The sequence below is a fragment of the Giraffa tippelskirchi genome, chromosome 10, assembly GCF_054371585.1.
Source record: "Giraffa tippelskirchi isolate mGirTip1 chromosome 10, T2T-mGirTip1v1.2.pri, whole genome shotgun sequence".
In the NCBI taxonomy this organism is placed as follows: domain Eukaryota; kingdom Metazoa; phylum Chordata; class Mammalia; order Artiodactyla; family Giraffidae; genus Giraffa; species Giraffa tippelskirchi.
In genome coordinates this window covers 44,417,428-45,570,860 of record NC_137284.1, presented here as the reverse complement: position 1 = coordinate 45,570,860, position 1,153,433 = coordinate 44,417,428, and the positions used below count along the sequence as shown (strand labels likewise).

General features: G+C 42.2%; 3 protein-coding genes, 3 long non-coding RNA genes, 2 other non-coding genes and 2 pseudogenes across 11 annotated transcripts; 4 read left to right on the top strand and 6 right to left on the bottom strand.

Moving 5' to 3' along the window:
- The first annotated feature begins 46,136 nt into the window (after positions 1-46,136).
- SLC36A4 (solute carrier family 36 member 4) lies at positions 46,137-90,989 on the top strand. 3 transcript variants are annotated; one of them, XM_081537919.1, is made up of 12 exons: positions 46,137-46,259; positions 52,016-52,139; positions 53,604-53,694; positions 54,899-54,987; positions 55,982-56,077; positions 58,397-58,481; positions 63,241-63,468; positions 65,983-66,081; positions 70,714-70,883; positions 81,204-81,373; positions 86,914-87,105; positions 87,828-90,989. In XM_081537919.1, exons 1-12 carry the CDS (start codon positions 46,208-46,210, stop codon positions 87,848-87,850), a joined length of 1,419 nt encoding a protein of 472 aa, XP_081394045.1. In that variant the 5' UTR covers positions 46,137-46,207; the 3' UTR covers positions 87,851-90,989. The 3 variants fall into 3 exon arrangements, with proteins under 3 accessions (XP_081394045.1, XP_081394044.1, XP_081394046.1); XM_081537918.1 differs by lacking the exon at positions 87,828-90,989 and having other exon boundaries at positions 86,914-87,409; XM_081537920.1 differs by lacking the exon at positions 87,828-90,989 and having other exon boundaries at positions 54,899-54,958; positions 86,914-87,399.
- A 24,911-nt stretch (positions 90,990-115,900) lies between these two features.
- LOC145522730 (uncharacterized) lies at positions 115,901-133,635 on the bottom strand. The gene is made up of 2 exons (XR_014066144.1): positions 133,581-133,635; positions 115,901-116,181 (listed from the first exon to the last, which is right to left on the bottom strand). It is a non-coding gene; the product is annotated as an uncharacterized LOC145522730 (long non-coding RNA).
- A 99,946-nt stretch (positions 133,636-233,581) lies between these two features.
- Positions 233,582-249,122, bottom strand: MTNR1B (melatonin receptor 1B). The gene is made up of 2 exons (XM_081531103.1): positions 248,900-249,122; positions 233,582-234,489 (listed from the first exon to the last, which is right to left on the bottom strand). The coding sequence occupies exons 1-2, from the start codon at positions 249,120-249,122 to the stop codon at positions 233,582-233,584; spliced, it is 1,131 nt and encodes a 376-aa protein (XP_081387229.1).
- A 41,049-nt stretch (positions 249,123-290,171) lies between these two features.
- On the top strand, positions 290,172-292,775 carry LOC145523120 (elongation factor 1-alpha, oocyte form-like; annotated as a pseudogene).
- Positions 292,776-318,847: 26,072 nt separating this feature from the next.
- On the bottom strand, positions 318,848-1,106,376 carry FAT3 (FAT atypical cadherin 3). Its single transcript, XM_081531110.1, has 30 exons — positions 1,106,136-1,106,376; positions 1,101,748-1,101,822; positions 1,024,739-1,024,797; positions 947,808-951,113; positions 771,942-772,256; positions 568,109-568,170; positions 484,250-484,564; positions 481,753-481,963; positions 472,700-472,839; positions 444,028-444,303; positions 440,026-440,236; positions 430,569-434,642; positions 424,498-424,694; positions 423,352-423,505; positions 420,968-421,201; positions 392,719-393,108; positions 388,863-389,077; positions 387,501-387,638; positions 386,155-386,298; positions 380,130-380,327; positions 375,866-376,664; positions 362,657-362,791; positions 360,681-360,838; positions 346,626-347,094; positions 330,641-330,794; positions 328,003-328,655; positions 324,367-324,480; positions 321,466-321,525; positions 320,679-320,714; positions 318,848-320,040 (listed from the first exon to the last, which is right to left on the bottom strand). The coding sequence occupies exons 3-30, from the start codon at positions 1,024,788-1,024,790 to the stop codon at positions 319,418-319,420; spliced, it is 13,833 nt and encodes a 4,610-aa protein (XP_081387236.1). The 5' UTR covers positions 1,024,791-1,024,797; positions 1,101,748-1,101,822; positions 1,106,136-1,106,376; the 3' UTR covers positions 318,848-319,417.
- TRNAC-GCA (transfer RNA cysteine (anticodon GCA)) lies at positions 390,179-390,251 on the bottom strand. Its single transcript has one exon. It is a non-coding gene; the product is annotated as a tRNA-Cys (tRNA).
- Positions 645,451-655,301, bottom strand: LOC145522339 (uncharacterized). The gene is made up of 3 exons (XR_014065988.1): positions 654,703-655,301; positions 648,043-648,120; positions 645,451-646,096 (listed from the first exon to the last, which is right to left on the bottom strand). It is a non-coding gene; the product is annotated as an uncharacterized LOC145522339 (long non-coding RNA).
- Positions 653,663-691,832, top strand: LOC145522338 (uncharacterized). 2 transcript variants are annotated; one of them, XR_014065986.1, is made up of 4 exons: positions 653,663-653,811; positions 654,455-654,673; positions 687,860-687,921; positions 691,645-691,832. It is a non-coding gene; the product is annotated as an uncharacterized LOC145522338 (long non-coding RNA). The 2 variants fall into 2 exon arrangements; XR_014065987.1 differs by lacking the exon at positions 654,455-654,673 and adding an exon at positions 685,366-685,500 and having other exon boundaries at positions 653,707-653,811.
- LOC145522337 (septin-2 pseudogene) lies at positions 851,063-852,236 on the bottom strand (annotated as a pseudogene).
- On the top strand, positions 881,224-881,332 carry LOC145525008 (U6 spliceosomal RNA). Its single transcript, XR_014068027.1, has one exon. It is a non-coding gene; the product is annotated as a U6 spliceosomal RNA (small nuclear RNA).
- Positions 1,106,377-1,153,433: the final 47,057 nt, after the last annotated feature.

Genomic DNA, 1,153,433 nt, shown 5'->3' with positions numbered 1-1,153,433 from the left:
TAACTAAAGGAAATGCTAAATAATATACTTCAAGTAGAAGAAAGATAATTCCAGATGGAAGGTCTAAGAAGAAAAAAGAAATCAAGAGCAAAGAAAGTGATAAATGAGTATAAACAGCAATAATGCATTAAGTTAAAAGCAAAGAAAGAATGAAAATACATGATGATAACATGTAAGTTTGTTGGTGAGAAAAATGGATTAAAATTTTTCTAAGGTTTTAAGGTTATAATATGAAGGGAGCAAAGTCTTAAGCAATTTTAGAGTTTTATAACTTAAATGTAAATGTTGTAATATTTAGGATACCGCTAGAAGAATGGAAACATAAGGCACATATTACATATTCTAAACTTGTAGAAATAAAAACAGAAAGATGAAAAATATGCAATCCAAAAAAGTCCAGTGAAGGGGATAATAATAAAGACTGGTAGACTAGCATGTGAGATGAGTGCAATTGCGGTAGTTTGAGCATTCTTTGGCATTGCCTTTCTTTGGGATTGGAACGAAAACTGACCTTTTCCAGTCCTGTGGCCACTGCTGAGTTTTCCACATTTGCTGGCATATCGAGTGCAGCACTTTCACAGCATCATCTTTCAGGATTTGAAATAGCTCAACTGGAATTCCATCAGCTCCACTAGCTTTGTTCGTAGTGATGCCTTCTAAGGCCCACTTGACTTCACATTCCAGGATGTCTGGCTCTAGGTGAGTGATCACACCATCGTGATTATCTGGGTCGTGAAGATCTTTTTTGTACAGTTCTTCTGTGTATTCTTGCCACCTCTTCTTAATATCTTCTGCTTCTGTTAGGTCCATACCATTTCTGTCCATTATCAAGCCTATCTTTGCATGAAATGTTCCTTTGGTATCCCTAATTTTCTTGAAGAGATCTCTAGTCTTTCCCAATCTGTTGTTTTCCTCTATTCTTTGCATTGATTGCTGAGGAAGGCTTTCTTATCTCTCCTTGCTATTCTTTGGAACTCTGCGTTGAGATGGGAATATCTTTCCTTTTCTCCTTTGCTTTTTGCTTCTCTTCTCTTCCAAGCTATCTGTAAGGCCTCCTCAGATAGCCATTTTGCTTTTTTGTATTTCTTTTCCATGGGGATGGTCTTGATTCCTGTCTCCTGTACAATGTCACAAACCTCTGTCCATAGTTCCTCAGGCACTCTGTCTATCAGATCTAGTGCCTTAAATCTATTTGTCACTTCCACTGTATACTCATAAGGGATTTGATCTAGGTCATACCTGAGTGGTCTAGTGGTTTTCCCTACTTTCTTCAATTTAAGTCTGAATTTGGCAATAAGCAGTTCATGATCTGAGCCACAGTCTGCTCCCGATCTTCTTTTGCTGACTGTATAGAGCTTCACCATCCTTGGCTCCAAAGAATAGAATCAATCTGATTTCGGTGTTGACCATCTGGTGATGTCCATGTGTAGAGTCTTCTCTTGTGTTGTTGGAAGAGGGTGTTTGCTATGACCAGTGCGTTCTCTTGGCAAAACTCTATTAGCCTTTGCCCTGCTTCATTCTGTACTCCAAGGCCAAATTGCCTGTTATACTTCAAAAAATAAAGGTAAAAACTATTTTAGAAACCTGCAGCTATATACAACAGCATGGATGAATCATGCGAATTTAATATTGAGCAAGAAATTGAAACACAAAGAATGCATATGATATACTCCATTTAAACAGAGTTGAAAAATAGGCAACATTAAATTACCTAGTTTGGGGATGCACACATAGAAAGAAGAGCTATTTTAAAAGTGATATTGTGATTATCATTACAGCTTGCACAAGTTTACCTTTGGGGACAGAGGAGTGTTTGTGATCAGGACATGACACCTAGGAGAGGAGGTCTGGAAGGCTGACAATGTCCTGATTCTTATTTTGCAAGTGAATACAGGGTGTTCACTTTATAAATATTTGGGAAAATGTACATGTTTGCACTTGTATGAATGTAGATTACATTTGACAATAAAATGGTTTTAAATCATAAATTTAAAATGGTGAGGAGAGTATTATTTACTCTCCTATTCTCATGAATATGATTTATTATCAGTTTTGTATTCTATTCATTACATGATTTTGAGTGCTCTGCATGCACTCATACAAGGGGACAGATTTCTATCTTCAAGAAATTAATATCTGTACAGGGGTCTCCAGCCTTTCCAAGTGTAATGGTACATTTTTAATATAAAGAAATTTCCAGCCTCAGGAATTAGGCATTTTAGTAGCTGTTACTTAGAGATCTGTTAAGGGGAGGTAAGAAGCTTTTATTAAATCATAAAACCTTTTAGTAAATTTTTATTTTATTAATCACAGCAGCATGTATCTATTTGTCAAAGAGTTGAATTTATTTGCATGAGTCAAATATTTCATGCGTAATTTCATTGGTAATGCCTTATGTGCATATTCATGCATTCACAAAGCCTTATTGAGATCTACTTTTAGCCTGGGTGGCTCAGTGGTAAAGAATCTGCCTGCCAATGCAGGAGACGTGGATTCAATCCTTGAGTTGGAAAGATTCCTTGAAGAAGAAATTGGCAACTCAGTCCGATATTCTTGTCTGGGAAATCCCATGGACAGAGGAGCCTGGCAGGCTACAGTCCATGGGGTTGCAAAAGAGTCGGCCATGACTTCGAAAATAAACAATAACATTCACTATGACTATGGGTTCATGGACTCCAGGCAATATTTCCAAGTCCTGTCTGCATAGATCTGTGGTACCCAGGGTGAGAATCATTGATTTATATCGCTTCATCATAGTAGTGTCTTTATACTGGTCACACACAAAAATTTAAAGTGACACAGAACTTGCAATGCCAGATACAAAGCATCTGAGGCAAAGGCACACAGATCCCCAGAAGGAACAAATCTAGTATATTTGTTTCAGGTTATTACCCCTTTTATTTCTCTTGCAGCCATTATTTGCCTAGGATTCATCACAAACACTGAACATTGCTCTGCTTCTTAAGTCTGTTTTATTTTCATTAATTCTAATCTTATATATTTCACCCAGTTCATCTCCAAATTGGCCCCTTCCTGCAGTGTAGCATGGGAAGTCAGAGCATGGGCTCTGGGCTAACTCTCTGCTCTGACTTCGGCAAGTCAACGATTTCTCGATGTTAGTAAAGAGCCTCTTAGATGTGAGCATCAGAAAACCTAGCTGGAACTGTATTGTTCCAAGTCAGGATCTATCTGGCTCAGACACGGCTGGATCCCAGCACCGCTTTCCCCAGGATATCACACAGCACGTCTTGAGCACTCCTCTCCGCATCTCCTGTCTGCGCTTTCTTCTCCCTGCCCTCAAGGAGCTCACACTCTGGGGGAGAAACTCCGGGAAAGCCTCAGCCAGGTGCCTAGCGGCCTGCCTACACGGTTCCCTGTCTGGGGTTTGTTCTCTCACATCCTGCTGGTAGATTTTGTGTTCCTGCCTTCCACTCTAAGCATTCCTCTATCCAAGTCCACACCAGCCTACTTGCAGGGAATTGCCTTCCTAAAATCCAGTCCGTTTTTAAGAGTTCCCAGACTTTGTGCCTGTGGTGGCTGAAACCTCAGACTTTGGCACTGTAACTATACATGTTCCATCACATATAGTTTTATTCCTTCAGTTCCGTCCCTTTTCACAATGGTAGAAATCCACATAATGCAGGCTTAGTGTCCCTCAAGTATGAATGCGGTCTGAAAAAAGTGCTCTCTGCACCTGAACACCTTCTACAAAATATCCTGTTCTCCAAGAAGAGGGCTTTTATAGGCTTTCTTGAATTCAAATGAAAAAAGAATATTTTTTAGGAATTATGGATTGAAGATATCTTGATTGGCCAGAAATTGTTTTTCCTATGATCTCATTATCGAATATAACTCATTTATTGTAGCTATCAAATCCCTGCCCTGTGGGTTAGAAAGTCTCCTTTTACCTGCTAGGCATTACCCAACACAAATTATGCACTTTTTTAAACCAAAAGACATGTAGAAGGATGTTTATAGTGGCACTACTCATAATAGCTTCAAACTAAAAACAGCACAAATGTTCATCAGCAGTAGGACAGATAAACAGATTGTGGTCTATTCATATGATGGGATTCTCTATATTCCTGAAAGTAGCAAATCAAACTACATAAAAGCAAATTGAATGAATCTCATAAGCTAATAATGAGCAAAAACAGCCAGAGACACAAAAATGCACAAGGTATAATTCTTTTTATATAAAGTTCAGCACTAGGCAAACTAACGTAGAGTTTAGAAGTGGTTTGCTTTAGGAGGGAAGGACAGCATTTGAAGGAGGGCAGGGGGGACTTTTAGGTGTTGGTAACATTCTATACCGTGACCTAGTTTCATAGTTAGGTTCATTTTGCGATAATTCTTTGAGCTATAAATTTATGATTTGTGTACTGTTTTTTAACTAAAAGAGTTTTTCTTAACAAAAGTTGAACATTTGCTGCATTGCCAAGATTTTGTGTGAATCCAACTTCTGCTCCTTATCAGGAAAGCGCTGGGCTGGAAGTGTTGTTTTCCTAAGTAGCTGCAAGACTATGCGTGTGTGTGTGTGTGTGTGTGTGTGTGTGTGTGTGTGTCTGTGTGTGTGTGTGTGTGAGTGAGTGTTTGCACATGGATCTGTGAGCCAGAATCCTGGGGTTGATATCCCAGATCCACTAGTTTCTGCTTCACCTTGGGCAGGTTACTGAATCTCTCTGTGCTTTTGGACCTTTATTCAGGAAATGCACATAAAAAGTCAGTGTGATACTTGTCAAGCACTCCCATTCATGCCTGTTCCCTGGAGGGAACTCAGCACACACTGGTTACAGTTACTACTCCATCAGCACCTTGTCTTGTTTCCACAATCCATATACCCAGCACTCCCGAGTTTTACTGGAATGCAGGGAGACACCAACCTCTCCCTCCCAATCCAAGCTCTGAAGTTCCCACAGGAAACATCTTCCTTGGACATGAAAACTGTGACTAGAAAACAGGGTCACATTGTAAAAAATGATCACTCACACCAAATTATATAAATTATTGTTTGGTTGCTCAGTCGTGTCCGACTCTTTGCAACCCCATTGACTGTAGAACTCTAGGCTCCTCTGTCCATGGGATTTCCCAGGCAAGAATATTGGAGTGGGTTGCCATTTCCTTCTCCAGGGGATCTTCCCAACCCAGGGATGGAACCTGTTTCTCCTGCATTGCGGGCAGATTCTTTACCACTGAGCCACCAGGGAAGCCCAAACTATGCAAATTAGGGGTCATAATTGAAAATCAGGGGAGCAAGTCAGTTTCCAAAACAACAGAAGTAAGGATTAACTTGGGAGATAATGTTACGAGTACAGTATAAATAGCCCATTGATGGACCACCTTTACTCAAAATTAAACCATCCTTCTCTACACACAATGCTGAAGTGTATATTAAACCTGAGTATCTGTCCCAGATTTAACTGTGTGCTTAGCCAAGTTGAAACTTATATTTCTGTGGTTAGGAAAAAAAACAACAGATCCCACTCCACAAGAACAACACTTTTATTTTGTATCTCACTGGGTTTTTTTTCCCCCTGTGGTTTTTCTTTCAATGCTCGGCTTCTGTTTTATCTCAGAGTTTCTGAATGTTCTCCAACAACCAATATAAACACAGTAAACAGTGTAACAGTCAAGAACCTTGATATAGAAGTGGAGGCACATTAACAGCAAGACATCCAAGGACGCCGAGATAGAGCAGAGAAAAGCACGACATAGCTTTGAGCTGGGCCCCGAATGAAGAGTGCACAGTGTGGGGATTGCAGTGTGGGGCGAGAACGGAGAGCTGAAGTCAGTTGCTAAATTTCAAGTGTTATCAGAATAGAAATACTTAGAATGGTATTATAAACAGAGTAAGTGCTAAATAAATATTATTCAAATGAACGTAGGAATGAAGGAAAGAAGTAAAGAAAAATCAGACTTTTTCTATCATTTGCATATAGGCATTTTGATAAATCATGGAATCTTAGAATTAAATGAGCCCCAATATTGCCTTGACCTGAATGGGAAGGAAGTCCAAAAGGGAGGGGATATATGTATATATGTGGCTAATTCATCTTGCTGTAGAGTAGAAACTAATACAACATTGTAAAGCAACTATATTCCAATAAAAATTCATTTAAAAAATTAAAATGGGCCCCAAAAGCCCCTTTGTCTATTCCCCTCACAAGTGGTTTCACCTTAAGTACCTCAGAATCTCAAGTTTGCATTAAGAGCCAGTGAGAAAGAAAGAAAAAGAAGTAAACACTGAAGCACAGGTTTTTTATTTTTATTTTTTAAGGAAATACAGGCTGTTCTAGAATAATAGATCACTGAAGGACAGTTTTTAGCAAAAAAACTATCATGGGAGAATTGACAAGGACCCCAAAGAGATAATTTATCCTGTCATCTCTTCTCAGACTGCAAAATATAGAAATCATTAGTTAATACCAACACTCTTCTACATTTGTATAGTACTTTTGATTCCCAAAGTGCTTTCAAAGACATTATCTCCATTAATCCTCACCAGGAGTAGGTATACTTTCCTGAGGTCAAAAGAAATTACTAGCCCAGAAGAAATGGGTGCTTGTTGACTCATGGGTGCAGTTGCCTGAACACAGAAATGTGGAGTGTCTTTATAAAACACTGCTCCACAAAAATATACATTCATTTATTTGGTAACAGGGAGGGTTGGAGTTAATTGGTACCTTGTCTTGTTGAAGCTGTAAATTTATCAGTATTCACCTGGGAAGTATTTTTCTCTTCCCCTCCCAAGACCATAGCATGGAGAGCCATAAAGGTGCTCTTGCTGTTTATTTGAGCGGGGAGGGGAGGGAAAGTTAGGGAGTGGTCCCGCCCTCAAGAAGATCTCTCGGGGGCTGGGACGTGCAGAGGGTACGTGTGTCCTGGGCCTCACCATGTACTTGTGCACCACTGACAGGAACTGCTGGCAGAGGGTAGGACTCAGATGGGGATGCCTCTAGCAGGGGTCAGAATGATGGGAGTGAAGGGTTTAGTGTAACCCTTCCAGAGCAGGGGTGCCTTCTGGTAGTGAAAGACCAGAGCTCAACAGCTGCATTATCTAGCACAAAAGGCCCTTTGCCTCCATTTCCCTGAACTGCATAATGTTGTAAGCCTGGGATTTTGCTATGAACCATAGGAGGTAGAAGGCATTTTTTTAAAACAATAAATTAATATTGGACTTGTTACTAACCTTGGTAAATTGTATTTGATTTTATTCAGAAATATAAAGTTGCTATTTGATTTAGAAATATATATGTGATTCATATGTAGTGGAATATTACTCAGCCACTAAAAAGAATGAAATAATATCATTTGCAGCAACATGGATGGACCTGGAGATTATCATACTAAGTAAAGTAAGTTAAATAGGGAAAGACAAATATCATATGACACTATTTATATATGGAATCTAAAAAAATGATACAAATGAACTTATTAATATTTACAAAGCAGAAACAGACTCACATACTTAGATAATGAACCTATGATTACCTAGTGTGGGGAGGGGTAGGTTGGGAGTTTGGGATTGACATGTACACACTCTGTATTTAAACTATATAACCAGCAAGGACATACTCTATAGCCCAGGAAACTCTGCTCAATACTGTGTAATAACCTAAATGGTTGAAAAGTTTTGAAAAAGAATAGATATATACATAAAAAAAAACTGAATCACTTTGCTGTACACCTGAAACTAACACAACATTTTAATCAACTATACTCCAATATAAAATAAAAATTAAACAAAGAACTATAAAGATGTAATGTTTCTTGCATTTGAGTGTCATGGAACAATTGTGGTTGAATAAGTTTTCATTCAACCAGAAACTATAAAACTCCTAGAGGAAAACATAGGCAAAACACTCTCTGACATAAACCACAGCAGGATCCTCTATGACCCACCTCCCAGAATATTGGAAATAAAAGCAAAAATAAACCAATGGGACCTAATTAAAATTAAAAGCTTCTGCACAACAAAGGAAACAATAAGCAAGGTGAAAAGACAGCCTTCAGAATGGGAGAAAATAATAGCAAACGAAGCAACAGACAAACAATTAATCTCAAAAATATACAAGCAACTCCAGCAGCTCAATTCCAGAAAAATAAACAACCCAATCAAAAAGTGTTGGGCCAAAGACTAAACAGACATTTCACCAAAGAAGACATACAGATGGCTAACAAACACATGAAAAGATGCTCAACATCACTCATTATCAGAGAAATGCAAATCAAAACCACAATGAGGTACCATTTCACGCCAGTCAGAATGGCTGATATCCAAAAGTCTACAAGCAATAAATGCTGGAGATGGTGCAGAGAAAACGGAACCCTCTTACATTGTTGGTGGGAATGCAAACTAGTACAGCCACTATGGAGAACAGTGTGGAGATTCCTCAAAAAACTGGAAATAGAACTGCCATATGACCAAGCGATCCCATTGCTGGGCATACACACTGAGGGCTGGGCATACACACCAAGGAAACCAGAACTGAAAGAGACACTTGTACCCCAACGTTCATTGCAGCACTGTTTATAATAGCCAGGACATGGAAGCAACCTAGATGTCCATCAGCAGACAAATGGATAAGGAAGCTGTGGTACGTATACACAATGGAATATTACTCAGCTATTAAAAAGAACACATTTGAATCAGTTCTAATGAGGTGGATGAAACTGGAGCCTATTATACAGAATGAAGTAAGCCAGAAAGAAAAACATCAGTACAGTATACTAACACATATATATGGAATTTAGTAAATCAGTAAAGATAACCCTGTATGCAAGACAGCAAAAGAGACACAGATGTACAGAACTGTATTTTGGATGCTATGGGAGAGGGCGAGGGTGGGATGATATGGGAGAATGGCATTGAAGCATGTAAATTATCATATGTGAAACGAATCGCCAGTCCAGGTTCGATGCATGATACAGGGTGCTTGGGGCTGGTGCACCAAGATGACCCAGAGGGATGGGATGGGGAGGGAGGTGAGAGGGGGATTCTGGAAGGGGAACCCATGTACCCCCATGGCGGATTCATGTCAATGTATGGGAAAACCAATACAATATTATAAAGTAAAAAAATTGATAAATAAATTTTTTAAAAAGTAAAAAAAAAAGTAAGCATTTATTGAGCACCTACTGTGAATGTGAACATGCTTTAGGATACGAAAGCACTTGTTTCTCACTACATTGGGGCTGTAGTGAGAAACAAAACGGCAATGGTCCCTGTCTCTGAGGAGCTGGTTCCATCAGTCAGGAAAGACAGACAAACAAGGAATAACACTGCGGTGTGCTGAGGGTTAAAATAGAGCAAATATAGGCTCCGAGACACCACAGACTGGGGCTCCTTAACCTGGTCTGGGTGCCTGGGAAGGCATGCCTGCAAAAGCCACATTGAAGCAGAGGCCTGAAAGGTTCTGAGCTACATTACACAATGCTTCATTCTACCATTACCATATTAAGCACTCACTGCAGTTACGAGGTATTCGTCATTTTCAAATCTCTCACTCAGTATTGAGCTCCTACAGGTCTTGGAGCATGATGTAAACTTTTTAAAAGAAATATTTGCGTTCCCAGTACCTCTTACAGAGCCCTTGCAAATAGTAAACATTATATATGTATATATATGATTTTGTGCATGCGTTTATTTTCGGCCGTGCTGGGTCCTCCCTGCTGCACAGATGCTGTCTCCAGCCGTGGTGCGCAGGCTTCTCACTCTGGGGACTTCGCTTGTTGTGAGGCACAGGCCCTGGGGCACCGGGGCTTCCCTCGCTGCGGTTCGCGGGCTCTGGAGACAAGCTCAACAGCTGCCGCGCTTGGGCTTAGCTGCACCCCAGCGCATGGGATCTTCCCAGCCCAGGGACTGAACCTGCGCCTCCTGCATTGGCAGGCGGATTCTAATCCACTGAGCCACCAAGGAAGCCCAAATAGTAGGATTTCAATGCATGACAACCACACGAAAAAAAGAAAAAGGAATGATGATTTAAATGAATGAGTGAATAAAGAATGGCTGGAGTATTAACCGCACTATATAACAGAAGTGCTCGTGTTTATCTGGAAAGGGCCCAGGCGGATGCGGCGTCCTAGCTAAGTGCCCGGAGAGGCCTCTTCCTGCAGCGGGTGCGAAGCGTTCGCTAACTAAGGCTGCGCTGCCGCTGTGCGGCCGGCGAGTGCAGCGCCCGGGCGAGCGGGGCATGGAGCGCGGCTCGGCCCTCGGCCCGGCTGTGAGCGCGGGCGGGGCGGATTGGCCGGTGGGGTCAGGAAGGCCCGTCCCGGGGCCCTCCCCGCGGGCAGCCACCAGCCCTCTCGCAGGGCGCGGGCGCGCAGTCCCGGGAGGCCGGCAGGCGGGGTGAGCACGTGGAGCTGCGTTCTCACGGCGCAGCTTCGGCTTCACAGAGAAGCAGTGGCATCCCTCCTCATATGTACGTCCCGCCCCTTCCACGGCCCAGAAGAGCCCCTTGTGGATCGCTGACTTAGTTCAATTTGCTTTGACCAGAAGTCAAGCATAGGGTCGCTTAATAACAGAAATGTGTTTCTCACGGTTCCCGAGACTGGAGATCTGAAATCAGGGAACCACGACAATCAGAGTCGGGTGAGAGCCCTCTTCCTGGTTTGCAGCTGGCTGCCTTCCTGCTGTGTCCTCGCATGGAGAGAGACATGACCTCTTTTAGGTCTCCTCTTCTAAGAGCACTGACGCCTCTCCTGAGGGCTCCAGCCACATGACGGAATCATCTCCGAAGGCCCCACCTCCAAACATCATCACACCGGGCATTAGGACCCCAGCACAGGACTGAGGAGGAACACAGCCATCTTGGGTTAAGGTGGCGCTAGTGCATTGTCCCATTGCAGGGCCTGTTGTTGTGTAGCCACTAAGTTGTGTCTGACTTTTTTGCGACTCCACGGACTGCAGCCCACCGGCTCCTCTGTCCATGGGATTTCCCAGGCAAGAATACTGGAGTGGGTTGCCATTTCCTTCTCCAGGGGATCTTCCTGACCCAGGGATCAAACCCTCATCTCCTGCATTGGCAAGCAGAGTCTTTACCACGGAGCCACCAGGAAAGCCCTATCACAGGACCCGGGCATGCATGCTCAGGTGTGTCCCACTCCTTGTGACCCCATGGACTGTAGCCTGCCAGACTCCTCTGTCCATGGGATTCGCCAGGCAAGATTACTGGAATGCGTTGCCATACCCTCCTCTAGGGAATCTTCCCAACCCAGGTATCTAGAACCCACATCTCCTGTGGCTTTTGCATTGCCGGCTGATTCTTTACCACTGAACCACCAGGGGAGACCTCTCTTCCCTGCAGGGGGCTTTAAATGTGGTTACGCTCTTACCAGCATCCCTGGAAGGAATAATGTGCCAGCTTCTTCCTCACAAGTCTCCTGGCCAGTCCCCCAGACCACCGCTGGGTGGCCAAGGCGCTGGGAGCCAGGACACCTGGGTTCTAAACCCAGCTCAGGTCATTCCATGCATCTAACCTCAGGTCAGTTGATTAATGTCTTTGAACCTTAGTTAACTCATCTGTAAAAAAACATGAAAATATCCCACCTGTCTAACAGGAGTGCTGAAAGAATCATATGGTATATATATTGACTGTCCTTTGTAAACTTTAATGCACTATACACATACAAAGTATTAGTCTCATTAAGTCTTACATGTCTATGAAACGGCAATTTAAAAATGTACTTTCATGTTGTGGAATCCTTGCTGTCTCTGCTTGTCACCCACAAAACCCAAGGAATGACAAACCTGTGCCCTTTTCCTTCTTTCTTTCATTTCCTTCTAATCAGATCATTGAAACAATAGTTATGAGCAAAGTCTAGCAACAAAAAATATTTATTTAGTGCCTATGATGTGCCAGGAATGGTTCCAGCTGCTGGAGATACTAGAGATGAAAGCAAACAGGTTCCTGCCCTCATACACGTGGCCTCGAGCAAGGGGGTGAAACAGACGGTCCCTGCCCTCAGGAGCTTACAGTCTAGAGAGGGAAGTGGGATTTAAACAGTTATACAAACCTTAACTCACGCTAAGTATACAGAAAAGAAGGGAAATGCTTCATACTGTCTAGTATCTATCTTGGCCTTATAAACCCCCAATTCTCGTTGCTGGGAACATTAACTAAATGTCCAATATTTTAAAACTCCTTTCAGTCCAGAAGTTTGAATGATTCTCCATCAGGCAATGCTCAGAATCACCAGGAAAATGCTCAGCTTTTCAGACTGTCCTCCCATCCCTCTGTTTCAGCTGCAAAAGTCACTCAGTCATGTCAGACTGTGGACTATAGCCTGCCAGGCTCCTCAGTCCATGGAATTCTCTAGGCAAGAACAGTGGAGTGGGTAGCCATTCCCTTCTCCAGGGAATCTTTCGGACCCGGGGTTCAAACCTGGGTCTCCCACATTGCGGGCAGGTTCTTTACCGTCTGAGCCAACAGGGAAGCCCTTACAAGGAATGCATAGTCAGATGCTTATATCTGTGCTTGGTACCAAGCAAGCACTCAGAGAAAGATAGGGGTTATTTTCTCAACTTCCTCCTTCTTAGATGATTCCCAGATCTTCAGTTCTTAACCTTTAGAATACAACAGAATTATCTGGTGGGCCTGACTCAGAGTTTCTGATTCAGTAGGTCTGGAACAGAGCTGGAGAAGTCACACTTCTAACAAATTACCAGGTGTTGCCATGAAGCTGCCCCAAAGATCATACTCTGAGAATCATTGGTCTAGACCATTTCTTTTTTTCTATTTAAGAAAGTATCATTAAGGTTTTTTTTTTTTTCCTTAACATGAAAACCATTGATCTTGGCTTCCCATTCTTAATAAAATGTAGAAGCTTCAAATTGTACTTTTTACAGAGACTTCCTTGGTCAAATTCCACAGGCAGATAACAATATATTTAATATATTGCCTGTTCTGTAAGAAAGAAGAGGAAATAATATATACATGTAACTTCATTTATTGCCAAAAAGAAACTTAGGAGAGACAAACCAGAAACTAACAAAGAGTATTGTTTACCTAGAGTCAGGTAGAAAGGACAGGAGATAGTGTCACTCTTCTCTGGGCATACTTTGTGTGTGTGTGTGTGTGTGTATAGCTCTCATTTTTGGAAGCATGCTATTTTTCATATTTAAAATTAAATTTAAAAGTTTGTGGAGAGGATCCTAGAATTTAATAAAAAGAAATAAATTAAATTAACAGTATGGCTAGATGGATTAACTTATTAAGAATAAATGGATGACAGAGCTATATGGAAGAGGGCAAAAAGAGAATGAATCCAAATCACTTGGAACACCGTACTTAGATATATACCCTCAGTCAAAAGAAAAACAGAAATACAAATGTACATTGTTTTGATAGTGATGTGGGTATAGCAATTCTGAAACTATTTTGTGTGCGGTTTAGGACTCAGCAAATGATAAATATAGTGATGCTATTGGAGGGCCAGATTTTCCACATAGGGAAAAGGAGATACACACACACACACACACACACACACACACACACACACACACACACATTTTCAGCTGAGTTTGCTGAAAAAGCTGAGAAGTAATGCTGCCCTAGTGGTAATGAACAGACCTAACACTAGCAATTGGGTTCCAAGATCAATACAGATGGTGACTGCAGTCACGAAATTGAAAGAAAAGATCCTTGCTTCTCGGAAGAATAGCTATGACAAACCTAGACAGTGTTTTAAAAAGCAGAGACATCACCACATAATCAAAGCTACAGTTTTTCCAGCAGTCATGTATGGATGTGAGAGTTGGGTCATAAAGAAGGCTGAATGCCAGAGAACTGATGCTTTCAAACTGTGGTGCTGGAGAAGACTGTTGACAGTCCTTTGGACTGCAGGGAGATCCAACCAGTCAACCCTAAAGGAAATCAACTCTGAATTTTCATTGAAAGGACTGATGCTGATGCTGAAGCTCCAATACTTCGGCCACCTGATGCGAAGAGCAGACTCATTGGAAAAGACCATGATACTGGGAAACATGGAAGGCAAGAAGAGAAGGGGGCAACAGAGGATGAGATGGTTGGAGGACATCACTGGCTCAATGAACATGAGTTTGAGGAAACTCAGGGAGGTGTGATGGACAGAGAAGCCTGGCATGCCTCTCTTTGGTTGCAGAGGGTCAGACATGACTCAGTGACTGAACAACAACAACAGCAACAACACTAGCACATAGATCTTGGTATTTAAATATCATTCCCCATTAAAAATAGCTGAGTCAAGAGTAACAGATTAGACTAGAACATATTGTTGTGCAGAAAACAAATGTGACACTTGACTCTTAAAAATGTGAGACTTGACTATGGACAACGGTATGGAGGTGACTTAAAAAACTAAAAATAGAGTTACCATATGGCTCAGCAATTCCATTTCTGGGAAAACATCAGGAAAAGACAAAAACTTTAATTTGAAAAGACACGTGTACCTCAGTGTTCATAGCAGCATTATTTCCATAGCCAAGACATGGAAGCAACCTAAGTGTCCATTGACAGATGAATGGATGAAGAAATTGTGGTTTATATATACAATGGAATATTACTCAGCCATAAAAAAAGGACAAACTAATGCCATTAGTTGAAAAATTCTGTGGAAAATTCTGTGGAAATTCTGAAAGAGATGGGAATACCAGACCACCTGACCTGCCTCTTGAGAAAACTGTATGCAGGGCAGGAAGCAACAGTTAGAACTGGACATGGAAAAAGAGACTGGTTCCAAATAGGAAAAGGAGTACGTCAAGGCTGTATATTGTCACCCTGCTTGTTTAACTTATATACATCATGAGAAACGCTGGGCTGGAAGGAGCACAACCTGGAACCAAGATTGTCAGGAGAAATATCAATAACCTCAGATATGCAGATGACACCACCCTTATGGCAGAAAGTGAAGAAGAACTAAAGAGCCTCTTGATGAAAGTGAAAGAGGTGTGTGAAAAAGTTGGCTTAAAACTCAACATTCAGAAAACTAAGATCATGGCATCTGGTCCCATCACTTCATGGCAAATAATGGGGAAACAGTGGAAACAGTGACAGACTTTATTTTTTTGGGCTCCAAAATCACTGCAGATGGTGACTGCAGTCATGAAATTAAAAGACGCTTCCCCTTGGAAGGAAAGTTATGACCAACCTAGATAGCAGAGACATTACTTTGTCAACAAAGGTCCATCTAGTCAAGGCTATGGTTTTTCCAGTAGTCATGTATGGATGTGAAAGTTAGACTATAAAGAAAGCTGAGCACCCAAGAATTGATGCTTTTGAACTGTGGTGTTGGAAAAGACTCTTGAGAGTGTCTTGGACAGCAAGGAGATCCAACCAGCCCATCCTAAAGGAGATCAATCCTGTATATTCATTGGAAGGACTGATGTTGAAGCTGAAACTCCAATACTTTGGCCACTTGATATGAAGAACCAACTCATATGAAAAGACCCTTATACTGGGAAAGATTGAAGGTGGGAGGAGAAGGGGATGACAGAAGATGAGATGGTTGGATGGCATCACCGACTCGATGGACATGTGTTTGGGTAAACTCCAGGAGTTGGTGATGGACAGGGAGGCCTGGTGTGCTGCAGTCCATGGGATCGCACAGAGTTGGACACAACTGAGCAACTGAACTGAACTGAACTGAATGCCATTTGCAGCAACATGGATGGACCTAGAGATTATCATACTAGGTGAAGTAAGTCACACAGAGAAAGACAAATACATGATAATCACTCATGTAGAATTTTTAAGAAAATGATACAAATGAACTTATTTACAAAACAGAAAGGCTCACAGACATAGCAAACAATCTTATGGCTTAATAGGGGGATAGGTGGGAGGGGTAAATTAGGAGTTTGGGGTTAACAGATACATACTACTACCTATAAAACAGATAAATAACGAGACCTACTGTATAGCATGGAGAAATATATTCATAATCTTGTAATAAGTTAAAAGGAAAAGAACCTGAAAAGAATACATACATAGACTGAATCACTTCACTGTTCACCTGAACTATACTTCAGTTTTAAAACATACCTCAAAATGGGACATGTAAAAAAGAAGAGGAAGAAGCATGAATGGATTTCTACTGGTCAAATCATCGACAATTTGAGCAAAATAATAAAGAATAATGATAGTAATGGATTATAATACATTGGGGAAAAAATCAACCAAGAATCCATGAGTCCTTAATGATACTAAAAAAAAAAAAGAAAAAGAAACAAAGAAATAAATAATAAGGATAACAAGAAGCCTTTTCTTTATAGTACTATAGAACATTAACTAGTAAATGTGGAAGGCATAATAGAAAATCACCATTTTTAAATCATCGTACTAATATTTTGTTTAGATAAGAATTATTAAGGAATGTTAAAACCATTAGGTGGAAGTTTGCTGAGTAAATTTCTCCTCAGAGCTTATCAACTATAAGAAAAAAAAAATGTGCTTTAACAGTAGGCAACACTATAGCTAAATAATCATAGTCAATGGGACAAGCTGGTATCACATGTTTCCTGATAAGATGAGCTGAAGGACACAATGTCATTTAGGTAACATTCCTGCCAAAAGTGTATAACCAGAATTTAATCATGAGAAAACTATCAGCCAAACCTAAATGCAAGGAAAAGCCACAAAGCAACCGGTTTATGCTTTTCAAAAATATCAATGTCAGAAGAGACAAAGAAAGGCTGGGGAACCATTCCAGATGAAAGGAAATTAAAAGAACTATGACAACTAAACACAAGGCATGATTCTCTGATGGATGAACAATTAGGAAAACATCTCCACATTGTTATAAAGATCTCCAGATTATTGGAATAACTGCTAAACATTTTTATCTGAGTGCCTAGTACGTAGTATTATATCATCCTTACAGTTTCTAAATCATCACTGGTCCATGTAAAAGAATGTCTCTTTTCTCAAAAGATAGATTCTAAAGTATTTAGGGGTAGACAATTGTGGTGTCTGCAACTTGCTCTCAAAAGGTTCATCAATAAAATAACAATATACATACAAATATATGGAGAGAGAGAAAGAAAATGTGGCAATGTATTAGCAATTGGGGAATTTTAGTGAAAGATTTATGTTAATTTATTGTTGTAATTTTGCAATTTTTCTCTAAACTTGAAACTTTGGCAAAAGAAAAAGGTGAAACAATTTTTTTGTTGTTGTTTTTAGATGAAGTTCTCTCCCCAACTAGATGAAATAGAAAATCATTTTCCCTTTAAGCCCAGAGGTCTTCCCCTAATCCTTTTTACTATTGCACTTTTCTGTTGATAACTCTTTTTCCTCTGGCTTGTACAACAGGTGGAGAGAAGGTGAGGGGCACAATTTTGATTTAGTGCATTTACAGCATCTCTGGGATATCCAATGAGACTCAGAGGAGATGTTTAGGCTGAGACATGAATCAAGTGTCAGATGGTGACACTCCTTTGGGAGTTTTTCTTGGGGGAGCTTGGAGAATAAGAGTATCACAATGGAGAAGACTAAGAAGTGGCACCCAATGAAGGGAGAACCCAGGAACATCATGTCTCAGGAGCTTTGGAAGGATAGAATTTCAGTTATGGAGGCCATGGCCAACAGTGTGAATGCTCCGAGGAGTAAAGTAGACATCTGAAAAGTTGACCATATTTGGCAAGTAGGTTGTCCCGGGGGACCTGGGCAAAGCAGTTTCCAGAGAGGGGAGACAGTGGGATTGATGTCGAAACCATGGTTGGGTGCCATGAAGAGTCATTGTAGGGATGAAATTACTGAGTCTAGAATTCTGCTAAGCCTACTTTGAAGACTAGGAGAGCAATGCTAGAGAATCTTAGTGACTGTTGGGTAAAGGCAGATTGATATTGTTGGTTTTGAAAGCTGGAAGGGATTTGCCTGTGGAGAGTGGAGGGTTGGAGAACTGACACAGAGGGATTCCTAGATTAGCAACAGCCCAGAGGAATCCACGGGCTTCCCAAGTGGCGCTAGCAGTAAAGAACCAACCCACTTGCCAGTGCAGGAGACCAGGAGACTCGGGTTCGATCCCTGGGTCAGGAAGATCCCCTGGAGGAGGGCATGGCAACCCACTCCAGTATTCCTGCCTGGAGAATCCCATGGACAGAGGAGCCTGGCGGGCTACAGTCCACAGGGTCACTCACACAGAGGAATCCACAGGCAGGGGATCTCAGCATGGTTGCAGAGCCAGCCCTGACGAGGTGAGAAGGGTATCTTTTCCTAGCAGTTGCCTGTGGTCCTCAGAGTCTTGCCTTCTGTCCTGGGTGTTCTTTCTCCTCTATAGGGTTTTCCTCTCCTCTCTCAAAAGCAAACCAGAGCATTCCCTTCTGCCCTAATATCTCCCCTGATGAGCCACCCACAGCCCCACAGGATCCCACAAAGCAGAGGACTGATACGGGTAGGACTCAGAATTTGGAGGCAGAAGACAGCTTATTTTTGTTTTTTTGGCTTGACATACTGTGTTATCCTTCCCAAGCAGCAATTTCCTCATCTTTAAAATGGGGAAATATACTCTATTTCATAGGTTTTTCTGAGAATAACTTAATATACGAAGACACTTTAAAAATTCTAAAGGAAATGTGATTAAGTAGCTTCCATTTTTCATTTTGTGTTGTGTGTACATGTGTTTGCTTGTTTTGGTCTATTTGTTATTGTGGCAAAGATTCATCCTGCAGTTATTTATCAAAGGCTCACCTTGTGCTGGACCCTCTTCTCTCAGGATCCAGCAGTGTTCCAGTGACCAGGAGACCTGAAGTTGTCAGGAACATTCTCTACAGCCACTGGTTTCTGATTGGGCAGCTTCACACAGGATCATGTGTCTTTGCTTTTTTGGGGTGTAAACTTAAAATATGAAAAATATACTTAAAATATTAAAAAATATTCACAGCCTAAAAGTTCAGAGTTACATTTTATTCAGTGGGAATTTTTAGAACTTAAGCCCAGGAGGCAGCATCTCAAGTAACCCTGAGAGAACTGCTCTGAGGAGGCAAGGGGGGAGGGGCTAGGTTACATAGAAGTTTTACAGCAAAGGGCAGGTAGTCTGAATATCAGGAGATGATTGTTAAAGAAAACCAAGTATCCCAAGCTAAGAAATTCAGTGCTTTTAACAGAGGAGCCTGGAGTACTACAGTCCATGGGGTCGCAAAGAGTTGGATGACACAACTTAGCAACTCAACAACAAGAAGCACAGAATGTGTGGGGAGATGGAAAAAACTCACTAAAACCATTTCTCTGATATGCACCTCAGCTATCTGGGGCCAGTTTCCTGTGTTTTCACATCCTGAGTTTCCTCAGGGCTCACTGTAGGGAATTGGCTGTAGGGAATTGCTAAGTTGTGTCCGACTCTGTGCGACCCTATGGACGGTAGGCCACCAGGCTCCTCTGTCCATGGCATTTCTCAGGCAAGAATACTGGGGTGGGTTGCCAGTTCCTTCCGCAGAGGATTTTCCCAATCCAGGGATCGGACCTGCAACTGCTAGATGGTAGCTATTTCTTTCCTTTATGAATTCCCTCAGGCTCACCGGCTCATACTGGAGAGTTGCAATCGCTGTGACATCCTTGTTTCCTGATATGGCAGGAAATATTCCAATTTTCAGGGAGGATAAGGAAAAAGGCATGTCAACACAGACATGGACTCTGTTCGTGGTTTGGAATTGTGAAGAACTATATAGTGCAAGACAATGGGAGCTCGTTGGCTATTATCACAATGAGGTTGCAATTGAGAACAGCTTATAATAATCTAATTTTCCACTAGGTGACAGCAGAGCCCATGGTATTACCTTAATCGTTGTTTCCCCCAACAACTAGGCTTGAGAATCTTCTGGAAGAAGATCCGGCCATTCTGGAGGGAGTAATTACTGCTAAAATGATGATACATGGCTTTGAGATGTCACAGTTGGTCTCTTGAGAGAGCTAAACTCCAGATTTTTAAAAAATGAATTTTAGTTTTTGACACTCTAAGTCACTTGAATTTATGGAAACAACTACAACAATAATTTTAAAAGCTAACATTTATTAAGCATTTGCTACATGTCGAGCATTGTTACAAGGCTTCAGAGCCCTTGAGACAACTCTACTTCTTAGAGGCTTCTCAGGGACAGAAAGTCCCTCCTTTAACAAAGAGCTAAGCCTTTCCCAAGCTGCTCCTGTAACCATAGCACTAACTACATAAACATGCCCTCAAAGTTTAAGTACCCAGCCTGGGAGAGGAGGAGTTTGGTTAAGCATTTTACAGCTTAGTCAAGAGCGCTTTACAAGGTTGTATAAACAACTTCAATTATAACTGGTGTTTCTCAGAGCATTTGTCTTCTTTTTTATAAACCTTTTTTCCCTTGGTTGGGTCCCCTGCTGGTGGTTCACTCATCTGGGGACTGGAAATCAATTTCTAAGTGACTCAGTGGAGTCAGACAGAATGAGTTTGACTCACCTCAGCACAAAGCCTTAAGCATTGTCAGGAAGAGGGAATTAGAGTGAGTGGCTGCCCTTTGACTCTGTCCCTTAAATGACTCCTACATGCTGGTGTTGGGCCCGGGCAGAGCAAGGACTGAGAAGTAAAATGCCAGGGCTGTTCTGTGCACTGATGCACAAGCAGACTTGCTTTGGTTTTTTTCTATCAGAAACCAGAGAGCCATTCTAGCTGGCTCCTACACAGCTACCTGCACAGCTATTTAATTTTTTGGAATTTTTCTCTATTTGAAAGAATGCTGTAAGTATAGACAAAGTTTCAAAAGGCACAATAGGGCACACAGTTAAAAAAGTAAGTTTTCCCTCCCACACTCGTCCCCCACGGGTACCCACTGTAACTACAGTTATCAGTTTCCAATGCTGTGCAGCTTTGGCACCCAGAGAGAACCGCTATGCTCACAGAAGAGATGCCGGCTCCTGACAAATCAGCTAGACGTAGCTTAGATAGCAGAGTCTGTTAACACATGAACATCTCCTGTTGGTTCTTAGAGGCTAGTGGATCGTGGAATGTGGGGAAATGAGCCAGAGAAAACTGGCAGTTAATGAGAAGATAGCCTTATTAGTACACATAGACTGATGTGCCTTGGGAAAATTCAGTGTACTATTCCTATGGAAATGACATGTTTTCAGATGAAGGTTACAGGTAAGTATGTCTTCTCTGTAAATACATGTAAACACATACATAAGTGCACACGTGTGTGTGTGCTTAGTCATTCAGTTATGTCTGACTGTTTGAGACCCTTTGCATTATAGCACGCCAGTCTCCTCAGTCCATGGGATTCTCCAGGCAACAATACTAGACTGAGTAGCCATTCCCTTCTCCAGGAGAAGTTCCTGACCTAGGAATCAAACCCATGTTTCCTGTGTCTCCTGCATTGCAGGTGGATTCTTAACCTTCTGAGCCATCGGGGAAGCCAAAATACAAATATGTATTTGTTAATATATATTTGATGCAGTTCTTCCCTATAGTGTGAGCCCAAGAATTAGCAATATCTCCAGGAGAGAAAAGCTGAGATTCCTAAGTTCACCAGGAGCCTGATCCCAGAAGGTTGGCTGGAACCACGAGAAGGAGCAGCCACTGCAGAGTGGCAGCCGGGCTGGGCACGCACACCCCAGTGAGCACATTTGATGGTGGACCACGTAGTTGACTCCTACCATAATTACAGAGTCCTGTTTGAGCCTCAAAAAATGTCTCAAGTTTGTCAGTAAATTATTTTGTTGTTGTTTAGTCACTAAGTCATATCTGACTCTTTGCAACCCCATGGACCTACCAGGTCTCTCTGTCCGTGGGATTTCCTAGACAAGAATACTGGAGTGGGTTGCCATTTCCTCCTCCAGGGGACCTTCCAACCCAGGGATCAAACCTGTGTCTCTGTATTTGGCAGGTGGATTCTTTACTGCTGAGCCACCAGGGAAGCCCATCAATAAATTATAGGATCACATTAAATACAGTTCTTCTGTGCTTCATCTTTCCTAGCATAGCCCAGTGATTATGGACCTCTGAGGGCAGGCTCAGGGGTCTAGCAGCTTACAGACCCCAAGCTGCAACCACTTTCTCTCCTGGGGCCTCTTTTGGATCTAACAGTTCCCAATTTCTGGGGTCCTTGAACATAAAAAGGCTAATTCTACCTCTAGTCCAGTCAATAAAAACCCTTACCCTCCTTCTAAGATTGGTTGTCCCAAATGCCAATACAGTAAGTCCCCTACATATGAATGAATTCCATTCTGAGAGCATGCTCATTAAGTACCAATTTGTTCATAAGTCCAACAAAGTTAGCCTAGGTACCCAACAAACACAATCAGCTATACAGTACTATACTGTAATAGTATTTTTCACACAAATAATACATAAAAACAAACAAAGAATAAAGAAAATATTTTTAATCTTACAGTACAGTACCTTGGAAAGCATAGTAGTCCAGTACGACATCTGGCATACAGGGGCACATTCACATCTTTGAAAGTTCATAACTCCGTTGTTGTTGGGGGAGGAAAGAGAGGCTGGGACAAATGGAGAGAGTAACAGGGAAGCATATACACTATCATGTGTAAAATAGAACCAGTGGGAATTTGCTGTATGACTCAGGGGACTCAAACCAGGGATCTGTAACAACCTGAAGAGGTAGGAAGGGGTGGAAGGTGGGAGGGAGGTTCAAGAGGGAGGGGACACATGTATACCTATGGGTGACATGTTGATGTATGGCAGAGGCCAATACAATGTTGGGAAGCAATTTTCCTTCAATTAAAAATAAATAAGCTTTTAGGGGAAAGTATTAAATCTAAGGCTATCTAATAAACATTCTAAGGCCACTGTGCACTTTTTTCTTTTCTGACTGCAAGAGCCATTTATGTAGTAGCTACTCCATGTCAGGTACATCATTTCTTTTAAACTTTCTAACTGTAAGATAAAACTATTATTATTTTTACAATTTTTATTTTGTTTTGGGGGTATAGCCAATTAACAAACAGTGTTGTGATAGTTTCAGGTGGACAGCAAAGGGACTCAGCCATACATATACATGTATCCATTCTCCCCCAAGCTCCCCTCCCATCCAGGCTGCCACATAGCAGTGATGTACTCTTTTCTTCAAGGGTGGTAGGGTGACCATCTGTCCTGCATTGCCCAGGATTGAGGGGTTTCCAGGGAGAAGGGCTAGATGTGCATTTCTTATCGTCTGCTGCCGTTTTCCACATAAGGTCCCTCATGGTCACCTCAAATTCAGCATGTTCAAAACCAGACTCAACATTTTAGCTTTCAGATATGAATTTTTCCATCTTTCCCATCTCTGCCAAGACCAGTACCATCCCCCTCGCTTGGGCTTAAATATCAGTGTTATATCACTCCCTCCTCCTCTCCGGCCAGTGTACAAATTCAGCAGATTCTAGCATTGTGCTTTGATCACCTCAGCAGAGCCCCCCTGCTATTCACCTGACATCAGGCCTCCTCACATGGCCTTCGTATCGCAGGGTTTATTAGCTCAGCACCCTGCACTCAGGCTGGGTCCCACCTGATTACCCTCTGATTGCTGCTTATGTCTCCTTAGAACTGAGATCCAATCATAGCAGTTCCCAGAAGATTAGTGGTTCTCGACTGGGATGTCCCCCAGAATCACCCAGGAGTTTTGAAATACTGAACTGCGAATGAGACTTAGTCTCTGGGAGTAGGACAAGGGCATGAGTGTTTTGGGAAAGCCCCTCAAGCGATTCTGATGATTGAGTCACTGCCTCAACGGGACCTCAATACCTAGTGAATAAACCTCAGCTTTTTTATCGTGATACTCTAGGCACCAATTTTTTGCTTTGAGCCTTACCTCCCTTATTGTTTACATACCCCAAAGTCTGTCCCAACTGATGATGACAGTCACTGTTTCCTGAATGCCTCCCAATGTTACACCTTTCATTAGTCTGTTCCTGCTATCAGGAATACCCTTTCTTCTTCATTTCTGCTTCTCAACTATGCCTTTTCTTCAAGGGCAAGTTTAAATGAGACTGATTTAGATAAAAATACATTTAAAGTACTTAGAATAGTTCTTGAGTGTTACTAAACCCTCCATAAATACTAGTGGAAGTTTTTATTATGAAAATATAAATTAAAAATTTCTACCTCCATGAATCTTTACCTTCCCCTAAGTCAAAACTACTCTCTCCTTTTTTTTTTGGTTTCAGTTGCACTTGTTTCTACTCCTTTAGGGTCCTTGTCAGATTCTATTTCATTTTCTACTTATTTTTACCCTTCCCTCACCTCTCCTGGTAAGTGCAATCTTGTTGGCGAACTCCGTGTTGGTCAAGGAACACATTATATTCAAAACCCTAGAGTCCCTACTTAGTCTTGCTCACAGTATTTTCTCACATTTTACCGCTTTAAGTTGAGTTCTAAATGATCTATATTAATTGCCAACCCATCCAGACCCAGATGTTAAAGAGCATTTCCAGCCTTCTTGCCCAGCATGTTTTTGTCTCAGAACTGAGTAGGGGAGAAGCCTGACTCAGAGCCCTTTAACTTAAAAGTGGTGAGAGGCTTTCAGTGAGAGCTGGGAGAAGGAGACATTAACATGAGTAGAGCCCATGCAGTCTGCCAGGACACCACGGTCTGTCTGCCCTTGGAGCAGGTGTGTAGCGTGGGGCTGCCTCTGACCTGTCTTGTCTTCTTCCCTGCTGTTGTTTGCTTAATGTCACATTTATGTCTGACATTTGGTTAGCGCACCTCTCCAATTGTTTCTGAGCCTTGTTAGAAGGAAACAGGTCACTGGGTGGTAGCTCCAGGTACTCAAATTTCCCTCTGAGAATTCAAGACCAGAGCTGCTGAGCAAGGGCAGAATTTGTGATGGTGTTAGCTGGTCTCTTTGAAAAGCATAACACTGTTAAAAGTCAAAATACATAGATTTGTTGTTATTGTCAGTCAGGCGGCTATTTAAATTGTGTTTGAAGGATGAATTTCAAACAGCAGTGCATGTCTGCTCAGTCACTCAGTCGCGCCTGACTCTTTGCGATCCCCTATAGCCCACCAGGCTCCTCTGTCCATGGGATTTTCCAGGCAATACTGGAATGTGTTGCCATTTACTTCTCCAGGGGATCTTCCCTACTCAGGGATCAAACTGGCATCTCCTGTGTTTCCTGCATTGGCAGGTAGATTCTTTTACCACTGAGTCACCTGGAAAGCCCTTCAAAGAGCAGTGGCCTTCCCCAAATCCATACTCCTGGCGGAGTTGACAGTACTGGCCCATCATTATGTCTCCGTGAACAGTAGCAGAAATGTAGATCCAGTTTGCTGGGGTAAGGGGCCAGAGTGGCTCCCTGGGCGCATGCTCCCATATTGGAAGGTGACTAGCACTGTGCAGATGGTGGCCGTATGTCTTACTACTCAAACTGGGACATTCCAAACAACAGAGTAAATTGGGGCTATCCCAGGCAAACTGGGACCTTAGCTATCAGAGTATAGGTCATCCCACTGGAGATGCGGTCATAGGAGGCCATTCTTTTCAACTGCAGTTTAGTGTTAGAAGAGAAGGTATGAATCCTGAGAGCAAGTATAATGATCCTCTGGACGTGCCGAATTAATCTTGAAGTGACGGAGCTATTCAGTAACTCTCTGTACTGTGACCTAATGTAAGAGCAGGCTTCTCAGTTGAAAGAGCAAGTCAGGCATTGGGTCAGCCAAGGAAAGTCAGGCTCAGTGTGGACTCAGCCTGTACACCGAAGCTAACACTTGAACTGGGAGTGTGTGTGTGTCTGTGTAGGTCAGGGGTGGGTCATCACACTGACTGCATCTACTGTTTTCTGGCTTCTCCAGTCAAGTGGTCATTCCAGGGCCTCCCCAAATCCTGACCTTATCCTCAGGGTTCAGTCAGAGGTGAGCTGTTCTGGGAAGTATTCTTGCTGTTCTTCAAATCCCATAGCTTTCCCTTTCCTGAGAACTGCTATGCCTTGTCTACTACAGATTTTGAGATTTAAGGGGAAATGTATCACCAGCCCAACTAGAAGGTGCCTCTACTCATTTTTAACCCCTGTAGCATTGAGAAATTCTTCAGTCCAGTTGGCCCATGGCATATAAGCTATGTGTGGGTAACTGCTCTTGTATATGGACTGTTCTTTCTTCCCAAGTGGATTGGGCAAATGAACTATATATTATTGTCCCTCTTCCATCTAAATGATTCAGTTATCTATGAACAGTGGTTGATTTTGAGAAGCGTATTATGTATGTGGAACCATTCTGGGTTTTTTCCCAAATAGAAGAGCTATTAACTTTAGTAAAAATTTTCTGAGCTCTCTTTGTACTTCTCAACACATTACTGAAAAAACCTAATCTGGCATTGATAATCAGACTTCTTAGAGGCATAGGGGCATGGAGTCAGTGTTTTAGCTTGCAGAGTGATGCTGGCAGCCTAAGGTTTGCAGTGGAAATGATACTCTAGGGATGGTGAGCACAAATACTATGTGAAAAATTTTCTGTGCTTATCTAGATACATAAAGGGAACTAGTTTACTTTTCTGGTTAACTTGGATTACATAGAGATACTTACCAGAAATTTTAACAGATGGATGTCTCATTACTTAGAGAGCAAAAGAGCTTGGGCAGTATCATGTTCTGTTGACTTACTTCACAAAGTTGGGCCCAGGGACCAACAGCACCCTTGTCTTTTTAAAACGCAGAATCTTAGGCCCTACTGCAGATCTACTATAAACCAGAATCTATATTTTTAAAAGAACACGTGAATGGTGTGCACTTTCAAGTTTGAGAAGCATCATTGTAGGAAATAACATGAGAGAGCCTGATGGAATTTCTGTACTCTTTAACAGTAGTTCTCAAAGTGTGGTCCACAGACAGCGACATCATCATCACCACCTGGGGCTTTTAGACCTAGGAATTCTTGGCCCCCACCAATGACCTACTGACTCAGAAATACTGAGGTTGTGTCCCAGCTATTTGCATTTTAACAAGCCCACCAGAGTGATTCTAATGCATGTTAAAGATTGAGAGCCACAGTTTTAAAGCAGAGTTTCCTAAAATTTGATCTTCAGACTAGTAAAGTCTCTTTAAACAGATGTTATGTGAAAAGGGTTCCATGGTCAAATAAGTTTGAGAAACACCAGATTAAGCAAAACTCAACAGTTGTATTTCAAAAGAAGTGTTTTGTAGCCTTTAATATGTTAATATACATGGCTATATCCAAGAGGGTGGTATAGAATGCAAACACATTTGACATCAGAATCATTTTTCATGAATTACCACATAGGATTTGTACTCATCATCCCTACAGTGTTGCCCTTATTTGTGTGATTCTGGGGCAAGAATGATATGCTGCGTATATTCTTTCTGCTCAGATCTCATTACCCCGAGTCCATCATATAGCAGAGATGGCTACGTTTCCATGTGCAAATGCTGTATTTCAATGAAAGGAAAAGAAGAAACAATCAGAGAAATAATCTCTGCTATAGCAAAGATATTAATAAACTGTGGAAGTGGGTATGTGGAGGCAGGGAAATAGCAATTTGCTTGAGGAATATTCACTTATGGTATTAAGATATGCCTGTGGGTTACTCTAGACTTGAGACAAAGTTCTGTCATAAAGCAGCCTTTTTTAAAATTAGTTTTTACTGGAGTTCAGTTGCTTTATAATATTGTGTTAGTTTCTACTGTACAGCAAAGTGAATCAGCTATATGTATACATATGTCCCCTCTTTTGGATTTCCTTCCCATTTAGGTCACCACAGAGCACTCAGTAGAGTTGCCCAAGCTGTACAGTAGGTTCTTGACAGTTACACACAGTATCTACAGTGTATATATGTCAATCCCAATCTCCCAACCATCTCACCCTTGCCTTCCCCTCTTGGTGCCCATACGTTTGTTCTCTACATCTGTGTCTCAATTTGTGCTTTGCAAACAGGTTCATCTGTACCATTTTTTTCTAGATTTTACATATATCCATTATTGTATGATATTTGTTTTTCTCTTTCTGACTTACTTCACTCTGTATGGTAGTTTCTGGGTCCATCCACACTCTACAAATGACCTAATTTCATTCCTTTTCATGGCTGAGTAATAGTCCATTGTATATATGTACCACATCTTCTTTATCATCCCTCTGCTGATGGGCATCTAGGTTGCTTCCATGTCCTGGCTGCTGTGAATAGTGCTTCAGTGAACATTGGGGTACATGCATCTTTTGAATTATGTTTTTCTCTGGTATATATGCCCAGTTGTGGGGTGGCTGGATCATATGGTAGCTCTATTTTTTTTAAAGCACACTTTTTAAATGCTTCCTGCTTTATATTTCTTTCTCAATCATAAAAGAAGATAATTATAAAGACAGCAGATGCTTTAGTGGCAAATCTTTATAAACCCATTAAATGTGTTTCAAGAGTCTGGCAAGGAATCAATTCCTGTGAATATCAGCAGTTAACAACACATTCTTCTATTGGTTTGGAGAGTACACAGGAGAGCAGCTTTTAGGGGCGGGGGGATTCTTTGACCACTCTGTTGTAACAACCTGGAATTCAGCCCCGTCTGGGCTAATGGCTTCATTTCTCCAGGATGAAAAGTGAAAGTGAAGTTGCTCAGTCATGTCCGACTCTTTGTGACCCCGTGGACTGCAGCCTACCAGGCTCCTCTGTCCATGGGATTCTCCAGGCAAGAATACTGGAATGGGTTGCCATTTCCGTCTCCAGGGATCTTCCTGATGCAGGGATCGAACCTGGGTCTCCCACATTGCAGGTAGATGCTTTAACCTCTGAGCCACCAGGGAAGCCAGGATATGGCTAAAGAAATCAAGCTGTATAGCAATTGAGAGGCACTATTTTGTACAATATAACGCTGTAATTTATGGTCAACTCCAAAAGATACCCTCTTATGCTTGGGAAACCTAACTGCCATGAGTGGAAAGTCTACTCTGACCCATCTCTACTGTACTAGTTCAAGTTCAGAAGATAGGAGACCAAGCAAATTTTATGCATGGAGATCTAGATTTCAGAATCAAGAGTTTTTTGTTTGTTTTTACACTTTTAAAAATTGAAGTAGAGTTGATTTATAATGTTTCAGGTGTATAGCATAGAGACTCAGTTTCATATATACATATATATATTCTTTTTCAGATTATTTTCTATTATCGGTTATTCAGTTCAGTTCAGTCACTCAGTCATGTCCAACTCTTTGTGACCCCATGGACTGTAGCATGCCAGGCTTCCCTGTCTATCACTAACTCCCGGAGCTTACTCAAACTCATGTCCATCGAGTTGGTGATGCCATTCAACCATCTCATCCTCTGTCATACCCTTCTCCTGCCTTCAATCTTTCCCACCATCTTGTAACAGGTTATTACAAGATATTAATGTTCCCTGTACTATGCAATAGGTCCTTGTTGTTTATCGATTTTATATATAGTACTGTGCATCTGTTAATCCCAAACTCCTGATTTATTCCTCCCCACCCCTTTTCCCCTTTGATAACCATAAGTTTATTTTCTACGTCAGAATCAAGTTGGGGTAATTGACATGTAAATAAAGATTATAATTAAGAGCCTTATTTTTAAACACCTAAATGTTGTGATATAAATAACTTTGTCTTTTATTTCCTTCAAGAGCCACATTTCAATGATGGCCAATGAAGATTAAAGTCAAACTTTTAGAAGGCAAGAATTTCTTGACACAATTAATGTAGATTCAAAGAGGCAATTAGACTATAAATTAGAAAACATTTAGATTATGCACAATGAACTGTTCCTTGGCTGATTTCTCACTTCTCTGACTTAATACAATGGCCCATCTTTAAGAAGTCCATCACTGATCTAATCTATTATAAAATGGATGCAGTCTATCGAGAAAATCAAGTCAAAGTACTTAGCCATTTCATGAAGGAAAAACCAAACAATGAACAATGATGTGTTATTATCACTGAGAAACAATATTGATAGGAACAGAACCATACAAATGGAGTCTAATGTGGTTTGTTATAGCCTGGCCTTAAAGGAAACAGGTTGGTGACTTTTTTTTAAGGGTATCTTTTTGTAAGGATTTCTTGTCTTATAGGGCTTCCCTGGTGGCTCAGATGGTAAAGAATTTGCCTGCAATGCAGGAGACCCAGGTTTGATCCCTGGGTCGGGAAGATACCCTGGAGAAGGGAAAGGCAACCCACTCTAGTATCCTGGCCTGGAGAATTCCCACGGATAGGGGAGCCTGGAGGGCTACAGTCCATGGGGTCACAAAGAGTTGGACACAACTGAGCAACTAACACACTTGTCTTATAAACTTCTGAGACGTGAGCTGGAATGCAAGTTTCTGACTGGAACATTTCCTGTCTCCTGAGTGGAAGCTTTCTAACTTCATGTCAGTTCTTTCTACTAGAAAAAACAGGTTATGTGCATGTATGAATTTTCTCTAATGAGGTCCACTGGGATCGGAACCTCTTAAACAGATTTCCCTAGTGAGGTATGGCTGGTTCTACTCCTTCCCAAGGCAGCTGGTATCACCCAACAACGTTTTAAGTTGTGAGCCAGTTCCTCAGATCACCATGGAGAGCGTTCTAAGTAGCAGGAATTCTAGGATTCCTCAGGTCTGATATATGTCTCTGGTGACCTACTTACCATAAGCAAGTCTTTCACGTACTCCCTTTGAACTGTGATAAAAAGTGGGCTGCACAAGAGCTGACAGGGACAGCATATCAAATCAAATCCCTAACCAGAGCCTGATGTTAAAATTGTGAAACAGAGGGGACTTATCAAGTTAGATTTTACATGTGAGAATAATGAATTCTTAGTGTCCAGAGAAAACCCAGACTTCTGTACTCAGCATGACAATAGTTTCATTAGAAGACAATACAGATTAAATCACTTCCTTGCAGGTTAATGTTTAACCAATACAAAATACTTAAAATGGAAAGAGGCACAATTTTGAAAACACTTTTTTTCCTTTTGAGACTTTTGGAAGGACACCTGGGATTTATTTCAAGCTTTGAAGCCTTCTTACCATTTATATTGGGCTTCCCTGATGGCTCAGCAGTAAAGAATCCACCTGCCAATGCAGGAGAGAGATACGGGCTCAATCTCTGGGTAGGGAAGATGCTCTGGAGGAGGAAATGGCAACCCATTCCCGTATTCTTGCCTGGAAAATCCCATGGACAGAGGAGCCTGGCGGGCTACAGTCCATGGGGTCGCAGAGTCAGACATGACTTAGCAACTAAGCAACAACAACCATTTATATTAAATACCAAGAGGAGTAAATAACATGTGGGAAAATAAGTGTGGGCTTCCTAGCACTTGCCATAATCACTTTTTCTACTGCCCTTCACAGAGTAATATTTTCAGAGGACAATGTTGAATATGTGAGTTCAGTTCAGTTCAGTCACTCAGTCTTGTCTGACTCTTTGTGACTCCACGGACTCCACACCAGGCTTCGCTGTCCATCACCAACTCCCGGAGCTTGCTCAAACTCATGTCCATCAAGTCAGTGGTGACATTTACATCAGAGTTAAGCTCCAATAGTGAAGCTTGTTTACCTGATTTCCTGATGATTTACCCAACACTTCATTAGCTCTCTGAGAATGGACAGACAGACACAAACAAAGCTCTAGTGACTCAATCACACCACCAACCAGTGGCCTGTAGTATGAAACTGCACCCATGATCCACCAGCTCAGGTGTCCTTCCTCCAGTGGCTGGAAGGCCCAGTAGTTTGGAGCACACATTCTAATGTTGCAACTGAACTTAGTTTTCAGCTGTGAAACTAGGGCAAACTGCTTATCTGCCTAAGCCTCAGGATTTTTTTTTTTTTTTGGCTAAAAATTGGAGTAATACAATACCTGCCTCATCGGGTTGTTGTACAGGATAAGTGAGGTCATCTCTGGGTGAGACTCACTTAGCACTGGGCCTGCCTCTATGGCAGTCGATTCCCTTGTTGTTAGATTTATTATTATTACTACTTTTAACTAGAACATTCTGATACAAGAACTCTTACTTTCTTACCTTTTTAATATGACTCAGAAGAAAAGGTAAAGGGACCAAACAGAACTAAACTAAGCCAGCCCTTATCATTTTACCTTCTCTTTTTAACCTATTTGCCCCACTGCCAAATGGCAGAAAAATGGAGTTTCGGTGGACATTTTTTCCAAGATGATTTACGGTCTGATGGCTCAGCTCTAGGACAGTATAATCCCAGTAGGGACCTCCACAAACTGGACAGGGGGGAGGGAAAATGAAAGGAGGAGACTGCAGAAAATTCTGTTCTCCATTTAACAGCTTGAAGAAAGGGGAGGAGTGGCTGGAGATGACAAATCAATGAGCAGAGTGACTGACAGGCAACAGGGGCCCACACTTGGTACCCTGTAGCACTCTATCCAGCATGCTTTATTTTATTTTTTGGTCAGAAGCCTGAGTGCTTGGCAAAATCAAAGTAACAGTTTCTTCAGTAACTGCTGTCTTCCTCCCTGACAATTATTGAGTTCAATCACTAAGCATCCTCAACAAAGTTATTGAGATGGTAATGAAAGTCCACAGGATTCCAAATTTTAAGAACTTTCTAGGAGACATGACCTGGTGGTCCAGTGGTAAAGAATCTGCCTTGCAGTGCAGGGGAGGCGGGCTCAGTCCTTGGTTGGGGAATGAAGATCCTGTCACGGAGCAACTAAGTCCATGTGCTGCAACTGCAGAAGCCCTCGAGCTGCAGCCAGAGTTCATGTTCCACAAAGAAAGATCCCACATGACGCAAGGAAGACACTGCGTGTCACAATGAAGACCTCAGGCAGCCAAATTTAAAAAGAAAAAAGAACTTTCTGGGGTGCAGACATGATTTCTCATCGCCTGAATAAATGTTTCTAGAGGCAGTGTCAGAGGAGGCAATGGCAACCCACTCCAGTACTCTTGCCTGGAAAATCCCAGGGACGGGGGAGCCTGGTAGGCTGCAGTCCATGGGGTCGCTAAGAGTCGGACACGACTGAGCAACTTCACTTTCACTTTCATGCATTGGAGAAGGAAATGGCAACCCACTCCAATGTTCTTGCCTGGAGAATCCCAGGGACAGGGGAGCCTGGTGGGCTGCCGTCTATGGGGTCGCACAGAGTCAGACATGACTGAAGCAATGCAGCAGCAGCAGCAGAGGCAGTGTAGTTGAATCTTGACCCTACTACTGGATTTTGAACAAATTGTTTAACTTCTCTTACTCTCAGTTTCTTCATTGTAAAATGGATATAATATTCGAAGTCTTCTTAGGGAAATAAATGAGACTATGTGTGTGCATTTATAAAGGTTTCACCAGGAAACAGACCCATACCCACTCATACGAGCTGCTAATGAGGAGAGATGAGGAGAGAAACTGTTTGCAATGATACGGGTGGGTTTTCAGGAGCAGCAGCAGCGAGTGATGTAGTATCTGAGGACAGGTTGTAAGGAGGAGCATTCACGCCTCTAGGCCTGGACAGGAAGGGATGCTTACAGGGACCCTGGAGAGGGCTGCCCAAAAGAAGCTGTGGCTTCCTTAGAGGGATGCGGTCAACCTGCACCACTTAGGAACCAGAAAAATGAATCCCCACTGATTGCACGTTTGTCCTGCGTTCCATCTCCTTCCAACACCTCCAAACTTCTAACCTAACTGGAAGCCCACTGAAGCGTTCTCTACAGGACAGTCCTTCCTGTCCAAGCAGGGATGAAAAGGAAGGAGAGAGGATCCAAGGAGGAAATGGAAGGTGAGTGGAGATTACCATCAGTCACACAGTATTTTGCCTGTTGCACATAGATGGTGTGTAGTTATAATTATTACAGCAAAGACCAGGTTTCAGATTCTAGCTCCACTTTTTGGGGGTGACTGGCAAATTATTCCAGAAATTTTCACGAATGTTCAAAGCTCTATAAATGTAGACTTTCTGAACGTTTTCAGAGCTATGTTTCAGTCATCTGCTTATTGTCAAGAGGATTTTTCCGATATACGGTCTTATATGCTTAGTGGTACATGTTTCAGTTCAGTTCAGTTCAGTTCAATCGCTCAGTTGTGTCCAACTCTTTGCGACCCCACGAATCGCAGCACGCCAGGCCTCCCTGTCCATCACCAACTCCTGGAATTTACCCAAACCCATGTCCATCGAGTGGGTGATGCCATCCAACCACCTCACCCTCTGTCATCCCCTTCTCCTCCTGCCCCCAATCCTTCCTAGCATTAGGATCTTTTCCAATGAGTCAACTCTTCGCATGAGGTAGCCAAAGTATTGGAGTTTCAGCTTCAACATCAGTCCTTCCAATGAACAACCAGGACTGATCTCCTTTAGGATGGACTGGTTGGATCTTCTTGCAGTCCAAGGGACTCTCAAGAGTCTTCTCCAACACCACAGTTCAAAAGCATCAATTCTGCGGCACTCAGCTTTCTTCACCATCCAACTCTCACATCCATACATGACCACTGGAAAAACCATAGCCTTGACTAGACGGACTTTTGTTGGCAAAGTAATATCTCTGCTTTTAAATATGCTGTCTAGGTTGGTCATAACCTTCCTTCCAAGGAGTAAGCGTCTTTTAATTTCATGGCTGCAATCACCATCTGCAGTTATTTTGGAGCCCCAAAAAATAAAGTCTGTCACTGTTTCCATTGTTTCCACTGTTTCCCCATCTATTTACCATGAAGTGATGGGACCAGATGCCATGATCTTAGTTTTCTGAATGTTGAGCTTTAAGCCAACTTTTTCACTCTCCTCTTTCACTTTCATCAAGAGGCTCTTTATTTATTCTTGGCTTTCTGCCATAAGGGTGGTGTCATCTGCATATCTGAGGTTATTGATATTTCTCCCGACAATCTTGATTCCAGCTTGTGTTTCTTCCAGCACAGCATTTCTCATGAGTACAAGTTTAAATGTATTGCTCCAGTTTTCTGGGAAAAGACACTTAGTGTGGTCAATCTGGAAATAAATTGTAATTCTACTGTTAGCCATTTCTTCCATTTGGGTTTCCTTTGTCCTTTGAACTGTCATGTTTTTCTAGAGAGTCCTTCTTAGGACTGTTGATGAAACAAGTAATTCAAGTTTTCAATAAATGCTACATTGTGTGGAGAATTTATCTTTTCCCAATCCAAATGACAAAAAGATGTAATTTATAACTGGTTATACAGTTTTGAATATAAGCAATTTAAGAATGGGATGTAGCAGTAGTTGTGTAAATTGATATTTAGAAACTTTAGTTCTTGTAGGTCAGCAGTCTTTCACAAGAAGATTCCCTCTCATTTTGACTATAAAATTTCAAAGAGCTTTTCAGAAAATCCACTCTCTTCAGTCTAAGCTAGTCATTCAAGTGTAAATTCTGAAACTGCTGTGTCCCCACAGAGATAACTGACAAAAACAGAGAATTTGAAAACAACTACTGAACAGGAGAACATGTAAATTTTTAAAAATAATAAGCTTCACATGAGTTTCTTGAACATTTCTCTTAACAAAAATTAGTAATTGGCAGGGACCACAACTTTCTTTCTTTGTAAATTTAGTGCTTGTTTTTTATCATGTACTCAAAGAATCAGATAAGACATCATGAAAAACAAGTTCTTGTTTCACTCTTCCTACAACTCCCTTTCTCAAGAGGCAACCACTTTGAACTCTTGATAGCTGTATTTTATATTTTTGCTTCCATATTTCTAAATAACATACGTACAGCAGTATTAATGTTTCAGCTTTAGATATTCTCTATATTCTCACAACTATGAAAAAGGAGAATTTAGCTCTTTCCCACAGTTTTCATTGAGCACATTTCTCCCCACCCCTCTCACATCTTCAAACAGAATTGTAATATATTCTCTGTTAAAGTTATATTTTGTGTTTTTATTATTATTACTTTCCATGTATTATTCACTACCAAGCAAAGTGGCACATTATACTTATATTTCTTTTATCAATGATTTATTCTTGAAGGCATCCCTTCTGGATATCTTCTGTTCTCCTGCCCTAACTGGAACTTGCTGCTCTCTAGGCCTGCTGCACAACTGGGATACTGCAACTCCCCTTTGGATCCTCTTGGGCTTCACCTCTCCCATGCTGAATTCCTGCTTTCCTGAATCTCATGTCTACTTCTTCCTAGGCGTACTTTTTAATTTTGATGGAGCTTCCCTGGTGGCTCAGTGGCAAAGAATCTGCCTGCCCATGCAGGAGATGGAGGTTCAATCCCTGAGATGGGAAGATCCCCTGGAGAAGGAAATGGAAACCCACTCCAGTATTCTTGCCTGGGAAATCCCATGGATGGAGGAGCCTGGTGGGCTATAGTTCATAGAGCTGGACAAGACTGAGCATGAACACTTGACTTTGATGGAGCATTCTTCCTATGCTTTCTAGGAGAAGGAATATAGGAGGTGTATTTTTTTGAACTCTTATATATCTTAAAATGTGTATGTTTTATACTGTCATTTTACTGATAGTTTGGCTAGGTATCAGATTCTAAGTTGGATGTGTTTTACTTCAGAAGTTGCAATTCAATTCTCCACTGTCCTCTAGTTTTCTTCTTTCCTTGTGATATTTATTTTGAGGAAAATGAGATGTTCAGCAGTGTTTATTAAATACTTACTATGAGCTACATACTATGCTGTTATCTGTTTATAATTTTTTATTTTTTAAATGATGAAAATATAACACATTTATAGGTGACTTGGAAAATATACAACAAGGTTACACACAGTTCCACTATATATTATACTTATTTCTTTAAGTAGATAAATTAAGATTTTAGTTGGAGTTTCAATATAAAACTCTCAAAAATTAATAGAATGAAAATATAGAGAAGTAGAAGGATACAGTAGACCTGAAAAGCATTATGAACCAATTCAACATAACTGAGATGTATATAATTTTTCACATAACCGTATCATACAAATTCTATTCAAGTTCTCATAGACTATAAACGAGGAGACACTGGAACATATCCTGTCCTCTAGCTTTTGATGTTGCTACTGGGCAGTTAGATGCAACTGTAATTTAATATGATTCCCTCTTTATCTTTTTTTTTTTTAATCTCAAGAAGCTGTTAGGATCTCTCTATTATTTTCTAATAATAAAATGTTCCAAAATTTTACAATTTTATCTTGGCTTAAGCCTGTTTTCATCTGTGGTATTGGGCATTCAGAATGGTATTGGGCATTCAGAATTTTATTGGGCAATCCTTTTAATTTGGAAGCAAATACCCTGCAATTATGAGAAATTCTGTTGTATTATTGCTTTGATTTTTCCTTCATCTTGAACCTGCTAGATGAACCATTAAATTAATTATTTTTTCTATTTTTCTTTCTTTTTGTCTTTCTGTTCTTCTTTTCATTCTCTGAACATTCTTTTTCCTATGGCATTATATTCTTATTTTATGGATGCACTATCTTTTAAAAATTTATTTGAGAATATCAGTATTTTAGTTACCTTTTTCTACTTGCATTCTTTTACTTCTAGTCACAGTTTTCAGTTAATTTTAATCACTAAATCAGTCACAAAGAGTTAAATAAAACAAACTTATTGGTGATAAAAGTAAGGTTATCAGTAACAATTACTTCAAAGAAACTTAAGAGAATCAGTGCTGGTTAACATGTTTCCTAAATTCTCAAGAGAATACAGAAGTCATTAAGGTGGATATTAGTTAGAAGATGGTAAAAAAATTATCTCTATATTCATTGAAAACATAAGAAGATGAAATGTACTTAAAATATATAATTGGGCTTCCCTAGTGGCTCAGTTGGTAAAGAATCTGCCTGCAATGGAGAAACCCGGGTTTGATCCCTGGGTCAGGAAGATCCCCTGGGGAAGGAAATGGCAACCCACTCCAGTATTCTTGCCTAGGGAATCCCATGGACGGAGGAGCCTGGTGGGCTACAGTTTATGGGGTCACAAAGAGTTGGACACAACTGAGCATGAGACACATAATAAGGTAATATTACACACAGAGGAGAATCAAAGTAAAGTAAACACCTAAAATTTGGTCTGTTAAATTTCTCTTTTTGGAAACTATTCCCTTCACCACACTGTCATCTACATAATTTCATCAGTGTGTATGTATGTTAATTGCTTGGTCATGTCTGACTCTTTGCAACCCCATGGACTGTAGCCCACCAGGGTCCTCTGTCCATGGAATTCTCCCAGCAAGAATACTGGAGTGGTTGCCATTTCCTTCTCCAGAGGATCTTCCTGAGTCATGGATTGAACCCTAATCTCCTGCATTGCAGGCAGAATCTTTACTAGCTGATCCACCAAGCCCAGTTTCATCAGTACCTACAATATATATGACTTTGATCACACCTCATTTGACTAGTCTTGGGTGAGAACTTGATCTAGTCCAATTAGAACCTAATCTAATCACATATTTTTCCTGGGAAATTTAAACACTTAAAAAAAAGAAAAAAGGACACTAGTATCTTTCTGGACACCTGAACACAGAAACTGCCAAGTTCTAGGAATCATGTTTCCTGCCGGGCAAACCTGAGAAGCAGATGAATTTAGCAAAAACCTTCACAGATACACAAGCAGGTACACGGTGAAAAGCAATGGCCAGAGAAGGAGATAGTCTCAGAGACATCAAAATCAGCTTGTCCCAAATCTAGGCACATCTCTGTTCTGGGATCTCAATATTCTCATTAAAGTCTATCTTTGTCTTAATTTAACTTGGTCTCTCTCTCTAGTGCTATTTAAAAAAAAAAAACAAATAAAAAAAAAACACTTCTAACTAATATGCTTGGTTTATGTGATGCTTTCTGCTGTGAAATGGAGTATTTCGGCCACAGAGGTAAGCAAGGATATTACAGCCATCAGGGTTTCCAGCCTTACGAATGTAAATTCGTGAGCCTAGGAAGAACAATGCAGGATACTGTACAGGCACAGTCACTTCCTTGTAAGCAGCCAGAGTGAGCACTGAGGAGCTGGGAGGATGTGAGAAAGCACAAGCCATGAGCCCCATCTGCCGCTCCCCGTGCTGAACCAGGAACTAAGGATGCCAACAACCAGGAAGCAGAATGTGGCCCCAGATAGCTGGGATGCCTATGAAACAAATGAATTCAGTGAGCCCAGATGCCTGCCTCTTTACATACACAGAAGAGCACTAAATTCCTTAACTTGAGATATCTGGTTTTCCTTAATTAACAATAATCCTTGATGTTCAGATGACCTGCCCTTTGTGTTGCCAACTTCTGTATAATCAGACTCCTTCCCCCACCTCATTGGAGAAATTTCTCAGGGCTACTTGGGATGCTGCCTCTGGGGCTTGAAGTCTTAAAAATGCCCACCAAATAAATATAACTCTCAACTTCATTTGTGACTGTATTTTTTAGTTGACACTGTGAACTTGGTAATGGGCTAATGCTCTAAATACTTTACCTCATTAAATCGTCACAACAACCTGTGAGGTTGGTAATATTATTTCACACATGAAGAAACTTTTGAGATCTAACTACTGTATAAAAGATAATGCAATTCAAATGTTCCATAGGTGTCTCAAATCAACATGCATAAAACACAACCCTTTCTCCCTCTGTAAAATGGGGAAGGCTATTCTCATAGCCTTGGCTGGTCTTCTCCTTACATACATCTAACCAATTCCTTCTAACATTTTCCAGTCCTGTGTCCACTGATGAGTTTTCCAAATTTGCTGGCATATTGAGTGCAGCACTTTAATAACATCATCTTTTAGGATTTGAAATAGCTCAACTGAAAAAGGTCAGTTTTTATTCCAATCCCAAAGAAAGGCAATGCCAAAGACTATTCAAACTATCGAACAATTGCACTCATCTCACATGCTGGCAAAGTAATGCTCAAAATTCTCCAAGCTAGGTTTCAATAGTACATGAACAGAGAACTTCCAGATGTTCAAGCTGGATTTAGAAAAGGCAGAGATACCAGAGATAAAATTGCCAAATTCTGTTGGATCATAGAAAATGCAAGAGAATTCCAGAAAAAACATTTACTTCTGCTTCACTGACTATGCTAAAGCCTTTGACTGTGTGGCTTACAACAAACTGGAAAATTCTTCAAGAGATGGGAATACCAGACCACCTGACCTGCCTCCTGCGAATCCTGTATGCAAGTCAAGAAGAAGCAACAGTTAGAATCGGACATGGAACAACGGACTGATTCCAAATTGGGGAAGGGGGATGTCAAGGCTGTATATTTTCACCCTGCTTATTTAACTTATATGCAGAAGACATCAAGCGAAATGCTGGGCTGGATGAAGCACAAGCTGGAATCAAGATTACCAGGAGAAATACCCAGGAGAAATATCCAGATATGCAGATGACACAATGCTTATGGCAGAAAGAGAAGACTAAAGAGCATCTTGATGAAAGTGAAAGAGGAGAGTGAAGAAGTTGGCTTAAAACTCAACACTGAGAAAACTAAGATCATGGCATCAGGTCCCATCACTTCATGGCAAATAGATGGGGAAACAATGGAAACAGTGACAGGCTTTATTTTGTTAGGCTCCCAAATCACTGCAGATGGTGACTGCAGCCATGAAATTAAAAGATGCTTCCTCCTTGGAAGAAAAGCTATGAGAAACGTAGTCAGCATATTAAAAAGCAGAGACATTACTTTGCCAACAAAGGTCTATATAGTCAGTTGTTTTTCCAATAGTCATATGTGGATGTGAGAGTTGGATCCAAAGAAAGCTGAGCGCCGAAGAATTGATGCTTTTGAACTGTGGTGTTGGAGAAGACTCTTGAGAGTCCCTTGGACAGCAAGGAGATCCAACCCGTCCATCCTAAAGGAAATCAACCCTGAATATTCATTGGAAGGATTGATGCTGGAGCTGAAGCTCCAATGCTTTGGCCGCCTAATGTAAAGAACTGACTCCTTGGAAAAGACCCTGATGCTGGAAAAGATTGAAGGCAGGAGGAGAAGCTGACGACAGAGGATGAGATGGTTGGATGTCATCACTGACTCAATGGACATGAGTTTGAGCAAGCTCTGGGAGTTGGTGATGGACAGGGAGGCCTGGCATGCTGCAGTCCATGGGGTCACCAAGTGTTGGACACGACTGAGCGGCTGAACTGAACCAATTTCTTCTAACCCAGAGCTGTCAGCTTAAATGTCATCTGAGAAGGCTTTCCTGCCTACTCAATCTAAAGTAGGTTCTCCAGTAGCAACCTATTAGTATTTTCTTCACTAACATTGTAATCACATAATAAATATTTTGCTTAGTTCTTTTCTTTTGCAAGTTCCTGTATTGTACTTTGAACTCCAGTTCATACCAGTGTTCTTTGCCATTATAGACCCTACATCTAGCACAGTCCCTGGCACAGGGAAGGTGCTTCATAAATGTGTTTGGCTAAATCAAAGCTTTCTAAAAAAGGCCATATTCAACAACTTTCAACACCTATTTACTGAACCACTGATACATGCAGGGCACTCTGTAAGACTTTATTGAGACAAAGACAGAGACAAAGATACAGCTTCTCTGTGCAAACAGTCACAGTATATGAGAAATGATATATTTCCTGCCATATCAGTAAATAAGGATGTCACAATCATCACTGATTGTAGCCCTCAAAAATAAGCTGGTTAGCCCTAAGAGTACTCAGGAAGGAGAAGAATACCTGCCCTCTAGCAGCCATCCCACTGCAGCCATTCCCAAGAGAGCTCAGGATGTGAAAACACAGGACACTGGCTGGGACAGCTGAGGTGCAAATGAAAGGAGTGATTTCAGGGAGCACAGCCTCTTGCATCTTCCCATATACAGAAAAGTGCTAAATCCCTTAACTTGGTATTCTTTAGTTAACAATAATCTTTTGATGTTCAGACTACCTGCTCTTTGTTGCAAAACTTCTATATATAACCTGGCTCTCCCACTCACCTCCTCAGAGCAGTTCTCTCAGGGTTACTCAAGATGCTGTCTCCCGGGCTTGAAGTTCTAAAAATTCCCACAAAGTAAAACATAACTCTCAACTTTTAGGTTGTGAGTATTTTTTTAAGTTGACACGCATAAGACACAGACAGGGAAATAATTATAAGGAGCAAGGTGTTATAACAGAGACATGAACAAAGTGTGGTTGTTACAAATGAGGAAGCAATTGAGATATGATCCAAGGTGTTAAAGTGAGGAAAAGAAAGAAAGGAATTGCTAGGGTTCACAGTCAGATTCTTTATAATATCGTTATTCTAATAAAGTTTTCCTTACCTCTTCTTCCAGTTTACAAGATCTGGAGCAGAAGTCACAGTAGTTTCTCAAGTAGTAAAATGTGAAACTGTATATTCTCTTGAATTTTATGATCACCCTTATCCCTTATCTCCATACCAACCTGTAAAGATATTGAGACAGGCTACTTGCTTCAGCGCAGAACTCCATTACAGGTCAGGTTTTTCCTCTCACACTGCCAGATCTGCTTATCCTGATGCTGAGATTGAAGACAATGGCTTTTGATCCCATATAATACTCAAAGAAAGCCTTCCTAAGTGAACAATGCAAAGAAATAGAGGAAAATTATAGAATGGGAAAGATTATAAATGAGATACCAAGGGAACATTTCATGCAAAGATGGGCACAATAAAGGACAGAAATGGTATGGAGCTAACAGACGCAGAAGAGATTAAGAGCAGGTGGCAAGAATAGACAGAAGAGCTATACAAAAAAGGTCTTAATGACCCAGATAACCACGATGGTGTGATCACTCACCTAGAGCCAGACATCTTGGACTGTGAAGTGAAGTGGGCCTTAGGAAGCATCGCTACGAACAAAGCTAGTGGAGGTGATGGAATTCCAGCTGAGCTATCCCAAATCCTAAAAGATAATGCTGTGAAACTGCTGCATTCAATATACCAGCAAATATGGAAAACTCAGCAGTGGTCACAGGACTGGAAAAGGTCAGTTTTCATTCCCATCCCAAAGAAGGGCAATGCCAAAGAATGTTCAAACTACCACACACTTACACTCATTTCACAGGCTAGCAAAGTAATGCTCAAAATTCTCCAAGCCAGGCCTCAACAGTAGGTGAAACAAGAGCTTCCAGATGTTCAAGCAGGATTTAGAAAAGGCAGAGGAACCAGAGATCAAATTGCCAAATTCCGTTGGATCATAGAAAAAGCAAGAGAATTCCAGAAAAACATTTACTTCTGCTTCACTGACTATGCTAAAGCCTTTGACTGTGTGGATCACAACCAACTGTGGAAAATTCTTCAAGAGATGGGAATATCAGACCGCCCTACCTGCCTCCTGCAAATCCTGTATGTAGGTCAAGAAGCAACAGTTAGAACTGGGCTAGGAACAATGGACTGGTTCCAAATTGGGGAAGGAGGACGTCAAGGCTGTATATTGTCACCCTGCTTATTTAACTTATACGCAGAGGACATCAAGCGAAATGCTGGGCTGAATGAAACACAAGCTGGAATCAAGATTGCCAGGAGAAATATCAATAACCTCAGATATGCAGATGACACCACCCTCCTGGCAGAGCCACAGTCAGCTCCCAGTCTTGCTTTTGCTGACTGTATAAAGCTTCTCCATCTTTAGCTGCAAAGAATATAACCAATCTGATTTTGGCATAGACCATCTGGTGATGTCCTGTAGAGTCTTCTCTTATGTTGTTGGAAGAGGGTGTTTGCTATGACCAGTGCATTCTCTTGGCAAAACTCCGTTAGCCTTTGCCTTGTTTCATTCTGTACTCCAAGGCCAAATTTAGTGCTTTTAGTGCTTTTCTGTGTAAGGGAGGATGCAAGAGTCTGGGCTCACTAAAATCATTCCTTTGATATGCCCCCACCTACCTTGGGGCTAATTTCCTTTGCTTTCACATCCTGAGTTTCCTTCCCTCAAGGCTCAGGATATGGAGTGGCTGATGGTTGCTAGAGTGCAGGTATTCTCCTTCCTGAGTGCCCTTAGAGATCACTGGCTCAGTGATCCTAGAAATTAGACCCCACCCCCACCCCCACCCCCACCCCCACCCCACCCCACCCCCACCCCACCCCCACCCCACCCCCACCCCACCCCACCCCACCCCACCCCACCCCACTCCACCCCACTCCACCCCACTCCACCCCACTCCACCCACTAAAACAACTACAGCAAATCAATTTTCCTCAGAAGACCCTAGGGAAATAGAAAGGACAAAAAGAAAAAAAGTCTTAGTCCTGGTTTTAAAAAACCATGCCAAAACAAAAACAAAGAACAACTGCAAACTTATTTTCATTTTATCCAAAAACCTCATTCATCCACTGATGCAGTCGAGAGAGGGACCAGCTTTGCATACATAAGCCCTAGCTCCAGTTGCAGTTAGAATTCCATATTTGCCATTTACTACTTCACTGTTAGGTAGTTGGAATAGGAAACAGAAGTCCAAAATGGCGGTGGCTAAAAGACAAGGAAGGGAAAAGCCCGCGAAAATAGAACAAAGGAGGGTCAAAGGAAGGTCCGAGGACCGGAGTGAGAACTTCAGGTAGAACAGCACTCCTGGCTAAGCCCAATTTGCATAGGGCAGGCCCAGGGGGAAGAAAAAACATAAAAAGAGGAGCCAAAGCGTTCTCTCTCTCTCTCCCGCACTCTGGGGCGTTCTTCTCTTTGGGTCCACAGTCAGCATGCCCTCATGCTTTGGGGATGGATTTTCCTGCTATTATTTAAATAAGTGAGCTGTAATGTTAGGGGAAGCACTTCCCAGAATCCCTCTCGCTAGCATCCATCTTGGCTGAGTAATGCGTGCGCCACCAGGAAAGACTTTGAATTAGAATGATTGGCCAAAGACCACCCGGAAACTAATCCCATCACATAAAACCCAAGACTGTGAGCCACGCGGCAGAGCTATTCTCCTGGGTTCCCTTACCCTACTGCTCTCCACCTGGGTGCCCTTTCCCAATAAAATCTCTTGCTTTGTCAGCACATGTGTCTCCTCGGACAATTCATTTCCGAGTGTTAGACAAGAGCCCAGTTTTGGGCCCTAAACGGGGTCCCCCTTCCTGCAACAGTAACACTGAGTTGTTAACACTGATTGGTCTAAGAGCTATAACATGGTCTGTTCGAGAACTGAGAGCTATAATGCGGTCTGTCCAAGACCCAGGAGCTGTGACTCGCCGAGGGCTCTAATGTCCGTCATTCCAAATCTTTGTTGTGACGAGACAGAACTGAGGAGCATACACTCGCCCGACATTCACTATCCTTGGACAAGTGTTACTTAGCTCTGTGCTTAGTTCCTGCATGAAGATGGACAAACTCATTAGAATTATTGCAGAGGCTTATCATCTGAATAAAATAAGACAATCCATGCATAGTGCTTAAGAATAGTTGACACTGCATCAGTATTAGTCTTAACCTTAATTTCCTTTCAATACTGTGGTAATAAAGGTAAGCATCTGTGAAGGGCACTGAGAAAAAGTCCTTAAAGTGAGACTGACTAAATGAAATGCTTCTTGAGGGGACACAACAGCTCTAAATAGAGGCACAGAGAGATTAACAGCCAAGGAGTGGTCAGAACTTCAACACGGATGGGGCAAATGCCCTCCTACTTCGCATTCTTCAAGGTGCCTTATAGAAAGATTGCTTGCGTTCTTGCTCAGTACTGTCCTGTCCAATTCTCTGCGACCCTATGGGCTTTCGCCCATCAGGCTCTTCTGTCCATGGGATTTTCGTGGCAAGAATATGGAGTCGGTTGCCATTTCCTCCTCCAGGGGATCTTCCCCACGCAGGGATCAAATCTGTCTTGGCAGGCGTATTGTTTACCATTAAGCCACAGAATTCAGAGTGCTGCGTGTGTGTGTGTTAGTCGCTCAGTCGTGTCCGACTCTTTGCAATCCCATGGACTGTAGTCCGCCAGGCTCTTCTGTCCATGGGATTTTCCAGACAAGAATTCAGAATGCTAAAGCCTTGCAAATACATGGGCTCCTCAAAGTTAAGCTCGTGGTTATGTTTAAAGGCACCCTCCCCGCCCCGGCCTTGTGGCCCAGCTGGTAAAGACTCCTCCTGCAATGCGGGAGACCTGGGTTCGATCCCTGGGTTGAGAATGCCTCCTGGAAAAGGGAAAGGCTCCCCACTCCAGTTTGTGGCCTGGGGAATTCCCTAGCCTGTACAGTGCACGGGGTCGTAGAGTCGGACAGGACTGAGCGCCTCTCCCTTCCCCGCCCCCGCGCCGTAAGGCCCGGGTCTCCGCTGGCTCTGAGCCGTCCCCAGATGTCCCTGAGGCGCCTTCGTCCCGGTGCCCCGCCCGTCCTTAGCTCGGGCTACCGGCCCCCGGCGCTCGGCGCGGGCTCGGCAGGCCCAGCCCCGCAGTGCGCATGCTCGGCGGCGGGAGGCGGGCTCGCTCCGCCGGCGCCCTCGGCCTGCAGCCGGCTACGCAGCGGCGGGAGCGCGCGCCCCGGGGCGGCGGCGTCCTGGAGACCCCAGAGCGATGGAAGCGGCGGCGCCGGCGGCGGCCGAGGCGGCGGGGCGCGAGGAGCTCGGTGGGTGCGGCGCGGGAGCGGGCGCCGAGGTCCGGGGGTGCGGGCGCCCCGCCGCCCTGCCCGCGGGTCGGGGTGCGCGGCGCTCGAGCCTCGGCAGGGTCGTCAGTGGGCTTCTTGCGGGGCGAGGCTCTTGGGGGCGTGGGTCTGGCGTGGGTTCGAACGTGAGAGCAGCCAAGTCCCGGGCACACTGCGGGCGACCGAGGCCGCGGAGGGAACTGACCTCGGGGCCCGCACCTGCGCAGGAGAGCAGGGTCAGGCGGGGAGCCAGGCCTGCAGAGGGTGTCAGAGTGTGCGTGTGTGAGAGTGTGTGTGTGTGAGAGCGTATGTGAGAGAGTGGGTATGAGTGTGTGTGACAGTGTGAGAGTGTGTGTGTGAGAGAGCGTGTATGAGTGTGAGTGTGTGTGTGAGAGTGTGTGTGACAGTGTGTGTGTGTGAGTGTGTGTGAGAGCGTATGTGAGAGTGTGTATGAGTGTGTGTGACAGTGTGAGTGTGTGAGAGCGTGTGTGAGTGTGTGAGTGTGTGTGTGAGCGTGTGAGAGTGTGTGTGTGACCGTGTGTGTGAGAGCGTGTGTGAGTGTGAGACCGTGTGAGTGTGAATGAGAGTGTGTGAGAGTATGTGTGTGACTGTGAGTGTGTGACAGTGCATGGGTGTGACTGTGAGTGATTATGTGTGCGACAGTGTGTGTGTCTTGAGACTGTGAGAGTGAGAGTGTGTGAGAGTGTGTGCCTGTGTGTGAGTGTGTGAGTGAGTGTGTGTGTGTGTTCGGGTGGCGTGCACTGAGTGTACGTGTCAAAGGCAAACCACAGCCTGCGCTGTGACTCGCACTGTTTTTTTCCAGTGATGCTTTAAGGAAGTTGTCACAGTTGGGCTTTTCAGAGGAGGCAACCGGATCAGGAACGCTGGTGAATCCTTAATTTACTCTCCGCCCCGCTGGGAGGGGCCAACGCTCGCTGATCAGACTCATACATGCAGTTGACTCACTTGGCAAACTTTTGTTTTCCTACTTTCCTTTGGTGTCTTATCTTGGCGACAGGGAATACACAACATTGTTTATGGTTTCCCGCTGTCCAAAAGAAAACAAAAGTAGAGATCGGAGTAGTAGTAATATTGTTCCTCCCAGTTATAATCATCGTATTAGGAATATTTGTAATTCGTTGCTAAATCATTAAATGATTAAAAAAGAAGTTGAGGGAATTCCCTGGAGGTTGAGTGGTTAGGGCTCCTCCCTTCCATTGCAGAGGGCACGGGTTCCAACCCTGGGTCCGGGAGCTAAAATCCTGCTTGCGCCTTTAAAGAAATACTTAATTATAGTAACAAGTAGACGTCCTGTAATAGTCTGTACTTTGCAGTTGATTTCTTTCAAGTCACAGTAATGGTAGAAATAAACATAGCGATATTGAATGTTACTGTGTGTCAAATAGTGTAAGTGCTTTTCCTACATTTTGTCTCCTTTAATTCTCACAATGATGGGTGAAGTAGGTGTTAATTATTATCCCAATTTTATAGTTACAGTAATGTTAAGCTCATTAATGGTACTACCCAGATAGGAACCCAGGTTTACCTGTTGTAAATTCGTTAATAACCCAACCCAGTGAGGATGTCGGGAAATGTGTATTCTCATGCATTACTGGTAAAAGGAGTGTAACATATTTATCCTTAAAAATGCACATATTGTTTGACCCAGCATTTCTACTTCTAGAAATATTTCCCAAGGAAATGAGTCATGAAACATATCAACAGATGTTCATTACATCATTTATAAAAGAGAAAAGCTGGTGACTATTTAAATGTTCAGTTAAAGGAAATTGTTCAGGTAAATTGTGATATAGCTATATGGTCATATGCTGAATAGCCATTTAACTGAAAGTCACATGGGAAGATATTTGCCATATATATTTTTACTAACTGAAAAAATTTTCTAAATTTTTTTTTAAGTTATGTCTGTTCATTAATTCAACACATGGTCATTGAGCTTCTCCCATGTGCTAGGCACTGCTTTAGGCATTTGGGATACATCTGTGAACAACACAGATCAGATCAAGATTCTTGCTCTCATAGAACTTATATTCTAGTAAGAGGAAGCAGACAGTAAACAGTAAGACTATTATCAGTTAATGTGTATGTGTGTTCTCAGTTGTGTTGGACTCTTTGAGACTCCATGGACTTTAGTCCACTAGGCTTCTCTCCATGAAATTTTCCAGGCAAGAATCCTGGAGTGGGTTGCCAATATCCAGGGGGATCTTCCCAACCCAGGGATCGAACCTGAGTCTATTGTGTCTCCAGCATTGGCAGGCGGATTCTTTACCTCTGCGCCATAATGATTACATTAGGCTAAAAGTGCTATGGAAAAAAAGAACAGAGTAAGGGAAATCAGGAATGAGAGTTGGGCTCGGCAGTTTATAGTATTTTATAAAGTGGTCTAAATGGACTTTATTGAAACAGTGGGATTTGAACAAAGACTTAAAAGAGGTTGGGGATTAGTCAAGTGGATATCTGAAGACAGACTATTACAGGCAGAAAGAACAGCTGGAGTAATGACAGAAATAGCAAGAAGGGCCAGGAAGCTGAAGCAGAATGGTCAAGGTGGTGATAAAGCCAGATTATGTAGTGGTGTGGACGTCCATGTAAAGCCTTTGGCTTTTACTCTGAGAGAAGAGGGAGCCAACGCAGAGTTTCAGGAGAGGAGAGACATGATCTGACTTTAATTCTAAAGGATCACTCTGGCTGCTGTGTGAAGAATAGACGTAAGGGAGCAAAAGTAGAAGCAGGTTATTTCAGCAATTCAGGAAACAGATGAACTTGTCCTTCACAGCAGTGCGGTAGCAGCGTGGAGAATGGAGAGAAATGGTTAGACTCTGGATATATAAAGCAGAACCAGAATGATTTCCTGACAGATTAGATGTGGAGTGATGGTGCAACAGAGGAGACAAGGGTAACTGCAGGGACCTGCGTGTCTGGAAGAATGAAATTGCCATCATCTGAGATGTTGTGGTGGTTTTATAGTATGTCTACAAATTCTTTGATGTTTCTCTCTTCGAGAGGAGGAACTTAATTTCCTTCCCTTTGAATGTGGGCTGAATTTAGTGACTTGTTTCTAATGAATAGATTATGGTGGAAATGATGATGGAATCATGGAAATGGTGGAAATGACCTCAAAGCTGGGTCCTGAAAGGCATTGTGCCTTGCTCTCTCTTTTGGATCAGTTCCTTGCAGGGGAACCAGCTCCCGTGTTGTGAGGATATTCAAGCAGCCATAAGGAAGAACCCATGTTTCATGGAACTGAGGCCTCTTGATGGCAGCCGTTAAGTTGTTATACAGTGATAGGTAGCAAGTACAGATGGTTAAAGCTGGGCAGAGCAGGCTTGGTGGTGAAGATCAGGAGTTTAGTTTGAGGCTTAATAAGTTTGAGATATCTGTTAGACATGAAAATGCAGATGTTGAGTAGGCAATGGGATGTATGTCTAGAGTTAGTGAGAAGCCCGATCTGGAGATAAATATTTGGAAGTCAACAACATGTAGATAGTATTTAAAGCCGTAGGGCTGAATAAAAATAAACTGAAGTGAATTAACATGTTTGTGTATGCTCTAAAATGTTGCCAGTGGTAGTTTCTAGGTAACGAGGTCATTTTAACTAAAAAAATTTGCTTATCTTTATATTTTCTAATTTTCTACAATGACCAAATATTATTTGATTTAAAAAAGAATTTAAAAAATTGGATGTCTATGTGAAAAGCACTAGTAGAGTTGTTAAGATACAGGTTTCCTTGAGCTTAAGGTCCATACTTTATTTCAGAGCAAATAGGAACCTCTGGAAGGTTTCGTGCTGTACATATGTTCTCTGCCTCAGAAATGAATAAAATAGTTACTGTTCCTATCTGATATATGGTAGTATATAGATTTAGGTGGCAACATTATGTTAGTTTTTAAAAAGGAAACCTTCTACTTTAGTTTATCCATTGTCAAAATATAAGTGGCTTCTTTTGCTATTATAAAAGTAATGCAAGTTTATTACTTTCTTCTTATTTTTTACACTTTCCAGAGAAAGACAGAAAAAGGTACTCAAGCTTTCATTGTCTGTATATACCTTTGTTAACTTATTCACATTTTGATATATTTCCTTTCTTTAATTTTTATTTAACTTTTAAACCATCATTGCACTTATGCTGTGATTATCTAGCTTTTTCTTCCTCAGCAGTTGATATATTATCTCTGTTTTGTTCAGACTTTGAAAGCCGTAATTTAGTGTCAGTGTCATAGTTTACAAAGGGGATGTACTCTAGTGAAATTGATCGATTTCCTGATTGTTACACATTTAGGTTGTTGCCAGATTTTGAGCAAAATTTTGTTTTGATTAACATCTTTGTGCAGAAATCCTTTTCTTCATATACTACATTTGCAGATGTGGGATTACTCAGTGAAAAGGATAAATATTTTAAAGATTTCAGTTCATATTGCTGAATGAATGTGATTGTTCTTTATTCTGATGATAACTGGAAATTTCAGGTTGATTTTAGTTTAGGAAATTGAGATTGAAAAGAGCATAAAAACAAAGCTAAAGAAACTTCCAGTATCTTAAAGCATAGCTTTACTTTTATAAAGACCTGTTGTACTGAGTTCCAGTTAGCACTAGGAGAATGGCAGCTGCCTAAATCTTAATCTCTCCACATATCCTCGCCTGAAACCTGTTAATTCAACAAGATCACAAGAAAACACATTTATGAAATTATTCTTTTAGTATAGGAGACCAAGGATACCACAAACTTCAAATAATCTGTAGATAGAAAAATAAACAGAAAATTTCCAACAGGGATCCTCTTGCTGCTGCAAACATGGAGAGTGGAGGGATCTCTGTGGAAAAGAGGAGAGGGAGCAAGAGGCTTGGAAGAAGCACAGTGAAAATCTCCTTCACAAAAGGAAAGTGTAAAGCGTGGTATATATTTATAATGGAGTACTACTCAGCCATAAAAAAGAATGAAATTCTGCCATTTGCAACAACATGTATGGACTTGGAGGACATTATGCTAAGTGAAATAAGTCAGACAAATACTGTATGATATCACTTATATGTGGAATCTAAAAAATATACCAAACTAGTGAATATAACAAAAAGGCCGACTCATAGAGGACAAAATAGTAGATACCAGTGGGGAAAGGGAAGCAGGGAGGGGCAATATAGGGTCAGAGGATTAAGTGGTACAAATTATTAGATATAAAAGCTACATGTATAAATGCAACATGGGAAATATAGCCAATATTTTATAGTAACTATAAATGGAGTATAACTTCTAAAAATTATGAACCATTATATGTATACCTGTAACTTATGTAATATTGTACAATATTAAAAAGATTTTTCATTAAAAGATAAAAGTATGATTATACTCACCATGATTTATGTACTCACTATGATTTAACGCTAACAAGAGATAAAAGTTCATTGGATTATTTCTTCACATTTTCCATACCATAATTCTGTCATCATTTACTATAAACCTCATGGAGACAAAATAGAAAATGTTTTGCAATGAATACTTATGCTTTTCACTTTGCGTTGCTTAGTCCAAACAAAATATCCAGCAGTTAAGTCTAGTTTCTTTCTAAATATGGTAAAACTCAAAAGTATTAATGTGTATTAACTTAGGGTAGAAATAGTAAAGATGAGTAACATTGCATGTCCTTCTATTAAAAACTTCATTTACACTAGCTTTAACTCAATTTTTAAAATGATGGTGAAGCACTTTTTTTTCTTTTTTAAGATATGGATGTAATGAGGCCCTTAATAAACGAGCAGAATTTTGATGGGACATCGGATGAAGAACAGGAGCAGGAGCTTCTGCCTGTTCAGAAGCATCACCAGCTTGATGATCAAGAGGGTATTTCGTGAGTAATTAGGGTTTAAATGTCTTTTTCTCTTTTCATTCACTGTATATTTTGTAATCATCTTCTATAGACCAGGCAGTGGGTACTGCAAAAGTCACAAAGATGAGTAATACATAGTTCCCACCCTCAAGACATTTATAGTCTATTTGGGAAAGAAGAAAAACATCTAAATTACAGAGCAGTGTATAGGAATCACTACATGATGAAAGTGAAAGTCACTTAGTTGTGTCTGGCTCTTCACAACCCCATGGACTATACAGTCTGTGGAATTCTCCAGGCCAGAATACTAGAGTGGTAGCCTTTCCCTTCTCCAGGGGATCTTCCCAACCCAGGGATCGAACCGAACCCAGGTCTCCCTCATTGCAAGTGGATTCTTTACCAGCTGAGCCACAAGGGAAGCCCAAGAATACTGGAGTGGGTAGCCTATCCCTTCTCCAGGGGATCTTCCCAGCCCAGGAATTGAACTGGGGTCTCCTGCATTGCAGGTGGATTCTTTGCCAACTGAGCTATCAGGGAAGCCCTCTTACTACATGATAATAAGTATCAAATGCTGTGAATCTTGAAAGAAGAGGGACTGGATTGAGAATAGAATTTTCAGAGAAGGGGCTTCAGCAATGTTTAGGAGTTAGACTCTGGGAAGTAGGCAGTAAACAGTTCTTTATGTCGAGTGAATGGTGTGAAACAAAGTCATGGTCTCAGGAAGACAGTGGAATATTTTTAAAATCTTTTTTGTTATTTTGTCATCATTAATAGATTTGAGTAAGTTATTATTCTAATGATAATTTGACAGTTAAGCAAATTAACATTTTTATTGACCAAAGAAGAATAGTATAAACTAATAAAAATTTTAGATAAGCGTTTTTTTTCAAAATTAAAAATTTGTGCCCTTCTTCCTAGATTGATTTGTGTTTTCTTTGCCAAGAGACTCTCCAAATGCCTCTTGGAATGCTTTCTTAGGTGAAATCCCTTGGGAGTTGATGATTGTAAAAGCTGATTAGTATTTATCTTACTTGATGATATACACAGTTTTAGAAATTGTATTTTTTTCTTTTAATTAACTTCCTCTGAGGTTGATAATCATAGATAAACTATGTTTAATGTTATGATTGCATAGTGCAATAAATTGCTGTCTAACCAGCTTAGCTGTATATAATATTCAACATAGCAGCAAAGAATCTTATGAGAAAATTTCCTTTCCTTTATTACTTTAATATGTACAAAAATACTTTCATTTAACTCATTTAATCTCCATAATAACCCACTGTATTCTGCTTTTAAAGTGCAAAGGTAGGACTTGAACCATACGTAACTTCTGGCTCCTTCAGCTTCTGGTTGAATGGAAATGTTAGTTTGAGTCCTTGCCTAGATTAATTTTTAGTTCCCTTCTGATGCTAAAACCATGGTCATGTAATTTTAATAGCTTTTGTTCTAAAATGTTTACTTTTTACAACTTCTACTTTCCAGATTTGTACAAACTCTTATTCATCTTCTTAAAGGAAATATTGGAACTGGTCTTTTAGGACTTCCACTGGCAATAAAAAATGCAGGCATAGTGGTAAGACTCATCTTTGTAATCTCTAGTTAAAATACAGTTACCAGTCTTAATTTACAGCAAAAATTAGAGCAAGTTAACATCTAACCTAGTCAAATATAACCTGGTCAGGTGACAACTAGATAATCATTTAGCTATTGTTGTTAAAATTATATGAACTATGATAATGTCTAACTAAAAATGAGAATTAATTACTCTTTTCATTTCTACCTAATTACTTGTTTACAATATTTGACAGATCCTGAATCAATATCTGATTTTTCCAGATATTGGATCTTATTAGATCTTATTAGTCTTTTGGATTTTCAGGAATTTAAGTGATACATTCATAGCAACAGATATATTTATAGAGTATTAGTATTGGTGTAATTTTATAGTTTTTTAGATTCCAAATAAAATACATAGTTTTCAGATTTTAAGAATAATAGTTAAGAAAAAGAATAACAATATCTTGAAAACAAATACTCAAAGAGTTTGTTGAAACCAATTATTGTAATTATAGAGAATCCTGAGAGGGGAGAATTCAGTTATGAACTAATGAAATTGTATTTAACATTTTTTAACTGATGAATTTTCTTAAGAAGAGTTTTAACTATCATATTGGACTTTGTCCATCCTAATTTAGAGAAACTGAAAATTTTCTGATTATAAAAATAACTTTGGCAATATTTTGTCTGCATCACTTTAATTTTAGTAAATGAATACTTGAAATTTTTATGTACCACTTTTTCAAATAATTATTTTCTAGGCACAGTTTCTCAGGTGTGATTCTCAACAAGCAATATTCAGAAGAAGTAGATTGCCTACAATCCCAGATGATACAGTGCTTTTTAGTAACTTAGATAATGTTTTATGGTTGCGTATACTTTTAGTGGTGGGATACCAGTTGTTGCAGACTTGCCATCTGATGTTAAATATCATGCTGTATTCTATTATATTGTGTTGCATGTCTATACTCTACATTCATAGGTTTGGATAGTCAGGTTGATAAGAGGTATTATATGTGGTTGTCTTAAATATTACTAAATTCTTTCTGTATCAAGTTCATTAATTTCTATTAGGCAAATGATTCTTTAATCGTTTTGTCTAACAAATATTTGTTTGTTACTGAAAATTTGTCAGTGACAATAGTCTGTTGTTTCGTTGTTTATAAGGTAATTTAATTTTTATTAAACTTAAATATTTAAAACTTATGTTTTCCCCACAGCTTGGACCAATCAGCCTTGTGTTTATAGGAATTATTTCTGTTCACTGTATGCACATTTTGGTACGTTGCAGTCACTTTCTATGTCAGAGGTAAATGTGGATTTGTTAAGTCTGTTTAATTTATTTTAAAGCTATATAGTTTTTAAAGGATAAGATAGTCTTATATTTCTACTGTGCTTTGGAACTAGACATTGTATTGCCTATAATCTGTTACATAAACAATTCTAAGAGACTGATTATGGAAAAAGGTAGCATTTCATATGATTGAAATCTGGTCAACATAAATATACTTCTTTTAAAAGTAGTGAAATCGAATTTTTTTTAATATAGTGTAAATGAAAAAAATCAGGGAAGATAAGTGGGGCAAAAGGAGGCAGCAGGGCTACTTTTAGTTAAAAAATAATGGTCATTTTGTTACTGATTTGATTTTGGGTATAAGGTCTTTTATGCTCTTTGCTGATATGTGGGTTGGTAGATAGTAAAATAATATTCTGTTTTATTTTTGTATCAAAATGTTTCTATTGGATAGTGAACCAACGTTTAAACAAACATTGTCTATTCTGGCAAACTAATATTCTAACTTTAACTCACTTTTGTTGTTGCTAAATGTTCTTAAAACTTTAGGCAGGTCATTTATGATCTTTAAATAACACTGTATACTTGAAAAAAATAGAGAATGTGGCTATTATGATGATTAAATAGGGTAATTTATGTGACAATATATTATAAAGCCCTCTATGGTTTTTTTAAAATAATGCTGTTATAAGAATGGAATAATTTAGGCATGAACAGTGTAGTTGATGTTTTTAGATAATTGAAATATTTAAATCAGTGCAACACAAATATTATATGAATTCAACAAATATAAAAACTTTAACAGTGGGTTGAAAACTAATATATTGGTAAAAAGATATATAAAAACTTTAAATTTCACAAGATGATTTTAGAAATATGCAAATCTCCAAATTTCAAAAACTCCTTTGTCAGTATATAGTCCATTTATTGATGTTCTTTTCAAGAAATAGATTTATGGAACAATTTAAAATTTTTCTTTTTCATATGCATGTATGTCATTAAATTTCAGGTTTAAAAAGTCAACATTAGGGTATAGTGACACTGTGAGTTTTGCTATGGAAGTAAGTCCTTGGAGTTGTCTGCAGAAGCAAACAGCATGGGGACGGTAAGGACTTGCTATGTTATTAATATCTAGTTATCAATATAAGTATTTTAATCTGATAAAGTACATTAATAGAAGTATAATAAAGTTGAGGGGAGACATAAGTTTTAGAGTTAAATGGACTTGGGTTCAAATTTCAGCTCTATCATTTTACAAATTTATGATCTGGGTCAAAGAATTTTTATTTGAGTTTTTTCACTATCAAGTGAGTTTACAATAATATTTCACAGAATTATAATGATAGTTGAAATAAAATGATATTTATAAAGCATCTAGCTAACCTACGACATAATCATGTTCAATAATTTTTAAGTAAAGGAAAAAAAGCAAGAAAAATGTTGCAATCTCTATTTCAAATAAAATTGTAGTGTTTAACCCATACTTACAAGACATCTGAAGTATGTATTTTAATATAATGTTCTTTTTATTATTGTATAGTTTAATTGTAACTTTATGTTGGCAGACATGGCTAATCAAAATCAGGTGAATACAGGACTGGAAAATAAGCATAGGCAGTTTACAGCATGCTAACCAGGGCACAGATAATGTGTGTGGAAGTTAAAAGAAGGAAAAGGATGGTATTAGTAGAGTGGTTTGTGGTTTGATTTTCAGAAAGTTACATGTGTCTGTGAGCTGCTCAGAGTTTCCGGCCTGATAGACTGTGCGGGAGAAGGAAGGAGACAGAGCCAAGGACCCTGCCTTCCTGCTACTCCTGCCAGTCTAAAGGCAGCTTTGTCTGCTTTTCCTGTCTAAAAGAATGGCTTTCAGACAGAAGCGACTGGGATGATTGTTGGTAAAGGGTACTAAAATTAAAGATGAATGAAGAGATCTTAAAGAAATACGTAAATGTAATTCATCAGAGAGAAGAAATTTGAATTCGTTTCAAGGTACCAACATTATTTACACATGAGATCCCTGAAGAACCACGAAGAAAGAGAGAATTATGGCAAGAGTGAAAATAGGCAAGGGCCCTTCCAACTTCAGACGGGAGGAGGAGGCTTTGTTGACTTTTAGATTAGACTGCTTGATAGCTTGACATTAATGATCAAATAAGAGACTATAATGAATTAGTAAGTGCAAGCTCATTGTTCCCAGAACAACAGGCAGAGGTGTGGACTATATACTAATAATATGTAGGCAGACTTTTAACTTGATTATAATCATACCCAAATAACGCTAATTTGGCCAGTGATTTCCCTTCCTCACTTCCATACCCTCTGTGTTATGTGGCTGGAATTGTTTAAAGTACCTAAAAAACTGTGCACAGAGCTAAGTGCCTGGAGAGGTCTCTGGTAGAATGATAAGGGCCATGTCCCCAGTCCTCTCCCATTTCATATTCTTATTAGTAATTTGGATGATAGGGAATATGCTCATCCTATTTGGTGGCAAATACACTAGGTTGATCTGAAAAAGATCTTGAGAAACAGGAGAGATGGGCTTAATCTAATTGCTGAAATGTTTTCATGAAGTCACTTTATAGATAGATACTCTTATGAATCTGTTGAATTTCAGAAGTAAATAATGCGAAAATTGGGAACTTTTAAGTATTATAACTTTTTTTGCTCAATAATATGTCTAGTGATATGCAGATCATAAATATGTGCTCTTTCTAGAAAATAAATATTTTAAGCAAGTAGAAAGAAGTGGAAGCAGCGACCGATTTTATTTTCCTGGGCTCCAGAATCACTGCAGATAGTGGCTGCAGCCATGAAATTAAAAGATACTTGCTCCTTGGAAGAAAAGCTATGACAAACCTAGACAGCATATTGAAAAGCTGAGACATCACTTTGCTGACAAGGTCCATATAGTCAAAGCTATGGTTTTTCTAGTAGTTGTGTCTGGATGTGAGAGTTGGACCAAAGAATTGATGCTTTTGAATTGTGGTATTGGAGAAGACTCTTTGAGAGTCCCTTGGACTGCAGGGATATCAAACCAGTCAATCCTAAAGGAAATCAGTCCTGAATGTTCATTGGAAGGGTTGATGCTGAAGCTCTAATACTTTGACCACCTGATGTGAAGAGCCGATTCTTTGGAAAAAACCCTGATACTGGGAAAGATTGAAGGCAAAAGGAGAAGGGGGCGGCAGAGGATGAGATGGTTAGATAGCATCACCAACTCAATGGACATGAATTTGAGCAAACTCAGGAAGATAGTGAAGGTCAGGGGAGCCTAGCATGCTGCAGTCCATGGTGTTGCAAAGCATTGGATGTGACTTAGCGATTGAACAACATTATGAAATGTTTTAAAATAGTTAAAAGGGAAAAAATATATTGACATTTCTTCAGCTCTTACTGATACTTATTTGTGGGTGTCCCTTTTCAGGAATGTGGTTGACTTTTTTCTGGTGATAACACAGCTGGGATTCTGTAGTGTGTATATTGTCTTCTTAGCTGAAAATGTGAAACAAGTAAGTGTTTTTCTCCAGTTTTTAAAATCATTTTCTTCTGATGCCACAGTTATGGCATCATATTTAGATATGGCATCAAACATAGATGGTTTGTAGTCTTGGTAGGGACTGTCAGTTTGAGCAAACATGCAAAGCACTGAAATAAAAAGCTCTCCTTTTAGCACAATGCCAAAGTACATTTCTTTATGTGCTTTAACTGATAGTTGGCCTGTATTATTCTTACTTTACCCTCTGTTTTTATTTAGTTATTTTAATCAATAACTTTTATTAATTATCCACATGTGCATGGTGCAATAGTAGGCATTACTCATAGTAATCTAGAGTACTTCTCTTGTAGGTATTTTAATATAAAATCATGTGAATATGTGTTCTAAAGAATCTATATGTATATATCTAGTATATATTTGGGCTTCCCTTGTGGCTCAGCTGGTAAAGAATCTGTCTGCAATGCAGAAGATCTGGGTTCGATCCTGGGTTGAGAAGATCCCCTGGAGAAGGGAAAGGCTACCCACTCCAGTATTCTGGCCTGGAGAATTCCATGGACTGTATAGTCCATGAGGTCACAAAGAGTCAGACATGACTGAGCGACTTTCACTTTCAAGTATATATTTGACTCACTTTTCTAAGTATAAGATAACTTCATTTTATATTTAGACCAAGATTTGGCAGCCATTTTTTGTAAAGGGCTAGATAGTAAGTATTTTCAGTTTTGCAGGCCATATGATCTCTGTCTCAACTCAGCTGTAGACAATAATACATTATATGTGGCTGTATTCCTATAAAATTCTATTTGCAAAAATAGATGGGAAGTTTTGGTCTGGGGGCCATAGTTTGATAAAGCCCTCTTCTTAGATTTTTAATGGTGGAAAGGGTCACTGAGTCATTCTTTTATGAATAAGAGAGTTGATGCTTTTATCAGCATTATTCATCATAGATGATGTGCTTTTGATTTTACAAGTATTTAATTCTTCAAGTCATATAGTTTTAGGATTACTGACTCAGTTAAGAGGCTATTTAATGTCAAGATAGGATATACCATTTTAGCAGTCATTTACATATAATATAATGGAAATGGTGCCTTTCTAGGATTGTGCAACATGGTAGTATTGTATCTTTTCTATCATCCTCTAAGAGAGCTACCAACAAGCTTGAGTTCAAGTTGTAGATAATGCTCATAATGCTTTATAATCCTATGTTTATAAACTGTGATACATATCCTTTAATTTTTGCAACTGCACTGTAATATAAGTATTATGCTTATTTTATGAATGAGGATACAGAGTCTCACAGAGCATGAGCAGTGTGCCTCAGGTCATGTGAATTAGGCAGAAACCTAAATGCCTCACACAGCTGCCACACTACTGTTCTTCCTAGGGCAGGACATTGTCTGACTTTAGTTGTGAGTATGTGTATGACACAGACTATGTAAGTACATAAAATAAATATCTGTAAGCTCAGGATTGGTGACTTTCTCCTATGAAATGTTATCAGTTGCCCCCAAAGTTGAATGGAAGAATTTAACTCATTTGCACATAAGACCGGGTAGAAAAAGTGACTCTCTGGAAGGTAAGGAGAAGCTTGCAGTTGATAGAAAGATGCTGTTTGCAGCCCAAAGAGCAATATTGAGGTAGATGTGAGAAAAGTTAAAAGCAATGCTAAGCACCTCACCTTAGCAGAGCAGACAGATGATCACTGAAACAGCATCATCAGAGATTGCCCCTTTCTGCAGAAGTGCCCTGACATTTGAGAGCAGTCTCCAATAAAAGACACACAGGTTGATTAAACTGTACTAATTGCTACTACTTTTACAGTTAAAACCTGTAAGATTATTACCACCTTGATCTGCCTAAAACTGAAGGTTCAGTATCACATTGAACCAAAGAATTAAGAGTTTAGTTCCCATACAGAGTTGTGCATCTCTTGCTGTGTAGCTGCTGCGTGGCTGTTCTTGGTCCTGTTAAGCCACTGTGGACAGTTGGCCAGGGGTAAAGTACTGTGGTGCTTCCAGTGATGCTGGTCCATCATGGTTATATTAGCTTCTTGCTGATCTTAAGTTAAAATGCTGAAGAAAATGTCAAACAAAATAGTGTATGTGGGTATGAAGAAAAGGCTATTACATTCAGAGGAAAAAAAATGTTGTGATACCAAAGACCATGAACTTCAGAGTCAGAAGATCTGAATTCAGATGCATGCTCTCAGTTTTAACTTACACTTGGGTAAGACCCACTTATTCCTGGTCAAGCCTTGATTTCCTTATTTGTAAAATGGGAATGATAGCAAAATCTCCCCATGTTCCTCATAACCTTATTGTGAGCATCAGCTAATGAAAGGTTTGTGAAAGCCTTTATACAATGCATTATGCATTTTATATGCAGTATGCAAATGTAGCATATTATAGCTTTAATTCTGCATTTTAGCTTTGCTGAAGAACATTATCTGCCTTTGGAATTTTAACCATTAAATCACTGAATTGAAAAGTTAATAAATTGTAGAATTTAGTAAATTTGAGCTCTACATGGAAGCAACTGAATTTAGTAATTTTATCTTATAATATTTATTTCAGTGTTTTGCATTTTGGTAAACATGTGAGAGCGTAGGAAGTCCTATTAGATAGCCAATCTCTGTCTCTAGAGGGCACCGAAGGACTCAAATGTTTACCTGAATCTTGCTCTGGGTATGTATCGATATTTTTATTTTACTTTATTTTTCAATCTTGAGAATTTCTTATAACCGTCTTTCTGCCAAAGAATACTAAATTATTATGAGAGGTTTGTGATAGAATTGATTTGAAATTCTTAAGCACCTAACAACTCAAACAGCCCTTTTTAGAATTGGTTATGTGACTACTTTTCTCTTGCCAGGAATCCTTGATAGAGCTTAACTCTACCGTTACCTCATCTTGATTATGGGAGGTACTTCTTTGAATACCTGTACTTCAGAAGTATTTGGCTGTAAATAATTTGATGACAGAGAAAATCAGGTCAACAAATACGATATTTTCTTAGAAGCCAAGTGATGTAAACGATCAATTTTGCTTCTATCTCAAGTTATAGAAGATAACAGAAAGTTTTAATGGCCAATTATAAGATAAATGAGAGCTGTGCTTTTCTTAAATGGCATGTGGCATAACCTGGGAGTCTGTTAGTCCAGTATGAGTTATAAGTTGCCAACATAACTTAAAACTAGTAGGTATATTCCCTGCAATTTAAGATGATATGTACATTTGTAGTGACACTAAACATTACTTATTGTGGGTAAGGGTAAAATTATCCCCCTGAATTATTAATCATGTCAGGATTTTGTTCTGTAATTCTGACTTTTGGCCCCCTCCTCCTGTATTTCAGGAGGGAGAGAGATGTCAGGAGGGGACCAGGGCCTCCTTGGGCAGGCCCCTCTTTAAGGCTCGTAGCATTTCGATCAGGTGAATGTGTACCTGTCACACGCTAGATTCTTGAGTCTCAGACTTGGGTTTGAATCCTAGAACCACCACTTACTGGCTTGATATTATATAGATTTTTCTTTTTTACTTTCCTTAAACCTCAGTTTCCTCAAGTATAAAATGAAAATTAATATTACCACCCACCTCAGAGAGTTGTTTTGAGGATTAAATGAGATGTTATATATAAAGTTCAGTACTTGACACAGTGTATATAAATCATAGTTTTCTTTATATTTCTCCTTCGTGAGTATAAGTTGATGGAAGTTTTTTCCTTCCGCTCTTCTTTATTCTTCTGGTAATCCTGTATAGGTTCATGAAGGGTTCCTGGAGAGTAAAGTTCAGTACCTGACACATAGGAAGTACTCAGAAAATGCTTGCTGTTATTACTATAAGTTTTGGTTCTTAATTTATATATCCAGAGATGTGATAATGTCATTATATTAAAAGGAATGTACAGTGTTTGGGGCAAATAGATTTTCACTGATATTTTTATTTTAGTATGAGCTGCCTCTGCTGTGAATTTTTAAGATTATTTTTAAAGTCCTCTATAATTTCATTTCTATTTTTGTAAGTTAGACTATTTGATTAATTGAATCAGGGACAACTTTTAATATATGGAGCCTATAAATTATGGAATCTCTTTTGGAAGCTAAATATTGGTTTATAGAAGTAGCTGAATAAATTTTGAGGTAAAGTTGGTTTATCTTATAGAAACTTTTTGCTCTGACAAAAATTTATTGTCTAGCACGCAGAAGATAGCTGATTTTTTATAAATATTTATTGACAGTGATGCTAATTCATCAACAGTTGCTTTATAGAAGACCTTTAAAGTTGGGTTGTCATTTCTGAGTTTCATTTTGACTACTGTACGTTTCTAAAAGGCACTTGGAGATTGTTTTTTGCTTTGAAAAAACTGTGTTAATAGACCACTCAGTGGCCATTCTAGACAAGCATACTTCTACTTTTGATTATCTCAGAAGCAGATTGAGCTTTTGCAGACATCACGAGCATCACAGTCACAAAGCTGCAAAATGGATTAGCAAGTCTGTCCTCATAAGTTTCTAGTGAACTTTGTTTTCACAGTATGATAAAGTTATTTTACAAAGAAGACTATTCTATTTTAATTATCCTTAAATTTTGTATATATGTATATATATTTCTAGGTTGCTAGAGTGTCTTGAAACTATGTATTTTTATTTATTGCAAAGTAATTTATCACAGTTTATATAGATCATAGTTTTCTTTATATTTCTCCTTCATGCTTATAAGTTAATGGAAGTTTTTGTCTCTCTTCTTCCTTATTCTGGTAATCCTGTATAGGTTCATGAAGGGTTCCTGGAGAGTAAAGTGTTTGTTTTGAATAGTACCAATTCATCAAGTCCATGTGAGAGAAGAAGTATTGACCTAAGGATATATATGCTTTGCTTTCTTCCATTTTTAATTCTTTTGGTCTTCATTCGTGAGCTCAAGAATCTGTTTGTGCTTTCATTCCTTGCCAACATATCCATGGCTGTCAGTCTTGTGATAATTTATCAGTACGTTGTTAGGGTAAGTATAACATGTTTTTAACTGTGTCGTATGTTTTTTAACAAGTAAACTTTTTGTTTTTTTTACTTTAGAGGTAAAAGTGATGATAGGTAAAGAGCCTACTTCATATGTGTCACCTAGGAGATAGTCAGGTTTCCTTTTGGGGGATACTGCTCAGCTGAAGAAGTATATGGCATGGGGGATGAAAGCATAAGCTTTGTAGTCAGATCTGGTTGTGAATCTTGGTCAGTATGCTTCTGAGCCATATGGTATTGCCTCAGAAGGTAGGAATGCCTGCCCTACTAGAGTTGTGAGACCTTGCCTTAGTACACTGCCTAACATGGAACAAAGAACTCATTAGTGTCTTGTTTATTCCTTTAAGACTTAAACCAGTCACAAGAGATGGGAGTCTGGATGTGATGCTATAATTTTCTTTCACGCCTGAAGCTTTATTTGCCGCCACCATTTCAGCTCACCACCACTACCCTGGGCTGTGATCTCTTTATGCAGTAACCGCAACTGAGTTCATCATCAGTAGTCTGGAGATACTTAACTCAGTTTCCTTAAAATAATCTGTTGAGGGGATCCAGGGGATCTGCAAATACCTTAAAATTATTTATAAGATTTAGTATTTCTGTATGTATATTTGCATTTTCCACTGAGCAGCTGTATAGCTTTCATCTCTCACTGGGGTCAATGACTCAAAAAAGGTAGAGAATCCTTGTTTTATTCTTTTCTGATGAAATTAGACTTTTGAGACATTGCTGCCAAAGCAGTTGTCCTAAAATCTCCATTAGCAGTCCATGACAAATTCTCTTATGATGAGTCCCTGTTTCCTTTTTGCCTTGTCTGAATTCCAGAGCCTGTGGACTCTCTGTTATAGCACATGTGAGTGGAAGAGGAGAAGCAGGAAGACTGCATAAGGTTTTCTAGAGTTCCTGACCCCTTAGTTGGACATCTAGGAGTTAGTGGAGCAGAAAAGTACGTTCCTTAGGTAGAGGGAAACTTGTGAGCCTTGAAGGAGTTTAGTATTTATCCAGCAATCCAAACATTTTAATTTTCCATTTTGATCCTAACATGTTTTTAGTCATGTATCACCATCGTGTCACACAATGCTACCTATGCTTCAGGTTTTCTCAGTTCAGTAGCTCAGTCGTGTCCGACTCTTTGCGACCCCATGGACTGCAGCATGCCAGGCTTCCCTGTCCGTCACCACTTCCCGGAGCTTGCTCAAACTCATGTCCATCTAGTCGGTGATGCCATCCAGCCATCTCATCCTCCGTTGTCCCCTTCTCCTCCTGCCTTCAATATTCCCTGCTTCAGGGTCTTTTCCAATGAGTCAGTTCTTCACATCAGGTGGCCAAAGTATTGGAGTTTCAGCTTCAGCATCAGTCCTTCCAATGAATATTCAGGACTGATCTCCTTTAGGGTGGACTGGTTGGATCTCCTTGCAGTCCAAGGGACTCTCATGAGTCTTCTCCAACACCACAGTTCAAAAGCATCGATTCTTCAGTGCTCAGCTTTCTTTGTGGTCCAACTCTCACATCTGCACATGACTACTGGAAAAACCATAGCTTTAACTAGGTGGCGGAACTTTGTCAGCAAAGTAATGTCTCTGCTTTGTAATATGCTATCTAGGTTGGTCATAACTTTCCTTCCAAGGAGCAAGCATCTTTTAATTTCATGACTGCAGTCACCATCTGCAGTGATTTTGGAGCCCAAGAAAATAAAGGTTTTCTAGACCTCTCTGACTTCCCCAATTATCCCTGTGCTGACACACTTCAGTGTCTTTGTTCATCCCTTTCACCAGCCTCAAATTCCACTTCCAGTCTGGTAAGGCAGAGAACACAGCATGGTGAGGAGACTTGGGGTAGCTGGAAGAAGTAGCCACTTTGGACCCAGACATCTTGAACAAGATGTGCAGATTGTAAGTTTCCAGATAGTGAGGGTTGGAACAAGGCTGTATGAGTCAGGACCAAGTCATCGAAGCCAGAGTCAAGGCTTATGCACAAATAATAAGGGTAGTGGCAACCATCAGGTCAAAGAGTAAAACTCTGAAACCAGGAGCTAGGGAGCCACACAGGGTTATGAGGTAGAAAGGCAGAGTTGGGCAATCTTAGAAACCAAAAGACCAATGAAAGTAGAGTGGGAATGAATTTCATGGGACACTGTCAGCGGTGGTTGATAACTGATTATATGGCTCTCAGCTCAGATGTTGAATATGCTTGCATATTTCCTGTTGTGGCAGGAGCCATGCCCAGTGAGAACAGCCTGAGACTTACAGGTGGAAACAGGTAATCAGGAGCATTTAGCTCATCTGGAATGTGTGGGCTCGAGGGAGACAATTGCTTCTGGCAGTAAAATCCTAACAGCTTGGCCTCATTTAACATAGGATGCTTTAATTTTTTATTGAAAGAATTATTCACATTTATAATCCACATTTGCTAGCGTGAAGCTCATAAGTGTATGATTTCACTTTTCTGCTTTAAATTGTTTCAAATAAGTAAGTAACTTATTTTTTCTTTCTTTCTCCAGAATATGCCAGATCCTCACAACCTTCCAATAGTGGCTGGTTGGAAAAAATACCCCCTCTTTTTTGGTACTGCTGTATTTGCTTTTGAAGGCATAGGAGTGGTAAGGATTTAGTCTTTATTATTATTTTTAAAATCTTAAGTCAACACAGAGACTTACTTACATTTAAAAATACATGGTTTTCTTTCCTGTTTTTTTTTGTTTCTATTTTTTTATTCCTAGAAAATGATTTGCATTTTGGTATGATAATTTTGAATTACAGTTTAGTTCCTCTACTAACCAGGAGTTTCATCCAAGTTTTATCTTGGATCATTTTCTTAGTATGTAAAATGAGAGCATTAGAATAGATGAGTTTTAATATTTTGTTGTGAAAATTTTCAAACTTATATAGTGTGATGAACTCCTCTGTAAGCGTCACCCAGCTTCAAAAACCATTAACTCATGGTTAATTTTGTCTGATCTATATTCTCTCTACTCTGTCAAATCTGGATTATATTTAGACAGATCCCAAACATCGTATCTTATAGACTAGATGATTAGCAATGAATTGAAATTGTTATAAAGTTTACTATTACATAAGAAGAGTTAAACACAAATTCTTTTTAGATTTATGCATATCATGTTTGTTTTGTGAAATGATGTTATCATGAAGCTAATACCAAGAGATTACAAACATTGTGAAGATTCTGAGATCCTAAATATTTCCATTCAAGATGCTTCCAGTTCAGGGACATCCTTGTGGCCTAGTGGTTAAGACTCCCAACTTCCAGTTTAGGGGGTGTGGATTCGGTCCCTTGTTGGGGAGATAAGATGCCAAATGCCATGTGGTGTGCCCAAAAAATTAAAAAAGAAGCTTCCCATTCATTGAAAGCCTAGAATGTATAGATTTGGGCAAAATAGAATATTGCTGTTTGTGTGCTCAGTCAGTCGGTCATGTCCAACTCTTTGTGACCCCATGGACTGTAACCTGCCAGGCTCCTCTGTTCTTGGAATTTTTTGGGCAAGAATACTGGATTGGGTTGGATCTTCTCAACCCAGAAATCAAACCTGCATCTCTTGTGTTTGCTGTGTTGGCAGGTGGATTCTTTTTGACACTGTGCCACCTGAGAAGCCCCCATACTACATTTGATCTTGATCAAAAGACCATGTCTTTTTGTCTTTTCATACTGTTCATGGGGTTCTCAGGGCAAGAATACTGAAGTGGTTTGCCATTCCCTTCTCCCTGGACCACTGGGACCTAGACCCTGATGCTGGGAAAGATTGAGGGCAAGAGGAGAAGGGGACAACAGAGGATGAGATGGTTGGATGGCATCACTGACTCAATGGATGTGAGTTTGAGCAAACTCAGGGAGATAGTGAAGGACAGAGAAGCCTGGCATGCTACAGTCCGTGGTATCGCAAAGAGTCAGACATGACTTAGCAACTGAACAGCAAAAGGCCATAGCTTGTGTTTCATAGTCTGATGGTTTGGTGTGGGAGCAGAACCACTGATAAACATCTGTTTGTATGAACCACAGACAAAATACACCTGAGACAATTCTATGCGATTTTAGTTGGGTTTCAGCTCTCTCTGAATTCTCCTTTACAGAATTCTTACTAATTCTTAGAAGCTCCATTTATCCCTGTTAGAGACATAATTGTAGATTTTCATTTCTGCTTTAACTAGTAAGCCATAGTTAAGCTATTGGACATTTCCAGTTAACTGTTGTTCCTCTGACGTCTCAGATTCAACAGCTCCAAAGTCTGACACATACTTTTTCTTTTTGTATAAAAGCAGTTTCACTTTCTCATTTCTCTGTTTCTTTTGGTTTTACTTTTGGTTGCTCAAACTTGAAACACTGGAGTATTTCTTTTCACTGTGTTCCTGGTTTCCCCATTCCAATCAGCAATTAAGATGTGTTGAGTCTTCTTTTTGTATTTCCCCAAATCAGCTCCATAAATGAGGTTATGTGTGAAACAGGTAATGCTGCTTAGCGCAGATGGAGCCTCTGTAATGTCCATTTCCTTCCCTTCCTCCTTTCCTAGCTGCACTGGCACCATGCTTGACTTGAGCTTCTCATTTCAGTCTGGGTTTTCTCTGGACCATACAACTTGTGTACTCTTCTGTTTTCTGTTAATCACTCACAGGTTTCATATGGACCTACCTAAATCACCTGAAAAGCAGAGATAATATTAGTTATTATCTCATGAAGTTATTGTAAAGACTCTGTAAGTTACTACATGCAAAGCTTTTAGAAAAATCCCTGGCGCATTGTAAGCACTCAGTAAATACTTATTATTACTTAGTGTCTTTTACTGTATGGTCAAATTTGTATGCCCAATACCTCCAAAGATTTGCCTACAAATTTAACTTTTAAATTAGCCTTTTTTTTCTAAAGGTTTCTTTTTTTCCCCCCATAACGTAAATACTTATTCATCTCATTGGGGCTTCCCTGGTGGCTCAGATGGTAGGGAATCCATCTGCAATGCGGGAGACCTGGGTTCGATCCCTGGGTTGGGAAGATCTCCTGGAGAAGGGAACAGCTACCCACTCCGGTATTCTGGCCTGGAGAATTCCATGGACAGAGGAGTCCACAGGGTCGCAAAGAGTCGGACACGACTGAGCGACTTTCACCTTTCACACGTTCATCTCATTAAATTGACAGACAACAGATACAGATGGGTAGAGAGAGAAACAGTTGTAGGCATGTGTGTGCTTGGGTTAGCGTGCATTTGCTGAGAGAGCTGAGAGCAGCGGCATCCAGGAGCGCTGAGCACATTCAGTGCCCAGACCCTGTCTAGATCTGATTCTCCGGCAAAGGAAACAAAGTGCTTTGGAGAAATGGCTGGTTACAGGATGGAAGCAAGGAAATTCAAGGTGTGTCTGGAGCATAGTGTAGTGCCACAGAGTGTGTGTGTTTGTGTGTGTGTTAGTTGCACAGTTGTGTCTGACTCTGCAATCCCCCGCCAGGTTCCTGTCCATGGAGTTTTCCAGGCAAGAATATTGGAGTGGGTTGCCATTTCCTTCTTCAGGGTGTCTTCCTGACCCAGGCATTGAACCCATATCTCTTACATCTCCTGCATTGGCAAGCAGGTTCTTTACCCACTAGTGCCAGCTGGGAAGCCCTGCCAGAAAGTACAGAAGTGCTCAAAACACAAAAGAATAGATGCATATCAAAAGGACGAAGGACCTCACCTGATAGAATTCATTATGACCAACCCAATGGTAGTAGTAACAAAATAAGCAGTAGTGAACTATAAAACAAATATATATGAATCCCTATGAATACAAGTTCAGTTCAGTCACTCAGTTGTGTCCGACTCTTTGCGACCCCATGAATCGCAGCACGCCAGGCCTCCCTGTCCATCACCAACTCCCGGAGTCCACCCAAACTCATGTCCATCGAGTCAGTAATGCCATCCAACCATCTCATCCTCTGTCGTCCCCTTCTCCTCCTGCCCCCAATCCTTCCCAGCATCAGGGTGTTTTCCAACGAGTCAACACTTCACATGAGGTGGCCAAAGTATTGGCATTTCAGCTTCAACGTCAGTCCTTCCAACGAACACCCAGGACTGATCTCCTTTAGGATGGACTGGTTGGATCTCCTTGCAGTCCAAGGGACTCTCAAGAATCTTCTCCAACACCACAGTTCAAAAGCATCAATGCTTTGGCGCTCAGCTTTCTTTATAGCCCAACTCTCACGTCCATACATGACTACTGGAAAAACCATAGCCTTGACTAGACAGACCTTTGTTGGCAAAGTAATGTCTCTGCTTTTTAATATGCTATCTAGGTTGGTCATAACTTTCCTTCCAAGGAGTAAGAGTCTTTTAATTTCTGTGATTAAATAAATAAGCACATAGGGCAGATTTTCAAATAACTTATGTAGATACTATCCTCAAGGAGTTGTAACTTAATCCCCCCAGTCACTGGAGTGTGGGCTGCCTATAGTGATTTACTTCCAATGAATAGAGTATGAGAAGGAGGAAGGAAAGAACTTTACAAGCAGAACTTTACTGGCAAACACTGCCTTAACCAGGTGATCAAAATGAACTTCACCAGTGATAAATCATGTTGATAGCATGTGTGATAGGAAGGGCATCGCACTTCCATGGTGTACTTTTCTGAAACCTATAATCCCAATCTAGTCATGAGGAAAACATCAGGCAGTTAATAGAGGCGCAGTGTGCCCAATACATAACCAGTGCTCCTCAAAACTGTCAAGGTAGTGAACAATAAGGAAGGATCAAGAAACTGCCCCAAACCAGAGGAGACTCAGGACACATGATGGCAAAATGAAAGGTGCTGTCCTGGCCAGGACTCTGGAGCAGAAAAAGGACATTTGTGGGAAAACTGGTGAAATCCAAATATAAGTTTGGAGTTTAATTGTAATGCCCCAATATTGGTTTTTAGTTGTAACACATGTACTTTGGTTGTGTAAAATGTTAATAAAAAGAGAAATTGGTCAGGAGTATATGGGAGTCTTCTGTTTATCTCTGCATCTTTTCTGTAAATCTAAAGTTATTCGAAAGTAGAAAGTTTATTTTTTAAAAAACCTGACAGTTTTGCATATTAAGAGGCGATTTCAAATATTTTTATTTTAGGAATTTAAAAATCTGTAGTGTGAAAAAATATATAATACTTAGAAAAATACATCAATGATTATGTGTTGCATATAAACTATAGAAAGATTAATTTGGGCACCTATCAGACGGGTGCTATATTGTTTTCATTTACTTGCATTCTCTTCTTAGGTCCTTCCACTGGAAAATCAAATGAAAGAATCAAAACGCTTCCCCCAAGCATTGAATATTGGCATGGGGATTGTCACAGCGCTGTATGTAACATTAGCTACTTTAGGATATATGTGTTTCCACGATGATATCAAAGGCAGCATAACTTTAAATCTTCCCCAAGATGTATGGTAGGTAGACAAGAGTTTGTTAACCTAATTTGTATATTATATAAATATAATTTACCAGTGTTTTATGATAAAGGTGTATTTTTAGTTTTATGGTTTAAACATTTAAAATCTTTACTGTGGTTTCTTTATTTGTATAATCTAAATTTTTTCATAATCTTCAAAGGAGATCATCTGACTTTACAGATTTTTGTGGCATATTTTTAAAAGATTAAAAATTATAGAATATTCCAAATTTGAATAACAGGTGAAACATGAACTCTTTTAATATGGACTCACTTTAATAAAAAATTTAATACTTACCCCTGCTGCCAAAAATCTTAACATTCTGGGTTTCTGATAAACTCATGTAAACCATCACTTATGGCCCTCATGGCTTTAGTGGTCAGCTTTAACACTGTATGTGCCTCAGTCCTTTCTGAACACAGGACACATTATACAGTTGACCCTTGAACAACAGGGGTTTGTACTGCATGGGTACACTTATATGGATTTTTTTTAATTAACATGTTAGAAAAATTTTTGAGATTCATGACAATTTGAAAAGAACTCACAAACTACATAGCCTAGAAATATAAAAAAGGTATGTCATGAATCTATAGACTATATGTAGCTATATCTGTAACATACAAGATATGAGTTAATTGACTGTCAGTAAGGCTTCTAGTTAGTAGTAGGCTATTAGTAGCTAAGTTTGGGGGGAATCAGAAGTTATATGCAGGGTCAGACCCCAACCCCTGCATTGATCAAGGGTCAACTGTAAATAGTGTGGTGCATCTTTATATTCTCTTTAATATTAGAGCCATATTCTGCTAAATGAAGCAATATATAGAGTCTTTATATTCTTCCAGAGATTGATCTTTGGAGATTTAATAAAGATATTGGCAGTGATTATGATGTAGACTCGCTCCCTTATTTATGAAATGGAAAGTAACTCCTTCGTTTTGATAAATGCAAAGAATAAATGCTGACCTAATATCATGCTGCTCCTTTAGCTGTTTGGATGGAAGTCTGTGAAACCTTAAATTTAAATATTTTGACTGGCTTCCTGATGAGAGTTTGATTGCTATTCAGTAGTCATTTGAATCCTGGGTCCTCATTGGAGTCCAAAATGTTATTAGAACAAATGCATGTGGGAACCATTTATGATTAGGGAGAAGGTACCTAGAGTTGTTTACAGGTTGCACAAGACTCACATATGCGGTGTGTTTATTTTTTTTTTTAATTACAGTTTTACTTTAGCTATGATATATTTAGGAAGGCATTCCAAGTTGGAACCCATTTCAGTGTTGTACATTTGTTTCAAGCTGGAGACATGACTACAAACAAGACATATGATTGTTTGGCATTTATTTCATTAACCTATTTTATAGTTGATCATATAATTTTGTTTCCTTCAAAAGTGCTCCTTTTTTCTTTTATGTAATAGTTTAATATGGAGAATAGGCTAAGAATTATGGTAGTTTAGTTTCTCTTTCAAAGATACTACAGTGTCTAGAAAACAGAATGATACATTTCTCCACTTGGACTAATATTAGACTAACTCCTAAAAACGAATTTAAAAGTAAATTTGACAAGTACTTTTAGTATCAACTATAAGATGTAGGTGGGGAAATGATCTCAGAATTCTCCCCTACCCTTATTCACGAACATATTTAAAGAAAGTCTTAAGGGAGAAGATACCGAGGTGGGAGTGCCTGTGTGTCAAGTTGAGATGTTCCTCTCCCCAGGGAGCTAGGAACGTAGCGAAGTAGCAGTGGACACGGAGGTGGAGGGAATGCTTTTGGTTTTCACAGCTAAACCTCAATGGGGTGGTACTGTCCCTGCAGTAGCTCTACTTAATCCTTCCCTTTTTCTGCATCCATTTCCCACCTTTGCCTTATTCCCTAATTGCTATGGCTCCCCAGTTAGAAGGGAACTCATTATAAGCCTTAATTAAAAACAGACTATCAAATAAAACAGCTCTCCACTTTCAGGTTGTGACTGTTTCTTTAGTTGACAAGATCATAGTTTCTATTCAGGAAACCCTAGTTAGACATCTGCTTTTTATTTAGAAGAGGGGAGCCTTGTATCCTTGGAAACAAAAATCTGTGAAAAAGATCTAGAGAACTGCTGTTGATAACGCCTTTTGTGGCCTACAGTCTATTTCTTTATGGGCTGCAACTGTGCGTGCGTGTTCAGTTGCTTCAGCTGTGTCCAACTCTTAGTGACCCCACAGACTATAGCCCACCAGGCTTCTCTGTGGAATTCTCCAGGAAAAAATACTGGAGTGGGTTGTCATACCCTTCTCCAGGGGATCTTCCCAACCTAGTGATCAAACCCCTGTCTCTTACATCTCCTGCATTGGGAAGCGAGTTCTCTGCAACTAGGACAGTTAAAATACTAGCCATGGCTGAGGGATACTGGAGAGAAGATGCTTGTCTTTTATGATAATCTTCCAAAATGAGAAGTTTAGGATAATCATGGGGTTATCTCAGAGATTCGTTTCTTGAATTGCTATGTATACGTCCCTTCTTCCCTCCCCTTCTTGTGCTTCAGGCAATAGGCTGAGCAGTTTAGAGAATGTGTAACGTACTCTTTATTGGCTGGGTATTGATCTCGGAGAGGCAACAGTGACATGAAGCAAGATCTTAGTTCCCTGCCCAGAAATTGAACCTGGGTAGCCTGGATGAAACTAGCCATTCGATCAGCAAGGGTTAGAGGCTATAAGCTCTTGCCCCCATTGAAGTGCATTTCTCAAGGAGGCAAAAACTGTGAAAAGAGATACAAAGTTTATTATTAGACACACAACACAATCACAGGTGCAAGAGCCCAGCAGAGAAAGTCTGTGTAGCTGAGACAGAAGCTAGGCAGGGATGCACCGAGGTAGAGGGCAGTGTGTCCTCCTCACTGAGGGGGCCGTTAAGTCATTCATATAGGGCAGTTCTTCTGGGTCTTTGTTTATGTTGGGCCAACTATCTGGTTTCTTTTTCCACACCTGACCTACCCTAGGACCCTCTGCCATACGCATGTGCAACACCATGAACTGTAGCCCGCCAGTCCTGGGCTGGAATCCATTTTCCAGTGTGGATTCCGGCCCAGAGTACTTACTATAAGGCAGCCTTGGCATCACATACTATGGGGGGTGCCCCCTCCTCTGACCCAAAGGAGCCTTTGTGCACATGTTTAATGTCTCCCTTGCCCCAAGGATGGAAAATATATGACCTCTTGATTCTTTACTCAAACAGGGTTTAGCCCCTCTCTGTTTCTGCCATGACTGTTATTTTAAGGTGTCCACAGAAGACATAGCCTGGCTATTTTCCCTGTTTCTGTTGTTATTTCTATTTCAAAGTGCAAAGAGGAGGCTGGTTATAAATACATAATCTGGAGCCCCCCTATCTCCTGTCTCAGGAAATGCAAACAGGAGGCTAGCTGTAGAGTGTCCAGCCTGAAGCTCCCCCTTTTGTTTTTTTTTTTTTTTGTCCCAAGAAATGTAAGCAGGAGCTCACCTAATTCCTGCCTCAGATATGAAAGCCAGTGACTGTCACAGGAGCCTATGGAACCCAGCTACCAGCCATGAGAAGCTGTAAAGGGCTTTTGATGCCATGTTGACTTAAAGTCTCAGAGTTCATGTGGGATATTCCTGCAAGAAAAGATTGAGTTAGAGAGCAGCCCCAGAATAAAGCCAGTATGGATTAGAGTGGCTCCACGTTATTAATACTTATTACCTTCAATCTTAGTGAGGCATCACCTTTTAAAACTAGTTATGAGTGATATTGTTCAAAGTAGTGCATTTAGCTTTTGAAGTAAGGGTATATTTTAAAGATGATAATAAAGTAAATTGGGCTTCCCCGATGGCTCAGGTGTTAACGAACCTGCTGCAATGCAGAAGACACAGGAGACATGGGTTTGATCCTTGGGTTGGGAAGATCCTTTGGAGGAGGAAATGGCAACCAACTCCAGTGTTCTTGGAGCCTGGCAGGCTACAGTCCATGGAGCCTCACAGAGTCAGACATGACTGAGGGACTAAGCAATCAAGTAAATTCACAGTTCTGAGCTAGAACATGAGCACCTTGAGGCAGAAATCCTGCATCTCTGGGTTTGTGATGCATCTCCATAGTATAGCACATTACTCAGCACTTAGTAAATGTTCATTAAATAGTATTCTAGGTATAAAAGTATTTCCCTTGTAACTGCTAGTCTTAATTGAATGATGTTTTGGCACTGTTTTTCCAGGATTTCCACTAGAGTAACCCAAATAGCAGACATTCTTCTCCTAAGAGATATCAAGGGTATATTAAGTTTTCAGATGAACATTGAGAAGCAGTAAAGTGACTTCTTCCATCTCACGCATGGAATCCTTTTGAAGCACACATTGGATAGGGAAAATTCAAACAGGAGAGAAGCATGTAAGAACAGGGAAGATGTGGGGTAGATATTTTAATTTATTTAGATAAGTGATCTGGGACTTCACGTTCCCCACAAAACAGAAAAATCTTAAGTCTGAGCTCCTGTTTGTAGCATACAGGAACTAGGAGGTTGAATGTTCTGGGAAATATAGCTGACAAATAGTGACAGATAATCAAGCTGTCTTAATTGATCCTACCAGGAAATCTGGGAGTTGACCTCTGAGGAATTTGTTACCTAAGATGAAAATATTTAGGCAAGCATGGACTCACCAAGAGGCACAGTAAATAAAGATGTAGAGAAATATAAGGAGACAGGATAAAGAAGATTTGTATATTCTGAACTATTTCTTCCATTCTCGCCCTCAGAAATTCTTAATGATATTCTTCCAATATTAAAGTTGCCTATTATCTAGAAATCCTGGTTGAAATGACCTCTGCCTTTCCTTTCCTCTGCCTGTCTTCTTTTTTCATCACAGTAAATATTATTAAATTAAAAATGAAGGGCATCTATCAAATTCATCTGTCATCTAACAGATATTTACCGTGTGTGTTTTATGTACTTGGAACTATTCCCAAGCATTAGAGATACAGCAGTGAACAGATAATAATGTCCTCCTCATAATGCTTGGAGAAGGCAATGGCATCCCACTCCAGTACTCTTGCCTGGAAAATCCCATGGACGGAGAAGCCTGGTAGGCTACAGGCCATGGGGTCGCTAAGAGTCTGACACGCTGAGCGACTTCACTTTCACTTTTCCCATTCATGCACTGGAGAAGAAAATGGCAACCCACTCCAGTATTCTTGCCTGGAGAATCCCAGGGATGGCGGAGCCTGGTGGGCTGCCGTCTATGGGGTTGCACAGAGTTGGACATGACTGAAGCAACTTAGCAGCAGCAGCATAATGCTTACGTTATAGCGAACGTTCCTCAAACATTCAGTTGTTTAAAGCATTCAGTCTAGTGATGAATACTAGATAGCACTTGTTAGTTGTCTTTGTTGTTCAGCCACTCAGTCATGTCTGACTTTTTGTGACCCCATGGACTGCAGCATGCCAGGCTTCCCTGTCCTTCACCATCTCCTGGAGCTTGCACAAACTCATGTCCATTGAGTCAGTGATACCAAATTCAACCATGGCATCACTAACTAAATAAATAGTTAGTTGTCCTATTTATTTATTTTTAGCTTAGAATGAGGTGAGGTTCTTGGTAAGGACTGTAGCTAGTTGTCAAAAAGACTTCTTGACAGAGCTTAACCTCAAGATTCTTGAGGATCATGAAAAGTCCAAGAGGGAAAGTGAATTGTTAGATTATTTCCAAGAGTAGCTTCTGTTTTCAACCTTGAGAGAATCAGTCAGCCCCTTATTTCCCAGATTAACTTAAAAAAATTAAGGTATTCATATCTGTAAATTTAGGTTAAGTATTGATTTGTTAGCCAATATGGAGAAAAGAGGAGAAACCTTGTAATTTTTGAACTCTTATTTTTCAAAACTTATATTTTCACTGGAACATTTAGTTGTTTTTCTCCCCCATCATCTGATTCTATATATTGACTGCAAAGTAGTTATTTAAAATATATACATGTATTTCTGGTCTTTACCAAGATATTACATTTCTTAGCTATCAGTATAACCGACTTTGTTTTCAAGAGTCATCTTATTTTTGAAGTATTTTTATTTGTGATTTTGATTAAATGTAGTTTCAAAGAATTATCACACCCATTTTTGATCATTAATATTAATTTAACTAATATTTAGTAAGTGTCTCTCCCCTCCTAAGTGCATGAGTGGTTATACAGAGAATAGAACCTATGTTCTAACTTTCAAGAACTTTGACACTGAGTTTTAAAATACCTTTTAAGTTGTACCATATGTTATTTAAAAATTGTTTTATGTTGTTGAAAACATGTTAAAAAGCTCATACACCGTGATCAAGTTGGGTTTATTTCAGGGATGCAAAAATTCTTCAGTATATGCAAATCAATCAATGTGATACACCATATTAACAAATTGAAATATAAAAACCATATGATAATCTCAATAAATGCAGAAAAATCCTTTGACAAAATTCAGCACCCATTTATGATTAAAACTCTTCAAAAAATGGGCATGGAAGGAACGTACCTCAACATAGTAAAGGACATATGTGATAAGCCTACAGCAAACATTCTCAGTGGTGAAAAACTGAAATCATTGCCCATAAGATCAGGAACAAGACAACGGTTCTCACTTTCACCGTTACTCAACATAGTTCTGGAAATGCTAGCTATCGCAATCAGAAAAGAAAAAGAAATAAAAGGAATCCAGATCAGAAAAGAAGAAGTAAAGCTCTCACAGTTTGCAGATGACATGATAATGTCCATAGAAAACCCTAAAGATACTATCAGAAAATTGCTAGAGCTAATCAGTGAATTTAGCAAAGTTGCAGGATACAAAATCAATACACAGAAATCATTTGCATTTCTATATACTAACAATGAAAAACAAGAAAGAGAAATTAAGGAATCAATCCCATTCATTCACCATTGCAACAAAAAGAATAAAATATCTAGGAATAAACTTACCTAAGGAGACAAAAGAACTGTACACAGAATTATAAGACACTAATGAAAGAAATCAAAGATGACAAACAGATATTCCATGTTCCTGGGTAGCAAGAATCAATATTTTGAAAATGACTATACTGCCAAATGCAATCTACAGATTCAATGCAATCCCTATCAAATTACCAATGGCATTTTTCACAGAACTAGAACAAAAAGTTTCACAATTCATATGGAAACACGAAAGACCCTGAATGGCTAAAGCAGTCTTGAGAAAGAAGAATTGAGCTGGAGGAATCAACCTTCCTGACTTCAGATTATACTACAAAGCTACAGTCATCAAGACAGTTGGTACTGGCACAATAAAAGAAATACAGACCATTGGAACAAGATAGAAAGCCCAGAAATAAACCCCATGCACCTGTGGGTACCTTATTTTTGACAAAGGAGGCAAGAATATACAATGGGGCAAAGACAGCCTCTTCAATAAGTGGTGCTGGGAAAACTGGACAGCTACATGTAAAAGAATGAAATTAGAACACTTCCTAATACCATACACAAAGATAAACTCAAAATGGATTAAAGACGTAAATGTAAAACCAGAAACTGTAAAACTCTTAGAGGAAAACATAGGCAGAACACTCAATGACATAAATCAAAGCAAGATCCTCTATGACCTACCTCCTAGAGTAACAAATAAAAACAAAAGTAAACAAGTGGGACCTGATTAAACTTAAAAGGTTTTTCACAGCATAGGAAAATATAAACAAGGTGAAAAGACAGCCCTCAGAATGGGAGAAAATAATAGCAAATGAAACAACTGACAAAGGATTAATTTCCAAAATATACAAGCAGCTCATACAACTCAATACCAGAAAAACAAACAACCCAATTAAAAACTGGGAAAAAGACCTAAACAGACATTTCTCTAAAGAAGACATACAGATAGCTAACAAACATGAAAAGATGCTCAACATTGCTCATTATAAGAGAAATGCAAATCAAAACTACAATGAGGTATCACCTCACACCAGTCAGAATGGCCATCATCAAAAATTCTACAAACAATAAATGCTGGAGAGGGTGTGGAGAAAAGGGAACCCTCTTGCACTATTGATGAGAATGTAAGTTGATAAGCCACTATGGAAGATGGTATGAAGATTCCTTAAAAAACTAGGAATAAAACCACCATATGACCCAGCATTCCCGCTCCTAGGCATATACCCTGAGGAAACCAAAATTGAGAAAGACACATGTATCCCATTGTTCACTACAGCACTATTTACAATAGCTAGAAAATGGAAGCAACCTAGATGTCCATCGACAGATGAATGGATAAAGAAGTTGTGGTACATATACACAATGGAATATTACTCAGCCATAAAAAGGAACACATATGAGTCAGTTCTACTGAGGTGGATGAACCTAGAGCCTATTATACAGAGTGAAGTAAGTCAGAGAAAGATAAATATCGTATACTAACACATGTATATGGAATCTAGAAAGATGGTACCAATGGATTTATTTGCAAGGCAGCAGTGGAGAAACAGACATAGAGAATAGACTTAAGTACATGGGGAGAGGGGAGGAGAGGGTGAGATGTATGGAAAGAGTAACATGGAAACTTACATTACTGTATGTAAAATAGATAGCCAATGGGAATTTGCTGTGTGTCTCAGGGAATTCAAACAGGGGCTCTGTATCAACCTAGAGGGGTGGGATGGGAAGGGAGAGGGGAGGGAGATAAGAGGGAGGGGACATATGTACACCTATGGCTGATTCATGTTGATATTTAACAGAAAGCAGAAAAAAAGTCTGTAAAGCAATTATCCTTCAATTAAAAATAAATGAAAAATAAAAGTTTTATGTTTTTATATATCCTCAAGACAAATCCCTGTCACTTTAAGCAAGATTTTTATCCTTTTGAGAGATAGTTTACTGTTCATTTCTAAAACTATTAGTATATATGGCCAATATTAGTACATATGGACAATTACCACAGATACATGCTTAAAATCAAAATGAGAACAAAGGTTGATAAACATGTAGGAAAGTTGAGTATTGAAAAATAGAGTGCTTAAAATTATAGATATGAAACAGAGAAATTAGGGGGTTCTTGAAACAAAAATAAAAATAGAATAGTTGATTTTAAAAGGCTGTAGTGCTTCTCTTTAACACTCTGATTTCTATATTACTCTCTGGTGGATCCTTAGCAAGTATACCAGCTTCTAAAAAGATAGTGACCATTTTATTTCCCATTTTTACTCTGGGTAACATCAAATGATAGTAATTACATATAATTAATATTACTGAGTGGTGTTAATAATAACCAGACTCTTAACCTATATAATTTGTTTTATACCAATAGAAAAGTTATTATACCTATATGCATAATGATATATTTTTAGATATATTGTTAATCATATTTTAAAAACATGTAAGTTAAAAGATAATTAGAAAAAAGGACTGTAGTAATAAACTGATAAGAATATTTAGTTCTCCACAACTATGTATCAAAGTATATGAAGTAGGAGTCTTGGTTATTTTGTACATTTCAATAGCTTGACCATTTATGTTTAAACTTTAAACATCAAGGTGAGAAATACATCTTGAGGTCTTTTTAACAGTAAGTTTGTGTTGTTCCTAGCCCTAAGGCCTTCCTTCTTCCCTAAATTTTGCTGTTTGTAGTATTTTCAAATCTGTTTCTACTCAGCTTTCTTCCTTCCTCCTTCACTCCTAGGGTGAATACATTATAGAAGGAGACTTAATCAAATTCCTTCTTGCTTGGCAGCTGTTTAGGAAAACTGTTTATAATCTTGACATATTAGTGATATCATGCAGTATTTGTCTTTTTCTACCTGGCTTATTCACTTAGCGTAATGCCTGCCAGGTTCATGCACATTGTCTTGTTTTTGCTCATGCACGTTGTCTTAATATGAATCTAACTTTCTTTTTATTTTGGTTATTTTCATTTTATTTCTTTTATTTTTATTATGACTTAGATAAACAGAGAATAGATTGGTGTTTGTCAGGGGCTGGTAGATGGGGGAAAAGAGAAGAGTTTGGTAAAAGGATACAAGCTTTTGGTTAAAAGATGAGTAAGGTCTGAGCATCTAGCGTATAATGTGGTAACTGTGGTTGATGTTACTGTATTGTATGATTGAGATGTGCTAAGAGAGTAGAGTCAGTGTTCTCACCAAAACAGAAAAAATAGGCAAATACATGAGGTGATGGTTGTGTTTGTTAATTAATTCCATTTGTGGGAATTCTTTCACAATGTATACATATATCAGATCATCATGTTGTAGACTTTAAATGTCTTATAATTTCATTGGTTAGTTAAATGTTGGTAAAGCTGGAAATAAAAGAATGACTAAATTTTGAAAATTTTTAACAGGTTATATCAATCAGTGAAAATTCTGTATTCCTTCGGCATCTTTGTGACATATTCAATTCAGTTCTATGTTCCAGCAGAGATAATTATCCCTGTGATCACATCCAGATTTCATGCTAAATGGAAGCAAATCTATGAATTTGTAATAAGGTCCTTCTTGGTTACTATTACTTGTAAGTATCACTGCATACTTATATCATAGTGATTTTTATTGTTGAATTTCTTCTAATGAAGCTACTTAAAGTGTGTTTTTTATATTTTTGAAATAATTTTGTTCACCTAACTGGATACATTTTGGTTTAAAATTCTGTTATTCTACTGATATAGAAGAAAATCATAAATCAGATCCTATCACACTTAAAACAAGTAACCAAATTATTATTTTCAAAGTAATATCACTCATAATTGAAATATAAGTACATTTAAATCAGATGCATAAGTGACCCTTTATATCGTTGATAACGTTTTGCTTTGGCTTTCTAGTTTTCCTGAGGTTTTTTATATCTGCTAACTTGTGTATATTTAACAGTTCAGCTCTCCATGACTACCTATACAAATGGGTTTTGTTCTTTAATGATTTCAGTGGCTTATTTTACTTATTATTTGAAGGAGTGTGTATACTCTCTTATTATAGTTTCATATTATAAAATGCCCCCACAAGGTAGAATGAATCATGGAGACTCATGTAGAGGGGCCTTTAGTTTGGTATGTGACCCAACAGTTCAAAACTCAGGCCTCCCACTTTCTTGCTGGGTCTTTAGTTAAGGTACAAACCATCTTTGAGCCCTTCTTTCTTCAACTATGAAATGAAGATAAGACATTAAAAAATATGAACAAAGTAGTTAGAAGTTGCTGTTAATACTATCATTATTGTCATTATAATTATCATTATAATTGCAAAGAGAAAGATGATTGCCACACTGACCTATCTAATGGGATTGCCTAGGATGATACCAAGGACGAGATGACTGGTGACTGGGGGACAAGCAGCTTTGGAAACTCTATAGAAGATTTGGCCCATTCGAGGTTAGAGAATAGTAGAACTAGAAATTCTGGGCAACTCTGTAAATTGCATTGAGCACCTTAGGGTGGAGCTTATGCCTAGATTTAAAGAATTGGGTGTATTATATTTTGTTCAAAGAAACAGCAAAGCTGGGCAAAGTAGATAAAGTAGATAAGACATACTTTTCAAAGCAATTATTTAAATGAAATATGTCAACTAATAAGGGAAATGACATTGAGGAATGAAGTCAGTAAAGCCATACTCCAATGACTAATGAAACATCCAGGAGGAAAAAATTATTTTAAAACATTTTAGAATATTCTTTACACATTACTTTTATTGACATTTTGACAGCTGTACTAAATAAAAAGACGTATTTCAGGTAAAGTCCTTTTATCAGGAGATGTAAGGCAGTTCTATTCTGAAAGCATATCTCCTTTTAAGGTTAGCTACTGAATTTTAATAACTTCACCCATTTCTGCACATTGGCTGCTATTATGTTGAGCTCCCTGTCTGCTGCGGTCCAGAGCAGATGGCATTTCTGCCCCCAGGAGTTTATTCCCACAAGCCAGGGCTTTTCCTCAAGGGCTGAGGACATAGCACCACGAGTTGCAGCCTTTTCTTTGTTGCTTCTTGCTTTTAGTTAAAAACAGAGAAGCCTGTTTAACCATATGTGAGGGCTATATTTACAGCATGCTTTGGACACAGAAACAGACCATGTCATATGCCTTCTACTTCATTGAGACACATCGCTGGACACTGACCTTCATTTAAGTCTTTGGCAGGTCCTTCCAAATTAAAGTCAACCAGTGTTCATGACAGGCCTGTTTTGTATTGTTTCTTATCCAAAGCACTTGAAAATGTCCTGGGGTGGACTCTTTACTGATAGATGTGTGGAGAGCTGGCGGGACCTTGTCCTCTCTGTAGAGCGAGCTGTGCAGCACCAGCAGGGGGAGTGGAGGCCCAGCTGGGTTTGTGCGTTTCAGGCCCTATAGTCCTTTCCAGGTGCTGAGTCCACGTCTGTAGGACAGATCTTCAAAGTATGGGGCTCATCAGCTGGGTTATATTAGTTATGTCCAGGTCTCCATTCAGTATTTGAATCGCCATTTCACAGCATCTTCTTCATGGAATCAAAAGCTTGAAAGGATAGGTCAGGCTCTTCCTGCATGTTCCCCATAGACCCTTACCTGCTAGGTAGGCATTCCACAGGTAAGAGAGAAGAGTTGACTACAAACTGGCCAGAGGCCACCTTGGACTACAATAAATACCTTTTATTTTAAAGATGAACCTGTAGAAAAAGCTGCTAAATTTTGATTTCAAACCAGTATTTTGATTCCCTGTTTGAGTTGAACCTGGAAAATATGTTAAATACTACTTATTTCTGTTATTGTCCAATTCATTGATCCTTTTACTGTTTCTAATTTGAAAAGTCCTTGGATTTGAGAGTATGCTTTCTTCTTTTAGTAAACTAGGACTATATAAAGCATAAATCTTTGGTAGTTTGTAGAATATTAAGAAAATGTACCAGAATCATGTAAGTTAGTTGTCACAGTAGATGAAAATAAGTACCATTCTGTGCCCTAATATTCTATCTTAGAGTCAGTAGGTATATGGAGAGGATCATTCAATGTTTGTGCAATTTAAATTTATGTGCTGCAACTAGAGAAAGCCTGTGTGCAGCAATGAAGACCCAGTGCAACCAAAACTAAAAATAAATAAATTTTAAAAAAGATTTACATGCTAGAGTGTTGTTGATGTTATAATATCAAGCATTTTATTTTTTTTCTCTGATATAGCTGCTTTTACGATTAAGATGCAAGAAAATGGACCTTTTTTGCCATTTCTTTTTTTTCCACGTCAGAGGCAACTTTGTACCTTAAGGATACATTCTTTTCCTCTATAATACAGTTTTTGGAAATACTGAATATGATTAATTAGTACTTACTAGATATATTCATAATAACTGTCTGTAAATGACAAAGGGCACCATATTTATAGTAATCCTGTAGTGAATATTTGTAGTTTGTAATGAATAAACTATGCTTATCCAAGCTATCCTTTGACTTACTATTTTTGTGATTTTTGAGTTGTTCTATGTTAGATTTGCCTAAAGTATATACATTTCACTTTCTTCTCTACTAACATCATCAAATAACATCTCAAGCCATTTTTACTAGCAAATATATATTGGTTATATAATATTTAAAGAATGACTTTATCTAATTGATAAATTTCATGATTTAAAACCATTTGGTAAATGGAATTTTAGTCTGAATGAATAAATTCTAAAATACTATAGTGTTTCTCCAGATGCTTTTCCAACAATACTTCACTTGATTTACTCATAACAACTTGGCCTGTTGGAAAACATTAATAACAAAAAATAGACTCCAAAATGAAAGGCTCTTTAGATGATAAGGTGGTAGCCATGTTGGTCTGGTTGTCCTTTTAAATACTGCCATCTTCTATAAGTATTTTATCACAAAATAAAGCCAATGGATTTTGAAACATTCTGTTGTGATTGAGAGTTATGCTTTATACTTCGAGAGAAATGTTAAAATGGTATAGCACGCACCCATTAAACAAGGACTCACTTTATAAAGTATTTCTAGTTTAGAGTTCCAACTTGACATTCAGTTATTTTACTTAGGAAGATTTATTGTACTTCAGTCTTGTAGAAGTGCAGCTATGTTTATGATTTCAAAATAATTTTTTTAGGATTTTATCTTTCATAATAATGTAAATAAAAAGTGGTAAGTAGTAGGTGTGGTTCTAAGAAATGTGGTGGTTCCAAATTAATGCCACATCCTCCTGGAAAATATCGAGAGCCACAAAGAGAATATGGGAAGGGAAAAAACCATAAACTAACAATTAAGAAGTAAAGAAACCAGTAGACTGGAAACTTGAAACTTAATTACAAAGAGCATGAGTTAAATTGTATATACACACCACAGAAAGTTCAGTAAGAGACAAACATGCAGTAAAAAGTAAAGCAAAAGAAAGTAACCTTAGAAATAGAAGGATAGCAAAGATTAGTGAGAAAACTGATAGCTTTTGAAGACAAGGAAAGGAACACCAACACATACATGATTAGAGTCCTCACAGCGGTAACTGTGGTTGCGTAGTCCTCTTTGGTGGTGGTGATGATACAGCTGTCACAGCTTGCCTGCCAACAAACTTAGCTGTTATTGCTGGTGGCAACTCCAGCCCTTCACACATCATTCAATGAAACACTTAAGGACAATTCAGAGAAAGAATATGTCTCGATTTTTGCAAACCTTCTGTTGATACCTTTTGGTAAGATAAAGATAAGATCAAAAAAGTGCTGGATCAAAACTTGCAGAAAACTTGTCAATAGCTTGGCATAAAATCCTGCTGACGATAATATTGCATAATTTTTTTTTTAACTTTTCATTTTGAAATAGCTTAGAAAAGCTGTACAAGAAAGTAGAATTACCATAAATCCTTTACTCAGTTTCCTCTAATGTTAACAGCTTACATACCACAATACAACTATTAAAGCCAGGAAATTAACATTGGTAAAATGCTGCTAACTCATCTATAGACCTCATTTTGATTTCACCGGTTTTCCCACTGTTACCCTTTTTCTGATCCAGGAACCAATGCAAGGTCCCACTTGAATTTAGTTGTCAAGTCTACTTAGTCTCCCCCAACTGTCAAGAGACAGTTATCTTTTTTTGTCTTCATTTACCTTGACATCTTTGAAGTGTCAGTAATTTTGTAGAATTTCCTTCAGTGTAGATTTATGTGATGCTTTCTTATGATTAGGTTGAAGTTAAGCATCTTTAACAAAAATTCCACAGGTGATGCTTTGCACTTCTCAGTACATCACATCACGGCTCATGCCTGGTGATATTAATTTTGATCATTTGGTTAAGGTGGTGTCCATCAGATGTCTCCACAGTAGAGGTACTCTTTTTTCCCTTTATAATTAATGAGTTTTTTATAGGGATATTTCCTGTTCTTATACAGTTAGTGTTAAAAAGTGTAAAGTGTTAGTCGCCCAGTTGTGTCCAACTCTTTGCAACCCCATGGACTGTAGCCTGCCAGGCTCCTCCATCCATTGGATTTTCCAGGCAGAATACTGGAGTGAGTTGCCATTTCCTTCTCCAGGGGATTTTCTGACCCAGGGATCCAACCCAGGTCTCCTGCATTGCAGGCAAATTCTTTTGTCGTCTGAGCCTTTTGCCCACTAATTTTAGGATCCTTCATTGACTTTTCCTGCAACAGTTATTACTGTGGTGTTTACTTAATAATGATTTTCTGTTTCCATAGTTTCTTCTATTTTGGTTAATTGGAATTCTAATGTAAGAAATAGTTATCTCTTCTCTTTGATTTAACCATTTGTTTATACCATACCAGCCCAGATTTTGTGCTTTGTAGAATGAGCTATATAACAGAATAATGAAAATGCATTCTTTACCCAAAACTTCATAGCAAAAATTAAAGGTTGTTTATGTAAGAAACCCTATTGATAAGTCAGAGTCAGAAACATCGCTCAGTGTTTTGGTTTCTTTCTTTGTTTTCATTTTTAGCTCAGAACAAAACATGACAGATGCTTCCACAAAGAATAGTTTCGTTGTGCCTACTTGCATCAATTGATTTTAACGTACTGAAAGTATCTACGGTTAGTGTTTACGTAGGTATTAGATATTTACATAAGGAAAATTTGTATTTTCAATTTTCTAGGTGCCGGCGCGATCCTCATTCCTCGTTTAGACATTGTGATCTCCTTCGTCGGAGCTGTGAGCAGCAGCACGCTGGCCCTGATCCTACCGCCCCTTGTTGAAATTCTCACGTTCTCTAAGGAGCACTACAGTATATGGATGATCCTGAAGAACGTTTCCATCGTGTTCACTGGAATTGTTGGTTTCTTATTAGGTACATATGTAACTGTTGAAGAAATTATTTATCCTACTCCCAAAGCTATTGCTAGCACTCCACATGGTCCCTCTTTAAATTTGAATTCAACATGCTTTACACTGGGTTTGAAATAGTAGAAGCAGAGATATGAGTCTCCAGTTTAGAAATGATTTAAGAACCACTAGGACACGTTGGCAGTACTGATAAGCTATAACATATTTCTTGGTTTTAAGTATTAGCAGCAATTTCAAAAATTTTAGTTTTGAAAATTGAAAAAAAAAAATGTTAAAGAATTAAAGAAATACTCTGTTACTTGTCTTTCAGTCAGAAATGATTCAACCAAGATTCTGTCTTTTACCTCCATGCTACTCTTTTGTCACCCAGTTGAGGAGAGAACAGAGTTTCAACATTAAGGGAATTAAAGAAGAAGGTATAGGTAACTAAAATCTGACCACCCTAATGAATTTCAAAGTATACTTCATGTTAGTATAGAAATATCTCAATTGTGTTTTTATTAGAGAGCCAGATACTTAGGTTTACCTCTTGGAAGTTTAGAAAACCCTCATTGGCCATGATATAAGCATCAGAAAATCCCCCAAACAGAATTATTTTTAGCTGATCTTCATAATGAAAATCAAGAGGGCCTGTGCAAGAAGAGTCTGACTTAGTGTTTCAGCCAGATTTGAAAGAGACTTTAAAGGTTGTGTAGTACAAATTCCCTTGTATTTTTTTACCTGCAGAAATAGATACCCAGGATGGTTAAAGTTAACTTGATTGAGACCCCTCAGCTTGAGATCAAGAGAACCTGATCTTTGGATCCCTGGTCCAGGATTTTTTATCTTTCACATCACATCCTAGAAAAAGAATAAATTATGTTCAGTTCAACTTAGTGTTAAGTCGGTTTAATGTGATTTTTGCCAAGTGCATGTGACCTGAGCAGAAAGTCAGGGAACTCTCAAAACCCTGCACGCAGCCCTGGGACAGAAGCAGCGCTTTAGTGAACCAATGGAAACACCTTGCTGGTCCAGCTTCTGGTGGGTGGACAGCACCCAGCTGTCCTGTGGGTGGCTTTAGCTCTCCGTATCGTTTCTTCCTTTCTGGGTTTGTAGGTACCATCTTTCCTAATGACAAAAAAATAGATACCTGGCATGATACAGGACCTGTGCCCTGTTTCTGGCCTTATGGCCTTCCTCATCAGAGCCTTCTATTGCTCTGCATGGGCAAAATAAGAGAAAGATTCAAGCCTAGGAAAAATCGAGACAATAATAAACTGTTAAATTCCGAGAGCTCCCGGCTTCTTCCAGAGAAATGCATTCTGTTCTATTCCTCCATATTTTTCAAGCCCAGTTATTAACCAAAACAAAGAATCTCAGTGGACATGGAAGGTGAAAATTGTTAAATTTAAAATTGAGAATCTTGATTTTTTTAAAAAAAAAATCGTAATTTAAAACTCATTGAATTTTTTAGTCAGGTTGGTGATACTCTAACTTTTAATACCAGAAGATATCACCAAGATCACTGCAGCGTATATATTCTCTATTTTTGTATGTAAATGTCAGTACAAGTATTTTTTGCTTACATTATAGAGTCGAGCATAATCCTAAAGGTATATCAGAAACTTTGTTTTGGTACAAATTCATCAGCATCAAAACTTTTAAAAAAACATTTGCATCAGGAATCACCAATAATTGTTTATGACACTTTTATGTCAAATCTGTTGTGTTGAACCTTTAGTCATGTTGGGAAAATGTGGAAGAAATTGTAGGAAAAGTAATTGCCATTGAAGCTAATGTTATATAATCTTGAACATAAGAGTAAATTAGGTATTTTTTTTTTAAGATATGTAACTTGGTATAAAGTGACTTGAAAACTATTATTTAGTACAAAGCACTATTAGATTTTTTGTCAGCTGTCTCAGATAATTCTAGTCTGTGTGAAATTTTATTTTTGTAGTTTTGCCTTTGTTTATTTTCTTTATGAAATTTATCTACTTAAGTGAAATATCAAATGGTTGATCATAGCAATATATAAGTTTTAATTTCAGAGAACAAATGTTCAGTATATTTTCAGAGTCAAGTTGAAATGCAGAAAGGAAGAGGGGGAGAATAGTTTTAGTTCCTAACAAGAAACACTATATAGATGTAAATGCACTCTATATAAGGACTTTTGATGATTTATTTCATTTGCAAAAAAAAATCAGGCAATATTTTTCCTTTGAAAATTGTTTTTAATGAGTCATAACATTTTCTGAATGTTATTAGAGAAGAAACTTTGATCAAACCAGCTATTGATTTTATTTGGGGACCTGGAAAAATGAGAGTGATTGCACCTGTCAAATTTTTTAACCAGTATCTTTGGTCCATTGCATTCTGGCTAAAATGACTTCAGCATTTCATCTGCCACCACAGTAAAACACCTTCGGAAAGCCAACCAGGTGTCTTATGAACTTTACTACTGGAATGGGGAAGAGAAAGGAAAACTTTATTCACCTCTGAAAACCTCAGAGCTAAGCCAGTCACCTCTGTTCCTTTCCAGCCAAAAGGGTTTCTCCAGTTCAGAGTCAGCTTACCAAAACACTGGCTCTCAGACCTTTCTTTTTTTTTTTAATCAAAGGATCTGCTTTTTCCCAAATGGCATGATTTCTCCACAAGTGAAGAAATAAGACCTAGTTTTTCTTAAAGACCAGTTTGTATAGTGTTACCAAATAGAAAACATACTATGTTAGCAAATGCCACATTATGTTTTAATTCTGTCCTCTGGGTTCTTCTCTGTCGAAATGATTTCTGCCTCTTGTCTGTCTGATGCACTTAACATTTTTGTGTTTTATGCAATATGCATGTTGTAAATGTCCTAACGTGGCCTAATTTCATTCAGTATTTTTGTAGTTGTTGTAGAAAAGCTCTCTAACTGTGCTATACAAATATTAATTGGGATATTAATTGAAGTTCTACATCAGCGACATGTCCAGCTGTGGGCATGCTTTACCCTAGCTTACCTGTAACATCTCCTCTGGGACTGACATGCCAGAGAGGTCAGAACAGCAATTGAGAAGTGCATTTGCTTACTGATAATATGTATCCTCTCATTTCTTTATTTGAAAGGGAGAAGATGCATAACAGAGCTAATAGAAGTAATAAATAAAATTACTTAACTGATTCCAGTGGCTCAATGAATATTTTCTGTTGAGAAAATAACTTGGTAAAAACAAAGGCAATGCTATAAAATGAGTTTTTTAAAATGAATATTTTAATCTTTTTGCCTCAGTTAGCTCCCCTTCATAAAACAATTTGAGAGACTTTGATCTAAAAGATATAACAAGATACTTCCTAACATTAAATGGCTGACTGTAATAATTAACACTTTGGCAGTATGGTTAATCATAATTAATCTTATTCATGCCACTGGTGCTCACTAGGCTAAACACCATTCTCAAAGTTGTTGGTTCTGACCTACAAGATAAGAAAACATGCTTTAGAAATGTTATTTATTGCCCTATGATAAAATGAAATGACAAATCACTCTCATTCTTAAAATTATATATCAAGGTTACCTAGTTCTGATATATGCACATATATACATAACAGTGGTCTGTGTTTTATACTAATATAAATTTGCCATTTAAATTGGATCCAGAAAGATGTGTGTTAAAAGATCACCCTGAAAATGATTCCTTTAGAGTTTTATTGATAACAAATAGGAAAACACATGCTGTACTATGAATAAATTAAGCTATGGAGTTTTGTTTCTCGAAATGATGTTGTTTGTTTGAGTGAAAACTTCATATCAGTGCACTTGAGTCAATTATATTTCTTTTAACTTATTTTTCTTTATAATATGAAAAAATGTCTTAAAAAGTACTGTAACTTCTGAATTTTCAATAAAATATTATTTTGCTTGCAAAATATTGCCTTTTTAAAATAAATTTGTCTTTTAGAAGGTTAAATGACACAAATGTCATAAACTGCAAAGGGCACTAGTATATTCTACTGTAACATTTTAATCAGTCTTTGAGGTTAATTCCTTGTCATGTGACCTTCCACATTGGAAGCTGCTGTTATGCCCCTCTGAGATATAAAAACCGAAGTTGACTGAAAATGAAAGGTCATACTCAAAACAGTGACCTGAACTTCCTGCAGAGTAAATGCTGGGAGGGCAGTCTGCCAGTGCTGCAGCCATGCCATCATTTACCATTCTCTTAAGGTCAAGACTGTACGGTCACACTAATACGTTTTCCTTGCAGGATGCCAACCCCAAATCAAAGACCATAAAGGTATTTATACCTTGACAGCAATAGTTCTGCTCTTGTGAACTTAAGAAAAGGGCATCCCACAGTTCTTCAGAAGAGAAAGACTCTATACCTAAAGGTGCATTGGCAGCCTCATGTGTAATAGTGAACAGCTGAAAACAACCTAACTATTCAACACTAAGGAAATCATAAATTGTGATATTTTAGCCTACAGTAGAATAGAGATTACATTATTCTACTAATGTTGTACTGAAGATTAGTAATTTGGTAAAGAATAAATACAAAGAGTTAATTTTTTAACTGTAGCTCTATAAAAATATGCTTTTGGACCAAGACAGGAAGATAAGCAGGAAGTAAACCATGGTGCTGAGAGAAAGAGATGGGTTTTACATTTTACTGCTTTTAAGTGAGTAGTTAAAAGAAGGCAGTGAGAGAAATAGGATTTTGAGAGAGGAACGGAGTTTATAAAGCTTTAGTAGTAGTACATGCTTTTGTTAAAAAAAAAATAGAACGTAAAGACCAAAAAAAAAAAAAAATGAACCAAACAAAAATTACAGGGTGTGGATAGGAGTGGGTACATAAAAGAGATGTAAATTCAATGAAAAGACCTATAGAATACTTGTTGAAGGAAAAAAATATATGATCACTTTGTAAAATTAACTTTAGGGTATTTTTTAAAATATAAAAATTTAGTGTTTGTTCATAACAGATAAGCACATTCTCTCAAAATTTTATATCCAGATTGATGGAGCTCGCATTTCAAGGATCCACAGACCCAAGGGGAAAGAATTCTTGGAAGAGGTACATCTGTTTTTGAAGAATGGGTTTGGTTCAAAGTTTCCCCATGGAGTGGATTTGTTTGAAATAGTATGGAGGTCTTTGGTCGTTACCAAAGCCATGAAGTACAGGAGGACACAGTAGGAGACAATACAATGCTTCTCAAATGAGACCTAACATATTAATCTTGCCAAGGAATTTGGGACTAATTTCCCCATCCCCAGTCCTGGATCTAGATCTGGCATACAGGACGAGGATTGGACGCTGACCACCCAACCAGCACTGTGTGGAGAGGAAAGGTGCTGGGTGTGGGTCAAGGCTGAGCAGGTCTTGAGTAGAACAAGACAGTGCCGGAAAAAATTAGTGCAGAAGCAAGCTTCTTCGGATCATGGACCTATGGTGCCGTACATATTTTTGTAGCTTCAGCAGCTCGTAACACTCCACTAGGGCACAGAGTAGGTGCTCAAAACACTGAGCTGTGTCTCCCCTGTGGTAAATCTTTCCTCCTTCCCCAGCCTCAGCTGTGTGAAGACCACGGCCTCCCCCCCATCTCAGCTCCAGGTTCCAGCAGCACCACTGCAGCAGCAGCGCACCACACACCAGCTGGTTTTCACCGGCATGACCATTGTGCCTGCATGCTGAAATACTTTCTGCTGCCTCCCCCACTGATTCCTGGCCAAGCCCTGGTTATTCTTAAGATTCAGTGTTGGTGTGTCTTCTACCAGGAAGCCTTCCCGTTTATCCTCTCCACCCAGACGAGCTGTGCACTCTTTCCTTCACGCTAGAAAATGATCTTAGGTTTACTATCCCATTTTGCACACTGGGGTAATTCAGTTTCTGGGTCTGTCTCTCCATTAAATTGGGAGTTCTGTGAGCATGCCATATGTGTGTGTGTGTGTGTGTGTGCGCGCGCATGTATGTATGTGTGTGTGTAGGTGATTTTGTCAACTGTGTTCAGTACTAGAAGCCTATCACCAGGCACATTGGAGATGCTCAAAAAATATTTGTTGAATAAATGATAAGGAAAATCATTCATTTAACAGAATAAAAAAGAAAAGCCCATATCAGAGTTCTGGCATTTAATAAAATCTTTGAGTACAGGGGGGCCAAGTCATATTTTTGTACTGACTCTTCCAGCCCTGTGCATATTTATTGAATGATTGTGGCCAACTCTCTTTTTCACTTTGTATGTGAGCTCAGCAAGTGTCTTACAGAACATCCTCTGAATGAGTCAGGCCTTAAATACATATTCAGGAAACTCTGGTAATTGATGTAAAGTCCTTAAGAAGGAAAAGACTGAAAACCCTCCTTTTCAAACCTTTATGTCTTCATGCTTTATATAAGCAGATTGTTTTGTAGAAAAAAATCAGAAGTTATACTTTCTATTTATCATATAAAAAAATATATATGACCTAGAATGCAAGTGTACGTTTCTGCCTGAAAAGAAGTATGTGTCTAAAGTGTAATGTCTAGTCCTGATATCTGAGGGTATTTTCCCGAACTTTTGATGCTCGAGGGATCCTTGCTGGTAAGAGTCACACATGTAGGTGTTTGGAATCTTCTCACAGAGGTGAAGACTCTCCGGCTGTTCTGAGAAGCTCTCTCTGGGTTCAGTCACACCTGACTCTTTGCGACCTCATGAGTTGTAGCCTGCTGGGCTCCTCTGTCATAGAATTTTTCAGGCAAGAACACTGGAGAGGATTGCCACTTCCTACTCTAGATGAACTTCCCAACCCAGGGATCAAACCTGCATCTCTTGCATCTCCTGCATTGGCAGGTGGATTCTTTACCACTAGCGCCCCCTGGGAAGTCCTTTCTGAGAAGCTACCTCTTGTCAAAGTGCATCCATCACTCTATACGACAGAGATGGACCTCAGTGCAGGGCAAGATGGAGAACCTATCTGTGTGGAAAAAGTGACTGCCAAGATGATTATTGTGTAAGAATAGCTAGAAATGAAGTGAAATTAAGAAGAATAGAAATTATATCTGGAAATTGGAATTAGTTTAACTGAAAATTCACTTGCTCCAGTACATTGTGTTTAATGAGGCTTTGCCCAAGTGTATTATTAGCACATAAAGCAGAGAGTGCTCTGTGGCAATGAGTGACCATAGTCATACCTTTCAGTATAAAACATACGAATTTTGCCACTGGAAAAATACAAGAGACGTCAAATTATACTCCTCTTGGAAAAAAATGGATCTGGGTCATCTTTTTACTATATACTTCTAACTCTGGCCACCCAATGTTAATGACCAGTCAATACCTATATCAAAAAACACTGCCGGAAAACAGTATGGAGGTTTCTCCACAAAAACTCAAAACTGAACTACCATTATGACCCAGCAGTTCCACTCCTGGATCTATATCTGAAAAAAATGAAAACACTAATTCAAAAAGACATATGTACACATTGTTCATAGTATCATTATTTACAGTGCTACTGTGAACCTAAGTGTCCATCAACAGATGAATAGAAAGAGACGTGGTGTATATATATATACAATGGAATATTGTTCAGCCTTAAAAAAGAAGGAAATTCTGCCACTTGCAGCAACTGGAGACCAAACTAGTGGTTCCCAGTGGGAATAGGGAAGGGGTCAGGGGCAATATGGGGATAGGGGAGTAAGAGGTACAAACTATTAGGTATAAAATAAGCTACAAGGATACAGTGTACAACATGGGGGAATATAGCCAATATTTTGTAATCAACTGTAAATGGAATATAAGCTCTAAAAATTGTGAGTCACTATACTGTATATCTTTAACGTATACAATATTGTTCATCAACTATACTTTAATAAAATTACAAATTAACAAATTTACAAAAAGACCACTGCTGGCGGTGTGCCTCAGCAGTTCACTTTTCAGCCACTGCGGTGGAGTATGTACATGAAGGAAGTACTTTATGACTTAAGGATACTGTGATACAGAAAATCCAAACCACAGGAGAAGAGATGTTTTAATTTAAAGTTTATTTTGGAGCCATTGTGCAGACTAGTGATGTTGTACTCAATTCTAACAAGGGCCCAGATTCTCACAAGAATAGATTACTGGTCCCTAAATCTAAACCCATGTACTACTTGGTTTTCAGGGGTTAATTAACAATCTATGGTAACAGAGACTCCTTATTGCAATTTTATGTTTAAGGAAATAGTGAAAATTATAACTACCGTCAAATTGCAGCTATTGAATATCCACTTTTTGAGCACATTGTGCCAAGAAATGGGCAGTGAATGTAAAACACTGCTTTTCATCGCTGAGGAATGCTGGCTGGCAGAGAGAAATGTGCTCCTAGAAGCTGTAAAAGCAGGGATGGGACATTCCTTCATGAAATTAATAATGTCAATAAACACCATTCCTATCATTTCAAATGCACAGTGCATCTCAGCAATATCTTCAATTACCTTAACAATCCTGAACTCACCACAGGAGAAACAAACTTTTGCCAGTTTTCCATGGTGAGGATAAGGTGTCAGAATTAAAACAAGACAAGACAAAACAAAACAAGCGAGGGTAAAAATGCTCCAGTCACTAGGAAATTGATTTATTCCCAATATTTGATGATTTTCTTTCTCATTAGAGAAAATAACACAGTGAAATCTTGAGTATGCTTAAAAGCCACATCAAAATGCAGCAATAAAATGGAAACAATTGCTTGACAGAATGAAATGTAACCAGGGTAGATTGAGAATTCGTTTGTCACTGTCCTCAAGTAAACTCAAACTGCCATGTTTCGATTTAATTGTGGACATAGAGTTTTCAAGGTACTACTTATTAAATCTCTCCATTAATTTCAGGTCCATGGTTGACTTGAATGGACTTCCCCAGCAGCTCAGCAGTAAAGAATCCACCTGCCAATTCAGGAGACATGGGTTCTATCCCTGGGTAGGGAAGATGCCCTAGAGAAGGAAATGGAAATCCACTTCAGTATTCTTGCCTGGGAAATCCCATAGAGAGAGGAGCCTGAAGGGCTATAGTCCATGGGGTCGCAAAAGAGTCAGACACAACTGAGTGACTAAACAACAAACAATATTTGACTCGAATATCCAGATTTACCAGATGGAGTCATCAAACACTTAAATTCCCAATCATCTATAACTGTCATTTTAGCCTCTAATTTAGTAGCAGTAAGAGACAGGAAAGAAGCACAATGCTTGTAGAACCTAATGCGTGAATTATTGAGTCAAAAGTGAAAAAGGTTAGCAATGAGATCATGTCTCTTCCACAGACATGAAACAATTATTTTTGCCATTAGTATTATGTTCCATTTTTATAACTTAAGTACTTATTGTGTCTCTTTCTATTCACTTAAAATAAATGGTCCATGAGAACAAAGAGTAAACCATAGGGTGGTTTGGGAATAACAAACATCTGAGAAATGCTAGTGAGAGATAGCTGATGGAAGGAATGGCTGAGGGAATTCTGTAGGCTACTCAAGAGCTGATGGTAATGAAAGTACACCCCCAAGTGACTTATCCTGGTTGTGACCATGGAAAAATGGGAATAAGTGCTGAAAACTGGTGGAGAAAGAAATGGCAACCCACTCTGGTATTCTTGCCTGGGAAATCCCATGGACAGAGGCGCCTGGCAGGCTGTGGTCCATGGGGTTGCAAAGAGTCAGACACAACTGAAGTGACTTAGTACAGCATAGCACAGCTGAAAACTTGTGTGAATCCTGAGATTTGCATTTGATGAAGACAGTTAATATGGGAATAATGGAATCTTTTGAAATTCTTAAAATACAAGTTTTGGAAATGATCGCATTAGTGTGAACTGATTGCATCATTAGTCACCATTTTTCGATAAAAATTGATATACACTGATAGAATGACAGTAGATCAGAAACCCTTTAAATCTACCAAGTGATGCAAACAATTTTTCCTCCTGACAAGAAGATTCATTTGCCAAAATTTCAACCCAACTAGCCTCTTGTACGGTATTCTGTGCAGTATAGAATAGGCCCTTGCATCTTGCGCGATATTCTGGACATCTTCTCTCTGTGATTATTGCAATAAAGCTCATTGAGCTTTGGGAACAAAGAAAGGCAAAAGAACAAATATTTCTGGTATCCACACACTGTATTAGTTTTATGTCTAGAAACATTGTCACAGCAAAAAGAAAGAGGAGAGAAATTGCCTAGATCCAAATCTCATTATCATCCTTCAATTTAGCCCCATTTTCAAATTTTATGAACTCAATGAAATCACATCATAATAGGTGTAGCTGGTAGGAAAAAATTGCTCTAAATATGTCAGACAAATAATATAGCTGCTGTAACAAATCACCCCTATAGTCTTAGCGATCTTGCGGAGAGAGTAGTTGAGCGGTCCTGAAGAGGGATTTTAGTTCTCTACACAGGAATTGAACGTGGGTAACCTGGATGAAAGCCAAGAATCCTAGCCACTAAACCGCCAAGGGCTAAAGACTAGAAGCTAAGTGGCCTTGAACATTCTTCAAAGAATGTTTCAAGGAGGCAAAGTCTGTGAAAACAACTACAAATTTTAGAGACTTTAGAGACACATAGCAAAACATGTGGGTGAGTACACAGAGAAACACCCACTGCTGGGCATACACACTGAGGAAACCAGAATTGAAAGAGACACGTGTATCCCAATGTTCATCACAGCACTGTTTATAATAGCCAGGACATGGAAGCAGCCTAGATACCCATCAACAGACGAATGGATAAGGCAGCTGTGGTACATATACACAATGGAATATTACTCAGCCATTAAAAAGAATACATTCGAATCAGTTCTAATGAGGTGGATGAAACTGGAGCCTATTATACAGTGAAGTAAGCCAGAAAGAAAAACACCAATACAGTATACTAACACGTATATATGGTATTTAGTTAATCAGTAAAGATAACCCTGTATGCAAGACATTAAAAGAGACACATAAATAGAACAGTATTATGGACTCTATGGGAGAGGGCGAGGGCAGGAAGATACGGGAGAATGGCATTGAAGCATATAAATTATCATATGTGAAACGAATCGCCAGTCCAGTTTCAATGCATTACACAGGGTGCTTGGGGCTGGTGCACCGGGATGACCTGGAGGGATGGGATGGGAAGGGAGGTGGGAGGGGAGTTCTGGAAGGGGAAAACATGTACACCCATGGTGGATTCATGGCAATGTATGGCAAAACAAATGCAATATTGTAAAGTTAAAAAATAGATAAATAAACTAATTTAAAATTAAAAAAAAAATAAAATAAAATTGAAACAAGGCAGAAATGTGCACCCATGAGGAGTGTGGGCATCCTGAGGTGACTTAGTCACTCACTAGGACAGTTCTTTGAGGTCTGTGTTTATTTTTGGCCCTGCTTCTTTCCTCCCACCTGACTGGTCCTAGGACTCTCCCCAAGATGTGCTCGCCACATTTTGCTAAGACAGCTTCCAGCCCTGAGGCCTGGACATACCCTGTCGGGGTATGTCCATGTGTATTATGGGCTGGCACCCCCTCTCTTTTGACCCCCAAGGAACCTTCCTGCACACTTGCAGATTGGGAAGTTTTCCTGCGGTGGGCACTTGATCGCTTCACCTCAGCCGAGCTCAGCTTTTGCCACAAGCTTTGTCCTCAGAGTGTCTGGGTGAGAACAAGTCTCAATTTTACTCAATTTGACAAATATCAGCTGTCCAGCCCAGGGGCCCATCTGTCTCCTACCTCACTAGTCACGTATCACAGCAAAATTTTCCTTCTTGACCAGGTCACAGTGTGCTATATATTGAGGCTGCCTCTCCCCATGTGGGGATTCAGTGATAGCCACCTGTCTGCGTCTTCTGTCACTGCTACAAGGTTGCCATGGAAGAGAAAGAGCCAGCACGGGAGACCTTTTGTGGTGTTCTGTGGCCAGACCTGGAAGAGCATTGCAAAACTTCTGCCTGCCTCCCAGTGCCTGAACCCTCACCATACAGCCTGGGTTACCAGTTCCAAGAGGGGCAGGGAAGGAGTCGTCCTGTACGCCCAGAAAGAGGGAGTGGGATTGGCAATCACGTGGGAAGTCTCAGGTGGTGATGGTAATAAGAAATACTACTTTACACCAAAGGTAATAACGCTATTAAGATCCAAAAAGCATATACATTTTAAACATAAAGCACAATACTCCAAAGAAATTTTGAGCTGAAGGGTTTTGATGGAGTTAAACTATGGACTCCTGAGAAAACACATTCACACACTGATATCTCAAAGAGATATCTCACACAAGAGATATCACACAAGAGATATCTCACTAAAGAGGTTTGAAAAGCTGGTAGCAATGCCCTCAGACTGAGCTAGCCACACTTTTTCATCTTCATCTTGGTGATTGGCATCAGAAAGCCAGGATCAAGTAGTACACAATCTGCACACTTAGCACAAAGCTCCCTCTCACATCTTCCCTCCAGTTCAGTTCAGTTCAGTCGCTCAGTCATGTCTGACTCTTCACGACCCCATGGACTGCAGCATGCCAGGCCTCCCTGTCCTTCACCGACTCCCGGAGTTTACTCAAACTCCTGTCCATTGAGTCGGTGACACCATCCAACCATCTCATCCTCTGTTGTCCCTTTCTCCTCCCGCCTTCAATCTTTCCCAGCATCAGAGTCTTTTCAAATGAGTCAGTTCTTTGCATCAGGTGGCCAAAGTATTGGAGTATTCCCCCCAGCCACTCTCTTAATGGAGATAACCATTAAGGGAAGGAAAGATGGAAACAACTGAGGTGCTGATCTTATTAGCACTGTGATCTGAGCCAAGAGTCCTCAACATGGGAAGCTGAAAGGAGATGACTGAGGATTAACTGCTGTTGTAAAAAGGGTGGAAGGAATCTAGTCTGTTCAGATTTTAAGATTAAAAATCAAAAAGGGGAAACTTCACAATGGAGAGGGATATGGAATGGTGCTTCATGTGTGTCCACTTCAGAAATTTGCATGTGATTTTGTCTTCAAAATAATCGCTCTCTCTCTCTCAAAGTTTCTCAATTGTGTCCAACTCTTTGTGATCCCATGGACTGTAGCTGTACTAGCTCCTCTGTCCATGGGGTTCTCCTGGCAAGAATACTGGAGTGGGTAGGCATTCCCTTCTCCAGAGGATCTTCTCGACCCAAGGATTGAACCCAAGTCTTTCTCATTGCAGGCAGATTCTTTACCGTCTGAGCCACTAGGAAGCCCCAAAATAATGGTTAGAACTAAATAGGCATCGTACAAGGAATGCAGTCATGAAAAAAGTTTAAAAGTCCCTCCTGCAGATGAACCTGTTTGAAGGACAGGAAGAGAGGCACAGACGCAGAGAACAGACATGTGGACATGGGGAGAAGGGTAGGGCAGGATGAACTGGGAGAACATCACGAACATACATACACCACTGTGTGTAACACGGTCAGCTAGTGGGGAGCTGATACATAGCACAGGGAGCTCAGCTCGGTGCTCTCTGATGACCTAGAGGGGTGGGGCGGGGGTTCCAGAGGGAGGGGATATACGTACACATACAGCTGATTCACTTTGTTGTATGGCAGAAACTAACACAGCATTGTAAAGCAATTATATGGCAAAAAAAATGATATTCACAAAGCTATTAGCAATATCTCTAGAAAAAATAAACAAAAAACCAAGTTATTCCAAAGAAATCCACATTCCCTTTCTCCTGAACTTATATACGTATTGGCAGAGCATTTGAGCAACCATGATAAAGATTGCATTTTCCAGCAAAAAGCAAAACAGAACAGTCCCTTCTGAACACAGCAAAGTGTCAATAAACATTTGATGAATTCTCAAACAGCCGAAAAATGGTATTGAAGTACTGACAGCTCCTGAATATAGCACCCTATCATTTTTTCATTAAAAAGATAAAGTCAGTAATTAGACTGAGTGTTTTGAGAATTAATTTTCCAGAATTACAATAACATTAAACGTGTAATCATTACATAACTCTAAGTAAATAGTTATAAGTTTCATGTTGTTAAGTAAAAAGCGTGATTTAATGTAGTTGGAATGCACACATCTGGAGATAACAGCAATGAAATGAATCAAACTCTTATAATAGAGTGCAAAACCCACCCAGTCACAGATTAACCCTGTGTGATTTGCAATTATTTTCTCCCAGAGTGTAGCTTGCCTTTTTGTCCTTTTCACAGGGTATTTTGCAAAACAAAGATTTTAATTTTGATAAAGTCTCATTGATATACTTTTGATTTTATAGATCACAATTTTGGTTTCAAGTCTAAGGACTCTTTGCCTCGATCCAGATCCTAAGGATTTTCTTTTTTGTTTAAAACAAATTTTACATCCTTACCTTTTACATTTAAGTTCATGATCCATTCTGAGAGAATTTTTGTTTAAGGTATGACACTTAGGTCAAGATTCATTTTCCTCTGTAGATGACCATTGCTCCAGCATCATATAATGAAAAGGCTATCTTCCCTTCACTGAATTTGTACCTTTGTTTGGTGATATTTGTGGGTCTGAGTTCTTTAACCCATTCCACTAATCCATGAGTTTATTCCTCCATTAATATCACTCTGTTCTGATTATTGTAACTATAGAATAAGTGTTGACATTTGGTAGACTGATTTCTACTACTTTATTCTTCATTTTCAAAATTGTTTTAGCTATTATAGTTCCTTTACTTTTCTATATAAATTTTAGGATCATCTTATCTGTATCCACTAAAAACCTTTTAGTAGGTTTTTAGCTTAGTTATTTGCTTACAACTTTAAAAACAACAAATGTGAGAAGTCACTGTGTGACCATTTTATGTTCACCTCAATTATGTTCTGGAGGGTTCTGGTTTTCAGCCTGTGGTTTTCAAGCTTGGTAGCTGTCATTATTTAATGTAAACATCATCTTTGAGGGGCACAGAATGACACTATCAGAAAGAGATGGAAGTTCTCATGTTCCCTTCCACCAGCTTGTCACCCACAAGAATTTGCCTCACTTGGTATCTTGAGTATAGTGCTATTTAACCCCTTGGTTTGGCATCTTGCTCCTTACTTCTAACCTGCTGCTCTGTGGTACTATTAGACTCCACTAATGGAAGTCCAGTACAGAGAATAAAATAATCTAGGAATTATTCCAACCACTTTTGACAGCCACTTTGCCAATGATAGCTGAGAGCTGCCACCCAAAGATCACCATCTAAAGATTGTTCACAATAGGGCTCAGCAAGACTTTGGGGCACTTGACTTCATAAATGGCACTTAGACTATTTTATGTAAGGGCCTTGAGCATCTCCGAATTTGGGTATTAGAGTTGGGGGAGACCTGGAACCAATCCCTCACAGATAAGAAGGGACAACTGGATATATTATATTTCATCACTTCTTTGTGGAGGGCAGTGACACTGAACAGTTAGGGATCAAATTAATTATCATCCTATGACATTATTCAGCTTTAATGGGAATAGCTCTTGGCATTTTTCAAAAGTCAGACAATGAAGCGGTAACTTCTTTAGGTGATTATGTGAATGCTTCCAGGTTGTTCCACTCTTTTAAAAATGTCAAGAGACACAAGAAAGGAGACAAGCTCAAATTGGAGCAGATCAGATATAAAGAAGATGTTCCCAAGAGTGTAATAAGCATAGAAATGTTTTACTGAAAGATGGAGTGGATTATCTTGAGACATCTGCAAAAAGGTTTAGATTTCAGCCTGTAGCAAGAGAAATTGATTAAATTACTCTGGAAGTCTTCAAGAGTTTTCATTATTAAGGAAATTCTGAATCAAAAATCACATCCTTAAAGACATATGTCTAAAATCTGTTTGGTTTTAATAAAGCAAGACCAAACAATTCCAAATCTCTCTGAATTTGAGGATTACTTAGAAAATTAAGATTTTGGTATAAATTTAGTAAGTTAACTTAGGTTAATATTGACAATTCAAATTATATTGCTGATTAAGACCTCCAAAGAATAGTTGGCTTTGCAATGAGAATTGCAATGTTAATTTGATATAGCTGAAGTATGTTGGACACACACATACACACACCATGCATACATGAATTGCAGATGCATGTGTGTTACTCATATGTCATAAAATTATTCTGAAAAGTTTATTTAAATAAATTTCATTTAAAAAATTAAATGAAAACTTCTAAAGAATAAATTTATTATTTAAGTTACATGTTTAGAGATATAAAAGCAAACCATCTGACACCCAACTATAAACACAAAAAACCCTCAAAAGTTGTACAATAAACAACATGCTATAATTGCTGAAATCCCAACACTATGGATTTAACTGAATTCAATTTCACAGACATTGAAGGAGCATCTCCCAAGTGTTGATCCTGTGTTAAGCACAAGAACTTCATTTCATGATGTTGGACCAAGCGTACATTGGGCTGTCCTCTGCCATCAGACCCCTTTGAAATAACAGTCAAGAGATACAAAGGGAATAAAGGCATTGTAGTAAAGAGAACTGCAGGAGAGTCATAAACAACTGAAAGATTCTTGAACTCCAGGGCCTTGCTTCAGATGTGTAAAATCCACCATCTGTTAAACCACTGATGTCTCTGTTGCTGACTCTAGGTCCTTTTCTTTGATCATGAAGCTGAGCAAGTCCAGGTCTTGTAGGCCTGTGGGATCCTACCCAACATGCTCTCAGGGGAAGCTAAACAGGCAGATGATGTGGTGCTAGTTGGCACTCTTTTTTAAAATACTTAATTTTATTGAAATATAATTGATTAACAATGTTGTATTAGTTTCAGGTATACAGCAAAGTGATTCAGTTATACATGTACATATATTCATTCTATTTTAGATTCTTTTCTCATATAGGTTATCACAGAATATTGAATGGATTTCCCTGTGCTATATAGTAAGCCTTTTCTAAGAATTTATATTATATATACTAGTATACAAGTGTTTATCCCAAGCTCCTGGTTTATCCCTCCCTCCATATTGTCCCTTTAGTAAGAATAAGCTTGTTTTTCATATTTGTAAGCCTGCTTCTGTTTTGTAAATAAGCCCACTTGTATATTTTTAATATTAGATTCCATATATGGGTGATATTATGATATTTGTCTTTCTCTGTGTGACTTACTTCACTTGGTATGATAATCTCTAGGTCCATCTATATTGCTGCAAATGGTATTATTTTATTATTTTATACAGGCTAAGTAATATTCCTCTCGCTCTCTCTCTATGTATATATATATATATATATATATATATATATACACACCACATTTTCTTTATCTATTCCTCTGTCAATGGACATTTAGGTTTCTTCCATGTCTTGGCTATTGTAAATAGTGCTACAATGAACAGTGAGGTGCATATATCCTTTAGGATTATTGTATTCTCCAGATATATGCCCAAGAGTAGGACTGCTGAATCACATGGTAGTTCTCAGTTTTTCAGGAACCTCCTTTCTGTCCATACATTCCCACCAACAGTGTAAGAGGGTACCTGTTTTTCCACATCCTCTCTAGCATTTATCTTTCATAGATTTTTTGACACTTACCAATACAGAAATCAGATTGATTATATTCTTTGCAGCCAAAGATGGAGAAAGCTCTATACAGTCAGCAAAAACAAGACCAGGAGCTGACTGCGGCTCAGATCATGAACTACTTATTGCCAAATTCAGACTTAAATTGAAGAAAGTAGGGAAAACCACTAGACCATTCAGATATGACCTAAATCAAATCCCTTATGATTATGCAGTGGAAGTGAGAAATAGATTTAAGGGACTAGATCTGATAGACAGAGTGCCTGATGAACTATGGATGGAGGTTCATGACATTGTACAGGAGACAGGGATCAAGACCATCCCCATGGAAAAGAATCCAAAAAAGCAAAATGGCTGTTTGAGGAGGCCTTACAAATAGCTATGAAAAGAAGAGAAGCAAAAGGCAAAGGAGAAATGGAAAGATACACCCATCTGAATGCAGAGTTCCAAAGAATAGCAAGGACAGATAAGAAAGCCTTCCTCAGTGATCAATGCAAAGAAATAGAGGAAAACAATAGAATGGGAAAGACTAGAGATATCGTCAGAAAATTAGAGATACCAAGGGAACTTTTCATGCAAAGATGGACACAATAAAAGACAGGAGTGGTATTGACCTAACAGAAGCAGAAGATATTAAGAAGAGGTGGCAAGAGTACACAGAAGAACTATACAAAAAAGTTCTTCAAGACACAGATAATCACGATGGTGTGATCACTCACCTAGAGCCAGACATCTCGGACTGTGAAGTGAAGTCGGCCTTAGGGAAGCATCACTATGAACAAAACTAGTGGAGGTGATGGAATTCCAGCTGAGCTATCCCAAATCCTAAAAGATGATGCTGTGAAACTGCTGCGTTCAATATACCAGCAAATATGGAAAACTCAGCAGTGGCCACAGGACTGGAAAAGGTCAGTTTTCATTCCAATCCCAAAGAAAGGCAATGCCAAACAATGCTCAGACTACTGCACAATTGCACTCATTTCTCTTGGTAGCAAATAATGCCCACAATTCTCCAAGCCAGGCTTCAACAGTACGTGAACCCTGAACTTCCAGATGTTCAAGCTGGATTTAGAAAAGGCAGAGGCACTAGAGATCAAATTACCAACATCTGTTGGATCATTGAAAAAGCAAGAGAGTTTCAGAAAAACATCTACTTCTGCTTTATTGACTATGCCAAAGCCTTTGACTGTGTGGATCACAACAAACCAGAAAATTCTTCAAGAGATGGTAATACCAGACCACCTGACCTGCCTCCTGAGAAATCTGTATGCAGGTCAAGAAGCAACAGTTAGAACTGGACATGAAACAACAGACTGGTTCCAAATCGGGAAAGGAGTACATCAAGGATGTATATTGTCACCCTGCTTATTTAACTTATATGTAAAGTACATCAAGAGAAACGCTGGGCTGGATGAAGCACAAGCTGGAATCAAGATTACCGGGAGAAATACCAATAACCTCAGATACGCAGATGACACCACTCTTATGGCAGAAAGTGAAGAAGAATTAAAGAGCCTCTTGATGAAAGTGAAAAAGGAGAGTGAAAAAATTGGCTTAAAGCTCAACATTCAGAAAACTAAGATCATGGCATCTGGTCCCATTACTTCATGGCAGATAGATGGGGAAACAGTGGAAACAGTGGCTGACTTTATTCTTCTGGGCTCCCAAATCACCGCAGATGGTGATTGCAGCCATGAAATTAAAAGACGCTTACTCCTTGGAAGGAAAGTTATGACCAACCTAGACAGCATATTGAAAAGCAGAGACATTACTTTGCCAACAAAGGTCCGTCTAGTCAAGGCTATGGTTTTTCCAGTAGTCATGTATGGATGTGACAGTTGGACTCTGAAGAAAGCTGAGTGCTGAAGAGTTGATGCTTTTGAACTGTGGTGTTGGAGAAGATTCTTGAGAGTCCCTCGGACTGCAAGGAGATCCAACCAGTCCATCCTAAAGGAAATTAGTCCTGGATGTTCATTGGAAGGACTGATGCTGAAGGTGAAACTCCAATAATTTGGCCACCTGATGCGAAGAGCTGACTCATTTGAAAAGACCCTGATGCTGGGAAAGATTGAGGGCAGGAGGAGAAGGGGAGAAGGGGACAACAGAGGATGAGATGGTTGGATGGCATTACCGACTCAATGGACATGAGTTTGGGTGTTTTCCGGGAATTGGTGATGGACAGGCCTGGTGAGGCCTGGCATGCTGCGGTTCATGGGGTCTCAAAGAGCCGGACACGACTGAGCAACTGAACTGAACTGAACTGGGCCTTCAACCTTTTATTGAGAGGATATCCAGTTACCTCTTGCCCATTTCAAAGTCTTAGATTTTTCTCTTTAATGATAAAATCTACAGTTTAGCCTTAGGACACTTAAGGAAGGCAGACTAAAGAACATATTTGCTGATGAAAAAGAGGAAGAAATCACATCTCTTTTATGTCTTGTGCTCAGTGTTTTTAACAAATAAAAATTAATAAAGCAAACAAAAATATCAATAACTGTGAGGAAGAAGTTGTAAATACTAATACTAACTTCACTTTAGTTATCCAAAATACAAATTAAAGAAATGCAATAACTAGTAACTAAATGCAAAATAGAAACTCATGTGCTTTGCTTATGGACAAAGTACATAAGCTCCATCAAATGAAAATAGAGATTTTTTTTTTAAAGATGTGAAATTATTCCAATCAATTCTTTTTCTCTTTAATGAAAGAACATGTATTCCCATGTTAGTAAGTCAAGCCACAGAAGTCTAGGAAGATGAAGTGGGAACATGGTTTGTTCTTCTTTAATGTAAACAGCCTATATGTCACATTCAAAGGTGTCTGAAAGAAATTTCCTTGAACTATTGACATTTGGTTGACTTATTTGATTTAAGATTAATTTATTCTCTTGTCTACAGGTTTGATGCATTTTAATTTTCAAACAATAGTTTGTTTAGCAAGCTTTAATTATATATTCTTAAAGAAAATTGTTGTTCAGTCATGTCCAACTCTTTGAAACTCCATGAACTACAGCCAGCCAGGTTCCTTTGTCCACAGAATTCTCCAAGCAAGAATACTGGAGTGGGTAGCCATTCCCTTCTCCAGGGGATCTTCCCAACTCTGGGATAGAAACTGTGTGTCTTGCATCTCCTGAAGTGCAGGCAGATTCTTTACCATCTGAGCCACCAGGGCAGCCCCTTACTAAGTGCCTAAAACCACACTAAGTAGTTTTATCTTCTATCATCCAACACTATGAAAAATACTATAATTAAATCAAATTGTAATCAGATCTTCCTTAGAGTTCAACCATAAGTGAAAAGTTAAGATCAAAGCAAAACTGCTGAACTGAACTGGTAGGAAAGTGAAGGGGATAAGACAGCACTGGAAAATTGTCACTGCTTGCACTTGGATTTCCAAAGACATCAAGAGCTAAGCAGTATACTCTCCTGAGGCACATTTACACCCCAATACAGATTCACAAACCTCACAGAATTCTGTGTAGAGTTCACACAAATATGATGCTCATTCACTTTTCTATAATTGTGCCAAAACAGAATTCTAAACCTTGTCACATTAATTTCCACTACCTGAATCTCATCCCTAGCCCCTCCTTCCCTACTAGACAGAGTTCTTTCGAGGACAATATATGTGTCTTGTACTTATGTAGGCACCATATGCATGTTCTTAGCACCTAGAGTGGCTAGCATAGAGTAGGTACATGAAAGGTTTGTGGACAGGTTAAAAAAATGAAGAAATAATAAGTTGAAGAAAAAACAGAAACAATTAGAGATTTTTCTGAGTTATCAAAAAACCTGTGGGATCTGATGCCATCTCTTGATAGTGTCAGACCTGGATTGAATTATGGGACACCCTGTTGGCATCTAGGAATTGTTGAGTGTGTGGGAACCCTCCCCCCGCAACACACGTATGTTTTGGAGCTGGGTACTAGAATTATATTAGCAGGACTTCCCAGGTGGCCCAGTGGTAAAAAATTTCCCTGCCAATGCAGGAGACATGGGTTCGACCTCTGGGTTGGGAAGATCCCCTGCAGAAGGAAATGGCAACCCACTCCAATATTCTTGCCTGGGAAATCCCATGGACAGAGAAGCCTGGTGGGCCACAGTCCATGGAGTCACAAGAGTCAGACACAGCTTAGCAACCACACAGCAGCAGCAGCCTCAGACAGTCTGTCCACAGGGAGATAAAACCTAATTAGGCTGGCAAAAAAACACCTTCCTAGATGATCTTCCTTGCCATAAATTGATATACTATGCCCTGCATTTACATGCCAGTATTTATAAAACAGCTTTGTTAGTGTAATGGAGCAAAACTTGTCATCCAAAAATATCTCTTTGGCATGTGGATTATTTTCAGTTAAAAACAATCAAGGCCTAAAAGACTCAAGATGAAACTTTATCATTCTCCCTAAATGTCTAAAAGAATTTAGAGAGAGGGCCTGTTTCAGCACCTGAAAAGAATATGGGCCAGTTGTGGTGGGGGAAGCTTTGCCTCTCCCCCTTTTTTTAAATCAGTCATTGAATTTAGGTTCTCATTTTCCCTGTAAGAGCAAAAGGTTTTTTCAAGTCTTTTAGCCACCAGTGAAACGATCAGGTGTCTGACAGATAGGAGTCTGTCATCAAAAGTAAATTCAGTTGGAAATTCCCTAGTCATCCAGTGGTTAAGAACCCACCTGTCTATGCAAGGGACACAGTTTGGCTCCCTGCTGTAGGAAGATTCCATATGCTGTGAGGCAACTAAGCCCATGCACCAGATCTCCTGAGCCTGTGCTCCAGAGCTGTGCTCCCCAGCGAGAGAAGCTGCCACAGTGAGAAGCCGGTCCTCGACCCTAATGAAGAGGATCCCCTTCTCACTGCAGCTAGAGAAAGCCCACAGGCAGCAATGAAGACCCACAGCATCCAGAAATAAAATAAGTGTTTAAAAATAAAAATTAAAAAAAAATATACAGTTCTACGAAGCGGCTCAAGATATGAATCAAACTGAAAACAGGAAGGCAGGGGATTGAAATATTATTGTAAGAGCCTTTCTCACCCCCAACTGTGAGTCACTCCATGGGCTGAAGGAAAGGAGGGCAGGAGGCCGGGCTACCATCTGCATGAAGCCACGGCTGGATCGGATCAGATATGGTTCTGACAGTGCCCCATTGTCTTTGCCTGGCCCAGCAAACATTTATCTGCCAAACATTTACTTTTCCACCTCCATGTTAATTGCCTTCCTCCTCTTTGAGGTCCCAAACCACAATCCCCACCATTCTCTTTGGCCTTTAGCTGAAGATGGTATTTAAGGTGAGATCGTCAGCGATTTTGGTAAGTTATTCAGTTTTCCTCGGTCTCTTCCAGGTATACATATTATTAAACTTTTGGGTGATTTTCTCCTGCTAACCTGTCTCACGTCAACTTAATTCTTAGGCCAGTCAGAAGAACTTACAATGGTAGAGGTAAATTTCTTCTTCCCTGATACTAGCATGTATCAGCATCTCAAGTTTAATCAGCTCTCAGACCCCATCCAGAGAGAGCCTGACCCTCGTGAAGGTGGGTGCCCCTAGAGACACCTGGCAGGCCTGGCACTTTGGGGCCTCTCCTGGAAGCAGTTGGAATTCCTAATGCTTCTCCTTTATGGTCTGTGAATAGCAGCAAATGGCCATTATGAAAGCACAAGAGATCATGCAAGGAGTGGTAGATGTAACGGAGCCAGGGACAGGTCTTTGGGCACATCAGAGGGGCAATCAAAAAACAAAAAGGAGCTCAAACAGACAGAGCTGAAAGCTGCATTTGGACAGTGGAGAATTTCTAGAAGAAAGCGGCCAGCAGTCTAACATTATAGGAGGTCAAGTGCGATGAAGGTTGAGCAGAGGCCACTGGCTTTAGCACCTGATTGTTACTCATTAGGAAGCATAGTGCTTTGAGCATGGTGAGGATGAAAGTGAGTGAAGAGTAAAGCAGTGTTACTGCATCTAGGGGCGTCCTTCACGGAAGCTGGCTGGGAAGGAAAATAAGATAGGTGAGGTGGAAACTAGAGGAGGGTGGAGAAGTTTCCCTGGACCTTTAGGTTCTCCCCTAATTGCTGTCAGAAGGAAGAGCTTGTCTGGGCTGCAGCTCTCACGAGCCTCCAAGTCTTCTTCTTCCTGGGGTTGGGGTGGGAACTGTCTCTTCACCACTCTTGCAGCACTGGGAGGGCATGCACAGCTCCAGTGTGGGTTTTAGATGAGCTCTTCTTTGTTCCCTGTTTGCTCACTTAGGAATATAGTTGCCCCCCACCTTTTTTTTGGTTTGCCTGTGCCAGTCTTCATTGTGGCATGCAGGATCTTAGTTGTTGCATGTGGGATCTAGTTCTCTGACTAGGGATCATACCCAGGCCCCCTGCATTGGGAGCTCAGAGTCTTAGCCACTGGACCACCAGGGAAATCCCCCAATATAGTTGCCTTTTGAACCAACTGAAACCATTTGTTGCTTAAGGTAACAGGTCTCCTGACAGTAGTTTCTTTTATCAGGAGCCTGTGACTAGTTCTGGGTGCCTTGGTCAGAAAGGCTGGGGTTCTGCAGCCCTGCCTTCACTTGGTTCCTCTGTGTCAATCCTTGTCTCCCTGTGCTTATAGCCAGTAGGCATCTTCTCTGTTGATTAGGGACAGTGTCAATCAGGAGCTGACTTTGGGCCAATGGCCATAGGTTTGGATTCCTCTCTTGGGTGGGTGACAGGGCAGCACCCTGGTACATGATGTAATGAGCTTTAGTGACAAAGAGAGCTGTAAGCATGACAACTCTCTCTTTTTTCCTGGACACCATTTAAAGTTTATTTTCAAATGTCTGTCTTTAACATGATCTCAAGGGCCTGTGAAGAGTACAAAGAAGAAATGAAAACTTACACCCACACAAAATCTTTTACATGGGTGTCCATAGCAGCATTATTCATAAGAGCCCCAAGATGGAAACAATCCACATGTCTATCAACTGATGAATGGGTAAATAAGATGTGATACAGCTGGTTCTCTGTATTCTTGGATGTGACTCCTTAGAAGGCTGGCTAAGGGAGTTGAACATGGATTTTTGTGGGGGTTCCTGGAGCCAATCCCCTGCAGATACCAAGTGACAACTGTATAACCCTATGATGTAGAATATTACTTAGAAATAAAAAAGAATGAATTACTGAAGCGTGATACTTACAAGGATGAACCTTGAAAGTAAGTGTGCTAAGTAAAAGAAGTCATTCACCAAAAGTCACATATTCTATGATTTCATTCATATAAAATGTCCAGAAAACGCAAATTCACAGAAAAAGGAAGTTGATTGACTGTTGCCTACACCTGTGGGGATTCAAGTGTTGGGGAGTGGATAATGATGAAAGTTTAGGGTTTTCTTTTTGGGGTAATGCAAATTTTTTTTTTGCAAATGTTCTAAAGATGACTGTAGTAATGGTTGCACAACTCTGTGGATATACTGATAGCCTTTGAATCCTACACTTTAAATGGGTGAATTGGATGGTATGTGAATTATATCTCAACAAAGCTGTTGGTAAAAATGCCAGTGGAGAGGCCTCCCAGATACCTTAATTTTGGCCTGCAGTAGCTGAGGAGTCCCAGGATGTGAGCCTTTCTGGGGAACCCTATCCATGATAGCAGGCAACTCTGCTGGTTGTAAAATCTAAGATGAGTTACTTCACTTCTCTGAGTGTGTTTTCTTCTTTGTGATCTGGGGATGAGAATAATACTGTCCTTATGATAACATAATACATGTTATTTACAATGCCTGGAAGGTGGAAAGATTTGGGTAAATGTAGGCTAGCACTATTATCAGGGAAATGAAGATAATAATACAGATCTCACAAGGTTGCTCTGATCCCAAAATGAGTTAATGTGATGAAATTACCTAACACTGTGCCTGGAACATCAACAGTGATCAATAAATGGTAGATAGGGAGGGGAGGTTATCATTGGGATTGTTGCTGTTATGATTTTAGTGTGATTCAGGACCAGGAAGGGGGAAGGATGGGGAAAGAATTTGAAAATCTCAGTCCTCACATGCACACACAATTTTTATTTTTTATTTTAATTTTTTAAAATTAATCTATTTATTTTAGTTGGAGGCTAATTACTTTACAATATTGTAGTGGTTTTTGCCATACATTGATATGAAGCAGCCATGTGTTTACATGTGTTCCCCATCCCGAACCCCCCTCCCACCTCCCTTCCCATCCCATCCCTCTGGGTCATCTCATTGCACCAGCCCTGAACACGATTTTTAAAATTAGCAAAGAACCTAGGTTGTCTTTGGTTTTAAATTAGGGCTCCAGCATCATCCAGCCCGCAGGGTCGTGGTCTATGGTTCTTCCTGGCTGCTTCAGGCAGGGTGAAGGAGCTTCAGCGCTGAAGGTTCTTCCTGTCCTAAGAGGTGCCAGGCAGGAGCAGGGAGATGGAGGGCTGACAGGGACCCTCCCTGACCTCTCTGGCTCCCTCTGCACAAGACAGACCAGTAGAACTGCTCTGCAGACCACGGGGAATTCAGGGTGCCCTTGGGTAGACCTGCTCAGAGTGGCTTTGAACTTGACTGAGTAGCTCTCCAAGGTGAGGTGGACTCTCTCCTGATGTTGCCTCCCTACTCCTCCTGATGTGGTTTAGTTGTGGTTTGGAGGGATTTGCTTTAGTTTTTACCTCTTCCTTCATTTTCTCTGCTTTATTGCCTGAAATCCCAGTTCCCTCATGAATTACTTGTTAGAGAAACCTCAAGAGGTTCTTTTTTGATCTCTGGCTCCCAAATCTTCATTTCTCTCCTCTGCTTTCACTCCAATACCTCTGGAAGGAGCTGTCAGAACCAAACTCTTCTTCCAGAGGGAGCAGTCACACTGTTGCTAAGGATCCTGGAGGGCAATGTCCTGAGATGCTCCTGTAGATATGGGACTTAGAGATTCTAACCTTCTTTTCTAGCTTCTGATATGCATTACCAAGGCTTTCCTTGAAGAAAGTACAGGTACTTCAGGGCCAGAAGGGTCTGGAGAGATCAGCTTTCCTGCCTTCCCATCAGTCTTGCCTCCATCTGCTCTTATGTAAGTCTTGCCCCATTCCCCCACTTTTGGGGGGTTCACACCATATATCCAATGCATATGCAATTCTTATTAGTTTCAACTCTCAAAATCTGCTCAGCTCACATCTGCTCCCTTTTCACTAACTGCAATCACACTAGTCCATACCACTGTCAACTTAAAAAGTAGTCAAAATCTAGAAGTTGAGAGTTATGTTTTATTTGGTGGAAATTTTTAGGATTCAAGCCTGGGAGACAGCTTCTCAAGAGACCCTGAGAAAACCACTCCAAGGAGGCAGGGAGGCAGGAGCAGTCAGGTTATATAGTTAAATCTGCAGCAAGGGGCAAGTAGTTTGAACATCAAAAGATTATTGTTAATTAAGGAAAACCAGATATCTCAAGTTAAGAAATTTAGGGAAGATGCAAGAGTCTGGGATTACTGAAATCATTCCTTTCATAAGCATCTCAGCTACCTGGGGCTAGCCTCTTGCGATTTGATTTTTCACATCCTTAGTGCCTTGCTCACTGTAGGGAGTGGCGGCAGCTTGTGGTGGCAGCTTGAGGACTGCCGGATAGCAGGCACTGTTCTTCCCAGGCTCAGAAATTCACATTTGGAGGGCTGGAATCACAGATGGCTGTGATTCCTTGTTTATTGATATGGCAGGAAATGCTCTATTTCACACCACCAATTCTCATTTGGAGTTTTAAAACAGCCTTATCATGAATCTTTCTGTGTAAAAAATTCGTAAGCTGAAACCTCAATAATTAAATAGAGCTAGGCGACTAGAAGGGGGAGCTCTCTCGCCCTGTGACCATATTAGAGCCCTACAGGAGGAAGAAAGACTCTTTCTTGGCAATGACTCCACCAAGCTATGGACTAAACCAAGGTTTACTAGAGCCCTTCTGAATTCTTTTTCCTCTCTCTAAAAGACTTCTCCTTCCCTGGCTGTAAGGGGGTTTGCACATGGCCCTCCATGGTTGTAGACCCTGAATTGAAATTGCCTACTGAGTCTGAATAAACCCATCTCTGCTGGAGAAATATCCAGCAGTCTGTTTGTGTGAGGTCAACACTTGCATCAAGCTTGCTTTCCTCGAGTCAATCACCCTCAGAAGCTGTAAGCAGCTCTTTGCAGGAAACCACCCTCAGCAGGAAGCCCCTTTTCTTGTCACATTAGCATGAAGCTACATTGGAACTAACTTGTAAACCATGCTGTACTCTTCCCTGGCCCAAGCACAGTTTTCAAAGCTTTTAATCACACAATACCTTGTCTAACTTGCTGGTTCTTTCTGTAGGATCAACGGAGTAGAAATGAAGAATTAGTAGTTAACAGATGACCAGATCTTTTCTCTGGCTTCCCCTCCAATAATCTCTCCAACAAACTGGGTGAACAAGATAACGTCTAAAGGACGACCACGAGGAGTGGACAGTCCTGCACACAGTGGGTGGTGATGACTCTGACCCCCCTCCAATCCCAATGATTACCTTCCTTGTTTCCCTTTAAAAACTTTCATGGCTGAACAGAGCCTTCACAGGTGGTTTTTGGGAAGCAGTGAGTCCACTCCACCATCTCCCCAGGTGCCAGCATTCTGATTAAGGTCATTTTCCCTTCTGCCATTTGTGAGTATGTAATTGATTTTGTAAAATGTGAGCAATGGGACCTGATCATTTGGCTACATAGCCAAAACATTAAAAACATGTATTCTTATGAAATTTATCATATAGGTTTTTATCATATTTAAGACAGCATATATGATTTAAAGAATAATCATGAAATGAACACCCCTAGTCACCATCCAGCTTAAGAAATAGAATTTACCAGCATTCTAGACATCCCCTATATTTCTTCCCAAATTGCATTTCCCTGTCTCCCTTCAGAGGTAACCTGCATCCTGAATTTTGTGTTAATCATCTTTGCTTTTTATTTTGTTAAAAAAAGTATCCCTAGCTAATAGATCAAAGAGTAAGTATTGTTTGTTTTGGACTTAATCATTCTGTGAATTACTTCATTTTTCAACCTTAGGTTTTTGAGATTCAGCCGTGTTGATTCATCTGAAAGCTTAAATGAGCTCATGTCCTTCGCCTGTTCAAACACTCTCAGTGGCTGCCCACAACAGTTAGGAATTAAATGTACCTGTCTTTCTTTCCTTAGAAGATCCTACAAGATTGGCTCTTGCTTGTTCCCCTGCCTCATCTCTTATACTCCCCTCCTTGTTTGCTCTGCTCCAGCTGCACTGACTTCTTGTTGAGTCTCAGATATGCCAGCATGGTTCTGTTCCTGGAAGCGGGATCCCTTCTGGGGCGCATTAGCGGGCTCTTGTCTAGCACTCGGAAATGAATTATCTGAGGAGACACATTCATTGACTAAGAGATTTTACTGGGGAGGGTGCCAGTAGGGTAAAGGAACCCAGGAGGAATGCTCTGCAACCTGGCTCACAGTCTCGGATTTATGGTGATGAGATTAGTTTCCAGGTTGTTTCTGGCCAATCATTCTGACTCAGAGTCCTTCCTGGTGGTGCACACATGCAGGTGAGGAGGATTCTGGGAAGTTGGTAAGACATATGGTGTCTCCTTTTGACCTTTCCTGAATTCTTCTCTTGGTTTTTGGCTTGTTAGTTCTATGTTCCTTACCAGGACCTCCTGTCATAAAACAAGTCATGCAAATGGTTATTATGGTGCCTGGTGGTTTTAGTCAGTATTTTCCCTAACAGTTCCTACCTCAGGGTCTCCGCATGGGTGGTAGTTCCCTCTGCCTGGAATTCCCTTACCTCTCTTCATGTGATTTGCTTCCTTACTTTGTTCTGTTTTCAAATGTCACATCTCAGAGGACCCCTACTTAATTTATCCTATTTTAATGTTTCCTGAAATTCTCTTTACTAGCTATCTCCTTACCTTGATATATTTTTACTTATAACAATCACCATTTGTCCTTATATTATGTATTAACTTATGATCAACTTTCAGGCAATCACTTGTCCTGTTCACTTATCTATCAGAGTCTGGCACATATTAAACACTCAATAATATTTTTGTATTAGTAAATAATTGAATGGATAGATAAGTGAGGGGATGGGAAGATGCATAATCTCCATTAGTTCACCCTTTCAAATCATCCAGATATACAAACAATCTAAATGTAAACATTGTTCTTGCTTTGAAAATGCAGTTTTAAGATAGATACCTACTCCTAGCCCAAGGTCCGCCCAGTATGGCTGTGGAGGTTTCTGTAGTGTAAGCCCTGGCACTTGGCTTTTCCTTTTGTAAAGCAATTGCCTGGATTAGGCTTTGATCATGCTGGCACCCACTTCAAAGAGGCATTGCTTCCAGAAGGCTATGGCCAATAAGCACTATTAGGGCTCACAGGGGGCTCATAGTGTATAGTTAAAATATGGCCCACTGTGGTGACCTGATAAACCGGGGATGAAGTCTCAGTGGCCACATTGCCCTGGTGGGCATCCTGTTTTTCCCTGCTGGTGCCGGTTTCTCAAGACTACGTGACCACCTGACTGAGACTCCTTCGACTATGTGACCACTAGACCCCAGCTGCCGGCTAAAGATAAATAGAGGCCCCCTCCCTCCAGGGCACAATTTCCCATCCATAGGGCATAAGAAGGGTTGGCTGTAGAAAGAGCAGTGGTTTCTCTCTAAAGCCAGTCACCTTCTTTCTTTCTTCCTATAATAAAGCTTTCTCTGCCTGACTGCCCGGCTCGCTGTCTTTTTCTCCTGCTTGCATTACATTTCTTGAGCCGAAACCTAGGAGGGAAGACCCACTGCGGCTAGGGGGGCTCCTCTCCTGAGTCCACCTTCGGTGGTCCCCTCCCTTGGACCTCACCGAGGATCTGTGGCAGGCCCCTGGGCAGGACCCTGCATTGGCCTTGCTGGATTGACGTCCACACTTCAGCTCTCACTTCCTGGCCGCAGGGGAGAGTGAAGCCCTGCTCCCTGGGGTCTTCTTTCTCCCATCTGGTGTTGGAGGCCCTGCTCCCTGGGGTCCTCTTTCTCTGGTCTGGGGTTGGAGGCCCTGGCATGAGGCGGATCTCTGTGACCCTTGGGCCCTGGCCTCACTTTGAGATGGGGGGCGCCTGTTTCAAGGTGGACCCTGTTGCTGTCTGAGAAGGCCGTGAGGATGGGGACACCTTTTCTCTCAGGCCTTTCTCCTGGTTTTTCACTCACCCTGGTTCGTCCTCCCTCCCTATTCAGCTATCATGGGAAATTCTCTGTCCCAACCTACAAAATCTACCCCTTTAGGCTGCCTTCTCCAGAACCTAAAAACCTTGGGATTTCAAGGAGGAATAAGGCCAAAGCGACCCACCCATCACTCTGTCAGGGGAGAGTAATCTCCTCAGATCTGTCTCGTCTCAGCAAAAATTTGAAGCAATGGACATTAAAGCCCTTGGCATGTCACAGCTCTCAGACAGACCGTGTTATAGCTCTCGGGTCTTGAACAGACTGTGTTATAGCTCTAAGACAGATCAGTGTTACAGCTCCATGTTACAGCTCAATTTTATTTAGAAAAGAGCAGGAAATACATCCTCAAGGCGTGAAGCGTGCTGACCCAAAGACACGAAGAGAAGAGAGAGTCCCGGCCCTTTGGCTCTTCTTTTTATATGTTTTCTTCCTCCCCCTGGGCCTTCCCTATGTGAATTGGGCTAGCCAGGAGTGCTGTTTGTTCTACCTGAGGTCCTCACCCCCGTCCTCGGAACTTCCTTTGTTCTATTTTCACGGGCTTTTCCCTCCCTTGCCTTTTAGCCACTGCCATTCTGGATTCCTGTTTCCTATTCTAACTACCTAACAACTCTAACCCAGTCTGGCCACAACATTGGCTGATAATAGGTTCCGGAGCCAGAGAACGGCGATTTTGATCATAGCACTTTACCAGAGCTCAGTAACTTCTGCTGCCACAGTGCAGGTGGTCAGAGGTGCCTTCTGTTCAGGCTTTCTTTCCTCTCCACTCCCCGCCCTCTCTCTGCACGTCCTGTTCCACTTCTCAAATACTTTGAGCCCACTCTGGGCCACATCCCCCCAATACTGTATCTCCTGATCCCTGTTTGGATGTTTCCACCTCTTCTTTTGGCCCTTCTGACCACAGTGCACCTCCAATCAGCTCTAATCCTTTGATAGCAGACCTGGTCCCACAACCTCCACCTTACATCCCCCCTGCCCTGCCCCCAGGCTGCCGCTGCTTCCGATCCTCCCCCAGGCCTGTTTCCAAAACAGGCTCTGGGCCTTCAGCTCCACCCTCTACTACCGAGAGTCTCAAGTCCCTATCCAGTCAGTCAGTTCAGTCCCTCAGTCATGTCCTACTCTTTGCGACCCCATGGACTGCAGCACGCCAAGCCTCCCTGTTCATCACCAATCTCCAGAGTTTACTCAAACTCATGTCCATCAAGTCGGTGATGCCACCCAACCATCTCATCCTCTGTCACCCCCGTCTCCTCCCACCTTCAATCTTTCCCAGCATCAGGGTCTGGGAAAAACTCATTTTCCAATAAGTCAGTTCTTCCCATCAGGTGTCCAGAGTATTGGCGCTTCAGCTTCAGTATAAGTTCTTCCAATGAATATTCAGGACTGACTTCCTTTAGGATGGACTGGTTGGATCTCCTTGCAGTTGAAGGGACACTCAAGAGTCTTCTGCAACACCACAAGTCAAAAGCATCAATTCCGACCTCCCTAAATATCCTCCTTATGGCCTTAAAGAAACAGGACCTTGAATCCCTCCCAGCTCCCTTCCTTCTCTTACAAGAGGTGGCTGGTACAGAAGGCTTTGTTTGGGTACATGTCCCATTCTCCTTCTCTGATTTATCTCAAACTGAAAAACATCTTGGCGTTTTTTCCTCTGACCCTGACACTTATTTAAAAGAATTTAAATACCTCACCAGTCTTATGACTTGATCTGGCATGATATTTACATTCTACTCTCCTCTGCCCTCCTCGCAGAAGAGAAAGAATGAGTCTGGCAAACCTCTTAGGCTGATGCCCATGAAATACATCAAACTGATGATACTATGCCTGTAGGCTCAGCTGCCACTCCCAGGGATGACCCTAATTGGGACTACCAGGATGAACAGCCCATGATCATATGGTGACTTGCCTTATTGCAGGCCTCCGAAAAGCAGGACATAAAGCTGTTTACTTTGATAAACTCAGAGAAATAACTCAAAGACCAGATGAAAAGCCAGCACAATTTCTAGCTAGATTAACAGAAGCTAGCTAGATTAACAGAAGCCCTACAAAAATATACAAAATTAGATCTGGAGGTGGTCCTAAGATGGCAGAGGAATAGGACTGGGAGACCACTTTCTCCCCCACAAATTCATCAAAAGAACATTTAGACACCGAGCAAATTCCACAAAACAACTTCTGAATGCTGGCAGAGGACAGCAGGCACCTAGAAAGGCAGCCCATTGTCTTCGAAAGGAGGTAGGACAAAATATAAAAGATAAAAAGAGAGACAAAAGAGGTAGGGACAGAGATCTGTCCCGGGAAGGGAGTCTTAAAAAAGGGAGACGTTTCCAAACATCAGGAAACACTCTCTCTGGCAGGTCTGTGGCGAGCCTTGGAATCTCAGAGGGCAAAATAACCATGAGGAAAAATAAATAAATAATTAAAACTCACAGATCACGCACCTAACAGCAACTCCCAGGGAAGCAGCAGCCCAGACGCATGCATCCCCCACTAGCAAGCGGGGACTGGACAGGGAGGGGCGGGCTGTATTGCTTTGGGTAAGGACTGGACCTGAATGTCCTGAGGGCAATCTGAGGGAACTAGCTTGAGATAGCAACCCAGACTGTGGGATAGCTATCCTGCGAAAAGCCTTAACCTAAGACACTGCCAGGCCTGCTCACAGAACAAAGGACTGAGCAGAGCTAGCTGGCTGCAGACCGGCCCATCCTCCGCCAGAGACGGGCAGGTGAGGACAGCCAGAGCCGGAAGGGCACAATCGCAGCCCAAGAGAGGCATCCTATACCAAACTACAAGCAGACCTCGTTGCTAACCAAGACTTCTTGGGATTCTGGAGGGTTGACACCTGCTGGGAGGGTCACAGCCAGAGATCAGCTCCCCAGAAGAGACACAGGGCACACCTGAGAAGGCACGCCCATTGTACACCCAGAAAACCCAGCGGCTGGGACGGGGGAGGGGAAAAGTCACAGCCCCCAATTGCACTAGCCAAAAACTTGGTCACCAGAGCTGCTCGAACCTGGAAAGGGCACAAAACCCAGGCTCAACCAAGTCTGCGCCTTTGTGAAATACCCAGGAACCTGAACTTGAGCGGCTTAAACCTGGGAAGTACAGGCAACCCCAGAGGCCCGCCTCAGACAGTTCCCAGCGGAGCAACCTAGAGCCTGAACAGTGTAGACTGGGAAAGCACACACACCGTGAGCAGGGGCAAACCCAGAGTAGCTGAATCACTGTGAGCACACGCCAGTGATATTTGTTTGCAGTGTTCCCCCCTCCCAACAGCACGACTAAACAAGTGAGACTAAAAAAAGTGACCACCACCACCCTCACTGTGTCAGGGCAGAAATTAGACATTAAAGAGACCAGCAAACAGAAGAAGCTAAAATAAACGGAGGGATCTGCTTTGGAAGTGACAGGTGCAATAGATTAAAACCCTGTAGTTAGCACCGACTACATAGGAAGGGGCCTATAGACCTTGAAAACTACAAGCTGGACCAAGGAATTATCTGAAAATGAACTGACTCCACACTGTCTGCAACAGCTCCAGAGAAAGTCCTAGATATAGTTTTACTGTTATCATTTTTTAAATTTCTAAAACTTTTATTTTTTTATTTTAAGTCCCCTATTACTCCTTCAATTTTCATTTTTATAACCTGCTATTACCTTGCAGGAAAAAAGACCCTATTTTTAAAGCAAACTTCATATATATATATATTTTATAATTTTTGTGACTCTAGTTTCTTTTTCTTTTTCTTTTTTTTTTAATATTGTATTTTTGAGAATCTAACCTCTACTCTAGATTTTTAATCTTTGCTTTTTGGTATTTGTTATCAACTTTGTATCTTTAAGAACACAATCTTCAGTACCAATTTTTACTTGGGAGCGAGATCACTGGCATGACTGCTATCTCCCCCTTTTGACTCTCCTTTTTCTCCACCAGGTCGCCTCCATCTCCCCACTCCCCCTTTTCTTCTCAACCCAACCCTGTGAATCTCTTTGTGTGTTCCAGCCTGTGGAGAACACTTAGGGAACTGATTACTGGCTGGATCTGTCTCTCCCCTTTTGATTCCTCCTTTTCTCCTCCTGGCCATCTCTGTCTCCTTCCTCCCTCTTCTCTTCTCTGTGTAACTCTGTGAACATCTCTGAGGGATCCAGACTGTGGCGAGCACATAGGGAAGTGATTACTGGCTAGCTTGCTCTCTCCCCTTTTGATTCCCTTCTTCTTCTCCTGGTCACCTCTATCTCTCTCCTCCCTCTTCTCTTTTCCGTGTAAATCTGTGTACCTCTCTGAGTGTCCCTCACTGTGGAGAAACTTTTCATCATTAACCTAGATGTTTTATCATCGGTGCTGTATAGATGGAGAAGTCTTGAGACTACTGTAAGAATAAGACTGAAAACCAGAGACAGGAGACTTAAGTCCAAATCCTGAGAACACCAGAGAACTCCTGAATCCAGGAAGCATTAATCGATAGAAGCTCAACAAATGCCTCCATACCTACACTGAGACAAAGCACCATCCAAGGGCCAACAAGTTCCAGAGTAAGATATACCATGCAAATTCTCCAGCAACACAGGAACATAGTCCTGAGCTTCAATGTACAGGCTGCCCAAAGTGACACCAAACCCCCTGACATCTCAAAACTCATTTCTGAACACTCCATTGCACTCCAGAGAGAAGAAATCCAGCTCCTCCCACCAGAACACCGACACAAGCTTCCCCAAGAAGGAAACCTTGACAAGCCACCCACCCAACCCCACCCACAGCGAGGAACCTCCACAATAAAGAGGAAACACAAACTGCCAGAATATAGAAAGGCCACCCCAAACACAGCACTATAAGCAAGATGAAAAGGCAGAGAAATACCCAGAAAGTAAAGGAACAGGATAAATGCCCTCCAAACCAAACAAAAGAAGAAGAGGTAAGGAATCTACCTGATAAAGAATTATGAATAATGATAGTGAAAATGATCCAAAATCTTGAAAACAAATTGGAGTTACAGATAAATAAACTGGAGACAAGGATCAAGAAGATGCAAGAAAGGTTTAACAAGGACTTAGAAGAGATAAAAAAGTCAATATATAATGAATAATGCAATAAATGAGATCAAAAACACTCTGGAAGGAACCAACAGTAGAATAATGGAGGCAGAAGATAGGATAAGTGAGATAGAAGATAGAATGATAGAAATAAACGAAACAGAGAGGAAAAAAGAAAAAAGAATTAAAATAAATGAGGACAACCTCAGAGACCTCTGGGACAATGTTAAACACACCAACATTCGACTCATAGGAGTCCCAGAAGAAGAAGACAAAAAGAAAGACCATGAGAAAATAGTCGAGGAGATAATAGTTGAAAACGTCCCTAAAATGGGGACGGAAATAATCACCCAAGTCCAAGAAACCCAGAGAGTCCCAAACAGGATAAACCCAAGGCGAAACACCCCAAGACACATATTAATCAAATTAACAAAGATGAAACACAAAGAACAAAAGCAGCAAGGGAAAAACAACAAATAACACACAAGGCAATTCCCATAAGGATAACAACTGATCTTTCAATAGAAACTCTTCAAGCCAGAAGGGAATGGCAGGAAATACTTAAAGTGATAAAAGAAAATAATCTACAGCCCAGATTACTGTACCCAGCAAGGATCTCATTCAAATATGAAGGAGAAATCAAAAGCTTTACAGACAAGCAAAAGCTGAGAGAATTCAGCACCACCAACCAGCTCTCCAACAAATGATAAAGGATCTTCTCTAGACAGGAAACACAGAAAGGATGTATAATCTCAAACTCCAAAATAAAGTAAATGGCAACAGGATCATACTTATCAATAATTACCTTAAATGTAAATGGGTTGAACGCCCCAACCAAAAGACAAAGACTGGCTGAATGGATACAAAAACAAGACCCCTATACATATTGTCTACAAGAGACTCACCTCGAAACAAGGGAAACATACAGACTGAAAGTGAAGGGCTGGAAAAAGATATTTCATGCAAATAGAGACCAACAGAAAGCAGGAGTAACAATACTCATATCAGATAAAATAGACTTTAAAACAAAGGCTGTGAAAAGAGACAAAGATGGACACTACATAATGATCAAAGGATCAATCCAAGAAGGAGATATAACAATTATAAATATATATGCACCCAACATAGGAGCACCACAATATGTAAGGCGAATGCTAACAAGTATGAAAGAGGAAATTAACAATAACACAATAATAGTGGGAGACTTTAATACCCCACTCACACTTATGGATAGACGAACTAAACAGAAAATTAAGAAGGAAACACAAACTTTATATGATACAATAGACCAGTTAGACCTAATTGATATCTATAGGACATTTCACCCCAAAACAATGAATTTCACCTTTTTCTCAAGTTCACACGGAACCTTCTCCAGAATAGATCACATCCTGGGCCATAAATCTAGCCTTGGTAAATTCAAAAAAATTGAAATCATTCCAAACATCTTTTCTGACCACAATGCAGTAAGATTAGATGTAAATTACAGGAGAAAAACTATTGAAACTCCCAACTTATGGAAGCTGAAAAACACGCTGCTGAATAACCAACAAATCACAGAAGAAATCAAAAAAGAAATCAAAATATGCATAGAAACGAATGAAAATGAAAACACAACAACCCCAAACCAATGAGACACTGTAAAAGCAGTGCTAAGGGGAATATTCATAGCAATACAGGCTCACCTCAAGAAACAAGAAAAAAGTCAAATAAATAACCTAATTCTACACCTAAAGCAACTAGAAAAGGAAGAAATGAAGAACCCCAGGGTTAGTAGAAGGAAAGAAATCTTAAAAATTCGGGCAGAAATAAATGTAAAAGAAACAAAACAGACCATAGCAAAAATCAACAAAGCCAAAAGATGGTTCTTTGAGAAGATCAATAAACTTGACAAGCCATTAGCCAGACTCATCAAGAAACAAAGGGAGAAAAATCAAATCAACAAAATTTGAAATGAAAATGGAGACAGAACAGACAACAAACAACAACCGACAGCACAGAAATACAAAGGATCGTAAGAGACTATTATCAGCAACTATATGCAAATAAAATGGACAACTTGGAAGAAATGGATAAATTCTTAGAAAAAGTACAACTTTCTAAAACTGAACCAGGATGAAATAGAAAATTTTAACAGACCCATCACAAGCATGGAAATTGAAACTGTACAGAAATCTTCCAACAAACAAAAGCCCAGAACCAGATGGCTTCACAGCTGAATTCTACCAAAAATTTAGAGAAGAGCTAACACCTACCCTACTCAAACTCTTCCAGAAAATTGCAGAGGAAGGTAAATTTCCAAACTCATTCTATGAGGCCACCATCACCCTAATACCAAAACCTGACAAAGATGCCACAAAAAAAGAAAACTACAGGCCAATATCACTGATGAACATAGATGCAAAAATCTTTAACAAAATCCTAGCAAACGGAATCCAACAACATATTAAAAAGATCATAAATCATGACCAAGTGGGCTTTATCCCAGAGATGCAAGGATTCTTCAATATCCACAAATCAATCAATGTAATACACCACATTAACAAATTGAAAAATAAAAACCATATGATTATTTCAATAGATGCAGAGAAAGCCTTTGACAAAATTCACCATCCATTTATGATAAAAACCCTCCAAAAAGCAGGAATAGAAGGAACATATCTCAACATAATAAAAGCTATATATGACAAACTCACAGCAAACATTACCCTAAATGGTGAAAAACTGAAATCATTTCCCCTAAAGTCAGGAACAAAACAAGGGTGCCCACTCTCACCACTACTATTCAACATAGTTTTGGAAGTTTTGGCCACAGAAATCAGAGCAGAAAAAGAAATAAAAGGAATCCAGATTGGAAAAGAAGAAGTAAAACTCTCATTGTTTGCAGATGACAAGATCCTCTACATAGAAAACCCTAAAGACTCCACCAGAAAATTACTAGAGCTAATCAATGAATATAGTAAAGTTGCAGGATGTAAAATCAACACACAGAAATCCCTTGCATTCCTATACACTAACAATAAGAAAACAGAAAGAGAAATTAAGGAAACAATTCCATTCACCATCTCAACGAAAAGAATAAAATACTTAGGAATATATCTACCTAAAGAAACAAAAGACCTATATATAGAAAACTATAAAATGCTAGTGAAAGAAATCAAAGAGGACACAAATAGATGGAGAAATATACTGTGTTCATGGATCAGAAGAATCAATATAGTGAAAATGAGTATACTACCAAAAGCAATCTATATATCCAATACAGTCCCTATCAAGCTACCGACGGTATTTTTCACAGAACTAGAACAAATAATTTCACAATTTGTATGGAAATATAAAATACCTCGAATAGCCAAAGCAATCTTGAGAAAGAAGAATGGAACTGGAGGAATCAAACTGCCTTTCTTCAGGAATCAAGCTGCCTTTCTTCAGGCTTTACTATGCAAAGCCACAGTCATCAAGACAGTATGGTACTGGCACAAAGACAGAAATATAGATCAATGGAACAAAATTGAAAGCCCAGAGATAAATCCATGCACCTATGGACACCTTATCTTTGACAAAGGAGGCAAGAATATACAATGGAGAAAAGACAATCTCTTTAACAAGTGGTGCTGGGAAAACTGGTCAACCACTTGTAAAAGAATGAAACTAGAACAATTTCTAACACCATACACAAAAATAAACTCAAAATGGATTAAAGATCTAAACGCAAGACCAGAAACTATAAAACTCCTAGAGGAAAACATAGGCAAAGCACTCTCCGACATAAACCACAGCAGGATCCTCTATGACCCACCTCCCAGAATATTGGAAGTAAAAGCAAAAATAAACAAACGGACCTAATTAAAATTAAAAGCTTTTGCACAACAAAGGAAACTATAAGCAAGGTGAAAAGACAGCCTTCAGAATGGGAGAAAATAATAGCAAATGAAGCAATGGACAAAGAATTAATCTCAAAAATATACAAGCAACTCCTGCAGCTCAATTCCAGAAAAATAAACGACCCAATCAAAAAGTGGGCCAAAGAACTAAACAGACATTTCTCCAAAGAAGACATATAGATGGCTAACAAACACATGAAAGATGCTCAACATCACCCGTTATCAGAGAAATGCAAATAAAAACCACAACAAGGTACCATTTCACGCCCTTCAGAATGGCTCCTATCCAAAAGTCTACAAGTAATAAATGCTGGAGAGGGTGTGGAGAAAAGGGAACCCTCTTACACTGTTGGTGGGAATCCAAACAGCCACTATGGAAAACAGTGTGGAGATTCCTTAAAAAAACTGGAAATAGAACTGCCATATGACCCAGCAATCCCATTGCTGGGCATACACACCGAGGAAACCAGAATTGAAAGAGACACGTGTACCCCAGTGTTCATCGCAGCACTGTTTATAATAGCCAGGACATGGAAGCAACCTAGATGTCCATCAGCAGATGAATGGATAAGAAAGCTGTGGTACATATACACAATGGAATATTACTCAGCCATTAAAAAGAATACATTCAAATCAGTTCTAATGAGGTGGATGAAACTGGAGCCTATTATACAGAGTGAAGTAAGTCAGAAAAACACCAATACAGTATACTAACACATATATATGGAATTTAGTAAATCGGTAAAGATAACCCTGTATGCGAGACAGCAAAAGAGACACAGATGTATAGAACAGTATTTTGGACTCTATGGGAGAGGGCGAGGGTGGGATGATATGGGAGAATGGCAGTGAAGCATGTAAATTATCATATGTGAAACGAATCGGCAGCCCAGGTTCGATGCATGATACAGGATGCTCTGGGCTGGTGCACTGGGATGACCCAGAGGGATGGGATGGAGAGGGCGGTGGGAGGGGGGTTCTGGAAGGGGAACACATGTACACAAATGGCGGATTCATGTCAATGTATGGCAAAACCAATACAATATTGTAAAGTAAAAAAATAGATAAACAAATTTTAAAAAATATCTACAAAATTAGATCCAACTTCAACAGAAGTTACTATTGTCCTTAATACATATTTTATTTCCCAGTCATCCCCAGACATTCAAAAAAAGCTAAAAAAAGGCTGAGGAAGGCCCTCAAACCTCTCAACGAGATCTTTTAAATTTGACTTTAAAAATTTTCAATAACGGGGAAGAACAGGCAAAACTAGAAAAAGCTCAAAGAGATCAGGCTAAATATTATCTCTTAGCCACTGCTCTACACGGCTCCAAACCTCGATCCTCTGACAGAGAAAAGAAGTCATCTAGGCCCTTCTAGAATTCACAAGTGCGGTAAAGAAGGGCACTGGGCCCGCTCATGCCCAAAACCCAGGTCCCCTCAGGGTCCATGTCCTAATTGTGGCATAAAGGGACATTGGAAGGTAGACTGCCCTAATCCACCTCTAGGGGTCCAGACATCCCCTCCCGGTCCTGATCAAGAGTCCTCGGACCCAGCTCTGCTCAGCCTCCTTGGACTTGCTGCTGAAGACTGAAGGTGCCCAGGGCCCCGGGCCCCAACTCTCGTTACCTCTGTGGAGCCCAGGGTAACTCTCACAGTGGCAGGAAAGCCAATCTCTTTTCTTTTCGACAGGGCGGCTACCTATTCTGCCATGCCTGCTTATTCTGGGAAAACCAGTCTCTCAGATCTCTATTGTGGGGGTTGACGGTTTTGTGTCTACACCACAGATTACTGAGCCTCTGCCTTGCATACTTCAAAATACCCCATTCTCTCATTCTTTCCTCATACTCCCAAAATGCCCCCCTCCAATCCTTGGAAGGGATCTACTCTCCAGATTCAAGGCTTTCCTCATTATTACAAATCTTTCTCCCGACCTGGGCTGGCTACTGCTGCTTGAACCTGCTATTTCCTCACATCCCCCATTACCTTCCTCCTCTGTAAACCCTACAGTCTGGGAAACTGATAACCCCTCCATCGTCTCCCACCATACTCCTGTTTATATTCATCTAAAAGACTTAACAAAGTTTCCTAATCAACCTCAATACCCTATTTCCCAGATACATCAACAGGGGTTAAAACCTATCATCTCTAAGCTGCTGCATCAGGGTCCCTTGCGCCCTACTCACTCTCCTTATAACACGCCTATCCTACCTGTTAAAAAGCCAAATGGCTCCTACCACCTGGGTCAAGACTTGAGACTTATTCCTGCTGCTGTTGGCCCCATTCACCCAGTAGTCCCAAATCCCTAAACCCTTCTTTCCCCTTCTACTACCTTTTCCACCGTCCTGGACCTCAAGGATGCATTTTTCACCATCCCTTTACACCCAGACTCTCAAGATCTTTTCGCTTTTACCTGGACAGATCCAGACACTCATCACTACCAAAAATTAACAAGGACTGTCCTTCCCCAAGGATTTCGTGATCATCCTCCTTTCTTTGGCCAAGCCCTGGCCTCAGACTTAACCTCCCTCAATCTTGCCCCAAGCTCTATCTTCCAATACGTAGATGATCTTCTCCTTTGTAACCCCTCACTCATACACTCTCAGTGACATACAACTCCTCAACTTCCTAGCTGACTGGGGCTATCAAGTATCTCCTATTAAGGCTCAACTTCCCCTTCCTGAGGTCACTTATCTTGGAGTTTTCCTGACACCAACAAAGAGACATAGAAAGTCCCTTATATCTGCCCTACCACTATCTACATCAAATGCAGAAATTCTGCCCTTTTGGGGCTTGGTTGGGTATCTACGCCTCTGGATCCCCAGTTTTGCCCTTCTAGCACAACCCCTACACCAAGCTATCCAGGGGGATCTTTCAGAGCTTCTTGAGACTAAGTCAAATGTCTGCACAGCTGTTGATGCTCTAACACAAGCTGTTCTCTCGCCAGCTTTAACATTGCCTGGTCTCTCATGCCCTTTTACACTCTACACCAATGAGAGACTTACAGTTGCCCTAGGAATCTCAGGGCAGAGGCAGGGCCCTTCCTCTGCCCCCTTACTTCTCTGCCAGAACAAGCGGATACCACACAGGGGTGGCCAGCCTGCCTGCGTGCTCTGGCTGCAGCTATGCTTCTCTCTCAAGAAAGCAAAATCTTGCTTTTGGGACACCCACAGTCTTTCACTCACCAGTGACCTTAAGGACTTACTCTCACACAAGGCCCTGTCTCTTCTGTCACCTTCTTGTATCGAACTAATCCACGTCACCCTCCTAGAATCTCCCGAGTTCTCTTTTGAACGCTGCCCTACTCTTAACCACCCTCATCTCTAATTCTTCTGAGCCTCCAACTCACACTTGTAATGAGACATTAGAAGACTTGATACCTCATTCCTCCCATATCTGCTCAGTCCCTTTAAATAGCCCTGATCTTTCTTTGTATTGATGGTAGCTTGTATACAACCCGAAAAGGAAAAGGAGTAGCTGGATATACAATTGTTTCTGACTCTGAGATTATTGAATCTCAACCTCTCCCTGAGGGAAACTCCTCCCAAAAAGCAGAACTTATTGCACTAACCAGGGCACTTATCCTTGCAGCTAACAAATGAGCACATATATACACTGACTCTAAATATATTTCTCACATCATACACTCACGTGTGGCCATCTGGAAAGAATGAGGGTTTCTTTCTACAAAAGGATCCCCCATAACTAATGCCCCACTTATACATCAACTCCTAAAGGCAGCCACTATGCCAACGGAAGCCAGCATCATACATTGTAAAGGTCACCAAGTGGCCTCAGACCTCATCTCATGGGGTAACAATGCTGCTGACAGGGAGGCAAAGCAAGCCTCACTCCGAACACCTGCTCATCAGCTCATAGTAATCCTTAACATAAAACCCCTTTATCACCCCAAGGAAAAGACACGGTTATTACAAGAGGGAGCCCAACTTCAAGGAGACTGGTTACAAAAACAAGGCGGCTATGTCCTTCCCCAACCCCAGGCCATACAAATTCTTACAGACATTCATTGAGCTTTACATATAGGCACTAAACCTCTCTATCGCCTTTAAGACCTCTTATCACCTATCCTAACCTCCTTTCACTCCTACAGCAAATCACTCCCTCCTGTACTGTGTGTGCCTCTGTCTCACCCCAGGGAGATCTAAGCCAATTCCCTCATTCCCCACACATCAGGCATGAGGTCACATACCAGGAGAAGACTGGCAAACTGATTTCACTCACGTGCCTCCTACACATCAAATAAAACTATACTCCCTCTAGCAGACACCTTTTGGGGGTGGGTTGAAGCTTTTCCTACAAGGTCAGAAACTGCCTCAGAGGCAACACAAGTTCTTATTGGAGAAATCATCCCTCGCTTTGGCCTCCAGCTTTCTCTCCAATCTGATAATGGACCCGATTTTGTCTTCCAAATCACTCAACAAGTGGCCCAATCTCTTGGCACAACCTGGAGGCTACATATTCCTTGTAGACCTCAATCCTCAAGAAAAGCAGAAAAGGCCAATTCAATTCTCAAAACACAGCTAACTGAACTTTCTCTCGAACTACAGAAGCCAAGGACTGAACTCCTTCCCATGGCTTTGGCTCGCATTAGGGCCGCTCCACGGCTCCGTCTTTTCCTAATCCTTTGGAGCTCATGCATGGCTGCCCTTTTCTCTTAGGTCAGTTTCCTACTTCGAGTCCCTTAATGGGAGATTATCTCCCCTCCCTTAACCTTATTAGATACCAAGAGAACTTGCAGATTGCTCTCTACCAAAGCCTCATCAAACAAATCCTACTGACTTGACCGTACCTGGGGATTGAGTTTTACTTAAGACATAAAGATTACAGCCTCAGTGGACCAGCCCTTTTGAGGTCATCTTAACCACACCAACAGCCGCTAACTTGGCAGGTCATTCTTGGTTTCATATCTCCAGGTTAAAGCGGGCCCAGGAGACTCTTAATCTCCACCAAAAATTACTCCCCATCGGACGTCCCTCGCTACTCCAGCACCATCCTGGGATCCACCAGGCTGCAACTGGATCGAATCCCTGAAGAAGCAGAACGCCATAAATAACCAATATTGACAAGCAAAAGAGACGATCAGATGTATTGGTTACTGGTTGGACTGGGGCTCCCTTTACTTACCTCGTTTGGACTAGGACTTTATTCTGTATTCCCCCTTGAGTGGACTCCTGTTAAGAAACTCCTCTTTTGTTTCATTTATTTCCTTATGGTTTCCATCCTTTGGGACATTCTTTTACTGTAAATTTAAATGGACTCATTGCCTACTTTTGTATATATAATATCACAAAACCTCGCTTTTTCACAAAATCTCATAATCACTGATCACTGACTTTTCCACACTTCTTGATTTTATTACTGATCTACGGTTACAGGGAGACTTAATAGACTTTGCACCTGTACAAACTGACTATTATACCTGGGCCCTTATCCTCACCGTTTACTCCCTTTAAATATGAGCCACCACCTCACGGTACTGATCTGATTCTATTTTCTTCTATACATTCATCATGCCCTACCTAATTCTCACTCTACCCTAAATTTAACTTACCTTTTTAAAACTTTAAACTTAACCTACCATTTACTCAATACCTCAAATCCAACTCTGTCTAGTGATTGTTGGATCGGTTTGTCCATCTCCTAGCCTGGTCAATTGGCGCTACCTGTCTCCACAAATCAGTGGAACCACATAAACACTTCCCTCTACCATACCTACAGGGGAGAGCCCCTCTTTTTGTCCTATATACTCTATTTATACTCAACAGATCAAATCAACAATCCTGATAAAATGTTGTCCTCACTTCTGCTGACTTCGCTTCCATCCATATCAAACCAGCTGTAGGAGGACCTACCACCTCTGATGTCTGTTTACAGCAATAGGCTCCCTATGCTTTCCTAGACACAACCCTGTAAATAACTCACACCCACATCTAGGCTCTATACCATCGTACCTCTGTAATCACACCTCACATCTCACCTTTCCTTTGGGCCATGCTATTTACCATGTCTCAGGAGCTCCAGGACACTCTATTGCTTTCTCAGGAAGGTTCCTTCACCCTATGAGGACACCAGCCCCCTCGTAGGAGCCACATGAGCTGGCTCCTTGTCGGTTTGGGAGTCAGCTAACATATACCCAGAAAGACTCTTATTTGCTATTGATTTCAGTTGCTGCCTTACTCCTGGAATATTTTTCTTATGTGGAACCACCACATGCTTATGTCTTCCAACTAACTGGACAGGGACATGCACCCTGGTATATCTAGCCCCAGATATCTCTATAGCTCCTAACAACCAGACCCTCCCTTAATCTATAACCAACCCAAATGAACAATCCAATTCATTCCCTTATTGATAAGCTTAGGAATAACAGTGGGGATCAAAACAGGGAGTGCAGGACTCATGATCTCTTTAAACTACTAACAGAGTCTCTAAGGATCTTACTGAAAGCCTAGAAGAAGTAGCAGCCAGCCTTATCACTCTCCAGGGTCAACTAGATTCCCTGGCAGCTATGGTCCTTCAAAACAGAAGAGGGTTAGACCTTCTCACAGCAGAAAAAGGAAGCCTGTGCCTTTTTCTAGATGAAGCCTGCTATTTCTATGCCAATAAATCAGGTGCTGTAAAGGAGGCTACAAGGAATCTGACAAATAGAGCCTCAAGAATACTTCAACATCTCAGTAATTCATGGGAAAACTGGTTAAGCAATTGGGATTGGATGCCATGGGTCCTACATTTACTGGGCCCCCTTCTCATATTAACCCTCATTCTGACTTTCAGCCCCTGTCTAATGCATCTTTTTTCAAAGTTTCTCCAGGATCACCCACAAGCCTTCACCAACCAGACTGTTCATGAGCTACTTCTAACTTGCTCCAATTATCAAAAGCTTCCTTTAATCCACATTCCAGCCTTTTCTTATCTTACCCCGTGATGTTGCCCCAAACTGGCATGAAGCAGATACAAAAGACTGACCTTTGGCCCTTATACTATATCAAAAAGGCTGGAATGTTAGGGTTCACAAGGGACCCATAGCGTATAGTTAAAATATGGCCCACTGTGTTGACCTGACAACAAGGGATGAAGTCACAGTGGTCACCTGGCCCTGGTGGGCATCCTGCCTTTTCCTTAAGGCGATATCCTGTTTTTCCCTGCTGGTGCCAGTTTCTCAAGACTACATGACCACCCATCCATGAGACCCCTTTGACTACGTGACCACAAGACCACAGCTGCAGGCTAAAGATAAACTGAGGCACCCTCCCTCTGGGGCACAATTTCCCATGGATATAAGAAGGGTTGGTTGTAAAAAGAGCAGTGATTTCTCTCTAAAACCAATTTCTTTCTTTCTTCCTATAATAAATCTTTCCTTGCCTGACTGCCAGACTCGCTCTTTTTCTCTGCACTCGCTTGCAAGCGCATTGGCCATCACTAGGCCAGACAGAGCCATGACCCAAGCCCCTTGCTGCCTCCCTGAGGCTCCTTTGTTTTAGAGATTCTGGTTGTTTTAGATAACTGGTTATTTGAACTAATTTTTTTTTTTTTGCTTACTTTTTCTCTCTTACGGCACTACAAATTCCCTCTCTTCTGTTTTAAATTTGCCAATAAAGACTCAGTCTTTGAAAGCCTAGACCCCTGACTCTCATCCTAATAAAAGTAGAACCCCAGGCCTGTTCCTACCCACCCACTACCTCGACCCCCACCCCTGCAATCACTCCTCCCCCAGCCCCTCCCCTCTACCCCTCTCCCTTCTACTCCCCTCTACCCACTCCATCGGCTGACTGCCTTGTATATGCCAAGACTTGTAAATAATGCATTCTTTTTTTATCCGAAGTTTCCTAATACTTATTGCTGAAGGGTGTCTTGCAATCATAATACGAATCACGAGGGTTGGTCCAGTAGTAATATTGAACTGGAATGGGGAGAAGTCTGTGGGGAGCTCACTGGGGCCCAGGTGGGTGCTTCCAGGCATTTCTAGCCCACATTTCCTGTATTATTATCAATAGGCTAAAACTAGCACAAAACAAATACATACTGCACAGTGTCCAGAGCCACCACACACACATATTAGTGATGTTGGAATAGCCACTTCTCATCACTCACTAGAATATTTGCTAGAACATTTACTTGGCTTTTTCCAATTAGTTGCACATAATAGAAAATGCAATCCAAACTGGCATAAAGAAGGAAAAGGATTTGTTGGTCTGTGTGCCTGGAAAGTCTAGCAGAAGAGTGGCCATCAGCCTGCCTGGTTCAGCAGCTCAACAATTTATGGTCAGGGGTGTACTTTTCTCTCACTTTTTTCTGCTCTGCCACCCAGAGTATTCGTTTTCTTCTCAAGTGCATCCCAGTAAGTTGGAAGCTGCCTGACTTCTAACTGAAGAGTTGCAGGAGGAAAGGCACAGTTTCTGTTTCAGCATTCCAGCTGGAATCCAGATTAGACTAGATTAGATCACGTGCGAAGTCTGAAGAAACTGACCAAGGTGAAGACAGTCTCATGGTCACAGGCACTGCTCAGCACTCAGTGTGGAGGCTCGCTGCAGGCTGGAGGGGAGGTTAGTCTCCCCAGGTAAAGGGTCTACAGGGGGCGGGGCTGGAAACCTGAGTACTATAAGCAAGAAGGGAAGGGTGACGAGCCCTGTGTAGACCCTCCAAATATGTCCGCTGAATCGCCCATGGACACTGTATGGGAACTGTGAGGTTAAGAGCGATCAATCAAGAGTGACAAAATGAAACCAGAAGTAGAAGTAGAATAATGTTGGCTCTGCATGTTGTGAGCATTTCTTAAAAAATAACTTTTTATTGAAATATGATTGATATACAATATTGTGTTAGTTTCAAGTTTGCAGCAAAGTGATTCTGTTATATTATACATATGTGTATATATATATATATATATTCTTTTCTGTACATTCTCTTCCATTACAGATTATTATAAGATACTGAGTATAGTTTCCTGTGCTATACAGTAGGTACTTGTTGATTACTTCACATATATAATAGTGTGCATTTAATGCATTTAATCCCAAAGTCCTAGTTTATTGCTCCCCCACCCTTTCCCCTTAGGTAACCATAAATTTGCTTTCTATGTCTGTAAATTTATTTCTGTTTTGTAAATAAGTTCATTTATATATATATATATATATATATTTCACATATAAGTGATATCATGTATTTGTTTTTCTCTGTCTGACTTACTTCAGTTAGTGTGACAATCTCTAGTTGCATCTGCATGTGTGCTAAGTCCCTTCAGTTGTGTTTGACTCTTTGAAACCCCCTGGACTGTAGCCCGCCAGGCTCCTCTGTCCATGGGATTCTCCAGATAAGACTGCTGGATTGGGTTGCCATGCCCTCCTCCACATGATCTTCCTAACCCGGGGATCGAACCCTTGACTCAGGCATCTCCTGCATTGCACCACTTGGGAAGCCCCTAGTTGCAGGTATGTTGCTGCAAAAGACATTATTTCATTCTTTTTATAGCTGAGTAGTATTCCATTGTGTACACACACACACACACACACTGCACACACATATATATACATATACATACCATATCTTATATACCAATTCATCTGTTGATGAGCACCTAGGTTGTTTCCATGTCTTGGCTATTGTAAATAGTGCTGCTATGAACATTGGGGTGTGTGTATTTTTTTTTTAATTTTTCCTTGATATATGTCCAGGAGTGGGATCACTGAATCAGGAAAAGGATATGTCATGCAAATAGAAATCAAAAGAAAACTGGAGTTAGCATTTCCTTCTAGAGCTAAGGACAGTCACTAAGTGTGAGGGCCTGTTCATTTTTAGAAATCCTTATACAGGGGAGTAAGATTTGAAATTGCGCCGGGTCTGAGTTTGAGCTCTTCCCTTGGCTGGGTAGTTTTCTCCTGGGCTTAAAGCAACTTGGCTGAGAGGAAGGAGGAAAAAAAAAAAAAAAACAGCACTGGGCTTCCCGGGTGCAGCACAGTCTGCGATGCTGTGTTGGCTGATTTGCATTCCCAGGGCATAGAGAAAATAACAGCTTGAGGTTCTGCTTCTTTGCGGCAGAGAATCTCACAAGGAGATCTCAGAAGTCAGCAAAGTGCTTAAGCCAAATGTCTGACAATATCCTGAGCTGGGAAAGGAAGCCTGGACCTTGGGGAAAAGAGTGCCTTACAGAGGCTTGGCCTCATTGCCTGGCGCCCACCTCTGCTTTGAGCCACTTTGTGTCCTGAGAAGGATTTGACAAATCACGACTCCTGGGTTTCATCATTACCTTTCATCAATATTTAAGGAGCTGGAGAGTAGGGGTGATAATGAATGTGATGAAAGGGACAGGAAAGCATGCCTGGACTGTGTTGGGGGGGGGGAATGTGCACATGTGTGTATGAGATGTGATTGGACCAGTAGAGGTGGATTAATCAATGACTTATTGGGGACTACCTCTAGGCATATCCCAGAGAGTTTCCTGACTCTGTGCGTCCTTTTAGTTTTCTTCTGTTGGTCTGTCTGAAGAGTCTGGTCTGCAGGTCTGAGTCCCCTAGATATTAAGTTGCTAAAAGGACGAGCAGAAAGGGAATAGATGGAGCAAACCACACAGTGCCCACATGGCACCCACATGGACACACTGCCACTCCACACCATCATGAAGCCAGGTGCAGGGGCGCCTTTCAGACCCAGCCAGAGATATGAATCGTGATACTCCCAATCATGAATTCCCATCACTGCAAAGAAGTGGTTTAGTCAGAATTCAGGTGACAAGGAACATGAACTCTCTCAAGTTAGTGTAGATAAAGGAGATTCTTCTGGACCCGAGTGTAGCATGTACAACTGTGCCTCATGGAATCTGGGAGGTTGCTGGGCAGCTGCCGTCTCCACTTCATTCTTCCTGACCACGTAGCCTTTTATCTTGGATTCTCTCTGCACTTCTGTTCTGTGGCTTGGTGCACCATGGTGCTGACTGATCCCAGCTTGACAAGACAATACAGCTCCAGTACAGCTCTAATACTTCAGACCACCCTTCCTGTGCTGGTTAGCTAGTTAGTTAACTAGTTAGTCAGATCAAGTAGTTGCATGATCAGGGTGCAGTCCCTTGGCATAAAGGGCCAGTTCTGTGGCCACTTTGGCTCATTCCTTTAGTATGTCTGTGGGGATGAGGTGATCATGCATATTGGGGACACATTTACATTAAAAACTAATTTCTTATTTCCCTGAAATTCAAATTCAAATTTAACCTATATTTTTATTTTCCAAGTCTGGCAACCCTTTAGGGGGCACTCTGAGAGAGTCTACCATAAGCACTAAGGAAACAATACTTTTTCAAGAGCACTTTTTGTCTTTCAGTCAAGGGCAAATATCAACTTTGCTATATGCAACAAGTTTGAATCCTATATTCTTCTGAATGCAAGCTTCAAGATGGGCATAATTATCTTTTTAAAGAAAAATCATTATGTAAGATAACTACTTACATTGTTCCAAAATAAAATATGAAATGGAGTAAAAAATAAAGCTGATATAGTGAGTGGCAGATTTAACCCTACAAGTTCTAGGGGCCAGATTGAAGAACTCTCAGGTAAAGTTAGGCTCCTGATAAATGGTGGAGACTCAGTAGTTTTTGGTTCCTTTGCAGGTTTCACCTTTCTCCTGCTTTAACCTACCCTTTTATAGTGAACAATTCTCATGACTGTGCCATGAACACTTAGCATTTTTTTCTGGGAGTTTCTAATTATTAATTTGAGAAATACCAATTAGTTGTCAAGTTCATTTGATAATGCATATATGGACTAATGGCAATCATGTCTTTTTTTAAAAAATATGGATAATAATTACAAAGAAAATGCAAGAACTGTTAAGGTAATGGGATGGTGAGGGGTTTTTGTTCTTATAATTTTATTTACAGTTAGTATAATGTTTTATGTGCAGTAAATTTGAATTACAAAATACATTTCTGGGGGCATTGTATAAAAGCATACTGTGTAAGTGTTCAAAAAAAAATCTTCTTGTGCTCTGGTTGTTTAGTGACCTACTTGGGGAAAGGCTTGCAGTAGTTTCTGCCAGTCATTGGCAATTAGTTTGATGGATACAAATGAAGAAATTGGCAAGCAATGTCATTATTTACCAAGAAAAAAAAAAAGATCGGGCAGCCCTAAGACCTGGAGCTGGAACAAAGGACATGAAGAGATGATTCCTGAGGAAGTTTATAAAAATCTGAGAAAACCCAAGGCTTAAGGTGAGGAACCTCACCTTTCCATCTCTGGGATTGTTACGAGAAGGTCAGGGGTTTGACCGGATATTAGGAGCCTCTGGAGCCGGGGAGTCGAACAACAACAGAACTTGCTCTGTCTTCAGGTTTTTACAAGAATAAATGAGCTGATATAGGTAATGCTAAAAACAGGCAGGTATGTAGTAAGCCCTGCATAAGCATCAGCTATTATCATGATACCTCCGTTTCTCATGGCTCATGTCAACCTCATTTTCTGGTGAGAATTTTTTGTTTGTTTGTTTGTTTCTGCATGAGAGGAAACACAGGTATTCATTAGCTTTTAGATTTTATGGTATTATTTTCTTCACTGGAAGGGGTTGGTCTCAATTTTCTAATTCCAGTTAAAAATTTTACAGCTGCGGGAACTTCCCTGGGGGTCCAGTAGTGAAGAATCCACCCTGCAATGCAGGGGACATTGGTTTGACCACTGGTTGGGGAACGAAGATCCCACATGCAGCAGAGCAACTAATCACAGGTGCTGCAACTACTGAAGTCTGTGGGCCACAACTAGAGAGTTCATGTGCTGCAAGGAAAGAGCCTGCATAATGCAATGAAGAGCCAGTATGAAGTTACCACAGGAAGACCTGAGGCAGGCTCCCACCAAAAAATGTCACAGATGTAAGGATGAATGAGAAGCAATCCAACCCTGCAGTGTTGAACACCAGGTCCAAATCAACTGGATGAGAAAGATACCTTAATCTATGAAACTATATTAAGACGAGGAGGCCTTACAAATAGTTGAGAAAAGAAGAGAAGCAAAAGGCAAAGGAGAAAAGGAAAGGTACATCCATCTCAATGCAAAGTTCCAAAGAATAGCAAGGAGAGATAAGAAAGCCTTCCTCAGTGATCAAAGCAAAGAAATCGAGGAAAAAATGGAATGGGAAAGACTAGAGATCTCTTCAAGAAAATTAGAGATACCATGGGAACATTTCATGCAAAGATGGGCACAATAAAGGACAAAAATGGTATGGACTTAACAGAAGCAGAAGATATTAAGAATAAGTGGTAAGAATACACAGAAAACTGTAACAAAAATTCGTAATGACCCAGATAACCATGATGGTGTGATCGCTCACCTAGAGCCAGACATCTTGGAGTGTGAAGTCAAGTGGGCCTTAGGAAGCATCACTATGAACAAAGCTAGTGGAGGTGATGGAATTCCAGTTAAGCTATTTCAAGTCCTAAAAGATGATGCTGTGAAAGTGCTGCACTTAGTTCAGTTCAGTTCAGTCACTCAGTCATGTCCGACTCTTTGCAACCCATGAACCGCAGCACGCCAGGCCTCCCTGTCCATCACCGATTCCCGGAGTCCACTCAAACCCATGTCCATTGAGTCGGTGATGGCATCCAACCATCTCATCCTCTGTTGTCCCCTACTCCTCCTGCCCTCACTTTCCCAGCATCAGGGTCTTTTCAAATGAGTCAGCTCTTCGCATCAGGTGGCCAAAGTATTGGAGTTTCAGCTTCAGCATCAGTCCTTTCAATGAATATTCAGGACTGATCTCCTTTAGGATGGACTGGTTGGATCTCCTTGCAGTCCAAGGGACTCTCAAGAGTCTTCTCCAACACCACAGTTCAAAAGCATCAATTCTTCAGGGCTCAGCTTTTTTTATAGTCCAACTCTCACATCCATACATGACCACTGGAAAAACCATAGCCTTGACTAGATGGACCTTTGTTGACAAAGTAATGTCTCTGCTTTTCAATATGCTGTCTAGGTTGGTCATAACTTTCCTTCCAAGGAGTAAGTGTCTTTTAATTTCATGGCTGCAATCACCAATGTCAGCAAATTTGGAAAACTCAGCAGTGCCCTCAGGACTAGAAATGGTCAGTTTTCATTCCAATCCCAAAGAAAGACAATGCCAAAGAATGTTCAAACTACCACACAATTATGCTCATTTCACACGCTAGCAAGATAATGCTCAAAATCCTTCAAGTTAGGCTTCAACAGTACATGAACCGAGAGCTTTCAGATGTCCAAGCTGGATTTAGAAAAGGCAGAGGAACCAGAGATCAAATTGCCAACATCCGTTGAATCATAGAAAAAGCAAGGGTATTCCAGAAAAACATCCACTTATGTTTCACTGACTATACTAAAGCCTTTATCTGTGTGGATCACAACAAACTGTGGAAAATTCTTAAAGAGATGGGAATACCAGACCACCTTACATGTCTCCTGAAAAACCTGTATGCAAATCAAGAAGCAACAGTTAGAATTGGGCATGGAACAACAGGCTGGTTCCAAATTGGGAAAGGAGTACGTCAAGGCTGTATATTGTCACCCTGCTTATTTAACTTATATGCAGAGTACATCATGTGAAATGTCAGGCTGGATGAAGCCCAAGCTGGAATCAAGATTGCCGGGAGAAATATCAATAACATCAGATATGCAGATGACACCATACTTATGGCAGAAAGTGAAGAACTAAAGAGCCTCCTGATGAAAGTTAGAGAGGAGAGTGAAAAAGCTGCCTTAAAACTCAACATTCAGAAAACTAAGATCATGGCATCTGGTCCTATCACTTCCTGGAAAATGGATAGGAAACAGTGGAAACAGTGAAAGACTTTATTTTCTTGGCTTCCAAAATCACTGCAGATGGTGACTGCAGCCATGAAATTAAAAGACATTTACTCTTTGGAAGAAAAGCTATGACAAACCTAGATGGTATATTAAAAAGTAGAGACATCACTTTGCCAACAAAGGTCCAGATAGTCAATGCTATGGTTTCTTTTGGTAGTCATGTAAAGATGTGGGAGTTGTACCATAAAGTAGGTTGAGTGTTGAAGAATTGATGCTTTTGAACTGTGATGTTGGAGAAGACTTGAGAGTCCCTTGGACACCGAGGAGATCAAACCAGTCAATCCTAAAGGGAATCAACCCTGAATATTCACTGGAATGACTGATGCTGAAGCTCCAATACTTTGGCTACCTGATGCGAAGAACTGACCCATTGGAGAAGACCCTGATGCTGGGAAAGATTGAAGGTGGGAGAAAAGGGGATGGCAGAGGATGAGATGGTTGTATGGCATCACCTACTCAATGGACATGAATTTGAGCAAAGTCCTAGAGATAGTGAAGGACAGGGAAGCCTGGGTGCTACAGTCCATAGAGTCGCAAAGAATCGGACACGACTGAGTGACTGAACAATAACAACATTAAGATGATCCTGATTATTAGCAAAAGCAAACTAAAGTTCTCTCTGGAGGAAGACAAAATAATCATTGACTTTGATTCATGTCAATGTATGGCAAAACCACTACAATATTGTAAAGTAATTAGCTTCCAATTAAAATAAATAAATTTATAAAAAAATAAACATTACTCAGAGTAATTTTTTCATATACTATATTTGGCATATAATCAATGATAAACAAGTATTTGAGGACATGAAACAATCAGAACAAACATCAGCATAAATAATAGAAAACAGAGACAGATAGGTGAAGGACAGGGTAGCCTGGGTGTTGCAGTCCATGTGACCTCAAAGAGTTGGACAGAACTGAGTGACGGAACAACAAGGCGTAACTCCTGACACTTGAATTATTTGATACAGCCTTTAAAACAAATGCTTATTATGTTTATAAAGATAAAGGACAAGTTTGGGAATTTCAGCCAACTGTTGGAAACTATTAAAAAAGTGACACGTATATTTTCAAAGGATTTCTGCATTGAAGAGTGGTGAAATAACTAGCAGCAGACCAGCATCCCACTTAGAAAAAAGAGAAAATTTGGATACAATTCAAAATCTTCTTTAAGGCAGTGGAGGGCAGCTGAAGCAATGGCCATTAGTGGGCCTAAGACTCAAAACAGGGAAGGACCTTGGAGAGGTGAGTTGACTGCTGCAGCCACAATTTCCTAAAGGCACATGTCAATTCTGAGTGTTGTAAGAGGCTGAGAGTCTGGTGAAAAGCCTGATGCAAAGCTTGGGAAAGATGTTTCAGGAGAACAAGGAAATCAGCAAAACTTTTGGCAGAGATTTTTGAGGGGCAGGGGGTCAAGCACACAGCTGGTTTACTCCTCTGGACATTTCCTGAATACTAGGGTAGAATGTTAAAAATTTTAGTGAGAAAACTTTGAATAAGGCAGTGGAGTTGCCTCAACAATCTTTTGAGGCAAGGTTAGAGCTTGGGGACCACTGGGGAAACAGATCCTGTAACTACATGAGGTTCTTAGTTAAAAACCCAGGAGAGCCAAAGGCAGATATTCCTAATTGGATTAAAGTGATAAACAATGACTCCATCTATCAAGTTGTTGCTGAGTTGCTAAGTCATGTACAACTCTTTTTCAGACCCCATGGACTGTAGTCTGCCAGGCTCCTCTGTCCATGAGATTTCCCAGGCAAGAATACTGGAGTGGGTTGCCATGCCCTCCTCCAGGGGATCTTCCTGACCGAGGGATTGAACCTGTGTTTCATGTCTCCTGCATTGGCAGGCAACTTCTTTATCACTAGTGCTACCTGTGAAGCCTGAAGTTTACATTGCTGTTTGTTGTTCAGTCGCTGAGTCTGACTCTTTGAAGCCCCATGAGCTGTGGCACACTGTGATTTCCTGTCATTCACTATCTCCTGGAGCTTGCTTAAACTCATGTCCATCGAGTCAGTGATGCCATTCAACCATCTCATCCTCTGTCACCCCCTTCTCCTCCTGCCTTCAATCTTTTCAGCATCAGAGTCTTTTCCAATGGGTCAGCTCTTCACATCAGGTGGCCAAAGTATTGGAGCTTCAGCTTCACCATCAGTCCTTCCAATGAATAGCCAGGGATTTTTTTTCTTTAGGATTGACTGCCTAAACACAGTTTTGTACGTAATGCCTGGCAATAAATAAAAGTTATTAGGCATGCCAAAGACAGGACCCTTTGACTAAAATCAAGAGAAAATAGTTATAGAAGACCCACAGGTGATCCAAATAAAAGAGCTAGCTGACAAGAATTTAACAAGAAACATGATTAATATATTTTTTAAATAGAGGGGAAAATAAATAAAATAGATGAAAAAGTGTAAACTTTCATTAGAGGTTTGGAATATAAAATAATTCAATTAAAATTCTAGAACTGAAAAAATATAAAAGAACTAAATAAAAATTTGAATGCTAACATACAATAGCAAAAATTAATAATTCAGAGGTTGTGTTTAACAAAAGATTAGACACAGCTGAATAGAAAACTAAAGAACTGGAAGATAGGCTAGAAGAAATTATACAGAATGGAACATGGGGAAAGAAAAGGATGAAAGCTACAAAAAAGAGTAAGAGAGGGGGTAGTCAGAAGGTGTATTATTTGCTTAAATGGATTTCCAGAAGGAAAGGAGAAAAAGAACGGGCAGATGCCATGTGTGAAGAGATAATGGCTGAGAATTTCCCAATTCATCAAACAGATGAATGATTTTTCAATTCAGAGATAATGAAAAAGTTCTGCAAACCCAAAGTATGATAAATAAAAATAAATCCACACTTAGATACCTCAAAATAAAACCAGTTAAAATCAGAGATAAAAAGAAAATTTTAAAAGTAGGTAGAAAAGATTACCTTCAGTTGAGTTCAGCCGCTCAGTTGTGTCTGACTCTTTGTGACCCCATGGACTGCAGCACGCCAGGCCTCCCTGTCCATCACCAACTCCCGGAGTTTACTCAGACTCATGTCTATTGAGTCGGTGATGCCATCCAACCATCTCATCCCCTTCTCCTCCCACCTTCAATCTTTCCCAGCATCAGGGGCTTTTCAAACGAGTCAGTTCTTCACATCAAGTGGCCAAAGTATTGGAGGTTCAGCTTCAGTCCTTCCAGTGAATATTCAGGACTGGTTTCCTTTAGGATGGATTGGTTGGATCTCCTTGCAGTCCAAGGGACTCACAAGAGTCTTCTGTAACACCATAGTTCAAAACCATCAATTCTTCAGTGCTCAGCTTTCTTTATAGTCCAACTCTCAGAGACATACATGACTACTGGAAAAACCATAGCTTTGACAGACCTTTGTTGGCAAAGTAATGTCTTTGCTTTTTAGTATGCTGTCTAGGTTGAACTATTATACTGATAGTTGATTTTTCAATGAAGATTGAACGTCAAACTATAGAATTTTGCAGGAAGAGAAGAGCTATCATCTAGAATCCTACAGCTAACAAAAAGTTCCTTCAAAAGCAGAACTGACAGCACAATTAAGACATTTCAGCTATGCAAAATTGAAAGAATTAATCACAAGCAAGCTCTGAAAGCAAAAAGAGTATTATCCCTGGAGGAAGTTTACAAATATTGGAATAAATAATGAACAATGGAAAAAGGCAAATATATCAGTAAAATTAAATAAATATTTCTTCTATAAGCTAATTGTAAAAGACAGAGAAGGCAATGGCAACCCACTCCAGTACTCTTGCCTGGAAAATCCCATGGCCGGAGGAGCCTGGTAGGCTGCAGTCCACTGGGGTTGCTAAGAGTTGGACACAACTGAGCGACTTAGCAGCTATAAGCTAATAATGATAATATATTGTGACATGTATCCATATGTTAGAAAGTAGAGAGGAACAGAAAGGGACAGAAGGAAAGAGAATGAATGAATGTTTATACACAAACAAATGTATAAAAATTGGGAGATGATAAAGAGAGTTAAATTATTTGAAGCTCCTTACTTTATTGCAGAAGCAGGTAAAAAAATTAATATTTGTTTTTGACAATTCTAGAATTAATGTTAATAATATAGCTCCTAAGAGGCTGCTACTGCTACTGCTAAGTCACCTCAGTCGTGTCCGACTTTGTGCGACCCCATAGATGGCAGCCCAGCAGGCTCTGCCGTCCCTGGGATTCTCCAGGCAAGAACACTGGAGTGGGTTGCCATTTCCTTCTCCAATGCATGAAAGTGAAAAGTGAAAGTGAAGTCGCTCAGTTGTGTCCGACTCTTAGCGACCCCATGGACTGCAGCCTACCAGGCTCCTCCATCCATGGGACTTTCCAGGCAAGAGTACTGGAGTGGGGTGCCATTGTAAAGAATATATTACTTCTACATAGGCATAAGAAAACAAAAGAAAAGAAATGATCATTAAAAAATATCCAAAAAAGGCAAAAAAAGAACAGAAAAGGAATATAGAATAGGCAGCATAAACAGAAAGTATATAAAATGCACATATTTACAAATATATAGCAGATAGGTATAAATTCAAATATATCAAATATTTACTGTAAATATCCTTATTTCATAAACAGGCAAAATAATTCAGAAGCTAAAAACAGACAAAATTCAAGCACAGGCTGCTTATAAGTGACATACCTTAAGTAAATAGATACAGTTGACTGCAAAATGACAGAAAAAAATGCAACTATACCAGTATTAGACAAGATAGAGTTTAAGGATGAAAGCATTACCAAAGATAAGAGGTGTCTCATAATTACAGGAAGTTTCAATTCACCAGGATAATATAGCAATTTTAAGTTTGCATGAATTAAATAACATACACTCAAAATATATAGAGCCAACCCTGACAGAACTATAAGGAGAAATCAGCAAATTAATAATTATAATGAGAGATTTAACATATCTCTCTCAGTAACAGCTGGAATAAAGACACTGAATCATTAAAGCTATAGAGGATTTGAACAACAGGATAAATTTAATTTAATAAACATATCTAGAACGTGGCTTATCATGGCCATGATCAGACCTTCTAATGGGTCACAAATCAAGGAGCAAAACAAACTTCAAAAAGTGGAAATCATACATTGTATTTTCTGATCCCAATGCAATTAAGCTAAGAATCAATAATAAAATATAAACAGAAAAACTTCTTATATACTGAAGTGAGTAAATAAATTTCTAAAGTTTTAAGAAAATGTCAAGGGGTAAGTTAGAAATGTAGGACCTTGGATTATAGCTTAAAGCAATGCATATTTGTTCAAATGTATGTATTTGAAAAGAAGTAAAGCTGAAGATTAATGAACTCAGGATTCATCTAAAAGAAGTTGGGAAAGAACTTCAAATCAAATCTAAAGAAAGCAGAAAAAAAATAATGACAAGAACAGAAATTAATGAAACAGAGCAAAAGTAGAATAGATTAACAAAGCCAACAAGGTTTACAACAGCCCAGGGGAAAGGAACTAAAATTTACCACATGCCTGTGATGTAATTTACAGTATGCTAGGGTCCTAAAAAATGCTATTTAATTCTTTTTAATAGCTTTATTGAGATATAATTTCAATACTATAAAGTTTATCTATTTAAAGCCTACAGTTAAGAGGGTTTAGTATATTCACAGGACGTGCAACCATCATTACTTAGAACATTTTGGTTCCCACATAAAAAAACTCCACACTCCTAGGCAGTCACTCCCCATTTCTTTCCACTCTTCCCTCCCCGACCAGGCCCTTGGCAACCACCATTCTACTTTCTCTCTGTAAGTTTGCTTCTTTCTGACATTTCATACAAATGGAATCTTACAATATACCATTTTTCATGACTGACGCTTTCACGTAGCATAATGTTTTCACATTTCATTCATGTTGCGGTGTGGATTAGTACTTCATCGTTTTTAAGAGGTGAATAATATTCCCTTAAATGTATTACCACATTTTATTTATTCATTAATCAGTTGAATGGTACTTGGTTTGTTTCTGCTTTAGGGTTATTATAATGGTGCTGTGAACATATGTATAAGTTTTCTGTGGATGTATGTTTGATTTCTTGGGTTGTAAGAGGTCTTTATATATCCTGGATACAAGTTCCTTATGACATACATGGTTTGCGAGATTTTTTTCCTTTCTGTGGGTTGTCTTTTCACTTTCTTGACAGTATTATTTTCAAAACAAGTTTCAAATTTTGATAGCATCTTAACAGTTTTGTAGTTTTAGCAGCTACATTTAGATTTATGACCCACTTTTTTAGTTTATTTTTGTGTATAATTTAATGTTTACAATAGCTTTGTAAGATGAGTACTGTTCTATTTATTTTATATGAAAAATAACTGTGACTCACAGTCTAAATTAATTCCCCAAGATGTAATGAACATGCATAGAAACTGGGACTCAGACTCAAATTTCAAATTAAATCCAGATACAAAGCTCACAATACCACAAAACCTGACTGGCATTTCTAGCATATGAAATCTCAGTTATTTTTAAAGTTGGCATTTTATTCAAAGGTATATCATTTCATGAAATGCTGTTTCATTAAGTGTTTAAACTGAAAAAAAAAAAAAACAATTTGGTAAACATCTTCTGGGGCTGAAGTTCATTAAAAGGACATGTACTATAAGGTAAAAATACATATAAGAAGACCAACCAGACTCTCCAGAACATGGTTAATGAGTTTCATAAATCACATCCCATTACATTCTATTTCTTAATTAAATGCTACATAAACTATTAAAATGCAGCATTTCTACTGTATAGGTAGCAATAGCACTGATATCAAAGGACCGTAAAAAGGTGTCTCAAGGCAGCTGCCTCGTAGCATCAAAGAGCTGATGTTTCCTTTAGGTGATGAAAACTCAAAGGGCACAGAAGTGAAAATAATTACCAGGAGAAAGAAGAAAACTAAGCCAGAGAGGCGCGACCCATCATTATTTTTGAAGGCAAATGATCTAAACATTGTTTGTTTATGAAACTGTCTGAAATGAGTCAAATAAGCTGGCCATTGAAGAGTACTTTTTGCTGGAAAGTTTCAAAGCCCCATACAAAATAGAGAGAAAGAGGAGAGAAACAGAGAGAGATAGAAAGAGAGAGACACGCACAAGTGATGAACGTTTTCTTCTACATAGAGAATCTGATGACTAAACAACTTGCTCCCTGATTAGGAGGTGGCCTAGAACTCAACTCTCCTGTGGATCTCCCAAGAGATAAATTAAAGTACTTGAAACTGCTTCACTGGGAGAAGAAATTGACCAGCATTGGAAGAAGTGGGCCAACCAAGATGTGCTGACATTACAAGTGTATTAGCAAGAACTTTAAGGAGAATTTTGATTTTGGCTTATTGTCTTAGTCCTCCAGCAACATACCATAGACTAGGTGGCTTAAACAACAAATATTTATTTCTCACAGTTCTGAAGGCTGTGAAGTCCAAGATAAGGCCCTGGCAGCACTGGTTCCTGGTGGGAGCTCCTTCCTGGTGTGCACATTGGGTGTCTTCTTACTGAGTCCTTTCACGCCCAGGAGAGAAATCATCTCTCTGCAGTCTCTTCTTCAAAGGGCACTAATCTCATTCATAAGGGCTCCTCCTTCTTGACCTAACACCTCCCCAAAGCCCCACTTCTAAATAGGATCACACTGCAAATTAGGGCTTCAACACATGAATTTGGGGGAGACAAAAACATTGTCTATAGCACTTACTAATACATAAACTACATAATATAAGTAGGACAAATTACCAAGAAGAATTCAGTGAGCTTCATACAAGCACCCTACAGCACTGGCAGTCAGCAACGGCTTTGTTGTTGTTGCTGTTTTACTAACAAACATCCTGATCTTCAAATAAAATCTTCTAATCATTCTCAGAACTCCCAGCATGTGAGGTAAATAAATACATATCAAGTATTTTCTTAGTGGAGAAAATAGCCCATAACTTCAAGTGGTTCTGTCTCCTACACTCCCATCTAACATCTCTTTTGTAAAACATTGTGAAAGCTATGGCAGCGCTAGCATAATAAACTTTCCTTATTTTTTTACAGTATTCAAAATATTTGAAATGGTGGAATTAATAGATGGCAGGCATTTTGCTTTTAAGACTTTGAGGCCTGGCTTTACAAAAACAAAACAAAGAACTAGCAATTGTACATCAGCTACTCAAATTTTTAAAAAAGCAATTAAACTATTATGTGTTGAGTTGTGTCCCAGCAAAAATATGTTGAAGTCCTAACCTTCAGTACCTTAGAATGTGACTTTGTTGGGAAGTAGAGCATTTAATAGGTTGTTGTTCAGTCACTAAGTCATGTCTGACTCTTTGTGACCCCATGGACTGTAGCACGCAAGGCTTCCCTGTCCTCCACTATCTCCCAGAGTTTGCTAAAACTCTTGTCCATTGAGTCAGTAATGTTATCCAACCATTTCATCCTCTGTCAGCCCCTTCTCCTCCTGCCTTCAATAATTCGCAGCATCAGGGTCTTTTCCAATGAGTCGGCTCTTTGCATCAGGTGGCCAAAGTATTAGAATTTCAGCTTCAACATCAGTCCTTTCAATAAATATTCAGGGTTGATGTCCTTCAGACTTGTTTGATCTCCTTGCGGTCCAAGGGACTCTCAAGAGTCCTCCACCACCACAATTCGAAAGCATCAATTTTTCAGGGCTCAGACTTCTTTATGGTCCTGCTCTCATCTGTACATGACTACTGGAAAAACCATAGCTTTGACTATACGGATCTTTGTTGGCAATCAAACTAAAATGAAATTTTTAGGGTCAGCACTAATCCAATAAGACTGAGTCCTTATAAAAAAAAAAAGGAAATATGGTCACAGAGACATATATGTGTAGAAGGAAGACAATGTGAAGACACAGGAAGAGCACCATCTATGAGGCAGGTAATGTTGAGGCTATCAGAAGCTGGGAGAAGGGCACAGAGCAGATCCTGCCCTCACAGCCCTGTGAAGGAACCAACAAGCTGAAATCTTGATTTCAGACTTCTAACCCCCAGAACTATGAGGCATAAATGTCTGCTATTTCAGCCACCTAGTGTCTGGCACTTTGCCATGGCACTCCAGGAGACTAATGCACAAACAAAGCTTGAAATCTCAGAGGCTGGGGAACACTGGCTAAGCAGACTCAAAAGAAAAATAAGATACTCCTTTTCCCAGAGAAGGAAGGAAATCCATGTCAATGAAGTCCCTCCCATGTACCTGGCACTGGGAAGGGTATGGTTTTACTCATCTTCACATCTAAATTCTCAAAGCAGCACTAAGACATCGGTTATAGGAAACATATGCAGTACACTCTGACATATCCTAGTGATATTTTTCTGCATCTATTTCCTCAGGCAAGGGAAACAAAAGCAAAAACAAACAAGTGGGACTTAAAAGCTTTTGCACAGAGAAGGAAACTATGAGCAAAGTGAAAAAACCTATTGAATGGAAGAAAATATTTGCAAATGACATATTTGTTATTGGGTTAAAGTCCAAAATATATAAACAGCTCATACAACTCAATATAAGAAAAATTCAATAAAAAATGAGTAGAGGAACTTGAATAGACATTTTTCCAAAGAAGGCAAACAGATGGACAATAGGCACATGAAACGATGCTCAGCATCAGGGAAGTGCATATTCAAACCACGATGAGATATCACCCCACACCTGTCAGAATGGCTAGACAACAAATAAAAAATTTTGGTAAGGATGTGGAGAAAGGTAAACCATAGTCACTCTTGGTAGGAATGTAAATTGGCACTGCTGCTATGGAAAACAATGTGGAGGTTCCTCAAAAAACTAAAAATAGGACTAACATATTATCCAGCAATTCCACTCCTGGGTATATATCCAAAAAAAATAAAATAACCAAAAACACTAATTCAAAAAGAATATGCATCCAAGTGTTCACAGAAGCATAATTTACAATAACCAAGATATGAAAGCAATCCAAGTTCCCATCAACACAGATGGATAGACAAAGATGTGGTATATATATATATGAATAAAAGTTACCAGTAGGGAGAGGGTAGGGGGCTGGGGCAAGATAGGGGAAGGGGATTAAATAAAGAAGATACAAGGATATATTATACAGCACAAGGCATATAGCTAGTGTCTTATAGTAACTTTAAATTGAGTATAATCTATAAAAATATTGAATTATACCACCTTACCTGTCTCCTGAGAAACCTGTATGCAGGTCAAGAAGCAACAATTAGAACCCGACATGAAACAATGGACTGGTTCAAAATCAGGAAAGGAGTACGTCAAGGCTGTATATTGTCACCCTACTTATTTAACTTATACGCAGAGTACATCATGCAAAATGCTGGGCTGGATGAAGCACAAGCTGAAATCAAGATTGCCAGGAGAAATATCAACAACCTCAGATATGCAGATGATACCACTCTATCGGCAGAAAGTGATGAGGAACTAAAGAGCTTCTTGATGAGGGTAAAAGAGGAGAGTGAAAAAGCTGGCTTAAAACTCAACATTCAAAAAACTAAGATCATGGCATCCAGCCCCATCACTTCATGGCAAATAGATGGGGAAACAATGAAAACAGTGACAAACTTTATTTTCTTGAGCTCCAAAATCACTGTGGACGCTGACTGCAGCCATGAAACTAAAATTCATTTGAGCCTTGGAAGAAAAGCTATGACCAACCTAGACAGCATATTAAAAAGCAGAGACATTATTTTGTCAAAAAAGACCCGTCTAGTAAAAGCTACGGTTTTTCCAGTAGTCATGTAAGGATGTGAGAGTTGGATCATAAAGAAGGTTGAGCGCTGAAGAATTGATGCTTTTCAATTAACTCTGAAGAGTCCCGTGGACAGCAAGGAGATCAAATCAGTCAATCCTAAAAGAAATCAACCCTGAATTTTTATTGGAAGGATTGATGACCCATTCAACATGGCTGAAGCTCCAATACTTTGGTTGCTTGATGTAAAGAGCCAACTCATTGGAAAAGACTCTGATGCTAGGAAAGATTGTGGGCAGAAGGACAAGAGGGCGACAGAGGGTGAGATGGTTGGATGGCATCACCGACTCAATGATCATGAGTTTGAGCAAACTCCAGGAGATAGTGGAGGACAGGGAAGCCTGGCGTGCTGCAGTCCATGGGGTCATAAAGAGTCGGACACAACTGAGCAACTGCACAACAAAAAACAAACATATTTCAATTAAAAGCAAAAATGAATTGTGCTGTTTTAGATTATTTTATGATTCCCAGAGGTATCTTAATATCTATTTTGAACCAGTGCAGGCAGAAGATGACAAAATGACTGTTATCTAAAACACCAGAACTATTTTGATTTTTTTACGGTGTTAAAGAATGTTGAATTTAGTTTTAGATAGGAGACGAAAGGGAGAGAGAAAAGAAAGTCAAATTCATTTTAAAAGTTCAGTTACATGTAAAATGACTCATGATATATTCAATTTATATTAATGACTTTCTACAATTATTAAAACATGCTTTTTCAATCTTGACATCTAGACAACATTGGTAAAAGAAGCTTTTCTTAATAAAATTTTTTAACATCATGAGAGTTTTTCGGGACCAGGAGGAAAGCATCACAGGGAAGTGTAGGTTTGATAGAGGAGGTGATATAATCAATTTTGTCCTACTCAGGATCAACAAGGGGATTGTGGATCTCTGGCTTTGATTCAGTTACTTTGTCAGCACTGAATAAGACCTTTAGAACATAGCATCTATACAAACTAAGTTCTTTCAGGAGTATTTTCCTTTATATTTTTCTTTCTTAAAGTTGATGCCCCTCTTAAAGGGACATTCCTTTAGAGTATGTATTTTCCTTCCTCGAAGAGAGGACTTACTTTATTGTGTGTTATACTTTACGGACTTCTTACAGAAATAGTGAGATAAGTGTTCACAAATTTCTTAGCATAATGGCTGGAAATGAGAACACATCAAATCTTACTATAATTCCCTGGAAACCAGAATGTTAACTTTCTACAAGAAGGAACATAAAGATCATTCCACATTAGCAGCCTGTATCTTTTAGTTTCTTAGAGAAATGTCTCCTTCTATTTCTCCACCTTTCTGACTATGAGCTTTAAAACTTCTTTTGTTTCTTTAAGTCAGCTATGTCAAAGCCCTTAGATATTTTCAAACTTGAATTTTCATAGTCTTATTTTCAAAGAGCAAACAGTGAATTAAAAAACACAGAAGAGGATCAAAAGATATTTGAAACAGTTTGTGGCAGTTTGGTCATCAAAAACAGCAGTGTTTTTGATTCATTCCTGAGTTGAGAAAATAAGTACTATTTATTGACATTGGTGCCATTTATTCCCTAGGAAAAAACACATAAAAACCTTGAAACTCAGCTCTGTAGGGAGCAATCCAGATATCTAATTTCATCATTTCTGGAGAAGTTTGCAGTGCTGCTTCCTGGATGAAAAACATGAAAGAACCAATGGCATAAAAGAGAAGTTCCACAGAGTAATAAGAATAATTTCTATTATTTTAAATCAGTCCTTCAAAAAAGACTGCAGTCACCTTAAATTATTGTGTAATCTTAACCAAATTATGTATGTATGAAAATCTGTATTCATACTGCATCTATTTCTACCCTCAATTTTAAAGTATCTTAAAATAAAGAACTTTCAAAAGAATGATACAATTAGAATAGAAAAAAAGATAATGATAGAGGAAAAAGACTATTACTAATTATCAAGAAATAGTATGGTTAATGTAACTAGCAAAAGTTTTGTTCTAAACTGTGAAAAAGGCGGAGTCTCCTTATGAGAAAAAAAAAGACACATGACAAGACTGTTAAAATTGAAAGCTGGACGAAACATGGAACCACTGATGACTGTATGGTGCTTTCTGCAGCATCTTCTCATCCACTGGAAGGTCACATAAAGCCTCCTGGTGCTGACTTCCAAGCAACCCTGTTCAGCATGGCCAAAGATTGAAATCAAAATGTGTTTGTAGCTGCCCAATGCCATTGCTCACACAACAAATTTATTTGTTCCCAGCTGGCCATAGTGGTAAAGAATCTGCCCGCCAATGCAGGAGATGGTAAAAGACGTGGATTTTATCCCTGGGTCTGGAAGATCCTCTGGAGGAGGAAATGGCAACCCACTTCAGTATGCTTGCATGGAAAATCCCATGGACAGAGGAGCCTGGTAGGTTAGAGTCCATAGGATCACAAAGAATCAGACACAGGTGAAGTACTTAAGACGTACAAACGCATTTAGCTGACAGGTGTTTTTGTTTCTTTGGTTACAGTGGATCGACCGACCAATTTGATACAATCAAAACCAGCTGGCATCATTTTGGCTGAAACATCTGGTTGCAAGTAACAGGAACACTACTCATCTAAATAGTCTTATACCCTACCAAGCAAACAAAGATTTTTTTCCCCGCATGAAAAGGAATCTGAAGCTGGGCAGTGGATGGGTTTGGTAGCTCCCTGGAGAATTCCATGGAGGAGCCTGGAGGGCTACAGTCCATGGGGTTGCAAAGAGTTGAGCCCGACTGAGTGATTAACACATACACAAGGGAAAAGAAGAAATGTTATGGAAGTAATGACAAGACTTGTGGGGAAACGTTGGTTAATCCACCAAGAAGTCCTCATTTTTCAGAGCAGCAAGGTCTCTGTGGGGAGGTCTGAGTAGCTGTTGGAGCAGTGAGGGGCCCCTGATGGGATTGCAATCACTACAGGGCTGCAGGGATCCCATGACTCACGTTGAAGGAACTGGGGTCACCCCTTAGGAAGGTGCTGTCTATGTAAATCTCAGGTTCTTCTGCATTTTATTCCTACTCCTCTAGGGAGCTTATGGAAACCCTTGGGGGCAGATAACATGGAAACGGCTGGACATAATTTAGGATGTTTTAGGTATCAGGTTAGCCTTTTGAATCAAGTTGAGGATTATTATAGAAATTGTGTGATTGAAGCCCTCAGAGAGTCTGGAGGCATAGCACAGTACCTGGAAAAGTTATTAAAACTGCAGTGCTGGGGATATAAGCATGAAGCGTGCTTTCTCTATGATTAAAACTCATTAATGTTCATATCCCGTCACTTGAGGGAAAAAGCATTTGTTAATCAAAACGGACTGGTGAGATTTATCATCCTAGCCTCGGTTCCCCATCGATTTCTTTTCTTGAAGAAATCCCTTAGTGTGCTAATCCAAAGTTCCCCCAAGGAAATCCCATTCTCCTGTTTCAATTTAATTCCCTACCAATGGTTTATTGCTGTATTGCTGCTGCTGCTGCTAAATCGCTTCAGTCGTGTCCGACTCTGTGCGACCCCATAGATGGCAGCCCATCAGGCTCCCCCGTCCCTGGGATTCTCCAGGCAAGAACACTGCAGTGGGTTGCCATTTCCTTCTCCAGTGTATGAAGGTGAAAAGGGAAAGTGAAGAGCTCAGTCGTTTCCGACTCTTAGCGACCCCATGGTCTGCAGCCTACCAGGCTCCTCCGTCCATGGGATTTTCCAGGCAAGAGTACTGGAGTGGGGTACCATTGCCTTCTCCTTATTGCTGTATTAAGTGTACCTTTTTTAAAAAGTTCATTTCATACAGATTCTGTTGTCTCTCCAGCGGTTTTGCCTATTACCTGCAGGTTCAGAGGCCCCACAAGAAACATAGAATAACATCAGATGATAAATCTTCATCGTTGCTTGTAGCAGAGTCTCTATTTTATTTCTCTTCAGAATATCAAAAATAAGATTAAATATGTTAACATTCTTAATAAATATCACAATTCCCAGGAGCCACATTCAAAACTCTGAATATATATGCTAATCACCTGAGTTACATAAAATAAATATATTCAGCTCTGCCCTTGGTCTCTGAGGGTAGTTAGCAATGAATCTTGATAAGTACTGGGGACACTCTGTCTTGCTTAGGGTCCAGTCAAGATGCAGAAACCACACCAGTTATTTCACAATGTTGTGGTTGGTTGTTGTTTTAGTTGCTCAGTCGTGTCCAACTGTTTTGTGACCCCAAGGACTGTAGCCTGCCAGGCTTCTCCATCCGTGGGATTTCCCAGGCAAGAATACTGGAGTGGGTTGCCATTTCCTTCTCCAGGGGATCTTCCCAGCCTAGGGATCAAACCCTGTCTTCTGCATTAGCAGGCAGATTCTTTACTGTTGAGCCCCTAGCGAAGCCCTATTTCACAATAGAGACAGTTTAATATAAGGATTGCTAGCTGGGCATGAACAACTGTTAACTAGTAACTAAAAAGCCAGAAGCAAAATAAGAAAGTAGCACAGAGGTAGCAAATTCAGGAAGCACCTACTCCCCTGAGCTGGGGGACAAAGGGGAGAGGCTGAGATTATTAGAATTTAGTTGCCTGAAGAGAGTCCCTGCCAAGGAGTAATTTAGATCTCTGAGGAGGGGCTGACGCACAGCTGGTTCTGGATTCTGGACTTAGCAGAAGGACCCCAAGGACCTGAGACCCACACGTCTGAGGAGGGGGCGCCAGCTGACTGGTGCTAGAGGCTTTGAGGTATTAAAAAAGTCAGGCTCACTGAGTGCTGGAAAAACTGCTGCTTTTGGAAAGAACTACCAGCGCTGAGGGGAAAAACAACACGTGGTTGTGGGGCTGCTGTCAGGAACAGGAACCAAGCAGGGCAGAATGGTGGTGATAGGGACCTGCTCTAATTGGCTACGTGTGTGCGTACCAAGCTGCTTCAGTCATGTCCGATTCTGTGTGGCCCCATGGACTGTAGCCCATCAGGCTCCTCTGTCAATGGGATTCTCCAGGCAAGAATACTGGAGTGGGTTGCCGTGCCCTCCTCCAGGGAGTCTTCCCAACCAAGGGATCGAACCTGAGTCTCTTACCTGCCCTGTATTGGCGGGTTTTACCACTTAGTGCCACCTGGGAAGCCCCTGATTGGCTATAACCCAATAGAAAATTTTAAAGTTTTTTTTTAAATAAGTATCTGCTCTGGGTCTGGAGGACTGTTTTTGCATCTCAGCCCCCATCACTTTCCAGCTCTGTGATCTTGGGCAAGTTAGCCTCAGTTTTCCCATGCATACAACGGGGCTAGGATACTTCATGCGATATTCCTTACCTAAGGATCAAGAGTGAACAGACAGTGGAAAGCCCTTGGCAAAGTACCCAGTACAGAAATGCCTAATGCCCTCCTGCTGCTATTGCTACTAATACATACATGAGAGTTTAAATCAATGTGTCTCAGTCCCGGGTGACTTTGTTCCCCAAAAGACATCCAGCTGTGCCTGGAACTATTTTTTAACTAACTGGCCAATTATTCCTGGCTGCACTGGTCTCTGAAACTGTGTGCTGGCATCTGCAGTTGCAGCGAGTGGGGGCTTCTCCTGTGGCTCATGGGCTCCAGGGTGTGCGGCTTCCGTCATGACAGCGCACTAGCTCAGCAGCTGCAGCGCACGAGGCTCAGTAGTTGTCACATACGGTCTCAGTTACCCCACAGCATATGGGATCCTAGCTCCCCGACCAGGGATCGAACCCATGTCCCCTGTGTTGGCAGGCAGATTCTTAACCACTGGAACACCGGGGACATCCTGGAAATATTTTTGATCATTATGACCTGGACGCAGTGCTCTGCCATGTAGTGAACAGAGGCTAAAGAGGCTGCTAAATATCATACGATGCACAGGACAACAAAGGATCATCTAGTCCCAGCTGTCAACAATGCTGAGGTTAAGAAACCCTGGTTTAAACTAAAACAAAAAGAGTGTTTTAAGAACCTTGAAGGAACAGTACTTCAGAGGGAGGAGAGCTCAGCCAAGGCTACAGTAGTCTGGCCACATTGAGAAGGAGGACTTGGAAGAAAAACGAATTTGGTAATGAACAGAGGAAGGAGGGCACCTCAGATGGGCAATGACAGAAGCAAAGGCTTGAGGGGGTACCTTGCCTTCTTCTCTACCTTTATTACCAGTTTGCACATCCAGACCTTCACAAAAGGTTCTGTAAATCACGGACTCAGAAATGATGTGCCAGATGTAAGTCTCCTTTCAGGTTGTTTTTCTAACAGAAATCTCATACAACCACTTGTAATCATTATGGGGAAGAAGGTGTCCATTCAGAACACGTCCCTGGTTTAGCTGTCCTGCCAATCAGCATTTCACATAACCAGAGCAGCAGTCAGAAATCTGTCAGATGAGAAAAGATCAGAAGGAGGCCCAGTAAATGCAGCTACCTTTTAGAGTCCTGCCTTCTAAAATCATTTCTCCTCTAGCAACTCAGGGACCCTCCTGAGCAATGGCCTTTACAGGAAGCTGACCACTCTGGCTAAACCGCAGTTTGGCAAATCAGCTGGGCTTTGGACCACACACTTGAGCTCATGCAAATAACCTTACATGATTACTATGAAAAATACACTGATTCAGTCTTGCTTATTAATTTTTGCTTTTGGTGACAAATCCAGAAAGCATCACCAAGATCTATCCTCATGGGTTTACCCCCTATATATTTTCTTCTAGGAGTTTTATTGTTTCAGGTCTTTCATTCAAGTCTTTAATTCATTCTGAGTTGATTTAATCTGTATCCCCATGTTCATTGCAGCATAATTCACAGTAACCAAAATACAAAAACAATCTAAGTGGGCATCAACGAATGAATGGATGCAGATGTGAGAGACAGATATATATATATGTATATATACATATGTGTATATATGTGTGTGTGTGTGTGTGTGTGTGCATGCGTGTGTGTGTATGTGTGTGTATCCAAACTCAGAGGCACAGAGTCTAGAATGGTGGATACCATAGGTTGGGGGTTGGGTGTAATGGGGAGGCATTGGTCAAAGAAAACAAATTTTCAGCTATAAGATGAATAAGATCTGGGGCTCTAATGTGCAGTATGGTTATTACAGCTTACAGTCTTTCTTATATACTTGAAAGTTCCTAAGAGAGTAGATCTTAAATGTTCTCACCACAAAATATAAACAGTAATAATATGATGGGTTGGAGGTGTTAGCTAATCATTTTACATATGTGCTGTGTGCTGTGCTTAGTTGCTCGGTCATGTCCGACTCTTTGCAACCCCATGGACTGTAGTCTGCCAGGCTCCTCTGTCCATGGGGTTCTCCAGGCAAGAATACTGGAGTGGGCTGCCATGCTCTCCTCCAAGGGATCTTCCCAACCCAGGGTTCAAACCCAGGTCTCCCGCATTGCAGGCAGATTCTTTATCGTCTGAGTCTCCAGGGAAGCCCAAGAATACTGGAGTGGGTAACCTATCCCTTCTCCAGGGGATCTTCCCAACCCAGGAATTGAACCAAGGTCTCCTGCATTGCAAGCAGATTCTTTACCAGCTGAGCTATTAGGGAAGCCCTTTACATACATAAGTAATATATAATCATTTTGCAGTATATAAGTGCTGTGCTGTGCTTAGTTGCTCGGTCATGTCCGACTCTTTGTGACACCAAGGACTGTAGCTCGTCAGGTTCCTCTGTCCATGGAATTCTCCAGGCAAGAATACTGGAGTGGGTAGCCTTTCCCTCCTCATGGGATCTTCCCAACCCAGGGATCGAACCCAGGTCTCCTGCATTGCAGGTAGATTCTTTACCATCTGAGCCACCAGGGAAGCCTGCAGTATATAAGAACACAATGTGATATTTCAGTCATATAAAGCTGGAGAAGAGAAAGACCCTGATCACAGTCAAGGCTGTACCATAAATGAGTTGCCCGAGAGTTGTCAGGTTTTAGAAGAATGAAGACAACATTCAAGGAAGAAATGGGGTTGAGGATCCATCTCTGCTTCCGATGAACTGTGTGACCCTCCTTGACTAAGTCCATGCACATCTCTGTGCCTTAGGTTTCCTTAGCACTGAGAATAAAATCACCAGGAAAAGGCTTGCTTAGGTTAATTCAGGGTGTGCATTTTTAAGGTTTTATCTAGCATTTTCCCCCCAGAATCTAAAATTCCCAGGTCTTCTTTACCAAAGTTAGGAAACACAACATAGTGGTTGGTTGATTTGAACTTGCCTTTCCTGCTAGGGTGGAGACTCCACAAGGACATGAGTTCAGGGCTTCATCCTCAGCATGTAGAGCAGTTCCTGACTCCTAGTCGGCGCTCACTGAACATTTGCTGAATGTTGAAAGATCTCAGGTCTGCCATGGTTTAGAGATAGAGCTAGAAAAACATATGGAGAAGAAGAGACAGAACAACAGGTGATTTCCTAGAGAGAGGAGAGAAGGAAAGAGAGTCTTATTGGACTAGAGCTGAGTCTTATAGAATGTGAAGGAATTTGCATGGGAGGAAGTGAGGGAGAGGATTTTTATATAGAGGGGAAGAGTGCTAAGTCACTTCCATCATATCTGACTCTGTGCGACCCTATCTATGGACTGTAGCCTGCAGGCTTCTCTGTCCATGAGATTCTCTAGGCGAGAATACTGGAGTGAGTTGCCATGACATCCTCCAGGGATCTTCCTGACCCAGGGATCGAACCTGTGTCTCTTATGTCACCTGCAGTGGCAGGTGGGTCCTTTACCACTAGTGCCACCTGAGAAGCCCTGTATACAAAGTATTAGATAGGCAAAGGCCTGGGGAGCATAAAAGATCAAAGTTCTTTTCAAAAACTGCAAGTTTGCCGTAGCTTAGATCTGGGCATAAGATACAGCAGAGCAAACCTCAAAGATAATCTGAGAGAAGGGCAAACAAGAGAGAGATGTGTGTGTCTGCTGACTCCTCTTCAAGGAATGGGCAGCAACGAAAGAGGTCTAACGTGACAGACTGGGATGTGACAGAGCTTTCGCTGACAGCAAGAGGGCTGGACAAAAGGCAGGGAGTGTGGGCAGACATCGTGTCTGTCTGTGGCTGAGCGGGGGATGGTAGAGAGCAGGATACGATCTGATCTCTTAACCTCATCCAATCTTCTGAATCAGGCTGGGTGGGTTAGACTAACCATTCGCCAGAGGTTTCTCTGCTCTTCAAAACAGTATATAAAGTTCTCATAACCTTCAGGACTTGAAACACCGTGTAGATTATTTAGTACATTCAGCTAAACTCAAGTGAGATGTTGGTTGGTATCTCCATTACTTAGAGTTTCCTTTTGTAATGTGTTGACTGATTTTGAATGAGTCTTAATAACAGGTGGGTTTCTGTATTTAGGTCATATTATATAGATTTCCATGGAAATTTCAATAAGACAACCTCTTTATTATCATCACCAAATTGTCTGACAAGCTGTATGTGTTATATGTGTATAATTGTTTTGAACACCAAACTTACAGTGCAAATTTCTCTAGTAGGCTCATTTCTGGAAAAATAATACTTGCAATAAATCATTTATCATCAGCATTAACCATATTACCGAAGAGGCTCAAGTAAAAACAATGAATACATTTTCCTGTTTCACTGTTTTGTGATGGGCCATGCCCTTCCAGACAAAGGTGTACATGTTGTTAATTCAATCTCTATGTTTTTCTTGTCCTTTTGTAAACCCTCTCTTGTCATTTTTAAGTTCTCCTTGTCCTCCCTTTACCACTTAAGCTGTTTTTCTCTTTCCTTATAAACCCGTGTTCATATCAAGAGGGGAGGATTGGTCATTGGAGTCCAGACATCCCTCACGCTATTGGGTTTATCTTGTGCTCTATGTCTAGGGAGAGGCGCACGTTGGTCTTCTTCCTCCAGGGCTTTCTTTCTGTGCGATAATTGTAGTGTTTTTTATAATAAAGATGGCAAGACCCTTTGTGTTTAGAACTCATGCTCTTCCCCGAATCACAGGATCACAGGTAAGACACACAGAGCACCGCTGAATGGACAACAATGTGTATTATATCATTAGTGCTTTGCTGCCTCATGACTCTGCTTTAAATAGACCTGTAATTACTTTCAGCTGCTATTAATGAGCTTCAACCATGGGGAAAAACACCTCCCTAAGTAAACATACTGAAAACTATATTTGCTCACCTTTTCAGTGGAGACAGTATATTAGCAGGTTTATTGGCAGTGGATAACCATGTTGAACTTTCATCAGACTGATCACGATCACTGCCACTCTACATTTCGGCTTTTGTTTTTCCATGAGTTTTCTCTTTTCAGAGCTCAAACCACAGCCTAAATGCAATCTCATTTAATTTCATTGAGTTCGCTAAAATATGGAGAAGTTTTAGCTGAAAGGATAATTTTTCCCTCTGGTGTGCATCTCCAGCTCAAATGTTTGGAATGATTAGTGCAAACTCTTAACAACTTTGGTAAAGCATATAAAGAGTTATAAAAATAGGGTTTTCTGTCCCCAAAATACCCTCCTTCACTTCATTCCTTAAGAATTCACTGAGCATTTACTAAATGTGTCACTACGTTTACTATATGTGTTACTGTTATTGCTGAAAAATTTTCACTGATGCTCCATTGTTTATAGAATAAAATCCAAAGTTCTTAGTCTAGTGTTGTAGATGCATCTATGATGATTCCACTCATCTTCCCCCAGTTCGTACCAATACACACACACATGGACATATGTGAGCCTCCAAACATTAATACTATGCCTTCTTTTGGACCTTTGCTTATTCTCTGACTACTGCCTAGAATCCTCCTCTCAACTCTATATCATGAATTCTTACTATCCTTCAGGGACATCTATTATAAGGAAGCTATACTATGCTGGTAAATATTTCACAATCAACACTCCAGAAAACAAAATAAACAAAACTCCCCCACTGAACCTAATAAACAAACAAACAAAATACATTTGCTGATTTCCACCGAGTAAATATTTCTATTCTGGCTAATTTCAATGTGATATCACTATATGCAGAGCTAGGAAGAGATGAGCAGTAGCACATCATTGTATCACCAGATACAATAAAATTGAATAACCTCAAGAGTACAGATAATGGTAGAAGTGAAGTAATTAAGGAGTTGTGTACTTACTGCTTTTGTTTTCAATATATCTAATTGTAACTTTAACTTAATTTTTAATAATGATTGTATTTAACAACTGAAAACTTGCCACTTGTCTCTTGCGAGCTGGCTATAGCCAGGTCCAGGACACTCCTGCAAGGACCCTACCATACTTCTTAGCCCACAGATATCTCCCTTCATATGCACATACCTTCTATATAACTATTCTGATAATATATTCGAGCAACCATTTATTGAGTGCCTACCATGCACCAGAGAGATGCTGGGAAAGATTGAGGGCAGGAGGAGAAGGGGATGACAGAGGATGGCTTCACCAACTCAATGAACATGAATTTGAGCAAACTCCAGGAGATAGTGAAGGACAGGGAGGCCTGGTGTGCTGCAGTCCATGCTGTCACAAAGAGTTGGACACGACTGAGCAACTGAACAACAACAGTAAACTAATATACCAGGCAAAGACATTACCTATATTCTGTGTTCCATCAACTCTTCACATAGGTATTTCTTCTTTCCTCAGCAAAACTAAGAGCTCCTTGAAGACTAGAACCATATATCCCCAAAGTATCTGTCACACAGTGGTAGCTCTTACCAGGATCGTCCTTGAGGGGGTTTAACTGGTCTCAATGGCAACAGAAGAGTGGCTGGAGGCCTTTATAGAAAACAGAAAAGGAGCTGAGAGAATCAGTGTCTTTATTGCATGCAAAGCAGCTCCCAGGCATTGAGATCACCCTTGGCAGTGTGCTTGTACTGTAGGAATACTGGACCGTCTTATATGTGCGTTGAATTTGACATGTCACCTTTCCCCCGATCAACTGCCTGCCAGGTAGGCAGAGTGGGTATTATCAATGCCATTCTTCAGCAGAGAAAGCAGGCCCAGCAAGGGAGCAGAGATCAGTTTAAGGCAAGTCTGGAGCAAAGTTAGAGACTGAATTCAGATTTCCCTTCTTCCTGCCTGTTCAGGGTTCTGAAGTAAAAACTTTCTAAAACAACCATCTTCAATACATTTTATTTTGTACGTGACAACTGCACCCCAGCTGGGAAACTAATGCTTCATGCTTAGGGCAAAGGTGATGAACATAATCACAAAAAAGCATTTTTTGAATTTATTTATTTGTTGTTTATGTTTTTTGCTTATTTTTTAAACTGGTCTTTAATGTTTTTTTCTTTTAGTATTATTTTTTAAAGATTTATTTATTTCTTGGTACAAAAGCTGATTCCTCAAGGGAACTCCAGGATCCAAAAAAAATCTCAGACTAAAAGTATCTTCAAGAGTGTAGGGTGAAGACTTCCCCAGAGAACAAATAGCACATAAACCTAGGAAGAAAAAAAGCAATCTTGGTACCAAAGTCAGAAGTAAACAAGTTTGTGTTATGTATTATTCAGAAAAGACATTCCCTCTCATGACCTGGAGTGTCATTTCACTTTACTAGGCTGGGAATTGATCATTTTAATAATGGACTCAGGGTTCCCAGAGGCAGGAACACTTACTGCATTTGTAAATAAAACCAAACTTTCTTTCTTTTAGAAATGACTAAAACGCAGGCTTTGAGTTCCAACAAGGCAGTTAGTATAATTTGCTCATAATGTGTTTCTCCAAGGACAAACCTAGAATACAGATTCTGACCTTTCTTCTAGCTCATGGTATCTCCAGATTCTTCAAAGGCTGGAGGCAATTATCTAGCACAAGCTGCTTTTTCATCTGTTTCTTCATATAGGATGCAATCCCCAAACACCTGAAGAGCTTACAAGTGCCTCTTTGCCCTTCCAATCAAGTCTTCCAAGTGTCAGGGGTCCATTTCACAGGAAAGGGTACCTAGCTACCTACAAGCCACAATTGGAAATTTTCTGTGCACAAGACTGGTTGAAGCAGACTTCCCTGTTGGTCCAGGCGTTAAAAATCTGCCCACCAATTCAGGGGACACAGGATTCCTGATCTGGGAAGATTCCACATGTCCCAGGGTAGCTAGCCTGTGTGCTACAACTACTGAGCCCCACACCTGGAGACCGTGCTCTGTGATAAGAGAATCTACCAAAATGAGAAGACAACACATTGCAAATAGAGAGTAGCCCCCTGCTCACTGCAACTAGAGAAAGCCCACAGGCAGTGACAAAGACTCAATGCAGCCAGAAAGAAATAAACAAAATAAATTTTTAAAAAACACTTTAAAAATAAGTAAAAAAACAAAAAACTAAACAAAATTTTTTTTAAAAAACACTTAAAAAATTCATTGGACAATTTTACGAAAGAACTGATTGGTGCAGTTGCTTTTTTTTTTTGCTTAATGCTGTTTTTATTTTTTATTTATTTTTTAAAAGCCATGTTAAATTTAGTCTTGTTGACTTACAGCCAGATGCACCCTAAGAGCAAACATAATTTGTAAATGTCTTCTCTCTTCCAGTCTATTATTTATATCTTTAACATGCTATTTCTTTTTTTCCCCTTTTCCCCATTTTTATTATGGCAAAATACTCATAGGGCTTCCCTGGTGGCTCAGATGGTGAAGAATCTGCCTCCATGCAGGAGACCTGGGTTTCATCCCTGAGTTGGAAAGATCCCCTGCAGAAGGGTGGCTACCCACTCTGGTATTCTTCCCTGGAGAATTCCATGGGCAGAGGAGTCTGCAGGGCTACAGCCCACAGACTCACAAAGAACCAGACATGACTAACACAAAATACACATAACATAAAATTTACCATGTTGATCCTTTTTTAAGTGTACAGTTCAGTGGTATTACATACATTCATATTGTGCAACCACTGCCATCCATTTAGCTACATATGTGTATTTTTATATTTTAAAGATATATTTATACGTTTTCGTATTTCAAAAAATAATCTTTTAATCATCAAGTCACAACTGCGATCCATATAACAATTCACATACTTCATAGAAGTGGAAGCTCTGCTGTCAGAGGGGAGCTGTTGGATGGGGAGAGAGTGGACTGCAGAAGGAACTGGAGTTCCCTTGGAGCCCAAGGAGTGTTTAAGGAGGGGATAACAAGAGAATGAGAAGGTCATAAATTGTGTTCAGTTAGGGAGATAATGCAGTTTCAGACAACACAGAGGGAAAGTTACTGGACAAAGTGGAAGTGTAGCCTAAGAGGAAGTGGAAATAGAACAGAGGCAAAAAGTCACAGAAATGAGGAAGTCAGGCAGCAAGTTGAAGAGATAAAAAATGCTGTCCTGTCTGATTCTGATGAATCATAGAGGTGCCCCGCTTGTGCAAAGAAGCCCTTCCAAGGGTCCAGACTCAAGGCTCCATCAAAGGGCACTTGCACCCACTGGCGTGTGGGATGAAAGAGCCAGTAGCATCCGAAACTGTGGCCTTAAATCAGCAAACGATGCTCAGATTGCTGGTCCTACCAAGGGATACCTCAGCTGTCCTTGGTGGCTGAGGTCTGCTGTGAGTCGCCAGGAAGCTGCAAGGTCTGATGGAATCTTGATAAAAATGGCTCAGAGCTGTGAAGAATTCATGGTCATATGCAATCAAAGCACAGGCTCCGTTACATAGTGATTCCTGTAACCGTAGCAAGTACACCTAGTCTGAGGAGTCAGGGATCTTCCTCAGAAGAAATGAGACCTGAGCTGATATCTGAAGGAAGAGTGGATGCTGAGCACACCTGATGGTATGACCACTCATACTGTTTCTAGACTGGGGAAAAATGAGAGTTCCAGCTCCTTTATATTCTCACCAAAACTTGGAATTCTCAGGCTTTTTAAAAAGTTTTAGTTAATTAAGTTGATGTGTTGTTGTATCTCATCACATTTAATTTGCATTTCTCAGAAAAGTCATGAGGCTGAGTCCCTTCATGATTATCAGTCATTTGGATATCCTTTTCTTAGAAGAGCCAGGTCTTTGTCCTTTTTTTAAAATACTGAGTTCTTTGTCTTTTCCTTATTGACTCATAGGAATTCTTTATCCTGAATGAGTCTTTTGTTGGATATAATTATTGCAAATATCTTCTCCCAATAAATGGATTGCCTTTTCATTTTAATGGTATTTATTTTTTAAGGAATTTCTTAATTTTAAAGAAATTATATTAATAAATGTTTTCTTTTATGCTTAGCACTCTGATGTATTATTTAAGAAAAATTTTTCTACTCCAAGGTCATGAAGATATTTACTTCCAAAATTTTCATTGCATTTAGGACTATGATTCATATGAAATTAATTTTGTGTAGTGTGAAGAATGGATCAACTTTTAAAAAAAAAATGTGAATACATAATTTCTTCAAAAACATCTGTTTAAAAGACCATTCATTTTCCCTAAATTGCAGTAATGCCTTTATTATAAAGTGACTATATAAGTATAGATTTGTTTTTGAAGTCTCTATTCCATTTCATTGATCTGTTTGTCTACCTTTATGATTGTTTTGATTTTTTATAGTTTTAAAATAAGCTTTGAAACTGGTAGTTAAGTCCTTTATCTTTGTTTTTCTTTAAAGAATTCTTGGCAATTCTAGATCCTTGCATTCCCATAAATATTTAAAAATCAGCATTTAAATTTCCAGTGAAAATCCTGCTGGGATTTTGACTGAGACTATTGAATCAGTCAAAATGTTAAGATAATTAACATCTTAAAAATATCAGATTGTCCAATCCCTTAATACAGTTTATCTCTCCACTAATTTAGAAATGAAGATTTCTCTCATTGTGGATCAATAGTTTACAGTACAGTGGTAGTGCATATCTTTTGTTAGGTTTACTTAATCATTTGGTGGTGTTTGATGCTATTGTGAAAGATAGTTTCATTTTCCAATTGCTCATTGCTAGCACATAGAAATGGAGAGGGAAATGGCACCCCACTCCAGTACTCTTGCCTGGAAAATCCCATGGATGGAGGAGCCTGGTGAGCTACAGTCCATGGGGTCGCAAAGAGTCAGACATGACTGAGCGACTTCACTTTCACTTTTCACTTTCATGCACTGGAGAAGGAAATGGCAACCCACTCCAGTGTTCTTGCCTGGAGAATCTCAGGGACAGAGGAGCCTGGTGGGCTGCCGTCTATGGGGTTGCACAGAGTCGGACACAGCTGAAGCGACTTCGCAGCAGCAGCAGCACATAGAAAAACATTTTGCAGCTGTTCATTGCTAGTACACAATTGATTGTTAGTTCATTGCCAGCACATGATAAAAAAAATTTCAGCATGTTTGATGACTATGCTAAAATCAGTATCTAATTTTAATCATTCAACTAATTAGTTGCTTATTTGGGATATTTTAATAAACAATCATTCCATTTGTGAATATGAAACTTTTACTTCTTGCTTTCTGATGTATACCTCTCACGTTTATTTTCCTTGCCTCATCCCACTGGTTAAGACCCCAGGTCGATGCTGAATAGAGAAGCTTGTCTTTTCCCCACCGTCATCTTGCAGATGTTCCTGCGCCTCCTGAGACAGGAGTTTTCAGGGGAAACAAACCATCTTTGTAAAAAGAAGATGAGAACTGGAAGCTTGAGCAATGTTAAAGAGGACTGTTATTGGCTTGGGATTAATATGATTTCATGGAGCTTCAGTGGTGATTGGCACAAGGATGGGGAAGAAGCGTCCCAGGAGTATTTTGAAAGGCTGTATCTGTTTTGAAAGAAGGTTGATGTTTTTAGGCCTCACATAAGGACAGTTATGAAGTATGACTGTGACTGTGTTGAGGAACGTTAAAAGACTGTGTTCAGAGAGAAATTTGCCCAAAAGTGCATGAGACTTCTACAGAATTTAAGAGGAAACTTAGAAGAGAACTTTTTAAGAAGTAAAAAACTCAGACAAACACGTTAAACACAGTAAATGCATAACTCAAGGAATGAACCAAGTTACAGGCACCTTTTTGAGACAGTGTACACATATATGCACTTTGAGAAAAGCATCTGTGATAAAGTACAACCTCCAGGAATATCTGATCCCCCTGCTTGAAATAGAAATGCATATAGGTTTTATATATATATATATATAAATAAATGTATACATATATCAAGCAGTATATATATATGTGTGTGTGTATATATACATATATACTAATGACACAGGTTTATCTGCATTGAGTATCCATTTTTCCTGTCTTGTATAATTAGAAGGGAGGAGCTTCTGTGGCCTAGACAGTAACTCCATCTCTTAATTAAATGTGGGTCTGGCTGATCAGCCAAAGCAATTTCCCATCCTTAAGGGAACTTTATTGAGTTTTCACTTAATAATAATGACCATATATGACCAAGTAAGTCTGTTGAAGCACTGCTGGGGAGCGTGACACAAATATAAATTTCTTCCATTTTTAATTTGTTAAGAACCTTGAAGTATTGAGATTTGATATAGCTATTAAAAATTGAAGGTTGCACCTTTTTAAAAAAGTGAAATTTTAAGTAAACTAAAAGGTAATTCATGTCGATGTATGGCAAAAACCACTAAAAAAAAAAATAAGTAAAAGGTAAAATGAAACAAGTGAAATTAATTTTAATAATTTGTTTCATTTAATGCAATGCATCTAAAATATTATCACTTAATGAGTAATCAATATGAGATATTTTATACTCTTTTATCTCGTATGAAGTCTTCAAAATTCAGTATTTTACATTACAGCACATCTCAAGTTAGACTAGCCTCATTTCAGTTGCTCAATAGCCACTTGTGGCTAATATTGGTGTGTAGTTCTAGTGTAGTTTATATCCATGGATATAAACATTTTGGCAAGAATACTTCATAGACGACGTTGTATACTTTCACATCAAGAGACCCAGGATGACACATGATTAGTGACATAAATTTTATCATTTGATTAAGAGGGTGATCATCAGATTTGTTCATTACAAAGGTGTACTTCATTTGTATATTAGTGAGAAAAATGTAGGCTGATACTTTGGTGCCATGCAAATATCCTGTCCCTAATCAAATTTCACCTACAGATTTTAGCCACCAGGGCTAATGTTTGCCTGAATAAATTTCCATAATAGAGGCTGGAAACTACTGACTCTGTTATTCTTTTATATTCATTAACTTTACATTTGTAAAGAAGAGCTTTTTCTCAACCTTTCCCCCTCTTTTGAGGATCACTATGGCTTGTGGGTTTTTATTTGGTATGCCACGGTTTAATCGGTTTTTAAAATATTCAAATAATTGTAAGTTTTGGCCCCTTAAAACTTGTCTCTGTAAAGCAACTGGTAAGTTTGTCTTTACTTAGACACTTGCCTAAATAATATTTTTTTAAAAATTTCATAATCTAAGATAAAATACTGATAATATTTTAGAATAAGAATGCTCCAAGGTCTGTAACATATGGCTGTATCACAGCTGTTTTTAAGGTTCATTTCTTACACTAACATGGCAGGGATTATCTGTTAGCCAGAATATAAAATAGATTCCATCTTAGTCTGTCTAAATAACAGGGCTATTTATTTCATAAATAAAACACTGGTGTTGGGGCAATAATAGACTGCTACTGCCAATCTTTCACCCTCTACAGACATGTATCTTCCGACAGGAGTTCCATCAAATATGGTGATAAAGAAGATTGTGATCTGTCAGTCATAAACTGATTCATGGTGTTTTGTTTATTTCATGTTACCTTATGAGTGATTTTTCACTCTTTTCCCAAACTTATACCTTTCCTCATGCTAATATACTAGGAAATGTATTTCATGTCATTTTAAAAGAAGAAAAGCAGGAATCTAAAAAATGCTCTTTCCTTTTATGAAGTAAGCCAGACTTTCCCCATAAAAATGCTGTTTCCTTTTATCAAGTAAGCCAGATTTTTCTCATGTGAGCAGCTGTATTCATTCAATATCAGGATCATCAGTACTTCTCCAGATTCACCAGACGAGCATGTTTGGGAAGCTGCTCATCCTTCCATGCTTCCATGTTTCTTCACGATAAAACAGTGGACTGTGTTGTACACTTGAACAGTGATGGAGACACCATTTTCTTGAGCTGGTGCTTATCTGTGCCAAGTTACATGGCAAAGTCATCTGGGTCAGTAATAACAGCCAAGATGCTGCTTATGTATCCTCCTGTGTCCCTCCTCTGACCTCAGGGCCACTTGCTTTTGTTGCGTCATTTTATTTAGCAGAAGTGCTGGATCTTCTCTGCAGCATCAGTTCACATTTTCCAAGGTTTCTGCACACGCAGTACAAGTTTGGTACAGGGATTAATGCTACCCAGCGTTCAGGCACTGACCCTCGGGAAAGACACATACAAGCATCCCCTCTTTTTGACCACACTCTTACCCCAGAGCTGGCATAGAACACAGCTACAGATTTTGTGTGTAATCTGAGCCTATGTAATTCAGAGCAGGATGAAATTTCATCATCAGTGCTGTCCAATAAAAATATTATGTTAGCTACAAATGCAAGCAATCTATGTAATTTATAATTTGCTGAGAACCATATATTAAAATTAAAAATGAACAGGTGAAAGTAAGTGCCAAGATATAGTTTAGTTAATAAATATACCAAAAAGTCATTTGAAGATATAATAAATCTAAAAAATCATTAATGGGATATTTTATGTTTTGCAGAAATGATATTTTTGAAATCTGGTGTGTATTTCACACTTACATCACATATTGCTTTAGACCAGTTGCATTTCAAGTGCTTGGTGACCCTGTGTGGCTAATGACTACATTCGACAGCACATGTCTGACCATATTTTCCCCTGAGAAGGAAAATAGAAGCATATTCTTCATCTGTTCCATCTGATGAGAGTTCAGCAGATACAATTTCTTGTTATATTCCACTGAATATAACTGGTGTGAAGTATCAGAACCAGACAGAGAACAGAACCGGCTAACATTTAAGGAATCTGTTTCCCTGCACTCTTCAGTGCAGATCTGGTTGGGGTGGGTAGAGAGATTTTACCCTTAAGTGTATCAAGGTCAGTTTCCATGATGATAGGAAATACAGTGTAGCTTTGCTGTGTTTGGAGGATTGTTCACGTAAGTCATTCCAATAGGCTCAGATTCCTTAGCCTGCCATCAGACACGGTCCAGTCTGCATGGTGCAGAAGCATGGGCCAGTTCGCTGGAGCATTACCCTCCTTTCAGCCTCCCAGAACGAGCATTCCCTTGAGACACTCAGAAGCAGCTGATTGGGTGCAAAGACACCTACTTTCAGTGGGAGTTGGTCAAGTAACCTCAAGTGCATTAAATCTACCCAGAGGTCTCTACAGGGACAGTTACGTGGCACCATGGAAGGCTCCCAGAAGGAAGCACACATGGATGGAATGTATCCATCTGGCCTATGTAGTCATCTGTAACTTGCCTTAAGCTGGTAACATAAAGACCTATGTATTCTGTGACTATATTGACAGCATCGTTTCCCTTGCCCTGGCCAGGTTGTATTTAGAGCAAGGATAAGGACCGTGACAGTAGCATAACATGCTCGGTTAAGCGTATATTGATCTTCCCTATTGTCCCTACGAACCAGCTCACAGAACCACCACCCTGCACCACTCAGGACTGCAGGAGGTCTCCATCCATCAGCTGTGTGGCAAACAGTGCGGCTCCTCACTGTGTAAAGGCTGCCAGCACCAGACAGTTTCCTAACAAACTCCTGATTACATCTTATCTCCATTCCCCACTAGTTTTGCACCCCTCCAAACACACACAAACTCACATGAAGACACAAGTTATTTTCAGAATTAAAGGGCCTGGCTGGTGTATCACTTTTGGCAAGGATTCAGCAGCCATTAAAGCATGTTTTAGTCATTAATAATCACACATAGGGCCACCTTGAAGAGTTTCTTTTTCATATTTTCTTTATCCTTCAAAGTCTTCCTCACAAATGACGGCTTGCTGCTGCCAGACAACCGTTGAGGGTTCATTGTCCCTTTATTGTAATAATCAAGCCTGGAGTCTTTTAACCTGTCAAAATTAACTTCTGCCGCTCTATCCAGCATTCAGGGTGGTATCATTATTTTGAGCATTGTCATGTTTGAGAGTTTTAAAACTTGGGGTTTGCAGAAAGAAATCCTTAATTGATACCCAAGTGGTAACCAGGTGGCTCAGTTCAGTTCAGTTCAGTCGTTCAGTCGTGTTCGACTCTTTGTGACCCCATGAATCGCAGCATGCCAGGCCTCCCTGTCCATCACCAACTCCCGGAGTCTACCCAAACCCATGTCCATCCAGTCAGTGATGACATCCAACCACCTCATCCTCTGTCGTCCCCTTTTCCTCCTGCCCCCAATCCTTCCCAGCATCAGGGTCTTTTCCAATGAGTCAACTCTTCGCATCAGGTGGCCAAAGTATTGGAGTTTCAGCTTCAACATCAGTCCTTCCAATGAACACCCAGGACTGATCTGCTTTAGGATGGACTGGTTGGATCTCCTCACAGTCCAAGGGACTCTCAAGAGTCTTCTCCAACACCACAGTGCAAAAGCATCAATTCTGCGGCGCTCAGCTTTCTTCACAGTCCAACTCTCACATCCATACATGACCACTGGAAAAACCATAGCCTTGACTAGACGGAACTTTGTTGACAAAGTAATATCCCTGCTTTTTAATATGCTATCTAGGTTGGTCATAACTTTCCTTCCAAGGAGGAAGCATCTTTTAATTTCATGGCTGCAATCACCATCTGCAGTGATTTTGGAGCCCCCCAAAATGAAGTCTGACAGTGTTTCCGCTGTTACCCTGTCTATTTGCCATGAAGTGATGGGATCGGATGCCATGATCTTAGTTTTCTGAATGTTGAGCTTTAAGCCAACTTTTTCACTCTCCTTTTTCACTTTCATTAAGAGGCTTTTTAGTTCCTCTTCACTTTCTGCCATAAGGGTGGTGTCATCTACCTATCTGAGGTTATTGATATTTCTCCCGGCAGTCTTGATGTGGTAAACAATCCACTTGCCAATGCAAGAGACTCAGGTTCAATTCATGAGTTGGGAAGATCTTCTGGAGGAGGAAATGGCAACCCACTCCAGTATTCTTGCCTGGAAAATCCCATGGACAGAAGAGACTGGTGGGCTGCAGTCCATGGAGATACAAAGAATCAGATATGACTGAAAACGAAGCACAAACAACACATGTGCCACCCAATATCAGCAAACATCTAGATAATTCACTAGAATGCTCATCGGAGTAATTATCTAGAGATGGGTCCCAATCCTCCTCTGTGATGCTCCGGGCCACACAGGCCACACAGGTGTCTACCTGCTCTGTGACATGTACTGCAGTAAAGCAGGCTCTGATGATGTCCGCTCTTCACTTTCTGCCATAAAGGTGATGTCCACTGCAAAATACTTGGTATGTACATAAGCACCAAGGTGACATACCACACGTTAGATTATATAGCACACATGTTCAAGGTAAGCTGGAAGAGAGAACTTGAGGACCAATTCTATTTAAATAAACTAATCAGGCTTCCTAATAAAACATCCTTCCAATAAAACACAGCCACATCAGCACCTCTGAATTTTCAAGAGGACATATCCTAAGGAGGTGAGAACTGATGCTGGAAAGCTCCCAGGCTTCTCACTAAAGTAGTATTGGAAAGATTGGACCATACTTCAAATGTATTTCTCCAGCAGCAATCTCATTAATGTGCTGAGGGTTGAAGAAACACTCTCTAAAGCAACCATCCTCAATACATTTTATTTTCAATCTGATAACCACACCCCAGCTGGGAAATTAATAAGTTTTACAGCAAAGGTGATGAACCATAATTATCAAAAAGCTTTGTGGGAATGCTTTTATTTATTTATTGTTTATGTTTTTGCCTATCTTTCTAACTGGTTTTCAATGTTTTCTTTTTATTCTTTTATTATTATGTTTAAGATTTATTTACTTATTTATTTTTGACTGCACTGGCTCGTCATTGCTGCTCAGGCTTTCTCTGGTTGTGCTGAGCAGGGGTTACCCTTCCTTGCAGGGCACGGGTCTCACTGCAGCGGCTTCTCTTCTTGCAGAGCACAGGCTCTAGTAGTTGTGGCCTGCAGGCTCTAGAGCACAGGCTCAATAGTTTTGGTGCTGGGGCTTAGTTGCTCTGCAGCTTGTGGGATATTCCCAAACCAGGGATCAGACCCCTGTCACCCGCATTGGCAGGTGGATTCTCAACCACTAGACCACGAGGGAAGCCTGGGAAAGGCTTTAAAGGCCAGATTTCACAGATCTCAGGAGTATTATCTGTCACTTCCAGCTATGCATGTTCTCCTACAGCACCCTGCAGGGCACCAAGTCACTGCTGTGGCTTTCTATGCCTAGAGGGGTGGGTTGGCTGATCTTAGCCTGGGTGCAACAGAGCATTGATAGTAGCTTTCCAACTATCCTAAGAGCAGGCAGAAAAACATGCCCATTAGAGTGAAAACAATTTGGCCCTTTTCCAGATCAAAATGATGGGTTTTAGTATCTCAAAATGATCATAATTAATCTATGGGTGTATTTCATCTTATCCTAGGAGCAATATAAACTTAGGCTATCAGAACATCACAATGGGGCACCATCTCCCCGTCTTTGAACTGCTGTGTAAGCAGAGAGCATTCATTCAAACCCTCTCCCTTAAAGGAAACCTCGGGTTCAAGAGGTAGGAGCCAATTGTGCAGTCTTAGAAAGCCCATCCTGAAGGGAGCCTCTGATAGAGAACGTAACTGACATCCTACATGACATCACCCCACAGGTTACTCCAACCACAGCTCTAGGCTCACTCCTCTGAAGCTGGTGAGGCAGCCCTGGAAGAAAAGAAGCCTGAAATTCACAGGGCACCCTGACTCCAATGGTTGCAGCTCCCCTGGCAGCAGGCAGGGCACCTGGAGAGCTCCTGCAGGGCACTGGAAACCCCAGGGCTTGACAGCGAACCAGCACGGATCCCACGTAGCAGTGCTCTCCTGCAGAGGCGGCCATCCAGCATGCGCATCCTGACCGTTAACCAGGCCACGCACACAGAATAGCTACTGCTGCTGCTAAGTCGCGTCAGTCGTGTCCGACTCTGTGCAACCCCATAGACGGCAGCCCACCAGGCTCCTCCGTCCCTGGGATTCTCCAGGCAAGAATACTGGAGTGGGTTGCCATTTCCTTCTCCAGTGCATGAAAGTGAAAAGTGAAAGTGAAGTCGCTCAGTCATGTCCGACTCTTCAAGACCCCATGGACTGCAGCCTACCAGGCTCCTCCGTCCATGGGATTTTCCAGGCAAGAGTACTGGAGTGGGGTGCCATTGCCTTCTCCGACACAGAATAGAGAGGGAGACAACTCTACTGTGTTGTGTGCCTCCCAAGCGCGTCACACGCACCACATACATATCTGAAAAGATATATTCGAGTCTGCTAAGTAATGTCTTTACAGGTTCTGAAGCTGTACATTCTTCTTACAGCTATGCCATCCCTGTCTCTACAGATCAAACAGTTTATTCTCTTCATTCCACCATAAAAGCTCTTCTCTGTCGGCTGGCATCATTTGACCAAGCTCTAATACCTCAGAACTCACATGGACCTCCATATTTTTGATTCTGAAACATTTTCTTAAAGTGGAGGCATTGTCCCACAGTCCCCAGAAACTCAAGGCTCAGAGTGGTCTCCCCAAGTGATTGCTGTAATGCACTCACCCTAAGATGTGAATTCTGAGTGATAAATAACATCAAAAATCAGCCTTATTAGTTTATTTAAATAGAATTGGTCCTCAAGTTCTCTCTTCCAGCTTACCTTGAACATGTGTGCTATATAATCTAATGTGTGGTATGTCGCCTTGGTGCTTATGTACATACCAAGTATTTTGCAGTGGACACCACCTTTGTGGCAGAAAGTGAAGAACTAAAGAGCCTCTTGATGAAAGTGAAAGGAGAGTGAAAAAGTTGGCTGAAAACTCAACATTCAGAAAACTAAGATCATGGCACCTGGTCCCATCACTTCACGGCAAATAGATGGGGAAACAGTGAAAACAGTGACAGACTTCATTTTTGGGGGCTCCAAGATCACTGCAGATGGAGACTGCAGCCATGAAATTAAAAGATGCTTCCTCCTTGGAAGAAAAGTTATGACCAACCTTGACAGCATATTAAAAAGCAGAGACATTACTTTGCCAACAAAGGTCCATCTAGTCAAGGCTACAGTTTTTCCAGTAGTCATGTATGGACGTGAGAATTGGACTATAAAGAAAGCTGAGCGCCGCAGAATTGATGCTTTTGAAGTGTGGTGTTGGAGAAGACTCTTGAGAGTCCCTTGGACTGCAAGGAGATCCAATCAATCCATCCTAAAGGAGATCAATGCTGGGTGTTCATTGAAAGGACTGATGTTGAAGCTGAAACTCCAATACTTTGGCCACCTGATGCGAAGAGTTGACTCATTGGTAAAGACCCTAATGCTGGGTAGGACTGGGGGCAGGAGGAGAAGGGGACAACAGAGGATGAGATGGTTGGATGGCATCACTGACTCAATGGACGTGGGTTTGGGTAGATTCCGGGAGTTGGTGATGGACAGGGAGGCCTGGCGTGCTGCAGTCCATGGGGTCGCAAAGAGTTGGACACGACTGAGCGACTGAACTGAACTAATGCTGGGAAAGATTGAAGGCAGGAGGAGAAGGAAATGACAGAGGATGAGATGGTTGGATGCCATCACCGACTCAATGGACATGAGCTTAGGTAGACTCTGGGAATTGGTGATGGACAGGGAGGCCTGGCGTGCTGCAGTCCATGAGGTCGCAAAGAGTCAGACAAGACTTAGTGATTGAACTGAACTGAGATTATTTTGGGAGTCTAAAAATAGATACTTTCCTCTCATAAAAAGCTTTCCACTTAGGCTATAGCAAAACCTCACATTCATATTTCTTTGAGGAAACACATCAAAAGCTCTGACCACTTATGTGTTTTCTTAAAAATTAGTCTCTGTGGTATTGCCTTTTCATTGTGCCATTCTGAAAGAGCTGGGGGAGAATCCCCTCATGCCATGATGATGAACAGCTGTGAGAAAAATATGTTTGCCTTTGGGTTATGTTTATTACTTTTTTAAAAAACCAAGCTGAGTAGCAAGCAGCCTCTTAATTCTCCAACCAAGGGTCAAACCTACACCCCCCACCCTGCAGCAGAAGTGCAGAGTCTTAACCACTGGACCCCAGTGAAGCCCAAGGGTTGGTGTTTATTCTTACAAGTTACATGGCATTGGCCATAGATGTTGGTCAACCCAGAAACATCCTCAGATTAATCATTTTATTATACGATCAGAGTACGAAAATATAAAAACTAACTGGGGGCGTTGCTGACCAACCCCCCCCCACCCCAGACACAAGGAGTTCCCATCCACCATGGTCGCCTAAGAGCCACATCTGAATATTCCTCAAACAATTCCCCACTTCTCTGTTGTGTCATTTTCTGAAAGGAAGATTCCCCAGGCTGTGTGAAGCACCCCTACCTGGGGCACCGGCAGCATCTCACTTTGCTCTGGAAATTGCATAAAATCAGCAGCAAACATAGGTGTGAGCTGCCAAGGGGTTAAAACTCACAAGGTACTGAACATCATAACGAATCATCTGAGTACAAAGAACAGAATTTAAATTTCTAAGTGCGCTTCTCTCTGATTCTTTCCCCCCTATCAGGTTAACCTCATTAATCTATCACCAATAAGCTTGTGTTACTCTGCAACAAGGAAGCCCACAGCCTGCTGGACTTGCATGAGGACCTGGGCTATCCACACTTCTCTTGATGACTGGAGGTTATTATTATTAACCTCTACGCCCAGCTCTGCCAATCTCTGCAAACTCCTGATAGTGAGATAAAAGATAGGGTCTGGTTTCAATTCCCAAAATGGATTTGCAGTCATAGTTAACTCTATGAAAATGTCACACAGAAATTCTCAGTTTCTTTAAAAAAAAATCTTTTCAGCTTCCCCATCATTTCTCTTGGCTACTTTGTACTGTCTACAACAGCTTCTGCCTGTTCTTAGAGGCCAGTGTTTCAGATGATTTGTCTGAGGGGTACGGTGCAGAGCATGTCCCTACTGTCTCTCAGGAAGGCTGGCCAAACCTTTGGGACTTTGGTGCCACAACAGGCTGTAGACAGAGGCTGTTGGTTCAGAGCTACTCTCTCTACGCTAATATGCAGAACTGTATGGTAGCAAGAAATAAAATGGCAGCAGGTCCACCTTAAAAATCAGGCCCTTGGGGCTGTTGGACACATATTCCTTAAAAACTGTCCCTTTAACATCATCTGCCATATTCTTAATAATCTGTGTTGCTAACTTCAATTCTGTTATTGTAAGCACTTAAGCATTTCCATCAAGATGATGAGAGCCTTGCTATTTTAACGCCAAAGTGGCTTATTTTTTTTGCTTTCAGCCATACTACATAATATTAAAATCTATATACACACAATATATATGTATATACTATATATACATATTTGTAATATTAAAAATTTCAATACCACACGCCTGTTCCACAATTTCCAGCTCTTAGCAGGCTTATCACTTGTACATCTTCATGAATCCAGGGAAAGATTAGAAAACACTTGAAACTGTTTCCTCATTTTTATTGCAGCTTCTCTCACATTCATGTAACAATAACCATCGCCATTATATAGAAGACAGGAATATGTCCAATAAAAAAAAAAAATACATTTTCTTAAAAAGTGTATACACAACCAATTTTAAACATACTTTCCTACTGTCCACTTAAAAAACAGTCACAACCGAAAAATTGAGTTATGTTTTATTCAGAGGGAATTTTGAGGACTTCAAGCCCGGGAAACAGCATCTCAAGTAACCCTGAGAGAACAGCTCCAAGGAGGTGGGGGAGGAGCCAGGTTATACAGAAGTGTGTCAAAGAGCAGGCAGTCTGAACAACAAAAGGTTATTGTTAATTCAAGAAAACCAGATATCTCAAGTCAAGGAATTTAGTGATTGTCTATACATGAGAAGAGGCAAGAGTCTGGACTCAGTGAAATCATTTCTCATATGCGTCTCAGCTGCCTGGGGCCAGTCTCCTGTGTTTCACCATAGGGAGTGGCTACAGCCTGATCACAGCATTGTTTTCCTTCCTGGTTGCTCTGGAGAACTGGAATCACCTATGACTGTGACATCTTTGTTTATTGATATGGCTAGAAATACTCCATTTCTCACTCCTGACCCTCAAAAAGAAGTGTTTTCACTTACCTTGTGTGGTAGGTATAATTGAACACACGGGGGTGAAGAGGTACAACAAACCAGCCTCCCACCATTTCCTGCCATATATTATTCAAGTGGGTAAGAACTGCCCTATGCCTGCGTGTGTGCATGCTAAGTCACTTCAGTCCTGTCCAACTCTGTGACCCCATTGACTGTAGCCCACTGCGCCCCTGTCCATGGAATTCTCCAGGCAAGAATACTGGAATGGATTGCTATGCCCTCTCCCAAAATGTTTGGTTCAGATTGCTGGCAGGTGAGATTCAGGGATCAATCAGAGCGATCTGATAATGTTCAGATTAACTGTACATTATTCAGAAAATCGTTTAGCTGACAGAGTCACTCCCCGCCCCACCTCCAAGGGAGAACGTTTTCAGACGGTGGCTGGCCGGTGAGGCTGGTTCCCTCTTCGCCCCGCAGCACTGCTGGTTGCCGGTTTACGTCGTCCGGTGGTCGAGGGCAGCTGTTCTCATTAGTCCTCGCTGCTGTGAATGGGAGTCAGAGGCCACCACTTCTGCTCACTTCTGGGGAACAGGAGAGGTCTCACTTGGTATTTCCAAAGGAGAGAAGGGCCTTCCAGTGTGGTTAATAGAGCAACAAAGAGCATTTTTCAGAATAGATTACCCTTCACCACTAAAGAAGCCTGGAACATCAGAATTGGCCATGTGCATGGGCTCTGTGCCCAGGGAGAAGAGAAATGTTCAGTTGCTTTGGAAGCCTTCCCATTCACATGGGCTTTCATTACCTTTAGAATAACGGCAACTCCAGATCTATTCTCTCTAGCCAGGAACTCTCACCTGAGCTCCAGACAGACAGATCTATCCAGCTGTCTACTGGCTCCAGTGTCCCACACATGATCATTATGCTCCCCCCAAATCCTGCCCCTTGCTGCTGTTCCCCATTCTCTGCAACTATGCTGCCCAGGTGTCTTCACATCACCCGTCATCCAGAGCACCGTGTGTGTTCCATACTACTGAAAGGCGAACCATTTAATTCAATAGAATTTTGCTTTCTATTCATGGTGGAGGAGTCTGGCTCCTTTCTGGCAGGGGGAGGGATGCCATTTTCACATGTAGCTCCCAAGGTTACTCTGGGCAAGGACACCCAGGCAGATGGCAAGGGCAGAGCGGGTAGTCGTGGCCTGCAGGCTATAGTTTGCTGACCCTTGCTTGAGAATGTCAGCTGCATAAGATCAGAGCCTTCCCTGTCTCATTTATATTTCCTGTGTGCTCAGACACACTTGACCTTCCTGGGGAAGAAAGAATCTTCATACTGTGTTTGAACTGAAATATGCTAGGGGTGTTCTTTATTTCAAGCAGGAAGCAGAGAGAAAAATCTTTACTGGATTCTGATATTTTCTTACTAATGAAAGAATGCCCTCAGCATGTATAAAATAATGGGCTAATTAATAGCAGACTTAGTGTGTACATTTTACAATCTAAATGAACAAATAAAATTTCCTAAAATAAGGGTTAATCAAGTTTTGTGGTTCTAACAAATGTATGACTAAAGTTTACAGTACTGTGAAAGGAAATGAAATGTTTGTAGTTAGATAACTGAATACCTCGGAGAACCATCAACTTTCTTTTCAACCCTGGAACTATCAGTGGGAGAGATTTTAATCAAGAGAGAGATGTGTAACCAAGCACATTGGATATCAGTAGGCACTGAAAAAGTGAACGTAATATGGGCAAGGGATTACTTGAGCAACTTTCCTCCTAAAAACAACTGCAAATATTATATTTAAAAAAATATCTCCTCTGTCCGACTCACTTCACTTAGTATGATAATCTCTAGGTCCACTCATATTGCTGCCAATGGCATTATTTCATTCTTTTTTATGACTAATATTCCATTGTATATATGTATACCATATCTTCTTTATCATTTCAAATATCATACATCACTTATACATGGAATCCAAAAAATGCACTTATTTACAAAACAGAAAACAGACACACTGACATAGAATACAGACTTATGATTACCAGAGGGAAAGAGGGGAGAGGGATAAATTAGGAGTTTGGGATTAACTGATACACACAACTGCACATAAAATAGACAACCAACAAGGACCTACTGTATAGCACAGGGAATTTTATTTAATATCTTTTAATACCTATAATGGAAAAGAAACTGCAAAGCTGAATCACTCTGCTGACACTTGACATCAACACATTATAAATCAACTATACTTCAATTAAAAAAAAAAAAACCTCCTTAAAAGCGCTAAAGCCTTGATAAGTATGCTAGTCATCCGGGATGTTTCTCATCCTTCTGAGCACATGGTAGCTTTGCACTTCCCTGCCCTCTTGAACATGATGCACTCATGTGACTTGTTTTAGACAACAAAATATGAGAAGACTGATTTGTCTTACTTCTCAGCAGACATTTAAGATGAGTGGGTGATTCACCACGACCCCTCCTTCCCCATATGACAACCAGCAACATTACAGATGATCATGCCTCTGTCATGCATGGTCCATAAGTAAGAAAAGTGTGGAACACACCACCACAAAGGACAGAGATATGTATTATCAAAAATACATGTGCTGTGTTAAGTCACTGATATTAGGGGGCTTTATACTGCAGTATACCTTGGTTTATTCTGACTTACATATTAAGATTGTAAGACATTACCAGAGTTAAATTGTATGGGAGAATGTGTACTCAGAGTCTGTAAGCAGGAATTGAGCACATAAAAGCTCTTACCCCAGAGACACTTGCTGATCTGGGAAGATCTGAACTTGGTTTTAATGATCATGTGGTGCTGGAGTTAGAGGTCAACATCCAATGACTGTTGAAGCAGACCCCTAGCATGTTATCCTGGTATTCTAAAGGAGCAACATGTTAGAGTAAGGTTGAATATTTGCTGTGCAAGAGACTTCAAAGAAACTTGCCTTGGCATAGAGTACAGCCAGGAAGGAATTAAAAATAAAACCCAAAACTCAGCTTTGTTGGAATTCTCTGGTGCTCCAGTTGTTAAAACTCCAGACGACCAATGCAGGGGACATGGGTTCAATCCCTGGTGAGGGAACTAAGATCCCACAAGCTGAATGTCACAGCAGAAAACAAACAACAACAAAACCACAAAACCAACCAAATAAAACCTCATTCTTATGAAACTGAAACCAAAATCTAGCCCTCTAATGGATCTTTTGTCCAAATTCACATCACAACACCTGGTGGCACTAGCCTGGAAATGCCTCCTTAGATGCTTTGATGCTTTACAGAAGAAAACACAATTTGTTCCTAGAGGAAGGATATTTTATTCTAGATGTAAAAGAACACCACAGGTAATATTTCCAGTACAGTGATCAGTATACAATAAGATCAACTTTACTAAGCAGACAGTGGAACAAAGTACTGGAAGTGAGGGTCAGCAAAAACAAGAGTAAGCAGGCAGAGACTCATGAGGACATCAGATGTTAGAATCATCAGGGGTGTTTTTGCTTTTAAAGTGGCTTACTTTGTTTAAATAAGTAAAGGCAAACTTGTTAGAAAATGACTGCAGGGAAGAACAAAGTTATAAAGAGTAATACAGAAGATTACAAAAAGAACCAAAGAGAACTTAAAAATGCGAAAAATGCAGTTCCCTATTGCAAAACATTAATGACCTATCAGACAAGTTTAAGAGACAATTAGACAATAGATGAAAAGAGACAGCTGAAAGATAGGCCGGAAAAAAGACATATGTACCATAGAGAGAAAAAATAATAGAAAACATGGAAATGAAATTAAGAGACTGGAGAGACAGAGGGAGATGTTCTAAAGAAAAGTGAAAGTGTTAGTCACTCAGTTGTGTCCTACTCTTTGTGACCCCATGGACTGCAGCCCACCAGGCTTCCCTGTCCTTGGGATTCTCCAGGCAAGAATGCAGGAGTGGGTAGCCATTCCCTTCTCCAGGGGATCTTTCCAGCCGAGGGATTGAACCTGGGTCTCCTGCATTGTAGGCAGATTCTTTACCATCTGAGCCACCAGAGATGTTCTAACATATATTTGAGTGCTACAGGGAAGAAAGAATGGGTGCAGCAGAGGCAATATTTGGTTAGATAATGGTTGAGAATCTTCCAGAAAAACATCATTTCACAGATTTGAAGTTGTGATTCCCAAGTCGGATAAGCATAAAGATATCTCATCAAATATAGCATAGTGAAAGTACAGTTTCACATACAAAGAATCAATCTTAAAAGCAGCAAGAGGAAATAAAAGATAGTTTGCTTTCCAAGGATCAATTTAGTTAGATTACCAGCTGAGTGCTAAAGAACTTCTGTGGGAGTCAGGAGACAGGAAAGCAGTATCTTCAATGTGCTGAGAAAAATTAAATGGCAATTTCTATTCTCAAATCTATAAAAATAAGTTTTTTAAATGAAAGTAAAATTGACAATTTTTTTCCAGACAAACCGACACAGAGAGAGTTTATCAAACTAAGTTCTTATTAGAATTAAATTCTTAAGGATGTACTTTAAGCACATAGGAAATGGCAACAGATGAAAGTCCCAGCACCAAATGGGAGGAAGAGCTAAGAGACTGCACAGTGCATGCTTGCAAGCTAAGTCACTTCAGTCCTCTCCGACTCTTTGCGACCCTATGGACTGTAGCCAGCCAGGCTCCTCTGTCTATGGGATTCTCCAGGCAAGAATACTGGAGTGGGTTGCCATGCCCTTCTCCGAGGATCTTCCGGACCCAGGGATTAAACCCATCTCTTACATGTCTTGCATTGACAGGTGGGTTCTTTACCACTAGCGCCTCCTGGGAAGCCCGAGAGATGGTACATATGTGGATAATTCAAAACGGATGTGGACTGAATAACACAGTATTAATGGTTTGCAGGATTTTAAAAATAGAATGAAAAACCAATAATATTGGAATCATTAGAAATGTAAATTAAGTAAGTGCTCCCATGTCTCTGTGTTATCCAGAAGGAGGGTTTAAGGTTTGCTTAGCTCCAGAGGTCTGTTAAAAGGCTTCCCTGGTGGCTCGGAGCCACCGTGTTTTATCCAGAAGGAGGGTTTAAGATTTGATTAACTCTATAGAGGTCTGTTAAAGGGCTTCCCTGGTGGCTCAGAGCTATAGGATCCACCTGCAGTGCAGGAAACACAGGTTTGATTCCTGGGTCGGGAAGATCCCCTGGAGGAGGGCATGGCAACCCACTCCAGAATTCTTTTCTGGAGAATCCCATGGACAGAGGAGCCTGGCAGGCTACAGTCCATGGGGTCGCAAAGAGCAGGACAAAATTGAAGTGACTTAGAACACATGCACCGGAGAAGACAATGGCACCCCACTCCAGTACTCTTGCCTGGAAAATCCCATGGATGGAGGAGCCTGGTAGGTAGCAGTCCACGGGGTCGCTAAGAGTCGGACATGACAGAGCAACTTCACTTTCACTTTTTCCTTTCATGCACTGGAGAAGGAAATGGCAACCCACTCCAGTATTCTTTCCTGGAGAATCCCAGGGACGGTGGAGTCTGGTGGGCTGCCGTCTATGGGGTCGCACAGAGTCGGACACGACTGAAGCGTCTTAGCATTAGAACACATGCACAGAGGTCTGTTAAATATGCATGTTTAACTTCTAGGGTAATCATGAAAAAGAAAAAAAGAAACTTCTAAACTAATGGAACTAAAATGAAACTACCAAAAAAATGTTAGTCCAAAAAAAAGCATGAAAGAGAAGATAAGGAATATGGAATAAGTAGACAAATAGAAAGTACAGAATATATACTGGTAGACTTAAATCCAAGTAAATCAGTAGTCATATTAAACAGAAATATATTAAATGTCTCAGCTAAAAAATTAGAAGTCAAGAAACCATGGGATTAATCTAGTTTAAATGAGAATAGAAGAAGGATGATATTAAAAAGATAGAAAGAGAACTTTCCTGGTGGTACTGTGGATACGCATCTGCCCCCTTTGCAGGAGATACTGGTTCAATCCTTGGTCCAGGGAGACTCCACTGCCACAGAGCAACTAAACCCATGCACTACAACTCCTGATCCTACCCTCTAGAGCCTGGGAGCCACAACTCCTGAACCCTGCATGTACTAGGACCGGAGAGCCTGTGCTGCAGCCACTGAAGTCCAGGTACTACAGGGAGAAGCTTGTGCACCACAACTGGAGAGTGGTCTCCGCTCTCCTCAACTAGAGAAAGCCCGTGTGCAGCAACTAAGACCCAGGGCAGTGAAAAATAATTAAATATAGCGCTGTGTACATGTCAAAAAAAAGAAAAAAAAATACACACAAAAAAGAGCTCAGTGTGTTTAAAAAGATAGATACACAATGCAAATGTTAACCGCAAGAAATCTAATATAGCTATGTTAATAACAGGTGACCAAAAAGGCTTATTAATGATAAAAAGATCACTTTGGGGGAATTCCTGGGTGCCCCAGTGGTCAGGATTTGGAGCTTTCACTGCTGGGACCAGGTTCAGTCCCTGGCCAGGGAGCTAAGACCCCACAAGCTTCACTGTGTGGCCAAAAAAAGAAAAAAGGATTATTTTTTAATGATAAAGCATTAATTTACCAGTTAACATAACAATTCTAAAGTCTTATTCACCAATAACATCACCTCAAAGTGTATAAATCAAAAATTTATAATACAAAGATAAATAAATCCAAATATGGCAGCAGATTTAAAATAATTCTTTGAGTGATTTGTAGAAGAAAAAGAAAAATAATTTCTAACTGTATACAAAATATGAGCAAGCTAACAATCCTGACCTAATGGATGTATATACCTTCTATCTGACAAATGCAGAATACATACTATACATATCATTTTCAAGCCTACATAGAATGTTTTTTATAAATTGACCAAAATAGGGTAATAATGAATGATCAATATACTCCAAAGGTTTGCACTCATTCAGAGCATATTCCCTGATCATAATCAAATAAAGCCAAAAATATAACCAGAATATTCTTATATTTTGTAATCAAAAACAAACTCCTGAGTCAAATAAGAAATTAGAACTTCAATATTTTACACTAAAAATGAACAATGACATATCAAACTATGACATACAGCTAAAGAAAGACTCAAAGGAAAATTTATCCTTTCAATGTGCATTTTAGAAAAAAAGGAAAGTTTAAAAATTAAAGAGCTAAGCACTCAAACAGCAAAATAAGCCCAAAGAAATTTTTTAAAGTGATAATCAAATTTTTAATAGAAAACAAAACTTACAACAGGAAACTTCTTTGTAAAACTAAGAAAATTGATAAATTCCTAGCAAGATTCATGAAGTAAAAACTCAGCCATTTGAGGCAACAGGAAATTACCTTGAGGGCACTATGCTACATAAAGTAACTACAAATTGGCACTTGCCATCTAGCTCTATAAGAATTAAATCATGGCTACTGCAGCTGCTGATTTTCAACATCCCCTGAAAGGAGTTAAGGGTGGAGAGCAGAAATGAGGTACTCTGAGCTTTGGGAAAAACTGACAGGACAGGTCCTCAAGCAGGTATTTTCAGGAGTCGATTTTATGATCCCAATTTTTGTACTTCCCTATCTCTAGAAAAGCACTAAAATTCTTCATGGTGATGACTGTTACACGTGACTAGCAGAAAACTTCTGCAAAAATATGTGCTTGATTGCATGTTCTTCCCTTTCACTAAAATCACATATGTAGTGACCTTCCCCCCTACCTCATTGGAATAGTTCTCAAAGGTATCTGAATGGATGTTTCAGATTGCCCATTTCTCACAGTTTCTCAATGCTGTCTTCTGGGTTATAGTCCTCATTTTGCCCAAAATAAGACTTAACTCGCAACTTTCACACTGTGCATTTTGTTTTTTGATTTTTTGACTGTGTGGCATGGCATATGGGATCTCAGTTCTGCCCCCAGGGATTGAACCTGTGGGCCCTGCATTGGATGCACAGAATCTTAACCACTGGACCAGCAGGAAGTCGCATCACATTGTGCTTTTTTTTAAAAGTCAGCAGTTAGGCAGAGAAAGATAAGGCCATGTAATCTCACTTATATGTGTAATCTAAAAAAAGCCAAAACTGAACACTTAGATACAGAGAACAGATTGATGATTTGGTGATTTCAGCAGTGGGGGGGCGGCATGGGGGAAATGGGTAAAGAAGGTCAAAGGGTACAGACTTCCAATTATAAAATAAATATGTCATAGAAACATAATGTATAACATGGTGACCATGGCTAATAATACTGTATTGCATATTTGAAAGTTGTTAAGAGAGTGGATCTTAAAAGTTCTCATCACAAGGAAAAAAATTTAACTGGTGGTAATGGGTGTTAAGTAGACTTATTATGGTGATTACTTCATGATATATGTAAATATTGAATTATTATGTAATGGAAATTAATATATATCATATGTCAATTATGTCTCAATTAAAAAAAGAGACAAGGTATAAATAATAGAAACATAAAGAGATATTGCTACAGATGTTGTACATATTAAAATATAGTAAGATGATATTATAATTTTATTACAATAACTTTGAAAAAATTATATGAAATAGATAAATTTATAGAGAAATACAATTTATCAAACAGACAAGGAGAAATAAAAATTTTGAGTCAAGTGTAATAAATTGAATAAATTGAATCCAGTAGCAAAGAATACACAGAATACAGGTAGCAATGCACAGTATACATTAGCAACCCATACAGAATACAAGTCCAGCTTATTCCAAAAGCAAATCCTATATAATATTTAAAGAAGAACATGAAAGAGGAGGAAAGGAAGAGAAAAGACAAAGAGGAGAGAAAGGACAGTGTAAGTATTGGAAAGGAAGAAATAAAATTGTCATTGTATGAAGGTAATATGTATATTTATTTAAAATCTAAATGAAATCTCCTGAAGCTGATAAAAGAATTTAGAAGGGTTACCTATCTAAAAAGTCAAATATCTACTAAGCATTAGTTGCTCAGTTGTGTCCAACTCTTTGCAACACCATGGGCTGTAGCCCTCCAAGCTCTTCTGTTCCTGGGATTCTCCAGGCAAGAATTCTGGAGTGGGCTGCCATTCCCTTCTCCAGGGGATCTTCCTGACCCAGGGATCCAATCTGGGTCTCCTCCATTGCAGATGGATTTTTTACAGTTTGAGCCACCAGGGAAGCTGTATAATACAAAAAATTATATCCCAAAGGTCAAGCAACACAGAATTTAATAAATATTGAGAAGAATCCAACAACTAATAATAGAAAACTCTAGCGAACATCTACTTTTGTGTAAGTATAAGATTATCATACAGAAAACTTGTTCTATTAAAAGTATCTTCTAGAAAGGGAAGAAACTATTAGGAAACAGACTATGTTAGAGATCTAGTTAAGTGCACCCCATTTACAAATTAGAAACTGAGACTCAATGTTAAGAAGTAACATGTCCTTTTGGACATATCTCAATGGTGGAATCAGGACTGATTCCTGAACCTGACTTCTATTCTGGGCTCTGGTTTACCATATCTGTGTTCTCTCATTTTATGACTTAATCATGTTATTTATTCATTACATTTTTACTTTAAATTTGGAAAATTAACAAGTAAGGAAATGCCATCTACCAAACAACTCCTTAATTTTTCTAAAAAATGAGCATAACAAGAACAGGATGCAGTTCATAACATTAGAGCACTTGCTTAACTTCATTAAGGTCACAACTTTACACAGCAAAAAATTCACTTTACACAGAATTTGGTTTGGCCAACAGAAACCTTATATAAAAGTCACAAACTTTAAAACCTCTTTAATCTATATCATAGTAGCTTCATATGTTGTGAAAGGGTTTTCTATAATCTTGACATTTTCTTCAGACTGCCAGTTTTCCTGTTTTAGCTGCCTAATAAGAGCTTCCAAAGACTTCAATCTCCCTAGAGATATATAAGAATGAGTTATATTTTTACATAATAACAAGAAAATTCTAGAAATGACATTTAAAAAATATTTCATTCACAATAGGATCAGGCTGTTAGTTGCAAACAAGAAAATTGACTTCAGAGATTGGGTCGCTCATGTTGATGGCAAGCTTCTAGGCATAATGGTTTAAAATCATGTAGCATCTTCTTATTTTACACTGATAGATGAATGGATAAAGAAGATGTGGTACAGAGAGAACAAGATGGCAGGGGAGTAGGTGTACATGGAGTGCATCTCTCTCCACGGATACATCAGGAATACAGCTTCAGACACAAAAGTGCAGGCAGAACACCAGCTGAGAGCGGACAGGAGGACCTGACCACCAGAAAAGAATATATAGAACCACACAAAACTCGGTAAGATAAAGGAACTAGGGGGAAAACAGGAGTGTTATTAGGACAGGACCTGCCCTTGGTGGGTGGGGGAACTGAAGCAGGGGTCCGATACCCACATTGGGGCAATTGTCTGAGTCAGAGGAGAAACATTTAAGGCCAAGAGTGAAACAGCTGACCTGTGGCAGCCTAAATGAAATGAGAATCAGACAGTCCTTGCTGCAGCCATGCATACTCCGGAAAGGGACTCAGGTCCCCTGGAAGGCGCAGCAGCTGGGCGCTGGAGTTTAGGGATTGTGGAGCAATCCTAGGGTTAGGGCTGTTGTTGACTGAGGAGAGAAAGATCCAGGGGATGTGAGGGAGGAGATTGTGGTGGGAAATGCCTGTGGAGGGAAGCCAGGCAGCCATGGAAGCAAGGTGATACTGCTGAGTCCAGCGTAGGGGGTGGAGCCATCACCATAGACTCTCTCTCTCACACCCCAGCAGCTGAACAATAGAGACGCTGGCCCATCAAACGCCTGACGCACTGACCTACAGAGCAGGACCCCACCCAGGGTGATCACCAGCTACAAGAGGCTGGAAAAAAGACTCGGATAGGGCCAAAAATCCTGCGGTGGAGGCAGGCCATGTCCCCGCACACTTGGCGCCGCCAGGGTCCCTGAGACCCGCAGCTGCACCACCTTTACGCTCAACACTCACTGGGGCAGAGCTGCCACAGGCAAAAAGAGACTTGCATCTATGCACACAAGATCGCCTTGATCGTGTCCAACTCTTTGCGACCCTGCGGGCTGTGGCCTTCCAGGCTTCTCTGTCAAGGGAGTTCTCCAGGCATGAATACAGATGTGTATTGGCCAATACTGGTTGCTACACCCTTCTACAGCACTCTATTTCCTGCTGCTCTGACCGCCAACCCCCTGAGTACCTGGTATTGCCAGAACCCCTGAGACCCAAACAGCTGCACCACCTCCACACCTGGCCCTCACTGGGGCAAACCAAGTCCTCCAGAGCAGCCTCAGGAGCAAACCCCAGTGGACGACCCACATGCAGAGGTGGAATATATGAAAGGACATTGAGAGCTCCCACAAAAGAAAACGCACTAGCTCTGACAGCTGTGGACACTGGAGTCAAGAACACACAGGACTAGGACCAGATTAGAATCTGAGCTGCCCCCACAGCAAATCCAGAGATCAGCACAGTGTTGGAGGGTATCCCAGGGAGGTGAGATGGACTGTGACTCCCAGCATGGGAAAGTACTCTGACAGCAGTGACTCAAGAGAAACATTTATTATTCTTATGTTTTGACTTCTTCTGTAGATTCTTTTGGATTTTTTCCCTTTTTTTTTTTTTCTGATTCTCTCCCCCAACCCCCGTTGTAGTTGTCAATTTTATTGGCACTATGAAATCTCAGCGATCAATGCAAAGAAATAGAGGAAAACAACAAAACGGGAAAGACTCGAGATCTCTTCAAGAAAATTAGAGATATCAAGGGAATATTTCATGCAAAGGTGGGTTCGATAAAGGATAGAAATGGTATGGACCTAACAGAAGCAGAAGATATTAAGAACAGGTGGCAAGAATACACAGAAGAACTGTACAAAAAAGATCTTCACGATGGTGTGATCACTCACCTAGAGCTAGACATCCTGGAATGTGAAGTCAGGTGGGTCTTAGAAAGCAACACTATGAACAAAGCTAGTGGAGGTGATGGAATTCCAGTTGAGCTATTTCAAATCCTAAAAGATGATGCTGTGAAAGTGCTGCACTCAATATGCCAGCAAATAAGGAAAACTCAGCAGTGGCCACAGGACTGGAAAAGGTCAGTTTTCATTCCAATCCCAAAGAAAGGCAATGCCAAAGAATGCTCAAACTACCACACAATTGCACTTCTGTCACACACTAGTAATGCTCAAAATTCTCCAAGTCAGGCTTCAGCAATACGTGAACCATGAACTTCCAGATGTTCAAGCTGGTTTTAGAAAAGGCAGAGGAACCAGAGATCAAATTGCCAACATCCGATGGATCATCAAAAAAGCAAGAGAGTTCCAGAAAAACATCTATTTCTGCTTTATTGACTATGCCAATGCCTTTGACTGTGCGGATCACAATAAACTGTGGAAAATTCTGAAAGAGATGGGAATACCAGACCTCCTGACCTGCCTCTTGAGAAACCTGTATGCAGGTCAGGAAGCAACAGTTAGAACTGGACATGGAACAACAGACTGGTTTCAAATAGGAAAAGGAGTACATCAAGGCTATTTATTGTCACCTTGCTTATTTAACTTATATGCAGAGTACATCATGAGAAACGCTGGACTGGAAGAAGCACAAGCTGGAATCAAGATTGCTGGGAGAAATATCAATAACCTCATATATGCAGATGGCACCACCCTTATGGCAGAAAGTGAAGAGGAACTAAAAAGCCTCTTGATGGAAGTGAAAGAGGAGAGTGAAAAAGTTGGCTTAAAGCTCAACATTCAGAAAACTAAGATCATGGCATCTGGTCCCATCACTTCATGGGAAATAGATGGGGAAACAGTGGAAACAGAGTCAGACTTTGTTTTTCTGGTCTCCAAAATCGCTGCAGATGGTGAGTGCAGCCATGAAATTAAAAGACGCTTACTCCTTGGAAGGAAGGTTATTACCAACTTAGACAGCATATTAAAAAGCAGAGACATTACTTTGCCAACAAAGTTCCATCTAGTCAAGGCTACGGTTTTTCCAGTAGTCATGTACGGATGTGAGAGTTGGACTGTGAAGAAAGCTGAGCGCCGAAGAATTGATGCTTTTGAAGTGTGGTGTTGGAGAAGACTCTTGAGAGTCCCTTGGAGTGTGAGGAGATCCAACCAGTCCATCGTAAAGCAGATCAGTCCTGGGTGTTCATTGGAGGGACTGATATTGAATCTGAAACTCCAATACTTTGGCCACCTGATGCGAAGAGTTGACTCATTGGAAAAGACCTTAATGCTGGGAAGGATTGGGGGCAGGAGGAAAAGGGGACAAAAGGGGATGAGATGGTTGGATGGCATCACCGACTCGATGGACATGAGTTTGAGTAAACTCTGGGAGTTGGTGATGGACAGGGAGGCCTGGAGTGCTGCAATTCATGGGGTCACAAAGAGTCGGACACGACTGAGCAACTGAACTGAACTGATGAAATCTAATTAAGCTTTTGAGCTTTTTTTCTTTCTCAGTCACATTTTTTATTGTTGTTATAAACCTCTGCCTCAACATTGGGCCTTTGCAGTTCTGTGGAGTTTTCCTTCTTTTTTTTTTTTTTTCTTCTAAGGAAGAAAATGTTTTTTAAACCTATTACTAGTTTTTCTACATTTATTCCTTTGTTTGCTTTCCTTACTGTTCTTTTCCCCTTGCAGTTAATCTTTAATGTATATAAATCTTCTTTATCTACCTCTATTTAGCTTTGCCTATCTATTCTTTCTTTTCTTTCTTTCCTTTCCTCTCAACATATTTGCTTGTTTAGTTCTTATTGCTTTATTCCCCACTTGGCACCTTGCTTCAGTTTTGTTTTCCAGTTTGTGCATTAGTTAGTTTTGTTCTTAACTGGTACATATTATTTTTGATTTCCTTTTTTTGCCAGGTCAAATGTACTTTATGTTTGTTGTATTGTTTTGATTTTACTCATGGGTGTATATGTATATGTGTATATTCCATTATTTTAATTATTATTTGCCTGATTTTGTAACTGCCATTTTTCTGAGGTTCATCTCTGGTTTCTCATTCTTGGGTATTTGTTTTAATCTCACTTAATACCATAACAAACCACTAGTGGAATCTTCCTTCCTGACCAGAGATCAAGCCCTGATCTCCCTGATCTCTTGGAGCACTGACTCCAAGACCTTAGACTACCAGAGAACTAACCCTAGGGAGTATCAAATAGTGAGAACTCACACAAAGGAAACCACTTGAATACAAGACCCAGCATCTCCCAACCACCAGTAGCATCCTGTGCAGGATGCCTCATCTAAACAACAAACAAAACAAAAATACAAACCCAATCATCAGCAGACAGGATTACCACCTCACTCAGCCTTGCCCATCAGGGGAAAAACAAAACTAAACTAAAAAAACTCAACACAAATCTCACCTTATTTTGAAGCATACACAAACCCTTTTGTGAAGCTTACACAAACCACTGGACCAACCTTAGGAGGGCAGAACGCAGAAGGAAAAAATAATTCAACCTTGAAGTCTGGGAAAGTGAAGGAAAGTGAAAGAAAGTGAAGTCACTCAGTCGTGTCCGACTCTTTGCGACCCCATGGATGGTAGCCCACCAGGCTCCTCCACCCATGGAATTTTCTAGGCAAGAGTACCGGAGTGGGTTGCCGTTTCCTTCTCCAGGGGATATTCCCAACGTAGGGGTCAAACCAGGGTCTCCAGCACTGCGGGCAGATGCTTTACTGTCTGAGCCACCAGGGAATCAAGGAGACCTCAAACACAGTAAGGTAAAAAAGTATATAATGAAAAGGCAGAGAAATACTACACAAATCAAGGAACAAACTAGAAACACAGAAGTCTAAATAAATGAAGAAGAAATAGGCACACTTCCTGAAAAAGAATTCAGAATAATGATAATAAAGATGATAAAAAAAAAAAAACCCTTGAAAACAGAATGGAGGAAATGCAAGAATCAATTAACAAAGACCTAGAAGAATTAAAAAATAAACATACAGAGGCAAACAATGCAATTACTGAAATTAAAAATACTCTAGAAGGAATTACTAGCAGAATATCTGAAGCAGAAGAATGAATCAGTAAGCTTTAAGATAAAATGGTGGAAACAATTTCTGAAGAGCAGAATAAAGTAAAAAGAATGAAAAGAACTGAGGATAGTCTGAGACCTCTGGGACAATATCAAATGCACTAACAGTCAAATTATAGGGGTCCCAGAAGAAGAAGAAGAAAAGAAAGGCTTTTGAAAGAAGAATTTTCTTTCAAAAGAAAAATTTTGAAGAGACTATATTTGAAAATTTCCCCAACATGGAAAAGGAAATAGTCAATCAAGTCCAAGAGGCATAGAGTCCCATACAGGATAAACCCAAGGAGAAACATACCAAGACACATACTAATCAAACTAACAAAGACTAAATACAAGCAAAGAATATTAAAAGCAGCAAGGGAAAAGCAACAAGTAACATACAAAGGAAACCCCATACACTTAACAGCTGATCTTTCAGCAGAAACTCTGCAGGCAAGAAGGGAATGGCAGGAAATATTTAAAGAATTGAAAGGAAAAATCTACAACCAAGATTACTCTACACAGCAAGAATCTTATTCAAAATTGATGGAAAAATAAAAAGCTTTTCAGACAAGCAAAAAAAGTTAAGAGAATTCAGTACCACCAAACCAGCTTTACAACGGATATTGAGGGGATTATATAGTCAAGAAATACAAGAGAAGAAAAAGATCTACAAAATCAACCCCAAACAATTAACAAAATGGCGTTAGGAACATATGTATCAATAATTACTTTAAATGTAACCGGATTAAATGCTCCAAACCAAAAGACACAGACTGACTGAATGGATACAAAAACAAGACCCATATATATGCTGTCTACAAGAAACCCACTTCAGACCTTAAGACATATATAGACTGAAAGTGAAAGGATGGAAAAATATATTCCATGCAAATGGGAAGCAAAGGAAAGCTGGAGTAGCAATCCTCATATCAGATAAAATAGACCTTAAAATAAAGAAGATTACAAGAGATAAGGAAGGACACTACATAATCATCAAGGGATCAATCCAAGAGGAAGACATAACAATTGTAAATATCTATGCACCCAACATAGGAGCACCTCAATACATAAGACAAACACAAATAGACATGAAAGGAGAAACTGACAGTAACACAGTAATAGTAGGAGACTTTAACACCCCACTCACACCAATGGACAGATTATCAAAACAGAAAATTAATAAGGAAACATAAGTCTTAAATGATACATGGCATGAGATGGATCTCATTGATATCTTCAGGACATTCCACCCAAATGCATAAGATACACCTTCATCTCAGTGTGCCTGGAACATTCTCCAGGATAGACCACACCTTGGGTCACCAATCAAACCTCAGTAAATTTAGGAAAATTGAAATCGTATCATGCATCTTCTCTGACCACGATGCTATGAGACTAGATATCAATTACAAGAAAAAAAATGTAGAAAAGATAAACACATGGAGATTAAACAGCATGCTTCTAAATAACCAACAGGTTACTGAAGAAATCAAAAGAGAAATCAAAAAATTTCTAGAAACAAATGACAATGAAAACATGCCAACTCAAAACCTATGGGATGCAGCAAAAGCAGTTCTAAGAGGGAAGTTTGTACCAATACAATCCTACCTCAAGAAACAAGAAAAACATCAAATAGACAACCTAACTTTACACCTAAAACAACTGGAAAAAAAAGAACAACCCCCCCCCAAATTAGTAGAAGGAAAGGAATCATAAATATCTGAGCAGAAATAAATGAAAAAGAAATGACAGAAACAGTAGTAAAGATTAATAAAAACTAAAAGCTGGTTCTTTGAGAACGTAAACAAAATTGACAAACCTTTAGCCAGACTCATCAAGAACAAAAGAGAGAAGAATCACATCAACAAAATTAGAAATTAAAAAGGAGAGGTTACGCCAGACAATGCAGAAATACAAAGGATTATAAGAGACTGTTATGAACAACTATATGGCAATAAAATGGATAACCCGGAAGAAATGGAAAGATTGTTAGAAAAGTTCAATGTTCCAAGACTGAACGATGAAGAAATAGAAATTATGAACAACCCAATTACAAGCACTGAAATTGAAGCTGTGATCAAAAATCTTCCAAAAAACAAAAGCCCAGGACCAGATGACTTCACAGGAGAATTTAGAGAAGAGCCAATTCCTATCCTTCTAAAACTCTTTCAAAAAATCGCAGAGGAGAGAACACTATAAAACTCATTTTACGAGGTCCCCATTATCCTGATGCCAAAGCCAGACAAAAACAACACACCATAAAGAAACCTACAGGCCAATAATATCACTGATGAACATAGATGCAAAAATCCTCAACAAAATTTTAGCAAACAGAATTCAGCAACAAATCAAAAAGCTCATACACCATGATCAAGTTGGGTTTATTCCAAGGAGGCAAGGATTCTTTAACATATGCAAATCAATCAGTGTGATACACTATATTAACAAGTTGAAAGATAAAAACCATATGATAATCTCAATGGATGCAGAAAAAGTCTTTGACAAAATTCAGCATTCATTTATGATTAAAACTCTTCAAAAAATGGGCACAGAAGGAACCTACCTCAACATAGTCAAGGCCATAAATGATAAGCCTACAGCAAACATTATTCTCAATGGTGAAAAAGTGAAAGCATTCCCCCTAAGATCAGGAACAAGACAAGGGTGCCCACTTTCACCACTATTAATCAACATAGTTCTGAAAGTCCTAGCTACAGCAATCAGAGAAGAAAAAGAAATAAAAGGAATCCAGATTGGAAAAGAAGTAAAGCTCTCACTGTTTGCAGATGACATGATACTGTACATAGAAAACTCTAAAGATAGTATCAGAAAATTACCAGAGCTAATCACTGAATTTAGAAAAGTTGCAGGATACAAAATCAATACACAGAAAGCACTTGCATTTCTATATATTAACAATGAAAAATCAGAAAGAGAAATAAAGGAATCAATCCCATTCATTCACTATTGCAACAAAAAGAATAAAATATCTAGGAATAAACTTACCTAAGGAGACAAAAGAACTGTACACAGAAAATTATAAGACACTGATGAAAGAAATCAAAGACCACATAAACAAATGGAGAGGTATTCCATGCTCCTGGGTAGGAAGAACCAATATTGTGAAAATTACTATCCTGCCAAAAGCAATCTACAGATTCAATGCAATCCCTATCAAATTACCAGTGGCATTTTTCACAGAACTAGAACAAAAAAATTTCACAATTTATATGGAAATAAAAAAGACCCCGAATAGCCAAAGCAGTCTTGAGAAAGAAGAATGGAGTTGAAGGAATCAACCTTCCTGACTTCAGATTACACTACAAAGCTACAGTCCTCAAAACAGTATGGTACTGGCACAAAAACAGAAATATAGATCAACAGAACAAGATAGAAAGCCCAGAAATAAACCCAGTGCACATATGGGTATTTTATTTTTGACTAAGGAGGCAAGAATACACAATGGGGCAAAGACAGCCTCTTCAATAAATGGTGCTGGGGAAACTGGACAGCTACATGTAGAAGAATGAAATTAGAACACTTCCTAACACCATACACAAAGATTAAACTCAAAATGGATTAAAGACCTAAACGTAAGACCAGAAACTATTAAACTCTTAGAGGAAAACATAGGCAGAACACTCAATGACATAAATCAAAGCAAGATGCTCTATGACCCACCTCCTAGAGTATTGGAAATAAAAACAAAAGTAAACAAGTGGGACCTGATTACACTTAAAAGCTTTTGCACAGCAAAGGAAACTAGAAGCAAGGTGAAAAGACAACCCTCAGAATGGGAGAAAATAATTGCAAATGAAACAACTGACAAAGGATTAATTTCCAAAATACACAAGTAGCTCATACAACTCCATACCAGGAAAACAAACAACTCAATCAAAAAGTGGGAAAAAGATCTAAACAGACAATTCTCCAAAGAAGACATACAGATGGCTAACAAACACATGAAAAGATGCTCAATATCACTCATTATTAGAGAAATGCAAATCAAAACTACAATAAGATATCACCTCACACCAGTCAGAATGACCCTCATGGAAAAGTCTACAAACAATAAATGCTGGAGAGGGTATGGAGAAAAGGGAACCCTCTTGCACTGTTGATGAGAATGTAAATTGATACAGCCACTATGGAAGATGGTATGGAGATTCCTTAAAAAACTAGGAATAAAACCACCATGTGACCCAACATTCCCACTCCTAGGCATATACCCTGAGGAAACCAAAGCTGAAAAAGTCATATGTACCCCAGCGTTCATTGCAGCACTATGTACAATAGTTAGAACATGGAAGCAACTTAGATGTCCATCACATTTATGGTGCAAATGTGCCATAAAAGGAGGGCATTTGAGTCAGTTCTAATGAGATGGATGAGCCTAGAGCCTATTATACAGAGTGAAATAAGTCAGAAAGTGAAAGATAAATATCATATTCTAACACATATATATAGAATCTAGAAAAATGGTACTGAATAATTTATCTGCAGGGCAGCAAAGGAGAAACAGACATAGTGAATAGACTTATGGACATGGGGAGAGGGGAGGAGAGGGTGAGATGTATGGAAAGAGTATCATGGAAACTTACATTACCATATGTAAAATAGATAGCCAATTAGAATTTGCTGTGTGTCTCAGGGAACTCAAACAGGGGCTCTGTGTCAACCTAGAGGGGTGGGATGGGGAGGGAGATGGGAAGGAGGTTCAAAAGGGAAGGGATATATGTATACCTATGGCTGATTCATGTTGAGGTTTGACAGAAAACAACAAAATCCTGTAAAGCAATTATCCTTCAATTAAAAAATAAATAGAAATAAAATAAAAAGAAAAAAGATGTGGTATACACACACACACACACACACAATGGAATATTACTCAGCCATAAAAAAAGAATGAAATTGGGTCATTTGTAGTGATGTGGATGGACTTAGAGTCTGTCACACAGAGTGAAGTAAGTTACAAGGAGAAAAATAAGTGTATATCAACACATATATATGGAATCTAGAAAAATGGTACAGATGAACCTATTTGCAGGGCAGGAATAAAGAGACAGACATAGTGAATGAACACAGGGGGAAGGGGAGGGTGAGATGATTTGGAAGAATAGCACTGACATATATACAGCTGTTGCTGTTCAGTCACTACAACACGTCCAACTCTTTAAGACCCCGTGGACTGCAGCACACCATGCCTTCCTGTCCCTCATCATCTCCCAGAGTTCACCTAAGCTCATGTCCATTGAATCAGTGATGCCATCAAACCATCTCATCCTCTGTCATCCCCTTCTCCTCCTGCCTTCAATCTTTCCCAGCATCAAGGTCTTTTCCAATGACTCAGCTCTTTGCCTCAGGTGGCCAAAGTATTGGAGTTTCAGCTTCAACATCAGTCCTTCCAGTGAATATTCAAGGTTGATTTCCTTTAGGATGGACTGGTTGGATCTCCTTGCAGTTCAAGGGACTCTCAAGAGTCTTCTCTAGCACCACAATTCGAATGCATCAATTCTTTGAAGTTCAGCCTTCTTTATGGTCCAACTCTCACATCTATACATGACTACAGGAAAAACCATAGCTTTGACTAGAGGGACCTTTGTCAGCAAAATGATGTCTTGGCTTTTTAATATGCCGTCTACATGTGTAAAATAGTTAGCTAGTGGAAAGCTGCTGTATAGCATAGGGAGCTCAGCCCTGTGCTTTGTGACAACCTAGAGGGATAGGATGGAAGATGGGAGGGAAGCTCAAGAGGGAAGACTGTATCTGCACATATAGCTGATTCACTTTGTTATACAGCAGAAACTAACACAAAGATTTAAGGAAAGAATGCTCCAAATAAAATCTATCAGTTCAGTTCAGTTCAGTCGCTCAGTCGTGTCAACTCTTTGCGACTCCATTGACCGCAGCATGCCAGGCCTCCCCGTCCATCAACAACTCCCGGAGCCTACTCAAACTCATATCCATTGAGTCAGTGATGGCATCCAACCATCTCATCCTCTCCTGTCCCCTTCTCCTCCTGCCTTCAATCTTTTCCAGCATCAGGGTCTTTTCAAATGAGTCAATTCTTCGCATCAGGTCGCTACAGTGAAAATAAAATCGTGCAACAGAACTGCCCTGAAAAGGAGAGGAATTCAACCCCTCCTTCCTCCATTGATGTCAGTTCTGCTCTGGAACTCAACTGTGTGGCTGCCTTTCAAAGCTGAATGATTCTGCCAGAGTCCTCACCAGCAGGGTCTCCCACATGAGGCCACCTTCCTCAGGCTGCTCACTTCTAAACTGAAATCTCATGTGGGTCAATCTGGTGAGTGGCACCTAGGTTAGATAAATCTGTCCCATGTGCAAAGGACACTGTGGAACCGAGTTTCCTGAGTCCTCTTACTTGAAAAATACAAAGTATCTTGAAAAAAATCTAATAAAATGTATTCAAGAACTTATAGAGAAATTAATAAATGTTACTAAAATAAATTAAAACAGACCTAAATAAATTGAGTAGTAAGTACACCATGATCATAGATTCAAAGATTCAGTATTGCTGAATGTAAATTTTACTCCAAATTTATGTAGAGATATTTGTAATTCCAATCAAAATTCTAACATTTTTGAGTATTCAGCAAGATGATTCTAAGATTTTTATAAAAATTGCAAGAATGAGGTAGAGAATTTTTTTCTACCAGAAATTATCTCATTTTAAAACTATAGTAATTTTAAAAATGTAGTGCAGTTCAGGGAATAAACAAACAATCAGTGAAACAAAGTGGAGAGCCCTGGAATCAATTTATTAATATAAAGAATCTATTAATATAATATAGGCAGAGAAACCTGGCAGAAGAGGCAGTGCAGATTAAGGGAACAAGGTCAGTCTTTACATAGCGGGGAAGAACCAATCTGACTTCATACTGGATTTGTGTCTTGTGCTTTAACCTTTGTATCCTACCGCTTTCGCTACAAGTGAATCACTAAGAGCATGTCATCTATGGTTTAAAGTATACATAACAGCCTGTCTCCTGGACCTTGCCTTCCATGCCTGAGTTGAAGCTAAGATACCTTTGTTTAGCCCAACAGAAACATTCCGAACAGGCTTGCCTGTAAATGGCTGCAGGAAAGAAGAGACACACTCCCTTCAGTTTGTTGGAACCAGGAAATATTTGCAACAACTTACTGCCTTTTAAACTTTACTCCTTAACCCCTTCTTTCTTTCTTCTATAAAACAAAACAAAACAAAACAAAAAATCAGCAGCCAAACCTGAGCAAGATGTTTCCTTCAGGCGTTAGTTTACCATTTTCTTGGTTTGCTGGATTTCTGAAAAAGTCACCATTCCTTGTCCCAATAACTTGTTTCTTGATTGATTAGCCAGTCATGGAGTGAGCAGTATGAGCTTGGACTCAGTAACTTTTACAAGAAGTGATGCTGAGACAAGTCTATATTAATATGGATAAAAATGGAATCACATTCCTCCCTTGTACCATACACAAAGTCAATTCCACGTGGAAGGAGAGATTATAAAGAATAGAGAACAATTCTTTCAAAAGGTAAAAGGTTAAAAAAACAGTAGTAACAGAGGAAAAGTTTGATACATTGGACCATATTAAATTAAGAACTTCTGTACATCAAAAAAATCATAAAGAGGATAAAAAGGCAAGTCAAAGAATAAAAAGGCATTCATATCACATAAAATCAACAAAATACGAGAATCTGGAATATATGGCAAACTCCTAAAATCAGTAAGTAAAGAGAGAGAATAACCCCATAGAAAAATAGACAAAATTTTTGAACAGGTACTTTTGAAAAGAAGAGACCCAAATGCACAAGAAGCATATGAATTAATGTTAAACATATCTGTCATCAGGAAAATACAAATTAAGGACAAAACACTGCATATCCTCTCGACTGCAAAATGTAAAACATCTTGCACTACCTAACGGTGGCCAGGAGAGGAAGTATAAATGGGTACCACCACTTTGAAAAACAACAGGAGTGGTAGTGAATTTGAAGATGCCCCACTCTTGGTAATATTCTCTTGCAAAATGTGTGTACATGTGCACCAGGATACACGGCTGTTCTTGACATAAGAGAAAACACACGTGTATGATTCCTTTACATCAAATTCAAAGACAGGCAAAACTGTTTATTTAGGTTATATCCATTGGTCATAAAATGATAAAGAAAAGCATGAAAATGATTACGACCCAATTCGGAGTAGTGATTAATTTGTTGGGTGGAGAGGTTTGTGATGGGGAAAGGCATAAGGGGGCTTCTGGAGTAAATACTGACAATATTATCTTTCTTAACTAGAGTGGTAGGTATATGAGTTTTTACTTTGTAATTGGGGCTTTCCTGATGGCTCAATGGGTAAAGAATTCGACTGCAATGCAGAAGACACAGGAGACACAGGTCCAATTTCTGGGTCGAGAAGGTTCCCTGAAGGAGTAAACAGCAACCCACTCCAGTAGGCTTGCCTGTAAAATTCCATGGACAGAGGAGCCTGGTGGGCAGAGTTGGTCACGACTGAGTGACTGAGCGTACATAGAGCCTCCAGTGACTATAGTGGCAGATACATGAGTTTTTGCTTTGTAATTATCACTAAATCATCCTTACATCCTCTAGTTTATGCATTGTTTTCATATGTTACATTTCACAATTAGAAAAGCAGTTCGGTTCGGTTCAGTCGCTCAGTCGTGTCTGACTCTTTGTGACCCCATGAACCACAGCATGCCAGGCCTCCCTGTCCATCACCAACTCAGTAGACATGGTAAAGTTTCATGTGTGCAATGCTATATCTCAACTTCTGTATGTACTACAGCATGTTCGCCACCAACAGTTCAATTTCCATCCGTCACCAGTCAGCTGATCCCCTTTACCATTTCTTTATCCCTCCACTCCCTTCCCCTCTGGTTTCCACTGCTCTGTTCTCTGTATCTATGTATTTGTTTTTGTTCAGTTGGTTTGTTCATGTTTTTTTTGTTTACATTTTTGTTTTGTTCATATTTCATGTATGAGTGAAATTATATGGCATTTGTTTCTTAAGTAAGACCTTTATTGCCTAATCCCCTGATGGTGCTCCTTTTTCATTGTGCTCCTGTGATCATAAAAAGGCAAATATTCCCTGACTTTCTCATTTGTTGAGAATTTAACAGTTGGATTCTCCAAATACTTACTTCAACAAAATTATTTTCCCTATGAAATATCATAGTAATATAGTTTCTTTTAATATTTTCAAAGTCTGGTTTAAGTTTGAACTGATCCTTGAATTCAACATACTCAAATTCAAATTCTTCAAATGAATGCATATCCCATGCATACAATTCTTTTCAGTATGACGAGTCTATCCCTTTTTATCTCCTAGGAAGTATTTCCCTTGATTTTAAGCTGTGTTGGAAGCCTCAGTAGTCACTTATAAACGTTGTTGAAAGTACTAGAAACCAGAGTTGAATTAATTCCATTTTTTATAAAGAGGAAGAAAGTGGATTTTGCAAGCCTGTCTGACAGGTCAATTTGAAGCAAGATTCTGGGAGGGGTTGACTGTGAGCTATATAGATTTGCTTTGGGCACTCAAAATAAAAGAGGATATGAATTTTTTTTAGAACTCAATAGTGAACAAAGCTTTTTTTCCTTCTGAGTAACTAGCATGAAACTTTTTTCAATTTTGATGAGAATTATACAGTGTACTGATGAGAATTATTCAGTGGTAAAGAATCCACCTGCCAGTGTAAGAGCCACAGGAGATTCGAGTTGGACCCCTGTGTCAGGAAGATCCCCTGGAGAAGGAAACAGCAACCTGCTCCACAATATTCTTGCCAGGATAATCCCATGGACAGAGGAGCCTGGCTATAGTCCATGGGGTCGCAAAGAGTCAGACACGACTGAGCGATAATTATGCATGTGCACATGTAGTGTACTGTCTCAAATTTTGCTGCCATCTCCTAGGAGTCAGTTTTCAGTTCAGTTCAGTTCAGTTCAGTCACTTAGTCGTGTTTGACTGTTTGCAACCCCATGGACTGCAGCATGCCAGGCTTCCCTGTCCATCACCAACTCCTGGAGCTTACACAAACTCACGTGCATTGAGTTGGTGATGCCATCCAACCATCTTATCCTCTGTTGTCCCCTTCTCCTCCTACCTTCAATCTTTCCCAGCATCAGGGGCTTTTTAAATGAGTCAGTTCTTTGCATCAGGTGGCCAAAGTATTGGAGTTTCAGCTTCAGCATCAGTCCTTCCAATGAATATTCAGACCTCACTAAACAGTCCATGGAATTCTCTAGGACAGAATACTGGCGTGGGTAGCCTTTCCCTTCTCCAGGGGATCTGCCCAACCCAGGGATGGATCCCAGGTCTCCCGCACTGCAGTGGATTCTTTACCTGCTGAGCCACCAGGGAAGCCCAGGAGCCAGTTTTAGGCTCTGCGATATCAACTATGAAAACATTTACAGTCTGCACAATTGGACTCTATTTTCTGTCTTAGGTAAGCCTTTCTATTCTGATTTAAAACTCCTTGGTCCTGTTTTATCCTGCTTATTTGTGCTCTGTATATTTTCTGTATAAGACACTTCTAAATCCTTAGTAAAACAAGATAAAGGCAGCAGGAAGAAAAGAGAATGAGAAAGGAGGCCAGGGAAAATATGAATCTGGTAGAGAAAACCATGACCATACTTTCCAGCATGGCTTCTTTGAGCAACAAATCTTGGTGGGCAAATCAAATTTCCTTTCTTAATAATAAAGATTTAGATTGAACAAATAGATAAGGAAGGTATCATGGAATTCCGAACAAGAGTTGGAAAAGAAATTCCAGACACAGAGCATTTCAGAAGGGAGAGAGTTTATTAAGAACAAAGAGCAGAGACAATAAGGGAGCTGCCTCCTGGCAGGCCAGTGAGAGTCCACTATTAGAACAGCAGGTGGCTCAAAGGAGACCTGATCTTTTGGTGGGTTAGTAACCAATTTTTATAGCCTCAAGACAAAGAAAATTCCCACTGGAAGGATGGCACTAGGTGATTGGTTAGGGCGCTATCAGGTGAGCAAAATTGGGCAATTTTGCCTAATTTCGGCCCAGGAAGCTGGCTGCTAGGGACCAGGGGGGATTTTGACAACAGTTACAATGGGGCTCAGTCAGTTCCAGAGGTGACCTTGGTTCTGGGCTCTGCCTCTGTGGCCTTGGTGCAAGGACTTGCACCTGTGAGCCTGGGAAAGGACTCCACAGAAGGTAGGGAGCATAGTTACCTCTGTTTGGGCAAGGCCTTACCTGAGGTGTCATGATACCCTTCTGATCGGCATGGAGAATTCTAATAACAGCAAAGCTCCAGGGATATTTAGAATGTTTGCCTTTAAGTCAAGAAGGTGACCCTGAGACAAATACTCAGGGCTGGGGCAATGGGATGACCCAAAGGGATGGGATGGGGAGGGAGGCAGGAGGGGGGTTCAGGATGGGGAACACATGTAAACCCATGGCTGATTCATGTCAATGTATGGCAAAAACCACTACAATATTGTAAAGTAATTAGCCCCCAACTAAAATAAATAAATTTATTAAAAATAAAAAGAAGGTGACCCAGAGGGAATTTGAGAGTGGCAGGGCTTATGCAGGGACCCAGGCCCTGGTCACTGGCTCAGCATCTTCACCAGTGACTTGCATAAAGACCTAAATAGCATCCTCATCAAAGTTGCTAATGCAGTAGATTATAATCAGACAAGGCCTGGAACACAGTATATCAAAACCGAACAAGGCACAGACTGCGATGAAAAAACGCTGGCTTCAAATTCTGCCTCTGCCCACATTTTAGAGTGTCATCATGGGCAAGTCACTGCTGAGCCTTCATTTCACAACCTTTAGGTTAATACTGCTTACCTTTGGGTTTGTTATAAACATTAAGGGCAATATATACAGCACCTGGCATAGAGTAGCTACTCAATAAATGTCAAATATATTTGATCGCATAATTAAGATCAGAAAACATTAGGCAGTCTGTAGAGATGAATCACATCTAATAAAATAAGATGGCTTTATTTTATAGTTCAGATTTTGTTAAAAAGAATAAGTAAATACACCAAAACAACTTGCCAAATTTCAGGGAGAGAAAGCCATGGGCATAGCTCTCTCTACAAACCTCTCTGCACTGGGTTCTGACTAGTTCACTTTGTGCAAACCTTTTAGCCAAAGCAGATCTTGTAAAGAAACTGGTAGTTTTCAGTCAAAAAGCAAACATCCCATATGTCCATTCTGTGACCTGGTGCTGCCCCAGCAACACAAGCTGGTGGTTATTCTTCACTAGGAGTCTCTGCCTGGCAGCCTCCCAGCTCTGGACCCCATGGATCTCACCGCAGTCATTTACAGCCCCCAGGGCAGCACGTGGAAAGAATTCTCTTAATTGCCTCTCCCTCATTCTCGTTTTCCTCAGTTCTTCTCATGACTGCTTTGAGCACATCCCAGAAAAACTCTGGTTGTCCTTAGAATTCAGAGGTAGAACTTATTTTTGGTGAGGACCAGAGAGATACTGGGTTAATATTTTACCTGGAAAATTTTATGATAGTTCCCAGTCCATAGAGCATGAAAAGAGTCTCTCAAACTCTTATGCCTAAAGAGGCAGGAGAGTGAAGTATTTCCCACAAACCCCCTTCCCTGGCTCTGAGGAGAAATGAAAATTTGGCCTCTATTTTTTGGCCCCATTTGTTCAGCAGAATTTGGTGAGTAGCTACCACGTGCCAGGCACCACAGTAGCCACTTAAAAGTTGTTGATGGAAATAATAAACAGTCTGTAATAAGAATTGAAAATGGTTTTATTTGAGCCCAACTGAAGATTGTGGCCTCGGAGACACAGATTCAAGAAGCAATTGAATTGTGTTCCACCAGACTAGAAAATAGGGGAGGCTTATAGAGGCAGAACCCACAAAATGACACAAGCTGTCAGGAATTAAGGCTGAGGCTGGTGAGATGGGCGCCTGTCAAACAAGGATTGATTGGGGTCCAGAATGGCTGCACAGTTCCAAGCAGAGGCCTTGGAGCCATAAGTTTGCCACTGGCATTTGCTGACAGAATGGCTGCCTGGTGGCATCCTTGAGTCCAACATAGTTCAGAAAACTCATGTTCTCAGGGAGGCTGGAATGGGTCTGAAACTATGTCCACCTAGCTCCTTTTTAAATGCCTGAACCAGTTACTCCATTCTTATTTTGTAAATGCATTCCTTTCTTTAATGGTTACAGCAGATGTACAGTATATATTTAATGGGCCACAAACAGACTGTTCTGCTTGGCCTAAAGTTCAAGTTAAATCATGTATAAGCCAGAACGACTTCCCCATAATTCAATATGTGAATGCTTTTTCCACAAAATGAATAATGCTGTCTCCTGTTGGTCCCGTAACTGGCCATGCCCGATCATGCCAGTGGTCACAGACACCCCATGAAAAAGCAGTAAGCCCATCCTGCAATCCTGGCTCAACTCCTCCAAGCTCACTGAACCCTGACCCTTTGTGACAGTGAGGTCTCTGAAATCCCCTACCTGCTTGCTTGTTTGACTCTTCATCTATTCTCCTCTGATTTATATGCTAGTCTCTGGCTGTTGTCTTGACTCTGAACCAGAAGCCCACCCAAGGCTGCATCTAGTGATTGCCTCTGTGCCCCACACCCTGTCCCATAGGCAAGTGGAGCCCAGGGCTGGGCCACTGCAGGCTAGCCAAGAGCCTGCCCGTGTCATCTCCACCTAGGAAAGGGGAAAGGGCAAACCTCAGTAGGTCTATCAACCTGCATGGCCCCCCTGACCCACCTGCCCATCCTACAGCCAGCACAGCTTGAAGACCCTCACAGACCCTCCAGACCCCCAAGTGCAGCGCAGGTGGGCTCTCTGAATTCTCCTTGGGAAATAATCTATGCAAATGCACAGATATTTAATACTGCTGTTCTCGGTGCTCCCAGAACCTGGAAGGGATGGCAAACCCGTTGGATCCCCGCTTGCCTTTAGCTATTGCCTGATAGATGACAAGCCAACACCTGCTTCAAAGGCAGCCTGGCCTCGACTCTTGACATCCCACAGCTGGGCTGCGCAGCTAAGTAATGGGCCACGCAGCTGGGCTCCCGGCTTCCAGGTGGCTTCCACCTCGAGCAAGTCTCCGCAGCATATGCTCATGCTAGAATCAAGGATCCTTTCATAGGAACTCAAACTGTGACTGCATTTTACAGCCAGAAACTTTCCTTTTCTGCTATTAATCTATATCATAAAAAATAAAAGTACTGGGAAGTCTCTGGCAGTCTAGTGTTAAGACTGCACTTCCATTGCAGGGGGTGATGGTTTGATCCCTGGTAAGCTGTGTGGTGCAGCCAAAAAAGAAAATTAAATAAAACTATACCTTTATAAAAAATAGGAGTGCTATTCTCCAGACTTAGAGGAGCTGGAATGTTTCTGTTAAGGAAAATTGCACAGTATGGACAGAAGAACTCTGGACTAAGCGGAGAAAATTAAAGTTTATTGAGTACCTACTATTTTCCAGTACTCTAATCTTCACCACTATTCAATTTGCTAAATATTTTTTATTTCCATTCTACTGATAAGGAAACTTTAAGACTCAGAAAAGACTTTGGATAACTTGCCTGTACCATGTGGTTGATAAGTGGCAAGATCAAGATTTGCACCCAGGTCTATCTGAAAAGATCATCCACCTTCTCCCCCACCAGCCTCCTTCAAGCAAGATCACTGGGGGCCCATCTTGGATGGTAGCTATCACACAGGACATGGACCAGCCCCCTTCACTCCCTTGCTGAGCTCAGTGTCTCCTCTCTCAAAGCAGAATAGCTGACCTCACAGTACTTGTGATAATCAAATGTGAAGGCATCTTACCAACTCAAGCCCTCAGGCCTGGACTCCACCCATGAGGTAGGAGCTATTGATGCCTGAGAATCTGCAGGTGTCCCCGGTGGCTGGGACCTTGGGCCACAATTTAGAATAGAAAGGCGAGTTCCCCATGGGGTAGGCAGTGAAGGACACTGCCAGAAGGTACAGGTGCCCAGGTCACCTGACCCTGGACCTGTCTCTACCTGGATACCTGAAGCCTGTGACTCAGAGGCCCTTTCATCTCAGCTCCTGGGCTAAAAAGCTGGGTGAAACCTAGTGTGATCCAGGTATGAGTATGAGCCTTAAGGACAAAGGGTTTTTTTTTTTTTCCCTCTCTTTCTGAGTAAGGCGGAAAGAGGGTCCTATAATCTTTGGAAGAGCGCAGTAGCAGCAGTGAAGGGCAGGGGGCAAGACCAGGAGGAGCCTCCTGGCTTCACAAACAGGGATCACAGTCATTCCAAGAGAGGGCACACCAGGAAGAGGGCTTTCCAGGAGTAGCTACAGAGAATGTCAGAGTAGCGGAGCCGGAGGAACCCCGATAGGGACTCTCAGAAGATGAGCCTTGAGACAGCAGCACCTGGGGCAAGGGCCCAGGAGAGACAGGTTACCTTTGCATTGGGCTGTCCAGATTAAAGACAGAAATGAAATTCACCTCGTGACGGTTGGTTAGGATACAGCTGTATATTAAGTTTTCAGGGAAATAGTGGCTCTTTTCTAACCTCTCCCAAGATTCACATCATCTCTATAATTCATGCTCTCTACATGAAAGAGGTTAATCTGATTTTTCTTGTGAGGGTACCAGTCAATTTACATAGAAGTATATGACACCCAAATGAAACAGCACCTCCATCATTTTGAATCAATGATGCTCTCGCCCCCCCACCCCCCACCCCCCACTTGTAGCTATGTAAGTGCATATTCATGGAAGAAAATTAAAATATGCAGACTGTGAAAAGAAGGAAAAAAATACCCATCCTCCTATGACCCAAAGATGACCCCTTGGGGGAATCTCTTGAGGAATTATCCTTCCACATGTATTTCTACACATATATTTTCTAGAAATAAGGCCATGCTATCTCTGCTGATTTATTATGTGACTTTCATTCACTTAACAATAGGTTTTTAAAATATCAATAACTATTCATCTTCAACATTATTTTTGATGGTGGCATAGTATTCCATAGTATTGAACTTGTATCCGATTTTAACTTGATAATTCTTCTATTGGTTGAATGTTTAGATAGCTGATGATTGAGTTTTTAAATTCGGGGGGGAGCATATTTTAAAAAGACCTAAAATATATAAAATAGCCCAAAAATATCCGTGTGAAAATTGCATTTTGACTACTACAAAACAGATAATGATAAAAATTCCTGTAGTTAAATCTGTGTGCTTATATTTAATTTCATCACTAGGATAAATTCTGGGAAGTTAACTCAAGCTGTGTGCACATTTCCTCCCAATTTTATCATTTTAAAATATTCAAACATAGAGAAAAAGCAGAAGAACAGTACAATAAACCTAAATGGTAGTCTGCCAGGCTCCTTTGTCCATGGGATTTTCCAGGCAAGAATAATGGAGTGGTTTGCCATTTTCTCCTCCAGGGGATCTTCCTGACCCAGGGATAAAACCCCAGTCTCTTATGTCTTCTGCATGGACAGGAGGGTTCTTTACCACTAGCACCACCTGGTATTAAATACATGACATTTCACCCTACCTATTCCAGTTAGTATCTCCTAAGTACAATAATCATTAACACATTTAACCACAACACCACAATCACACCCCAAAGTTTTGACATTGATTCAGAAATGTTTTGGGGCTTCCCTGGTGGCTCAGACGGTAAAGAATCTGCCTCCAGTGTAGGAGACCTGGGTTCAATCCCTGGGTCAGGAAGATCCCCTGGAGAACAGAATGGCAACCCACTCTAGTATTCTTGCCTGGGTAATCCCAAGGACAGAGGAGCCTGGTGGGCTACAGTCCATGGGGTTGCAAAGAGTCTAACATGATGGAGAAACTAACACTTTCACTTTTTCACAGAAATGTTACCCAAGTTTCCCCAATTTTCCTTCAAATATCTGTTAGCTGTCACCCACCACGCCCATAGCCAGGATTCAATGAAAACTTATGCATGACATTTGGGTGTCATGTTCTTTTCATCTCCTTTAATTCTGGATCATTCTTTTGCCTTTTATTTTCTTTCACAATGTATTAATTATCTACTGAAGTAGAGCAGCTATATACCTCTCAAAACTTGCGGCTTAACTCTAAACAGATGTTAACTCACATTTTTCTGTGGGTTAGGAATTGGAGAATGGTTTAGCTGTGCAGTTCCAGCTTGGGGTAGGTCATAAGGTTGCAGTCACAGGTCACCTGAGGAACCAGCCATCTGAAGGCTTGCTTGAGGCTGGGGGATCACTTCCAAGGGGGCTTACTCATATGGTAGACAAGATAGACCTTGGCTGTTGGCAAGAGGTCTCAGTTCCTCACCACATGGACTTCCCCATAGGACTATTTATGTGTCCTTCTCATGACTTGGTGATTAGCTTCCTCCAGAGCAACTGAGCCAAAAGATACAAGGCAGAAGCCAATGTCTTTGAAGACCTAGCTCTGAGAGCCATACACAGTAATTTCTGCAATACCCTATTATTTACACAAGTCAGCCCTTGCCAGTGTGGGAGGGAACTATCCAAAGGCATGAATATCAAATAGCTAGGATTATTAGAGGGACATCTTGGATGGTGGCTATCACACATGACATTGTCATTTTGAAAAGTCCAGGCTGGCTGTCTTGTAGAATATCACACATTCTGGATTTATCTGATTTTCTCCTAACTAAATAATGTATATTTCTTATTATATCACATCAGGAGGTACATAGTGCAGTGTGTTCTCTTATTGATCATGCTAAGTTTAGCTACATAGTTAAGGTAGTGTGTGTGACATGCACTCTAAGTTTCTGATTCACTATTAGCTTCTTGACAAAGCATCTTCTCTTGGCAAAGCATCAAAATCACACGTGCCAATGTCTGGGGTGATTTCTCTGCCAAAAAATTGGAAAGTTCCCTTGTGCTTTGGTTACCAAACCAAACTTGGGTCTGCTTACCCAAGCAGCACAGCAAAGCCAATCTACCGACACCAGATTGTGGTGAAGGGAAGCACAACATTTATTACAAGACAACAAGCAAGAATATGGGCAGCAAGTGCTCAAAAGACCTGAACTCCCAAATGGTCTTTGGGGAAGGGTTTTTAAAGGTAAGGGGAGGCAGAGGGTCACAAGTTGCTTGATCAACTCATGGATGACGTTCTCTTAATTGGTTGGTGATGAGATCATCATGTGGTGTTTGAGGACTCTCAATCATCAACCTTCTGGTTCCAGCTGGTCTGGGATCTATGTGCTGGTGGGCAGCAGTTCACTTCTTCCACCTGACAGACATTTTCAGTATATGCTCAGGATATTATCTATAGCCCATGGGGAGGAACTAAAGGTTCTTGACTTTGTTAGCTTAACGGTTATCATTTTGTCTTGCTTGATGGTTTTCCTTTGTTTCTGCATTTTCTGACTTCTCTGATTAAATTTGCTCTTTGGGACTTGGGAAAGGCCTAGCAGGCTAAAGTTTTTCTACAAACAAGAGCAGGGTTCAGAGGTGGGGGAGGGAATCTCTGTCCCCAGGAAGGCCCTCCAGGCTGCTGCTCTGCTTCATTTTTATACTACCAGTCTTTCAGCACAACCAGCTCTGTGTGTGTGTGTGTTGGCGGGGGTGGGGTGTTTGATATTGATATTGATGGACATTCTGAAGATGCCATTTCAATAGGGAAGAGGTGAAGGGACACACCTCATCTCTCACCTCACCTCACACCTCACACAGGGAGTGAAGTCTGTCTTATTTTTCTTTGTATTCTGTTTGCCTTACATAGTGTTAGACAAATATAGTATTAGGCATTTAATAAACATGTGCTGAATAAATACAAAAACAAACGAAAATGGAAGGAAGCTAGGAAAAGCAGAGACAGTTTCTAATTTACAAACACGTAGAACGAAAATATTACTTTCTACCAAAATAAATGACTAAGTCTCTGGGATTCTCAGCACCCCCATTCCTGTCTTAGGGAGGTTCTAGGGCTTCTGTCCCCACTGTCCTCAGGCCCTGCCACCACGAGGGGTTTGGCTTTTCTGACATCTCCATGCTTCCTTAGAAAGCACACTGCATTCTAATCCCACTTTGCCTTTTCTTTACCATGATGATAAACCGCGTGCCTGGCGTCTTCTGTCTTGCTCGACCGACCTCTTAGTCTTTCCAGGAAGGAAGTAAAGTACTGAGTAATGATGTTTTCCTAATGGTGAGAGCCACGGTAAATGGAATTGCCTGAGCTAATCCAAATGCACTTCTGTATTCAGAATTACCCTTTCACATTCGATTCCATTTTCAATTCATTTGCTCTGTGCCACATTGATCTATGAGACCTCCCCCTGAGCTGCATAAAAGTGTAGTAAGGTGTCCCACAGTGAAGAAAATAATTAAAACAATAGGTCTCAGTTTGTAACTACCTTTTTTCTATTATAGAGAAAGAATGTGGAAAAGCACCAGGTACCATGGAGTTAAATGCCCCCTCTTCAAGCCTACCTCAGTCCATGCTCTATTACTCAGCTAGGCTGGATCAGTGGAAAATGACCTTCTCAAACATGTTCTTCCTCTGACACATTCATATAAGTGCAAGAACTGAGAAGCCAGAACACAGCAGAAAGAAGAAAGGAAAAAGGAATGAAGGAGGGAGGGAGGGGGTGGATCTTGCCTACCACAGCCAGGCACTGTCACACAAATTGCCTCACATGAGAGATGTGGGCTAAAGGGCATTCATGAATTGCTCAGGGTCTCAGGTAGGCAGGAAGTGTCAGGTGGAATTCCAAAGCTAAGGTCTCTCTGCTGCCAAGGCCAGTGCCCTGAACATCACACCACCACACTATTATGCCTTTTTTCATAACTTAGGATAAAAAGCCCTTCACCTCCAACATACTTTGGCTTATCTTCCATACCTCCACCCACCCAACCGTCATACACACCCTAAATTTGAGTCTTATTAGACGATCCTTAAACACATCATGTACTTTAAAGTTATCAAAGGGTGAACATATCCAAAGGAAATGAAATGAGGCTCCCAAAGAGATATCTGGATTCCCATGTTCATTACAGCATTATTCACAATAGCCAAGATATGGAAACAAGCTAAATGTCTGTTGACTGATGAATGGATAAAGAAAATGTGATATATATGCACAATGGAATATTATCTATCATTTAAAAGAAGGAAGTCCTGCCATTTGCAACAGAAGGAATAAATCCAGAAGGCATTATCCTAAGTGAAATAAGCCAGACATGGAAAGGCAATATTTCATGATTTCACTCACATGTGATTAACCTAAATACCAGATTCATAGACCCAGAGAGCAGAATGGTGGTTACCAGGGACTGCATAGAAGAAGGAATGGGGAGATGTTGGCCTAAGGGTGCAAAATTTCAGTTATGCAAGATGACTAAGTTCTGGAGTTTTAAGGTACAGCATGGGACAATAGTTAACAATACTGTATTGTATACTTGAGATTTGCTAGGAGAGTACATCTTAAGTGTTCTCACTGCAAAATAAAAATAGTAACTATGTGAGATGACAGGTATGCTATTTAGGATTGTGATGACTTTTGATTATATTATACTTTATCAATGTCAAAACATCAAGTTGTAAACCTTAAATATATACAATTTTATCTGCCAATTACACTTCATTAAAACTAGAGAAATTTTATCTTATAATATTTGACAGCTAGTATGGTTATATTCAAAAAGTATATGGACTATGTGGGAGAAGGCGAGGGTGGGATGATATGAGAGAATAGCATTGAAACATGTATCATGTGAAATAGATGACCAGTGCAAGTTCCATGCATGAAGCAGGGCACTCAAAGCCGGTGCTCTGGGACAACCCAGAGGGCTGGGGTGGAGAGGGAGGTGGGAGGGAGGTTCAGGTTGGGAGGACACATGGGCACCTGCAGCTGATTCATGTCGATATATGGCAAAAACCACCACAATATTGTAAAACAAGTATCCTCCAATTAAAATAAATAATTTTTTAAAAATTTATATGGACATCCCTGGTGGTCCAGTGGTTAAGAATCTGCCTGCCAATGCAAGGGACATGGGTTCAATACCTAGTCGGGGAAGATCCCACATGGTGCAGAGCAACTAAGCCCATGCACCACAACTACTGAGCCTGTGCACCCTAGAGCCTGTGCTCTGCAACAAAAGAAGCCACCGCAGTGAGAAGCCTGCACACCACAACTAGAGAGTAGCCCCCACTCACCACAGCTAGAGAAGGCCCTTGCACAGCAATGATGACCCAGTGTAGCCAAAACAAATGAACAACTTATTTTTAAAAAGTGTACCATGAACATCCTCCTATCCACTTCTGTATCATGCCTCCCAGTTTCCCTCCTCTCAGTCAATACATTTATGTGTCTTGTTCATTTTCAGAGATATCTTATGCATATATTACTGATTAAGAAAGGTTGTTGCTGAGCCATGAAAGATGCTGGGAATCTTGGCCTCTGAAGGAGAGGAATTCAATCCTGAGCCAGTGATGAGGCTTGATCACTCAGAGATTTTGTATAATAAAGTTTTATTAAAGTATAAAAGAGATAGAGACAGCTTCTGACATAGACATCAGAAGGGGGCAGAAAGAATGCCCCCCTGGTAGCCTTCAGCAGTATGTTATATTCCTATCAGCAGGCTGCTAATTAGAGAAAGGAAATGTCTCAAAACTCAGAGTGGCACCAGGCCCCTCACTCACAACATGCATTTTGAGATAGCATTGGCACAAGGTGAGTCATCCCGGACCATGAAACAATTGACATGGATCTTGAAGAAAGGCAGGTTTCCAAGCAAATACATAGTCTCATTAACATAGCTTAGGAGAGCATTTGCATGAGTAAAACATATTGGTTTGTCAAGTCAGTTCTGAGTCTTAGGCAGAACACTTGAAGAAAGAGTCTAGGGTAGTTCATTAACATAGCTTAAGAAAAACTATACAAAAGAACTATACAAAAAAGATCTTCTTGACCCAGATAACCACCATGGTGTGATCACTAACCTAGAGCCAGAGATCCTGGAATGCAAAGTCAAGTGGGCCTTAGAAAGCATCACTACAAACAAAGCTACTGGAGGTGACAGAATTCCAGTTGAGCTATTTCAAATCCTAAAAGATGATGCTGGAAAAGTGCTACACTCAATATGCCAGCAAATTTGGAAAACTCAACAGTGGCCTCAGGACTGGAAAAGGTCAGTTTTCATTCCAATCCCAAAGAAAGGCAATGTCAAAGAATACTCAAATTACTGCGCAATTGCACTCATCTCACGTGCTAGCAAAGTAATGCTCAAAATTCTCCAAGTCAGGCTTCAATGTAAACCGTTGAACTTCCAGCTTTTCAAGCTGGATTTAGAAAAGGCAGAGGAACCAGAGACCAAATTGCCAACATGCATTGGATCATCGAAAAAGCAAGAGAGTTCCAGAAAAACATCTACTTCTGCTTTATTGACTTTGACTGCATGGATCATAACAAACTGGAAAATTCTTCAAGAGATGGGAATACCAGACCACTGACCTGCCTCCTGAGAAATCTGTATGCAGGTCAAGAAGCAACATTTAGAACTGGACATGAAACGACAGACTGGTCCAAATCCGAAAAGAAGTACATCAAAGCTATATATTGTCACCCTGCTTATTTAACTTCTATGCAGAGTACATCATGTGAAATGCCGGGCTGGATGAAGAACTGTTGTAGCCATGAGTTCCGGGAAACAAATTCACTCAGAAGGACAATGCAGATAGTGGAGTGCAGTTTATTACACAGGTGGGCCCAAGGCAGAGTCTCCTCTTAGCCAAGGACCCTGACCAGTTTTTGTGAAAATCTTATATATTCTAAGTGTACGTGCCCAAACCCACCTCCCCAAATTCCCTGAAACTAGTCTGAACAAAGGAAAAGAAAGATACAATCAAAGATAACCCGTGATTCATATGCCTTAAGCCTAGGTAGTTAACAGTGAACAGTTATCAATAGGCCTGTGATCATACCCCAATAAGCACAATTGAATGCATGGTTCTATTTGGTTACACAGATAATTAGGGTGTTCTTTTAGGTGGAGAGTCTAGGTGCAAACCCTGAGCTCTTCCATCTGGGGGGTCTGGTTTTCCAGTTGGTATGTCTTTTCCATAGATACTGGGCACATAGCTCAAAGTCCACAGTCCGGCCCAGGATGGAGTCCTGCTTTCAAGATGGAGCCTGTTCTGTCTATTTTCTCCTTCAGCACAAGCTGGAATCAATATTGCCAGGAGGAATATCAGTAACCTCAGATATGCAGGTGACACCACCCTTATGGCAGAAAATGAAGAAGAACTAAAGACCCTCTTAATGAAAGTGAAAGAGGAGAGTGAAAAAGTTGTTTTAAAACTCAACATTCAGAAAACTAAGATCATGGCATCTGGTCCCATCACTTCATGGCAAATAGATGGGGAAACAATGGAAACAGTGAGAGACTTTATTTTCTTGGGCTCCAAAATCACTGCAGATGGTGACTGCAGCCATAAAATTAAAAGACGTTTGCTTATTGGAAGGAAAGTTATGACCAACCTAGACAGCATATTAAAAAGCTGAGACATTACTTTGCCAACAGAGGTCCATCTAGTCAAAGCTATGGTTTTGCCAGTAGTCATGTATGGATGTGAGAGTTGGACTATAAAGAAAGCTGAGCGCTGAAGAATTGATGCGTTTGAACTGTGGTGTTGGAGAAGACTCTTTGGAGTCCCTTGGACTGCAAGGAGACCCAACCAGTCCATCCTAAAGGAAATCAGTGCTGAATATTCATTGGAAGGGCTGATGCTGAAGCTGAAGCTCCAATATTTTGGCCACCTGATGCGAAGAGCTGACTCATTTGAAAAGACTCTGATGCTGGGAAAGATTGAAGGCAGGAGAAGAAGGTGAAGACAGAGGATGAGATGGTTGGATGGCATCACCAACTCAATGGACATTTGAGTAAGCTCCGGGAGTTGGTGATGGACAGGGAGGCCTGGTGTGCTGCACTCCAAGGGGTCGCAAAGAGTCGGGCGCAACTGAGCGACTGAACTGAAGTGAATTAAAGAAAAATGCACTGGTTAAGTCAAGGTTTGAGAAAAGTTAAGTTTAGGTGGAACCAGGTGTCGTTGTGGCAACACAGAATTTTAAGAGAAACCTCCTTTTAAATCTGTATAGAGAAGGGCAAAAACACCTGTAGTTTGTTTCCTCCTGCTGCTTAAGAGAGACAGAAAAAATGTCTGACACTTACAGCCTATTTCCTCAGTTTGGAGACCACTAGCCTTTCTGCCTGTTACCCTCTCAATTATTTCTATTTATTCTTCATTTTATTATGTCCACTTCATTCACACAAATAGTCGTCTTCCTCACCTGCTATTCTGTACCTTGTACTTTTCCTTTGTAAAATGACTTGGAGATCCTTCTGTGTCGAGGTATAAGGGGCCTTGTCGCTTTTATGGTGCCATATACTATCGCACTGATGCTTCTTTTCCCGGTGCCCTGTGACATACATTTAAGGTGTTTCCAATGTTTGACTACCCCAAGGTATGTTGCAACAATTAACCTAGTGCGTTTTGCACAAGGATGAATGTATCTCTGGCACAACTTCCTAAAAGAGGAACTGGTAGATTACACGGAGGTGCATTTGCAATCATGAGCAATCTGCCAGGTTGTCCTCAGTAGAGCTCAGGCCAGTTTACACTCCAACAGCACATGACAGGGCTTATTGCCTGCCCACACAGGATCACATACATTTTTCAACCTTTGACCATCTGATAAGTAAAAAAAATCAGACTATGCATTTCAGGCATCCATGCCTTTGCCTTTACTTTTGTACTTTCCTTGGTCTCTCTCACCCAGTCCCCTCTGACCTGCGACCTATCTATTCTGAGCACTGCCAGTCTCTATAATTCCCAAAAGCATGTAACTCCTATAGCTGGTTGTCCTTTCTGTTATTGAACCTCCCACATTACTTGGTTAGACATCTATCTCCCTGACTATTAATTTCTCCAAGGCAGGAACTTTGACTTAATCACTTCAATGTCCTCAGCACCCAACACCAGGCCTCTCAGATATATACTTGTTTAATGAATATTAAAAATACTTTGATTGCATATGAGTTGGTGACTCCATTATTAGTAGCACACTAGATTTTTGTCAGAGAAGGCAATGGCACCCCACTCCAGTACTCTTGCCTGGAAAATCCCACGGACAGAGGAACCTGGTAGGCTGCAGTCCATGGGGTCACTAAGAGTCGGACACGACTGAGTGACTTCACTTTCACTTTTCACTTTTATGCAGTGGAGAAGGAAATGGCAACCCACTCCAGTGTTCTTGCCTGGAGAATCCCAGGGATGAGGGAGCCTGGTGGGCTGCCGTCTATGGGGTTGCACAGAGTCGGACATGACTGAAGTGACTTAGCAGCAGCAGCAGCAGCAGCAGCAGATTTTTGTTGTTTGAGTTAACTTCTCCTCTCTCATGCACGTGATGCTCTGTCCCTGGAGCCACTCTGCATCAGGAGCCTTCCCTGCTTTGCCCCTGAGTACTCATTCTGTGTGGGCTTCCCTGCTAGCTCAACTGGTTAAGAATCTGCCTGCGATGCAGGAGACCCTGGTTCGATTCTTGGGTCAGGAAGATCCCCTGGAGAAGGGATAGGCTACCCATTCTGTTATTCTTGGGCTTCTCTGGTGGCTCAGATGGTAACGAATCTGCTGCAATGCAGAAGATCTGGGTTGGGAAGATCCCCTGGAAAAGAGCATGGCAACTCACTCCAGTATTCCTACCTGGAGAATCCCCAAGAACAGAGAAGCCTGGCGGGCTACAGTCTATAGGGTCACAAAGAGTCGGACACCACTGAGTGACTAAGCACACACAACACATTCTGTGCAGAGATCAAGGAGATAGTGACTGGGAAAGAGTTGTAGACTCCATCGTCAGATCTGACGCCATCCTTCCTGGAAAAGGTCTGGGTTTGACTTCTGAAAGCAGAGTTGGAAAAATGCTAAATGTTTTCTGCTGCCATGTGTTTCAGACTTAACGGGAACACATCTGATCCAAGGTGGCACTGGTGATAAAGAACCTGCCTGCCAATGCAGGAGACGTAAGAACCGCAGGTTCGATCCCTAGGGCAGGAAGATCCCCAGGAGGAGGGTATGGTAACCCACACCAGTATTCTTGCCTGGAGAATCCCCATGAACAGAGGAGCCTGGAGGGCAACAGTCCATAGGGTCACACAGATTCAGACATGACTGAAGTGACTTAACACGCGTGTACGCATCCTATCCACTACTTAACTAGAAAGGGGTTAGCTTTACTATTTCAGCCATGGAAAACTTCTCCCAACTTTCCTTGCAAATATTCATTGCTTAAATAAAAGGTTATATTATTGCCAAGTAAAACAAGCCAGATTTCTTTGAAATGAAAGCATGGAGCTAGTTTGTACATTAAATATGAATTTGAGGTTCATGAGAACCACTCCTGATTACTCTGAAAAGGAAATGAATGTGACTTGATCGTCAGCTCTGCCCATTTTTCTCATGTATGCAATGTGTCATCCTCCTAGTCTACCTCTACGCTGGTTAAATGAAGAGAAATGATGATGTATCACATCTACTTACCTTAATTTCATTGTTTCTCATCATGAGCAATTTATATGAGAACTGACATTAATTAATTCCACCTTCATCTGTCATGTAGTTCAACATTTAATCTAGTCCCGTGCATCAGATAAAAATGTAGTGTTGTAAATTCTGAAGTTTTTACCTTGAGTGAAGAAGTAGGTCATAAATCTAAGCACTGGTGTCTCGTCCTTTTGCCTGCCACTCCATCAACCATAAGTAGATACTGGCTTCAGGAAAGTTCAGGAAACAGAGCTGTCAAGATGGATGGACTTAATGTGGATGTGTGTGTTACCATGACCAGACTCTCAATTCCTAATGACCCTCACAATAAGAAGTCTATTCTGAGGAATGCTATCAGAAATTCTAGCAGCCTTCATGTTGAGTCAATACTATTTCCAGCATTTCATCATGATTGTGGATTCCTTTTTAGAGCCACAACAAAGATCAAACACATTCTGATGTGCCTCTTTGAAGAGCCAATTGCAAGGCTACGGTCCGCAGCACTTTCCCAATTAGCTGGAACAGCAGTCAAGCTTGCCCATGATCCCTCTCTCCAGTCTTTTTATCCAGAGCTCAGCACACCTGGTCCTTCCGTGTGGGCTTGGTTCTCCCCTCTCCCCACCACTGCTCAGCAGCCATGCTCTAAGTGAGCAGATCACTCATCTCTGTTCTAAAGCTAGGTCTGCCTCTTCCTTCATAGGTCCATGGCTGTGGCCCTGTCATTCCCCCTGACTCAGGTCTGTGTGTCCTCCCAAGATTCTCGTGTGCTCTTGTCATCTCCCTTCACTCCACCCTAAGGGCGAGGCCCATCCCTCGCCCCTAAGGCTTGTGGTTAAACCTCTGATCCTGCTGCCAAGCACATTCTGGTCCACACTCTTAGCCAGACACCTGGGGGTGAGGATATCCTGTATCTCTCTGGGGACCATGGACAGTGGATGCTTGCCTCGAACTGTCACCATTCACTGTTGTCCCTGAATAGCTGACTCTAGGTGTTGGATGTCTTAATGCTTCTTCCCAGCCCTATCAGTGCAACCACACCGGCCTCATCCCAGCCCTTCACTGGCAAAGGTAGGCCCCAAGAGCTCACCCATACCCTGCTCTCCATCCTCTTTTGCTGTGGCCAAGCCATCCTCGCCCAGTGAACTCATGACAGATGGCAAGAGTCCTAGTGATGTCAGTTCAGTTCAGTTCAGTTCAGTCGCTCAGTCGTGTCCGACTCTCTGCGACCCCATGAATTGCAGCATGCCAGGCCTCTCTGTCCATCACCAACTCCCGGAGTTTACCCAAACCCATGTTCATCGAGTCGGTGATGCCATCCAACCATCTCATCCTCTGTCGTCCCCTTCTCCTCCCGCCCCCAATCCTACCCAGCATTAGGGTCTTTTCCAATGAGTCAACCTTTCGCATGAGGTGGCCAAAGTATTGGAGCTTCAGCTTCAACATCAGACCTTCCAATGAACACCCAGGATTGATCTCTTTTAGGATGGATTGATTGGATCTCCTTGCAGTCCAAGAAACTCTCAAGAGTCTTCTCCAACACCACAGTTCAAAAGCATCAATTCTTCGGCGCTCAGCTTTCTTCACCGTCCAACTCTCACATCCATACATGACCACTGGAAAAACCATAGTCTTGACTAGACGGACTTTTGTTGGCAAAGTAATGTCTCTGCTTTTAAATATGCTATCTAGGTTGGCCATAACCTTCCTTCCAAGTAGTAAGCGTCTTTTAATTTCATGGCTGCAGTCACCATCAGCAGTGATTCTGGATCCCAAAAAAGTAAAGTCTGACACTGTTTCCACTGTTTCCCCATCTATTTCCCATGGAGTGATGGGACCAGATGCCATGATCTTAGTTTTCTGAACGTTGAGCTTTAAGCCAACTTTTTCACTCTCCTCTTTCACCTTCATCAAGAGGCTCTTTAGTTCTTCTTCACTTTCTGCCATAAGGGTGGTGTCATCCGCATATCTGAGGTTATTGATATTTCTCCCGGCAATCTTGATTCCAGCTTGTGTTTCTTCCAGCCCAGCGTTTCTCATGATGTACTCTGCATATAAGTTAAATAAGCAGGGTGACAATATACAGCCTTGACGTACTCCTTTTCCTATTTGAAACCAGTCTGTTGTTCCATGTCCAGTTCTAACTGTTGCTTCCTCACCTGCATACAGGTTTCTCAAGAGACAGGTCAGATGGTCTAGTATTCCCATCTCTTTCAGAATTTTCCACAGTTTATTGTGATCCACACAGTCAAAGGCTTTGGCATAGTCAATAAAGCAGAAATAGATGTTTTTCTGGAACTCTCTTGCTTTTTTGATGATCCAGCGGATATTGGCAATTTGATCTCTGGTTCCTCTGCCTTTTCTAAAACCAGCTTGAACATCTGGAAGTTCACAGTTCACGTATTGCTGAAGCCTGGCTTGGAGAATTTTGAGCATTACTTTACTAGCATGTGAGATGAGTGCAGTTGTGCGGTAGTTTGAGCATTCTTTGGCATTGCCTTTCTTTGGGATTGGAACGAAGACTGACCTCTTCCAGTCCTGTGGCCACTGCTGAGTTTTCCAAATTTGCTGGCATATCGAGTGCAGCACTTTCACAGCATCACCTTTGAGGATTTGAAATAGCTCAACTGGAATTCCATCACCTCCACTAGCTTTGTTCGTAGTGATGCTTTCTAAGGCCCACTTGACTTCACATTCCAAGATGTCTGGCTCTAGGTGAGTGATCACACCATCGTGATTATCTGTGTCATGAAGATCTTTTTTGTACAGTTCTTCTGTGTATTCTTGCCACCTCTTCTTAATATCTTCTGCTTCTGTTAGGTACATACCATTTCTGTCCTTTATCGAGCCTATCTTTGCGTGAAATGTAGTACACTTAAAAACATGTTTTAATCTTTAATTGTCATTAAGTAAGACATCTTCTCATGAACAAGAACAATATAAGGGGGCTTCCCTGGTGGTCCAGTGGCTGGGACTCCATGCTCCTAATGCAGCGGGACCTGCTGAATCCCCGGTCAGGAAACCTGATCCCACATGCTGCCATTAAGAGTCCACGTGCTGCAACTAGAGATCCTGCATGCCACAACTAAGATGTGGTACAGCCAAGAAAGAAGAAACAATAAAGAAATAAAGTGAAAAATGAGCTATTCTCTCCTTCAACCACAGTCCATCTCTTTTCCCGAAGGTGAAAATTTGGACAATTCATCTGCAGACTTCTATTGTGTACATACATCTTACTGAAACAGAGCAGCTCCATATGGTCCTTGCCTCCCACCATGTCCTCCACATGCCTTTTGCCTGTGGAAAACTGTAGTCAAAGAATAAGTTTAATCAGAGAAGTGAGAAATGTGGAAATAAAGGAAAACAGCCAAAGGAGACTAAATAATAATAGTGCAGTCATTAAGCACAGTCAAGGGCTTTAGTTCTTTCTCAAGGGTTATAGATAATATTCTGAGCCACATCCTATGAGCTGTCTTATAGATACCAAAATACCAGATGGAAAAGTTAACTACCTGATGATCAGACTGTACGCAGGACATGAGCTGCCACAATTCTGAGAACGGACCCCAAAGAAATGGGAACAAGTGCACCCCGGAACTGAAGATGAACAGTGCCTAAATCAACAAGATGATGCTGGTCAGACCGCCGGGGCCAGTTGAAGGTGACTGTTAGGGATGGAGGTGCTGTTTCTGCATGTAACCTCCCCCCCAACTCTGTCTACAAAACCTCTCACCCCTGCTTGTCCAGGTGGAGGAGTCAGCCTTGGGACAGATGTCTGCCACCCTCTCCCCCAGTTGCCAGCATCTGAAATAAAGCAAACGTTCTTTTCCACTAGCCGGGCCTGCTCATGGGCTTCTGAGCAGCGAGCAGCCAGACCCCCACACATACCTTCCAGTGACATTATAAGGAGATGAACACACAAAAAGAAGATATAATTTAAGGGGAAATGATACCATACTGTACACTATTATCTTCAATTTGATTTTTTTTCATTAAGCTTGCTATTGGTATAACAGATACAATTCCCTGTTGATATATACACTTACCTTCGCACACCAGCATAATATTCCATAGTTTATATGAACTGTTGTCTATTTATCCGTAGTTCTGTTGACACATACTTAAACTGAATACAGTTTTTCAGCACTACAAATAATGAGGTGAGCTACATTCTCATACAAAATATTATAAACAGTTGCACAAGTTACACAGCTAGGTCTGTACATTTAAGTGAGAAAGAGTCGATGGAGCAGCTGGTGAGGCAGTTGGAGAGAAAGGCGAGGGAAAGAATCACGTAGAGCTTGTGATCTTCATAAATGTGGAGAGACACAGAGTGATTTCCGTAGAAGAATGAAATAAACATTGTACATTTTGGAAAACCACTTTGGTTGGATTATGGAAGAGAGATGAGAAGAGAGCGAGATTAGAGCCACAGCAATATTTAGAAGGTTGTTGTTAACATCTAGGCTATTGTGGCAAGTGTATACACGGGGGATGGGTTGTTCACATACCATGCAATAGGTTAAAGAGCTCTTCAAGCTACATTAATATAAAAGATTCATCATTTTAAAACACAGACTAGGGCTTCCCTAGTGGCTCAGTGGTAAAGAATCTGCCTGCCAATGCAGGAGACACCAGTTCTATCCTTGATTCAGGAAGATCCCACAAGCTGTGTAGCTACTGAACCCCTGCACCACAGGTATTGAGCCTGTGCACTGGAGCCTGAGAGCCAAGATACTGAGCCCTCGTGCCACAACTACTGAAGCTCAAGTTCTCTAGAGCCCCTGTTCTGCAACAAGAGGGGCCACCACAATGAGAAGCACATATATCCCAACTGGAGAGTGGCCCCCACTGCCCAAAACCAGAGAAAAGTCCTTGCAACAACAAAGACCCAGCACAGCCAAAAATAAACTTAAAAAAAGGCAGAATAACTCACATATACACTGCTAGCATATTGATTTTTGTTGGTAATGAAATAAAGCAGTCAACAGAGTATGCACATAAAAAGGAAACTGGGCAATAAAAGTTGCCTACAAATAAATCGTAAAGATTTTTCTGAGTCACCAAAATAAAGGCGATTTAATTCCAGGCTACATTTTAAATTCCACCAGCCTAATCTTCTCCCTGGCTGAAATTCTGAGAGGAGACATCATCTTTTGGAGGTTTAAAATACAACTTGAGGCCCAACCAGTTCTAAACAATTACCTTGGCTATGGTACGGGAATAATTAGTAGGGTAGGCAGTATCCATCAAGGGCTCTTGAAAAGGACTCCTATCAGATGGGGGTAGGAGGTGGTCCCCACTTAAGCAAAAAGGGTCTGGAAAGGAATATGCTTATAAAATAGTTCATTGCCACTTGGCCTCCAGGATACAACCCACTGTCCCTCTGCATTTCCTTATGGACTGAGAAAGAACACATGCATTTCCTTTTGTCTTAGAAATGTTCGCCTTTGTCTTTACCCAAATTTGTATTTCATATGCATTTAATATCAATTCATCAGTTAATATTTGGAGAGAATGAAAGAAACACCCCTGAACTGGTCCTTACCTCTAGCTGGAGAGTTCGGTAACTCACAAGTAGACATCATCTGTCTCAAGAGACTGAAAGCTGACAGGAAGAGAATTAGACTGGGAATCTGAGGCTAAGCTAAATGGGAGTCACTGGGCAGGTTTGTTTCTTCTCTCTTTCCTGATGATAGCGCTGCCCCTTGTCATAGGATGTGGTTGTTATGGCGACAGCGCAGAGAGGAGAAGGAGTAGATGGCACCCTCAGACAGCAGTGTGAAATGTGGCAGGAGCAAGGGGCATGTTTGTTTCCACTCCTTTAACCTGGCTTCAGTCCTGAGATGCCCATAGACTGCTGAGGACATGATGAGGACATGACAAGGCCAAGAAACCCCGGAAGCAGCTCCTTTATGTCCCTGTCACCAGCATGCAGGCCCCATGGCGTCTGACTCCTCCCACTCACTTCTGATGATTTTTCTCTCAAGGTTGCTACCCCCTGCTATGCTGTCTCGCTTCCATCATGACTGTGTCAGCTCCATCCAGCCTCGTCTCTTTAGCCCAATCTTTCCTGAGACACAGGGGAGCTATGCGCAGCAAGGGCCGTGTACTGATGCCGGTGCTGTGCTCTCTCCTGTTTTCCTCCAGCAGCTCATCCCAACCTGAGTTCTGCTCAGGTAGGAGCCCACCCCATCTATAGGCACCCACCAGTGCCTGGGCCACATTTCTAGGTGGGTTTATAATAGGGGGAGTGAAAAATGAAAGTGAAACTGTTAGTCCCTAAGTCATGTCCAATTCTTTGTGACCCCATGGACTGTAGCCCCACTAGGCTCCTCGGTCCATGGGGATTCTCCAGGCAGGAATACTGGAGTGGGTTACCATGATCTTCTCCAGGGGACCTTCCTGACCCAGGGACTGAAACTAAGTCTCCCGCATTGCAGGCAGATTCTTGACCATCTCAGCCATAGTAAGGGGAAGAAATAGATAAATATCTCAACACACCAAACCAAAGGTACTAAAGACAGAAATAAGAAGGACAGCTTAACAACAGGAAAGAACAACCCCAGAACACCTAAGCTGATATGTTTTGATGTGTGGACCTCGAGTGTGTATTTGTGTGTAAAGATTACAAAAGAGACTAGAAAAAAATCAATGACTTTGAAAAGAACCAGAAAAAGTCGATTTTGTAAAGCCAAATTCAATTTGGAACTTTAACGGAGATCTGACTTTTAGACTTTTGCCTAAAGTGAAAAAAATAAGGATTTTATATTCCCTTTGATTTGTTCTCCTTAAAACTTTTGGAAATCTTTAAAAGCACTTTTACAATGAAGTTGTTGTGCCCGGTCACGTGCAAGGCCCAGTGCTGGCATCTTCAACTGAAATGTAAGTGGCACCGAAAACAGCACTAAATCAAATTCTGATGCTTTAGTTTTACATAGTGATTCAGTACAAATTATTTGATTTCCTTTGTGATTTTTCTTTGATTCATGGATTTTAAGACATATGTAGCTAATTTGCCATTAAGGAATGTGTAAAAAAGGTTTAATATACCAGGTCTGAGACCACCATCCTCAGAAAGGTCTGTGAGGTTGGTCCTTGGCTCCCATCTGGACACTTGGATTTTTCTCACCATTTGATAACAGAAAGAGGGACTCATTGTACCGAGATTATTTATACAAATAGTGTTTCTCGTGCTGAACACCAGCTTCCTTTTGTGGAATCCAGAATTTTGATCCATGCTGAGCACAGGGTGCCTATATGCCTGAGCTCCAGTAGAAACCCTGAACGCCTAGATTCAGGCAAAGTTCCCTGGGAGGCAACATTTCACGAGTCTCATAATCATTTGTGGCTGCAGTGATTGCTTCCTGTGTGGCTCCACTAGAAGAGGATTCTTCGAAGATGGCACTTGTCTTTCTCCAGATTTCCTCCACACCCCACTTTCCTATGTCAGTTTTGTTTTGTTTCCTTTACTCCACTCTGTCTAGGTACCTGTTAAGCCTTTCAAATAAACTTTTCATCTCTGTTATCACATTTTTATTTCAACATTCCCATTTTTAAACACAATTTTCATGTATGTGCTAAAATTTCCTTTTCACATACATTGTCCACCTTTTCTACCACATCCTGACCCATGTTTTTATTTTTTATTGTGATATAGTTGCTTTGTCATGTTAATTTCTGCTGTATAATAAAATGAATCAGCCACACATATACATAAATCTCCTCTTCCTTGGATTTCCTTCCCATTTGGTCACCACAGAGCATTAAGTAGAATTCCCCACCCTATACAGTCAGTTCTCTTTAGCCTTCTATTTTTTACATAGTATGAATAGTTTCTATATTATACATAGCCTATAGTACATATAGGCGTCCCAGGTAACACTGGTGGTAAAGAACCTGCCTGCCAATGCAGGAGATGTAAGAGACATGGGTTCAATCCTTGGGTCAGGAAGATCCCCTGGAGGAAGGCATGGCAACCCACTCTAGCATTCTCGCCTGGAGAATCCCCATGGACAGAGGAGCCTGGAGAGCTACAGATCATAGGATCGCAAAGAGTCAGACACCACTGAAGCGACTTAGCACACTCACACACACACAGTGTATATATGCCAATCCCAATCTCCTAATTCATTGCACCTCCCTTCCCCACTTGGTATCCATACATTTGTCTGTGTCTCTATTCCTGCTCAGAAAATAAACTCATCTATACCATTTTTCTTGGAGAAGGCAATGGCACCCCACTCCAGTACTCTCGCCTGGAAAATCCCATGGACGGAGGAGCCTGGTGAGCTACAGTCCATGGGGTCGCTGAGAGTCAGACACGACTGAGAGACTTCACTTTCACTTTTCACTTTCATGCATTGGAGAAGGAAATGGCAACCCACTCCAGTGTTCTTGCCTGGAGAATCCCAGGGATGGCGGAGTCTGGTGGGCTGCCTTCTATGGGGTCGCACAGAGTCAGACACGACTGAAGCGATTTAGCAGTTAGCAGCAGCATACCATTTTTCTAGATGCCACATCTATGCATTAATACATATTGGTTTTTCTCTTTCTGATTTACTTAAATCTATGACATCTGTATTTTTTCAGTTAAAGTCCTTATCTTCTAGTTCCAACATTTGCACCATCTCTAGTTCTCCTTCTATGATGACTCTGTTCTTGTCCAGGGGTTGAATCTCCTTTCCTTTTTGAGTGTCTCATATTTTTTACTTCTTGGTATGCTAGCTGTTTTGTGAAAAGAGCAGTTAAAACTGAAATAAAAACCACTGATGCTCAGAAAAGGGCCTACCTGTTCTGTCAGGCTTCTAGTACACACGTGCATGTGGTGGTGGCGGCGGGGGGGGGGTGGGACTGGTCCTGCCTCAGTCGAACCTCTAGTTACCCGAGTCTAGTCTTGCATCTTTCGTTAGATTCTGTTCAACACTAGCCTCAAATATTTTGAAGGTAGGACCAGGGTTTTCTTGGGATTAAGACACCTGCTCTGTGGTACCTTCTCATGCCAGCCTCAGCAAACTAACACAGATAGGAACGAGGGTATCAAAGTGGTATCTTTGACCAGGTTGTCCAGCATCAAAGAGGCAGAGGGTGAACAAAGTTCCCACACTATTGCAGCAAAATCATAATGATCTTTATTTAAAATCAGAGTCCATAGCGAGAAGCCATCCCATGTGAGTATGTATATGCCTGATGCCCTGGGTTTTCCTTTATCCCTCCATTCTCTCAGCTCCTGGATCATCACCAAAACCTTGGGAAAACAAAAAAGGTCCCAGTTAGTGGACTGTCAGTGCTGAACCCTGGCAAGCCAGGTGACGTCTGTGGGCCCAGCAAACTGAAGCGAGCTTTCATTCCTTCAATCATATTTACTGAGCCTGAGCCTGTGTCACACACTCACCCCAGAGTGAAAAGATACAGGATAAGAGGAGAAGGTGGGGAACACCCCATTGCCTTCACGTCAGCAGTGACTAGACAACCTCTGTAGTCAGTGCCTGAGGGCAGGAGGCAGGGGGCGCAGAAAGCAAGCACAAGCCAGGCCCAGTCAGCGCAGGCTCTGCCCAGAGCCGGGAAAAGTGGCTGCAGCCTGGGAAGAAGCCTTAGAGTTCCTGTGTGTCACTGTCTGAGGTCTGGACTGGGAGGCCTTAGAGTTCCTGTGAGTCTCTGTCTGAGGTCTGCCGCCCCGGGAGAGGCCTCAGAGGTCCTGTGAGTCTCTGTTTGGACTGGGAGCCCTCCCTGGGCAGGACTCTCCACACTGAGCAGTTGAATCCCAACCTTTCAGTCATAAAACCTGGAACACCTACATCCTGAGCAGTCTGGTTGAAGACCACCAGGGTCAGCATCAGATTCCCAGACCCTTCCCAAGATCTCCACAGTCAAAATCTGTTTAACAACCTCCCATACCAAACAAACCAACCAATCAAAAAAAAAAAAAAAAAAGAGCCCCCAGGCTCCACACCTAGCTTTGAACTCAACAAGCTCTGTGAGCTTGGGAAATCATGTCACTTCTTAAAGTCTCTTCTTTAAGTTTCTTCGTATAAGCACGGATAACATTTTTTCAAGGAGTTTTATAAGAATTAAACAAGATAACACATATACAGCACTTGGAGCCCCCAAGTTTCCAGGTGACCCAGTGACTAGGCACAGTGTGTCAGTCACTCAGTCGTGTCCGACTCTTTGCGACCCCATGGACTGTAGCCGCCAGGCTCCTCTGTCCATGGGATTCTCCAGACAAGAACCCTGGAGTGGGTTGCCATGCCCTCCTCCAGCGGATCCTCCTGACCCAAGGATCAAACCCACACCTCCTGTGTCTCCTGCATTGGCAGCTGTTTCTTTACCACCAGCACCACCTGGGAAGCCCTCTGGCAGCAACAGTGACGACTAAATGTCCCTAAACATTAGAAATGTCAAATGTTTAAATATGATTACCAAATGTTCGGTAATAAAATTCCAATGCTACTAAGTTTTGGGGGAAAAACCCTGAGAATACATAGGCTGAGGCGGGCGCTGGGGAAGGGCCATGCCCCCACCTCCATACCCACCTTCCCGTCCTCTTCCCTCCATCCCTGTCTTCACTGGTCACTGCTTCTCTCCTTCCAGGTTACCTTTCACTCTTTGTAGTTAGAATAATGATGAGGGAATGATGTCCGAGTGCCAGCCACAACCTCACTCTTGGGCTGTGTCATCCCAGCAGCTCCTCACACAGCCCTGAGGGGGCAGGCGGTGGCACGGTCTCCGTTTTAAGGGGAGTAACTGAGGAAAACAGAGGTTAGAGGTCTGCCAAGTCATATAACCAAGTCACACAGCTTGAACAGGGTGGGACCAGGAAAGGAAGCTGGGCAGACTCTGTACTCCAGACGCATCAGGGGTGTGTGTGTGTGTGTGTGTGTGTGTGTGCAGTATGTCTGTAGTGTGGTGTGAGTGGTATATACAGTGTATATAGAGCTGTGTGTGTGTGGTATGTCTGTAGTGTGGTGTGAGTGGTGTATACAGTGTATATAGGGGGGTGTGTGTGTGGTATGTCTACAGTGTGGTGTGAGTTGTGTGTATAGGGTATATAGGGCTGTGTGTGTTTGTGTGTGGTATGTCTGTAGGGTGGTGTCAGTGGGGTGTACAGTGTATATAGGGGTGTGCGTGTGATGTGGTGTGTGTGTAGTGTGTCTGTAGTGTGATGTGAGTGGTGTTCACAGTGTATACAAGAGTGTGTGTGTGTATGTGATGTGGTGTGTGCGGGTCTGCACACGCGCACACACGTGTGTGTAGGGAAGATCGTGGCAGGGGTGGGGTGCAGGACGCTGTCCTCTGAGCAGCGCCTGCAGAGGGGCACCTCGTCCAGCCCTGCAGAGCTTCCCCTTTCCGCCTTGCTCACAGAGGAGACCTGGACTCCTGCAGCCCCTCGGGGGAAGGAGCGAAAGCCGCAGGAAGCCTAAGCAGGAGGGCAGCGGTGGGGATGAGGCCGCCTCTTCCACCCCAGGCCTCTCTGCCTTCTGCTCCTTCCTTGCCCCTGCAGGGACCAGGCCCTGGCGCACCCGGACTGTGGGCAGGCTGGTCCCGATGTGTTTGCCGGGGCATGGCCTCCAGGACCTGCAGGGGTCCCCGACAGCCTGACCCCAGGGTGCTGAGGGCTTCTCATCAACAGGATGAAGGGCCACCAGCCGCTCGCTGCCCTGTGACTGGCTGGCACGGCCCAGGCGGCCGACCTCCCCCGAGGAGTGGATTCACTCTCATCATTTCCTGAGTGCGTTGCCTGGCCGGGCATCAGGTGGGAGATTATCTGCCTGGACAGGGGCCCGGGCGCTAACAGCGAGGGTAGGCTGGCTGCCCGGCCCCTCAGCCTGGCTGCCCTTGGAAGAGTCCTGCAGGCAGCGCCGTGGGGTCCAGAGGGCAGAGACGATCCTCTTGTATTCCCTGCGGAAGTTCTGGTTCAGCAGCCCATAGACGATGGCATTCAGGCAGCTGTTGAAATAGGCCAGGAAGTAGCTAGAGACAAACAGCCCCTCTGGGACCCGGGGAGCCACTTCTTCTGGGTCAATGGCCACAGCGAGGCCAATGCAGTTCAGCGGCGCCCAGCAGATGGCGAAGATCACAAAGACCACGAACATGCTCAGAAAGCTCCGCACGCGACTGGACCACGGGCGCGGCTTGCCCTCCGCCTTGACCTTCCTGCGGACGCGCAGCACCAGCACCCAGATGTGCAGGTAGCAGAAGCACACGACGGCCACAGGCAGCAGGAAGTGCACAAGCACCACGGCCGCCGTGTACCCGGCGCTGGCCGTCTGCGCGAAGGTGCACGAGTAGACGCGCGGGTCGTACTCCAGGGACCCCATGAAGAAGTTGGGCAGCAGGACCAGCAGGGTGAGCAGCCAGACGAGGCCGACATAGAGGGCGGCGTGCCGGCGGCGGCAGAGGCGGTGGTAGGTCACGCTGCGGCAGGCGTACAAGTAGCGGTCGACGGCGATGGCGGTGATGTTGAAGACGGAGCCGACCACGCTCAGGCCCATCACGAAGGCACTGGCCTTGCAGTGCGCCTCCCCCAGGGCCCAGCCATCGTGGAAGATGGCCACGAGGGTCAGCGGGTAGGGGTACAAGGCTACAGCCAGGTCAGCAAACGCCAGACTCACCAAGAAGAGGTTACCTGGAGCAGGAAACAGGCAGAGTCAGGACGAGAGCCTGCGATCTCCATCCTCTAGAATATTCTAGCCTCTGTCCCTCCCAGGAGGGACTCTCCCAGGACACCGATGCACCACCACGCATCTGGGGGGACCCTGCAGAGGCTGCGGTGACCACCTCAGAGGTCCAAAGCACCTGGCCGATGGAAAGGACCCAAAAGGCACAGCAATCAGAAAAGCTGGGCTGTGGTCTGATCCCAAGGGGGTTTGGGAAAAGGGGGCCTCAGAGCCACTCAGTTGGGAGTGCCCCCAAGTCAGACCCTCAGGTAAAGCAGATTCTATACCTGTAGCTACAAACAGACCCAGAAGGTAGAGAAAGTCCTCTCTGTCCAGATACACATTGTCACCCCACCTCAGGGAAGACTCCTGGGGAAGCTGGAAGACCCACAAGCAGGCTTCTTAAAATGCCTATTTTAGCGTCAGATGCTTGAGGTCACCTCACTCAGAAAGGACTGAAAAGACATTTGTTAGTTCCCTGAGAGTTCTCAGGACCCATCTGTTCCTGAGTCCAGAGCTGTGTTAGGATCTGAGGGAAAAGTGTCAGTCACTCATTTGTGTCCAACTCTTTGCGACCCCACGGACTAGTAGCCCACCAGGCTCCTCCGTCCATGGAATTCTCCAGGCAAGGACACTGGAGTGGGTTGCCAAGCTCTGCTCCAGGGGATTTTCCTGACCTAGGAATCAAACCCAGGTCTCCTGCATTACAGGCAGACTCTTTACCATCTGAGCCACCAGAGAAGGGTCTGAAGGAAACAGGGTGTAACTGAATAGAAGAGCTCATTTGGACATTTGGAAGTGCTTTCCAGGCAGTGAGATTCCCTGTCTCTTGAGACTTTAAAATACAGGTTGGATGGTGGAGGAGAACCCTGCCTTAGGGTAAGCTGTGAGATTCCTTCCTATTCTACTATCTCTAACTAATCTGTTTAGTTAATGGGAGAAAATCCCTCTCAAATTCTTTCTCGCTGGTACTATAAGCAAGAAATGCACATCTCAGGACCTGCTTGGAATGTGGAGGAATCTCCTGCTTTTTCATTTAATTCTCAGCCTTGTTCTCTGTCTCCACTGGTAGCTTTCAGTTTCTGATTCCACTGTGCATCTATGCATGCTAAGTCGCCTCAGTCGAGTTCGACTCTGTGTGACCCCATGGACTGTATCCCACCAGGCTCCTTTGTTCATAGGATTCCTCAGGCAAGAATTCTGGAATGGGTTGCCATGCCCTCCCCCAGGGAATCTTCCTGACTCAGGGATTAAACCAGTGTCTCTTATGTCTCCTGCACTGGCAGGCAGGGTCTTGACCTCTAGCACCACTTGAGAAGCCCTTCTGACTCTACTACTTAGACGTTACTTGATCTCAGAGAGTGAGACCATGTTGTCAGATGACTCAGGAATAATTATAGTTGATTTACAATATTGTATTAGTTTCAGGCGTACAAAATAGTGATTCAGTATTTTTATAGATTATACTCCATTTACGGTTATTATACAATATTGTCTGTATTCTCTGTGCAATTTTTACAGTTTATTTTGTACATAGTATTTTTCTCTCTGAATTCCTTATTGCTGTGGCCCCTCCCCCATCACCCCACCCCACAGATAACCAAGAGTTTGTCTCTGTATCTGTGACTCTTGCTTCTTTTTTGTTATAGTGACTAGTTTGTTCTATTTTTTAGATTCCAGATATAAATGATAACATGCAGTGTTTGTCATTCTCTGTCTGACTTATACTACCAAGTAGAATGGCATCCAGGTCCACCCATGTGGTTGCACATGGCAAAACTTCATTCATTGTTACGGCTGAGTAATATTCCATCATGTATGTGTGTATACCACATCTTCTTTATCCATTCATCTGTTGATAGACACACAGATTGCCTCCATACCTTGGTAATTGTAAATAATGCTGCTATGAACATTGGGGTGTATATGTATCTTTTTGAATTAGTATTTTCTTTTTCGTTTGGACATATAACAAGCAGTGGAATTGATGGATCATATGGACAGTCTATTGAATGCAAGAAAATATTTGCAAATGATATGTCTGATACGGAGTTAATATCTGAAATGCAAATAGCTCATAAAACTCAATATCAAAAAAACAAAATAACCTGATCAAAAAATGAGTGATAGACCTAAATAGATGTTTTTTCAAGGAAGACACACAGATGGCCAACAGGCTTATGAAAAGATGCTCAGCATCACTAATCATCAGAGAAATGCAAATCAAAACCACAGTGAGATATCACCTGACTGATCAGAATGGCTATGACCAAAAAGAACACAAATAACAGATGTTGGTGAGGATGTAGCGACAAGGAAACAGAACCTTAATACACTGTTGGTGGGAATGTAAACTGATGCCGCCATTGTGGAACACAGTATAGAGACTCTTCAAAAAAAAAATTAACTGTTGTTTTGACATTTGGAAGCAGGCACTGGAAGTTGGGGTGACCTGGGGTCATCTCAATGCTGTCGCTTTGTAACTTGACTGAGTCCCTGAACTTCTTTTCTCTGTGATGATTGCTTTGTCGGTTCCGTTCTTTATTTTTGGAGCCCTCTTTCCCCCTCCTCAGACACACATGGCATAGCTATTTCTGTGAAGAAAATCCCTTCTTTCCAACGTGGGGATGCTGGCCTCCGCAGGGCCCACAGCCTCCTGGTGGGGTGGCAAAGGAGCTCCCAGCCCTTGCAAGCATGCGGACGAAATCATGAGTGGCTGGGAGCAGGTGCAGCTCAGCCCGTCTCAGGAAGCAAGTCAAGCTCTGTGGTGTTAACATGGCGCAGCCCCGAATAATGCCCCAGAGGCAGCAAACAGCTTGTAAACAGTGGGTAGAACACATTCAGCTCCGCGTGGAAAGTGATTGAATTACTCTTCCCCATTATTCCGGCTGTTCCTAAAAGGCTGAAATCAACCAATTCCTGCTGTAGATCCATCTGCCCAGACGTCCTGTCGTCTCCAGACTTTCTTGACAAAATTCCAAATTAGAGGAATAAAATTCTTGCCGTGTTTCCCATCTGTAAGAAGACAGGCCCTGTCTCGGTAAGAGTCAAGGGGAGGCTGAGTTCTCCGTCCTACTTCCCGCAGACAGCTGAGAAATCGAGCCGGACACATGGTGCTGCTCATCAGCCCAGGCACAGGCCTCGAACAAGCACTCATCTCACGAATCTTGGTGCTACTTCTTTCCATCGGCCTCCATCAGACAGGGCATGTTAGTGGAGACAGACCCGCACAACAGGGTTTTGTACTAATACGGATGGAACTCCTCCCAGTATTCATACACAAAGCACATCCCTCCACATACACAGCTACCCTCCCTCTCGGCCTACTTTCTCTTTTTCAGGAACTCTAGTCCTCAGTGGGGCTGTGTTAACCCGGGAGAGAGCCAGCAGATGTTGAGCTATCCGGTCTTTATCAGAATTCTGCACCCCTCTTTCCTTCGCCCACTCTAGTTTCTAAGAAGAATGTGTTGGTTTTAAATTGTCTCTGCTCTTTGAGCTAAAAGCAGCAATGCAGAAATAGATAGTCATGGACTCATCTGCTCAATAAATACTGCTGAGTATTTACTGGGTACTGGTTCTGACTATGGGCTTCCCTGGTGGCTCAGCCAGATGCTCTGACTATGCTGGGGCTTAGGGTAGTGTGGTAAGCAAGAATGACGCATCTTCTCCTCTTACAAAGCTCATGGCCTCATACAGGGGACAATTAAATGAAAGTGAGATGTGATGGGACTTCCGTGGTGGTCTAGTGGTCACCATGCAGAGCGGCCAGGTTTGATCCTGGTCAAGGAACTAGATCTTGCATGCTGTGAATAAAAAAATCCTGCATGCAGCAACAAACGAACCCACATGCCTCAACGAAGACAGAAGATCAGGCATGCTGCAACTAAGACCCAGTGCAGCCACATACATGAATGAAATAAATGTTTTAGTGAGATGCTATGAGTGTTATGATGGGGAAGTTATCCTTTCCAACAAGGTTAAACTTCCCATGCCTTGAGGTCTTCCTCCATCTTCCACTTACTCAAATGTGTGCTATGTCCATTGAGCACCTATTGTGCTTGTGTAGGGCACAGTGATGGCTGAAAGACATGCCCCTGCCATTGAGATGCCCACACTGCTGTGGGGGAAAGAGACACAGAAACTGCCTTTTCAGTGTAGGGAGAGCTGGGCAGGAGACCAGCATGAGGGGGTGAGAACACTGGGGAAGAGCTGAGTCATCCTGGGGCTGAGGGCAGTGGGCGGTGGGGTGGGGATGGGGCTGGTCAAGCACGACCAGCCGAGGGATCAGCCAAAAATCACAAAGGCCCTTCTTACAGGCCTGCCTCCATCCCAGGATGGCTATTTACCTCAAATGGGATCTTGCATGGGAAAGTATTTAAGAAATAATAATAATCTTCAAACAATGTGAGGTATTCTTATTAGTTATATTCAGGGATAGGCATTTGAAATAACTGAATAGGTAATTTATTAAAAATGTCACTTCTTCACAAATACTAAAACAATGTCCTTTCATATTAACGTAAACTCCTAATTGGGCTTCCCTGGTGGCTCAGTGTTAAAGAATCTGCCTACCAGTGCAGGACACCCAGGTTCCATCCCTAGGCTGGGAAGATCCCCTCAAAGAGGGCATGGCAACCCACTCTAGTATTCTTGCCTGGGAAAATCCCATGGACAGAGGTGCCTGGCGGGCTATAGTCCACGGGGTCGCAAAAAAAGTCAGACACAACTTAGCGAATAAACAACAAACAGAGCTCCTAATTAATCCCCAAATTCTTTGAGGGTAGACATTGTTTTCTTCCAAAATCACATTATTTATGAAAATGCTGGAGCGTGTGAGTAAATCATACAAGGGCTCAGTTGAAATCTAACATAACTTTAACTTACACTTAGCAAGCAAATATACGATGCAAAAATATGATGGAGATATTTTAACCACTTAAAAGAATATATTTAAGAGCATAAGCATTCACTTAGATAAGTAACTAAAATGCTTATTGCTGTGCTGTGCTCAGTGGCACAGTCGTATCTGACTCTTTGTGACCCCATGGACTGTAGCCCACCAGCCTCCTCTGTCCATGGGATTCTCTAGGCAAGAATCCTGGAGCGGGCTGCCATTTCCTTCTCCAGCAGATCTTCCTGACCGAGGGGTCGGGATCGAACCTGTGTCTCCTGCTTGGCAGGTGGATTCTTTACCACTGCGCCACCTGGGAAGCTCTATAAGATGCTTACTACAAAATCTTATACCATAACCATCAAAGCATTGCTTGGAAACTCTTGCTACTCTAATTACACTTAGTTATAATGAGAAGGCTTCCCTGGTGGCTCGGATGGTAAAGAATCTGCCCACAATGCAGGAGACCTGGGTTCAACCCCTGAGTAGGGAAGATCCCCTGGAGGAGGGCATGGCAACCCACTCCAGTATTCTTGCCCGGAGAATCCCATGGAGAGAGGAGCCTGGTGGGCTCCAGTCCATGGGGTCACAAACAGTTGGATGTGACTGAGCCACTAACACACATAACAACAAGAAAATAATTGGTATAGCACCTTAATGTTTATAATATGCATTCATACAAACTGACTCAATTGTTTTTCACAGGAATCCTTTAAAGCTGATTGTATGATGGATCAGCTGATTCCATTTTACATATCAAGACATTAGCACCCAGAATATGTGAACAGAGAAAGAGGGGAGAAAAAAAAAAAACAAGAAGAGAAACAAGAGGAAATCAGGAAAAAGAAATGTCATAGGGATTAAGGGTGTAGAGGTTTTGGTCATCTCAAGAGTGAGAAAGCGCAAAAAAGTGCCCTCTCACCTGCCAGCTAGGAGACCAGCATTGATGTGAGCAAGGGCGATCCTGGTGAGTGCTGGAGGACACACTTTTGCACTGGAGGCCACCCTCCTAATCTGCTTTGCCTTCAAGAGGAGAGAAATGAACTGGTGCTTGGAAAGGGCTATCCTTTGATAGAGTGTGTAAGATTTTTTTCTTTTTCTCTCTCTTTTAAATGACTGACGCATAATAAGCACATAGTAGGGTTTCTTTTTATTTACAATGATGTGCTGATTTACAACGTTGTGTTGATTTCTGCTGTACAGCAAAGTGATTCAGTTATACATATATACACTTACTTTTGTTATATTCCTTTTCATTATGGTTTAATTGTAGGATATTGAATATAGTTCCCTGTGTTACACAGGAGGGCCTTGTTGTTACTCCATTATATATATAATAGTTTGCATATGCTAAGCCTACATATAACAATCTTAGCTATTATCTATTATTGGGATTTGTTATATTATTATCAACTGCATTATTGTAATTTATATTATTATCAGTCATATTATTACAATTACATAAAATTATGACAACTTGGTATTATTATTACAAAGAACAAGAAAGAGGCTCATAATGTTGGACTAGGCTCCTTGGGACATAAGATATGAGAAGTCCTATAGGATGAGAACAGTGACATTAGGACATTGCTTCTAAAGTGTAAACTCCCTCAGAACCAGGACTTGACTTCCCAAATGCCCTAATTTTTCCTCTCAGCCATCAGTATCTTAAACTGTAAGACCTAATGGGGCATCAGGATTTTCTGAGTTTTGCAGCAAATCATGCTAAATACAGACTCTAAACTTTGTGGAGAGGAAAAAAGGCAGTCTAACATGAAAATATTCACACTCGGATACTGAGGACTCCCAGGGGGGAATTAACAAGGATTATGAGCTTTCTGGCTATTTGGCTAAAAGACATAGTTAAGAGATTTAAAATGCTTCCATTCTTGCTCAGTAAAGAGAAAATACTTAGAGCTAAAATGTCAAGTTGGAAGGCTCAGGCAACATCAGCCAGGGGGTCTAATGCAGCCCAGTTTGGTTTTCAGCTGAAGCCCTCCAAAGCCTGAAGGCTCAGCAGCTCAGAAGATGCTTGCCACCAAGGGACGTCTCCAGGAGTGCTTGATGGTGGGTAAAGCCTGGCTGAGGTGGGGCCACTTACCTGGTAATGCCTGCAGGGCGGGGACTGTGGGCCCATTAAACATTTCCTCCAGGCCTTTCAAGAGCTTTAGCTCAGGGTCAGCCTGTGATGTGTAAATCAATCACCATTTACCTCCTCAATTCAGGATCTGCTCTGAGCTAACTGGGGATGCCAACAGGGCCAGGCTGAGATCCCCCAGGAAGTCTGAAGTGCGGTCAGTGGTTCTGGGTGAGAGATGATGCAGACTCAGCGCACTGCTGGGCACCCAGGCGACAGAGTGGATTCCAGACGAGGACCTGAGTGTTCACCAAGCACTCCACGTCTTTCTAGGTAATCCCAATGTCAAATATTCCACATCCTTCCTTACAAATCACAGGAGTGCCCTAGGTATGGCCATACCTCTGCTCACTAACAACACCTCCCCGACAGCCTCTTAATCCTCCTGCAGAACAAGAATCCATTGTCAGGTAGTGGCTCCTGATCATCAGCTGGGAAACTAGGGTCCCTGTGCCGGTAGGCCAAGAGCCATGGATGCCGTGGTGCCTTCCCCTAGCTGATGGAGACTATCTCTGCGTTATAGTAAGGACACGTTTCTCTCAGCTCTTTTCTGTGTGGTGGACAGTCTGGATAGTGCAGGGTAATGACAGGAGGCTCAGTTTTATAGGCAGTTTAAAGTGAGTAGCCTCAAGCCAGAACGGGCAAGAGGCATATAAACATTACTATATATAAAACAGATAAGAACCTGCTGTAGAGCACAGGGGACTCTACACAATACTCTGTAATGGTGTAGATGGGAAAGAATCTATAAAAGAGTGAATGCATGTATATGTATAACTGACTCACTTTGCTGTCTCCCTGAAACAAAACGTTGTAAATTAACTATACTAAAATAGTTGGAGAAGACTCTTGAGAGTCCCGTGGACTGCAAGGAGATCTAACCAGTCCATTCTAAAGGAAAGCAGTCCTGAATATTCATTGGAAGGACTGATGCTGAAGCTGAAACTCCAATACTTTGGCCACCTGATGCAAAGAGCTGACTTTAGAGAAGACCCTGATGCTGGGAAAGATTGACGGCAGGAGAAGAAGGGGATGACAGAGGATGAGATGGTTGGATGGCATCACCGACTCAATGGACATGAGTTTGAGCAAACTCTGGGAGATAATAAAGAACAGAGAAGCCTGGAGTGTTGCAGTCCATGGGGTCACAAAGAGCCAGACACACCTTAGCGACTGAACAACAACAGCATACACCAATAAAAATTTAAAAACCAACTCCCTAAGGAGTCACTGGGGCACAGTTTTAGGGAGCCTGCTGGCCACACAGGAACAACAGGGGTCAGTAAACTCTAGAGAAGGTGCCAATCAGCTTTTGAGGACAAGAATGAGATATACTTTGGGCTTTTAGTGCTCATAGCCATTCAATTTCCCTGAGATTCGTACTGATGGCATGAGTGGTGCTGAGTATACCTCACCTCAAGAAGCAAAATTAATACCTTCTGTCTCACTGCTTTCTTAGTATTTTGTCCATTTCAATTTGTTTCAGCAGACCTAGATTAAGTTTCAGAAATGGAATAAAAGTCTCTGCTCTCAATGATTTCACAGTCCTGTGGGGAGAGAAAAAACTCAGAGTGGTACTGTAAGGGAAGTGCTGTGTGGACTGGGTGGGGTCATGGGGGGAAGACAGTAACCACATCTTTTATGATATTAATTATAAAGCCAACAACCAGCAGGAGAGCTGAGGAAGGGGGTTGAGCTAGTGTCTTGGGAGAAGACAGTCTACCTCTATGTTGGCTACTTCTTCTCCTAGTCAAATTTGATTTCAAGGTCTGCAAAAAGAAAGTGAAAGTGGCTCAGTCATGTCCAACTCTTTGTGACCCCATGGCCTATAGAGTCCACGGAATTCTCCAGGCCAGAATACTGCAGTGGCTAGTCTTTCCCTTCTCCAGGGGATCTTCCCAACCCAGGGATCAAACCAGGGTCTTCTGCATTTCAGGCGGATTCTTTACCATCTGAGCCACCAGGGAAGCCCAAGAACAATGGAATGGGTAGCCTCTCCATTCTCTAGTGGATCTTCCCGACCTGGGACTAGAACCAGGCTCTCCTGCACTGCAGGTGGATTACCAGCTGAGCGACCAGGGAAGCCCTTGAGGTCTGCAACTGGTGTGCAATTCTTAGAGCCTGAAGGAGCCTCCATTTTTTGGCCGGGCCTTACAGCATATGGGATCTTCCCTGACCAGGGATCGAACTCGAGCTTAGGGTTTTAACCACTTACCACCAGGGTAGTAAGGGATTTGAGGGGGATATTCTCTAGCCAAAAAGAGGCAGGGGAGCTTCCCGAGATGAAGAGAGAGCATCAGAGAACACAGGCCGGGAGGGGGTGGCAGCAGCTCCCATCTCCGTGAGCGGGAGCAGAGAGCCGGGGCTGTGACCCTGGGGAGTCCTGCCGGCCCACAGGCTTGTGCTGGCCGGGTTCCGGGGCTGGGCCCCATTCTGTAGATGCAGGAGGTGGTCCCTGGATGCAGGGGTGCGTCTGACCATGGTAACAGGGAGGGCGGAGGGGCAGAGAAAGCTGTCTGGGGACCACGGACATGGCTTGTTTAGGGGTTGATAAGAGTGTGAATTGGGGCATGTAGAGATACTATGAGACCAAAATCAGGAGGACTTGGGGAATGAAGGAACCAGTGATGACTCTCAGGGATCAGAGGTCTCGAAGATGAAGAGAGGAAGGAGGTTCAAAAACTAGCATCAGGTGAGCCGAGGGAATGGAAGGTCCCAGGGAGGGAGCAGCCCCCAGCGTCACACAGCACAGGACATCTCCCAGGAGAGCAGAACCAGGGTGGGGGGCCTCGGGAGAAACGGGTAGCAATGGGGTGATTAATGGATATAAACTGTTACAGTAAGATGTCTGCTGAAAAGGAGAAAGGAGTCATGAAGTTAGAAGGACACATAAGACCAAGGAAAGATTATTTTTTCTTTTAAACAAAGGATCCCCATTGTGTGGGGGTGGGGAGAGGGGCTAAAGGGAAAGAGACAGAAATTGAAAACACAGCAGAGAGAGAAGGAACGTGATGGAGGAAGGGTCTGTAAAAGCAGGAGAGGAAAGGAGAAAATACAGGGGTGGATGTTGGCGAGGCCTGGACAGGGGATGGACGGCAGGGGTGGGCATAGGGAGAAGTTCCCAGACTCGCCAGGAGAGCCTGCGCCACGCAAGTGTAAGGCTCAGGAAACACGGCAAGGAGCGAAACACACCCCTGGCTTTACCGTCTAAGTGGCGCAGTGCTCTGCATCTGCCTCCCACCCTCCCTCCCTTCCTGTCTGCCTTCCTCTGGGGCCATCTCTGAGAAAGTTAGACCAAGGCATGAGCACAGAAGTTGCAGACAGGGGAATCGCCCATGCCCACAGAAGGACAGTCAATCTAACCATCTACACTGCTATGGAACATCCGTTATTAACAATAAGAATCTGCCAGACAGAGAAATTGAGTTTATAATAGTCAATTAGAGGATAATGACACCTGCTAAGAATGCAGCTGTGACTTTAATGTGCACTGTGTCCCTGAGTTATTGGAAATATACATGTTCTCATTATTACAGCCCTATTTTCTTAATACAGACAAATTAAAGAACTAGATTCAATTACAGAAAGTTCAGTTCAGTTCAGTTCAGTCACCCAGTCGTGTCCGACTCTTTGCGACCCCGTGAACCGCAGCACGCCAGCCCCCCTGTCCATCACCAACTCCCAGAGTCCACCCAAACCCATATCCATTGAGTCGGTGATGCCATCCAACCATCTCATCCTCTGTCGTCCCCTTCTCCTCCTGCCCTCAATCTTTCCCAGCATCAGGGTCTTTTCCAATGAGTCAGTTCTTCACAACAGGTGGCCAAAGTATTGGAGTTTCAGCTTCAACATCAGTCTCTCCAATGAACACCCAGGACTGATCTCCTTTAGGATGGACTGGTTGGATTTCCTTGCAGTCCAAGGGACTCTCAAGAGTCTTCTCCAACACCACACTTCAAAAGCATCAATTCTTCGGCACTCAGCTTTCTTTATAGTCCAACTCTCACATCCATACATGACCACTGGAAAAACCATAGCCTTGACTAGACGGACCTTTGTTGGCAAAGTAATGTCTCTGCTTTTTAATGTGCTGTCTAGTTTGGTCATAACTTTCCTTCCAAGGAGTAAGCGGCTTTTAATTTCATGGCTGCAATCACCATCTGCAGTGATCTTGGAGCCCAGAAAAATAAAGTCAGCCACTGTTTCCACTGTTTCCCCATCTAGCTGCCATGAAGTGATGGGATCGGATGCCATGATCTTAGTTTTCTGAATGTTGAGCTTTAAGCCAACTTTTTCACTCTCCTCTTTCACTTTCATCAAGAGGCTCTTTAGTTCTTCTTTGCTTTCTGCCATAAGGGTGGTGCCATCTGCATATATGAGGTTATTGATATTTCTCCCAGCAATCTTGATTCCAGCCTGTGCTTCCTCCAGCTCAGCATTTCTCATGATGTACTCTGCATATAAGTTAAATAAGCAGGGTGACAATATACAGCCTTGACGTACTCCTTTTCCTATTTGGAACCAGTCTGTTGTTCCTTGTCCAGTTCTAACTGTTGCTTTCTGACCTGCATACAGGTTTCTCAAGAGGCAGGTCAGATGGTCTGGTAGTCCCACCTCTTTAAGAATTTTCCACAGTTTATTGTGATACACACAGTCAAAGGCTTTGGCATATTACAGAAAGGTCCAATATAAATGTTTCTTAAAGTAATTCCAAACTCTTCAGTAAGAGGAAAAACTGACAAATAGTAGTGAAAGTCACTCAGTCGTGTCGACTCTTTTAAATTGTATATATAAATTATATATATATGTGTGTGAGTGTGTGTGTGTGTGTGCATGTTAGTTGCTCAGTGATGTCTGACTCTTTGTGATCCCATGGACTCTAACCTGCCAGGCTGCTCTGTCTATGGAATTCTGCAGGGAAGAATACTGGAGTGGGTGGCCGTTCCCTTCTCCAGGGGATGTTTCCAACCCAGGGATAAAACCCAGGTCTCCCACATTGCAGGTGAATTCTTTACCAGCTGAGCCACCAGGGAAGCCGATGAATAGTAGAAGGGGTGCTAACTATTCAAAGTGCTGTAGGTGTTTGGGCATCTTTTGAAATCTCAGTCTGCCAAATGATTTTTCATGACCATCATCAATAAAGCCAAGGGTCAAATAAAAACTGGTTAAGTTGTATGACTGGGGCAGGAAAATGTCAGAAATGAGAAGATCCTCTGAAGGGAACGGCTACCCACTCCAGTATTCCGGCCTGGAGAATTCCATGGACTGTATAGTCTGTGGGGTCGCAAAGAGTCGGACATGACTGAGCGATTGTCACTTTCACTCACAGATATGGTATTAAATTCTTTTTTTGGTCCTGGGCTGTAGCAGATTTGCCAAGACACAGGAAGGATGAACACAGGGCATGCCAGTGTTTTAGCAAGCTCATTACCCACCCCAGCCATGCTCTCAAATCAATAAGGTTTCTGTGAACTGAGGAGGGGAGAAGAAGCTTGCCTCCTTCAGGCAAAGGAAATAGCACCCTCCCCACCCAGCCACCCCGCCCAAGGGAGGAAGCCCACAAAGTCTCCTCTAAATACCTGGTTAATCTGGGAGAGAAGTCCTGCTTCCCTCGGCAGGAAATGAATCCCTGTGGCTGCTACAAAAGACAAAATGATCAAAATGATCTTAACCTGCTCTTTCCTCTATTCCAAGGACACAACAATATCTTGAAAAAGTTATTGCAGATAATAAAAGTCACCACTGCTGAAATGACGGGGTTAGAAAGCTTAACTTTTCCGTTCCTTCCAGTTTTATTGAGATGTAATTGAGACCCAGCACTGTATCTTTAAGGAGTAAAGCAAGGTGATTTGATTTATATACACCATGAAATGATTACCACAATAAGTTTAGTGAACATCCATCATCTCAAATAGATGCAAAAAGAAATAGAAAAAAAATATTTCCTTGTGATGAGAACTCTTAGGATTTACTCTCAACAATTTTCATATGACATACAGCAGTGTTATATTTATCATGCTGTACTCTGCACCCTGAGTACTTATTTATCTTAGAAGTCATCTGTGCCTTTAGACTGCCTTCATTCAGTTTCCTCTGCCCTCAACTCTTGCCTCTGGCTCTACAAATCTGACCTCTTTTTCTGAGTTTGTTCTTGAAGTATAACTAACCTATAACAATATGTTAGTTCCTAGTGCACAACACAGGGATTCACTACTTTTATACATTTCAAAATGATCCCTGTAAGTCTAGTTACCATCTGTCACCATACAATTACTTCAAATGTGGTTTCCAATATTACAGATAGAAGCTCACATTTTTATTTTGCTTGTTCTTTAGATAAACAGTCTTGGAGTCGCAGGGTCACATAGAGTGTTTATAACAATGTACTTAAAATAGCTTTTCTGAATGGTCTGCCTTCTTAGAAAAGCATGATTAAGTTACCTAATTGGCTTTCTGCTATCTTTTCATTTAATTCACTCTAACATTTGAGTTGCCCCTAAGGCCCAAACAGGCAAACGACAAATAGACAAACGGGTCACTGAGCTTCTCCGAAAGCTAGAAGGGTCAGCATGCTCTGATGATCCTCAGGGTCAGAGTTCAGAGACTCCCTCCCTCTGGTTTTGTTCCCTGACATACCTACATATGAGAAAGTTGAAATGAGAGTTTGTTGAAAGGGGTAAATAGTCTCAGGACTGCAACACTATTTGCCAAATTATTATTTTAATCTTCATTTAGTCCTACAAATTCCCTGTCTTCATTAAAGACGGGGGTTATTTGAAAACAATGCAGTTTCCACCAAGTAGAGGCTGTTGACGGCTGTCTTTGCACTCTTTTGTTTGGAACCAAGATGAGGAGCTAAGTATCAGACTAAAACTGTCTAGAGCGTTTCCACTAATTTACTCATTGTCTCAGTAAATATTTCCTAAGCACGTGCTGCGTGAACCATAGTGCTTGGCTGGGGAGGGAGGTGTTGAAGATGAGATTCCTGTGGCCAGGGAGGGGCACCATCCAGACCGGCAAAAATTGGAGCGCCTTGGAGAGCTTTGACTTCCAGACGCTCGGATTTTCACAGCGCCCTGCTCTGCCAAAAAGTGCGCGAGAAAAACTGTACCCGATTCACGCAGGCACTGCGCCAAGTGCTTCCCGGTGCGTTTGCAAGAGCCACACGTCGGGGAAAAGCAGCAAACTCAACCTACTTTTGAGTTCAAGACCAAACCTAGGGACTTGTTGAGAGAAGGGAAGGCGGCGCGGGGAGCGGAGGACAGACCGGGCAGCCGACTGCGCGGTCAGGGTCAGATCAGAGAACGGGCACCAGGGAGCCGCCCGACGTGGCAGCTGGCGCAGCGCTCACCTGCGTTCCGGAGCTTGCGGTTGCCGAGCACCGAGAGGATGACCAGGAGGTTGCCCACGATGTCCACGGCGGTGGTGACGACGAGCACCGCGGACAGCGCGGGCGCAACCCAGGGAGGCCGGGGAGCCCCAGAGGGCCGCGCACCGCCCGAGCCAGTCCAGCGGGGGCTCTCGGCGCGGCCGCCCTCCTCGCAGCAGTTGGCGAAGGAGCTGTTCTCCGGCATCCCGGACGCTCTGGCGCCAGCCACCGCGCACCCCGTCTCTCCTCAGGCGGGGCGCCCCGTGCCGAGCCCCGCGGGCCCCGCGCCCCTTCCCCTGCCAGCGAGGAGGCCAGTGCGGAGGCACCTGGAAGAGAGAATTAATTAAGCGTGGGCAGGGGGCGGAGAAAAACGTAGGACTGAGAGGAGCATTTGAGGTGCAGGCTCTGCTGAAAGAAGCGCGTCTCCGCTTGGCTCGCTCAGGAGCAGGTGCGAAGGCGCGCCGCCCGGAGCCCAGCACGTGTCTGGCCCGGTTCCGGCCTCAGCGCCTGAGCGCACCGCTCAAGAAGCTGGGTGTCCAGGGACACCCGGATTTTCAGACTGGAAAAGGTGCTGCTCGTCAGGACTTGCTGATTGGCTGTCAGAAGGGCACTGCCCCTCCAAAGCGAATACATAACTCCAGGCGCTGCAGAGAGATCAGGCAGGCAGCTGCAGAAGAAAGAAGACCCTGTGCTGTTTATTTGCTGTTTACCTGAGAAGTATTGGCAATGCCTCTGCCCTGTCCACTTTATAAAACCGCGACAATACTTATGAACATCTTTTTAAACATAATACTTAAAGAGATGTATGGTCAATAGTGGGGGTTATTATAAGGTGTTTTTTGAAGGGATTAGAACAAAAAGAGGAGTGCAGTATGGTTATAGGAAAGAAGAAACACAGATGCCCTTTATTTAACGTGTTTGAGCGCTTAATCTTATAATAACAATTGCTCGTCCCTCTCCAGCGTAATTTTATGCCAAGCACTGTCTTACCCATTTTTTGCATCACTAGAATCAAAATGACTGATAATCTATTTGGCAAAGAAATAAAGTACTTGCTTTGATGAGAATGAAAAATGGTACAGTCACTTTAAAGTGCTGTTTGGTAGTTTCTTATACAATTAAACATATTCCATTTTTTGACCAGCAATGAAATGAAGATGAAACATATGTCCACAAAAAGATTTGTGCAAGAACTGTCCAGAGCAGGATTACTTATAGTAGCCCAGACCTGGAAATACCCCAAAGGTCCCTCAAGAGACGATTGGATAAAACAATTGTGGTAATTGTCAATATGAATCGTCAGTAAAAATTACCGATACACAGCAACATGGGTTAATCTAAACAGTATTATATCAAGCAAAAGAAGCAGGATATGAAAGTATACATTCTTTATGATTCCAATTGTATGATGTCCAAAAACAGGGAAATTCATGTTTTAGAAATTCATAACTATGGTGATATTTATCAGAACAATGGTTGCCCAATGCGGGGTGAAGATTGACTGGAACAGAGCATGAAATAAATTTCTGGGATGTTATTTGTCTGTGTGTTATTAATGTACGTTTTACTCTCCCACTCTGCACACACACACAAAAAAACCCCAAAACAGAAGCAAAAGAAGAATGAAGAGAGGGACTCTAGCGGTGTGATGATGCAGAAGATGATAGCTAAAGCAACACATGCCTTGAGAGGTGAGCCCATCCGAGCCCAAGGAAGGCAGATTATTGTTAGGAGAGAGAGGCTTTCCCCCCTACAGGGGAAATGGAACATAAGCCAGTGCAAATTTGGACGTGTTTCTAGATCAGCATGAGATGAGGGAGTTCCTCTCTGGCTGCCGTCTTCTCAGGGAGCTCCAGGCTACCTCATTAACTGAGATTCAGGGGCAAAGAGTGTGGGAGACGAAGACAGGAGGCCTGAAATGTCATTGCAGAAAATAAGAACTTTAAGAAAACACAGCAGGTATGTCGGGAGATGGAAATGTCCTGGTGCAGCTTAAGATGATGGCTTGGAATGAAGCTAATCAGCCTTGTTGGTGGTTATTTAGCAACAACTTGGGGCTGCTCGAGATTCAGGGGCAAAGAGTGTGGGAGACGAAGACAGGAGGCCTGAAATGTCATTGCAGAAAATAAGAACTTTAAGAAAACACAGCAGGTATGTCGGGAGATGGAAATGTCCTGGTGCAGCTTAAGATGATGGCTTGGAATGAAGCTAATCAGCCTTGTTGGTGGTTATTTAGCAACAACTTGGGGCTGCTCAAGATAGACAAAGAGAAGGCAGAATGAAGTCACTCAGAATTTCAATTTGCCAGTGAGGAGTAGCTCACAGAAGGAAGTTCGAGGGCATGGTGGGAAGGTAGACCCCAGGAAGACATTAAATGAGAGAGGATGAGAGAGGATGAAAAAACAAAGGGAACTGGTGGATCATCGGAAAGAGGTGGGATTCAAGGATGGGAGGGGTTGAATTTAAAGAGTTGCGGTGAGTGAATTTGAAGAAAAATAGTTTGTGATACTGGGAAAGTGACTTGCTTGACACTGAGGTTTCTGAGAATTGTGGATTCTATCCATGTGAGGGCTCTGAGAGTGATGATGGGGGTGAGTTGCTGGAGGAAGCTTGTTGAAACTGAGAAGGTCAAGGACTTGAGGAGCCACAGGCCGAATATTATGGCGATGAGAGAAAAGGAAACCCATGCTTTTGGCGTGAATCCCCAATAAATGAGGAGGAATGAGCAGCCAGTCAGTAGAACAGTGACAGGGATGAGGGGAAGACACAGCTGGATGCAAGAGTGTTGTCCAGGGGCATGAAAGAAATGAAGTTCTCTTTAAAAAAAAAAAAAAAAGAAATTTGCTTGTTTGGATGTTCCAGGTCTTAGTTTCAACACACGGGATCTTTGATCTTCTTTGCGGTACACGAACTCTTTAAGTTGCATCATGCGGGATCTGTCTCCTGACCAAGGGAACTCTCTGCATTGGGAGTTGCAGTCTTAGCTACTGGACCACCAGGAAGTCGCCAGCAGCATTTTCATAGAAGGGACAGCCATGCTTTCCCTGTTCTTCCAAGTGCACATGTAACAAACAAAAAGTAACATTTCTCTGACTGTCAGTGGCCCCCAGGGCAATGGGTGAGTTAAGTATAAGTACCTCGCTCCAGCTCAGAAACATAATAACACACAATCGATTGATTGTGTATGAAACACATGGTATCTGCCCCTGGTTGCCCTGGACTGGGATCATGCAGATATCCACAACAGATATCTCAAGACCTTTGGACATTAAGAATTGGGGTGCATGCATGCATGCAAAATCGCTTCAATCATGTCCTACTCTTTGTAACCCTCTGGACTGTAGCCCACCAGGCTCATCTGTCCATGGGATTCTCCAGGTGAGAATACTAGAGTGGGCTGCCATGCCCTCCTCTAGGGATCTTCCCGATGTGGGAACTTGCAGCCTAAGATGATCATGCTGTCTCCTGGCAAAACTGCCCAGGCCATGCCTTAAAAGGTCAGAAAAATGTTGCAGCCACTTTGAAAGACAGTTTGGCTATTTCTTACAAAACTAAAAACACTCTTATCACATGATCCATCAATTGCACTCCTTAGTATTTCTCCAAAGTTGAAAACTTATCTCCACACAAAAACTTGAACATGGATGTTTATAGAAACTTTACTCACAATTTTCAAAAGTTGGAAACTACCAAGATGTCCTTCAATAGGTAAATGGGTAAAGTGTGGTACATTCATATAATGAAATACTGTTTAGCACTGAAAAGAAATGATATATTAAGTCATGAAAAGACATGGAAGAAACTTAAATGCATATTACTAGATGAAAGAGGCCAATCTGATAAGGCTATATAATATACGATTCCAAGTATATAATATTCTAGGAAAGGCAAAACTATGGAGACAGTAAAAAGAGCAGTGGTTTCCAGGGGTTAGGGGAGAAAGAGAGATGACTAGGCAGAGTACAGAGGACGTTTAGAGCAGCGAGTCTACTCTGTGTGAGATAATGGTGGATACACGTCACTACATTTGTTCAAACCCATGGAACGTATAACACCAAGAGCGAGCTCTAATGTAAACGATGGACTTTGGGTGGTTCAGACATCTTCAGGCGAAACAGAATCCACCCTACTATCAACAAGGCACACTAAAGCAAACCTAGGGGGAAAAGTTATGATGACGGGGAGGCTGGAGTTATGACATGCAAGGTGATGGGGATTTAAGAGAGTATCACATTCAAAGAATTGAGAAGACATTCTAGAAGAAGTAAGCTCAGTCTGAGATACTGGGCAAGAGAAGTGGCAGGAACTGGACTTTAGAGTCATCTCAGCTCTGGACTTGATGCCATGCATAGTGGAATCTGCTGAGGGGTTTGCAGACATCTGCATCCTGCCCCGCTTTTGCAGACTTCCCTTCCATAGCAGAGAGGATGTCTGCCCCGGAGAGCAGTTCCCACACTGACCACCAAGTGTGAACAGCGGTGATGGCTGCTGGTGCCCCAGGCCAAGGCCTTTTAACAGAAAAGGGCTCTTCCCCTAGAGGTGAAACTGATGGTGAACAGAAGAGGGCTCTTCCCCAAGAGCTGAGACTCTTGATGGACAGAAGAGGGCTCTTCCGCAAGAGGTGAGACTGATGGTGGACAGAAGAGGGCTCTTCCTCAAGAGCTGAGACTGTTGATGGACAGAAGAGGGCTCTTCCCCAAGAGGTGAGACTGATGGTGGACAGAAGAGGGCTCTTCCCCAAGAGGTGAGACTGATAGTGGTTGCCCACAGTGAAAACAGAATTCTGTAAGAGGAAAATTCAAATCCCGGAGATGGGAAGGGAGAGACACAAGGGAGAGAGTTCAACATTCTTGGCTGGTTTCTAGAACACCATTCCAGATTCGATGCATGAGACAAATGCTCAGGACTGGGGCAATGGGATGACCCAGAGGGATGGGATAGGGAGGGAGGTGGGAGGGATTCAGGATGGGGAACACATGTAAACCCATGGCTGATTCATGTCAATGTATGGCAAAAACCACTACAATATTGTAAAGTAATTAGCCCCCAACTAAAATAAATAAATTTATTAAAAAAAAAAAAGTAAATCAACAGTTTGATACCTGTGGAGGATCCTAGGGTTCCACAAATGAGTGGAACTGGCATTCTTTACACCAGCCCCCAAGTCCAAATGCAGATAGAAATGTGCTCACAGAAGGTCATCTTCCCACACCCCAACAATAATACCTTACACTCAGATAATACTTGAAGCCTTCCCAAATCGCTTTTACCCAGGCCATCTTGTATTTCCTTTCAACAGCTCTGTGAGGCCTGAGAGGCAGGTGTGATTGGTCCAGCTGGAAAAGAAAGGAACAGACTCTCAGAGACAAATAACACACCAAGATTTGTGGCTGATTAATGGCCAAGAGGAGGCTGTAACCCAGCTGTCTGACAGAATTCAACTCTTTTATTGAATGTATAATGGCTTTTACTCCCCTAGTATGAAATATGTAAAGCATATAATCAAAATTTCTTTGGGTAAACAGTTTGCAACATGGTTGAAAAAGCCACTTGCCCATTTACTGATAGTGCAAGAAATAATCGTAGCAGCCACAACTAATAGTGAGTGCCTTCTATGTGCTAGAAGGCATCTGGATGCTTTCATTTAATCCTCACATCTCCATGAGATGGATACGGTTACTGTGTACTTTGAAGAAACTGAGATTCGTCTAATGGATCTCAGAGCTAGGATGATTCCAAACTCTGGCAGTTTGGCTGTTGCATCAGAGAATGTTAAAACCTCTGGTTCTTCCCTGGTGGTCCAGTGGTAAAGAATTCATCTGCCAATGCAGGGGACATCAATTCGATCCCTGGTACAGGAAGATTCTATATGCCTAGAAGCAAGTAAGCCTGTGAGCCACAACTACTACAGAGCCAGCACTGTAGACCCTGCGTGCCCTAGATCCTTGCTTTGCAATAAGAGAACGCACTGCAATGAGAATCCCACACACTGCATCTAGAGAGTAGCCCCTGCCCCCTGCAACTAGAGAAAGCCTGCATGCAGCAAGGAAGACCCAGCAGAGCACAAATAAATAAATGTTTGTTGTTGTTTAGTTGCTAGGTCATGTCCAACTCTTTTGGGACCCCATGGACTGTAGCCTGCCAGGCTCCTCTGTCCAAGAGATTTCCCAGGCAAGAATACTGGAGTGGGTTGCTGTTTCCTTCTTCAGAGGATCTTCCTGACCCAGGGCTTGAACCCGAGTCTCCTGCACTGGCAGGCCGGTTCTTTACCACTGAGCCACCAGAGAAGCCCAATAAATAAATTTTTAAATCTTTAAAAAAAATAAAACCTCTGGATGCTTACCACCTCAAGAAAACATGAGATTGACAGTGTTGGGCATATTGAACCCTGGAAGGAAAAGGTTGTGTGTGTTTTGAAAAAGATGGTTTTTATACAGATCGCTTAGAGGGTATACCACAGTTTGGCATTGTGAAGCTGTCCTAATCTTTTCCTGAAGTGAAGAATAGTCTGGAAAGAGGGATATTTTACAACAGAAGAGCGAAAACAGGACAAAACAACGACGACGACAACAGGAAACTCACACCTGGGCGGTCTTCCTCTTGTTTGCCAGCACTGGCCCGGGGCAAAGGCCAGCCCGGTGACCCGGGGCCCAGCTGGGCCAGGGAGGCCAAGAGGTGAGTCCTCTTCACTGCTGGCTGCCTGATCTGTACCTGCTCTGACTTTTTCTTTCCTTCAGGGGAAACATCCGCATGAGACTTGTTGTCCTCGTTATTTCAGATTTGAATCAAATTAACAGCTCAGTGTTCAAGCAGAAGGGGCTGACCCTTGCCTCAGAATCCAGTGAACTCCAGGTCACTGTTTCTTTATGATCCTACCCTGTCTGGAATGGGTTATTTAGTGTGGAATGGGTTATTTAGTGGGTTATTTGGGCTTCCCTGGTGGCTCAGATGGTAAAGAATTTGCTTGCAATGTGGGAGACCTGGGTTCAATCCCTGGGTTGGGAAGATCCCCTGGAGAAGGGAAAGGCTACCCACTCCAGTATTCTTGCCTGGGAAATCCCCAGAGATGCCTGGTAGGTTACAGTCCATGGGATCACAAAAAGGCAGGCATGACTGAGCAACTAACATGTACACACACACACACACACACATGTAATTTATAAGTACAATTTAAATTGCCTAATTTTTTATTTATTGGAAAAAATTTTTTATAGTTTACAATTTACCAGAACAGTATATTTTCCTAGTAAAAATAAATTGAAGCAGAAAATCATAAGCAGAAAGATTCAAGTGAAAGTATTACACTATGGTTGGGATGATTTTGATTTCTATTGAAGGAAATTTATTTTGGAATCTTAATGCTTTCTTTTAAAACCTGGGGAAAGACTTCCCTTGTGATGCAGTTAAGACATCAAGCTTCCAATGCAAGGGGCACAGGTTCAATCCCTGGTCGGGGAAGTTCCACATGCCATGGGATGCGGTCAAAAAAATTCCCAAAGGTTTTGAAACCTGAGGACAAGGGGACTCGTTCACAGGGAAATCAGTTAAGGGACAAGCTATTAGGGAATTGGGGAGAAGGCAATGGCACCCCACTCCAGTACTCTTGCCTGGAAAATCCCATGAACAGAGGAGCCTGGTAGGCTACAGTCCATGGGGTCGCTAAGAGTCGGACATGACTGAGCGACTTCACTTTCACTTTTCCCTTTCATGCACTGGAGAAGGAAATGGCAACCCACTCCAGTATTCTTGCCTGGAGAATCCCAGGGACGGGGGAGCCTGGTGGGCTGCCGTCTGTGGGGTCGCACAGAGTCAGACACGACTGAAGCGACTTAGCAGCAGCATTAGGGAATTGAGGTCCCCAAGCTATGAGGGAAGTATGGTCCAGGAGCCAATGTGAATTTCATCTCTGGGGACAGAGGGCTGGAGCCTCAGCTTGGTGGGGTCTGTAACCAGCATCCTGTCTCTTGGGGGCATGTCTGTTTTAGGAGAACACCCAGTGTCTCTGGGTGTGCTGTCGGCGGACCAGGCATCTTCCCCAGAGACTGGCTGTTATCGGCCCCCAAGGGCTTCAGTGTTGTGCGTTTGCCTCCAAGGCCAGTGAGTGGGACACTCAACCTGGGGCAGAACTTTATTGTCATTACTCTTTAAACTGCATAAATTTTTATTCAAATATATCCTTCTAGGTACATAGAAGTACAGGTCTCAGAAGAAAGTTTTCACCCTCTCCCAGTCCCTTTAAAGATATTCAGAATACACATGCCAACTGTCTCATGAATGCACACCCCCCACAAACTTTTTCAGGTATCTATATGCTACTTTGGAAATTTCTACCACTTACTGTCTCTCCATTGATACTCATCAATCAATTTTGTTGGTTCCATCAGGGCAGAATTTTAAACACCAGTGACTCACTTCAGGTTTTCTCTGTGACTGCTTAGTGACAGCTATTTTTTGTCCAACCAAGTTAACTTGCCAAGGCCTGGCCTATCCTCAAACTAATATCCACAGTCAGCTGAAGCCTTCTTGAATTTATGGAGATTTGAGTCTGCACTTGTGCTTGCAGAAGCAGCTCATAATGCATGGGAGCAACTGTATCTTCGGCCCAAAAGTCACCTATACCAGACAAGCCTGGTGGGTCATTAAAGAAGACATGGATGACACGTGGAAAATTGGTTTGTTTGGAAGGGCCTGTTATCACCTGCACTATTAGTCAGGGGGCAGAGAACTGCCAACCACCACTTGCTTACTTGACTTGCTGTGATCTGTTGTTGAGGGCAGGGACGATTTGATCCGGAAAGTGGCCTGTCCTAAGAGGAGATTGGATTCTTGATCCAGTGCCCAGGAGCATCGTGGGGATGAATGGGCATTTGACTGAAGTTCCTAAGAATTCACTGTCCACTGTTCATCCAGCACATGCCTATGTTGGTCCCCATCTCCACTCATATACAGAATCTTCTGGCTTGCAGGATGTACTTTCATCACTGTTGTTGTTCAGTCGCTAAGTCGTGTCTGACTCTTTTATCCTGTAGACTGCCGCATACCAGGCTTCACTAGCTCCCACAGTTTGCTCAAATTCATGTTCCTTGAGTGGGTGATGCCATCCAACCATCTCATCCTCTGTCGTCCCCTTTTCCTCCTGCCCTCAATCTTTTCCAGCATCAGGGTCTTTTCCAATGAGTTGGCTCGTCACATCAGGTGGCCAAAGTATTAGAGCTTCAGCTTCAGCATCAGTCCTTCCAATGAATATTCAGGACTTATTTCCTTTAGGATGGACTGGTTTGATCTCCTTGCAATCCAAGGGACTCTCAAGAGTCTTCTCCAGCACTGCATATTTGAAAGCATCAGTTCTTCAGTGCTTAGCAAAATAAGGTTGGTCCTCTTGTGGGCCTGTATCTACAGACTTCTCACTGTCATCGTTTATTCTTACACCTTTTCTTTTTATTTCTACACCCACATAACCTGGCCAGGGCTGCATCTAATGTTAACAGTCATTTGTTTAGCATATTTTGATACTGTGTTACCACTCCCTAGGCATCGAAAGTTAAAGTGTTAGTTGCCTGGTTGTGTCTGATTCTTGGCGACCTCATTTCTAGGCATTACCAGACAACAGCTCTCTGAAGTAGATAAGTTTGCTGTTCATATCTTACAGATGAGGAAACTGAAGCACAGAGACATTAACTCATTTTTCCCAGGCCATAGAGCTAAGAACTGACAGGTCCAGATTTGTCTGGTTCCAAAGCCTCTTGACCATGACTATCTTCCTAGTTAGATAATATCTCTGAGATGTATGGTGTGATAGCTAACCCTGGAGCCAGACTACTAGCTGTGTGACCCTGGACAAGCTGTTTAACGTCTCTGTGCCTCAGTTTCCTTCAGTATAAAAGATAAAAATGTTAAGTATATAAAATGTAAAGTCTTAACATGCAAACCCAGAAATGTCGTCATTTGACCCTGAGGTCCCAGAGGTCAGTTGGTCTGCCCAGGACTTAGTGGGCAGTGGGGAATCCAGGCCAGCAGCAACTTTCAGACCTCTCTCCTCTCATTCTGTTAGAATCCTGAGGCAGGTGGCCCACTCTGGATGTGAAAATGTCTTTGGGAGTCCCAGGCGGCTCAGTTGGTAAAGAATCTGTCTGCAATGCAGGAAAACGCCTGCAGGATACCTGGGTTCAATTTTTGGGTCAGGAAGAACCCCTCTGGAGAAGGAAATGGCAACCCCCTCCAGTATTCTTTCCTGGAGAATCCTGTGGACAGAAGAGCCTGGTGGGCTACAGTCCATGGGGCTGTAGAAAGTCGGATACGACTGAGGACCCTCACCCAAGTCCACAGGATCCAACCTGGTGAGTGTCCTGAGTGCCAGGCACACACAGATGATTGACTCAGTGGAACTGGCTGCATCTGGCTCTGAATGTCCCGACACGGATTCTACAGGCAGGAACGAGGAGAACCAGTGAAGTCACAAATGCCCACCATACACATGCAAATGTTTCTAAATTCCAAACCCTGGAGTGATTATATCTGACCATCTGGTCTCTAAGGATGTGATAGTGAGCATCTTACCTACAGTTCTTTGACACCCAGAGGATGAGGGAGCAAGCTTGGAGACTTGACTGAAATAAAACTAACCCAGTGCTTTTGATGACTCAGGCCCATTGCAAACATAAAATGGACACATAACCTCTGCATGAAGCCTCTGCTCACCCCTGCCAACCTCACGAGGCACCAGGCACCCTTTACCTCCTTTGCCCTCTGCCCTCATGTCTCCTCTATTCAATGGGCCTTCTTATTTGCTACACTAGCCAGTTCGAGAATCTAGACTCTTCATGACATTCCTCCATGGTCAGATATCTCTTTCTGTTTTCAGATCTTGGGTTCTTTCCATTCTTGGTTGAAAATGCAGGCAGCACACCTTCGTCCCCTTTAGACATTACTATTCTTTGTGGTACAGTCTGAGGTCACCCAGACTGGCTGTCTCCTTCTCATCTCAAAGAAAACACAAGTAGGACTAGGAACACAGTGAAAAGCACCATAGATTCTTAAAAACCTTTTATAAATTTATGATTTAATTTCTGGCTGCGCTGGGTCTTCGCTGCTGTGTGGGGGCTTTCTCTCATTGGGGTGAGTTGGGGCTGCTCTTTGCTGCACAGCTTTTCTCCATGGTGGCTTCTCTGCTGCGGAGCACGGGCTCTAGATGTGGACTCAGGAGTCGTGGCACGTGGGTTCAGGGATCAAACTTGTGTCCCCCCACCACTGGCAGGCAGATTCTTAACCACTGGGCTGCCAGGGAAGTCCCGTAGATTACTATTTCATTGTCTCAGGTATGCAGGGGATTATATCCATACCATGTGGCAAAATATGTTAAGGTCACTTTAAGCTATGCCCTCTCTTTTCCTGAAGTTGTTTCCCTTCATCGACTGACTCTCTCTGCTGCTGCTTTTCCCCCTTGGCCCAGCCTCTCTTCTACTCTCCAGATCCTCTGGCCGTGAGTTCATTTTTAAGCAGAGAAATGAAACCTTCTAGTGGCCTCTTACCTGTCACTCTCATTACCAAAACAGCCTCTCGGTGTTTGTCTTCTTGCCCACTTTCATTCTCCAACGAGAGGAAGGGAATTCATCCTTCTTCGGAAGGAGTAGGAAAGACATGGGAAAAATACCATCATAATGAGAAGGAGAGGAAGAAGTTGAACATACATCGCATAGCTGTTAAATGCCAGAGAGATTGTCATTTCTTCAGGGAGTGAAACCAGTTTGGCTTGGCCACAGAATTACGGCTCTGAAGGTACTTTGTAAATATTTTAATTAGATGTCAACAGTTGGAAATAAGAAGATCTCACACAAAAATACTGACATCTGGCTTCTCTTGACTGGAGACTTGTAATGCCTGAACTGACTGTAGGCAGAGCTTAATTGGGGCTGCCACTCTCATCTTCCCTAAATGGGGCCTGCTTTCTACCGGGTCCCCTTCATGGATCACAGCCTCGTTGTGGTGAAGAGGGTTTTGTGACTCGATGAAGCTATGAGCCATGCTGTGCAGGCCACCCAGGACACGGGTCAGAGTGAAGAGTTCTGACTAAACGTGGTCCAACTGGAGGAGGAGATGGCCCCCCATCCCAGTATTCTTGCTGCAAGAACTCCATGAACAGTATGAAAACGCAAAAAGATGTGACACCTGACAATGAGCCCTCCAGGTCAGAAAGTGTCCAATATGCTGCTGGGAAGAGCAGAGGGCATGACTAATAGCTCCAGAAAGACATGAATTTGGGCAAACTCTGGGAGGTAGCAGATGACAGGGGAGAGCTGGGTGCTGCAGTCCATGGGGTTGCAAAGAGTCGGACATGACTTATTGAGTGACAGCAACAACTTCTGTAGGGTGCCACATCCCACCACTCCCTGTATATTCTTCATATCAAAGTCGAATCAGCTGCCATCCTTCATCATGCTTGTACTGCTTCCTTATGGTCAGAAAATTAAATTCAAACACAGGTAGATAAAAGACCGTGTGTGCTATGTGCTCCTTGCTCTTACACACTAGTTCATTAATCTCACCTGCCTAGTTCCAATAAACACTTAAGTTTGCTGTGGTTTAGTTGCTAATGTCGTCCAACTCTTTTGCAACCCCATGGACCATAGCCCACCAAGCTCCTCTGTCCATGGGATTCTCCAGGCAAGAATACTGGAGTGGGTAGCCATTTCCTTCTCTAGGGGATCTTCCTGACCCAGGGTTCAAACCCAGGTCTCTTGCATTGCAGGCAAATTCTCTACTGTCTGAGCCACCAGGGAAGTCAATGTGTGGCGGGCATTCCACAATTCCCAATGAACTGAATGACTAAATTAAATCCGGCAGGAAGCCTTGCCCAATGTCTGCTCTCCTGCATTCTCCCTCCTTTACTGCTGCCGCTCAGGAGAGGTAGGCCCTCCTTAGTCCTTCAACAAAACGTCGAGTGCCCTTTTGAGCCAGTTAGTCCCAAATCTTCTGAAACACTTATGACTATGCAAGCAGGAGAATATCTAAAAAATATCTTAGCATCACTATATCAGTAGACCATGATAGAGAGAAGCCAAGTCTAAGTTAGATAAAACTAGCTCACACTTTTGTGGGCCAGCCAATTTAGTCCAGAAGCTATTTAATAATTTTTTAAACCACTCAGCTAAAAGCCCCTGTACTCAAGGAGAACTGGCTGGCAGGGTGTGGGCAGGGAGGAGCAAAGAAGGCACTGAAAAAAACAACGAACAATATTATAGGATATTTGCTCTAGATTTTTCAGTACACCTAATTGTACACTTTCAATAATGATAATTTATTAATTGAATGAGATGGTTCGATAGCATCCCTGACTCAATGGACATGAGTTTAGGCAAACTCCAAGAGGTGGTAAAAGACAGTGAAGCCTGTTTTACTGCAGTCCATGGGGTCACAAAGAATCAGACATGACTTAGCGACTAAACAACATTAATTGAATAGTCAAATGTGATCTAACTCTTATGCCTTTATAAATTTTCATTGAAATAATTTTAAGCATTAGGGAGAAAATTCATTGTGACACCATCAGTCCAAATTTCCTATGATAGTTAAAAATATATAATTCCTTTCCCAATAAAACTGGTACTTCTTGGAAAAAGCCAAAGAATCCTAAGGCTAAGGTGATGGGGTGATGTTAGGACTGGGGAAATAAGGTATGTATTTCTCAAGTATCCTTGGGAAAATGTTGATTTTATTCCTTACTTGTGCTACCTCTCTCTCTAGTCTACTTCACCTTTATTTTATATCCCATTTGGCTCCCTAGTGGTTTCTAATAAATGTACACCCTCCCCCTCATTATATCAGAATAGTTTGAGGAGGGAGTGTACCTTCTTTTTCCTTTTTTAGCCCCATTAGTTCCTCACATGGTACCCAACATGCAATAAGCTGAAAATTGCTTCTTGAATGAATGAAAATGTCTTTTTTGTTGTTGCTCAGTTGTGTAATCATGTCTGACTCTTTTCAACCCCATAGACTGCAGCACTCCAGGCTTCCCTGTCCTTCACCATCTACTGGAGCTTGCTCAGATCCATATCCATTGAGACAGTGATGCCATCCAACTATCTCATCCTTTGTCGTCCCCTTCTCTTCCTGTTTTCAATCTTTCCCAGCATTAGGGTCTTTCCCAATGGGTTGGCTCTTCGCATCAGGTGGCCAAAGTGTTGGAGTTTCAGCTTCAGTATCAGTTCTTCCAATGAATATTCAGGACTGATTTCCTTTAGGATGGACTGGTTGGATCTCCTTGCAGTCCAAAGGACTCTCAAGAGTCTTCTCCAACACCACAGTTCAAAAGCATCAATTCTGTGGTGCTCAGCTTTCTTCACCGTCCAACTCTCACATCCATACATGACTACTGGAAAAACCATAGCTTTGACTGGATGGACCTTTGTTGGCAAAGTAATGTCTCTGCTTTTTAATACATTGTCTAGGTTTGTCATAACTTTTCTTCCAAAGAACAAGCATCTTAATTTCATGGCTACAGTCACCATCTGCAGTGATTTTTTGGAGCCCAAGAAAATAAAGTCTCTCACTGTTTCCATTGTTTCTCCATCTATTTGCCATGAAGTGATGGGGCCAGATGCCATAATCTTAGTTTTCTGAATGTTGAGCTTTAAGCCAGTTTTTCCACTCTCTTCTTTCACTTTCATCATACTTAGCATAAAAACTAAGAAACTCTCCTACTTTCATCACTGTCCCCTCTCACAGCTATGCCTCACTGCTCCCTCCTCAGCATGGAGAGAGACTCTGAGTAGGCTGGAGACATTGGGAGGAAGAAGCCAGAACCAAACCCACCTCCAGTTTTTCCCACTTTTGAAGAAAGTGAGACATGGATGAGCATGATTCCACCATGATTGTGATGCTGGTGTGAACTGGGAGTGTGGGCTCCCAGGAAGGGGTGGCCAGCTGGACACCAGGCCCCTCAATGCTGTGTGTCCACCATTTAGGAGCAGCCCAGCTATTTTAATGTATGCACACATGCATGCTCAGTCACTCAGTCATGTCTGACTCTTTGCAACCTCATGGACTGTAACCCGCCAAGCTCCTCTGTCCATGGGATTTTCCTGGCAAGAATACTAGATTGGATTGCCATTTCCTCTTCCAGGGGATCACCCCAACCCAGGGATTGAACCCACGTCTCCTTCATCTCCTGCACTGAAGGCAAATTCTTTACTTCTGAGCCACCTGGGAAGACTAGCTATTTTAATGGACACTATCAAATATCTTAATACCTTCCTCAAACCAGTCCACTGGCAGCTTATCCTTAATGCTTTAAAATGAAGTTACCACAGCCATCCCCAAACCTGCTGGTTCTCTTTCATCTCCTTGTAAGAAGACTCCCATATTTATCCAATCAATTTTCATTCAATGCCACCATCCTATAAGGTATTACTGAACTGAGAGATAAGTGGTGGGTAAAAGGAAAGAGAGCTTTATTGAGGAAGCTGGCAATCTTGGGCTTCCCTTGTGGCTCAGCTGGTAAAGAATCTGCCTGCAATGTGGGAGACCTGGGAAGATCCCCTGGAGAAGGGAAGTGCTACCCACACCAGTATTCTGGCCTGGAGAATTCCATGGACTGTATAGTCCATGTGGTCGCAAAGACTCAGACAAGACTGAGTGACTCTTGGGGAAAAGGTAGACTCATGTCCCGAATAACCAACTCCTCACTTCCAGGTTTTGCTCACAGATAATGTAAGGAAAAGGTGAAAAGACTACTTACTGAGGAGAGAGTTGAGGGGTGTGTCATTGGGTCATGGACATTCTTCTGACTGGTTGGTGGTGAGGCAACTGGGAGTCAACATCATCAACTCTCTGGTTCTAACTGGTTTGGGGCTGCCGACTTGTGGTCAGCATACAGTAAACTTTTTCCACCTTGTGGGAGTTTCATTATCTGCAAAACAGCTCAAAGGATATGGCTCATAATATTATCTTGAGTAACCAAAGGTCCTTGACTTTACTGAATGGTTAAACTATTATTATTTTGTCTTGTTTGACTATTTTCCTTTGTTTTTGCATTTTCTCCCTTCTCTGACTAAATTTATTCTTTGGTACTCGGGAAAGGCCTAGGAGGCTAAAGCCTTTCTGCAAACAAGAAGGAGATAGAGGACATGGAGGCAGTCTGTGCAGGGGAAGCCCTGTTGGTGACACAAGGGTAGGATGACAACTGCAAGAGCCCCGATGAGTCAGCCTCTCTGCTCCTACCTTGCCTGCCTCTGACACTTTTCCCAAGTAGACAAGTCTAGTTTTTTAAATGTAAATTAATTAATTTCCTAGCTCAGAACTCTCCAATGATTTCCTTTCACACTTGGAATAAACACTCCAGGCTCCTTCCTACGGTTGCAAGATTGGATCTCATTTGCTACCAACATCCCCTTCTCCTCCTTCATCCCAGCCTCCTGGCCTCCTGGTCTCTGCTCTGTCTACAGCCTCTCTCTGTGAAACAATCCACTTTCACTCTGTCTTTGGCGGCTCCTTCCTGAGAAAGGAAGCCCCCCGCCACCCCAAGCCCACCACACCACCCTGCTTCATTTTCCACCTGGCACTTTGGATTAACTGCAGTGATCTACTCAACTTATTTCTCTACTTGTTTATTATCTGCTTTCTCCATGTGGCAAGATATAAACAGCATGTGTGTGTGCTTAGTTGCTCAGTCATGTCCAACTCTTTGTGACCCCATGGACTATAGCCTGCCCAGCTCCTCTGTCCATGGGGATTCTCCAAGCAAGAATACTGGAGTGGGCTGCCATGCCCTCCTCCAGAGGATCTTCCCAACACAGGGATTGAACCCAGGTCTCCCACACTGAGCCACTAGTATACAGATTTCCAAATACATTGTTTGGGTCTTTTCTCTCCTTTGGTGAGAAGATTCCTAAAACTGTAGTTATATCTGTAAGCTCTTTAATGATGAAATCAGCAACCTCAGAATAGTTCATTTTAGTAAGAAAAAAGATTAAAGAATTATTGCTTACTTTTTAAATGAATCACAATGGTACTGTGATCATATGTCTAAAAGGTCTTGATCTTTTAGGGACACATAAGAGATGCAGGTTTGATCCCTGGGTTGGGAAGATCCCTTGGAGAAGGGAATGGCACCTCACTCCAGTACTCTTACCTGGAAAATTCCATGGACAGAGGAGTCTGGTGGGCTACCATCCAAGGCACCTCAAAGAGTCAGACATAACTTGGCACACAAGTGATGAATTTGGGATAAGTTGATAATTATGAGTAATGCATGCATGGGTGTTCATTATACTAGTCTTTCTACTTTTGTATATGTTTAGAATTTTTCATAATAAAAAGTAGCAAAAGAAAAAAATTCTCACAACATTTTCAGAGACTTGTTTTAGACAAAAAATCTCTTTTATTAAGACAGAGATACACTGTCTGCCTTTCAGGTCATGCCAACTGAAGCTTGCCCTTGCACTGGGCTATGCCTATCTCATTTTAGCAGCTGGCAGAGATCCACAGAGCCTTTCCAGAATGTAAGCCATGAGCACAGAGACCTTATGTGGTGCTCCTGAAAGTACTCCAAGCCTCCAGACCCATGCCCGGGGAAAAAAAACATACTCACTAAACATTATTAAACACATAAAGTACCTATTTCAGATCATATTATGCTTATCTTCCCAGTCACTCAGACTGCAACTTCAAGGTCAGCAGTGCCCTCCTTCTCTACAGCCCATCTCTCACAGGGGGCCCTTTACTCCATGCCCAGTGTCAGTGTCCTTTATAACTGCTCATGTCCACCATTGGAACAACACAAACTTGTCTCTTTATTCCAGCTCTTCTCTTCCCTGGAGCATACTTTAAATGTTATCAGAGAGTTCTTTCAGAAGCAAGTTGAAAGCTTTACTTGGAAAGAATCAGTGGTTCCCCAATCTGGCCCCTTATTAGTAAAAGCATATTTATATTTTCATAATGTCAAACAAGCATCAACAGGAGAATGTTGGATCCCACCAAAAAAAGATACCCCACATCCAAGGGCAAAGGAGAAGCCCCAGAAAGATGGTAGGAGGGATGAAATTGCATTTAGAATCAAACCCCATACCCACCAGAGGTGCTCAGAGAACTCAAACAAACCTGTGCACACCAGGACCCAGAGATCCCACAGAGCCTAAGCCAGAACTGTGTTTGAGTGTCTCCTGTGGAGACATGGGTCAGCAGTGGATTGCTGCAGAAGCAGGGCTCTGGGTGCAGTAGACCTGGGTATGGCATAAGCCTTCTTGGAGAAGGTCACTTTAACCCCACCATAGAGCTGCCAGAAATTACACAGGACTGAAGAAACAGACTCTTGGAGGGCCCAAACAAAAGCTTATGTGCACCAGGACCCAGGAGAAAAGAGCAGTTTTCCCACAAGAGACTGACCCAGACTTGCCAGTGAGTGTCCAGGAGTCTCCAGGGGAGGCGTGGGTCAGTGGCAGCCTGCTGTAGGGTCAGGGGCACTGAGTATGGCAGTGCGTGTAAGGGACCTTTTGAAGCAGGTGGCCATTATCTTCATTACCTCCACCATAGTTTGGTATCAGGTCAAACACCAGGGAGGGAACACAGCCCCGCCCATCAACAGAAAATTGGATTAAAGATTTACTGAGCATGGCCCTGCCCATCAAAACAAGACCCAGTTTCCCTCAGTCAGTCTTTCCCATCAGGAAGTTTCCATAAGCCGCTTATCCTTCTCCATCAGAGGGCAGACAGAATGAAAACCACAATCACAGAAAACTAATCAGTCTGATCACATGGACCACAGCCTTGTCTAACTCAATGAAACTATGAGCCATGCCATGTAGGGCCACCCAAGATGGACAGGTAATGGTGGAGAGTTCTTACAAAAAGTGGTCCAATAGAGAAGGGAATGGCAAACCACTTCAATATTCTTGCCTTGAGAACACCATGAACAGTATGAAAAGGCAAAAAGATGTGACACCAAAAGATGAACTCCTCAGATCGGTAGGTGCCCAATATGCTACTGGAGAAGAGTGGAGAAATAACTCCAGAAAGATCGAAGAGATGGAGCCAAAGCAAAAAGAACACCCACTTGTGGATGTGACGGGTGATGTAAGTAAAGTGTGATGCTGTAAGGAGCAATATTGCATAGGAACCTGAAATGTTAGGTCCATGAATCAAGGCAAATTGGAAGTGGTCAAAAAGGAGATGGTAAGAGTGAACATCGACATTTAGGAATCAGTGAACTAAAATGGACTGGAATGGGTGAATTTAATTCAGATGATTATTATTTCTACTACTGTGGACAAGAATCCCTTAGAAGAAATGGAGTAGCCATCATGGTCAACAAAAGAGTCCGTGCAGTACTTGGATGCAATCTCAAAAACGACAGAATGATCTCTGTTCGTTTCCAAGGCAAACAATTGAATATCACAGTAATCCAAGTCTATGCCCCAACTAGTAATGCTGAAGAAGCTGAAGTTGAACGGTTCTGTGAAGACCTATAAGACGTTCTAGAACTAACAGCCAAAAAAGATGTCCTTTTCATCATAGGGGACTGGAATGAAAAAGTAGGAAGTTAAGAAACACCTGGAGTAACAGGAAAATTTGGCCTTGGAGTACAAAACGAAGCAGGTTAAAGGCTAATAGAGTTTTGCTAAGAGAACGCACTGGTCATAGCAAACACCCTCTTTCAACAACACAAGAGAAGACTCTACACATGGACAATCACCAGATGGTCAATACCAGAATCAGATTGATTATATTCATTGCAGCAAAAGATGAAGAAGCTCTATACAGTCAGCAAAAACAAGACCAGGAGCAGACTGTGGCTCAGACATGAACTCCTTATTGCCAAATTCAGACTTAAATTGAAGAAAGTAAGGAAAACCACTAGATCATTCAGGTATGACCTAAATCAAATCACTTATGATTGTACAGTGAAAGTGACAAATAGATTCAAGGGATTAGATCTGATAGACAGAGTGCCTGAAGAACTATGGATGTAGGTTCATGACATCGTACAGGAGGAAGTGATCAAGACCATCCCCGAGAAAAATAAATCCAAAAAGTCAAAATGGTTGTCTGAGGAGGCCTTACAAAGAGTTGAGAAGAGACACTAAAGACAAAGGAGAAAAGAAAAGATATACCCATTTGAATGCAGAATTCAAAATAATAGCAAGGAGAGATAAGAAAGCCTTCCTCAGTGATCAATGCAAAGAAACAGAGGAAAAATAGAGTGGGAAAAGGATATCTTAGAGATCTCTTCAAGAGAATTAGAGTACTAAGGGAACATTTCATGCAAAGATGGACTCAATAAAGGACAGAAATGGTATGGACCTAACAGAAGCAGAAGATATTAAGAAGAGGTGGCAAGAATACACAGAACTGTACAAAAAAAGATCACATTAACCATGATGGTGTGATCACTCACCTAGAGGTAGATATCTTGGAATGCGAAGTCAAGTGGGCCTTAGAAAGCATCACTATGAACAAAGCTAGTGGAGATGATGGAATTCCAGTTGATCTATTTCAAATCATAAAAGATGATGCTGTGAAAGTGCTACACTCAATACGCCAGCAAATTTGGAAAACTCAGCAGTGGCCACAGGACTGGAAAATGTCAGTTTTCATTCCAATCACAAAGAAAGGCAATGCCAAAGAATGTTCAAACTACTGCACAGTTGCATTCATCTCACATGCTAACAAAGTAATGCTCAAAATTCTCCAAGCCAGGCTTCAATAGCACATGATCCGTGAACTTCCAGATGTTCAAGCTGGATTTAGAAAAGGCAGAGGAACCAGAAATTAAATTGCCAACATCCACTGGATTATCAAAAAAGCAAGAGAGTTCCAGAAAAACATCTACTTATGCTTTATTGACTAAGCTAAAACCTTTGACTGTGTGGATAACAGCAAGCTGTGGAAAATTCTCCAAGAGATGGGAATATCAGACCACCTGACCTGTCTCCTGAGAAATCTGTATGCAGATCAAGAAGCAACAGTTAGAACTGGTCATGGAACAACAGACAGGTTCCAAATCAGGAAAGGAGTACGTCAAGGCTGTATATTGTCACCCTGCTTATTTAACTTATATGCAGAGTATACCATGTGAAATGCCAGGCTGGATGAATCACAAGCTGTGATCAAGATTCCCGGGAGAAATGTCAATAACCTCAGATATGCAGATGACACCACCCTTATTAAAGCGAAGAAGAACTAAAGAGCCTCTTAATGAAAGTGAAAGAGGAGAGTGAAAAAGTTGGCTTTAAACTCAACATTCATAAAACTAACATCATGGCATCCAGTCCCATCACTTCATGGCAAATAGGTGGGGAAACAATGGCAACAGTGACAGATTTTATTTTGTTGGGCTCCAAAATCACAGAAGATGGTGACTGAAGCCATGAAATTAAAAGATGCTTGCTCCTTGGAAGAAAAGTTATGACCAACCTAGACAGCATATTAAAAAGCAGAGACATTCCTTTGCCAATAAAGGCCTATCTAGTCAAAGCTATGGCTTTTCCAGTGGTCATGTATGGATGTGAGAGTTGGACTATAAAGAAAGCTGAATGCCAAAGTATTGATCCTTTTGAAGTGTGGTGTTGGAGAAGACTCTTGAGAGTCCCTTGGACTGCAAGGAGATCCAACCAGTCCATCCTAAAGGAAATCAGTCCTGAATATTCATTGGAAGGACTGATGCTGAAGCTGAAACTCCAATACTTTGGCCACCTGATGTGAAGAACCGACTCCTTGGAAAAGACCCCGATGCTGGGAAAGATTGAAAGCGGAGAAGAAGGGGACGACAGAGGGTGAGATTGTTGGATGGCATCACCGACGAGATGGACATGAGTTTGGGTAAGCTCTGGGAGTTGGTGATGGACAAGGAAGCCTGACGTGCTGCAGTCCATGGGTTGCAGCGAGTTGGACATGACTGAGCAACTGAACTGAGCTGAACTTCCTTTCTTAGAAAGAGATTGAGCATTATTGTGGTCGCTTGTGCCCCCTGGTGGTAGAGCAGGGAAAATACAACCAATGGAGTGGGAAGTTGGAAAGTATGCCCTGTGATTATGTCCTGGAGCCTACACTGAGAAACGGCGTCCACAAAGGTCGAGAGCAGCACACACACAGTGATGAAATACCTTGCCTGTCGCAGGAGACGCAAGAGACTCAAGTTCGATCTCTGAGTGGGGAAGATCCCTTGAAGAAGGAAATAGCCACCAGCTCCAGTGTTCTTGCCTGGAACATTTCCTGGACTGAGAAGACTGGCTGGCTACGGTCCCAGGGTTGCAAAGAGTCGGACACAACTGAGTGGATAAGTACACACTCACTGGTGTTAAACAGCTTTATTCACTTCTAAGCGGTCAGCACCTCTGTTAGTGCAAGAATAGCCAGAAGATAAAAATACTCCTGCATGAGACAAATGCTCAGGGCTGGGGCAATGGGATGACCCAGAGGGATGGGATGGTGAGGGAGGTGGGAGGGGGGTTCAGGATGGAGACCACTTGTAAACCCGTGGCTGATTCATGTCAATGTATGGCAAAAACCACTACAAATTGTAAAGTAATTAGCCCCCAACTAAAATAAATAAATTAATAAAAAAAAAATTCTCTTATTGTATCTGCATCTTTGTCACCAGTATTTTGTAATAAAATGCTGGAGGATCATCTCAAACTTCCCACTTACCCTACTGGCCAGGAGGACTAATCTGTATCTCTGGGGCATCTTGGGAGGGTGGCCGGGGGAGAGTGATCTTAAGCTGCAGTAGCCAAGACAAAATTTTTTGAAGTTTCATGATTTATTATAAAAACACAGGTGACTGCTGCATTCTAATGCACTAATATATCCCTATATTTAACATAAAAATGATATTTACCTCAAATCTCTGAATAAAATGAATGCTGTAGAAGGATTCACCATCTTTATGCAAAGCACCTTATCCCCCATGACCCTTGGGCCCAAGGGTCCCCAGTGTCAAGGGCAAAGAGATCCTGGTGACCTCCTGGGGCCGGGCTCCTCTGGTTCCAACCCCAGCCCTCCTGTTTTTCATCTATCTCACACTGGCAGATTAACTCATAGCTCTGAAACCCAGTTTTCTTATCTGTAAAAGCAACATGAAGCTCTGAGCTCTGGAGAGAGAGCCAGACCTGTCGAGAATGGTGAAATCTTTGCCTGCACGGTATTTCACAAGTTACCAAGCATTCCATGAGTTACCTTATGTAGCAACTCGGGCACCTTGATGTGGAAGAGAGCTAGAAACCTCAGTTTGTGCCTGGAGGGGCTCTGTGCTTGTAGGCAAGTGACTTCACCCCTGAGAGTATCCAAGAGCTCCCAAGGGGTAAGTTATGAATGAAAGACCCGGGATAATGACATTTCAGGTTACTGGGATAACTAAGTGCAACTTAGCCCCTCCCCTTCATGAGGGGCTTCCCAGGTGGTGCTAGTGGTAAAGAACCCGCCTGCCAATGCAGGAGACAGAAGAGATGTGGGTTCCATCCCTGGATTGGGAAGATCCCCTGGAGGAGGGCATGGCAACCCACTCCAGTATTCTCGCCTGGAGAATCCCGTGGCCAGAGGAGCCTGGCTACAGTCCATGGGGTCGTAAAGAGCCAGACACGACTTAGAGCCTAAACAACTACAACAGCATGCACAATACTGGTTGGCTCATGGAACATTAGGATTCCAGTAGGTATTTGTAGTTGACAGGCCATAGGGAAACAGAGGCTCAGAAAGGGTCCCCTCCATGAGTATGCCTTCATTTCCCCAAGTGGAATATCCAGGATTTAAATCTAGATCATGATTCCAGATCCAGTCATATTTTCACTGTTCTCCAATAAGGTCTCCTGGGACTGGGGGCTGTGAATTTTACATTAATTCCTCAAGTCCCTGGGGTGGGCCCACAAGGATCAGTGCTCACACAGTATTCCCATATATAATCATCAAAGCTTCTGGGGCTAATTACTTCTGGTTCAAGAAATAATGCATTATTGCTTCCTGGAGAGGTTGGTGGATAGACAGAAGCCCCCGTCTAATGGAACTTCTCCCTGGGACTAAGCAGTCCTCTCAGTTATCTGAAGCTATGGTAGGGAGCCAGCATCACTGTTCTGATACCTAATATCTGCCCAGGCTTAACAGAGCTCAGTTCAGTTCAGTCGCTCAGTAGTGTCCGACTCTTTGTGACCCCATGAGCCGCGGCACACCAGGGCTCCCTGTCCATTGCCAACTCCCAGAGTTTACTCAAACTCATGTCCATCGAGTCAGTGATGCCATCCAACCATCTTATCCTCTGTCTTCCCCTTCTCCTGCCTTCAATCTTTTCCAGCATCAGCATCAGGGTCTTTTCAAATGAGTCAGCTCTTCACAACAGTTACAAAAAGTAAAAGCAGAAAAAAAAATGGTGGATCATTTTCTCCAAATATAAAAGAAAACTGAGGCCCACAGAATTTGGAGCCCTGACGCACACTCCTATACCTGTTGTGATCTATCTACATCATAACCGGAGCCTTCTTCATCAGGGCTCCACCAAGCACATGCCCGTCCCACCATTACTGCTGTCAGCAGCCACGTTCAGTCATTATCTGTCCACTATCTGTTAAGTGTGTGTCCCAACCCCACTTCGTCCCTAAGCTGAAGCAAAGAAAAGTTTCAAAAATGCAGATCTTATCAGATCATACCCCTGCTTAAAATCCTTAAATGACTTCCCATGACTCCTAGATAAATCCTTAGGAAACAAAATCTTCACAAAACAAAATTCCAATCATACGCTGAAGTGTCTCACCCTTTTCTACATCTCCAGTCTTTCCCCACACCCTCTCCACCTTTCTCTGCACTCCAGACATGTTAACCTTCTACTGCTTCCCACCTCAGGGCCTTTCCATGTGATGTGTCTTTTGCCTGGAAGATTCTCTGTCACCCTCCACTTTCTACATCCTCTAGGTCTCAGCCTGTGTAGCTTTCCCAGGAAAGCCTCCCACAAAGCTATAGACCCTAAGTGATGTCAGACTGCTCTCTCCACCTCCTCACAACATCTTGGATTTTTTTTTTCTCATGGCATCATCACAATTGGAGGGAATCATTTAAGTAGCTGTTTAATGTTTGCTGACATGCTATGAGTGTGGATGATGCTATCAGAGTGAGCACCCCTAGGCCTGGGGTGGGTGACACTGTACAATGCAGTTGGGACAGGCAAGCTAGAGCTTCTACACAGGGTGCAGAACTGATCTGGGGTGGGAAGAGAAGGTGTCGGAGCACGGGGGCAGGGTCAAGCTCAGCAGTCCTGGCACTGCCACATTTGGGCACAGAACTCTGAGACTTCCAAGAATTCTAAATTCAAACCAGGATTTCTGGGTCAACTTGAAAGCAAATAAACCATTTTATGTAATGATTTGTTACTTGATTTATAATCATTAAATAGACACAGGCCATTGGAAAAGACCCTGATGCTGGGAAAGGTTGAAGGTAAAAGGAGAAGAGGGAAGCAGAGGATGAGGTGGTTAGATATCATCACTGACTCAATGGGCATGAATTTGAGCAAACCCTGGGGGACAGTGGAGGAGAGGGAGGCCTGGCGCGCTGCAGTCCCTGAGGTCGCAAAGCACTGGACTGAGCACTGAGCAACAACAACGTGGATCTCAATTTGTATTCTAGCCCAAAGGCTGATGACAGGATTTGTTAAATGAATAGATTTTATGCCTGGATCTCAGCATTTACCACATGGAGTGATTGGATGAAAAAATGTATGGATGGTTCATGCAAATCTGTTCCCTCAATAGCAAATGCATTTTATTTATTCATTTAATATTTAAATAGAAGGAAGGTCCAGCTGCCAAATGAAATCTGTCTACAAAGGGTGAGCTATTTTTCTCGGGGCAGCTCTGACTTGAATGTGTCCTTTCCATGATGCAATAAAAAGTACAATTAATCACAAGAGCTAACATTTATTGGGCCCTTATGTTCAAGCACTGTTTTAACTCCTTTACATGGATTGATTCATTTAATAGTCATAACCCTATGAAACAGGTACTGTTATAATCCTCACTTCACAGATGAAGTGAGATTCAGGAAAGTTAAGTGACTTGCCTAAGGTCACACAGCTAGAAAGCAGCAAAGCTAGAATTAAGTTCCCAGCATTCTGGGTTATGTATTTTGTAATGTGATTTGTGCAGAAGTCCAAGTCCTCCTGTGCCTCCACCCTCAATAGCGATCTCTGGGAGCTCTTGTAGTCTTAAGTCTGAACCCACACTCCCTAATGCTGAGTTGCCTTTGCAATGGGTGAGAAATAATAGGGGATTAAATTTGGAGTTTAGTTAGCCAGACGACTAATACCACTAATACCCCTATCCCTAGGAAGTATTCCATCCAATTTTTACATTCAGTCTCCTCCTGCAGGCTTATGGGAAGACAGAGATAAGATAAAGAATATCTCATTTATTTTGAATAATGAAGGTTATTGGATTTTCACTTAATAATAAATGACATCAAGGGACCCAGATTGGGGGAGTGGGGATCAAATTTCCCTAAAGTTGATTTTTTTACATGCTGTAAACTTTAATTAGCAAATATATTGACTGCCTGAAAATGCTCTACTCCGCCTGAGTAGAGATTTATTGTTAGAATGGAAAAACCCAAGTACCAAAGTGAAAGCAGAGAAGTCCTTTCCTGTTCTCAGGCAGTAAGCTCACTGGTCGTAGCTCCAGGGACCGCCAGGGGCAGTCTAACCATCAGAGATGAAGTGTGAGAACTAGAATGGGGTACAGAAGGGAGGAAAGCCTGGAGGTGGATGCAGAGTCTGGAGCCTGCAGAGTATTAAGTCCCCAGCTACTTGTTTTCAAAAGATGCTCACGTTCTCTGTTGTGTGTGGGTGGGGTGAAAGGGAAGCCATTACTAAGGTCATGCTCAGTATCAAATTGATATATGCCCTATCCCAGGAGACATTCAGAAGCCCCTGCTGTAAGAAGGTTTCAGGTAGTGTCTATATTAATCAACAATTAATAAATATTTTTGCATGACAAAAATATTTTTATTTTAGTGTTATTCTCTGCAGCATTATTCATAACAGCAAAAAATGAGAACACCTTTCGAACTCTGTAACTGGTGCTCGATGAATATCAATTCTCTTTTCCTCTTCCATTCTCATCCTGATCTTCACTTCCAAACTTACAAACCTGTATTTCACAGGGTCCTTTTGAGAATAAAATGAAACAAACACTTCTCTGCTCAACACAACTGCCATTCACTAGTAACCACGATTTATTGAAATGAAGTAACAGTTGCCAACACACGGTATAAGTTTAACACATTTGCTAAGCAAAACAAAAATGGTTAGAACATGGCTAAACTAAAAGGACAATGCTCCCCCTTTCCAAGCTTCTATGGATGTGTCCCAAATCAGAGTAATGGAAATAAACCAGACTGCAAACTTGGGATAGTCCCAGTGATTTCAAAGCAGGTAACAAAATCCAGGCTTTGGCATCAGTATCCTGAAATAAACTCCACACAGTTGTCAGAGGAGAGTCACTTCTGGTCCAGAAATTGGCTGCCTTCTCAAACGGTCATTCAGAAGGCACTTTGTTCTGCACCACAAGCCCTGGTTGTCCCTGTGACTGAATCTTTTCTACTCCTTGAAACAGTCACCTCGTGTTTCCCCTCTGCTTGCCCTCCCACCCTACTGCACAGATGCCTTTTCCTTTGGTTTCACATAGCTTTCTTTGGCAGGTAGGTCACATGGGCCTGGACTTGGGAAGCCTGAAAGTAGATTCTGGCCTTGTCCTGATCCTGCTTATGCAACTGACCCTCAGCAAGCTATTGGCTTCTCTGTGCTCTCAAAATAGTAATGATCTGGGGCTTCCCTGGCCGTCCAGTGGTTAAGACTCCATTCTTCCACTGCAAGGGGCATAGGTTCGATTCCTGGTCAGAGAAGTGCGATCCCACATGCCACCTGCCATGCACAGTGCTGCCAAAAAAAAGTAAGAGTCTGGTCATTGTGTGATTGTTATGCTTGAGAATCTCTTTCCTGAAATGTTCACTGAGCCCTCCTACTCTCTCACCTCCAGTTAGCATTACCCTAGTTGTGTATTATTTCTCTGTTAAAGTACTATGGATGCCTTGGTTTCAGCTTTTCTTCCCGCATGCCTGGATCTGAATCTCCTTATTGCCTGTGATACTCAAGAATATTTGATGAACGAAAGAATGGGAAAACAGTAAAAAGTACATTGCTTGAAAGCAGTCAAACTTATCTATAGAAGTCCAGATAGTTAATAGTTCAGGATTTGTGGGCCTGTTGCAACCACATTGCAACCACAAGAACTAAAAATCCTCTTGATGAAAGTAATAGAGGAGAGTGAAAAAGCTGGCTTAAAACTCAACATTCATAAAACTAACATCATGGCATCCAGTCCCATCACTTCACGGCAAATAGATGGGGAAACAGTGGAAAAAGTGACAGACTTTATTTTTGGGGGCTCCGAAATCACTGCAGATAGTGACTGCAGCCACAAAATTAAAAGACACTTGCTTCTTGGAAGAAAAGCTATGACCAACCTAGACAGCATATTAAAAAGCAGAGACATTACTTTGCCAACAAAAGTCCATCTAGTCAAAGCTATGGTTTTTCCAGTAGTCATGTATGGATGTGAGAGTTGAACTATAAAGAAAGCTGAGCACCAAAGAATTGATGCTTTTGATCTGTGGTGTTGGAGAAGACTCTTGAGAGTCCCTTGGACTGCAAGGAGATCCAACCAGTCCATCCTAAAGGAGATCAGTCCTGAATATTCATTGGAAAGACTGATGCTGAAGCTGAAACTCCAATACTTTGACCATCTGATGCGAAGAAATGACTCATTTGAAAAGACCCTGATGCTGGGAAAGATTGAAGGCAGGAGGAGAGGGGAAGACAGAGGATGAGATGGTTGGATGGCATCACTGACTCGATGAAGATGAGTTTGAGTAAACTCCGGGAGTTGGTGACGGACAGGGAGGCCTGGCGTGCTGCAGTCCGTGGGGTCGCACAGTCAGATACGACTGAGCAACTGAATTGAACTGACTGAACTGCAACCACTCACTCAGCTGGTGTGGCTGTGTTACTATTAAATTTATTTATGGACACTGAAATTGAATGTCATCTTATTTTCACATACTGTGAATTATCATTTTTTCTTTCATTTTTCTTAATCATTTTAAAATGTAAAAGTCATTCTTTGCACATGGGCACACAGAAAGTTGATGCAGGCCAGATTTGGCTCACAGGCCCTAGTTTGCCAGACCCTTCTCTGAAGCCGTAGAGGGTGTGTGCTCAGTTGGTAAGTCGTTTCCAACTCTGTGTGACCCCGTGGACTGTAGCCGGCCATGTTTCTCAGTCCAGGGGATTTCCCAGGCAAAAATACTGGAGTGGGTTGCCATTCCTTCTCCAGGGGATCTTCCTGACCCAGAGATTGAACCTGCGTCTCTTGCATTGCAGGCAGCTGTAAACCTGGGCCACCAGGAAGCCCAAAGCAATAGTAGATATGAATTTTTACAGGTGATGCTGGGACTGCCCATGGGTGCCTCTCCTTTCACGTGAATAGATACTGAGATCCACCAAGTATGACATCAGGCTGTGTCTCCCCACCATCAGCAGGGAGGCTTCTTCTGTCACCTGCTGCCCTGTCAACCTGAAGGTCTCACCAGCTGCCTTCCCTTCACTATGTCCTCTCAAATGATCTATGATCCTCTTGCTGCTGGGGTGCCTGGACTGATTTTCAGTACACAGATCATCTTCCCAGCAGTGGGAAGCTCTGCCGAGCTTCTGCCACATCTGCAGAGCATATTCTTTGGACATGCAATTTAGTTAAGAATTGGGGTGAATTTGTCTCTATCCTTTCTTATTCATTGTGCAATTACAATAATTTATATTATAATTCCTTTTGTTCATTGAACATGTTGTTGTTGTTGAGTCGCTAAGTCGTGTAGGGCCCCATGGAATGAAGCACGTTACTATATCCTCAGTCAGCTCTGCGCTATAGGACTTTTCAAGTCTACCTCATTCATAAAATGATTTCAAAGTAGCATTGATGTCTCCATCACCAAAATGGGCTTCTTTCTCTTTCAAGACCTGTTTAACCAAGGGAGGTTCCTAGGAACCAGCTTTGGAAGTATAAAAGATTTGTTGAGAAGGGAGACATAATAAAACCATCAGTTATTGAGAATTTAATACATACCAGGTGCCATTCTACAGATTCTTCCATGAAAGGATCAATGCAAATATAAGAGGGCAGATAATATCATTATTTCAATTTTATGTAGCAAACTGAGGCTTAAGAAAGTTTAACTGGTTGAAAGTCATTTATCTAGGAAGTAAGAGAGTGAGGTTTTGCCTAAGTGATCTGACTTCTGAGCCTCTTCCTTTTAACAATTTTGTCCCAGAATTGTTAAAGTCATAAGTGTATTTCATCATTTTCCACCATCAGGATAAAGTTTTGGCTAAGTCTCCTCTTCTTCCTTTATGTTCTTTTTATATTCTTTTATGAATTCCTGTTTCTTCCATCATCACCATCATTTCTCTCTCTCTTTTTTTTTTTTAATATTTTTTTTGGCCACAATGAATGTGAGATCTTAGGCTTCCCAGGTGGCTCAGTGGTATAGAATCCTCCTGCCAATGCAGGAGACTTAGGAGATGCAAGTTTGATGCCTGGATCAGGAAGATCCCCCAGAGTAGGAAATAGCAACCCACTCCAGTATTCTTGCCTGGGAGATTCCATGGACAGAGGAGCCTGGTGAGCTACAGTCCACAGAACCACTTTGAAGGGGTCATTTCAATGTCCCCTTTATAGTCATACTATATTATATCCTATATGTACATATTTTAATAACAAGCGTATATATACTATATGTACACATGTTATATGCAGTATTCAGAAGTCTGAGGGTTTAAGGTTTGGGGTCGTCTCTTGTGATTGTTAAGTGCCAAAGATAAACAGGAATGTGATTTGTTTCTTTATAAGAAATATGACCTCCAGGGAACTGCTCTTTTGCCCTATTTTTCTATGCTCTAAACCATTATTTTCCAAACTATATTCCTCAGTACATTAGTTCCATGAGTGGTTAATAGTGTACCTCTGAAAAAGGGTTCCCCAATTAAATACATGCAGTGAACTCTACCAAGAGTTTTTGCCCTCCCAGGAAAGAGAGTTCCCATAGAATCTAAGGCATGCCCTGCTCTGCTCTTACGTCTAATGAGGCTGCTGCCTTAGCCTCTGCTAATGAAGACACCTTTCTCCAGAGATTACAATATTATCAGCTTCTCGGGCACTTAAAATGCACAGATTATTGTTCAGCTGGGGCTACTTCTCCAGGACATGAACTTCACCAATTATGAATGCATTTTCTCATTGTTTCTTCTTTTTCAGTTTCATTTTCTGAGGGTTAGAAAAATAGCTTTCCTCGATATTCAGACAATAGCCTCAACTCACCTGCCTAAACCTTACCCTCCTTCCTTCAGCTGTCATTCCTTCTGTTGTTGCCAAGTCTTTTGACTACTTCAGTGCTTCACCAATAACCTTGACTTTTTAATGACCATCCCCCTCCACACTCTCATTCTCTGCATGAAGGCTACAGATGCTTATGGCCTTGTGAAAATAGCTCCTCATTCATTCACTCAGTTGTTAAAAATTAAGGAACTACTATGGGCTGGTTGAAAGGGTCAGTAAATGAATGGATTTCCTCCTCTGGGATTTGGGAAGCTCTGTTAAGTAATGCATGGCTAGGTAGGTATATTTATCTTTTAGGAAGAAAAGTGCTCTATAAATCAGGGAACTATTATAATATTTACATATTGGTCCCATGAAAAATGATTTAAGCAGTTTTCACTGTATTAAGACTCCTGATAATTTGCATTTATATAAGCACATTATTGGCACAAATTTGTCCCTCTGAGTAGCTCCACTTAAAGTGGTTTTGCTTTAATTATCTCTCACAGAGCAACTATAAAATGATTGTAAAACAATTTGCAAGTATGCGTGTTATCCATAAATGCTAAATAACAGTTAAATTATAAACACTATGCAGTGGAATCTGACATTTCTCAGGATAATATTTCAGTTGCTCACCTGACATACTGTCAACTCTGGAGCATTAATATCTGGATTAGGATAGATGTGTATCTGGAGAGGTAAGGAAGAGTGTGCACTTGCCTTAGGAGCATCCCAAAGGAAGGAGAACCTTCTTTTACCCTCTAATTTTTTTTTCTGTATCTTACTAACCCTCAGTGGACCACATGAAATGATTTCCAAAGCAAACCAAGGTAGTCATAAAACATGTATGTATTCAAGGGCTAACACCATGAGTTCAGATATATAAGGTGTTTTCAATATTATCTGATGAATGGACACAATAGACATCTGAACACTTCCTTTGATCCTTCATTAATGGACTCAGTGCAAGTCACTGTGAATGACATCTTGGCATCTTGGAGACAGCAATGAATAAGTTCCTCAAGATCCCTGAGCACCCATCCAAAAAAACACAGAAGCTCCTGATGATATTTACATAATCACTTTTCTCCTCCCGTGCTTTGAAGGTAATATTTATTTTTTCCAGCAATGCAGAATTAAGTTTAAAGTTCTCAGTCTCTACTCACTCTGAGCATAGTTACTCTGTGGATCCTTTTTTGAGCTTATAGTTTCATTTTCAACCCATTATCTGATTCTCCTAAGGACCAGTGTAGGGAAAGGACAGAATGGTGATCAGTCCTATTCTACAGGTAAAGAAAAGTGTGATTCAGAGTATCAATGGTTTATGCAAATTCACACAGGGATAAATGAGAGACAGAAACTGAACTTAGATTCTAAAATCAAGGGAGTGAAGGATGCTACAAATATGGGACATCCACAAAACAGTTTCCCCTATATCATATGCTTCACGGGCTTCCCTGGTAGCTCAGCGGTAAGGAACCTGCCTGCAATTCCAGAGACGCGGTTTGATCTCTGGGTTGCGAAGATCCTCTGGAGAAGGAAATGGCAACCCGCTCCAGTATTCTTGCCTGAGAAATCCCATGGAAAGAGGAGCCTGGCGGGCTAAAGGTCCCTGGGGCTGCAAAAGAGTCAGACATGATTTAGGGACTAAATAACAACAACACACACTTCACAGTGAAAAAAGTGACAATTGGAAATATGTACTTTCGCATTGCTACATGAATGCATGAATGAATCAGCAATTCTGTGCTGATATCCGGAGCTGACTTTTCAGACACTTGCTGTCTTCAAAAAGAAACCGTTTGGGACGTTTAACTTTGTGCCCTCAGCAGTCTTCTTCCAACCACCACCCCAGCACCACCTATTTCACGTCAGCCTATTTCCTTCTCTGTCCCTGTTGAACCACAGATGAAAAAAGCCCTTCCTGTTCCCCAGTTATTCCGCTGGGACACTTCTCTGAGCTGGTTGTGGACCTGGAGAAGGAGCTGCCTTGACAGTTTCAGTCTCCATCCTGTGCTCTTTAAATTCTTACAGAGATGGGGATACCAGGCCACCTGACCTGCCTCCTGAGAAACCTGTATGCAGGTCAAGAGCAACAGATAGAACCAAACATGGAATGACAGACTGGTTCAAAATTGGGAAAAGAGTATGGCAAGGCTGTATATTGTCACCCTGCTTATTTAACTTATATGCAGAGTACATCATGAGAAAGGCTGGACTGGAAGAAACACAAGCTGGAACCAAGATTGCCGGGAGAAATATCAATAATCTGAGATATGCAGATGACACCACCCTTATGGCAGAAAGTGAAGAAGAACTAAAGAGCCTCTTAATGAAAGTGAAAGAGGAGAGTGAAAAAGTTAGCTTAAAACTCAACATTCAGAAAACTAAGATCAAGGAATCTGGTTCCATCACTTCGTGGCAAATAGATGGGGAAACAGTGGAAACAGTGTCAGACTTTATTTTCTTGGGCTCCAAAAATCACTGCAGACAGTGACTGCAGCCATGAAATTAAAAGACGCTTGCTACTTCGAAGAAAAGTTATAGCAAACCTAGACAGCATATTAAAAAGCAGAGATGTTAATTTGTCGACAAAGGTCCGTCTAGTCAAAGCTATGGTTTTTCCAGTAGTCATGTATGGATGTGAGAGTTGGAGTATAAAGAAAGCTGAGCACTGAAGAATTGATGCTTTTGAACTGTGGTGTTCAAAAGAGAAGACTCTTGAGAGTCCCTTGGGCTGCAAGGAGATCAAACCAGTCCATCCTAAAGGAAATAAATCCTGAATGTTCATTGGAAGGACTGTTGCTGAAGCTGAAGCTCCAATACTTTGGCCACCTGTTGTGAAGAGCTGAGTCATTGGAAAAGACCCTGATGCTGGGAAAGATTGAAGGCAGGAGGAGAAGGGGACATCAGAGAATGAGATGGTTGGATGGCATCACTGACTCGATGGGCATGAATTTGAGCAAGCTCTGTGAGATGGTGATGGACGGGGAAGCCTGGCGTGCTGCAGTCCATGGGGTGGCAAAGAGTCAGACACGACTGAGCCACTGAACAACAGCAGCAGTCCTGTGCCCTGTCCTGCCTCTGAGCTGAAGTTTAGAGTTCACATGTGTTTGGATTTAGACTTCTATCTGGCTTATGATCCGAAGTGAGGAAAGATTGGGAGCCTTCAAATTAACCGCAGTCTTGGCAGAGCAATGTCACCTCTAGAGCAGTGGGAAAGAAAAGCAATTAATGAATAAACATTACTGGGATCTTCCTTTGTTGGACAGATGTTCAGTAGAGGTGCCTGTGGTCAAGTCAGTGAGCAAGGCGCACCGAAGGCTTGTGCTTCCACTGCTTGTGCACAGGTCTCTGTATTGTGGGAGCCTACTGTGTGTGAGTGTGAGCATGTCATTTTTGCCACCCAAGACTGGAAATGTGTCAGATCAGCTGGCCTGGGGATTCCTAGAGGTGCAGATCCTTCTTGAACCATGTCTGACACGTGAATGTTTATGGATTCCAATCAGATGGAAAAGGACTTGCCTGAGACTCAGTTTCCACATCTAAGATGAGGAACTGCACCAGAATGATGCTTAGGGGATTTCCAGGAGATAACATGTCCTGGCTATCGTTAAGTATGCTGTTTTTAGAAAGGAACAGTTTTGGGAGCTTCCCTGGTGCTCCAGTACTTAAGAATCTGTCTGCCAACATAGGGGACACAAGTTTCATCCCTGATTTGGAAAGATCCCACATGCCACAGGGCAACTAATCCCATGTGCCACACTTTCCAAGCCTGTGTGCTGCAACTACTGAAGCCAGTGCACCTGGAACCTGTGCTCTGCAACGAGGGGAGCCAACACGATGAGAAACCCGCTCAGGGCAACTGGAGAACGTCCATGGCAGTGAAGACCCAGTGTGGTGAAAACTAAATAGATAAAAAGAAATAAGTCCTAGAAAAAGAGAAAGGACATGCCTGGATTAAAATTCCACCCGTGCTCCTGCCTACATGTTGGATTCATTTTACCTGTCTGAGCCATCTGTGAAATGGGAGTTAGGCAAAAGCAGCTTCGAGGTGGAGATGCAGTAACACAATGTGCTCCAGAAATATTTGTTGAATGACTGATGCTCAGAGAGTTCAGAGGGAAGGCTTTCCATTTCAATAGGGCATGACCAGAGCTTCCCCCACTGTCCCTTCCCCCTAAAGTTGTCAAGCTCTGGAACATAAAGAAAAGGACCTTCTCCCCTTGTCTCCATTCTCCATCTAAGCAAGCATTATTTGAGTAGAAAATCACTAATTTAGAGTCACTCCAATATTTGGTCCTTTGTCTCCTCCAGTGCATGGACTCCAGCTCCTGGGTTGTGGGGTGGGTGAGCCTGGTGTTGCTTCGCCCTTGTGCTGTTGAGGCAGGGACAGCAGACATCCTAGTCTGCTACATGCTTCAAGACCACCACATAAAAGGTGCTCTATAAGCATCTGCACAAAGAAATAACTCCATCCTACTTAGGATTTGATTTCCTATGTTTGCAGGTCTGCAAACTGGACATCTCCTTGTTCAGGTGATCAGACCCTGGGAAACTCAGCTTTCCCTGCTTCTTCTCATGTACACATTTAAAATGGGACTAAACTAAGTCAAAACAATTCTTTTTTTCAATTTTTAAAATTTTTAATTGAAGTATAGTTTGACTTACAATGTTGTGTGAATTTCTGTTGTACAGCAGAGTGATTCAGTTATACACATGCACGCTGCTGCTGCTGCTGCTAAGTCGCTTCAGTCGTGTCTGACTCTTAGCAACCCCATGGACTGCAGCCTACCAGGCTCCTCCATCTATGGGATTTTCCAGGCAAGAGCACTGGCGTGGGGTGCCATTGCCTTCTCCGATACACATGCATACATTCTCTTTTATCTTCCTTTTCACTATGATTTATCATAGGCTGTTGTATATAGCTCCTTGCACTATAGAGGAGGACGGTGTAGCTTATCCATTCTATATATGCTAGTTCGCATCTGCTAACCCCAAGTTCCCCCTTTATTATTCCCCACTTCTCCTCTAGCTCAGCAACCTCAAGTCTGTTCTCTACGTCTGTGTGTCTGCTTTTGTTTTGTAGATAAGTGCATCTGTGTCATATTTCAGATTCCACATTTAAGTGATGTCATACATGTCTTTTTCTATGTGACTAACTTTAAGGTGTTGAAACTTTACCTTCAAAATTCCCCATGACTGACTCCAGTTTGTTTCATTTTGTGGCTTTCTTCTAAAGTATACTGATAATAACAGAGAACAGATAAACAAAAGATCCTACTGTATAGCACAGGGGATTATATTCAATATCCTTTGATAAACTGTAATGGAAAAGAACATGAAAAATAATGTGCATACAAGCATTTCTGAATTATTTGCTGTACAGTAGAAATTAACACAACATTGTAAATCAACTTTGTTGTTGTTCAGTCCCTAAGTCCTGTCTGACTTTTTGCAACCCCATGGACTGTAACATGCCAGACTCCTCTGTTCTCCACTATTTCCCAGAATTTGCTCAAATTCATGTCCATTGAGTTGGTAATGCTATCTAAATATCTCATCCTCTGCCAACCCCCTCTCCTTTTGCCTTCAATCTTTCCCAGCATCAGGGTCTTTCCATTGAGTTGGCTCTTTGCATCAGGTGGCCAAAGTACTAAATTTCAATAAAACAAATGAAAAAAATATATAGATATATATACTGATATTGTTGTGAAGACTCAGTCTATGTATGCGATGTAGTCTGTCTTTAGAAACTCGAATAAAATGGGGTGATCTCATAGCTACACTTCTGCTCACTAACTATAAAGATCAAGAGGTTTTGGTTAATAGGTAAATTAATTAATAGACATATTTAGTTCATGCCAACATTGGCCACATAGTCTAGCTTTTTTTAGGAATCAACCCTCCCTGGAGTAACTTTTCACTACCAACTCACCCCTTCTTGTATTTATGCAGTTGCCCAACAAGCACATCTTGACCATATAACTTCATTTGTCTCACTGCATTGAGCTTGTCATTCTAAATGATTTTATTTCATCCTAACTCATCCGAAGCCTACATTACAGTCACTATAGATTCATTCTAATTCTTAACCATCTCATTCCAGAAACCCTGATGACTTTATGTTTATACATTGTAAATACTATTTCTAATAAAATGATAATGAATTGCCAGGGCCCTTCAAATTTGTAAATAATGGGAATATTTTCCTAGCAACAGCCAATTACACTAGCTGGGAAAGTCATTCTATCAGGAGCACTTATCCTTCAGCTGATTTCAATGTCAGAAAACCTCTTCATTCTGATTATTCCTTCAGTTCAGAGTCAGCCAAGACCACAGAGACACTATGTAAATGGCTTAAATGGAAGAAGTATAACAATAATAATTCTTAATGAGGAGACAGTCTAGCTCAGCAGAAGCCTGGAAACCTGGAGATGGAAGAGTATCCTCCTATTTCTTCCCTAATGTGTTCTGTGACCTTGGGCAAATCGTTTGGTCTGTATGTAAGCCCTCGGCTCTCAGCAAGCGAGTCTGGCAACACCAGGCAGGGAGAGGAAGACAGGACCAGAGGAGATACTGGTTATGGATCACTTACCACATGCCAGGCACTGCGCAGGATGACTGAGTTCACTGCTCAAGAAAGCGGGAGGTAAGAATTACCCCCATGTTACAGATGAGGAGATGGAAGCTCAGAGACAGTCAATTTCCACAGCTGGAAAGTAGAGGAGGCAGAATGCAGACTCATGTATACCTGATTCTGAGGTGAAATTCCTTTACACGCCTGATTTGCCTTTGTGCTATTTCAAAAAGGCTCAAACAAGATGATACTATAATCTCATCGTAACTAGTAAGACTCATAGCAAGACTCATAGTAAGACTAGGGAACTTCAGATCCAGATCAGGGAGTGAGTAGCTCAATTGCACTGCGTGGAAGGGCTGGAGACTCAAGAAGGGGTCTAGACTCCGACCCTTGCTGTGGTCCCCTACATTTTTGGCACCAGGGACTGGTCTGGTGGAAGGCAGTTTTTCTATGGATGGAACTGGGGTTGTAGTGGGGGATGGTTCAGGCGGCATTGCGAGTGGTAGCAGCAACGGGCACTGGGGAGCGGTGGGTGAAGCGTCACCTGCTGGCCACCTGCTGCTCACTTCCTGCTGTGTAGCCGGATTCCTATCAGACTGAGGACTGGCGCTGGTCCATGGCCCAGAGGCTGGGGACCCCTGCATTAGCGTTAACTGTAGGGTCCTCTGGTGCTGTATCAAAGGCTTGAGATTGACATTGACTTTGAGGGAGAAGATGCTGACAAAGGCATGTGTTTCCCATCTTGATGGCAAGTGCTTCCGCTGGCACTTTTGGTCCCGCCCGCTTCCGAATCCCCCTCTATTTATGTGGAACACGCGTCAGCTGCACCCCCTGGCTGAGACGTATCTCCTTCTTCCAGGACTCCTGCAGTGGCCTCCTAAGGGTCTTCCTGACTCCAGCCTCAGCCTCTTGGAGCTTCTCATCACTGAAGGAACAGTAATTTTTCCCCTGAGGGCAATAAAGAGTAATCAAGAGATTCAAGCAAGGGGATTACATAATTAGACTTACAGTTTAGGAAAATTAAACTCTGAGGAATTAATGCATAATAATCTTCCCCTTTTATCTCTTTAGCCATTGTTTTCTTCCACCCATTCCCTCCAGGCAAACAGAGTCCAGAACTGTCCTTAACGGATTATTCTGCCTGACAAGCCCCTCTGCTTGATGCCCAAGCCTGTGGTCTTGCTGAAACATTTCTGTGAAACAGTCTTCCTCACCCCGCACACTTGGGAACCCCCCTCAAAGACCCTCACTCACAGCCCTCACAATTCACTTGTTACTTTGAAATGGCTTGTTTGTCTCCCTCCCAGAGCGTGAACCCCTCAGAGGCAGGGGCTGCACCACTCCCACTGCATTCACAGCTCCCAGGGCTCCGCTGGGCAGCAGCCCCTCCTAAATGTTAGCGGAATAAGTGGCTCTGCCTTCTCTCTTCTGAAAGATGACTGGATGAGGGAAATACACTAACGGTGGGGACCAAGGAGCTGCAGAACCTTGGGACAACCCTTTGGCCATCTTGGGCTTCCACCGTGGCTCAGATAGTAAAGAATCTGCCTGCAATGCAGGAAACGTGGGTTCGATCTATGGGTCAGGAAGATCTCCTGGAGAAGAGAATGGCTACCCACTCCAGTATTCTTGCCCAGAGAATTCTACAGACAGAGGAGCCTGGTGGGCTACAGTCCATGGTGTCACAAAGAGTTGGACATGACTGAGCGACTAACCCTTTCAGTTTCACTTTAACCATCTTAGACCTTGATTCTTCTGTAAAATCAGGAGAGAAAAGAGACAGACGTTTTCTGAGGATCCATCTTCTCTGACATTCCAGGTTTTTGGTTCCTTAGGTGCAAAGGTGAGAATGGTGATTTAAGAACAAGAAGTGGGGGATTTTCCTGGTGGTCCAGTGGCTAAGACTCCATGCTCCCAATGCAAGGGGTCTGAGTTCAATCCCTGGTGGGGGAACTAGATCCCGCATGACACAACTAAAGATCCTGCATGCCACAGCGAAGACCTGGCACAGCCAGATATATAAAGAGAATAAATATTTTAAAAAAAGAACAAGAAACAGGCAATGCTCAAGAAGGTGGGCCTCCATGGGATGGGGAACTTCCAAAGTCTAGAGTATTGGCCTCCTGCCATCCTGGGCCCAGGCTAGGGCTGTGGAGAGCGACTGGAGACTGTCAGCCTTGGCCAAGTGACTGAGCGCTGCCAAGAACCTTCCTGGAGAGGAAGGAGGACATACTCAGCCTCAGGGAAACCCCAAGTAGCCACAGTCCAGCCTTGAAGCAAGCGCCTCCCACCCCAGCAGTCCTGGACTGCTGACTGGAAGGAGCCCCAGCAGGACCAGTGACTCTCACGGAGCCTGAGAGCTCTCCCCAACAAAGTCTCGCTATGACCGCTTCCTATTCCGAGTCCTCAGCCCCTGGGGGTATCGGGCACTATACTTACCAGCGCACTGCACGATGTTAGTGCCTTAGTCTTGAGAATTCACAGGCAAAGTCTGATTCCATGCAGAATTCATTCTTACCAGAATTATTTATCTTTCTTATTTTTTTTCTTACTTCCCAAATCTTCCCTTCCCCAGCTCCACCCACACACCTGCTTACCCACCCTTTCTTCATCCGGAATATCCAATCAGTCAGAGAAGAAGTCTGTAAAATTGGGTTTGGGGGTAGGGAGTGGCATTCCCTACCCAGCTCTGGTGTCAGATTTGGGTGGAACCAGAGGCAGGCCCAGGGCTAGGCTCATAAAAGCAGGAGGTAAGACAGCCATTCAGTACTGTCACTGCAGCTCCTCCTGGATCACCTTTGGTCCTTCTTCTCAGAAGGTAGGCGCAGGCAAGGGGCAGAGGACCACCTGAGGCTATGTGATGGCAGGGTTTCATGTTTATGGAGTGGGCTTGGTGGGGTGGTTAGGGGGAATTAGAAGGATGGGAGGAATGTGGGGGGATGGCTGAGCCCCCACATGTTCTAGGGAAGGCCCACATAGGAGAAAGAGGACTGGGCCAGGACCGCTTGGAAATCCCAGCTATAGCCCTGGGACTGTGACCCTCGCCAGGGTGCAAGCCTGGCAAGTCCTTTACTTTCCAGCTGGTGCCACCGTGTCCCAAGCTCTAGGCTAGGCCACGACGTGGGCAGGGGGTGCTGGGGCAGAGCAGGAGGACAGGAGGAATAGAGAGAGGCGGGCTTGCCTGCCTGGATGTCTGGGCCTTACCCTCTCCCCCACCCTCCCCTCCAGTGCTCCAGTCAAGCACTGACTGAAGGAAGCAACCACCGCCGTGGGCAAAGAAAAGACTCACATCAACATCGTGGTCATTGGCCACGTGGACTCTGGCAAGTCCACCACCACTGGGCACCTCATCTACAAATGTGGGGGGATTGACAAGAGGACCATTCGATGAAGGAGGCAACTGAGGTGAGGCACCCACCCGTGGGGCTGGCTCTAGGAGTGCCGGGGGCTGGGGATGGTGGTCTGCTGCCGGCTGGGTCTAGGGGCAGAGCGTGGAAGCAGGGTGCACTGTGAGGTCTTGGAGTGGTGGCTAAATTCCCCGGGAGAGATCCGGCTGCTCGCCATCAATGCGCTCCTCCCTCCTCACCCCTTCCCTGATGGGTAAGGGCACTTTCAAGTACGCCTGGGTGCTGGACAAACTGAAGGCAGAGAGAGAGCGTGGCATCACCATCGACATCTCCCTATGGAAGTTTGAGACCAGCAAGTACTACATCACCATCATCGATGCCCCGGGCCACAGGGACTTCATCAAGAACATGATCACCTGCACCTCCCAGGTAAAGCAGCCCTTGTTCCAGGTTCCTCCCTTTTGAACTAGGGTGGAGGGGAGGGGAGGAGGCTGGCAGAGGGAGGGGAGGAAAGTCAGGCTTTATTGCCTCGGGGAGGAAGGGCGTCTTAAGCCTTAGAAGGTTTTCCTTATCCACGCCGACCTTCAGTTCTGACCAATCAGAAGACAGACTCTAATGCGGTCCAGACACCATCCTCCTTTCAGGCTGGGGCAAAGACTAGGTTTTCTGACACCCAGACGAGTAGACCACTTTGTGGGGCTCCTGAGGAAGGAACCAAAAGCTCCTGTCTGGACTGAGTAAGAGTTTAAGTGGGAAGCAGGACTTCTGCTCATAGCAGCATCCAGGGGATGAAGGCATTTGTCAGTTTCTGGGGAGAGTCCAGCCCGCAAGGGGCTGGGGATTGCCCGAAGCTCTAGCCAGCCTCCCAGCACATCCGGCGCCCCCTGCCCTAACTAACCTCTTGCCCCCACCATGTCTGCCTCCCGCAGGCCGACTGCGCCGTGCTCATTGTGGCTGGCGGTGTGGGCGAGTTCGAGGCGGGCATCTCTAAGAGCGGACAGACCCGCGAGCATGCGCTGCTTGCCTACAACTTAGGTGTGAAGCAGCTGGTCGTGGCAGTCAACAAGATGGACTCGACCGAGCCTGCCTACAGCGCCGCGCTTCCAGGAGATCACCAAGGAAGCGAGCGCCTACATCAGGAAGATCGGCTACAACCCGGCCACCGTGGCCTTTGTGCCCATCTCGGGCTGGCACGGAGACAACATGCTGGAGCCCAGCACCAACGTGAGTGCAGGTGGGGTCCACAGGCGGGGTCCATGGGCGGCCGGGCGGGTGGGCAGAACGGGTCTTGGTCCTGGGGTGGGCACGCTGGGAGCCACGGCCCGGACTCGACTCCCTCTTCACGGCATCTCCGTCTCCGCAGATGCCCTGGTTCAAGGGCTGGAAGGTTGAGCGGAAGGAAGGAAACGCCGCAGGGGTGACCCTACTGGAAGCTCAGGACTCCATCCTCCCCTCCACTCGCCCTGTCAACAAGCCCCTGAGGCTGCCGCTACAGGACGTGTACAAGATGGGAGGTGAGGGGCCAGGGCTGGGCAGGCTGAGGGGAGACACTAGTGGAGGACGAAGTCTGGTGTCTGACTTGCTGGGCTTCAGATCCTGACTTCAGATCCTTCTCCTGTGCAGGCATCGGCACGGTGCCCTTGGGCCGAGTGGAGACCGGCTTCCTGAAGGCTGGCATGGTGGTCACCTTTGCCCCCAGCGGCATCACCACTGAGGTCAAGTCTGTGGAGATGCACCACGAGGCCCTGTCGGAGGCCCTGCCCGGGGACAACATGGGCTTCAACCTGAAGAATGTGTCTGTGAAGGACATCCGTCATGGTAACGTGGCTGGAGATAGCAAGAACGATCCCCTGACGGAAACTGGCAGCTTTGTGTCCCAGGTGAGCCACCCAGGAGACCAGAGCCCTTGGTGCATGGTGGTGATGGAAACTGCCTCTTAGAAATCAGTCCCGGCTTCAGTAGAGGCCCCAGGCGGCTCCAGGTTTGGCCCTGGATCACAGGTCCCAGCAGATCTCTTCTAATCAATCCCATCCTCCTCCTCTCCTCCCCAGGTGATTGTCCTGAATCATCCAGGACAGATCCAAGCTGGCTATTCTCCGGTGCTGGACTATCACACAGCCCACATCTCCTGCAAGTTCGCTGAACTGAGAGAAAAGATTGACCGGTGCTCAGGCAAGAGGCTGGAAGACAACCCCAAGGCCCTGAAGTTGAGTGACGCGGCCGTCGTGAGGATGGTCCCTGGCAAGGCCATGTGTGTGGAGACCTTCTCTGAGTACCCACCTCTAGGTGAGCTGGGGCGGATGGCTGCTGAGTCCTGGGAGGAAAAGCACCTCTGACTGAGGTCAAGGAGCCATGTCTTCTGTGTCTCTTTTCAGAAATATCACTGTTTTCCTTCCTTCTGTCCTCCAGGCCGTTTTGCTGTGTGGGACATGAGGCAAACGGTGGCTATTGGTGTCCATCAAGGCTGTGGAGAAGAAGACAGCAGCTGCGGCCAACTCACCAAGTCAGCGGTGAAGGCCAGCAAGAAATGAAGCACGTCCTTCTCCCGTTCCATTTTCTCAGCAGTCTCCACTATATGAGATACTTCTATTGACTGAATAAAATTAGTAGTAAAACTTGTAGCCATTTTGGTTTCCTCCAAGAAGGAAAGCATGAGGTCAGTGAGGAGATTATGGGTAAAGAACCAATTTAAGGACCATAGACTTGGAAGCGTTTTATGCCCTGGGTGGTGAGCACACCATTCAGGTCTTAACAGCCTTCTCCTGTTCCCCACAAGGAAGAATTGTTTGGGGATGTGATAAAGTAGAGTCACAATGGCATAGGATGAGATCCCAGGGCTAATAGGTAAGTAAGTCCAACACTACCATGTCCAAAGGCTGAGTTTTGCCAAGAGAATGCACTGGTCATAACAAACACCCTCTTCCAACAACACAAGAGAAGACTCTACATATGGGCATCATCAGATGGTCAATACTGAAATCAGATTGGTTATATTCTTTGCAGCTAAAGATGGAGAAGCTCTATACAGCCAGCAAAAACAAGACTGGGAGCTGACTGTGGCTCAGATCATGAACTCCTTATTGCAAATTCAGACTTAATTGAAGTAGAGAAAACCACTAGACCATTCAGGTATGACCTAAATCAAATCCCTTATGACTATACAGTGGAAGTGAGAAATAGATTCAAGGGATTAGATCTGATAGACAGACTATGGATGGAGGTGCGTAACATTGTACAGGAGGCAGTGATCAAGACCATCCCCAAGAAAAAGAAATGCAAAAAGGCAAAATGGTTGTCTGAGGAGGCCTTACAAATAGCTGAGAGTTCCAAAGAATAGAAAGGAGAGATAAGAAAGCCTTCTTCAGTGATCAATGCAAAGAAATAGAGGAAAACAATAGAATGGGAAAGACTAGAGATCTCCAAGAAAATTAGAGATACTAAGGGAATATTTCATGCAAAGATGGGCACAATAAAGAACAGAAATGATATGGACCTAACAGAAGCAGAAGAGATTAAGAAGAGGTGGCAACAATACACAGAAGAGCTGTACAAAAAAGATCTTGATGACCCAGATAATCATGATGGTGTGATCACTCACCTAGAGCCAGACATCCTGGAATGTGAAGTCAAGTGGGCCTTTATAAAGCATCACTATGAACAAAGCTGGAGGGGTGATGGAATTCCAGCTGAGAGCTACCCCAAATCCTCAAAGATGGATGCTGTGAAAGTCCTGCACTCAATATGCCAGCAAATTTGGGAAATTCAGCAATGGCCACAGGACTGGAAAAGGTCAGTTTTCATTCCAATCCCTAAGAGAGGCAATTCCAAAGAATGTTCAAACTACCGCACAATTGCACTCATCTCACACGCTAGCAAAGTAATGCTCAAAATTCTCCAAGCCAAGCTTCAACAGTTCATGAACCGTGAACTTCCAGCTTTTCAAGCTGGATTTAGAAAAGGCAGAGGAACCAGAGATCAAATTGCCAACATCCGCTGGATCATCAAAAAAGCAAGAGAGTTCCAGAAAAATATCTACTTCTGCTTTATTGACTATGCCAAAGTCTTTGACTGTGTGGATCCCAATAAACTGGAAAATTCTGAAAGAGATGGGAATACCAGACCACCTGACCTGCCTCCTGAGAAATCTGTATGCAGATCAAGAAGCGACAGTTAGAACTGGACATGGAACAACAGACTTGTTCCGAATAGGAAAAGGAGTATGTCAAGATTGTATATGTCACCCTGCTTATTTAACTTATATGCAGAGTACATCATGTGAAATGCCAGGCTGGATGAAGGTTGGATGAAGCACAGGCTGGAATCAAAATTGCCAGGAGAAATATCAATAACCTCAGATATGCAGATGACACCATCCTAATGGCAGAAAGCAAAAAAGAACTAAAGAAACTCTTGATGAAAGTGAAAGAGGAGAGTGAAAAAGTTGGTTTAACTCAACATTCAGAAAACTAAGATTATGGCATCCAGTCTCATCACTTCATGACAAATAAATGGGAAAACAATGGATACAGTGACAGATTTTATTTTCTTGGGCTCCAAAATCACTGCAGATGATGACAGCATCCATGAAATTAAAAGATGCTTGCTCTTTGGGAAAAAAGCTGTGACCAACCTAGACAGCATATTAAAAAGCAGAGACATTACTTTGCCAACAAAGGTCCATCTAGTCAAAGCTATGGTTTTACCAATAGTCATGTATGGATGCGAGAGTTGGAGTATAAAGAGAGCTGAGCAGTGAAGAATTGATGCTTTTGAACTGTGGTGTTGGAGAAGACTCTTGAGAGTCCCTTGGACTGCAAGGAGATCCAACCAGTCCATCCTAAAGGAAATCAGTCCTGAATATTCATTGGAAAGACTGATGTTGAAGCTGAAACTCCAATACTTTGGTCACCTGATAGGAAGAACTGACTCATTTGAAAAGACCCTGATGCTGAGAAATGTTGAAGGCAGGAGGAGAGGGAGATGACAGAGGATGAAATGGTTGGATGGCATCACTGACTTGATGGACATGAGTTTAAGTAGGCTCCAGGTGTTGGTGATGGACAGGGAGGCCTGGCGTGCTGCAGTCCACGGGGTTGGAAAGAGTTGCATATGACTGAGCGACTGAACGGAACTGAACTGAGCTGCACTGTGTCCTCAGAATACTGGTGCTAGGTGCTTTAGCATTCAGAGCCCTGAAACAGAAAATGCCAAATTCTCTTAGGCAGAAGGGGTGCTATAAATGGATGTTTGGGCTTGAGCTGTTCAATTAAGTTAGGTTACTATGCCTAGAGGGTGAGGAATGAACGGAGCTTTGTAGCCTTTGTTCCCTAATTTTTGTTTTTCATTTTTTGGATGCAGCAGTAAATCTCATGGAATTTTATAAGCTATATCACATGTCATCGTGTACTGGGAATCAAGTCTTCCAGGTCTGCCTGTGATGTATTCATTCATCCATCAATTTGGCAGATAATTTGTGCCAGATGGTAATCTGATCCCTTAGACTATACCTAAAGTGTAGAGACATGTAACTATCAGCTGATAAATGCATAAAAGCAAGTGAGCAATAAGAAGGGTAGAGGTGGAAAGTAGACCATGAAAATTACAAAGCAGTAAAAATTTCCAGTCATCCCAGCATGATGGCAACTTGGACCAGGAGGATAGTCATGATGGAAGTAAGTGGTGAGAAATTCTGAATATATTTAGAAACTGACAAATATTTAAAAATTGCATGTGAGATATGAGGAAAGGGAGTTGAAGGTGACATCTAGGTTCTTGGCCTATGGAATTAGAAAGATTGAACTTCTATCATGAGAGGTGAGAGTGGATTGCTACCTAAAAGAAATGCTAGTCTGGAGAGGAGAGAGGTCCAGGCGAAGATAATCAGGGAAGTAATTAAAACATGGAAAGTGGATCCCTTGCCCAGAAGCATCTGCTTGGAGGTGGTAAGACATACACACCTACCCTTCCTGGAAGTAAATTAATCAGTTGCATAACCATTGCAATCAGTTCTCTACTGGAAAAGTCATTACTCTTCAAACATTGAGAGTGCTATTAAAATGAATCAAAGCCTAACAGGACTGTGGGAGCTCTTTCAGAAGCCAGGTTGGGAATGAGCAGGAAGTGATATTCCTAATTACTATGGAAATTTGATGTTCAAGATTTAGACCAGGTTGGCAGAGACCTATTTTTTTTTTTCCCACTGATCAATAACATTACCTGTTCCTGCCTGTCAAGTTGGCTTCCTTTCATCTACAAATCCCCAGGGAAACCCCACACCTATCACAGACCTAGAAATAATAACAGGATGACACGTCAGAGCTGTTACCATGCCAGGTATCAAAGCTCACCTGTCTCCAGTGCTGGGAAGCTTGTCAAATTTCAGCTGCTGTCAGTATGAAGCGGCCTAAAGGAACGTGGACCGGCCTTGGAGCATCTCAAGCTTGTCAACGTCAAAGACTACCCAAACTGAGACTAGTGCAGGGGCTGTGGTTGGTATGGGATGTAAATTGGTCACCTGTTGGATTCCTCGTGCCTCCTGGGGCCTGTGCAGAACGGCTAGTCCTTTTTGTCCTCAGAACACTTTATTTAAAATTCTCTAAATCATAACCACAGCTTTGCTTAGAATGATTGGGGAATTAAACTTCCACTTAGGTGTGTCCTTAATATGTACTTAATAAACATTTGTTGATTTGTGAATGAATGTCAACCTGCTTTTATTGAGAGAAGTGAATGTTTGAATGCTAATTTATTGTTTTTGAAAGTTTTTTTTTTTATGTAGACTAGTTTTAAAGTCTTTATTGGATTTGCTACAACATTGTTTCTGTTTTATGATTTTGGTTTTTTGGCAGCAAGATACATGGGATCATAGTTCCTGACCAGGAATAAAACTCATACCCCCTGCACTGGAAGGCAAATTGTTAACCACTGGACCATCAGGGAAGTCCTGCTAATTTACTCTTAATTTTTAAGAACAATCATGGTTTTGATCCGTGTTTCATAAAGATGTCTTTTTAATTTGAAAAAAAAAAGAAAAAGTATCATGGTTAATGCTCTAAGTACCATATTCTCTACTCAGTAATTCCACAATGGGTAGGAGCAAACATTGCTTGTAAGCAACAGAACCTCATCTCATTAGAAACTCCAAGAGTCTTTCTATACAGCATTGCAAAGAGCCACCAGAACTGGCCAAAGTTTGGCACCAAACTATGGATATAGCAGTTCACACTAGTAGTGAGAGCTCTGACATTTAACCTAAGAGGTAGTTTCCACTGGCCCAGTCCCCCTCTTTTACTCCTTAGCATAATGTTGTAAGTGGACCTAAGGTACCTTATAGTATGGTACATGAGTCGCTCAGTCATGTCCAAGTCTTTGCAACCCCATGGACTATAGCCTGCCAAGCTCCTCTGTCCATGAAATTCTCCAGGCAAGAATATTGGATTGGGTAGCCATTCCCTTTTCAAGGGGATCTTCCAGACCCAGGGATTAAGCCTGGGTCTCCTGCCTTGTAGGTGAATTTTTTTTTTACCATCTGAGCCACCAGGGAAGCCCAAGGCACCTTGGTTGGTCACAATGATTAGGTTCTTGACTGGCAGGTGTTAGAGGCTTTCACTTAGATGTCACCACCAGTTGATACAATGAACCAAGTCTCAGACAGTTCCTTCACATATACCTCTATTAGCAGGCATAAAACAATCACATGTCTGTTGTAGAGTTTGATGAAATCTCTGAGCTTCTAGAGACCTTTTAGTCTCTGCTGCATGTAAATGACAGCATTCTGGCAGTAGATTTCAGCTGGCCTTCTCGTGGATGACAAAACCCCCTAAAATGACTCAAAAAAAGATGGAGTCCTTCGGCGCTGACTGCCATCTCGGAGGCTGCTGGGTTCAACTGTTCATCCAGGGAGACGACTATGCAATAGTTTCAGTCAACTGGTGTGTCAACTCTGCTCACTTCACCCGTGAAACACACTTTACTATTACCCATTAAAGCAAACAGCATACCCTCTCGTGCTGACTGGAGATAAATACGGTTGAGACTCGAAACACTGTGCTCTCCACCCCTGAATCCATCAGAAGAGCTTCTGATTACTCTTTCCAATGTTATCTTAACCAAATACTCTATATTAACTAAGAAGAAACTACTCCTTAGTTTATGCTGGTTAAAATACTTCTTAAACATCTCTAGAGTGTGTTGTCTCAGGGTACTTTGAATATTAACCAATTACCCCTACTGATCCTACAGACTGCATCTCACATTAGAACACTCCATCTGGAGCCCACTCTTCCCTGAGAGATCATGTTGCCCCATCCCAGCCTCCTCGCCCACTTCTCAGGAAACCTGACTTGCTTTCCTGGCAGCTGCTTTCCTTCCAGAAGTGGCACTAGTGGTAAAGAATCCACCTGTCAGTGCTGGAGACACAGGAGATCCAGGTTGAATTCCTGAGTCAGGAAGATCCCTTGGAGAAGGAAAGGGCAACTCACTCAAGTGTTCTTGCCTGGGAAATTCCGTGGATGGAGGAGCCTGGTGGGCTCCAGTCCGCGGGTCACAATGAGTTAGACAGGACGGAGTACGCGCGCGCGAGCGCGCACACACACACACACACACACACACACACACACACACATCAATGATGGAATCATCCACCAGCCTCAAACCCAGAAGGAAGCACCCTGACTTCAAGATGTCAGTCTGCCCTATGTCGCATCCAGGGCTCTAAAACGCTTCCTGCCAGGGCACCTGTAAGCCCATCTTCTCAGGCAAACAAGGAGGCTCTGCTGCTCTGCACGCCCTTCTTGGGGTGGTCTGCACTTTCGTGAAGGGAGCTTGTTTTGGGCTGACATGCAGCTCTCACTGGGTCCCAGCCACCCTACACTCCAGGCTGTGGCTGGTAACCCCTGATTCTGAAGACTCTTTGTGGACACCTGGCCTCCTTCACTGAGTGAGGCCAGGAGGACATGAAGTCACTTATTGCTTCATTCATCATCCCCTTTCACCAGATGTTCACTGATAGGAAATGGGATGGAACTGGATTAAACATTTCATCCTGCTTACCTAGATCTTACCTGTCTGGCAAGGGAGACAACTGACTATTTCTTATAATAGGTGTAAGAAAGGCTGTGACAGGGCTCACCTCAAGAGCTTGTGGAGAACACAGGAGGGCCAACAACAAAGCTTGAGGTATCAGAGAAAACTTATTGGAAATACTAACCTCTTAAAAAAACACATGTGTAACACAAGGGACTTCTTTGGCAACCAGGGGACTTCGCCTTTCCCTGTAGGGGGTGTGGGTTCGATCCCTGGGCAGGGTGCTTAAGGTCCCACATGCCTCGTGGACAAAAAACCAAAGTATGAAAAGCAGAAACAATATTTTAACAAATTCAATAAAGACTTTAGAAATGGTCCACATCAAAAAAAAAAAAAAAATGCTTAAAAAAAAAGTACAAAAGTCCAGAGGGGAGTGGAAGCTGGGAGGGCAGGATGGTGGGTCTGTGGACTGGGAATGCCAAGAACGGGCAGGTCTTTGAAGAGCCTTGATGTCAAGCTGGGGTGTCTGGACTGGGTGGTGAGGAGCAAAGCTCAGGGGCATAGTTTTTCTCTGAATGAGAGGTGCAGGCTTCTGGCTGCCTCAGAAACTTGTCTCGAGCCCTAGCACAAAGAGAACACGGGGAGTAGATGTGAACTGACACTGCCCTCTACTGCTGGGTGGTCAGGGCACCCCTTCCCACTTTCATCAAGCCTGAGCGGCCCTGGTAGTGGGGGCAACCAGCTCGTTGGCATGGAAATAAAGAAATACAACTCTACCAGACTGAGACGGTCCCTTCTCAGGGTGGAAGCGAAATTGGAATTCTGAAGACTCTCTAGTCATTTGTCTCAATACAATGGATTTCTTCTTGTTATATTATACCAAGTCCCAGACTCCAGAAACAGAAACCCAAGCTGCCATTGCCCATTCACATGCACGACTGGTATTTTGGCCTTGTCGGAAGGCACACCAGCTCATGTTTACTTAGCTGCTTGCATTTAATGACAACATAACACAACTGAGAAAAGTCACCCTATGGAAAAATCTGTTTTCCTTCTGTTCTGAAAAGAAAAATCCCACCACATCGGAGAGAACAGACATGTCCGGCATTCACAGATAGACGAAGACTCTCAAAGAGAGATCTGCCCCCTTCTGTTTACCTATAGGCCAACTGGGGATTGGGAATATTTCCAGAGAAAAACTTCATACCTTACTCACTCACATTCCCATGTCTCATAATTAGCTGAGTCCTAATTATTCCCTGTATTGTCTCTGGCACATTCCTTTTGTGAGACAATGGTGGGTAAGACAATGGTGCTTAATTCAAACACAGGGCCAATCTAAATGAGAAACTGGTAGAGGGCTCACAGGACGATTGCATTATTCATGAAAAGACATCAGAACAATTGGAGGGTAACATTAGATTTTAAATCACAGTGGCAATTACAAGACAATTATCCCAAATGGTGTAATTGCCACAGCTACAGGGTGAGTGGCAGAACCTACACAGCGTTCGTGCCACTTTCTTTTAATACCATGATGGAGACTGGTTTGTTTATTGTAAGAGAAAATTCTCCGGAAGGAAACGTTTGTATTCCCTCCTTTTGTGCCCAGTAGAGCTGGCAACCAGAGCCTAAGTGGAAAATGGAACCAGAGGACCCCCTCAAGTCTTTCAGGCACCTTGCCTTGCCTACTCCAAAACATGCAGCGCTCAGCTCCTCTACCTTGTCCTAGAACTTCAATCCAAGTATAGAACCTGTGTTCCACTCTTTCTAGATGACATCCCTCAATTGAGGACTCCCCATATGCAGCAGTGGGAAGTCACTTGTTTGCCAGGCAGCAAACTGGGGTTTACTCCCTGTCCCAATTCTTATTGACACCACAGCTTAGTTGGCTCAGACAGTAAAGAATTGGCCTGCAATGCAGGAGACCCAGGTTCGGTCCCTGGGTCTAGAAGACCCCTAAAGAAGATGGCTACTCACTCCAGTATTCTTGCCGAAAAATTCCATGGACAGAGGAGCCTGGTGGGCTACAGTTCATGGGTGGCCAAAGTCAGACATGACTGAGTTATTAACACTTTCCCTTTCATTATAAAAGCAACTACCATGTACTGAGTACATACAATGTGCAACATGTTTCTCACATCTTTTTTTTATTTATACTGAGGTAAAGCTGATTTACAATGCTGTGTTCAGTTCAGTTGTGCAACAAAGTGATATATATATAATATATATATAATATGTATATTATATATACACACACACACATACAAATATATTCTTTTTCAGATGCACACATACAAATATATTCTTTTTCAGATTCTTTTTCATTATAGGTTATTATAAGATATAGTATATAGTTTTCTGTGTTACGCAGTAGGTCATTGTTATTTATGTGTAGCAGCACTATTTACAATAGCCAAGATATGGAAGCTATTTAAGTGTCCATTGATGGAAGAATGGAATATTACTCAGCCATGCAAAAGGATGAAATAAAGCCATTTGCAGCAATATGGACCTGGAGATTATCATCCTAAATGAAGTAAAACAGAGAAAGACAAATATGGTATGACATGGCTTATATGTAGAATCTAAAAAAAAATTACAAATGAACTTATTTATAAAACAGACAGACTCACAGACATAGAAAACAAACTTATGGTTACCAAAGGGAGAAGAAGGGGTAAATTAGGAGTTTGGAATTAACAGATATACACTGCCACGTATCTTTTCTTATTTAACTTAACCTCAGAGGTTCTTGGTTTTCTTTGCATTATTTACTCAACAAGTGTTTCTCCATCTAGTCTCTTCTTTTTAACTGGGATCTGTTTTAAGAGCCTGGGTTGCATCAGTGACAAAACAGAACCTTGCTTTCTTGGAGCTTACCTCATGAGAGTTATTTTGCACAACCTTGGAAACACAATACGCTGTCTGAAGCACAGGCAGAACCAAATGTAGATTGGTTGTCAAACACTCTCCACCTCTTTCCTAATCTCCTTTCTTTCCTTTCCCTTCATTTTCTCTGTCCTTTCCTTCTAGGCTGAATTTGCTGCAGAACTCTGAGTCTTTTCAAACCAACTCAACAAATACTCCTTAAACATCTGTTAATTTGATAAGATCTAGCAATATTTAAAATGAATTTATCTTTTGATGTCATAATTTCACTATTAGATCTTTATCATATAATATTCTTGCATAGGAGTGCTAAAATATATTCAATGATACACATTGCTGTGTTGTTTGTGACAGTTCCAAACTGGAAACTGTCAGGCAAGTGTATACTCCTTGGTTTTGTCTCATCACAACAAAGATTTGGAGCGATGGACATTAAAGCCCTCGGCGGGTCACAGCTCTCGGCTCTTGGACAGACCATGTTATAGCTCTTAGACAAATCAGTGTTACAGCTCTGTTTTATTTAGATAATAGCATGAGAATACATCCTCGAAGCATGAGGGCATGCTGACCCAAAGACGCAAAGAGAAGAGAGTGGGGGAGCATGCCAGCGCACGGGAGAGAGAGAGAGCGCTCGAGAGAACGCTTTGGCTCCTCTTTTTATATGTTTTTTTCTTCCCCCTGGGCCTGCCCTATGCAAATTGGGCTTAGCCAGGAGTGCTGTTCTACCTGAAGTTCTCACTCGGGTCCTTGGACCTTCCTTTGACTTTCCTTTGTTCCATTTTTGCGAGCTTTTCCCTTCCTTGTCTTTTAGCCACCACCATTTTGGACTCCTGTTTCCTATTCTAACTGCCTAACAAAACAATGAAAAATATCCATCAATAAGGGAACTGTTAAATAAATTATGGTGCATCCATGTAGCAGGATATTATGCAGCTGCTAGAAGAATGTACTGATTATAGGAAGATGTCCAGGGACTCCCTTGAAGTGAAAAGGGCATGTTTCAGAACAGTGTGTACAGTCGGGTCCCGAATTTGTAAAACAAATTTCACACATTTACATTTCATTATTTAAAAGACCAGAAGGATATGAATCAAATTATTATAGGGAGGTGCCTCTAGGGAGTAAGTTGAAAGTAAGAAAGATTTTACCTTTCTTCTTCACTTGTTTTCTGATTTAAAATCTGTGTAGATTACTTTTTAGTTAAAATAAAAACACATGAAGAATATGGATTATCTTCCCAGCCCTGAGCACTGGATAATCAGAGATGACTAAGAGGGTATGGATTTCTGCCCTGGAGGAGGTTAACATTATGTGTCAACTTGGGTGGGCTATGGTGCCCAAATATTTGGTCAAATATTATTTATTATGTTTGGTTAAACATTATTTTGGTCAAAGGGTATTCTCTGAAGCTGTTCCTTTTTTATGAGATTAATATTTAAATCAGTGGGCTTTGAGTTAAGCAGATTATCCTCCATAATATGGGTGCCTCGAATCAGTTGAAGACATTAAGAGACAAAGACCGATCTTCCCAGGTGGCCTCGTGATAAAGAACCCGTCCATCAACACAGGAGATGCAAGAGATGTGGGTTTGATCCCTGGGTTGGGAAGATTCCCTGGAGGAGGAAGTGGTGACCCACTCCAGTATTCTTCCCTGGAGAAACCCATGGACAGAAGAACCTGTCAGGCTACTCTGTCCAAGGAGTTTCAAAAGAGTCAGACACAACTGAAGGGACTTAGCACCCTAACCAAGTGAAGACATTAACAGAACAAAGACTGACTCTCCCACAGCAAGAAGGAATTCTGCTAGCAGACTGCCTCTGGACTTGAACTTTAACCCCTGAGTCTCCAAACTGCTTGTCTACCCCATCACGTTTTGGACCAACTAAATCACCATGATCACATGAGTCAGTTCCTTAAAATAAATCTCTCTATACCTCCTGTGGTTCTGTTTTCTGGATAACCCTAATACAAGGAGAATATGGTTTAGTGAATTAATGACTCTCCTTGGGGAGGGCTGGATCCTCCAGGCAGTCGTTGAGGCTAAACATGTAGTCAGCCTGAATACCAAGGGGTAACTTGGGTCGGGGGCTAGAGCTCCATAATTGTCAGTCACCCCAAATAAATGTGAAATCTATGAGTGTGCTTGGCCTACAAAAGTAGCTTTCAGAATTGTGGTGACTTCCTCTGGAAAACAAGGCATGACACGTTCGAAAGCACCACACCTGTTCCTCATGACCATAAGGTCCCCAGGCTTGGGTCTTGAGGTCTCCCAAGGCCTCGGGGAAGCATCCATCTCACCAAGGAGGCTCATTCTCAAACACAAGACCCTCCCGCCCCAGGGGACAGGCCCACAATCCCCACGTCCAGAGGGAAGAAGGCTTCCTTCTTTCTGACACCAGCCTCAGAAGATTTGAGACTCTTCTCATGGCCTTCTCTCCTCAGCTTTCCCAGCTTGGGAGCTCCATCTTCCACGAATTCATCCATGACCCTCAAATATAAAGAGGGGAAATTATTAACACTTAATTACGATTAAGTAGAAGCAAGAAAAATGCTTAAATATACAGAGTGAAAAAATAGAATCTGAAATGATGTCTATACTGTGATTATAATTATGAAACATTTATGCAAATGAATGAAAGACTGCAAAGTATCATAGAAAATACAAACAGAAATTGTTAAGGAAGTGAAAGTGTGGTGAGTTCTCCTCTCTTGCAATAAAAGCTTATTTCATATTGCTATTGTTGCTTGTCAGTCAAAATGAAATAACTGTTGTTTTGCCTGAGGAGGGCAGGGTTGGGTTATCTCTACTGGGCTTGTTTCTTACCTCTAGATCTCCTGGAACAGAAACTAGAATCTTAGCATGTGCCAAACATCTGTCGTGTTTGTACCTATAAGCAGCATCTCATTTAACCACCACCCTAACTCTGTATGGAGAAGGAAGTGGCAACCACTCCAGTACTCTTGCCTGGAAAATCCCATGGACAGAGGAGTTTGGCAGGCTACAGTGCATGGGGTCACAAAGAGTCAGACAGGACTGATTGACTGAACACACATGCTAATTCTGTAAGGTAGATATCATTTTGTAACACCAGATTTCAAAATCCATGTGTCAGCTGGGTTGGTTCCTTTTGGAGTTTCTGAGGGCAAATCTACTGAGTCTCTCTCCTAGTTTCTAGTGGTTGACAACATTCCTTGGTGTCCTCTGGCTTGTGTTCATGCCTCTTCAATTGCTGTCCCTGTATTTATATGGCATTCTCCGTGTGTGTGTGTGTGTGTGTCTTCATGTATCTTATCTTCTTAAGAGGAATATAGCCATACTGGCCTACAGGCCACCCTAATCCCGTGTGACCTCATTTTAACTTGCTTACATCTGCAGTGACCTTATTTCCAAATAAGATCATGTTCACAGGCACCAAGGGCTAGGACTTCAACATCTTTCCAGAAGACAAAATTCAACCCACAACCACGGATGTCAAACCCAGGTCTCTGTGCAACCAAAGCTACGTTCTGTGGTGGGACACTCAGAAATCTTGATAGAACAATTGGAGATTTTTATTGGTACAAAATGAGGCAACACAAAACAGAGTATCATTGTAATCATCTTGAAAATGCATGCTGGATAAATGGTGTATTAATAAAAAGCATCACAAATACCCTAGGAAATATTTAAATAAGCAATGACCAAAATAATGTAAAAAATGGACAATTTAAACACAGTAGGTTGTAGCACATCTTCTGTGAATGCTGGGTTCATAAAAAGTAAATTTTTTTAAAAGTGAATTTAATTTTTAACTGATACTAAACTGATGACTAAAAGCTGTTGACAACATCTTCCTGTTAAGGAAAGCAAGTTTAATTTTGTGGTAAGTAAATATAACCACCATTATATATAAGAATAATTTATTCATCCCTTTTGTCCCAGGGCAAATCATGAAATAGATTTACACACTTACACAATAATTACAAAGAGAGCAACATGGGCAACTTAGTGTTAGAGAAGATGAGAGTCAATTGTAATTTGTACATTTTTCTCTCAAGTATTTTTCAGCTCTGACAATCATTTCCATGATTTAGATTCAATCACTTGATCCTAATTTTTGCTGGAAAATCAAAATCAAAAGAAATAATTTAATTTACTGACTGCACTGTATGAACATTGCTCTTTACATTATCTAAATTCAAAATCTCTGTCACAAGACAGGAAAATTAAATTTTCTCATTGTTAAAAGTGATCAGAATAATTCAGCAGAATGCCTCCAGGTTATGGTTTCTCTAATTACCTTGTATCCTGAATTCTTAATTAATTATATTCTGAGACATGAAAAAGTCCCTTTGTGCTCAGAGCCCATCCTGAGCCTTTTTCCATGCTAGGTGAATTATTTACACAGTAAATCTTATCACTGCATTTCAGTTTTGTGCCTGAAGTTGCTGCCCTTTTGGTCATTTTAATATCATTCCTCTCAGAGTCAATTTCCTACCATTTAGAACAAGCATCCAGACCGTTAGCCCCCACTATACACCAAGATCTTGTCACCTGTCACTGAATTCCTTTGTGATCTAGTTAAATGACATTTTTTTTTTTCTGGGTCACAGGAATGACACAGCCTTAAAATCTCTGCCTGGAGAAGGAGCTCCTGAAATTGGTCAGGGACTTGGCTTCATCAGAAAGTGACTGGTCAAGATAGAGGATGAGCCTCCACCCAGATGGGCAACCACCTCAAAGCCCTGTACCTCCTATCTGTGCAAAACACATTTATTTAAATAAGATGGTGGATAATTCTCCAAAGAGTTTTCCTGCAAAGCTAGACTCCAGAGAACACCTGAGCTTTAAACTTAAAGGATTTTTCTTTTGTTGTTGATAGCTTTAATCATTATGAACTGAACTGTTCCTCCAGCAGCCGCTAGTTGGAGCTCTTGGAAATGATGAGAGCTGCTTCTATACAAAGGGACCTGGATGAAAATTAGGAAAAATCGTATGTGGCTACGATTTGAGTGCTTCGTATTTGTCACTATTTGTATGCATTATATCATTGTCTTCCTGTAAGCTGCCTGTCTTACAGATGAAGCAACTGAAGTGCAGAGTGATTAAGTAACTCACCCAAGTTCACACAGCTGGTACGTATCAGAGTCTAAATCAAAGGTCCAGCCAAGCTTCCCAGACATTCGTGTACAGATGTACGTATCACCTGGAGAACTTGTTAACAAGCAGATTCTGATTCAGTGGTGCCTGGATTCTGTGTTTCTAGCAGACTCCCTGGTGAGGTCAATCCTGCTGGTCCCTGGACCACTGTCTGAGGAACAGGATGCATGCGTGCTAAGTGGCATCAGTCATGAATGACTCTGCGCAACCCCATGGGTTGTAGCCCACCAGGCTCCTCTGTCCATGGGATTCTCCAGGCAGCAATACTGGAATGAGTTGCCATGCCCTCCTGCAGGGGATCTTCCTGTCCCAGGGATCGCACCTGCGTCTTCTGTATTGCCGGCAGATTCTTTACTGCTGAGCCACTGGGGAAGCCCAAGGAGCAGGGTGGTAGAGCCTAACTTCACAGCCTCTAAGGCAACTATCATAGTTTAGTTTCTGTCAATGGCACTTTTTTGTTTCCAACTGATGAAAGCTCATATGAAAATCCATGTTTCAAGGCTTCCTTTGAGCTTTTCTACATCGCAGATATAAACAATCTCAAAGTTAAAGTTTGTGGAATCACAATGGCTCAGATGTGGCCTAATGTTATGAGAACCTCAGCATCCAAACTCTATAGAATCTGCTTACATTTTTCTTGCTAAAATCTGTCTTGCCTGGACCCTCCTGTTGGAACATACAACCTGGGGGCCGGGCATTTAGCATTTCAGTGAGAATGAGTTCTCGGTGGTTCTGCTAGTCAGCTGTCTGGCCTTCCTCAGAGAGCCCTGCCCTGGACAGGCAGAGAAGAGTGGCACACATGACAGCGTTTATAGATGATATCAACACTTGATGGGTCGGTTCTCATGGCGGCAGCAAGTTTGTTTGCTCAGTTGCCAGGTTGTGTCTGACTCTTTGCGACCCCATGGACTGCACTCCAGGCTTCCCTGTCCCTCATCATCTCCCAGAGTTTGTCCAAGTTGATGTCCATTGCATCAGTGATGCCATCCAATCATCTCATCCTCTGTCGTCCCTTTCTCCTCCTGCCTTCAGTCTTTCCCAGCATCAGGGTCTTTTCCAATGAGTTGGCTGTTTGAATCAGGTGGCCAAAGTATTAGAGCTTCAGCTTCAGCATCAGCAGTTGCCATAGCAGTGCCTAACCTGGATCTCCTGAGGATCTAGAGCAGCAGTATGGCTTCTGGAAGAGAGGCCAGCTCTATGCACTTGGTGGAGAGAGTAAGTTATAAGTTGCTGCATGTTGGGTGTTACTGTTGGTGGGATGGGGCTTCCCAGGTGGCGCTAGTGGTAAAGAACTCACCTGCCAGTGCAGGAGACATAAGAGACACAGGTTCAGTCCCTGGGTTGGGAAGATCCCACGGCAACCCACTCCAGTATTCTGGCCTGGAAAATCCCATGGACAGAGGAGTCTGGTAGGCTACAGTCCATAGGGTCTCAAAGAGTTGGACATGACTGAAGCAACTTAGCATGCATGCATTGGTGGGATTATTATTTGATGAAACCATTTTGAAAGCAATTAAAATGGGAGAAAGGTTCAGACTTAAAAGTGGAGGTATTCTTTGATTTAAAAATTCTGCTTGCAGAAATCCATCCTTTGGGAATCCTAACATGTGTGCATATTTATACAAGAATATTCATGGGAGTCTTGTCTGTAATATCCAAACATTAAAGCAGTCAGTCTAGAAGGGCATGATTGATTTATATGTGAAATCTAAAAAACACAAGGAATGAATGAATATAACAAAATAGAAACACATTCACAGATATAGAGAACAAACTAGTAGGGAGAGGGAGGGAGAGAGGGGCAAGGTAGGGGTGTGGAGTTAAGAGATAAAACTACTCTGCGTAAAATAGATGAGCAACGAGGGTATATTGACAGCACAGGGAAACATAGCAATTATTTTGTGAGCAACTTTAAATGGAGTATCATCCTTAAAAGTACTGAGTCACTATGTTGCACACCTGAAACTAATATAATTTTATAAATCAACCAATTTCAGTTTAAAAAGAAGGGCATGATTACATAAAATTATGAAATAATCATGACATGGGAAACAATGTCATTAAGCAGAATATAGCATGGAGCTGTGAAGATGTCTAAGACAGAGGGTTAAGAGAACACAGTAAGTTTCAGTACAGTTTAGAATCCCATTCATTATGTGACTCTCATCTACATATGTTATATTTGTGCTGTGTGTGCTAAGTCACTTCAGTCGTGTCCGACTCTTTGCAATGCTATGGCTGTAGCCCTCCAGTCTCCTCTGTCCATGGGATTCTCCAGGCAAGAATCCTGGAGTGGGTTGCCGTGCCCTCCTCCAGGGGATCTTCCCAACCCAGGGATCACACTTGTGTCTCTTTTGTATCCTGCATTGGCAGGCAGGTTCTTTACCACTAGCGCCACCTGTACAGAAAGTAGCCATTATCTGAACCCCTCACTGTTAGGAGGTTGAATGGGGAAGCAGAAGTATCCACACTAAGAAAATATTCACCAACGAACTGAAAATTTGTAAAAATAGTGTCTACTCCAGCATCTCTTCCTGCTTTCTCCTGGAGTCAAGGTCTGTGCCGATCTGGCTCTAGCTGATCAAGGGCTCTGCATACTGAGTGTCAGTTCAATGCAACTTGCTACCAAAAGAAAAGGCACATCTGGAAAAAATGGATGGAAGGCAGGATTTCAGAAAGCCTGGGAAAGTGACATGGAAGGAGAGATATTTGACTCTTGTGGAATCCAGTAGACCAATGGGGAACTTGAAGATCAGAAAACGTCTAAAAGGGAAATCATTACAAAAGGTCACCAAAAAAGCACTTAATAGAGAATAATTTGAATATAAAAAGTTTAAAAAATGTCCCCTACATTTTTAAAGAAATGATCCTGTTTGTTTTGGAGGTCAAGGTGGTGAGGGACCATCAGTTGAAAAGTTCAGGGGATAGAGAGGTTCAAGAGGAAGGGGACATGTGTATATCTATGGCTGATTCATGCTGATGTATGGCAGAAACCAACACAATATTGTAAGGCAATTATCCTTCAATTAAAAATAAATAAATTGAAAAAAAGAAAAAATGTGCTTTGTTTTGGATGCCTTTATATTATGTCTGTCTTTGTGTGGAAAGCACTTATCTACTACTTGGGGCAATAGTTTTAAAAATTCCAAAAAGTGTATTCATAAAGATTCTCCTTTAAAAATATTAATCTATGTAGACAATGTCCTAAAATCATATACTCTGATAAACAAATGATCAGTTTTAGAGACATGTATAAGCATTCTATGAGCCCTTCTTTTGCCTGGCTTCACTTTTCTCATTTTTGTGATGAACCTGCACTGGTTTGGAAGTAAGAAAAAGGAAAAGATAAAGAGAAGAGTAAAGGAAGCAGGAAAGGAAGGAAGGAAGAAGAAAAGGCAGTACAAAAATTAAAGGGACATGAAAAAATGTTTTAGATAGAGTTTTCTACTTTTAATCCCCTTATTCTTGCTTGATCTGTTAGGCTGCTTTAATTTTGAGGCCAACTTGTTCCAAGTTATCATTATTGTTAATTATTTAGGTTGTTCCAAATCTTCTTTATTAAGAACGGTACAGAACAAGCATAAGTGGCTGAAAAGTAATTGAAAAGTAAAAGAATGGAGAGAAAAATGGAAGAAGTTTGAGAAATGAGCCAAAGAGCTTCAAGATGAATATCTAGGTTGGGAAACTGCCCTGCTGTGCAGCAGAAGAGAACTAGTGCCCACAGATGAGAATGTTTACGTAAATCACCGCTGAACAGTATTATCTGCTGACCAGCTTGGTTTCACCCAGGTGTTTTGGCAGAAGTGTTTTGTTTGGATCTTCTGTTCACACAGAGAAGGGCAGGTAGAGGTTTGAGGAGCTGTAGGCCACACGGAGGGTCCAGTGGAAATTGAAGCTGTTAATTGGTAGGAGCTTGGACAAACAGGAGGGCATAAATCTGACAGAAACCTCAGAGGGTCTGTGCAGAGACTCATAGGCCAGGCACTGTCCTCTGAGAGCCCTGCTCATGTCAGCGTTTGACTTGTGTTTGGAACAGTGAATTTAAGGGGGAGTTCCCACTATTTTAGCATCATTAATGCTGAACACTTACATTTCTTCTGGGAGTCTGGATTTTTGGTACATCCCAGGCCAGAGGTGCTGATAAGACCAGCCTTCAGTGAAACCCTGGATGCTGAATGTCTGTTGAGCTCCCCCCTGGTTGACTATTTTATAGCCATGAGTAGAACTCTTGTGCTGAGTCTCCAGTTATCTTAGGGAATCATTGAACTCAGGTGTGCCTTGGGGACCCCTGACCCAGACAAATAAAGTGGCCTTTCCACAGAAATCTGTTTCCAAGCTAAGAACCAGTCCCATTATTTCAAAGGAACAGCAGAGAATGGAGAATGACATTAAAAAAAATCTCTTTCTTTTCCTCTTTCCCCAGCCAGACCAATGTTATTTCTTAATTGACATCTCTGGGTGGCCCTACCATTTTGGAGGTAAGGATGGAGATTTAAACACATTTTCTTTCTGCTAATGGTGGCCACAGGAGAGTCATGAACACGAATATTTTCTTGGTGCTCAATTCATGAGCGCATCTCTGTGTTGTTGGATTGAAAGGCAGGAGACTCGAGCATTCTCAGTGACTCCCTCTCTTGACATCTTTCTTACTGCAGTTACCAAATTCACCAAAATGAGGAAGGATTTAAGATCAAGGGAATTTAGTTGGAGATGTCATTGATTAATTTTTCAATCAAAAATGTCTGATGAGGGTCAGTACTGTACTGTGTGTGCGTGCTAAGTTGCTTCAGTCGTGTCTGACTCTTCACGACCCCATGGCTTCTCTGTCCTCGTGATTCTCCAGGCAAGAATACTGCAGTGGGTCCCACTTCCTCCTCCAGGGATCGAACCCTCATCTAGTATGTCTTCTGCAATGGCAAGTGGCTGCTTTACCACTAGCACCATCTGGGAAGCCCAGTATTGTACTGGGCACCCAGGAAATAAAGACAGTAAAGACTCAACTCTGCCCTCAGGCAGCTTCTGGTCTAGAGGGGGAGCCAGGGCTCTACTGACATTGGCTCACAGTGGGTTTCCATAGCCCAGGAATTTGTGAGCTGGTTCACATTATCCTGGTGGTCTGAAGCCAGAACACCATGATACAAGTGTTTATACTGAAACCGAGCAGGACCCTGCCGGGCTCCTGGGCATGGAAGCCTCTCTGTGTCCCCTGTTCCTAGTTTGTAGGGAATAGGTTTTAGCCTCCACGGCCTTCCCTGAGTTCCAAAGGGCAGGTACAGTTATTAATCTGGCAAGGGAAGGGATGTAGCTACAAAGGAGTAGCAGTCAAGAAGTAATAGTGTAGCCCTGGGGCAGGATCCTGGTTCCACCTGAAGGGATGAACACACTGTCTCTGAGCTCTTCTGTAGAACTAAAACCCCGAAGGAATGGAAGATGCTAACTACTTGATGAAGCATTCTTCATTCCAGAGAGAAGGTCACAGATGGATAACTTGGGAATCACAGAAGCTCATCAATAGACCACCTGAGACCAGATTGAAGGAGGGCAGGCCCTGAACACACTCTGACCCTTATCAGCAACCCTATCTTTGAGCCACTGCTCTAAAACTCCTCACCAAATCCAAGACACACAATTTTGAGGGCATAAACCCTCTGCGATCTTTGCCTGGCAAAGCAATAAAGCTATTTTTTTCTACTTCACCCAAAACTGTGTCTCTGATTCAGCACCAGTGCCCAGAGGCTAGGTTTTTGGCCTCTAGAAGTTTTTGACGATGGAAGTGGGCAAAGCTAGCAAATTGGTGTGCCCCCACTTTTATCTGATTGTTTATCTGGCTACCAGTGCACAGATGTGTTAGGGGAAGCACACTGACTGAAACCGCCCACCCTGGCAGGCACCATAGTAACGATTTGCATGAGCTGTTTTACAACAGGAGGTTCTGGTAAGGAACCAGGAACTAATAAGCCACCACCAAACAGAAGAGTTCAGGAAAGGTCAGAAGGAGGTACCACGTGTCCAACCACCTCCCAGAATCCTTCTCGCTGGCATCCATCTTGGCTGAGTGATGCCTGCACCACCAGGAAAGACTCTGAGTCAGAACAATTGGCTAAATACAACCCAGAAACTAATAATAATATCCTGGACTGCAAGCCACGTGGCAGAGCACTCCTCCCGGGTTCCCTCACCCTCCTGCTCTCAGCCGGGGTGCCCCTTCCCAATAAAACCTCTTGCTTCGTCAACACGTGTGTCTCCTCGGACAATTTATTTCCGAGTGTTATACAAGACCCACTTTGGGGCCCTGGAAGGGGTCCCCCTTCCTGCAACGGATGTCCAGAGGATCGCAGTCCACCTAACTCTGCCCATTCGGTCAGGGCAGACTGAAAGCCCAGCCAGGGGAGCGTGGCACTGGCTCCAGCGTCCTGGGCGGGGGGGGGGCCGGCGGAGCTGGGCTGCTGGTGTGGGTAGGGCCAGCCTGCTGCTGCCGCTCAGACAGGGATGCTCTCACTGCAGGCCTGGCCCTCCAGCACCGAAGCGGGGTGGAGACTGTCCCTCCCCTTTTGTAGTCCCTTCTGGTCTCAAGTTAATTTCCTGTAATGTCACTTCTTCAGAAGATCAATTTGGCCCTCCTCCTCAACTTCTCTTGTATATATTTTGACTTTTCGTATGTATACAAAATTGTCTAGAGCTCTGCTTTTTGGAGGAAAATTCAAGTGCTAATTGTGCCCCCAATTTTTGGATTCATTTAGAAAGAGGTTTGCTGGTAAAGCTGCCTAGAATGCATGGGGATGTATTTACGAAAGATTTCTGCAGAGATGCGGCTCAATGATCCAGCACTGCTTTCATTCCCATCAGGAAAAAAACCTACAGGCGATGGTGCCCAGTAAGAAGCTACATCAAATTTCAATGTAGGTGCACACCAGAGCCCATGGAAGTCTTTATGGCAGAAAGAAGTTTCTGAGAAAACTACTATCCCCACAAATATAATTGCCACCTAAGCAATTAACTGAAGACAAATGAAAGGCAACACTTAAAAAAAGTCAACACGATTTATAGTTTCATTTTTTTCTTTTTACTTGAAAATTTGTTTTAACCATCAAATTTTGGCAGTTACAAACCTGTACACTGTTGGGGTTTTTGTGGGGGTTTTTTTTGTCATCTTTTTTTGTTTTTCTTTGATTTTTTAGAAAAAGAACACAAGACTGAATACTGCCAACAGCATTATATGCAGAAACAATTCATTTCCATAAGGGACAGGATCCACTTTAAGTGTTAGCTTTCCCTTTGCATAAGGTTTGGTGTGTGATGTGTGCGCAAGTTGAGGTGAGTGTATGTGAGTGTGAAGAAATGATGTACTTCATCCTGAATCTGAAATGGCATACAAATCAGGTACTTAGTAACTGGGCAAAATACACTCAATTTTTAAAATGTCAATAAAAACATTTTCTTGGAAACAGAGAAAGTTAAATGAAAACAGTAGAACCAAAGAAAGGCTACAGTACATTTGGAAATGATTCAAAAACATCATTTTCAAATCTAAAATGCTTTATGTGTGTGTGTGCAGTTACCTCAATAGTTTGCAGACCAACAGCATGGGTGACTTAGAATTATATTCGACCCCCCAAATTAAAGAATCCTGATAGGCATCAAATACAGTATATCTACAAAAGCCTGGAAAATTGAAACCATTATATACAATTTTATAAACATTTTAACACTGAAACATACATCTTTTACAAACCAGCCTGTTTGTAACAGGTAAATTTACATAACAATCTCTCTGATACAGTGCTTAAAACGAACTGCTTCCATTTCTGAACACATCTGAACGCATTTGTCACTTCCCGAAATGCAGTAGTATGGGCTCATAAAATTGTTCAATAGTAGCAATTCAGGTATTTGTTTGCCAGAAGGGTACTACAGTACATATTGGTGGGTCCAAACACACTCCAAACGACTCTACGATTCTCGAGTGCATTCTAAACACTGGAAGAGACTAATTATGGCCTTTGTGTAATATTACATATTTGTAATTATTGCTTTTCATTATTACATAAGGAAAGAAAATATTATTCTTTTCCTATCTCTTAGCCAGCCGGCTAAATATTAACTGATGCCAAATCCACATATGGCAACTTTAAACCCTAGAATTATACAACCAGAAGCTTAAAGACATTGTGGATTTCCACCAGAATAATGTGCAGTTGACGCTGCAGGACAAACCCCAGCAAAAACACAGAACCCGCCTTCTCACAGACCACACAAAATGATGACGCTAAAGAAATGCCTCTTCACATCTCCATTTCTCATGATTGGAAGCTAAAAACAAAAAACATAAAACCTAACCACTTTAGCAATATCTGTGCACTGGGAGGGCAGCAGAGAGGAGAGACCAGACAATTATCTGGACAACCCATGCCAAAGGAACACAAGAGCTCCCCGAATTACCTCCCATGGAGGTGTTCCCTGGGTCCTAAAGGATTTATTTTGGTTATCTCTTGTCTCCCTGATGCTGACCATGTAGACTCAAGCATCAGCAGGGGCAGCGGGTGGGATGGGGGTGGGAAGTAAACAGGAATTGGCTGACAGTGTTTTCCTTGCTTTCTTTCCCCAGGCTCTGCTACTGATTCCCAAGAGTGGTTCCAGGTAAGTTACAGGAATGTATCAATTCTCTTTCTAGGTTTTCACCCCGATTGTCTGATAGGATAAATCTTACATGCATGGACTTGACTTGTTCATATCACTAAGTCTTCTACAATGGCATTTCATGAACTGGCAGGATAGGAATACATGGAAAGTTGGCATGGAATGAAACTCAGTAACAAAATCCTCATAGAAGAAAGCAAATAAATTAAACACCTACCTTATTTATCTTTTACAGCCCCATAGCTTCTGCTGACTATATGACAAACATCACTAGTCCAGCTACTCTCAACCTAATCAGAATGTGTGTGATACAAGTAAAGTGCCTACAACAGGCTATGGAAAATGGCTTCTAGAGGTAGCACATACATGTTAGGAAAACATGCATGGGAAAGACACTAATTGGCTTAAATCTTTCCCATGTGGTTCACCAGGGTGAATGGGGTAGGAATAAATACCAGATCTGGGAGGAAAGAAGAAAGAAAAACAAATGGCCCCAGTAGGTAATATAATCAGAGTTTTACTGTACTTACTGATCAGTTTGAGTTCCATTTTACAATTATCATTCCATCCTCATTTTAGAAAACATTCATTTGGTGAAAGCATTGATAGATGTCCAAAGAAATGTATGAATTCTGTAACTGCACCTTTCCTATGGGGGCTGCAAAAAAAATCTAAGATCATGAGGCTTCCAGAGAAATACTCTCCATGAGTTCTCTCTTCTAGTATATTCCAAAGCAGGAATGGGGTGAAATCAAAAGCTCTAGCAGAAGCAGGCAGATACCATGCCCTAGGCAGTTAAGTGGTGAATAATAGTAATAGAAAGAATACTGGTCAAACAGATGAGTTCTAGTTCTTGTTCAGCTACTTAACTTCCTGTGTGAGCTTGGGTGAGTCGCTTCCCCTCTCTGGGTATGTTTCCTCTTTTATAAAATAAGGAGATTGGATAAGCAGATCTTAAGGACCCTTCCAGCTCTTGAATCATTGGTCACCCCACCTAGTTCCATCTTGGCCTGGCTGCAAACCATTTCAGAATCTACAGGAAGAGCTAATTATCCAAAAAGTGATAAGATATCATGTATTTAAAGGTAATTGATCAAAACATAACACATGCTTTTCTGGTATACATTTAGCTGCAGAGCTACTCTGCAGAAAACCAGGGGAAGATATTCTGAAGAAAAAGGTATTTTATATAAGTCAGAGTCAAGAGTGGGCACAATTTTCTTGGGTGACTTCACAACAGCATTAGGATCTATTTATTCCTTCATTACTGGGTTCCAAGGGCACTCTGCCTGGAGGGTATGCTGTGCAAGCAGGAGTGATTCATTGGCATTAATCTCCTTCTAATATTTCCTGGGGCAAGAAATGAATTGTTGGTTTTACTTTGATTGTTTTTTATGCCACTGCATTAGAGAAAGTGTAGCAGAGATTCTATTCTAGACCATTAGGTTGTCATTTTCTCTGTGACTCTTGTAAATGGGTTTCTTACATAAGAAAAATACCAAAGATTTCATTCTCCCAAGCAGCCTTAGTGAAATTCATTTATTTCAAGACCATGGTGCAGATAATATTCCCATGAGTAGGTCTGACTAAGAGATAGGAAGAGGAGAAAAGCTGAAAAATCTGTGAAGTGTATGAGTGTACAGTTTACTCAGGAAGCTTGCGAATGAAAAGGAATTTTTTCTGTTTGTTTTAACCAAAAACTTTTGGAAACACTGACTCCTACAAAGAAGTGGATTGAACATGACTGAGACAACTGAAAAATACGTCTGAGTGAATGATACATAGATTCAGGACAGTATAGTAGACACACCAACGCCATGTCACCAGAAACTGTGGACGCAGAGATTCGCTCATATGCAGAGAGTGCAAATATGCATTTATTTAACCATGGCCTCTGTGCACGTGCCCATGATCCAATGGAAGCAAAAGAGCAAAGTTACTCAGCTCATCAACTTTAAGCTTTGAGTTACTGTATTTTCAGTCAGATGATTCTCCTGGCAATTTTGGAAACTCAGGGTCAAAGCCCGCATGTCAGAAGAGGGGAGAACCAAAAGGCAAGGTGTAATGAAAATTTATATTTTTTTCAAATAAGCGTTTAGTTCTGAAAAATTATAACAAAATACTGTTTTGTCTTCTTCCTTAAAAAAGCACAGTTTTGTTGCAAGTTAATATAAATGGCAATACCAAAATAAAGTTAACTGAATTGGAATAAAATATGGCATTTGGTGTTTCTCTAATATCATTAAGATCAGAGAAATTGGAAGGTTGGCCTTGCTGGCAGGATTTTTAACATAGGTTGTATCCTAAAACCTTCCTGTCACTTTTCCTCAAGAGCAGCCTTACTGAGTGCAAGCACATATCTGTACATAGGCCCAGACACACACACTATTATAATTTATACACAATAACTAATCTTTCTTCTCCTTTTTTTAAAAAACAAAACTGCATCTATAGTGATGATGCTACCAATTTAAAACACATACCTTTTATATGCATTATCAAGAACTGTGATTATCTAGCTGAAAACTTTGGAAGTATTAATTTTTTTTTCCCCTGAATTTGTGAATTCTGCTTAAACCTCTCAATATCTCTCATTCTAGGGAACAATGTACTAAAATATTCCTTTTTTTGTCTCTTTATTCCCTGATTCTCAGAACAAAGGCCAATTTCTGCTGCAATGTTGAAATTGTGGGTACAGCCAAGAATATTTACTGGAAAACACAAAGACAGATAATCACATTCTTTCCAATGTTTGCACAATGTTAAGCTTCCCCTCAACCTACAAAATGGAACCCAGATATCTCAAGTATTCCTCTTCACTGATATCTTTCTCAATGATCATAAAATACAACTATATTATTTTGGATGCTTAACACAAACAAACAAACAAAAATAACTGAGCATACTAAACATGTTACCCAAACCTAACTTTATAGCTGAAAATTGGGTAGCTTATTAAAAAAAATAAAAAGTTCATTTGAAAGGCTTCAGCCCATTTTCTTATTAAATAATGGTCGTTCCTCTTTTCTTTTGCCTAAGAGACTAACTTTTCCAACAGTCATAACTACTATTTTCATTTCCCCCCATTGGCTCAAAATTACATGCAACAAAGCCTCTTGGCTTGCTGCCAGTTATTAATACTGCAAGGACCGGACCGACGCTGTAACCGTTCCCAGCGCACAGTACTGCACAAAGCAGGCAGATGGGCCGTCTAACTTCACGGCTGAGCTTGCTTCCGCTTTAAAAACTCGGTGCTCCTTCTGGGTCATGTAGGCAGGCACGCGCTGCCCGGGCGATGGGTCACCTCTCAGAAACAATTTCTGAGCCTTTCCTTTTCACCCAAGGGGAGTCGAGCTTGTTCGTGACAGTATGACTCGGGGAAGGGGTTTCCAGCTGAAAATACTGCGTTGCCTGCTGCGCAGAGCGGCGAGCCCCGCCCGTCTCTGCACGTTGTACCAGCCCGCGGGCTCCGCGCGGCCTCTACACCTGGGTCTGGTGCTGGGTCTCCAGAAAGGGAATGTGGAGGCTGGCGAGGCTGAGCTCCCCGACGCTCTCATAGTCACTCACTGCTGCTTCGGAGTCGTCGAAGCCGCAGCTGGCCGACATGTCGGAGGACGAGGGGCCCCGGGAGTTGTGCAAGGAGAGGGCCACGCCGTCTGCGGGGCCCGCCGCGGCCTCTGCGCCCGGGTTCACGCTCACGGCGAAAGTACTGAACTCACAAGTGGCGGGCGGGCCCCCCGAGTCCGTCTCGTGGGGGAAGGGGTGGGGAGGGAGGTACTGGCTGGGGTGGAACTGAGGCCGCCTCCGGCAGTCCGGGCTCAGCGTGCCAGCCAGCGAGCCGGGCCGCGCGGGCGGCAGGCCGTCGTACTGGTCCGAGAAGTCCTCGGGCAGTGGCGGCGGCAGCGGGTCCTGCCCCAGGAACTCGTCGTCGTGTGGTGGCGGGTACTCGCTGTCCACGTCGTAACCCCCCAGGTAGTAGTCGCTCTCCAGACCCCGCGCGCTGCCCTGCGGTGCCGCGCCCTCCTGGCTCTCGTAGGTGGGCACCTCTTCTATGTCAGACAGGCGGGCCCCGGGCATCCAGTCGGACGTGTCCCAGTGGTAGGCTGCGAGAGGGAAGCCGGAGCAGTTAGTTTCCACTAGGGCGGCGCTGGGGACGGGGTGCAGAAGGCTGCAAGCAGGGGGCCTGGCATGCAACTCTCAAAGCTCAGGAGACAGCGAAGAAGCCAGGCACAGCCCCATGCTTTTTACAGGGCCCATCTCAGGCCTAGCCGTGCTGTCACCTGGGGGTGTACAAGGCAGTGGCAACTCTGAGGAGGAGGCCTGCTTGCTGCTGCGTCTCCCACTCAGCCACGGCATAAGCCTTGGTGAGCAAGGGCGTGCTGTGGAAACACAGTTCTAGAAGGCTCTCCCCTCCCCTCCCTCTTTCTAGCCGCAGGCTAAGTGCAGAGCCAGGCTGGCAACATGCTCTGAGAAGGAAGATGCATCCGCCTTCCTGTGGACTGCAGGAGGGCGGGAGACACGCCATGCAAATAAATGAATGACTGGGGCAAGGGAGAGGCTTGGGGAGGGAGATGTGAGTGGGACTTTCACCCCTAGTGCCGAGCACACAAGACACCTGGAACATGCAAAAGTAAGGTCAAAGACACTCAGAAACCATGGAGGGAGACGGCCAGGTTAAGAGCAAACTCGGAAATTTCTAATGCATAAGTAACATCTGGTGCTAGGGGCGTGGCAGCGTCACCTCGGTTGAAGTTCTGCCCTTGATCCATGACAGACACTGTTTAAATACAAAGTGAGAAGTAAAACTGACAGTCCAAGGCATGTGAAGAGGGTACAGTAGGACATTTTGGGTGACTTTTAACAATGCTCCTATTTCTCCCCGTTGTTATTTACAAAACAAAAAAAATAAACCCCATCTATAGCAGACCCTAATAGTTTTAAATCACTAATGAAAGTTACTTGATTGAAATCAATCCCCATAATATTGTAGCTTTGAATAATTTCTTAAATATCCCTAGCTCATGGTAGGTGCTCAATCAATACATGTTGAATGTAAGAATGAACTTAGTATTAATATGGATTTCAACTAAGTGGCTACTCTTCTCTGGGAAGGGATTTTGTAAAAAGAGTATCTCACATATTGAAAAAATTTTGAACTGGATTTTTTTTTCAAAATTGTAAAATTTGCTCTAATTCAGAGAGAGACATTCAGTGCCTCATTTGAAACCACCTTTTTACTGATGGTGGCCAGCTGATTAAAATCACCTTTAGTTCATAAAATACAGACGCTACAAGGATGTATTATACAGCCCAGGGAATATAGCCAATATTTTGTAATAACTGTAAATGGAGTATAACTTTCAAAAAGTATTAATCACTATGTTGTACATCTGAAACATATATAATATTGTACAACTATACTTGAAAAAAATAAAATAAAATCATCCCTTTTTCAAAGTAACAAGGAAGCAGTCTTTCCTAAAAAGGTAATTGCACAAAGAGATGCTATGGAAGAAAACAGTAAATACCTTCATTCTCTATAGTGTCAACTACATTGTTGACAAGCTGAATGACAGTCACTATGGATGCTTGTGGCCAGGAAAGCAGACAGGAGGGAGGAGAAGGACAGTTTCAGGTTAGTTACGTCTTCTAAACATACACTCTAACAACAACACAGCAACAACAACAAAGGTACAGCACACAAATACCCAAAGTTTCCCATAGTCCATCTACTGGACTACAATGGACACTTTTATCCCCTTGGATTCTTGGAGGAGGGGAAATAGCAGCAAATTTAGGGCCAGTCCTCCTGAAAGGCATGGTTGGCAGGAATTGCCACGTCATAAATTCACACCTCATGGCCCAAGGAAATCAATCTAGAAAGGCAAAGGCTCATAAGCTCATGCTAATTTCTCATTAGTAACTCCCAAAGGCTCGGAGGAAGATCTCACTATTCCCAGGGATAATTACTTGCTGGTCAGCCGTGCTTCTCCGAGCCAAATGCCAGTGATGAACAATCACCTTTGCAGGACTGATGGTTTCACACTCAGATGGTGCCACCTGCAGCCTGGGATGACCCGGCTCCCACCCGCAAAGTGTAGAGAGGAGCTTGGCCTCTGAAATAGTCAGAAAATGGGGAGGAGATTTCTGTGCCCACCTGGGTCGCCTTAGCATCTGATACCAGAAGTTTTGGAGAGGTGATCAGGCTTAAAACCAGTCGGTAGAAGGCTAAGTCAAAGATCTCTTTTGGTAAATGTCACATTACTCTTGAAAATATATGGGTTATTTTCAAATATCTTTTGATATTGATTTCTAACATAATTCCAGTGATTAAGAGAACAGACTCTTTATGATGTCAATACCTTTAGACCATCAAATTTTTGTACCTTATTTTGTGTCCCTGGATATATTCCAGTGTCTCCCAGTTTCTAGTCCATGAGAACTTGAATAGAATTTGTATCCTACTATTGTGTGAAGACTGTATAAATCTTAATTATGTTGAATTGGTTCATGGTGCTTTTCAGGTCTACTTTGTATGTGTGTGTTAGTTGCTCAGTTGTGTTTGACTCTTTGAGACCCCATGGACTATAGCCCGCCAGGCTCCTCTGTTCATGGAATGCTCCAGGCAAGAATACTGGAGTGGGTAGCCATCTCCTACTCCAGGGGATCTTCCCGACCCAGGGATCCAATCCAGGTCTCCTTCACTGCAGGCAGATTCTTTATCATCCAAGCTACCAAGGAAGCCCTCAGGCCCACTGTATCCTTCTACTTTTCATTATATTCATTCAATTAACTTTTGAGAGTTTGATATTGAAAATCCAACTAAAAATTTTAATTAAAAAAATAATTGTAATATATAGTGAAATTATCTATAATTTTGTTCTGTATTTTCCAAATCTCCTGTAAATGTGTTATCATACTTTCATAATTTAAAAAACAAGAAAGTGGGAAAATAAAAACTAGTAGGTAGAAAATTCCTAATACTTTAGGAAGCCTGCTAGAATGGACCAGCCTAGAATGCTAAGCATGAAAGTCCCAGTGTGTGATAAAGCAGAGACTGTGAAAGTAGTCAACCAGACATCATCACTGGAGTTACTGTCCGGAGTATGGAAACACTATGTTCTTGGGTGCTTCTAGATAAAATACAAACCAGAGACAGCTTTTCTTCTTGGTTAGGGATGAAGAAGGGGGTAAACACCAAGGCAAACAGATCTGGAGACCTGCCTCTGACCTTCTGAGACAGCCTGGAAGAAGTCTGCTATCAGTGTGGCTTGTTGCCCCAGCAGTTTTTGCACCTCTCAGGAGGGCCAGGGATTTGGGAAGGAGGTGGAAGGGATTAGGGGGCAGTGATGAGGAAAGCGGACTGTTTTACTTCCGTGATTGACATTATAGTCTTGGGACTCCCGTTTCTATCTTTACCTGTGGGGTGGGAGTTGGAGGGGTGGCAAAGACTATGTTGTTTTCATTTTGTACCTCATGGTACAGAATGCCCAGTGTAGGATTTAGCGCTCAAGAGAAACTCTGCAAGGGTTTATGGGTGGAATGATTATATAAATTAATACATATTCAATTTTTACCAATTGTTGACAAATGGGAAAACGGCCTAAGGTATAGGCTAAGATAAGGTTGCCTGTCTGTTGATGACTATTTGAAATAATTCTTGGTTTGCCACCATGTGGTAAATTCTCACTGTTTTATGACCATTTCTGCTCCCCTCCCCTTCCTGGGGGAGATCAATCCAATCTCCAAGCCTGGTTCCTCAAGGTCAGAAAATCGAGTCCAGAATTAACGCCTCTCCATAAACATGGGTTCATGAGCGGTGGAGGCAGCAGCTTTGGAGTGTCAGTGGGGTTCATGAGCCACATGGAGCTGGATGCACCATTTTGGGTGCATGTGCATTTTTCAAAGGAGTTGATATATCATGTCTACTAGAGTCTCCAAAATCTCATGACCCCAAGCGATTATAAGGGGTTCTCAACTGAAGGAAGATACCGCCTCTCTGGGAAGCAGGTTCTACTGGAAGGAGGTCTTGCCTCTGAATTAATTTCTAATCATAGGGAGATTGGATGTAGAGTGAAGAGTGAAGACATCATCATGAATTAAAACAAAAAAGGAAATAAATCACAGTTTGCTAGAGAGTTTTCTTTGGGATAAGGTAGTTCCATCATGAGCCAATCAAAGAGGACACATTACTGGAGGTCTGGGAGAACCTCGTCTCCTTCTGCGCCTGCTCACAGCTGGGGCAGCTCAATGAGAGCTTGCTTTTTCTGTGACAATACCCAACAGTGGAGTTCACCAAAAAGCTGTGAGCATGGGCAGAGGTCCAAGATCAGGTCAGGAAAGGAAACAGGTCTCATCACCCTCCCAACCAGCGGCTGCCAGCACAGGGAACACAGTCCACCGGGGAAACAAATCCCGGGACTTCTTACCATTGTCATCGCCCGAATCCGACTGGAAGGAACTCAGGGACTGAACTTCCGAGTTGCTGCCTTTATTACTGCCTGCAAAGCAGGTCACTTCTCCCGGGTCATCAACCCCTTTGTCTTCGTGTACAGCCAGAGAGAAAGCAGAAATGACACTGGTTACCTTGTGCGTATTTCCAGCCCTGTCCCCTGCCAGAGTTCACTTCTTGGGGCGCTTTCATCTGCTTAGAGAAAAGAATTTAGCCACACAATAGAAAATTGATTGTGCCATTGGGGGCAAAGGTCTGTCAATCAAGAGATTTACATTAGGGATTCAAAACCCTTAACCCGCGGCAAATGAGCTTCCAAATAGCTGACAGCTGAAAGTGCTGTTCTGTCTTCAAAGGGGAGCAACTGAGAAGAGTGAAGGGAGGATGGAGTGGGCTGGTTTTGCCACTCAGAGTTAATTTAAATCATTTGCATGGACCGACGTGGTGTCAACACCAGGTTAAGTGAGATTATTTTTAAAATAGGGGTATAAATATTTTATAGGCAAGAATATCATTACAGGTCTCCAAACTTCCATCTCTGGGGAGTGAGTGAAGTTTTCCACATTGCCTTCTAGAGGGCAGCGTCACACCACTTTTGGGGATGACAGCACGTGGCACCCTGGCAGGAGGGCAGTCGGTGATGTGGACGTGCCGATAGCCACACACTTCCCCTTTCTTTGCCGCACAAAGACAGCCTGCACACACACCAACAGACACCCACACAGCCACACACACTATAGGGCCACTCTCTTATTTGATGGACTAAAGGAAGCAAGGGAAAACAACCCATATCTCCAAGTTGTCAACTGAAAAATGAATTAGTCGCCCAGAGACTGTCTTAACAAAGGAGGAAATGTATTCCATAAAAATTCAACAATACTTTGGGGGGCCGTGTGAGTTTTGGCCTGAGGTAGATTCTGGAAATAAAGCTGTCACATTCCCAAGTAGGGGAAGGGAACTGATCACCGGGAAAACTTCAAATCATTACAGAGTGTGATGGTACCAAGAGAGGGGGCCTCGTGCTTAAGGAACGGTTGTTCTCGGTGACTAGAGCGATCACCGTTTCTCCCACATGGGGTGGTGGGAGCGGGCACTGCGGCCTGGCCTCTGCCACCAGGTGCTGGAGTCACAGCGAAACAATGAGTTGATAAACAGCTGATCTAAGTGGAGAGAGATGCCAGGGAGAAATTCACCTGTCAGCAGCCACACCACAGAAAACAAGACGTGCCTTGGAAAAGCACAAAGTGGGCACCAGGCTCAGCCGTGAACGCGAGAGAGGAGAGGCCAAGTGGCCCACCCTGGTGAGCGCAGTGCTGGGCAGAAGCTCCTCTCTGCACTCCTCCATTTATTTAAGCCCCCTGCTTTTCACTGCTAAGTAAAAGGAGGCTTTCCATTAACCAGAGGGTTTAGCAAGGCTGCAGTGAAGTCTAACTCTACAGATAATTTGAGAGGGAATATATTTATGGGTAGCATCCAGGGCGACTACTTGAAGTATAAGTGTGCCTCCTCAAAGGAGGTCTCAGCAGTGGGGGCGCACTAGAATGTCATGCGTAGAGGCTCTCTGTCATCATCAGCAGACCCTCCCTCTCCTGTTCCTGTTTCTCTTCCCTGCTAAAGCTCCAGGAATAGTGTTGGGAAAAGCACCTGACGCACCAGGTTCGGATCCTATCCCTCCCTTTCCTAGTTACTGCTCATGAAGTGAAGTGGACGTCACTCAGTCGTGTCTGACTTTTTGCGACCCAACGGACTATACAGTCCATGGAATTCTCCAGGCCAGAATACTGGAGTGGGTAGCCTATCCCTTCTCCAGAGGATCTTCCCGACCCAGGAATCGAATGTAGGCAAGTCATTTCACTCATCCCTCCTCCAACTGGTACCCATGTGGGGCAGCGTGGGATTTAAGGAAACGATTCAGCACACAGCAGTGGTGGCTTTTCATGATCATTTGTTGCCTCTGTTTTCTCACCAAATCTCTTCGTCCTTAACCCTTGCACACTGGACTCTGTCTTGAAGACTCACTGAAACATTCTTGAGATCACTAAGAAACTTCCAGGTGGTAAGCATAGTATATCTATTTTTTCTGTGTAAGACTGTATCCTCCTGGATGGTTTTGTGGGACTGAACCCTGCTGACCTTATTGATAGTCTTAACTTCTGCTCCCCGCCCATTCCACTTTTTCTGCTCTCTCTTTGTGGCCTGTGTGTGTTTCCCTTCCTGGCCTCAGCCCCCGCCTACCTCCCACAAGCAGGCATTTGCAAGTGGCCCAGGTTGAGCATATTATCTGCTCCTGCTCCCTCGGTGAGCTCACACTCTCAGAGATTCAATCATCTTGAGTGTACTTGGCATCCGAACTTTTATTTCTAGCCTTGCCTTCCTCCTAAACGACAGAGCCAGACACTGCTCAGGAAACCCCTTCTGTGTCCCCTACACGAACTGAGCTGCGTCCTGTTTCTAGAAGGCCCTCTCAGATAGTTTTCTCCCAAATCTTACTCCTGCTTAAAGACACCAGGAGGCATGCCCCCTTCCTCCATGGAGGAACCCTTTATCTCCTTGACTACAGGTGATTTCTAGCTTCATTTAAAACCCACCTCCCCCTGCTTCTACTCCAACATATATCAGAGTACTGTATCCAAAGCCTTTGGAAACTCCAGCTACCCAGGGTGTTATTGCTGCTCGAAAATAAAGCCGCTAGGCCTAATGAAAAGTCATAAGATATAACAGAGCTTGCCTGACTGATACTAGAGCAGGGAAAGCAATCACTACCTCTTGCCTAGATGTTCGTAGAGGCCAACTAATTGCTTCCTTCTCTCTTACTTTCTGCTTGGTCTCTTTTCCATGAATTGGTCTGAGCCATCTTTTAAAAATGGAAATTACATTGCGCTACTTTCCTGCTTAAAATTCTACATTAGTGTTGCTCACCGAGCTCCAACTACATTGATCTTGTCTATGTTCTTCAATATACTAAAGTCTTTCCCACCCCAGGGCCTTTGCACTTGTGGGTCTTCCTTTTGCCTACATTTCTGCTCCAGGAGGCCAAGAGGAGAGGGAAACACTAGCATATGGCCTGGACCACATTTCCTGCTTATCTCTTGGACCCTGCATTCCAGCCAAACAGAAGGACCTGCTCTTCTTCTGAGTTTGTGGGTGCTTCTATGTGGAACCCCCTTTTTTTCCTGGATCCACCATCGTCCAACTCCAATGTCCCTCTGCTCCTCTCAAGTCTTCTCCCTAAGACTGGAAATACTCTCCTCTGATTTTCCAGAGCACACTTCCTGTATATTGCAAATATTGCTACCCTGCTTGGTTTACTGCCAACAGTATGTTGTTATGAGAAGAGCATGGGGTTTTAGAGGCTGGCATCCCCGGGTTGGAATACCAACCGCCCCTTAACGAACTCCGTGACGGTGGGCACCTTATGTATGTTCTCAAAGCCTCATTTTCCCCATCTGTAAATGGGGATAAGAACCAGAGCAAGATTTCAGGGCTGGTGTGAACCTTCAGTGTCAGGGCCTGTCCTAAGGAGAGCTCTGTGCCTCTGGGGTCGCTCTCCGTTCCCAAAGTTCCGCTAAACACTAGTGGAAGAAATGCTGCTGAATTCCTCCAGCGGACTCACTCTCAGTGCCTGCGTCCCAGCCGTTCTTGCGGATGGAGTCGCAGTCGGAGCGGCAGGGGGACACGGTGGGCAGGTTGGGGGCCACGCTGCACACCACCACACCCCGCCGGGCCGTCAGGATGCGCGGGGACTCGGGGTGGAAGGTGGTCATCTCCTGGGGCTCGCCGCCCAGCCCATCCCCAATCTTGTCCAGGTTGCTCCTGGAGTCGCCCTGGAAGCACGGGGTGTAGGCCATGGGACGCACGGGCACCTGCGGTGGCCCGGCCTCCTGGTACACGTGGCGGCCGTCCCCGGGGCGCAGGCTCCGAAAGGGCACGCCGTTGCTCTTGCGAAGCAGGGCGGCAGTGGCGGGGTCCTGCACCAGCGTGATGTTGTTGCGAGAGTAGCTTTTGCGGAAGACCTTCTTGCGGAAGACGACGAAGAGGACAATGAGGGCGACGATGACCAGGAGCACCGCGGCGATGCCGATCAGCTCCTCCCTGCCCACGTAGGCGTGCCCGGCCTGGATGTTGGGGACCACCACTGGCCGCAGCCCGCAGTACTGGCCCACATAGCCCGGCGTGCAGTTGCACACGAAGGAGCCGAACACGTTGACGCAGGCGCCGCCGTTCTCACACTCCTCCCGCTCGCACTCATTGACGTCCTCCTCACACCTTTGCGACAGAACACAAAAGCCCCCTCTCAACCAGCAGGGCCAGCGGGCATCTGCTCTTACACGGACATGTTTCAGAAAGATAAAAAGCCCCTGGAGGGGCCCCTGAAGCAGGACAGAAACGACGTGATGCAGGGTACACGGGAGATGCGTGGGCTTTTATGTGCCCACCCAGGACCCCAGTCCTCATCACGCATGAAGGGCTTCCTACCAACCAACCAATGCCATCTCTCCCGTACTCTGAACCTATGCTGCTGGGTGGGGAGGAAAGGGCTGTCCTGGGAGAGAACAGAAGGAGTGGAAAAAGAAACCAGAGATGCTGTTGAAGACTACCGGTCTTCAAATGCTCGGGGCCAGATGGATCTCAGAATGCAAAATTCTGCAATTTTAGAAATGACATACACTACGTGTCTTTCATATTATGTAAAATACCCACCCCATCCCACAAACTGGCATAGGACCTATCACCAAATATACCAGTGTTTCTACAGTGAGACATATGGATAGTCACACTAAATGAGGGAAATAAAGACTAGAATAACCTCGGAATGGTTTGCTTGGTTTTGCCAGCAAATGTTTGCCACGATTATATTCTCAATCTTTTTACTTCTTAGAGCTTTGGGTATTGTAGAATTGCAGATAAAGAGCTGCGAACCTAGACACCCTATACAGAGTTTCCCAGGAGGAGAAAGTTTTTGATTCTGACATTCCCCTCTAATGGAACACAGTAATTTTTGGTCTCTCTGGGAGGAAGGGTAATGGGGCATATGTAGGCGGTGGGTGGAGGGATACATAGCAGTGTTTATCTTCCAGATTCTAAGCTTAGGTTTTTTAAATTTATTTTTATTTATTTTATGTGGGATCTAGTTAACTCACCAGAGATGGAACTTGGGGCCCCTGCATTGGGAGTGTGGTCTCTCAGTCACTGGACCACCAGGGAAGTCCCTGTGTTTCTGTTAAAGGCTAATGCTAACTCAGATTACCAGGGGAAAAATGATTAAAGCATTCTAATGAAAAGTAAATCAGTTTTATTCTCTTTAAAGCAATCCATGACTTGCTTTGAGTATAGTTAAAATAGGCAAACATGTAAGTCTTCCTCTTAGTTTAATGTTATTTAAGAATATAGTCTTTCCTCTTCCTTGTCTTCTACTGCTGCAGTTGTTCCCACACGTTCATTTTAAAAGGTCTGATCACGTATATCTGTGGTAATTTACCTTTTAAAATGTAGTCAAACGTCCCTAATGTGAACAGATTGAGGCCAGGTCAGGTGGAAATTAGTCAGAATCACAGAGTATTTAAAAATAAATGCAGCTTTATTACTTTAAATTACATCCAACGATTCAAAGTCAGCTAAGTATTTCCTGGTAAAGTCCTCAGGAGATTTGCTTTAATGAATACATAAGACTGATCTGTAATTAGAATATCACTTCGCCTGAGATTACATATATGTATATATATACTTCTAAAACCATCAAGGATGGTTGAAACTGGTGTCTTACTCAGAACCGAAAACATTCCGTTTCCATTTGGCTAACACTTTAATTTCCCTGATTCTTGGGGGAAAAAAAGATTTTCAAAGGAAAGGTAAGTCTTTAGTTTCTCAGGATGATCATAAAACGCTAGGCAGTAGAGTCCAGTTGATGAGTTCTGGGGAAATGCATAGCATATCTGTCTCAGAATTATACTGGAAACATTAGGGTCATAGATGACTTTCTTTAAAAGAATTGTTTTCCAGATTATATAACATAGTAATTATATAACTTTTTGAAAATATAGAAAAGAATAAAGTAAAAATGTAATTTACCCATAACCCCACTCCCCAGAGATAATCCCTGATAACATTTTAGTCATTGGTAAGCACTCTTCATGTACAGGTATTAACCCTTTGCCCATCCTGTCAGTAGTGGATATTATACCCCGGTTAGTTTTGTTTTCTTAGCAAGAAGAGGCAGTGTAGAAAAAGACTAACTGCACAATCGCACTTACGTGACTCCAGTAAGCCCAGCTTTGCAATTGCAGATGAAAGTGTTTCCTATGGGGTCACAGGAGCCTCCATTCCGGCAGGGGTTTGGGAAGCAGGCTGTGATCTCAGATTCACAGTTTCTCCCGGTGAATTGGGAGAGACAAGTACACTGATAACCTGGAGGAACAGAGGAGCTCGTGAGCCATGGATGCTGCTGGTGATGCTCAGCGTGCACAGACTCTGCCACAGCGTGGCCTCCTAATTCCTCTGAGCAGGGTCCAAATCCCAAAGATGATTAGTAAATTGGTTAGTTTGAACTTGGAACACATCTTGCCATAAAATTGCCATGAAATGGTTTGTAGCTCGTGCTAGTCCACAAAAATTCATCTGATCAACCACATACATGAATGATAGTAAGAATGGTAAAAAAGACATCCAGGGAACAGATCCCAAGAACAGAGATCAGGATGCGAAGGAAGATGCTTTCCCCACCACACTGCTACTGTAAAGACAGGATGTCTCTATGTAGGAGTTTATCTAGGTACCTTGCTCATGTCATTAGAACTCTCCCAGCAGCTTCCTGAGAAGGCGTGTGCATGAGGTCAAGTGAGACCTCACACAGCTGAACATATTTTTACTCCATCATTACACTTTTTTTTTGATAATTAAGTTATGTATGGAATTCTAAGCAATTCTCTCTGTGTTACTTTTGGGAAATCCAAAGTCATTTTGGTTCCTGAAGGTTGTGTGTGACCTGGTCTTTTTTCCTCTCTTAATAGTTTGGAGGGAGGGCCTTCTCTTGTTCCCACTTTTCTGAGCTTTCCCCATGGTGTGCACTTTCATGTGGGTTTACTTCAACCAGTCCTGGGCACTCAGTGGTCTCTCACAAGCTGTCAATGGTAACAACTTTGGGAAGTTTTCTTTATTTCATTGATGATTTCCTTTCCTTCACTTTCTCTGCTCTATCTTTAGGGAAGGTTTATGGTTTGGATGTCAGGTCATTTGGATTTTCTTTAGTTTTATTTTTCTCTTATATTACACCTCTGTGGGGTTTTGCCTTACTTCCTGAGTTTATCATCTTTTGAAACTTTTATTGACATCTTCATATATGCTGAATTTTCCCAAAGGCTTTTACTTTGTTCGCTGAGCTTGTATTTTCTTAAAACCCATAACATCCGGCTCCCATTTTGTGCTTATAATATCTTCTCTTATTTCTCTAAAGATATTAATAAAATGTTAATGAAGCATTCTCCCTGCATTCTTTCTTCCAAGTTGCTTTTATCTGTTTCTGCAGTTTGGTCTCTGTGAAGGTAGACTTCCTATGTCCAGTTGACTCAGCTCTAGTGCCCAGTTATTGGTCAAACACTAGTCTAGAAGTTGCTCTGAAGGTATCTGTGGGTGTGATTAATATTTACAATGAGTTGGCTTTAAGTAGAACAGACTGGGCTTCCCAGGGGGTGCTAGTGGTAAAGAACCACTTGCCAATGCAGGAAACATGATGAGACATGGGTTTGATTTCTGGGTCATGAAGATCCCCTGGAGGAGGGCATAGCAACCCACTCCAGTATTCTTGCTTGGACAACCCCATGGACAGAGGAGCCTGGTGGGCTGCAGTCTATAGGGTCTCAAAGAGTCAGACATGACCAAAGCAACTTAGCATGCATGCACAAAGCAGATTATCTTATATAATGTGGGTTCAGTTCAGTTCAGTTCAGTTGCTGAGTCATGTCAGACTCTTTGTGACCCCATGGACTGTAGCACACCAGGCCTCCCTGTCCATCACCAATTCCCGGCATTTACTCAAACTCATATCCATTAAGTCAGTGATGCCATCCAGCCATCTCATCCTCTGTCGTCCGCTTCTCCTCCCATCTTCAATGTTTCCCAGCATCAGGGTTTTTTCCAATGAGTCAGTTCTTCACATCAGGTGGTCAAAGTATTGGAGTTTCGGCTTCAACATCAGTCCTTCCAGTGGATATTTAGGACTGATTTCCTTTAGAATTGACTGGTTGGATCTCCTTGCAGTCCAAAGGACGCTCAAGAGTCTTCTCTAACACCACAGCTCAAAAGCATCAATTCTTCAGTGCTCAGCTTTCTTTATAGTCCAACTCTCACACCCATACATGACTACTGGAAAAATAATGTGGATGGATCTTACCTATTCAAAAGAAAGCCTTAAGAAGAAGGAATTCTGCCTCAAGACTGCAACATAGAAATCTTGGCTGAATTTCTACCTCTGAGGATTTCAAATCAAAGACTGAAAAATAAACTTTTCATGAATTTCTAGCTTGCTGTCCTGCCCTATAAATTTTAGACTTGCCAGTCCCACAATCCTATGAGCAAATTTCTTAAAAATCAATCAGTGTCTCTCTTTCTTTGTTTGTTTCTCTCCCTCCATACCCATCTATAATCTATCTATAATCTATCAATCAACTATCTATCCATTCATCGACCCTATAGTTTCTGTCTCTCTGGAGAACCTTAAGACAGTCCCTGTCTTCCAAATGAGAGGATTTCCTTCCTTGTCTGATAATCCTGCCTTATAAGTTCACACTGAAGAGTGGGGTGGAAGAAAACTAGAAATTTGATAGGAAGCTCTAAGAACATCAGCGGGACTTGTCAACTATGATACTGTGTCAGTATCCTTGGGGGGTCAATTTCCACAGTAATGACCCTTATCCCCTGTTCAGAGGGAGGGTGAAGACCTGGTTTCTAACACATGGGGGATTGGGCAGCAGCAGAAGAAGGTGATGCTGTGAAAGTGCTGCACTCGATATGCCAGCAAATTTGGAAAACTCAGCAGTGGCCACAGGACTGGAAAAGGTCAGTTTTTGTTCCAATCCCAAAGAAAGGCAATGCCAAAGAATGCTCAAACTGCCGCACAATTGCACTCATCTCACATGCTAGTAAAGTAATGCTCAAAATTCTCCAAGCCAGGCTTCAGTAATACATGAACCGTGAACTTCCAGACGTTCAAGCTGGTTTTAGAAAAGGCAGAGGAACCAGAGATCAAATTGCCAATATCCGCTGGATCATCGAAAAAGCAAGAGAGTTCCAGAAAAACATCTATTTCTGCTTTATTGACTATGCCAAAGCCTTTGACTGTGTGGATCACAATAAACTGTGGAAAATTCTTAAAGAGATGGGAATACCAGACCATTGGATCTGTCTCTTGAGAAACCTGTATGCAGGTCAGCAAGCAACAGTTAGAACTGGACATGGAACAACAGACTGGTTCCAAATAGGAAAAGGAGTACGTCAAGGCTGTCTATTGTCACCCTGCTTATTTAACTTATATGCAGAGTACATCATGAGAAACGCTGAGCTGGAAGAAACACAAGCTGGAATCAAGATTGCCGGGAGAAATATCAATAACCTTAGATATGGGGATGACACCACCCTTATGGCAGAGAGTGAAGAAGAACTAAAGAGCCTCTTGATGAAGGTGAAAGAGGAGAGTGAAAAAGTTGGCTTAAAGCTCAACGTTCAGAAAACTAAGATCATGGCATCTGGTCCCATCACTCCATGGGAAATAGATGGGGAAACAGTGGAAGCAGTGTCAGACTTTATTTTTTTGGGCTCCAGAATCACTGCTGATGGTGACTGCAGCCATGAAATTAAAAGACACTTACTCCTTGGAAGGAAGGTTATGGCCATCCTAGATAGCATATTTACAAGCAGAGACATTACTTTGCCAACAAAAGTCCGTCTAGTCAAGGCTATGGTTTTTCCAGTGGTCATGTATGGATGTGAGAGTTGGACGGTGAAGAAAGCTGAGCACCGCAGAATTGATGCTTTTGAACTGTGGTGTTGGAGAAGACTCTTGAGAGTCTCTTGGACTGCAAGGAGATCCAATCAATCCATCCTAAAAGAGATCAATCCTGGGTGTTCATTGGAAGGTCTGATGTTGAAGCTGAAACTCCAATACTTTGGCCACCTCATGCGAAGGGTTGACTCATTGGAAAAGACCCTAATGCTGGGTAGGATTGGGGGCGGGAGGAGACGGGGACGACAGAGGATGAGATGGTTGGATGGCATCACCGACTCGATGAACATGGGTTTGGGTAGACTCCGGGAGTTGGTGATGGACAGGGAGGCCTGGCGTGCTGCAATTCATGGGGTCGCAAAGAGTCGGACATGACTGAGCGACTGAACTGGGTTAATCTCTGCTTCCCCCAGTGGTCAGTGATTGATATTGGGATATTGTAGATTGGTCTCTGCTGGTGTAAGATAATTAATAATCTGTTGATTGAAATAGTGTATGCTTTTGTGGATGTTTTACTGACTCCACACTCCAGAGAACTCTCATGTACAGGAGGACATCATGACTGTGTATGGGTGCTCATAGATTTGGAGAAAGACATCTTCAGGAGGCAAGTGGAAGAGGCAAGAGAGACATTTTCACATTCACAGAAGAAGAAATCTGTGTAGCCCCAGCCTCCCTGACACTAAGAATCACAGAGAACCAGAGATTGAAGCTCAGAGAGAGACATGGACTCTTGAATGCAACACTGGTGAAACATCAGAGAACTAATTTATAAAGAAAGACCACCGTTGATGCAAGCTGTGTCCAGAGACAGCTGGCCTGAAGTCTGTGGGCAAGATGTTCGCTTCAAATTATGCTGCTGACTTGGGCAATTTTTTCTCCAGTTTGGGAAACTGTTCACCTAAATGGAAGTGGGGATTGCTGAAAGCAGTTGTAACTGGGAAAAAATGCTTCTTTTTGTCACCTGGCTAGTCTTTGGTGAGGGTGGCATGCTGTTTACAAGGAGAGTGACTTGTGAGAAGGAACTCAGGTTCCTTTTTAGACTAAAGGAAGGGGCGGGAGAACCAGGAATCTGCAAAGCACAGCGATGATGAGGATGGGGAGGGTGGTCAGGAGGGGAATCCAAGGCAAGGGGGGTCAGCCCAGGTAAGACTCCTCCTCTCCAGCTCCTGTTCGACAAGCTTCTGGCTGTTTCTCAAACTACAGCAGAAGTAAGCGGAGGCCAGGGAGGGGCGAGGAGGGACTGTCTGAAACTAAGGAGCATTTGACTCACTATCATGGAAACTGGATTCTAAGGAGGGTCATGGGTGTGATTGCTTTGATATGGCGTCTCTGACCTTGGGCAATCAGAATTTAAAGTGAGGCCCGCCCTTCAGGGCAGTGCTGTACTCCCACACGTTTCCTCCTGCTTTTCGTCATTTAGCACTACTTGATGTGGCCGCCTGCCTGACTGATTAACCTCCTCACTGCCACTGTGTGTCTAAGCCATCAGCAGTGCTGCGCTGGAGCTGGCTCAGCTAAGGTTGGGGGTACTGACTTTCAGTGCTCAGGAAGTTGGCAGACAGTTATTAAATCACTGGGAGCCAGATGCCAGCCAGGTTGGGAATATTTACACCACAGAAATCAGCAAACACTGCAGATCAGGGCTTTTGTTTTTAGAAAACTGGTTTACCAGCACAGCTGGGGATAGGGATACAAAGACAGAGAAACACCACCTATGAGCACAGAGATCACTACCAATCCTGCATGAGGAGAAGCCCTGTTCTATATCTGAGAAAATTAGATGTCTATTTTGAAGGTGATGATGATGATGATGACATTTATTATGGACCAAGGACAGTTGCTTTTGAACTGTGGTGCTGCAGTAGACTCTTGAGAATCCTTGGACAGTAAGGAGATCAAACCAGTTAATCCTAAAGGAAATCAACCCTGAATGCCCATTGGAAGGACTGGTGCTGAAGCTGAAGCTCCAATACTTTGGCCACCTGATGTGAAGAGCCAACTCACTGGGAAAGACCCCTGATGCTGGGAAAGATTGAAGGCAGGAGAAGAAGTGGGTGGCAGATAATGAGATGGTTGGATGGCATCAGAGGCTCAATGGACATGAGTTTGAGCAAACTGTGGGAATTGGTGATGGACAGGGAGGCCTGGTATGCTGCAGTCCCTGGGGTCGCAGAGAGTCAGACACGACTGAGCGACTGAACAACAGCAACAACGAAGGACAGTTCTAAGCACTTTACTTGTATTAACTCATTTAGGTCTCAAAACAAGCCCACGATAAAGGGACTGTTATTATTATTCCAATTTTATAGATGGGGTACAGAGAAGTAGATTATGTGGTCGTGAAACCAGAGTGGACTTGAACCTCAGCAGTCTGGCCGCAGAGTCCTGAGTTGCTCAGTTCTCTCCTGAACTGCGTGTCTAATGATCACACTTCATCGCACTTGCTACCTGGATCTCTCTGCTTATTAAAGAGAGGAGCAAACTCTCCAGGATCTGCTCTCCTGATCTCAAACTCCTGGGACAAGAGAGGCAGAGCCCTTTGGAAGGCATCTTGCTTTTGTGAGTGTTTGTCACTCAGTCATGCTGGACTCTTTGCGACCCCACGGACTGTAGCCCACCAGGCTCCTCTGTCCGTGGGATTCTCCAGGCAAGAATACTGGAGTGGGGAGCCAGTCCCTTCTCCAGGGGATCTTACTGACCCAGGGATGGAACCTGGGTCTCCTGCCTTGCAGGCAGATTCTTTACCATCTGAGCCACAAGGGAAGATTTTGGAACTTTAAATTTGGAAAGATTTTTACATTAACATGTTGAAAGGGAAAAGCAATTGGATTTTAAAAAGTAGTCAGATTTTTTTAATGAAAGAAAAGTTATATTTGCTATTAAGCCTTTGTGAAAGTAGCTTGTTAATAAAATTAACTCATTCTAGCAAAGTATTATTTATGATCTCATTATTGCAGCCTGAGCCCTATTATTATTAATAATAATTTTTATAAAATCAGCAAGTCTGCCATAATGATATTCAGTGATGTAATGTTTTAGTGGCTTAAAATCACTTTGTCATTCTATGAAGGATCACAATAATTCCATGAAAGAAAAATAAGAGGCTCCGTTAACTTCCTAACTCCCTGGGAGTGTTGGAGAGATAAGTGGCTTGTTCAAGTATGTACAGCTAGTAAGCGATGAATTTGAACTTGAATCCAGACTTTCATATTCTCAGACATTTCTGCAAGACTGTGTTGGCATTGGGACTTGTCAGTAAGCCAGAACTCGCCACTTATGAGGCTCCCCACAGCTCTCCAGGGAGCCAACGAGATGCAGGGAGATGGACAGCATCAGGCACCCTTCAGGGAGCCAAATGATCATAATAAAGATAACAGCATATTAAAGCTTCTGCTTTTCCAAAGCATTACCGTATATTGATATAAAATACAAATAGAGGGAAGAGAATTCAAAGGATGGCCAGGCATTATTTGATCACAAATAATATTTTAACACTTTTGTGTAATTAAAAGAAAAAATTAAGAGGATAATCTCAAAGTTTTATTAAAAAGAGTGGATTCTTTTTTCTTGGGTTGGAAAACATCAAATAAGGAAATGATTAGCAAGAACAACAGCTTCTTACATGCTAGGAAAAACGCTAAGAACTTTCCATGCATTATCTCACTTAATACTTGATAAGAACCCTATGCTGAAAGTACTATTAATTTAAAAAATGGGAACTGAAGCTTATATAAGATTATTTGCCCAAAGTCACATAGTCAACAAGTGGGAGATGCCACTTTATACCAGTTTCCAGATTTAAAAAAGATAATTGAGTCTGTTTCTGTTTTGTAAGTAAATTCATTTGTATCATTTCTTTCTTAGATTCCACATATAAAAGAACGAGTTTCTGGTTGTAAGGGGGAAGGATGGGAGGAAGGGATAGGTAGGGAATTTAGGATGGGCATGTACTCTGCTGTATTTAAAATAGATAAACAAGGGGCTTCCCAGTTGGTGCTAGTGGTAAAGAACCCACCTCCCAATGCAGGAGAAGTAAGAGATGTGGATCTGATCTCTGGATCAGGAGGACCCCCTAGAGAAGGAAATAGCAATCCACTCCAGTATTTTTGCCTGGGAAATCCCATGGACAGAGGAGCCTGGCAGGTGATGGTCCATGGGATCGCAAAGAGTTGGACACGACTGAGCAACTAAATAACAACAAGAACCAACAAAGACCTACTACTGTATAGCACATGGAACTCTGCTCAATGTTATGTGACAACCTGAATGGTAGGGGAATTTGGGGGAGAATGGATACATGTATATGTATGGCTGAGTCCCTTTGCTGTTCACCTGAAACTAGCGTATTGTTTGTTAATTGGCTACACGTCAGTACAAAATAAAAAGTTAAAAAAAAAAAAAAGATAATTGTCCTGCTAGCACTGAGATACACATGAAAAAAAAAAAAAAAAGAACAAACAATTACCTCGAAAATCCTTGTGAAAGGAGAAGTGTATTTTAAAGCCTTACCTCAAAGCTATGCTCTTGCTTGTGATACTAGTTACAGCTGATGCAGATGATTTTGAAATCTGCCCCCAGAAAAACTTAAAATGCCCTCTTCTTTCCTTGCTCAAAGAAGAATGTGGCAAAACCTACTACATGCAACAAATAGAAATGGTTTGAGCAATTACAGAGTGAATTTGGACCGTGTAGGCAAATAATCAAGATCATTTCTATCTTACTCCTTTGACTTAGTAGTTGTTTTCCAACCTGATTCATACAAGTGATGACTTCCACCTTCTGCCCCACTCGCTTGGTGTAAGTGAACATTATCTTGATTGGGTTTTGCTTCCTTGATAAGGAAACATCTGCCTTCTGCACAAAGGGGGAAATAATGGCAAATGTGCAACTAGCACTTGGGATCCGAAGTCAGCATCAACCACTATGCTTGCTCAGTTATGGACTGCATTTAGACACTCCAGGAACTTTACGATTTGGGGAGAAGGCTGTGATGTGGGTTCTGGCTGTTTCCCATCAGCTGAACTGCCTGACCTCTAGGAACCTCCCTGTTTTTATCTGATAATTAAGCCTCACTCATACCCACTCATAGAGGATAATGAGGTTTCTGGATTCATCAACCACAATGCAGCCCACAAACATTAGGTGCATTATTGTTGTAATTACTGTAATTAGTATGAATTCAGAAATCAGCTTCATTTCTCTTGCTCATAAATCAAACAATGGAAAGCCATGAGTTTTGTTTGTTTTTTTTAACTCTGACTTGTAGGCAGTATCTGGAGAAGGGAATGGCTACCCACTCTAGTACTCTTGCCTGGAGAATCCCATGGACAGAGGAGCCTGGCAGGCTACAGTCCATGGGGTCACAAAGAGTCAGATACGACTGAAGTGACTTAGCATGCACGTAGGCTATTTATTGGGAAATATGGAAACTTCTAGTCAATGTGAGTCTCAGTGAGCTTGAGAAAACTGCTGGCCACATTATCACGTGGGATGCCACTCATAAGTGGAGTGAGCTTAGCTGTGGCTTATGGCCTCTGTCACTACTTCACCCCCTCGATGTGAAGTCTCTCAGACTCTCCTCTTGCACCAAGCAGGGCCCATGCAATACCTCAGACCTCAGGAGATGAAAACTTTGAAAGCAAGACCTCTAACTTTCCCAAGGAAAGCTGACTCACAATTCCCATACTGTACATTGGGCTGAGTCTCTAATATTTTCCTTGAGGATCCAGAAACACTTACTGTGTTGACAACATTAAGCACACTGTAACATTTTACTTTCTGGCATGTTCTTTTGTGTCTGCACAAAATTTGACTGCTTTAGGGTCTTGAGTTTTTCTATTAGGATCAATAAAATATTATTTATGCTATTACCATGAGGTTTTTCTAAAGTAATCCCCAGAAAGTTAATTCAGCATTTAGAAGAAAGTCACCCAGAAAAAAAATAAAATTTTTTTCACCTCATAAGCTTCATATCTTAGTCAAATTTGTCCACAGTATATTATCTGGGAGCCTGGCTTTTCTGTTCCTCGGTGCTAAGTGGGCCAGTGGACTGAGCACATACAGGAAACCTGTCCAATTCCTTTAAGCCAACCATAAAGGGAGGGAGGCCACATAAGTGGATCCGTTGGTCACAGAGACAGCAACAAGACCCTGGAACTTAACACAGAGCCTCACACAAGTCGGGCAATTGATTAGAGCTTGATAGACTAAATTAATCTAGACACTTACAAGTTAGGGGTCCAAAACATCACCTAAAGTAGCACAGGTCACTCTGTAACGGAAGATGCTTCTGTGCCCAGCTATTTACAACATCTGGGAACTTGCTGCCTCATGCACATTGCTTAGAGGGGGAAGGTACACATTATTACTTTTACCTTTGAAAGGGAGCTCAGGGTGACCCCAAACTTCTGAGGAACAAAGTTCAATCTTTACACTAAGGCAATTATTACAAAATGCAGGCTGTGCATCTGACATTCAATTTCTGAATGTCCTGTGTCTCCTGGAATTCACTGATTCACATTCCGGCAAATACAGAATTTATTGGGATTCTCAAATGTCAGTGGTTCTCAAGTTCAGAATTGCATAGACTTTGGAGGCTTGTTATAAACAGACATGCCTCAATTCTACTCTTGCAGATTCTGAGATTCTGATTTGTAGGTTTGGGTCTTTTTCTTTCTCCAAACTTTTCACTGATAATTTTTTTTTTTTTTTTTTTGGTGGTAAGTTCAGGAATTTGCAAAATACAACTCAGTAACCTAGCAGAAGGTTCCTCTGATGTGGACAGAGAATGACTGGGGCAAGTCAACAGATTTTCCTTTCTCCTTAACAAGCAAGAGACTCTTCTAGAACAAGGTCTCATTTTAATCAGGTTCTCAGGTGGTGCAGAGGCACCATGGAGTTTGAGAAATACTACATACAACACACACAAACAGAATAGAATTTGGGTTTTTTTTTGCGGGGGGGAGGCAGTGTTCAGGGCAGTTTGGAGACAGAGAGATAAAGTAGCATATCATCGAGGGATCTTGTTAAAAACACAGATTCTGACTAATTCTCAGATGCCGCATATTTAATATTTCCAGTGATGCTGCCGCTACCGTTGCTTGGAACACATTTTGAGGAACAAAGCTTAAGAACGTAGGGTGGGGGCAGGAGGGCAGAAGTTCCACAAACCTGGATCAAGTCCTGGCTTCCCAATCTTACTAGCTGTGTGACGGCAGGCTGGTTACTCGACCTCTCTTGTCTGTTTCTTTATCAGAAAAATGGGAGTTGAGGGGAGCAAAGAATAGCACTGATGCACGTACAGGTGTGAGAGCTGGACCATAAAGAAGACTGAGCACCGAAGAATTGATGCTTCCAAACTGTGGTGCTGGAGAAGTCTTGAGAGTCCCTTGGACAGTAAGGAGATCAAACCAGTCCATCCTAAAGGAAATCAACCCTGGATATTCATTGGAAGGACTGATGCTGAAGCTGAAACTCCAATACTTTGGCCACCTGATGTGAAGAACTGACTCATTTGAAAAGACCCTGCTGCTGGGAAAGATTGAAGGTGGGAGGAGAAGGGGACAATGGAGGATGAGATGGTTGGATGGCATCACCGACTCAATGGACATGAGTTTGAGCAAACTCTGGGAGACAGTGAAGGGCAGGGTAGCCTGGTGTGCTGCAGTCCATGGGGTCACAAAGAGTCAGACACACTTAGCGACTGAACCACAGTAAGAGTACTTGGGTGAGAACTGTGTCACAGGCATAAACACCTACAAGGTGCTCACCACAGCAAGGACATAGTAACAAGCGACAGCTAACAAATGGAACGCTATCACTGAAACTTATCAACTTCTCATTTTAAGATCAAGCTGTAATAACCTAGGGTGGTGGGAAAGGGTGGGAGGTGGGAGAGAGATTTGAGAGTGAGGGGACATATGTACACCTATGGTTAATTCACAATGATGTATGACAGAAATCAAACCAATATTGTAAAGCAATCATCAATCAGTTAAAAATAGATAAATATTTTTAAAAAAAGAGCTAAGTTTTCAGTCTCATGAAAGCCGCCTGAATGACTGTTTCTACCCTGACAGTCTTGGTTGCCACATTGCTTTGCCAAATTATAGTTTAGCTGCAACTGTGTTTTCTGGTCACAGGCTTGAGCCGAGCAGGATGAGACTCTGAGGATTGAGACCTGCATATTCAGACTGTGGGTGCTCCCTGGGCTGCTGCCGACCCACTGGGTCTGGAATGACAGGGGTCACAGTGGGATTAGGCTAGTTCTTTTCCACGGTGGTTGCTATTTCCAGCTCATGTTTATGAAATACATATAATTTTAAGGCTTTACCAAGAGAGAGCCTTCCCTCTGCGGTTGATTTTCAGAGTCATAATTATCCTCTTATTACAAGTCAGTTTTCTGGGCTCTGACTCCCCCAGGGTCCTCATGGCCGGCTCGTGGGACAGCCAGAGGTATAATACTGGTCAAATCTGCTGACCACGCCGTTCCGAGCTAGCAGACTCGGCAGCCTTGTCAAGGGTTTGAGTGGGTTTGGAAGTGGTTCGAGTAGAATCCTGATTCTCTGAAAGAAATCTGCTTCATGCTCTGGGTTGCCCACTTTTAAAACTCTGAATGCTCTGAACAAGAGCCTGGTGCTAAGATTGTCGCGATTTGAGAGTAAAGGATTACCAGGACAGCCAATGACCAATATCCTCCAGCATCCTCTAAGGTCTAAGAGAATGAGTATAGTAAGATACGTGTCGTAGAAGTTTAGAGTGATGCATAACTCAGGGTTGCAGCAACGGCAAGATGCTCAGGTAACTGTGTTACCAACATTCTCATGTGCAAGGAGTCACTTAAGCACCTTGCTCTGCTTTCTCCAGCTCAAATTTCCTCTTTGACTGCTCCTTGCATTCTAGCCTTTGATCTGGGGAAGGAAGACTCCTTCCCTGTGATTAGATACCCTGGTAGCCAGAGGGAATTCTTCCAGGCATGAATATTCTTTCATTAATGACAGTCTCCTTGTTCTTTTTATTTTTTCTTTTTCTTTCTTATTCTTTTTAAATCATCACTCACAACTGAAATGATTTCCCCCTTATTTTAAATAACCTTATAATTAGCTAAATAGTTCACAGATATGAGTTAAAGGCCAAACTGTTGGTTCTGCCTTTTCTTGCTCCCCCCACACCTCCCTACTATTTAGCACCAATTTAGGTCATGCACACATGCATGCTAAGTCGCTTCAGTCGTGTCCAACTCTGTGTGACCCTATGGACAGCAGCCCACCAGGCTCCTCCATTCGCAGGATTCTCTAGGCAAGAATACTGGAGTGGGTTGCCGTCTCCTTCTCCTCAATTTAGGGCAGTGGTCCCCAAACCTTTTTGGCACTCAGGGACGGGTTTGGTGGAAGACAAGTTTAACATGGACCAGGGGTGGTTTGGGGATGATTCAAGCACATTACATTAATTGTGCACTTTATTTCTATTACTATTACATCAGCTTCAGCTCAGATGATCAGGCATTAGATCCTGGAGGTTGGGGGCCCCTCATTAAGGGAATTTGCAGATGGGATACGGGGACCCAGCAAAAAGTCCTCTCATGTGAACAGACAGTGGGGCAAGAAAATGGATTCTCTCTCCTCTTTTCTACAAGCCAAGGCCCCAATCCCGATAGCTAGGCAGCAAATAGGTACCTCCTCAGAAGAGGGCTCTGTGGTCCCCATGGAAGCAAGGGAAACTCTCCTCTTGGATTTTCTGGTGAGTTGCTAGGAGTCTGCTGGCCCCAGGCTCAGCACTGCTGTGCATGGTACTGCCCTTTTGGACCATGCCCCGGCCCGGTGGGGCAGGTCCTAAGATAAGGACCACCGGGTTCTCTCAACTACCTCTCTCATAAGAGGTAGTAGGTTTGGGAGAAGGGAGGTGGAGATGAGGAAGGATACTTGGTTTTAAGAAAACATGAGCTCCCAGTAGAAAGCAAAGACTTGAGCTGATAAAAGAAAGACTTTATTCCCTTGAAAGAAAGAATACCTGCCACAGAATCCCAATCCCAAGTCCAATTATAGGGGTAAGCTGGGGAGCAAGGGACAATGAGGTGTTTGATAGAGGATGCAACCCACAGGCAAAGTTGGGTCCCTGGGGAAGGGGAAGCAGGTTCTTTAGACCATGTGAAAATATATCAATATATGGCAGCTGGGTCCTCAGTCCTAAACTTTGGTTAAGCCAAATGAGCTTTCAAAAACAAAGGAAAACTGCTGTTTCTGATGGGGGTCATAGAAATGTAATGAACATACCTCCACTTAAGACACAGCTCAGGGATTTTTATGGTAATTAGAGAAGGATGAGCCCTGAAGAACTGATGCTTTCCAACTGTGGTGCTGGAGAAGAATCTTGAGAGTCCCTTGGACTGCAAGGAGATCCAACCAGTCAATTCTAAAGGAAATCAGTCCTGAATATTCATTGGAAGGACTGATGCTGAGGCTGAAACTCCAATACTTTGGGCACCTGATGTGAAGAACTGACTCATTTGAAAAGACCCTTCTGCTGGGAAAGATTGAAGGCAGGAGGAGAAGGGGATGACAGAGGGTGAGACGGTTGGATGGCATCACTGACTCAATGGGCATGAGTTTGAGCAAACTCTGGGAGATAGTGAAGGACAGGGAAGCCTGGCATGCTGCAGTCCATGGGCTGGCAAAGAGTCAGACATGACTTAGCAACTGAACAACAAAAAAAATTAAAATATACACTGAAGAAAAAACAAGCTCCCTTAGTCTTTTTCCTTAACACAGTGATTATTATTATTTTCATGCTAACGCATTGTGGAAGCCCATAGCTTTGCCAGCAAAACAACATCCTGCCACTGTTAAAAGTATGTTACAATTTGTGGTTTTGGACCCAGTATTTGACATGGAGTGGTGTTCTATTTCAACCCAATTTAATTATATGCTCCCTTTATATATTGTGGATAGCTCACACTAGCAGAATTGTTTTGGCTGATGAAAAACTGGCCACGACTTGTCATAATAGGCTGGTTTATAGAACCACTAAAGTATAGTTATTGCTCATCATTTGAGAATTATGCCACCATAACAACCCTTTATTTACATATACTGCTGAGACTGTAAAAAAAGCAAATAGATTTCTTAAATTGAGATGGCAGAAATTTCCCCCCAGGGCACGTGGCCCTCATTGCAGCAGTAACGTATGCAGGCCTAAATAACTTCGGTATCTGTGTTTCAGCAGCGCATCGTTCCATGGGCAGTTCGCAACATTCTAATAATAAAATGGAGTCTAAATTTGGAGTTAGGCTTCACGAACAGTAGATGGTAACGTACACAGCGGAATCTCTATGTGATTTGTGAGGAAGGTTTAAATTTGCTAATCACACTCCCACTGAGAGATTCCGCAGAGGGGCTGAAGTGGAATCAGATGGCAAAGCCTTCAGCCAGGAGATCTTGACCTAGTTTACTTTAACACAGATTCTGCATCTGAGTAAAGTCAGGGATTCTTTCATCTTCAGGCTCCTAGAGTGAAACAGTCTTAGCTTTCCCCTCAAACAATAGAAACCCTCTATAAATCCACACCATCCCTGCCTCTCTCCCCCTTTTTTTTGCCTACCCCATTCTTTCCACTTCATGATCTCTGGGGGAAATTTTACTGGGGTAAAGCATCATTGCTCTCATTGACTGTTTGTCTTGATAGTTCATGTAAATTGCCTTCTCCTTATTCTTTTGGAGTTGCACTAGACTTATTTGTAATACACACATTTTAAAAGCTTCCTCCAAAACATCTCCTTTACATTTTGTTTCTAGGGTGGCGTATTCACCCTCAGGTGCTCTTTAGCTTCTAGTAAAGTCCATGTCTGCCTGCAAGTGGGTACTGCATGGTCATTACAACTCAGATTGTTACCAGTCTTTCTTCATTGACATGCAAGTGGTCCAAAGGGGGCAGATACTTCAAAGGGCATCCTGTTCCTCCCGGCTGCTGAGGCCTGGGAAGGTGTGGAGAGGGCGGGAGAGAGCGCCCAGACAGCATCTTCCAGGCCCCTGCAGCTGGCCTGCTGCGCCCCTGGGATTCTGCAAAACAAACGTCTCCTGTAATTGCCACCTTCCATCAGGGGGTTAAGAGGCTGAGCCAGCACGGAATCCACCTCTCTGGGGGAGCACTCCGGTTGGTGATGCTTGTGAGAGCGGTCCGGCAGGTCTGCTTCCCGCCCCCCCCCACACCCCTTCCTCCCCGGGACGGGGGCCCAGGGTGCTCACCTCCAGAAGCCAGGCCTGCGCAGCTGCCTCCGTGCTGGCAGGGCCCGCGCTCACAGGCGTCGGGGTAGAGCACACAGCCCAGCTTCAGCTCGGTCAGGCCCACCACCTCGGCGAAGCTGCTGCGCTTGTTCTGCAGCGGCAGCTCGTTGTTATTCAGCACCACCGAGTCCAGGCAGCCCTGGAAGCCGCTCAGCACCTGCGTGACCCGTGCGTCGGTCAAGCTGCGGATGCTGTCCGCCTGCACCAGGGCCCCGAAGTAGATGGCGCTCTCGGTGCCCAGCGTCTGGAAGTAGAGGGGCGCCCGGCGGCGCTCCACGTAGCTGTCGTCCAGGGCCAGGCTGGTGAAGTTGCGGTTGAGCTCCAGGAAGACCGAGTGCCAGCTCCCGTCATTGACCGCGCGGCCCGAGATGCCCAGGATGCCAGGGCCGCTGCCGCAGTCCAGCTGAAACCACAGCCTGCCGTCGGCGATCTGCGGGAACCAACACCGGGGCGCTTTTCAACATGCGTCTGGCCGTGGGCTCCTGGACACCCATCCCCAACCAGCCTGGGCTTTTGATCCAGTCCTAAATCTGCTCTGGTATGATTTTTAATAATCGCACTTTTTCCTCATTATATGCTATTCAGATGCATACCTGAGATTTCACAAATTGTCTTGTAATTAGCAACAGGAGTGCAGGCTCAGAAATCCACGCTAATATTTAAGAATTTCCTATTGTTTGCATCTTCATCCTTTAAAAATTCACTGCAGTTTTCTGTTTAGGGGGTTCATTTACTCTGTGCGTCCTGCTAAACTATGACCACTACAGAGTGAGTTCTGTGAACTCATTAATATTAATTTACAAATAGTTACTCCACATTCAAGGCCAGAAGGGGCCGTCATGAGTAGATACCCCTTGTCCAAGGTAAGGAGCAACGGCTGCATGTTGCTGGAGCAGACGTGAAGAGATACCCCACGTCCAAGGTAAGAGAAACCCAAGTAAGACAGTAGGTGTTGCGAGAGGGCATCAGAGGGCAGACACACTGAAACTATAATCACAGTAAACTAGCTAATCTGATCACATGGACCACAGCCTTGTCTATCTCAATGAAACTAAGCCATGCCTTGTGGGGCCACCCAAGACGGATGGGTCATGGTGGAGAGGTCTGACAGAATGTGGTCCACTGGAGAAGTGCATGGCAAGCCACTTCAGTATTCTTGCCTTGAGAACCCCATGAACAGTATGAAAAGGCAAAAAGATAGAACACTGAAAGATGAACTCCCCCGGTCGGTAGGTGCCCAATATGCTATTGGAGATCAGTGGAGAAATAACTCCAGAAAGAATGATGGGATGGAGCCAAAGCAAAAACAGTACCCAGCTGTGGATATGACTGGTGATAGAAGCAAAGTCCGATGCTGTAAAGAGCAATATTGCATAGGAACCTGGAATGTTAGGTCCATGAATCAAGGCAAATTGAAAGTGGTCAAACAGGAGATGGCAAGAGTGAACGTCAACATTCTAGGAATCAGCGAACTAAGATGGACTGGAATGGGTGAATTTAACTCAGATGACCATTATATCTACTACTGTGGGCAGGAATCCCTTAGAAGAAATGGAGTAGCCATCATGGTCAACAAAAGAGTCCGAAATGCAGTATGTGGATGCAATCTCAAAAACGACAGAATGATCTCTGTTCGTTTCGAAGGCAAACCATTCAATATCACGGTAATCTGAGTCTATGCCCCGACCAGTAACACTGAAGAAGCTGAACTTGAATGGTTCTATGATGACCTACAAGACCTTTTAGAACTAACACCCAAAAAAGATGTCCTTTTCATTATAGGGGACTGGAATGCAAAAGTAGGGAGTCAGGAAACACCTGGAGTAACAGGCAAATTTGGCCTTGGAGTACAGAATGAAGCGGGGCAAATGCTAACAGCGTTTTGCCAAGAGAACGCACTGGTCATAGCAAACACCCTCTTCCAACAACACAAGAGAAGACTCTACACATGGACATCACCAGATGGTCAACACTGAAATCAGATTGATTATATTCTTTGCAGCCAAAGATGGAGAAGCTCCATACAGTCAGCAAAAACAAGACCGGGAGCAGACTGTGGCTCAGATCATGAACTGCTTATTGCCAAATTCAGACTTAAATTGAAGAACGTAGGGAAAACCACTAGACCATTCAGTTATGACCTATATCAAATCCCTCATGATTATACAGTGGAAGTGAGAAATAGATTTAAGGGACTAGATCTGATAGAGTGCCTGATGAACTATGAACAGAGGTTCGTGACATTGTACAAGAGACAGGGATGAAGACCATCCCCATGGAAAAGAAATGCAAAAAAGCAAAATGGCTGTCTGAGGAGGCCTTACAAATAGCTGGGAAAAGAAGAGAAGTGAAAAGCAAAGGAGAAAAGGAAAGATATTCCCATCTGAATGCAGAGTTCCAAAGAATAGCAAGGAGGTATAAGAAAGCCTTCCTCAGTGATCAGTGCAAAGAAATAGAGGAAAACAAAAGAATGGGAAAGACTAGAGATGTCTTCAAGAAAATTAGAGATACCAAGGGAGCATTTCATGAAAAGATGGTCTCGATAAAGGACAGAAATGGTATGGACCTAACAGAAGCAGAAGATATTAAGAAGAGGTGGCAACAATACACAGAAGAACTGTACAAAAAAGATCTTGATGACCCAGATAATCACGATGGTGTGATCACTCACCTAGAGCCAGACATCCTGGAATGTGAAGTCAAGTGGGCCTTAGAAAGCATCACTACAAACAAAGCTAGTGGAGGTGATGGAATTCCAGTTGAGCTATTTCAAATCCTGAAAGATGATGCTGTGAAAGTGCTGCACTCCATATGCCAGCAAATTTGGAAAACTCAGCAGTGGCCACAGGACTGGAAAAGGTCAGTTTTCATTCCAATCCCAAAGAAAGGCAATGCCAAAGAATGCTCAAACTACTGCACAATTGCACTCATCTCACACGCTAGTAAAGTAATGCTCAAAATTCTCCAAGCCAGGCCTCAGCAATACGTGAACCGTGAACTTCCAGACGTTCAAGCTGGTTTTAGAAAAGGCAGAGGAACCAGAGATCAAATTGCCAACATCCACTGGATCATCAAAAAAGCAAGAGAGTTCCAGAAAAACATCTATTTCTGCTTTATTGACTATGCCAAAGCCTTTGACTGTGTGGATCCCAATAAATTGTGGAAAATTCTGAAAGAAATGGGAATACCAGACCATCTGACCTGTCTCTTGAGAAACCTGTATGCAGGTCAGGAAGCAACAGTTAGAACTGGGCATGGAACAACAGACTGGTTCCAAATAGGAAAAGGAGTATGTCAAGGCTGTCTATTGTCACCCTGCTTATTTAACTTATATGCAGAGTACATCATGAGAAATGCTGGGCTGGAGAAAGCACAAGCTGGAATCAAGATTGCTGGGAGAAATATCAATAACCGTAGATATGCAGATGACACCACCCTTATGGCAGAAAGTGAAGAAGAACTAAAGAGGCTCTTGATGAAATTCAAAGAGGAGAGTGAAAAAGTTGGCTTAAAGCTCAAGGTTCAGAAAACTAAGATCATGGCATCTGGTCCCATCACTTCATGGGAAATAGATGGGGAACCAGTAGAAACAGTGTCAGACTTTATTTTTTTGGGCTCCAAAATCACTGCTGATGGTGATTGCAGCCATGAAATTAAAAGACGCTTACTCCTTGGAAGGAAGTTTATGACCAACCTAGATAGCATATTTAAAAGCAGAGACATTACTTTGCCAACAAAGGTCCGTCTAGTCAAGGCTATGGTTTTTCCAGTGGTCATGTATGGATGTGAAAGTTGGACGGTGAAGAAAGCTGAGTGCCGAAGAATTGATGCTTTTGAACTGTGGTGTTGGAGAAGACTCTTGAGAGTCCCTTGGACTGCAAGAAGATCCAACCAGTCCATCCTAAAGGAGATCAGTGCTGGGTGTTCATTGGAAGGACTGATGTTGAAGCTGAAACTCCAATACTTTGGCCACCTCATGCGAAGAGTTGACTCATTGAAAAAGACCCCAATGCTGGGAAGGATTGGGGGCAGGAGGAGAAGGGGACGACAGAAGATGAGATGGTTGGATGGCATCACTGACTTGATGGACATGGGTTTGTGTAGACTCTGGGAATTGGTGTTGGACAGGGAGGCCTGGCGTGCTGCGACTCATGGGGTCGCAAAGAGTCAGACACGACTGAGTGACTGAACTGAACTGAACTGATTGAACATCTACTATGTGTCAAGCAGTGTGGTAGGGGCTGTGAGGACCATTGAGCAGAGAGTTGTCACCTCTGTCCTCCTGGGGCTTTTGTCTGAGCAGGGGACACGGCCATGAATCAAATAAGCCCAAAAATCTATGTATACGCCCCAAGAAAGTCTGTGTGACTGTGCTGTAGGGGGGAGAAGGAGGCTACATAGATTTCTTACTTCCCAGCTTCATGCATGTGTAAGATTTAAAAACTCTTATTAAATGCTAGCCATCTGCTTACAACAGTTCTTCAGGGTTGCTGTTCATCATTTAGGTTAAGATTATCTTATAAAATACTCAGGGCTTGGCCAGTTGCTAGGCACATATGTATATTCACTGCTGTATTTAAAATGGCTAACCAACAAGGACCTACTCTACAGCACAGGAAACTCTGCTCAGTGTTATGTGGCAGCCTGGATGGGAAGGGGGTTTGGGGGAGACTATATGGCTGAGTCTCTTTGCTGTTCAGCTGAAACTATAACATTGTTAATCAGCTATATCCCAATACAAAATAAAAAATTTAAGAAAAAAAGAATGTATGACCTCGGGAGCTCCAGAAGGATCTGGCTAACTGTGTACACCTTGTAGATACTCCCAACCCCTGGTCTGGGGTCCGCTACAACAGAGAGCTGCCTGCTGTTTTTGTTGCCCTGGTGCCGCGAAGGCACTCAGGTCTCCCCGGCCCCGAGCAGGCTAACTCCAAAAGGACAGCAAACTCAGGTACATGTGCTACCGGAGGATGCTGGCGGGCTGAACGCTGCTGGGCAGGTACCAGTCCTCCAGGGAGACCCAGGATCCCCTGCTGCTGAGGAGACGGGCTGGCCTTCGAATCCTCTGTTGTCCACCCTCATGTGCATTTCTCAGAGATGCACGATGGTGTGAGGATCCAGGGAATGAAGGCCAGAGCACTGTCTCATCAACAAGTCAGTGTTGGGCCATGAAGGAATCCACGGCCAGAAAGTATGAAACAGAAGCTACGGTTCTGTCCTTTGTGAAGCAGCAGAAGAACCCTGTGGAGGCCAGCAGCTGAGTCAGGCCAGGGCAGCCAGCCTTCATCTAAGATCTGCCGGCACATGCAGTCCCGTGCCAGGACCTGGGTAGAGAGCAGGAGCTTGTAGAGAGAGAGGGAAAGGGGCAGAAGGGGAAGGCACGGAGGCACTCAGGGCACTGATGCCAAGCAGGTACCAATGTCACAGAAATAAACTGAATCCATCTTTCTGAGATGAATTTGGCTCCTGACAGACCTGTTAGGGATGGTCACAACACCACTCACCCTCACAAATGGGATACTTTTCTATGCCTCAGCATGTTTTGCAGACAACTAATTCCTAGGGACTCTCACTTCTGCCACCATGACTCCATGAATTCATTGGCACCCTCTCTTCCTACATATAAAGTTTATGCCACATAAATATGTGTTTATGAAAGGCAGGAGGCTCTGTGAGCCAGGCAGAGCCTTGTGACTTTAGGAATGAGAAATCAAACTCCAGCTTTGTCATGTATCACACAGGTTCCCTAGAGAGAACTGGTTGGCCTCTGGGTTTGAAAAGTGCAAGCGTTCGTTTCTGAGCCATGTCTGACTCTTCGCGACCCCATGCACTGTAGCCCACCAGGCTCCTCTATGGGATTCTCCAGGCCAGAATACTGGAGTGGGTTGCCATCCCCCTCACCGGGGATCTTCCCAACCCAGGGATTAAACCCAGGTCTCCCATATTGTAGGCAGATTCTTTACTGTCTGAGCCACCAGGGAAGCTCTGGGTTTAAGACCCCTTATAGGGAAAGCAAAGAGAACTGCCATGGCTTATTTTATAAGGAGAATGAGTCCACTACAGAATTGTCAGCCACCTCGTATGGTACATACATCCTATGCTTGGTAATACAAATGTATGCAGGCAAAAAGACTGGAGACAAATTTTTATTTTCAGAGATCATTCATGTGTAATCTATGCCATTGTTTTTGTCATTCTTTTTGTTGTTGTTCAACAAAATGTACTGAATGAATATTGTAAACCATGCCAGAATACTTGCTCAGTGACAACTCCTGGATAATATCCATATTTTTATGTCAATGTCAGTAATAAAACGATCAAATGTGACTTTGGGGACTAACTGCCTCTGGCACAGTCCATCTGTTGTTGTGTTCAGTGGCTGTAGAGTCTATGAGGTCCCCAGTCTATCAAGGAAAATCTTGAGGTAAGTGTTCAATTCATCTAAGGTTTTGTAAAAGGATGTATTTAATTAATATATTACTTGGTCCATTCCCCTCCCTAACCCTAACCCCCATCTCTTGGGATAATAATCAAGTTATAATTCATCCAGGAGAACTGATGTGGCTCTGATGTAGTCACATACATAGATATTCTATCACTAAGGAAGATAAAATTATTCCATGGTAATACAGTGTATGGTTAAACTTTCTTTTTTGTTTTTCCTGTTGAAAAAATAACAGCAACAACACAGCTGAGTGAATAGAAAGCCAGACACCTACATGACTCCCAGCTTTTGAAAACAAAAGTGACTCATACCTTCTAAATTCTAGGAGTTTGGAATTATAAGCCTTGTCTAGATGACAAACTAGAATGCTGATACCAAAAGCTACCTTGTAAAAAGTCAGTATCTGGCTATTTTACAAGTATATTATGCCAGGAGGAGGAGAGAATGCTTTCATACCTGAGTCCTCTCACCTTGGAAAATTATACTCTGATCATATTTAGTTTTTCTGTCTTCAGAATGGGGTTTATCCAATTTTAAAGAATCTCTCTTTTAAGAAGACAAATCTTCTTCAAAACAGAGGGCAAGCTAGTTTAACAGAAACTGAAGTGTACGTGAAACTGTAAGAAAAGTCTGCAGCAAGGATCTGAAATGGTGTGTGTTTGTCGGGGTGGAGAAGTGGAGAAAGGTAAGCAACGTGTTCAATTAAAGCACAATGTCACAAAAGGTGTAAATATTCAGGGTTGTCTGAAATCAGTGATGCGCTTTAACCTGGATCTTCAGTGGCTTGCAGTTAGGGAGACACATTATCAGAGCAATAAGTCACCTTGTAAGAAAGTAGGATTTTGAGTAAGAAAGTATGAATTATAGTGCAAAATCTGACTGCTTCAGATTGTTGACATGTGGCTCTGGCAAGTGCACATAATCATAAACTTGTAAGAAGGTTACTAAATACTCTTTGAAAGGGAATGTTTCAAAAACCTATGTTTAAGATGGCCATTAATAGCTATCTGGCATGTAGTAGGATGGACACAATAAATGTAAGGACCTAGTAGAGGCAGAAGAGATTAAGAAGAGGTGGCAAGAATACACAGAACTGTACAAAAAGGTCTTAATGACATGGATAACATGATGGTGTGATCACTCACCTAGAGCCAGACATCCTGGAATGTGAAGTCAAGTGGGCCTTAGGAAGCATCACTACGAACAAAGCCAGTGGAGGTGATGGAATTTCAGCTAAGCTATTTCAAATCCTAAAAGATGATGCTGTGAAAGTGCTGCACTCAATATGCCAGCAAATATGGGAAACTCAGCAGTGCCCAGAGGACTGGAAAATGTCAGTTTTCATTCCAATCCTAAAGAAGGGCAGTTCCAAAGAATGTTCAAAGTACTGAACAATTGCACTCATTTCGCATGCTAGCTGGTTATGCTCAAAATCCTTCAAGCTATGTGAACTGACATCCTAAAGGAGATCAATCCTGGGTGTTCATTGGAAGGACTGATGTTGAAGCTGAAACTCCAATACTTTGGCCACCTCATGCGAAGAGTTGACTCATTGGAAAAGACCCTAATGCTGGGAAGGATTGGGGGCAGGAGGAGAAGGGAACAACAGAGGATGAGATGGTTGGATGGCATCACTGACTAGATGGACATGGGTTTGGGTAGACTCTGGGAGTTGGTGATGGACAGGGAGGCCTGGCATGCTGCAATTCATGGGGTCTCAAAGAGTCGGACACAACTGAGTGACTGAACTGAACTGAACTGATGTGAACTGAGAATTTACAGATGTACAAGCTGGGTTTAGAAAAGGGAGAGGAACCAAGGATCAAATTGTCAACATTCGTTGAATCACAAAGAAAGCAAGGGAGTTCCAGAAAAACATCTGCTTCATTGACTATGCAAAAGCCTTTGACTATGTGGATCGCAACAAACTGTGGGAAATTCTTAAAGAGACGGGAATACCAGACCACCTTACTTGTATCCTGAGAAGCCTGTATGCGGGTCAAGAAGCAACTATTAGAACCTTATGTGGAACAACAGACTGGTTCAAAATTGTCACCCTGTTATACACAGAGTACATCATGTGAAATGCCAGGCTGGATGAAGCACAAGCTGGAATTAAGATTGCTGGGAGAAATATCGACAACCTCAGATATGCAGGTGATACTACTTTAGTGGCAGAAAGCGAAGAGGACTAAAGAGCCTCTTGATGAGGGTAAAAGAGGAGAGTGAAAAAGTTGGCTTAAAACTCAGCATTCAAAAAACTAAGATCATGGCATCTGGTCCCATCAGTTCAGTTCAGTTCAGTCGCTCAGTCGTGTCCAACTCTTTGCAACCCCATGAATCGCAGCACGCCAGGCCTCCCTGTCTATCACCAACTCCCGGAGTTTACCCAAACCCATGTCCATCGAGTCAGTAATGCCATCCAACCATCTCATCCTCTGTTGTTCCCTTCTCCTCCTGCCCCCAATCCTTCCCAGCATTAGGATCTGGTCCCATCACTTCATGGCAAATAGAAGTGGAAACAGTGACATTTTATTTTCTTGGGCTTCAAGGCTCCAAAATCACTGTGGACAGTGACTGCAGCCATGAGCTTAAAAGATGCTTGCTCCCTGGAAGAAAAGCTATAAAACTTAGAGTATTAAAAGGCAGAGACATCACTTTGCTGCCAAACATCCGTATAGTCAAAGCTATGGTTTTTCCAGTAGTCATGTATGGATGTGACAGTTGGACCATAAAGAAGGTTGAGTGCCGAAGAATTGATGCTTTTGAATTTTATTGCCTGAGAAGACTCTTGAAAGTCCCTTGGACTGCAAGGAGATTACACCAGTTAATCATAAAGGATATCAACCCTGAATATTCATTGGAAGGACTGATGCTGAAGCTGAAGCTCCAATACTTTACAAACAGCTGACTCACTGGAAAAGACCCTGGTGCCAGGAAAGACTGAAGACAAAAGAAGAAGAGGGAGACAGAGGATGGGATGGTTCAATAGCATCACTGACTCAATGGACATGAATTTGAGCAAACTCCAGGAGATAGTGAAGGCCAGGGAAGCCTGGCGTGCTGCAGTCCATGGAGTTGCAAAAAGTTGGACATCACTTAGCGACAACAACAACATACAGTAGATGCTCAAAAAATATAGTTTTAATGAATATACAATGAATAAATCTCAGTCTCTGAATCTCTTCTTTTGATAAACAGTCGTACTCCTGACCTGCCTGCCACTGCCAGAGGCCAGGTCCACTATTGATTAGTTTAGGCAAGTCATTGATGGTCTCTGAACCTCAGTTTTCTTAGAGGTGAAAAAGTAGGCACTCACACCTGTGCACGAGAGAGTGAGAATAAAAATACGTGGAAGCTGCTGTAAAGCACAGGGAGCTTAGCCTGTGCTCTGTAATGACCTAGAGGGATAGGGGCATGGGAGGGAGGTCCAAGCATGAGGATACAGGTATACATATACTATTCACATTGTACAGCAGAACTAACACAACATTATAAAGCAGTTATCTGGGCTTCCCTGGTGGCTGAGATCGTAAAGAATCTTCCTGCAGTGCAGGAGATTCAGGTTTGATCCCTGGGTAGGGAAGATCCTCTGGAGAAGGAAATGGCAACCCATTCTAGTACTCTTGCCTGGAGAATCCCATGGACAGAGGAGCCTGGTGGGCTACAGTTCACAGGATCGCAAAAAGTCAGATATGACTGAGTGAAAAGCAGTTAAACTGGGCTTCCCAGGTAGTGCTAGTGGTAAAGAACCTGCCTGCCAATGCAGGAGACTTAAGAGACTCGGGTTGGATCCCTAGGATAGGAAGATCCTCTGGAGAAGGAAATGGCAACCCATTCTAGTACTCTTGCCTGGAGAATCCCATGGATAGAGGAGCCTGGCAGGCTACAGTCCACAGGGTCGCAGAGTTGGACACGACGGAAGCAACTTAGCAAACACACTAACAAGCAAGTACTTCTTGTACTTTTGCTATAATATTGGACCTGAAAGACTAACATAGGGAAAAATATTACTTGTGTCTAGGGAATCTCTCCTAGTGATCCAACATGTTTCTTTTATAGGTTTGAGGAGAGCCACAGAACCTATCCCACCATTTTCATCATGACTTTGGCTGCCACGAAATTCAGGGTTATGGTCTGTGTTCAACGAATCCCTGGTCTAGATTTTTCAATGTTCTGTCCATCCCTATTTCACTAGTTGAGTCTTAGCCTTTTATTTTTTATCTTTTTAAAAGTTCAGGTATAATTAACTTATTATATTAGTTTCAGGTGTGCCACATAGTGAATCAATATTTTTATACATTAAAAAATGATCATCAGTGTTGAGTCTAGCTACTATCTGTCGCCATACAAAGTTATTACAGTATTATTGACCACATTCCCTATGCCATACGTTACATCCTCACGGCTTATTTATTACTGTCCCTCTTGATCCCCTTCCCCTAATTCACCTATCCCTGTTTTCATCTTAATGGTGCTGTGATTTTATCAGTTTTCAGTTTTTACAGTGAGCCTGGAATCTCTTTTGAAAGAGACAAAGTATCAATTGTAAACAGAAGGATGAGCGCCTCCTTGTCCGTGAGAATGTTCATTTCCTGAGGTGTCCGTGCAATTCTTCAACATCTTCGAGGGGTACCCTCTACCTTGAAGATCATCTTAAGTACTTTTTAGAGAATGTGCTTTAGCTGGGAAAATATAAACAACCAAGAGGTGCAATTTAAACAAAGCACTGCAGTGTAGTCATTGAACCAAAGTACACAGCACATACTGAACCTAAAGCCAATGAAATTAAATCTTGCATGAGGCTGAAAATGTTAAGCAAACAGATTCGAATCCCCTAAGTGGATATTCCTGGCGACTACAGGGGAGTATCCGTGGTAGTTTAGTACAGCTGTGTCCTGCTTTGGGCAAAGCCAACATATGAAAAGCAAACTTACTGAACAGACAGATTGGGGTGGGGGTGATTATTCACATCACAAAGGGATTAATGGAAGGGTTCCTTCAAATAGCAACCATCCCTGGTTTATTAGAATTCCATTTATAGAAATTCAATTTACACAACTCTCAGAAACACACTTGTTTCATGAAATACAATATACCTTAGGAGCTAGAGCTGCATAAAAGGTTGAATTATTCTTCTTTCCCATTCCTAGGGTTCTGTACATTTTAGACATTTGCCAGTGAAGTGTCAAATGACAAGCTCCATTTTAGGATCAAGCCATTCATATCCCATATTTTTGTTCTCTCTCAAATTTAACACTATTTAAAAGAATTGCTAATAGAAAGTAGTTGCTTCCTAAGGATGTTCAGCAGCTGCCAATCCTGTTAAAGCTGGAAGGAGAGAGGGGGAAGGTCAGTGACACCTGGGCAGGGCCCCTGGGAGCTGTGACCTCTGCATGAGCAGAGTGCCTTCCCGGTAATCATACAACCCTGCCTCTCAGGGCTGTTTAGGATTGAGGGGACACATGTATACCTATGGCCGACTCATATCGATGTATGGCAGAAACCATCGCAATATTGTAAAATAACTATCCTCCCATTAAAATAAGTAAATAAATTTAAAAAAATAAAATTAAAAAAAAAAGAAAGAAACTGACCTCAGGATGCTAGGCAGCTTGCTTCAGTAGCCAGGAGGTTGAAGACAGGACTTAAGTTTTTGAATTTATCTTCTTCTATCGTGAAGATCTGATTTGAATTCACTGTTTTCTAAAACTGCATCCCGAGTGTTTCTCTCTCTTTTTTTTTTTAAATAAATCTGTCCAAAACTTTTCTAAGTGGTATACTTTATTTTTCTTATTTTTATTTTTTGGCCCTGTGGCATGCAGGATCTTAGCTCCCAGCCGGGGACTGAACCATGCCTACACTGTAAGTGTGGGAGCCTGACCACTGGGCCACCAGGGAAGCCCCACGTTTTCTTTAGAAAACACCGTTTTCCTAACGGGGCTAAAGTTATTCTCTGAGTTGAATGAGCCAGGGTAGCGGGAGATGCCTCACAAAAGTGGCCAACTTTAAACTCCAGTTCACTGCTCACCCCATCTGCACGGTGCTGGTAGCACCAGAAGCAGGTATAAAAAGTGGCGGGAGGGGCCATTGGCATCTACTGTTCTACATACTTTCCTCCCTCCAGGATTAAAGCCTGAGTCATCTGATCAATGTGGATATGACCTAACAGCCAAAGCACGGGAGCTAACACGGCCCACCATGATCCCCGTTAACCCAAGTGACAGAGCAGCAGGAAGGAGAAAACCACCCGCCATTTCCACGTGGATAAGTGGGTCCTGTTGGACAGATGCCACCCACCTCTGAGTGCACGTCCAGAGGAAAACTGTGTTCCATTAAACATGTCTCCCTCCTAGGTCCCCTTCCCCTCCCATCCAGGAAGGCTTAATCTTCTCTACAGAAACCCACGTGTGATTTTGGATAACATGAGTTGCAGTAACAACACTGAAAGCTGGGGACAGCGTGGGGATGGAAAACGTGGTGTGAGCGAGACTGGAGGCAGGGCCAGGCTTGGCACGCTTTAGCCGTACAACCTTGTAAATAATTCAACCTCTCTGAACCTCTCGTGTCTGACTCTTTGCAGCCCCATAGACTGTAGCCCATCAGGTTCCTCTGTCCAGGGATGTTCCAGACAAGAATACTGGAGTGGGTTGCCATTTCCTTCTTCAAGGGATCTTCGAGACCCAGAGATCGGACTTGGGTCTCTTGTGTCTCCATATAGGATCCCAGGTGGCACTAGTGGTAAAGAACCCTCCTGCCAATGCAGGAGACGCAAGAGACGCGGGTTCGATCCCTGGGTCCGGACGATCCCCTGGAAGTGGCAGTCCACTCCAGTGTTCTTGTGTGGAGAATCCCATGGACAGAGGAGCCTGGTGGGCTATACAGTCCCTGGGGTCGCAAACAATTGTATATGACTGAGTATATATATAAATCACACTTATTATATTAACTTCATAACACAAACCAAATGAGGCATGTAAAGCTGTTAGTATTATTGCTGCTGTTGTTTTTATGAAGGCATCAGAGGCTCTGATGTGAATACAAATGCCAGACTTGCTCTAAAGGAAATCTAGTGCCTTTGGAGAGTTTATGAGGCTGGGAATGATTTAAAAATTAGGCTACTTGGGCCAGAAGAGGGCATATGGAATCTTCTATACCCCAGATCTCCAATGTCCTTCCTGTGCAAGGATAGAAGTGACCTTCAGGGGTCACTGGGGATAGACCCACGTGGTATAAGAGGATACACAGTCTTTTGAAAGGACCACCCCTGCCGTGGAATTGATTAGGAAACACTCTAATGAACTGTTGAGTGATTAGAGCTCAAAGGAGGCCGGCCCTTGAACCCACTCTAGAGAGAGGTACCCCAGTCTCCAAAGAGGCAATTTTGAAGCTGAATGTACAAAAGGAAATGGGGTATTGGCATACTTCCCAGTTTTGCTGTTACTCCCCTGGCCCTAAAGTCAGCTTCTGGTTTCTGAACTTAAAAGACAAAATTATTTCAGACCCCAATCCAAGAGCCAAAATACTAACATGAGAACTGACTGCAGGAAAAGATAACACATTTTAATTACCTTCAGTATGATGCAGGGGTTTGCTTTGGTGTACATTATAATCCCGTTGCTTTGCAGGGTCCGCAGACGCAGGGCCAGTTTAAAGTCTTCTTCTTTGCTGTTTTCAGAGAGCCGGTATTTGATGTAACTGTTTCCGGCAAAGCTTAGAGAAGTGTGCCCTGAAAAGACCGTGATGGGGAGACATGGATACTTTGAACATCCAGAAACCAGAAGGGACCCATGAAATCACCGAACAACTACCAATCAAGTTGATTAAAGACTGTGGGAAGTTGGCGAAGGCACTGAGGACAAACAATTTTGGATTAAAGACCGGTTCTCCATCTTGGGTCACGTTCCAATTTCAAAGTAAAAATAAACTATTTAACTAGTCAGATGCCCCAAATCTGAGTTCTCTTGTGTCAAGGGCAGCTTGGTATGTCCTCTAACTTGAATTTTCCTAGAGTCACTAAACTCCCAATTCCTGCTTTCTAAAATTAGCATTTTTAAAAGACATTCCTTCATGCCCACCCACACCACTTAGACACTTGAAAACTTTCACTTCCATGAAACAAGGGAAAGATAAAACCATTTTCAAAGAATATCCACATTCCCCAAGTATCCTGATGCTTAACAGTGAATTTAGGTCATTTGCACAAATGTTGATAAAGGCAATGATACAAAGGAAGTTCAAGTTTTATGCAGTCACAACTCTACCTTTGACCATGAATTTCAGGCTCCCCTGCCTAGAATGTTAAGTAGCTACCCATATCACCCCATTCTGAGTTCGTTCTCTCTCTCTCTCTCCATTTTTTTTTTTTTTTTTTTACTGCCTTCCACTTTATGTTTTAAGAAGCAACGTAATGGCTGAAAAGCTGTCTCACTGGGGTGAAAGTGTGGAAATACACCAAAATGGATGATAATCATGGACAATGAAGAATTTTCCATATAGAAAGGAGAAGGGAGATGGACAAAAAGGGACATCTGAAGTTAGGAGTAGTGCCCTATTGTCACCCTGCAGACCCACCTGCTACAGCAGGCATGTTTGGGGTGGGACCAGCATAAGTATCTTAGAGCCTTAGAAGACTTCAAAAGCAAGTATGTGGATTCAGGGACAGCTCTGTACTTGAAGTCAACTCTGAAAGAGCTTTGGCTTCCATTTTTAAGAATAGTGCTTATCTTTGCAAAGCCTGAGTTTCTAGAACCCAGTGCTTCACAAGTGCCTTGCACATACTAGATATAATAATTTTTTATTCCCATTGTAATTGCTATTATAATCATCACTCAATAAATATTTCTTGGATTCTAAAACTGGTATCGGTGTGCTTACATCTGAAATACATCCTCTACTAAAAAGGGTTCTATTGGTAACAAAAGTGAACATTACTCTCTTTAGAGGAAAGAAATGGTAGAACATATATGAATCAAGAGAAGTATTGAAACTGATCAGAAATGGAGGATCATCTGGATTGGAATAACACAAATACTGATTTTTTTTTTTCTTTAAGACAAGGGAGGTGATCACCTCACCTTTCAGGAACATGCAGTTAGTTGTACATTTGCAGTGGAGAGTCTTACCTGGTCTAGGCTGGGGTTGCCCTACAAAGATCAACAGAACTGGCTCAGCTTCACTTTCTGTTGAGAGGTATAGGCTCAGAACATGAAAGGCCACGCCACAGATATGCCAACTCCTCTGCCTAACCAACAGCCTTTTATTTTCTATAATTTCACATCCTTAGCATCCACATGACACAACAGAAACACAGGCTATGGTCTCCCATTATATAAGGAACTCACAGGCATTGCATGTCTCCTGAGCACAGGCTGCAGCTATAATAAATTCCAAGTATTTGAGGGGGATGCTAGCTGGGTTCATTCTGAAGGAAAATGTTACATGCAGACAGATGTCTTCTGGAAGGGCTAAGGCAGTGTAATTTACTCAAGGGCAAGGGCTTCCAGAATATGAATTTAGACCCTCATCATCCCACCGCATTCTGCACCTGAGCACTCTCCAAGCTTTCCCGGTGGACACTGGCAGAGGAACGGTCTCCTGCTGGCTTCGTAACCAACACACTGCATGTCCCCCGGACACGGCTTCTCCACGCAAGGATCGTTGGCCCCTGGACACAGTCCTCCTGTGACAGAGGGAACACACATGATCAGTAGAAAGGCAATCACTCTACACTCCGTAAAGTCCAGGAAGCACAGGATGGTTTGAGAGCTGTGCTCGACAGGCTCTGAGCTGAGAGACAAAGTGCTGCCCAGAAGCAGGAAGTCCTGAGTGGGCTTCACCTGGTGTGGGTGCCCATCGGGGGTCTCTGCATCTCCCAAAGCTCACTGCCAGACTGAGGTAGGATGAGGGCAAAGAGTCAGTGGAGCTCCTCTTTTAAGGCTAAATCAAATATACTAAGGTTGTGAAGTTACTGGTTGCAACTTTAGCTGAAGAAAGAGCATACGACACAGGCTCCTTATCATCTGGGGCTTTATAGTCTTTATTGGCTGGGGCTCCTGCATGGTGTTGTTGTTTAGTTGCTAAGTTGGGTCTGATGTTCTTGCCACCCCATGGACTGTAGCCCATCAGGCTCTTCTGTCCATGGGATTTTTCAGGCAAGAATACTGGAGTGGGATGCCACTTCCTACTCCAGGGGATATTCCAGACCCTTGGATTGAACCCACAACTCCTGTGCTGGCAGATGAATTCTCTACCACTGAGCCACTAGGAAGTCCTGGGGCTTCTGCATACTGGGGACCATCTGAATGCATCACTTGTGTTTAGATTTCTTCCTCAACTCCAGTAGATGTTAGCTGTTGCTTTCAGAGGGAGGAAAAAAAGACTTTTCTAAAGAAAAGTGACTCACTCTAAATCGTGAAAGCGCAACTCCCATTGTTTCCTAATCCCTTCTGTCCCCTGCTATTTTACTGATTGGCTGTAAATGTGCCTCATTGGCTATCAAACATGGTAGAATTACCCTTGGCAAAGGAAGGCTTCCTTTTCACCTGTTTGATGTTCATAGCACAGTGAAATGAAAGGTTAATTCCTCAGAAAGGAAATTCTGGAAAGCAGATTAGCTGATTAAAGTAGAATTCAGGACCCAAGGGAGACTTTCAGAACTGTGAGGATGGCAAACACAGGTTCCCTGAAGGAAATGCACTTCCCAAAGGTCTTGGATATTTCAAATGTAATTAGGTGAGAGTTTAAATGGTAAAAGACTGTAGAAAAGAAGACACAAATTGAAAGCAACCTACACTGCTGGGTTAGACAGTGGCCTAAAGAAGCCCCTCTTCTCTGTGGACCAAGAACACACTGGACCTTAGCAGCATCTTTCCTCAGCAAGATCTGGTCCATTATCATCTTCCTTTCTAGCCCAATTCTTTCTTCCTCTTTAAGCATATTGTTCTATTATACAGTCATTTCTTTGTCCGGGCGAAAGTGGACACTTAATGCCAATAACATAAACATTTTAGGAACTTTAATCCTGGAGGGGAGTGATGTAAGAAGCACCAGCAGACTCAGAATTCGTAAATCCTGTTTTCCACCAGTTGAGAGTGCAGCCATAAAAGATACTCCTGGCAAGGATCCAGCTTACAAAGTCTTAGAAGATGAAGGGAATTTTAACTGGAAATTTGAAGTGATCTTCACAAATGGTTCTGAAAGACTTAAGTGTCTTGAAATATATCTTCCTCTGTTCCAAAAAAATCTTTATTCCTGCTGTGTTTTTATCAATATTTATGGACTTTAAGACAGGTGTTCAACCACCTTATGATCTGTTTCAAGGTGCTTTTGATAGGCAGTTTTGGAATTTTTGATGCATTCACCCAACAAGAAAAAAAAATTCAGGCCAATGAGGTGATAGGCCTGGGCATATAAAGATGAAAACAAAAATTATCCCAGCTCTCCCCCCCCCACCCTAGGAAACAACGCACAAACACATGGTTAGAATACAGTTAGGTAACTGCTTTGCTGGAGAAGGACATGGCAACCCACTCCAGTGTTCTTGCCTGGAGAATCCCGGGGACGGGGGAGCCTGGTGGGCTACCGCCTATGGGGTCGCACAGAGTCGGACATGACTGAAGCGACTTAGCAGCAGCAGCAGCAACTGCTTTGCTAGGGATTTGTGAGTACAAGGGAAGCCCTAAAGAAGGAACAATTGTGCTTCCTGGGAGAATGTCAAAAGTCTTTGCAAAGGAAGAAAGCATTTTAAACTCAGGTTTGAAGGATGAGATCTTTTGAGTAGTAAGAGTCTGTGCTTCTTGGGAATGAATCAACCATGCGTGCATGCATGCTAAGTCGCTTCAGACGTGTCCGACTCTTTGCGATCCTATGGACTGTAACCCACCAGGATCCTCCGTCCATGGGATTCTCCAGGCAAGAATACTGGAGTGGACTGCCATGCCCTCCTCCAGGGGATCTTCCAACCCAGGGATTGAACCCATGTCTCTTATGTCTCCTGCATTGGCAGGCAGGAGTTTTACTACTAGTGCCACCCAGGAGCCCTTAATCAACCGTAGTTAGTGGTTTAACCGCAAGCATGCTTACTCATGGTACACTCACAACTCTCCCTGCCCACTCTGTGCTGACTCCATGAGTGGCTTCACTTCTGTTTCCGAGGCCTGCACACCTCCAGGTAGCTCCCACCTGTTGGCTAGTTAGCATACGCTCAAAAATGCCAACTGAGCCCGGGGCCGATGTCAGCGATGCAGTGGTAATGAGCACAAATGAATCACAAAATGCATTCCCTCAAACAGGTCAAACTCTAAGATTACTGGACATTAACTTCCAACTCCAATACTTTGGCTACCTCATGCGAAGAGTTGACTCACTGGAAAAGACCCTAATGCTGGGAACGACTGGCGGCAGGAGGAGAAGGGGATGACAGAGGATGAGGTGGCTGGATGGCATCACCGACTTTGTGGACGTGGGTTTGGGTAGACTCTGGGAGTTGGTGATGGACAGGGAGGCCTGGCGTGCTGCGATTTATGGGGTCGCAAGGAGTCAGACACGACTGAGCAACTGAACTGAACTGAACTGAACTTCCAACTAGACATAGAAACAATAATTTATGCATTTAAGAAATCTATTCCTTTCTATTCCACGGACGGGTCTTTTCCTATGTCCTATTTTAGCCAGCCAAAAGATCTCCTTTCTATAAAACTCTGTGTTTCTGAGACATAGCAACATATACTACATTCATAGTCTTTTCTACACTAATGCAATGGCTTCACTGCTTAGAAAACTTGCATTATTAAAAATGCAGTTTAAAAACCTCTGCTTCAAAGGGGGAAAAGAGGACAAGATAATTTCAGACCCATGATAGCAAAGCTATTTTCTTCTGCCAGGAGTTATGGTCACATTAAAAAAAAGCTGTAAGTGCATATAATAAAGGCTAGACACTATATTTCAGAGTAAACACAGCATTTGAATACTTCTCCCTTTTATTCACATATTTTGACCTTTTCTTTTGCCACAAGTCCTGCCCTGCTAATTCGCATTGGGTTTCTCACTTTATCAACCATATCACTTATATTGGGTTACAGCAGAGTCACTTAGACCAGCAACTGGAGTTCAAATTCACAGTTCTTTTCTTCTTCTTCTTTCCTTATATTATAACCATGTGTGTGCTCGGTTGCTCAGTACGGGCGGACTCTTTGTAACCCTTGGACTGTAGCCTGCCAGTCTCCTCTGTGCATGGGATTTCCCGGGCAAGAATACTGGAGTGGGTAGCCATTTCCTTCTCCAGGGGGTCTTTCCAATCCAGGGATCAAACCCATGTCTCCCACTTCTTCTGCACTGGTAGGCAGATTCTTTACCACTGTACCACCTGGGAAGCCCATGTCATAACAACAGAACCTAGATAATTAAATCCATCAAATTAATGAATTATGTTAGATCCAGTCCTCCTTATAAAAACTCCAGCTGGTGGATAGATAGAAACTATATTAATACATTATAATAAGTACATTCTAAGATTAATATAAATGTAAATATTAGAATATAATGATACATATTTCTATTCATTCCAGCAGTCATTGACTTTGATAGGTTAGTGCTCCTTCTCTTTCTTTTTAATAGGTTTCTTAAGGCAGAAGGGACAGTTCCAGCAAGGGATCGGCTTCTTGATGCTTTAAAAATCCCAGGGGGCCTCCTCTCTGCCTCCCAGCCCGGGGCTGGAAGAGCCATAAACACTAGCTCCCCAGCTGCTGCTGTCACTTTGCTCTGCTTGCAGTCTGCTCTCTTGTGGCTCAAGGAGGCATGAAGGCAGATTAGATTCTGGAGGTTAGTGTGAATGTAACATCCTCCTCACCTGGGGACAGATGTGAGCAAGTGTACAAAACGTAGTCTCTTTCAAGCAGAGAAAGAGTTCTGATTACTGAAAAACAGCTTTCCTCAAACCAAATACTCCCCATATACAATACTGTATTTCTTTCCTATCAACTACGATAAGAAGTTAGATCCTTTCTGAAATATTTATGTGAGAGGGACTTGACCTTCATACACCAACCCTGAACAATGCCATGTGTCCTTTGACCTCAGATGGACGTCATATCTTCCCAACCCAGGGATTGAACCCGTGTCTCTAGATCTGGGTCCTGGGGACACCAACCCTCTTACCAGCCAAAGCCCTAAAATCTCTAGCAACATAAAATGCAGCATGATTTCAATGGATGAGGAGGGGTTAACTTGTTTTGCAAAGCTTATGCTTGTTCAGTTCAGTCACTCAGTCATGCCTGACTCTTTGTGACCCCATGGACTGCAGCACGCCAGGCTTCCCTGTTCATCACTAACTCCTGGAGCTTGCTCAAACACATGTCCATTGAGTCGGTGATGCCATCCAACCATCTCACCCTCTGCCGTCCCCTTCTCCTCTTTGAACAAAGGTCCACTGGAGGTGCAGGATCTGGCTTTACATGCTCTGTATCTTCAGGCATCCATCAGTTTGCGGCCAGAGTGAGCATGAAGGGAGAAGCGCCCTCTTTACCAGAGCAACTGATGTCATTGGTGGCGAGTCAGGGCAGGAGAGAAGGATCAGATGCTTTTAGCAACTGTCAGAGCAGGAAGCAGGCAGAGAGGTCTCTGTTCCCCACTCCTAGGTCCCCTCTGGAAGGCAGGGCAGTGTAATAGGAAACGGTGTGACACTGACAAGCAGCAGCCCTGAATTTTGTTCCTGACTAGTTATTCAATGTGTTTCTTGTGTGGGACCTATCAAAGTCAATGGCTGCTGGAATGAATAGAAGTATACCTTATTATGTGTCTAATATTTACATTAATATTAATATTATTAAAATATATTATGCATTAATACATTTTCTATGTGTCCTTCAGTTAGAGTTTTTAAGGGGTCACTTCACTTCTCTGGGTCTTCCTTCCCTTTCATGAAAAATGAGAAAAATTACCCTTGGAAACTTGTGAGCATTAGATGGTTTAATGTATGTGAAAGCAACTTGTAAAGAAAAAAAAAACTGAGAGTAAAAACAAATTACTACAGGGTCCCCAAACTGGAGACACTGGCCTGACTGGGAAACATGGCAGAGATCTGAGCTCCAGTATAATCCCTTCTTTGCTGTCCTTTTTGGGTCAGATTCACGATTTGTAAACTGACAGATGATATGACATACTGTGCACCTGGGAGAACTGTGTATTAATCAGTGTCACAGGGAGCGTGCACAGGGTCAGCCCCTTCATAACTGTCCCAGGCAGAGGGATTCTTTTCACAAAGACTCTCCACCAGGAGAGATGTGCACGCGATGTGGCTGCTCATCACAAGGCTCCCCACCTCCTGAAGCTTTGCTCGGGTGGAAATTTCAGTGACTCTCCACAGAGCTGAAAACACATAATTCACTCGAGCAGAAGCTCGGGGCTTTGGAACCTGCAGGGAGGAGAAAGGCAATCCTCTCGTGGTTTTAGAAGGGTCTCACTGCCCCATGTATGACTCTCCTCGCCTTATCTCCCCAGAATTCCCACGGCTCCCCGGGTTAAGTCTGTACCTTCAGCTAATGTATCAGTATCCAGCTGTGATTATTACTGCAGCCACTTTGAGCTTATTCAACCTCTTGATTTTCAACCTCTTGATCTGTCTTATTATACTGAGAATCTAATAACTAACGGTAAACATCCTATACCTTGAATTCACATGCTTTGCCAAGGTGCCATGTCTCAGTCAATGCCACATATGTCAGTAAGCTCCCTTCATAACTCCTGGCCTGCATGAAATTTTAAAACTTATTTTCCTAAGGTCCCTTGGCTTTGAAATGGCTTCCCGTGGTTCTCCCCAAAGCACAGAATCATCTTGATTGGTGTTTGCTTTGTTCAGCCCTATTTTCTGGGATGACCTTGCTAAAGGCTGAGTGCCATTTCATTCAAGACATCCTCTCTAGGGCAGCTGTGTGTGGATGGAAAATATAAGGGATTATCTACACGGTAAGAAGTTGGTATCTCTTCCACAGTGGACATGCCCAGACCTCTCCTGGTCCTTCAGGACTCTATGCACGCTAAAGATAAAGGATCTGCAGACAGACATCTAATATGAATGAGAAATAGAAACTTCCCAGTTTGTAGGGAAATCCAGTCAAGGTTCAGAGACACTGAATTATTCAGAATTCCTGGGGGTGGGACTATGGGCTCTGTCCTCGGAGAATTGGAATGAACAATCCTGGCCTAAGTGTAAACCCAATCTCAGATTTCCCTATGCTTTTTAAATACTCATTAAGGCTGAGTTTCAAGTATCTTCCTGCCTCATAGAGGCGGTCATTGTTTTACTTCACTGTGCTTGTGAGAAGTGCCTCACCATGGCTGCCTATCACAGGCCCTGTGACCTGTACTAGCACGTTCCTTTCGGGACTGTCTCTCCACCAGCCAGTTCAGCTGAGCTCCCTGTCATTCGCCCAGTGCACGATGCTGGTTCACGGTCCATGAGAATGGGACCATGTCAGCCTCACTCACTGCTCTAACTCCAGCAGCCCACCCAGGGCTTGGAAAAGTATTTGATTCACTGATGAGTGAATGAGAAAATAAAAGTAGAAAAGACACATTCCTTTACTACTTGCTCTGCTCAGAAATGCCTTCCCAGGACAATCCACTGCTTCCAGTGCTTTTCACAGACTCCTCCAAGTAAGACAGAGAACTCCTTCCTTTATGCTTGCTCTCTGTTCCAACTACACCACCTACGACTCTTTCTAGCTCCTATTCTTGATGGCCAAGGAACAGAGGATCTTCTGCTGTTTGTTTCAAAAAAGAGGACTCAAGGGGTCCTAGTAGCTATCCTCAGATGTCTGGAGGGTGGTTCGTACAGGCGGGTCAGACAGGTCAGGCTCCGTGTGGCTTCAAAGGGTGGAGCGGGTGACCTCACAGTGGGGAGACTGGGTGCCCGCCAAGCCAGTTGTCTTAGGCCCCTCTTAAGAGGTAGCGAGTGCTAGGACTTGGCTCAAACCTCGGCTGCATTATTGTGGCAGGAGTATAGTAAATAGGATGTCCGAGGTATGTGGGCAGCTGGATTCAGTTAATTTCAAGCTTTCTCAAACCTGTGTGGAGGTAGGAGATTGCAGTGGTTGGGATGGCCAGGTGTGAATCCTGGCTTGAGCAGGCACTGGTTCTGTGGGACCCTGAGCAAGTCAATTGACCATCCTGAGGTGTAGCTTCCTTAGCTTCTGAGGAAAGTTAATGATACCTGTCCTTTAGGGTAATTGTGAGGGTTAACTACAATAACACATATGTGAAAAAGCAAAACGGTAGCAGGTCACTGCTCAGTAAATGTGAGTTGCTACGCTTGTCCCTTCCTCCACCTGTGTACGGGCTGGACATGGCTTCTCACCTCCATTGCTTGGCTCTATAGCTCCCCAGCCTGGACTGACTCCTCCCTGTCTCCTGTCTGATTCTAGGCATCCTTTCAGACCAAGTGGGGTGGCCTCAGCCTCAGGGCCTCTCCTACCACCCTGCACAGCCTTCCGACAGCGGGCTTCCCCCGGCCGAGGGCCCGGCCCTGTCACCTCAACCGCCAGCACTGAGCTCGCCCATGACAGGCGCTCCACACATTTGACTGGAGCTTCAGTTTCAAGTCAGGGTTCTATATCTGAACCAAGACTGGACAAATCAGGCACCCACTTCCACTAACACTCATAAACATACCAGTCTTAAACGCTAATGGTCTCATGGCAAGTCCATTCTCTTGGACAAGTGTCTCCTTTTTGATATGTATCTAGATCAGATTTTTGAAAATTCAATGAAAATCTTCCCAAATGGACCATGACTACTGCCCCGCGGCTTTCCCAATACTCTGTCCTCTGACTTCCTCATCGGAGCTCAAGGGCGTTTATCATTCCCCAGGCTTTCTTACTCAAGTGCCAACATCCACTGAACAGCCAAGGTTTACCAGGAGCCATCTCAGGACAGCAGAACCCTTAAACTTCTGTTCAGACATGATGCTCGATGGGGGCTGGAATGTAATAAACCTCTCTGGCACTAAATTTCAAGCCTGCTTTCATTGTGTCAAAGCAACCCAGCATTTTAGTTCAAGATGCTTAACGATGTTAATTCAACCCAAAAAAAGTGTCCATGAGAGAAAGATGAGGTGGAAGTTGGGAGGAGGGTAGACTACTGAGGCCAAATCTGTATAAATATTCCTACACAGCCCAGAATGGATCGCTACCTCTATTTGTCTACTAATTATTCCACCAAGTGGTGGGAAAGTCCATTTACTGTATCTGCCAACCTTCCAGGCTAAACAGCAGCCAACACTAGGGTGTGTGTGGGGGAGTGGGCTAGGGGCATTTATTGACTTCAATTATCTCTCCTTTCCAATAAATGAGAAAATGCCTAAAATGCTTAATGCTTTCCTTAACAGTTTTTCACTGTATTTTCATTTGAGATGGTACTTTAGGAAAAGTGAGAGAACTATAACTATTATAACGAGGAGCTCACCCCCTGAACCCAGAGAAAATTTTTTCCATCTTATTTTACTGTGAGATTTATTAGAGTTTGGTTTCCTAACCACCAGAATTAGGGTCACCAGGCTACATGTATACTGACTCCAGGGCTCCACTCAAAGCCTCCCGTTATATTTGAGTGCAGAGCTCAGTAGTGGGCCTTTCTAGTAAGTCACAGGCCTACTGCAGTCCGAGACCCTCTGCTGTCCTGCCGTGGGTCTGTGAGACTGGTAATCAGTCTGTCAGGAAAAATGGGTTATGTGAATATTCTCATAGTGTACATAACACTGGGGTTGTAAGTCATATAAAAAATGGAAGAGCTCTTGTTCTTAGGATGCAAGGAATAAAACAAGGACCCAAAATGAACCTACATTGAATCAGTATGCCATTCTCATCAGCCGTATGCCCTGGGCTTCAAGGCAGGGAGCTATTGCATTTATAAAATGGAGATAATCATGAAAAGCTGCCAAACATGGGGACTGGACCAGATGGTGTTTTGAGGTCCTTTTACCACTAAAATTCAGTAGTTTATTTTACAGCTTAATTACACAAGTGACTTAAAGGTGGCAAGAGGCTGAGAGGTAGGCCTGAGTCTGCTGAGTTACCGCTCAGGAAATGCTCCCTTCTAGACTGAGAAAGCCTCCTCCTGGGATGTCTGGGGACTGAATCACAAAAACTTCCAGAATTCTGGGTTTCCTGTGAGTAGAAGGGTTTATGGGGACTTGAGGACAAGAGTCCTGGGCGAGGCTACCACCTTGAAACTCACTGCATTTAAAATATCAGTGTCTCTTTAAGGAGTGCCTTAAGTCTGAGAGTGGTGGTGGTTTAGTCACTAAGTCATGTCCTACTCTTTGAGACCCCATGGACTGTAGCCCACAGGCTCCTCTGTTCATGGGATTTCCCAGGCAAGAATACAGGAGTGGGTTGTCATATCTTTCTCCAGGGGATCTTCCTGACCCAGGGATCAAACCTGAATCTCCTGCGTTACAGGCAGATTCTTTTACTGCTGAGCCACCAGGGAGAGGTCCCCACTAACAGCAAACAAGGAAGTAGTATCCTTAACCCTACAACCAGAAGGAACTGAATTCTGCCAACTCTGAAGTGAGCTTGGAAGAAGATTCTTCCCCTGAGCCTCTGGCCGGAGAGCCCCAGATGTCTGACAGCTTGACTTTATCTTTGTGAACGCTTGAGCAGAGGAACCAGATGATGAGCTGTGCCCACCTGCACTTCTGACCTACAGAACTGTGAGATAACAAGATCTTGTTGCTTTAAACCAAAAAATAAAGTGAAATAAACCATCAGTGTCTCTGGGGACTTCCCTGGCAGTCCAGTGGTTAAGGCTCCGTGTTTCAACTGCAGGGCTCATGGGTTCGATTCCTGGTTGGGGAACTAAGATCCCACATACTGTGCATGGTGTGGCCAAAAAATAAAAATAAATAAATAAATAAATAAAACAAAAATGCAGAGGAAGATCCCTCTTCCCAACAAAATCACTCCTCTAAATCCCTGCTGTAAAGAAAATCTGCCAAGCCTGCCCTCTGCCCGTCTCTGCTTGATGAGCTCATACTCATCCTTCAAAACCCAGAACACAAGTGGTCCCTGGCATCTCAATGTCACAGAAAGCTTTCCTCTGCTTGTGACAGGGACTCTGTGCCTTTTTCCTCCCCAGCATTTCTTATAACACTATTAAGGCAAACGGGGACTCGCAAAAGCTGAGCTCACAACAGCCAGCTCCTGAGAGAAGGAACTGTGTCTTTTATTCACTTTGAATTTGCAGCACCTAAGACATTGCTGATGGGCTTCCCTGGTGGCTCAGATGATAAAGAAACTTCCTGCAATGCAGGAGACCCGGGTTTGATCCTTGGGTTGGGAAGATCCTCTGGAGGAGGGCATGGCTACTCATTGCAGTATTCTTGTTTGGAGCATTCCATGGACAGAGGAGCCTGGCGAGCTACAGTCCAGGGGGTCGCAAAGAGTCAGATACGACTGAGTGACTAACACAAGACATTGCTGCCACCACAGAGTTTTATTGAATAAAACGAGCTCTCAGAGAACAAGGATTAATTAGCTGGTTTAGCTTCTCCTGCAGGGTCTGCCCTGTCCTGTCTTGAACCTCTTTTGAACTGTGCAGTGAATCCCTGCAGGAAGGCTCTAGCAGACCTTTGGTGCATAAATCAATTTGCCTACAAAGGGAACCTAGGTGAGGTCTGGACAGCTGGCATTCATAAATCTTGCATGTTGGTGGCATCTGCCAGAAACACATTTCCCCTAGCATGCATGCTTGGAGTTACTTTGGAGCTAATTTACATATTCAACAGTTTGGACATCACTGCATCTCTACCTGATGGAAACACAAACAGAACTCACTGGGGACCACAGAGGGAGTGGCTCGCATGCTTCTAGGCTGCGTGGAGGTCATGGAAAGGTCTCCCGGAGGAAGCTGTGATCTCCGGGACTTTCTTCTAATCAACTCATTCTCCAAAGGGCAACTCGAAACTCTCTACAAGGGAAGAAGGAGAGGGCCCTGTCTGTCCTCAATGATCTAAAGGGGTGTTTTATGAATGGCTTCTCTTCCGGCCACAGTCCCTTTGGGCCAAGTTCATACTGGCTAGGAAAACTCCGGGTGCAATTTTCTTCGACGAGGGAAGTGAATTTATAGCACCACGTGTCAGAGAGAGAAAAAGAGGGAGTGAGCAATGCTTCTTGCTGACCTCCGTGGCTGACTCTGTGCAGCTATGACCTCTGAGAAGGGAAGGTCAAAGTTCAGTGACTCTAATTATATTGACAAACAGGAACCATTCCATCTCCGCCAATCTGCGGGCTGAACCCACCCCGATTGTGCTCCCAAACATCTGGCCCTTGGGTTTCACTCAAGCAAACCCAGCTACCCTTACTCACTGTGATAGCTTCTGAACTTGTTTCCCTGTCTCTGGCATGGCCCGTCTAACCCATCCCCTTAGCAGTCAGCAAGCTCTCCATGAAAGACAGACCTGATTCCTAAAGTGACTTCTCCACTTCAAATCAGCCAATGGCTCACACTGCTTTGGGATGATTTCTAGGACTTCATCCTAATGGCTCTTGTGTGATCACTGCTCATAAATCTCCTTTGTCATCACCAGAAAGCTCTTTCAATCCCCTTGGTGTAGGCTACTATCTTGCCCTTAAGTTTCATACAAATACCTTCTCCACTGGAATGCTGTCCCTCCGCTACCCTTTTCACACATCAAATTCCTACTTTTCCTTTTTTAAAAAATGGAAATATAGTTGATTTACAATGATGTGTTAGCTTCGGGTATACAGCAAAGTGATTCAGTTTTATATATATAATATATATTCTTTTTCAGGTTCCTTTCCACTGTAGGCTATTATAAAATATTGAATACAGTTCCCTGAGCTACACAGTAGGTCTTTTGTTGTTTATCTGTATTATATGCAGCAGTGTGTATCTGTTAATCCCAAACTCCTGATTTATCTCCCCTGCCTTTCCCCGTTCATAACCATAAGTTTGTTTTCTATGTCTGTGAGTCTATTTCTGTTTTGTAAGTTCACTTTTGTCATTTTTTTTTAGATTCCACATATAAGTGATATCATATGACATATGATACAGCCACTATGGAGAACAGTATGGAGATTCCACAAAGAATCTAAAAACAGGATCTAAAGAATCTAAAAAATCTAAAACTAAAAACAGCCACCATATGATTCAGTAATTCCACTTCTGGGCATACATCTGGAAAAGGTGAAAACTCTAATTCGAAAAAAATACATACACCCCAATGTTCACAGCAGCATTATTTACAGTAGCTAAGACATAGAAGCAATCTATGATCAACAGATAAATGGATAAAGAAGATGGGGGGGGGGTGTAACGGAACATTACTCGGGCATAAAAAATGAAATAATACCATTTTCAGAACACAGATAGACCTAGAAACTATCATACTAAGTGAAGTAAGTCAGACAGAGAAAGACTAATTCCTACTTACCTTTCATCTCAACCTAGAGAATAGTGCCTTCAGGAAAACTTTGCCCTTGACTGGGTCCCCTAAGGATGCTCATCGCATGGACAATGCCCGCCCACTTGTACGTCTGGCTGCCCATAAGCTCCACGCTCCACCGGAGCGGGGCTGAGCTTGTCTTGTTCACCCCGCAGCCCTGGCCTCTCTCACAGTGAGGAGGCACATCGTGGGAGGTCCAGTGAGTGAATGAATGGATACGAGTGTTCGCGGATGGTAACCCAAGCCGCCTCACACAGCCGGGGCAGGTGAGGGGACGCTCCAAACCGCACTCACCGTCGCAGGTGCAGTGCACGTTCCGGTAGAAACGCGGGCACACGAAACTGATGCGAGCCGTGCTGTAGGTCATGAGCGCGTGCGAGTCCAGCGACAAGCCCTGCTCGCAGTGCTGCTCCTGACAGTCCAGCCCGGAGCAGTTCTTCTCCAGGATGGCCGAGATGCGCATGGCATTTTCCAGGTGCCTCCTGGCGTTGGACAGCTTCTGGATGAGGTAGGCCGGCTTGTAGAACTCACTGCTGTGCGTCTCCACCGCAAACAGCATGTCCAGCTCGCTGGTGCCTGCCACGGGCTGGATGCTAATGATGTGCAGGCTGTCCTGCTTCTGGGTCAGGACCGCATTGCGCAGGGTGCGACGGAACCCGTGCATGTGGAGCCCCACAAAGTCCTCGGGGGACACGTTTTCGAAGCGGATGGTGACGGTATTCTGCAGCATCTCCTGCACCAGCTGTTCCACGTGCACGACCACGTCGATGGGCACCTGGAAGCGGCCATCGCTCACCGACACATTCAGGACGTACTTGCCGCTGTCCAAGCCTCCCAGGGCGATGATCTTTCCATCGTGACTGTTCACCTTGAACAAGCTCTTCTGCTCCGATTTCAGCGCAAACGTGAGGACGTCATATACGTCTTGATCGGTGGCATGGATCTTTCCGATGACCCCACCAGGAAAGTCGTCCTCCATGGTGACAATGAAAATCTCCAGGGGGATGGCTGTGGGCTTGTGGATACTCTCCTCAATGACCCGCACTCGGATATAGGAGTGAGACACTTGCTGAGGCTTGCCAGAGTCTTTTGCCTAAAATCACCCAGCAGGGAGGGAAGATGAGGAAGTAAGATAACAGCCCATAATAATTTTTAAAAAAGCAACAAAACCCAGATAGACAATGTCTGCTCCTTTAACCACATCACTGCTCCCTCTATCCCTTGTCGTTATTCTACAAAATGTTGAAGATATACATATAACTAAGAGGAATGATTTATCACTTTTGGTGTCCATAAGTGCACTCTGCTATGAGAATAAAATGTGTCAACATAATAAAGCCAGTGCGGGTGAACTGGGACGGAGGCCATAGGGTGCTCTGAGATCCACAGTGCCCCAAAGAGGCTGGCCGTGTTTTAATTTTGGACAGAAGCCACAGGGGAGCCTCGTAAAGTGGCATTCCCACTTAGAAGAGAAATCTTGGTTGTCTTTGGCTTCTTTGCTTTGGATGGGACCAGACAGCACTTTTCTGTACATTGAAGAAACAACGTTATTTCAAGTGAGATGTACACAATATCGAGGCTTAGAATAAAAGGTAGTACAATGAAAAAAGCCTGAAAAAAGCCATTTTGTCCTCCTTCTTTCTGAAAGGATTGACAGAACCACCACCCTGAAACAGATCTTAACTGAGCACCTGCCACATACAACATGAAGGTAGTCAGTGCCGGAGGACTTCTGAGAAGGGCAGATGATCAGCAGCTGGGTCCCCAGGGTGGGTATCTCAGGATGGGGGGCGGCAGTGGACCTTGCAGGCCAGGTGACACCTCAGGAGATATGTCCTTGCATGTGGAAGGCAGGGTGAAAGCAGGAGCTTGGTCGTCACATGGACCTGAGTTCAAATCTTTGCTCTGCCTCTTACTATGTGTCTGGCCTGGAGTAAGTCACTTAACTTCTTTGAGCTTCAGTTTCTGTATCTTATTTGAGTGAAATAGTCCTATCTACCTCACAGGATTCTTGTACTGTGGGGATTAAGACTCACATGATTGCAACATACTGGACAGACCTGACCCATAGAAGTACCTGGTGCATGAGAGTTGATGTGATTGTTGTTATCTTTATTATTCCCATAGCCACATGTTTTTAAAATGGACTTTATGAACCAGAGATGCTAGAATGGAAAATTCACGTAGGGGCAGATCAATTTAGCAAAATAGGACTGAACTTGAAGTCAAACTGTGACTTGAAGGATAATGATGAGTTCAGACTCCATAGGTCAGAGGTGGCGCACTCAAAGATCAGAGGCCAGAAAGGCAAGAAGCCACTGAGTGTAAAGTAACAGACTCCTGGGCCTGTGGGCTAAGGAGGACTGGACAGTCATGTCTGCCTAAAAACTCTAAAATTCAACATCTGAAGAAGCCAGAATTCACAAAGTTTCTGGCACTAGGGAGCTCGGATGTTTTTAGTTTAGGGGTTGGCACCCATTTTCTATAAAGGGCTAGACAAGAAATACTTTAGGCTTTGGGGTTATATGATCCCTATCAACTATTCAACTTCCAGCAGGAAGGCAGCCTAGAGCATATGTAAATGAACTGGCAAGGCTCAGTTCTCATAAAACTTTATAAAATCAGGTTGAGGACGGGATGTGGTTCAGGGGTTATAGTCTGTTGACCTCTGGTTTAGTGGAATGAGATAATCCAAGTGGAATGATTAGCCTGGGAAGGGTGCAGAGATAGATCAGAAGGAATAAAGCTGAAGCCAGAGGAACACCCAGGGGGTTCTGCAATAGTCTCAGTATGGGGCAATTTAGCATAAAGGGGGGAGATAGCAAAGGATATATACCCGATGCACGCTGAGACTTTTTGAAGACAGAACGTGGGCCTCGGTGGCAAGTTTAATAAAAGGGACCAGGAGCAGAAAGCTCTCCATGGTGTTTACAAAGTCTGAGATGTGAAACATGCTCTCTAACAGCCAGAGAAGGTATGCAAAGAACTGTACTAGCTTCTGTGCACACTCAAGTCACTTATTTGTGTCCAACTCTTTGCGACATGGACTATAGCTCTCCAGGCTCCTTTGTCCATGGGATTTTTCAGGCAAGAATATTGGAGTGGATTGTCATTTCCTCCTCCAGGGGATCTTCCCTGTGCAGGGATCGAACACAAGTCTCTTGCATCTCCTGCATTGGCAGGCAGGTTCTTCACCACTAGTGCCAGCTGGGAAGCCCCAGTAGCTTCTGTGAGAAGGTACTAAAACTCTCTCCTTGCCCTTGAAGACCTCTCCTGTGATATAAAGTCATTCACATAATATTGTTGGAGGAGTGGGTGGCAATTGAAGAGTTTATCAATGTGCTTTGAGCCAAAAGTCATTAATTTGAAAGGTTTCATGGGGTAGGTAAGCCATAACTTATCCAAAGAGATAGGTACACAATTAAACTCTATATAAAGACTGACTGTTCTCATCATTGCCACTATTAATAATAGGTTGTTCTCTGTGCCAACTGAGTTTAAAAAACAGTCACTCAGTTTCACTGATGGGACCCACATCTTGGGACTGGCAAAATTGGCAACCAGGGACTTTTTGGCGCTCTCTTGTTTCCTGCTTCTGTTCACATCCTTCCTGTAACTGCCACTTCTGCCTCTTGGTCTCCCTTCATTCAACATCATGGCCTTGATGAAGCTGAAATGTTGGGAGGCCACTGCCATCCGAGTCCCTGTTCCTATTTCCCCTCTGTGGGGAAATTTATCAAGAAGTGTGGTGTGCTAAGTCTCTTTAGTCATGTCCAACTCTGTTATCCTAGGGACTGTAGCCCTCTAGGCTCCTCTGTCCATGGGATTCTCCAGGCAAGAACACTGGAGTGGGTTGCTGTGCCCTCCTCCAGGGGATCTTTCTGACCCAGGGATCAACCCGTGTCTCTTACGTCTCCTGCATTGGCAGGCAGGTTCTTTACCACTAGTGCCACCTGGGAAGCTCAAGCAGAGGTCTCTTAAAAAGCAGAGGCCATGAAATATTAATAGCTCCATCACACCAGGACAAGGATTTGTTGTTTCCCATTGGGGTGATCTGGGAAATACTTCTCAGTACCAAGAAGTAATGGAGAAGGAGATGACAACCCACTCCTGTATTCTTGCCTGGAAAATCCCATGGACAGAGGAGCCTGGCAGGCTATACAGTCCATAGGGTTGCAATGAGTGGGACATAGCAACTAAATGACAGCAACCATCAAGCAGTAAACCTTGACCAATGAGTTGTCTTTGGGGCTCATCTGGAACCCCAGGAATGTTCAGAATACAGATTTAAGCCCAGAGAACGTCAGTCTGACACACCCTACAGGAAAGTCCCTTTTGAACAATGATGCTTCCTTTCTTTCCTGTTCAATTTCACACATAGGGGCCGCTTTTATTGGTGTGAAATTGAATTTGAGATTAAAAGGGGAACACTCCTACATGGTAATGAATTATGTTGACTTGCTCAATAGAAAAAAAATAAACAAACAAAAACCCAACTGAGGGGCAGAGCCCATAGTAGGAGAGGAAGCTGGCCTGCGACAGGTAGATGAGGCCGTACCTGGACACACAGCACGTACTCTGGAGACTCTGTGTGCTGGAAGACCACAGCTGACCTCAGGATCCCGTCCGAGTCCAACACGAACGCCTCCTCTTCGTTTCCCGACAAAATAGAGAAGGAGAAGGGAGGCCCGTTGTGAAAGGAGTCTTTGTCTGTCACCATGAGCTGCAGAACACTGGTGCCTGCTGGCTTATTTTCCTGCATAAGAGAGTATATTAAAAGGGAAGATAAAATTACACCTCTCTGCACATTTAAAAAAAAAACCCATCATTACCGGCTGAGAGTGCTGGGCTAGAAAACAGAGCTTTTAATGGAAGGGATTCCCTGTGATATTATCTCGTCTTCTGAAAAATGCTGGTGTCTTTAAGCATCATCCCACCCTTGGCTGCCTCCCCAGACTGCCCCGTGAGACGATGAGCTGCAGGTGAGAACACGAGGACTTGGCCTTGAACTGCTTTGTAGGTCCCAAGGATGCTGCCTGGTTCCATCTGTCCTTGAAAGGCCGGAATCGCCCCGAGTTCACCCAGATGGCTCTGGAAATCCATGGTGCTAATCAGACTTCATGACGGCATCAGAAATCCTCTGGGGCCAAGAAAACATCAACCTTTTGGGATGGAAAATCCATCCTAACACTTGTCACAACACAATTACTCTGAGGTCCAACACGGTGACACAGGGTCACAATACTGGACTTTTAGGGAGACAAACTGGCAACTTCCTGATAGAAATACAAAGGCATGTGTCGGATGGAAAATAGGGCTTAAAATCCCACCCATCAGAACACAGTTCCTCTGTTTCTTGAGGGAAGAGAAAGGGGATGGGATATTCCTCAATCAGAGAACGAAGAGAAAAGAAATGTACAACTTCATCAGAAGTTTAGGAAGCCAGGATGTCCTTATGCCAACGTTATATTGCAGAAACTCTGCCTTCTATCCCAGCTGGAAACACAGAGACTCTTAGTCACTCCTTCTTGGGTCCAAAGTTGTCCTCTGAAAACACGAAATTAAATTCCTCAGTGGCTTGGGCACCAATCTCCTTGCTTGGCCCTGTTCGGACTTCAGCATTACCAGAGTGTGGGCCTGAAGCCTGCTTCATTAGTTCAGGTCTTCTGAGGAGACTGACTTCGGATTAACTGAGTCTGGGTCACAGAGATGGAGACAGTGACACCCTGCATGATGGGAGTCACGCACATGGAGGGGGCACTCACGTTTTAGGTGCTGAATTCGTCTTATAAGAACCATGCGTTGGAAAAAGAAAATTATTCTGGGGTGAACACTGGGAGGAGTGTAATTTTTTTGCAGAGAATGAGGTGAGGAGAACCTCAGAGAGCTCTCATTTGCGTCTCCTCTCAAGTGGCCTTTGGGTCACCGGGAACCAGCCCCCGTCGTTCTCTGGGATCAGTCATGGAAACGCCCCAGTCCTGCACAGATTTACCGGTGCACACTGACAGCAGCCTCAGCACCACACCAAACAGATTTATGGATTTGTTTGCTGTCTCTATAAAAGCCATTTCCTCTGCAGAAGAGAGAGGGAGAGAGGATGTGTGCCCAAGGGGTCGCAGTGAGGAAGGAGGGTGAAATATGGCACAGACGGGCTGCGCTGCAGAGAGGAGCCATGGTCACTGCTCAAGGGTTGAGTCTCTGTTCCTCCCTGGCTGACTTCCTGGAGAGCGGATGAGAACAGGCTGTCAGGCCAATCAATCGTGTCATAAAAGCACAGGTTGTGGTGGCAGAGCCTGTTTTGCGTGGGGCTAGCGTGGAGCAGGGGAGGGGGAGACAGTGGCCCCTAGGGGACGGGGGTGGCGGGGGAGCCAAACCATCGAGGGGACAGGGGGCCGGGGTGAGGGGAGGGTGTCGGAGCCTGGGTGAGTTCTGCGGAGCCGAGGAGGGGCAGGCACGCACAGCTGCTGGAAAAGGCATCAGAGAGGAGAGGAAAAAAAAACACCCCCAGGGAAGGGGTCTGGTTTCGCCAAGGAAGTGCTGACAAGGGAGCAGAGATGCTCAGCCTGATCCTGGGGGGCCCAGTGCTGCAGGGCAGGGAAGGGGGGCGGGGGGGGGGTAGTCTATGGACTCAAAGCCTTGAACGTTGTTCCAAAGGGGGTCCCTCGAGACCTGGCTCACGCTCATCTCACCTTCTACCCATAAAGCCCTGGGAACACGTGGGGGTGATTCTGAGGGTGATTTTTTTAGAATATCTAAACCATCCCAGTACACATCTGTCCATCCCTGTCTCCTATAAATCCTCCATGCTGACAGTATTCCTGGACTAGGTTTCCTGATCCTCCTGAAGTCAGGCTTCCAGCTTCTAGAAATGCTAGGAAATGGAGGTAGCTCAGTGCTTAGGACTTGTGTTCATGAGATATCTTTTGAATAAAAATAAAAAGGTAGGATGAAAAGTTGTTCTCTCTGAGAGTAGAATAGCAGCAGGAAGTCACTGTCTCCTGCAGTCTAATTTTAGAGAGCAGGTGGGCTTAAAGTGCTAAGCAAACTGCTTATGGAAGACTTATTTAAATGAGGAGCAGCTCTAGCCTGATGGCCAATCCATCTTTGACAAAAGATATGGCCCCTATCAATCTCCCTACCCTGCTAGAACAGCACAAAATCCTTAAAGGCAGCCTGTCATTGTGGGCAGAGAATAGTCTTCTCTGAAGACAGAGCTGAATTCAAATGCTGACTCCAGCACTTAACAGCTGCCTGACCTTGGGTGAGCTACTGAACCTCGCAGATCCTAACCTCCTTCACTCTAAACCAGGGGCTGGGCCACAATGGGGACAGATGTACAGAAAGCACTTGACACTTGAGAGAATCCCATTGGCGATACTTTTCTTATCAATGTTTATTAATCAGTTGTGGTGAAAGAATCAGGCTCCTTTCATACTGGCTGGGAGAAATACCAACAACCTCAGATATGCAGATGACACCACCCAAATGGCAGAAATTGAAGAGGAACTAAAGAGCCTTTTGATGAAGGTGAAAGAGGACAGTGAAAAAGCTGACTTAAAACTCAACATTCCAGGAATAGAAGGAACATACTTCAACATAATAAAAGCCATATGTGATAAACCCACAACAAACATTATCCTCAATGGTGAAAAATTGAAAGCATTTCCCCTAAAGTCAGGAACAAGACAAGGGTGCCCACTCTCACCACTACTATTCAACATAGTTTTGGAAGTTTTAGCCATGGCAATCAGAGAAGAAAAAGAAATAAAAGGAATCCAGATTGGAAAAGAAGAAGTAAACTCTCACTGTTTTCAGATGACATGATCCTCTACATAGAAAACCCTAAAGACCCTACCAGAAAATTACTAGAGCTAATCAATGAATATAGTAAAGTTGCAGGATATAAAATCAATACACAGAAATCCCTTGCATTCCTATTCACTAAAAATGAGAAAACAGAAAGAGAAATTAAGGAAACAATTCCATTCACCATTGCAACAAAAAGAATAAAATACTTAGGAATAAATCTACCTAAAGAAGCAAAAGACATATATATAGAAAACTATAAAACACTGATGAAAGAAATCAAAGATGACACAAATAGATGGAGAAATATACCATGTTCGTGGATTGGAAGAATCAATGTAGTGAAAATGAGTATACTATCCAAAGCTATCTATAGATTCAATGCAATACCTATCAAGTTACCAATGGTATTTTTCAGAGAACTAGACAAATAATTTCACAATTTGTATGGAAATACAAAAAACCTTGAATAGCCAAAGCAATCTTGAGAAAGAAGAATGGAACTGGGGGAATCAAACTACCTGACTTCAGACTATACTACAGAGCTACAGTCATTAAGACAGTATGGTACTGGCACAAAGACAGAAATATAGATCAATGGAACAAAACAGAAAGCCCAGAAATAAACCCATGCACCTATGGGTACCTTATTTTTGACAAAGGAGGCAAGAATATACAATGGGGCACAGACAGCCTCTTCAATAAATGGTGCTGGGAAAACTGGACAGCTACCTGTAAAAGAATGAAATTAGAACACTTCCTAACACCATACACAAAGATAAACTCAAAATGGTTTAAAGACCTAAATGTAAGACCAGAAACTATAAAACTCCTAGAGGAAAACATAGGTAGAACACTCTCTATGCCCCACCTCCCAGAGTAATGGAAATTAAAGCAAAAAATAAACAAATGGGACCTAATTAAACTTAAAAGCTTTTGCACAATGAAGGAAACTATAAGCAAGGTGAAAAGAAAGCCTTCAGAATGGGAGAAAATAATAGCAAATGAAGCAACTGACAAAGAATTAATCTCAAAAATATATAAGCAGCTCATGCAGCTCAATTCCAGAAAAATAAATGACCCAATCAAAAAATGGGCCAAAGAACTAAACAGACATTTCTCCAAAGAAGACATACAGATGACTAACAAACACATGAAAAGATGCTCAACATCACTCATTATCAGAGAAATGCAAATCAAAACCACAATGAGGTACCATTTCATGCTAGTCAGAACGGTTGCTATCAAAAAGTCTACAAACAATAAATGCTGGAGAGGCTGCAGAGAAAAGGGAACCCTCTTACACTGTTGGTGGGAATGCAGACTAGTATAGCCACTATGGAGAACAGTGTGGAGATTCCTTAAAAAACTGGAAATAGAACTGCCATATGATCCAGAAATCCCACTGTTGGGCATACACACTGAGGAAACCAGAATCGAAAGAGACACATGTACCCCAATGTTCATCGCAGCACTGTTTACAATAGCTAGGACATGGAAGCAACCTAGATGTCCATCAGCAGACAAACAGATAAGAAAGCTGTGGTACATAAACACAATGGAATATTACTCAGCTATTAAAAAGAATGCATTTGAATCAGTTCTAATGAGGTGGATGAACCCGGAGCCTATTATACAAAGTGAAGTAAGTTAGAAAGAAAAACACCAATACAGTATATTAACGCATATAAATGGAATTTAGAAAGATCATAACAATGACCCTATATGCGAGACAGCAAAAGAGACCCAGATGTAAAGAACAGACTTTTGCACTCTGTGGGAGAAGGCAAGGGTGGGATGATTTGAGAGAATAGCATTGAAACATGTATATTATTATATGTGAAACAGATAGCCAGTCCAGGTTTGATGCATGAAACAGGGTGCTCAGGGCTGGTGCACTGGGATGACCCAAAGGGATGGGATGGGGAGGGAGATGGGAGGGGTTTCAGGATGGGGGACACATGTACACCCATGGCTGATTCATGTCAATGCATGGCAAAACCACCACAATATTGTAAAATAATTAGCCTCCAATTAAAATTAATTAATTAATTAAAAAAAAAAAACCTCAACATTAAAAAACCTAAGATCATGGCATCTGGTCCCATCACTTCATGGCAAATAGATGGGGAAACAATGGAAACAGTGAGTGACTTGATTTTCTTGGGCCCTAAAATCACTCTGCCGATAAAGGTTTGCATAGTTAAAGCTATGGTTTTTCCAGTAGTCATGTGTGGATCTGAGAGTTGGACTATAAAGAAGGCTGAGCGCTAGAGAAATGATGCTTTCAAACTGTGGCTCTGAAGGAAACTCTTGAGTGTTCCTTGGACAGAAAGGAGATCAAACCAGTCAATGCTAAAGGAAATCAGTCCTGAATATTCATTGGAAGGACTGATGCTGAAGTTGAAACTCCAATACTATGGCCACCAGGTGTGAAGTGCCGACTCACTGGAAAAGACTCTGATGCTGGGTTAGATTGAAGGCTGGAGGAGAAGGGATGAGGATGAAGAGGATGAGATGGTTGGATGGCATCACCGACTCAATGGATATGAGTTTGATCAAATTCTGGGAGATGGTGCAGGACAGGAAAGCCTGGCATGCTGCACTCCACGGGGTTGCAAAGAGTCAGACATGACTTAGGGATCAAACAAGAACAACAAATGATGTGATGAGTTGATATTAAGCAGAAACAAGAGTAAGCCATGGCAAGGAAAACACAGCAGAGGATGGAGGCTGAGTGCAACAGCACAAGTGCCTGGCAGGCCAGATTTGTTTACCTGAATCACAGCGGTAGCGTTAGCAGGCGTAAAGACTGGGCTGTTGTCATTCACGTCAGAAATATCGATGTTGACAGTGGCAGTTGAGGACATCGCAGGCATGCCGCTGTCTACTGCCTGAATAAGCAGGGAGTATCCAGACACCTGCCAAAGCACAAAGGGCCCACAGTAAAGAATCATGCACCTGCTTCCTTCTGGGCCCACGCAGAGGTGCTGTGGGCCTGCTATGCTCTGCTGAAGATGAGCTGTCTTCACTTTGAGTCTTTGGACCAGGTTTCTCAACCTGGGCACCAGCTGGCGTTTGGATCCAGGTCATTCTTTGTTGCCAGGGGTGATCTATGCATTGTAGAATGTTTAGCAGCACCCCTGGTCTCTACCCGCTAGAAGTCAATATTGCCTCTGACCATTTGTCAGAAACAAAAATGTCTCCAAATACTTCCAGATGTCCCCTGGCAGTACATCGCCCCTGGTGAGAAGCACGGCTCTTGGCCCTTGTTTAAATCACAACAGTTGTCACCACTGATCTGTCTCATGTATCAGTTTTGATACTTGGGGAGTATCTTATGGGGCTCTATCACACAGTGAGATCTTTCTATTTCTAAGCATCATGTCTATGGCATCTTTTTCCATATTTTAACTTCACTTTGAAGACACATTTTTGGTCAAAAGAGACAATGTTTAGAAACTTGGTTTCACCTTGACAGAGGAATCTTCTGGATTATTCTTTCTGACCTAGATACCTTCAGGTAGTCCTTTTGTGTCTGCTCTCTTAGGACCAATGCTGCTCATGAAATCAGGACCACAGGATCCCAATGCTGAATGTACTTTTCTGCCTTCTTGCTTAGGAAGGACAGAAATTCAAACCATTCAGAAATATACACTTTTGCTTTCTCCTAAAAACCTCCCTAAATAAGAAACCATCAGTATCTATTGGCAGCAAGTTCTTTCAAAGGTTTTAATGCAAATATTTGCTGCTGCATTTCAGCCCATACATATTTACTCCCATTATTTAGAACGGAGAGTGCGCGCATGCTCAGTTGCTCAGCTGTGTTCAACTTTTTGCCACCCCATGAGCTATAGCCTGCCAGGCTCCTCTGTCCATGGAATTTCCCAGGCAAGAATACTGGAGTGGGCTGCCATTTCCTTCTACAGGGGATCGTCTCAACCCAGGGATCAAACACGTGTCTCTGCAGCTCCTGCATTGACAGGTGGATTCTTTACCACTGAGCCACCTGGGAAGCCCATTTAGAATGGAGAACCTTCCTACTTATACTCACAGAATCTATGCCTGATTTCAGTGAAGGGGTGGGTGTAGATGGGAAGGGAGCAGGCCTGAACTAGCTTACCCGTTCCCGGTCCAATTTCTTCTTAACTTTCACAAGTCCCAAGACAGGATCCACAGCAAATTCATTATCCCGATCTCCATTCACAATGGAAAAACGAATCTGTCCATTGGGCTGGCTGTCTGCATCTTCTGCTATTAGCTTCACAGGATACAAACAAAACAAAGATATAATGGGGAGACCGAGAAAAGGTTTATTCTTAGGGTCCAGGTTTATACAGATGGGCACTGCTCTGACGAGTTTCTTAGGTGCACTGCTCAGCAGTGCCAGCGATCAAGCCCCAGGGGGAGAGATTTTGGGTTAGCCTAAGAAGGAAAGCACCATTACTGGAACTGTTATTTTATATCTCTTCGTTTTCATCTGAATGCAGCCTGATGCTTGTTAGGCCTGATTGCCCTCAGGCCTTGAGCCAGTTAAGACAGACCCCAAACTAACTGATAGGGATACTTCGGTAATTCTTTCCCAATTCTGCAAAACAATGATCTCTGCCACTGAGTTGGATGTTTTGTAAACCTATGCACTTTCATGTTAAGGAAGTCCAAGAGAACTTCCTTTCCCACACGGCTAACATGCAGACCCACTCTCTTCTGCTCCATGTTGCTGATTTGGCATTTGTATGTACGGAAATAGTATCATATAGTTCCAGGCCCCAGGAGAGAGGGCCTGGGGGGTTTACCTGGGATGTGTAAAGAAGGAGCACCCCCAACCTGGTGCTGCAGGAGCCAGGAAGGCACCCCTCTAGCCTAGGGGTGGTGAGGCTGCTGAGGATGGGACTCCCTGTTTCCTGATGTAACTTTTATATCTAAGAGAACCTGTGTTTTCCTAATGCATGTTCTTACTGCTATTAGAAAAAAGTTCCTTCCAGAAAGAGCTCCTCTAAGAGTGGCCAATTGATCTTAAGCTTGATCCTATTTGTAGCTGCCTTACTCTGTGTGTGTGTGTGTGTGTGTGTGTGTGTGTGTGTGTGTGTGTGTGTGTGTGTGTGTGTGTGTGTCTTTGGGTGGGGGGGTGGCTGTGGAAATAAGTTTTTCTATCCTTAGACTTGTCATCTAAGTTACAAACTAATAAGCAACTGTTAGGAATTAATTTCACAGTCTGTTTTGGTTCCTTGAAAAACATACACTCCTGGGAGGAAAGTGGTTAAAGATCACCTACCCCTTGCTGTAAATGAACTTATCAGACCCTCTCTAACAGACAAAACAGGGGAGGAGCAGCTGAAAGACTGGTGTCTGAGTAGAGTTCTTGGGCACCAAAGGGAGCCTGAAAGGAGAAAGTGTGAAGAGAATCCAAGATGGACTTTGCTCACTTTTTCACTCTCTTGAGGATCATTCATCCGAAACACCTAGACCTCCCACTGGCACCTACCAAAATCACTGAGTCCCCGACCAAGGCGTCTTCACTTATGACAGCGCTGTACACATCCTGGCTGAACTCGGGAGGGTTGTCATTCACGTCTGTGAGGTTGATGCCGACAGTGGTCACAGCGGTGAGGGCAGGCATCCCCCCGTCTTTCGCTTCCACCACTAGGTAAAACTTTCTGCATAATTCATAGTCCAGGGCCTCAGATACAGAAATACCTCCTTTGAAGAAAAATGGGGAGTTTAAGATTTGATTAGGAAAAAATAAAACCACTCTGGTCAGCAGCTCCACAATCATGATAATATCTGTAACATCGTCTCCAGCCAAGACTCTGAGATATTCAGGAATTTGTTTACTTAATGCCTGCTGAAGTCACCCCAGAGTCTGATTAATGCTGTCAGTTAAAACACAGCTACCCACCAGACACAACACTGAAGAAATCGAGTCTTTGTGTATTTCTGCAACAGTGTCAGAACCCCTCAAGCAGCCTGAAAATCTCTGGCATTATTCACCCTTGTGGGAAGTGGGGCGGGAGCAAGCAGCCCCCAGAAATGTCTCTGCAGGATTCCGCAGGAAGACCCAGGCAGATGGAGCCTGAGCCAAGATGCATCGATGTGACTCTGTGACTCAACCTTCATCAGTTAGTGGATGTGTGTGCGCGCTCAGTCGCTTCTGTTGCATCCGACTCTTTACGCCACTATGGGTAACCCACCAGGCTCCTCTGTCCATGGGGTTCTCCAGGAAAGAACACTGGAGTGTGTTGCCATTTCCTCCTCCAGGGGATCTTCCCCACCCAGGGACTGAACCCATGTCTCTATGTCTCCTGCATTCACAGACAGGTTCTTTACCACTAGCACCACCTGGGAAGGACCTGTTACTATATACTTGCGAACTTCACCTGAGTCTTCAATTTTACTACCCACTAAGGTGCCTTGCCTACTTACAATGTGCTTATCTAAAACTTTTAGGTCACAAAGAGGACAAAGACATCTGAAAGTTGAGGATACTGTAACATGCTGTAGAAGGAAACACTTGGGAATCTGTCACCAAAACAAGTGTGAGTTTAGTGTCCACAACTACAGAGAAGAGCTAACACTCATGAAAGTGAAAGTCCCTCAGTCGTGTCTGACTCTTTGTGACCCCATGGTTTATACAGTCCATGGAATTCTCCAGGCCAGAATACCGGAGTGGGTAGCCTTTCCCTTCTCCAGGGGCTCTTCCCAACCCAGGGATCCTGCATTTCAGGCAGATTCTTTACCAGCAGAGCCACAGGGGAAGCTCAAGAATACTGGAGTGGGTAGCCTATCCCTTCTCCAGTTGATCTTCCTGACCCAGGAATTGAACCTGGGTCTCCTGCATTGCAGGCAGATTCTTTACCAACTGAGCTATCAGGGAAGCCCAACACTCATGGTACAGGTTATTTAAGCAGATAAAACAGGTAAAAGCAGCTAGTTTGTTGGCACCCCCACGGCGTGCTCCCTAAGTTCTCTTTTCCTCCCATCCTAGTCCTTTCTGGTGGCAACCCAGTCCTGAGTTCAGCAGTTGGTAGTTGGTCACTTTGCCATCTACAGGGAAGTTCTCAAGGGCTTCCCTGGTGATTCAGATGGTAAAGAGTCTACCTGCAATGCGGGAGACCCGGGTTCGATCCCTGGGTTAGGAAGATCCCCTGGAGAAGGGAACGGCTATCCTTTCCAGTATTCTCTCCTGGAGAATTCCATGGACAGAGGAGCTTGGTGGGCTACAGTCCATGGGGTCGAAGAGTCGGACACGGCTGAGCAACTAACACTTTCATCTGGAAAACATTCACTGAGATCAAGGTGAGTACATTACATTTGTTCTCTTTCCAGACAGGCAGCTTCTCTAGGAGCGAAGGCTGCCCTCTACTTAAGGTGAGAAGCAGAAGTCATACTTGTAACAAGGGCCTATTTCTCACCATAATTTAGTTTTCTTAGCAATTACCACCTCTAGCGCTTTATTTTACATCCCAGTTTCGTTATCCAGAGCCATATTTAAGCAGTACTTAATCACTTCCTCATGATATTCATATACAATGGTCATAACTAGACAAGCTAAGGCTAACACATATTTAAATGAGGAAAATCCTCATACATTTTAATTTGAAATAATGTCCTTAATAAACAGGGTTACTGCTGGGAGAAGCAGCTACTGCAATCCTTTCATTAATTTTCACCCTCCCATTCTAAGGGCGGGAACTATATCTCCAGGGCAGGGACTATATCTCCTCTAATTTTTTCACCCTCATGGCATAGCTGTGTAATATAGAGGTTAGAGAATGTATCTCAGAGTCAGGAAGATCTGAATTCAAATCCTGGATTCCCCACTTCCATCCACACTTACTCTCACCGGAGAAATTATTTAACTTCCCTGAAGCTGATTTTCTCATATGGAAAATGGGGGAGATAACCAACAGGAATAAGTAAATAACAGGAATCTGGCATATTTGCCATGTTAGATGACAGTGCTAATTATGATAGTTTCTTATTCATATTTACTGGGTTATCCAACAGAAAATGGACCTTCTTTACCCTCTGGCTCAAGAAGCACATATTCCTTGAGTGATAAGGGAATTGGTTCCAATGGCCAGAAGGTGTCAGAGACTCACCTTTCTTATCTGTGAATGAGGGACTGCCTTGCTCACTCATGGGGAGAGGTAAACAAATGAGAATAGCCATGAAAGAGCTTGGAAAACATTAATATAAACACTATGAAAATACAAGGATGAGCATGTTTACTTTTCAAAGATCAACCAATTTTTTTTCTGAATTACCATCTTCATTTACTCAAAGTAGCCTTAATGGTTATTAACTACCTCAGGAAAAGAAAGCCCTGGGGTTCTATTTTTGTTCTCTTGGTTTCTCTCTAGATATCTTTTCCCCAGGAGACGCTGCATCATATCCCAAGTTTGAAAAGGGTGTGGTGAGAAATGGGAGTGCTCTGGCCAGGAGGAGTGAAAGTGAACATGTTAGTTGCTCAGTCTTGTCCAGCTCTTTGTGACGTCATGAGCTATAGCCTGTCAGGCTCCTCTGTCCATGGGATTCTCCAGGCAAGAATACTGGAGTGGGTTGCCATTTCCTTCTCCAGGAGCTAGAATCAAACACAGTGCCCATTCCAGCCAGCTGGGTGCTGAGTTGAGAAGATCTCAAGGTGACCATGCTGATCACTCTTTAATGTCTGCCTTGAGAGGTGACCAGAGACCCACTGCCTGAGTGTGGACAGGCGCAAGTGGAGGCGAATCTCCAGGAGCACTTCCACATGGAGAAACATAGAGCCCAAGTTAAAACAAAACAACAAGCCAACAGGAAAGAGAGATAACCAAAGAAACTCTTAGGCTCCATCTGCAAATAGTATCTCCCCATCTTGAACCACACTACTCCTCTTGAGCTTTCCTATCTGAAAAATCCTAGAGCAAACCTAGGGGCCAAGATTTGCCCCATGAGCCCATAGCATAGAGCTGAAACTTAGCAGGGGGCATCCTTATAAATTCCCTCGTGGCTCAGCCAGTAAGGAGTCTGCCTGCAATGCAGGAGACCCAGGTTCGATCCCTGGGTTGGAAGATACCCCGGAGAAGGAAATGGCAACCCACTCCAGTATTCTTGCCTGGAGAATCCCATGGACAGAGGAGCCTGACAGGCTATAGCTCATGGGGTCACAAAGAGTTGGACAAGACTGAGGAACTTCACTTCATCCTTAGAAAAGAGCATCAGAGGGCACTCTGGAGTCTGTGTGTAGGTCCTGCTAGGAAATTTGTTGGTCCACCAAGAAGGGTGATTGGTTAGAGGGTTAGGAGGAGAACCAGGGCACGGCAAAGCCTTGCATTCTAAGCAAGTTGTCATTTACCCACCTGTCTTTGGATTGATCCTAAATTTCCCCTGCTCATTTCCAGACCGGATGAGATACGTAATCTCAGCATTTGTGCCTATATCTTTGCTGGTGGCAAAAACAGCGAGGACTTGGGTGCCAGGGGAGGTGTCCTCCGGCACCGTCACCAGGTAGTCCCTCCTCTCGAACACGGGGGGATTGTCGTTGATGTCCAGGACAGTGATAGTGACGGTGGCCAGAGAGGACAGGGCCCCGCTGGGGCTCTGGTCAGTGGCCTGCACGCTGATGTTGTAGGAGGACTGCTGCTCTCGGTCCAGCGGGTGCTCCAGGACAACGATGCCAGACGAGCTGTCGACGGAGAAGAACCCGTTGGCCGAGTCGGCCAGGGAGTACACGACCTTCCTGTTGATGCCTGTGGGAGACAGAGGGCGTGCGTGAAAAGGGACGTGGCCGGACGCTCTCTGCAGAAGATGACGGCTCTGCTGACTGTCTAAGGGCCATACAAAGGAGCGCAGGAGCTGTAGGATGGTTCCTACAACAACTTCAGTTTGTAAAATATATGCAACCAAACCAAATGGTAAAGAAATGGAAAATATTGGCCATGAATATCAGAAAGAGCTGGATCTAAAGCAGAATGCCTTGCATGCATCACACTGTTATAAGCCTTTACATTAGCTAAGTTTTCAAATAACTGACTAGCTGTCTTGATCATGTTAGAGAGACTGACTTCAATTCTTTTGGCTCATATGCTTTGCAGAAGTCACAATCTTTCTTACCTGCCTATGCCAAAATAAGATGAAAATGATTTGGAAAGAGGAAAGAATATATAGGCTATAATTATTCAAACCCTTGACCAATTTCTTTATATATTTATAATCCCCATCTGAAACTATTCTACTGAGGATTACCACATATCTCCTAATAAACAAGCCAGGGGCCTAACAAAAAATAAAAAAAAAGAAATAGTTGAATCTTCTTAATATATTAAAGAACCCCATGAATTTAAAGAAAAACAATAAGATACCAATAAGTATAAGGGTCAAGATGTGCCACAGAAAGAGAAGTATAAATTAATTAATTAATTAGTTTCACACACTTTTATCTAGAATCTATCAGACACTATTCTAGGGGTTAGAAAGTTCCATAATGGACAAGGGTCTACCATTTCATGGGGGAAAATATTACATTCTGGTGAGTGTAAATAAGACAAGAACAAGCACAATGAATCAGTACAATATATGGGACGTGAGGGAGGAAAAAGGGAGAAAAATGAAGCCATGAGTGGGGGATCATGAGTGCTGGGGGAGAGGGAGCAGGGGAGCTAGAGGGGAGGAGTGGTTATTTCAATACAGTGGTGGGAAATTCGCACTTGAGTGAAGATGCGAAGGAGGGGATGATGAGGCAGCACAGACATCTAGGGAAGCAGACTGCAGACGGGGACCACCAGGAGCAGAGGTGCGCAAGAGTCAGGCTGGTGTGACTGAGGAGCATGCGGGAGTGGACCGGCATAACCAGAGCGATGGAGGGAGACACGGGAGGAGAGAGACGCAGGAGGACAGAGATGCGAGAGGAGGGAGATGTGGGAAGACGGAGACGCAGGAGGAGGAGAGATACGTGGGAGGAGGAGGAGACGTGGGAGAAGGAGGAGGAGACGTGGGAGGAGGAGGAAAACGCGGGAGGAGAGAGACATGGGAGGAGGAGATGCGGGAGGAGGGAGATGCGGGAGGAGGGAGACGCGGGAGGAGGAGGGAGATGTGAGAGGAGGAGGGAGACGTGGGAGGAGGGAGATGTGGGAGGAGGAGGGAGATGTGGGAGGAGGAGGGAGACGCGGGAGGAAGGAGATGTGGGGGGAGGAGGAGGGAGATGTGGGAGGAGGAGGGAGATGTGGGAGCAAGGAGACGTGGGGGGAGGAGGAGGGAGATGTGGGAGGAGGAGGGATATGTGGGAGGAGGAGGGAGACGCAGGAGGAGGGAGACGTGGGAGGAGGAGGGAGACGTGGGAGGAGGAGGGAGACGCGAGAGGAAGGAGACGTGGGGGGAGGAGGAGGGAGATGTGGGAGGAGGAGGGAGACGCGGGAGGAGAAGACGCGGGAGGAGGAAGGAGACGCGGGAGGAGGGAGACGTGGGAGGAGGAGGGAGACGTGGGGGGAGGAGGGAGACGCGAGAGGAAGGAGACGTGGGGGGAGGAGGAGGGAGATGTGGGAGGAAGGAGACGTGGGGGGAGGAGGGAGATGCGGAAGGAGAGAGACACGAGAGGAGGAGGGAGACTCGGGAGGAGGAGGGAGATGCGGGAAGAGGAGGGAGACGCGGGAGGAGAGAGATGCGGGAGGACAAAGACACGGGAGGAGGGCGATGTGGGAGGCGAGAGCAACGCTGACAGCGTGGGGCAGATTTCTCGGGTGGTGGTCCCGGGGGTGAGGTGGGAGGCCTGGACGGGCCTGAGCAGCGGGCAGGTGATGTGACTCAGATATTCACAGGCGCTCAGAAGGCTGGTGGTGAACAGAACAGCAAGACAGGAGGCAGAACAGACTCAGGCCTCCCAGTGTCCATAGCAGCACTATGTACAACAGCCAGGACACACAGGCAACCGAAATGGGTATCAAGAGATGAATGGATAAAACAGATATAGCACATATATACAATGGAATATTACTCAGCTGTAAAAAGGAATGGGATTGGGTCATTTGTAGGGGTGTGGATGGACCTAGAGACTGTCATACAGAGTGAAGTTGAGTCAGAAAGAGAAAAACAAATATTGCATATTAATGCATATATGTGGAATCTAAAATATGGTACAGATGATCTCATCTGCAAAAGAGAAACAGAGATGCAGACATAGAAAACAAATGTATGGATGCTAAGGGGACAAACAGGGGGTGGGGGGGGATAAACTGGGACTAGGATGGACATATACACACTACTGATGCTGTGTACAAAACAGATAACTAACAAAAACCTACTGGATAGCTTGGGGAACCGTACTCAGTGCTCTGTGGTGACTGAAATGGGAAGGAAATTCAGAAAAGAGGGGATACATGTATATACATAGCTGATTCACTTTGCTGAAGAGTAGAAGCTATTAATGTTAATTATTAACTAGAACAACCTTGTGAAGCAACTATGCTCCAATAAAATGTAGAAACAAACAGAAAGACAGGAAGCAGAGACCTGCTGGTCGTCCCTGCAGGAAGGCAGGCAGCGGTAAGGGCAGCTGGGCCAGACGTCGGTGCTGGGAGGGTGAGAGGTGGTCAGGTTACAGGTGTACTCTGAACACGCAGGAGTGAGAAGGGAGGGGCCCAGATGAATTCAGAATTCAGAGACGGGGAGAACAGATGGCTTTCTCATCATGGAGCTGCCAGGGTGTGGATGTAAATGTGAGAGAAGATCCCAGAATGACTCTTGGGTTTTAGTCTGAGACTGAAAAGAGGGAGTTTTCAGCAGCTGCCATGAAGGGCTTCCCAGGTGGCACCAGTGGTAAAGAATCCGCTTGCCAATGCAGGAGGTATGAGAGACTTGCGTTTGATCCCTGGGTTGGAAAGATTCCCCTGGAGGAGGAAATGGTTACCCACTCCAGCCTGGAGAATCCTTTGGACAGAGGAGCCTGGCGGGCTACAATCTATAGGATTGCAAAGAGTTGGACACGACTGAAGTGACTTAGCAGACACACATGCCATGAAGAGGGCTGCAGGAAGACTAACATCTGATCAAAAGATCATGGGCCCGATTGGGACAGACTGAGTGTGAGATGGGCATTTTATATTCAAGTGGAGATTCAAGTAGAAAGTTTCTACAGGAGACTGGAGATCAGAGGAGAGGTCCAAACTGGAGTTATATTTTGAAAGGGCATCAGCATTCAGAGAGTCATCAGAGCCATAAAAATGGATGTGGTTAAAATATACAAGCAACTTCTGCAGCTGAATTCCAGAAAAATAAACGACCCAATCAAAAAATGGGCCAAAGAACTAAACAGACATTTCTCCAAAGAAGACATACAGATGGCTAACAAACACATGAAAAGATGCTCAACATCACTCATTATTAGAGAAATGCAAATCAAAACCACAATGAGGTATCATTTCACACCAGTCAGAATGGCTGCTATCCAAAAGTCTACAAGCAATAAATGCTGGAGAGGGTGTGGAGAAAAGGGAACCCTCTTACACTGTTGGTGGGAATGCAAACTAGTACAGCCACTATGGAGAACAGTGGGGAGATTCCTTAAAAAACTGGGAATAGAACTGTCATATGACCCAGCAATCCCACTGCTGGGCATACACACCGAGGAAACCAGAATTGAAAGAGACGCGTGTACCCCAATGTTCACTGCAGCACTGTTTACAATAGCCAGGACATGGAAGCAACCTAGATGTCCATCAGCAGACGAATGGATAAGGAAGCTGTGGTACATATACACAATGGAATATTACTCAGCCATTAAAAAAAATACATTTGAATCGGTTCTATTGAGATGGATGAAACTGGAGCCCATTATACAGAGTGAAGTAAGCCAGAAAGAAAAACACCAATACAGTATACTAATGCATATATATGGAATTTGAAAGATGGTAACGATAACCCTATATGCAAGAGAGAATAAGAGACACAGATGCAAAGAACAGTCTTATGGACTCTGAGGGAGAAGGTGAGGGTGGGACGTTCTGGGAGAATAGCACTGAAACATGTATATTATCATATGTGAAACAGAACACCATTCCATGTTCGATGCATGAGACAAATGCTCAGGGCCGGGGCAATGGGATGACCCAGAGGGATGGGATGGGGAGGGAAGGGGGTGGGGGGTCCAGGAAGGGGAACACATGTAAACCCATGGCTGATTCATGTCAATGTATGGCAAAAACTATTACAATATTGTAAAGTAATTAGCCCCCAACTAAAATAAATAAATTTATTTAAAAAAAAAAAAGAAAAAAAAATGGATGTGGTTGTAAGGGACTATAAAGAAAGAAAAAAAAAAAAACAAATCCAGTGGCCCATAAGCATCCCATCAAAGAAGGGAGAGATTTCATCAGAGGGTTGTTTCCAGTTCTATGAATCAAAGAAATGCACTTCGTATCAAAATGTCATTTTACCTTAATATATACTAAAGCTAAAACATACAAACCAGGAAATATCCATTAACAACCAACAAAATCAGTGAATGATGATTGGATCGACTTTCGGTTCTGAAGATTGATTAAACTATTTTTATCTAGGATCTCAGCACTTCAAAATGGTTTATTATAAGCTTTCAAGTCCCTAGGAGTTATAGTTTATAAGCAAAATAGAACAACTTCATGAGTGGAAAAGCATCATGTTGTCCTAAATGCTCTAATGAAGACAGTATGACAGGTACCTGAAAATGTCTTTTGTGAATCACAGATCCTTAGAATATACGCTCTCAGAGGGAGGACCTATGTACGTCTGTTTTCTATTATAGCATCTCACCACGGGGACAGGCCTTTGGCATTAAGAAGAATTAAACACTGTATTCCCTCAGTGTACAATTTCCCTTAAGCCAAAATTCCCAGCAAACCAATAAAATCACGTATCTGGAGGGAATGACATAAACTGCATTATGTGGCTTTAACCAAAAGGTCAACATTGAGAGCCTGCTCTTGGTTCCATTCCAGGGAGCCCATTTTTTCCCAAAGTCTCATCATTTACTTTTATTTCTCTTTCAAAACCATCACCCTGTGATAAATAAACACCAACCTCTGGTTTTATTGGTGCTGGGATTAAAAACAAGAAGTCTTTCCTATTTCCTTGCTGCCCCTTGAAATAAGGCCCCAAAGCAGAGGTTTAGGGATGCTTTCTGGCTATTTTTAGAAGTGGTTGCAAGACTAAATTTTCCATCATAAGCTCCTGGGCTGAATACATGGGGGATGGCAGAGGTGATCAAGCTTGCACCTGAAAGACAATAACCCTGCTTGGGTGTCTGAGTGATTGTGTGTCCTGGGAGCTGCCCTGACTGATCTGATGGCCTTGGGACCCCTGTCAAAGGGCACAAAGATGCATTTATGGAAACACACCAGCGACTGACAGAAATATATCACTTCCTTTCTTGTTAGTCGCTTAGTTATGTCCAACATTTTGCAAACCTGCAAACCCAAACCATAGCCCACCACACTCCACTGTCCAGGGGATTTTCCAGGGAAGAATACTGGAGTGGATTGTCATTCTCTTCTCCAGGAGATCTTCCTGACCCAGGGATAGAACCCAGGTCTCCTGAATTGCAGGCAGATTGAGCCACCAGGGAAGACCAAGAATACTGGAGTAGGTTGCCATTTCTTTTTCCAGGGGATCTTCCCCACCCACGGATCAAACCTGGGTTTCCTGCATTATAGGTAGATTCTTTACCAACTGAGCTACAGGGAAGCCCAAATATACCACATGGGCTTTCAAATCACATATTCCTTGGGAATTTGATTCCCCGCCAGCATATGGAACACCACTATCACCAACAATAAGGTGTGGCAGGACATTCACGCAGAACCTTTCATCAGAGCATTGGCCAACAAGAACACCCCCTTCAGTGACGCACAAACTGAGGGCTGAGCGATCCGCCCACTGCCACAAGTATTTTTAGGTAAGCACGAGGGACAAAGTCCTCTTTCCAGGAGATCTGCTTCTGGATAAGCTTCCCCTTCAGGCTTGAAGACCATGCAGGAAGAAAGCAATTTCCGACTCTGTTCTGAAAGCCAGAGTGCTCCGACCTGCTGAGTTCCGAGAAGCAGGGCTGGGTTTGCACACTGGCTCTCTCTGCAGCAGCAAGAGCCTAAGGCGAGGTGGTTCTCATGGCTGCCTGTGTTTCCTTCACTGGGACTGACAGCTGAAATCTAAAAATATTTCCGTGTTCCCAGCCTTCAGATTTCTCTCCCAGCCTTCGGCTCTGCACAGACACCCATGCAGGAGAGGCGGTGTTCTCTGAGCGTCCACTCCTGTGGCAGGCAGCCCACTCCTGTGGCAGGCAGCCCTGTGGCGGAAGCCCTGCATTTACGAGGCTGACATCAATCACCGATGCAAAGACCACGGCTCCCCTCCGGGCAGGTTCTGTTAATTTAAAACTTGGTGACACGGTTTTTCTTCTTTAGCACATCAGAAAACCACTCCCTCCCCCACACATTGCTGACCCTAAGTCGCCCCCTCTCTCCATACATTGTTTCTGACTGTATCTTGGGCATGCACACCAGGAGGAGCAGAGAGATTTATGGTTGACCTCTCCTTTCTGTACCAGTCAGACTGATACGAAAGCAGCATTAGAAATGGTGGGGGTAGGGCACCCAAGCCACAAACCTGCTCAGAGGTCACTTATTATCTGGTAACTGAAGAAAAAGAGCAGGATATATTTTTGGAATGTATTAAAACTCCAATTTAGACACAATTGAAACAGATTTCAGTCGTTTCTAGAAATGAAGTCAGTTGCATAAATGCCAACGTGAAGGCAATAATTTTGGTGGAGCCCTTGGGTCTCTGCTGTATTACTATGCAATGGGGGTGGTCTTGGTTAAATGAACGCAGGTCCTGTCACTAAAATGGAAACTTTCTATCCAAGGGCGTTTGATAAATGCCTTCCTTCAAATCACGATCCTTTCCCCACGTACCCAGCAGAAAATCTGAACTCGAGCAGAAGACTTGCTTGCTAACTGGTCTCATGCTCTCACTGCATGTCACGACATGTTACATTAAGGTATAACATTAACCCATCATTTTGCATCTGTGTTTTTAAGTATGTAATTCTCTTCTCCAATTTGCACCTAATTTAATGAGGATGCAGCTATTTAACTTCTTAAGATGCTGAAATGCCAGACTACCAAGTATGATTTTCATTGCATGTGAAGTTTCTGCACATTAACTGTGGCAAATGGAGCAGGCAGGCCTTCAGAGGATTAAAAGCAAGTAAAAAGAGAATGACTAAAATCCCAATCTGTTTGAGGAAGTAATAGGTAGTGGCATTTTGTGGAGTGGGGTGGAAGGAAAGAAATGGCACATACAAGTTCCCAGGAGGGAAGGCTGTGAAGTCCTGGGGTAACTGGGTTGCCAAGGGCTTCTATATTCACTTCCTTTGAAGGTTTCTAAGTAGAAGCTAGTTCCTCTCATTTGGGCTAAATGGAAATGGATTATTTGGATGGGGGGCATGGATTGTATGGTGAAGGAAATGGCAACCCTCTCCAGTATTCTTACCTGGAAAATTCCACGGACAGAGGAACCTGGCAGGCTGCATGCAGTCCATGAGGTCACAAAAGAGTTGTATACGACTTAGTGACGAAACAATAAACAAATGGACTGTATATAAAAGTCAAAGCTTAAAGTGAGAGCAATGTGGTCCAGTCTTGAGAGACAGGAGACCTTGTTTGTGACCCAAGCACACTTGTGTAGCTTAACCTTGTTTGGTCTCAGGTGTCTTCATTTTTAAAATGATAGAACGTAGGTCCATTGAGGTCTAAAATGATCTTCCAGCACCATTTTTTAATTTATTTGCAAATTAAATTAATTGGTGTTGGTTTCATTTCTATTTTCAAAGGGTTGATCCTCTCCTCCAACTGGCCATTAAATCACTGGACCTTGGCATCACTGGGCAGAGTTAGCAAAGGAAAAGTCCACATTAAACCTGATGATGATGAGCTACTGGAATCTTCTGGATGGGATGAAAACTTAACACAGCAGATTCATGCCATTTAGTTATGTGTTGAGAGTTCACACATATAGTTTACAGCAAGGCTTTTACATCTCAGCGAGAAATAACGTCCACTGCCAGGATCATCTGCAAGGATCTCAACTAGTGTCAGAATAACTCGGCTTGATAGTTGAGATTGTTAAAGGTGTTAGAACCAGCACCAAAACCAAATGGCCAGAGCAGTCAACACAGCAAGATTGCTGAGATTTTTTTTAATCTGGTCTTTAAAAAAGATCGTCTCCTCTCCTTGTGAGATCAAGCTCCCTGAGCTTCGTGAACCTACAAGGGCGTTGCTCTTCCTTTGGGGTCTCACGTGGCAGCTGCTCTGACTCTGTCAGGGCGGGGCCTTGTCTGTGACATGCACAGTCTGCCCTCCAGCGGCTGCAAGGATCTGATCTGTCCGCGGCACACAGAAAGTGTGGACTGTACTAAATTGCTATAAACTGGCTTTTATAAAAAGACACAAATTTATACAGAATAGATATCTGAGGGAAAATGATTTGAAATAATCTCAGTAATCAGACTCTAGTAACACTTTACATTTTGGTTCTAATCACTTATTTTTATATCAGCTTGATATACTGACATGTCATAATTTATATACAATAATAGGAACACATTTGTCTGACCAACATACACCTCCATGGAAGCAGTGTCCTCAGAGCATTTCAGTTGCCCCCTAACGTTCCTTCATGTCCTGTGGCTGTTAGCCCCCAATTCCATGACCTAGGCAAACTAATAACTTGTTTTTGAACCAACACTTTCTCCCGCCTGCATGAGTGCCTATTCATCAGTGCTTGAAATCCCACAAGTACATTTAGATTTCAGTCTTTATGACCCAGGCTTGGTGATTAAGGCACATTCTTATTTAAGCTATAAGGATTATCTTTAGAAGAAAAATGCTAAACAAAGCTTTGGTTTTTGAATATGTCATTACATTCCTTTGTGACAGCCTTATCCTTAAAATATAGTACTTTTGAGAGGGGCAAGAGTTCTGTCTGTCTCACTGGAGACCCTGGTTATGATCCTCCCGTTTAATAAGGATTTGTCAAGTGCCACTTGTTTGACTATTACGGGCACCATGTTGACAGAAGTAGAGCCCAGAAGACACCTCCTTAACTCTAGGAGCTTAGCAACTTGACAAGGAATTACTCATACTATTAACTATGTATTTAAGTAATACCTAAACTATTTGCTTAGGGTTAGAATGCCGAGTTCTTTTGATTCTACCTCTGAGAGATATCCTGAGTGTTTGTGGCCAGGGCCTAGAGTCAGGTAAGTCTTCACCCTCTCTCACCTACCCAGCTGCAAGAGACTCCTAATTGCAAACTCAGACTCCATCCTCTCCTGGTTAAACTTAACCAGAGTTAAGCTCCTAAAACTCTGGGTCCAGTCCTGCCCCAGCTGCTCAAGGTTGTCACTGACTTATCACTTCTTACAGCAAGAAGTAAAAATGAGTCACTTCCCTAGTGGTCAAGTGGTTAAGATTCCATGGTCCCAATGCAGGGGGCCCAGGTTCCATCCTTGGTCAGGGAACTAGGTTTCACAGGCCATGCCGCAACTAAGAGTTTGTATGCCTCAACTGATTTTGCATGCTGCAACTAAAATCCAGAGTGCCACAAAGGAAGACAGAAGACCCTGCGTGCTGCAACCTAAAACCTGGCACAGCCAAATAAATACAAACAATCATTTTTTTAAAAAAAGAAATAAAAAAGATTGAGAATGGCTTTCCAGTCCTTTGCAGTCTGGTCTCAACTCACACTCTCCATGTCATTTCCAGCTCCATTTCCACGGTGGATGGTCTATTCTAGTCTCTCCCGAGGACACACACGCATTTACTACTGCAGGTTTCTGCTCATGCTTTCACTTCTACTCAGATCATTGTCTTCCCCTCCTTGTCAAAATCCTGCATGTTCTTTGCAGGTTCTCCTCTGGGATAGCCTCCTTAATTTCCCTTCTTTCTGCTTCCTTAACATCATTTTCACATTCTCAGTAGCTATATTTATGTCCTCTCTCCCACTACTAGATTAACATATCATTTAGGCAGAGGGACTGGGTCTTTTTTTTTCCCTTAGATTTTATTTTTTCCCCAGTTTTATTGAGATAAAATTGATATACAGCCTGTATAAGTTTAAGGTATAAAACATAATGATTTGACTTACATATATCATGAAATGATTACCACAGTAGGTTTAGTGAACATGCATCATCTCATATAGATATAAAATTTTTAAAAAACAAAAAAAAATATTTTCTTTGTGATGGGAACTCATGTAAGATTCACTTTTAACAGCTTTTACATAAGACATGGCATCGCATGCCTGCTCAGTTGTGTCCGACTCTTTGCAACACTTTGGACTGTGGCCTGCTAGGCTCCTCTGTCCATGGGACTCTTCAGGCAAGAATAGTGGAATGCATAGTCATTCCCAACTCCAGATCTTCCCGACCCAGGGATTGAACCAGTGTCTCCTGCGTTGCAGGTGGGTTCTTTACCTGCTGAGCCATCAGGGAGGCCCATATATTACATACAGTGATGTTAATTATATATGTTATGTACATTATAACCTTAGTACTTAATCTTCTTATAACTGGGAGTTTCTAGCTTTCCACTGCCTTCATCAATTTTCCCCACTCCCAACCACGACCAAAGGACTTTGTACCCCTGTACTGAACCCAGGGCTTGGCACATAATAGGAGAGAATGAATGGTGAACTGCAGAGGAAACAGCCAACGGACCATAGCAAGTGCATGATGAGCCTGCTAACATGACGAAGGCAGGGGTGGTGTGCATACTGCTCTTGCACGTCCACCGCAAATGCACATGCCAAAGAACTGAAGAGCCTCACAAAAGTGCAAAGTGGAGAAGTCAGGGATATTTAATACTAAAAATGAACATAAAATACTCATAGATATGTTGCTAAATAGATATCTGCATTTGTGAAAACAAAACAAAACTGGTAACTACTCAATTTTCCAAGAATAAAAACTGGTCGAATAAACTATATACATTCAGCTACTAAAAAAAGTGAGTTATAAAATAGCATTGAGTTTAGGAGCACTTGTGTAAAGGAAAGGGCAAGAGACCTTTATCAAAATGGCAACAGTGATTAGAATTCACTTATTTTTTCTTTTTGCCTATGCTTCCAGACTTTACACAGTAGTCACAGACCATGCTTACAATAAGTAAAAGAACTACTATAAAACTTATGTACATAGAAAATAGTTCTTTATATCAATCTTAGAGAGTAGTCACATTTTCACATTATTTTTAAACCAGTTTAATCCTCAACATACACACTATGTGAAATAATTGTAGAAATAGATGCTTATCTATTCTATAAGCTTCTTTTCCTGGATATTTCCATTCTTCATTTTAGCTTTTATAGAAAAAGATTTTTTGGTCAAGTTTCTCATTATAAAGTTATTTCAAGGGGTACATTTTTAAAACCATTTTTTACACTTAATTAAGCAGTTGAATAAAATTGCTAGCCTAAAATTCTTCTCTCATTTGTGGGAAGCAAATAAAATTCCATCACAGTGAAGGAACTCAAGCTGACCATTCTTTCTGTCTTTAAAGTATGCCTTCAGATGATAGGAAATAAAATAGAAAGTTGCCATGAGGAGGTCCATGGAATTACCATTACTTCTGAAGTAAGAAATGACTTTTAAATGGACTCTCTAATCAGGTCTGTTTTAAGTGCCTTTTAAAAGTTTTTCATTGGGTGATAACTAACCCTGGCACATTCCCACAGGCAAAATACCAACTCTGGGGGTCAGTAGTCCCTTTTTACTGTCGTTTTGAATAATCAAAAAAAAAAAAAAAAAGGACAGAAGGCAGCACCAGATGCAGAATCAGGGAGATCCTGACTGCACCATAAACCTCTTGGGGACTTGTCACTTGGGCTGGCACGTGCTCTGCTGAGCAAGACTGGCACACCATGTGAGGTCTCGGAACATAAAAACGCAGGCGCCCTTGTTAAACAAATGCTAAGAAATGAGCTTATTTATGAAACAGAAGCAGACTCATAGACATTGAAAACAAACTTACGGTTATCAAAGGGAGAATGAAGGGGAGAGATAGACAGGGAGTTCAGGATTAACAGACACACACACTGTATGAAATAGATAACAACAAGGACCTACAGCACAGGAAATTGTATTCAATATCTCCTAATAACCAATAATGGAAAAGAATCTGAAAAAGAATATATATACACATACACATGTATATATATCTATATCTATATATCTGTATGCCTGTGTGCTCAGCCGTGTCCAACTCTTTGAGACCATATGGACTGTATCCTGCCAGGCTCCTCTGTCCATGGGATTTCCCAGGCAAGAATACTGGAGAGGGTTGCCCTTTTCTACTCCAGGGGATCTTTCTGACCCAGGGACTGAACTCACATCACCTGCATTGGAGGTGGATTCTTTACTACTGAGCCACCTGGGAAGCCCATACACACTCAGACACACACACATCTCTATCCATATATATCTCTGAGTCACTATTTTGTACACACCTGAAACTAACATAATACTGTGGATCAACTATACTTCAATTACAAATAATCTCAAGACATCAGGGTAGCCAAAGCAGAGCATTAAACCAACATGGAGCCTTTCTAAGCAGGAGGCCCTGCACAGTTGCAAAGGTTGCACACTGATAAAGCTGGCCCCTTCTGAGACTGCTTTCCATGGTCCCTCAAAGGCTGCAGCTCATTAGGCTAAACCCAGGCATCTATGGTTTGGTAGTTTGCCAACTGGGATAGTCAATAAATAAATAAAATTAACCCATCAACCAAGTACTCAAAACTCCATCCCTGCTGGGGCACAGAACTTCTAAACTGAACAGCTTCTCAACAATAATATTAAAACTGTTTCCTGAGTGCGTCACTGACTATGACCATTTATCCATTCAATAAATATTCAGAGGACTTTCCTGTAAGGTAGGCAATGAGGATATGAAGCAGACTGGATCACAGCATCTTGACCCTCAAATGTCTCCTATTTCTAAGGAGACAAAGATTGTTGGAGAGGGGTGGCCAAGGAAAGTTTCCCAGAAAATGAAACAATTTAATTGAGCCATGGAGGAAACTCAGGAGTTGAAAGGAGTACCAAAGTGGGAAACTGACAAGAACAAAGGGCATTTTGGGTGTGTGAACATATGTGAAGTTAAGAAAGATGTAATAGTAAGCAGAGCACTCAGAGAAGGGTTAAGGAATCAGTATTTCAAAATTCTAAGTTTAGAATGGCAGGTTTTGAAGTTTTTTGTTTTTGGAGCCACTAGGAAATTACAAGAGCTGCTATTAACAATTACAGCTACAGTAAATAAAAATCTGGGCACAAGTTAATGGATAAATCAGCAGAGAGAGAAGAAGGAAGATTGGAAGGCGTGAGATGGAGTGAGTGTGCAGGCGGGAAGCACTATATAAGCTAGGGGAAGTTATTCCAAAAGCTCCTCACAGACGATGGACAACATAATTGCACCTGTCAAGAAGGCTTCACAAGGTGAAATGACACCATGTATCATGAGGCAAAGCTGATAAGCATACCCCACTGAGCCTCAGTACATCCTGCAGAGGCAACAAGCCAAAGCTGGGGTCCTCAGATTCTGCATAAATTACTCAGGGGCAGATGAAAATCCCCCCCAACACTCTAGCAGTCCCTTGGTCCTGTCCTGCATGCTGCTGCATGTTGGAGCAGGACTGACCCATACAGCTCAGAAGCCGGTCCCCAGTGTGTGGCGTCTATGGATGAGGCAGCGTGTGGACTGGGGAGCTCGCAGGAATGAATCACTGAGATAAGTTCTTAGAAATCAGAATTCCCTGTCCGTGGGTGCTGCTGAAACACTTCACTAAGATACTCCTCTCTGAAAGATGTCCTGTTTCATTTGATAAGTACTGTTTTGACCCCCTGCTTGGGAGATGTTAAAAAGAGTAATAATAATAGCTTGTATGTGTCCAATGCAAAGACTCCTAAACCAGGCAAGACATCCCAGTCAACTCCATAAAAAAATGCATGCCTAGCCCCATCCCAGACTTTCCCGAACAGACTCTGGAGATGCAGCCCTGGCCTATATGTTTATTTTTAAAGGCTCCCATGGGGATTCTGATACAGAGCCCGAGCTGACAGCCAGTTTGTCTTGCTTTTGTGCATTATTTATCTCTGCTGCTGGATCCTGGATTTGGAACAGGTGGTTCCTAAGGCCCTCGTCAACTGAAAGCATCCTATTTTCTTGGGCACATCACACTATTCTCCTGTGTGATTGGCCAAAAAGTTTGTTGGGGGTTTTCTATAACATCTTATGGAAAAACCTGAATGGACTTTTTGACCAACCCAATATTGTCTCCAATGGAACTGGAGAGGGGAATTTCCAGCCTCTGAGATTCCTACACAAGGGAGCCCAGGCCGTATGTATGAGAAGCCCTGAGGAAGGAATCCACCTATGTTCTAGACATGACATTAGGGAATTTAGCGGGAATGTCCTAGTTCTCACTGGGGAAGGAAACGGCAACCCACTCCAGTATTCTTGCCTGGAAAATCCCATGACAGAGGAGCCTGGCAGGCTACAGTCCCTGGGGTCACAAAAGAGTCAGACACGACTGAAGTGACTGAGCACGTACGTCTTGGTTCTCCTCACCCCTGGCAGCTCAGCAGACCTGCACTGAGCCCATCCTGGACGGCTCGGGCCCGGCCCCTGCTGTGGACACAGAGGTGGAGAGGCTGGCACATCAGCCCTCCTGGAGCTCGCGGCCTGGAGAGAACACAAGGAGCTCATATCTCGTTTTTCCAGGAAGGAAGAGGAATTCAGATGGGCGGGAAGACTTGTTTAAGGCTAGAGAATTAGTAAGGATTGGAACTGGGATATTTAATCTGGTCTCATCGCAAAGCTACTGTGTGATGTCAGTTTTCAAAGTGCCAGGACATGTGACCCTGAGATGATGGGGCGTCACAGCCTGCGATGTTGCCGGATGTCCTGCAGAAATGTGCTGACACTGCTGGCAGGTAGAGAAGTCAGGGAGAGATTTACCGGCCAGGCATCATTTACTCAGGACTACTACTCATTTCACAGATGCTTGAGAGGGGCACTATGCCTTTTCAAACTTCACTTTCTTCATCTGCTGGCAGGAACATCAAGGTCTGTTCCAGCTGTAGCAAGATGATAGGTGTGAGGGTTTGGGGCTCTCCGGATCAAGGCTTCAAGCCTAAGATTATCCGTTTTGATAGCTGTACAACAGACTAAGGCTTTTGCCCACAAAGTGCTCCAGAGAATGGTTCACGTCTCTGTGTTTCGGGGCAATTATTTAGCTTTTACAAACATTTTAATAGTCTCTCAGCTGCCTTCAAAGATTTAAGACTTCAGAAAATAACAGAGCTTTGGGGAAGGAAAAAACCATATTAAATCACTTGACTTGTACAGCTTAGAGGTAATAATTTCTAAGGTGTTAAGGAAAGACATAGAATATACGACACTTAACAGCAGGCAGGTTGACATCAGATTTGAATCCTTCTCATAATGTCTTTAGGAACATGTATATTTATATGGATATATGTATAACTGAGAGGCTTCCCAGATGGCTCAGTGATAAAGAATCTGCCTGCCAACAAGGAGACATGGGTTCGATTCCTGCGTCGGAAAGATCCTCTGGAGAAGGAAATGGCAACCCACTCCAGTACTCTTGCCTAGAGAATCCCATGGACAGAGGAGCCTGGTGGGCTACACTCCATGGAGTCACAAAGAGTCAGACATGACTGAGTGACTGAATACATAACGTATAAATGAACCACTTTGCTGCACACCTGAAACTAACACAACATTGTAAAGCAACTATATTTCAATAAAAAAAAAGTTTTTAATAAAAATAAAATTCTCACCTCTGTTAGAAAAACTGATGATTCTATTAAAAGCTATTAAAATAGAAAACAAAACTCCAGTATTTTCTGGTAGAAATTGCTAGAGAATAGAAAAGCACTTTGTACTGAGGTGTCAGAGGACTCTTTTTTTAGATCCAGCTTTGCCACTAAAGAAGTCATCTTGGGTAAGTGTCTTTATCTTTGACCCCAGCTTCCTTCTCAGAGAAAGAAGGGTTTGACTGGATCTAGCCTTCCAAGCATAGCACCCCAAGATTTACAGGGGCTATGACTCACAAGGGGAGTGGGCCAGGTGCCCCAGGGGGAAAGCGTGGATCCGTGAGAACAGCCACAGAGAGCAGCCAGCGGCTGTTATGTCATCTCTCACGCCGTCAGTACCGCGGCAGCCGTGTGCTCAGTCTGGCTGAGCCGCTCCGCCTGGAGGGAAGGCCCTGTGCTGACTCACCGACCTGCATACAGGGGCCCTTCTTCCTTCAGGGTAAAGCCCTTGGAAGAGAATGGCCATGGGAGAATTCTTAGGGATATGTGGGTAGAATTCAGGAGGCTCATAAACTTGCACTAGGCTATTAGTTCTCTACTGCTCCATGCCAAACAGCCCCAGAACTTACCGGCATAAACAATACATATCTAGTAAATTATGGTTTCCATGGGGCAGGAACAGCTTAGCTGGTTATCTGTGGCTCAAGGCTTCTCACGAGGCTTCAGTCAAGCTGCTGGGCTGGGCTGTGGTTTCATCCAAAGGCCCCAGAGGAGGCCGGGTTCTCTCAAGTTCACTCATGCAGTTGTTGGCGAGCCTCAGGCCCTCGAGCTGTAGGCCCCTCACAGGCCTACCTTCCCATGTCCTAGCTCTCTTCCCCAGGCAAGCGATCCAGCCAGAGTCAGAGGGCCTACTATGCCCTGAACTGTGTTCCTCTCAGATAGACCCAGGACCTGGGATTCCTGGCTGCAGTGCTGCAAAGCTTGTACCTGGACACGCCTCTGTTTGAGTTGAAAAATACAAAGAAACTATATGTGACTAAAAATAACTGTGCCCATGTGTAATTGGGGCAAATACTGGACCAAAAAGATTCAAAAAGACAAAAACCAACCAAACAAACAAGAACAATCCGATTGCCATTTCTGAGAAGCTGGGAGCAGGCATGTAAGAGGGTACTGTGCCTGTTCCCTGTACTTAGCACCACAAAGGGGTGGGCAAGCTATGCAAGCCACCCCTCTGGCCCAACTCCTGGACACACCCCTTCCCTCACTCCATGTAATGCAGCAGTCCCCAACCTTTTTGATCCCAGGGACGGGTTTCGTGGAAGCCAGTTTTCCATGGACAGGGTGGGGATGGTTCAAGTGGGCTCATGTTAGCAATGGGAGTGATGGGGAGCAACACAGGAAGCTTCAGCCAGCTCATCCACTGCTCACCTTCTGCTGTGACCCCAATGGGTACCAGAGACTGGTACCCATCTTCAGTCTGGGGGTTGAGGAACCCGATGTAAGGAAACAGCTCACCCTCCTCGGGAAGCAAGCAAGGGAAGCTGTTGCTTGTTTTTGTTCCCTCTCACAGCCGGCACAGGAACCTCAGTAAAATTTTGCCTAAATTTCTTGTTTGGCTAACCCCCTATGTGGCTGTATGTAGAGCTAGGGCTTTTCAGGTATTAAGGTTCAGGAAGTCAGAGGGTGGGGTCCTAACCCAAGAAGATCAGTGGTCTAGAAGAAGAGCGGGACAAAGAGAGCTCTTTTCCTCCCTGCACACACCAAGGAAAGGTCATGTGAGCGCCCAGTGAGAAGGCGGCCACCTGCAGGCCAGGAACTGAGCGTGCTGGCACCCTGAGCTGACAGCCAGCCTCCAGAGCCGAGAAAGTGTGTTCCTGCTGGGTAAGCCACTCGGTCTACGGTATTTTGTTATGGCAGCCCAAGCAGACTAAAACAGAGAGCATGACCAAGAGGGAAGGAACAGTCTTTCTGTGACCTGATCTCAGGAGGGATACCAGCCAGCACTTCTACCATATTCTATTCATCAGAAGTGAGACTGGGGGCTTTCCTGGTGGTCCAGTGGTTAAGACTCCGTGCTCCCGATGCAGGGGGTGTGGGTTCAGTCCCTAGCTGGGGAACTAAGATCCCACATGTTGCATGGCTTGGCTAAAAAAAATAATAATAATTTAAAAAATTTAAAAAACACAAAAAGAAGTGAGTCCAGCCAACTTTCAAGGACAGAGATGGGACTACCAAGAGGTGGGGGATCACAGGGGGTCATCTTAGAAGCTGCCTACAACACTGGGAATAATTTACATCTTTACTTTCATTAACCTCTAACTGGACTTGGCATCACATTCAATTGTAAATGTAGGCAACCAATCACTACAGGATGAGGAGCACCTGTGATCTGGTAACCAATCACTGCTATTTTCATATTATTTTACAGTTATGGCACATATCCCTGTTTACCACCACTCCAAAATATCGAAATTATGAGATCTACTGTGTTAGATCGTATTTAATCTACTAAAGCAGATATTCATTTTACTATACACTAAGACCAAAAAATACTTGGATGCACCATTTCATTTCTGACCTTTTGCATTTTATTTTATGACGTGTAAAACACTATTCTGAGAAACAATCTGTAGGTGTCACCAAACTGTCAGAGTACTGGTGGCACAAAAAGTTTAGGAATCCTTAAGCAAGTGGCTCTGCAAGTATGGTCCTGGGAACAGCAGCATTAACTTGCCCTGGGAATTACTCTGACACACAAATGATCAAACCTCCTCCCGGACCCAATCAGAAATGCTGGGGGTGAGAATAGTAATCCCCAGGTTAACAGGCCCTCTAGATGACTGGTGCACGCTGAAGGCTGAGACCCATTGGTCTAGAGTCTGTCATTCAGAGTTTGCATTTCCAATAAGCTCCCAGGTGAAATTAGTCTGGGGACCACTTTTGAGAGCAGTGCTCTTGACTAAAACATAAAACATCTTGACTATTAGCTGGATATGTGTTAACCAAGTCTCCTTTGGTGCCACTAACTAGTCTATCGTTCATGTCAAGTTAACCCTTCAGAATTTATTCATATGTTAACTAGAACAGTAACAAAAAATATCTGCTAACTTGCAGAAGCTGTTGTGAGAACTGGAAATAATGTATCTGCAGTACTTGGCATGGTGCCTGGAATGTAATAGAAGCTTAAAAAGCAAATGTCATTAGTCATATTATGTTTATTACCATTTAAAATTCTTACCAAACCCCAGTTTTGCCTTGCAGGGTTTAAGAGTAGGAGAGAAGAGGTACGTGAGCAGTTCCACGTAAGGAAAATCTCGAGATGCTGCTGGAGACCCAGCTGCAAAGAGAGCTGGGTTGGCAAATTACTCCTGTGCTCCTAACACTATAGAAGAGCAAACAGTCTGAGGGAGACCAGTGCCTGGCCCAAGGTCACATAGCCTTCATAGTGCAGGGTACTAATCACCCAAGGCTTCCCCCCACCCACGTGGCCTCTTGACCTCTGGTTATGAGATGTGTCCTTTAAGGATATTTGGGAATCCACATCATGATATTCAGGGTCCAGAGGAGTCAAGAGTTGCTGGCTCGGCTGGGGTATGATGTCACCAAGAAGCTGTCTCCTTGGGAAGTCCTAAAAGAGAAAAATGGTAGTCCACCCACATACCCCCATTGTGGGGTACATGGGCACACCTAACCTCCTTTACAGACTCCACACACTGGCCCTCTCTCCCACACAACCAGGTGAAAAAGAGATGCTTCAGAATTTACCCGTTTGGTCAGGTGTAACATTTTTCTTTTGCTTTTGGGGTGGGCCCAGTGCAAAGGTAAGCTAAGCCCTTCCAAGAGTACATGCTGAGTGAATACTTGTTTTCCTCCATGAGACTAGAAGGTGATGATGAAAGATTTCAGATCAAACCCCATTACAGGGACCTCCATGAGACCAGAAAGGTGATGAGGGAATACTGAAAATCTAACATCATCTCAGGAATTGAAACTTTGGCCATCTCACTGAAAGTAAGGGAGAGCTCCAAATGTAGACAAATGTTTCTGACTCTGACAGATTGGTTGGTATACACGACCCTCCTTCAGACTTCGTCCCAGGATAGGAAACAGCCAGCCTGGAGCGCTGGACTGACACGCTTTGCACTTAACTCATCTCATAGCTGTTCCTCCTGAGTCTTCCCATGGTTTTCACAAGTGATGGACACAAGGCTAGGACATGTCAGAAGAGGCAAGAAATGACTGGAGAGACTCATTTAAAGTGGTTTGGTTAGGAAGACCTCTCTTTAATAACTCTCAGCAGTTATTTTTGTGAACATTCCTCTCAGATAAACAATTTCCTGCTCCTTCATGGAGCACTACATACTCAGATCTAATGATGCTCTGAGACACTGGGCCAGCCTTTTTGTCTGACAAGATCTGTGCTCTGGAAAACCAAGTTCATTCCAGCTTTTGGCCCATGAGAGCTCAGATGGGGTCAGGATGCCATCTGTCTCCCTCATGAAATATGCAGAAAATGAATCCCCAACAAGAACTGCAAGCTTACATCACTACAGTGGATGGCAGTGCAAAATTAAGGATGCTGAGGGCTGCTGGAAAAAAAAAAAACTCTTGGGTAAAAATGGAAAAGTTCTGTCAAGAGATACATTTTCTCTGTTTCTTTCCTGTTCTCTGCTAATAAGACGATCAATTGATGTTAGAGGGAAAGGCATCATTCTGGAAGACTCTGAGAGAGAACTTCTATCTTTTCTATTCATGAAATTCACTCTACTGGTTGGGTCTGTTCACTTCTGTAACCCAGCACCTACAGAGCCCTCAGTGGGGGAGGAACTTTTCTTCCCCATTTTTCAGTGACTCCCTCTCACGTTGCCTTCAGCCCCTGAAACTAACTCCCTGTACTCGCCTCAGAGTGCCCAGCCTGGCTGCTGCCATGTTAGTCTCTTTAGTTGACAGACTCTCTTAGCACATGGAGATGTCTGAGGGCAGATATGTGCCTCCCAACTGGGTTTTCCTCAGCCTCTCCCTCTTAGTTTCTTCCTTTGAAAGTCAGTCTTTTTTCTTTCTGCTTCTCTCCTTCCTTTCATGTCTAGGATTAAGAGGTCATGGTCTCTCCTTGTTGCTAAGGCTCACCCTCCCTAACCATATGAGGAATGCCATCTTTTCCTACTTCTCTGAGATGTGATGGGGCAATTTCTCTTTCCTGCTTTCATTACTGTAGCAGAGACATTAGTGCTCACCAAATACCCTGTAGCCTCTCCTATACCTCCCAGTGTCATCTGACTAGATCTAGTCAATGGACAGTGACAAAGTGACGTGGGTCTCTCCCAGGCTGAGGCAGGAAAGAGCTGACATGTCTTCTTCATCTCTCTCTTCTTCTGCTGCAGTAATCTTGGGAAGCAAAGGTCATGAAGGTGGTATTGACCCAATGGAGGGACCAGATTTCCACATCACTGAATGGACACGCACTGACCTGCTCCTCACAGGAGCAAGAATTAAACTTTTGCTGCACTAAGCCATTGAGATTTTTTGAAAAGTTACCTCAGTCTATCCAAGGCTATCTTAGCTAATACAATCCTCTTTTGCTACTAGATCTTTCCCCTCTTCCTGCCCCAACATAAAGCCCCAACCCTTAAAACCTGACTTGAATGTAAATACCATTTTGTGAATACTTTCTGAGTTGTCCCACTTGAAAATTCACTGTTCATGTTTTCATGTTTCCGCAGAGACCTGAGCTAGCATTTTACATGTGTCTGACTAATCCTTAAGAAGTCCCTACTTTTACAGATGAAGTGACTCTGTTATAACATTGATCCCATTTTCTCTGAATGTTCATTTGCGCTTGTCTGTTTCCATTAATGACTGGAAGCCCCTTGAAGGCAAGGCCTTCCTACTCTGTAATGATTAGCAAACTTGCCGTCTTCATTCCTGAAGGACTGTACTTTAGTTCTCGATGTGTCTCCAATTTTTTATCTTTTTTACACGAGGTCCTGCTTCAGGCCACCTAGGCTATTTCTGTCCACCTTGTACCCAAATTTGCATTCTTGCCTGGCCTGTCCACTGTGCCTTCAGTCCAGTCAGTTGCCAAGGTTGACAGATTTCGCATGTAAAATCTCTCTCTCATCTGCTTCTTCCTTTTAAATCACAAGCTACCACTTGAATTTTGGTCCTTGTGGTCTTTCTCAATAATCTCCTAGAAGCTTTCTTCACATCCAGGTTAGAGGCTCCCATCAGATCAGCAGTTCCCAAACCCAGAACTGATGAATTTCTTTTGTCCTATGTGTGCAGTGGTTCTTTTCCATCTTTGGGTTTAAGCACATAATTCCTGGTTTTTGTGAACCCCCACAACTGGGCCCAGATGCCTTCTCTCATCTCACTGTCAGCTTTCTGTCCTGGACCATTTGATGCTCTCCCAACTATTTAATTGGGTCTAAAGAGATGGGAATACCAGACCACCTTACCTACACCCTGAGGAGCCTGTATGCAGGACAAGAAGCAACAGTTAGAACTGGACATGAAACAATGGACTGGTTCAAAATTGGGAAAGGAATACGTCAAGGCTGTATGTTGTCACCCTGCTTATTTAAATTATATGCAGAGTACATAATGTGAAATGTCAGGCTGGATGAAGCTCAAGCTAGAATCAAGATTGCCAGGAGAAATATCAATAACCTCAGATATGTAGATGACACCACCCTAAAGGCAGAAAGTGAAGAGGAACTAAAGAGTTTCTTGATGAAGGTGAAAGAGGACAGTGAAAAAGCTGCCTTAGAACTCAACATTCAAAAAACTAAGATCATGGCATCTAGTCTTATCACTTCTTGGCAAATAGATGGGGAAACAATGGAAACAGTGACAGACTTTATTTTCTTGGGCTCCAAAATCATTGTGAATGTTGACTGCAGCCATGAAAGATGTGCTCATTGGAAGAAAAGTTATGACAAACCTATACAGTTTTAATACTAAAAAGCAGAGACATCACTTTGCAGACAAAGGCCCATATAGTGAAACAAAGGTTTTTTTCAGTAGTCATGTATGGATATGAGAGCTGGACCTAAAGAAGGTTGAGCACTGAAGAATTGATGCTTTTGAATTGGGGTGCTGTATAGAAAATTCTTAAGAGCCCTGTGGACAGCAAGGAGATCAAACCAGTCAATTCGAAAGGAAATCACCCCTGAATAGTCATTGGAAGAACTGATGCTGAAGTTGAAGCTCCAATACTTTGACCACCTGATGTAAAAAGTCAACTCATTGGAGAAGACCCTGATGCTGGGAAAGATTGAGGGCAGAAGGAGAAGGGGCAACAGAGGATGAAATGGTTTGTTGGCATTACTGATTCAATGGACGTGAGTCTGAGCAAACTCAGGGAGACAGTGAAGGACTGGGGAGCCTGGAATGCTACAGTCTATGGAGTCACAAAGAGTTGGACACAACTGAGTGACTCAACAAAAACAGCATGTTTCCAACTTTGCAACTTTATCCTCCTGGTTCCTGTCTTCCTGAAGGCCTTCCTCCCTCTACCTATTGAATCACATTCATTATGAATTCTGGAAGCTCTTCCTTTTACATCAGGTTTGTGTGTTTCCGATTTATGCCCTTTACTTCTGCATAGACCCTGGGCCTGTCACTGCATATTCCTTGTACAGTTCCTTCTATAATAGCTGCTATGTACCTACTCACTAAATATCAGCTATATTGAATGGAGAATAATTTTAATGTGTGTTACAAGCTTCTGAGTTTCTCCAAAATCCCTGAAAACAGTTCTAAACTGTCTAGGAAATATTTTACAGGAAAGGAGTGAAGATGTTCATTAGAACATTTCCTTGCTTTATGTTCCTGATCCATAAGAGGAAAAATATGTCTTCTTGAATCTCAAATATCTGGACATTGGCCTCTCAGTAAATCATGGGCTCTGACACATTTTCCAGTGTAAGTTTACATTTGATTTTCATGTCACTTTGCCTAAAATGGTCACAGATTTTAGCTCTGATTTTTATCACTGCATATTTCCTTTGTTAGCTTAAGAAACCCTCAATACTGAGAACCTGGACACCTAACCTTACCTTAAGAGGTAGAGTAAATAGCAAAATATGAACCCCAAAAAGGTGGTATAGCAAAAAGTCTCCTAATGTTTACTGAAAGGATTAAATTTTTATAAATATTAGGTCACAAAGTAATGTCATTAGTTCATGGGGTGGAGGATGTTTCCACTTTACATGAAAACTAAGAATTTAATGCTAAAAATCTAGACAGTTGCCATGCTATTGGTTAGAACTCATAAAATGGGTGCTAATGTGGTCTTGTCTTCCTGTTTTTATTTTTTTTCCTGATCTAGGCACTCTAACATTAGCATGGTTCATTAGGAATAATGAATTTGGCATAGGAAAGAGTTGTTTGGCTAAAAATAATGATATAGATACATATATATATACACACATGTATATATGTATGTATGTATATATATATGCTAATTAGAAAACCAGGATATGAAAGGTTAGCAAGAGATTGCAAGAATTTTGAATTTATGAAGTAATGGAATCAGACTTCAGGTTAATATATCTTTGTCTTTTTTCTCCAATTTATAGTGGCTTAGTATATGCTATAGCCAGATACTGATGAAATCGTTTGTAACTTTAGGTAAAGGAATATGCTTGACAAAAGAAGTTTCATGAACCAAGTAGCCCTGTCATTTATACAAATGGAGGCAATGTTCTTCACTAGGATCAAAAACCAATTAGACAACTTGGATGGATCTCAAGGGAATGATGCTGAGTGAAAAAGGACATTTGGAAAAGGTTACAAGCTGCACGATTCCATTTAAACAACATTTTTGAAATAATTAAATTATAGATATGGAGATTAGTGGTTGCCAGGGGTTAGAGACTGGGAAGGAAGTGTGGGGAGAAGGTGGGTGTCGTTATGAAGGGGCAGCAAGCAGATGAATGGGGTGGTGGTTACATGAAGCTACACAGGTGATAAAACTGCACAGAACTACATGCACACACAATCACACACACCACACACACAGATACACAGACACCTGTGTCAAAATCTGAGTGTACTACAGTTATGCAAGATGGTATCACTGGGAGAAAAGATTGTGTGAAATGTACATGCCATCTCTTGTACATTTTTTTTGGCAAATTCCTGTGAACTTATGATTATTTCAAAGTTAAAAGTTCTTAAACATCAGAATTTCCTTGTCACTTTGGAGAAGGGACCTCTGCAGGTCAGGCGGTAAGCTAAGGGAGATGGCTGAGAGGGTGTGAACTGGCTGATGGAAGCTTCCATCAAGCTCCGACCATGGTGGGACTGTGTGCCTGGAATTGCTGAGTCTTCTGAGTGCTGTTTTTAGAAAATGCCAGAAATTGAAAATTCAAATAAATATCTCTTGACTTTTATTGACAATTAATTCAAACTGTTTGGAACACTCTATATAAGCCAGGCTAAAGACACTGGTTGGCTGGATTCAGTAGGGTTGGGTTCAGTCTTAATGATTCAGGAGCAAACTCAGCTTTAGGCCAGAGGTTAGGTTTGGCCTCCAGATGATTCACCCAGTCCTGCCCACCCCAAACTGCTCATCTCAATATGTAGCTCATGCTCCTCTGTGCTGACTTACAGAAGACTGAGAAGTGGGGGTCAGGCCACTGATGAAAATGGCATAAGCACCCCCCAGTCACTGATACCTGGGACTCTGGAGAATACGAGTTTGACTCTGGTTCTCCCTGCAGGCTCTGATCAAGACCTCTACCCCCACGTTCTCAGCACGGTGCCTAGAAATAGCAGGTGCTCAGTTTGCCTTTTTAGAGGAGCTCATTTGTTACTCCCAAGCTGTCTTAGTTTTTATTTTTAAAGCTAAATGAGATCTAAGAAAACTGAGAATAAGACCTAGAATCTGGTATCCTATGCTAGAGTTTTCTGGAAGTGAATACAATAACCTGATGAACACACAATACGAACAGCACTCATAACCTCTGTGTTGGCCTGGAGCCATGAATGTAAGCCTTTTGCTAATGACTGCAAAGAGCAGAGAGAGGTGCTGATAGGTTATTCCGGGTTTAGTGTTTGAAAGGCTTCATCATCTCTGCCCCTGCTAATGCGCAGAGTCTAGTCAACCCTTCTTCCCCAACTGCCAACCTGGACAGCTGACTCGGGAGAATCGGGAAGCACAAAGCCAGCTGCATACCCTCTACCGCAATCACATCTGTCAGTTGATAACCTCTCACCTCCTGTCTGAAGCATAATGTACTGATCAGACTCCCTCCATCTTCATTCTCTAGTAGGCAGAGCACACCCAATTCCTTTAGGAAGGAGGTGAATAGAAAAACTCCAGACTTTTTACATTGAAATTTTAATTAAAAAATTTTTCAATCTTAAAATTTCATCTCTGGCCCAATTACACATTCTCAAAGTTAAGTTATTAATGATTCACCTGTATAATTTCTGTCCTCTTTTCACCAAAAGCTAGCTATCACGAGTCCAGGGAATGCTTTCTAATCCTCCTTTAAAAAGGAGTATTTGTAAATAATTCGTGACTATAGGTCAATAAAAGAGTCTTTTCCGGAATTTCCTCATGGTCCAGGGTTTTGGACTCCGTGTTTTCACTGCTGAAGACCTGGGTTCAATCCCTGTCAGAGAACTAAGATTCCATAAGCTGCATAGTGCAACTGAAAAAAAAGTCTTTTCCTATTTATTATGTTTTTTACCAAGCTTTATAATATGCAGATTTTTAAAGGGTTGGTTCTCAGCCTCGAAAATTATGCTAATAAGGTAAGAACAATAATTCATAGTAGAGCCACTAATTTCTCTAAGGGGAAATATGCAGAGACCCTGGGCTCTACATTTGTTTTCAACTAATTATCATGTATTTACTTTTCCATTAGTCCAATAATTTTTCTTTCAATTCAGAATTAAGCAATAAGACACTGAATTATATAAAGGCCTGTTTAGCATAACAGACACACCCCATCATTCCCCAGTCCTCTGATTTACAGCTCTTAAAATGCTCAGCCAAGAGGCTGTCTATATGCCCTTTTTTATTTAGACTCCATCATGCAGTCACCTCAATAACTTATGCATTCTCAGAAAGGCTACCTAGCAATTAACTCCAGTCTTTTCTAACTCACCATCTTATTATGTAAAGTGGATCTGAACACAAACTTTATTAGCAACTTTCAATGCTAATTCCTTATCCTCCCCCGCCCCGCCACTCCCACCCTTTTGAGTAATGTCAGTTTATATGACCAAAATACTCTGGAAAATGGCAGTTAGAAAAAATCCACACTGGACTGGCAGCACATTTAGTAATTGGTCTTTGCACTATGGGGCACCACCATAAATAGAGACTGTCATATTTCAGCTAAAGCATGGGTTGCAATTCTTTATAGAAATAGAAATGAATTCTCTCTACCACACAACATTTAACTATGTTCAAGAGGAATGCGCAAGTAGGAAAGCTATTATTTTTATTCTAAGGGCTAAAAAACCCCCACAAACTCAAAACCCTTTGTTAAAAGTTAAAGGAATTCACAGTATCGCTTTTTAAAACCCTACAAAAAGGTGGGGAGATGTCTTGCAGATTTCTTTCACGTGTGTGAAGTACATCAGCCAAAGAGCCGAAATGTGGTTTACTGTACTTGCCCTAACGGTAAGGAGCCCAGGTGGGTTGATGGAGCTAAAAGACAAGCAGCACCTGAATGCGTCAAATGCACAGACAGGGAGGCACTCCATCGGTGCGGCTGACTTACCAACATCCGGATCCACCGCTTGAACTCTGGTCAACAGAGCCTTGGTGGCCGTGTTCTCATACACACAGGCGTTATAGTGGTCGGACGAAAACACCGGGGGGTTATCGTTCACGTCCTCCAGGATTAGACGGATGTCGGATTGGCAGAATCGGCCACCCCCGTCGGCGGCCCTGGCGATGAGGCTGTACACAGGGACCCTCTCCCGGTCCAACGGAGCCAAAGTTTTTAACTCGCCTGTGAAAATAAACGGCCTGGCTTTTCAAAAACTGTCTTTCTTCAAAGAGCAGAGAATCAATTACATACAGAATCCCAGTATAAGAAGGACTGCTGATTTTTGGCTCAAGAGCTTCATACTTTGAAAAATAGAGCAAGTTCAAATTTTTTAAGCATTAGGGAAAAATTTATGGGATTGTGGATGCAATAAGGAACCAATGGCATGACCTTCAAAGGAATTAATTCCACTGTAAAGCCTCTTGTATCAGGGATTCCTTCTTTTGACAGGATGGAGAAGCTCCACCTCTTTAAAGCTCTCAAGAACTGCTCAGTTCTCTGATGGTCAATCAGGTCAATGGTCTTTAGAACCAGAAGCGTTAGTCTCTCTGCTTCCAGACACTTAATCTTTTTTTTACCCCATCTTTTACAGGAAAACAAACAGTCCAAACAGGCTGGCTCCAGCAGAAAGAGGTTACAAAGGAGTCCTATTGTGCCAGGCAAACCCCACTTGCTGGGAGAGTGGGGGGCCGGCAGTTGTTGGGGGGTCCCAGTGGGGGATAACTGAGGAGCCTGGAGCAGACATGCAGGAAGGTGATTTTCATAACCATGGAGTGATTATTATTTTAATCACTGGAATAGCTATACCGGTCCTGGGTGTCAGTCCCTGTGGGGATTTCATTGTTACTTAAAGGCAATGAGCACAATGACAGACCTGAATAAATGCAATTTGGTGAAAAGTCAGACTCATGAAATATTATTATGTACTCAGTAAAATTAGCAGATATCACAGGGAGCAAGTTATCAATACTTACAAAGATGTTCCTCCTACAGCTTCCTGAAGGCAGGCAGTTCTCAAATACAGGCTGGATCATTTCCCCCTCCTCAAAAACATCCAGGGAGTTGTCAGTTGGGCATTTAGGACCCTCCAAGATCTGACCTAGAGTTATTTTTCCCACCACTTTTCTCATGAGTCATCCTGTGGCTCCTCTGAGCAGGGACAGTGCTGTACACGGCATTTCCTGGAGGCGCTGGCAGGGTCCCACTTTAGCTCCTAGAATCCTGGCTCAGTCCAAATGCCGATTCTTCTTTACAGTCTTCCTCTTCCCTCTCATCATAACATTAGCTGCTTTTTCCTCTGTGCTCAGATATAACTCTCTTGATAGTTCTCACAGGCACTCATGGCATTCTGTCTTTCACTACTATTATTACTTCTGTTATTATTATTACCGATTCACTGCTCTGTCTTCTCCACTGGGTTACAGTATTGCTCGGAGATGCTTTGAGGGGTTCATGTCAGAGTCTATCACAAACATTCCATAAAGTGTTTTTGGGTCTAGTAGTTTATAAATGCTAGCTGTTCAATAAAAAAGTGCCAGGCCTCTATATCCACGTAGCATATTTTTATGCAACTAAGCCCTTCCCAGTAAGATATAGCTGACATGGGAGTGGGTTATTGAGAAGCCAATAACTTCTGGAAACTCAGGAGTTAGTGATTATTCACTGCAACCAATACAACGCTGGAAATATGCAAATTGTTTAATCATTACACTTCAATTAAAAATTGTTGTTGGATGGGCCAATCCAGTACACAGCACTGTAACAATTTACCTCCATAGAAAATATCTTTTCCTTAAGCTTTGGCCTTCAATGAGGGCATCTGCCTTCAGTGTACATAACCTTTCACCTTATAAACTTTACCTTAACATGGAAGCAAATCTGAGGTCTTACAACTAAGCAGAAATGATGAATAAAAACCAGACAAGTGTGTTAATAAGCATAGGAACCCAAAAAGGGTTTCAACAAGGCGAAATTCTCCTTACTGTGCACTGCTGTCTGGTTTGCATGGAAACCTGCATTTATAATATAATTCTATGTATACACTTTATAGGGCAGCTGCTTTAACTCATGGATATGAGAAAGAGGAGAAGCAAACAGAGACATCTGATTCCCTGGTGCTACTACATGTACATAAAGTCAGAGCAAGTTTATAAGTCAGATGAGGTTTGTGTCTTCCAGACACAGTATGCCACTAGCATTTCTTGAGTCCAAGATAACAGAGTGTCACATTAAGGCTCTTATATACCAACTACCCCCTAGTGATAAGACCATGTGAGAAGTCAACTTCTCTTGTGGATTAACAGTGGCATTTCAGAGAATAAATTGTGCCTTACCACTTTCTGGATCTAGAAAAAATTCATTGTTTCCAGGTCCATAGAGTGAGTATCGTATATCTCCATTGGGTCCAATGTCAGCATCCTTGGCACCGACCTTCAGGATGATTTTGTTTGATGGAATGTCTTCGGGAAGTGACGCTGTATATGCAACCTGGGCAAAGGCAAAATCATTAGTATGTGTGGGGCGATTGCCATATTAGCCTTAAAGATGATTTCTTTAAAAAGGCACTCACATAATTTATCTTCAGTTATGTTTTTCCTTTACTGCAGAATCATCTTACACCATTAGATGAAACATAGAATATCTCTTGCCCTGCCCCTCCCATGCTCATTCATTCAACAAATGCTAATTGAGCAGCTACTATCGGCTAGGTACTATTGAGATGCTAGGAGTACAATGCAGAAGAAAACAGACAAAAATCCCTGCCCCTGTGGAACTGTGATGCACATCAGATAATGATCACATCAGATAGTGATCAAGCACCAGTGAGTCCTTGGGACCCTTCAACTTGAAAGAGCCACTACTAACATCTGGCATTAGTATGATTTGTAACAGTTTTCTAAGCTAAAGAACACCAATATTGTCTCGCAGTCCACACGTAAGGAAAAGGTAAATGCAGGGTGATTTAATTTTGGTAAGAAAGAATATAAAATCAATAACTGACACCTTGTACCGGCTCTCATGCTTTGAACTGTGGGGGAAATGACAGTTCATGGGAAGCCTGGAGACCCAGCTTCATTACCAACATTGCTGCCAGCCAGCTGTGTGAGCTTACACGACGAAAGTAATTCACACTTTTGAGTGGTCCAGTTTTCTTTTATGAAATTATTAGTTTAGATATGAAAAATCACCATATTCTTTATGATTCCTTAAAAAGCTTTTTATTTTAAGAGTCGTGATTCTATTTTTTGTTTGAATTTTTTAATGGGCAGAATTAGGTACTAATTGTGCTACCTATACTCTTTCCATGCTTGTAGTATTTCATCCTCTTATGTGCTTATATAAAATTGGACTGCACTAATTAAGGAGAAAAGAACAGAATGTAGCCAGGTCTTAAGGAGAAAAATGAAATGGGTTTTTACTTAATTTTAGAGAAGCAGAGTGAAAAGCAGCAATATATCCGACATGGCCACAGATCTCACCTGGTCACACACAGGGCTATTGTCATTCACATCACTGACAGTCACTTCTACTGTGGCCTGAGTGACGAAGAGCCCGTCGGTGGCAGTGATATTGAGGAAGTAAATGTCCTGTTCTTCTCTATCCAGATGCCTCTTCACATAGACCTTCCATTCGCTCTGCACTAGGCCCAGGGCAAACCTTCCTCGGGGGTTCCCTCCTGCAGTGAAAAGAGAGTTTCTGAAGATACAGCTTTGATCTCCACCTACAGTGAGAGGCCTGTGCGAGGTCAACCAGGTGCCTCACAAACTGCATCCTTTAGGAGTGTGGAAAAAAATTGACACTTCCTTTTGATTCTCCTGCAACAAAGCATGATATTTACATGCTTGGCTTGTGTGGAAAGTAAAACAGTAACTTGCCAAGGGAAGAAAATGCACTTAGAGAAGCCGGAGATGATCTCTTGTTTGGCTCCCCTTAAGGACAATCAAATTCAAACTGTGAACAATCAATCTTCTTCTCAGATGATACAACTGTCTTTCTCCTTCCTCTCAAGAGAGGATGTAATACACTATAGCTCTTGTTACCCAGACAATTTCATTAGCCGTTGATTATGCAATCAAGGAAAGGCAGCTCTATTAAGGAATGTTTTAATGAAGGCGTTATCATACCACGGCTCTTCTTCTAAGGACTAAAATCTGGGAGAGAAAAGTTTGTGTGACAGAGGAAGACCCATTTGGATTAAATAGCCACAATGAGGGGTTATTGAAGGAGCTGCTCAAAGATAAGCACTGCAGTTAGATCAAATTTATCGGAGGGAAGCTGGTGAAAATGGAAGAAAAGGAGAAGAGTTGGAGTGGAACCACTTTTGATGAGGCTGAAACAATGAAAGTGGTCCCAGAAATATTCCTCTCCCACATCACTGAATTACACGGAGACAAAAGCAGCTTGGAAGAAAGAAGAAGAAAACCACTGTGACCTTCTAAACCCGAAGAGGGAGATAACGTCACTTCAAACATGGAGGAAGACTGGACGAGACAACTGGCCTGAAGCCCAGACTCCAGTTAGATGTTCACTGTTTCTTTGGCTTGGGGACATTCAACACGTATTTGTCACCTGCTTTGGGCCATGCACGGAGCCAGGCAGTGGGGTTACAGGAGTGGACAAAAGTGACAAAAATCCCTGCTGTTGTGGTGGAGTTCACTTTCTGGTAGGAAAGATTGACAATAAACAAGTAAATAAGGAGCGCCCACTGCCTATTGGCTGCTACTGCATTGAAAAAGTGGAGCCATCTCACCTTCTTACAATGAATCTTTAAGAGTGTGAGCTAAGAGTCAGTTGTGCCTGACTCTTTGTGACCCTATGGACTGTAGCCCACCAGTCTCCTCTGTTCACGGGATTCCGCAGGCAAGAATACTGGGGTGGGTTGCCGTGCCCTCCGCCAGGGGATCTTCCTGACCCAGGGATCGAACCCGTGCCTCTTTGTGTCTCCTGCACTGGCAGGCGGAACCCCTTTATCACTAGCACAACCTGAGAAGCCCTGGCCTGGACGTGACTGTAACCAAGCAGGGTCCCATGAGGCCTTCCCAGAACAGACCCCACCCATGTCCTGTCCTCTACCTGCTTTTTTTTTAATTTATTTTTTTATTGAAGGATAATTGCTTTACAGAATTTTGTTGTTTTCTGTCAAATCTCAACATGAATCAGCCGTAGGTATACATATACCCCCTCCCTTTTGAACCTCCCTCCCTTCTCCCTCCCCACCCCACCGCTTTAGGTTGATACAGAGCCCCTCTTTGAGCTTCCTGAGCCATACAGCAAATTCCCATTAGCTATCTATTTTACATACGGTAATGTAAGTTTCCATGTTACTCTTTCCATCCATCTCACCCTCTCCCCATGTCCATAAGTCTATCCTCTACGTCTGTTTCTCCATTGCTCGCCTATAAATCTGCCTGGCTTTTCTCTGTAGGAGTACTTTGCTGCTAAGTTGCTTCAGTCGTGTCCGACTCTGCGCAACCCCATAGACGGCAGCCCACCAGGCTCCCCCGTCCCTGGAATTCTCCAGGCAAGAACACTGGAGTGGGTTGCCATTTCCTTCTCCAATGCAGGAAAGTGAAAAGTGAAAGTGAAGTTGCTCAGTCGTCTCCGACTCCTAGCAACCCAATGGACTGCAGTCTACCAGGCTCCTCCATCCATGGGATTTTCCAGGCAAGAGTACTGGAGTGGGGTGCCATTGCCTTCCCCAAGGAGTACTTTAGTCAAAGGATAAATTTAATCTGAGAAGTGAGAAAATGCAGAAAGGAAAACAAGCAAGAAAAAATGATACTGCATTAGCCATTAAGCAAAGTAAAGGACTTTAGTTCCTCCTTGGGGACTAGAGAGAACACTCTGAGCCCTGTGCTTTGAGTTGTTGGCAGATACTGAACCTCCCAGGTCAAAGAAGTTAACTATGCTACCCACAAGCAAGTAGACCCCAAACCAGTTGGAACCAGAAGGTTGATGATGCTGATGCGTCATCACCATCTCAACCAACTGGAAGAATGTCCACAAGCTGATAACACCCTGCACCTTGAACACTATAAGGCTCCTCACTGCCCACCCCCCAGGGTGTAACACACAGTCTTGGGGGCATTAGCCCACTATGGCCCCCTTTGCCTGGCAAAGCAATAAAGCTGTTTCTTTCTACTTTGCCCCAAACTGTCTTTGAGATTTAATCTGGCACTGGTGCACAGTTCAGTTCATTTCAGTCACTCAGTCATGTCCGACTCTTTGTGACTCCATGAACCACAGCACACCAGGCCTCCCTGTCCATCACCAACTCCCAGAGTTTACTCAAACTCATGTCCATTGAGTCGGTGATGCCATCCAACCATCTCATCCTCTGTCGTCCCCTTCTCCTCTTGCCCTCAGTCTTTCTCAGCATCAGGTCTTTTCAAATGAGTCAGCTCTTCGCATCAGGTGGCCAAAGTATTGGAGTTTCAACTTCAACATCAGTCCTTCCAATGAACACCCAGGACTTATCTCCTTTAGGATGGACTGGTTGGATCTTCTTGCAGTCCAAGGGACTCTCAAGAGTCTTCTCCAACACCACACTTCAAAAGCATCAATTCTTTGGCGCTCAGCTTTCTTTATAGTCCAACTCTCACATCCATACATAACTACTGGAAAAATCAGAGCCTTGACTAGATGGACCTTTGGTGGCAAAGTAATGTCCGCTTTTTAATATGCTGTCTAGGTTGGTCATAACTTTCCTTCCAAGGAGTAAGCGTCTTTTAATTTCATGGCTGCAATCATCATCTGCAGTGATTTTGGAGCCCAGAAAAATAAAGTCAGCCACTGTTTCCACTGTTTCCCCATCTATTTGCCGTGAGGTGATGGGACTGGATGCCATGATTTTAGTTTTATGAAAGTTGAGTTTTAAGCCAACTTTTTCACCTCCCCTGTAGCACTGGTGCACAGAGGCTGGATTTTGGTGATTCAACTATGGACTAAATGAACCATAGTGGACAGACAGTGCAGAGAAGCTGAGGCCTGCACATTCCTCCAAGGCAGTGATTCTCAACTGAGAGTGGCTAGTCCCATATCCCCGGGACATTTGTCAATGTCAAGAGACATTTCTCAATGCCTCATTAGGGGTGATGCTGATGGTAGGGCTACTGGAATCTACTGGATAGAAGCCAATGGTGCTGGTAATCATCCCACACTGCCACCTGCAGCAAGGAACAGCCACCCACAACAGAGACTTATCCTGCCCTCGATGTCACTCTGCTGAGGTTGAGAAAAATGCTCTGGTGAGGCACGGGGTTCTCCCTGGGATATCACTTTCCTCCACCACTGACTAGGATTCAATTAGGCTTCAGTCGAATATGATTTCAGCATGCCCAAATGTAACCTCTCTATTAAACGCTTTCAGTGCAGGCCCACATTGCTCTTTTGTGAAATAAAATGATTAATGGTCCTTTGTTCATCTGTGGCAGCCCAGCCAAGTTGTGTTACATCAAGAGCAAAAGTTAAATCTAATTAAAATCAGTTGGTGGTTGGCACAGCTAATGGTAACAGTAGCTTGAAGCTATTCTGTCCTCATTACTTTAGTAAAGTCGGTGGGATGGTCCCTTAAACCATCCACTGAGAATTCAGAGACAACGTATAAATAATTAAAGCTGAGTATTTAACTATTCTTCCAAATAGAAAAGTATTCCTCCGAATGCCTAAGAAGCTTTTTGTCTGAAACTGAATGCAAATAAATCAAAGTGATACTTTACTTACCTTTCTTTCCTCACCACAATCACTCATGTCTTTACTGCAGAAATATACATTTTAATGAAAAAAAAAAACAAAACACAATGGAAGGTATCAGAAAAAGCATAAATGCATTAAGACCTTTAAACAGAAAACAGCCTCAAGATAGCAGTTGCATAAAGAAGAGGAGTGTGGAGGGAGGTGTGAGGTCCCAGGCACAGGCACGGATGCTCTCCTGTGGGTCTTATTCTGCGGTGATTAATTAACTTTCTCACTAAAGGACTTAAGCAGTTTCTGCATCCTAAGGGCATTCTAATTAATTCATTTTTCACTTTGAATAATGTTGTTTTTCTAAAGGGAAGCCACCTGACTACAAGTATAGATGGATTCTTTGAAATCTTTTGGCACTTGGCTTATGTTCTGCCTTTAAATGGCACAACATCAAAATATTAGCTTTAGAACCCCCAAACAGAAAGACTGCTCCCACACCACCAACCTCTCCTCTTAGAAGTTGAAGGCCATCACCCCTGGAAAGCTACCCCTGATCAGTGATAACCCATCTTCACTCTGACACAAGATCCTCAGAGCAATGGTGACATTTGTGTGTGTGTGTGTGTGTGTGTGTGTGTGTGTGTGCATTCTGTGTGACCTCACTTGTCTATCTTGGCTTTCCTGTTGAACTGCTAGTTACTATTTGGAAAGACAGAAAAGGGATCCAAGAAAATTGCCATGTCAGGAGACATACCCTTTGACTTGGGAGTTATAATTTAAGATTTTTCAGGAAAAGGTACAACCACGCCCTCTGATTTGTGTGTGTGTGTGTGTGTGTGTGTGTGTGTGTGTGTGTGTGTGTGTGTGTGCATGCATCTGAGTTTTTATTACCAGGAAAAACTCGTAAATAAACCTATTTATTTTCTTACCATTACAAAAAGTAGGAAAAAGGAATATACTTGAAAATAAATTCCTCTATCAAAGCACAAATGCATTAAGACCGTTAAACAGAAAACATTAAGAAAACAGCTCCATAAAGAAAAAGAAGAGTAGTGTGGAAGGGAAGTGTTGGGGTTTTTTTTCCATTAAAATGTATATTTCTGCAGTAAAGACATGAGTGATAATGGTAAGGAAAGAAAGGTGAGTAAAGCATTACTTTGATTTATGTATATTCATTTCAGACAAAAAGCTTCTTAGGCATTCTGTTATTTTTATTTCTTCAACTGGGATATTTGGCTGGACTCTTTTTAAATTTTATTTCTTTATTTTGGCTACTCTGTGTGGCATGTGGGATCTTAGTTCCCTGACTGGGGACCGAACCTATGTCCCTTACAGTGGAAGCAAGGAGTCTTAGCCAGTGGACGCCAGCAAAGTTGGACTTTTTTTCAAATGATAAAAACTGACTGAGTATCAGTCTGGGTCATCTGTCACAAGCAAACCAATGAACTGCAAAAATAAGGCTGAGTTAGTAACAGCTAAAGAACTGAGTCGTCTCTGCCCCACAGAGGTAAGATAACTCCTCAAACCCTCATCTCATCTCTCTCTCCCCTACTCTTACCCCTTTGCCGTGCATGTGTGCATGCTAAGTCGCTTCAGTTGTGTCTGACTCTCTGGGACCCCCTGGACTGTATTCAGCCAGGCTCCTCTGTCCATGGGCCTCTCCAGGCAAGAACACTGGAGTGGGTTGCCACGCCTTCCTCCAGTGGATCTTCCCACCCCAGGGATCGAATCCGTGTCTTCTGTGGCTCCTGCACTGCAGGTGGATTCTCTACTGCTGAGCCACTGGGGAAGCCCACCCCCTGTCATCTTCCATCTTTCTTTAGGAAGCAAAGCACAGAGTGAACACCGAGGGTGGCAGCCTTACCTGTAATATGATAGCTCACTTGGCGATTGATGTCAGAAGTGTCTCTGTCCCACGTGCTGAGGACAGCTACCACCTCGCCCGGAGGGTCGCTCTCCTTCACATTCCCTCGGTACACCTCGTGGGCAAAGACTGGAGCGTTGTCATTTATATCTGTCACCCTGACAGACACCAATGCCGTGGAAGAAAGAGAGAAGGCTTCCCCAAGGTCGGAGGCCACCACGGAGAAGGTGAACATGGGGTCTGTCTCATGATCCAGGTCCTTCAGGGTACTGATCCAGCCTGTGTTGCTGTCAATGCTGAAAGCTTCCATCACCTTCTCAGGCTGGGAATCTGAGTGGAGGGAGTAGGTGACCTGCCCGTTGGCTCCCCAGTCCATATCGATGGCTCTCACCTGTGTTAGTTTCGTGCCCACAGGCATCCCTTCCATGATGATCGTCTCATAGTTTGCAGTTTCAAAGACTGGCTTGTTGTCATTCAGATCCAGTACCTTGACGTCTACATCCACCGTGAACACAACATCTACTTTGTCCAGGGGTATAGTGGCTGCTACTTTGAAGTGAAAAGCTGGGTTGACCTCATGATCAAGACGCTTGTCCAGCTTGATCGTGCCTGTTTCCTGTTCTATGATGAAGACATTGCCTTTGTTATTTTCCAGCCGCTCCCCATTAACTGTGCTGAATTTGACCTTCTGAGTGGGCAAAATCCTCAGGGTATCCACTGTGCTCCCAATGGCTGTATCTTCTGACACAGTGAATGAATACTGAGATTGGGTAAAGGAGGGCACGAACGTTTCAGGGGGTAAGACGTGGATGTAGACAGGAATGAGGGAGTGCTTCACTGGGATGCCCCCATCCACTGCTTTGACAAAGAAGGATAGCACTGTGTTCTTCAGCTGGTTAAAATGGCCCTTGGTGACCATCCAACCATTGTCAGGATCGATTTCCAGGAGGTCAGCCACTGAGACCGAGGCCTCGCTATAGAGGGAGTAAGTAATCCTTGCATTTGCTCCATCATCTGGGTCCATGGCCTGGACCTGCGTGACCAGGTGGCCCCGTCCAACATCTGCCCTGACGCTGGCTCTGTATTCCACTGTCAGGAACTGGGGGGCATTGTCATTTTCATCCCCCACAATCACTCTCACCGTACAGAATGTTGTTCTTCCTCCGCCGTCGAGGGCTCTCAAAAAAATACTGATGTCTCCTTCCAGAGGGTTTTCCCTGTCAAGCCTTTCTGTTGTGATGACCTGTCCATTGCCATCTATGAGGAATCGATCCTTAGCAAAGTCATTGATGATGGCATAGTTGATCTGCCCATACATCCCTGGATCCCCATCCGTGGCCCTAATGTGAATTACCTTTGTCCCAGCAGCTGCGTTCTCTCTCACCTCAGCTACGTAGGTGCTCTGTGAAAAGGCAGGGCTGTACAGGTTGGCCCCAAGGACCCTGATATGCACCTGGGCAGTGCTCGTGAACAGCCCATCAGAGACCGACACATTGAGACTGTACAGAGGCTCCATCCGCTGCTTGCGGTGGTTGGATAGTGTAATGATGCCACTCTTGCTGTCCATCAGAAAGCTCGTCCGGTCATTCCCAGATAAAATGCTGTATTCCAACCGGTCAAAGTCAGAGCTGTCTGCATCGGAGGCTTGCACACATGTTACAAAATGGCCCCGGGGGGCTAATTCACTCACGTAGGACTCATAAATGAGCTGATTAAAGACTGGAGGGTTGTCATTTACATCCGAGATGTAGATATGAACCAGGACCTCGCTGCTCCGTGATGGGAAGCCATTATCTGTGGCTCTGACTTTCAAAGTGCAGTGTTGTACTGACTCATGGTCCAGCATCCGCGCGGTTAGGATTAAGCCACTTGTACTGTCTATGTGAAAATAATCCGTGCTGTTGTAAGTATCCTGGACAATCTGATAATGGACCATTTTATTGTTTCCTGAGTCTGCATCAGTAGACACAACTTGTAAAACAGGTGTCCCGATGAGGGACGCTTCTGATAATGTTGTATTGTATGTGGGTTGACCAAAAATAGGGGGGTTGTCATTCACATCATTAACAAGCAGGTCAATGGTAACTTCAGCCCTGGCCCCAGTAAGGGCATCACTGGCTCTTACTGTCAACTTGTAAACTGATGTCATTTCATAATCCAAAGGGCTAATGACTTTCAGGACCCCAGTGTCAAAGTCAATGTTAAATTGTTTATACAGATCCCCATCAATAATGATATATATGATGCCTTGGCCTTCTGGACTGGTGGCGTTGATGCTTAGAATGGGGGTGTCCATGCCAATATCTTCATCTACAGATGCTGTGTAAAAGGGCTTATCAAACACAGGCATTGCTTTGTTGACAATAGTGATGGGAAGTTCCACGGATGTAGACAAAGAGGGTTTTCCACCATCCCTAGCTAGGATGGTGACTCCATACTCAATGTTGGACAAGTCTGAGTTGAATGCTTCTTTTAAAATAACATTCCCTGAATTAGGGTTAATTTCAAAGTGGCCATAGTCATCCTGTAGGACGTAGGTCACTTCTCCATTTGCACCTTTGTCTTTGTCAATGGCCGTCACTCGGTAAATCAGAGTGCCAGGCTCAGCATCAACCTGTACAGCAGCGTAGTAAGGGAGACCCACAAAGACTGGCGAGTTGTCGTTTATGTCTTCGATGCTAACCCTGACCACCACCCTCGCCACCCGCAGATGGTCAAGCTCTCGGCTAGCTTCCACCACTAGCTCATATAACTCTTGCTCCTCACGGTCAAAGGGGACTCCGGTGGTCTGAATGACCCCTGAGGTAGATTTTATCTTGAACTTGTTTCCTGGGTTTAAGATGCTATATTTTAAGGGCTCATTAAGGCGATTTCCAACTGCATTGACAATGGCAACTTTAGTTATGTTAGTGTTGTTCTCTGAGATGGAGGTGGAGTAAAAGTTTTGAGTAAAGTGGAGGCCACTGTCCATGGCTTCTTTAACCAAGATGGTGACCATAGATGTACTATAGAACTTTCCATCAGACACCCTCACTATCAGCATGTAGTGATCTTTGGAGAGGTTGTTGTTTTTAACGGTGAGCACTCCACTATTTGAGTCAATTAAAAAATGATCTAAGCTGCCTTCCATTAGGCTGTACATCAGTTCAGGGGGTACCTCGGAGTCAGGATCCGTGGCACTAACTTTCAGAACCTCCACTCCGACATAGGTCGGTAGAAGTAAGACAGTCTCAAACACAGCCTGAGTGAACACAGGTGGGTTGTCATTCACATCCGTCACCTCTATATTGACTTCAACAGGACTCTCCGCGGTCAGCTGGGGGCTACCACTGTCTCTCACGTGCACATGAAAATGGAAGTGGGCGATGGTCTCATGGTCCAGGTTGGCGATTGTTCTGATCGCCCCTGTGCTGGAGTCCACTGTGAAGAACTTCTTGGCTGTGGACTCCACGATCTGATACACAAGCAGAGCATTCCGGTTGCTGTCGGCATCAGTAGCTCGAATCACTAGTGGGCTGTTATCCAAGCTCCTGACAATGCTATTGATGGGGGCTGCCTCGCTGAGGCTGCCAGAATATTGAGAAAAGAGAAAAACGGGTGCATTATCGTTTTCATCAACAATCTGAATATTGACTGTAACATTGGAAGCCATTCCTGCCATGTTGGTGGCCTGGACAATGAGCTGATAAGAGGAAGTCTGCTCGTAATCCAGTGTCTTCCGAGTGGTGATGACTCCAGAATAGGGGTTTATGGTGAAGACCCCATCAACATCTCCACCTTTCACTTCATAGATGAGAGTGGATTGACTGATGGCAGAGATTAGAATGACAGATGTTCCAATATCAACATTTTCATTCACTTCTGCTTGGTAGTCTTTGTGAATGAACCTGGGGTTAGAATTATCAGACATGGTGACAGAAATGCGTACAATCGCGGTGGCAGACATCGGTGGGGAACCCTGATCCGTGACTTTGACTGACAGGACAAACTGACCCATTGTTGTCATGTCTGGCTCTTTGGAAACCGTGATGATGCCTAGGACCGGTTCAATCTTAAACGTGTTCCCAGTGTTCCCTGCAATAGAGAAATCAAAAAGAAAATGAGTTCAAGTGGGTCATTTTCTGAAGATTAACTCTTCATCTTGAGGCTACTTTACACAGCATGGCAAATTGAAGCAATTATTTGTTTTCACTCCACCTTATCCTGAAATAAAATGAGAGACTTCCCTAAAAGGATATTCAAAAGACTTTGAAATGAATTTTCCAGTACATTGTGAATTTCAGATTAGTATCTTCTTACTCCAGGTGAACAAGAAAAACAACACAGCACTTATGTGCTTTCAAACTGGGAAATAAGAGGGTTTGTAGGAAAGACTTTTCTGGTAAGAATGCTTAGGACTTTATTATTGCCAGATTGGGCGGGCACATGCCAGTGACACTGATAGAAAGGTATTTATCCCCAAACCAGTGCCACAATTCCATGTTCTATGTTGCAAGAAAGAAGGTCATAGGAAGCACTTCAAAACAGTATCACATAATCATTTAGTTTAAGATTATCTCAAAGGTAAGTTTTGCTGCATGGAATTGGTATTGTTTCATATCATCAGGATCAACTTCATTCCAAACACTACTTGGGTGAGGGGGAAGGGGTTTGCTATTCAGGCATGGAGAATTCTTCTCAAGCCATCATTTGCTTTGTAAGCTGTGAGAATTTTTTCTGAATCCCCTATACTAAAAAACACATACATACACACACACATGCACACATGGATGTAACAGTGGACATAAAAAATGACAAGGCAGCTGTTTCAATCTGTAGCCATTCTATTTGCTAAATTTTTGAGAGGCTTCTGGTGAAGTACAGAACTGTTCATCAGAAGCAGCATTGAAACCAAGAACTTGGGGCATAAACTTTAGGAGACTGAGAGACTATACCCAGCTCTGCACCCTGACACTGCGGAAGCTGAGAGCCCTGCCTCTGAAACAGGTGGGGGTGTGGAATCTGGGACTATGGAGGGTGAGGAAAAGAGTAGGAGAGAGTGGGGAACACAAAACATGAAGAGTGCAAAGAACGCGGCTCACAGGTCACAAACAGTGGGAAGTAGCATCCTTCACCATATGGGGCTTTCCCTTACTTCTCAAACAACACACATACTTCTGGGTCTCCATTCTTTTACATCACAAGGTAAAAATCTCAGTTATTCAAATATATCTGAGTTTTTCTTACTTTTTGAAATTCTATAGTATGGCAACATACAGAGAGTTTAAATGTCATTATCATTACGATAGGCTCCAGGATTGAGGGGGCAGTTAAGTACAGTGCTTATTGAAATATGGAGCTTCCCTGGTGGCTCAGTGGTAAGGAATATACCAGCCAATGTAGGAGACATGGGTTCGATCCCTGATTCAGGAAGATCCCCTGGAGTAGGAAATGGCAACCCACTCCAGTGTTCTTGCCTGGGAAATCCCATGAACAGAGGAACCCAGTGGGCTAAAGTCTATGGGGTCACAAAAGAGTCAAAATATACAATATATACAACTATTTACATACTTCTTACTACGTACTTGTTATAATTAAACTTTTCCATGTCTGAAAACTAAAATGTCATGTTCCTGTGAAGTCTATTTGTATGTTTGTTTATTTCTCGAGAAGGAACAAATCTAACAGAGGTAAAGAATTTGATTCTGACCCCAAATGTGGACATGCCACCTGAACATGACCATTTCATGATGACAACAAGAAGGCCAATGAGCTCAGAAACAAGCTTGCAAATTTTCAATAAATGGTACTGTGGAATCGAGTGTGCTCCAATATTTGATTCACAGACCCTCACAAGACAGCAGGAATCATTTCACTCCAGCATCTCAGGGGAGGAAAATATAGAGATACCTGACATGCAGGCCTGAATGCTACATCCTCATCACGGGCCCCACGTGGAGTTTTTAGGTGAGACCTTTCTTCCTCCAGGCTCAGGACATAACAGCAAGATACACATGCCAGGGATGAGAGAGGCCCAGCCTTTGACCCTGAGCAGCGCTGCCCCACTCTGCGGTCCATGGCTGCTGACCTCCCTGCTATCCTGCCTCAGGATGCTGTCCAGCGGCCGCCTTGTCTCTCTTTCATGCACTGTCCTTCTTACGTGGAATCCACTCCCTGCTTACTCTCTTCTGCTCTACTTGAATCTTTGGAAGCTAATCTCTGCTTGTTTTCTTGGAATCTATGCCAATGCAGGAGATGTGGGTTCTATCCCTGGACCGGGGAGATCCCCTAGACAAGGAAATGGCAACCCACACCATTATTCTTTCTAGGAAAGCCCATGGTCAGAGGAACCTGGTGGGTGACATCCATGGGGTTGCAAAGAGTCAGACAGGATTTAACGACTCAGCAATAACAACGGCATGGTTTCTCATAGACTTTCGGCAACTGGGCAAAAGCTGTGCTGACGTTACTGACCATTATGAATCTGGGATACAGCACAGTGCCTGGCACAAAAAAAGGAGCTCAATAAATATTTGTTGAATGATTGACAGAGGTAGACCCAAAAAAGTTTAACTCTCCGTCTGTATCTATCTTGGGGTCTAATACGCTCCCACCCATTGTAACTTAGCTCTTTCCTAGTCCTGGTGTCTTCTGTACTGCCCTCTCTGCAAGCTACCTGTGAACCACTGCTGGCATCAAATGTCAGACCTGAAGTTCTGCACTTCATTCTACCTCAGTCTTTTGGGTAAAAATAAAAAGCTTCAGGGACTTCCTTGGAGATCCTGTGGCTGGGAGTCCGAGCTCCCAAGGCAGGGGCCCAGGTTTGATCCCTGGCTGGGGAACTAGATCCCATGTGCCACAACAAAAGATCCCTCAGGACACAACCAAGACTCGGTGCAGCCAAATCAATAAATAAATTAAAAAAAAAAAAAAGCTTCAGTAGTTACTTCAGGCCAGGCAGGAGATAGGAAATGTATTGCTGTTGTTGAATCACTCAGTGTGTCCAACCCTTTGTGACCCCATGGACTGTGGCCCACCAGGCTCCTCTGTCCATGGCATCTTCCAGGCAAGAATACTGGAGTGGGCTGCCATTTCCTTCTCCAGGGGATCTTCCTGACCCAGGCATGGAACCCGAGTCTCTGTGTCTCTTGCATTGGTAGGCAGATTCTTTATCAATGAGCCACCAGGGAAGCCTTAAATATGGACCACCAGAACATGTGAGATCTTGCTTATTGAGGTTTGTGAGAGCATTTAAATGAGTTGAGTCAGGCATGACTTACCGACTAAACAACAATACTTTACACCTAACTCTTGTTATTTGCTTCAAAGTCCTGAACTAGCTGAGATCTGCCTGTCTCTTACCATGATCTGCAAAGAAACTGGGCTTAACCAGAGCCAGTCCAGGTCAAGCATAGGTCTGTCTGTCCTATAATTTTCATTAGCTGTTTACACATCTAATCAAAGGTTATTTTTGGAGAAACCAAGCATGCCTTGGGTTTTCTGGAAATTCAAGTTTCTGTATAAAAGAAATTTTAAGGAAAAAAAACTTTTCTCTCTAGCTTTAATTGAAGAAATGACTGAAGTCTTTCTGCATGATTAGCACTCGGCTACAGTCTTTGGAAGCTGAAAGGTAAACGACACAGAACTTTCAGCTGGATGGTAAATTACCCTTAAATTACTTTTTGAGAACCCCCAAATTGGTTTCGAAATTGTCTGGTTATCTGAGAGGAGAAGTAGTAGCCCTAATGACAAATATAAAAAACAAGTAGGCACACAAACAAACGCTTAGAAGATGTTAAGAAAAGTAGAAATAAAACCATATACCTAAATGATTACAATGACATAAAAGAAGGTATACACATAGATAAATGAGGAGAAAAGAAAAAACACATATGATTAGAGGAGAACTATAGAATGAATATAAAGAGTTATTGAATTGCTACGTTTCCTGTGGCAGTATTTAAACATTTATTTTTTAAAGTTTCCCAATATTATTTGGGAAACTAAAGGAACAAGGATTGAATAACAAAATAATTAAAATGGCCTGTGATAAACAAGAAATGCAAAAATAGCGTTTAAAAAAAAGTATTGTCAGGTTGCCCTTCCCAGGCAGTGCTAGTGGTAAAGAACCCCCTACCAATGCAGGAGACAGAGGAGACATGGGCCTGATCCCTAGGTCAGGAAGGTCTCCTGGAAGAGGACACGGCTCCCCACTCCAGTATTCTTGTCTGGAGAATCCCATGGACAGAGGAGACTGGCGGGCTACAGTCCACAGGGGCACAAAGAGTTGGACACGACTGAAGCGACTGCACACATCTACACACACACGCACTGTCAGGCTTTAGGCTGAAAGGAAACTCTATGGAAAATTGGAAAAGAAATGGACAAATTCTCTTGGGGCACCTGGCTGTTATGAACCCACGTCTTGTTTTTTTTTTTTTGGTATAAGTGTCTAATGCAGGAAATAGTGTTATATTGTCATTCAATAGAGGGGCTATTTTTAAAGAAGGTTGTTGGCTTTTTTTCCTAAAAATTTTTAGGCCAAAGTTGTCATTCTGGCATTGATATTTTAATTCAATCACTCTCAAAAATGCTCCTTATTTAAATCAAGAGAAAGAAGCCTTTTCAGCACTAGCATGAAAAGAGACAGCATTTGGCATTATGCACGACAGACATAATGTTGCAGAACATTTTGGAAATATGTGGCCTGAATGTTCAAAGAAGAGAGAACAGGGAAAGGGAAAATCGAGCAGGGAGAGGATCTTGGTAATTTTTAGGCTTACGGTCCTCTCCTTACTTGGACATTCATCTCTTCTGTCTTAAGTGTTTTCTAAGTGTCCATCTGCAGACCATCAGTAAACTATGGTCTTGCCTTCTAGATATTAAAATTGAATTTTTAAAATACTCTCAAGTTTTAACAACACAAGAGCCTGTATTTATTTATCTGTCAGGTTAAGCAGGCTGTTCAGTGCCTACCCACTACTATGCTACTCATATCACCTCCAATGAAGGGAGTTTGTGCTAACTAGGGTGTGAGGGGTATAGGCATTTTTGAAGCCCACAGCCCACAGCCCACCTACTGACAAGTAAACAATGATCTTTAAGATTCAATTCACAGAACTGTCTGGCAGCCCTCCTATTATGGGAGGCTTTGGTTACTTCAGTCTGAGGCCACGGGCTTGTTGACCCATCAGAAAAAGCCACAGAGTTTATTACGCAGTCTTCTCTCTTCTCCATTCCAGAAAAATCTGAGATTGAACACAATAAAAGGAAACTCTTTCTTTGCTGTCAATGATGGAAAACATATTACTGAAATGCCAAGAGCTTAATATACCATCATTGAGCAAATAGGGCAGTTGCTTGGCCAAAAAATCCATTTGGAGACATGCCAGTGGTAACTATGAGAATTTTACATGGTGATAAATACTACTGAGGGTCCAGTGCCATGCATGATGCTGCTGTCTGCACCAGCTCTCACCTGCTTCTATGGTATACATGAGTTCTGCATTTTCCCCTTTGTCTTTGTCCAGAGCCGTCACCTGCAGTACAGCTGATCCCAGAGCAGCCGATTCAAACACAGACGCTTCATAGAGTGGGTTGGTAAAATAAGGGCTGTGATCGTTAGCATCTTCCACATTCACAATGACTCGGGCCAAGTTTCTTCGATAAGGAAACTCCTGATCTCTGACCTTGAGGCAAAATACAAGAAGCAATAGGACTAAAATCTTTAAGTTGCAAAGAATTCACATGGCTGTGCCTACAGTGAAATCAAAATGAAATCATGCACGGAAAGTGCTTGACCCATTCTCAGGCTGAGTAGGTTCTCAGTAACTAACAGTGCATCTAGCCAGGGGGACACTGATGGTGAACACGGTGAGGGCTGGGGCCACACTGTATTGCTCAGCATTATGCCTGGCCTCTGGCCTGTGTCCAGTTCGTGCTTATGGAACTGAAGCCTGAATATCACAAACACAGCACTTTCCTCTGGTTTCCCTCACCCAGCCCTCTGTAATTTGCCTGAACAGTTGCTAAGGGAATAGTGGATGGAGGCTCTTCTAAAGGGGAAACTGAAATGCAGAAGTAATGAATGCAATGTAGTCACTATCATTCATTCATTCATTCAACAAACATTTATTATCATCTATTATCTATTAAGCCCCAGGATGGCCCCAAGTGTTTTAGCACTGATTAGATACAGTTCCCGCCCTCAGTAGTTGACTAGGGAATGCAAACAAGTAAGTAGTCAGATAAAAGGCAAAGAGATAAATGCCAAAATATGAGTAAGCAGTAAGAAGAATGTAGCCTAGCTTACAAAACCAAGTAGAAGTGGTAAAATCCTGGGAGAGATGGTATGTAGGGTATATTTCAGGCAAGACGAACCAACATAAGTAAAGGTCCAGAGCTAAGAGAGAACCCTAACCACTGGGAAGATGAACCAAATCTTAATTTCTAAAATGTGACACCCCCACACTGTGAAATACCAAAGAACCTTGCCTGACTGCTTTCAAGTTCTCCCTGGTTTGCATATGGCAGGCACTTAGTTCAGTTCAGTTCACTTTAGTTGCTCAGTCACGTCTGACTCTTTGCAACCCCATGGACTCCAGCACGCCAGGCTTCCCTGTCCATCATCAACTCCTGGAGCTTAGTCAAACTCATGTCCATCACGTCAGTGATGCCATCCAACCATCTCATCCTCTGTTGTCCCTTTCTCCTCCTGTGTTCAGTCTTTCCCAGCAACAGGGTCTTTTGCAACAAGTTAGCTCTTCGCATCAGGTGGCCAAAGTATTGGAGTTTCAGCTTCAACATCAGTCCTTCCAATGAATATTCAGGACTGATTTCCTTTAGGATTGACTGGTTGGATCTCCTTGCAGTCCAAGAGACTCTCAAGAGTCTCCTCTAACACCACAGTTCAAAGGTATCAATTCTTCAGCACTCAGCTTTCTTTATAGTCCAACTCTCACATCCATACATGAATACTGGAAAAACAATAGCTTTGACTAGACTGACTTTTGATGTCAAAGTAATGTCTCTGCTTTTTAATATGCTGTCTAGGTTGGTCAGAGCTTTTCTTCCAAGGAGCAAGCGTCTTTTAATTTCATGGCTGCAGTCACCATCTGCAGTGATTCTGGAGCCCAAAAAAATAAAGTCTCTCACTGTTTCCACTATTTCCCCATCTATTTCCCATGAAGTGATGGGACCAGATGCCATGATCTTCATTTTCTGAATGTTGAGATTTAAGCCAACTTTTCCACTTTCATCAAGAGGCACTTTGGTTCTTCTTCGCTTTCTGCCACAAGGGTGATGTCATCTGCATATCTGAGGTTATGATATTTCTCCCAGCAATCTTGATTCCAGCTTGTGCTTCTTCCAGCTGAGCATTTCACATGACTTACTCTGCATATAAGTTTAATAAGCAGGGTGACAATACACAGCCTTGATGTACTCCTTTCCCTATTTGGAACCAGTCTGTTGTTCCATGTCCAGTTCTTACTGTTGCTTCCTGACATGCATACAGATTTCTCAGGAGGCAGGTCTGGTATTCTCCTCTCTTTAAGAATTTTCCACAGTTTGTTGTGATCCACACAGTCAAAGGCTTTGGTGTAGTCAATAAAGCAGAAGTAGATGTTTTTCTGGAACTCTCTTCCTTTTTTGATGATCCAGTGGATGTTGGCAATTTGACCTCTGGTTCCTCTACTTTTTCTAAATCCAGCTTGAACATCTGGAAGTTCATAGTTCACATATTGTTGAAGCCTGGCTTGGAGAATTTTGAGTATTACTTTGCTAGTGTGTGAGATGAGTGCAATTGTGCAGTAGTTTGAACACTCTTTGGCATTGCCTTTCTTTGGGATTGGAATGAAAACTGACCGTTTCCAGTCCTGTGGCAGAAGCTTGCAACTAATCAATTCTATAACACATGATTTTGCTATAATTGTATGTAGCATTAATCCAATGTGTGCTTTTTTTCTTGTCCAGGTGTAGATCCCCTAACTTCAGAGAGATTTGAAGAAATTAGAAAATCTACCAAGAAAAGCCCTACCCCTTACCCTACCTTTAGATATAAGGGGAAGGGGTTTTCAGAAACAGTACCTGAAAGAAGTTGAACAAAATGACTAAAAGGGCTTAGCTTGGAGAAAGGCAGCATAAAGGAGTTGTTTGCTCTAAACACTCAAGTTACATAAATGATAAATGATACAGGGAGAGCACACTGAACTCTGAGTTATTTAAGGAAAGAATTAACAGACATGGCTTGAAGAATGGTGCTGGGAGGGGATTTCTGTTCCTGAAGAGATACATGTAAACATTAGCCAGTGAGCATGCTAAGTTCCCTGTCTATAGCCCAGCCTGCCCCACCTAAGGACCAAGCTGGACTCTGTGTTTTGGGATTACTGAAATCTAGGTCTTTTCCAATCAAATGTCCAAGGGTGCAAGGACTTTGTCTCTTTTATATCCTCATTATCTAGAACAGAACGTAATACACAGTGGGTGCTGGAGAAATATCTGTTCAATGAATGCATGAATGAGCAGCCAGAGGAATGCATCTGATGAACCTGAGTCCCTCCTCTGTTCCCCGCACTCTCATCTGGTAACCACAGCCAATACCATGGCACTCAGCTTTCCTCTTGCCCAGAGAGGTTTCCAGACTTGGAAAGAAAGAGCAGCACTTACTGGAACATTACTTCAGCCGCTTGGGAATTGATAGCATCTTAGTGCATCTTAGAGTCAAATCAGTACAAAGATTAAGTCTCTGCCCTCCTACCTAGTCTTAAGGAACTCGGGGGTCTCTGATAGGCAGTATCTGTGAAACTGCCCAGAGAACTCTTGGGTAGTTAAAGGGACAGGTTTTAGGTCATAAACAAGGGTGTTTTCTTACTAATCTTTACTTCTCATTTATGCAAACTCATCAAACTTTGTTTTAAAATAAAAGCGACTTCTACATAATTTGGAGACCCTATGACCCCAAATTTAGACTTATTTCTACAGGCTTTGGTGAGTTCTGAGATCTCTTTTGTGAGCCAGTAGTTATCGCGAGGTCCAATGCCAGTGCAATAAGTAATAAATCAGTCCTCTAAATGCTTCTAAGGACTAAGGACTATACAGGTCAAATAAGTGATTACCCTTGTGATTATCTTCTCAAGGAACTTTTTTTAAACTTTTCCACCAAATCTTCTGGATGCGAACCAATACCACAGCCTCGGAGATTTATGGAAACACGGCCTGTTCCTTCCCTCTCAAGTCAGGCTTTCATGAGCTTTTATTGTACAGTTTATCTAATATTTCAGTTTGGCAAAAATAGGGAGTTGCTACCTAACGATAGTAATTCCTCGCTGAAGTAAAAAGGCAAGAAAGAAGGCAACCCTACTGTGAAAAGATCAAATTTACTATTACTTACAAAATTCAAGGGCCCTGTCCGCCTGGCAGCTAAGGCGTGTGCCTTAAGTAGGTGCTTCTGCTAGGAGAGCATTAAGCAGCCTGGTCCTACCATTATGTGCAGGATGTGCTTGTCTTGAGCCTCGTGGTCCAGCCTTTCAGCCGTGTAGAGGACGCCAGAGCTGGGGTCTATGCGGAACTTCCTCATGCTGACGGAGTCGATGCTGCTGTGGACAGTGTAGCTTAGCTTGTGCTTCTCGTCTCTGTCTGTGGCTTCAATCTGCAGGATTTCTGTATCTGGAAGCACATCCTCAGAAATGGTCACATCGTAATTTGGCTGAGAGAATTCTGGGCCGTTATCATTATTATCCAGCACTTTGATAAATACCTACAGTTAAAAGAAGACAAGAGTGATGACCGATGCCAATCTGCTCACTGATAATAAAAGAGGCCCCCTCCCTCTCTCTTCCCTCCGAGTTCTTGCATCCCAGCTTCAAACAGCTGTTTTAATAGGTAGGGAGATTCTTATGAAAGTGCGCCGTAATTAGACATTGACAATAAACCAGCAGTTCACATTAACAGGAATATAAACTGTGAGGATCAATATTCTCACTATTAATTGAACAGATGAGACGACCCCAGGAGGATGATAATTCTGGAAGATTATCTGAGGTGCAATGTAAGACATCCCAAGGTGACCTCAGCTTGTTAAGTTCCCATTATCAGTACATTCTGGTTATGTGCTCTTACTGCTCTATAGTGGCCTTGACATGGAGGCAATGGCAAGATCAGCAACTAGGAAGAGGCAAAGGAAAAGGAGGAGAGAGCCCAGAGGTAGTCCTCCTTCAGAAGGGTGTGTACCGAAGAGTGCAGGGCTAATGCCAATGGCAGCTAGAGCATGAAGGTCCCAAGTTGTTTCTTTTTAGAAAGTATTTTGTTTCCAGACTTTTCAGGAGAATTTTATAAAAGTCATAGCTTGATGAACCCTTGAGTATTCATCACTCAGCTTTGGCAATGATCAATTCATGACTAATCTTGCTTTATTTTTACGCCTGTTCATTCCCATCTGCTCCCTTGTATTATTTTGAAGCACAATCTAGCCATCCTGTAGTTTCAGTGTACATCTCTAAAAGACAGGGAATCAAAGTAAACACACACATATCACACACACTCATACACACTCACAATACCACTATTGCATCTAAACAGAGAAAACAACAATTCCTTAATGTCTTTAAATATTCAGTTGATGTTCATACTCCTGTAATTGTTTTTTAATGAGGTATATATGTTTGCGTACTTGTGAATATGTATTTGCATAGTTTCTTTTAACCAAGATGTGCAAATAAGGCACATGCACTGCACCTGATTGATGTCTCCTTCAGTCATCTCTTAATCTGTAGTTTCTCCCCCACTTCTCCCTTGCAGTTTTCATGTTGCTGTTGTTGTTAATCAAAAAGCTGAGCCATTTCTTTTTTTGTTCCCACAGTCTGAATTTTGCTTATTGTATCCCTATAGTTTTGTTTTACATGTTCCTCTGTCCCCTGTATTTCTCACATTGGCAGTTTTATGTAGAAGACTTAATAGAATTCCCATTCAATTTCCTTCTTCCTTTTCTTTCTTTTTGACAAAAGCCCCTCATGGGTGAAATTGTGTATTTCCATCTGGAGATACATAATATCTGGTTCTCTATCTTATTTCGTGATATTGGCCACTGATGATCATGATGCAATGTTAATTTATTAAAGTGCAAAACAGCACCATTTTTAATTCTATAATTTCTTCCTCAACTCTTAGCTAGAATAGTTCTAAAAAGAAACTTTTCTTTAATTATTTGGCTACTTTGAAATATGCTTCATGTAAGGGCTTTCTCGGTGGCTCAGGAGTAAGGAATCTGTCTGCAACGCAGGAGATGTGGGTTTGATCCCTGTGTCGGGAAGATCCCCTGGAGGACGTCATGGCAACCCACTCCAGCATTCTTGCTTGGAGAATTCCATGGACAGAGGAGCCTGGTGGGCTATAGTCCGTGGAATTGCAGAGTTAGGACATAACAGAAGTGACTTAGCATGCACACATGTATGCACACTTCATGTAGAAAAGGACTATATTTATTGATGCACACATGGTCCTTCCTTGGCCTTCTCTAGTTGGCTCTTGTGATGCTCTGACACAACCCAAGCAGTCTTTGATAGTTTTCTTGTTTTCCTGTAATTGCTACTGGTAATTTTTTCAGAGTCATTTTATACATATCTCTGCTCCATCCTTAATTTGTCTATAACTTCAAGAAGTGTTGGTTTCTTTTTAGTTAGAAGTGGCATTTAGAAACCATGATCTGGTGCTAGGAATGCTTATTGCTGTCAGCTTTGGTATTTTTTAGCGGAGTCAGCAAAGCATTTTTAATAATTATATCATGAGTTCATATTGATAGTGCCAATTCAAAACAAAGTTGTTAACAACTTTGTCCATCAGTGGACTGGCACAGCCCTGGGCCCATTCCCCCCAGCCCGGCCCTGAGCCAAGTGGCCAACTACACTGGGATCCGACCTTGTCTGCAGTGGGCCATTGGCCACAGCATGTGGCAGGGCCTGGAAGCTAAGAGGGATGACAGCCAGTCTGCCTGCCCGCACATCCACAGTAGTTGACTGCCACAACAAAAGAGCCCATGCAACCCACATAGGAGGCGTAACTAGCCCTTGTAACAAGAGGCTAGTATGCTGCTGGGCTGCAAAGGCTGTCTCCTGCACAATGCTCCTTTTCCAAGATTGAGAAACATAATTGAACTACCTAATACATATAACAAGTATAGGAAATAAGGTACAATGAGGAGATGGAGAATATGCCCTAAATGAAAGAACAAGACCAAACCCCAGAAGAACTAAGCAAAGTGGAGATGAGCAATCTTCCTCCATCGAGTTTAAGACTATGATCATAAAGATGTTTAATGAGCTTGGGGAAAAAAAATGGATGAGCAGAGCGAGAAGTTTAACAAAGATTTAGAAAATATAAAGAAGAACCGAACAGAGCTGAGGAATACAATAACTGAAGAAAAAAATACTCCAGAAGGAATCAACAGTAGATTAGGTGATGTGGAGAAAAGAATCAGGGAACTGGAAGATAGAGCAGTGGAAATTCCAAGTTGAACAGAAAAAACAAACACAAAAAAAGAATTTAAAAAAATAAGGATAATTTAAGAGAGCCCTGGGGCAACATAAAACACACTAATAAACACACTAGTGGTCCCAGAAGGAGAACAAAGAGAGAAAGGGGGAAGATAGTATATTTGAAGATATACTAGCTGAAAACTTTCCTAACCTGGGAAGGGAAACAGACATCCATGTACAGGAAGCATAGAGAGTCCAAAGCAAATTAAATTAATTAAAATACCAAAATTAAATATAAAGAGGGAATCTTAAAAGCAGCAAGAGAAAAGCAACTAGTTATAAACAAGAAGACTCTAATAACACTATCAGCTGACTTTTCAGCAGAAAATTTGCAGGCCAGAAGTAAATGACATGATATATTCAAGTGCTGAAATGGAGAAAAAAATCTACCACCCAAAATAATCTATCTGGTAAGATATCATTCAGAATTGAAGGGAAGTTTTAAAAGACAAGCATAAGCTAAAGGAGTTCATCACCACTAAGACAACTTTACAAGAAATGTTGAAAGGATTTCTCTAAGTGGAAAAGAAAAGTCCACAAATAGAAATTTTTTAAAAAAGCTATGACTGGAAAAACCTCACTGGAAAAGGCAAAATACAGGAAAGGTAGTGGATCAAAACACTTATAAAGCTCAGTAGGAAGGTGAAAAGACAAAAGTAATAAATCATCTTTATCTACAATAAGTATATAAGTAATACATAGAATAAAAAGATGTACAATGTGTTGTCAAAAACGTGGGAGCAAAGGAGTAAAAAATGTAAGCCTGTTAAAATGCATTCAAGCTTAAGAAATAATGAACTTAAAATCAATACCCATACATAAAGATGTTATATATAAATCTCATGGTAACCACAAATCAAAAGCCTAAAATAAACACACACACAAAAATAGTAATAAAGAGAAAAGAATCCAAATAAACACTAAAGATGGTCATCAAATCACAAGGGAAGATTGGAAAGGAAGAAAAGGAATAAAGGAGAACTACAAAAACAATCAGAAAACAATCAACAAAATGGCAATAATACATATTTATCAATAATTAAATGAAAATAGACTAAACGCTCCTACAAAAGACATAGAGTGACTGAATGGATAAAATAAGACAAGGCCTACATACATGCTGCCTACAAGAGACTCATTTCATATCTAGAAATACATACACGATGAAAGTGACAGAATGGAAAAAGGTACACCCTGCAAATGGAAATCAAAAGAGAGCTGGAGCAGCAGTAGTTAGACAAAATAAACTTTAAAACAAAGACTGCAACAAGAAAGATGTTACATAATGTTAAGGGAATCAATCCAACAAAAAGATAATAATGCAAATAGGTATTTATCCAACATGATGTTGCTATCATTTAGTTGCTAAATTGTGACTGACTCTTCTGTAACCCCATGAACTATAGTCCCTCTGTCCATGGGATTTCCCAGTAAGAATATTGGAGTGGGTTGCCATTTCCTTCTCCAGGGAATCTTCTCAATCCAGGGATTGAATCCACATCTCCTAAATTTTCAGGTGGGTTCTTCACCACTGAGTCACCAGGGAGGCAAATTAAGCACATAAATACATATAGCAAATATTAACAAACATTAAGGGAGAGAATGACAGTAATATAATAATAGTAGGAGACTTTAACACTCCACTTAAATCAATGGATAGATCATATGGACAGAAAACCAGTGAGGAAACATTGACCTTAAATGACACATTACCCAGATGAACTTAATTGATATATATATATATAAATCTCTCTCTCTCTCTCTTTCTCTCTCTATATATATATATATATATATAATATTCCATTCAAAAGCAGCAAAATACACATTCTTTTCATGTGCACATGCACATGGAATATTCTCCAGGAGAGGTCACATGCTAGGCTAGAAAATAAGTCTCAGCAAGTTTAAGAATACTGAAACAATATCAAGCATCCTTTACAACTACTACAATATGATACTAGAAATCAACCACAAGAAAAAAATACTGCAAAAAAACACAAATATGTGGAGTTGAAACAGTATGCTACTAAACAACCAATGGTCACTGAAGAAATCAAAGAAGAAATAAAAAATGCCTGGAGACAAATGAAAGTGGAAATACAATGATCTAGCATCTATGGGACACAGCCAAAGCAATTCTAAGAGGGAAGTATATAAGTATATAAGTATATAAGTCTACCTCAAGAAACAAGAAAAACCTTTGGCCAGACTCATCAAGAAAATAAGGTAGAGGGCCCAAATAAACAAAATTAAAAATGAAAGGGATGTTACAATTCATGCCACAGATATACAAAGGATCATAAGAGATTATTATGACAAATTTTGTGTCAGTAAAATGGACAACTTAGAGGAAATACATAAATTCCTAGAAACTTATAATCTTCTAAGACTGTATCAGGAAGATAGAAAATATGAACAGATCAATTATTAGCACTGAAATTGAGTCAGTATTAAAAATGCCAACAAACAAAAGTGTAGGACCAGATGGCATCACAGAACTCTACAATACATTTCAAGAATCAGTATTCATGCTTCTCAAAATATTCTAAAAAATTGAAAAGGAAGGAATGCTACTGAATTCATTCTATGAGGCCAGCACAACCCTGGTACTAAAACCAGACAAAGACACCCCTCAAAAAGAAAATTACAGGCCAATATCACTGGTGAACAAGGATGCAAAAATCTTCAATAAACTATGAGCAAATGAATTCAACAATAAATTAAAAAAATCATACACCATGTTCAAGTTAGATTTATCCCAGGAATGGAAGAATGGGTAGTTCAATAAGCACAGATCAGTCAGTGTGATCCATCATATTAACAAACTGAAGAATAAAAATCATATGATCATCTCAGTAGATGCAGAAAAGGTTTCTGACAAAATTAAACATAAATTTATTATAAAAAAGGTCAACAAAGTGAGTATAGAGGGAGTACACCTCAACAAAATAAAGACTATGTAGGACAAACGTATAGCCAATATCATAATAAATGGTGAAAAAGTGAAAGCATTTCCTCTAAGATGAGGAACAAGACAAGGATGCCCACTCTTGCCACTTTCAAAGTTGGAAATCCTTTTATGTGTTAGAAATCCTAGCCACAGAAATCAGACAAGAAATTAAATACTTCAAATTGGAAAAGAAGTATAAGTGTCACAGTTTACAGGTGATATGATACTAAATTCAGTAAAGTTTCAGGATACAAAATTAATGTAAATAAATCTGCATTTCTATAAACAAGAAACTATCAGAAAAAGAATGTAAGAAAACATCCAACTTACAATTGTATCAAAAAGAATAAAATGCTTAGGAATAAATCTAACTAAGGAGGTAAAAGACCTGTACTCAGAAAACTACAAGACACTGACAAATGAAGTTGAAGATGACACAAAAAGATGGAAAAACAAATCATTTTCTTGGATTGAAGGAATTAATATTGTCAAAATGACCATATTACTCAAGGAAATCTACAAATTCAAATGCAATCCCTATATAAATGGCAATTTTCACAGAACTAAACCAAATACTTCTAAAATTTGTACAGATAGCCAAGACAATCTTGAGAAGAAAGAACAAAGCTGCAGGCATCATATTCTCTGCCTTCAAACTATTCTACAAAGCTACACAAATCAATGAGGTATGGTACCTCATCAAAACAGAGACAGAGAGATAAATGGAACAGAAGAAAGAACCCAGAAATAAACCTATGCTTATATGGTCCATTAATCTGTGACAAAGGAGGCAGGACTATACAATCAGGAAAGGTCAACCTCTTCAATAAATGGTGTTGGCAAAACTGGACAGCTATAGGCAAAAGAATCAAACTGGATTATTGATACTTTCTTATACCATATAAAAAATAAACTCAGAAGGATTAAAGACTTAAATGTAAGACCTGAAACCATAAAACTCTTAGAAGAAAACATAGGCAAAATACCCTTTGACACTGGGCTTAGCAAAATTTTTTTTGTATATATCTCCTCAGGCAATGGGAATGAAAGAAAAAAAGAAAAACTCTTGACAAAAACAAACTGGACTGCATCAAACTGAAAAACATTTGTGTAGTGATGGAAACTATCAACAAAACCAAAAGACAACCTACTGAATGGGAGAAGATATTTGCAAATGATATATTTGATAAGGGGTTAATATGCAAAATATACAAAGAACTCATACAACTCCACATCAAAAACCCAGTCTGATTAAAAAATAAGCAGAAGACCTGAATAGACACTCTCCAAAGAAGACATACAGTTGGTTAACAGACACCTGAAAAGGTGCTCAACATCACTAATCGTCAGGAAAATGCAAATAAACCACAATGAGATATCACCTCACACCTGTCAGAATGACTTATCAAAAAGACCACAAATAACAAACATTGGTGAGGAGGCTGAGAAAATGAAACTCTCATTCACTATTAGTAGGAATGTAAATAGATTCAGCTGCTATGGAAAACAGTATGCAAGTTCCTAAAAAAATTGAAAATAGAACTGCCATATGATCCAACAATTCCACTTCTGGATATTTTTCTGAAGAAAACAAGAACACTGATTTAAAAAGACATATGTTCTCTTATGTTCATTGCAGCATTATTTAATATAGCCAAGATATGGAAGCAACTATACATATATATACATATACAGATTGTTTTAATGGAATACTACTCAGCTATAAAAAATAATGAAATCTTGCCCTTTGTGACAATATAGATAGCCGTAAAGAGTATTATGCTAAATGAAATACCTCAGAAAAAGACAAATACCATATAACTACATTTATATGTGGAATCTGAAAAACAAACATAACAAAACAGAAAAAACAAACATAACAAATATAAACACACAAAAAACAAACATAACAAAACAGAAACAGACTCATAGAAACAGAGAATAAACTGGTGGTTGCCAGAGAGGACAGAAGTGAGGATTTAAGTGAAATAAGTTAAAGGGATTAAGAGGTACAGACTTCAAGTTACACAATAAGTCACAAGGGTGTAATGTGATGTAATGCAAAGGGAATAGAGTTGACAATATTATAGCAACTTTTTATGGTGACAAATTGGAAGTAGACTTATTGTGTTGATCATTTTGCAATGCATAAAAATACTGAGATAATATGTTGTACACCTGAAGTTAATACAATATTGTAAGTCAATTATACTTCAATAAAAACAAAACAAAAACAATATTAAGGTGCCCATCGAGGTTTTTACATAATCTCATTCTTTTTACATGTGTATCTTCTTTCTCCCATGATGACATTTCTCATGCTCAATGACATCATCATACTTATTCACCTGTCTGAATATTCACTTATCTGAAATACATGCCACAAAGTCTCTGAATAACACCAATATTATTATAATTACAATTATGGTCATTTAAATTGATCTAATATTCTTCTGCAGTACTTTTTGTCCTAAAGGACAAATCCTAAAGGATTTATTCCACTAGGAATATATAGTCAAATTAGTACGTGTAAAGTCATGTAGAATAGTTTACCCTGTGCATACATACTTCCAACTGGATACACATATAAATTTGTTTGCTTCCATTTACTTTCAAATTTTTGACTTGCTTTTTTAACATTTAATTTCATTTTATATTATATGTAAGATTACCAGTGTTAAATTTACAGAAAAGTTATAGTCAAGCTTAGCTTCATTATTTTTCCTTTTCTTGTATTCCCTTCTACAAGCAACCATTTTTTCCAGTAATGTTATATTTTATCCATCTACTTTATCAGTATAAACATATTGTATACACTTCCGCCCCTCAAGCTATTTCACCTAACATTTTATCAGTAGTTCTCAACCAAGGAGGACTTTGTCTCCCAGGGTCATTTCACAATGTCTGGAGATGCTTTTGGTTGTCACAACCTGGGGGGAGGAGTTTTCCTAGAACCTGGCGTGTAGAGGGCAGGGAAGCTGCTCAACATTCTCCAATGCACAGGCTAGTCCTGAGGCAGGAGGCAGATGGGGCCCCTCTGCACCAGGGTAAAGGGATTAGAGGCTGGCTCCCTGTGGACTGAAACCCCGAAACAGCAGTAGCAGGACAGCTGAGAGAGGGGTCTGCCCAGACAGAATATAATGGCCCATATACTTCTTTTGAACTGGGATGTTGGAGAAGACTCTTGAGAGTCCCTTGGACTGCAAGGAGATCCAACCAGTCCATCCTAAAGGAGATCGGCCCTGGGTGTTCATTGGAAGGACTGATGTTGAAGCTGAAACTCCAATACTTTGGCCACCTCATGCGAAGAGTTGACTCATTGGAAAAGACCCTAATGCTGGGAAGGATTGGGGGCAGGAGGAGGAGGGAATGACAGAGGATGAGATGGTTGGATGGCATCACTGACTTGATAGACATGGGTTTGGGTAAACTCCGGGAGTTGGTGATAGACAGGGAGGCCTGGCGTGCTGTGATTCATGGGGTCGCAAAGAGTCGGACATGACTGAGCAACTGAACTGAACTGATATACTTCTCATTCTCAAAGCCAGGAAACCTCCCCAGCTACTCAAGCACAGAAGGGCTCCTTGGAGGTCCAAAGGGAGGGATGCTAATGCATGCCAAGCCAGGCCTCTTTGGTGGAACCCACCTTGGTTACGAGATGCATGTGCACACATGGGAGGACCCTGAGACATACCAGAAACGGACTCTGAACCAGGCAAGTCAGAATGACTGGCCAGGGGAAACCTGGAAGAAATGCCCCATTAAGTCACTTAAACTGTCACGAGGGCGTGACTCTCTGAGTCACACTCTGCGTGTCTGTCCACGTGTACTGTACACTTTTTCCTCCTAATAAATACTTGTTCACCACTTTCTTTGTGGGAATTCTTTTTCTGCAAAGCCAAAGGGTGAGGGCTTTGTCACTGACCATTGGTCTGGCAGCTAGGATGTAGCCTTCTGACTGCAGCAGCCCGACCTCATCCCTGGCCGGGGACCAAAGCCCTGCCTCAAGCTGCTGCAGGCTGTGGCCACCTGCCATCAGCCACTTGCAACAAAGAGCCATCTGACTCAAAAGGTCGATAACATCGCTGCTTTATATCATGAAGACCATGCCACAACAGTGCAGAAATAATCTTCCAAGGGTAGATGTGTTATAATTAATTCAACCAGTCCTCTACTGACGTTCATTTAAGATGTTTCCTATTTTTGCTCTTAGAATAAACATGCAATAAAGAGCCTTGTGACTGTGTATTTGCATAGTTTTCCTAACATATATTTGTGTCCCTAAAATTGGGATTGCTAGATCAAAGGAGAAGCGCTTATGATTTTGTGAAACACTTCCTCTATTTCCACGCCCATAAGTTTGATCACTTGGCATTTCTGTGGTTATGTACAAGAATGACTGCTCTCTCACAGCCTTACCAACAGAGTATGCAATAAAATTTTTGGATTTTTGGCCAATCTAATAGATGAGAAATGGCAGCTCAGTGTTATTTAGAATTTTCCTTTCTCTTATTACAAGTGAGGTTGAGCGTCTTTTCATATGTTTAAGAACCATTTGCTCCACAACCAAGAAAGGCCAGAGCCACAGCAGCAATTTCCCGCCTCAGTTCTCCCATCCCAAGCTAAGGGGACATCCCTGATGGTGCTGCCGGGGGAGGGCCTGGATGAGGGGGCAGAGGTTTTCATTCCTGGCTTGCAGGACCCTACATCTAGCCGGATGCCCCCCACACACACTGTTCTAGTGCCCTGTCCACAAGACCCCAACCTACCCTCAGGAGCACACCCACCTTACCCTTAGCAGCACACATGCACTTCTTTTCCTGTTAAAACTATCAGCTCATTCTTCTATGGGTTAGATAGTCCTTTTTTCTGTTTATTTTGGAAGCATGATATAAATTTCCAATGTTGTCAACTTTGTCATTTATTTTTATTTTGTTCATGGAAACTTTTTTTTCAACATGCAAAAGTTTTTATTTTATTTTCATGTAGTTGAATACATCAATCTTTTCCCTGATTGTTTCTGGATGTTAAATTACAGTTTTACACTTCCAGGTTTTGGTGATCACACATTTTTCAAAAATAGAATTTAAATGTTTCTTTTTCTTACATTTTTATCTCTAATCCATTTGGAATTTCTCCTAGTATATTATGTGAGGAATGAGTCCAGTTTTATTTTTTTTCCACATGGCTCTCCATTTATTTAAATGATAACTTTTAGAAGACTACCACTTCCCCATGGATTTGGTAGCCACTTTTACTCTATATTAAATTTACATATGCAAATAGTATATTTCTGGCTTTTCTATCAACATCAAAATGTTTTAATTATAGATCCTTCGTAGTATTTTTTTCCATCCAGTTTCTGGAGACATAACTGACATAAAGCACCGTGTAAGTTTAAGATGTACAGCATAATGATTGCACTTCATGTAAGTTGCGCAGTGATTATCAGAATGAGTTTAGTGAACATCTATCATCTCATATAGACATGAAGCTAAAGAAACAGGAAATACATTCTTCTCTGTGATAAGAACTCTTAGGATTTACTCTCAACAAATCTCATGTATAACATATAGAAGTATCAATTATATTTGTTGTGCTGAACATTACCTCCCTAGTACTTATTTATCTTATAATTGGAAGTTTGTACCTTTTTCGTAGGCTTCCTAGGTGGCTCAGTGGCAAAGAACCCTCCTGCCAATGCAGGAGCCATAGGAGATGTGGGTTTGATCCCTGGGTCAGGAAGATCCCCTGGAGGAGGAAATGACAACCCACTCCAGTACTCTTGCCTGGAAAATCCCATGGACAGAGGAGCCTGGTGGGCTACAGGCCATATGGTGACAAAGAGCTGAACACGACTGAGCGACTGAGCACGCACACAAGACAAGACGAGACCATTTTTTGTACCTTCATCCAGTTCCCCCTCTTCCTACCACCTGCCTCTGGTAACCACAACTATGACTTTGTTTGTTTATTTTTGAAGTATAATTGACCTATGGGGCTTCCCCAGTGGCTCAGTGGTAAAGAATCCGCCTGCAATGCAGGAGCCACAGGAGACACGGGTTTGATCCCTGGATGGAGAAGATCCCTTGGAGGAGGGCATGGCAACCCACTCCAGCATTCTGGCCTGGAGGGCTACAGTCCATGGGGTCACAAAGAATCGGACATGACTGAAATGACTTACTGTGCATAATTGACCTACAGCACTATGTTACTTCCTGGTGTGTAAATAGTAATTCAATATTTTCTTTATATACATTTTAATTATTTGGAAAAGCTAAGCCCTCACTAAGGTTTGTTGTTTTTTTTTTCAGGATTTTCCTGGCTATTCTTGCTTGCTGTTCTTCTAAATTAATTTATAATAAACTTATTGCACCTGACAGAATGATAGCATTTTAAATTTAGATTATGTTAAAAGTACAGGATAATTAAGGGAGAACTAAATTTCTTAATGATAGAGTCTTTCTATCTAAGAATATATTTTGTCTTTCTTCCTTTATTTATATCTACTATTTTTTCACTAGGGTTTTAGTTTTCCACAAATAGGCTTTGAACACTTTTAAACTTTATATATATATGTGCTACCCTAAATGGGTTCTTTTTCATTACACACTTTCACTGTATTTTTTTGGTGACCGGGAGGTGAACTATATATGTAGGCTATTAATGTTTGTTTGTTAAATTTATAACTTGTTACTTTACTAATTTTCCTATCTTTTAAAGTAGCTCCATTCACTCTTTGGAACTTTTCAGATATATAATTACACTATATACAAATAGAGATCAGTTTACCTTTTTCTTTACAATTCTTATAATATAAATTGCTTTATCTTAGCTAATTGCATTGGTGGATACTTACATCATACTGTTAAATAGTAGTGAAAACAGTGATATTTTTGTCTTATCCCTAATAAGAAAGCCTTTAGTTGGTTCTCCATTAAATAATAGGCAGGCTCTTGGCTATAGTCTAAAAAATTACTTACTTTTAGAAATAAATTTAATCAGACCATCGTTGTTCTTATAAATACCTGTACTATACATTACTTTGGTGGAGATCGTTTTTGAGTGAGAGGAAAAGGTTGGTACCATGTCTTATGCGCCAGGATGACTTGCCATGGGGGTGAGCTTGACATGCAGACAATCTTTGCTTGTAGTTTATGGTAGAAAAATTTCAGAGAAGTGTGACAGAGGAATTTTGGGCATTGTTTTATCTCCACTGTGTTTGGAAAGCCATACTAGATTCTTTGAATGCCATTTATTTCCTTTAAAAAGTTCCAGTTAACTTAGCCAAGATGCTAAAATATTTGTGTTCACAGAAGCTGTTATATTAATGGGATAAAAGAGCCTTTCCGGCCAGAAAGCCTGCCCTGACCTTCCTGAAGTTTCAAAGTTGATGTGCTCTTGAAAAGCTTGCCTCTTTCTGCTTGCTTTGTCCTGAGCCTAATCTACAGTCAGAACAAGTGTTTCTCTGTAAAAGACTTCCTTTTCCTCATTTGCTTTTTATTTCCCACAGTTGGGGCCATTTGTGAGCTCCTGAACAACCAAACAAAGCAAAGTAACTTTCAAAGATGTTGTGTTCAAAATGGTAATTGAAAGGCCTAAAGAAGCACAGTGGACTCCAAGCAGGAGGGACCCTGGGTGTGGGAAGTCTCCTCGGCGCTGGTTTCAGCGCTGCTCACCACACTCTGGGCTGTGCAGGCTCGTCTGAGCTAAGTCTGGGTAGACACCGAGCCTCGCTTTACAAAGACTCATGGTGTGAAGTGTGCATGGGGTGAGTTGAAGGGTAAGACCTCTGTCTTTTATTAGAACCAATTAAATCCTGAATTACTGACAATTCTGCCTCTGTTTGCATTCAGAACAATATTTAAAACACTCCACAGTTGTAATTTCAAGGATGATGTCTCTTGTATCCCCTCCAAGCTTGCAAGACTTGTTTTTGAATGCATTAAGGAGAAAAATCACATCAGCATGTGCTTGTTTTCCAGTTTATCAACTTATATCATATTCATTTCTTCAACTTTACTATCTTTAGCTTATCAACGTGACAAATGAGAATCAGAGATGTTAAGCAATTTGCCCAAGTCATAACGGCAAGGCCACACTCAAAGCTAGATCTCATGGAGCCAAATTCTGTAGCATTCCATTATAGGATTTCCATGTGCACTTAAATTGTTGTTGTTTATAGGATTTCCATGTGCACTTAAATTGTTGTTGTTTAGTTGCTTAGTCGTGTCTGACTTTTTTATGACCTCATGGACTGTAGCCCACCAGGCTTCTCTGTTCATGGGATTTCACAGGCAAGAATACTGGAGTGGGTTGCCATTCCACCCACCAGGGGATCTCCCTGACCCAGGGATCGAACCCCTGTTTCCTGCATTAACAGGTGGATTCTACTGCTAAGACACCAGGGAAGCCCACACTTAAATTATATATGCATTAATTATAAATGCACAAACATAATCCATTATACAAAAATCCTAATTTACAAAAGAGCTAACTGACATGACCATTCTTATTTCAGGAACATGAATCATGAGATTCTTCTGAACAGAAAGGGTCCTGTCGCCTTTAAAACTGGAATCCATTTTCAAGAATTGATTTGCTCATAAGTTGTCAGGCATGGATCTATTACATACAGTGAGATTTTATTATTATTATTTTAACATGAAGTCTCCAATAGAGTTGGCTTGCTGCCTTATTTCATCTATTTAATTGCACTTGTTCCAGCATTGTCCTAACCTAAATATACAGGGAAGCTTTGGGCCCCTGCCCTTTTCATCTGTTAGGAAGGAGATGATGTTAAAGGAAACAGAAGATATACCCAAAGAGAGCATCCCTCGATCCAGGGGGTCAGGGAACAACATTGGTTGCTGTCATTTTTGTTGTTTGGTTGCTCAGTTGTGTACGACTCTTTTGTGACCCCATGGACTGTAGCCCACCAGGTTCCTCTGTCCATGGGATTTCCCAGGCAAGAGTACTGGAGCAGGTTGCCATTTGAGGATCTTCCTGACCCAGGGATCAAACCCAAGACCTCAGCATTGGCAGGCAGATTCTTTACGACTGAGCTACCAGGGAAGCCCTGAAGCAGCATTAACAAAAGTGATCTGTTTCTACCCTCCACCCCCTTTTAAGCAGGTGCAAGTTGGAGGAAAAGGCTAAGACAAAGTTCGAATCTTCAAGGTGAAAAGTGAAAGTGTTAGTCGTTCAGTCGCATCTGACTCTTTGCGACCCCATGAACTGTAGCCCGTTAGGCTCTCTGTCCATAGGATTTCTCAGGCAAGAATACTGGAGTGGGTAGACATTCTCTTGGCCAGGGGACCTTCCCAACCCAGGGATGGAACCCAGATCTCCTGCACTGCAGGCAGATTCTTTATCATCGGAGCCATTGTTTTTAAGGAAGGAGGCCAATCAGGAACTCCCAACATCACCTAGAGATAAAAGAGGAATGGAATCCCTGTGGTTGTCATGGGCAAGGCTAACCTAGGAATGCACATCATGGACCTCCCAGCTCCAGAGAGCACAGACCCGCTGGCAGGAAGACTTAGTGGTCAATCTCAATTAACTACTCTGTGGGGTTTAAGAAATGTGGGGATGATCTGAAAGAGATTTTTAACCTCAGGTTTGGCTGTGGAGCAAACAAATACAAGCTGATTTTCATATCTTTATAAATCAAAGCAGGACTCAAATAAGGAAAGCATATTAAAATCACAAAAGCATATATCACGAGTCCCTGAATCAAATCAGTGTAATTTTGAGATTATTATTTGGGCATGCATATCTCTGCTGCCTTTCATAAATAACAATAAAAGCCCCCACACATATGATTTTATAGCTAGTAGGTATATTATTCAATTTTAAGTTGAGAAAAGATTATAATAATAAAACCTACAAGTGTCTGGCAGGTCACAGATCTCAAGATACCTCATAGCATCTTATTTTATTCTTAACAATAACCCATGAAGTATGTAAGATCTTATTCCCATTATACCTGAGAAACTGAGTCTCAGAGAGATGAGGCTCCCTACTGTGGTAAGAAATTGGTTTAGGGTTGACTTTGAACTAGGGTCACCTGATTTAGGGTCAAGGCTCTTTCCACTAGGCAAAATGCTTCCCCTAATGAATTTGCCAATATACTTTGCATACATAGGTATGTAGGGGAAAGTTCCTGAGATGGTACACAATTTTGAGTAGGAAGAAATGGGTTTGTACAATATCTCTTTACCTGTGTGCACCTAGGGCAGCAGCCTAACCTGACTGTGCCTCACTTTCTCACTGGAAAATCAATGTCATGATAAAACTTGATTTAACTACTCCCAGGATGTCAGGCAAATGAAACTTAGAATGATGCTAATTAATTGTGCAAATAATATGTGCTATATATTACTATAAATTTTCATCCATTGGTCTTTTAGGAGAGGCAGGCTCTCAGTTCAGTTCAGTTCAGTCCCTCAGTCATGTCTGACTCTTTGCAACCCTATGGACTGTAGCACGCCTGGCTTCTCTGTCCATCACCAACACAGTGGTTATAAGATCACAAGCTGTAGCAGGAGAGGGCAGGAAGAATTGAGAGAGAAGCATTGAAATACATGCATTACCACATGTAAAATGGATAGTTAATAGAAAGTTGCTATATAACATAGGGAGCTCAACCGGTGGTCTGCAATGACCTACAGGGGCTGGATGGGGTGGGAGGTAGGAGGGAGGCTCAGGAGGGAGGGAGCATATGTGTACCTGTGGCTGATTCATGTTGATGGATGGCAGAAACCAAAACAACATTGTAAATCAAATTTTGCTGTTCGTTGCTGTTCAGTCACTTAATCGTGCCCAACTCTTTGTGACCCCATGGACTGCAGCAAGCCAGGCTTTCCTGTCCTTCACTATCTCCTGGAGTTTACTCAAACTCATGTCCATTGAGTTGGTGATGCCATCCAACCATCTCATCCTCTGTCATCCCCTTCTCCTTCCACCTTCAATCTTTCCCAGCATCACGGTTTTTTCCAGTGAGTCAGTTCTTCACATCAGGTGGCCAAAGTATTGGAGTTTCAGCTTCAGCATCAGTCCTTCCAATGAATATTCAGGACTGATCTCCTTTAGGATGGACTGGTTGGATCTCCTGGCATTCCAAGGGACTCTCAAGAATCTTCTCCAACACCACAGCTCAAAAGCATCATTTCTTTGGTGCTCAGCCTCCTTTATGGTCCATGTCTCACATCCATATATAACTACTGGAAACAACATACCTTTGAGTGAATAGATGAACCTTTGTTGGCAAAGTAATGTCTCTGTTTCTTAATATACTGTCTAGGTTGGTCATAGCTTTTCTTCAAGAAGCAAATATTTTTTAATCTTATGACTGCAGTCACCATCTGCAGTGATTTTGGAGCCCAAGAAAATAAAGTCTTGCACTGTTTCCACTTTTTCCCCATCTACTTGCCATAAAGTGATGGGACTGTATGCCATGATCTTAGTTTTATGAATGTTGAGCTTTAAGCCAACGTTTTCACTCTCCTCTTTCACTTTCATCAAGAGGCTCTTTAGTTCTTCTTGGCTTTCTGCTATAAGGGTGGCATCATCTGCATATCTGAGGTTATTGATATTTCTCCTGGCAATCTTGATTCCAGCTTGTTCTTCATCCAGCCCAGCATTTCTCATGATGTACTCTGGATATAAGTTAAATAAGCAGGGTGACAATATACAGCCTTGATGTACCCCTCTTCCTATTTGGAACCAGTCTTTTTTCATATCCAGTTCTAATTGTTGCTTCTTGACCTGCATACAGACTTCTCAGGAGGCAGGTCAGGTGATCTGGTATTTCTATCTCTTGAAGAACTTTCCAGTTTGTTGTGATCCACACAGTCAAAGGCTTTAGCATAGTCAATGAAGCAGAGGTAGATGTTCTTCTGGAACTCTCTTGATTTTTTTATGATCCAACAGATGTTGGCAATTTGATCTCTGGTTCCTCTGCCTTTTCTAAAACCAGTTTGAACATCTGGAAGTTCACGGTTCATGTATTGCTGAAGCCTGGCTTGGAGAATTTTGAGCATTACTTTGCTAGTGTGTGAGATGAGTGCAATTGTGTCGTAGTTTGAACACTCTTTGGCATTGCCTTTCTTTGCAATTGGAATGAAAACTGATCTTTTCTAGTCCTGTGGCCACCGCTGAGGTTTCCAAATTTGCTGGCATATTGAGTGCAGCACTTTCACAGCATCATCTTTCCGGATTTGACATAGCTCAGCTGGAATTCCATCACTTCCACCAGCCTTGTTTGTAATGATGCTACCTAAGGCCCCCTTGACTTCATATTCCAGGATGTCTGGCTCTAGATCAGTGATCACACCATCATGGTTATCTGGGTCATTAAGATCTTTCTTGTATAGTTCTTCTGTGTATTGTTGCCACCTCTTCTTAATATCTTCTGCTTCTATTAGGTCCATATCATTTCTGTCCTTTCTTGTGCCCCACAGAGACTAAGCCAGACTTGCCTGTGAGTGTTGAGGAGTCTCTGGCAAAGGCGTGGGTCGACAGTGGCCTGTGGTGGGGTCAGAGGCACTGAATACCATAGTCCTGGCATAAGTCCTTTTGAAGGAGGTCACTATTACTGCCATTACCCCTCAGGCCAAACTACAGGTAGGGAACACAGCCCCATCCATCAAAAGAAAATTGGATTAAAGATTTACTGACCATGGCCCTGCCCATCAGAGCAAGACTGAGATTCCCCTACAGCCAGTCCCTCCCATCAGAAAGCTTCCACAAGCCTCTTATCCTTATCCATCAGAGGGCAGACAGAATGAGAACCACAATTACAGAAAACTAACCAAACAATACTTGGATCACAGCCTTTTCTAACTCAATGAAACTATGAGCCATGCCGTGTAGAGCCACCCAAGATGCATGGGTCATGGTGGAGAGTCTGATAAAATGTGGTCCACTGGAGAAGGGAATGGCAAACCACTTCAGTATTCTTGCCTTGAGAACCCCATTAACAGTATGAAAAGGCAAAAAGATGACACTGAAAGATGAACTCCCCAGGTCGGTAGGTGCCCAACATGCTACTGGAGATCAGTGGAGAAATAACTCCAGAAAGAATGAAGGGATGGAGCCAAAGAGAAAACAATGCCCATTTGTGGGTGTGACTGGTGATGGAAGCAAGGTCCTATGCTGTAAAGAGCAATATTGTATAGGAACCTGGAATGTTAGGTCTATGAGTCAAGGCAAATTGGAAGTGGTCAAACAGGATGGCAAGAGTGAACGCTGACATTCTAGGAATCAGTGAACTAAAATGGATTGGAATGGGTGAATTTAACTCAGGTGACCATTATATTTACTACTGTGGGCAAGAATCTCTTAGAAGAAATGGAATAGCTATCATAGTCAACAAGAGTCCAAAATGCAGTACTTGGTGCTATCTCAAAAACGACAAAATGATCTCTGTTTGTTTCCAAGGCAAACCATTCAATATCACAGTAATCCAAGTCTGTGCCCCACCCACTAATGCTGAAGAAGCTGAAATTAAATGGTTCTGTGAAGACCTACAAGACCTTCTAGAACTAACATCAAAAAGAGATGTCCGTTTTATCATAGGAGGCTGGAATGCAAAAGTAGGAAGTCAAGAGATACCTGGAGTAACAGGCAAGTTTGGCCTTGGAGTACAAAATGAAGCAGGGCAAAGGCTAATAGAGTTTTGCCAAGAGAATGCACTGGTCACAGCAAACACTCTCTTCCAACAACACAAGAAAAGACTTTACACATGGTCATGACCAGATCATGAATACTGAAATTAGATTGATTATATTCTTTGCAGCCAAAGATGGAGAAGCTCTATACAGTCAGCAAAAACAAGACCAGGAGCTGCCTGTGTCTCAGATCATGAGCTCCTTATTCCAAAATTCAGATTGAAATTGAAGAAAATAGGGAAAACCACTAGAACATTAAGGTATGACCTAACTCAAATCCCTTACAATTGTACAGTGGAGGTGAGAAATAGATTGAAGGGATGAGATCTGATAGAGAGAGTGCCTGAAGAACTATGGATGGAGGTTCATGACATTGAACAGGAGACAGGGATCAAGACCATCCCCAAGAAAAAGAAATCCAAAAAGGCAAAATGGTTGTCTGAGGAGGTCTTAAAAATAGCTGAGAAAAGAAGAGAAGTGAAAGGCAAAGGAGAAAAGGAAAGATATACCCATTTGAATGCAGAGTTCCAAAGAAGAGCAAGGAGAGATAAGAAAGCCTTCCTCAGTGATCATTGTAAAGAAATAGAGGAAAACAATAGAATGGGAAAGACTAGAGATCTCTTCAAGAAAATTAAAGATATCAAGTCAGGCTCTAGATTTGTTTAAAGCTACTATGAAGATAATGGCAACCCACTCCATTATTCTTGCCTGGAGAATCCCATGGACAGAGAAGCCTGGCGGGCTACAGTCCATGGGGTTGCAAAGAGTTGGACACCACTGTGTGACTACCACTTCACTTCCCTTCCCTTCCCTATGAAGACACAGCAGCTCATATGTGTTTGCTAGATGCATGGGAAAAACTGCTCCTTTCTCTTCCTTGCTAATGTGTGTCTCTGTGGCCCATAAGCTCAGTGGTGGAAAGGAGGGCTCTAAGGTGGTTGGCATATTTTTCTCTCTTCCTAGCATATACGACCGGCTATGAGACAGTCTGTCTAATGGCCAAAGGTAGCACCATGTTTACCTGGCAGCCATCTTTAAAAGTGTCCCCTCTCACAACAGCAGAGCCAGTTGAGTGTCTCTTCCTGCCTTAGAAAAATTAGCAAAGACGTCATCTTCCTTTTGAGAGGCATCACAGTATCGTGGTTGAGAACATATAGCAGGTTCTGGAATCCAACTATCTATGTCTGAACCCTCATCTACTGAAGTTACTTAAAGCTGTTTTGCTTCAGTTTCCTTATCTGTAAAATGGGGGTGATAATAGGGGATTATTTTCCTATTTCCAACATAAATCATCACAGTTTTAGCAGTTTAAAACAATACTCGTTTATTATTCCTAGTTCTGCAGGTCAGATTTTGGGGTATGGTAGGGCTTAGAGTCTCACAAGCACCAAAGCAAGGGGTCCTCAGAGATGTGTCCCTTTCTGGAAGGTCTGAGGATGAGTCAGTTCAAAGGTCACTCGGGTGGCTACACTCAGTTTCTTGAGGTTCAAGTCCTGAGGTCCCGGCCTCCTTGCTGGCTTTCAGCAGGATCAGAAAAGCTGCCTCTCGTCCTGGCTCTGCTGCATCTTCCATATTCAGACAGGGGCTCCCCTGGTGGCTCAGACGGTAAAGCGTCCGCCTGCAATGCGGGAGACCTGCCTAGGTTCCATCCCTGGGTCGGGAAGGTCCCCTGGAGAAGGAAATGGCAACACACTCCAGTACTCCTGCCTGGAAAATTCCATGGATGGAGGAGCCTGGTAAGCTACAGTCCATGGGGTCGCAAAGAGTTGGACATGACTGAGCGACTTCACTGGTTATTCAGACTAGCAATGGTATTTCAAATCTTCTCACATTCGGAAATCTCTGGTTTCTCATTTTTCTGCATCGCTTCCAGCTTCAGCTGGACAGAGTCATCTGCTTAAGGGCTCATGTGATTAGACTGGATCCATCGGAGTCATCTAGGTGAGTCTCACAAGTTAAGATATGTAACCTTAATTACATCTGCAGGGCCCCCTTTGCCATGTAATGACATTTTTACAAATTCTAAACGCTGGGAGGGCACAGACACCTTGGGTACATTCTGCCCATTGCAGATAGCACCTGCCTCAGGGAGGGATTGTGAGAGTTAAATGAGTTTGTTTGTTTTTGATTATAGTGTAAACACAGGTTTTATCTATTTCATATGTTTCAGTCTATTGTAGTCATTATTCTTTTTGATGCTCAAACATTTCCATCTCTAACTAGTGTTATGCAGCTTGAATTGTCTCTTGTTACCATCAAACAAAATTCCACTAGCCTTTTCTGGCAGGATAAGATGCCGAGGCTTCTGTCCCAGACCTGGAACCAGCTAGTTCTACAAGGAATTCTGGTTTCTTCCCATGGAAAATGGTGTGTAGAGACCACAGTCTGGATGCTAAGAATAGAATCTCTCTTCACATGGATCTGTAGTGTTCTTGTAAGTATGGACAGTAACCTCATCCTTCTCAGCAGCTCATTATTTCTGCTCCTTATAAGCCTCCAGTTCCACCTGATGTTCCTCCTTCCCCTCTTACAACAGCCTGTGTTCCTGTGATGCCTCAGCTTCCCACCAGCCAGGAGGCCCCCCTTCTCCTAATCCTCTCATCATTCTCTGCTGGGCCAGACACCGATGCTCACTTCTGGCCTGGCATGACATCAAAGTGGGGAATACTTCCATAACGCTGAAGAATACCGCACCCCCCTTTTTTACAGAATGTTTCTATTTTTAAAAAATTTCTTCAAGGGAGCTAACTTCCTATTTTCTACTGAGAGAGTCAATTCCCCAGGAGAAGACAGAGGTTTGGAATTCTCAAGGAGGAGGAAAGGACAAATGTCATTTTTTTTCCTCTACATTCCTTAGTCTTAGTCACATAAAACTTTTTCTTTAAGCCCAGAACTGATGATTACACAAAAAACAACTCAGTTTAAACTCTGTACTAAGGATTATATAACAACAACGTATCCTGCTTGAGGACAGTTTCTCCTTCCTGAAAACCTTCTGGCTAATCCTGTTCTCTCAAAATGTAAATTATAGGAGTGGGTCTAGTAAGATCTTTACAACCTTAAGACATTCTTTTGATCTACTGTAATAACTAATTAAAAAGTGTATAACCCCTTGCTTAGACTAGAGAGGGGGGCACTCTCTGTCCCCCTTCTGGTGTCTATGTCAGAAGCTTTCTCTGTGCCTTTTTATACTTTAATAAAACTCTGCTACACAAAAGCTCTTGAGTGATCAAATCTGGTCCCTGGTCCCGAAGCTAAATGTTCTTCTTTGGAGGTCATGAATCTGACACTGTTCACCGTAGGCTAGCACTATTCAGGGCTTTGGTAAGCAAACTGATTCTCTTTCTTAACCCAGAATGACAGTGCTTTGAAATAGCATGGCAACAGCCAGCCCCCAGTCACCAGAGCAGGAAGGTATTACAAAACCAATAACTCCCTCAGGTATGTGTGCTTTCCCGGTGGCTCAGTGGTGAATAATCTGCCTGTCAATGCAGGAGACACAGGAGATGCAGTTTTGATCCCTGGGTCAGGAGGATCCCCTGGAGGAGGAATGGCAACCCACTCCAGTATTTCTTGCCTAAAAAATCCATGAACAGAGGAGCCCAGCATGCTATAGTCCATGGGGTTGCACACACAATCTGTGTTTCCTAAGAAGTATGGGTGGTTGCATGTTGAAATTTTTTTGAGTTTCCCAGTAATGAAAGTGTTGAGGAGTTAATTTACCTTAACCACTTTTAGGGCAACTACCCATTTAAAAATCCGATTAATACTGAGGAGCTAGCTACTCTCTGAAAATATGTACATGCATACCAAAATTTATCAACACTTTCATGAATTTCAAGGACCTTTCACTCAAACTATCTTGGAGAGTTTAGTTTATTTGCACTAGAATCTTTTTTAATGTAGACCATTTTTAAAATCTTTGTTGAATTTGTTATATTGATTCCTTTTTGTTTCTTTGCTTTTGTTTTTTGGCTGCAAGGCATGTAGGAGCTTAGCTCCCTGACTGGAGATCAAACCTGCACCCCTTGCATTGGACGGCAAAGTCTTATCCCCTGGACCCCCAGGGACATCCTGACAGCTAGGTTCTGGTTTGCATTGGCTTGTTGGAGGCAGCCAGATGTGGAAGCTGGGAGGGGGTGTGGATAGAAGGGAACACAGCTGGAACTAGGGTGGAGGTTTTAAATTTCTCCATTCATCATTATTCATGCTCTGGTCTATAGCAGTGAAGGCTATTTCTGATGCCAGTCATGAATTATTTGCTACTATTCCACGATATTATATGTGTAGAAATTGGAAGTCAGCTCTTAAAACTTGGGATAATTTTGGAATACAGACAGCACTAAAAAATGGTAGCTAGTTTTAGGCAAAGAGAAGACTGTCAAAGAGCCATCAAAGGTAGCCATCCCACAAGGGAAGGGAATGGCACCCCACTCCAGTATTCATGCCTGGAGAATGCCATGGACAGAGGAGCCTGGTGGGCTACAGTCCATGGAGTCACAGTCGGACACGACTGAGCTTCTGAGCACACATGCTATATTATATACAGCACAATAATATCAGCACTTCTTAACACATAAAATCAACACCTCTTTTATACAGAGGCCCTTGTCCATCTTGGCTGGAGGTTTTTGTAAAGAGGAAACTTTGTTCTTTGGTTTAGTATATCTGAGTCTTTATAACTTGAAGTCCATAGAACCTTTTTACATTCTGTACTTGTTCTGGAGAATCTCAGAGAGAAAAAGATGTTTATTCGTCACCAGATATTATACCTCTGAGGCACAAGAATCCTGGGAGAACAGGACAAAACCGAAGATGAAGGGAGGGTTTTCATGTAGACACAGAGGTCCCTGAGGCTCTGATTTATTTGACGTTTGTGAAGGGAAACTCAACAGATTGTTTATGGCTGATTTGAAGCCCTTGTCATACCACGTTTTATGGTTCCAAAGGAACAAAGCAGAGAAAATTTCCCTAAAGAAAACTGAACAGGTGTTTTGGGACTACAGGACATTTTAGTTACGGGGAGAAGAATCTCCATTTGATGGTGAATCATTAAATTGCCTTGAGCCATGGGTTGGAGTGTGTTTTAGCGGTTGCTAAAAGAAATCTAGAATGGTTTTCATTTCCCCGAATATCCTTCTTGTAAAAACGTCCTTGACATCAGGGCTGACTAAGCCAGAAACCGCCCCTGTCGGCAGCACCAGAAGCCGTGGCTCAGGTGGGCAGACGCCTGAACGGCAGAGGCTGGAGAGTCTTCAACCCAAATACAGCTGGAGAAACAGAGAACTGATTTTCTGATGGTAAGAATGATGGCACATTTGTACCTTGAAAACTGTTCTCGCTTCTTAAGAAGCCCATGGCTTTCCTGGAGGTCCAATGGTTAAGACTCTGTGCTCTCAATGCAGGGCCCAGGTTCAATCCCTGGTCAGGGAATGAGACCTCACATGCCACAGGTAAGAGTTTGCCTCAAAAAAAAAAAAAAAAAAACCAAGAGTTTGTATGCCATGACTAAGACCTGGTGCGGCCAAATAAATAAATCTTTTAAAAAAGAAGAAGCTCATGGCCCTGGAGACACAGAGTAACTTGGAAAGTTCTGATAAGAAAATCTCTTGATAGCCTTTAGTAACCTACTGAGCTTGGCCTTGCCAAGGGGAACCACCAAGTTTGCTCCAATTCTCTAATTTCTGAACTGCCCTAGTGAAAAGTGAAAGTGCAAGTCACTCAATCCTGTCCGATTCTTTGCAACCCCGTGGACGGTAGCTCGCCAGGCTCCTCTGTCCATGGGATTCTCCAGGCCAGGATACTCGAGTGGGTAGCCGTTCCCTTCTCTAGGGGATATTCCCGACTCAGGGATCAAACCCAGGTCTCCTGCATTGCAGGTGGATTCTTTACTGTCTGAACCACTAGGGACTGCCCTAGAGACAAGTCTAACTGCACACTGGTCTGAAGTAAGATCAACAAAAGCAGGATGTGAACAATGTGCCCATTCAAAGGCTTGTAACACATGCTCTCAATTAATTTTTTTAAAAAATAGGTGCACATCAGTCACCTGGATTTAAAACTCTGAACCACTCTGACTTCAGGCAGGTAGTAAGCTCCCTACACATGGCATGGACTCAAGAAATATTCGTGGAGTAGATGCTACTGAATGATTTATCATTTGGTCCTACTGAAATTTTGAAATAATAGTTTCTAGCTAATTTTTGTTTTTGGTTAACATGAATCAGTTGTGTTTTCTAGACATCCAGCATACCTGCCATTCAGACCCTGATGAAACTGTAATTTCTACTATTCATTAATTCGTTCTGAAATATTAACATGTATCTATAACATTCTGGGCACAATGAATCACCATTTAATTCAACTGTTACAAAACTCTAGAGAAAAGTATGTAATGAATAGGGTTCCACACTTTATTTGTATTTTATTCAAATGCATCTTACATTTTTCAGTGGTGCTAAGGGGTTGAAGTTGGATATGCTAAAACATGGCTAATTTAAAAACTCTAAATTCTCATTTAAAGTGAATTAGCACTAAAGACTTAGCAATACTACACGTGGGCTGTTAATTAGTCTTTAGAGACTGTGATTCCTGCAGGATCTGAATCCTGGGGTCCCTTTCAGGTCTTGCTATCAGTCTTGATTTAGGTAGGGTGACCACATAATTTATTATTCCAACTGGGGCAACTTTGAGTGCGAATAGGGTACTGTTGATGATTACATCAGTGCAATAGGTATAAACAGGAGTCTCTTGGACAAACAGGGTCTTGGGTTTACGTTAGGAATGAACACTGGTGGAAGGATCAGGAGTTGGTACACACTGGCTGCCTTATCAGTGCCTGTCATGTCCCCTTTTTGGGTTTCAGTTTATTGGAATGAAAATGAAAAGTGTTGTACTAAAACCAACCAGCAGAAGATGAGATGGTTAGATAGCATCACTGAGTCATTAGATGTGAATTTGAGCAAACTCAGGGAGATAGTGAAGGACAGCGGAGACTGGAGTGCTGCGGTCCATGGGGTCGCAAAGACCTGGACAAAATTTAGCAACTGAACAACAACAAAACCAACCCAGTGCTTCCTTCAAACTTCACCACTTTACAATTACAAATAGACTCTAAGGAAAGAATCCCATCATGTTTTTGAGACAGCTTCAAATTCAGAGACAGCTGGCTAGACAAGCACACAAAACACTTTTTAAAAACTCGCCCCTTTTAAAAACCATGTTGTTACCAAAGCTTACATCATATTTTAAATAAATCAGCTTAAGTAATCAACAAGCTGACTTCAGGGTTGGCAAACATCTCATCCACACCACCTGAAGCATCATGTTGAGAAGGACTCTGAGGCTGCACCTGGGCTCATGAGGAAAAAAACAACAACAAACCTCAATCAGTTAGTGATGGTTTCTGGGGTCATGGGGACATGAGAGAGAGGCAAAGAGGGTAGGAGGGGTTACAAGCTATGTGTGTGCGCACGTTCCCTGCCAGGGCTAGCCGAGGGTCTCTGGTACTAAAATATAAAAAGCAACAAAAACCAAACCCAGGTTTAGGGTAAATCTGCTTCATACTGGTATCTAACACAGCGTGGGTCTCACCCAGAGATTCTTGTCCTTTTCCCTGTTCTCAGTGGCTTTCCATAAGCACTCCAGTGGCAGAGTATAAGTGACAGTCAGCAACCTTGGTGCATGTCAGGATCACACAGGATTGCTGGGAATGGGCCAGGCTTCGCCGGAGCTTCCACCAGGCAGGGAGGACAAAGACCCGCTGGCAGAGGGGCTAGAACGGGGAGGGAGGTCAGGGGCCCCTGCTCTCAGCCCTCATTTCTATAAAAGCTGTGTGGCCTTGGACATATTACTTTTCTTAGTTTGTAAAACGAAATTGGATTCAGGGATTTTCTAACTTTAACTTTCTGTGACTAAAACATGAAAAGGTGAAAAATATCATGGTGTGTTAACTCCATGCTAGATGTCCTTTTCTTTGCAAATTCAAGGAAAGCTCCTTTTGTGATCAAACAGATAAATCTTGCAGTCAATGATCAGGAAACAAACACATATAACTCTTTCATGCATCTGTGTGTCACTTGCTCAGTCCTGTCCGACTCTGTGCAGACCCACCGACGAGCCCGCCAGGCTCTTCTGTCCATGGACTTCTCCAGGCAAGAATACTGGAGTGGGTTGCCATTCCTTTCTTCAGGGGATTGTCCCAACTCAGGGATCAAACCTGGGTAAGCAGGCAAATTCTTTACAGACTTAGCCACGAGAGAAGTCCATTCAAGCATAAACAGTCATAATTTTTTGAAAGATATATATATAACACAGTAAGCCCCCTACATATGAATTTTCAAGTTGCGAACTTTTGAAGATGCAAATGTCCCCCTGTATGCCAACTGTTGTGTTGTACTACTGTACCTTTCAAGGTATTGTACTGTAAGGTTAAAAATGTCTTATTTTTTATGTTTGTTTCTTACATATTATTTGTATGAAAAGTATTATAAACAGTACAGTACTATATGGGGAGGCCTTGATGGCTCAGATGGTAAAGAATCTGCCTGCAATGAGAGAGATCCAGATTCAATCCCTGGGTCAAGAAGTTCCCCTGGAGAAGGAATTGGTAACCCACTCCAGTATTTTTGCCTGGAGAATTCCACAGAGGAGCCTGGTGGGCCACAGTTCATGGGGTCGCAAAGAGTCAGACATGACTGAATGACTAACACACACTATATAGCCGACTGTGTTAGTTGGGTACCTAGGTTAACTTTGTTGAACTTACAAACAAATTGGACTTGTGAACATACTCTTGGAATGGAACTCATTTGTATGTAGGGGGATTTACTGTACTGTTGATAGAATCCTTTGTCTAGGTTGTTCTTGCAAATTTTTTTTTTAAGACACTAAAAATCCATGGACATAATTTATTACTTCCAACATATATTTTAGTTGCTTGCATCTCTTACTTTAGCAGATTTCTCAGCATTCTCACTGTTTCATAATTTGACATCTTACCTGAGTGACAGCAACATTTGTCCCGTCGGTGACTTCCACACTCATATTATAGATAGACCTCTGCTCTGCGTCCAAAGGTTTTGCAATGACAATGGTCCCAACACCTTTCTCTGCATCAAAAGAGCTGTCAAAATTGCCCCCTGACGAGTTCACAGAAATAACATGAAATTAGCATATCTCAGAGGTTATTACACATGCTGAAGCATACAGTCTTAAAGGGAGCTCATATATAGAAACGCTTTTTCTGGACACACACCCCTATGGCTCAATCTGTACTTCTTAAATGAACCCTTTATTTTCTAACTTAACTCATATTTCAAAACACAGCCTCTACAATGCATAACAAATGTCACACACACAAAAAATGTATTGCCAAAAATCCTCTCAGCACTAATGTTAGAGCAGTAAAACAAAAATTGACCCCATAAAATATTTAGAAAGCTAAAGTCCCATTCAACCCCTGTGGCTTCTGGGCTAGGAATTTGTAGACCCTTTACTTTTCCAAAGTAGATTAAATGCTAAGTAAACAAACAGTCCAATCATTATTAACAAAATGAGTAGGCACTTTGAAATCTGTACCAGGATTGATGGTAAACATGTGGTTGTTAGAGTTCAGATTCCCTCAATTTGATGTCAGAAATGAAGTTATAAATACTAGAAAATAATGAAAAGCAACAAAGTTGGATTTCATATTAAAATTTTTCTATCTGTAAGTTGGGATATTTATAGAAAAAAAAATTTGTTTTGCCATCTTGACAGTGTGAGTTATCTTTCTCTGCCCAAAGCAGAAAGTTTACAGGAGATTCACAAAATGAAATCTGGAAAGAATGCGAAGGAAACATCAGCTATGGAACAACTGATAAAATATTTCATATGAAAGTGTAGGAAACTTTACTTTCTACCACTGTACCAGGTGTAATCCTTAATCTATGACTAAATGTGCTTAAGACAATATAGACTTTATTGAAATTACTATAGATGTTTTCATCTCTGTGAATCAAAGTGTGGTTTATGATCTTTTTCAAAATGAAAGATCTTTTTTAAGGGGGAGAGATGTTGGTAGAAATGCTGGAACAATTTTAATGAAGTATCAGTCTATGTTCACAAACTCTATTTACTCTAGCTTGAAATTTCACTATGTCAATTAATTTTGTTCCTGGGCAGTAATTTTATTTAACTATAGCACATAGGGCAATGCATTTACTGAATTTCATATTTTAGAAAGGAAATCTTGGCTTTTGTTTTCTGCATTTCATTTTGCTGATCAATGAACAATGTTATATACAATTTCTATGATGTTACAATTAGAAATGGGAAGATGAGTTAAGGGAAAGAAGAATTTTGTGTGAATTACTAGAATTTGATGTTTAATGACATGAAATAAATAATGTGGTGTACTTACAAAAAAACTGGTCATATATATTTCAAATACTTATTGCTTGAAGCTGTCATATACACTTAAGATTATTTAATTGCTAGAGAGAACATAATTGCCCTTGACATTTAATTAAAACTATGAAGATATGGGGTACCAGAGAATTGCTTGGAGATGATATATTTTTCGAAAATTTCATTTAAAAAGAGACTCATCTTCCAATTAATATCTTTAATTGATTTACTGAGAAATACTAAATGTTAACTCCAAAAAAAAAAAAAATGTCTTTTGAAGAACAGGATAAAGAGAAAGGGGAGGAAATCTAGGCTGAAAGAGAAGCAAGCCTTAGGTCACCATGCCTCTTTCAAAGGGAATGTTTCATGTTGATAACCACACGAAATGAAATGTATGGCTGATTCAAGTGTCTTGAATAACCATCCTAATGAGCAAAGAAAAGTCATTTGCTATCAAGGGGTACATTCTGAAAAAAAACTTTGCCATGGAAACTTTCAAAAGAAAGATGAAAAATCACCTCAGAGTGTGTAGAAGGAAAGATGAGAAAGCAAATTCTCAAGATATTTCTGGTGGGTATTAAGTGATATTTTAAATCACATTTAAAAATCGTCTTTAGAATGCCTCCTTACCAAAATTCTTACTTTTTTAAATCTGAGGACCATGATTTTGTGGGGTGGGGGTTAAGAGTGGGCCCATTATTTTAGAAGGTGAAAATGTGTAGGTCAATGTAAAATGGAAGCTCTGCAAATGATAGAACTTCGGCTTGCTCCAAAGACAAACAAAAATGAAATTTAGAGGATATGCAAGCAACGATTTCCAGCTGCAGTTACTGCTACAGTGGGACAATTCTACACCCTTTCCCTCACTGCCCAAGACCCACATTTTCCCTGTGCAGAAATATATCATCATTATGCTTGCTGGCATAAAATTTACATATTTTACATACGTCATATAGATTGCATGCATTATTAGTCTTATTTTGTATCAAAAAACATTTTTGATTACTTTTATGGTAGTTTAAAAAATTTTATTTTATATTGGAGTGTAACTGATTAACAATGCTATGTTAGTTTCAGGTGTACAGCCAAGTGATTCAGTTATACACATACATGCGTCTATTCTTCAAATTTTTTTCCCATTTTGGTTATTATCAAATACTGAGGAGCCCACAGGGAGTTCTGCTCAATGTGGTGGTGATTTTGTACAGTTCTCTCTCTTCCTGTGTGTGCGTGCATGTGTGTGTGTATCTCCCCCATTCACCTTTGTTGTTTCAAATACTCTAGACTAGAAACCTTGAAAGGAGCAGGGGAGATAGACAAGGAGAAAGCCGATCACGGTGAGCTGGAGAAACCCTGTATCTCTCCATCCATCAATAAGGCTAGCAGCCTCTGATGCTTACTTCTAGGGCTTTCACTCCTAGTGAAACCACGATTTCATGTAAAACCAGGTTCCCCAAATCGTCCCTGAGTTTTACAATGAATTTCTGACAAGGGACACAGAATTTAGACCAGCAGTTCACCATCAACCCTCCCGTGATTTCATAACCTACCACTTAAGCCTCCCATTTCATGAACGCCTCTGTCTCTCTCCCCTAGGCATCACTTCTCAGGCTCCCTTCTAGCCTGAAAGGTGATTGCATTTTGTCGGATCCCACGTTCAATTCATCTGGCGTGAGCCTATCAGATGGAATGAGTCTGCTTCCACCAGCAGCACCGTTTAAAGAAGATGTGCTTCCTCAGAGCCAGTAACAGCATGCAAAGCCGGAGTGTGCTGGGGTGGCAGCGCTGGGCTCAGCACAGGGTGGGCAGGGGGAGACACTGCCAGCTGGGCTGATCAACAACGTAGGGGTCAAGAGAAGTCACAGCCTGAGCGTTGCTGCGGGGCGTGCGGCAGAGATGGTCATAAGCGAGGTTGTGAACAGCCCACGTAACAGAGAATTCATGTCAGGGGATGTTTCTCTTTGCCCATTTTCGGTCAAGACAGGGGCAAAGGAGTAAACAGAGAACTACGGGAGGTGTGTTGGATCTCTACTGGATTCTAAAGTTAAACATCAAAAGTCGGAGGGTCCCAAAAAAGCTTCAAAAAATGGGATGGGAATGAAAAATACTTGGAGCCAGCAGCTACTGCTGGAATGTGCCAGGCAGCAGGGTGTTGGGCCGTGAACCAGTTAAGTTTTCCTTTCGAGAATCCCTGCCTCCCCATTACGAGAGCCAGGGATGACTATCTCACAACTTTCCCTTTAGAAAAGCTTCCAGACCCCTCCCCTAGCTATGATTCCAATCCACTCTACTCGCAATCGTAAAACTACCAACCAAAATTTCAAAATCAATCAAGGGGGATGAGCTGTCGGAGAAGCTCCCTAAACACTGAGCCACAGACTCTCAGTGAATTACAGGAGTCATTTGCAAGCTGTTCATTCAAGCTCAGCATGCACACCGAGCTTGAGGGAAAATACTACACACTGTTTCTGTGGTTTGATCATGAATAACTGTCTGCCTTGGAAGGAAGAAAGCACAGTACAGGGCTAAAATGGATATTTACATGGAAGGCAGGAGAAGCAGGCTGGAGGTTAGAAACAGTGGTAGGAAGGAAAATCCCGTCTAGAATCTGGTTTAAAAGTCATTTTCTTATGATAATATCTGGAGCAGTTTAAAGCTTTTTATTGTTTCCCTAAAGCTTCTTCGGGTGTTTTCCTATGGACCACATGGTTGCTGCGGAGGAAAGAGAGGCTTGTTGGGGATCCAGTGAGAAGAAATGATGTCATTGATGACTCTGAGCAAGTGTCGCCCTGACGGAGGAAGAGCTGTATGAGAAATGGGACAGCCCTCTTGGGAGGGGTAGGGGAGAGTTCCGTGATTAAGAAATGTGGCCATTGGGTTAGAGAAGACCCAGAGAGGTTAAGTGCTAGTCAGGGTGCCATCAAAGAGTTTGACTTGCCTACTTGATGGAACCCTGGGGCTTCCCAGGTGGCTCAGTAGTACAGAATCCACCTGCCAGTGAAGGAGAGGCAGGATCAATCCCTGCATTGGGAAGATCCCCTGGAGGAGGAAATGGCAACCCACTCCAGTATTCTTGCCTGGGAAATCCAATTGACAGAGGAGCCTTGTGGGCTACAGTCCATGGGGTTGCGAAGAGTCGGGACATGACTGAGCACGCACACACTTGATGGAACCCTAATAGGGGATGGTCCCATCAGGGGTGAGGTTCTAGAAGGACAGGTCTAAGCTTACAAGACAGAAGCAGTTAAGAAAGCATATTCCTCAGGAAGCAATGACAGACTAAGGGCCCAGGCTGTCTTCATGCCCCTGAAACAAAGAAATGTATTTCAGCTGAGCTGGACCCACATGCCACCTTATTCAATCAGGGGATTATTTTCAAAGAACAACTTTTCTCTTCTCTATGCATTAGGTGAGGCAAATAAACAGAGATAGGTTAAGTGCTTACTGCCTCCAGAAAAACAGTTTTCCTAGTCTAAGTCAGGGGAAAAGCTAGAAAAGTGGGTGGCAGTATCTCCCATCAGACTGGAAATAAAGAGGAATCATTTGGAGTATGTAGTAATGGTGGTCTTTACAATACAAATATTTGTCAGTGGGATAAAGAGACAGGGACTGAACTGTGAACCAGATTGCATGCACATCAGAGAGTATGTAAATCAAGATGCTGCCGAGCTGAAATCTTAGTCTCCTGAGAAGTGTGAAGATATGTGATAAAGCCACAAAGGATTGTGGGTTAGTTTTGTTCCTTTTGTCTTCTCTGCCTTTTAGCACAGGGAAGGAACATGCTGTGAGATGGGCTGTTTAAACACAGAACAGCTGAACTTTATAACGTTTCCTTTTAATTACAGCTTTCTTAACTTGGTTACAAGTGGGCTTCTGTTTCTGGAAGTTAAAGAGAGTCTAGCTCTGTAACACGGTAAGCAGTGGTCTCTTTGGAGGCAAAAGAAAGTATCTGGCAAGTCCTTGATGTGGGGTTCCCGGCTTGGGAACAAAATCTTGCTCTCTACACGGCTTTTGTGAATTCACATGATCGGAGGAGGAAAAGAAATGCAGTTAAACAAGAATCAGGGGGATTGGGAATATGGAAATAAGGAGACAATACTCTCAGGGGAATAGGCATGCTAGAACACTATTTCTGCTTATTTAATGTGAATTCATTAGTTAGAGCATCTGTAAGCTGTGTTAGGCTGGGAGGAGGTACGGTCTGTCACTGTGAGTGTGTGTATAGGTATCTATCCAGCTTTGCTTAGGCATTGAGAAGCCCTTTCCCTTATTCCCCCTTGATGTTAGCTTGGCCAGGAAAGCTACTTGGGTAAGGAAGAAGGAAAGAGACAGGGGAGAGTATTGGGGGCCAAGGATTAATAAGTAAGAAATCTTGAAAGAATGAAACATCTGAATATGATAAAGGAAACAATAGGTTTTTAGAGCAGAGGAAAAGATGTTGTCAGCAGGTTGGAAAAAATATGGCTCTCTGAGACCAGAAAAAATTTTCAAAGGGGGGATTTGGTGGAAGAGGGACCATATCTATTTTGAACGCAGCCAGCACCTGGAGAAAAGTTCGTACTTTCTGCATGACTTAAAGAGTTGACATTTCAAGAGGCTGGCTGGATGCAGGGATGGAAATAAAATCAAGTTCTGTTTGGGCATCTGGCCCAGTAAATTTAATTTTCAGGAGAAGCTTGACTGGATGTTGCCAGATATACAGTGAAATCTGTGATGGAAGCATCTAGACTAGAGGGACAACCTAGTAGGTCTATATTAAGAGAAGTATATGCATGCGTGCTCAGTCATGTGTGACTCTTTGCGACCCCATGGACTGTAGCCTGCCAGGCTCCTCTGTCTATGGAATTCTTCAGACAACAATACTGCAGTGGGTTGCCATTTCCTACTCCAGGGATCTTCCCGACCCAGGGATCAAACCTGTGTCTCCCAAGTCTCCTGCATTGGCAGGCAGATTCTTAACCACTGAGCTACCTGGGAAGCCCATTAAGAGAAGCATCTGAGAACTAAAACTGGAAAGATTCTATAAAAGGAGCACAAATTTAGGAACAAAGATGGATAAACATGAAAATGGAAGCCATGTTTTTGATCATGATTCCTAGATATTATTTGGAGCAGCCTAAAGGGACTCCTTCCTGGGAGGACTCTGGTTTGTCAACTGCTTGTCTCTTCTTGGACCCGTTCTTATTTGGTCAAAGGTGCTGTGGTTGCTGAGGCTGAGAATACAGTGGAAGGTCAGAGTGACTCTGGACGCATCTCAGGAGGCATCACTGGGGTTAACACATGGGCTGCCTGGGGCATCTCCATCAGCTGGCATCGTTATTCCACTCACCCTGGGTGGAGATCAACAAAAGCAATGGCAGGAGGAAGAGGTGAGGACACAAAGACCTTGACCTTAAGGATTAAGATTGAAGCCAGGATAAACACCATGAACATGTACACCAGCACTAATACAGCTGAATGGAATTCATGCAAGCCAGGTTACATGCAGCATCATTAGGCATGCTTTCCTATACACAATCATACACACACATGCAGGCATGCTAAGGAGTTGCAAAAACGACTTGGATAAATGGGGTCCGGTGGCCGGTCAGACTGAGCATCAGAGAAAGGTGTGCTTGTGAGATTTCTGAAGAGGAGTACGCGCAAGGACATCCTGGGGTGGGTGAGATGTGCCGTATGTCAAGAGGTTGTATGCACGCCTCATGAAAGGGAGAGAAGCAGTGCTGTCAGGCTGTAGAGGTGCTTGCAAACTGGAGTGTCAGAGAAGGATGGAGATGAACTGATCATTGATGGCAGAGGGCAAGTCCTCCCATGGCTCAGGACAGTGCAGCAGGAGCCTCAGCCTTTAGCTTTCCACTGCACTCTCCCTCGAATTACCGAAAAGAAGTCACGATTGCACTGGAGACATGCTGAAACTGAGATGCATCTTCTGTGACCCTGACTGGGGGGGCGGGGTGAAGGAATTACCAAAGGTGATGTGGCACAGACAGCCAGGCGGTGCCTGGGTTGTGAGAAAATGACTGAGAAGATGGAGGAGCAGAGAGATCTTTCATGGGTCAGAAGGGGTGCCATTTCAAAGGCATTAAGTGGAAATGAAGAAGGAGTGGAAAGCTGGGAATGACGATGGTCATGTATAGGGATGGTGTGATCAACGCCCATTAAGAGAAAGAAAGTCAGTCTACCAGCATTCTAGAAAATGAAATAGGTAGAAAACAAGCCTTTTCTTTGGGGGAAGTTCATTTAGGGGCCATGGGGTATTCATTCTTTTTCTGTGCTTCATTACAAAAGATGTGGAACGTTCTAAATGCTTTCCCCAGACCCAGTCATTCCTGGGAAGAGAGGCAGGTTCCTGCCCATCCCATCCAAGCAGTGACACGTGAAGGAGATGATTCCCCCAGACCAGCTCTCCGGATTCACCACCTCCCACGGAGGACCGTGGGAAGCCAGCTTCAGCTTGACCCAGCGTCAGATCCAGGGCTGGCGCGTACTCTTCCGTTTGCTTGGATTCCTGGTCCTCAGCACTTATTTCCTCTCCGCCGCCTCTCCTTGCCGGGTGGGGAAGGGACAGTTTTGCCCTCTCTTTTTGCAGCCTGGTGTGCTTGCTTGCTTTCTTTCAAGGAATTCAAGGGTTGGCTTTTAAGGTCTATCCTGCCTGCGTCCATCTGCTTTTTGTATTTGGCTCTCGCAGGAAGCTCTCTCTGGCTATATATCTAAGCTCTGTTTCCTGTCCTTCCTATTGTGGACAGCAGCCTGGGACTCTCCTGGTGGGGCTTTTGGGTCTACAAATGGCACTCCTGCAAAACTGAGGGGCTGGGATCTATTTGAATTTACTTTTCAATTGGAAAAGGCCCAGGTAAACTAACCCATGAAAAGATCAAAACAACAAAAAGCCCACATACCTCAAAAGCAGAGAAAAAAGTTTCTCTAAAGAAATCAGAACAACCTCCCCTCCACCCCAAATCCAAACCCCATCGAACCTCAAACAAAGGAGTCATTGGATATGAGTAATGCAATCGCTGTTAGAGGCATGTATGAAATCTGTGGGCTGCACTTCAGCCTGTCACAGGCAGTTATGAAAGATGTAATTTAATTTGCTTAAAAAGAAAAAAAAACCCGTAAAAGGCAGATTGGATAGCTGTATTTTAGCAAACGTGTTTGCACTAAGGGTACCTTCTGTTGAACAGTTCTGCCCACAAGCTGTCTGTAGAATATAGAACATCTCTCGAGCATGCTTGCCACCTTGAAGCAGGGCAGTCGGGAGCAGAAAAAAAAAAAAGAACAGAATGCAGAAAAAAGGTGAAGAAAAAGAGAGAAATGAAGGACAGCAAGTCTAGTACCATCAATACATTTAGAAATGAGATTAGCCAAGTGTGACAATAGAATTTAAATGACACACGGAAAGACATTAGGATTGCAGTAAATAACGTACTATGGAAACTCCAGCCAGAGAGCACTTTCGGTTCAGCTTAGCTACAGAACTCGGAACGAAAGCACAGGTTGATTATTCATCTTACTGGCTCTTTTGCATTCCAGCACTATACATCTTTTCATCTTAGCACTAATCTTTAAGTGTTTTTGTTGTTATTGTCTTTTCTTTTTTGCTAGTTGCTCTGAACAGTCAGTGATTATGTTGGCCAATACTGCCCTGGGGGACTCAAACTTACCGACGATGTCAAACCACAGAAGGGTGTTAGCTGGCTGCACAGACACCACCCCGACAATCTCGGTGACTTTGTCATTCTCCATGACTGTGAAGTTGTAAAATGGCTCATCGAAGGTCAGTGGTACAGGCGAAGGAGGCGGTTTCTTAATCCATTCAATGTGGAGGCGGGCTGTGGAGGACTTCTGAGGGCGCCCGTTGTCCACAGCCTTGATCTGCTCACACACGGAGAGGACAGAGAGCTGCTTCAGAGCCTGGGTCCTGATGGAAGCCTGCATCTGTCCCTCATAAGCTGTGGGGCTCAGAGTCCATCCTCACGGCAGGGTTGGCAAGGGGAAGACGCGGGGAGCAATCTGAGGAGAATGGGCTCAGGGACTCTGGGAAGTAACTCGGGCACATGGGGTCCCAGAGCACATTTTCCAGAAGGTGTTTTGAATCACTGCCAACCTTGCAGATGTGGAAAACTTGAAAAACAAATGGTGCACTTGCAAATGTTAGTGTTGTATGGACATGAATGACAGCTACAAGAATAAGAAGAGCTAATTTGATTTCTTATAGCTGTGGTGGTAGTGTTGAAAAGGGAACAAATTCATTGTCATTGTCACGTAGACACATAGAATTGTCACATGGGATTCCAAGAGGGAGATGGGAGGAGGCAGGGAAAAGGCATCAACCTTGCAAAACTCATCTCAGAGGCCCTTTGGTTAAGCCAACTCTGAAGGAGTGAAGGAGATCTCTCTTGGTGGAAACGTGAGCCCCTCAAGGCAGTGGAGTGAGGAAGGGGGTGTTAATGACTCTTCTCTATGGTCTGATATAAGGGCTGAGAAAATCATGTTTCCTTTGCCCAGATATGCAGGGTTAACTGCCATGCTGTCGTGGACTTAAATGCGTGTGTGTGGGGTGGGGTTGCAATTAAATGTAACAAGCAAACCATCAGTGACAGAAAATTTAAAACCCAAAATAAAAAAGGATTGCAAACTGTTACATTAATAATACCATTTCCAGATGCATTGCTAATAGTTATAGCCTTTAAAAACAGTGACAACTCATAGCTCCCTAGTGCTGTGTTCATGCATGATCACTTTGCCCCAGTTTCTGTGAGAGGAAGGGCCCTTGAAGACAGACGTCTTAGGTTGGGTTTCCCAGGAGCAGAGTCTGAGACGGGGATGTGAGTACAAATGATTTCAAGAGGAAGTGTTCCCATGAGAAAGGGAGTGAAGAGAGCAGGACAGACAGAGGAGGATGCTAAGCAAGGATGTGGTCTCGGTTGAAGTCTAACCTCAGCCTGATCCCAAAGGGACCTCTGAATCATTCACTGTACTACTGAGTTGGATCCACCTGGAGGCAAGGAGGTTGGGCTTTTATATCTGGTGTCAGTTAGGAATTGGCTGTGGGCTGCTGGGCTGTAGGAGTATAGATCATCTTGGCTGAGAAGTGTAGCCAAGGATGAGTCTCTGAAGAAGGAATCAGCTTTGAGCCCTTAGCAGTCAACACTCACAGCAGTTGGGGGATGGCTGCACCAGCCTGATAAAGGGGATCTGGGCAGGGTACCAACAGTATCCACTGCAATCCACCCGGTCCTCAAAGATTTCCACTGACAAGTCTCAGACAACGGCAGCTGCACCTGTTACATCAGAGCTGTCGATGGTAGAAACAGGACTGGTTTTTTAAGTTAGTTTCTTTTCTCTGTTCACCCTTCTGAATACACTACTGAGAAGGGAATGGAGCCCAAGTCCAGTCCATAGGCACAAAAAAATAAATGGACTCAGACCGTCCTTTAAAATAACAAAGGACTGACCGTACACAGTGGAAACAACTGAAGACTGAGAGAAAGATGGCAGATGGTGATAACTCTTGACAGCTGTTGGGACCCTGGAAAGTGCCCATCACCGGTGAGGCTGACCAGTCTCCCTTTAGGCATAGGTGCTACGTGTCTAAAGTGGTTGGGGCTGGGGGAGCAGGCTGGTGCCTTAGGCATGGTATTAATAGATTAAATCTTTGAGATGGTGCTCATATTTGTTTTTATTTTTGATTTTCTAACAATGAAAAATGTCATTTTTTACTTAAGATTTTTCACTCTTTCCAGAATAAGCCTCGCTATGATTCATATCCCTCAATTTATACAGTTAAATTCATGTTCTATCACTTTGTCAACATTACAAGAGTTGTTTTCATTGGGATGTCTTCAAGACATGTTGAGAGGCAGGCAGGTTATGTTATTCTGCTGTTCCCTTCAGTTTACATCTATGCGCAGTACCTTGAAATGATCTGGGGCTATAGGAAGTGTAACTGAGTAAATGATGGAGCAGGCTGTGTACTGGAAATGGAGAAAATGGCCTCATTATTTAAGAATGTCACTGCAACAGAAAGTAGCCTTCCATTGTTATATGGATGCACTTTTTGGTCCAGAGATTTTTTTGTTTTTGCTTAAAACATATATATGAATAAGAAAATAACTTCCTCCCCCTCATTAATGTTATTGAGGTTCAGAAAAATCTCACCGTGAGAATGTCATAACTCCCTGCTGTAAACTGCTTTCTGGAAGAGACCATGCCGGTTTTAGGATCAATGAAGAACCTCCCATCATCATTCCCATCCACGATGCTGTAGGAGATCTCAGCGTTGGGGCCCTCATCTCTATCAAACGCAAAAGCCCTGTAGATGGGCTCTCCCCGCTTCTTCCGATCGCGCTCTGGCAGCTTGATCTGGTAGACCTTCTCTGGGAACTGGGGCTTGTTGTCATTTTCATCCAGAACCTGAACCACCACCCAGACGGTCGACTGTTTTGGGGAGAAGCCACCATCTGTCACGGTCACCTGAGTTTTGAAAGAGAAAGTGTTTTACAATCAGAAAAGAGAAAAACTTTTCTCACCGCTCCTCCCCCTGCTACCCCCTGAAAGGTCTGTTCTGGCCAGGAGGGCATCTCAGCTTCTCTTTTTCTTGTATTTCATGTCAAACGCATAACTCTTCATTGTTCATGCATAAGAGCAGGGAAGACCCTCAATCTGGTAATGGAAATCACTAGTGAAAAGGTAGGAAGGAAGGAGGCTCTTGTTTTGGTGTGGAGAGGAGAGGGAGAAGAAATACAGTTGACTTTACAAAAGGTACCAGGTTACTGAGATGCAGCAGACCTAAAATATGTCCCTCTCTGCTGAAATTCGCTCAGTGGCATCCAACTTTTTGCGACCCCATTAACTGTAGCCCACCGGACTCTTCCGTCCATGGAACTTTCCAGGCAAGAATATTGGAGTGGTTTGCTATTTCCTATTCCAATGCCCTTCTTAACAGACACTGAAACCACAATAGCCACTATTCTGTGTTAACCCGGGGGCATTTCGTCTAATCCTTGGGCAACGCCATCACCATCCAAATTCTTTCACAGTACTCATGCTCTTTTCTTTCTTTTCCATCTTCATGTAAAATTTGTGATTTTTTCACATTGTCACTGAACAAAAGGAAAATTCTGATTATAAATTTTGATGGCTGTTTGTAAGTACCTTTGACAGTTAAAGTACGTTTTTAACAGTCACAAAATATTTTTTTCCTCTCTGGGAAGTAGAAGTGAATGACCACCGTTTTCCATAGCTCTGAGATGTTATTCTTATCTAGAACAAGAATAGCACATCTGTGGAAATGGAGAGAGGACAGAGAAGAGGAACTTGTAGATAAAGAATCTGCACCACAGATGTAAACTTTGAGTCTTAGGGTGAATAATCTTCTTGGTCACAGTGATGATTATTATCTTATTAATACTTAACATGTGGATGTTGACATATAAAGCACTCTTCTATCTTTCCTCAGTGAGTGGAGCACATTTATTTATTCCCATTTTACAGATGAGAAAACAGAGGCTTGAGGTTCCATTACTACTAAGTCTGAACTCAGGTACTGAACTTTTGGCAAAACTTGCTATTCTGTTTAACCACAAAACCTGGAGGAACCTCTATTCAATCTTTCAGTCACTATCTTGATTGAACTAACTTTAAGACTAACTATAAGATAGTTTATTATTTCAAAATACATAATTGGAGGCTGGAAGGAATGTAAAGATGCACTTGGCATCAACAGAAGAAAAACAACTGTGAGTTACAGCCCCTCATCATCCAGTTTCTCACTTAATGAAGCAACCTGATGGGATAAATGAGGAGAAAAGAGGCCCGAAGCGTGGGAAAACAAATGAATGGCTTTTTGCAAAATGGGACCCCAATCTAGTCTAGTTTCTCTTACAAGCTGCTTGAGAGGATGGCTTTAATAGACTTCAGGTAAATTTTCATAGGAGTTCTTGTTTTCTTTGAAAAATCAATCAAGTTTCCTTCTAAGGTTATTGTCCCAACTGGCTTGTTAAGTTTCACAAAAGACACACTGTTAGGGTGACTATGTGCCAAGGCTGGATTTTGACTAGAGTTAATTCCTGGACATGATGAGTTCTGAAGAGGTACATTCTACTGCTGCTGCTGAACTAAATTGTTACACTCCCAGGTGAGCTGTGTTGACCAAAACGCATTGATTTCTTGGCGCTCAACACCTCCACCTCTCTTTTCTGCTTGAACGGCCCCTTTCCAAATCCAGATAACTCCCACTGTCTTCTCTGTGCCCAGAATCACCTCCTCATTGCTTGTCAACACGTGCCCTGCAGAGGGCTCCAAGTGGAGCTCTGGGGCTACTTCAGGGCCAGGAGTCTGCCAAGGAACAGACAGGCCCTCCTGGGGCCACTCACCTGAGGATCCTGCTGCTATAAAGGTGCCTCCTTTTGGAGTCTGCCTGGGTTTACAAACCCAAGTCCTCAAGGTGTCTGCTTACAGGCGGGGGAGGGCAGCAGCTGCACAGGCTCATGAACAGCCTCTGGGCTCACCTGCATCGCCACCTCTCCCCGGGTACCAGCCCCCATGCTCCCCCAGTCACACGGGCATCCTTCATGTCTTCCAGCATACTCGCTTCCATCTCAGGGTATTTGCCTATGCTGTCCTCTGCCCCTCCCTTCACTAACCTTGCCAACTCATCCTTTGGATCTAGCTGAAATGCCGTTTCTTCAAGGATGCCCCCCGACTACATGGATCAAGTGCCAGCCCTCCCCACACCCCACCCCCCACCCCGGCTACTCTCTCTCCCTCCTGAATTACATACTCTTGAAATACCTTATACTCTTCTTTTGCAACACTTATTGTCATGGAAATTAATTAAGCACATGATTCTCCACCAAGCTGATAAGTTGCATAAGGGCAAAAACAGATTTTGCCTGTTTTGTTCACTGCCCTTTTGCCTGTGTCAAGTCACACAGGACATGCTCCTTGGGTATTTATTTAATAAATTAGACTCTAACTCAGGTCCTCGGAGAAGGCAATGGCACCCCACTCCAGTACTCTTGCCTGGAAAATCCCATGGACGGAGGAGTCTGGTAGGCTACAGTCCATGGGGTCGCTAAGAGTGGGACACGACTGAGCGACTTCACTTTCAATTTTCCCTTTCATGCACTGGAGAAGGAAATGGCAACCCACTCCAGTATTCTTGCCTGGAGAATCCCAGGGACGGCGGAGCCTGGTGGGCTGCCGTCTATGGGGTCGCACAGAGTCGGACACGACTGAAGTGACTTAGCAGCAGCAGGTCCTATTTGGACAATCTCTTTAGGCAAAGCAGTATCACCTCATAAGACCTTTGTGGATCATTAAAGGAGGCCTGCCTAAGCGGCCTCTCCGCCCATAATGCCGCCATTTCCTCATCCCCTGCTTTAACCATCACCTCTATGCGGATCATTCCCCAATACACACTCACGCTCAAACCTCGTCTCCTGTCTGCAAACCAACACGTTCAACTATTTACTAGAAATCTACTCTCTGGACCTCACACATGCACTCCAACACCCTCAAAGCCCCTTCCTGAAAAAAATCATTATCCTCAAATCTTCTCCTTCTCCCTTTTGCATTGTCTCAATGAATGACAGCTCCCACCCCTCACCCACTCACACACCAGTCTGCACCAGGACCCTGGGCGTCCACGCAGGGTCCCTACTCTGTCTAACTATTCACATGCAAGCAAACGTGGAGGCCAGGAGGCATTTCTCATGTGTACCATTCACACCTGTCTCTTCTGGGACAGGCCTCATCTGCATCTTGCTTGGAGACCCTCAGTGGCGTTCTGGTCTCCCTGCCTTCAGCCTTCACCTTTGTTGTAAAGCGTTATTTCTTCCTCAAAAGAAATAATTTCTTCCTTCCATCTGATCACATCACTGACCTGCCTAGCATTTTTCAGGTACCCTTGAAGCTGAGGATCTGGCCTGCGTGATTATCACTGCGCTCTACCTGCTCCTCTCCACCCTCCACGCTCAGCTGCACAGTGAGCCTGGGGTGGTGCTGAGTAGGCTGTGCTCTTACATCTCCATTTCTCTGCATATCTGGTGGCTTCCATGGAAGCCTTTCTCTTGAGAATACATTTGAATCATTCTAGAAGCTTCAATTCAAGCACTGTTTTTTCTGCAAAGCCATTCCTGTCCCCTGCAGACAGCTCTACATGCCCTCACCATGTTCCCACTCCACTGGGTGTTCCATCCCAGGACATTAATTATCATCTTGCAGTTTTAAGTGTCTGTTGCCTTGTTGGTCTGTGCTCAATCCTTCCAGATGGTGAGCAAGCTGAGGTCAGGGACTGTCTCATTCATTGTTGTGTTCTGACACCCTGTACAGCTCTAAGTGCCAAATAAATGTTGTTACATGAAATTAAGAAGTGACCCACTCCCAACTCTGCCCTATGATAGAGAATGGAGGAAACATTCAGACAGTTAAGGGGTCTGCTTCTTTATCTGTAGGAAATGAAGAGACTGGTAACATAAGATCTCCCAAGTGCTCTATGATTCTCTGAATGGGGTCAGGTAGAGGGAGACAGAATTTGTTTTTTTAATTTTGTTTTGTTTTGGCTGGCACCATATGGCTTGTGGGATCTAAGTTCCCTGACCAGGGATCAAACGTCGGTCCCCTGCATTGAAAGTGTGGAGTCAACCACTGCACCACCAGGGAAGTCGCAGGTAGACACAGTTTTAACCATACACTGGGGTTCATTACATTGCTTACATTGCTGCTAAGCCCAAGATTACTTATAACAATTTCTAGCTACTTCCAAAACTGTGCTGATCGCTGTGGACACTTGTCTACAATTTACTCCAGTGATCTTTTTGTGTGTGGGCTCCCTCAGAACAGTGTGAGCTACTTGAAGGCAAGAATCTTTTCTTCTTCGTCTCTTTCCTGGGACCTAGTATACAGCTAATAAATGTTTGTTGAATCAAACTACATCCCCTATAACCTCAAAGTCTTAATGTCCGTTATCATTTCTCTAGACCCACTCATGTCTCCAGCCACATTGGTATCTGGAGTACTGAAAGTGAAAGTGAAGTCGGTCAGTCATGTCCGACTCTTTGCGGCCCCATGGACTGTAGCCTATGAGGCTCCTCCATCCATGGAATTTTCCAGGCAAGAGTACTGGAGTGGGCTGTCATTTTCTTCTCCAGGGGATCTTCCCAACCCAGGGATCGAATCCGGGTCTCCCACATTGGAGGCAGACACTTTTACCGTCTGAGCCACCAGGGAAGCAATCACTGACAATTCCATCAGATCCTCAAACTTCACACTTCACGCTGCCTTAGACCTCAGTCCATCACATGGAATTAGCCTACATGGAGGAAGGAGCAACCCTGGAGGCTGAGCCCGACTGAGATAAATCCTCATCACCTCCTCCTCTGCATCAGTTTTCATAAATGACATGTAAGGAATTAGCCGTTGTTTAGAAACTATCCACGTGTCTGCTCGCTCTGCCACCCTAACCCAGATTTTCTACTCTCACAATCGATCAGTAATCAGTGGTTCAGCAATCAATCACCATCCTGAAAGTTTAATTTCTTTCATTATTGACAGCTAACAAGGAACCAGAAATAACATAGTACCACTGAAGGACAGCACTGCTTGTTTCAATTTTCGATGCTCCCCTTGTGATCTGTGACGACCCAGCAGAGACAGAAGGCAGGCAGCACGGCCCAGCACATGGTGATGGCAACATGACACAGAGGAGTCTATTGTTACATCTCTCCATGGAAGATGCCAGCGCTTCATAGGACTAAAAGTGGGCGAACACCAAGGATTCTGGAGTTACGGCAGCCCAGGGAAGGCCATACTTGTCCATACTTGTCCTCCTCTCTTTCTAAAGAATGTTTTTATTTATGTATTTGGCCACGCTGGGTCTTAGTCGTGGCACGCAGATCTGGGTCTTCACTGTGGCACGTGAACTCTTAGTTACGGCACGTGACCAGGGGTCACACCCAGGCCCATGCCTTGGGAGCACAGAGTCTTAGCCACTGGACCGCAGGAGAGTCCCAGAAGGCCATGCTTCTCAACCATTTAAATCGCATGATGTATTGACTTTTGTTTCATCTCTCCATGTAGCAGCAAATAAGTATGTAAGCTGCCTGAGAGCTGAGACGTTGTATCTTGTCTGCTGTCTTGTCCCAGGGGTTATAAGAGTGTATGAGAATATATTCAACATTTCTAAGATGAAGAGTTTAATTCTGTCATTCTTTTCAGCCCTTGATTTATCAAAAATGATTACTTCCAGGCCACTAACCACTGAACTGCTAGGGAATTCCCCTATATTTAAAATTGTAAACCTTTCTTCAGAGACTATGTATCTCTCCTGCTCCACTTTACACAAAGCCTTTGACACTTTATTTTCATCTGATATATTATATACACTTCACATGTAAGCTTGTTTATTACATGTCTGGCTCTGTAAGAATATAAGCTCCAGGAACCTCCCTGGTGGTCCAGTAGCTAAGGCTCTGTGCTCCCAATGAAAAAGGCCTGGGTTCCATCCCTGGTCGGGACACTAGGTCCCACATTTTGCAATTAAGACCAGGTGCAGCCAAATAAATAATAAATGAATATTCTTTAAAAAAAAATATTATGAACTCCACAATGCATGAATTTTAATCTTTCTTTTGTTCATAGATACATCTACAATGGAGGATGTAATAGGCATAGCGGCTGCTCTTTGCTGGAGCAGCCATGAAGAGATACCCCACGTCCAAGGTAAGAGAAACCCAGGTAAGATGGTAGGCGCTGAGAGAGGGCTTCAGAGGGCAGACAGACTGAAACCACAATCACAGACAACTAGCCAATCTGATCACATGGACCACAGCCTTGTCTAACTCAATGAAACTAAGCCATGCCACGTGGGGCCACCTAAGGCGGACAGGTCATGGTGGAGAGGTCTGACAGAATGTGGTCCACTGGAGAAGGGAATGGCAAACCACTTCAGTATTCTTGCCTTGAGAACCCCATGAATGGTATGAAAAGGCAAAAAGATAGGACACTGAAAGACGAACTCCCCAGGTCGGTAGGTGCCCAATATGCTATTGGAGATGAGTGGAGAAATTACTCCAGAAAGAATGAAGGGATGGAGCCAAAGCAAAAACAACACCCAGTTGTGGATGTGACTGGTGATAGAAGCAAGGTCTGATGCTGTAAAGAGTAATATTGCATAGGAACCTGGAATGTTAGGTCCATGAGTCAAGGCAAATTGGAAGTGGTCAAACAGGAGATGACAAGAGTGAACACTGACATTCTAGGAATCAGCGAACTAAGATGGATTGGAATGGGTGAATTTAACTCAGATGACCATTATATCTACTACTGTGGGCAAGAATCCCTTAAAAGAAATGGAATAGCCATCATAGTCAACAAAAGAGTCCAAAATGCAGTACTTGGATGCAATCTCAAAAACGACAGAATGAACTCTGTTCATTTCCAAGGCAAACCATTCAATATCACAGTAATTCAAGTCTATGCCCCGACCAGTAACGCTGAAGAAGCTGAAGTAGAATGGTTTGATAAAGACCTACAAGACCCTTCTAGAACTAACACTTCCAAAAGATGTCCTTTTCATTATAGGGGACTGGAATGCAAAAGAAGGGAGTCAAGAAACACATGGAGTAACAAGCAAATTTGGCCTTGGAGTACAGAATGAAGCAAGGCAAAGGCTAACAGAGTTCTGCCAAGAGGACGCACTGGTCATAGCAAACACCCTCTTCCAGCAACACAAGAGAAGACTCTACACATGGACATCACCAGATGGTCAACACCGAAACCAGATTAATTATATTCTTTGCAGCCAAAGATAGAGAAGCTGTATACAGTCAGAAAAAAAGACCAGGAGCTGGCTGTGGCTCAGATCATGAACTCCTTATTGGCTAATTCAGACTTAAATTGAAGGAAGTGGGAAAAACCACTAGACCATTCAGGTATGACCTAAATCAAATCCCTTATGACTATATAGTGGAAGTGAGAAAAAGATTTAAGAGACTAGATCTGATAGAGTGCCTGATGAACTATGGACGGAGGTTCGTGACATTGTACAGGAGACAGGAATCAACACCATCCTCAAGAAAAAGAAATGCTAAAAAGCAAAATGTGTGTCTGAGGAGGCCATACAAATAGCTGTGGAAAGAAGAGAAGAAAAAAGCAAAGGAGAAAACGAAAGATATTCCCATATGAATGCAGAGTTCCAAAGAATAGCAAGGAGAGATAAGAAAGCCTTCCTCAATGATCAATGCAAAGAAATAAAGGAAAACAATAGAATGGGAAAGACTACAGATCTGTTCAAGAAAATTAGAGAAACCAAGGGAAGATTTCATGCAAAGATGGGCACAATAAAGGACAGAAATGGTAGGGACCTAACAGAAGCAGAAGATATTAAGAAGAGGTGGCAACAATACACAGAAGAACTGTACAAAAAAGATTTTCACAACCCAGATATTCACGATGCTGTGATCACTCACACTCACCTAGAGCCAGATATCCTGGAATGTGAAGTCAAGTGGGCCTTAGGAAGCATCACTACAAACAAAGTTAGTGGAGGTGATGGAATTCCAGTTGAGCTATTTCAAATCCTAAAAGATGACGCTCTGAAAGTGCTGTACTCAATATGCTAGCAAATTTGGAAAACTCAGCAGTGGCCACAGGACTGGAAAAGGTCAGTTTTCATTCCAATCCCAAAGAAAGGCAATGCCAAAGAATGCTCAAACTACTGCACAATTGTACTCATCTCACACGCTAGTAAAGTAATGCTCAAAATTCTCTAAGCCAGGCTTCAGAAATACGTGAACCGTGAACTTCCAGATGTTCAAGCTGGTTTTAGAAAAGGCAGAGGCACCAGAGATCAAATTGCCAACATCCATTCGATCATCGAAAAAGCAAGAAACTTTCAGAAAAACATCTATTTCTGCTTTATTGACTATGCCAAAGCCTTTGACTGTGTGGATCACAATACACTGTGGAAAATTCTGAAGGAGATGGGAATACCAGACCACCTGACCTGCCTCTTGAGAAACCTGTATGCGGGTCAGGAAGCAACAGTTAGAACTGGACATGGAACAACAGACTTGTTCCAAATAGGAAAAGGAGTATATCAAGGCTGTATATTGTCACCCTGCTTATTTAACTTCTATGCAGAGTACATCATGAGGAACGCTGGGCTGGAAGAAGCACAAGCTGGAATCAAGATTGCCGGGAGAAATATCAATAACCTCAGATATGCAGATGACACCACCCTTACGGCAGAAAGTGAAGAACTAAAGAGCCTCTTGATGAAAGTCAAAGAGGAGAGTGAAAAAGTTGGCTTAAAGCTCAACATTCAGAAAATTAAGATCATGGCTTCCGGTTCCATCACTTAATGGCAAATAGTTGGGGAAACAGTGGAAACAGTGTCAGATTTTATTTTTGGGGCTCCAAAATCACTGCAGATGGTGATTGCAGCCATGAAATTAAAAGACGCTTACTCCTTGGAAGGAAAGTTATGATCAACCTAGACTGCATATTAAAAAGCAGAGACATTACTTTGCCAACAAAGGTCCGTCTAGTCAAGGCTATGATTTTTCCAGTAGTCATGTATGGATGTGAGAGTTGGACTGTAAAGAAAGCTGAGCGCCAAAGAATTGATGCTTTGGAAATGTGGTGTTGGAGAAGACTTTTGAGAGTCCCTCGGACTGCAAGGAGATCCAACCAGTCCATCCTAAAGGAGATCATTCCTGGGTGTTCATTGGAAGGACTGATATTGAAGCTGAAATTCCAACGCTTTGGTCACCTGATGTGAAGAGCTGTCTCATTGGAAAAGACCCTGATGCTGGGAAAGATTGAGGGCAGGAGGAGAAGGGGACAACAGAGGATGAGATCTTTGGATGGCATCACCAACTCAGTGGACATGGGTTTGGGTAGACTCCAGGAATTGGTGCTGGACAGGGAGGCCCGTGGCGTGATGTGGTTCATGTGGTCGCAAAGAGTCGGACACGACTGAGCAACTGAACTGAACTGAAATACTTATTAAATTAATTAACAAAATATTTATCCAGTGCCTTCTAGGTACAAAACTTTTTTTTTAGGCAAATTGGGAAATCAACCAACCAACAAGCATGGATTCCTATCAAATTCACCCCTTCCCCTTGCCGCAAATCCTTCTTGGTGTTCCTACCTCTGGTCATCGGGCCTTATTCAGATATTTTCAATAAGAACTAATGCCTTATGATGCCGTTCATGTGCTGCTTGATATGTCCAGTCTTCCCAAAGTTCTTCTTCTTATTGAACCTGGATCTATCCATCTATTCTTAGCCTAGAAAGACTATAGCTTTCTACAGAGTACCTTTGTTTTGCTCTTTGTAACTATACAGAAAGACTCAAATTCCTCTTCCACATTGTGCCAGTTATCTACTGCTGAGTAACCCCAAACTAGGTGGCTTAAGATAACCAGAATTCTTTTATTAACTCTCCTCCTTCTAGAGCTTGAATGGAGCACTTCTTCCTTGGAGTCTCTCATGCAGCTGAAGTCATCAGTTACTTGGCTTTGGTCACTGGTAGCATCTGTTGGTTGATGGCAGTCACTGGCTGGGACCTCAGCTGGGGCTGAGGTCAGCAGGCCCAGTATCTGCAAGGGGCCATTTGGTGTGGCCTGTGCTTTCTCTCAGCGTGGGGCTGGGCCCTGTAGGCAAGAGGCCTGGGGACAGGAAGTGGCAGGCACCAGTTTCTTCAGGCCGGAACCCAGAAACTGGCATAGCGTCACTTGATCCATGTTCTGCTGGGCAGGAGTCCCAGAGTCCAGATTCAAGCAGAGGGGTCATAAATCCCACCTCTAAATAAGGGAGGTTTAAGTAATGTGTGGAGGGCATTTTAAAAAAAATTTCATTTAGTTGGCTGCATCAGGTCTTACATGGGATCTTCACTTCGGGACAGAGGCTCCAGAGAGGGGGGCGTCCAGAGCATGCGGGGTCTTAGTTTCCTGTGCTCAGTCCCACAGTCGTGTCTGACTCTTTGTGACCTCACGGACTGTAGCCTACCCGGCTCCTCTGTCCATGGGATTATTGTGGCAAGAATACTGGAGGAAGTTGTCATTTCCCCCTCCAGGGGATCTTCCCAACCCAGGGACTGAACCCACATCTCCTGTGGTTCCTGCATTGGCAGATGGATTCTTTACCACTGAGCAACCTGGCAAGCCCAAGGATCAAATTCATGTCCCCTGCATTGCAAGGCAGGTTCTTCACAACTACACTACCAGGGAAGGTCCCATGGTGGGGGGAATGGGGCATGTTTTAAAACTACCATACTCTCATTATCAGTTCAGTTCAGTTCAGTTCAGTCGCTCAGTCATGCCCAACTCTTTGTGACCATGAATCGCAGCACGCCAGACCTCCCTGTCTATCACCAAATCCAGGAGTTTACCCAAACTCATGTCCATCGAGTTGGTGATGCCATCCAGCCATCTCATCCTCTGTCGTCCCCCTTCTCCTCCTGCCCCCAATCCTTCCCAGCATCAAGGTCTTTTCCAATGAGTGAGCTCTTCGCATCAGGTGGCCAAAGTATTGGAGTTTCAGCTTCAACATCAGTCCTTCCAATGAACACCCAGGACTGATCTCCTTTAGGATGGACTGGTTGGATCTCCTTGCAGTCCAAGGGACTCTCAAGAGTCTTTGCCAATACCACAGTTCCAAAGCATCAATTCTTTGGCTTTCTTTATAGCCCAACTCTCACATCCATACATGACCACTGGAAAAACCATAGCCTTGACTAGACCCTTGTTGGCAAAGTAATGTCTCTGCTTTTTAATATGCTATCTAGGTTGGTTATAACTTTCCTTCCAAGAAGTAAGCGTCTTTTAATTTCATGGCTGCAATCACCATCTGCAGTCATTTTGGAGCCCCCCAAAATAAAATCTGACACTGTTTCCATTGTTTCCCCATCCATTAGCCATAAAGTGATGGGACTGGATGCCATGATCTTAGTTTTCTGAATGTTGAGTTTTAAGCCAACTTTTTCACACTCCTCTTTCACTTTCATCAAGAGGCTTTTTAGTTCCTCTTCACTTTCTGCCGTAAGGGTGGTGTCATCTGCATATCTGAGGTTATTGATATTTCTCCCGGCAATCTTCATTCCTGCTTGTGCTTCATCCAGCCCATGGTTTCTCATGATGTATTCTGCATAGAAGTTAAATAAGCAGGGTGGCCATACACAGCCTTGACGTACTCCTTGTCCTATTTGGAACCAGTCTGTTGTTCCATGCCCAGTTCTAACTGTTGCTTCCTGACCCGCATACAGGTTTCTCAAGAGGCAGGTCAGGTGGTCTAGTATTCCCATCTCTTTCAGAATTTTCCACAGTTTGTTGTGCTCCACACATTCAAAGGCTTTGGCATAGTCAATAAAGCAGAAATATATGTCTTCCTGGAACTCTCTTGCTTTTTCAATGATCCAGCAGATGTTGGCAATTTGATCTCTGGTTCCTCTGCCTTTTCTAAAAGCAGCTTGTACATCTGTAACTTCACGGTTCATGTATTGCTGAAGTCTGACTTGGAGAATTTTGAGCATTACTTTACTAGCATGTGAGATGAGTGCAATTGTGTGGTAGTTTGAGCATTCTTTGGCATTGCCTTTCTTTGGGATTGGAATGAAAACTGACCTTTTCCAGTCCTGTGGCCACTGCTGCGTTTTCCAAATTTGCTAGCATATTGAGTACAGCACTTTCACAGCATCGTCTTTTAGGATTTGAAATAGCTCAACTGGAATTCCATCACCTCCACTACTAGCTTTGTTCATAGTGATGCTTTCTAAGGCCCACTTGACTTCACATTCCAGGATGTCTGGCTGTAGGTGAGTAATCACACCATCGTGATTATCTGGGTCGTGAAGATCTTTTTTGTACAGTTCTTCTGTGTATTGTTGCCACCTCTTCTTAATATCTTCTGCTTCTGTTAGGTCCATACCATTTCCGTCCTTCATTGAGCCTATTTTTGCATGAAATGTTCTCTTAGTATCTCTAATTTTCTTGAAGAGATCTCTAGTCTTTCCCATTCTGTTGTTTTCCTCTATTTCTTTGCATTGATTGCTGAGGAAGGCTTTCTTATCTCTCCTTGCTATTCTTTGAAACTCTGCATTCAAATGGGAATCTTTCCTTTTCTCCTTTGCTTTTTGTTTCTCTTCTTTTCACAGCTATTTGTAAGGCCTCCTCAGACAGCCATTTTGCTTTTTTGCATTTCTTTCTTTTGGGGATGGCCTTGATTCCTGTCTCCTGTACAATGTCACGAACCTCCGACCATAGTTCATCAGGCACTCTGTCTATCAGATCTAGTCCCTTAAATCTATTTCTCACTTCCACTGTATAGTCATAAGGGATTTGATTTAGGTCATACCTGAATGGTCTAGTGGTTTTCCCTACTTTCTTCAATTTAAATCTGAATTTGGCAACAAGGAGTTCATGATCTGAGTCACAGTCTACTCCCTGTCTTGTTTTTACTAACTGTATAGAGCTTCTCCATCTTTGGCTGCAAAGAATATAATCAATCTGATTTCGTGACTCTCATTATCAGAGAAATGCAAATCAAAATCACAATGAGGTACCATCTCACGCCAGTCAGAATGTCTTCTATCAAAAAGTCTACAAACAATAAATGCTGGAGAGGGTGTGGAGAGAAGGGAACCCTCTTACACTGTTGGTGGGCATGCAAACTAGTACAGCTACTATGTAAAACAGTGTGGAGATTCCTTAAAAAACTGGAAATAGAACTGCCATATGATTCAGCAATCCCACTGCTGGGCATACACACCGAGGAAACCAGAATTGAAAGAGACACGTGTACCCCAATGTTCATTGCAGCACTGTTTATAATAGCCAGGACATGGAAGCATCCATCAGCAGATGAATAGATAAGAAATCTGTGGTACATATACACAACAGAATATTACTCAGCTATTAAAAAGAATGCATTTGAATCAGTTCTAATGAGGTGGATGAAACTGGAGGCTATTATACAGAGTGTAGTAAGTCCGAAAGAAAAACACCAATACAGTATATTAACACATATATATAGAATTTAGAAAGATGGTAAAGATGACCCTATATGAGAGAAGCAAAAGAGACACCGATGTAAAGAACAGACTTTTGGATTCTGTGGGAGAAGGCGAGGGTGGGATGATCTGAGAGAATAGCAGTGAAACATGTATATTATCATATGTGAAGCAGATCGCCAGTCCAGGTTTGATGCATGAGACAGGGTACTCAGGGCTGGTGCACTGGCATGACTCAGAGGGATGGGCTGGGGAGGGAGGTAGGAGGAGGGTTCAGGATGGGGAACACATGTACACCCATGGCTGATTCATGTGAATGTATGGCAAAAACTACTACAATATTGTAAAGTAATTAGCCTCCAATTAAAATTAATTAATTAAGTAAAAAAAAAAAACTACCACACTGATAAAATTCTTATGGATGTTTGAGAATCCTCACCCTAGATTGAAAAAATTCAAATCCATATAATCATCTCTCAGGTCATTCATTATTTGTAATGCTGCTGCTGCTAAGTCGCTTCAGTCGTGTCCGACTCTGTGCGACCCCATAGACGGCAGCCCACCAGGCTCTGCCATCCCTGGGATTCTCCAGGCAAGAATACTGGAGTGGGTTGCCATTTCCTTCTCCAGTGCATGAAAGGGAAAATTGAAAGTGAAGTCGCTCAGTCGTGTCCGACTCTTAGCGACCCCATGGACTGTAGCCTACCAGGCTCCTCCATCCATGGGATTTTCCAGGCAAGAGTACTGGAGTGGGGTGCCATTGCCTTCTCCTATTTGTAATGAATTTCTATTAATTATAGTCCTTGCCTTTGTCAGGATATTTTCTCATATATCAGATTCATTCTTACAATATGATGGACAGGACAAAAAAGCACATCAAACTTACTCAGATCTGTGCAAACTGCTGTAGTCTTAGAGACAATCTAAAGTCTGTTTATTCAGCTCATCATTCTACTCCTGCTAAGTGGCAGTCCTGTCACACAGCTCTAAGACATGAGTGAATTAAACCATTTAAGTCTTTTTCTTAAGAGAAGCAATAAGTGTGTGGTTTCCTTATGAAGGCCAAAGTGCTGAATTTTACACTCCTTACTATTCAGCTTCATCTTACTGAAGGTTTTAGCTCCATATTCTAGGCTGCTAGGATAATCAAAAGGATGACAAAGATCAGGTATCAAAGGTTACTGTGCCCAGAGGGCTCACTCTGAGAGGCATACTCCATGCTCCTTTAATTGTTCCTTTTGCTGTTAAAACAATCTCATGAGGACTTTCCTAGTGGTCCAGTGGATGAGAATCGGCGTGCCAATATGGGAAATATGGGTTCAATCCCTGGTCCTAGAAGACTCCACATGCCATGGAGCGACTGAGCCCATATGCCACAACTACCGAGCCTGCTGCAGGTACTGAAACCCGTGTGCCTAGAGCCTGTGCTTCACAATATGAAAAGCCACCACAATGAGAAGCCTGTGAGCACAATGGAGAGTAGCCTCTGCCCACTATAGCTAGAAAAAGCCCTGTAGCAGCGAAGACCTAGCACAAACAAAAAGAAATAAATAAGTTAATTAGTCAGTTCAGTCACTCAGTTGTGTCTGACTCTTTGTGACCCCATGGACTGCAGCATGCCAGGCCTCCCTGTCCATCACCAACTCCTGGAGTTTACTCAAACTCATGTCTATCAAGTCGGTGATGCCATCCAACCATCTCATCCTCTGTTGTCCCTTCTCCTCCTGCCTTCAGTCTTTCCCAGCATCACAGTCTTTTCCAACAAGTCAGTTCTTCGCATCAGGTGGCCAAAGTATTCGAGTTTCAGTCTCAGCATCAGTCCTTCCAAGAATATTCAGGACTGATTTCCTTTAGGATGGACTGGTTGGATCTCCTTGCAGTCCAAGGGACTCTCCAACAGCACAGTTCAAAAGCATCAATTCTTTGGCGCTCAGCTTTCTTCACAGTCCAACTCTCATATCCATACATGACTACTGGAAAAACCATAGCTTTGACTAGATGGATCTTTGTTGGCAAAATAATGTCTCTGCTTTTTAATATGCTGTCTAGTTTGGTCATAGCTTTTCTTCCAAGGAGCAATCATCTTTTATTTCATGGCTGCAATCACCATCTGCAGTGATTTTGGAGTCCAAAAAATAAAGTCTGACACTGTTTTCATTGTTTCCCCATCCATTAGCCATAAAGTGATGGGACTGGATGCCATGATCTTAGTTTTCTGAATGTTGAGCTTTAAGCCAACTTTTTCACTTTCCTCTTTTACCAATCAAGAGGCTCTTTAGTTCTTCACTTTCTGCCATAAGGGTGGTGTCATCTGCATATCTAAGGTTATTGAAATTTCTCCCGGCAATCTTCATTCCAGCTTGCGCTTCATCCAGACCAGCATTTCTCATGATGTACTCTGCATATACGTTAAATAAGCAGGGTGACCATACACAGCCTTGACGTACTCTTTCCCCAATTTGGAACCAGTCTGTTGCTCCATGTCCAGTTCTAACTTTTGCTTCTTAACCTGCATACAGATTTCTCAGGAGGCAGGTCAGGTGGTCTGGTATTCCCATCTCTTTCAGAATTTTCCAGTTTATTGTGATCCACACAGTCAAAGGCTTTGGCATAGTCATTAAAGCAGAAGTAGATGTTTTTCTGGAACTCTCTTGCCTTTTTGATGATCCAGCGGATGTTGGCAACTTAATCTCTGATTCTTCTGCCTTTTCTAATTCCAGCTTGAACATCTGGAATTTCATGGTTCATGTACTGTTGAAGCCTGGCTTTGAGAATTTTGAGCATTACTTTACTAGTGTGTGAGATGAGTGCAATTTTGTGATAGTTTGAACACTCTTTGGCATTGCCTTTCTTTGGGATTGGAATGAAAACTGACCTTTTCCAGTCCTGTGGCCACTGCTGCGTTTTCCAAATTTGCTGGCATATTGAGTGCAGCACTTTCACAGTGTCATCTTTTAGGATTTGAAATAGCTCAACTGCAATTCTGTCACCTCCTCTAACTTTGTTCGTAGTGATACTTCCTAAGGCCCACTTGACTTCACATTCCAGGATGTCTGGCTCTAGGTGAATGATCACACCATTGTGGTTATCTGGGTTGTGAAGATCTTTTTTGTACAGTTCTTCTGTGTATTGTTGCCACCTCTTCTTATTCTTTCCTCCTCTTCTTAATATCTTCTGCTTCTGTTAGGTCCATACCATTTCTGTCCCTTATTGTGCCCACCTTTGCATGAAATGTTCCCTTGGTATCTCTAATTTTCTTGAAGAGATCTCTAGTCTTTCCCATTCTGTTGTTTTCCTCTATTTCTTTGCATTCTTCGCTGAGGTAGGCTTTCTTATCTCTCCTTGCTATTCTTTGGAACTCTGCATTCAAATGGGTATATCTTTCAGCTTCTCCTTTGCCTTTAGCTTCTCTTTTCTCAGCTATTTGTAAAGCCTCATCAGACAACCATTTTGCCTTTTTGCATTTCTTTTTCTTGGGGATGGTCTTGATCACTGCCTCTTGTACAATGTCATGAACTTTGGTCCATAGTTCTTCAGGCACTCTGTCTATCATATCTAATTCCTTGAATCTATTTGTGACTTCCACTGGAGAAGGGAATGGCAAACCACTTCAGTATTCTTGCCTTGAGAACCCCATGAACAGCATGAGAAGGCAAATAAATAAAGGAATGAATAAATAAATAATTTTTAAAAGTTAAGATCTATCCATTATTTAAAAAAAAAAAAGAAACAAAACCTCAGGACACATACACTACTATTATACCCATTTGATAGATAAAGGAGCTCAATTTATGACCTTCTCCAAGGTCACACTGCTCATAGTGGAAAGACTTTTATTTTAATACTGGCTGTTTGGTTTTTACACCCTGAGATTAGCACAAGACAAATCTGGCCACTTGTTTTTGTAAATAAAATTTTACTGGGATGCAGCCATGCCCCTTCACATCATCTAAGAACATACTATCAACAACCGTTTTCCTGCTTTAAAGATACAGTTGAGTACTTGAAGCAGAGATTATATAGGCCACAGAGCCTAAAATATTTATTATTTGGTCCTTTACAGAAAACTTTTGCCAATCTCTGTTCTAAACTTTATGTTCTGCTGCCACTTTGGTTCATGGAAGTCACTGACTGCATGTTTGTTTTGCTCAGTCCTTGGCGTGATCATTTACACTGTCACTATCTTTCATAGGAACCCTGGAGACACTGCCATTTCTATTCTATAGCTGGAGACAGTAAGACTCAGAAGTGATGTAAGTTTTGCAAGGCCACTCAGCCAGTAAGTGTCGGGACTCAGGTTTGCACCAAGTCAGCTTGGCTTCCCAGCTCCTGCTCGTTTGCTACCCTGCACAGCCCGTGTAGAAGCATCTGTTAACCATCTGTTTAAAATTCCCTCCTCAAATGTGGCTTTGGATCAGCATCAAGCTTGTAGCTGTGCTTCTAGAATCAAGCTTTTCCCTCCTTTAATAATTGGGGCCATCCCCATCTCCAGCCTTGTGGCACCCTTCCTGTCATCCTCAATCGCTAAAAGACTGCCACCAGACCATGGGCCATGGCTGGAACTTGTTTCAGCTCTCTGCAACTTATATAGTGGAGATCCAGCTTCTCCTCCTATTTTGCTCTGTGTCTACACCTTCAGCTCCGCTCTCACAGAATTCACCAGGACCTTCTCCCTGGTGAAGGCGATGGGGGGAAGGAGGGTGAGCCTGAGTGGTCCCCAGTTTCTGCTCTCTCCTACTCATCAGGCACTTAGTGCTCATTCTGTGCACACACTCTTCTAAATCTTTAATAAGTATTAACTCATTTATCCTTACATCTGGTTTCCCAGATGGCTCACGTGGTAAAGAATGTGCTTGCCAATGCAAGAGATGCAGGTTCAATCAATCCCTGAGTCAGGAAGATCCCCTGGAGGAGGAAATGGCAACCCTCCAGTATTCCTGCCTGGAGAACTCCGTGGACAGAGGAGCCTGGCGGGCTGCAGTTCATGCCTGCATGCCCAGCGGCTTCAGCTGTGTCTGACTCTTTGCTACCCCATGGACTGTAACCCTTCAGGCTCCTCTGTCCACTGGATTCTCCAGGCAAGGATACAGGAGTAGGTTGCCATTTCCTCCTCTAGGTGATCTTCCTGACCCAGGGATCAAACGTATGTCTCCTGCATTGTAGGCAGATTCTCTATCCACTGAGCGACCTGTGGGAAGCTTGGGATACATCCATGGGGTCACAAAGAGTCAGACACAATAGAGCGTGCACGCGCGCACACACACACCCACACACACACCCCCTTACATAAGTCCTGGGGGCAGGCGGGATAGTCAACCCCACACTGCAGATTAGGAAAAGGCTTAGCGCAGTGAAGTAAAGTGGACTCAGCCTGCGCCAGGGTCTGAGCTCCTCACCTCTCTACCCTATGCTGCCTCTCACCTAAATGCTTGCTCCAACTCCTTCCTGCAGACGCTGTTGGTACATGCTCTCTCACAGCCCTTGGCACCATAGTTAAGCCTTGAGCAAAGCTGGCAAATCTATGGCATGAGGGCTCTGGCTTCTCCACTTTGGCAGCCGCACCCTGAGGCCACTGTGGGCATCAACAGGTCACTCTTCATGCTGCCTGTGGGGCCTTGCACAGCCAGGGTACAGCTATCCTGAGCGCCGTTCCCATCAACCCATCTGCCTCCATCCTGGCTAAACACACTCCAGTCCCCACATCTCAGCATCCTGCCTTGGCTGCTGCACACCTCCTGCCCGTCTGGCAATACCCTTTCTTCTTCCCAAGTACTCCGTGCCCTTTTTCTGAGTCTCCTGATTGCTCTGAGCTGTTTCAGCACCTGATACTCTTCTGAAGTGGAAGACAAAGCTTAAAAGAAATTTATTTTTCCCTCCCCTTATTTCATCATCTAAAGTCTCAGGCCTGGCTAATAGAGTCTACACAAGGAAGAAATCTAAAGATAAAGCCATTTAAACTAAGACAGTTTCCAACCACATGTGGCAAGTCAGTGTCAGATGTACTGCAATATACATCCTCCTAACCTTTTGGTAGATGTGTGTGACCTACTCTAGCTGAATCTAAGGGCTAGTCACCTCGAACCTTGGGTTAGCCTTGCGCTTTACCCAAAGATAGCGTACACATGTTATCATCTTCTTTGTGCACGATAAAGGGGAAAAAGGTTAGGAAGCCTTGTAGTAAATTACAAATACTAATAATGTCACCCTTCTTTTGCATCTGATTATATTCCAACACAATTTGTATAGAGGTCCCTGGATTCAAAAGACATGTGCTCCATGGGTAAGATATTAGATGCTGTTGACAATAAATTCTAGTGAGGATGCCTATCTGTTTTCACTGTTTTACTCCAGGGCCCAATGTGGATGGCACAATTTTCACCACTTATGTGCGCTTGGGTATCTCTATTCATAGTCACCACCCATGTAGGCAAACAGATGAAGGGACCCATTGCAGAGTATTTTCTTACCCCTGCCATGTTGTTTTACGGACTTCAGAACCTCAGGCTAAGGAGAGACTGGCTTTCCTCACTTCTATTATATTCAGGAAGGCATAGTCACTAGACATTAAGAGAACTCAAGAGTCCTTGGAGTTCTGGTTCCATCTGCTCACTTTACAGATGAGGAAGCAGATGTAGACTGATGTGTTTCTTAACCCAACACCATATTACTGGCAATAACCTCAATGTTTCCAAGAGATTAGTTCCATGACTCCAAGCTGCCCTTTGAGCTTCAAATGAAGCATGTACTCACAAATTCTCAGATACAGATATCTGCATGATTTCAGTATGGCAGCGGCGTTAATTTAGGTATTTTTCAAAATGCTAGACTCTTAAAAAAAAAATAGAAGTGTGTGTAGAATAGATGTCATGTTTATTTTTCATGTTTACTTATTATCTTCAAAATGTCCCACAACTATTAAATCCTTAATCCTTCCAAGACAGCAGAGAGGTTGAAAACAAGTTTATCTCTTCCTCACAAGGGGAGCAACCTTCTCAAGAATACTCAGGGGCTGATATGAAGGCAAGCACTGGAATTCAGACTTGTCTGCCTATGCGTTCTGACTACTGCACTGCTGGGAAGACAAGTGTTTCCTGCCATTTCTAGAAAGGAAACTAGGAGCAAACAGTAAATTAAAGGATAGATCTCAAAGGAGGAGCAACCTGAAGATAAACTTTCTGGAACCCCCACAATCATTCATATTTTCCATGAAGGAAAAGAAAAAAAAAAAAACAAAACAAAAACAGCCCTAAACCATCTGCTCTTGGATTTACTACATGCGATTTCTCTTATCTGACCTTTAACTTGGCATTGTGGCTTTAATAAGCCAAGCGGGGATGGGAAAGTGTTCTGGTCCCTTCCCACCCTGTCTTCCCCATCGCATGTTGCCGGACCTATTCTCAGGCATTTCAGGAGATGATGTATACTCAGTAGTTTGCATACATTTACAGAGTGGTTTATTTTATACGGAAAAGTCTCTATCTGAAATTTTTAAAAAGGAAGGAATGTGGAATGAAAGGAAAGAAAGGAAAGAAGAGAGGAAGAGATGAAATGGAGGAGAAGGAGAGGAGGAAGAAAACATTAAAGTATGGTATGAGGGAAGGAAGGAAAGAGGGGGAGGAAGGAAATAACAAGGTCGGGTAGGTAGGTAACCTTTCAGAAGAGGTGAATCTGGAAGGAATAAGCAGAATTCTTTTCTGAAGAGAATGGGTGTGTATTACTTTCCATGGGCTTCTCTGATAGCTCAGTTGGTAAAGAATTTACCTGCAATGCAGGAGACCCCAGTTCAATTCCTGGGTCAGGAAGATTTGCTGGAGGAAGGATAGGCTACCCGCTCCAGTATTCTTGGGCTTCCCTTGTGGCTCAGCTGGTAAAGAATCTGCCTGCAATGCAGGAGACCTGGGCTCGATCCCTACATTGGGAAGAACCCCTGGATTAGGGAAAGGCTACTCACTGCAGTATTCTGGCCTGGAAAATCCCATGGACAGTGTAGTCCATGGGGTCACAAAGAGTCGGACACCACTGAGCGACTTTTACTTTCACTTTACCTTCCATACAGAGAAAGCCATTGAGAAAGTCATAGAAACAATAAAGTCCAGTCACTTGGATACAGAATATGTGCTATACATACACGATGGAATATTACTTAGTCATAAAAAAATTAAATGTTGACATTTGCAACATGAACCTAGGGATTACCATACTAAGTGAAGTAACTCAGAGAAAGACAAACACCACATGATATCAATTATATATGGAATTTTTTTTAAAAAGGATACAAATTAATTTATTTACAAAACAAACTTACAGACATAGAAAACAAATTTATGGTTACCACAGGGGAAAAGGAGGGGCAGAAGGGATAAATTATGAGTATCAGTAAACAGATACACGCTACTGTATATACAATAGATAAGCAACAAGGATTTACTGTATAGCCTGGGAACTATATCTAATACTCTGTAACAACCTAAAGTGGAAAAGAATCTGAAAATATATATATGTATATGTGTGTATATACACACACATATAGCTACACTACTTTGCTGTACACTGAAACTAACACAGTATTGTAAATCAACTACACTTCAATTAAAAAAAAATCCATTCACTAAATGCTGGGACTGCCAACCTTTGGGAAAAATCTGATGCGAGTTTGCTCTGAACTGTCTTTCAGAAAGTTTCTTTTTTCTAAAAAGTTGTTTTTGAAATGGCACAAACCAGAGGGGCTCTGTGGTCCATAGAACCATGGAACATAGGTTTTCAGGTCACTGAATCACACTCTTTATTTTTGAGATATTTCTCTCTGCCCAAAGATGCCTATTATCAGGGAGCCCCAGGACAGTCTGCTCACAATCCACCCAGAGAGTATAGCGTGTTGATTCCCACGAGTCTGTAAGCCACTTCGAGACTGGTGCAGCACTACCACAGAGCTGGTGCTCAGGAAATGTTTGTTTGCGGAATGCACGGTCGAAGCTTGTATCTCAGGACAAGAAGGCACTTTTTCCTCACCATGTTGAGACCCAGCAAAAGCTAAATGGCAGCTTTTTTTTTAGAAAGATCCTTGACCAATTCACTTTGGCAGTGGCTGCTAATATTACAGCTTTGTCCAAATCTCTTCTTTGCACTTCAGGAAATAAAGTATTTCTCAGCCTGACATCCCTTAGAGCTTTTTTTTTTTCCCTGCAGAGAGGTATACATCAGCTACTAATCTCATCACATTTCCATTTCCTTCCAGGCTCATCTGCTCATCATTTTCTATTCATAAAACTTGCTTGATTCTAATCTTCCCTATCAGCAGGAACTAAACACCTCCTCAAAGTTTCTTTAGAGCGATGGTGATTACCACACATGTGCTAACTCCCCCTTTCAAACAGATGGATCCAATCTGCGTGCTCACATGCAGGCCGTTAAGAAAGCTCTGCCAGGAACCAAGAGGTGACATCACATTAGCCCCAGGACTAAATCCCCCTGCACCACTTCACAATCTCCCTGACATCAAGGCCTTAGTCAATGCATGATTCCACACTCCCCATTCTGTGAAACAGAATCCACGAGGTATGAATTACAATGGGAAGTGTATATTAGTAGCCTCCCCTCTCCTTCACAGCACCGGACATCACACTTTATATTACTTTTATCCTGGCAGACTCTCATGCCTTAGCACCACCGGTGATGCGATTTGAATGAAAGCTCTCTAACACTCTCCAGGCACCAGATTTTGGGACTTTCTTTCTATGGTAAAGACTTAATGCAAAAATAAGGACCTTGTTCTAATTATCAGCGCAGGAAACACGGCTTTTCTCCTTCTGGCAATTCAGCCTAGGTTTGCAGGGCAACCTAGCAGGTCATTTAACACCTTGTCTACCTAAAAGTAGATCCCATTGACTTCAGACTACCAGGCTCCTCCGTCCATGGCATTTTCCAGGCAAAAGCACTGGAATGGGTTGTCATTTCCTTCTCTAGGGGATCTTCCTGACCCGGGGACCAAACCCAGGTGTCCTGCATTGCAGGCAGATGCTTCACTTCTGAGCCACCAGGGAAGCCCACTTAAAAGTATATGAATTTTAAATTTATCAACTTAAAAAAAAGGGGCCCGTGTGTGTACAAAGCACATATGGACTAAGAGAGGAATCATGGACTGGTGGGGCCCAGAGATATGCTTTTATTTGGCCCATACAGACTATTGAAAGTTTTCTGTCTATATCAAAAACTAGAGAGATATCACACAAAAATTCAAATACCCAGTCTCTCCTGAAAAATCACAATAATTGGCCCGCTCTTCTCTATATTTCTTAACTGCCACCATGTCAGGTGTCAGTCATCATCAATACTGTGCAGACATTTTTCTTAGAGTAGAGAAACATTTCTCACTATCTACATTCCTGTCAAAAATGGTTATAAAATATAGATGGTGGAGACTGCATATTCAAAAGCAAAAGTGGAAAGCAGAATGTCTTTTGGTAAGTGAAGGACATTTCTGTAAGTTTAACATGCAAACACAGCCTGCTCCATACTTCAGTCACTGAACATGCCCGAGTGGACTCTGGAGACATTTGGGTTGGCAATCCTTGGTTTAAGGTGTTGGTAAAAATCTCTTCTTAATGATAGGATATTTAATTTCAAGTGTGGTGGAGAGAAAAATGTAACTCCTGGTAGAGGCTGTTCAGAGCAAATAGAAATGCATCTTCATCATCATTGTTTCTCTAGGTACAGTGATTGCAGATATTATAGTTTTAGAAGTATTAGAAATTTGCAGAAAAAAAATCAAGACATCTTTGGCCATGCCATCATTTAAACAAGAAACATGAGTCATCGTGAATGCTCTTCTTGCTTTCCCCCCACATCTCATCAGTCATTAATTAGGGACCTTGAAGCTGTGAAACACCCTGTCCTTCCTCTAGATGGACACAGCCCTCCTCCTGGAGGCACAGCTTGGTAACAAAGAGTACAGACTGGATTCAGTGCCCGGGGATCACCTTGGCCAAGAGGCTCTGGGCAGCGTACAACGTGTCTGACTCCAGTGACAGCTCTGACAAGTTATACCTCTGAAATGTCCTTGGTGGCTCTTGGTTCTTTCTCCTTGCTTCTTGGGGGTTCAGCTCTCATTATCTCCTGCCAAAACTATCACACCTATCATCAACCTGGTCTCCTTGCCTCCTCTCAGTCCATTCTTTAGAAGACCAGTGCATGCTAAGTTGCTTCAGTCATGTCCAACTCTGCAATCTCATGGACTGCAGCTGCCAGGCTCCTCTGTCCAAGGGATTCTCCAGGCAAGAACATTGGAGTGAATTGCCATTTTCTTCTCCAGGGGATATTCCTGACCTAGGGATCGAACCCACAGCTCTTTTGTCTCCTGCATTGGCAGGCACGTTCTTCAGCACTAGGGGTACCTGGGAAGCCCTGAGTTTTTAGAAGACCAGAAAATTTTCTAAAATACAGTTCAGATCAGTCCCATTGCTGAAAGGTCTTTAAGGCCCCCTGTTAGGACAGATTTCCGTAAAATGTGCCATGGAGAACCCCAGTCCTGCAGGGTGGAGAGGGTCTAGGATCCTAGAAGTTTGAATTCTATAGATCTTTCTTGGAGCTTCACAATGCACATGAGCAGAGACATGGCTCAGAAGAAATCTAAGCAAAGAAGCTACTGTTTAAACCAGCATTTCCCAAGCTTATTTGACAACAGAATGCTTTTGTTGAGAGATGCTTATTACTGTCCTTCAGATTTGACATTTTAAGGGACATACTTTGATAAGTACTGAATTACAGGATAAAGTCCATACTCTTTAGTATTAAGTTACAAGATTCTTTAGTACTGATACAGCCTATCTACTGGGCTCTTCTCAGCTTCTGGTTTCCACCCACTCTCTACCTAAAGTTTTAATCACACAATCAGATCACATATTCAGCAAATATATACAGTGCTTACAGTGTGTAAGGTTTTAGACATGGGGTAAACAGTGATGAGCAAGATGGACTCCATTCCCTGCAGGGGCTCCCCATCGACCTGTTCTTCTAACGTGGAGCATGTACTTCAACTTGCTCACAGCTTTACTGGGGTTCCCTCTGTATAGAATCCCCTTTACTTCCCTGTTCTTGCAGTTCTTACAAAATCCTCCGAGGCCCCATGCAAATGTCTGTTCTTTTATGATTTCTTCTCAAGAGATCATGTTCAGGTAGGATTACTTCCTTCCGTGATTCACTTGACTTGATTTCGTATACTAATACATTACTGATCACATATCTGATTATTACGTGTCTGTCCTCTTTTATACCCTTGCATTAAACTAGCTTTGTAAGTTCCCTGAGGATAAAGGCAATCAATCACTATATGGGTAGCATTCTGCATGATGTCTTGTACATAATAAGGGTTAAACTAACATCAATTTCATTTGGTTTTCATAAGAGGCACAGGAAAAAGCCCCTGCATTGGGGAAGAAATTATTCCGCTTTTTTCTGCTTCTAATGGATGTTATTTTTATTTTGAATCATAACAGAGATCTTAGATTGCTAATAAATTAGGATAAATTAGGTAGATATCCTGTGGGTTAGAAACAAACATTATTCATTATCCCATTAACACAGCTGTTAAGAACTCGGTGTTCTCTTGAATTCATCACAAAACAGGTGGGGTTTGTTCTTTATATGTGAAAAAATAAAAATCTCTGGGGAAACATGTCTTAGGATATACCTACTAAAAGAGAAAGATGGTTCATCTTAGATACTTAAAGCATCTTAATTACTTTCACAAGACAAAAAGGAGTATATGCAAGTTTTAAATAAAGATCAATTCAGTAGACTTAAATAGATTCACAAAGTTAAATTCAAGGGTGAATATAACGATCAATAGGCAATGGCAACCCACTCCAGTACCCTTGCCTGGAAAATCCCATGGACGGAGGAGCCTGGTAGGCTGGAGTCCATGGGGTGGCTAAGAGTCAGACACGACTGAGCGACTTCACTTTCACTTTTCACTTTCACGCATTGGAAAAGGAAATGGCAACCCACTCCAGCGTTCTTGCCTGGAGAATCCCAGGGACGGGGGAGCCTGGTGGGCTGCCGTCTACGGGGTCGCGCAGAGTCGAACACTACTGAAGCGACGTAGCAGCAGCATGCAATATTTAGGGCCTCCTAGTGGCGCTAGTGGTAAAGAATTTGCTTGCCAACGCAGGAGATGGACTCCGTTTGATCCCTGGCTTGGGAAGGGAAGGGAGTAGGCTCCAGGCAACCTGCTCCAGTATTCTTGCCCGGAAAATTCCATGGACAGAGGAGACTGGTGGGCTACAGTCCTTGGGGTTGTGAAGAGTCATATAGGACTGAGTACATTAGCACATGATATAATATTTAGGAAGTATTTGTCATGTATTGGTATTTAGCAAATTTATTAGATGTATATTTGCATTCACCCAGCTTTTGCCTCCCAGGAGAATGTAAGACACATACACTCAGTTCTAGGTTTAAACTATGTCCCATCTTCTGGGAGCCTTCAGTTTATGCTCATTTCTATCAAGCCACCTAAAAGTCTGCATTAAAACTGTGAGTTCCTTGAGGGCAGGAAATGTGGCTTTCATTTTTCCATTTTCAGTACCTAGAGCAGAATGAAAACAATGTATCGAAAAGTAAACTGCCAAAGTTATGAAACACAAGCTGGAATCAAGATTTCTGGAAGAAATATCAATAACCTCAGATACTCAGATGACACCACCCTTATGACAGAAAGTGAAGAAGAACTAAAAGAGCCTCTTGATGAAAGTGAAAGAAGGGAGTGGAAAAGCTGCCTTAAAACTCAACATTCAGAAAATGAAGATTATGGCATCTGGTCCCATCACTTCATGACAAATAGATGGGGAAACAATGGAAACAGTGAGAGATTTTAATTTTGGGGGCTTCAAAATCACTGCAAAATGACTGCAGCCATGAAATTAAAAGATGCTTGCACCTTGGAAGAAAAGCTATGGCCAACCTAGACAGCATATTAAAGAGCAGAGACATTACTTGACCAATAAAGGTCCATCTAGTCAAAGGTATGGTTTTTCTAGTAGGCACATATGGATGTGAGAGTTGGACTATAAAGAAAGCTGAACACCTAAGAACTGATGCTTTTGAACTGTGGTGTTGGGGAAGACTCTTGAGAGTCCCTTGGACTGCAAGGAGATCCAACCAGTCCATCCTAAAGGAAATTAGTCCAGAATATTAATTGGAAGGACTAATGTTGAAGCTGAAACTCCAGTACTTTGGCCACCTGATGCGAAGAACTGACTTGTTGGAAAAGACCCTGATGGTGGGAAAGATTGAAGTCAGGAGAAGGGGATGACAGAGAATGAGATGGTTGGATGGCATCACCGACTTGATGGACATGAGATTAAGCAAGCTCTGGGAGTTGGTGATGGACAGGGAAGCCTGGTGTGCTGCAGTCCATGAGGTCGAAAAGAGTCGGACACGACTGAGTGACTGAACTGAACTGAAAGTTATGAAAATTCAGCCATGAAAAATATTCAGTTCAGTTCAGTTCAGAGTCTTTGTGACCCCATGAATTGCAGCACGCCAGGCCTCCCTGTCCATCACCAACTCCCGGAGTTTACCCAAACCCATGTCCATCAAGTCAGTGATGCCATCCAACCATCTCATCCTCTGTCATCCCCTTCTCCTCCCGCCCTCAATCCTTCCCAGCATCAGGGTCTTTTCCAATGAGTCAACTCTTCGCATGAAGTGGCCAAAGTATTGGAGTTTCAGCTTCAACATCAGTCCTTCCAATGAACACCCAGGACTGATCTCCTTTAGGATGGATTGATTGGATCTCCTTGCAGTCCAAGGGACTCTCAAGAGTCTTCTCCAACACCACAGTTCAAAAGAATCAATTCTGCGGCGCTCTGCTTTCTTCACCGTCCAACTCTTACATCCATACATGACCACTGGAAAAACCATAGCCTTGACTAGACGGACTTTTGTTGGCAAAGTAATGTCTCTGCTTTTAAATATGCTATCTAGGTTGATCATAACCTTCCTTCCAAGGAGTAAGCGTCTTTTAATTTCATGGCTGCAATCACCATCTGCAGTGATTTTGGAGCCCTAAAAAATAAAGTCTGACACTGTTTCCACTGTTTCCCCATCTATTTGCCATGAAGTGATGGGACGAGATGCCATGATCTTAGTTTTCTGAACGTTGAGCTTTAAGTCAACTTTTTCACTCTCCTCTTTGACTTTCATCAAGAGGCTCTTTAGTTCTTCTTTGCTTTCTGCCATAAGGGTGGTGTCATCTGTTTATCTGAGGTTATTGATATTTTTCCCGGCAATCTTGATTCCAGCTTGTGTTTCTTCCAGCCCAGCATTTCTCATGATGTACTCTGCATACAAGTTAAATAAGCAGGGTGACAATATACAGCCTTGATGTGTACTCCTTTTCCTATTTGGAACCAGTCTGTTTGAAAAATATTAGCAAAAAATAATTCCACAGTGTATCAAGAAAATGAAGCCAATCACAAATAAAAAAATATAAAATCTATCCACATAGTCAAAGCTATGTTTTTTTTTCAGTAGTCATGTATGGATGTGAGAGTTGGACCATAAAGAAGGCTGAGAAATCGAATAATTTAAGGAAGTGAATTTTTTAAATTAAATTAAAAAAAAATGCCTAAAACTTCCACATTGTTCCTAGTCAACACTACCTATTGAAATTCCATTTAAAGCTTAATTCCTTACTTTTCACACTTTCCAACAGTGGAGGCCAAGGGCTGAGTAAAAAGATCCTCATCATCAGTGCCCCAGGGAGCCCCTACAACCAGGCCTAAGCAATGAAAAACAGTGGCGGGTGAACTTTCTGCCCATGTCAAAGGCAAAATAGATTAAATATGTTAAATCATTGAGGATAAATAAGTCACACTGCCCCAGGAGGCAATTAAAAATGTACAACTCAGTCCTGCATCTGTAAACTTTAGAAATAGCCTTTTTGCCTAGCCAAAACTACTGCAAAGGCACTTGAAACAAAAGACTTCCAAGATGTACTCGGTGTCTCTAATATGGTAGTTTTCACAGATGATACTTTATAATCTTGAATTTTATTCTCAGAGTGAGCTCATGATGATCAGATATAACTCCCTACAGTGTGCCATATTCACATAGGCCACCGTCTGCTTTTAACTGCTACACCTTTCCCACTTTATTTTGTGAACCAAGGCGTGACACTGCCAGGGAAGTTCTCCTTTCTCAATTTCTATCCCAAACTTTCTTCTTAGAAGATCATGACCACAAGTACTTACATGTGAAAACTTTTGAGATCCCTGGTGGGCAGCACTGGAGAAAAGTGAGTAATGAATAATGAATGCCTCTTTGCAAGAGCTCTACTTAGCGGGGAGCTGAAACTATTTTTACTTTATGGCAAAAGCACTCAAGAGAAATATTCCAAAACCATGTTCCAAAATGTGTGAGAGGCAGCAGAGATTGCCAAGCATTGGGTGAGATTTAACGCCACAGTGCACACTCAGGGAAGATTGAGTTGTTTTGCTCCAGTTGTCCTGAAAAATCTTATTCTGGACATAAATATGGAACTTTGTGAAGGAGTATCTATCTTTTCCTTCTAGCTTTGTTGCTTTGTTAAAGAAATGTTTCAGGAATCCCAATACTTGCCCAAGGTAAGAAGAAAAAATTCACTAAAATGTACGGAGAATGTTCTAGGAAGTCTTATAGCTTGACAGTGAGAAGAACAGGCTTACGAAGCTCCCAAATGGATTAGACTTTTACTAGAATAAAAAACTAAGCAGAAACAGACACAAAGACATATATTTGTGGTTGCCAAGGGGCAGGAAGACAGACTGGGAGTTTAGGGTTGGTAGATGCAAACTATTACATTTAGAATGAATAAACAATAAGGCCTTACATAGGGAACTGTATTCAATATCCTTGGACAAATCATAATGAAAAAGAATATAAAGAATGTATGTAACATTGCTGTGCAGCAGAAATTAACACAACTCTGTAAATCAACTACCCTTTAATTTAAAAAAAAGCTCAGCAGAGAGCTTATGATAAAACTGACTCTTGAATAGACTCAAAAACAGTGCGAATATCTACTGATTATTAAATATTATCAGTTTCTGGGACTTAGCTTGTGGTCCAGTGGCTAAGGCTCCACACTCCCAACGCATGCGACCCAGGTTCCTCTGGTGGGATCCCACATGCCCAACTAAGAGTTTGCATGCCACAACTAAAGATCCTCTGTCAACACTAAGCCCTGGCACAGCCAAAAACGATCAACAGATGAATAAATAAATAAAGTAAATAGATAAAATATTTTTTAAAAAAGTTATCAGTATCCATGCTGTAATGAATAGGCGTACTGTGTGCTCAGTCATGTCCGACTCTTTGCAACTGCATGGACTTTAGCCCCTCAGGCTCCTCTGTCCATTACCATAATATATAGGCTCACAGCCTTTCCTGAAAACCTCCAGAAATTATTCAAAGGAAAGACCACACAAGGCATCAGGACATTGTGTCGGCAGCAGCTGAAGACTACCTGAAGCCAATGAATGAGGAAGGCAATGAATGATGTATGGCTGTCTGTCCGGTTCTGGTCCTTTTGGTTTTCAAATCTGACGGTCAGGGCCCACGACACACCACTGCAGCCCAGGGCAGGCTGAGCGGGAGATGACCTGTGGGCTCACAATGATGCTCCCGTCACATGCTTTAGATCTTTGAGTCAGATAAGGTCTCAGGGCTCCTCAGTGCTTTTGAGTTTGGTGGGTCTGTCGTCAGGGTGATTTATTATTGAAAACTACAGGGTGACAGGGACCCCTCATATTCTAGGTCCCTAAGGCACTATAATAACAACACTGAGGCCACCTCATTCATGCCACCCCTTTGGAGCACTTTCACATCTGTGACCTCATTTGTTCTCCTGATGAAATGACCAGGGAAGTGGGTCAAGCCATATTAATCCCATTTGACAGCAGACAGAAGACCCAGCCCAGCATGGTGTGAAATCCAGGCTGATGCTACGACACCCTCACAGGCTCACAGGATACCAGTTCAAGTTCACATACACTCCTAGGGAAAATCAGCTAAAAGTGGGGAAGTATCATATATTTTGGTTTCCCAGGTGGCTCAGTGGTAAACAATGTGCCTACCAATGCAGAAGATGCAAGAGATGTGGATGCGATCCTCGGGTCAGGAAAATCCCCTGGAGAAGGAAATGGCAGCCCACTCCAGTATTCTTGCCTGGGGAATTCCATGAACAGAGGAGCCTGGTGGGCTACAGTCCATGGGGTCACAAAGAGTCAGACACGACTGAGCACACACACATCCATCTATCCAGCCATCCATCCATCATATCTTTATATATGAAAGTGTACCGTTTATATTAGAATACTTTGTATTCACTATTATCAATCTGAAATACGTATCATGTGCTCAATGATTACTTCTTGGGGACCTGCAATGAGAAAGCACTGTTTGGGAGCCAAATTATGAAGACGAATAAGAACACAGTCTCTCCCCTACCTGAACTTACCATCTGGAAGAGACAACAGGTACGTTTACAAATAAAGAAGGGATGATAGAAGAGAGAAAAGCTCTGTATGAGGACTGTGCGTGGAATAGTCCATCTGAAACCTCCGAGCGGCATCATCAATGCAATGGCGCCTGCGGTATTCCTAGGGAACCCAGTGTTTCAAAGGAATGCCCTTTACTTCTGGAAAGTCAGATTCCCAGGAAAGAAATCTGTATTATTGATGTCTCTTCTTCTAAGGCTACTACAGAATTTTTCCTCATAAAGGGAGATGTTTTTAAGTATATCTGGAGTGATACAGTTGTGTTGTTTTGGAGAGCTGCCCAGAGGCTTCCTCACGGTCCTGCTTGTCCTTAAGAGCTGCACTTCTCACGAAATGCTACAGAAGAAAAGATCATAGCCTGCCATATCCCTTTTGTATGGGTTTGTAGGATATCACAATCATTTACCACTGATTCTCAGCTCCTGTGCGAGGAAATAAGTAGTTCACTTGTTTCATAGCCTTCTCGGAACCAAGAGGGCCAAGAGCGACGCTAGCTTCTGGATGACCTGACATCACAGACAGTAGGGCCAGAGAATTAGGTTTCTTAGCATCTTTACACAACTGAGCAAATCCTAGCAGTGCGTGGCTTCTGGACTCCTGCTCTGGGAGTTATGTGAGCAATACATTTTTTAACTTAAAGCAGTTTATTCTTCCCAAATTTCAGTAACTAATTCCACTGAGTTAAATAAATAAAAAGTTAAAATAGCAAATATCTGATTTTTTATGTTTATATTTCATTGAAATATACTGAGAATTCTGACTGCTCATGTTTAGTAATTCTATTGGAAAATTAAACTAACCAGGTAAATTCTTATCTAATGGCTGGGTCATCAATTTTAGTTATTCACATGACTTTATCATGTGTTCCTTTATGAATAAACAACTTTCATTTACACACACACGCATGCACACACATATGCACAGTGATGCTGACACACACACTCTTTAACTGTGGTTTAGGAAGATGCTCTGCGTGAGGTCCTTAACCTGCCTTTGGATGCTGCAGGCAGGGATTAGGATCAAATTACTTGCATCTGACATCACCACATCATAATAGAACAAAATGCTCTTTGCAATTCTTTAGATTATAAGTTCTGTGGCTACCCAGAGAGAAGCCCTGTTTATAATGAAAGGACCCCAGATGAATGGAAATCAGAGACTGAAATCAAGGGCTGGTATATCCTCTTTGTTACAGAGTGTAATCAGGAGACCAGGCAGATTACTTGAAATTCCAATTTCTTTCCCCTCTGCTGACAGTACACTTCATCTTGTGCTTTTCCAAACATTTTGAATGGTGACTGAGAATTCTGTGAGGTATTACTGCTTCAGTCTTCAGAAAGTTGCAATTAAATATGCTCTAAGTAGATGCCACCTTGTCACCTTTTTGGAAAGGTATAAGAGAAAAAATTAGCCATCAGAGGAAACGAATTCGTAGTTAAGGTTCTTTCTTCTCTGTTAACCACATTCTGTTGTATCTTTATGGCAACAAAGGTCTGTAATCAGTCTGGTTCCAGCTTTCTAAAGGCATCAGTGAGATGAGCAGGGGGTGGAGTGGGAGGATCATATTGCCTTCTACAAGTACGAAAGGAGAAAATAAAAGACCACCTTGCAAGTGAGTGAAATTGCATCTGAGTAACGGATTTCTTAAATAAATGGATCAGATTGTGACTGAATAGCTCAAACACCAGGAATCATTCCTTTTCAACAGGGTATAGGTGTTGCTCTATGTATGACTTTCTTCCCAAAGACAAACTTTTTATGATCTCAGTAGCTAAATGAGGCCTGGGGACTTTCTGAAACTTTTGGTTGGACAATGCCAATGGCCTCTGGAATCAGGAATTCAGAGAAGGTATAGGTACAGTCTTAAAATGAATTTGTTCTTTTTAGCAATCTCATGTGGGTCTGCCCAAACACCTAAAGGGTAATTGGCATGATTTATTTCCTATCACTTAGCAATTCTGCCTCCACATGCCGTTCTTCTTCTCCATTTCACTCTCTTGCAGTGTCATCAGGTTCTACTGACTCAACGGGAGTTGTTTTCATGGTTATCTGAACACAGTCTGGTGGCCTGTGGGTGAGGAATTACAGCTGCACGTCTGGGCCTGTGGAGCATCCTGCAAGGCTAGGGTCATAAAAGTCATCATCGTGTTCATTTCACAGAGCTGGGCCGCTGGGGCGACCACAGCTCAGGGGCTCTGCTGGGGCTTCTCAAACGGCAGTTCCAGATGGAAATGCAAAATGTCTGAGTCGGCACAAACCAGTCGGCTGCCAATTGTGGGACTTCTCCACGACCTGGGAGAATCACTCAGTTCCCAAGTAGGGCACTATGCAGAAACTCAAGAAGGATCACGCGATGTGTTCCAAGAGCCGTCTCGATGACAAAACACTGCTTCTGGGTCACAGAGGTTTGTGCTCGAGTCCAGTATTTTCACTGCTTCTGAGCTTAACAACCTTGGCAAAATTATTTAAAACTTTGCGTTTTTTAAATTATTTTTATTTATTTATTTATTTTTGGCTACGCTGGATCTTCCTTGCTGCGTACGGCCTTTCTTTGGTTGTGGCAAGAGGAGGCTTCTCTCTAGTTGCGACGCACTGGCTTCTTGCTGCAGCAGCGTCTCTCACTGCAGAGCACAGGCTCTAGAGTGCACGGCTTTAGCAGTTGTGGCGCATGGGCTTAGTTTTGCTCCACGACATGTGAAATCTTCCCAGACCAGGGATGGAACCCATGTCCCCTGCACTGGCAGGCAGATTCTTAACCATTGGATCACCAGGGAAATTAGAAACTTATTTAAATTGTATCTCAGTGCCCATGTCTGTTATGTAGGGACAAAGATATTTACCTTACAGAGATTTTACTAGAATTAAATGAAATGTTATGTTAATTATTCCGCAAATATTTTTACAACACCAGCTTCCTGCTCTAGGAATACCAACATTAAAGATCCTCTACCTCTGTCTCCCAAGAGCTTTCTCCCCCTCATTGCAACACGATTACTGCTGTAGCTTACCACTCCTATTGCATCACGTAATTACCACTTCTTTTTTGTGGTGAGAACATTTAAGATTTGCTCTCTCAACAACTTTCAAGTATATAATACAGTATTTCCCAAGAAGACATACAAATGTCCAATAGGTACATGAAAAGGTACCCACTAATCATCAGAATCAAAGCCAGAATCAGCTATCAGCTTACACTGGTTAGAATGGCTGCCATCAAAAACATAAGAGATAAGAAGTATTGGTGAGGATGTGGAGAAAAGAGAATCTTTGTGCACTGTTATTGGGAATGTAAACTTACAACAAAGACCTTTGAGTCTGGTAGTGTACATAAGTATCCAAAATAGTGTCTTGCATGGAGCTGATGGTTAATAAATTTAAGTTTGCCTTTTATGAAATCATTTTCTTTTAAATTTTTTTAAAAGTTATTTTAAAATTGTTTAAAAATTTTATTATTTTTATAATTTTCTTTAAAAATAGTTAACATGCTCATGTAAACAAGGCAGTAACTGCTATCATTAATATCTATTTGCCTGTCTATCTATGTATCTATTACTATTTATCTTTATCTACATCCATCTATTAGTCTTCCTAATCACCTGTTCATATACTGCCAGTGTCCATCAGTTTAACACGCACACACATATGTAATGAGCAGAGGATTCCATATTCAGTGGACTTCTGGTAAGGTGCCTGAAAATTTGAGAGCAAATGCTTTATAAATAATGACTTTCATGACACTGGCCTCATGGAATGGTCTTAATGCAAATGACTTTGTCCTAAGATAGTGAAATCTTCTAGGAAAGACCCCGTGTGAACTGCTATGATTATTCTTTCTGAACTGCAATTCAGTTCTACAATCATGAAAATGGCTATGATTAGCCCCCTAGTGACATGAAAATGCTAATGCTACTTCCCAAAGTGCCAACCAACCAATCAGGGAGAAGAGCCTTGGTGCTGCAAAAATCAGGCCCATCATTCAACACAAGGTGTGGTCAGATATGCAAGTTCCAAGTCCAGCACGACTCCCTCAGGCTCAACTGGGAGTCTCATATGGTGGCTTTGAGAACCCCGGCCTGTTCGATCAGCCACCAAGTTCCTTTAATTCTAGCAGCCAAATCTATTTATAATCCATCTTCTCTTCTCCATCTCTACCTTAGTTCAGATCTTATCCATTCTCCTCTGGACCAGGGCAATAATCTCCTGACTTGTCTCTTTTTTTCCAGTCTTGGTCCGACTGTAACCATGCTCCCTGTTGCAGGCTCAGGCATCATTTTGTACAGCACATCTGATCATTTGCTTGACAACATTTTCAGCACGACCTTCCAACACACCTGTACACCTTGCCCACTCTTCCTTTCTCTGTATTTTTGTACGCATGCCTTAATCTTTCTTTCTGGGATAAACACACCTTATTCCTTTTTCTCCTTGCCTATCTGGCAAACATTTATTTTTTCATTTTTGAGCACTTATAATGTTCCAAGGAAACAGTGTGTTGCTTTTTTTTTTTTTAAATTAGGTCTGTAAAAAAGTGCCTCCTTTTCCAAGTTTCTCCTATTATATGCGGTGCCTTTGTTATCACTGGTGAACCAATACTGATATGTTATTATTAATGAATGTCCCTGGTTTACATTAGAGTTCATTCTTTGTGTTTCTATTCTGTGGGTTGACAAATGAATAATGACCTGTGTCCTCCAGTGTTACAGTATCATATAGGTTAGTTTTATTGCCCTAAAAATCCCCTGTGCTCTATCTATTCATCCTTCTCTTACTCCCTGAAAAATCCTGGCAAGCACCGAACTTTTTTGAGGGGTGAGGATATGAAAGGTTTTTATTTTCCTTTGCTTGTAGGTCATCCACTTTTTGAGTTTTTATTTACTTTATTTTTAAAAACTTTTAATTTTATATTGAAGTACAGGAGTGGCACAGTGCTAAATAATCTGCCTGCCAATGCAAAAGATGCAAGAGATGCAGGTTCGAGCCCTGGGCTGAAAGATCCCCTGGAGGAGGAAATAGCAACCCACTCCAGTATTCTTGCCTGGGCAATCCCGTGGACAGAGAAGCCTGGTGGGCTACAGTCCATGGTGTCCCAAAGAGTTGAACATGACTGAGCACACACGAGCATAGCCAATTAGCAATGCTGGGATAGTTTTAGGTGGACAGCAAAGGGACCTGGCCATACGTATATGTTTATCCAATCTCTCCCACACTCCCCTCCCATCCAGGCTGCCACTTAACATTGAATAGAGTTCCCTGTGCTACACAGTAGGACCTTGCTAATTATCTATTTTAAATATATACAGAAGCACTGTATTTTTTACTGCTTCCAAAGTATGCCTTTTTCTAGAATGTCATACAGTTGGAATCATTCATAGGCTTTTCAAACTGGATTCTTTGACTTAGCAATGTACATTCAAGATTCCTCCATATTTTAAAAAAACCAAAAATAAACAAATGGGACTTAATTAAACTTAAAAGCTTTTACACAATGAAGGAAACTATGAGCAAGGTGAAAAGATAGCCTTCAGAATGGGAGAAAATAATAGCAAATGAAGTAACTGACAAAGAATTAATCTCAAAAATATACAAGCAGCTCATGCAACTCAATATCAGAAAAACAAACAACCCAATCAAAAAGTGGGCAAAAGACCTAAACAGACATTTTTTGAAAAAAGACATACAGATAGCTAATAAACACATGAAAAAATGCTCAGCATCACTCAGTATTAGAGAAATGCAAATCAAAACCACAATGAGGTATCATCTCACACTGGTCACAATGGCCATTATCAAAAAGTCTACAAAAAATCAATGCTAAAGAGGGTGTAGAGAAAAGGGAACCCTCTTACACTGTTGGTGGAAATGCAAACTGGTACAGTCACTACAGAGAACAGTGTCAAGATTCCTAAAAAAAATGGGAATAGAACTGCCATACGACCTGGCAATCCCACCACTGGGCACATACCCAGGGGAAACCAGAATTGAAAGAGACACGTGTACCCCAGTGTTCACTGCAGCACTATTTACAGTAGCTAGGACATGAAAGCTACCTAGGTGTCCATCAGCAGATGAATGGATAAGAAAGTTGTGGTACCTATACACAATAGAATATTACTCAGCTATAAACAGGAACACATCTGAGTCAGTTCTAATGAGATGGATGGACCTGGAGCCTATTATACAGAGTGAAGTAAGTCAGAAAGAGAAAGACAAATACTGTATATTAATGCACATGTATGGAATTTAGAAAGACGGTACCAATGATCCTACACGCAGGTCAACAAAGACAGATGTAAAGAACAAATTTTTGGGTTCATCAGGAGAAGGTAAGGGTGGGATGATTTGAGAGAATAGCATTGAAACATATACATTACCATATGTAAAACAGATGACCAATGCAAATTCGATGCATGAAGCAGGGCACCCAAAGCAGGTGCTCTGGGACAACCCAGTGGGGTGGGGTGGGGAAGGAGCTGGGAGGGGGTGCTCAGGATGCGGGGGGACACATGAATACTTGTGGCCTATTCATGCTGATGTATGGCAAAACCATCAAAATATTGTAATTATTCTCCAACTAAAATTAGTTAATTGAGAAAAGATTCCTCCATATCTTTTTGTGTTGATATTTCATTTCTTTTTTCATTATTGAGTAATATTCCATTATATGAATATACTATAATTTGTTTATCCATTCACCTATTGAAGGACATAATAATTACTTAAAAGTTTTGGCAATTATGAATAAAGCTGCTATGAACATCTGTGTGTGTAGGTTTTTTTGTAAACACAAATTTTCAACTCATTTGGGTGAATATTAAGTTGCATGATTGCTAGATCCTATGTTTAGTTTTGTAAAAAACATCCAAACTACTTCTAAAGTGGTTGTACCATTTCACATTCCCAGCAGCAAATTAGAGTTCCTTTATCTCCACATCCACACCAGCAAATACTTCTGTGTTTTGAATTTTAGCCATTCTGATAGATGTGTAGCATGTACTTCATTGCTGTTTACCTCCTCTTTTTTTCTGAAAGTCAGGTCAGGTGGCTCTACCTTTGTAATGAACTCAGTGCCTATAAGAGCTCTCATCTCAGGTGTTGATGTTCTTGAACTAGAACCTTTATGGCGACTGTGATTTTCAGAAATCTGCACGCACACAGCTACCATTTATGTGCTTAATGAATACTTTGTTAGCTATAACACTGTCAACTAAGTCAGATACACAAGCATAAGCTTAGCTATGCTGTGTTCTGTGCTTAGTCACTCAGTCGTGTCTGGCTCTTTGTGACCCCATAGACTGTAGCCCACCAGGCTCCTCTGTTGATGGAGTTTTCCAGGCAAGAATACTGTAGCGGGTTGCCATGTCCTCCTCCAGGGGATCTTCCCGACCCAGAGATTGTACCTGTGTCTTTTGCACTGGCAGGCGAATTCTTTACCACTGAACCACCTGGGAAGCCTGCAACTTAGTTATAGCTAGATATGATTTATAATGAATATATCCAAGATTTGATCATAGCCCTGAATCTCCCCATTTCAAACACATCCTCTGTGATGTCGTCTACTCTGCCAGCTTGCCTCCTCCGGTTATCATTGTTGTTTAGTCGCTAAGTCCTGTCTGGCTCTTTCGCAAAAGCATGGACTGTAGCCCACCAGGCTCCTCTGTCCATGGGATTTCCCAGACATGAACACTGGAGTGGGTTGCCTTGTCCTTCTTCAGGGGATCTCCCTGACTCAGGGATCAAATCCACATCACCTGCGTTGGCAGGAGGATTTTTTACCAGCACCTTCTCCAGTACTCCTGCTCAAACAGCATTATTACTTATGAGACCCCAGATCCACTGACCTTCTCATAGGTTCACTAACCACCATGTCCTTCAGTCATCCCTTTCTTACTCAGCTTGGATTCTACTCTAGCCTACTCACGGGCTTTCCTCTTGTAATTTTCAGTGCTTTTCCCTGTACTGCCATTTACATTTTTTTATTTTATTGAAATATAGTTGATTTACAATGTTGTGTTAATTTCTGCTTATAGCAAAGTGACTCAGTTATACATATATATGAAAATTTTCATACTTTTCCATTATGGTTTATCATATGACATTGAATATGGTTCCCTGCACTATAAATAGGACTTTGGTTTTTATTCATTCTATGTATAATAGTTTTTATCTGCTAATCTCAAGCTCCCAATCCTTCCCTCCCCACTCCACTTTCCCTTTGGTAACCATAAGTTTGCCTTCTGTGTCTAATGAATTTGTTTCTGTTTTGTAAATAAGTTCATTTGTGTCACGTTAAGATTCCATGTAAGTGATATCATATGATACTTGTTTTTCTCTTTCTGACTTACTTCATTTAGGATGATAATCTCTAGGCCCATTCATGTTGCTGCAAAAGGCATTTCTTTTCATTCTTTTATATGGTTGAGTAGTATTCCATTGGTAATCACATCTTTTTTATCCATTCATCTGTCAGTTGACATTTAGGTTGCCTCCATGTTTTGGCTATTGTAAATAGTGTTGCTATGAACACAGGGGTGTATGTACATTTTTGAATTATAGTCTTGTCAGGATATATGCCCAGAGTGGGATTGCTGGATCATATGGCAACTTTCTTTTTAGTTCTTTGAGGAACTGCTTTCCATACTGCCTGTACTGGTTTATATTCCCACCAACAGCTGTGCCACCATTTTCGATTCCCTCAGTACTGGGTCATATACTTAGGAATAAGTAATAGCAATAATCATCTTCAAACAAAACAAAATCTTCCTTAACTCAAAGCTTTGTTATTGTTACTGTTTTATTTCTTCACTCTCATTCACAGCAAACCCCCGGAAGAATTGGGTGTACTCACTTCCTCCACTTTCTGACCCTCTCTCCCAGTCAACTGGGCTTGTGCCTCCAATTCCACAGAAACAGATTTATCAGTGTCACCAACACCCTACACCAGCCACAGCTGATGGTGTGTTCTGTCTTCATTTAACTTACCTCCTCACTATTTCTGAACCCTCCAGTCATAGCCATTTTGAAACCCTATCTTTTCTGAGCTTCCAAGCCACCCCTGTTTGCCAGCTTCCCTTCTTCCTTCACTGCCTCCCCTTTTGCAGTCTCACTAAGATGTTGGGCTGCCCAAAGCTTTCAGCACTTGCCTCTAGTCTATCTACTTTCTCTGTCTCATGGCTTCAAAACCTATCCATATGCTGATGACCCCCAGGTGTGGATCTCCAGACTTGGATCTTTGCCTAGAGCTCTAATTCTCAGTGTAAAATCCTTTAGAGGTTTCCCATAACATTTGGAGTAACATACAGTGTGTGTGTGTGTGTGTGAGAGAGAGAAAATGTTAGTTGCTCAGTTGTGTGCAACTCTATGATCCCATGGACTACAGCACACCAGGCTTTCCTGTCCTTCACCAGCTCCTGCAGTTTGCTCAAACTCGTGTTCATTGAGTCGGTGATGCCATCCAACCATCTCATCCTCTGTTGCCCCCTCTCCTCCTGCCCTCAATCTCTCGCATCATCCGTGTCTTTTTCAATGAGTTGGCATCAAGTGGCCAAAGTATTGGAGCTTCAGCTTTAGCATCAGTCCTTCCAAAGAATATTCAGGACTGATTTCCTTTAGGATGGACTTGTTGGATCTCCTTGCAGTCCAAGGGACTCTCAAGAGTCTTCTCCAACACCACAGTTCAAAAGCATCAATTCTTTGGTGCTCAGTCTTCTCTATGGTCCAGATCTCACATCCATACATGACTACTGGAGAAACCATAGCTTTAACTAGAAACCATAGCTTTGACATCACTTTGTTGGCAAAGTGATATCTCTGCTTTTTAATGATGTCTAGGTTTATCATAGCTTTTCTTCCAAGGAGCAAGCGTCTTTTGATTTCATGGCTGCAGTCACCATCTGCAGTGATTCTGGAGCCCAAGAAAATAAAGTCTGTCACTTTCCATTTTTTCCACATCTATCTGCCATGAAGGGATAGAACGAGATGCCTTGATCTTAGTTTTTTGAATGTTGAGCTTTAAGCCATCAGAAAATTTGCACAAGCATCTTATCCTCATCCATCAGAGGGCAGACAAAATGAAAACCACAAGCACAGAAAACTAACCAAAATGATCACATGGACCACAGTCTTGTATAAGTTAATGAAACGGTGAGCCATGCCATGCAGGGCCACTCAAGATGGACAGGTCATGGTGGAGAATTCTGACAAAATGTGGTCCACTGGAGAAGGGAATGGTAACCATTTCAGTATTCTTGCCTTGAGAGAACAGTATGAAAAGAGGCTCTCCACTTGCTGCTGTTTCAGCTTATAAATCTTTTCCCGTTCCCACCTTCTTCTTTTCATTTAGGTCTTAACTCAAATAGATATCCTCAGAGAGATCATTTGCTGACTATATATTTGCTAAAGCAACTCCCCTACTCACTCAACTATATTACTTTACTGATTAACATATTTCTTGTCCATCACATCGCACTTCAACACCAGTTAAATGAGAACAGGCACCATGATGATCTCATCTCTGTTTTATGCTCAGTGCCTAAACAGTGCCTGGAACAGACTAGATGCTCAGTATATACATTCAGTGGCAGCTGACATTGTCTCATTTAACTGCAAATATTACTTAGCCTTTTGAGTTCAATTCAAATAATCGATTTTTCTACCTGACTTCCCTGGGCAAGGAGACCTCTGCCTTTGGTACAGACCTCTGGTTGAGACCTTATCCATGTTCACTGTGACGATTTGCTTGACTTGCTCCCCAAAGAATTTGCTGTGTCCCCAGTATGTGACCTAGTGTCCAATACATAGTAGGCACTCAAATATATGCGGGGTCTTACTGACATCTCTATCACCAAACTGAATTTCAACTTGCTTCTCTCTCTCTACCAGAGATTTTTTTTTTTTTTCAGAAGAAGTAGGTACACTGGGTCTGGTTATTAAAGAGCTCTCACCATAATTAAACTAGTGATGTTTCCCTATGTATTAAAAGATTAGATACTCAGAGAGTGCTTCGGAGGCTGGAAAACTTCATGCAGCTTCCAGAAGTGCCAGTTTATCACAAGGGAGTTACTGAGGACCCAGAACATGCTGGCTTATTAAGTAGAAGCACTTGTTAAGCAGATGGTTTCCAGCAAAGAAAAGTTTACTTTTAAGTGCCTCTCTGTTAATCAAGTGTCAGAGTAAAGCAACTAATTATCACTGCTACTGCTAAGTCGCTTCAGTCGTGTCCGACTCTGTGTGACCCCATAAACGGCAGCCCACCAGGCTCCCCCGTCCCTGGGATTCTCCAGGCAAGAACACTGGAGTGGGTTGCCATTGCCTTCTCCAATGCGTGAAAAGTGAAAGTGAAGTCGCTCAGTCGTGTCCGACTCTTCGCGACCCCGAGGACTGCAGCCTACCAGGCTCCTCCGTCCATGGGATTTTCCAGGCAAGAGTACTGGAGTGGGGTGCCATTGCCTTCTCCGAATTATCACTAGCGAACTTTTAAAATACTGACATAAAGCACATGAAAGAAAGTGAAAGTGAAGTCGTTCAGTCGTGTCCGACTCTTTGCGACCCCATGGACTGTAGCCCACCAGGCTCCTCCATCCATGGGATTCTCCAGGCAAGAATACTGGAGTGGGTTACCATTTCCTTCTCCAGGGGATCTTCCTGACCCAGGGATCGAACCCGGGTCTCCCACATTGTAGGCAGACACTTTACCATGTGAGCCACCAGGGAAGTCCAAAGCACATGAAGAAGCATCTACTTACTCTTGAACAATCATCTATGTTTTGATGATTCCCAAATCTGTTCCTCCAGCTTCAATTTCTTGTTTCCCTCACAGATACCTGAGGTCTAAACGGGAAGTTTCGCTTTTTTGACTCTCTTGCGTCTAAAACACAATGAGTCAAACTCAACTTACTATTTTCTCTCTCAAACCACATCTGCCTATTTCATCCTGGTTTCATCCTGGAACCACCAAGCCCTCATTTTCCTCAGCTAGAAATTTATTTAATAGCAGGCTGTCTCTTCCCCCTGTCATACTGCCGGTTTTTCCTTCCAGAAGACTTCCATCCATCTCTCCATCTCTGTTTCTGTTGCTCTCCCATACACCTGGTCTAGAGTTTGATAACTGAATAACTGTTACATATCTGGCATCAAGCCTCAAGTCTCTTTCTCATCTAGGACACTGATTACATGGTGCTAAAGCGTCATGTTTGTTGTATCACTTGGCAGATAAGAGACCACCGAGATGACCAAATTCCATCATAGTCTTGCTTCACCCTACTTATTCAAATTGGTTTCCTGAACTTTCACATATGAGCCCTGAGTGAGTAACCCCAGAATGTGCCACGTTTCCTTGAGTCTGCACTCTGACCCTTCCAGAACATAGGACTGTTTTATTCATCTATTACGTGCTTACCAAGTACTCTGTTTTTCCCAATGGCCAGTTCCCAGTTGTACCCAAACTCTCTAATCAGCTCAAAGCCTTCTGACTCCCAGCTTTGCTCCTCAAGCTTTGCTCCTCTTGTGTCCACCACCCATGTCCCTTTCCTCTCTCTCTCTCTTCTTTTTAGAAAGCATTCATTTATACATTTTTCCTTACTTATTTGGCTGGACTAGGCCTTAGTGGCGATCTGTGGGGTCTCTGGCGTTCACCGTGGCGTGCAGAACCTTTGAGCTGTGGCGTGTGGGGTCTAGTGCTCTGCTTAGGGACTGAAGCCGGGCCCCTCCATTGCAAGTGCAGAGTCTCAGCCACTGGACCATCAGGGAAGCCCTGTGTGTTTTTTGTTTTTGCTTCCCCTTCTCCCTTTATTCTCTCTGTCTCCTGTCTCTTCTAGATTTCAGTCAGCTACCTACCTCTAACAAACCTGCTGTCTTTATGTCTGGAACGCCCTGTTCAGTTTCATGCTGGGATTAACTTCTATTGTTTTTAACATCAGATTCAGTGGTTTTCTCCTCAGGAATCTGTCCATTGTCACCTTTCCAGCAAAGCTGCTCAGTGACTGCTTGCATGGCATTTATCAAAGTATCCAGGAAGGTTTGCCTACTGTCTATTTTTTATCACCATATCATGACCTCTTTGAAGGAAGAAACAATATCTTGCTGATCTTTATAATCTCTAGACATAGAGCAGACACTCAAAATTATGCTTATTTAGTATGTGACCAATAGACAAAAAGAATACCTGTCTGAAGCTCTTCCTATTTTCAGGAAGGTAGGTTGGGCCAATTCACTTCAAGTTCCTCCACAGTTCAATTCTATTTTAATCTTTCTATGAATAGATTTCTATAGCACTCAGTCATTCTCTGTTTTTTAATTGAATTATATAATGCCATATTGCCTTTACTCAAGTCTTGCTTCCTCATTACTGAAAGGCAGGCTTCTTACACCTTTATGATCATGTTATCAGCACTTAGCATAAAAAATAATTAGTAAATTGATGAATGAATTAACTGGGTGAAAAACAGATCGCCACCTGGCATAAATAAAACCAATGGAAAAAATAAAACTGAAGTTGGAAGATAGGGTCATTCTGAGGAAGTTGATGGGAAACCACAGGCAACTGAATTTTATGACCTATAACTTGAATTCAAAAGTCTAAACAATACAGTGAAAGTCATTCATTCAATAAATATTTATTACCCAGCTTTTATGTGTTAATACCATTACCCTAGGTACTGGCATTATGCTGTAATTTAATTTACTGAGGGCTGACCAAAACAAAACATCACCTTTAAATTGCAACCAAAAATCCAAACCTATTCTATTGGAGCTTTAAAGAGAGGATATAGACAAAGGAGCAACCACCTGTACTCCTGAGGGTCTTCGTACTGTCCTAAATGCTTCCCCCACCAAAAGAAATTAATCTGAGATCTCAAGGAATCCTCATGTCACCAGAGAGCAAGCCACTTTCATTCCATAGGGTTGAGATGTGAGAGCCATTGCTATGCAAAGGTTAGGGAGAAGTAAGAGTGAATCTGGATGTCCTGAGTGTTGCTTGACCTCGGTTTAAATGTACATTTTGTAAAGCCTGCGTCTCTGTGCCTTTCAGTGGGAATAGAGCTGGGACCAACTATGAGATGGAGCTGAAAGATGGGTGCCGTTAACCTATGCCAGCGTTTGTGAACATGGGCAGTGTTGATCAAGTTCTGTGTTGTGGGGGGCTCCTCCATGCATTTGGGGATATTTAGCAGCATTCCTGGGCTCAACCCACTAGATGCCAGCCCCCTCCATTATGACAACCAAAAAAAAAACAAATGTCACCAGACATTACTCAATGTCTCCCGGGTGCAAAATTGTCCCTAGTTGAGAACCCGTGATGTATGCTGTGCTTTGGAAGTATCTCTGAGAACTGAAAAGTAAACCATCAATTAGTTTCTTCATATGCATTTCTATATTCAATAAAACATTTATCCTTTCTTAATGATTTTTATCATGAGATTTTTTTAACAGTTATTTCTGTATTATATATAGATAAGTATGTCTTAGTTACACCGTACATACCGTTTCCTCTATGGTCTTTCATTTACCTTTGTTATGAAATTCTAAATATTAAGATCTCTCTTAATACTATGGATAACTTGGGACTTCCCTGGTGGTCCAGTGGTTAAGATTGCATTTCCACTGCAGGGGACCCAGGTTCTATCCATGGTCAGGGAACTAAGATCGTGCATGCTAAATGGCACGGTCAAAAAATTTTTAAAAACTAATACAAATAAATTGTCTTCTAGAATTAGTTACCCACTGTAAGGTAGCATTTAAAAGAAGGCTTCCCGTATGCTGTTTTCGGTCTTGCATAAATCCTTTGTTCCTCATAGCACCTGAATGCAGGTGCTGGAGGAACCGCAGGCGGCTCCCAGAATAACAGGAAATTATGCATCTCGTTCGTATGGAAAGTAACTTGTCCATACGGTGGAAAGCAGCCATTTACAACTCTCTTCCCTGCTGATATGGAAAGTAACTTTTACAATCCCCTCCCTTGAAAATGATTCTAGCCTCAAGCTTCCTGAATAACTTGTAAGATTCTTTTATCCCTGTCTCTGCTAAAAAGGCTATCTTGTAAGAGAGTATATATATGCCCACAATATGTTGAATAAACGCCTTTGTTCCATCAGAACACTGGTCCTCGTGTCTTTCCTCATTTTGTTCGCTCTCTTTCTCTCTCCCCCTCTCCCTTTCAGGCTGCTTCCACGGAGTACAGGTGTCCGCAGTGTCTACTTACTTGCCCGGGCTTTCAAGACCTCTTCGAGAGGGTGCCCTGAGCCTACGTAGATGGTGCTAGCTCTTTGTCCTAGAGTTATATTGGCATACTGTGTAAACCAGGGAATATCAGCCTCTTTTCTTCCTTCTTTCACTTTCTTATCGGTCGACTCTGTACCTCCGAGTTCTGGTCCATTAAAGGACCACAACAACACACCCTTAGTGTTCTCAGATCTAGACTCTGCCAATCTTTAGAGTTCTTAAAAAAAAAGTCTTCCCAAGAATAAAAAATTCTACAATACTGCAGCAGTATAAAAATATATCCTTTAGAAAGTGTCAGAGACCCAAAGGCCACTTCTAATGAATTTTAACTGTTCGATTCTCTTGTGTAGAGGTCTGGGAATGCTGTGACCAGCCAGTATGTTCTCTCAAAGACTAAGAACTCTGAGGAGAGCAAAAGGCGGCAGAACCACAAGCATAAAAATGAAGAAAAGAAAAGGGGACTGGGGAGACCGACCTCGGTGAGGGCAATGGGGAGCAGTTACAGAAGAGCAAGCAGTAGACAGAGAGCATCTAGAAGCCCTCGGGCGAGTGAGACAAAAGACAGAAACGCGTGGGGAGGTCGGGCTATCACGGAGACCACCTTTAGGGCATGTGAGGAAACAAGAAGGGCACGCGCACAAGCGAACGCCAGAGCCTAGAAGGCAGGCAGCCCCGCTCCAGTGGCGCCCACTCCCGCAGCCGTGCCAGCACAGCAGCACAGTGCTGTGGCGATGTTCAGCTCAATCCCCCTGGGCTGTTTTGACAGGCAGACTGCATTTTCCATGTCTGTTTCTGTTTTGGTCATGCCATGCGGCATGAACGACCTTAGTTCCTCAACCCCAGATCCAACCATGCTCCCTGAACTGGGAGCACGGGTGTCCTACACTGGACGACCAGGGAGTCCTGATTTTCTATTTCTGGTCAATTAAAAATAAAAACTTCCGATACCAGGTCTTCCTCTCAAACTCTCTCATTTCACACCATGCCTTTTATTTTTTTTTAAAGCACTCATTAAAACTCAAGCTAAACAATTATTTGAGTAACTTTTGTTTAGCGTTTGTCTTCCCTGTTACAGATTGTAACTACCAAGAGGGGCAATACCTGTGTCAGCCACCTCTATACACCTACTTTCCTAGCCAGTGACTTGTGCCACTTGGTATTTATTTTATAAGAATGAGTCTTTGATTACCTCTGTTCTGTGAGGGCACAAGATATCAGAAGAAAGCCAAATTGCTAAAAATCAATACACTGAAATAAACAATATACAGAATGACCAGTTTGCCAAAGCAAATTTGCCAAAAATCAATGTGCTAAATTTACCAAAACATCTTATTTCTTGTAACTGTTTACAAAGTTAATGGAAATTCTATTACATTGGGTGGTTTTACTAGCTTTTGACAGCCTTAAGGAAGTATTACACTACTGTTTTTCCATTTTAAGAGCTGCATTTTAGTGAATGTTCATTTTACTGCGAGTTAAGAGTCAGAGTGATTTAGATTTCCACTGAATAGATTTAATGGTAAGATAAATTTGATAGTTTCCTGATCTTTTGAGTTGTCCCACCCTATTTCCTTTCTACTGCTTTGGATAGTTCTTACTTTTCACATTGAATCTGTCTGCCCACTGCTACCATGGTGACATATCCCGTTTGTCTTATAGCTTAGTTGCTAGATAATAACATAAGAGCTTATCATTTGAGATGGAATGGCTTTAGACATTCTAGATTTCGTTAGTTGTTTTTCATACTTTCTACCATAATGATTTATCAGTCTTCACTTGGTGCTTTTGACAATTTGTTAAATTTTACTGTATCATGTGTGTGAAAGGGCTGTTTTGGGCATATGAATATCCTCCACCCTTTGCCATTAAAAATATTTCAGATTTTATCATTTAATCATTCTTTGACCAATGACACAAAGGGTGTTTCAGCTTAAGATTTGTATTCTAACAACGAGTAACCAAACTCATCATATCCTATTGACCTGGCCGCTCTGGATGTTTCCTCAGCAAATTCTTATTTATGATGAATATATAGGAATGAGTGTTATCCTGAAATTACAGTTGTTGGCAATAAAATATATTTTTTCTAACAATTAAACCTATCAACTACCTGCGACCCTTAGTTTTAGAGAAATTAAATATTTTTAAAGTGATGGATATAAAACAGAAAAACTTGGACTCTGTAGAAACTGTCAAAGCTGTTAAAGTAATTCTATTCAGTGTGAAGTTCTGTAACTCTTATTGCTGGTATTATAATAAATTTGATGAGGTGGCTTAAAGCTTTAGATAGCATAAGTTTTTTGTAATTGATTAGCGAAGAGGGTAGCCATTCTCTTCTCCAGGAGATCTTCCCGACCCAGAGACTGAACCTAGGTGTCCTGAATTGCAGGCAGATTCTTTACCACTTGAGCCACCAGGGAAGCCCTAAATTTCAAAAAATTCTTAAAATTAAAAAAATAAACTGTCTACTTGTAGAGAGATAATGGAGAGATAGAATATCTCTCCAGTGTGGCAGCGTGATAAACTGTTGCCACTATTTCACTCTTGAATCAATAGATAGAAATGTTGAATAGGAATCTCTATATAAAACCTGAGAATTAAAGCAAAGAAAAGGGGTCGTGTTTCAAAGAAAAAAATAAGAGCTTTTTATAATCCTAAACTAACATGCTATTAAGAAATTTGCCTAGTAACTTTATTAGAAAAGTCTCCATCATATCTGAGGCAACAGATTGTAGAAAGAAAATGGCCACTTAAGATGCCATTTAAGACACTAGGCTTCTATACCTACAGAGTCAGCTATTAAGAAGTCTAAAGTAAGAAGGCCCTTTTTTCCCCTTCCTCTTTTATCAGGTATCTCGGAAGCAGGCATTTAATTTGATGCCATCACATGGAGGGCTGTGTTTATAGAGAATGAAGGTGTAGGGATAGGAAATCAAACTGAACACTCCCCCAGGTAGCTGGGAGATGTATTTTTCTACTTGAGACACAACCTTGAACCTGAAGAGAAAATTGAAAATCTGATTGTAAAACTTCCAGTGACTGTGGACAAAGGTTTTTGGTTCTTTTAGGTAAGGTGGAGCATCTGTGGAGCTGAGTGGTTTTCCTGGCTAGACCCTGCAGGCTGCTCTCCACCTATAAGGGGGGCCCTCTCTTAGGGACAGTTGACAGTGAGATGATGACGGGACTGTTTTAACAAGGTTGTGACATCTTCAGCAATTTTAGACTACCTGCTGCTGATTTTCCTTTTGACAAATAGCTTAAAAATGGTGGATTTCATCAATTTATTTTCTTCTATCAGTCAGTAGGATCAGTTCAGACAGTTCAGTCATTCAGTCGTGTCCAACTCTTTGTGACCCCATGGACTGCAGCACACCAGGCCTCCCTGTCCTTCATCACCTCCCAGAGCTTAGTCAAACTCATGTCCATTGAGTCTGTGATGCCACCCAACCATCTCATCCTCTGCCGTCCCCTTCTCCTCCTGCTTCAATCTTTCCTGGCATCAGGGTCTTTTCCAGTGAGTTGGCATCAGGTGGCCAAAGTACTGGAGATTCATCTTCAGCATCAGTCCTTCCAATGAATATTCAGGACTGATTTCCTTTAGGATGGACTGGTTGGGTCTCCTTGCAGTCCAAGGGACTCTCAAGAGTCTTCTCCAACACCACAGTTCAAAAGCATCAATTCTTCAGTGCTCAGCTTTCTTTATGGTCCAACTCTCACATCCATGCATGACCACTGGAAAAACAATAGCTTTGCCCACTCTTGATGTGTTTCTTGTTGCATTCTTGTGAATGCTTTGGTCTACTCTTGAGACCTGTTGCTGTGAGAGAACTTCTAACTGGTAAATAACCAGAATCAGAACATAAAATAAAATGAAGTTGATTTTCAATTAGCCAATGTGTACTAATTATAGCATAATTTTAATCCCATCCTGGGTTCTTTGAATCCCATCCTGTGGCATTTTTTTATAGCAGCTCAAACTGACTAAGATATTTGGTGACTTACTTTGACCAAAAACACACAGTGAGAGTAACACTGTGCAAGCTCCAATCCAAAGTCTGAAGCTAAAGGCTGAGAGACCACGTGGAGGAGAAGTGAGAGCCTTGGATGCTAGCCTGCCAACTGCTACTTGAGTGAGTGAATCTATCCCAGATCAACCAGCCTTCTCATCTGCTGAACGCAATCTCTTGAAAAAGTCCAACTCTGGATCAGCCACACCAACCAAGATAAGAACCACCTAGCAATCCACGAAAATGTGAGCTAAACGAAATGAAAGTTGTTTTAAGCCGCTAAGTTTTGTTACACGGCAATAGGTAACTGATGCAAACGTGCTTTATATTTTATACCTTTTACTCTCTGTAAGCAGCCCCACCACAATGGGACTCAATAAATACCTGCTGGTTGGCAGGAGCATCAGGGATGCAGCATTTGTATCTCATGAAATGCAGCCATAGCCACAGACAAGATTCAACTTTCAGGAAATTCCCTAGGCAGTTAACGTTTTCACCTTTCATGTTGTAGTTGCTAACTTGTTTCAACTCAAGGTTTGTTAGGATCATGGATGCCTTTATAAGTATATGTAAATTAAACCATTATTTCATTTCTGCACTAGGATTCAGTGCACTAGGATACAGCTTTAAAAAAGACAGTTTTATTGAGATTGTTAATACTTCACATATCATAAAGCTCCCCTGTTTAAAGTATGCAATTAAATGGGTTTTAGTATATTTAGAGAGTTGTGCAATCATTACCAAAATCTAATTTTTAGGACATTTACATCACCCCAAAAGTCACACAGCTTCTTGCTTCATATTTTTCTACTACTGATAGCTAAAAAGGACCTTTAGCATCTTAGTTAATTCATGATAACATGTTACCTGCATCAGCCAATTAACCCATATTGCAACACATGCAGTGTGCCTTGTTATTAAAAACCAAAATTTAGAATCCTGGACCGTCACACAGAATCTGAAGGGCATAACAACCGCTGAGTTCAAATACTATTTGCATTAAAAGGGCTTATTCAGCAGATTTTGAATTTGAAGCTTAGTAAGCTTTTGTTTGCTTGTTTAAAATTTACTTATTTATTTTAACTGGAGGATAATCATTTTACAACACTGTGATGGTTTCTGCCACACAGCGACATGAATCAGCCAGAGGTAGACAAGTGTGCTCCATCCTCACCACCCCCCCCACCCTGTCCTCCCAGGCTGGCACAGGACACTCTGGGTGCCCTGCTTCGTACCTCAAGCCTGCACCGGTAATCTATTTTATATACGTCAATGTGTTTTTCAATCCTATAGTAAATTATTTTTAGAGTGGAAAAATTAAACAAATTTAGCTTGCATTTCAAATTGCTATTAACAAGGCAAAGAAGAGTTAAGTTCCAGAAGCTGGAGTGTGGAATCTAGAAATATGGGTGCAGAATAGAGTTGAGATATGTTGCACAATCCTAAAAGTGTTAGAAAATGTCAGCCACTCCCTTACCCAGGGTGCAATACTGCCTAATTAACAGTCTTCCTTCACCAAATATTTCACAGTTCAGTATTTCAGGACAGTTTTAATGAAAACATATCTCCGTCTGCATGGTAAAAAAATGGCAGGAAAATAGATTCATTTTATAGAGTCAACTCCATAGCTCACCTTCGGTGTACCTATTTCCTAAAGAAAGGTTAACAAGATCACATTTTTAAAGCACTTTAAATTATAGGTTATAACAGTTATCTTATCAGTGACTTCTTGATTCATTTGCAGTATATCAAGCTCTGAGTAAAAGAAGATAATCAAACCTAGAGTTTCAAAGATATTAAAGTGCTCCTGAAGATCAATTAGTAATTATTCACAATAGGTTTTAGGGTCTAAGAATTAGATGCCATGACATGCAGTGGGAGGATACAGACAGGAATCAACTTCTGAGTCTACTTAAGAGCTATCTCCTGGGATCTCTCTGCAAAGTGCATGGACTTCAAATTCTAGATCCCAGTATTCTACAGGTTTTGGTCATAAATAAGAACATTAATTAAGCCCCAGTGGCACAGAAGAAACCTCAAGAGAGACTCATGCAACAACATATCAACCATTTCAAACGTGCTATGGCAAACACAGGGTGAAGACTAATCTGCCTCCCACGGAATAACCTGAAGGCTTGACTCAGCTTCCCCCAAGGGCCAGGTTTCTCTCAAACAGAGGGAGGACAAGGGAAAGTCATGTCTTCCTTGGACTGCTCTATGTGTCTCAGGAGTAAGCATCCACTTATTAATTACCAATACTATACCTACTTCCAAAGAAGGTTTAAGAAGACTTAATAGGAAAAGTATGTGTATACATGTAATTGTTAAAATCATGTATATACGTAACATATGAGCCAGTAATCCCACTGCTGGGCGTATATCCAGAAAAAGATGAAAGCTCTAATTCCCGAAGATACATGCACTGCAATAGTCATAGTAGCATGTTTATAACAGCAAAGATGCGGAAGTAACTGAAGGGTCCACGGACAGATGAACGGGTAAGGAAGATGTGGTGTGTATACACAATGAAACGATGCCATTTGCAGCAACATGGATGGGCCTAGGGATTATTATACCAAGTGAAGTAAGTCATAGGGAAAAGACAAATATGTGATATCATTTATATGCAGAATCCAAAAAAATGATACAAATGAACTGATTTACAAAACAGAAACACACTCAGGGACACAGAAAACAAACTTCCAGTCACCAAAAGGGGAAGGAGGAGAGGGAGTAATTAGGGGTTAGGGATTAACAGATATACACTAACATACACAAAACAGGTAAACAACAAGGGCCTACCCTACAGCACAGGGAACTGTATTCAATATTCTGTAATACCCTAGGTGTGTGTGCTCAGTCACTGCAGTCGTGTCTGACTCTCTGTGACCCTATGGACTGTAGCCTACCAGGGTCCTCTGTCCATGACGTTCTCCAGGGAAGCCCTATAATGGAAAAGAATCTGAAAAAGAGGTGGCGCTAGTGGTAAGGAACTTGCCTGCCAAAACAGGAGACATAAGAGATGCAGGTTCAGTCACTAGTTCAGGAAGATCCCCTGGAGGAGGGCACGGCAACCCACTCCAGTGTTCTTGCCTGGAGGATGCCTGGAGAACATAACTAAAGCAATTGAGCACACACACGCATATATAACACATATATACGCATATACATATTTACAATCACTAACACAGTACTGTAAATCAACTATAATAAAAATTTAAAAATAATAGAATAAATTATATTTACATATTTACAAAAAAGGAAAAAGCAAAGGGCTAGGAGATAATAATATGAGAAAATCTACAATAAGGGAAGCTACTACTGTTTAGCACAACAGTTCCTTCTATAACAAGGACTAAACTTTTCATCTGAGAGAGAAGGAAATGTCCCTTAGCCCCTTGATACAAACTCAGATCCTCCTGTGTGGATCTTTCCTAGGAGATAATGAAAAACACAGAACAGCATTCTGAGCAGCACTTTAAAAAAAATATTCAGAGATTCTGGATATGGCTGTGTAGCAGAAGAACATAAGAATAAAAATCAAGAACACAGTGTAGCCAGAATAACCCAATCCAGGTAGATGGTGTCCTGATGATCTGACTTGCCACAGGGTTTAGCTCAGAGCTTAGAGAAGAACCAGAGGCTAACATTTCTTAGCCATTCCTTTGGGAATATCAGTTTACAAGATATGCAGAGCAGGCCACTCAAACTTCAGATCATTAGAATTACCTGCAGTGTGACTGCTCTATGCTGCTGCCGCTGCTAAGTCGCTTTAGTCGTGTCTGACTCTGTGCAACCCCATAGACGGCAGCCCACCAGGCTCCGCCGCCCCTGGGATTCTCCAGGCAAGAACACTGGAGTGGGTTGCCATTTCCTTCTCCAACGCATGCAAGGGAAAAGTGAAAGTGAAGTCGCTCAGTCGTGTCCGACTCTTAGCGACCCCATGGACTGTAGCCTACCAGGCTCCTCCGTCCATGGGATATTCCAGGCAAGAGTACTGGAGAGGGGTGCCGTTGCCTTCTCCGGACTGCTCTATGATGGGGCAATAAACATCATGATTAAATACAGAGAAGCTAATGTTCAGTAGTAGAAGTTCATGCGTTTATTTACTGAGTACCTATTACGTATTAAACACTAATCTAAAGGCTGAGATTCAGGGGAGAACAATACAGACTTGGTCCCAATCATTACTGAGTTTACAGTCTGCACAGGGCAGAGAAGGTAGAGAAATAAAATGATAAACAAGTAAATTTTTTAAAAAGATAATTTCAAATGCTCAGTGCTCTGAAGACACTTGCAACAAAGAGTAACAGAGAGTCTGACTCCCTGTTTCAGTTTGCTGATGGCTCTCAGGCTCTACCATATTATCTTGCTCTTACATTCTACATATGGCAAGCTGGTGAGAAAGCTCAAGTGTACCTTTGGTGTTGGAAAGAAGTTCAAGCCATGGCAACCGCTCCTCAAGGGCAGGAACCCTCACCCCAGTCCCACCCCAACCACCAAATATGCAACCCCAAGCTCATCTCCTTTCCCTACTTTCTCAAGCCATTTTTGGAACAGCTTAGGCGTTCACCCTTCTCACCCTAGAAAGCACTTTATTCTAACAGTGAACTTTTCATTCCCTCCTGGTCAATGTGTGACATCGTGAGTCTTGACGTTTGAAGCAAAGTTTGGATGGAGGGCCCATCTTCCTCTGAGAAGTGATCCTATCAGAAAACAGGCAAAGCCCCAGGATTACAAGCACAGTAAGAAAAGCAACCAGGTCTCTTGAAGGTAGCCTGGGAAACTGCAATGTCACATCAGCTAGATGGTTACTAGCTGAAGTCCCCAAGCCAAGTCTTCACTCTTGCTAGCAGCAGCTGTGAAAATCTGTCTCCATCTTTGCCATCCATCATGACCATCAAGCTGAAAGCAGTTTGGTCACACCCAGTTTATTCATTTTGTTACAATGTGAGCAAAAATCTTTTGACCAATATCATTACTGATAACTGTGTCTCTTGATGGCTCAGCATGGCTTCTCCATGCTGCAAGAGGTGGGGCTGGGGTCCCAGTGGGCCAAGTCTTACCTCCTTATATCCCTAGGACACTGGGCACAGAACTTGCATATCCTAGGCACTATTGTTATGTTTTATGTGTTACAAGTATTCACATGTATGTGTGTATACAAAATTATTATAGAAATGAACTAAAGTCAATCTTAAGCTAAGAACTCTGTAATAGCTAAAGCATAAGGAGTAAAAGGAGGAAAAAGCCTGTCATAAAACATTTGGAAAATCTTCCACATATGTTCATACATCATCTCATACATCATTCCACATTTTTCAGTCATTTTGAAATCAGCAGTGTCAAACCGAGGCCTCTTGTCAAGTGGGTGGCAAAGGCATTGGAGATAATTCTGACATTCTAATAGCTTAATGAGGCACCAGATCTGTAGGAGGGTGAGTCATCATGAACCTCCCGACAGACCTGCGAGATGAGAAGAATGGCTCACCTTGGGGAGGGCAATGTGCACACTCACAGTTCTATGGGTGCATGCTGGCCGAAGGGCTGCATAAGCTTCCTCTATTGGAAGCTTGACTATGTATTTGACTATGTATTTGACGTGTATTTGACTATGCATGCTGCTGCCTTCCCTGGTCCTCACAAAGCCCTTTGACTTTAGTATCCACTGGGCAAAATACTTACTGACTTTGCTAGGACTGTGCTAAGCCTTAGGAACAATGAAGCCTACAGGGGTTTCTGCCTTAAAGAAGAAGGAAACTAATAGTAGTTCATAGACTGTTCTATGCTAGCCTCTCTGCATATCCTTTCTACACAGCACTTAGAACAACCCAGTGAGGTTTTAATATAGATTACGAATTTGTTCTAAGTCATTCGTCAAGTATATGGCAGACTCTTGATTCAAATCCTGGTCAGTTTCAACCTATACACCCAGGCTCTTTCCAGCCTATAACAACATGTTTCTTCCAGTTATGCAAATATGGTAATTAAAGGAACACCTCCCTTCCTTCCCCCAATGAACCTCTCTTTAGATTCCATCTGCACACAACTGTGACTTCAATGGGATGATGGGTTCATCCAACAAAGTAGCCCTGGTGAGTGGACCGCCCACGCCTCAGGACACATACAGTAAAGAAAGAAATTAAATACGTGGACCCCCAAGTCACACTTAACTCTGCTAGAAACAGTACAGTTTCCAGAGTGGCTGCAACATGCAGAATCAAGAATTTTATGAAAAGAAGTAAAACTAGAATACACATATCTTTACAATAAAAAGAAGGAAAATCACCTTTCATTTTCTTTCAGAAAATGCTTATGAAAGGCTTCTTTTTCTGTACAAGATAAGATTACACAAATCTTGAAATCATAGTCTGATGGTGATGCATGCATTCTCAGTTGTTCAGTTGTGTCCAACTCTTTTTGACCCCATGGACTGCAGCCCACCAGGCTCCTCTATCCATGGCATTTTCCAAGCAAGAAATACTGGAGTGGTTGCCACTTCCTCCTCCAGGGGATCTTCTCGAGATTCAGGGATTGAACTCAAGTCTGTCACATTCTCCGCCACCAGGGAAGCCCCCTGATGGTGATGCGTGCATGCATGCTAAGCCGCTTCAGTAGTGTCCAACTCTGTGACCCTATGGACTGTAGCCTACCAGACTCCTCTATCCATGGGATTCTCCTGGCCAGAATACTGGAGTGGGTTGCCAGGTCCTCCTCCAGGGGATCTTCCCAACCCAGAGATTGAACCCACATCCATCTCTTATGTCTCTTCCATTGCAGGCAGGTTCTTTACCACTAGTGCTACCTGAGAAGCCCCTGAAGGAGCTAATTAAGTAGGTAGCAGCCATCATGATGACCACATAACTTCAGCTAAAGGGAAGAAACACAAATGAAGCCAACACAAATGACGTCTACCCAAGTCTGCTACTGATACTAGCTTCTGACAGCCATGGGAAATAACTACCCGAGTCCTCCCTTAAGTCTCCCAGTTAATCCCCAAGTTTTGCCCATATTTCCATGTGTCTTTAGCCCCATAGCATTCCCATGTGACTGATGGCCCCACCTGGGATTGGGTAGCAGTCCCCCTACATCTGGACCTACCTTCTCTGAACTGGCCAGGATGATCTCAGTCTCTTTTTTACACCAAAGTCCCCCTTTACCAGATAAATTCTTTGTATACAACTTCCATCTTCTGCTCAAAAACCTTTTCATTGCCGGGCTTCCCTGGTGGCTCAGTGGTTAAGAATCCGCCTGGCAATGCAGAGGACACAGGTTTGACCCCTGGTCCAGGAAGATCCCACCTGCTGCAGAGCAACTAAGCCCGCGCGCCACAGCTATTGAGGCTGTGCTCTGAGACTGCGAGCCACAACCATGGAAGCCCACTCACCCTAGAGTCCAGGCGCTGCAAAAAGAGACCCATTGAAATGAGAAACCCGCACACCGCAACTAGAGAAGAGCCCCGCGTGCCGCAACTGGAGAGGAGCCCCCAGCTCGCCACAGCTAGAGAGGAGCCCCCAGCTCGCCACAGCTAGAGAGGAGCCCCACGCACCGCAGCTGGAGAGCAGCCCTGCGCACCACAGCTAGAGAGGACCCCCGGGCGCCGCAGCTAGAGAAAAGCCGTGCGGCAACAGAGACCCAGCAGAACCAAAAATAAATGAAAACAAATAAACAAAAACCTTTCGTTGCTCTGTATTTCCTCATGTTTCTAGTCAAACTACTCCCTTAGTTTTTCCACTCCATTGCTCTCCAAGTCCTACTGCCCTTGGCAGACTCTTGTTACAGACGTCTAGGGGTGCCATATCCACCTCTCTCTCTATCTGTCCTTAGAGTATGCACATCCTCTTCTTTCACACTGCTCTTCCTCTCAGCCAGAGCTCAGGTCAAGTCTCTCATGTTCCATTAAGCTTTCTCTTATAAGTCCAGCCCTTAACTTTTACAGGACACACAGATTGGTTCTCAGAGTTGGGTGTGTAATTGCATTACATCCTGTCCTACAGTTAATCATTGCTTCACTTGTGTTAATCTGGTGTCCCCAGTTGTTTCAGGGAAAACTAGTATGTAATCACACGTTTTATGTGTTGGAAATCTCACATGTATGTATGTGAGACACACACATGTGTGTGTGTTTACAAATATGTGAGTCTATTGTTCTTTATTTACCGTATTAACCACTTATTGTTAATCTAATTTCACACCAGATATTTGCATATTCTCATGAATGATAATTTATAGATTCAATGTCAATTTAAATATTTCTAGAGTAATTTTATCACACTTATGGATAAAACAGATTTTTAAGAAGTAGGCTAGTTGCCCTAGTAGAGAAGGAAATGGCAACCCACTCCAGTCTTCTTGCCTAGAGAATCCTGTGGACAGAGGAGCCTGGTGGGCTCCTGTCCATAGGGTCTCATAGAGTCGGAGACGACTGAAGCGACTTAGCATGCACGCATGTGTTGGAGAAGGAAATGGCAACCCATTCCAGTGTTCTTGCCTGGAGAATCCCAGGGATGGAGGAGCCTGGTGGGCTGCCATCTATGGGGTCACACAGAGTCGGACAGGACTGAAGTGACTTAGAAGCAGCAGCAGTTGCCCTAGAAATCTCAAATGAGATATGAAAACAGTGAAGTATTTTTTTTTTTAAGGTAATCTCAACAGTTTTCTCCCTTTAAATGAGATCTTAGAACAGTTGTGAATTTCCCTTCATAGATGATTCATTCATTCATTCATTCACACAACTAAATAGTTCCAGAATGCTTACTGGATGCCAGGTACTGTATCAAGTATCAAGGATGTTATTCATATCAGAACTACCTGGAGGTAGTTTCTATGAAGCCAAAAGAAAAATGCAATTTCATAGGAAAAATATGTAGACACCATCAAGATATCCCAAAGTCTGCTGCTAAGTCGCTTCAGTCATGTTTAACTTTGTGCAACCCCATAGACAGCAGCCCACCAGGCTCCCCCATCCCTGGGATTCTCCAGGCAAGAACACTGGAGTGGGTTGCCTTTTCCTTCTCCAATGCATGCAAGTGAAAAGTGAAAGTGAAGTCGCTCAGTCGTATCCGACTCTTCGTGACCCCATGGACTGCAGCCTACCAGGCTCCTCCATCCATGGGATTGTCCAGGCAAGAGTACTGGAGTGGGGTGCCATTGCCTTCTCCATCCCAAAGTCTAATGGTAGCTAAATTAGGCTGACAGACAAACTTGGTGGTCCTGACTAAAAGAAAAAAAAAAAAACATATTCCAGCTCCACCTGATTTCTACTTTAACCTCTTCCATTGACACAGATTGAGGCTGGTCAGAGCTATTTAACTGTCACAGATCTATTAGAATTTTCTGTCTCTCCCCTTTTTTTGTGTGTGTTAGGGGTTTATGATGTAGATGGCTTGGAAGATACAGATTGGAAAAGCCAGGATACTGAGCCTCCAAATTTTAGTGTGGGAAGTAAAGTTCTCCTGTGGTTAAATGAATTCTTGGAAAACCCGATGGCTTTGTTCCAAAAACGTCCTGCTGCAGTGGAGGATTATCTCACATGGGTCATTACACATCTAAGCTTTAAGCCTCAAAATGAGCATTAAATTAAAATTCCCTACACCTAGTAGGCAGAACATTGTGACACTTAAAAGATGTGGAAGTGCTAAATGAATTCTGGGCAATAATATTATTATCACTGCACACTTATTGAGTTCAACAGGGTGCTAAGTACTGTACAGACAGATAATACAAGCAGCCTATACAGAAAAAAGCAACAGCAGTCATCTTATAACCGTCTCCCATTCATCTGCTTGAGGAACAGACAGTATAACTAGACTTTTTAGAAACAGTCTCCTCTTTTCAAAATTGTCCTCAAGGTTTCCCATTCTTTTGTTTGATTGGAAAGTGGCCGATTTTCTACAGTTACCATTTATGAATGTGGCCAAGTCTCTCAAATGCAAAGTTCCCATAAGAATGCTACAGGCATTTAACTGAAGAACTTCGTTCCCTTGCAAATGGAAATTATGAGTGAAGTTTTCTGGGAAATCTTAAATAAATCAATTGTAAAATATGATATACATACCATTGTGTTTTTCACCCAACAGGGGAAATAGAAGTTTTCAAAATTAACAATATTGCTCTTTTTAACTAGCCTTCAATTTTCTGAAAAGATGCATGCATTTGAATGTCAAAAGAATTTAAAAATTAATGAGTGAAAATACTCAAAGTTGAAGCATGAAGCAAATTTCTTCTTTTTTTTTTTTTTTTTAACAAATCTAGACACAAATAGAGTAAAAGTTCAAGTACAGTATACCCAATATGTATGTGCAAGAAGCAAAAATGCATGTGGATGAGCTAGAAGAATAACTTTGCATACACAGAAACTAATTGAATTTCAGAAACCTAACCTTCTTTATTTAAATGCCAGTCCATCAGGGTTAGAAGAAAAAAAAAATTAAGCACTTTAGAGAAAATGGGTTATAAACTGTCATGGTTGAGTTTAATGTTCTGACAACTTTGAAAGTAACTATAATGCAATTTCTCAAGTTGGTAGCTAAAATAATGGAACATTTGGATGCCATTGAAATGTATGACAGTCATGGAGAGAACAGAAAAGCAGCAGGAACAATGCTTTTCTTTGCTTGTAATTCTTTGTGGTTTTGAACTCTTGCTCCAAACCTTGGTTTCGGCAGTGAAGGGCAGCTCTCTGCTCAGTGGTTCTCCTGTCATCCCTGCTCACATGAGCCCCATCTGGGCCTGCTTACCGCTTTCAGCAGCTGTCCTTTCCACCAGCTTGTCTCCTTCATCTGCTGTCAGGCCTATACCTGGACAGCTTTGGAAAGAAGTGAGTAATGTCTCATGTAAATGGGTCAGTGTTGACTCCAGCCTTGTAGGGTAGGTCTGGCCTTTGGAATTAGTATCTCCAGTTATTAACAAACATGGAGTCCAGTCCATTCTGTCCTGGGGATTGCTGTTCAGTCGCTAAGTCGTGTCCAACTCTTTGCAATCCCATGAACTGCAGCACACCAGGCTTCCCTGTCCTTCACCATCTCCCAGAGTTTGCTCAAACTCACGTCCATTGGGTCACTGATGTGATCCAACCATCTCATCCTCTGTTGTCCCCTTCTCCTGCCTTCAATCTTTCCCAGCATCAGGGTTTTTTCCAAAGAGTCGGCTCTTAACATCAGGTGGCCAAAGTACTAGAGATTCAGCTTCAGCTTTAGCCCTTCCAATAAATATTCAGGGTTGATTTCCTTTATGATTGACTGGTTTGATCTCCTTGCTGTCCAAGGGACTCTCGGGAATATTCTCCATCACCACAATTTAAAAGCATTAATTCTTCTGCATTCAGCCTTTTTTATGGTCCAACTCTCACATCAGTACATGACTACTGGAAAAACCATAACTTTGACTATGCCAACCTTTGTTGGCAAAGTGATGTCTCTGCTTTTTAATATGCTGTCTAGGTTGGTCATAGCTTTTCTTCCAAGGAGCAAGTGTCTTTTAATTTCGTGGCTGCAGTCACTGTCTGCAGTCATTTTGGAGCCCAAAATCTAAGTAACACTAATGTGACAACATGTAAGTTGAACGATAGGGAAACAAGATTCAGGTACATTTGTCTTACCAACAGGCAACGTCAGATGGCGCTTCCTTCTACTGTTTCTGGACTGGCCTTGTCACTTGTCAAATGAGTAGAGTTACATATTTATGTCATTGGAAATATCTGGGCACTGGCCTATGCAACTCAAGTTCCTCCTGGATAAGAACTGACTCATTCCTTTCTCTGTCTAACCACAATAAAGAGGAGGGGGGAAATATATTTTTTTCAATCCAATTCAGCCCATACTTACTTGGAGTCTAATAAGTATGACCTTAGTGCCAGGAGGAAAATAGAAATTGTCATTAAAGACTTTGTAATCTATGGTCTCATAACAGACACATACTCATGAGTGATATATTTCTTTCCATTTTTACCTTAAGAAGGGATATTTCATAGAAGCATATTATTTTTCTTGCCCTCCCTCACTGAAAACCACACTTCAAGGTTGTCTGAAATTGGAGTCTCTCTGGGTGCAAAGATGACTTATTCTTGGCATGCACACCAGCGTTTCCACAGTCCCTTTTATTTACCAGTGCCAAGTTGGAGCTGATATGACATGTGTAAGGGAGTCAGGGCTGCCCTTGTTCCTACTAGCTCTCCTTGTGTCCTTCGATGGGATTTTGTTTTGAAGCACCGGAAGGCATATGCCCTCTCTAAATGACATGTCAAGACTCAGACACAGTTTGGTTGGGATCCTTTCCCCCTTTTGACACCACAATTTGTCACCAGTAGAGAATGCAGATAGCCATGCCAAATGTGAATGTCGCCTGCCTGCCCACATTTGGCAAATGTTTACCCAGATCTTTACTTTGAGAGTTAAACAGCTAATCATCTAGCTGTTGTTGTTTAGTTGTTAAGTCATGTCCAAGTCTATTGCAATCCCATGGACTGTAGCCTGCCTGGCTCCTCTGTCGGTGGGATTTCCCAGGAAAGAATACTGGAGTGGGTTGCCATTTCCTTCTCCAGGGGATCCTCCCAACTCAGTGATCTAACCTGCATCTCTTGCATTGGCAGGCAGGTTCTTCATCACTGAGCCACCTAGGAAACCCTCATCATCTAATAGATGCTAAGGTACTACTTAGCATTGAAATTTTGTAATTCTGTGGGATTTATTGGCACTTTTGTGAAAAGCTGCTGCTGATATGCCATTTTGCTTTCACTGAGAAAAATGTTATAAAGGAGAACATTAATCTACAGTGGAAGAGATGAGGGTAGTTCATATTTGTGGGCAAAATGTTCAGAAGTCTAACGCTACCTATTTAGGTTACATGTTCAGGCTTCTGACATAATTTTTCAAATGACATGAATAAATATGCAGTAGTCTTTTTTTTCAAGTGTTTTAGAGATATTGATGTAAAAATTTTCTTCACTTTGTACTTCTTCCTTCAAAAAGTTAATGCTATAAGGTAGGGTTTCATAACTCCAACCAAGGGAATGCATTTTGCTTGTATTTGCATGCAGTCTGGTCAAGTGCCTGAAACAATCTGGTAAGTAATATTTGACCATGCCCAGAGTCTTGTTTTCAGTTGATCTACAGGAAGGAGGTTAAGAAAGTGACTGCTTTCAAGAAGGCACCAAACCAACACTACAAAAGTATGAATAGGAAAGCTGTGAGTCTAGGCTGTATCCATTACAGTCTTCCAGAATAAGTGATGGATGGTCCATTTCTTAAGGTCATTAAAAACCCTAACATAGATTGTCATGTATGCAATCCAAAAAAAGGGCCATATTGAATCTGAATCTTTTAATGTAAAAAATTTCCCACAATAAACTGATAAATGCAAAAAGGATGTTACAAAACTATAGGTATAGTATGATTTCAATCTTTTTGATAAATTGGATTATATGTCATTTATGAGCTTATACACATAAATGCAAAATAAAAGTTCATACAGTTTATATCCCAAAATGTAAAAAGTAATCATCATTTCATTGGAAGATTATGAATATTACATTTTTCTTCTTTTTTTGCTTATCTTTATCTCTTTTTTAAAACAAGTACATATTATATAATATTATATGTTTCTGGTGCATCATAGTTACATGTTTTTACCTATTCTGTAATTAGAAATAACTGTATTTAAAAAAAAAAACCTTACCATAGGCACTAAGTAATTTCTAAAAGAAGAGTTTTGAAAATAAACTCGAATTTTCTCCGTTTCATTGAAGTATATAGATACACGCTTTAGATCATAAGAAATTGAGTTCACTCTTTCCTACATATGGATCTTTGTGATATGACAGGAACTTTTAAATGAGTTGCTCCTGGAAGCATCATTTCTGAAGACGGGTAAATGGTTTTATGTATGTATCAAAGCACATATCATGGGTCTGTCATAGCTTTGCACAGAGAGATTTGTAATTCTTCATCCCGAAGTGGAGCAAGCATATTCCGCTCCCACTGACAGAGAGAACAAGGTCTCCTATTGTCAAAATGCTAAATAAAACCCCCCTTGTGTTCTTTAGCTGAAAGCACATCTCTAATTCCCAGACACCACAAGTCTGTCTGCCATAGCCCTGTCTCCCTGCTGGCAATGGTATAATGTGCTTTAAATTTAACTGCAGCCATTTTGACTTCCTCATCTAATGAGAAGGGGTCCAAGGCCTTTGGATGGTAATGATGGAGAGTGTAAAGGTGTATGTGCGCGTGCTAAGTCACATCAGTTGTGTCCGACTCTTTGTGACCCATGAATTGTAGCTGACTAGGCTCCTCTGCCACGGGATTCTCTAGGCAAGAACACTGGAGTGGGATGCCATGCCCCTCTCCAGGGGATCTTCCCAACCCAGGGATTGAACCTGCATCCCTTGTGTTTCCTGCGTTGGCAGGTGGGTTCTTTACCACTAGCGCCACCTGAGAAGCCTCATGTAAAGGTGAGACTTATCCAAATTTGTTAACAATGGCAAAGAGGATGCCCCCACAATGTAAAGAGAAAAAATTTAGTTATTTGGTATTTTTGATACCCAAAGTTGCTTACAAAATACTCAATTTAAGAACAACACAAGAGAAAATCAAGTCCCCTCTAAATGGAAAAAGTTGGAAGACAGTCTGCTTTTTTAGAACATGGAGTTTGATTGGTCAGAGGCTCCTGACCAGTGGGCATTTGTTTCTTAGTTTAAAAACATCTTTGTGAAGCTTCTAAAGAGGGATATTAATGAGTATCTATACATTTTTTTAAAAAATGAGCTTCTCCTATTTTATTTGAAATAGTATCCCAAGTTATCTCAACTACATATTAGCAAAGTATACCTTAGCATGGAACTGAGCCCCATGTCCAATTTTTAGATTTATCAGCATTTAAAAATGTATAGTGGCATGCCAAGAGTTATAACATGGTACCTCATGAAAAATCTACAATCTTCCTTCTGAATTATGTATTTATGACCTCCTGAGGATGATAGATTTCAGGGAGAAAAATGTGATTTAGGAACTGCTTTTTTGCTCCAAACATAAACTGGGGTTTGCAAGAGGTCTCTGTACTGACTGGGGTGCAGTGGGGTGAAGCCTTTCCCCTTTCTAAAAGTCAGCCAGCACCACAAGAAACATGCCAACCTCTTGCTTAGGCACCTACTTTTTGTGGATTTCTGTCAGTACAGATCACAGCATCCTGGGAAATACAGATTGTCTGGTTTGTGGATTACCTGGAGCTCTAAACCTTAAGTTCAACCAGCGTTTAGTGGGTGCCCATGATGTCCCAGGTATCGTCCCAGGTGCTGGGAGTATAAAGAGGGGCACTCCTCAGTTCTGGCCCCCATCCCACCGTTGGCCTTCACCAAAGAGAGGGCCAGGAAGGGGGCATTGTTTAATCTCTGGGGAAGCCCATCCTGCAGCTTGCTAACAGATCTGAGACAGCCTGAAGGACAGGCAGAGCTTGAAACCACTGAGCGCAAGGAACTGTGAGTTAAGGTATCTGTTGCTGAGCATTAGCTATGCTGTGGATGACCTCCACTGAGAATCTTTTGATTATTCACAATCAGTTTACTATTTCCACACAACTGAGGTGCTGACATCTGAATGAGACAGAAAAAAAAATTCCCATTATGTGTTTAAGTCTTAAACACATTGCATTAACAACCAAATGTAATTTAAGGCCTTAAAGTAGTTATAATTCTGGACAAGACTTGGGAGTTAGTGATGAGGCTGGGTAGGCCTAGAGAGCGTTAACCTGGAGAAATTAGCTATCTGTCCCAGACAAGTTTCAAGAATAATTATTGAGTCCCTGGATTGTTGGAAAATGTATAGCTCCACCATTTGAGCTGGGATGCCTCTGTCTCCAGCTCAGATTCTGACTTAGAAAGTCAGGGGACTGCAGATCCTCCATCAGAGCCCCGTGACCTTCTTCATAACCAGGCTGGATCCATGGTTGACTCCTGACTCTGCCTATCTTGGGAGAATGGGCTGTTGCAACTTAGATGGTCATAGTCCATTTAGTGGATGTTAGCAAATGGAAGAAGATAAATCTCTGAAACTTTGGGCTCATCTTCAAGAAAAGGAAGGAAAAAATTAATGCTCTTTTGAGTGCATACCATATGCCAAGATCTAGGTACACTTATAGATGCTATCTTGTTAAAGTACTGCAAATATATTCAACAACCATGGGCAAAACTATAAATACAATGCATAATATAATGCACTAAGTGTTCTGAATTCAGCCACAAAAAGACAGCTTCAAGAGTCAAAAGAGAAAAATTTTAAGCTTCTAATCATATGGCTAATACTTCATATGCACCATGCACATGCACCAGGCCAATCCTCAAAAAATCCTATGAAAAAGAGATTATAATTATTGTTATCTCAATTTTATAGGAAACGGAGACTAGGTAGATTAAGAAAGGTTATACAGCTAGTGCATGCCTACGCATGTCTGTTTTCAAATGCTATGCTATAAGCACCTCTCTCAAAATTTGTTTCACATGATTCCAGTTCCAGTTCAGTCGCTCAGTCATGTCCGACTCTTTGTGACCCCATGAACAGCAGCACGCTAGGCCTCCCTGTCCATCACCAACTCCCTGAATCCACCCAAACCCATGTCCATCGAGTCGGTGATGCCATCCAGCCATCTCATCCTCTGTTGTCCCCTTCTCCTCCTGCTCTCAATCTTTCCCAGCACCAGGGTCTTTTCCAATGAGTCAGCTCTTCGCATCAGGTGGCCAAAGCATTGCAGTTGCAGCTTCAACATCAGTCCTTCCAATGAACAACCAGCACTGATCTCCTTTAGGATGGACTGGTTGGATCTCCTTGCAGTCCAAGGGACTCTCAAGAGTCTTCTCCAACACCACAGTTCAAAAGCATCAGTTCTTTGGGGCTCAGCTTTCTTTATATTCCAACTCTCACATCCATACATGACTACTGGAAAAACCATAGCCTTGACTAGATGGACCTTTGTTGACAAAGTAATGTCTCTGCTTTTTAATATGCTATCTAGGTTGGTCATAACTTTCCTTCCCAGGAGTAAGCATCTTTTAATTTCATGGCTGCAATCACCACCTGCAGTGATTTTTGGAGCCCCCAAAAATAAAGTCAGCCACTGTTTCCACTGTTTCCCCATCTATTTCCCATGAAGTGATGGGACCAGATGCCATGATCTTCGTTTTCTGAATGTTGAGCTTTAAGCCAATTTTTTCACTCTCCTCTTTCACTTTCATCAAGAAGCTCTTTAGTTCTTCTTCACTTTCTGCCATACGGGTGGTGTCATCTGCATATCTGAGGTTATTGATATTTCTCCCGGCAATCTTCATTCCAGCTTGTGCTTCCTTCAGCCCAGTGTTTCTCATGATGTACTTTGCATATAAGTTAAATAAGCAGGGTGACAATACACAGCCTTGACGTACTCCTTGTCCTATTTGGAACCAGTCTGTTGTTCCATGCCCAGTTCTAACTGTTGCTTCCTGACCCGCATACAGGTTTCTCAAGAGGCAGGTCAGGTGGTCTGGTATTCCCATCTCTTTCAGAATTTTCCACAGTGTATTGTGATCCACACAAAGGCTTTGGCATAGTCAATAAAGCAGAAATAGATGTTTTTCTGGAACTCTCTTGCTTTTTCGATGATCCATCGGATGTTGGCAATTTGATCTCTGGTGCCTCTGCCTTTTCTAAAACCAGCTTGAACATCTGGAAGTTCACAGTTCACGTATTGCTGAAGCCTGGCTTGGAGAATTTTGAGCATTACTTTACTAGAGTGTGAAATGAGTGCAATTGTGCAGTAGTTTGAACATTCTTTGGCATTGCCTTTCTTTAGGACTGGAATGAAAACTGACGTTTTCTAGTCCTGTGGCCACTGCTGAGTTTTCCAGATTTGCTGACATATTGAGTACAGCACTTTCACAGTATCATCTTTTAGGATTTGAAATAGCTCAACTGGAATTCCATCACCTCCACTAGCTTTGTTTATAGTGATGCTTCCTAAGGCCCACTTGACTTCACACTCCAGGATGTCTGGCTCTAGGTGAGTGATCACACCATCGTGATTTTCTGGGTTGTGAAGGTCTTTTTTGTACAGTTCTTCTGTGTATTGTTGCCACCTCTTCTTAATATCTTCTGCTTCTGTTAGGTCCATACCATTTCTGTCCTTTATTGTGCCCATCTTTGCATGAAACATTCCCTTGTATCCCTAATTTTCTGGAAGAGATCTCTAGTCCTTCCCATTCTATTGTTTTCATCTATTTCTTTGCATTGATCACTGAGGAAGGCTTTCTTTTCTCTCCTTGCTATTCTTTGGAACTTCACATGATTAATTTAACATAAACTTTATTAAGAAGACTATTATAATCAGGACACTGTTGTGAGAGATGTTTTATTTCTCACTTCAGTTCAGTTCAGTCACTCAGTCATGTCCTACTCTTTGCAACCCCATAAACCGCAGCATGCTAGGCCTCCCTGTCCATCACCAACTCTTGGAGTTTACTCAAACTCTTGTCCATTGAGTCGGTGATGCCATTCAACCATCTCGTCGTCATCCCCTTCTCCTCCTGCCTTCAATCTTTCCCAGCATCAGGGTCTTTTCAAATGAGTCAGCTCTTCGCATAAGGTGGCCAAAGGATTGGAGTTTCAGCTTCAACATCAGTCTTTCCAATGAACACTCAGGACTGATCTCCATTAGAATGGACTGGTTGGATCTCCTTGCAGTCCAATGGACTCTCAAGAGTCTTCTCCAACACCACAGTTCAAAAGCATCAATTCTTTGGCGCTCAGCTTTCTTTATAGTCCAACTCTCACATCCATACATGCGGGTGTGTTTATTTCTCACTAAATAAGATTAAATAATTGTCTAAAATACATTTCCAAAATGTGAAACAACCAAATTTATAACAGGTTTTCTCAATTTTAAAGGAACTGTATTTGCTCCAACGCACAGACCTAATTTCTTTGGCTCTGAAACCTCAGACTTTTCTGACTTCTCTTCCTTACAGTCATCTGAGTCCTGCTGACAACCCTCTCAGCATCTCACTAAGCCAGTCCTGTTGCAAAATAGATGAGGTTGGTAGCCCCTGATTTGCCACAAAAGTGAGTCACTTGAAAGGTCTGAAAACAATAGCTCATTCGAATAAAGCTCTCTGCAGCATGCAGAAGGCAAGCCAGAGTAGTTTTCCTTTTTATTCATAGAGGTACTTGAGTTAAAATCTCAAGTTCTGAACCTGCTGCTGTTTCATTTTTTATTTTCTCACAGACAGACTTAAAGTGCTCAACTGGGTCATACATGGTCTTAGGTATAAGTGTGGATGCTTTCTGAAGGGCCCGATGAAATCAGACTGCATGGATCATTCTGCAGCTCACCAAGTGTGTTGCACAAATAAATCAGAAAAGCAACACAGTGGGAGAAGAGGGAAAATTAGCTGGGAAAGCCAAGGGCAGAGGGTCAATTCACCATTTCTGCACTATGGAGAAGCCAGTCTGGGCTGCCAGGCCACAGGGTTGGGAGCTCTCACGATTGTTCAGAGCCATGCAGGGAAATCCGAACCTCTTCTCTCAAAAGGGAGAAGCCATTTGTGTGATGCCAGCCTTGTGGGGTGAGAGCTGGCACCTGCCGACAGGACCCCTGCCACAGGCTTGCCCCAGAGGCTTGAAGGAAACAGCAGCACATCACTCCATGGAGAAATGAAAGCAGATTCTCAGCTCCCTGAAACCTGTGTGCCCAGCTCAACAAGCTGTAACCCCGCTGGAGCAATTAGCTGCCCGCACAACATAGAGCAGAGCGCAAAAGCCCCCTCATTTCCAGACCGAGCCACTGGCACTGGCCGGAAGGGTTTTCCCAGGTACAAGGGAACAGATCTCATTCACTGTTGCTCTACTAATCAGTGTTCAGATTTAAGAGGAAATAAATGCAACATTTCACAAACAGGTAAATTAGAGGTTGTTAGTTATAGAATTGAGGCTTCCCTGGTGGCTCAGTGGTACAGAATCTGCGTGCCAATGCAAGAGACTCAAGTTCGATCCCTGGGTCAGGAAGATCCTCTGGAGTAGGAAATGGCAACCCACTCCAGTATTCTTGCCTGGGAAATCCCAGGGGCAGGAGAGCCTGGTGAGCAACAGTCCATGGGGTTGCAGAGAGTCAGACATGACTTAGTGACGAAACAACAAGAACAATTTATGGGATCAAAGATTGCTTTTAGACAACTCTCTGAGCATATGTACATGTTTGTCTTCCGATCATGAACTTGGAGGCTAACCAGGGGCTCAGAGGAGCAAGGCTGAGAGACGGGGATCTGATGGGGGACACAGCAGATGTGATGCCCAAGCAGCTCTGTGTCATTCAAGGACCCACAGGAGCCCTCCCGGCCTCAGTTCAGACAGAGGCTGAGTGAGAAGAAAGCTCTCAGCCAAGATCCTAACCAGCTCCGCGCATGTGTGTGTGTGCTAGGTCGCTTCAGTCCTGTCCGACTCTTTGCGACCCCGTGAACTGTGGCCTGCCAGGCTCCCCTGTCCATGGCACACTCCAGGCAAGGGTACTGGAGTGGGCTGCCAACCCAACTCCTTACATGCTATCATTTTCACCCTCAACAGTCTCTCTTAAAACTCAGCCCTGAGCTCATTTCTTATTTTTTTTTATGGGTCCAAAGGGGCACATTGTGAAAAAATGTGAGGTGAAGAGATGACAAGAGATTAATTGCAGTCTACAATCCATGTGAATTACTTCCTTTGTGAGAGGATTACATATTATGAGGCAAGTAAGGAAAGAAATCTTTTTTTATATCAAATGTTGCCAAACAGGGGCTCATTGGCTTACAGAGTATTAAAAAATGGAGGTGTCAAATTTAATATGGGGAGATTTGTCCTGTAAATTTGATTTTGTTAAAAATAAGACTTTCTGATGAAACGGCCTGCTCCCATAGCTGCCACTGGCTGAGCTTCAGGGACACGTAAGAGCCACCGTAGTCCCCCTTCCATTGCCATCAGCCCACACACCGCTCCTCTGAATTACCTCCCCAGCCCTGTGGGCGTCTGGGAAACTCTGTTTTGAACATACTATCTTAGAATTAATATTTGCTTTGAAAAATATGCTTGTGTGTCTGATTCAATATTTACTCTTTGGTCAATTGGGAAAATACCACAGTCTATCAGCAGTTCACATTGATGGGGGGTTTTCATAAAAGATGGTTTTTAAGGATCCACATGAAGCTGGACCTCTCTGTAGGAACCGGAACATCACTCTTACTCCTACCTCATACACATGCGTGTGCACACACAGACACATACACTACCACCACTAATACTCCTTTTTAACTGGACTGGAGTGCCCAAGGCCCTCCCTGCCTGGCCTATTGGGGCACTGCTTAAGACATAGGAATGACACCAAGTTAGGAAAATCTACTGACGAGCAGCGAGCTTCTCCCGTGGCTCAGTGGTAAAGAATCCATCTGGAATGCAGGAGACTTGGGTTCGATCCCTGCGTTGGAAAGATTCTCTGGAGTAGGAAATGGCACCCACTCCAGTATTCTTGCCTGGGAAATCCCATGGACAGAGGAGCCTAGTGGGCTGCAGTCCATGGGGTCGCAAAAGAGTCAGACATGACTTGGGAACTAAACTGTAACACAGCTGATAAGGAAGGGTTTGTTTCTGAGTGAGAATAATTCCTGTGGGTAAAGGGATACAATATCTGGGAAAGATGGACTGGAAATCCTTCCTGAGGAGAGTGGAGGAAGCAGGCAATCAGAAAGGCAAGTGCTTCAGTCTAGGGAAGCAGGAAGAGCCTTCAGTGAAGAATTGTAACTCAGGGGTATCCCTCTCTTGTACTCTGGAGCAAGGAGTACGGAGATATTCATATTTAGATGGAGTTTATAGCCTTCTAGGCTGGAAGCATGGTTGCCCTGGTCCCTTGGTCTCTGATGGAGGTTATAGTCTTCTAGGCTGTAAGCATAGTTGCCCTGGTCCCTTGGTATCTGATGGAGGTTATAGCCTTCTAGACTGTAAGCATAGTTGCCCTGGTCCCTTGGTATCTGACAGAGGTTATAGCCTTCTAGGCTGTAAGCATAGTTGCCCTGGTCCCTTGGTATCTGATGTGTGTACACAGCCTGTGAGGTGGTGGGGTAAGAAGAGAAGGGGGTGGGGGAGAAACGTTCTGTGAGTGAAGTCTAGCTGCTGTATTAGTTATGAGGGCTGCCAATACAAAGGACTACAGGCTGGGTGTTTTGAACAACAGAAATTTATTTATTTTCTCACAATTCTGGAGGCTAGGAGTGTTACCAAACCAACCTTGAGTCTGCTCATCCGTGCACAGTAAAGCCAATCTATTGACACTGGGTGGTGTTGAAGGAAAGTACATCCTTTACTGCAGGGCACCAAGCAGGGAGAACGGGCAGCTCATGCTCAAAAGACGTGGTAATCTTTGATGGATTTCAGGGAAGAGGTGTGTGTGTGAGGCAGTGTGAGGGAGGGGCTGCAGGGTGTGTAGTCAGCTGGTGCACAGTCCTTGGACTGGCTGGCATCGAGGTGAAGTTACGAGCATCACCAACCATCTCTGTTTCTATCGTGCATCTTTACATTTCCTAATCATTGACTACTGACCCAGTCTTTGGAGACCCAAGGGAGGCCTGGGAGACTAACGCAAAACCCTTTTCCTTTGAAAGGATACAGTGGGGCTTCCCTGATATTCCAGTGGTTAAGAATCCACCTGCCAGCACAGGAAACATGGGTTGACCCCTGGTCCAGGAAGATCCCACAGCCATGGGGCAACTGAGCCCGCGTGCCCACAGGTGCTGAGCCCGCGTGCCCACAGGCACTGCGACCGTGTGCCCACAGGTACTGAGCCTGTGCTTTGGAGCCTGCTCACCACAGCCACTAAAGCCCTCACACCCTACAGCCTGCTCTCTGCAACAAGAGCAGCCACCATGGAGAGATGCCCACTGGATGCAACTAGACACAGTCCACGTGCAGCAATGAAAACCCAGGCCAACCAAAAACAAACAAATGATAAATATATAAAAATAACTTTTGAAAAAGTGCACAGGGGCTTGCATATAGTCTCAGCGCCCTCTTGTCTTTGATACTCCTCAGTGTTGTGGGGAACAAGTTCAGGAAAAGAGAGGAAACAAAGGTTTGGATGGAGAGGTTAATTGTAACCTCAGCAGAGGAGCTCAGTTCTGGGGTGATTCGGTGTCTGGAGTCTGTGGGGAAGGAGTCAGCAGGTTGGCTCCTTCTGAGGCCTCTCTCCTGGGCTTGAAGCTGGTCATTTTCTCTCTGTCTTCCCATGGTCTTCCCTGTGGATATGTCTGTGTCCAAATGTCCTCTTCTTGTAAAGACACCAGTCACACTGGATTAGGGCTTACCCTAAAGGCCTAACTTCTATGTAATTACTTCTTTAAAGACTCCAAATAGTCACGTTCTGAGGTAGTGGGGATTTGGGCCTCAACATACAAATCTTTTTTTTGTAAGTTTTTCTTTTGGCTCTCTCCTTCACACCTTCTTAACATTTATTTATTCATTTTTATCTTTGGGCCACATTGTGTGGCAAGTGGGATCTTAGCTCCCTGACCAGGGATCGAACTGGAGTCCCCGGCTTTGGAAGCATGGAGTCTCAACCACTGGACCGCTAGGGAAGCCCCTGACATAAGAATTGTAAGGGGATGCGATTTAGTCTGAAAGAGTTGGCGTACAGTCACTCTTCAGCTGGAGTCCAAGCGGCACTCGCTACAGGGACACAGCATCCTCTCAGATGGACTTTGTCCTGGAGCTGGGGCAGGGCCAGTGACAGAGTGAGCCCTGTCCAATGCGGGGCCTGCCACTCTGAGGAGCAAATAGCGGAGGGGCTGGTGAAAAGATGACCAAAGATTGTAACAGAAAACCTCCTCTTCCCCTACATTGGGGCCCTGATCCTTGAGGGGGGCACTGAGCTGACTGTTGGATAAATCTGTTATAAAATGAGAGTAGGGGAAAGATGATTTGCTTTGCCACACCGTGACACGCTGACGGGTGTGCAGGGCTGTGTATGTCCTATACACCGAGGAATACCTATACTGGACATCACTAAGGAGTGATTGTGTGACCTCAGATCTCCTCTTTTCCAGGTCTCAGTTTCTGCATCTCCGTTTCCAAACAGAAGAGAAGCAGTTGGGATGACGTGAGTGAAACACAGCCCCTCGACTCCAAGACAGAAGCTAATTGTAGCAGTTCATGAACGACTGGCAGTGTAGTCTCTGACAGAGATCAGCATGAAAGGCAAAGAAACAGACCTGCTGTGGGAAAAACATGTTAACTCCAGTAACAGGACCTTGGTGTCTAGCCCAATACCAGCCTCAGGATAAGCATTTAAAAAAGGAAGAAAACACAGAATTGAGTTTCCATTAACTTCATCAAAGTTGATAAATACGAGGAACAACTAAGACTAGTGAAGGCACAGTTCGAGAAGTAAAGAACAGGAAGAGAGAGTTCTAGGGCTCTTTTGGGAGTTCTGGAAAACAAAAGTCACAACCAGCTCTCCTTTAGAGGCCCGTGCCTGCTACAGGCGCTCTCTGCATGCACAGACACACAGCTTTTGTGATGGCCTACAGGTACTTTCTGCAAAGTTTTCTGAGAGTGGCAAAGAGCCTAATGAGAAAAACGGCCATTTCACTAGGAGTTAAATTATCAAAATATGGATGGCTTAATGGGTTGAAATAGACCTGCAACTCTTCACCACCAGAAATTACTGTCATCTCAAAAGCAGCTGCTTACCAAAGTAAGAAACCACTAAGGATGTACACTCACTAAAGAAATCAATTTGCATCCCAAAGCAAGAGGAAATGTTATAAAAACTTACCGAAGAGCAGTATTTTTTTTCCCCTCAGAAAATACAACTATAAAAAAGGATGAGAATTTCAGACAGGAAGAAAAAATAGTCACAGGAGATGCACCATACCGAGGACGATGGATGAGTATGCTAAAGAGACAGATACTAAATAATTTACATTCCTATAGATCTAGCACATTCCTCTGTAATATGTTGTGTTATTTATACTGACTGCACTATAAAATCTCACCACCTTCTCTGGCTTCTTCAAGATATACCCACAATTTCTCACCCTCTGTCTTTATGCTGGTTACTGGGCCTTGTCATCTTTTTCATTTGTGAATAAAATACTCTCTCTGCTCTCTTCTGGAGATTTTTATCAGAACCATCCACCCCTGAACAGAGGAGCATTTCAAGATCAAAAGAGAGGCAAAGTCACACTCTTAGCAAGTGAGATAAAGATTCACACATAATTAGGCCAGGACAATAGGATTATTTAAATGGCTATATCTTTTAAGAATAATCAACTGCTATAAGCTATTCAAATACTGCAACCAGTACTAAAAAAAAGACAGGGAACTGACAAGGCATTTACCGAGGACTAGGAGAGCAGGCAAGGGAAGAGGGAGGGGCGAACAGTGGTTTAAAGTGTCTGTGCAGGGGCTTCCCTGGTAGCCCAGTGGTTCCGAATTCGCCCACCAATGCAGGGGACACTGCTCTGATCCCTGGTCTGGGAAGATTCCACATGCTATGGAGCAACTGAACCTGTGCACCACGACTACTGACACCCATGCTCTCTAGAGACCCTGCTCCGCAACAAGAGAAGTCACCGCAATGAGAAGCCCATCCTCCACAACTAGAAAGTAGCCCCCACTCACTGTAACTAGATAAAGGCTGCACACAGCACCAAAGATCCAGAGCAGCCAAAAGTAATTTTTTAAATAGTGTCCCCATTATACGGGCTTCCCTGGGGGCTCAAATGGTAAACAATCTGCCTGTAATTCAGGAAATCAAGCTTAGATCGCTGGGTTAGGAAGATCCCCTGGAGAAGGGCATGGCAACCCACTCCACTATTCTTGCCTGGAGAATGCCATGGACAGGATGATGATAATAATAATAATAATAATAATCCCATGGAACCTGGTGGGTTACAGTCCATAGGGTTGCAAAGAGTCCGACACGATTGAAGCAACTTAGTATACACATTTTACAGATGACAAAATGGAGGTTCAGAGTTAATTTAATTTGGCAAAGCAGATGGAGAGAGGCAGAATACTCTGTCCTTTCTGTCTGCAAGCCTACGCGCTCTCCCCTGTGCTAATACCCACCTCTGTGATCTCATGGAGAGGGAAAAGGAAGGTGTCTTAGAGTAATCACTCATTCACACACCCTTTATTGAGAGTCCCATGGTTCCCAGGTACTGAACTAGATGCTCTGAAGAGAAAGACACATGAAACAGTTGACTGGTGCTGACAACACCGACTCCCTGCCACCGTCCCTGGAGTACACTATCTAACAGACATCATCTTCGGTACCTTTCATTTGTCATTCTGTAATTTGGAAGAACAAATCTGACTCCAGATGAGAGCTGTTTCTTTTATTTTAACCTTTGTATTCCATTGCTCTTGCTATAAGTTAAGAATGTTGCCTACAGCTTGAAATAGATAGGATAGCCCATTCCAAAGGCTCTGACCTTTAAGAGTATAACACATTCCCTTTCACATAGAGATAAATTTTCAGAACAAAGAATAACATTTGTCTTGTTGGAAGATTACAGGAACTTGTGACCTGACCTATGTGAACAGCTACAAAAACCAAGGATTCTGACACCAGGTTTGCAGCAACCAGCAACCAACCATACCCCCATCCCTTACAGTACAAAAGAAATCTCAATTCTAACTGCGGTAAAGTGAGTCTTTGGGACACTAGTCTACCGTCCTCTTATCTCTGCTGGCTTTCCAAATAAAGTCACTATTCCTTGCCCCAACCACGTGTTATCCCTTGATTCTTTGGCCTATCATGGAGGGAGCAGTATGACCTTGGCTGTTCAGTCACTCAGTTGTGTCTGACTCTTTGCGACCCCATGGACTGCAGCATGCTAGGCTTCCCAGTCCATAACCAACTCCTGGAGCTTGCTCAAACTCATGTCCATCGAGTCAGTGATGCAACTTTATATGCTCTTTACATCAACCCTCTGATAGAAACCGAGAACTCCCAGATGTTCAGGCTGGATTTAGAAAAGGCAGAACAGCCAGAAATCAAATTGCCAACATCCACTGGATCATAGAAAAAGCAAGAGAGTTCCAGAAGAACATCTACTTCTGTTTTACTAACTATGCTAAAGCCTTTGACTGTGTGGATCATGACAAACTGGAAAATTCTTCAAGAGATGGGAATACCAGACCATCTGACCTGCTTCCTGAGAAATATGTATGTAGGTCAAGAAGCAACAGTTAGAACTGGACATGGAACAATGGAGTAGTTACAAATTGGAAAAGGAGTATATCAAGGCTGTATTTGTCACCCTATTTATTTAACTTACATGCAGAGAACATCAAGCAAAATGCCAGACTGGGTGAAGCACAAGCTGGAATCAAGATTTCCGGAAGAAATATCAATAATCTCAGATATGCAGATGACACCACCTTAATGGCAGAAAGCCAAGAAGAATTAAAGAGCCTCTTGATGAAGGTGAAAGAGCAGAGTGAAAAAACTGCCTTAAAACTCAACATTCAAAAAATAAAGATCATGGCATGTGGTCTTCCATCACTTCATGGCAAATAGATGGGGAAACAACAGAAATAGTGACAGACTTGATTTTTGGAGGCTCCAAATTCACTGTGGATGATGACTGCAGTCGTAAAATTAAAAAATGCCTGCTCTTTTAATAGGAAGAAAAGCTATGACAAACCTAGACAGCATATTAAAAAGCAGAGACATCACTTTTCTGACAAAGGTCCATCTAGTCAAAGCTCTGGTTTTTTCAATAGTCATGTGTGGATGTGAGAGTTGGACTATAAAGAAAGCTGAGTGCCAAAGAATTGACGCTTTTGAACTGTGGTGTTAGAGAAGACTCTTGAGAGTCCCCTGGACTGCAAGGAGATCAAATCAGTCAATTCTAAAGGAAATCAGTCCAAACATTCATTGGAAGGACTGATGCTTAAGCAGAAGCTCCAATACTTTGGCCACATGATGCAAAGGACTGACTCATTAGAAAAGACCCTAATGCTGGGAAACATTGAAGGCGGGAGGAGAAGGGGACGACAGAGGATGAGATGGTTGTATGGCATCACTGGCTCAACAGACATGGGTTTGAGTAAACTCCGGGAGTTGGTGATAGACAGGGAGGCCTGGCGTGCTGTAGTCCATGGGATCCAAAGAGTCGGACACGACTGAGTGACTGAACTGAACTGATGGTAGAAACCACCATCCCCACTTACAGATGAAGGAAAGGGGATTCAGAAAGTGTGATAGCCTGCCTAGGCTCTGTGAGCAGTCCCCACAATAATCTCAGGACTGGCTGAATGGGTCACCCATGCTTTTCCACACCACTTCCCGTCACTATCTTGATAAATCAAGTTTCATGCCTATAAAGAGATTAAATATGGTAGGTGAAGAAAAAAAATCTATACAAGTAATTATAATATATGAACGAATTAATGTGTTTCTTTCTTTATTTCACAGCTGCCTTTTTGATAACGAGGTAAACAAGGCTAAAGTCATAGCCATTAAGCTAAAACGTTAATTCACAGTTTAGTTTATGCATCATTTTCAACTTTGTGCATCTATTTGCTGGAATTAGCCTTCTACCTCCACTACAGTCATAACTGGCTATCAAGGGATGTATATGACTTTGAATAAATGAGCTGAAAATTCCAGACTTTTGCATTTCATGGTAGGGAAAAAATATCACACCAATATTTTCACATATTTTCATATATGACTAAGAAGTAACACTTAGAACTCACTAGAGTAGTTTAAGCTGTACTTGTGAATTTTTCTATACTCCTTTGCTGCTCTTGTTTCTTTAGCAAGACCCTTCAATTCTGATAATGACAATCCCTTCTTATAGTCACAGATTTAAGGAAAATGTTCTATAAACTCCATAACCCTTACAGTGTGTGTGCATGCATGCTAAGTCACTTCAGTCATGTCCAACTCTTTGTGGACAACTGTAGCCCTCCAGGCTCCTCTGTCCATGGGATTCTCCAGGCAAGAATACTGGTGTGGGTTGCCATTTCCTTCTCCAGGGGATCTTTCAGACCCTGGGACTGAACCTGAGTCTCTTGCATTGACAGGCAGGTTCTTTATCACTAGCGCCACTTGGGAAGCCCTATAGTGTATACACAGTCAAGCTAAATGTCTGAAATTAAAGTACAGCATAGTACCAGCAGTATACAATTAAAGTGCCTTCCATAATAGGGCTAGCACACTACAAACAAATCATTAATGTCCTCCTGGTCACCTATTCAGAAGTGTATCTCCCAAGTCAGCTTCTAAACTGATCCTTTCAAGAAGAGTCCAATTTACTTGATTGGAGAGGAGAAAGATGAAACAGAGCCACAAGGTTAATATGAGTTTAAAGAGGAGCATAGGGTTACCTTGGCAATTAAAGGCTTTCTAGGAGGTTAATTACCCACAGGCCGGACTTAAAACTCACACAATGTATTGGCAGTTAAAAAAATGTGTGTACAGCAGAGAGCGGTCTTCTGCACTCTGAATGATATTATTTTATTCATTTTTCTTGCAGGGCTGAGTTAAAGCAATATTCTTTCCATGATCCAATCAGAACAAAGAAAGAAATGCCATTCAAATGGTTGCAGAAATATTATACAGAAACAAAACAATGTGACTAAGAATTTTACAATTTAGGAAGTGAAAGGAAGAGTGTTATCTGCGAGAGAGAAAGAGAAGAAGAGGAAGAGAGAGAGACAGAGAGAGGGAGACAGGCATTCAAGTGGTTTTTCACAAACTTTGGAAGAGCGTTTGCTGAAGAGCGCCTCTGATGGAGAATATGGGTATGTGGGCAGAGCTGGAGGGCGAGTAGCATAAGCCTGATGACCTTCAGGTATGCAAGCTCTACCCTGGGAACTTCAGAGAAGCCATATGCTCTCAGTTGGCTAGAACCATGATGGGATTTGTATGAGACCTTCATCCACGTCCCCATCATCTCTCACCCAGTCCTTCTGAAAGAACCCTCTTCCCCAGTCTGCCAGCTACGAAGGCCCTGCCCAGCCCCCATCTGACCCGCAGGACGTCCCATCATCTCTCCCTGCCAATCCTATCACACCCCACCCACTCTCCCTGCTTCATGGCTTGCCACAGAACTTGGGAGAAAGTTCAGAATCCTTACCACAGCCCTATTTGTGTTTTCCAGCTTGCTTTCCTACCACCTCTATAGCCTTCTAACTTTATACCCTCAATCACACTGGCTTGGTTCTGTTTCTCCAACAGACACTTGGCTTCCTGTCACCAAATGTCACCTCCTCAAAGAGGCCCTCCCAATCGCTCCACTGCATGTTGCCTACCCCCTCTTCTTTTACAGACACTGTTCTGGAGCCTTCTTTGAGCAGCCCAGAGAGCTTGTGTCTGGAGTGACAGCATTTACTCATCGCAGCATGCTTGTCCATCCTTACCACACATTCTGTATCTCTGGTACGCAGCTCAGCCCTGGAGAAATGGCTCAGCACAGTGGCTGCTGCCTCTGGCTCCTTCTGCCCTGGAGCATGCAGGTGAAGCTGAATCTTTAGGAAAGGTCAGGCATTGTGACACCATATGATAATAATTAAAACCACAACAATTTTAACTACGTCTTACTGAGCACCTGTGTTAGTCCAAAGGCCCAAAGTGTTGGGTCGGTGTTCATGTAAGTCTGTAAAGGACGGGAAACTGTTAAGGATTCCTTTGGGAGTGAATCTGAATGCCTGGAAAACACTTTTGCCTCTTTTTCCTAGAGTCACACTCTGCACCACCCCACACAGCCCCAGGACACCACCTTTCTGGGGACAAGGCAGCAAGTGATCTCAGCAGATTTCCCAGCTAATGAGACACCGTCCCTCTTCCCTGCTGGGAATTAATAGGTTCAACTATCTGAGAACACAGCCCCTCCAGGAGAGCTGGCCTTTGCTGCAGAGGAAAGAAGGCCATGAATATAATATAAGGGGCCATTATTCTGGCAAACCTACTCTAATTCTGGACCAGGTAGGTACTAGAGCCCATTAGGGTGATTTTGAAAAAAAGAATTACAATAATTATTTTTTGGCAGCCTGGAGTCTTTTATCTTTATGTGATGATAGCAATGTTTTAAAAGGGTTATCATAGTGCTGCATAATAATAATAATCCTTTATTAGGTGTAATGCTGTAAGAGTTTTAAAAATACTTTGACATAAAAGGTCAGGTTTGATCTTAATCACAATCCTTTGAGGTATATGGAGTAGCAGTTATTTGCTGCATTTCACAGTAGGGGAAACTGAGGTCCAGGGCAGCTGAATGGCTTCTAAGGGTCCAAGCTAATCATGGCAGGGAAGTCCTAGGACCCAAGGCACTGATTCCTAGTCCAGTGTTCTTTAAATAAATCATTACTGGAGAACTGACTTAAAGGAGAATATCAGAAGAGATTTGAGGTGTGTGTGTGTATGTGTGTGTGTATGTGTGTATATAGGATTGTGGATTCCAGTGAGTGGTTCCTGGGACTGACAGATCATTTTAGCAGCAAGGATACAATATAACAAAGCTCTACCTTCTAAGCATTGTCATCCACTCAGTATCAAGACTGTCACACTTAAATCACAGCATCATACATATTACCCAGGCTTCAAGCTTCCCAATAAAGAAACTTGATATGTATGGAAAGAATGTTCCAAAAGACTCTTTCACATCTATTTTCTCATCCCTTGCCTTATGTTTTTGTGTGTTTTTCTCCAGAAATAATGCTCTTACAGTTTATATTGCTGCTTCTGTCTTAATGAATTATAGGAGTATATTTTGTGGTTTCAGAAATAGTCCTCTCTGGCTGTGAATCAGCCAGCAGCTTTCTCTTCCTCAGTCTCTCCCAAGAAAAGAAATGAGGAGCCTAGCAGTACCCTTCTTCACAAAGAGCATGCTTCACGCTAACTGCTGAACTTTGGCACGCTCTCTCTCTCTCTTTTTATCTCTGAGGCTGTGGTGGCTTACAAGGTTCTGCTCCTGAACTTTCTTTTCTGATTATTGACAAAGGGGCCCAAAGTCAAGGCAGAGAGGTCAATACATCTGCTTGCTTTCAGGAAGGGCAAAAGTCCCACCATCCACATAGGAGTGCATCACTGGAAGGCACCAGAAATCTCCAGCTTCAGAACTAGCCAGTCCAAGAGAAAGAGTTTCATTTTGCAACCCACTGTTAACACACATTCACGCTCCAGTTCACGTGGAAGGTTAAAGTAGTTGAGGGAAAGTCAGTTTTAATGAATATTGGCTCCCTCTATGCGCTTACCTCCAGAAAATGCTCTGCCTGCTGTTCTCGATCCAATTTCCTTGAAGTTGTTGTAATCAGACCTGTGTAGAAATGAGAATATTTGACTTGTAAATATCTGGGGCAAGCAGCTTACTGAGTGTGGCAAGCAAGTCCAGTTAAAGGAAAAGCAAAAGCAATGGGGAACAGTATAACTCACGAGTCCTCAGCAACAGTCAGATGGTCTCAGAATTACCCTTCAAACAAAATAAAATTGACAAAGAAAACCCGAAAAATTTGTTTCTGGGTTCTGCTTTCCACTGTTGAGGTATCTTAATCACTTTGGAGATGTAGAACCTCACTAAGGAACAATTGTTTTTCTGGTAATGAGGAATTTCAATGATTAATTTGCATATGACTGAAATTCTGCCATAGAAACCTCATTGAAGATTTTAGAGTTCTTGAACAATTAATAGATTGCTGATTAGATTCAGGCTATGAAACAGAACTTTCTTATTTAACTTTTTTACGCCTATATAATTTTTTGGTTATACTGACGAGGGTTATTTTTGCAATAACTACTTGTACACATAATTATTTCAAATTTACTCATATATGAAAGATCTCATGCTATAGCTTTATCTCTTTGTTTTATTTGCTTGAGTCTTTACACAAAACAAGTTCTACATTGGAAATAACTATCTTTCCTATGAATGGCATTTCTCATCCCTTTGAGAAATGAATCATCCCTTTGAGCAGAGAGACAAAGAAAAGGGAAGGAGAAGACAAAACTTTCAAGGCCATCCAATTTGTCTTTTGCAGATTTTATCATGATTATTCTTAAATGGCAATTAGGAGGTCAAATTTACATTCCATTTCTTGATTCCACATTGTCCCTGAAAATAAGACCCTCTGATTGGGCTGCTAACTTATGCTGATCAATGAGAGAACTGAAAAGCTCACTCTCAGTGCTGGTGAAGTACATGAAATATGGAAAAGGTATTTCATCAAAATCTGCTGAGGCGTTCACGTTTTTATTTTCCAGTAGTGGATGCAGTACATGATTTTAGAGAAAGCCAATAGAGAGACTACAAGAGGTTAAATGGCTCCCCATGGCCTTGAAAATAAAATCCAACTGGAAGTAACATGGCTGTTAGGGTTAGGGTTAGGAAGATTTGACTTCCAGTAGGACTTGAGCCTCATTATATGCTCATTGTAACATATTAGCATGCTAAATGACACACCCACAGCCTCATGACAGTCGCAAGACTGACCATAAAAGGCCAAAAAGTGGGCAGTGGCCCAGTTGCGGAAATCCCCGCCAGATTGTTGGAATAATCTTCCCACTTGTTAGCCCATGAAACTACTTGGCCTGTAAAAACTAACCACTGCACATTTCGAGGTCTCTCCTGCCTTCTGAGATGGACTGCCTTCTCTCTGCGGACTGTGTCTCTCTCTACGTAAACCTGCTTTCTCACTGAGTTCTTGAGCCAGAGTCCCCTTGCCTGCCTGCTTGTATCCTTCACAAACATCCTGCATTAATAATTAAATCTACTTCTTACTTACTACTTTGTCTCTTGCTGAATTCCTTCTGCACTGAGACATAAAGAACCTGAACTTTAGTTAAGTCCAGACACCACATGAGTGGTTTTAATGAAAAGACAGCGGGTTCAATTTCCAGTCTGAGGTTCGACAGGGTTCAGGTCTCATGAGGCGTGACTAGATTTGTGCTCCAATCTGAGGGGTGTGGTTTGAACCCCACTCACTCTACTCTCATCTGTCCACATCCCCCTGGGAGGGAAACCCAGGCTCCTCTTGCACCAAGGATCTGCCTTTCCATGAAAGTTTCCTGGAATGTGCCCCCACCTTTCTGCTTCATCCACAGATTCTTCAAACTTAGCTCAGGTGTTAGAGGTGACCCTCTCTCCCAGGGTTAGGGGTCTGATAAATACTACCAGAACAAGTATACTCCACCACACTATCATTCTTGGCCTTTTACTACACTTCTTTGCTCACATGTCTGTATTTTCCCACCAGACAGACCGACAGAGTGACTCCATGGGAAAGACCTGCCTTCTGATTAGAAGCCCTGGTGTCCACCTAAGCACCTGGCCTAAAACAAAACTGGAAACTCATTAACAATGAGTTGACAAAAGCTGATATGGAAAAGAGAGTTCACTCATATTCTGATCTTCAGTGTTGCTACAGACAGGCTTAGAACGTGGTTGTTTAGGAGGCACTGTTTCAGGTGTGGGAAGAGCATCTATGGGTGGGGAGGGGGTGTGTGTGTATTCAGTGTTCAGTTAAAGCTATTTTCTGAGTTCCTCTATGTGAATGGTGCAGTGCTAGGCACTTCTGCATATAAAAACGAGTTACTGTCAGAGATGATGGGGAAAGACTGCTATCAAGAGTTTCAAGGTAGGGGGCTTCCCTGCTGGTCCAGTGGCTACAACTCTATGCTCTAAATGCAGGGGGCCTGGGGTTCAATCCCTGATCACAGAACTAGATCCCACATGCTGCATCATAGGGTTCCGCATGCTGCAGCTCACAGATCCTGCATGCTGCAACGGAGACTGAAGACCCCACATGCTATAAAGACCTGGCATAGCCAAAGAAACAGAGAAGTAGACAGATTTAAAAAAAAGAAACTTCCAGGGAGAGAATCAGTAACTTCCCTTCCTTAGCTGCCCATCAGAACCTCCTGGGAAACTCAACACACACGGATTTATCCCCCCCTCTCCATCCCTCATTAACTGCCTTTGAATCTCTTGGGATGATGCCCTGAGGTGGTGCTCTGATTCTAGGAGAAGGCTCTCTGCAATGCCATTATCCTTTGTTGAATTTCATGACGACCTTTTATTGACATGAGCTTTTCTGCCCATCCAAGAATGAAATACACTGAGTAGCTTTAGCATCTGGATAAGACCTTGGGCTCACTGTATGTGTGTGTGTGTGTGTGTGTGTGTGTGTGTGTGATGGGTGAGCAAAGGGGAGATGGAGATGTGTGAATGCACTGGTGGGTGAGGTGATCAAGGAGGAACAGAGAGGAGCCTGCTCTGAGTCATACTGACTCAGGCTCAGTGTGGTCACACCATTGAGTGCCTAACACACAAATCTGACACCTTTACTTTCAGGTCAGGCTGTTCCACAAGCTCATTTGTCACAGAAGCTCTTTCTAAGTGAGAAGTAACTGTGTTCTTGAAAGGGGTCAGGAGGCTTTTGCAGACCTCACCCCCTCATCAGGGAGCATCCTCTGTGAGAAGTCACAGTGGGAATGAGAAATGCTTGTTTTATGGAGGCTATAAATGGGTGAGCAGGCTGACAGCCTCTGTTCCTGTTCTCCTGCCACTCTCTAGACACAGAAGCCTAGCAGCCCTTTCCCCTCTGCCCCCCTGTGGGCTCCTGTGTCATTCCGGGTCCTCCTCGTCCACGTCGTGCAGTCACGGCCCACTGCGGTGACGGAGCTCTGGAAGGAGGTCAGCTTCCCCTCCCAACTCTCCCGAGGGGAATTCCTGAGGAAAGCCCCTTCTCTTCACAGCGTCCATGTGCAGGTGGGGGGCAGGTGGCTCCCTCCCATCTGCCTTCCTTCCCCAGGGTGTGCATTTCACTTACTTATCAGTCAACAGAGAAGACGGGCTTCCTGAAAAGTCTGAGAAAAACACACGTGACAATGAACCCGGAGCTATGAGAAAGACAAAGAGTTTCCGTTCCTGAAGGAAAAGGCAAGGAAACCTCTGCAGGTCTCAGTTCTCTGGGTTTCCATCACCTTTGTTTTCACAGATCTAAAGTAAAACATAGGAAAAAAATCTAAGTCAAAGTGAAAATCAGGACTTCCCTGGTGGCCCAGTAGTAAAGAATCCACATGCCAATGCAGAGGCCATGCGTTCGATCCCTGCTCTGGGAAGATTCCACAGGGCAACTGGGCCCCTATGCCATGAGTACTGAAGCCCGGGCACGAGAGTCCACGCTCTGCAGCAAGAGAAACCACGCGGTGAGCAGCCCGCCGCCCGCGACAAAAAGCAGCCCACCGGCCGCAACCAGGGAAGGTCCAAGCTCAGCAGAAAGGTCCAGCGCAGCCAAAAATGAATCAATCAATTTTAAAAAGTGAAACAGCACAAGAGAAGACTCTACACATGCACATCACCAGATGGTCGACACTGAAATCAGACTGATTATATTCTTTGCAGCCAAAGATGGAGAAGCTCTATACAGTCAGCAAAAACAAGACCGGAAGCTGACTGTGGCTCAGATCATGAACTCCTTATTGCCAAATTCAGACTTAAACTGAAGAAAGTGGAGAAAACCACTAGGCCATTCAGATATGACCTAAATCAAATCCCTTATGACTACACAGTAGAAGTGAGAAATAGATTTCAAGGACTAGATCTGATAGACAGAATGCCTGATGAACTATGGATGGAGGTTCATGACATTGTACAGGAGACAGGAATCCAGACCATCCCCAAGAAAAAGAAATGCAAAAAAGCAAAATGGCTGTCTGAGGAGGCCTTAGAAATAGCTATGAAAAGACGGGAAGCAAAAAGCAAAGGAGAAAAAGAAAGATATACCCATTTGAATGCAGAGTTCCAAAGAATAGCAAGAGGGATAAGAAAGCCTTCCTCAGCGATCAGTGCAGAGAAACAGAGGAAAACAATAGAATAGGAAACACTAGAGATCTTTTCAAGAAAATTAGAGATACCAAGGGAACGTTTCATGCAAAGAGGGGCTCAATAAAGGACAGAAATGGTAGGGACCTAACAGAAGCAAAGCCTCCTGACCCCTTTGCAAGAATACACAGAAGAATTGTACAAAAAACTTCTTCACAACCCAGACAACCACGGTGGTGTGATCACTCACCTAGAACCAGACATTCTGGAATGTGAAGTCAAGTGGGCCTTAGGAAGCATCACTACAAACAAAGCTAGTGGAGGTGATGGAATTCCAGTTGAGCTATTTCAAATCCTGAAAGATGATGCTGTGAAAGTGCTACACTCAATATGAGAGCAAATCTGGAAAACTCAGCAGTGGCCACAGGACTGGAAAAGGTCAGTTTTCATTCCAATCCCAAAGAAAGGCAATGACAAAGAATGCTCAAAATACTGCACAATTGTACTCATCTCACATGCTAGTAAAGTAATGTGCAAAATTCTCCAAGCCAGGCTTCAGCCATATGTGAACCATGAACTTCCAGATGTTCAAGCTGGTTTTAGAAAAGGCAGAGGAATCAGAGATCAAGTTGCCAACATCCGATGGATCATCGAAAAAGCAAGAGAGTACCAGAAAAACATCTATTTCTGCTTTATTGACTATGCCAAAGCCTTTGATTGTGTGGATCACAATAAACTGTGGAAAATTCTGAAAGAGATGGGAATACCAGACCACCTGACCTGTCTCTTGAGAAACACGTATGCAGGTCAGGAAGCAATACTTAGATCTGGACATGGAACAACAGACTGGTTCCAAATAGGAAAAGGAGTACATCAAGGTTGTATATTGTCACCCTTTTTATTTAACTTATATGTAGAGTACATCATGAGAAACGCTGGGCTGGATGAAGCACAAGCTGAAATCAAGATTGCCGGGAGAAATATCAATAACCACAGATATGCAGATGACACCACCATTATGGCAGAAAGTGAAGAAGAACTAAAGAGCTTCTTGATGAAAGTAAAAGAGGAGAGTGAAAAAACTGGCTTAAAGCTCAACATTCAGAAAACTAAGATCACAGCATCCAGTCCCATCACTTCATGGGAAATAGATGGGGAAACAGTGGAAACAGTGGCTGACTTTATTTTTCTGGGCTCCAAAATCACTGCTGATGGTGACTGCAGCCATGAAATTAAAAGATGCTTACTCCTTGGAAGGAAAGTTATGACCAACCTAGACAGCATATTAAAAAGCAGAGACATTACTTTGCCAACAAAGGTCCGTCTAGTCAAGGCTATGGTTTTTCCAGCAGTCATGTATGGATGTGAGAGTTGAACTATAAAGAAAGCTGAGTGCCAAAGAATTGATGCTTTTGAACTGTGGTGCTGGAGAAGACTCTGGAGAGTCCCTTGGGCTGCAAGAAGATCAAACCAGTCCATCCTAAAGGAGATCAGTGCTGGGTGTTCATTGGAAGGACTGATGTTGAAGCTGAAACGCCAAAACTTTGGCCACCTGATGTGAAGATCTGACTCATTGGAAAAGACCCTGATGCTGGGAAAGATTGGGGGCGGGAGGAGAAGGGGATGACAGAGGATGAGTTGGCTGGATGGCATCATCGACTCGATGGACATGGGTTTGGGTGGACTCAGGGAGTTGGTGATGGACAGGGAGGCCTGGTATGCTGCGGTTCATGGGGTCGCAGAGAGTCGGATATGTCTGAGCGACTGAACTGACTGAAAAAGTGAAAATTAGTAGGAAATGGGACGAAGCGTGGTGAGGGACAGAGAGTGACTTCTAAGGGGTAGAAAGTTTCTTTTGGAGCTGATGAAAATGCTGTAAAATTACAGATTATGGTGATGGCTGCACAGTGCCCCTAAGTATTCTGAAAGCCAGTGAATTGTATCCTTTAAATGGGTGATTGTCATTGTACATAAATTATGTATCAGGAAAGCTGTTTAAAAATCTGCAGGAGATCATAAACTCTGCCTTTTAGATTTTAACAAGTTGTTCCGTTTTGGAGGAGACAGATCTTTAAAAATCCTTAAATGATTGAATGACTATATTTCACTATATTTTTTAAGATTGAATGAATGAGCGAGTTAGTCTACGAATCTGGTAGGAAGAAGGATTGGAATGAATAGATCCATCAGGTTTGTCCATGGGGAATCTGGAACTTAAATACAATGAAAAGAACATTTTCGGTTAAAGTCACAATTGGTGGTAATTTGCACTGAAAATAAACCTTGTTTTCAAGACAGGGTCAACTAAACCAAGGAGGGGAAAAAGATTTCTTCTCTCTAAAGGTGCATACTTAGGATGAGCCATGGAGCTTCAGCAGCACACTGTGTTTTGCAGTCACACAGGAATGAGGTGGACCATCTCTCACAGATCAGAGGAATTAGACAAAATTGCCAAAGCTGCATCTTCCTTTCTAACAGCTTTGTTGTAGCTGAATGTAGTTGGGCCTTAGAACAGGGCAGAGACTGAAACAGAGCAATTCCCTCTTCAACTGCTCTGATTCATCACTGTGGAAGGCACCCTCATTGTGTAATCTCTGCAAGAGAGAGGCATGTACATCACACATGTAACTGTAGACCCATTGGGCGCAGTAAATTGGGGACTGACATGATGAAATTGAATTTCAAAGATAAATCATAGGCAAGCTTTTGAAAGTGGTTTGGAGATATAAACAAACACATCATTTGATATAATTACATATGCAAACCTCCAATTTAGGAGGGGATTACGCCAGTCCTAAGTAAATGATACTAAGTAAAGAGAAAGGGAGAGCATATGGTTGGAACCATGCAATTACTATAAAAGAACTGCTTTTGACTTTTTTTTTGTTGTGGAAATGGGGGAATCTAACAACCTTTCTGAGAAATAGTCTTAGCATGAAAATGGGGCTGCCTGTTCAGAAAAGAACTCAAAATGTTCTAAGTAGTTATGGTCAGAGAAGTGATCCTTAAAAGGATGACATCTTTTCCCTGCTTTTCCTCCCTGTGGGTGTCCTGGGTCGCAGCTGTGTAATCTAGTGCCATGACATTGACATTTTCTTTAAGTGCTACTTGAAGCCGTGTAGGTCTTTGCTCAGCATAATTTTCCAGAACTGTTGGAAGCTGAGATTGGTATTACAAGTACAACCGGAATAACAGCCCTGTGAGCTACAATTAGTGTTTACTCTCTTTTTCCATATTCCATTTACTCTTCTTACCATGTCTCCATGCCTACCCCAACTATCTGGTAAACCCTCTCATCATCCTTCCAGAAAGTTCAACTGTCACCTTCTCTGCAAAGCATTTTCTGACCTTCCCTCCTCCAGCATGCTGCATATAACTCATCTTTTGTCTGGACCTCTCTCTAGACCCCAGTTGTAGGAAGGCTTTGTTTGGGTGGGTCACCAGCTGAGCTCAGGAACCTAGATCAGAGCCACTATGTTTGTTGAATATAAAAAAAAACTACTAGTAAACCAGCATATGACCCAGCAATCCCACTCCTGGGCATATACCCTGAGGGAAACAAAACTGGAAAAGACACATGTATCCCAGTGTTCACTGCAGCACTACTTACAATAGCTAGAACATGGAAGCAACCTAGATGTCCACCGACAGATGAATGGATAAATAAATTTTGGTACATATGCAGCTGCTGCTAAATCGCTTCAGTTGTGTCCGACTCTGTGCGACCCCATAGACGGCAGCCCACCAGGCTCCCCCGTCCCTGGGATTCTCCGGGCAAGAACACTGGAGTGGGTTGCCATTTCTTTCTCCAATGTATGCATGCATGCTAAGTTGCCTCAGTCGTGTCCAACTCTGTGCAACCCTATGGACAGCAGTCCACCAGGCTCCTCCATCCACAGGATTCTCTAGGCAAGAATACTGGAGTGGGTTGCCGTACACAATGGAATATTACTCAGCCATAAAAAGGAACACATTTGAGTCAGTTCTAATGAGGTGGATGAAGCTAGAGCCTATTATATAGAGTGAAGTAAGTCAGAAAGAGAAAGATAAATTTTGTATACTAATGCATATATACAGAATCTAGAAAAATGGTACTGAAGAATTTATTTGCAGGGCAGCAATAGAGAAACAGACATATGTAATAGACTTACGGACAGTGGGAGAGAGGAGGTGAGGGTGAGATGTATGGAAAAAGTAAAATGGAAACTTACATTACCATATGTAAAATAGATAGCCAACGTGAACTGGCTGTATGGCTCAGGAAACTCAAACAGAGGCTCTGTATCATCCTAGAGGGGTGGGGTGGGGAGGGAGATGGGAGTGAGGTTCAAAAGGGAGGGGATACATGTATACTTATGACTGATTCATGTTGAGGTTTGACAGAAAACAAAAAAATTCTGTAAAGCAATTATCCTTCAATTGAAAAATAAATTAATTAAAATAAATACTACTAGTATAGGAGGTCTTCCCAGGTGGCTCAGATGGTGAATCTGCCTGCAATGCAGGAGACCCGGGTTCAATCCCTGGGTCAGGAAGAACCCCTGGAGAAGGGAATGGCAACCCACTGGAGTATTCTTGCCTGGAGAATTCCGTGGACAGAGGAGCCTGGTGAGCTATAGTCCATGGAGTCGTAAAGAGCTGGACACGACTGAGCAACTAACACACACACACACACACACACATACAGTATAGAAACCAATATTTGCCTCTAATTTTTTTGTTAAACAATCTGTCTTCCCTAACAGGATATAAGCAAAAGGTAGTTAATAGATCTTATTTATCCTGTGTGTCTGACATTTAATATAGAACCTGGTACATTGAAGGTATCAAGCAAAACTTGTTTGAATGAGGGTAACATGGATACAGTCCCCCAGGACTCTCAATATTGCCTTATACATAGTGGTCACATAGCTCCTAAACATAGAAGTAAGGTTATCTGAATGCTTTCTTCCATTCTTTGAATAATTTTAATGTTTTCCCAATTTTTGGACACTTTCTTCCATGCTGATAGTTGGAGGTCATTAAAACCATTCCTGATAGACTTTATTTATTCTATTTTTCAGCAGTTGGTTAAAGATTTTTAATGTTTAACGTTAGACACAGCATCTATGTGTTCATCCCATAGTCCTCCCATATCCTAGTTTCTAACTAATTCTCGGAGAAAGGTAGGTAAATGATAATACAATAGTGTCCAACATTTATTGAGTAATATGTGCCAACCGCTAGCACTAAACAGCTTGCATACATGATCTCATTTAAACTAACCAGAGTTCTGAGGGATAGAAACTATTTTGCCTCTGGAAATTGAGGAAGAAATGGAGAAATAATTTGCCCAAGGTCAGCCAAGATGGAGCCATGACTTGAACCCAGGGACTCTACCTCTGAAGCTTCTGCACTGTCTTCTTAGCAGACGAGAATGCAGAGCTGTGGCAAAGCCACCCACCCAGGAACCAGGAGACCTGCAACCCAGTTTCAGCACTGCCAGTGACCGGTTATGAGATTAGAGCAGTCATATCTTTTTTTTCTTCCTCCTCTAGAACTGTTTCCTCATCTAGCAATGTCCTAAAGTCTCTTTTCAATGTGAAGAGTCTACAGTAATACAGAAATATTAAAAAGCAATCATTCTTCCTTTCCTGCTCCCTCATTGGACCCCACTTTCTCCTTGATGAAACTGAGTCCAGCTGTGCAGGACATGGGAAGGCCACCCAGGTACGAGCAAGAGGGGTTGTGTTCTGGTTTTGATTTATTCACAAAATTAACATTCTTAATACCCACATGTATATTTCTCAAAAGGAGCAAAGTAAAAACATCAGTTATCTATGAATGCATGTTTTTAAGTAGGGGGAAAAAAAACTAGTTATTTTCATGTTTGCTGTCTCTTCTACAAAATTCTAACTTCTAGAAACAGAGAACAAACCTGACTCCATATTGGATCTATGCCTTTAGCTCCAGGGCTCTGCACCTTTGTAAAAGAATGTTGCCTACAACCTGAAATATACCTGATAGTCCATTCTCAAGGCTTTGACTCTTAAAGATATAACACTTTTACATTCATCTAGAGATTAATACATTGCATAAAAGAAAATAACAATTGTCTTGTTGGAGGTTTATAAGAACATTGTGACTAGACCTCTGTGGACAGGTACAAGAGCAAAGAATTCCAGCACCAAGTAGTTTACACCAACCAGCCACACCCCTTCCTCTTTTAAAATAAACACAATTTCTAACTCAGGTAAAATAGTAGTTTGGGACATTAGTCCACCATCTTCTGACTCGGCTGGCTATCCAAATAAAGTCACCATTCTTTGTTGCAACAGCTCATCTTTTGATTTACTGGTCTGTCCTGCATTGAGCAGTAAGAACTTGGACTCTGATAGAAACTATTTCTACATCTCATTTCAGCCCATTAGAAAGCCTTATTCCCTGTAGTATTTACACATAGACCTAAGACTATTCACTGAATTTGGAGAGACCGAAAGGGACCCAGTAAATGCAAATTTCAGTATTGTAGAAAAATATTAAAGTTGAAGTGAAGACATGCATTAGGTTTGCTTAAAAAAGACTAAATGATGTGTGTTTGGACCATATGATGTTTCTTTGAAAAGAAAAGAATAACCAGAAAGACAAAAGCATATACCACACCAGTTGGGAAGGAGGTTAACAGAAGGATTCTGGGAACCGGTCCCATCAGGCTTTTTTCTTAAGTAGGAGTTGTTTTATCTGATATAAGATTTGGAGTTACTCAATTAGGTGCACAGCGCCGATATTAAATTTCCGTCAGAAAATCTGATAGGGAAAATCACCGGTGGCGCTTTAAGCCTGCAACTTGGATGTTTCTTTATAAATAGTGATTTCCAAAAATGCCAATAGAAGTTTTAAACTGCATACGTGAGAGTGTATCTTAAACCTAAATATGAAGACCCTGCGTGTTCATAGCTGTTGGTTTTCTGTCACAGGTAAGTTTCACTTGTTTTTCTTTGCAAGCCAATGGATAGCATTTCCCAATTCTGCCTTGAAAAGTGAAAATTAAAGTGAAAATCACTCAGTTGTGTCTGACTCTTCATGAGCCCATGGACTACCCAGTCCATGGAATTCTCCAGGCCAGAATACTGGAGAGGGTAGCCTTTCCCTTCTCCAGGGGATCTTCCCAACCAAGGGATTGAACCCAGGTCTCCTGCATTGCAGGCGGATTCTTTACCAGCTGAGCCACAAGGGAAGCCTAAGAACACTGGAGTGGGGAGCAGGGAAATAGAGGGCAGTGCTCTTCTGCCAGAAACACTTCCCCCTTTGGATCCCATAGCTGCCACAGGTAGCAAAGGGGGAAAGCCAGCTTGTGAAGGAAAGTGTTGATGCTGGTACATACCTTGCACCTCCATCAGCCTTAGATGGCAGATGGACTTGTCTGCAGCCTGGAGGGAGAGTTCTGAGATTCAAGCAAACCCTGTTCCCTCTCTGTACCACTCATTACAGACAAAATCGATTAGGGGATCTGGGTCAAGGCAACTTGTCATCATGGTGAAAGATAAGATAGTAGCTAACAAGGGAGGAGTAAAGTTGAGGCTGTACGGTGAAGAATATTTCCAAAGGCTGCCTCCTCTGAATAATTCTTAGACCAGGTGGTCCTGGCACATATACCCACATATACATACACGTGTACACACACATATACTTAGGACCAATGGACATGAGTTTGGGTGAACTCCAGGAGTTGATGATGGACAGGAAGGCCTGGCGTGCTGCGGTTCATGGGGTCACAAGGAGTTGGACATGACTGAGCGACTGAACTAAATTGAGCTGAGAGATGCTGTATATGAGTCCCATTTTGTCAGAATACCTGGATACTTACCAGTCCCATCTGTCCATTCCTCAGTTCCTCGCCTAATTACCATTCCTCATGGCTCTTTCCCTCCAGGGCTCACACAGCCCTTTGGCTCAGCCTCATGATTCAGCCTAGATGAAGAAGCATTTATGCACCTGAGGAAGTCTCTAGGTGATTTAGCTAAACCTTGAATGCCATGTTGGCTTTCTTCAAAGAAATTAAGCTGCAGATGGTGAACCAATATTAGGGATGTTGCATGAAATGATGCCATTTTAGGTGCCATTAACACGCCTCTGACGTGTGTGCTCAGATGTGCAATATGGTGCCCGCCACCCCTTTCTCTTTCTGCCAAAATATTTTCTTTTGCAGAATTCTGAATATTGGATGATCAAAATAAGGAAGTGACTGGCAATCTAAATTACATTATATGGATGGGTTTTAAAGATTATCTAGCCTGAGAGGCATCATGTACCATCAAGTAACCAGTACTCAGGCTCTGGCATCAGACTGCCTTGCTTCACAACTCAATACCAGCCCAAGGCAGCTTTCTGATTTTTAACAAGTTATTTAGCTTCTTTAAGTAAAATGAGACTTATTAAATTAAATGCTGTGTTGTGCTTAGTCACTCAGTTGTGTCTGACTCTTTGTGACCCCATGGACTGTAGCCCACCAGGCTCCACCATCCATGGGATTCTCCAGACAAGAGTACTGGAGTGGGTTGCCATGCCCTAATAGTTAATTTAAAATGCTTTGCTCAGTTCCAGGCACATTTGTTGTCGATCAGTCACTCAGTCGTGTCTGACTCTTTGTGACCGCATGGACTGCAGCACGCCAGGCTTTCCTGTCCTTCACCATCTCCCGGAGTTTACTCAGACTCATGTCCACCGAGTCAGTGATGCCATTCAACTATCTTATCCTCTGTCATCCCCTTCTCCTCCCACCCTCAGTCTGTCCCAGTATCAGGGTCTTTTCCAGTGAGTCAGTTCTTTACATCAGGTAGGCAAAGTATTGGAGCTTCAGCTTCAGCATCAGTCCTTCCAATGAATATTCAGGGTTTATTTATTTTAGGATTGACTGCTTTGATCTTCTTGCTGTCCAGGGGACTCTCAAGAGTCTTCTCCAGCACCACAGTTCGAAAGCATCAATTCTTCGGCGCTCAGCCTTCTTTATGGTCCAACTCTCACTTCTGTATATGACTACTGGAAAAATCCTTGCTTTGACTAGATGGACCTTTGTTGGCAAAGTGATGTCTCTGTTTTTTAATACTCTGTCTAGGTTTGTCATTCTTCCAAGGAGCATGCGACTTTTAATTTTAAGACTTCAGTTACCGTCCTCAGTAACTTTGGAGCTCAAGAAAATAAAGTCTGTCACTGTTTTCATTTTTTCCCCATCTATTTGCCAAGAAGTGATGGGACTGGTTGCCATGATCTTAGTTTTTTGAATGCTGAGTTTTAAGTTAATCCTGGCACATTAAATGCTTAAAAATGTTACTCTTATTATTAGCTCCAAGAATAATCCTTGGGGTATCATATGTGTCCAATGGTCTAATATTGCTTCCTGGCCATCGTGATATACCCCTCACTAGAGTCTAAATATTGGGGCAACAAAAACTGTAAAATTTCTATTTCTTACCCTATCATCTGATAGAGAAACTGATCCTTGCACTTTCAATATTAACAACTTGTTCAAAGACTTATTCATAAAAAATCCTTCATCTAAGCATTGTTAAATTTTATTGAGAGGAAAGTGAATAGCTTTACTACTCAAAGTGTGGCATGGCTGAGCAGCATCAGCGCCACCTGGGAGCTAAGTTAGAAATGCACAGATGCAGGCCCTCCCAGACCGGGAAGTACCTCATACTGAATTCTGAGGAGCTTGACTCTAGAATCACATGCAGAACATTAAAAAATACTGATGCCAGGGTCCCATATCCACACATTCTGGATTATTTAGTATGGGTAGAGGCCTAGGGATTTTTAATATGCTCCAGATGATTGCAATAGTCAGCCAGAGGTGAATATCACTGTATATACAGATGTTCTCAAGGGGTATTGCTAAAGTGAAAGTGTCAGTCATTCAGTTGTGTTCGACTCTTTGTGACCCATGGACTGTAGCCCACCAGGCTCTTCTGTCCAGGAGATTCTCCAGGCAAGAGTACTGGAGTGGGCTGCCATTTCCTTCTCCAGGGAACCTTCCCAACTGAGGGATCAAACCTCCATCTTCCATATTGCAGGCAGACTCTTTACCATCTGAGCTACCAGGAAAGCCTCAATGGGTATTGGGGTTGTGGTAGTCATGTTTTCTGGCTTATCTAAATAGTCTCATTTTCCCAGAATGAACAACACTTGACTTTATAATACAAAACAATGAAAGGTCAGTAAAGTGAGGCACCCAGCACATGGCCTCCAGCGTGTCTTCCTCTGAACTCTGCAAGATTCTGTTCTGAACTCTCTGGAAAACGACTGAACGATGGCTGCCAGGTCTCTTCTGCCTTCAGCTCTGCTGCAGGCCGGGCATGTTCCCCTAGCACACTGGACCATCCCAGTCACAGCCTGGCGTCCCCACCCTGGTGCACTCTCTCACACGGCGCTGCTCCTCGCCGGACATCTCCTGGCCCTCACGATCCTCGCTGTTGTTTAGTCACTCAGCCGTGTCCAACTCACTGTGACCCCAGGGACTATAGCCCACCAGGCTCCCCTGTCCACGGGATTTCTCAGGGAAGGATACTGGAGTGGGTTGCCACGCCCTCCTCCAGGGGATCTGCCTGACCCAGGGATCAAACCCACGTCTCCTTCATTGGCAGGTGGATTCTTTAGTGCTGAGCCACCAGGGAAGCCCCAGGATCCTTACAGCAGAGTGTTAAACCCCACCTCTATGTGATGTGACCTCTTTCCCAGAAAAGCATATTTTTCTAGGAGGTACAGTGGGAAGAGCCACGAGGATACAACAGCATCTTACAACCATAAGCTTCCATATTTGCCCTCAAGGAACTAACAATTTAATAAGCAAGACAGGTGTGCAAATAACTGTGACATTAGGTGTGAGCTAATACATGCCTTGCACAACTGTGGGTAGCCTGAAGAAAGAAAGATTGCTGAATTGTACAACTGGAAAAGATAAGGGAATAAGTTGAATTTGTCCTGGGCCCTTAATGGTGAATCAGATTCTAATAGAGACATTGGAAGAAAATGTCAAACCTGTAGCTAAGAATCATGAGACAGAAGGTTAATGCAAAAGGGAAATCTAGGTTTAAATCTTGGCTCTGCTATTTCTTAGCTGTGTGACCAAGGACAAATTACGTCACTTCTCTGATCTCAGTCTTGTCAGGTCTGACGTGGGGATAGTAATAACTCCCTAATAGGCATTTGGTTAGAAGTGATCCAGATGAAGTGTTTAGCAAAGTGCCTTGCACGTAGCAGATGCTGTTCTTAAGAATAGGAACAGCATCTATAAAAGCAGTGCATTATTTTTTACTTTTATTAAAAACCCAAAGAGCAATGGGATGCTATTTCTGATTACATTGTAAAGGAAAACCTTATTGTCTCTAGATTGGTCACCTCTGACAATGTTTGAAAATGTAATAATAGCCAACTAACTAAAAGCTGAAGTTTCCTTATGCTTATTCAAATGAACACTACAAAGTTGTTTCATTCCTGCCGTACTCCAGAGGTGTGAAAAACAACCGCTGCACTCCCCTTAGAAATGATTTCACTGCAAATAATTTTCTCTACATCTGGTTTCACATGACAGATAAAATCAGGAGGATGGGTAAAGTGCAAATTACTCAGAGGATGTGCAAAGTCTTGAAAACATACAGTCCTTTGCAGGCGTGCACTCCTTTAAGATCATCTTTGCTCTACGAGGTCTTAGGTAGGAGCCATGTTTTGAAACCCAATTAAAAAAATCTGGGAAAAGCATCACTTGTTATGGAGAGCTTTCAAAGCTATCAGAAGACTGACAACACTTTTTTAAAAATATCACACATTTTCCAGTTAATTTTCACATAATTCAATCGTTTCCTTTTGTCCTACATTTTTATACACGATAAAACCTCATTATTTTTCATTCTCGCTATCTAAGAATCTGTAATAGTTCTGTGGCTGGTTGAAGTTTACCTTTGTACTACCCAGGTAAATTAATAGGGTGGAAAGGTCCCAGGAGAATATTTAATGTACTCCAGACAAACCATTTGCAAAGCACTTTAATTTTAACAACCCCCATTTTGATGTTCTAATTGCAAATGGCCTACCTTAACTATTCATTAGAGTCTGTCCAAGCAGGTCTTTTGTTTGGCAACATTTTGTTAATAGTAGCATTAACCTTACATGTTTATTTGAAAGCAGGAAACCCGTGTTTCCTGAAATATTCTAGAATATGCATTTTCAACCTCTGTAAAATCTTCCTCAAAATGAGTCTGAATTAATGGAATTTTATGGTGCTCCTCTTTTCTGGGGAGCCATACCGTCTCTTGCAAGGATAATGAAATTTGTAGTTAATCATTTATCAATAAATGCAGCAACTTTGTGTGAGCCTTTAAAAATGTTATGTGCCTCAGTTTCTTCCTCTGTAACATAGTAGTGATTTAATGAGGACTCAATTAACTTTTTCCATGCTACAAGTAATATATGCTATTTTTTCCTTTAAAAATATAAGTGGAAATAAAGGAGGAATTAGGATCCTTTATAACTCCTTGAGAAAAAAAATGCCTTATCGATTCAGGGAGGAGTTGAATATTCCCTCTGCTCTTTTGTAGAGAAATTTATGAACGATTCCATTATAGCCTCATCACTTTGTATTTTGTTTGAGTGTTTGTTTTCTTAGACAGACTTTGGCTTCTCCTGGGCCACTATATTTTCATTCATTTAATGTTCATTAAAGGAATAGCTTTTAAGAGCCTATGCTAATCTTTATAGCTTTCAAAGGACTATGGATGATGATCAATATATATGAACTATCTGACAGAAAGTGTGTACTGAAGTGTGTGTGATCACAGGTACATGTAGTACCACCTAAAGCTGGGAATGGTCTACACTCTTGAGAAGGAGCATTCAGCGTTTATATTGTGACTTACAAAAGCTTCTATGCCTTTGGGGAAAAGCTTCCAAATAAATTTAAAATGAAATTATGTGCTGTGATAATTAGTATTTTGGGTTTTCAACATACAATATTACAAGTTCACAAAGCCACATTTTTTGGTATTGGATGTCAGAGTCTGCAGTCTGCCTGGTTAATTGAGGTTAATGGGGGGAGATGGCAGATTGCCAATGCTAATGAGTTTTTCTTGACTCTTTCCAAAGTGTATTTTATTTCTCTTTTGCCTTTACTTTTTGTTTAATTAAGTTATGTTATTTATCCAAGAATCTGTCACATATAAGCAGAAATTGCCAACCTGCCATAGAGGGTTCAGCCCATGTTTCACTTTCCAAAGAACAATAAAACAGTGGCAGGGAGGCTGCAACAAACAGAGACAGGGAGCCTGGAAAAAGCAGCCAAGCTCTGTTTCCTCAGGATCCACCAAGCGCTCCAAAGTGAAGAGCAAGATGGGAGATGAGTCAAAGGGCCTTGCAGGATTGCACTCCCAGGTGGACGCTAATGCTAATCCTTCCAAAATGCAACCGATAATCTAGTAAGAGGAGTGTACTAATGGGTAGCTCAGCCACGTCTTGGTGAATGAGTGACTTAGGTGCCATTTTAGTTTCTTGTTCAAAAAATGAAAAAAAAAAAAAAAAAAAAAAACCTGATAGAATTGGCAAGTAAGTAAATCACCGAAAGAAATAAAAGCTGGGGTAAAATCAGAGAGCAGTAAATACTGGTTCTACAGGGGTGGCGCTGGTGTGGGGAGCTGTGGGGAGGTGCGCAGCCTTGAAGATCACTGTAGCATCTGTCTCTAAATCTTGATTATTCCATGTTTATCAAAAATATCAACATAAATGTAAATGCATGTCATTTATTAAGAGTTACATTACTACTGTTTATGACTTTCAAATGTGTGCCCTGAAGCTGGTATACTGTAGTCATTTGCTAGGCTTTCCTTTTACAGGTGCCCTTGGAAGAGGTGGCAGAAGCATGTTTAGGCTTTCCTCCTATTTCAGGGATGGGAACAGTGAGGGCCAACCTGAAATGGGGTAAACTGGAAATTCAGGGCAGCCTTGGGTGCTGGGTCAGCTGCACAGCCATGTTCAGCTCTCTCTTTCTTACCGCTTCTCTTGTCATCCCACGGTTGACTTCCCCTCCCACAACACCCGGCAAAGAGGATAGAAGCAGAATCGTTAAGATGTTTCTTCTACGTTTTCAGCAATTTAGCATCCCCTCTTTGGGACTACCAGTTTGTAGTGGGTGAGTAACATGAGACACTGATTTAAAAACCAGCAAGCCAAGTAAACATGCCATCCATGTTAAAAGACAATGTCATTGTCTTGGCTGACACTGAGAAATTCAGTATCTTCTGAACAAATGGCTGTGCATACAGACTCTGAGAGTGGATTTTTAAACCATTCACAACACTGTGTCAGTCCTTCTTTCTCAGTGAAAATGAGCTCAATTCTGCTGTGATTGTAATTAGTGGATAATTAGTACTTGTACATGTCAATGCTATGTGTCATGGAACTGGCGCCTGGCTTAGTATCCATTCAACAGGATTATTTAATTTTGCTGCAATTTTCATTCTTGTGAGTCACATTGGTACCCTGGCCCTAGAAGACCTGGAACTCATGCTAGATAGACTAAGGTTTGAAATTATAGTAACGAGTTTCATTTTTCCCATGGAAAAGAAAATCACTAAAAGGTTCTGCATTTAAAAACCAGAGCAGCAGACAGGACAGAGGGAAGGACATATTCCACTGTCTCATCAGCCATTCTGGGCTGTGAATTTTTAATATTACGTGAACTACAATTCCTGCCCCAGGGCTGCTTGCAACTAGGGTACTTGCCTTCTGAGAATGCTGATGGTACTGGCAGTGGATAAATAATTATAACTAAACTGTTGGAGAAGCAGGTAGAATTATGAAGAAAGGCAACATGGGGGCACAGAGGAGTCCGCCTTGAACTCTACCTGGGAAAGCAAGGGAAGCCATCTCAGCATGGAGCCTCTTGGTTGAAACAAGCAGTTTGTCAGCTAGACAAGGAAGAGAGGACTTTTCATGGTATTATGGTGGGACAGAGAGTGTAGTGCTAATGCTAAGTCGCTTCAGTCGTGTCCGACTCTGTGCGACCCCATAGACGGCAGCCCACCAGGCTCCGCCGTCCCTGGGATTCTCCAGGCAAGAATACTGGAGTGGGTTGCTATTTCCTTCTCCAGTGCATGAAAGGGAAAAGTGAAAGGGAAGTCGCTCAGTCGTGTCCGACTCTTAGCGACCCCATGGACTGTAGCCTACCAGGCTCCTCCATCCATGGGATTTTCCAGGCAAGAGTACTGGAGTGGGGTGCCATTGCCTTCTCCGCAGAGAGTGTAGTAGGGAAGAACAAATCTGACTCCATATCAAATCCCTTTCTTTTACTGTAAACATTGTATTCTATTGCTTTTGCTGCATGTTAAGAATGTTGCCTACAGCCTGAAAGATACAGGATAGTCCATTCTAAAGGCTCTGACCTTTAAAGGTATAACACTTTTCCATTCATATAGAGATAAAAAGCTGTTGAACAGAGAATAACATTTGTCTTGCTGAAGAATTGTAAGAACACATGACCCGACCTACATGGACAGCTGCGAGAACAAAGGATTCCTAAAGAAGTTTGCAACAACTAGCCACACCCCTTCTCCTATTAGTACAAGGGATGCTTGAATTCCAGCTCAGACAAGAGGCTTCTTTTGGACACTAGTTCACCATCTTCTCAGTCTGCTGCTTTCCACATAAAGCACCAACATCTCACCTCTTGATTTATTGTCCTGTCACGCAGAGATCAGTACAAGTTTGGACTTGGTAGCAAAAGCACACAGGAAAGAAGGACCCCAGTCCTATTTCAAAGTTATTTCAGAACATCTTATGAGAAACCTTGAAATTCTGTATTATTTATTGTTGGAAATGGAAAGAAAATAATACCTTTCTGCTTACAAGCACTCAATCAGTCAGCTCTGCAAGGCACTCTCTTAACTTTTAACATGGAAGCATTTTTACATGTCATGAAACAGCATGGTAGGTGACAATGGGAAAAGTCCTCTCTCCACTCCTGTCAGGATCAGAAAAAAGGGACCATGCCCATGGTGCAAGCAAGTACGTGAGCCTAACAAAGTGACCGATAGCTAATGCTAAGAGAATGTCAGTCAAATATCATTTAACCAGAGCTCCTCTCCACTGCCTTTGCCTCCTCTTGGAAGCAACACTTTTGGAGTGTGAGCAACCATTTCCTGAGAATATCCTGGTTTTTAGCACCGAAAGTCCCAGTTCTACATCCCAAGAAACCTCTCAGTCTTAGGAAAGTCAGGATCAATGGTCACATAGTTTTAGATCACAACTGAACGCCGGGTTTCTGTGATGCACTTATTCAAACAGTAGATGTTCAAGGCCGGATGCATCTGAGGGCCTTTACTACCTGGCCTGACATCCCTTGGGTTTGCAGATGAGGAAACTAAAGCCCTAAAAGAAGAAGCATCTTGTCAGAGAGCACAATGCTTAGCCACGATTAGGCAACGGCTGTGTTCAAAACCACTCAGAACCACTTTCTTGCCTTTTTTTTTTTTTGTCTTCCTCACAGTCACACGTTTTTCTAAAATAGCTAATAACTGATACCATTTCATGAGTTCAAACACCATCTCTCAAGAGAACACGTCCCTTCTTGGATCACCACACCCAGAGTCTCCTCACCCTTGCTTTATTTTCTTCTGCTCCTATTGTCTTAACTTATCCCGTTTGCATACTTGTTTACTTATCTATTGTTTGTCTCCTTCTCTAGAATGGAAGCCTTGCAAAGAAAGGTAGGAGCTTTGACTCCACCTGATGAACTGCTACCCTTGAAGCACCTAGAAGAGTGCCTGGCACAGAGTAGCCCCCCAGTAAGTGACTGTTGAAGGAAAGAAGTGTTGCAGGAAAGAGAGTGGGGCACTAGAGATGGTCAGCTCCCATGTCTCAGACGAGTCCCTGAGACAGCCGTCAATTGTGGGTTCCCGGCTTCGCTCAAGAGTGAGCCACAGTGAAGTGAAAGAACGTTTATTCGGGGAGGAAACACACTGCACAGACAGCGTGAGCCATCTTGGAAGGCAAGAGAGGTATAAGGACATAGGGTTCTCTGCTTTTACAGGGGTGAGCAATTTCGTAGGCTAATGAGTAGGAGAGGTACTCCAATTGTTAACAGCAGTGTTACAGCAGATATTTGGCTCATGGGAAGAGACAAGCCACACGCACTCCGAGGACTGGAAAAGACTGTTTATTTCAAACTGGTGCTGGCCCAGCAGAGTCACCTACAAAGGCTGAGAATCCAACTCAGGTTTTGCTGGTCCTATATACACACAAGCTATTGGGCAGGATAGATCTTTCATGCAAATGAGGTGTTTCTTAAGGGGAGCCAATCAAGGATGAGAACATGCAATGTGCCTTCTGTTCTCAATCAGGTCTGCAATTTAAACTACCTTCTTTTGGCACTATCTCTGGCAGTTGGCTGATGCAATAAGCAAGGTGGGTTACAGAAGCAAAAATGTCAAACAGAACATTACATAGAGGATTTGTTGAATATTCCTTGTCACAGCTATTTTGGGGAAGGAGTGAGAATTGCTAGGAATTGGGCCACTGTCCACTTTTTTGACCTTTATAGCTGCCCTTGGGACTATCATGATGCCTGTGGGGTGCCATTTAGCATGCTAATGTGTTACAGTGAGCATACACTGAGGCTCAAGGTCTAGTGGAACTCAACTCATCTGCCATGTTGGACCTAGTTGGTTCGAATGTTTCTGTCACATCCTCAAATTGTGCCATTCTTTTAAATGTTGTGCCCTGCCCCTTCTTGTCTCAGAAGGAATGCCCCTATGCAAAATACTTACGTACATTGCCAAAGCCCTCTTGCCCTTACATTTAAATATTCCATAAGCTTTTTGTTCTACTTTTATTTTCACAGTGAATGTTTTCAGTATGGGTCTTGACTCTATGAGTAAGTTTCTGGATATTCTCCATCCAAGAACTAGCCTGAAGGACAGCAGACAGGAGTCAAGAAAGATCTAGGTTTGTTTCTAAGCTTCCCCACTTCCCAGCTAAATGATCTTGAGCAAGTGACTCAAACTTGCTTTTCTCAGCTTCGGTTTCTTTCCTAGTGGGAATGTTCATCTCTACTTCATGGGACCACTGTGAATATAAAATGAGATGAGGTTTATAAATTACCTGCCCTGCAACAAGGAAGGACTTGGTATGTCCCTGACACAGTTATTAAGTATATCTAACTTTTATAAGGCAAAAAAACATGACACTGAAAGATGGACTCCCCATGTTGGTAGGTGCCCAATATACTACTGGAGAATAGTAGAGAAATAGCTCCAGAAGGAATGAAGAAGCTGAGCCAAAGTGGAAACAATGCCCAGTTGTGGATGTGTCTGGTGGTGAAAGTAAAGTCCGATGAGGTAAAGAACAATATTGCATAGGAACCTGGAACCATGAATCAAGGTAAATTGGAAGTAGTCAAACAGGAGGTGGCAAGAGTGAACATCGACACTTTAGGAATCAGTGAACTAAGATGGACTGGAATGGGTGAATTTAATTCAGATGACCATTATATCTACTACTGTGGGCAAGAATTCCTTAGATGGAGTAGCCTTCATAGTCAAGAAAAGACTCTGAAATCCAGTGGTTGGGTGCAATCTTAAAAATGACAGAATGATCTCTGTTCATTTCCAAGACAATCCATTCAATATCACAATAATCCAAGTCTATGCCCCAACCACTAATGCCGAAGAAGCTAAAGTTGAATGGTTCTATGAAAACCTATAAGACCTTCTAGAAATAATATCAACATCAGATGTCCTTTTCATCATAGCAGACTAGAATGAAAAAGAAGGAAGTCAAGAGATACCTGGAGAAACAGGCAAGTTTGGCATTGGAGTCCAAAGTAAAGCAGGGCAAAAGCCAAAAGAGTTTTGCCAAGAGAACGCACTGGTCATGGCAAACACACTTTTCCAACAACACAAGAGATGATTCTAAACCTGGACATTACCAGAAGGTCAATACCGAAATCAGACTGATTATATTCTTTGCAGCTGAAGATGGAGAAGCTCTACACAGTCAGCAAAAACATGACCAGGAGATGACTGTGGTTCAGATAATGAACTCTTTCTTGCAAAATTCAGACTTAAATTGAAGAAAGTAGGGAAAACCATTAGGCCATTCAGGAATGACCTAAATCAAACCTCTTATGATTATACAGTGGAAGTGAGAAATAGATTCAAGGGATTGGATCTGATAGACAGAGTGTCTTAAGAACTATGGATGTAGGTTCATGACACTGTACAGGAGACAGGAATCAAGACCATCCCCAAGAAAAGGAAATGCAACAAGGCAAAATGGTTGTCTGAGGAGACCTTACAAATAGCTGAGAAAAGAAGAGAAGCAAAAGGAAAAGGAGAAAAGGAAAAATACACCTATTTGAATGCAGAGTTCCAAAGAATAGCAAGGAGAGATAAGAAAGCCTTCCTAAGCAAACAATGCAAAGAAATAGAGGAAAACAACAGATTGGGAAAGACTAGAGATCTCTTCAAGCAAATTAGTGATACCAAGGGAAGATTTCATGCAAAGATGGGCACAATAAAGGACAGAAATGGTATGGACCTAACAGGAGCAGAAGATATTAAGAAGAGGTGGCAAGAATACACAGAAGATCTATACAAAAAAAGATTTTCATGACTCAGATAACCATGATGGTGTGATCACTCACTTAGAGGCAGACATCCTGGAGTGCAAAGTCAAGTGGGCCTTAGCAGCATCACTATGAACAAAGCTAGTGGAGGTGACTGCAATTCCAGTTGAGCTATTTCAAATCCTAAAAGATGATACTGTGAAAGTGAGCCAGCAAATCTGAAGAACTCAGCAGTGGCCACAGGACTGGAAAAAGTCAGTTTTCATTCCAATCCCAAAGAAGGGCAATGCCAAAGAATGTTCAAACTACTGCACAATTGTACTCATTTGACATGCTACCAAAGTAATGCTCAAAATTCTCCAAGCTAGGCTTCAATAGTACATGAACCAAGAACTTTCAAGTGTTCAATCTGGATTTAGAAAAGGCAGAGGAACCAGAGATTAAATTTCCAAAATCCACTGGATCAGAAAAAATGAGAGAATTCCAGAAAAACATCTACTTCTGCTTTATTAACTTTGCTAAAACGTTTGACTGTGTGGATCACAACAAACTGTGGAAAATTCTTAAAAAGATGGGAATACCAGACCACTGTACCTACCTACTGAGAAACCTGTATGCAGGATAAGAAGCAACAGTTAGAACTGGACATTGAACAATGAACTGGTTCCAAACTGGGAAAGGAGTATGTCAAGGCTGTATCTTGTCACCCTGCTTATTTACCTTATATGCAGAATACATCATGCAAAATGCTGGCCTGGATGTAGCACAAGCTGGAATCAAGACTGCCAGGAGAAATATCAATAACCTCATATACGCAGATGACACAACCCTAACGGCAGAAAGCGAAGAGGAACTAAAGAGTCTCTTGATGAAAGTGAAAGAGGAGAGTGAAAAAGCTGGCTTAAAACTCAACATTCAGAAAACTAAGATCATGGCATCCGGTCCTATCACTTCATGGCAAATAGATGGAGAAACCATGGAAACAGTGACAGACTATTTTCTTGGGCTCCAAAATCACTGCAGATGGTGATTGCAGCCATGAAATTAAAAGACACTTGCTCCTTGGAAGAAAAGCTATGACCAACCTAGACAGCATATTAAAAAGCATAGATATTACTTTGCCGACAAAGGTCCGTCTAGTCAAAGCTATGGTTTTTCCAGTAGTCATGTATGGATGTGAGAGTTGGACTATAAAGAGAGCTGAGTGCCGAAAAATTGATGCTTTTGAATTGTGGTGTTGGAGGAGACTCTTGAGAGTCCCTTGGACTGCAAGATCAAACCAGTCAATCTTAAGGGAAATCAACCCTGAATAATTGTTGGGAAGACTGATGCTGAAGCTGAAACTCCAGTATTTTGACCATCTGATTCGAACAGCTGACTCGTTGGAAAAGTCCCTGATGCTGTGAAAGATTGAGGGCAGAGGGAGAAGAGGGTGTCAGAGAATGAGATGCCTGGATGGCCTCACTGATGCAATGAACATGAACTTGGGCAAACTTTGGGAGATGGTGAGGGGACAGAGAGGCCTGGTGTGCTGCATTCCATGGCGTTACAAACAGTCGGACATGACTGAGTGACTGAACAACAAACTTTTACCTAACTGTCTACATGGAACAAGTCAATGATGAATTTGGAAACAGAGTTTGCACTATATGGAAGTTCAGGAAAGCCTTAGAATTTTTTTCAAAAACCCTGGAACCTTGAGTAACAACTGTCAAGAAAGGTCTGTTACAAGTTTAGTTCTATAGCAATGTCTGGAGGTCAGCACCCTGCTGGCAGAAAATTCCAGGGAGGATGTAACTTCTACCAGGAGACCAAAGAGGTTAGTGTGAAGGTTAAGAGACCTAATCTCATATTGGAGTCAATGTACGGATATTAATAGTCTCCTGCAAATGAGATCATCAAAACAGTTCTCTGGTCCTCTGGGCAAGCACTTCTTATTTTTATATCCCCTTTGCTCAGTTGTAATCTTTGTTGGGGGTGGTAGGGGGGTTGCAGGGGGCTGTGCTATGTGACTTTCAGGGTGTTAGTTCCCAGACCAGGAACTGAACCTGGGCCCTGGGAGTGAAAGTGCCAAGTAGTCACCACTGGATCACCAGTTAAGTCTTTCAGCTGTAATCTTCTACCTGAGTAAATGGGCTCTTCTGTGACCTGACAATAGGTAGACATTTTCAATTCTCTTTTTTGACCCTGCCCCTGTTATTTGCTAGGTGGCCTTTAGTAAGAGAGACTGCAGTGGAGGATAGCGGAGAAAACTCCAGAGCCCAGAGAAAAGGGCTAAGCTAAACCTCAGTTTCTCCCCTGAGATAATCTTTGATCTTATGCAAGTCACACAGCCACTCTGACTCAGAGTCTGCATTCTCACAGGGATAATAACAACTCCCAGCCACATAGCTCATCCGTTTGTCATCTTCGACCACCACATCCTTGTAGCCTATTAAGTACAAAGTCTCAACCTCACCTGATGTCCAGCGCCTTTTGTGATCCCCTCCCTCCCCTCCCCCTTTCTTTCCAGCCCTAAATCTCCTCTGCAGTGTCTAGACATAGGTTTTAATAAATACCAGTTGAGAGAATGAATGAAAATGAGAGGCTTCAAGTAAGACTACTTTACAAGAGTTATTTCAAATGAAAAGTATTACTTTAACAAAATTAGGACAGTGATTAAAGTCTCTTGTTTTTCAGACTTCAATATAGAGATGTGACTAAAAAAGATATATAATCACAGACTCTCCAGACATTCTGTAGTTAAACAGTCATATTTTGACTAAGATTCACTTCTGCTTAAACTTACCTATTTCAAAACCCAATTTTAATGTTCATCTCATTTATTGAGTCAACAAGAAAGTGCTGAATGCTTTCAGGCTATGCATCAGGGATCTTTGACTCCTTCAGGAAATGTCCAGGTATGACCATTTGGGTCCAACGTCTGCCATTTCTTGTGCCTGAGTGGGTGGGAAGGGTCTCTGTGGCAGTGATGCCAACTATAGCCAAATCTAGCTTAAGATGACCAGAATCAAACAGAGTGGATTCCAGTCCAAGCCTCAGTGTTTACTTTCCATGTGCCATTGGACAGCCTCTCTTTCCTCATCTGTTAGGTAGGAAACAATACCAACATTTTATGTCTTACTGTAAATATAAATTATGATCATACATATAAAAGCATGAAGGATGAGGGCTGGAGAACAGTAGGAATGAGTCCATGTGAATACCTGGCCCTTGGTTGCATCAAAATTAAACCACTCCCATTTGTAGTGGAGGCTTTATCTTGGTGAAATGCATCATATTGCAGCAAAGGTAACAACCATTATCACAGGCCAGAACAGATAGCTGTTGCTCAGCGCTTTACAGGCATTCCTTGTTTCTTTTCTCTGGCCTTTGTAATCCCTACCTCTATGCTCATCGTCCCCTCTCCTGTAATTATATCCTAGAAGGGATGTCACAAAAGGCTGCTCCTTTAAAGACCTGTTAAATGGTCTCAGGATGAAAACAGAAAAGACCTGGTCATCCAGGCAGCAGTATCCTCCTTATATAGCCTTCCCAACTGAGAAAGTCAGAGGCTGGAGGCATCATCCCAAATCAACCCATCGACCTAAAAGGGGAGACCATTTGTTTTTCTCCTGCGAAAACTTTTAACAAGGAATAATATGAGCGAAATCAATCTTTGGTTTAACTCCTCTAGGAATGATTCTTAGCAGAGAATACAATCAAATGAAATTTAAGTTCAATTTGACCCAAGTTCTCATAAGATAAACACACCCCAAATGGAGGGTGATGGGAACCTCATTACTTAGAATTGGACAAATAACCTAAGGCAGTATGATTATAACCTGGCAGCAATAATGGTTTGCTCAGCAAACTGCCTGAACCTCTACTGGGAACATTTAACACCACTTGTATTTTGAAATCACAGGCTACATCTACAGGCAATAAAGACTGTTATCTCTCCGATTCATTGCAGTTGCACAAACACCCAGTTAATTCAGCTATAACACATCTGCCCAGAGAAATGTTTACTTTTGGAGCCTCCAGGGTGTGCTTTAAATTTTTCCTAATTGCTATCCATTGAGTTCTAAGTTTAAATGCTGTTGTGATGGACTTAGGTCCTGTTTCCATCCTGAGAAGTTCACAGCTATCAAACGCAAACTGCAGATTCTCAAATGACCTTAGCTGTGCTCTTAGGAACTATTTTCTTCCTGCACTGGAGGGGGTGAGATTCTCCCTGAGTCTAAAAAGATGACTTTTTCTTGCTGCTCATTTGGCTTCTCAGTAGAGCAAATGGATGATAAATGTTTCTCAAGGATCACAGAGAGAGTAACACTCATGTTTTTGGCTAAAGAATTAGATTTCTCAACCACTCAAGCTGTAGGAAGTGAATTCTCAGGACACCTCTTCAAACTGTAGCAAGCGTTAAAATTAAAGCATTAAGATGATAAGGAAATTGAGTCAAGGAAGATCAGTTTTAGAGGAGGAACAAGAAGTAAAACCTAGCAGATCTCGTTCTCAGAGGAGGTACTAATTATGAAAACACCTTAATAAACATAACTTATTTATCTTGTTCCTTCCAAACCCCTAATTATATATATATTTTTCCTGGATCATTTTTTGCTTTATTTTTATTTTTATTTTTTTTTATAAATTTATTTATTTTAGTTGGGGGCTAATTACTTACAATATTGTAATAGTTTTTGCCATACATTGACATGAATCAGCCATGGGTTTACATGTGTTCCCCTTCCTTTTTGCCTTTAAGAAGCGTGATGAGGGAACACGATTCAGAATTAAGAGGCAGGTTGGGGAGGGTAGAGAGGGGAGGAACATACTGACCCCAGGTTCTCAATGTTTCTGCACTCAGATCCACACCTCTCTGTGTGCCAGAGCACACACCCAGAAATCCCTTCCTTTCTCTCCTTGCCCTGGACCTCAGGAGCTCTCAGTCCTTGGAAGTACCAACATCACAGTACTTCGCCCTCTACATTTCCAAATTCCTCATTGCTTCCCACATCACATCCAGCACCTTACCCAGATCACAGTAAGTGTCCCTTTTGGTAAATGAGGAAGAGGCCAGGAAAAGTCAAGAAGGGCTCCTCCCTCACCTGATTTTACACCAATCTTCAGAGGTGGGACCATTTCGATTCTAGACTCCAAAGACATTTTTTTTTTCAATTGCAGGACTAGAGTCTAGACTAGTTGAAAATTAATACACGATGAGCACACTCTAGCAAAGGCAGTAAGATAATGAAATAAGGTTAACATACCAATATATAAAGAAGTAACATAGCACCTTGTGAACATCTCTCAGGCACCAAAATACCAACTGAACTGCAAACTCTTGGAGGAGAGAAATCATATCTCGTATATTTTTATTTATTTATTTATTTTTTGCATCTGGGTACCTACCAGTTAGGCCTTTCCAAGTGCCTCAGTGCCCATGCAGGAGACTAGGGTTTGATCCCTGGATCAGGGAGATCCCCTAGAGGAGGAAATGGCAACCCACTCCAGTATTCTTACCTGGAAAATCCTATGGACAGAGGAGCCTGGCAGGCTAGAGCGCATGGGGTTGCAAAGAGTCAGACACAACTAAGCAACTAAGCATGACCTACCAGTTAACCTTCTGTTGGAAGTCTCCCTAATCGCTTCTTCTCTCCGAGGATGTCTTATACAGTCTTCTTTGCACTCATATAGTACCATATGTGAATGTCTATCATGACACTTATCACCACACAATAGGTATTCATTAGTGTTTGTTGAATTGAACATAATTGGATATTTAACAGTAAAAATTAAAATTAAACGGACACTTGGAAAAAGCTTGATAGTTGATGACTTCTTTGCCAAGTACTGGTATGAGCTGTTCATGTGAAATGGAGGAAATAATCTAATTTCAATTTAATTCCCCTTTTAAATCACTTTAGAATAGTAGCCTGACCTTCTGATCCCAAGGCCTGAAGTAAAGCAGCCTAAAACCAAAGCCAAATCAAACTAATGAATGGTTCTTAATAATAACCCCAAGCAGAATAAGAATTACTAACTCCCAGAGTTGGAAAAAGCTTTAGAGTTCATTTCAGAATCAGTACATGAACATGTTTTGCAATATTCCTACCAGATCGTCAACCAACATCTGCTTGGATTCTCCTCACAGCATCACGTCAGTTCTCCTCACAGGTTACCCTTCACCTCTGAATCCAAAAAGGGGTCACAAGCTCCTACTTGTGGTGATAAAAATGAATCCTCATAATGCTCACATCAGCCCTCCAGCCAAACACAGGCAAATGTTCTCCTGTTCCGTATGCGTGCTCATTTGCTCAGTTGTGTCCAACAATTTTGTGACCCCATGGACTACAGCACGCCAGGCTCCTCTGCCCATGAGATTCTCCAGGCAAGAGTACTGGAGTGGGTTGCCATTTCCTCCTCCAGGGGATCTTCCCAACCCAGAGACAGAATCCACATCTCCTGAGTCTCCTGCATTGGCAGGCAGGTTCTTTACCACTGAGCCACCTGGGAAGTCCTCTCCAATTCTACATGGTACTTACTTGAATACTTCATCATAAACATTGGATTTCTCCTTTTATTTATTTATTTATTTAAATTAGTTTATTTTCTATTTTTTTAACTTTACAATATTGTATTTGTTTTGCCATACATTGACATGAATCCACCATGGGTGTACATGTTTTCCCCTTCCAGAACCCCCCTTCCATCTCCCTCCCCGTCCCATCCCTCTGGGTCATCCCAGTGCACCAGCCTCGAGCACCCTGTATCATGCATTGAACCTGGACTGGCGATTCGTTTCACATATGATAATTTACATGCTTCCATGCCATTTTCCCATATCATCCCGCCCTTGTCCTCTGCTATAGAGTCCATAATACTCTTCTATTTATCTGTGTCTCTTTTGATGTCTCGCATACAGGGTTATCTTTACCAATTGACTAAATACCATATATATGTGTTAGTATACTGTATTGGTGTTTTTCTTTCTGGCTTACTTCACTCTGTATAATAGGCTCCAGTTTCATCCACCTCATTAGAACTGATTCGAATGTATTCTTTTTAATGGCTGAGTAATATTTCATTGTGTATCTGTACCACAGCTTCCTTATCCATTTATCTAAGCAATCTTGAGAAAGAAGAATGGAACTGGAGGAATCAACCTGCCTGACTTCAGGCTCTACTACAAAGCCACAGTCATCAAGACAATACGGTACTGGCACAAGGACAGAAATATAGATCAATGGAACAAAATAGAAAGCCCAGAGATAAACCCACGCACCTATGGACACCTTATCTTTGACAAAGGAGGCAAGAATATACAATGGAGAAAAGACAATCTCTTTAACAAGTGGTACTGGGAAAACTGGTCAACCACTTGTAAAAGAATGAAACTAGAACACTTTCTAACACCATACACAAAAATAAACTCAAAATGGATTAAAGATCTAAACGTAAGACCAGAAACTATAAAACTCTAGAGGAAAACATAGGCAAAACACTCTCCGACATAAACCACAGCAGGATCCTCTATGACCCACCTCCCAGATTATTGGAAATAAAAGCAAAAATAAACAAATGGGACCTAATTAAAATTAAAAGCTTTTACACAACAAAGGAAGCTATAAGCAAGGTGAAAAGACAGCCTTCGGAGTGGGATAAAATAATAGCAAACGAAGCAACAGACAAACAATTAATCTCAAAAATATACAAGCAACTCCTGCAGCTCAATTCCAGAAAAATAAACGACCCAATCAAAAAGTGGGTCAAAGAACTAAACAGACACTTCTCCAAAGAAGACATACAGATGGCTAACAAACACATGAAAAGATGCTCAACATCACTCATTATCAGAGAAATGCAAATCAAAACCACAATGAGGTACCATTTCACACCCGTCAGAATGGCTGCTATCCAAAAGACTACAAGCAATAAATGCTGGAGAGGGTGTGGAGAAAAGGGAACCCTCTTACACTGTACAGCCACTATGGAGAACAGTGTGGAGATTCCTCAAAAAACTGGAAATAGAACTGCCATATGACCCAGCAATCCCACTGCTGGGCATACACACTGAGGAAACCAGAATTGAAAGAGACACATGTACCCCAATGTTCATCGCAGCACTGTTTTTATTTTTATTGTTTTTAAGAATAATCATTATGTCCCAGTTCCTCCCTCTGATTCAAGAATTTCAATCGTGTTCCATCATGGCACCCTCCTCAAAACAAGCTACCAAATCTGTATATCTGGTTTGATCTCAAAGGCACCATGGCTGCCAAAGACGTTCCACCATAAATCAGGACCATTTGAAACAGGGCAGAGTCTTCAGCCACACGTAGTTGAAGGTTTCCAGTCTTTGGCAACATTGCAAAACCCATTTCTGCTCGAAAGATGCTTCTGTTAGATTTTCCTGCCCATCCACCAATGGGCAGCCTTCAGACCACATGGAAGGACAGCCTGACTCTGAAAGGGTGTTTCAAAATGGGATAATGCAGCCAGGAAGCCAGGTCAAGTGAGCATGACTAGATGGATGGAGAGTCTGAGGAGGAGAGGGTGCTTGCTATATATTTTGTTCTTCTTGCTTAGCATGTGGCCCTGCCAAAGGCCTCATTCATTAATTCATTTATTCCAGAAATTATCTAATATTTAGATATTATCTAAATATTTAAAATTATTAATAAAGCCTCTATTATTTCCTAGGCAGTTTTTATGAAAGAGTTAAAATGTTAGCTGCTCAGTCGTGTCCAACTCTTTGCCACCCCATGGACTGTAGCCCACCAGGCTCCTCTGTCCATGGGATTCACCAGGCCAGAAGCCTGCAGTCAGTTGCAATTTCCTTCTCCAGGGGATCTTCCTGACCCAGGGATCAAACCTAGGTCTTCTGTATTGTAGGAGAAGGCAATGGCATCCCACTCCAGTACTCTTGCCTGAAAAATCCCATGGACGGAGGAGCCTGGTAGGCTACAGTCCATGGGGTCGCTAAGAGTTGGATACGACTGAGTGACTTCACTTTCACTTTTCCCTTTCATGCACTGGAGAAGGAAATGGCAATCCACTCTAGTATTCTTCCCTGGAGAATCCCAGGGATGGCGGAGCCTGGTGGGCTGCCGTCTATGGGGTCTCACAGAGTCGGACACGACTGAAGCGACTTAGCAGCAGCAGCCTGCATTGTAGTCAGATTCTTTTACCATCTGAACCTCCAGGGAAGCCAAGCATTTTTTATCATTTTATCTACTTATTTATTCTTGGCTGTGCTGGATTTTCGCTGCTGCATCGGATTTTCTCTAGTTGCAGCGAGTAGCCTTCTCATTGCAGTAGCTTCTCCAGTTGCAGAGCACGGGCTTTAGAGCGTGTGGGCTCAGTAGTTGCGGCATGTGGGCTCAGCAGCCACAGCTCCCAGGCTCCAGAAGACAGGCCCAGTAGCTGTGCTGTGCGAGCTTAGCTGCCCCGCGGCAGATGGGATCTTCCCAGAGCGGGGATGGAACGCAGGTCCCCTGCCCTGGCAGGTGGATTCTTTACCATGGTGCCACCAGGGAAGCCCTACTGCCTGAACATTTTACTCAGATATAGAAAGAATAGAACAAAAAGCAAAACACGTACAATCCCTGCCCTCACAGGACTCACAGTCCAGCAGGAAAGATGCCCATTAGACAACCCACAGATATAGGATGGGATGCTGTAGTAAGTGCTTTGAAGGAAAATCAATGGGTGCAATGAAATGGACAAAAAAAGAGACCAAATTTAGACTGGAGGGCACAGCGAAGACTTGTTTGAACAAGGGAGCTCAAAGGCGAGTCTTGGAGAATGGACAAAATTTAGTCAGCCTGAGAAGGGGAGAAACATTCTGGGCAGTAACCGGCATATACTACCAACCTGAGATGGGACAAGAACTCGGTGAATCAATGAAAATGGAGAGGAGGTCAGTGCAACTGCAGAAAAGTGAGCCAAGGAGTAACAGGGTGGGCTGAGGCTGGAGGAGCAGGCAGGGGCGTCGTATGCTGTATTCAGGTTCTTTTCGAATTTATTTATATAGCAATGGAAACCTACTTAAGGGTTTAAATGAAGGGAGTGACATGATTGATGACCAGCTTGGGAACCAGAGGCTTCCGGAGCCTTCCTCTTGTCCGATGAGTAAGCTCTGGCTAGACACAGAGTGGTTTTGTGTCCAGACAATTTGTCTACCCTAACCTGTCTCGCTTCCCCGCCACAGGTGTGACCCATTTATAAAACGCTTTTCTTCTCTTTTGAAATTCAAGCCATCTCTTCTGCAGATGTGATCACAGTGTAAATAATCTAGCACCCACTCTGCTACACTGGAATTCAGGAAACCGTGTCATGAAACACAGTTTGGTCCCAATTCTCAGGCACTTCGGGCACGCTGGCTCAAAAGGACACCTGATATGTCAACGCAACTCATCCCCTAAATGACGCAGGTCAGATCATTAACAAAGTACTTCCTCTCAGGGGGAATTCGAATATCCTCTGAAAGCATGCGATCTGCTGTGTTTCATTAATAAAGGAACATGTAATGCGGTTGCAGATCTGTATCTAGAAAAGCCTGCACAGTGGTTTTGTCGATTTGGGCAAGGAGGGGCACTGCTTTTAGTGCTGCTCAGGATCAGCTTGGGTGAAATTAGTGAAAAGGGAAGTCTGCTTTTAAGGAACTCTCCAGAATGGAAAGCAGTTATTTCAACCCAAAGGAATGAGACACTCCTATCACAAACATGTTCACTGAAGATAAACAAGAGGTTGCCCATGATTTAAAAGGATGTCTAGAAAGCAGATGCTAAGTCATCAAGAATGAAAGCCATCTCTGGGCAGCACCAAGAAAAAGAGATAGAATATTAATAAAAATAGGGGCATAACTTCTATTTTCTCCTTTTAGTAAGAGAGCACCACTGTGGAATCCATATGAGAAGAATTATTATGCCTTTTGACAACAGAGAAAATACACCCAGAGCAGCTAAAAGGCTCCTCTATAGTCACATGGGCTTCCCAGGTGGTGCTAGTGGTAAAGAACCCGTCTGCCAACACAGGAGACATAAGAGACACAAGTTCCATCCCTGGGTCAGGAAGATCCCCTGGAGGAGGAAATGGCAATCCACTCCAGTATTCTTGCGTGGAGAATCCCAGGGACATAGACAGGAGCCTGGAGGGCTACATTCCAAGGGTTACAAAAAGTCGGACATGACTGAAGCAGCTTAGCACACTATAGTCACATGGCCCATTGTTGATGACACTAGGTTTTGACTTCTGGTCCATTTCCTGCCTATAGCCCATGCTGCCCGTTGGGAAAGACAGTAGTACTAGCTAGCTGCTTTGGGATTCATTTACATGTTCTCATGTAATCTCCACCATCATACTGCAAAGTTGGCATGGTTATTCCCACTTTATGGATCAGGAACAGAGTATAATGCGTTGCCTAGGGCCTGTAGCCAGTGAGTGATGGGGCTGGTACTGGAAGCCAGGGTTGCCTGTCCGCAAAGCATATGCTCTTAAGCTGTCCTATTGCCACACAGCTTCCAGATAAAAAGGCTAGCCAATTGCTTCTAACCCAGATAGGAAGACTGAGCCATTTACTCATATGGGCCATAACAGAGACAGGCCAAGGATTAAGGAACTGGTAATTGACATGTCCAAAGTGGGGATTCTGTATAGGAAAGACCAGGTCTGTTGGACAGACAAGAGAAGGGATATGATAAAAATCTGTATATTGACAAAGCCAAGGACATAAGGAACACAGCCTTGCCCATGAAATTCAGAAGGGGATTGTTGGCAGGGCATGAATTGTTTCATTTAATTAGCACAATTGTTCAGCTTAGACTTTGTGATCACTGCTTTAGAGGCTCAGGAGCATTGACTGACTATGTGAGATCACAAAGCTAGGAACCTTTGCAGCTAAGATCTGTTGGTCTGAAACCAAGCTCAAGCTCTGAAGGGTAAAGGAATTGGTTTATAGCAAGCGAGAGAAAGGATTACTTGAGATGACAAGAGTCAACTTTGATCCTTTATCTTAGGCCATAGAATAGTGCGAAACCATCAAAAAACTGAAAAAATATCCAGCTGAATCATTGCTGAAGGCACCATTAAAGGTGTCTCAGAAAGCCAGGGATGTTTTACAGGACCCCCTGAAATCCTGTAAATTAAAATCACTAAAGACAGCCATGTTCTCACCAGGCAGCCCTTGGCACTGTTGCCCTAGTACCCTGCTTGCTTTCTGAGCTCTGTACTTTAGCCCAGTCAAGGGACTTCTTTCCCAGTGCAGGACCTTTTCATTCAGCTTGGACCCAACCCACTCCTAGAGCAGATCCCAATGCCAGAGCAGCAGTGTGGAATATTAGAAGATGCTTATGTCATCTAGTCCAACTCTTACACTTTACAGGTAAGAGATTGAGGAAACTCAGATCTGTTTACTCAGCAATTTAGTTGATGTCAGGCACATACTAGGAGCTTGACACACATTTATTCTAAACCCCACAGTGATCTGAGAAGAAGATATTGCTTCCCTCATTTTATAGATTACTGGAGAGAGAGATACAGGAACGTGAGATAACTTGATCAAGGCCATGCAGCTTACAGGCAGTAGAGTTCAGATTCCAAGTTACATTGTGAGAACCAAGTCCATGTTATCTCTCCCTCTCTTCTGCAATCTCTTTTTCTGCCCTGGAAGGCCCCAACCAATGCATGAGGCCAGAGTATTTCAGAACTGCTTGGATCACCGTAGATTCCCAGGGTTGCCCCAATAGACACAGTTAACCTCTTGTGGGCAAGGATCTTCCTGGGTCTGCCCTGGCGGCTCAGATAGTAAAGAATCTGCCTGCAATGCAGGAGATCTGGGTTCGATCCCTGGGTCAGGAAGAACCCCTGGAGGAGGGCAGGGCAACACACTCCAATATTCTAGCCTGGAGAATCCCATGGACAGAGGAGCCTGGCAGGCTACAGTCCATGGGGCTGCACAGAGTCGAACACAACTGAGCGACTAACACTTTTTTCAGGCAAGGATCACACCTTCCTCTTTGAGCTTTCCACTTTCTGTGCTGAGTTCCTGCAAGGAACTCAGGCTGTGCATTTGTAAAAGGCCCCCTTCCTGGTTGGCAGGATGGAGATCGATCAGCTGAGGTCACATTGAGCCAACCTCAATCCTGGGACAGGTGACTAAGGAAAGATTTACTGAGCAACTTTCTGTAAGAATTCTCGTGAGTTCTGACAACTCTGTTGTCCTGCCACCCAGCCCTGAAGACACACTGTGCTCCCAAAATGGAGGAGACAAAAAAGCAAACTGCCAAGCCAGCAGCCAGTGCAGGTTCCTTGCTTCTCTGGTGACCTGTTCAACAGGGAGCCTGAGGCAGCCTCCCCGCCCTCCACCTGTCCCCGAGACAGGTTATATTTGCACAAGGAAAGCACACACATCACGAGCTGCTCTTGAAAGGGCCTTGGTGGCAAAAGTCGCTCATGATCCACTTTTATATGAGAGTCTGACATTTGGGCAACAGAAAAAAAAAAAGAAATCAGTTTGAGCCAATGACATTTCTATGGGAAAGGCGCCCACTCCACAAAAGAGTGAGTGAAAGTGGCAGTTAACCCTGTGGTGGCCTTATTGTTCCTCTTTCATGATGGAGAACACTAGGACCCCCGAGAGGAGGGCTGGGAGAAAGGGGGCTGCCACCTGCTGCTAGGAATGACATCACCAGTCCAGCAAGTGCCAGCATTCTTTGGGCAGCTTGAGTGCAAGTCATCAATCAGCACTGGCTCCTCCGCAGCCCCATTCACCAAGGTCTCAACTGTCAGCACTCCGGCTTCAGGATTCCAAAGGGTCTGCCAAAACGCCCGGCCTGTATCCTAGGGGGACTTGGCCAGCATTCAAAGTTGCCTCGGAGGGGAGGGAAGAGGTGTGGGATGATCTCTAAGTTTTGTGTTTTTTTGTCTCTGTTCTGTTTGTTTACAAGCCTGCAGGGGTTAAGTAGGCAAGGGGAAAGGGTATAAGGGGCTGAAAAGAAGAACAAGAAAAACTTACCTCATCCCATGTAATGGGAACAGGAAAAAGTGTAATAGGGAAGAACAAATCTGACTCCATATTAGATTTGTTCCTTTCCCTTTAACCACTGTGCTTTGTTGCCTGTCCTTAGTCATGTTGACTCTGCACTTTTTGTAAGAGAATGTTGCCTATAGACTACATAGGATAGCCTATTCCCAATGCGCTGACCTTTAAGAGTATAACACTTTTCCACTGGAGGGGGGGTGGGCATGAGCCACCCATTTCTTTGCAGGACCATGCAACAAACTATTCTCTGCCTCAAACATTCACATTTTGGTTTGTTTGGCTTCACTGTGCATCAGGCAGACAAACTTGTATTCAGTAACTCAGTAAAAAGAAGTCCCATGAAATACTTCCTTTTAACATAACTGCTGAAGTTCACTTCACAGTTTTATTTTATTTTTTTAATTTAATTGGTGGAAAATTCCTTTAGGAATTGACTGCCAACAGATGAAGATTAATATATATAAAATAGACAGCAAGGTCCTACTGTATAGCACAGGGAACTATATTCAGTATCTTGTAATGACCTATAATGGGAAAAAAATCTGAAAAATAATGTGTGTGTGTGCACACGCGCGCGTGTGTGTGTACTTGTATAATTGAATCACTTTGCTATACACCAGAAACTAACACAGCACAGTAAATAAACTATACTTCCCTGCTGGATCAGACAATAAAGAATTCACCTGCAATGCAGGAGACCTGGGGTTGATCCCTAGGTTGGGAAGATCCCCTGGAGAAGGGAATGGCAACCCACTCCAGTATTCTTGCCTAGAGAATTCCATGGACAGAAAAGCCTGGCGGGCTACTTGTCCATGCGGTCGCAAAGAGTCAGACATGACTGAGCAACTAACACACACACTTCAATTAAAAGAGTAATAGAAAAAGAATTAACTGCAAATGGTGCAGCAGTCAGATAAGAGATCCTCTGTCCATTTGGAATCACAGATGTTAGTGGTATCAGTGAAATCTTAGACGTCACCCTTTCTGTTTCCGGGTGAGTAGCAAACTCAGGCTCAGAGAGGCTTGGCTCGGTCCTGACCCTCCAGTGCTGTTAGCTAGTGCTCACCAGAGCTGGCCTCCTCTTCTTCCTGGGCACAGCTGGACTAGACTGTCCAGCTCCTCTTGCAGCTGGACGTGGCCAGTCAGTGGAGTGTGAGGAGATGGGATATAAGTCCCTTGAGACTGGCCCAAGGCTAACTCCAGGCCTAGGCTCTTTCCCCCTCTGCTGGCCCACTGCACTCCACAGTAAGGCTGGACAGTAAGTTCAATTCTCCTACCTTCCCCTCCTCCTCTCAGAACAAGTTACACCAGCAACCTGTCCCTGAAGGATATAGTTTCAATACCCCTCAAATTCTTCCCTAACTATGGACGAAAAATAAAATCTGGATAGGCAAACTATTATATATAGGATGGATAACCAAAAAGGTCGTCCCAGAGTATAGCACAGGGAATGATATTCAATATGTGCTAAGTCACTTCAGTCCTGTCTGACTCTTTGCGACCCCATGGACTATAGCCTGCCAGGCTCCTCTGTCCATGGGATTCTCCAGGCAAGAATACTGGAGTGGGTTGCCATGCCCTCCTCCAGGGGATCTTCCTGACCCAGGGACTGAACTGACGTTTCTTATGTCTCCTGCATTGGCAGGTGCATTCTTTACCACTAGGATTGATAACCAACAAAGCCCTACTGTATAGCACAGGGAGCTATATTCAATATCCTGTGATAAATCACAATGGAAAAGAATATGAAAAAGAATATATACATGTATAACTGAATCACTTTGCTGTATAGTGGTAATAAAGACAACACTGTATATCAACTACACTTCAATAAAATTTAAAAAGAAAAAATAAAATCTGGATAAATTAATCTATCAAGTATTATCTGTTTTCCTGCCAAATTAACATCTTGATCAGTTAAATCATCAAACACAAATGTTTTACCCAGACTCCTCTCAAGCTTGAGGTTCTTAGTTCACTGCTTTTACTACATTCATAACTCAATCCCTTTCTCAGCCTCTTTTTAGCAGGAGGTTGCCAACAGGCAATGTCATAAAATTTGCATCAAATGAGGCAGAGAAGGTGTTTCAGAGCAGAGTGCTAAAAGGGGAAAGAGAAGCTTGGAGTGCAAGCAATTTTTGAAGTGGAACAAAGACCCACTTTGAGAAATCTGCCTCTCTCCCTCAGGGAAAGTGTCAGCATCCTTAGAAGAGCTTGGCTCTTCAGGCAGACACAGAAAAAGTTTCTCAAGGTGGCCAGTGGAAAAGAAAGAGAAGGCAAAGACCACAATGGGTCAGAAAGGAGACCACGTGAGCATAGCTTGTTTCCCTGCCAGAGTTTGAAGCTGTGATCAGGAAATGAGAACACCAAGTTCCTGCTTGATTGATCTCTGGTTATTCCCTTAGTTTTTAGGGGTTCAGTGACCAGCAACTGAGGTGACACCATTTCCTTCACAGTTAAGTGGAGGAAAGTCATAGAAACCCTAGAAGAACTCTCCTGGGACTTCTTTGAGAACTATATCCATTGCTATCACTAGTGTTCCCTAGCTTGAGTATTTTTCTTTTTTTTTTTTAATTAATTAGAAAGAGAAATCTTGCTGTCAGTAGAACCAGATAAACACAACTATAGTTGGTACTAGTTACATTTTTAAAAATCTGTTTTTTTTTCTGGAGTCTCTCTTCCATACTTGACAACATCACATTGTGAGATGCATCTGGACAAGTACTCCTCTCTGGCAAGAGCACAGCAGAGATGGCCTGAGGTCAGGAGGGAGGGGCTGTGGCGTTCAAACCAAACAGCAACATGCATTTGTGGGAGGTTCTCAAGGAAACAATTTATTTTGGAGGCAAACAGAGACTCTTCTAACCTTTCCTGTCTCACAGTATTAAAATGATTTTGACCATAGAACATAATTGGATAAAAATCTCCCAACAAGTCTTGGGAAGTCTGAGCAGCAATCAGCAACCAACTGTCTTGGATGACAAATGGGACAAATATGACTTCTTGCTGAGGGTTTTCAGGACACAGATTTCAGACCAAAGACATGACCAAATTAAAACTGTTCCTTCATTCGATCTAACACTGCAGACAAAATCCCCAACAAATAACCAGTCCACTCTGGTTGGGAATGAAGGTGGATGAGGATGGCGACAAAAAACCAAACAGAAGAAGAGGAATTCATAAAGGCACTCAAATGGCAGACAGATAAATAATCTAATATTTGAATATTTTATGTAAAGAAAGTGTTTTCCTGAAGGATCACAAGTTAAGCTAATGATCAAAATTCTGGGAGAAAAGTATATATCAAATGCATTATATATTTCATGTTCTCATCCATAAGCTAGAATGGTAATTATTATTCTTTAAAGAGATATAAAATTTCTCTTAAAAAGTGTATGTGTGTGTGTTGTGTGTGTGTGGGGGTGGGGTAGGAAAGACACATTTGCCAAGTGCAGATAATATGTTTTATCTCTGCTAACTCAGTTCACAGAAGAATACAAAGTAAATTTAAAGAAGATTTGAGAGTTGGGTTAAGAAATGGCACATCAGTAATCCATCACACATTCATTTCACAGACATTGATTAGAGTCTCCTGCATATTAGGCAGCAGAAGGAGAACTAATGCTAAACAGACTATGTCACTACATTCACGCTGTTTACAGTCTGATGGGAGGGACAGATATGGGAAAATAGCTTGTTATTACTTAAAGGCAACAGACTAAAAGTGCTAAACTACTCACTCTACACACTAGCACTACAGGAGCACTGAGCAGTGAATGGATTGACCATTGTGATGAGGAAACAAAGAGAAGAACCCAGTGGGACTTTGAAGGATGAATAGGAGTTTGCCGTGCAGGGAAAGGACACGCCATGCTGAACGCACACTTAGTAGAAGCATGGAGATGAGGACAAGCATGTACAGCAGAAAACACAAGCCCAGACATGGTGTGAGGTGTGCTAGGGGTTGGGAATTTGGGGCAGAGGTGCTAGGATTAAAAGGAGAGAAGGCAGAGAAGGCCAAATTGTAATAGTTCCTGTGACAGTTCTTGATATTGTGAGAAGCAGGGCTTTGTACTTTGGTAACAGAGAGCCAACGGTGAGTTTAGAATCTCCAAGTCATATGAGCTTATCTGTTTTTGAACCATAACCAGGAGGCTGGACTGGGGAGGGGAAAAACAATAGAATGGAATCAGCTGATGTTGGATGACAATGAGTACGAGGAAGCAGATTCACCCAGCAGGAGTGAGAGTCTATCAGATGTGATGACTGGTGTGTGGGAAGGGAGAGATGGAGCACTTAAGGATGGTCAGAGTCCTTTTTTTGAAAGTTTGACCTAATGAGTGGGTGAATGTGCTGTTTCTCAAGAAAAGTAATGAGTTTCGATTGGTCGAACTTCTGGACACGCTGGATACCAGACTGTACGTGAGAAATCCTGATAGAGCAGGGGGTACTTAGGTCTCCAGCTCAGGAGACAGGGTGGGGGCAGTATCTCCGGGAGTCGGTCAGCATCTGCCCTCCTCCTGAACCGTAGGATTGCCACTCTTATGCAATGGCTTCCTTCAGCTCCCCACTGCCCACAGAATCAGGCACAGACTCCTTACTCCAGCTTTCTGAGACCTCTGTCTCAGCCTCTCTTTCCAGCCTTCTCTCTCTCAACCTAGAAGCTCAAGCCAAGAAAACCACCATCTGTTTCCTGAACACACCCTCAGGTGTTTGAGTTTCCCTGGCTTTGGGCTCCCTTCCTGCCCACATTCACTCCATTGATAGAAATCAGACCCATTTCAAGTTTCAACCCAAACCCCGTCTTGGTACTCCTCCGTGATAAACAGTCTCCTCTTCCTCGGGGCTTCTAGAATCCGCAGTTCACACCTCTCATGTGTGTCTTGCCTCCTCCAGCCTGGCCCGTCACTGTCTCCCTAAGTCACTCTCCCACACTGGACTGGAGCTTATCTGAGCAGGGTCATCCCCACAGGATGTGCTACATCAAGGCGTGCAGGCTCCTCGGGCTTCAAGCACAGAACGTCCTTTGCTCTGCTCCTGGGAATGCAGAGTCTTGCTATCACAGCGGAAGCTAAAAGCTTCAGGGCTGACCGCTCAGGCCCCAGCGGGGAATAGAGAATTCAGGATGATGTGATGAAACATGACAAATGACTTAGCGGACTGACAAAATTGCAAAGATTAGACCTTCCTTCTTTCCTGGTGTTCATCTGGCTTCTCTGCTTGTCATGCCCCTTTCCTGCCATGCCTGAGCATGAAGACTTCTGTGTGCAGAGCCCAAGAAGAGGGAAAATGTGTTTTCTGTGAAAATTTAAGCATGAGGTTTTCATGTTTATGTACCCATTAGATATTTTGAAAAAAAAATAAAAGATTATTGGCACTTGTGTGAAAACATAAGCACGTGTGACCCGACGGTGGCTGAATTCAGGCTGTAACCTCAGCTGTCAACAGTTTAAGATCTTTCCAAGAAAACACATAACTTAACCTCTAATTATCAAGGAACTATTCTAGAAAGGAATCAGGTTAATGAGGGGTGGATCTCAGAGTACAGACAGGCTCTTCTTCTTTGTAAATTCTCTCATCACCCAAGAGTTTAGAGGTGCAAAAGCAAGCAAAAGATGCTTCCCACTCCCCAACAGCTGCCTCTCGTTTCTGCTGCTTGCAAGGCTTCTCCTGATAATGGCTGTCTGGCATAAGAAACCTGTTCTCGCTTCATATTAGTTGACAAGATACTAGTAAAGGAGATTCTCGGTGCCAATAGGAAAGATCGTGTCCTTAGATTCTGCTCATAAAATAGAGCTCCTTCTATATTTAGACCAGTCAATGTTAGTTGATATTAATAGTATCCCAATAATTATGGTGACAGTAATAATAATATTGATATAGAGGTAGAAGAAACACAGATCATCTGCTTGGCTACCAAGAAAGACACTTTTTTTGGTATAATAACCACCCACATTTCATGGATGTGTAAGGCATGCTTCTTACATCTGCCTGAAGAGCTTCTGTCTGTCAAACAAAATACAAAGATTCTTTGTGTCTCTCTATCTTATAATTCCTTTCTCACAATCTCTGCCTGGACTCTGTAAATAGCTGGTGCTTATTTTAGTAAAAAATTAGATGCAGATTTATCGATCATTTCTAAAACGCCTCTATTCCCTCTCCAGTTCTTTCTGAAGCACTCGCTTTTTCAATTTCTAAAGACAAATGAATTGTCTCCCAACATGAATTTCTTGCCCCTTCCAAACACGTCAGTGGAGATGGGAATGTTTATTGATGTGAGTGGACATGTGTCAACATGCTGTAAAAGTAGAAAGAAGAAAAGACACACTTGCTTCCAAGGAGCATGCCAACCAGACTCTAATGCCCATCCATTATGCCTCAGAACCCATGTGTGAAACTGTCTGCATGACTCTAGGGGGTCCTTGGAGGCAGGATGTGGATCTTGCAATTGAATTCACTTCAAGACTTCCTCCAATGGTAACAGCACTTCTATTCAGAACTGCAGGGCAGTTCCAGATACATCATGGACCACAGCCAGGGTTCGAAAGACCACACACTTTTCAGTCCCATCAATGTGACCACATTTTATCAAGTTTATCTCATGGATATTTTTTGCGTACCCTTGACTCAGATGTCAAGAAGGACTGATGATGAAGCTGAACTGTAAGGAGATCAAACCTGAATACTCATTGGAAGGACTGATGCTGAAGCAGAAGCTCCAAAACTTTGGCCAACTGATGCGAAGAGCTGACTCATTAGAGAAGACCCTGATGCTGGGAAAGATTGAAGGCAGGAAGAGAAGGGGATGACAGAGGATGAGATGGTTGGATGGCATCACCGACTCAATGGACATGAATTTGAGTAAGCTTCGGAAGTTGGTGATGGACAGGGAAGCCTGGCGTGCTGCAGTCTATGGGGTCACAAAGAGTCAGACATGACTGAGTGACTGAACTGAACTGATCAAGTACTTACAAAAATGAAGTGCCCAGACTAATGTGTGTGTGTGTGTGTGTGTGTGTGTGTGTGTGTGTGTGTGTGTAGGTAGCAAAATAGAGTAATGTAATATTTTTTTAAAGATTTAATTTTACTAGGTCTGTTGATTCTACTCTCTTTGCCATGGGACCTAAATATTGAAGAAGCCCCACTGTGAAGACAGCTGTTGCTGTTTAAGACATAATCTAGAACAAGATATATTTTATGTGCTTATGATTTTGGAGAAAAATTTAGGTGAAAGCTACATGATGAAAACCTTTCAGCCCGTGAGGTCGATGGCAGGCTGAAGCTGTTGTTTACCTTTGTCTCAAAGCCGTGAAAGCCAGAGCAAGGAAAAGAGAACTCCAGGTTAAGACCACAGTTTAAACCACTGCACGAGACCCAGACTGCTCATCCCCTGCTTTCCTCTTAGCATAACGCTCACTCTCACAATAATTACCATCACTCTCAGAAAAGGACCACTATGAGACAGACACCTCTCAACCATGCTGAAAACAAGATTTCATTAGCCAACAGGATGCAGTCTGGGGCACGCAGGATTGCTCTCTGCTGCGGGGTCGCTAAGAGTCGGAAACGACTGAGTGACTTCACTTTCCCTTTTCACTTTCATACATTGGAGAAGGAAATGACAACCCACTCCAGTGTTCTTGCCTGGAGAATCCCAGGGACGGAGGAGCCTGGTGGGCTGCCGTCTATGGGGTTGCACAGAGTCGGACACGACTGAAGCGATTTAGCAGCAGCAGCAGCAGGGTTGGTCATCACTTTTGGATCTTAGTGGACAGACCTCTGCTCAGAAACTCGGAATGATAAGGTTATCACATTATCCAGGCCCTGCTGGCATCTGCCTCCCCCACCCACCACTTGACAAGATGTCAAAGAAAATGAAATGCTCTTGAGATCTTTATTCAGTCCAGACTCTAACGTTAATGAGGAAATCATCTCTGTCATGAATTTAAAGAAACCATTATAAACCCCGCTTCCCTGATTTCCAGCACACATGTTCATATATTTCAAATTGATTTATTCTTAGGTTAGATGCTAAAGTACTGAATGTTACCACTTAAGTGTGGAGTTTAAAATATAAAACAAAAGAATGAACATAACAAAATAAAAACAAACTCCCAGACACAGAGAACAAACTAGTGGTTTACCAGAGGGAAGAGGGAAGGGGGAGGGACAAGATAGGAGTAGGGAGTAAGAAGTACAAACTAGTATGTATGAAAAGAATCAATCACAAAGATATACAGTACAGGGAACATCGGCAATAATTTATAATAACTTTAAATGAAGTATAATCTATAAAAGTTTTGAACTATTTTGTTGTACACCTTAAACTACTATAATATTGTAAACCAGCTATACCTCAATAAAAAAAAGATATACTGTTTTTGTGTTAAAAAATAATACAATAAAATAAGTAAGCTACAATGATACATTGTACAGCACAGGAAATACTGCCAATATTTTATAACAACTTTAAATGGAGTATAATCTATAAACATTTTTAATCACTGTTATACACCTGAAACTAACATAATATTGAAAATCAAATATATTTCAATTTTTTAAAACCGCTTTGAAATAAATAAATAAATAACAAATCCAGTGAGTCATTTTGGGTCTTTATTATATTTTACTCATACTTATGTGGAGCACACCACCGTTTATTAGACAGTGGGAAAAAATCCTAAGTGGTACGCATACAATCCAAGCCACCAGGGAAGCCCCCACTGCTGCACTAAATCTTCCTTAATTCTCTTTTCACGTTTTCCATATGCCACCTGGAAAATACAACCATATTCTCAACAGGTGACTCTGAGAGGCCCAAGAAAGAGCTCTAAACTTGGCTGCTGTTTTTTATATTTTTTTGCTTTCCTAGCACCTTCCCAACATTTCTCAAGGAGTCACTATGTAAGAGCAGCATCTGCACGAGGTTGGTGTCCACACAAAGCGGGCTCCCGTCCACATGCCCCAAGATGCTCCCGGCAGGGGCTGCACGGACCCCACTCAGCGGCCCCTGAAGGCATCCTCCTCTCTGCCAGTCATCAGTCATCACTCACATTTCGGGAACAAGGCCGTCCACCACCAGCAGCCTCACACCTTTGTTTTTTTCCCTTTTAGGCTCCGGGCTTTACAATAGGGAGTCCAGCCAAGGCAGCAGCCCTCCTAAGATATTATTTCTCTAGGATGATTCTACACTAACATTGACTATCTTTCCTCTCAGAACTTTTCATTGGCAAAATCAGGGTGATGATGAGGAAACTGTGAGAGGAGCTGTAAGACAGTATCTGTGAGCATTCTTAGAAAGAGAAAGTGAAGTGAAAGGAGAACGCTTCATTGATGCAATGGGCACAGCTTTCTAACAGATGGGAGTGCATCCAGTGCTTAGTGGCTCAGTCGTCTCCGACTCTGTGCGACCCTATGGACTGTAGCCCACCAGGATCCTCTGTCCATGAGATTCTCCAGGCAAGAATACTGGAGTGGGTAGCCTTTCCCTTCTCCAGGGGATCTTCCCAACCCAGGGATCAAACCCGCATCTCCTGTCTCTCCTGCATCGCAGGTGGATTCTTTACCCACTGAGCCGTTGGGGAAGCCCATAACAGATGGGTAGGAAGGTAGTTTTCCTACCAGCTCTCTGCGCTGAAAATGTCACCCTCATTTGGGGGTAGAAACTTCAATGTACAACACAACTGTGTTACACTGAGAACTTGTGTTATTACATTCCCTGGGCTCTGTCTCCTAATAAGGATGAACAGCAGAAATAGCATGGAGTTGGGAGACAGGCTATCTTGGATTTACATCTAAGGTCTGATGGGTGATCCTGGGCAAGCAAATTCACCTCTGTGAATTTTAGTATTCCCAATTGTAAAACAGGGCAGGGAGAGCCAGCTAGACTTCCCTCAGTGAGTATTAGATAAGCATGCCTAGGTATTTTAGGTTCTTTTCTTTTCCATAAACTCCTTAGTTTAATACATAGAATGAAAATACAGGTTCTCCATCTCCAAACAGGAGCTTCAGTTGGATGGTGAGGGTTTGATGGACTGCAAGGGGGAAAGGAGTGATGACCACACTGATGATGATGATAGTGAGAACAATGGCCAAGATCATGAGGATAAAAACGACTTTTTAGACCCTTTAACCATAAAGTGTTAGTTGCTCAGTCATGTCTAACTCTTGGCGACCCTATGGATTGTAGTCCACCAGGCTCCTCTGTCCACAGGATTCTCCAGGCAAGAACACTGGAGTGCGTAGCCATTCCCTACTCCAGGGGATCTTCCTGACCCAGTGATTGAAACTGAGTCTCCTGCATTCCTGGCAGATTCTTTAGCATCTGAGCCACCGGAGAAGCCCCCTTAACCAGAAGGCATTTATAATTCATTCAACAAGCTGTAGGCTAAGCTGATAGAGCAAGCTGAGCCAGCTGTCTCTGCAAAAGGGCATTTATCTATTCAGAAAATGCAATGGGTTCTTGAAGAGCTATAAGCATATCTACTTGTAGAGAAGAATTTGACAAAACAGGTGGCATGATAACTTTACAAGGACTAAAAATGCTCAGGTTTGTGTTTCAAGTAATCACTGAGTCAATAGCCTCTGGGAAAGTGGCAAGGCAGAGTGGCAAGATCAGCTTTGCAAAACTGGATGAGCTCAGAGCAAGCCAGTGATTATTCAGTATGGCTTCTTCCACTGTGCTGCCAATGGATGCCAAGCAAGTCCTTCTGCTCTGCCCCCTATTTTTGATTAAGGCCCTGCTTCTTCCCAATGCCCACATGGAGAATGATTCTGAATCTAGCCCCATGCTGCCAATGCACTAGCAATCATCCTCATGTGACTACTGACCACATGAAACATGGCCAATGCAACTGAGGGTCTACCTTTCAAATTTCACTTAATTTTAAATAGATAAAATTAAAATTTAGACACTGATGGTATTGTTGGAAAACTTTTAAATAGGTTTAGAACCACCTGGATATATGAATCTATCTTCAACTGTAAATTTTACTGTCAATCTAAATACAGATGAATTTCTTATGCAAACAGCATTCAAATTGAGATGTGCCATTAGTATACAATGCACATTGGATTTTGAAGATTTGGTGTGAAAAATAATGTCATATCTTTTTAGTATTTTTACATTCATTACATATCAAAATTATGTTTTGTACATAGAAAGTTAAATATATTATTAATATTAGTTTTCTCTGTTTATTTTTATCTTTTTAATGTGGCTAGTAGAAAAATTTAAATTGCATGTGTATATTATATTTTTATTTAACAGCACTGGCCTACACATTTCAGAAGTGGAGATAAAATTCCCAATATTATTGACTGCTAAAAATGCTCTGAAAATATCATATCTTTTGTAATGGATTTGTTGGGTCTAACGGGGCATGGGCTTTGGAGCCTAGAGCTGAATTTGAGGGCTTTCCAGGTGGCTCAGTGGTAAAGAATCCGCCTGCCAATGCAGGAGACTCAGGAGATGTGGATTCTGTCTCTGGGTTGGGAAGATCCCCTGGAGGAGGAAATGGCAAACTACTCTAGTATTCTTGCCTGGAGAATCCCATGGACAGAGGAGCCTGGTGGGCTATAGTCTATAGGGTCGCAAAGAGTCAGACATGACCTAAGTACTGAGTAGGCACACACATGCTGAATTTGAATCTTGCTTCTACTAATTTATAACAGACATCATCAGTCTCTTACTGCTGTCTGAGGTCTCTCTGAACCCTGATGCAGTATTTGAAAATATTTGTTTTCCCTTTTATCTCTATGTCCTCTGAAAATTTGATAAATATGCCTTCTACTACTTGGCTGACTGACAAAATGTTGCAAAATTCATCTGGGAAGGCTTCAAAGTTGTGTGAATTCCACTGCACACTCCAGCTTTCTGCCATCATTTACAGCAGTGAAGACTGCCTTCCACAGTCCAAAGAAGGAACCCTTCTGCACTCTACATGTTGATTTCACCAAAAACCTGGCTAACTCAGACTCCAGGGCTATACCCACTATTTCCTTTCTGTGTGTCCACAGTGCAAATAAAAATCAAGTGGTGCCTTCTTCCATCAGAATTATTACCTAAGAAACATTAAATGCATATCTTTACCCTTTCATGATTATTTTTATTGAGCAAAATTTGCTCACTCTAAGTTCACTGGGCACCTGACTGGATGCACTGCAGGAGATGCACTTTGTGGACCACCAACCGCTCAGTGTAACAGGGGATCAGCCTAATCCCTGTTCTGGGGATGGGGGTGAGTCCTTGGTGATGCCACTAAGAAAACAGACATGCTTTATACAAAGAGATCTGGAAAATGCTTAGCAGTGTGACTTTCCAGTGGAAATATACTCTCGATTCACTCCCACCCTCTTCTCTCCTAGGGCAGAGTCTTCTCTAGCCTAATTCTTGGTAGTCATCAAATTTTCTTTTGTGACACAGATACTCCCCACATCTCCCTCTCCTGGATATATGCACACATAGAAATCTGTGAGGTAGGTGTTTGGGGGAGAAAATCTGGTAAAATGAGCAGCAGAGGAGGGGGCTGGGAAATAAACAAGAAAAGACAGAGCTCCAAGGGGCACACCTGAGTTGATGTATTTCAGTTCCTCCATTTATAAAATGGGATCCAGGCTGATAAAGTCTTCCACCCAGGGATACTGTATTAATTGGCTAATTAATGACTATAACTCACCCTTAAAAATTCCAAGAAAGCCATTAATGCTAAGTATTTGCTAGGTTTTTTTTTTTTTTTTTACACAGAAACCTTTTAAAGTGATTAGCAAAACTAATGCTGTGAATCAGAAAATAAATTTAAACTTGTGAATCTATGACTGGGATGGCAAAAAAAAAAAAAAAAGCTGAAGTAATGGTGGTCTAAGCCATCGTAGTGGGAATTTTATGTCGATGTGCAGTGGTTTTGTTGTGTCATTACATCAAGAAGATGGGCTATCTGTGAAGAGGAGGTAGCTTGGGTTATAAAAATAAATATGCAGCAAAAATGCATGCATGCAGGTGCAAAGAATAAAGTAGAAAATAAGGCATCTATATATTGGACACTGATAAACCTAGCCCAAGGCAACTAATCACTTTAGAGCCCCCAGGTGACTAGACCAGAGCTATAGGGTGGATTTTAAGGGAACAAAGCAAATTCATCATAGCAGGCTATCTATATTTTACAGTGGAGATGAAGGGAACTTTAAAAACCAAACCCCATCTTCACATCACTGAACATTACATAATTTTGCTTCTATACCCAAGATGACCAAACACTCATAGTTTCCCAGAAGGAACATTTGTCAAAGGAGCAGAGGCAATGGTTTGAATCAAATATGAGGTAAAGGAACTCAATCCCAGAGACTCATAAACCCCAATCCGGAGGTCCGTGAGTCTTGGCCAGTGTTCAGAAGAGATTTCAAGCACTTCACAGGCTGGGCACAGCTTGGAGTCTGGATTAGCCAAGTTCTGGGCGAGGGCTATGAAACTGACATGCAGAGCACAGAGAGCCCCTTCCATGGGACTGTGGGAGGAGCTGTCTTTATTGTTACAAATGCTGGGACTTCACTGCCACTTATAAGTACAGTGATAGACAGGATGGGATACATTTAGTACATTTAGGAGCTTAAGATCTAGTTAGAATGACTCATTCATTTATTCACTCATTCAATATATATGCAATGAGGGCTAAATGCAAGGTATACTGCTGGACAATGTGAGGTTACAAAGCTGAACCTGACACAGAAGTACTCTCAAGGAGCTTACTGTCAAACTTCACAAATCAACCAATCCAAGCATGCATGCTAAGTCTCTTCAGTCATGTCTCACTCTTTGCAACCCTATGGGCTGTAGCTCACCAGGCTCCTCTGTCCATGGGCTTCTCCAGGCAAGAATACTGGAGTGGGTTGCCCTGCCCTCCTCCAGGGGATCTTCCCAAGCCAGGGAATGAACCCTCATCTCTTATGCCTCCTTCATTGCCAGGTGGGTTCTTTATTAGCGCCATCTGGGAAGCCCATAGCAACCTACAGAAATAAATATATTTGCACTCAACACAAAGCTCAGTACCTGTGGGCAGTTAAAGGAAGTTGAATAGCTGCGCACAAGACAGAGAGGAGTAAGTGCCATGTTCAAAGCACACACGTGGCAGGCCAGCGTGAGGGGGAGCACTTCCCTCTGGAGGAACGCCGGTGCAGGGCCTTAAGAGCTGAGCCTGAATGATCTGAAGAGACGGATGGAAGGAGGAGACACACGTGCACGGAGAAGAAAAACAGTGATAACAAACATTCTAAGCTAAGAAGTTTCTATAACATGCTAAGAAGTTTCTATAACTATTTCATTTTGTCCTGACAACAAACCTGTGTATAGAAAAAGGAACAAATAGGAAAGAATGAAGCAGTCTATCCAGAGACACAAAGTGACAGAGCCAGGATCCCTTCATTCACCTACTACTCATTAAGTGGCTACAAAGTGCCACAACTGTTCTAGGTGCTGGGCATACAGAGCTTTACAAAACTGATACTGTTGTTGCCCTCACAGTGGGTTGGAATTCTGAAGGAAATATATAAAGCATTCCCCTCATTAATTTATCTCCTGAACCCTGCAGAGGGTAGGATATGTAAAGTCCCTTAAGTAAGCAGATTTCTGCCAACATTGACCAAGATAGAGAGTCAAACTAACTTGCAAACATGACACAAGAAAATAAGGGAATAATAGTTTAAAATGGAGTGATTTAGTAATTTATAAGCAAATTTTAAGACAAAATATCAAAAGGCTTAGAAATACTGCAACATCACCATGAGGCTTCCAGAGAGCTTTGAGAAGTGGTGGGCAATGTGTGGAGTCCTTTTTCTAGAACCATGAGAGGCCTTGTAGAGGCAGCATAAATAATCTACTCTATTGAAAAATTTTTAAAAAAGGAAAGTGAATGTATTTAAAATTCACTGAGGAATTAATGCTAATTAGAGCCATACTTTGGCAGGCAAGAACAGAAGTTGTAATTTGTTAGGTTCACAGTAGGAAGGTATAACAGGAACTGGACTTTCCAAGTGCAATTTATGGAACAGTGAACAATGCAATGACTTAAGATTGATTGTGAACCAGACTCCATCGCTTCTGAATACTGCTTGAGCAGCCAACTGTGTTAGTTGAGAGAGTTTTGGATGCTCCCCAACACACTTATATTGAATACATTTTTGGGACACAGAGATGGGGTCTTGATAGCCTTTATCGGGTACTAATACACACACAGCATCATATTGGTGGGAAGGTGGGCTGCAGAGACGATTCAGGTCTCCCATTTCCAAGGAACTTATCTATCAGCTTAGAGTGGGGCTCAGGAAGTCTGGTACACCCCAATTTGTAACACCACAGGAGATGAGGGGCGCTGGGATGGTAGAAAGAGCCATTGGGACACAGAAGTGGTTTCAGTAAATTCTGGCTTAGGATTCATAGAGGAGGAACATTTTAGTTCGTTATCGAAAGATGCGCACACACTCACACTTTATGACAAGTAGAGAAGGGATGCTAAGCAGACTGTGAGCCCAAATGCAAAGGAATTGGGCAGAAGCCAGGATCAGAGATGTGGTAATACTTCAGGGAGCATCTCCCCAACTTCCATATTTAAATGGAAGATGCAAAATCATTACAGTAATATACATACATACAAAAGGATGACTATCATTGCCCAGCAGAGTGCCTCCAGACTCTTTTTGTTCCTCTGTTTCTGAGGAGCAATTAAATCAAAGGGAAACATTCGTGTGATGAAGGCAGCCTTCTGGGTAACTGGGAGAGACACAAGAAGCATGGCATTCACAGCTCTTTATCCCAGGTAAGCTAGTGGTATTCTGAGTTTAATCAAAGCCTTGTTTGCAGCTCTGAGGAACACAGGGCCAGTTTTATTAGAAAATGTGGGCCAGAGTTTTACATAAGTATATCTTTTCAAACTGACTTAGTCAATTCTTAAAAGCAAAATCAGTTTGATGGCCTTAAAAATGGTATTGGAATTAAATATTTAAAAATTATGTTAATTTCAATATCTGACCTCCTTAACACAGCATGCACACATCTGGATAGGGCTTATATCTTTGATGAGAACCAAGCCCCTTTCAGACTGGAATGGAGGAGCTGGAGGCAGGGCCTTGCTGTCAGTGGCAAATAGCGAGAGGTGGTCACTGGTGCACCAGCCTTGGGAGCAGAGCTTTGGAGTCAGGCTGTCCAGGTTTCACCAAGGACGGACTGTGGCATGTGGAGAGGGTTAGTTCAGTTCAGTTCAGTCGCTCAGTTGTGTCTGACTCTTTGTGACCCCATGGACTGCAGCACGCCAGGCTTCTCTGTCCTTCACCATCTCCCAGAGCTTGCTCAAACTCATGTCCATCAAGTCAGTGATGCCATCCAGCCATCTCATCCTCTGTTGTCCCCTTCTCCTCCCGCCTTCAATCTTTCCCAGCATCAGGGTCTTTTCTAATGAGTCGGCTCTTTGCATGAGGTGGCCAAAGTATTGGAGTTTCAACATCAGTCCTTCCAATGAGTACCATCCAGCCATCTCATCCTCTGTTGTCCCCTTCTCCTCCCGCCTTCAATCTTTCCCAGCATCAGGGTCTTTTCTAATGAGTCGGCTCTTTGCATGAGGTGGCCAAAGTATTGGAGTTTCAACATCAGTCCTTCCAATGAGTATTCAGGACTGATTTCCTTTAGGATGGACTGGTTTGGTCTCCTTGAAGTCCAAGTGACTCTCACGAGTCTTCTCCAAAACCACACTTCAAAAGCATCAATTCTTCAGTGCTCAGCTTTCTTTATGGTCCAACTCTCACATCCATACATGACTACTGGAAAAAACATAGCTTTGACTAGATGAATCTTTGTTGGCAAAGCAATGTCTCTGCTTTTTAATATGCTGTCTAGGTTGGTCATAATTTTTCTTCCAGGGAGAAAGTGTCTTTTAATTTCATGGCTGCAGTCACCATCTGAAGTGATTTTGGAGCCCAAGAAAATAAAGTCTGTCACTGTTTCCAGAGGGTTAGAAACATTGCATTTCAATACATATGTAAAAGGAATCATAACAGCATCTCCCTCCTAAGATTGCTCGTGTGACTACAGTGAGGCTATGTGTTACACAATATTGGGGGATACATGAGGAAGTCCCTTACATTCAAAGTGCTTATAGTCCAGACAGGAAGACAGAGAATTAAAATGAATATACTATGCAAATTATCAAGTCCATTTCCATTTCTTTAAGCCAAAGCATCACTTAGATGTCAACATTCAAAATCTTAGAAATTTTGGAGTTGGCGAAGAGTTGACAAGCACAGCTTTGACGTTGCCTAAGGGAGACAAAGCCTGACCTGTTACATGCTCATTCCCCCCACAATCCAGAGGAGGTGAGAAGACTGGGAGGAAAAACTGGGAAACCTGGAAGTGTGCAGTGGAGCATCCACTCTCCTGGTGGAGGCCTCTGCTCTCATCATTGGCTCTATTTCCAGAAACTGAGTGTGCACCTCCTGACTCTGATTAGCCAAGGTAGAACTCTGTGGAAAGGGGCCATGTCACTGGATTCTGAGAATTAAAAATTAGATCTTAATTCATATTAAAAGACTCAGATCCCTCCTACTGTGACTCTATTGTTATCATCGTTTAGTTGCTATGTTCAGTCTGACTCTTTTGCAACCTCATGGACTATAGCCCACCAGGCTCCTCTTCCATGGGATTTCCCTGGGAAGAATACTGGAGTGGGTTGCCATTTCCTTCTCCAGGGGAACTCCCCAACCCAGGGATCGAACCTGCGTCTCTTGCACTGGCAGGCGGGTTCTTTGCCACTGAGCCATGAGGGATGCCCAACTGAGACTATAGCCTAAAGCAATACACAGTCTTAGATTGGATCAGAAGTGCGAGCAGATCTTCTTTACTCCATACTGGCTTACATGCAGGAAAGCCCGTTTCACATTTGACCTGTCTCTGACGCTGGGTGTGTCGACTGAGCCCAGGAGTCCTCCAGGGAGGACTCATCCTGCAGCTCCAAGACTGCCGCCCTGACTTCCTTAGCCCAGCCGGCCTCACAGTTCGGTGCTCCGTGCACACATTTGTCTCCCTCCACTGAACAGTAAGCTGCTTGAGTGAGGTCAGGACTGCTCAGGTATTCTCCCTACAGTGTGTGTCTCTTTTGAGAACAGTGGCCATTTAATAGGGCTTTTCAGATGGCGCTAGAGGTAAAGAACTTACCTGCCAATGAAGGAGACATGAGACGCAGGTTTGATCCCTGGGTTGGGAAGATCCCCTGGAGGAGTGCACAGCAACCCACTTCAGTATTCTTGCTTGGAGAATCCCATGGACAGAGGAGCCTGGTGGGCTACAGTCCATGGGGTCAAACAGGATGATGGAACTACAGGAGATGGTCAGAGTTGCCAGCCCTACTTTGCTTCTCAAGAGAGTCTGCTAAACCAAAGGACCCCAGTCTCTTTCCATAACTGAAACCAACATTATGAGTTAGTTGGTTTATACTGAAGTTCACCAGTGTGCATGTGTGCATGCCAAGTTGCTTCAGTTGTGTCCAACTATTTGCAACCCCATGGACTGTAGCCCCCCCAGGCTCCTCTGTCCATGGGATTCTCCAGGCAAGAACACTGGAGTTAGGTTGCCATGCCCTTCTCCAGGGAATCTTCTTAACCCTGGGATCAAACCCAAGGTTCCTGTGGCTCCTACATTGCAGGTGTATTCTTTTACCACTGAGCTACCTGGGAAGCCCAGAGTTCACCAGAAGTAATGCCTATTCCAGAGAGAGAGAGTTGGATTACTGATGAGACAAAGGTGCCTAGCACTCCTAGCTGGCAGAGGGAAATGGCAACCCACTCTAGTATTCTTGCCTGGAAAGTCCTGTGGACAGAGGAGCCTGGTGCGCTGCTGTCCATGGGGTTGCACAGGGTTGGACATGACTAAAGCGACTTAGCAGCGCAGTAGCAGCACTTCTAGCTAACTAGGTATCCCTCACTGAAAGGTTATGATGTTCATCCTGCTTACCTAAATTCTGTATGTGAAATATCATTGAATTCTCACAACAGCCCTTTGAAGCAATTATTTTCATATTAACCTCATTTCACATGTGAGGGACATGGGGCACGGAGAGGGTAAGTAATGTCCCCCAGGGCTGAAAAGGGCTCAGTCCTAGGACTGATGGTGTCTGGTACCAGCGAGTGAGACTCAACCATAATCTCACCTTTTGCTAACTGCACTGAGTGATTTCACTTGGGTACCTTAAACTTGGCCATGGTGGGAGTATTCAGTTCAGTTCAGTTCAGTCACTCAGTCATGTCCAACTCTTTGCGACCCCATAGACTGCAGCACGCAAGTCCTCCCTGTCCTTCACCAACTCCCGAAGCTTGCTCAAACTCATGTCCATTGAGTCGGTGATGCCATCCAACCATCTCATCGTCTGTCATCCCCTTCTCTTCCTGCCTTTGGTGGGAGTATTAACACCATGGAAATGAGCAAGCACTATAAATCAGGTCTTCAGGTATGTGCGAGTCTGAGTGTGTGACAGCTAATTCCTACCAGCAGCACATCCGCTATCTAGGGCTGTCTGATTTCAAAGTCTCTGGGCTAATGAACCATTACGCCTGTGTAATCAATAAGCAATAGTCATTGACCATGCCTGTACAACATGCAGGGCCATGCCTGCATGTTGGCATGACAAGGGCTGGGGACAATGCTGAGTGCAGACAGAAGGACAGAGTATGTGCGGAGACTAAAAAAGGAGCATGGAGCATTAAAATCTGCCAGGAAGGCCCCCACAGTAGATGAACACTGTAGCTGGAAGGCCCAAGCCACTAGAAAGCGATGTTCTTGTAAAGCAGGAGGAATAGTTCATAAGTTTCTGCCACAGGCTGGAACAAATCTCTCTCAAGACCATATAGTGATCCTTCACTGATTCCTAGCTGGCTTCTGATACCTGGACAGCAGAGCTGACACCAGCATTCTGGTTGTTGAACGCTATACACTCAGTGGTGATGACAGAAAATGACTCTGTGGGCTCTCTGTGGACCTGCTCACTCCTCTCACGCTTGACCCTCCTGGTGGGTCTGATGAAAACGCTCATCTCCACACAAAGATAAGCACTCAGTAGTCTCCTCAAAAGGACCTGACTTCCTCTTCATTTATTTGCTCTAGAAATAAAGTGACAAGGGAGAAAGCAAAAGGCAAGAAAGGAAAAGGTCATATACACAATGGTGCAAAGTGGGTGTTCAATCAGTGCTTGATGAACAAAGAAGAAAAGGTAATGAGAAAAGAAGTTATGACTTTAATTTGTTCTGTAAGTATCTCATATCTAGATCTCTGATATGAAAACTTATCTAAGACAGACTGACCTGGCTCCATGGGGATACAAGGTCCATTCTCCCTCATTTGGTATCATTTGCACCACACGGCACATCTGTGAAACCCTCTGAGGTCAGAGTCTGAATAACAAGGCACTCAGCCAAGATGTTGATGCTTGCTCTGTAGCTTTGGGGGGATCTTTCCAAAATATGCGGGATGGATGTCCAGATTTGATACTTGCTGGCAACATGACAAGGAGATAGGCCCCCAACAACAGGTACAAGAAAAGGGGAGCAGAGAAAGAAAATAGTCAATTCCAGAAGAGTTCTTGAGCTCTGCATTCAACTCAGGAGTAGCCTCTGCCTCCGTCAGGTCAGTCTTCCCAAGGATGGCTGGGAGGCATTTGCAGATAAAGCACAAGCAATTATTTTTTAAGTCATAAAGCCTCAGACAAGCATCCGAGGCTGATTTTTATGGTACTCTCTAGAGTCCTACTTGCTATAAAACACCATCCTGAGGTATCGGTAGCTGTGGACTTCCATTTTGAGGTTCATAACTCTCTACAAGTTAATGGAAATCAATAGACTCAGTGATCCTATATTCTTCATAATTAGTGAGAAATGCCAGTCTTCATCACAATCCAGGGTGAGACCTGTTTCATCACGTGCCAAGACATTGTTCCACACACAGGTTATGAAAGACAAATAGCACATTTTGTGCCTTGCTGGGCAGGTACATGAAGCTGAATTAGAAAGATGAATAGATGGAAAGAGACTCAGAACAGGACTGAAGAGAGCAGGGATGGGAGACAGAAGGGAAGGGGTCACCCAGGGGTATCTGCAGCAATCCTGGGTGTCCCTGCAGTCTCGGGAAGTCTTTCAACTGTGGAGTCATCACAGGGTGCACTTAAATGTGCATCTTCATGCCTGCTATTGGTCCCTGGTCAAAAGTATGTCTCCAACCTATTGTTGGATCCTGGTTCTGGAAAACAATTTTGAAGACAGCCTGCGTTTTGGGGTAGGTTCCCCAGGAAGCTCATTGAATAATGAATACTCACTGGAAGGACTGATGCTGAAACTCCAATACTTCGGTCACCTGATGTGAAGAGTTGACTCATTGGGAAAAAACCTTGATGCTGGGAAAGACTGAAGGCAAAAGGAGAAGAGGACAGCAGAGATGAGATGGTTGGATGGCATCACTGATTCAATGGACTTGAGTTTGGGTAAACTCCAGGAGATGGTGAAGGACAGGGAGGCCTTGTGTGCTGCAGTCTGTGGGGTTGTAGAGTCAGACTCGACTGAGCAACTGAATGACAACAATTCCTAGGAAACAGACTGAGATGAAGATTTGTGTGTAGACAATTTACTGGCGAGCCTCTTGGGATCAACAGTCACAGGGCTGTAATAGGAGTAGATCAAGCAGATGGAGGAATTGAAATGCAGCAAAAGCTCAGGAGCCGGGATGACCCTGCAGAGCTGTTTGGCTTTGAGGGAAGTGGGTCTTGGCATATCCCTGGAGGCAAACTGTTTTGGGAGAGCAAGGTGGTTCTCTTCAGCTAAGACCATTCCCAGAGATGGAATCAACTGAGGGTCATTGGCTGCCAGCACTCCCAGAAGCAGAAGGGATGGGTCTTGGCCCTAAGGGGCCTGCACAGCAACCACAGCATCCACTACAGTTAAGGGCAATCAAGGAGGCCGAGCACACACGACACTGTCTGCTATGGTTTTCAGTGGTGTCAACAACTGTAGTCACCCTTCAAATCATTGTCTTCGTGTCCCTTCTTTGCAGAAAGCCTCATTTCTCCCAACAAAAAATAGGGCAACTTGATTCATCTGCTATTTGCTCTCCAACCCAGAAAGAACTTTACTATTTTCCTACCCCACTCACCCCTCCACTCATCAGAACAGACCTGGCAGACCAGGCCATCAGAATGAAGACAAACGTGCCTTCTCAGCCTCCAGTATCCCTGGTATCCTGACCACTTTCCTCTTCCTGGGACATTACCAGGTGGATTTTTACTGAAATCTCCATTCAGGCTATTCTAACCATGGGAGAAGGGGATTTTTGATATCCAGGTGTACCAGTGAAATGGGTCTAAGTAGACTTTTTATGAAGGGCTTCCCTGGTGGCTCAGATGGTAAAGAATCTGCCTGCAGTGAAGGACACCTGGTTTCAACCCCTGGATAGGGAAGATCCCCTGGAGAAGAGAATGACTACCTACTCTAGTATTCTTGCCAGGAGAATTCCACAGACAGGGTGAATGTACAGGATGGGAAACAAGCACACTATCAACTCATTTAGTGATTTCCTATTCTGTACATTTGACATTTATTAAAAAACCCTTCTCACGTTGGAGCAGTCTATTTGCCCCATCAAACATGAGACAGGTGTCTACAATTTCCTGTGTTCCTTGTTTAGAAAGCCAGAAAAATTAAGATCTAGAGATATGATAAAGGTAATATAATTTATTTGATAGGCTGCTGGTTGGTGATAAACCAAAGTGTTGTTTCTCCAACTCTACTCTGCACTTGGCTGAAAGTACAAAATGTTATCTTATTGATCATGATACCTCCCAGACCTCCCAGCAGAGGTTACTGCTCAGCTCAGGGGAATGAAAAATGTTACAAGAATTCTGAGTTACTCTCTGAATGAGGAAATAATTTAGAAGAAAAACTCCATGTGAAAATTCAACTCCTTGAGAAATGTACACACTGTATCAGTGTGAAATACCTCATCATGTTGTGTCAGACTTTTCCGATTTTCCGGCTTCTTTATTCTAGCATCCAAGGACTCAATCAGGTGATCACAACTCACCTTGTTCATCTTATTTCTAGCAATTATCTCATCTGAAGCCCATTCTTCAAATTTATTGTTTTTCTTAACATGTTCCTGTAACTGGATCCTAAACTAGATGATATATTCTCTTTAAATAAGGATATATGTTATTTGTTTATTATGATTTCTATAACTTTTTCTGACTCTAACAATTTGCATAAGCACTAAGCTCTTGTCTGCTTAATTTATTTTGTGGACATAGAGGTAGATTAAAGCAAGATATCATACAATGAACAAGCAAAACAGAAAGAGAATTAAAACATAAGGATCAGAGAAAAGGAGAGAGTTCAAAAATGCCAATGGAAGGCTGAACATAGCTGCCGGAGTTTCACTTTTGGGTCTGAGCCTCCAGAAGCCAGTAAGACAAAGAAAATAAGAATTGTCCTAGTTCTCCTCAGAAAGAAGAAAGCAGAACAAGTCTCTTTTTAGCACAATTCTGAGAGATAATTCTCAGCAAGGGATTCTGTAAGGAGAAGTAGCAGTCAGTATTTCATAGAAAATGATTCAAAAAATTACATACATTGCTTCCAATAGTGTCTTTCCAAAAACGGTGTTGGTTATGTCTTCTCATCTCTAATTCACTGTAAACTAACAGCTTCTAGATTAAAAAATACTATTACTGTTGACGATCCTGGTTCTACACCCATGTTTTAGCAAAGGTTCTTTCTTTGGGAATACCTTCCTTCACCATCTTCAGCTTTTGAAACTTTCTCCTTTCATTCACGCTCAGGTTAAAACTCACTCATGGGCTATGCACCTGTGGTCAGTCTATGACAAAGGAGGCAAGACTCTATAATGTTGGAAAGAGAGTCTCTTCAACAAACGATGCTGGGGAGATTGGACAGCTACATGTGAGAAAATGAAATTAGATCATTCTCAACACTACACAAAACTAAACTCAAAATGGATTAAGGGCCTAAATGTGAGACCAGACACTATAAAACTCCCTAGAGGAAAACACAGGCAGAACACACTCTGATAGAAATCACAGCAATATCTTTTTTGATCTGTTTCCCAGAATAATGGACATAAAAACAAAAGTAAACCGATGGGACCTACTTAAACTCAAAAGCTTTTCCACAGCAAAGAAAATAATAAACAAAATGAAATGACAACCCACAGATTGGGAGAAAATATTTGCAAATGATGTGATGGACAAGGGATTAGTCTCTGAACTTTACAAACAGCTCATGATGCTTAACAATGTCGAAATAAACAACCGAATCAACAAATGGACAGAAGACCTAAACAGACATTTCCCAAAGAAGACATACAGATGGCCAAGAAGCATATGAAAATGATGTGCAACATTGCTAATTATTAGAGAAATGTAAATCAAAACTACAATGAGATTCACCTCACACCAGCCAGAATGGCTATCATCAAAAAATCCACAAACAGTAAATGCTAGAGAGGGTGTGGAGAGAGGGAAATCCTCCTACAATGTTGATAGGAATATAAATTGGTACAGCCACTATGGAGAAGAGTGGAGGTTCCTTAAAAACTCAAAATAGAGATACTATATGACACTGCAATCCCACTCCTGGACATATATCCAGAGAAAAACATGATCTGAAAGGACGCATGCACGTTCACTGCAGCACTGTTAACAACAGCCAAGACATGGAAGCAACCTAAATGTCCATTGATAAAGGAACGGGTAAAGAAGATGTAGCACATATATACAACGGAATATAACTCAGCCATTAAAAAGAATGAAATAATGTCATTTGCAGCAACATGGATGGACTTACAGAGTGTCATACTGAGTGAAGAAAGTCAGATAGTGAAGGAGAAATATCATATGGCATCCCTTATATGTGGAATCTAAAAAGAATAACACCGATGAAGTTACTTACAAAATAGAAAGAGATACACAGACTTAGAGAATGAATTTATGGTTGCCAGAGTGGGGTAAGGGGTAGTTAGGGAGTTTAGGATGCTATATTTAAAATAGATAACACACAAGGACCTACTCTATACTACATGAAACTCTGCTCAATGTTATGTGGCAGTCTGGATGGGAGGGGAATTGGGGGAGAATGGATGTATGTATATGCATGGCTGAGCCACTTCACTGTTCACCGGAAACTATCACAACTGTCAACTGGCTCTCAGTTCAGTTCAGTTCAGTTCAGTGGCTCGGTCGTGTCTGAGTCTTTGTGACCCCATGAACCGCAGCACACCAGGGCCCCTGTCCATCACCAACTCCCAGAGTCTACTCAAACTCATGTCCATCGAGTCGGTGATGCCATCTAACCATCTCATCCCCTGTCGTCCCCTTCTCCTCCGGCCCTCAATCTTTCCCAGAATCAGGGTCTTTTCCAACGAGTCAGCTCTTCGCATCAGGTGGCCAAAGTTTTGGAGTTTCAGCTTCAACATCAGTCCTTCCAATGAACACCCAGGACTGATCTCCTTTAGGATGGACTGGTTGAATCTCCTTGCAGTCCAAGGGACTCTCAAGAGTCTTCTCCAACATCACAGTTCAAAAGCATCAATTCTTTGGTGCTCATCTTTCTTTATAGTCCAGCTCTCACATCCATACATGACCACTGGAAAAATCATAGCCTTGACTAGACAGACCTTTGTCGGCAAAGTAGTGTCTCTGCTTTTTAATATGCTGTCTAGGTTGGTCATAACTTTCCTTCCAAGGAGTAAGCGTCTTTTAATTTCATGGTTGCAATCACCATCTACAGTGATTTTGGAGCCCGGAAAAATAAAGTCTGACACTGTTTCCACTGTTTCTCCATCTATTTCCCATGAAGTGATGGGACCAGATGCCATGATCTTAGTTTTCTGAATGTTGAGCTTTAAGCCAACTTTTCCACTCTCTTCTTTCACTTTCATCAAGAGGTTCTTTAGTTCTTCCCTTTCTGCCATAAGGGTGGTGTCATCTGCATATCTGAGGTTATTGATATTTCTCCCGGCAATCTTCATTCCAGCTTGTGCTTCTTCCAGCCGAGCATTTCTCATGATGTACTCTGCATATAAGTTAAATAAGCAGGGTGACAATATACAGCCTTGACGTACTCCTTTTCCTATTTGGAACCAGTCTGTTGTTCCATGTCCAGTTCTAACTGTTGCTTCATAACCTGCATACAGGTTTCTCAAGAGGCAGGTCGGGTGGTCTGGTGTGCCCATCTCTTTCAGAATTTTCCACAGTGTATTGTGATCCACACAGTCAAAAGCTTTGGCATAGTCAATAAAGCAGAAGTAGATGTTTTTCTGGAACTCTCTTGCTTTTTCAATGATCTAGCGGTTGTTGGCAATTTGATTTCTGGTTTCTCTGCCTTTTCTAAAACCAGCTTGAACATCTGGAAGTTCACGGTTCACGTATTGCTGAAGCCTGGCTTGGAGAATTTTAAGCATCATTTTACTAGCGTGTGAGATGAGTGCAATTGTGCAGTAGTTTGGCATTCTTTGGCATTGCCTTTCTTTGGGATTGGAATGAAAACTGAACTTTTCCAGTCCTGTGTCCACTGCTGAGTTTTCCAGATTTGCTGGCATATTGAGTGTAGCACTTTCGCAGCGTCATCTTTCAAAATTTGAAATAGCTTAACTGGAATTCCATCATCTCTGCTAGCTTTGTTCGTAGTGATGCTTCCTAAGGCCCACTTGACTTCACATTCCAGGATGTCTGGCTCTAGGTGTGTGATCACACCATCGTGATTATCTGGGTCATCAAGATCTTTTTTGTACAGTTCTGTGTATTCTTGCCACCTTTTCTTAATATCTTCTGCTTCTGTTAGGTCCCTTCCATTTCTGTCCTTTATTGAGCCCACCTTTACATGAAATGTTCCCTTGGTATCTCTAATTTTCTTGAAGAGATCTCTAGTCTTTCCCTTTCTATTGTTTTCCTCTATTTCTTTGCATTGAGGAAGGCTTTCTTATCTCTCCTTGCTATTCTTTGGAACTCTGCATTCAGATGTGTATATCTTTCCTTTTCTCCTTTGCTTTTCACTTCCCTTCTTTTCACAGCTATTTGTAAGGCCTCCTCAGACAGCCATTTTGCTTTTTTGCATTTCTTTCTTTTGGGGATGGCCTTGATTCCTGTCTCCTGTACAATGTCACGAACCTCTGTCCATAGTTCATGAGGCACTCTTTCTATCAGATCTAGTCCCTTAAATCTATTTCTCACTTCCACTGTATAGTCAAAAGGGATTTGATTTAGGTCATACTGAATGGTGTAGTGGTTTTCTCCACTTTCTTCAATTTCAGTCTGAATTTGGCAATAAGGAGTTCATGATCTGAACCGCAGTCAGCTCCCAGTCTTGTTTTTGTTGACTGTATAGAGCTTCTCCATCTTTGGCTGCAAAGAATATAATCAATCTGATTTCAGTGTTGACCATCTGGTGATGTCCATGTGTAGAGTGTTCTCTTGTGTTGTTGGTAGAGGGTGTTTGCTATGACCAGTGCATTCTCTTGGCAAAACTCTATTAGCCTTTCCCTTGCTTCATTCTGTACTCCAATTGGTTCTACTCGAATAAAAAATAAAAATTTAAAAGAAAAAAACAAACAAACAACTCACCCATGGGCTCTATGAAGTCTAACCTCAAACTGCGGATTTCCTCCTCTGTGTTCATGTGATATTTACATATATAGCACATGCCACTCTCACCTAAATATGTCTTTTAGGTTGTTCAGTAACTATGTTTTCAAATTGGATGGTGTGACAGATTCAAGATGGCTGCAATTATTTTTGCTACTGGGAGAGTAATCGGCTATCCTCCTACTGAATCTGGGCTGACTTTAGGGACTCACTTAAATATTTACATATGGTGAAAGGGGTGTTATGTCCATCCCATGCCTATCCTCTTAGACAATCAGTACCTTTTTTTTTTGCCCTCTTGAAACATAGTGTCACAGCCCTGTGGGAAGCCCACGCCACATGAAAATCCATGCAGATTCTAGGATCAAGAGTTCCAGTTGGGTCAAGCCTTCTATTCATCCTGGAGAAGGAAATGGCAACCTGATGCAGTATTCTTGTGTAGAGAATCTCATGGACAGAGGAGCCTGGAGGGCTATTGTCTACAGGGTCACAAAGAGCACACAACTGAGCAACTAATACTTTCACTTCACAATTTTCCATCTATCCCCTCAAGGACTAGATATGATAAAGCCTTCTAGTCCAGTTCATCTGCCGGCTAAGTACCACCAAATGACCTCCATCAACACCATGCAGAAAAAAGAACTCCCAGTGAAGTCATGCACAAATCCTAAGATAACCAAATCTTGAGAGCTAATGAAATACTAGTTGTTTCAAGCCATTTAACTTTGTGTGTTTGTTAATCGCTGTTGTGTCCAACTCTTTGTGACCCCATGGACTGCAGCCTGCCAGGCTCCTCTGTTCATGGGATTTTTCAGGCAAGAATATTGGAGTGGGTAGCTGTTCCCTTCTCTAGGGGATCTTCCTGACCCAGGGATCAAACCTGCATCTCCTGAGTCTCCTATATTGCAGGCAGGTTCTTTATCATCTGAGCCACCAGGGAACTTCGGGGGCGGTTTATTATTTAACATCTGATAGCAAAACATAAACATCCTGAAGCTAAAATCATGCATTCTGCTTCATTTCTTAATTTATTTCAACAAATAGCTATGGCGTATCTACCATGTACCAGGTACTATTATAAAAGCTAAGAGATACAACAAAATAAATAGGACAAAATCTCTGCCCTTTTTAAGCTGACATTGCAGTAAGGGAGATAGACAATGAACATGAAAACAGATCATGTTAATTTGTAATCTCCAGACTGCCAGGTATAGAGCTAACTATAGAAAGTGACTAAGAGATGCTGTTCGTCTGTGCCCTACAACACAGCTCAACGTGTCACTCTCCATTGTACTTAAAAACAAAACCCAAAAAACCTAACTGAGTATAAGTATTTGGAAGATGTAGTTATTAACAAGACAAATCAGATAAGCCAGAGAAGTTTATAAACAACACATTTCTGGAACAACAGGTATAATGAATGGATGTTTACCTATTTCTCAAAAGCAGTGTCTCTTTTGCCTGTGGAACCCTAAAACTTTTATTAGGAGCATGGGGGCAAACCCCCAGGTCTTCAGAAATGTAGGTTTCCCTAACCAGGGTAGAATGTATCGCTCCGTGAAATGTCAACATCAAAACAATATAAAAAAAATAATTACAGACAGTGTTAGTGTTGTAAGCTGATAAGGACCAGATGGTCTTTTGTATTTATGGTTTTCCTTGTGCATACAAATGCTTTGGGGATCTAATTAGCCTTCTACAAAACTCAAACTGGGTAATTACTATCATTATCCCCTTTTCAAATAAATCTGAAGTCTAAACTGCAATTATGTTTTTTATCTTACATTTGGTATTCACATATTTTAAGAATTGTTCTTTGCCATCTACTCAGTTCATCTTCTTAACATGAACTGAAGTATACAAAGTGAAGGAGGATGATTTAAAAAAAAAGAAAACATTTTTAAAAATTGCATCACTCTGTTAGAGGAAAGTGCTGACAACCACCGAAGCACTTTCTCAACCAGGGTCCTGTTTCTGTCACATTTTCATTCCAATCAAGAATAAAGTCCCTGTTCTCCATGATTTTATATTTCCACTTACACTTTGCACAGCAGAAGAGAAGAATATCTACACGGAGACATAAGCAGTCACGCATGTTAGAGAAAGGATTCTCTGTGAGATGCAATGTGGCAGCCATTTCAATTAACTTGTGACTCTGCCCCCAAAGAGCGATACCTGGGCTGGCAAAGAGCTATGGAAAAGGAACAGCGGGCATAACAAGGCTGGCAAGTCATCTTTATCGGATTTTTGGCCTCGGGACAGTCAAGTCACATGGTAACAGCATCTCTGGACTGCAAGTAGAGGGAGACGTGATCATGTGCACGAGTGAACTCATAACAGAGAATGTACCCAAATCTATCTCCAGTGAGAAGTACATGGCAGTGGGGGGCAGGGCGTTGTCGAGAAGCAACCGCTTCATTTCAGGCACAAGGCCAAGGATTAGAGGTGATCGGGGGCACGTGTGTCTTCCTTGACAGGGCAAAGCATGGACAGTGACAAGTGATGAGGAACACCGCCTCTCCTGTCATGCCTTCTGGGGAAAAGGGTCAAGAACACTCAGAATGTCTGGCTGACATCTCAAAACTCAGCATTATGATGACTGGTCCAGAGGGCAACATCCAAAAATAGCTGACAGAGGGGAAAAAGCCAGATGATGAAGCAGAACTGAGGGGGACGCCTGGCCCTGGGGAGGCACTTCCGCTGAAGGAGGATGCTGAATGTCAATGCGGGTTTCAGAGGTGCCCCTGGCCTGCCCGACAGAGGAGGGCTGAAGGCCTGCCACCCGGGTCCTGCCCCCTGAGCCTGCCCTGGGCTGCCCTGGAAGGCAGCAGCACAGTCATTGACAAGGATGCCTGCAAGTTCAGACTCTATAGTCCCTGATAGGATGGCAGTAACCTCCTCTTGCTGCTGCTAAGTCACTTCAGTCGTGTTCGATTCATGGACAACCCCATGGACTATAGCCCAAGAGGCTCCTCTCTCCATGGGATTCTCCAGGCAAGAATACTGGAGTGGGTTGTCATGCCCTCCCCCAGGGGATCTTCCCAATCTTGGCATCAAACACTTGTCTCTTATGTCCCCTGCACAGGCAGGCCAGTTCTTTACCACTAGCACTACCTGGGGAGCCTGATCTCACAGCTCACTGAAAACAGTCTCAAAGGCATGCATCCCCTCTTCCATTTAATCAACAAATATTTACCAGGCATCTTCTTAGGGCCATGCACAGTGTGAGATGATTTATGTGAGTCAGGTGTCAGTGAAGACACTGGCCTTGCAAATCCTGTCATCAGTTTCCCATCATAAAAGGAGTTAGAGCCGCAGCCCAGCACTGTGGCAGAGTCGTAGTGGGTGGAGCAGAGCTGATGGCCTGGTGGGTGGGTGGACAAGCTGTGCTGAAGTCTTTGGGTTGCGGAACTTGTCATGCAAGGAGCTGCCTGTCTATCTCTGAGTTCATACACCTCCTCGTGATCACATCTTAACATTGGTACAGCTATTTTTACAGTGTCTCTTGACTATCATCATCCTTGTCGGAAGCAAGACAGGTGCTAAGGTTCTAATTTTACAGATGCACAGATAGATCAGAGGCATGAAAGGACTTGCCAAGAACTGGACAGCAAGTAAGAAGTCTAAGTAGGACTCACACCCAGATCTTCTCAAGATAAACTTAGATTTCTAGACACTTCTCTGTCTAAGGGGGCTTTTTTCTGAAGCCTCTGAACAGAAATCTTGGTGTCAAGGCTGCTCAGCATCTCAAGTGTTCCTCTGGCTTCTGAGGTTGCATATCCAGAAGCCCAGGGAGCTTGAATCGGGGCAGGACCACAGCAACTGCCTTAATTAGCTTGCAATCTGATACAGCAGAACAAGCAACTTCACCTCTTTGTGAGTTTGTTCCTCACATGTAATCATACCTGTTGCAATTAATAGTAAATCAAAAGCATCCTGGGGCTGACATTACGTATAATACTTCATTTATTCATTCATACCATCTTCCAAGTTCACAAAGAGCAAGTGATAAGACACTTGGGATAATGCACAGAGTAAGGACTAGCTGTGTTCCTCTTTCTATTATCCCCTGTGGATTTTGTCTACTCTGTAAAGGGGTTGTCATTATTTAGCACGAAGTTGTGTATGACTCTTAGCGATCCCATGAACTCTAGCCCACCAGGCTCCTCTGTCCATGAGATTTCTCAAGCAAGAATACTGGAGTGGGTTGCCATTTCCTTCTCCAGGGGATCTTCCCAGCCCAGGGATTGAACCCGTGTCTCTTGCATTGACAAGCAGGTTCTTTAACATCTGAGCCACAAGGGACGCCCTATCTGGGTGTACCCTAAATCTAATGAAAGTGAAGTCGCTCAGTCATGTCCAACTCTCAGCAACCCCATGGACAGCAGCCTACCAGGCTCCTCTGTCCATGGGATTTTCCAGGCAAGAGTACTGGAGTGGGGTGCCATTGCCTTCTCCGGAAATCTAATGAAAGAGTTCTTAAAAGAAAAAAGCAGAGAGAGATTTGAAACACAGAGGGGAAGTCCATGTGAAGCCAGAGGCAGAAATGGAGTTATGCAGCCTCAAGCCAAGGGATTCCTGGAGCCACAGAAGCTAGAGGAAGCAAGAACAAATTCTTTCCTAGAGTCTTCAGCAAGAGCTTTGCTCTGCTACATCTTAATTTTGGACTTCTGGTTTCTAAATGGTAAGTGAATAGATTTTTTGGTATTTTAAGTCATCAAGTTTGTGATAATTTGTTACGGCAAGTCTAGGAAACTAAAACAATATGTTTATAATGTATATATAAGTGATCTATATATCTACGTATCTATATCTACATATATATCTCCAGTGTGTGTTTGTGTATTATACAATGAATATGTTGATCACACAGGATCTAAATTCCTTCATCATCTCAGGTTGAATGATGGAACAAAAAACAAGAGAGATTGTCACCCCTTGACCAATTGCATTCAACAACTGTGGCTTAAGTGGAGGACATAAATAATGACACTGGGACTCTTAAAATGGGAATTGCATAGAAAGAAAATCATACAGGGTTATCTCTTACTCAGAAAGAATCATTAAATACTAAACAAGCTTAGGGTACCTGAAAGAATTCAAGATAAATGCATTAATAATATATATTCAAATACAAAGGTTGAGTATGCTCAACATTCAAAGGATTATACAACATGAAACGTAGAGTAACAGTTCATATAAAGTATTTTGTCCTTATTTTAATGTGTATGCATTTAGAGTAAAACCTCCTGGTATGTTTATAACCTGCTCTATAAATGATAAGGGCTTTCCTGGTGGCTCAGTTGGTAAAGAATCTGCCTGCAACTCAGGAGAAAGAAAGTGAAAGTGAAGTCGCTCAGTCACGTCTGACTCTTTGCGACCCCATGAACTGCAGCCTACCAGGCTCCTCCGTCCATGGAATTTTCAAGACAAGAGTACTGGAGTGGGTTGCCATATCCTTCTCCAGGGGTCTTTCTGACCCAGGGATCAAACCCGGGTCTCCCACATTGCAGACAGATGCATTACCATCTGAGCCACCAGGGAAGCACTCCTGCAGTTCAGAAGACCCAGGTTCAATCCCTGGGTGAGGAAGATCCCCAGTGAAGGAAGTAGCTTCAGTATTCTTGTTTGGGAAATCTCATGGACAGAGGAGCCTAGTAGGCTACAGTCCATGGAGTCTCAAAGAGTTGGACACAACTTAGAGACTAAACCAGCACCATAAATAATAAAACAGTAGTTACAATGGTTCTAATTAATGATTACTGACCATTTACTTTGATTCAGGTACCAGGCCAAACTACTTACATGCATTTTCTAGTTTAATGAATCCATATTGAAGTCCAGTGAGGAATGCATCATTACATCTGTTTTTCAGGTAAAGAAGCAAACATCATGTTCATCGAAAGAAGTGACCATGCTGGTGGTCACTATAATGACCAGGGCTAACAGGCCTTTGGCCTTCTGTTGCTGGGCTCCAGAGCCCCTGACCCTAACAAGCACATGGTGGACCTGGGCCACGTGGAACCTAAAACCTCTCTTGTGAGATCCTCTGTGTACTTATAATTAGTGACAAGACCCTGATAGAACCTTTACACTCCCTGCCCCAATTCAGTTCAAGACAGAAAAAACTAAACAAACAAATGCCCACAAGACTGAAATGAAGACTTTTGGGAACTGGGAGGGGTTGCAAAGATGCGGAGGGTTTGGGAGAGTGGAGGAGAACGCACTCTGAGGAGGGCTCAGCAGGAGGAGCCTGCAGGCTCACGGGGCACTGCCGGGCACCGGCCACGGGCACCTCCACCACCAGCGCATCACCTGAGCACGGCCCGAGTTTCCTCCCTTCAGGTGATTAAGTGAATTTCCAATCTAGAAAACGTACTTGTAAAGAGGTTGAGAGTGAGTAAAATCCATGCAGTTCACAAGATAAAGCGGTTATTCTCAATGGCAACAGGAACTACTTGCAAATAAGTCCCACAGCTGGTGGGTGAGGGCTGAAAAGCACAGCACATTCAGAAGCCAAGGCCCTGGAGGCCTCAAACTCATGTTCTTTACAGGCTGAGGAGGTTCACACACGTCGGGTGATTCTGTTGTAGGGGCGTGTCACTGTGCAGGTATATTGTTGAGTGCAACGATCAGACAGTAAGTGGCTCCTAGCAGATTTGGCAGGTTAGCGGGGCTGGGAACATAGAGAGAGAGAGAGGCGGAGAGAGAGAGAGGGAGAGGGAGGTGGAGAGGGAGAGGGGGATCAGGGAGTGACACTGAATTTTTCACAACCACATCTCAGTGCTATTTGCTAAGAACCACAGGACACTCTAACGCTCCCTAAACTGCAGGAACAGGTACCCTGCTCTTTGCATAGTCACAATCCTCAGAGTATAATTGATTTGACTAGAGGAATCAGGTTTCGTTTACTCCTCAAAGTGAGGAGAATGTGGAAAAACATTAAAGACGGTGCCAGGGAATCTTTCTCTAGAGGGGCAGACATTAAATCTGAAGCTCCCGGGACCCTAGGATGGCGCTGTCATTATTATTTCTCCTCCTCAAGACTGTGTGTTGGTTCACATATTAGGGAAGGGCTAGAGGGTTGATTCCAGGACAGGAGGGGCTTCAGTCTGGAAGGCAGCCTAAGTTAACTCATCTGTGTCTGTGCCTCAGGCTATGAGCATCAGTACACTCACCATACTATAATAACTAATTAACGCATTAATCTGGAGAAACGTGGGTTCCTAGAGATACTCTGACTGTGCATGGGAGTATGGGGTCTGGACCTTCTCAGTTAGACAGGGCTAAAGTCAGCCTAGCAGGGGCTCTAAGAGGCAAATGACAAATCCGTGAACAAGTACCACCACACTCTGAAACATGACTAATAGCACTACCAGACCGATCATCATCGAGGTCCTTTACTGTATCAGGTTGAACATTTTTAGAAGAAGGGAGTAATGACTCTTGGAAACCAGGTCTAGATCCTATAGTCTCACTTCTTCTTCATGTATGTATACAATCCAGAAAAGCAAAACTCACATCAGAATGTCTTCATGACTTATGAAAACTATTACTGATGCTGACATTTGCTGTGATGCATGCCAATACGTTTTCAGCCCAATTGTAAAATCCACAGTGAGTCCAAACGTGTTTCTGGAAGAAACCACATTTTTGAACTCCTATTCATTTAGACATATCCCACAGTGTCAAACATAGCTTTCCCCATAAAGTCCGAATTTATGATGCAAATGAGCTTACTCAGTTCATTTAGAGGTAAAGGTCAAGAATCAAAGAGCTGCTATTAAGATGGACAATCACATTGGGATAAACTTGAGATCTCAGCTAAGGCAACAGATATGGAAATAAGAGTCAAGAACACTCAAAAAAAGTCCTAAAGTAGGACTCTGATGATTTTATTGCACTTGGGTCAATATCATGGTCAACAGATCATGAAAAGATATAGGCGTTCAAGGTTATTTTTATATCATACTTGCATACACACGCCTATTTGTTTTCCACATTATTTAATGTAGCTTAAATTTAATAATGCAAATAGTCATCACCCACTCCAATGAGTACATCAAAAATTTTTTCTTGGCCGTGCCACATAGCATGCAGGATTTTAGTTCTCCTACTAGGGATTGAACCCATGTCCTCTGCATCCCTGTATTGGAAGGGTGGTCTTAACCACTGGACCGCCAGGGAAGATCCTTTTCAAACTTTTAAAAAGGCATTTTAGTAAGTTCTGGTTATGCTAAATCAAACTAAATCCATGTGAAGAGATTCATGTTTTCCCATGACCCAGGCCAGCAGACGCACCACACATAACAAGGAGCACATGGGTTCCTTAAACATCAGTGTACCCGTTACCTGCAGAAGGGATATGCACTCTGTGAAGGTAAAAAGGTGATATTCACCCAACATGCAGGTTGCTGAGTCAGTTTTATTTCCAGTTGCCTCCTATGCCTGATATACTAGCTTATTTATCTTAAAAACAAAAGCCCCAGGTAGAATGAAGAAGCATCATTATCCAGAGACATGACAGAGTCCGAATTATTTCCACAGTAGAGAGAATATTCACAAGCTCAGCAACGAAAAATAACCCTTCTTCACAGTTACCTTGCTCTTGTTTATTTGGGAGATTTTCTTAAACCACATGGAAGTGAACGCAAAGTACCTATGGCTCTTTCAGCTCTTAACAATGTATGTTGATACCTGATCATAAGTTACTTGGCTATGCAATGCCTAATCATAAGTAACTTGGATACTCAGTGAAGATGAACATTGTGTGGGTATTTATCAAGCCTTGCTGTGGAGAATGATGGAGATACCATATAGCCTTTCTTAGTCTTTGCAATGACATATTGCAAAAGTGAGAGAAAGTATTAATAACAAATAACCTACTACTTATTTTCAGCAAGATATGTAGCATGTTACACTGTCTTAATTTTGTTATTAAGTGACCATCCCCTGTTAGCCATTCTCTGTTCCAAGATAACATGAGGGGTTCTGAGGAGAAGGGATATGCAAGAAGTTTGGTATCTTTCCTTAAACCAATATTTGATGGAATACTGGTTTTCCAGTCATTCATTCTATGCCTTACACCACCCTCCTCAACAGACTGTCAGCTTCTCCAAGACAGAGACTGGCTTTTCCTTTTCATAAGCCTTTGGAGCTCGCCCCCTTTCTCACTTTGGTCCTAACTCTCCCAGCAGAACACCGGTTCTGAACTGTGAATGCCGGCACTGCATCTTCACCCAGTAAAGGCCTGCTGTAGTTGCATGAGGGATCCTTTGAACGCTGACAGAAGTAGGCAAGTTGGAGGCTAGAGCCCCCATTCTGAGAAGAAAAGGTGAACAGCAGAAATAAGAAATGCTGAGTCTGTAGTGCCAGCCAGATGTCCTGTTAGAAAGGATGGACAGGGTTAGCACTGAAGTCCTGGGAGATACTGGTATTTGGAGCCAAGATGACTTAATTTTACTTAGGATTGGACATTAAGTTGTTTGCAGAATAAACTAGCTGAGGCTGACAATGAAAAGGACGTAGCTGGATTGTCACCACAGCTCTTTTTGATGGAAAAGGGCTCACTGAGCAATCTGCTCTTCACCTTCACCTGGACGAAAGTGAAGATGCCTGAAGCCTGGAGTCCAGTTTGAGCAAATTCTTTAGTGACTTCCAAATGGTGCTGTCAATAGGAAGCCCAAGAGCTGTTATGAATCTTGCTGACTTTATTATTTTTTTAATAGCACATTGATCTCTCCTTTATTGTTGGAGCTTTGTTTTCCAGAAACTAGTGGATACCCAGGGATGCTTTTGAGAGCTGCTAAAACTCACTGCCCAATAGTTCAGAAGATCTAATTTGTCTAAATTCTACCTAAACCTCTCAAGCTATACTCATCTGTACTGCCTTAAGTCCTTTAACAAGCTGCAATGACTGAAATGGATTATAATTCACAAAGAACTCCAACCGGGCAGACGTAGAGAATGGACTTGTGGATACAGCAGGGAAATGAGAAGGAGGGACAAATTGAGAGAGTAGCATTGACATATATACACTACTGCGTATAAAATAGATAGCTAGTGGGAAGCTGCTGTCCGCTTCCCAGGTGGGGCTAGTGGTAAAGAACCCGCCTGCCAATGCAGGAGACACAAGAGATGGGGGTTCAGTTCCCGGGTCAGGAAGATACCCTGGAGGAAGGTACAACAATCCACTCCAGTATTCTTGCCTGGAGAATTCCATTGGCAGAGGAGCCTGGCAAGCCACAGTCCACAGGGTCGTAAACAGTTGGACACGACTGAAGCAACTTAGCACTAGAAGCTGCTGCACAGCACAGGGAGCGCAGCTCAGCGCTCTGTGATGACCGAGAGCAGTGGGATGGGCTCAGCGGGGGGGAGGCTCGAGAGGGAGGCGATAAATGCGCACATAGAGCTGACGCACACTGCAGTAGCGGAAGCAAACACACCACTGTAAAGCAATTATCCTCTAATTTGAAAAGATGTTAAAAAAAAACACATAAAGTATAAAAAGGAGAAAATGTTAAAAAACTGTAAAGGGAAAAAATGTAAAAAAAAAAAAAAAAAAGGAACTCCGACAGGAATATGGATTATAGATAAGGTAATGACGAGTCTCTGATTTACAGAAAGAAGAGTCTAGGGTATAACTGAGCCTCGCCTTCTCCTGCTCATCGTGCATCATGACCGAAGTCACAGGACGCCTTTGCATCATTTAAGAATAAAGAATCCTGTAGGCACCGCTTAACCCTCTCTCTCAGGCTGTGCTACTGACCACACAATGACACGTCCTTTACATTTGTTTTCCTAAAGAAATTACACCCACTTCATATTGAAATATTTACTTTGAGCTGTAAGACAGAACACTTCTCTCCTCTGCTTTAATCTTACCTTAACACAAAAGACTGTAAGTATTTAAGTCACTCCAGTTACATCAAAAGGGAATAATCAGTTTCTGTTGAGTACTAGCTGAGTTAAATAGCAGCTCTGTTTCCAGAAAGATAATAATGTCAAAAAATTAGCGAGAAAACAGCAGGCATTCTGGGGAATTTAACCGTTGAACAAATGACTGGAAGGTGTTTCAAAGTCAATTTAAATAATTTTTTAAAAATTACACCCTGACTTGAAGCCTAAGAATTTTTTCTCTATGTATAATTAAAACATAATGCTGAAGACCTCATCAGACAATGATTTCTGATATTTTAATAATAATGTACAATGTCCTCATGGTATAGCTTATTATTAAATAGATTTGAATGTACTACAGACTAAAGCAATTCCAGTGGAAAAAAAACTAGCTACAGCATCAAGTAAAAGCCTGGTTCAACCAACTCATCTGCATAATGGATTCCTCAATATCAGGAAAATGCCCCGTTGAAAATGCTGGCTTAAATATTCTACTGGAGAAGTAGGTCAGAAACACAGGGGAAGTAGGGAACTCAGCATCCTAGCAGGCTCCCACAGGAACAAGCCTTGGGAGGATCCAGAGACACAGAGAGAAGCAGTTAAGGATTGCCCAGGAACAGCTTGCATTTGTCTGCTCAGGCTGCCACAATAACAGACCAAAGGCTGGGTGGCGTAAACAATAGAGCTTCATCTTCTCACAGCTCGAGAAGCTGGGAGTCCGCGGTCGGGGTGCCTGCGCGGTCAGTTTCCAGCAAGGACCCCCTCCCTGGCTCGCAGACGGTCGTCTTCCGCTGCGGGCCTTGCATGGCCTTTCCTCGGCGCATGTGTGTGGAGGAGAGTGCAAGCGGGCTTTCTTCTACACAGTCAGTAAGCCTATCAGATCAGGCCCTGGCCTACGACCTCCTTTAACATTAGTTACTTTCTTGGAGGGCCCTTCTCCAAAAATGATCACGCTGGAGATGAGGGCTTCAACACAGGAGTTCGGGGCCGGGGGACACAAATACACGGCCTGTACCGCTGTTCATCTCCTTCCTCTGCTCCATTCCCATCTCGAGTGAAGGGCTGGGCCCCTCGTGTGCAGGACTGTCCACCGGCTGAGGGCAGCCCGGGCTGTCTCACCACCGCTGCCTGCAGAGTCCACAGGCAGGCCCACACGCCACTCCCCGGAGGACATGAGCTGTGCGTGGTTCAAGGATTAGAAGAGGAAATTCAGGAGGAAATGTCAGAGGAGCACCAGTTGTATATCTGAGAGAAGAGAAGATGCAGGTGACTTAACAATGTTTCATACAGAAGGAGAGAGGACGCACAGACTTCTGACCAGCTGTTCTCTTCTGCTACTGGGGGCTGATCAGGAGAAAAGAGGACTCAGCTACAGCCCTGGGGGAAATATGCGTGAGACAGAATGGACAGACTCTTGGACGGTGCAAATCTGTCGCCTGAGTGGGAGGACTGCAAGACAGGGGAAACAGGTAACAAAGGGGGTCTTGGGCTCCAAGGAGCTGTAAGAAACAGGGATCCAATTTCTCCAAAGAAGACATGCAGGTGGCCAACAGATGCATGTAAAGAGGCTCAACGTTGCTAATTATCACAGAAATATAAATCAAAACCACAACGAAGTGTCTCCTAACCCCAGTCAGAATGTCCACCACCAAAAAAAAAATCTACAAATAATAAAGTCTGGAGAGGGTGTGGTTAAAAGGAAACCCTTCTACACTGCTGGTACGAATGGAAATTAGTGTAGTCACTATGAAAAACAGCATGGAGGGTCCCTAAAAAATTTAAAAGTAGAACTACCATATCATCTGACAAGCCTGCTCCTGGACATATATCCAGAGAAAAATCTAACTTGAAAGGATACATCCACCCCAATGTTCACTGCAGCATTATTTACAGTAGCCAGGGCATGGAGACAACCTAAACGTCCACTGACAAAGGGATGGATAAAAATGCAGTACACATACACAGTGGGGTACCAGTCATAAAAAAGAATAAAGTGATGACATTCGCAGCAGCACGGAGGGATAATCATCCTAAGGGAAGCAAGTCAGATGGAAAAAGACAAACTTCATATGGTATCATTTGTATGTAGAATTTAAATGTGATATAAATGAACTTATTTACAAAATAGACTCACAGACATAGAAAACAAGCTTACCATTATCAAAGGGGAAAGCAGGGGGAGGGATAAATTAGGAGTTTGGGATTAACAGATACACACTACTATATATATAATAGATAAATAGCAAGGACCTACTGTATAGCATATGGAGCTATATTTAGTTTCCTGTAATAAGCCACAATGAAAAAGAATCTGAAAAGGAATATATATATATATATATATATATAAGAACCTGAAAAAGAATATATATATATATGAATACACACACATATGTATATATTTTCTTTTTCAGATTCTTTTCCACATGTGTGTGTGTGTATATATATATATATATGTATGTATGTATGTATGTATGTATATGTACGTATATATGTATGCTGCTTCTGCTAAGTTGCTTCAATTGTGTCCGACTCTGTGCGACCCCATAGACAGCAGCCCACCAGGCTCCTCTGTCCCTGGGATTCTCCAGGCAAGAATACTGGAGTGGGTTGCCATTTCCTTCTCCAATATATGTATATGTATATATTTAAAACTGAGTCACTTTGCTGGACACCAGAAACTAAGACAACATTGTGAGTTAACTGTACTTCAATTTAAAAGAAAAAAAGGAAAGAAACAGAGGTCCAAAATGGTAGGAAGAAGTAGTAGTAGATCAGAAGTAAAGCACTGAGACTCATACCACCCTTGTCTAGAGTTCTATTGTATCTGAAACGCTATCCACTTAAGACTTCAATGTTGGAAGCTCTGCTTTTCCAAATCTGCCCTGGCCTGGGCAGGGCTGCTACATTCAAGAAGAAGGCTGTTTATGACACAAAATTCTATCAAGCAGAGGACAGAGGGCCTCAATTCCTTGGCATAAGGAATGAAAAGTTATGTTATACCAGGATCTTTATATGCTCCTGAACCCAACTCTGCTTTAGTCCAAGCCCCCAGAAAGAAGAAACATTTCACTGAATGCCTACATTCACAGCACTTAGTCCAGTGCCCAGTACACACAGGCAAGGACAAGTAATTTTTTAAAATAAAAAAAATAATAACAATAAATAAATAAAATAAAAATAGCGACACCTACAGGCAGATGAGGAATCCAGCTGAACTCTGGCAGGCTCCATTTTTCCTTTCTCTTTAACCTCACCTATTGAAGCTCTCTCTGGAGAAACATCATTGGAATGGCGATCAGAAGTGATCAGATTCACGTTTATCAAGTGATCCATTGCCTTCCATCCTTCACCTTCAAGACTAATAAGTAGCGAGATGAACAAGGCCCAACAGAACATGCTTTGCTGCTCAATGTATTGTTTAAAAGGGAGAGTTCATTGCCTTTCAGTCTTTTGTTCAGAACTTTTTGTTCTCCTTTGTGAAACCAAGTCAGTCTCCTGAATTTGAGGGCAGCGGATGAATAATACACTGCGGAATTATTCAGAAGCCCTATTGGACTATGCTGAGTCCCTACGCAACTGCTGACATTTGTGGAGTTCACAGGAGCATTATCCTGATTTGGGGGATGTTGGCAACCAACAATGCTCTTAAAGTTAGACTCTGACAACTTCTCTGGCTTATTTTGGCTTAGAAAATGTAACCACAGAATTTACTGTCCTCTAGGAACACATATCAGACAAGAAATGGCTCTCTCAGCCCACTCAGAGCAGAGCCAGCACTCACTTACTTCAAACGTGGGAGAATACTCGTTTCGTATTAGAAACTATCAATTCACGAGGGATTAAAACCTCCTCAACTGGAAAAAACAAAAAAACAAGAAACCCTCAACTGTAGTCATTTTGTGAGTGAAAAGCTCCTTATGTTTGTGAACCTTCTTATGCACAGAATTGGTGATAGTTAGTCAACCCCCAAATGTGTCAAATGACTTCCCTGGTGGCTCAGATGGTAAAGGGTCTGCCTACAATGTGGGAGACCTGGGTTCAATCCCTGGGTTGGGAAGATCTCCTGGAGAAGGAAATGGCAACCCACTCCAGTATTCTTGCCTGGAAAATCGCATGGACGGAGGAACCTGGTAGGCTATAGTCCATGGGGTCGCAAAGAGTTGGACACGACTGAGTGACTTTACTTTCACTTTCAAATGTGTCACAAAGTATCAGAGAATGAGGAAAGTAACCAGGAATGGACAAGTAATTTCTCAAATAAATACAGTCTATTATACTACTGAGATTTCAGTTAACTACCATCAGTCAAGGCAGCAGGTTCCAAATGAGGCAGAGTGTGTAGGCAGCAATCATAGGCGGCAACGTCCTCTCAAACATGAGATGCTGATGCAGAGGCCGTGAGGACAGCTGCATATACTTCCCGGCCCATGACGTCCATGCGCTCTAACACCCACGTTTCTTCAAAGACAGAAGAATGACCTCAGGCCCAGAATAGAATTAACCTCTGATCACACGTCCACAGCAAAACTGGGAATAAAATGTTTACAGGCCAGAAGGTAAAACCCGGCATGGCTGCTCTACCTTTGGCCTCTGACCCTGCAGCCCATGCAACTTTCCTGATGACCCTGATCGGGGCTGTGATTCTGTTACAGGCATTTGTGTTCAATGACTTGTTTACCTTCTCGACTTTTCTTGCGGCCCCACGAGCAGAAGCTGGCCGGAAGGAGACCTCAGTTAACGCCTGCAGAATAGAAGTGACTGCCTCGCCTTGGGGAGCAGGCCAGACAAACTGAAGGATGCTTTTGGAAACCACTTTCAGGAGCTGATCATCCAGCTGGTGCCTCCGCACCCTCCAGCTCCAGTCCCCTCCCCTGTAGCCTGCCTGCCTCTGGGCCATTTTGCCTCTCATTAGCACTTTTCATGAAAGCAACCTGGGAAGGGAGAGGTTGTAGAATTCAAAGACTGCTGGTCTGACATGGAAGCAACCTAGATGTCCATCAGCAGATGAATGGATAAGGAAGCTGTGGTACATATACACAATGGAATATTACTCAGCCATTAAAAAAAATACATTTGAACCGGTTCTACTGAGATGGATGAAACTGGAGCCCATTATACAGAGTGAAGTAAGCCAGAAAGAAAAACAACAATACAGTATACTAATGCATATATATGGAATCTGAAAGATGGTAACGATAACCCTATATGCGAGACAGAATAAGAGACACAGATGCATGGAACAATTTTATGGACTCTGAGGGAGAAGGTGAGGGTGGGACGTTCTGGGAGAATGGCATTGAGACATGTGTATTGTCATATGTGAAACAGAGCACCATTCCATGTTCGATGCATGTGACAAGGGCTCAGGGCCGGGGCAATGGGATGATCCAGAAGGATGAGAGGGGGAGGGAGGTGGGTGGGGGGTTCGGGAAGGGGAACACATGTAAACCCATGGCTGATTCTTGTCAATGTATGGCAAAAACTATTACAATATTGTAAAGTAATTAGCCCCCAACTAAAATAAATAAATTTATAAAAAAAAAAAAAAAAAAAAGATAGATAATAATGAGTGATTCAAGATTCTTATGTTATCTGTAGATTTAAATTGTCCACACCATGCCTCGTCCTCATTAGCATGGATGGTCGAGGTCTTGCTAGAATGGCTATATTTAGTACATGGCAGGTTATGCAGCAAATGAGCCTACAGGTCTTTACAGATACTCTATGTGGATAATTTTCTGTAAAGAGTGGCTGAAGCCAAGAAAAATACTGCAGATGTAATCCTAAACACAGTAGCTGAAAACATGGGCTCTCAAATTTCACCTATCACCCATGGCTACACTAATAACCACTTATTTAAGTTGACATATTTTCTCTAAAAAACTCCAAAGGCAGTTATCCAGCAAAGGGCCAGAAAAACCAGCAGGTTTCATAGAGGGAGGGGTAGGGTCAGAGGGAAGCTTCCATAATGTCAAAGGAAAAGATGGAAACTTTCAATTCTCCTGAGTCATCACCAGATTGAACAAGGGCTTGCTGCCCTGAGCTATGCTTTCTGCCTGTGCCTGGGGGGTGAGGGGATGACAGGCTTTAATTTTTCAATGATATTTTATTGCAGCAAGTATTCCCACTCTGTGACAGATCCAATCCAGAAATCAGAGACTCAGCGAGGAGGCTGCATAGTGATTCTTTGGACATAGAAGACTTAAGTTCCACTGATCATGCCTGTAATTCACTGCTAATCAGAATAGGTCTGGAGAGAAAATACAAGTCTGTGTAACTCATTGTGTCAAGTTGCTATCTGTGGCAATGAAACTAGAGAAAGGTCATTTTTAAACAAAATAGCTGGCTCTTGCAGTGTGAGGGAGAGCTTCCAGCTGACCTAGTTTGGTGTTGGGGACATGAAGAGGGGCGGAAATTCTCAGCTTAACCAATACCAGTCTGGTGGCTGGCGATTCAGGCTTAACACTAGCCCTAAAGCTCATCATTTCACGTATTTGATCTGTAAATAAGAAATTTGCAAAGAAGCTCTGGGTTGAATGGTTCACGCTTTCATTTATCTAACCCTATTGATCACCTGCCAGGCATTCAGCTAGATGCTGAGGATACAGCATGAAGCAGCTATATTTTCTAAGTTCATGGTTCTAACCACCCAACGGGTGGCAAGAGCATGAATTATGGCTAGGTACCTGGCAGGACTGTTCAAAGTCTGTCTCAAAGGGTAGTAATAAAGGGCTGAGGCTGGCAGAGAAGTAAATACGATCAAATACTCAGGAGAAAAATTGGAAGGATTTGGCAATGTTTAATGTTCAGGGTAAAAAACAAAAATTAGATGAGAATGGCTTCAAGTTTTGGCTTGCTTGACAGTGGGATCTCTCCTGGGAGAAAACATGCTGTAGATGATTTAGGGAGGAAGAAAATCTTTGGACAAACTGAGGCTGAGGCTGAACATGTGTCTACACACAGAAATTTCAATGAGAATCTGGAGCTTAGGTAAGAGATGATCAGGGCTGTAGCAACATGTGGGTGTCATCACTGTATCTGTGGTAGTTATATCGTGAGAATGGGTGAAATTAAATTGCTCAGTGTCTGCTGCTGTTTAGTTGCAGATTGAGGCTTTCGGGATTTTTGTTGAACTTGCCTGATCATAAGCCCGTAGTAACAGAACCAGGATGTCAACACAAAGTGCTCTCTCTTAATCAGTTGTTGTTGAGTCACTAAGTCATGCCTGACTCTGTGACCCCATGGACTGCAGTCCACCAGGCTCCTCTGTCCATGGGATCCAGGCAAGAATATTGCAGTGGGTTGCCATTTCCTTCTCCAGGGGATCTTCCTGACCCAGGGATCAAACCTGAGTCTCCTGCTTGGTAAGCAGATTCTTCCCCACTGAGTCACCTGGGAAGCCCACCCAGTGTCTGTAGGGAAATACGACTAGAAGGTTGAGCGTCGTATCCTGGGGAAAACCAACACTTAAGGATAAGGATGAGAAATTAGAATATACAAAGGATTCCAAGAAGGGATGGTCAAAGAGCAACAGCAGAGTATCACATGTGCCAAGTCGGGAGAGAGCTCTAAAGTTGGAGTGACCACCGCGTGCCGGGCTCAGCAGTGAGCCCACACTCCCCAGCGCCCAGCAGTTAGGGAGGACAGCAGTGGCCCTGGCAAGAGACTCCACTGGTGCGAGAGATGAAAGCCCGACAGAGGAGGGCTGGTGGGAGAGCAGGGAGAGAGGGCGTAAGTCGCGGTGAGTGTGGATCAGCGCTCCCATGCTTGACAGCACACCAGAGTCACCCAGAGAGCATGCGGAAAAGTCAGTTGCTGAGCCACATTCTGAATCTTCGGAATCCAAACCTCTGAAGAGGAGCCAAGGAATCTGTATTTTATCAGGCTCCCCTCATGATTCTGATACATAGGTTGGTTGGGACAAGGAAACTACTCTTTTAAGACACTAGGCACAAGATGGGATGAGAGACATGGGCAGGAGTCTGACCGAGATGGGAGAGGGAAGCAGGGGTCAAGACAGGGAGACCAGAGCATCCTCACCGCTTGGTGTTTGGGGAGAGCAGAGGTCAAGGTGAGGGCAAGAAGAGGCAGGAAGAAGACCCTGGTGATGTTGACTGCTCATCACAGGGAGAATTCAACAGAATGGTAGTCCCCTTTCCTTTCATTTTCCCTCTGTTGTTCAGTAGCCCACTCATGTCCGACTCTGCGACCCCATGGGCTGCAGCACGCCAGGCTTCCCTGTCCTTCACCCTCCCTCGGAGCTTGCTCAAACTCATGTCCACTGCGTCCGTGATGCCATCCAACCATCTTGAACATAATTTAGCAGAACAAAATTTCTAGCATAGTTAAAAGTAACTGAATTCTCTCTGCTACTGTATCTTGATTCATTTCCAGTTACACTAATAAAGAATGACCACCTTGTAGGAAAAGATCTGGGTGTATCCTCCATACACATTAATTGGCTCTGCTAGACAGTGCTACAGTTCTAGGTAGTATCTTATGTAAGAAAAGTTGTACACCCTTTTTCTTATCACTATTTAAATCCTGAATGTTTGAGAAGCCAAGCTTTTTGAGAGAAGAAGTATGTTTGACTAAATTATGAAAAGAAAATCTGATGCACTTTTTCCCTCAAAAATCTGTAACAGGATTCTTTCAAGGAGAAGAATTCCAGCAGTGCAGTGTGTGTGTGTGTGTGTGTGAGTGTGTGTGTGTGTATGCCTATGGGCTCTTCTTGTTTCAGGAGATCCGGCTGCTAAGTCACCACTTTAAATAATAGCTCCACACACATGACATCATAATAGTCTCCACAGCAACTGTGAATGATATTACAAACCTGTCTGGGACTAAATGGGAAAGATAAGCAAGAAGACAGGAGTGGGCAATCTCCTAAGCAACAAATGCGCTTTTTCCATGGAAACACCACCTCGTGGAAGAGAAAAGGAAACAGATAATAGACATAGGTACACAATAGTTCCTAAATATAGCATTTCACTAAGAACTCTGTCAATTGCAATTTAAAGACCATTCAACCTATGAGAATAATCACTGGAAGAAAAGCTTCCCCTAGTTTAATGCTTCCAGAGAAAGAGGGCAGAGGCATTTTTCTTGAAGTTGGTCACCACGTATCATCACAGCTGCTCACAAAAGAGGGCAAATGGGAATGAAGCAAGGTAACAGTTAAGAGTTCAGGTTTGCTCCCACTTTAAGATAATACCAAAGAACAGAAGCCAAACTTAAGAAGCCAGATATAGTCTGAGTAGATAAGAAGCATTAGAAAAATCTCCTTATGAAGAGAATCATGCTAGTTTTCTTTGAAATATCATGCTCCCTCATGAATGGATGATAAAATGCATATTCTGAGAATTATTTAAACCATTTTAGGGAATAATTTGCTCAACTGCCAATGACATTGGGTACATACACATTATTGTTTAGTCACTAAGTCATGCCCAACTCTTTTGCAACCCCATGGACTGTAGCCCGCCAGGCTCTACATGGGATTTTTCAGGGAAGAATACTGAAGTGGGATACCATGTCCTTCTCTAGGGGATCTTCTCGACCTAGGGACTGAACCAATATCTCTTGCATCTCTTGCTTTGGCAGGAAGATTCTTTACCACTAAGCCACCTGGGAAGCCCTGCTGACATGCATTATGCAGAAGTAAACATCAACTTGCTGATGGCCCACTATGCACAATCACTTGCTATGCCCTGGGCATCAGTACCTGAGCTATCCCATTCAAGGACCAGATGAAGGAGACTGTATTATCCTGGGTGTCACATGAGAAATGGTGGCTGTAGGAGCAAACATTCCCAAGACACGGTAGGTGTCAGGCTGTGATTCAGACCCACCTCCTGACTCCAAAGCCCCGGCTCTGTTCTTGAGGTTCTGTCACTCAGTTGCAAAGCTGGTCACATCTACCTTTTTCTATAATCCTTTCATGATTAATGTCAACTCATCTTTGTAATACCATCACCCTGCTTATCAATGGCATGTACATTTTGCTCTCTGCATTACAGTCACCGACTATTAGAGGAAAGGGAGACTTCAAGAGACCCTGTCCAAGGATCTCTTTTCAATGCTCAGGAAACCAAAATCCAAAGAGCGTCAGTTCCTTCCATAGAAGTGAGGCTCAAGTCACAGTCTTGCCTGGTTCTCGAACCCCAGCTTCTCCCCACTACACCCCCTGACCTAACCCTTGTTATTGTTGATAAATTATTTTCCTAAATGCACTTCTTTATCCCTTCTTCCTTTCCCTTGCTTTGCCTCTACCAATTATAAATTTCTGGAGATTTAGGAGACATTTTATACTATAAAAGCTTAAATCTCAGAGACTTGTTTCACAAAGGACTCCCTTTCTCTCTGTTAACTGCTATAAATGAGACTTTCAGAAGAGCCAGCTGCCTTTTTTCCATCCCTCCCCAGCCCATCATAAACTCATACATCTTTAGGTTGTATTTATCATCTCTGATGTAATAGAACCTTCACCTGTGAATCAAGCCATTGACTTTATTTGCTCATACAGGGCCACTGAAATCATTGCTTGTCTTCCTTACTAACCTTTATATAAAGAGGTCTCTTTCATTAATCTGCAGGAACAATGAGTTACATGCATATCAAAGAAGACCCCATTTCCTTGACAACATTCAATTTCCTCTGAAGACCTTTAAAAAGTGAGATGGCTGTCGATTACCCATCGCTAATAAATGGGGATTTGCAGGCTGATTAAAATTCACAGGGAGAGGCAGTCTATGTCTATTTCAACAAAGTTGCAGCTTCATTAGTAAAATTCACTCATTTTTTTCTTAACTGTATTTCACTGGGTGGCTTAAAAGTATATCAGATGGCTTTTACTGGGATGAAGAGCCTTAGTCACTGGGCTCCCCCCGTATCAGAACGAGAACCATGAATAGTTCATGAGAAGTAAAATAAGCAACCTTAATAGCCTGCAGGCCCAATGGAGTGGAGGCTATCTGCCCTGACAGCCCTGGGGCAGCCACCCCATTTACTCCACACCCTCCTTGACTCTTTGCTGGACTGAGGAGAAAACCCAAACCTCTCTACAATCACCCTAGTTCCTCACCACTTCTCGGTCAAGACAAAGTTCTAGAACTACTTGTCATTCATTCTGGAGCTGGCATGTATGAGAGGCTTTAGAGTCCTCTGGGATATAGTCCTTGGCTTCAAAAGGACCCAAGTGAGTATCAGAAACAGAAGCCACAGAGTCTTTGACAGATGAACTCGTTAAGGAAAGCATCAGGTTTACTTTTGGAAGAGTCCCCAAATCGGGTATGTTATGGCAATGTCAAACTCTCTTTTCCTTGGTCTAAAATATCTTTCTGCTTAGCCAAAAAAATGATGCACATAAATTCTTTTCCTTGTAACTCTCTAATCTAAAAGGGCCCAGCATATTATTTCTCTAAATTCCCTGATGAAATCAGGGAAATTATATCAGGTTACCAAAAGAAATATTAACTTTCGACACTATTACCTCAATCTTTTTTCTTTGAACTTTCAATAACAATAATGTAGGCAAGTACAATACCAGTGTCTTTCTTCAGTTGGGAAGAGAAACAACCTTGGATAAATCCCAAGTTAGACTCTGGGGCTACTCCAGGGGTGACAATAAAAGGAGTTTTCCAGAGTAACACTTGGTCGTTTTCCAAACCTCAGGCATCCTCCAGCTAACCCTCCATTAGGATATCATTTGTTTGGTTCACTTCAAAGTGCTGGCTACTTTCTTGCATTTTTCTGAAAACAAGGAGTTGTCTGTGGAAATGATTTTGTCAGGCGATTTGGCAAGTCACTTACAATACTCATCAATTTCAGTACTTTAATTAAACCCAGGAAGTCCCTGTGCCCAACGGTGATCCTCTTCTCTGGGTCGCAGTTTATCTCTGCCTTCAGCAAGACCCAGTGCTTTAAAGCGGCATGGAATCTCAGGCCTGGGGTCAGCTAAGTATGTCTCAGGATTTGGGCAAAACTGACTAATCTGCTTTTAAAAAAAAAAAAAGTGAAGGTCAGCTCCTGAGTTTACTGACTTCCGGGCTGACAATCTACCCACTCTACCTCACTCCCACGGAGCATCAGATGATCATAGCCGATGAGACTCGGGAAACTAAAGAGTCAGCATGGTGTCTGAGCATATGCAGCTGCTGAACTTGCCATCTTTGCTCTCTGGATGATCCATATGAGTTTGTGGGGGCTCCAGCTGATAATATGATTGTAGAGAGCGCCGAGAGGCTGGTTTTGCTGGCCTCAGGTGTCATTCCTGGTAATGACAGCCACCGTCTTGAGAAGGGGGGAGTTGAAACAAGGACTAATGTCATCCGAAAAGAATGCCTTCAAGGCCATAGCATCTGACAGCCCCTGAATAAGCTGGACAGCCCACGGTTTTGCCATAGGACCACTCCTTTAGGCACTGTCAGAGACTAAACCAATAAAGGAAGATAAATGCAGAAACAAAGGTGCTGAATAGGCATAAAGTAAAAGCCACCAAAGCAAGCAGCTTATGTGATCATAATACTATATTTAAGCAAAACGTGGCATGGGCAGCCACATAGCATGAAACCAATCTTATTTTCTCACCCCTGCACCTACCAAATCCCCTTCTCAGCAGATGGCCCCACATCCACTCTTACAGGCTGAATGGTATTTCCCCCCAAAATATATCTTGGATTTCTAACCCCTCCCCCAGTGTCTCAGAATGTGATCTGATTGGAAGAGAGAGGTTTTTCAGAGGTTTTCAAGTTAAAACAAGGTCATTAGGGTGAGTCCTAACCAAATAAGGGGTCTTCCCTGGTGGTTCAGTGGTAAAGAATCCACCTGCCAATGCAGGAGATGTGGGTTTGATCCCTCAGTTGGGAAGGAAATGATCCCCTGGAGAAGAAAATGGCAACCCACTCCAGCATTCTTCCCTGGAAAATCCCATGGACAGAGGAGCCTGGTGGGCTACAGTCCATGGGGTCACAAAAGAGTTGGACACGACTTAGCAACTAAACAACAACAACAAATCCAGTAAGACTGGTATCCTTAGAAAAGGGGTGTGAGCCAACTTCATCTAATAATTCAAATCCCACATCTGTGGAATCTTCTGAACTTTGTGTACATGATCATATCGTCTGAATAGTAGGGGTTGTATTTCTTCCTTTCCCATTCATTTTGCCTTTTTTTCCCCTCGATTTATTTCCCTGGCTGGGGCTTTTAGTACAATGTAGGAGAGACTTGGTGTTGGGGGTATCATTGTCTCTTTCCCAGTCTTTGAGGAAAACTTTCAAAATTTCACCATTAATTGTGTTCTCTGTAGATTTTTGTTATTTTTGGCAAATTGTTATCTTAATAAGGAATTTTCCTTTTACTACTAGTTAACTAAGTGATTCAAGGATTTTTTTTATTTTTTTTCCTCATTTGGTCATGAATGGGTACTGAACTTTGTCAAATGTTGTACTTCAGCTACTGAACTTATGACGTTTCTCCATTACTGTGTTGATTTAGTAAACTGAATTGACTAATTTTCTAACGTTAAGCCAACATTGATTCCCTATGTGAGTCCAGTTTGATCATGATGTATTATCTTTTCTTTATATTGCTGGACCAGTTTGCTAATAGTTTGTTGGAATTTTTGTTATTATTATCCTAGAGTGATTTACCCATAATTTTATTTTCTTGCAATGGACCTTAATAGGTTTGTAAAATGGAGACATTTACCATAATGTATAGTGTCGTTATTAGGATTAAATGTGGAAATATATGTGACAGAAAGAGGGGGAGTGACAGTTGGATATGGGGAGAGACATGCATGTTGTTCAGTTACTCAGCAGTGTTTGACACTTTGCAGCCCCATGGACGGCAGCACATCCTGTCCTTCACCAACTCCTGGCATTTGCTCAAACTTATGTCCATTGAGACATGCACAGAGGAACGAAGATGTGGAGAGACAGAGGGAGACAATGCCATCTTCAAATCAAGGGGAGATGCTCTGAACAGATTCTGTCCTGACAGCTTGGCTGACTCCTTGATTTCAGACTTTCAGCCTCTGGAACTCCTAGACAATACACATCTGTTTAAGGCATCCAGTTGGTGGTACTTTTAACAGCAGCCCTAGCAAAGGAAAACTCCCACCAAGCCAGACATTGACATTTCCTCTGTCTCTCTCTCTTGACCTATAGCCCAATAGTGCTTGGTCCACTAATTCTTAATATTTTCAGAATCTGTTCACTTTTCTCCACCCTATTGTTTGACCTTAGTTTGGACCACCATGATCCTTCATGTGGGTCCCCACCAGAGGCTTCCAGCTGGTTGGCAGGCCTCCAACCTCAGCATCCTCCAGTTCTCCTTGTTGCCAAGGTAGTCTTCAATGCAAACAGTTTCTAAACCTTCACCACACACCTCATGGCATCAGGGTAGAGAAAGTATGCTTAGCCTATACATGCCAGACCCTTCGGGATTGCACCCAGTAAGCTTCTCCAAGATTTTTATCTTGCTAATTTCCCCTCCCTCAAAGTCATGACTCACCTGATTTCCTAGAACTGCCAGGCTCCCCGTCTCTACACATTTGTCGCCATTCTTCTCTCTGCAGGGAACATCCCTCTCCTGACTCTTTACCTGGCAAAAGACTGCCCAACCACAGCCAGCTGTTATCACTTCCAGAGGCTTCTCTGGGAAGCCTTTTCTCATCCCAGGAGGGCTTTGCTCCGTTCCTAAACTTCTTCCATAGTTGCATGGCTCCATCAAAAGACTTGCTATGTTACTCATTAACTGCGTCTGACCTGTGAGCAACTTGAAAGCAGAGGCCATGTCTTGTTTGCTCTCCTACCCTTGTTTATTGTGTGTCTAGCCTAGTGGGCACCTGCTTAGAACTTCATATGTATCTGTTGCATGGGGTAAAAGTTTTACTATTTAAAAGCAGATGATACCAATTTTATAACACTGTATGTGCTACAATTTAAAAAACCATCACAGTATCCACCCCCACCACAGTTTAGCATCCTTTATACAGCAGTGAACAAGCAAGAGATTCTCTTGTCTTCCTACAATATTGATACAGTAATCTTTCAGTTGTTTCCGGAAACATGAGTTCACACATCCTCTGCTAACCCATCTGATTTACGACAAATTAAGACCAATCCGATTTAAGTCAATTCAAAGCAATTCTCTAAGTACATATGTGCTGTGAGTGCTGCTGATACGTTGCACATCAAGTAAGGGACGGAAGCAGGTGGGAGTGAGGGAGGCAGGTGGGATAGGGAAGACTAGAAATACTAAAGTGAGCCACAAGGGCCTTGTTTTCTGTATAAGATCACACATCATTGTAAGTTTACAGATCACTGGGGCAGGCACACGTCCTTCTCTGCAATCAGCTGTTACATGGGACGAGGTAAGGCAGACATAACAAATATTCTGTCTTCGTGTTCTTTTCTAAGTTTTTAAGACGAAGTCAGGGCTGAACTTTAAGGCTTTCAAGAGTAAAGCGTCAAAGGCACTCAGCACTCAAAGACATCCCTGGGGTCAGCCTTGTAATGGGAGGTGGTGTCCTGAATCCAAACTTGCCGGGAGGCCACCCTGGTGGGGGTGGAGGGCTCTCAGTCAGTGACTGATCCATCCTTACAGAACCACAGGGAACATGGCCAGAATCCTTTAAGCGGAAGCTCGTTCACATGGCAGAGGCGGACATGAGGTTGCTTCTGCAGCCAAGTTTCTTACAGGGAGTCTCAGGGAAGAAGCGCATCATTTCAGGCAGAAGATTTAAACTCCCTTTTATTAACCTCTGTGACTTTACTGGAAACTAGTAGGGCTCAGAGGAGAACACTGCATGACCCTGCGCTCAAGAGGCCCTCCTTTCTTTCCTTTCAGTTGATTTTTCACTACTTCTTCCTAAAACCTCATGAAAACAGGTCATGCGTGACTTGTGATGTGTGATGCTTCCACTGAAAGGTTGATATAGAAATACACACAGCGTGTCTATTGCTTATCACAAGGGAAAACCTCGCATGCTCCCCAGAAGTCAAGGCTGAGGAGGCAGCAATGATGGATTCACAATCAGAATCACTCAACAATGGTATCACCCTCTGTCTCTCTATCTGCTTGTGTAAACATTTGCTGCTGTACATACTCTACTGCCCCCAAAGAATTGCTCAGAAAGAGATTATTGGAAATATTGTCTAGGATCAATAACCAACATAGAGTATGAAAATAACTGCACTAATAAGAGAGACCAATCTCAGGACAAAGATCCAATAAAGGTCCATATAGCCAAAGCTATGGTTTTTCCAGTAATCATGAATCGATGTGAGAGTTGGACCATAAAGAAGGCTAAGCACTGAAGAATTGATGCTTTTGAACTATGGTGTTGGAGAAGACTCTTAAGAGTTCCTTGGACTGCCAAGGAGATCCAACCAGTCAATCCTAAAGGAAATCAGTCCTAAATACTCATTGGAAAGACTGCTGCTGAAGTTGAAGCTCCAATAGTTTGGCCAAATGATGAAAGGAGGCGACTCATTAGAAAAGACCCTAATGCTGGGAAAGACTGGGGGCAGAAGGAGAAGGGGATGACAGAGGATGAGATGGTTGGATGGCATCATTGACTCAGTTGGACATGAGTCTGAGCAAATTCAGGGGGACAGTGAAGGACAGGGAAGCCTGGCAGGCTGCAGTTCATGGGGTCGCAAAGAGTCAGGCACAACTTAGTGACTGAACAACAACAATCTCAGGAACTCTTCCATAATTATATTCCACAAAAAATTTAAGGTGCTGGATGCTAACGGTGAGAGCAGAATTCTTACCTACGATGGGGTATGTACATGATGAGCCACTAAGTGTAGACCTAAAACTTGAATATATTAGAATTATGTGGGTTGCTAAAATGCAGACTCTTGAGTCTCTACTCAGAGTCACCATGCCCAAATCTGATTTTTAAACAGAAATCCCAGGGGTTTCTGACAGAGGGGTTCTGCTGATCCAGTCATAAGAAACAACTCTGAATATTTATACAGCGTGGGTTTGGCTATAGGCTCGTATAACTTTCATGTCATTCTTATATGAATTCAAGCAATTCAAAGAACAGGCTTTAGAAACCACAAACATTCAGAGAACAGAACGGAAATACAAAGATAAGCCTTTAAGATAAAAGGACGAGTAGAAGAACCATCATGATCATTGATGGTAAAGGAAACAGGATGGTCATGATCTATCTGTGCTGTGGAAATTAATGATGCTGCACCAGCATTTGGAGGACAGAGCCAGATCACACACTGACGCTTTTGCCAAGTGTCCTGTGGGTGATTCTCTCCATCTCCGCCAAAGAACTGATCTGGTTAGAGGAGGTTCAACATTTCAAGGAGGAAGGTTAGGGAATGAAATGAAAACCTCAAGGATAAGCAAGAAGCTTTGGTGATATAATCTATTTAAGTTCATCTTAAAATTAATTTTTCTTTTTCCCCGACTTCTTACACAAGATAAAATTTCTGCTACCTCCATTTCTGGTTGGATACTCTTGATTCCCTGATGAACCCAGAGCATCTGTAAATATATTCCCTGGTTGACTGGGAAGAGATTTTCAGGGATAAGAGGCAGAGCTAAATTTTGTAGTCAAATTAGGAAGTAGTTTTCAAGGTCAAGCCTTGCTGTAGGATGGTACTTGTTAGAGACTACACGTTTGTGTTCCTTCCAAATTCATATGTTGAAACCCTAATGGCCAACGTGATTTTTGGAGATAAGGCCTTTAGGAGGCAATTAGGTCATGAGGGTAGAGTCCTCATGACAGGATTAGTGTCCTTATGAAAAAAAGCCTCTTGGGACTTCCCTGGCAGCCCAGTGGTTAAGACTCTGTACTTCCAATGTAGGGGGCACAGGTTAGATCCTTGGTCAGGGAACTAAGATCTCACATGCCACATGGTATGGCCAAAAAAAAAAAAAAGCCTCTTTCTGCTCTTCATCCTGTGAGGACATAATGAGAGGACGGCGTCTGCAAACTAAGAAGAGAGCTCTCACTAGACGCTGGATCAGTTAGCACCTTCATCTTGGTCTTCCAGCCTCCAGAGCTTGGACTTCCAGTATAAGTGTCCATTGTTTACAGTATTTTGTTACAGCAGTCTAAAAAGACTAAGGCAGTGACAAAAGAAACAAAAAATGGCACACAAATTTTAAAAATAGTCTTTTAAGGATATAAGCATATTGATTTAAAACTTCAATTAAAAATGTGAACTTCAAGAAGAATTTTAAAAAGTAATGGTATGTTGAGAGTGTACTAAATAAAAGAAATCAACTAAAATTTCCCCTCATTAGCTGAGGAGGTAAAATGATTGAAATTTGGTTAAAAAAGTAAAGCTAAGCTAATTTTGCTGTAGGAAACTATAGAAGAAAAAGATGAAAAAAAAATGAGGCTTAAGTCAATATAAAATTTATACTACTGAGATTTCTGTGTTGAAGTACACACTCCATAGAACTTGGGAAAATATCAACAAGGAGACAGAAGACTTGAACAGCACTATAAACTAACTAGACCAAAGAGACATCTATATATCACTCAGCAACAAATTACATATTCTCAAGAACAAATGGAACAGGATAGTCCATAAGCCAAGACCCAATACATTTAAAAAGATGAGAATCACGCAAAATGTATTCTCTGATCACAATGAAATGAAGCTAGAAACCAATAATGAAAAGATACTTTGGAATTCCTAATGTATGTGGAAATTAAATACAGTCCTAAATGACCCATGAGTCAATGTAGAAATCACAAGGGAAATTAGAAATACTTTAAGATAAATGAAACCAAAAGTACAACATACCAAAACTTATGAAGGTTAGTTGCTCAGTTGTGTCCGACTCTTTGTGACCCATAAACTGCAGCATACCAGGCTCCTCTGTTCATGAAATTCTCCAGGCAAGAATACTGGGGTGGGTTCCCATTCCCTTCTCCAGGGGATCTTCCTGACCCAGGAATCAAACTCTGGTCTCCCACATTACGGGCGGATTCTTTACTGTCTGAGCCATGAGGGAAGCCTAAAGGTGTCCTTACCCCAGGTACTTATGAGATGCAGCTAAATTAGTGCTTAAAGGGAAATTTATAGTTGTGCATGACCATAGTTAAAATAATAAAAATTTCAAATCAATAACCTAAACTACTTTAGCTGAAAAAAGAAGAGAAATCTAAGCGGAAAGCAAGTAGAAAGAAGGGAATAATAAAGAAGATAGTAGGACATAAAAATAAACCTATAATAAATAAAGAGGTTGAATTAATAATAATTAATTTTTAAAAATCTTCCCCGAAATAAAAGACCAAGTGCAGATGGCTTCATTGGTAAAATCTACCAAACATTTAAACATGAATTAATTTCAAATCTTCACAAACTCTTCCAAAAAATATGAGAAGAGGGAACACTTCCCAACTCATTATAGAGTATTATCTTGATGCCAAAACTACAATAAGAAAAGAATAGACTCATATCTTTTATAAATACATATGCAAAACTTCTCAACAAAACACTAGCAAACTGAATCAAGCAGTGTCTAAAAGGGATTGTCATATTGAGCTTTTATTCCAGGAATAAAAGGTTGGTTTGATCTGATAATCAATTAATATAATATGCTATTTCAATAGATTAAAGAACAAAAAACACATGACTATACTAAGTTTCAGAAAAGTGTTTGACATATCCAATACCCCTTTCATCAGTAGAACAATAAACAAATTAGGAATATTAGGGCCCTTCCTAAATTGATAAAAGGCGTCTAAACAATCTCCAGGGCTAACAAAATACATAAAGATTGAATGCTTTCTAAGTTCAGGAACAAGACAAGGATGTATGCTCTTTAATTCAACATTGTACTGAAGCTTCTAGCTGGGGCAATTAGCCAAGAAAAAGAAATAACTGACATCAAGTTTGGAAAAGAAGAATGAAAACTACTTGTATTTGTAGATGACATGATCCTGTATATGGAAAACTCTAAGGAATACACAAAGAAACATTAGGGCTAATGAGTTCAGCAAGGCTATAGGATCCAAGATGAAACACAAAAATATCAATTGAATTTATATGCACTAGCAATGAACAATCCAAAATTAATAAAATAATTCTATATGCAACAGCATCAAAAAGAATGAAATCCTTGTAAATTAACAAGTGTATAACTTCTATTCTGAAAACTAAACAATGTTGTTAAAGGAAACTAAAGAAAACAAATAAACGGAAAGATATTCTTAATACATAGATCACAAGACTAAATGCTATTAAGATGGCAATACTCCCCAAACTCACGTTAAGGATTCATATAATATCCAACAAAATCCCAGTTATTGTTGGTTTTGTTTTTTTTTTAAGAAATTAACAAACTGATATTAGAAATTCACATGGAAGTGCAAGGGACAAAATAGCCAAAACTATCTTGAAAAAGAGGAAAAACCTTCGATGAGTCACTCTTGCTGACTTCAAAGCTATATGTAACTACAATAATCAAAACAGTGTGGTACTAGCCTTAAGATAGGTGTATAATTCTATGGACTAGAATTGAGAGTACAGACCTAAATCCTTCCATTCATGATCAACTGATTTTCAATAAAGAAACCAAGACAATTCAAAGGAAGACTGTATACAACAAATGCTTCTGGGACAACTGAATGTGTTGTTGTTGTTCAGTTGTTATGTTCAACCCTCTGAGATCCCATGGGCCGTAGCACGCCAGCCTCCTCTGTCCACCATCTCCCAGAGCCTGCTCAAACTCACATCCACTGAGTTGGTGATGCTATCTTCAGTATTCTTGCCTAGAGAATCCCAGGGACAGTATGAAAAGGGACAACTGAGTACCTACATGAAAATGATGAAATTTGGATCTCTATTCCCATTATAACAACAACAACAACAAAAAGACTCAAAATGAATCATAGACCTAAATGCAGGAGCTAAAACTATGTAACTCCTGGAAGAAAATATAGGGTTAAATCTTCATGACCTTGGATTAGGTAAAGTCTTCCTAGATACAACATCAAAAGAACATGTGACAAAAGAAAAAAATAAATTTAAGTTCATAAAAATTTTAAACTTTCGCTATTCAAAGACTATCATCAAGGAGGTGAAAAGATAATCCACTGATCAGGAGAAAACATTTGCAAATCATCTACCTGATAAAGAACTTGCATCCAGACTATCTAAAGAACTCATACAGTTCAACAGTAAAACAAGAAACAACACAATTAAAAATGGCAGAGAATTCAAAAGGACATTTCTCCAAGAAAGAAATGTATATCCTCAATGAGCACATAGAAAGATAGCTAACATCATTAGCCATAGGGAAATGCAAGTAAAAGCCACAGTGAGGCACTGCTTCAAACTCAGCAGGATGGCTAGAATCACAATAAACAGATAAAGAGAAGCTATAGTGAGGAGGTAAGGAGACTGCTCACACAGTGGTTGTAGGGAGGTCAGATGGCAGAGCAACTTTAGAAGACAATCTAGTGTTTACTCAAAATGATGAACATAAATTAACCATATGACCACATCCACTCCTACATATGCTCCTGAAAGAAGTGACAATATATAGTCACATAAAAACTTGTACATGGATTATTCATAATAACCAGAGAGTAGAAAAGTCCAAATGTCTGTCATCTGATGAAAGGACATACAAAACATTCCACATGATGCAATATTATTCTGCAACAAAAAATGAAAAACTGTTACAAACTGCAACACAGATGATCCTTGAAAACATTATACTAAGTGAAGAAAGATAGTCATAAAAACCATGCATTATATGATGTGACTATTTATTGATACATGAAAGGTCTAGAGTAGGGAAACGTATAAAGAGAAAAAGTAGGTCTGTGGTTGTCGAAGTGTGGAAGGCTGTGAGGGTGGTGGGAAAAGACTGATAACAGGTCAGAGTTTGTTTCTGGGCTGATGAAAGCGGTTTAAAATTGGCTGTGCTGATGGGTGTACAACTGTCAATACACTAAAAATGACAGAATTGTACAATTTAAAAATAAGCAAACAAGTATTTATTTCATTACTTTTGATTCCTTTGTGCTTCTCAGTAAAGCTGTCTGATACTTTGATGAAGGAACTTCTTAGGGAGTAAGCTGCCTCATTCTCCTTTGCCAGTTCCCAAATAGATGCTGAGAGATGGGGTTTGGAGAGTAACCCTAGAGGAGTAATGAGAGAAAAGTTCATTGATCCTTAAATATGAATGTGTGTGTGTGTGTGATGTGCTCATGAGATTTTTTAAAATGAATACTGAAAGATAGTGATTTAAAAAGGAGTTAGAAGCATTTTTTCCCTTCCCATTGCTTTTTAAATCAATCTAAAGTTAGCTTAGAAGTTAATTGCATTATTTTAGAACAGTTCAGTTTTTTATACTTAATTGCTTTTGAACTCAATATTTTCACCCTCAATAAAGGTGTTTTAAATGAACTCTCTGGTTTTCTTAAGTCTGAAATAGAAAAGCTAGAAAACTCCACAAATGAGGAACAGGAAGAGGTTAAGAAGAAACAGCTGTGAGTGAGCCAAGCCAGTGACTTCAAAACTCTTTCTAACTGAAGAAGTACAAGAGACATCATTCCAGAAATATATATAATAAGACCAAAACATAGAACTGATGCACATATAGACCTATTAAACTCAAACATGAGCTGCAGGAAACGCTTGCCTTAGAACCTAAGAAAGTGATCCTTGAGTTTGATAAGAACTATGATCTTCATCTAAAGAACTTTAGAGACTCCAAATATAGGAGCTGTTCTCAGTATGGTAAGTACAGTTTACTCTATGACCCCATGCTACTTTTTAAGCTGTTGGTCTCTCCCTCCCAACACCTGCTTAATACACATTCACATTTAACCGAAGCATCACTATTTCTCCCTTATCTACCTACCTTTGTGCCTTTGGTCATACGCTTCCTTCTGCCTAGAGTGCCCTCTCAGGGTTTTATCCTCACCTATCAAAACTGCAGACATCCACGAGTGAATCTATCTACAAAACAGAAACAGACTCACAGACATAGAGAACAGACTTGTGGTTACCAAGAGGAGGTGTTACCAAGGAGGTTACCAAGGGGGAGAGAGGGATGAATTGGGAGTTTGGGTTTAGTAGATGCTAGCTAGTACGTATTGAAGGGATCAACAACAAGGTCCTACTCTATAGCACAGAGAGCTATAGTTGATATCCTGAGATAAATCTAATGGAACAGAATATAAAGAAAAACGTGTATATGTGTAAAACTGAGTCACCTTGCTCTACAGCAGAAATGAACACATCACTATAAATCAGCTACATACTTCAATCAGAAGTAAATAAATAAAAACAAAAAAAAACTGCCACCCTCCTTCCAGGTCCGTCTCCGATGCCACTGTCTTTCAGGCAGTGTCTCCTGATTCCTCCGGTCAGTGCCACCTCTCCTACCTGTGAGCTGCACGCCACACTTCCTTAGAACATCTCTTATTTAATTTCATGGCACAGAAAGTATGTACTTAAATTGTCCCTTCACTAGAATTTAAGTGAGCAAGGGTTTGCTTCCGGACAGGCGCTCATACATTTATGAAACGAGAAAGGATGCCATCACTTCTCTGTGACTCAGTTGATGTCCCTTCTCTTCAGCCAGTCTTTATCAATTCGATTCCCCACATCAAGACAAGCCTTCTGACAGAACTGCGTCTAAATCCTGGCTTAATTCAGATGAAAGAAGTCCCTGCTCTTATTTCTTTCTGTTTTTCTTCTTTTTTTCCCTGCTGTGTCTATGTTCCCTAATTAACCAGCTCTCAAAGCCCTGTTATAGTATCCAGCTTTCTCCCATTCCTCTAATTGAGAAAAAAAAAAAAAATCCATTCATAAAAGTGATAAAATGGATTCTTATCACTCTCATTATCAGGTACAGATGCAGAGTCAAGTTGCAAAATGGGGGCTTTTGTGGGGGTAGGATAGAGACATAAGTAACCAGTTGTCATTTTTATGGTTATTCTGGGACAAAGAGAAAAAAATGGTTTAGTATAAAATCAAACTGTTTTTGTATGGAACACTTTAACAAGTAAAGCAAGGGAAGAAAAATGTGGAGATGGTCTTATTTTTGGTTAACTCTAAATATAGGAGAACAATAAAATAGCTAATATTGAGTGTCCCCAATATGCCTGCATGCATGTGCATGCTAAGTCGCTTCAGTCGTGTCCGACTCTTTGTGACCCCATGGATGGTAGCCTGCCAGGCTCCTCTGACCATGGGATTCTCCAGGTCAGAATACTGGAGTGGGCTGCCATGCCCTTCTCCAAGAGGTCTTCGCAACCCAGGGATCGGATTCGGGTCTCCTGCTTGGCAAGCGGCTTCTTTACCGCTGAGCCACCTGGGAAGGCTCCAGTGTGTCTAGTACTGTGTCAATTAACCAACTTTCATGTATCATCTTTTCTAACCTTCAAACTGCCCTATGAAGTAAGTCCTATTTTCCCTCATTTTGAAGATGAGGAAACTAAGACACTAAAAGGTAAGATACCTTGTTAGAGGTCTCACAGTGAAAGCAGATGTGAAGTTTCCTCACACAGTCTCAATTCCTCTAGTCTTCTTTCTTCTGAGGTATAGGGATGTTTGGCCCTTAGGGCCTCCTCCTGAATGATCTCTGTTGATAACGTTGCAACTGGATCTCTTCCCTCTTCCAATTATTCCTGTACCACCCTGTGGCTCAGTTAGTAAAGAATCTGTCTGCAATGCCAGAGACCCTGGTTCCATTCCTGGGTCAGGAAGATCCGCTGGAGAAGGGATAGGCTACCCACTGTAGTGTTCTTGGGCTTCCCTGGTGGCTCAGCTGGTAAAGAATTTGCCTGCAATGTGGGAGACCTGGATTTGCTCCCTGGGTTGGGAAGATCCCCTGGAGAAGGGAAAGGCTACCCACTCCAGTACTCGGCTGCTGCTGCTGCTAAGTCGCTTAAGTTGTGTCCGACTCTGTGCGACCCCATAGACAGCAGTCCACCAGGCTCCCCCGTCCCTGGGATTCTCTAGGCAAGAACACTGGAGCGGGTTGCCATTTCCTTCTCCAATGCATGCAAGTGAAAAGTGAGAGTGAAGTCGCTCAGTCGTGTCCGACTCTTAGCGACCCCATGCACTGTAGCCTACCAGGCTCCTCTGTCCATGGGATTTTCCAGGCAAGAGTACTGGAGTGGGGTGCCATTGCCTTCTCCGTACTCTAGCCTGTAGAATTCCATGGACTGTATAGTCCATGGGGTCGCAAAGAGTCAGACACAACTTAGTGACTTTCACTTTCACTTTTACCAGTGTATATCAAGAAACTTCAGAAAGAAGACAGTCATTCAATAATCTTACATGGCCATTTGCTAATTCTTCATTAAGAAAAAAAAAATCTTTTGAAGATCAAAAGCAAAATATTACATATTAGAGATTTAAAGTCAAAGAAAGAAACTAACCTTGTTTTAATCGCTCCTTAATCCTGAATTTTGAAATATTCTCCAATTAAATTTGATTGGCCAGGAAGGAAGGCAAGGGAGAGGCCAGCCGAGAACCAAGGACTGGGACCAGTGACAGTCTTTGCACATTCACTCTCTTCCTCTGGGAGTATCTATTAAGTGCCTACTGTGTGCCAGGCATTCTCTTGGTGTCAGACAGATATAGTCTTTATCTAGTGAGGCTTTTAGGTTGGGGAGAGGGAAGCACAAAAATTATATATTTAATGGTGTGATTTCAATTATGGTAAGTGCTCTGAAACCACTGTAGGATGGTTTGAGATCTTAAAGAGGGGAACCTCACCTGATCTGAGATGCCAAACAGAATTTCCCTGAGGACAAGACACTTAAATCAAGATTTTATAGTTAAAGAGAGTGAGATCTGAAGCTTGTAACTTAAAAGATGAAATGTTTTAAAGACACTAAAAAGTCTAAAAAAGAGAAGTTGAGCCTAAACACTGGTCTGAAATATACGAATTATTGAAATTTAGAATATCTTTAAAGGCACGTAGCTTTGTTCTTTTCAAACATATTATGCAGCAAAAATCAGTGCTATCAGGGTGTTTCAGAGCTAACACAAACTTGTTTTAAGGACCAAGGTAGAGCTCATTAGAATTACTCTGCAGAGCCCCACCAGTATCTAAAAAACAAAAATTAAAAAGACAGTGTCTTTAACAATAATGTGACAAAACCTGTGCATAGACTAGATGCTTAGTAAATGTCTAATGTAAGGGTGACTAAAAAATTCCTTCTAGTATAGATTTTACTGCTAATTTACTGTACTATTTTAATTTAGTTACCAATCCTTTATACCAATGCAATAGTAAATGAGAGCTCAATCAAAATTAAATTAGCTCAAAATTTCACTTAATATTGACTTAATAAAGTTTATCTAAGTACAGAAAAATTTCAAAAGGAATCTGCTTAAAGATGCATTATTAATGTAGAAAAAGGTGAAGGCTGACTGGAAAATCATTTCTAGAATTATCGACATTTCAAACTTACTAAAAATTTCTTTGTTTCAGTTACTAACAAAGAAAGACAACTTTAGTCTGCCAATTGTAAGTAGTTCAATGTCAATTATTCAATGTCTGAACCCAGAGATTGAGAAATGATACATCTTCCAGGTCCCTTTGTACAATGGAACTGAAATAGTGTCAATAGGAAAAGATGTGTTTAAATTGTAGATATGCACACACACACACACACACAACATCCATCCAGTCTGCTCTTTTAGCCACAAGATGATTGAAAAGTTTAAAAAAAATTTTATTGAAGTGTAGTTGATTTACAATGTTGTGTTAGTTTCAGGCATATAGCAAAGTGATTCAGTTATATATACATTATATATTCTTTTTCATATTCGTTTCCATTATGATTTATTATAAGGTACTGAATATAGTTCCCTGTACAGTAGGACTTGTTTATTTATTTTGTATATAGTAATTTGCATCTCGGGGAAGGCAATGGCACCCCACTCCAGTACTCTTGCCTGGAAAATGCCATGGACAGAAGAGCCTGGTAGGCTGCAGTCCATGGGGTCGCGAAGAGTCGGACATGACTGAAGCGACTCAGCAGCAGCAGCAGTTTGCATCTGCTAATCCCAAATCCTAATTTATCCCCTTTCCCCTTTGATAACCGTAAGTTTATTTAAGACAGTTCAGTTCAGTTCAGTCGCTCAGTCATGTCTGACTCTTTGTGACCCCATGAACCGCAGCACGCCAGGCCTCCCTGTCCATTACCAACTCCTGGAGTCCACCCAAGCCCATGCCCCTCGAGTCGATGATGACATCCAGCCATCTCATACTCTGTCGTCCTCTTCTCCTCCAGCCCTCAATCTTTCCCAGCATCAGGGTCTTTTCCAATGAGTCAGCTCTTCGCATCAGGTGGCGAAAGCATTGGAGTTTCAGCTTCAACATCAGTCCTTCCAATGAACACTCAGCACTGATCTCCTTTAGGATGGACTGGTTGGATCTACTTGCAGTCCAAGGGACTCTCAAGAGTCTTCTCCAACAACACAGTTCAAAAGCATCAATTCTTCAGCTTCCTTTATAGTCCAACTCTCACATCCATACATGACTACTGGAAAAACCATAGCCTTGACTAGACCCTTGCTGACAAAGTAATGTCTCTGCTTTTTAATATGCTGTCTAGGTTGGTCATAATTTTCCTTTCAAGGAGTAAGCGTCTTTTAATTTCATGGCTGCAGTCACCATCTGCAGTGATTTTGGAGCCCAGAAAAATAAAGTCAGTCACCCTTTCCATTGTTTGCCCATCTGTCTGCCATGAAGTGATGGGACCAGATGACATGATCTTGGTTTTCTGAATGTTGAGCCTTCAGCCAACTTTTTCACTCTCCTCTTTCACTTTCATCAAGAGGCTCTTTAGTTCCTCTTCAATTTCTGCCATAAGGGTGGTGGCATCTGCATATCTGACGTTATTGATATCTCTCCTGGCAATCTTGATTCCAGCTTGTGCTTCTTCCAGCCCAGTGTTTCTCATGATGTACTCTGCACATAAGTTGAATAAGCAGGGTGACAATATACAGCCTTGATGTACTCCTTTTCCTATTTGGAACCAGTCTGTTGTTCCATGTCCAGTTCTAACTGTTGCTTCCTGACCTGCATACAGTTTTCTCAAGAGGCAAGTCAGGTGGTCTGGTATGCCCATCTCTTTCAGAATTTTCCACTGTTTATTGTGATCCACAGAGTCAAAGGCTTTGGCATAGTGAATAAAGCAGAGGTAGATGTTTTTCTGGAACTCTCTTGCTTTTTCGATGATCCAGCTGATGTTGGCAATTTGATCTCTGGTTCCTCTGCCTTTTCTAAAACCAGCTTGAACATCTGGAATTTCACGGTTCACGTATTGCTGAAGCTTGGCTTGGAGAATTTGGAGCATTACTTTACTAGCATGTGAGATGAGTGCAATTTTGCGGTAGTTTGAGCATTCTTTGGCATTGCCTTTCTTTGGGATTGGAATGAAAACTGAACTTTTCCAGTCCTGTGGCCACTGCTGAGTTTTCCAGATTTGCTGGCATATTGAGTGCAGCACTTTCACAGTGTCATCTTTCAAGATTTGAAATAGCTCAACTAGAATTCTATCATCTCCACTAGCTTTCTTCATAGTGATGCTTCCTAAGGCCCACTTGACTTCGCACTCCAGGATGTCTGGCTCTAGGTGAGTGATCACACCATCATGATTATCTGGGTCATCAAGATCTTTTTTGTACAGTTCTTCTGTGTAGTCTTGCCACCTCTTCTTAATATCTTCTGCTTCTGTTAGGTCCCTACCATTTCTGTCCTTTATTGAGCCCATCTTTTCATGAAATGTTCCCTTGGTATGTCTAATTTTCTTGAAGAGATCTCTAGTCTTTCCCATTCTATTGTTTTCCTCTATTTCTTTGCACTGATCACAGAGGAAGGCTTTCTTATCTCTCCTTATTATTCTTTGGAACTCTGCATCCAGATGGGTATGTCTTTCCTTTTCTGCTTTGCTTTTCACTTCCCTTCTTTTCACAGCTATTTGTAAGGCCTCCTCAGACAGCCATTTTGCTTTTTTGGATTTCTTTTTCCTGAGGATGGTCTTGATCCCTGTCTCCTGTATAATGTCACGAACCTCCATCCATAGTTCATCAGGCACTCTCTATCAGATCTAGTCCCTTAAATCTATTTCCCACTTCTACTGTATAGTCATAAGGGATTTAATTTAGGCCACACCTGAGTGGTCTAGTGGTTTTCTCCACTTTCTTCAATTTCAGTCTGAATTTGGCAATAAGGAGTTTGTGATCTGAGCCCCAGTCAGCTCCCAGTCTTGTTTTTGCTGACTGTATAGAGCTTCTCCATCTTTGGCTGCAAAGAATATAATCAATCTGATTTCGTTGTCGACCATCTGGTGATGTCCATATGTAGAGTCTTCTCTTGTGTTGTTGGAAGAGGGTGTTTGCTATGACCAGTGCGTTCTCTCGGCAGAACTCTATTAGCCTTTGCCCTGCTTCATTCTGTACTCCAAGGTCAAATTTGCCTGTTACTCCACGTGTGTGTTGACTTCATACTTTTGCATTTCAGTCCCCTATAATGAAAAGGACATCTTTTTTGGGTGTTAGTTCTAGAAGGTCTTGTAGGTCTTCATAGAACTGTTCAACTTCAGCTTCTTCAGCATTATTGGTCAGGACATAAACTTGAATTACCATGATATTGAATGGTTTGCCTTGGAAACAAACAGATAATTCTTGAGATTGCATCCAAGTACTGCATTTCAGACTCTTTTGTTGACTATGATGGCTACTCCATTTCTTCTAAGGGATTCTTGCCCACAGTAGTAGATATAATGGTCATCTGAATTAAATTTCAGTCCATCTTAGTTCACTGATTCCTAGAATGTCGATGTTCACTCTTGCCATCTCCTGTTTGACCACTTCCAATTTGCCTTGATTCATGGACCTAACATTCCAGGTTCCCATGCAATATTGATCTTCACAGCATTGAACTTTGCTTCTATCACCAGTCACATCCACAGCTGGGTGTTGTTTTTGCTTTGGCTCCATCCCATCATTCTTTTTGGAGTTATTTCTCCACTGATCTGCAGTAGCATATTGGGCACCTACTGACCTGGGGAGTTTATCTTTCAGTGTCCTATCTTTTTGCCTTTTCATACGGTTCATGGGGTTCTCAAGGCAAGAATACTGAAGTGGTTTGCCATTCCTTTCTCCAGTGGACCACATTCTGTCAGACCTCTCCACCATGACCCATCCGTCTTGGGTGGCCCCACACGGCATGGCTTAGTTTCACTGAGTTAGACAAGGCTGTGGTCCATGTGATCAGATTGGCTAGTTGTCTGTGATTGTGGTTTCAGTCTGTCTGCCCTCTGATGCCCTCTCTCAGTGCCTACCATCTTACCTGGGTTTCTCTTACCTTGGACGCAGGGTCTCTCTTCCCAGTGGACTTTTATTTACAACTGTCATAATCACTGGTTTTCACTTTTGTATCTCATCTCTAGCTTTGTTTTATAATCCCCAAACAATCTTTGATATCAAAATATATTGTTTTGGCCACCAGGTCACTCAGACAGTATCTGAGCTAGATTGAGGTTTTGGTGCATTTTTTTTCATGAACACACAAAGCAAATCCAGATTCAGGTTCTATCGGGGATCGTGTGCTTCACCTCAAATATACACACACCCTCAGATACACACAAAGCATATACATGGAGCAACCTACAAATTCCAAACAGGTTTTCACCTATATTTACACTAAATATGAACCAGAAACTCTCAGGCAACCACTTGATGCTTCTGTAAATGCTTCGCTATTATTACCAAAATGTTGGTGTCTCAGTCTTGTCTCTTTGTGACCCCAGGGACTGTAGCCTGCCAAACTCCTCTGTTTGTAGAATTTTCCAAACAGAATAATGGAGTGGGTTGCCATTTCCTTTTCCAGGGGATCTTCCCTACCCAGCCATCAAACCTGGGTCTCCTGCATTGCAGGCAGATTCTTTACCATCTGAACCACCAGGGAAGCCCAAGGAGTTACTTAAACGTTCATTTCTGCTATGGAAGTGGCAGAGACAGGCCACTTGTACAGAAACAAGCGCTGTACACAGCGCATTCCAGTTCTGAGAACCCAAGGACCCACAGTTAATTATTCAGTAATCACAAATAAATAAGGACCAGTGGGGAAGCAAGGGCCTTTTGCTCAGTAAGTGCACAAGGATACATCTGCTCAAAATATAGGCAAAGCGAAACAGCTATGTTATAAACAGTGGCATTTCTAAACCTCAGACACAAAAGTAAAAAATTAGGAGATATCTCTGGGAAAGGTTTCCATTTAATGCTTTCCTTTCCTTGCTCTGTGTCACAAAGTTGTAGCCTCCGGAAGCCTGGTCCATGCAACCGTTTACTTCCAGACTTTTCAAAGCTTCTGCAAAGGGGAGGTTCCCAGTGTTCTCTGGCTGGCTGGCTCTCTGTGGTTACTTCCACCTTCTCTGGCTGAGATGCTGTTCCCTAGGCAGCAAGCACACTGCCCAGTTAGATACAAGTTGTTTTTAATTCATGAACTCAGGACTGTATTTTCACAAAGATCATTATCTTGCTATCAAGTTGTGTTTTTTTGTTGTTGTTGCTAATTCCCTGAATCTTGCAGGCAAAATTACCCAGGAATGCTCCTATGCAATCAGCTAGCCTGATTGAAAACCTATATCCTCTTTCAGGATGCTGTCAGGAGAGAGAGGTAGACTGGAGAAGTTTTGAGATAGGATGCAAAAAGAAGACACAGACAGAAAATATGTAACCTGCAAATTCACATATTTCACACCCAAGCAGGATTTTTCCATTTCGTTTTCTATTAAAAGCTGAGTAATTGCAATATGAAAGCGTGAACACAGATTGAAAAGTAACAACTAACAGCATATCATTCTGTAAGGAGCTGAAAATGAAAAGTAAATTAACTGAGTGTTGGCAAGTATCAATATCCCGGTAATATAAAACCTATCAGAAGTCATGTGTGTAATAGTGCCTCAAACAACTCACTGGAAATGGAAATAAAATGCATTAACTTAACGTTTGAAGATTTTTAAGATCAGGGAATTGGTATTTGTTCACAGAAAAAAGGCAGTGATGACTCAGCTCCTTCAGATATATGTGAAATTTGTTACACTTATCATCCATGTATCATTATCTTATGGCTCCTGCAGGCATCCCAGTGTTTAATTTCCTGAACACACTTAAAACCTCAACCACAAAGTTAGATGTCATGGTATTTCATTTTGAGGTGAAAAAGATAAATGTTCCAAAGTGAAAGGAATTCTTTGTTTACTGGACCACATATCTAAGGGAATTTAGGTAGATATGAGAGATGCTGGTCCAGAGTCTTCTCGGTATAAAGGAAATTGGACAGGGCTATGGAGACTGGAAACCAGTAATATTAAGGGTGACCAAACACATACATGTATTTACTCACAGGTATATATAGAACGTGACTCACAAATCAATCAGCAAAAAAAGTAAATCATCTTTAAAATGGAAAATTGAGAAGTGAGAAAATGTAAATGAGAGATTAATAATAATTTTTTACTAATGTGACTTACATGCCAAGAAAAGTTTATGATAATACATGAAATATGGGGGTGATTTTAATCCCATGGCATTCAAGAGGATGATCAACATTGAATTGTTCAATTGTAATTAACAACATTGTAATTGTTAAATACATGCTTAAAATATAGTCCTGCCTGGTTAATTTGTTTACAGACTGAACAGCAAAACTATAATTATCTCTTCATATATGCACGAAATTCCTAAACATTTGTTTCTAAGCTGGTTTGAAAACAGTGGAGAAAAACAGATAAAATTCCCCAAGGAGACACAATATCCTGTTACTAACAAACTGTTGTATGAAAATGTCTCTAGAAGTTAATTTTAAAAATCAGTGTAATTGCTGCCATGTTTCTTTGATCACATGGATGACAGCTAGCTGCTGGAGCTGGTCATTTTCCCCCTCTCTTAGTCTCCTCTGTCAGCATCCACCCTACCCTTCTTCGAAGGCGGTACAGGAAGAGGTGAGAGATTATATGAGAAATGATGGGTCTCCACGGGGAAAATTTTCATCAAGTAAATTCCAGTGAGCACTTATACCGATCACCAACAAAAATTTCTAAGCATCACAGAAATTCACTTCTACCAAAAATACCAAGTGGGCTCCCAATCAAGGATACAGATGCTACAATAGACTACTCAGGCGAAAACTGAGGTCACAAGTGGTATGGTGTGGTTAGGTGACAGGTCTTCATTGCTGATGGCGGGTGGCTTAGAACAGAGGATGAAGATGTAGAAAGCTGCCCAGCTGCTCTGTAATCCAACAATGCATTCGAGTTACTGCGACATCCCCATTTTCCCGCATCCCTGTCTTTGTTGGGTAGGGACACCGACAGTGAACCAAATGATAAGAAAAGGGAGGGAGGGATGGGTACTTCCCACCCACATCTGCTCCAAAGTCCACAGAAACTCATTAAGAATCAGGTGGGGATGAGACAGAGCCAGGGTTGGGTCTGGCTTCTGAGGTAGCACTAGTGGTAAAGCATCTGCCTGTCAACGCAGGAGACGTGGAGACGCATGTTTGATCCCCGGGTCTGGAGGAGGAAATGGCAGCCATCTCCAGTGTTCCTGCCTGGAGAATCCCATGGGCAGAAGAGCCTGGTGGGCTACGGTCCACGGGGTCGCAGAGTCTGATACGGCTGAGTGACTAAGCAGCAACAGCAGCAGGTTTGAGTCATGAGCAAATCAGTTGACCATCTTGAGTTTCAGTTTCCTCAACTTGCAAATGTGACTGAATAATGGAGACCTCAGAAAACCGGTGAAGATTAAATGAAACCACACACATGAAGCCGTTAGAGTGACGGGCACAGTGCTTTACTCAACAAATGAAAAGTGCTTTCATTGTTGCTGTTATCATCTTCAGCGTGTGGAGATGCACGTCCCCTGGTGAGCTGGGAAGAGCAGGCAGAGGGTGGAAGCAGCCCACCCCTCCTGCAGGCGGGCGGCCCAGGCGGCACCCAGGGTCTCAGGCGTGCCGGGCCCCTCACCTAGAGGAGCATGTTCTTGGGAGGACATGCAGACTGCCCTCTTGTCCTGGGAGGAGGAGGGATGATGCAGGCTGGGTGGGCTTGGAAGGGAGGATGTGGCTTCATCCGGAATGGGAACAGAATCCTCTGCTTAGTAATTAAATGACATGGGTTTGGGTAAACTCCGGGAGTTGGTGATGGACAGGGAGGCCTGGTGTGCTGCGATTCATGGGATCGCAAAGAGTCGGACACGACTGAGTGACTGAACTGAACTGAACTGAACTAAAAAAAAAAGACCTCATTAAGAAACTCTTGGAAAAAAAAAAAAGAAACTCTTGGGACAAAATTACGATGCTTGAACACTGCAGTCACAGAAACCTCCTAACTTGCTGGGCTGATAAAACACTGAGGCTTTCTTGACTTTAAAGAGTAAGTAGCAAACTGGAGGGGCTGAGGCCTGGGATTCAGTCACCAGTTGTTGACGGCCTAAGGAGGGAAAAAGCAGACACTTCACCACACAGCTAACTCATCCAGCTTGTAAATGAGGAGAGAACATAAGTTTTCAGTGAAAAGATGATATTCTGTGTTCACTGAATTTACTGGCTGGTCACCCGTTCTGAAAGCTGATGCTTTTAGGCAATGGGGCAAAGGGACCCAGGCAAGAAGCACTGCACAAGTCACCAGACTATCTTGGTGCCAGTCCAGGTCTGGCCTTCATTAGAGTTGACATGGGTAAGAATGACTCTTCCTGAGTTTCAGTTTCTCATTTGTAAAAACGGGATAATAGTAGCTATTTCAGTGTATTACTGTGAAGTTTAATTTTTTGCAAGGTTTAATTTTTGTGATTTGTAAAAGGACACGAAGTAGTGACCTATAAGTCGTTTCAACTATTATTATGCCATTTGTAGATCCAGAGGGGATTTCTTTGCATTTCCAGGGAGCAATTTCGGGAGAAAGCTCTCTCCCTTTATTTTTTTTCACAGTGCCCTCTTCTTTCCCAGTATTTACTAATGCGCATTTATTTATTTTTTGGGAGGGGAAAGATCCTCAGTGTTCTTTTTTTTTTTTTAATTAGTTTATTTTCTATTTTTTAACTTTACAATATTGTATTTGTTTTGCTATACATTGACATGAATCCACCATGGGTGTACATGTTTTCCCCTTCCAGAACCCTCCTTCCACCTCCCTCTCCATCCCATCCCTCCGGGGCATCCCCGTGCACCAGCCATACTAACACATATATATGGTATTTAGTCAATCGGTAAAGATAACCCTGTATGCGAGACATCAAAAGAGAGACAGATAAATAGAACAGTATTATGGACTCTATAGGAGAGGGCGAGGGCGGAATGATATGGGAGACTGGCATGGAAGCATGTAAATTATCATATGTGAAACGAATCGCCAGTCCAGGTCCAATGCATGATACAGGGTGCTCGGGGCTAATGCGCGTTTATTGAAGCGTCTTGTCCCACACTTGATACCTGTCTGGGGGCGGAGATCAGGCTTTCTTGCCCATCACTGCTCTGCAGGGCCGTGCCCACAGCTGGGTAAGAGTCAGCACTTGGCAAATACCGCGAGATGAGGGCCCATCGCGCCCAGTCACTGCCCAGCCCACCCTGCACATCAGAGAAGCATGGCCCCCCGGCACGCCGGGACACCCTTCCTTGACACACACTCTGTCGATGATCTAAACCTGAAAGCCGGCCCGCTTCTGTCACCTAGACAAGAGCCGATTTCTTTGTCAAGCCCCTCTTGTCTGTCAAGACTAGGTGGGTGTGAGACTTCAAAAAGAGACATGATGTAGGCTTCTGCTGCTCGGGAATTCTGCTGCTGCTGCTGCTGCTAAGTCGCTTCAGTCGTGTCCGACTCTGTGCGACCCCATAGACGGCAGCCCACCAGGCTCTGCCATCCCTAGGATTCTCCAGGCAAGAATACTGGAATGGGTTGCCATGTCCTTCTCCAGTGCATGAAAGGGAAAAGTGAAAGTCGCTCAGTCGTGTCCAACTCTTAGCGACCCCATGGACTGTAGCCTACCAGGCTCCTCCATCCATGGGATTTTCCAGGCAAGAGTACTGGAGTGGGGTGCCATTGCCTTCTCCGCGGGAATTCTGCAGAAGGCAGTTGGAAGGGGATTTATTTATGATCCTGGAGGCACTGGGCTAATGCGTTTCACAGGACGTGCCCAGTCCTGTCAGAGCTCCAGGCCCTGAGCGCAGGCTGCGGGCCAGGCGCCCTGTCTGAGGCTGTGCACGTTGACCTCACTGCCTTCTTTATAAACAGCTTGCAGGAGGCATTATATTTACAGATGAGGAATCACATGTTCAAAATGTGGAAATGCTTTGCTCGTGGACTCTCAGCTGGTGGATATCTGAGCCTACATTTGAGCTCAGGCCTGGCTGACCTGGAACCCTGTGCCCCAAGCATTCCTGCAAGTCCCCACCTCCCTACCTTTTCTGAGGACTGGGGGTGCCATGCAGGGAAGGAGGCCGGAGCCAGAGACCCGCCCCCGGAGTCCAGAGCTGCTGCTGGGAACAGAGGAAGATGATGCTGGGTAAGCAAGTATTACTAAAGAGCAATGAATGCCAAAATCTCTAAGCTTCAACAGTGGAAGGAAAATCCTCTGGGAGCAGTGATTGGTCATGAGGTACAGCACAGTTTGGTTTGGGGGTAAGACTGGGATTGGAGGACACCTAGGGAGGATGATAAACTAAACACCTCTGAAAGAGGTCAATGCTTGTGTCATTTATTTCTTTGTGATTCCCAGCCTGGTGCTGGAGATGTAGAAGATATTAAAGTACAATTGAATATAATTAAGTTTACAAGGTTATTCTGCACTCCTCAAGCACAAATTCATAATAAAAAGGGAGAAAATAATCCTTACCAGCAAACTGGTCTGTCTATATTAACATGTGGTTTTACATAATGTATTTTTTTTAATATTTCCCTATTCGTTTAGCAATGTTACCCTGGGAGATACACTCTCAGGGATCTCCCCCTCTGGGTGGGAATACTGAAAACTCATCAGCACAGCGGACGGTCACATTTACAGAACAAAACACACACAAATACCGGGAGGACCCTCAAGGAAACACATATATGACATCCATTTCCCTGCAAATGAAAACTCTTCTCCTCTACATGGGGAAATAAGCATTTTATATATAAGTAGCTGGGAAGATACTTTACTTTTAAAGGGCCACTTTTAAAGTCTTCGTTGAATCTGTTACAATATGACTTCTGTTGTTCATATGTTGGTATTCTGGCCTCGAGTCATGGGGGGTCTTAGCCCCCCGACCAGCATTTTCCTTCACACTCCATGCACTGGGAGGTGAAATCTTAAGCTCTGGACCACCAGGGCAGTCCCAGGGAGGGTATTTCAGACTGAGCATTAAGGGCAAGGTTAAATATGTATTTTTTGTTTGTTATCAGGATGCAGAATATAAGAATGTGGTACATGTGAAAGCAGAGAATTTGGAATGGGCCAAAGTCAGGAAAAAAAATATATCATAAAAGCATACATTATGCTTCTTTTTGGTAGAAAATGCTAGTTATTTAAGTGCAAGCTGGTGAACTGTTCAATTTCACAAACATATCATAGACACCTATTACCTACAAAACTTGGTGTTCGGTGCTGTGAAAATCCAAATATAAGGTGAGATCTTGAGGGCACAGAAATTACTGGGACAGAGGCAGACCCTAGTAAGGACTTTGAGTGGAAAAAAAATTTTTTAATGCAATCTAAATATCTAAAGATTTAAATGGAATTTATCCCTTTATGAGCAATGTAAAACTTCTGAAATCCCATTTCTTGTTGAAACTGAGGTGCAGGTTTATTTTATGGGGCTCTGATACAAAGCAAAAATTTTTAACTGAAATGGCCAAGCGATTAACCTTGAGAATTTAGGTGAACAAACATTATTCTCCTATCGTGGAGACTTTGATGAGTTGCAAACTTGGCTGAACTCATTCATATACATTATAGTCCTCTGGAAGGAAAGCAAAAGTCACTGCGGAACTGCGTGATCCTGGAAATGCTTTTCCCAAGACGGCATGTGACAGGCACAGGTACCAGGGGTGGATTGGGCAACACCAGAGAGTTGAAGAGAGCCTGCCATTCTCACTGATGGCCTGGAAGCCTAGCGGAGCTTACCAAAGTTCAAGAGTTATGGAGAAAGCATCAGCCATTACAACAAGACTTCTGTACATTAATTCTGATTAGTAAGGTCTGAGGTAAAGGATTTATCACCTTGTCTCACAGTATTCACACTGAAAGTAATGAAATCTTCGCAATATGAACCTTCCTTACAGCACAGGGCTAGTAAATCTTTGTTGAAAAGCATGTCGAAGCTGCCAGGATGATTATTTTTATTTTTTTGGCTGACACCTGGCAGAGCCAACAATTAAATGAAATGAAAATTCCCACCAACCCTGGATCTACTGAATCTTTTGTTCAAGAGCTCACAAACCTTGTACTCTGTTCTTCTTCTTTTTAATAAGTCAAGTATTAGATATCTACTATCCTTCTATCAAGGAAGAAGCTGCTTTGGGGTTGGAGGAGATTCCAGAAGCTGTTTAATTAAGAAGAAAACAAACAGATGAGGGTCGGGCTGCATTGCAAGCCAGGAGTACCAAGTGGCAGTTGGTCTGTGCCTCTTAGAGGTAGCATGTGCTTCATCTGCACTTGAGTCCCTGAGCGTCTGAGCCAGAACATAAAGCCTGGGGGAGGCAGGGTGGTGAAAGGCAGGGACTCAGAAGACGAGTGGCCGGAGTTCAAATCCTGACTCCATCTCTCGTTATCTGCCACCTTGAACAATCGAACCACCCCAGTGTGCTGTGCAAAAGTGAGATAAAAAGGTATGGGAATCTTAAATAAGGGAATACACATCAGCTAGGAGGACTGTGCCTTGCACATGGTATACGCTCAGGAAATGTCAGCTCTGCTTATTCTTACAGAGAGAGAAGCAGAACCAAGTGTACTCTAAATACCTGGCTGGAATCGGCCCAGGTTTGTCTTGCAAAGCCCCACATTCTCAGAGCGCACATGCCAGCAATTTCAGGATGAGTTATTTTGGAATAAGAAACTGGGCTCGGTGCAATTTCTTCTATGTGAACTCTCAGAGGCAATCAAGCCTTGGCACTAATGGTGTGAATACCAACTCTAAGCTGTTTTGCAGAAGGATAAACACAGAAGTGTAGCCTTCTCAGCTACAGAAGTTTATACCATATGTAATAGATTCCATTTGAAGATTCCACATACGAGTGCCCCTCCCTCCAGCTTTACATCCTTCACCGCCACTCTTCTCAGACCATCTCCCCGCACATTTCCCCCCTCCCCTCTCTCTCACACACACCCCTTGCACTCTATGCTTCTTCTTTCACAGACGCTGCCTGGAATGCTTTTGCCTGTGTTACGTTCACCTCCCCTCCTGCCGCATCTCAACCTTCTTCTCCTCACAGGATCCAGGCAGCCTTGCAAAAACAGTTGGTTCCCATCACTCACCACTAGAAACCTCCTCCCGGTTTTGTGTTGCCCTTGTAATGAGACCCAGACTCCTCTGTGCCCTGTCCACCTCCTTCTCTGATGCCCTCCCTACCTGCCCCTGTCCCACCTCACAGCCGCCCCTCTGGCCCATGGTGTTGCTGAGAGGGCCCGCGCTCAGGGCTCCTGCACCCCCGCCCCCCACCCCGGGCATTCTCCGATGCAGCCCCTGAGACCTTCCCTGCTCTGTGTCTATCAGAAGGTTCCTATTTCTCCATCTTATTTGTCTCCAGCAGTTATTACCCTCTCACGTGCTCTTGTTTCTTTTCTTTTTATTGTCTTTCCACTCTCACATACATGTTCCATGAGAACCTTGTATGGCTTATATACTATATCTTGTGCTCCTTTAACACAACCTGGTATACAGTCTCACTCCATTAATATTTACTGAACAAGTGCATGAAGGAGTGGATGCATGAGGGAGGGGATATGCCAACTCTAAGTGGTTCTTTGAGGTCTAGCTAAAGCTTCTCTTATTCTATGAAGTCTTCTCTAAGGTTTCTCATCTAATCTGAATTCCCAGTGCACCTACTATCATGACTAGGCACTTTCTCATGAACATGCATGTTCTATTTCATCTGTAGAAATGTGCATTTTCTCTCCGCCACTGGCTTCTAACTACCTTGACAGCAGCAACCTTGACTATCTCAAATGCAGCTGCAGGTCAGGAGTTATCAGAAATTCAGGCACACAAATTGGAGCAGAGGATGCTTGGGCCACACTAAGGGTCTGTGAACGTGTTAATCACTCAGTCATGTTCAACTCTTTGCAACCCCATGGACTCCCACCATGGGATTGTAGCTCTCCAGGCTCCTTTGTCTATGGAATTCTCTAGGCAAGAATACTGAAGTGGGTAGACATTCCTGTCTCCAAGGGATCTTCCCAACCCAGGGATCAAACATAGGTCTCCTGAATTTCAGGCAGGTTCTTTACCTTCTGACCCACCAAGCCCCTAAGACAAGGGTCTATCTACGTGTTCCTATTTAGGCACAATTTCAGTATCCCAACAGATTCTGACAACAAGAAATAACAGTAAGGAATAAGAGGTAAAGAAGACAGCTCTGGAAGAAGAAAGGTGTAAGAGGTCAAAAGGCACACATGTCAGGGGGTCGGCATCACATGGTAAGAGTCAGCACTCGACCACAAAGGCATCACGAGAGCTGCTTCATGGTAGCCAATGCGATCGTGGATGGGCTGTGGGTCAAGGTCAACTGTGAAAGGCACAGGAGAGTGTTGTGTACTATAGAAAAGCTTGCAATCAAAAGAAGTGTTTTGATAAATCCTGGAGAAGGTGTTGAGAAAAGGGAACCGTCTTATACTGTTGGTAGGAATGAAAATTGGTGCAGACATTAGGGAGAACAGTATGGAGGTTTCCTGAAAAACTGAAAACAAAGCTGCCATATACTCTAACCATTCCACTCTGGGGCATACATCCAGAGAAAAGTCTAATTTGAAAGGATATATGGACCCCGATGTTCACAGCAGTGCCATTTACAACAGTCAAGACACAGAAGCAACCTAAGTGTCCACTGACACACAGTACATCAGTAATGAAGACAAATCAACAATACATATATACAATGGAAAACCACTCAGCCATAAAGAAAAATAAAATAATGCCACTCAAAGCAATGGTGGTTTAAGTGGATGGTTCTAGAAATTATTATACTAAGTGAAGTAATACAGACAGAGAAATGCAAATATCATATGATATAGCTTATGTGTAGAATCTAAGAAAATGAAACAAATAAACTTATTTACAAGCCAGGAATGAACTCACAGACATAGAAAACCAACTTATGGTTACCAAAGGGAAAAGCAAGGGGAGAGAAAACTTAGAAATTTGGAATAAATAGATATACACTACTAGATATAAAACAGATAAACAGCTAGGACCTACCATACAGCCCAGGGAACTATAATATACTGTAATAATCTATAATGGAAAAATATCTGAAAAATAATATGCATATATATTGTTATGAAGCCAGCATAATATTGTAAATCAGCTGTACTTCAATAAAAAAGATATTATTGGGATAAATAAAAAAGAAGTCCTTTGAGGTATAGGTTTCAGTTGTCAAGACTTCTCCCCTTTGGGTGGGACACCATTTTCCAATGAGGTCAAATAAATAAGGCCCCCTTGCTCTAAGCTTAGCACAGGGTTGTGCACATCACATAATTTTTACTGACAGAACCATTTCCTTGGGGAAGCAGCCTAGAATGTGAAATGTAATCTCTGTAATCACTAATTCTCTTTGCTAAGGGACAATTATTTGATCTGGTATTTGCTGGGAGAGTGATGGGGCTTGTTGATTGGCACTTCTGAACTTTCCACTAACGCTTCTTTCTGGCATGTTGAGACCATGTCCTTGGGCAAGCAATGAACTCCCTGGACAATTTACACCAAACAGAGAGGTGAGGAGACACAGAGGGCTGTCCTCCTCTCCAGATGGAAGGCACTCCGGATGGTGTCCTCTTCGCAGGAACTCCGTCTGCAGCCAGCGGGGGCAGGACGGCATGGAGGAAAGAGCATGGGGCTGGGAAGCAAAACCATTTCCAGAGGAACTGACATCTGTCATTTCTCTTGTGCTGGGAAACTGTGCTGAGAGCTTTTAGACCATTCAGTTCAGTTCAGGTCAGTTCAGTCGCTCAGTCGTGTCCGACTCTTTGCGACCCCATGAATTGCAGCACGCCAGGCCTCTCTGTCCATCACCAACTCCCGGAGTCTACCCAAACCCATGTCCATCGAGTCAGTGATGCCATCCAACCATCTCATCCTCTGTCGTCCCCTTCTCCTCCTGCCCCCAATCCTACCGAGCATTAGGGTCTTTTCCAATGAGTCAACTCTTCGCATGAGGTGGCCAAAGTATTGGAGTTTCAGCTTCAACATCAGCCCTTCCAATGAACACCCAGGATTCATCTCCTTTAGGATGGATTGATTGGATCTCCTTGCAGTCCAAGGGACTCTCAAGAGTCTTCTCCAACACCACAGTACCTCACTTCATATTGGGGCTTCCCTCATAGCTCAGTTGGTAAAGAATTCGCCTGCAATACGGGAGACCTGGGTTCGATCCCTGGGTTGGGAAGATCCCCTGGAAAAAGGAAAGGCTACCCACTCCAGTATTCTGGCCTGGAGAATTACATGGACTGTATATTCCATAGGGTTACAAAGAGTCGGACACAACTGAGTGACTTTCACTTTCACTTCATAATAAGAACAATTCTATCAGGCCTTTTCTGTCACTACCACCACCAACACAATAATCATCCCCATCAGATCCCCATCATCATCATGCAGAAGAATAACAGAGGAACAGAGAGTGAGGCCTGACTGAGATTAGCAATCAGAAGAAGCCAGGTTTCAAATAGACTTGGTCCCACCACTTTCTAGTTGGATGTCTTATACATCACATAAACTTTCTGGGCTTCAGTTTTCTCATCTATAAAATGGGAATAATCCACATTCTCTCCCTCACAGATCTGTGTGAAGTTCAAATGATGCCTGCAAACCCCTGTGAAAACTTTACATGACATACAAAAGTAAGTGCTATGTATAAGATTAAACAGATGATTTCTATGTAAACACCTATGTAGCACAAAAATGTGTTTTCCTCAAGCCTAAGAAGCCCATTTAAAAAAGGAAAGTGTACCTCAACTTTACACAAGTTGACATGTTCCCCCCCTCCCATCAGTCTTCAATATGGATTTCAAAATTGTTTTCCAACTATGACCTTCTAAGAAAGCTATTCTGTGGAGACTATCCTCTTAGGAAACTCCAAATAAAATACAAGTCTTTCAAATAAATGAGGCCATTTGCATTCCCATGAGTTACTTACGCATTTTTTATTTCCATATTTCAAGCATTTTCTCAAAGGCTTTTCTCCCTTTGATCCATATCAGTCTGACATGTTGAACTTAGTTTTAAAGTTGTTACTAGCCTGGGATCCCTGGGTCATTTAGTTTTGTACCCTGTTATCAATATTATATAACAAGACCTACTTCAGAATAAAAGCCTACATTTCTTAGAATTAATCCTATTGTCCAGGCAAATATGCAGCTAAGGAAGAATTGCTTGAGAAATGATCAGAGGGGCTTCCCTAACCAAGGACTTTCAATCCATGAAGGAGTCTCCATAATGCAAATAGTAGGGCTTGGCTAAAGCCACAGAGACCAGAGTTTAAATCATGGCTCCATCCTTTCATCAGCAATGTGAATGTTGGGAAAAGACTTAAACTCTGAGTCTCAATTTCTTTAACTATAAAATGAGAATAATTATATCCTATAAATCGTCTGTCACTTGTAGGTACTCAATAAAATGTTAGCCAGAAAAGAGGATGCATTCATTTACACTGAAAAGATTTGATGAATCACAGTCTAAAGCTACAGTTAAGCTATAGCTTAAAGAGATGGGAATATCAGACCACATGACCTGCCTCCAGAGAAATCTGTATGCAGGACAAGAAGTAAAGTTGGAACTGAACATGGAACAACAGACTGGTTCCAAATAGGAAAAGGAGTACGTCAAGGCTGTATATTGTCACCCTGCTTATTTAACTTATATGCGGAGTACATCATGAGAAACGCTAGGCTGGAAGAAACACAAGCTGGAATCAAGATTGCCGGGAGAAATATCAATAACCTCAGATATGCAGATGACATCACCCTTATGGCTGAAAGCTAAGAAGAACTAAAGAGCCTCTTGATGAAAGTGAAAGAGGAGAGTGAAAAAGTTGGCTTAAAACTCAACATTCAGAAAACTAAGATCGTGGCATCTGGTCCCATCACTTCATGGCAAATAGATGGGGAAACAATGGAAGCAGTGACAGACTTTATTTTCTTGGGCTCCAAAATCACTGCAAATGGTGACTGCAGCCATGAAATTAAAAGACACTTGCTCCTTGGAAGAAAAGTTATGACCAACCTAGACAGCATATTAAAATGCTGAGACATTACTTTGCCAACAAAGGTCCAACTAGTCCCTGGGTTTTTCCAGTAGTCATGTATGGATGTGAGAGTTGGACTATAAAGAAAGCTGAGCACTGAAGAATTGATGCTTTTGAACCGTGGTGTTGGAGAAGACTCTTGAGAATCCCTTGGACTGCAAGGAGATCCAACCAGTCCATCCTAAAGAAAATCAGTACTGAATATTCATTGGAAGGACTGATGCTGAAGCTGAAACTCCAATACTTTGGCCACCTGATGTGGAGAACTGACTCATTTGAAAAGACCCTGATGCTGGGAAAAATTGAAGGCGGGAGGAGAAGGGGGCGACAGAGGATGAGATGGTTGGATGGCATCACCGACTCAATGGACATGAGTTTGAGCAAAATCTGGGAGTTGGTGAAGTACAGGGAAGGCTGGTGTGCTGCAGTCCGAAGGGTTGCAAAGAGTCAGACATGAGCTGAACTGAAGGGAAGACCTCCAAAGAATCATTTCTAACCAGATCATCTGTCCATAAATGACACAGTTAAATGTGACATCAGACTAGTTCTTAGCAATCAGGCTAACTTATGAAAACACTCTGTAAAGCATTAGCACATCCCAGAGGCTGCGATGAGATAGGTGTAATGAGAAAGAATATTGAGGGAGACATGTTGGAGGTGATGAAAAGGACAGAGTGAAGTAAGGAACAGGGACAGGGAAAAGAAAAGAGTTAAACTAAAAAGGGAAGGGTACAAAATCCACACATATGTGAAGGTTGGTCTTCAAGTGATAAAGAGGAGGAATGTGGGGAAAGAAAATCACAAAATCTTAGTTCTACAGGGTGGGAACAGTGCGAGAGAACTACCCAGTGACTACAGTCAAGCTCATGAGAACTCCTGTGGCCTTATTGGGCTGACAGGGCCCCAGCAACTGATGGTACTAAGACAGGAGGGACGTCTGACAGCATTAAAGCCCAATGTAGGCTGTTTAGTCAAAACATTTTGACAATCAGGGTCACTAGGAAGTTGGGAGGAAAGCAAGTTTGTTGTTCTGGCAATTGGATATGAAGGAACAAGTATTTGACTCAAGAGAATAGAGGAGGAAGCCCAATCTCATTGTGCCCATGGCTCACTCCCCTGCATGGTGTGTATGAGGGTCAATAGCAAGATGGTTATGTCTGTCATCAGATGCCATCATACACTGGAACACGGGATCCGCAGGCCACTCAATTCAGAAGAGCATGTCACCAAAGCGTGGTGTCCGAAACCACCGTCAGTCTCAGGGATAGACTGGAATATACATGCAATCTGAACAAAAGATTGTGTTGATTCTGCAAATGTGGTCCAAGGCAAGTTCTTGAAGTCCCCATCATTCTGACTGACCCCCACCCTGTCCCATACGGAAATTCTAGAGCTGCCACTGCTAGTGTATCTTAGAAAGTAAGATTTGGAGGGTACAAGGGGTGGGTGGGTAGGGGGAGAAGGTGGTGGCGCTGGGTTCCACAGTGGGGAGGCCTCACCAGCTGTGTACTGGCCTGAGAAGGTGAGGCTTTCCCCAGGATTTTTTTTTTTTAAGAATATATGTTAAAATGTGGCTTCCAAGCTGGCTCAGTGGTAAAGAATCCACCTGCAATGCAAGAAATGCAGGTTCGATCCCTGCGTGGGGAAGATCCCCTGGAGAAGGGCATGCCACCCCACTCCAGTGTTCTTGCCTGGGAAAGCCCATGGACAGAGGAGTTTGGTGGGCTATATTCCATGAGATTGCAGAGTCAGACACGACCTAAACAACTAAATGACAGCAAATGTTAAAATGTAGTATGTTTCTTACTAAAAGAATGGTTACCCTGTGGGGCTTGTGTATTGACAAGGGTGACCTCGGAAACCTCACTCTCATGGGGCTTCACACACCGCCGAGCTCTCTCTCCAGCATCCAATGTCCCCCGCCCCCAGTCTTTTCTGGACCACACAGACAAACAGTCAGTTACCCCTGCAGATCCCAAGAACCTGGAGGTCAAGCATGAAAACATGCCAGTTGCGGGATGGGAAGCTGGTCTCGGAGTCTGCCCAGCATCGTTACTGTACAACACTTAACGGCATTCAAGATAGTGCCTGTGAGCACACGAGGTGTCAGTCTCAGGGGTGAAGCTCCACATGAATGAGGTCATATTTATTTATGCCATCTAACGCCCGATACACTACCATTGAGTACTTACAATGCTTCCTAATGAGAAAGTATGTCTTGTACCTTGGAATAAGATGTGGGAATAAGCTTGCCTTTATAAAGGACTTAATTATTACTTCGTTATTAGGGTTACAAAGCTCTTGTTCTTTTCTTTCTTAGCTCACAAACCAACAAAAGACAGACCAAATTCAACAACCATGGAACTCCTGCGCCAGGAAGTACCACCATAATGTTCGCGGAGAAAAGCAATTTGTGTTGTGAACAGAATGCATTTCTCTTCCATTATAACCACAGCCTGTTAAAAGCCTGTCAGGAAATAAATAAAACACTTTTTGTTCTGCTGCCCACATCCTTGTACTCAATTCAACAGATTCGAGCTTCTCAGAAATGCAATCGAAGGTGAAGCCAAAGAGGACACACAGGCTGGGGAAGGGAAGTGCCCAGAGGAGCCTGTGGGGATGTGGGCCCCTCAATACTTGCTTCCCCAGTCACTCTGCACCCACGACCCTCACCTGAACTCACATGCTGTTGAAACAGATTCAACCACGAGGTTCACATCCCTGACAAGTCCCATCCTTCCTGCCAAAAAGCAGCATTCATCTTACCAAGGAAAAGAGGGGGGTGAAATTAAAGAGCTCACATGGTTTATGTAGAGTACACATGGGCATCGAGATGATTCTTATTTCTAGCTCCAAAAAAATACTATATATCTGAATGAGTGCTTTAAGATGTATGCTTTTTCTAACACTATATCTTAAGTGAAGCTGACTATATATAATATATTTTTCCCCTGCAAGCAATCCACCTCACACATTTTCAGAAGCATTACCAAAATAGAAAGTGTTCTTAAGCATGCTGTGGATTCTGGCAGCAAACATCAAGGGTGGGGAAAGGGGGCTGGGTTTTATGGTAAAGCAATCTGGGGTATCATTGCAAAATGTATAGGCAATCTTTCAACTAAGAGCCCCTGCCTTATGAATAATCCATAAATACCAACTGACCCTAAGTGTCCACCATAAGCTCAGTTACCTTTTTCACCACACTATATTCCCATGCCCAGCAGAGGGCCTGACCCACTAGGCATTTAAAGGATGAGTTCCATACAAGCGTGGCCTACTGACTTAGTGAAGGCTGATGAAGGTTCGAGGGCAACTGGTACACAGAAGTGACAAATGGTCTTGTTTTCATGGTTCTAAACACCTAAGGACTGAGCAAGATTATTCAGTCATTCTCATATTCCCTTACACAGATGTGCAAGCTAAATAACTGGGATCCAAAGTCCTTGCAGTGCCCACCATCCCCAGCTCCCTGAATCCTGCCTCTTATTCTTTCTGCTTCTAGTGCTGAGCCCTCACTGTGACACACACCACTGCTTATCAGTGGGTGAAAGGGACACAGGGTGAAGGGGTCCCTGTTCCTCCTAGTTTTGTTCAGGGTGTGTCTCTGAAGTCACAACCTGAGATAAAGCTTTATAATAAAAATTATCATACCAAGTTGCTACTTCTTGCACAATAGGCTTTCCTGACCTAGCTTGGGAATCAAATACTATATTATAATGGTATGTGTTCCAGTAAGACATTAGTAAATACATGTAATATACAATCTGCTCATAATCGTAAGGTTCCTTTCATATGAGGTCGTGAGACAAGGTGCTGCATCGTGCAACAGGGTATGGGTTGCAGACCCTTAACCTGGCATAGTCACCCTTCTAGAATGTGGAGGGAACAGAATGCACCTGATTGTAAGCTGAGGTCACCAGGCAACTTTGGATCAGCCAACTAACTACAAGAGAAATACTCGTACAGCTCAGTACAACCCAGCCCAGGGTCTTTAGCCAGCAAGTGCTCCATAAACATTTGATAAATGGCAAATTAAAACCAAAGTAGACCACTTCACACCCATGAGGATGGCTACTAGGAAAAAAAAAAATAGAAAAATAACAACTGTTGGTGAGGATGTGGAGAAACTGAAACTCTTATATACTGTTGTTGTTGTTCAGTCGCTCAGTCGTGTGCAGTTCTTTGCGACCCCATGGACTGCAGCATGCCTGGTTTCCTTGTCTTTCACCATCTCCCAGAGTTTGCTCAAACACATGTCCATTGAGTAGGTGATGCCATCCAACCATCTCATTCTCTGTCACCCCCTTCTCCTCACATCTTCAATGTTTCCCAGCATCAGGGTCTTTTCTAATGAGTTGGCTCTTTGCATCAGGTGGCCAAAGTATTGGAGTTTCAGCTTCAGCATCAGTCCTTCCAATGAATATTCAGGACTGATTTCCTTTGGGATGGACTGGTTAGATCTCCTTGCAGTACTATTAGTGGGAATGTAAGTGGTGAAACTGATATAAAAACAGGAAGGTGGTCCTCAAAAAATTGAAAATAAAATCACTATCTGCTCCAGAAGTCCCACTTCTGGATATATACCTAAAATAATTGAAAATAGTCCTTAAAGAGCTATTTGCACACCTGTGCTCATAGAAGTATCATTCACAACAGCCAAAAGATGAAAGCAGCCCAGGTGTCTATCCACAGACAAATGGATAAACAAAATGTGATGTATACATTTTCCTCTGTAGCCCAGCCAGGGATGCCTCTCACCCTTGGACTTCCCTGGTGGCTCAGATGGTGAAGAATCTGCCTGTAACTCAGGAGACCCAGGTTCAATTCCAGGGTTGGGAAGATCCACTGGAGAAGGGAATGACTACCCACTCCAGTATTCTTGCCTGCAGAATGCCTTGGATAGAGGTTACAGTCCATGGGGTCACAAAGAGCTGAACATGACTGAGCACCTACAAAGGAATATTATTGAGCCTTAAAAAGGAAGGGAATTCTGACACATGTTACAACATAGATAGATTCTGAGGACATTATGCTGTGCAAAATAAGCCAGTCACAGAGATAAACAGTACGGTAATTTCACTTCTATGAGGCACCTAGAGTAGTCAAATTCACAGAGACAGAAAGGGGAATAGTGGTTGCCAAGAGCCACTGGGGAGAGGAATGGAGAGTTGCTTAATGAGTGCTGTGTTTCAAATTTTCAAGATGAAAAGAGTTCTGGAGATTGATTGCCAAACAATAGGAATGTACTTAAGGCTGCTGAAACATACACTAAAAAATGTTAGGATGGTAACATTTATGTTTTGTGTTTTGTCACAGTTAAAAAATACGTCCACAGAAACAAAAAACATATCCACAACAACTGAAGAGAGATAATTCTTTAATATCATCAAATACCCATCAGCAGTCCAATTGTTCCATATATGTAATAAATCTTTTAAACATAGTTTGCCTTAATCAGTACCAAAAAACGGTTCATACTATTTTAAAAAAATAATTAGAAGATTTAGAAGATTCTTGATCTATTGTTGGGCAATATTATGGTCTATAAAAGAAGTAGTGTCTGCTGCTGCTGCTGCTGCTGCTAAGTCGCTTCAGTTGTGTCCGACTCTGTGCGACCCCATAGAGGACAGCCCACCAGGCTCCGCCGTCCCTAGGATTCTCCAGGCAAGAACACTGGAGTGGGTTGCCATTTCCTTCTCCAATGCATGAAAGTGAAAAGTGAAAGTGAAGTCGCTCAGTCGTGTCCGACTCTTCCTGACCCCATGGACTGCAGCCTATCAGGCTCCTCTGTCCATTGGATTTTCCAGGCAAGAGTACTGGAGTGTGGTGCCATTGACTTCTCCGGAAGTAGTGTCTAGATAAGTTTTAAAATGACACATATTTCTTGATCACAAGACTAAGAAGGATGTGAAGGCAGGGGCTGTGGTCTTATTTATTCTGCATCCCCAAAGCCTTAGAAGAAATACTGAATAAATGACCAAATAGTGCATTCTCTCAGTTTAACTACTGCGGAAACAAGATATAGGTCCAAAGAAACTGACAGAAAAGGCTTATTTTCCTTTGTAACAATTCATCTGTCAGAAGCTGGATGCTTGCTATTCTGCCTGCAGCTAAATTGATAAAATTCTATGCCTTTTTAGAAGCAAAAATATTTTAAGTTCCTGTCATGAGCTTGTAAAACAACTGATACGCTTATAGTTTAGCAAAAATTGACTTGGTATGCCTAGCAGTCTCTGCATTAGAGATACTGTGTTAGACATTAAAAAAACAAAACTCTTTAGAAGACAATAACGTTCTACATGAAATAAGATAATTAAGAGGGATGCAATTTTTCATATTAACCATTTTAAAAAAGTCTTTATTGAATTTACTACAATATTGCTTCTGTTTTTTAATGTTTTGGATTTTGGCTGCGATGCATGTGGGATCTTATCTCCCAGAGCAAGGATTGAACTAACAGCTTACCTGCCTTAGAAGGCAAAGTCTTAACAACTGGACTGCCAGGGAAGTCCGAGAGAAATATAATTAACACAGTAAAGTCCTAGCTGCTATGCTTCTGTTGTGGTGATGTGGTTGTTTACATTAAGTGAGTGCATTCTTGCAACTGACAGAAATAGATGAATACATTCCACAGTATTCCAGAATCCTTCCAAAATCCTCTCCCAGAATGTGGCTCTCTTATAGGGCTCCTTCCATATGAGGCCTACACTGTGGATACACCCAATGCAGAAACCAGCTGTGGGAGGCACAGGGTCCATTAAGAGCCATAGCTATTTTGGCATGTACTGCAGAGATGAGGGGTATTAAAACATTAAACTTCAGCCTTAGAGGATATGAGGTCACCAAAGCCATATTTCAAAGCCAGAAGGCCATCCTAAGTACTTTAAGTGGGTTTTTTTGTTTTGTTCCTAGGGCAGGTGAATTTACATTTGGCTTGGTAATAGAATTCTTTCAAAGGGGCTTGAATTTGAAAACATCCAGGCCCTTAGCTTTCCTTCTTTCGTATCTGATTTAAAGACACATAGAGGTGAGTCTCCTTGGGTTTATGGTTGAATGATAATTCCAGCAGTAGAAATGGGTTGTGCTGGACTGATTTAAGGAAAGAAATTGGGAAGGAGCCAGTCTTATAACCAAGACTGCTTACAAGTCTTGTAACCAAGTCAAGACTGGTTACCAGTCTTGTAACAAGACTGCTTTAGGCACAGTTTAGCCTCTGTGTCAAAATCCTAGCTCCTCTGACCATATTACATTATAGAGGGATTGTTAGTAAAACATGAAAGAAAAGAAGGGATGTAAGATAAAGACAATAAACATCTCCTTTGTTTTTTACCTGTACATCAGCATGCTAGCAGAGAAGGAAATGGCAATTTACTCCAGTGTTCTTGCCTGGAGAACCCCATGGACAGAGGAGACTGGTGGGCTGCCGTCTATGGGGTCGCACTGAGTTGGACACCACTGAAGCGACTTAGCAGCAGCAGCAGCACACTAGACCAGCACATACGGTGAATGCTGATAATCGATGACAGTGGTTGCTCAATAAGCAAGTGCTTCTGAAGCTTTTGTACCCGATCAAATGAGACAACTACTGTAAAACAGAGGACTGTTTTTATTTATAAATAAATGTTAGTTTTCGAGCACTCTTTCTTCAAACTTTTTGTATAGAGTCGGCTATTTTTAGGAGAGAACAGAAGTAGTGATAACTAGTTAAAATCTGAGTTTGGTTTCATGATAAGAAATTGTATCCTGTGAGCCTGGCCTCCTTCTGTCACACAGCTTCTCAGTTGCTTATCCATCTACAGTCTGATTTCTCTACCTATGCACGTGGTTTTTCCCCCTCACCACTCCGCCTTCCTTCCAAATACTCTAGTGCCCTCTGTGACTGAACTTTCCATCTCCTAGCTCAGCTCCTCCTCCGCCTGGAAAAGCCTTCCTACCACACGTCCCTATCTAAGGTTTAAAGGCCAAGTTTAAATCTTCCTTCTCCCAAGAAGCCTCTGCCACACCTCCTCATTTTGTATTAATCTGTCACTCCCTAACCTCCTACAGTATATTGTTGAAACTTTGATTATATCACCCATGAGTAAGTTCCCTGGACTAAAAAAATCTCTTATGTGTCAGCCTCTGTGTACGAAGCACTTGAATCATATACTTGAATCTGAATATCTTGAATCTGAGCATCTGCTTAAGAATATCACTGAAATCATACCAAAAGAACACAATGAAGGAAAAGGTGAGTTTCTAAATGGAGAGAAATTTGTTCCAATTTAGAATTCCACTGAAATTTAACGGGATAAACATGAACACTAGGCCCCTATTTGTATTGCTCTGAAGTAGCAGGCTGGTGCTCCACGGGCTTACTGACGGTACAAGATTGATTTCCTGTATTTAAGCATACTTTTATGACAAACGGGGCTTGACATGGAAGGAGACAGCAGCTTCACAGTATGAATAGCCTCAATTAGGGCTCAGTTAGATGTGTCACATCTTTGTTATTGAGATTGGAGGGGAAGAAATGTCGTCTACCTGGCCAGAGAGAGAGAGAGAGACCATCCAAAGTCATTCTAAAAGATAAGCTCACTCAAATAAAGCCAGCATGATATATCCACTTGGCTGAACACATGAGCAAGTTTCAGCTTAAGTAAGCAACACAACTTAATAAGGAGGAGAAAATTGTGCCAAGAGGGTGTGAGTAGAGAGTGTCAGAACTGGGATCTGTGGATTAGAACTTGCTATACTTCTTCATACCTGAATTCATACCTGAATCAACTCATTCAATGAAAATATATTGAGTACCCATAAGTGTAAGAATCTGCCTGCAATGCAGGAGACCCCAGTTCAATTCCTGGGTCAGGAAGATCCCCTAGAGAAGGGATAGGCTACCTACTCAAGTATTGTTGGACTTCCCTTGTGGCTCAGCTGGTAAAGAATCCGTGTGCAATGCAGGAAACCTGGGTTCAATCCCTGGGTCAGGAAGATCCCCTGGAGAAGGGAAAGGTGACCCAATCCAGTATTCTGGCCTGGAGAATTCCATGGACTGTATAGTCCATGGAGTCACAAAGAGTTGGACACAACTGAGCGACTTTCACCCATAAGTGCTAGTTACATGCTGTTTGACAAAACTTTCACTAGTGAAAGGGGGAGTGCTACAGCAAATACATTCGTGGTGGAGACTGCCTCTCGCCCACCACTGTCTGTTCTCTCCTTTCGCAGTAATGGGAAAGCATGGCCACTCAGCTAGAAACCACATATATTCCTTGTCCTCCTTCACGGCTGGGTATGGAGAGTTCTGGCCAATGGAATGCAACTCCTAGGTCATCTCCAACTAAGAGATCAAGCCATATGTCCTTCCTTCCTTTCCTTTCCCTATGAGCTGAAACATGGATGTGCCTAGGACTCAGCTTCAACCATAGACAGAAAGATAATACCCAAGGAGATAGTGGGGTCGTATGATGGACAATTCCTAGTCCTTGACTGGTCACATGGAACAGACCCACCACACCTACCTGAACGGACCTCATTCCTGTTACAGTAAAAGGAAGCAAACTGTCTTCATTATTCTACTGCACTTCAGAAGTTTCTTCTTTATGACAGCTTAATTTTCATCCTGCCTAGCATTTAGCCTTTCCTAGAGTCAGAATGGGGCTTCCCAAGTGGTGCTAGTGGTAAAAAACCCACCCACCAATGCAGGAGACAGAACAGACTAGGGTTCAATCCTTGGGTCAGGAAGATCCCCTGAGAAGGACATGGCAATCCACTCCAGTGTTCTTGAATAGAGAATCCCCATGGACAGAGGAGCCTGCTGGGTTACAGTCCATGGGATCTCAAAGAGTCAGACATGACTGAGCGACTAGCATGCACAGAGTCAGAATGGGGGCCAGGCCCTTGTCTTATTTTGTGGGAAATGTGTCAAATACTATTTGCTCTTCTGTGGGTCCTTGTCTACTTTTGCTCCAAACTCATCTGGCTGACAGCTACCAAAATAATGGTTGACTTCTTTCTCACCTGATCTGTGAGTACCAGTGACTTGCTGAATGGTCCGGAACATGCCTCTTAACTCTTTTCATCTGCGACAGCATAAGTATCCATTTTCCTCTGTGGAGTATTTTGTTAATTAATGTCAGTAGAGCAGAGAATGTTCCAAAGCAGGACTATTACTGTAAGCCTCCTTTACTCCAACTGTATAAGCAACATTAGAACTAATCACTCAGGAAGTAAAATCAGTAGGAAGTTGTCAAGAGGGTCAGCCTGTAATTAATCAATGAGGTCACTGCCAATAACAATAGTACATTCTGTTACACGTGTAACTGGATTTAATGGATGTACCACACTGGCACGTTACTGGAAGAAGAAAACATTCCAACTTTGCCCTGGAACAGCATCTTATTGCAAAACACAAATGAAATATCTGTGCATGATGCCAAACAACACCAAAAAGGAAGAGTAGCAGAGGCCGTTGCTAGAAACACTGTTACTCTACAAGAGAATTCAAAGTGAACCGCAGAAGAGGGACACCACTGTTGAAAACATGTATGCTCTCTAAGTCTTGAGCACAAATCTATTGGAAAAAATCCTTCACCTTGTATGGTCATCCTCTTGATGGTAAAACAAAGTAGGAGACTGACTGCTTCAAGTCCTAGAAGTTTTTAAGTGACTCAGAGATGTGGTGAGGACTTGACAACAGATTTTAAATACATGGAGAGCTGTTCATGTTGCTGACCAACCTTGCTCCAAATCTACCAATTAGAAAAAATGAACAAATTTCTTCCTTGGTGAGATTCGGCATTAGGCAGAGCTTGCAATTTCACCTTCTCCAAGGTCCCTAGGCATCTATGTTCTTATACCATGATGTGGTCTAAGTCAGTAGACTCACTATTATGATGCCATATTCAAGATCAAGGTTTCATTTTGCTAAGTTAAATATGCTATACTTTAGCATTTTTAATTATTAAAAAAAACCTTAAGCAGTTAAAGTGATGAGGGGCATTTTAGTTCATGTGCCTCCAAGTATTTTGGCAACAATTCAAAAATCTCATCTCTTTGACTTGCAAGTCTGCCTCTAGGAATATTTTTCTAAAGGGAAAATAGAAACAGATTTACAAAGATAATGACCAAAGCATCTTTTTAATAAGAGTAAAAAATTAAAACCAGTCCCATCCTGGATATTGGAGACAAAAGAAAAGGCAGTACATGGGATCTGCTGAAATGAAATTATAATAACCAAGTTAGTATAATAAAACACTTCATTTTCTACAGATATAGGTCCCTGTCTTGAAGATCCTGAATATAATGTAATGAATTCTTTTGAATTTAAGAGGATTATAAAAGTAGGCCCACTTGAACATCAAATAAAAAATCCTTCAAAAATGTCACATTGATATCCTCTCATGTCTGGAAGAAAATTAAGTAAAAGGAAGAACACATCAGCTATAAATATTCTCATCCTTATTGTTGTTGTTCAATTGTTAAGTCGTGTCAATTCTTTTGCAAACTTATGGACTGCAGCATGCTGGCTCCACTGTCCATGGGATTGCCATGGGATTGCCAGGTGAGAATACTGGAGTGGGTTGCCATTCCTTCTGCATGGGATCTTCCTTACCCAGAGATTGCAGGTAAACTTATACTAACAGGAAATCAGTTGTACAGCTTTGCACATTTCATTTTTGCCATGCCTCTCACATTTGAAATAATTCCAAGACAAGGAGAACATCTTTCTCTTAATTACCTGGAACCAATATTCTAAAAAACTCTCCAGTTAGTATTATTCAGAAACATGATTTTTACAAAAGCAATTTAGGAAAAGAGGTTGCTGAAATGCAGCCCATTTCTTAAAAGCAGGGTATTTTAGTGAATCAGAGTACATTCTGAAAAGAAAGCATATAAAAATATTACCATTATGCAGACTTACTATTTGCAATTAAAAGAAACTCTTGTTTAATCCACAATTAGTAGAATTCAATAATCCTTGATTCTGGGGATTTGATTAAATTCCAAACTTTAAATTTACTGACAAAAAGAACCAGAAAGTAACAAGACAACTGTGATCCTGGCCAATATTATTATTTCTTTCTTTTAATTTTTATTTCAAAATAATTTCAAATTTACAGAAAAGCTACAAGTAAAGCATAATACACCTTCATACATCCCTCACTCAGAGACACTATTCAGATCTAACTAGTAGTCCTAATAATTCCCTTTACAGAAAAGGATCCAATCTAGGACCAAATGTGGCACTTGATGGTCATGACTCTTTAGTCTTCCTCAATCAGGAAGACACTCTTCAGTCCCTCCTCACCTTCATGACCTTATCATTTCTGATGATGCAGGCTGGACTCAGGTGTGCTTATTGATACTGAGGTGTCCCTACTGAACAGAGCTAAGAAATATCTGTATATAAATACACACACATGTCCTTGCATCTATATTTATTTCTACAGCTACCTATATATCTTGACTATAGCAATACCTCTAATTCCAATCCAACATCGAAGAGTCACTCTGGCCTTCTTCTTCTACTATTTGTAACATTCTTCTCTGACAGTAAGAAAACTGGCTTCCATTATCCGCTTCTTTGCTCACTAGCCAATACGTCACCAGTCTCATCTACTGACACAACCAGCCATTGGTCTCAGCACTTTCCTCTCTCCGTCTCTGACCTCAGTGGGGCCAACTCTAACCAGCCACCCCCTTCACTTGGCCTTTTTCCCCCACCTTCATTCTGAAGTAGAAAGGAGGTAGAAGAAGAAGGAAAAAAGGAAGGAGGGAAAGGAAAGGAGAAAGAAAGGAAAGGAGAAAAAAAGTTTTTGATAGTAGTAGGTATGGTACATTTCAGGGACAAAAAAAAAGGAAAATTAGAAAAAGGAGGACAAGACAAGAGGTGGCAGAGATAATCAGTATGATTCTGGGCTCTGGAAGCAAACTTGGGTTGGAATCTTGAATCTGCTACTTAGTAGTTGTGAAAATTCAGGAAATTTGCTTTACCATTTTGAGCCTTGTTTCCCCAAGGTTAGGACAGAAATCATGTGCCTATCATATAGGACTAATATGTTCACATATTAAAAGCATATAGAAAAGCACTTGGAACTTTGTAAGAATAACTGAATGCTAACTATTTTATTACTTATCTATAGAAGTGCATAATTTCTCTCCTGAACATGAGGCAATTCTTTTAATGCATTCAGCCAAGTTTTCTACCTTAAGATGTCCTGGAAAGTATGCTGATTGTGGAAACTACAGAAAGACAATGCAAAATTAAATTTACAGTCACCAGAATTTAAAACAATGAAAACAAAACTCATAATCATATCCGGTCCTAACTCTTTCATATTCCCCAGTCCCTCATTTCTACAGAATGGGCACATCCTAAGATCAGAGACTGGGTTATCTTGATTGTCGAAGACGTGCAAATATTAATTATGGTCCCAATAACTTCATTGTCAATGACTGCTGTTATCATTTTCATCATTTTTCTTCCCACAGGATGATAGATAAGGTATTTATTCAGCAGTGAAAATTTCTAAAATGAAGGCCTCTACATGAATACAAAGCAGTATCATTTTAAATTCTAAATCTCTAGCTCAAATAATCTAAGTACATTCCACAGGCTATTCAAAACACAGCTCAAGGTAAAATACTGCCCTCCAGCTGAGATAATGACTAATTTTCCAATCAGGTATTTTTTTTTCTTTTTTTTGGTCATTTTTCAATCTACTGAAAATGTTCTTCTGCATGTTTAGAAAATGAAGTGAAATATTCTGATTTATAAATAATTACCACACACATCTCTGGAGGGATAACAGACTATCAAAAAATTAAAATCTATGCATTCCCACTCTTTTGTAATATTTGCCTTTTTACTATCATCCTCACCATGTCAGTAGCCTGTCTAAGATCCATTTCCATCTCTATTCCATGTTCCTGGACATAGCTATTTCACCAGTTAATGGCATTAACATGGCCACAAATGGAAATACTCACTCAGCCTGTGCTCTCACCCTTGGCTCTATAAATGGGTTCAGAAACTGCTATTTACTGAATGTTTGTGTCCACACAAATCCATATGTTGAAACCTAACCCTCAGTCTGATGGTGTTCAGAGATGGGCCCTTTGGTCAGTGATTAGGTCATGATGTCATGAACGGCATTAGTGACCTAACAAGCAGGGCCAGGAGCGGGTCCCCGTGCCCTTTCCACCATGTGCAGCAACAGTGTGAAGACAGTCACCTATGACGAAGCAGGCCCTCACCAGACCCTGCAACTGCAGGCACCATGGTCTGGAACTTTCCATATTTATGTTCTCCAGTCTTTGAGGAATAAATAACTGTTGCTTGTAAGTCACCCAGTCTATGAGATTTTGTTACAGCAGCGAGAACAGACTAAGATGCACATATAAGCAACAAGGCAAAAAAGCTCCCCCAAATGTACTGCATAGCCATCAGGAATAGGCTTAGCTAAATGTCAAGTGGCAACAACAACAAAAAAAAGAGCTTTCTGTACCATAAAAATCACTTCAATGAACGCCATGAATCACAGTTAAATCATTTTTTTAAATGATTGAAAATACAAAGATTAGGTCTTTCCAGAATTCAGAGCCCACCACTATGATCACTAATGTTGAATCCTTTTGAAAAATGAAGTCTCTGTGCCCTGGGAGGAGGCTGAGGAAGCAAAGGGCAAGCGGCTGCTGGGAAAAGGGCACACCTGATCCCCACCATCATACACAACAATCAAGACAGTAAGAGCCATTGTCTACAGAGATTATTCAAAACTAGCCAAGGCATACAGTGTCCTTTAATCTTCTCAGAAATACAGAGGGGCAGCTATATTTTATCACAATTTTGTAGACAAGGAAAGGGAGGATCAGACAGTTTCTGAACCTTGTCTGAGGTCATCACCAAGAGAGCAACAGGAAGAGCTGGAATTCAAACCCTTTTCTATCTAAGGGTGATCCTTGCTTGCCACAAGAACTTGCATTTTGCAATATCCATAAGAATTCCCTCTAACCTTGATGACTCAATTAAAATACTTCATCTACTGTCTACTGGTTTTCAATATGCTGCTTGAAATCATTTTCTGTAGGCACAGAGCATCAGACAACATCAATGCTAAAATTCCTTCCAGTTAAAAATGAAAGAAGGAAGGAAGAACAGAAGGGAGAGAGGGAAGAAGGAAGACTATTCAGTTCCTGAGCTGCCTGGAAGCTGCCTAAAATCAAAATGTCAGGCAAAATTAAGCAGAACATCAACTTCAGAGAGAGCTGATAACAATGACAGTGGGGTTGTGGCCTGAGGTCAAAGAGTACAGAAGGTCTTTTTGGAGCTTTAGAGATGGGACTGGGTAAGTCAGATAACTTTCCAGACCAAGGATCATCAACAAATAAACTGTTGACAAAAAGAGGGGCAGAGTCTAGCTCCAACCACGTCTCTACAAATGACCAAATTTCATTCCTTTCCATGGCTGAGTAATATTCCACTGTATATATGTATCTCATCTTCTTTATCCATTCATCTGTAAATGGACATGTAGGTTGCTTCCATGTCCTAGCTGTTGTATGTACAGCAGAAGCTAACATAACGTTATAACACAACTACACACCAATTGCACTCATCTCACACACTAGCAAAGCAATGCTCAAAATTCTCCAAGCCAGGCTTCAACAGTATGTGAACTGTGAATTTCCAGATGTTCAAGCTGGATTTAGAAAAGGCAGCGGAATCAGAGATCAAATTGCCAACATTCACTGGATGATCAAAAAAGCAAGAGAATACCAGAAAAACATCTACTTCTGCTTTATTGATTACGCCAAAGCCTTTGTGTAGATCACAACAAACTGTGGAAAATTCTTAAAGAGTTGGAAATACCAGACCACCTTACCTGCCTCCTGAGAAATCTGTATGCAAGTCAAGAAGCAACAGTTAAGAACCGGACATGGAGCAACAGACTGGTTCCAAATAGGGAAAGGAGTACGTCAAGGCTGTGTATTATCACCCTGCTTATTTAACTTATATGCAAAGTATATCATGTGAAATGCCAGGCTGGATGAAGCACAAGCTAGAATCAAGATTGCAGAGAGAAATATCAATAACCTCAGATACGCATATGGCACCACCCTTATGGCAGAAAGCAAAGAACTAAAGAGCCTCTTGATGAAAGTGAAAGAGGAGAGTGAAAAAGCTGGCTTAAAACTCTGCATTCAAAAAAGCATCCGGTCCCATCACTTCATGGCAAATAGTTGGGGAAACAGTGGAAATAGTGATAGGTTTTATTTTCTTGGGGCTCCAAGATCACTGCAGATGGTAACTGCAGCCATGAAATTAAAAGATGATTGCTCCTTGGAAAGAAAGCTATGACCAACATAGACAACATATTAAAAAGCAGAGACATTACTTTGACGACAAAAGGTCCATCTAGTCAAGGCTAAGGTTTTTCCAGTAGTCATGTATGGATGTGAGAGTTGGACTATAAAGAAAGCCGAGTGCCAAAGAATTGATGCTTTTGAACTGTGGTGTTGGAGAAGACTCTTGAGAGTCCCTTGGACTGCAAGGAGATCCAACCAGTCCATCCTAAAGGAAATCAGTCCTGAATATTCATTGGAAGGACTGATGTTGAAGCTGAAACTCCAATACTTTGGCCACCTGATGTGGAGAACTGACTCATTTGAAAAGACCCTGATGCTGGGAAAGATTGAAAGTAGGAGGACAAGGGGACAACAGAGGATGAGATGGTTGGATGGTATCACCAAATCAATGGACATGAATTTGAGTAAGTTCTGGGAGTTGATGATGGACAGGGAAGACTGGCGTGCTGCAGTCCATGGGGTCACAAGGAGTTGGACACGACTAAGTGGCAGAACTGAACTGAACTGAACTGAACTGAATACCCCAATTAAAAAAAAGAGGGGCAGAGAAAGGAGAATGACACAGAATGTGAAGCAAGAAGACCAAAAAGACATATTATTTATACTCTTTAGTTTTGTTGAGGATCCTAAAGGCAGACTATATGTCAGATGAACTTTATCCTAGGTTGGTCATATCTGAGCTAATATATTAGTATATTAGTTTAAGAGGTTACCAATTTCCATTTTCCTCTAGGTGTGATTTCCAGAGACCAACCCAGAGCAAAGCTTTCCACCAAACCCCTGACTTCACTCAACAGAAAGGAGGAAAATACAAAAGAAGGGGAAGGCTATCTGGTGAAGCTTCCTAAACTTTTCCCATGTTTTTCTTCATTAATAGAGAAAAGAGTGTCTCTATTCAAGGGGAATATTCCAAGACGCCTCCCTTAATAGGAAAGGTCTGTGTAATGTTAAATAGATTTGCTAAATGCAAAGATATTTTCTTTTAGACAAGAGAGCCTGAATTAAATTTAATTTAACATAATTGTAGGAGATGGGTGATTTAAAAAAATATTCTGCAAAGTGCTAATGTGATTCACCATAATCACAGCCTAATAAAGGAAACCAATATTTACAGGGAAGTATATGAAGTGAAACACGAAAATTGTTAAGGAGTATTTAATAGGTGCTTTATCATGCACAATATATTTCACTTCCACTGCTTTCTGTGGTACCTACTGTGGCTAAGTTTTACATCTAGGTGTTTGCTTCCATGCTCAGAAGAGGTCCAATTCCATGTTAAGATAATATTTAGAGAAATGCATTTTGAAACTATTGAATAGGACTTTATCTTCACAACAGAAGATCTGAAGATGAGCTGAAGTTTATATGATTTACTCCTTTAAGACAAAGTGGATTGAAGTAATCTTGAAGGGTGTCAAGTCATTCTGTGTGCCATCACATTATTTCACAGTTACTAAGCTTAGAAAACCTTTCCAGACAAAGATTTCATCTGATATCTAGCTCTGAGCAAGTGACTAAATGTCACAGACACTTAGTTTCCTCATTCCTAAAATAACAAATGAAATGAATGCTTTGTGTGAAAGGTTGCTACATATTGCAAATTAAAATATGAGCTGCTCAGTTAAATTTGAACATCAGATAAACAATAAATAAAGTTTAGGTTAATTCTTTAGTATGTTACAGGACTCAGAATTTTCATTCTGCATTTTACCTGGCAACCCTACTTGTGTAGATTAAGTTAAATAAATCATGGACAGCCTGGTACATACCAATATGTATGTGTGTGCATACCCACGTGCATATGTATACACAATATTTCCTGAAGGAGGTACAGTGAGCAAAAGAGAAAACTATGGCATTTCCTCCCCACTCCCACCCCCAGGAGACTCTATCAGCTAGATGGTAAGATGAGATCTCCATTTCTGGAACAACTGTAAGATAACAATTCAGTCAAGGCCAAAACCATAAATGCACTGTGTGGGTGAGGATGGGGAAAAATCAGATGGCCTGAATTGTGGGACAATAAAATCGTTGAGAGAATAGGTCTTGAATTGGGTTCCAAATGGATTGTGATGGAAAATGAGAGTAAAAAGGAGGCTGTTTTAGATAACGGGCCATCCCAGCACAAGCAAATTCCCCAAGGGGGCAGGAGCCCGAGGTCCTCAACAGTCACCAAGAAGAGCCACCCAATAGGAGGGGCTACTTGATGGGAGAGGGCAAAGAAGCTTGCCTAGAGAGGGTGAGGGCAGATTACACAGAGTTTTGGGTGCTGATATAAGACTCTCTAGGAGAAGGCAATGGCACCCCACTCCAGTACTCTTGCCTGGAAAATCCCATGGACGGAGGAGCCTGGTGGGCTGCAGTCCATGGGGTCACTAAGAGTCGGACACGACTGAGCAACTTCACTCTCACTTTTCACTTTCATGCATTGGAGAAGGAAATGGCAACCCACTCCAGTGTTCTTGCCTGGAGAACCCCAGGGACGGGGGAGCCTGGTGGGCTGCCGTCTATGGGGTCGCACAGAGTCGGACACGATGAAGCGACTTAGCAGTAGCAGTAGCAGCAATAAGACTCTGACTTGTTAATTTCATAGGGGCCATAATTCCCTTTCCTACAAGGAGAACAGCAGACCTCTGGGTCCCTACTAGGATGTGCAATAATATGTTGGACGGTGACTTGCATTTGGGCTGAAAAAATACAGGGAAAGTAGAGCCAAGAGTCAGTTCCTTGGCAGAATGAGAACAAAAAACAAAGCCAAGAGCTGCCCTGTGAGGGTCATGACATGATGGAATGATCCAGAGGCCAAACTCAAGCACATGGAAACGAGTTAGAAACTAGGAACCTCAAACCAAACTCGGGAAGAGGGAATGGAATGAAAAAGGCAAAGGTTGGAAAAGTTCCCTGAGCTCTAAATTGTACCTGTGGGATTTGCTGGCTTCCCAAAGCTTAGAAGGAGAGGGCAAGACTGCCAAGAACAGGCATCTGAACAAGCTCAGATGAGGTAACTGGGGCAGGAATTCAGCTATAAATCATCAAGAAAAGTCCAGAGCAAGAGAGCAAAAGTGAGAGTGGGAAAAAGACATTCAATTCAAAGGCATAAAGACAAGACCATTGATGGTGGGTAAAGAGGTGGCAAGAGGGGAAACAGCTTCAACAAATATTTAGTTAATATCCAATATATGCATGATGGGGTTCTAGATTTTGCAGAGAAGACAAGGATAAATAGGACATCAAAGCCTTCAAAATGCTTCTGATTAAGGAGGGAAAGATTAAGACATAAACAGCCTGATTCTGATAAGGCCAACAGAAGGCATGACGTAGGTACCATGTGTTGTGTTGTGCTTAGTTGCTTAGTCCTGTCTGACTCTCTGTGACCCCATGGACTATAGCCCTCCAGCCTCCTCTGTCCATGGGGATTCTCCAGGCAAGAATACTGGAGTGGGTTGCCATCCCTTCCTCCAAGGGATCTTCCCGACCCAGATCTCTCACAATGCAGGAAGATTCTTTACCATCTGAGACGCCAGGGAAGGTCAGATGCCGTGGATGTGCCCCTGACAGGAAACTGTCCTTCCAAATTGGGAACAAGGGGGAAATTGGATAAATGACCTTTGAGTTGAATCTTAAAGAATGTGTAGGGTTTTAACAGGTGCCGATACTATTGGGGGAAGAGTATTTCCAACAAAGGTGCTATAAAACAATCATGGTAGCATTGCTGGATGAACTGGAACAATGGGTTCAGGACATAATGAGCCATCTAAATAAGGCTGCTCTGGAATTAGCTGGAAAAACAAAGTTTGAGTTAAAACTGAAAAAGAGAATGTCAGTAAGAGATAGGAGTCATTATTCTTCCTCACCTAATCTTCTACTTAACACAAAAAACTTACATTTAAATTTTTTCCCACGCCAACTTAACAAAAAACAACAAAAACAAGATACACTGGAGGCTGCTTTACATGCTTTAAGCAATTCAAGCAACTATCGGGCATTTAATGTAACCTGGATAACTAGCCTTATGTAATATTCTAGTCTATGCCAAACTGTTTGCTTACCCTCACTACTGGCATTTTAAAAGCATATTAATTGTATAGAAATATTCAGAGATTACATAATTACTGCTTTTTATGAGCATTTAATAATTTTCAAAGGGGGCATCCCATACTCTGCCATTTGGGGTACCAAAGTGTGTGCATGCTCAGTTGCTCAGTCATGTCTGACTCTGCGACCCCATGAACTGTAGCCCACCAGGCTCTTCTATCCATGGAATTTTCCAGGGAAGAAAGAATACTGGAGTGGGTTGCCATTTCCTACTCCAGGGGAGACTTCTGCATTGGCAGGCGGATTCTTTACCACCATGCCATGGAGGAAGCCCTCATAAGGTGATGGAATGTGGCTAGTCCTTTAAATTCCCAAATCTTTTCATAACAGGTACTGACAATGGGGCAGCTTTTCTGATGTTACTGCTAAAGTAGTCAGAATTCTGTAGCTATGAAAAAAAGAAACAATCTTATGTTTTCTCATAAGGTCTTTACTTAATATGCCAAGTAGCATTTCATGGGGTCCTGCAAGGCTGCAGCTCTTCAAGTGAAAGACTCTACATACTGAAGTACTCTATCCCCAAATTTAATTATCTCAGGACATGACCACACACCATGATAGAATGTGCCCTTTTATCTACTGCCTCTAGCAATCTGCTGAGATGGAAAGGTGGCCTATTATTAAATATATCTCCAGAAAAAAACAGAGATTCTATAAATTCAATCAATAGTGCATTCCAGTAGCTTACAACTCTCAGACGCATCACGGTCTCCCTAGAGCACTGCTTATAATCCTCTGGTCATAATTTAAAGCAATTTCTTTTCATTCTGGCCTCCAGTCACCATCCACCTCTCATATATCTCTCAGCCTATAGCTTGTCTTCTATTTTATTCTCTCTCTCCAACCTTTCCCTAACAAGTTCTGCTTCCTAATTCGGAGTCATTTTCACTGATCCATTCCTGACCTTTTCCAAATATTTCATCTATCGTAGGGTCTTGACATAGCAATTTAATAAGAACAGACCACTGATCTTTATGTTACAAATTTTACTCCCAGAGGAGTCTGGATTTTAGTTTACAACACAATTAATGGGGCTATAGATACTCATCTGGTTTTTAATAAAGAACTGTCTTAGTAGAACCATGGGCTCAGAAATGCCCTTATAAGGTAACACCATCCAGTCACCAAGATAACAGACTATTTTTATTTTCATCAGTTTTTCATTCCTTTCAACTCCTCTGTCAAAGCCACATATTTAATTATCTTTCCAGCATTGGTTTTTTATGACATATTAGACGATTACAGTGAAAAATGTTACTTTGCCATGTACTTTTCTTCTAAAGAGCACAAAGCTTCTCTCATAAGTGACCTAATGTTCCTTAAAACTCTCATCTCTGATAGATGGAAGTTTTTGTTACTCCTTATTTTATAAACAGGCAAAGTGAGGCTTCAGAAGAGGACATGAGTAAGGTTTGACAGATGGTTAGAACAGAGGTAAGAATTGGGTTGTGTATCCCTGGTTCTTTGCTGCCTAATGCAACCGGAAGATTGTCCTTGGTAATAACTCTCTCAAATTTGCAGTCCATTATCAAAATAGTAAATATCTCCAACCCCACATAACTGTGTTGCAGGGAACAACATGGCCCAGTGGAAAGCCCTTGAGGTCTGCTGTTGTCGGAAGACTTCTTAGAGGTGTGACTTCCAGTTGATCACTCAGACTCTGGGTTTTTGTTTTGTAAAGTGGTCTTGTGGCGGCTCAGCAATAGATAAACAACCTGCAATGCAGGAGATGTGGGTTCGATCTCTGGGTCGGGAAGATCCCCTGGAGAAGGGAATGGCAACCCACTCCAGTATTCTCACCTGGGAAATCCCATGGACAGAGGAGCCTGGTGGGCTACAGTCCATGGGGTCACACAAGAGTGAGACATGATTCAGTGACTAACAACACAACAGCAACTCGATAACAAAAGTGACCACAGGGTAAATCAGAGGGTACACAACAGCACTTGCAAGCTAGGTATAGGCGTTATCACTGCAAATGAGCAAACCACCTTCAAACCTTTGACTCTTCAAGGCACTGTATAATTATTTTAAATGACTTGGCACACACACAATCTGTCAATTAAAGAGAACCAAGTAACCATGTGAACACTACTAGTCAGGGTTGGTCAAATTAGTATTTTTTTCTTTTTTCTTATCCTTAATATTTAGTACTCAAATAGTTCTTTTCTGTTAACTATTTCACTGTCTCTTTGAGTCCATAATTGATTAGCCTGCATACAATTTTTAAATGCGAAGCTTAGAATTTACATAATAGCTCTGTGTCCCATTACCCTGTGTATACTTTAGGTATGCCGTAAGAAAGTGCCGGACCATTTCTAATAGAGGGATTACTTGCAGATGATTTACTTCTCAGTGTGTGCACTCTCTAGTTCACTGTTCTCTCCTCTTCTCTCTCCTCTCTTTTTCTCTAAAACTCAATATCTTTCTCTCCCAGGTTTCCCACAAGATACAATCGAAGGAAATAAAACAATAAAAATTTATATCACAAAAAGCATAAGCAGATCTGCATTTTCCTTTGTTAATGGATGTTATCTCCTAGCATTCTGATGCTCTGTGAACCCTGGGAAATTCTCTGTTGAGTTCCAGGTAATCTGAATGCAGGAATTTCAGTGCCACCATATTAATTGTTTTCTTTTTTTTAAATTTATTTAGTTTGATTGAAGGCTAATTACTTTACAATATTGTGATGGCTTTTGCCATACACAGACATGAATCAGCCCCGGGTGTACATGTGGCCGCCCATCCCGAACCCCCCTCCCACCTCCCTTCCCATCCCAAGCCTCTGGGTTGTCCCAGTGTGCCAGCTTTGAGTGCCCCGCTTCATGCATCGAACTTGGACTGGTCATCTATTTCACACAAAGCCACTTTCCTTTCTTGAGGACTATAAAACTTTTAGTGGAACGAGTGTACTGCTTCTTTCTCTTCTTGGAGGTTATCAAAAGCAAAACCTAAGTTGGAGATGAAAGGGGTATTTTTCGGTTATTTTTTTGGTATTTAAGCTGCTCCTTCATCACTCACAGGAAAGGTATAATTCTAACTATGTTTATCCCTCCATCATGTGACAAACACTCAACTGATTGTAACTTTGGCCTGGAAGTTAATGCCGATTTTCAGAGGTGTATTCCTCATAGGAATGCCAACTTGGTATGTTTTGCCCATATCTGCCACTTTTAGCATTTGATAACAGGGGCTAGAATTTGGGGGTTTTTTAAAATTTTTTAAATTAAATATATATATATTTTTTTTACTTTGCAATATTGTATTGGTTTTGCCATACATTGACATGAATCTGCCATGGGTGTACATGTGTTCTCCTTCCAGAACCCCCCTCCCACCTCCCTCCCCATCCCATCCCTCTGGGTCATCCCAGTGCACCAGCCCCGAGCACCCTGTATCATGCATCGAACCTGGGCTGGTGATTCGTTTCACATATCATAATTTACATGCTTCCATGCCATTCTCCCATATCATCCTGCCCTCACCCTCTCCCATAGAGTCCAGAAGACTGTTCTATACATCTGTGTCTCTTTTGCTGTCTCGCATACAGGGTTATTGTTACCATCTTTTTAAATTCCATATATATGCGTTAGTATAGTGTATTGGTGTTTTTCTTTCTGGCTTACTTCACACTGTATAATAGGCTCCAGTTTCATCCGCCTCATTAGAATTGATACGAATGTATTCTTTTTAATGGCTGAGTAATATTCCATTGTGTATATGTACCACCGCTTCCTTATCTATTCATCTGCTGATGGACATCTAGGTTGCTTCCATGTCCTGGCTATTATAAACAGTGCTGCGATGAACATTGGGGTACACATGTCTCTTTCAATTCTGGTTTCCTCAGTGTGTATGCCCAGCAGTGGGATTGCTGGGTCATATGGCAGTTCTAGTCCCAGTTTTTTAAGGAATCTCCACACTGTTCTCCATAGTGGCTGTACTAGTTTGCATTCCCACCAACAGTGTAAGAGGGTTCCCTTTTCTCCACACCCTCTCCAGTATTTATTGCTTGTAGACTTTTGGATAGCAGCCATTTTACTGGCATGAGATGGTACCTAATTGTGGTTTTGATTTGCATTTCTCTGATAATGAGTGATGTTGAGCATCTTGTTAGCCATCTGTATGTCTTCTTTGGAGAAATGTCTGTTTAGTTCTTTGGCCCACTTTTTGATTGGATCGTTTATTTTTCTGGAATTGAGCTGCAGGAGTTGCTTGTATATTTTTGAGATTAATTTTTTGTCAGTTGTTTCATTTGCTATTATTTTCTCCTATTCTGAAGGCTGTGTTTTCACCTTGCTTATAGTTTCCTTTGTTGTGCAAAAGCTTTTAAGTTTAATTAGGTCCCATTTGTTTATTTTTGCTTTTATTTCCAATATTCTGGGAGGTGGGTGATAGAGGATCCTGCTGTGATTTATGTCAGAGAGTGTTTTGCCTATGTTTTCCTCTAGGAGTTTTATAGTTTCTGATCTTACGTTTACATCTTTAATCCATTTTAAGTTTATTTTTGTGTATGGTGTTAGAAATTGTTCTAGTTTCATTCTTTTACAAGTGGTTGACCGGTTTTCCCAGCACCACTTGTTAAAGAGATTGTCATTTCTCCATTGTATATTCTTGCCTCCTTTGTCAAAGATAAGGTGTCCATAGGTGAGTGGATTTATCTCTGGGCCTTCTATTTTGTTCCATTGATCTATATTTCTATCTTTGTGCCAGTACCATACTGTCTTGATGACTGTGGCTTTGTAGTAGAGCCTGAAGTCAGGCAGGTTGATTCCTCCAGTTCCATTCTTCTTTCTCAAGATTGCTTTGGCTATTCGAGGTTTTCTGAATTTGAATGGATGTCCCAATAGCACAAAAGCACTTCTCGGACTGTAGTTACTGAAATAAGAACAGCTTACACATCTTGCTTGGGAATGAATACATGATCAAAACAGAAATATGAACTCTCAGGCTAAAAATTTATAAATTTACTTGTGATACAATCCATCTGTTTGTCAAAATGTCCCAAAGACCTCACCACAAGATGCTATTTAATGACACAGGCAAGGTTGTGTTGAGGTTGAGACCAACAAGTAATTGAAACCAAACCAAAAATATTTAGTATTCTCTAGGAATCAGCTCTGAGGAGCCCCCAGCCTCCAGAGAAATGGACACAGCTCTGAGAGACAAAGTGGGCACCTGGGGAGGCTGTACTGCTTCTTCAGTTTCACCCTGTAACGACCTGAAACTGTCAGTCACTGGGTCATGTCCGACTCTCTGTGATCCATGGACTGTAGCCCACCAAGCTCTTCTGTCCATGGAATTCTCCGGGCAAGAATACTGGAGTGAGTTGTCATTCCCTTCTCCAAGTGCCGTTCCTAACCCAGGGATTGAGCCTGGATCTCCTGCATTGCAGGCGGGTTCTTTACTGCCTGAGCTACCAGGGTTCTTCCTTTGAAAACTACTCTGATCATTTGCATATACCACAGAATCCTGTCCCCGGTTGAAGCAATTACCTATGCTGGCAAAGATGATACTGAGAATCAGCACACATTTTTAAGCTCTCAAGTTGTAATTCATTTTATGACAGCTCAGTATTGTTGCTGTTGTTGTTCAGTCTCCCAGTCGTGTCCAACCCTTTGCGACCCCATGGAGTGCAGCATGCCAGTCCTCCCTATTCCTCACCATCTCCTGGAATCTGCCCAAGTTTATTTCCATTGCATCGGTGATGCCCTCCAGCTATCTCATCCTCTGATGCCCTCTTAATTCGCAGGTGAACCTGAAATTAGTTGTGGTAAATTTGAGCACAACCTAGAAGTCTGGATCTCTGATACTTTTAAGTATCTCTACTTTACCGCAAACTCTGACTTTCCATTTCTAGTCTCAAAACACTGAAAACAGCCCTGAAGAAAAGTCTTCCTTCTGCCTACTAACACAACTGGATTTTTTTACTTAAAAATTTATTTTTAAATTTATTCATGTTATTGCTGAGACTGCACCTTTTAGAAGTGCCAAGCATGGAGTCAGCGCATGCTCTTAGCACTGAATTATATAATGACAACTTGGTGAAGTAACCACTATCAGCCCCACTTTACGGTTAAAAAAATCGAGACTTAGCGAAGTGTTAACATTATCAAAAAGAGATCCTCCCCCTCTGCCTACCCTATAAAACAAACCAACAAAAAATATAAACCAATTCTATTACAAGAGCTTTAGAAGGGTTTTACGTATCGTATACTTAGATAATTAAGTTGAAAGTATTAAAGACAAAATATACATTGTTTAATTTCAAATTTGACTCATTTCAGGAAATCTCATTACAGATTCATACGTAGTGTATTTTTATTATTATTACTATGTCTTCAGCATCATTTACAATCAATTTATGGTATTGCCTGGGAAGTAGAAAGAGGCAGCAGAAGAAACCAGACTGAGGGTGGTTCTAGTGTGGGGCATGAATGGGAAGACAGAGGGATGGTGTTCATTGTGCTCCCTTACTGGCTCAGGGGTAAAGAATCCGCCTGCAGTTCAGGAGACCACAATTCAATCCCTGGTCCAGGAAGATTCCCTGGAGAAGGAAATGGCAACCCACTCTAGTATTCTTGCTTGGGAAATCCCATGGACAGAAGAGCCTGGCAGGCTACAGTCTACGGGCTTCTCAAAGAACTGGACATGACTGAGCGACTAATACTTTCACTTCAATGCTTCAGAAACCAGGTTAGAGTTTACCTATATTCTCTCAGGTAATATTTACATCACCTGTATTAGCTTTATATATTGTCCCTCAAAATTCCTGAAGTAGCTAAACGATATCCATGCCAGACAACAGTATAAATAATAAATGAGAAAATCAGGGTAAACAGAGAACAATGATAGGGCAGTTTTTAAAAAGCAAGTCACAGGCATTATACTAATCATGTATTTTGTGTGGGCAGGAGTCTGGGCTCTGGAGCTACCAGGTCTGTAATGGGGTGGGATCTTGAGTCAGTGACTGTGGTCCACTCAGAGCCTCAGTCCCCTTCTCGGCAAAGTGGAGACAATAATGGGAGCATCACTATCCCCACCCAGAGCTGGGGTAAGACAAACAGTCAGAATACATATTAAATGTTTCGCACAGTGACTACACACATTAGCCATCGATATGAAAAACAATGCACAATATATAGTGCTCAACGAGGTTGCCAAAAACACAGTACATTTACTAGAAGCTCACTGGCATTTGGCTCAATCTCAAACACACTGAAATAGGAAGAACAGAAATCTGCTTCAAGATCTACAGGTTGTGTTAGCAGAAAACAAATCAACCACTGAAGAGATAGATAGCTGCTTTCCCTTCCTGTTAAGGAGGCTGATGAGAATGCTTCCTGTGATGACATTATTATCCCCATTTTATTGACAAAGAAACAAAACCCTGCAAAGTCCAACTCCACAATGAGAGCCCAAGCAGGACACAGGGCTCCTTCTACGTGACTCTGCTGCCAGGCTAAGGCATTTGGACTCTACTGAGAGATTTGCTCAGACGGTAAAGAATCCACCTAGAATGCAGGAGATATGGGCTCAATCCTTGGGTCAGGAAGTTCCCCTGCAGAAGGAAATGGCAACCCACTCCAGTATACTTCCTGAAAAATCCCAAGAACAGAGGAGCCTGGCGGGCTACAGTTCATAGGGACATGACTGAAGTGACTGAGCATGCATGCAGCCACAAGAGATTTGGGGCGTACCATCAAGGGAGCAGACACTTCTGTCATCTCTAGCATGTGCCATGAACACATTTCAAATTCTAAGTCTGATGTGGGAAGGGGGAGTTTGGGGAGGGATTTTTATTTCCTGCTGTTCTGCTGCTACAGTGTCATCTCAAACATTTGTGCCTAACTTTGGCCACCAGAGACCATAACACATAAAACAGGTGTGTGGCACGGCTCTGTGGCAACCAGCCTCATCCACTGCTACATTATTTTCAATGAGCAGGGAGATATAAATCAAATGTCTCTTTCCCCTAAAGGCCCTTGGAATGTTTGGAGGCATGTCAGCATTGTGAAAACCAGCATTTGCTCTTTTATGAAATTTGCCTTGAGTGGAATGTGTCAGTTATATGTTGTGGCTGGATGGAGACCCTTCATTGTAGGTGATTTCAGTTTTCTTTATTAGTTGTTACAGTTGATCAGTATGTTAGTTTCCTAGAACTGCCAGAACAAAGTACCACAAGCTGAGTGGCTTAAGGCAACAGAAATATATTCACCTATAGTTCTGGAGGTGATAATGTCAAAATCAAGGTGTCAGCAGAGTTGGTTTCCTTTGGAGGTTCTGGAATTCTGAGCCTCTCTCCAGCTTCTGGTGGCTGCTAGCAACCCTTGACTGTCACTGGCCGGGGCAGCACTGACTCCTTCACTGTGATCTCTGCCTCTGTCTTCACATGCCTTCTTCCCCCTGGCTGTCTCTGCATCTTCTCCTTTCCTGTCCCCTTTGTAAGAAGATTCACTGTGGGACTTAAAGCTCACTGTACTTATTTATTTTCAAACTATTCCAATGAGAGGCTTATTTTATTTTTTAAATTGAAGTGTAGTTAACTTACATTGTTGTGTTAGTTTCAAGTGTACAGCAAAGTAATTCAGCAAATGGATTTCCCTAGTGGCTCTGGGGTAAAGAATGTGTCTGCAGTGCAGGAGACGCCGGTTTTAACCCCTGGGTCAGGAAGATCCCCAGAGAAGGAAATGGAAACCCACTCCAATATTCTTGCCGGGGAAATCCCCTAGACAGAGGAGCCTGGTGGGCTGCAGTCCATGGGGTTGCGAATTAGTGACTAAACCACTACCTCCACATATATATATATATGTAAATATAAATATATTCTTACTCAGATTCTTTTCCATTATAAGTTATTATGAGATATTGGGTACAGTTCTTGTGCTATACAGCAGGTTCTTGTTGTTTACCTATTTTATATATAGTAGTATGTATATGTTAATCCCAAATATCTAATTTGCGAGCCCACTTTAAATTCATGATGATCTCATCTCAAAATCCTTAACTTAATTACATCTGTTCTCAAAAAAAGGTCATGCTCACAGGGGCTTGGATTAGGACTTGGACATATATTTTAGGGGTCTTATGTAACCCATTGTTACCACTATAACCAGTAGTTTTCTGTGTTCAGGCTTACCAGCTGGGTCAGTGTTAAAGAATCTGCATTCAGCAGGAGCCACAGGAGACCCGGGTTCCATCCCTGGGTCGGGAAGATCCCCTGGAGGAGGGCATGGCAGCCCACTCCAGTATCCTTGTCTGGAGAATCCCGTGGACAGAGGAGCCTACTGGGCTACAATCCATGGGGTTGCAAAGAGTTGGAGACAACTGAAGCTGAGCATGCATGCAATCTGTGTTCACTTTCAACAATTCCAACAAAATGGAAAGTAGAGGGGTATTTCTAGGAGTTATGGAGATACTTCTTGTAGGGGTAGGGTTTGATATTTTGGGGAAATTACTCCTATCCCTACCAGCATAGTCACCTGGGTGTCAGGGAACAGAGGCTGAAGTGGCCACCTCTTCAGGATCCTCTGACAGCACATTTAAGCATATTTTACCCAAAATAGTAATTCAGTTGATGCTTCCCCACTAGTCTGTTGGCTCATGAAAAACAAGAACATCCCTCTTCATCTCTGTGCCTTAGCACCTGCACACGTCCCAGGACATAATAATTAAGACAGTTCAGCTACAGGGAAGGTGGGGGAAAATTAAGAAACTGGAATAGTAGACAGAAGATAAAATAGCACCAATTTTGTACAACTCATCACTGTTGTCTAAACCAAGCTATGGCATTTCTCAATTTTGACATAACTCAATCTACCTTCTCTCTTTTCACTGGCATGCTGGGTACCATTTTCTCACAGCGTCAGCTTCTTAATTAGGTTAGCAAGACACCGCATGCTTATCAGTTCACCCATGAGGAAATCAAATGCTTAAGTTGTAAGTAGTGGAAATTCAATGTATGTTACAGAAGATGAAGGGTTCTGTTGTCATGGTAACTGAACAGGCTGAACAATTCACCCATTCACCAATTAGATACTTCAGTGAGTGGTTAACTAGTTAAAAACACCTCACTGTACACAGTCATTTTCATTCTTTCACTCCTGGGAAAGCTTTAAGTTTTATACCTCTCCTGACATGTGAGAGGTCCTACCGATGCATCACCACACACTGCCTTTCATTTAACTATATTATTAAGGTGGCAATATTGACAGCTTTTTTAAAAACCATGGTCAGTTGTTAATATTCTTGCTCAAATAGCACAGAGAGTGAGTGGCATTTTAAAAAATGTCCCCTGACATTTAGTGCATGGATGAGAAAATGCTGAACTATCTGTAGCACTTATCTCATGTTATTTTGTGATCAGATGCTCAGGGTTACCATTTCATCCTGGCTGGCTTCAGGCTAAATCTCTGAGAATCTATCAGCTTTGAGTATAAAAATTACCCATGAAACTTGTTGGTAGAATAACATAGTAACTTAGTTAAATATTATTGGGTTGGCCAAAAAGTTCATTTAGTTTTTCCTACTATCTTCTGGAAAAACTCAAACAAAATTTTTGGCCAACTCAGTATCTTTAAAACTATAGACCTCTAATGTTGTTTAGTCACTAAGTTGTGTCTGACTCTTTGTGACCTCATGGACTGTAGCCCGCCGGGCTCCTCTATCCATGGAATTTCCCAGGCAAGAACACTGGAGGGGGTTGTCATTTCCTTCTCCAGGGGATCTTTCCAATCCAGGGATCAAACCCATGTCTCCTGCATTGCAGGCAGTTTCTTTACTGCTGAGACACAAGGGAAGCCCAGACCTCTAAGATCTTTCAATTTAAATTGTACAGTGAATGACATCTTTTAGAGGCACGATGTGTTACCATAAATCACAATGGGATGGGTGCTGAGCCCCATGAAAGCAGAGGCTGTGTCTCCTTAATGCCACATGAACTTCTACGCCTGAGACATAAGGACACTCAGCCAATACTGTCTGAATGAACAAGGGGATTTATGGCCAGGTACCTATGAGGAACTGGACATGGAACAACAGACTGGTTCCAAGTAGGAAAAGGAGTACGTCAAGGCTGTGTATTGTCACCCTGCTTATTTAACTTATATGCAGAGTACATCATGAGAAACGCTGGGCTGGAAGAAACACAAGCTGGAATCAAGATTGCAGGGAGAAATATCAACAACCTCAGATATGCAGATGACACCACCCTTATGGCAGGAAGTGAAGAAGAACTAAAGAGCCTCTTGATGAAAGTGAAAGAGGAGAGTGAAAAAGTTGGCTTAAAGCTCAACGTTCAGAAACCTAAGATCATGGCATCTGGTCCCATCACTTCATGGGAAATAGATGGGGAAACAGTGGATACAGTGTCAGACTTTATTTTTTGGGCTCCCAAATCATTGCAGATGGTGAATGCAACCATGAAATTAAAAGACGCTTACTCCTTGGAAGGAAGGTTATGACCAATCTAGCTAGCATATTTAAAAGCAGAGACATTACTTTGCCAACAAATGTCCATCTAGTCAAGGCTATGGTTTTTCCAGTGGTCATGTATGGATGTGAGAGTTGGACAGTGAAGAAAGCTGAGCATCGCAGAATTGATGCTTTTGAGCTGTGGTGTTGCAGAAGACTCTTGAGAGTCCCTTGGACTGCACGGAGATGCAACAGGTCCATCCTAAAGGAGATCAATCCTGGGTGTTCTTTGGAAGAACTGATGTTGAAGCTGAAATTCCAATACTTTGGCCACCTTATGCGAAGAGTTGACTCACTGGAAAAGACCCTAATTCTGGGAAGGATTGGGGGCAGGAGGAGAAGGGGACGACAGAGGATGAGATGGTTGGATGGCAACACTGACTCAATGGACACGGGTTTGGGTAAACTCCGGGAGTTGGTGATGGACAGGGAGGCCTGGTGTGCTGTGATTCATGGGGTCGCAAAGAGTCAGGACACGACTGAGCGACTGAACTAAAATGAACCTATGAGGGCTGTAAAAGCCAAGTGTCAGGATGAGGGTGAGACTTCAAGCCTTCCTTCCATCCCCAAATATGTGACAGGCAATGCTGAAGTTCAAACGTTTTCAGACATACAAAAATGCTACCTCCCTGAAAACTTTCACATGGTTACCTACAAGGAAAGCCAGGAGAAAATGGGAAGAAGGATGGTGAGAGAAAAGGAAGAAATCAAATGTGGAAGTGACTCAAAATGAGCAACAAAAGAGAGGCAAGAATTAGACTGAGAAAGAGAACCCAGGTCCCAAAAGAGAAGCTAAGTCCTAGAGGAGAAAGGGATAGAGAAAAATAGAGATAGAGCAAAAGCAAAAATGACAGCAGCTGTCCTGCTCTCACTAGGCCTCTGCAGAAGATACCTCTGTGAGCTGACAACACTGTCACACGTTCAAATTTCAGGTCAGAAGGAACACTGACAAACGTGTCTTAAGTCAGGGTAAACCTGCAAAGAGAAGCGAGGTGGCCCTGTAGGGTGGGGATGGTGTTGACAGTCACGCTGAAAGAGCAGCCTTCAACTTGGGGTGACACGGGCTTCACTGAGCTCATCACAGTAGGAAGCAGACTGATGATGATGTGGTTTGGGCTGCAGATCCCATGAGCAGTGGATGCTTCCAGGACGGCCCCTGGCCGTCTCCCACTCTGATCCCCGGCTGCCCACGTCCTAGCACCAAGCAGCACAGGCCTGGAGCAGGACACCTGTCCCTCAGGAGAGGGGAAGGCTCCGGGAGCCCTCCTCCCCCTGCACTGAGCCTGCTCATCCAGTCCCTGGGTCATGCCTCGGTCTTCCCCTCCTCCCTCTTTTATTCTTCACTTCCAGGCCCCCTTGATGGAATCTATTCCAGCTAGAGAGTTCTGGAAAGAGCTAAGAAGAATTTTGCTTTTTATTTTTAATCCAAACACCCAGTACAGTCCCCAGCAAAGAACAGATATAAAATGGTAGTCAGTGACCTTCACTGAACACTCAATAGAGGGCAGAAACTTCATTCTCAGAGGATAAATGAACCAACAAATTAACAAGCTCCTGACATGGAAATTACACCTTGCTTGTTGTCACTTCCACTGGCTATTAAATGAGGATCTTGAGAAACTCTGGAAAAGACTGGCTCTGTGTGATCAGAACAGGGTCCATACAGACAGGGACTATGCCATTTTGAATCAATGGCATTAAAATGCCAAGCAGAGCTTGCTCTTAGAAAATATCCTTTGAAGGCAGACAATGCATTGTAAATTGTATATTTATTTAATTTACTGCATTATCTGCATATATATGTCACAAACTTTCCTATATGTTTTCTTCAAGTTAGTTTGATGGGTGAAAGGAACGCTAGGGGTATAGATGAAATAAGCTTAGCCAAGGGTTAATAGCTTCCCTAGTGGCTCAGACAGTAAAGAACCAACCTGCAGTGCAAGAGACCCAGGTTCAATCCCTGGGTTGGAAAGATCTCTTGGAGAAGGGAATGACAACCCACTCCAGGATTCTTGCCTGGAGAATTCCATGGACAGAGGAGCCTGGTGGGCCACAGTCCAGGGGGTTGCAAAGAGTCAGACACGACTGAGGGACTACCACTTCACTTCATTTCAGTAGCGGTTGAAGCTGGATGCTGGGTGTATAGGAGTTTGTTACATTATTCTCTTACAAGTGGTGTTTGTTTACCCACTTTCATTAGCAAAACATTTTGAAAATTCCCCAAGATAACATCACTAATGATTATCCAACACCATGTTCAGATTCTCACTCACACAGTCCTTGATCAACCGTGTTCTGAGGGGTAATACATGCTGAAGGTGCTTTATATGCAAGCACTGGGTGACCAAGGCTGACTTAGGGAGCTTACCCCTAGAGAACAGACACAACATGTGCATCTATTATTATTATTATCCATGGCAGGAGCTGAAGACTGTTCCCAAATGAAGAATATACAGCGGAAGAGTGAATTCAGCTTAAGTCAATTATAATTTTTCATTCTCGCCAACTACTGCACACTCATTCTATCCTTTGCTCACCAGCCAAAATCCAGTTTTACTACATGGTCCCAACACAACTATTAAGGACGCACTGATCACAGTTCTCATCACCAACTGAAATTGTGGATTTCAGACACCTTGCTGTCAGAGACATTAAAGGAACATGCGTAGTCAGACAAAAGCAAGCAATAATGCCTCACAGGCTGACAAGGAGGCCTGTGGTGAGAGGCAGCGCTCAGTTCTAGCTGCAGATAGCATGAGCTGTTGGAAATCACTTTTCCCACCAATTATTGCAATGAGGCACTGAGGTGGTAAAGGCTTGAAATTCCCACAGCAGACACCAGTCTCCTAACGAGGCAGTGAGCATGCAGGCTTTATTAAATATGAAAAATGATCAAATTAAAGAGGCGGACTTTAATTGAGTGGGGATGTGTCCACTAGTCTTCTTATGAATACAATAGGATATGTAGGGCAGTTAGCCATTTCTCTTGGGGAAAACAACAATAAGAGCCACAACAACAAAAATTACATGAGCAACCATGTTTCTGCTCAATTTCCTACCAGTACAGCCGGAAATCTACCAAACCTACCAATTTCTCTAGGGAAAATAGGGGTAATACTGTTTTTAGCATCCCAGTCTCGTCTCATCTTTCTCTTCCCTTCTTCCTGTGGTTGGCATCGCCTCCCTCCGTTTGTCACATCAAATATTCAAAACAAGCAAGAACTCGATGCCATAAATGACAGTGTCATTTAGACTTTAACGAAAGGCTACATACACTTATGTGGACTTGCACAGACTTTGCATTTTGACCATGGTAGCTAAACTGATTCTAAGAGGTGTGTCGAATACCATATTTCTGCTACCTCATAAAAATGTTTGTTACCTTCATTTTACAAGAAAGGAAACTGAGGCACTTAGAGGTTAAGTACCAGCAGATCACAGAGTTAGTATGTGGGAGAGCAATGACTGCTCTCGCGTGAGGCCACCCGAGATGGGTGGAGGTCCAGTGGAAGCTTCTAGTTTATGTGCAAACAGAGGTCTTGGCTACCTGCTCAACGAACAGTCCTGTGACACCTAATGGTATAGACGCAATGGGGTCTATACTCCAGAAAATCAAACTATATCCAGAAAGTCCTCCAAAGCAAAACCACTGGTTTTCTTTCTTTTTGTTAAACTGGAGTACAGTCGATTTTAACATGGTGTTAGTTTCAGGTGTACTGAAAAGTGATTTGGTTATATATATTCGTGTGTGTGTGTGTGTGTGTGTACATATATATTTTTTATTTTATTTTTTCCATTATAGTTTATTATAAGATATTGGATATAGTTTCCCATGCTATATTGTAAATTCTTATTGTTTATCTATTTTATATATGGTATGTGCATCTGTTAACCCCATTTCCCAATTTATATATCCCTTTTGGTAACCACTAGTTTGATTTCTGCATCTGTGAGGCTGTTTCTGCTTTGTAAATAAGTTAATTTTTATGATTTTTCTAGGTTCCATATATAAGTGATATCATATATTTGTCTTTCTCAGTTTGACACGTCACGTAGTACGATAACCTCGGGGTCCAGCCATGTTGCTGCAAATGGCATGATTTCATTCTTTTGTCTGGCTGAGGATCATCCCATTGCCTAGCACATCTTCTTTGTACATTTATACACTGATGGACACTCAGGCTGCTTTCGTGACCTGGCTATTGTAAATACTGCTGCTGTCAACACTGCGGTGCATGTATCTTTCTGAAGTTGGGTCTTTGTCTTTTTCGAACTCATGCCCAGGAGTGGGATTGCTGGATCATATGGTAGATAAAGAAGACTGAGCACTGAAGAATTGATGCTTTCCAACTGTGGTGCTGGAGATGACTCTTGAGAGACCCTTGGACTGCAAGGAGACCAAATCATTCAATCCTAAAGGAAATCAGTCCTGAATATTCATTGGAAGGACTGATGCTGAAGCTAAAGCTCCAATACTTTGGCCACTTGATGTGGAGAACTCACTCATTTGAAAAGACCCTGATGCTGGGAAAGATTGAAGGGAGAAGGGGACAACAGAGGATGAGATGGCTGGATGGCATCACTGACTCAATGGACATGAGTTTGAGCAAGCTCCAGGAGATGGTGAAGGAGAGGAAAGTCTGGTGTGATGCAGTCCATGGGGTCACAAAGAGTCAGACATGACTGAGAGACTGAACAACAACAACATGGTAGACCTAGTTTTAGGTTTTAAGGAATCTCCATGCTGTTCTCCAAAGTGGCTGCATCAATTAACATTCCCACCAACACTGTAGGAGGTGCCCGTTCTCTCTACGCCCTCTCTGGAATTTATTCTTTGAAGAGTTTTTGGATGATGGCCATGCTGACTGGTGTGAGGTGGCATCTCCTTGTAGTTTTGATTTGAATTTCTCTGATAGTGATGTTGAGCATCTTTTCATGTGCGTGTTGGCCAAAACCACTAGTTTTCATGAGGACCAGGTGGTGCTACTAGTCCACAGTTTAGTCAGGGAAAAAGACAAGTCAAGATAATTAAAATTCAGTGAGCTGAGGGCTGACAGGCACCTGGGTAGAAAGGCCACTGGAGGTCAGAGTGCGGGGTGAGTAACGGTCTGGAAACATCTGGGATGACTTCATAAAGGGGATGATCTTTCAGCAGTTTTGAAGGACAAGTTGGAAACCACTGGGTAAGTAGGGTGAGGATTATATTCAAGGCATGTATAAATGTAAAAAAAAAAATTGTTAACAAGACCAAAAGGCAGGTAAGAACCAGAGAGTGAAGGTGCCTGAATGCCAGGCCAAGGAGTATGGATTTTATCCCATTAGCAATGGGGAAATATTCAAGGACTAAAGAGCTGTATGATAACCAGTATAGTCACAGTGAGCTAATGGTTGCCTGAGGATTTGCTACACTTTTGTGTATCTGGGCCTAATAGCAACACATTTTCTCTTTTTTGCATTGCTGGCATTGATCACAACAAAGCATCATCACCTACAATTTTTGGTTCACGCTAAAGCAGTTGCACAATATAAAAAGGGCTTATTGTCTGCTTCCCCAGTACCTGATGATGCCCTCAGGGCACTGTGAATACTACAACTGGCAGGTCACCACCTACCCTGGAGAAGTGGAGAAGGGGCAGTGACACTGTTTATCTGCACATTAAATATCAGTAAAATTTAAATTCTTCTGATCTTGGCGGGTGCGGATAAACATATTAGAAGTTACACAATGTGTGCTGTGCGCGTCCACACTGCTGCTCTACTACTAACAGGCGGTCTGCCGTCAGGACACCAGCGGGAGGTGTGTCTCACTATATTCTCAGGGCCTGGACCAGTCCCACATGGCCAAGCAGATTTTCAATAGTTTGCTGTATGGTCTGAAAGGAATGAATGTTTTCCTTCCTAATTTTTAAAAAATTACAAATTTTGTATTGGTTATTTTCCATGTATAGTTATTGTAAAATATTGGCCATATTCCCCATGTTGTAAAATACATCCTTGAGCTTATCTTGTACCCATCTCCATTCCCCCAATTCTATAATTCTGCTCTTACTCCCTGCTCACTGGTGAAAAGGATGAATTTTAAACTGGATTTAAAGCAGGTTAGGTGGAGGGACAGTAAGTCTCAAGAATTTCTAGAGGGAATTTATTGTGGTCCAGTGGTTGAGAATCCGCCTTCCAATGCAGGGGACATGGATTCAGTCCCTGGTTGGGGAACTAAGGTCCCACAGGCCACAGGGTAATGAAGCCTGTGTGCTGCAACTAGAGAAAGTCTGTGCAATGCAACAAGGAGCCCTTGTGGCACAATGGCAAAATTAGGAAAAAGAATTCATCGAATTACTCCGTTAAAAATGCGTACCTATCATAAAACCAATCCTGGGTTCATACCTCTTGGCTTAAAGTTAAAGAGCGCCAAGACACTTCTATTACTATCAATAACAATAAAAGCATATTTGGATAACCCTTTATTTTTTGAAGCTGGTTGACATAAACATGTTTTTCAGTTGATCATAAAGTACTGAGGTGATAGCCCAAAAATGTTTGACTGATAGCAATACATGATCAAAAAGGTAGGAGACGAGTGTTTTAGTTTCTGGCATGGTACATGTGTGTTTGGTCATGTCCAACTCTGAAACCCCATGGACTGTAGTCCGCCAGGCCCCTCTGTCCAGGGGATTTCCCAGGCAAGAATACTGGAGTGGGTTGCTGTTTTCTTCTCCAGTTTTAGTTAGTAACCCCTCAAAATTAATTACAGTCCCTCCCTCTCCTCACATATTATCTGTTGCTTCTACAGAGCCAACATTATGGACAGAGAAGTCTTTTTATAGTCAGAGAATAAAGTAGTTACCTAGAAACCAGTAAGAAACATTTCTGAGCAATTACTTCACAGATGACATTGAACTCAGGGCAGAAGAATCTATGGGAAGAAGAAAGCAGAGAAAGAAGAGGAAGAAGACTCCATCTCCAGATTTTTCCAAATATAGTCCAAAAAAAAAAGCTGTTTATAAAAGTTTTCTTCAGTTCAGTTCAGTTCAGTCACTCAGTCATGTCCCGACTCTTTGCGACCCCATGAATCGCAGAATGCCAGGCCTCCCTGTCCATCACCAACTCCTGGAGTTTACTCAAACTCATGTCCATCAAGTTGGTGATGCCATCCAGCCATCTCATCCTGTCATCCCCTTCTCCTCTTGCCCTCAATCCTTCCCAGCATCAGGGTCTTTTCCAATGAGTCAACTCTTCGCATAAGGTGGCCAAAGTATTGCAGTTTCAGCTTCAACATCAGTCCTTCCAAAGAACACCCAGGACTGATCTCCTTTAGGATGGACTGGTTGGATCTTCTTGCAGTCCAAGGGACTCTCAAGAGTCTTCTCCAACACCACAGTTCAAAAGCATCAATTCCTCAGTTCTCAGCTTTCTTTATAGTCCAACTCTCACATCCATACATGACTACTGGAAAAACCATAGCATTGACTAGATGGACCTTTGTTGGCAATGTAATGTCTCTGCTTTTAAATACACTATCTAGGTTGGTCATAACTTTCCTTCCAAGGAGTAAGGTCTTTTAATTTCATGGCTGCAATCACCATCTGCAGTGATTTTGGAGCCTCCCCCCAAATAAAATCTGACACTGTTTCCACTGTTTCCCCATCTATTTGCTATGAAGTGATGGGACCGGATGTCATGATCTTAGTTTTCTGAATGTTGAGTTTTAAGCCAAATTTTTCACTCTCCTATTTCACTTTCATCAAGAAGCTCTTTAGTTCTTCTTAGCTTTCTGCCATAAGGGTAGTGTCATCTGCATATCTGAGGTTACTGATATTCCTCCCTGCAATCTTGATTCCAGCTTGTGCTTCATCCAGCCCAGCATTTCGCTTTACGTACTCTGCATATAAGTTAAATAAGCAGTGTGACAATATACAGCTTTGACGTACTCCTTTCCTGATTTGGAACCAGTCAGTTGTTCCATGTCCAGTTCTAACTGTTGCTTCTTGACCTGCATACAGATTTCTCAGGAGGCAGGTAAGGTGGTCTGGTATTCCCATCTCTTGAAGAATTAGCCACAGTTTGTTGTGATCCACAGAGACAGGATGGTTTCCATAAAGGAATCCCTGCTTTGTACAGTTTATGTGGTGACTTCATATAGGAGGCAACCACATTTACACATCACATGTCAACATAAATATCCAAGTGCGTGCATGTGTACTTAGTTGCTCAGTCGTGTCAGACTCTTTGCGACCCCATGGACTCCCGCCAGGCTCCTCTCTCTGTGGGGATTCTCCAGGCAAGAATACTGGTGTAGGTTGCCATTCCTTTCTCCAGGGGATCTTCCCAACCCAGGGATCGAACCTATGTCTCTTATGTCTCTGCAAAGGCAGGCGGGTTCTTTAACACTAGCACTACCTGGGAAGCCCAAATATCCGAGTAGTGACTTATGTATGAAAAAACTCCATGTTAAATGGTGAAAGGCTGGAAAGCGATCATCAGAGTTAAACAGAGCCAGGTGAGACGTCAGTTAACACGGTTGCTGGGAGGGGAGAGCACCCAGATAATAGGGCAAAAGGAAAGGTTACCTCGGGCAGAGATTTTCATCACTCAACTTAGTGAACGAATGTGTGCTCAGTTGCTCAGTCATGGCCAACTCTGTGCGATCCCATGGACTGTAGCCCACCAGGCTCCTCTGTCCATGGAATTTTCCAGGCAAGAATACTGGGGTGAGTTGCCATTTCTTTCTCTAAGTGAATGAATATAGATGCTATTAAGATCAAATTCCTAAATATCCCTTCTTCATGGGCAATATATCAGGGCTTCCCTCATGGCTCAGTAAGTAAAGAATCTGCCTGCAATGCAGGAGACCTGGGTTTGATCCCTGGGTGGGGAAGATCCCCTGGAGAAGGGAAAGGCTACCCACTCCAGTATTCTTTCAGGGAGAATTCCATGGACCGTATAGTCCATGGGGTCTTGAAGAATCGGACTGACTGAGCGACTTTCACTCACTTTCACATGGGCAAGAGGCACTTAACATTATCAAATGGTTGATGGCAAGTTTACTATTTCCTCTGAGAAAACAAAAGAAGAAAGACATGGGAACTTTAGAGACAAGATATTTATGGAGTTGGATAAATTCCCACATGTAAAAAAACATAGCTTAGCTCTTTAAGGTACTTTTAACTGCATGGATTTTGGTGGAAATTTTATGAAAATTAAGGAAATAAAGTAGCTGAATTTTCTCCATGTAAATGCTGTATTTTCACCTTCAAAGAGCTCTCAGAACATTATCAAAGATAAAGAAGATAACATTAATACATGAGGCAGATAAAAGTGTCATAATGGAACCATTTTGGGTAAACAAACACACACATACACACACACACAGTAGAAGAATCTGAAAGACTGTCAATACTGAAGGAGAAGAACTATAGAAGTGTTATCCACGCTGTATACACTAGGGTACTGTAGTGACAAAAACATCTATGAAATTTGGAGAATTTTCCTTGCAAGTGCCTCAGATAGGCTATTAAGTAACTGAAAGAGAAATTTTCTTTCCTACTGATAAGTGCTGCCTAACCAGTCTTAAATCACCTTTTAAACATTCTGTCAAAAAAGCTGATAACATAAAGAGGGTAGTGCATTGACAGGCATTCTTCCTTGTCTAAAAGGATCTCTTAGAATTTCTAAAGCATGAAAGGTTTCTACAGTAGATATTCTGGTATTTGTGCAGAAATGTTTAGAAGGCCAATTGGTGAGAACAGTAGCATAATAACAACAACAAAATATAAGCAACATATAAATCACAGGAGCTGAAATATATAACTCAGTTACAAATAGACCAATAAACATCATCAAAACCCCAACCAGACTTAGTCCAGCACCTATAATGAACACAAATGATGCTCAGTTGGGGGGGAAGGATATCTTTAGAAAACTTAAGGATAAAATTGGATGATAGTAGTTTCTATGATCATGCACAGTAGAAACAATATTTTTCAAAAATTCCAGTATTATTGAACCAAGCAATATACCTATAAAAAGGAAAGTATGTCTTAGAACAATAAAAATAAGAAGCAAAGCATGGGATAAAATTTTGTGACTTTGGATTTGGTAATGTGTTCTGACATGTGATAATCAGAGCACAAGAAACAAAAGAAATGAGCAGATCAACTGTTTTGATCAAAATCAAAACATTTCCATTCTTCAAAGGACACTGTCAAAAAAGTGAAAGACAATCAGAATGAAGAGAAAATATTTGCACATCATACATAACTGATAATATATTTGTACCTAGAATATATAAAGAACTCTTACAAATCAATGACAAAAAGAAAACACAATTAAAAAGTGGTCAACGGACTTGATTAGATACTTTCAGAAAGAATTGATATATCTAATAAGATGATACAAGAATAGGCAACAAGTACATGAGAAGATATTCCACATTATTAGTAATTAGGCAAATATAAATCAAAACCACCATGTGATAAGGAAGCAACCTAAATATCCATCAACAGATGAATAGATAAAGAAGATATGGTAAATGCACATAATAGAATACTACACAGCCATAAAAAGAATGAAATAATACCATCTGCAGCAATGTGGATGGACATAGAGATACAAAGTGAAAAGTGAAAGTGTTAGGCGTTCAGTTGTGTCCAACTCTTGGTGACCCCATGGCCTGTAGCCCACCAGGCCCCTCTGTCCAGATGGCAAAGAATTTGTGGTTGCTGAGGTGGAGAGGGGTGGCAGAGGGAAGGAGTGAAATTTTGGGGTTAGCAGATGCTGACTATTGTATATGAGGTGGATAAACAACGAAGTCTGACTGCATACAACAGGCAGCACTCAATACCCTTTCATAAACCTAACATAAGGAATATGAATTATATATACATATATATATATATATATATCTGAATCACATTGCTGTATGCCAGAAACTAACCCAACCCTGTAAATCAACTATACTTCAGTCAAAAATAAAAATCAATCAAACAAAAACCCACCACGTAATACCACTGAACAGCCTGTTGGATGACTGAAAACAAAGTCTGATGATCACAATTGTTGGAGAGGATATGGAGCAATCAGAAACTTCACACTGCTCCTAGGAATGTGAAATGAAGCATTCACTTTGGAAAATCGTAGGCAATTCCTCAAAACTTTAAACACATAACCTAGCAATAACCATAAGACTTAGGAATTACACTCCCATGTATATTCCTAAGAGAGTGAAAGTATATATCCACATAGATAAAAACGTGTACATGGACATTCATAGTAGCATTGTTCATAACAGCCCAAACAACCCAAATGTCCATCTGCTGATGAATAGATAAGCAAAATGTGGTATATGCAGATAATATCCAGCTGTAAAAAGAAATTAAGTACTGATGTATATGACAATATTAATAACCTTGAAAACAAAAGGCTACACATTGTATGATTCAACTTGTATGAAATGTCTAGAATAAGCAAAGATACAGAGATGGAAAATAAGTTAGCTGTTACTTAGGGTTGTTACAAGGGGAAGGGGGGTGACTGCTGTAAGGTGCAAGTCTGTAAAAGTTCTAAAACCGATCATGGTAGGAGTTGCACAAATCTGTAAATATGTCAAAAAATGGTACATAAATATGTGAATGTGTACTTAAATAGATACATAAATTGTGTGGTATATGAATTATATTTCAATAAAGTTCTTATCAAAAATAAAGTTATTGGAGCTTCCCAGGGGCTGAGACTGAAGGTGAAAATAAATATGGCATCACAGAAATGGAAGTAATACAGTACAAAATGGGACTTTTGAGGTTGATAAGCATAGGTTTGAATTCCAATTAAAATACTTATTGCCCGAATGAATTTGGAAAAGTCACTTATTCTCCCTAAACCTCAGTTTATCAATTTGAAAAGAAAGTAACAATTATACCAAATGTACAGAAGTATAATGATGAGTACCATATTTCCAGTTTGCACTGAAAACAGAATTATCTGGTATCAATGTCCCACATTATTCTCTGACAACCACCAGCAAGTGTAAAATACAAACAGCTTCTGTAAGAGGAACAAGTGTTTGCCAATGAGTTATGACTGCAACCTACAGAAATAAAATGAACAATAAATGCAATGTGCTTGAATCATCCTGAAACCATCCCCTCACCTCATCTGTGCAAAAACTGTTTACAGCGAAACTGGTTCCTGGTGCCAAAAAGGTTGGAGACTACTGCTCTAGATCAACAAATTTGCCAGTCTTGGAATAGTCATTATGATTTTAGGATTGGGAAGAATTACTCTTAAAGTGAAAAAGCAAGTTTTAAATACTATGTTACTAAGTCTCAAGGTCCTCACCTCTGGAGTAGAGAATAACAGTAATGGCTTCACTGGCTGTTATGAAGATGAATTAAGATATATGAACACACACAACACCTAGTGTGTTAGAACATTCTGAATGACTTTTTAAAAGCATTGGCAGAAGCCAGAAAATTGTGCTAAACAATAAAGGCTCTGGCTCAGTGTTAGTATTCACTGATCAGTTTTAATACCAACTGAAGTTCTCCTTGACCCACACTAATGTGGCTTGGGGAGTGTGAGGGTGAAGGAGCAGACCCTTGAAGGTCTCCGCAAAGTCAGCTCTTTGCCATCGAGGAAAGAAACTCCCCAGCCAGGTGCAGAGTAGCTATTTGGAAAGGCTCCTGAAAAATTCTTCTCTGGGTAATCAAAAATATTAAAAAAAAAAAAAAAACTCACAAAAACAATTTTGTCCTTGTATTATTAATTACCTTTCAGGACAGAAATAAAACAAAACAAATTACCCCTGCTGAGTAGCATGATAACCAGAGACGGTACCAGACGAGCCAAGCCTGTTTCATGCCAGAGACAAATAGGGCTTGCTCGGTGCCAGAGATAAATTGGACAGACTCATCTCCTACTAGAAATAACCCTCAAAATACTAAAGCAGGTTTAAGCACTTAGCAGCTTAAACACACACACACACACACACACACGCATGCACCAGTAGCACACACAAATACATCACACTCTGCACTCATGCTTTGACTTCTGAGAGACCATTCGAAATGTAATTTAATGCTGGTTAGGCAAGAGCTTATCTTTAGGAAAAGAAAATTCCCTTTTACCTAAACAAACATTTTCTAGAGTTATTCAAATAAATTCCTATCAGTGGTTAGTAATTATGTGCCCTGGAATGAGCCCCTGATAACCAGCGCCTCTGAGAGGACAGAAAACTCACCGTCTCATCCAGCGAGCCCAGACCTATCCTGGAGAATGATGGCCCGGGATGGGATGCTTTGTATCTCAAAGCATTTCTCACAAGCCAGAGGCTGGCAGCGAATGCCTGCTATGACAGCATGAAACATCTACCTTGGCCAAATAAAAAAAGCCATTCCAAAATAAGGCCCATAAAACATGTGGCAAGAGCCTTCAGGCCTATGAAATTTTCACATTTTGTCAAAGGCAATCCTGGCGAATCTTTACCCCCAAATAAGTCACCCCTCAGGAATAGAGAATGAACTTTTTTATTTCCCTTATTAAATTCAGAACATTTCTTGGTTCCTAGCACATCAGAGGCCAAGATTTCAAGACATTTTAAGGCATCCTATGATTCTATTTTCCTCCCTTCTAAACCAGGACGGCCTTACTAAAGCACAGGTTTTATCACTCCCCCTCCTGCTCATGAATTTACAAAGGTTCCCTGCAGTCTGAATGGGACAGAGAGCTGCAAGCTGTCACCAGACCATGGCTGAGTTCAAGGTAGGTCCTGCATCAACACAGAATTTATCAACAATGCAGCAACCCTACCTTGGAAAGGTCAGGGCTACAGAGATAAGGGTGCTAAGTTGCTTTAGTCATGTCCGATTCTTTGCGCCCCCATGGACCATAGTACGCCTGCCTCCTCTGTCCTTGGGATTCTCCAGGTAAGAATACTGGAGTAGGTTGCATGCCCTCCTCCAAAGGCTCTCCCCCACCCAGGGATTGAACCTGTGTCTCTTAAGTCTCCTGTACTGGCAGGCCAGTTCTTTACCATGAGCACCATCTAGGAAGCTCCATAGAGATAAGCTGGATGGGGTTAAATAGGAGAGAAGTCAGAGTTGACTTGTGGCTTGAGGTCTGGTCAAAGACCACATGGCCCAAAGCAGGCAGTTAGGCAGAGAGACACAGAATGTGGACCACAGTGCCAAGAAGAATTTTAATTGGTTTAAGGTCAGTACTCTGAACAGCTTTGGGGGAAGGAATTTAATAGTTAAAATTAAACTTCCTTAGAGCCTGCACTATTTTGTAAGTCATCAACTTAACAACAGTAGAAAACATAGGTGGAGGAGTGTCCTGGGAGGAAAAGAGACCCCAGAATCCACCCCACTGTCTCCCAGAACATGTAGTAATGGGGTACAGCGAAGGCAACTTATGGGAAGGCAAGGGAACTCACACAGGTCAGTATCAACACCCTTGATAAAATATGAGCCAAATTTTTCTGTAGAAAGTGAAGACAACAGAGTGGAAGATTCAGTGGAGATGTTTGAAAGAGAAACAGGGAGGACTGAGATGGAGAATAAAAGAAAGATTTTAAAAATATGAAAAATGGGCTTGCCAACCAACAGTTAGGTACTACTTACAAAGCTGAAAGTGAAAATGCATAAATTGACATGAATTGAAATTTTAATTGAATTCCTACTATAAACTAAGCTTGTATAGGGGCACAGAGACATACAAAGCAGTGTATAGACTCAGAGTTCAGTTGGGACAGGTATGCAAACAGGAAGTTACAATTCAGTGTGTGGTTAGTGCTGTGATTGTGCCAAACACAGGGCATTTGTGAATAACAATCTGTATTGGAGCTGTGATTTTCTTTTTCCTTCCTCTGGTGGGGCTTGGCAGCCTAAAACCATTAGGACTGAGGATTTCAGTGACCCAGAGGTTTGTGTTGATTAACTGGGTGCGGAAACAGTGTGCTCTTTATCGTGTTTCAGCACCTTGGAGAGTGCCAGGATCAGAGAAGAGCTTTGACTTTTCCCCCTCTTTGGTACGGGAATTAGAAGACAATTCTGTGAATTAAGTAATAAATCACCATGGCTCTTCACTGAGCAGGAGGCATGTGAACAGAGAAAGAAGACAAAGGATTGTGAGAATTCAATTTCAGGGGTAGGACTCAATGAAAACATTCCTGCTTTGCACATGTAAATGACCTGGAGAAGAGAGAAGTTGATTTTGTTTGAAATCATGAACTTTTGATAATCACATGAATCACTGTAGTCTCTGAGGATAATGATGATGGCAAAGATAGAGAAGATGATGGTATGGTAGGTATGAAACACATAGTTTGTGGGAAAATGTGTGGGAGGCTGGTAGATAACAGCTAAAGGCACAGATAGAATTTAGGGCAAGAAACTGAACATGTTATTCAGTCCTCCTCCTCCACGTTATGCCAAATAAGAGAGAAGCCTCTACTTGAGATGGCTTCCAGAAAAGTAAATTCCTCTACAGTGAGTTGGCCATGGGTACACTCATAAAAACAATGAGAATCATAGCCAACATTAGTTCAACACTTATTTATTCACTGTGTGTGCATTACCCCACATAATCCTCCTGTCCATAATAATGCACAGCACCATTATTAGCTTCATTTAAAAATGAGCAGACTGAAGCTTTCAGGATTTCTGTTGAACTTACTTGATCATAAGCCCATAGCAGCAGAACCAGGATGTCAACACAAAGCTCTCTCTCTTAACCAATTGTTGTTGTTAAGTTGCTCAGTCATGTCTAACTCTTCATGACTCTGTGGACTGTCGCCTGCCAAGCTCCTCTGGTCATGGGATTTCCCAGGCAAGACTGCTGGAGTGAGTCACCATTTCCTTCTCTACTCTTAACCAACAGGTTACAGAGAAGGAGGATAAAATGTAAGATTCGGGATAAATGGGATAATTTATGTGTTTGTATATTTCTGATTAAAAACATAAAATGGCATCAACTTCCCAAAATGAATCTGTGAGTTCTGCCAACTCTCAAAGGCCTGCGCCGAGTCTCCAGTGGACTAGCCGTGAAGGGGTGGGTGGCTGCCAGGATCAGTAAGCCCAGGCTGCTGCCCTCCCTTTCTGCTCGGAGCACAAAGCGCAAAGGGGCAGTGATAGGAGCAGCTTCCCTGCTTGGCTGGGCTGTGGGCATCAGCTCAGAACAAACTGACCAGAAGGTGGCCTAGACACGCCTGAATGAACAAAGCAATACAGGCCTCAAAGAAAAAACAAATTTGTCCCAGGAGTTGAGAGTACACAAACTGTTATCCCAGAAGGCACTTGGCTTCATAACAAAGGATAACAGCTTCAAACAACCACAACTTACCATTTTCATTTAAAACTAATTTTATGGCCTGCAGTTCAAGTTATTTCCAACGTAAAGTTATATAAGAATATTATTCCTAACCATAACCGAGGGAAACCTTTTTCCTTTCCGCACTCTCCTCCTTCCCACTGCAGTAAATACCTACTACACATGGCAGCGACAGTCACAGAAACTCAGAATCATATCACATCATGTTTTCCAGGAAGAGAAGTGTATCTGGGCTTACTGGTATCACTGCAGATTTTCAATGTAAAGCACCAACTAGTTCCAGATAATGCAGGAAAAACTTGGAATGAGATATTTTAAAAATTTTTTATCTCAAAGCTTCTGTGATGACCAAAGGATTGAAAACTATGCCTCTGTAATAATAGGTATTCTCTGCTAACATACTAGTGAATGAGCATAGTCAGACACATGAATAAAAAGTGCTAACAGTGCTGTGATCCCCAGTGGAATCATCCCCCTTAATCATGAGCTTATGGGCAGCAAGCATATGAGGATCAGAGCGTGAAGAGAGGATGCTTCATACTTCCCCAGTGCCAGCAACAGAGGTGCTCACAGCCAACTCAGGGACTGGCATCAAGACACGAGATGCACCCGGCACACGGCTCCCCTTAAGGAAAGGGAGCTTGTCTGCCTTGTAACCAGCACCCACGGGCCATAGGTAACATAAAGCCTGGCACAAGAGCTGGAGGTGTCCTCCTTAGGAGGACACACCTCTGGATTGTTTATTACGTTCAGAGGACATGAGATCAAAGGTTGGGGTTAGAATTAGGTTGTAGATGTTACAAGCATTCATATCATCCACTAAGCCATTTACTTCTGCTAAATATCCTATAGTTATGGGTTTGAAATATGCAACCACTGCTGCCAAGACCTCCATTTTCTTTCCCAAACTGAATCCTATCCCACCTTGCCTCTCAGATGATAAAGAAATCGTGAATTCTAGAATGTCTGACTCGGTTTTCCCATCAGTGCCTCTCTAGGACTTAGATCTACTCCTAGTGTGGCAAAAAGCTCAGCTTCATTCTCCATTTTGCATATAAACTCCTGATTTTCATGGGAAATATCAGTCTTCCCACAGTGTAAAACTGAAAAGTGCGTGGTAACTTCAGGGACAGAGCATCCCCACTGTGAATTCTTTCTTTCTGGAAGAAAAAAACCTCTCCAAACTCTAAGCTCTTTTAAGCCAGTACTAGCGTCTTGTTATCTTAGCGCCATGTAGAAACTCCACAAGTATTATTATTATATCACTTCAAAAAGAACAGGTGGAAAGTATTTGATATTTGGATGAAATTTAGTCTTTGAACTAACTGTAAAGAGGTGATGCCTAAAGTTACAAAAGTACAGCTGGAATGTTAATTTTTAGCCACTATATTATCAAATACCATAAAGGAGTAATACTATTCCTTAAAAACTAGAGATTTCTTTCTTTCTTTTTCTGTTTCTATTCTTTTTTATTCTCCCTCCCATTTCTAATTTCTTCTTTCTTTTCTTTCATCAATAAATTTCTTATTAAGACTTTATCAAGGGTGTTAGAGACCATGTTAAAAGAAAAGCATAGCTTCTACAAGCAGGTGGCTCAGTAGTAAGAATCCACCTGCAGTGCAGGAGACCTAGGTTCGATCCCTGGGTCAGAAATGTCCCCTAAGAAGGAAATGGCTACCAACTCCAGTAGTATTGCCTGTATTGATTGTATCATCCTGCAGACAGAGGAGCCTGGTGGGCTACAGTCCATCGGTCACAGAAGAGTCGGACACCACTTAGCGACTAAACAACAACAACTACAAGCAAAAATACCAACAAATCCTGAGACTTGAAGAAACTTTCTTTAAGTTATTTCTTATAAATAGCAGACAGAGGACTTGAATCCAGAACTCATTAATCTAAAACTAGAATTCATTTCACCATAAGAGTCTGCCTCTCCCACTCTCTCAACAGTCAATGAAGCACATTCCTTATATTTACTGACAATAGTAAATACAAGTGCTTTCCTTCACTTTAAAAGTAGAAAATAGAGTATTTCATTTTCCTCTCCGTAAGAATCTTAAAGTGAGCTGGTATTTATTAATGTGATTCTTAAACATGACTTTTTCTATTTAATTGTGTGACTTGTTATAAAGAGAGACACTCAAAACAAAATTATTTCACATTTAATTATTCATGTTATAATTAGTTACAAACACATTTTATTTTTATATTAAAGAAAGAGAGACTGTCCCTTTAAGGGATTTTGTCATGATTTTCTACTGCAATTCAATAACTGCTTGGTGCTGAGAAGGCCGAAATTTTCATTTGAATTCTTGTATTTAAATTTTTACATCACTGACTGTAACCCCAGGGTATGGGCAATTTGTAATGTTAGCAATTCTTTAGATGCTGAATATTAAAATCTACTTTTGTATTTCAAGGGTTATTTCTAATTACATGCACAATTGCTAATCCATCTGCCTACTACATAGATGTCTGTGGTTATATATGCTTGAATACTTACTGAAAATTAAATAACATCATAAACAGTCAAATTAATTTCCTTGAGCATACCAAAGGCAAGAAGGCTGTGCTAAGACAAAATATGATTCACCCTGAGAAACATAAAGGAGGCTTATCTTATACCTCACTGAATTTGTCACATTCTATCATTAGATAGAGTCTTTTAAGAAAAATCCTAAAATTTGAAACAAGCAATACCTGAGAAATATTACCTCATATATATATATATATACATACATATATATATAAAACACCTTAGCTGGATGAATAATTTAAAATTTTAGTCTAAAGATGTTTCACTGTCAAACCAACAAGTCCATGATGTGTTTCCTGCAATAACATGACCAAGTGTAGCAGTTTCAGTAAGAAATTATTTCCCTGCATGTTCTAACATAATAGAAAATTATAAAAGACAAAAAATTCCTGGGCTGTCTTTTGTTTCTTCAATCACTGTCATTGTTGTAAACTAGGGTAAAAATATGAAAGGCTGGACTTCAGAGTCCATGAAAATGATATCTATCCAAATTTTAGTAGAGATGTTGAGTAAAACTTAATTGCTGAGAACACACAAACACACACCTCAGAAAAAAAGGCAAAGGTTATCTGAGCAAGTTGCAATAGTGAAACAGTTCAGGTGGGAGGAAGCCTAAGGAATATGTCTCCCTGTTTTAGAGAGAAAATAAGATCCCGTGTTTTAAAGTTGGCTGAGAGGGTTGCTATTGACAGAATAGTTCTCACAGAGAGAGATTTAGAAAGTCCCAAGGAAGGCAAATTTGACCCTGATGTTTCCACTTCAGGTTCTTTCAGAAAACGAGCCCCAGGTTGCACCTAGACATCTGCTGAAGGTGAGGACATTTGCTGGCCTCCAGCTGGTCTACAGAAACCACTAGGGCTTAGCCCTGCCCCACAGGGATGAGAACAAGATACAGACAGAGGATGATGGGTAGAAAGGTAAATGAACTTTTGTTTGAGGTTCAGCCTCATGTGAGCCACAGCATTTGGGGATCTAGAAGCTGGGCCATACTCTAACACTGAAGCTGGTGCAGTTTCCAAGGCGGGGGTGGGAGCTGAGTTCAGATCCGAGTGGTAACTCAGGTAGAAGAGCAGAAAACACGTGCTGGTTCACGGCGCAGGTAACATGCAGCAACTGGGGATGGGGAGAGACAGAGCCAAAGAGGCAGCTTAGCAGGAATGCTGCTGAGGAAGGTCAGAGGTACAAGCGAGGGGCCTGCTGGACAGAAAAGAGACCTGTTAACGAGCTACCAGAAGACCAAGGACAAGCTCCAGGTGGAGCCAAAAGATAATGTCCTGGATCATTCGGGAGCCTGGATAACCCGAAGATCCATGTATGCACACACATCCACACATCATCATATCAAGCCATGTTTAAAACCAGGCTTTTAATTTTAACTGTTTCAAATGTTAAAATCCTTTTCCATAAGTGGTTTCTTAAGAGTACCGCTCTCCATGATACAGACCTAAGTAAGAATCCTGCTTTGCTAATCTGCTGGCTATGTGACCTTGGGCAAGTCCAGTTGACCTCAGTTAATAGATACATACCACTTAACACTGTTGAGAGAATCAGAACAGGTACCGCACAGAAAGTATTTTGTCCAGTGCCCAGCACTGGGCTCTTCCCCATACGTCCCATGTTCTCATTCTGTTTATGCTGGCTCCCTCCCAGAAGGCCCTCTATCACAACTCTATCTACAGGTTTATACACAATCCACCCCCAGACTCCTGGAATTTGGGTTCAGTGTGCCCCCCAACCCTGAACTTCCTCGGAATCTTGTCTCATCAGGACCCATCACCCTGTGCTGCTCCTTCCCTTCTATCTCTGAGTCCCACTGAAACCTGAGCTCCATAATGGCAGCAACTATGTGCACTATATTTGCTGGGCTATCTTCAGGCTCAAAGAAGTGTCTGGCACATAGGAAGTGAAGCATTAACTTTGCCAAGTTCATAAATGAATAAATGAGAGAGTTGGTTTTTGGACACCAGTCTACCTTCTTCCTGGGCTTTGCAGGTGACACTAGTGGTAAAGAATCCACTTACCATTTCAGGAGCTGCCAGAGATGTGGGTCCGATTTCTGGGTTGGGAAGAGCTCCTGGAAGAGGAAATGGTAACCCACTCTAGTATTCTTGCCGAGATAATCCCATAGACAGAGGAGCCTGGCAGGCTCCATGGGGTCACAAAGAGTCAGATATGACTGAAGTGACTGAGCACGCACACACTAGCTTCTCCCCAGGTTGGCCACCTCCTAAATAAAGCAACTTTTCCTTTCCAAACAAAAGGAAAAAATTAACAAGTGAATGAGGTCTAGATTCTCTGTGATCTCTCAGACAGTACTGAGCTGTCCTTTCCTCAACTAAGGTAGCTATTACCCATGATAATATTGTATTTCTTAATTACACCCAGATTTACACTGTGGTTTATACCTGTACATATGCAGGTATATCCCAAACAAAAATTTCAATTCTTTATTATCTCAATGCCACCCACTTCTACACATAGCAGGGGGTCAACAAGCATGCAATGAATTAAAATTGGGTTCATAACTTTTGGAAAATTAATTAAATTGTGTGTATCTCAGTTTCCTTCTCTGTAAAAGGTCTACATAAGCTCTGAACACCTTTGATTCTGTGAGTGTACTGAAAGGAAAAATCAGGTGTGAATTATCAGTCAACATGCTGATATAGAGCACAGACCCACACATACAACCTGTCCTCTTATAATTTTTAATTAATGTACCATAGGATATAAAGAAGCAAAGGACTCCCAAATCAAGTTCTGTATCAAGGAAAAGAACTGCATTTCCACATGGAAAGGCACTCATTTTGTTAAGCACCCACAAAGACCTAAAGACATTCATGCCAAGGACTGTTTTAGCATGAAGGCTATCAAGAAACATACTTGCACATACAAAACCTAATTTTTTTTAAAGACAGAAATATGGCAACCAGGTGGAAGGAACAAGGTAATTTCCAAAGTCCTAGCTTTCTCTTGGCAGGGGATTTGGGTAATAGCCTGCCAATTGCTGGTTAGTGCTGCCAAGGACCAACACTGCTGTGTTCAAATTGCTGGCAATGGCCACCTATTGTTTGTGAATTTCTGTCTCAGCAGGAACTCAGCAGAGAGGCTACTCAAGACAGCAGGGAAGTGGATCTGGCCAATGCTTGCAGGGGTCATCACTGCCTAATGTAGAGAAGTCACAGGAGAACAACATGAGAACGAGTACACCTATGAAAATCTCCCTGAAAGATTTCCTGAATCTTTGGCCAAACATAAATGTATACGTACATATGCATATGTATAGGTATATGTATATCCATCTGTATACACAGATATGTAGGTGGATGATGCCCTCTGCAAAATAAGCCATAAAATAATGTTAAAAATTACCCACTCTAATCACTGAACAGTTACAGAACCACAGCTTGCAGCCCGCTGGCTCTTCTCGCTTGGCTGGTGGTCTATTCATTTAAGCTGGGTAGTGATACACCACACAATAGCTCACACAACTGGATGAACGAATCCATTCAGAAATTTTTGTCTGGCAAACGTAAGTATAGACACTGTGGCATCTCTCTTATGGCTTATTTACCCAGTGTTATCTGCTAAATACTATAGAAAATGATTTAAAACAAAAATTGGCTTTAAATTCTTGAAGGTTTCTCCTCTTTCTGGTCAAAAGGCCCAGCACTCTAGAGGCTCTGGAGTAAACCCCAACTCTTATGTTTACAAGCTGTGTGATTTGGGCACATTTATAAAAGCTCTCCAAGCTTCGGTGTCCAATGCAGCTAATCACAATACTCTCCTCTGGCTTGCTGGAATGAAATGGAATCAGAGTATATATGTAAGGCCATTCCTATTACTAAAAAACGCTGGCTATCATGTCTGTCTTTATATTCATGGAGCATTAGACAAAAGCACTTGCTCTCAAGTCAGTGGATCTGTTCTTGAGTTCTGATCCTGCTACTTACTAGATGAGTGACCCTTCCAAGTTAGATTCCTGAATTTCATTTTTTAAATGATAAACTAGGAATGATCACATTGATCATTAAGCATGCTTGGCATATACACCAAGATATAAGTCATCATTATCATTCACCTATACCTTCACTAAATGCCCCAAATCACAACATTCTCCTCTATATTCTTCCACTATTATTTGGGATCCACTACTTAATCCAGCTCATTGGGTCATGGAACCAATGAAGAAAGAAAGAAATTCCAATGATAGATTGACAGCAGGTGAAAAATAACAACCTTAATCTCCAATATAATACAAGCTGCATTATGACTAAAAGAGCAAAAAGATTTTGAATGAGTTTCTTGATTTGAAATATTCATATATATATATATATATACAACTAGATCTGCTTGCACTAAAATATGGCTTATTGCTTGTCCTAAATGAAAATGTCCTAATAGCGGAGGCAATGCCTAAGATAGGAAACATGTGAATGAGTCTGTGAGGAAGAGGGTATCCAATAATATCTATTGCCTTTCTAATATAAAGAGGCAATTATGACATTTTCAGGCATTAGAAACCATTCTGCACATAAAAGAAGTATTCCATAATGGGGTTTTCAGGCTTGTATAGCCTTAGAACCAGACAGTATTATGATCTTGGCAGGCCAATTAGCCAGACTTTCTTTTTTTAAACAGTTGATTTAATACACTAAATAGAAGAGCATATAAGTCTGATGCCAATACTCAATGATCATTGCTGGTGGCCAAGGAAACCTGAAAATGCCAATTTAACTGACTTCAGTATTAAATCCTACATTCCACACCAAATAACCAGTCTTATAATTACAAAATGTTTTAGTTTAAACTGTGTTTAAAATATCTTCCTCTTAGTAAGGAAACTCTCTTTCCCTCTTTTCACTTGCCTTCCTAAACAAAAACATCAACAGTAGCCTGTTTTTGAAAAGATCCTTTACTGTTACATAAAAGCTACATGGGTGTATGTTTCCAGGGAAACTTACGCAAGAATATAAGCACCAAGTCCTTTGAACAAATTAATTTTAGGAATCATACATAGCTTTGAAAATGGTTACAAGGGCCCTAAAAATCAAAAAGTTATCAGATTCAGAGGAAAGACATGAACATTTTCATATTTAAACAACACCATCATGCTGATTTCATCTGCTGCTCTTTTCTCATGCCAAAGTGCAAGATTTCAAGGACTAGAAAGGTAGCCTCAGATGGTCTTTGTATTTAACTGCAAGAGCCTAAAGCAAACAATTGTGGCTGACAGAGTTCCATGGAACAGACATTCCCTAGAAAGGAGGCTCTGCTCAGAGGAACCAAAGGTCTCATCCATAACTGGTTAGAAACGACCTTAATAAGCCAGAATAAACTTTATCTCATCTCCATCTTCCTGAGGAGGAAACCAAGGATCCAGGAAGCTAAGTAAATTGTCACTGATCTGGCAAGTGATTGGACTTTCAGATACGTCAGATTCAGTTGACTAAAAAGCCTTCGACTCTACACTGTCTCTCACTAGCCAGGAATCTCCGTTGTAAACAGGCTTCCCTGGTGTCAGCTGGTAAAGAATCTGCCTGAAATGCGGGAGACATGGGTTCGATCCCTGGGTCGGGAAGATCCCCTGGAGAAGGGAAACGCTACCCACTCCAGTGTTCTGGCCTGGAGAATTCCATGGATTGTACAGTCAATGGGTTGCAAAGAGTCGGGCATGACTGAGCACCTTTCACTTTCACTTTCCTTTGTAAACTGAAGCCTTGAGACTAATAAGATGACCTCTAAGATCTCACTGGGAACAAATAATATTCTATGGATTGAAGGCTTAAACACACCCTGAGATTCCAGCACTGAGGCCGCTGTCTCTACATGGCAGGAGGGGAGCCTCTGGGCCTCGTTCAGCCTTGCCAACCCTGACAAGACCAAGAGCTTGAGGAGCCGTGGAGCTGGGCCCACTGGGTGTTGGCATATAACCTTGCACACTTGGACTGAAGTCTAGATTCTAGACCAGTCTCTGGCTTTAGGGATCCTGGGATTCCTTGTCTCAGTCACCACCTGTAGCCTGTTTCCAGGCTGGGGTGGGTCTCCTCAGTAGATCCGTTCTCCCTGGGTAGGCCATGCCCCTCCAGTGCCCGGGACAGAGCCCTGCTTAAGCGGCAGCTGCTTCTGGGGGCAAGTGTTGGTGCGTGAGGGAGCAGAGCTTGGCATCGTGCCGGGGGTGAGAGGGGAGCTGGGCAAGGGTTGGCAGGGCCTGCTCCCCCCGCACTTGGTCTCACACTCGTAGGATGCGGAGACCTCCCGTTTCAAACACAGTCTTTCCGATTTGAATATCTGTCAGAGGAGGAGGATGGAACATATTTTATTAACAGCTGTGCTAGCTTGATTTATTAGTTTTAAATATTTATACTTGTGGTATATGGGCCTCTATCTGTTCTCTCTTTGACCTCAGAACTGCTAGAGTTAAGGCCGTAGGCACATTTTTGTTAGGCTGGCGCCTACGTCTGCTTCTTTTAGGTTTGAACTAACATTATATAAAAATCAAGGGATTTCTGGAGCCCATTATACAGAGTAAAGTAAGCCAGAAAGAAAAACAACAATACAGTATACTAATGCATATATATGGAATTTGAAAGATGGTAACGATAACCCTATATGCGAGACAGAATAAGAGACACAGATGCATGGAACAATTTTATGGACTCTGAGGGAGAAGGTGAGGGTGGGACGTTCTGGGAGAATAGCATTGAAACATGTATATTATCATATGTGAAACAGAACACCATTCCATGTTCGATGCATGCGACAAGGGCTCAGGGCCGGGGCAATGGGATGATCCAGAAGGATGGGATGGGGAGGGAGGTGGGTGGGGGGTCCAGGAAGGGGAACACATGTAAACCCATGGCTGATTCATGTCAATGTATGGCAAAAACTATTACAATATTGTAAAGTAATTAGCCTCCAACTAAAATAAATAAATTTATAAAAAAAAAAAGAAAAAAAAAAATCAAGGGATTTTTCATGAACACAGTGATTTATCGCATCCCTTAAAGAAAGAGCTAGCCACTCCCATGCAACATTCTGGATTCAATCACCTTTAGGGATGAAAAAGCAGCAGCTCCCTGTTAGATGTGGGCAGGGCAAGACTGGCTGTTAGGCCACCTTCAGGGAAAAGTGAAAGTGAGTCATTCAGTTGTATCTGACTCTCTGCAACCCTATGGACAGCAGCCCGCCAGGCTCCTCTGTCTATGGAATCCTCCAGGCAAGAATACTGGAGTGGGTAGCCATGCACTTCTCCAGGGTATCTTCCTGACTTGGGTATCGAACCCAGGTCTGTTTACCGTCTGAGCCACCAGGGTTCCAGGTAACCTGTCCAGCTGGATCTGTGCAGCCAGTGTCCTGCTTTCTGTGCGGCTACCTGACCAGGCCCACCTCACTCCCTAGTGCTCCCTCTCTGCCCTGGCAGGCATCTGAGCAGACATCCCTGATCTGAAGAAATCTTAAGGCATTAGCTGAATCACCTCACCTAATAGGATCATCTGGGGAAATTAATCTAATCGAGCTTGTTTTGTGAACAAATAAGTGTCATTGATGTGATTGAAGATATAACCCCTGGCCTCACAGCTCTCTCACTTAAGACAAGAACATGGGGTAATCACTTGAATTGAGAGAGCAGTCTCTTTAACTATCCATCTTTCTCCGGTTCAGGGCACACCAGATGAACAGTTAGTTAAAGAGTTCTTTCCTAATCGTGTTCACAGAAAGAAAATAACCCTCTTAAAAAGCCTTGTCAAAAAATAATGAATCCAAACAGTGAGAGTATCATTTGTATCCTCATGGTGGAATCTCAGTCTTGAAAAGAAGGGCAGTGCTGCTTGGGCTTCATTGTGACAATAACATTTTTTTCTGGATGTTGAAAACTCTAGGGTGACTCTAATTTCAGTTCAGATCAGAAGGAACCAAGGTATGATGTATGAAAGCAAAATTAATGATGGCCTCAACATCCCTTCTTAATTTTTTTCTCCTCATCATGTATTAATCTTCTGGGGATTATTCTACATGTTAAAATACGGTGTACGAATTGCTGTTAATATGCTGTTGCCAGGTTAAAGTGCTAGAGAATGTGAGGATGCCAGAAAACAAATCCCAGAGAGAAATGAAACAGTGCTTCCCTTAGTTTATGATTACCATACAAATAGACTCCTTCTGAATTTAAATTACAATGACAAAAAAAAAAATCCTTTACACGCACTTAAGCACACCAACAAGGATGAAGGGCAGGGGAGCTGCACATGGCAGTTCTGGGGCTATTATCACCATTTCTACAGTCTCACATGCAAAAACACAATCAGACAACACACTCTCACTTTGAAACTTGGAAAGTATCGTGTTGCAAAACATTATGGCAGACGACATTTCTTGAATTAAAAGCAAAAATCTGTTATCTTCAACCGCAGGGAAAAGTTATTATAAACAACGTATGGAAAATCTAACAAGCACACGGAGAGAGAAGCAGGGAAAAAAATGACAATTTCTCTAAGTACAGTTGTGAATATTTCCAGGATCAAAAGCTTAAGTTTAGAAATGCTCACATTCTACTATCAGTTATCATCTCAGGATGGGAAGGCTGTTTGGTAAGCCACAACATGTCCAGACCTGGCTCTGAAATGGCTTTGGTATAAAGCATGAAACATCCATGACTGCACAGGGGAAAATGCTGTCTTTAAATAGATGCCTGGCAAGGAAATTCCCATACAAACCCAGGACAGAGGGAAAGAATGTACCTGGCCACCTCTGCTTCCATACCTTCATGTACACCTTGTCTTTTCTCTCTTTGGCCCACTTGCCAACATCTGCACATTTTAAAAGATCAAGTTCATATCATGCCTACTCCCTAGGCTTTTGGTTTGGAAAATTAGCGCATGGCCTCTCAACAGAGAGGGTACAAATTTGGACCTCCTTATTTGTAATCCCTCCAAGTAAGGATTCTAGCAAATTTATTCTCTCATTAAATTATCTGATTATTCACTTATTCATTCAACAAATATTCACTAGGGAATTCCCTGGAGATCCAGTGGTTAGGACTCCACGCTTCCACTATAGAGGGCACAGGTTCCATACCTGGTCCGGGAACTAAGATCCTGCATGCTGAACATCAAAGCCAAAAAAAAAAAAGTGACTGGAGAATGAAAAAACTATTTACTAAACATCTACTTACTTGCCAGTCACTATTTAAGACAGAATGTACAGGAGTCAACAGACAGACACAAGGCCTGTCTTCCTGGACCTTCTATCCTAGTGGGTAAATAAAGAAGTCAAATAAGCAGGTTACAGATACGCTGTGTTTAACAGTGGGAAGTGCGCCTGAAAGAAATGCAGTGGGGAGGGGCTCAGGAAGAACAGGACCTGCAGGGTTAGCTGGGTTGGTCATGGAGGGCCACGCCAGGGCTGACACGGGGGCAGGACCCGGGGAGAGAGTGCGCCAGTTCCCGGGAGGCTGAGGGGACGCGTCCCCGGCCCCAGAACAGGAGTGCAGGTGCCCATGGGCAGAGGGGGGCATGCGGAGTGGGCGTGGGGAGCAGCGTGGGGAGCGGGGGGGACCCGGCAGACCTGTTCTTCGAGGCCAAAAGAACTCGTGCTGTGACCTAGTAAAACCGAACTTTTTGAGCATCTGTGGAGCAGTGAACATTAATTACAGAAGGTGCCTCTGACAGTTCAATAAGTCACGGGCTCACCTCACCTCCAAACCAGTCTGAACAGTTAGTCACTTCACTGCCTCAGGGTCCAGCCACAGGAGTGACCACTGTTGCTCATAGGAGCTCCCCGAGGGCCCAGGCGGCTGGCCACTCCTTCCTGCCCTGGGAGAGGGGGCTGCCCGCTGAGAGCACCACGGGTCTGTGTTGATCCTAAGAGCTTCCTTAGCGGCACTAGTGGTAAAGAATCCATCTGCCAATGCCAGAGACGTAAGGGATGTGAGTTCCATCCCCAGGTCGGGAAGATCCCCTGGAGGAGGGCATGGCAACCTGCTCCAGTATTCTTGCCTGGAGAATCCCATGGACAGAGGAGCCTGGAGGGCTACTGTCCATAGGGTTGCAAAGAGTCAGACATGACTGAAGAGAATTAGCATGCACACAGAGCTTTCCTGGTTGGGGACAGGACTCTGGGAACCTCAACTAAGGGTGACTCTGCTAAAAGTCCAGCTGTCACAATGTGATTTACTTCCTGGGCTGGAGGAGACAGGGCAGGTGATGAGAGTTGGTTTATACCAGGGAGTGTTTCAATTGTGGTTAAAACAGATTCAGTTCAGATCAGTCGCTCAATCATGTCCAATTCTTTGCGACCCCATGGACTGCAGCATGCCAGGCCTCCCTGTCCATCACCAACTCCCAGAGTTTGCTCAGACTCATGTCCATTGAGTTGGTGATGCCATCCAACCATTTCATCCTCTGTCGTCCCCTTCTCCTCCTGCCTTCAATCTTTCCCAGCATCAGGATCTTTTCCAATGAGTCAGTTCTTTGCATCAGGTGGCCAAAGTATTGGAGTTTCTGCTTCAGCATCAGTCCTTCCAATGAATATTTAGGACTGATCTCCTTTAGGATTGACTGGTTTGATCTCCTTTCAGCCCAAGGGACTCTCAAGAGCCCTCCCCAACACCACAGTTCAAAATCATCAGTTCTTTGGTGCTCAGCTTTCTTTATGGTCCAATTCTCACATCCATACATGACTACTGGAAAAACCAGAGTTTTGATTAGATGGACCATTTTTGGCAAAGTAATGTCTCTGCTTTTTAATATGCTGTCTAGGTTGGTCATAACTTTTCTTCCAAGGAGTAAGCAGCTTTTAATTTCATGGCTGCAGTCACCATCTGCAGTGATTTTGGAGCCCAAGAAAATAAAGTCTCTCATTGTTTCCACTGTTTCCCCATCTATATCCCATGAAGTGATGGGACCGCATGCCATGATCTTAGTTTTTTGAATGTTGAGTTTTAAGTCACCTTTTTCACACTCCTCTTTCACTTTCATCAAGAGGCTCTTTAGTTCCTCTTCACTTTCTGCCATAAGGGTGGTGCCATCTACATATCTGAGGTTATTGATATTTCTCCCTGCAATCTTGATTCCAGCTTGTGTTTCATCCAACCTGGCATTTCACATGATGTACTCTGCATATAAGTTAAATAAGCAGGGTGACAATATACAGCCTTGTCGTACTCCTTTCCCAATTTGGAACCAGATTTAAAATTCAAAATTTAAAACAGATTGTTGGTTCTCTATTTACTTGTTGTTGTCATTGTTTTCAATTTTATTGAAGTATAGTTGAATTACGATGTAGAGTTAATTTCAGCTGTACAGCAAAGGGATTCAGTTATATATATATATATATATTCTTTTTCAAATTCTTATCCATTATGGTTTATCATAGGATATTGACTAAAGTTCCCTGTACCATACAGTAGGACGTTGTTGTTTATCCATCATACATACAATAGTTTGCACCGTATGAATCCCAAACTCTCAATCCATTCCTCCTCAACTCTTTCCAAACCCTTGGTAACCACAAGTTATGTATCTTGAGTCTGTTCTATTTCGGCTCTGCATTTACTTTTGGAAAGATACCAGTTTCTCTCCACAAACATCCTTTTGGAAATGTGTTCTTCTTTAATATGTAACTGAGGACTGTATGCCCCAAACAGAACTATTTGAGTGTATTTTTTACCAAGAGGGCTGACAGCAGGATTCACACATGCTCCTCCAGTGCAAGGAAGTATTGGTTTACAATCATTCTTGTCTTGACAAAGAATCCAGGATGCCGAGGAAATTAAAGCTATTTATAGGTAAGGGAGCATTTGTTTAGTAGGGATCAATAAAAATGACATGAAGTACTGCAAAAATTGTAACAAAAGTCTGAAGATCCTGCCTACCTTAAGGAATGACATGTTCTTGCTTTTGTACTTTTGCAACGCCTGACACAATGCAGGTTTTCCTTATAAGTTTGCTGAATTAATTAACTCAGAATTGTTAAATGGGGGTTTCCTTGGTGGCTCAGTGGTAAAAAATCTGTTTGCCAATGCAGGAGACATGAGTTTGATCCCTGGTCCAGGAAGATCCCCTGGAGAAGGAAATGGCAACCCACTCCAGTATTTTTGCCTGGGAAATCCCATGAACAGAGAAGCCTGGTGGGCTACAGTGCATGGGATCACAAGGAGTTGGACACAGCTTAGCATCTAAACCACCACCAACATCAACAAATATTACATGAGTCAAGACAACACAATATCAACTCATGGGAGGCCAGAGAATACTGAATTTATTTACGATGTTTATGATAAAGACCAAACCATAAAAACCATAGACAACCGGCCTTACTTTCACCCCAACCCTTTCTTTATTTTAACTCTCAATACAATGGTTGCCTTCCTCAAAAATAAAGGATCTAAGTAGGATTGGTTAGTAACTGAGATCTGTCCACTGTTTTTGATTCTGAGGTATACAATTCTAAATCTAGAGAACTTTTCTGTAGGTTACCTAGGTGGACTTTCATCTTGTGAAACAGGTTATTCTAAGCCTATCATAGATAAAATGTGTGAGAGTTTTAAATCTGTGAAGCATCATATAAGTTATAATTATGATCATAATTATTATTATGATATCTATCAGCAAAGAGCAACTCCCATTTCCCCCCTGTTTATGAAAGTAAAAGGTATATCCCAAATAATTACCTGCTGCCCCCCTCCACATGTCAAATCACATTAAAATCCGACATAATAGAAGGACAGCATCATAGAGGTAGGTCAATGTGACACTGTTTTAACCATGCCCACACCAGCTAATGTTAAGACCTGGCACAAAATTGAAGCTGCAATTTCCAAAGCGCTTTGATAACCTAGAATAAACCGATTGTAAAAAAGACTAAGTTGCTTAGTTTTCCTTTATGAACACATGAAATTTTCAGGACTTTGCACATTTTGATGACTTGAAGACTATGTCAACATAAAATTTCTTTCAACGTCTCAGAGGCAAGTGAATCCAGAGATGACATTTTGAATATAGTTCAAATGTCAAATGGAAGTTTAAACAAAAGCAATTAGTCAGGAGAATTTCAACCATGGTTGGATTTCAGAAACATTTAAGTGCTTTTTGCTACAAACGGAGTTCAGAAATCCCTATGCAGTATTAACAAATGACACATATCCAAAGCATGTATTTCTTTTCCATCTTTCCACATTTCCTTAGAGTTCTGTTGTGTGTAAAGCACTGTTCTACAAATGGAAAACAACTTCCCATTTCCCATTATACCCTGGTGCCCACTGCAGTGTCTGGCACACAGTAAGTGCTCGATAAATAACACAGGATGGTGAATAAATGAAAAGTAAACGTGATGAGGGACTTCCCTGATGGTCCAGCAGCTAGGAATCCGCCAGCCAACACAGGGGACAGGGGTTCGACCTCTCATCCGAGAAGACACCCTGTGCAGGGGAGCAGCTAAGCCCATTTGCCACAACTGCAGAGCCTGAACGCTAGAGCCTGTGAGTCACAACTGCGGAGCCTGAATGCTAGAGCCTGTGAGTCACAACTACGGAGCCCATGTGCTGCAACCAGTGAAGCTCAAGGGCCTGGAGCCTGTGCTCTGCAATGAGAGAAGCCACGGCAACGAGAAGCCAATTAGCACAACTAGAGTGTAGCCTCCACTCACCGCAACCAGAAACAGACCTCGGCAGCAAGGAAGACCCAGTGCAGCCAATGAGAAATCAATCAATTAATTAAATTAAAAAATAATGATGAACAAGAAACATCCCTTTCCACACTGAAGACTTTTCTTATAATACAAATGTCAGCACATTTCTTCTACAATGAACAACCTAAGAAATAACAGAATATTTACATGGTTTTGCTTACTTTTGCCAGACAGAGCTTGAGCGCTGAAAAGCAGAAAACTACTTACTACAGAACGAAACTAGAAATCACTGCAAAGATGAGCTAGTAGGAATCCAAGTAGACTGTGAAAAATGAAGTTGCATGATTATAGAGAAAACCTAGCAACTATGACCTGTGTCAAAAAAAAAAAGAAAAGAAAGAAAATCATGCAGAATGCTGTGATATACAAATGTACTTATAATTTTTTTAAAAAGTATAACATGGTTTCCTTTAGGACAAGAGGGCATCAAGCAAGAACAATGCTTTGAAGGTACATGGACAATTTGAAAGGATAGAAATTACTGGAGTCTAAAGTGTTTTCACTTTAAAAATCTAAAGTGTTTTAAAGTATCTAAAATCTTTAAATCTAAAGTGTCTTAAGTCAACAGGGAAAACTTCATAGCCCACAAGATTTATGTGACAGAAGTTTCATGAAAGAAACCTCACTTATGTTCTGTCTATGATTAATTTTGAAAATTAAGTGGGTTTTGAAAAGAGCTTGTTGCCAAAAATTTCCCTTTAATAGAAATGGACCAGGATTGCACGGTCTTAGCCGGTGTTTATACAGAGGTGGCCTCTTCACCACAGCAGTCGGTCCAATGGAAGAGCAAAAGTGGCCTGTGATCACTAAAGCTGACACCACGAAGCCTGTTTACTGTGCTGTGCACTTTCACTCTGAGGGAGGAGTCTTCAAGGTCACCCTTCAAAGCCTGGTGATTCTTAACCTACTTATTATTAGAATCCCTCATTTATATGATGTCTCAGCAGATGAGAAGCAGCAAATTAGAAGACAGAGCCCTGGGAGAGAAAGGCATGCTGATAACAGAGGCCAGTGCTGGCGAGCTGAGCTCAGACACGGGCATGTGCGTGCTAAGTCACTTCAGTCGTGTGTGACTGCTTGTCACCCTATAGACCGCAGACCTCCAGGTTCCTCTGTCTATGGGATTCTCCAGGCAAGAATACTGGAGTCAGTTGCCATGCCCTCCTCTAGGGGATCTTCCACATCCAGGGATGGAACCCGCATCTTTTAAGTCTCCTGCACTGGTAGGTGGGTTCTTTATCACGAGCGCCACCTGGGAAGCCCGGATGAGGAGGTGCAAACAGTAGAGCATTTGATGGCCCTAGACAACCATCAGGAGTCCAGAGGGAAAGCCCGTATCCACAGTGGACCACGTAATTTTCAGGGCCCAGTGTAAAATGAAAGCACCAAGCCTCTTATTCAAAAATTATTAAGAATTTCCAGATAGTGCCAGCAGAGCTTAAACCACACTTGTGACCTTTCTGAACATGAGCCCCAGGTGGGCCCATGACACCAGAGCTGCTGGTATCATCATGTTCAATATAAGGATACTATGCTTGCAAGTTGGAAGATATATTTAACACACTTTGGAAAGTGGACCAGAAATCTGGAGATGTTTTATTGTTGTTTTGGCACTTAAAGTTTTTGTTTTTTTCTTTTTTAACTGAAGTATACTTAATTTACAATATCATGTTAGTTTCAGCTATATAGCAAAGTGATTCAGATTCTTTTCCATTATAGTTTACTATAAGATACTGAGTATTGTCCTCTGTGCTATATAGTACATCCGTGTTATTTACCTATTTTATACATTGTAGAGTGTGTATCTGTTCACTTCAAACTCCTACTTTATCTCCACCCTCCTCCCACCCTGCTATCCCTTTTGGTAACCATATGTTTGCTTTCTATGTCTGTGAGCCTACTTCTGTTTTCCAGATGAGTTAAAGGGCTAAACTTCAGTTATCTGGAAAACCACTTCTGTGTAATTTCACTGTCCTGGAAGTTGCTGGATGTGACTAAACTTCCAACACGCAGCTTCAGTAACAAGTTTAGCATTCAACCCCAAACCTACGTCTTCTTTTTGTTAAAAGTGGTTCTCAATCTTGTAAAAACACACTGTTTATTCTCTTAGGGCTGAGAAGTTTCCTAGTTCTTTGTGTTCCTCTCATACCTGTGTACAGAGTCCCCAAACCACAAAGCCTTATTAAATCAGACAGGAATGAAAACACAGAATAACTTAAGCCATTTACTAATTATGATAACCCAGCAAAGCACTGATAGCGATCAACTGAAACCAGCTCTGACATTTCTAAACATATGTACGTAAATATAAATCCACCAAGTGTATTTGATTAACTGTAAAAGTTAGACTTTGGGGATGGACTGTCAAAGCCCACTCTACACTGAAAGTCATTTCACTGGGCACTAGAAACACTTAAATACAAAGTGAGAGAAATATGTCTAAATCTGGTTTCATAATAAACCATTTTAATAAATAACCCTATTTCCCGTGCACGAACATCATTTCTTCAGAGAAAAGCATTTCTCACTGTGACAGAAAACAATTTTAACTAAGGAAAAAATGGACAATTTAGTATGTACATAGCCAAGATGAAGTATGTCTTTATAAAATAGGAAATTTTACAGAGAAATTAACTAAAGTGGTAGGAGGTAAAACTGGATTTGTCTTCCTTAACTGAAGTATCTGTAATGGCAACGTATTTAAAAATGGTGCATTGGCAAAAGCTCAGCATTTGCTGCCTGTAATAGTCTCTTTCTAATGTGATGTATTTATTTTACATTTCCTCACTCATGTTCTCAGATGTTTTCCTTCCCAAAATAACCTATAAATATTATAACCATCTATTATCGCCGGGAAAAAAAAGTCCCATAAAAGCCTTTAATATTATTTACTTCATCTCTACATTTTCAAGCTGTGTGACAGCAGCAATGAGTGGCAGCTGATGGTGAAATAATTCCACGCTGAAATCCTGAAGAGCAGGGCTCTTGTTTTATCATCCTTGGACACTGGTATACAGCAAACACTCATAAAAAAATGAAACACTTTGTATATATCTAGTTCCCTCAAGGCTTCTATTTACACTGATTCTTGTCAGTTTTCAAGAAAGTATTCTTTATAGGCACATCTTGATGAAAGGCAAAATGTTGAATGCGTTCAATAATGACTGCATGCATGCACGCTCAGTCACTCAGTCGTGTCTTACTCTTTGCGACCCAATGGATTGTAGCCCACCAGCCTCTCTGTCCATGGGATTTTCCAGGCAAAAATACTGGAGTAGGTTGCCATTTTCCTCCTCTAGGGGATCTTCCTGACCCAGGGATCGAATCCACATCTCCAACATCTCCTGCATTTGCAGGTGGGATTCTTTACCAGTAGACCCTGGGAAGCCCCTTAATAATGACTATGGCAGTTCATACTATATTTCTTGAGCATTTTATTTGTACAAGGCTAAGCTAAGGCTTTATAAAGTACATAAATCTGTTAAATCTTAGCAACAATTTGGTATCCCCATTTTCCTGATGAACAACCTGGTCATAAGAAGTTAAGAAACTTGTATATTGCCGTAAGTTTAGCATGTGAACAAGATGGGGTGCCAATTCAGGAAGAATCCTTGCTTCTCACGGGTGTACTTAGTGAATTTCACAGGGTGAAACTCTGAGAAAACAGGTGGTTATCATGCACATCTTGTTCAAAATATTAAGGATTAACAGGGTTGTCTAAAACAGGATAATGTGCTTTTAACCAAATTGTTGGCAAATTTTCCTACAGATAAAATTTAAGCCAGCTAATATCCCTCTGAGAACTATTAATAAAGAGAGACAGGGCTTAATTCAAGCACATGCCGGAGACCACAAATATTTTAGGTCATGACTCACAAAATTCCACAAATAAAAGATGCAAAGTGGTGGCTGACATTCAAGCTAATGCAGATGAACAATCCTAGCAATAACGTGACTTAAAAAGACAAACGCCTTTCACTAGTTTCTCCCCAAATTACCAAATCTAAACGCTTCTTCTAGTCTTTAACCTTTGGGCGCTGGCGACATTGGAGAACGTGTCTTCTGTCCTGAGCCCCTCTCCTGACTTGGTTTCCACAGCAATGGTCTGTTATGGTCCTTTCATTTACAAAAGAGATGCTTCAAACTCTGATGGAAAAAGTATGTATTATCACTGTAGGGTACATTAGAGAATCTAAGGGCAAAGAGTACAGCTGTGTGTCACTAACCTCTGGACCAACCAATGGAAAGCCTTCAGGATCAAGCCTATCAGAGCCTGTCTGTCTGTCCCTCAGCTGTCTCATGCTCACAGCCTCTGTCTCAGTCCATGGGGGTAGCTCTAACAAAATATCATCAGCTTGGTGTTTCATAAACAACAGAGATTTGTTTCTCACAATCTGGATGCTGGAAGTCCAAGATCCAGATGCTGCAGACTCGGTATCTGGTGAAGTCCCACTTCCTGGTTGGCAGACTGTGTCTTCTAGATGCATCCTCATTTTGCAGAAGGGGAGAGGGATCTTCCTGAGATTTCACTTATAAGGGCACGGATCCTATTCATAAATCCCACCATCATAAAAGAATTATTTACCAAAGGCCCCACCTTCACATACTACCACATCAGTGATTAAGTTTCAATATATGAATTCTAGGGGGACACAAACATTCACCCACAGCTGTCAGGTTTAAAACTCCTCAATTCCACCACACCCAGAGATTACCTGTGAATCCCAGTAACAAATTTGGGAAGACAGCATCTTGGTCTCAGGGTCAAGGAGGGAAGGACTGGTGGTCAGTACTCAGAGAAAAGGGATGATGTTCTGGGCTAGGCATATACCTCCAAAGCCATTTACAACAAGGTATCTTCTCTGTGGGGCATCCCAGGTGACTCAGTGGTAAAGATGCCACCTGCCAGTGCAGGAGATGCGGGTTTGATCCCTCAGTCGGGAAGATCCCCTGGAGGAGGAAATGGCACTTCAGTACGCTTGCCTGGAACATCCATGGACAAAGGAGCCTGGTGGGTTACAAAATGGGACTTTGCAACCCCAAGTCCCTGGGGCTGCAAAATAGTCGGACATGACTAAGTGACTGAGCACGCATGCACATATCTTCTCTGTGAGATTTCAAGTCTGATGCTACTTTGCACCACATCACAAAGACAGTTTTCAACGCTCATGTTCACCAAGTTCTGGTTAGCTGTATTTCTATGCTTTCTCTCCTGTCAGTCCCCTTCTTTCCCTCCCTTCAATATCACCATGTTTTAGAGACTCAAAGACTAATCATACAATGTGGAAGTCAAATTAGCTAAAATAAACTTCATGCATGTGAAGACAACATCATTTTACATTTATTGAGAATTTACTATGTGCTAAATTCTTACTAAAGTACTCTGCATATATTAACTCATCTATTCTTGGTGGCAAGCTAATTCATTATTTATTGTACGTACTCTCATTTTTGCAGTAAACTGAAGCTCAGCGAGGTTAAGTAATGTGCCCAATATCACACAGCTAAGAAAGTGGTAGAGCTAGGATTTAAATGCAAAAATATCTGATGCTAGTGTCCAAGTTCTTGGACATTATTCCACCTGGCTTTTCTCCTCCCGTGATCATGAGAATAAACGGCAAAGAGCTAAACAGACACTTGTCCTTGTGCTATTAAGTCATGAAACTGCTATCAATAACTCACCACAGTTTGGTTTAGTGATTTTATTGTTAGATTTCCATATGCTTTCCTAGAATAATCTACCTCAATGTGAATAAAATTTATGGATTTTTAAAACATTTTTATAAGAATGTTGGGAAGCTAGGAACAAAGTCATTTAAAAATGACAGCAAATATCAAGACCAGAATGTAAACTGGCAACAATACTAAAACTGGACTTTGGGTTCTCAAGGTCAGTGGTGAAACTACACCTCATCCTGTAGCTGCTTTTCAGGTAGAAATTTCCAGTGCTTTGAAAGGAAAGTGCTTCCTGAGAATCTATTTTAAAGGACTCAAAAGTGATCAAATAAATGAGATTCTGATGAGATTCTGATTTATGAAGCACACCAGTGACGCTCAATAGTAACTTCCATGTGGCCTTGTCACTTACATAAAAATTCTCCCACACTCAGTCCCATGGGTATGAGAGCACCATCCATGGATGCTCTTTCAGGAGTCCTGAAATGATTATAACAACTTAAGGCCACACAGATCTCTCATCAAATCCCTTATACCTGTTAGAACTCCCCCAATCATTAAACTTAACCAAATCACAAGTACTGCACAACAAACAACAAGAATGAGAGATCTAACTAAAGCCTGGATTGACAATCTCAAAAACTGCTAAATTCTTAGGTTCCACATATAAGCAATATCACATGATACCTGTCTTCCTCTGTCTGGTGTGCTTCCCTTACTGTGATAATCTCTAGGTCCATCCATGTATGGTTCATATGTAGAATCAAGAACAAAATGCAAATGAGCATACATGCAAAATAGAAATAGACACACAGACATAGAAAACAAACTTATGGTTACCAGACAGGAAAACAGGGGGAAAGGGATAAATCAGGAGTTTGCCATTAACACAAATACACTAACATACATACATAAAATAGATAAACAACAAGGACCTACTGTATAGCAGAGGGAACTATACTCAGAAATTTTTAATAACCGATAAGGGGAAAGAATCTCAAATATATATCTATATATATGTGTGCGTGTGTGTATATATATTTTCCAGGTGGCGCTAGTGATAAAAGAACCCACTGCCAATGTAGGTAGACAGAAGAGATGAGGGTTTGATCCCAGGGTCAGAAAGATGTCCTGGAGGAGAGCACAGCAACCCACTCCAGTTATTCTTGCCTGGAGAATCCCATGGACAGAGGAGACGGGTGAGCTACAATCCATAGGGTCACACAGAGTCAGACACAACTGATGTGACTTAGCTTAGTGTATATATATATATACACACACACACATACACACACACACACACACACATAACTGAGTCACTTTGCTGTACACCTGAAACTAACCCAAAGTTGTAAGCCAACTATATACTTCAATAGGAAAAAAAAAAAACAAAACAAAAACTGAACAAAGACACTGAAAAAAAGCCCTGCTAACTTGTTAACATTTGGTGTAATAAGAAAAACATGATATTAGGAGTCCTTGGTTATGCCAACTACCTGCACCCCCTTAGGAGAACTCAGCCTTCCCATCTGTGCCCTTAGGCGGTGTCCTGTAGAGTCTCTGAGGGCTGCCATAACCAAGAACTGCAGACTGGCTGGCTGAGCACAGCAGACATGAATCATCATAGTGAAGATCACAGGGTAAAAACCGGGGGGGCAGCAGAGTTGTGCTCCTCTGAAAGCTCTAGGTGAGGCTTGTCCCTGCTTTTCCTGACTCTGGAGGATGCTGAGGACCCCTGGCACTCCTTGGCCTGTGGCAACACGTCTTCAACTCCTGCCTCTGTCTCCAGCCCCACGGCCATCTTTTCTCTGAGTCAGATCTCTGTGTCCAAATGTCCCTATTCTAATAAGGACAGCAGTCACTGAATTAGGGTCCACCCTCATGCAAAAGGGGTTACCCAGGTGGTGCTGTGTGTGTGTGTTAGTCGCTCAGTCATGTCCGACTCTTTTTGACCCCATGGATTGTAGCCCACCAGGCTCCTCTGTCCTTGGGATTCTCTAGGCAAGAATACTGGAGTGGGTTGCCATTTCCTTCTCCAGGGGATCTTCCTGACCCAGGGATCGAACCTAGGTCTTCTGCATTGCAGGCAGACGCTTTACCGTCTGAGCCCCCAGGGAAGCACAGGTGACGCTAGTGGTAAAGAGTCTGCCTGCCGGTGTAGCAGACTCAACAGATGTAGGTCTAATCCAGTATTCTTGCCTGGGAAGTCCTGTGAACAGAGTCATCTGGTGGGCTACAGTCCCTGGAACCACAAAGTCAGACATAACTGAGCGACTGAGCGTGCACACACACACACACACACACACACTAATGGATCTCATTTTAACTAGATTATATCTTCAAAGGGCTTATTTCCAAATAAGGTCACATTCATGGATAGAGGGGGATTAAGACGTCACTATGTCTTTTGGGGGGACACAATTCAACCCGTAAATACGTACAAAATACAGTGTGTGTACAATCATCTGAAAGAATTCACTGAGCACCAGAGTCCTCAGATCTTTAACGCATTCCCTGAGTTGCTCACATTTTCACATCCTGTGGCACTTGTCTATAGCACTGAGGACCATTAATCAGAGCAACCCTAGCTCTGCACAAACAGTTGGGTGACCTTGGGCAGGTCACCAAGGTGCCCACAGGCCCATTTTCTTCCCAGGACTGTGTGTGTGTGTGCTCAGTCGTGTCTGACTCTGCGACCCCATGGACTGTCGCCTGCCAAGCTCCTCTGTCCATGGGATTTCCCAGGCAAGAATACGGGAGTGGATTGCCCTTTTCTCCTCTAGGGGGTCTTCCTGACCCAGGGATGGAATCCATGGCTCCTGAGGCTCCTGCATTGCAGGCAGATTCTTTTACAACTGAGCCCCCAGGGAAGCCCTCTCAGGACCCTGATGAGAGGTGAACTAGCTAATCTGTGGAAACACGGGCATGGCTGGGGCACAGAGCAGGTCCGCACTTGGCTTCCCTGGCTAAGGTTCCTCTTCTTGCTGTCACCCTCGGGAGGAAGGAAGCACATGCCAGGGAATATGCAAGAGTCACCCTAACAATGTCCGGAAAGAATGAAGAGAAGCAGGCAGTGATTTCAATTAAAATTCACTGTTTCTCTCAGAACAGAAGAAAGTAATAAACCAATGCAGTAAATTACTGCTGTGGAGTTAATGCCCAGATAAAAGATATAAAAGGGAAATTTACGACTTTAATCAATCTTTTTTCATTTTTATATATATATATATGTAAAACTCCATCATCTGCTTTATTTACGTGACTGTATCCCCCTCCCAAATAATTCTCAGTAATTTCCAACAGCAGCTATGCCAGCAGCTGAGCCCCAGGAGCAGGATGGGCATCTACTGGGTATCTGGGGCCTGCCCCTCCCCCGGCCCTCCTCTGGAGGCTGGAGGACACACAGCGGCAGAGCAGCAGCACAGGCGTTGCTGTTCAGTCACTCAGTCGTGTCCGACTCTTTGTGACCCCGTGGACTTCAGCACGCCAGGCTTCCCTGTCCTTCACCATCTCCCAGAACTTGCTCAAATGCATGTCCATTCAGTTCGTGATGCCATCTAACCATCTCATCCTCTGTTGTCCCCTTCTCCTCCTGCCCTCAATCTTTCCCAGCATCAGGGTCTTTTCAAATGAGTCAGCTCTTCCCATCAGGTGGCCAAAGTATTGGAGTTTCAGCTTCAGCATCAGTCCTTCCAATGAATATTCAGGACTGATTTCCTCTAGGATTGACTGGTTGGATCTCCTTGCAGTCCAAGGGACTCTCAAGAGTCTTCTCTAACACCACAGTTCAAAAGCATCCATTTTTTGGCACTCAGCTTTCTTTATAGTCCAACTCTCACATCCACACATGACTACTGGAAAAACCATAGCTTTGACGAGACAGACCTTTGTCGGCAAATTAATGTCTCTGCTTTTTAATATGCTGTCTAGGTTGGTCATAGCTTTTCTCTATGCAGCAGTATAGAGACATGAGCAATACCCCAGCATTGGTGAACAAGCAGTAAGCAGAATAAGCAGCATCCAACCCAGGTGGCGCTAGTGGTAAAGAACCTGCCTACCAATGCAGGGGATAAAAGAGACCAGGGTTTGGTCCTTGGATTGGGAAGATCCTCTGGAGGAGGACACAGCAACCCACTCCAGGATTCTTGCCTGGAGAATCCCATGGACAGAGGATACAGTCCATGGTGTCTCAAAGAGCTGGACTCCACTGAAGGGACTTAGCATGCACACACCCCCTTGGGGAGGGGCCTCTGAGCCACCTGCATGCCCAGGGTCTGTTCCCAGACAGGCATCTCTTCCTTCCAGCTTGTGCTTGTGCAGGCTTCTGCCCGTTTCGCCCAAGATCCCCATACCAGCTTGGAATTGGTTCTATAGAAATTAGCACCTGAAAATCCTTTTCCCAAGTAACAGTCATATTAACTCAAAGAACCAAATCTGTTTCTCATGAATGCTGTTGCCTAACTAGCAGCCTCATTCGTGAAAACTTGACTTACTTTGGTGGTCCAAGTTTTCCTTCCTATTACTTACAGAGACACCAATTCTCACCTAGCAGAGTCTTTTCATTCTATGGTGTATCCTAGGATGATGATCTCAGACACTAGTTTTGACTCCCCATAAATCTACCAGTTCTCTGGGGCTTATAAATGAGCACTGCATACTTATGAGAGATGCCAAAGGTCTCCAAGAGCCCTAATCTAGATACAGGACTGCAGAATCCCCGGCTGAGGGCAAATGGATTTGTCTTCTTCTTTTTCACCTACTTTTATTCCAGGGAAAAAACAATCCACACATTTATCCATTAGAAAGCTGACATTAAGCAGAAACAGGATATGAAGCTGCTTAAATATTTCAAGGGAATAAACCCTGGGACCCTCAAAATACTCTCTTGATGCTGTTTCCTGAAGAACGCTGCACAAAACTGACTTTGATGAGAATTTTGTCACCAGCCAAATCCTCTCCAAATACTGAGAGTTGAGAAAACGATAGTTTCATCCACTTTCATTCTGCTAGAAGTTATTGTTTTGTTCCTTTTTTGCCAATAAATTTGATTTCAAATATTCATAAAATCTTTAAAATACAAGGAACCTGGAGTCAGAGAGGCACCTTTGGATTTCTTCCTTTTTCATTTTATTTCATTTGATTATTATTAATATATATGCACCTGTATCTATATATTGATATATGCACACAAGCACTTTTTGAAAATGTTAACACCACCATCACACTTCCCTAATTAATCACTCATCTGGCACAGGGTTTTTTTGTTAAGGGCATATGAAACAGAGTCTTAGAAAATATTCCACATGAGTTCAATGGTTTTCAATGAGTTCAAAATATTCCACATGAGTTTTTACCCCAGGGGATGTTTGACAGCGTCTGGAGGTATTTTGGCTGTCACAACTCAGGGAAGGGGTGCTAGTGGCATTTTGGAGAGGCCAGAAATGTCACTAAGCATCTTATAACACATAGCACAGCCCCCCGCAACAAAGACTTACCCAGTCCAGAATATCAAAAGGATTGAAGCTGAGTAACCCTGAAATCGGTACTTAAATTCACAGCCAGCATTCTAACAAATCAGGCCACAGGAAGGCACAGCCAGAGTACACACTAGGTGAAAACACATCCCCCCTTGTGATGTACCCCACCCTTTCCTCACCAAGCCCTCTGCACTCTCAGAACCGCCCCCGAACCCCCAGTCCACACTTATGAGTTGATCACATGGGGAAATGCACAGTCTCCCCAGAGACACAATGACAGTGCAGAAAAGTTCCCTTTGTCCTTGTTCATGTGAAGCACATTCACAGGGATGCAAAGGTCACCACTGAATTTAAATAACCTCCTGTGATAAATCTGCATGAGGCCGATTTGTTCTACTGGACTTGTTGGATTAAATGAACACAATTTAATGTCCTATAGGACAAGGCCTCCTTTCATGGCTGAAAGAAGGGGCGAGGGTGATTTACAGTTTCATACATACTCATTTGCTGCATTATCTGCTTTGTGCCCGGACTTATGAATATCAACTCATCACCCAGCGGTCATTTCTCCCCATTCAGGAGAATTTAGCTTTCCACTAGGAAGGCATAAGGAACAAGAGACTGTAACAAGAGATTTCTGCAATGTTCACTCGAAAGAAAAAGCATCAATATTTGTCCCCTTGTTCCTCACCTTGTGTGGTTTTTCTTTTTTTAATCTCTGATGTTATAAAGCAAGGTCCCCTTCTGTTTTCCAGGAAAAAGTATTTTCCTAAGCAGATTATCACTGAAGAGAGCTGGACATCAACAGAAGGCTTAGCTTACTTAAAATGTTAGATTATTTTTTGAGCGCCCCTGTATTCTGACTTATTCTTTTTATGATGATAAACTAATACCGAAGGTCTGTCGATTCATTAAAGTAGTTCTGAATTCCACTTAGCAACAGTTTCTTCTTAATTATATATATTTGGAAATAATAAAAGTGTATCCAAACATTGATATAGCCCAGATTTTTATTAACCACAAGTCTTAGGAATCGCAACGTTTTTGCTCATGGACCATTAAAGAGATAGGATTTTCATTTTTCTCTACTTCATAAAACAGAGAGTATCTGACGGATCTGAGAGTTGATTGTAGGGGTAGGTGCAGAGAGCACCCTGAACTCACGGTCCAGTCTCGGAACCCCAGCTCTGGAAGGAGAGAATGTGTGCATAAAGGAGAAAGGTGGCTGCCCTGCCTCAGGTACGTCCCTCAGCACTGTTACCTCCCTCTTTGGTTTCTCTTTGGATATTGAAGTCCTGAAGCTTGGGAACCAAGCTTTCAGGGGAGCAATGTCAGCATCACATAGGACCTTCTTAGAAATGCAAATTATTGAGCTCCATCCTAGGAATCTGTAGTCTAATAAGCTTACCAAGCAATTATCATCATGCTGAAGTATGGTCTAGAGTTTTCTCTCTCAGTTACCCCTCTGGGTAACATGTTCCAGGTTTGTTTTAAACCATATACCAAAAGGCACACTAATGCTTTTCATTTATGTATGTATTTTGGCCACGCTGCAGGGCACATGGGATCTTAGTTACCCAACCAGGGATCGAACTTACGTCCCCAGGAAGCAGGAAGCAGTGGAAGCAGGAAGCGTAGTGTCTTAACAAATGAACCACAGGGAAGTCCCAAGCTGATTAGAGTTAGTTCAGAAACTAATGACATCCAATGTTTGAATAATTTATCCCTCCTATTTGTACAGGGAAACAGTCTAAGCCCAAGGGAATCAATAGGTAAGGTTAGGCTTTGATATATTCCTACAGCAGACATGCTTTTGAAGAGGATCTCTTTCTTTCAACTCCCCTGAGAAGAGGAGATGACAGCGAGTCTTCCTACACATCAGGGTTCTTTGGTCAGGTCAATGTCAAGAGGCTCACACAAAGAAAGCTGAGCCTCCACCTCCACTCAAAGGTAGCTGGAAATGCCATCAGCCAGAACACGGGCCAAAAAGAGACATCACAACTGCAGGAAGGAGTTTAGAAAGTCTGTGCCCTGGATAGTCAACAATCAAAAGGTCTGGATTAAGTAAGGCTCACTTCCAGAGATGCAAGGTTTCAACACAGCACAAGCTAATCCTGATTGGATGTTTAACAGAGGCAAAGCAAAGAATAAAGGGATCTCTCTTAGGCATAATTTTTCCTCTCTAAAAAATTATTTTACTAGGCTTCTCAGAAGGTAGACATAAAACCCAAGGCTTTTAAAAATCTAAATATTATCAAACAGAAATAAAAGAGATGTGCATAGTTGCTACTTCTAATATCTTCCAACATTCCAGACATTTATGTCCTTTAAAATTCCTTCTCTAATGATATAAAGCCTCTCCAACTAGATCAAGTAGCAACGGATGGGCTTTCAAGGTCAGCTTAATGTGTCCATAGTCCCTGAGTAATTTTCTCAGTTCTCTCTTTGCAGACTGATCCATTCTTCAGGGCTCCCACTTCAGGGGTCTTCAAGTCCTCACACCATCCTCTCCCACTCCAGCTGGCATTGAACTCTGCCCCACCCTGACGTATTAGTCTGTTCACAGCTTATATTCCACAAAGTTTGGCCATTTATTTATTTTTTTAATAATCTGCCTTAGACTCTTGCTAAAATGCATTGTATGCATGATGGGCCTATTTTCCCCAAGAGAATAAATTCCGTAAATGCAGTAATGTCTTTCTTATATTTCTGTTCTATCATCCATTCCACCAATGCCTGAGGTCTAGAATAGCAGTGGCACACAGCAGTCCACTTAACACTTTATAAAACCCGATGGAAGGTTCCAGTGCTACACACTGACTAGGAAGGGAAGACATCACTTCAACTATGTCTCTTTTGCAGCAACATGGATGAACCTAGAGCTTATCACACTAAGTGAAGTAAATCAGACAGAGATCATCATATCATATCGTATCATATCACTTACAGGTGGAATCCAAAAAATGGATACAAATGAATTTATTTACAAAACAGAAACAGACTCACAGACACAGAAACCAAAATTGTGGTTACCAAAGTGGAAAAGGGAGGACACATTAGGAGTTTGGGATTAACAGATACATGCTAATATATACAAAATAGATAAACAACAAGGACCTACTGTATAGCATAGGGAACTATATTCAACGAGCCGCCAGGGAAACCCATCAATATCTTATAATAACTTATCATGGAAAAGAATCAGAAAAAGAATATATATGTGTATATATATATGTATATATGTATGTATGTATCTATACGTATTTATATATATCTACATGTATATATATGTGTGTATGTGTATATATACACATATATAAAGACAGTGGGGTTGGGAAGCAGTATGGTTGCAACTTACACAAACAACTCTAGTGGGGAATACAGGATGACTAATAATAATAACAACACTTATTGAGCGCTCTACTAAATGCTAGCATGCTGGCACTGTGCTAAATGGTTTCCATACTGTAGACAAGGCTACAATAAACACTCTGAAATCCTAGAGGAACTTCCCACACCTGTTCCCCAAATCAGCCTGGACGACCACTCAGCGGCCAGCTTGGATTTCACTACAAATGCTGGAAGAAAGCATTTGAGTTCCTGCTCACCCAGAGAAACAGGTGAGCGCCAGCCTGCTGGGTGTCTCTGGCTCAGAACATGTGGGCAGGGCTCCGGTTACTGACAGGCTAAGGCAGGAGCCTGCCTGGAAGCTGCCTTTGATTGAAATCAACTGCTCAGCCTGGAATCAATCTAGGGTTCTCTGCACAAGCCAGAAAGGATCTAGGAGCATTACAGCTTTTGTTTTCCTTCTTAAGCCACAGGAATTATTGGAGAAAGTCCACAGACTACTGACTTTAAGTGATTTTAGGTCTGGTAGAGAAAAACAAAACAAAACAGTTCTTTAGGTAGAGAACAGAGTGTTCATCAGAGAAATCTCTCTTCCTTCTCGAGTTCAGGACATCTGCTATCTGCTGCAAGCTGTGGACCCTAAGCATTGACATTATTTGAGTTTGCATTAATCATTTTAATCCTTATTTATTATGGAGCACATTGCCAAAGCAAAACGAAACTCTATAAATTTCAGCTCTACCACAGAAGAATGAAAGGTCAGTTTACCAGAGTCCACATCTAGTTGAAAAAAATCTAAAGCATAAATCTTACCTAAATATACCAGTTAGGTACATCTCCCCTGCATTCCTGAAAAAAGGTTACGTTAATGTAACCATTGCAGACAAAGGGCTTTAGAGAAACAAGAAGTATGCCCGAAATTAAAGCGTCTCATTGGAGGGTTTGTTGAATTGGATGGAAATTTCTCCATGGACAGCATTATTAAAGCAACACACTCAACAAGAGTTACACCAGGCTCACGGTTCCGTGAGCCTCAACAGAAATAGGAACAGTAATAACATGACTTCAAACACGGCCTTCAAACACATCATGACATTGAAACTTCATGAGCAATTTGTATGAAGAAAGCAAGGCATTTTCCTTCTCTAGGTAAGAACTTGAGGCCCTAGGAGATTAAATGATGTGCTGTAATCAGTTACAGCAGTCAGGATGGGGTATCAACTTTCTTTGCACAGTTTCAGTGTGCCAGGCACTGTGGTGATCATTTCACATGAGAACCTCTCTATCCCTTGCAACAATCCTTTCTCACTAAAAAATGAAGTTCAGAGAGGTTCAATAACTTGCCCAAGCTCCTAAAGCACAGAGAGTCTGATTTAGTCTATGTTTTTCTCTGCAGTTGATGGTGCTTCCCAGCTAGATGTACAGAGCAAGGTTTTGAAAACCAGGACTTCTAACCCCAAATGTAACCTACTCCATGAAGTACTCCCTGACCTCCCCTCTCACCTGCCCCATATTGAGTGACATTCTCCTACCGTAATCAGTTATTGCACTCTTTCACTCTACTTTACCATAAATGTTTGTCATTTTATGAATTTCATGTACCTTCATGAGCTTTCCCTGATAAGCTTGGACTATCTCTTAAGTTTATAATGCTATATATTAGATCTTGTTTGTAAACCAGAAGGCACAATACATTCTTGGTGAATGACTAAATGGAGAAACAAAATCCAATGTTTTCTTATCATGTGTCTGAGAATTACAAAGTGTGCCATGCATTCATTTTAGGCTATTAGAAAAGTTGGTCTAAAATGTCATTCCTGGCACAAATCCTTTTTAAAAATCTACAACAAGGACAAGGAAATTATAACTATGACGAAGGTTCCATCATGTAATGGAGTCCACATTTTGATAATACAGGACTTTCTGAAAATTTATGCATAAACTTTTCAAAGCTGTATAAAAGACATCTTTAGTTACACGAATCTACATGTTCTTCTCTGCAATAATGTTCATTCTATGGTCTTCACCTCCAACCCAAATTCTTCCCTGTGACGTGTATTCTTTCCTTAATTTCAGTCATGAGTGTAGGAAGAGACCAGTTGGCATTGGCCTTGTGCAGTGTCTTTTGTAAAAGAGGGCACTGGGTTTACCCTTACTGACTCAAATGCCAATGGAATCAAGAGAGAAGACTCAGAATCTAGCTGGGGTGTTTCAGATTCCACAGGGGCTGTGAAATCTTTTCTGTGACTTTTTTTGTCTTTGTCCTTTCTTCTTCTTAAGTTGCTGCAATATCTGAATTCACTTCTCTTTCACCGTATTGCAGCGTCCTTGGCTACAGTGAGAAGTGAATCAGGAGGGTGTCCTCACATTCATGGGTCTAAGGGCATGCTGAAGGGATGGGCGGGGCTCCAGTTCTCCGGGCCCTCCCTCAAGTTCAGGGAGGCCTGAATCAGACACTGATGGCTGATGACTACTCTCTGTCTTCTAAGGAATGAGGGTCGGATCGAGACTCAAAGCTATTCAAATGCTGAACTCTGCTTAACAAAATGACTAACCTACTCATATTATAGTGAGAAAAAAAAATCAATAGTTAAAAAAGAAAACCCTTGGCATTCTCTTTAAATTATGCTAATGGGAATCTGGCACTTGTAAAATGCTTGGGGTCAGCTGTATGTTTCTACTTGAACAAACACAGGTAGGAAAAATAACTAGCAACTTCATCAGGACTTTGTCAGGAAAGCAGAACACGTCCCCACCAACATATTTCCATCACTCAGCCTAACTTTTGACCAACATCAACTTGCCCAGAGGAAAACAGCAATAATATCTTTACATTCTTCTAAATTTCAATTAATTAAAACAGTATCCATCTCAGCTCTCACTGAGTATTTCACCCACTTGTACATAACAAAAAGAGGCAAATCACAAGAAAGCAACAAACTTCTGAGATTTACTCCACACAGCATTTTTTCCAGTGTTAAATACTTGCTTCAGAATGCATTCAACCAACTCCATACCTGCCCTTTCTGATCCTTAGCCAACAAGTATAGTTTTCAGCAATCTCTAGAAACTCTTTAAGCTAAAACCCAGAAAATTAAAAATATGTGTTTTATGTAAAGATTTAGATACTGGAAGTTCTTCTAAACATAACATTTCATTGATGGGTAGTACAGAAATCACAACAATCTGGGGCTTAAAGTTAAGGCTTTAAGGAGATTATTTATAATGAGCTGGATTAAGGCCAAGTGAGGGAGGCGTTCTCCAAGGAGAGGCATCACAAAGCCAGATAGCCAAGGAACTCAGCATAGCCTAGGTTACATTCTCCTAAGAAAGAGAGAGCAAGCAGCCAGCTCTCTGAATGATCTAGGTGATATTTTTTGTAATTATGACTAAAGCAAACCTAAGGCTTCCTGAGAAAGTGTCTTAATTTCTGTTAGATTACTTCACTTCCATTCAGCTGAGGTTAAAACATACCACAACAGACTGGTAGAACGTTCACCTTCTCAGAAACTGTTCCCAGAAAGAAGGATGCTCTTCTCCACACAATGAAATAGATAAAAGGACACAGCAAGTACCAGAGTTGTGAATTTAAAAGGTGGTCTAACAACTGAAAGAAAAAAAAAAAAAGTCACACAAGCATTCCCTTACCTGTTTTGATGTTGATGACAAAAAAGTTCTGAGGATTCCCGCTTGTAATCCTGTAGGTCAGTTTTTCATTGGAACTAGAGTCAGGGTCCTCAGCCTGGATCTGAATGACAGATACATCCTTTGGAGAGTTTTCCATGACAACAGGATAATAAATAGGTTCCGAGGTCAGCGGGGCGTTGTCATTCACGTCTTCAATTTCAATGTAGACCTCAATAGTGGAATAGAGTGGAACAACACCCCTATCTGTGGCATACACAGTCAGCCAGTATGACCCCGTTGTCTCTCGATCAAGAATGTCTGCAGTAGAGATGACTCCTACGAGAAATCAGGGAAAGAGTGACTGAGAGAGCAAACCGGGAAGATTATCTCCAATAGAGAAGGGCTGTGCTAAGTAATAATGGCAAATGAAAAAACAAAAATACAAAATCAAGATGTTTCTCTTTACATCAGAACATTATTTTCCCCAAAACTATACTAACTAGTTCGTCCACCATTTGAGACGTATAATCACATTCACAAATATTTTATTTGAATTTCTGGCATGGACAAAACACACACACACACACACACACACACACGAGACAACAGGGAGCAATGGGAAGAGAGTGGGCCAGAGGTCAAAACACTTCCCATGATGCACGGGAAATCAGTGCACAGTCATACCAATATTTCCATTTAATCTGAGGTTACATTGATTTCTTATGTAACCAAAAGCTTTCCCAGGATAGTGTTTTATCTGTTCATTCACAAAAGTGCAAAAGATCTTTCAAGTATTCTTTAGCCTATTGGGATGGAAAATGCTTTGCATGCAAATATATAAGCCTCCTTGACACAATTTCCCTACAAATCAAATGTCACAGTTATTCCAAAAGAATCAGAGAAGACATCATAATCCATACCAACATACTTTCTACATGAGCTCTAGGTCTCTCAAGAACTCTACAGAGGGCCCTAAATAAACTCTGAGCCACTTTAAGGGATATTCATGGACAAGCATTTTAAATTAGAAGCAGAAAAATGCCCAGTCTGCTCCTTCCCACCTTTCTCATTTCAGGGTTGAAACAAGCGCCAAACAGGTAATCAAACATATGCCAGAAAAGTCAAAGGAAAACACAGTGTTCTTGAATATCATTACAGCCCTCACCCAAAGCACCAAAGCTACAGCAACTTGCTACAAGAACTCTGAAGGACTTACCACTGTGATGGGAAAACTCTGGGGCTCAGCTTATAAAATCTCTAAAAGTAATTAGGATACTCATGAAAAGCATGGAATTCCTGTAAACTGTTATACCGTAAAAAAACATCCATGGACGGGGTGAAGAAGCAGTTCTCCAATTCTGGCCTGAATCCTCTATCCTTGGTTTTCCTGTCAGAGTTTTGACCATTTTAGGCACATAATCTGGCCTATAGATTTTGAATAAGCAAACTGCCAAGTGTATCACCTGGGAGGGAGGAGTGCATCTGTCCAAAAACAGTTAGGCCAGAATGGAGTTGCCTAAATTTCAGAACAGCTAAGTGATTCAAAGGGAGACCATACAACTGATGTTGAAGTTTTAGCTCTAAAGTTATCCACCAAAGAACCCTGCAAACTTTATAATTCTCTCACAAATAAGGGCATTAAATCTCAAATGTGAGTATGTAACTTGTTCTAGGTTGCATGGCTAATTGGAGAACTCAGGTCTGCCTGCCTTGAATGTTCCACTTTAAAATCCAGACTCCACTACTTGCCACCTCTTTGACCCTGTACTATGTGTTTAAACCCTGCAAACCTAGTTTTATCACCCATATCTCAGTGCCATGGTGGTCATGTAATTAAATGCATGTCGAGTGTTTGGCACAAAGTTTGCAATATAGTACAGTGTTACTAGATGCTGAGTATATGTTAAATCAAGATGAATCAAAAGAAATTCCCCAAAGCCTTGTAAATAGTAACCACATCCCAAAGTAAGGGCGAGAAGAGACAGAGAGACACTTGGGATGGAAAGTCTTGTTAGATGTTATTTTCTTCTCCAGTCATGTGGCATATTGTTGCTTGGTCTTTGTGATTGGCCATGATACCTTTTCATGAAAATATCTGGCCTGTTTGCAGAACAGCAAATTTAGCCCATTGAAAAGAAAACTTAATTCAACAAGGAACAAAATCAAAGAAGTTAGGTCAGCTTTGTCTGTACCTTGCCTGATCACCCACCATGCATGCACTCACCTGCACAGACAGCAAGTATGCATCTGCATACACACACACACACACACATTTGTAGTCACAGAATTGCTCTGTGGCCCCTGGAAGTCACTTAAATCTCTTTTCTTGCACCTGTCAAACTGGGAGATGGTGTATTCCTGGCTTTGGACATTTAGGTGATTTTGAAAAGTCCTTGGGTGAAACGCACCCACTAATGTAAATTAAAATAGATGGGTGAAATTTTACTCTATTTTTTAATGAAACATTAGACATGTCCTCTAGAAGTTAGAATTCTCTCTCATTAATATGAAATATGTTTATGGCTATTTACTCATTAAGAATAAGTGCAAATGAGTATCTTGGAACACAGTGTTCAGGCATCAATCCTGATCCAAAAATCTGAGGACAAAAAGAAAAGAATGACTGTGAAATGTGTTAACAATTATTTTAAGATTCATCCAAGGCTCCATATTAACCATATTAAGCAACTAATGCCCAGTGATAGCATTTCCTCACTTTCTTCAGTGTTTCACAGCTAATTATGATCTACATGGTCACAATTAAAAAATGGAAATCCACATGAGCTTTTCTATCAAGCAAAAACTTACTTCTGAGTTTTCCAAAGACTGCCAAAATCATATAAGCCCATTGCTTTTCTTGTTACTACCATGCATTCCTTTTACTTTTTTTCAATTGAGATATAATTGGCATACAATAACTGTACACATTCAAAGAAAACAAACTGTAAGTTTTGATACCCATGAACCATCACCACCATCAAGACAACAAATACAATCATTATTTCTAAAAGTATTCTTCATCCCATTTCTAATCTAATTAAAACGTTCTTAATTTTGCCTCCCCTCCCTCCCACCACCATATAACAGATTAGCATCTGGTCCCATCAACTCATGGAAACAGAGGGGGAAAAGTGGAAGCAGTAACAGATTTTATTTTCTTGGGCTCCAAAATCACTATGGACAGTGACTGCAGCCATGAATTTCCTCCTTGAGAGGAAAGCTATGACAAACCTAGACAGCTTATTACAAAGCAGAGACATCACTTTACTTACAAAGGTCCATATAGTCAAAGCTATGGTTTTTCCAGTAGTCATGTATGGATGTGAGAGTTGGACCATAAAGAAGGCTGAGGACCAAAGAATTGATGCTTTTGTACTGTGGTGTTGGAGAAGACTCTTGAGAGTCCCTTGGATTGCAAGGAAATCAAACCAGTCAATCCTAAAAGAAATCAACCCTGAATATTCATTGGAAGAACTGGTGCTGAAGCTGAAGCTCCAATACTTTGGCCACCTGATGAAAAGAGCCTACTCATTGGAAAAGACCCTGAAGCTCAGAAAGACTGAAGGCAAACGGAGAAGGAGGTAGCAGAGGATAAGATGGTTAGATAGCATCACCAACTCAATGGACATGAGTCTGAGCAAACTCTAGGAGATAGTGAAAGACAGGGGAGCCTGGCATGCTGCAATCTATGGGGTTGCAAAGAGTTGGACACAACTTAGCGACTCAACAACAACAAAAATAAACCATCTACAGTGAGCTTCTAGAAGCAAGTTTCTGGGGGTGCTGCTCAGTAGAGAGGACTCAAGTGGACTATCCCAGATGCAGATACATCCTTCCCCTCATGTTTCACAGAAATGCACAACATAGACTCTATTGGGATGCCCAACTTTATGCTGATATTTATGAAGATGTCTGTTTAAAAGTTCTTTAGAAATACGATTGGGATTTTTTATACTCTTTGAGATATGCTTAGGTTTATAAAATTTTTCTCCTTCTATTTCTTCTTACTGTATAATAAAAGCAGACTGGAATTATTTGGGTGACAATATTTAATAGTATAAGCAGGCACATAAACTTTATTTATTTATTAGAACTGTGCACAGTTTGAAATGGAATAAGTTGATCCCAGTATGAAGCAGATGCCAGCTATAATTATTCTCTTTCATAAACAAATTATTAAAAAACAACTTAACTGCATATACCTACATATACTTTCATCGATTAAGCTCTGAATATTGGAGATGAGAGGGAAAATGTATGGAGCTGTTCGAAGCAGATGACTATCACAGGCTGGGTTACTCAACTCATCTATTTTCCAGCCATATCTCCATATGGAGCAACCAAGGTGTCAAATGATATCTTGCCCCAGAAAAATGACACCCAAACATCCACAACTACTCTAAAAAAAACTGTCAACAAATGGTTTAGGGAATGCTTTGGCGGCATTGTGCCTACATAACGATGAAAATCCCTTTGCCAGGAAAAGTATTATAGATTCTGAGGCAGTTAAAAAAAAGACAAAAAAAAAACTTTAAAAATACCCTGGCAGTATATTCTTTGTAGATACTTCTAATAGAGATTTGCCTGTTTCCTTGTGCACATATATATATATTTAATTCTTATTCCCAGTTAGTCAAAATATTAATTCCCAATTCTCAGTGCACTTACATTTTTGTAATAACTTCTTATTCTGGAATAATTATAAAGTAATAGGAAGGTGCAAAGAAATGAACTCGAGTTCCTGGGCAACCTTCACCCAGCTTCCCCCAGTGTTAACGTTAAGTGTATTTTTAAATTGCTTACTTCTTCAAGAATCAAACACTTACTACTTTTACCTCTGAGAAAACATGGAATTCTTTCATGGGCTTCATAATCCTTTTTAGCCAACCCTTGCTTGCCTTTATTTAAGAGGATCACACAGATACTATTTTTCTTTCTTTTCCTATTCATCCCTAGACTTGTATAAAGCTCTTATGGCCTTAGGAAGGATCACTGATCTGAGCCGAGTGTGGTGATAATTAGGGCAAGAACGGGGATTTTATCCTCATAGCTCAACCCAGGGTCACTGCATTCATACCCATGGTCATCCCTATAACTGTTACCACTCTGAAATAGACTTAAATCAACTGAAATCAGCTAAAATGGGATGAACCAAGACACACAAAGCAATCGTGGGAGGACAGAATCTTAAAATAGGTATTCAAAATGCTTCAGATACATTTTAGTATATACATACACACGCATATACTTTAATACACTTTATATGTCACATATTTGACACACAGTGTATTCAAACATATGCTTTAAAGCACTTTTAAAAGTGAAAATTTTAAGCGATTCACCCAGCTAATCGAGTGGCAGAGTCAGGTCTGGAATCTGGAGCTGTGAACCTGAGCTCACTCTCTTTTCATTACTGGAGCTACCTGCTGATCTATCCGTATGTGCCCATTATCATGAAAAAGAAGGCAATCCCATGCCCCAGCATTCCTCACAGTGGGTTGGTATCAGCTCTTTGGTAGCAGGAAATTCAATAGTTTCCTTGCTTCCCTCTATTTCTAAAAGTTGTTTTGATATATTATTCTGAATCCATTTTTATACCTTCTCAGAAGATTCTCAGATGCTGGAATGGTTGGAGACGAGGAGAACTGGAAGACAATTTCTTCCCTAAATATCCCATCACCCCTCTGCTTTTGTACAAAAGCGTCTGCACACCCTGCTCCTTCAGTCCCTGCCTCCGGGAACCAAACCATTTTCTCTGTCCCTCAAGAAATTTCAGATTCAGAGAACACCCTCACCAGGCCAGCCGGCGTCTGGGGCGTCCCCGGCTGCTTTTACTTTGTCCCTTTACCAATCTACTACAACCTCCCTATGAATACAGAGCATTCTGTTTTGTTTTTCTCTATTTTAGGATGATGGCTAGAAATTTGGAACACTGTAAATGTTGAATAAATAAATGAAGGATAACATCATAACATTTGGTAAATGCAGGCAAGTTGGGATATCTGGCTCTTTACAGACAAGCACTCTGAGGAATAGCTTCATTTGAAAAAAAAACAAAACTAAGTCATCTAGCCATTCTGCGATCACTAGGCAAAGTAAAATGGGATAGACTGAACCTGTCATCAGTTTTAGATTTCTCTAGTGTACATGCAGAGTTACCTAGCTCTGGAAGTCAACTCTCCATCTGTGAACTATGCTGTTTGATAACAGTTTTCTTTTTTTAATTTTAATTGGAGGATAGTTTCTTTACAATATTATGATGGCTTTTGCCATACATCAACACGAATCAGCCATATATATATATACACGTGTCCCCCTCATCGTGAACCCCCTCCCACCTTCCTTCCCACCCCACCCCTTCAGGTTGTCACAGAGCCCTGGCTCCAGATGCCCTGAGGATAAGACAGTTTTCTTAAAAAACATGTGCAGTTTTGAGTTGGCCCTTTACTACCAAGAATGTGGATGGTGTCATGGTATTATCTTCAAGACTTGAAGCCAAGATGCAGCTTGATGAAGACATCAGTTGATTTTATCACTCACTTACACACTGCACTGTTCACAGGTACACACCACAGACAGCCGGAATTAAAGCCCCGGGCCCCCAGATGGCATGCAAGGCGCACTCTCTCTCTGACCGCTCATCCACTGATTCTCATCCACCCCTGACACTTTTGTTCTGCTCTGTTCCCTCCTCTTCATACCAACTCCTGTCGATGAGGTATCTTTCATCTTTGCAGAAGAAGAAAAAGCCACAGCACAGTTGCAGGAAACAATTATGTCCTCAAATGCAAGCCGCCTTCATTTCATGTTATTTCACAAGGCTCAAGGCTGGAGAGCAGCACATTAAATTAAGGCAAAAGACTGCAGGCTGATTTCAAGCTTTTGTTTGGAGTTAATGAAAATGGACAGCTCTCCTCGTCTGTTTGGGACCCAGGAATTTTAAAACTTAGCTGCCTGCTCAAAAGCCTCCCAGGAAGTTCTATGAACTCAGTAAACATTCGCTTGGTATTTGATTTTTTTTTAAAGACAAACTTTTCAGGACCAGTTTTGAACAAACTCAAAATGTATACCTGTTCTCTCTCTACAGTAAATCTGGTCTGTGTAGCTAGCACCAGATGCCAACAGCCTAAAAATAGGAAGTGGACAGAGGACCAATCTGTAGCACCACATCCAGCTCTCATTGTTTTGTTTTTCTTTTCTTTTCTGTATCCCAGATTGTTCCCAGCCTCAGATCCTTTTTGTGGTCCATGTTAATTTGCATACCATCCCTAAGCACAATGACTGGATTCACACAGTCAAGTAGAAAGGAAGGTTGAAATTTAAACCAATGGAGAAAATGATTTCAGGAAACATATGAAATAAAGCCAAGAAGTAGTTTTGTTAAGTGTCTAAATGCATAGAGGTTATTTCACAAAGAGCAGTAATTAGCTGGATTCTTTAGAAGAAATGAGCATACACCTCAGCACAAAGTATTTTGGGTAGATACACAGAAATACTTTCTGATAGCAGTGGAGAGGAACAAAGAAATAGGTCTATGAGGGAAGCTGAAGTTCCTGTCTATTCCTGTGTTTCAGTGATAGGAGACAGAGCAAGAGAGAAGGACAGGGAGAAAGGGAGAAAAGGAAGGGGGAGGAGGGAAGAAGGAAGGAAGGAAAGAAGAAATAGCAAGAGAAAAAGAAGGAAGAAAAAGAAAGAGGCAATCTTTTGCCCAGCAGAAACTTTTGGAGCATTCAAATTGGTTATTAGCAAAGTCTTTGTGTTAAAAATAAAAAGACTTCACTGTAGAAGAAAATATGCAAAATAAATACGCTTTAAAAACGCTCATTATTTCATGACCCAAAGATAGTAACTGTTAATGTCCTTGATGTATTGCCTTTGCTCTAGATTATTTTCACCCCAAAGCAGATATTTCTCTGGAATTATGTATCCTCACTTACTATTATCTACTGAACAGCTTTCCATATCAACACCTGTAGTTCTATACATTTTGCTTTTAATGGTTGTGTGGTAATGCCCACTTGCCCACTAGCCAACTAACAAAAAATATAAGCTCCCTTTGTGTAAGAGTTTTCTCTGTTGCATCACTGTTGTCTACCCTAGAGAAATGGCTAGTACACACTAGATGCTCAATAAATACCTGTTGAAATACTCACACAATGGTTATCATTTATTTAATGAAGCCCCTCTTGCTAAGTCATTTATTAGGTCACATTTTATTTTTTGCTATTATTAACATAACTCATACTTACATGAATAACCTTGCATCTACATCTTTTTTCAATTATTTCTTAGGATAAATTTCTAGAGAGAAATAATGAGTCAAAGGGTCTTATATTTTTAAATGCATTTGAGTCAACTGTCTTCCAAAAAGTCTACACTACTTATAATCTCACCAGCAGCTTCTGACCATGTTTTTTACTAAATCTTCAAAAAATCTGTATTATTGTTAATGGAGAAAAAAAAAAACAATCTGCAATTTAGATTGAGCTAACAGCTCAATCTTCTATAGAGCTAACAGCTGACCTTATAAAACCCTTTAAATCATTCTTCACTGTATTTTAACCATTCGACTCAATAACCAAACGCCATGTTTTTGTGGTGAGACAAAACACTGTTGACAGCGAGATGGTGCTAAAAATTTTGTTGAAAAGAAAGACTTCATATGAGGCACAGCTTTAATGAAATTAACCTCTGTCCACAAAAACAAATTCTTCAGCTTTGAAAAGTGCTGTAGTAATTTTAAATGAAATGTCAGAGCATAACCTTTAGCTCTTTGAGTAAGAACATTAGATATTAGTCACACTTTAATCCAATATTTAGGTTTATCTACTACCAACTTAACTTAGCACAAAGGACAAAGGGCACCTGGGTTCTCTGAGCAGACTAGCTCTCTAAGAGTCTTCATTTGGACTGGATTTTTTTTTCTCCCAGTTTCATTGTGATACAATTGACATACATCACAGTATAAGTTTAAGGTTGTACTTTACTGTATTGTATGGCATAACGGTTTTACTCACATATACTGTGAAATGTTTACCACAATAAATTTAGTTAGCATTCACGATCTCATATTGTAGATATAAAAAAATAAAATAAAATCTGGGATTGGGAAGTTAAGTTTTGCTTAGAAAAACCTTTTCAGTTCCAAACAGTTAGACTAGACATGAAGAAAGATATCCTGAACCAAAACTTCTGGGCTAATGCTTTAGAGTGTGTACTACAGACACATTCACAAAAGCTCTTGTGTTTACTTTGCAAGCAAAGCAGGGTGGTACAAAGTTCACTCTTAAAAATGGGACTGCACCACTTGAACTTTATGGAAATTTTCACTTTTGGAAAACTTTTTCTCCAAGTTAAAGGGAACACTTTTTCCTTTTCCTTTTCCTTTTTTATTTCTCCTATATCACAATATGGCAACTATAAGTCACACTGTATCCACCCAGATACAAAGCTCTTATCTACCATTCCACAGGGAGCTTCCCAGGTGGTACTAGTGGTAAAGAATCCACTTGCCAATGCAGGAGATACAGGTTCAATCCCTAGGTCAGGACAGAGGAGCCCGGTGGGCTACAATCTATAGGGTTGCAGAGCTGGACACGACTAAGCACTGTCATACTGTTAGGGGAAGCACACTGATTGAAACCGCCCACTCTGCCCAGGCACCATAGTAACTATTTGCATGAGTTGTTTTACGACAGGAGGTCCTGCTAAGGAACACGGAACTAATAAGCCACCTCCAAGCGAAAGAGTTTCGGAAAGGTCAAAAGGAGACACCACATGTCCGACCACCTCCCAGAATCCTTCTCTCTGGCATCCATCTTGGCTGAACAAGGCGTGCACCACCAGGAAGGACTCTGAGTCAGAATGATTGGCTAAGGACAACCCGGAAACTAATCGGATCACCATAAAACCCTTAGACTGCAAGCCACGTGGCAGAGCTGTTCTCCTGGGTTCCCTTACCCTCCTGCTCTCCAGCCGGGTGCCCTTTCCCCAAAAAATCTCTTGCCTTGTCAGCACATGTGTCTCCTGGGACAATTCATTTCCGAGTGTTAGACAAGAGCCCAGTTTCGGGCCCTGGAAGGGGTCCCCCTTCCTGCAACAATACCATTCCATAAGGAGCAACAGCCTTCAGAAACTTCCTAATAAAATAATGAAAGCATACAGTTCATTTATTATTTTTCTCAAGTGAATGCACTCTGACCTTCACAGCTGAACGGATATTTACCAAGAAAATATTTTTACTGAAGTTGTACAGATAACTGCATATATGATACCCCAAAAGTTGAAATGATTCCCTTGGCAAAAACACACTCTAGGTGATGGAAGTGAAACACAGAGTAAACAAAGGAAGCTGGACTGGAGTCTAAGTTTAGTATTGTGGTTGCTTTTCCCGTATGTGATTGAAAAACTTATAACTATGTTTATTATGGCAAGTTTATAAAAGCTTATCTAGGAGAAAAACACCCTTCAGAACTTGTGTCTTCTTTCATCCTTTCAGGTTAAATCTCACTAGATTGCTTTTTCCTTTAACCAATGATGCTGAAATCACACAGACAATGCCATACTTAAGTAATTAAGTTAGGCTGATTAGGTTATAGGGACTATACATGCACATGAATAAAATCCTTGAAACCACCTTACTTTTCTTTACAGTGGAAACAATAAACTCTTTGCTTTCCTATTTATAACCAAATAAGCACCTACAATAGCCCAGAGAAACCAGGGCCCAGAGGAGGGAAGTGTCTGGTTTCAGCTAATTGAGTTTCTCCCATTCTCATCTTCTACAGATTCCTTGGATTGTTTTCCAATTTCCATTCGCATTTCATCCCATTAAACGGTTCTAACCTCTGACGCATGCACTCCACCCCGGATTCATCTTCTATTCATAAATGGGCTGAAATATGCCCACTTGCTCTGTCAACAGTACCAGAGGCACTGACAAGACAGAGATAAATACTCAGGCTGTTAGACCAGCTTCTGAGAAGAAAACAAAAGCAGACTCCTCCTCTAGCTGGAGTCCTTAACATCAGGGTGTGCAGGCACAAGGCTTGCATTTTTTATAAATATGTAGCTGTTGACTTGCAAGAAGAAGTGAAAAGAAGAAAAAATGCTGCTATTAAGCCTAGTGTGTTGTTACCATGCTGATTTTATGTCTCAGATAGGAACTCTTTTCCAAAATTTCTATATTTAAAAGTGCTTAGTGATTCTAAGTTATGCAAATAGCAATATAGGTAAATGTTAGTTTCAGGACAAATTATTGAGATTTGTGAACAAATTGCTATACCGTTTTCTCAACATGGAGATGAAAAATCATGTTGAATTTTCTCCCCTTTGCAAGAACATTAATTTAGATACTGCCCATAATGTGATGCAAGTAATATGCAGGGAATTAGAAACAACTATTTTAGAAACTCTAAAAATAAAGCAGTAATAATGTGACCTCTGCATTACTGTGAAAATTCAAGATAATTTGAAAATATTTTATTATATTCTGTTAACATACTGATTAAGATATGTATGTGAATGGCTCCCAAGAACGGTTCTGACGTTAGGTATAGATAGTGTATGTACATTACTGATAAATTTCCAGTATCCAAAGAAAGTTGAGTCACTGACATTAAAATGTGTAAGACTGGTATTTGGGAGGTATCCCTCAACAAATGTGGCCCCAGGTAAAACCTAGGGTAGTTCTTTGTCAGATACTATGGACACAGGTGGATCAAAGAGCAGAGAGGAGGGGAGTTCAGAAAGGAGGCCTCTGGACTGTCACGGCCTTCACTGCACACCCTTCCTCCTTTCACGCATCTACACTGCATAGTCCAACAAAGGTGAAATCCCAGGTCCCTAAGGAAGGCTGCAACAGCAAAGGACTGCATGGGAAATGTGATATTAAAGAGGATGCAGGAATAAAAGGAGAACAGCTAACAAAATAAAGAGGATGCAGGGAAAAATAAATACCATATGGTATTACTTATATGTGGAATTTAACATGTGACACAAATACACTTATCTATGAAACACAAACTGACACACAGACACAGAGAACAGACCTGTGATTACCAAGGAGGAGAGTTGGGGAGGGGGGGAGGCGGATTGGGAATTTGGGATTAGCAGATGCAAAGTATTATGTAGAGAATGGATAAACAGCAAGGTCCTAACTGGGGGATTAATATAACAAAGAATTTATGTGTATGTAGAATGGAATCACTTTCCTGTACAACAGAAACTAACACAACATTGTAAATCAACTGTCAATAAAATAAATTAAAAAAAAAAAACAAACTAAAATAGAATGCAGGAATAACCCTGGGTTTTCAGGAGATGGTCCTGGACTGCAGGTTGCCTACAGAATTTTTGTGTTGGGGTCCATACCAGCCTGTTATTTGCTCAAAGTCTTAGGCATGCTCTGTAGTTACAGAGGCACTTGCCTTTTTGAGGAGCAGATTTCATGGCAGGTGACCTTCTAGTGCCTACCTCCGCATTAGACTATATCATATCCCCCAGGGCAGAGGATCCTTCCTGTCTTTCTCAACGCAGACCCCAGCACTTCCAGAGCCCCTGACGCTTTGTGCACAAAATACTTGAACGTTAAATACGTGTTGAACGAGTGAACGGTGTTTCTATTTCCCATGGAGTTTTGACGGCTGCGCAGAAAGATTCCAGCCGATAATTATTATAATTCCATTAGCATCGTCCAACATATGGCAACGCGCTAAAAAGGTAAAAAAAAAAAAAAAGCAACCTTAGTTAGCCCCAGGAGACCGGAAACAGGAAGAGCTGCTGAAAGCAAAGTTTAATTAACATAGCAGGAGGCCCCACTGAGAAGGTCTAATCTTCCCCCGTTGGCACAGTCTTCCATAACCTACGTGAGGCTGCAGGAGGGGTAGGTGGGTGAGCTTGCCCCGCTACGGAGACTGCCCAAAGAGGGCAGTGACCGCGCTGGCACCACACTGGACTCTGCTTCAGCTCCTTCCAAGGGCAGCCTGTGTGTGACCAGGAGCTGGGACCAGCGGTGTAAACAGACTCCCGAAGTCCTGAGACAGGAGTAGCGTCTGCTCAGCCTCCCACGGAAAGTGTCGGCAAGTTCAAGAGCAGCTGCAGAGGGCGGAGTAGCCAGAGTCATCCTCTCGCGCAGAGGGCTGAGAGCCCTGGCCCAGGAAGACCCGGTGAGGACAGGAGCAGGCGGGCCCTGCAGCACCCGAAGTCGGTCCGCTGTCGCAGCGAGGCACCGTGGCCATCTCTGCCGCCCCGTCTCCTTCCCCTGCGCCCCACCCACCTGCACACTGCAGACACCTCAAAACGGCCCACGTTAGCCCCTCTGCCTGGAAGAACCAGCCTCCCACCTTGAAGACACAGCCTCGGTGCTTCTTGCTTTGTGAAGTCAGTAACTCCCAACCCAGACTTGGCCACTTATTCTCCCGCTGTATTTATAGCCGCCATTACTACGGCATTGAAGACACCATTCTGCAGTTGTCTTTGTAGGTCTGACACCTCAACGAGTGTCTTGAAGGGGGCCAGTGTCTTATTCATCTTCTGCCCGCTCGGGGCCTGACACAGAATCACTCAGCCAATGCGAACTGGATGAAAGGGAAACTCATTCCTGAGCTGCAGCCATTCGCAGAAAGGTCCTGGTGGGGAATGTGCCAACAGGTAAATCTTGTCAGGAAGATCGTAAAGTCCAGGATAAGGGGATAACTGTTCTTGTGCAAAGAGAAATTATAGCAAGGAAGGGGAGGCAAATGTGTAATATATTTATTCATAACCAGTTCAAGGAATGCTTCAAAGACATGCCGACACAGGATTTTTAAATCAGCTATAAAAATGCTTTATTTTTAGTGAGTGGAGCTGATCAGTCCTTCCCTAGGTTTCTTGCAGAGAACCAATATTAAATTCCTAAGGAACAGTTGTTCACAACCAGTTGATCTTTGGAATACCTAACTTCTGTTTTTGCTATCAAACCAAAGCCCTGAGCAGAGACCAGAAAGGTTTCAAATGCCCATTAAATAAATGGTCATATTCGCTGGGAAGCATCCAGAAGAGATGGGTGGAAAAAAAATCACTAAAATGAGTTAGACCTCCTCCCTCCATGCCCAAGTCTGAGCACTGACCTCCCAAGAAGTCTGGCTCCTTCCTGGAGTCTGGGCAGTCTTTTGGCTCTTACATTGTATTTTTCATGGCACAACTGGCTTCCGTGTATGATCGGAATCTGACAGCTATGGCTGTTCTAAAATGAAAAACTACAACTATTTAGCTTCCATTACATATAATTCACAATCTCTGATGGAAATGTTCAAGTCACTTAGGACTCTGATTTGGAACAATGTATCTGTTTTAATTCAGATGACAGCAGTAATTCATTTGGACAACATCATTCATATAATGTGCTTCTCCTTCACTGTAACCTTTGCTGTTACGAAATGACACCATTTCATGAGACCACCTCGAAAGAGTAAGAAGCAAATCCTTTTACATATATGAGTCTTATAACTTATCCAATGTATAGAATTTTTTATTCCTACAGGAAAAGAAAAAGTATGTATTATTTTTTTTATTTTAATTGGTAATGGTCACTAAGTTAAGATCAATTCAGTAAGTCCAACCTGTGTATTTTTTTAATGAAATATAATAGGAGGGAAAAAATCAATGTTGTGTATAATAAGGATAAATAGTGCTTTGTAAAACTTTTTATGTGTGAGAATGACAGAGAAAGTACAGTGGGCTATGATACAAAATGCATTTAAATGCATTTTTTACTGAGGGTGATGACCAAAAAAAGGCAAAAAATGGCTGATAAATTGACGGTGAGTGAAAGTTGCTCAGTCATGTCCGACTCTTTGCGACCCCATGAATTATACAGTCCATGGAATTCTCCAGGCCAGAATACTGGAGTGGGTAGCCTTTCCCTTCTCCAGGGGATCTTCCCAACCTAGGGATCAAAACCAGGTCTCCCACATTGCAGGTGGATTCTTTACCAGTTGCGCCACAAGGGAAGCCCCCATAAATTGACTGTAAATGACCCTAATTTTCAAGTCAGGAAGCATAGTGAAAATTCAGGTAAAAAGTCTTGGTTTTATCTCTGTCATTTATTAGTGATGTGCGCTTGTGCAAATAACAACTTCTCTGCTTGTTTCCTTACCTATAAAATAGGGATTGGCACCTCATAAAGTTACTTGAGGTTTAAAGAATATAAATGTGTTTAATTCATTATTATGATAATGGTAGGAAACACAGATTGTTTACTCTTTAAAATGCCTAGCACAATATTACAATATTGTAAAGTAATTAGCCCCCAACTAAAATAAATAAATTTATAAAATGAGGAAAAAAATAAAAATAAAAAAAAATAAAATGCCTAGCACAGTGCCTGGTACATAACAGAAAGTGTGACAGTGTTAGTCACTCAGTCATGTCCTAATCTTTGCAACCTGATGGACTGTAGCCTGCTACGCACCTCTGTCCATGGAATTCTCCAGGCAAGAATACTGGAATGTGTAGCCATTCCCTTCTCCAGAGGATCTTCATGACCCAGGGATTGAACCGGGGTCTTCTGCATTGCAGGCAGACTCTTTACAATCCGAGCCACCGGGGTACGTAATAAATACTCTTTAAATGCTGGTAATTGTTGTTTTTATATTATATTTTTCAAGAATTACTATTGTTTTATAAGGCAATATGTGCATTATGATCATGTATTGCCTAAAATAGCATCACCAGCTCAATGTACATGAATCTGAGTAAACTATGGGAGATGGGAGGATAAAGGAGCCTGGCATGCTGCAGTCCAGGGGGTCGCAGAGTCAGGCATGGCTTCGTGACTGAACAACAACAACAAAACTTGCCTAAAATGCAAGAATCAATTATTACATTCCAAGCTCAATGGATATAACTAAGCAAACTAGACTGGCACTCTTGTCATTGCCACACTTTCTGATTCAAATGTCTTGACATTCAGCTGAAAAATTAGCTAATAACTCATTATTTAACCCTCGCTAACAATAGCAAGAAACTGAGAACTGAACATTATATTAGCATTTCATCAGCTGAACTTTAACTCACTGGTCAGACTAAAGCGAAGAAGAAGAGTAGGTATATAAGGTTAGAGCGATGCCGGTTGCCTTTGATAGAGTGCTTACTGTACTGTGGCAGTTATTCACAGGTGCTCTATTAAACCCATTTTAGAGATGAGAAAACAGGTTTGAAAGTTGCAGTGATATTTGCAAGGTCATATCATTACAAGCGAGAGAATCATGCTTTGCTTTCATGTCTGTTTGGCGCATCTTGAGAATCTCAACACAGAAAGAACATCACAATCATCAAATTCACACATCCCCGGTGGCAGGTGAAGGCCCACTCTATTCTTGAGCTCCCTACTTTCCAAGCCTTTCTGCTCTATCGATAGGCAGATGTAACTGATAGAAAGCTCCTTTTCATATCTGACCTGCATATTTGCCTGCCTACACTTTGCACCCACTGGAACACTACAGAATATGTATTCAGTCTCTTCTATTTAACATAACTGAGTACAACGAATGAATCTATCTCGTCTGTCTTTTCTCCTCTGGAGTCAACATTCCTAGTTGTCTTTGGATTTCACTCTTATACAATGGCTTTTACCCATTGTTCACATGCTGTTCATCTACTCCTAGATGATACTCAATCTGAAAACACCCCATAATGCATTATTCCCAAGGCGTGAAGCCTGCCCAGAGTACTGGAAAACTGGTTCATTTAAAACCACACTTGGGCATCACTGTACTTGGAGGCCATCTTAAGCTAAATAGAAACAAACTACATCACTGTTTCATCTCCAGGTTTTGGTCACCTAATGAATCAGGGTAGTTTTCAAATGAATTTCCAGGCCATGTTTCCACCCTTCATTTCTACAACCACACTTCTGAACCTCAATGAAAGTTTTATTTTCATCCCTACAATATTTCCTTGCCTTGCTTTTGGCCCAGCTTTTCAGCCTAGAGAGGTCATTTCAATTCTTAATTCTGTCTTTCATAAAATTAACTCATTCTCAGGAGTACATCACATGTAAATGTAAAAAGTATGTGGTTACATTAAATTGCTGTAAGTTGACAGCTGATGCGAGCAGATGGAAATGTATATATACACCCACAAAAGCACCCATTTTTGCTCTTCTCATTAAATCTTGAGCTCACGTGCTCCTGAGCCCTGCGTCCTCTCCTTTCACTACATTGTGTGGGAACAAAGGTCACCATATTCATTTTGACTGAATGATTATTAATTTGCACATGTCAAAACTCACTGCTAGAATTGATGATAAGCCAAGAGGCAGGAGAGGAAATAAAACACCACACATCTGAAGTGTGGGTTCAAAGGCAAGGGCTGGCACGTGTTGCCTCTCTGAACCCAATCAGTCAGAGACGTGACAGAAAATGGAAATCCAGATGAGAAAGGAATCCGGCAGAAAGACAAGAGAGAGACAGGAAGAAAACACACGTATCCATGTGCCTACGTATACACACACACATACACAAACTCACACACACACACAAGTGACTGGTGAAATTTCTTAAAGTAGTTACTAGAAGGCTTTCACACATGAATACTGCCATTTAATGGCATTAGATCCTTGACTTTGTATTGCTATTAATAGACAGCCTATTAGGGCCTTGCTATTTATGGGTGTCCAGAAGGCAACATGATTTCCCAGTAGTATATTACCATTAATTGGTAAAAGGCACTCTAGGAGTATCAGTCTGAGACAATAGCTCAGCCACAATTAAAACAGAATTGCATTTGCTGACCTAGACGACAAAGCCAAGTGTGCCTGGGAAACTCTCCACAATATTTTACAACCTGAACTAATTAAAGATCACATTTTCCATACAGCCAGAGAGCAAACATGAGAAACACCCCTCAGCTGAAGACTTTCTAGTTTAATGGTTACTATAATGAGTTCAGTCCCAAAGGGACAAGAGGATAGAAAACAGCTTCTGTCTGAAGGTTGTGGCGTGAAACTCGGACATCCCTTAATTTTAGAGCAATTCTTTCTTGTGTAGTATCAACTTCATCCAAAGCCCCACAGTCCATTTCTTTTTCTACAGTAAACACAGGGAATGTAGGGGGGAAATGCATCGCATTGTAGCCTGCTAAATTTCTTAAACAGATTTAATGTTGACAAAGATTAAGAATAGCATATCACCATTGTCAGACTGTGTGGTGGATGAGTTTCCTTTATTAACTTAGGGGAGTCGTCCCTCATCTAAAATAGGCAGCAGACTAAACCTGTTTTTACTATATGATTAAAGTATCTTTACACAGGCAGCCCAAGGCACCCCGAGTTATTGCTCTATCGCCTGGAGGTAAATTAAGGTGATCCTTTTCCGTTTCCCCATCTCTAATAGGATTGTATATTCTGCTTCTGGCAAAACCGATTACACTATTACCTACTGCAAAAACCTCATTTCTGAATGCTGATGTGTGTTCTGTCACATTTGGCTTGAAAAAAAATACCTTTTACTACTTGGTCTGATAAGGGGGAATCTTGCAAGAAGGATGCTTTCTGGGAGGGAAAGCAAAACACAAAAGAAAAATGCACATTAGGCACTTAATGTGAATTACCAGATGTCATTATTTGAAAACATTTCATCTTGTTTTTCCTTCTTCAAATTCCTTTTACAATCAGCCTAATCATGTTGGCCAGCATTTTAGAGCATCAGTGCCATTGTGGTAGGTGCAGGTTTTTTTTCATCTCCAACATAAATCTCTTCTTAGAAGAAAAAAAAATACCTTCTGATAATAAGATATTTAAAATTAAATGCAATAATTTAATCTAAACCAATGCTCTATGAGCCAATACAAATCTTTGAGAATTGATCCTTAAAGGAAAAAAATCAATATGTAATGTGTGTGATGAGTCTTAGCATTTTAGTGTCAAGAAGCCCTGAAAAGTCTAGCTAAGAAGTATTTATTGAACATCTACTATGCTTCATGCATTTTTCTCAATCTTTGGATACAGCATGGAATGTGAAAGCCCAAAGAGAATTAAAAGCACTTTCCATTTCACAGTATTGTTTAAGCTTTCTCTACCATAATACATAGGCCTCAGTACAATTCCAATCTGAATTTCAAAAATTTCTACATCTATCAGATGCTTGACATATGTAAAGGGAATGAATATTCTGCATTAACACTCCAAATCTCAGATGCTATTATAGGTTCCTTGACCGCTATGCTATCACTTTTTTTGAGAAAGGTCACATTTCTGATGCGTTCCCTTCCAACACGAGTAAATAACTGCTTTCTAAGTTTTTTAAGATTTAGTATTTCACATGACACTGGGCTGGAGGAAGCACAAGCTGGAATCAAGATTGCCGGGAGAAATATCAATAACCTCAGATATGCAGATGACACCACCCTTATGGCAGGAAGTGAAGAAGAACTAAAGAGCCTCTTGATGAAAGTGAAAGAAGAGAGTGAAAAAGTTGGCTTAAAACTCAACATTCAGAAAACTAAGATCATGGCATCTGGTCCCATCACTTCATGGGAAATAGATGGGGAAACAGTGGAAACAGTGGCTGACTTTATTTTTCTGGACTCCAAAATCACTGCAGATGGTGACTGTAGCCATGAAATTAAAAGATGCTTACTCCTTGGAAGGAAAGTTATGGTCAACCTAGACAGCATATTGAAAAGCAGAGACATTACTTTGTCAACAAAGGTGCATCTAGTCAAGACTATGGTTTTCCCAGTGCTCATGTATGGATGTGAGAGTTGGACTATGAAGAAAGCTGAGCACAGAAGAATTGATGCTTTTGAACTGTGGTGTTGGAGAAGACTCTTGAGAGTCCCTTGGACTGCAAGGAGATCAAACCAGTCCATCCTAAAGGAAATCAGTCCTGAATATTCATTGGAAGGACTGATGCTAAAGCTGAAACTCCAATACTTTGGCCACCTGATGCGAAGAGCTGACTCATTGGAAAAGACTCTAATGCTGGGAAAGATTGAGGGCAGGAGGAGAAGGGGACAAAAGAGGATGAGATGGTTGGATGGCATCACCGACTTGATGGACATGGGTTTGGGTGGACTCCGGGAGTTGGTGATGGAGAGGGAGGCCTGGTGTGCTGCAGTTCATGGGATCACAAAGAGTCAGACATGACTGAGCGACTGAACTGAACTGATTTCACATGACGGTCATTTCCAACAAGGCAATCAAAGCTTTGCTCATGTAAGAGGTGACTCAAAATGTCATGAAGAATAGAAAAGCCAAGTTCAGATGTGACTACTGGGGAGTCAGGCAGGCTCACTCACCCTGCAAATCCCTTGGTTCCATTAGCACTCCAAAGTCAGGAGATTCCAACTGGATTCTCAGAAAAATTAGGAATTGCTCGTATCAGGTACTCTCAAAGCAGTTCTTGAATAATCAAAACCGCTGGTGTTATATCTTTGATTATTAAAGGTATACTCTGCTGAGTACTGTGTAGCAAAATTTCATTTGGTTGTCACTTATAGTTAACTTTTGGATGGTAGATGACAGTTGCACATAAAATGTGATAAAATACGTGGTCCAGAGCTGCCACTCAGAAAATCATCTTAAGTGACTGGATCAGTTCAGTTCAGTCACTCAGTTGTGTCTGACTCCTTGCGACCCCATGAATTACAGCACTCCAGGCCTCTCTGTCCATCACCAACTCCCAGAGTCTACCCAAACCCATGTTCATCGAGTCGGTGATGCCATCCAACCATCTCATCCTCTGTCGTCCCCTTCTCCTCCCGCGCCCAATCCTACCCAGCATTAGGGTCTTTTCCAATGAGTCAACCCTTCGCATGAGGTGGCCAAAGTATTGGAGTTTCAGCTTCAACATCAGACCTTCCAATGAACACCCAGGATTGATCTCTTTTAGGATGGATTGATTGGATCTCCTTGCAGTCCAAGGGACTCTCAAGAGTCTTCTCCAACACCACACTTCAAAAGCATCAATTCTGCGGTGCTCAGCTTTCTTCACCATCCAACTCTCACATCCATACATGACCACTGGAAAAACCATAGCCTCGACTAGATGGACTTTTGTTGGCAAAGTAATGTCTCTGCTTTTAAATATGCTATCTAGGTTGGCCATAACTTTCCTTCCAAGGAGTAAGCGTCTTTTAATTTCATGGCTGCAGTCACCATCAGCAGTGATTCTGGAGCCCAGAAAAATAAAGTCTGACACTGCTTCCACTGTTTCCCCATCTATTTCCCATGGAGTGATGGGACCAGATGCCATGATCTTAGTTTTCTGAACGTTGAGCTTTAAGCCAACTTTTTCACTCTCCTCTTTCACCTTCATCAAGAGGCTCTTTAGTTCTTCTTCACTCTCTGCCATAAGGGTGGTGTCATCCACGTATCTGAGGTTATTGATATTTCTCCTGGCAGTCTTGATTCTAGCTTGTGTTTCTTCCAGCCCAGCGTTTCTCATGATGTACTCTGCATATAAGTTAAATAAGCAGGGTGACAATATACAGCCTTGACGTACTCCTTTTCCTATTTGGAACCAGTCTGTTGTTCCATGTCCAGTTTGAACTGTTGCTTCCTGACCTGCATACAGGTTTCTCAAGAGACACGTCAGATGGTCTGGTATTCCCGTCTCTTTCAGAATTTTCCACAGTTTGTTGTGACCCACACAGTCAAAGGCTTTGGCATAGTCAATAAAGCAGAAATAGATGTTTTTCTGGAACTCTCTTGCTTTTTCGATGATCCAGCGGATATTGGCAATTTGATCTCTGGTTCCTCTGCCTTTTCTAAAACCAGCTTGAACATCTGGAAGTTCATGGTTCACGTATTGCTGAAGCCTGGCTTGGAGAATTTTGAGCATTACTTTACTAGCATGTGAGATGAGTGCAATTGTGCGGTAGTTTGAGCATTCTTTGGCATTGCCTTTCTTTGGGATTGGAACGAAGACTGACCTCTTTCAGTCCTGTGGCCACTGCTGAGTTTTCCAGATTTGCTGGCATATCGAGTGCAGCACTTTCACAGCATCACCTTTGAGGATTTGAAATAGCTCAACTGGAATTCCATCACCTCCACTAGCTTTGTTCATAGTGATGCTTTCTAAGGCCCACTTGACTTCACATTCCAGGATGTCTGGCTTTAGGTGAGTGATCACACCATCGTGATTATCTGGGTCGTGAAGATCTTTTTTGTACAGTTCTTCTGTGTATTCTTGCAACCTCTTAATATCTTCTGCTTCTGTTAGGTCCATACCATTTCTGTCCTTTATCGAGCCTATCTTTGCATGCACTGTTCCTTTGGTATCTCTAATTTTCTTGAAGAGATCTCTAGTCTTTCCCAATCTATTGTTTTCCTCTATTCCTTTGCACTGATCACTGAGGAAGGCTTTCTTATCTCTCCTTGCTATTCTTTGGAACTCTGCATTCAGATGGGAATATCTTTCCTTTTCTCCTTTGCTTTTCGCTTCTCTTCTCTTCCTCGCTATCTGTAAGGCCTCCTCAGACAGCCATTTTGCTTTTTTGCATTTCTTTTCCATGGGGATTTTCTTGATCCCTGTCTCCTGTACAATGTCACGAACCTCTGTCTGTAGTTTATCAGGCACTCTGTCTATCAGGTCGCTCATACCAAATGGAGACTTGGCCAGTTCCTTACCTGCCTCCCTCCCTTACCCCCTCCACCAGCAGAATCAGTCACTCCATCTACTAGATTTCCAAAATCAATTTTCTGTATCACTAATAAACCACTCAAGGCTTCCCAGATCCATGGAGTGGCACAGGGTCAGACATGACTTGGCAACTAAACAGCAGCAGCAATGAAGCACTCACGTGCTATACATCAATTATCCCTTTTAATGTATCTATTCAAGGTCCTAGGACACGTAGTAGTCACTTCTGTATCAAAAAGAGAATAGGTCTTCAACAATGTTTACTAAATGAATGACACCAAAATAGCCTCTGTAAGTATGCCTGCACTAAAGATGAGCAGTCACACAAAGTGGCACGGAATTGCAGAAGAGTAGAGAAAGGGGAAATTCTGAGAAACCCTTCAGTCCACCTTGGCTTTTAAGCAAGACCTTACAAAAAGACCAAAAACTGCATTCCTTTATACAGTATGTTTGTCTTGTTGATCAAAGGCTTCTGACCAACTTAAACTGTGTCACCTTGATAATTGCTAGATGATGTCATATCATGAAGTCTTGGAGACAGACCTGGGTCAAGGTCTGACTCTGTCAGGAACCAGCTGTGTGACCTCACACCAATGATTAAACTTCTCAAGAGCCTCGGCTTCCTCCTTCGTAAAGTCGAGCTGAGTATGGCACCTACTTCACAGGGGAGGTAAGCATGAAATGTATGTGGCAGAGTTGCACCGACTTTAGTTTCTATTTGTACCAAGTCTAAAATGGTATGTCCCCAACCAAGAGCTCTGCACTAGGCACCTGCTGGTGGTATTTTAAAATGCCTAGATATTAACCTTGATTTGAATCCTTTTACTAAAAACAACCCTCCGGGGGTACTTCCCTGGTGGTCCAGTGGCTAAGAATCCACCTGCCAACGCAGGGGACATGGGTTCCATCCCTAAGTCTGGGAACACCCCACATGCCTTGAGGCACTAAGCCTGTGCGCCACAACCACGGAAGCCCGAACATCTGGAGCCCGTACTCTGCCGAAAGAGAGGCCATTGCGAGAAGTCTGCGCCCCGCGACAGAGCAGCCCTGCTGCCTGGAGAAGAGCCTAGGCAGCAACAAAGACCCAGCACCACTCAAATAAATAAACAAAATTTTAAAAAATACTTTAAAAAATAATCCTCCTGAGAGAGTTTCACTTATCAAAAAAAAAAAATAATAATCTGCTCAGGCCTCAATTAAGTGCCAGGCAGCAGGGAGACAGCTATGGTCACTTCTCTGATGGAGTAAAAAGACTAACAGGGGATAGAAACCAAACCCACCACGATGGAGAAGTGTGATTAAGTGTGTCACTGGACACAAATCAAGTTCAAAAGGAAAGGGAATCCCAGGGACCTAAGGAAACAGCGGAGATGCAGACTGGGCTACAGAATAATTCCAGAAACTCTAGACAAATGCAAGAGAAGTCCATCACCAAAGTCAGGTTCAGTCAGTTCTAATGAGGAGGATGAACCTAGAGACTATTATACAGCATGAAGTAAGTCAGAAAGAGGAAAACAAATATTATATATTAACGCATATACATGGAATCTAGAAAGATGGTGCTGATGAACCTATTTGCAGGGCAACATGGAGACGCAGATGTGGAGAACATACTTGTGGAGATAGTGGGGGCGGGAGAGGGTGGAGGGAACAGCAGCGTGGGAACATGTACATCGCCACACGTAAAACAGCCAGCGCAGGGAGCTCAAATCTGGTGCTCTGTGACCACCTAGAGGGGTGGGGTGGGGTGGGAGGTGGGAGGGAGGTGCAAGAGGGGGGGACAGATGTACACCTGTGGCTGATTCATGCTGACCACGGTAGAAACCGACACTCTATCATAAAGCAACTATCCTCCAATTAAAAATAAGTAAATTAAAAAAAAAAAAAAACACTTTCCGCAAGTAAAGAGGCCAAACAGAGGCCGTCTTGTGGCATGTATTTAAGTAATCCCAGGGAAGGGGTGGAGGATGAAGTGCGCATGTGCGAATCACCTGATGATTATCACCTACCACTATGAATGCTCTGCAAATATTAGCACTTCCTAGCTCTGGAGTGTTGCCTTCAGCCTCTCTGGCTCTCTCCAAGAGCCCAGAAGGTCTTCTTCAAACTCTGGTCTCGGAAAGTAAAACTTAACCCCCACCCTCTTTTCCTAAAGCAGTTTGCAAACGTAATACCTTTGGGCTAGATGCTGCCCTCTTTCGTTCCTTACACTCAACAAGGGATTGGCAAGTGTCTGCTGTGTGCCTGTCCCAACTCTAGACAGAGGAGCACCTGCATGAGCAGAGCAGAGGCCCTGCACTCGTGGGCACAGCCTAGGGGCCTCTGACACGTGGCCATGGAGTATGAGAGATATGGCCCGGGAATTCTGTGCAAGGGAAAACGGCACACATGGGGATGCGGTGGACTCCCAACTCCAGCAGGTGTCAGAGAAGTTCCCACAGAGGAAGAGCGTGTGATCTCGGCTCACAGGGTGAATAAGATCTCTAGGCAAGAGAGGGGTTATGGAAGTAGAGATTTTCCAAGAGGCAGCAGGAAGTCTTGCCCTGGTAACAGAGGCCACCTGGGTTAGAAGTGGGGTGGGAGGGGGCAGGGGTGCAGTGGGGAGGCAGCCTGGGGTGAGCAGATGGTGAAGGTCCATGATGTTACACTCATGCAACAAATGTTCACTGACCACTCTGTGCCAGACACTGGGCACAGAATCAGGAGCAAAATCTCGATTCAACTGGAATATTCTCTAAGAGGTTACATATGCTGTAAGATCCATTGTCTTTTAATACATATCCGCTCAGTGGGTTGGGCTGGCAGAGTAATCCTAATCCAAGCCTTCACCCAATACTCTGCACAATAGATTTAATCGATCCACAGTTCCTCCCCCTGCCCCAATTTTTGCACTGAAAATTGTCACTGCTCATCTTTTGGATGGATCCACAGCAGAGCAAATGCAGGTCTAAGGAAGATTTTACAGATTACCAAAATGAAGAGCTAAAACTTGGAATTGTCTCTTCAACTCTGATTTAAACCAGCTGATGTGGATTCAAATAGCTAAGGGCTAATGACCAAAATCATCTCCATCCCATGTGGCTCACACAACAAAGAACTCTATTAAACTGGCCTATCAAGGGCCTGAAAAAATAGCATACTGCGTACATAGCTTTATTACTCTCTAAAGACCGTCCTGTGAATGTTATGTCTCAGAAGTCACTGGAGTTGGTTGGATGACCTCTCCAACATGAAGCTGGATCCCATTTACCAGCTGCAAGGAGATTATTCCCAGTGATGACTAATGAGAAGAGAGTGTGTGTTAGCCATTGACTCAAAATGTGAACTTCTCTGCTCTGAGAAGTTTTAGGTGTCTGAAGAAAAGACTTTCAAGGATGACGGGTGGTTTACTTTCTGCTTCTTTCCTGTGTGTGGGCAAATTGCAAACAATGTGCTTCTAAGTTACTTTAGGAGAAACAGTGGAAAACAATGACAATCGATATTTATCTCCAATTGTTTTGAGTCAAATCAGCCAGTCAACATTTACTGAAGATTCCATTGTGTTCAAATTGTTGCAACTGTCCAGTGCCCTCCCCAGAAACAGGCATTCAGGAAAAGATACACGCTGAGCCCAGAGACTTGTCACTGACTACTTATGCAATCTCTGATAACTCACCCCTGCTAATCAGACTTGGCCATCTCATCTGTTCACAAAGAAGGATGTCTTTTGCCCTGCCTACCTCACCAGGTTACTGTGAGGAGCAAACGAGATGAGTTTACAAAAGCACTTCGGAAAGTAGATTTGCTAGACAAATACAATGATCCATCATTTAACAGAAGATACTTTCCTATCTTCGAGGAGGTTATAGACCAGCAAGGAAGAAAAAAGCAAACTAGACTGCAAACTAGACTGTAGATTTCTAGTAACCTGAGCACTTAAAAAAAGTAAAAGAAAAACAACATTAAATTTAATCTCCCAGAGCAGTTTTTAGGCTGCCCCTAAATGATGCTCAGTGGTCTCCTGATTTGTGCTTATAATTTATGTTTTAGGATTATTAATGTGTTAGGATTATTTGGCCCTCTGGCCCATTCTTGGGTAGATTTGGGAACCTGAAATACAGTGTTTCATTAAGGTAGCAATTGTAATTTCCACAGGTTTTGTTTAGGTTCCCACAGTAGAAGTCTATATGCCAGAGCTGCATCAACTTTGTTTATGTTTGTATGAAATTTTCCTTGCTAAAATGGTATGTCCCCAACCAAAAGTTCTGCACTTGGTGCCTGTGGTGGCATTTAAAATGCACAGATATTAACTTTGATTTAAATGCACAGATACTAACCCAGGACAGCTTCACATGGGTATGTCCTGACATCACCAGAGGTAACATAAGGGATGGTGGGAAGGAGGTCCTGTAGTAGGACTGCCTGACTTTAAATCTCAATTACTTATTATGGAAAATATTGGGCAAATCACCCACATTCTGTAATCCCAAGTTTCCTCATCTGTGAAACAATTATGACTATAGAACCTCTTATTTTGCAGGATTACTGGGGTGAAAAATCAAGAAAATGTAGAAACAGTGTCCACCACAGTGCCTGGCACACTAATGTTTATTAATGATCATGATGATGGCAACCAGAGGGTAGACACAGTAAACTCAGAACATGCAGCAGACACACGCAAGGGGCACCCTAAAGTCTCTCACACACTGGGGATGCTAGCCATAAAAACACTTTTCACTAAGTGCCAACTATGGGTCAAATGCATTATCTCTAATTAGGTGATACTAACCACATTTTTACCAAAAATGCAAGTCATCATCAGAGAACTTATACAATTTGCATGAGATTGTAGAGTTACTAATTGACAGAATGAAGACTTCCCTGCAGGTCTGAGAGGCTCCTGCAGATTCCAGGAGGCCATTCTCCCAGTCCATTGCTGACTCTAGCTAAGTCTCTGAAACTCCTGGACTTCATATATGGTCAGTTCCCAGGGGCACCAAGAGAATGAAGTTTGAAGGATCTACATATAGTTCCATTCCTGCCATTATCCTTCAGCATGTCTGTAAATACTTTTTGCTTCCTTCTCTGTCTCCTTTTTTATATGCATTGAGGTACAACTACTCCATGTTTACATCATAGCAGGCCTGTGAATTCAATGAAGATTCCTTTTTCATAGCCCCTTGGCCATATGAACTCAAAGTCTTCCTGGGGACACATAGGAAACTAACAAGCATGGTAAGTAGCATAATAAATATGATCACATATGTCATGTGATTACATGAGAGAGAAAAGTTCTCCCTCTGGGTTGAGCCTTAGAAATGATAGCCATGTCTGTCCTTGAGGGTGGAAGTTCAGTTCAACCAGAGTGAAAGGAGCATTAGCATATTCAAGAACACCAGGCAGAGGAAGGTGTCTGAGGAAATAACAGAAGATTGGGCCAAAGCTTACTTAAGTTACCTGAACTCCACGTGGAGTTCAGTTTGGACCAGGGGAGCTCTTAGGGTTTGAGATGGGAGGCTACACACCATCAGTAAAGTGCCAGAGTAATATCTGCAGCTCAGAGGAAGGCTAGAAGTCAAATGACAGCAGCTCAGGGTGTAAATAGGAAATTGTCCACCTCCTGGGTGGTCTAGTTCAAGGAGACCCCCAGAGATCACAGAAGAAATGACTTAGCCAGAGAAGAAATACTGGAGTTCAAACCAGGACTGGAAGGGCATGTAACCAGGAGATTGATGCAGACAGGGATGAGCCCTCCATCCAAGGTCAAAACCATCCACAAGAAATGTCTAGAGATGTCTAGAGATCAAAGCAGAAACATTTCACCTTGGAGAATGACAAGTCCTCTGAAATTCACTGAAGTTTGAGGGAGAGAAGAATCTCTCTATCTTTTGCAAAAGTTAAAGAAAACAAGGCCAAACAAAACAAAATCTCTGTAATTCCCCTTATTTTCACCCATGACTTTTATTTAACCTCATTTGTTTTCGCCAGCAGTAAAATCCAGAGAACATCTTGACGGTGACTGCCTCAGGGAGAAGGGAACCAGCATTTGTTCAGTATCTACCGTGTGCCAAGAATTTTAAATGTTTTATTTCATTTAGTTCTTGCAGATCACCCAGTGATGCTTGGAAAACTTAAATGACTTACCCAATGTCACAAAGCTCTGACTTACCGCTGCTTCTGCAGAACTGGTACCAGACTGGGATGGCAGGACTACGTAGTAGCAACTGTTGTGGCAGGATGGAGAGGGGAGCTCTCAGTGTGAGTTCCAAAAAACAGGAAGTCATCTTATCAACCCTACTTTTCTCCAAAGTGCCAATCACAATGCTCTGCACGCCATCATCATCACTGTCGTAACAGCAGTAAAACTAAAGCTAATATCGATTAGCATATCTGCTGTTGAAAAGTAAAGTGCTAGTCGCTCAGTCGTGTCCCACTCTTTATGACCCCAAGGACTGTAGCCCACCATGCTCTCCTGTCCATGGAATTCTCCAGGCAAAAATACTGGAGTGGGTTGCCATTCCCTTCTTTAGGGGATCTTCCCAATTCAGGGTTCAAACCTGGGTCTCATGGATTGCAGACAGATTGTTTACCATCTGGGCCACCAGGGAAGCCCATGTTTTAGATCCTTTGCATACTATCTCTCATCCTGAATCCAATTTTGCTCTTTTAAGTATTATGAGCTCCATTTTAGAGACGTGGAAACCAAAGCTTAGAGAGGTTGAAAGCATTTGCCCAAAGACTGGGAAAGACTGAAGGCAGAAGGAGAAGGGGATAGCAGAGAATGAGATGGTTGGATGGCATCATTGACTCAACGGACATGAGTTTGAGCAAATTCTGGGAGATAGTGGAGACAGAGGAATCTGGCGTGCTGCAGTCCATGGGGTTGCAATGAGTCAGACACAACTTAAGAGACTGAACAAAAATAACAGAAGCACAAAGGGCTGGAAAATTGCATCAGCTGAGATCCACAGCCCTGCATTACTGCTGAAGAGCACCGTGGGTACCACTTCCACATGCTGGTGCATCAAGCTTCTCTGCAGCACAGACTATGCAGGAGACATTGTACCAGGTGCCAAAGCCAGGAAAGAAGTGTTTGGCTCACATGTTCAAATGTTCACCTTCATGGGGTCTACTTCTTAGAAACACTCATCGAGGGGAAACGAGACCAGGTCTGTGAAGTCCTGAGGCTAGGTTTGATTATCCGCCTGTGTTATCACTACAGAGTACTAACCGCATGCACATCTTAAGAACTGTGATGATATTCACAGGCTGTCTGGCAGGAAGAAGTATTTATTCTCAGGAACAAAATGAATTTACAATCCAACCCTCAATGTGAATTACTGCTGGAAAAAAGGAACTTAACACAACGCTACTTCTCTCAGAAATGCTACAACAGTGCCAAAGAGATCAGGATTTCTTACATGTGAGGCACAATTCTAGGCCTCTGTATTTTTGCAAATGCCACATTTGTTGTCAGGAATGCTCCCTCCTTCCTCTATCTGCCTGGACAAATTATTTGTTATTTTTTAAATTCCAGTTCTGGTGTCGCTGCCTCCAGGAAGCCTTCCCTGACTCCTCCAGCTTGAGTAAGGTTTCTCAACCTTGGCACTATTAACATTTGAGGCTTTGTAATTCTTTGTTGTGAGAAATAGGGCTGTCCTGCACATTGCAGGATGTTTGGCAGTCTCCCTAGTTACTAACCATTTAGATGTCAATAGTACCTGACCAGCTGCAACATAATAGATGTCTCCAGATATAGGCAAATGTTGGGCTGGGGTAAATGTTGGGCTAGTTCAGAACCACTGAGCTAGAGTAATTGGGTGTTAGGTCTATACCTTGGTCATACTGGCTGAGCCCTGGATCTAAGCAAATGATTGAATCATTGAAGTCCCTTCTAGTTCCATGTTTCTATGCTAGCCGAAGGTTGAGATTTAAAAAGAAGAATTTTCCAAGTGGTCCACTCTGCAAACTCAAGATCCTTGCCTATGTTTGAGGACAAGAGAATGGTGAATTCAAGCTTGGACCTCGGACCTTGTTCTAAATTTACTTATCCTAAAAGTGGAACTAATTTTTGCTTCCTCCTAAGTTTTTTGGGTTAAGTAAAATACTCACATAAAGCTGCCTAGCAAGATCATATCTCCCTGTGCCCCAGAAGGTTAGGAATGGGTTGATGTGTGACAAAATGCTTTATAAATCGAAAGTGCTAAACACTTGTGAAGTGTTACTATCTGATTTTTAAAAATCAGCAGTGAAATTTGAGCTTTCTTTTTCAATGTAGCATTCAAACGAATTTTTTAAACTCCCTGTCCTACAAATTAGCAATAATAATGACCTCCTTTCACACACATGGTCTCTTTTGATGGCCTCTTTGCTCAGGATGGCATTGTCTGCAAAGTGAGGAGATGACCTTAAAGAACTAAAGAAACACCCCATGTTCTCAGAGTTGGAAAGCGAACACTCAAATCCAGTTTGTGACCTCTTTCCAGTGAGCACTGAAGTAATATTTTAAATAAAGAACAAAGAGCCATTCAGCCCAGTCTTTCTGAAATTTGAATTACATCCCTATATGCAAAACTAGGTAGATAGCAGAGACCATTAGCACTGATTATGTCAATGGCTATCATCATTAGTTGCACATAAGCCAGCATTAAAGATTTGCAGACATAAAAAAGAGCTATTTCTTTTGTCAAAAGCAATTATAATTAATTCTCACAATATGTATATGTTCAACCTAAATCAGATGAAGGAATAAACCAAGGGGAGAGATGGGCTCCTGCCATAACAACATGCAAAAACTCTTAATTAAACCCAGACATTCAAAAGTATTTTCAGAAGAAAGGTTAATGAGATAGGGTAGGGAGGGAAACATCTCCAGAGAACCTTGCAGACTCTAGTTTTCCAGGCCAGCTCTTTTGTTGCTCTCAGGGTAAGTAAAAAAAAATAAAAATCTACAAAATGCATTTCGCTTTTTGGAATCAAGACTGGAACTAAGCTCTTCTCCAGCACACTGCAAAGAGTACTATGTTGTGATGTGTTCTCCAGCACTCTGACCAGCCCTGGTGAAGAGGAGCCGAATTCCAGACACACAGCACTGCATCTCAGAGAGAGGACAATATAGTCTGGTTTAGAGCAGTAAAGTCCTATTAACATCTGGTGGATGCTACAGCTTTGGGAATACATTAGGAAAAAGGAAAGTACTAAGGAGCAAAGACGCTCAAGTGTTTGACCTCATACAATCATTCAAGACTCCCTCTCCTCTCTGTTCCACAGCAACAACAAATTATAGACGATGGTACAGAGTTCACTGGAACCCATGATCAAGAACAAACCTAACAGATTCTCCATGTGATCTCAACACAACCCAGTGGGTGAAGCATGGGGCTCACGGGCCAGTGCAATGAGAGACTGAAATATAGAGGAAACTGCATTCCACCCAAGTGGAGAGAACACACATGGATCTGGGAACAGTCCCCCTGGGTCGGGGTTCCGGACCTGTTACTGTATTGCTTGACTGTCCACATCATGCCATGTACTGCAGGGAGCACAGGGGCTGAAATGAGAAGTAAGAATGGTCATGTTTCCTATTCTCTTGCAGCTTACAATCTAGAAGGGAAGACAGACGTGAGCATTAACAAATGGAAAATTTCAAGCAGTGAAGTGAAGTATGGTCCATGTGAGATCACAGCAGTCCCAGCACAGAAAGCAGCAGAGCCACTGACTAAGAGCAGGCCAAGTACCATTTAACTCACTTGATTTTTCTAGCCTGATGGAGTGACCCCATGTCACCATCGCCCCCTCTTTAATGAGGATGATGATGTGTTCCTAATTTGATGATGTAACCGATCCTCAGGGCTTCCCCGGTGGCTCAGCAGTAAAGAATCTGCCTCCAATGCAGGAGTTTCAGGAGACGCAGGTTCCATCTCTGGGCCAGAAAGATCCCCTGGAAGAGGGCATGGCAGCCCAGTCTAGTGTTCTTGCCTGGAAAATCCTATGGAGAGAGGAGCCTGGTGGGCTACGGTCCATAAGGTCACACAGAGTCAGACACGACTGAAGCAACTTAGCACCCACACACACATGCAACTGATCCTCATTGCTTTAGTGTTGAAGAAATGGAGACACAGAAAGGGTAACACCTTTATTCAAGGTTCGTGCCACAGATTGTAAATGGTGAGGCTGAGATTAAAACCTGGACAGATGGATTGCAGAGCCCATACTTCTAACCTCCAAGGTGGTGTATAACAAGGGCTCCTCATCCGGGCTGAGGGAAGCGAAAGCTCTGCTGAGGAGGTGACCTTTGAGCTGGAAGGTGAGTATGGGTTCATCTAAAGAGAGATCAGAAGTTAATCCAGGGGAGGGGGTCGCTCTAGGCAGAGGAGAGAAATGGGGCAGGGGGTGCTTAAGTTGCTGCAGCAGCAGAACATGTGAGACAAGCCGGGACTGGAACCTTTGCTCCAATGCTCATACCTGGACAAACGTCTCCTGGAGCAACAGAATAGGAAGAAAGTATACGAGACTAAAAATAACTGGCACTGGGCGCTTATTATGGTCAAGATACAAAAAGATGAAAGACCCAACTGCCACTTCTGAGATGACGGCACAAAAGCAGGGTCCTGGGCAGGGGGACTGTGCCCAGCACCAATAAGGCCGCCCTCCACCCGAGCTGGGGGTCAGCCCCCGCCCTCACCCTGGGAAGGAACCAGCTCACTACCGCCCAGCCTGCCAACTAACAGGGGACCTGTTACTCGTTTTCATCCCCTTGTGCTGCAGCACAAGTGCCAGTAAAGCAGAATCTGCATCCAGAAGCAGTGGCAAGTTGCTGAAAAGCTGCTGTGTGTGTGTGTGTGTGTGTGTGTGTGTGTGTGCTTAGTCGCTCAGTCATGTCTAAGTCTTTGCAACCCTGTGGACTGTATTCCATGGAATTCTCCAGGCCAGAATACTGGAGTAGGTAGCCTTTCCCTTCTGAAGGGTATCTTCCCAACCCAGGGATCAAACCCAGGTCTCCTGCATTGCAGGCGGATTCTTTACCAGCTGAGCCACAAGGGAAGCCCAAGAATACTGGAGTGGGTAACCTATCTCTTCTTCAGTGGATCTCCCCGACCCAGGAATTAAACCAGGATCTACTGCATTGCAGACAGAGTCTTTGCCAACTGAGCTCTCAGGGAAGCCATAAGAACTTTCTATAATGTACCATAATCATGGGGGTGACATTCATTGCCTTTGCCAGATGCTATTGGTTAGATGCAAGTCATGGATCCCTTGCACAGATCCCTTGCACACACCAAGGCACGAGTACCGGGAGGCAGAAGCTGTGGGGCACCACCTCAGACCCTGTCCACCATAGACCCCATTCTCTGTATTGTAAGATGTCTCCCAGACAGCAATGATGCGCTCTCCGAGTTAAGAAGTGCTACTCCAGAGTATGGATTTTAGAGACATTTAGAAGTTTCAATCAAAAGAGCTAGGAGCTGCAGCAGCTCTACAGATTATTTATTTAGCACTGTGGTCATAAGCATGAGCTTTGGAGCCATCAAGATATAGGTTCAAGTCTCTGCCACTTCCTGAATTATGTGACCTTAGGCAAGTTACTTAACTTCAAGTAGCTTCAGCTTCTTTTTTCTTTCTTCATCTTGTATTATGGCATTCCCAAGGAATCTGCTTCTGAGAATTTAGGGCTGTGGTGAGAGAGAACTGGTCATCAGTGTAAAGTATGTCTGGATGTCTGACATAGAGACACACTCAACAAACACAGGCTGCTATTTAAAATAACTGTGGGATTCACCTTCCTCTGTAAAAATGAGATTAGACCACATAATATATGTCTCCTGGTTCTAGAATTCAAGTATTATAGATGAAAGATCTCGCTTTACAGAAGGGTGTTTTTTTTTTTCCTCTGCTTTCTATAATGGTAATAGCACCACCCAAACTATGAGTTTTTAATCTCCTATGTTACTGGAATGAAGCCCTACCAGCCTCCTTTTGTTTGCTAGAAACTATTTTTTGTGTAGCCCTGCCGAATGCTTTGTCTACCCTCCAGGGACCCAGTTCCTATACTTGCCTCCTTTGAAAGAGATAATTTGAAACAGATTAAAACAAGTCATACAAACACTCTCAAGGAAGTACCTAAACAATTACTAAGTGAGAATTCCGTTCCATGGGAACTTGTGCTTTGGGCACTTATCAGAAAACATTGTAATTACAGACTTACTTTTCTGTCTCCCTTTCTTGACTAAAAACTCCTTGGAAGTAGATACCACATTGCACTGTCCTGGAAAAGGGGGAGGAGAAGCTTCTCTTGGAAAAAGGTGATGACTTTTCTGACTGTCTTTCTCTCTCTTCTGTTCTCTTGTGTCCTCTCTGTCTTCCCCAATCAAAGTTACACTTCCCAGTAACTGGGAAAAACTTTGCACTTAAGAGAATGCCTGCCAATATGGGTCAGAAGGGAGCCAGACACTGGGGTAAGAGCTTGGTAGAATATAAAGGAAAACTTAACTTCAACCCCCCCTTTAGTTCTCTGTGCCCATAAAGGTAAAGATTAGAGTTCATCTTTGTGCAAAGAAAGCTATTTAGTTAGGAAAACCACTCGAATGGGCTTTTAACGTTGCCAAGGTAAAACAAAGACTCAGAGGAGAGAGATGAGGATGCCTAGAGGAGACAAAAGCAAAGTTCTGGATGACACCAATCATACAGCTCTCAGTGTAGAGTTCTGGGTAATGTTCTTCAGGAAGGCAAAGAGGAAAGACAGAATCCCTGGGATTTTTAAATTATACATGATTATAGTATCCGGCACAAAGACAGTACTTAAAAATGCTTAAACTAAAGAATGAATAAATGAATGAAATCTAATCCTATATTTTTCCCCTGTACTTTGTAATTTGACCTCTCTTTATTGACTACTAAAATATGAAACGGACATGGCCCCAGTAAATAGCAGACAAAAATGTAAAAGAAGCACCAAAAACTGCCCATCTGAAACAAGCACCGCCATCTGCCTAGGTTGGAAAGTATAATTTAGTAAAGAAACAAGCAGAACACGTAGTTCAGAGAATGTTAATCCACAGTCAATAAAGTAACTAACCAATCCGTAGTAACAACCCCCCAAAGGACAATTCTGGAGTGTTTTATTCTGAGAGCAAATTAAAGCAAAACAAAGATGAGTCTACCAAAAAAACAGCAGACTCTCCTCTATTTCTCATATGAGTCCTTAGAGGGATTCATGGAAATTATCTGTATATTTCCATATCTCCTACCTGCAGTGTACAGTGTCAACCCAAAATCTCCTTTGTTCAAGTGCAGCTACACTGCATGAAATCTGAGCTCAGGGCTCTACACTATTTTTTAGATGTAAAATATGTTCAGAATTAACTATTTACAAGCAGTATTGATCTAGGAACAGAGTCAGAGTTTTGATTAGGTTGCAATGAGCCAGTTACCCAATCAGAAGTCCTTTCATCAAATCATTAATGATTATTTTTAAAACAGTAGAACTCCAAGGGTACATAAAAGCTGGTATTTTATTCTTTGCACCTGAGAACGGATTCTATGCTTTTCTGGTGCTTCAGTGGCTGGGAAGCATTCCCACAGGACCTGTGGTTGTTTAGCACATGTGACCTTGTGTGCTTGTGTTGGGGCCAGGGCAGGATGAGCACAAGTGTTTACATTCATCATATATACATGACCATAGAATTAGCTTTTCAGACACTAATTTGGGGTTTGGGGCCCTTCATTTATATGCAATCTATTGGATTTGGTGCTCTCATTAAGATGATTAAAATAAGCCAGTCTATCAATATGTGGTCCAATTATTTCAACTGTCCAAACACAGGTTTAGTCTGGTCCTTTTCTGTTGCAAGAGAAACATGACATAAGAGATCACTTTTCTGGACTTTTCTAGGACACCTGGGTCACTCCAAGCTCCCTTATGTCTTCCAATATGAAATCAGGGTAGAGAAGAGATGAACAACCTATATTTCAGTCTTCAGTGTATGTTTACTATAAGTGACAAATCCACTAGCATTTCCAGAGAACATACAAATGATCTAACGGTAGGATTCCAAGCAGTTAAAATGGCATATTTTCATTACATTATTGGCTTCTATGATGCCAGGGAGCTTCTCTTTAATTTGATGTATTGTTCTATTTTCAGTCAATTGCAATTAAACATGACTTGTTTTTCCCTTAGACAAACCTATCTACAGGCTTAATTCTGTATTACTTACTTCTGTGTTTTTTAATCTGTGAATCTTGTTTTCCAAAAACTGTACACTGAGTGAACTGCACACTGAGGCTGTATAAACACACACATGAACACTCCCCTCAGTCAGTTTCATCACACACATTTTCAAAGGCACTTCTCAAAAATTACTCGTGCAATTAACTTCTTTATGAACAAATAAATTCTCTTCACCTACAGATGAGCTACAGTTACAATCTAGCAACCGGGTGTCGGATTTCAGAATATTATTAATGGTGGTTATTAGCTGAAGATACAAAGGAGAGGTGAACATATAGAGTGGATTTACAGTTACTGTCTGCAGAGAGATGGTAAGAATCACCCAGTGCCTCTAATCTAATTTACATACAATAGACTAGGTTTTAGATTAAATGATTTTTTTCCCTGTGGTTCAGTAATTTACATATGATAAAACTGATGCATCGTCATTATCAACTTCAACATTTTAAATCTTTGTTTTTCTTTCCTTGAAGATGCCTAAGGAAGGCAATATTTCATTGTTCTAATTTTCATCTTCTCCCTTTCCCAGGTAGATCATCTTGAGTGTCACTCTATACCTGTATCTACCCACGCAGTACAGAGGAATCCTTATCAACAACAGTATTTAAGTACTATCTTCCCGAGGTTTCTTTCTTTCTGATAATAGTCAACACTGGTGAAAATTCTAAAATGTGTAAAATTTGCCCAACCTCAGAGTCTACCTTATGGTAACAGTTGTTATATAAGAAAGTAACAAAATATGTTATAAAAGAGTAACAAAACTGGACCACTGGACAAGGGAATGGCAAACCACTTCATTATTCTTGCCTTGAGAACCCCATGAACAGTATAAAAAGGCAAAAAGATAGGACACGGAAAGATGAACTCCACAGGTCAGTAGGTACCCAGTATGCCACTGGAGATCAGTGGAGAAATAACTCCAGAAAGAATGAAAAGACGGAGCCAAAGCAAAAACAACGCCCAGTTGTGGATGTGACGGGTGATGGAAGTAAACTCCGATGCTGTGAAGAGCAATATTGCATAGGAACCTGGAATGTTAGGTCCATGAATCAAGGTAAACTGGAAGTGGTCAAACAGGAGATGGTAACAGTGAACATTGGTATTTTAAGAATCACTGAACTAAAATGGACTGAAATGGGCGAATTTAACTCAGAGGACCATTATATCTAATGCTGTGGGCAAGAATCCCTTAGAAGAAATGCAGTAGCCATCATAGTCAACAAAAGAGTTCAAAATGCAGTACTTGGGTGCAGTCTCAAAAATGACAGAATGATCTCTGTTCGTTTCCAAGGCAAACCATTTATATCACAGTAATCCAAGTCTTTACCCCGACCAGTAACGCTGAAGAAGCTGAACTTGAACAGTTCTATGAAGACCTACAAGACCTTTAGAACTAATACCCAAAAGAGATGTCCTTTTCACTATAGGGGACTGGAATGCAAAAGTAGGAAGTCAGAAAACACCTGGAGTAACAGGCAAATTTGGCCTTGGAGTACAGAATGAAGCAGGGCAAAGGCTTATAGAGTTCTACCAAGAGAACGCACTGGTCATAGCAAACACTCTCTTCCAACAACACAAAAGAAGACTCTACACATGGACATCACCAGATGGCCAACACCAAAATCAGATTGATTATATTCTTTGCAGCCAAAGATGGAGAAGCTCTACACAGTGAGCAAAAAAAAAGATCAGGAGCTGACTGTGGCTCTGATCATGAACTCCTTATTGCCAAATTCAGACTTAAATTGAAGAAAGTAGGGAAAACCATTAGACCATCCAGGTATGACCTAATTCAAATCCCTTTTGATTATACAATGGAAGTGACAATAGATTCAAGGGACTATATCTGATAGAGTGCTTGAAGAACAGTGGACAGAGGTTTGTGACATTGTACAGGAGGCAGGGATCAAGACCATCCCCAACAAAAAGAAATGCAAAAGGGCAAAATGACTGTCTGAGGAGGCCTTACAAATAGCTGAGAAAAGAAGAGAAGCAAAAGGCAAAGGAGGAAAGGAAAAATATAACCACTTGAATGCAGAGTTCCAAAGACTAGCAAGGAGAGATAAGAAAGCCTTCCTCAACTATAAGCAAGGTGAAAAGACAGCCTTCAGAATGGGAGAAAATAATAGCAAACGAAGCATCAGACAAACAATTAATCTCAAAAATATACAAGCAACTCCTGCAGCTGAATTCCAGAAAAATAAACGACCCAATCAAAAAATGGGCCAAAGAACTAAACAGACATTTCTCCAAAGAAGACATACAGATGGCTAACAAACACATGAAAAGATGCTCAACATCACTCATTATTAGAGAAATGCAAATCAAAACCACAATGAGGTACCATTTCACACCAGTCAGAATGGCTGCTATCCAAAAGTCTACAAGCAATAAATGCTGGAGAGGGTGTGGAGAAAAGGGAACCCTCTTACACTGTTGCTGGGAATGCAAACTAGTATAGCCACTATGGAGAACAGTGTGGAGATTCCTTAAAAAACTGGGAATAGAACTGCCATATGACCCAGCAATCCCATTGCTGGGCATACACACTGAGGAAACCAGAATTGAAAGAGACGCGTGTACCCCAATGTTCATCGCAGCACTGTTTACAATAGCCAGGACACGGAAGCAACCTAGATGTCCATCAGCAGATGAATGGATAAGGAAGCGGTGGTACATATACACAATGGAATATTACTCAGCCATTAAAAAGAATGCATTTGAATCAGTTCTATTGAGATGGATGAAACTGGAGCCCATTACACAGAGGGAAGTAAGCCAGAAAGAAAAACACCAATACAGTATACTAAAGCATATATATGGAATTTGAAAGATGGTAACGATAACCCTATATGCGAGACAGACTAAGAGACACAGATGCATAGAACAGTCTTATGGACTCTGAGGGAGAAGGTGAGGGTGGGACGCTCTGAGAGAATAGCATTGAAACATGTATATTATCATATATGAAACAGAACACCATTCCAGATCCGATGCATGAGACAAATACTCACGGCTGGGGCAATGGGATGACCCAGAGGGATGGGATGGGGAGGGAAGTGGGAGGGGGGTTCAGGATGGGGAACACATGTAAACCCATGGCTGATTCATGTCAATGTATGGCAAAAACCACTACAATATTGTAAAGTAATTAGCCTCCAATTAAAATAAATAAATTTATTAAAAAAAAAAAAAGAAAGCCTTCCTCAGTGATCAGTGCAAAGAAATAGAGGAAAACAATAGAATGGGAAAAACTAGAGACTAGAGATCTCTTCAAGAAAATTAGAGATACCAAAGGAACATTTCATACAAAGATGGGGTCAATAAAGGACAGAAATGGTATGGCCCTAAGCCTTTGACTATGTGGGTCACAAAATCTGTGGAAAATTCAAGAGATGGAAATACCAGACCACTGTACCTGCCTCCTGAGAAATCTGTATGCTGGTCAAGAAGCAACAGTTAGAACTGGACATGGAACAACAGACTGGTTCCACATTGGGTAAGGATTAGATCAAGGCTGTATATGATCACCATGCTTATTTAACTCATATGCAGAGTACATTATGAGAAATTCTGGGCTGGATGAAGCACAAGCTGGAATCAAGACTGCCGGGAGAAATATCAATAATCTCATATATGAAGAGGACACCACCCCTATGCTGCTGCTGCTGCTAAGTCGCGTCAGTCGTGTCCGACTCTGTGCGACCCCATAGACGGCAGCCCATCAGGCTCCTCCATCCCTGGGAGGCAGAAAGCAAACAACTAAAGAGCCTCCTGATGAAAGTGAAAGAGGAGCATTAAAAAGCTGGCTTAAAACTCAGCGTCAGAAATCTAAGATCATGGTATCCGGTCCCATCATTTCATGGCAAATAGATGGGGAATTAAAGGAAACAGTGAGAGACTTTATTTTCTTGGGCTCCAAAATCACTGCAGATGTTGACTGCAGCCATGAAATTAAAAGACACTTGCTCCTTGGAAGAAAAGCTACGACCAACCTAGACAGCATATTAAAAAGCAGAGACACTACTTTGCCAACAAAGTCCATCTAGTCAAAGCTATGGTTTTTCCAGTAGTCATGTATGGATGTGAGAGCTGGACTATAAAGAAAGGTGAGCACCAAAGAATTGATGCTTTTGAACTGTGGTGTTAGAGAAGACCCTTGAGAGTCCCTCACACTGCAAGGAGATCCAACCTGTCCATCCTAAAGGAAATCAGTCCTTAATATTCATTGGAAGGACTGATGCTGAAGCTGGAGCTCCAATACTTTGGCCCCCTGATGCTAAGAACTGACTCCTTGGAAAAGACCCTGATGCTGGGAAAGACTGAGGGTAGGAGGAGAAGGGGATGACAGAGGATGAGATGGTTATATGGCATCACTGAGTCGATGGACATGAGTTTGGGTAAACTCTGGGAGTTGGTGATGGACAGGAAAGCTTGGCGTTCTGCAGTCCATGGGTTCACAAAGAGTCAGACATGATTGAGTGACTGAACTGAACTGAAATAAAATATAAAAGAAAAACAACAGAAAATAAAACTGCTAATGTGGGGAAATATCACAGTGGAACTTGGAATGTAACAAATATTTGTTTTTATAACTTAGGTAGCATAGACAGAGGGCCAAAGTTGGGTTCTATGCCAAGAAGGCAGACCTTGAGACAGAAGGTGATCTTTTAGAAAATTTGTACAATGGTCACATTGAGAAAGCAAAGCAATGACAGCTCTTGACCACCTATTCTATCCCACATGGTATTCTTAGGATCCTTGACACTGACATACCACCCTTATCTTAGTGTTAACAGTAATAAAAACTACCTAAACTGGGCAGGCTAGTTGGGAATTACATCATGGCTATATGCAACTGCAATTTGATTTCTGTAAGTAAGTGGGGAAGTCAATTAATACTCTTGAAATTCAGTTACTTTATTGTTGTAAGACATTGACAGATGAATGTAGGCAGTATTTACAGAATGGGGTTTCCCTGGTAGCTCAGATGGTAAAGAATCTACCTGCAATGCGGGAGACCACGGTTCAGTCTTTGGGTCGGGAAGGTATCCTGGAGAAGGGAATGGCTACCCATTCCAGTATTCTTGCCTGGAGAATCCCATGGACAGAGAAGCCTGGTGAGCTACAGCCCATGGGGCTCTTCTCTGTGTCAGATACTATGCAAGAGTCTAGGTTACCCAGCCCTTTGTATTAGATGATGGGCACAGTGACAGAAAAGGCTATATTTCGCACAGGTCATTGTAACCTCTAAGGGTGTGATATGCTTCGCAGTTCTTGACGTAGAAGAGGTGCTTAATACACTTGGATGGAAGAAAGGAAGCAAAAAATGGTAGAGGAAGATAGAGGTGACAATAAAAGAGAAATGGGATAGGATTCATACCTGCATAGTCTCACGGTCTGAGAGCCACATAAATAAATATTAGAAAACAACTCTGTTTAAAAATAACAAAAGAAAATAAAAGACGGGGGAAAGTGTTTGATAAGTGAAGTGGGGAAAGCTTAAGAAAGAAATTGGGTTATGATGGACATGCAGAAAATTTCCAGAAAAATGTACTCCTCCCACAGATGCCCAGAGGTCGTTCAAACACGGCTACTTGTACTCCGTAGTTCACACAGCTTGTCTAAGCATCAGCACAGGCTGGTGGTTATTTTTGCAATAGGAGTTTTACCGAATGACACAGCAACGTCTCCCAGTTTGTTTACTTGGCTGCTCCCAGTACCTGGTTGTGCCAATGTAACTCAAAGCACCAAAGAGCATCTATGACTCTTTCCGTATTGTTCATACAGTAACTTTTCTTTCCTCTCTCCCCGCCCTGATTTATGATGACAGCTGCTCTTTGTGACTGCTTCTGAGATTGCTGGTCAGCCGAAATCTGTTGGCTGACAGCAAAGGCATTATAAATCCAGCAAACCTAAAGGGATTGCTCCCTCTCTTTCTCTGGGACCTAGGGAGGCTGCGCTTTCTACCAGGAATGCGGTCTCAGCAATGAGGCCAATATGGAGCTGGGGAAGGGTCAGGAACAAAAAAGGAGGGACGGACTGGATGCCCAGCCCTGTCTCCAGATGTGAGGGTGGAAGCAAAGGTCTTGAAGGGTTTTGTACAAGGCTGGCAGCACAGCAAGGTGGAGAAGAAGCTCAGGCTGAGATACAAGAATGCAACTGGATGAAGCAACTCAAGTATTGCTGCAGACCTGGCAGTGGGGTCAGAGGACAGTGACGGGCTGTAAAATCAGGGAGAGCAGGGTTTAAGTCCCGAGGCTGTTTCTTGTTTGCTAAATGGCTTCAGGGGAGTTTTTAAAATTCTTTAAAACTTAGCTATAAAATGGGGAAACATAAAGGAACCTCCCCACCACAGCTGTTCTAAGGATCAGAAGGGAACGCTGCACATTGTCAGCAGAAGACCTGGTGCACAGGAGAGACCACCAAGTTACCAGCAGCGACTGCTGCTATGATTAAACCTGTGATCCCCACTGCAAGCATTTTAATTCACAGAGATGCTCTGTGGGATCTACCCATTGGGAAGTGGAAAAGACTACCCATTGTAATAATGTTGGAAATGATGAAAAATGGAACACGATCCAAATGTTCACTAGCAGAAGCAGGGTTTATGGTGTAGTACATCCTTACTATATTAAAACGAATGAGATCTACCTATGTACGCTGACATAGCAGGTGCCCAAATGGATAATTCAGTAAAAAAAAAAAAAAGAGAGAGAGAGACGAAGCTCAACGATACATATGCAATATAGCATTGGCCCATTTCCCTAAGTTAAATCCATTTTAAAATATCTGAAAAGTATAAGCATCAAGTTATTAGAAATGGTTATATCTGTGGAGTGAAGGAGTGAAATTAAAGGAGGCTTTAATTTTCTAAAGTATACTTGGCATATTTGTGTGTTTTAACAAAAATGTATGCATTGTGTAAAGATAATTTTTTACTATTATTTTTTAAGGAGCAGATATTGAGATGGCTGACCTTTTTCTTAATAGCCTTATTCTCAATAGTCTGCTTGCTACCTGGTGTCCCTGTGGGCACTGAATCACATGTCTGATGTTTTTCTACTTTCTGTTCTGCAATTTAAAGCCACTAATATCTGATATCTCACAAAGGAGAGAAATCAAAAGAAACAGTAACTAACAGTATGAGAGCTACAAGCATGAAACATTTGTATTTTAGATGTTGACTTAATTAATTTCACTAGTCAATTTGCTTCTTAAAATCCTGAGAAATGATCAGAACCAATTCAATATTACTCTGTAGTCTTCCTTGCATGATACTAAAGGAACAAATCTAAGCCTACCTTCAATTAAATAGATTCTTCAAAATAGGAATATAAACAGGATTCAAAAGGAAATAAACATGATGAATGCACTAAAATTGGTAATATACTATTCCCTTGAATTTATGTTTCCTCTAACTTCATAGTTCATGCTATGATTGCTTTTTTTCCCCCTAGAGATTTAAGATTTGACTTCTGAAGCAATAATGTAAAAAAAAATATTTTAAAATATCACCAGGATCCCAATATATAATACAAAGAGGTAAATACTCTATACAAACATGGTTTTTCAAACTATATATAATTTTAATATCATCATTGCCCAGAGACTTTTATTAGGATGAGCAAGGGGTAGAAATGGTATGATTCCGAGTTAACTGATTGGAATAATTGAATATTTTCCTGCAATGCATGCTCACATATAGACATCAAGTCAACAAATGCTTAAATGATGCAAAGATCACATTGACCATCCAAGTTTTCCTTCCTCATTACCTGTTTAGGTTCTTTTAAATGAAATCCTCTTACTCATGTTTAAAGAAGAAACTTCTAAGTTTGCAATAATATTTTCTTGCTCATATGAATGAACAAAAGGAACTGGACAACAGTAACAGCAGCTCAGTTGCTTCCCGGAGCTCCATTCAGACAACTTTGTAAGAACTTCCTTTATTTGTAAGAACATCCTTCAACATCTCTTATGGCCTAATCTACAAAGATCATTTCATTCCACGTGATCTATGCATTTCTTTCTTTGGTTATGCACCATTCAATGAAAGGATTTTATTACAGTCACAGTCAGCAACTGGTTGACTCCTCTGGTGCTTATAACAAAGCACTTACATGCACCTACAGTCACAATAAAATGGGCACTGCTTCCATTTACATGATCCTGGAGCCTTTCTGATCTCCCAGGAAAATCCACATATATCATATAATGCTACAGAAAGGGGCATATAGAGGGTTAGGTATCTTTTGCTGGTAATGTTTGAGGACACTGGAAAATCCATTTTGTATAAACTTACCAAGAAAGTAGAACACAAAGTCGGTTGTCCCTCTTGCCTTTCACCCTGTGGGTTGCATTCCAAAAACAGTCCCCAGTGCAGTTTTGGTATAGCGAGTCCTTTGATGCAAATGCTTTCCTTAATTTGATAGTAAAAGCTCCAGTATTAGTTTGCTTCATAGTTCAAGTATGCAGAAGCAGCCAACTCCAAAATACATCAACTCTTTGAACTGACTCCACTTAAAATGTGTTTTCTGGCACTGTTTTAATGGCCGCCTATTCACCATTATTAATGGAAGTGTTCCCATGTTACGGTCATGGGGATGGTGGGACACAGGACATTCAACACGGGATGGATGAGTTCAATTGCAGTTTATTAGTCCCAAATACTCACAGGTCAGGGGAGGGGAATGGGTGTCAGGCAGGACCACACAGGGGCTGTGCTTGGGAACAAAGCGAACAAGCAAGGGCCTGTAGGAGGCAGGCTTTGTAACACCAAGACAACAGTGTGCCCCCGTTTCTTACAGATGATGTGATTGGCTTATTTGAAAAACTGTGCAGGCTGGCAGGAATGAGCGGGAATTGGACCTGGTCCCTTTGATAAAGGGGAGTGTTTGACCAGGGAATCTTATCTTCAGGAGCAGGGTGGGGAGAGGAGCTTGCTGTAGGGCCATTCAAGACATTCCTCAGTAGACCACAGGCTGTTAGCATAATACTGAACCTTAATTTTAGGCCTTACCCCAGAGGCACATAGTAACTACTCATAAATATTTGTTAAATGAGTGAGTGAATGAGTGTTGAAAGTGGGACTTTGGGCAAGACACTTAACATCTTAGCTGCCCTGCAGCCATTTATAAAGTCTATAAAATGGAGATTATAGTATCTTTTCTGTTTATCACAGGAGGTTGTTTGTGGGAATAAAATCATTAACATATGTGGCCAGCATCCCCAAACGTTGAAAAGGCCTGCAAGGTCCTCCACCGATGGCTTGTTCCCCTTCACACCCACCTTCCTCACATTCTAGGCACACTGGGTCAACTTCCATAGATGGCTCCATAGCCATCATGCATTATTAACGAGGAAGGTGAAGACACGATCTTTAACATGCTTTCAAAACACCCCAAATTTCATCTACAACTCAAGCTTAAATTGTCTGTTTCATGTACGTCTCCTGAATATCTGGCAATAGTAAATGTTCAACAAAATAGTAAATTTTCCAAAAAAAAAAAAAGGTGAGCACAATAAATGAATATAATGGTGTACAACTATAAAGCCATACTTAGAAGTTACAAGTTTGACACGGTATTAAAAGGGCAAGATTATTACGACTTTTGTCTCACCCTTCAGTTGTGGGGAGAGTCCCCTTACATGTCCCTCCGCTCCGCCTCCCCACCCCGAGTCTCACAGCTGCGGTGCTGTCTGCCTTGCTGAGTAGGGAGACCTGGTCTGGGCTCGTGGGTCAGTTCACACAAACCTTTCTACCTTCCCCTACCCAAGAGCTGGGCTTCTGCCACAGCAACCACCAACTAGCCATTAAGTAAGAGCAGAATTTTCAGCATTAATAGATGACTGCATTTTTTTTTTTTTACAGTGTAAATGGAACTTGGCACAACCAGAAAAGTCTGGAAGAAACCAGTTCTCCCAAATGTCATAGGTAACAGATTATCATGAAAAATTCTTAATTTTTTAGAGAGTTCTACACAAATTGAATAATTTTACTGGTGGAAAAAGCTGTGGACGGCATCTGACCTCATCATTTGGTTCATAAGATGAAGAAATACGGGCCCAGAAATGACCTGCCCAAATTTACACCAGTAGCCAGCAACTAAACTAGAGTGAAATTCAGGTCTCTAGGCTTATATACTATTTCCTGCATTTTCCACAATGTCCTTTCTGTTTGTGCATGCGCATGTGTGTGTGTTTGAGAGACAATATTGAAGACAGTGGGTTCCCATACTGACATACAAGAAAATAAACAGAAGCAAAGCAACATATTTCTTCCAAGCTCTACTGATGTGAGTTAAAAATATATATGCATGCTTATAAATATCTGCAGGTATTTTTGCCACCATAAGGGGTAAAACCTTTTCCTCAAGGGAAGTTCTACCTCGGAAAGAGAATGAGTGGGAAAGATTTAAAACATACTAATTTTGATTATCAATTAAGCACTGACATACACTGGTTGTCTATAATTAAGCTGAATCATCTAAAATAATCTGATATTATCAGGGTCAACCTGTTCACATGTTACCTACAAGTGGAACTAGAGTATTGAGTTTCTGCCCTCAAGAAGTTTATAACTTCTTGGAAATAAAAGTAAAAGAGCTATAAAAAAGACAAGTAACAACCCAGAGCAGGAGAAGGCTGGGACTAAACTGTGCAACACTGTTATGCAACTGCTGTTTGAGTCTACATTGTAATGGGGTATAAATACAAATTGCTTACTCTTTGAACAACTGTTTTCCACTACCCCTATTAAGTCACCATTTCCTGACTCTTAATGACAGGGTTGACTGAATTCTAGTGACTTTTATCTATTAAACTTGAGCCAGTCCTGTTTCCATTGCTTTCTCAGCATCATCTCAATTAATACTCCCAATATTTTTAAGAATTAGACATTATTATTGACCTTCTTTTCCACTGGAAAAAATCTGAGGTTCAGAGGAGTTGGGAGCTATCCCCATGAGGCATCTGCTGGCCAATGGAAAAGTACGAGACATACATGCTCCCTTCTAAGCAAGGAGTCTGAGATCCATGGTGGAGGCGATCAAAAGAATTCACTAAATGAGCTCAAGGACAATGATGGAAACACTGGAAGAAACAGACAGCAAGCATCACGCTGAAATTAAACCTACAGAATTTGGCATGTGACCCAATAAGGAAGTCTAGGTAGAAATTTTTAAAGAGGAAAAAATGGCTTTCAGGATGTCAAGTTGGGGTGACTTGAGAAACTGATGTAGCATCTGTAGAAACTTGAGAGTCAACTGGTTTGAGAGAGAGCTAAGGTGATGAATGTCCAGCTCATGATATTCTCTGTGACATAAATACTGAAATTAGTGTTTTCCAGGCCTAGGAAAGCATTTTATTTTGAAAATGTTTATCTGGCCTCATATAGCCAGTGCTTAACCAATAGCTAGAGGCCTTAAATAACTTTTCTACAGTGTAATTTTCCCGTCAGAACACTTCAGAGTAGTAAGATACCACGCTAGACTCCTCAGTCAACCAGGCCTACTGGTTTCTACTCTGCAGGCTGTTACCAAGGACAGCATTACTATCAATGAGCCACCTGGCTTCACAGACCCCACGCCAAGCTGCCATTTGGACAGACCTCCCAAAGCATGCTCTTGTAAGTTAACGAAGGTCAAGGCTGATTATGACTTGCATACTCAAGAGCTGTCTAACCGATCTCAAGTTCTCATATGGACATAGAAAATTCAGTGAACCTTGAATGGATTCAACGCTATACATATCCTGGGTGTATGCTCTGGGGCCAGGCACCAGCTGTGTTAAATGTAAGAGCTACAAAGCTGATAACAATTTTCTGCCTTCAAGAAGCTCGTATCCAAGTCTGCACATGGACAACAGAATAAATAAGTACAGTAACACAAATTAAGTGCTAGAGGAGATGTAGATATTGTGAAAGAGTAATTGATTCCAGTGAGATAATAAATAAGGTCAGGGAAAGAACAAGATGGAATATTTAAAGACATGTCTATAAGAACAAGTGCTTAAAAAATGATAGGTATATAAATTACCCAGGAAAGAGGGGAAAGACACACTAAATATGGGAGGGTAGGCTGCATATCTCATTTTGTACCAATTTATTCAATTCCCTGAAGTAAGAGTCTGACAGTTTGTATTTGTAGAATGCTGCATTCACCATATACAAAAAGTATGAGGCCACACACAAAATACACTTCATACCAGAAAACCCCAAACAGTGAAACCTACATTGTCATCTGCTATACAGAACAAGCAATCTCATGTTACCATAGAAATCCCAACTCTTTTCTGTGGGGAAGTATTTTAAATAAAGCTGTCAGACAGTCTCAATTAAAAATAATAAACGAAAGACCAATCATGGTCCCTCTGGATTCACTAAAAAAGTTCATCAATGAACTTTCCATCAGGTATTCAGAAACAAAAATTTTAGCATATGGAGGAATTTTCAACGCAATTAAAGCGCACCATTTACATTTTACATTACTATCTTTGGCTGCTGGCAGTCTGAACAGAATTAAATAACTGGTTACACAAAGTGAGGCTTCACATGATGGCCAAAGGTGATAGGAGAAATAAACAAGCAGTGAAGAAAGCCATAGCAAATTTACTTGATATGGCCAATATTCTACAGCTTTCCAGAACAAAGTTAATTAGTTTTGAGCTCCTCTGTACCACTGTCTTCATCTCCGGTGCAGAATACTCATAATACCTGGTGTCTTTTAGTAAACGTACGTTGCCCTTTTCCATTCATGTCCCCCCCACAAAACTCTTTGGGTGTCCTAGTTTATAAGCTTATGGGCTAAAACTTTTGGGCTTCATGAGAGCAGGAGTTAGCTTCTCCTTCTCACAAAGCTCACTCAGTAATTAACAGATCACCCACTCAATTTGGTTTGATCATTTCAGTGCAATCAATGTCTTTGACGCCACTCCAGGGCTTTCTAGATGTCACTAGTGGTAAAGTACCCACCTGCCAATGCAGGAGATGTACTAGATGTGGGTTTGATCCCTGGATAGGGAAGATGCCCTGGAGGAGCGCATGACAACCCACTCCAGTATTCTTGCCTGGAGAATCCCTTGGACAGAGGACCCTGGCAGGCTACAGTCCCTGGGGTCCCAAAGAGTCAGACTGAAGTGATTTGGCATGCGCGCCACTGCTGCTCAGTCGTTCACTCCGCACTTTCCAGTCTCGATGCCACTGCATCACTCTGCGCATTCTGCATGCTCCTGTGTAGCTAGCATACGGGGCGTGTGCTACTCTGCCGAGAAGTCCCATAAAATTCCAAATTCCTGTTCTGCCTCTGCAATAAGAGACAGAGGAAACAGTAGACTTTGATGTAATTTTATGTCCCCCATGTATTTAGATGGCTTCTACAAATGATTTTGAAATTGGGTTACATAAATGAGAAAGATCCTCACTGGAACACTGCCATTTGATCAACTCTTTGGGTGGACCTGCTCAGGTGGCATCAACAGGAAGACAGTGGCAACTGAGCCAAAGCTGAACCAAAACAAAAGGCTGCCCTCTTGACACGTGTCCTCCGGCCATACTCTCAGGGATGCACAGATACCTCTTTACTTCCCACTCATGCTGTCCTGGAATCCTCTCCCATCCCCTGCACAGGCTGACCCACACCCGTGTACACCCACGGGCCCTAACTCACCTCTCCCACCCCTGCACAGGCTGACCCACACCCGTGTATACCCACGGGCCCTAACTCACTGCTGGCCCATGATGCCTCCATTAGAAATGTGAACCTTGAAAGGGAGTTGATCTCTCACTAGAGTTGTCTCATAAATCACTTAACCTTCTTCCTTTGTTCCACATTAACCTTCGGTCTTTAATTTCTTCCTTTTCACTTGATTTTATGACCTGCTCTCTCAATAAAGCCGTTTTATAAGGATTTGTATGAAGGTGACTCCCTAAAAATAAATTTCAACTTATACATGACTATGATGATTCTAGTCCATAATGGTAGATTTAAAATATCACGCTCCTAACACATACACATAAATAAGTGAATGAAAGATAATCAAGCCTAACGATTTGAAATACTGTCATATATTTCTTATTTTGCTGAAGTACTCTGCTTGTTTCTTCGCTTTGCCTTCCTTTGGTCAATGAGTAAGTGCTGAAAAACGAACAAAGAATTTACTATTTGGTGAAGTTGAGAACTGAAAAATTCCCCCCATAGGAGTGAGAATTGTCAGGCTTGGTCTTTGTGGGGAACACGCAGGCAGCTTTTCACATGTATATGTGGGTTCTTTCTGAACTGTTTCCCCGTCCCCCTGACCCTGGGCTCCCCGCAATGAATAACAGCTCAAGGCAGCATCTCAGGGCACATCCATGGCTATTGTTCATCAGTGACCCATAGACAATAAATAGTCCAGAACAGAATCACCAGTAGAGCGCTACTGGTGCATGGAGTTCTCCGCCAGGAGAGGAGGACATAGTTTGGGAGAGGTCACTAAAAACAGCACAAGGATTGAAAAAAAAAAAGGATGCAGAAAATCTCAGACTCTCCAAAGAGACAGGTGAATTAAGGAAGAGCAGTATCCCAGAACTAAAAGAGTGACAAACTTTCCACATTCAAGGACCATGCCATGAAAATGGTGATATTAAAAAATAGCCTGTAAACAAGACCTACAGTGGTAAGGTCTAACAACAGCCATCCATATCCAGGGGCAGGGGAGGGCGGTATCGAGAATTCCTGAAGATCACTGGACATCTAAGAAAGGCGATACACCCCTGAGGCCTTCCATATATAGGCCATTGAAATGACATTACTGCTTATAATAGAGTCAGTGAGTAAGAAGAGAACACAGAGGCAGCAAAGAACAGGTAGGCATCTTCAATATTTCCCCCACTTCCCGGTTTCTTCTTGTGTCTCCAGCCTCGGAGTAACCTAAAATCAGTCTTCACCTCGACATGACCTAAATGGAAAGAAACACGCTCTGCTTTCCCGTTTCACTTGGTAACTTCAGAGCTCAGCTTTGATTTCTGGTCTCTGTCTCATGTGGCCTTCCCAAGGAGCCCGAGTTTACAGCAGTTGCCACGCTCGAAGCATCCAGCAGGCCCTCTTCCCACTGAGACGCCCGCCCACCCTCTGAGCCCTCGCCTAAGGCCTCTTGTCCTGGCCACATGCTGAACACCTAGAGGGCAGGGATGACATCGAATCCTTCACTCCTGGTTCCCAGCACGCAGAACACACGCTCAGTCTACGGGTTCTGACCAGTTAAGGTGGAATCTGTGCCCACTTCACTACTATCAAATTCTCACTACTCTCAGAACTAGTTAGGCTGTAGGGGCCGTCACAGGAGTTAGCCTATTCTTCATCCATCTTTATATTGCTGTGTGCTGTGCTCAGTCACTTCAGTCATGCTCAACTCTTTGCAACCCTATGGACTGTAGCCCGCCAGGCTCCTCTGTCCATGGGATTCTCCAGGCAAGAACACTGGAGTAGGTTGCCATGTCCTCCTCCAGGGGATCTTCCCAACTCAGGAATTAAATCCATATCTATGGCATCTCCTGCATTGCAGGCAGGTTCTTAATCTTTATATTGGGTTAGCCAAAAACTTCGTTTGGGTTTTTCTATAAATGAATAGATACACCTGAAAGGACTTTTTGGCTCACCCAGTATTTTATGCATGCTCTTTTTAGGGAATGTATTTATATATCTATTATATCTCCTCCTGGCAATATATTTCTGATAAAGAAATGTGTTGTCAGAAGAGAAATTATGATAGCTCATTAGCTGGCTTAGGATCCCCTGTTATACAAAATGTTATACCCTGCACTTGTGGTGGGAAAAATCAGAGGAGTATGCCTCAGGGTAGGATTTATTGGAGATCACTGGGGTAGTCTAGAAGAGCCTTCCATCCCAAAGGGAAAGAAGACCACTCCTTTATCTCCTGACAATCAAACATCATGACCTCTAGTCTGAGTTAACATCACCTAATAACAAGGTACCCATGCGATGTTTGTGATTTGCAGCTCCATAAGCATGCTGGCAGCGAAAGTGTCTTGACAAGAGCCTTAAGTGACAGCAATAGATTTACAAAAAGCCCTATGGATACCTGAGGAGATCGCTCCTTTAACAGTCTTTCTACACAAAAGGCCCATGAAGAGCCCAAATCTTTCTGGGCTAGGACTATAGGAATGGCATATTTTTTTAACCTAAAAAAAATAAAAATGTTCTAAGTTTCTAGCCAGCTCTGATGTTCACACAGTGTCTTCTCTGTGAGAGGATTTGCTGACTCAAGTCCTCCTATCTCTTGTATGAGGCATAAAATACATTCTTCCTGGGACACTCGGGGTTAGGAGTTAGTATGTAACTTTGGGGCAAAACCAATGAAAGCAAATGTCTCACAAGCACTTGGAGAGATTTACCATGTTTTGTCCCAAGTATAAGCCCTATGCAATCTATGTCTGTCTGTACTGATGATTACAATGCAGGAATCAAAGCTGTGCTTGACTAAATATGCTAGTGAAGTTAAACTAAATTATTCCAATACTCGCGGCTTTCTGGGTGGCTCAGCGGTAAAGAATCTGCCTGCAATGCAGGAGACACAGGTTTGATCTCTGGGTCAGGAAGATCCACTGCAGAAGGAAATGGCAGCCTACTCCAGCATTCTTGCCTGGAGAATCCCATGGACAGAGAAGCCAGTCCATGGGGTCACAAAAGAGTAAAACATGACTTAGCAACTAAACAACAACAACAATAATATTCTAATACTATAAATGACAGGACAAAACTTCAAAATAATTGCAATCAACGGAAAAGGGATCCCAGTGGAAAAGGATGAAATACCAGAGAGGGATAGAAGAGGTGAAAATGTAAGACAGTGGCTAACTAACTCCACCTTTCTCTCTCTTTTTTTCTCTTTCCACCCTACTTCCTGAATAGCTGTCTTCACACACACACACACAGACACACACACATGACTGAGATGATTGAGATGATTGCTAATTCCAATTAAGTTAACAAACATTTACTGAACACCTGCTTTATGGTAAGCACTGCATCAACTAAGTCTACAATCATGAAGAACACAGTCTTGGACTCTAAGAAGCTTATCAACCTAATTAGGGAGACAGATACACACACCAAGAGTCTCACACCTGAGGACCGAAGCCTGTAGATGCGGATGTTCGCAGGGACCCAGGAGCACTCAGGAGAGGTGAGGATCAGGGAAGACTGTCCCAGGAATTTCCATCTATGCTAAATCTTAAGGGATAAGTAGGGTTTCCCAAGCAGATAGAGAGTAAAGAAAGTGTCAAACATGCAGAAAGAACAATCTGGAAGTCACCGGTGAATGGAAGAGTGAGCAGCTTCTAAGAAGCATGATCCAGCCTGCAGAGTGACAGCTGAGTAAGAGGGTGGCAGGCAGTCTGGAAGCCGTGACAGTTATGTTACGTTTCCACTGAAGGGTGGATTCAGACTCTGAAAAGGTGTTAGTAGTTCAATTTTTATGCAGAAAATTCAGTTGCAAGGAAGGCTCACAGCATTGTATGTTGTATATGACAGACATTCAAAAACAAGTGTTGACTTGCATTATTAGCTTAGCTGGAGACAATCTGGATGTCTAACCAAGGGCCAGGTAATTTTTTTGTAGATAAAAATTTGTTCCATTGCCTTTGAAAATACCTCTGACTCTTGTCAGAGTCTTCAATCACTTATTGGTTATCACAAGACAGACTAGAGAGTGTGGGTTCAAATCTTCATGATTGGTATAAATAATCTTCAAAATTAAACTACAGAGACTAGATTCCCAAACTGCCATCAGAAATGGAGCTGTTATCACTGTTGGAAAATATAGGGGGAATGGATAACCACCATTCTAATGGTGAACATAAAAATCGTTCATTTATACTTCAGAACACTAAAAAGTGTCGTGGAATAATATATACACTATATATTGCTTATTTAGCTTAAGAGCTAAAACTCTACAGATATAATTAAAATTACACTCCATTTCCCTCCATACATCACTGCTTTTATATCTCATTTTCATGCATGCTTTTTAATATAGTTACTCCATGTGAATATCTCCCAAAATAATATAAATTGATGCTGTGTTTGTTTTAAATATTATTTAAATGATATATGTAAAATGCCAAAAGCTGGCTCTCTTGAATCCTCTTTTTTCTATCAACAGTATGTTTTTGAGATTTATTTGTGCTGATAAATATAGCTTTGCTTTATTCATTTCACATCTATATGGTATTCTACTGTATAAGTACACTGAACTATGTTGATCCATTCTTCCATAAATGGACTTTTTAGATGTTCCCACTTTCTTGCAACCAGAAGCAACACTATATTAAACTTCCGTGCACTTTTAGGAGAGTTTTCTCCAATAATGATAAGTGTCAGTGGATTTTCAATTCTTCTTTACTAAAGATATTGTTGAATTGTTGTCCAAAGTTGTTGAAACAATTTACACCCTCCCCAGCAGTGCATTAGTGTCTCTCTACTTCACAGCCTCAAAATCACTTGGTTAGAGCCAAATTTAATTTTGGCCAAGCTGATAGGTGTGAAATGGTTCTTGCAATTTTAATTTGTTTTCCTGATTACCCGGGATGGTAAGTATCTTTTCATGTTCACTGACCATTTGGCTTATTCTTCTGTATAATGCTTGAGCAACACATTTGACAATTTTTCCATTGGACTATTTTTTTGCAGTTTCTTGTTACATGTTGATACTAATCCTTCATTCAAAAATCTTACAGAAAACAAATTATTATTATGTATGGATTTTAAGGCCTTTAAACATGCTCATATCTTTTAACCCAATAATTACACTTAGTTGCTTAAAAGTAAAAAAGTAATAAAAGTATATTTAAAGATTTAGCCTTTAAAGATGCTCACCAAAACACTGTAATAACAAAACTTACATGCAATATATTTAAGTAATAGCCATAAAAATACAAAATTATCCCATAACAAAAAAGGAATTGGCATATCCATAAAACAGACTACCATACAGACATTAAAACTGACATTTTTAGAAGAATATTTAAGGTGTAGAATAAAGTTAAAATTAAATGGGAGAGCAGGTTGCAAAAATTCTCAAGTAAAAATATGACCATGTGATCACTGCACTGTCTTCTTTTTTCCAAAATTTCTATAAAGGATATAGTAATCAAATAGTTTCTTAAAGTTATGCATATAAATATAATGGAGAGCCTCTTTCAAAACTGGATGATCAGGAGAAAAATTATTGAAAAGCACCAGATTGCAAAGACCACTGGAAACTACAAATAAGACCAGTTGTACATGTATGCAAGACTTCTGTTCCTAAGGCCAGATATTTCAGCCAAACCCACTGAAACTGATCACCTTTGGATTATTGCTGTCTCACCTAATGGAAAATAATAACCTGAGAAATTCTGTGGGTTCCATGTACAGAGGGCTGAGTGTTTCCCAAAAGATTTACAATCTAAGTAAGACAGATGAGACAATTAAGGCAAACAGACAAAGGATGAAAAAGGCAATGTGTACCCCAGTCATGGAGTGGGCATATGGTTTCTATGTCTATGCTTACATCTGAGGACAGTTTAAGGAGAGCCAAGCCAGATTTAAGTAGCAAATACAGCTAGAACTAGGTTTTGAGGGTTATAAGAGGTACACTTCATGCAGCTGATGCTAGAAGTCAACAAACAATACAGGATGAAAAGGCTGACTGTAAAACACCTCAACTGGAAATCAGATGGTGTGAACCACTGACATAACCATCTTTAGTTTATGAAAAACTTGCTTATAATTACCCGGATTTTGAAAGAATCAAAGTCAAATATGGAAAGGGAGCGAGAGAACATCCTTCAGGGTCAGATTCGAATCAGCCGTGGGCACATTTCTCAACCTCTTTAGACTCAACTTACTCATCATAAGAAAGGGAATAACAACACAGTATTAACAATTCATGGCTATTGGACCTTTAGAAATAATGAGAATAAGTATCATAGGCAGCATGTTGGAGGCACTCAAAAAGGGGAATATATGAATCCCAGGAATATAGTGGTTTCTTCTGCAAACGGAATTGGAACATCACTGGATAATATATCCTGGATATTTAACTGCCGCACGATGTAAACTAAGGGCTTTCCTGGCGGCTCAGAGGGTAAAGAATCTGCCTGCAATGCAGGAGCCCTGGGTTTGATTCCAGGGTCAGGAAGATCCCCTGGAGGAGGGCATGGCAACCCACTGTAGTATTCTTGCCTGGAGAATCCCCATGGACAGAGGAGCCTGGTGGGCTACAGTCCATGGGGTCACCAAGAGTCAGACACAACTGAGCAACTAAACACAGCACACCACAGCATGTAAACTAAACAAAATTCTAAAAGCTTTGATTAAAAGCTTACTGGCAACACCGTTTGGCTTCAAGCTTTACTTTTCTATTTAGAGTATATTTATTTTTCATCTTAAATGATCACAAGGTAGAACAATTTAAGATACTTTATAAAAAGGAGTCACCCATGGTCATAGGGAAATCCTAGCTCCCCTGGTTTCTTGTTCGTGTAAAATATACAATTAATATTTTAATCTAGCTCCTAAAATAGTATCCAACCATTTCTCCTTTGTTTTACCAAGAAGAGACAGATGGTGAATCAGCTTATAAATCAGCCCCCAAAATTCTTGAAGGCAAATAAGTGCTTTCTAAATCAAGGTTTTAAAAAGGTCTCGTTTTTATAACAGTTATTACTTTGAAGCAATCTTTCCCTAATTATCTTCATAAACATTAAACAGGGCTAATTTATGAGTTCCTGAACAATTTGGGGGTTTTGAATGAAACAATCAAGATCCCACATGCCCGCCTTTTCTCTTTTAATCATCTCTAACGTATACAATGACCTTGATCAGCCTTATGGTTCATTAAGCTATGACCCTAATAGACAGTGAAACCATGTTGAGAAATTATTATTCAGCATTAAAGGTCAGTACATTTGAAGATGACTTTGGGATGATGAGACACCTTGGTAGTTTGGGTATGGCCTCACATCCAAGAAAAAGAAATGATGAACAAAGAAAAATCATGTATAAAGATTGACACAAGCTTCTAATTCTACCCATACTCTCCGCATGCTGTTTGCCTCTCTGCTGATCTTATCTCCATCTCTCAAAGGGGAAAATGGGGAATTTTGCTATGCCTCTCTTCTGAATATATTGAGAGCTGGTACCTTATAGATGCTGTAAGAAATAGTGTATAGGACAGGAAAACTTTCTAAGGCTTCTACGATCTTTATAAGGCATTAGGACTTTCCTGTGATCCAGTGGCTGAGACTCGGCGCTCCCAAGGCAGGGTGTCTGGGCCAAGGAACGCGGTCCCATGTGTTGCAGCTAAGGACCCCGAGCGCCACCACTAAGACCCAGTGCCGCCAAATAAATACACTCTGTAAAAGTTCAAAAAGCACCAAGGAAGGCCAGCCATACTTTAATCTGGTGCATTTTATTGTGAGAAAACATGTACCATTTTCTAATTAAAGAACAGAAAGTCAAATTTCTATAACAAGGCATGTGGCATAGAGAGTGCTTTATACAGTCACCCCTCTGTTAGTGCAGGGCTACAATCTCTGGTATACCCACAATTCTAAAATCTCAAAATGTTCGAAAACTCTTTTAAACTGCAAATGTTAGCAAACCAGAAATCATTTCATGATTAAACACAATCTGGCCCAATGTGAGGCTATTATATTCAGCCCACCAATGTCACTCTCCGTATTTTTTTGCCACGGAAATATTCAAGTATTTGATTACAAGCTACTACCCTATCCCCAGCAGAAGATGCTATGTAAACATTACAGTACATATCCCCTCTCGTTGCCTTTCAAAAATTATGGGAAATTCTGAATTCTGAAACACACCTGGCTGGCCCCGTGGGTTTGGATATGGGATAATGGACCTGTGTTACCAGTTGTATTTTTCTTTTCTTCTCATAGGGAAGAAGGAAGTTAGCGCTGCAGCCCTAGGATTGGAGAAACAGTGAAACCTCAGCAAATGTTCAAAAACATTTGGTGTACTCGCCTCCATATTAGAGGGCACCATGGTCAGGTCACCCTCAACAACATTCATCATCAAGTCTGAGGTTCATCCGGGGCACAGGATGCAGGCATAGCCTGAAAGAACTGACAATGGGCGACCGAGCAACAAAAGGACCAAACTTGTGACTGCCAAGCCCTGGACACACGTAGACGTGATTAACCAAATTATACAGAGGCCAGGGGGTAAGGCACGGAGGACTGATGAGCAAAGCCATCATGGGTTGGCTTCTTTACACAGAAGAGAAATTGAAGCTGAGATCATGACTCTTCTCATTAACCCAAGGAAGGGAAGGATTAATAGAAAAAGCAAGATAATAACCACAGGGTCCCCAAGGTGTGTGTGAGTCTCTATGTGTACATTCACAGAAGAGAAGAGGAGAGTCATTATACATGTCAAAAGACGTTAGGAAACAAGTCACAGATGTGGCGACGTGCCCATGCCAAGTGGAAGGCATGATGGAGACAAGGTGAGGGATGCTGAGTGCACAAGTGATAGCTTTGAATCACGTTTTCAGAACTGAGAGATAAAATCTAATGAGTCAACATCCAGGAACGATTTTCCTCTTATTTATACATAAGCATATTTCATTTTATTGCATGTTTTACTAATTGATGTTTTCCGGCAACCCTGCTCTGTCAGATGGTATATTTGAGAAATAAAGGATTTTTAAAATGTATTTTTATTTATTTATTTGACCGTGCAAGGTCTTAGCTGTGGCACACAGGATCTTCAGTCTTTAGCTGCACCATGCAAACTCTCAGTTGTGGCGTGTGGGGTCTAGTTCCCTGACCAGGGATCGAACCCAGGCCCCCTGCCTTGGGAGCATTGAGTCTTAGCCACTGCATGACCAGGGAAGTCCCAGAAATAAAATATTATTTAACTGAGATAGGTACATTGTTTCCTAGACATAATGTTATTGCACACTAAATAGACTATGCTCATGTGTGCTCAGTCATGTCTGACTCTTTGTGACCCTATGCACTGTAGCCCGCCAGTCTCCTCTGTCCATGGGATTCTCTAGACAAGGACACTGGAGTGCCGTGCCCTCCTCCAGGGGATCTTCCCGACCCAGGAATCGAACCCATGTCTCCTGCATTGCAGGTAGGTCCTTTACCCACTGAGTCAACTGGGAAGCCCTTAACAGACTGTAGCATAGTAAAAACATAAGTATCATATGCACTGGGACATCAAAAAAATTGTGAGTCACTTTACTGAAGCATTTGTTTTATTGCAGTGGTCTGGACCTGCAGCATCTCTGAGGTATGCCTGTAGACCCCTCGATGTTAGGTTTCTGGTTGATTGTTGTCCATTTTGTGCTCCCACTCTCTGGTTTAACTGTACAGTTGATAATAGTAATAATCACCCTGTATGTCTACTTGCACAGTACTCTGTAATTTAGTAAATATTTCCGAAAAATGATTTTTTGAGACAATGATGTTCCAAGCACAAGTATTATTACCCTTAAAAATGAAACCAAAGTTAAGACAGTCAGAGTTCAAATCACAGTTAGCACTCCTACCTTTGATAAATAAATTAATCTATTAAAGCCTTGGTTTCCTCATCTGGAAGATGAGAACAATAATACCTCTTGTACAGAACAGTTAGCAGACTTCAATGAGGTTATACACATGAAAGTGATTTTCAACATTTACTAACACTAAAGCCCTATAACTGGTGCTTGTATCTGTGGCAACTGCATCTGTGACTTTCTTCGCGTCTTACTCTTAGGAAACATCCCCAGTCCTTTCTCTTTTCTTCACCGAGCCACAATTTAGTTTTGAAGGCAGAGCTTTAAAACAAAGCCAAAATCAGCACTAGGAAGACTCAATTCAATTTTCACTTTAAAAATAATTCTGATAATTACACTGGCTTAATATGAACTTTCTGGCATAAAGCAAACCGTAGTCTAGCAAGACAACATTTAAAATGCAATTCAATTAGCTTGCAATTAGTAGTTTTCACACGTACAGGAAAAAGTAAATTGATTTAGCACCTTTCTCCTGTCCACAGTAATACTGAAGACTTTTTCCCTTGCCGTTATTGTACCCTGGCTGCAAATATTAGTTACCCTAACTGCGTATCACATAAATCAAATAAATGCTTCCTCCTCCCACCCCTACCCCCATAATCATGTCTGCAGCTGCTCCAGCATGCTTTTCAATGGCCATCCACTGGAACTCATTAAGAAAGCATTATGTACAGTAAATTAAAATGCAAGGTCTATGATCTGCAGACAAAAAGATGACAAAGCTTATCAGATGTGTGCTTTAGCCTTCTCATTAGCTCTCAGGGTTTAAATGGCATTGTCTTCTCAAACAGGTCCAAGCACATTTCTATTTCTTATGAGGAGAGTGAAGTCAGACAAGCTTTATGTGCTACAGATATTTCAACATTCCAAAGAAATAACTTTAAACAGAAATTGGAGCCTGAGATTAAGGATTTGAATAGTCTGAGAAATATTTAGAAGTACTTATTTGCTTATTCAGGGCTTCATTGAATGGCTCAGCAGTAAAGAATCTGCCTGCAACACAGGAGATGCAGTTTCAATCCCTGGGCCGGGAAGATCCGCTGGAAGAGGGCGTGGCAACCCACTCCAGTGTTCTTGCCTGGAGAATCCCACGGACAGAGGAGCCTGGTGGGCTACAGTCCGTGAGGTTGCAAAAGAGTCAGACACGATTTAGTGACTAAACAACATAGAAACTTGTATACATTTGTTAGGCACCTTTTAAGTACTGGCACAAATGTTTGCTCTTCTGTGAAGCTTCCCCAAATACCCATGAAAAATAAAGTTTTCACACTACAGAGCTTCAGAAGCACATCAAATCACCCTCTGTCCTCGCCCCCCCACCCAGCCCCCAGGGTCTCTCCATAGCCCAAGGGGCCTTGTGGATCTGGGTGCTTAGTTAGCACAGTTCTCAGCAGACACCAGTGTGTGCCTGTGAAAGGAAAAAATAAAGGGCATAAAAGATGCCAAATGGACAACAGATTTGGTTGTAGGGAAATTGTATCTCTTTCTGAGACAAAACAGAGCATAACGTGTTGGAAGTTTTGCTGGCCAGGGAATAAAGCGAGCAATCTTTTAACCTAATATATCTTATTGGAATTTCAATTTCTAAAACAATTCTCCCCACTTCCACCTTTATTGAGATACAACTGGAATATGATAAAAGTAGATTTAAGGTATACAACCTGCTGATTTGACATATTTATATTGTGAAATGATTACCACAATAGGGTTAGTTAACAAATCCATTACTATCACCTCACATAGTTCTGTCTTTTGTGTGTGTATGTATGTGTGATTGGTTCACCAACTGGTGAACTGACTAAGAAAGGAGTACAACAGGGCTGTCTGCTGCCACCTTGTTTGTTTAACCTATATGCTGAGCACATCATGAGAAATGCTGGGCTGCATGAGTTACAAGCTGGAATCAAGATAGGCAGGAGAAACATCAACAACCTCAGAAACGCAGATGACACCATTCTAATGGCAGAAAGCAAAGAGGAACTAAAGAGCCTCTTAATGAGGGTGAAGGAGGAGAGTGAAAGAGCCGGCTTAAGACTAAATATTAAAAAAAACTAATATCATGGCATCTGGCCCCATTACTTCATGGCAAATAGAAGGGGAAAAGGTGTAGTAGTGACAGATTTCCTCTAATTGGGCTCTAAAATTACTGTGGATGGTGGCTACAGCCATGAAATCAGAAGACAATTTCTTCTTGGCAGGAAAACTATGACAAACCTAGACAGTGTGTTGAAAAGCAGAGACATTACTCTGCTGACAAAGTATAGTCAAGTATAGTATGAATTATATAAAGTATATATATATATATAAAGTTATATATAGTATAAAGTATATCAAGTATAGTCAAGTCAAAGTATAGTCAAGGCTATGGTCTTCCCAGTGGTCATGTATGGTTGTGAGAGCTGAACTGTAAAGAAGGCGGAACACCAAAGAATTGATGCCTTTGGACTGTGGTGTTGGAGAAGACTGCTGAGAGTCCCTTGGACAGCAAGGAGATCAATCCATTCAATCTTATGGGAAATCAACTCTGAATACTCATTGTAACAACTGATGCTAAAGCTGAAAATCCAGTATTTTGGTCTATGTGAACAGCTGACTCGTTGGAAAAGTCCCTGATGCTGGGAAAAATTGAGGGCAGGAGAAGAGAGCATTAGAGGATGAGAAGGCTGGATGGCATCACTGATGCAATGGATATGAACTTGAGCAAAATTTGGGAAATAGTGAGGGACAGGGAGGTCTGGCATGCTGCAGTCCACGGGATCACAAAGAGGTGGACATGACTGGGAGACTGAACAACAACATGTATGTGTGTACACACACATACAAAAAAACTTTGAAAAAGCTAGCTTAAAACAACATTTAAAAGATGATGGCATCAGGTCCCATCACTTCATGGCAAATAGAATGGGAAACAATGGAACAGTGGAACAACGGAAACAGTGACAGATTTTATTCTGGGGGGCTCCAAAATCACTGTAGATGGTGACTGCAGCCATGAAATCAAAAGATGCTTGCTCCTTGGAAGAAAAGCTATGGCAAACCTACACAGCACATTAAAAAGCAGAGACATTACTTTGCCGACAAAAGTCCATATAGCCAAAGCTATGGTTTTTCCAGTAGTCATGTGTGGATGTGAGAGAGTTGGACCATTAAGAAGGCTGAGTGCTGAAGAACCGATGCTTTTATACTGTGATCCTGGAGAAGACTCTCCAACAGTCCCTTGGACTGCAAGGAGATCAAACCAGTCCATCCTAAAGGAAATCAACCCTGAATATCCATCGGAAGGACTGATGCTGAAGCTGAAGCTCCAGTATTTTGGCCACTTGATGGGAAGAGCTGACTCGTTAGAAAAGACCCTGATGCTGGGAAAGATTGAAGGCAGGAGGAGAAGGGGATGACAGAGGATGAGATGATTGGATGGCATCACCGACTCAATGGACATGAGTTTGAGCAAGCTCTGCGAGATGGTGAAGGACACGGAAGCCTGTCATGCTGCAGTCCATGGGGTCTCAAAAAGTCTTTCACGACTGAGAGATCACTGAACAATGATGATGTATGTGTATGTGTAGTTAGAGCTTTTAAGATCATCTTAGCAATTTGCAAGTACACCTCACAGCACTGTCAGCTGTAATCACTGATGCTGGTCCCTCTTACCCAAGCCCAACGCTTGACTGTTTCTGGAGACAGATATTATTGTTGGGGCCTGCCGGGGGCTTACTATTGTTGCTGTTCAGTCACTAAGTCATGTCTGACTCTTTGCAACTCCAGGAAATGCAGCACACAAGGCTTCCCTGTCCTTCACTGTTGCCCAGAGTTTACTCAAACTCATGTCCATTGTGTTAGTCATGCCATCCAACCATCTGGTCTTCTGTCATTTCCTTCTCCTCCTGCCTTCAATCTTTCCCAGCATCAGCGTTTCTACATTTTCTTTGCCCATCATTCTTTACCTGTTGCTGACAGACACTTAAGTTGTTTCTACATCTTGGCTATAAAACACAATTCTTCATGAAAAGCATTCACAAAGAAGAGTCAGTCACTGCAGCATCAGGACGTTCAAACTTGAAAGCTAATTAATAATTTAGATTTGGAACTCTCCGGCATGAACAAAGGGATTATTCTGGGTCAAACATGCACAAAGCATCCTAGATTTCCTCTGAGAATAAAGAGGGAGAAGGCTGCACTTTTAGGAACTTCTCAACATGGTCCTCTACGCTTCCCTGGGTTCTCTCTTCCTCTTGCTGTTTGTTCATCTGCTTTGCCTTCCTCTGCCATTTCTAAACATAGAAGGATGATGAATCTGCCTTAATATCCCAGATAAAATGTTAAAGCTAAGCTGAGCGGGCATTTGCTTTATAAGCCAAGGGAAAGAGAATGAAAAAGAAAATGTATGCAATGTAAAAATACTCATGAAATTGGGAGTATGGGATTCTTGTCCTAAGGCTCTCAGTGGATACAGCTAAGAGTTTTCCTGAGTCCCAAACCTTTTTTTGGCAGACTGCTACCCTCAGTGCCAAAGGGAGTATATCAAGGGCTTCCTGGTTTTATTCTCAGCCAGGTTAATCTGTGGCTACCAGCAGGTATTCCTGAGCACTAAGGATTAGTTATGTCACAATGCTTAATGAGCTCCGAGTAGATACAAGAAATATCAGTGAACAATTAAGTCACATTCCTTGTCCTTGTGGAGTTTCTGGACTAGGTACATGAAAAAGTACCTCCCACACTGTCATGAGGAGCAGGGGGCGACAGAGGATGAGACAGTTGAATGGCATCACCGACTCAATGGACATGAGTTTGAGCAAAAAGCTCCGGGAAACTGTGAAGGACAGGGAAGCCTGGCATGCTGCAGTCCACAGGGTGGCAAAGAGCTGGACACGACTTGGTGACTGAACAAGGCTGTGACGAGTGCCATGATGCGGAGCTGTGGGCGCCTCAAGAGGAGGGCGCCTGCGTCTCAGAGGAGGGGACCTTATACCGCGGTGCTCCCTTACCTAGACTTCTGAACTGAACCCTCAAAGGCCTTGCTCATCTGGCCTGTCCCTCAGACTCCAGGGCCTTCTCAGGTCTCTGAAAAGACCACCTTCTGTTTCCCCTTAAAGCTAGCTCTTCAGCCACCAGCGCCCTGGGTCGGGGTCCCCTCCCCACTCGGTCACCCCCTCCTCAGGCCTTGATCTGAATGCCAGCCCCCTCGCCCCACGTGGCATTTCCAACTCTGCTCCAAAAGACATTCTGTATCCTCACAAACCCTGTTCTTTTTCACACCACAATGCTCATTTTTTTAAAACAATGCTTTGCATTTTGTAAAAACAAATTATGAATGTGTTTACTCTAATTTTTATAAATGTGTTTGCTCTAATTTTTATAAATGTGTTTACTTGATTTTATAAATGTGTTTAATCTGATTTTGTCTATCATTACTTCCAGACCATTAACTCTATGGACGTGAGGACTACACTCTGATTCGGTTACTATCTCACAACCAGGCCCACTGGAGAGGGAGGAGATATGGCAGGCAGCCAGGCCAGCACCAGGGAGGCTCCCATGTCTGTGCTCTTGTCTTCTAGGAAGATGCAAAGGACCCTCCAAGGGACCAGGATTAGGGTGAGACCAGCAAGGGACCTGTCCCAGTTATAAAACTTACGAGGGTGCCCAAAAAACCACCATAATCTAGACAGACACTGTCCTAAGGCAGCGTTTTTAATGATAAACAAAGTATCAAAATTTGAAATAAAGACAAGATTGGTATTATGGATTGCTCCTTCAATAACAGGCTGCAGTATGGTGAGGCAGGGCACAGCGCTTGAAACATTTTTCTAGTCCTTACAGCTCAGGACAAAAAGAACCTGCTATTTGGTTTCTGGGTAACTTCACAAGTGTATCTGCAGGGCAGCGGTGACAGCTTCTCAGGAGGGGCATTCCCTCCCTTATTCACAGAGAAACACCCTAAATCATAAAGTTTCCCACGATGCATCTATGGGTGCGTACATGCTAAGGTGCTTCAGTTGTATCTGACTCTTTGCAACCCCATGGACTGTGGCCCACCAGGCTCCTCTGTCCATGGAATTCCCCAGGCAAGAACACTGGAGAGGGTAGCCATTTCCTTCTGTAGGGGATCTGCCCCACTCAGGGATCGAACCCAAGTTTCTTACATCTCCTGCATTGGCAAGTGGATTCCTCACCACTAGCGTCAGCCAGGAAGCCCTATGTATCTATAATATAATGCTTTACCTTTACCACATCCATAACATGTATCTAATGAGAGGAGAAATACTGGATGCACGTGTCCTGTGTGTGAATGAGCATGTTTCTTCAGGGTGTAAAGGTCACTGCCTCACAGTGTGATTCTACGTTTCATCTATTTGTCTTACTAGCAATGGTTCCTTTGGACTGGTAGCAAGCACACTCTGTATCATGGGACCCTAAACACAGACAGATATACTTTCTAATACTGCTTTCAGACAGTTTTCAATTTCACATGAGTGCTCTCTCGCCTACTAAAAGATCACTGTTAAAAAAGTGAGATCCAAACCCACAAACACAGATAAGGCAGAAGAACTCCCAGCCCATTCATTTGTGTGATTCTGACAGCTGCGTAATTAGTCCAGCCCTGCCGCCTGCCTGTGGGTCAGAGTCGGGCCCCTGCTGAACAGGACAGTGAACAGATCAGTGCTGTGATTCAGCAGAGACCTGATTTCCTGAATGGCACCTCCCTCTGAAACACATCACTCATTCACTAGAAAATAAAAACACATCAACAAGCTGCCAGGAACAGACAAGAGCTTAGTTATCTATTCTCTTTTTAATGTGTGGATTCAATGTTTATGCTTCCATTTCTCGAACCTCTGAAAGAGATTCAAAATCCATTTCCCAGGACTCACTTTACAGAGCACTGCTAAAATTAAGCTGTGCCCAAGTATTCAAGACAGGCATCACTGGAGGCAAAACGAAGACAGAGAACAGCTGCTTTTCAAAGTTGGCTGATAAGTAGGTCTCTGCAGCAATAAACCCTGGGCTAAAGACAAAACAAAGCAAAACATATTTTTTCTTTGTTTTGCACTATCATAGCTCTTCTTGTTTAGTATCACACTTTGAAGGAGCTCCAGGCTTGCAGACCAGGCATGCAAAGTTCAAGATCAACCAGCATTTAAAGCAATAGCAAAAACACATCACACCCCGCACCAGCCAGCTTCCCATTCCTGATCCTCTGGACCCCCAGGGAAACGTGGGTTTGATGTCTGGCCAGAGAAACGCATGGTGACATCACAGCCAGTGTTGGCTGTTCCCCCAGTTAAGCAAGTCAGGCACTCGCCCCACCCCCCCTCAAATGAGCAGGAAGACATTGAGACCCCAGCTGCTGGAATTTGAACACGGTTGACCAAAACGATCCATGTAGCACTTTCGGTTCACTCCATCATCAAACACTTCCAAGCCCCTCCTCTATTCCAGGAGCAGACGGGGAAGTTAGAGACCATTTCCAAGAACATGAGGAGCTTATTTAATGGAACCTGACAACAGCCCAGAAGACCGCCACCCATGGTGTCCTGTGGCTGTAACACTGAAGACGACTCAGGCTTAGAGACACACTGCGGTTTCCCCAAGCTGCAGGGCCGGCCAGGGGGAAGCCAGCCCCCAAACCCCCACATGTTCCCTCATTCAATGCTCCTTGTCTCCTCAGCACTACGGGAGCAGCTGTCAGGACCAACTGGAAGAGCCCATGGGCGAGGGGGTGCTCTGAACCCTCCACGTGTGTGAAGTGGTTTCTGAAGCCGCGGGGTCAGCCGGCGGAGCATGCCTCCTGCGGCGCAATCACGCACCAGCGCCACCCCATTCAGGCGTCTGTCCTTGCCCAGCTGCACTCTAACAGGTCTGTGCCCTGCTCCGGGACAGGTGGAGCCACGCCCCAGCAGACCCCCTGCACAGAGGGTCACAGGACTGGAACAGAGGACAGTCTGCATGTCAAGGTTGTCAACCAATGTCATCTCAATATGGGGATTTGTAACCAACTGTCTCAACATATTATGATAAATAGTTGCAAATGCTGCTTCAATTCAAATGAAGCAAGCAGTCATCAAGGGCCTGTGCTTGGCCCCCAGAAGGCAGGCGCAATGCTGGTTGATGAATTTTGCTGAATGAAAGCAACGGGCTAAAGGCCGATGGAATCACAGTGCAAGGACTCCTGTGTCCTCCTCGGCCGGGCTCAGCTGTCCGGCAGCCTGCTCGGGAGCCCAGCCCGTGCAAAGCGGTGCTGCCACTTGTCAGTTCCCCCGGTAGGACATCACACCTTATGAAAGCCCGACCCGGCAAACACCCCTGATAAGGCCAATGAAAACGAGCCGTCTTTCAAAGGACAGTCACAGTGGCCCGCACCACATAGGGTGAGGGACACAAACGAAAAGTCTCTCTGCTGTGGCTGGGAAGGGCAATGGCAGAAAAAAGGGGGGGTGCAGAGGCAGTACTGGGTTTCTCAATTTTCATGGCAAAATACAGAAAACAAGTTCGACTTCACTCATATGAACTTTCTTCCCTACTGAGTAAGTGGTGTAAAAAAAATATACATTACAGGTTCTGGAAATTAAAAAAAAATTATTCCTTTAGAGAAAATCATACAAATGAACTTATTTACAAATCAGAAACAGACTCACAGACTTAGTTGCAGAAGAGAAGGAATAGTTAGGGAGTTTGGGATGGACAGGTACACACTGTTAATATTTAAAATGGATAACCAACAAGGATCTACTGTATAGCACATGGAACTCTTCTCAATATTATGTGGCAGCCTGGATGAGAGGTGAGTCTGGGGGAGAAAGGATGTATGTCTATGTATTGCTGAGTCCCTCTGAGGTGCACCTGAAATTATCACAACCTTGTTATTCAACTATTTGTTGCTGTTTAACTGCTAAGTCATGTCTGACTCTTTTCCAACCCCATGGACTCTAGCCTGCCAGGCTCCTCTGTCCATGGGATTTCCCAGGCAAGAATACTGGAGTTGGGTGCCATTTCCTTCTCCAGGGGATCTTCCTGAACACAGGGATCGAACCCATGTATCCTTCATTGGCAGGCGGACTCTTTAAGGAAGCCCATTAATCAGCTATACTACAATCCAAAATAAAAAGTTAAAAAAAATTTTAAACATAAAGAAACTGATGCCACAGAAACAGAAACAGAAACTATATACACCTACATAGTCAGGGACAAAGTGTAGAAGTAAATGTCAGAACCTGGAAAGAGCAAGGGAAATGCTGCTTCCAAATATAGATTAATGGGCATTGTGGCATCTATTATTTATCAGTTATGCCCTGTATGGTTCTACCCACTGCTTCAAATCCCTACGGCAAAAATACAATAAAATTCCATTAGTTAAAATAGTTAGAACAACCGAACTGTAATACCACAGTCTCGTTATAGCATTGTTTACCATGGAAGAAAAAAATTGGAAACCACCTAACAAAAGGCGGTATTTGGGGGAAAACTAGGGATTTTCTTCTGGTCATAAGTAAGAGGCTTTGGAGAAGAAGGTGATGCTTTTTCTCTTACATATCTCTGTGAGAGGTAGGTAAACTGCTGGCTTAATTCTGACCCAACACTCTAGTAAGATGTTTCAGTTTGTTCATTATAATGTTGTTGTGTAATCACTAAGTCATGCCCGACTCTTTTGTGACCCAATGGACTGTAGTCTGCCCTCTGTCCATGGGACTTTCCAGGCAAGAATACTGGAGTGGGTTGCCATTTCCTGCTCCAGCGGATCTTCCTGCCCCAGGGATCAAACCTGTGTCTCCGGCACTTGCAGGCAGATTCTTTACCACTGAGCCATCTGGGAAGCCCTATTTTAATGCATAATTATATTAAGTAGAGTGTAATTCTGGGAGATCAGACTAATTTGGATGAGGTCTTTTTTTTTTTACATATATTTAAAAATGTAAGAAGAGGTGGCAAGAATACACAGAGCTGTACAAAAAAGATCTTCATGACCCAGATAATCACGATGGTGTGATCACTCACCTAGAGCCAGACATCCTGGAATGTGAAGTCAAGTGGGCCTTAGAAATCATCACTACGAACAAAGCTAGTGGAGGTGATGGAATTCCAGTTGAGCTATTTCAAATCCTCAAAGGTGATGCTGTGAAAGTGCTGCACTCGATATGCCAGCAAATTTGGAAAACTCAGCAGTGGCCACAGGACTGAAAGAGGTCAGTCTTCGTTCCAATCCCAAAGAAAGGCAATGCCAAAGAATGCTCAAACTACCGCACAATTGCACTCATCTCACATGCTAGTAAAGTAATGCTCAAAATTCTCCAAGGCAGGCTTCAGCAATACGTGAACCGTGAACTTCCAGATGTTCAAGCTGGTTTTAGAAAAGGCAGAGGAACCAGAGGTCAAATTGCCAATATCCACTGGATCATTGAAAAAGCAAGAGAGTTCCAGAAAAACATCTATTTCTGCTTTATTGACTATGCCAAAGCCTTTGACTGTGTGGATCACAATAAACTGTGGAAAATTCTGAAAGAGATGGGAATACCAGACCATCTGACCTGTCTCTTGAGAAACCTGTATGCAGGTCAGGAAGCAACAGTTCAAACTGGACATGGAACAACAGACTGGTTCCAAATAGGAAAAGGAGTCCGTCAAGGCTGTATATTGTCACCCTGCTTATTTAACTTATATGTGGAGTACATCATGAGAAACGCTAGGCTGGAAGAAACAGAAGCTGGAATCAAGATTGCCGGGAGAAATATCAATAACCTCAGATATGCGGATGACACCACACTTATGCAGAAAGTGAAGAAGAACTAAAGAGCCTTTTGATGAAGGTGAAAGAGGAGAGTGAAAAAGTTGGCTTAAAGCTCAACGTTCAGACAACTAAGATCATGGCATCTGGTCCCATCACTTCATGGCAAATAGATGGGGAAACAGTGGAAACAGTGTCAGACTTTATTTTTTGGGGCTCCAAAATCACTGCTGATGGTGATTGCAGCCATGAAATTAAAAGATGCTTACTCCTTGGAAGGAAGGTTATGGCCAACCTAGATAGCATATTTAAAAGCAGAGACATTACTTTGCCAACAAAAGTCCGTCTAGTCAAGGCTATGGTTTATCCAGTGGTCATGTATGGTTGTGAGAGTTGGACGGTGAAGAAAGCTGAGCGCCGCAGAATTGATGCTTTTGAAGTGTGGTGTTGGAGAAAACTCTTGAGAGTCCCTTGGACTGCAAGGAGATCCAATCAATCCATCCTAAAAGAGATCAATCCTGGGTGTTCATTGGAAGGTCTGATGTTGAAGCTGAAACTGCAATACTTTGGCCACCTCATGGGAAATGTTGACTCATTGGAAAAGACCCTAATGCTGGGTAGGATTGGGGGCGGAAGGAGAAGGGGATGACAGAGGATGAGATGGTTGGATGGCATCACCGACTCGATGGACATGGTTTTGGGTAGACTCCGGGAGTTGGTGATGGACAGAGAGGCCTGGCGTGCTGCAATTCATGGGGTCACAAAGAGTCGGACATGACTGAGCGACTGAACTGAACTGAAAAATGTAGCTGGCTGCACTGGGTCTTGGCTGCAGCAGCACATGTCAGCTCTCAGTTGACCAGGCAGGATCCAGTTCCCTGACCAGTGACCGAATCTGGGCCTCCTGCATTGGGAGTGAAGAGTCTTAACCACTGGACCCCCAAGGAAACCCTCTAAGTGAGGTCCTTTTGATGATTTTTTTTTAAGGCAAGTGTCGGGAGCTGCGATAGGCATTACTGACAAAATGGAGGCACGGCTCCAACCCCCTCTCCTCATCCCGCAGGCACGGTCCCAGGATGAAGGAGTTAGGTCTTGCGATTCTGACTTGTCCTTTCCTTCCTCAGGTTGAGTTGGCTGGAAAGAATGTTATAATCCATAAAGTTAACTACTGACATTTGTTCAAGGATCTTTACAGAGAATGCTCCAGGATGAGCATATAGGCTGCAGCTTGAGACCATGGGAAACATTGTTATCTGAAACCTGCCTGTAAGGGGAATGTTTATGGCAAAAGAAGTTTGCTGAGTTTAGGGGTTAGGAATAATTAAGAATAGTTAGAAGCTAAAAGTTTAAGGTATGTTGTAGTGTTGGCATATTTTACTATAGCTTATGGAAACTAGGTATTTTAGAGATACTAATAGCTAAAAGCCTTTTTAGGAGATGATGAGCTTACGTTACTAGGGGATAACAGGATTTAGAGAGATAAGAAATAAACTGAGGAATGTGATATACAGCCCAGAGACAAACTTGAGTTACAATGTTATCACAAGGACACTTAAGAGGGAACTCTGAAGGACAACAATGATTTATGGAGACAGTAAATATGGGTGAGGGGAAACTGAAGATGTCATACCTCTGACCTAATGCTTTTGTAAAAGTATAAAAGAAAACCTGATGCTTAAAATAAACATGCAGCCCAGTGCTTTGAGCGAGAGACTGCATCATTTTCATTCGCCGACCCCGTTCATCCCTTCAGGGCGTTTCCCTGGCTGCTGGAGCTGGACTCCGGCAGGCAAGGACACTGATATCCATCTATCAGCCATTCTCTTCCATTTTTCTGAGCAAGCAAGTTGGGCAGGGTCCTCACTGCAAAGGAACTCACATATAGCTACCAGAAGCTCCGCAGAGTAGTTACAACCACACAACCGCACAGCTAGCTTCTCAAAGCTCACAGGTCGAAGCCATACCAGACCATCCATGTGAAGTTCCCATATGAAACACTCTCACATTTCCTCTTGACATATGTGTATTTATATATCATATTTATCACCTACAGTGTCTACTTCAAGGAGGCTTCCCGGATGCCCCCACTCACACAGCTTTTGGACCTTCTCTGACGGCTTGGGGCAGAGGGCCACAGCCTCACAGAGACAAGGGCTCCAGCAACGGGCAACACAGAGAAAGTCTGTGCTGCTAACAGAAGTTCTTCCTAGTCCTCATCTGCAGGATATCCGGTTTAGCTTGCCTTGCCTGTTGCCTATATCATATCCTATACTCCGTCTGCCCTCACTCTTAGATTTGCTTCCTGGAACAGGCTTGCTCTTCTTCCTCCTCTGTCCAGGAAGTGGACGACAGTTCCACCTTGGCCCTTACCTCCTAGCTACAGACCGTGCCTGTCCTCTGTGCTTTAGTCCGAGACAAACATTGGGAAGAGCCGCATGCTCTTTAGGCATAAGACAGTTTCATCATAGTGCTATTTGCCAAGGTGCACGCACAGAAAAAGCACCGAATGCTCAGAAGTGCGGGCTGACTGACGAATTACAGTGCATCCGTACCACAGAATAGTGTGTAGTCATTAAGAATCACTTGTTGTTGAGAAACATTTATTAACAGATAAAAATTTACCCACTAATGATAAAAATAGGTTGTAAACAGGATGGATAGTATGATTCCATTTTTAGAAACCAAGACAAAGACATGAAGAGCTATACATCAAAGTATTACCCACACTTACCTCTGAGTAGTGTGATCATGGATTTCAATGTTCCCCATCACTTTGTTCACTTTGCTTATTATTTTTATAATTTGTTTACTATCTGTGCTTATGGCTTCTACAATAAGAAAAAAAAAGTTTTTGTGTTGTTGTTTGACTTTAACAGTCATTAGAAAAGGGAATGATAAGGAGGTGAAAAAGTTGGAAATTACTGTTCTTGATTACAAATTATACCACATATGTGGTAATGAATCATAGCTTACTTATTCTTTCATATGCTAGGTTCGCATCCCCAGAGAAAGTATAATTTTCACAAGTAATAATAATATTATTTACTCAGGAGTAATAATAATTACTTCTATTTACCAAGAGAAATTGATGCTTTTGAACTGTGATGTTGGAGAAGACTCTTGAGAGTCCCTTGGACTGCAAGGAAATCCAACCAGTCCATCCTAAAGGAGATCAGTCCTGGGTGTTATCACTTATTGAGTATTTACTGGGATAGGAGTTTGTGTTTTACAATGCTAGCTCTAGTATCATTCCATCATGCCGGATAAGTAATTTCAAGATTCCAAACTAAGGAATGGAGCCAGGGTTTAGATTCTAGCTCTGCTTAGGTCATCTCACTCAAGAATTCATATTTTGTACCACCAGTCAGTTAACAGAATTTGTGCTGAGTAGTAGCCCCAGTGAAAAACGCCACACTCACAAAACGAAATTCTTTCCACCCAAACTCACACCATATTCCCAAGCTGGCAGAAGCAGACAACTGTCAATGTTTTCCTCGATTTGATTTCCCAGATCACTGCCTACAGGAAGCCATGCTTTAGTCTGGAAAACATCAGCCCATGAATTAACAACATAATTACCACATGATATCAGCCGACACTGCACAGTAGTGAACAGGTGTCCTGGTAGAGCAAGATTAATGAAGTGACTGCAGCAGGAGCTTGTCAGAGCCACAATTTCTGGTAATAGAGAGAGTCATCATGTTGAAATTGCAGGGCCTGGATAAACTGAAACTAGACTCAGAGAATTATCTTGACTCTCCCAGCCTAAGTTCAAACTACTCCCTGATTTTTAGAAAAGAAATGTTATAACTGTCACATTTACAGAAAGGAAGAAAGTATTTTAACACTCCAGTGTCAAAGATATTCAGAGATGTTCCCTGAAGCACATTCTCACGTAGTAGTTAGTCTACAGCCATCCTACCATGACTATCCAAAGTCAGCTTCTATTCAGATCCTAGAAGGTTGTAATTCTTGAATGAAGAGCACACAGGGATCCCGTGTTCTGTAACAGCGTGGGTTCCAGCACTGAACAAAACTCACAGTGGGGGAAGATCAGTCAAAATTTCCTAACCTGACTAAGCCTTAGTTTTCCTATCTACACATGAGGCAATTAATAGAATTGTAGCAATTAAAAGAGATAATGAATATTAATAGGGCTTAGCCCATGGAAAACACAAAGAAAGGTCATCTCTGACTATTACCAGCTATTTTCTAATAAATACATGTACACATACTTGCTTAAATTATACTGCATTTGAAATTTTTCTAGCCTTCGAAGACCAGAACAATGTTCCAGCAAAATACCTTTCTTTAAAATTACACATCCAACTTTCTGTCAGGCTTCCAACACACTCAAGGACCTACCCTAAGTAAAATTAAATGCTATCCTGACAAGGTTAAACAAGGTTTATGGATGTCTTCCTGCTGATTTTCATTAACTCATGAAGATTTACCCAATCGTGCTCCCTCTCCGTTGGGAAAACTTGATACTAGAGCTGAATGCAACTGAAACAATCAAAGAAATAGAAAATGTGTGTCTACAGGTCTTTTATCAACTCATCCGCATTCCAGATGAGATGATGAGAGTCAAGGAGAACTGGTCACACAGAACTCCTGCAAACAAGCTCAGGGAAGACTTTCCCACTGAGGCCATCTTGGAAAGGACCAGCATCAACCAGAATAGTGGCATTGGTCACGTGCGGCTGCTGAGTTCTTGATAGGAGCTGTCTGAACTGCGGAATGGTTAAGCGCAAAATATGCTCTGGATGTTGAAGACTGAGTAGGAAAAACTGGTAAAAATGTATGGTATCTTTAACAAGATAGTTTAATATAACTTTGATATTTTTAATATTAATATAACTAGTAGGTTAATAAGTGAAGTGAAAGTGTTAGTCGTTCATTCGTCTCTGACTCTTTGTGACCCCATGGACTGTAGTCCACCAGGCTCCACTGTCCATGGAATTCTCCAGACAAAAATGCTGGAGTGGGTTGCCATTTCCTTTTCCAGGGGGTCTTCCCAACCCAGGGATCAAACCCAGATCTCCTGAGTTGCAGGCAGATTCTTTGCTGTCTGAGTCACCAAGGAAGCCCAGTTGGTTAGTAGAATCTATTATTAAAATTATTTTCACCTGAGTTTTTTTTGGCCCACTTAACTAGAAAACTAAAACATAGTGTGGTTGTCTATCTGTTGGATCTATTGTCTACCTATTGGATAATGCTGATTCAGACCATGAGGTTCACAAGTCACACATGGTGTACAACATTTCACTTCCCTTAAATGGGTGATCATTTGATGGTTTATCAGACAGTTAATATGTGTTACAGTGAAACAAAATTGGGATAGGCAATAAAATAATACCTTGGACAAGAGTCCCCGTCAATAAACGTTAGCTATTTATATATAATTCTTATATGTTGAATAAGCAAAAGTGAGTTGAATAAGTTGAAAAGTAAAAGTGTAAGCTAAAATAAGAAAAATTTCTTTGGCCAAGATTTCTCTGAGCCACTACTCAACTTTATATGAAATTTGATACTCAAAAAAGATATGTGGCTAGTGTTTTTCAGACTCATTCAATCATAGGTCATTTTTATCCCTTTTTTTTTCTTTTTGAGTGCCTTAAGGGACCTTTTTGTAAAATGTTTTGGGAAATGACTCTAGTCTTTAGTTGGGCTGCAAAGAGACAAAAAAGATGAATCTTCCATTTAGAACCAGAGACCCTGAAATTTGATTAGCACAATTAAAAAATCCAAAGAAAGTAGAAACAACCTTTTGTCTGGCCTGTGTATATAGTACACTGTGGTACATGATAAAAAATTAATTTATAGCACTTGTTTTTATTAGTGAACAGTATGAAAAGCAGCATTTGAGCAATAATTTATCTTACTCTGACTGATTCACTGAGCCCAGGCTCTAAGAATATCTTTTGATTAATTTCTTAATGTTCACTTCTTCTCAAAGCTGATTGATTCTGGGTGAGAAGACAGCTAATGAGCAGTGATGTGAGTGGTAGTGAGTAGAGATCAACAATAAAACAAGGATATCAATTTAGGGTTACCACAGTGGATGTTTACAGGGAAGTTATCACCTGCCCTCTTTTTAGTTAATTCCATCAAAGAACTAATATGTGCTTGTCTCCTTTAGCATTAACTGAACCACAGTGTACAGGTCATTACAGCACCGCCCTGTGGGTACTTGTTCCCATCATAGTACTACAGCAACCTTTACATGCTTTTTAGAAAATCTCTTCTTTGCTGTGATATTTTTTTTAAATATCTAAACAATAGTGTTTTATTGGTAAAAGGTTAGTTTCAATGGACACAAAATTGCTGTGTAAAATAAGTTTTCAAAATACATTTTTATAGGTAAAGTTTTATCTCTTAGTAAAAGAGCAATTATCTATTAGCAAAGACATTTAGATTGGGGCAGCAAAACAAAAGGGGATTTCAAAGTGTAGGTCCACCCACACCCATGTATCCATTAGGTGGCAGCTGGCACTAAGTAGACTATATTGGGCTTACTATGTCTACCGCTTTCAAGTACTGCCACCTCGCTCCCTTTTTAAAAAACACCTTTTACTAGCATAGTTAGTAAAAGTGGATGATAAATGCCAAAATAACCCAAATAACTGGCCTTGCCTGGAGGTACCCTAAGGTCATGGAACACTTCTTGGAGAAATCTGTACAATGTACCTAAACCTATAGCTCTTGACCACTCGCAATCAGGCAACAGTGAAAGGGCAGTGGGGAGAACACCAGATGGTCTCCTGCAGTGCACCTGGCCCCCTTCCATCCTGCGTGGCCTCAGCCCTGGAGTACAGCGCTTCTCCACGTCAGCCCCGTGCTCTAGTGAGATGAGAACGCTGAGCCAGCACCCACTCCCTCCAGTCTCCTTCCCTGTGTCAGTGCCAGGGACCGATTTCCCACAGAGCACCGGAAACCAGCCCATGCGGTGGCACCATCAGCCAGCCCGTGGAGCGAGTCTGAAAGAGCCTCCACTCTGAAGCCACCTGTGCACAAGTCTGCATAACATGTAAGGAAGGAAACCACGGCGGCTAAAAATGGACGGGACAGGCCACACACTGCTATCTGCCTGAAAGCCACTGAGAACAGGATCAGTCCAAGTGAAGCCAAACCAGGAGAACCCGCTGGGGCCTGAGATGGCCCTGCCGAGACGCATCTTCCATACTGCAGTCACAGAAAACACGCCAAGTGCAGTATAAAAGGCCGGCTTCTGCACAGACCAACTGTTAATTTTCCTTAAAAAGTGACATTATAAATCTAGTTGAGTACAAATAGTTTACTGACTCTCACTGTGTAGGTGAGAATCTTAGCTGTGACATGAAAACTAGAGCTCATGGGTTTTCGAGGCGAACTCTATAGAACGTGGCTTGTGATGAGTTCTCTGCATAGGGGTTTAAAAAAATGACCTCAGAATTCAAAGACTTGTTAAAAAACTCACCCACCCCTAACAGCCTGTTGGTAGAAAAGCTATTTAAATATAAACATGTATCTAATTAGATTTCTTTTAGTTTGGTAAACAGATAATGTGCAGATGAATTAACAGTATGGAGTTATAGCAGTGAAACTGGCTTTAGGTGCTGTGGTCAAACAAAAGCAAGGCAGGGAAGCAGGTGCCATGGTTTGGTGAGAAATGGCCTCATACCCAGGCAGCTTGTCCTTCTCTGTTCATGTCTCTACTGCTCAGGAACATTCTCGGAAATCTGAATGTTCTGAAAGTAAATCACGGTTAGTCGATTAGGCCAGTCAAAGCAAATTCACTTACTAACTATACGTGCTGACTGGTCCCTGGGAACCGATTCTAGTGTTAGTGGTTACTTAAAGTGGAAGAAGAACGAAAATGGACAGTTCACCTCACAAAATATAAAGTATAACATCACAATGAAATGCAAATGTTAAGGTACTTCATAACAAAATAATACATGAAAAGTGTTTTAAAAAAATTAAATTCTCAGGCATAAGCACTGTGAAATGTGGACAGGCACCCCTTCAACAGTCTTGCAAATACGCAGCTGTGTTACTCATGGGAATATTTCTCTTGCAAAGTGTTTCCTCACACGTGGTGCCTGTGGACCTTGCCATCACTGTGGCTGCCCTGCAGCTGCAGCTGCACCTGCATCGGGGTGATCATCACCTGCATGCGGTGGAGCTCAGCTTCCTTCTCCAGGAAAATCTGGTCTTCATTCATGTCCTCACTTTCCACTTTGCCACCACCTCTCTTGAGCCTCTCTGATCAGGAGTTCTCATAGTGAATGTCCTGGGTCACCTCTTGGAGATGCTGCATGTGAGTGACAAGCGTCATCCTCAGCTTCAGAAAGTCATTGAGCTCTGGGTTCTCCACCTCCAGGATGCCCCAAGGGTAGAGGCGGCCTCTGACCTTCTTGCCTTTGGCTTTGATCAGCTGATTGGATCCAACCACAGAGAAAAGGATGCTGGCCTTGAGAAGTCTAGTCTGCTCTTTAAAATCTTCATCTTCACTGGACTCTGCATCAGGAAAGTGACAGGTTTTGATGTTATGTTCCTCGATTTCATCCAGAATCCTTTTCTTCAGGTGCCCCCGCTCCTTCAGTGTGAGCGTGTAGCCTTTCTCAATGACAGGCACAATATTCACAGTGTTGTGTATCGCCTTCACAAACGCAACATCCAACGGCTGAAGTCTGTGTCTGAAGGGGGAAATGAAGTAAAAGCAGTAGTGTGTCTTGTTACCAACGATGTGCCTCTGTTCAGACCATCCTGCAGGCGCCGTTCACACTGCCATCAATGTGGGAGATGACTGTTCTAAAGCAGTCCCTGCCGTGGATGGCGTCCCCAAGACCTGGTGTGTCCACCACGGTCAGACGCAGCTTGCCCCTCGCTTTTCAGTTTCAACAGTTGAAGCCTCAATTTGAAGAGTTCTTGCAATTTTCTCTGCAGCTCCAGGTAAGACTCTTTCTGGGTAGAAGTCAGTTAGCAAGATGAGGTTTATGAGTGTCGATTTTCCGAGACCCAGTTCACTGACCATCACTAGTGTGAATTCAAAACCTTTTTTGCACTGATTTTCGATGAACATGATTTGGGAGGATTTGCAAATCCAACATATCCAGGCGTTTCTGGATTTATAAATGGAGTTGGTTGTTGCTTAGACATTTTTAGTGAAGTTTCGTCAATCACAGACTCACCAGAGAACTAAGACCGACCAACCACACGCAGCGCACCCACCCCACGGCTGCCCTCAGCTGTAACCTTTACCAACCACTGCTCCTGAGTCACTGATCAACCTGTCCTCAGCGGCAAAGATGTCTATGATGGTCTTCACAAAGACTAAGGACCTTCACTGATCTCTATTTGCCTTGTGGTAGAGACCCCAGGGGGCTTTCCAGGTGGCACCAGTGGGAAAGAACCCACCTGCCAATGCAGGAGACGTAAGAGACTATGGTCATCCCTGGGTTGGGAATATCCCCCAGAGACAGAAATGGCAACCCGCTCCACTGTTTTTGCCAGAAAATCCCATGGACAGAGGAACCTGGTGAGCTACAGTGCATGGGGCCGCAGCAAGTCAGACAGACTGAGTGACTAAGCAGTAGGAGCAGACTACTAGACGCCTTGATCATTTCCTTGAAGGTGTGTATATCACTGTAAAATCCATGTTCTTACAGCTAGAAGGATATCCTTCTGACAGATACTATCACTTGCATACTTTTTGACATCAGTCCCAACACTGAAATAAAGACCAGAATGAGTCTAGAGTAAGCACATGCCCTTTACAAGAGCTCAGCCACAGAGAGTATGTAAAGATAGAACCCTAATGCGCATTGGCTGAGACCACACCTACAGTCTGCCTAGACAGACAGAACCGCATCCTAATGGACTGTTCTGCTTCCCCCTCTCTCATCTATCCGTCTGCCTAACTATCTATATACATTTAAAGACAATTTCTCAGAAAATAGTGCTATAAAGAGTCAGAATTGTTCGGAGAAATGTTTAAAAAGACATATGTGCAAAATATTCCTTGCCCATTTTTCAGGCAGGAACTTGTGATCAATTCATACAAGGCACTTTCACAGCTTAGGAAAAGAAAATACACATAAACAATTACTGGGGTCTCAAAGTTTTTGTTGCAAAAAGTTAATGTAGCCTCCAACTAATTTTTTTTCTCCTATAAAGACGTTTTTTTTCTCCTATAAAGAAGTTTTTTTTAAGTTCTCGCCCCTGTTCATTAATTTAGTTGCCAATCATTCACATCCCTCTGTTTCACATGATGGATGCTACCAAGAAAAATGAAAGGAAAATGCGTTATTAAATTTCAGAGAAGTATCTACATGCGTATGATAAGGAACATCCAAATACTGCCACACTCACATAACTAATGTTCACTTCCCCTCATTCAAAAATGGCTACTTCTTTCCTCCTTTAATGTCTTTCATAAATTTGTTCTCCAGGGACGGCTGGCTGCTGTTAATTACGCATATCAACTCCCGCTGTGCCAGAGGAAACTTAATTATTCTAATTTTCAAGGTCATAGAAATATCCAAAGGTGCCAGTTTGACAGTCCAAAGAATATCGAGCTCAAGGGAATCAGAAGCAGGACTTGCCATGGAAGGCTGGTTCCACCGTTATCCCAGAGCAGTGCGGGAGTTCGCTCGCTTCCCAACCTGAATTCAATTGTTCAGGACAGGCTCCCCCCTAGTGCCCTGCCAATGACCCTGGCCGTAAATAGGAAACATTTCTTTGCAACATGCGGGGAGGGCAGTTTTCTTTCTAGGGTCCTTCAAAGCTGCAACTTCTTTCAGACGGGCAAGAGTTTACCTTTGCAAAACCGCTTAAACCTTCTTGCTTAACCACTGAGGTTTCAGCCGTGAAGACAGAAAAGAGAGAAAGAAAAGAAATGCTCCTCACAATTTCAAATAAAAGCTGTTCTACAGTTTCGGGGAAAAAGTAACTCCAGAGTAAATTTCCAGAAACTGACCAGCAAGAATCAGGATCCTGTTTTAAATCGTCCTGATTTCTTGAGGAATCCTTAACCGGAAGCCCAAGATTACAGGATTTTCAATATTGTGATTAAAAGATGAGTTTCTAAACAATGCACATCTATCTGGATAATAATATTTCAAGGGAACATAACATAAAAAATGAACACACTCTCAGTTTAGCAAAGGATATTTTAAGCTCCTTAAAATTACTAAGAGGTGGCACTAGTGGTAAAGAACCTGCCTGCCAATGCAGGAGATATGAGAGACCCGGGTTCAATTTCTGAGTCAGGTGACCCCCTGGAGGAGGACATGGCAGCCCACTTCAGTACTCTTACCTGGAGAATCTCATGGACAGTGGAGCCTGGCGGGCTACAATCCATGGGGTTGCAAAGAGATGGACACATCTGAAGCAACTTAGCTCACATGCAAGTAAGTAGAACTCTGGGATTTCATGGCTTCTGGAACATAACTTCTTATTCACTGGAAGTAGATTCTAAATTCCCATGTCCAGCTCTGTTTATAAGATTTACCTTTTTCCTCCTATTTTCCAAGTCTTGCTGCTGCTAATTGCTTCCAGCCCTGAGTGGTTCATAATGCCTTTCAGTACCCAGAGGCTGTGATACTATGTTTCCTCTAGGGCCTTTATCTAGCTCATTCATAAAGATCTTCCAGGAAGCCTCCTAGTGGAAATTGCACCCATAAATCCCTCCACCATCACCCACCCCTCCCCACAAAGCCCCAAGGAAGCTGAGCTCTGAACATGAACACAATTTGAGAGAGTTCTCACCGCTGCGGGAAATTGTATAAGCTGTCCTTAAAGAAGATGCCATTCAGCCATCTAATGCCAAAAGTTTAAAAAATGCAATTCACAATGTAAATAGTAAGCACAATTATAATCACATGTGAAAGAAGGGAATTTAAAACAACAACAACAAAACAATGTTTCAAAGCATTTAATGGATCCTCAGCTGGCCTGTCAATGCTGAGAACATCAGGTCAGGCAGGAAGTATACAGATGGTTGTCACAGTCCATTGGTGCTAGGGCAGCATTCCTCTCTGGCTAAGGAGTTAGTATTGCTGGGCAAGAAATGGCATGGGGAAGGAAAAAAAAGTGAAAGTGTTAATTGCTCAGTTGTGTCGGACTCTTTCAGACCCAACAGACTGTAACCCATGAGGCTCCTCTGTCCGTGGAATTTACCCGGCAAGAATACTGGAGTGGGCAGCCATTCTCTTCTCCAGGGGATCTTCTCAACCCAGGGATCGAACCTGCATCTCCTGCATTTCAGGCAGATTCTTTACTGTCTGGCCACTAGGGAAGCCCATAGGGAAGAAAGCTGATAATCTGTGGTCTAAAAGCAAGTTTCTCAGACATGGGCTTTGGTGTACCAGATCAGTCAGTTTGGAGGGAAAGAAGTCTAGTGGCCAGGGGAATTTCATGAGAAGAAAGTGACCCATATTATGGAAGACAGGCCCACTAGAACTTGCAACAGAGAGTTAACAACAAAAGCAGAGGCAGCAAAATTAAAGGAGAATTGACCAACATATTCTTCTTGGACAGTTTATGTAAAATTATGCTTTGGATTCTAAAGGATGAATGACCTTTTACAGCTCTTTCCTATATCAAGATTCCAATTTTTCCATGTGGAGAAAATCTCTGACTCAGCCTAAGGTGGGAGAGTGAAAGGACTGTATTGAAATTTCGGCTCAGGAGCGGTTGAAGCCTCTTGCAAGTTACCGAGTTTCTCTGTGCCTTGGTTTTGTCATCTGAACTTGATCCTATACTGTTTTCAAGGGGACATAGTTTCCCAAAACACGCTCCTATGGCCTCTCTGCAACACTTGGCTCATCCCATTCACCTCCAGTTGGAGTGACTCGTGGTTAAAGCACACTGGGGAGAAAACTAGACACGCTCCATTCAGCTCTACACTTTTCCTCCTGAAACTGTGCTGTCCACAGAGAGGCCCAGTGCAACTGCCCCTCCCAGGCCTTAGATGCCGCTGGGCTCAGGGGACCAGGTGAAGACGCTTCCGCCGCGCTTGCAACCGGCATGTTCAAGTACTGATTCTGGGATTCATTCTTTGAAAGCTCATTTGGCTCTGAGAGGAACCTACATCAGCCAACTTAGCATCTCTACAATAAAGATAATATCCTGGCCTCCATCTTTGCTCTTTTATTTCCCAAACTGTTCAGAATTCAGGCTGAGAGGGGCAATGCTCTTTCCTGGTCTGTCTCGGGCATCCCCACCAATCTACAGGCTAGAGATCAGGAAGGTGTGAGGAGTAAATGAAGAGGCATCTGAAACCACTTACCACAAAGCCCCATACAGAGTCAGATTTCACAAAAAGCTGGCTGAATTAGAACCTTGTGCCCTTGTGCTGAACTGTTCACCTCCATGCCAACAGGCCAGCCAGCCACAAGGATCTCTAGACTCAACACTAGGCTGGCACCTGCCTAGATACATGCTGCCCTTGGGAACTACCTGGGCAGCAAAATCTGATCTTTGTAGTGTATCTTAGAGCAAGAGCACAAAAAACTTGACAACAGAATTCAGAGATCAGTGGCTCTAAATTGAGTTTGAAAGTGAAAGTGTTAGTCACTCAGTCATGTCTGACTCTTTGTGACCCCATTGACTACAGCCCGCCAGCCTCCTGGTCCATGGAATTCTCCAGGCAAGAATACTGGAGTGGGTAGCCATTCCCTTCTCCAGAGGATCTTCCGATCCAGGGATCAAACCCGGGTCTCTCACACTGCAGGCAGATTCTTTACCGTCTAAGCCACCAGGGAAGCCCACAAAGTGGGCTTAGTGACAAGTCAAATCCCAGAGACTGAATGAAAAGAGCTGGGAAGGAGGAAGTGTGAAAGCACAGCCCTGTTTCCACAGCACACTCTCAGCAGGCAACAAGGACAATAAATTAAGGGCGGGGAGGGAGTCCAGCCCCACCAAACACTCCAGCTGTGGTTAAAGGAATTTATCACGGAGAATGAGAAAAGAAATTGGAATCCTGAGCAAACACATCTGCTAAAAACTAATTCATGTTCTAATCTCAGAAATGTGTGGATGCGTAATTTCTGTTCTGCCTGCAATTATGTTCTGTACTGCCCAGGTCTATCGGAGTGCAGACTTTACATCTTAATGATTAGTTAGAATGATGAACCATTCTTAATATAAAAAGTAACTGTCTCCATGACTTTAATTTAATAACAGAACAGGCTCAGGACTTATCGTTCATAATGCCATACATTTTCCTGCCCCTAGAAAACAAGAAACCTCTGAGAGTCACCTCTAAAGTGGAAAGGCAATAAATCCAGGTGCAATCATGGAAAAAAGAAGGGAAGGAAAACTTGGCAAGAGCAAAACTGACCATTCAGCTCTCTACAGGTAGGTAGATTACAAAAGCTAACATTTACTGAAGGCTTGCTTTTTGCCATATATTGTCCAAGCACTTTCATAAATTAATTTCCTTAATTTTCACAACAAACTTTGAAGGTAGGTGCTATTTTTACCCCACTTTACAATTAAGGGAATCGGCCATAGTAAAGCAAAAAGACTTGCTCAAGGTCATATAACTAGTTTGCAGCTGAGACAAGGAGCCAAATCCAGGCCATCTGGCCTCAGAATGAGTTTGTTCAGCCACCCACAAGCCCTCCCTCCGGCTCTAGAATGAGCTTTTAAAACTCCAAGCAGATGTGAACCTCATTCTGAATCCTGCTTACCTGTCAGTGTGTTTGCAAGATTACATTCAGCTTCTACCCTCTATAAAGTTACGAGTGCTCTAGGCAGGCCTATCTTCCCCTCCCACTGCTCAAGAGATTAGCCTTGGATGAAAGGAGCCATTCTGGTTCTTTTCTTTCCACTCCTCCTTCCAGAAATGTTTCCACATCCCTGACTATAGGTCCTGGCTCACAGTGGACGGACACGCTTATATGAAGACACTTGCTCTGGCAAGGCACACAGGGAAACCTTGCCCAGATTCAGCAAAAGAAGTGTGTTGTCTATTTCCAAATAAGACCAGGGAAACTTCCCTCTGTGCCTTGCCCTCCTAGGAGTACATAAAAGTGTTATCTTGCTCTGTACAATTACTGTATGTCAGACTGGGCTCAAAGGAATTTTTGTTATAATATTGTTTAGCTGTTACCGGGCATTTAGTGGGCCAGGCTGGGACATCTGGAAGAACCCCACCTTAATTTTGTCATTTAATCTCCACCTGCAAGTAAATATTGTCCTCACTTTACAGAAAAGAAAACCAAGATTTGGGGGAGTTCAAAGGGTTCCCCAAAGTGACTCAGGGAGTGAATAAAAGAAAAAGAGTATTAGTCTAAGTCAGCCTGACTCTGAAATATGTGCTCTAAACCACCATTATATCTATACATATATTACATTATATATATATATATGTATTATATATAAATACATATTTTGTGTGTGTGTGGAATTTATAGCTAAAGGATATGTGAATAACAATTATTAGGCTACATTCAATCAACATTTATTTGCTACAAATTTCTTCTGCAGTATGTCAACCTGTGTAAATTTAGAGATGGGTTTTAGAGAGGATAGTCAACCTCAAAAGTTTACAGTCTCAGTGATTTTAAAAGTTAGGAGGTGCTGAAAATGTGAAGACATAAGATTGCAAATCCAGATGCATCACTCTAAGGATTAGTTTCTGATATTTACTTTGATGACTACCTGGAACTATTCAAAACTACACAAAATATCTTTACATAAGTGAAAAACTGAATATAAAAAAATATGCTCCATTTCCAATGATTAAGAAAAAAACATCAGCAGGTTGAAGACTGAAGATAGTAGGCAAAACAAAAACAGTTTTCATATTAGGATGGGATTGTGAACATAGCTTATGGACATATGGATATCTTTATAATTTAACACATAAGAAGAATTATTATAAAACACATTATATTCAAGAAAATCATGGTATATTAGTTTTTTGTAAGTGAAAATAAGAGAACTGTGTAGAGGCACCCCTTACTCTAAAAATATTTATTGCATAATTTCTGGTCTTTGATTGGGAAGCATGTTTGAAACCTGATACTGGTTAGGATCACTCCCAATGTCCTTAACACTTACATCTTTGAACTGTCTAATGATGGAAAAGGACATGGGAAAACAATCACAGATCAGAAACCTGAATAGGTTCCTTTGGTGGTGGAATTATGTGTACCTTTTCCTTGCTGAAGACAATACATGCATAATACATATATACACACACACGTGCTGTGCTGTGCTGAGTCGCTCAGTTGTGTCCGACTCTTTGTGACCCCGTGGACTGCAGCTTACCAGGCTCCTCCATCCATGGGATTTTCCAGGCAAGAGTACTGGAGTGGGTTGCCATTGCCTTCTCCAACACTAGTTACTAGGGCTGCTGTAACAAAGTACCATAGGCTGGGGGGCTTAAACATCGGATTCTATTTTCTCACAACAGATTTTATTTCCAGAGGCAAAAAAGTCTAAGATTAAGGTGTCAGCACTGTTGGTTTCTTTGGAAGCCCCTCTCCTTGGCTTGTAGATGACATTCTCCTTGCGTCTTCACATTGTCTTCCCGCAGTATAGGTCTATGTATAAATTTCTCGTTTTTTATAAAGTCACTAGTCCGATTGCATTAGAGGCCATCCTAACGGTCTTATTTTAATTTAATTAGTCCTTTAAAGACTCAATCTCCAAACATAGTCACATTCTGAAATACCAGAAGTTAAAAGACTTCAATATATAAATACAATTCAGCTAATAACAAACAGTTTTTGACTTTTGAATTTTATTGTGTATTATCAAAGAGACAGAACATTTTCCTTGAAAGACAGAAGCCACTGACCTACCTGAGAAGCCCTTCAATTCTTCAGTGACCATTAATTTCCCCACAAAGTACCTTTGAGAAAGGAAAGTGTGTGTGCATTGACATCTGCCATAATCAGGTGTCCTGAGCATTCTTATCTGATGTCTGTGAAACTGGCTCATCCATTCTTAAAGATCACTGTGCTTCTATGAAAGTAATATAAGCCATATTCTGCATTATTTTCCCCAAGATTAGTCCTTTAACATCATTAAAATATTTTTATTCTTCAGAACCTAGCGGATATTTTCTGCTTTGACTGACCTGAACTCTAACAATTAACTATGTTTCATTCATTCTTTGAATGACACAATTTTTATTATATTTCTTTATCAAATATTTCAATATATCACTCACTCTGTGCAGAACCCTAGTTCAAGTCTTTTTACAAACAGATTAGCTCATATTGTAAACACCACACTGTACGTATAGAGCTAAGAATGTTGGATAGAAAAAATGTCAGCCTTTGAATCAGAGCTTTAAGCTCTAGCTCTGTTACTTAAGCTATCTAACTCAAAGAAAACAATGTTACACCAAAGAGTCAGTTTCTTCACTTGTGACATCAACTATCTCACTAACTCACTTTGTAAATTATAAAAGAATAAATGACTTGAGGGCTTCCCTGGTGGCTTAGAAGGTAAAGAACTGCCTGCAATGCGGGAGACCTGGATTTGATCCCTGGGTTGGGAAGATCCCCTGGAGGAGGGCATGGCAACCCACTCCAGTATTCTTGCCTGGAGAATTCCATGGACAGAGGAGCCTGGCAGGCTACACTCCATGGGGTCGCAGAGAGTCGGACATGACTGAACGACTAACACACTTTCAAATTACTGGAAGGATCTTTTTCTCTTCTTCCTCATCCTTCCCTTCTTCCTAATTTCTTATTCGCCTTCTCATTATCCCTTTTTCCTTATTAATATAATTATAAGCCTATCACCAATAGCATGACAGGCTGGAACAAGGAACTGAAAGAGAACTCACTCACTGAGAAACAGACATCTTCCCACACAGAATGAATTGGTTTCTTGCAAAAGCCCTTCAGGAAATAGCTCAAAACATAATGTTTTAGAACAAAAATAAAATACATGCTTTCTGCGAGGCTGGCCTTGGCGACTTGAAATATTAACTGGACAATCCTCAAGTGTAAGAGACCACATGGCTATTCATCTTTGGTTTTCAACTTCTCTTCGCAGGGCCAAGTCAGGGGCCTAAATCACATGCTGGCAACAGTTCAAAAGAATCCAGGAGAACCTGAACATTTCTATAAAAGCAAATTTTTTAAAAAAGCATGCTGTGTTAATTTGTTAGAACAAAACACATATGTCAGGAATTTTCTCAGTAGCTCTGTAAGCATCTAACAATACAGTGTGGTGTGCACTTGGGGACTTTTGGCTACTGACATCCCATCCCTGCTCCCCAACAGTGGCGCCAAATTTGGAAAGCTTATTTTTAGAAACAATAAACTAGGAAGAGCCTCTCTACTCTCAAAAGACTGATCAGCTGAATTGATTTTTCTCTCCCAGATTTAGATTTCAGAATTATAGTTCCAGTTTTGAAAATACAAACTCGAAAATTATACAAGACATGAAACTATTCCTTGACAAAACTTTTACTATAGTTATGTTTACAATTATAATAGAATCCAGACAGATGCAAGAGGGATCAACTTTTGGCCAGTCCATCAAAAGACAACCACTGACTTGTGTTTGCCTATCACTGTAGACTTTTACTCCTTGGAAGGAAGGTTATGGCCAACCTAGATAGCATATTTAAAAGCAGAGACATTACTTTGCCAACAAAAGTCCACCTAGTCAAGGCTATGGTTTTTCCAGTGGTCATGTATGGATGTGAGAGTTGGACGGTGAAGAAAGCTGAGCACCAAAGAATTGATGCTTTTGAAGTGTGGTGTTGGAGAAGACTCTTGAGAGTCCCTTGGACTGCAAGGAGATCCAGTCAATCCATCCTAAAAGAGATCAATCCTGGGTGTTCATTGGAAGGACTGATGTTGAAGCTGAAACTCCAATACTTTGGCCACCTCATGTGAACAGTTGACTCATCGGAAAAGACCCTAATGCTGGGTAGGATTGGGGGCAGGAGGAGAAGGGGACGACAGAAGATGAGATGGTTGGATGGCATCACTGACTCGATGGACATGGGTTTGGGTAGACTCTGGGAGTTGGTGATGGACAGAGAGGCCTGGCATGCTGCAATTCATGGGGTCGCAAAGAGTCGGACATGACTGAGCAACTGAACTGAACTGAACTGAACTGTAGACTTTTCAAAGGGCTTACATGTATCATACACTGGTACATTTGTGATCAGTAACATTTCTTGGAAATAGAAGGGAAGGATTACGTTTGTTTCAGAAGATTCTAAAGATCATACACATCAGCCCAAATATCTCAGCTAATAGGTAGTATGGGAAAAAAAACTACACTATATAGTGTCCAGAGATGTAGTTTGGGATTCACGGTTACCTGCCAAGCTTCATCAGAGAAGGAGGACACAACAGCTTTTTGATTCAGTAGTGTGAAAACATGGCCTCTCTGGGTACCAGAGCAGCAGGCAAATACAAAAACATTAAAACACATTAAATGCACGCAGTTGCACATAGTGAAAAGGAGCTTGGCTGGGGTCCTGTCTTGATTCCCTTTGCCATCCGCTTTGCAGAAAATATCAGGGGTCTCTGCACCTGAGTGCTGCTTTGTAAAGTGCACTGAGTCTACACTTGCCAAGTAATTTTTGCTTCTTCAATGTGGAGAAAGTATGGACACAGCTATCTTACATATGTATGTGTGTATTATGCATGTATGCATGCATGTATGTATGTGATTTCCCACGTGATGCAATGGTAAGGAATCCACCCACAAATGCAGGAGATGCAGGAGACATGGGTTTGATCCCTAGGTCAGAAAGATATTCTGGAGTAGAAAATGGCAACCCACTCCAATATTATTGCATGGGAAATTCCATGAACAGAGGAATCTGGTGGGCTATAGTCCATGGGGTCACAAAGAGTTGAACAGGACTGAGCATGCACCCAGTTCAGTTCAGTTCAGTTCAATTCAGTCGCTCAGTCGTGTCTGACTCTTTGCAACTCCATGAATCGCAGCACGCCAGGCCTCCCTGTCCATCACCAACTCCCGGAGTCTACCCAAGCCGATGTCCATCGAGTCAGTGATGCCATCCAGCCATCTCATCCTCTGTCGTCCACACACATGTATATATGTATGTGTGTATGTATGTATATATGCATGTATGGTGGCATTGCACATAGCAATCTGAATGCCACATGTGCTCAAATATGATTCTGAAGTATTACATCTCAAAAGAAAACCAATCACTTATTTCAGGGCTTCATTACCTCACAGAATGTCTCATGAAAGAGACGCACTGTTTTTTCCAAAACTTTTTACATCTAAAGTAAGCCCTGGTTCATGAATGGATCTACAGAAGATGGGCAGCTGAAAGTAAAAGTAAGTCTCCGAGGATTCCTTCTCAAATTTACTCAAGTGGCTTCACATCCAGGAAACGGATGAAGTTCTGGATAAGACATATCCCTCCGGGATTCCCAGTCTGCAGGGACTGGATCTAGAATTATTCAGTTGTTACTATTTATATTTTAAATCTTAACACAGCTCCACTTGCATCCGCACATTAGTTAAGGAACAGAAAGAGACAGCCGTTCTACAGTGGTTTAAACACAGACTCCCCTAATAGGCACAAGATGCCATTTCGAGATTTAAATCAGCAGGACAGACAGCCAGTCCTCCGGGTTCTGATAGGGAACAATGAAATCAGTCAAGCAGCTCAAGACCGTGATTAAAGCACGACGGCGCCCACTGTAGAACTTCCATTGGTCATGTTCATCCTTCCCCATCTGGGGGTCAGCTGTAATTCACAGTCAGTGCTAAAATGGTTGAAGAAGTATTTATTATCTTCCAGGCACAATTTATTGCTTTTGATTATTCATTTTTCATTACTATGGGAAAACAAGATTAATTGTTTCAGAAGCAATTGCTTATATTAATCTTTCAAACACATGCTCCACGTAAAGCTCTCTGTCAGGGAAACATGTATAATTCCTGCTGCCAAAATGGCCATAGATAAAAGTAAAACAACATGTAATAGTATAATTCTAGAGTCCATCTGGAGACAGAGGAACAGGCGCAGAGAAGATACAGGGTGTGGGCTTTGGAGAATGGGCGGGGTTGGGGGAACTCTGGAGAGTGCATTTATTACAGCCAGCAAATGAATTCGATGAACATTTTAATTTCAATAGTCATTTAAATTAGCTCTTTATTTAACTGTGAAATTAGATTACTTCTGTAACTAACATACAGTACACTTATGAACTTAATAGACGACAAGGAGTGAGGCGGGAGCTGCACCATATCTTTGCATCCAAATAAATTGCCTCTTGGTGCTGGGAGAGACTGGAAAGAACCACCTCACTTTACTCAACAGGAGCCTGAGATCCGGAAAAATTCAGGGATGTTCCTGAAGTCACAGAGCTAACGAACAGCAAAGCCAGAATTAGAAGCAACTTTCAGAGCAAGCCTATTCCATCAGATTGCTCAATTAATACGTATTTGGATAATTTGGGGCTATCCAATCATGAAAGCACAATCATGACTATGTTTTTTGGTAAAATACTACTTTCCTTTCTACTGTCCCTCCTTACTGAAATTTTCCTTCACAGTGATTGATTTCTAAGACATTGCGTGGCAATCTGCTCTGTGTGTGTGTGTGTGTGTGTGTGTGTGTTAGTTGCTCAGTCATGTCTGACTCTTTGTGACCCCATGGACTATAATCTGCCAGGCTCCTCTGTCCAAGGAATTCTCCAGGCAAGAATACTGGAGTGGGTTGTCATTCCCTTCTCCAGGGGATCTCTTCAACCCAGCGTTCGAACCTGGTTCTCCAGCACTGCAGGCGCATTCTTTATTGTCTGAGCCACCAAGGAAGCCCGTTCTGCTCCATTCTATTCTCAGTTTCTTCCATTGACACCTCTCCACCATGATCATTCATGTTATGGATATAACTCAACGTTTTATCTCTTTCTTTGTTACGTGCTAAAGGTTCTAATTACAAACACCTCTGAGTATCACTGTCCAAGTGCCTTTTTTTCCAGCAACACAAGTTTATTTTCCTAGTTTCCATCCATTTACTGTCTCAAGAGTCCAAGTAGACTTGCTGTGCCTAGGGTCTCACAAGGCCAAAATCAAGCTATCAGCTGGACTGGACTTTCCACTATCAGATCTGAGAAAGAATCGCTTTTCTAGCTCACACAGATTGTTGGCAAGAGCCTGTTCCTATGGTTGCAGGATTGAGATCCCTGGTGTCATGCCGGCTGCCTAGCTGCGGTTGCTCTCAGCAGGCAGAGACTGCTCTCAAACTCTTTCCATGTGGTCCTTTCCACAGTCAAAGACACCAATGGCACACTGAGTCCTTCCTGTGCTTTGAATCTGGTTTCTTTCTGCTAATAGCTAGAGAAAACACCCTCATTTAAAGAGCTCACATAATTACATTAGGCCCAAATATAGTTTAGTTTATTAACTAGAAAACAATTATATTGGTTGATGAATGTCCTTATTATATATGTAAAACCTCTTTTGCCATTGTCTTACTCAGTGCAGGCTGCTATAACAGAATATCATAGACTAGATTAAAGAATTTATTTCTCACAATTTGGAAGGCTGGGAGGACCAAGATCAAGGTACAAGCAAAACTGGTGTCTGACCAGATCCCCTTTCCTAGTTTGCAGACATCCCCCTTCTTGCTGTACATGGCAGAGAGAGACTAAAAGAGGTCATTAACTAATCTCTTCTTACAAGGGCACTAATTCGATCCAGAGGACCTCACCCTCATGACTTCATCTAAATCTAATCATTTCCCAAACGTATCACCTTTAAATATCATCATATTGGGTGTTAGGTTTCAACATATGAATTTGACAGGACAGAAACTTTCAGTTCATAGCAGCCATATAATTTAACATTACCATTTATGTGATATTATGTTTCTAGTCCCAGGAGTTAGGTTGGAGAAACTAAGATTTCTGCCTAACAGCTGAGAGCTTTTTATTGCAGCCACAGAAGTGCATTCCATCTGTGCAGGGCACTCTGGAAGTGCCCACATCCACGCCCCTGGGAGCATCCTCAAGCAGCAGGGGTCCAAGAGCTGTGAACAGGGGCTGCCTTGGCCATGGCTGGGATAAGTCTGAGGTGTGTCACTCACTGTCTCCCAGAGCTCCCCAGCAGAGCTGAGTTCCTCTAGCCCTACGAGCTCAGCGTCTTCATGAACCACCCTTTAACAGCTTCTCTCCCTGCTTGTCCCCATTTCCTCACCCCTTGCTAGTGTTTCCTGGGATCACCCCCTAGTAAAGGACTTGCATTCAAATCCTTGCCTCTAACTCTATTCCGGGGAAACCCATTATCCAAACATTACAATGTTTACCCCCAATTCTGCACTTCTACTGGGCTCTTCTTTCCATCCAGAAGGTACCTCTGATGTATCACTTCCTTGTCTGTCACCTATCCTTCCGGGCTCTGGGCCAGGCTCCACCCCCCCAATCCTCCTTAGCTCATCACCCGGGAGACTGCCACCATCCTAAGAGCTGTGCACCTCTCAGAAGCGCAGGTCTCCAGTGAAGATGTTTACATGTGTACTGACTTCAGCTGCAATCCACAGATTAAATCACCAGGTCCTTGGGTCAGACCCCCTGTCATGTTCATTCTCACCTCCACTAGAGCAACGGTGCTTCTGTGCAGTAGGCTTTGTTCCATGTCTGCTAAGACAAAGTGAGCTTTTGAGAAATGTCCCTAAGTGAAACCATGTGTTTTTTCTTGAAGGACGATTCCTCATGGAGAAATCTGGCTTTTACATTGTATAATAAACATACCTCGTAAGACAGGGTATATGAGAGAAAAGTGCTAAAATATTCTCAATTCTGTTCTAGAACAGAGCACTGGAGCCTATGAGCTGCAGAAAATAAATTTAAATAGTTTAGTGTTTTTGCTACCTTTTGAGACCTTTTGTTAATACTGACGCAACAAAGGTTCCTATAAGTGAAGGAATCTGGGCATCAGAGAATCCAGTTATATGCAGCATGAAACTGATATGGAGATCCTTGATGCTCTAACAGAGGAAGGCTCTCCCGCAAGCAGCCATGTGCCAAAGCAAGGACTGGTGCCTCTGTGGACATTTTCCTTAGGTGTGTGGCCTTGACCAGCCCTGGGTCCCCAGGTTTCCTGAAGCTGGTGTGACAGCGTGATCGTGGATCTGGTGGCTTAGCTCCCGTACAACCTATGGTGCACACCAAATGCCTTCAGGTCCCCAGCAGCTCCTAAGTCCAGTTCCCATAAATATGGTGTCCCAAATGTATCTCAGAAAAAAGCATCATCCAACCCAGGGGGCTCACACACTGTAATAAAACCATGAGGACAAGCTGGCCCTCCCTCAGCCCCTGTGCTTCCTCTTCACTCCATCAGTCATGAACTTAGCCAGGGCGTGACTTCCCTCACCCCAGCAATATTATACTTGTGAACACTGAAACCTCACTTTATATTTTTTAACTCAAATTGTTTCAGCTATAAAATTTAAAAATTCAACCACTAGATAAAAGTATGAAGAATAAAGAAAAATCATCTATATTCTAGAGATGGAGATGGCTGCAGAAAAATGATAAATGTATTTAACATCACAGAGCTGTTCTCTTAAAGATGGTTAAATAGTAAATGTTATGTTATATACATTTTTAATTCAATTAAAAAGTCACCCAAAGGGAACCATTATTGATATTTCGGTTTAAATCCCTGCCGGACTTTTATGAATTAAGGCATGGGTCATTATACATACACATATATTTTTATGAGATCACATAAACACAGTATTTTACACCTTCTGAATCATTTTAGCATTATCTCGGTGATCTATGTCAATTAAAAAGAAATATCATTTTATCACTAGATAATATTGAATTATATAAACTTGCTATCCTTTAACCAAGCCCCCATTATTATTTAGGTTGTTAGTTTTAACCTATTATTTCTGCATACTTTTTTAAAAATCAAATCACCAGGCAAGAGTGAGACATATTTGTAAGTCTTTAACATACACTGTCAGACTACAAGCTATAATTCCACTTTATCAAAAGAAAACTTCCCTTCCTGTACAACCTCGTCAATTACTCTCCTTTAGTTCAAGTATAATCATATCTCTGTCTGTCTGTGTCTCTCTCTCTCTTTTTCTCTCTCATACTCACTCACACGCGCACACACACACACACACACACACACACACACACACGATTGAATTTAAATTCCATACACGCACACACACACACACACACACACACACATGATTGAATTTAAATTCCATGTCCTGGCATCCAAGACCAGCCATGATTATGTTTCAACTACTCTTTTAGGATCTGAATCTCCCTTCTTGAATTCATGCATTACACAGCAGAGCCAAGCTGGATTACTCCTAATGTTCCCATTAAGACTCTGAAGTCCCTGTCTCTGCCTCCTTCCTTCCTGGAATATCCTCGCCCACCATGAACACCTGTTGAAAATGTAATTTTGCAGATCAGCTCAGAGAGGATTTGTTTCACCATTCTCCACACTCCATCATAATAATAGCTAAAGTTTACTGAAATGAACTAATCTGGTGGCTTATTTCATTTAACTTAAAACAGCCCTATGAGCTACACTGAAACTATTTCCCCTTTGCATGCAGATGAGGACTCTGAGGTTAAATAACTTGCTCAAGGTCAAAAAGCTAATAAGAGGGAGAGCTAGCTCCAAACCCAGTATCTCTGCCTCCAATTAATTACTGTGTAATTAACACAGAGAAATAGTTTAAGTTGGCTTTAAGTTTTCTCATTGTTAAAATGCATAAAGGTAAATTAGATAACTATAAAAGTATTTTCAACTCTGATATGCTATGAGATTTTAAGAGTTTCTTAAATATTTCACATTTCAGTTTACAAGGCTTTGCATCCTTCAAAATAAGGATGAGTGTTTATTTACTGCCTACTCAGACATTCTAAGATTCCATCCACTAAGTTTCCCAGGAGACCGGAATGAAAAGTCTGACACTGAATCAATGTCATAGCTATTACTACACTTCTCAGTGATCGATTAATTGACTAACCCAAAATTCAAAGACAGGAATCAAGACAGCATTGAGAAAATAGTGTCAGAAAACTACTTTCCATCCAAGACTGAAATTTCTGGAAGCTTCCATGACAAATGCAAAAATATGCCTTCTCTTAATTTTTAAATTTGAGGACTGCTGTGCAACACTCCACCCTCTCCTGGCTTTGTACTCAGGAGGCAAAACAACACAGAACAGGTACCAGAATAGCAGAGTGGACCCATCAGAAACTGGAAGTCAGAGGCCAAAATGGAACACATGGCCCTCTGTTCCATCCAGACTCATTCCCGGATCTGAGAGGCGAACTTGCATCTCCATCCCTAAGAAGAGTGGCGGCTGACAGAACCAGGAATCATGCCTGGAAAAGCCAGGTCCTTGAAGCTTTGCTCAGCTGACAGAGAGTGTCTAAACTCTGAAAGGTGGAACCCCATTACTTCCAGAACAGATTCCTGTCAAAGCAGAGATAACTTTGGGTATCAAACTAAAGGGAGTGTAAAGAGCTTTTCACACCAGAGAACTCCCAGGGTGTCTCATAAGTGAATGAGAGCGTCTTCAGAGTACTTTAATTTACGCATCTTCATGTTAGAAATCTGGGAAGCACTAGGTCACAAAGACTTTGTGAGGTCAGAAATGGCATTTTATTCAACTTAAAATCCCCAGCACTTACCAGAGAACTAGACATAGTAAATAATGAAAATATGAAGAAAACAGGAAGGGAGAGAGAATCACAACGACTAAAGTCCTTAGGAGCTGTGTTACCAGTTTTGGCTTTCTTGTGATTCTAATGTCAGTTAGCAACAGTCCCAGTATAGATACCAGGGAAGAGCTACCTACCGGGGCACTGAAATTTCATGCATAAGGACACAAATCTAGAGAGAATTTGGGACAGCCATTAATAAATATAAAAACAGCTTTATGTAATGAACACTGGATGTATTGAGTAATGTGTGCACTGCTCTGTTTACCCAATCCCCAAAACGATTCTCAGAAGCAGATGTGACATTTCATGCTACAGAGGAACAGATGCACAGGAGGTCAAACGGTCTGTGTCACACAGCCAATCAGCAGTGGAGACTGATTTTTAGGTCAAGATTTACCTGGCTTGAGAACCAGTGCTCTGAAGCAACATCAAAGACTCTAGAAGGAGGCAAAACTTTGACAACAGCTGCACGAGACGATGATGCAGATGCAACATCCAGCAGATGATGCAGGAGCGAGTCCAAGTCCCAAAAATGCTGCTTGGGTTCTCTCCACATCGCATCATGATCACGGGTTTCTAGAGCGGTGACCTCAAACTTGCCTGACCAAATGTTCTGAGACATAGGCAGTATGAGAGCTCTTTAGACTAATTACTGATGAAGGTCCTACTTACAACAGCTGTATTTTCAAGAGTCAAAAGAAGCACTTGGGCATGAGCTCATATTGTGCTTTTGCTGTCAGCGGAAATGATGTAAATAAACATAAACATGAGATTCTAAGAGAGTGACAGTCTCCTTTCATCCTCTTTCCCAAACATCACATTTGTGACGCACTGCCAGGGAAGACTATGAGCAACTCCATCAAGAATTTCCATTGCAGACCTACCTTGTTCTCCTGGCCTTTGAGTTCAAGTCCTCAGCTCACAAGGCTCCCTTAATCCCCTGTGAGGTGAAACATTCCAAGACCCATAGGGCCTCTCACCTGATCAGTATCCACTGAGTCTCATCCTTCTCAACCCAAGTTAATGGCTTCCTTGAAAAAGTAGCCTCTGTTGCCACTTAGCGAGCAGCTCAGCCCTCCCTGAAGGTCCCCAAGGATGCTGAGGGTTGGGTCACTCCCAGCCAACCTCAGGACCCAGAACAGGCAGGGCTCAGCAGGAAGCTCATGATGGTAATGTTCAGAAGCAACTAGAAAGCTCTTTTAAAGAAATCCAAACAAGAGAAAAGCTTCATTCACAAAGCAGTTCACTGCAGCATTCTTTACAATTACAAAAGAGAACTGGTGAATATATTAAAGGTCCAGCAGGGAAGAACTCTAAATGACTTAAATGTGACATTCTCACATGATGAAGACTACATCTCACATGATGAAGACTACAGACAAGGCTTATGGAAGGTACTTATTGTTGTTGGAAAATGTTCCCTTACAAAGTCACCTGACAAAAACACAAAGCATAGAAGTATGTAAACCATGCAATTTTAATTTGTTAAAAGTTCACAGAAAATGAGGTGGAAGGGCAATGCTCAAATGTTAATGATCCTACTATATGATCATCAGAGTGATCAGAGTTACTATTTTTCATTTCTGTTCCTTTTTCATACTTCAACAGCTTCTGAATGATCTATAGTTGGCAAACAATCCTTCTAAAACTAGGGAAAATGCAAAACTTAAGGAATTAAGCACTAAGTTGACTATTGGGTCAGCAAAAATGAAGGATGAGCGATTCATTCGGATATTTTTCAATATAGAACTTTGCAGAATTCTCTTTCCTTCTCCAAGATCTTAACAAGGCCAGGTTTCTACTAAGGGTTTACTGGCTACTCTGTTGCAGTTTACTACAGGGCAAAGCTGCCTAGGGGTCAGTTCCTGCCATTTGGTGAAAATTAATGTTTTTGTGGATTTTCTGGGCACTTGAGAGCCCTCATACTTTATGTTGCAGCAAAAGACATGGCAAATTATTGACTACTTACAAAGATACTTTTACAGCAGTTTCTATAGTTTAAACAATGTGTCCCAAACAGCAAAGCTATTTAGGAACATTCTTCTCTAAACATTTCATGAAATATTTCATTATAAACGTTTCATAAAATATTAAAACAGTTTTAAATACAAAGTTACATATAATTCATGCTTAGTAAAATGTGATCTAAACCATTTTTTTCTCTAAAAAATTATTTTAAGATGCCACAAGGTCAAATTGTCAATACTTAATACATCCATTGCCAATAACTACAAATAAAATTAAATAGCACAACAAAAATCCTAACAAATTGTCCAGCCTCAGCACAGCGTTAGGGCATTAAGGAAAGCTTTGAGCTGTGTTCATCCACCTCCTCTCCTTCTTAAGTGGTATGCTGCGTAATTTCCTATGACAACTCAGCTGGGCTATACGACGCCCAGCTGTGTGGTCAAGTACCAGTTTAAATGTTGCTGTGAAGGTATATTTTCATTCTTAATTTTTTTTTTTTTTGGCCATGCTGGGCTCCACTGCTATGCACCGGCTTTCTCTAGTCGTGGGGAGCCAAGGCTACTCTCTAGTTTCTCTTGTTAGGAAGCTTGGGCTCTAGGGCAGCAGGCTTAGTTGCCCCAAGGCATGTACAGTCTTCCTGGACCAGGGATCGAACCTGTGTCCCCAGCACTGACAAGCAGATTCTTAACCACTGGACCATCAGGGAAGTCTCAAGGTATTATTTTATGTGATAAATAATTAAATCGATAGACCTCAAGTAAAGCAGATTACCCTCCAGAGTGTGTGTGGGTCTCATTCAATCAGCTTCAATATCTTAAAAGGTTTCCCAAGGAAGAAGGAATTCACCCAGGCCTGCGCTATGGAAACCCTGCCTACTGCCCTGCAGCAGAATTTGGACTTAGATGGAAGCATCAGCTTTTAGCTGAGTATCCAGCCTACTGCTGGCCTGTCTTATGCATTTTCAACTTGCCAGCCCCCATAAGAATGTACCTCAATTCCTTAAAATAAATCTCAGTACTCCCCCTTCCCCTTCCTCCGCTCTGTCTCTTCTGCTCCATACAGAGATAGATGGATCTAGATGTATGTAGATCTATATATCCCACTGGTTCTGTTTCTCTGGAGAACTCTGACTAATACAGGCAGAGTGGCCATAATTCTTAATTAGCTTGAGGCAGGCCCAGTTTACACCTGTTGTGGTCTAATTAAGAGCTACCCTTTTCCCTCTGAAATGTGTCCTGGCTGGCGTAATAAATCACATGATCTCTTTACACACAGGGCTAAAGATAGATTTATGATATTCCTAAGTAATGAGCTCTTTTCACTTAAAATGTTGTGTTTCAAACTTCTTGGTGACCCGCAATAAGAAATGTATTTTCTGTCACAAAACATAACTGACACTCATGATGTGCAATGCAATGATCTCTATTATATTTTATAATGTGTCATTTCAAATGCTCTCTGCAACCCACTGACTTCACAACATGATCCATGGATGGGATCATAACTCAGTTTTAAAAGCACTGACTTAGACGAATGCAGGGCTGGCTGGCAGGCAGTGTTTGTAACTGCCCCAGGACACACGGTGACAGAGAAGAGGCAAGAGCAAGGCCCACGTATCAGATATTCCACTTGGTCTACGCTCCATACAGTCTTCAATATCACTTCTCCTAAATATAAATAAGTGAAAGTGAACGTCACTCAGTTGTGCCCCACTCTTTGCGACCCTATGGGCTATACAGTCCATGGAATTCTCCAGGCCAGAATACTGGAGTGGGTAGCCGTTCCCTTCTCCAGGGGATCTTCCCAACTGAGGGATCGAACCCAGATCTCCCGCATTGCAGGTGGATTCTTTACCAGCTAAGCCACCAGGGAAGTCCTCAGTAATAGTAAATATAAACACACTTTAACGGCATCATCTTTTAGGATTTTAAATAGCTCAGCAGGAATTTCATCACCTCCACTAGCCTTGTTGGTAGTAATGTTTCCTAAGGCCCACTTGACTTCACACTCCAGAACTGATGCTCTCGAACTGTGGTGCTGGAGAAGACTCTTGAGAGTCCCTTGGACTGCAAGGAGATCAATCCAGTCCATCCTAAAGGAAATCAACCCTTAATATTCACTGGAAGGACTGATGCTGAAGCTCCAATACTTTGGCCACTTAATGCAAAGAGCCGACTCATCGGAGAAGACCCTGATGCTGGGAAAGATTGAAGGCAAAAGCAGAAGGGGCCGCAGAGGATGAGATGGTTGGATGGCATCACCGACTCAATGGACATGAGTTTGAGCAAACCTGAGGAAATGGTGAAGGACAGGGAAGCCCGGAGTGCTGCAGTTCACGGGGTCGCAAAGTGAGACACGACTTAACAACTGAACAACGAAAGAAGTATAAACACATCAGTGAAGAATCTGACTCTGAAGTGTTTTTCTTTAGTGTGTCTCCAGGTTCCTGTGAATCTTACACACAGAGAAGAGGCAAAATGAATAATACTGGCATCCTATTTGGCTATGCTATCTCTAGCTTCACTCTTCTCCAACTCAGTAAATTTCCCTTACAGGAAGACCTATAAAGTCCAGATTCCATCTGTGGCCATTCAATAAATATCCATGGACTGCCTGTCAGACACGGGGCAAGGCAAGACTTCCCTGTTGCAGAAACCAGTACTTGAGAAACCAAGCACCACACTCGGAGAGTTGGAGAACTCAGGTTTATTATGCCGGCGGGCCCAGAGGAGTTAACACTCCAAGCTCTGAGCTCTGAACAAAGGGGTTACAGAGTTTTTATAGACAGATTGTAGTGGGCAGCACTAGCTGCTAATAGGCTGGTTTAAACTAACCAGTTTCACTTGCGCGGGAATAGTAGTCAAGACAGGGAGGGGGATGGCTGACCTTCACACGGACAGGCATGAGTAAGCAGAATTGCAGGGGCTGGGTGACTGCAATGAGCAGGACAAGGGCGAGTGAGATAAGCTCCAGGTCCTAGTATTGTGAGTCCCCACTTTCTGAGACTACGTGACCTACATGATCCAGACTTTATAAGGAGCAAGCCGCGTTACAGAGGCAGAAGGAGCAGGAGGTTAGGTAAAATTTGAACTTTTCCTCTTCATCCCCAGCCACCAAGTCACAGAAGCTCTCAGCTGCCATAACCCCATGTCTGTATGCCAGACTCCTTGGCCCATCTTCGAGTCCTTTTGACCTTTTGTCTCCTTCACCACACACCTTTCCACGCCTGCCACTAACACACTCATCCACACGTGCACCCTGGTCCCAGCATCTCGCCGTAGCCTCAGGTCAAGTGTTCTTCTCCCCAACCCCAGGCGCCCTACCAAGTTTCTCCTTATCAAAGACTGCATCCCTTCTTCTTAAAACTGCCACTGTTTGCAGATGACATGATGCTATACATAGAAAATCCTAAAATTGCTACCAGAAAACCACTAGAGCTCATTGATGGATTCGGTAAAGTTGCTGAATACAAAATTAATATATGGAAATCTGTTGCATTTCTATACATTGACAACAAAATACAAGAATGAGAAATTAGGGAAACAATCCCATTTGCCAACTTGTCAAAAAGAATAAAATACCTAGGAATAAATCCACCTAAGCAGGCAAAAAACCTGTACTCCAAAAATTGTAAGACACTGATGAAAGAAGCTGAAGACCACACAAATGGGAAGATGTATCGTGTTCTTGGATTGCAAGAATGAGCATTGTCATAGTCACTATGCTTCCCAAGGCAATCTACAGACTCAATGCAATCCCTATCATATTACCAGCGGCATTGGTCACAGAATTAGAACAAAAAGTTAAGGCTGCCCTCGGGAACTGAAAAAGTGAAGGGGGTCAGGGCAGCGCAAGGCAGGAATGCACCGGAAGCGTCAGGTGACCGGGGCAGGGCACGGGCGGTTCAGGAATGAGCGGGTGGGGACAGAGGAGGACACGCTGCTGGGAGGCAGCCGGGGCACAGATTAGGTGCTCCTGATGGAGAGTCAATCACAGATGACAAGAAAGGCCAAGGACAAGGGAACAGGAAGGTTTATCACAAAGTGATCAAGCCACAGGGCACAGCTCAAAGCTCTATTCTGCCACACTGGCTGCCACACTGACTCAGACAAAGGTCACTTCCACATCTCAATTTCAGGATCTGCATCTGTCAGACAGGAAAGAAAACCAGCACTTGGTGGGCAGCAGAGGCGATGGGCCGCGTGAGAAGGCCTAGCGGGCTGACTGCGGGCCCAGTCCAGAGCCGTCCCCTCTCCCTGGCCGTCACACATCCCCGCGTGACTGGAGAGCTGCCTCAGTCTCCAGTCTCCAAGATTACAAAGGCACAAGACGTGGCCAAGAGAAACGGGAAATGCAGCTTCAGTGTTTTGAGACTGACTGTCACTCAGTTAAATGCAAACACATTTTTAACCAAAAGAAGGTATTTCAGAAAGCTTCCTCTTCAAGTCTGTTTGGAGACCAAAATTTAAGATCTCCAAAACTTGCTGATGTAAATTCCATAAACCCAAGTAAGCAGACAATTGCTCAATTACCATACACATGGTCACTTGCCAATAAAACAGGAGGAAGCTAAAAAAAATAATGCAAATGCCTTATGCAGACCTAGATGGCTTCAGCAACAGACTGAAAGGGACTCAACAGAGAATAAAACACTAAACTGAAACCTATTAATTCAAAACCAGGCATCTTTTCTAATTAATTTTGCAGACAAGAGCTGAATAAATTAAAACTGAATATCTTATCTAAAAGGTAGAAAATGATTTTTTAAAATATCTAGGCTCTTATCAATAAGAAACTACCAAACAGCAAACTACAAAATTAATGTAATTAAATTCAAAGTGATATTCAGATTACAACATTAAATGTGAAATTTGACTAAAACAAAAACCAAAGCATTATTCTTCATGATGTATTCAGATAAAATGGTTTTATCTAAGCCTCAAAGAATGTTCTGTTCATTCTTTTTAAAAATATATTTCTATTGAGTTATGCAATATCAATGAGCAGGCAAATTATCTGAGACGGAAAAACATCAGTTAATGGAAAAATGAGAAAGTTAATAAACAAAGTCAAACTGGGTATTTTATGAGTGCTGCTGAAAATACAATTCATAGAAGTAAAATACCATCATTATGACTGAACGTAATAAACTGATTACTTGTCTTAAAGGCTATGTGTGATAGAAATCATTTAAATCAATTGAGTTACTGTTTCTTAGCAATTTGATAAAAAAGGAAAACAGAGTAACGGGGAGTCAAGTGCACCTTTGGGAGGTGAAAAACAAGCCAGCTGGGTTTCTAAGTGCACTTTAATCTGTTTGTGTATTTCCCCCTTGTTTTAAAAAAAAAAGACAGGAAAGATTTCCTAAATCAAACTGCTAGACTCCTGGAATTTGTAGAATTTAAATTATTATTACGGACTTGGTTACGATGGGTATTCTCTCTGCCCTCCAAGCCCCATTGGAATTGAGAGGCTGATCACTGCTCACTCTAACCTTGACTTCTGGAACTGTTGAATCCTTTGGGACCAGAACTCGGACGTGAAATCCTACTCACTATGAAACGGTGGAAAATGAGAATGGAGGCTCCAGAATATCTCCATGAACTAAGGCTGAGTGAAGCCATCCACGGGTAATCTTGGTTTGGCTTTTCCCCACTGCATCCTTTATGAGAGTCAAACAATGTTCACTTTGGGGAAAGCAGAAATCGTAATGCATGGACTTATTGACAAGACCACTTCCTTTTTTTAATTTTTTAATTGAAATACAGTTGATTTTGGGGACTTCCCTGGTGTTCCAGTGGCCTGGGTTCGACCTCTGGTCAGCGAACTAGATCCCACATGCTGCAACTAAGAGTTTGCATGCTGTAACTAAAGACTCTGCATGCTGCAACCTAAAGACCCTTCATGCCACAGCTCAAGACTGAAGATCTCGCGTGCTACAACTAAGACTCGGCAGAGCCAAACAAAGAAATAAGTATTTTTTTAAAAAGAAAGAAAAGAAATATAGGGGATTTACAATGTGGTATTAGTTCCAGATATACAGCAAAGTGATTGAGTTATACATACATACAGTGGTGCTGGTTGTGGTGGTTTGATCACAAAGTCATATCTGATTCTTGTAACGCCATGGACGTAGCCTGCCAGGCTCCTCTGTGCATGGGATTCTCCAGACAAGAATACTGGAGAATGGAGTGGGTGGCCATTTCCTTCTCCAATACATACAAATACATCTATTCTTTTTCAGATTCTTTTCCCTTACAGGTTCTTGTAAGAAACTGAGTATAGTTCACTGTGCTATATGGTAGGTCCTTGTTGGCTATCTATTTTATATGTAGTAGTGTGTGTATGTTAATCTAAGACTCTTCCTTTTACAATCTATAGTTATTAATAAATTGTCCTCATAAATATTAAGCACCAAAAATATCCTAAGGCAGGGTTCTGCAAACTTTCTCTGTAAAGAGTCAGACAGTAAATACTTTAAGCTTTGTGATTCAGAGGGTTTCTGTGGCAGCTGCTGAACTCTGCCTTGTGTGGTGAAAGGTGTGTCCCATTAAAACTGAACAAAATCAGAACCTCCCTCCCTCCTCCCATCCCTGCCATCCTTCTCAAGAGGGAAGGGACATATGTTTACCTGTGGCTGATTCATGTTGATGTATGGCAGAAATCAACACAATATTGCAAAGGAATTATCCTCCAAATAAATATAAATAAATAAATTTTAAAAAACCAACAAAATCAGGTAGCCAGCTTACAGGCTGGGCTTTGCTGACCGCTGCTCTGACAACCAACTGAAGAAATAAAAATGGGCTTAAAATCTAAGTGAGCTTTCCATATTTTTCTGCCTTCGACATCCTCAAGGAAACAATCTTTTTTATTACACAAGTTCCCCAAATTCTTTAAAGACTCTATGAGGCTACCCTTGAAAGATGGCAAGTTATCCCTTTAGTCAACTTGTGATTCTGTCCTTTAGCCAGAGGGATGGCATAAAGTCTTCAAATAAATTAAAAAGAGTACACCTGAAATTGAATTGCTGGCTCCAGACTCTTACTTATCTCATTTAAGACTGGTCAGGGGCCTTGGCTTTAGTGATGGGTACACAGCTGAGATGAACAAATATACAACAGTAACAGCAGTCATAAAAATAAAGCATTAGAAAGGCAGAGAGTGAAATTCACCTTGGTAATCCATTCATGAAGATGAGCACTAACCCGACACACCTAGGGATTAAAGAAATCCAAGGTCTAAAAGAGATGTCATCTAATCTTCCTATCTCTGCTTTATATCTGATTATTAATCTTCATGGGGATCTTCAGCTTTTTAAAGCCCCAAACTCTCTGCTTCAGGCACACTTTATAGTGGGATTAACACAAACTAGGGCCCCCTGAACTTCCTGGATCTTTGTAGGTCAATATGCAACCTATACAAGGTTTTCCTGGAAGTCAGGTTGACTTAGCAATGTGCAAGCCCCTTAAACCAGAGGTCCGCAACTTCTGGGGTTTAATCTGAAGTGGAGCTGATGCAATAATAATAGAAATAAAGTGCACAATAAAGGTAATGCGCTTCAATCATCCCAAAACCATCCCACCCCTGGTCCGTGGAAAAACTGTCTTCCACAAAGCTGGTCCCTAGTGCCAAATGGTTGGGGACCACTCACTGCCTTAAGCCAGCTTTAAGAATGCTACATGGAAATGAACATAGCATACTACTATGAAATTTAAGAACATTTAACAGGAACAGAAATGTTAAGTGTTCATGAAAGCTGTTTTATCATTAAATGCTTATGTTGGGAAAATGAAATCCAGAAGTCATAATAAGGGTTCTGGTTTCCCAAGGAGTTTATATAGAAAACACTAATAATTTAATATAGAATATGGATTGAGGGAGGGGAACAGGAAGCCTGCACTAAAGGGCTTTCAGATTTGGTGAATGTAAGTCAGAAGTCTCATGGGGAAGGGGCCAGGGAGAGTCCAGAGCCTCTTCTGAACACTCCTTTGCTTTGCTGATAATTTCTGAAAACTAGAATGATGTTTGGCCAGGAGGTCCAAATGTTAACAAATGTTTTCTTCTCCAGGCTGAGTGATTTCCTAAAAGCTGTAACAGGCACACCTATGTTTTGCAAAGACTGAAAGCACTCTATGTGCAGTGGTTCCAGCTCTGTTAGTAACACATACCACAAAGGCAATTCCCAGCAAAGTTATGTCAATAAAAACAAACAAACAAATGGAATTTTGATTCAGAAAAGAACCTAAACACATTCCCTAAGCAAACTACATTATGCATCTGTTATTGCAGGCGGGGATGAGCCCTCTTGGCTGGAGTGGTCCCCAGGGCAGCAGGGTTGATAAGCCAATCAGATGCTTCCTGGGGACCTGCAGGCACAAAGAGGCAGATGCTGCTTGAAGCTGCATCTTTGCCACGGTGCACGGTGCCTTCTGATGACGTGGCACACCCCGTCACACGGGGAGGGCGACCGAATTACAAGGTACCAAGCCTGAGAGATGCTTGGTGGTGTTATAATGGACAAGTTTGTGTTCTCTGTTGGGGAGAGAGGAAGGTTGTTTAACTCTTTCACTGAAGCTTGCTATTGTTATTCCTAAATATCATTTTTACAATAATTTATTTGTGGCTGTGCTGGGTCTTGGCTGCTGCATGGGCTTCTCTCTAGTCACAGCGTGGTTTTCTCAGGGCAGTGGCTTCTCTTGTGGAGCGCAGGCTCCGGGGATCATGGGCTTCAGCAGTTGCAGCTCCCGGGCTCTAGCGCTCAGGCTCAACTGTCCTGGCGCACCGGCTTAGTTGCTCCGAGGCACACGGGATCTTCCCGGATCAGGGATTGAACCCAAGTCTCCTGCATTGGCAGGCAGATTCTTTATCACTGAGCCACCAGGGAAGCCCCTAAATATTATTTTTTAAAGTAATTTCTTCTCTAGCCTAATAAATGGCTTCCTCAGGGAATGAGCTTATCACTACATAAAATACATTTACTAAGTAAGCTAAAAGATATGGAATACTATCTCAGTTATCCAGTATCAGGGAACTGTTGAGACACCTGAATTATTCTCCTTCATGTGTCAAAGTGTATTACAAAGTGTTTTGATAGGTAATGGGATCAGAGTTGGAAGAAGAATTTAGATAGACACACAAACAGCTCATTTTGATCAAGATGAAAGGGACTCCACTAAGTGACATGCCCGAGGCGACACCACCCCATCGGTGACTGTAGGAAGGAGGCTAGAATTCCCTCCTCAGAACCCCCTGCACACCCACTCAACAGATACACACGGGGCACCTGCTGGTTTAGGGGAAAGCAGCTTCTAAATCTACTACTATTCCCTCTCCTAAATTTAAGGAAGATGGTTCTCACCTAAGTTTAAGAACAGCTATTGCTTAAATATCCACAGGGAGCACCAGTGATACTGTACACCATTATTAATAGAGCCAGAATCTATTACTTTAGTTGGGCTTTTTTTTTTTCAATTTTATTTTTTTTAGATTCTGTAAGTCACTTCTTTCCCATCCATAGTGGTTTAAAACTGTGTTTGCTTTGGCAGCACATATACTAAAAAACTGGAATGATACAGAGAAGATTAGCATGGCCCCTGAACAACAATGACATGCAAATTCATGAAGCATTACATATTTTTCTAGTGATTGCCAAGAGGGAGGCAGTGGTAGAGGGTAAGAGTGGGAGTGTGGGATTAGCAGATGCAAACTATTATATATAGAATGGATAAACAAGGTCCCACAGTATAACACAGGAGAACTAACTATAGTCAATATTCTGTGATAAACCTTAATGGAAAAGAATATGAAAAAGTATATATATATATATACACACATATATATGTATATATATATATATATACACACACACACGCATATATATGTATATATATATATATACACACACACATATATATGTGTATATATATATATATAAAACTGAGTCAATCTGCTGAACAGCAGCAGTTCAACACAACACTATAATCCAACTATAATTCAATAAAAATAAATTTAAAAGAAAAAAGGCTAAGTTATATAAAAATCCCCATCTATGCAACTCCGCTCACGCTGTGTGGCTCTGTTCAGTATGTTCTCATGTCTTTTCCCTTTCTGGTAAATTTCTATCCTTCTGATAACTCGATTCAGGTATCATTTCCTTTCTGAAATCTTCCCTAAGTCACACATTCGTCCTGCAAAGTTGGTAATGATCTCTTTCATGCTCAACTTTTACCTTAGCATTTCTGTGGCTACATTCACCCATCACACCCCTTGGTAGTTATTGGTTTACACATCTGTCTTCCATATGATATCTTCCAGAAGAACACAGTCCATTCTTTTCATTTTGCTATTTCCAGAATCCAGCGAAGTATCTAAGTGGTATCTAATACATGTATTTTAATGCTAAATTTGAGAATGTACATTTCAAAATCGAGTTCCTGGAATGGGTTTAATTATGTAATGAGAAACACAATCCTGTTATCAGCTGACAGCAAACTGTTCCCCACAGCTGTGATTTATAAATAACCTTCATTATTATGAAAGTAAACAGTTTTAAAGTAGGAACTAAACTCAACTCAACAAAGTGACCACCATTTTCTAAGAACTATCAAAACAGCAGGTTGTACAAAAGCAAAGATGACTAGGAATTCATTTCTAAACTTGAAAAGGGAAATTAATCAAACAATTGTCTCAATAGCCTTTTTATCTTCTATTCCCTTGGTCCATCTCCAGGATCATTCTGCATGGTTGGTATTATCTAAGGCACACATCCAAGCTGCCTTGGCCAAATTTCCCTGGCCGCTGCATAACCTCCAGCATCTGTCCTGGTACCCACCCTCTGCTCCAACCAAAGGTCAGACACGTCCATCTTTCTCAGCAGGATGTGGACAGATCTACACATGTGAAGGATGTGGAAGAACCACTGAGAAAGCATCTCTCCAGTTTCTGTGTGTTGGCCTCGAAACCAGGACCCGCTGGACAACAGTGCCTCGTAGGTGATCTCGCGCCTCACGAAAACCTCATCTATCCGGCAGTTTCTGGGGTGGGTTGCTAAAATGCTAATTGCTTTCAAGGGACTGGTGGCAACCATGTGAGCTGTTTATATCACAAGCCAAGTCAGTGTCCTGTACTGGATAAAGCACTGATGAAGCTTAGAAATGTCTGATCCAGGTGGCTCTGCCAGTGGTTTCTTAAACACACTTAACAAAACAGCATGTGTATTTTCCCAATGAAAGAAAAATGTGTAAGAAACTAATTCAAGGGTCATAAAAATTATCACAAATGTTAACATGAAAAGTTAAACAGGTTTTAAGGAGTTCTGTCTGTGGGACGATGGTTTGTTTAAAACACAGCAAAGAAAAAAAAAATCTTATACTGGAAGACGAATACATTGACCCACATAGTTATTTACCCTCTTTTTCACCTTTCAAGTGGTAGAGGCTTGGACTTCCCTGGTGGTCCAGCAGTTAAGAATCTGCCTGCCAGTGCAGGGGATACAGGCTCGATCCCTGGCCCAGGAAGATTCCACATGCCTTGGGGCAACTAAGCTTGTGTGCTCTTTGAGTCTGTGCTCCAGAGCCCGGGAACCACAACGACTGAGCCCACGCCCTGCAACTACTGAAGCCCGGGCACCCTGGAGTCCATGCTTCACAACAAGAGAACTCACTGTAGTGAGAAGCCCTGACGGCCACAACCAGTAAAAGCCCACGGGCCACAACGAGGACCCAGCACAACCAAAGACAAATAACACTTTTTAAAATTAAAAGCAAAGTGGTAGCAGTTATAACAAAGTATATTCCAGGGGGTCACTTGGACCTTGCAAAACCAATGGTACCAGGGAAACCCCCACAGTTAGTCCTAGACTTCAGATGCTTCGAACTACCTGCCTTGTGCCTAGTGGTATTTTTGTTCGTTTCTGACACTATAGATGCTCTTTTGTTCAACCGTGACAATGCAGTGTCTTCCTCAACCACAGCCGTGGATATACGAAGTGTGGAGCAAGTTTGCTCCAGTGAGACTCCATTCTTCTGAAACTGTGGCCAGCACAAGGGGAATAAAATACAATTCTGCTATTCCAGTGATGCAGGACAGATGAGCTAAGGGCCTGGGGCATCTGTTCCCACTCCAAGGCTTCTGGTTCTATGCTCATTCTGATTCAGACACGCCAAGAACACACAAACATCCAGGAATGCAGTACGCAAGGCAAGTAACAAACTGAGAGGCTGATCAATCTGTGGAACACGGTCAGCACTCACTGCTGAATAAATTAGATCAGATGAAAACATATTTCAGAGTTGGGAAATGGCAGGATTATTCTAGGCTTATAATTTTACAAAGGGAACAAGTTAAACAAGCACCGTGGTTCCTCATGCTGAAATTGGCAGGGGGATCCATTTTTTCCCTCGCACATCAGGAAAAGAAAGTTTCATTTTTTTTTTTTTTTTAACGGGAATGTTCAGAATCAAAGATGTCACTGCAAAAATATTAAAACACAAGCCACATTTATTCAAGGAAGTGAATTCTTTAGATTTTTTTAAAGCCCAGTTGCAAGAGGGTAGTACGTGGTGCTCTCCTGCTGAGAAAATTATGCCATTACTATATGCAGCTTTGTCAGATGTTTCCAAGGAAGAGCATCATCTAAGCCCGTGTGTTGTATTTCTTGTAGGCAAAGAGGTAATGAAGAAATACAAAACTGATGCAATGCTTTAAAAAGGCAAAATATGAAAAAACAGGCTAAAATTAAAATTCTAACAACACAACTACATTTTATTTTGCAGCGGAAAACCACATGTGCCAGAGAAATCACCTAGGGGGTCTAACTTTCTAATCAACATCAAGTACTCTGTATTGGCCAGAACACCAACCCAGGAAGCATTGTTCTGCTTTGCTCAAAACACAGCAGACTCTCACTTGTTCACTAGATTTGGGGGAGGTCCTGATTTCATTATAGCTCCTAGTCCCTTGCTTAAGACTTAGGAGGAGCCTGGGAGGCGATGATCTCTGCCAGCTTGTTCTTAGATGTGCATGCTAAGTCACTTCAGTCGTGTCCGACTCTTTGTGACCCTATGGACTGCAGCCCACCAGGCTTCTCTGTCCATGGGATTCTCCAGTCAAGAATACTAGAGTGAGTTGCCATGCCCTCCTCCACGGGCTCTTCCCCAGCCAGGGATTAAACCTGCCTCTCTTATGTCTCCTGCATTGGCAGGCAGATTCTGTACCATTAGCACCACCTGGGAAGCCCTGTTTTTAGATAAGTGATTTTCTTATCAGCAAAATAACTCAAAACAAAGCCTAAGGATAGAAGATGAATAGAAATGAGAAAGATAGGAGATGATATCCCAGCATGAAGCACAAGAATAAATTATGAGAACTGAGCATTACTCACTGAGCAGTGACCTCTCGAAGAAGCATGTATCCAGGAGCCCTCTCAGAACTCCTTGCATAACATGCAAGGCAGATGGAGAAGGTAGGTGTGGCGTCCCCTGTTTCCACAGCAACAAATGAAAGGACACCCTATGCCAACATCACACACAGGTCTCAGAGTTCCAGAGAGCCTGGGCCATGAGAACGCCCTCTCTGCCATGAAAGGCTCCATTGAGACTGGCCACACCTTCATCTCAGCTCTGCTAAGAACATTTATTTAGTCTTCAACGCTTTACAGACTCATGGGTCAGAAATTTTCCTCTCCTGCCTGTCAACGTATATAGAAATAATGTTCTTGGTGAAAACTCAAATGACCATACAGAAAAGTGTCTTAAATTTTCAACTTGGTGCTGTTCAGCAATCCCACCCACACTATTTCCTCTTTTATTGCTTTTAGTTCAAGCAGGAAGTGCTGAAATTCTAGACCTCCAATCGCGTGTGAGGGGGCCTCTTACGGCAAGATACAGCACAGGGAAGACCAGCTCGGACTGAGGAGCTCTCCATAATGGATCTTTCCTCGTCCCCTACCCACAGAAACTTAAACAGGAGAGAGAGATAAGAACAAAGGTGCAGATGGACAAACATGTGGCACCATTGACCGACATGATCTCAGTATTCTAGGACTAGATGAACAAATGATTGTGGTGGCTTAAAGGCACATATGAGATACAAGAGACAATCCCCAGAAATAGTAACTGTCATCTGTTAATCACCACCTGTGTTCTTTTACACACACTAACCACTTGATCACCACATGGCTTATGCTGATATCATGTAAGATGGATCCTTCTATTCCTATTGTACCAATGAAGATAGGCCACTGGGCTGACTGGCTGGACTTTTGCCCCAGTAAATGTGTTTTCAAACCCAGAAGGGCTCCTTTGCTGACTTTAAAAATTGCATAGGTTTGCACTGTGGGAATTCAACTTTTACTTTGTTAAGACCAGCATAAGAAGTTTAAAAAAATTTGTTTTGAACTTTGCTAATCACATGAGGTTGAGTAAGCTCTGGGAGTTGGTGATGGGCAGGAAAGTCTGGTGTGCTGCAGTCCATGGGGTCGCAAAGAGTTGGACACAACTGAGCACCTGAATGGACTGAATTACAGTTAAATAAGTTAGGGAAAAAAGAACTGCATTTTTATTCATAAGTAGAAATCACAATAGCTATTGAGTCTGCAGACAAAGGCCAGTACATACATAGATGGAGCTAAGATTCCAAGTAATCACTCCCAAGTTCCCCATGAATCCAAGGACAGTGTGTTAAAAACACTACCCCACACTCTCTTATTTCTGTAGGTAAATTCTCACAAAGAAAAAATAATATATGGACTCAAGATATTCATCCACTTTGCCTGCCGAGGCAAAGACCTCAACCAGCACCAGGTATAATTTGGGTCTTTGTAACTTTGGAGAAATATGGAAAATTTGGGGAAAGCCCAGACAAGAGCAATGAAAATGATAAAAGGGCTGGAAGGTAGGAGAAAAGGCTGACGAACGAGGATTAATTATCCTGGGGAAGAAAAGACAGTGGGGAACTTAATATTCTCCTTGAAATATAGCAAAGGCTGTTATACAAAATATGATCACTATGATTCACAATTCCACTGAGAACAAAAACAGAGGAAACAGCCTTATGGAAAAACATGATGAATATAGATTAAGTATAAAATAAATCTTTCATTCTAAGAGTTGGAGGCACTAATAGATGGTGGCTTAAGGACTTTGCAACTTTTGCCTTCCTGCAGTGCCTAGTTATGTTCTGTCTGCTCAGTTTAAATACCACCTTCCCCACGAAATCCTGAGTCTCTCTTTATACACAGAATATTTCTCAAATTTTAGCAAGCATCAGTATCCCCTAGAGGGATCATTAAAATACAGATTCCTGGGCCCCATCCCCAGAATAGGTTCAGGTGGGGCTAAAGAAACTGCACGTCCAACAAGCGGCAGACCTGAAGACACACTCCCAGAAGCAACGAACTGGATGCAGTCTCTCCCTACTTCAGGTCTCATAAAAATACATCTACTTCTCTGGGCATCTGTCATGGTTCTCATACAAGGTGGCATTAGTGGTAAAGAACCCGCCTACCAATGCAGCAGACCTAAGAGACGCGGGTTCAATCCCTGGGTTGGGAAGATCCCCTGGAGGAGGGCATGGCACCCCACTCCAGTGTTCTTGCCTGAAGAATCCCATGGACAGAGGAGCCTGGTGGGCTACAGGCTGTAGGGTCACAAAGAGTCGGATATAACCTAGCACATGCACACATGGCAGCTAGTGCACTTTTCTATTAAACTTTGGTCTGATTCAACTTTGAACTTTCTACAGTACCTAACACAATGTGAACAGCATGCACGCCCTAAGTAATACCATCCTTCACTGTTCCCTTAAAAGTGGGTCATTCTATGAAATAATGCCATCGGCAGCAACATGGATGGACCTAGAAATTATCATATAAGTGAACTAAGTCAGGCAGAGAAAGTCAAATATTATATGATATCACTTACATGTAGAACCTAATATAAATCAACTTACAAAACAGAAACAAACTCACAGACATAGAAAACAAAGTTATGGCTTCCCAAGGAGAAGGGGGAGGAGGAAGGATAAATTAGGAGTTTGGAATTCACATATATACACTACTATATATAAAATAGATAAGCAACATGGATTTACTGTATAGCGCATGGAACTATATTCAATATCCTGCAATAAACTTATAATGGAAAAAAATCTGAAGCTGTAAACCTGAAGCTAACACAATATTGTAAATCCACTATAGTAAAACAAATTTATTTAAAAAGTGGATCATTCTGACTTTGTAACTTGCCTAGAGGTTTTCCTGGCTTCATCATTTCTCATGTATTATTTTTTCCTGTTACTTTGCCTAAGTGACTCCACAGTTTTAAGAGCTTCCAATCTCTGCACATGAAATTGTCACATATACCAACTGTATATAATATTCAACATCAAGAAAAAAAAAATCTAGTGCTTCTGATAAGGTTTATTTTTCCTCAGAGTTTTGGCTTATGTCCCCAAAACTGTATTCCAAGAAAATGGCAGGAAATGAGCCGTATTTTTAATTTACTGTTTATTTGCCTGGTCCTGGCAGGAAGGCCAGGGAGACCAATGAGCAGATGAGGACCTGGCGTGTCAGAAATAACGCTGGCTGCAGCTGAAGTACAGGTCAGAAACCAATCTGGAAAGTTACTCAATAAATTCCCCCTCCCGCCCATCAGCTACCAAGCTTACTTACTGACCAAGAATAACATGCAAAGCAAATGACACAAGAATTTACACAACAGCAAAAATATGGACTCCTCCCCACATTAATGGAAAAAGTGAAGTGGGGATATGCCTCTTGGGCTTCAAGTTAACTCAAATTGATTCAACAAAGGTGTTTCTCAGATTATATGCCCAGCAACTGGGTCATCATATCATTATCTCTCAGATGTCTCAAAAGCATGGTTAAAGTTCCACTCTTCCCTTAAATTAGTCCCAATGATTATTCACACACACACACACACATTATAAAAATTTCAACTACAGTGAACTTTTAAATGGCCACAAAAAGCAATAAGCACGCAGGTGAATAAGCCAGGACAGAACACAGTAAAAAGGATTTCTGAATTTATGGAATCTCTAAGCTGCAGTACATCTGATGACAACAAACAAACAAAAATTCACAGACCACCTTACACAGAGCAGATAAGACTCATAATCCTAAAAAAGATCCTCAGGTAAAAACAATCTAAAAATTGGACTTCCTTTTATTCCCTATATTTTGACCCTTGCTTCTTCCATGCATTTTTTTTTCTTTTCCTAGAATGCATGCTCTTTGTTACTTCTTACCACTGAGTAGATAAACCGATGCAACAGCACAATTTAGCAGTCAAAAGCTGATGCCCATTCCACTCGACTTCATTTAGGAAAATTCAAGGTCTATTATCCCAACTGCCAGCACAGAACACTGTCTGAGACGAGCAAAACACAAAAGAAAATTAAAAACACGAGTCCACTTCAATGAAGAAGCACAGCAAGAAGGGACGCCAGGCTGCATGTGATAGTCTGCAGTCACACCCGTTCATAACTGTGAAATATGGTCATTATCTTATGGAGCTGATCTAATTTTGTACTCAGTGCCCTAAAATAAAGGGTTTCTTTTGAATATCAAATACAAGGACTGGGACCAAAAATTGATAATAATTTGACAGCACTTTCAAGCACAGCTTATTTTCCTTCCACCTGTCACACTAAATAGCACCAACTGACAACTACTCCACAGGCTGAATGAATGAAAGAAGATGCATTTGCTGAGCTGAGGAAATGCCACTGATATACTACAGCAGAAGACTGATATTAGCTCATTAGAGGGCTTAATACGCAGGCACAAATAGCATGTTTAATGAAAATCTACAAAGGTACTGGAATGCAGCTCGCGTAACACTAGATGCATTTTTTGTTTTCTTTAGTACAAAGAAAGGAAGGGGAAAATATGCTTATCTCTTTAAGAATATCAAGGTTCAGGCTGTAAGATTTGTGTTTATAAATGTGTGTGTGTGTGCGTGCGTGTGTGTGTGTGTGTGTGAATGCCTACAGACATGCTAAGCTGCTTCAGTCATGTTGACTCACTGTGACCTATGGTCTGAAGCCCACCAGGCTTCTCCATCATGGGATTCTCCAGGCAAGAACAGTGGAGTGGGTTGCCATGCTCTCCTCCAGGTGATCTTCCCAACCTGGGGATCGAACCTGCATCTCATGTCTCCTGCATTGGCAGGCAGTTTTTTTCACCACTAGTGCCCACTGGGAAAACCATATATATATATCCCACTGCTCTGGGCTCAACTGTATGTCCCCATATATATATGAAAATTTCATTAAATCAGGTTAATAAAGAAAGTGAATATACTGGGATGACATTTATTAACATCTGTGCTAAAATCAGGAATAAGAATTATATGTAACACTTGGCTAAAGGAATTTAATTTCAAATACAACAAGAAGAAAGCCCAGAAAAGACAGGGACTCTTTTCTCAGGAGACTTATTTGTAGAGCAGGATATAAAAACAACACTTTTGTACATAATGTTTAATTCATTAACAGTTGACAGAATTATTAAAGAAAAATATTTAAAGATGGGCATACATCACTCCATGGGAAATAGATGGGGAAACAGTGGAAACAGTGTCAGACTTTACTTTTTTGGGCTCCAGAATCACTGCTGATAGTGACTGCAGCCATGAAATTAAAAGACGCTTACTCCTTGGAAGGAAGGTTATGGCCAACCTAGATAGCATGTTTAAAAGCAGAGACATTACTTTGCCAACAAAAGTCCGTCTAGTCAAGACTATGGTTTTTCCAGTGGTCATGTATGGATGTGAGAGTTGGACGGTGAAGAAAGCTGAGCGCCGCAGAATTGATGCTTTTGAACTGTGGTGTTGGAGAAGACTCTTGAGAGTTTCTTGGACTGCAAGGAGATCCAATCAGTCCATCCTGAAGGAGATCAATCCTGGGTGTTCATTGGAAGGTCTGATGTTGAGGCTGAAGCTCCAATACTTTGGCCACCTCATGCGAAGGGTTGACTCATTGGAAAAGACCCTAATGCTGGGTAGGATTGGGGGCGGGAGGAGAAGGGGACGACAGAGGATGAGATGGTTGGATGGCATCACCGACTTGATGAACATGGATTTGGGTAAACTCCGGGAGTTGGTGATGGACAGAGAGGCCTGGCGTGCTGCAATTCATGGGGTCGCAGAGAGTCGGACACGACTGAGCGACTGAACTGAACTGAACTGATACTTTTAAGACAGAGTCCTGCTGAAAATGATTCCATTTTATTTTCTCATCAAAGAAAGGCCTTAGCCTAATCCCATAATTTGAAAGAATAGAATTAAAGTCACTCTCTCATTTACTCAAGTCATTAAAAATGCCTTCCTGAGCCTCACGATTCCACAGTTTCTATTGGTGTTAATGTATTTGCTAATCCTCTCATTTTCTCAACATCACCACTTACTCCGATTGTCACACGTTCTGTGTTGAATCCCTGGTTCTGAAGATTTTTCTGCCCCACTACAATATGATCCACTGATTACCGAAAGGGGCATCCACACCAAAAGTGTGCCAATAAAGCTGGAGCCCAGCCTGGTCAGGGAGAGGAGCAGACAGTCCCAGTGGACCCAGTGGTAAGGCGGCGGAGGGCTGGCCTCTGGCGAGCGACCCCTCCACACCCTGCCCTGGACAACATCTCTCAGCTACTGATTGATTGAACTCAATCGCTCGACTCAGGCTGTGATTCTTACTCCCCTAGCACATGGAGTTAGACTCAGAGAACCTAAGCAACCAGCCAGGGTGAATACAGCTAAGCAGAGAAAGCACTGGAAGTTGTCCCACTGCTCTGGGCTCAACTGTGTCCCCCAAATTCATAAGTTGAAGACCCAACCCACCAAGTGTGTGTACTGGAGACAGGGCCTTGCAGGGGGTAATCAAGACGCAATGAGGTTATGAGCACCATGCCCAGATCCGACAGGGCTGATGTCCTTAGAAGATGAGACGTGAGCGAGCCGCCTCTCCTCCCCCGTGGCCCCTGCCATCTCATCCTCTCTCCATCCCTCTTGGCGACCACTCAGAGGGAAGATGCACACGAGGACAGGGCCATCGAACAAGCCAGGAAAAGAGCTCTCACCAGAGACCGAAGTCTGCCTGAACCTTGATCTTGGACCCCAGCCTCCAGGGCTCTGAGATAATAAAATTTCTGTTCTTTAAGGCCCCCAGTCTGTGGAATATTGTTACAGCAGCTCAAGCTGGCTGAGACACTTGCTTTAAAGCTCTCCCTTGCCACGTTGCCTCATGGGATGCAAAGGTTCATTCCCCCTCAATTTCTACAGCAGAAGCCTCCTTCTGATCCCCTTGGACTTTCATTGTCTCCTTATTAGCTACATCCATATGAATGAAATAGATGATTCTGCAGGAGGCTCATCATAATTTAACAGGAATTAATGCCCTCTTATTATAAAGGACCGGACAAGCCGTTGCTTCACAGTCAGCCACAACTGGAATTAATTCATGTCAGATGAACATCAAGAAAAATCCATTTATGACCCTGAAGTCATGAAATTTAGCATAATTACACATGCTCTTGTTTGGGTAATTTTTTCTCTCCTCATTAAATTAAGGGTCTACATTAGATTTCAATCTGATCAGTCCTGACTAGTTATATGTCTGTAATCAAGGGCATTTCCTCTCAAATCAACCCAGGGTTTTGCAGGCAAACTACACTACAAGCATGAAGAGAAGCCAGGGTACTGAGTATTGAAAACTCAGAAGGTAACACTTTACTGACAGCAGAGAAACTCACTCTTACTATTTATTCATGCTTTCCCTCAACAACTATTTATCGAGTACCTACTATGCACTACGCAGTGTTCTGGGTATTTGGGAGACATGTGAAGTAATAGCGGAGGAGGAAATGGCAACCCCCTCCAGTATTCTTGCCTTGAAAATCCCATGGACAGAGGAACCTGGCGGGCTACAGTCCATGGGGTCGCAGAGAGTCCGACACGACTGAGCACGATGAAGCAACAGCACATGAGCATCATTCTGAGAAGCTCTGGAGCACGTGCCTGCCTTTCTTTTCACCTCTGTATCCTCAACTCCTCAACAGCACCCAACACTTAGTATTTGTTCCATCATCCAATGAATGAATAAACACATTTTTTCAAAAAGAATCCTTTTAGTGTTACCAGTCAATGTCCATCTCCCTATCTTTCTCTCTTAAACATACGCTGCCCCTTTTACTGTCTTGCAATATCTCCTAATTTTTCCAGCAAATAAAATCATCTGGCTTAAGCCTGAACAGAGAGACTTCCCTCGAGGCAGGTAGAATAATTGTCATCTTCAGAAAAGTTCAGTCTTCCAGGGTCTCTTTTTCTAATTATCTCCAGAGGTCAAGCCTTCTAAGATAGTGAGGGAAAATTTCTTCAGTCATTAACTTGACAATGTCATGAAGAAACAGAAGCCTCTCCTGGGTCTGCAGGGTGGATTTGTTGGCTGGCCGGGAAAAGGGCGCAGACCTGGAGAATCTGTCGTTGCCTAGAAGGATGTGTCTGTCTAATCCACGTTGGCAACTTCAGTTACCAGGGTCCCAGAGGCACCTGGAATTCGCCCACTGGGAGCTACTAGGATGTGCTGTTCCTGGTTCCTGGAAAGGGACTGAAATCAGTGCTCCTCCAGGCCAGGCTCATGGAGCCCACGACTGAAAAGACTCGACGTAAGTTATCTTTCCCTTTGGAAAAAAGTCTGTGCAGTCTGCACAGCTTTCCAGCCAGCAAATTAATCATGTGCATAAAGCAAAGAAATCAGATTATGTCTGGGGAAATCAGATGCTATTCCTTTGGTTACTCTAATTTAGGAAGCTGCTGCTGCTGCTGCTAAGTTGTTTCAGTCGTGTCCAACTCTGTGCAACCCCATAGACGGCAGCCCACCAGGCTCCGCCGTCCCCAGGATTCTCCAGGCAAGAATACTGGAGTGGGTTGCCATTTCCTTCTCCAGTGCATGAAAGGGAAAAGTGAAAGTGAAGTCACTCAGTCATGTCCAACTCCTAGTGACCCCATGGACTGTAGCCTACCAGGCTCCTCCGTCCATGGGATTTTCCAGCCAAGAGTACTGGAGTGGGATGCTGAAGCACTAAGGTATTTATTTAAGAAAAGGAAAAATTAGCTACAAAAGAATTTTTAAGGATCCCTTATGTGCTAAATATACAATTAGAAAGAAAGTGTTTAAACTGCTACAAAAATATGGTTTTATCAGGGACTGGGGTAACACAAGGAAAAGAAATAAAATAGCTCTTGTTCTCTAGATCACTAAATCCTGAAACAATTTCTCAAAGAACAAGACAATCTCCAAAGAAACATTAAGACAAAGTCAAAGAATGTATGGCTCAAATGGTAAAAGAGAGGCCTTTTAAAAATTCTGCTGTTGCCACACTAAAAGGAAGAACTTGAACTCTCAGTGGTGCCTGGGAAGGATATATAAGAAGCCATATATAAATCAAGCACCATGTATGCATGAACCAAAGCATGAAGCTTTTTTTTTAACCACTTTTACAATAACAAGGCATATTTAAAGTGTCAAGATTATATCCTGAAAGAGCCAAAGTTTCAAAATGTTCATGACTTTAACTAAGAAACTAGGAAAAGCTCAAACTGATTTTGCAAAAAGCAAAATGTTACTGGTCGTAAAAATTTTAAATATTTGCAAACTGCCTAAGAATAGCAAATCTGTGGCCACTCCCATTTCCTACCTTCTCTACCCAACTAAATACATACTTGTTTGAAAAGTTCTCCAATTAGTTCAAAGATGTCAATATATAAATAAATGGGAGCCTCATTCTCATGCCACCCTTTGTGTGTGTGTTTGTGGGTTCAGTTTTCTTGTCCAACTCTTTGTGACCCCGTGGACTATAGCCCGCCAGGCTCCTCAGTCCGTGGAATTTTCCAGGCAAGGATACTGGAGTGGATTGCCATGCCCTCCTCCAGGGGATCTTCCAGACCCAGGGATCAAATTTGAGTCTCTTATGTCTCCTGCACTGGCAGCTCAGTTCTTTACCACTAGTGCTACCTAGGAAGCCCATTCTTTGATACCACTCAAAAGAAGATGGGATGAGATCATGATATAGAGAAAGTTCTTCCCAAATAATATGACCTCTTTTAATAGGATTTGAGAGGCCCTGCCACCGTGAATGTCACATACTGCCCCCGGATGTACCTCAAGATTGTTTTGCTTCTCTGAAGCACCACAGGAAGGCATTAGGAAGGAATCCTCCATGATCAGAATGATATATGTAAACTTGGGGAAAACAGAAGCAACCTCTACACTTGGAAGTGAAGGATCTGTCAAACAGGAGAGTTCTGCTTGGGAAGAAATGGCCATGAGGAACACAGGAAGCAGCAGTAAATAAGAGATGTTTTAGGACAACTGCCAATAAGGCAGCTTCATCCACTGGCCACACTGGGCTCAGAGGCCATGACTCACACACAGTGGGGTCAAGCTGGGACCAAATACAGAGCGAAGACCTCCAAATCTACCAGTGGTCAGTGAGGAATGGTACTGAGGACCTGACAAAGATGGATCATCTATTCTAAGCCATCTAGGATAGTTTACTTGGGATGAGATTCTTCGGCTCTTTGCTATTCTTTCTCCTGCCTGACAAAATTAATCACTCCCCGCTCTGGGCCTCCCATACCCATCATACATTCCACCAGGACAGGACCTATTGCAGAGCATTTCAGGTACAGACACATCTGTCTTTTCAGTTGCAAAGCTCCTTGAAAGCAGGAGTTGCATCCGTTTAACCCTTGTACACTGGAATAATGGCAGAGAGACTAATATAGAATCAGTGCTTGATGAGATGGTTAGATAGCCTCATGACTCAATGGACATGAATCTGAGCAAGCCCTGGGGAGCAGTGAAGGACAGGGAAGCCTGGAATGCTACAGTCCATGGGGTTGCAAAGATTTGGACAACACTTAGCAACTGAACAACAATTTGCTACATGGAGAAACAAATGAATAAATTTATAGATAAAAGCTCCAAAGCCTTTAGCTGTTTTTCTTTATAGGATAAAATCCATAACCAATATTTCCCATACTTATCTTCTACCACTCCTTAATGCAAACTCTTTCTTCTCACTGGAGCAGACTGACCTACATGGACCTACACCTTCCCACCTCTAAACCTTTAATAATGGACTAGAACATTCTTACAGATCTACTCTACCTCTGAAAATGGCAACCCAAATTTGAAAGTCTAGTTCAAATCTGACTCTTTTATTTTGCCATCTTAGATGTTATCCTCAGCTTTCATCTCTAAACATCTACTGTACTCCTGGTCTGTAATATCCACAATCACATGTTGCAATGAATCGTATTTAGCTTGCTTTTTCTGGGAGCCTATGTTCCAAAAGGCAACCCTTTTTATGGAACAAGCAGGAGTAGGAGTGGCTCAAGGAAACACAGATAGTCAGTGAGAAACCTAGAAACAGAACAATTTAAGACAACATGGAGGGTGGGGACTTAGAAGATTGGGTAAAACAGAGAAGACCCAAAAACCCTAATAGGAGATCAGTGAAATGAAATATCTTGCTTGCTATCACAGGCTGTTTCTACTTGTTGCCATTAAGATGTTCTTTTTCCCTCCACCCTCACCTCTTTTTGTCTTTGTTCAGAAACAGAATAGTGGATGGGGAGCTTAGGCTCTGAATTATGCATCTTACTCACCCATTAATAGCTACATGACTGAGCAAATTACTTAACCAACCCCAACCCCTTTAATCTGTTAAACCAGTTTTTTTAGTTGACAGATATCTTAGTGTTGCACTATCTCCTAGGAGAAATACTTCACAGACATAATGTATTTTTGTCGGTTACACTGGTGGGTTCAATTGCTAATAATTTATTTGAGATCTTCACATTTATATTTGCAAGGGAGAGTTGCCAACTTGTCTTTTTCCCCCCACTCTTTTTTCTCTTTACCTTTCAGTTTTGGAAGTTTTATTGATTTACTTTAAAATTCACGTATTTTTTTCTTTTAGTGATGTTAAATCTACCTATGAATCTATCAAAGGCATTTTTTGTTTCTGTTATTGTTATTTTTTTATTATTATTTGTATCATTCCCTCATAGCTCAGTTGGTAAACAATCTCCCTGCAAGGCAGGAGACCCCAGTTCAGTTTCTGGGTCGAGAAGATCTATGGGAGAAGGGATAAGCTACCCACTCCAGTATTCTAGGATTCTTGGGCTTCCCTGGTGGCTCAGTCGGTAAAGAATATGCCTGCAATGCAGGAGACTCCGGTTCGATCCCTGGGTTGGAAAGATCCCCTGGAGAAGGGAACGGCTACCCACTCCAGTATTCTGGTCTGGAGAATTCCTTGGACTGTATAGTCCATGAGGTTGCAGAGTCAGACAGGACTGAGCGACTTTCACTTCTCTGCTGTCATTAACCACATGGGTTTGTATCTTGTCTATTTTTTTCACTAGAGCCTTTATAACATATTAACCAGAATCATTTTAAAATTTTTGATCATTGCAAAATCCATGTCATATCTAGGTCTGGTTCTAATGATTGTTTTGCCTCTTTAGACTGTACGTGTGTGTGTGCGTGCGTGTGTGTGTGTGCATGTAAGAGAGAGAGAATTTTTTCTTGCCTTTTGGAATGGTAATTTCTTACTGAAAGAAAGACGTGTAACACAGAATAATAGTTACTGCAAGAAACGGGACTTTAGTGTGAGAATCTGTATTAACCTGGCGAGGAGATAAGCTGTGTTCAATGTTTGGTGTAGCTGTTGGGTAGCCAAGGCTTCAAATCCTTCCACTTGGCTTCCCCGTCCCTCCTCTCTGGGCGTTTGGACTTCCCTTGCACTGTTTCTCAGAGAGAGCCCGCGTTTCGTGGTCTCTTCAGCGCTGCCCCACTAGTATTGCCACTGGAGGCTGGCTAGTGCAGGGCCAGGGTGTGGGGGAGAGGAGGGGCCTCTCACGCTCTCCTGTGTCTCAGGGGTGTGCCTTCTGTCCCTCTCCAGGAGCAGTGGCCTATTTCTCCCCTCTCCCCTCTCTCCTAATCATCTTCCAGGCTATAACATTTCCAGTCTATTTCCTCAAATCTCCCTCCCCTGTTGACTACAGCTTGTAACAGGCCACTGGAACATTCTGGCCAGCCCAATATTTATCTTCCCTGAGGTGAGGGGAGAGGCCTGGGGCAGCTGAAACGGGGCTAGCTCCCCTCCCTCATCTGGGATAAGGCTTCAGAACTGCCCTCTGGAAAAGTCCTCAGCTCTGAAGAGCAGACGTGTAACAGGGAGCAGGGCCTGGGAGGATTCCCTTTACCTCACCCAGTCCCTTTCCCAAGGCCATGAGGGGTGCTTTCCGGTGTCCTCGTCTGGAGCACTAGGTGGGTTCCCGAGGTGTGTGCGTGTGTGCTCAGTCACTTCAGTTGTGTCTTAACTCTTTGTGACCCCATGGACTGTAGCCTGCCAGGCTCCTCTGTCAATGGGATGCTCCAGGCAAGAATACTGGAGTGGGTTGCTAAGCCCTCCTCCAGGGGATCTTCCTGACCTAGCGATCAAACTCAGGTCTCCTGCATTGTAGGAGGATTCTTTATCCACTGAGCCACCTTAGAAACCCAGGTTCCAGAGGTTAAGGTTATGAATAGTGCTCACCCACTTAGACCTCAGCTCCCAGGAGCTTTTGAACTCTTGCGCTTGTCTGTTCTCAGCCATCAGAAATTCATCGAAATTTCTATTAAAATGTCCTACTAGTTTATGGCACCTGCTGGTTTCCGTCCCAGGTAACGAAATTCCAAGAAAAGTCAACGTCCAGTTTGATCCAGTGTTGTTGTGGACTAAGGATGCTGCCTGCCAGGTCAGTAAACAAAGGATACTGCAGCCAGATGGTAAGACCTGAGGGAACTCAGGATGGAAAGAGAATGTCCTCCATCAAGCCATCAGATACTGCAGCCATCCTTGACCATGGTGTACCCTGCAAATACGCATGATGAGAAAGCACAGGATACTGGCCTCAGATAGCTGAGGTCCATATCAAAGAAGTGAGAAAAGACTCCTGCATCTTCCCATACAAAGAAAAGTGCTAAATTCCTTAACTTGAGGTATCTGGTTTTCTTTAATTAACACTAATCTGTCCATGTTCCAACAACCTGATCTTTATTACAAAAACTCCTATATATCCTGAGTCCCTCTCTTACTTCTTTGGAGCAGTCTCTTAAAGTTGTCTGATAGGCTATATCCCAGGGTTAAGCCCTCAGTTTTGTCTGCCAAGTAAAAAACATAACTCTCAACTTTTAGGTTGTGTATATTTTTTAGTCAACACTGCAATGTTGAGAGTGAAAATATCCTAACTCTCTACATGTCAGAGATGGAGTTAGAAGTCTCCTTTTCATGCTTTTAATCTTTTTGGGTTTTCTATTTCTCTTGGGGTCAATGTAAGTAATCTATTCAAATTAGAGTCTGTTTGATCAAAGACCCAACTGTTTTCTATACCCAGAGTGGGAAGTGACTGGTGCTGCTCCTGGGAGCTTAGTCCTGGATAGCATGAGGGCACTGGAAGCCAGTTGGGAGACCTGGCTTCTAGTTCACTGCCTGTGGGCTTTGGATCTGTGGGCTTCAGGTCAAACAACAGAGAGGGAACACAGCCCCAAATCAACAGAAAATTGGATTAAAGATTTACTGAGCCTGGCCTCACCCATACAACAAGACCCAGTTACCCCCTCAGTCAGTCTCTCCCATCAGGAAGCTTCCATAAGCCTCTTTTCCTTCTCCATCAGAGGGCAGACAGACTGAAAACCACAATCAGGAAAAAGTAATCAAACTGATCACATGGACCACAGCCTTGTCTATGTCAATGAATCTATGAGCCATGCCGTGCAGGGCTACCCAAGACGGATGGGTCACGGTGGAAAGTTCTGACAAAACGTGCTCCACTGGAAAAGGGAATGGCAAACCACTTCAGTATACTTGCCTTGAGAACCCCAGGAACAGTGTGAAAAGGCAAAAAGATAGGACACTGAAAGATGAACTCCCCAGGTCAGTAGGTGCCCAATATGCTACAGGAGATCAGTGGGGAAACAACTCCAGGAAGAAGGAAGAGATGAAACCAAAGCAAAAACAACACCCAGTTGTGGATGTGACTGGTGATAGAATAAAAGTCCAACGCTGTAAAGAGCAATGTTGCATAGGAACCTGGAATGTTAGGTCCATGAATCAAGGTAAACTGGAAGTGGTCAAACAGGAACCACAAGAGTGAACATCAACATTTTAGGGATCAGTGAACTACAAGAATCCCTTAGAAGAAATGGAGTAGCCCTCATAGTCAACAAAAGAGTCCAAAATGCAGTACTTGGATGCAATCTCAAAAAACAACAGAATGATCTCTATTCATTTCCAAGGCAAACTATTCAATATCACAGTAATCCAAGTCTATCATCCAACCAGTAATGCTGAAAAAGCTGAAGTTGAACGGTTCTATGAAGACCTACAAGACCTTTTAGAACTAACACCCATAAAAGATGTCCGTTTCATTACAGGAGGCTGGAATGCAAAAGTAGGAAGTCAAGAGATACCTGGAGTAACAGGCAAATTGGCCTTGGAGTACAGAATGAAGCAGGGCAAAGGCTAATAGAGCTTTGCTTAGAGAATGCACTGGTCTTAGCGAACACCCTCTTCCAACAACACAAGAGAAGGCTCTACATATGGACATCACCAGATGGTCAATACCAAAATCAGATCGATTATATTCTTTACAGCTGAAAATGGAGAAGCTCTATACAGTCAGCAAAAACAAGACTGGGAGTTAATTGTGGCTCGGATCATGAACTTATTGCTAAATTAAGACTTAAATTGAAGAAAGTAGGGAAAACCACTAGACCATTGAGGTATAATCTAAATCAAATCCATTACGATTATACAGAAGTGACAAATAGATTCAAGGGATTAGATCTGATAGACAGAGTACCTGAAGAACTATGGACAGAGGTTTGTGACATTGTACAGAAGGCAGTGATCAAGATCATCTTCAAGAAAAAAAGAAATGCAAAAGGGAAAAATGGTTGTCTGAGGAGGCCTCACAAATAGCTGAGAAAAGAAGACAAGCGAAAAGCAAAGGAGGAAAGGAAAGATATATCCATTTGAATGCAGAGTTCCAGAGAATAGCAAGGAGAGATGAGAAAGCCTTCCTCAGTGGTCAATGAAAAGAAATAGAGGAAAACAACAGAATGGGAAAGACTAGAGACTACAGATCTCTTCAAGAAAATTAGAGATACCAAGGGAACATTTCACACAAAGATGGGCACAATAAAGGATAGAAATGGTATGGACCTAACAGAAGCAGAAGATATTAAGAATAGGTGACAAGAATACACAGAAGAACTATACAAAAAAGATCTTCATGATCCAGATAACCACAATGGTGTGATCAATCACCTAGCGCCAGACATCCTGGAATGCAAAGGCAAGTGGGCCTTAGGAAGCATCACTACAAACAAAGCTAGTGGAGGTGATGGAATTCCAGTTGAGCCATTTCAAATCCTAAAAGATGATGCTGTGAAAGTGCTGCACTCAATATGCCAGCAAATTTGGAAAACTCAGCAGTGGCCAGAGGACCGGAATAGGTCAGTTTTCATTCCAATCCCAAAGAAAGCAATGTCAAAGAATGTTCACACTACCGCACAATTGCACTTGTCTCACATGCTAGCAAAGTAATGCTGAAAATCTTCCAAGCCATGCTTCAACAGTACATGAACCATAAACTTCCAGATGTTCAAGCTGGATTTAGAAAAGGCAGAGGAGCAAGAGATGAAATTGCCAAAATCCACTGGGTCAAGAAAGCAAGAGAGTTTCAGAAAAATATCTATTTCTGCTTTATTGACTATGCCAAAGCCTTTGACTGTGTGGATCACAACAAACTGTGCAAAATTCTGAAAGGGATGGGAATACGAGACCACCTGACCTGCCTCCTGAGAAATCTGTATGCAGGTCAAGAAGCAACAGTTGGAGTGGACATGGAACAACAGACTTGTTCCAAATTGGGAAAAAAGTACATTAAGGCTGTATATTGTCACTCTGCTTACTTGCATACATCATGTGAAATGCTGGTTTGGATGAAGCACAAGCTGGAATCAAGATTTCCGGGAGAAATATCAATAACCTCAGATACTCCAATGACACCACCCTCATGGCAGAAAGTGAAGAACTAAAGAGCCTCTTAATGAAAGTGAAAGAGGAGAGTGAAAAATGTAAGCTTAAAACTCAACATTCAGGAAATGAAGACCATGGCATTTGGTTCCATCTCTTTATGGTAAATAGATGGGGAAACAAGACATTACTTTGCCAACAGAGGTCCGTCTAGTCAAAGCTATGGTTTTTCTAGTATTCATGTATGGATGTGAGAGTTGGAGTATAAAGAAAATTGATGCTGAAGAATTGATGCTTTTGAACTGTGGTGTTGGAGAAGACTCTTGAGAGTCCCTTGGACTGCAAGGAGATCCAACCAGTCCATCCTAAAGGAAATTAGTCCTGAATATTCATTGGAAGGCAATGGCAACCCACTCCAGTACTCTTGCCTGGAAAATCCCATGGACAGAGGAGCCTGGTAGGCTGCAGTCCATGGGGTCGCTAAGAGTCGGACACGACTGAGCAACTTTACTTTCACATTCATTGGAAGGACTGATGTTGAAGCTGAAGCTCCAATACTTTGGCCACCTGATGTGAAGAACTGACTCATTAGAAAAGACCCTGATGCTGGGAAAGATTGAAGGTGGGAGCAGAAGGGGATGACAGAGGATGAGAAAGTTGGATGGCATCACCGACTCGATGCATATGAGTCTGAGCAAGCTCCAGACATTGGTGATAGACAGGGAGACGTGGTGTGCTGCAGCCCATAGGGTCTCACAGAGCCAGACATGATTGAGCACCTGGACAACACTGAACCAAGTAACCTATCTGTTTCCTAGAATGTTGTGCATTTCATTTAGATTTTGTAAAGTATCGGCACATAGATGCTGATGCATTCTCTTTGTGACTCTCTGTACACACAATTTTTTAAATTTCTACTAACCCTCTAAATGTGGCTTTCCAGGTGGCGCTAGTGGTGAAAACCTGCCTGCCAGAGACCAGGGCTGATCCCTGGGTCAGGAAGATCCCCTGGAGGATGGCATGGCAGCCCTCGCTAGGATTGTTGCCTGGAAAATCCCATGGACAGAGGAGTGGTCTACAGTCCACAGGATCACACATAGTCATACACATCTGAAGCGACTGAGCATGCAGCACGTAACCTTATAAACAGGCATTTTTGAATATTACTTATTTGTGGTTCCTCTCATTTGTTGAACATATCAATTTTCATTGTTTTATCATACATTTTACTTAATTTGTAGTTTTATCTTCCCTCTTTTGAGTCCTTCATCATATTGTTATTTATCTAGCATTTAAATTTCCAAGTTTCAGTGTCTTTGGGAATAAAACTACATAGAGAGTACTTTTCTCATAAAGATGTTGGTAAGAAAATGCACATTTGACAAAGAATAAGTAATGTAAAAATGGAAGATGATATGACCACTGACTGCCAAGCCACCACAATACTTTTACTTTCAGATATCTTTATTTTAAATTCCTCCATAATCTGGCTCATGTACAGTGCTAACCATTTCTGACCAGCTTTATCTTCTGAGCATTAGGCCTGTTTGTTGAGCACTGTGATCTGCAGAGAAAACACTTAAAAGAGCACAATCAAAGTCAAAGCATATTCTTTGTGCCGATAAGCAATCCAAGGCTATGACAGTTACAAAGAAAACGGCTCTCAGTTGTTTCAAGCCAGGCTGCAGACCTCCTGTGTATTTCTCTGGATTTATCTCACCAAGTTAATAAAACATCACTTGACATTTCCTAGTAAATACCTAGTGAAGACACATATCTGCCTTTTTTAAAGTTCAGCTTAAACCCATTTTTCTCGATAAAAATACTGATACAGGCAAAAGTCACCTACATCAGTAGAGAAAGCTCTTTCATGGTGAGGGATGCGTTCCCTTCCTAACAATCTGGGAGATTCTAAGAAGAGCCAGGATGAGCCAATAACCCCTGCACTGAGATAAGAGCAGACACCCCAAGTCCACACCAAGAGCATCCTTGAAGCAGAGCAGGCACAAAGAAACAGGTCTATCAAGCTCCTTATATTTCTCCATGTTGTTTCACTTTTAATGCACCTCCTATTATCTGGTTTATGGTTAGGCCACTCAAGGTGGCTGTTCTCCTGCTCAACCAGAGACTGCTTCACCTACACCCTACTCACTTGCCTACGTACTCACCCCACCCCAGCTAGCAACTCACCCCAACCCCCAAAGGATGGTGGGGGGGTGGGCATGTTCCTCTGCCAGTTTCCCTGGTGACTGATGAGCCAAGCTGAGGCCAATTTCTCCTCTGACTGGCCATCTCCCCCGACCCCAGGAGCAAACACTGAACCCACGTCCTGCCACCATCCACAGCAGATGGTGGAGTGTTGCTCCGGGACCTTGCTTCAAGCCTGTAAGCTCCTCCTCTCCACTGATGTCTCTGCTACTGCCTCTAGGCTCTTTCTTCAGTCTTAAAACTGGGCAAGTGCTGGCCCTATAGGCTTGAAGAATGTATCCCAGCAGCTGGGTTCTGCTTTCCTTACCATATATTCTGTACCTGTGGTAGATGTACAGATGGGGAGGGCTGCAGAAGGTTTAGACAAGAGGCCCTAAATGGAGAACTGATTCAGGTAACAGCTCCTCAAAATGTGAGAGCTCCTTAATCCACTAGCACTTACCCAGCTCACCAAATAAACCATTGCTCATAGGAACCCACACCCATGGCTAGACTGAAGGGCCTTAGCCAGGAGGCAGTTCTCCATGATACCTCCTCTTTTGCCCCCACCAACTGAGCTGTTAAGCTCACTGAGAATCAGCTGGGTTTGTGCCTTAAACAATGTATGCCAGTTTTACTTGTTAACAAAACTGTGCAATTGAATTAAATATTGCAAAAGCTAATATAATATGAGTGCTAACAAAAAGAATATTAAGTTGAATGAGAGCTGATTTTTGTTAAATTAGCCATCAAGTCAGACATGAGCAAGACTATTGTGGGGGCTTCCCTGGTGGCTCAGATGGTAAAGAATCTGCCTGCAATGCAGGAGATCCAGGTTCAATCCCTGGGTTGGGAAGATTCCCTGGAGAAGGCAATGAACCCCAAACTCTTGCCTGGAGAATCCCATGGACAGAGGAGCCTGGTAGGCTATAGTCCATGGGGTTGCAAAGAGTTGGGCACGACTGAGCGATTAACATATACACACACACAAACACACAAGACCATTGTGAAACTTTTCAGGAAAATACTTAACTATTTTCTACATCAGTAGATAAAGCTCTGCTCAGAATTCTACACTCAAATTGCCTTGTGTTTTTAATTCTCACTCTAGTATTTAATCCATTATTTAAAAAAAAACAAAACAAAACCTCCAAAAGGAAACTGTGGCTTTATGCAGAAAAAGTGTGGCTTTATGCAGAAAAATTTTGCAGAAAAATTCTGCATATGGGCTTTATGCAGAAAAATCATGTAAAATGTCAACCATGGCATTAAAACAACAGCAACAGTAACAAACACAATTCTTGGTCCAACATTAAAAGACTGGAGAATAAATGAATAATTTCTATCTTGTATGATATGTGTATATACTTGCTGGTGTTATGAATTTTTTGATTAACAAATACAGATCCAGATTACATCAGATATAGTGGATTCTGTGTAGTTTCACTCCTAATTCCCTACTCATTTTCACTTCATTTTTATTATATTTAACTTTTTACTTAGTCACTAAGTGCATCGTCTGTTTGCAGCCCCATGGACTGTAGCCCACCAGACTCCTCTGTCCATGGGATTTTTCAGGTAAGAAGACTGGAGTGGATTGCCATTTCCTTTTCCAGAGGATCTTCCCCACCCAGGGATCCTGCATTGGCAGGCAAATTCTTTACTGCTGAGCCACCAGTAAGCCAAATAATTAATCTACCAGGTATCTTATCATAGATTCTTCTAATTTTCACTACAATCCTGCAAATTGTGGATTAAAATCCCCATTTTTTTAATAGAAAGAAACGGAAGATCAGAGAAGCCAGGTTCAAATTCAGAACCACCTCAATGGTATTTCAAACTTATATGAAGTTAATTTCACAAGAAATAAGCAACATTTTTCATAAAAGAAGAGAATAGACATTTAAGATATTACTTAAGGATTGGTGATCATGATGGATTGAATCACATCCCCCCCAAACAAAAGATACAGTCACATCCTAACTGGGGGTACCCCTTACTCCAGTCCCTCAGAATGTGACCTTATTTGGATAGAAGGTCTTTAGAGAGGTAATCAGGTTAAAATGAAACTATTCGGGTGAGTCCTAGTCCAATATGACCTGGTGCCCTAATGAAAAAGGGGAATCTGACCAGGGACCGACACACACAGAAGGAAGACCATGCAAAGACACAGAGGGAGAGCCCAGGACACCAAAAATCGCCACAAACCCCCGAAGTGACGAATAGGCAAGGGAGGTTCTCCCTGGAGTCATCAGCGAGAACACACCTAAGCCAGCCTTGACCTCTGGCCTCCAGAGCTAAGACAATACATTTCTGTTATTTTAAGCTCCCCAATTTGGGGTCCACTCTTACAGCACCTAGGAAACTGACATGGTACTGTTTCTCAAAAGCCTCTGCAGAGTCAGTCCCTTTGGAGCCTGTGCTTGTGTGGCTGTGGATGGATATTCGCATTCACAAGGTAAAATTTAATTCCTACGGTAGACTGTGACCCAAAGCAGTTTGTGAAACAATGTTCCATAACACAGTCAAATAAAAACCTATCAGGCAATCTCCTGAAGACAGAGATTAAAAAAAAAAAAAAAATTCTGGGGGAAAAAAGAGAGATGGAGCATTTGCAGGGTGGTGAGTGGGGGTTGGTTCCAGCACAGAAGGAGCTTTTCTGGGAAGACGGGCAGGGAGAGCAGTACGGTTAAACAGACTAGCTGGTGATCAGAGCAATATGCTGCACGAAACTGGCTGTGTGTCATCTGCAAGAGAAGACCAAAAGAGCTGTTTTTGCAGATATTTGGGGAAAAGGTTTTCGCCAATCCACTTTGCATAAGTGAAAACGATTTAACCCAGCCCCAGCTTAAAAAAAAAAAAAAACAAAACCGTGTGAGGCGTGTTAATGATGTTGGGAACTCCATCTAGACAGAGAGAAGACCAGAGTAATGGAAAAGCAGATCTTCAGGGACCTATGTGCCGTTGACAGCAGACGGCAGAAGATTGCTTAATATTCTTACACAATTAAACTAATTCCCTTTAAGCTGCATTCACATACCATAAACAAGATCTCCCGATCCCTTAGAAATTAACTTTTCACATCTGGGCAAATGTATTGTTTAATGCCCAAATCCCCCAAATTCCAGTTCTTTTTTTTTTTTTTTAAACAGAGGCCAGGCATTTGACAGTTACCCAGCTTTTGCTCCTAGCTCTTCAGAAATTTGGCAGTTGATTTTTTGGTCACTTTGTATTTTGCTGCCCATAATTTGCACCTGCACTCAGCTATTTTTAATCCCTCATAGTTTCTTTGTATTTTGTTGCTGGAGGAGATATTTGTCTAAGTACAAGCTCTGCAGCAAAGGGCCCCAGGTCCCAGGTCCCAGCCTGTCTGAATCGGACCAGGCAGTGGGAGACCTGGTTTATACATACTGATAGACTAATAGGGCGGTTTGCGGCTAGTGTTATGGTAACGGGCACTGAGGTGTGCATGAATCAGCCACTTGGCCCAGCCCAGGTCTCTGCGCAAGGACAACGATCAGACGAGCAGGTGCAGCCTGGGATGACAGCATGCCAGGCTGCCTCATCGCACAACCTGTTGTGGTTACTGAGTAAGTCACTGGATTTCTTTAGTTGTCACTTTGACACCCTTACTGGCTACATACATTTATGCATGACTGAGATTTGGTTAACAATGCAGCTTTTCCTCTATGAATGATAATCCGGTGCTAATTATAGGGACTTTGTGGCACTTAAATTGTGTCACAGTGTGCATTACAATAGCAAGCCTAGAACTGCTGACAAAACAGCAACTGCTGAATTTCTGAAGAGCTAGGAGCAAAAGCAGGGTATGCCCCGTGCACTCTGCACTCAGCCCCACCAAAGGCGTGGGCAAAACACCTCGGCACCCACCTGGCCCAGTCCCCGGACTCACCACCACCCTCACCCACAGGAGGGACAGTTCAGTCTCCCTCGGGGACTGAGCCAACAAGGTAACCTGTTACTTGTTCGTGCTTCCCACTCTAGCAGCAGGGCCCAAAAAAAACCTGCCTGAATTTCGTATCTGGCCTCAGATCAATTTCTATTGATTAAGGAAGGCCAAGAACCATGACTGGTATCAAGAAGAGAGCAAGCAGAGGACCTTTAAATTATGCCACTCTGGCTCCTGTAAAATGCCTGCCTGTGAGACAGTGGGGCAGCGGAGCAAGTAAGACAAAGGTTTAGACAAGGAAACAAATCATTCACACTGTAACACTCTATACTCAGTAGCTGCACATCTCTGGTTCTGTGGGAAGAGGGTGGATTTACGATCATACTCTTTTCACAAAGTTTCTGAGAACTAAATGAGATGGTAACTGTAAAATGCCTGGCTCAGGGATGGGCTCAGATTTATCACATGCAACCTTGAGATAAACCTACCCAGGTATATAAGAGAAGCTCTCGCTCAGTCATGCTGTAATGGGCTGGGGATTGAGTAGGCTTCAGGATGGGATGGCTATCAGTGAAGGAGACGAGAGTGAAAAAGCTAGTTTCGCTGAGCTGGACAGGCTCAACACCTACAGAGAGACACATCTAGACCAGTGTAGACCACAGCATTGTTGATTAAATATGACCAGGAGTCAGGGATGTCCAAGACAAGAGCAGGTGACACTGAACCCAGGTTACAAGAATACAGAGTAAGGAGCAAAAAGAAAGCATGAAAAAATGTGTGGTATGCTCACTCAGTCGTGTCTAACTCTTTGTGACCCCACGGATTGTAACCCACCAGGCTCCTTTACTCATGGGATTTCCCAGGAAAGAATACTGGAGTGGGTTGCCATTTCCTCCTCCAGGAGATCTTTCTGACACAGGGGTCAAACTCATGTCTGCTGCATTTCCTGCATTGCCAGGTAGATTCTTTACCACTAAGCCACCTGGGAAGCCCAAAGGGAGCTAAAAGGAGGCATGAAAAATTAGTCTATCTTTTAAAATATGGAAAGAAATATGGTGAAATGTGGTGAAGCTGGAATACAGGACTCTTTATTAGACAACATTGTCTAAGAGATGAAACAGTAAGGAAGACCTGGCATGCTGTATCATTTTGTAAAATATGAATGAGCAAAAAGCTGTCCATATACAGAAGGGGACTGAGAGTCAATCAGATGGGCTGCAATATTTCAACAAATATTTATTGAGCACCCAGTAAGTGATGGGTGCTGAATAATGTCAATATCGTCAAACATTTCAAGTATTTATTTCAACCATAAGTCTTTTTGTTTTACAGAAAGACAAAAGAAATTGATAAAGATCAAAAGGGGGATATACCTAGGGAAACTGTAGTGACAAAGTATTTAGTACTAGTGGAAATAGATGGGAAAACAATGGAAACAGTGAGAGACTTTATTTTCTTGGGTTCCAAAATCACTGTGGACAGTGACTACAGCCATGAAATTAAAAGACACTTGCTCCTTGGAAGAAAAGCTATGACCAACCTAGATAGTGTATTAAAAAGCAGAGACATTACTTTGCTGACAAAGGTCCATCTAGTCAAAGCTATGGTTTTTCCATAGTCATGTGTGGATGTGAGAGTTGGACGGTGAAGAAAGCTGAGTGCTGAAGAATTGATGCTTTTGAACTGTGGTGCTGGAGAAGACTCTTGAGAGTCCCTTGGACTGAAAGGAGATCAAACCAGTCAATCCTAAAGGAAATCAACCCTGAATATTTATTGGAAGGACTGATGCTGAAGCAGAAACTCCAATACTTTGGCCACCTGATGGAAAGAACTGACTCATTAGAAAAGGCCCTGATGCTGGGAAAGATAGAAGACAGCAGAAGAAGGGGACGACAGAGGATGAGATGGTTGGATGGCATCACCGACTCAGTGGACATGGGTTTGGGTGGACTCAGGGAGTTGGTGATGGACAGGGAGGCCTGGCATGCTGCAGTCCATGGGGCTGCAAAGAGTCAGACATGACTGAGGGACTGAACAACAACTACTGAAAGTATTTAATTAATAGTCTTAAACTAGAAAAAGAAAAAGGTTATTTATAGCACTAGGTTAGAAAATATTTGGGATTCAGGTATTCACTCAGCAAATACTCAACATCTAGTCTGAGCCAGGCATTCTTGCAGCTAATGGGAGAGGCAGAAAAACAAAACAGACACACATCCCTGCCCTAATGGGAGCTGAACTCTACGGATATAGTTAATGTGTTCTCATTTAAAAAGTTAGAGAGAAGTAGGGAAATATTAAAAACTTTTAACCCCTTTTAAAGATTCCAAAAGCCTTCATCTGTGTGTAGATAGATATAAATGCTTTATGACATCAGTTCAGTTCAGTCGCTCTGTCATGTCTGACTCGTTGCAATCCCATGGACTGCAGCACGCCAGGCTTCCCTGTCCATCACCAACTCTCCCAGAGTTTACTCAGACTCATGTCTCTTGAGTCAGTGATGCCATCCAACCATCTCATCCTCTGTCGATCCCTTCGCCTCCTGCCTTCAATCTTTCCCAGCATCAGGGTCTGTTCCAGTGAGTCTGTTCTTCGTCCCAGGTGGCCAAAGAATTGGAGCTTCAGCTTCAGCATCATTTATATATGCTTTATGGCATATATATAGGAAACTATGACTTTCCTATCAATTATGGACTGTCCAAGAAACTTGGGAAAGACTTTGAATCTAATTTGGGGTAAAAGTTTTCTGCTTTAATTCTTGTGTATAATTCATTTGCTAAAAATTTAACTTTTTATAATCTGTTGGTGATTTAACATACTGTAACGCCCCCTAAATAAATCTTATCTGCCAATGTATTGTTTCAATGAGTGATTTATTGAGTACATCTTCAGGGCCCAACGCTGTAGTGCGTTCCTAGGAGTAGAAAAGAAAAACATAAATAGCCCCTATTTTTAACAGATTCATCACTTCTTTAGGAGGAAGAAGGGGCAGAAAATATACATTCGAAACAACTAGAAAGCAATCAATTAAGAGCAATTTATAGTATATAAAATTCATGTGCTAGTGCCAATAGAAGGTAGAACCTTGTTCAACTAGAAGTTTAGACACTCTTTTCTGCCACTTAGGAAAACAACTGCTTCATGCTATATGTTTAATGATGCTTCTCACTAACAACAAGCCAGTAGATTAGGCCTTGGAAAAATACTGCAGCTCTTTGTAATTAGTTAATCCATTCATTACACTGTCAATTACTGTCTGGATCAGAAGTAAATTCAACACTATTTTAGTACCTATTGTTTCTGAAATCAAAAATGCAGAGTACCCCACTCCTTCCCCTCTGTTCTGAAAGCCAAGCACAGGCTGTGCTTATCCCGGCTGAGATGTCAGTCGTTGAACTATGATGCCTCACCCCTAAAAGACCTGGGGATGTGGGTATTACTGCTGATGAGAACATATGGTTCGGGTGGTTTGGCAGGCAAAATGCTGGCAGAAGAGTCTCAAGCGTCAGCAGATGCTGCCAGAGCACAGACATACAAACGGTGGCGTGACTGCCACTGCTGCTGTGACTCACGTATTTCACTGCGATGACAGCAATGCTTCCTCTTGAGGAAGCTCAAGAGGCTGGGGGCAAAACAGACGCCCTTCCCAATACCCAAGACAGACACACAGAGAACAAACACACATGAGCCACATGCACACACGTGCACACACAATCAGGTGAGGTCAGCCTTCCGTAGGTCCCTGTCATCTGCCTAGAATGGAAAGTCCCCTGGAAAGGGAATGGCATGTAGAAAGCTATTTTGTTTTTTGCTGGCTCAGATGGTAAAGAATCTGCCCACAATGCAGGAGACCCGAGTTCTATCCCTGGGTCAGGAAGATCCCCTGGAGAAGGGAATGGCCTCCCACTCCAGTATCTTTCCTGGAGAATCTCATGGACAGAGGAGCCTGGCCTGGAGAATCTACAGTCCAGGGGGTTGCAAAGAGTCAGACACAACTGAGTGACTACCACTTTCTCTTTTGCTTTCTATAACACTGACATATAGGTTCCATTCAGAAACAAGCAGTCACTCTAGCTCTCCACACAACCCACAGTCAAGGAAAAGATGGCCTGCCAGCAGCTCAGACATGAGGTCAGAGTCCTCTGGTCTCCAGGGCAGTCCAAGGCACTATCAGGTCCTGAAAGTAGTCACAAACTTTTCAGATTCATCTTCCTCAGGCTCACTAAGTTGGTCAACAAATCCTTATTGATCATCGCTATGGGCTTGGAGGGGAGAGGGCTTCAAAAGTCACAAGCACAAAACAGCTGAGGGGTGCTGGGCAGCATATCCTTTCACGCCTGCCCAACACTCTGCATCATTCATTCCACCCTGACCGAGCTGCAGCAGTCTAGCCCTAGACTCCACCTGGAAACCCAGTTCCAAACAGGACAGACGCTGTGCTCCCTGACTCGAGTAGAGGAGAGAGCTAGATCCACTGCCCTGTACACTAAGGCGTTGGGGTGTAGAGACACAGCAGGGCGGGCGGAGCCCTGAGTCCCAGAGAGAAATCACGGCAGCCGGGTGGCTGGGGGGAGCACAGCCAAGGCAGAGGGAACAGCTCTGGAGCCGGGCAGACATTTGTCCTGCAGTGTCAAATGCTCCCAGCGTTCACTCTTCATCTGCTATATGGAAGAATGTGAGGAAAGAACCTGGGACTCAGGAATGGATAGCCATCACTGTCGTGATTACGGTTATGTTAATGCTAACAATAATGGCAACACTGGCAGATGCTTGGAGCTAAGAAAACAAACGGAACATCCTGGGAAATTCACATGGTTCAGTTGGGCTGGAATATGATATATATTTGTGTACACATGTGTGACAGACAAAGAGAAGACGTGATGAGAGAGAAGCAGGAAGAGAGACTGGGTTGATGATCTGAAGGTAGGTGTCCGAGTTATTCCAACTTGAGCCTGGCGCTGAACTGCGGAATGCCAATGGAATGGACAAGGATGAGCATCCCGGACGACCGGCACCACTCCACAGGACAGCAGTGTAACTTCTCAGTTCTGTGGATGCCTCACCTATGAATAGAGCACCAGGATGCTTGTCCCATCTATCTCAAAGAATTGTTGATGTTTACAAACCCCATCCCTCACTCGAGCCAAGAAAAACTCCAGAAAGGACAGGTAGAATTAAGTGCCTGCAAAGAGGTCAACTGTCAGGCTCATTGAGATAAATCTCCAAGTTGGAGGGAGTGACTGACCTAAAAGCATGGAACTGTCTGTTTTGAATGTCAAATATTCGCACGGTCCACATTTGTCATTAACTGGATGAAAAGTAGACCAATTAATGAGCTGACAGAACACAGATCTAAACTGTATAAATAAGAAGAGCTCAGAGTAAAAGCATACTCATTGTCCTCCCTGGCATAGGAACTAAGTCACTCTGAAGAACAAGAAGAAAAACGTTACACACTTTTACAAAGCACAGATGCAGGAGCTAAGATGTCAAGATAAAGAACCATTTGTCTATGGTCTTGGGACCAAAACTAACGGGTGACTGACAGTGATTTAACTTCTCAGTCAAAATACAAATTAAGAGCATGAGGGGCCAACTTGGGAATGACTAGGCTGGCAAACCTTTGGGGGGACAGGAGTGTTACATTCATCCCCAAGTTTGCAAAGGTATCTTCAACTCCCCCCTTGGAGGGAGCCTGGAGTCTGACCGCTCTGAGCCAAGCATCACCAAGGATGCTAGTCCTGACCTACACTCACAGGCTTGGTAGAGTTGGAAGAACATGAGCTTCTGTCTCAGGCAGACAAATCCAGGGTTCAAATCTGCGTAGTTCTATCTCTTCCCAGTTGTGTAGCCTCAGGTCAGTTATTCAGCCTCTCTGGAGCTGTTTTTGAATATTAAGTGAGTCATTCTTACACGTGTGCAAAATGCTTAGTAGAGGACTTCATTGTAAAGATCACCAAACAAACAAAAGAGCTTCAGTGACTCCTCAGTGCCCGCAGGCTGAAGTCAAAACTCTATTCTCACATTCAAGGTCCCCCATGGCAGATGCTAGCCCCAAACTGTAACTTCAGGATTTAAGTATTTTCACAACACGAATTATGCTTTTCCACAGCCACGCACTCTGCTCACCCTCCTCGAAAGCTTCTCTTATCCCCTCACTTCCGAGGTCCTCCTCATCCTCAAGGTCCAGCTTTGGTCCCACCTGCCCCTGGAAGCCATTGCAGAGTATCTTAACTTCTCCTTTGGAAATGTAGTCAGTCCTACCCAGGTAAGATCTAGGTCTCCTTTGCTAGGCTTTGAATATCCTGGGTCATGAAAAGAGGCATCCCCATGGACTAGATGGCCCACATCAAGGCTCAGCAGAATGTCAGGGAGCAGGGGGGAAACATGGGTTCTACTGGATGGTGAACAACCAGCATGCAGGCAGCCATCGAGGAAGCCCTGATGAACAGTGGTGAGCCACCACCGTGGCTCCTCAAGGTGATGTACGGTGCCCATTTGAAAGGTGAAGGCCAGCAGGCTTTGGCTGGGCCTCCAGACATGGCCATGGCTGGCCCTGGCACTCTCTCCAGACTTGGTGGCTTTGCTTGTCTTCCTGGGGGATAGCCCAGGTCTGGCCCCATCACTGCAGAACCCAGACCCCTTATCCCTGCTCAAGTCCTAACTAACTCTCCTCCTCTACCTACCCGAAGATCTTCAGCTAGGCTTGGGAGGATCAGGTGGGGAGAGGGAAGCTTATAAATCTTCCTCTAGTCTCTTTCCAATCTATTATTATGGCATAAACCCTATGACCAGCTTTTTCCAAAGACCTTTATTTTTTTATTCTCAGGAGCCTTTTCTTCTCTCAACAAAACTTAGCTCTTAGGATCAAAACCTGTGCTTTTAAAAGTGTTATTTTTGATGTGGCCTTCAAAAGCCTATTTTGGAACTTAAAAAATAGCTCTTTCCCCCACTTTTGCTTTCTTTGCTTTTCTATGGACATGCCTCCTGCTTACTCTGCTCCCTCTCTAGAATGCCCCAATTCTCCACAAGGCAGTGAAAACTACCAGCTGATTAGAGTGATCATATGTAAGCCAGGAAGGAAAAGAACAATTCAGTTTAATATGTCAGGGTGTTACACTGCTATAATTGCAGTGTTTAAGAGAAAAGCCCTGGAAACAAACAGACGTGACATTTACTCTGACACTTACTAATATGTGATCATTAACTTCTCTGTCTGATTTCATCCTCAGTAATAGGGGAAAGTAATAGTACCCATTTCTAACTGCTACTGTGAAGATTATTATAAGGCATTTCACCAAGATGGGCACATCCATACCACTGAGTAAATGAGAGCTTTTATTATGCACCATGTATTTGACAATCCACCTTGAAAGTGAAAGTGTTAGTCACTAAATCGTGTCCAACTCTTTGTGATCCCATGGACTTAGCCTGCCAGACTCCTCTGTTCATAGAATTCTCCAGGTAAGAATACTGGAGTAGGTAGCCATTACCTTCTCCAGGGGATCTTCCCAACCCAGAGAGCAAACCTAGGTCTCCTGCATTGCAGGCAGATTCTTTACCTTTTACCTTAAGGTATATCTAACATTATTAGTTTTTATTATTTAAATTTCTTTTCATTTCACTTTCTTTGAACATAACCTTTCTCTCCCCAGACTAGATTTAAGTTTGTCCACTATTTTCTCATCTGTAAAACAAAAATAAGAATAACTTATCTTGTGAAGTTATAAGCATTAGCAGAAGTGTATTTAGTCCAGTGCCAGGACAGAGACCAACAGAACAATACACAGGCATGGGAGATATACTGTCAGGGCCTCCATGATATCCTAATAACTTTGCCATTTCTGATCATGCTAACATCATAATCTTGGACTTTCAGTTTCTAGAACTGTCAAAGAATAAATTTCTGTTTAATCCATTTCATTTACTGCATTTTATTTAAGCAACTGGAACTGTTTAAAATACCTTAACAACAGTTTTCAGCACTCTGAATTTTAGTTTTCTTATCTATAAAAATGGGGCTAACAATAACATCTGTGCCACAGTGGTATTCTGAGAATAAAATGAGAAACTCTGTGTGTTACTGTGGCATTTGCTGGGCACAGCAGGGAATAGAAAAGTTGAATAGACAGAGGTCTTACCCAAAGAGGCTCTAGAATAGTGCAGAATACAAGGCTCAGACCTGAAAAACTGCAATACAAAGAAGCACAGATAAAATGTAAAGAAACTCCAATTCAGGAAAAGGATATGACCTTCAACAAGCCTGCCATCTCGTTTAAACAAGGTAAGCAAGGCTGCCCAGAGAGACTCCTCTCTGAAGAACTCCTGGTAGGAAGGAGAGGGTGGGACTGAGGAGAGAGTAACATGGAAGCATACACACTAACATACACAAAATAGACAGACAGTGGGAAGTTGCTGTATGACTCAGGGAACTCAAACAACCTCGAGGGGTGGGATGTGGAGGGAGGTGGGAGGCAGCCTGAAGAAGGAGGCTCCACGTGTATGATCCATGCTGATGCATGGCAGAAACCAACACAATAACGTAATTACACCCATGGTGGATTCATGTCAATGTATGGCAAAACAAATACAATATTGTAAAGTTAAAAAATAGATAAATAAACTAATTAAAAATAATAAATGCAATATAACTATAAAAAAAATAAATACAAGTAAGCAAATTAAGAAAAAATATTCCTTAGCACTTGCTAGGCAGTTATGCTCTGAAGCCCCAAGCTATTTTGGATATACTTCTGTTAGAGTACTTTACTCACTGCTTTGCTCTTATTTGTTTGGAAACCCATCTTCCCCAAGAAGTTTATACATGCAGCCCCTTCACCACCCCAGCAAGAAACTCACTACAAAATCTGATACACACCAGTAAGTTCCAGATAAACACTACTGAAACATGAACAATTCTCTATCCTGCCTCTATATATGTACCATATGAAAAATGGAGAAGTAAATTATAGTCACAGCTTCATTTTTCTGAATAATTCTTTGTTTTTTAACTGAAGTGTAGTTGATTTACAATGTTGTGTTAGTTTCAGGTGTACAGCAAAGAGATGCAGGTACACATATCTTATTTTTTTTCAGATTCTTCTCCTTTATCAGTTATTCCAAGATATTCAGTATAGTTCCCTGTGCTATACAGTAGGTCCTTGTTGGTAATCTATTTGATAAACAGCAGTGTGTTTATGTGAATTCCAAACTCCTAATTTTTCTTCCCCACCATGTCTCTTCCAGGAAGTCTCTTGGCCTGAGGCACTGAGCACCATAAGGCAAATGGGCAAGTTACTACTTTCCACCCCATCGGTGATGGTCAGAAAATAAGGCAGCATCTTCTAAGGCTTCCCTGGTGGCTCAGCTGGTAAAGAATCTGCCTGCAATGCAGGAGACCTGGGTTCGATCCGTGGGTTGGGAAGATTCCCTGGAGAAGGGAACAGCTACCCACCACAGTATTCTTGCCTGAAGAATGCCATGGACAGAGGAGGCTGGCGGGCCATAGTCCATAGCATCTCAGAGTCAGACACGACTGTCCCTTCTTCTCTTGAGGAGCACACCGAAGTGACCTGGCCCACTGTTGGCAGGGGAGGGCGGCACAGGGCCAGACTCGGCCAGGAGGGGAGGGCATGTTTTCCGCTAGGAGCTGGGATTTCCTTCACTTTGAAAGAGCATAGAAATAATGACACATCCACAAAACCATGCTGAAATCATAAAATTTTCATTACTTTATCAGTCTGCAGCAAAAGCATCAAAAACTAGCAGTGCCAATTTCCATCTCCCTGCTTCTAAGTGCTGCCTCCAATAGCCTGGCAAAAGCCCCCAAATGGAAATTAGTTGTTCAGATTAATTCCCTTCACCAGAAAACATCCTTGTGGTGTATTTAAAACAAGCGGAGCACACCATGGTTCTCTAAGAAGACAGAACTTAATGTAAGCCAGTCACTCCCAAAACCGCTTAATGAGGAAAAGCCAGGTGACATACATTGATCCAAGATGATCACCTGCGTGAAGAAACCCACGCTTTAGCGCCTGCTCGGTGCCACTCCTATGGAAGCTTCATCTGACGTGTCAACATCCAAGCCTGTGTGCTCAGTCATGTCTGACTCTTTGTGATCCCATGGATGGTAGCCCACCAGGCTCCTCTGTCCATGCGATTTTCCCAGCAAGAATACTGGAGTGGGTTGCCATTTCCTCCTCTAGGGGATCTTCCTGACCCAAGGGGTCAGACCCACACCTCTGCGTCTCCTGCATTGGCAGGCAGACTCTTTACCACTGAGCCACCCGGGAAGCCACCTCTGATGTGTTCGAGGTTCATAAAATCCACCAGTATGTTGGCCTCATTCCACCTGAACAGTAACCTTTCTCCTATATACTTAATCTAGATAAATGGTCTCACCAGCCCACGCATATCATAAGCTAGAAACTTGAGGACCATCACTAATTCTGTCATTAGTCACTCCCCCAGCATCACCACCCTTCCTCCTAACACAGGCATCCATGGGTTGCCAGATTCTGTGACTTCTCCTTCCTTAATATCCCGTGAATTGGTTCCTTCCCTTCATTCCTGCTGCCCCACCTTACTCCAGCCACTTAATTCTGGATTTTCCACAACAAGTCTTTCTGGTGCCAAATCATCCCCTGACTCCAAATACACGTGGTTATTGACGAGATTTCCACAATGCTGTCCTGGCCACATCACTCTCTACTTAAAAACCATTAAATGAAAACCAGCCCTATTCGGCATAGAGACCCATACCCTTCATCCCCCTAGACCTCTACCCATGCTGAACTGAGGATGACTGTTCACCTTCTCAGCTGTCTTCCTTTTCTCAACCTTTGCAATTGCCACTCTTGTGACTTTAGGTTGCAATGAGCCCCATCCACCATATGAAACTAACACCTAGCCTTTTACTGGGATGTAGTTCCAACTGGACCTCCTTGGGGGAAGGATGTTCTGATAAGTTCTCTCTGCAACACATATAAGCATATACGCAAACACAAACACACACCAGCTCCTACAGGCCCTGGGCATTGCTGACTTTCAGCATATATTGCAGTACATTATAATTCCCCTTTGAGTCACAGGTCTCCTTAACTGTGTCCCCTGCAAATGTCTTTGCAGATCCAGAATCTGACATGGATCCTGCCACTCAGTAAGGACTCAGGAAATGCTTATTTGAAAGTACTTTAAAAAATGAATGCCATGTAGCCATATCATAGTTCTTATTCTGTGATGGAATGATCTTGGCCTGGGTCTACTACCCACTAACAATCAGGCTTTAATGGGAGTAATTTAACCAGATGAACACACCAAAGAAAAGAAAAACTGCCAAATAAAACAGCTCCCAGGGAGCTCTCCACTCAAACTGGTACCAAGTAGATCACAACTTACTTATTCAATTTATTATTTCATAAATCTTACCTCCTTCTCGCTCAAGTTTAAACAACCCAAGGGCAGTGACTAACATCCATTCGTTGAAGAAATATCTAACAAATACTAATGTGCAAGACAATAATGATAACTGACATTTATATAGTACTTAACAGTATACATACTGGGCTAAGAAAGCTCCGTTATGTTTTTGTGTTGCTGTAGGTAATGGACTACAAACAAGATGTGCTGTACTAAGTCACTTCAGTCGTGTCCATCTCTGTGACCTCATGGGCTGTAGCCCGCCAGGCTCCCCTGTCCGGGGGATTCTCCAGATAAGAATCCTGGGGTCCGCCTTCAGGGCATCCTCCTGACGCAGGGATCGAGCCTGCATCTCTTACATCTCCTGCATTAGCAGACGGCTTCCTTACCACTAGCACTACCTGGGAAGCCCAGGGACCAGAGAGACAGCTTCCTATCTGATGGGAAACACTCCTAAGCATTCAGTGTCTTTTCCCACAAACACGTATTGAATGTTTACTATGTTGAGGTCTTTTAAGGGGATCAAGGCATTTTCTTGAAGTAGGCATCCTTATTGTATCAAAGAGGAAACTGAGATATAGAGAGATAACTGTCCCAAATCCCACAGCTGAGAAGTGGTAGAACATCGACTTCAATGCAGGCAGCTGTTTCCAGGGGCTTCCCTGGTAACTCAGCTGGTAAAGAATCTGCCTGCAATTCAGGAGGCCCTGGTTCAATTCCTGGGTTGGGAAGATCCCCTGGAGACAGGATAGGCTACCCACTTCAGTATTCATGGGCTTCCCTGGTGGCTCAGACGGTAAAGAATCCGTCTGCAATGCAGGAGACCTGGGTTCAATCTCTGGGTTGGGAACATCCCCTGGAGTAGGAGATGGCAACCCACTCCAGTATTCTTGCCTGGAGAATCCCATGGACAGAGGAGCCTGGTGGGCTACAGTCCATGGGGTCGCAAAGAGTCGGACAGGACTGAGCGACTAAGCACAGCACAGCACAGTTGGTTCCAGAGCTCTTTTTTTTTTGTAAGCCACTAAACAAAACCACCTCTTGCTCATGGCTTCAGAAGAATAAGAACAGTTATTTTCTCTCACTTTCTAATCACTGCCCCCCATCTTTTATTGCTTTTTTGTGTTTTCTACTTTTTCTACATTGAGCCCTGTCATTTCGAGCATAATTTATAACAGGAAAAAAATGATTTGGCTGACCACATAGTGAAAACAGTTGCTGCTACATTATAAAGAAAATATGCAGAGAGATCATAAAATGCTAATTTGATGAGCTGTCTAAAATCAGCATGAGTCCATTTCCAGACTCTCCACTGATGGACACTCAGGGCCACCAGCCCGCATCCTGTGCTGCCAGCTATCCCAACCGGAGCCACAGCCAAGAAAGATGCTACCTAATTTCACTGCTTAAAAAAAGATCCCTTCATGAATTCAGAGGGAGAGACGTGATCAAGGGGAAAGAAAAACCAGGAAGACCTGGAGGTTGGTGCTGTTTTCTTTGGAGAAAACTACAGCATGATTTCCAAGTGAAAACATTCCAGTTCAAGCTCTGTGGTCAGCACACGGAAGAGGCGCTCGGGGTGCCCACGCTGTGCTGTGCAGATCCTCTCTCTGCTCTGTCTTCTGGGTGTCTGTAGAAATCTGGGTCACTCAATCACATGGCTGACCCACATTTACAGAAACCCAGCTTCCCATCCTATTAGAAAAACAGCAGCTCTGTGGAAGCAAGATTTATGAATAACTAAATTTACAGATAAGCCCATTTTAATTAGCTTGAGAAGACGAACTCCACTCCTTCTTCCAGACAAAGCCAATACTGATTTTTCTACATCAGCACATCTGCAAACAGCTCCTCTGATTAGTCTACTTTAAATTCCTTTTGAGTATCATTAATTTGCTTCCCCCACTTTTTAAAATCTGTGCATCAGAAGGGCAGTGCTTTTGAGCCGTCAGTTTGAGAGGGGATGGCAGTGCATGATCCCCAGATGCCTGGTACTCCGGCTTCTGCACGTGCTTAAATTCAGTTCACTTCAGATTTTCACAATGAATCACCATATCGTGGGGGGCGGGGAGGCAGGCTCTATGGGAAGGATTAGCTTAAGTGAGTTGTGAGTCAAAGTTCTTTTCTGCGGTTTCATGGTCAGAATTCTGGGACACACATATTCCTACTATTCTCTTTCCTTTTTCTAAGAATAAACCCTCTGAGAAATACAGTTTTGTCATTCAAATGCACTACAGGAATTTCCCTTTTTCTTTGGGAAGCCATCCTTTCCCTGTTTCCTCCCTCATACAGCAGACAGAGAAAGGGTGAAGGCTATTTAGCAGGGGGCATGCAGATGGGAGGAAAGTGAGGGGTGATCAGTGTGAAACCCTCAGAGATTTTTACAAGGAAATGCCATCTCTGCATGCTGCCCAAAAATTGCTGCTTCAGAGTTAAAAGATAGCCCCTCCTCCCCCTGCTTCCAATCACACAGAAAGGGAGGCTGGTATTAATGAGTTATCACACTTGTGTCTGCACATGTTCCTGTGGGGAGGCAAAACCTCCTGTAAAACGCATGTAAATTTCTTTGTTAGGCTCCAGCGACTCCAGGGAAGTATACCTTACAATCTGAGCATTCCAAATGAAATTTGTTGGTTCAAATTTATATGTTTGGATCAGCAGGCAAAGGGATAACATGCCAAGTTAATCTCATTTTTCTTTTCCTTTAAAAAAATTTTATTTGCCCATCCGTTTTCTTCTTTCCTTTCAAAAAATGTGTTTGCTGAATTGAGGATCAGGGAAATTCTGTAGATCTAGCATAGCTGGATGTCAGCAAGGCATTTGACAAAATCTCTCATGAGATCCCAGAGGACACGACAGGGAAAATGTGGGCTGAATGGCAAGTCAGGGAAAGGGGTATAAAAGTGTCTCAATTTCAGTATATGTAAGGCAGTGCCAATGTAGAATGAGTCTCCAGTGCTTTGTCTCTGGACTCTGAATCTAGACTACTTGCATTTGTCAATATTTTTCTAATGACTGGAATTAGGTCCTGGACATCTCACCAAATTTTCTCATGACTCAACATCAGGAGGAACAGCAAATGTCCTGAATAATAAAGCAAGGTCCCCAGTGGCTTCAACAGGCTAGGACGGTGGTCCTCCAAGTGTGGTCTGCACATCACTTATCCTAGAATCATCTGATTTAGAATGAATCATCCACTTTTAAATGCAGATGTTTGGTTCTCTCTACACCTGCTATCTTGTGGCAGACACTCTTCAAGAAACACATGAACGCCAATGTTCATTGCAACATTATTTTCAATTGACAAGATATGTAAGCAACCTAAGTGTTCATCAACAGATGAATGGGTAAAAAAGACGTGGTACATATATATAATGGAATATTACTTAGACATAAAAAAGAATGAAATAATGCCACCATTTGCAGCAACATGGATGGACTTGGATGAAATAAGCCACATGGAGAAAGACAGACGCTGCATAATATCACAAAAATGTGGAATCTAAAAAGTAAACGAGCTAGTGAGAAAAAACAAAATGAAGCAGACTCAGATACAGACAACAAACTAGTGGTTACCAGCAAGGAGAGAGATGAGATGGCAATGGAAGGGTTCTACTCCTGGATCTCTTTTATTTTTTGCTGCACTGGGGCTTTGTTGCAGCCCTTGAGCTTTTCTCTAGCTGCAGCACCCACAGGGTTCTCCATGCAGTGTTTGGTCTTCTCCTGTCATAGAGCATGGGCTCCAGAGCCTGTGGGCTCAGCATGAGCATCTCTAGTTGCAATGAGCTGGCGTAGTTGCCCCAGGGCAGATGGGATCCCAGTTCCCTAACCAGGGGTCAAACCTGTGTCCCCTACATTGGAAGGTGGATTCTTAACTACCAGACCACCAGGAAGTGCCAAGGTAGAGGATTTTTTAAAAAGGCTTATTGTGGGCTTATATAAAATCATGTGTATGAAACTTTGAAAACTGTAAAGCACCGTGGAATTTTAAAATGTTTTCATTCAATTAAAAATAAATTAAAAAAAAAACAAAAAAAACACTGAATAAGAACAGAGTCACCTGAAATAGAAGGTCTTGATCTATGGTTTGGTGTGTCCATGAACATCTTTCCTAATACACACTTGAAAAAGGTCATCAAACTATGTCAATCTCAAGATGAGCAAAACTTGAAGGAGGTAAAACCCTCCAGGTTATTGTTTATTCTTGTTGTGTTTAATTCAGGAAGACTAAGGCTTATCTCAAAATGGATTTAATTTGGAGGCTGACAGGCATCTAGGTGGTGGCAGAAAGATTAACACAAAAGGAAACTCTCGAAGAATTAAAGAATGTTCCTGTTTAACCTTCAGGGGACCCTCTTGTGAGGCAGAACCTCATAACAATCTCCCTCTCAGTCTATGAAAGGTTTTGTTCCGGGTGCCTTTCTGGGAGAAGCTACCTCAGCAGGTAATTCCATTAACTTTTTTACTTTAATAACAACCAGATTCACCCAAATGAAAACTGAAGAAAACTGAAAAATATTGAAAAAGGATAATGTAAATATTGCTTATTCCGGAAAATGATGCTCCAGTTGACCACCCCACCATTTTGGTCTCTGTGAATCTTGTATTTTAAATAGCATCTCTGAAATCCACTTCCAAGGGTCAGTGTGAGACTCATGCAACTTTCAAACTTGAGAAAATTAAAAATACATGTGAAACCATGGGGGTTTTTTATTATTAAATACTGGAAGTCGACATTAAAATCTAGAATCAAAGGAAAATGCAGCTTCTGCCCCCTTAACAGGAGGGGTTTTCATGAAGTCTGCTGTCTTCTAACATAATATGCAATTGATTTGAGCCAAAGCATTCAATTTTCTCCTGGATATTTTGGCATTTTACGAGATCAGGTCCTCTGAAAGTAACTAATACTACAATGAAGAAGCAACAGAAACTCATGAAACAAAAATCCTGCTGCAAGCATAAAAACTCCCCTCCAATGTTTGAGAAAAAGACAGCATCTCATGTTTCTTTCATTCTCTTTTTTAGGTTTGGCACGCTTATTTTCCCATAATGGATACTTAGTGTTTCAAAAATATTTCCCTTTAAGAAAAAAAAAAACAGAATGGGATACTTAAAATGGGCAATTAATCCATACACTTTCAGACTGTTACTAGGATTCATCAAAATATACAATTTAAAAAAAAAAAAAAAACAAACCCAGTTCATCCACTCATTATCTTTCAGCTAGCTGGCTATCTGCTTGAACAAAATGTATAGGTTTATTCCTTCAAAGTCAGATCAAAGGTGCTTCAGAAATATAACATTTCTCTTTTATCACTAAAGGGAAGATAAAGCAAGATGTGGTTTTATTCTTGAAACTCACCTCCTGGATTTATGATAACATAAATCCCAGTCCCTAGGATTCCACCTTCTCTTTTAACCATGGGGTCACTGAATTGCATGGCTACACTCTGTACTTATGAGAAATAGAAACGGAAGATGGAACCAGATTGGTGGTCTGCAGGCGCAGGGGTGAGAGGGGACTGGAGAGTCACTGCTTGGTGGGTGCCCAGTTTGGAACTAGAAAGAGGTCTTGGCTATACCACAATGTGAATGCCACAGGATCCAATATGTTAAAATGGTAAATTTCATATTATGTGAGTTTCACCTCAGTACAACAAAAGCCAAAATCAAAATGCCCATGTTTCCCTAAGGACATCATCCCGCGAACAGCTCATCGACAGAAAGAGATCAGCTGGGGTAGGGAGCATGGAGCGGGAGTCTATATTCTGGTACCTGCACGTGGAGATGTGAACCCTCCCACCTCTCCCAACCCATGAATGAATTCTAGCTGCTAAATCAAAGACTGGTGTGTTACCAAGAAGTTCTCTCTCAAAAGGGTGCTGCCTTAAAGAGAAAGGGATCTGGGTTTTGCCTCGGCTCTGTGAAAGTGTTAGTCGCTCAGTCGTGTCCAACTCTTTGCGACCCCATGGACTATAACTCGCCAGGCTCCTCTGTCCATGGGATTCTCCAGGTGAGAATACTGCAGTGGGTTGCCATTCCCTTCTCCAGGGGATCTTCCCAACCCAGGGACTGAACCCAGGTCTCCTGCATTGCAGGCGGACTATTTACGGTCTGAGCCACCAGGTCAGCCCTATGAAGAGAGCTAAATTATGCCGAGTATCCTTAACCCTGAAGTGTGGATAATTATGCCTGTGGCTTTGGAGGTCACACGGGCACCACCTCACATGGTGAGGCACAGTCAACACAGTTTCTTGACGGCCAAGTCAGCCTGGAAAAGGATGACGGAGCAGGGAGCACTGAATAAGAGCCACAAAATGCTGAAGGTCGCAGAGCAAGTGTAATGTCCACATCCCAGGTACAGACTGTGCACTCCAGCTATTAGCAAGAGGCACAGTAAGTGTCAAAGGTCAGATAGGAAGTGTGAGGGTAAGAGATGCCACTCCTTGTAACAGACATACTCACATATGTTTTCAACCCCAACCTTTCCCTCTTGTCATTCCTGTTATAAAATTTGAGTTGGACTATAAAGAAAGCTGAGCGCCGAAGAATTGATGCTTTTGAACTGTGGTGTTGGAGAAGACTCTTGAGAGTCCCTTGGACTGCAAGGAGATCCAACCAGTTCATCCTAAGGGAGATCAGTCCTGGGTGTTCATTGGGAGGTCTGATGTTGAAGCTGAAACTCCAATACTTTGGCCACCTGATGCAAAGAGCTGATTCATTGGAAAAGACCCTGATGCTGGGAAAGATTGAGGGCAGGAGGAGAAGGGGACAACAGAGGATGAGATGGTTGGATGGCATCACTGACTCAATGGACATGAGTTTGGGTGGGCTCCAGGAGTTGGTATTGGACAGGGAGGCCTGGCATGCTGCAGCTTATGGGGTCGCAAAGAGTCGGACATGACTAAGCGACTGAACTAAACTGAACTGAACTGGGCCTTTGGGGGCAGGTACGACTGAGCACCATTAATTTCCATCACATTCCTTTTGGAATGAGATATATATATATATATATATATATATATATATAAAATGATATATATATATATATATATATATAAAATCTTGGCCATGGGTGGTATATAAAATAACTCATTTAGTATATACAAAAAATCAGTTGTGGAACAAGCTTAAAACTATGCTGTTCTAAGAAGAAAAATAGATTATTTCCTACTGAAGAAGAAGATGGAATGAAGGAGAAGGCAAAATTGTCAAAGAAGTCAGAGAAGTTTTGCCAATAGAAAGTACATGGATGGGAGGATGGTTGGAGGATGACAAAAACCTAACTTTAAAAAACAGTAAAGTACTTTTGCAAAGAAATAGCAGAAGAAGGCAATGCACATAACGTAGAAGCTGAGGAGGAAGATATATTTTAAAAAATGCCCTAAAGACAGTGGTGAAATTAGAGGCCCTTGGCACAGTGGAAATAGTAAGGAATATCTTAGATAACAACCACTATCTGAAAGGAACCCAAAGTTCTAGCCATGGTATGAGGCAGCACCTGCTGAAGGAGACAGGGACGTGGAGGGGCTTGGTGAGTTGAAGTTGCCAATAATAAGTTGATAGGGCCTTACTGAAAAACAGAGGGGAGAAAAGAAAGATAAAAGAATTATGTGGATGATAAAGTCCTTCAGATGACAGAGTCAGCCTAAGAAATGGCCAAGAAGACATTAAACAAGCGAAGAAGCCAGGTGACAAGAAAGCACGGGGAATCAGAGAGGACACTTACACAGAAGCAGCGGGCAGGAGCTTCCCCGCTGGCCGAGTGGTAAGGACTCTGCGCTGCCAATGCAGGGAGTTTGGGTTCAACCTCTGCTCAGGGAACTAAGATCTTACAGGCCTTCTGATGTGCCCAAAATATTTTCAAAAAGTGATGAGCAGCTCTGTGGACATTTTTTTTTTCCTTTTGGGTGTGTTTGGGTAGGAAGAAAGAACATTTAAATACAAGCTAAAAAACCCTACTGGGGTCAATGGGCCAATGAAAAGTTATTACAAAGTAAAATTAGTTTTAAATATAACCTATTTTTATTTTTGTCTCTACCTTCAATAACTAGGAGAAAATAAGTCATGGATCTCCAGCACTGGCAAGGAAGCTCTTCAGGAGATCATTTGTATCTCAATTTTCTTTATCTACATAGTGGTTATTCAAAACTTTGAACCACAGTACAACAAGAAAGCTTCTGGGTCAAATCCCCACATGCTCAGAGGTGAAGCTAATTACCAGAAAACATGTTTCCTTCACCTTATCCAACCTTTGCAAAGGAATGAGAGAGAAACACGGAGCTGTGGCTGGATATACATAGCCAGCCCTTCCCTTCTCCTTTTCTTCCAAAAACCCCCACTCAAGCTCTGACTGGGTGAGCACAGGACACAACTGTGCTTAAGAAATAAATCTTTGGAAATCCTTTGTGGTGTAAACACCTACACCTAGACCTAGCATCTGTTGGTAGATACTTGCATTGTTTCCATGTCTTGACCACTGTAAACAGCACTGTTACGAACACTGTGATGCATGTATCTTTTCAATCAGAGTCTTCTCCAGACATAGGCCCAGGAGTGGGATTTCAGAATTAGGAGTACGGGATTAACAGATACAAACTACTATATACAAAATAGATAAACAACAAGGATTTACTGTATAACATAGGAAAGTACATTCAGTATCTTATAATATTATATAACAGAAAATCTGAAAAAGAAAAAAAAAAATATATATAACCGAATCATTTTACTGTATACCTGAAACTAACACAATGTTGTAAATCAACTACATTTCAATTTTTTTGAAAAAGGAAAAAAAGAGAGAAATAAATCCTGCCAAAGGAGCTCACAATTAAGCAGAAAGAATAAGACAAATACACAGCTGATATATAAGCTGGACCTATGTACCCAAATCTTGCACATGCTTGGCTATTCCAACAAAACCACCTGATCCACAGAGCTAGCTGGAAACAGTCCATTCAACATCTTAGTATTATGAATATAAAAAAGTTTTGTCATCTGCCCTCTGGGCATCTGAACAGAATCTTCATACATACAAAACAGAGACTAGATATGAATTTATACGACCAGACAACTGTTTTTATTTCCTAGGTAAATGTGGAGTGCAGTTGGATTTTTAAAAATTATTCCTATATAAACTATTAAGTTTAACCACTAGCAATAACTCCTATTGCTGCCTGAGTGTTCCTGGAAGAAAAATACAATTAAACTTTTAAGCTGGATTGTTTAAACTGATAGTCTTAAAAATTACATATTCGTAAACACAAGATGAGGCAACATGTTGGAAAGATGAAGTATTTGGACAAGTCACCAAACCTTCTTGTGCCTCATTTGTAAAATGGAGAGAGGATAACTCACAGGATACTGCGACAACAAAATGAGATGCCACATGCAGCAACACCTTTAAAACCCTTTATCATTACACTGTTACGTGTTCTCGTTCAACTTGTGATATTCAACCACAGATGGTGGTCAGAAACATGTTTTCCTATGCATGAACTCTTCTTGGGTTTAATTCATTTCTTTTTTTTTAAATAAATTTATTTATTTTAGTTGGGGGCTAATTACTTTACAATATTGTAGTGGTTTTTGCCATACATTGACATGAATCAGCCATGGGTTTACATGTGTTCCCCATCCTGAACCCCTGTCCCACCTCCCTCCCCATCCCATCCCTCTGGGTCATCCCATTGCCCCAGCCCTGAGCATTTGTCTCATGCATCGAACCTGGAATGGTGTTCTGTTTCACATATGATAATATACATGTTTCAATGCTATTCTCTCAGAACGTCCCACCCTCACCTTCTCCCTCAGAGTCCATAAGACTGTTCTATGCATCTGTGTCTCTTATTCTGTCTCACATATAGGGTTATCGTTACCATCTTTCAAACTCCATATATATGCATTAGTATACTGTATTGGTGTTTTTTTTTATCCATATGTGAATAGCAACCCACTCCAGTACTCTTGCCTGGAAAATCCCATGGACAGAGGAGCCTGGTAGGCTGCAGTCCATGGGGTTGCTAAGACACGACTGAGCGACTTCACTTTCACTTTTCGCTTTCATGCATTGGAGAAGGCAATGGCAACCCACTCCAGTGTTCTTGCCTGGAGAACCCCGGGGACGGGGGAGCCTGGTGGGCTGCTGTCTATGGGGTCGCACCGAGTTGGACACGACTGAAGCGACTTAGCAGCAGCAGCAGTACAGAATACACAGGTTTGAAAATTTGTACCTCAACATTCTTAAGCCTTTAAAGCTGCTTGCAATTGAAAATCATCTTTTTAATGTTTGCTGAAGGGAATTTACATTGTATTTATGGCCTGGACATAATCACTACTTTACAATAAAAACGACTCATTAAATAAAAAGCAATTTTCAACCATGAGCTTCTAGGATATATTTGCTTACTAAAGGAAATCCAGTAACCTCCTGTTCAGTATTTTCTGCATTTCTTACTACAGTTATTTGGGGTTCATATGGGCTGGAAGAAGCACAAGCTGGAATCAAGATTGCCGGGAGAAATATCAATAACCTCAGATATGCAGATGACACCACCCTCATGGCAGAAAGTGAAGAGGAACTAAAGAGCCTCTTGATGAAAGTGAAAGAGGAGAGTGAAAATGTTGGCTTAAAGCTCAACATTCAGAAAACTAAGATCATGGCATCTGGTCCCATCACTTCATGGCAAATAGATGGGCAAATGGTGTCAGACTTTATTTTATGGGGGGCTCCAAAACCACTGCAGATGGTGATTGCAGCCATGAAATTAAAAGACACTTACTCCTTGGAAGGAAAGTCATGACCAACCTAGACAGCATATTAAAAAGCAGAGATATTACTTTGTCAACAAAGGTCCGTCTAGTCAAGGCTATGGTTTTTCTAGTGGTTAGGTATGGATGTGAGAGTTGGACTATAAACAAAGCTGAGTGCTGAAGAATTGATGCTTTTGAACTGTGGTTTGGAGAAGACTCTTGAGAGTCCCTTGGATTGCAAGGAGATCCAACCAGTCCATCCTAAAGGAGATCAGTCCTGTGTGTTCATTGGAAGGTCTGATGTTGAAGCTGAAACTCTAATACTTTGGCCACCTGATGCGAAAAGCTGACTCATTGGAAAAGACCCTGATGCTGGGAAAGATTGAGGGCAGGAGGAGAAGGGGTTGACAGAGGATGAGATGGCTGGATGGCATCACTGACTCAATGGACATGAGTTTGGGTAAACTCAGGGAGTTGTTGATGGACAGGGAGGCCTGGCGTGCTGCCATTCATGGGGTCGCAAAGAGTCGGACACGACTGAGTGCCTGAACTGAACTGATGTCTATTCAAGATCTGCCAAATCTGAGTGACTCACTGACACTGAAAGACAGAAAACAATAACAAGAAACACACAAACAAAGAAAACCACACTCATTATCTGAAGTGAGAAATGCTAGAATCCTTTAGAGAACTTCTGATCTTCATTCGGCTTCTGGTTAGAAGCCGAAACACAGCAGGGCTGCTATTTCCAACATCTTTATTAAGAATCCCATGGGCCAACTAGGAAAGACTCCCCTGCAACCAGAGAAATCTTCTTGAGAGCGACAGATCATCTACTCAAACCCGGGTACCAATCTCTTCAGGTTAACCGAGCATCCGAGGTCCCCAGAAAGCTTCAGTGTTTGTCCCAGAGCCAATCCCACCTGCATGCTCCCCACACCTTTGCTTTCCCACCGCAGCTTTGTCAGCCTGAAACCAGCACTGGTAACTAGACAAAGCGACGATTTAATTTTACCAAAGGGCTGGATATTTGACCTCATAGCTGGAGAAACTGCATTGAGTTTGATCAGAAGAAAGAAGGCAGAAACCTCTCCCTTTCACCAACGCACACTGGTGGCCTGGCGAGCCAATTTCAGCAGAGAATTTTCAGCAGCTCAGCGTTATCCCAGGGAAGCCAGAGGAACATGGCTGGACGTCACTGGGTTTACCAGGCACTGCCAGAAGCCACAGGGGGATGTGTTTTGTTCGTGTTTTTCATAGCTCCCTAATATTTTAGAACGACAATGCTACTGTTTCTCATTTTAATGTGTAGTGTTCTAATGTTGGGCTTATTTATCTTACCCCAAACAGCACAGTAATTGCAGAGTAGAAAACCACTTTGGGAAAAGGAGTATTTGCATATGCTAATGATTTCAAGAGTTCTGTGACTAAGACCTGAGCATGTGTGATTTAAAAAAAGTGTGCTCTGCTCTTTGCTTCAAATGGTAGGTGTGATGTTTTTAGGTCAGTAAACAACAGAATGTACAATAAATTGCAAAATATCATAAAGCATGGTACCCGGAATCCTCACAAGTATAAAGTGCACAGTCAACTCTGGTGTCAGCCATTCTAGTAAAAGATGATGTCTGCTTATGGCCAAGTCTGCTTATGGCCAAGTCTGTAACGCCACATCTCGGTAGTAAATATGGTTAACAATGACAACCTAAGACTCAACAGCATCTTTTGAATCATGGAGACAGATCTCAGCGAAACAGTGGCACATGACTGCAAGTTCTGGGTTCTAGGCTCAATTGTACCACTGACCATTTTGGGATGGTGGAAAAGTCACTTTATCTCAATAAGTCTCATTTTCCTCAAATTTCAAAGCAGGGCACTGGGCTAAATATGCTCCCAAGAATCATCAAAGAGTGTTTAAATATCCAGTTCAATTATAATTTTGGCCAAAAAAGGGATATTAAATTACTCAAATTCTTTGAAAATTAGTAATTTAAGTACAGGGTATATACATGTTTCTTTTATTAAACAGGACAGCACACTTCCTTTTTTCCCACATGTATGCCTTAACCTCCCAACTAGAATAGAAATTCTCCAAGCAAGGCACCAAGCACCTTACCCAGCATCCAAGACATCACACCTGATGCAGCATCTGCTCAGTTCGACAGGTTTAAAGACAATGAGTGAGTGAGTGCTTAGTTGTTCAGTCATGTCTGACTCATTGTGGCCCCAAGGACTGTAGCCTCCTGGGTTCCTCTGCCCATGGAATTTTCTAGGCAAAAATACTAGAGTGGATTCTCCTTCCAGGGATCTTCCTGACCCAGGGATTGAACCTAGGTCTCTTGCATTGCAGGCGGATTCTTTCCTGATTGAGCCACCGGGAAAGCCCCTTAAAGACAACACATTTGATAAAAATCAAAGTAGAGTTGCTGTAAAACAGTATTCAGAAAAACAGACTCTAGAAGGAGGATGGGAAATAATGATATCATTACCAAGGGAAATAGATTTTTCTCTTAAGATGTGGGCATGTTGGAGTTAAAAAAAATTTTGAGATGGATCAGACTTCCCTGGCTCAGAGTGGTAAAGAATCCGCCTGCCAATGCAGTAAACCTGGGTTCAGTCTCTGGGTCGGGAAGATGCCGTGGAGAAGGAAATGGCAACCCACTCCAGTATTCTTGGCTGGAAAATCCCAAGGACAAAGGAGCCTGGTGAACTACAGTCCATGGGGTTGCAAAGAGTCAAACAGGACTGAGCAATTAACACATACACATTGATATTAAGGCTTTTGATTCACTGGAAAATGCTTTAAAACAGGATACTTCCGGGTTGAACAAATCTGTATTTACAATTGTGTCTTTTAAATTACACTTCTCCTACAGTTCCTAGTGGTTTTGTTAATCACCAAGAGCAGTTATCAGAGTTTGTCTATGACCATCAGCCAAGTTTGTGTCCTTTCTTTCTTGCCTTCCTGCAAGCTGAAGTAACAAGCTTCCACATCTAAAACCCCTTCACAACTCAATCCAGAGGCCGTCTTAGTGAGGGCTTCTCTGAAACCCTCTGCTACCTACACACATTCTTTCTTCCTTAGTTGAGGATATTTTTAGGTGCTTAGCACTTAAACCCATCTAACACATTGCATGTTATACTTATCTTGATTATTATCCATTTCTCCATTAGAATGTTACAAGGATAAGGATTTTTGTCCACTTGATTCACTGGTCTAACCTGGTGCCTAGAACAAAGCTCAGCAAATAGTAGGTCCTCAATATATACAATATATAATGGCATACCTTATCTGATACTATCAAATATATAACATATTATACCTTTATAACATATGATTCTATACGATGTATATTATGTGTTACATAGCATGTTTTGGAGGGCTTTCCCGGTAGTTCAGTGCTAAAGAATCTGCCAGCAATGAAGTAGACACAGGAGATGTGGGTTCAATCCCTGGGTCGGGAAGATCCCCTGGAGGAAGTTATGGCAATCCACTCCAGTATTCTTGCTGGAGAATCCCATGGACAAAGGAACCTGGCGAGCTATAGCTGTGGGGTCACAAAGAGTCAGACCTGACTGAAACAAATGAGCACAGCACACTGTAAATATATTTCTCTTATATGTTCATTATATTAAATATGACATGTATAATATGCAGCACATATTATAATGGGTTGCTGAAAAATGCAGATATTCCCTTTAAGCTCCTAGCAACAAAGTCACATGAGAAAAGGGGTGCACAGGGCCAGGGCAGGGGTGGGGGAGGCATTTTCTTAAGAGGCCCCAACATGGGGGCTCCAGGTGCAGTGTGTAGTCAGGACAAGGGAAGGACTGTGAAGTGAGATGATCCTTGGCTCTGTTACTTGTAGCTTTTTGAAATTAAGCAAGTTATCCAACCTCTCTAAACCTCAGTTTCCACACCCATAAATCTAGGGTCATGAGTCCCTGCCCATAAGTTTAATGTGAGGACTGCATGAGTTCCAATACGGGACACACTCTGCAGAGAATCTAACAGACAAAACAGTGCTGGATGGTGGTGGCGGTGGTCCCAACGAGGAGGACAACAGAGATGATTACATTGTGACAAGGAATGAGACGGGCACGTAGGTTAAGCAGACACACTTTCACAACACCCTCAGACCTTAGTCTGTCTTCTACCTCCCCTGCATTTCTAGCCCACAGACTCATGCACACACAAACAGTTGACAAAACAGCACTCAGATTTCAAGAAAGGAGAGGTGTTGCAAAGAGGTTTGGCCCACATCGATCAAAGATATGGAGTGCTGGCAGTTCTTCCAGTGCCATTCTTCGCACCCAGGGATCAGAGAAACAGGAATCATGACACTCTGACAAAACAGAGCCACTGGGGAAAGTGCCATTTTGGGTAATGAAGTTTTCTATGTAGCTGAACATCTAGGTAGGCATCACAGTATTATCGGTTGTGTTTCTTTCTGCTTAGACTTTGTTTTGACCAAAGATCTTTCCCAAATACATTGAAATTCTCTGCCCAGCCTCTGTGTACTGGCAAGATCCACTAAACTCAGCCTGATCCACTACCCACCCCAACAGAATTGAGGAGTTGATGCCCCAGGTGGCAGATCTGATCAATAGAAGGTCAAAGAGGGAAAGAATCAAGAGAAAAGCTGCTTGTCCTTCCCTGCATCTCCAGGCTGACTGGCCCAAGATGCAGAGGTTCCATGTGACCTCCCTAGAGACAAGCAGGGTGACTGAGAAACAGGCTGGCAGTTTTTGTAAAGCTGTGACCAATTTAATAACATACTAATTTATATTTGGTCTCCCTTTCTGCAGGTCTGACTTCCTTTTTGCCCTCATATGCGTTCCCCTGGGACTGCACCCTTAATAAAACATTAACTGTGCTGTAATTTTTGCATTGGGCTCTGTTTCCTGATGAATCTGGGCCTCTGTGATGACTGAGACTCTTCATTATGATGACTGGGACTCTTCATTATGCTGACCAGCTCTTATATGATCTGGTAATGAAGCGATGGGCTTCCTTTGGGTCAGCCCTCGAGGAGACACTTAGCTGTTTATCCAGCAAGTGTTTGAAGTGTAGGGAAGTGATTAAGAGCTCAGATAGGAGCTGGCCTGCCTCATTCAAATCCCAGCTTTATCATAAGCTGGGAAACCTGGACAAGTAACTGAAAACCAAGCTTTTGTTTCTTCATCCTTAGACGTAGGTAAGCAAGTAATGACCTCATGGAATCCTTGTGAAAAGTAAATGATTTAACACTTTTTAATGCCTGACACACAATTAACCCACAATGGGGGTTAGCCACTGAGTTCTCTTGCTGCCTGATTAACAGGGTTAGTCCTCAGTGCTGCCATTATGCCACCATACAGCAACCCTCTACGCTGTATAATCTCTAAGATATTATAAGATCATATATATGGAGTCTAGAAAAATGGTGCTGATGAACCCATTTTCAGGGCAGGAACAGAGGCACAGAAAGGGAGGACAGACTTGTGGACACATCAGGAGGAAGGAAAGGAGGGACAAACTGAGAGAGTAGCACTGACATATATGTATATATATATATATATATATATATACACACACACACTACCATATGTAAATAAGATAGCCAGTGGGAAGCCGCTGTAAACACAGGGAGCTCATCTTGGTGCTCTGGGAGGACATAGAGGCGTGGGACATGAAGGTGGAGGGAGGGGATATGTGGATACACATGACTGATCCAGTGTTCATGTATGGATGGGAGAGCTGGACCATAATGGAGGCTGAGCACCAAAGAATTGATGCTTTCGAACTGTGATGCTGGAGAAGATGCTTGAGAGTCCCTTGGACTGCAAGGAGATCAAAAAAGTCCATCCTAAAGGAAATCAACCCTGAATATTCATTGGAAGGACTGATGCTGAAGTTGAAGCTCCAGTACCTTGGCCACCTGATATGAAGAGCCAATGCATTGGAAAAGACCCTGATATTGGGAAGGATTGAAGGCAGGAGAAGGGGGCAACAGAGGATGAGATGCTTGGATGGCATCAACGACTCAATGGACATGAGTTTGAGTAAACTCTGGGAGTTGGTGATGGACAGGGAGGCCTGGCGTGCTGCAGTCCATGGGGTCACAAAGAGTCAGACACGACTGAGCGAGTGAACAAAAATGGCTGATTCACAATATTGTACAGCAGAAACCAACAAAACATTGTAAAGCAATTATATTCCAATAAATAAAGAGAAGTCTAGCTTACTAGAATTGTGTGCAAAGTAAAAGTAAATAAGATCCAGGAAAAAAATACAAGAGTTCATGTACATCAGAACAAATTATTTTTAAGGTTTTGTAAAAGGCTCCCCACAGCAATTTTTGTTTACACTCTGGTACCAAATTATCAAGTTCCAAATTAGCTAACTGTACATTTTTGAGTCAGGTGATGTGACTGTGGAATAAGAATTCTGACTTAGCATTAACACCATTGAGTACCTACATTGTCTAAGCTGTGAAACACAGGAGTTTAGTGACCATAAATGAAAGTCTGGCTCATTCTGATAATTTGCCTTCTTGAATAAAACTACCAGACAGACAGATGGACAATGGCTGCACTTTTAGCAATTAGAATGTTTTATGAAATTGTTATCTAAAATTTAATTATCACGTTTTCAATTCCAGTGTAATCATGTGGCAAAAATTTCTTTAGAGGTATCCTCAAGGTGTGAGAAAGAAATACAGAACTCTACCCTGGCTCGGGAGAGGTACTGATATACGTGAGAGCAGAGGATGAGTATACATGAAAGAAGACCCTAACCTTGCTTTCCATCACCACAGTCTCATTCAAGATCAGGATCTCATGCTGGCTCATGAGATCCCAAGTATCCCAAGTATAGAATTCTCTATCAAAGCTGATCTCATCAATGTTTATTTTTAATAATAATAAGACTTTATCAAAGTGTAGTCAAGGAAATCAGAAACATCCTACCAATGCCACCAGCCCATGGGATGGAAATTAGCAATTGTGAGATGTGCTGCTGAAATGTACAATTTAATAGTAATATACTGCTGCTGCTAAGTCGCTTCAGTTGTGTCTGACTCTGTGCAACCCCATAGGCAGCAGCCCACCAGGCTCCTCTGTCCCTGGGATTCTCCAGGTAAGAACACTGGAGTGGGTTGACATTTCCTTCTCCAAAGTAATATATTAGATTATCAAAAAACATTTTAACAATAATCTGAAGGACTTCCCTAGAGGTCCAGGGCTAAACTCCATGTTCCCAATGCAGGGGGTCCAGGTTCAATACTTGGTCAAGGATCTAGATCCTACATGCTACTACTAAGAGTTTGCATGCTGCAACTAAGACCTGATGCAGCGTAAATAAGTGATTTATGTATATATATGTATGAAGTGAAGACATGTTAGTTGCTCAGTAATATCTGACTCTTTGCAACCCCATGGACTATAGCCTGCCAGGTTTTCCTGTCTATGGAATTCTCCAGGCAAGAATACTGGAGTGGGTAGTCATTCCCTCTCCAGGGAACCTTCCTAACCTAGGGATGGAACCTAGGTCTCTCTGCATGGCAGGCAGATACATTACTGTGTGAGCCCCAGGGAAGCCCATATGTATGTGTATGTATGTATATATGTGTGTGTGTGTGTGTGTGTGTGTGTGTGTGTGTGTGTGTATTTTGCAGTAATTATGGTTAAGTGAAACCCCTAATGATTTAGGAGAAATTTCAAAGTCATGCTTTTAGGATAAGATCAGTTGAAGAAAAAGAACTCTGTGACAGTCATTAGGACAGCTCTCAAAGACCATTTTTCTTGGCTTCCAGATCCTGGTATATTCTTCCTAGTAAATTGCCAAAAGAAGTTAAAAAAGAGTTGGGCCCGAGGAACAATGGAATTCCCTCAGCAGCCAACCACTCAAAAAAGGCAGTGCGCTCAACTGTCTTTCTTGAACTCTCAGACTTATTCTTCGAGTGTTGCTTTGGCTACACAACTTCAAGGCACCTCCTTTAGATACTTGGAGATACCAGGGAACCCGGATCCACTCACTTGCAACCTTGATCTTATGTCCTTTGTGATGTTTTGTCTGTTGGTTCAATAATACATCAGAGTGACAAGAACCTTAAACCTGGTCTAGGTGTCAGCAAACAACAAATCGAGACTAGACTTTGTGGCCTGGCCCTGATCAGTCCCTCCCTCCAATGATGTTAAAAATGTCAGAAAAATGTTCATTTTCCAGTACTCATGGCAGATGCACATTTAATATGAAGCCATCAAAGCTTCCAAGCCCCAGGGAGGACGCAAGTAATGGTTCACAAGATTACACATTTGGCACTAGTGGTAAAGAATCCGCCTGCCAACACAGGAGACATAAGAGATTCGGGTTCAATCCCTGAGTCAGGAAGATGCCCTGAAGTAGGAAATGGCAACCCACTCCAGTATCCTTGCTGGGAAATTCCATGGACAGAGGAGCCTAGTGGGCTATAGTCCATGGGGTCTCAAAGAGTTAGAAACGACTGAAGCAACTTTGCACACACGCAAAGGGAACTAGGGGATCTAACTGAGAATGAGTTGAAGATACATTACACTTGCATTTAATGGCTCACCATCAATGCCATGTATAGACAAATTGTTACCAGCTGTCCAGGGTAGGAATGGCTTACCAAAAGCCTTCTACTACCCGCTGCACTGATACACTCAGCACTGCAGCATGGAAGTGACAGGACAGAGTTTGCATCACCACACGACCATAACCTGGGGTGGCCAGTACTAGAATTACAGCCACTGGGGAGAAGAAACTAGGGACCAGATGTACAGAGCCAGGAGCTAGCCTGTGGAAAATTCCCCAATCATTAGACACGCAAGCTTATAATTGGAAGATTTCGTTCTCAAAGTTTTCTCCTGAAAAGCAGCATACAAACTGTTAAGTGCACCAGAAGTTATTTCTTTTGGTTGATTAGAGTCTCAGAAATGGAAATTACTAGAATTTTTTTGTTTGTTTACAGAGCACAGACCTATAGCAGTCAGTTATTATTAACAGCAAGTAGATCTGTAACAGCTCATATGAGAAATAAACTTGACAGAGATTTTTTTTCAACTTTGACAGCAACGGAGAAAATACTTATAGCACTATCAGTAACAGCTGTGACTCTAGAAAAACATTTCTAACTCTGAATAAAAAAAATTTCAATCAACCACACTGGGGGAAAAATAATCTTTCTGCACTTTTTATAGAAACAATTACAAGATTATTATCTTATAAGAGGCAATCAAAGAAAAAAAGCAACCAAAAAGTACACAGGAAAAAAAAAGTATTAGAAATGTGTGTCAGAAACTTTATAAAATACAAACAAAATATTATACAAAATAATTATAAACCATATTTATATCTAAAATAAATATAAAAATATAAACGAAATATATTTTTTCTGAGATTTGTGATACATGTGTTTATTGACTTTCAAACTCATGAGTTACTGGTATTTCTTCCTCATTCTAAAGTATAAAAATTTTGTAGTCATGCTATTTATACTTTTTTCTCAAAGAAGGCACCCAAATTGTATCAGTTTCAAGCCTCATAAAACCTGGCTCCATTTCTGGGGTTATGCATTCCTTGACAATTAAGCCTTGCTGATATATCATCATCAACTGATTTTAATGCTCTGGTTATCTCTCAGACTGTCCTGTCTCCAATTGGAGTTTGTAAAAATCATCGCATAATGCCAAAGGGTGATGCCAAGGCCACAATGAACATGATAAATGGCCAGCACAAGGCTCTCACTTATCTTATGTCACCTATGTATCCCACAGTTTGCAATTACATGCTTCTCTGTCTCTACTACTCATCCTTGACTTAATCATCTATGCATCTTCTTCAGCCCAAAAGCACTGTGCCTGCAGGGAACCTGTGTATTATATAAATGTGGCAAGGAGAGAAGGAAGAGGAGGAAAATGAAGAAAAAAAGGGAGCAGAGAAGCAGCGAGAGTGAAGAGGTAGACTTTTAAGGAAGCAAGTGTAGAAAAAGATTGAAAATGGTTTAAGCTCTGTTTCATAGATCTTGCAGCTAAATCACAAAGCCTTTATGTTTTTACCATATCATCTGTGTGTGTGTGTGTGTGTGTGCTGACCTGTATACACCTAAAATTTTTATCTTAATTCCTTCAATTTTTATTCAAACTTATTCAAACTTTAAGACTCAAAATATTTCTTATTCAATGTATTATTTTACTTGGCATTATTCTCACCAGCATATTGCTTTTTAAAAGCAACTCAAATGTTACCTATATTATGCAAATGAAAATCGGTGAATTTAATCACACAGAGTTGTCCTAGAGGAGACACTAAATCATCAAAAGTCCAATGGAAAAATTTGGAGAGTCCTAGTATATTCAATAATTTGCATATCAGTGCCCAGAATTTAATATAAATTGAATTGAATCTTACACACAACTCTTCATAGATTCTGTCTGTCGATAAGACAAGCTTTCATAAAAACTGGCAAGCTAAAACTACAGACTGCAGCCCATTTTCATTTTCATTTCATTTTCTTTTCAATGAAACACTGTGAATATAGAGGCATCGCATAAATATTTATCAAACTCTATAATTCTTCCAAATGTAATAATAAATGAACGTATCCTTCAACGTGCATATAAAACACGTGCAAAAAAAAATTTTTAGAAGACTGAAATGAGATACAAGCGACCCAAAGTCACAAAAGGCAATAAATTTATCTCACTACCTCTTCCAGAGAGCCAGTGATCATATGATCGCTTTTGTAACCTCTGTTTTCTAGGCCTCTGAAATTTCATTCTTTGCTAATTGAAAAAGTATCATTCAGTATCACCTAGCACTGGGGAAATCATGATGCTGCTGACAGGAAGGGCCAGGTAAACCATGGGAAACCTCTATTATTAAAACATAAAAAGAAGAATGGTTTCAGAGAAAAGACCACACAAGCTTCCAGACTGTTGGCTTGCCCCCCAGTGTGGATTTCCACTTTATGCTGGTCATTATATTTATCATTTACTAGTTACATGGGAACAACAGCAGCACAAAGTTGATACACAAGGCAGAAATAATTACAGATTTGAACCAACGGTCCTCTATTAAAGCCTGAATTGCCTTCAGCCCACTGTTAAGAAAAGGTCAAGAAGAAGGCACCTGCTGAAAAGAGTAATAAAAACATGCTGTTCATTATTTTCCAGAAGCTTCTAACCCTCTCTCCTGTCTGATTTACATGACAACTACTACATTCATCTGAATGTTGTGGAGTGTTGAGAGCTCCTTCGGGAACATTATATTTCTCTCAGATAATTATGATCAAAAAGTCTAGAGCTAAGGTTAAAAATCCAGAGCCAAGAAAAGTTTCTGCTATCACTTGATCTTGACTTCATTCCTCTCCTTAACTTGCTCTGGTGCCAGGGGCAAATTTTGAGCTAAACGCAATGAATCTCTTTTGGCCTAGATGGGTGGGGAAACATCACGTGGAAAAAGAATGAGGATGCGGAACACCATTTAGCCTGGAATCATCGTGAACTGCACCAAAGTCTCCGAGTAATACCTGTCTTACTCCTCAAATTGTCAGAAAGGAGTTGAAAGGGCAAGTTTTTGGAAAAGAAGCTGGAAAGGTTAACAGCCATCTATAAGAAAAAATATGATTTCCAATGCCTCTGAGTATCAGAAAAGGGAAGCTTATATTTTATGATATTATGCAAGAAACATGATCCTATGGAAATTACCCAGCTCTTTAAATATCTGATTTCTGCAATGATAAAACACTCATCAAATTTCTAACAATACAAACGTTTCTTTTCCTGGTTTTGATTCACCCACTCTTGACACTTGATTGGAGTCTGCAGATAAAGAGTATTAGACTCAGCACTGGCAGCTAGCAAACAGTTCTTCATTTGAACTAAATAAATAAATGCTACATAGTTGTATATCTTTATTCTTTCCCTGGCCACTAGTTGAAATGAATTCTTCTCCCTATAAAAGACCAAGTATAGCATCTCAACACTGGAGAGCTAGAAAGATCCTGGTCACCCTGGAGAAGGCCCATTCTGACACCTGTGGCTCTCTGTGTCACCACAAACTGACCCAGCACCTTCCACAAAGGCAGTGTCCAAACAACAACAGATGGTGAAGACAACAGTGACAGCTGTCATATGCCATGTCAGGCTGTGTCGTTATTCAGTAATTATTCATTCCTCTCCCTCCCTTTCTCTGTAAGAGAAGTATTCCTCTCTGCCCCACATCGATATTCAAATCGATCCCAAGATGGTCTTTGGTCAATGGAATGCAGACCAGTCTTGAGTTAAGACTTCAAGAGGCACTGCAAGCTTCCATCAGCCTCTTGCACTCCTGATCTGACTTCAAGACCACTACAGTCCAGACAGTGAGTACTCCCTTCAGCCTGGGTCCTAGAATAGGAAAGACATGTAGAACAGATCATAACTCAAACTACAGCCTGCAACAACCTCAACTATTTTGCCAGACTCAAGAGCAAGAAAAAAAAAATATGCTTTTATGAGCCACTGAAATTTTGTGATTGTTTGTTACACAGCAATAATACAGAAAACCCTGACTGATACATACACTTAGCAAGGTTATGGTGGCATCCTAGAGTAGAAAAGAGGGGGACTAACATGAGATTTGGAGTCCACTTCACTAGACTGTCAATTCCAGCTCAGACAACTCCCAAATGCTTAAACCTGGTTAGGTAAAGCTCACTGAACCCCACCTTGCTGGATTAATGTGACAATTAGAAAGTAGCTACAAAGCACCCAGCACAGTGCCTAGCACAAAACAGGTACTTGATAAATGGATCAACAATATAATTAGTAATAATGAATGGTAAAATATCTTCCAAACTATCCATGATTAATGTTCTGAACTGGAAACTGTTTATTTGGATTAAATATTTCTTTAATACCAGCTAAATAAAACAGTGAAGTCATTGCAGCTTACAAAAGAATCTAACAGAAAATTAGTTTAGAATGTACAATGTACTCTATCTAAATCTTCTAAAACTTATGAGTAGCCAAGAATATGAATTTTTATTGTGTCAAAGAATAAGAATGTGTTCTTTGTGAAGGGAAAAAAATGATTAAATTGCATGTTCCATCTTCCAGACTGGTCACTGGTCATTTAAATTGTGATCGAATCCACTGTAGTTGAAGGCCCCTCAGCTAATCCACTTACTGTGAACGTTATTAAAGATTTATTAAGTGCCTGTACATGGTAAAGAACTTCAAAGGTATGGTTTTGTTCACTGAGTTCCAAAATAGCAAAGAACATAACACTACTAAAGTGTAAGTGATAGTCGCTCAGTCGTATCCAACTCTGCAACCCCATGAACTGTAGCCCACCAGATTCCTCTGTCCATGGCATTCTCCAGGCAAGAATACTGGAGTGGGATGTCATTCTCTCTCCAGGGGATCTTCCAGACCCAGGAACTGAACCCAGGTTTCCTGCATTGTAGCAGAGTCTTTACAATTTGAGTCACCAGGGAAGCCCCTAAAACTACTAAGTGGATCAACTAATCCCAGCATAAGCTGATTCACAAAACAGGAGCACTGCAGTTACTAAGGCATATAAATAGATTTTTGATTCATCAGGAAAGCATTCAGAAAACTAGCACTACTAATGAGTAATAGCAGATTTATTGGGGTTGGAAAGCTTGCTTAAAAAAGAAATTCATCCAAAATATGAGTTCAATTCCCTGCTTTTCCAAAGAATAAGGAAAAGGAATTTATAGGAAAGATAGAATCTGTAAAACATACTCTAAGGAGCCCAGGTAAATTTAGGGTAGTGTTTCTGAACCACATGCAGAAGAACAGCTTGAAGAGCTCACGTGAAGATTCTTAGGCTCCCATCCCAGAGCAATGGAATCAGAATCATTGGCAATCAGGCCTGGGGATCTGCATTGCGAACAAACTTTCCAGCTGATTCATGTACGTGCATAAGTTTGAGACCCATGAAACAATGCAAGCCATGACACAACCTTTGGCAGGAGTCTTCAAGGTTCTTGAAAGACAAAATTCCAAACAAGTTTAAGCCGTTTTATGCCTGGGGGTCAAACGAAGAGCAGAGTCCAGACTTCAGACCCCGTAGCAGTTGTAGGGCTAAACAGCCACTCATTCATTCTGTCAGCGGCTCAAGCCACGATTTTTAGCGCTTGGAGGCAAAGATCATTCAATAGGAGCATAAGCCAAACAGTACAAAGGGATGGCTTCTCTGGTTGCTCGTACATTTGCCAAACTTCTCCCCAACCCTAGCAGCCCCTGGCACAAGCCGAGGCAATCATTCCTCGTCAGCTTCCTGGGCTGGGATGTTAAAATCTACAAGAAGTGAGATGGAAGAAAGATGGTTAAGAATATTACCATATGGGAATTCTAATCTTCATTAACAAATTTCAACATTAAGTCCAAGCTTCTTTTTTGATAACCAGAGAAAAATATAGTTTTATTTCCTCAAACAGGGAAACCATATGAAATAAAAAGGAGAAAAAGAAATAGTCACTATAGTTTTAAAACTGAGTAATTCTCTAGGAAGTTAAATCAGAAACATGGGTAATGAATGCAAAGAACAGAGTACTGAGTTAAGACTGAGAGGAAATGGTTCTAGATGTATCCTCAAACTGGTATGTGACTTTACATAAGGCACTCAGCTACTCTTTACCCCGGAGGAGTTAATGTCCTAAGAAAAGAGATTTTTAAGTCACAGAGCGATGTCAAAATGAAAGTGACATTATTATCACTTATGGCAAAATTTCTTTTATGCAATCCAGAATATAAGGGAACAAATGCAAAACAGTAAGTTGACTTTTCAAAAGAGGTAAAAGATACCAAACTCCTGAAGTCAAAAACACTAATTCAAAAAGATACACGCAGCCCAATGCTCACAGCAGCACTATTCACAGCAGCCAAAGCAGGGAAGGAACCTAAATGCCCGCAGACAGATGAACAGGTAAAGAAGAGGTGAGAGGAATGGATAAAGAAAGGTGAGCGGAGTATTACTCAGTCATAAAAAGAATGAAATGATGCCATCTGCAGCAACACGGATGGACCTAGAGATTATCATACTAAGTGAACTAAGACAAAGACAAATGTCATATGATATCACTTACACTCGGAATCTAAAAAAAATGATACAAATCAACTCATTTATAAAACAGAACCAGACTCACAGACATAGAAAACAAATCTATGGTTACCAAAGGGGAAGGCAGGTAAGTGATAAATTGGGAATTTAGGATCAACAGATACACACTACTCTACATGTGCTGCGCTGTGCTTAGTCACTTGGCTGGGTCTGACTTTTCGCAACCCCATGGACTATATACAAAACAGAAAAACAAGGACCCACTGTATACACAGGGAACTATACTTGATATCTTGTAATAACCAATAATGGAAAAGAATGTGACTAGGAATATATATATATGCATATACATATATATAATTGCAAATCAACTATACTTCAAAAAAAATAATTTATATAAAGAATTATAAAAGCAGCTATAGCATCAAATGACTATACACACATTTTCTGCAGTGATACTCAAGATGAAAACAAAATAGCACAGTACAAACTGGCAAAATCTAGGCCACTCTCACCAAACTGCTCCTGCTCTTGCCTGCATCAAGCTACACCAAGGTGAAACTTCCCAATAAAACAACTCACTGTGGCTTGATGTAGCCATCTAGGTTGCAGTGGTTACTGATTCAGTCTGACACCTTACTGCTGACCTACCTACCTGTATCCACCTGAGTCCCAAAGGTAAGCTTCTCACGCTGGAGAAGCACACAAACAATGTGATTGCAAGGAAAAAGGGTGGTGATTAATGGCTGGTGCCAGCCATCTCTGAGCTCAGGACTCTAAGGATTTTGACACACATTTAACACTTTATTATCTTACAGATTTTAGATCAGCACCAAATTCAAATGTCTCTAGAAACAAGCAAAGAAGCCTGAGCTTGTCTTTAACGGGAGATTGCAGAGCATTCCACAGCTACTCAGAGCTAAGCTTGAGACTAGGCTCCAAGTTATGTGTCTTCTCTGAACACTGGTTCATGAGTTGAGTATTAAGATTAATGGGACTATTGGAAGAATTAAATAAGACTCGACTATAAAACCCTTCATAGAGTGTGTTGCCCATTGCAAGTACTCAATGAAGCCATTACTGTTCATAGTAAACTAGTAGTACAGAACAGACACTCAGTAAAGGTTGCTACTTTTCCCTTCTCATTTTGTACTTCAAAGGTAAAAATACATTCTAGCTGAATGACAAGTTATATATAGAGTATATGATTAAATCAGAACCCAGTTTTCTTGACATTTACCTTTTCCTTCATTGTGGCTATGGGGTCAGTTTTACAGTTTACACTGGTCATAATCAGAAATCACATATTAAAAATTTACAATTTAAAGTTTCAACCGGTGATGGTACAGTTTTGTTACTTCTATCCAGTATTTGAAACAGTTTCTCAAATCCTTTTTCTAGTATAACTAATGTAAAACTAGGATTCTTAGGACAACCCCTTCCCACAACCTGTTTTCATCATCATCATCATCACCGTCTTCCTTGCTGGGAACAAAACACCCTGTGAGTGCTATAGAAAATAGTTTACTGGATCCAAATGTGTCCCCCAAATGTAAAGCACCAACAGCATCATTCACACAGAAATAGAGGAGAGGTAGCCCCTGTCTTGTGATGTCAACAATCTAGAGAAGACTAGAAAAAAGATACTTTGGGGACTTCCCTAGTGGTCCAGCAGCTAAGACTCCATCCTCCCTATGCTGGAGGTCCAGGTGGGTCAGGGAACTAGACCCCACATGCCGCAGCTGAGCTCACATGATGCAACTAAAGAACCCAGTGCCGCAACTAAGGCTCGGCACAGCCATGGAGATCAATAAAAATAAATACTAAAAAAGAAAAAGTTACTGTGCTGATCAAGGCATGTGCACACACGCACACACACACATGGCCAAGCACCTGCATATTTAAAGGCAAATAATGACAATAAGAATAGAAATGAAATGCATATCTGTAGCTATGATGATGTGTAAATCAACAGGTAGGGGACAACAAAAATATTAGGACAATTTTGTCCCACATCTTAAAATTTTTCTATAAAATGTAAATTCTTACAGGTAAAATCTTAAAACCATTTCTTTTTAATAAATAAAATCCACAGCATGCCTCCTATAGTCTATCATGAAAATATTTTAGAAGGATGCCTCCATGTATCAGTGGGGCCAATACAGTGCAAACGCCTGTCATTCAAGGGCCAGATGAGCCTATGAAACACAAGAGACCAAGCAACTAACACCATATCACTTCAGAAAAGTCTGTCTGTAAAGGGAAATACTGGTATATAAGATCCATTTGAAAATTCATTTCACTTCTAATTTAATGCCAATTCAAATGTAATTTACTTTATCAGGACACTTAATTTAGTGAAGGTCATGAGTACACTCAACAGAGGTGAGAATCATTTATGCTTATCAAAAGATAACCAGGTGATAGCATTGCTAAACAAGAAAGAAATGAGGGATTCCCACTGGAAACCATCGGCTATCACTGTATAAAGAGGTCTTCTTACAAATCAGTGCATTCTAAGGAAAAGCTTTGATTTGATCACCTCTGCACCAACGCAACCCCACTTGTCATTCCATTTGAGTTCAAGAACAGCGCTTCACTTTCCCAATGCTGACAACTGACAAGACGTGAAACAACACTTCTGGCACAAAACATGAAACTTACCACTCTCGTCATCAATATTGAACCTTCCAAGACCACTGCCATCCCTGATGGAGTACTGGATCTCCCCATCCCTCCCCGAGTCCTCATCGTGGGCAGTCACCTGCAGCACGCTGGTTCCAATCCGTGAGTTTTCTTTTACAGAGCCAACAACAGCAAAGTCTGGGAAATAGGGAGTATGGAGGTTTTCATTGACATCCACCACTTCCACCTCCACAAAGGACACGGATGACAGAGAGACAGGCCGCCCTTTGTCCTTGGCCCGAACTGTGAGGTTATAGAACTGCTGCTTTTCATAGTCGAGCTCCCTACTCAGGCGGATGGCGCCACTTGCTTTGTCTATTTCAAATCTCCCATTGTAATCATTGACCAAAGAATAGCGCACTTGACCCCCCAGTCCCAGATCTGGGTCATGGGTCTCCAGCCAAGCAATGACAGTGCCAACAGGGAGGTCTTCAAGGATCTTCACACTGTAGCTACTGGGAATGAAAGCCGGGGAGCAGTCATTGACATCATCCAAGAAAACCTTCAGGGTGACAACCGAAAAGAGCTGCTGGCCACTTTCTGCCTTGTCTCTAGCTTCTATTTTTAAAGAATAGTTTGCTTTGGATTCCCGGTCCAATTGGTCCGCTATATATACAATTCCAGTGGAGCTATTGATGGCAAATTGCTGTGTATCTGTCAAGACTGAGTAAGTCACTTCACCATTAGAACCCAAGTCTTTGTCTCTGGCTTCCACCTGAATAATCTCAGTGCCAATACTTGAACTCTCAAGAATGTTAACTGAATAACTGTCTTGAAGAAAAATCGGGCTATTGTCATTGGCATCCTCCACGTTGATGGTAAGCAACCTCCATGAGGACTTTTGTGGATTCCCTAAGTCATAGATGGTGATGTTAAGGAGATAGAGGTCTCTGTGCTCTCGATCCATGGGCATAAGGACTTGAAGTTGCCCAGTCTCCATATCAATATTAAAACAGCTATCCATATTCCCATCGGATATTGTAAATAGCACCTTCCCATTGAAGCCAGAGTCAGCATCATAGGCTTTAATCTTCAGGATATTAGCACCAACTGGCAGATTCTCCTTCACAGCCACATCAGAAGGAAATGACTTATCAAAATGCGGTCCCTGCCGGTTAACTGAATAAAAGTCAAGAAATCCATCTTCTAGATTCAGTTTCCCATTTGCTTTGGCCTTAATGAGGAGCTTCTCTGCCAGCCTCTGAGCTACACGAGTTTCTCGGCAACTGAAGCTCTTTGAAGACACCTTCCCATGTAAGACTGAAATGTTAACAGACATGGGGTCCGCAAGATTCTCTCCATCAGTGGCTGTAATCCTGAGGGCAAAATTTCCATTTTTAATGCCAGAATTCATCAGTGACTTTTTAAGCTGCAAAACACCAGAGTCTGGGTTTAAATAAAAGAAACCAAGTTCGTTTCCAGAGATGATTTTGTACTTTACAAGCTCCAGCTCGTCAATATCGATTGCTGAGACAGCTGTGATATGACCCCCAACTGGAAAGTCATAGGAAATCACTCCCTGGCAAGCCACTTTTTCAAAGAGGGGGCTGTTGTCATTGACGTTTCCAACTCGAATAGTCACATTGACCTCACTTTCATGGCGGTATGGCGAGCCCCAGTCAGAGGCTCTGACGATGAACCTGTACGTTTCTGGAGAGGATTCAAAATCCAGTTCTTCGGTGGTGCTGATGACACCTGTAAACTGGTTAATGGCAAATGGCAACAAGTTCAAGCTGGCAATACTGTAGGTGATGTACCCATTTTCTCCTTTATCCTTATCAGAAGCTGAAACTGTCAGAACGCTTGTTCCCATGGGAACACTCTCATTCACAAATGCCTCATACAGTGGCTGCTGAAATTCTGGGGTGTGGTCATTGGCGTCTTCTATGCTGATGGTGACTTGTGTTTTTAAATTTCCCTCCTTATTTGTCACCCCCAGTTTATAAACCTCCTTCTTAATGGTGTTCAGTGGCTGTGCGGTGACAATCAGACCTGACCGAGGGTTAATTCTGAAGTACTGAGCATCCTCTCCAGGGGATAATCTGTACTCCACATCTAGTGGTTCGGGACTTAATTTTACTATAGCAACCACGACACCAGGAGGGGAAAATTCACTAATGCTCACTTCGTACACTTCTTTCTCAAATCTGACTGGGACAGTGTCTCTTTTGGGGTTGGCGATGTGGACTATCTTGACTGCTGAAAATTTCTGAGGTGACCCCTTGTCTTTGGCTTGAAGAGTGAGGTTGTAGCCATAGGGAAAGCTCTCCCAGTCAACCTGCTTCTTCTCCTTAATCCTGTACTCATTCACCCACTTTCCTTCCTTGGCCAGGAAGAACTGGTCTAAAGGGTCCCCAGCCACGATGGAAACAGACTCAATCTCTCCATTGGCCCCTTCATCGAGGTCATCGGCTGTCACCACCGCGTACACGGGCTCTCTGTCCAACGAGAAAGGAACGTGAGCGACCACGTGGAGAGCAGGGGCATGCTCGTTTACCCGTTCAACGTGAACATAAAGCTTGGCAGTGCTGCTCACTCCATTATTCCCATACAGCTTCATCCCCCGGTCCACGGCCAAGATCTCCAGATCATATCTGCTCTTTTCATCATAATTTAATCGTCCACTTAAGGAGATGACCCCGCTCGTGGGGTGGACTGAAAAGAGCTCAACTTTGTTCTTGAAGTAGTAGTAGAATTCGCCATTGGAACCGATGTCTGCATCTGTCGCCGTCACCTGGGCGACACTAGTCCTTAATGGTGTGTTTTCTGCGATTGTAACCGAGTAGGTTGTGGGTGAAAATAAGGGTCTCAGGTCATTCATATCTAAAACCTGTATGCTCACTTTGGTCCATGCTTCCAAATCCTCACCTCGGACAGAGCCTTTGACTATCAATAAATAATTGTCCTGAATTTCCCTGTTCAATATGGCGGAATTGCCACCTTTAGTTCTTATTCTGAGAAAACAGAAATCTGCAATGATGACTTCCTCGGCTTTGAAAAAGCCTTCCTCGTCTCCAGACACTATTCTGTATTTGATGTCCCAGGACAGATCGATCAACGTTATGCCCATTCGACTCTGGCTGTTGACGTAAGTCCTTGCTGCCGAATTCTCGTACACGGTAGCATTATAAATGGAATGTGTGAAGTGGAAACCAAGGGGTCCGGTCCCGGGCAGCCCCTGAGAGAGTGTAGTCAAAAGCTTGAGAAGCAGGAGAATGAGGCAAGAGGGAGGCCGTGTGCCCACAGAGTATCCCATAGTTATATCCATCACATCATACTTCCATCCTGGAGGGGAAAAAAGAGAGAGAGAAAAGATAAATTAACCTAGAGGAACATGAGAGAAGGAACAGAAGTAACTATTATGAAACAGTGCATTTTGAAAACTTTATTATAAAATCTTTTTACTAAAACATCAATACAAGGAAAAAAAGTAGAACACTCCCCACTACTAGATGACAAGGAATTCAAAATCACTAGGATTTAAACTTATCATGCTCGGTTTTCTTGAGTGACACTTTTACAGTGCTGATAGGGTTGACTGTTCACTGGTATAAGCTTTCTTGTATTCTGAAGGTCAGTTTAAAAATACATACTGCAAGACTTAAAAAGTTCATTTACCTCTGACATAATATTAAATTCTAGGAAATTATCCTAGGGAAATAATTAGACAAATGTCCATTTACAGGACAGTTTAAAATAAAAAATTTGAAAAGATATTAACTGCTTATTGATTGAGAAGCAAATACTTTGTGGCACATTTTAAAAAACAAAATACTATGCAGCCATTAAAAATAATGACTAAAAAGGTGTGTATTTTCAGATGCAGTAAGAATATAATACTACATGGAAAAAAGACCATAAACAGTACATGTGATATGATTCTATTATGACTTAATCATTTATATATAAACTGCATTTTTACCTTTAAAATGAGTTAATTATGTTGTGGGCTTGGGGAGCATCTTACATCTTCTAATATTTCTTCAGTCAACATTGTTCATCAATGATTGTGTAATTACTTTTTATAATTAGGATCTTTAAAGAAATGTTTTCAAAGTATTACCATCTTCTGCCGTGTTGAGTTTTAAACTGGTCAAGAGTTAGGCATAATCCAATAAGATGAAGATGAACAAAATATCACGTAACAAACCGAGCAGGGAGGACCATCCCTAAGGAGTTTCCTGATCTAAGCGATGTTCACGAGTGGGCTGTGCCTCTCAGAACAAGAGAGGTAAGATTTTGTGCAAGGAAAATTTTAAGAATTACAAGAGATTTATTTTCTTATGAGTAATTGAAGGAATTACTTCCAATTATTTTTATCAGCTACTATTAAATTTCCACAGTCACCACAGCTCTATGACTGTATAGAAGAAAAGATTAAAAACATTTTCCTAAAAAAAAAAAAAACAATTTTCCTATTTTAACTGTAAAATCTGTCAAGTGCTTTAAAAACAGAGAAGGGGAATGCTATTTAACAGGAAAGAGCTGTCTATTTATATGCTTTGGCTCAGATTTTTAGAACAACCAAATCCTCACAACAACCTAAAGTACTACAGCACCCAACTACATGTTAGAAAACTGAAAGTTAGAATACTGTTAACCCATTTGGTTGGAACACTGGCCCATCCAGTTTCTCCCAGCAGCAGAGCAGAATCTCAAACCCTGGTCTTTCCTGCTCTAAAAGCCATGCTTTTTCCCATCACACCAACATTCTTCCTAAATTCTCTGTCAATATAAGCAAGGATGAAATTATTAAGGCTTCCCAGAAGCACATATGACTTTAATTCTACTGAACTAGTCAGTATTTATCACTGATGGAAAAACATAAAACCCACCCACCTTCTCTATTTGGTTACCTCCATTCTGGTTTTAAACTAGTTACAGTCACTGGTTGTAAGCTGAAAAATCCCCTGGGGAAGTTTAGCATCTTCAAATATTACCAAGTATTTTTGTAGCTTATAAAAATATCCATGGTTGGCAAGGCACATATTATTATAATTTTTTGTAGATAAGAACATCAAACCTCACTTTCCTAATAGCAGAGTCTGAATTAGAACTCAGACTCTCTCTACAGTCCACAATGCTTTCTCATTTTTTCCCCAATTCTGCCTTCCAGGAAACTCTCATAAGTGAATTTCTGGGCCTGCATTTGCTTAGTTGTACCTGAGAAGGAAATACGCCTTGCTGCTATTATCAGATGCAGCACCTAGGAAACACTGAATAGGTGAGCAAAAAGAGTACAGTGTAATACAGGAATTTCATAAGCAAAATAAAGACTAAAAATAAAACACAGAAAGATGTAATGACCATTTATATAAGAAGTTAATTTCACAGGCAGTTCCTCTGGCTGTCTGTCCTTGGGAAATGCTCCATGAGCTAAGTTATGTGCAAAGAAGCAGCTTGGAGGCAGAAAGTTCAAATATCCCTCCCAGGAGAATGAACCCTGGGGGACCAGTGCAACCGGAGGTACCTCTCTGTGGAGCACGCTCAGCTGAAAGATGGAATCCTTAGGGATTACAGATAGAAACCAGGAGAAGCTTTAATAAGAACCCACATGACTTAAGAGACTCTTTCAGTTCACCATCTGAGAATGCTCCAAAATGGAAGAGGCATTTTTACATTCACTATGAACACAGTGGAAGGAGACAGGTGTTTATAAGAGAATAATCGAAGGCATGCACACTCACTTAAGGTAGAAAAGAGGTTACTCCCAGCATCTCCAGGGAAATGCAAATTCTGTTTCTGCCTTGTTACCTACTCACCAGTCTTCCCCAGTGGCTCAGACAGTAAAGAATCTGCCTATAGTGCAAGAGACCCTACTTCAATCCCTGGTGGGGAAGATCCCTGGAAACAGGAATGGCAACCCACTCCAGTATTCTTGCCTGGAGAATTCCATGGACAGAGGAGCCTGGTGGGCTATAGTCCATGGGGTTTCCAAGAGTTAGATATGACTTTCATTTTTTCAACAGAGTCTATGTCCAGGGCGCTTCCTGTGGTTTTACCAATACATTGCCCAAGGAATCTGGACTCTTTGGTCACCGAAAAGAAAACCACTCCAATGGTGAATTCAGTTCAGCTAAAGTTTTCTTAGTCTGTCCCCACATTTCCACCCTAAGCCCAGCCTGAAGGAAGCCTGTCAGGATGAGCCAAAACTGTACAGCATCCTGTTCCTGACATCGACACCAGTGTGTACCAAGAACCACCTACCACGAAGAAGGTGTACAACACTGGTGTACTGAACACAATGCTTTCTGAAATAGACTCTTTCTAAAGTTTTTATCAAATATGTTACAATGTTGCTTTTGGATATATTTTGGTTTTTTGGCTGTGAGGCATATAGGATCTTTCTCTCCAAGCAGGGATCAAACCATACCTCGTGCATTGCAAGGCAAAGTCCTAACAACTGGATGGCCAGGGAAGTCCCCACTAAACACAATATTAAGGGAGGGAAGTAAATAGAGGCCCAGAGGCCTGTAGTATGCTCAGCTCCCAAATCCTCCAAATAAGCACATCTTACTTCAGGAAAGAGAATCAAGAAATTCTACAAACTCAAAGGAGGCTGAAGGGCTTCCTAGGTGGTGCTAGTGGTAAAGAACCAGCCTGCCAATGCAGGAGACACAAGAGATGCAGTTTCGATCCCTAGGTCAGGAAGAACCCCTGGAGAAGGGAATGGTACCCCACTGCAGTATTCTTGCCTGGAGAATCCCATGGACAGAAGATCCTGGTGGGCTACAGCCCATGGGGTTGCAAACAGTCGGACATCACTGAGGGACTGAGCACACACACATACAAAGGAGGCTTAAAGATTATGTTTCACTCTCTTGAGTTTACAGGTGAGGAAACTGCTGCCCAAAAATAGGATGAGATCTAAGGTCTCAGATCTCCCAGGTTCTAGACAATGCCAAATGGAAAAGTTTGCCAATTGAATTAGTTTTCCTTTGAGTTTTATTACAATTTTCACTCTGTGGTTTATCATCATTTTGCAGTCATCTTTGTTTTCTAATATCTTATTACTCCCCCTGGAGTTACTCCCTCCTCTAGGGAGTTAACTGTTTATAAATAAACATTTAAGTGCCCTGGGGGAGAGTTACTTTTACAAACCCTTCTGGTGAATCTGTCAAAACAAAAAATGTTGCCATAATATGAAAAAACATCATTCATTTTAACTATTCGAAAATGATATTTTTGCATACTGAGTTTATTTTTTTTTTAGCAAGATACACTGCTGGAATATTTTTCTTATAAAGCAGAATTAATGATCTTAAATGTAAATGAAAAGACTTTCAAACCACACTGAAATTGAATTGTATTCTTATGTTCTAAAATCTGGATTTAACTTCAAACCCTGAGCAGGACTGACTTGTCAACTTCAGTTGTTAAAACGAAAATATCTCATGAGATTTTAGTATTTTTACTTTTGTAAAAAAAAAAAAAAGCCCTATATGGCACAAACTAATTCAAAACCTTGCAGTTTTCTCCATCAATTTAGAAAATAAAGGCGTCTGAGAAGTGAGAAATTCTTTAAAATTCTGTAAAGTAAGTATTAAAATAAGACTTTGGCTTCCTTCTTTTAGTAGGCAAAGATGACTGTTGAGATGTTTTCTTAAAAAAAAAAAGAGTCCTGCTTTTCCCCATTGGAGACAAGCTATTTGTGAAACCCGAGTACGAGAGTGATGGTGTTTGAGAAGCTCTGCACATTGATTTATTTTACTGCTTCTGGATTATTTTAAAGAAAGCACTTAGTTCCCAACCTTGGAGCGTATTTTCTACGACTTAGTAACATAATCAATAACTTTTGATATAATCTCTGAAGAGATCATCGAGTCATCAATCTTGGAGACATTTCCTTTCCAGAGGCAGCACAGCGTGCCTCACCGCCTGGCCCTGTCCGCTTGGATGGAGGTTCTCAGGCTGGGCTGCAGAAGGGCAGGGGGTTTCCTTTCCAGGGATGAAAAAATACCACAGACCCCCAGGCAGAGAACAGCTCTTACAAAAGCCACCTCTCTGTGAGCCTTGGCTCGGAGAGGCTCAGCTTGCTTGGGGAACCTAGGGAAGCTCCGTTTTGCCACCATTAAACTGGCCTCCTGAAACAGCTAGGATTTCGGAAGAGTAGAGCAGCGCTTTAGAAAAGCGTCCTATTTTTACTCCATCTCTTCCTATCTTACAGATTTTTGAAAGGGGTTTATAAGCCAGACAGAGATGGTGCTTGGGGAATGAGCTTTGAGAGCCTGTGAGAGGAAGTCAGTATCCGAAGGGTTTCCCCTCACAGGCATACTTGACTAAGATGCCTAATGTGAGAAATGCAAAGGGAAGCTCACGTGAGACCTGTGACTGAGTCCGAAGCCTCTGCAAGCGCTGTGTACTGTCGCTCCAGAACAGCTCGGGTGCCTGACTGCCTGGGTCTGAATCCCAGCACTGCTCTTGAGGGGCTGTGTGACCTTGGGCAAGTTATTTAACCTGGCAGTGCCTCACCGTCTTCAACTATACAATGAGAATGATAGTGTCCACTGAATTGGATTTGAGTTAATAAATATAAAGCACTTAAAACAGTCCACGGCACATGGTAAGAGTACAACTGCTATCCATTAATATCACTAACTAAGGCAGTTTTTATAGAGGACACAAAACTGTGAGTCACAGATGCAGGATAATGGAGGAAATTCACAACCTACACTGACATTTTCTTTTTCAACAAGAGAATCCACATCTAAGGTAAAGGAAAGGATGACTTTTTTACTAACAGCAAAGGGCCACTCCATGAGACCCAAAGGTAGCTTTGCCATTTACTGGCTGGGTGACTTTGGGGTAACACTTAAAGCTTTTCAAATAGGGCTTATCTTTAAAATAGGGCTAACACCAGTTCCCACTCTCATGAAACAGGCTTACAACTGTGTTGGGCACACAGTAAATGTTCCACAAATATGAACTGGCATTACAGTAAGTCCCCTACACATGAACGAGTTCCATTCTGAAGCACCTTCATAAGTCCAATTTGTTCATTAGTCCAAGTTATCTTAGGTACCCAAGTAACACAATCAGCTATACAGTACTGTAATATAATAGGTTTATTAATACTTTTCACACAAATAATACATACATAAAAAACAAATGCAAAAAATAAAGACAACATAGTTCATATTATCGGAGAAGGTAATAGCACCCTACTCCAGTACTCTTGCCTGGAAAATCCCATGGACGGAGGATTTTCCGTCCATGGGGTTGCTAAGGGTCGGACACGACTTAGCAACTTCACTTTCACTTTTCACTTTCACGCCTTGGAGAAGGAAATGGCAACCCACCCCAGTGTTCTTGCCTGGAGAATCCCAGAGACGGGGGAGCCTGGTGGGCTTCCGTCTATGGGGTCGCACAGAGTCGGACACGACTGAAGCGACTTAACGGCAGCAACAGCAGCAACAGTTCATATTATAATACAATACCTTGAAAAGTACAGTAGTACACTACAACAGCTGGCATACAGTGACTGGCACACAGGTTCATATCTTTGAAAATTTGTAACTCAAAGGTTTGTACGTCGAGGACTACTGTATAATTATTAAAGTGTTCATAAGAAGGGATACAAAGCAGAAAGTAACTGAAAATTGGGCTAAGGATAAAGGGTCAAGAAGAAGACCATCCATAGAGTGTGTGCATGCTAAGTCACTTCAGTCATGTCTGACTCTTTGTGACTCTACGGACTGTAGCCCACCAGGCTCCTCTGTCCGTGGGATTATCCAGGCAAGAACACTGGAGTGGGTTACCATGCCCTCCTCCAAGGGATCTTCCTGACCCAAGGATCGAACCCGTGTCTCCTTTGGCTCCTGCATTGCAGGTGGGGAGCAGTCCATCTTTAATAGGAAAGCCACTCTTCCACAGACCCAGGCCCCTGCCATGGGTTGGGGTCAGAGCTAGGGAGGGGTTCCATGCATGCTGACATGGGCTAAGGACTCTTGCCACAGTTCTGTAACTTATTCCCAACTCCTGAGTGTACACTTTCAAACTTAAGAAACCAGAGCTGCATTAGGGAGGTACTCCTCAGACTTGGCATTTAAGTCCTGGGGAGTTCTAGCAGGATTTCTCCTTGCAATGATGAGCCCCCAGCACAGCCAGATACCGCTAAACCCTATCTTCCAGAGCAGCTTATTCCAATATGGCTTAAATTACCATCCTCATGACACTACTTGATGTTCTGGGTCCCTGCTCCTGAAATCAGTTTCAGACTGTCTATGCAACACACTTGGAAATAAAGTTTTACTCTCTGGCTGATGCTAATGGCTGCCTGAAAAGTTGGAAAAAAAATGTTTATTGTGTAGTTTTTCTTAATACAAATCATTGTAGCTAGAGAGTCTACATAATAATATACTAGGTGTTTGGGTCACAAATAATCCATGTCATGCTATTACTCAGAAGATATCATGATATACTAAACCAGAGGCATGTAAACCCACTGAGGATCATAAAATTGTCTCATGCAACAGCCCAGGTTTAGAGTTGAGGAAACAGACCAAGAAAGGTTAGCTGATTTGGACAAGGTCACACAGATTGCCAGTTTAAAAAAAAAAAAGCTAAAAACCAGACCTCAGATTTCTACTGTGAATTTGTCTCATTGCTATTGCTTCCTTTATAATATAGGCCTCCACTTGTTTGACTCTTTAAGTTTTACTCATCTTCCTTGATTTAGCTAAACTGTACATACTCTATGAAGCAATCCCAGAGATACCCCTCTACTCAATCCACAGTGAGCTCCACATCTAAGGTTGCAATTCTTAAACTTGAGCAAATATCTGAAACATGGCAGGACTTGTTAGAACTCACATTGCTGGGCTCCCCTCCAGAGTTTCTGGATCAGTTGGTCTACAGCGGGGGCTAAGAATCTCATTTCTAACAAGTTCCCAGGAGATGCTGGTCTCAGCGTGATCAGCGCTCTGAGGACCACTTCTCTAAATTTTGTCTGTATTTTATCTACATGCACCTCCCCCGACAGCACTGCCTTCCTTGTATTAAAGTTTCTTACATGGGTTTGTAAATTACATAGTGCACTGCAATCTCCCTTGTTTCTTCTTCTTATAGTATTTCACAAGTGTCTTGAAAAGGCAAAACTTCAATCAAATTTATGGAGTGACTCAGGTCTAGCCAGAGTACACTGCAACTCCACAAAATGCTCCGGTGGGGGGGGGATGAAAATGAGCCTTAGACAAATCAGGAATTATAATCATTGAAACTAGAGACCTTGGTAAAATATCTGGTCCACCATTTCCCAAACTGTATCCCATTTCACTCTACGGACATGTGAATATGTGTGCAACTAAGAAACGTTTTAGGAGACATTGGTTAAACAAAGGTAAGCAGATTTCTTCATTTAGAACTTTTTGGAGTTTCAGTATGCTCCAAAATAAACTTCCCGCATCTCCCTTCCTTAGTCATCTCTAACAATTTCATCCTGCAACAATTTTTCCTGCTTTGCAATCTCCATAGGAAAGCACAATCTATATTTATCATTTCCACTATAGAAATAAAGTTCCCTGATACTTGGTCAGGAATCAGTAAATGCTTGCTGTGTGCACAGGCATACTATGTAAATTGTGATTCCAAGGGATATTATATACACAATTTCTGAAATCTTTTTGATCATGAATTTCCTCCCCATTCCGCTCCCCACACTGCCACTGGCAAGAGAAGAAGGAATATTTTGTGAATACAGTTGGGGAAACTCTGATCAAGTCCAAGTTAGATATTGTGGCCTAGACAGGTCAAACAGCTGCCCGGAAAGCTTTGAAGGTGGGAGGTAATCCCAGGATTCTTGAGACTGGTTCATTATTCTTGCTACATCATATCACAAGGTATGCATTCTCATTTCAACTAAGCAAGGACTTATCCCTGAAGAAACTGCTTCAATGCTTATCACATAAACACATCTCCATGGTTTAAATGAAGGAAAAGCTGAAAGTGCCACAGTGTACTGTACATTTTCTTTTCTCAATGAAAAAAAGGCAAATTAAGAATTTTCACAGTTCTAATACAAAGAGTCTATATTAATCGTTTCATAGTTTTTATTATCTGTTTTTACTTATTCAACAGTCACAAAGTACTTTGCCAAGTCAAAAATACTCTGAGATGCAAAACCTTAAAACCAAGTTCATATTTCACACCTCACTGGAAGATTCTGCTTGTCTACTTGAGCCCCAAGTCTAAGTAGGGTTTTATAAGCAAAAGAGTATTTCATCAACAAGGATAAGATATCTGTCATTCTGAACAAGGACTAAGTAAGTCCCAAACCAAAGCCTCCAGCTGGTTCTGTCAACTAGCCAAGCAGACCATTACCTAAACTCAATCCTTTTCCTTATAATAATACTGTAAATTCTCATTTTTTTCCAGTGGTGCAAATCTTTCTATTGTCTAAAAGTGGTCTCTCAGGAGAAAAGTCAGTCAGCATGAAGCAAGTGTAATTCAAGTTGGTTCTGAGAAAAATGGAAGATTCAGCCACACAGCGGCAGTACTATGAACAACTGCCTTTATTTTCTCCCCAGGTGCTAGAAATATTTCCATACAACAGTGGTTAATGTCAAGTATCATTTCATCAGTAAATGCTTCAAATTCAGGGGTAATTCAACCAGGGGCTATCAGAAGGAAAGATTAGCATGTTGTTCAAGCCTTTTAAAAATCACTTCTCCCTCTGGAGAAAGAAATTCATCATGGAGTAAGAGAGGAAAAAAAAAAAAAAAACATAAGGAGAGGATGTAATTTGCTTCTACGCTTGGCTGTCTGAGAAAATGTTCCAGAAAAATGCATGATTTCAATTTTCTCTGGTGAGCTTTGCTAACAGAAACCAAAGAGTAAATACATTAGTATTTGCTTACTCCCAAGATTTTTTTTTAATGAAGAAAAAAAAGCAAGGAAAAAAAAAAGAGAGAGAGGGAGAGACTGTCCGAGTAATAACATTTACACTGGGATAATTGCCTAAAAGAAAAAAGAATCCGAACAGTTTAGCTGAAAGAATGCCTTTAAACAGTGTTGATTCCAATAGTTATGGGGCAAAATGCAGTTGAAGGGAAATGTGTTCTCTACGAGCTTCCCTGGTGGCTCAGTGGTAAAGAATCCACCTGCAGTGCAGGGGAGGCTGGTTTGAGCCCCGGGTCCGGAAGATCCCCTGGAGGAAGACATAGCAACTCACTCCAGTATTCTTGCCTGGAAAATTCCATGGACAGAGAAGCCTGGTGGGCTACAGTCTATGGGGTCACAAAGAGTTGGACACGACTGAAGAGACTTAGCACAAAACAACATAACTTTTACGTTGCATTAGGTATTATAAGCAATCCAGAGCCCTTTGCTGACTACCTTTTGACACGACCCATACTTACTGCAACCTCCAGTACATGGAGAAGGACAGGGAAGCCTGGCGTGCTGCAGTCCACAGGGTCGCAAAGAGTCAGACACGACTGAGCGACTCAAAAACAACAACAAATACTTACTGCTGTGTTAAGCCCTTGTGGTATGTCCTATTTCTAAAGGTTAACATCCTTTCCACCATCTCAATTACTGTTCCCCTTGAAAAGTGGTCTTCTTTAAGGGAAAGAGTATTGTGAGCAGTAAAATCAGGCATCAGGAAAAGAGAGTATGGGGAATCTCTGTCTACCTCCATTTTCCATCAGTGATAAGTAATGGTAATACTAGGAAGGGCATCCTTGGGAGAACTGAGGAGGGCTGAGGGACCCAGACCAAAGCAAGGTGAGGAGAAGCATCAGGCTCCCCTCTTCTCACAGCACTGAATCACCAAAGGAAGATGCAGAAAATGAGAACATCCGAAACACTGTTGGAAGTCTTCTGGGAGAATTCAATTCAATTCCATAGTTTTCCAAAATCACAGGATCAGGTCTTACTCTGGACAAAGCAGGTCACAAGTTCCAGAAGGCAGTTCTGGAAAGGCCTATGTGTTTGGCTAAATACCTGTCACCCCTCCCCACCCACCACCCAGCTGACAGAAGGCAGCAGTTCAGTTCAGTTCAGTCGCTCAGTTGTGTCCGACTCTTTGCGACCCCATGAATTGCAGCATGCCAGGCCTCTCTGTCTATCACCAACTCCCGGAGTCTACCCAAACCCATGTCCATTGAGTCTGTGATGCCATCCAACCATCTCATCCTCTGTCTTTCCCTTCTCCTCCCGCCCCCAATCCTACCAAGCATTAGGGTCTTTTCCAATGAGTCAACCCTTCACATGAGGTGCCCAAAGTATTGGAGTTTCAGCTTCAACATCAGACCTTCCAATGAACACCCAGGATTGATCTCTTTTAGGATGGATTGATTGGATCTCCTTGCAGTCCAAGGGACTCTCAAGAGTCTTCTCCAACACCACACTTCAAAAGCATCAACTCTTCGGCGCTCAGCTTTCTTCACCGTCCAACTCTCACATCCATACATGACCACTGGAAAAACCATAGCCTTAACTAGACGGACTTTTGTTGGCAAAGTAATGTCTCTGCTTTTAAATATGCTATCTAGGTTGGCCATAACCTTCCTTCCAAGGAGTAAGCGTCTTTTAATTTCATGGCTGCAGTCACCATCAGCAGCGATTTTGGAGCCCCAAAAAATAAAGTCTGACACTGTTTCCACTGTTTCCCCATCTATTTCCCATGAAGTGATGAGACCAGATGCCATGATCTTAGTTTTCTGAATGTTGAGCTTTAAGCCAACTTTTTCACTCTCTTCTTTCACCTTCATCAAGAGGCTCTTTAGTTCTTCTTCACTTTCTGCCATAAGGGTGGTGTCATCCGCATATCTGAGGTTATTGATATTTCTCCTGGCAATCTTGATTCTAGCTTGTGTTTCTTCCAGCCCAGTTTTTCTCATGATGTACTCTGCATATAAGTTAAATAAGCAGGGTGACAATATACAGCCTTGACGTACTCCTTTTCCTATTTGGAACCAGTCTGTTGTTCCATGTCCAGTTCTAACTGTTGCTTCCTGATCTGCATACAGGTTTCTCAAGAGACAGGTCAGATGGTCTGGTATTCCCATCTCTTTCAGAATTTTCCACAGTTTATTGTGACCCACACAGTCAAAGGCTTTGGCATAGTCAATAAAGCAGAAATAGATGTTTTTCTGGAACTCTCTTGCTTTTTCGATGATCCAGTGGATATTGGCAATTTGATCTCTGGTTCCTCTGCCTTTTCTAAAACCAGCTTGAACATCTGGAAGTTCCTGGTTCATGTATTGCTGAAGCCTGGCTTGGAGAATTTTGAGCATTACTTTACTAGCATGTGAGATGAGTGCAATTGTGTGGTAGTTTGAGCATTCTTTGGCATTGCCTTTCTTTGGGATTGGAACGAAGACTGACCTCTTCCAGTCCTGTGGCCACTGCTGAGTTTTCCAGATTTGCTGGCATATCGAGTGCAGCACTTTCACAGCATCATCTTTCAGGATTTGAAATAGCTCAACTGGAATTCCATCACCTCCACTAGCTTTGTTCGTGTGATGCTTTCTAAGGCCCACTTCACTTCACATTCCAGGATGTCTGGCTCTAGGTGAGCGATCACACCATCGTGATTATCTGGGTCGTGAAGATCTTTTTTGTACAGTTCTTCTGTGTATTCTTGCCACCTCTTCTTAATATCTTCTGCCTCTGTTAGGTCCATACCATTTCTGTCCTTTATTGAGCCCATCTTTGCATGAAATGTTCCTTTGGTATCTCTAATTTTCTTGAAGAGATCTCTAGTCTTTCCCAATCTGTTGTTTTCCTCTATTTCTTTGCACTGATCACTGAGGAAGGCTTTCTTATCTCTCCTTGCTATTCTTTGGAACTCTGCATTCAGATGGGAATATCTTTCTTTTTCTCCTTTGCTTTTCGCTTCTCTTCTCTTCCCAGCTATCTGTAAGGCCTCCTCAGACAGCCATTTTGCTTTTTTTGCATTTCTTTTCCATGGGGATGGTCTTGATCCCTGTCTCCTGTACAATGTCACGAACCTCTGTCCATAGATCATCAGGCACTCTGTCTATCAGGTCTAGACTCTTAAATTATGCACAATACGGCATTGCTGAATGAAGGTAGCAAGAGAACAATTCCCTACAACGGCGTGATACTGTATGTGTCTTCTCATGAAGGCTGGGGAACAGGCAGATGAGGATGGAAAAAGAATACATGAGCAAGAAATGAAAAAACAACATATCGGGAAATTGGTAAGACTCTTAGAAAACAGCAGCTTAGGTAGCAATCTCAATAAACTCAAAAATGCAAAGAAATGACAAAACAGGTTAATCTATGAAAGATGAACACATTATGGTGAGAGATTAAAAAAAAAAATGTAAGAAAAGGCAAAGCAGATAATGTGGGAATAGGCAATGAGAAAAAATTGTCCAGGATTTAAAACAGCTCACATGTAGGTCAAGAAATGCCGACTCGAAGTTTGCTGACAATCCAGAAATCTTGTCAGTCATGTCTCCTCACGTTGCCATCACTGACAACTGGGTCTTAGCAAACAAGGCACAAATGCAAATCGGGTTCCTTCAGCTTTCCCACATTCCCCATTAAGGTTATTTATTATTGACTCACGGGTTTAGGCCAAAGTTGCTTGGATTAGTACCCTGTGCTAATGAGACCAGGGTCACAAGTTCAGTCCCCACATGGGATTACCCAGAGTGTTCCTAAGAACAGGTCAGCAAGGATTGCTGAGCATCGACTACTCTTCATCTTGAGACACCCAGGGATGCAAAATCATGTCTGTGGGGTCCTCATGTTCACTAAAGAAAACGTGTTTCCAGAGAGAGCTAAGACATTTGTGAACATTTCTGTAGACCCAGACTAAAGAGTTGCCAAAGAACCTCTGAACACCTAGATAGTAATTTTCAGCATAACCAACCTTATCCTGACACGCTGGGTGCAGTACAGGGTGACTGTCCCAAAGCAGCTGCATGTGAACTAGGTGTGAACGCTCAGCGCCTCAGAGCTGGACTGAGGACGACTCTGGGCCTAGAACGAAGCCAAAAGGCCAAGGGCAGACCTTCCCTTTGGAGACCAGCTCATAAGCACACAGTCTGTGCTGCTCAACAAAGTCACCCTGAGAGACACTAAACTACTGCTTCTCCATCTCTGTCAATCCTGCCGCACATTCGAATTTTGGAAGAATGAAGACCCAGCATGGTGGCGTGGTTAATGAAGTGGGGGGACATTGCCTCAGCACTCCCCACCCTGTCCCTCGCCTTCTAGGGACCCTGGTATCATTCTGGAACCTGAGAACCAGAAACAGAAGAGCTGCCAAATGTAGTACGTTCAAAAAGAAAATGAATGTTACGGGAACGCTGTGAGTTCAAATCCAAGACTCTGGAGTTGGAAGCGATTACAGGTCACTCAGGGCTGATGAGAAGGAGGGTATTGCTGAGGGCACGTGTCCTGGGCTTTCAGGATAATAAAGACCCGAACTGTCAACGCGCCTCACGAGTAGTGTCAACATCACACATGTCGAATGAACCCAGCCCTCACTTGCTGTCTGGACTCGTCCCCAGCCACGGCGTGCCCAGCCCCCCAGCCTTCACCTCCTGTCTGGACTCTTCTCCAGCCATGCCGTGCCCAGCCCCCTGGCCCTCACCTCCTGTCTGGACCCGGCCCTTTCCAGCCCCTGGCAGATCTCCTCCCACCCCGGTGCTCTGCACACGCGGCCACCCTGGCGCTGAGCTCCTGTCCCTGATTCCCCATCAGGAATCCCAGGCACCTTCCCCTCAGCTTCTGTCTCTCTCCAGGCACATTTGTCTGGTTCCCAAGTCTGGCTGTGGCTTCCTGTTATTGTTCCTTAGAGCACCCAGAACATTTCCTTTCTAACAGTTATCACTATTTTAATTATATTTTAGTGAGACTAATCAATTATATCTGTTCTCTTAACTGGACTATAAACTACATGAAGGACAGGACTGTCTCCTAGGGTTATCACTGCTGTCCCACAACAAACCTACTGCTTGGGACATAACGGATGCCTAGTATTTGCGACTGTTGGGTAAACTATAAATGTCTGATGAGAATACAGGATTAGAGCAGTGGTTCTCAGCTGGGGCTGATTCTGGCCGCAGAGCAGTCTGGCAGTGTCTGTGTACATTTTTCACTGTTACAGTGAGGAGAGAGGTGCCACTCACATTTAGTGGGCATGGGCCAGGGATGCTGCTAGACATCTCAGAAGACACAAGATGCCTCTCAAACAAAGAATTATCAGGAGAAAAGGTCAATTAATGCTAAGGCTGTGAATGCACTAGGGGAACCAGGGCAATTATATTGGGAAGCATGCATGTGTCATTTCAGTTGTGTCTGACTCTCTCTGACCTCATGGACTATAGCCCAACAGGTTCCTCTGTCCATGGGACTCTCCAGGCAAGAATAGTGGAGTGTCTTGCCATGCCATCCCCCAGGGGATCTTCCCGACCCAGGGATAGAACCTGAATTTCTCATATCTCTTGCACTGGCAGGCACGTTCTTTACCACTAGTGCCACATGGGAAGCCCGCATTGAGAAGCACAGAATATATATATGAATAAAACTACTCCCAAGAAGCATGGTTCATAGCAGAGACACTGTGCAAATCCTTCTGCTGCCCTTGAGATATGCCCAGGGTATATGCAGGGAGACCAGCTCTTAGTGTCCAGTACTAAGAATTGAACTCTCCTCTGCTAGGAGCTTCCCTGGTGGCTCAGTTGGTAAAGAATCTGCCTGCATTGTGGGAGACCTGGGTTCAATCCCTGGATCAGGATAATCGCCTGGAAAAGGGAATGGCAATCCACTCCAGTGTTCTTGCCTGGAGAATCCCATGGACAGAGGAGCCTGGTGGGCTACAGTTCATGAGCTTGCAAAGAGTCAGACACAACTGACCAACTAACACTTTCTTTCTGTTAGGGATGGGATAACTCTTATGCCTAGAATATGAGCCTGTCTGTGTTCTCAGCTCCCCATCTACCTTTCAGGGGGAGGACCATTTGACCTGATTTCTCCAGGAAGCGGTCACGTGTGGCCAGGCCATCAGTCACTCTGACAGCCAGACTCCCCGCTCCAGTTTTCCACCAACCTGACTTGGATCTCACTCTTTACAGAAGCATTTATTCTGCCAACAAAATCAAGACCTTGGAAGGTTGATCTTTCCAGGTCAATAGAGGGCCACGTCTCTTGAGGTTTACATAATTTTTTGCTGCATGCCTACTAAGACCACAGACTCCCCAGCCTTTGAGCAGCTTCACTTTTCCATGGCTTCCAGGGAATCATTTTCCTCTGCAGCATGGTATACAAGGCAGTGGTCTCAAACCCAGTCCTGGATTGAGAGACCAAACACAACTTCAACAATTACCCCAAGCTGCAAGAGCCCAAACAGATTTTTCAACACCCTCTACATGAATGTGAACCGTGAACTTCCAGATGTTCAAGGTGGTTTTATTAAAGGCAGAGGAACCAGAGATCAAATTGCCAACATTCGTTGGATCATCGAAAAAGCAAGAGAGTTCCAGAAAAACATCTATTTCTGCTTTATTGACTATGCTAAAGCCTTTGACTGTGTGGATCACAATAAACTGTGGAAAATTCTGAAAGAGATGGGCATACCAGACCACCTGACCTGCCTCTTGAGAAACCTGTATGCAGGGCAGGAAGCAACAGTTAGAACTGGACATGGAACAACAGACTGGTTCCAGATAGGAAAAGGAGTACGTCAAGGCTGTATATTGCCACCCTGCTTATTTAACTTATATGCAGAGTACATCATGAGAAACGCTGGGCTGGAGGAAGCAAAAGCTGGAATCAAGATTGCCAGGAGAAATATCAATAACCTCAGATATGCAGATGACACCACCCTATGGCAGAAAGTGAAGAAGAACTAAAGGGCCTCTTGATGAAAGTGAAAGAGGAGAGTGAAAAAGTTGGCTTAAAGCTCAACATTCAGAAAACTAAGATCATGGCATCTGGTCCCATCAATTCATGGCAAATAGATGGGGAAACAGTGGAAACAGTGGCTGACTTTATTTTGGGGGGCTCCAAAATCACTGCAAATGGTGACTGCAGCCACGAAATTAAAAGACGCTTACTCCTTGGAAGGAAAGTTATGACCAACCTAGACAGCATATTAAAAACCAGAGACATCACTTTGTCAACAAAGGTCCATCTAGTCAAAGCTATGGTTTTTCCAGTGGTCATGTATGGATATCAGAGTTGGATTATAAAGAAAGCTGAGCGCTGAAGATTTGATGCTTTTGAACTGTGGTGTTGGAGAAGACTCTTGAGAGTCCCTTGGACTGCAAGGTGATCCGACCAGTCCCTCCTAATGGAGATCAGTCCTGAATATTCATTGGAAGGACTGATGCTGAAGCTGAAGCTCCAATACTTTGGCCACCTGATGCGAAGAGCTGACTCATTTGAAAAGATCCTGATGCTGGGAAAGATTGTGGGCAGGAGAAGAAGGAGACAACAGAGGATGAGATGGTTGGATGGCATTACTGACTCAATGGACACAGGTTTGGGTAAACTCCGGGAGTCGGTGACAGACAGGGAGGCCTGGCGTGCTACGGTTCATGGGGTTGCAAAGAGTCAGACACGACTGAGCGACTGAACTGAACTGAACTACATCAACAGCTGCTGGCAAGTCAATGGGATTGAGACGCTTAGAAGCCTTAAACCAACTATTCCCATTCGTGAAGTTAAATAGAGCTTTCTTCTTGTCTACCCATGAGTATATGTAGTTAAAAAATAAGTATGCATTTTGCCACTAATTATGTATTACAAATAAACAGTTTACACAAGCATATGTAAACCATCAGGGGGGAAGCTGCCACTCTGAGCAGCCAGGACAGATGTTTAGGGACAGCTGCACAGAGGAGCTGACGAGAATTCAGATGAAATTTACTTTAAAGTCCCACAAGAGTGAGAGAAGGTTTGTTTAACCTTTACCAAACCATTCTACTTAAGGGGTTCAGATTTGGATTTTCCTTGAGAACAGATTTCTCTTGCGTTTAACATGCCTTTCCCACTTCCTTTTTGAACTAAAGAAAGAAGCCCTAGTGGTTTCGCCATTATGAGCAAATGTCATCCAACCATTACAAATGTAAGTTTGCTTTTCAATGGCCATGTGTTATTAGTAAATGTAAACAGACTAAACATTATTAATAAAAAATTTAGCAACAGAAAATTCTGTATACCAAACACTCTAAGTTCCGAGCTTCAAAAATCCACTAGGCTACACTATTATTTTCAAAAATCTCTTGCCTTCCACATCAAAAAGACAGATGCCAGCTCTCAGCCTACAAGGGAAACAATACTGCCCTTTCACTACGTATACATGTTTCTAAGAGAAAGAACAACTGATATTAATGAGCAATTACTTAGATTAAATGTCCCTAACTAGAATCATAGGCATCACTACCCTTTGCCTCCCATATATGCTGTAAGAAGAAATACCAGGCATTCAATAAATATTTGTTGACTTGGGAAAGACTAACAAGAGCTAACACAGGATGAGTGCCTACCACATGGCCAGTCTTGGTGTGTTGTTTTGTTATCTAAGGTAACTTGATAACTGGTGCTTCTAGAGTTAAAAAGGTTAAGAAAGAGGGAACTTAAAAAAAAAAATGGAAGAAAGAAGGAACGTTAGAAGTAGTTTTGTAATTATTGTTGTAGTTTACTTGCTAAGTCCTATCCAACTCTTTGGGACCCCATGGAATATAGCCCACCAGGCTACTCTGTCTATGGGATTTCCCAGGCAAAAATTCTGGAGTGGGTTACCATCTCCTTTTCCAGGGAATCTTCCCGATCCAGGGATTGAACCCATGTTTCCGGTATTGACAGGCGGGTTCTTTACAACTGGGCCACGAGAGAAGCCCAGTTTTATAATAGTGAAGAACAAATATGACTCCTTATTAGCTATCCTTCAGTGTCTTTAACCTTTGTGCCCTGTTGTGCTGGTTCTGTACCTTTTATTAAAGAATGTTGCCTATTAGTTCAGCTCAGTTCAGTTGCTCAGTCTTGTCCGACTCTTTGCGACCCCATGGGCTGCAGCACACCAGGCATCCCTGTCCATCACCAACTCCGGAGTCCACCCATACCCATGTCCATTGAGTCGGTGATGCCATCCAACCATCTCATCCTCCGTCATCCCCTTCTCCTCCTGCCCTCAATCTTTCCCAGCATCAGGGTCTTTTCAAATGTTGCCTATAGCCTGAAATAAACAGGATACCCATTCTCAGGTCTCTGACCTTTAAAGGTATACCACTTTTCCACTTGTACAGAGATAAAAAGTTTCAGAGCTGAGAGAAGAACACTTATCTCATTGGAGGTTTACAGGAACATCATGACCTGACATACCTGGACAGCTACAAGAACAAAGGATTCCAACACCAAGAAGTTTGCAACAACAAACCACTCCGCTCGCTCATCTTGCCTTGAAAAATGCTTTGCTAAAACCCTCTGGAGAGACTCAAGGTTTAGGGGGCGTGAGCCACCTATCTCCTTGCATGACCCTGCAATAAACATTTCTCTGCTACAAACTCTGACATTTTGGTATTGTTTGGCCTCACTGTGCATTAGGCCCTTGAACTTGTGCTCAGTAACAGTTTGGTGCAGCAATCGTGGCATGGAGGTTGAATGACGATGCTCAGTACTAACTCAGTACTAATCACAGGGGCTTGCTGAAGGCAGGGCCAGGATAACTCAAACTCTAAGCCAAAAATAAACAGTTATAATACTATTAGCTTTTAAAATAATTTTCTAGAAGTACAAGTTTAGCTCAGTTGCTCAGTTCAGTTCAGTTGCTCAGTTGTGTCCGACTCTTTGTGACCCCATGAATCGCAGCACACCAGGCCTCCCTGTCCATCACCAACTCCTGGAGTTTACCCAAACTCATGTCCATCAAGTCGGTGATGCCATCCAACCATTTCATCCTGTTGTCCCCTTCTCCTCCTGCCCCCAATCCTTCCCAGCATCAGGGTCTTTTCCAATGAGTAAGCTCTTCACACCGGGTGGCCAAAGTATTAGAGTTTCAGCTTCAACATCAGCCTTTCCAGTGAAGGACTAATCTCATTTAGGAGGGACCGGTTGGATCTCCTTGCAGTCCAAGGGACTCTCAAGAGTCTTCTCCAACACCACAGTTCAAAAGCATCAATTCTTCAGTGCTCAGCTTTCTTTATAGTCCAACTCTCACATCCATACATGACCACTGGAAAAACCATAACCTTGACTAGATGGACCTTTGTTGGCAAAGTAATGTCTCTGCTTTTTAATATGCTGTCTAGGTTGGTCATAACTTTCCTTCCAAGGAGTAAGCGTCTTTTAATTTCATGGCTGCAATCACCATCTGCAGTGATTTTGGAGCACAAAAACATACAGTCTGACACTGTTTCCCCATCCACTTCCCATGAATTGATGGGACCAGATGCCATGATCTTAGTTTTCTGAATGTTGAGCTTTAAGCCAACTTTTTCATTTTCCTCTTTCACTTTCATCAAGAGGCTTTTTAGTTCCTCTTCACTTTCTTCCATAAGGGTGGTGTCATCTGCATATCTGAGGTTATTGATATTTCTCCCGGCCATCTTGATTCCAGCTTTTGCTTCCTCCAGCCCAGCGTTTCTCATGATGTACTCTGCATATAAGTTAAATAAGCAGGGTGGCAATATACAGCCTTGACGTACTCCTTTTCCTATCTGGAACCAGTCCGTTGTTCCATGTCCAGTTCTAACTGTTGCTTCCTGCCCTGCATACAGGTTTCTCAAGAGGCAGGTCAGGTGGTCTGGTATGCCCATCTCTTTCAGAATTTTCCACAGTTTATTGTGATCCACACAGTCAAAGGCTTTAGCATAGTCAATAAAGCAGAAATAGATGCTTTTCTGGAACTCTCTTGCTTTTTTGAGTCATGTCCAATTCTTTGCGACTCCATGGATTGCATGTCCATGTACTTGCAGAGGTACAAAGAGAATGTTTATTTACCACACTCTCATAGAATTGCAAATGGAAGCCATATAGTATATGAGCTTACCTCTCCCACTCCAGAGTGTATTTGGATTCAACATGTCACTAAAAAACAGTCAAGAGACATTATTTGGTAGCTTAGGTTATTTAGTTTTACAATAAAATAGCTACTAGTGACTTTATTTTATTTAAAAATGGCTCCCAAAAGTCAATTCTGTTCCAGATTATCATAATGTTGATCTCTTCACTAAGTAAGAGTGAAGCCTATGCATAAATGACTTATATGTTTTTGTCCTTCCACAGTTCACATATAGATTATATAGAATATATACTCATATGATTCACCACATATCAACCTGCCTTTGAAATGTTGGACTTTATTCTGTTTTATTTTGAGGGCAATTTTGGACTGTCCTTCTTGCTCTAGCTAGTTCCTTTTCCACTGTTTCAATTTTAGTTTCAGTTCCAGAATCTTTTTTTTTTGAACAACATGTTCACAATCTCTGTCCCATTATTTCTGGACTGAGACCTCCTCAGTATCATTAGCTTATAATTAGAAAACAATGTGAATACACTTAACACTACTGAAGGATATATTTAAAAATGAATATGATGGTAAATATTATATGTTTTTTATAAAATTAGACTTCCTTTTTTGCATCAATTTTATACACTGATGCTTCCCCTGTGGCTCAGCTGGTAAAGAATCCACCTGCAATGCAGGAGACATGGGTTGGGAAGATCCTCTGGAGAAGGGAAAGGCTACACACTCCAATATTCTGGCCTGGCGAATTCCACGTATTACAGTCCATGGAGTTGCAAAGAGTTAAACACAACTGAGCAACTTTCACTTTCATACTATGCAAAGTCTTTGAGATTCTCAGACAAGCCACATATTTTTGGAAAGAGGGAGTGATTGTTGTAGATTACATAATAGCAAGCAATCACCACACTCAAACCAAGGAAGTATACAATAATTCTAATACATCATCTCTGTCCACCACCCATCCAATGGATCACAAAACTCCCCTTCCTGACAAAAAAGCCATAATCAACAACTTAGCCCAAATAAAAAGTCAAAGGAATGAAACCTTCCATTTCAAGTTATTTGGGAATTTACATACATTCAGTGTATGAGTCGGGGTAAAAGACAGTTGGGAAATTTTTGCTGTTTTTTAAAACAAAAACAAGTATTTAGGTTTCACCACATAAATCAACAGGAGAAGAATCCAACACACAGGCTGGGAGGAAATGGGCTAATAAAAGTAACTCCTAGGGAGTCTCACAGTGAGCCGATGACGGGGTGGTGTCCATCTCGTGTCTCATCTCCCCGGTGCAGCACCATAAGACATTTAACACAGTCGGCGCTTCTCCTTTCTAATTCATGCAGGGTTCCTCAAGATCCTGGCACAGAGTGCCTTCAGGATAAGAATTTCCACAGGTCTAATCAATAGTGAGCACACAGGGCAGTCCTTCCAGCCTGACATTCCCTCACAGAAGCCTAATTTAATTGTGACCAGCTTTTATCCGAGTCAGCTCTTCACTAACAGAATAGAGCATCTCTGCACAGGTTTCACAAATGCTAGCCCAGGGCTGTCTCAAAGTCTTCCCATAATTAATGCAGGTATCTTTTCTCCTCAAGATGGTGTTTTCATATTTTACCAGGGAGAAAATTATAAGCTCGAGATGAGTGGCATTGTCTGCATGTGGGACGTGCCCTCCTAACTCACGGAAAGAAGCACTCCTTTATCAGCTGCACTCTGGAATCCCTCTATGTGTTCAGCCACTTCAGTCATGTCCGACTCTTTGTGACCCCACGGACTGTAGCCCACCAGGTGCCTCTGTCCATGGGATTCCCTAGACAAGAACTCTGGGGTGGGGGGGTGGGGGGTTGCCATGCCCTCCTCCAGGGGATCTTCCTAACACAAGGATAGAACCTGTGTCTCCTGCGTCTCCTGCATTGCAGGCAGATTCTTCACTTCTGAGCCAGCAGGGAAATCCAGAATCCCTCTACAGATCAGTGAAGTTTAGAAATGGAGAAAGAAGGAAAACCATCAGCTACAAATTAGCCTCTTAGGTAAGAGTGTGAAATGAAGCCTGATAACAGTCATAAGCCATTTTGATAGGCATTTTGCAAAGCCTATCAAAGATAATGACGTTGGCTCTCTAAGTCAGAACTCTTGTTTCATGAAGTCACTCTAAAAGAGAAGAAAGGCAAGACGGAAACACTGGAGTACGGGTCAGTTCCTTTGCTCAACAATTCAATTTTCACCCTCAGTCCTTTACCAATTGTAATCTACTTAACTGGGAACCAAGTGAAAAAGTTTTCTCCCCTTTTGATTTTGGGGTTAGAGGAGAGAAGTTGGGAATCAGGGGAGAGTTACGATTAAAGACATGTTTTAGGAAAAGTATTAAGGCTTCGCAGCTCAAAATGTGTGGGTTAAAACTGGGGAGAGCCCCTAACATCTTGTCCTTTCTTCAAATATGTCTGAAGGGTGCCTTAATGGAGAAAAAAATACTTTTAAATTAAAGCCTACATTTAAGAGGTAGATGAAGGGAGGATGATAATTAGAACATGATCTAAGGTTGGAAAAAACTTTCACAGTTTCTCTTGACTTTGATAATTCAAGATGAGAATCTGGAGAATTCTGAATGTGTTCCAGGACTTGTGGTTCCCAACTCCCCACCAGATAAGGAAAGTCAGAGAGAAATCACAGGTGATTAGAGAAGAGGAGGAGGAGAGGGGCAGGATGGCCAGAGAGACTGCTGACTTTCCTTCCCTCCGGGTCACAGGCGGGGGTGTCAGCTGCTGCTTGACTTGACTGCCTGACTCTCTTATACCACAGCTGCAGTGATTCAAGTAAGTCAGAATGAATGAAAAGCTAGCACTGCTAATATGACCCGTGCTCAGTCACTTCAGACTCTTTGTGATCCCGTGGATTGTAGCCCACCAGGCTCCTCTGTCCTTGGGATTTCCTAAGCAAGAATACTGGAGTGGGTTGCCATTTCCTTCTCCAAGGGATCTTCCTGACCCAGGGATTGAACCTTAGTGTCCTATGACTCTTGCATTGTAGGTGGAATCTTTACCACTGAGCCACCAGGGAGGCCCTTTAATGAGAATCTAAAATACAGAGAAATCACCATTACAGTAAATATTTGTAACTTTACAAAGAGAGCAGATCAAATCACGGGTGCTAATGTCCAAACACCCTACACATAATTCCATGCTGAATGGCCTTGCATCAGTTATCTGACCTCTTTGTCCTTCCCAGCTATTTATAATTTAAGGATCTGGCCTCTAGTGCTGCTTATTTTCAGCTCAGTTTCAATCATGACACTATACAAATGATGCTTGAGTTTTGACATGACTTAGAAACCATTAATTGTTTAAAATTCCCATTTATTTTATGATGAAATCATTTAAACCCCACTCTTATTAAGTACAGTGGTTCAGCAACTCAACTTCATTCAACCAACATTTGGAAACACCTAGCAGAGATAAACTTCAAGGAGCTTAAAGGAAGGAAAATGCTAACTGAACATGGCAACACTATAAAGATGCAAAATGTTATCAGAATTCAAATAGGATGCTAATTTCTTTGTAGGATGGAAAACAGAGAAACTCCATGCAGGAAGTGGTGTTTGATAATATTTTACTGAGTGCCTACTAAATGCCAGGCATTGTTCTCCTATGCACCTTACCTGTATCATTTTATTTCATTTTCACAATAAATTTATGAGGTATCACTATCTCCATTTTATAGATGATGAAACTGAGGCTTGAAAAGTTTAAGGTCTGGGCCCATATTCTCTTTCACCTATGACAGAACTACAATTCCATCTGGGTGTGCCAGACTGCAATGTCCAGGTTCTCATCCATCACAGGATTACACTCTCATGTGCAGGGGTCATAAAGGGTAGACAAAATTCTAATGATCAACTCCATGGGAGTGAAAGCACACATGTGGGACAGTGCAGACCTTGAAAAAACCAGTGTCCCAGGGTAGCTGGACTCGAGAAAGCAAGAGGCCACAATGAGGAAAGAGATGAATAAAGCTCAAGAGACTGACCTCCAAACCGTTAAGTATCACACTGAAGACCATGAGCTTTAGAGGCAATTCTGGAACCCTCTCACTGCCTATTTTTGTTGATCAGGGAAGCATCATGATGGAAGAGTTGCTTTGGGAAAATTATAGCTCTGTAGCTAATGTGTGTGGGATATAACAGTCCAGGTTCGATGCATGAGACAGGGTGCTCAGGGCTGGTGCACTGGGACGACCCTGAGGGATAGGATGGGGAGGGAGGTGGGAGGGGGGTTCAGGATGGGGGACACATATACACCCATAGCTGATTCATGTCAATGTATGGCAAAAACCACCACAATGTTGTAAAGTAATTAGCCCCCAATTAAAATAAATAAATTAATTTAAAAAAACACAAAAAATAAATGAATAATTAAATCTTTTTAAAATGTTAAAAAAAAAAAAAAAAGAGGAGATAAGAGCCAAGGGAGTCTAATAAGAAACGTTAAGCTAGGAGAAGGCAATCTTAAGAAACATAGCCCTTAGTCTGGTTAATTCATCTCAGCTTTAGTATATGCATTCTTATTTAATATATAATTTCTCTATTTATAAAGCCCCCTAGTTACATATCTTGGGCTTCCCTGGTGGCTCAGCTGGTAAAGAACCCGCCTGCAATGTGGGAGACCTGGGTTTGATCCCTGGGTTGGGAAGATCCCCGGGCGAAGGGAAAGGCTACCCAATCCAGTATCCTGGCCTGTAGAATTCCATGAATAGTATAGTCTATGGAGAAGGCAATGGCAACTCACTCCAGTACTCTTGCCTGAGAAATCCCATGGATAGAGGAGCCTGGTGGGCTACAGTCCATGGGGTCGCGAGGAGTCAGACATGACTGAGCGACTTCACTTTCACTTTTCACTTTCATGCCTTGGAGAAGGAAATGGCAATCCACTCCAGTGTTCTTGCCTGGAGAATCCCAGGGACGGGGGAGCCTGATGGTTTGTCGTCTATGGGGTCGCACAGAGTCGGACACGATTGACGCGACTTAGCAGCAGTATAGTCCATGAGGTCACAAAGAATCGGACACGACTGAGTGATTTTCACTTTCACTTTCAATTACATAGCAATGCTACTTTACTCAACAGAGTAAAAAATGATTGAGTCACAAGAATACAGTAAAGTCTTTTTTAAAAGCAAAGTTCCAATGCTGTTTTTCATTCACATTAGGTTTCATTGTGTTATGAATTTCACAAGCTAAAGACAAGAATGTTAGTACCTCACTACTGGAATGTCTCAGTCCATGATCAGGGCAAAGAAGTGAGGATGTGTGTTATAGTCACTATGGTTCAAAAGGACACCAGCTGCTCCTGAAGCCCTGTGGCAGAGACTTTCATATGGAGGGGTTCTCTGCTGAAATTACAGCCTGCACCTGCCCTGGGGGGCTGTGTCCAGTGCTATCTTACTATGATCTGCATTTCATGTGCCTCTGCCACAGGCCTTTATTTGGTCCAACAAACTATAATATATGACCTGCCTGAAGAGAAAATATTTATTCAGATCAGAGAAGGACTTTTGATATCATAGAGAGGTTTCGATGGAAACCACGTTCAGAAAAAAAGGGAAGAAAGAAAACATATCTTATGTACATTGCATTTCATGATCCATTCAACCATAGATAATGTTTAACTGTGCAATAGGAGTGCTCAACAATGTTAAATTACTGTTGATCTATTACATCTAGAGATAGCCTGAAAACTTATCTCAAATGGCACTCCTAAGTATACATTTTACTTGACATGATAAAGGATTTTATTACAGGTTTCATTTTCTTAACATTTATTTACACAACTGTATACAGATTCAATAAAAGAATCTGAAAAGCTGTAACTGTGGTTGTAGATGTTTTACATACACACACAGACACAAGCATACACACTGTACTCTTGTCAGTTTCACTAACAAGAAATCCCTTCCTTTATTCCATTACCATAATTTGCAAACTAAAGTCAATGGAAACTCATTAAAATGCTTCACATTATTCGATATTTGCTATGTTTGTCAGATATGTAAAGCCTTTCCTTCCAAAGTGCTAATGCTCCCAATAATAAAACAATTACAAATTTTGGAGACATAATAGCAACATGTAAATGTTTACTCAAATAAATAACAAGGAAGCAATAAAGTACTCCATTTATTTGTATAGTCTTATCCTTTACCCAATGTCAGGTTCTCACGGTTTGTAATAAACCCTAGCCAAGCAGTGAAGCTGAAGAAACTGGATTTGGGAAGTGAATGCAAGGTGAACTCCTGCTTGCTTATGATCCTGGGCAAAATGTTTCAACAGTTCCACCTCTCCTATTCCACAGAGCTACTATGAAACTATGTATTTGAAAGTAACCTGAAAAGTAACCTATGAACTGTTTCTCAGTGTACTGAGGAGGAAGCCATCCACAAGAGAGGAAATGTATTGCAAAGCTAAAATCCAGAGGGCAACAGAGCCAACACAGCTGGGGTGGATTCCCCAATAAGCAGACTCATGATTGCTGGGGCATCAGCAACACAGAAGGCAGAAGAGAATAGCTGCCAAGTCCATGCCAAGTTCTTCAATCATACAGTCAAGAAATGTATTATTTTAATTTCAACATTCATGAAGCCTGTGATATTTCTCCCCAGATAGTATTTTATTTTGATTATATATGATCTCTAGGATAATAATTCTGCTTTTTCCTTCAGTTTTCTGTCCACTACCCTACAATTGCTTTGGGGTTTGTCTGTTAGTTTTCTTCTTAGCAAAATTCTTTGCTAAGAATTTACAACCTTTGCTTTAAAATATTTAAAGTATCAGTTAATGCATGGAAAAAATGTTAAATTCAAAAGTGCTATTCAAATAAAAGTGTTAGCGATCTACCAACCTATAGGTAACTTGAGTTGGAAAACCAGTTTGTGATTTTCTGTACTAAATAAATCAATTAATATTTGATCAGTTTCAAGTGCAATGATATAGAAAAAAAACATTTAAAGTCCAAAGTCATTTTAATGTTTGACTTTAAGACTATGCCCAATTTCTAATGACTATGAAAGAAAAAAATGTCACACAGTCGTGTCCAACTCTGCGATCCCATGCACCATAGCCCGCCAGGCTCCTCTGCCCATGGAATTCTCCAGGCAAGGGTACTGGAGTGGGTAGCTATTTCCTTCTTCAGGGATCTTCCCGACCCAGGGATCAAACCCAAGTCTCCTGCATTGCAAGCAGATTCTTTACCAACTGAGCCACTAGGGAAGCCCAATGACTATGGAAAGATATATTCAAATAAAGCTGAAGTTTATTAAGCCCAGGTAAGAACTTCCTGAGCTTACCAGGTGTCTCAGTGGTAAAGAATTTGCCTCAAGCACAGGAGATGAAGGTTCAATCCCTGGACTGATCCCTGGTTTGGGAAGATCCCTGGAGAAGGAAATGGCAACCCACTCCAGTATTCTTGCCTGGAGAATCCCATGGACAGAGGGAGCCTGGTGACAGTCCATGGGGTTGAAAAAGAGTCAGACACAATTAAGCAACTAAACAGCAACAACAACAAGAACTTCCTATGATATCACCAAGTGTACAAGTTTCAGTCCTCCTCTACAGCTTACAGCTGCAGAAACTGTCAAGATACTGACTCACTGACAGGTAAGGCTCACAAGAGTTTTGGAGTAACAAGCTAGGAAGGGAGAGGTTTTGGGGTGTGTATGTATGTGTGTATGTGTGTGTGTATGCGCGTTTTGTTTTGGTGGCTTTTTTTTTTTTTTTTGCATTTAGCACCAGCCTCCTTTTTGCAACCTGTTCAGATCTCCTTGTGTGAAGCTCCCAGGATATCACAAAAGAACTGGATGCTTGTGCAACCATTACCCTCTGTTTACTGTCTGAGACAAGAAACAAAGAAAGATAGGTGCCCAGCAACGGAAGCGCAGCAGGAAGAATCTGAGTTGGCCCCCATCTTTCAGAAGCCGCAGTTAAAACAAGTTAGCAAACAGAGGCAGTTTTCCCCCAGCAACTCCCTGAATGCTCAGGGCTCAGCTGGCTTGAGGTTTTAACTGACAAGACTGTGTTAGGTGCAAACAACTCTTCAGGATCTATGAAATTAGAAAGCAGAAAGCCTAGTGCCTGTTCAGAAATTGCCTGCCAAGATCCATTTCCCATAGAGTTCTCCAAGGTCTAGTTTGCGGAAATGTGAGCTCTGAAGTAAATAAGTCATGGGTTTTGTGGCAGGTAGGTGAGAACATAGCCAAAAGGTGGGTGAACGCTCTGGTGCCTGTCTCTGAGCAGCTCTTTCTCTCCCCCAAACGGGAGGTGGTGGGGACTTTTTGACATTTCAGCTGGAATTCCAGTATTTTAATTTGAGCTGGAGCTGATGCAACACAGAAGCACGATGAGATTATAAGAATACACCGACAAGCCCCAACTCTCCATGCTGCAGGTAAATTTGGAGCACATTTCAGAGGTAATATGAACCTCTTGCTTAGTGTCTTTAATGCACACAGCACTATACTAGTTGGACACTAGGGGATTAAAAAAAAAAGTAGACAATGCAATCATCACTTCAGAGAGCTTAACTCACCACCCACCTTGACAGTGTGAAAAATACAATTCAAATTTCACTTTTAATGCCACAGTTCTTAAAAATGTATCTATAATGCCTGGTGTTTCAGGATACAAAGAATCAAGATACAACCTTTACTGGCATCAGAGGAAACTTGATCTATATCAGAAAGACATCCAAAAAAGGGTTCACAGTCATTTACAGCACTTGTATTACATATCTTAAAATCTCACCCTCTGCACAAAATTTTCCAAATTACTCAGGTAATTTTTATATGGACCAGTTAGCATTTTCTTCATAGCATCTCTCTGAATCAGGCACTATTTCTCATTTTATAGGGAGGGAAGATGAGGCTCAGAGAGACTAAGTGACTTGGGAAAAGTAATCAGCTCTTAAGGCCCACAAAAAGAACTAACATCCCAGGGTTTTGATTCACAGAGGCCTTGATTATTATGGACCCCCAAGCAAAATAACTTCAGCCATGCTTTTAGTTAGAGGAGAAAAGTATTAATTCATGGATATATATTTTTTTCTTTAGTATATTTTAGCTTAAGTTATAACTGGTTTAGTGAAAATCTAATTTAAGAAGATTTCTCTTGCAAAAGATTTTGAATGCCCTTTTGTGACGGGCAAGCATTGACCCGTGTCTGTCCCTTCCTGATGGAGACACGGCAAGGCGTGGGGTCTGGTCCCCCCACCGCTCTGACCTTGGGATGACCACATCCTTCACACCCTGAGATCTGTTTCTGTTCCTTTTCATGAATTTAAAGGTGTCTTCAGAGAAAAGGGGGCTCAGAATAGATCAACACTTCACCAGTGATCTTCCACTGCCTTGCAGCCTACCACCTTCCTAACCTAAGATGCAGTTTCTGTTTTTCTAAGAAAGACTTGCTGAGGATAAATACCTTCTACCTACATTTCTGTCCTGACCTCATTTCCTCTATAAGCAATCCTCTAAGCCAGTTACATATATATACTCCCTTAGTCATTCATGCACTTATATTACTTGAAGACATTTTTCATGAATTCTGCTATTTTCTCATTCTGTACTGACAATAATGCATCTGTTTGTGGATGGGATTCTCCTCCAGAAGAAATACACTAAATTCTGTAACCCTGTGTAAATGCAGGTCTTTGCCACTCTCCACTAAGTTCCATTATTCATCTCAAGATGCTTCCTCTAGCAAATATCTTCTTGGTCATCAAGTATGTTTTTTTGCCTTGTCTACTAAGAAACCAATTCAAATGACTGACTCATTATCTTTCATTAGTCACTAAACCATGGTGGACTGGTCCTAAAACACATCTTAATAGGCTTAAAGTACGGACAGGGGATAGTTTATTAGCTTTTCAGATCATGGGCTTCCCTCACAGCTCAGCTGGGAAAGAATCTGCCTACAATGCAGGAGACCTGGGTCTGATAACATGATACTATAAATAGAAAATCCTAAAGACACTACTAGAAAACCATTTAGAACTCATCAATGAAGTTGCTAAAGTTGCAAGTTACAAAAAAGTAGTACGCAGAAATCTGTTCCATTTCTATACACAAACAGAAAGAGAAATTCAATAAATAATTATATTTACCGTTGCATGAAAAAGGGTAAAATACCTAGGAATAAACCTACCTAGGAAGACAAAAGACCTGTACTGCAAAAAATATAAGACACTGATGAAAAAAAATCAAAGACACACAAAACAGATGGAAAGATATACCATGTTCCTAGATTGGTAGAAAAAAATTTATAGTATTTCCACAATCTTGCCAGGGAGAAGACACAATGCTTAGAAAGGCATAAAGAAAAAAGCTAACAGATTTGATTGCATGTAAATTAAAAGCATCTGAGCAGCAGAAGATGCCAGAAACAAAAGACTAATGACAGACCAGAGAGAGCTTGGACTCAGAGGCAGACAAATACAGTCAGTCCTCCATATCCATGAGTGCTATTCATGATTCCACCAACCACGGATCAAAAATGCTCAAAAAAATTGAAGAAAATTTCGAAAAGCAAAACTTGAATTTGCTGATTGCTATTTACATAGTATTCATATTGTATTTATAACTATTTGCATACATTTTCAATGTATAAGGTATTTCAGGTAATCTAGAGACTGATTTAAAGTATACAGAGGAAGGAGGTGGGGGGGTGTGCCTAGATTAAGCGCAAACAGTATGCCATTTTATGTAAGGGTCTTAAGCATCAGGGGATTTTCGTTTCCAAGGAGGGGAGCTGGGGGCTGAACCCTCCCCCATGGAGAGAGTGGGGAGAAAGGACTGCACTGATAAAGAAGTCTGGAACAAGGACACGAGCTAGCCCTTCACAGCAAAAGACATGCAAGTAGCAAAAAAAAAAAAAAAACTATGACAAAGACGTACAACCATCACATGATCAAGGAAATAAAAATCAAATGAGGGCCTGTTTTTGTTTATCAAATTGGCAAATCAGAGTCATATCCCCCAAGGTTGGTGAATATGTGGGGAATCGGGCACATTCAAACATTGCAACTATTAATAAAAGAGTAATTTAGGATGACAGCTTTGGAGGACAGTGAGCAGCCCTTATTAAAATTTTAATATTGCATATTCTTTGACTCTGGAACTTCACTTCTTTGAATCTATATACAGAAATACTGTTATAATACTTTTCACTAGACTGTTTTTAGTAGTGATATACTAAATAAAGACTAAATGCCCTTCCGTACATAATGGAAGTACCTCTAGTGACTCCATCCAGTAGAATGTCAAGCACTCATTAGGAAGAATCAAGTAAGTCTTTTTGACTAACAGTGAAGGACTTTTTTTTAAAGCAACTATGATTCATTTTTTTAAAAATGTATATACATACATACATTGTATGGTATAGAAAAAGGTCTAGAAGCTTATGCATTCAAAATTCACCCAAAAGAAGGATTTGAATGGGGTAGGAGATTTTACACTTTGCTTCATATTCTTCCTTATTGTTTAAAGAATGAAGAATTGTTAAAGGCATACCATTTGAGGAATGAAGAACTGTGATTTTTTATTTGGTGCTTTAAATGCAATCTTCTAAAGCATCAGAGCAGATGGTAGCTTGTCCCATCCCCACTGACTGTCCTCCATTGGTCAGATGAAGTGCTGTTACTAGGTAGACAACTGCCCACGTCATGGTATAAAATGTCCCCATTTCTCTATGCCACACAATGCAACGCCTGTCTTCACTGAGTCCACTTTTAAAAGATGAGAAAAGCTAAAAAAAAAAAAAGCAGGTGGTGGTAGATGTTTTACAGCTGCAAAGCTGAGCCTACATACACTTGAGCTCCGTCTAATTTGCAAGTCATCTTCTAGAGTCAATACGTCCCTTGAACACATGGTGGCTCTTTGGCTGGTACTGGATTCAACAGGGAAAAAGATGAGGAACAGGAAGTAGAAATTGTGAAGAGGCGGCTCCTACAGAAGCCAGAACCCAGGATGGGAAGATTTAGGTGCAAGGTCTTGGGTTTTTTTTACTTTTTAGCTGGTTGACGTTGAGTATTACCTGCTTAATCTCTTTGAGTCTTAGCTATTCAAATGAAATAAATAAAATCCAAGAGGGATATCCCTATTTTGTTCCTTGGTCTGGTAGGAGAATTACAGTAAATATGATTAACGTGAAAGCCTTTTGCAGTGAATAAAGCATTATATACCGTGTTAGTCTTATCTCCACGTTATTTCACAAACTGGAGATCCTTTTCAGGAGAATGAGATGCTTGTAAAAAATGCAAATAGCTTGCTGAAGTTCAACACCATGGGGAAACCTAATGTCCATCACTGTCATCAAATAACCCGGCAACTAGCTGAGTCTGGCTTCATGTTCAAAGAATGCAGAAGGTGAGTGGAGAGGGGAGTGACATTCTGAAGCGGAGGGAGGCCACGTCTGGCAGGGGCGGCGGGAAGGAGGGCGCAAATCCAAAGCACGTAATGTCTGGGCAGAACTAGGAAGAAATAGAAAGAGGCTAAGCCCCTAAATCCCAGATGGAGGGCAGCAAGAACAAGACAGGAACCAGAGCCCATGCAACTCTGAGTTAGTCTAGAAAACTGAGCATCACAGACTTGCTGGGCACCACCCTGTCCTCTTGTGGAAAGAGGAAAACAAAATTGGAGATAGGGGTCCATGGAAGCTTCCATCACTTCCTTCACCATTTTTAATATTTGCTCAGGCTCAGAGCAATAATGCAAACATTCCCAGATTACCTTAAAACTGCACACCCCAAAGGGAGAGCAAGACCCTAATTTTGGAAGTTGAACAGGTCAAACACACCCATTGTTTCATTGACACGAACTCCCTCAAGCTAAGTGACTTCTCTCAAAGTTACTGCCACATGAACTGTGACCGGCTAAACCAATGGCTGGCACCCAGGGCTCTCAGCTAAGGGGGCTGATGCTGTCTCCATCACCCAGTCAGGTGAGGACCTGGTGATGGCCAAACATCATTCAAGGGCTACATGCCACAGAAAAGACACATTCAACCCATGTTCTAATTAGCTTGGGAAAAGCCTCTTGTCTCTTCTTGACAAATGATGAAAGAAAATAGCCAAATTTCTTTTACTAGGAAAAAAACAGACTAGTACCATACAATATAAACCTTGGCTTCTGACTTTTCTGGAACACTCTGCCCCCAAATAAGAGTCCATCAGTGTCTGAACACTCCAAGAATCTCTCCATCGTCCTGGTCTCTCGAACACAAGGCAACCTATTTCTGTCCATTCCCCGCCTCCCTCTGCTTGAACTATAAAGAAACCTGAATTCTCTGATTCAACAGTTCTGACTCCTGGCTTTGCAAGTAGAAAAAATAACAATAATGAAAGGAAGTCATCCATTCAGTCCAGGTGCTTTTCTATAGGAAGCCTTCAGAAGTAATATTTTTCTTTCCATGCAGATAAGAAAGAGTGCTCCATATCTTTTCATAAATACTATGAAAAAGCTATCTAGACCATATAAGGAATATCTTAAAGCTCTGATTATGCTTGTTTCACCTTGAGAAAATGATAGAGAAAAGAAAAGGGAACTTCAAGTTTACTTCTCAAATGCAATACTAGGATAAGAGACAAGAAAGCCTTCCTCAGTGATCAATGCAAAGAGTAGAGGAAAGCAATAGAATCGGAAAGACTAGAGATCTCTTCAGGAAAATTAGAGATACCAAGGAAATATTTCATGCAACGATGGGCACAATAAAGGACAGAAATGGTACGGACCTAACAGAAACAGAAAATATTAGAAGAGGTGGGAAGAATACACAGAAGAACTATACAAAGAAAGATCTTCATGACACAGATAACCACGATGGTGTGATCAGTCACCTAGAGCCAGATATCCTGGAATACAAAGTCAAGTGGGCCTTAGGAAGCATCACTACAAACAAAGCTACTGGAGGTGATGGAATTCCCGTTCAGTTCAGTTCAGTCGCACAGTCGTGTCTGACTCTTTGCAAGCCCATAAACCACAGCATGCCAGGGCTCCCTGTCCATCACCAACTCCCAGAGTCCACCCAAACCTATGTCCATCGAGTTGATGATGCCATCCAACCATCTCATCTTCTGTCGTCCCCTTCTCCTCCTGCCCTCAATCTTTCCCAGAATCAGGGTCTTTTCCAATGAGTAAGCTCTTCGCATCAGGTGGCCAAAGTATTGGAGTTTCGGCTTCAACATCAGTCCTTCCAATGAACACCCAGGACTGATCTCCTTTAGGATGGACTGGTTGGATCTCCTTGCAGTCCAAGGGACTCTCAAGAGTCTTCTCCAACACCACAGTTCAAAAGCATCAATTCTTCAGTGCTCAGCTTTCTTTACAGTCCAACTCTCACATCCATATATGACCACTGGAAAAACCATAGCCTTGACTAGATGGACCTCTGTTGGCAAGATAATGTCCGCTTTTTAATATGCTGTCTAGGTTGGTCACAACTTTCCTTCCAAGGAATAAGCGTCTTTTAATTTCATTGCTGCAATCACCATCTGCAGTGATTTTGGAGCCCAGAAAAATAGTCAGCCACTGTTGCCACTGTTTCCCCATCTATCTGCCATGAAGTGATGGGACCGGATGCCATGATCTTAGTTTTCTGAATGTTGAGCTTTAAGCCAACTTTTTCTCTCTCCTCTTTCACTTTCATCAAGAGGCTTTTTAGTTCTTCCATTTCTGCCATAAGGGTGGTGTCATCTGCATATCTGAGGTTATTGATATTTCTCCTGGCAATCTTGATTCCAGCTTGTGCTTCCTCCAGCCCAGCATTTCTCATGATGTACTCTGCATATAAGTTGAATAAGCAGGGTGACAATATACAGCCTTGACGTACTCCTTTTCCTATCTGGAACCAGTCTGTTGTTTCATGTCCAGTTCTAACTGTTGCTTCCTGACCTGCATACAGGTTTCTCAAGAGGCAGGTCAGGTGGTCTGGTATTCCCATCTCTTTCAGAATTTTCCACAGTTTATTGTGATCCACACAGTTGAGCTATTTCAAATCCTAAAAGATGATGCTGTGAAAGTGTTGCACTCAATATGCCAGCAAATTTGGAAAACTCCGCCGTAGCCACAGAACTGGAAAAGGTCAGTTTTCTTCCAATCCCAAAGAAAGACAATGTCAAAGAATGCTCAAACTACTGCACAATTGAACTCTCTCACATGCTAGTAAAGTAATGCTCAAAATTCTCCAAGCCAGGCTTCAACAGTAAACCGTGAACTTCCAAATGTTCAAGCTGGATTTAGAAAAGGCAGAGGAACCAGATGAAATTGCCAACATCTGCTGGATCATCGAAAAAGCAAGAGAATTCCAGAAAAAAATCTACTTCTGCTTTATTCACTATGCCAAAGTCTTTGTGTGGATTACAACAAACTCTGGAAAATTCTTCAAGAGATGGGAATACCAGACTACCTTACCTGCCTCCTGAGAAACCTATATGCAGGTCAAGAAGCAACAGTTAGAACTGGACATGGAACAACAGACTTGTTGCAAATTGGGAAAAGAGTACGTCAAGGCTGTATATTGTCACCCTGCTTATTTAAGTTATATGCAGAGTACATCATGAGAAATTCCAGGCTGGATAAAGCACAAGCTGGAATCAAGATTGCCGGGAGAAATATCAATAACCTCAGATATGCAGATGACACCACCCTTATAGCAGAAAGGGAAGAAGAACTAAAGAGCCTCTTGATGAAAGTGAAAGAGGAGAGTGAAGAAGTTGCCTTAAAACTCAACATTCAGAAAATGAAGATCATGGCATCTGGTCCCATCACTTCATGGCAAATAGATGGGGAAACAATGGAAACAGTGACAGACTTTATCTTCTTGGGCTCCAAAATCACTGCAGATGGTGACTGCAGCCATGAAATTAAAAGATGCTTGCTCCTTGGAAGAAAAGCTATGACCAACCTCGACAGCATATTAAAAAGCAGACACATTACTTTGCCAACAAAGGTCCATCTGGTCAAAGCTCTGGTTTTTCCAGCAGTCATGTATGGATGTGAGAGTTGGACTATAAAGAAAGCTGAGCGCTGAAGAATTGATGCTTTTGAACTGTGATGTTGCAGAAGACTCTTGAGAGTCCCTTGGACTGCAAGGAGATCCAATCAGTCCATCCTAAAGGAAATCAACCCTGAAAATTCTTGGAAGGACTGATGCTGATGCTGAAACTCCAGTACTTTGGCCACCTGATACAAAGAACTGACTCATTAGAAAAGACCCTGATGCTGAGAAAGATTGAAGGCAGAAGGAGAAAGGGATGACAGAGAATGAGATGGTTGGATGGCATCACCGACTTAATGGACATGAGTTTGAGTAAGCTCTGGGAGTTGGTGATGGACAGGGAAGCCTGGCATGCTGCAGTCCATGGGGTCGCAAAGAGTCAGACACGAATGAGCGACTAAACTAAGGATAAGAAAGTAAGTTACCTTGTATTGGGCCAATGAGTACTGATTTTAAGAAAGATTTAGTTCCAAGAACTACTACAGAATTATTCAGCTTTGACTCACTAATCTAGATAATAGAACTAAGTCAATGTACTTTCCTATTTCTAAGTAAGTCTTGGGAGCTAATAATCCAATAGGAAATTGGCCCCCAGTTTTGAAGAAGTAAGAGTGAGGATGGTTGTAAGGAACGGTGGGCCCCCACTTCAGTGAATACAGACTGTGCAATGAGAACACACCAGGGAGCTGTCCATCATCCCAAGAGAGTGAGTCAGGACCAGCAGGCTTCATGCTTATTGGGATGGTGAACCAGTCATGGTCAAAGACAGTCCCACATCACATGCATTATATTCATCATAAACTACAACCATCCTGATGGATGTAACCAAGAGGAGGGAAGCCATCCTTAACCATATGATGGAGACTAGGGCAGGCAACTGGTTGATGCAAATGCTTCCTTCTTTTTCCACGGTACCGAATGAATAATACAGACTTTAAGCATGGTCAGTTCAACATGGAGGAGGGCTAGAGGGATTAGGATTAACTGTTTCCCTTGGGCATTTAATTCCTCTAGTATAGAAGGCAGTTCGTACAGAAACTAAGATGAGGAATGCAATGTCATTGAAGTCTATTTTTTTGTCTATCCAATATTCATCATCCTGCTGTTACCTAACACCATATTTATTTAAAGAGCAAATATGTCCAACTCCAGGTGAGGACCACAGTTGATCTCCTTTGCAACTAGGATGTGAGTCAGTGTAGGCCAATGAAACTAGCAGAAATAAGGATGATATTATGTGACGGGAAGCACGACCTTTCTTTCTTTCTACCTGAAACGGGATGTGATGTCTAGAATTCAGTAGCCATTTTGCAACCATGTGGAAGAAAAGAGGGAAGTCTATCAGAATCACAGAAGCATTGACTGTAATATGGCTGAGGTCCTTAACCGAAGTTAACAACCTCTAGACAAGTTGCTAAATTAAGAAGATAAACTTCTATTTGTGTAAGCTGTTATAGTGGGATTTTATTATTAATATTTGCTGCCAAATGCATTTCTGAAGAATATAAACATTCCCTATCTTCTTACAAAATGAAACATTAGATAAAATATTTTTATACATAATGAAGATGAAATACACGCTGAAAACAACCAAAGTAAAAAAGAGAAGCCAAGGAAACCAAAGACTTACAAACAGTAATCTAAAGCTTGCTGATGTGACAAGTGCCAATCACAGCCACCAACAAAATTCCTTGAGAGCAGATGCATTAATTCAGAAATTCTATTCCATGTTCATATCCGTATCATTTATCACTTGAGCTGTCAAGGAAAATATATGTTAAAAATACATTTATTTTATGTTAGTGAAATGAACTCCAAACAATAATTATAGTACACTTGCGTGCATCAAGCTGCTTCAGTTGTCTCCAATCTTTGCCACTCCGTGGACTGTAGCCCACCAGACTCTCCTGTCCACGAAATTCTCCAGACAAGAATACTGGAGTGGATTGCCATGGTCTCCTCCAGGAGATCTTCCTGACGCAGGAATTAAACTCACAACTCCTATGTCTCCCGTATTGGCAGATGGGTTCTGTACCACTAGCACCAGCTGGGAAGCCCCATAGCACCATTTACAGAGTACTTAATATGTACGCGACACTAGTTAAGTGTCTCCAATGCACTGTCTCACTTCACCTTAAGATGATCCTAGAGGTAGATTAAATGAGCCATATTTCACAGATGGTCATCTGGGAAAACTGAGGCCTAGAAAGTAAATTACTTGTGTTCAATCACATAACTAGTAAAGGATGGACCCTGGGTGAGCTCAGAGCTCAGAGTTCTTAGTAAGATAATGTTGCCTATTCAAGATGCGCTTGCTTTGAACTACTTTAACAATCTGGATATGGCATGGGAGCCAGACCCTAAGTTACAAAGGCTTAGGCCTGCATCAAAGAAATGCGCACATCCCCACAGATAAAGAAGGACCCTTATTCTATGTCACTCAAGCTGCTATGGACACTCCACAAAGCTGCATTCCAAAAGCACAGACACCATTTTAGCCGGATGTCAAAGGAGCATTAAGCAAGGAGCTATCTGTCAGAATAAGGAGACACATACTGTCAATTAAAGCACAATTAAAAACAGAAAAAAGGGAATTACACCCATTCTGTACACCAAGGGAGTCATCGATAATAAGCTGAAGTTTCTAACTTAACAGCAACCACCAACCCAAGAGCTTCCACCTTTTCTCAGCAAAAATGTCTTTCATGCCGTTCTGGCCACAGGGAACAGAATGTTTTCACTGTGCCAAGGATCCAAGAAGTGTCTTTGGGTCCCCTCCAACTGTTTGGAGCTATCAAGTCTGGCAGGCACATCAGAAAGGATCAAGTCGGGCTTGTCATAATTGCACCTTAATGACTTCACAAGCTGTAGGTCCCTCACCTGCTCCAAATGTCAAACAACAATCCCCAGAGAATGCTCAGATGCCAGAGCTATCTCCCCAGAGCCTCGACATAATTTACCTAACATGCCTGAAACAGGTTTTAAATGTGATCAGATTAAAGGCCCTAGTTCCTAGAAGATCTCTGCAAGAACTATCTTCAAATTCCTGTGGTAGTCTTGAGTCAGGGCCTCTGTCTAATTCACAGAGAGTTCTAGCTTGTGGAATGTCAGCAATAGTTGGTCTTTTCTTCAGAGAATCTTTGAATCAATTTATATTATCATGAGATGAGTTAGAGGCCACAATGCCCATACTGTTTTTGGTGCTTTGTTATCTTACATGCACGTGTTTTCCTGGGACTCTCACACAAGGCCCACATTGAACCTGAGTCTTCACTTCAGCAGTTAAGATTTTTGACGATGACTGCACAAAAATGTTCAAAACCCCTTCGTTTATCTATGACTGCAAGGGTCCATGGTATCGAAACTCAGCAACAGTCACTTGCATAGAAATGGTGATCTGGTTTGCAGCATCTTATTAAAAGAAAAGACACTCAAGTATGAGTATATGAAAAACAGCTTTCCACACAAAAGGATATTCAAAATGAAAAGAAGATTGTATTTATGTTTAACCTGATTCTAATGGCTGTGACAGGAGTCACCCATTAGAGCATATTTTCTCCACCCATAGTACAGCTGCACCCCTAATACCTTCAAGGCTGTCCACACAGAAATGCAAAGCCTGCAGTGAACTGATCCAGTTCTACAGCCCAGCTCTGAGGCTCTGAGTTGTAACAACAGAGCAGTTGTGAGGAGAAAGTCAAACCTCTTTAGAGGGGTTCCCCAAGTTTTCTTGTCCCTCTGAAAAATCATGTCCTTTTCAGAAACAGTATTTTTTGTTTTATATTTGTCTAATCGCATCATTTTAACTAAGCCACTGTCATAACCCCCTTCAGCACAGTAAATTAACAATCTAGAGTCCAGTCATAGAAACAACCAGGATTTTTTAAAAATGAGATCCTTCACTCTCTCCTCTCTTAGAAGACATCTATTTTATGCCAAGAGTTTATCAAACTCATTTTCATTACAAAATTTCCTATCTCTGGGGATTTGGGTTTTTATAAATCAAATAAGTTTAAGCATTATTCCCTAACAGAAGGAGAGAACAGAACAATTTACCGCATATTACATTCAACCTCTTGGGAATGTCTGCTGCAAAAAAGGAAAAAAAGTATAAGGATAATAATATTAATGAAATAAATACCACTACAAAAAAAAAAAAATAACATGTCAATGAGGACTCAAAAAACAGGCGTGATTTTTAGTGCTATCTGAACCACCATCACATACAAAATAAACAATTAAAAGGAAAGTCCCAAACCAATACTTGATGATCATTTTTTTTTATCTTTAAGCCTTTTGTATGAGAAATGAATTGACCAGCATTTTGTAATCTGTTAGTTCCATAAATGTCCACATGCATTTCTTGGATAAAAGAAGTTGTGTGGTTACATAAATTGGGGCAAGGAGGGCTGCACTAGGCACGACAGCGGTGCCTTGGAGACCTGACGGAACAGATGAGCCAGCTGCCTAAAGGTGGTCTCCCAAAGGTGTCTTCAATCAAAGTCTGTAGTTCCCACCTCCTCAAATTTTGATTCACTGAGTCTTTGGAGCCTAGGAATTTGTGATTATGATTTCAGATTTGGGAACTATGGCTATAACGCAGGTTGCAGGTCCACAGTGCACATCAAAATGATATGTTACAGGGCTTCCCTGGTGGCTCAGTGGTAAAGAATTCACCTGTCAATGCAGGACACCTGGGCTGGATCCCTGATTCAGAGCTGCGACTGCCGAGCCCACGTGCCTCAGCTGAAGACCCAGTGCCCTGGAGCCGTGCTCTGCAACAGGAGAAGCCCCGCCAATGAGAGGGCGCACCGCAACCAGAGAGAAGCTCAGGCAGCAACAAAGACCCAGCACAGCCAAAAATAAACACAATTATCTTAAAAAATTAAAGGTTACAAAAAAGCGTGTGTAAGGGAACCCAGCTAACTTTCTTTAGCCCAATGTTTCTAAACTCCTTTGACCAGGAAAGCTCTTGTCTTCCCCCTCCCCCTCCCCCATAACTATTCACGTTTTGCCATTGAATTAAACTCAGAAAGCACTGATACAAGCAAATGCCCTGTTTTCATAATCTCCACATGTTCAGAATCTCATTATATACATTTACATATATATATATGAATTTATTAAATGACTTTCAGAAAAAGATTCCCATAATGCTTCCTAACCCAAGGTGGGATATCGAGGCTGTCACATTACCTGTCTGTAGTGATTTGTCTATTTCTAGAAATCCAGGCCCAATACGGTATTTCCTCTCCCCCATGGGAAGTTATGTGAGCTGGACTTTGCAAAGTACTTTACAAAATACTTTCAAAGTAAAGGTACATAAATTCTGTTAAAGAAAAAGCTTTCTAGCGGTGGCAGATGAGTTGGAATAGCTCTTTCCCTTCAGTCACTTTGGGCCAACTTTGATCACAGGTGGGAGCTTTCGTATTAAATAAATGCAGAGAAGAATAAAGACTATTGGAATCAAGCCTCCCTGGTGAAGAATCCACCTGCCAAGCAGGAAACACAGGTTCAATCCCTGGGTCGGGAAGATCCACCAGAGAAGGAAATAGCAACTCACTCCACTATTCTCGCCCAGAAAATCCCACGGACAGAGGAGCCTGGAGGGCTACGGTCCTTGGGGCAGCAAAAAAGTTGAACACGACTTAGCACAAAAGGACGACACGGCTGAGACCACTGAGGTAAAAGAACTCCCCAAGGGCAGTCGGTTACAAGTAGTGACTGCATTTCTGACTTCGACCAGAGTATTTCCTTCCACCATATTCCCTGTATGCTTTAATTCTAGCAGTCTGAAGACATGGAAAGCCTTCAAAAAAGTTGTGAGCACTAAAGCAGCCTAAGGCCACTCTAGTTAGTCTGAAGTATATACTTACTAACAACCAGGGAGAAGCCACGGTCAACTGGGATAGGCTTTACCCAACCCGGCAAAGAGAACATGACATTTGGCAAACCTGTGAGCAGAGCTTGATTGACTGATTGCCCAACAAAGACTCCCACTTCTCTCTAAATCCCAAAGAACAATCTCTTTCCCTACCAACAGCTCCACTTCTTCCTACAAGCCTACCCTGGTTTGCAACACCAGGCCACTTTCCTTTCCAATGCTAATGCAGTTCAAACAACCAAATCCTTTGAGTTCCCAGCAAAATTGCCTACCTGGGGTCAGTCAGCAATAAAAAGGCATAACAAAACTGCAACTAAAAAAAATTAAACTTTATATCCTGCAAACAAAAGAATACAACTAAATCCAGAAAGAGTACCTGTGAATCTCCATGTCCATGTTTGGAGGGAGTGGTTGAAAGCGTTTTAAAAGTGCATGTTTCTGGTTTTTTCATCCTTCATTTTTCCTTCACCACCCCCCCACATCCCTCTTTCCTTCCTTCCTTCCTTTTCTCCTTTTTTCATCACTTTCTCCTTGGCCACGTCCTTAGTGACACAGCCAATATGCTCCATACATCCTAGAGCTGGCAAGGTGTCTGGTTAATCCCTTCTTTGTTCAAATCAAGCCACAGGTTTCCCGTTTCCCAAGGCACCTGCCTAGAGAGTGGAGAAAGGGTAGCAAGTGAGAAATCACTGCTTGAAAGCCACAGTGAGGTCACTACTGAACAGGGCACGCAGCTCAGCACACAGCAGCACGGGGGTCCCTCAGGCCTTCCTTAACCTAGACCGACGGCCAAAAGGAGACATGATCTAAAACCCAATGAGTCCAAAGTGTGATCTAATCATTTTTTTCTTCAACACACAGAGAAGGTGGGCACCATGCAATTCCAGCTGTCAGCTTAATTTTGCACTGATACTAGAACAGATCAACAATTTGGTTGTGTCGTTTGCCAAGACTAACTGAAGCAGTTAAATTATGAAGTAGTCAAGAGGTGTGCGCTCAGTCACTTCAGTTGTGTCTGACTCTTTGTGAGCCCATGGACTGCAGCCAGTCAGGCTCCTCTGTTCATGAAGTTTTCCAGGCAAGAAGACTGGAGTGGTTTGCCACGCCCTCCTCCAGGGGATCTTCCCGACCCAGGGATCAAACCCGCATGTCTTATGTCTCCTACATTGGTGGGCAGGTTCCTAACCACTTGTGTCACCTGGGAAGCCCACGTCAAGAGGTAAATCAATTCAATTTATTAAGCATGGATAACTAGAGGCTTTTTTAAAGCATATTAAAAGGACCATTGTAAATAGAAAAACAGACATTTAGATTGCTTTTATAAATCAAAGCAACTAATAAATATGCATTTTTATATACTTCTTCAATGACCAACAGTTATACTACTGCCAACAAGCATGTTATCCTAGGTTGCAGCCTATGTCTGAGAACTGAAACCTCTCTTTTTCATCTCAAAGAAACCTTCTACACTTACGGAGCTCCAAGAGGAGTGTCTTCTTTATGCTTCTTAAGGGATCTCTTCTTGCTATCCTCTTTATATTCCTAATTCTGCTTTGTTCCAGGCAAATCAGAGAACTGAAGTCTCTACAGAGGTCTTTGGGGACCTCTCGGCCTAGCACTGTCCATTTGTTTTTACTTGGGAACACAATTCACTATAATGTATCATCACTGGAAACCCCTCAGGAAATCTTTTAATCATTTCATCCCTTTTGCACAATACATTAAGAAGTATTTAAAATAAAGCATTTCACTTGAGATCAATATATTATTAAAGATATTATCATAAAGTTCATTTAATACAGTTTTAATTACATTCATTATGTGTGAAAACAAATTTCACCTTTTCCTCCAGTTAATAAGAAGTGCTGTTTCATTTACCTTGAGTGTAAGAAAAATAGTCATTTGTATACAATTTAAATTTAAAGGATCACACACATGTTAACAACGTACATTGAGGCTTAATTGCACCATATTGTGTCAAAAATTTTTTTAAAAATTAACTTTGTGATCTGATAGTTGAAATGTTTTCATCATATGATTAACCTACTTTTTTGGGTAATTTTTATGAGCACACACATCTCAATAAATAATCATAGAGTGGATATGAATAATTTTTAATCTAAGTAAATGAAGAGCTATAGTGGATGGAGCAGGCAATGGGTCTTATATTTTTAGCACCTAATATGCTATATAAGAACCCCAATCAACTCAGCCTGAAGATATGCTTAGAACAATCTTAAGGTTATTAGCAGGATTATCATTTTTATGCTTCTGGTCAGCTTATTTGTATTTCAACATCAATTTTCTTGTTTCCTCTCTTCAACCAGAAGTTCATGAAGAAGATTAAAAATTAAACTATATATGTGTATTAGTTAGCTATGGCTGTAATAATAAAATACCACAGGATGAGTGTCTTAAATCACAGAAATTTATTTCTCACTGTTCTGGAGGCTGACAAGACCAAGATCAAAATGAAGGCGGTTTCAATTCTTGTGAGAACTCTCTTCCTAGCCCGCAGACAGCTGCCACCCTCTCTCTGTGTCCTCATAGGGAGAAAGCTCTGGTGTCTCTTCTTGAAGGGCACCAGAACCTATGGGATTAGGGTCTCACTCTTACAACCTCATTTAACCTTTCTCACCTCTTTGCTGCTGCTGCTGCTGCTGCTGCTAAGTCGCTTCAGTCGTGTTCGACTCTGTGCGACCCCATAGACGGCAGCCCACCAGGCTCCGCCGTCCCTGGGATTCTCCTGGAGTGGGTTGCCATTTCCTTCTCCAGTGCATGAAAGGGAAAAGTGAAAGTGAAGTCGCTCAGTCATGTCCGACTCCTAGCGACCCCATGGGTCTGCAGCCTACCAGGCTCCTCCACCCATGGGATTTTCCAGGCAAGAGTACTGGAGTGGGGTGCCATTGCCTTCTCCGTTTCACCTCTTTACAGAGCCCATCTCCACAAATGGCCACACTGGGGTTACAACTTCAACATATAAATTTTAGGTGGGCACACAAATGTTCAGTCCCTAACAGGACGCTGAAGAGTAAAAACAAGTTAAGTATATATAATGGTCAAAGCATCAGCCCGGTAGTCAAGTGCGTAAATTCTGAACACCGTCATCTGACCGAGGCCTACACATGTGCCCAGGAAACCTTCCAATGGCAGCACCTGAAATGGAAGCCTCATGAAGGAGTGGGGGAGACGAGCCCTCTTGCCCAGGTCAGGACAGAGAGCCGCCACGTGGTCTGATGGGCACCGCCACTGGGAAGCAACTCACGGGCCCCACGTGCAGCTCCAAACTCTGGGGTCATCACTTTCAACTCCCTGGAGAAGTTCCACACAGTTCTGTAGGACAAGAGTAGTGGTCTGGTGGTGGTATAGACACTAAGTTGTGTCTGCCTCTTGAGACTCCACGGACTGTAGCCTGCCCAGCTCCTCTGCCCATGGGGTTTCCCAGGCAAAAATACTGGAGTGGGTTGCCATTCCCTTCTCCAAAGGATCTTCCTGACCCAGGGATCGAACCCATGTCTCCTGCATTGCAGGTGGATTCTTTACCACTGAGCCACCTGGGAAGCCCTTCAATGGGCCCTACCCATCGACTCAATCTCCAAAACTCCTACTAAGAAACTGTGAATTAGGATGAAGGAAATAAAGCTTTTCCCCTTTAAACACAACATCCTCCCTTTAGTATACACATTACTTCTTGTTTCTTCTCAAAGTCTAATCACTAAAGAAATCCAGTTTATTTTGCTACTATCACTAGGTTGTTAAAGCAGATACATCAATATGTTAGAGGAATATGCATCAATATTGGAGGAAACATTTCCCGAGGCTCTTTGGCCCAAATTTTATAAAGTAATAAATAAAATAAGTTGACTTAAATTGGTTATCCAAATATACACCTTTCCTTCATTTATGGCTTATGAGACAGATTGATAAATACAATTAGATCGCAACACATATCACATGTCCTGAGCAGTAGCTATAAAAGATCTCCATCCCCAAGAAAAGACATCCTACACTCCTACAAAAGAATCCCAATAAATCACCAGAGCTTAAGAAAATAAGGTGTAATCATATTTTTTTCAATAAAACTCAGCTGGTTTCCAACTGTACAAATTCCACAATGATGGACAATCTGTTTTTGAGATTATGTTTCTTTAACCAAAGTTAAGCTTTTTTTCCATGATAATAGGCATTTAATAGTTCCTATTACTTTAAGTGGGCAAGTTTGAGAATCCTGTTATTTCAGTTCCTATCTGACTTCTGAACAAAAACGGAAAGTTTCCTCTAAATACACACAAAACAAGAGGCACAGTTGGTGATTTGTATTTATCAACATGTATTAACTCTCACTACAGTAATTGACCAATCAGTGTAAATGTTACATCTTGTTTAAATAGTCCCTAACTTTCCTCATTCTTACTACTCAAATGCACTGCACTATAATTCTTCATTGGGTGAAAATGCAGCCTGCCAGAATAAAATATTCTTATTCTGGGACAAGACTACAATTCTTATTCCCAAAGTTTACAGAAATCATTGAAAATGGTGATGGCATGTACCCCACAACTCTTCACTGGTAAATAAAAAGTTTTAGATGAAAAGAAAAGAGACATCATAGAGTCAAAGTTTTTTTTTTTTCTTTGAAGACACATAAATAGATATTCCATTAGTGGCCATAGATTGCCAAGATTATATTTCTTTCAGATATTTTTTAAAAATTAGAGAGATCTAATAGATAAGCTAAAGAAGTCAAGCAAAAACTCTTCATTCCAATCTTCCCTCAAGAGTCAATTAGTTGAAGGCCTTAGAAATAGAACAATGAACGAATTCTTTGCAGCAGCAAATTACAGAAGCCCTTACCTTTTAGTCAGAGTAAGTGACAGATAACCAGCAGAATGGACTCAGCAGGCACGCTTGCAGCACACATTTCTCAGCAGACTTTTTCTGCAGCCCCCAAAGAACTGTGCATAAAATCTCCAGCCGGCCTGCTCCATCCTTCACTGTCTGAGATACCCACTCGCTACCACGGTAACAAGAAAGGGTTGAACTAAGCAGCAATCTGAGTTTCTTAAGGACCTTTGTCCTGGAAAAAGAGAAGGGAAAAGAGCAAGGGCTGGGAAGAGGGAAAAAGGGAGATGAAGAGAGTAATGACTTTCATGAAGGTGAAGAGGTGTTTGCCATAAACTAAATGCACAGCAACGAGCTTTCGAAGCTTGAATGGCTTTGCCTGCAAGTTCCTGAAAGAATCTGCCCCTTACCTCTGCCTCTTAAGGGAAGAAAAGTGTGTGTGTGTGTGTGTGCATGTGTGCACACTAACAAGTGCATGCCAGTGCTTGGAAGCCTGAACAAGGAAGGGTAGATGACTGAAGGGATGTGGGGAGGGGAGGGGGAGAGCTAGGATGTGACCCACATATGGAATGAGCCTTAGAACAATGAGAGCAGGCCAGCCAAACCAGTGCACTCTGGGGCAGCAGTTTTCAAAACAAGGCTTCACAGCTTTGCAGCAAAGGGGGGTGTGGGGAAACACAACACAAACCAGCTAATTGAAATAAACAACTGGATACAAAATGTGCTGTCCCAATCACCAGCAAACTGGGACATGGCAGGCTCCTGGATTTCATTTTTCTGCAGCCTGTGGGTTATTTCCCCTTCTCAGTAGAAAGCTTCCAGTCTCGAGGGTTTAGAATTCCAGAGGACCCAATTAACACCACACTTGGCTAGCTCTCTGGTATGATCAATATGAAATAAGCTGCCTTTTAGCATCTCCATAAAGTAACACAGCCCGGAAACTGGGTCTGCTGCTTTTTTATTTCCTCCGTAGAGTGACAGCCAAATTGGGAGCAGTGGAGGGGGGTTCAGAGGGGGAGACACACATGTATCAGGCAGTAAGTAAAGACAGAAAGGGTGTGATGACTTGATTGGACATACTTAAGAACCTTAACTCTAATAGAGCTTTTCAGCCAATGAAATCACCTCTGCTGTACCCTCAGGACTTTGAAGGCCAGCAGACAGTTACACGTGCAAAGTTTTCTGAACTTGGACTCACAAAGGACTCTCATGATTACTGGCTTCTTCATGGCAGAATTTCAGTGTTTTCTCAAATGATTCATTCATATAGATTTTAGAGAACCTGACTTGGTTCCCTCAATACCCTTCATAGCAAGCCTTCCTTAGAAATGGTATTCTTTCTGGTTCTGACTCATTTGATTATCAAACAGCTGATTTTTTCCCAAAGCCAAAAGATAAAACATCAAAAACAACATTGCTAAAGGCAACTCCCCTACACTGCTGGTGAGAATGTAAATTGGTGCGGCCACCATGGAGAACAGTGTGAAGATTCCTTTGAAAACTAAAAATAGAGCTACCATACGATCCAACAATCCCACTCTGGGGCATGTATCTGGAGAAAACCATACTTTGAAAAGATGCAAGTACCCCAAATAGATACGTTGCAGCACTGTTTGTAATAGCCAAGACATGGAAGCAACCTAAATATCCATTGACAGATGAATAAAGAAAATGTAGTACATGTATACAATGGAATATTACTCAGACATAAAAAAGAATGAAATGCCATTTGCAGCAACATGGATGGACCTAGAGATTATCATACTAAGTGAAGTAAGTCAGAAAGAGAAAGACAAACATATGATATCATTTATTTATGGAACTAAAATATGACACAAATGAACTTATTTAAGAAAAAGTAACAGTTTAACAGTCATGGAAAACAAACTTAAGGTTACCAAAGGGGAATGGGGTTGGGGAGGGGTAAATTAGGAGTACAGGATTAGAAGATAAAAACTACTATATATAAAATAGTTAATAAGTCCTGCTGTATAGCAGAGGGAACTATATTCAATATCCTGTAATAAACCATAATGGAAAATAATATGGAAAAGAAATATATATATAGATAAAACTGAATCACTTTGCTATATATATACCAGAAATTAGAACAGCATTGCAAACTAACTACACTTCAATTAAAAATTGCTGGATATAAGTATCTCATTAAAAATAGGAACCATTGTCAATGAAGGTTCCAACCCATCAGCTCTTCACTTAGTAATATTTTACTTCTAGCACAACTAGTTTAATTTGTAATTTCTAATTCTTTCTGCCTTCTGTCCTCTGCTTACTCTGAAAACACAGATATTTAACCAACCCATGAGAGAAAGAGAGGGTATAGCAGTAAAGCTTTCTGAAAACACACACATACACACACCCCAACTGTAAAGTTCAGGAGAGAAGGCTACTTCAAAATAAGTACCTTGTGTCTTGTATTATAATTCTAATCTTCTGATTTCAGAAGTGTGTGACCAGAAAAATAAAATGTCCTTGGTAAACTTGGGGTTAGAATACCTAGGTTTATACCCAGCTTTAAAAAAAAAAAATCACTCTGATAAAACCATTAAAGATCAAATTTCCATAAGAATAAGCTCAATTTAAAATGTTCATAGAGAAGAGGTCATTAGTTTCCATGTGCTACAAAAGGTCTTAAAGAGTTAAATCACAGAATATGAAAACCTGTGTTTAAATAGTTTTGAGGCAATGACACCAGCTGAGGAGGGAAATAAAATTAGTAAGTGGCAGGAATGAGGAGCTGTCAACACCAGTCCCAAATTCAGGCTCCTTGGCTTGATCCTATATTTCATTTAACACAGATTTCTACATATGGATAATTGGCCTCTTCCTGTGAGGTCTGGTACTTGAAAATCTGGGCTGTGAGCTTATCTGAGAGATATGATGAAGTGGGATGAGCTGATGGCCAGGCTGGGGGTGGAATTTACAAGTGTCAGCTGTACCTCCAAGTCAGCTCAAGGCATGTTGCTTCTCAGGGTCCAAACTGCACTCCTCTGGGCAGTGATCTTTCAGATGCAGCAAAGCTGATCTTCTGACCAAACATGACTGCTGACAAGGGTGCTTTTCATTTGCATTTGCTTTTATTTGATTCTAATTTTGCCTAGTCAAATAGTGAACCAAATCCAACAAAGGAAAACTTTTAAAATACTTGATTCCAGCTTCCGCTTGATGTTGTTTTCTTCAGTTGTTTTGAAATGTGAGTCAGGATGTAAATGGACTGTGTCATCTTGTGTGTGGCTGCCTCAGGCAAAATAATTCCCAGGAAGCAGGAATATTTCAGGTATTGTGTGGCCTGTTACACTATGTGCAGGACCCTCTTTAAGAAACAAATATAAAACTATGAATTCAAAATTGTCACTCAAGAGGGAGGGGATATATACACAAACTTATGGTTGATTTGAATTGTTGTATGGCAGAAACCAACACAACACTGTAAAGCAATTATCCCCCAATTTAAAAAAAAAATTTAAAGATATCATGCAAAAAAAATTCTTAATTAAAAAAAAATTAAGTCAGAGGTTTTTCAAAGAGGTCTCTGAGAGTGAAGGGTTCTAAAGCTGAAGCTTCAGTGACTTTATGGTAAATATGCGCTATTATCATTGGGATCTCACTTAAGAACAGCCCAAGGGTGGAAGACTCAGGTAACTGGGTGGGAAAACCTGGACCAGCCCTCCTCTCTTCAGTAGAACTTTGAGTATCCTCTCTTATTGGTGATGATGAGAGGAGAGAGCAACCCTGAGAAGCTAAAAAATGTAGTCTGAATATTCAAGTAAAATTATAACATCAAAGGGACATCTGCATGTGCTTTAATTTTCTTAGAAGAGGGATTAGGTATATGCAGAGACAGGATATGAAGGAATCAATGAATCCATTAGCTCAATGAAGCTTAATGTCTCCTAAATAAAGAAAAAAAAATTTTTTTAATTTGAAATTTATAAAACAGTTGAAAAACTAGCACAAAGTGTTCCCAAATACCTGTCACTCAGCTTTCCTAGCTCTCACATCTTATACAACCATATAACAATTATAGGAAATTAACACTGATGCTACACTATTAACAAATCAACAGACTACTCAGTTTTTGCCTATTGTCATAAGTATGTCCCTTTGCTGGTTCAGAATCCAATTCAGCTGTCACTGCATTTAGTTGTCCTGTGTCCTTACTCCTTAAATCTGTGTCCCATGTCCTTAAACCTGTGACATTTCCTCAACAACCATCACTTAGACATTTGAAAAGTACTGGTTACTTATTTTGTAGAATGTCTCTCAATTTGAGTTTACATCGTGCCTCCTCATGACTAACTCAGGGTGTATATTTTTGGAAAGAATACCATAGAGGGATGTTCTCCTTTCTCCTGTATCAGACCAAGCATTACATGATACTGATATGGCATGCAAAAATAACTGTGATCATCTGGTTAAGGTTGTGGTTGCTAGGTCTCTCCACTGTAGAATTACTATTTTCCCTTTTTAAAGTATATGTCTCTCATAGGGAGATACTGTGGGAACATGCAAATATCTCGTTTCTCATCATACTTTCATGCACTACTTTTAGCCACACTGGTGATTATCTGTGACGATTATTGCTGCGACATTTGCCAAAGGATGATTTTCTATTTATATTATTCCTTCTACATTTATGAATTAGAATTCTACAGTATGAAGGAGCTGTCCCTTCTAAAACAGGGACTTTGAAAAGAAAAAATTATAAAAATGTAATTACTCCCTAAACAACCTAGTTGATTTATATTACACACACACACACACACACACACACACACACACACACACACACACACACACACATAATAGCACCTCTTTGGACCACCTGAATTTTGGATGATGGGAAATCTCTGAAGCCTTCGCTTTCAACATTCTGTTGGCATTTCAATATTTTTCAGCAGCTCCACTGCAGAGGAGAGGGCAGAAGATGCAAGAAAAGGACAGAGAAATGCCACCAGTTTCCCATTAGCAGCTGAGGCTTATAATGAGAGAAAAGTGAAGTCATTCAGTCGTGTCTAACTCTTTGCGAGCCCATGGACTATAGCCTACCAGGCTCCTCTGTCCACGGGATTCTCCAGGCAAGAATGCTGGCATGGGTTGCCATTTCCTTCTCCAGGGGATCTTCCCGACCCAGGGATTGAACCTGGGTCTCCCACATTGCAGGCAGATGCTTTAACCTCTGAGCCATCAGGGAGCTTATAATGAGAGAACTTTGAAACAAATGGACAACTTTTCCTACAAAGGTCAAGTAAGCAAACTTAGCCAATATGTCCCATTTATGTCCTTTTTCTGGTCCAGAGTTGAATTCTGAAACTCACACCGCATTTGGTTGTCATGCCTAGGTTGGCCTGATCCATTTAAAAGATTATGTGCCCACCCTGCAGAAAAGACCCGCAAAATGGCCTGCATGTGGCACATCACACCTCCTGACCACAGCTCCCCTCCCACCACGGATCTCCACATCTGTGCGACGTCCAGGATGTGCCTCGACCTACCTCCTGCAGCTCTGTGAAAAATTGGGCTTCTCTAAGTCCAAGACAGAAGTTGTCCCCTTTCATTCTTCAAATAATGCCTATGCAGAACCCAACAGACCTCATCTTTCCGACCCGGGTGTGTCCTGGTCAGAGACAGAACCCAGATACTAGCCCTCTTTGCCCCTTCACATCTACAAACAATTGAGAGACAACCACAGCGCTGATTTACTTTACTGGTTCTTAGACTGAAACTTCAGTCATGCAAACTATACACACATAGAAGAAAACAGCCAAGAGGAAATTCTGTGAGAGCAAGAGTAGACAGTCATTCTAGAAACAGGTGACCATACTATGACCAAAACTGGGGCACCCTCTTACCCAGTATATGCGTCTTCCCAGTTCTTTCTCCCGACAGCTGTGAAGGAGACATATGGGCCCTGAGGTTTGGGCCTACACTAAACCCCATCAGAAAGACCAAGAAGGGGACTGAGAAGTAATTGTTTTCTAGAGAAATTACTCTGTCATTGACACATAGACCCAAGAGGAACCCTGATTCATCAGGCAGAAGGAAAGGTAGAGGTCCACAAAGAAGTTACCCAGCCCCCTTCTGAGCACCCATGGAGAACTAAAAATGACACCCAACTGTGGATGTGACCGGTGATAGATGCAAAGTCCAATGCTGTAAAGAGCAATATTGCATAGGAACCTGGAATGTTAGGTCCATGAATCAAGGCAAATTGGAAGTGGTCAAACAGGAGATGGCAAGAGTGAACATCAACATTCTAGGAATCAGCGAACTAAGATGGACTGGAATGGGTGAATTTAACTCAGATGACCGCTATATCTACTACTGTGGGCAAGAATTCCTTAGAAGAAATAGAGTAGCCATTATGGTCAACAAAAGAGTCCAAAATGCAGTACTTGGATGCAATCTCAAAAACGATAGAATGATCTCTGTTCGTTTCCAAGGCAAACCATTCAATATCACGGTAATCCAAGTCTATGCCCCAACCAGTAACGCTGAAGAAGCTGAAGTTGAATGATTCTATGAAGACCTACAAGACCTTCTAGAACTAACACCCAAAAAAGATGTCCTTTTCATTATAGGGGACTGGAATGCAAAAGTAGAAAGTCAAGAAACACCTGGCATAACAGGCAAGTTTGGCCTTGGAGTACAGAATGAAGCAGGGCAAAGGCTAATAGACTTTTGCCACGAGAACACACTGGTAATAGCAAACACCCTATTCCAACAACACAAGAGAAGACTCTACACGTGGACATCACCAGATGGTCAACACCAAAATCAGATTGATTATATTCTTTGCAGCCAAAGATGGAGAAGCTCTATACAGTCAGCAAAAACAAGACCGGGAGCAGACTGTGGCTCGGATCATGAACTGCTTATTGTCAAATTCAGACTTAAATTGAAGAAAGTAGGGAAAACCACTAGACCATTCAGGTATGACCTAGATCAAATCCCTTATGAGTATACAGTGGAAGTGACAAATAGATTTAAGGGACTAGACCTGATAGACAGAGTGCCTGATGAACTATGGACAGAGGTTCGTGACATTGTACAGGAGACAGGGATCAAGAAAATCCCCATGGAAAAGAAATGCAAAAAAGCAAAATGGCTGTCTCAGGAGGCCTTACAGATAGCTGGGAAGAGAAGAGAAGCGAAAAGCAAAGGGAAAAGGAAAGATATTCCCATGTGAATGCAGAGTTCCAAAGAATAGCAAGGAGAGATAAGAAAGCCTTCCTCAGCGATCAAGCAAAGAAATAGAGGAAAACAACAAAATGGGAAAGACTAGAGACCTCTTCAAGAAAATTAAAGATAGGATCAATAAAGGACAGAAATGGTATGGACCTAATAGAAGCAGAAGATATTAAGAAGAGGTGGCAAGAATACACAGAAGAACTGTACAAAAAAGATCTTCATGACCCAGATAATCACGATGGTATGATCACTCACCTAGAGCGAGACATCCTGGAATGTGAAGTCAAGTGGGCCTTAGAAAGCATCACTACGAACAAAGGTAGTGGAGGTGATGGAATTCAAGTTGAGCTATTTCAAATCCTCAAAGGTGATGCTGTGAAAGTGCTGCACTCGATATGCCAGCAAATTTGGAAAACTCAGCAGTGGCCACAGGACTGGAAGAGGTCAGTCTTCGTTCCAATCCCAAAGAAAGGCAATGCCAAAGAATGCTCAAACTACCGCACAATTGCACTCATCTCACATGCTAGTAAAGTAATGCTCAAAATTCTCCAAACCAGGCTTCAGCAATACGTGAACCGTGAACTTCCAGATGTTCAAGCTGGTTTTAGAAAAGGCAGAGGAACCAGAGATCAAATTGCCAATATCCACTGGATCATCAAAAAAGCAAGAGAGTTCCAGAAAAACATCTATTTCTGCTTTATTGACTATGTCAAAGCCTTTGACTGTGTGGATCACAATAAACTGTGGAAAATTCTGAAAGAGATGGGAATACCAGACCATCTGACCTGTCTCTTGAGAAACCTGTATGCAGGTCAGGAAGCAACAGTTAGAACTGGACATGGAACACCAGACTGGTTCCAGATAGGAAAAGGAGTACGTCAAGGCTGTATATTGTCACCCTGCTTATTTAACTTATATGCAGAGTACATCATGAGAAACGCTGGGCTGGAAGAAACACAAGCTGGAATCAAGATTGCCGGGAGAAATATCAATAACCTCAGATATGCGGATGACACCACCCTTATGGCAGAAAGTGAAGAAGAACTAAAGAGCCTCTTGATGAAAGTGAAAGAGGAGAGTGAAAAAGTTGGCTTAAAGCTCAACGTTCAGAAAACTAAGATCATGGCATCTGGTCCCATCACTTCATGGCAAATAGATGGGGAAACAACGTTCAGAAAACTAAGATCATGGCATCTGGTCCCATCTCTTCATGGCAAATAGATGGGGAAACAGTGGAAACAGTGTCAGACTTTATTTTTTTGGGCTCCAAAATCACTGCTGATGGTGATTGCAGCCATGAAATTAAAAGACGCTTACTCCTTGGAAGGAAGGTTATGGCCAACCTAGATAGCATATTTAAAAGCAGAGACATTACTTTGCCAACAAAAGTCCGTCTAGTCAAGGCTATCGTTTTTCCAGTGGTCATGTATGGGTGTGAGAGTTGGACGGTGAAGAAAGCTGAGCACCGAATAATTGATGCTTTTGAAGTGTGTTGTTGGAGAAGACTCTTGAGAGTCCGCTGGACTGCAAGGAGATCCAATCAGTCCATCCTAAAAGAGATCAATCCTGGGTTTTCATTGGAAAGTCTGATGTTGAAGCTGAAACTCCAATACTTTGGCCACCTCATGTGAAGGGTTGACTCATTGGAAAAGACCCTGATGCTGGGTAGGATTGGGGGCGGAAGGAGAAGGGGACGACAGAGGATGAGATGGTTGGATGGCATAACCGACTCGATGGACATGGGTTTGGGTGGACTCCAGGAGTTGGTGATGGACAGAGAGGCCTGGAGTAGTGCAATTCATGGGGTCGCAGAAAGTCGGACACGACTGAGCGACTGAACTGAACCTCAAGCTGAAGGACCAGAAAACCAACTGGAGAAGATTAAGGAGCGAAGTCTTATGAGGAAAATGTTAGAGAGTGACTTGAAAACCACATCACATAGCTCCCTTACTTTTTAGGTGCACACTCTACAAACTTTTGAAATCAATGGAACACCAAGCAGTATGTCATCAAACCCTGTGGACTCTCCATCAAAATCTCTACATAACCATGTGGCTGCTAAAACATGCTTCTATATGGATTATATTAATAGGATGGAAAACCCTCTAAATTACATTTTAATGGGCTGTCAAAACTTTCCCTAGGTTTTCACCACCAGGTGCTACATTTTCATCCAACATGAAATGATTATGTGATGAGGTGAAGCCAGTCCACCCCCTGCTATGGTACCATGGTTTCTCTGACTATTCATCTAAGAAACAAATGTTTCATAAGGGGACAAAATGAAAGAGCTAGTTCAGCACCTAGGCTCTGTTACTGGAATTCTAAGCTAACCATACAAATATTGTTCTTAAGTCCATTTATATGGTGAGAATCTCAAAGACCATCTAGACTCTATAAGAGCAAATTATGGAAGCAATGCCTACCACTTGGTTCAAATTCTTCAGTGCCTAAGGTGATTCAAACTGTTAGTCCCTTTAACTAACTATGTTAGTAAAATATTCCAATGGCACTTTTAACAGTTGGAAAACTAAGCACTCTCAGATGTGAACCTTTGAAAGTTAGTCACAAGATACAACCATGTGGGCTGGTGCATGAGACAGAGATCTCTATTCAACAAATGAATAACCACATCACCACGCAGTTAAAAGAGGGGAAATGGAAGCAAAAACAACACAGCATAATTTTAAAACTATCGCCAATCCTAATTTTAAAATAAATTTTATCGACAAAGTAGTAAATAAATTCCTTGTGAAACTGATTTTCATTTAAGGGAAATCCATGCATTAAGCCAGGTGGCCCTAGTGGTAAAGAACCCACTTGACACAAGAGAAGTGGGCTCTCGATCCCTGAGTTGGGAAAATCCCCTGGACAACGGAATGGCAACCCACCCCAGTATTCTTGCCTGGAGAATTCCATGGACAGAGGAGTCTGGCGGGTTACAGTCCATGAAGTCACAGAGTCGGACACCATTGAGCAACTAACACTTTCACACATTAAGAATCAGCACAAATTTAAAATTATACAGGGGATCTCAATCCTTCTCAGTAACTGGCATGGACCAAGGATCCATGAATGAACGACTCTAGTAGAAGCTAAACATCTCTGATCCAAATTGCAAACATCCTAGAGAGGTCAGCACCCCTGTGACTCCACAAGCACCCACTCCATTCATTAGCCGTTGAACTAAAATAGAAGATGACATATCCTGAATCTCTGCTTATCCCCACCCTTGTTATTAAGTAAATACCATTCTTGTGAATAAAATTAAACTAAACCGACATACACGAAATGACTTCTTCCCTTTCTTCAAAATCTTATTAACATAACACTGACAGAAAATTAATCAACACAATTGTTAAATGATTAATCAAAATAGTGATTTTACTAATACTCTCTAACTTGAGACTATTTCTCATTCAGAATCAATCTATGAGTTCTGTTTGGATTTTCCTGCCAGCCTGAGGAAAAAAAAAATGTTTATAAATGTAGAGACTGTTTGTAAATGCAGCGCCTTCTGTGCTACTATAGAAGTTAGATAACAATCTACAAAGTGGTGATTTCTACCAATTGGTATTAGCAAATTTTTCTTCTTTTCCCTAAATTAAATTCAATATACATATAAATGGCACTGAACCTGAAAGAAAAAAAAGGAAATAAAACTTTTCCATAACAACTCTTACATGAGAAAAGGTTAGGTAGATAATTACAATTTACATCTACACAATAAACTGCCAGAGTTTTTCAGCTGATTAAATGCTACTCTAGTTCATTATATAGCCATGCTGCAGACAAAGGCCAATTTTTTTCCTTAGAATTTCAGTTTCTGTGACATGAAACCAGCAGGAGGTTTGAATATTATCCCATAGTATTTTTTTAATTTATTTATTTTTAATTAGAGGATAATTACTTAACTATATTGTGATGGTTTCTGCCATATGTCAACATGAATCAGTCATAGGTCCTCCCCCTCTTGAATCTCCCTCCCAACTCTCACCCCATCCCACCCCTTTAGATTTTCACCAAGCACCAGGATTTGAGCTCCCTGCGTCATACAGCAAATTCCCCCAGCTATCTATTTTACATATGGTAATATATGTGTTTCAGTATTACTCTCTCAATTTGTCCCACCCTCTCCTCCCTCTGTTGTGTCCACAAGTCTGTTCTTTATGTCTGTGTCTCCACTGCTGCCCTGCAAATAGGTCCATTAGTACCTTCTTTCTAGATTCCATATATTAATGTATCGATATTTGGTTTTCTATTTCTGACTTACTTCACTCTGTATAATAGGCTCTAGGTCATCCACCTCATTAGAACTGACTAAAATGTGTTCCTTTTTATGGCTGAGTAATATTCCATTGTATATATGTACCACAACTTCTTTATCTATTCACCTGTCTATGGACAGCTAGGTTGCTTCCATATTCTAGATATTGTAAACAGTGCTGCAGTGAACATTGGGAGGCATGTGTCTTTTTCAATTATGGTTTTCTTAGGGTATAGGCTCGTAGTGGGATAGTTGGGTCATATGGTAGTTTTAAAGGAATTTCCATACTGTTCTCCATAGTGGCTATATCAATTTACATTCCCAGCCACAGTGCAAGAGGGTTCCCTTTTCTTTGCACTCTCTCCAGAATTTACTGTTTGTAGATTTTTTGATAATGGGCATTCTGACTGGTGTGAGGTGATACTTCATTGTAGTTTTGATATACATTTCTCTAATAATAAGTGATGTTGAGCAGCTTTTCATGTGTTTATTACCATCTATATGTATTCTTTGGAGAAATGTCTGTTTAGGTCTTCTGCCCACTTTTTAATTCTTTTAATTATTCCTTTAATTTTTATCCCATAGTATTTTAAAGCTCATGGAAAAATATTTCCATCTTTTGTTAGTCTCTACCTCTTAAACTAATGATCATTAATGAGAAATAAGGTAACTGCACTCTCTTATGGGGAGATGGTTATATATACAGTTGATCCTTGAACAAACACGGGCTTGAACTGCGTGGGTCCACTTATACATGATTTTTTAGGAAGGCCAGAGGGTCAACTGTACATATTTTTGTGTGTGTATGTGGGTGTGTGCACACACATGCACATCTCATCCCTAAAGCAGAGATGACAGGAGTTAATACCCTGACATTTCATTAGGACATGTCAGTGGAATTCTAGAAGGTTCTGCAGAGTTAGGCTGTACCCTGAATTATCCAGGCTTCTATGGGCCCTTTAGAAAGAGGTGGGGGATGTAGTTTAATGTAAAACACACACACACACACTCTAGACCTAACATAAGGCATACAAAGATGATCCAGTTATGACATCTGACACTTCAATCATTCTGATTCCCATGCTCCCCTGTAATAACTGTAGGAAATTACAAGCTCACTTGGAGCAGAGGAACAGTAATAACAGCTTAACTGGCTGCTCTGAGTCCCAAGGCTGAGAACAGTAGGTATAACTGTCTCCACTGTTATGGAAAGAATGATGGACTGGTCATCCAGCAAAGCTAGTTCCACACCCTTACCCTGCTGCCTGCCTTCAGACTATGTATACAAAGGTGGTTAAGGTAAGGGTGACTGGCTGGCCCAGAACTGGGGCATTCTCTGCCTATTCCGATTTTATCTTACAGGAAAAAAAGCAGATTCTACAGAGAGGAGGAAGAGGGGTGTGCACACAGCCACCTCCACCCAAGTGAGCAAGGCTCCGTGCATATAGGACACTTGAGTGATTGGAACCCCAGGATTTCCCAGTCACAGGTTTATCCCCCATGGTGCTCTCTCCTTTGCCATCCTCTCCTCTTCCTTCAACTCCATGATCTTATTTTCCTTTGGAACACTCATTACAGAAAGAAGAATAAAAAAATTACCGCTCTCCCTCACGAATGTAAGTCATATATCAGGGTGGGCAGCTGACTTGATGGAGACAGACAGTTGAAAAAGACAAAAGAGATCAGACCAAACCCTGACCCTGGGATGCCAGGCCCCAAAAGCACGTGAGTGGAGGATCCAGGACCCCATGAACGTCTGTGCAGCACCTGCTGAAGACAAGCCATGAAAAGTCAGCAGCCTAGAGCCAAATGTGGTCAAGGATAACATGCCATCCTGCTATTTATCTTAGAGGTGCCAGAAAATTCCAACCAACCCAGAGAAAGAAGAAAACACTATGAAAATCCATCAAGAGCTCGTTGATAAATAATTAAAATGTGTGTTGGACCAAAAATGCAAACTAAGTAAAATGGGAACCAAATGCCCTTCATGGATTACACAAATACGTAATGAAGGCTCTCGACAGGTCAGGCACTGTTCGAGGTGAGAGTGATCTGGCAGTGAATAAGACACACAACATCCCCACTCTTAGCTTCAGTTAGGAGCAACAGACATAAGCAATCAAGGACAAGGACTACTGTATAGCACAGGGAAATCTACTCAATAACTTATAACAACCTGTAATGGAAAAGAATCTGAAACTGATGGTTAGGTTGTATCACCAACTCAATGAATGTGAGTTTGTGCAAACTCCGGGAGGTGGTGAAGGACAGGGAAGCCTGGTATGCTGCAGTCCATAGGGTCGTAAAGTCGGACACTACTTAGCTACTGACAACATATACGTGTGTGTGTGTGTATACAATCACTTTGCTACACACCTGAAACTAACACATCAACCATTCTTCAATTTTAAAAAAGCAATTGCAAAATAATTTCACATAGTGATGCCTGCTACAAAGACAACACACATTGACAAAGTGATAAAGAGAAACCTGGATGAAAGGAGGGTCTGTTTTAGAGAAGAGGGCCTCTAAAAGGTCAGGAGAGGCCTCTCTGAGACTGAGTCATCAGTTCAGAGATCTGAGCCAAACACATCATGGACAGCAAGGACACGAGGACAAAGGCCTGCCGTCATGGTGGGCCTGCATGCCTGTGAATTTTCATTAAGCTCCTACTCTTCACCAAAGCAGACTCGACAAAGCCCTTGCCTTTGAAGGCCCCATGGTGCAGTAGGGGAGACCCAGAGACATAATAAGTGTACCCCAAACTGCCACCTGAACCCCAATGGGAAAAGTCCATGAAAATTTCTAAAAAGCGACCTTCGACCATGACCTTGACTGAAGAAATGGATTTTGCCACCACACCTGCTAGAAAGAACATTCTGGGTCCAGGAAATATGATGTGGGAAAGAGCAGTGGCCTGGGAATGCATGACATGTCTATGAATGACGTCTGTATCCTGCAGAGATTACTCTTATGGCACGGAAGCACTTAATCGTATGGATTTGTTCCATGTCTTCCCCCGCTTGCTAGAATGCACATTCTTCAACAGCAAACTTACTCATTTTGAATCATTATCCTCTGGCACTCTGTACTGGATGAAGAGTAAAAAGATAGGTTCCCGGCAGTTTGTGAAGGTTGGAAGGTGAAGGCTGGGGAGAGTTGAACTTTTTTCTGCAGGTATGTGGGCCATTAAAGGTTTTGCAATTCACAAGAAAACCTCAAGGATGACAACCGTGAGCTTAACCTACCAGTGAACTCAGAAACCTGCCCTTATAAAGCCTATACTGGTAGTGCTGACAGGGCGCTGCTGATGTTGTTTAAATGAAGATATGGCTTTTTGTGTCCTTCACTGAAGAGACATATATTAATTACAGTGCTTTTTAAGGCATGAAACATGGTTTTAAAAGCTTGATAATCTCTTCTACTGAAGGTTTCCTGCTGTGATTGTCAAACTTAAGTCTTCATCCCTTCCCTGGGAGCCGCCCTTCTGCCATCACCTGGCTCCACACTGAATCAGTCAGCCCATGTGTATTTATCATCTTCCTCCTCTATGCACAGCAAGGAGCATCACGTGAGCTGTGCATCATGTGAGATAACATCCTTTACACGTCAGAACTGTAAAGTAGCCTTGATGGCCTTTGAATAGAGGAAGAAAGTTTATGGCATTTTTGCTCCTACTGTACTTGATTATCAGTCCAACTCTTTCATCTCACCTTAAAGACCTAGTCCAACCCAGATAACTTGGTTGGTTCCTGGAAGAGCTCAAATGTCCACTTGGGTTTCCTGGCTTCATGTCATTAAGGGATCATGCCTTGTCCTTCTTAGGCACTTTGAAGGTTGCCTAACACAAGGGCTCAGAACTTAAAAGCTCAGTGTATTTCCTCAGATTAATTAATACACCCTATAGGAGCTTAGTCACTCAGTCATGTCTGACTCTTTGCAACCTCATGGACTGTAACCTACTAGGTTTCTCCTCTGTCCATGGGATTTCCCAGGCAAGAATACTGGAGTGGGTTGCCGTTCCCTTCTGCAGGGGATCTTCCCAACCCAAGGATTAAACACACGTCCCCTGCCTTACAGGTGGATTCTTCACTGTCCGAGTCACCAGGGAAGCCCCATGTCCCACCCTAATACACCCTATGCCCCACCATTATAAAACTCTCATGTCTGTGCCCAGCGTACCTCTCCAATCTCTATTCCCTTTTCAGATGTCAGGGTGTCAGGCTCATGAAAGTCCTAAAGCCATAGAGAGCTGGCCCCCTATGGCATAACTCTGTTCATCAGCAGGAACTCTGGCATGGCAACACATGCAACATTTGGCCAACCAGAAATAACCCAAATGTGGCCACACATCTTTGAGCATACAAGGCACTAAGATTAGATAAGTGTCTGACGTTCAATATAAATGAGGCAGACATGGGCAAAGCCCAGCTGATAAAATAGATCCATTCCCCCAAGAGACCCATCCCAATCATGCAAAGGTACCAGGGCGTTCCACTGATCAGGTTCAGATTCAAACAGGACACCCTAAGTTTCTTAATCTCATTCATACCCTGACAAGTTCAATACTCTGTTGTGATGAAAACATTTAGCTATTTAGTCTGCATGGAGATGCCTGGCTTAGAGATAAAAATTAAAAAGGAACTTAGTGACTATTTTTAATAGTATAATGGATAATCACAAGCAAAATAATGGAAGGGTAGTTGTCCAGATCAAAGATGTTGAACCAAAATTCAGATCATCAGAGAAAACGTGAAACTTAGTAAGTATGATGAATGTCCCTTCCACTTATGCTAGCAGTTTTAATTCAAATTAGTTGTTAATGATCTACTATCACCTCATTTTACAAAACACTAGTTTGGAAATTGGAAGTTAAGATGCATAAAGGAGACATCACAGTGCACAGAAAAAGCAGAAACCCAACAAGAGAGAGGGAAACAACTGCTCTCAGAAGGAATGGGTCCCCTGGGAAAACACGACATCCTCAAAGTAAACTAACACATGAAGAACTTTTTCTTCAACAGTTCTGCACATTTCCATGTACTATGCACAGAATCATCTCCTTAAGCAGAATGCATTTATCTCTCCAAGACAGAAAACCATAATTTAATTAAAGTTAAAATGAAGAACTTAAAGATTTGCTACATTATTAGAGCCCTTTGAAAGAGTTAAATGTTCCCCTGCTCAGATCTCCTCTCTTCCCAGGCTTCAAGATAAGTACTGGGAGATTTATGTGCCATGAATTTCCAATTACCCATCTCCACCAGCTGGGCTGTCAATCACCACTTGTCTCATCCTAGATGTCTTCACCACCCCCATTTCCTTGTTGTGCACACAGAAACAAGCTTATTCTTCCCCAAAGAGCTTACCACCAGGCAGGCAAATGCTGTGTTTTTTTTTAATGTCCAGCTTCTACTGGACAGAATTTCTGACTCAAATGACTGCCATCCCAATCATTCCAACATATTCAAATAAAACCAGAGCTGCCACAGATTGCAAACAATTTAAAATTTCAAAAGAGAATTTACACACGCATCTTCCCAGTGTCCAGTGAAGCAGAATTGATGAGCTCTCAAGAGCAATCCCTCCCCCACCTTTGACATCTTGAAGCAGGTGGGAGAATTCTACATGATAACTACACTCAGACACCAGCAGAATAAAGAAAACAGCATGTTTGCAAATGTATTCTTACATAATAGCTGCAGATTTGGAGGAAAAATATTAACAGTGGAAGCTCTTCCTTGCTTTTGGCCATGGGTTTTTGTCTGGAGGATGGACATCAAAATTAACGTATTGAAAAATTCTTAAAAGGACTCTAGAAGGTCTGGACATCAGTATTGCAATTAAATGGTCTGAAAAGTAAATGGCAGCTGTCATTCAGACATCAGAATTACAATTGTGAGTCTTGATAGTACAGATTCATCTCTTGTAATTGTGCCCAGAACATGTATCCATTCACTTGATGGACACTGAGTACTTACTTTGTAAAAAGGCTTAGATGTTAAGGGAGATACGAAAATAACTAACATAAGTCCTTCCCCTTAAGAAGCTTGTAGAAATCTGTGCATAAATAATTTTAATAACAGAAAACTAGTCCTTAAAAAGTGACTGAAATATGAGAATTCAGAAAAGGCAAGACCTTGTATCTGGCTGGAGCAAGTTAAGAATTTGAAGACAGCACCGTGAAGGAGAAGGACTTTACCAAAGATGGCTAAATCCAGTTAACTACAATATTCCAGTGCTGTGGCCCATCTACTTCTGGGGCTGCTTCTCTTTCTCCTTTCAGACTGCTTGTTTATAGAGGACAAGGCAAAAGCAAGGAAACTAAAATTCAAGCTCGTATGCTGTTGCTTATTTGAAGCATGGGTAATGCTGATGCCTACAGAGGTTTTTATCACTAAAATGAAATCTAAGGGTCACTTCATACTCACTGCTCTGGGTCACTGAGTGGTCTAAATAACACAGGAGGCACATTCAAATCCAGGAAAGGGGTCAGTCTGTTTTTTAGGTTCAAGTCTGGAGAGTGCTAAGGCATAGGATCTGCTATGATTTCAGGCAGCAGGTACAATGGAGTCATCCTTCACGCCCCATCCTGGTAAATAGGGAGGTCAGTCGTGAGATGGAAAAGGCTAACCCTAGTTCAGCTCCATTTCATTCTGGACTTCAAGACATCTATGAAATATTTCATCCATTTATTCCACTGATTGTCAAAAACCCATGAAACAGACATGCCATGACAAGTTGGACCTGATATGCAGTTGGCCACCAGCAGCATCCTGAACTTGCTTTCCACTCTTAGATCATCAGTTAGATGGGGGTAGCCAGCATTACTGGCTTCCCAAGCGGTCCAGTGGTAAAGAATCTGCCTGCCAGTGCAGGAGACATGGGTTCTATCCCTTGGATGGGAAGATCTCCTGGAGGAGGAAACGGCAACTCATACCTCTAGTTTCTTATGCAAGTATTCTTGCCTGGAAAATCCCATGGACAGAGAAGCCTGGTGGGCTACAGTCCAGGCGGTTGCAACGAGCTGGACACAAGTGAATCAACTGAGCACGCACGCACGCACGCACGCACGCACACACCCAGCATTGCTGGTGCTGGGACCGGCACTCAGAGCCCAGGGCCTCTGGATGACCCTCATATTAGATACACTACTGCCTGAAATTCAATGCCCAGTGAGCTTCTCTCTGCAGCCAACAGAAAGAAGGGCTTACTCTTTGTGCAGTCTGTTTTAACCATTAAAATCCTATGATGCTACATGCATTTATTCTACCATTTTTCCAGAGGAGGGGCTAAGCCACGAAAACAGAAAGTAGCTGCTCCGGATCCAAACTTGGTAAGTGTAAAATCCAAGATGTGAATCCTGTTCTTTCCAACTTTAAAGCCTGTGACCTTGATCTTGTGCTCTGAGCCACAACTCTGTAATTTCTGAGCTTTTAACCTAGGGAAACTGTTGAGAATGCGGGTCTGAATCTGTCTTATTTCAATAAGCATAATACCCTCCAAGCCTAAGGGAGACAAACACTGTATAATATCACTTATATGTAGAATCAGAAAAATACAACAGACTAATGAATATAATGGGCTTTCCAGGTGGCCCTAGTGATAAAGAACTTGCCTGACAATGCAGGAGACATAAGAGATGCAGGTTCGATCCTTGGGTCAGGAAGATTCCCTGGAGAAGGAAATGGCAGCCCACTCCAGTATTCTTCCCTGGAAAATCCCATGAACAGAGGAGCCTGGCAGGCTACAGTCCATGGGGTTGCCAAAGAGTCAGACAGGACGTAGTAACTAAACAACAAAGTGAATATAACAAAAAAGAAAATAGGCTACCCGATACAGAGAACAACTAGCGGTTCCCAGCAGGGAGCGGGAAGAGTGAAGGGGAAAGACAGGAATTGGGGATTATGAGGTACAAACTACTAGCATAACATAAGGAAGTACAAGGATACATTTTACATCACAGGGAATATAGCCATATTTTATAATAACCATAAGTAGAGTATAACCTTTAAAAATTGAGAATCACTATGTTGTACATCTGAGATTTATGTAACATTGTAAATCAACTATACCTCATTAAAAAAAAAAAGAATGTGGGTCTAGACATGGACAAATGATTTCAGCTTTATTTAGACACTCTGTGTTTGGCCGTGACCACTGAACCGGGAAGAACCCCTCAGTGACTTCCTTCATCTACTCCTCCCATCCATTCCCTCCAATTTACCAGGAGCAGCTGCACGTGATCAATCATCCAACCAACCAAAACCTGGTGAAAACTGAGTGCGACCTGGTAAGATGGTGGCTCCCCACCTTGCTGCACACAGGAACCTCAGGCCTGGGTACCACCCTGGAGACTCTACTGGTCTGGAGCAGGACCTGGGTGTTCGAAACATCCAAGGTGATTTCATTGTGCATCCGAGAATCAGAATTATTGAGTTAAAAGAAAAAAGTCAAGAGTCTGAAGCCCCTTCTTCCACAGTCAACAGAGCAGCTAGTTTCATCTCTTGCTATTGTGGAAGCACATGAATATATATATATATATATATATATATATCCCCCTAGCTGATGAGGGACTACTCTCGCACGAAGAAAGCATACCTCTGGCTGATGAGGGACTACTCTCGCACGAAGAAAGCAATTTCCTGACTGTAACCTAAAATTGAAGGAGAAGGAGAAGAAAAGCAACAAAGGGAAAATTTTTCAGAAGAGTAACATATGTTTCTAGATTAAACATAAAATAAATGATCAGTAGGGAACCTATTTTTTTCCAACTGAGAGGATGCATTTTTTGACCTTGCATCCATAATTCTGTGAAAAAATTGTATTCAGACATCACCCAGCCCAGGATGGCAAATATGCACTTTGCAAGTCACTTCTTCTCCACACACATGTGCATGTGTGTGTATGTGCTAAGTTGCTTCAGTTGTGTCAGACTCCATCCATGGAATTTTCCAGGAAAGAATACTGAAGTGAGTTGCCATTTCCTTCTCCAGGGGATCTTCCCAACCCAGGGATTGAACCCGGGTTTCCCGCACTACAGGCAGATGCTTTACCATCTGAGCCACAGGGAAGCCCCTCTTTGCAACACTATGGACCATAGCCTGTCAGGCTCCTCTGTCCATTCGATTCTCCAGGCAATAATGCTGGAGTGGGCTGCCATGCCCTCCTCCAGGGGATCTTCCTGACCCAGGGATCGAACAAGCCTTCTCTCCACTCACAGCCCCACTGATCCAACAGAAACTCCTGGTTAAGTCTGGACACAGTTTTCAGAATCATTTAACATATCAATAGCTGTTCCTAGCAGATCCTTGGAGAAGTCAATGGCAACCCACTCCAGTACTCTTGCCTGGGAAATCCTATGGACAGAGGAGCCTGGTAGGCTACAGTCCATGGGGTCGAGAAGAGTCAGACACGACTGAGCAACTTCACTTTCACTTTTCACTTTCATGCATTGGAGAAGGAAATGGCAACCCACTCCAGTGTTCTTACCTGAAGAATCCCAGGGATGGCAGAGCTTGGTGGGCTTCTGTCTATGGGGTAGCACAGAGTCAGACATGACTGACGTGACTTAGCAGCAGCAGCAGACGCTATGAACCAAGTTTGTATATGAACTGCAGACTCTCCATCCTTGTACTAGCCCACACATACCTCCAGGTGAAGAATTATCTCATTCTGCCTTGTACCTCAGAGAAGGCAATGGCACCCCACTCCAGTACTCTTGCCTGGAGAATCCTAGGGATGGCGGAGCCTGATTAGCTGCCGTCTATGGGGTCACACAGAATCGGACACAACTGAAGTGACTTAGCAGCAGCAGCCTTGTACCTACTAGTTCCACCAAGAAGAGTTTATGACAAGCAGCAAATGTTTAGTAAATGTGAGTTGAATGACTAAACGAGGCAGCAACATGGGAAATGCATTTTATAGAAAATCTTCAGCACTCTGATGCCTTTTTCTTAGCAAACTGAGATTTCAAGTTTGTTCCTGACCAGGTGATCAGAAAGACCTTGAGAGAAAAAACCATGCCTATGGCCACTGAATAAAGCAAGCAAACTACACTAGGAAAGATCAATAGGGATTGACAGAGACTGCACAGCTCTACAAAATCATCCAACGATCTCTTTAAACAGACGAGACATAGAAGAGGGAATAGAGAGGAGCACATGCCTGGAATTAACATCATGACAGCTGCCTGACTGTAGGCTCTGCATTTTATTTTATTTATTCATATCCCATCTTTCCACAAAAAAATGCAGGAGAGAGAGTAAAGGATTTTCATGGCTCACAAAATCTTATTAAAATCCAGCAAGATGATGTTAAATACAATAAAATAAGAAAGCAAAGGCAAAAACAAGTTCGATATTATGTGCTTGAGGTAGACAGCAATATAGAGTCAACATTTATTTGCTATCTCCTCTTCTGCCTGACACCTACTTTTCTCTCAAGTTGTAACTCATATGTCACTTCCCAATGGATGTCCTCTCTAACTTACAGTCCTATACGAGTTCACAATTACACTATAGCATCACATGGCAATTTCATATGGATATGTCTCCACCCCTTAGATCCCTTAGCAGTACAACAGCAGTGGATACCTAATAATATTCGTTGGATAATGTTATGGACTGAACACTGTATCCCTTTAAATTTGTATACCGAAGACCCATCCCATCAGTTCAGTTCAGTCGCTCAGTCGTGTCCGACTCTTTGCGACCCCATGAATTGCAGCATGCCAGGCCTCCCTGTCCATCACCAACTCCCGGAGTCTACCCAAACCCATGTCCATCGAGTCGGTGATGCCATCCAATCATCTCATCCTCTGTTGTCCCCTTCTCCTCCTGCCCCCAATCCTACCCAGCATTAGGGTCTTTTCCAATGAGTCAACACTTCGCATGAGGTGGCCAAAGTATTGGAGTTTCAGCTTCAACATCAGACCTTCCAATGAACACCCAGGATTGATCTCTTTTAGGATGGACTGATTGGATCTCCTTGCAGTCCAACGGACTCTCAAGAGTCTTCTCCAACACCACACTTCAAAAGCATCAATTCTTCGGCACTCAGCTTTCTTCACCGTCCAACTCTCTCATCCATACATGACCACTGGAAAAACGATAGCCTTGACTAGATGGACTTTTGTTGGCAAAGTAATGTCTCTGCTTTTAAATATGCTATCTAGGTTGGCCATAACCTTCCTTCCAAGGAGTAAGCGTCTTTTAATTTCATGGCTGCAGTCACCATCAGCAGTGATTCTGGAGCCCCAAAAAATAAAGTCTGACACTGTTTCCACTGTTTCCCCATCTATTTGCCATGAAGTGATGGGACCAGATGCCATGATCTTAGTTTTCTGAACGTTGAGCTTTAAGCCAACTTTTTCACTCTCCTCTTTCACCTTCATCAAGAGGCTCTTTAGTTCTTCTTCACTTTCTGCCATAAGGGTGGTGTCATCCGCATATCTGAGGTTATTGATATTTCTCCTGGCAATCTTGATTCCAGCTTCTGTTTCTTCCAGCCCAGCGTTTCTCATGATGTACTCTGCATATAAGTTAAATAAGCAGGGTGACAATATACAGCCTTGACGTACTCCTTTTCCTATCTGGAACCAGTCTGTTGTTCCATGTCCAGTTCTAACTGTTGCTTCCTGACCTGCATACAGGTTTCTCAAGAGACAGGTCAGATGGTCTGGTATTCTCACCTCTTTCAGAATTTTCCACAGTTTATTGTGATCCACACAGTCAAAGGCTTTGGCATAGTCAATAAAGCAGAAATAGATGTTTTTCTGGAACTCTCTTGCTTTTTCGATGATCCAGTGGGTATTGGCAATTTGACCTCTGGTTCCTCTGCCTTTTCTAAAACCAGCTTGAACATCTGGAAGTTCACGGTTCACGTATTGCTGAAGCCTGCCTTGGAGAATTTTGAGCATTACTTTACTAGCATGTGAGATGAGTGCAATTGTGCGGTAGTTTGAGCATTCTTTGGCATTGCCTTTCTTTGGGATTGGAACGAAAACTGACCTTTTGCAGTCCTGTGGCCGCTGCTGAGTTTTCCAAATTTGCTGGCATATCGAGTGCAGCACTTTCACAGCATCACCTTTGAGGATTTGTGGCTGTATTTGGAGATAGGGCCTCTAAAAAATAATTTAGGTTAAATGAGGTCTTAAAGATTGGACCTTAAACTGATAAGACTCAGTGCCCTTATAGGAAGGGACACTAGAACTCCAAAGACACTCAATACCTGTTTCTTTCTTCCCCTCTCTCTCTTCCCCTTCCCCTCCCCTCATGTGTCACTCACTAAAGAGGGGCACGTGAGAAAAAAGTGAGAAGTCAGGAATGCGGTCTTCACTAGAAACTGAATTGGCTAAAATCTAGATCGTGGACTTCTACCCTCCAGAACTTTCAGAAAATAAATTTCTGTTGCTTAAGCCACCCAGTCTATGGTATTCTGTTACAGCAGCCTGAGATAAGACAACAAGGAATTGATGTACTTACTATGATGAAAAAAATCACTTCATTTGAAATTTGGATCTTTATCCAACGATGTTGTTGTTGTTCAGTTGCTAAGTCGTAACTGACTCTTTGTGACTCCATGGACTGCAGCTCACCCAGCTCCTGTGCCCATGGGGTTTTCCAGGCAAGAATACAAGAGTGCTTTGCCATTTCCTCCTCCAGGGGCTCTTCCTGACCCAGGGATCAAACCTGAATCTCCTGCAGTGGCAGGTGGATTCTTTACCACTAAGCCACCAGGGAAGTCCATCCAACTTGAAGGTAAATGACTTTAGCCCGATATTTTGTTTCCTCATCTCCAATATGGGCAACTCTAGACCACTTTGTCGACTCTTAGTGACACTACAGGATCAGAGAACCTCTGAATCATCTTAAAGAGCTTCATGAACGCAAGCCTGTGCAGCATTGTTATTACACGCAGAGCCAGGGTCCTTTCCAGAGCACCCCGACGACCAGGCTCCAGTGGCCTGAGCACTGGGCGGGCTCCCCAGCCTCTCCTGGAGGCCCCTCTCTCTCTACACACCACATTGTTTTCTAATTGATTAATTAAGAAAGCTGATGGCTAATATGTTAACTAAAGCGGTATGTTGTGTATATTCCAAGTGGATAAGGAAAAAACTACCTACAGAACACCTGAGGCTCCACTTCAAAATGGTAAATGGTTATGTCAGGGTCAGGTGGTTATGGGCATGAGTATAATTTTCTTTTTTATATTCGTGTACACTCTTTAAATCTTCAACAAACAATGAATCATTCTTGAATGAAGAGAAAGAAAAACCCACATAGGATGCAGGCTGTTGATTCTTCTAAAGAGAAGACCCATATCCCTGTTCCAACAACCTCACCCGCTCCCTTGAGCAGAACAGAGGAAAGAACAGCCCTGGAGCTAGGGGATGACTGCACGCCTCCCCCAGGAACCTCCCTCTCCCTGTGGCCTTCCCTCAGTGAACCAGAGAGGTCCTGGGACAGCACTTGCCACACTCCCAGACTCTCTTCTCCATCAGCTCAGGTCACTGAGAGCTGATTTCATTCCAAAATGTCCAGGATGTCCAACCCCATCCCCTTGCCCTTCCTGAAACACCCCTGCTTTCAGAGTCCAGTAAGAAATCCCAGCTCATGCCCAAAGCACACATGTAGCCCCTGCCAGGCACACAGGCGCTCAGTCAATGTGGTTTTCCCTTCTTACTGGACCCCACACAGAAAGCTCCCTTTTAGATAAAAGTATCATTTTTGGTGCATAGACATTTGCTATAGAGGACTTCCCTGGCAGTCCAGTGGTTAAGACTGGAAGCTTCCACTGCAGGGAGCGCAGGTTCCATCCCTTGTCTGGGAACTAAGATCCCGCATACCACACAGCCTGCCCCACCCCCCCACCCCCCAAAGAAAGAAATTTGCTGTATACAGCACAGGCTAAAACTTGCTGTACATAGTCCCAGAGCTATGCAGAAGCATAAACTGTATCTGCTTAATAAACACGGTAGCACTTCATTCTGTGGCTGAAAACTATGCATGCTAATTTTCTGGAAGACAGAAGGCGATTGTCACACAAATTAAGTTTCCTCACAGACAAAAGCAGCTGTCTTACCTCACTTCCCATCCCCATGGTCCTGTTCAACAGCCTAGATTTGAAACTACTGCAGGAAGTATGTTTAAACTTGAGAGAAAATACAGTTCTGGACATCTGGATTCATTAAAAAATAACCTAGCCCCTTCTCTCCCTAAGGATAATAATGATAAACCCACCTTTAATGTAGTCACACTCTTATGCTACACCCTGAGTATATTTTTAAAAATTATTCTTCTGTTTATCATTCAGAATATGTTTAACCAACAGGTTGTGCCTTGATTACAGACCATTGATATCCATTAATTAATACACTTATTTGGGTTTCACATCTGTGGCTAAATTTTGCCTTGTAATAGAAAAAAGGAATTAAAAGACTAACCAAACTTTCAGATGCCAGCACACAAATATGCAATTTCTACATAAATCAGTATTTTTTTCAGGAAATAAACTGCAAACTTGAAAGCAAATCATGATACCGCCAACCATCCGTGTGTGTGTGTGTGCACGCACGTGTGCTCAGTCACTCAGTCATGTCCGACTCTTTGCGACCTTCCATGGACCATAGGCCACCAGGCTCCTCTGTCCATGAGATTTTCCAGCCAATAATACTGGAGTGGGCTGCCATTTCCTTCTCCAGGGATGTTCCCAACCCTGGAATCAAACCTGAGTCTCCTGCAGCTCCAGCTCCTGTACTGGCAGGCAGATTCTTTACCATCCTTACTCTGTATTAAAAAAAAAAAAATTGCAAATCTTCAGTTGTGTTCTCGATACTAGGCTAAATCCTAAAGCACCTGCCAGAAGGACAATGGAGGGAATATGTCACAGGAGAGGGAGCAGAGTAAGCCAAGGGTCAGCGTGAGAAGAGAGAAGTGTGTGGGAGCACTTGTGTGTTTTCCCTGATGGCTGGAGCACACACAATAAGGAAATGTTCGGGGAAACACTAACTGAAACGGCCCCCTCGGGCCCGGCACCATAGTAACCATTTGCATGAGTTATTTTAGGACAGGAGGTCCTAGTGAAGAACGCAGAACCAACAAGGCACCACCAACCAGAATAATTCAAGAAAAGTCAAAAGGACACGCTATGTGTTCTACCAGCCTCCCAGAATCCTCCTGGTTGGAATCCATCTTGGATGAGCAACTCGTGGCCACCAGGAAGGACCCTAAGTTAGAATGATCAGCCAGAGACAACCTCAAAACTAATCCCATCACCAAAAAATCCCAAGACTGCCAGCCACATGGCAAAGCAGTTCCCCGAGGTGTCCTCACCCTCCTGCTCCCCCTACACTGGCCACCCCTTCCCAGTGAAGTCTCTTGCTTTGTCAGCCCGTATGTCTCCTGGGACAGTACATTTCTGAGTGTTAGATAACAGCTCGGGCTTCCCTGGTGGCTCAGCTGGTAAAGAATCCGCCTGCAATGCAGGAGACCCTGGTTCAATTCCTAGGTCGGGAAGATCCCCTGGAGAAGGGATAGGCTACCCACTCTAGTATTCTGGCTCGGAGAATTCCATGGATTGTATAGGCCAGGGGTTGCAAAGAGTCGGACACAACTGAGCGACTTTCACTTTCAGAAATAGCTCACTCTCAGGCCCTGGAAAGGGACCCCTTTCAGAAGAAGTGATGCAGGATCTTTAAAATCCATCTCAGCTCTAAAATCCACTGCTTTGGGTGATTAGAGTAGATCTGGGCTTTTCTGTGGCTCAGATCTAGGAAAGCAGAAATAATTTTGGGCCCCCAGAGCAGGACATGCATTTAGACCAAACTGATTTGTCCAGACACAGGTAGGAGGCAGGCACTATATCTGAGTCCAGCAAAGTTAGAGACTGGGCTTCTCTTCCCAGCTAAGCCTCTAAAGCACTCCCTGCTCAGCCTGAAGCACAGAGATGGGCCCCAAGGCTGAGGGTTTGGGTGGATACCAGCCTCAGCCTGGACCTGATGTCATGAATGCGTCAGGCTCCCACTAGGGGCGGAAGCACCTACATGATGAGAAAGGCATGAGCCGCCCAGTGATCCCTGAGGAGTTCGTCCTTCCAGCAAAGCAGAGTGTTTAAGACATCTCCTGACTTGGCCACTTACTCACCTTTGAACATGACAAGCTACTTACGCTCTTTACACATTAGGGTCCTTATTTGCAAAATGAGAAAAAAAAAAAATGCCCACCTGCCTCACTGTGTGTGTAGGTGTGTGTGAGAGAGAGAATAAAGAGCATTTAGCAAAGTAAACTACAGAGTAAAGGCTAGCATTTTGTTTTTTCATTTTCTTGGCTGCGATTGGGTCCTCTTTGTGGTGCACATGGGCTTTCTCTAACTGCAGCACTCAGGCTTAGTCACTCCGTGGCATATGGGATCTTAGTTCCCCAGCCAAGAATCAAACCTGCGTCCCCTACACCCCTGCACTGGAAGACAGATTCTTAACCACTGGACCACCAGGCAAGTCCCAAGTGTTAGCTACTTTTGTTATGGTTGGTCTCTTTAAAGGACAGTTAGGGGGCATCTGGCTTCTCATATATCTTTGCAAGTCCAAGCTTTTCAAGTTAATATTTATAATATCACCACTATAATTATGTGAAAATTCCCTGGTTAGTTAGACAAGTCACATTGGTGTTCTAAGGTGGTCAGTGTGCAGCTAAGAAACCATTACATAAACCAAATCCACTCCTTCTGCTGGTGAGCTTGAAATGTCTCTTATTAAAAATTAACACCTCCAAAAACAAAACCTTTGGGCCATGAAAAGGCAGGTTTTGCTGGAAAGCATTCATTCATTTATTCAAGGCACTGATGCCTTATTATGGATCAGGCACCATTAAGGAGCTAGTGATACAAGCCCAGACAGAAAGCAGATGATAATCTTTGCCCCAGAGGAGTTTACATTCTGGTGAAGAGAGACAAAAAAGAAATGAAGAAAATAAAATATATGATGATAGGGACTGTGGAGAGAAAAAAGGCAGGAGAGGGAGGCAGGCAGGTAAGAGTCTTCACGGCGTCACCTGAATGAACAGTGGGTGCAACAGAGGGATCTGTGTGGGAGTGAACGGGAGAGGGTGCAAGGCTGATGACGCAGCACAAGCAAAGGCCCTGGGTGGGAGCAGGCTGCTCTGCTGGGGGACGGGAATGAGAGCACTGTGGCAGGAGTCAATGAGATAGAGAAAGGGGAAGATGAAGTCGGAGAGAAACCAGGTCCAGATCTAGTCTTTGCCAAGTTGACTCAGAGTCAGAGAGGAAGCCATTAGCATTCTGAGCAGAGAAAAGAGACAATCTGACAAAGGTTTAGCAATATTACTGAGCTGAGGTGTTGAAAAGAACACAGCACATAAGGGTAAAAGTGAGGAGCATAGTTAAGAGGCTTCTGCAACAATCCAAAAGGGAGATAATGGTGATCTGAACCAAGGTGAGAACAATAAAATATGGTCAGATTCTGAAGCTATTTAATTTAAAAATATATAACAAATATGTTTAATATAGAAATGTATAATTTACAAATATAATTTATAACTTCATAGTATATTTATTATAGTTATTATTATATGTACATGTATATATATATATACACACACATGTATATACATGCATGCCAGGAAGCAACAGTTAGAACTGGACATGGAACAACAGACTGGTTCCAAATAGGAAAAGGAGTACATCAAGGATGTATATTATCACCCTGCTTATTTAACTTATATGCAGAGTACATCATGAGAAACGCTGGGCTGGATGAAGCACAAGCTGGAATCAAGATTGCCAGGAGAAATATCAATAACCTCAGATATGCAGATGACACCATCTTTATGGCAGAAAGTGAAGAGGAACCAAAAAGCCTCTTGATGAAAGTGAAAGAGGAGAGTGAAAAAGTTGGCTTAAAGCTCAACATTCACAAAACTAAGATCATGGCATCCGGTCCCATCACTTCATGGTAGGATCTATAGATGGCATTAAAAGCCAGGAGACTAGACATCGCTAAGGAATGCATCTTGTTTCAGAAGAGAAGTGAACTGACCCCAGGGTATCCCTATGTTTCACAACAAAGGAACCTACAAGACATCAGCAAGGGAGGCTGAGAAGGCAGGAGCAGTGTGGTGGGAGGAAAGCCAGTGTCTCCTTCCATGAAGAATGAGTCTCAAGGATGAGGCAAGATATGAGGGATTGTGTCCAATACTGTTGATGGGTTAGAGAAGAAGAGGGCTGAGTGCTGACCACAGGGCCACTGATAACACTGACGAGTATTTTCAGGGGCACGGTAAGGATGAAATGGAAAGGAAATGAGAGAAACAAGAATTAGCAACTACTGGGACTTCCCTGGCAGTCCAGTGGTTGGGAATCTGCGTTTTCACTGCAGGGAGCCTGGGTTCTGGGTTCAGTCCCTGGTCAGGGAACTAAGATTCCACATGCCTTGCAGGATGGCCAAAATAAATAAAATGAAACAATTTTTAAAATGACCCTCTGCTTAAAAAAAATAAATAAAAAAGAATAAGCAAATCTTCAAGGAAGTTTAGTGAAAGGGGAGCAGAAAATGGGGCGGTGTCCTGAGGGAGATGTGAAATCAAATGAAGGTTTTTTTTTTTTTTAAAGTCGATAAGAATTCCATCATCTATGCATGCCATTAGAAAGTAAAGGAAAGCAGGAAAGAGACAGTGCAATAGGAATTTTCATTCAGGATCAGGCGACCCAGATCTTGGTCCCCATACCTGAGCCTGGAACTAAAACACAGGTGAGAAGCAAGGAAAACTGTCCCCACCTTGACAAGCACTAGAGCCAGTCCTAGGGGACTAACCCTTCCAACACTGGAAGTTTCCAAATCGCCAGCCAACGTGTGTGACTGAGATCACGGGAGAGGTCACGTAGAGAACACCTGGTCTTGTGCAGACCCCGCGGGTTATCTATGACTGTTTTTACAGCTCTGCCCCTCTTCCCCTCGAGGCCTGACCTCTCGCCCTGACTCCGGAGCCCAGGAAGCTGGGCCTGGTGCTCACAGAGGATTATCTTCAGGCTCTAGCAGCTCCAATGGGGAGTTGTCAGTACATTCACAAGGAATGGACAGGGAGGGAATGACGTGGGAAAGCTTTCTTTTCTGAGATCAGGTTTAACTACCCTTCACCAAAGAGCTAACCAAGTGTGGTCCCAGCAAACCAGGAGGATTTTTAAAAAATGCAAGTATCTGATTTATGAGGCTCATTCCCTAGCAATACTTTTTGAAAACACATAGCACAAAACAGAATTTTAGATGCTGTAGGTTTTGTTTTAGTTGCAGCAAGGTCCTTATCTTCCTGCAACCCCTATCTGAGGGGTGGAGGAGGGAAAACAAGCAAGATAAGGCAAACACGTGCAGATTTACAATATGGGTAAACAAACAGATGATAAGAATGAACATAAACATGCACATTAAAACACAAAAGGCATAAATTCATTCACTTACTGATATACTGCCCTGTTCCAGGCAAGATCTGAAATGAGGAAATGCGTAAATAAGCCAGGCTGCAGAGCTAAAGAACAGGGCAGGCGAGAAGCAGACTCAGGTCCTGATCAGTTCTAAGGCTCTCCCTCTATCCCTCTGAGCCACAGTCTCTTCATTGCTAAGGCAGCAGGCAGAACCTGACGAACAGGGCCTTCTCTATCTCAATGCTTTTTAAAAATATTTATTTATTTACTTATTTGACTGCAGCAGGCCTTAGTTGCACCATGTGACATCTAGTTCCCTGACCACGGATTGAACCCAGGCCCCCTGCATTGGGAGCACAGAGTCTTAACCGCTGGACCCCCATGGAAGTCCCTACCTCAATGCTTTCTTGACTTCACAATTCATCTTATTTCCCCAAAAGTATTTCTCAGCCCAGGAGTGACTTCTGTTTAACAAATGCACGCCTCCACACACTTAAGATCAGAGACAATGCATTTGCTCTGCAACTTTCCTGCACCTGCCAAATGGTTTCATACATAGGCCAATTTAACAAATGCCACAGCCCTCAGTTCCATGGTCAGTCCAACGTGTCCAGTTGACAGCAGACACATTCTGGAAGAGCTGCCCCCTGGTACATGTGGCACTCTGGAGTAGACTGGCTCTTTCCAAGCCAGCATCACAATGTTGAAGATGGCTGCAGGGGCTCAGGGCAGTGATCACTAAGCTCAGCGGCTTAAAAATCCAACTCCACAAAGCAACTCATGGAAAGCAGGGCTGGCTTCTTCAAGAAGTATTATGACTGCTAGTCTCAAACCAAAAGAGAAAAAATGATGGGGATCATTTAAAGGGGAGCACAAATATTTGGAAGGGTGAGGGGAAATCTTAACCACAGCAGAAAAAATGTGAAATAGAAGATGTGGAAGAGGACTTCCCTGATGGTGTGGTAGTTGAGAATCCGCCTGCCCATGCAAGGGACATGGGTTCGATCCCTGGTGCAGGAAGATTCCGCATGCCACGGAGCAACTAAGCTCGTGTGCCACCACTGCTGAGCCCACGCTCTGGAGCCTGTGCTCTGCAACAGGAGAAGCCCCGCAGTGAGAAGCTTGCACGCTGCGACTAGAGCGTAGTCCCCGCCTGCGCACCTAGCCTGCATGCAGCAAGGCAGGCCCAGTGCAGCCAGAAAGGAATGAATAAATAACAAAGAATTTTTAAAAATTAGACTTGGAAGATTTGGGGTTTGCCTATTACTCTGCACAAAATTCTACTTCCTCACAATGGCATTTCTGATTCAAAAAGCAAGATAGGAAACCCAGGTCCAAAGTAAGAGCTAAATATGGCTACAGTATAAGATACTATACTGTACATTGGGCAGAAGAAGAACAGTTATAAAGGACTCATGGTGCTTCTGAGTAAGTTTCTCAGCCACGCTGCACATCGACTATCTTGTGATACCGTCATGGCAAGTTCTCATTCCAAACCACCTCAGGATGCAGATTTTTAAACACCACTTAAAGGATCTTCTCCCAAAAGAATCAAATTACTATGTAGAATCTACTCCTCTATTAAAAATTAATAAATTTACTAGGTCCTAGATAGAGGACTTCATTTGTTTTATAATGAAAGAAAAGCTTTGATCTGCAATTCTCCAAGGTTCGATTATTGTTATTCTTCAGCACTTCTCATTAAAAATAAATATCTTCATTCTCTAAGATACACCTGCAAAGCACTTAAAACACCCATTTGAACAATAGGAAACCTATTTTCGTCTCCTTGCAAAAGAACCTAGTGTTTCAAGTGCTCCTGCAATGGGAAAAGCATTGTTCGTCTGTACCCAGGCACCATTCTGGGTGGTGAAGGACCAAAATTGAAGGTTTGTGACTAATCAGTATTTACAGAGCAAGCTCAAAGGGCAATGTCTTAAGGCTGAAGATCTGAGCTGTAATCAGAATTCTTCACTTACTGTCTTTTGCTCAAGAGGAAGTAAGGAGCCAACGTGTGAAGTCACAGATTGATTCACTGAATACTTCAGGCTCCACCCCTAACACAGCCCAAACCACCAGGAGTAGCTTTTCTTGAATACATGCCACAAGCCTTAATAGGAAAAGGCAAGTGAGCTCTTAGTATATAACCTAAAAAAATGGCTGGCAACAGCTAGAGGTTTTCTCCCATGCTATCACTACAATAAAATGCTCATAATTGGGCCCCTAAGTGTTTAATGTGTGATTAAGACAAGGGAACTGTGAGGCTTTTCAAAACAAACTGGTTCAGAGAATATTGCTGCTGCACATGTGGTCATTTAGGAACACAGCTACACCAAAAACATGTTCCAAATTTAAATAACAGAACCCATTCCACTCCAGTAACTATTTGTTGATTACATACAGAACAAACACAGTATGTTCCCTCCCGTGAGTAAAAAAGGAAGGTTTCACAAAGCTATTTCCAGAATTTGGGCATCCACATCCTTCACCCACCACTAGATTATCCAGGCTTCTGCAACATGAAATTTAGAATAATCAAAAACCCTGGACCGATGCTGTCACTGGCAGTGATTGCCTGCCTAGAAGTCGATGAAATAGACTTGAACCCTGAATTTTTCCAATCCACCAACACCGCACACTGAATCTCTGTAATAAATCATCTGCTGGAGTGACAAAGCATCACCAGCGATGTGTGTCCCTACTGCCAAAACTGGGGAGAGTTTCCCATTAGGAAGTGTCTCTGATCTAAAGCCTGGAGCCAGCAGGAAAGGGAGTCAGTCAGTCCCCAGGGAAAGGAGGGAGTCCTGCTGTTGTTGAGGAGCAGCTTCTGCCAGCACTCCCATCCTGGGGAAGAGCATGAGCAGCAGCATTCAAGATGCTGCCAAGCTGTTCACCCGCTGCCTGCCATCCTGCCCACCAGGCCCCATCATCTTCTGAGGAGGGGCACGCACACAAAGTGGAACATTCTAGAAAACAAAACACAGAATCCCCTCAATATGCTGCCATATCCACCCTTTACTGCCTCAACTCAACACAGAGGCAAACACATAAGGACTAGAGAGAAGTTTTCTTCGTTTTGGCATGGAAGTAAAAATACAGGGATGCCTCCTCTTAGACGAAACACTGACGTGGACAACAGAGCCAGATCGAAGACCCTTCTGGCAAGATCCTGCTTTTCCCCAAGTATAAAGGAAAGATTTCCAAATTTCACTACGAGATTACTTCATGAAAACAGAAGAGACCTAACTGTCCGCGCCCAGATGTCACACCGATGATCAAAGAGCCACTTGAGTAGAGGCTTCAAGTGAGTGGCAAGGAAGGGAAGCCCCTCAGAACAGAACACGGCCAGCACTTCACAAGTGCACTGTCACTTCGGCCCCAGTGTGCTCTCTCCCCTTTCTCCGCATACAGTTGCATAGTCCACTTAAAGTCTGTTTGGCAAAACAAAGGTAATAATAATACCACGTTAATAGATAACAGCTTGTTCCCAGCAAAAAACTAGATGTGTACACCCGTGTGTGTCTAACTGGAAAAACAAACAGACTGGGTAGGTTTTCCATGAACCCAGTTGCACGTGGAGCTGTGCACACGCAAGTCACAAGCAGAGGCTGCCGAGCTGTCTCCACTGCGCTGGGCTCTCACTCCTCTCCTGGGACAAAGGGAAGACATCGGTTCCATGCTGTCTCCACTTTCCTGGACCCCCCCATTTGTGTCCCAGGGAGAGTCACTGAGCTGATGACAGCCCACTGCCCCCTGCCCTCCTCTTTCTGCTCCCCCCGGTCCTCGCAGCATGAGGGCTGCAGGAAGAGAATGCCTGCAGTGTCATTTTCCTAGGAGAAAACGCTACTACCCATAAGCTAGGAGCATCCAACTCCGATATGGATGGAAACTTCTGTTTCTGATGCCCCTGAGGTGAGCAATATTGTCTTTGGCTATATTTCAGCAACTTAATTCCACTCAGACGATATTGACAGAGGCTCCTCCGTGTGCCAGCACTGCACTCAAGCTGGGGAAACAAAGTCGTCTCAGCCAGTTGCAGTCATCTGTGGCGAAGACTGATCTGCAAGCATCTGCAGGACAATGGTATCGAGGTACTGTGTTGGAAGCAAGTGCAAAGAGCCAAGGGGCAGAGTAACCAAGTCCTCCAAGCACTCAGCCTCTGCAAAGTTCATCTAAAAAAAAAATCCAGCACAGGTTTGTTCAAACACAGCATGGCCCAAGGTTGACAAACGAAAACAACACACAAGTACTTTCCAGTGGGATGAGCCCATTCCAAGCACACTGGCTTTCTTCCCATTCTAGTCCTACTCGGTCCTGAACTCCTTAAAGGATTTCCCAGGCTCTGATCCTCATAACATGATATTCCCATTCTGATTCCTCAGCTTTCTTTACCTTAAACCCTAAGAGATGGAGTCTTTAGAACTGGTGCAAAGGTCAGCGAGCTGCAAATTTATTGCCTATTTGTTGCCTTTTCTGCAAAGCCCATATCAGATCCCAAGCTCCTTTTCTAACATGATTTCCATTTGCTTACCTCGGGGAATCCCACATTCCATCCAGAAGGAATCACTCTTGCATTCACAGAGGCTTGAATGCATTCCCATTTCTGTATATTTAATATGCTGCCTCCACTTCTGTGATGCCCTCTCTCCTTTTCTTCATGTCCATCCTGCAAGCCAGCTCAGATGCCATCTCCTCCACCATCTTCCCAACGGAATTGTACTTCATCCCACACATATGTGTTTATATATTCATCATACATTTATTAAAAACCTGTGCTGTGTTGTGCCTGGTTACTAGGGAGGTAGAGATGAATGAACAGAATTTGTTCCAAGTTCTCACAAAACTCAGAGACCTGGACATACAGAAATGCAATACAATAGGATACAAGATTTAATAAAGTCCCCAAAACACAAAAGGTTTCTTGGGACTTTATTACCATCTGCCTCAGTGAGGCAGCAAAGGCTTTAAATAAGAAGTCTTATCACCCTTTCTAGATATTAAATTACTTTAGGGTCAGGGTCTAGTGAGTTTAAGGTCAGGGTCTACTTAGTTTCTGCAAGGTACAGTAGCCCAATAAATAATGTGAAATAAAGGAATAAATGCATGAATGAGTGACTGACATAGCCAACTCATCCTATGGCTCTCACTTTGTTCAAGGCCACTTCAAAGAAGATTTTCAGAAAGCACCAGGATTCCAATTGCACTGAATGCATCCTAGCTCTTCCTGAATTGAAGGTGAGACCAGAAGCTTATTCAAGTGAAAGTGAAAGCGAAGTCGTTCAGTTCTGTCCGGCTCTTTGCAACCCCCTGGACTGTAGCCCACCAGGCTCCTCCATCCATGGGATTTTCCTAGCAAGAGTACTAGAGTGGGTTGCCATTGCCTTCTCCAGGCGATCTTCCCCACCCAGGAATCAAACCCAGGTCTCCGGTATCACAGGCAGATGCTTTACCCTCTGAGCCACCAGGGAAGCCCTCTAGTGAATAGCCCATCATTAACTGTAAATGTTGCAAAAGAAACTGGATTCAACTCTTCAGGGTATTCACTGAACTGAGAGCTAAAAACTCTCTGAAACCCAAACTGGGAAAACTAATGAGCAGAGAATCTAAGAGGTATTACAGAGCCAGTGTTTTGATAGAACCAGGCCTACCTGACTGTCACAGTATCTAAGATGACTCAGAAAGTGATCTAAGGTTTAATTCTTAAGGTGGCAGTTTTGTGTCAAAAACTTTGTCTGATGAATTTTATAATACTCCAACCTACCTGTCAAGTACAAAAACTCCTAATCCCTCGTAACTCAGGGGCAAAACTTGCCACAGATAAGTAGGCCTCAGATTTGGTTTTGCTTTAATGGGGATAAAATGGTTACTGGTGTGATCTTTTCTGGGGAGATAAAGCCAAGATGAGAGAGGAAGAATTTCCAAAGAATTGGTCTGAGCTGTTGACAGAGCACTGAACTAGGATTTGCACAGGAGTAGAATTCGGAAGGTCGTGTTCCAATACCAGCCCTGTAATTTAATTGTGACTGTGGAGAGATCATTCTAACTCTACACCCTAGTTTTCTCACCTATAAAACAAGGATAAGCATACTTACATCAAAGGCTTATTCTGTAAAAGCTAAATCAGATTGTAAATTTCGGGTAACAGCAAACAGAAAAGATAGAAATGATGGTTACTGAAGTCCCAACCAGTGCTAAAATTTCCTGCGTTTACAGCAAAGCTAATGTTCAACAAAAATTAATTCACACTTCCTAAGCAGCCTCTTCAGAGGGGTCAAAGAGTATTACTGGGGCTTCCCAGGTGGCGCTAGTGGTAAAGAACCCGTCTGCCAATGCAGGAGATATAAGAGACGCAGGTTCAATCCCTGGGTCGGGAAGATCCTCTGGAGGAGGTCATGGCAGCCCACTCCAGTTTTCTTGCCTGGAGAATGTCCTGGACAGGGGAGCCTGGTGGGCCACAGTCTATAGGGTCACACACTGAAATGACTGGGACAGAACAAAGAACATTACTATTATTGTTGCACAAATGAAACAATAGAGGAAGAACTTAAGCTGTACTCATTCTATTTTCCAAACATCCCTGCACCATTTTACATTGTAAACTCTCAACCTCCATGGACATAACACCTCCTGCCGCCCACACTTAGCCTCCTACCCACTCACAAGAGGCGGAGTTCAGTGGGCCCCCAGAGGGTCCCTCTCCTTTCCGTGCCTCCCCTTGACTGCCAGTCTTCCTCACCACAAACCTCCTTCCCCAGGCTTCACAACACGGCCTTGCTCAGCATCCACAGGGATGTTCAAGGCTTTAAACATAATTCCAAACTGTTTCCTCCGTCATCCCCTCCCACCCTCTTCTTTTAAACTAAGACGAATGACCTCTTTGCTGTCCTCCAATTCATTTTGTCATCTACCACTTTTGTTTTTCCCTCCAGCCATCTCCACCACCTGCCATTTTCTATACCACTCTCCATATCTTACCTATGTTTCAAGATTCAGCTATGTTACTTCCTCCAAGAAGCCCTTATAGATACACCTAGTGGAAATCAAAGATACACCTGTTCCTCAGATTCTCCTGGACACTGTATGTTTATCATTGTACTTATCAAAGTTCATGTTGTAGCCTGTCTATACATAGTATCTCCTATGAGACTGAGAAATAATTCTGTGGACCGGGAGTCAAGCTTTCTCATCCTTATCTATAGTTCTTTTCATAGCACTACAAATGGTAAGCATTTTGTACCTTCTTGTTGAACTGAACGGAACTGAATGTATTTATCCTTCACTGTGTTTTCCACAGATATGGACAGAATGCCTTCTATTAATACATACCAGACGCAGTCATAGGCTCCGCGGAAACAGCTGTGAACAAAACTACCATTCATCTTTTCATCTACTGGAGGTTAGAGAGACATAAATAAGGTAAACTATATATGTCTGCTGGTGACAATGACTATACAGAAGAATAAAATAAAAATCAGATAGGGCTTCCCTGGTTGCTCAGTGGTAAAGAACTCGCCTGCCAATGCAGGAGACATAAGAGGCACAGGTTTGATCCCTGGGTCAGGAAGATCCCCTGGAGGAGGGCATGGCAACCCACTCCAGTATTCTTGTCTGGAGAATCCCATGGACAGAGGAGCTTGGTGGGATATAGTCCATGGGGTTGCAAAGAGTCAGACATGACTGAAGTGACTTAGTACGCAAGAGACCTGGACAAATAAAATTTTTAGTTTTAGATTGACTGGTTGGGGAAGGCTCAGGTAAGAAAAATTCCTAAGGCAGAATTGGTGATACAAGGACACAATCATTTACAGGGCACTAACTATGTACAAAATTATAATTTTAATAATTATAATAATTATGTAAAATATAAGTACATATAATAATGTACAAAATATAACAGGCACTCACTGTTAAGGACTGAAATCTAAACAAGACATGCTTCATACCCTTGAGGATCCTTAAAGTCTCCTCACCTTCACAGAATAAACGAGGTAAACAAAAATAACTAATACAAGGCAAGAGACAGGAAGTCCTGATAAAGAGATTTCAAATCTCTGATAAGACCAAAGACATTAGGAAAAGCTTCAGGGAGCTGAAAGAAGGGGCAGTTTGTAGAGGTCAGATGGTGGGCGTGGGGATTTGAATAGTAGGACACCCTGAAATGTGAGGACTTCAGGTTAAGTTCCAAGAAAAGCAGCCTTCTAAACCTACCATCATTTCTCCCAGGCCCCCATGCTCTCCAGGTCTGCTGTTATCACACAGCAGGCCAGTGAATGATTAGGTAGTGGCCTAGCTCTGGAGGAGGTGTCATCGTTAGTTTCGGGGTTCACGACCTTTGACTGGGCACTCATCATAGGGAAGCTACTATGCTGGGGGAAAGTCACTGAAGACTCCTGTCTGCCCTGAAGAATATCACAGTCTGGGACTGGGAGAGATGAATAGATGAGTGACTAGCATCCAGTAGCACAGATGCACAGCTGAAGCTGAGCACAGGGCCTGCAGAAATGTGAAAGAGCGGGATCCCCAAGGGCAGCGGAGGTCCAGGAAGGCTTCCCAGGCAGGTGGACCCTTGAGCTCATCTGCATGTGTTTAATTAGAACTGTTTTCTTGATTATAAAACACACATACACTCGTGGAAACTTGGAAAACATAATAAATTAATATAAATATTTTATATAAATTTACTACATAAATAAAATATAAAGAAAAATTAAAATCACCTATAATTCTACCATGCAAAGAGCTTCTATCACTTTTAAGATATTTCCTTCTCGTGATATTTTCCAATCTCTCTCTTCCCCTCCTCATTAAATAGAGGAACAGACACTAAAACTAATAAATGAGAATAAATATACATGTGTTTGTGTTTCCTACTCTTCTAATTTAATATTACAGATGTTCTGTTATCAAAAAATCTATGAAAATGTAAATCTAATGCAAGGTAAATGCAGTATTGGATGGTGTTTATTAAATCATTTCCCTACTACTGGATAGTTAAGTTGTTTCAAAGTTAGTACTTTTGCTATTATAAACAGTAGCAATAAACATATTTGCACATAAATATTTGTTTCATTAACATAAATTCTTAGAAGTGGAATTATTAGGTCAAATAGAATACACACTATTTTAACCAGGCTTGAGTTTTGAAGGGGAAATACAAGTACTAGGAAAAGAAAGGCTACCCTGGTGGCTCAGTCAGTAAAGAATCTGCCTGCAATTCAGGAGATGAGGATTTGATCTCTGGGTCAGGAAGATCCCCTGGAGAAGGGCATCGCAACCCACTCCAGTCTTCTTGCCTGGAGAATCCCACGGACTGAGGAACCTGGCAGCTACAGCCCATACGGTCGCAAAGAGTCAGACAAGACTGAAGCAACGGAGCACGCATGCAGTACAACACGGAAGGGCCATGTTGATACAAGGAATAGTACATGGACATGAAACAACCTGACAACTTTCAGGAACTTCAAGTCATAACTGGGCAAGGCTAAATCAAAGGGGTACATATGATGAGAGAAGGGCGTAGCTGAAGGGAGGTGAAGCTGAAGAGACGGCCAAGGACCAACTCAAAAACACAAATTGTCTCGGGGCTGAGGTACTAGGATTTAACTCTGTCACAGAGCTAGTCACCAGAAACTCTGAAATAGTTTAAGGAAATAATGAACATGCTTGTATTCGTGATTTAGAGATCACGCTTGTGGAAATAATAGATGAGGGGTATGTTGAAAGGGAAAAGACACCTTGGAGACCTGCTTTAATATTCCAGGAGCAAACGAAGAATCCCCTGGAGCAAGGCAACAGTGAGGCACAAAAGGTGTACATACAAAGCATATTAATCTGACAGAATCTGCAAGATTTGGAGACTGATTTCAAAGACAGAGCACTGCTAACAAGAAGACCTGTAGGCGACCTGTCCCATTTGAGAGGGAGAGGGTGGCACGGACTGATGAAGTTCTAGAAGGACCTCGATGTCCCTCTTCCCAAATCCACTGTTCAGGTTCTCTCCAGAACCTTCCCTCTGTAGACATTTATTCAATATTCTTCCTTACTTCTGACAGATATGTCCTCATTACCTTAGAGCTTGGCCTCCAAACTGACCTATACTTGCCCTTATATAGAAGGCCTCAGCAGTCATCAGTGAAGGGAGGTTGAGCCATATGTTGGGATGGGTCACACCAAGGGCGGGAGACAGGTGGTACCTGATGGTATTTAGACAAATCTGCATACCCTAAGGTCATCTTATGGACAGTATAAAAAAGCTTAAAAACTCTTCTATAAAATGTATAGTAGTGACTATAAATGATGCCACTTTTCTTTGCACCCATCTCTGTACTGCTCAGGCTAGAATTCTATCCTCGTGGGAGAAGCATTTCCTGATTCAGAGCTTTTGTTTCCCTTACCTCTTCTCCTGATGTTCCTGCGGTCCTTGGAATCCAGCAGTGTACACCACAAAGGACAGGAAGCCACCCACGATGAAAACATTAACTGGCCACACAATCAACCAACACTGTATTTATCATCCTTGAGACAGACTGTCTCTCAGGATGGGCTGGTCTCCAGAAAAACGTCCCTTACTCAAACACGTATCTTTTCTAATTGGCACTCATGGCAAGGGGACCTAACATGAATCACTGCGTGAGGCAGATTAACTTTGTACAAACAGGATTCAAACCTAAAGAGCTGAATCACAACCTGTCTTTATTCATCCATTTATTTTGACATGTGCTTATGACTTCCTTATATAGGGACAGAATATATATATACACATACTATAAATTTATGAAGTATATATATGGGTGTATCTATATGTACTTCATAAAGAATACATATGTAAGATATTTGTATATATATATATAACTGTCCACCCACCTCAGCTTCAGTTTCCATTAGTATATACTGCCTAAAATTACTTCTAGATTTAATAAGTCCAAAAATGTGACCTTTAAAATTGTACACTGAAAGTCCAAAGAGCCCCGCAAATTCTAACTGTGCAGAGCATCCGAATAAAGGCCTGCTTACAGGGAGAGATGCTATCACAAAGAACAAACAGGAAGGAATGCTTATTCCAACAGGCAAAACCTCACAAATCTCCCAAAAATGTTCTACACGGGAGCAAACTCCAATTAAATATCCCTAACAAAGCTTCTTTTCAATCCAATACTTGGGTCAATGAATCTAAAAAGGTGATAGGTGATTAAAATAGGAAATCATGTCTTAAACGTGTAATTTTAACATAAAATACAGAGATATAAGTTCCTTTCAGTTCAGTTCAGTTCAGTCGCTCAGTCATGTCTGATTCTTTGTGACCCCATGGACCACAGCATGCCAGGCCTCCCTGTCCATCACCAACTCCCGGAGTTTACCCAAACTCATGTCCATTGAGTTGGTGATGCCATCCAACCATCTCATCCTCTGTCATCCCCTTCTCCTCCTGTCTTCAATCTTTCCCAGCATCAGGATCTTTTCAAATGAGACAGCTCTTTGCATCAGGTGGCCAAAGTATTGGAGTTTCAGCTTCAACATCAGTCCTTCCAATGTATATTCAGGACTGATTTCCTTTAGGACTCTCAAGAGTCTTCTCCAACACCACAGTTCAAAAGCATCAATTTTTCGGTGCTCAGCTTTCTTTATAGTCCAACTCTCACATCCATACATGACTACTGGAAAAACTATAGCCTTGACTAGATGGACCTTTGTTGGCAAAGGTTCCTTTACCTATCATTAGAGAAGACCAAGGCTTCTCTCAGCTCTGTTTTATATGAATGGCATATACAGGTTGTTGTCTATGATTTCTAGTTAGTCAGAATTCATCTGCCAAGCAGGAGACCCGGGTTCGATCCCTGGGTCAGGAAGATCCCCTGGAGAAGGAAATGGCAACCCACTCCAGTATTCTTGTCTGGGAAATCCCATGGACAGAGGAGCCTGGCAGGCTACAGTCCTTGGGGTCACAAAACAGTTGGACACAGCTTTGTGACTAAACAACAACAACATTCTTTAAAGTAAAGTAATAAGTTAGGGATACTTTCAAAGCAATCTTCAAGAGCTTACAATTGTTTTCCATTCTTAAACAGTTACCTCACTTGCCTTATTTGACAGAAACATTTTGGAAACTAGCTTTTCCACAGTATTTAATATGGAAAGAAACAACTATCTTTACACAAATGTATTTCACTAATAGGTACAACTGGTATCAACAAGTTTGAGTGCAACCAAAGCTTATTATTGTAAGCACCTAATGACTGTTGTGGACAGAAGCATGTGAGCACCTTGAAGAATAAGCTACCAGCTGGCTGTGATCAGTGAGTCACAAGTATCAGACTGTTTTATCAGAGTGGGAAGGGAATGTATGTGAGCCCAGAAAGGAACTCAGAAAGTGAGTTAGTTAGGAAAGATTTTGTCAGAAACAGAAATGAATTAATAACAAATATGGTTGTCCTATGTGTCTACATCAATTAAATAATGTCACAATTATGCTATATAACAAATACATCAAATTCAATGGAATACAATCAATCATAAGTGTTTCATTCTCATGCATATAGGTCCATAAGCTAGCTCTGATCTCAGCAGGTCAGCATCTCTGCTTCAAACTGTGGGTCAACTGAGCTTGATTCACCACTGCAGATGGAGCTGGGTCTGCTTGACACGCATATGTTCAGGCACCCAGCTACCTGCGGGAGGGCGGGGAGGGGTGGAAGTTCTTCTCATGGCAAAGCCAAAGCACAATTCACCTTTCAAACCTCTCTTCATGTCATGAGTGTTAATATTCCACTGGCTGAAGGGAGAAAGTCACCAAGGAACAGGGAGCAGATTCCACCAACCTTGAGGACAAATCCAGTGAAATGGGAAGTCCAAGATTCCAGAGTGGGAAAATATATTTCTCCCACAGGGACAGAGCAGGGAGTGAATATTTTCAACCATAATCTAATCTACCACATAGACCAAAGTAAAAGGCTTATTTGTGGTCTTGAGTATGTCAAAATTCTGGTTAAAATAAGAGACACAGATACATAGAACAGTCTTATGGACTCTGAGGGAGAAGGTGAGGGTGGGACGTTCTGGGAGAATAGCATTGAAACATGTATATTATCATATGTGAAACAGAACACCATTCCATGTTCGATGCATGAGACAAGGGCTCAGGGCCGGGGCAATGGGATGACCCAGAGGGATGGGATGGGGAGGGAGGTGGGTGGGGGGTCCAGGAGGGGGAACACATGTGAACCCATGGCTGATTCATGTCAATGTATGGCAAAAACTATTACAATATTGTAAAGTAATTGGCCCCCAACTAAAATAAATAAATTTATTTTAAAAAAATTGATTTTTAAAGTCACTTTTAGCTCTATTATTTTATGATGTCACAATGTTGTGACTACTTAGGTAAAAATGCATTGCTAGACTGATTGATAATGTTAATAGAAACAAAAAGAATTCAAGTTCTTGGCACTGTTTTTGTTAAACAGTTTGAGCTAAAGACATTTTAATTCAGGTCCAGTTGTCCATGCAGATTCAAGCACAGAGAACTGCAATTTAGCAGAAAAAAATGTCCCATTATGACAGCCAAGCAGCCTCCTTTTCACATTCAAAACTTGATGTAGTGAGATATCAGTTCAGTTCAGTTGCTCAGTCGTATTTGTCTCTGAGACCCCATGAACCGCAGCACACCAGGCCTCCCTGTCCATCACCAACTGCCGGAGTTTACTCAAACTCATGTCCGTCGAGTCAGTGATGTCATCCAACCATCTCATCCTCAGTTGGCCCCTTATCCTCCTGCCCTCAATCTTTCCCAGCATCAGGGTCTTTTCCAATGAGTCAGCTCTTTGCATCAGGTGGCCAAAGTATTGGAGTTTCAGCTTCAACATCAGTCCTTCCAATGAACACCCAGGACTGATCTCCTTTAGGATGGACTGGTTGGATGTCCTTGCAGTCCAAGGGACTCTCAAGAGTCTTCTCCAACACCACAGTTCAAAAGCATCAATTCTTTGGGTCTCATCTTTCTTTATAGTCCAACTTTCATATCCATACATGACCACTGGAAAAACCATAGCCTTGACTAGATGGACCTTTGTTGGCAAAGTAATGTCTCTGCTTTTTAATATGCTGTCTAGGTTGGTCATAATTTTCCTTCCAAAGAGTAAACGTCTTTTACTTTCATGGCTGCAGTCACCATCTGCAGTGACTTTGGAGCCCAGAAAAATAAAGCCAGCCACTGTTTCCCCATCTATTTGCCATGAAGTGATGGGACCAGATGCCATGATCTTCGTTTTCTGAATGTTGATCTTTAAGCCAGCTTTTTGAGATATCATGTCCTTTCAAAAAATCTTACCCTATATGTACCACATACATATAATATTATAAATATATGATAAACTATGTATACAAGTTTGACTCTAATTTTAAGGGTGAAAATATTCTAAATATGAGATATTTCATTTTATAGCTTAGGAAAGTTGCTGGAAAACTTAAATTATTGAAAATAAAAGATTGAGATTAATAAGCATAAGTGTAAATAAGTCTCAAATTTGGGAATCATTATCATCAAAATGGACACTTATAAGGTACTACTTATTTTTCAAAGTGCAAGTGCTCCTGAAAAGTAATCATTCAATTGGTAGTTAATTTTTTAATGGCTCTATATGTATTTTTTATTTATTTTCTTAATTAACTATTATTAGAGTATAGTTGATTTACAGTGTGTGTTGGTTTCTGCTGGACAGTAAAGTGAATCATTTATACATATATCCACTCTTATTTAGACTATTTTCCCATATAGATCATTACACAGTATTGAGTAGAGTCCCTTTTGCTATACAGTAAGTTATTAGTTACCTGTTTTCTACATAGCAGTATGTATATGTCAGTAAGTTTTTTGTTCGTTTGGTTGGTTGTGCCGTGCAGTGGTTTATGGGATTTCGGCTCCCTGACTAGACCAGGGATGGGACCTGGGACCCCTGCAGTAAGAACACTGAGTCCTAACCACGGGACTGCCGGAAGTGTTAAATCAGTGATAGAGACTCAAGTCTGCCTGCCAAGTGAGGAAGAGCAGTGATTCTGGTACATGGTGAAGGTAAGAATCGAGATGGACTTTAGAAGATAGGTAAGTTTTGGTAAAATTAAGATGACTTAGTCAGATGAAATAGTCCAGAAAGGCTGGGGGAAGGGAGCCATAATTGATGTCTCAGAAAAGAGAACAAGCATGGTATGTTTGCCATCAGTAGAACCAAAGACTGACAGAGGGTCTCTCAGCATTTACAGAGAAATTAGGAGGAATACAGAGACCAGTGGTGGCAGCTTTTGAAATCCAGGCCCTGGAGTTTGGATTTACTACGGTGAGGGGGCGAAATGCTGAAAGCAGCCGAAAGGGAAAAGTTCCTGTAGCAACACGGATGGACAACTAGGAAGAAAGGAAAAAGAGGCTAGTCCTTAATTCAGCTCGAGGTCAGGCGAGGAGGGGCTGGCCGCTGCAGGGCCTCTCAGGGACGGAGGGGGCAGGGGAAGAAGGCTCCTGCTTTTGGTATGATGCCAGGGAAGACTGGAGAGTTAAGGCTTAGGATGCAGGGTTCATCTTGCAGCAGAAGTCCCCTGTTATTGCTGCCACACTGATTTATACTGCATCAAACATCTGATACACATTATTAAAATGCGGAAGTGACCATCATGTATGTGCGCAAATAGATCTTTTTATGAAAAATGTCTCCTAATGCCCATTTACAAAGTCGTCATTCTTTCATGTGGATCTACTGGTTTCCAACAGCTGTGAAAAGCTCTTCATATTAATATTCATAAAAGCACATAACACAGCAAAATAAACATATAGGAAATGCTAGACAAATGTGAGTGCCTACAGAGTCACAGGAAAGGTCAGGAATTCAGTGTTCTATTTTCCTCTGGGTTTATAAAAACGGGTAAAATGAGACTTCTAAGATGATAGCAAGGTCAAAATACTATAGTTTTGCCCCTAAGCTAATAAAGGAAGCACAGAAATACAATGAAATAACATAAGTGTAAAACATTTTTAGAGATTTAAAAGCATATAAAAACCTTTGGCCAAAATGTTTTCTAGAAGATAAGTCCTGTACAATTTAACTATTTAAAAATGCTTTATAACTGGCATATCACATTCACAGAAATGAGATTTGAAAATCAACCAGAAGTAATAAAACAAGTGCTCAAAATTCTGGGACTTTAAATTTAAATCAAAATTTGCAATGTGTAATTGCAATTAACAGCAATATTATTTAATTTTTTAGAAAACACTCTTATCAATAATTCTGAATCAAACATTAGTGACCCTTCAAGTAATCAGATATTTTTAATTGAAGAGCAAATCAATAAAATGTGCAGTATTATTACAAATATAGTTACAAAAAGAAGTTACTTTGTGAAATAATGGGAAAATACACATAAATATTAGATATTATATTTATATGTGTGTGTCTCTGTTGTTCAGTCACTAAGTTGTATCCGGCTCTTGGCAACCTCATGGACTGCAGCACGCCAGGCTTCCTTCCCTTTCCCTCACTATCTCCCAGAGCTTGTTCAAACTCATGTCCATTGAGTCAGTGATGCCCTCCAACCATCCCATCCTCTGTAGCCCTCTTCTCCTCCTGCTTTCAATCTTTCCCAGCAACAGGGTCTTTTCCAATGAGTCAGTTCTTTGAATCAGGTGGCTAAAGTATTGGAGATTCACACACACACACACACACACACACACACACACACACACACACACACACACACTGGTCTCTTCCCCCAGTTCCTGACAGAGAGTTCCTAACATACTTCTAATTTCCTAAGTGTTAACAGCACTAGGAGCATCATTTTGTTCTAATCATTTTGTTCTAATCTTTGATCTTTGACTGGTTCTTGACAAACAGCTCCTAAATCCCCTGGAATTTCCTGATCAATGGTGATGCCTTTTATTCACATTAGGTGACTCTTGGTGAGTTCCTGTATAGCTCCTGTATAGCTTCATTAAGAAAAGACTAAGGAGTGATTAGAAGCTTAAAATGATCAAAACTAAGCTATGATTAGAAGCTTGGAACTTTCCACCCCACCCTCATTCTTTGGGAAGAGGAGACAGACAGGAGACTGAGTTAATGACTGAGCAGGGCCACATGATGAAGCCTCCATGAAACTACCCAAAGAACAGGTTTCAGGAAGCTTCCAGACTGGAACATGTGGAGGTGTTGGGAGAGTGGTGTTCCCAGAGGGGAGATGGAAGTCCAGCACCTCTTCCCACATACCTTGACCTGTGTACTTCTTCCATCTCGCTGTTCATCTGTATCCTTGATTATATAATAAACTAGCAGATGTAAGTGTCCCCCTGACTTATATGAGCTGTTCTAGCAAATTATGAACTCTAGGAGAGGGTGATAGGAACCCAGATTTACAGCTCAGTCCATCAGAAGACGGACTTCCCTTGTGACTCAGCTGGTAAAGAATCAGCTGCAATGCGGGAGACCTGGGTTCGATCCCTGGGTTGAGAAGATCCCCTGGAGAATGGAAAGGCTACCCACTCCAGTATTCTGGCCTGGAGAATTCCACAGACTCTATAGTCCATGGGGTCGCAAAGAGTCGGACATGACTGAGCAACTTTCACTGTCACTTTCTTTCCATCAGAAGACAACCTGAGATGTCCCATTGGTGTCTCAAGTTGAGACAGTCTTGCGAAACTGAATCCTTCCTTCACGGAAAGTGATGCCACCTCCAGGCAGACAATGGCAGAACTGAGCCAAATCGTAGGACACACATTTGGTGTCGCAGAAATTCCTGCTGTGTGGAAAACCCACACATCCAGTGTCAGACATGAAGTGTGGTAGTAATATGAGAGTAAAGGAAATAACAGGAAAGTGTTTTTTTCCAATGTGTGCCTATTTTCTTAAAAAAAAGAAAGAGAAATCTCCCTTAATCATGCTCCACCTTTCCTCTATAATCACATTCTAGATTATGCACGTGAAGGAAACAGTGACAAAACAGCACCAATGAACATGTGAAACTTCAAGAATTGTAGTGCTTGAGAAAGATAACGGGCGCACAAACTGATTAAAGTAATAATGAGAGTCTTAGAAATATTGAGACCTGGTTTTTAATAAGAAAGCTGAGAAATACCATCATAATTTTCATTAAATTTTTGATAACAGCAGACATTACATTACAGGCTATAAAAACCAATGCATTGAGCTATGCACTAAACTTGAAACCTGCTGATAGCAGGCCCCTCATAAAGTCAGTTTATTATACCAGAAATGTTCTAATAAACATAATCGTATTCTACAAATCGAGCAACTTTGCATACTAACTTACATCAGCGAGGAAGAATAATAATGGTTAAAACAAATGAGGGGGTGAGACTATCATTGTTTACTCTCTATAGAATAACAGGGGCCCAGAGACTCAGAGACCTTTGTTGACATGAACTTGATTTTCAGAAATTTATTCTGGCTACAGAACTTTATACTTCTCCCCTAATTTAGCCCTGTAGGACTAAATATAGTCTGTTCTTCCTCCTTCACCAACTTCTAGACCCTGTGACTTTCATTTCATTTTACACAGTGGTTCCATAACAACTTCATTTGCCAGCTTTTAAATTATTTTGATAAAGTGTATGATATTATACAGTTATTACAACTAGGACTGCAGGAAACATTACCAGATCGATATCACCATCTCCCATTAAAAGGCGATTCGGTGTGTCAGTAATTTCCTTTCATTGCACTTCAAATCCTTAAAATACCCAAGATCTTTTATTATGTCCTCTACAATCCCTGCAGGCTTAGAATGTTATAGAATCTGGAGGGGTGGGGAGGATGACAAGGGCAGAGAAGGGGCGAGATGAAGGGGCTGGACTTAATAGGACTGCTACAAAGATGGTAAAGAAGTCATTTTATTTTTTCCCCAAAGCTGAAATGATTTTAAAGGCAGAAGACATAAGTTTCATATAAACAGATTCAGCATCTCAGAATCACATATAAATAAAAGAGATGAATGGTAGGTGGTTTATAATTTGCGAAAACATATAACTGGTACATCAGACTCATGATTTCCAAATACTATTTTAGGATGACATTTGGTTTACTTAAATAAAACAGAGGATCAATTTATAGAAAACTATGATATAAGTAGGAGGATAGGGTACCCATCAGTGACATTTCATTAGAAGGTGATACTTGAAAACCTGACTTGGGAAACCACTCATACTGTTAACCTCTGCTTTCAGAAGTGTGTTTTAATTATTCAGTGCTAAGAAGCATCTTTTCCTTCGTTAATGCTCGTTCAGAAAAGGAAAGCACAGTCTCAGGAGTTGAAAGTTCTCCATCATCCAGCCAAAGCAAAACACAGTTTCCCCAGCCTTGGCTTGTAGGGTGTGCCACTGTTTCCAGATGCTCCCACTGTTGTAAGACAAGCTGATGGAGAACACTTGGTTTCCTTTTTGTTTGCCTTCATAACTTACTGAAATAAAGCATCTACCAGTGTCAGATCAAAGAATGCAAAATGATTCCGTATCAATATAAATAAGACTATCTTCTGCAAAAAAGAAGTAGACCTCAGAGTCCATGCGGTAGGCATCTCCCAGTTTCCCTGCTCAAAAATACAACAAGGTGCAGGGTCAGATCCCCATCGGAAGCTGGACAGCAGGTTTGCAGATTTTGAGTGTATTGGGCTCAACAGATCTTACTTCTGCAACAGGTCTAGCAGGCTTCCTTGGCAATCTATTCTTTAACAAGGCTGTCCAAGGTCACGGACAACAAGAAGGACACCTGAGGGTTACCCTTCCTTAACTTCAGTCATTCGGGGCACGTTTTCCCCAGCTGCCCCATCCCCACACCACCCGAGCTCCTCAAATGGCCCCTCTTCCACGAAACCTTCCCTCTTCATCTCCCTACACGCATTCTTCCGCCAACCTACATGGGCTCTCCCCTTTCAAACACCCACTGCATTTTTCTCCCTTCTTTCTTCTGGCCTAAAACACATTACACCCTTTATGTTGATTATTTTCAAATTTATTAAGAGCTCCCTGAGCACACGATCCATCTCTTTTTCATCTTCCCAACCACTGTCACCATCCATCCTCAGTAACTCACATAATATCACACATTTATGAGCAACACAGAGAGTAGTCTAATTGTGCCATGGGAATACAAAGCTTATCCTGGAACAGAGAAACCTTAGCCAGAAAGTTGGCAGAGAACACTCAGCCTTACTTGCTAGATTTCTACCCTGCTTGGTCATCTGTAACCAGGCGGGACTTGCAAAGATGCAGAGGACAGTGAAATATAGTTCAGTTCAGTTCAGTCGTTCAGTCGTGTCTGACTCTTTGCGACCCCATGAATTGCAGCACGCCAGGCCTCCCTGTCCATCACCAACTCCCGGAGTTTACCCAAACCCATGTCCATCAAGTCGGTGATGCCATCCAACCATCTCATCTTCTGTCGTCCCCTTCTCCTCCTGCCCCCAATCCTACCCAGCATTAGGGTCTTTTCTGATGAGTCAACTCTTCGCATGAGGTGGCCAAAGTATTGGAGTTTCAGCTTCAACATCAGTCCTTCCAATGAACATCCAGGACTGATCTCCTTTAGGATGGACTGGTTGGATCTCCTTGCAGTCCAAGGGACTCTCAAGAGTCTTCTCCAACACCACAGTTCAAAAGCATCAATTCTTCGGCACTCAACTTTCTTCACCGTCCAACTCTCACAACCATACATGACCACTGGAAAAAACATAGCCTTGACTAGATGGACTTTTGTTGGCAAAGTAATGTCTCTGCTTTTAAATATGCTATCTAGGTTGGCCATAACCTTCCTTCCAAGGAGTAAGCGTCTTTTAATTTCATGGCTGCAGTTACCATCAGCGGTGATTTTGGAGCCCCCAAAAATAAAGTCTGACACTGTTTCCACTGTTTCCCCATCTATTTGCCATGAAGTAATGGGACCAGATGCCATGATCCTAGTTTTCTGAACGTTGAGCTTTAAGCCAACTTTTTCACTCTCCTCTTTCACCTTCATCAAGAGGCTCTTTAATTCTTCTTCACTTTCTGCCATAAGGGTGGTATCATCTGCATATCTGAGGTTATTGATATTTCTCCCGGCAATCTTGATTCCAGCTTGTGTTTCTTCCAGCCCAGCGTTTCTCACTATGTACTCTGCATATAAGTTAAATAAGCAGGGTGACAATATACAGCCTTGACGGACTCCTTTTCCTATTTGGAACCAGTCTGTTGTTCCATGTCCAGTTCTAACTGTTGCTTCCTGACCTGCATACAGGTTTCTCAAGAGACAGGTCAGATGGTCTGGTATTCCCATCTCTTTCAGAATTTTCCACAGTTTATTGTGATCCACACAGTCAAAGGCTTTGGCATAGTCAATAAAGCAGAAATAGATGTTTTTCTGGAACTCTCTTGCTTTTTCGATGATCCAGTGGATGCTGGCAATTTGATCTCTGGTTCCTCTGCCTTTTCTAAAACCAGCTTGAACATCTGGAAGTTCACGGTTCACGTATGGCTGAAGCCTGGTTTGGAGAATTTTGAGCATTACTTTACTAGCATGTGAGATGAGTGCAATTGTGTGGTAGTTTCAGCATTCTTTGGCATTGCCTTTCTTTGGGATTGGAATGAAAACTGACCTTTTCCAGTCCTCTGGCCACTGCTGAGTTTTCCAGATTTGCTGGTATATCGAGTGCAGCACTTTCACAGCATCATCTTTCAGGATTTGAAATAGCTCAACTTGAATTCCATCACCTCCACTAGCTTTCTTTGTAGTGATGCTTTCTAAGGCTCACTTGACTTCACATTCCAGGATGTCTGGCTCTAGGTGAGTGATCATACCATCGTGAATATCCGGGTCGTGAAGATCTTTTTTGTACAGTTCTTCTGTGTATTCTTGCCACCTCTTCTTAATATCTTCTGCTTCTGTTAAGTTCATACTATTTCTGTCCTTTATTGAGCCCATCTTTGCATGAAATATTCCCTTGGTATCTCTAATTTTCTTGAAGAGATCTCTAGTCTTTCCCATTCTGTTGTTTTCCTCTATTTCTTTGCACTGATCGCTGAGGAAGGCTTTCTTATCTCTCCTTGCTATTCTTTGGAACTCTGCATTCAAACGGGAATATCTTTCATTTTCTCCTTGGCTTTTCGCTTCTCTTCTTTTCCCAGCTATTTGTAAGGCCTCCTCAGATGGCCATTTTGCTTTTTTGCATTTCTTTTCCATGGGGATGGTCTTGATCCCTGTCTCCTGTACAATGTCACGAACCTCTGTCCATAGTTCATCAGGCATTCTGTCTATCAGATCTAGTCCCTTAAATCTATTTGTCACTTCTACTGTATAATCATAAGGGATTTGATTTAGGTCATACCTGAATGGACTAGTGGCTTTTCCCTACTTTCTTCAATTTAAGTCTGAATTTGGTAATAAGGAGTTCATGGTCCGAGCCACAGTCAGCTCCCGGTATTGTTTTTGCTGACTGTATATAGCTTCTCCATCATTGGCTGCAAAGAATATAATCAATCTGATTTCAGTATTCTCCTCCTCAGTATCCCCTCTGTCACCTTTCTGTGGCTTCCCTGTTCCTTCCCATTATCACCTCTACATCTGATGGGAGCAGGAATTCACAGCAACATCAATGAAAGAGCTCTCTTTGATGAATAAGCCAGGGATTTTCCCTTCTGCAACCCCAGAGCAGTGAGCTGAAGGATGATTACTGCTTCAGAGAAGGGATCTAAATTCTCACACAACTTCATGATGAAAAAGATGCTATCTTGAGGCAAGCCACGCCCAATCCAGGAGAGAAGGGAGAGAAGTCAGTATAGTCTGATTCTAAAAGTTGTCTAACACACAGGTCAAAAAAGGGGGCAATGGTTTTACAACATAAAATAAATCCATTTCCAAAATGGGTATAAGAAGAAGACAGAAAAAGGGAAGCTACATTAAAAAGAATAGGCTCTGACAGGGTAATGTCTTTAGATGAATGTGGCAAATCTAACTTAGTCCAACATATCAAAGGGAATTGTTACCTCTCTTTTTAAAACATAAATGAAAAGAGCTACAGAAACCAAGAGGCAAATATAATCGAGCAGTCTTTAGTGAGCTGCTACTATGTACCAAGAAGCAGCACTATGTACTGTACTATGTACTGTTCCGAATAGTGATGGAAGAGCAGGGAACCCGACAGGCACCCAAAGACAAGAAGTTCCTATGGTGGATGACAGAGCAGAACATATAAACACACATTTCAGTATTAAAATGTGCTGTGAAGAAGATGAAATAGGTTCATTTGAAGAGAGAGTGTTGAAGAGGAATTATTTCAGCTAGGACAGTCAGGCATGTGTGCTTGGAGGGAGTGAGTCAAGATATAAATGATAGAAAGCAGAAGAGAGATGACCCGGAGGAAAAGGAAGCAGACGGGGCAGTGGAAACAAAGGGGATGGAGCAGGACATCTATGACACAGAGAGAAGGCCAGCACGGTGTGACACCCAGAGACACATAGTGGAGGGAGGGGAGGTCAGAAAGGACAGGGGTCAGGTCACAAGGAGCCTTGGGTCTGCAGTAAGGAGTCTAAATTTTATACGCTATCAGTGGAAGCCACTGAGAGGCTTTAAGCAAGACAGGGATGTGCCTGATAGCCCTCTGGTTCAGTGTGGAGGATGAATTTTAAAAGTAGGAGACTGGATGGGAGCTGCTGCAGCGGTCCAGGGATGAGATGCCAATCATCAGAACAAGGGCTGTAACAATGGAAATGGTGAGAAGTGGTCAGGTTCAGGATGGGAACAAATGGGAAGTAAAACAGATAGGATTTGATAATGATATGGATGGGGGAAATGAGGTTAAGAGAAGAATTGAGGGTGACTCCTAGGTTTTTAGCTGAAAAAAAATGGGTGGATGATGGTGCCATACATGGAGGTTGAAAAGGCTAGGGTAAAATCAGGGATTGGAGAACATGAGTTCTCTTTAGCTACATATGTACACAAAGTCCTTCAGACATCCACATGAGAGTCTCGATATGTAAATTTAAATGTAATTAATCTACAGATGGTATTAAAACCAGTGGACTAAATGATATCACTAGAGGTAAAGAAGGAGAATGTAGATGAAGAGAGAAGAGGGTCCAAGTTCAAGACCCAAACACTCTCAATATTTAGTGGTTGGTAGGTGGTCAATGGGCTTCCCTGATGACTCAGCAGGTAAAGAACCCACCTGCCAATATAGGAGACATAAGAGACATGGGTTCCATCCCTGGGTCAGGAAGAACCCCTGGAGGAGGAAATGACAACACGCTCCAGTCTTCTTGCCTGAAAAAAATCCCATGGACAGAGGAGCCTGGTGGGCTACAGTGCAGTGGGTCACAATGAGTTAGATATGACTGAACAACTAAGCACAGCACACAGGAGGTCAATAAAGGAGACCAAGAATGAATGGCCAGTAAGATGGAAGGGTAATGTTCCATATTACCAGGACAGGGTAATATTACTGAAGACCAAAAATGAAGATGTTTCAAGGCAAAGGAAGTAGTCATCTATACCAAAAGCTGCTGAGAAATCTTGCCACCTCTGGCAGCTTAGAATCTTAAAATACATATCAACCAGACGTCATCAATCAGCTGGAGAGAAGGAGCCTTAATGGAGAGGAGAGTGGCCACAGCCAAAATAGTAAGGGAACATCTTTATTCTTCAGATGGCTTCATCATCAATTATTTCTAAAGTGTCCAAACTAATAACTTAATGCACGTTACAAAGTGAGCTGCAACAGACATCAAGATAATGAATTACTGGGGAGCACTAGAGGATGTCAGGTAGAACACTTCCCAAAGCCCAACTTTCCAAATTCCCAAAGCTGACAAATGGGAAGGGGAAGTGGGTCATAGTGGGCAGACTGATGTCGAGAGAACAGCATTCTTGGTTTGATTCTGCAAATCATCTTACCTGTTTCTACGAGAGTGATACTCAGCATTAAGTACCCTCTATGCACATATGGATAAGGAAGAAGCTAGGTAAATATTTCACTGCCTGAGAGCACTCGGTACCCTGCATACGCACACTATTAGCATATTATCCTTTCTTTTGACATCATTTCTAACAAGAGATAGTTTCCATCTTACGACTTCAAGCCATAGGCTCTTTCAACAAATAAACTTAGGGTTTCCCAAGTGGCATTAGTGGTATGGAACCCACCTGCCAATGCAGGAGACATAACAGGAGAGGGTTCGACCCCTGGGTGGGGAAGATTCCCTGGAGGAGGGCCCGGCAACCCACTCCAGTATTCTTGCCTGGAGAATCCCAAGGACAGAGGAGCCTGGCGGGCTATAGTCCATAGGGTTGCAAAGAGTCGGACACAATGGGAGCAATATAGCATGCACGCACAATTAACTTAAAGATGAACTGAAGAAAGTTCTGTTTGTTCAATTTATATGACCCGGTATGACCCAGATTTATTTTTTCATGGGATGTGGATAAAAACAGGAAAATGAAAATAAACCAGTAGAACAATATCCATTCTCATGTAAAATACCTTGTGGAAAAACCCAGTGGGAATCTCACCCAGTACACACTTGCCTACAGATCTAACACACACACAAGTGATCTGAATTCAGGGTACTTCTGAGTGGTCGACCGGCTAAATGGCCAGGCAGAAGAGTATTTTTAGTTCATTAAGACCACACATCTCTCAGCTCCTGCGGCCTTTCTGGAATCTGTCAACATTGTGAGTCATATCATAACTATAAGGAAATGTTTTAAACTTAACTTTTGACCTTCAGTCTAATGAATCCTCTAATTCTACCAGTTCAAACTGTTGAATAATTCAACAAACAATGTTCTGACCCAAAGCAATTCAAGATATGGTGATATTTTTGCTCTGAGATGAAAAGGAGAAAAGAGCTGATTCTGCATTCCATTCCAGCTCATCGTGTTAAAAACACCTGAATACATCCATTTTTTAATTTCTCCTATGCCAAGGAAAAGGCTGAAGTGGAATGAAATGAAAAAAATAATGGTTTCAAACCAGAATCTCTTTACTGTAACCAAAATCTCCCTTGAAAATGTCTCTTTTTCTTCCCCCTTCCTTAAAAGGAAGAAAATTGTAAGTTGGAGCACTGCTTACCAAGGGGTATATTTTGTGCATGTTTTCTAAATGCCAGAAGTTTTCTGAAGCCAAGGGTAACTTATATTTTAGTCAATTCTGTATGAATGCCTGGGGAAATATGTAAAACATTAATCAGGCTAACTACAATTGCATGCTTATCATCTGAATGGAAAAGAAATATATACACAAGGGCAACCAGAGATTAAAATTAAGTTAGTGAAGCATCTGAAAGCTCAATTAGGTTTTATCCAAAAAAAAAAAAAAACAAGCTTAAAAAAAGAGAAGGAGAATTGTGAAATTATAGTCTTGAGGAAAATTATTTTCATTTTTGAAAAATTAAGAAAAGGAATTCTATGTTAATCTTTTTTACAACTGACATATATGTTCAAATTTTTCCAAGTTAAGTAATATATAATACATTGGAAAGATTACCATTTAGGGGAGTATGATACCTGGGTTCTAGTCCATTCTTCTTATCACTAACTAGCTGAATAGCCTTAACTTGGGGGTCTTCATGGAAGGAACACCAGCACTGACACTAGACAGATCTAAATTTAAAATTCATCTCTGCCTTGTGTTGTGTTTCTCTAGACCAGCTCCTTAACCTCTTGGAGTACCAGTTTCCCAGTATGTGAAATGGGGATAATAGTTATCACACAAAGCAAAAGTTAAAATAGTTACTGATCTAAAATAATTAGCACAAAGCTGGTACCAGAAATTATTCTCCTTCCCTTTTCTTGTTTTAACTATTCCTTTTTTAATTAATGAGGGACTTAGAGCAAATAACTCAATTTCCTTTATACTCTAAAAGCCTATGTTAGTAATACACACTGAAGAAGAGCTTCAATTTCCAATTATTTAAGGACCTCATGAGGAAGTGCTATTTCATTTAATCTAAAGAACTAGCTCCCCAAATCCTAACAAATAAGTGTTTATGTATGTCATTATGCAAAGGAAGTACCCTTACACAGCCCCATAAAAAGATTTTCACAGACTCGATTACTTAAGAATTTAAGGGCATGTTCATTATGTTGAAGAATGTGGTGCTAGTGATAAAGAACCCACCTTCCAATGCCAAGATGTAAGAGATGCCAGCTCGATCCCCGGGTCTGGAAGACCCCTGCAGGACAGCATGACAACCCACTCCAGTATTCTTGCCTGGAGGACACAGCCTGGTGGACTACGGTCCACAGGGTCACAAAGAGTGGGAGAGGACTGAAGCAACTCAGCACACATGCATGTTCCCTCTAGGCCTACTTTCTGGAAAGTCTTTATCATATATAGATGCTGAATTTTATCAGAAGCCTTTTCTGCATCTATTAAGATGATCATATATTTTTTCCCTCAATTTGTTCATGTGGTGTATCACACTGATTGATTTGTGGATACTGAATGATCTTTGCATCCCTGGGATAAATCCCACTTGATTACGGTGTATGATTCTTTTAATGTACTGTTGGATTCAATTCCCCTGGACAATAGGAGGTTAAGGGCACCTTTGTTGCTGCTGCTGTTGCTGCTGCTGCTGCTGCTGCTGCTAAGTCGCTTCAGTCGTGTCCGACTCTGTGTGACCCCATAGACGGCAGCTCACCAGGCTCCGCCGTCCCTGAGATTCTCCAGGCAAGAACACTGGAGTGGGTTGCCATTGCCTTCTACAATGCATAAAAGTGAAAAGTGAAAGTGAAGTCGCTCAGTCGTGTCCGACTCTTCGCGACCCCATGGACTGCAGCCTACCAGGCTCCTCCATCCATGGGATTTTCCAGGCAAGAGTACTGGAGTGGGGTGCTATTGCCTTCTCTGAAGGGCACCTCTTCACAGTCCCAAATCCACTTATATTCAGCCCTCCATATCCCTGGTTCTGTGTTGGTGGATTCAGTGATCCATGGAGCATGTAGTATTGTAGTATTTACTACTGAAAAAAAATCCACATATAAGTGGACCCTCAAGGTTCAAACTGGTATTGTTCAAGAGTCAATTGTATCCCCAAATAAATAAGGGTAACAAGTAGCTTCTGTCGAGAACTGTCAGAATTAAACTTTGCTTTTTTTACTCCCCTTTAACATACAGCCACTCAGTTAGAGGATAAAAAAAATGGACAGGATGTGAATAGTCTAATTGGTAGATGTATTTAGGGGGTTCATTTACCATCATGGGCTTCCCGGGTGGCTCAGCAGCAAAGAATCTGCCTGCAATGCAGGAGACATGGCAGGAGATGCGGATTAGATCCCAGGGTTGGGAAGATGCCCTGGAGGAGGAAATGGCAACCCACTCCAGTACTCTTGCCTGGAAAATTCCATGGACAGAAAAGCCTGGAAGGCTACAGTCCATAGGATCAGAAAGACTCAGACACAACTGAGCGACTGAACACACACACACACACACACACACACACACACACACACACACACACACACACACACACACACACACACACACACACTTACCATCACGTGACATCACTGCTTTTTTCCATACTTCCAAAACCCTTCAGTTGTTCCTTCCTAAAAGCAATTGCTCCCAAGTATCACTTCCGGCCCAAGGCCCTTCCCCAACTCCTATGCACTTCAGGCTGGAAGGGGACCTCTAGCTTCTATGCTCTTCTTCCCCTAACCCCAGCAAAACATATCTATCACATTATTTTTATACATAAGGTTAACTAATCAGAATGGATTAACTAATTAGATTTCTGGTAAGAGGTTTCAGCATTCATTTAGAAATTCTTTACAAACTTAAATGAATAACCTCTAATGAGCAATCTCTACACTGTGTTCATCTTTGAGAAGTGGTAGTGTTGTTGTTCAGTCATGTCCAACTCTTTGCAACCCCAATGGACTGTAGCGCGCCAGGCCTCCCTGTCCCTCACTATCTACCAGAGTTTGGCTAAGCTCATGTCCATGGAGTCGGTGGACATGATGGTTGATGCTATCCAACCATTTCATCCTCTGCCACTTTCTTCTCCTCCCGCCTTCAATCTTTCCCAGTATCAGGGTCTTTTCCAATGAGTCAGCTCTTCGCATCAGGTGGCCAAAGTACTAGAGCTTCAGCTCCAGCATCAGTCCTTCCAATGAGTACTCAGGTTTGATTTCCTTTAGGATTGACTGGTTGAGGAGTGTAGGTACATATAAAAAAATTGTTTTCTGCCCCATTGCTTCTGTCCTGAATAACAAGTAATACGATGAACTCACAAAGGCTGAGTAGGCTTCTTTTGCAGTAAATGTTTTCAATAAATGGGGTGGTACAAAGCATCAGCGTGGCGTGCGTTTCGGGAGCTCTGGCTGGTGACAAGCAGGATGCTGTCAGGCGGACACCCTTTCAATGCCTTTCCACACCAGAGTGGAGCAGTGGCCAACTCCAAGGTTCTTCTAGAAGTTTTCTATCAGCCCAGGGGAGCACTCAGACACATGCTAATGGACCATTTGCTTATGAATATTACTCTGTGGGTGACATGCTAGAATTAACTAAGAATCTTGGGGCATGAGTCACAGAGTATGAAAATTATCAGATGAAATCAGGAAAAGGCACTCAAAAAGCATACCCAAATTTTCAGACGGTGTTTCCATAACATTTTGGGCAAATAGTTACCCTACAAAAAGAAGACACACTCTCTCTGCAAAACAGAACTGCAGATGAGCTGAGTTTCTGCGAACAATTCCTGCTACCCCTCAGCAGAAGGCCTTCAACCAGAGGGTAGACAATAAGGGTGTTCAGTCACAACCCCCTAGACAGAGCAGGCTGAGGTTGTCAGAGTGGAAAGGGACATGCATCTCTCCAAGGCAAAATGTTGTACTAAATTCCCTAAAGTAAAATATACCCACTAGAGTCAATAAAGGAGTGAAAGCACCCAAGATTACACTTAATTTTCTAACCCAGACAGTGATAAAAGCTGAAACGTACCTATCAACTGAGGCCACACAGCTCAATATGCCTCCCTAATGACATTTTATCAAGGAGGATTTGTATGTATCAAACACGGAAATAAATAGCATTTTGGTTCTGAAGACACTCCTTTAGCTCCTGCCCTTACTAAAGAGAAAATACAGTTTCAAGGATCTTTGAGCATAATTTTTCACTGTTAGGCCAGCTTCTCAAACTAGAGAATGAAATGAACAGCATGAATTGCTCAGAGAGCTATGTTGATGAATTTTGAAAAGAAATGTAGCTTATTTATTATCCCCTTTCTCTTAATGAAAAACTAGTCAGTATTTCTCTAAAAGCAGCATTTAGAACCTGAGATAAATCTCCTTCTAAGTTAATGACTGGGAGGAAAATATTACAAATCATGCCTTATGTTTAATAGTAAAAATAGTTATTGAAACCATAACTTCAGTTGGGACAAATATTCAAGATAATCTCCAAAAACGGGAAGAAATGAGGGAAGGAAAGGGGAAGGGAGAAAGAAGAAGGGGAAAGAAGCCTGGAGTCTCCTGCTCTGCCCCCTGAGCCATCCTCCAGGAAGTCTTTCCAGCGCCAGAGGCCTTGGGGTTCCCCTTGCCTGCTCAGGGAACGCTGAGTACCATGTTGTCTCTTCTGTCTACCCATCAGGCTTACTCCTAAGACCGGGGATTTATGAAGACAGAAAGACAGGTCTGCCCCCAGGAACCACGCTGTCCACAGCTCCCATCACAGTGCCTGGCACTCAGTCCTCACCGGAGGATGGAGAGAGAAGGTGAAGAAAAGACAACAGAGGGGCTGCAGGGAGAGGGCCCAGGAAAGCATCGGGCAGCAGAGCTGTACTTCTTAGAATTTCCTAAGCAGTGTTTGGGCTTCCCAGGTGGCACAGTGGCATAGCATCTTCCTGCTAATGCAGGAGACACGGGTTCGAGCCCTGTGTCGGGAAGATCCCCTGGAGAAGGGAACAGCTGCCTACTCCAGTATTCTTGTCTGGGAAATCCCTTGGACAGAGGAACCTGGTGGGCTACAGTCCATGGGGTCACAAAGAGTCGGGCACAACCGAGCACACAGTCACACAAGCAATACTTATTGTTAGCCAAGCGGAGTAGAAGCCAGCGCGCGTGCTGTTTTTTGTATAAACATAGGGTTTCAGCATTAAATGGCTCAAAAATTGCTGAACCATCTACAGCTATTTGATTCTTTAGTAGTCCCCTTAATTCATACTGTGGGTCCCAAAGAAGGAATCCCAAGAGAAAAAGCCCCAAGGAATCTGGGGGTAATTCCCAGATACTTGGCTTAGTAACTGTTTTCTTTCTCCTCTCTTCCACTTTTCTTTTCTTTCCTGAATGCAAAGAATCTCCCCTCTACATACACACAATATTCACAGAATGAAGTCCTTACCATCTATTAAGGGGGGTCTGGGGTATCTCTGATTTTGAATCCTCTTTACCCAAGGAGATTCAGATTTCAAACCCAAGTTGAAACAAATACATGCTAATCTTTGAATGAGAACAGTGAGGAAAAATGTCTAATCTCCTATCATAACTGTCCTTAAGAGGAGTTGTCAGCACAGCTGAGTGACATCCAAGCTGAGTTCCAGGACCTCCACTAGGAGATGAGAGCGAAAAAGAGAAATAATTGTGTAACTCTGAAGAAATATGCCTAATGTCTTTCTCGCTTCTTTGTAATATGAAGTTAGAAAAGATAAACATGAACTGTGAACTTAAGCAGTATTTAAGTTTTGTGTGTTTATATTCTAAAATGGACAAAATGAAAACATATCCATTGTCATAGTAACCTGGATCCCCCACAGTACGTATATGGTATGTGACAGCGGTCATCCTGAATTACTGGTTAAGCTCCCTCTAAATGCATTGTGTGTTCTACAGGACAAGGGGCACAGATGACTTTAACGTCTTTGAACAACCCAAGTTTGGTGTCTGCAACTTAACCATTTCAATACACATTTCATTTACATTACAGATAATTAACTTCAGGCTCGGTTCTTTAGATGTGGAAATCAATGCAATAAGACTCACTATCCTGAAATGGGTATCAGAAGAAAACAAGGCTCAAAATTCAAGCTCCAAGTCATTCCAATTCAAATATGAAATAAATATTTAGTATTAGCATTAGGATAACATCCCTTGGGGGTTTCCCAGGTGGCGCAATGGCAAAGAATCTGCCTGCCATTGCAAGACACAAAAGACGCAGGTTCGATTCCTGGGTCCAAAAGATCCTCTAGAGAAGGAAATGGCAACCCACTCCAGTATTCTTCCCTGGAAATTTCCATGGACAGAGCAACTTGGCAGGCTACAGTCCAGGAGGTCACAAAGAGTCAGACAGGTCTATAGTTAAATCAGCCAAGATCAACAAAATGACACCTTAGAATACACAAGGTAGAAGAGGGAAAATGGTGAAATTGAAAAGAGACCGTGGGCTTGGCAGTGCTTGGTCTGTAGCCCAAAGGTAACTATGGCCCTAAAGTACTTAACTACCCTGCAGCCATGTTTCTCAGTGGAAGTAATAATACTTACCTCATTGCTCTTCTCTGAGCACAGTCTCTCTAGCACAAAACCTAGAAACACAGTGGTTGTTCAGGATATGTCAGTATTCTTTCCTCCTAAGAGATAATACCAACTGTAGTTCCTTGCTCTTGGGTGCCTTAGAAAAGTAAGTCAAGCTGAAAAAGAGAGTCAGAAGATTAAAAGAAATACAAAGTAGGATATGCCAAATGCTAATAGATGATAAATTGGGGGAATATTTCATCATTTGTTCATGGGAAATCATTTAGAATTAATATTATAACACGCAGATATACTTATATTTAAATGCCACACTTGTCATCTTACACTTTATTATAAATGGAATTTTACCTAACACATCCAATCTTCACATTTTGTGCAGACATGAGAAAGGAAATTTGAGACAGAGGATAAACAGTGTTTTGCAAACCATTAAAATTTTTATAAAGCAGTGTTATGCTTATTACTCCAACAGACTTGATAATATGAAATCTTTCTCAAGAAATCGATTTTATATTTACAATTGTCTAATATGACCAACTTAGACAGCATATTAAAAAGCAGAGACATTACTTTGCCAACAAAGGTCCATCTAGTCAAGGCTGTGGTTTTTCCAGTAGTCATGTGTAGATGTGAGAGTTGGACTATAAAGAAAGCTGAGCACTGAAGAATTGATGCTTTTGAACTGTGGTGTTGGAGAAGACTTTTGAGAGTCCCTTGGACTGCAAGGAGATCCAACCAGTCTATCCTAAAGGAAATCAGTCCTGAATATTCATTGGAAGGACTGATGCTGAAGCTGAAACTCCAATACTTTGGCCACCTGATGCAGAGAGCTGACTCATTTGAAAAGACCCGGATGCTGGGAAAGATTGAAGGCAGGAGAAGAAGGGGACGACAGAGGATGAGATGGTTGGATGGCATCACCGACTTGATGGACATGAGTTTGAGTAAACTCCTGGAGTTGGCGATGGACAGGGAGGCCTGGCATGCTGTGGTTGATGGGGTCACAAGGAGTCAGACACAACTGAGCGACTGAACTGAACTGAACTGAATGTACATAATGTTAACACTGTATATATAGTGAACCTGTTGACTCAGAAAGTAAAGAATCTGTTTGCAATGCAGAAGACTGAGGTTCAATCACTGCGTCAAGAAGATCCCCCAGAGAAGGGAATGGCTACCCACTCCAGTATTCTTGCCTAGAGAATTCCATGGACAGTGGAGCCTGGAGGGCTACAGTCCATGGGGTCGCAAAATAGTCAGACATGACTGAGCAGCTAACACTTTTATATATATATATATATATATATATATATATATATATATATATATATATAAAATACATATATACGAATATATGTGTGTATATATATATGTACATATATATATACACATATGTATATATATTTCCAGACTGTGATCTGACACAAAAACCCTGAAGAAAACTAGGTTAAAAAATTGAAAAAGAAAATGATGGACAGAACCTCAAGAAGTGCAGAGTGCACCAAGGGTCAGGGGGTTCCATGGAGATGCCGCACAGCACACAAACCATTACCTCTCCAGCACCGTACTTAAAACACTGCGAACAGAGCCACCAAAAATCCCCAGGTAGATGTGACCAGTATTCCATTTATTCGAAGAAACAACATGGGCTATAGCAACCAGCTACAGAGTGAACCGGAATTAAAAAGGGAAAGAAGATAAAAGATAATGCTGTAGGGGTACTGCAGGCCCAAACAGGCGCACCTGCATTTCAGAAGCTACTTTGACCAGAATGAGTCTCAATTTCTCTGCGCTTCTACTATCCTGTTCTTTGCAGGACAGAACTGACAAGCATCCTTCAGAAGCATTTATGATTATTTGCTTTGGGACCAGGCGTTATAGATTTGGAAACATGGTCACTGCCACCTCACCCCTTCTTCTGGGAATGTTTCCTAACCCTGGTGTTATTTCAGTCCAATGTGGCATCTTCTAACTTCCTCAGGAGGGATATGGATAAACTCCCAAATAATTATCAAAGTAAAACTTGATTCAGTTCTTCCATTAAATTATTTGAAATATATCATGCTCTGCCCATTCATAACGGACTAGCAAAAATCCCAATGGATGGGGAAATAGATTTAATTTCCTGAGATGGTGAATGTGTCATTAAAAGGCCTACCAGGCCACGGAAGCCTTCAAAGTCTCTCCTAATAGTTCAGGGATTGGACTCTCCAAATTCTGAGCTAAGGTTTCCTCAGTTGATGGAAAGAGCTTAATACATCAAGTGACTCCTCAGAATTCAGTAAAAGTGGGTATATATTTGCTCTTTCTATCCAATCTTCAAAAGAGTCACTAAAACTACTTCTTGACATCTATTCACAAGAACATATAGGAGAAGGAAAGACAAAGAATTCTGAAAAATATTAAAACCATCCACAAGCAGTTATTACCAATTGAAGGCAACTAAAAAGGGCTCCTTCTATTTTGTGATTGCTCAAGAATGGAATTTCCAATTAAATGCTCCTTCTCTGGACATTCTTATCATAATTCTGTCATCTCAGATGCTTCTGGTAAGCAAAAGCCACATCTAATATGGTAGCCTTTGTGCAACTTTCTTTAAGTCACGTGGAAGCAAAATAATGTCTATTTACCCTTCTAAACACTAATGCATTTTTTTAATGTAAAGAAAAAGGCAAATATATAATAAAGGGAAGCAATATAGGCTTAAGAAAATCTGGAATTCAGGGGAAAGAGGGTAATGTAATTTAATTGGAAAATTAATTAGAAGGCATTAATTTGGAGAATCCTGAATGAAAGGAATGGTTAAAATGCCTTGGCATCCAGCCAGCATGAGTAGGTCAAAGAACCAGGGCTTTGGAGATTCAAAATATACTGCCCTTAACTCTTAGTTGTGGCACTATTCTGCTTTTAGAAAGAAATCTTTTGACAAATGCAGTACCAATATATAAGATATGTAGCCACCAAGGAGTCGGAATAATACAAAGGTTTGGAAGTTACAAAACCTCTAGATTGAATGCTGTAACTGAACTGGGTTCAGCTGGTGACTGCAATTTTGCTGTTCTATTCTGAGCTGGGCTAAAATGCCCATAAATAAGAAAATAGCCAAATCAAAAACAAAGACAGAGCAAATTAATGCTCAGTTCTTATAATTCCTCACCTTAAAGCACAATTCTCAACCCTTGTGAGTATGAGGTCCTTTTAACACTCCCCCTCCACAAACAGAAAAAGATTCAGTTTTTACTCATTAAGTCTGTAGGCGATGGAGGTCTGACACAACTGCAATAACCCAGAGGTCTGAGGCCCCAGGCTGGGGAGAGCTGTGTTAAGATATCTTTAAACTGGGTATATCCCTCCTTACCTTCCCTATTTAATGATAGGAACTCAGTAAATGGCTTTCTTGCTTGGATGAATTCTTCCTTACACTCTAAAATTCCTCCCATGAAGAAACAGAAATAATTTTGCCTCTGAAAATACTATCTTTTCAAAAATCCCCTGAGTACAGGGATTTGGGATGATTTATGGGAGTAACACTCATCTGAAGTAGAACATTGTCACAGCATTTTTTAATATGAATAATGACATGGTTCTTTCTTTTCCAGTAACTCTGCCCTACAATAAACTAGCACCACACTACCCATGGATAATGATATAACTTTTTTTTCCCCCCAGCTATTCATATTGCTTAATATCTCCAGACAAAAAGCAAATAGGATAACCACTACTTAAGTTATTTTGCTGTCTATCTGATGTCCTATGTGTTGGCATACTCAACCTGCAATTCTCAAAATCTCCTCAACTCTTCTATTAAAGGACATTCTAATGTCCACTTTAACTTATCAAAGACAGGCTGTCCAGTGTACGTATGCCTTCAACTATAACCTAAGGTTGTAACTACATTGTCTCAACCTCAGGCTGACAGAGGAAGAGATAAGTTAACTTGATGATCTATTTATTAGGGGTACATAAAAGAGGCTTCCTTGTCTAGATTTCGTGTCCTGAATTAGTTTATGGTCCTTTCCTGTAACATACCTGGATGGAAGCTTATTACACTGATGCATTTACCCACAGGGTCTTTAAGGCCCTAAAAGAACTGTTGAAAGCAGGAGTTTACAAAGATTTCAAAGAAACGCTCAGCAAAATTCAACTAAAGGAAATAAGCCTAGCTATTTTTATGCCATCTGTTCCAATTTCATGCCTTACCACTTTTATAACCAAATAAGAAAGCTGATAAGGATTTCTGCTCTTCCTTTTCCCTATGGGGCAAAATTTTCAGAAACCTGAATCAAGTTTTTTTTTTTTTCTTTTCTTTATAACTCCTGGAAGACAAATAGGAGTCTGAGTTCAAGCACATAAATGAAGACTCTTAAAAACACACACATACACGTACTCACACACATCCCTCTTATAAGCTGCTAAATCTGAAACATTCCTAATAGGAAACAAAAACAAGACTGGAAGGAACATGGCCAGCAGGAAAAGAGGCCAGATTGCCAAGGGCTGCATATGCCCAAGAAACCAGGTCACACTGACAGGTTTTATAAACGGGGTGCTTAGAATTCTGCATGACAGCTGTACAAAGCTCTTCAGCCTCACTTTCCTGCCTCAAAAATAGCAGCTGCCCAGGGTGTAATAGATCCGATCCCTGGTAACACTGTCTTATCCTTGAATGACTGGAGGGCAAACCCCAGTCCCAGCTTAGAAACACTCCAACCAAGTCTTCTGTTCTCCATCCCTTACATGAAAAAATACCCAGAGGAAGAAGAGATGAAAGCAGGTTGAAAACTTTCTCTTTTAAAATCTGTGGAGGTCATTTAGGTGCTCTCCAGTATGTAAGAAAGCTCAATCCACTCGTTTTCAATGACAGGTCTGTTTCCTTTCCAAATCATTTCAACTCAACAAAACTTCAAGTAGCTCAGAGCCATAAGGTTATTTACAAATTGTTAGATGTAGAAAAAGATTTCAGTTCTTTCTGGAGTGCTGTTTTGAGCACTAAATACACCCACCTATACCACAATCCAAGGTGGACCTCTTCTTATGTCATCTACCATATATAAAGGCAAGACAAGAACTTAAAGGTAGTTTTTTTTTTTTTAGCTTGTAATATTCATTGCATGTCCATTAGTGTGGGTCTCTTTGGAAATTTCAACCCATTTCCTATTTATTACCCAATGCACAATTAGCCTCGATAATAAAGCTGGCCAGTGTAGATACCACCCCAAACTATTGCCATCATAAGTGTCAAAGGTGGAAATTTCCTCTTCAGTAATTAACATATTCTTCCACCTTTCACTTAAATTGTATTTTTCGCTTTAAATGTCAAGAGCTTAAATCTTATGCAGCAGCAGAAAGTTCAGAAGATTTCCATATTCCATTTCCTGTTCCTCTCTCCTCTTAACTTTCTGAGAACTACTGGAACCATTCCATTCTCTATTTTTTTAAACAAATAACATTTGGAATAATAAGTAGTCAAAATTAAAGATGTCTTTTTGCAGATGTAGAAGCACGTTCCGGGGGGTGGAATTGCCAGCCCAAGATTACAGAGCGAAGGAAGCATCAGATCAGGTTCTGAAAGATGGCCAGCCTGGCCCCAACTCTTTCCAGTTCAACAGACCCACCTCCCCCTTACACACACACGTGCGCACACACATGTCTCCTTTCTCACCTAACTCTGTTACCGCCTTTCTCTCTGTCATCCAGACTGCTCCCCACCACCCTCCTAACCATACAGAATCAGAGACTCAACTACAGGTTCTACTTCCTCAGCAACCCTGGACTCTGGTCCCCACCTCCATCGTACCTCCTCTGCGTCCATCCCCCATTATCTTCATCCTGATTCATCTGATTCTTCTGTGTCATTCTCTCCTGCCCTCAAGTCCCTCCAACCCATGGTGCACACCTCACTGCCTCCGGACAACTCTACTGTAATCGTGGTTCTCACAACAATGCCAAGATGCTCACATCTTTTCAGCAAAGCCCGAGGAATCAAGCCCAATTCCCCCCCTGACATTCACAACTATTCAAAATCTGGCTCCGATTTTCTCACCCACTACCATCCTCCACACAACCAACACTCCAGTCAAAGGAAAGCATGCACAGTGCCCTGCCAGTCACGTCTGTGCGCCCCAGTCCTGGGACTCTGCTACAGCTCTACCAGCTGTACCCTCACTTCCTGGCACAGGCAAGACTGTAGCTAATTCAAACACTCTCTCCCATGATGATACCTCAAGCCATGGCGAAGTCTCCCTCATCTGAACTTCACGGCACTTGGATCCTTTAAAGCTCTCGCCATAACATACCGGCTATTTTTTAAATGTGTTTTTTTTTATTGTGTTAAAATCACATATTATAAAACTTACTATTTTAATCACATGTAGCTGTACATTTCAGTGGCACTAAGTACATTCACTAGCTACAGGTATCCCAGTGGTAAAGAATTCACCTGCCAATGGAGGAGACGCGAGTTCGATCCCTGAGTCAGGAAGATTCCCAGGAAATGGAAATGGTAACCCACTCCAGTATTCTTGCCTGGGAAATCCCTTAGACAGAGGAGCCTGGTGGGCTACAGTCCATGGGATGGCAAAGAGCCAGACATAACTGAGAATACACACATACACACTATAAGTACACTCACATTGTTGTGCAACTCTCACCATCATCTATCTCCAGAATTTTTCATTTTCTTCAACTGAAACTCTGTCCCTACTAAACACTAAATCCCCCTTCCCCTCCCGACCCTTCCACTCTACCAATGTACTCTCCGACTCTATGAATTCGACGATGCTATATATCTGGTATTTCTGTTTCTTTCGTAAATGAGTTACTTCTCCCACTCACAAAAACAGCAACTCAGTGTTTGTTTCCAGTGTGGGTCCCTTGCAGCTGTAACACAATGCAAGGCACACAGCAGACACTCACATGTTGGTCTGAGGAGCATATGTGGAATCACAGAAGCCAGCTTCCGCTATTGTTGTTTACTCACTCAGTCGTGTCCGGCTCTGTTGTGACCCCATGGACTGTAGCCCTCCAGGCTCCTCTGTCCAAGGAATTTCCCAGGTGAGAATACTTGGAGTGGGTTGCCATTTCCTCCTCCAGGGAATCTTCCTGACATAGGGATCGAGCCCCAGTCCCTGCACTGCAGGCGGGTTCTTTACCACTGAGCCACCAGGAAAGCCCCTATTCAGTCAGTTCAGTTCAGTCACTCACTCGTGTCCAACTCTTTGCAACCCCACAAACTACAGCACGCCAGGCCTCCCTGTCCATCACCAACTCTTGGAGTTTGCTCAAACTCATGTCCATCAAGTTGGTGATGCCATCCAACCATCTCATCCTCTGTCCTCCCCTTCTCCTCCTGCCTTCAATTTTTCCCAGCATCAGGGTCTTTTCCAACGGATCAGCTCTTGGCATCAGGTGGTCAAAGTACTGGAGCTCCAGCTTCAGTGTCAGTCCTTCCAATGAATATTCAGGACTGATTTCCTTCAGGATTGACTGGTTGGATCTCCATGCAGTCCAAGGGACTCTCAAGAGTCTTCTCCAACACCACAGTTCAAAAGCATCAATTCTTCAGCGCTCAGCTTTCTTTATGGTTCAACTCTCACATCCATACATGACTACTGGAGAAGCCATAGCTTTGACTAGATGGACCTTTGTCAGTAAAGTAATGTCTCTGCTTCCCTATTGGAGCTTATTTATATCCAAAGCCATGCACAGTTTTACACACATTGGCCAATAATAAAAGTTAACTCCAATACTTTAGCCACCTGATGCGAAGAGCTGACTCATTTGAAAAGACCCTGATGCTGGGAAAGATTGAAGGCCGGAGGAGAAGGGGATGACAAAGGATGAGATGGTTGGATGGCATCAGCGACTCAATGGACATGGGTTTGGGTGGATTCCGGGAGTTGGTGGTGGACAGGGAAGCCTGGCGTGCTGCAGTCCATGGGGTTGCAAAGAGTTGGACACGACTGAGCAACTGAACTGAACTGAACTGAACTGAGGAGAGCAAGAGACACTGTGTCCTCCTGGGAGAATCTACATAACAACAAAATGCATTAAAATCGAACAATTATTGGGATGTATCACGGTAGGGGACTGGGCTTAACATTCCTGGCTTCAGATACAATTTCAAAGCAAAATGGAAGTGGGGGGTGGACGGTGTTCTAGGTGAAAACAGATTGCATAATGAGCCTCTTTGAGCAGGAAACCCTGGTATACAAACAGCTAAGCCACTCAACAAATATCCATATATTCCTTCCATGGAAAAACAAAATGCTCCATCATAATTAGGTTATACTGGTCATTAAAATATACTTTCAGCTGTACCCAAAGCCACGTTGAATGGCACCAAATCTCAGCATTCAGCACTGATTCAGAAGGGGGAAATGAAGCTACAGAATTTGTGAGTTTCAATCACATTTCATTCCTTTCTTCTACATGCGCCTCTCCTGGCTTGTCTCTGTCTGAGAACACACCCATTCTTCAGAGGCAAGACAGAGGGCAGCAGTTACAATCCTGAAAAGAAATCAAGGTGGTTCCAGTTTCACATTTCTGTCGCTGTTTTTTAAGGCAATTTTTCCCTTCCTAAAATTTTAAGAAATGGAAAATCCATTAGGTAATTATGGCCAACCCAAGAGACCAATTCAAGCTTGCTCCCTACAGTTCACTCTCCAGCAATTTTCCAGTCCACTTCCCTGGGGAAATGCTCAAGTTGTCTCCCCCACAGCTCCTTTCAAATTTAGACTGAACCTGGTACCCCTGTAAAGCTTTAAATGTAAACTTCATAATGAGACCTGAGCTGAAATTGCAAACAGCCATGAAAACCAGGACCTCTGCTCTTTGCAAGGGGGCAAAACAATCCTAGGCACAAATGGAAAAGACCACGTCAGGTCTCTGTGCATTTCTGAGTTAATCTCACCATAGCTGTTCTCCCCAGCAAGGTTCCACACGTGGAAACTTATTTTTCAGTGTTGTCATTCTCAAAAGAAGTAACAACAACCTGAGCTAAAGTATGTGGTTTTCATTTGGATTCATCTAAGTCAATACCCAAATGGTCAAACGCAGGCTACAGACTTCTAAAACTCAAAGTAAAATAAAATAAAATAAAATAAATTACTAAAAGAGAGGAGCAAGATTTGCTCATCCATCTAAGATCTGTTGCTGTTGTTACCAAAAGCCCATGTTTCCTAAGGGTGGAGATTATATGAAGCACTGGTATCAGGGCAGACCTGGGTTCCAATCCAGGCTCCACAACCGATTGACTATATAATCTCAGTCACACTAAATGATGTCCTCAGCCTCTGTTTCTCAACTATACAATGGGTATAATAACACTGACCTCAGAGAACTATGATGATCTTGACACAACACAAGTAAATGTTAAACACAAAACATCCTGTGGCTCAGAGGAAATTCACAGTAAATGCAAATGGTAGAAAACAAACAAACAAAAAAACACTTAAATGACTATTAAACCCAAAGAATCATAGTATCTTACACCTAGAAAAGGCTTGATCATAAAAAAGAATGAAATATGGGACTTCCCTGGTGGCCCCTGTAGCTAAGACTCCACGCTCCCAATGCAGGAGGTCTGGGTTCATTCCCTGGTCAGGGAACTAATTACCACAGGCCACAGTTACGAGTTCACACAGCACAACTAAAGATCCCATGCTTGGAGGAAGACTGAAGGTTCCACGTGCCACAACTAAGACCCCGGGCAGCCAAATAAATCATTTTTATTTAATTTTTAAAAATTTAAATGGAAAGGAATACCAGCATTTGCAACAACATGGATGGACCTAGAGATACTTAGTGAAGTCAGACAGAGAAAGACAACTATTATGTATCACCTATATGTGGAATCTAAAAAATTATACAAATGAATCTATATACAAAACAGAAACAGATTCACAGACAGAAAACAAACTTACAGTTACCCAAGAGGAAAGGGAGGAGAGAAGAGGTAAATTAGGTGCATGGGATTAATAGGTATACATACTATATATGAAATAGATAAGCAACAAACATTACACAGGGAACTATTATTCTTTTAATAACATCTAATGGAAAATAATCTGAAAAATACAAATATATATAACTGAGTCACTCTGCTATACACCTGAAACTAACACAATATTGTAAATCAAATACACTGCTGATTATTTTTTTAAAAAGGAAGAAAAGGCTTAATTCACACATGTTAAATGACGCCTGGATTTTCTTTTGGTTTCATACTTTGGTTTTCTAATTTGCTATCTCCTTTTTATTTAGTTGTCGCCTTGTTTGTTCATAATATCTGCAACCTTAAATTTGGAGGGCTTCTTTATCTTATGATCAACAGTGCTTTATAACCTTTACAGATGAGTCATGTACAACCTTGTTCACCTGGAAACCCCTTGATCATAAATTCCAAACATTTAAAGCATTCCTGTGTCACTGAGGGAAACCATGAGCATTTTAACAGTGTGTGTGAACTGAGTGTGCACTTTTCCCAGATGGTCTCCTCTGGACGCCCATCTTCCTCCCAGAGAAACATGCCCTGCTCCATGAAGCACCTACTGCTGTGCCAACAAATGGATGCCAAACCCTTTCAAAGTGAAACTGGGCAACAAGGAGACAAAACAGTCAGACACTCAGTGTCACTTAGGTTCAGGGACAAAAAGGTATCCATTAGCACACTTCAATAGCCAGATAAGAATTATGAGTTTTTGTATTCTGTACATCAGTTTTTCACAAAAGTTAAGGGTACTCGCACAGGCACTCAACATTCTAGTTTTACAGTCAACCCCAAACGGGCTTCCCTGGTGGCTCAGGCAGTAAAGAAAGAATCTGCCTGCAATGCAGGAGACCTGGGTTTGATCCCTGGATCGGGAATATCCCCTAGAGAAGGGAATGGCTACCCATTCCAGTATTCTTGTCTAGAAAATCCCATGGACAGAGGAGTCTGGCAAACAGAGGAGCCTGGGGTGGCAAACAGTTGGACACGACTGAGCAACTAATATGTTCACTGTTTTACTTTCACTTGAACAACAAATGTGGGTTTGAACTGCATGGGTCCACTTACTTTTTCAACAGCAAATACTACAGTACCCCATGGTCTGCAGTTGGTTGGATCCACCGATGAAAAACCTCAAATAGGGAGGAACTGCTGAAACAGAGGGATAAGTTATATCCCAATTTTCCACTGTGCCCCTGACCCCCACATTGTCCAAGGGTCAACTGCACTTGATCTTCTCTGTGGTAATGGGGTGGATGTCACCTCCTTATTTCCATTACTTGGGCAATGAACGCTGTCTCTGGTTTCACCCACTCCTGACGTCCCTGTCCTATTAAAGGCCTTGTTTCTAATTAGTGACAGTCTGAAACACACACGGCAGTGAAGTTTCTCCCTGCTTAGTCAAGAGCCCATTCATCCATCTTTACCCCACTCCTCTCAAGCACTCTCTATGTGTCAGGTCCTGCTTCCTATTCATAAAACTCTACAGGGTAGGTGCTATGATTATTACCTATTTACGGAGAACATTAAGACATAGAAAGGTTAAGTCAATTTCCAAAGCCCTGAAAGCTGGGGAGTGGCAGAGTCAGACTCAGTCCAGAGTGCACATGCCTATGTGTTCAGTCGTGCCCGACTCTTTGCGACCCCATGGACCGTAGCCCGCCAGGCTCCTCTGTCCATGGGATTTTCCAGGCAAGAATATTGGAGTGGGTTGCCATTTCCTCCTCCAGGGGATCTTTCTGACTCAGGGATCAAACCTGCACCTCCTGTGTCTCCTGCATTGAACATAATGCCCGTAACTACTCAGGCAGACTGCCTCCCTTGTATCCAAAATGCCCACATCAGCTCCCTTTCCCTGATAAAAGGGTAGAAATCTGATTGTTTCAGCACTCACTCGTTCATTCATTCAATATGCTCATTTAATTATGTTTCTATTATATGGCAGGAGCTATGCAAAGTAACAAGGTTCCAATAATGAAGAAGACAAACACTGTATCTGCCCTCAAGGCAACTATTGAGAAAGTCTTATTCAAAAACTCTAATATTAAAATTTAACAAATAATTAAATAAAATTTACCAAAGAAAGCCCTAAACTTAAAAATTATGTAAGCAACTAATTAAATACAGTCAACATCATTGCTACAAGCCTGGGAGGACCCTGAGAAAGGATGCATAAACCTAGGATGGAGGGCACCATCCTGGTCTGGAGGACCAGGAAACCCAGATTTCTGATGCTGTTGATGGGGCCATTAGTCAGGGCTAACTTCAGCCACAGCATCAACAAGAGCAAAGTGGCACTGGATTTGTCTCTGGAACACCTGGATTCCTGATTCCAGTCCAGTAGAATTGTTCAGCCATTTGTTAATTTTTTTAAACAATACAGGATGGCTGTCAATAAAACTTCAAAATGCCAATCTTCTTCCCCCTCTCTCTGGCTCTCTATGTATGCCTAGAGATTAGATAATTTCCTCTAAAAGTCTGATAAAGTAGTGTGCCATAAAATGCTTTCCCCAGCCCTAAAATTTCAAGTAGCTCTCTACCATCTAGCCTGGCATCCATCACCAGGTTGGAGTTTATCTACGGCTCCTCCCTAGCTAAGGATTTGGAAGTTTCAATATGTAATGGCTTTAAAATATTGCAATGCCCTATTTTTCTCAAACGCTTTGTAAACAGGGTTAATATTTCTAGCCATCAAGGTCTTAACTGTTTGAAACTTTCTTTTTACACTTTGCCCTTTAAGATCTTTCTAAAATGCATTAATACAGTGCTGTATCTTAGTAACAGTCTAGTGACTAAAATAAAACTGATCTGTGATTAACTCGGGATCTTGGATTCTTCTGTGCGATTTCTCAGGATGTTAACATTTCTTAAATCTTGTCTCACTGACCATATTTGGGTGTGCAGATAAGGACCTTTGACATGGAAAAGATGGTATAGTTTTATTAGATGACAGTGAGCAGGCAGAGTTGCTGGATTTCGACTTTTCCTCCGCCCTCCATCTTTCAGTCAGAAGAACACAAACAAGGCAGACAGGACCAGGGGATGATGTAAGAATCCATAGTTCAGAGCCCTCTTCCTCTGCAGTTAGGGAACTTTGCTTTCATCTATTTCAAATCTGGAGCTTCCAGGGAGAATTTCAATGTCAAGAAAGGCGGCCACGGCTTTCAGGGGTTAGAAAACTACTAATACCTGACTGGAATTAGTTCAAGTGTCTGAACCCAAATGAATTAACTCTCAGAGTGACCTAGGAATTTGCAAAGTGATCTTTTCAGTCCAGAATTCAACAAGCAGAAGGCGGACAATCTTTCTTAAATCTCTTTGAACTTGAGATTTCATGACTTGAATCTGTTATCAGCCCGGACCACTTACCTTGGACTTTTCTGCAGTTAAAACAGAAAAAAAAAAAATCCCCACAAAGGCTGACTTTCTTAAGTTTCCTTTAAAAAAACTACTAGGAAGAAAAAATATGGCTAACTCACAGTTGCAATTTAAGGTTCTTACCATCTGAGAACAGTATTACTTCACATTAAAAGAAACTGAATTACTATTAAAAAATGCTCTCTATAAATTCCAATACTAAATAATTATCCTCAAACTTTCCAGTTGGTTTCCTTTTCAAAGAGCCAATAAATATGTCCTAGATGCCCTTAGCAAGCAAAAGCACCAGGTCTTGTCACCTGGGAAAAAAAAAAAAAAACCAAACAAACTCAGAGCAGAAACCAAGGAAATAAGCAGGAAAAACTAGCAAGAATGAAGTGAAGTGAAGCAAAAGTCTCTCGGTCGTGTCCGACTCTCTGTGGCCCCATGGACTATATATACAGTCTATGGAATTCTCCAGGCCAGAATACTGGAGTGGGTAGCCTTTCCCTTCTCCAGGGAATCTTCCCAACCCAGGAATCGAACTGGGGTCTCCTATACTGCAGGCAGATTCTTTACCAACTGAGCTACCAGGGAAGCAAGAATGAAGGGCAATGCTTTTAACTATGAAGCTGGTGTTTTAAGTCATAGGTTTGAATATACCAATTGACATATCAGTTGAAGAGTGCGCTCCCCAAATAGAGGAAGGACCAAATCTGAAATGCATTGGTGGGGAAAAGAGAAGCAGAAGCCATCTAGGATACAGGGAGGCGAAGAAAAGGGATAGCTCCTTTCTGGTGTGATGGACCAATTTTCCTCCCTCTCTGTGAATGTATTACCCAGATCCACTCAGCAACATGGGACAGGGAGAGCCCTTGAGCATCGTAGTGAGAACCTTGGGCGAACGTGTGAAGGTCCTGCTCAGGGCCATTCGCAACTGCCCAGAGGGAATAAAAGACACACCTCCAGGTTGCTCCCTGGAACAGCGCGCTGGGGGAGGTGAGGTGGGTGGAGGGGGTGGGGTAGTGACTGAATTTATGCAACAGGCCCAGGTGCCTGCAAAATACTGCTTGCAAAAAGGCAGCAGCACAAGGAAAGTATGCAATGATTTTAGAAAGAGCAGGAGGTACCTGGGCTTGAGTACTGATCTCAGAGTGACAGTCAAATCCCCTGGGAAAAGCAACATGGAATATTTGTGACTTACACAACTTACTCCACATCCAACATTTTACAGGGCAGGCGTAAAGGAGGGAGGTGAAGAGAAGATGCCCTTCTAGCAAATTTGATGTAGGAGTTGAGAGAGAGAGAGAGTTACTTATTGCTATTGGAAGACTGGGCTTTCCTGGTGGCTCAGATGGTAAAGAATCTGCCTGCCAATGCAGGAGACGTAAGAGATGGTGGGTTTGATCCCTGGGTGGGGAAGATCCTCTGGAGGAGGGCATGGCAACCCACTCCAGTATTCTTGTCTGGAGAATCCCATGGACAGAGGAGCCTGGCGGGCTACAGTCCATGGGGTAACAAAGAATTGGATACAACTGAAGCAACTTGGCAGGCATGCACACATTGGAAAGACTACCTGTACTTACTTGCTTATTCTTTGCCAAGGAAATTGCCTTGAGACAGCAGGACCCAGGAATCTAAATTGTAGGGCTCCCCTGATTCTAACACACAGCCAAGTTTGGGAACCATGGCTTAGGAAACAGCTTTGACCCTGGCACGCTGTTAGAGATGGTTAGAAACCCAAGGGGATGGGGCCAAGAAACAGAAGGAAAGGGAATGATCCAAGGTTCCGACGCTGCGCTTGCAGCCCAATAGACTGAGGTGTTCAGTGACATGATTTAGAGGAAGACTCTTCTCTCCTTGATGTCCCCTCCAAGAAGAACCACAGCATAGGGTCCCTGAGAAATGGTCCGAAAGCTTCGGGCACAGCCTGGCAGCTGTGTACCTGTGCCCTTCTGGGGCAGTGCAGCTGCCACAGTCACAGAGGGCAGCTGATCCAAAGGATTCCCCTCCAGTCCATCCCGTGTCTCTGCCCAGCCCTGACATGGATCCACAACTTAGGAGAAAGAGCTCTCAGTACCAAAGACTGTGTGAAAAGCTGGTCTTTGGCAAAGTCGCTAAATGTACTTTCTGCATTCTTTCCTCGGGCAATTTCTTTCCTCAGATATGTGGTCGCTGACACCCCAGGGCCTTCTAGAAGCACCACTTGACCGAGTGGCTTCTGATGCTTTTACACATTTATGATCAACACGCAAAGCCTTGTTAATTCATCCAGTGTTAGTTGTTGAAAGGGAAGAGGGAAAAATCGGGAGCTTGGGAATAACATGTACACACTCGATAGGACTCGCCTGGTAGGCCAGTGGTAAAGAATCCACCTTGCAATGCAGGCAACTTGGGTTCCATCCCTGGTTGGAGAAGTAAGATCCCACATGCTGTGGAGCCTGCACACCACAACTGCTGGGCTGTAGATAAATGAATAAATAAATAATTTTCAAAATAAATAAAATAGATACTAAACAAGGACCTACTCTACAGCACAAGGTCCTCTACTCGATATTTTGTAATAACCTATAAGGGAGAAAACAAATCTGAAAAAGAAGATATATTTGTGTGTGTGTGTGTATACACACACATAGATGTCACTGAATCACTTTGCTATACACCTGAAACTAACACAACATTAAATCAACTATACTCCAATTAAAAAAAAAAAGAGTACTATACAACTTCAGATAATCTAATCACATTTTAAAAAGTAACCAATGAATTACTTATATGGAAATTTCAAGTTTGTTAAAGCAAAACAGGAGGGAAGATTTTCCCAAGTAAACTAATAATACTTAACAACACATCAGTTTGCTTGCTCCTAGGGTCTTTCCAAATGATAGCTAATTCAAATGGATAAAAGGAAATCAAATCTAGTTATTAGCTATCTTTTCTCTCGAAAAACTGTAAGTTTCATGAGGACAAGACTTTGCCTGTCCCGTCCCCGTGTATCACTGGCAGCTTCAGAAAGCCTGGAACAAAGTAGGCACTCAAATTTCATATTCATTCAATGAATTACTGAAAAGGTAATTTTTAATTATGAAATATAATTTGCGGACTTTTTCCACAGATTCACCTTTTTAAAATTAATTTCTACTTTGATTAATACTAAAATAAATGTGAATTTCTTAAACACGTTACTGGAGACGTAAGAGGTAAGAAAACTAGGGTAGAAAAAATACCTGGTTGTGGAAAACCATGAAGTCATTGTATTTCAGTTACTCCATCAATTCTTTTTCCTTGTTTTAACAACTGAATGCCTGTTTTTATGTCTAAATGTTGTTGTTGTTGTTCAGTTGCTCAGTCGTGTCCAACTCTTTGTGACCCCTTGGACTGCAGCACACCAGGCCTCCTGTCCCTCACCATCTCCCGAAGTTTGCCCAAGTTCATGTCCATTGCCTCGGTGATGCCATCTAGCCATCTCATCCTCTGATGTCTCCCCAAATGTTGAAGGTTCCTAAATGTCTAAAAGTTCCTTAAAATATTAAAATGAATAATTGGATGAATTCAACTAGTATAACCTGATACATTCTACAGTTTTTTAAAAAATATTTATTTGGCTGAGGCACTCAAGACTCTCTAGTTGCAGTACACAGGCACAGTCGCTTCACAGGATATGGGATCTTAGTTTCTGGGCCCGAGAGTGAACCTGCAACCCCTGCATTGCAAGGTGAATTCTTAACCACTGGGACCACCAGGTAAGTACCTACTCTACAGATTTTGAAGACTGTGATCGCAACGTACCTGGTTTCCATTACTCATCATATGTGGAACTCAGGCGCCTACCTCAGGCTCGGTTTCCTCATCTATAAAGATGAAGGACAGTATCACCACCAGTGGCCAGAGGTAAGGAAGCTTACGTGAGACCACCTGTACCACCGCAGTACAGTCTTTCAATTAATAATGATGCTTACTTGTACTCAAGTCTTGAAACATACTTCATTTTGGTTTTTCAGATTCTGGTTTCAAGGGAATTTCTCTGGCTCTGTTTCTTTACGAAGACCATCTCAAGAAAACACCACACGTACTGCAGACATGACTGATCCACAGTAAATATGGCCACCATTTATCACCTCACTTCATGGATGGGACTTTCCACAGCAACGTTCTGAGAGTTCACGACATTTGACTAAACTAGTGCAAAAGGCACACTTCTGCCTATAAATTCTGTTTGCAAACGCTGTGAAGAAAAGACAGCTATTCCCAGAACATTTCCCATCCTCCTGCCTCCCCCTCACAGAGAAAACAGAAACCGTGGCTCTGAATCACCAAAGAATACACGGGTTCCCAGCCCCTCTTCTCCAGCCTCAATTGTTTTGCTCTTTCAAAGCACGGTCCCTTCAGAATAAGCCACTTCTCACATGTGAGGGCTTAGCGGGCTGGAGTGCTTCAGAAGTCAGCTCTATTAATTACAGACAACCTCAATGGCAGTTTTTGCTTTCTTTTTCCCTTTTGATGCATTAAACTGGCTGTCAGAAATTAAATTAATTCAGAAAGGAATGACTGAATATCTCCAAATTAAATCAGCTATGAAAGAACACCTGGAATGTGATTTTTTTGTTGCTACTGCTAGACGACCAACCTACAAAGTAGACTTCCTTGTTATTTAAGGGGACAATAGACATTATTATTATTATATAACCTCATAGGTCTTTCCATAAAAGTCCCACATGCCTGTTTTATATTATAATAAAAAACGCATAGATGCCAAAAATAGGAAACTATACCTTCGGTGTTAACATCCTACTTTGTATCAGTAAATAAAAAAAAAAGGGGTATTTTAGGATTCATCTGCAAAATAAGAATTTTAAATGTCATGTAACTGCTTTATATTATAATGAAAAACGCTTAGGTGCTAAAAATAGGAAAAAAAATTCTCACAGAGTTTAAATATCTGTTTGTATCCAGAAATAGTAAGAAGTGAATATTTTAGGATTCATCCATAAAACAGGAATTTAAAATGTTCACAGCAAAGAGAACAAGGACTGTTTTTCCATGAAAAGTATAGTAACAAACTTCAATTCCTAAGATTTATGAATTTGAAAAAATTTTAGGAGCAGACGAGATCATAGGTATCAAGCCTTTTATTATTCTACTGCGGGCACATAAAATGGAACCCTCCATGACAGACAAAAATCTATTCTATCCTGTACCAGGATTATGGATTTGCAATCAAGTAGAAATACCTGCAGGTTTCCCCGGTGGCTCCATGGTAAAGAATCCACCTGCAATGCATGAGACACAGGTTCAATCCCTGGGTCGGGAAGACTCCCTGGAGGACATCATGGCAACCCACGCCAGTATCCTTCCCAGGAAAACTCCATGGACAGAGGAAAATGGTGGGTTACAGTCCATGGGGTCGCAAAGAGTCAGACATGATTGAGCATGTATGTACCCAAGAATATCTGCTATTATTTGCAAGGGTGGCACTTCATGACATAATTAGTACTGAATTCTTTTCTTGGTTGTGAATTCTCTCCAGATCTAATATATCCGAGAGTATAAGGCAAGAGCTTCCACTAAACTCAGGAGGGCTGGTTGCTACCACTCTAGGTTTTTACAAGGTGTTTCCACTGCTTTTAAATCAGTTTCATCATAATGACACTGTCTTTTGATGCTTCAGTCTTGCATATGAAGCTGAAAGAGGAAAGATGAAGTTCTTTGTTACTGTGATTTGAGTATCAATCTTTTCCAACCCTCTCAGTCTGCACACACAAAAGCCAAAAAGCCTCTTAAAAGAAGGTGATTTATGAACTTGTAAAACCCAAGAAGTCAATCAATATGTAATGAAGTAAAGAGAAAGAGAAAGAAAAGCAGGCAGGTGTGACAGAACGCTTGGTCGATCGCAATTACTGACATGTCTGGATTGAAAGCATTCAGTTCACTTACGAAGATCTCCAATTCTGATAAACACGGATTGATGAGTGAGAGATAAATTTTGGATGACATGTGCCTCTGCGTTTTCAGTTTTCCTCCAAGTCACAGGTGGTGGCTCGGTAGTCACAGACACAGGCTGCCTTGTTATTGTCTCCCGTTCCCATTTGATCATCACATTCATCTCAGTTACTCCCTGCAAGTTCATCTGAGGGGATAGTGTTTGTTTCCAGAGTGATGTAACTGTCAAAATGTTCCCGTATTTTGTGAGCTAAATGCAGGTACTTTAACTTATTTTCCAATCTAACATGCCTACCACACCTTGAAATTCAGCCTGCAAATGCTAAAGTGCTTCTAAAGTGCTTAAACCTAGATGACCAATCATGGAACTAATACAGGGCCTAGATGGAGTGTGGAATTTGTATTTTAGAATATTCGAGTCTAGCCCCTCACTAGGTTCCAAATTAGTTTCACAATCCTGGGAAATTTATTAGCCCTCAAAACTTCAGTTGATCTGTAAAGAAAGGAGATTAGGTCAGACTCTCTCTAAAGTTTCTTTTGCCCTAAGACTCCATAGTTATTACATCTTTCAGGATTGCTAATGGAACTATGGTTTTAGAACTCACTTTGTCTCTTAGGAATTGCCTATCTAATACAGATTATTCAAAAGCCAAACAAACTCTATGCCTTATCAAAATGTGTGTAGAAATGTCATCATCATGTAGTCACTTCTGAGATCCTATTTGTCTGTTGAGTATAATCAACATCAGTTGTTTTTCTTTTTTTCCAATATCTATTATTTCCCCCAATGACAGTATAAATAAAGTTGGGATAGAGTATTGAAAGAAAATTTTAAATTTCTTTTTAATGCTTTAGTTCTGAAAATACTGATGGATGTCAAGTGGAGCGTAAAATTTTCTGCACAGATTTTGTCAAAGGGAAAACTTTCATACATTCCAGCCAAACAGGTAGGGCATTCATAACATCTGACAGCTATTCTAATAATCTTTCCCCAACATTCATTATCTTTCATATTCAAGTCTTTCCTTTGGCAATTCCAAACTGGAGGGAAAATTTGCAAAGGATAATGCCATCTGTATAAGATATGAAATCTAGTGTGAGATGTGATGATTCAAATATAAAAAAATGATACACTCTTTCAATTCATTTTCTCTGATTTTTCAACTGATACAGGAGAGAGCAAGATATATACATCAAGCCATTCCTGCAGAAGAAAAAAAAACTTCAGAAACAAAGGTAAATTTAAAACACAGTCCTCTTTTCTGTAGGTGAAAAACAAATGTTTGTATAGAAAAAGAGGAGAAAAGAAGAAGGATTGGGGCCAATGGGGAGAAACTTATCTAGAGAGAAACTATTTAATTATTTATTTTAGGTTCTTCTTAAAATTTTCATTTGAGTGTTATTTTTATTTAGTTTATTAAAGTTATCATACATGAAGTTGCATTTCTTAGTAGAAAAGGATTCAGTTCCTTTCAGAGGGTAATTTGCAACCAAAAGCTGGTAGAAAGATAAGTGAGCCCAAATATTTTACAACAGACAGGCTTCCTCAAAGAAGTCAGTCACAACACAGACTTGAAGGTATCAGTAAATGTTCAACAATGCCCAACAACTTAGCAACAACTTAGGGAGAAAGACTGCTCTCTCTTTCATAGAGGAAACTGGAAAGCAGCTCTCTTCTGATTGCCAAAGAACAGTGATGGAAGTTCAAGTCACCAACAGAGAAGTACGCGAGCAGTAGTGCAGTGTTAGTCTATCATCTTTCTTCATGCTTCCGCCGGGGGGAAATGAGGAAACAGAGTGAAAATGTGCAGTGAGGTGCTTCAATGGTCACAGAAAAGACACGTCACAGCCAGCAGGGGCAGGAACAGACCAACAGAGCCAGGGCTGCAGAGCCTCACAAAGATCAGAAGAAGGCCGCTTCCAGGCTCCCTCAGGTCGAAGAGGAGGCAGGTCCCCTGCTGGAACAAGAGCTGCATCCTCTCCCGTCATGGCCTTGAGTGACTTTAAGATCCACCTTGCTGGGCCTTCTCTGGTGCTCCAGTGGTTAAACAGTCCCCCGGTCAGTGCAGGGACGCAGGTTCGGTCCCTGGTCACTGAACCAAGATCCCACGTGCCCATGCCCTTCAACCACTGAGCCCACAGGCCACAGTGAAAGATCCCGCATGAGGCAACTGAGACCCAGCCCAGCCAGACAAATACTAAAATAAACAAATACTTAAAAAAGAAATCCACCGTGCTAACCTACCCAGCATACTCGCCTCAATCCCTGAACATACACCCTTCAGCTCAGCTTCAGAGCCTAATGCCACAGCCACACCCCAAACCCTTGGGACTGTCTGCCTCCAAAATCACTAAGAAACCTCATCGTCTCCAGTAACTTCCGACCCACCTCAACCCCCTTACATCTCCCTCCACACCTGCTCTTCTTCATCTTCACCAAGACTTCAGCCTGTGACACTCTAGGTTTCCTTTCCTTTTCCAATTCTTCTTTGTTTCTCTTCATATTCCCATTCACAAGCATCTCCAGTTTTATCAGCTCATGCCTTTCTGACCAACTTCCCTTGATAACCTGCAATTTCTGCATAACCCTCCGTCTGTTACATGTTCTGTATTTTCCAGGCAGCTAGGACTACAGCAAAGTTCCATGTACCAGAGTGACATATGGATGCCCACAAATAAGCTTCAACCCCAGAGAGTCTCCACGCTGCAGGTAAACGTGGTACTTTCTGCCTTACTGCCTACTCCAAACCATCAGTTTCCTTAAAAGCCCTGCTTCCCACAGTCTCTTCACTCTCGCTGAGCTCCCAGCCTTTCCAAGGAAACCGAGGCTGTGGGTTGGGAAGTCTCTTTCCTTCCTGGGAATGGAGCAAGCTCACGCACTCCTGTCCTGGAGGGAGCATTTCCCTCCTGCAGTCCAGGGCAGTCTCCGAGGGCTGTTATCCTTTCCCACTGCGGCTTTGAGAACTTCTCTCCATTAAGGCTCTCTCCTCTCCTGGATTTCCATCCGTTCCCTGCTCACTCCCTGTGCTCCACCTGGCGGGCTCCACCTTCTGAGGACACCGTGTGTTTGCAGCCCAGGTTGACACTTCCACAGGCCCTTACTCTCTGCCTATAAACACACTTGGTTTTCTCTTATGCTCATAAAAAGCTTCTCGGACTCAATTTTCTCCTAAAGCTTCAGCCTCAAGGCCCTCACGTCCTTCACGGCCAAATTTCCTGAAATGGGATTCAGCACTTGTTGCCTCCACCTCCTCCACTTCCCCCCGCCGCCGTCTGGCGCATCCCTCCCACCATTCTGTTCAGACTACTCAGTGAACAGCGGTCACTGCAGCCTAACCGCCCATCCAGAGGCCTCGCTCGGCGTCCATCTCCCCCCACACTCTTAGCTGCCCGGAGACAACAGACAAGGGTGGTCAGGCGTCCATTCTTGAAAACCTCGGCTGCCTTGGCTTTGGGGCTCCCCCACTTCCCCAGGTACCCTACCATGGCTCAGATCACTCCTCCTCCAGTTCCTTTTCTTCCACTTAGCTTTCAAACCTGAACATCCACAGTACTTACCTTTCTTGCGGCCCAGAGCAGGGGCTGCAAACTGAGGTGACCAGGGCCCAATCAGGCCAGCACCCTAGTCTGGTAAATCAAGTTTGCCTGAAACAGAGCCATGCCCCATTCATTCATATACACACCCCCTACAGCAGCTGAAGGAGGCAGAGTCAGGGTGAGACAGTCCAGCCGACAGAGCCTAAACTCTTTACTATCAGGCCTTTACCTAAAACATTTGCAGTTCCCTCTCTAAGAGTCTAGGCTGTAGCTCCCGAAGTGTGGTTCCAGATGAGGAGCACGAATGTAAACTGGAAAACTGCCAAATAAGCAGTCTTTGAACCCCACCGCAAGTTTACAAAATCGTGAATTATGGAGTGAGTGGGTCACAGGAATCTACGCGTTACAAACCCTCCCGGTGATTCGGATACAAACTGCAGTTTAAGAACCTTGTGTGCGTATGTACTAAGTCACTTCAGTCGTGTCCAACTCTTTGCGACGCCATGGACTGTAGCCCGCCAGGCTCCTTTGTCCATGGGATTCTCCAGGCAAGAATACTGGAGTGGGTTGCCATGCCCTCTTCGAAGGGATCTTCCTGACCCAGGGATCAAACCCGTGTCTCTTAAGTCTCCTGCATTGGCAGGCGGGTTCCTTACCACTACTGCCACCCTGGAAGCCCCTTAAGAACCTTAGGTCAACACAATGATCCTAGACAGTCTCCAGCACTCCAAGTACCACACTTGCATGTGATGGTGACTCTTAAATCAAGCTCTACTGTGCTCTAAGTTAGCATTTTGAACTAACTCCTGGATATTTCCCCTTGGAGGCTTATTTAGAAATTCAACAAACCCTTTCTCAATACTCTCTATAGGATGAACTGTGATCTGTGCAGGAGCTGAATGGACAGATAAAAACATGTCTCATGTAATATTGAGGATATACTTATGCAAAAGAATTGCTGGTTGTTCAATTCAAATTCAACTAGAGATTTGTGTTTTTATTTATTCCATCTAGCAAGAGCTATAAAGTGAACATGAAAGAGCAAATTTTTACTCGAGTAGTACGGAGTTCAATCAGGAAGTCAACGACATAAGCACAATATAAAACAATAAAATTACCCCCAAATTCTCACATTTCAAAAATATCCCTCCCCTCTTCTTATGACAGTTAACGGTTCCAAGGTCTTTTTGGGCTAAGGTACTTCAAAGGCCTCTTCTAAATTTCCCCCAAAAAGAGATTCTGACCCTAGAATTGAGGGAAAAATTGTAAGGCATAGAGGAGCATTCTAATCAAGTGTGTGTATAAGAAAAGGGTTGCCATATGAATCACAGTGGAAAGATAAAGGCCTTAAATTTACTTGGGTGCTCATTTCTTTAAACTCTGATCTTTATCCATTGTTATATACAATGAACAGTAACAGAGTTGTTATTTACCATGTTAAGGCATTTTTAATAAACATTGGATCCATAGTTTAAAAAATCACACCCAGTGAAAAATTCATGATTTGGAATCCGGATCTAAAATTAAAGTCTTTGGCTTATGGTTTAGACCACAGCCCAAAGCCTTGTGGCTCATCTGGTAGCATTTTACCCTAGTAGCAGGCCAAGGATCCAGGAAGAACTCTTTAATGTTGGGTTTACGAATCCTGATGACAACAGTGAATGTAGAGCAGTCTATCAACCTGCATCTCTGGCAAAAAGAAAGTGGATTTCTGAAACAATGGATTGGGGAGGATGCAAAATGTTTGACTTGATAATTTATTATTTTCTGACAGTTTTCTAAAACATAGAGCTAGGCAATTTAACAAACAAACAAACAACAAAAAACCAGGGCTTCCAGCAAAGAACATTTCGGTCTAACTCTTAACTCTAAGCGAACTCATTTTTAAAACTTTCCTCAAAAGCCCCAGAAGAAAACTTACCACTATGATAATTCACCCACGCCTGAAAGCATTCCATTGAATCATCTGTGCTAATGGAAACAATGACAGCAGAGACAAATGATATTCAGACTTTATCTCATTTTAGCTTCTACATTCTCTAGCTTTGTCTCCTCTTTTCATTTTAATCAATATTGGCTGATTTCAATTCAACAAGTTCCACACTCAGCACCTGGATGAGGTGGAAAAATGAAGTCCATGGAGAAGGGGCAGCTGCCAGCAGCAAGATAATCTGCAAACCAACTCAAGTTACCCCGGATTTTAAAATATCGAACACTGTTTTGGTAAATCCAAATTTACAACTCATAAATGATATCTGTCTCTTGATAAAACAATAACTTGGAGGGCCTCTTTACATGAAAAGATTTCACATCAATTAAAAAAAAAAAATCTCTGAAAATGATGTATTCTGTTTCCTAGCCTCCCTGGTGGTTCAGACAGTAAAGAATTTGCCTGTAATGCAGGAGACCTGGGTTCAATCCCTGAATCAGGAAAATTCCCTGGAGAAGGGAATGGCTACCCACTCCAGTATTTTTACCTGGAGAATTCCATGGACAGAGGAACCTGATGGGTTATAGTCTATGGGGTCGCAAAGAGTCAGACATGACTGAGCAACTAACTAACACTTTTCATAACACACCTACTAAATAAGATTTCCTTCTAATTGTTCCTTGAATAAATAGCAATTGCCAGGACAGAGCAGGAGCATCAAGCTGAGAAATTGGACTCTTCAAGCATTAGTTAGATAACTGGCCACCCCTGGTCTCTGCATCAGGATCTTCCAGCACTGAACAGGGAGTCCCGCCTTCAGTTCAGTTGCTCAGTCGTGTCCGACTCTTTGCGACCCCATGGACTGCAGCAACCCAGGCTTCCCTGTCCATCACCAACTCCCAGAGTTTACCCAAACTCATGTCCATTGAGTCGGTGATGCCATCCAACCATCTCGTCCTCTGTGGTCCCCGTCTCCTGCTGCCTTCAGAGGTGTTCATAAGAGACAGAAGAGAAATCAACTCCCAGGGGAAGTTCAGAGAAAACACTTCAGTGCCCAACCACTGTAGCAAAACCATGACTTATTCCTTGATGGTTACTGGTAGGCCTTATCTCACCCCTGTATCTTAGCTTTCGAGAGGCCAAGAACAGTGTTGTATTTACATCCTCAACTCTCCCAGCACCCAGTAAGATGCAGAGTGTAACAGGGTCACCATGAATGTTTATGATCCAGTAAAGAACAGGAGAGGAGATGGAAAAGCACAGAGAAGGGTAGTTCTGAGCTTTCACTGTAATCCTGCACCGAACCAGCCCTTGAAATCCTGTTCCACTATTTTAACTACTAGTAGTTTTCTACTGCCCTTGATCAAAATCATGAAGGCCTAATGCCACTCTCAGCAGAATTCCAGATAACCTGTCATTATCAGACATCTGAGCAGTCCTTCACGCCAGTAGGCAGTCAGATATGACACTTTGAAAGGTACTGGTTTGTAAAAGGCCAAAGTAGCTTTTAAAAAATTATTGTAGTTGATTCAGTACCTTAATCCAAAGACATCTGTTTATCCATGAGAGGGGTCAAATCCTCATTCTGGAATTTTCATGGGAACACAGAGCTGCTCAAATCACCCCTCTCATCAATGTCAACATTTCAATTTTTAATGTGGAGGGGAGCAAGGTGCCAAATGAATGCTCTTCTCCAGATGCCTAAGCCTTCTTACACCGAGTGTAAGGTGTGCTTTCTTTGAGTTAGCAGTTATTCTAGCCAAAATCTCAGGATTCAGTGTTTACACAGCTCAGCACCTGCCTGTGTATAAAGAAAACCTACTATATTGAAATAACCACTGAGAGAATAATGACTTAATGAATCAGCCATTTAAAATATGGCCAGTTGCTCAAACAGCAAAAGGCTCCTTCAAAACTGGAATTATGAGATAAATTCATCATACTTTTATAATCATATTTTTTTAAAAAGAACAAATCACAGTAGTGAATTAAAAACTCCCTTTAACCAAGCAAATGTAACACCAGCAATAATCTGTACTCATTAAAGTTTCTTACGGAATTAAAATCAGATTTCACCACCTTCAGTAACAAGTGTACTTACTATTAATGCATCTGCAAAATCAGATGAAATCAAGTTTGAACTGCGAACAATTAACTTTAAAGGAAGTATTATGTGAACAGTTATCAGCCCAGACACACATTTTTCTACAGAATATCTGCAAGAATTTGTGACAGATGCAAGTGAATAAAACATTTACCTAAATATATAGCAGTTAACAAAGATAAAAATACCTGAGACAGCAAAGAAAACATCACAAATGAGCTTTCCCAATACTGTCTTGGCATACAAACAAGTGTATCTTTCGAATAGAAGTATGGGTTTCCTGAGGTACCCACAGTCTGAGGAACAGCATGGAGACGCAAAGAGGTCCTTAAAATGAAAACATCCACTAAAGAAGGAGCTATTGAACTCAGCAGCCTCAACCAGCAGGTTCAGAGTCAACAAAGAGTTAAACACCTAGGCCAGTTCAGTAATGAATGCTTAGTAAGTTTGGCCAAGGAATATCAAGTAGATACCAGGGCTAGAGTGACTGCTAAAGAGATGACCTCCTTGAATCTCATTTACATAGCAATGAGATGTCACAAAGGCATTAAGTCTGCAACTGCAATGCTGTTTCTAATCCATGCTTTATTTTGTTGTGACATTTAGCACACTGGTTTTTAAAGTAAAGCAGCAATGATTCCAGCAGTGCAAGGATGGGGTGGGGGGGGCAGTGAGGGAACAAGTATGGATTATAAAATAGGCTGGAAAACAGCTATGGAAAGAGCTACTGAGTCACTCTGTGAGCAAAACCAGCTGAAAAGAACAATAAAATAGTAACTTCCAAGCATATTTCCAAAGTGAGCTCAGGTAAGTAAGTTGCTGGCTTCTGTCAACTGATGTATGTTACTTGGGCCAAGAATAATGCCTGTCTACTCACAACAGACAAAACAACATGTTAATAAAATAAGCCAAACTCTCACCAAGCCGATCTGTGACAGCCTTAGGCTGTTGCCTGTAACGATGCAAAAAACCTTCAATTGCAGTTTGGAGTTTGTTTTTGTTTTGCCTTACTTTGCTTTAAAGAATTGTACTTGCAAGTATTATTATCATTAGCTACCACTAAAGGAGACTGGAGGGCTCTTTAGCATTGAAGAATGCAACTTCTTTTTAATACATTGGATTAAATTACATATACAGCCAAAGCTGCAAAAGAACAATGAAAAAAAAAAACAGTATTGAAGTCAAGTTTTTGTGTTAAAACAGATACAAACTGAAAAGGCATGCATTAAAATAATGAATATTCAAGCCCTACCTGTACTTTAAAAAAAAAAAACACTTCCAAACTTCAAATGTCACAAGTTCATTTCCCTCTCAGAGTCTTAAGCATCAAATCTAAAACCAGTCACAGTGCAATTAAAGGAAAATAAAACAAAAACATTTCCTGCATGATGCCTTAAAGATGCAACTTACCCAGTGATGGTTGTTTCACTGCTGTAATTACCAAAGAACATAAAGAGTTTTACCCATTTCTGTCAACAACACAGGCAAAATGAGAGTGGTGTTTTAGCTGCCTGTTAAATTCCTGAACCACCTTTCCAAAGGCATAAAAATAACTCTTTCACTTTGTGATTTTGACAGAACCTCAAGTTATTCAACAGACCATATGAATCTACTTCGGGCAATGAAATTAATATTTCAGTAAGTCTTCGTCCATGAAACAGGAAGCCTTTTAGTAATGACCTTGGACCGGATAATAAAAAAGCGAGAAGAGCCGGGGTCCGAAGCCAGAGGGTAATTGTGATTCAAAGACTCTTTTATGCAAATAAAGCCCCTAATCAAGCTAATGCAATTTTCTGCATTTTTATCTTCCATCTTTTTATTTACATTCAGCTCAGAAATCAAAACCAGAAGATAGCAGATTTCCAGCTTCTTGATGCAAACCGTCCTGTGTAAGCAACAGCCATGGATAACTGTATGATGGTCACCAGCAATCTAATAGCCCAACTCCCAAGAGTCAGATCAACTCAGATCAGCACAGCAATTCTGGTTAGTTCCAGCAAGGTTGCAACAACCCACATGTACAGGTACTGGTTAACCTTTCTATTTCCTCTTGTGTTGTCATATTATCCTAGAAGGGAAAACTAATTTTCAAGAGGGAATATCTTAACTCTTCCTATGACCTTCTCCTGCTGCTGCTGCTGCTAAGTCGCTTCAGCCATGTCCAACTCTGTGCGATCCCATTGAGGGACTCAATTTGCTTCCTCTGTCCTGAGTTGCATTCTCAAGTTTTAGAAAATCAAACTAGATTTGCATGCACTGGCAGATGTTTTCAAGGATACTGTAGTCTGGAGACATCTGGATGTTTCCACAGGATCACTGTGTGTTAGTTGCTCAGTTGTGTCCGACTCTCTGTGACCCCATGGACTGTAGCCCACCAGGCTCCTCTGTCCATGGGATTTTCCAGGCAAGAATACTGGGGTGGGATGCCATTCCCCTCTCCAGAGGGTATTCTCGACCCAGGGATCAAACCCAGGTCTCTCACATTGCAGGCAGATTCTTTACCATCTGAGCCACCAGGGAAGCCCAGGATCACTAGAGGGTCAGTATAAACTATGACTGAGGCTGAGGACAGGCCAGCAACTCAGAACTCCACCAAGGAAAGAAACAGTAGCCCAGTGGAGGGATGAAGAGCACAGTTTATACAGTTAGATAAAGCTGAATTTGAATCCTGACCCTGACACCTGCCAAAGTGTATCACCCTGGGCAAGTCACTTGTCAACTCTGTGCCCCGATTTCTTCATCTGTAGAGAAAATTGTGATACCTGCCTCAAAGAATTGCTGGTGGGTAAATGAGATACTATATATAAATCTCTTATCAATGTTAGCTGTTGCAAGCAAATGCAAAAATGAATGACGAATTATAAATGGTAAAGTTCTAAAAAAAATGCAAGTTATTATTAATATTGTCAAGAATTACTTTCTAAGAATCTTTCATAAATTCAGTGCCTACTGACCAGTGGAACTTTGGGAGTATTCTGTTTTTCAAGGATTGTTAATCCAAATTCTCCTTTTCTCAAGTGTCTCCTGTAAGTTTTATCATCCATACAGTAAAACTAGGATGAAATGCCATTTATAACTAACCAATTGATCACAGGCACAGCAATTGTTTTTGGTGTCATAATTATCATTCAAATAATGCAGGGAAGTATGGTTCTGTGCCTGCTTCTCAAACTTGGTTCCATAGCAGTTACATTAGGATGCTTAAAGCTCTTGGATAAACAAGACAAAATCATGGGAAGTTTTAGCACCCTCCTCCTCGCTAACAGCCCCAGGTCACTGCAAATACTCATGCAATCTAAGTAAAAATCCACACTTTAATGGAACAAAATTTCAAGATATGTTCCTCAATCCCTCTTCCAACCAAATTACCACCACTGATTCTCTCTTCATGGAACGCCCATAGGAGTTCCAGAGGACACATGAAGAGCAACCTTAGGTGGGTCCCTTGTAAGTAAAGATTTGGGACAGAAAAATTAAGTATTGGTACTTTAATAACTAAGTAATTTAAAATATGATTTCACATTTAACCAAACACATTACGCAACAGACTTCAAAATTCCCATAAATATTTGTAGAAAAACACTCAGCCTGCAAAGAAATCTGACTGATCTAATGGCCTATCTCTGGGCTCCACCACCAAGCTCTGACAGTATGAGACCATCCTCCTCTGCTGGTAAGGGGACTTGTACAGCTTCATTTGAGAACCCTGATTATCAACTAGAGCTGTTGGTTCAAATCCTGACCCTGCCAATGAAGGTCTGTCAGTTGGTTCAATTCCTGATCATGTATTTGTCACCTGTGAAATGATGATGCTAACAACCACCTCCCAGAACATGATGGATGCTGGAAGAAACGTACATATGCAAAGAGCCTGATATAGTAAATGCTCAATAAATCTTAACCCTTTCTTCTTCCATACCCCATTCCCCTTGCCTCCTTGTTATTCATGATCTCTGATCATAATGATGCTTGGAACTCCACAAAACATGATCTACAACTTCTCACAAAGATGCTAAATCATGCCAGCATCCCAAACGTATACAGCATCCCATTCACCCATCCAGCCAGCAGGTATTTTGTGCATATATTTTGTGGCAGACATTGCGTATGAATGAAAGGACTAGGAAGCAAGAAAGGATGTGTGTGTGTGCATGCCAAGTCGCTTCAGTCATATTAGACTCTGTGCGAAACTATGGACTGTAGCCTGCCAGGCTCCTCTGTCCATGGACTTCTCCAGGCACATAACTATTCAGGTCATCATTCCAGAGATGAAGTAGCTTCCGTGATACCAAATGACTACAAAGCCTTCTCAGTTTAAGGAAAGAGGGAAGCAATGACAAAACACGCTGAAATTCTAGGTAATTCCAGTGTAGTTAATGTTCCCGTCAGTGTTCACTAGGATACTGGCATCTCAATTCAGTTCTTATCAGGTATATTAATGATAACCAAAAGCTATTAGTGAGGCCAAGAAAAAGAAAGGAAAATCCCCCAGACCCAAATAAAGAAGGCTTCCCACAGCAAAGAGCCACCAAGAAGAAACTGCCGGAACTTGGTCCCCCATGCCTCAACTACACAGCCTGCCCATTTAGTCTCTTTCCGGGGCAGTGGGGACCGTCATCCCACCATTCAGACGTGGCACTCACCAACTGCTCCAGCCTGCCCAGAAATCTACATGGTAGCAAAGGATCAAATGCCTTTTCATCTAAAGAACTGTGAGTTAACTCTCTGCCTTTTAATTACTCTCAATTACTTTCCCACTATTTATAAAGATTTTTTTTTTTGCATAACAAAATCCAACTAATCAATATATGCAGTATATCCCAGCTGATTAGGGTAATTCTTACTCCACCATGATGCTGGAGCTGTGCCAGCTTTACCTAGCACACAATTAAATGTCTGCTAGTGCCTGCTGCTACCCAGCAGGCCTCATGAGTTAACAGCAAAAAAACGGAATTCACATTTGCCTCTACCAGCCCCTGAGTGCCCTCACTGCCTCTCATCTGCTCGTAGACACGTACAAAGCGTGCCTGCACAAATAAGGGCCTTGCACAATTCACACAGACCTAAAAGGCACAGGAGCATCAGAAAAGGACGCCCCAAGTCTAACTCATCTTCTCATTTCAGCAAATCCTTCCAGGAATAAGCTATCACTCTTCCCACCCCCTATTCCAATAGTGGACTTGTAAGCACATTCGAAGTACAGAAAAGACTCAGTTATCTAGACTCACCTAAATCCAATATTATGAATTGTGTTCAGTGTACCTTCAAACCAATTTTCAATAAACACAAATCACTTAATAAGAAATTAAGAGCATTACACATTTCTCATGCTCCCATGCATTCAGTGTTAATGAGATTTTGTTTGTTAAGCTCACAGAATGACAGAGTGTCTAAAAGACAGACACAGCCTTTTTTCCATTCATTCAAGATATAGTTATTGAACCTTTTTTTGTAATATGACATTCTCGAGACACACATCTGGTCACATGTTGATTTTACCCACCAGCTCCTCAAAGAATGCTTTCTAGTGCAATGTAGTTTAAAAAAGGAAAAATACTTGGAATTTTACAAGACTTGCTTTTAATCTATTCTAGCTCAGGTAACCTTGTGCATTCATGTATACACACACAAGCTTTATTATGTCTCAGACACTAAACTCAGCCCTTAAAGTAGGATTCTCTTGCCCAGGATTGTCAGAACTGGGTAAGTGATACCCTTGGGGAAGCTCTATATCTTGGTACTCACTGGAATGGTGCATTGATTATAATTTATTGTAACAAGAGTTACAGCAAAAATGTTTACAAATAATTTCATTTTAAATATAAATGTAAAAGTCTTCAAATGTTCTTACAATAAAAACATTCTCACATATGTATTCTATGCTGTCCTTAGAAGACTCAGCACCAAGATGTTCTCCACCTCCCCATAAATTTCACCTTTGACTGTGTACATCAATATCTACGTGTATATACCATTAGGCTAAGTAACTGCCTATCAGAACCTCCTGGAAAACAAAGTGGTGCTCCTGAAAAGTGACAAACATTTGGATATACATGCCTTTTCAGTGTCTTTACTACACTTGCTGAGAACTTACTGGGAAGATTCACAGCGTAGACAGATAAGCCAATAAAGAACCTGGGTATACATGCCTGGAGGGTTTTTTCTTCAACTAGACAATAGGGACCTCAAGTCTACTACAGCCTTCCCTCAATATCCACAGGGGGTTGGCTCCAGGGCTCCCCTTGGTACCAAAATCCATGGGTGCTCAAATCCCTTATATAAAACAGCATAGTGATTCTATGTAACCTACATACCATCCTCCCAAATACTTTAAATCATCTCTACATTACTTATAATAGCTAATACAATGTAAAAGCTAGGTTGTGTTGTTCTAAGTCTCTTCAGTCATGTCCGACCCTTTACGACCCCATGGACTGTAGTCCGCCAGGCTCCCCTGTCCGTGGGATTCTCCAGGCAAGAACACTGGAGAGGGTTGCCATGCCCTCCTCCAGGGGATCTTCCTGAGTCAAGGAGAGAACTCCGATCACATATGGCATGGGCTTTCCAGGTGGTTCAGTGGTAAAGAATTCACCTGCAATGCAGGTGCCACAGGAGACATGGGTTCGATCCCTGGGTTGAACATGCCTGAAGCGACTTAGCACGCATGCAGTGTAGTAAATTCAAATTTTGCTTTTTGAAATCATTTGGAACTTTTTATAATATTTTCTATCTGTGGTTGGTAGAATACACAGATACAACACCCATGGATATGGAGAGCCGATTGTAAATCCTACCAGCACCAGAATCATAAGGAAGTCCTAACACCCAAAGGATGTTTTTCAAGGTTTGGTCTTAGATGCTCCACTGTGAAAGTCAATGATACATTATTCAAGCTGGAACATCAACAAATATGGTCATATAGTTTAAAATATTGAACACTGATAAGATACAGCAGTGAAAAGAGTGGTGGTTCAAAGATTCATGTTATGTCACTGAGCCCGTGGAATGAAGGTCTATAGGAGACAAAAGACACCAACACAGGTAAGTTCATTACAAGGCAGATAGGTGTCATGATAGTAACACCAACTGTAGTGGGCAACTGCGTACAGAAATATTAAAAAGCAGTACAGCAGGTTAGATTGAAACAAGACCTTCAGGATGGCACAGGGCTCTAAACAGTGGCTGCAGGAGTTGGGGAGGGACAAAGATGCCAACAAGCACCAAGGAGAGCAAAAGCCACAAGAAGGGACCATGGAAGTTGAGGAGCCCTGAGCCAAGGGACCCTTCTCCGGATGCCCCAAAGGCTGGGAAGGGGACTGGTCCCACTAGGCATCCTAACTGTGCCAGGGATGGACGCTGCAGCCATCAGACGCCACAGCTGCCCCCCGAAGGTGAGAGCTGAGGCTGGGAAGAGAATGCCAGTCATCAGGCCATCAGACACTGCACCCCTGAGCCCAGCATGTGTGCCCTGAGAAGACTCAGGATGAGAAGGTACAGGATACCAGCCCCAGCTAGCCGAGGTCCGTATCAAAGATATGATTTCAGTGAGCCCAGACTCTTGCATCTTCCCACACAGAGAAAAGCTCTAAGTTCCTTAACATGAGATATCTGGTTTTGTTTTATAAATAGTCATCTTTTGATGTTCTAACTACTTGGTCTTTGTTGCAAGTACCCCGTATGTCCTTACATCCCCCTTCACCTTTCGGAACAGTCTCTCCGAGTTACCTGAGATGCTGGGTCCCAGGCTTAAGTCCTCAGTTTTGTCCACCTAATAAAACATACCTCTGAAATTTTAGGTTGTGCTTTTTTCTGTTTGTTTCAGCCAATGTCACAAAGGAGCAGATATCATCAGAGGTGTAATTCTGGGTTGCACTGGCCTGGTTCTATGGCTCAGAAATTCTCAAGCTTTCTAACATTTCCTCGACCTTCATGAATGACATGGACCTCCCCATCCTCTCTAACTCCAGGCGTGTCTTCCCCATTTAGCTTCCCATTTGATGCCTCTCTTCAAAGCAGTGCAGAGGGAGAGAGTCAAACTTTCAGTTCATCACATGTTTAAAAGGAAATATATTTCCCATAGGCATATGCTCTTGCCTCTAAGTACTCTGATATACAAACATTTAAAGTTGAAACACACATAAATTAAGGAGAAACAAAATATTCTTTACTTTATAAAAGAATGTGCCACAGGATCTGCTGAAATAGTGGAGTTCAGTTCAGTTCAGTTGCTCAGTTGTGTCCGACTCTTTGCGACCCCATGAACTGTAGCACGCCAGGCCTCCCTGTCCATCACCAACTCCCAGAGTCTACCCAAACCCATGTCCATCGAGTCAGTGATGCCATCCAACCATCTCATCCTCTGTCGTCCCCTTCTCCTCCTGCCCCCAATCCTACCCAGCATTAGGGTCTTTTCCAATGAGTCAACTCTTCACATGAGGTGGCCAAAGTATTGGCCACAGCTTCAACAAATAGTGGAGAGTTTTCCCTAATTGAATGCAGTTAAAATGTGATTTGCTTGAAAAAATGGGTTTTACACTCCCATTTAAAAACATATCTATTGTATAAGAGCAATCTAAGTTTATTCACTTTGATTATTATAATAACCACTGATGAGCTCTATGTAAGTGGCAAATCTTATAAAATACCTGTATCTCTCTCTCTCTTTTGAGAGGAATGTTATTAATCCTATCTAGTTAACAGAAATAGAGTATAAATTGAACAGGCTGTGTGTTACCACTGAATACAGCTTGGGAATACAGTGATTAAGACAAATAATTACACATAAAAATTCTGTACTTCCAAAGTAAAAGATTATCTAATTATTGGATAATCCAAGGAGATCAAGGAAATTGATTTGGCAAGGTAGTATGTTTTTGTCTTACATTTCCTAATCAATCACCTAGATTGCATAATTTCCTCACTGTAGTCACTGTCTTCTAAATATAAATGGAAGGTATACTGTCCCCTTGTTAATGTGGGCATTTTCAAGTAGATGACATCACTTCATCTCAATAAAAGATGCTGGTACCATCTTTCTCACTTGGGTAGCACATGCATTTTGCTCTTTTCTGGGCCTATCTAGGTAAATAAGAGTCAACTGAAAAAGCTAACTTTCGAAGGGTCAGGCACCACATTTGTTTAATATGCTCTATGTAAAATCAGTCCAAGGTAATAAGAGCACATCAATGCATTTTTGCCAACAACGACATGAATTTGAAGAACTCAGCACAAGCCATCAGAAAGACTAACAATGGAATGTATACTTAGTTCTCCCAGACTGTGAATGATCTGCTATGTCTACAGGAAAGATGGAATGCTAGATTACATTAAACTGCTCCTAGAGAACATAACCTATGAAGACGAGGAATTAAGAAATCATATAAAACTAGCTGTTCACATTCATACCATTACAGGAGGCAGCTAAAATTTGAACTGCAAACAGGTAGCAACAAATCCTCGAGGATCAGGTGAACTGTGTTTTGCCCTCTTCCTCACTTGGTGTCAACATTCCCAAGTTATTTCTTTATTATTTGCAGGATTTTCAAGCATTTAGAATCATCAAATGCAGCTGAAAAAGAAATATATCCCACAACAAGGATATGAAAACAGAAAAAATGTCCCATTCTCCTACATGACGGGGGAAATGCCAGCCACAATCTGGAGTAGAAAGGATTTATACCACTAGCTGATCCACCATAAAACTGAGCAGGACACAGAGAAATGTGAATTTCAATATGAGCTAAATATAATATAGAGCTAACAGTATTGGGAAAAAATTCATCTCAACAAATTCACAAATTACTTTAAAACTGCTAGAGCACAAATTTAACTGTAATAATTTCACTTTCCAATCCTTGTTTTTCAGCAGCATGAAGGCCCTGTGTGATGCTCTGGTGACACTTCATAATGTTAGGAAATATCACAGGTTCATTCCTCGGGAATGTGCATCCATTGGGAGAAGCAGCATCATCTGAATCAGTTGCAAAGTTAAAAAAAAAAATAAATAAAGTCAAGAAGCACAAAATGGCAAATGGTCAAGTTCCAACAACTAACAAGATCCAAGACATTATGAGCTTTTAATGAGTGAAGCATGCCATGAGAAAGAGACCTTTTGTCAATAAATCCAAGCCCTGGTTCACTAATTGAACCATCGAATACAGTGTCTGAATATGTAGACACCAGACTTCAACATTTCTTAATTATATTCAATTCCAGGCATATCTTTCCATTTAATTGACATCCTGAAATGCCTTTACAGTCCTATCAGATAGGTACCAAGTTCTCAAGGGAGATTACGACACACTTCTGACTTTTGGCTCATCTGATTGAAATGATTAGTATGAAACTTTCTTTTTTGAAATGTGGGAAAGATTCACATTTTTCTCCCTAACTCCAGCAATGTTAAAGCCGTCTGCATTTGGCCCACTTTCATGTGTACATTTCTTTATGGAGAGGCTCTCCACGGCCAGGCCAATCTAATGAAATCGTAGCCACACGCTCCAGCCCGGTGTGGGACCATGCCACACGCATCCCACAAGGCCCTTCTCAGCCAATCATGGTGCTAATGGCCATCTTTTAGCCACCACGTAGAGCCAAACAGAGAATTTCAAGCCACAATCTTTAAAACAGACTACAGATACCTCAAAATATTAATCACACACTCAGATTCTGGAAAAATCAACAAAACATCATTCTTAATAGATGCTCTAGGTTTCAAAAAAGACTGAGCTACCTCTTCTCCCGAGATACAGCCTCCTCCTGCTTTTGAAGAAAATGTACACACTCAGTGTCTATCTGATAGAAAAAACTGGTATTTATACTGTCATTAAGCACATTTGTCACTAGATGTAATCTATATTATGGGGCACGCTTTCAGATGTTTACCCGTGTTAAGTACTGTTCAATGATATTTAGTAGCATTAATAATTTTGAGTTTATTTCAAAATGTTAAACGTAATAGCTGCTCCACTGTGCTCACTTTTTAACCTTTCCGGGTACTGTAAAGGCTATAATTTTTATCAGATTGTTGGGAATTTAATTTAGTCGAAGTCCTAAAGTTACATTTAAACTTCTAGTTAACCTTTCCTATCTGCACATCACTCAACAGTTGGGCTTAACTCTGGCATCTTGAAAAAGAAAAGAAATAAAGAATAACTGAAACAGTATTTGCAACTGCTTTGCAAAGTACAAATATCAGCAACTCATGCTGAACCTCCAAGGTAAAAGTTCTGGCCTTTTCACCCATCTTCTGAAAGGCAGCATTACAAGGCTTACCATTTATTTGACCTTCTTTTTTTTTTTTGAACGTTAAAAAGCCAGCAACAGACCCGAATGCTAAATTCATAAAGGACCGATCACCTCAAAGTGTTCTATGCTATAGGTAACTGTGAGATGACTAAGGGCCAGAGGGAAATGGAACTCAGAAGATGCCAATTACAAGGTACGTAGGAATTAAGTTTCTTCCCCACACACGCCAGAAGCATGCATGCCTTCAACCTCCAACATTAAACAGTGCTGTGATTTTTTTTTTTTCCTTACGTGTACACATTTTGGGCTCTAACTAGACTGTAAGCTTCTTGAAGGCATGATTCATTTTTTCTGTGCAGTGTATTTCTTGTAATCCTTACAAATAAAAAGAAAACTGAGCATATATTAATGGATTGCATTGCAGTCATTTTCCAAATTCAGAGTTACATAAAGACTCCAGATACAACGAGTCCAATATAAACAAGGGAAGAATTTCTGTTCCTGAAGATGTTTGAAACTTTGCAAATATCATTTACCAGCTCCTGGACCATAATCATGACTAGCAGCTGGAGAAGGCATCTTGGCCAACTAGAGACAAACTGAGGACAAAGCCACGTTAGGCAGCAGAAAGCGTTATATGCTGGCACAGCAAAAAATCAACAGAACACGGGGGGAGAAGCCAGGGACCTTCCCAGCCACCTCCTTCAGCCTGAGTCCAGCTTAACTTCAACTCTGTGCAGAGTCCCAGGGGTTACATTCACAGCAGGAGAAGGCAGAGCATGTGTTTCTGATTTTCATTCAAACTCCCCGGGGCCTGGGAGCTTCCTGAAAGAGTGAACTCTAACTCCAAATAGGAGGCACAGCCTTTACAGCAGTGGTCCTCGACCTTGGCTACCAGCAAAATCCACTGGGAGGCTTAAAAAAATACTGGTGCCTGGGTCCTACCCCTAGAGAGTCTGGTTTAAATGGTTTGGATGTCACTGGGTAGCCAAGGCTGAGCTCCCTGCGACACACAGCAAATTCCCACTGGCTGTCTGTTTTACTGTGCTAACACACATGTTTCAACAGAGGGGTGGGATGGAGCAGGGGTGGGAGGGAGGTTCAAGCGGGAGGTGACACATGGCTGATTCACGTCGATGTATGGCAGAAACCAACACATTATAAAGCAATTATCCTCCAGTTAAAAATGAAAAATAAAATACAATTAACAGTTATTTAAAAAAATGGTCTGGATGCAACTTGTGAGTCATCTGTTTTAAAAGCCTCTGGGGGATTCCAAAAGTGCAGTCCGGGTTGAGGACTCTCACTTTAGGACCCCTCTGGGGAGCTTTGGGAGGTGGGAGAAGACTCCCAGTTAACTGCCGAACAGCAACAGGCTATGATAAAGGACCCAGTAAATTTGATGCAAAACAGCAAAAATCAATGATTCTTTAACAGACCCCCTAAAGGACAGTCCTTCTGTCCTTTATTTGCACCCACACTTTTTAAACACTATCAACAGGGAAAAAACCTAAAAACCCCAGAATGGGTGATAGAAGCACAAGGAAGCCAGAATGTGTGTACAGGTAGGGGTGGAAGCAGGTGCCCGCGTGGGCACTGGTGTGCAGGCTCCCAGACGCACTTCAAACACCTGCAGCTCTTTTCTGAAGCTGGGGGTGAGAATACCACAAAAGGATAATAGAGAAAAGGGCCTGAATAATTCAGGTGTCTTACCAAAATACTGAAAAACATCCCAACAGTCTATTTGGCCTGTTCCATGAGTATGTTCTTCCCAAAAGGAGCACTGTCCTAAAGAAATGAAAGACTTGATTAATTCTATACTGTCTTGACTACATTAGAGTTTTACTAAGAATTATTAAATTGGATTATGTTCACTTCATAGTCCTCAATCAGTTCACCCTAAAGCAAATCAATCTTGAATATTCATTGGAAGGACTGATGCTGAAGCTGAAGCTCCAATACTTTGGCCACCTGATGCTAAGAGCTAACTCATCAGGAAAGACCCTGATGCTGGGAAAGACTGAAGGCAGGAGGAGACCATCTCCTTAACCGAGGATGAGATGGGGTTGGATAGCATCGCCCACTCAATGGACATGAGTTTGAGCAAGTTCTGGGAGATGGTGAAGGACAGGAAAGCCTGGCATCCATGCAGTCGCAGGAGTCAGACACTACAGAGTGACTAAAGAGCAACAACAATACTCCTCCTAAAACTTTGCTCCAGCTCATATTAATCTCTCTTCCTCCAGGATCCTGTTCAGCAACACTATTTTGTCAACTAATATGTCCTTGTGTTGATTTCTGGTTTGCACACATGGGTATCTCCCATTTTCCCAACAACACGGTAAGCACAAAGAAGCAAAGGATATATTTTACTTTGACAAAGGGTATATCTGAATCCTGTGTGATGCCTTGCAAAGGGACGTAGGGTCAGTAAATATTACTGAAAAGAAATTCAGTGAAATAAATTCCTTAAAGGAATAAAAGAAACAAAATAAAATAGGTTTAAAAAAGTGAAGCTTTGCAATTCTTTTTTCTATTTCCTTCACCATCACTGACTTTCAGACTACTGCTAGAAACTCCTAACTGGTTTCTCTGCATTATTTTTCTTCCCACATTTCCACAGTGAGTTCTACTCCAGAATTAATCAGAATAAAGCAGCTTCATCCGGTCTCAACCCAACCCTCCCAGTGACTCCATTGTTTATATTCAGCCTGGCATCCTAAGTTCTCCGTAACTTCTCCTACTTTCTCAACCTTAATGCGTGTGTGCTCGGTCCCTAAATCACATCCACTATTTGCGAATCCATGGACTGCAGCCCACCAGGCTCCTCTGTCCATGGGATTTCCCAGGCAAAAATAATGGAGTGGGTTGCCATTCCCTTCTAGGGAGGGCTCGTTTCAACACAGGGATCGAACCCACGTCTCATGCATCGACAGGCAGATTCTTTACCTCTGAGCCACCAGGGAAGGTTGTCAATCTTAGCTTCTACCCCTTTTCAACATAAATGATGTACTGCCACTAATTTCTACGATTTGAGAACTAAATGGATATGAGGAGCCTCATGTTCACTTCAGTGTGGAACATGTTAAGTTTCAGAAGATTACACTGCAGTTAAGTAAGAGAGGTTCTGAAGACAGGTAGAGACATATGTAGCTAGAGCTCAGAGAAAAAGTAGCACGTGAAAGAAAATAAAAATTGATCAAATATCAAAAACGTAAAGTTTTTTTTTTAAAGAAAAAAAAGCTGAAACAACTTTAAATTCAATGGGACTTAACAGAATAAAAATTAAGGGATAAATTTAAGACATAGAAGGGCAAGAATTAATTGAACGAATTTTCTTTATTAAATACTGGCTTCCCTGGTGGCTCAGACAGTTAAGAATCCACCTGCAATGCAGGAGACTCAGGTTTGATCCCTGGGTCGCGAAGATCCCCTGGAGAAGAGAATGACAACCCACTCCAGTATTCTTGCCTGGGAAATCCCATGGAGAGAGGGGCCTAGCAGACTACAGTCCATGAGGTCACAAGGAGTCAGACAAGACTAGGTGACTTCCACTTGACTTTATTAAATAGAGGTTGTAATCCACAATCTTGGACCTGGAAGATCAGAAAGATGAAATACTAAAATCTGATCACGGATCCCTTTCAGGGTCCCGTGAGGGACCTCGACTTTTCTGTTCAGGCAAGGCAATATTCTCATAAAGCATTTTCTAAAGAAGGACAATTCACAATCCTTCCCAGACCTCCTCCCAGGCCTCCACATTCACACATATCTATCCAGCAAAGTAACACGCTAGTTGTATGAAGAGTATGATCATTAAGTTTTTAAATCTGTTCTCTATTTTCCCCAACCATCATCATGGCAGGAAATCCATTCTCAAATTTTCATCCTTTCTACTTTAATACAAAAATATCTCAATCCTAAAACTGACTAATATTAAGACTAACCGGGGAGTATCATTCCAATCCAGAACTACTAGAATGGTCATTTGTCACTGTTACATGTAACTGATGACTTATTCTGGTAGACCAGGAACTGGCTCAAAGCCACTAGACAAGTGTCAAATATGTTCTCAATAAATTCAATCTGTGGCATTAAATCTTTTTGTTTTTATTTCTTTAAGGAAAGGAAAGCTTTCCTAAAGTTATTCTTGGAAATAGATTTGGGGGAAAGGGTCAGTGTAAACAAGGGAAGAAAAAAAGCTCATTAAAGAAGTAGATACTCTTCAACTGACAGAAAAATCAGTAAGTTTGAGAAGGATGCAGAATCAAACTGAGTGAAACACAGAACGATATGTACCGTTGGGGTCACCACAGAGGAAGTCACCCAAGCCACAAACGCTTCTTTAGAGTCTATTAGGCAGTAGGGACTGTGGTCATCCTCAAAGGACGGACTATAAAAAGAGACTTAGTCCTCACAATGGAGTAGAAAGATGCTTATAAAGATACACTCAACAATTAGAGATTGAAAAGTATTTCATAAAATTTTATCAGTAAGCAAAACAGTCCAACTGGGGTTATGTTTCTTTAATTCTTTAAGGCCCTGTTCATCTGGGGAAATCAGGGGCTCTATTTTCCGCAGAAAGGAACTGAGGGGCAGACATGCCCTCCCACTAGGTCTGTCAGGTCTCTTTCTGTTTAATTATCATTTCTGCCTGATGTCTGTCACAATCAGCAAAGACAAGGGTTCATCAATAGCCCTTTCCCAGCAGTCAAAGGAAATCAATCCCAAATGTATGGTCCCACCTGATCCCATCAGATGATCCCCGCTCAGTGCTCTTGCAGAAGGAAAGGACCTTGGAGTGACCCCAATGCAAGACACCAAACCCTCCAATGTGGCCCTTTCCTTCTGTGCTGGCAGGAAAAAGCCAACCTACAGTCAGCTGGACAGAAGGAATGCCACACCCACCTCTGCAAACAGGAAAATAAAGCCACCCTGGTCCTCCTTGCCTCCTGAGCCATTAAGATAGAATAACAACACAAGAGCCATGCGGAGCAGGCCTCAGATCAGCTGCTAAAGCCTAAGTATCTTGTCCTCATTGGTAACTGCCTAATGCTTTCTATTTAACGTAATTCATCAACCAGATTAGAGCGGGTCATTCCGCAGCATATGAAGAAAGCAAGGCTGATAACATAATCTGACACATCAAAAATATTCTGAAAACAGCCTGAAGAGCTGTTTACAAAAAGCTATGAGCAGGCAAAATAACAATATAGCGTACAGGTCAGTGGGCAGTCAGTCTGTTTATTGCTACTCATTTCATTTTTGAGTAGCTCAGCACAACTGTAATTGCTAGTTAACAGATAGACTGGGTCCTGACTATCAAAAAAAAAAAAAAAATCCTCAAAATGACTCTGCCAAGAGGCAGAATAAACAAATTTGGGGGGGGGTACTCCCAGCCCCATTTCTGGTCAACAAACACTGGCTGTGAAAATTCTGGGACTCCAAGACACGAAGCCAGCCTAGCAGCTGAGCGATTTCTGATCTCCAAACCAGCTGCCTTTGATGTGAAGTTCTCTGTGTGCCTTCGATATGAAGACATTGTAACTGGGCAGTGCTGGGAACTTTCTCATCGCAGTTCACTGTGTACAGAAACTGCCCCCAGCACCATTCACTGTCCGAGTTCCAAAAAGACAACAGGGATTCATGATTAAAGATCACCATTCGCCTATATCTGAGAGGCAACTTTTCTCCTGGTAAAACGTGAGATGCCCTTCCCCCACTCCAATCCAAGAGGGAAAAAATGCACATCAAAGCGCTAAAGTTACTATGCATTTTTTTGCCTTTGTCTCTTGGCGCCCTGGTTTTCTTGGCTGTCCTTTATTCTCTCACTGCTCAGCTGCTCCAATTTAGGAATAAGAACTCAAAAAAAGGAGCAGTTGGCTTGGTGCTGTTTCCAGGATTCTGCAGAATCTCAGTCTCTCCATCTCTCCTTCCTTCCCTCTCTTCCATCCCCTCCCTTTCTTTCCTTCTCAGATTCAAATCTCCACGTCACAAACCAGAACGCCATTCAAGCCTTCCATAAACGTTAAGAGAAGTTCCGCGCCTGCCAGGGGAAGCGAAATCCGGGCTGCCTTTGATCGACACCGAGAAGGGGGTACCTCAGTCCTCGGTTCCTAGATGGCGGGTTTGCCCGGTCCACCACCTAGCCCTGCCGCCCGGATCCGGGGCAAAGTCGTCTGCAGTCTTTCAGGCCGGTTCTCAGCCTCTCCGCCTGTATTTTAACTCAGCCCGGGCGCAGTCAGAGAATCGTACCCCAGCAACAAAGCCGGGGGCGCAAACCCGCCGTGATGAACCGGTCGGCCTGCCGCCAGCCCCCTGCCTCCCACCCCGCCGACTTGCCTTTGAAAAGACAGGCGTTGGGGCAAGAAAAGGAATACGTCCGAGGCGAGGAGGAGGGAAGCGGCGGGACATAAGTGGCCGGAGTGGTTTGGGGGTCTTGGTTTGTTTACGTGTCTCTCTTAAACACCCAGGACCCACGGAGGTGAGCCCGGGCGAGTCGGGCGCCCCGCGGGAGCCGCACCGCCCGAGGCGCTGCGCAGACAGCTTGCCCCTCGCTCACCTCCCGTCTGGCGGGCCCGGGGTGAACGGGGGATGCTCGCGCGGGTTTGTCTGACACTTGTAAATGGAAGTGGGATCCAACTTGGAAAACAAACGCGCCGGGGTCTGGGGGCGGGGAGGGGCGGGAGACGGGGGAGAAGAGGAGAAAAGCTTCTTCACCCGGCGGCGCGCCCCGCGCTCCCCGCCGCCTCCCGCCGCGGCGGCTGCAGGTTACCCGGCCCCAAGGCCGAGCCGGGACCTGCGCGCGGGGCGCGGGGCCGGGGCGGGCTGGGGTGGCAGATGGGGCGAGCCCAGGCTACCGAGCGCCCGCTCTCCAGGCCGCCGGGGCCTCTCGCTCCCGGGAGCCTCCCAGAGCCCCACGCCAGGTCCCTGCAGGCTCTCTCCCTCCGTCCTCACAGCCTTCCAGGGATCCCCTTCCACTACCAGCTCTGCCCCCATTATTACGTGGAGCTACAGCTGCAGGATGCCGCCATCACACACACACACACACACACACACACACAGACACACAGACACACACACACACACACGGCGGGGGGGGGGGGCTCCTCTCCTCTCGTCGCAGGCTACCCCGAGGCTCGCTGAGCCCGCAGCCACACTCCCGCCACCCCCGCGTCCTTGCCCCAGCGCTCCCCAGCCCACGAGAGCCGGGCTGGGAAAAGGGAACAATGAAAGTTGCTTTCCGCGAAGCCTCATCGCGGTCCCCGTTTAACCGTCTCGGAAAGCACACGCGACACAAGTCGGCGGGAGAGGGGAGAGAGGAGTGCAGACCACGGCGAGGCTAAAAATACCCGGGCTCTGCGCCCCACGCCTGCCTGGGGGTCCGATGCATTTTAGCTCAGCGACCCCCACTGGCGGCGCACGAGCGCGCCGGGCGAACACGCTCCCGGCCACCTCCGCCGCCGCCTAGCCCGCGCGCCGCAGATCCCCGCCCGGACCCTGCACCCACACTCGTCCCGGCGCAGGGGTCCAGCCGGCACCTCCCGGGAAGAGGCCTTGAGTGTGGAGCTGGCGCAGGCTCGCATTTGACCCCTCTCGGCAACCCAGGGCAGTCCGCAGCGCACCCCCCAGGACGCCCAGACCCGCACGGCTTTCTTTTCAAAGGCAAGCAACCTTCACTCACGCCCGCCAAAACCTGTGCTCTCCCAAGGCACTCCGTTTGCCTGTCCCCAAGAGAGCAGGGAAAGTCCCACCTCCCCGCCACTCCACACACACACACACACACACACACACACACACACATAACTGTCGCCCCAGTCCCAGAGTCGCTGCCGCTCGGTACACCTCACTCCGCCCGTGACCACCGCACATCAGAGTCACAAGCGGAGCGGACCCGCAGAATGTCTCGTAACCCGTTCCCCTCCCTGGTCAGAGTGGAGTCCGGGCTCTGTTACAGCCGGCGCCTCGCCAGGCGACGACCCAACTTGAGCCTCGGGTCCCCAAGTGCATCTTTTGGCTTCTGAACGTCCCTACAGCGCCCCACCGGCCTCGGCAACCGAGCAGGCTCGCCGCCTGGACCCTCCGATCCACCTGCAGCCGGCGGGCGGCCGGGAGTCGGGGGCTGGGTGCACCGTTCTGCAAGCCGCCCCGCGCCCCCTTTTCCAAATCCTCAGCCCCAAACTTGGCCAACTCTCCATGCCAACCTCCCAGCTGCCGCCTCCAGACCGAGCCTCCTTCCTCTCCTCCTCGCGGCGGCAGCCAAGGCTGCTCCGAGCCGTGCCGAGGCAGGAACTTTACCAGGTGAAAAGTTTCCCCCGCGCGCCCCACCGGCTCTCGCCTCCTCGAGCCCCCCGAGTCCCCGGTTCCCATCAGGCAGCTGCAGCTGTGCGTCTGGCGGCGCCCTCCAGCCGGGGCACCCGGCAGCCAAAGCATCGCATTCAAGATGCCCACGCACCCTTGCCTCCGCCGGCGACGCTCCGCTCCACCAGGCGCTGTCCGCGGGCTCTTCCTCGGCCGGCGCTCCCGCCCGGGCCGAGCCGGCCACTCGGCCGCGGCCGCCGCAGTGCCCGCCGCGCGCCCGCCGGGGCTGGAGCCGCTAGCAGAGGCTCTCGGGACGCCGCCGCCGCCGCGGGGGCTCGCGGGCGGAGGGGCGAAGCCGGGAGGAGGGGGCCGGGGGCGCCAGACCCCGATCCGCCGCGCAGCTCGCGGCGCAGCTGCCGGGAGGAGCGCCGGCTCCCGCGTCTGCTCCGAGGCGCCGCCGCTGCCGCTAGTGCTCGCCGCTCGGCTGCTCCGCGCTCCCCATCACCGCCGACGCCGACGCGCGGCCAAGCCCCTCTCCCTCGCCGCCCCCCTCGCGCTTCTCTCCCGCTGTCTCCTCCTCCCAAACCGCCGGCGCAAAGGGCGAGGGGGGAGAAGCCGCGCGGCCGGGATGACTCGCGGGCGCGGAGCGCCGCGGGCGGGGGGACGGGGGCGGGGGCCGCAGGAGCCGCGGCGAGCGGGAGGGTGCTCCCGGCGCCCGGCCTGGAAGCCGGACTAATTTTAGAGCTTGGCTTCCCCAGCCGCTCTCTGGGGCTCCAGGATACCGCGAACGTGTCTTCCTGGCGCGGGGGATGTTGGTGATGCTGGCTCCAGAAAGCTCGCCCTCGCCGCCCTCGGTCTCAGCCCCGCCACAGCCCCGCGCTGAGGTCTCACGCGTGCTGCTCTCACGGGACCGGGGAGGAAACCGAGTCACGTCGAGGTTTACACGGCTTATCTAAGATCCTGAGGTGAATTTGTAACTGGAAACCATCAGATGTTGCGCATTTTGATTTTATATCTGCGTCCCAGACAGGGGTCCTAGTACTTGCCCACACACTTTTGGATCCTGGGGGTCCCCTGTGGAGGAAGGGTATCTTTCCTTGGCCCATCTTCTTCCCTTCCCGCAAATCGTTTAAATCATTTTCATCGAAAATGGAGGAGAGGTCCTCTCAGTGGAGTGAGGGAGTGACTTGGGCCTTGGTGATTTGCAACGCCAACCTGTCAGTAGGCCTGTTCCAGTAACTTCTGCGCCCTCACCCTTCCCTGGATTCGCAGACCACGCTCTCACCCCACTGCCACGCACGCCCTGTTGCTGAAGGGCTTACACTTACCCCCACTCTGTGTATCCCGGCCTTTCTTCCCCTCAAAACTGAGACGCCATCTCAGCACCCCCCACCCCCGGACCCCTTTCCCACTCCCGGGCCCCTTTCCCACTCCCCACACGCAGCAGCGCACGTCTGTCCCTTAAGCAGGCGCACAAGCTGGCACCTTCCCTGGGACGCTCTCTGCCAGGCAGTTTCCCCCCGCCCTGACTCTACCGCTGGCATCACAGGGAGGTGCCCAAGGCCTTCGGATCTATTCTCCAAGAGAAATCGTTACCTCTTTTTTTTGAACCATAAAATTCTCCTTGGGGAATGAGATAGGGGTAGCTACTGGAGACTTTGTACTCAGTCACCAGAGCGAGCCCTTGGAAGAATCAGCTGAGTCTGCCTTTCTGCCCTTCCAGCTCTCAGCCTGGGGCCTCTGTCTTGTCGCAGCTGCGCAGTGGCCCTCCTGCCCTCCGCAGGTGGAGGGCTTCCGGCGAAGGCCTGCAGCAGCCTCGCCGCCTTGACTGCCCCATAAAGTACTAGCACCCTCTGGTCACCGCCCTGAGAGTTTAATGTGAACACTGAAGAACAGGAGGGCTCCCCATACATCAGCTAATTCAGAGACGATCAGCATGATGTTACCTAGGGCTTCCTTGTCAGGGAAGGACGAAAGATGGGTCTGGAGGGAGGGAAAACTACCGACAGGGCTAGGAAGACTTTCCAGTCCTCCAAGATACTATCAATTGAATAATTTAGTTCTGATTTTATGTTTATTTCACTAGCTTTCTAAGGCGTTGGGAAGTTTATTACATATGTGTATATATATATGAACATATACGTATGTACATATACACACATATATAAGTGTGTGTATATATATGGGGCTTCCCTGGTGGCTCAGATGGTAAAGAATCTGCCTGCAATGCAGAAGACCCAGGTTGGATCCCTGAGTGGGGAAGGTGCCCTGGAGAAAGAAAGAGCAATCCACTCCAGTATTCTTGCCTGGAAAATTCCGTGGACAGAGGAGCCTGGCAGGCTACGGTCCATGTAGTTGCAAAGAGTTGGACATGACTTAGCAACTAAACAACAATAACAACTATACACACACACACACACACACACACACACACACACATATATATGTATGTATATATATATATATATATATATATATGGTGGGTATACATGTCCCTGGCATGGCATTTTTCTTGTGACCAGCAGAATTCAGCTAACTGCATCAAAGGTTTTAACAAATCAGTGCAACTCCCACCCAGGTACTTCTATGGAAGTGCTGAAACAATTTGGCTCCTGAAACCAGGCACTTTGGTCAGCTAGCAATTGTTTGGCCACTAGGATGCTCAAGGAAAGAGTGCTGGCAAGGAGACAAAGCATCTTCTACCTTCTGCTTGGGAATACTGCCAGGTGAATGTAGGTGTGGCTGCTGCTACAGCTGCTACCCCTCCTGGACTTCTGCTCCTCAGAATGTTCTCTTATGCCTCAGAGGCACCTTACAGATAAGTACAGAAATCTGTCTAGGTTTCAGCCTCCCCTATCCCCAGGCAGTACATAGATAATAAAGTAAATTGTCTTCACTCCCTTGGAAGACATAAGCCATTACAGCAGGGGGTGAGACACTTCCTACAAGAATGATAAAGTGTTTTATCTAGTGGGACACCCCTCTGGTCATTTAAGATCTGCATAACATTTAATACTCATTCTTAGAAGGCTATTTTATTTCTTTAAAAAGTGCCTACTGTGTGCTAGTACTGTGGTAGGCTCAGTGTTGATAACACAGTAAGCTTTATGACAGCGGGGAATCCGTTTTATCATAATTATGTTTCTATCCCCAGTTGCCTACATGAGGCCCAACACACTCAATGAATATTAGTAAATACTCAATAAATATTCAAAGGGTTAACAGATAATGAGAGCTTTATACTCTCCCGTTAGACCCAACGAATATGAGACATAGGATATAATTGAAAAAAATGCGAACCTATAAGAAAATAATGTTATGTTACTTGCTATATCACATCTCCCATTTACCACTTCCTATCCTCTGTGCTCCATACGTATCTTTTAGCCACTGCTGGAACCGAGTTCTAAACGGGCTCCAGCTGGCTTCAGTCTGACAGTGTCTGACCCTCAACGTCTCTTACATCTTTCCTCTCACCCAGAGGCTTGTTGGTTGAAGTTCTGGTGCAGACTAAAGCCCAAAAAGAAGTGTGAGAGCTTAAACACTTGTGATAAATCTTTGACCAATGGGAGCCCATAGATAAATGTTCCCCTTACCATCCTCCAACAAAGGGTCCTGAAATGTGTTCCACAGAGCTTCCCGGGTGGTCTTCCTGAAGAGCCAGTCTCCCAAAGCAGCGGCCAACTTGATAGCGCATCCTTGTACTGGCTCTCCATCCTTAGCTGGGTCCCTCTCGCTGTCCCTCACATGTTCCCTGAGGTCACACACCCCAATGAAGTACTTCAAGTAAGTGTTTGTTATCAGGATCTTTGTTTATCATGATCCCAGAGAATCACTCACCATCAATCCTAAATATTTACATTAAGGAGCAAATGATTTTCAAAATGTGCTATAGTACACACACACACACACACACACACACACACACACACACACACACACACACACACACACTTGCTTACACCGGCTCCTCTTTGTGATCAATTAAATCCCACACAGATCTTTTCTTAATAATTCCATTCACTCTGTTTCTGTGCTTATAAAAAATTGCAGAGGAACTTGTCTATCTCATTGCTAACCTTCCATAAACATTTCAGAAGAGTTTGCCTATTGGACTATTGAGAAACATGATGGAATTTCTTCCCTGGAAATATTTAATCAAAGGATAGGTGTTTATCAACTTGGGATAGGCGTGGATCTGTCCAGAAACTGTGGTACTAGGAGATGTTTTGGAAACAGATAAAGTCAAGTTACAGGATGGCAGGGAGTCAGTTTAGGGAGGTGTGAAATGAGCAGGCCCTGGAGGGAGGCAGAAAGACTGAGTTAGGATCCTCGCTTTCCACCTTCATCTTCTGTATTACCTTGGATAAGTTACCTAATTTCCCTAGATTTTAGTTCCTTCATATACAGCTCAGAGCAGTACAATGATAAAATTATTGTAAGGATAAATAAGATAATTCATAACAGCATGTACTCAGTATGTAATGAATACCCAACAAATGTTAGCTATTATTGTTCTTTTAGAGACAAATCATTAAGCAACTATTTTATAGCATCTGAGTTTAAAGTAAGTGCTAGAAGCCAAAACAGAGTTCAGACTTACTACAATCCCTTCATGCTAAAATTCTGTGACACTCACTTCAGACCTGGAAGGGCATCTTACTATTCACCTCGGCAGTGAAGGCCAAACTTTTATTTAAATACAGCAAAGCGATGTTCCAGATATTCAGTATCATGCAGTCCATAAACTGTGTATGGATAAGGGGATCATTGGTGGATGAGGACATCTGCTTATAGCCTTTTTTGCACCTCATTAGTAAACAGACCTGCTCAGATTTCTGTAGGAGGGGCTTGCCAGGCTGGGTCTCTGCTGCTGCACAGGCTGTCCTTACCTCTGGCGAGCAGGGGCTGCTCCCTAGTTGCGGTGCATGGGCTTCTCACTGTGCTGGCTTCCCTTATTTCAGAACATGGGCTCTGTGGACATGCGGGCTCCAGTAGTTCCAGCTTGGGGCGCTAGAATTCAGGCTCAGTAGTTCTGGCCCTCAGTAGTTCTTGAGCTTAATTACTCCATGGCATGTGAGACCTTCCCAGACCAGGGATCGAATCCAGGTCCCCTGCATTGCCAGGTGAATTCTTAACTACTGGACCAGCAGAGACATACCATCTTCCCTTGATTTCAAATTCACCTTCTGCAAGATTATATATTATAATTAACAATGGCGTCATACAGTACATGCATGAGTGCTCAGTCACTCAGCTGTGTCTGACTCTTTGTGACCCCATGGACTGTGGCCCACCAGGCTCTTCTGTCCATGGGATTTCCCAGGGAAAAGTACTGGAGTGGGTTGCCATTTCCTCCTCCACGGGATCTTCCCAACCCAGGGATGAAGCCAAGTCTCCTGCATTGGCAAGTGGATTCTTCACCACTGAGCCACCTGGGAAGTCCCCATATAGTATGTATATGACTAATTATAATTCAAATATTATCGTAGAAAAACGTTTCCTCATTTGCCTCTTCGTATTATAAAACATCAAGGAATACAGAAGAGATTTTGGATACATTTTATGCTTTTTGAGTCATGGACATCTTTGATTAAAGTTACAGAACATCTTTTTAAAAATATACATATGCACACATATACATTTTGCTTTCTATTTCAGTAGTTTATGAGTCCCTCTAAGGTCCCTCCAAAGAACCTAGATTAAGGAAAAGGTTGTGCATGAAAAAATTACCCTGAAATTCAAGTTCTGTTTCTTCAAGATTTTAGTCACTGAGCTAGCATTGCTTTTGCAGATTTACTAGAAGAAATATGTAATATCTCAGGGTTTGGAAATGGAAACCCACACCAGTATTCTTGTCTGGAAAATTCCATGGACAGAGGAGCCTGGTAGGCTACAGTCCGTGGGGTCGCAAAGAGTGGTACACGACTGAGTGACTTCACTTTAGCTCCAGGGTTTGGAGGCATAAACTGTATCTGAAATGAACTTGGATTATTTTAAACTCTTAAGAACTTACTCTTAAAATAAACATGTATATCCAAGGCCACGTGTGTTGGGGGACCCACTGTGCAACAAGAAGTTATCTGAATTAACTTCCACTTAGACAAAAAAGCTTATTAAAAGACAAGGAATTAAAATGTGCTAATTTAGAGTTTACAAACTCCAAATTAAAACTTAACAGTAACTAAATTACAATGATATAACTGCACGATTTTTTCAGAACTTAAAAAAAGAGAGATCTTGTTACAGAAGAATATTTTATCACTGATGTTTTTAGAGTTGCATGTATATAGTAATACTAAAGAACAGACAGGACTTCTCAGGTAGTACAGAGGTAAAGAATCCATTTACCAATGCAGGAGATGCAGGAGACTCAGGCTTGATTCCTAGGTCAGGAAGATTACCTGGAGGAGGAAATGGCAACCCACTCCAGTGTTGTTGCTTGGAAAATTCTATGCACAGAGGAGCCTGGCAGGCCACAGTCCATAGGGTTACAAAGAGTTGGACACAACTGAACACGCATGAGGAGGGAAAGAGTAGGCTGAGTTTTCTTTTCAAGTTCTCTTTTAAAATTCTCTACATACAGCTAGAGAATTACACTTCCATTCAATCCAACACCTGCATGCGGGTCAGACTACTCCTATTGCCCCACCTTTTGAACACAAGCCACTGATGATTCTTGCAGGGGTCCTTTTTTTTGCCACTGAACTATCCTAGAGCTGACTAATCCCAATCTCCCTTATTTTGGAACAACAACCAAAGAAAACTTGGACAGTCCTAACCACTTGGCTTTCACCAAGCAAACTGTCTTACTGTCCTTATCCTTTGGGAAATTTCTTTTTATACATTTGTCTTTGGCTACAAATCTCCCCTCTTTGGCTATGTGGAGACTAATAATAAATGAAATATCAGACACTCATTTTTAACACATCTGCAATTCTACATTCTTTAGACCACTCCTCTTTCTTTTTTATTTATTCAAAAAGTTCATTTCAAAAAGTCCTACACAGTTGGCTGTCTGCTAAGTGCCAAGATTTTAACGGTTAAGAAAAAATGATGCAATATCTGCCTTCTTGGATCTTTGGGCCAGTGGAGAAGTCACTCTTAATTAAATAATTATACAAAAAAATGTAACAGTCAGAAAAACTGCAAATGAATACTTCAAGTTGTTTGTTTAATGATCACTGCCACTCAGAGGGAACTTCTCATTCATCCTTTTTCTTTATTTATAAACTAAAGTTCAACACTAACCATGGCTAATAAGCAAACAGGATATTCAGTGCTACATCTGATTTATGTTTTGAGATAATAGTATACATGATAAATGTCATCAAGTACTAAGATATTAGAGTTTTTTTTAATTTCAGAGGTTTCTTACTCAAAACCACTGCCTTTCAAATTATAAAGTATTGGTACTTACTGTCTGCCCCTATATTTCAATAAAATACATAATTTAATTATGAATAAAATATGCTTATGTGCACTAATCTAATCAGATCACAATTTATAATATTTTTCTGTGGGAGAAGTATATCACATTCAAAACAACTGGTTTACAAACTTTGGGAACATGGCTTGTTTGTAAAAGATGTCCCATTCCCATAGTTGCTATGTAACATAAAAGTGAGGTAATCATTTATTACAAGTTCCATAAAGTCTTAAAAGTTAGAAAAGTAGAATTTTCTCTCAATGTCTTTTAATTTACCTGTAAGTCATAGCAGCTTATTGCTTCAGCCACTAGTGCATCTCAGAAAAAAGCAGTCTAGGCACAGAACAAAGACTTTTGTCTACTTGCTAAAAGGAAGAAATATACCATCTTCTACCCATTCACTGACTAATGCAAAAAGGAATGTGAAAAAGAAATCCATCTAAACTCAGGGGCCCCTGAACCAAAGAAAAGGAAAAAGCCTTTTCAAGAGGTTGGTGAACAAATTATAGCAATTGATTTTATTACCTGATCTTAATTGAATCAGCAGAGTATTATTAAAAATAAATGTTGGCATACTGCCTTAAATTAAGGAACATAGACCCCTTTTTCATTTTGAATTCATGAAAAGATCTACTTACTCTTATTTTTGGAATACTTTAGCTCAACAAATTAATACCTCTTTCATTTCAGTGGGCCGAATGTTAGCCATGAATGTCAGCATAATTTTTCAAAAATGGACTGCATCAAACTATTTGCATAACAAAAATGTCACTGTGAACCAGCACCTTGCTGCCCCTGGCTGTTGTCACAGGAAGCTGGAAGAGCATCATCTATTTTTATACCTGATAACTTTGTTCATCCCCAAATAACTGCTTGTCAAATACAGTTGGTTTTCAGTAAAGTGAAAAAAAAGAAAACTACTGACTCTGAGGAAGTAGCAGGTTCAAGCATTTGAGTGTAGGATTAAGTTGTTTATTTTTTTAATTAATTAATTAATTAATTAACTTTTGGCAGTGCTGGGTCTTTGTTGCTGCGTGGGCATTTCTCCAGCTATGACGAGCCAGGCGCTCTCTAGTTGTGACGCACAAACTTCTCACCGTGTGGGCTCCGCTTGGTGTGGACCATGGGCTCTAGAGCACCCAGGCTTCAGCAGTTGTGGTGCCAGGGCTTAGCTGCTCTGTGGAATATGCAACCTTTCCGGACTAGGGATCAAACCTGTGTCCCCTGCATCAGCAGGTGGAATCTTATTCATTGCAACACCAGGGAAGTCCCAGCTGTTTTGTTTTTGTTTTTACATCTCAAAATCTGCCAGTCCAAATTCACACCAGATTTGTGCTGATTAAATGTTCTTTTCCCTCGACTCTGATTCAAAGATCAATTTGAAGGAAGCTGCTTCTCTCCATACGTTTTCCACTGAGCAGATTGAGTCATTATACAGCACTTACTTTTTTAAATTTATTTATTTTAATTGGAGGCTAATTACTTTACAATATTGTAGTGGTTTTTGCCATACATTGACATGAATCAGCCATGGGTGTATATGTGTCCCCAATCCTGAACCCCCTCCCCATCCCATCCCTCAGGGTCATCCCATTGCACCAGTCCTGAGCACCCTATCTCATACATCAAATCTGGACTCACGATCTGTTTCACATATGATAATATATATGTTTCAATGCTATTCTCTCAAATCATCCCACCCTCACCTTCTCCCACAGAGGCCAAAAGACTGTTCTATACATCTGTGTCTCTTTTGCTGTCTCGAATATAGGGTCATCGTTACCATCTTTCTGGATTCCATATATATGCATTAGTATACTGTATTGGTGTTTTTCTTTCTGACTTACTTCACTCTGTATAATAGGCTCCGGTTTCATCCACCTCATTAGAACTGATTCAAATGTATTCTTTTTAATGGCTGAGTAATATTCCATTATGTTTATGTACCACAGATTTCTTATCCATTCGTCTGCCGATGGACATCTAAGTTGCTTTCATGTCCTGACTATTATAAACAGTGCTTCGATGAACATTGGGGTATGCGTGTCTCTTTCAATTCTGGTTTCCTCGGTGTATACAACACTTATTAAGTACTGACAACAACTCATTCACACACTGAAACCCTACTATGTGCCGAGAGGCAGATGTTGGAGATCTTTGTGGCATAAATGGTTCCTGATATCAGGAAGCTTAACCATGGCAACCAGCCCTTGGATTCAGTAAGGCTGACTTTTTTGGATGTCAACAGAAATGGGAATCTCTGTTTCTCAATTTCCCTGGTAAAAAATCTGCCTTCAATGCAGGAGACCCAGGTTCAATCCCTGTGTCAGGAAGATCCCCTGGAGAAGGGAATGGCCACCCACTCCAGTATTCCTGCCTATGGAATTCCGTGGACAGGGGAGTCTGGTGGGCTACAGTCCATAGGGTCAAAAAGAGTTGGACATGACTGAGCAAGTGAGACTTTAGCACCTTTATTCTCAGGTCTTTGCTACCACACCAACCCCAAAAGCTTTTCCTAATGAACTTCCAGTCCCGGTGGAGTGTCTGTGGTCTGTGTTACCAGCAGCAACTGGTCTTTACCTCTGTGAAACCACTTCTCATGCTGCCTCTCCCTCATCTTCCTCTGGTTTTGTCTCTGTCTCTTCACCAGAAAGGGAGCCTCTTAAGGATAAAGACTGGCATTTATCTCTGCATCACCGAGGTGGGCATCACATGGTGCGTGCTCAATGAGAATGTTTGCAAGTTGACTGAATCATCTCATCGTTGTCAGGTTTCCAGGATGTGGTAGAGCATGGAGTTGTCATTTTCCTGAGAGAGAGGCCTGATCAGTGGTTCTCAAAATGTGGTCCCTGGACCAGCAGTATTCCCATCAATTGGAAAGAGGATGTATTAGAAATGCACATTCCCAAGCCCCACGCTAGACCTCAGCTTAGTTCAGTTGCTCAGTCATGTCAGAGTCTTTGTGACCCCGTGGACTACAGCACACCAGGCTTTCCTGTTCATCCAGGCTTCCCAGTGCATCACCATCATGCCAGACCTAGTGAACCAGAAATTCTGGATGTTGAGCCTAGGGATCTGACTTTTAACAAACCCTCCTGTTGTTTCACTCTTCCAATGCTTGTTAAAACTTGAGAACCACTGTTCTTCACATGCACATGTGTTCAGGGTTCAGAATAAGCCCATGTGAAGACTGATCTTGTGTCCTCAAAGATGGAAGTGCCACGCCCCTTTAACTCAACCTGGAAATCAAGACACAGTCTGCAGTCAGTTAGTCTGACTCATTTGGCAAAACTCCACATTATTCTCTCTGCTCCCAATGATGGGGCAGTGTTTGGGCTTGAATTGCCAGGTAGTTGCTTCAGTTAACCGATTCATGTTGCTTAGGCAGGCACAGCTGGTGGGGAACCCATCTACAGTATTCTAAAGTTATTCACAACAAATTGTGGGAAATTCTTAAAGAGATGGGAATACCAGACGACCTGACCTGCCTCCTGAGGAATTTGTATGCAAGTCAAGAAGCAATAGTGAGAACCAGACATGGAACAACAGACTGGTTCCACATTGGGAAAGGAGTACGTCAAGGATGCATATTGTCACCCTGCTTATTTAATGTATATGCAGAGTACATCATGAGAAATGCTGGACTGGATGAAGCACAAGCTGGAATCACGATTGCCGGGAGAAATATCAATAACCTCCGATATACAGATGACACCACCCTTATGGCAGAAAGTAAAGAAGAACTAAAGAGCCACTTGATGAAAGTGAAAGAGGAGAGTGAAAAAGTTGGCTTAAAACTCAACATTCAGAAAACGAAGATCATGGCATCCAGTCCCATCACTTCACGGCAAATAGATGGTGAAACAATGGAAACAGTGAGAGACTTGATTTTGGGGGGCTCCAAAATCACTGCAGATGGTGACTGTAGCCATGAAATTAAAAGACAATTGCTCCATGGAAGAAAAATTATGACAAACTAGACAGCATATTAAAAAGCAGAGACATTACTTTGCCAACAAAGGTCTGTCTAGTCAAAGCTATGATTTTTCCAGTAGTCATGTATGGATGTGAGAGATGGACCATTAAGAAACCTGAGTGTGGAAGAACTGATGCTTTTGAACTATGATGTTTAGGAAGACTCTTGAGAGTCCCTTGGACTGCAAAGAGATCCAACCAGTCAATCCTGAAGGAAATCAGTCCTGAATATTCATTGGAAGGATTGATGTTGAAGCTGAAACTCCAAGGCTTTCGCCACCTGATGCGAAGAACTGACTCATTGGAAAAGACCCTGGAAAGATTGAAGACAGGAGGAGAAGGGGACAACAGAGGATGAGATGGTTGGATGGCATCACCGACTCGATGGACATGAGTTTGAGCAAGCCTTGTGAGTTGGTGATGGACTGGGAAGCCTGGTGTGCTGCAGTCCATGGGGTCGCAAAGAGCTGGACATGACTGAGAAACTGAACTGAACTGGTGGGGAAACCATGTAGATATTCTAGCACATTCTCCTCAGGTTGGAGCCAACTACAGAGCTGCTGGGAGAGGATATGCATGCACCATTTGGGGGGAGAACAGAACCTATGTCTTCCTTTATTTGGCCCAGTTTACACGTTTCTTTCCTTTACACCCTAATTCATATGGTTTTATGCTACCAGGGTCTGGTACTTGAGTGATGGAAGGAAGTGCTTTCCTGTATGGAATCATATACAATTAGGGTGCATCTCCCCCATCATTAGAATCAAAATAGGGAAAATGGACTAGACTGGGGAAATTGCTGCTGCCTCAGCAGCTTTGATTTTCCTGTCAATGTTAAGTGCAGCTTTGCATGGATATGAACCTGAATTTGTCTCTGTACCTTATGAACGCTATAGCCATAATAGTCATAGGATTTGTGAAATTTTGAGATGACAATTTTGAGGCAGGTAATTACAAGTGATCCTGGTCAGTTTTAAGAAGCACTCGGATTACTTACATGGATTAGGCACCTGAAAAAAAAAAATTGAAAGACTGTTTAACAGTGACATGGAAACTATTTTCATTTTCTTCAAGTTGTGCCTAAAATCAGTAACTTTTTTTTTTAGCCCTGCTGCAGGTATTACTTTCCCTGAGATATTGGAAACCTGGTGCCAATAACTTTTTATTTGCCTTTAAGACAAAATTGACTCACTTTATAGAGCTTTCTATCTTTCCAAGTTGGAAGGCTTAGGTGAAGAAATGTCTGAAGAAAATTTCATTTCTCAGGACATATTTCTGAGCTTGTTTGGGAGTGACAGTAATGGCATTACAAGGTATTGAAGCGCTGCTCCTGGAAGCAGGAGGATAGGCCGGAGTGGTGTGGAAATTGGCGGATCTGTGGAACGTTCTCACGAGGGTGGCACAGCGTGATTTTCACAGAAGCTGACTCCGTCTTGCTATTGACAAACAACATTTAGAGATCACGTCAGATTTTTTGCTTACGGTTTTTTGAAGTGGGGGCAGAGTATTGTTTATGTTTTAACTTTAGTGAACATTCATGCCTTAGCCCATGATGGTTAGAATATCTAGAAGCTCTAGAGAATTCATGAAACACCAGGTATTAATTACTGGAAATTTGAGTGTTAATTCTGATAGGGGATTCTGATAAGTTTAAGGTTGGAGCTTCCCAGGTGGCTCAGAGGTAAAGAATTTGCCTACCAAGCAGGAGACACATATTCTATCCCTAGATCAAGGAAGATCCCCTGGAGAAGGAAATGGCAACCCACTCCAATATTCTTGCCTAGAAAATCCCGAGGACGAGGAGCCCAGTGGGCTACAGTCCATAGGGTAGTGAAAGAGTCAAATGTGACTTTGTGACTAAACAACAAGAAGGTTAAGACTGGACTAATAAGCTCCATAAGAACAGAGATGGAAAAAGACTACCACTTCTATTTGTTTATTAGCCCATGTATTCACTTCTGCAAACACAAATGCATGCTACACACACCGCTGAGCGTCTGTTGTGTTTCAGAAGCAGGGAGCCCAGTGGTTAATGTGACAGTCCCTGCCTCAAGGAGCTTGAGTCCTGCTCTGACTGTGTCTGCTCACCTTTTCTGTGCCCCAGAACATGTTAACAGGGATTTTAATTAAGCGTGTGCTTGCTTCCTCTGCAGGGTTCTTGTCCCTTTCAGAGTATCTCTAAGTCCCTAACTTGCTTACTATTTTAAAAAAACATCCAGAGCAGCTACTAGGATCTCAGATGTGTGGCACTATTTCATGTGGTTTAGAAGCCCCAGGGCTGGGTCCTGAAAAGTCCCCAGGGGATTATTCCCAGTAGTGACTTCTCCCTGAAACAGAAAGAGCTAGTGATGGGAGACTGCTCAGCACAAACCATTGTCTTGCCCCCAAAGGGTTAGAAACAGCTCTTCAGAGAATGGACTTGGCAGCTTCTTCTTTATTGAAGTGGCACATATGGTTACATCCACTCCAACAGGGCACCTCCTTGGTCAGTTTCATTAACATTTCCCTAACAATTGACTGGGGCTTTCCAGGTGGCTCAGTGGTAAAGAACCCGCTGCCAATGTAGGAAAACTGGGTTTGATCCCTGGGTTGGGAAGATCCCCTGGAGAAGGAAATGGCAACTGGCTCCAGTATTGCTGCCTGGGAAATCCCATGGACTGAGGAGCCTGGCGGGCTACAGTTCATAAAGTCAAAAAGAATCAAACACGACTTAGTGACTAAGCAATAACGAATTAACTTGGAAGGAAGACTAGTGTTTAGTCTGAATGATCCTTTCCTCCTAAGTAGAAACAGCATATCATTGTGGTTTTGCATTAACAAATCTTGCTGAATAACAATCTTTCCCAGTTCTTGCTTTTCTCAGTACCATTCCCTAACTTGGTCAAGCATCTTGGGTGGTCCTCTATCACATCACTGGTGAAGACACTGAGAAACTGCATCAGCAGTGACCTTGAAGCAGAGTCTGCCACTCACAAGTCCATAGCTTTTGAATGGAGCCAGTTTGAAATCTTGCCCAGGATCTTTGAACTCCAGACCAGCCTCCAGGCTACCGTGAACTTGCATTTGTCTCACAATGGCTGTCTCCCAGCATTGGCAGTCTCTGCCCTGCAACAGAGACACACAAGCGCCCACCCAACCAAAAGGAGCAAAGAGGCAGAGAAAGGGGAGGGGAGGGACCTTTTACAGTCCTTTTTTGTTCTTAATCAAAACTTCAGAGCTGTTTTTACTATATACCATCTAGCTAGCTTAACTTAAAATATTTAGTTGCATTAACCATTTAACCAATTATTCTTAGAAGGTAGAAATAGTGTTTGTTTTGTTTGTTGCTGGCCGCATTCCTGGCTCTCAATATGCTTACACTCTAGTTGTAGAGACAGGTGTTAGACTCCTAACAAAAACCAACAATCACAAGGAACATTTCCTAGCTGCCTAGAGAGTAGGGCACGTAATGAGAGATTTGTCCTTTCTGGGAAATGAGAAATTAACTGCATGCTGAGACAGTCAGAAGCTTCATTGAAGAGGTGCAACATGGGCAAATCCTAAAGGATGAGAGGAGATTCAGAGAGATGGGCAGGACAAATGGATCATTTCAAATGACTTGGATAAAAAGATCAGTATGGAGGGTGGTGAGAGTATTGGGCTAGAGCTTTTCTGTGGGAGTTTTAGTGGAAAATAATAGCGTGAAGTTCAGATTTTAAAGATCGTGGGGAGGTGGGCAAGGGAGCCTGAACATCATCTTAAGGCAGCTGAGAGACACTGAGGATTTTTAGTTAAGGAATGGCAAGAAGAAGACAGTGTTTCAGGGCACCAGTGGTGGTATGTGTGATCTGCTTGGAGAAGGGATGAGCCCACAGTCAGGGAAACCAGCAACTGAGAGGAGGGCAGTGGCCAAGAGAGGGGGCTTTGGGATTCAGAGGATCTGGGTTCCAGCCTTAGTTACTTCACCCTTCTGAAACTCAGATTTGGGTGGGTGATCACCTCTGTCCTCTTCATACATTCAGTGAAAAGTCCTAAGAACCTGCTCTGCCAAGTACTCTTCTGGGCACTGGCGATATGTGTATGTATGGGCTCAATCATGTCTGACTCTTTGTGACCCCAGGGACTGTAGCCCACCAGGCTCCTCTCTCCATGGGATTCTCCAGGCAAGAGTACTGGAGGGTGTTGCCATTTCTTTCTCCAAGAGATCTTCCCGACCCAGGGATCGAACCCACATCTCCTGTGTCTCCTGCATTGGTAGGCAGATTCTTTACCACTGTGCCACCTGGGAAGCCCAGGACACTGGGAATACAGTGGAGGGAAAATGAACAGATTCCCCTGCCCTGAGCTCCAGCTTTCCACGGCTGTAGGAGAACTGGGAGGATGATACGACGTTATGTATGTGGTGTCCATGGGGTACAGTAGATGCTCAATAAGTGGTGACAAGAAACTCCCTGGTGCTTGAAGGCAGGTAATGAAGCAGGAAAATTTCAATAGTATGCTTTTCTAGAGCCGTTGGTTGCCAGGGAACAAACACGTGTATACATTTCAGGGTCTGGATTCCATGGCACTTGCTCTTTCTCAAGGAAGCCTCGATCCTTTTATTCCTTCTGGGCTGGACTCCAACCACTTGAACCTCTCACACTTGCATGGACTTATCTTGCTCGTTGCAAACCCACTGAGTGAGACCAGTGATCCAGGAAGTGTTTCCCCTCTCTGGATGCCTAGTTTGTGGAATCAGCCACAGGCCTTTTCTCAGCCCCAAGCCCAGAGCCTTTCCTTCCCTCGGTCAACCCCATCACCTCCTGCATTTCACCTGAGAAGAGGATGAGAACTGGGATTATCTCCTCAACATCGCTGTGGTCAGGCCAACTCTGCTAAAGCAAGATGTGTCCTTAAAGGATCTGTTCACGATCTGAGCACCTATATTTTCCCTCGCCAGCTGGTGGACCAAAAGAACCAGCTATGTTTGATATCTTTGATATCCTCCAAAACGATGCCAAGGGAAGCACTGAAACACACTTTATTTTTATCCTGCATTTGCAACTCTATAATTTGACTTGGAGTCGGCTGCCAGTGAGTTATTAAACAGTATTTCCTCACTCTCCATTACATGTGGAATATTGTGCTGGATGTTAGGGTTGAAAGTCTGGAAAAGTCCAAATTCCTCATTGTTATACTTCAAAGGAAGTATCACTAAACTGGGAGGCAAAAAGAAACAAGAGTTCTAGCCCTGGCTATGGCATGTGGTCCTGAACAATGCATTTAAATTCACTGTGAAATCCGAACAATGTAAAAACAGTTAACATTGGTTGAATTACTATATGCTTGAAGTACTAAGTGCTCTACATATATTATCTTATCTTATTCTCACATCAACCACATGGAGTGCATATTATCATTATTCTTCATTTATACATGAGAGACATGAGGCTTGGAATGCACACCTTGCCCCTGCCCCCATGACCCTACGACCACTAATGGAAAAACCAAAGTTGAAACTACGTCCCTCTAAATCCAGAGCTCTGAGGCTTAACCTTCGTTCCCCAGGGTTATTATAAACATCTAGCCAGTTCATATATATAAAAGTGTACTTGGAGCTTGTAACTAGTATAGAAAATGCTTTTTTTTCAACTGTAAAACTTTGAAAGAAAAGGTTGTATCTGATTCCTGTGTGTATTTTATCCATTCTTGGTGTGAACCAGTGGGTGATCAAGGCGTACTGGATGAACAAAACATTTGTATACTTGTGTTACCTTATTCCCAGCCCCAATGCCATATCAAATTAATCTCCATGTCCACTGAACTGCCCCAAATGTTGCTATTTACAGAATGAACAGTGGATGTCATTTACATACTGAAATGAAGTGTCCCTAGCTCTCAAATTCTATTTTAAATTACTACTCAATTTTGAGGACATGCATATCTGTAGAAGGCTAAGCTGTCACACTTAGGAATTTTTACCTTGTCAAACTGAGAATCCACCTTACGAGACTGTCATGACTGCAGTATGAAGAGAGCACAAAAATGCCAGGGGAGAACCAAGCAAGCGATGATCATTCAGGGGGAATAAATGATGAAAGGCATCCCAGCGTGGTTATTTTTAGGAGAATTTTGAGGGAATGGCAGGAGGCTGGAATGGCAGGAATGACTGTCTGCTCAGGATATGACACACAAACCCCTCTCCCCTGGTTTTCTTAACTCATACCTCTCCTGGCCTCCTAACGTTGTTAAGACTAACTGTAAAACTGATAGGTCTTTTAAACATTTACTGGTTTTTGATGGGGGCCGGGGGCCGGGGGCCGGGAGCCGGGGGCGGCAACTGAGAGGGGCTAGGCCGGGCCGGGGGCCGGGAGCGGCGGCCGACAGGGGCTAGGCCGGGCCGGGGGCCGGGGGCGGCGGCCGACAGGGCCTAGGCCGGGCCAGGGGCCGGGAGCTGGGGGCGGCGGCCGAGAGGGCCTAGGCCGGGCCAGGGCCCGGGGGCCGGGGGTGGTGGCCAAGAGGGGCTAGGCCGGGCCGGGGGCCGGGGGCAGCGGCCGACAGGGACTAGGCCGGGTCGGGGGCCGGGGGCAGCGGCCGACAGGGCCTAGGCCGGGCCGGGGCCCGGGAGCTGGGGGCGGCGGCTGAGAGGGCCTAGGCCGGGCCGGGGCCCGGGGGCCGGGGGTGGCAGCCAAGAGGGGCTACGCCGGGCCGGGGGCCGGGAGCGGCAGCCGAGAGGGGCTAGGCCAGGCCGGGGGCTGGGGCCGGCGGCGGTGGCGGCGGCAAGAGGAATTACCCAAGGCCCAAGGTAAGAGAAACCCAAGTAAGACGGTAAGTGTTGCGAGAGGGCATCAGAGGGCAGACACACTAAAATTAAAACTACAGAAAACTAGCTAATCTGATCACACGGAACACAGCCTTGTCTATCTCAGTGAAACTAAGCCATGCCGTGTGGGGCCACCCAAGACGGATGGGTCATGGTGGAGAGGTCTGACAGATTGTGGTCCACTGGAGAAGGGCATGGCAAACCACTTCAGTATTCTTGCCTTGAGAACCCCATGAACAGTATGAAAAGGCAAAAGTATAGGACACTGAAAGATGAACTCCTCAGGTGAGTAGGTGCCCAATATGCTAATGGAGATCAGTGGAGAAATAAATCCAGAAAGAATGATGGGATGGAGCCAAAGCAAAAATGATACCCAACTGTGGATGTGACTGGTGATAGACGCAAAATACGATGCTGTAAAGAGCAATATTGCATAGGAACCTGGAATGTTAGGTCCATGAATCAAGGCAAACTGGAAGTGGTCAAACAGGAGATGGCAAGAGTGAACGTTGACATTCTAGGAATCAGCGAACTAAGATGGACTGGAATGGGTGAATTTAACTCAGATGACCATTATATCTACTACTGTGGGCAAGAATCCCTTAGAAGAAATGGAGTAGCCATCGTGGTCAACAAAAGAGTCCGAAATGCAGTACTTGGATGCAATCTCAAAAATGACAGAATGATCTCTGTTCGTTTCCAAGGCAAACCATTCAATATCACGGTAATCCAAGTCTATGCCCCGACCAGTAACGCCGAAGAAGCTGAAGTTGAACGGCTCTATGAAGACCTACAAGACCTTCTAGAACTAACACCCAAAAAAGATGTCCTTTTCATTATAGGGGACTGGAATGCAAAAGTAGGAAGTCAAGAAACACCTGGCATAACAGGCAAGTTTTGCCTTGGAGTACAGAATGAAGCAGGGCAAAGGCTAATAGACTTTTGCCATGAGAACGCACTGGTAATAGCAAACATCTTATTCCAACAACACAAGAGAAGACTCTACACGTGGACATCACCAGATGGTCAACACCGAAATCAGATTGATTATATTCTTTGCAGCCAAAGATGGAGAAGCTCTATATAGTCAGCAAAAACAAGACCAGGAGCAGACTGTGGCTCAGATCATGAACTGCTTATTGCCAAATTCAGACTTAAAATGAAGAAAGTAGGGAAAACCACTAGACCATTCAGGTATGACCTAGATCAGATCTCTTATGAGTATACAGTGGAAGTGACAAATAGATTTAAGGGACTAGACCTGACAGAGTGCCTGAGGAACTATGGACAGAGGTTCATGACATTGTACAGGAGACAAGGATCAAGAAAATCCCCATGGAAAAGAAATGCAAAAAAGCAAAATGGCTGTCTGAGGAGGACTTACAGATGGCTGGGAAGAGAAGAGAAGCGAAAAGCAAAGGAGAAAAGGAAAGATATTCTCATCTGAATGCAGAGTTCCAAAGAATAGCAAGGAGAGATAAGAAAGCCTTCCTCAGCGATCAGTGCAAACAAATAGAGGAAAACAACAGATTGGGAAAGACTAGAGACCTCTTCAAGAAAATTAGAGATACCAAAGGAACACTTCATGAAAAGATAGGCTCGATAAAGGACAGAAATGGTATGGACCTAACAGAAGCAGAAGATATTAAGAAGAGATGGCAAGAATACACAGAAGAACTGTACAAAAAAGATCTTCATGACCCAGATAATCACAATGGTGTGATCACTCACCTAGAGCCAGACATCCTGGAATGTGAAGTTAAGTGGGCCTTAGAAAGCATCACTACGAACAAAGCTAGTGGAGGTGATGGAATTCCAGTTGAACTATTTCAAATCCTCAAAGGTGATGCTGTGAAAGTGCTGCACTCAATATGCCAGCAAATTTGGACAACTCAGCAGTGGCCACAGGACTGGGAAAGGTCAGTTTTCGTTCCAATCCCAAAGAAAGGCAATGCCAAAGAATGCTCAAACTACCACACAATTGCACTCATCTCACATGCTAGTAAAGTAATGCTCAAAATGCTCCAAGCCAGGCTTCAGCAATATGTGAACCATGAACTTCCAGATGTTCAAGCTGGTTTTAGAAAAGGCAGAGGAACCAGAGATCAAATTGCCAATATCTGCTGGATCATCGAAAAAGCAAGAGAGTTCCAGAAAAACATCTATTTCTGCTTTATTGACTATGCCAAAGCCTTTGACTGTGTGGATCACAATAAACTGTGGAAAATTCTGAAAGAGATGGGAATACCAGACCATCTGACCTGTCTCTTGAGGAATCTGTATGCAGGTCAGGAAGCAACAGTTACAACTGGACATGGAACAACAGACTGGTTCCAAATAGGAAAAGGAGTCTGTCAAGGCTGTATATTGTCACCCTGCTTATTTAACTTATATGCAGAGTACATCATGAGAAACGCTGGGCTGGAAGAAACACAAGCTGGAATCAAGATTGCCGGGAGAAATATCAATAACCTCAGATATGCGGATGACACCACCCTTATGGCAGAAAGTGAAGAAGAACTAAAGAGCCTCTTGATGAAGGTGAAGGAGGAGAGTGAAAAAGTTGGCTTAAAGCTCAACGTTCAGAAAACTAAGATCATGGCATCTGGTCCCATCACTCCGTGGGAAATAGATGGGGAAACAGTGGAAACAGTGTCAGACTTTACTTTTTTGGGCTCCAGAATCACTGCTGATGGTGACTGCAGCCATGAAATTAAAAGACTCTTACTCCTTGGAAGGAAGGTTATGGCCAACCTAGATAGCATGTTTAAAAGCAGAGACATTACTTTGCCAACAAAAGTCCGTCTAGTCAAGGCTATGGTTTTTCCAGTGGTCATGTATGGATGTAAGAGTTGGACGGTGAATAAAGCTGAGCGCCGCAGAATTGATGCTTTTGAACTGTGGTGTTGGAGAAGACTCTTGAGAATGCCTTGGACTGCAAGGAGATCCAATCAATCCATCCTAAAAGAGATCAATCCTGGGTGTTCATTGGAAGGTCTGATGTTGAAGCTGAAGCTCCAATACTTTTGGCCACCTCATGCTGGCCATGGTTGCCAAATAGGAAAAGACTCATTGGAAAAGACCCTAATGCTGGGTAGGATTGGGGGTGGGAGGAGAAGGGGACGATAGAGGATGAGATGGTTGGATGGCATCACCGACTTGATGAACATGGGTTTGGGTAGACTCCGGGAGTTGGTGATGGACAGGGAGGCCTGGCGTGCTGCAATTCATGGGGTCGCAGAGAGTCAGACACGACTGAGCGACTGAACACTGAACTGAACTGATCTTCTTTTGTATTTTAAATGGTGGTAAAGTTGCCGACAGAGTAGACAAAGCATTAGATCAGACACTGCCCCACTTCCCTGTCTCTTTTCCACTCAGCACCAGCTGCTGGGACCTCATGTGGTCCCAGCTGACCATGCCTTGCCTTTGGCTGATGACCAGGTATTCACCTGTTGTCCATGTGTGTGCAAACCCAAAGTGCAGGATTAATGCTCCAATGACTGAATCGCATCCAATGGGAGATGGGTACTCGTGGATAAAGGCTCTTCCTCTGTCCTATGGATGACCTTGAGATTCTGGTTATGTAGCTTGCTGAATTGTCCTGTGACGGCCAACTTGACAATGCATCCTCATGTTGGCTCTATTTCCTCCCTGACTTCTCCTCCTCTTCCCCTCCCTTCCAGTAAGCTGAGAGAATGCATACCCTCTGTCACTGACTGTGCTTTCTGGAAGACTCTGTTTATAACAAATATTAAGAATGGGAGGTCAGTATCTTAGCCATGAATATCCTTAAAATGAGATCTTTATTTTTTTGACTTATGTATATCAAATGTGACCATGAGAGGTGTAGACATGAAAAGGAATTCATTAGTTTGTTGAACTAAAAGCATAAAAATCATCCCCTTCACGAATATTTAGTGAAAATGATCTGGGTTAACACCCACAATATTAAAAATGAGTAAAATTCTTCAGTATTTGCAAATCAATCAATGTGATACACCACATTAACAAATTGAAAGATAAAAACCATATGATTATCTCAATAGATGCAGAGAAAGCCTTTGACAAAATTCAACATCTATTTATGTTAAAAACCCTACAGAAAGCAGGCATAGAAGGAACATACCTCAACATAATAAAAGCCATATATGATAAACCCACAGCAAACATTATCCTCAACGGTGAAAAATTGAAAGCATTTCCCCTAAAGTCAGGAACAAGACAAGGGTGCCCACTCTCACCACTACTATTCAACATAGTTTTGGAAGTTTTAGCCACAGAAATCAGAGAAGAAAAAGAAATCAAAGGAATCCAGATTGGAAAAGAAGAAACAAAACTCTCACTGTTTTCAGATGACATTATCCTCTACAGAGAAAACCCTAAAGACACCACCAGAAGATTACTAGAGCTAATCAATGAATATAGTAAAGTTGCAGGATATAAAATTAACACACAGAAATCCTTTGCATTCCTATACCCCAACAACGAGAAAACAGAAAGAGAAATTAAGGAAACAATTCCATTCACCGTTGCAACAACAAAAAAATAAAATACTTAGAAATAAATATACCTAAAGAAACAAAAGACCTATATATAGAAAACTATAAAACACTGATGAAAGAAATCAAAGATGACACAAATAGATGGAGAAATATACTATGTTCATGGATCAGAAGAATCAATATAGTGAAAATGAGTATACTACCCAAAGCAATCTATAGATTCAATGCAATCCGTATCAATCTACCAATGGCATTTTTTCAGAGAACTAGAACAAATAATTTCACAATTTGTATGGAAATCCAAAAAATCTCGAATAGCCAAAGCAATCTTGAGAAAGAATGGAACTGGAGGAATCAACCTTCCTGACTTCAGAATATACTACAAAGCTATAGTCATCAAGACAGTATGGTACTGGCACAAAGACAGAAATATAGATCAATGGAACAAAATAGAAAGCCCAGAGATAATTCCACACACCTATGGACACCTTATCTTTGACAAAGGAGGCAAGAATATACAATGGAGAAAAGACAATCTCTTTAACAAGTGGTGCTGGGAAAACTGGTCAACCACCTGTAAAAGAATGAAACTAGAACACTTTCTAACACCATACACAAAAGTCAACTCAAAATGGATTAAAGATGTAAATGTAAGACCAGAAATTATAAAACTCCTAGAGCAAAACATAGGCAAAACACTCTCCGACATAAATCACAGCAGGATCCTCTATGACCCACCTCCCAGAGTAATGGAAATAAAAGCAAAAATAAACAAATGGGACCTAATTAAACCTAAAAGCTTTTGCACAATGAAGGAAACTCTAAGCAAGGTGAGATGACAGCGTTCAGGATGGGAGAGAAAATAATAGCAAATGAAGCAACTGACAAAGAATTAATCTCAAAAATATACAAGCAGCTCATGGAGCTCAATACCAGAGAAGTAAGCAACCCAATAAAAAAAAAATGGACCAAAGAACTAAGCAGACATTTCTCCAAAGAAGACATACAGATGGCTAACAAACACATGAAAAGATGCTCAACGTCACTCATTATCAGAGAAATGCAAATCAAAACCATAATGAGGTACCATCTCACGCCTTTTTGATGGCTGCTATCAAAAAGTCTACAAACAATAAATGCTGGAGAGGGTGCAGAGAAAAGGGAACTCTCTTACACTGTTGGTGGGAATGCAAACCAGTACAGCCACTATGGAGAACAGTGTGGAGATTCCTTAAAAAACTGGAAACAGAACTGCCATATGACCCAGCAATCCCACTGCTGGGCATACACACCAAGGAAACCAGAATTGAAAGAGACACATGTACCCCAATGTTCATCGCAGCACTGTTTACAATAGCCAGGACATGGAAGCAACCTAGATGTCCATCAGCAGACGAATGGATAAGAAAGCTGTGGTACATAAACACAATGGAATATTACTCAGCCATTAATAATGCATTTGAATCAGTTCTAATGAGGTGGATGAAACTGGAGCCTATTATACAGAGTGAAGTAAGTCAGAAAGAAAAACACCAATACAGTATACTAATGCATATATATGGAATTTAGAAAAAAGGTAATGATGACCCTATATTCGGGACAGCAAAAAGAGACACGGATGTAAAGAACAGATGTTTGGACTCTGTGGGAGAAGGCGAGGGTGGGATGATTTGAGAGAATAGCACTGAAACATGTATATTATCATACGTGAAACAGATCGCCAGTCCAGGTTCAATACATGAGGCAGGGTGCCCAGGGCTGGTGCACTGGGACGACCCTGAGGGATGGGATGGGGAGGGAGGTGGGAGGGGTTTTAGGATGGGGACACATGTACACCCATGGCTGATTCGTGTCACTGTATGGCAAAAACCACTACAATATTGTAAAGTAATTAGCCTCCGATTAAAATAAGTAAATTAATTAAAAAAGATGAGTAAAAAGTAAGCCACCTCTTCTCTGTGTTCTAATTTTCTATAAAGTACACGTTTATGTATATGCCAGAGTAACATGAAAGAAGGATGCTAATGCTCTACTTGTGGTTATCTCTGGGTGATGGCATTAGGGCTGACTATTTATTTGGTCTTTTTTTATAATTTTCCCTATTGTTTATGATCGTGCTCTACTCTTATTTATTTAATTTATTTATTTTTGGCTGCCCCGCGGGGCTCGTGGGATCTCAGTTTCCTGACAGGGATGGAACCCGGGCCTCCTCGGTGAAAGTGCTGAGTCCCAAACACTGGACCACCGGGGAATTCCCTTTATCTTTAAAATTAGAGGAAAAAAAAAATCTTGTTATTAGAAGTGAGCCTAAAGAATCCTTTATTGATTCATTTAAAATTTTTTCTCCATAAAAGCAAATGTGTGTTTCTGCCACTGGAAGCATTCCAGAGCCTTCTTTTTTTCCAGGTCAGGAGTTGATATGGCTTATGCTATACTTCAGCTGCCAGTGGAAGCCTAGAAATGGCGTCACCCTTGGGGCGTGTGGGGACTTCCGCGGCAAGGAGGCAGATAGCACGTGTGCGGGTGGGAGGGTGATGCTAATGACAGTGATGCAGGGAAAAGCGCCGAGCGAGTGTGGACGGCCTGAGGATGTGGTCAGAGCACAGGCGGACACGGTCTGAGGTCTAGGTTTAATTTACATTTACACAGGACATCCTGACAGCCCCGAGGGTCACACTCGATTGCTGAAGATTGATGAGGAGACATAGGTACAGAGACTTTACTGGGCCTTTAGCATCTTAATTCCTTTACATATGGGTAAAATAGGTGGCTGCCCATGGAGAGTGGTGCTTCCCTGGGGGCTCGTGGTGAAGAATCTGCCTGCAATGCAGGAGCCGCAGGTTGGATCCCTGGGTGGGGAAGATACGCTGGAAGAGGGCATGGCAACCCACTCCAGTATTCTTGTCTGCAGAATCCCATGGACAGAGGAGCCTGGCGGGCTACAGTCCCCGGGGTCGCAAAGAGTTGGGCACAACTGAAGTGACTTAGCATGCACAAATGCGTGTAGGGTAGTGGCAGGTTTGTGCCTAACCCCAAAGTCCATCACAAGTGCCAAATTCCTCCCTTTTTACTTCTTTGTGAGAGGGTAAGCAATATCCACAGTCATGTTAGACAGAGTCCCTCAGTGTAGTCCTCGGAAGACCTATTATCTCATTATCAGTTCATATTTTATACTGAATATCAGCTTTTTTCATCTTGGACAGCAAATTAAGAGCAGATTAAAAGGACAAAGAGTGAAAAAAGAAGGGAGTCTGACTTCACATACTCTATGTATGGGTCTCCAGCTTGTGAACTCATGCTGGTGAACTAAGTTGGAGCTGATGTAATAATAATAGAAATAAAAGGCACAATAAGTGTAATATTCTCTAATCATCCTAAAACCATCCCCCTACCGCCCCAGTCCATGGAAAAATTGTCTTCTGCAAAACAAGACCCTGGTGCCATAAAAGCTGGGGACTGCTGCATAGGAGCAAGCTATTGCCTACTGTAAAGAGACCCAAGGGACTATATATTACCAAAATAATAATTTCACATATTTCTACATCGCTCTATCTATCTATCTACAAATCTATGGGTCATAAATCTATCCACACATAAACTTATGCCTATCTGACTGTAAACCCCATAGGGTAGATTGCCCCCAAATCTTCACCATTTCTATATTTGTTCCCTTTGCCATGTGACTTTACAGTTGCTCCTTTGAAACTTTGAACTAGGTGACAAATCTTGTTTTGACCAAGGATGTATGAACAGACATGGCAACCCTTCCTATTTCCACTTGCTCTCCTTCTCCTCTGCCATTGTCAAGTTAAGAGCATGCGGCAACCGGCCGATGGAACCAGGATGAGAGCTGTCTGACGCAGAGCCTGTTCAGAGGAGCGCAGCCTGGACAAGTGTGCCCCAGCCGATCCACAGTTGCAAGTGTGCATGGGGGTGTGTCCAGTTGTGTCCAGCTCTTTACGACCAGATGGAATGTAGCCTGCCAGGCACCTCTGTCCGTGGGATGATCAGTAATTAACGACTGTCATTTTCAGCCACCAAGTTTGAAGTGATCAATTACACAGCACTAGCTGGGTGATACAGTGCTCTTTTTTTTTTTTCTTACATCCGAAGTTCGCTGGCTCCTAGTTCAAATAACACTGAGCATCATGTGGACAGGAACTTTTTTTTTTCTCCAGCACAGTGTTTGGCACTTGTTATGTAATTGATGAATGTCTGTTGAATGAATGTCCACAATAGTTCCCAATTGACCTTTTCAACCTTAACTTTATATTATAGGTTAAACTGAGTACCCCCTAAAGAAATGTTGAAGTAATAGCCCCTGGTACCTTAGAGTGTAAACTTATTTGGATATAGGGTCTATATAGTGTAATCAAGTTAAAGTGAGATCAGAAGGGTGTACCCTAACCCCATATAACTGATGTTATATAAACAGGGGACATTTGGATACAGACGCAGACACACACAGAGAAAAGAGACATGAAGACACTGGTAAGAAGATGGCCAGGTGACTAGACTGAAGCATCTACAAGCTAAGTGTGTGCATGTGCTCAGCTGTGTTCGTCTCTTGGCAACCCCGTGGACTGTAGCCTGCCAGGCAGCTCTGTCCATGGAATTTTCCAGGTAAGAATACTGGAGCAGGTTGCCATTGCCTTCTCCAAGGGATCTTCCTGACCCGGGAGTCAAATCCATCTCTCTTGGATCTCCTGCATTGGCAGGCGGTTTCTTCACCAGCTGAGTCACCATACTAAGAATTGCCAGCAACCACTAGAAACTAGGAGAGCACAAAGCAGGATTCTCTCCTAGGGCTCTCAGACGGAGTGAGGCTCTGGGAACACCTTGATTTCAGACTTTTAGCCTCCAGAACTGTGAGACAATACATTTTTATTGTTTAAGACATCCAAGGTTTGATACTTTCTTAGGGCAGCCACAGGAAACCAATGGACTCCACTGCCGTGTCCATGTACTCCTCTCTGCCCTTTTTTGAATACATAAAATTCTGCTTTTGGAATTTTACTCTTTGTCTTCCTCAGGTATTTAACTTCCTGTTCAACTTTCAAACTCAGCAGAAAGCTCACCTCCACTGAGAAACCCGATCTAAATACTGCAGGGAGAGTTCATTTCTCATCCTATGTTCTTTTTTTTTTTTTGATGTGGAACATTTTTAAAGCTTTTATTGAATGTGTTGCAACATTGTTTATGTTTTGGTGTTTTGGTCAGGAGACATGGAGTGTCTTAGCTCCCTGACTAGGGATTGAACCCATACCCCCTGCACTGGAAGGTGAAATCTTATCCTCTGGACCACCAGGAAAATCTGTCTACTATTTTATTTTTGGCTTCATAACTGTCTTGTAATATTTCTCATACTGTAGTTCATTATCTGTGAATGAATTTCCCCCCTTGTAAGACTATAAACAGGGCTTCCCTGGTGGCTCAGTGGTAGAGAATCTGCCCGCCTATGCAGGAGACATGGGTTTGACCCCTGGGTAGGGAAGATCCCCTGGAGAAGGAAATGGCAACCCACTCCAGTATTCATGCCTGGGAAGTCTCACAGACAGAAGAACCTGGCGGACTACCCAAGTTCACAGGGTTGCAGAAAAAGTTGGACAAAACTTAGCTACAAACCACAACAACGAAGACTGAACTCCTGGAGAGCAGGACCTGTGCATTATTCCTCTCTCCTTACATCTCCAGTTCTACTACAGTTTACGACACAAGTCCTTGTTACATACTGGCTGACTGACCACAACGGCTTACAGAAGGAGGCTTCCTTTGGGAATAAAGGCTTAAGAGGTGGCCACGGGACACCTCCGTGGTGGCCAGGGAGCCTGGTGTCCATGGGGAGAATGCATTTCACGGGGCTGGAGAGGTGGACAAAAAGGAAGATACAGGCTGGCAGCTTAAGCTTTTTCTCAAGGGAGCGTCTGACTCTCCCCACAGCAAAATATGAGTAAAAGGGCACTTCTGGTGCTAGTCTGTACACTTATAGCCTGATTGTTGCTGCTGGAAGTTTATAATGAAGACAAAAAATGAAGGGGGCTGAATGCCCCCTTCTTGGAGGTCTCCTATTAGAATACACAGTCGTTGTGGAGGAATGTACAGCAAGCAGGGCCTTTGAAGTCAGGAAGACAGGGGTTGGAATTTCCCTTGTATCACTTGTCTTCTGTGTGACTTTGACCAATTTCTTTTAACCTCTCTGAGCCTCTGTTTCCTTATTTATAAAAATGGAGATGTTACTTTCTGCTTCATAAAGCCATTGTAAGGATCAAAGTAGACACACTGTCTGAAAGAGACGGGAGCATAGATAGTATTCTTTAACACCAGTTTGCCTGTTTTAGGCCTAGTCAATGAATAATTCAATCCGGAGCAGGAATTTGCCTCTTTGGCGACAAGAACAAGCAACTAGAACATTCTGATCTTTAGATCACATTGCTTTATCCTGTGCCTTTCACAGTAAAATATATGAAAGTGATTAGAGAACAGAAAAAAAAAGGGGTGCTAACCTTATAATTCTGAAGAATTTGCATCAAGTTCAACCCTTGATACACTTTTACAGATGAAAACTTACAGAAATCAAGGTTAAAATGAAAATGGACAGACTTTTAACTCAAGTAATAAAAGGGGTCTCTTTTTGTAATGATGTAAGTACAGTAACCCTTGGTTAAATTTTATCAGGGTTCACAGGTTTTTCACTGCTGGATAAAATAATTGCAGTATGGTACCTGGATTCAGGAAAGAGTATAAATAATATATTTATAAATGCCAACAATTTTGTGGTCTCATTTCATACCTGTCACCTCACATTAGGAAATACATCTTTCTGTGGGTACTCAAACACACCAACCTTCCTTTCGTCTTTAGAAGTGTTTCCATTTCCATTATAAAAGCCTGTTCAGGGGCAAATCTTGTTCTTAAAAATTGCAGTTCATGAAACCTGTTTTCAAACTGAGCAAAATTATTTCCATAGCATCTGGTTCCTTCATGTGCTCATTTATTTTTATTTATTAGAAGAGATTTTCTGACAGTCAAATATAGACTCAGCAACAGGTTGGCAGATACGCCAGGTGCTTGACTGTCCTTATAGCCTTGGGTCAACCTCTACTCAACAGGGTCACTCCAGAGGCACCTTCCACACAGGGATTCCTCTCAGCCTCAAAGAGGGAGTAGAGACCAAGCTTTGCTTTACAGTGACTACAAATATATTTAAAATATATTTACCCCTGGAGGTTTAAGTTTTACTGTGTATAAAAAAGAGAATCTGAGTTTTAGTGCCTTTCCTAACCAGGATCTCCTATTAAATTCTTTAAATTACATATGAGAAAAATAAAATTAAAGAAAAGCAATGTAAGTAACAGAATTGCAGAGCATATATAATAAACACCTCTAAATCAGAAGGGCTCATAAAAATAATATTTGAAGCTTTTGCTATTAATATTAATATAAGACAGTTAAAATTAATATACCTACATAGTGCTGCCCTTTTTCCTCCAGGAAGCTGAAACTGTTTTACTGATACTATTAGCCAAACTTTAACACATGCTACAGGGTGTGGAAAACACAGAACTTATTTCTCCTGATTTGTGTGGAAGGTGACCAGACCATAGAGAGGTTGAGTGAGTTTCCTGATTGCTAATCCCCGTATTACAAGTTTAAGATTACACTTTTTCGAATTCTTTCACACAGTGCATCTCATTTTACTCTAACCCAGAAGATCTGGCTTTAGTCTTCCCACCCTGCCTTCTCCCAGCCAAGTGGTTTCCTTTGTAAATCTGGTGTTCACGCCTCCTTTCCAATTATGAAGTCACTTGATTCGTCTCCCAAAATCTGTCCTCAGGCAGAAGCCAGCTCAGATTGGAAGGATTTTGTGCAATCTTTTTCCTCCTAAGAACTCCTAACAATCAGATATTCCTCAGGGTGTTAACTCAGATGGTATAAAACTAGCTGAGAAATTCAAACACTAAAGGCAAGGGTCAGCCCCAACTACTGCAAGCCTCAAGATAGTCGTATAGGCAGGAATTACCTTCTCCTTGAAGGGAGTCCTGCATGCCTGCATTGACTCATCGATAAGCTGTGTTCATCACTGGGAATGAGATAAGAGAACATACCTTGAGATAATGCTGTGAATTGTGCATTTAAGTATCATTCTGTCTTCCAGATTGGGGGGGGGAGGACATCGAATGAGAACTTTTACAAGAGATTTTGTGTTTTAAAACAAGATGATTAGGGACCTGCCTGGCAGTCCAGTGATTAGGACTCTGCCTTCCAATGCAGGGGGCGCGGGCTCCATCCCTGTGTGGCTGGGGAACTAAGACCCCAAAAAACCAAAACATAAAACAGAAGCAATGTTGTAACAAACTCAATAAAGACTTTAAAAATGATCTACATGCAAAAAATAAATCTTTAAAACACAAGACAATCATCCCCATGGACCAGAAATGAAATGTAAATGCAAGACCAGGAGCAAGGCTGAGAGACTGTCCTGTTGGGCTCCTGGCCGCCTGTTCACAAATAGGCAGAGAACATTAGGAGGCCAGACTATACAGGAAGATTGGACTGAAAGTGCTTTTTAAGGAGATGGGGACCAGAGCCAGGCTCACTACTTGAGCAGGGGCAGGAGAAATCCCACTGGCATCCCCCACTGTGAAAAGATGTGGAAAAGGAATTGTCAACTGCTTTCTAGACTAGAGCCCCTATATAGCTGTATAGTTATGAAAACTGAAGGACATATTATCACATTAGGAGGTACAAGCAGTGCTTATTCGAGCTGGATCTGCTGAGAAGCCACAGAAAAATGTAAAAATCGAGATGACTTAAAATATTCATCTATTTCTATTCTGTTAATGATGAACATGAAGTATAAATTGTGTCTGAAAATCTACCACTATGATAGTTTGAAACCATTGTAATTATCAAGATATTGAGAAAATTATTGAAAATGTTATATTAAATTTTTTGTATTACATGGTCAGTTCAATTGCTCAGTCACGTCCAACTCTTTGCAACCCCATGGACTACAGCATACCAGGCCTCCCTGTCCATCACCAACTTCTGGAGTTTACTCAAACTCATGTCCATTGAGTCGGTGATGCCATCCAACCATCTCATCCTCTGTCGTCCCTTCTCCTCCTGGTCTCAATCTTTCCAGCATCAGTTCAGTTCAGTTCAGTCACTCAGTCGTGTCCGACTCTTTGCGACCACATGAATTGCAGCATGCCAGGCCTCCATCCATCACCAACTCCCGGAGTCTACCCAAACCCATGTCCATTGAGTTGGTGATGCCATCCAACCATCTGATCTTCTGTCATCCCCTTCTCCTCCTGCCCCCAATCCTACCCAGCATTAGGGTCTTTTCCAATGAGTCAAATCTTCGCATCAGGTGGCCAGAGTATTGGAGTTTCAGCTTCAACATCGGTCTTTCCAATGAACACCCAGGATTGGTCTCCTTTAGGATGGATTGATTGGATCTCCTTGCAGTCCAAGGTACTCTAAAGAGTCTTCTCCAACACCACAGTTCAAAAGCATCAATTCTGCAGCCCTCAGCTTTCTTTATAGTCCAATTCTCACATCCATATATGACTACTGGAAAAACCATAGCCTTGACTAGACGGACTTTTGTTGGCAAAGTAACGGCTCTGCTTTTTAATATGCTGTCTAGGCTGGTCATAGCCTTTCTTCCAAGGAGTAAGCATCTTTTAATTTCATGGCTGCAGTCACCATCTGCGGTGATTTTGGAGCCCCAAAAAATAAAGTCTGACACTGTTTCTCCATCTATTTGCCATGATGTGATGGGACTGGATGCCATAATCTTTGTTTTCTGAACGTTGAGCTTTAAGCCAACTTTTTCACTCTCCTCTTTCACTTTCATCAAGAGGCTCTTTAGTTCTTCTTTACTTTCTGCCATATGGGTGGTGTCATCTGCATATCTGAGGTTATTGATATTTCTCCCGGCAATAGTGATTCCAGCTTGTGCTTCATCCAGTCCAGCATTTCTCATAATGTACTCTGCATGTAAATTAAATAAGCAGAGTGACAATATACAGCCTTGACATACTCCTTTTCCTGTTGGGAACCAGTCTGTTGTTCTATGTCCACTTCTAACTGTTGCTTCCTGACCTGCATACAGATTTCTCAGGAGGCAGGTCAAGTGGTCTGGTATTCCCATCTCTTTCAGAATTTTCCACAGTTTATTGTGATCCACACAGTCAAAGGCTTTGGCATAGTCAATAAAGCAGAAATAGATGTTTTTCTGGAACTCTCTTGCTTTTTCGATGATCCAGTGAATGTTGGCAATTTGATCTCTGGTTCGTCTGCCTTTCCTAAATCCAGCTTGAACATCTGGTAGTTCATAGTTCACATATTGTTGAAGCCTGGCTTGGAGAATTTTGAGCATTACTTTACTAGCGTGTGAGATGAGTGCAATTGTGCGGTAGTTTGAGCATTCTTTGGCATTGCCTTTCTTTGGGATTGGGATGAAAACTGACCTTTTCCAGTCCTGTGGCCACTGCAGAGTTTTCCAAATTTGCTGGCATATTGAGTGCAGCACTTGCACAGGATCATCTTTCAGGATTTGAAATAGTTCAGCTGGAATTCTATCACCTCCACTAGCTTTGTTCATAGTGATGCTTACTAAGGCCCACTTGACTTCACATCCCAGGATGTCTGGCTCTAGGTGAGTGATCACATCATCATAATTATCTGGTTGTGGAGATCTTTTTTGTACAGTTTTTCTGTGTATTCTTTCCACCTCTTCTTAATATCTTCTGCTTCTGTTAAGTCCATGCCATTTCTATCCTTTATTGGGCCCATCTTTGCATGAAATATTACCTTGGTAGCTCTAATTTTCTTGAAGAGATCTCTAGTCTTTCCCATTTTATTGTTTTCCTCTGTTTCTTTGCACTGATCACTGAGGAAGGCTTTCTTATCTCTCCTTGCTATTCTTTGGAACTCTGCATTCAAATGGGTGTATCTTTCGTTTTCCCCTTTGCTTTTCGCTTCTCTTCTTATTATGGCTATTTGTAAGGCCTATTCAGACAGCCATTTTGCTTTTTTGCATTTCTTTTTCTTGGGGACGGTCTTGATCCCTGTCTCCTGTACAATGTCACGAATCTCCGTCCATAGTTCATCAGGCGCTCTGTCTATCAGATCTAGTCCCTTAAATCTATTTCTCACTTCCACTCTATAATTGTAAGGGATCTATATTACATATAGATTTACAATATATGCTATTTTTCAGAAAAATAGTATTGCAAGTGTGTTTCAAACACATATACATATGTTCAGTTTCTACTTCAAGTTGGTTCACTGATAGTAGGCTGGTATCAAGTAAAGATGGAGACCGTACTACGGAGGAGATGCTCATGGTGCACAGGTGATGGGGCACTTGACATAGATGAGTGCAGAGGCACATGGAAAACTTTTTCGAGGAGAAGTAGTCCAGCCTAGAGGGTTTTCTAGGTGGCACTAGTGGTAAAGAACCCACCTACCAGTGCAGAAGATGCAAGTTCAATCCCTGGGTTGGGAAGATTCCCTGGAGGAGGGCATGGCAACCAACTCTGGTATTCTTGCCTGGAGAATCCCATGGACAGAGGAGCCCAGCAGGCCACAGTCCATAGCGTTGCAAAGAGTCGGACACGACTGAAGTGACTTAGCAGGCACGCACCCAATGCAGTGTAGAGGAAATCAAGGCTGAGGGCTGAAGGACAGATAGTTCTGAGCCAAGCACAGAGAGGGTGGAGGGCATTCCAGGCAGAAAAACCAAAATCAGCAAGGGCATGGCAGACTTGAAGTGTTCTGTTGCAAGTCACACTGATGTCAAATTTTCAGTGTTTCCCTTGGGAAGGAATAAAACATACCAGCTCGACAAAGAAAAAAAAGAATCAACCACACAAGCTTTAGTGTCGGACAGACTCAAGTTTGAGTCTAAACTCTGCCACCTGTTCTGCGAACTTCCGTTGCTTCTCTTTGATGACCATGGATGCTTCACCTGCAAATGATAGTAATCATACCTATCTCATAGGATCACTTTGAGTGTCACCAGAGATGCTGTACTCTACTCAACGCCATGGCTGGCCTGTGCCCAATGTTGGGTGATTGCTGTAGGTGGTAAGGAGTTTCTAGGAAATATTCATGAGGGGAGGCAGCAGTGGTCCAGACCCCCCAGGGGCACCCTGCAGATTGCACTGCCATTGAGGACACTGTTTGCTGGCACATTCTACCCTGAATCTCACATGGCATAGAAAGAAGCCTTCAATACTGTAAGGTAACAGATGAAGAAAATGAGGAGCAAGGAAGAGCCCTTTTGATGAGTTGTGTTGGGATGGAATGGAGTGTTGATGGAGGTAAGAAAGCACTTGGAGAAACTCCCTGGGGAAAGAGCATTCTGAACTGGGAGAAAAAATGACCCTCTCCCTTCTCTTCGGAAGGAAAATCTGGCATACACCGCTGCCAGGCTCCACACGCAGGGCTTGCCTGAAGGATGGGGCTGGGACTCGTCTCTTCCAGTCATGTGTCTCAGTAATGCTCTGAGGCAGGTAAGGAAGCACAGTCAGTGGAATTGCAGACAAACCAATGTCGGGGAAGAATTTCTATCACCAAGAAAAGAAAGGGGAACAAAAGACTGGAGAAATAGAGTTGGGGTGTGTGTGTGTGTGTGTGTGTGTGTGTGTTTGTTTAAAGGGAAGGATGTTCTGTTTTATTGTGTTGAGGAAATCACTGGAAGAGAATTCCGTCAGTCTAGGTCAGGAAAAATTAACTCAAAAGAATGACATTACAAATCAGAAAAGGAAGTAGAGTTCTCAGCTTCACAGGAAACCCCACAGTGGGTTGCTACTCAATTACACCATTTCCTCATGTTGTTATTGTTTTATCCTCAAGACCATCTTGACTTTTGTCTGAATCGGCAGCTTCTAGAAGGTACGGGTTGAAAGACACAGGGAATACCCACCAGCCTGAATTTCCTTTAAATCCTTGTCTTCAACGTTCAGGCTCTTTTACTTGCATGTATGTCTGCTGACATGACCTAGTAATTAGATGGTGGCATCTCTCACCATCAGTGCATTTCAGAGGAATATGTCTCTTCTAGGTAGCAATAGGGTTAGATATGTCCTCTCCCCAAATCTGCACTTTTCATAGGAATACCCATTTTTTTCTGTTGGAGCAAAGAATGTTTGTTCTAGCCACTGGACAGTTTTCAGTTCCATGAAGAAGGCTTATCCGCATGTGGTGTGATGGAAAGACTTCTTTTTGTCCCTGCTACACCAAGTACAGAGGATTTGGTTTTGGGCAAGTTACCTAACTTTTCTGAGCCTTAAATTTCTCATCTACAAGTGGGAAAACAATGCCCACCTAAAAGAATTGTTGCAAAGACTGAATAAGATAGTATGTTTCAAGTGCCAGGCACAGTGGCTGGCATATGCGAAGAACGCAATGAATGCTAATTACTTCATTTCAGATGGTAAAGAATCTGCCTGCAACGTGGGTGACCTGGGTTGGATCCCTTGGTTGGGAAGATCCTCTGGAGAAGGGGATGCCTACCCACTCCAGTATCCTTGCCTGGAGAATTCCATGTTCAGAGAAGTCAGGTGGGCTACTGTCCATGGAGTTTCAAAGAACTGGACATGACTGAGAGACTAACATTTTCACTTTTTTCACCAGGCACATTGCCTAGCATACCCCGTGAGTGAACCATTTAATTAGAAGTTACATTTAGTTAATTTAATTGAATTCTCTGGAAAGGCCTTCTCCACTTGGTGAGGAAGATGACTCTGAACTTGAACTGTCCTCACTGCTAGTGATCCCATAGACAAGAGGGTGACCCATCTCTTGGTATCAATATCAGTCTTCAAAGAACACTGATCAGCCTTGTTTTGCTCATGTGTTTACCCTTAGACCATGACAGTGACTAGAGTGATGAGATACTTTGAGCAGCCTATGTCATTTGACCACTCCTGTGGTAGGAAGCATAGGCAGATAAAAAAACCTACTCCTTATTCAAGTGCAAATGACGTAAAAGAGGTAAAAAGATGGGCAACATGCAGGATGGAAGCCTTGCAAGGCTAGACCCAGCTTTCAATGAGCATTTTGACCTCCTAATCTTTAAGGTTCTTCCCATTCCCTTAATGTCATCATTCAAAAGCAACTGGACATTTGTTTTAAAAACACACCAGGTAGAAATAATATTGTGTATTCAGTATTAAGAAGAATGAATAAAATAAAATGCAAAGGGAAAAATGAATTATCTCGGATAACTAGACCATGAGACCAAAGCCTGAGAAACTATCACAGTCTACCTTTTGGGCATTATAAACATCTAACCGCACAAAATCATAGGAGACCTGCTATGTGGATACATCCAGTGGGGCTGAGTATCTATCTCTAATTTCTATAAGGTAGCCGGATAATCCTGGAGAAATCTGGGTGAAGCAACAAGAAAGAAGCCAGTCATGTGAACACGATTCAGGGAGATGGCAAGCAAGGCAGCAAAGAGGTGGTGAAGTGGTACCTGGGGAATGGACCTCCAGGCAGGAACAGAGCTGAATTCACATTTTCAAGAATATAATAATAACTTTAAAAATGACTTAAAAAAATACATGCATGTCTATAGCATGTATTGTGTGCCTATACTAAGCACTGTATGTATCAGGTAATTCTCACAAGAGACCTCATAAGAAGTAAGGGTGGGATATTGATCTCATTTTGACACCAATTAAAGGTAACAAAAACAATGAGAGGGTAAAAGGCTACTTATTAAAGGAAATAACATTTTCCCCTGACAAACTGCAACTTTCTTTTACCTATAGGAATGTTGATTTGACACTATCTTCACCTAGCACAGCAATTATCTTTAAATATTACTATCAATTTATTTTATGTAAATTGGTATGTGAGAAGTCATGTCATTACAATAGGAGAGCTCTTCCAGGTTTAATGGGGGCAGTCTTAGGACACATTATCATCTGGTGGCATTTTCAGAAATTTTTTGCTTGTTACTTTTGGCCTTGTAAAAAGAATAACTGTTTATCTCTGTCCTTATAGAAGGAAAAACATTTAATTTATAAGGATACCCAAATTAGAAATAAAGCATTTTCTATTTAATTATCAGCCTCGCTAGAATGTATTTTTCACTTTTCCTAGTTAATGACAGAGATGACACTCAAGGGAATTAAAGAAGGAATGTTCAGAGACTGACCATAACTATTTCAAAACATCAGATTTGATAAAGGATGTCAGCTGACCACCCAAGGAAGTGTAATCTATTTAAACATGATTTAGCTTTTTCTGTAGCATTTCTATAATGCAGAGTGTATTTTGTTCCATCTATCACTCTTTTAAGAAACTATGATGACAAGCTACAGAACTGCTTATTTCTCATGGATACCTGGTGAGCCAGGTTGCTATTTCAGTCCTTGGAGGTGAGAAACAGAATCAGTGAGGCCAAACTATTTAACTCATGTTAGTTACAAGTTGAGAGCTGGGTGTAAAACCTAAATTTGTATATTTCTTTTCTTTGAGCCAATTGCTTCTCTTTACAATCATGTATTTTTATGTTTTATATATTTTTAAGATAATGAAAAATATTTAATATAATGGAAAAAATGACTAATAAACACATCACTTTATATATTTAATGATAGTTATCACTTGCTAGTCCTTGCTTGCATGCATAAATATTTTATACGTGTGTATCTGACAGTCCAGCTTTTGGGTACTACTCTCATTTTTAATTCCCAAATACTAATAGTCAGAGTTCTCATCCTACTATATTGCAGGAATAGCAGTCTGTTTTTAGATTCTCCTTCTCCAAAGTTTCTACATATCCCAAAGAAAGCTTGTGTGTGCATGCTCAGTCATGTCTGACTCTGTGCTACCCTATGGGCTGTAGGCTGCCAGGCTCCTCTGTCCATGGGATTCTGCAGGCAAGGCTACTGGAGTGGGTTGCCATGCCCTCCTCCAGGGGATTTTCTTGACCCAGAGATGGAACCTGCATATCTTAGATCTCCTGCATTGGCAGGTAGGTTCTTTACCACTATCACACCTGGGAATCCCAAAGAAGGCTTATTGTTCCACAATGCCATTCTGCTACAAAAATGGCCCAGACCCAGTGATGTTTTGTATCAACAACTGGGTTGCTGGAAAAAAAAAATGTATTCATATATATGTACATAAAGATAGCACTAAGTCATGTCTGACTCTTGTGACCCCATGGACTGTAGCCTGCCAGGCTCCTCTGTCCATAGGATTCTCCAGGCAAGACTACTGGAGTGGGTTGCCATTTCCTTCTCCAGGGGAACTTCCCAACCCAGAAATTGAACTCAGGTCTCCCACATTGCAGGCAGATGATTTACCAACTGAGCTATGTGGGAAGCCCATGTGTACATAAGTTTATTATTAATTTGACTGATATAAAGTATGTAACACAATTTACAATTACAATAAAATATGCAATATTTTTATAGTAAATTCCATATCACAATTGGTTCTCAAGGAATTATTTTGCAGAACTGTTGTGCCCTAGACAACATATGCTTGCAATTTACAAGTGTACTTCTAACATAAATGGTTGACATTTGGGGTTATATTAAGGAATATAGCAAAAGTGGAACAATGAAAACATAGGCTGAGCTTCAATCATTTCATTTTTGGCAATGTTTGAAGCTATTCACAATGTAATGGCTACAGACATAACACAATTTAAAGGTTAATCTGGATTTTAAAATATTTTCTGTATCACTTTCTTCAGTCTGGAAAGTCAACAAAACAATAAATCAAACCCTATTTTATAGAAGTTGCCAATTTTGTGGTGTAAATGGAGCCACCGTGGCTGATTTCAAACTATTAACATGACACCATCAAACATGAGTTGGAGAGAGCTGTGTGCAGTGTGAGCGTGCATGCTAAGTCACTTTAGTCATGACTGACTCTGTGCGACCCCATGGACTGTAGCCTGCCAGGCTCCTCTGTCCTTGGGATTCTCCAGGCAAGGATACTGGAGTGGGTTGCCATGCCCTCCTCCAGGGGATCTTCCCAACCCAGGGATTGAACCCTGCTCTTTTCCCTCTCCTGCATTGGCAGGTGGGTTCTTTACCACTAGCGCCACCTGGAAAGCATTATCTATTACACAGTATTTCCTACCATACAGATACTGGGGGTATAAGTAACTTCAAGAGCGCAGGTGGTAGTAAATATAACAAAATTTTTGTTATAAAAATATAATGTATATATAACATATGTATTTGTTATATATACGTTATATATACCATGTTATATGTACGTTATATATAACATGTTATATGTTACATATGTAACATATATATATAAATATATATAACAAAATAGGAAGTGATGAGTTTTGAGAATTTGTTAACTTTATTTGTTTATTTTTTAATCATTTTTTTGGCTGCACCATGCAACTTGCCAGATGCTAGTTCCCCAACCAGGGATTGAACCCAGTCCCTTGACAGTGGAAGTGAGGAGTACTAACCACTGGATTGCCAGGGAATTTCCTAACTTCATTTTTAATAAAATTTATTTAATTGTAAGAGTATATAATGTAATTTAATTGTATTAAATTGTAAGATTGTATGACAACATTTAATTGGATGATTATATCATGACTTTCCAATAATGTCTGCTTTTAACAATGATCTCACAAAGTTCCTGAGAACTTAGCAATTGAGTTTTTGGAGCCATCACGAGCTGGCTTCAGTGCATTATTCCCTAACCTATGCTTCTATGCAGAGGTTAAGCTCTAGCTTCTTTGAAAGACCTTCTCTACCACAGCTACCCAAAGGAGGAGAGGGATAGGAGGCTCAGGATGTTATTTAAAAAGGAAACAAAATCTACCGAGATACATACATCTCTACTTGCATTAAAGACCAGATCATTATTACACAGAGCAATTAACCTCCATACATCTTCCCATTTCACAGAAGGATTTTTGGTTCACTCTGTAATAAAACGTCCACCAAACATTCCTTCATGGACAAATAAATCATCTGCTCCAAAGGCAAACTTTCCTTCCACCTCAGAAGGCAGACCCTGCTTAGAACTTTATAAATAGAACTTCCTCTCTTTATAATCAGGATTGGCTTTAAAAATACGCAAGAGAATTCTATATTCTAATGGACTCAATTGCACTGTAAGTGTTCTGTGTGTCTAAAGGTATACATATTGTAAATATTATGTTAATCACGTTGTAAATGTAATATACAACTGTAATTTACATAACATTTCCTATTTTGCTTGCCTTACATACATAATATATTGTATACATTTACCTATTGTGTTTGCAATTTCCATTTTACTGGCTGTATATAACATAGAATGTTTCCTACTGATTATAGTAACTTAAGTTCACTTATTCATTTAACAAAAAATTTATGGAGGACCTACCTGCCAGGTTTTATGATGCAGGCAAATCTTGAATGATGCATAAAACTCTCATGATCCCCCTTCCTGCAACTCACAGTCTAGTGGAGGAGAGAAACATTGTATCAAACACACAACTACTTAGAAATTGACCTGAAAGCTGAGTGGAAAGTTCAGTACATGATTGGAAGGAATAGCAGAAACAAGACCATGTAGGGTTGTAGACCATTTTAAGAAGATTAAATTTTATTTATTGTCGGTGTTATGGGAAGTCTCTGAAGGTTTTTTTTTAATACTCAATGTTTTGATTTATTTCCTTCTAGTCTTTTTTTGTTGAATATTGATTCACATAGTTAAGAATAAACTGTATGTCTAACTTGCAAGTATACATATAGACATAAATGTTCACAAGTGTTCTTTCATAACATTAAAAAGCCTTTATAAAAACATATTTTAATACTGCATATTCCTCTTCCTCATCTTTATTTTTCACCTTCTATTTGAAGGTTTTTAATAGAGATTAGGTGGAATGCAGTTTACATTTTGAAAGCTCTCTGTGGCTGTCATTTGGAGAATGGGAGGGGAGCAAGAACGTAAGTGAAGGGATCACTCTGGAGGCTAGGGAGATGCTCGTGGCTTGGGGCAAGGCTGGAAGGAGGTGGAGTTAACTGATGTGACCTCAGGGGTTGGCACTGATAGGATGTGGACGTGAAGTGATGGAGGGGTTCGAGGAGCTATGTGGAAGGAGCCAGTCAGAATTCAGAGAAAAGGAGTGTAGGATCACACTTCAGGGGCTGGGAATTATTGGCAGTGGAGGGTCAAGGATTCATGGTGTTTGTTTGTTTTTAATTTAAGCATATTTGCTACTTCAAATTTTGGCAAGATGAGGTTAATCTCGCTACATGCTTTCTTTTCTGATGACTAACATATAAAGTAAATTTAGAGTCTCTGCAAATTAAAGGATACATCTTATAGGCAGTAAGATATACAAGAAGCAAAAGAACCTAGAAAACTACTAGAGAGAAGAAAGAAAAAAAAAGTTTAAAAGTCTCTGTCAAATCACAAAGAACCATTGGAAATATACTGTGTTATGAAGTTCTGTAAGAACTAGCTTGTTACTGGCATACGGTGATTGGAAGCTTATAAGTTTCTTGCATGCAATTTTTCCTACTTAATAAAGTTGGCATTTGCTTAAACCATGAAAGAGGCTAGGGGTTACATAGAGTCATAAAAGGGGAAAAACTCCTTAAAAGTGATTTAGCCTATATTGAAGTTATATCTTAGATGATCTGAGTTATAAGAACTTTGAATAAATTGCAGGGATACTTTCAGTTTCTTTTCTAAAAATAAGAGCCCTTCTGCAAAGTGACACCACAAATGTGAGTAGGCTAGAGTTGGTTACTCTCTGGTTACTGGTACTTCCAAGCTGATCTGTCTATCCTGTGCTCTAGAACCTTGGCTGTGATTGCTATTTGGGTCCCACAAATTCAAAGTCTTCCTTCTAACCATATCTTAAAATGTTTTTTTTATGGGGGACTTCAGGAAGACATCCAATACATATAAATAAATATACAAGTATTCAGGAAACTACACATAATATCATAGAGCTATGTTCCTGGAGGAGTTGCTTGGCTTGTCTCAGACTGGGTTTCCTTATATGAATTGTATGGACAGAAATATGTAATTCATAAGATTACTTGAGGATCAAAGGAGATCTTGCTTATAAAGTGTTTCTCACTATACTTGGCAAAGAGTAAACTCTTAATAACTAGTAACTATTATTTTATTTACTGAGGTATATGCTGTCATTCTTTTGTTTATCTCAAGTTTTTCTCAATAAGCACTTGTTGAAACCCTTATTTTCTGAGCATTACTAGAGTTTGATCTTTTTGTCACTTTATTCCATAATGCCTGCTTATCTTGTATTGGAATTTTCTTCTGCACATATTGCTGCAAGACTATAACTTATTGAGTTACTACTACGGGTTAGAGGATGTTTCAAAAGGACCATCCCTGCCACTGTTTGAGCCGGGGCCCCAGATCAGTAAGTGTGAGTGTTACGGAGTCCAAGCCCAGACTCCCTGCCAGATGACAGTCCAATAAATTGAGAGATGAGCTGTTGGAGCAAGAAACAGCAGCTTTAATTGGGAAGCCAGCAGACCAAGAAAATGATGGAGTAGGGTCGCAAAGAACAAGCCTCCTTGAATTAGAATTTAGGTATCTTTTTACTAAAAGAGGAGAGGATATGATTGGTTGTTTCAAACTTCTTGGTGTCAGAATCCTTTGTTCTTGCATCTGTTCACCAGGGTCAGGTCACGATGTTCAGGTTCCTGTAAACCTCCAATGAGACAAATGTTATTTTCCATTTTGCAATTTTTTTTTATCTCTGTATGAATGGGATAAGTGTTATACCTTAATGGTCAGAGCCTTCAGAATGGGCTAACCTGTATATTCCAGGATATAAGCAACATTCTTATCTTTAGCAAAAGCAATAGACAATAGAGATTAAATTAAAGGAAACATCCAATATGGAGTCAGGCTTGTTCTTCCATATTATACAAATGCTCTTCTATAATAGAGTGAGGTACCAAGCTACCTAGGCGGGGTTTACTAAAAAGTTTTCAAAGTCCAGTTTCATAGTCCTTGAATAAACACCTCTTTTGAGGGTGAAAAGTAGAGAAAGTGTGTGGAAAAGCTGTCAGTGTTGAGGCATTTTCTCGCATATCTCGTTTTGCTGTCTAAACATCTCTTGGCATTGAAAAACTGAAGATTTTAACAACAGAAGTAACCGTAAAGGATTCTACCCATTAATATCATCGTATTATCTCAAATTGTAATACAGAATCTCAGTAAATTCTTTTAACAAATTCATCAGCTCGGTGCTGTGTGATGATGTAGAGGCGGGGGAGAGGGCAATGGGAGGGGGCTTCCAGAGGGAGAGGGTATATATACTTAGACTTTACATATGTATCTGATTCACATTGTTGTACAGCAGAAACTAACATAGCATTGTAAAGCAATTATACCCCAATTAAAAAATAAAAGCAAAAAAATTCAAGGGTTATGGTATTGTTATGTTTTCCCTGCTTGGTCATGTCCATCTCTTTTGAGACCCCATGAACTGTAGCCCAGGCTCCTCTGCGTTTGGAATTTTCCAGGCTAGAGTACTGGAATAGGTTGCCATTTCCTATGTAAATTAAATGATTTGTTGGTGATTGCCATTTAACTCTTCTTTATTAAAGAGCTAAATATTTTCATGTTTTTTACATTTTAAGTCAAAATAGAATATACATTCAATCCTCATCCTAATTCAAAAATGTAACAAAATCCCTTGAGGTTCTTTTCTATATCAGGGTGAATATCAAAGCAAAACTGTAGTCACAGTTAAAGAAAAGCAAAGGTTACTAAAAGCCTTTCTCATCTAAGGTCTCATGATTTAAACATTGTATAGCAGCCAATACTTAAAGTGAACATTTTTTATACTTAATTTATAACTCATTTTCTTATGCCATTCATGTTCAGGCCACTGTGCTAGGTGCTGTAAGGAACAAAAAGTAAATAATCTGTGGATTCTCTGACCTCAAGAAGTTTATGATTTGGTGAAGATAACAAAAAGTGAAGTGTTGCAGAAGAAGAAAGTTGAGTTCAGAAAGTAAGGGGGGAAAATAAGGGGAAGAGGAAGTTGTAAAAGAAATTAGTTGTAAAACTAAACTTCTTAGAGTTGAGTTAGGACAAGACTTTTGATCGAAAGCCCATCAGTACAGAGGAAGAAAAAAGAAAAGCACCACACTGATGTGCTGGCTACCTGTTCATCTCTCTATATTCACTCTCCACTATTCACCACCTTCTAACATGATGGATAACACCATCTGGTCCCCAGCCCTTGGGCTCGTGGGTGGGTTAGGCCAATGGGAGTCCCAGTGAGCGATGGAGGGAGGAAGAAGGTAAGCTCGGGGTGGTTATCTGCGGCTCCCTCTGTGTGGAATCTCTTCAGGCTGATTGTGTCCCTCAACCAGCCTGCCGTCAGGATGCTTTTCTGTGT

What these genes read in the sequence shown, in the direction of transcription:
- SLC36A4 (XM_081537918.1), top strand. Translation starts at nt 46,208, where the DNA reads ATGGAAGCGGCGGCGCCGGCGGCGGCCGAGGCGGCGGGGCGCGAGGAG. An exon ending in AGTCACTTTCTATGTCAGAG is followed by an intron (nt 54,988 to 55,981) that starts GTAAATGTGGAT and finishes ATTAAATTTCAG; the next exon opens with GTTTAAAAAGTCAACATTAG. An exon ending in CTTTTGAAGGCATAGGAGTG is followed by an intron (nt 66,082 to 70,713) that starts GTAAGGATTTAG and finishes TTCTCTTCTTAG; the next exon opens with GTCCTTCCACTGGAAAATCA.
- MTNR1B (XM_081531103.1), bottom strand. Translation starts at nt 249,122, where the DNA reads ATGCCGGAGAACAGCTCCTTCGCCAACTGCTGCGAGGAGGGCGGCCGC. An exon ending in CCGCAAGCTCCGGAACGCAG is followed by an intron (nt 234,490 to 248,899) that starts GTGAGCGCTGCG and finishes TTCCTGCTCCAG; the next exon opens with GTAACCTCTTCTTGGTGAGT.
- FAT3 (XM_081531110.1), bottom strand. Translation starts at nt 1,024,790, where the DNA reads ATGGTAAAGAATCTGCCTGCCAGTACAGGAGCTGGAGCTGCAGGAGAC. An exon ending in TAGGATCAATCCAAAGACAG is followed by an intron (nt 389,078 to 392,718) that starts GTGGGTAAATGA and finishes TTTTCTTCAAAG; the next exon opens with GAGGTATTTCTGTATCTGAG. An exon ending in ACGCTACCGCTGTGATTCAG is followed by an intron (nt 380,328 to 386,154) that starts GTAAACAAATCT and finishes TCTCTTATGCAG; the next exon opens with GAAAATAAGCCAGCAGGCAC.